Source organism: Ochotona curzoniae, unplaced genomic scaffold (genome assembly GCF_017591425.1).
Source record: "Ochotona curzoniae isolate NIBS_2020 unplaced genomic scaffold, NIBS_Ocur_1.0 contig_3819, whole genome shotgun sequence".
Lineage (NCBI taxonomy): Eukaryota > Metazoa > Chordata > Mammalia > Lagomorpha > Ochotonidae > Ochotona > Ochotona curzoniae.
In genome coordinates, this window is record NW_024466004.1 from 24,642,951 (window position 1) to 25,618,751 (window position 975,801).

A 975,801-nucleotide genomic window follows, 5' to 3' on the forward strand; every position below is an offset into this window, starting at 1 on the left:
TATGTACACTAAGAATAATTTAGCAGCAATGCATTTGCCCCACGTGTTGCCGTTTGTCTATATTTGATCTGTTTCTTCTCTTTTAACTCATTATTTTGCATCTTTATCTTGTACAAGAATGTTCAGTGAATCATGGTCTGTGGGATGCCTACAGAATACAAATCTGCTGAGGCTTTAAGCCATTGAATTACAAAAAGCAATGATGCAAGTTAGATTTTATGAAGGAATTTTTTCAGCTATAATTGTTACATTACTAGTTGAATTCCTATACATCCCCACACCATTGTGAGTTCCTGAATTGGTCCCTCATCTTGTGTGAGGTTCATAAAGCACAAAGATTAAATGTAGCAAGAATACATTTCTGACCCATACCTAGAAATTCAACCCACCTTGAGCACAGATTTATTTATATTGTACTCATATTTCATATTTGCCAAAAAACAATACTTTAGGAAATCCAAACTAGGCTGGTATTTTATGTGCAAATGGTATTGCAAGGAAGTATGCATTACATCAAACATATACTGAATACCCGGTAGGCACAAATGAATATAATTCTCAATTGTTGCTTAATGTGGTTACTTAATGTGGCATACCTTTAATTATTTCTATGAAATATCTGTTTCTCCCTCTTTTCTCTCAGTCTCTATCTCTCTATATAACCTAGCAGAGAAATAAATAGTTTTGTTAGGTGTCTACATCTTCCTCCTACAGCTATGGAAAGGTGGCCCACCCAAAACAGCTCTTTGAGTAAAACGTGATTGAATCAAGCTAGATACAGTGATCCTATGGCCCACCAACTTCTCTGTCTAGAGTCTTAATAGAAGAACCTGAAAGTTATGAATGAAGAAAGATGAAAGTCGTAAGATATTTCTGTGCCCTCATAGTACATTTCTGTCCTCCTTCTTAGGAAGAGAAGATGGTTTCCTAAGTCAGATCAGTGACTTGTGTAGAAGTCCTGTGTAGAATACTGCACTACCACCTTCCTGAGAAGAACAAGAAAGTACTTTCTCTCAAGGTTTATGATCATTTACCATCCAAGACATTTTAACTACCACATTTAACTCAAGCAAAAATCAACTATTGAATAAACTAATTGATCTGTAATGTTTAGTAGTGGTAAAGTGATCCAATTTATATTTCAGCTAAATATAAAAACTAGGGTATCACTGAGCTCCCAATTCTTTTTTAATTTATATATTTTTAAAGATTTATTTGTTTTTACTGGAAAGTCAGATATACAAAGGGAGAGACAGAGAAGATCTTCCATCCCATGATTCACTCCCCAAGCTGCCACAACAGCTGGAGCTGACCAGATCCGAAGCCAGGAGCCAGGAGCCTCTTCTGGGTCCCCTATGTGGGTGCAGGGTCCGAAGGCTTTGGCCATCTTCAACTGCTTTCCCAGGCCACAAGCAGGGAGGTGGATGGGAAGTGGGGCTGCCTGGATTAAATCTGTATTTTTGTGAAATCATGCATAAAAAATTTCATTGTACAAAATTCGTCACATTCCGAGTGGTATGTGCATTGACTATAACCGTTGTTACCTGTAATCTTGTGAACCTGTAATCTTTTTGCTGTTCATTTGCTCAAATCTTTGGTGAAGAATTAAGCCTATTATTGCAAGGTAAGGATAGAAATTTTCACAAAAATTAGAAGAAAGAGAACATAATGTCAGGGAGGAAAAGGAAAGAAAAGAGGAAAATAAAAGTGAGAAGGAAAATATTGTCTTATTATTAGAGCTATAATTATGACTCACATGAAATTTCTTCTCCTTACATTGATTTTAAAAGAAATGCTTCAGCACCTGTGTAGTAGCTTAGCGGCTAAAGTTCTTGCCTTGCACGCACCAGGATCCCATATGGGAGCAGGTTCTAATCCCAGCTGCCCTGCTTCGCATCAAGCTCCCTGCTTGTGGCCTGCGAAAGCAGTCAAGGACGGCCTGAAGCCTTGGGACTCTGCATCAGTGTGTGTGAGACCCGGAAGAGGCACCTGGCTCCTCGCTTTGGTTTGGCACAATTCCAGCTGTTGTGGCTGCTTGGAAAATGAATCAATGGAGGGAAGATCTTCCTCTCTCTCTCTTCCTCATTGTATATCTGATTTTCCAATTTTTAAAAAAAATGAATTTTAAAAATATTGCTTCAAAGTGTAGCATTACTCTAAAATAGTGCTTTCTTTTTTTTTTAAAGATTTATTTTTATTATTATTTTATTTATTGGAAAGGCAGATATACAGAGAGGAGAGACAGAGAGGAAGATCTTCCGTCCGATGATTCACTCCCCAAGCGAGCACAACAGCGGATGCTATGCCGGTCCTGCCGGTCCGAAGCCAGGAGCCTCTTCCAGGTCTCCCACGCGGGTGCAGGTTCCCAAAACTTTGGGCCGTCCTCAACTGCTTTCCCGGGCCACAGGCAGGGAGCTGGAAGGGAAGCGGGGCTGCTGGGATAGAACTGGCGCCCATATGGGATCCCAGGCGTTCAAGGCGAGGACCTTAACCACTTGTGCCACCGCGCCGGGCCCAAAATAGTGCTTTCTTATTAGACTTTTCACCATTACTTAGGGTTATTTTTTGAATTAAACATTGTGCAAAATACCATTATAAAATTTGTCATATGCTATTATACCATATGCAAATTAAATTATTTTTATAAATTGTTCAAACATTAGTGCTATTGTCAATACATTCATTTTTTCTGAAAAAATGAAATATTCTGGAGAGATTTTTTAAGCATTTAATGGAAAATGATTAATTACTTGGTTTTTAATAAAGCTATTCTTATTGATAGATTACGTTGTGAAATGAAATTTAAGTACTTATAGCATAATAATTGATGGGTAAGATATTAATAAGAATTACAAATATACATTGCCTTACATCAAAAGAGGTATATCAAAAAGTAAAGTTTCATTTTCAAGCAAATAAAATCTATTAATAACCATTGCTATTTGCACAAATTGAACACTATTTTTTTGGTTAATTAGTTCTACATTCTGAATTTGATAAATTAATAATATCAGTTATAGTCAGTCCTAATGTTTTCTCTTGGAGTGGTAAGACAGTGTAAAATCTTGATTTAACAACAAAAGATAAGAGCTTGGCACTATGGCTCAACTAACTTATCCTTCTCTTGAGCACCAGGATCCCATATAGGCACTGGTTCATATCTTGACTACTCCACTTCCCATCTAGCTCCCTGCTTGTGGCCTGGAAAAATAGTAGAGTGTTGCCCAGTGCCTTCAGATCCTGTACCCACTCTTAGGAAACCTGAAGAAGGTCCCGGATCCCACGTTTGGATCTGCTTAGCTCTGGGAGTGAACCAGCAAATGAAAGATATCTTTCTGTCTTTCCTTCTCTGTAAATCTTCCTTTCCAATACAGATCATTAAATCTTTTAAAAATAACAAAAGACAAGCAAATGTTTTTCTTATACTCATCACTAAGTATCTGTACACATAAGGATGATATACTACACAATCTAAATTTTTATTAGTTTTATACGAACACATAAACACACCATTTTTTCTAAATCACATTATTCTTTAAAATTGAATACAATGTTTTTCTATTTAAAAAAAAAAAAACCATTCTGTAATAGTTAGTTTAGCTTACCAGGCAAGAACTGACAGATTATAAAATGTCTCATACATACATGGTAGGTCATCTACTGGGTCACCTTTTTCTAATAAGCATAAATGCTTACTGACTTAAGCAAATTAGGAATTCATTGTATGCCTACAATGACTTCTTAAAATCAGGAAGAATATTGGAGAAGGCTTATATAGTCAAGAGCAGAGTTATTCTAAAATACCTGTACTTTCTTCAAGATGGGTTTGCCTGGGAAGCATTACTCAAACAAATTTGATTCTTCCCTCCCATTCATACCCCTTTCTGACAAAGTCAGAGACATGAAGCACAAGTGTCTGCAGCTGACTCCATGAATGCTGAGAATGATACAGATAATCTTTAAAAGAGCGAGTCCTTGCCCTCAAAACGATTGGAAACTAAGGCTGGTGTTGTTTTGCAGAGGGTTGGACCACTGCCAGTAATGTCACCATTCCACACGGTCACTGGTTTAACTCATTCTGATCCAGCCCCTGCTAATGCATTTTCGAAAGCAGTGAATGATGACCTGATTGCTTGGGGCCCTGACACCCAGGTGGGATGCCTGGGTGGAGCTCCAGGTTCATGGCTTCAGCCCAGCCGTCCAGGCCAGGTCCCCTGTACCCATTTAGGAAGTGAATCAGCAGATTAAAAATATATCTCTCTCTTTCTCTCTCTCTCCCACATTCTCTGTCCTTCAAGTAAATAAAATAAAGAAAATAATTGCAATCTAATATAAAAGACATTTTCCAACACAGGCAATCACAAGGAATTTTACAGAAATATTAGTGAAGACTACCAAACAAACTTGCCCATTAATCTTTAAGGCTATCATCAGTAACTGTTCTTATCTCAACATCATTTTCTTCCATAAGTCTTTATTTCAAATTCTTCAGCAGGAATTCTTTCCTTCTTTATGCATCAAAGCTCTGAAAAACTGTTCTCACAAAGTTCAAATCTAATGTCTGGTCTACAAAGCCTTAAGCAACTTCTTGGTTTCATAAATATGCCTAACCAGTAATCAATACATACTTATAATTTGCCTTGTAATGATTTTATTTTTTGTCTTTTTACATGTCTCTCTTAGCCATACTGCATGTATGAGAGGGACTAGTCAGTCCTAACTCTTTTTTTTTTAATTTTCAATTTTTTTTTTAATTTTTGAGGATGTTTATATACTTGATCAAAGCAGGAAGTATTGAGGACGAGGGGAAAGTGATTGAAACCATTGTTCCCAATTTTCTTCCTCCTGTATTCGGGGGAATGGGGAATTAAGGGGAGAAGCCACACACAGATTCCCAACCACCTCAGTATCTGGGGATGGGGAACAACTATCCAGTGTCATCCCAGGGTACCCGATGACATGGTCCAAGGGTTCTGCTCAAGAGGTGTCCATGGTTGGGAAATGCTGTCCATCTGTCTGATCCAAGGAAGAAGAAATCATTCCAAGGTCCATTGGTTGGCATAGTCCACCTTAGAGTTTCCGTTCACCCAGATATTTGCTGTCAGTGCTTGGCTGGGAGACTTGACCAATTTGTTCTGTTTGCTTCCTCTACTATGGTACCAGAAGTCCTCTGCAGGCCCCAATGGACTGTCATATCCTCTGTATGCATCTGGGCATGCCATCCATTGTTCTGCCTTAGCCACTGAGGAGGCCCAGTTCCGACACATACATTCCACAGTCATTCCACAGATCCTGCAATTCTTTCCATGGTTGCAATTCCAAGTCCAGCAGTTCAGTTGGAAGGATCCCCAAAGAATCCTTGTGTAAGGTGACCCCAGTATGGGGTCTGTCTCAGCCTGTTACCCACATCAGCCTACACACTGCTAGTTGCAATGGCTGGGTCAGTTCAGTCTCCAACCTCATCTCTTACATGAACCATTGGATACTGTGGCCCATCCCGAAAAAGACAATTAAATACTCAGTCCTCATGTATACCAGTGGCAACTGCAGCCTAGTGGGAGCAACCACCAATAACTACCACCAGGCCCATGCATACTCCTGATTCCTGTTTCCCAGTATGTGCAGCAGTCTGGTCTAGTCCACCTTATATCCCATTCAGTTCTCATATACACCAATGGTGGTATAGCCTAGCTCATCCCAACCAACCCCAATATCTATCCCACTCATGCTGGCAGGTGCCACTTCCTGTCTAGCCAGGCCCATCCCCAGTCCTGGATCTCATGTCCACCAGTGGGAGCAGCAACCCATCAGAGAGGAGCCTGCATTTCTCTAGAAGGCCCACTTCTGGTTCCAGATCTTGCACTTTCCAGTGGTTCTGGAGTCTAACTTGACAGGATTTTCCCTGAGTCCCAGCACTTGACAGCTGATACTGTGGCAAAGCCCAACCAGCATGCAGTTACTCTGGCTCATGCATGCACCAATGGATACAGACAGTTATCCCAGCCTGGCCCTCCCCTCAATCTAGTTTTCGTGCAGGCCAACAGGTGTTGTAGCCCTGCCCAGCCTAGCCTGTCCCAGGTTCCTGGGCTCATACTCACAAGTGGAATCAGGGGTACCCGCACTGTCCCGCTACTGGGTTTACAGTCACTCCCCCCAGGTCTCACATGTGCTGGTGGGTGCTGTCAGCCCATCTGGCATGACCCACCTCACTTCAGCATTTGCTGATGGGTGCTATTGCCTGGCCTGGACTCTATAGCGTCCAGTCCCAGCCTTAATATGAACTACCTGGACTGTGGTCCAACCCAGCATAACCTGTACATTCTCACAACTGCCAGTGATTGTTATGAACTGGCCCAGCCTGGCCTGTCCCCAGACCTAACCCACATATATGCTTGCAAATATTGTAACCTGGCTTTATCTGGGTTGGTCCCAGCCTTGGTTCTTGCAGCACTCACTTTCAGGGACTGCATCCAGACAGAAGAGTTTCTCAAGCTCCTCTATCAGGTTACCTCCCAGTGGTAGATCTCACGCACACTGATGGATCCTTGGCCCAGTTGATTTAGGAAGAATGGCCTTGCCTTACCAGTCCACACCCATTCTGGTACGTACTATTGAGTGCGACAGCCTGGCCAAGCCTAGACCATGCCATAACAGTTCTCACATGGTTCATCGGATGCCAAGACCAAACCCAGCTTGTCCTACACCCATGCTTTCATGAACGCCAGTGGGTGCTCAAGTCTAGTCCAGTCTGATGTACCCCAAATCCAGTCCACATACATGCCAAGGAATACTGCAGCCATGTTCAGCCTAGATCGCTGCCCCCATTGTAGCTCTTGCACTCACCAGTAGGAACCACAACCCAGCTGGGACATCCAGTTAGTTCCCCAACCAAGCCTCTTCCCAGTCACAGCTCTTGAATATGCCAGTGGTTGTTCTGACCCAGTTTGGCATTGCCCATCCCCCATCTTTGCCTTTGGCATCGGATGCTTCATCCTGGCCTGGCTTGGCCTGTCCCCAGTCCCAACTCTTGCTGGTGAGTGCTGCAACCTGAACTCTATCCAGTCTACTCCCACACCTGGCTCCTACAAACTGATAGCTGTATTAGCCTAGCCTGGCATGACCTGCACTCCAGACTGGCTCCTGCAAATGCCAGTAGTTTAAGGTTTGGCACAACCCTGCCTGGTCTACCCCCCTGCAGAACCAACTCACACACTTGCTGATGGGTGTCACATGGAATGCCATTGTCAGAAGTGGCAGCTTACCCAACTGTACCACATTAGCCCTGTCAATATATAATTTAATTAGTACATATTTGTATTTATAAGGACAGAATTCACTTATCCCACTATGTGTGAGCACCATCAATGTGATTATTGAAATTTTAAATTTTCTTAGCTTCTTAAATTAATACATAACATTTGTAAATTTAAGAGGTACAGTACATCAATTCCATACTTACACATAATGTGGATTGGTCATTCTTCCATAATTTTCTTATACTTTCTTTGTATTTGAAGTGTACTAACTCTTTTTTTTCCAATTATTTAAAGTTTGTAGTGCATCATCATGAGCTAAATTTACTTTAGTGTACTGTGGAGTACTAAAATCAGTTGTTTTTATCAGATTGTGTTTTGGTAGTCATTATTTAATCTCCCTCAAATTCAGCTGTCCCACCATTTCTGGCCTCTAAGAATCCCCATTCTAAGTTATGAGCTCTTTTTGAAACATCAGTATATGACAAAGAGCATATTGGGCCCAGCACAATGATGACTCAGTGGCTGAGTCCTCACCTTGTGGCTGCTGGAATCCCATGTGCAGGTGCTATGTTGTGTACCAACTGGTACATTTCCCATCCAGCTTCCTGGGAGGGCAGTGCAGAATGGCACATGGTCCTGGAACCCTCTGCCCGTGTTGGGAATCTGGAGAAAGTTCCTGGCTCTTGGCTTCAAAGCAGCTCAGCTCCAGCCAGTGGGGCCATTTGGAGAGGGAACCAGCAGATGGAGGATCTTTGTCGCACCTTTCCATGAATCTGATCTGCCTTTCCAACAAAAATACATATTTTTTTTAAAAGGAGGAGAATAAACATACAAAATCTGTATCTTTCAGTGTCTGGCTGATTACACTGAACATAATGATTTATAATTCCATGTATGTCACTGTACACACACACATTATTTATTATTAAAAACAATATTCCAGTTGATCATCATGTTTTCACTTTCAATGATTAGTAAACTTATTTTTTAAAAATTCTTAATATTTATTTAGTTCTGTTTATTTGAAAGACAATACGTTCCACTCCCCAAATACCCACACAGTCACAGATGAATCAAGTCAAAGTCAGGGGCCAAGAAATCATGGGGGGTCTAGACCCAGGTGGATGACAAGGATCCCATGTCTTGAGGCATCACCTGGTTCATCTCAGATACCCAGCATACTCATTAGCAGACCCTAGACTAGAAAACATAAAAGCCCATACTCAAATAAGTAATCAGTTAAGAATCTGTGCCTGTCAGCAATAGCTTATCCCAATGCAACACATTGCAAACCAGGTATACCACTATATTCAGTTTTCCAGCATTTTGTTAAGAATTTTTCTATCTATATTCATCAGACAGATGGGCCTGTAGTTTTATTTTTCCATGTCTGTTTTGGTATAGGTCTAATGTTGTCTTCATGAAAGAAATTTCTAATTTTTGAATAATTTAGCAAGATTTAATGTGTTATTTCTTACATATTTTTTAGAACTAAACAGTGAAACCACCTTTAGTTACACTTATGTTGTTGTTAGAACATGTTTTTTTACTGATTCAATCCCATCCCTGTTTATTGATACATATGTAGAATTTCTGTGCCTTCATAATTTAATATTAGTACATTATGCATAAAAAGAAGCTATCTTTCTTTTAGACTTAATGATTTATGGGAATATAATTAGCTATGTTCTCTAACAAACTTTTATGTTTCTGGGGCATCAGTTGTAGTTTCTCTCTTTTTCCTTTTCCATATGGATATTAATCATTTGAGTCTTTTACAGCTTTTTGTAAGATTTATTTTATTTTTATTGCAAAGTGAAATACACAGAAAAGAGAAGAAACACAGAGGAAGATCTTCCATGCAGGGAATCACTCCCCCAAGCATCCACAATGGCCAGAGTTTAACTGATCTAAAGCCAGGAGCCTGGAGCTTCATCCAGATCTCCCATACAGGTGCAAAACCCAAGACCTTGGGCCATCCTCAACTGCCTTCCCAGGCCACAAGCTTGGAGCAAGATGGGAAGTGGAGCCACCAGGATTAGAACTGGAGCCCATATGGGATCCCAGTGCATGCAAGGTGAGGAATTTAGTCACTAGGCTTTCATGCCAGGCCTATACATAGCTTTTTAGTTAGCATGTTGAAACATCTTTTGATTCTGTTCATTTTCTTTTTTAAAAAGTATGTATTATTATTGGAAAGGTAGATTTACAGAGAGAAAGAGGGAAAGAACTTCCATCTGTTGATTTACCACCGAAGTAGCTGCAATAGCTAGAGCTGAGCCATTCAGAAGCCAGGAGCCAGGAGATTCTTCTGGATCTCTCACATTGGCCACAAATCTGGATTATCCTCCACTGCTTCTCCAGGCCACAAGCAGGTGCCTGCATCTGAACTGCCTCACACCCACATGGAATGTTGGTGCTTGCAAGAGGAGGATTACTCAATTGACTCATCACCAGCCTGTTTGCTTTGCAACATGTTTCATCTCTTCAATTTATTCATCTTGTTGTTTTTCAATTTCTTCTTTCTTTATTTCTGCTTTGATTTTTGTTGTTCCTGAAATGGTTTTGTACTATTTGCTCTTGTTTTTCTAGATCCTTAAAAGATATAATTAAATTCTTCATTTGATATTTTTCTTTCTAATACCATGTATTTATCTGTTTATTTCTTTATTTGTATGAGATATAGAAAGGGCAGAGAGAGAGAAAGCCATTATGACAGAAAGAGAGAGAGAGCTCTTATCTATTAGTTCATTCCAGAAATGCTAGCTATAGCTAAATAGCAAAAAGTTAGAAACAAGGGATTCAATCCACGTCTTCCAATTACTTCAGCCATCATATCTGCCAGGGTCTAAACTAGAAGAAAATGTTGAAATGAGAAGCTAGAGGTGCAAATCAAAACTATTATTGATAAGTGAAGAGTTAATATTTTACTGTGGCATGTTTTCAACATGGTTATTACCTTTTTGTTTTGTTTTGTTTCTGTGAACAGGGAGCTTGTTCAGCTTTTGTTTGGATAGACTGGTATTATGAAATTCTTCAAATTGTGCCTAACTTGAATTTTCCTTATTTGTGAAAGATAGCTTCACTGTATAAAATGTTCTTTATTGGTAGTTTTTTTTTTTTCCTTTTAGAACTTAGAATACATCATTCCATTCCCTCCTGGCCTATAAGAATTCTATTAGAAAATTCTGCTGTGTTTCTAACTGCATTTTTCCTTAAAAGTGTGTTGGGACTTAAAGATTTTGAAATCCTCTCTTGGTGTTCTATTTTAAGGATTTTGACCAAAGTGTGTCACAAGGACAATCATTTCTTATGTCTACTTGGTATCCAAAGAGCCTACTGTTCTTAAATGCTCTTTTCCCCAGATGTTAGAAGCTTTCTGCTATTATTTTATCAAGTTATCTGCTTTTATTCTTCTCTCCCTGAGTAATTTCCACAATTCTAAATAGTAGTTTGATTAATGGTATCCCAAAGGTCCCAGAAGCTATCTTTATTTTATTTTCAATTTAGCCTTTTTGGGGGGGGGGGGCGGGGGGGTGGTTTGGTCTGACTGGAAAATTTTCAAAAACTTATCTTTATCCAGACTGTTGTTGAATTTATGAAATCTATTTGTTGTGATTTATTCAGTTTCCTGTCTAAGATCTTGTCTGGTTCTTTTTCAATATATTTCTTCACCACATTTTTTATTTTATCATCTATCTCTTAATTTCATTTGATTATTTGTATTCTTTTGCTTTGAGTATCCTTATAAGCATTATTTTGAATTCTTTGAGATATTTGATAAATCTTCCTTTCCATGAAATCCGATATCAAAACATTACTAAGTACCTTTAGGTATATCATAATGCCTTTCGTTTTCACATGTATTATATCCCACATCCATGTTGCACATCAGGTAAAAAATAAGGTCTCTTTTCTTTTGTAGGGTGACATCAAGGTTATAAAATTTGCTTGTTTGTTTCCCAGAAGATGTATATTTTGGTTTTAGTTTGGCAGGTTACTTTGACTTTAGTTACAAATAGATGCAGAAATTTGGTTTCTCCGTTTGCCTCATCATGTTTCTGATAGCAGTAGTAACAGGAGCGGGGATGGGGGGGCGCTCTCTTAGTCTCAGCAAAGGTTTTTACACTTCAACGTCAATGACTGAGGTCATGGCAGTGCTAGAATTATGTGCAGAACGTGTGTGTGTGTGTGTGCAGCCACAGAGTCAGTATTCATGACCCAACCGTATCCATCAAAGCCAGGCCATCCCGGGTTCATTGTGGGTCCAGATTCCACCATGCTCACCAAAGCTGGAGCAGGATGTGCAGTGACACACTGCCTTTGGCGATGACATTAAAATGGCTTCCTCTTTTCTTACCTGAAGCAGAATTCTAGTTACCTAAATATTTTAAAATAGTCTTTAGACATTCTCAAACATGTTCTTGAATTTCATTTTCTCAACATAATAAATGCATAATCTTCTACTTCACACAGCATATCATGTCACTGTCCCAGTATGTTTACTCATTAAATGATCGATATATTAATGTGAGCAGTGCAACCATTTCTTATGTTACTTATTTAGTATTTATTTTGCTTTATGGAAGCAGACATAATAAATCTGAGTGTTTCGGTCTAGTCAATGTGTTCAGGTAACTGCTCAGTTGATTTTTTGTATTCAATCAAGTGACAATTATTAAGAAAACACACTGTATGGTTATCACTAATAACACATAGGAAAAAGAAATTCCTTTACCTACAGAAAATTCATTTATTGCTAAGCTTTCACTTCTAAAATTTTGATAAATTTATCATTTCTTTAAAAATTTCAAAGATATATTTGTCTTTATCCTTTTAGATACATGTTGTTTCTTTTTTATTTATTTAGTTTTGTTGTTGCATTTTTATTTGTTAATATAAAGAATACAGATTTTATGAATTCCAAAGATATGATTTCAAGAATATTTCTCTTGCCTTTCACTTTTTTTAAATTTTTGTAATAGCATACTTTAATCTACTTTATAATTATAGGCTCAATCACAGGGTTCTCTAAACAAAGAGCTCTACAAGTCACAAATAGTTAAATGATTCTTCTACAGGATTATACACAAGTGTCATACACAATTAAATCACAAGATGTCAGTTTAGCTTAATATGCATTAAGAGTTGGTTTTTGTTCATTTGTTTGTTTTTGTTTTTATTTTTGGTTTTGTATCCTATGTATTATCTGCAATGAATCAGAGAAAATATTAACATTTATCTTTTGCAGTCTAGCTTACTCCACACAGCATAATGGTCATAGTTAAATCTATGCTGTTGCAAAAGACAAGATTTTTGTTCTTATTATATTTTCTTTATCCAGTCATCAACTGATGGACATTTGGGTTGAATCCATACTTTAGCTACTGTAAATTCTGCTTCTAGAAACATGGGTGTGCAAATAACTCTTTCACCTGGTAATTTCATTGATTTTATTATCAGGATTAGGTTGGTTGTTTAAAAGCTTGTGACTTATTTCTTACAGATTACTAATAGATGATATAGCTAAGTATTAATCTATTAAACTGTTGAGTGTATTTAAATATTAGGAGCTTCTTTCAACACAGCAAATAGAATCCACAATGTGCTTAATTTTCTGTTAACTCAGTTTATGAGATAAAACTAACTTACAGTTTACATGATGATAATTAACCACTCAATCCATTTACTTATACTGTATATCTTCTATGAGATCACTTATTTTGCACTTAATATTTCATCTTTTTAAATTTTCTCTTGCCTTCATCATTAGTGTATACACAAAGAAGAGGTTTAGGCACCTACCGCAATTCATTCAACCACATTCCATAAATACTATGTCTTTTCAAATTAATCTCAAGAATAAAGTCTGAGATGTGTACATATTCATATAATATGTATGAAATACACATTTCATCTTTAGACAATAGTTTATGTAGAAATCACATGAAGATTGAAAGGGCTGTTGAATGTAGTGTATATTTCTTAGTAAATGGATGTAGATTTCTCATGTTCTTTTTCAGTACAAAATGTTAGCATGCTTAGAATTTCTCAGTTCTATCATGATTTTTCTATAAATAAGAAAATCTGTGTACAAGATGTTAGCCAGCAGCTGACATTTAAAAATTTTTTTGCTTGATAAATGAGCTAATTTATACACTCCTGCTGAATAACTAAACTGAAATTCTCAAGTTGTTGAATTAGAGAATAAGAAAATACCGTTGAGGTCACTTACATTCTTTAATACTAAAATTTCAAGGTTTACTTTCTTGTAGCATGTATTTTATATTGCTTTCTTAAATTTCGAAATAACCTTACAAACTTAAGATTATTGAAATTGTTCAATTTTATCATCACAATAGTATAATTCAGACAAGAAAATAATAACTGTCTCACTCTCTGTTCAAGATAAAAAGAAAGGGAAAAAAAAGAAACAAAAACAAATCAGAATTCCCAGGTGATGATATTTGAAATTCTAAATGGATACGGTCCTTTATTTTGCATATATATTGAAAATCACTTTGCCCCTAAAATAATTAATTGCACATAGAAAAAGCATATCAAAATTGTGAAAGATGTTGCTGTCAGACCAGTTCCAAGAATATTCTAGTTTACCAATGGTAACTTGTATAAGAAAATTATTTGTCAACACATAATTAATAAGACATTTATGATGAATAATATATATAGTAATGACTATCAAAAGATCTTCTAAAAATCATCTTGCTTAAGGCAAGATGGTGACATAGGGTGAAGACATGTTTGGAATGATGGAGAGTCATTAGGGTGAAGCACAAGAAGCAGATTACAGAAAAAGATAGAGGTCAGGCAGGTGGCAGCAAGAGTGGTTCCTGGAGAACCCCAGGACACAAGGAAGTGGCAGTGATGGCGGAGTGGTGTTGCAGTAAACAGAAAACACATCAGCAGCTGGTGAGCAGCAATCCAGACTCCAGTGATTGGGGATCCAGCAGCAACCAGTGATTCAGCAGCAGCCTTGGCTCTTAACGGCAGCCAGGAAGGAATGCGGGTTCATACGGGGAGCAATATAAGGAAAAGAAGTGGCAGACTCCAGGGGGTGGATCAATGGCAGGACGAATTTCACAGCACGGAGATCGGGTGTTATCTTCTGTGGTGGGACAGAGAGTGTGGATTTGAGGGGACAGCCTGGTGTGGGCTCATTTCTGGCTGATTGCAGTAAGCAGGTCACATGGGAAAGGCAGTACCAGTTTCACATCGTGCAGAGTCTATGAGGTCCAGTGCTCTGAAAGGCCTCAGCCCCAATTCTCCATGAGTGCCCTACTGGGCACTATCTTGTATAGTGGAACAGAGTGCAAATTTGAAAGGATGGCCCAGAGAGGGCTCATTTCTTGCTAATTGCACCGAGCTGAACCCACAAGGAAAGCACAGCCAGTTTTGCATTCTGCAAGGAAAGTGTGGTCCTGGATCTGCTGGCTGGTAGCCCTGGACTTTTGTTGGTGCCCCCTGATAGGCACAATCTTGCAAGAGGGGCAAGGGCTTAGAGGACAGGAGGATCAGCAGTAAAGTGCACATGTGCTAAATCAATAGCACTCAGGTGCTATTTTCATGGGACTAAGCACTGTTAGACTGAAGGGAGGAGAGCTGAACTGTGCTAGAGTTAAGCTGGGAACAAAATCACTTCCAGTTTAGAGCATAGTACAGTCCCCTCAGAGAAAACAGTTCTGTCATGGCACTCTACAAACTCCACCCAAAATGACTCCAGATATCACTCAGACATTACAGCCAGTACATGTTGACAAGATCAGTGCCACCAAAAACCCAGTTATTCAGGACAGCTGAAATTTTCCTAATCCAGGGCACTGATTAAACATAAAAATTGAATTGTAGACCTGTAGGTAATACATCTTAGAGACCTGCCCTAAGGTGAAGAATCCACCAACCAGAACTGCAATGACAAAAGCTAAAAGAAGAAACAGAGGCACTATGAACGTTACTCTACGCAAAAGAACAAAAGTCTCTGCCACCCCCAAAGTTAATTGAAAAAGACATTAAGAAAATGGGGGTATCTAAGAATTAAAAGATACAATTAAAAGGCAATAATTAGAAGATACAATAAAAGAGTTATGGGAATTCCAGAAGGCATAGAAAGAGAAGTTTGTATAAAAGGTGTAGTCAATGAAATAGTAAATGAAACTTCCCTAATCTGGAGAAAGAATTGGAAAACAATATACAAGAGTGTCACAGAACTCCCAATAGAGTTAACCAAAAGTGAACTTCACTGTGATACATGATAATCAAGCTCTCTTCAGTTGAACATAGAGAAAGATCCTTAAATATGCACATGAAAAAAATCAAGTAACCTATACAGAAACCGCAATCAAATGCATAGCTGATCTCTCAGAGGAAATGCTGCAGGACAAAAGAGACGGGCATGACATATTCCAGATTCTAAAAGCTTTCCTTTGTCTTTAAAAATGAAATAAAATTCCACAGCAAAGAAAAACTCCAAAAACTCATCTCTTCTAAACCTGCCCTACAAATGGTACTCAAAAATGTCCTCATGAAAGAGAAAAGGAATAGCAACTACCAAAACCAAAGGCAAATGTGGAGAACATCCCAGTAAAATAACAACAGAAGACTAAACCAAAGAACAACACACCACTAAAATGACAGGACCAAACTGCCACCTATCCATATTAACATTGAATGTAAATGGCTTAAATTCATCAATCAAATGCCATAGATTAGAGGACTTGATCAAAAAAGAAAACCCATCTATCTGTTGTTGGAGACATATCTAACCAACAGAGATCAGAGGAAGCAAAGTGAAAGGATGGAAAATGATATTCCAAGTTAACGGTAAGGAAAAATATGTGGGTGTAGCCATTCTTGTATCAGATGATATAGATTTTGATGTGAAAACTATTAAAAGAGATGAAGAAGATCAGCACGTTATGATCAAAGGATCCAGTCAACAAGAGATGATAACCATAATAGATGTATATGTCCCAAATGCCAAGGCATCTACTTACATGAAACAAATACTAATGAGTTTAAAGGAAAAAGTTAACTCCAATAGCAGGGGACTTTAATACCCCTTTAGCATCAATGGATAAATCAATGAGACAGAAACCCAACAAGGAAACAACAAAACTCACCCAAACACTAGAGCAAATGGACTTAGTTGATAACTACCTAACCTTTTAATCCTACAGACAGAAAATACACATTTTTTTCATCAGTACATGGAATCTTCTCCAAGATTGACTATGGTATAGGCCAAAAAACAAACCTTAGCAAATTTTAATTTATCTTCTCAGACCATCATGGAGTGAAACTACAGACCAAGAAGTCAAAACACCAAGGAAGACATGCAAATACATGGAGGTTGAATAATATGCTACTAAATGAGCAATGGATTAGACAGAAAATCAAAAAGGAAATTTTAAAATGTGAAACAAATGAAACAAATGAAATTTTAAAATGTGAAACAAATGAAACAAATGAAGTCATCAACACAACATATCAAAACATATGGGACACAATCAAGGCAGCATTAAGAGGAAAGTTCATATCAATCAATGTTTATGTTAAGAAACTAGAAAAGCAACGAGTAAACGAGTTAACCTTACAGTTGAAGAAACTAGAAAAACAGCTGCAATGCAATCCTAGGATTAGTTAAAAATAATAATAATAATAAAATAACCAAAATAAGGGAGGAAATAGACCAAATAGAGACTGAAATTACTATACATAAGATGAATAAATCAAAAAGCTGGATATTCGAGAAAATCAACAAAATAAGCTCCCAACTAGCTCATCTAATAAAAAAAAAAAAGATGGAGAAGCTATACATCAATAGCATCAGAGAATCAGAGATGAGAAAGGAAATATAACAGATACCTTGGACATAAACAGAATTATTACAAATTATATGCAAACAAAAAGAAGACCTAGAAGAGATAGATAGTTTTTGGACACATGCAATCCACCAAAATTGAATGAAAAAGCAGTCAATAATCTAAATAGACCTGTCACACAGACTGAGATTGAATTGGTAATTAAAGCCCTCTCAACCAAGAAAAGTCCTGGACCAGATGGCTTCACGGCTGAATTCTACCAAACATTTCAAGAGGAAATTATCCCAGTCCTCCACAAACTTTTCCAAACAATAAAGAGAGAGGCAATTCTTCCAAACTGTTTCTACAAAGCAAATATCACCTGAATACCAAAGCCAGATAAACAAGAACAAAAAAAAAGAGAACTACAGATCGATATCCTTGATGAACATAGACAGAAAGAACCTCAACAAAATGTTAATCAACAAAGCCAATTATGGTGCATCACATTTATTGATTTGTGAACGTTGAGCCATCCCTGCATGCCTGAGATGAACCCTATCTGGTCTGGTGAATGAGGTGTCTGATGCACTGTAGGATCCTGTTGGCTAATAGGAACCAAATGTGGCAAAATATAATGAAGTTAGATGTTGGATTCCAAAAACATGTAAGGATCTTATCTCAATGGAAGCAAATTTTCCAAAATGACTGAATATCATGGGCATGTACTTTAAATTCCAGTAAAACTCAAATGTTGAAATGGCAGTTATACCTATACATTTCTTTTCAGGATGGGTTCTCACAATAACAGTAAGTTTATGAGCAACAATTGTGATAATCACATATCCAAATTGGTATGATATATTTTACATACAGTGCAAAAATCCAGTGAATACTTGTACAAAAATCATTCTCCTAATTCTGCTTAAATGCCTGACTCTTACTGATTTTCAATATAAACAGTGATCCATCATTGCATAAGGCAGTGTTTTTACAAATGAATAAAGTGGTAACTATATTCAATATGGTTCTGCAAGGGATTCAAAATGGTAAAGCTGGTACCTGATCTGACAATTATTATCATTTGTTGTCAACCCAGACCAAATAGCAACCCCCTGGGAAACCAACTTCTATAATAAAATATATAATTGTGGGAGCTTTTGTATGAATTGTCTTACATGGAAAGATATTGGGTGGTAAGATATGGCTCATCTTAATTAATGGATTAATATAATGTTTTTCATTGCTAACAACCTGTAAGAAAACATTTTGAAACACCTCAGCTAAGTTAGAGCATGATTTTTGCTTGATTCTTCTTTCAAACACACAGTTCAGGCAGTCTTCTTATTTTAAATAATCAAAAATCCATTTTTAAAGGAATTTAAGACACAAGTAGACATGAATAGTGACTGTAAACAGTTTTTAATATGGAAATTTATTAAAAAGAAACAGGGGAACATTCTGTCAAAAGGGTCATGGTAAAAAGGCACATACTGAGCAAGGAAATTGACCAAAAAAATGTGTTAAAAACAAATGCGAACAAAAAATACTTAAGTTTTTAGGAGGGAAAATAACCAGATACAGAAAATAGCAAAAGCAAAAGTGGGAAATTGAATGTCCATAGTTTATCAATTAAATATATATTTAAAAATGTAAATAATGTTACACTAAGATGAAACTAAGGTTCCTATTTTTAAATGAAATGTATCTTTCTTGCCAGTTTGTACTTTAAAATATAATTTGTAGTACTTATCGTACCATTTTCTAAAATAAGGTTCATTTATGCCTTATGAATCCTGGATTTGGAGATATTTCAGCCAAAATTTTTGTCCAGCATTTCTAAGCTGAAATTAGTATTAAGTCTTAGTATTCAAATTGTGTATCATCACAGAATTATGCATACATATCTGATAGTCAAATATTTTTGTTAGTAATTATAGCACTATTTTGTTATGTACTGTTTCATCTGTTGAAAAGAAGCACTGATTCTACAGAATAACAGTGTTGTTTTTCATGCATTGGTAAGGGCAAAGAGCAGTTTCTATGATTAGGATTACTTATATACTACTTTGGAAGCCAATGGTTATTTTTTGAAAGAAGCAATATTCTGTCAGAAAAACACTACTGAGGAAGAGATTAAAGGTCTTAGATATGTTATCTAGAAAAAAAAAAAGAAAGAAAAAATATGATTATTTAGGACATTTGGAGTGAGACTTCAAGTAAATCAAATTGAGCAGAGATTACTATTAATATTAGGAAATGGAAAGTATGAACTGAAAAAATAGAACAGGCAACCATGAGATGAAGAATGACATTTTTCCAACTGAAAACAAAGACTTGTAATGTCTTCTCACAGGAGACTGGAGCAGGTATCTGTACAGATGTCCATTGCACCATAATGTTTTGGTGATTGGTTCTGTTAAATGACTTCTGAAGTCTAAGTGAAAAGCTATTGTAGTGGTGTGACTTAAATAAACCAAAGGACTTTAAGAGCAACATTTTGAGAGAAAATAAATGAAGTTATGGTGGTGAGGCACAATGATTGGGACTGTAATGAAATACAAAGGTTGTCGCAAATTTACAGTGTCCTGGATTAGGCAATAATGGGAACTTTTTGTCCTGACCATTACGGTCAGCTACAGTGTCTACTTAGTTTGCTATATCAGAAAGAAGAATGGCGCTGTGTTTTGTGGTTGATATTTTCAGTAGTAAGTATTATATTTTCCTGGCCAAATTATAACTTTTCTGTGTAGCCTAAAATGTATCTCATTTGCTAATATTTTGTCAAAAGAAACAATTTATACTAATATAAAAATTAAATGTGACATTTGTTCTTTTGTGTCTTACTTATTTTATTTAATATAATGTCCACTAGACCCTATAATTATGCCATAAATGATAGGATATCATTACAGATGATGGTCCATTGCATCACTGAGTAACATTCCATACACACGTTTTCTTTATCCATTCATACACTGATGGGAAATTAGATGTTTTCCTTAATTTTCTAACTTTTAAACTTTTCATTTCTTTCTTTCTATTTATTGAGAGACAAAAAGGCAGATGGAATGCACAGCAGAAATTCACACCACAAATGCCTGGAATGCTGGGAGTTAGGACAAGTTTAGGGCCAGGAGACAAGAACACAACTGGATGTCACTAACGGATTCCTCACGGCCTGTCAGGGTCTGCACTGGCGGGAATTTGGGTTTGTAAGGAAACCAGAGTTAGGCAACTTTTATGGGACATACGCAGTACCCATTCTTGAGTGTCTTGATGGATTCCATAGCTTAGCTATTAAAAATGCTGAAGAAATGAGAATGAGAAGATAGTTCCATTGTACTCTATTTTATTTTCCCTTAGCTAATTATAACAGGTTTTATGAGCCAGCACTTCTATGGGATGCTTGTACCACATGCCACCACACCAGCCATGGATGCTTTGTATTCCAAGATAATATTAATCTAATGTCTTAAATAATAAAAATAAATGAGCAGTTCTAAAGGTTACTTAAATTAAATGACAGAAATATTCAAATATACTGCTACAACTTTTCTCATCATATTCCCAAGTTGCCACTAGACTACACAGTTGATCACAACATAATAATTCAATGAGTTCTTTCTTTGAAAAATACATGGTCAGTGAAAATTTTACTTTGTATCAAATCAATGCATAATTTAAATTTTGGAAAAAATCAATTCATAAATAAGAATCTCTCTCTTCTGCCTCCCCCACCACTTTCACCATCTTTTGCAAATACGTAAATAAATCTTCAACTTAAAAAGTTGAAAATCAATGTTCTATGAAACTTACATGCATGTGAATAACAAAGGATGTTATAAATGCCCACAAGTAAAAACAGTAAAACATCATTAGAGTCACCTGCATGTTACAACAGATATAATCACCTTCTAATTTTAAGTTTTCATAAAGTCATTTCATAAGATGCACACATTTTCAAGATGAAACGTTAGCCACAGCAAGCATATACTGTTTATGAACAACAAATCATTGCAAACGGGGGTAAAGTCTATATAGAAGAGACAAGCTGCAATAACAATGCGAGAGATACCTGCATTTTTCCTTCTATGTCTGAAGTCTCCCCATACACACTTCTTGACACCTTCTTCTTAGGTTTTCAAAAATAATTCTAAAAAAGCAGAAACTAGCACAGGACACTGACTCTTACACGAGTGTTGGAAACTGAGTTTGAAATCTGAAAAAACAAACAAGCAAGCAAACAAAAAAGAGACTCAGATTGTATATCACATACAACAGTTCACTGCCTTTAAACATAATTTACTTTTAATAAGTTAATTTATTTAACAAACTATTTGTCAATAAAAATACCTTACCAAGCCTGCCTTTTGGGCATTAGGGATACTTTGGAAACCAAATTAAGACATCTACTGTATAGAACCTAATAGACAAGTAAGAAGAATTATATGCAAACAAGTAATTTACAATAAAATCAGAGAGGTGTGAGCACAAATAAGCTAAACAGAGAGGAGAGCATTAGAAGCTAATTGCAATTGGCTAATAGAATGTATTTTCTTAGCGGTAACCTCTAACACATAGCCTGGAAAGTGCTAGTCCTTCGGGGCCACAAGCAGTAGGTAGGTAGTGGAGCAGCCAGGACATGAACCAGCACCCATGGGCAATCCCGGCAGATGCAAGGAGAGGATTTAGCGACTAGGCCATTACATTGGGCCCAGAAAATGACATTCTTATTTTATGAAAGGGATAGTGGAAGGGAAGTCTTTAAAAAATGATTTCATAGAACTGAGATTTGTAAGAGCAATCACAGAGATACAGCTTATAACTCAAATATTGATAAAATCACTCTTGTGTAAGGTCTACTAGGATTCCTAACAACCATTTAAAGTTAATTTTAAAGATTCCATTATATTATGGATTCGCCTTTAATGTACAGAGGTTCAGAGGGACACAGAAATTCAATTCACGGTGCATGGTAAAGAGGAAGTAGCAATATTATAAGTTCACAGCCCAAAGATGAAGAATTGACCAAACTGAGTAAAATTTCCCAACTTTTGGATATCCAAGAGAGTTTTCAAGGCTGTGTGGTTCTCATTTATAACATGCAGAACACGCAGCTTTCAATATAGAGAGTAAATGCACTGAATAGATTCAAATACCCATATTCAAATCACAGTGAATATATACAAATGTTTTTTCCTTGTGGTATAGTAAATATAAAATTTCATAACTACCTAGGGAGAATTTAAACATTTGATAAACAAACACATATATTTGCATGTAAGTTACATGTGTGTGCTCTTACTATTTTACATATTTAATTTATATGATTTGAAATGCTATCTTAATGTTTTATTTTAATTTTATTCTGATGCAAATAAAAATAGCAAATATCACAGTGAGATTTTTTTGTAAACTGAGTTCTCATTTCAAAACATCTATACAATTCCTCAATATTGTTGAGTTTGCAATATCTTCTAGCCAAATTTTTCTGATGAGAAAAAAGACAAGAGTAAAAAGTAAATAAAGCTAAAATAATTTCATCATACTGGAAGAAACTCCTAGGCACTTGTAGAAAAAATCAAAGTTTTGCATTTCTGTGGTATAAAAGAGAGAAATGGCATAAAATCCTCACACTTCTGCCTAGTGACTTAGTGTCTGGGAATTGATTGATTTTATTGTGATATACAGTCTCTAAGAAAGAACTGAAAATGATGAGTCCAACAATTCGCCACAAATCAACTAACGACGCATTATTAACGTACACAACCTATAGAATTGAATATGGTTAGGTAGGTTAATTTCATAAGACAGTCTTGGTGAAGGTGCTTATTTTTTTTAATTTTTCAAATGGATAATTCATCAAATTTACCAATTCATATGTCAAATGTGAATACAATCTTTATCAAAAATAGAGAAATATACCCTAAAGTAATACTATGTAAGCAGATAAATGCAAATGCTGATCATTATGCCATTCCCATTTTATAACACAAATTTCTTCATTACAGCTAACAATGCCAGTTTGTGAGGCTTAATGAAAAAAAGAATGAAAAGGAATTCTAGAAACTCCTCTTAAATATACCAGATGTATTTTAGAAAATCCAACAACATAGTATATCGTTTAATTTATTTTTTTTTATTGTTGCTTACATTATATTATGTAGTACAGTTTTATAGGCGCTGGGGAGATCCCCCCACCCTCCATTACCTCCCCCATGGGTGGATCTCCACTTTTGCATCCCATTAGTTCAGTTAGTTGAGATTCCATTCTTTGCACACACACATGCCTAGCATAAAGTTACAGGTCTCTTGTCAGCACAGATCAGTGGCCTCTTGGGAGACCTTCTATGGTTGAGGATCGGTCTCAACCGAGTACAGATTCCGTTCGATTAAAAGCCCCACAAGGCCTCAGTATCATTATACAACAATTATGGAATTAAATGACATTAGTATTGGGTCAACAATATGTTAAAAATAAGGCAAGTTCCATTCTTCGCAACATCTGGTTGAGGACCCGTATCACTGGACGGTTCAAACATACCAAACCCCACTACCACACATTACAGGTTACAATCAGGCAACATGTGGTAGTAATTTTTGGGATTCGTCATTACCTTCGCATTAATGTTTCAGTTGTGCCATTTAGCACAAAGAACTGCATTTTGTTTTTTTTTAATAGCTGAGTAGTATTTCCTGGAGTAGAATGCCCAACGCTTTCTTATACCAATCTTTGTGATGGGCATTTTCGGTTGCTTCCATGGTTTCGCACTTACTGATTGTGCTGCATGAACCCATAGGGTGCATGGTTGGTTAGTGTCAACCCCGGTGTGTTTAGGATCTACTCCTAGGAGTGCTCTTGTGGGTCCTATGGTATGCTGATTTTAGTTGTTGAGTGTTTCTCAGACTGATTTTCCTACAAGGCTGTCCCAATTTTGCAGTCCACAGCAGTGGAGTCGGGTTCCCTTTTCCCGATCTCGCCAGCAAGCGTGTTGGTGTTCTTGTTTATGTGGGATCTTACTGGTGTTAGTGGTACCCTCATCGATGTTTTAATTTGGATTTCTTATTGCTAGGAGCTGGAATTTTTCATATGTTTAGTTTCCCATTTGGCCCTTTGTTCCTTTGTGAAATGTTTGCCATTTCCCGTGCCATTTCTTGAATTGGCTTGTTTGTTTTGGTTTTTTGGTTGTTTTGACGTTTCTTTGTATATCTGGAAATTAGCCCCTATCGCTATATGTGTGAACAGATCTTTCTCCTTGTGGGTTGCTTTTTCTTTGTTGGATTGTTTCCCTTGTGTACAGAAGCTTCTTAGTTTGATGAGGTCCCATTTCTTTATTCTGTTCTAAACGGCTATTGCTTTTGGTGTCCTTCTTAGAAAGTCTTGTACCTCTCCTCGGTCTTGCAGGGTATTTCCTACTTTTCTTGCAAGAGTTTGCAGGTTTCTGGATGAAGGATTTAGGTCTTTTATCCTGTCGATTGGATTCTTCGTGTATGGTGATAGATTGTGGGTCTCTCTTTTTGTTTACAGGTATCAGCAGTTGTCCAAACTTTCCTCAACGAGTTTCCCATTGCTTACGCTGTCATTAGTTTTTTGTCCAGCTTACTTGGTGTACTGTTGTGGATTCCTTTTGGTGCTTTATTCTATTCATTGATTTCTTCTGTCTTGTGCCAGTCCCAGGCTGTTTTTGACATCCCCCTGCTACTAGTCTGTCAGAGGTCCGGATTGTGATTCCCCTGTAATTTCTTTATTTTTCAGGTGGTTCTAGCTATTCGTGGTTTTTTTAGGTTTCCAGATGCACTGTTGAAAATATTGTCTTCAGTACCGTGAAGAATTTTTGAGGCAATTTTTGATTGGAAATGCGTGACAATGTTCTTGTTGTGGAAGTATAGACATTTTTAAAGATATGATTTTGCCTATCAGGAGCAGGGATGTATTCATCTTTTGCGGTTTTGTTCAATTCCTTTTTCATAGTTTTTAGTTTTCTTCGAATAGGGTTCCTCCTTTTGGTTAGCTTTTATCCCAACTACTTCATCTTTTCTCTCTGCTATTTTGCAATGGTATCCTGTTGGTTAGATCTTCTTCAATTTGGTGATCTTTGCATACCCATCTGGCTGTGCTTTCGTCGTTCATTTTGTACGCCACTCTGCCACAACTCTCGTATACGTTCTCAGCAGTGTCTGTATTGCCGTCTCCAGGTTTTTCTATGTATAGGATTCTGTATCTCTGCCTATCGTGTGAACGCTGGAACTACTTCGTTCCTATAGTATGCCTTTGCTTTCTTTTTCTTGTCTTATGGCTTGCCCGTACCTTAGGGCTATGTTGACTAGCCGTGGTGATCGTGGGCACCTTTTGGTTCTTTGTTCAGATTCTAGCTGGGAAGGGTTTCTCGCTTTTTCGCCATTTAGTATGCTACTGGCGTTGGGTTTTTCCTAACTTGCTTAAATTCTGTTGTTGGATTTTCCCATTATGCCTACTTTGGCTAGAGTATTTAGCCTGAAGAGGTGTTGGATTTTGTCGAAGTTTTTCTGCATCTATTGACATATTATGTGGTTTTGTTTCGCAGTTTTTGGATATGGTTTTAAATTTTATGGATTTCGGACGTTGACAACCATCCCGCTTCCAGGGATTGCAATCCTACATGATCCGATGAATGCTCTGTCTGATGCTTTTTGAATTTATTGGATAGGATTTTGTTGCGACTTTTAAGCATCAATTCATCGAGCAATCGGTCTATAGTTTCTTCTCTGATGGTTCTCATCGTTTTGGGATTAAGGTGATGTTGGTTCATTGATGCGATTGGGAGGGTTGCTTCCTCCTCTATTGTTTTGAAGAGTTTGTAGAGTGATTGGGGTTAAGTTCTGTCGGAATGTTTTGTAGAATTCTGATAGTGAAGCGTTGGGCCTGGGCTTTTTTTCGTTGGGAGATCCTTGATGACTGTTTCCACTCTCTACCCTCGGTTCTGGTGTTTATTGAATTTGCAGTTTTTGCTCCGACTGAGTTTTGTAAATGGTGGGCTAGTCCCAAAACTTTTCTATTTCTTGGTGTGTCTCAAATTTGGGGGATACGTTCTTTGTAGTAATTTTGTATTCTTTCATACTGATTGCAGTGTTTGTTGTTATGTGCCTTTTTCAATCTTTAATGCTGATGATTCTCACTTTCTCTTGTTTTTTTTGGTCAAACGGGCCAGGGAGGAGTGTCTATTTTGTTTATTTCTCAAAAACACCAACTTTGATTTGTGATTTTATGTATAGATTTTTTGTTTTATTTGGTTTATTCCTCTAGTTTTGGCTGCTTTTCTTGTTTTCTATAGTGGTGGGCATTTTGTGCTGTTTTTCCGATCCTGGATGTGTGCGGTTAGATCCTGTATTTGGCGTCTTTCTTGGGCCTTGACATGCGCTCCGATTGGATGACTCTACTGTAGCCACTTTGTTTGGCGGGTGTCCCCCACAGTTTTGGACTGGTGTATCGAGGTTGTCCTTGGTTTCCCTAGAATTTTTTGATCTAACTTTACTTTCTTCTCTGCCCATTGTTCGTTTAATAGCCTATTGGTTCAATTTCCAAGAGTGCCTATACTTCCTGCGAGTTCTGAGTTGTTGATTCCCAGTTTCATCCATGGTGGTCTGAGAGGTTACCTGTATGTCTAATGTTTTGGAAGTGTTTAGATTCGTTTATGTCTCTTGTGGTCGATCTGGAGAAGGTGCCATGCCCCGCTGAGCAAGACTGTATAGTTGTGGCTTAGGATAAAAGTTCTATCTATGTCTACTATGTCCAGTTGTTCTATGTTTGTGGTGAGACTTGTTGTTTTCTTTGTTGGAGTTTGTTTCGTAGACCGGTCATTGTTGTTAGCGGTGGGTTTGCGTTCGTACACGCCGTGCGGGTGTCTATGTCTTCCCTTAAGTCTGTAAGTAATTGGCGTTACGTAATATGTAGGTGCATTACGATTCGGTTGCATAAACATAATGACGGTGATTGCTCTGATGGATCATTCCTTTTCACCAGTATAAAAATGGCCTTCCTGTCTTTTGATGTTAGGTTAGAATGAAAATCTATCTCGTCTGAAATTCGGATAGCTTCCCCAGCTGTTTTTTTTTCTGTTATTGGGTGGCAATATCTTTTTCCATCCCTTTCACTTTCAGTTTCTTTGCATCCTTCTGGTTAGATGCGTTTTCTTGTAGGAACAGATTGGTTGGTCTTGTTTTTGATGATCCATTCTATAAATCTCTGTCTTTTGATTGGTGACTTTAGACCATTTGTGTTGCGATGGTTAAAATTGAAGAGGTTGCAATTTTGCCTGCCCTGTGATTGTGTTGTGTGTGTGTTGTTGTCGTACTTGTCTTGTTTGTGCGGCCTTTCGTTGGAGACTTCTTATTTGCAAACTATGTATGTGATTTGCCTCCTTTTTGACCGGGATAGCGCATTTCTACGGAGATCTTTGCAGAAGTGGTTTTGTGTAGACAAATTCTTCTAGTTTTTCTTTGCTATGAGTCTCTGCTTTCGTTTCTATACCAATGAGCTCTTTGTGGGTAGATTATTTTTGGATTGACAGTTGTTATGTTTAGGACTTGGGATTATCTTTGTCCATATTTTCACCTTGCTTGTAGGGTCTCTTCGGCGAAGTCAGCAGTGTTTGGATGGGTTTTCCCTGTATGTGGCTCTTTCTCTACTCGTACTAGTCTCAGGATATTCTTTGTCTTCATTGGAGTAGAACTTGAGCACGTGTTGTTGGGTGAAGATCTTTTGGCTTCATGTCTGTGGGAGTTTCTGTCCCTCTGTATGGGGGTGGCTGTGTTCCCAGTGTTTTTGGCAGTTTTCCTGTCTAATTTCATCGAGCACTGCTTGGCATCCCGATTTCTTTCTACTCCCTCAGGTGCGGCGATGATCCGAATATTCAATTTTCTCAGGTAATCTTTCCTCTCTGCCTCATTTTATAGTTTTGCTGAGGTTTGTCTCAGCTGTTTGATTTCGCTGAGGCACTTCATTTTGTGTGTCTTTGTTACCAGCGTCCTTTCCTCTGCCGCATTATTTGTTGATGAGGCTTTAATTTATTATCTTGGATCGTTTGGTTTTGATTTGTTGTATTTCGGTGATTATGCGGTTTGGTAGTCTTCAGCTTTGTGTCCCCGTCTCTGAGAACTTTTCGCATTATTTTCATCCAAGTCCTTTTGCTGGTCACACTTCCATGTCTTCATCTCGTATCGACAGATATGATAATGGCTTTTGGCCCTTGTTTGGTGGGGTGTGGCTCTTTCGCTGGAGCACAACTCTTTTGGTGGTGTTTCCCATTGCGTTGGTGTATTCTGGTGAGGCAAATGGCCCCGTGTGTTGAGGGGTGTCAGGTGCTTTCTGTAGCGCTTGGAGCCGACAGCGTGGTAGTTTGCGGGCGTGGTTATTTTCAAGGCACGTTGGTGCGTTCTCAGGGCCCGGGGCTTCTTGTAGAGCACACCTTGGGGCCCAGTGGATTCCAGGACACCGCTGGGCACCTCTTCTACAGGTGTGAACCCAGGGCGTGGAGGGATGGGGGAGGCGCTCTTGGGTGTGCCCCCTGCACGGGAATCGCAGGGGTAGAATGTTTTTATAGTGCTTTCTCCCTGCGTTCTCCGTGTCCAGGGACTGCAGGGTATTCAGAGCCCACTGGTTGCGTCCTCCCACACACGGGATGTGGGAGAGGCACTTTCAGGCGTGGCTCTTGTGCAGTGAATCCACCACGTGGTCTGTGTGGGTGTTCAGAGCCCCTGCTCCCGTGTGGCTCCCCCACACAGGCCTTTAGCGGAGGAGTGACCGGCGCCTGTTATAATGGACTTCACGGCAGGTATCGCACGTGTCAGTTTGGTGCAGGAGTTTTCGGGCTCTCTGGTGGGTCGCCCCGCTCAGAACTGCAGGGTGGAGGCGAGAAGTGAGCAGATTCACCTTATGGGAAGTTGGTACCGCGTTCTGTCAGGGACCCACAGCGCTACACTTCCCATCTTGAGCTCTCCTGACACTGACACTTGCTGCGGAGGTGCTGCTGCTGCAGGCGGGGCGCCAGCCCGCTCGGTGCGGCGCGCACTCACCAGGGCGCTCGGTGGTTTGTGCACTCACCAGGCAGGATGTGGGGGACTCCGGACCTCTCAGCTGCCTCTGCGCCACGAGCCCGCACTGGTCCCTCAGCGCAGGAACATTCGAGGCGCCTTCCCGCGGCCCCTCAGCCACTCAACACAAACCCCCCTGTGCGTGTTCCACCGACACAAGTTTCGGGGCCGCTCATTTCTCAGAGGCTGGAAATCTAGCAGGAGGCGAGAAATTCGGAGGTGGCCACGTTAACCCCAAGCTCACCAAAACGTCCGGCTGCTGCAGTCTGCCTCAGTGCGACGGCTCCGCCAGCGACGCTCCCCTGATCTCCTGCCTCCTGAAGCTGGCGCGTCTCCCGTCAGAGCGTTACACAAGTTGGCTCAGCAGGTTAGAGTGGGATGTCGGAGTTCTCTGCCTTTGCTGCTCGTTCTCGTTGTTCTCCGATTGTGTGACTCTTTTTGGTCCACACTGTCGGGCGCTTCCCGGACCTTCACCTGCGGTTCCTGCTGTTCTCTTTGTTTTTTCTGCCTTCTGTAGCGTTCTATCCCTCTCTCACTAGACACTCCCTCACAGCCTTCCTCCTACGTCGGCCATCTTCGCTCTCCCTATATCGTTTAATTTAGAACAAAATCTAGCAAGACCTGGCACATGTAATAGGATTACTTACGTGTTAGATCAGGGAGTATGTTTGTGACCACAAGTGAATATCGTTCTATAATGTGACTTTTTTTCAGAAAAATATAACTAACATTTTTTCTTGTTTTTCATAGAAGTCATGTCTTTTTTAAGTGTTTGGAATCAAGTAGATTTTGAAACCCATTTTCAAAAAAAATGGGTTGAGATTGAGTTCCATTTTAGAAAAAAAAAATAGCTTGTTCGCCTCTTTTTCCTAGTTCCATAATTTTGTAAAAGCAATTCCACCTTTAAATGTTACTGATAACCTGAACAAACATGCATAAGAAATTGCCAAGGGTGTTTGATCATAGCACTATTAAACTATGAAAAATGATTGCTATAGCATAACAAGCCATCTAATTTTTTATTGTAGTTTTGGTAGCATGATATTATTATCCTAAGATGAATATTTTGTATATCTAAGAACTTTATCTGAGGATCCAAAAGTAAGGTAATTTAAACAAACACAATATTTCAGCAATTTTTTTACCATTAAGCTCAAGTCCTGGATTCTAAAGCCCTTCAAGTCATTTTATTATAATAAAATCATAGATAATATTCTCATACACCTGGAAAATGTATTCAGATTTCAAATCACTCTTTTTAGATAAAACAGTAATAATTATGCTTGCTAACTGCACACACACTTTCATAAAGCTTTCCCTTTATGAAAGCTTTCTTTCATAAAGCTATTTCCCTTCTTTAAATGATGTAAGGCAGTGTTTATGCAGAGATAAGGAGAGACAAAGAACTTTTCCATCTACTGGTTTACTGCCCAAATGGTCGCAATGATCAGAGCTCATTTTGTTTGAAGACACAAACCAAGAGCTTATTTCAGGTATGCTGAAGGGGTGCAGGGACCCCAATACTTGGACTGTCCTTCACTGCTTTCCCAGGCCCCCAGGCCGTATGCATGCACCCAGATCTGCAGTGAAGCAGGCAGGATAGAAACCAGCACCCGCACGGGATGCCAATGCCACACACACAGAGAATTACTTCCTAGCCTCTGCACTGTCTTCCCACCCCCCAGTTCATTTCTTGGTGAACATCCAGTATGAAAAAGGCAGGAAATTCATCTTTTTTTTTTTTACTAGTTTTAGTCAACATGTGGAAATCAAACATGTATGTAAAGTGTTGTGTGATTTTTCAAAAACATACAACTTTAACTTTGAAAAACTCCATAGAATGGCTGCAGTGACTTTAGGTGACATTGTTATTTCCAAGAGACCATAATAGAACATTTTCTCATTCTCGTGTATTGCTATAATTAATAACACTTGACGTTTTTGTGCAGTGTTTCTTCAGGGAAATTCAAAACATGTTAGTATTTTTCATATATGCTTCAAGAAGTAGAACTATTTCTGTAATAACTTTAAAAATTAATCATGCACACCTTATCCTTTCTTCAAGGTCACTAGAGTGAATCATTTTAAAAATCAGGATTATAACCAGGATTTACAATGAAATGTCTATTCATAGTGCAAAAACGACACCACCTCCACATCCCCCATGAAAGCTTGTAAATGAACGTGCAGAATCCCTTGGATAAAATAGGCACTACAATCTTGTGACCTTCAAAGCATTCTTTTATCCTATTTTAAAGTAAAATTGAACTCATAAACACATAATAGGCTCATTATGAGATATAGAAATAAATGAGTTGAAAATCCTAATCATATCTACAAAAAATGTTTTAGATTAATTCATCTCTACCTATGGCTAATGACCAGCTAGACTATACAGGAGAGTTGAGGCAGATACAAAAACATCAGTTTCCTTTGGTTTGTTCTATTTCCGGAAAAAAATGGGCAACTCTTACAACCCCAAAAAGGAAATACAATCAAGAGAGGTAATATTTCCAAGTAATTTAACCAATGGAATGAACACGTAAGTTAATTGGTGGGAAGACAAGGAAAGGTTAGCTCTTTTACTTATTCCTGTCTAAATGATGGTGAGAGGTCAAGTCCTAAATTCCAGTGGTTAAATCCAGGCTGAAAGAGAGGAGCAATAGTTTGTGAATCTTCAAGCATGCTCATTAGCACAACAAATCACATATTCAAATAAATTGTGTCTTTCCACCTTTAGCAATTTATGAATGTGCTTTGAAAAAAGTAGGAAAATCAACTTCGGAGGTCTTTTATCAAGCAAAACTTAAATTCAAATCAAACTGCTGCTTAGAAAGAGTATACGTGGTGACTCTCATTAAGATTATGTTATCTGGATGAAATGAATACCACATAGCTACGGATGCACATGAATAGAACACAGACTTGACCTATATACATTCTTTTCTTTCTTATTCTGTTGCCATTTAGACTCTGTCACACAGTCCTTGTTTGCATCTGTAAGAGACCTTTCCACCCAAGAGAGTTTTACTGATTCATCATGAAACATCCCTGACATTTGTGTATCTCCCACCTCCCCTTTCATTTTTGGAAGCACAACTTAGACCTATCTGAATCTGTATTTGCCGTACTGCAATTATTAAAATCAGAAGTGCACTTCGTCTTTTACTTTTAGAATCTCTGAATTTGGCCTGGCGTGGCCTAGCGGCTAAAGTCCTCGCCTTGCACACCCAGGATCCCATATGGGCGCCGGTTCTAACCCAGCAGCTCCACTTCCCATCCAGCCTCCTGCCTGTGGCCTGGGAAAGCAGTCTAGGACGGCCCAAAGCCTTGGGACTCTGAACCTGTGCGGGAGACCTGGAAGAAGTTCCTGGCTCCTGGCTTCAGATCAGTATAGCATCAGCCATTGCCATCACTTTGGGTGTGAATCATCAGACAGAAGATCTTCCTCTCTGTATATCTGACTTTGTAATAAAAATAAATAAATCTTTAAAAAATCTCTGAATTTGCATTAATCAACATACAACAATAAATACTTCCATAAAAAATTTACATAGAAAATTTTCCAGCATTTTCTATTTTATAATCTGGATTTTTTTAAACTTAAATGCCATTAGACAAATGAAGTTAACATTTTTAGCAGTAACAACAACAAAAAAATTAAAATAATGCAAAAAGGTATTTGAAACAACTTTAATCTCGATGACTTTATATGAAAACAATACATAAACAATAAAAATGAAAAACTGCCAAATAAAAAGGTATTTTGAGTCACACAAGCTGTTTCTATTTCAATTGTTGATGGCCTGGCCCTTAGAAGTAATTTTAAAATTAAAATTCAAGAAGACAGTTATAGTTTTTATGTTTATCCTATTGCAGAGTGGTTGAGACAACAGAAATTCAGCAGCAAAAATAAAATACATTTGAGCACAGAATTACAACACTCAAAACCATTCAAACAACGAGGATGTAAAGTAAATATAGGTGTTTCCTTGTAATAATGAAGTTTTCAAAGCATCATATTTTTGTAGTGCTATTTTTGAGTGAAAAATATCCATGTCTTCGCACTGTTGGATTTATAATTCATGATCGCTCCTTCTCCGTTATCCTACCTTGTTTCAGAGTCTGGAACCATGTGTCTTTCATACTGTAAGTTGAGAATGCAATACATTTTTACATCTTAGTTTCATATTTCATGTCTAACCAGCAGATCATTTAAGCATTTCTGATTATTTTGCTGTGAATCTAGTATCAAACAAGAAACATATGAGGCTGCTGTATCATCTAATTAGTCTTCTTTTAAAAACATTTATTTGTTTGTATTTAGTGGCAGAAAGTGATCTTCCATCCACTGCTTTTCTCCCCAAATGGCCACAATAGCCAGGATTTGACTGGTCCCCGAATCACCCCAGGAACTTCATCCTGATCTCCTGTTTGGGAACCAGATGCCCTGGCTCCTGGAATCTTCCACTGCCATTCAAAGCACATTCAAGGAAATGTTGCAAGCAGGCAGCTTAACCAAGTGCACTACAATGCCACTTCCATTTGTATCTTAACAACAATCCTATGTATGTATTTTTCATAGAAGATGAGCCATGATACAGCAAATGGTCATCTGCCATATAGTTTGACTCATCTGAAGACTTGTCCTAGAAATGACACTTGCAGCTTTCTATCTTTAAATTAAAAAGATGCAATATTTAATATGAAGTTACATTCATGTGATAGAACTGAGAACAGAAGATTTTGTCCTATGGAGAAGAGTTTCACTTTGAAGAACTGAGGTGTCCAGAAAATGTCATTATATTTTTGAGATCTTAAAATATGTTGTGTAATACATTGAATTTACAAAATTTTTTAAGATACAGATTTTCTTCTTACAAATAATCAATCATCTGAGACACTATGACTAATAAAGGCCAATAGACTTTCTTCAATTTTTATAATGCTTTGAAACCATTTTCAAATAAGCCCATTTATAAATGCCATTTCAGTTCAGCTTTTATTAATCCTTTCAGGTGTACTAACTTTTAGGGACCAAAATATATTCACATTTTTAAATTTTTTCCATTTTTGTTTCCATTGCCCACCTTCTACCTCTAGTTTTCAGTCAGATAACTCATATTGGGCCCTTACTTATTCATAAGTAATTATTGACTTATAGTGTAAGAAATTAACATATAAATATTTTTCTATCCCAGCAACATTTTTTGTGGGTTTCTAATGAAAGCTGGAATGACACTGTTTTTTAAAGGGCTAATTTCTCTTTCTCATTATAATGGCATAAAAGCCTAAATATCATACATACATTATAATTGAACTCTGATAGAATAAATTGTAATAGACCAAAGATAATAGTCCTGTATAATACAATCATAGTCTGAGATAAATAACTCTTCCCATCATTTTAAATTGCTCAAAAGAAAAAAACTTGTACAAGAGTCATTTCTGCTTCCACAATACATTAGCAGTTCTGTACACATGACAAAATTGAATTGGCCCTATAATTTCAAAAAATATGAAGAGTTCTATTGTATTTAATAAAATTCTATCCCTTCTGTATTTCTGACAAGAGCTTTGCCTACATATGATTCAATTCCTTCCCAAATGATTAACTTGGGTAACTAACTGACTTTCAAACTTGTGCAACAAGCAGAGTGGAGGAGCCCTAATCGCTCTGTGTTAATGGCGCTGATCAGCACATTCGTTCTGAAGTTTCACATCAGGAATGATTCTATACACCATGCCCTTCATGAAATTCAACGTTAATTAGTTAGGATTTTCCATTCTGCAAGTTAGCTGTTTACATCCCACACATTTTTAATATGTTTTAATTTAGATGTTCCACCTTGTTTAGCCTTTTATGAAGCCCTTATTTTCATATGCTCTGCTTCTTTATCGCACTATTATTTTATTGAATTTCTTTTTCCAAATTTGTCTGTTTTGCATGGTTTAGTTTATTTTTAATTAAGTTCAGATAGGAGTGGAAGAAAAACAGAATGTACTCACACTCTGATAGTGCAACTTTAACAATTTTCTTTCATTTTCGTCTGCTTGAAAGCTCTTCAAAGAAACCTGAAAATCCCCAGGCCTCAACACAAGGCCCTGTTTCTCTGAGAAACAACATGTTAAAGCTAAAATTCTGATTATTCAATAATATTCATTTCCATAAGGGTAACTCCGGAGTGTTAAAAAATAATTTTGTTATACTCAGAACTACCATTTTAATATTGGAAAGCAGGGAATGACATGAGTTTACAAAATGCTTTTATTACACTCAATCTGTCCCATGTCATTTGGAGCCCCTATGGTTTCTCTGGGTGGAGAAATCTAGGGAAGTGTATTTCGCCAGACTAACAGGTATTTTTAAGTTTGTTTTTCAGGGACTAAATGAGGATGTGAAAACAAGTATGAAGCTATACTCTTGCTCAGCAGAAAGCAATATACAGAAGCGAAATCAAGCGGTTATTCTAAGCTCTCACACTGAAATGTAGGTCCCAATGGGCTGGCATATCCTCCATATACATCTGGGCTTGCCATCTACTTCTCTCTTAGCCACCGAGGAGGCTTAGTTCTGATACATGCACTCTAAGATCAAACCACCAATCCTAGACATGAGCCCCCATGTCCTTCAATGCCTCCACCTGTGCCATCCCCCAGATGTCTTGCAAGCCCATACACAAACCCCCCAAAAATGGGCTACCATGCAGCCCGTGGGCTTTGCCTGGTGTCATTGCCATCCCAGGCCACTCAACCAAGGCCCCACCAAAACCCTTCAACCCCAAGGCTCACAGACCTGACACCCACAATGCAGGTGGGCCCTAAGACTCAGGCCAGGTGACCCAGGCCCCATTGAAATTCTGTCGCTGGGGCTCATGGAACCCGCACCCTATACACAAGCAGGCCTAAAGACCTAGGCCCTACCAGGCCCCCATCATAGGGGCTAACATCTCCCACCCTGCATACTTGTCGAAAGACCCAGGTCAGGTTACCCAGGCCCTGCTGGACCCTCCCACTCCCAGAACTCACAGACTTGGCACATTCCCAAACACATATCTTTAGAAGAGAGAAAAAAATAGACTATGTAACGATGCTGGCAGCCATCAGCAGCCTACCAGCTATTAGCTGCTTTTCTCCCTGCAGTTTAACACTTGACTAGGTACAGTGCAACCTAGGCCATTGCCCACACATGGGGATATTTTATAATTTGTACATAAAGAATTCTGTACTGCAATTCAGTTTCTTTAGGCCACATTTTAAGTTATCAAAGTTGACTCTTTATTTCCCTTTTAGTTTTAGTATATTGTCAGGATGTTTCAGGACCAGCATGATGGCTCAAAGGCCAAATACTCACCTTACAATTGCCAGTATCCCTCATGAGTGCTGGTTCATGTCACAGCTGCTCTACTTCCCTTCCAACTTTCTACTTATGGCCTGGAAAAGTAGTAGTGAATGATTCATGGCCTTGGGATTCTGCACACACATTGGAGAACCAAAAGAAGCTCCTGACTTGTGGCTTTGAATCAGCTCAGCTGGCCATTGCAATTATTTGGAAAATGAATCAACGAATGGAAAATCATTCTTTCTGCCTTTTTTTAAAAAGATTTATTTATTTATTGGAAAATCAGATATACAGAGAGGAGAAGAGACAGAGAGGAAGATCTTCCTTCCGATGATTCACTCCCCAAGTGAACGCGATGGCCGATGCTATGCAGATCCAAAGCCAGGAGCCAGGAACTTCTTCCAAGTTTCCCACAGGGTTACAGGGTCCCAAGGCCTTGGGCCGTCCTAGACTGCTTTCCCAGGCCACAGGCAGGAAGCTGGATGGGAAGTGGAGCTGCCAGGATTTGAACCGGTGCCTATATGGGATCCCGGGGCGTTCAAAGCAAGGACTTTAGCCACTAGGCCACACAGCTGGGCCCTCTCTGCCTGTTCTTATCTCTGTAGATTTGTCTTTCCAATAAAAATAACTAAATCTTAAAATTAAAAAAAAAAAGTTAAATGAGTATACCTTCTTAACTTGCCACTAACAGTATTACTACCACTGTCACTACTTTTTAAACTCAACCACCTTCTAAATGGTAGCCACACTTAGAAATTCATAACAACATTGTATCATGGTTGTAACTTGCATTTTGTTCATTACTAATAGTGTTGAACATCTTTTTACATGCTTAAAAGTCTCTTGACTATATTTTCTTGTGGAATGTTTATTGAATTCCTTTGCTTGTTATTTACTTAAGTTATTTAAACACTTATGATACATGTTCTTGGTCAGATAGATACAAGGAAGTATAATTGTCTCTTAAATGTATTAAAATTTTTTAAAAAGCAAGATATTGATCTCATCTGAGTGCTGAATTTCACATTATTTTATTACTTAATCTGTTAATGTGGTCAATTCAGTTTATTTTCAACTGTTCTATAAATAATGCATAATGAAATAAATGTACTATGAGGATAGATTTACTGATGTATCAATTTAGTTATACCACAATTTCAGTTTTTAATTAAAGAAAAATCTAAGTTTTGCTATGAAAGTTTCTTGCAAAAGTTAAGTCTGTAATCAATTGATAATAAACATAAGATCACATTAGGTAAGTTTTCTAGGTAGTTCTTAATGAATCTGATAGAAGGCCTGAAAATCATAGCTAAGAATTTCCCTGTAGAAAGAATAGGTATCGATGGAAGAAGCTTTGGTTCATACCAACAGAATTTTGATCGGTCTGTGATCCTCCAGTTTTGACATTTATGGTTTGAAGATTATTTGTTCTTAAGAATGTATGCAAGTTTATTTCTCCAAGTCTCCTAAGTATTTAAGAGAGGCTATATGTGGGACTAACCCTGTGGCAATACAATTCCCATTAGTTAGCTTATGAGTTGCGAAGGTAGGGGCTAAACTATGCATGACCATGTAATCTACCAACACTCACAATTACTAGGGTTGGGAAAAGACTGAGCAGGTACAGGATGCAGCCCCACATGTGCACCCCTACCAGGGTGTGGGCAGGCCAGGTTGCATCATCAACCTGCTCATACAAAGGCTGAGATAGAGGAGTTAGGCCCTGCCAGCTGAGGGCCTGGCACCCACTGACATCTGTGAGATATAGGTCTGGGAGTAAGCCAAATGAGGAAACCTGGGAAACTCCCCCACTGAGTCAAGCACATGGTCCAGGCTCGGGTGTTGCACAGGATGGACAAGGCAGCTTTCTCTGTCGGCAAGCATGCAAACTGGTTTTGGAAGGGGGCAGACCAGGCAGGGCCAAGCAGACCTTAACCCACTGGCAAGTGCAGAAACCAGGTTGGAATGCAAATCGTTCTGGACTAGGTTACCACACCTGCCAGTTTGCAAGAACCAGGGATGAGAGCAGACTGAGCAGGTCCAGGTTGCAGCATCCACCAGCAAGAGTTGGAGCTGGGGGCTGGTTGGACCAAGTCAGGCTTTAGCATCCAAAGGCAAAGACCAAGAGAGGTGGGATGCTATGCAAAGCTGGGTCAGAGCAACCACTGGCATGTGTGAGATCTGTGGATGGAAACAGGCCTGGTTGGGGAGGTAATGGGACACCCTGGATGAGTTGAGGTTCCTACTGATGAGTGCGAGGACCAGAATGGGGTCAGCGATATGGGCTGGACATGGTTGCAGTTTCCCTCAGCCTGGGTATGGACTGGGTCTGGATTATGCCAGAATTAACTGGACTTCAGTACCCACTGGAGCTCATGAAAACCAGGATGGATGTAAAATAGGCCAGGCTAGGTCTCTGCCCCTACACAGCCATATGGAAGCTGTGTCTGGGTGTGGACTAGGCTAGGCTGGGCTGTGGCATCCAACAGTTAAAACCAGAAAGGATAGGGGTTGGTCAGGAAAGGTCGCTGTTCATGCGAGGATGGAAAGTGGAATAAGTAGGGCTGGTCCATGAACCCACCAGTGTGCATGAAATCTTGCATTGGGAGAGGTTCTAATGGAGGAGCTTGGCAACTCCTCTGTTGGGATACAATCCCTAAGACAGGGAGCAGCCCAGATCAGGTCAGGCAACAATACATGTGGCTCAGCTCTGGGGCTAGCCAGGCTAGGCCAGTTCATATCACCCACTGGCAAATCTGAGAACCAGAATGGTGTATGGATCAGGCCAGTCGGGCGGCAATACCAGTCAGCTTACATTAGGGCCAGGATTTGATTTTAAGATATACATAAATGCTTCCTTATGTTTGCTTTTTGCATAGAATATCTTTTTTTTTTACAGCCTTTAATCATCCCTTTTATGTAATGTGTGTTTCTTGAAGATGACATATAACTTGTGTGGGAGATCACCTTTGTATCTCTGCCTACTTGGCCTATGTGTAAAGCTATAGGTACATAGCATACTGTGTCCCCAGGGAATTCCTGACAATGATCTTGGCTCACCGAGACCTCAGCTTGGCCTGACCACTGGTTGTACAGTGAGAACAGTTGACTGCACCCCAGTATCTCTTCTGTGTCCTTGGATGAGCTGTGCTGGACTATCTTGATAAATAAGACTGAGAAGTCCAGTGTGACACAGTCTACCACATAGCCACATGTAGTGAACATGATCTAACACATGTCTGCCAGCCTACATGTAAAACATGATCTGAGACATAGCTGCCAGCCATGTGTGTTGTATGTGACCTGTGATCTGTTTGGAGGGTCCGGATAGATAGACATGCCTTCTAGCCAATTACAGTGTCATTGTTGGGCTGGAGGACTATCGAGAGATGCCCTTCTGATTTTTGATTTCTAATTCTACATAAGTTCGCACTTGCTTGATAGTAAACAGATATGATCAACCAGACTATCTCCAGTGGTTCTTGCTGTTTCTGAACGCTGTGCCTCACTCCTCAGTGGTTTCACACGCCTGCTGGGCAGGAAACTCCTGAAAATTTGATCTTTTTTTTTAAATCCTTTTTAAAAATATCCCCTAACAATCTTTAGTCAGTTTATCTAATTAATGTATTAATGTGTTATGTAATTAAAAATATTTTAACGAGGCATTTCACTTCCTCTATTCTGTTTTAATTATATATGTACATATTTTATTATGACTCTATCGATTATATCATATATGCATAAATGATCACTCCTTTTACATTTAATACACAATTTCACATAAACTTATCTTCTCATGTGCCAGGTCATAACAATTTAAAGCAATTCTTTTTTACTCCCATTTTCTTTTTATAGGTTTTATTTCTCTTAAAAACTTATTTATTTTATATTTGGAAATCAGAGTTACAGAGGAGAGAGGGAGAGACAGAGGAAGATCTTTCATCTTCTGGTTCATTCCTCAAATGGCAACCCTTCCCAGGGTTAGGCAGACCAAAATCAACAGCCAGGAAATTCTTCCTCAATATTTCCCAGCGTGTCACTAAGGGCCCAATCAGGATGCTTTTTCCAGATCATTAATAGGCAACTTGATCGGAAGATGAGCTGCAGAGAGGCAAACCAGTGCCCGTATGAAATAGCCATGTGTCAGGCAGTGGCTTTAGTAGATATGCCACAACACCTGCCCTTTTTATTTATTTTAAGTATACATACATTATTAATAACATAAAATTTCATAATTATTGCTTCAACTATATCCCATTGATTTTTAAATGATTAAGAGAATGATGTATGGTTTTCATAATTACTCATTTTTTTCTTATTGCGCCTCAGCTTTCTATCTATAAGATGGTAAGTACAATAGTATCTACATCATTTAATGGTATGAATATTAAATAGGTTAACAAATATAAAATGCTTGTACATTTAAAAAGTACCATAAACTATAATAATCGGTATAATTTATGTTGAAGATTTCAAACAGTAATGAATTTCAATTCAGCAACTTGTAAAATTTTATTTAAGTCATGAGATGCATGAAAGTCCCACATTTTCAGTATTCATCTACTCTAATTCTTCAAGCTCTAGTTAATTCTTTTAAAAAATCTTCACTAAACATACTAAACATACTATACAATAATATGAACTAAAAAGGAAAGTAGGGAAGAAAGAAGATGAATAGTGTTACAGATGAGGGTGAATGCATTTTTTTAAACAACCAGATTTATAAAGAAATAACTATTAAAAATTGATTTTATGTTAACTATACATTCTATTTAATTATAGAATTCAACCTATCATAATCTTTAAGCTGGATAATTAGTTGCCAACTCTACAAAATGCTAAATATAAATTTGCATAATTGCTTATTTTTCTGTTTCTTTATCCTCAAAAGTAGAACAAAATCTGTCATGTAAAGACATTTTGACAACCTAATCAGGGATAATGAAATTATTGGAAGACTTTTAATCACACATTTTGAATTCCCTATGGAGAATCAAAAGCTTTCTCTCAAAAGATTGCCTACTTGCTGATCTATTTTCTTTAATAATCCCATAAACGTCATCACTTCTGATTTTAGGAGCTATTCTAAGCGCTCCACAAATAATAACTGCTATTGTTTACATAAGTTTTTAGTGTTTCCCAAGAGCTCCATAGGTTGAAATTTAATTTCTATTGTGGTGACCTAAGAGGATGGAGACTTAATCTGACTATAGTAAGGCCTTTGGAAAGTGAACCTCACCAATCCAAAATGCAAGGCATGCAACCACTAGCAACAACCCTGGACTGCAGACTCTCCAAGGGAAGCCTCTCACCTTCAGCAGAGTATAAAATCAGCACAGAAAATATCAATACATTGCAGAAATTTACCTACTTAAATATTGGTTGGAACTCATACATATGTCTTGACTAGTGCCCTAGTATTTCCAGAAACTATCAAAAAAATTAGTGTCATCTGATTCAGTAAAGGGAGTCATCTTTAATCTCTGTTAGAAGGATTATGTGCAATGTGTGGCACAGCATTTGTCTGTAATAAATGGTAGAATTTATTAGGAGTCCCCACATAAAATTTCTCTGAAGTGTATGGATTTTATGCTGTTAAAAATGATGTTTGTAATGTATTTGTAAATTATGGACACCTTAGTTAGCATTCATTATATTATACTTTATATATATACAAATACATACACATGCTTATGATATTATGGTTAAATTAAAATCAGACTACATAACCAAAAAATGAATATATAAGTTACTCAAAACACCTTGTCAATAAACATTAACAGGAAAATATTGTAAGAACAATTGTTAGACTAAGAAGATATTTATTAAAATTTTTCTAATAGATATGCATTTGGAAGATTCTATGCTATAAAAAATTTTTTTCTATCTTTTTGAGTTTTTCAGAAATTGTACAAAAATTGGTGTTTAATCTAATTTATAAGAAGTATGGATAATACCTGACAGCACACAAGGTAACATTATTATAGTTTACCAGGACAAAGATCAAAGTCAAAATCACACTTTGGTTCATAGTTCATAACATAGCATATTGTTGCAAGGCACAAATTTTATATGTTTCCATTGCTATGACATACTTTTAATGAAATAGTATTATTTGCTTTGGTTTACTTATTCTTCCTAATCAATGCAACTTTGAAAATATAATTCTGCATGCCAAAACTGAAACCCACTAGATATTAGTTCTCAAGGTCCTTCCCTGAACCAGCTGTGAACCTTAGTGATTTGTCTCCCAGCTGTTCCACTTCCCATTCAGCTCCCTGCTTATGGGGAAGAATAAAGGGAAAGCAGCAGAAACCCAGAAGGAAGCTCCTGGCTTCAAATCAGCTCAGCTCTGGCGATTGCAGACATTTGAGAAGTGAAGCAGTGTATGGAAGATCTCTCCCCTCTTTCTGTGTCTCTCTTTTTCTCTGGTAATATGCCTTTCAAAGATAAAAAAATAAATCTTTAAACAAATAAACAGAGCCAACAGAATTACATAAAGCAGAGATTTAACAGAAGGAAATGGCTCATGAAATCATGAGAGAGAACACGTCTCCAGCTTTGCAGGGTGAGTTGAAAAGTTAGAGAACTGAGAGACAGTGATGTTTTATTCTAGGACAGAATGGCTAGAAACTCAGGAAGAAGAAATGTTTCAATCTGAGTCTGAAGGCAGAGAAAAGCCTGCAACAGTTGGAGGGAACTCAAGTAGTAAGAATCCTTTCTTGATTAGAGAAGGCTCCTCGTCCTAGTGCCATGCCTGAAGATAATTGGTTGAGCTGTCAATGCATTAGAGAGGGAAATAGGCCTTAATTTGTCTATCTACTGAAACGTGAACCTTATCCAGAAAAATCTTGGATGTTGTGGACCGATCAATATGTAAAGGCAGCCAAGATAGCATGTTTACATTACACAGTATAAAATACTGGTAATCCTGGATGTGGTTGGTAGTGACAAAAAAAAAAGTGAGAGTACAGTGTGGTTGTGTGGTTGTAGTGGTCCAACTGATCTGCTTCTCTTCCCTCTGGGCTCCTGGCTCTGCATACTGGCTGCATCACTCCATGGTTTGGACAGCATCTGTGGCATGCATTGATCCTTCAGAGTTTGAGTCCAATATTGGCTTATTATTGGTTTTATTCCAATATTTTACAAAGAAAAGGGCACAACTCAGTCTATAATTTAGGAAACTGAAGTTCAGTATTTACTTGTTCAGTCTTTATTTGCTTGACATTTTTATAATAGTTTTATTAAACAGGTTTTAAAGTCTTAGTGGATTGTTTTCATATTCTATTTCTGAAGTAATTTTTCAAATGTATATGGTATTTTCTTTAGTATTAAAACAGTCCCACTTTTCTGGATATAGTAGTCATTTGAAGATAGTAGAATCCAATTAACTCAAAGTTCTTTTTTCTCTTGATAATACATAGAGAAATGCACATGACAACTTTTGTTTTTGTGGGGTGTCTTATGTTTTGGTAACTAACCTCAAAAAGCTAAGGAATTTTTAGTCTCCCTTGTTAGTGTATTATTCATGAGACTATTACTTCACCAAGTTAATGTTTAGAATTCTTCATTTTTACTTATAAAAACTGTGAAAGAAAAAGCATGCTTTACACAGTTAGTATATAGACTACTTAAAATAATGAATGCATGTATAAAGTTCCTAGGAAAATATCCAGCACATGGTAAAAGTACTTGATTGTGTAAATATATTTCAACTAAGGGACTGTAGGCTAGACTGCCTCTTTAACGCTAGATTCTTATCTCCAGAATCAACCTATTTTATCAGATCTAAAAATCTGAGAATATCATTCCTACAATAATATCAAATCACTACTTCAGTAATTCATCTCCTCAGAATTAAAGTTTTATCTTAATGAAATCAAATGCAGGAAGGAAATTCTTTTTCTTTCATTTTTTTAAAGAGTTATTTATTTTTATTGGAAAGGCGGCTATACAGAGAGGAAGAGAGACAGAGAGGAAGATCTTCCGTCTGATAATTCACTCCCCAAGTGACTTCAACAGCTGGTGCTATACTGATCCGAAGCCTGGAGCCAGGAGCTCTTCCAGGTGTTCTACACGGGTGCAGGGCCCCAAGGCTTTGGACCATCCTTGACTCCTTTCCCAGGCCACAAGCAGGGAGCTGGATGGGAAGCAGGGCCACCGGGATGAGAACCGGCAACCCTATGGGATCTTGGTGTGTTCAAGGCGAGGACTTTAACCATTACGCTATCGCGCTGGGCCCAGGAAATTCTTTTTCATGCTGCTCCTTTTAAGCACATTTGACTTTTCATATGATCTTCACATTCAATACCACCAATTGTTGTCAAGTCCAGAGGATAATGGCCAGGATTTCAGGTTATAATACCTAATCTTGGGCAATAGGGCAGACTTTGAATGTATTTCAAATATCTTGGCTTCTTGAGAAAACAGATAATAAATCTGTTATTATATTCAACATCAAGTTGTCAGCCTTTGGTACTTTTCCAATCTGTGATGGAACAAAGTCCAGGCTTTTCCCAGAACAGTTCTTATTTGCAGTCCTGTGACAACAGGCTGGGGTGGGTAAATGGTAAGAAGAAATAACAGCGCGGTAGAGCAAAGTATAGGAAAGTCGGACTTGGTGTATAAACCAACAGGTCAGTAATCTACCATCTGACAGAGAATAGAATTAATAAGTATGATTACATTTGCAGGTTAAAAACACACGCTGATTTTTCAGAGGGCTTTAGGAAACCAAAAAAAAAAAATTTTAGAGATAAAGTTTGAGTTGTATAAGTATGAAATATGCATTGAAAGATTTTGTGAAAACTCAATTATCTCAATCAAATCAATCCAAATTTTTTTTCTATAATGAAATGATAGTTTTCACCATTTATTACTTCTATTAAGAGAAGAGTGTGGTGTGTTTAATGTAATACATGTAGTATAACTTAGTCCTCTAAAATTAAATATTATATGGTAACTGAAGCCATATGTATGTTGAACTTAGCAAAAACATGTAGTAGATAATATATTGTTATTTGTAGCAATTTTATGACTATATGGTGGGGGGAACATTTATTGGTTATGGCCAATTAAATTAACTTACTGCAATTATTTTTATTTGTATACTGTGTCTTTGGAAGTAAAGTTAAAGTATATTGTTCCATATGAATTAGTTATATCAAGAAAATATTAGAATTTTTATTCAAATGAATAATTAGAAAGTCTTAAATCTATATTTACTTTGGGGATATTTTTGCATTCTTTTCTCATAAAATTTATGTAGAAATAACTTGTATAATTTTGTGTCTACTAACACAAATTTTGGGTGAAAACTAAAAAACAAATTATTCTCAGAGAATTTGCTTGAACTAAATTTTGCTCACAAGCCTGAATCATTGCCACTGTCTACAGTGCTCGAACATTTATGAATAAACTGGTACTCTGGTACTTACATTCTAACAAATGATTGTGGAATTAAATCACACCTTCAGCTGTACACCGAAGAATTAAACCTGAATACTGGGGACTGGCGGCATGGCCTACCAGCTAAAGCCCTCCCCTTGAACGCACCGGGATCCCATATGGGCGCCAGTTCTAATCCTGGCAGCTCTACTTCCTATCCAGCTCCCTGCTTGTGGGAGACCCGGAAGAGGTTCCTGGATCCTGGCTTCAGATCAGTATAGCACTGGCCGTTGCCCTCACTTGGGAAGCGAATCATTGGATGGAAGATCTTCCTCTCTGTCTCTCTTCCTCTCTGTATATCTGACTTTCCAATAAATAAATAAATCTTAAAAAAAACCCGAATACTAATAAATAGAAATAAGACAGGTAACTGATTATAAAAGACAGGAAGCAAATGAAGGACTGTAAAGTAAAAAACACAAACACTAACCCACGTATGGCTTTAAACAAATGAATGAACAAAAATATGAATGGAATTTCTACTTAGGATCCAGAATTATACTGGTAAGCATTATAGATAAATCTAAATGATAGTATGGAAACTGGTAGAATAAGTAATCCCTATGATAAAATAGTTACCAACTGCAAAACAGTAACAGCATCAATTACTCCGGAACTCTGGAATCTAACCCAAAATTTACAGCAGTCAGATAATTGGCTTACAAAGAAAAGAGCAGTTAATTTTTTTAGTCAGAAATTCCTATGGCATTTGTGCTAACTTGCCTAACATTCCTCAACCACTTGCCTTTAGTGGTGAATTTGGGACTAAAGCCAAATTCCTTGTGCAGACAACTTGATCTTTAAAATGCCTAATTTTGTAGCAAATGAATTTCTGTTCTTTTTAGGAAAAAAAAAATACTTCCAATTGCTATTTTTGATGAATTTGTCCAATGGGAGCTAACTGAATAAAACACAGGGTATCTGAAATTGAGGATCATTCTATACATTTACGCTATAACCCTAAAAAATACCAAGATCATGACAATCAAGGGGAAAATGTAGAAATCTCTCATTGCAATAGAATAAGAAGACCTATCCTGGACTGAAATGTTCTGTTATAAATGACCTTATTGGTCATCTCTGAGTAATTATGTGTGAATGATATGATTTTATTGTTACCAATGCTGATGTCCTGATCTGATGATTATGAGCTGCAGTGTCTTTTTAAATGCTTCTAACAGTTTTCAAGGGTGAATAGACGTACTATCAGCAGCTTTCTCTTAGAGAAAATCAGAAGACAAATGAAGCACAGAGAGAAAACTAATGTTGTAAAATGATAAAAATCAGTGGAATTCATATGAAGTGTAAAAATGGCATCATTTATATTACACTTGCCCCACCACCCTAATTCTTATACTCATGCATTTGATCGATCTAAATTTACTGATCCTTGTAAAACTGCTTGCCTTTGCAACTCTATTCACTCCCGTGGCTTTAACCATTACTTTGATTTTAATAATTCCCAAATATATACATTCATTCTAGGACTTTGCTTCTTAGCATCCTACTAATCTAATTCCTCAGTCAAAAATTCTTCAAATGTAACACAATCTATTCATTCATTCATCCAGTATACAAATAGTCACTGAATTCCTGCCTGGCAGGTGTTGCATCAGTCATGCAGAGTATTTATGTATTAACCAATTTCATTCTAGATAGCTGAGTACTGAACTTTTACTAAACTTCTTGTCTGTGTTAAAAGATAGTTAGGTTGGTCCATTTCAACTAAAAGTTTAATCACAGTCATCTGCTAAAATGTTGCCTCAAAAAGAAGCTACATCTAAAAAGCTTATTACTTTTAGCAGCACCAATATGTTAGGTTAAGCATTTTTTATATTTCTACTCAAATATCACTTTACTTATGCATTTCCTGGAAATTTATTCTCAATTTTCACACATTAAATTAATGCACATTATCCCCTTTGCAGCTCTTTTGTTTCCCTTATTGCTAATAGCTATATGAGATACTTCATAATTTACTTATTTCTTTTAGTTGGTAAGAGACAGCTTTGAGAAGTTCATGACTTTTGAGATTTTTATTTTCCTTTGTCAGTATCGAATCTCCAATGCATAAAACAGTATGTGTGGATTAAATGAAAAAATGAATTACAACCAAACTAAAATTGAATGCGTACAAAGTAAGGCAGCTTAGAACAAACATGAAAGTCAAAACATAAGCATTGAACGTTCTCCTCTCACCTTTTAAAACTTATCGTGATTTTGCTTGTTCTAAAGAATCCTAGAGCTAGAGTCAGAGACCATTCACTGGACACTCAAGTCTCTGTTTTAGAACTCCAAAGATTTCTCTTTCAGTTTATGTTTCAATGTCAAAGAATCTGAGTTTTCTTATATTTCCCTGCTCTAATCAAAATGGTGAAATGGTGCTGTTTCATTTACACAGTTCATGGTGGCCTAACCTACTTTCTGAATATAACATTTTTATTCTATAAATATAAATATATGTGTGTATATATATACATATATAAAACATGTATGTATATAACTACATATATCTTTGAAGAGATTTGATTGTATGTAAATTATGTCACAATACAACTACCAAAAAGTAGTCAAATAAAAAGTGGAACTTCTATGCAAGTGGTACTAGAGATAAGGAGAACTGCTTTGACTTTTATTAATATAAAGAGAATGTATCTCATACAGTTTACAGATTCTATTCTAAGAATATAATGATATTTTGCTCCCTCCCTTTTCTTCCTTTTTTCTCTTTAATAACATATTTTTAAGTATCACAGGCTCAAACATCCACTACACAAAGTTTTCAAATCTTAACATCTTAGCACAAAAATCATATTGAACTTTCTTTCATTATACACTATTATATTCATAAAAAACCCTAATTCACATTCTAAAATTTGACAAATGTTGGCTTTAGCAATTGCTTTTAATGATCATAAATATTGTATTGTTTGCAAGTCAAACATCAATATTATGTCGGGGCTTTTAAATGGCCCAGAGATTTAGAATAAATAATACTATCACTAAGCTTCTTAACTTTTGATAGAGAAACAGAGTTCCCATCCCCTGGTTCAGCCCATAAATTGTGGCAAAAACAGGCACAGGATCACGCCTGGCACATAGTTGGCAGAAATTCAGTTACCTGAGACAACACCTGCTGCTTTCCATGAACACCTTAACAGGAAACTAGAGTCTAGATCAAAACTAATGCTCAAGTGTAGGAACTCAGATGCAGGTATCCTAATTGGTATCTTAACCACGAGGCAAAAAACACCCTTATTCAGTACCTGTTTAATATTAAAAATATAATTTTTATGGTTTAAAATGTTTACTGTTTTATAAATACGAATAAAGACAATAAAATTTTAAGAAATTAAAGACTTTTCCCAAGGTCATACAACCAATAAAGATCAGGTCTGAATTCTCATGCTGATTTATCACATTACAAACTTGGAAACATTTGCAATCTTTACAAGAGTTCCTTTAAGAACCATAAAAGCTTTGAGATAATTGAATTTTTACTTGAAGTTTAAATTTTACTTAACTTCTACTCATTGACTCCTCACAATAATCTTATGATTAATTGCTATGATCTGAACACTGAGATCCACTGAAATCCCTGTCTCAGCACTTAATTCCCAATTGTGATAGTATTAAGAGGTGAGCCCTTTAGGAGATACAAAATTATGAGGTTGGAGCTCTCATGAATTAAAGTCCCATTCTTAGCACAGAGGTTGAATGGAGCTGTCCTTCCTCTCTCTCATGTGAAGACACAGAGAGAAAATACGATCTTTCTAGGAGAGAAGCAGATTCCTAACCAAATCCTGAGAATGCAGGTGCCTGGTTCCTGGATTTGCCAGTATCTACCACTATGAGAAATACACTCTGTGTGTGTAAACCCACACACATTTCTATTATGCATGTATGTATGTATATAATGCTTTAAATACATAAAATGATATCAATGCAATCTATTTCCTTAGGAAATTAAAACTCAGAGAAATCAAATAATTGACACTTTTCAGGAACTGGAAGTCTTAGTTTAATTCCAAAATATCTGTTCTTGCAAGTGTATCAGTAAACAAAGTGCTGAAGACTTCCTGAAGGAATAATTTCTAGACCAGAAATTATATGCTAAACAGATGGCAAATATGATTCAATAAAATGATATCTAGTTATTTTTACAATTATCAACAAAAAGTTCTCCCAGTGAAGTAGAGTTTCAAAAAGACTTGAACAACAAATTAAATATTAAAATATTTTCTCTTTTCAAAGATTTATTTATTTTGCTTGGAAGTTAGTGCTATAAGAGGAAAGAGAGACCTTCCATCCACTGGTTCACCCCTGCAATGGCCAGACCTGGGCCAGTCCAGAGCTGGGAGACAGAAATTTCTTCTGGAGCTCCCACAGGCTTTGGGCCATTCTCTGTTGCTTTCCTAGTCAACTAGTAGGGAGCTGTTGGAAAGTGGAGCAGCCGGGTTACAAACTAGTGCCTATATGGGATGCTGGCACTGCTGGCAAAGGATTATTAACCTTCTACAGCGCCACACCAGTCCCCAAAATACTTCTATAAATAAGATTTAATTTTAAGGTCATTTCTAGCTATGTGATTTATACACCTAGTATTATACATTTATTAAACTACAAGTTACATGTATTTTCCTCATTGATTTATCCCCATCGTCATGAATATCTGTGTTTTACTTGTAAATATTACCCAATTGTATAATAGTGGGAATAAAAATTGTAGAGTGGCTTGCATCAAATTGAAGTGTCATAATTTTACCTACAGTGCTTCCTACATAGAGAGCCTAGAAAGGCAAAATTATACCAGGGTACAAGTAAATGACATGTGCGCCAAGAAAAACAAGTTCATACAAATAGAAATTTCAATAAAAAGAGGAGGTCATCTCATACTATCAGTGTAACAAGGAAAATCTTTTCATTTTATGGATTATATATTAGAAGTTGTGAAAAATATTTCAATATAAAAAAATGTAAAAAGATTGAGCTTATCCTGGAATATTCTGATTGTATGTACAACCAGCATAAATACTACAGAAGTATGAATAATATTATATCATATGTACATGAGGTATCAAAATTTTTTTTAAAGATATGCTTATTTTTATTGGATAGTCACATATACAGAGACGAGGAGAGACAGAGAGTCTGATTCACTCCCCAATGGCCACAATGACCAGAGCTGAGCCAATCCAAAGCCAGGAGCTAGGAATTTCTTCCTGGTCTCCCACATGGGTGCAAGGTCCCAAGGCTTTGGGTTATCCTTGACTGCCTTTACAGGCCACAGGCATGGAGCTGGATGGGAAGTGGAGCCTCTGGGATTAGTATCGACACCCATATGGGAACCTGAGCATGCAAGGCGAAGACTTTAGCCACTAGGCTACTGTGCTGGGACCCAAATATTTTTTTAAGATTTATTTATTTTTATTGCAAACTCATATACAGAGAAGAGAAGACATAGAGAGGAAGATCTTCCATCTGTTGATTCACTCCCCAAGTGACCTCAACAGCCGGTGCTGAGCCGATCCTAAACCAGGAGCCAGGAACCTTCTCCAGGTCTCCAAAGTGGGCACAGCGTCCCATGGCCTTGGGCTGTCCTCAACTGAATTCCCAGGCCACAAGCAGGGAGCTGGATGGGAAGCAGGGCCGCTGGGATTAGAACTGGTGTCCATATGAGATTCTAGTGCATTCAAGGTAATGACTCTAGCCGATAGGCCCCCACACTGGCCTCTAAATATTTTATTTAATTAAAAAATTAATTTAAAAAATTAAAAGTGTCAGATGATACATATTCCTAAAACAAATATACTAAACAACTCTTCTGGAAATTGTAAGCATAGATAAAATAAGTATAACTGTTCAAACAGTTCATAAGAAAATACAGATGATTTCTCTGTTGAATTCAATATTGTGTTATAGAAATGAAAACCAATTCAAATGGCTAATAGACATTAGGAAAAACATGTTCAGGCTCCCAAATTAGTAGGGAGACACAAATAAAAACTACATTGAGGTTCTACTTAACTCCAATGAAATTAGCCTACATTCTAAAATCTACTAACACCTGCTGGTGTGGATGTGGGGAAAAGGTACCCTACTTCACTGTTGAGGATAAGGCAGGCTAGTGCAGCCGCTATGGAAGGCAGTATGGAGAGCACTAAGGCAATAGAAAATAGATTAACTATATGACCCAGATAATATACTCCTTGGAATATATCCAAAGGAAGTGAAATCTGCATATGAGACAGTGACCTGCAGCCCTATATTTATAGCAGCACAATTCACAATAGCAAAGACATGGAAACAACTCAGATGCCCATCAAAAGAGGAAAGAATAAAGAAACTGTGGTATATTCACTTCAATTAATACCACTTAGCCATTAAAAAATAATAACTGTAGACCATTATGCTCAATTAAATAAGAGAATTCCAAAAGGATATGTATCATATGTTGTCTCTGATATAAGGCAACATTGATGTAAAATACAAAACAAACAGATACGTAAGTAAATGAGTATACACATATATTCTCATAAATGAACTGTTTAACGGAGGCTAGAATACATGGAAGTAAACATACCTTGAAATATGCATTTCTACTCCTGGATAAAAGGAAGACTCCCGGTGAAACAGTTAAATATACCTCAATGATATGATTCTAGATTTTCTGCCTTTGTCTATACCTACAAAGCCATGGTGCATGTGGATAGCAGAATGTTGAACTTGTAACTGTTGTTAGAGAACTATATTGCCATTATAATATTGGGGAAGGAGAGAGTAGGAGGGGAAGAGAGAAGGGGGAGGGAGAATCCCTTTGCCTAAAAAACCATAGAACTAATAAAGATAATTCTTAAAATTGTGCTTAAATTATTCCAATAAAATAGAAGAGGAGGGAATACTTCTCAACAGATTCTTGGGCCAATATTATTATTATTCCAAATCCAGACAAGACAATACAACAATTAAAAAAAAAAGCTACAGACCACTATTGTTGGTGAACATAGAAGCAAAAGATGTCCAACAAAAAACTAGCAAATTGAATTTAACAGCGCATTAGAAGGGCTATTTATCATTTTCAAGTGGTGTTCCTCCTAGGGATAATAGATTGATTCAACAGAAGTAAATCAATAAATGTTGTAAACCACATCATTAGAATAAAGAACAAAAGGTATATGATCATCTCAACAGATGCAGAAAATTTTCATGATAAAATTTAGCAACTCTTCCTGATAATAACTCTGAACAAATTAGATATACTGGAATGTATTTCAATATAATAAAGACCACATAAGGAAAGCCAGTATTTATCATCATATTATCTAGGGATATGAAGACTTTACAAAACAAAGCAAGGAGGCTTACTTTCATCATATTTTATTAAATATAATATATGAATGTCCACTCAGAGAACCTATGCAAGAGGAAGATATAAAGGTCAGCTAACTTGAAAAGGATGAATTCAAATATCATAATTTACAAATAACACACCCTAATATATACAGAAAACCTCAAACAATCTACCAAAAATTTTAGAACTAGTAGATAAGTTCAAAAATCTTGCAAGATATGAAGTCAACTTGCAAAATGCCAGCACCCTTCTTACATGCCAACGGAAATTATCTGAAAAAAATCAAGATGGCAATGTCCCACTGGCATGCATTTGGCATGGGTCGGGGGCAGACCAGGCTGAATCTGTTCATGTCATCCACTGGTAAATCTGATCGCCAGAACAGAGTGTGGGTCGAACCAGGTCCAGTCGTGACAAAAGTAACACACAAGTTGGAATGCCAAGGTGAGGTAGCCTGAGCCAGATGCAGCCGCAGCACCCAACCAACACACGTGAGAACCAGGAAGGGAGGAGGCAGAGCTGACAGGAGAATAAGGGGAGGTTCCCTAGCTGAACAGCAACTTACACTGAGAAGCTGAGCTGGGTAGGGGGTAGACCAGACCAGGCAGGGACACAGCACCTGTGCACCTCATGTGGACCAGATTGGGTGAAAACCAGGCTGGGCTGACTATTCCCACTGGTGCAAGCTACAATCAGAGTTGGGGAGGGTTGTTGGGGTTTAGTTGTAGCATCAGCTGGCAGAAGCTGGTACAAAGGGTTAGACACGTTGAGTTGAACCACAGGGCCAACTGGAGAGGGCACAACTGGAATGGGAGCGACCTGGGAGGGAAATAGTGGGCTCCTCCCTCGTGGGTCATCACCTTCCATGGGAGGGCATGGGAACTAGGACAGGGGCTGGGGTGGCTAGACAGACACCCAACAATATCCGTTAGGGACGGTAGGAGGAGATGGTTGGATGGAAGTAGGTTGCAACACCTGTTGGCAAGTATATGAACAGAAGGGTATTTGGGACAGACTGGGCTAGTATGCCATACATACTGGCAAGCCAGGGTAGGGGGTGGGCCTGGTTGGGGTTACTGTGGGCCGCCCTGACTGGGCTGCAACTCCTACTGGTACGTGCGAGGGACAAGTGCGTCCAGGGCGGAACCAGGCCGGACTGCAAGAGGACACAGGTGGAGACAGAACCGACCCAGCAACTGCAACCACCAGCTGATCGGGGCAACGGACTGTGCCGGACCCTATGCTACTAGAACATGCAGGAATCTGGACTGGGAATACCTCAAAATTTCTTCGAGGATCTCCCCATTCGAGACACCGGACTCAGAGTCCTAACTAAGGAAAGACAGAACAAGTCAAGCAACAACCTCAGCTATCTGTTGGCAGCAAAATACTGGGCAAATGGAGACTCTAGAAGGGACTGTGTCAATCAATGGACTCTTCAATGACCACATCGTGCTTGGAGTGGTGAGACTGGCAGCGACCCATGAATGGTGAACTATTGGAACCACTTGATCGAGTATCTCAGAGCATGCCCCACATCCGGGACTTAGGGTGGGTGGGAAACTGGGTGGGGCTTCTTCCTCTATATCCCCCTTTAGGCCTTGAACCTTTTTTACCCCAATTAAATTTGTAAGGATTGTCAAAATTAAAAAAAAAATAGAAATTAAAAATTATATGAAAAAAAAAGAAATACATGGCAATAAACTTAATAAAGGATATTAAAGAATTCCAAAACAAAATTTATACATCATTGATAAATGAAATTAGTGGACACAAAAATGGAAATATATTTCAGATTCATGGATTAGAATAATAAATAACTTTGTGTTATTAATTCCAAGCATTAATTAATTCAAGTATGCACATTTAGTCCATACTAGCAGTGTGATTAACAGGTTCAATGTAATATTTATTAAATTGTTAATTGCCATGTTATGATGTATGAAAGACCACTTGATACTCTACAAGTACTTATAACTGTATCGGTAAAACTTTTTAGTAAAAAATAGCAAATATTTTTAAATAAACAAAAATAAATATTTGTAGGGAATAATTCATAGAGAATCAAAAAGCTCCTTCAAAAGCCAAAGCAATCTTGAGCAAAAGGAGAGCAGGAAGCATAATAGTGCATGATTTTTAACATATATTACAAAGCAACAGTAGTTAAAATAACACGGTTTTTTCATAACATTTCTGTAGACCAACGGAACAGAATAGAGACCTTTGCGGTAAAGCTACTCATCTACAGCCAACTGTTCTTTGAAAAACTTCTTTCCAATAAAATAGTGTTGAGAAATTGGGTATCTGTATACAGTAGAATGAATTTAGACTATCCATCTCACCATCAACAACATCAAAAACAGAAACTCAAAGTACGTTAAGATCCTAAATAAAAACCTGAAACTTTGAAACTACTAGCAGAAAACTCAGAGAAAATGCTTCAAGATACTGAAATAGGAAAGATTTTTTTTAATTGGAACTGAAAAATGCAAGAAGCAAAGGCAAAAATAGGCAAGATTTCATCAAGCTAAACAGTTTCTGAACAGCAAAACAAAGAGCAACACAGTAAAGGGACACAGCACAAAGCGGTTAAAATTTTTGCCATTTATGAGTCAAAGGATTAAGAAATAGAATTGTCAACGGAACTCAAGCAACTTAAAAGCAAAAGGCTCATACTGAAAAGGTGAAGGGCTCTAACCTGCCATTTCTCAAAGGGAGACAAAGAGAAAAAAAGGTACAAGAAAATATATTCAATGTAACTATCAAGCACAACAAAACGTCATCTCACTCCAGTTAGATTGGCTATTTCACAAAGATTAAGGAAAATGTTGAGAACAGTGTGAGGAAAGGGAACCTATGCACAATGTTGGTGGAATGCAAATTGGTAGAATAATTGTATAGCAAAACAGAAGCTTCTTGAATGCACTGAAAACAACCCAAGGAAAATAAAATCTGTTTATTGCAGCACTATTCACATAGCCAGGAACAACACAAGCATCCACACACTGAAAAAGAGATTTTAAAAATATGGTAAATATACAAAATGGAATGTATTCCACCATGGGAAAAAATGAACCTTGCTCTTTGCAGCAACATGTATGGAAATAAAGGTTATTACGCCTAGTGATTTGAGAAAAATATATATAAACACAACTATCAACTGATCTCACACATATATCCTGCCACACTGGTGATGCCACTAGAGCATTGACAGTCTAGGAAATGTGGGAAGCAGAAAGACTCATCAGTGAGTGCTAAGACAGGAAGTCTTGGAGTTTGATTGCATCATAAGGCAACTGTATTCCTTGAGAAAAGTGGGAGATAGAATTTTGAATGTTATTACCAGGAAAACTTGTTATATGTTTGAGAAGATACATACATTTATCCTCATAACAAATTATGTGCTGTTTGCATTTACTGAAACATGAAGTAGTGCCTTGAAATATGTATAATTTGTATATGTCTATTTTTTTTAAAGATTTATTTTTATTATTTTTTCATTGGAAAGGCGGATATACAGAGAGGAGAGACAGAGAGGAAGATCTTCCGTCCGATGATTCACTCCCCAAGTGAGCGCAACGGGCCGATACTATGCCGATCCGAAGCCAGGAGCCTCTTCCGGGTCTCCCACGCGGGTGCAGGGTCCCAAAGCTTTGGGCTGTCCTCGACTGCTTTCCCGGGCCACAGGCAGGATGCTGGAAGGGAAGCGGGGCTGCCGGGATTAGAACCGGCGCCCATATGGGATCCTGGGCGTGCAAGGCGAGGACCTTTAACCACTTGCGCCACCGCGCCGGGCCCTGTATATGTCTATTAAAACAATTTTAAAGACACTTTTAAAAGTAGAAACAATAAATAATTATAAATACAAATACATTCCCACGGGAAAAAAACAATAGTCTACACTGACTCAATGTTTTAACACATTTAAAACTTTGCATTCAGTTGCATAGTATGTTGTGTAAAACAGATCTATCAAAAAGCAAAGACTTACTACTACCTCTCAAAAGACTTCGTGGTTAATTTCCACATTAATGTGAAACTTTTCTAGCTGAACATAGTTAGGAATATATATACTACATACATATACTGCACTGTGCTTTCTAATTCACCAGAAGCAAAATGTGTAGCACTGTGTAAAATTTGTCTGTGCTTCCAAAAGGACCTTTGAAACATAATGGAAACAGAAGATTACTCATCAGAGAAGAGAAAAGAACAACAAAAAAATAATATTCTTGCATTTACTAGCCACTTAACATTCAAGAAACAAAATGTGATCTTTATGAATATTATATAGTTATTATTTCTCATTTCATGATGAACCCAGAGAAATACATCTAATTTGGATGTAAATTATTCCAAAGGATGATTTTTAATAAAAACGAAGGTAAATTGTGCCATAACAAAATGAAAATCAAGAACAACCTGGTTTAAATAACTCAGTTCAAAGCAACTTTAAAGACTATTTTAAATTATTAGCACTTGATTCTCCCACTGAAACATAACATATAATTTTAGAATAAGATATGCAAGACCTGTCAACACTATCATTGTAAAATGTCACTTATAAATTTCATATTCCTGCTCTAATATTATGCATGCCTAATCTTAGGAGGTAGATATCTACCATTGATAGTGGTCATTTATTTTTAGCTATTCCTTTATAGTGGATGCAACAGAGGATGCAAAATCAACATGACATAGAAAACCAAACCATTGTCTATAAAGTGTGTTGTAGAAGAAATTATTGTCAAATTTCTTGCATTCATTCTTACTTGATTATATTTCAGGTTTTATTTTTATTGTGTACTATGAAATTTCTACTAATGCAGTGCACTGGCATGAAGTATAAATAAAAACACATATATTTAGAAGGTACACATTAAAAAAATAACTAACATGATTACATAACATACAAAATTAGGAGACCCCCTAGGCCAGATGATTAAGCTTCCCTTTCCAGATAAGCTTCATTTGAAAAAGGAAATAAGATTATATTCTCCTCCCATCTTAGCTCAGTAATATTGCTGCTCTTTGCCAACACCCTGACAATGTCATTACTCCACCCACTCCTCACCCCCTGCCATCAAACAGGCCCACTGCATTTTCACCACCCCAACTCATATTTTTAGTACACATTTTCTTCAGAGACTTCATCCAATTTAGGTTTTAACTAACATTTCAATGTTTCTATAAAACATTACACTTACTTAAAAGACAGAGTCACAGAGAGCTAGTGGGGAAGGGAGAGAGGCAGGGAGTAAGAGACAGAGATCTTCCACCTGCTGTTTCAATGCCCGAATGGCCCCAACAGCCAGGGCTGAGGTAGGCCAAAGCCAGGAGCCATGGGCTCCTGCAGGGCTATGTTTTGCTCACTGACTTATTTTTACAGGAAATAGGGGCATTGTTAACAAGACAACGTTCTAGGGACCAAATAACTTCATCTTTCTGTTTTCCAAATGTACAAGAAGATATCTGGCACCAGCATTATGGCACAGCAAGTTAAACTGCATCACCAGCATCCCAACTTGAGCATTAATCCAAGTCCTGGATGCTCTGCTTCCAATCCAGATCCCTGCAAATACACCTGGGAAAACAGGCAAGATCGTGCAAGAACAAGAGCTCCTGCAAACCACATAAGAAACCAAGATGAAATTCCAGGCTCCTGACATCAGCTTGGCCTAGCCCTGGTCATTTCAGCCATCTGGGACATGAACAAGTGGATGGAAGAACCATTTTCTATTCTGTGTTTATCTTCACTCTCCCTCTACAATTCTGTCTTTAAAAAAATGAAAACAAATCTTTAAAAAAAAAATAGAAAGGCTGTATTTAGTAAATATGCTTGGCTAGAGACGAGATGACCTGGCATTTTCAACAAAAGCAGATTTATTTTCATCTGTCAGTTCTGAAAACATAATTTAAGATTTTCTTTTTATTCCCTTTTTACAGTCATTTAGTTAAACAGAATTTAAAGTATGATTTGACTCTTCTCTCATTCTCCTTATTCCTAATTCATGTAAGTGATTTTTCTAAATTTATATATTGTTTCCTTTTAGTTTAAACATTATTCTGATGTGAGATATGTGTGTCCCAAGGGACAACTGAAGTGCTACACCATACACCTCACAGCCATTGTAGATTCTAATAAATACACTTTCTAAACTCAGAAATTCTGTTAGGAATATCTGCAGTCTAGTCCATGTTTTGGATGGTTTGTATAGCTCAAATAGAGCCAGATTTTTATTGTTTTCAGTAAATCTAAGCCTCTCCTGCTTCTGAAGATAACATTCTACAGTGAAACATAAGTGATAAAGTTTTCATGTAAAAAAATAACTTTCATTTTCAGTGCTAAATGATTTTAAAGTGTCATATTTTCTACAAAAAGGGTCCAGTGTTTTGTCATGTAATATTTTTTTTCTTTAATCAGAAATCTAGTGTAATCTCTGTAAATGGGAACATTTATTTCCTTTAGTTTTTTATCATGAATATATTAAAACAGAGCAGATCATTTTACTTATCTCAGAAATTTTCTAGCAACAGGAATCATGTTTTCAACATTGAAGATGTATTTTCTTTTCTGTCCCTTCTCTTCCTGCCTGTCTTGAATAGTTCTTCCACAAAGGAAAAACAAAGTCTTATAAATAAACCTGCTTGAAAAAAAAAAAAAAAGAGCATTTGTCCCTATTCCATTTCAAAAGAAGAGGGAGGAGGAGGATGGAGGGTTAGAAGAAATCTTGTCTTTGTAACTAAATGGATCAAGTTAAACATCATTTTGCTTGATACAATAAACCAGACTCCAAAAGACAAATATCATATGTTTTCCCTGATTTGTGATAAGTAATACACAAAGTGCAAAGAAATGTAATCTATGTTAATGAGTCTGACATCCTGAGATATGATTATTGCTCACAAGCTTTGTCTATATTCCTGAGGAATAGTAGGGTTTTCTCCCTTGTATTTTCCATGTATTGACATCTATAGCTGTAAAAAGAAAGAGTAAAAGTAACAGGAAATTGTTTTAAAATTGATATCCAAAATTAAGTTATCTACCTTAATAGTAAATATAACCTTATACAAAGTCTTCCTAGGAAAAATTTTAAACTCATAAATATCTGGCAGGTATTTTCCAAAATTTGTCTACATTTAAATTGTGCTTTAATCAGAAGAAAAAGTAGTGTTCAGTAAATTATTATTAATGTTTAAAAATATATGTGACTGATCCGGTTCTCTGAAGTATCTTCTTTTTTTTATTATTTTTTAATTGATTTGAGAGGTAAACATACAGATGGATACAGAGAACTCCCATCCACTGGTCCACTCCAGAAATGCCACCAGCAGCTAGGGCTGAACCAGACATGGAGTCTTGGAGCCAGGAATACATTCCAGATCACCTGCATGGGTGAAAAGAATCGCATTACTTATTCCTTCACCATCTGCATTGGTGGGGAACTGGACCCAGGAATCAAATCCAGACACTCCAATGTGGAGTAAGGAGTTTTGACTATTAGTTTAATCACTCACTCTGCCAATCATCTTTCTTTGTTCTCAGACTAATAAACTTGAAAAGCCATGATATCCTACAAAATGGCACATTTATCAGCCTTTTCTTAGAACCTAAATTTTTCACTCATTATAGACCTTTGTAAGGCATATGACTGTAGAAGATCCCACCTTAAGTTTTCTTTTAATAGGAAGTCTGTCCTTTATTTCTCCCTATTTTCCATCTATTTATCTAGGATTTCCCTTTGACTATCTTGGGCCCTTTTTTTCATCCTAATTCAAATCTTGAATACAGGTTTTCATAAAGACTAGTCATGTGGTGTATTCAACACTCCTTTAACATTCCTTTTATTTGGAATCTTTTCAAATTCATTGTACTTCATATGTTAACCTTTACAATTTAAACAAAGAGCATGTTTCAGAAATCTCAAGAAGAAATAGAGTTAAAAGATAAATTTGTTTAGGTTTAAAAAGTTAAACTGTATAAATAGTTCATAGAAATTTGAAAATAGTTCAGAACACTTGAAAAAACATGTATGGATTTAAAAATACTTTCAGAGTAATAGATGTGCTTCTTCAACAAGATTTTGTTTTTTCAGATACCATTTTCTAACTTCCAAATGCTGAATGCTCTGATAAACTAAGAGCTCAGTAAATTCAGTAAAAAGGACACAGACCAGCAAGAAAATAGGAAAGGCCTATACAATAATGAAATGAAAAGATATGCAAATTCACTCATAAATTTTAAGATAACCTTTCAATTCCAATTTTTCATAAAAATTTGAAATACTTCATATAGAAAAATAGTTGGCACATAGCAGGCAATATTAATTTATAAATCCAATGATATTGGATATTTTCAACATTAACCCTGAATTTTTATTCCAGATATTTTCATCTGTCCTTTTGAATTTTGTAAAATAAGGCTACAGAGGAATATCCAATTAACTAATAGATACAACCATATATCAACATCTGCAGCCTCCTCTTTCTCTCATCTTTTCTGTTCTAGTCAAGTGAAAGTAAGAACTTAAATTTTGATATGTATACTATATTCAGGAGGCCTACACATAATTTTAAATTATAACTAAAGTCACCTCACTTAATTCCCAAATAGCCTCTCTCTAAATTCACTGAGCCACAAGAAAGCAAAGGAATACAACAACTTGAAAAGTTCATGGAAATGCATTATGAAAAAGTTAAACATAAAATTTAAAATTTTAGACCAGAAAAAGCTTCTTAAAATCCAATTTCCATGAATTATTTGAAGTACCTTAGGTTTATTAAATAGGTTTCTGCAGGAAATTTTATGGTGCACTAATTTCCTCCAGTAATAAAATTTACTTTTACCTTGGGTTTTCAAAATGTACGTCGGATTAATTTCAAATTTACAAAAGAAGAATAATGAAAGCAATAGATCCAACAATAATACAAAAATGTACACAGTTTTGATGCTGATATCTGGCATAGCAGGTCAAGCCATGCCCTGCTGCTGAATGCCCTGAAATAGCAGCAGAAGATGGCCCTTCCACTCCTGTTGGCAATCTGGATGAAGCTTCTGGATCTGAGCCTCTTCCCAGCACAGCTCTGTCTACAGTGGCAAGCTAGGGAATGAACCAAAATATGGAGTCTCCCCTCCTTCTTTCATTCTTTTTATACAATTCTGAATTTCAAATATAACAAACAAATAAATTAAATATTCATAAAATATGCACTCTGAATCCCAATGTTAATATTTTATTACTTATTAGTAATAAACTTATTAGTCACTCTATATAGTCATCTATAATTTTTTCTAAATCATTTGAGGTCAAATTGTAGATACAATATCCTTAAACACCTAAAATATTAATTTGTGTTTTCTATAAACAAGGATATTCCCTTAGATAATTATGTTACAATTATTAATACTCAGGAATTAAAACTGATATGACAGTATCTAGCTATATTAGTTACATTTATTTCTGCAATGTAATGTAGATTATAGAAAAATAAAATTCTGAGTCATATACTGAAATCAGCCTTCATGTTTCTTCATTTTTTTTATCTCTGATACTGACTCAGACTCGCTGACTTTTCATATTTGTCCATGTATGTGTATGTATTATTACTTTTTCAAATCCTAACCCAATTACTTTATTTCACGGTCTTATTAAATCCTTCTGGGACCAGTGTTGTGGCACAGCAAACTAAGTCACAACCCAAATCTTTCATGTTGTGCTTCCAGTGCAGCCGCTGTTAATGCACCTAGGAAAACAGCAGATGATCACCCAAGTACATGGGTCTCTGCCACCCATGTGGGAGACCTGAGTAAAACTGCTGACTCCTTGCTTCACCCTGGAACAGGCTTTACTGTTGTAGCCATTGAGAAGTAAAGAAACAGATGCACGTTTTCTGTCTCCTTTTCTGTTATTCCTGAAATGCATAAATCTTTAAAAATAAATAAATTCCTCCATCTTTGACTGTGAAGAAAGCTGTTTATCCACGAAGCATGGTTCTTTAAGTCAAAACTTAGAAACCAAATCAGTCTGCTAAGACTTTTGTCCCTAAGAAACACATGCAAACACACACAGAGACCAGACATACATATGCATGCGTGAATGAGATGTTTGTAGTTAGTTCTGCTTATGTATGTACTTCAATATAGTTCAATACTTGTATCAATATATACTTGACACTTTAAATTCATATTCATAACTGTAACTCCAATGAACATGATGGGATTGTGCTTCCTTTTTATGTGTTTTAACCTCTCTTAATGTTGAGACCTACTTCAATAATTAGCATATATTTACTTATCTGTTCAACAGCTAAATGTTAAGAAAGTAGTTTCAGAACTTTCAAAAGATGCAGCAACTACATGGAATGGTGACTGTTCCAGATTGGATTTCAAAGTTATTCAGGACTAATGTCAGGTCAGGAGCCCAGCTCAATGCCTCAGTGGCTAAATCTTTGCCATATGAGTGCCACCCAGACCCATTGGGGACAGGTTCATGCTGCTCCTCTTTCCATCAAGCTCCCTACATGTGAACTAAGGAATCAGTAGAGGATGGCCCATATGGGACCCGGCACACACATGGGAGACTTGGAAGAGTCTCCTGGCTCCTGACTTTGGATCAACTCAGCTCTGGCCATTGCTGCCACTTGGGGAGTGAATCAGCAGATGGAAGGTCTTTCTCTCAGTAAAATCTGATCCGCCTTTCCAGTAAAAAATATTCATGTGTATATATACATATACACACACACATATATATGCACATACATATAGACAGATACAAATTTCACTACAAATATGTGTGTGTTTCTATATGTGTATAGATATATATAAAATCTGTGATAACTAATAGACAAAGTATACAAAATACAATCTATATAAGCAAAATCGGCATTCTTGGGTTGGATTATTATTTACAATGCTGATCTACAATAGGGCTTTTTTACACTAGCTATGTGTTTGTATTGTTATCTAATGGAATGGTAAGCCTGTGATTATGAAGTGAAAAGTGAAAGCTTAGAAAAAAAAAAAAGAAGAAGAAGAAGAAGAAGGAAGGCAGGAGAACAGTCCAAGGGGAATGCAGGCAGGAGATAAGCTAAGGTGGGAAATAGCACTATGCTCTAAATTTGGATCAGGAAATGCATAAAATTTGGATCATAAAATGCATAACATTTCTTTTACATAAATATTTTAAATACAATTTTGTTGGAAAATAAAATGCATGGACCTAATAGGGTCAACAAAATGCAAACCCAAGAAATATAAGGGAAAGCACACCAAAACATATCTTAATCAAATTGAGTATAATCTTTTAAGATGCTTTAAGGGAATAATCTTAAAAGCAACCAAAACAACAAGTCATTTGCATTGAAATAAAAAAACAAAAAATGAAAAAATTTTGTACATTGGAAATAGTGTGAGCCAGAACATAGTTATTAAAATACTGGGAAAAAATCACCTACAATTTTTAAAATGTTGTTTAATTTTGTTTGAGAGTCAGAGGCAAGGACAGAGACCAACAGACAAAAATAGAGGAGAAAGGGAGGAAGACACGCATACACAGAAAAAGAGAGAGAGAAGAAATGCTCCTATCGTCTGGTTCACTGAAATAATTATAACTGGAGATCTTTTACTTCCTTCTTGCCTTTGAGCTTGGAGCTGAGCCAGGGTCAGAGCTGGTAGCTGATAATACACGAGTTTAAGGGACCAAACTGCCAAAACTATCACCACTGACTTATAGAATCTGCATCAACAAAAAACTAGAGTCAGGATCTAGAATTAAAACGTGAACACAGGCACTCCAACATGGGACATGGCATCTTAACTCCTAGGCTAAATGCCTACTCCTTCAAGAAATTTTATACCCAGTGAAAATATCTTTCAATATGACTACAAAATGCAACAAAAATGTAATACATTCATAAGTAGCAAGCATGCACTTTAAAAAGTGTCATATGAAGTTAGATAGGCAAAAGACTAATACAAGATGAGTGTCTGGATTTACGCAAATGAATAAAGATCACCAGAAGTTGAAGTTACACTGACAAACACGTGTGTGTTTTTCATACTATTTAGTCTGTTTAGACGCAAACTATATTTTTTATAAAATAATAGTTTAAATGGCATATGTCCTCTAGTTTAATAAAATTTTACAATAATTTCATAAATACTAGAAGACATGAAAGTTTAAGATCACAAGATGTTCATGCATTTTGTTAAATTATATAAATAAGGATTGAATGAAAATATGTATTACATGTGTGCAATACTAGTAATAAGGCAACTATTAAAGTAATAAAATGGACATTTTAGATTTAATGAGTGAGGAAGATACACAAAACATAATAATGAAAATGCATAGTACAAAAAAAAAAGCAGAAAAACAAGAATAAATTACAACAGAACAGAGAAACGCTAAGGAGACAAACTGAATTATACTAGCAATCACATTAAAAATAAACACATTAAAAATAATCTGAAACTCACAGATGCTTTATATAAATGCACAAAGAAGATAAAAAGAGAAGGACGGAAATACATACCACCCTAACTTGAGTAAAAAAAAAATGGATTTGGATTGGGATCAGCATATTGTGACTAAAGACACCACCTGCAATATTGCCATCCTGTAAGAGAACCAATTGGAGTCCTAGTTCCATGTTGATCTGCCTGGGAAGAGAGCAGAGTGTTAGCCAAAGTCTGGGGCCTTAGTACTCACCTGTGAAACTGAGAGGCAGTGTCTGGGTTCTGACTGCAGATCAGTCCAGCCATTTGGGGAGAGAACCAGCAGACAAAAGTGCTCTGCCTCTCACTCTCTTTCTTTTTCTCTCTCTAATGTTGCCTCTCAAATAAATGAAATAAATCCTGTAAAAATATTTGGATAGACTCATTTAAAATCAGAAAACCATTTTCAGAAGAAATATATGTAAAAGAGTACATTTTAAGATAGAAAAGTTAATTAGCAAGGCATTACAATACTAAATGGGTTGTAGCTAAGAGTTTTAAAATATATAAAGCAAAACTGATAAAAGTACAAGACGTAGTGGCCTCCACTATTATAGCTGGAGACCATTTACTCCCTCCTTATTTAATGACATAGGAAATAGAAAGATGGTGTGAATGAAACCATCAAACGACTTAGCCTAGTTGATGCTTATAGAACACTTCATTACTAACATGAAAATGCACACTATTTTCTGAAGCATAGAGTATATTAACACAGTAAAACTATTATACTCACAGGTATTTAAGCAAAATAAAATTTTGTATTAGCAATGTCACACATGAATGTCCATCACAGTTTTATATAATAAATAATTTATCTTCTATGTAAAACTATTTTGAACACTTGAAAATAATTGCAGATTCTAACAATTTTAGCACATATAATAATAGATTTTTACATGTATGCTTAAAAATATTTATCACTGTCTATGTTTAGATGAGATGGGCTTATGTTTTTTAAATTTTTATTACTGGAATAATCAGTATGTTGGAAAAACTATCTTTCCCTGTTGCAAATAGATTTAAAGTATATATTCCCCCCATCCTGTTTTTGCCATTCCACTTGCTATACCTTCCAGTATATCCTGTATTCCATGGGAATGTTATTGGTTTGTGAAGTGAGTAAAATATTCCAGTACCTTTAATTTAATTCTTTTTTTATTCCAGTACCAGTGGCTCAATTTTCCCACCACTTCTGTTGTGGTATACGCTCATGTTAGAATGTTAAATGTCATCACTAATTTTAAAGGTAAATGCTAAAATAAAATGTCTCTCACTGGTAATGCAACTTTGAAATAACAGCATGAATTTTATTACACTTGCAAATACCTACTTTCAACCTGAAGTAACAGGAAAGAAAAGGCGGGAGAGAAGGATTCTTTTAGGGGCTGTGGAGACTTACAACAATATTGTGGGGTTTTTTTCCATATTTTCATCTGTAGCAAAGATCCAGGCAGTAATTTTAAGACTCCTTGTCCGACTCGTTCTGATTTCTGCTGATTACCAGCCTTAGGAAGGTTATAGAGAAAGGATGCTGAGAAGTACAACTAGGTGTAATGTTTTGTACCTATGTGCTACAACACTTTATAATTATCTGCATATGTGTGTGTTTTAAATCAGAAATAAAGGGTCTTATATTATAGCTGGTGAAATTTATTAATATGAACTTACAGTTGGCATTGATTGCAGTTGATTTTTCCAGAAAACACTAATTTTCCTTCCTTTTCCTGCCTTTTAATTTTTACTTCTGTTACGCATACAACTTTCTGAACATATTTAGTTGACTTGATATTTTTGATCACAAACTTTGCTCATAAACTCTGAAAGCTTCATGTGTTTTCTCTCTGAATTAAAACTGAATTCTGATTTATTCAATCAGTTGGCTTTGTTCATTCAAGTTTCAGATAAGCCAATACAAACCCAACAAAATAATCTGCTTTATTTGGTACACAATTGATTACTTTGAAATCCCATCTCAGATTCAAGATTCAAGATTCCAGAAACTGCAAGAAGAATGCTGATTATATGTGAATTTCACAGGTTTAATATTTCTTAAAGGAACATATTGAACACAAAGCTCAGCGTATTAAGCACTACATTTTGTATAATACTTTATGTACTCCAGGCACCATAGGAAATGGGGTTCATTTTATTAAAATATATTAGTTCAAGTTAAATATGTATATATGCTTCTTTGCATTTATCTCACAACATGTAAGAGGCAAAAAAAAAAATAGAGAAAATAAAATTTCTCCTCTTCATTCACTAATAGTGTGGCACTATGGATTATCCCTGGTTATTGAATAAAGCAGGATATGATGAAAACATTAGTTAAGTTAAATGAGCTTAATCTAAAAAGTAAGAGCATACTTCATACATCGTCATCTGAAGTTTAAATTACTTGAAGAAAACCGGCAAATTTTGCTTAAGTGAATATCCATTTAAGTGAAATTTGCAGTATGTATTAATTTTCAGCTGTTCTTTTTCCCTAGTATTTTAAAAGACATGTGGTTAGCTTGAGTTAGTCACAAAATATAGTAGATATTCAGAAGGGTTTGCATATATGCTACCAGTTATTTTTCTTACAATTCTGTTTTTATCCAAGCAATCTTCACTTTGCCATTTCATTGGTTCATATGCATCAAAAGTCTAAGAATTCTGATGCTGTTTAAATCTGTTGCCATATTAGTCAAGGATGATGAAGAATGATATCAGAAACACACACACACAAGCACCCAGCCAGTGAATGAGAAAAGGAGTGGAGGGCCCGGCGCGGTGGCGCAAGTGATTAAGTCCTCGCCTTGCACGCCCGGGATCCCATATGGGTGCCGGTTCTATCCCTGGCAGCCCCGCTTCCCTTCCAGCTCCCTGCCTGTGGCCTGGGAAAGCAGTTGAGGACGCCCCAACGCTTTGGGACCCTGCATCTGTGTGGGAGACCCGGAAGAGGCTCCTGGCTTCGGATCGGCATAGTATCGGCCCGTTGCGCTCACTTGGGGATTGAATCATTGGACGGAGGATCTTCCTCTCTGTCTCTCCTCTCTGTATATCCGCCTTTCCAATAAAAAAATAATAAAAAAATAAATCTTTAAAAAAAAAAAGAGAGAGAGAAAAGAGAAAAGGAGTGGAGTTAATTAACTCATCTGATCTTTTAAAAATGCTCAAATAGCCAATGCTCGTTTTCAAAAAGCCAGGGCACTATACACGTATATGAAAGATCCTAAGTGTTTGAACAAATTGTAATGGGTAGTTAAGATGCCCACATCACTTAGCAGAGTACCTGCACCTCCTGACTCCAGCCGCCCACTAATGCTGTCTTGAAAATACTGGTAATTGCTCAAATGCATTGATTCCTGAGAATACCATGAGAGATCTGGAGTGAGTTCTAGGTCCATTCCCCCAACACTAATAGCTATGCTATTTGAAGAGTAAACCAACAAGTGGAAGATATATTTATCTCTGGGTCTTTCAGTCTATCAAATAAAATTTTAAAGTCAAAAACTATGGGAATATATATAGCAGAATATAGTTTCACCAGATATCCTGCTTTCTATGACAAAAATAGATTAACCCAGAGAAAATTGTTATGTGAAATCAGTTGTACATAGAACAAAAATTGCATGACCTAATTTATACATAAAACCTCTTGCTTAAAAAATAGACATATAAAATGCAGAACCATATTTTATTGGATTTTGGTGAGGAGAAATAGATCAAATTATAAAACTAGCATTCATGTCAGATGAGCAATATTAAGGATAAAAAATATAATGTGAATCATTAACAACATTGTCATGTATACTGGCAATTTGTTAAAGGAGTAGATCTTTAGAACTAGTACTATAAAAAATGTAAAACTAACTATGTGAGATGGTGAGTATACAAATTTTCATGATTGCAATAATTACTTTGTATATGAATATCAAAAATGATCACCCAAACTTTAAGTATAAAATGAAATGTATCATTACCGAAAAGTAGAAGATGTGATTAAGAAATATATTGTGGTCATAGATTGGATAACACTACAGATTGCAGGATTGGATTCTTACTAAATGTGGCCGGCCCATCAGCGCAGCCATATAATCCTCCATGCTGTAGTTCCAGCACCTCATGAGTGCTGATTCATGCTCCAGCTGCTCCACTTCAAATCCAGCTCCCTGTCTAGGGCCTAGGAAAGTAGAGAAGGATAGCCCAAGCCCTTGGGCTACTGCACCCTTCTGGGAGATGCTCTTGGCTCCTGACTTCAGACCAGCCAGCTCAGCTCTAGACATTGTGGCCATTTAGGGAGTGAACCAGTGAATATAAGACTTCTTTATCTCCTCTCTTTGTAAGATGTACCTCTCAAATAAAAAATAAATGAATCTTTTAAAAAAATCAAAGTAAACCCAATAGTAACTTAAGTGGTATTTTCTTCTAGGTAATGTTAACTTCATTCTAAAATGCAGAAATGTAGAGTTAAAAATAAAGAGATCTTGATAACTGACAATACTAAAAGTTGGCAAGGAAATAGATTCTCGTCAATGGCATTGATCCAAAAATACCATCACTATACAGAAAAGTTGTGCAAGTTTATTAAAAGCACAAATATATATCTTACCTCTAGATCAGAAGCTTCCCTTTGAAATAATTATGTAAGATAAACAAAAACATATATTCACAAAAGTATCTGTACAATATTTTCATAATAGACCAAAACTGTAAATGAGCAATATGTTGTTAGAGGAATGTATAACGCAGTTGTGATATATCCATAATACAAAGTAGTGCTCAACACTGAAAAGAAATTAACTGCTAATAATACAAAACCTAAAAACAGCCAAAAAGCATTACGATGAGAGGTTGTGCCTTATTCATCTCAATACATAATTGCACTCATTTCTCGAACTGGCAAAATAAATCTATGACAGAAAAAATGAAAAAAAAAGATTGCAGTTTGGTGGCAGGGGAAAAGATTAAAAACTTTTTAAATCTTAAAAAGATTAAGAACTATCTGCAAAAGAGCAGAGGAGAATGGTTTGGATGATGCCAATCCAACGATCCAACGTTCTAGATACTGACAGGGGTTATTGTTACCACATAAATTTTACAAAAATCAGAAAACAGGTACATAGGCAGAATTTATGCATTTTACCTTATGCAAATTGCATCCTGAAGTAAACGTGAGAACCATAAATAAGTATTGAAATGCATTTATTTTTAAATATATCCAAATACTTACATTTACAATTACTGATAGCTATCTCTTTGAAATTTCTTGAAATAGCTACTTTGGAGTACATGTCTCTGCTTCCAAATAAAAGCAGGACTCCCATTTTGAAACATTTCAATATACCCATACAGCATAATACTAGATTTTCCACCTTTATCTATACCTACCATGTCATGACACATTGAACAGCAGGAAGTTAACCTTGTACTGTTACTAAAGGACTATACTACTGTTCTAATTCTGAGAATAACTGGAGGGGGGAAATGGGGATGAAGGAAGGAAAAGAAGAAAAAGGATCTCTATAGCTACAAAACTGTATCATGGTAAATATTAAACATATTTTAAATAAATAAATAAATAAATAAAGAGATACATTATTCAACTTTTCATCTTGATAACTAAATTTCTGACATCAGCTTCTTAAGGATGAAATGTTATTTCACCACAAGGTTTTTAGATCCACAGCCCACAACAGGCAGTCCCGTTGGTCTTCAGTCTGATGCACACAGTGGAGGCTAGAAAACGTGATGAGAAAGACTCATACGGTAAGCCAAGAAGAGGCATGGAAACATGTTCATTCATATGGCTCCTCCTCATTCTAATACAATCCACTCACTTTCCGCCTCCAACTGGTCCTCCTCAGTGGCTAAGACAGAGTAGTGGATAACTGGCCCAAATCCACATGTAGGATATGGCAGTCCATTGAGCACTGCAGGGGACATCTGTACCATCCCAGAGAAAGCAGGACAGACCAAATTGGACAACTGCTTTAGCCAAATGATGACAGCATATATCTGAGTGGATGGAGACTCTGAGGTCAACTGTATCAGCCAATGGACATAGAAAGGGATGCCTCAGCCTTGGATCAGCAAGATCGACATTTCAGAACTATCGAAATCAACTGAGCAGAATTCTCAGAGTGTGTGCCACATTGGGACCCTGGCTTGATATTGGGTGGCCATTTTCCATCCCTGCGTACTGGAGCAGTTGGAAGGCTGGGTATGGCTTTCCCCTTATCTTCTCTGCCCCCAAAACAAGAAGCAGAACAGAAAAATTTGGAAATAATAATCACTCAGTTTTCCCTAGCCATTGATCCATCCCACTCTGATCAACTATGCTAACATCATTTAAAATTAAAAATAAATTTTAAAAAGGGAAAAAAACTAAATTAGTTGGGAAGCTAAATCATCTGCAACATATATAAGTAGATACATAAATTATAAAGTTATAATTCAATTATAAGCAAAATGTTAATATTAAAACAGTCATTAGTTATGTGGACAGTCACTGTAAAATTTCTCCAATAAAACTAATTTGAGAAGAAAATTCATATACTTGTATTAATCTTATACGATATTTATCAGAAAGTATTACAAGTGGTCAGAATGTTGTAGCCTCTTTGCTAATGGTTGTAATGCAATAATTCTAACATGTTGACGTATTCTTGTTTCCTAGAGCTATCTTTTGGAGTTCAAGCCATGTACCTCAAATCCTCTTTATTATCCTTCTGGAACTAGGTTTGATGTTGAATGTTCTCGAAGGTTCATATGTTAAAGGCTTAGGTGCAAGAGTCATCAGTCAATGGTACTAAGAAGACTGTTGGGAGACAGAGGAGTGGAAAGACAATTCAGTTGATTTCTGTGATAAGATGGGCACCATATTATGAAGCACGTAAGGCCTTATGAGAGACCACACAGATTCGGAGCAGGGTGACCTTTATTTCCATGAGATGTTCTCTGCCAGGAAAAACACAGGCACAAAATTAATGGATTCTGCTTATCTTGGAGTGTATGGACTCCAGAACTGTGAGATAAATGGTGATTCACAGTCCAATATTTAAAATTTGGACTGCTTAGACATCTCATTAGAGTAACAAGGAGCTTACTCATTGACTCTGTCACCAAGTTCTTTGCTCATTTATAATACTATGAACCTCCCAGTTCACAGAATGTGGTGTCCACTGCCTCCCCCAAACATTGCATTGTTTACTTTGATACTTTCTGTTAAGTACAAGTGAGAAATTTAACTTAACAGAGAAAATAGATTGCTGCATAAAACATCTAGGATGGTAAATGGATCAGCCAGAACACAAACTGAAGCCCTTATGGATCCTGACATTTGCAAAGTGAAGATTTAGCCATTGAGCTACTTCACCTGGTCCAAATAAATATTTTTTTTCTATTTTTAAGATCAATTTATTTTTATTGGAAAGGTAGATTTACAGAGAGAGAGAGATACAAACAGAAAGACACTCTCTCAAGTGGCCAAAATGGCCAAAGCTAAGCCAATCCTAAGCCGGGAGTCAGGAGCTTCTTTTGGGTCTCCCACACAGGTACAGGGTTCCAAGGCTTTGCGCAGTTCTCAACTGCTTTCCCAGTCCACAAGCAGGGAGCTAGCTGGGAAGTGAAACAGCCAGACTGCAAACCCTCACCCATACGGTATCCCATCAATGTAAGGCAAGGATTTAGCCAGTAGGCCATCCCGCTGGGCCCACAAATAAATAATTTAATAAGATAATTATCTATGAGCAACATTTTGAAATAAGAAACTTCAGCCCAAAACTGATATAGATTCTTCAGCTAAATCTTCACCCAAACATTATACAAAAGAATTCCTACAAGCTAAGCATTTCTAAAAGAAAAAAATAGTAATTTAAAAAATAACATATTTAAAATGCCAGCAGATGTCTCTTGATCGATACAGGAGATATCAACTTTCAATATGCCTCCCCTCAAAATTTCCAGAGTTATATTTTGGACATTAATAGATCACCAATATTCTTCATTAACAGAAGAAACTTACAATTTTTAAAATGCAGCAGTCTTTACATGAATGAGTAAAAGCAGTATTTCTAACTAGTCCCAGTTCTCATTGGTGGTAGATTCTATGCAGTTCTCAAAATCAAAAGATTTGTTTCCGGCTATTATGACTTGTTTCCTTATGGCTAAAAGCAAATCTTTCAAATTTTCAGATAAATTTTGGTAGTAGCATCTTCCAGTGTTTATGGATGGTACTTTCCATACTTATTTGTAATTGCTCTTATTATCCAGAAATTACTACTATAAGGAAAAGACAAATAATATTGAAAATCATGTGAATAATTACATGCTTAGATCACTTTTCTACAAGGCAGGGATTTAATGCATAACTCCCTAGTGAGTAAGCTTTAGTGTTGTAATCAGTGAAAGTCTATGATTCTTTGATCTTCCAATAAACATTAATTTGCATGATTTTTACATAATAACCTTGTTAAAATACCCCTTTGATCTTAGTAACAAAACAGTTGGCTACAATTTTGTTTTCTATTTATTATATACAGCTTTACCAGTTATAAATAACTGAAAAAATAACAATGTAGTGAAAAAATAACAAAATGAATTACACAGGAGAGCTTATTTCTCTTCCATAAAGAACACCGAGAGGCAGGTGGTCCAGTGCAGGTTCTACTTAACCATCATTGACTGAGAATATTAGCTTCACTTTCTACTTAACTTTCAAAGTCATTATGTCAATTCTCAAGCTCTTCTTACAATCCATTTTGGATACTGGAACTCCAGCCACTAAATGGAAGCTTAAAATCCCTTGCCTACAATGTTAATAGAAACTTAAAAAGCAGAATGATGGACTGATGGACTTATGACTGTTTTTGAAGGACTATACAATTGTAATAATATAGGGAAATCAGTAGGAGGAAGGAAGTGGGGTGAGGGAATCCTGGATCCTATGGAACTATATCATAAAACTAAAAAACAAAACAACAGCAAAGGAAAGAAGGAACAAATGAAGCTCCTCCCAGTTGAATCGGTTTGCTGAATTACTCTCCCTAGAAATATATCTTGGTCTTCTCCTTTTATCTCTGCTTTCAAATCAGTTGCTCCATGCAAGGTTCATTTCATATAGAACTTGGTTGAAAGAAACATGACAAAGTGGGGAAGCTGCGACTAGAACAGTCATTTCAATATGGGATGCCAGCATCCCAAGAAGTGGCTTTACATGTTGTACCACACCCTAATTTATTAATGTCAAATTATTGAAATAGAACTTGATTCATTATCTCCTGGTGCTGTTTATTATAAAGTGTAAAGAAGCCTTTTCTTGTATCAATTTTTTTGTCTGATGATTTGAGGATGCTCTTTTTGCTTTTTTAAAATAAATGGGCATGATATAAAAACATGTAGTTCTTGACTTCAGTGTCATGAATTATTTGACCTGATAATTTCAAGCATTTTTCAAGTTACAAACTTTCCTGTCTTTAATAAGTCATACTGCACACTTTACATTCTGTTTTCTATGTCCTCGACTGCTTTCCCAGGCCACAGGCAGGGAGCTGGAAGGGAAGAGGGGCCGCCGGGATAGAACCGGCACCCATATGGGATCCCAGGCGTGCAAGGCGAGCACCTTAACCACTGCACCACTGGGCCGGGCCCGGTATGTTGATTGTTACAAATGTGTAAAAGTTGTAGCACATTTGGGACATAATTAAAAATGTAAAATATTAAGTATCCCAATTGTTGAAAATGGAAAATTATTTTGTAATGTTTTGTATAGTTCATTTTACATTTTTATATTTGATATTTACTGAATATCCATTTTTAAATTGGTAAATTTATTTACTAATTATTTTAGAATTCTTTATTAATATTTATGTACACATGCCTTATTTCTTATTTTTTTACATTTTGATGATCTTTATATAATTGATTAGGACTCAAAGGGTCAAGGGCTACAAGAATTTCTTTTTGAGATATGTGTTTTATGTTTCTGCCTTATTGAGGTAAAGAAATCTTATTGCAATATTGATTACAATAAACTTTCTTCATAGAAGCCAAATCTGAATATCAGAAATCAATGAGTTATGTGTCTATGACACTAGTTTTGCTTTATACTTAAGTATTTAAGTTTCCTAGGCTCAGCGTAGTAGCCTAGTGGCTGAAGTCCTAGCCTTGCACACGCCAGGTTCTCATATAAGCACTGGTTTATATTCCGCCTGCTCCAATTCCCATCTAGCTCCCTGCCTGTGGCCTGGGAAAGCAGTCAATGTCAGCCCAGAGCTTTGGGAACCTGCACCTCATGGGGGATCTAGAAGAAGTTCCTGGCTCCTGGCTTTGGATCAGCTCAGCACCCAGCCATTACAGTGACTTGGGAAGTGAACCAGCAGATAGAAGATCTTTTGTCTCTGTCTCTCCTCTCTATGCATATTTGACTTTCCAATAAAAAATAAAATCTCTAAAAAAAAACCTTTGGTCTTAAAAAGTCTCCTAGAAAAATAAGACAGAAATATGGAAATATATTTAAATGTAAGTACAAAATGAATGGTTTATTAGTGACTTATGCTAAATACTGTAACAAGTCTGAATGAGGTTGCAAGTATTGGATAGAACAGTGTTTCATGTAATAATCTAGAGCCCTAGGCCCATGAGATTATTTATTCTTCATTCCTTCAGATCCCAATAGCTCTCCATTCAGTCTGTAGGTAGAAGAAAGTGACAAATTGCCCAGATATTCTTTAAACTTAATAGATAAACCCTACAAGCAATTTTAAAAATGCAAAAGTCATGTACTAGTCTTTAACTTCAAATTCACAATAAAGATCAAGGTAATATTCCAGTTGCAGATATTTAGAATTCCTTTTTGGCAATCTTAATAGAGAGGTCAAATTACAGAATGATCATAGAACACTGCACAGAAAAGTATTTTGACACAGTAGATGCTGCTTGAGTCTACAAACTATTACAAACTGCCTGGTTCAAGTCCTGGCTCCTTGACTTCTGATCTAACTTCCTGCTAATGTGCACCTTGGGAGACAAAAGATAATTCAAGTTCAAGTTCTTTAGTCCACTGCACCCCCACCCCAAACACGTGGATGCCTTTGATTGACTTCCCAAGCCCAGACCAAACTCTTGAGATACTTAGAAAGCGGTTCAATAGAGGGAAAGCCACTCTCATATGCACTCTCTGATTTCTCTGTTTACAAATACAATGAAAATAACTTCTTTACATATCCAGGGGCTCAGTATCACAGGCTAATCCTCCACCATGTGGCACTGTGCCCCTGTGAGCACCTGTGCATGTCCTGGATGCTCCACTTCATATCCAGCTTTTTGCTTATGACCTGAGAAACAGTGGAGCATGTCTCAAATCCTTTGACCCCTGTACTCATGTGGAAGAGCTTAATGAAGCTCCTGCCTCCCAGCTTTGGATCAGCTTAGCTCTGACCATTCGGGGAGTGAACCATTAGATGGAAAATATTCCCTCTTTGTCTCTCCTTCTTTGTTTGTAAAAATCTGCCTTTCAAATAAAAAGTATTTTTAACACAGATACTGCGGTGACTTACAGGTTTGTGTCCGTTTCCAAGTAAATTTTTAAAAGCTGTACAAATGGAGAATATTATAAAATATTTTTATAATGCAAATACTTAATATCATGAATGTGTATCATAATCATGCTGAAGACTTTTATGTGTTCAGAATTTAAGCATCTTATGTTTTATTATGAAAAAGCATTATTATCATACTAATTATTCATATATACTCATGCATATATACATAAAGCATGGGCATCATTTGTATAGGAGAATATGCTTGAGAGTTGCGGTTAATGGTAATCATTTTGTTCAGTTTTTATTTTTTATGCTTTACATAGCTAGAATTTCCAATAGAATTAGCCCAATTGTAACTGCTGAGAATAAAGCTCTTTTGGTAACTTTTTTGTTTTTCCTCTAGGTCAATTTACTACTATCCAAACTAGATCATTATAAAAATCAATCACAAATTTCATGTGGATGTTCACGACTTTTTTAATGTTATGGGCTAGGTCTATTTAGTTGCACTAAATCACTGTCTTCTAGAACATACTATATTTCTGGACTTCCAATACTTTCAATATTTTCAAGCCTTCTTAGGTTTGATCAAGACAAGGAAGTCCTGCATCAGGACTCCTAAAGGCTTTCTCAGTTTCAATAATCAACACTAGACATACCCCATGAGAACTGCTGCTGTCAGAAGCAGGAGTTATGACAGGTAAGAGAGCAGAATGGAAGAAAATGGCTTTAACATTATGATCAAAAAGCAATATCACACTGTACTAACAAGTAAATAAAAACCCAAAAGAGTCATACAGCAGTAGCTTGGAGCACAATACAGGAACTGAAGATAGTTTGAATTTAGAACAGAGAATAAACAGAAACAGAGAATTTGAAGTCATTTTGGATTTATTTTCCCTTTGTTTTCTTCAATTTATAACAGTATTTACCAAATATTTTCTAAGTATCTTCAAGCTCAAAATGGTGTTATGAAAAAAATGCTTCACACTTAAACAGGAAAAGATGACAGTGTAAACTAAGCCAATACATGGTAATTTCCTCACTACTAAAGAGTCATAATTCATGAGGCTTTTGAATGAGTGAAGTCTTCATGGGGAAAATAGGGCTTTTCTACATAAACAAAATACTACATATTTCCTTTTAGTCCCCATTTCTTCTCTTGTGTTACTTATGTGGTCTGTTTAGAGGAGTTTAACCCTTTCAGTAACACACCCAACTTCTAGTCAAAAACCAGGTTTTGGTGTAAAAAAGAACTAGACATTTCAACTTTATGGTTTTCACAGTTACACATCGTTAAGAAACTTGTATTCCCTGGACATGAACAGATTCAAGTAAACATATGCTTCCGTGAACAGCCCTGCCCAGAAAGTCTGGTTCTGCTACTAAAATAGGATTGCCATTTAAAGCAGGTGCTATTGTTTTTAGTCTTGTCTCCTTTGCCAGCACATTTCAGGAATAAGAAATAAGGCAAGACAAATATACCTTCTTTTGTCAGATGCCACAATACTTGTTTGAAGACCCATAGCCATGTGAGGCAAAGCATCTCAAGTTGTAGTTACTTCTTAAATAAAATCTTCTTTATCTGTCACTTTTTAAAGGAAACAGGATAGCTATTCAAAGTCATCCATTACACAACTAGAAACCTGAATGAAACTCATCTCAGACAGATCACACCTTTGAAAGCTATGTTTCCCTTCAGAACTAACTTGTTCAATTCTGTTTAAAAGAATCATCTTTCGTACATAGCCCTACACTTATAATTTTAAGTAATTACCAAGAGAGTAAAGCAACAAACTAATTTCTTCCTAACTGATGGCTGATACAGCTTGTGATGTCAATCCTTTTCAAAGCCTGTCATCTTATAGTGTTGAAGCAAAACTATCTTTAAGGTTAAAGTCTGTTTCAAATTAATTCATAACACCAAAAATTTCTACATTTTGGGAGATAGTTTTGAGCATAAGAATATTCCCTTTTTGCAGAGAACCAAGTCATCTCTTTATCTACCAGTTAGAGCCTTTCTAGAGATTATTCTCTGTGTCTCCAAACAATATGTTTACAATCAGGACATGCTAAAATTCAAATGATCATCAAAGAAAATAGTTATCTCTGTGGAAAAGTTATTTCCCTAGCAAAGCCCCAGGATTTTAATTCTGTAAGACAGCTGCCACATGAAACACACTGAGAGTAGGATATGAGTGAGGCCCTGACACAAAAAATATTGACCCCATAATCTAGAGCTAAAAAGGTGTAGAAGCCAGGTAGTGGAATATTAGTGATGTAACACCATTTTCTGTTAATTCTGCAAGTTGTGAGCAGATGTGTGGAAATAAGCTCCTAGAAAGAATTTATAGTTTCATGAAATTTGGAAAAGTTTTGGATATTATTCTTTCCAGTATTTTTCTATCCTTTATGTCTGTTTACTTAAAAAGAACAAATAAGGTTGTTCATTCCCTCCTACCCTTCTCTGATTCCAATTGTGCATATATCATCCACTAACTCATGACTTATGTTTCTTCTCTTATGTTTTCACATAGTCTGACTGTGTTTTTAAGTTTACTGTATTTTTTTTCCGCAATCTCAGTGCTATTAACCTCATCAGGAGAATCTTCCATCTAATGAAGTACATTTTCATCTCTAGAAATTTGGGCCTTTCTTATTTCTTTTGTTTCTCAAACCCAAAATTGTCATACCCTTATGTACAAATTCCATAATATGAGCCATTTCCTTTTATCTTTAAGAAATGTTTAATACATTAAAATCTCAAGATCTCAGAAAAACACATTGTTTACTGAAACACAAATCTCATCAATTCTCCTGTTCATTTACTCTTATTACAACAGATTCCATGTACCTCACAGTTGAAATTCTGAAAACATAGTACTTCACTTTCATGTTCCTTCATTGCTTGCTTCAATCTCTCTTGCTAATTTTTGAGATAATGTATTTTAGTTACATTAAAATATAAGGCATTATGCTCCATCAAGTAAAGAATTCAATGGGTAAAAAGTAAAAAGACCGTAGATCAACAGTCTGCTTTCACAATTAACCTTTGTTTTCATTGTGTATCATACATTTTGCTTTGATGTATATCTTTAAATTTTATAAGATGCGAGATGTGGTGAATTTAATATTTTGTGATTGAATTTTTTGCATTAAATATTTTGAGGACTTGTTCCGGAGCACAGTTATGTTACATGAATAATTATTTGACTCTTTCAATGGTTGCCTTCAAAGCTTTGTTAGGTAATTCCAGTAATTCCTTTAATTTAGCACAAATTCCAGCAATTATCTTTCTGAAAACAGTACTTACAGAGTATTCTCATTATGTTGGTTGGAAGGATTCCTGACTTTGTGAAAATTTAGGAAAATATCCCACCTGTGTTTTCTGCTGATTCTTCCCTCATTTTAGGGCATGTAAAACATAAAATTGGGAGGGGAAAGACAACACTCAAAATGAGAGCAGAAACCACTGGAAAAGAAAAAAAAGTAAAGAAAAACCAGGTGGAACACAATAATTGCAAAAGCATATTCTTTGAGGAGCTCAATAAAGTTAAAACTCTATTCTGACAATGGATCATAAAAATAGACACAGATTACCATCAATAGAAATAAAAGGACATCAAAATCATGGTAATGGTGTACCTTGAGCAAATTTGTGTTGACAAATTTGAATGATTAAACTGAGTGAATTTTGTAGAAGACATAGTTTCGGGGACTAGCACAGTATCTTAATTGGCTAATCCTTCTCCCTCTTCAAACCAAGTATTGGTTAGTGCCCCTGCTATTCCACTTCTCATCAAGCTCCCTGCCTGTGTCAGGGAAAGCAATGGAGGGTGGCACAAAGCCTTGGGACCCTGCAACCAGCTGTAAGATCCCAAAGAAATTCCTTGCTGCTGGCTTTGGATCGGCTCAGCTCCAGCTGTTGAGACCATTTGGGGAGTGAACCGGCAGATGGAAGATCTTTCTCTCTGTCTCTCCTTCCTGTAAATCTAACTTTTCAATAAAAATAAATGCATCTTTAAAAAGACACAATTTATCAAAATTATTTCAAGAAAAATAGTTTGTCTAAATCCACATTAATTAAAGTGCTCGTATTTATAGTTAACAATTCTGCCTTCTACAAAAAACTCTAAAGTGAGACAGATTTATTTTGAAGACTACACTTTATCTAAGGAATTTATGAACATTGCATCTAATAAGCACAAATTTGTATAGATATTAAAAGAAAAACTGACATCTTACTTGATCAATTCTTTAACAATATATCTATAAAAATATTAAAAGGAAAATAAAATTGCAGAACCAAAATTCTTCTTGACAGCAAATTAAATCTGAGAACAACCCCACAAAACACATGACTGATAGAGTTAACCACAAGAATGCAACATATTTCATATTTGAAAATAAATTAATGTAATTTCTAACAATGAGGTAATACAATGGAAAATATAATAAATCTAATACATGCTAAAACAATCTTACAGATAATTAAATGTCCATTCATAAGAACAATCAGAACATAGACAACAAAAAGAATTCTCATAACTTGATATCACGCCATCAAATAATAGCCATTTAGTCAGCATTGTATTTAGCATGAAAATGCAAATTCCTTACTTCTAAGATCACAAATAATACAAAATGTTATTAATTAAAATATTCAAAATATCTCTTCAGAATTTTCGTATAAGATGAAATGAAATGTCAAATGAACATAGATACTTTTCCTTTATTTCAACAGCATGAATTTTCCAGAAATTCCTCATAAATGGATCAAAAAAAGCTACCGTAGAAAGCAAGCGAATCAAGTAAACTATGACATCAATTTAACAAAACAAATTGTAGTTAATTTTATAAAAGCAAAAATTAGTTTCAACACTAAATATTAACTTGCCTAGTTCAAAGTATTTGTATTTGTATCAGTATAAACACTGTATACTATATATATAAATATACACTGTATACTGTATAAACACTTTATCAGTACAAAATGTAAAATAATGAAATATAATAAATTTTCTAGAAATAAACCCAATACATCTGGACAAATAGTTCTCCACAAAGTTGGCAAGAAAATGCAGTAAGCAAGTGAGCTGAGATGGATTGTGCTGCATAAAATGTACCCCAAATTTTAATCTACAGAACATGTGATAATGAATCTGTTATCTATCACACAATTGAGTGTAAGCACTAAAGCTATCAGATCTCTCAAAAAAAATGAAGAAGAAAAAAAATGCTTAGTGATTCCAATTTCAAAATAATAGAAATACATAAAAATAGATTTTCAAACTGGCCTTATTAACAACTAAAATACTTTGCTCTTACAATTATAAAGATGTGAAAGTAGAGAAAGTAAAACACATATTTGATAGAGTACTTAAATCCCAGAATGTATAAAGTAAGTTTGGAATTGCACTGTAAGATAAGTAACACAGGCTCAAAGAAACTGCGTTCAGATTTGCAGTGTACAGAACTCTAAAAGAAAATTTCATTTTGAACAATTTACTTTAGAGACAGAGACCCAAAGAAGACAACAGAAAAGTCCCATATTCTGGTTCACTCTTCAGAGCCCTGCCAGGTGGATGGATTGGCCAAAGGTGAGAGGCAGGAACCCAGTGAACCTTCCAGTGCAAAGAGCCCTATTGGTTGGGCCATCACCTGCTTTCTCTCAGAGTGTGTTAGCCAGGAGCTAAAATCAGGAACCAGACCCAGAAAGTCAAACTCACCACTCGAGTATGGGACACAGGCTTCCCAAATGGCATCTTAACCATTAGACCGCTTCTGCTATTCTAAGTCGTCAAGTTATATTCATTTGCTCCAGCAGCCAGACAACTCATATACTTATTACCTCCAAAAGATTTAAATTGTCTATTCAGAAATAATCCATGATTATTTCTACTGTGGTTAAGTTTTATTTTTTAAATCACTACCTAGGCTTCTCTTCTAAACTTAAACTGATAAATTTAAATGGCTGCCAACTTCATCTCTCCCTGTGCAAACTCTCATGTGTAGAAGTTGAACATCACTTTAAAACTGCTCCCTCTGCAGTTTTCTTGTCTCAACTAATTTCACATCAAACAGTTTATACCAACATTCTTACTCTGGTGTTGAACCTTTGCTTTCTCCTCATCATTGACACCCTAATTGTAAAGGGGCCATTTTAGTTCCACCATTAGAGTAGTCCCAGAATCTGACCACTTACCAAAACCTCTACCATCCACGACCATTTATTTCTCACTAGGATTACTCTAGAGTCCTGTAATTATTGTCATGTGTTCTCTCATATGCCAAGAATTGCAAAACTACCCTTTTAAAAATGGGTCAAATCAAGTCATCCTCCTAAAATTATTCATTTCAGCCAGAATGAGAGCAATATGTTTACAATGGCCAGCCTGGCAGATTCTATTCGATCTGGATGTTTTACTGCTTCTCTGACCTGATTTCTCTGTATACTCTCTTATTCACTCAGTCTCAGCCCCCTTGGACTCTGGGATGACCTGAACTACCCTTCTTTTGAGCGATCAATATAATCATCCCCTCTACCTAGAATACTCTTCCTGTAGATATGTTTCACAAGTCCTAGCTAAAATCCCAAATACTAGATGCAGTCTGTTTAGGCTCCAGTTCAATACAGCGAATACTTCCATAGTTATATCCACTATACCTTACCTTATTTTCATTTTTTATATATTTCTACCAAATTACAAACTTCGCAAAATCACTCATACATATTGTTTATTGTCACTGATGCTAAATTGTAAGCTCCTTAATTCTAAGAATTTCATCTCACTTTTTTCTCCTATATCCCAAGTGTGCAGAGCAATGTCTATCTCAGAATAGGCATATGTTGCTAATTGTTAAATGATTGGTTAAAAAATAATTTGTAATTGGTATTAAACCAAAATTTTAGAAAAAAAATAACATGATTATATGAATTAAGTAAGGTGAAAAACATAGGCTGTGGCAAAATTCCCTAGAACGACTTTGTAATAGAATGGTTTTCCAACTGGCCTTGTTTTATTACAAAATACATTGTTATTACTCAACACAATGCCATTTGCACAGCTATCACCTTGAATTGTAAAAGAAAACAACGTAACATCATGTTACTTAATCATTTAGAACTATCTTCATACATTTCCAAAATATCTTACAATGGCAAAAAGGTTATTTGTTTTCATGTAAAAAGACTGTGTAAGAAATTGCTGAACAAATATCTGAATGCCTGAAACAACCAATATAGCTTCTGGAAAGTTTTCATTAACTGAAAGAAGTGGTTTAACATCCAAAAAAAAAATCTGTTGATCTGTTAAGCAATTATGGGAGTATTTGGTCGATACAAATACACTACTGAAAACTCAACTCCTCAGTGAGAGCTGCTGGAATTAAATAGTAAGGACTTTAGTGACAGAGAAAAATTGTTCTCAGTTCTCTGAGAAGCAAATTCGGAACAAAGAACAGAACACAGTGCAATTCACTTTGGAATTCCTTACTAATTCAATATAAAACTATTAGAAGTCCATAAATGTTTTCTGATTTTCACCTAACAGACACAATTAAAAGTTCTGACATTTAATAACACACACTGCCTTGGTCTTTTTGTATTCTGTGCTCTTATGCAATTCTAAAAATGCTTTAAAATGTAGAGGACTATAAACATATTATAAACCCTTCATGATTCAGGCTGCAATCACTGCAGATCTTTGGATAAAAATGTCTATTCAAGTTTTTGTACTTTAAATATAAATTACATTGTTATATCTCATTGTATGTCAAAGCTACTATATAGTTATACACATAGTTGTTATCCAATAAATATGTATTAAACAATGAATGAGTAATAAGAGTTACCTTGACATATACCTGAATTTCTTAACCTGAATGATACCTTGCATGAATTTTAAAGAAATGAGATTATTCAAATAGCTGTGTTTAAGAGTTTATTGCCTTAAGGCTGTCCTACCTCAGCTAATATTTCCATCAGCACACTGATTAACCCCATTAACACTTCATCCATTCTGTGGCCCAAATTGCATTGCTCCTCTATCAAACATATGAGGACATTTACAGTAAATGGCTCCATTCATTTATATCAATGATTTTACACACATCTCAGCCCATACTGGAATAATACAATCTCAATATTTAAAATTCATAAATTTTATATCAGATAGACTTACTGTAACTTAAAAGTAGAAGAAAATGTCTTGATATTTAATCACATTATCTTCGACTCAAGTTCTATTTCTACAAAAAATCACTTACATAAAATGATAATCTTGCTTAGCAGACTTGGTGGAATAGTATCTATCAAAATTTTAAGTTCTTCCTGGAAACTCAGAATATGGCCATATTTCAAAACACGGTCATTGCAGATTTAATAAATTCAGTTAACCTGAGCTCATACTAGAGTAGGTTGAGCTCTGCATCCAACAAAACCTATTTTTTTATGAAAAAGAAAAAGAAAGAAAAGTCACACAAGAAAGGCAGAAATGTGAAGATGGGGACAGATTTGGAACCATTCAGCTACAAACTAAGGAAAAGTAAGGATTATTTCCTGCAGCCACAAGAAGCTAAGAGGAGGCAAGGGGATACACCTTCCCTAAAGCCAAAGTGCCAAGCACAAGAGAAGAGATTCCGCTTTAAGTCACTTCACTTTTGGTAGTGTATAAGGACTGCTGCAAGAAACTAGTATTTTGCAGGAGGGAGGATTCTTTTGCTTGTAACCATTCAGTTATAAATGAATTTACCTGTATTATTGTTGCAAAATTAATGAAAAATCGGCCTATTAAAATATTTATAGACTTGCCTAAGCACTCAATTTGCAATAGTGTCTTTATAAAACTTTCTGAAATGCCTGAATTAGTTCTCTACAAAAATTCTGTTTGTTTTTATTCTGAAACAACTCTTTCTCCCTCAGTAAAACTAGCATCTAGGTGGTAATGAAAGCTATATGGAGAATATTGGGTACAGTATCATGAGTTTTCAAAATATCTCACTGCTTATCACCTATATTTGCCATATGTTTCTTTTAGCCTGGCATTATAAAATAAACATCATAGACTAAAGCTATATCTAGTAAAAAAAATCACATTCCTCATATTATTATGTCTACATTGTGCATTTGTATAAGTTTAGTAGCTTTAAAATCAGTCATTTGATGCTGATAAATACATAGATAGATGCTTACAACATTAAAATAGAAAACAAAATGTGCTGATGCAGAAACATCCAATCATGTTTATTTGGGAACCCATAATACTATAGTTCTTTCCTTTTTTTCTTTCTTCCTTTCTCTTTCTTTTTTTTTCTTCATTCCTTCTGTCTTTCTTTATAGAATTTCTAAAAATGTAAATGGGTGTTTATACAGTCATAGACAGCATTTGAATACCACCCAAAATTTAATATCCTATTGGATGTAGAAATTCAAACAGATATAGACCATTTAGGAGATAAAAACTTTGTATTAAAATTATAGCATTTATAAATACAGTGTTATCCACTGTAGTCTTTATCTTTGTTTAGGTAGAGTCAAACTTAATAATCTATTCTTTGTCAGTAATGAAAATATAACAAGCAATTACAAAGTGAAACTTTCTAGTTAATAGTTTTATAATATTGAAAGAATTATACTCATGTAAATTTGACATGTTTTAATAGTTCATACATTCAATCTGATATCAAACTCAGGGCTTAATTAGTATATGGTAAAATTCATCTTGGATTGTAGACTTATAAGATAGAGCCTTCAATGTATAAACTTTCTATCCTTCACAAACTAAAAGAGAATTGACTTTTTCTTAAGAAGTTGGGATTCCTCCAAGGGGCAAGTAGCATCTAGAACAAGCCCATTTTTAAACATTAAGTTATACCCATTAATCTCGTACAAAGCCGACTTCAGCAGTTCTCATTAGATTTCTTCCCTACCCCATAGACAGGATGATTTGCAAAGGTTAAATTGAATCATGAGCTCTAGCCCACAGAGTTTCATCAAATTCTGCTTCTTTACTGTCATAATACTGCCTTTCCCAACTAATTAGGTCTCTGTTGTGCTTCCTGTTTTTAATTCATGGATAATATCCAGACTTGCCTTGGCAAGTTACACATCTTCCCCATGATCAATGTCTCCTTTGCACCCGTAGGTAGTTACATTACATGTGTTGAATGACTTGAACCCCTGCCTTTGTTCCCTCACTGCCTGATGTCAACTTCATGTCTAGAATTAGCAGTGCTCTTACTGTATATACTTTAAACCTCATTGTGTACATGTTACATTCACTTGTCTGCCAAGGAGCCAATTATACCCCCATCAAACACCCATTTGCTAAAGTATGTGCAATGTGATCCCATTGTATGAGGGCCAAGATTCTAAATGAGATGCTATTCCTAGGGCAGAACATGACATGTGCCATCTTTCAGTTTAATTATCCTGAAAATGTTGATCATATACCAACTTTACCTTTTACATCAGAAATGACAGCAAATGTCAAGAGGCTTTTTGACAATGTTGTGTTCCAGATCTACCTACTACAAGGATTACCAACACTGAAGCCAACATACTCATATGTAAGCAGGAATACATTACATTACACATGTATGCATTTATGTATTACTGAAATTCAAGATACAGAAAAAGCTCTATACCTCAAGAGTGTGGAAAGGGCTCTAAAAATAATCTAAAAATAATACTTTACTATGCACAATAGTTTTCAATTATATTCTTTCTGCAGAAGAAAGATTTTACTCCTTTTTATACAGCTGAGTACTATTTCATAGTGTATGCATACCACATTTTTTTTATCCAGTCACCAATTGATGGACATCTGAATTGATTCTGTATTTTAGCTATCTGTTTAAGTACTATATATATTTTGTACTGTAAACATGGAGTAAAATAGAATTGTCGGGCCCAGCACAGTAGCCTAGTGGCTAAAGTCCTCACCTTAAAGTGTCCAAGATCCCATATAAGTGCCAGTTCACACTCCGCTGCTCCACTTCCCATCCAGCTACCTGCTTGTGGCCTGGGAGAGCAGTCAGGGACAGCCCTAGGCTTTAGGACCCTGCATCTGCATGAGAGACCTGAAAGAAGCTCCTGGTCACTTGGCGAGTGAATCAGTAGATGGAAGATCTTTCTCTCTGTCTCTCTTTCTCTCTGTAAAATCTGACCTTTCAATAGACAGAAATAAGTTTTAAAAAAATAGAATCACCATAGATATACCTACAAGGAGATAGCTAAGATATGGAATCACGCCAGTTACTCACCAGCTAATTACTAGACATGATGTGATACATTACATATCAGATATGAGATATTGTATCATGTTATATTAATTATATCTGATATATTATAATAAAGAGGTTATCATTAGTAGAAGCAAACATTCTTGTGCCAAACCTACACAAAATAAAATTTTCCTTGGGGAATCCCATAAGATCTCAGTGGATTCTGCTTCTCTACTGAATCTTTACATTTGGTTTTATAAAATGTTTCTTTGATTTGGATACATTTTCATTTTTATTTTTTAGCTTGTTTCTTTTTAAGTCACACAGATAGTATAAATTTAAAATTCAAACATATTCAAATTAGCTATTTGATGACGAATCTCAAGTAAGATGTCTTTTCATTTAGAGACTAAACAGAAATATAGAAATTCCTTGTCTTCGGGTAGATTTTGCCCAACCTTATACCTTGGATAAATCTAATCAAGATTGTGTCCTGCCTGCTCTCAGATGTTAAAATCCAGGCCCTTGGTTACCAAACTATAAAACTTCAGGGGTAGACTTAGTAACCAGCTCTAATTTCAGCAAACCCTTAATTTTATTTTAAAAAAATTTTTAGAATGTATTTCAATTTATAAAACAAAACATGTAAAATAACAGAGTTCCCATTTGTCACACGCCCAACTTCTCCCATACATATTTTTAATTCAAACTCCTGTCCCTCTTAGCTTCTAATATTCTGATAGTTACTTTAGCTCCTTGAATGCCCAAGTTGTCATTTAAAAACACATTTTATGAATTTTATCCATCATTTATTCACATTTTGTAACAGCAGTTTTTTAGATCCACTTGTCTGATGCATAGCAGGAATTAGAAGTCTATTGAAAAATTTTATGTATATTGTTGCTTTGAAAATGAAGCAGAGGTTACCAGTTAATATGATTTCCGTGAATCATAGCAATCATAAAATCACTGAAATGTGAGAATATTAGAATATTCTCAGAGGGGAATGGTACTGAGAAACCATCAACGAACAATGAATGTCTTAAATTATAACCTAAATTAACCAGGTAATACGTGAAGTATGTTAGCATAGAACGGATCCTGAATTCGCTAAGGTTCACAGCAATGGAATGAAGACCTAGAATAGTTCCATCTTTTTCTCCGAGAAATTCTGTTGAGAGCTGCCCGCTCTTCTACATCCTGACCCCATGCTGATCTCGCCTCTTTCACAACCAAATGAGCAGTATAGGCACTTTCATTCCTGTATCCTCTTAAAGCTTCCTGGATCACACCAAATTATCAACTTATTGAAGTTAGCTCCAGAGAAAAAGGAAACACCCTTTTTCTTCTATTTCTCAGAAGAAAATGTTGACAGCACAGGTGAAATCTGAGAATACCTAAAATGTAGTTTACCAGTTTTAATGTTTTATGTATTCCATTCAATCAAAGAAGTGCAAATCGAAATTTATGATATAGTCATTTGCTCCCTCCCCTCAAAGGTAACCAGACAATGAAGACAAGTATGCAATCCTGTATAATCCATAGACAGCCAAGCTGTTTTGTACAAATGCTGCAAGGTCATGATAATTTGCTGAGAATGTATATACACTTAGATCGTATAGTTTAAAACTGAGAATTCTGTTCATGCCTAGCAGAACATTAATGTGCATGAAAACGAATGTACCTTTTATCTATTGGCAAACATCAGTCCTGTATAAAACTATAGTGCTTTTAAGACAAATAAGTCATTAACAGCAGCACAGAAAAATGAGTGAAAATTCTACAGTAGAAGAGGAAAAGATAATTTGCTGAAAGACTGACAGCTAAATCATGCTTCTCTAAAAATTTTTTCTGAGAAATAGAATAAATATTTGGATAGCAGCAGCTTTACACATCTGCGTGTTACAGTCGTAAGACAAACGTGTAGCTACTATAAAAGGCAATCTTAAAACACAAAGGAGTAAGTAGCTAAGAGTACAGTAATAAAAAGGGATTCCAGCAACGACAGAAATAGAATGAAAAGGAACCAACATAGAAAATTAGAATTCAGTTTCCCATTAAAAAAAAAATTCCTTAGGAAGAAAATTAAGTGAATGAGTGACAAAATGAGAAAGCTTCTTAAGGAATCAGGAAAATTGAAATACATGATAAGGAAGGCAGAGAACAAAAACCCAATCAACAGACTATTGAAGCTACTAAGAAAGAAACACAAAAAAATGGATCAGAAAAGTTCATTAATATAATAACAGCAAAAGTTAAACAAATTTAATAGATTATTCCTCTGAAAGAGAATATATTTATAATTTTTTTACTGCCAGTATATGAGAGTATAAACAAAATTAACCCTTGCCCAGTAATAGGCTTCCTTTTTGAAGAAAAATCCTAAATATAAACCACAAGTAAGTTTTCTGAAGAGATAGGCAGAAGGCTCCACCTGAAGAAATAAATCATAATTATTAAGAAATTAAAAGGTAACAAAAATATTTCCCAATTTGTATTGTCACTGTTTATATATTTTTATCTTTAATTTAATTTAATTTTGAATGTTATTTACATAATAGAGAGGGATGTGATTCTCCAATTAAGGCAGGAAGGTGGGTGGGACAAATGCACCTACTTTTTTCCTCCTGAGCTCCCACTTGGGGAAGGAGAGGAAACCACCACTTCCTGTCACTCTACATCAGCATCTAGAGATAAGCAACTATCCTTTGATGATGCTTTAGAGATCCAGATGTGAAGAATGAGCAGACCGTGTTACTTGAACTGTCTTGATAGTTCTGAGATGTTGTCAGCTTCATTGCACCAGGATTCAGAAAATATTCCCGAGTCTATTGGCTGACCAGATCCAGCTTAGTACATCCTCAGGTGCAGAGACATGCTGCAGATTGACCAGGAGATTGGTCAAAGCTGTTCTGCTTTACATCCTCTGACAAGGTATTTGAAGTCCCCTGTTGGCCTAGATGAGCTGGCCGTCATGCCCCTGTGTACATCTTGGCATTCTGTCAACTGTACAGCCATCAGCAACTGAGGAGGCACAGGCCTGATGTATGCACTCCAAGCTCTATCATATATATGATGGCTTTTTCTGTGGCCAGGTCTGAGTCCAGTGGTCTAGTTGGGGAGTCCCTCAAGAAGCCTTGTTAGGGGTGACCTTAGACTTGACTCATGTGTGAGCCAGCCAGTGCAGGGTCACATTAATCTGTCCCCCACATCAGCCAATGTACACACTGGAGGATACAGCTGCCTGTTACACCACTAGCCCCCTTTTTCACATGAATGGGTGTTGTAGCCTACCCCAGCCCAACCTGCCACAAGTCGGGTCTTCATGCCTACCAACAGGATTATAACTAATCGGTGTGAACCATAACAACTTCCACCAGACACCACCAAACCCACCACCAGGTCCACTCCCATTCCCCCTGCTCTCATACATACGCATGGGTGCTGTAGCATAACTCAGCCAGACCTGCCCCCAGACCCAGCCCACACATATGCTGATAGATGCTGCTGCTCTGACCAGCCTGGCTTGCCACAAACCCTGACTCTCATGCTCATCAGGGAAGTACCCTCAGTTTCTCTACCAGGCCAGCTTCCAGCGCTATATCTTGTGCCTGCCAGGGGATACTGCAGTCCAGCCTATGTGACTCACACCCACTTCTAGCACTTGCCAGCAGGTGTTGCAGCATAGCCCACTTAGTCCACACTCATTCTGGCTCTAGTGCTCACCAGTGAATGTGGTAGCTTAACTCAACCTGGCACACACCCAGAACAGACTACCCCAAATCCCAGACTCAAGATCAGCAGCAGAACCATTGGCCCAGCAAGGAAGTTCCTAGTTTCCAGTGTTGCAGACTAACCCAGCTGGGCATGTCCTGACCCTGTCATGACTCTCATGCATGCCAGTGGGTGCTGCAACCTGGCCCAGCCAGGCCTGTGGCAGACCCAGCCCTCAAAAATGCTGAGGAATGTTGCAGCTCTGTCTGGTCTTGCCCCATACCCTCAGGTTCAGCTATTGTGTTCCTCAGTGGGAGCAACAGCACTGCAGGCAAGTTACCAAAGTTCCCCTACCAGGCACTCTACCAGCCCCAGATATTACACGTATCAGCAGGTGCCATGGACCTGCTTGGTATGGCCTGCCTTCAATCCTGGCCTTGGTATGCGTTGACAGATGATGCAGCCTGGCCAAGCCTGGTCCCCTTCCAATCCCATTCCTGCAAGTGTCAGGTGAAGTCTGTGGTACAGCCTGGCTCAGCCCAGCATGACCACCAGCTCTCCATGTAAACAGGCACAAGTTGCAGTCCCAAAGAGACAAGTCCACAAGACCCCTACAGATTCTGTCCCCATATCCAGTTCTCTCGCATCATGGTGGGTGTTTTGACCCAGTCTAATGTGGCCCACCTCCTCCTTGCAGGCGGGTACTGTGGCCTAACCCAGCCAGGCATAATCCCCAGCCCCAGCTTTTGCATGCTGCAGTGAGAGATAAGTGATGCTATTTAGCCCTGCCCAGGTCTCTCACACAAGTGGGTGCCTTGGCATTACCAGTAGATGCCCTCTGGTTCCTCCCTTCCAAACCACATGGTCTCAACTCCCTAGACTACCTGCAAGTACAGTAGTCCAGTTTGTGGAAGATCCCAGTTTGTGGAAGATTCCTCCCTTGTTAAACATGTCTTCAGTTGCTCCCACTCCAATACATCCCAGGCACCTTTCCTTGGGTAGTCAGCAGTCCCTGTACCTGGAGGCCAGGGTGGCATGTTCTGACACCATGTTCTCCACATTCCCCATAAACCTTAAAAAAATAGAATAGGCTACTGGGCTGGCATGCTGATATAGTTAACACAAATTTGGCATTAATTTGGCCCAGAGTGCCTGCCAGCTATTGACCACTTTTCTCCCAATATTTTACAACATTTGCCTAGGTGTAAGGCAACATAGGCAATTGTCCACAGATCCAGTTGATGTGCTTTTCTAAGTTCATTACATAATCATGTCATTTTAATTTTCATAGGAACCCAATAGTGAAGTTATTATTATTGCCCCCATTTAGGAGTGGCTTAACTAATTGCCAACCTTCACCTAGTGGGTGAAGGATATAACTGTAACTTAATGAAAACCCAAAGTGGTTATCAAAAATGTAGCATAAACTATATATAGCATATCATGTGAATCTATTTTTAAATATCCTGAAAATTTTTTAACTAAATAAATAAAATGTTATTATTAAGAGATAGTGAAAGAAGTCTTTAGATTAAAAGCAAATTTAAAGCTTATTTCCTTTCCCTGGAAGTAAACAGATTTAGGATTAGCATATATATATATATGTGGCTGAATTTTAGCTTTTCAGCGAAGATGCAGGTTATGATGCTTGTGGTCCATGTCAGCCTACTGGGTTCCACAACTGGCTCTAGTTCTCAGTTCCAGCTTATCACTAATGTAGTCCATGGTGGCAACAGTAATGGATCTCCTCCTCCACCCATGTATGAAACTCTGTACTTTCTTTCTGATTCCCCTTTTGGCCTGGCCCAGACATGGCCACTGTAGACATCTGGAGTGTGAATAAGTTAATGGAAGCTGTCCAAAGACACAAATACACATAAATAAATGCAATTATAACTATACATATATATGAATCACTTGGTTTAAAGTAACAGAAATCAAATTCAATGCAAGATGCTCCTGACACATACCAATCATTAAGATAAATGTGGTATGACTTTTTTTCTTCTATTTTATTTTTAATTTTATGGTACAACTCCATGGACTCTGGGATTTCCCTAACTCCCTCTCCATTTCCTCCAATTTATTTTCCCCATATTATTGCAATAGTATAGTACTTCATAAGCAGTCATAAGTTCATCATTCTTTTATTTAAATGTGTTCTGATATTATAGGCATGGACAGTAGCAGATAGTCCAGCATCCTATTGTCAAGATATATCCAACAGTTTCATTGGGAATACATCTGTGATTTGGAAGTAGAAATGCATACTGTATTGTATCTTCACAGCTGGATATGATGATCTGTATTACACAGTTAACTATACATGCCCTCAAATGAGAAGCCACAATACAAAATCAACAACAGGAATAAAGATAAAACAACAGATTCATAGCACCATGGAGATGACTCTTTTCAAATTGACAGTTGCAGTGTTTCAAAAGAGGCCTTTGGAATGTGTGGCTTTCCATCTCTTACCTTCATTTTCTAGTGTTGACTTTATTCACTGGAAAGCTCTCTCCATAGGATAAATGAAGAGATATCTTAAGCAATAACTATTGTGTTAAAAAGTCTTAATAATCGATTCATAAAGGAAGTAATCTAGGATAACTAGTTAGGGCTATGAACTTTTTTCTGAGCCAATCACTGGAGCCAAATATGTGGGATCATAGCTATACTCCTATGATATAAAGGTAGACAAGCAGTTAATAGCACCTGTAACTAAAGATTAGGACATTCTCAAAAGGCTGAGATGAAAAATGAATGAAAACATAAATAAATGTCCATTAAACATATTACAGGTACAGCAAAATGATACAAATTTATATTTTAAAAAGATAAACAAAATACACAGAATATGCAAAAAACTAAAACAGTGAAATTAGCAACAGGACAAATTTGAGATAAAAGTACTGAGGTAAATAAACAGATCATTTCCATTGATGAAATGTAGGTGAATAATTAAAATATAACACATACAGGCCACAATGAGTTGAATAATTCAGCAAGAAAATAGAGAAATTTGTGAAGAAAAAGAGAAATTAAAAGAAAATAATTAGAGTTTAAAAACTAATAATACAGCAATCATTCATTGAAAGATCAAATACAATTATGAAGACAAGGAGTACCGTCTAACATAAGCAAAAAGAAAATAATAGTTTCTTTATAACATAATATGAAAAATGTCATCTAATTTTCCATAACACCGTTTCAGAAGTTAGTCATGAATTAGAGCACAAAGATTAAAAATAATCTTTACATTTGCAAAGCAGAAACTGTACTATAAATAAATATTGACCCTTACAGGTGCCAGGATTTCATATGGGTGCCAGTTCATGTTCTAGCTGTTCCAATCCTGCACCCCCACCCCTCAGTTCCCTGTTTATGGCATAGGAAGACAGGAGAGAATGGCCCAGAGCCTTGGGACCTGGGGCAGGAGACCCAGAAGTTCCTGGTTCCTAGCATTGAATCAGTTCAGCTCCAGCCATTACAGCTTTTGGGGTGTAAACCAGCCGATATAAGATGTTTCCCTGTCTCTTCTTCTATGTAAATTTGATCTGTCTTGCCAATAAAAATAAATAAATCTTCCAAAAATGTTGATAGGAAGTACTTGTTTCAAAAATTCAAAATATTCAAAACTTTTTAATCCTCCCAAATGAGTTTTTGAGCAAAATAAGATTTAAAACAAAGCACTTTTTATATCTCCGATTCTAAGATTCCATAAAATATGTAGCATTGAATGCATTAGATTGATGAATCACACTATTTTTGAAATACACAAAACAATTGTCTCAACATGATTAAAATAATGGTCAATTATATGGATAAAAATATAAATGATTACCTTGAATTTAAAATTTACTTTAATCAGCTGTGTGTTTTTAAAGTCTCAACTTGTTTTATTTTAAATTAAGTTTTCCAAACAGAAAATAACTTATTCTACATACCCGACTACTTTGTAAAAAGCTGACATTATTCAAAAGGTGTTACATTTACACAATAATAATGCTAACAAAGCCTGATAAACGCATTATGTCCAACAGGACTGTAGGAGTGAAAAAGAATTCATCTAGAATTCTCTCAATTTTCTAAAGTTTCTTTCATCGTTACAGCTGAATACTGGTGCTATTTTTTCTGTCAATTATTTCCAAAGTTCTAAATACCATGAATTTCACCAGTGAATGTCACAGAACCTGTTGCTACTAGAGGGCAGTACAGTCTTGTTATATGCCCAGCAGATTGCCAGCACAGTCAGTCCCTTGCAAAACCACTGAGGTTACTGGATGATGCAACTTTAAGCTTCATATTCTGTCAAGTAGTTCAGTCAGCCTGAAAAATAAATTTGCTCCTAATATTTGCACTTTAAAGAGAATCCAATCACTTAACTAGCTCAATCAATAAACACTAATTAGCAGGCCAACCATCATAATTAGGCTATAAATGTATTAAAGCAATATATATATTTTTTAAACTATCAGATATCAAAACTTTTACAAAATTGTTCACTCAAATTCTTTGGGATCAGCTTCAAAATGATCATTGGAGAGTTTAACAATTGCCTCATTTAAGATGCCATGATGAATATTTACTATAAAATCATGTATCTAGCAAACTTTTCAGTAGTTAATTTTTCATGAGAATGGAATAGTAAAAATAAAATGTTGGTACTCCCAGAAATGTGTGCAAAAAAAGCTTAGTTACCTAGTAACATTACAGGAGTAAAAAAGATAAGAAATTGTACAGTGTTTAGCCATTTTTTTTTTTTTTGAAATGTTACTCCTATGGTAGAGCATATTAGATCAGTGTGGCTTGCGAACAGGATTTTTAACAGTCAGGAGATGTGACTGTGTTTAAGATTTCCTTTTCTAGTCACTAGTTCATTGTCAGCGGCAGCTACAGAGCAGCTTTATGTGCATTCAAAGACTGCCAGGAAATTAGTTCTGCATGACTGAATCAGCACTGTAGCCCAGAGAACAGAGATCGCCCATTTCCTTGAACAATTGTTTATTCCTTGTGATAACAATATTAAATACCATGCTTCCAAAGTTAAAGAACGGTGATAGGATTATATTGCGTCTAAAAATTAAGCCACTCCTAAAAGAGTGACCACATTACAGACTTTATGTTGAGATTAAATGTAGCTGACAAAGCTTTTCTTTTCTTTTTGTTGCCTTCCAAAGTGCTTGATAGATGCTGATAGCTTACTTAGGATCTTCACACTTCCTTCTAAACTACCGGAAGCAGTGAAATAAAATGTCTGTGAACACAGAGAAAATAAACACTAAAATCGGTACCAGCTAAACTTAAGCTGGTCTTTAAAATTAAGGCAAACATCTGCATTTCTATATTTTTTTCAAGGAAGAAAATAACATGGAATTAAGATTTTTTGGAATGAACAGGTCAGCAGGTTATATCCCAAAGTAAAATATCATTTGCCCCATGTGCTTCACTACCTCTCCATTACTATTTTCATTAATTTCTCACACTTCAATCCCCAGATCATTTATATATTACTTATTGCTGCCTATTTAAATTCTGAATTATTGATTTAAGTAATACTCATGCCTAGTGGGTAGGAATGAGGAGAGTAATTTTCCTCATCATCCCTATTATATAGAAGCAAATGTAAGCCTACAAATTGCCTGAGTTAATTATAACATATATTGTCTGTGTAAGCTTGCAAATAGTGTCTTACATTTTATATAATAGTCAAATATAGTATATGTAAGCCCATAATTTTTAGAGCTGTGCTAATATTTACACGCTTTGCCTGACTCAAAGTTGTAATTAAAACCTAAGACTGCAGTGGGGAAAAAATTTTAAGGTACTTAAGACCGTATCTCGACCTTATATTGTATAAATAAGATTCCTGTTTTTAATATAAACTATGTTATTAAATATATTAAATATATGCCTCATTGTGGGACCTCTACAAAATCATTGCTAGTTTTCAGTTTTCACGTTAGTTTTTGGTAAGCAAAATCAATTTGTTAAATTAAATAATGCAATCAAAAACAGACTGAAGCTGATACACATCCACAGCTTTTCAAATTGTTCATATTTTATTTTGTGATAAAATGATGAGTTTCCTAACTTGGGAGAATCAAGTTATAGCTATGTTTCTGCCTAACCAGTAATCTAAACAGGAAAAAGAAATGGGGTGAGGTGAATAAGTGAATCTGGTTTACTATGAACTGATGCCTCTGATGTCAGGAATGAAATTACCACAGAAATAAATGTTAAATACATTAGCCGAAGACAACAAATCATGTCAGCTAGAGTCAATTTCTTAATTTGACTCTGATAAATGACAAACTAGCAAGAAAGTAGTTATTAGGAAGTATAAACTAAGAAACTAGAAGAGGATGGAATGTAGCAATCACAATCAGGTAAGGGAAGCCAAATACAGAAGCATAAATTCAAAGTTCGCAGGGTTTTGCACCTTGTGATGCTTTCCAAAAAGCTGACTTTCAATTTTTGGTGTGTTTCGAAGACATCTTAAAGCCATCCCTGTAAGTCTATCCACATGCACAGAGGGGACATGACAACCAGCTCATCTAATCCAGCAAGGGATACCAACTGCCTCGTCAGAAGATGGACAATTCTTGTGGCCAAGATTGGCAGCATATTCCTGAATTCCCAAGATGGATGTTATTAACCAATAGATCTTGGAAAGATTTTCTCTCCCATGAGCAACAAAAACAACAACTCAGAACTATCAAAACCATTCAAGTAACACCCTCATAACACTCTTGCCCATATTGAGGTCTCTAAGGCGTCTTCAAATGACCATACCACATCACCAGGTGCTGACATAGTTTCATAGCATGGAGCAGCTCCTTACCCCCACCTCCCCTGTGGACACAAGAAGGGAAAAAAAAATAAATAAAACCTGTGTGCCACTGATCTTCCTGCATACCTAAACATCCTCACCCTAATCAGAGGCCTGTATGGGTGTGCATCCCTCTCAACATTTTAAATAAATAAATAAATAAATTTTAAAAGAAGGAAAATTCTAATAAATCAAAAAATGTTTATCACGGTTGACTCCCTATGAAAGAAAGATATGGAAGGGACAGAAGGGAGCATGTTGGTCAGTGTACGATATGAGAATTCTAATTCTTAGGAAATGGGATTATGGATATTCACATAATGAGCAGCAACGGTTCTCTAACACACAGTTCCATATGTGTTAAATATGTTTGTGCCTGATGCATGTGTTAAATACATTGTCAAAAAATAATAAAGACAATATTGAATATTGAAAATTGCCATTCCTATAAAAAATTATGAACAAATAAGTAATAAACAAATGAAATTGCCTTTTAAAAAACTAAAAGGCATTACAACTCATTTGTTGAAAACATTAAATCTGATTAAAAAAACTATTAGCACCTGATGATCATAAAAGGCTAATATCTAGAAAAATATTTAAGAAGTCCAAGTGACAAGGCGTTTAGTTTGTTAACTAGAGTTGTTTGAAATACCACTCCACATTTAACCTAGAATTCTCATATGTGAACATAAACCTGGAACACGATGATAAAAAGGGAATGCTTATGATCTTCTTTATTCCTAAAATATGTCTGTATAGTAGTTAACTGTACATATCATCAGATATGGTATGCATGCTTTTTCCTGTTTAAGAACTATTGTCTGAAGAAGTTCTTTGTGTGCTGAAATTTACCTGAAAGAATTAGTCAAGTATCGGACTATAGCCATGGAGTGTATATATATTATATATATATGTACCAAGAGAAATGTATATTCTACATGGCATATTGCTTCATCATTCTTCAGTGAGTCAGTGGAGACTCTAGCTCTTGCTAGCCTATGAGAAATGTTCCATATTTGTGTTTCTCAAAGTTTTGTGCCATTTTGTAGCAGGTATATTAGCACTTCATTCAAAGATAGATTTATATTTACATGTGTTTCTGCCATTTGTTATCAGAGAAGAGGGCATTAATATCTACCATTTTTCTTTCTAGAATTTGTGCAAAATTTTACTCCTATCTCAATGAAATTATTGTGCTTTAATTATTAAAGGTAAATCAGTTTCATCAATGTGTCTCAAAGACAATAGCTAATATTTTTAATAAAGAATTTAATCATTTAATGATAAAGAACCTAGCTCTGTTTCATGTTCTTTGATAGACAGAAAAATAAACTTTCATTATTGCCTTATTTTAAAAGTTCATAGTTTTACCTTGTTCTAAATAATTAGTTAAATTAGTAAGATAGAGAGTTCCAAGTTAGTTTCAAAGTTTCAAGTCTTCCATAGGCAAAGGAAATTAGCAAACATTTTTCAAAAGAAAGAATCCAAATGACTAACAGACATGTGGAAACATGATCAGGCTCCGTAGCCATCAGGGAGATAAAAATGAAAATTATTGGGATTTCACCTCACTCCAGTAAGGTTGGCCTACATTCAGAACTCTACTGAAAACACCTGCTGGCGTGGTTGTGAGAAAAGTATCCTCCTTTACTGCTGCTGGGAATATAGGCTACTACGATCACTATGGAAATCAGTATGGAGAGTGCTTAGAGAACTGCAAATAAACCTGCCATGTGACTCAGTTAACCTGCTCCTAGGAATATATCCAAAGGAAATGAAGTCTGCATATGAGAAAGGGATCTGCAATCATATATTTACAACAGCACAATCTACAACAGCAAAGACAAGGAAACAATTTAGATGCCACTCAAAAGAGAAGTAGTTAAAGGAACTGTGGTGAATCTACTCTATGGAATACTACTCAGTGATTTAAACGAATGAAATTCTACATTTGCAACCAAAGAGTTCCAAAAGGAGAGAATTATGTTCAGTGAAACAATTCAATCCAAAAGGACAAATATCATATGTTCTCTATGATGTAAGGCAACCTTCATGCAAATTATAAGATCAATCGCCCTTTCAGAACTGTTTTTGCTGCAACTCATGGGTTTTGATATTTGTTTTTATTTTCATTTCTTTGAAATAGTTCCTTTTCTCTTATTGAATTCTTCACTGCTGATAGATCATATAGCAACATCACTTTCTCTAAGAAGGTTTTTTTGCTTTGTTTTTCATTTCTTCATCAACACATTGGTTATTCAGTAGAGGGTTTTAAACTCCATGATGTCGTAAATTTTTTCAATTTTATTCCTGTTTTTGATTTTGTTTTATAGCTTACCTTCAGGAAATCAATGAGAATTCAATGAGCAAACTCCCATATGTTAGGACTTCTATATGTTAGGGTGTGAGAGAAACTTAGCATTCGTTGGATTCTTTTGTCTGCCAATTATTTCTGTGATCAGTTGAGTTTATTGCAGAACTACACTGTGCAGCATCCTCTATGTGTTAATAGAATATATACTTTGCAACTTAGTTTGCCCAAGAAGAATAGTGATTTCATCTGAAGAACACACGCAAGTATGGTAAATAAACAATGAGCACAGCTTTTAAGAATTCTTGGGGGAAGGGCCTTCCATTATTGTAACTCATCCTGCTCCCCCCACCAAAAAAGAGAATATCAATATTGCTATCGTTATTTTTAAAGAGGGTAAGTAACTGAATGGACATACGTAATTTGAAATGCTGTTTTCAGATATCATTTGTCCAGTTAGGAATTAGTGTGTTCAATTACTGAATTCTCACGTCTGCCTTCAAATCTTTAAGATTACATATACCTGTTCTATAACCTGATGTTTATGCATAAATATTTACTCACCTGATTTATATATGTAAAAGGATACTGTTAATTAAAATTTGAAATTTACTATTCTAGCACAATCCAGTAAAGAAATGCCAAAAATTAAAGCTATGTCTGACCATAAGGCACTGTACATATACTTCTGAAAAATAAAAAAAAAAACTGGAAAAAGTGAGATTTACACAAGGTATTAAAGTGCATAATTTTTAATTACAAGAATGAACTTGATATTAGCCAAATGTAAGTAATAATGAATATTGATTTACCTAGAATTAGATATCATAACACTGTCATCAGTTATGCAAGTACTGTCTGCGCTTTCAGAGCCAAATGTCCAAAATAAACTTTGTTCTTTCCCCAGTAGGCTCTTGACACAGCACTTGGAAGTTTTTGCAAGTTTTCTTCCATTAACTGAATGAACTGTGCAAATAATTTCTTGTTTTGTCTTTGGTAAGTGTTCTAATGGCCATCTGATAGACTCATAACCCTCAAAAGTAATGGTGTGAAACTGCTCCAAAACTGCCTGGGAAAGCAGAGATCTCATCTCCTGATGCTTGCACATCATACACTTTTCTTATTAGAGCATAAAATTACCTTTTCAAAGAGTATTCTTCAGTTTTCACATAAAAGAAGATAAGAATTTTGAAATAAAATAGTAAAAATCAATTTATAACCAAATAAATAACTTTAATACAAAAGCTAATTTTATCTAAATATTGAGTTCATGTGAATAAATTAAACACATTTTTGAATTTTCATTATAACATTTAGATATAGTATTTTTAAAAACACAGGATGACATTGTGGTACAGCAGGCAAAGCTTCCTCTTGCAATGCTAGAATCTGACATGAGTGCCAATTGAGGTCCCAAATGCTCTACTTCCAATGCAGCTCTCCTACTGGCCTGAACAAAGCAGGTGGCTATGACACAAATTCTTGTGCCCCTGCTACATATATAAGAGACCTGAAAAAGCTAGTGGTTTCAGCCTGCCCCAGTCCCAGCTATTACAGACCATCGAGGGAGTGAGCCACATGATGAAACAGCTCTTTCTCTCTTTTTCTCTTTCTCTCTGTCTCTCCCTCTTTTTCTGCAGCTCTGATGTTTAAATACACAAATAAAAACTTTAAAAAATGTTTAAAAAGTAACAGTTTACCAAAGAAATCTTGCCAACCACTGTGAAATACATTTCAAACATGTTTCTACATTCCCCTAAAAAGCCGAGGACTGTCATTGCATCTTCATTTTAGGTAAGTACAGTAGAAAGGCTCAAACCATATTTCATGCTTCATTTTATTGAAACCTTATTTTAAGAATTTCAGTCTTTAAATTGCATTTTTGCATTCAATTATTTTTCATCCCACTGGACATAACTAATTATTAGCATGAACTGATACTTTAAAGAATAATAAATTGTCATTTTAAAATTACAAAATTCAATATCTTATCATTTTTTTAAAAAAGGGATTTATTTACTTTTATTGGAAAGGCAGAAACACAGATAGAAGGAGAGACAGAGAGGAAAGTCTTCTGTCCAACGACTCACTCCCCAAGTAACTGCAACAGTCGGCGCTGAACTGATCTGAAGCCAGGAGCAAGGAGTTTGGAGCTTCTTCCAGGTCTCCCATGCACGTGCAGGGTCCGAAGGCTCTAGGATGTGCCCAACTGCTCTCTCGGGCAACAAGCAGGTACCTGGATGGGAAGTGGAGCAGCCAGGATTAGAACTGGCACCTATATGGGATCCTGGCACATGCAAGACAAGAACTTTAGCCATTATGCTACCTCACTGGGCCCAATGACTTATAAATTTTGAATCATTTTTCCTCTGTGAGAACTGAACTGAAGATGATTTACATGGCAAATTCCACAGTTTATGTTTTCTGCATATCCAGGGAAAATCTTATTTCTTTCTCATCCTAGCAATTATAATTTAATGCCTTATTCTCGAATTACTATATTCAATAACTGCCATTTTTCTTCCAGTTTCCAAACAGCCATACTTTGTTTTTAATTATTTGTTTTGTAAGCATTATGCAGGGAGTTATAATATCTGTGATTTAGGTAGAAATTCACTCTCCTGAGATGGATTAAAGGAACACGTTGTATCAATCAAAAAGCCGCAGACTAGCAGAACACACAGACAGTAGTTTTCATGAGCCAGAAAAGTTCAAAGTGAATGGCGATAATGCACTATATCTCTATTTTCATAATGTCACTCTCATTTATCCTCAGAACCCTCACCTTCACAGAGTTAATAACTTCATAGAATTAAAATGTAAAGATATTGAAAATCATTGATAAAAATTTAAATGTGCTTTTGATGCAATGAAACATTGTACTGTGAAATAAAAAAGGAAGATTCAACTTAAAAACGTTGTAGTTGGAAGGCAATGTATATGTCTGCAAAAGAATGGATTAAAGAAAAAAAAAGGTAAAAAGTGTAGAAAGTGAATAATTATAATACTCAGCATCCATATCATTTCTCTAGGAAGGCCAGAAAGTATGCATGCATTTATACATGCAGAATACATAAATGGCAAAAAAAAAAAAAATCCCTGGGAACTTGTTGAATTGCCTCATGAGCCTTTGTATGAGCCTGTTTAGCTCAGCTGTTAATACTATTTATGTTAAGGCACTACAGCTAAGTATTTGCGTCAAAAATATTTGGAGGCATGGTATATTGAATATTATTAAAGGCATGGTATGTCAAACATTAGAACATCTGGGATCCAGTCTTTGTTCCACTTTCAATCCAGCTCCATGCTAATCTGCATCCTGTGAGCAGCAGATGATCAGGGAAGTACGTGAGTTCCAGCCACCCACATGGGAGTCCTGGATGAAGTCTTGAGTCTTGATTTTGGCTTGACACACACCTGTCTGTTGTAGGCATTCAGGGAATGAATTTACAGACGGAAGACATCTCTCTCTCTCTCTTTCAAAGAAATAAACTGAATTCTACAAATAACTTTAAAAACAGCAATATGTAATTTAATTACACAATAATAAAGTTGGTGATGTGCAGAAAAATCACAAAGGAAGGTATTTAAGCAAGGCAGATAAGCATTTGAATCTTAACATTATTATTTAAGCTTTGTGAGACATTTTTACCTCATGAATGATGTTGCAGTTTGAATCATTGAATAGAAGAAGCTTAGAAAATTATGATACGAAGAAACAATGAAACAAAACTTGCATGTCACACCATTTTGCTTCCTGTGGTACAAGCAATTCATCCTTTTATCAATATTCTTAAGCTTGTTAATATTTTCTCTGGTAGAAAATAAGTTTTGACCCTTTCAGTCCTGTCATAGTGACAGCCCGGGCTCTCACTAAGAGTTTGTCAGAATAAAGTGAAGCTGGGAATGGGGTCAGAGCAGGTGTTCTGTGGTAGACTAAAGGCATTTGAAATTCCTGATTACAGTGGAATCTTCTAGCATAACTAGCAATAAATGAGGAGGACCAGGTAACATAGACAGTGACACTACACAGAGGTTTCAGATACAGTTGGGCACACAACCTGTTTAACACTTGAAGAGCAGCAATGAAAGTGAAAGTAAATTAGAAAATATGGCAAAAAGAACTGGTGCAGTGGCAAAGCAAGTTCAACCACTGTTTGCACTCCAGCATCCCATAGTTAACTGCAGGAATGAGTCTCAGCTATTTGCTTCTGACCAAAGCTTCTTTTAAATGTACCTGGGAAGGCAGCAAAGATTGACCTAAAGTCTTTCCTCTGCCACTCATGATGGAGACCAAGATGGAGTTCCTCTTGCCCAGCTTCAGGAAGGCTCAGCCCTGAATGTTGCGGCATTTAGGAAGCGGACCATCAGAGATAGATGTGTGTGCGTGTGGCCTTCTCTCTTGGCAGTTCTGTTTTTCAAGTAAGTAATTTTTAAATGAAATATGGCAATTTATACTTGGATATTTTGGAACTAAGGTCAGGAACAAATATTTTCTTTTATAATTTTTTTTTCAAAGTTTTAGGGTCACAGGAAAATATGGGGAAATACAGAAGTTTCCCATATACTCCCTGACCCACACTTGCATAACTTCCCCAAATCCCTTACCAGAGTACATTTGATGAACTTTCACTTATACATTGTAATATACCAAAGTCCACAGATTACACTACAGTTCAATCTTAAAAATTCTGTGGGCTTTTCAAAGGGGCAATAAAACATATTCCTTATTATATTACCATGTGAGTTATCCTCTAGCATTTTTCTAAGGCCTTAGCAGCCACTGCTCTTTTACTGTGGCTTTAGTTCTGCCTTCTTTGAAATATAGATGTGCTAATATGGTATATAGAATATTATGTTTGGTTTAACTATACACACAGACACACACATATATGCATCCATATACTTGGGATTTCCAAGTATTTTCATGGATTGATGGGTTATTTATTGTTAGAGTTGAGTAGTATGTCATTTTCTGGATAGAACACAGTTTATTCTTCCACTGAAGGACATTTTGGTCATATTAAGTTTAGACTGAAACTATAACAAAATATATGTGGGAGGGCCTGGTGCGATAGCATGGTGGTTAAAGTCCTCACCTTGAATGCACCAAGATCCCATATGGGTGCCGATTCTAATCCAGTGGCCCCGCTTCCCATCCAGCTCCCTGCTTGTGGCCTGGGAAAGCAGTTGAGGATGTATCAAAGCTTTGCGACCCTGCACCGGTGTGGGAGACCCAAAAGAGCTCCTGCCATTGCGGTCACTTGGGGAGTGAACCATCGAACAGAAAATCTTCTCTGTCTCTTCTCCTCTCTGTATTTCTGCCTTTCCAATAAAAATAAATAAATCTTTAATATATATTATATATTTTTAATATATATGTGGGAACTCTTGTGTGGACATATGTTTTCATTTTGTATATAGTTTACTTTTAAATCACATGGGTAAATACTAACCAACACTAATTTTAGATCAAGTGAAAGAATATATATATTCCAAAGTGTTGTCTCATTTTGCCATTAATGAATAAAAATTCCTATTTCTCTAGATGCAGGTGGCATTTGATATTGTTATTTGGTGTTCTGGATTCCAGGCATTGTAATATAAATGTAGTTTTACCTCATTGTGATGTTTTGTTTCAAGTCCTATTTCCAAAATGTCATATTTCCGTAACGGTTCATGCTTCTGTGTTTATCCAAAGAATCAACACCAAACTTAAGGCTATCTAGTTACGCTCTTCTGTTAGTTTTATAGTTTTGAACTTTAGATTTTTATCCAGATTGAGTCCATAATTTGGGAAGAGTGTAAAATCTGGTCTGGAAGACCTACATTTATCACATAATGTCTAAACGAGTACAGATAACTCATAATAAACTTCAGTTTTGTTTTTTTCTGCTAAAAAATGAATGACAGAAATACCTTTGTTCCAAGGTTGGATGGATTATATTTGCCATAGATTGCATATCTGAATATTGCAAATACTATAATGTATTATCATCATCAACATTATTGGACTTTTTTTTTTAAATTTCCAACTCTGCTTTATTTGACCATTATATTAAGTCTATAGTATCATTTATATAAAGTTTTAAAATTCAGGGTGGATGAGTTCAGTGGTCCAGACACTACTAAGGACACCCTTAATGAAAATCACAACCCCTGGTTTAACCTTAGCTCCACTTCCTATCCAACCTCCTGATTACACACACAGGAGGAAGCAGCAGATGATGCTCAAACACTTGGATCCTTTCCACTCTTCGTGGGAGATATGGCTGACATACTGTCTCCTGGCATTGGCCTGGAGAGGGAGAACAATGAGGAGGAGGAAGAGAGAGAAGAAGTAGAAGAGGAAAAAGAGGAATAGGAAGAGGAAGGAAGTTGAATTGGAAGCTGGTGGCAGGGAGAAAAGAAAGTGTTTACAGTGAAGTAGACATACTTTTTGTCATGTTTCAGTTGCTTAATTTCCATTGGAGCAATGCCAACTAAAGAAGTTAATTAATGCAGAAAAACGAATAATTCTACAATGAGTTTAAAACATATAAAGTTTGATTTTCAGAAAAATGGCTACTGGAAAATAAGTATTTTGTTTTGACATGAATGTGAGCTTAAACTCACATATTCACAATAGCTCTCAGTAGTTAGACTTTTTCTAGTCTTCACATCCTTAAATGAAAGGGAAGTATTAAGAACTTAGTCATATCATTTTATGAAATACTAAGGACAGCGCAGGTATTTTGGAAATTCTGCCCTCTTGTTCTTGTCATAACTTAAAGAAAAACTAACAACCCTTACAACCTAACGCAAGTAGTTTCATGTGATTTAAATCAGCAAGGACAAAACAACACTAAATTTATGTGAAATGAGGTTTGTGATAGCTTAGTTTTGAAAGTTTCATGTCAAACTGTGAGTTAGGAAAATGGTTCATTAGGTCAGCAAAGGATTTTCATTTCTGTCCAATTATTTTCAGCACAGACCCTGTCTACCTGTGGCCAAGGACTTAGTTATTTTCGCTATTCTATCATGCTGTTGGAGTGGAGAGTATAATAGTCTTGCTAAATTCAAAATTGACTTTTAATCAGGAAACTTACATTGGGACAATTATTTAATGATCCACTTTAAACCAATGAAATCCCTAATGGATATTTTAATTGATTTTCAGCTATTTTTTTAAAGCTTTTTCAAAGCATTTATTTACTTTTATTGGAAACACAGTTACAGAGAGGGGAAGAGAGAAGGAGATGTTGCATCTGCTGATTCACTTCCCAAATAACTCAAGGCAAGAGCAAGGAGCTTCTTTGGAGTCTCCCTCATGGGTACTGGGGCCCAGGAACTTCAGCCAACCACTGCTGCTGTACCAGGCCATTATCAGGATACTAGATCAGAAGAGGAGTGGCCAGCGCTTAAACTGGCACCCATATGTGATGCTGGAACAAAAGGAGAAAATAGTAGCCTATACAGTACCATCTCATCCCCATGGTTTTCAGGTATAAAATAACTATCATTATATATATTATTTCCATAAATAAGAAATTTTAAGCAATGACTATCTATTCCTTCAGATGTGCTCAGGAAAAAAATAAAAGGATTTGAATTGAATTAAATGCTATAAAAGTGTGATAGCATCTAACAGCGATCTATAGGCCGAGAGAGGAAGATAAAAGCTGTTCTTCATGGTGTCCAGCACAGTAGAATTAGTGGCTGAAATTTTCACCTTGCCTGTGCCAGAATCCCATGTAGTTATAGGTTTATATTCAATTGCCCCACTTACCATCCAACTCCCTGCTCGTGGCCTGGGAAAGCAGCAGAAAATGGTCCAAAGACTTGGGATTCTACACCCACTTGGGAGATCCAGAAGCAACTTCTGGCTCCTGACTCCCGGCTTCAGATCAGCTCAGCTCTGGTCTGTGACCACTTGGGAAGTAAACTAGTGGACGGAAAATCTTTATCTCTGTCTCTCTATCTGTAGATATGTCTTTCCAATAAAAATAAATAAAACTTAAAAAAAAAAATAGCTGCTCTTCACACTAGCTCAAGTTTCTCTGTGGCCAAGCAATTATTCCTCCAAGTTCTCCTACCCTGTTCTCCTTTAGCCTGTGATCATCTAAGGAGAGAAGTAAAAATCTATTGGTAGATAATTTATGGTCATGAGGTGATTCCCTTTTTACCTGAGGAATAATGTCATTTATTCACATAGTACATGACAGTTTACAAACAGTTTGTTAACAGGGTGCTCAACATGAAACTACTTCTGAGCTTTGATCAGATCTTCTTTTGAAGAATGACATTTCAAATCAAATACCATGACCAATCTTCCTGAGATCAATTAAAGTCCCAGACTCAGTAATTGCCTGCTGTCCCCCAGTCAGCATATTCTGACATGGATATTAGTTATGTAGCGTTACTCGTTGTTTTTTAAAGACACATAGATTAGGGCCTGGCATTTTGGTGCAGTGAGTTAAGCTGCCACCTACAATGCTGCCATCCCATCTGGGAGCCAGTTTCACTTCTGGCTGTTCTACCTCTGATCCAACTCCCAGCTAAATTACTTGGGGAAAGCAGCAGAACATGGCCCAAGTACTTAGCTCCTGTGACCACACAGAAGCCCAAGAAGGCACTCCTAGCTCCTAGCTCCTGGCTCTACCCTGGGCAACGTCTGGCTGTTGCAGACACTTTGGGGAGTGAATTGGCAGATAAAGGATCTGTTTCTCCTCCCCTCCCCACTATCCCATCTTTAAAATTAATAAATACATCTTATTTTAAAAAAACAGATTAAATCTTTTTTGGTAGATCAGATTTTGTGTTGGTTTACAATTCTGCTAAGAAAAATAATTATTAACCTCTCATAATTAAGATTCAATGCTATTTTATCAAAGCTATCACATAAGAACCTACTATTCACATTCAGTTAAATTCAGGATTATGGTTGCAGCATATATTATTACTGAAGCTCCTTTTTTCTATTACTTGGTGTTTCTAGATAAATGTAAGCCATTGGCATTTGGAGTTTTGTGGTTTTATCACCATTTTTCTAATTTTGTCCATTTTCTTCCATCTTCTACTCTCCTTCTACCTTTCTGGATAACCAATCTTATACACTGTTCTTATGTGATCTTTCTAACTCTACATTATTGCTTTGCCTGTTTTTAAGCTTTCATAAAGGAATAGCATTGCATATCTGATTTTCTCTCAGAATTTTCTCCCTGAGCACTATATTTTTTTAGAATGTATCCATGTTGTCATGAGGACCTCAAATGAGCTGCTCTTAACTGCAGTGCAACATGGTGTGCATAAAGAATATTTTCGTTTCCTTTCTGTAATGGGCATCCAAATGCTGCCAACTTCACTTTCACAAATAACTCCCTGCAAGGGACTTGTGTATACATAATCCCATGCAGATTTGTGCAGAAGTTACTCTGGGACTTCCATTTAGGAAGATAATTGATGATTAAGCAGTAACAACACTTTTCTCTGGAACAGCTGTACCATTCTGTAATCCCTGGAGCTTACAATGCTTTTTCCCTTTGACTCAGACTCTGGTATAGGGAAATCAGATGTTCATTGTTCATTTGCATTTATGTGGTGATAATGACTTTGGAAATCTCATAAGTAGAGTCTGTGGTCTCTTTATTACATACAGTTCCTTGACTTTCTATAACCTGAATGATCGGTTTTTTGCCCTATGAAGTACATCCTTTTAAAAAATTCTTTTTAAAATAAGAACAGATTTCCTGTATTCATAAGTACAATTCTTAAAAGATAACCATAATTTCCACTTTCTCTTGCTCCCTCAGCCCTCTATCATTCCTTCCATTTTTCCCTTCAAGTTTTGTAATAACAAAATTTCAGTTCACTTTATAATCACAGGCTTAATGCAACTCTCTGTAATATTCAGCAAGTTCAAAGTAGAAAGACTAGTGTTCCTCAGCAATACACACAGGGGCTGAAAAGCCCCAGATCATACGATGCATTCATTCTCATACATCAGGCTTTTGAAATTTTGAAGATCGCTTAATATTTTCCTATATATTTGTCACAAAGATGTTTTTCTGAAAATTTTTGTCCGTAATTAGTAGACCCTTAAATGATCTAGAGTCTTCCTTTGCATGCAAAATTTGTCAGTAGGTATAATGCTGAAATCAGGTATCTCAAAAGAGCAGTCAGGTATAAAAAGGAGCAATGTGACAATAAGAAGGTTAAGAGCAAATTAAAATAATTGACAAGAAAATAAAGTCTGGAAAAACAAATTGGTAAGAATCATTTTTTAACAATTTCCCTTTCCAAAGCAAGTATATTTTCAGATTTCTGCAGATACGTTCTAAAATAAACGTGAGATAAAGACTTTTGCAAACAACTACATATGAATTCAAGCAGATTTCATCAAGTGATGTGGTCACAATATTGTTTCAGAAGTGGACTCATTATTGTAAATCAGACACTTTTTGTTACAAACATGAAAAACAACTCAAGGCTTTCCCCTCCAGTATGCTATTTTCCATTTCTTTTTTTCCATTTCTTTTTTTCTCTGCCATATACATTTACTAAGAACAAAGATTTGTTAGATTATCTCATCCTTATAATTTGTTCCTTAAGCACTTCTGCAATAGTGAAATAAGACTTTAGAGATATGTTGAAAGTCATATCTAAGTCATTTGAAAGATGATTATATAATTTTATGGAACTATTTGGTATTAATAATTGATCACGTAACATTCCATCTGGATAAACAAAATGATAAATACCTGTTTGGGTTGAATATAAAAAATTGATTATAGAAATGCTTCGGTGCCAGAGACCAGCTCCAGCGGACTGAGAGTTTGCAAAGGATGCATGGATCGGTGAGACGATAAGAAGAGATAAGACGCGGACCACTATGGCTTGATGCTCATAATGGACAACTTAGAAAAGTTGCCTTCTTTATTTATACACAAATCATCACAAGCTTTTGCACAATATCCAATTGTTTGATTTTTACTTCATGGTTAAAAGAATACAAAAAACAATCCTAAAGAAAATATTTTCAACAATCACTACTCATTGAAACCTGCAGTCACCTGGCTGAAACCAGAACTCCACGGTTGGCAGTGCATGTGGTTAAATAGTGACAAGTAGTTTATTTATACTCAAAATCATTTTTTTTACTAAACACAAATGAATTAATATTGCTTAAAATATTAAGAGTACAGAACTAAAAGATCATAAATGAAAGGATTTTATAAAAGCATATAACATAGATTCTTTGCTAAATCTTATAATCAAATCGTATTAACTCCCGTCACCTTCACCTAGTGCTGATTCAATTGTTTTTTGCTCTTTGTTAACAGGCAGTGAAAGGGATCAAGGCAACTCAGCCAATCTACAAACAGAGGGCCTTTACAAGAAACTTCCTTTTATTCTATAAGCTATTTTCTTTCCCTAAATATAGGTGCAAATATAAGATAAAGATTTTAAACCATTTTGAGGGGGTTCACATCTATTTCAAAGTTTCAGTTTTCTGCAGAAAAGTTAAAAGATCTGTTTAAGAAAGAAGTGCTTCGTGCCCAGCACGATAGCATAGCCATTAAAGCCCTCACCTTGAACACACCGGGATCCCATGGGATGCCGTTTTCAAAGGCAGCCCCTCTTTCTGTCCAGCTTCCTGCTTGTGGCCTGGGAAAGCAGTCTTGGGACCCTGAACCCATGTGGGAGACCCGAGGAGTTTCCTGGCTCCTGGCTTCGGATCAGCTCAGCTCCGGCTGTTGTGGTCACTTGGGAAGTGAATCATTGGACTGGAGATCTTTCTTCCAGCCTCTCCTCATCTTACTTTGCAATAAAAATAAAGAGTCAAAAAAAAAAAAAAGAATGAAGTGCTTCTAGAATTCTACCATGTTAAATTATTAATCCCAGCTATATTAATCACTCATTATATATCACCATTGGTAAGCTTATTCTTAATATCAGATGTTTGACATATTTTTATACATTTTATTCTTCTTTTTCTCTTTAGAAAAATGTAATTTTATTGAAGAAGGAAAATACCAACTGTATAGTTTGCTCTTTAGGTTTCTATGAGCACAAATATTCCATAGTTGTGTGTGCCTGTGCACAAATGATTGTGTGTGTGCTGCTTTTCTTTATTCTTATTTACTTCAAATAAAATTTTTGCTTATCTTTTTATTTCTTCTTTTCCAATACACAGTTTTATATGAATAGGGCTTCCCCCTTTCCCTCCCTCTTCTCCCTCTCTGTTTTCCCCTTTCATCTGTCCCAGGTATTTTATAACATAGACCTTCAGTTGTAGTCTCAACTCCAGCTTCTTCTCTTTACTTGTGTCATGACATTGTCAATATGAGCAAAGGTAGAGCTTACTTTTTTTGTCAAGCTCTATTTAACATTTTTATTGGGGGCCTTCCCTTCTTGGGAGTGGAGGGACTTAGCTACTTAGCTTTGAAATAAATAATGAGACACAGTGCACAAATAATAAATCACTAATGAGACATACTTCACAACAATCTCATGCTTTTCACAAACCCAAAACAAAGTTAATGTAGTCCAGGTAAAAGTTCTCCCCAGGAGCTTTGTGTGGGCAGAACATAACTCCAACTGATCACCAAGGACAGCTCTGATGACACAGGTGAGAGTTCTTCCTCTTTTGTCATTTCACCATAGTGTAGACTTCAAAAATAATTGTAAGTTCACTTTTTTATAAAGGACTAACAGCAGTGGCAATTTGTAACTAAATTTAAGTACCAGAAAAAAAAACAATGTCAACAATTAGTTTAAGTCAGATGCACCAAATGGCCTATTGCCTGGATGTCCCACTGCTGTAGAAGCCTAAAAAAATAACAAACATATTCTGGTACTCAGAGTCAGATGTCTAATACAAATCTCACAAAGACAAAATCAACACATCTCTGGGGTTAACTCAATATAGACGCTCCATGGAGATACACATCCTTGCATGCTTCTTCTTTCAGAGGTTTCATCCACTCCTTGGCTTGTAGTTGACCTTCCACAATTCTCAAAGCTAATGAAGAGGAATCTATCTAATCTTATGTCACACTGCTCTAACACCTGCTGTAGTCCTATCTCATCTAATTGTCTCTTTCTTCCACTACTAAGTATCTTTCTGATACATTAGACCCACCTTTATCATCCTGTCTCATGTCCTGTTTCCAGTTCTGTGGATTAATATCAGTAATTCCATTGTGACATCAATTCTCCCATCTTACGTATTTAAAGATTCTAAAGATTAGAACATGGATTTTTTTTAAAGATTTATTTTTATTATTTTTTCATTGGAAAGGCGGATATACAGAGAGGAGAGACAGAGAGGAAGATCTTCCGTCCGATGATTCACTCCCCAAGTGAGCGCAATGGGCCGATACTATGCCGATCCGAAGCCAGGAGCCTCTTCTGGGTCTCCCACGCGGGTGCAGGGTCCCAAAGCTTTGGGCCATCCTCGACTGCTTTCCCAGGCCACAGGCAGGGAGCTGGAAGGGAAGCGGGGCTGCCGGGATTAGAACCGGCGCCCATATGGGATCCCGGGCATGCAAGGCGAGGACCTTTAACCACTTGCGGCACCGCGCCAGGCCCGAACATGGATATTTTTGAGTGCCACTATCCTGCCTCTGATATTTCAGAATATTTCCAGAACTTTCTCCAAAAATATATTGATCCTCATCAATGTTCAATCTCTTGATTTCCCAATTCATTCATTCAATTGATTTTTGTTTAGATTATTAAGTGATAAGCAAATCAAGACAAAAATAACATTTTCACACTTCTTGAATCTATCACTAGACCAATTGTCTATCAAAACAAAGCAGGACATAACAAACAATTCTATAAATAATTGATTTTTCACTTTTTATTCTTTCTGGTATATATATTTATTTTTAATTTTGGAAAGTTAGCAATGTGAGCTGATAATATCCTAGCAACAACTAGGGGACAGTCAAAATTTCAAGTACAATTTCTACTTAATGCATATCACTTTTCTTCCATTATAAACTAGAAAATTTGCATGTTGAAACTTCATTGTTAACTGAGGGACTGTCTGCTAATGAAAAACTTCTCATCATTGTTCATCATCAGGGAAATGGAAATTAAAATGACAAATAACTATGGACTTGTCATAGGATACAATTAGTCCACTACTGGGTATGTATTCAAAACTGATATAGTTCTATATGTGAGAAATGTCTGCTCTGCCATATTCCTTGGAAACTTATTCACAATAGTCAAAATAATGAGGCAAAGCACATTTCAACAAATGAATATATTCTACAATATGATAGAACACTATGCATCTTACAAAAACATCTTTCATGTGAAGCAATAGGACTATAGCCAAAGGACATTTTGTAAACTTAAATAAGCCAGAACGGCAGGTACCATACAATCTCACTTGCATGTGGAATCAAGGAGAGTTGAACTCAGAAATAGGGAGTAGTTAATGGCTACAGAAGATTAGAAGAGTTTGAAGGTAAGTAAAAAGGAAATATTGGTACATAGATGTAAACTTTATTAGGAAGAATATGTTGCACAATGTTGACTATAGTCAATAATAACAAATCACATTGTTCAAATTTATTGAAGGAGTAAATCTAATGGTTCTCACATGAAGAAAGGTGAGACGATGATATGTTAATTAGATTTATCTGCTCTTTATAAAAAGCATTCATATATCAAAGTATCACAGTCTACTTTATGAACACATACATTTATAATCAGTCAATTAAAATAAAATTTTATTAGAAATAAGCTGGAATAAATATGTTGATATTGTTCAGAACTAAGTGTGAGAGAAGAAGACATAAATATTAAATATCTGAGATCCTTGAAATGCTAAAATTAATTCAGAGCTTTCCTACCTCAGTAACAAGGAACACACACACTGCCATATTTTAATTCCTAAAGACCTATTGACAAAAACAGGGACAGAAGAAGGATTACAGGTGAAATAATGGACTCCAATTCTGAACTGTAAAAGGTAAAATGAAGATAATCCTGGCATACTGTACCCTATCAAAAATCAGTATTAGCATTTAAATGTGACAAAGTAAGAATTTGTTAAGAATTCATTTGTGGCTCTGGAAATAAAGCATGAGGACTACTACTAATTATTATATGGTGAATTACCATAATTTAATGGCTTAAAAGCATGCTAAATACTAAAATGAAAATAGACACAAGACAGCTGAATAGTACCCTACAGCCATTTCAAGGTGTATGGAAGCCGGTTGTATATAAACTAAAATTGAAATGTCAATGAAGTAGCTACAGGATTTGGTTAAGAACTTGCATTTTTTAACATATTGGTTACTCAATACCATGTCAAATAATTCCATAATGTTGTAAATTGTTAAAAAAAATGTTAATACTGATTTTTATACCGGTTCTTATATTCTTACAGAATCTCCTGATTTTTTTGGGTGGTTATTGTATGCTGAATGATCCTGAAAGCAATTACTAACATACTATGTTAAATTAAATGCCTATTTATGAATTATTAAAGTCTTGGCAATATCTCAATATAATCAATAAATAAACTTAATTCAAAGCTGCAAAAGATTTAAAGACTGTGATATAATCTCTGCTGATGGTTAACAGTTAACTAGTTAGGAGAAATATACAATATATAAAAAATGTTAAAACACAATTCAACATATTAAAATTCTATTATATAAAATGGTACAAATAGGGGTCAAGTCCTGTGGTACAGACTAGTGCGTCTCAATTTTTATAAAGTGATGAATCACTAAGGATCGTATTAAAAACTGGACTGGTTTAGTAGGACCTGAGTCTGGAACAGTTTCCATACACTGGTCCTTTTGAGCACAAATTGAGTAGAAAGGCATTTAGATGTAATGGTTATAGAGGAGAGGAGGTATTTAAACATATAGAGGTCAAGGAAGACTTCCTGGAAAAAAAAAAGATGCTAATATCTTCGTCTAGTCAACAATGAAGAGACAAAGGGGAAAGCCCAAATGCATAATAGCACTATTCCCTTTTTTTTTTTTTAATCCCATGCTTCTAGCATCTTCTCAGCATTTAACACATGAGTTAGATGCAGCAGTGAGGGTTGTGTTTTGATTAATCTCAGTATTTCGTTGTATAGAGGAGGTGCTCAGTGAGTAGGCTTATTAAAACAAATTTAATTTTCAAATACAAAAGAATCTTCAAAAGGAAGTTAAGATAGATTGTGATGATACAATTGCATGTTGGTAAAATAAATAGTTCTATCTTCAGAGTAGCACAACTCTACCTGCTGAGTAAAAAAAAGTGAACAGAACACTCTAAACTAGCAGAGAAATACATACTCTATGAAGTTAAAGGGTACTAATTGTGGCATATTACTCAAAAAGAGTGTTTTAGGACAACTAGATGATAAAAAGCTGTCATGATTAAACACGCAATGTGGAAGGTGTTTAGAATCTAGCCCACCAAGCTCTCCTCCTGATGTCAATCATGTTCTTTGCTATTTTCTCTTCTTTTCTGTATCAGAGGTTGAGGACACTAAGAACATGCTAATTCCAGGACAGTAGGTCATTTGTAAAAATAAGACCTGGTGATCTTTTTCTTTTACCTGTATCAAAGCTCTTATATTGGTAACTAACCTCTTTTTAACCTTTCACAAAGATTTATTTTTAAATTGACATTAAAGGAATGTGATGTCAAAGCTAAGGTACCATGTTAATCCTTTTTAATTGGTTCTTTCCTGAATCATTTATAGAGTTCAATTAGAAGGCTAATTATTGATGTTCGCTTGTTAGATACAAACGTTGAATAACTCTGTTACACTAAAACATGTTAGTGAATACTGACACATATTGTGAATAATTGTTCATGTTCATTTTCACAATTTTTCTTAGGAACATTCATCTTTAAAGAATAGTTTATTCACTTTCTCATTTAGAATAGAAATAGCTCATCTAATAAGTCATTAAAATTATCTGAACATTTTTATCTATTTTTAAAATTATATTTTTGAAAGAAAAATGAAGTACAAAGTTCTCATTCACTGGTTCATCCCACAAACGCCTACAAATCAGGAATAAAGCTGCAATCCAGATCTCACTCAAAGACGACAGGGACCCAATTACTGCAGTCACCCCTGCTGACTCCCAGAGTGCATCAGCAGGGAGCTGGAGTCAGGAGCAGGAACCCACACACATAACATGAGCATCCTTTTTTATTTTTTAGGAGTTTTTAAATTTTTATTTAAAAGGCAGATTTATAGAGAGAAGGAGAGGTAAAGAGAAAAGGTCTTTCATCTACTTGTTCACACCCCAAAGGGCTCCAAGAGCCAGAACTGACCTGATCCAAAGTTAGGAGCCAGATTCGAGGTGGAGCAGCTGGGAATAGAGCCAGCATCCATACAGAATACTGGTGCCACAGGATGGAAGATTAGCCTAGTGAGCCATGGCACCAGCCCCAGGATGTGAGCATCTTATCCACTAGGCAAAATATTTGCTGCTAGAAAGATTTTTAAAAGAAATGAGAATGAAATTTGCATTATTATACTATTCTATAAAGATAAATAATTCACACATCTGACTTCTCTGAGGATATTCAATAATATTAATATTCACAAACGAAAAATACAACATGTTAAAATTGTTAGGAATTCATTTATGTGCCTGGAAATAAACAATAAGAACTATTATTAATTACTACATCACGAATTATCATAATTTAACGAGTGTAAAATGCACAAGTCTTCTCACAATTTTTGAGCTAGAAAAGTGGGTACATACTATTTGAGTCTTCTCTGAGTCTCCCAAGGCTCAACAGAAATCCTAACTTATGTGGTGTACAAAGTCCACTTACAAGCCCACTGATTGTAGGCAGAAGCCAGTGCCTTACAGGTGCAGAGCTGAGACCCTAAGTTACTAGAAACTATCTTTTGTTACCAACAGTCTGGGAGATTGTTTCTTCATGGACAATGGGAGGATGCCTATTTTTTGAATCTCTGATTTCTTTGGTCTCTGACCTCTACATGTTCATTCAAAGATCTAATATGTAAATAGGTTAGTATTATCCAGGATAAGCTTTCTGATTAATTCAATGCTCATTAATTAACAATCCAATTACATCTGCAAAATTCCATTTGCCTTAATGTCTAATTTCATGTATTCAGTACTATCTCATCATATATGTTATCAATAGGCACATACCATGCCTAAAATAATACCAGGACATTCACAATAAATTGTGAGAATTAATTTATTAAATAGGAGAGGAAATATATGTGAAAGTTTAAGACATACTACTCTAGGGAAGAACATTTCCTGCATATATAAAATTGAGGAATCCTAGAAAAAAAAGATAATAGATTTCCTTATAAATTATTTGCTCTATCAGGGCTGAGGCTATAACTCAAGAGGCCAGTTCTTCACTTTGAAATGCCAACATCCCATATTGCCACTGGTTCATGTCCCAGCTGCTTCACTTCCCATACATCTCCTTGCTTGTGGCCTGGGAATGTAGTAAAGGATGACGCAAAGCTTTGAGACCCTAAATGCAACCCATAAGATGCCAGTAGCTCCTGTCTTTGGATCGGCTCAGCTTCAGCCTCTGTTGGCACTTGGGGAGTGATCTAGCAGATGAAGACCATTCTCTCTCTCTTTCCTTCCCTCTGTAAATCTACCTTTCCAATAAAAATAAATAAGTCTTAGAAGAAATTGAAAACAGCATGCAGTTAGTCAAGTTACAACACTGTTCTGCTATGTAACACTTTGTGGTTAGCACGTGCTATCCTCAATCTTCACAATAATCTTGCAATAAGATAATACTTTCACACATGTTAGCGATTGGTAGGTGTACTCTCTAGAAACAGATGTTAGAATTGGGATCCCCAGAACATCAGAAAGCTACCTAACCTGGACATAGGTCCTTTATGGAGGTAGACAATTTAAAGTGAGGGCAGTAGATTCATTCTTAATAAAATGTCACCAGTGACCTTATAAAAAGAAGAATTGTGGAAACGGAGTCAGGGTTGTACAAACAAAAGGAGAAGAAATAGAAACAGAGAAAAGACATTCATATATTAACCAGAGAGAAGCCAAAACATATCCTCACTCAGAACCCTCAGAAGGATTCATCCCCAAGTAATCTTTTATTTAAAATTGTTGGGCCCGGCGCGGTGGCGCAAGTGGTTAAGTCCTCGCCTTGCACGCCCGGGATCCCATATGGGCGCCGGTTCTAATCCCGGCAGCCCCGCTTCCCTTCCAGCTCCCTGCCTGTGGCCTGGGAAAGCAGTCGAGGACGGCCCAAAGCTTTGGGAACCTGCACCCGCGTGGGAGACCCGGAAGAGGCTCCTGGCTTCGGATCGGCATAGTATCGGCCCGTTGCGGCTCACTTGGGGAGTGAATCATCGGACGGAAGATCTTCCTCTCTGTCTCTCCTCTCTGTATATCCGCCTTTCCAATAAAAAATAATAAAAATAAATCTTTAAAAAAAAAAAATTGTTTAACCTTCAGAATAGGAAGACAATAAATGTCTATTTTGTTTTATCATCCAAAGATCTTTGATTCATCCATGAATACACCAGGAATGGTTTCCAATAGCTCAGGCTCTGTTCCCCAAGTTCTGAAAAAGCGAGCTGCTCTGGATGGCCCAGGCTGGTGTTCAGTTTTACTGGGGAACTTTGTCTTTGATATCCTTCCTCATCTGCACATTTTCCTTTACACCACTCAAGAAGCAGTCGTAGCTCTAAGAGAATACTCTTTGCTCAATCCCTACATTTTATCATCTCAGCAAGAATACTGTCCTTAACATGTTTTAATAAATTTCTATGTGTAAGTCAAATAGTTCATGACCCTTGTCATTGCTATCTAATAAACTAATACAAGTGTTCCTCAAAAAGTTTGGAAAATGGAAGGTTTCCTAATGCAGGAAAATTTTGAAAATCCAAGAGGTGTTTAACAAGTTCATGAAAATGTTTATTGCAAAAAAACTATATACATTTTTCATTTTTGCACCAAAATAAATTTTAATTTTAATTTCATGTCACACAAGCTTCTTAACACACTTGTTTAACTTTTGTGCATAAAAAAAAATAATTTAGAGAGATTAATTAGCATATCCAATGGAATACATCTAACAATATCAGAACATACTTTAATGCTTATTTTTTCAAAAACCACGCATTTATTTTTATTAGGCAGATTTGCAGAGAGGAAAGACAGAAAAATCTTCCATTTGCTGGTTTCCTCCCCAAATGACTACAATGTCTGCAGTTGGGTTCAATCTGAAGTCACAAGCCAGGAGTATCTTTTGGGTCTTCCATGGGGGTGCAGTATCCCCAGCCTTTGGGCCACTTTCTACTGTTTTCCCAAGCCACAGAAAGGGAGCTGGATGGGAAGTGGAGCAGCCAGATCATGCACCAACACCCATATGGGAACCTGGTGCTTGCAGTGGGAGAAGCAACCAACTGAGCCACTGTTCCATTCCCACTTTAAAATTTCTTTCTGATGCTGCAGGCTGTGTTCTGAGTCACTATGATACATGAAGAAGTGCAGTCAATAAAACATGAAAACAAATTTGGCTCAAATACGGTTCCAAAAAACATATTTAAGGGAACATTGAAATATTTTATTCTCTTATTAATACAAAATAGTTTGAATACCAAATATTTCCTTGGGAGGTGGTTTAATAACTTGATCATTTTTGCCCATTGTCAGCTACAATGTAAGTTAAAACTAATTCAATTTGTGGCATTTGGTAATTTAGTCATATAAATGTACACAAATCCATAGAAATGTTCATATATTTCCTTTCAAGAAAGATTTATCCTAAATGGCACTATGAATGCATAAACTGGTTAACATTGCCACATGGTTCATACTATGAAAATATTGGAAACTTTCAAAATGATTATCCACAGGAGAAGGGTGAAATAGATTGTAGCACATTTATGTGATGGAACTTTATGTGGTCATTAAAAGTGATGATGTGGAAAAATGTTTTAAAGTATAACCAGGGACAAGCGTTTGACTTAGCATTTAAGGTGCAATTTTAGAAGCCTCTATCTCATACTGAAGTGCCTAAGTTTGGGTCTCAGCACCATTTCTAATTTCAGCTTCCTGCTACTGGATGCCCTGGCAGGCAGCGGATGACAGTTGTGGTACTAACTTCCCTGACATCCATATGCGAGATCCAGACTGATTTCAGGCTCCTGGATAGAACCTGATCCAGTTCCATATGCCACAGGCACTTTGTGGGGCAAACCAGTAATGGAGGCACTCTTTCTCCTGCCTGTCTCTCTTTCAAATAAAATGAAGATAAGCAAAAATGTTTAAATTAACCAAATATTTATTATCTTACAACTACTATTGATGTAAATTTTACATTTGATTTTTTTTTTACTTTTTTCATTGCTCTGTGTCCAGAACATAACTGAATGCTTGAAATATAATGAATCAGTGGATCACAAATTACATTAAATGAGCTAATAAATGTATAAAATATAACAATTGGCATGAAATTTTAAATTTCATTTTCAGGTTATGTGAATACTCTCTTTTGATCCCATGGCAAAGTGGTTTTTGTTTCCCACCTCTCAAATTTATGTTTTTTCTGTCAATCTGCCTATTTAGAATTTTTAATTATCCATAGTTTTTAGTGTGGAAAAACCATATTTGTTTAATATCATTTTGTTTTGAAAGGGAGAAGCGTATGACATCTGCTGATTTACTTCCCAAATGTATTGCTGAGGCCAGGTGGGGCCAAAGTGAAGACTTAGAACTTCATCTAGGTTTCCTATATGGTGGCAAGGCCATGATGTGCTTCCTGCTGACATATATGCATGTTAGCAGGAAGCTCAATTAGAAGCAGAGTAGTAAGAATTTTAACCAACTACTCTGGTATAGAATGCAAACACCTCACTGAGACATAGACCCAACTCAATAAGGCATTTCTTCTGTTTTTTAAATATATATTTTAAATTTTTATTGGAAAGACAGATACAGGTAGAAAAATCTTTCATCTGCTAGTTCACTTCCCAAGTGGCCAAACCTGTCAGACCTGAGCTGATCCAAAGCAGTCTCCCATGTAAATGCAAGGTCCCAAGGTTTTAAGCCAAACTCTAGTGCTTTCCAAGACCACAAACAGGGAGCTGAATGGGAAATAGAGTACCCAGGATCCGAACCAGAGCCAATATGGTTCTTGGGGCTTGAAAGGCTAGGATTTAACCACTGAGCCTTCGTGCCAGGCTCTACAAGGCATTTCTTAATTTTGTGCCTACTTTCCAACTACTCTAAAGCAATAAAAATATATTTCTCATTTTATATTTTCAAGAAAATTTGTAAGTTGGGCAATTCTTCTAACATTAAGCTACAAATTTACCATAATAAAATACAAGTAAAGCAGAGCAATGACTCCTGGCTTTTGATCAGCTCATTTCTGGGTATTGTAACCACTGGGGAGTAAAGCAGAGGATGGAATATTCCTTCTCTTATCTCTGTCACTCTGCCTTTCGAAAAAATGAATTTTCATATGAGTAATTCCCACCTATGTAATAGATTAAATAAATAAGTATAAATATATTTATATATAAAATGAGAATAATAATGCCAGCCCTGGCTTTTTTTTAATTGTAAAAATCAATCAAATGCAAGAATAGGAATCATTTCATAAACAATAATCTCAACAGTCATACATGATACTAATTACTGTAAACTATGTTCTAACCTGAGGATTCATTTTGTGAGATTCATTTATGTTAAAATTTCACTGTATGACCCCTCAATACCATAATAAACAACCTTTGTGGCTTGCATGATAGCCTGATTCTGAAATCTGCCCAACTACATTAAAATAAAAATTCTAGAGTTTTAAAATCAAGCCTTAGAGATAAACACTTGATTTTTCAACTATGATGAGTGTGTGACACAAACATACCTCAGTGTATTCTATTTGGATAATGAAAATTGATGAAAGCAGAGAATTAAATTTAAATGGAAAAAAAATTGATGATATAAAATTACAAATGTACGGCACACTTTTCTTTACCATGATGCTTTAAGGAAATAGAATGTTCTGAAATGAATTTCCATCAAGAGCACTAAGAGATGATGTTATCCATTTAAATAGATTTTAATTCATTCTAAATTATAATTGAAATACAAAGCACATGAGATGGTCACATTAAAGAGTCGTTGTTGAGCAAGTCAGCGTTTGATGGCAGTTTGCTGTCTGCTTGGGAATGCTGAGCAGAGACAATAGCACTTCTGCTAGGAAATCTGGGAGAGCACATTTTATGGACATCTCTGAGGAGCAATTAAACTAACTGAATTCAATTAAAAACTGGCTTTGAACCAAGAGGATATGAACTTAGCCAGCAGAACAGAACCATGTATAAAAACTATTAAAAATCCTAGACTTGGAGGCAAGAGTATACTAATTCTTTCAGATACTATCTTGAATGAGATTGTGCTATCGCTATAATAGCAAATCATTTTAATAAGCAAGGACCTTTAGGAATTATTTCCAGGTCACTGCTTCGAAAGCTGTACGAATGAACAGAGTATGAACCTAGTCAGAACAGTTAGTTGGAAATCTCTTTACACCACTTAGTCACTTCTTTGTAACAAGAATTTAAGAGGTGCTAGATAAAATTTAATCTTCCAACATGATATATAAAAATCATGTATGTTTTTCCGAATGAATGATTTTTATTTCAGTGTCATGACTAATAATTTTATTTTGCTACTCCCTGCATTAGCCTTGTCAAATACACGCAGAATATATATGTAATAAATAGAAGCCTAGACTGTTCTCAGAATGCCATTCTATTATGAACTTTTGTCATTAAGAGAAAAAAATCAGATTGTGTTCCTTTCTTCATATGCAACTTATTATTAAAAAATGGTTTGGACATCCAGAATTATTAAGCACAAAGCATAATAGCCAATCAAAAAAGTTTTTAGAGCACTAGAATTTAAAAATATTTATTCCTACATAGTTTTCACAATACATACTTTCTATCAAATTTTAGAACTTCTTTGATATTCACTTCATATTAAATATGTTGTATATAAAAATAAATACTATTTACTGAATTTCAACATATAGACCCAATGCGAAGATTTGTTTCTAGGTTGGTTTTAGTAAGAAACATTATTTATAAAATTTTGAGATAGTATAGAAATGATCATCTCTTATAATTAATTGCTAGATACCAGTGTTAGGTATAACTCTTTTTTTAAAAAAAAAATATTTTATTTTTATTGTAAAAGCAATTACAGAGATAGGGAAACAGAGAGAGAGAGAAGCCTTCCATCTGCTGGTTCACTCCCCAAATGGCCAAAATGCCCAGAGATGAATCAATCTGAAGCCAGGAGCCAGGGGCTTCTTCAGTGTCTTCCATGTGGGTGTAGGGATCTAAGAACTTGGGTCATCCTTTGCAGCTTTCCCAGGCCATTGCAGTGAGCTGGATCAAAAGTGGAGCAGCAGGGACATGAACCGGCACCCCTATGGGTGAGAGGATTAGCTAAAGGGGGCACAACTCTTAAACACCATGTGGAATGCCCACCTCCCAGTTAGAGCACCTGAATTCTACTTCTCCTTCTGCTTCACAATGGAGCTTTTTGCTAATACATGTCTCGAGAAGCCGGGAATGGTTCAGGTAGTTGGATTTCTACCCCTCCACAGGGTTGAGTTTTCAGCCCTAGCTTCAGCTGGGCTATTTTAGCTGTTCCATGCGTTTGAATGGCAAACCTAAAGATGCAAGGCATTTGCCCGTTTGTATGTGTCTCTACCTTTTAAATAAATTAAATCATAAATAAAAATGTATAAATACAATGATGTAATTATTAATGGTAAAAATAAAATCCAGTGTTTACTACAGTGAAGTTTAAATTATGTTAAAATTTTTGGTTGCATTTGTATACTTTGCAATACTTTTATGAAGCTGGTAGCATTAGGAGCTCTAATTTTATTGGGGAAACAGTGAATCCAGAAAGTATTAAGGATTATAATTAATGTTGCAACTGTAAATAGTGAACATTATTTTCCTTTTTTCTATGGATGATGAAATGGAGGTTTAAACATTAAGGAATAGAAACAGTAGTACTATAAATTAGTTCCAATGTTCAGATTTCAGAATTCATCTCCTTGGCCAACACAATATAAAAAATATAGTAAGCAGTATCAGTACAAAAGTTGATATTGCTCAAGAAAAATAACATAATATTTAAAGTAATTCTTTAAAGCTGGCACCAGAGAATTTCTTAGGTATGAAATATATTTCGAAAAATACATTAATACATTTTTAGCAAATAAGATATGAAGACATAGATACAAAGAACACAGGAGAAGAACAGTTCTATAGAACTGTTCTATAGAGAAATCTGAGAGATACAGAAGAAAGAAATGTGCGTAAAAGTATTACCAAAGCAGAATTAGAAATGTAATATATATATATACACATAATGTGAAACGAAATACTGTGTTATGTGGCTTGTAACCAAATCACTACTTAGTTGTAAAAATTAGGATTTTAAAGTAATCAGATTAAGATTTCAGGGGCCCAGCACGGTGGGCCTAGTAGCTAAAGTCCTCACCTTGCATATACTGAGATCCCATATGGGTGCCAGTTCTAATCCCAGCAGCCCCACTTTCCATCCAGCTCTCTAGCTGTGGCCTGTGAAATCAGTCAAGGACAGCCCAAAGCCTTGGGACCCTGCACCTGAGTAGGGGACCTGGAAGAGCTCTAGGCTCCTGGCTTCGGATGAGCTCAGCTCTGACCGTTGCAGCTGCATGGGGCATGAATCATCATCGGATGGAAGATTTTCCTCTCTGTCTCTCCTCCTCTCTGTATATCCACCTTTCCAATAAAAATAAAAATAAATAAATCTTAAAAAGATTTCAGGAGACAAAAAGAATTCCTTATAACATCTGCTTATCCATCCATCTATTTACTATCCATCAAGTAGAAGAAAACTAAAAATTTCAGGCAATCACTGAATAGATTGCATTACCTAGATTTTTTTCATTCTCAGGGGATTCAAATATTTCATTCTCATATATTTGTTTTGAATATTGTCTTAATCTTACCAAATACTTTATCTTTCACCTGAATTTACAACAGAGAAGCTTGGAAAGAGTGTGACATCGAATACCTGTATTGATAAGAAAGATTAAATTAAGATAATGAATGTACGATACAGGAAATAAGGGAATTATCCAAATTTAGGTGCTTTCCCTAAAATCTCACCGCATTTCACCCAAAGTGACAAGAGAACGCAAAGAGGAATGAATCTTCTTTGATGTATAATGTGAGATCTAATATATTATTCAGATACTAACACCAATTTTCTTTATATAACAGGGGGAATGTTATTTAATTCTAAAATATATGTTGGATTTCAACAGAATGGCAAAATTTTATGAGTTGCATGAGGAGTAATTTGGAAGTTTGATGTTTTTGCTACATAGTGGTGACTTATGAAGATAAAAAATTTATCAAACATAAATAATATTCCCTTCCAACATTTTCTTGAGTATTTTCTCTCTTCCTGCATAAAAGTAATTGATAGATTAAGCATTTATTAGAAAAGGAATAAGCCGGTTGTTCTATCATATTAAGTCTTATTCACTGTAATAAGATGTTGTAATTTTATAAACATGTAAAAATGACCCCAAGCACCATTTAATACCTTCTTAAAGCTGGTAATTTAAAACCTAGTAACAGCTAGAGTTTTGCCTTCGATTTTAATTCATGTGAACTAAGCTTTCAATTATTGTTACAGTCTGCTGTTTACTATAAGCACAACAGAAATTTAATTTTCATGTTACTTTAGTCTTATTACAGAAGCACTCAAAGTGCCAAAGTTATGCTCTCTGAGTGTTTTTCAGAACTTAATAAGTAGCTTGACATTAGCTAGAAATGTTCATCTCAGAATAAAACTACATATACAGTACCTCTTCCAATAAACTTTAATCATGTAGATTTTTTTAAAAGCTCCAAGATTTTAGGCCCTTGCCACTCACATGAGAGATACGAACCTCTCCTGCCCTTGTTCTGGACCAGCTCTAGCCACTGCAGCCATACAAAGAGTAAAAAACTAGATGGAAGATTTCATTCTATCTTTCCATTTCCAACTTTCGTGTAAATAAACCTTTTAGAAAAAAATGAAAGTCAAACAAAACAAGAAACTCATATTCACCTCTATTTTCGTATCACTTAACTCAAAGTCACATAATAGGATTGCAATCAACATTAGGTTCTTCTCATTTCCTCCATTGTGTGTGACCCTGTCTGGCTGGTCCTAATATTCATTATAACAATGGAAGTAAGTGTTATTATCTTCCCCTATGATTTTTTCTTTTTGAAGTACTGAAATCTGATGTTTGTAGGGACTCTAGGGGCCCCTGAAACTAAATAAATAAATACATGATAGAACCCTCCAGGAGCCCTAAAGGAAAGATGGGAGAAGAGGAAACACATACATGTGATATTCACATGTTGTTGAATTGTTGTCTGCCAAAGGATGCTGACAAACCACTTTGTGCGAAGCAAGCTACTCCAGTGGCGGTGCCCTGCTTGGTTCACTCAGCATTTCTTTTGAGCATACACTTTGTTTCCAGAGGGGTTGTCATCCATGCCTCCTGCCTGGTTGTTACTCTACCCCTCCTCTGATGGGTTACATTTTCACACTCACTTCTCAGAGAACCACACTGTGTATAAAAGAGCTGGTACTCATGAACTTTCCTGATAACTCCTCCCTTGGAGTCCATTTTCTGACAGTTTTGACTTCAAAACACTTTACTTTGCTCATTACCTCATTACTTTGCTCATTGTCTGCTTTGCTATTCCTCCCAATGTACAAGAGCAGACTTGGTCCTCATCAGCTGATGACAACATATTTTACTGAGCTCTACACAGTAATTAGGAGACTAAGTCAAAATAAAGCTTCAGTATGTGTCCGTGGTATACTAATGCTTATATAGAAGCTTCATGTAAGGTTTTTTGACTTTATTTGCATTGTAGATGATAATTCCCTTTGCATGATCTCAAATACACTGTGTATAGTATCACATTGCTCTTAAATGGATACACTAATAACATTTTTATTAAATCTATGAATAGAGAACATCATGGCAAATGGGTAAAGCCACCACCTCTTTGAAATATCTAATAAAATAGAATTTCTAATAATTATGATAATTTTAATAAAATATTTGAATTTCAAAACTCTCCATGGTATTAAAATTCATGACATATAAAAGGGGTCTTAGTAAGAAAATTTTTCTCCAAAACATTTTTTGAAAGTTCTAATAAAATATTTTATTGCACAAAAAATTTAATATTAATGAAATGGTTGAAAATGAATAACATGTAGTTGCCGCTAATCAGGTTCAAAACATTTTACTACAATGAGTTCTATCGTTATATGGTCACTCACACAGACATTTTAAGGATATTGGTAAGAGAATAGAACATAAACTGAACCAAAAAAATTCAAGTAAATAATAGTAACAGAAAGTCTGAAAAAGATCGTGTCTTCATAACACAGGGTTTTTCTTTTTAATGATAATGGAAGATAGATAATGATGCATTACTCAGCTCCTACCTTGATTTCACCTATAATCAAAAGGAGAATTATTTATCACCTTTAATATATGTACCAATAACGTTTAAAAGTGAAACAATACTTAAATCAAGAAAATTTAATGTGTCCTAATCTAGAAAAAGTTCAACATAGTATACTTAGAGAAAATAGAAGTAATTTCACAAAACTAGTCCCGTTAATTGAAAAATCGTGGGAAATAAGTGGGCACAGGAAAAAGAGTAATAGATTGTAGATATTGTAGGCTCTATTTTAACATGGATAAAGAAATTATAGATTAATTTTTTATCAATTGCTACAATTATTTAATGAACTCTTCAATAGTTTGTGAATTGATTAAAAACAAAATGCTGATAAACAGGAACTAACCTATATAATACTAGAGTAATGATGTTATTCTAATAGTTACTGCTAAGGATGTTGGTCAATAGCTCCCCAACTGGTTGGAAGCATTTTTGTAGAACTCCCAGAGTGAGACAGCAGTGTCCTATGTGCATAAAGCCCAATCATTGACACTGTGGTGGTGGGAGAAAGTAAGCATTTTATTGCAAAGCATGGAGCACAGTGTTGCACAGCTATTGCTGAATTTCCAGGCTCTCTGAGGAGTCAGGGCTGAAACTACTCACAAACAGATTAATTGGGACTGAGTGGTGTATAAATGTAAGGTTTCTGATTGGTTGGCAATGCCCACAATCTTTTAGGAAATTTACAATGGTCTGTGGGGCTCCAACCTGTCTGGGGATTACATGAATATAGTTATATTTTTCCAGAATTTCCTTCCAGACAATACTGGCCATTAAGGTCCTCATTTACAAACAACAGGAGACTCCTTGTGATTAGAAGCTTGTTGAATCACTTTGCCCTTCTCTCAGTTTAGCGAATTCCTTTTGACAAAAGGCAGGCAAGGAAACCTACTGCAAAGGCAGACAGACAAGGACTCTGACTAGAGGAAAGGGCATTGGTCTGTGCAATACCTTTACATCACTGGGGTTCAGTTTTAAGAACATTTCAAGGGAAGAATACGGTAGGCTAAGTGCACATGCTTTCTATTATAAGAAATTTTTCATAATCTTTAACATTACTGGAAACAATACTAAGAAAGGATTGACTGACTGGTAAACGAAATCCTTGATCTGTGCTTTTGATATAGTTTCTTGCTAATGTGTCCAGAATGCAGTAAATTGGTTCTTCGGTTTTTGATTCTTGACTTTGACCTGGGAGAGCCATGACCATTTCAGGCCTTTTACAAGTGAATCAGCAGGTAGAGGATCTGTATCTCTCTAAGTATCAATCTGTTGTTTAACATAAAGAAGAAAATGAAGTAGTAAGCAGAATTTCCATATTGCCTTAGTGAATACATGAGGGATAGTACTAGCATTTTGTGAGATAAAAAGACTGAAGGAAAAAAGTCACACTTTTTTGGAATATCAGGAATTTTGTTTTAATTACCATGAATCCAAGATACCTGTGGAAAAACATCAGTAAAGTTGTTACTTAGATAATTGATTATTTCAAAACCTGGAACTCAAAGATGCCATAACTAAAAATAGTTATGTTGATGCTTGTTTATATACTTATTTGGACATATATGGATATATTCTTAGGATAAGATTCAATATCCAGAAAGAAAATTTTATCACCAAGGAAGAGGTGGTAGAGACATAGGGAAAGTTGGTCTAAGACTTAGGTTTATAGAGGTTGGCAATTGAAGGTCATGTAGAAGAAGAACCATAAGAAGTAATCAGTGGTCTAAAAGTATACCTGGGAGACTACACTAAAACAGACATAAAGCAGAAATGGTTTTCAAAATGTAGAGTATTACAGTGAGAATGCTGCTAAAACTTTTAGTCAAATGAGAATGCTTTGTGTACACTTGGTTAGACAATGTAACTTTTTCTTCAGATTCATTGATATGAACATTTTCAGAGAAACAACAAAATCTATGAAAGACTGAGATGAGAAATAAAGAAAGGAAATAAAGTGGATATTGCAGACAATTTTTAAAAGATAAGTTATGAATTTGTCTTGCAAAAGTTTTAGAATGGATGACATAACTGTAAATATGCATGGTGATGCAAATGATCCAGAAGGAAGGGAGACGTGTTGGTGTGAGAGTTAATAGAAGCAAGATTTAAGTTACTTTGGAAACAATGGCTTCCCAAATAAGATAATATACCCTTCTGGAAACAGGAAGATGGAAAAAAATGAGTGAAGTTTAATGAATGCATTATGTAAAATGAGAAATGTAAAATGTAAAGTTTCCATTTGATCATATCTTATTATAAATGAAGAATGAAGGAAAGCTACCAGTGAAAAGTTGAAGGAACACTTACATTTTCGTGATCAAGTAAGTTATAAAAGTATTCATATGATATAATGAGAAAGAGTGGTTGCCAGTGACAGCCAGTGACAACCAGCAGTATGAGCCCACAAGAACCTGTAAATATATAGGGACGTCAAACTGCCTGACAGTATGTGTTGTTTTTAAATTTAAATGGGAGACCTAGGTGAAATTCTTGGCACCTGCCTTCAACCTGGCCCAGCCGTGGCAGCCACAGCCATCTGAGGAAGTAAACCAGGTGATGGAAAATTTCTCTCTCTGAGCCTTTCAAATAAATAGATCAGTCTTAAATAAACAAACAAAACATAGAAAGGGTATCGCTACAGAGCAGAACAAGGTAGAACAGGCAAAGCTGGAAAACCACGGAAATGATCAAAATTGTGATAGAATAAAGGATGCTTCTAGAATGTGAGCAGAACATTTGTGATTCTTTATAATCTAGAATTTTGATGTGTTTTTCTCTCATATCTGCCACTGCTTATGCCAATGCTGCCTTCCTTTATGTAGGTATCAGGAAGAACCTTAGAAATTACAGGGTCAGCACCTTTCCTGTGAGGTTGCTGAATTAAGAGTTGATACCTTTTTTGCTATTGAGGGATTTAATTAGTGTCAAATTCATGAGTAAAAATTAAGAATCTTGACATCTGTTGAGATCTAAGTTGATGGCACGCATATAAAACTTTATACAAAAAAAAGAACAAAAATTTCTTAATGGGTAAAGAATTTTGAAGTGAATTCATACCTGGCACTACTTACCTTGAATTTTGGAAGTCTATATTTTCCAAGATGCTTGTACAATACACAATAGTAATGTTACATGTTGGTAACTCGTGGTAGTTCTTACATACCACAGATGAAGTCTTGGGGATTGATGACCATAAATTCTTATTAAATGAAATGTTTTAAAATGTATGCCTGCGTAGGGAAATTAAAAAAAAAAAACTGCAAAGTGGATTTGAGTGGGCTCTTCAGACTGAATTAAATCTTGGTGGTGCCTGGCATGTAATGTATTATTCTTGCACTAATCACAGATAACTACCTTACTATATCTCCCCATACCCTAACTTTATGCCATTATTTTTATATTAGTTTGTTATGTACTTTATATTCTGAGATGTCTCAGCAGAGAATGGCCATTAAAAGTGAAGAAGAAGAGAAGATGACTGAAAGGAAACCAACCTGGTCCCTGAGGGACTTCATTATTTAAAAACAGTGGAAGGTAGCATTGTTGGGCAGTGGGTGAAGCTGCTGCCTCTGATTTCAACATCCTGTGTCAGAGAGGCAGTGTGCGTCTCAGCTGCTCTGTTTCTGACTCAGCTTCCTACTACTGCCCCAGGAGAGGCTGTACATATCCTCCAGCTGAAATTACTTTTTTAAAATTAAGATTTATGTATTTTTATTACAAAGTCAGATATACAGAGAGGAGAAGAGACAGAGAGGAAGATCTTCGTCCAATGATTCACTCCCCAAGTGACTGCAATGGTCGGAGCTGCACTGATCCTAACCCTGGAGCCAGGAACTTCCTCCAGGTCTCCCACTCAGGTGCAGGGTCCCAGGGCTTTGGGCCGTCCTTTGCTGCTTTCCCAGGCCACAAGCCGGATGAGAAGCAGGGCTACTGGGATTAAAACCTGCACCCATATGTGATCCAGGAGCATTCAGGATAGGGCCTTTAGCCGCCACGCTACCTCACCAGTCCCCCTAGCTGAAATTCTGCCTCTTTGCTTCAGCCTGACACACACCTGGCTGGTAAGGCCATTTGGGAAGTGAAGCAGCAATAGACTGAAGGGGATTCTTTTGCTCTCTCAATGCTTTCCCATCTGTGTTACTCTTTCAAAGAAACAAATCTTTTAAAAATCATAAAGCTATGAAAATGAGGGCAAAAGAAAGTCGATTTTATAGTAATCATGCTAATATTAAGCATAACAACATATATAAAATGTTCATCATATTATTAACATAAAATACATTGGACATCTTTAAGGTAAATAATTGGTTAATTAATGTTTATGCTTCTTCAGATATTAAAGTAATTCTCTGATGAGAGTAGAGATTTCCGAAGGCTTTCTTACATTTATATTGGAGACACTAAATACTGAAACATTGGAGTACGGGAACATTCCAACAAAAATACAGACCTGTCAGTGTCTCTCAAGTCCTGCTGGTAATGACAAGCTGCAATAATTAGAATGTGATAAGAAAGTAAATGGCGGAAAGACTATGAAATGGAATGACACATGGAAACACCTTCTGAGATTGTAAACATTTTCCAGAGAAAACACTAGCTGTTTTTTTTTTTTTTGAGTCTGAGAATTGTGCACATAAATTATTAACCAAGATGCTGTAGGTTGAGATTACTCTCAAATGCAGAAAACCTGGTGTAAGTAAAGAAAAAAAACCAACAAATAAAAATGAAAGCTGGATTATATTTTGAGAAACAATTTTTAAAGTAATCTTCATTGAATGAACAAAAAAGGACAGACAAGCCTAAAGGACCTTGACCTGAAATATCAGGGTGAATTTAGAGTGTGACAGCATGTATATTTTGATACAACAACACTGATTTTTCAGTTTTTCTTTGGGAAGTCAATGAAGACATTAAATAAGAATTGTACTATTAATTTTACCAGCTGTGCGAAATAGATATGAAGCTCTGTAGTGGCCCTTATGAATATATGTCTCCAAACTAAAATGCATATGTAGATATATGAGGCTTCTTCAAAAAGTTCATGGAAAATGTGTATTGTGAAAAAAAAACTTTCAATGGAGGAAGAAAAACTTACACTAAAAGAAACTCATGTTTCCATATTTCCCATTGACTTTTAAAATCAACCCTACCTTTCTGTGAATGTGTTATAGGAAGTAATGTGGGCACACATTCACACATGTACATATTACATACATGTGTATATCTATTTGTATGTATTTAGATATATTCAGATAGGCACACTGCCTTGTGCAGGAGATCAGTGAAGACAACACTAATGCTAAAATACAGGAACAGGTAAAAGCAGTCCAGTCTCAACAGGAAGCCAAGGACACAGAACTCAGGATGAGTAAACCGCTGCTTTTTCTGCTGTTGAGTCACTACGTCAGCAAAGCTTTCACACGGAACACAGGGCAGACGTGAAACCAAGTGCTTCCTCCTTGGTTCGCCTTTCGAGTGTGCTGCTGTCAGGGTCCAGATTCTCCATCTATGGTTCTTTCAGTGATTCTTGATTATGACCCCCTGAGGACGCTGGAGGAGCCTGGGGTTACTGGAGCTCTTGTCTTGCTTGGCATATTTATCATCTACAAATCATCTGCTATAAATACACCTCAGCAGGCTCACCATCAGGCCAGCTCAGTAGCCCGCAATTTATGAAGGTTATGGGAAACAGTGTGAAGGGTGAAGTGCTTTATTAAGGGTGGCTTTCTTTTCTGACCCAGCCCTGCGTTCTACTTGAATATAAATGATCCTAGGAGTGAGTGCACGTTTCCATCTAGGATTAAATGGTCTCTTTGGGCTGTGTTCTTATATCACAGTGTCATGACTTGGAAAATTTCCAAAAAAAAAAAAAAAAAACCAAACCCAAAACCACAGTGATAAAAGATGTGAAAAATCAGAGGACAGAAAACTTCACATTTCTTTTTTTTTTCTCTTTATGTGAATATGATTTTCTTATTCTTCATTTTCACTCCACATCCATCACTGATCTCTTTTTTTTTTTTAGGTGGTGGGGAGAAGAACAGACTAAAATGGCTTGCAGGTATCATTAGAGTCTGAAAGTTGAAATAAATGAAATGTGTTTCTCCTTTGCATGGCTGAATGTTGTTATTCAAATGAAAATGTATTTGCTTACAATGTCTTGGATTTTGCCTTGGCCATAAATCTTATTGCCCATTCACATCCCCATAAATGAATTTAAAAAAAAATTATTGTAAAGCATCAAGCAGAGCATAAAGCCGAGACACCACCCAGGATGCTGTCATGGTGGGGATGGGTTCCTAGGGACAATTTAGAGCCTGCTGAGGAATGATGGACCGTTTCCCTTACAGCGTGTCCTCCCAATATCCTCTTCCTGAGACAGAAAGCCTCCGGAGGGTCACTGTCTTCACACGGACTAAGGGTCAGTCCATAACCTCCTTTCACAGGGTGTTCTTGGCTATCCAACGACCCCAAGGAAGAGGGACAAGGGGAAAAGGAGATGCAAAGCGAGAAGGAAAGGATGGAAAACTGCTTTATTCAATGGCACCTGCCGCTCACGTGAACTCTGCTTCGGAAAACTGGACACTTTGCACGAATCTCCCGTCACAGTCGCCTCCCACCTCATCTCTGCTCCACTTACCACTTGTTTTGCAAACCGCCAACTGCTTTTTTCCAAGAAGAGGCATAATTAGGAGGCGACTGATCTTTTTTACAGCATACATCCAAAGGTAGCTCATCAAACACCTCGTCAAACGTCTGTCTAGAAGGCAAAATATGTGTGTGGAAATCCAACCCCTTTTCCTTCGCGCTTATATAGACTTCGATAGCTTCTCCTCCCTCTTTCCCCGCTTCCTGCCACCTCTTCCTCAAACCTGTTACTAGGGAAACTTGAGAAAGACTCGGATACATCAAGAAAACAATACCAAAAAAAAAAAAAAAAGTTTAGACCCCACAACAAGCGCGAGCCCATTGCCATGCAAAAAGCAATGCAAGATGCCCAACCTCAGTCGCCGCACCGCGGTCCCGACAAAGCCAGTCCCGAGCCAGAACAAACAAGATGTTAATTGCAGCCTCGCTGACAGAAACTACTATTGTTCCAGCCAGAGACCCGCGGCGGTGCGGGAGCCGCGGTGCGCCCCTCCACGGCAGATCAGCTCCGTTCAGGGTCCCAGCGCTGAGGCGACGGCATTCGCGGCAGGTCCCGCCTGCGAAACAGACAGGAAGAGAAAGACCATCAAGTCCAGGGTTCGCCTCCCACCCTGCGCAGTCGCCCTCTGCTGCGCCGCACCTCCGGCCTCGCCTCCCGGGTGGTTTTTCTTACAGTCGGTCGCAGTCAGCCCCAGCGGTGGGAACTGAGGATGCCCGAACCTCCCAGCCTCAGAAAAGACCGCTTTCGGGACGTGCTTGGGTTTGAGTAGCCGGAGACGTGCGCACCGCGGCCCGGGTGGGAGCTCGCGGGGACCCCCCGCCCCCTGACGCCAGCCACCCGCCCCCCGACGCCTCCCGCCGCCTCGACGAGCTCCCGCACTCCCCGCCGGGCCACCCTCGGCTGCCCTCGGCCGCTCTCTCCGGCTCCGCTCGCACGCACGCCTCCGCGCCCGCCGGAGAATCCACTCCAGGAAGGCGCCCGGCGCGTCGAGCCCCCGGGGGGCGCGCGGCAGCGTCGCGGGCACGGGGCGCGCACGGGCACGCGGGAGGCTTCCGGGAGCGCGCGCGGGGGGACGCGCCTCCCCCCCCCCAGCCCCGTGCGCGCCCCCGGGGAAAGCGAGCGCCGCGCGCCGGCGCGCACACCCGAGACAGAGCTTTACTATCTCGCTCCCTCTCGCGCCTCCCTCCTCGCTGGGCATTCAAACAGCTTCCCGACATCGGCAGCCAAGGATTTTCGCCCCCCCTCTCCTCAGTCGCCGTCCGTCCGGCAGTACCTGAGGGGGGAGGCGGAGGGAGCAGAGCGGAAAGAGGGAAAAAGCTTAAGCTTGAGCCTTCCGAACCGACCACGAACACTCCCCGTAATAAACCCACCGCCCCAACAAATCTGCCTCAGCTGCCTCAGCCGCCTCAGCCGGCCGCTTCTCGTCTTCAGCGCTTTCTTGGCTTCTTGGTTATTCGGCGTGTGTGGGGGGGTGAGACTGACTGACACAAACCCTCACTCTCCAACCACTTCCTTTTTTTTTTTTTGGGGGGGGGTTGGCTGGTTTCTTTCGAGTCTCCCTTCGGGGGGCTTGTCCCCCTCCCCCTCGGCTCGGAGGTTGGATTCAGTCAGACACGGCGCCAAGCCTGTGGTTTCTGAGAGACTCCCTCTCTCTCTCTCTTTTTTCTTTCCTCCTCTCACGCCTTCCTTTATCAAGCCCCCCACTCTCCCCCACAGCCATCTTTTGCTTCTCTCATGTTTGCGTTTTTTTAAAAGAAAAAAATAAAACCTGCTTTTGGGAAGAGGAGCCAGGGAAGATGGGCCACGGGGGCTGGGAGCGAAGGGGAATCTCTCGGTCGCTGTTGCTGGGACGCGTGCCGGTGCTGGTGTCTTAAGAGCTGGAGCCTCCCTGAGCTTTCGGAGTGAAGGTAAGGAAGGGGTCCCGGGGTCACCTTCGCCCGGCCGGGGGTCGCTCCCGGGGCCGGCTGCGTGGGGAGGGCCGGCGGGCGGGCACGGCAGGGCCAGGCGAGGCCGGGGAGGCAGGCAGCGAATTCGGCTGTCTGCATTCACTTCCACGCCGCAGCTGAAAAGTTGGACAAGTCCTGTTTTTCAAGACAGGTAGCGGGGGACTGGGCAGAGACCTCCTGGGGAATCTGGCGATGGTGTGTGAGGAGGGTAATTTTATGGGGAAGGGGAGGGGGGCGAATTTTAGGATAAAAGGAAGTTAAGAGAAGAGGAGGTTGTAGGGCTTCCATGGGGGGGGGGGGATCAGTGGAGTGATGGCGCCGTCTGTGTTCCACTGAACTAAAGTGTCACCCAGAAAATCAGTTTAGAGAATAGCTGGACTCAAACCCAATGTGTTTCTCGCAAGGGACAAATAAATAAATGCGTGAATACCACGTCCTGGAGACCACTGTGGTCAGAGCTTAAAATCTTCCCTCCCCCGCAGCCCCTTTCGTTTTTAGAAAGAAATACAGTTGTTTGAACTGGCCCTGCAGTCCGGGGGTGGGGGGGGTGGGGGGTGGGAGGGGTGTCCAGTGATTCATTTTCTTTTATTCAGAACCGAACAAGATAAGACAACAGCCAGGCTGATTGAAGATGCAGAGCGTTGGGTTGAGGATGCTCTCTCTGTGCAAGCTTGAAAGTGAAATCAGAGCTATTTTCTCACTCTTTCTCATCATTGAGGACCACAGCATTGCAGACATACACTGTCAAATGCACGCATGCAAAAGTACCCATTTCGTAAGGAAAGGAGACACGACCTGCTTTTGAGCGCCCCTTGGTAAAAACGAAGCCCCCTTTCATGGCTGGAATTCCTAATTTAGACACTTATTGTCACATTGGCTCTCGACGCCTACACTCTATCCTGAAGAACACTGCGTAGACCTGCATTGCCTACCAAGTGCTACAGCAGGAAGAAAAAAAAATCGTTTCCAAAATTTCCTACAACTTTCCCTTTCCTTTAACCTTTAAAATGCTTATTGGCTGTTTTCTAAAGAAGAAGCTGCCTTCTTCCTTGACTCGTGTGCTTGCCACACAGAGCCCCGTCCCAGCAGTTCTGGTGTGATTTTAACCTGCTGCCATGTAGAGCTTGAGTGTTGAGGCTGCCTTTGCCGGAATCAAAGCATGGAATTGGAATTATAATCTGGAAAAGGCAGCTGTCTTCGGGGGACTTTGGTCCCTGGATTTGGCGTGCATGCGTTGGTGTGTGTTATGCAATGGGAAGGAAGAGGGCTTTCGCCTCTGCTTCTGAGAGGGACCAGGCAAAGACATGAAAACTCTTAACTGTCTGTATGTCTGTATCTCTGTCTCTGTTTACAGAACAGTGGAAGAGACTGCAGCCTAAAGACTTTTAAGATTAACTTGGCATCACTTTTATCAGCTCAGAGGCTGAGCAAAAAAGCAGTGTCATTTATTCTAAGAAATAACTTCTTAAAGGTTAAAGCTGAAAAATATTCGAGTTATTTTTGGATAACAACTCACAGAGGTAAATATACCCAAGGACTGTTTTATTATGCAAGGCCAGAGTGAAAAGGAAAGGAAAGAAGAGGAGCTGTGGGGCTGTTGGTTGAAAGGGAGCAATTCAATAACTGAAATCGGCTAAGAAAGAAAATGCTAATATCGTTCCTTTACCATGTGAAATCTTACATTACAGTAGATGACACCAGGATGAAACAGCCTTAAGTTTAAAAAAAAAAAAAGGAATGAAGGCTGCCAAGTTACTGTGTTTCTGGGATTTTTCACTGGCTTTGCCATTAGAAAAAGATACTTGTACGGCGATCCACTTTATGCATCCCAAGAGAGCATGCCACATTGAAATGACTGCCTTAAACCTTGCTTCTCAGTGGGGACACTGAACAACAAGTCTTCCCTGTGTACCTACCCAATCTATTCCCTTTCTTGGCTGGTGGCTTAAAGATTGTATTCATCCACCCGGGTGCCTGAGTTTTTGCACAGGAATATCCCTCAGTTCATATGATGGCCCCCGCAAAAGCAAGTAGGGACATTTGGGAGATGATGTTCCATCTGCAGCAAATTATCGTTTGTGCTTTTAAAATTGTGGTTATAATTTACCATGATTACTTTTCACATTTAACAGAAAAGAAATAATGTGGTGGCAGCTGTTCCCAGATTATCAGATTAGGTTTTGCTGTTTACTGCAGGCAGAGAACTGGGAGAATAGGTTGTATAGGTTGATTCAAAGTATTTCATCAATTCACAGATTATTAAGGGTTTTTTCAAAGCCGGTGCTTTCCCCTTCATTCATTAGAATGATCATGCATGTGGGGGGAAATCCTGGTAGATAAATTGGGGCATTCCTATTAATAATCTATTAAATGTTATTTTTAAATGGAGTATTGAGAATTTGACCATTGCAAATGGCCACGTGAGGGCGCTGTTCACACAGCAACAGATAATTTCCCAGCGTTATAAAATTACCTGCCCTTCTTTTAGAAAGCATTTTTTTAAAAAAGCTGAAATCTTGAAAACAGCTGGCTCTACTATTGGAAGGAGTTTATTTTTTTTTTCAATGCGCGTTGACTCCTACTTGCATTTTACTTTCATTGCCATTTTTACAGGCCAAATGACATAGGATGAAGGCTGTTCGTAACCTGCTGATTTATATATTTTCCACCTATCTCCTGGTTATGTTTGGATTTAATGCCGCCCAAGACTTCTGGTGTTCAACTTTGGTGAAGGGAGTCATTTATGGATCGTATTCTGTAAGTGAAATGTTTCCCAAAAACTTTACAAACTGCACTTGGACGCTGGAAAATCCAGATCCAACCAAATATAGCATTTACCTGAAATTTTCCAAAAAGGACCTTAGCTGCTCTAACTTTTCCCTCCTGGCATATCAGTTTGATCACTTTTCCCATGAAAAAATAAAGGATCTTTTAAGAAAGAATCATTCTATAATGCAACTCTGCAATTCCAAGAATGCTTTTGTTTTTCTACAATATGATAAAAATTTTATTCAGATACGTCGGGTATTTCCAACTGATTTCCCAGGATTACAGAAAAAAGGGGAAGAAGATCAGAAATCTTTTTTTGAGTTTTTGGTGTTGAACAAGGTGAGCCCGAGCCAGTTTGGTTGCCATGTACTATGCACTTGGTTGGAGAGCTGCTTAAAATCAGAAAATGGGAGAACAGAATCATGTGGGATCATGTATACAAAATGTACCTGCCCTCAGCACTTGGGAGAGTGGGGTATCGACGACCAGTCCCTGGTTTTGTTAAATAACGTCGTGCTACCCTTAAATGAGCAGACCGAGGGCTGCCTGACCCAGGAGCTGCAAACTACCCAAGTCTGCAATCTTACCAGGGAGGCCAAGCGACCGCCCAAAGAAGGTAAGTACTCAGAGGAAAGGGGGAGGGGAGCCTTTGACAGACACAGTTAAAGCATGGAGTTTCAACCCTCTGGTCTCATTATTGCTGCTTTCATTTGTGGTTTCCGGATTCTTGTGATTTGTCAATGATGAAGCTCTCGTTAGCCAGTTCTGAGTTCTAAGGTTTTAGAGATGTAATGCTGCAGACATGATGGTTTAGCTGAATGTGCCCTGGAAATGCAGGTGGAATATTCAGGAGAAAAAGAGAGATGGGAATGTGAAGTCATCCTGGCTGAGGTTGGCGAAGAGGGGGAAGGATGCCTTGTGTGGGACTGCAGCCTGCTGGAATCGCTCTCCTCATTCCATGCTGAAGCAGATTACATACTTCTCCTTTGGCTCCAGTGCAGTCAGTGGTCCCTTTAATCCTTCTGATTTCTGTTGACTGTGCCCAGAATACTCACTCCTTCCCCTCAGCCCCCCGACCCCATTTGAATGTATAGGAGTGTGACTAAAGCATGGCACACACTCAGAAGCAGGAGGACCAAATGATTTCCTGACCAACAAACTAGAAGTCAGGGATACCACTCTCATCCCCCAACCTTCCTGGAATTCTGTTTGAGTTGCTGTGCACAGCAAATTCCACACACTTCCTCATTTGTGAGTTCAGAGAAACGCACTGAAAAGGCAAACTTTGGAGGTCTTATCGGCTCTAGTGTCCCCTTCCCACAGGGACATACAATGATCCTTGAAGATTTGGTCTGCCTCTTGCAAGTGGTGTTTTTCTGGTTCCCTGTTGACATCTGTTGAGAAGAGGTTGTGTCTAAGAGATTATCTGGAGAGGGAAAACCAATAGCACAGTAGAAATGCAAAGTTAAAAAAGAAAATAAAAGGTACAGAAGCAGCCAATCTAGGAGGTGGGAGGTTGGGAGCTACCAGAGCATTCCAGACTGTGGATTATGTTTAATAATGCAAGAAGGCAAGATATATTTTCCGAAAATGACTTTCCTGTTTGGAAGGTTAATGTCTGTGTTTCATTGGTTTGAAGACTTGTCTAATCCATGCTCATTTTTGCCTCTCAACCCTGCAAGCAGAGAGTGTGTTGATTTCTTATGCAGGAAATGTTTTCTAATCGCCACAAAGATCCCTGTTTGTTGAAAGGGACAGCCAAGCTCCAGTCCCTTTCCTTCCCCTCCCCCAACAGAAGTTGTCTTTGTGGCCAATATAAAATTGACACGTTGTTGGAGAATTTTCTTTAAGGATAGCCAAGACTTTGTAAGGGGAGGGATGTGGGGAGAAGAGCTAACTAGCCTAATGCTGTTGCTCTGCTGGCTGCAGTTTGGGGGATGGGAGTTATGAAGGCACTGGCACAAGACCTGTTAGAAAATCTACGCAGCCTGGTGGCAGAGAGAGGAGTGAAAACCTTTCAGATTTCTACAGGTCAGTGTTTCACTAACAGCTGTGACTGAAGAGAACAAAGTAGTTTTAAATTACAGGAGTTCTTTTCCCTAGTAAAAATCCCAGAGAAGCACTTGCAACTGCAGGGATGGTATTTAACACCATTTAAAACTAATTAGTGTCCCCTAGAATAAGAAGCTACAGTACACAGAGAAAATGTGGTGTTACAAGCTGGCTGACAAAACCGTTACCATCAGAAACTAGTTTTTGTTTGCTTTGTGGTTGTTTTGGTAAAACACAAAAAAAAAATATGTTTCTTCAGTGGTTATTAGAGTCTTATAGTCAAAGTTGAGTATAAATAGCAATGAAGATTGAATCCAGTTTTTAAATAAAAGGTGGCAAATAACAAAAGTTTCTGTTTATGTTAGGCATTGTTTTCAAATATTTTGCTGGTCATGACCATATAATGTGAGTGAAAAATTGCTGGGATTTATAGAACCTGTGCTGGATAGACATTTGTTTTGTACATGGATGAGAACTTGTAGACGTTAGGTGTTTAAATCAGGTTGGAGGTCATATACTTATTTTGGGTAATTTTATATGAAAAGAAGATCTGCATAGATTAATCAGTAATAATTTTTAAAACATGACATTCATAATTATATTAAAGGTCAGCAAAATGTCAACCTGGGAAAAGTTTGTGTGCTACAGAGTATATGCTGTGTCAGTAAAATTGCACAGCCAATATTCTTTGTATTCTAAATTTGTAATCTTTGTTTAGGTATTCTGAGTCATAAAGGTAAGCATAAGTAATTTCTGATGACATAATTGTGGCTAATGCATTTGGAAGTAATTTTTATAAAATATATGTTGTAGTACCCTTTACCTCATTCAAAAATCTTTTTAGCTGTGTTACATTGTAAAGAAAAAGAATGTGAAAGTTTCATGTGTTACTATTTTTACATATTGATTTAGTCTAGTTCATGCAAAAAATGTGAAATCTTAAATATTTGATATAGATGATATATAAAACAATATAAAAGGATTAATACCATTTCAAGTAAACTATCATATAACAGTCACAGGTCTTAAGTATTAATAATCATACATAGTTACACTATGTATAACTACGTGTCATACTGCTTTTTAATAATTATTATTCAACAGTCAGACTACCCTATTACCAATCAGGTAAACAAATACAAGGCTACTTGCTGGTTTTGACCCTTGTTTTATTCAAAGAAGTCAAGTCTGATTCAGAGGGATTACCTTGAATAGAATCATTTTCTACAAGTCTTACGTCATGGAAGTGACACAAATTTGACCGAAGAATATCCAAACTTGATGGTAATGATTCCAGGTTGTTTTTGTGTGAGGATGATGGTGATGGCAAAGGTATACCAAATGTTGAAATTTGTTAATGTGTCCACTGGAATTAAAACAACAATAGTAATAATAGTAAGAGAAGAAGCAACAGACTGACAGGAATGAGATATCTATTTTGAGATAGCATTTCCACTATAATGTTCTTTAATAATAGATTCACATATTAAAAGCAGTATAAATGCCAAAAGAAACTATTATGTTTTACAGTGAACCGTACAAAGGCTATTTTGAATACACCATTAAAACATAACTTGGATTGTTCAGAGTATTAAATTTTTAGTTTGCTTAAGCATGTTTTGATTTAGATCGTATTTTACATGTTTGGGTTCACATGTAATTGTTGCAACTTGGTTTTCATGCACCCAAATGGTAGGCAAAGTTATGAAGGGCAAGGACATTAGTTGTTTTTGCTTTTATTTTTGATTTATTTATGTTTTTGAACATGTCCTGTTTCAGGCAGTTTCAAGAGAAAGCCCAAATAACTTTCCTGTTTACCTGAGTTTTAGTTAAAAATCTGGGAAAGAGAGGCATTCATTCAGATACACACACAGAAATTTGTTTATTTTCTGAAAGTCTTTTTACTATGCTTTATAATATGATTCTTGCCAGAAAGAATTCTATACTATATGGCAGGAATAAAATGTGTATCTGATCTAATTTCTTGCAATTTCATTTAAAGTAAGTCCTTAAAGCAGTCTAGGCTGAAAAATTCTGCTCCAGAATATCTAAACATGCAATAAGCCTTAATGGAATCTTTGTTTGCTGCTGACATCAATGGCTCTACTTATGTGAAGGGAAATTGGGATCCCTGTATAGATTCCAGGAAATCTGAACACACACACTCATTTGTCTTTCCACTCTGCTTCTTATGCTCCTTGGTATTCTCCCACCCAAGGATAGCCTTACCTGTGCCTGTGTAAACTTTAGACCATGCTTCTGTATCTTTGCCTTTTTAGGTACTCTTTTGAATTTAAAGTAATCTGTTGACTTCCATTTCCTGTAGTTGCCCCCATATTAATTTGTGAGCCACCTTCCACTCTGTGTAAGTTCCTTCGTCTAACCTCTTCTGGAAATGATCGCCCTGTTCCCATATTCTTTGTCACAGCATAGGAAGATCACTTAAGCTGCTGTCCCTTGGAGCATGATCATTCCTCCTTGAGTTTTAACGGAATATTCAGCACTCTGTATTTTTCTGTACTTCTGCTCTAACATCTATCAAATTTCTGTGTGACTTTCCATTTATATTTCTGACTCACTCTGCTAGACTTTGAATTCTGAAAGGAAAAAGATTGAGTCTTTGAATTGTCTAATCTCTGAAGTTTTATTAAAATTGATTGAAATGAATGAGAAAAGAAATATCAATAGAAAAAAATAACAATAACTTGATTAGAATCAAAGTAAAAATATGTAACACTTAAAAAGCAACCAAGCGCCTTTAGCAACCAAGCGCCTTTAGCCAATTCCCTGAGCATATTACTTGTTTCAATTTTCATTCAAAAATATGTTTAACATTTTTAAAAAGAGGGAATGGTATTAGTGAGAAGTATTAGTAATTTCATATATATATATTCATTTCTGTTTTAATTGTTAATGATAAATAGAATATGCTGGTAGACATAGGAAAAAGAAGGAAAAAATTACCATCTTGCATCTGTTTAACTGAGATTCTTTCTTTTATTCCTTTGGTTCTTATACTATTTGTACAAATGGCATTTTCTAAATCTCCTCTTCAACAGTGTGAAACCAAGCCTGTTTATCTTTTTCCAAGAAAGAGGCAAAGAGTATTTGCATGGCATTTCTATTACTCTAGATCTATAAAAAGGTCCAGTCAAGTAAAATGCTGTAAATTTTCTTTTTGCTGTTCTTTTTAATTAATTCATTTTCACTTATTGAAAGTCAGAGAAAGAGGGAGGGTTAGTTTTCCATACATTGATTCCCTTATCAAAGGCCCCACAGCAGCTCAGGTTGGACCAGACGAAGCCAGGAGCTCTAAACAATTCTCCTATGTGAGAACTGAGGCATCACCTACTACTTGTCAAGTGACTTAATAGAAGGTTGGGAAACAAGAGCCAAGACCCAAATGCAGGCATGGCATCATGGGGTTTGAGCATCACATGCCATACTTCCTTTTGTGTCTTACAATTTTGCCAGTTTAGGAGTTAATTTAATGCATGCAATATTTAATGAAGGAAAACTCCATTATGTGGCAGCATTATTTTTGTAGACGGCTGACTAACAATACTAAGTAGGACATCAAAATTTAAATGTTTTGTATGTATGTGTACCATACTAGCAATTTGCCAACACATGTGTTTCAGTGTTTTTTAAAGATAACACCTGCAAATAAATATTCTGTAAATTAATTTTTTTCTGAAATTGAGACAGAGATTTTTCTTCACTTAAAATTCAGCTTTATGCTGGGTTATTTACTCTATTTTCCATCTGAGCAATTTTATTTTTAAGCAGAATTTCTTATGTAGCTAACTTCCTAATAAACTTTCTTTATATTCTGTCTGGTGTATATTACTTAAAAAGTCATCTGTCCATTGCAAAAGAAATCATTGTTCAGAAAATAAATCCCTGCTCTGTTCTCCCACCCCAAATAACAGGTGCTGAATTGTAAGATTATGGATCAGAAAGAACTGAGTGTTAAGCTGTTGTTCCACATATAATGTGTTGTTGCTTTTTTTCTCACTTGGTGGTAGTAATGCTTATTTCTTTGGGTGAGGAGACTAGGAAGTTACATCATGTATGAAAACACAGTTCACTCAACTAATACCATTAATGGCTTGAACTTTGTTTCAGTTCTAATGGAAATTTCTTCTCAATTCAGTTTAGTAACAAAGAAATTAGAAAGGTGTTAGTTTTTTTTAGATGTCACTTTATTGAAATGAAAGGAATGATTTGGTGTAACATACACTTGGGTCCTGAGAATGACTCAGTCAACTAGAAGTACCTTTAATAAGAGACTGAAGCTTGACTCATTACTAAATTGAGAATAGTACTTACTATCATAGATATAGTATTAAATAAGATTCTACATGCAAAACACTTCAGCAATTACTTTAGTTATGGCTCAAGGTAACTTGTGGTTCTGGATAAATGTTAGTGCCTTACTCCTTTCTTTCGACCTCTCTCTTTCGATGTATTAAAACAATTCTTGACTAAAACTCATATGTGAGGTTTTTCTTTATTTTTATAAAGATTTCTTTAAAACTTCTTGACAGTATAACAATCCATTAATGTTCAAGATGGAAAATTTTAGCATTAAAATTGTTAAGCTAAATCTACATGGTCCCTCATGTGCTTTTGTTGTTTTGGTGACTTTTTTTTGTGTGTGTAGGGGGCTTTCTTTTTGCCTATAACAGATTTTCAGTAATCAATTATAAACTTGATTCCATTTTTGTTTGGTCTTGGCTGGAGAAGGGGAATAGCAAAGAGGAATAATAGTGACTTCATTCACGATGTGACACTCCACAGTTGTTAGGTTAACTGGCTCTGCATAGATTTGGTTTTAAAATACTCTTTCCCTATGTATTCATTATTATGCAAACATTTATTTATTTAGTTACTAGGAGTCTGTTGAGTGCTTAGTACCTGACATTTTGTATTTGAAATGTTTTTCATTATGAGTGTAAATGAGGGGACTAGACAGGGAATTTACCTTGGAAATTTTGAGAAATATTTTCATTTTCTTATGTGAATATGGTTGAAAATCTCAATAAGCAAAGCAAAACGAACTAAGGATGTAGACTGGTGTAAAAAAGTGTAGTAGATCTGCAGGATGAGACTTTGAAGTTCACAGAAAGTTCTCTTGTAACCTGTGCATTGTAGCTGAAACACTGCAATTTTTTTCGCTGCATTGGTGATATTTCCTTGTTAAGCAAGAATTTAGATCACATTTAGGGTTGTTTTGCCTGTGTTTCTGTCATTTTTAATAGAACATCATTGTATTATGTTCAATATATAAAGTTGCCTTTACCTAAGAAGTAATTGCAACAGACAAAACCAAAAACATCCCAACCAACATTTCTTAACGTTGCTTTTCATGTCTTTCAAATAAGTGATGTGTAAAAATGATTTGTGCACTCTGAATATTTTTGAAAATATTTTCTTTTATGTTTGCTACTCACAACAATTGTACTATGGAAAAGGGGGCACCTTGGAATGAGAAAAATCTGTTTACTTTAAGTAATCTTTCTATATAAATCTGGCAGACTTTCAAATATCTGCTTCTGCACTGTAGAATGAGAAATTTTAGTTTATTTTGGCCTCCCTGAGAGGTCAGCTTCCTCTATAGATATGTCAGCCTGTGGTTAGAGCTCTCTGGCTGGCCTTGGGATTTGTAGCTTAGAGGGCAAACAATGCATATTTTTTAAGTGGTGCCAGAGAAATTAGCTAATTGCAATGGTCTTTTTATTTTTCAGTAGACTTTGCTTTCAAATGTTACATAGTAAATAGGTATGGAGCATAGTATTTTTATTTGTATTAAGCTCAACATTTTAGTAACTTTACCTTATAGTTTATTAAAAGTAAATACTCTTTAAAATGCGTGGATCTGTTAGTGGCTTATTCAGAATTTTCTGATGATTACATATTATTGTTCAGTTGGTTATAAAAGGCATAAATGAATTTAGGTATAATAAATATATGTGCTTGCTTCTGGCTTCCTCCTCCTGAGACCACAGAAACCACAAGAGTTGAAAAGTGGAAATTTAGAAGCAGGGTAGAAGCTGATCCAGTAAATAGTTATAACTGATTTTGCCAAAAGAAGTAGATAAATGGTAAGATGTGAACTAATACAACTTCACCCACTTTGGTAGTACAAGTAAATGCAAACATTTATTTAATTAATACTTAGGAGTTTATTGAGTACTTATCCCTGACATTTTGTATACATAAAAACCAATTTTTTTTTCTAAGTAAAGACCAATCAATATGTGAGAGACTTTTAAATAAGGTTTTTGATTGAAATAGATGGGAGGCCTAGAGCCCTTGCTAACCAGTCTTCCCTTACTTTCCAGGTTGTTCCAAAGATAACCTTGACAAACTACAACAGAACTATAGATCTTTTTTTGTAACATTTTTATGCAGTGAGCAAATTTCACATTACAAATTTAGGAGCATGGTGCTACTTCCCTCCACTCACCCTCGCTCCAGCTCACATTCCCCTCCTATACATCCTAGAGTACCTCCATAGAGTCTGATGTAAGAAACTGATGCAAGTTTCCCTTTTCTAAGAAATTAGTATTTTCAGTATTACAATCTCTAAAAATGTGTGAGAACTGTCACTTGCTTTCATTATGTTTTGCTCAGAACAAAATTTATGTTTTATTTATGATCCTGTGGTTTGCACATGCGTGTTTGATTTTTTTCCAAACCTTACTCTTCCTCGCACAATGCAATGATCAGATTTGCCTGGGCCTACCTCCCCAGCTTCCTTTATGGTGTTTTTCTCATGCATCTTTGGTACATTTTGAGGAGTGTCTCAGAAGGAATCTCTGTTATTTTTCTTCTTTATCTATCCTGCCTGTGTGGCATTTGCTATCTCCTGCAGACGTAAGCCTCCCTGCCTTTAGTTGGCAGAATCTTAATGTAATGAAACTGCCTAGCTTAGGCCAGAGGCAAGACTCCTCCACTCACCACTCTGTAATGCTTATCAAATAAGAGACCTGCTCATTATCTACTTCTTGTGCTTGTTATGTAAATACATCCTTCAGAATCTGTCTGGAAACAGTTTTTCCTGAAGCTCCATGTGAGATATGCAGGCAAGAAGTTCTCAATCATTTTGTCTAGTGATTTGGATTCTAAACCTTTCCAACCTTGGCTGTAGAAAAGCCTCCTGTAAATAGCTTACTCCATACATACTTCTTGCTTACACGCCAGCTTTTCAGGATAAATACAAATGTTCACTTAAAATCTTTCAATTTGTAATTGCTAAATATCCAGAAGCTCCAAATATATATATTTTTGTAAGTAAAATGCATTGGGGTGATGTTGATTCTGAATTTTCGTTATTTTTTTGTTAATCTTCAGATATTTCAGTTGCAGGCTGTCAAACTTCTTGGAATCAACTAAAATTATTAGGGTAATAAAAATAATTTTTGGTTCCATTGATTGTTTCATACATGATAGATATCCACAACTAAAGACATATTGTCATTTATATTGACATTCTGTAGAAACAAGTGGAACTTTTTACATGGGTATTTATTTTTATTTGCAACACAGAGTTAACAGAGAGAAAGAGGGACAGCAGAGCTTCCATCTGCTGGATTACTCCCCAAAGGACCACAATGACTAGAGCTGAGCTGATGTAAAGCCAGGAACCAAGATCTTCTTGGTCTCCCATGTGGGTGCAGGGGCCCTAGGGCTTGAACCATTCTCCACTCCTTTACCAGATCATAGCAGGGGGCTGCATTCGGAATGGAGCATCCGAACACGAACCAGCACCCATGTGAGATACTGTTGCCTCCAGCAGAAGCTTAGGCCACTATTCTGTAGTGCTTCCCTAGGTGATCTTGATTGAGATGCTATAAATACTCTTTACTAAGTAGCTCCTGACTTGTGCCTTTCTGGACACCTGAGGAAATTCTGTTCCTAGTCTACTAAGCATTATGTGAGCAAGAAAGACATTCTTCCATTCTAACATTAGTCACTTTGTTGCTGAAATAACACCATGGTCTCTTTATTTCTGATATGGAGGTGTGTACTTACAAATGAAGGGGCTTCTCTGTCAGCCTGAATTGTTGAATAATTAAAATGAGAGAAGTCCCTATTCCAAGCCCTTGCTAATCCTTCATGAGGTGAAGAGTAAGGAAGAGATGGCTTGCTATGTTGAGATGCTAAAGTGTTGTGTTTGTTTTTAATACTACAGCCTAACTTATTCTGTTATGATTTTTATAACGTACAGAAGAGGATTATTGGGAAGTAATTATGGTGTTTGCTGAAGGATGATTAAGTTCATTGGTGATAAGTTCTGCCATTCAGCTGTTTATGTGGTGGCTGTGATGGTGTCATGGCATAATGTATAAAACTCAAGTCTGCGATGTTAGCATCTATATGAATGCAGATTTGTGTCCCAGCTGCTCCACTTCTCATCCAGCTCCCTGCTAATGGCCTGAGAAAAGCAGCCAAAGATAGTCCAAGTATTTGCTCATACCACCCACATGGGAGACCTGGAAGAAGCTCATGGTTTGTGACCTCATTTGGGCCTGCCCCCCTGAACATTATCACCATTTGGGGAGTGAATCAGCAGGTTTAATATCTCTCTTTCTCTCTCTCCCTCTGTGTAATTCTGGCATTCAAGTAAATATATAAGTATAAACCAGTAATAATACGATGGCTATGTTGTTATATTTTGGAGAAGAACTCACCCACGTCTTGTGAATTGTGTTTTGTATATGGATGTATTTGAAATTATTGCTTATAACACTCTGGAACTCATTTGAAATATTTCTTTAAAAGTTATTTTAATCTGGCTGAAGTTAATTAACATAACTACAGTAATTCTATGGTTAATGGTTAAAAAAACTTGCTCTTTCAATGTTTATTTTAAAAAGCCATTTGAGTTTATCTGTAGAGTTTAAAGGTAGATAAGAGAGAGGTCATTGTGGACTTGGTTGAGCCATAACTATCATAGAATTACTGAGTGGTGAGTACATTCTTGAAGGATGGAGTTGCTGATAAGTGGAAACTTGTTCTGCTCCTTCATCTGTTTCTGCCTTTCTTCCTTTTAACCTGCTCTTGTTTGGCTTCATTCTTCTTTCCCTCTGATCTCCTCATTCTTTTACTGTTTTTAGATGCATAGGCTATATTTATAAAGTTTTATCTAAGCTTATCTTTATAGTAATCTACATCTGTGTGATATTATTCATATACACTAGTTTTTTGTGAATAACTATTTCTCTGGTAGTTGTGGGGAGCCTGTAATCACTTAGTAAGCACTGCTCCATTAATCTTAACAATTTTCTTGGGAGGTTAATTATGTAGCAATAATTGGCCTCCCGTTTGAGTAGGTGGGCTTTTGTCATGTTGAGAAGCAACTCCACTTCCCCTGAGAGGAGGGAGGGCAGAATAGGCTGCTGTAAACTTTAAACAAGCTCCCAGAAGTCTTACTGGGAAGACGGGAATTCTTCCCTGGCTTTCCTGTTCTCGAAACATTTGGGTTATTATATGCTCATTAATTATGAGACACATTCCAGGATTCAGTGGAGAGTATATAGGTTTTTGAGTAACTAAAAATTGAAAATTCAAATAGAAAAAAAGACAGACCCGTATTCTTTTGAAGTATATGTTTTGAAGAAAAGTTATAGATGGATTTAAAGGCTCATTGCATTTTCACATGTGATGTGTGTGGCGCTAAATATAGCCAGGCATTATATACCTACACAATATGAAATTATAAATATTTTAATAGTTTGAGAATATGTGCATTTTAAACTGTATATTTACCAAATGCCTATTTAGCTGGAGTGGCTAAATAGAAATAGAAATCATAAATACTGTTAGAACAAATTACGAATCTTAAGTTCTGCCTAATCATTTGATTGTTCCTTTGAAACTTTGATATGTTGTAGAAGCTGAGCATCCCACAGCTGTAAATTCAGTTTTGGATTTGATATAGTTTGTTATAGGAGGTAATTGTAATGTAAAACAAAAATTGCTGCTAGAGAAAATGTAAAACAAAAATTGCTGCTGTTGTGAGTCAGGCGTCCTTGCTTCCAATCTCAGTTTCTGCATTTCAAGCCCCATGGCTTTAAGACTATAACACCTTTGTAAATCAAAGGCGTGATTTAGTGAAGCAATTAGGAGATTGAGCTAGTGCACCTAAAACGCCTGGGTACCGACATCCGAAATGGGTAATGCCTAGACCCCGGAGACAGGGTTGATGAAAGCTAAGTTTTGTCAGCTGTATGCTTGTGCATTAGATCTTTTGAATAACAAATAAAATTTTGATTTATTATTGAAAGTAATTTATTTAATAGACTTCAGAGAAATTAAAATACCTCCTATATTGTTCAGGCTGTGGATGTGTATTATATCTTTAGTTCTGTATTTCCTCTGAATATCATATTTCTGAGAAAACAGTCTTAGTTGACTTTTTTTTTACTTTTACTGCTCATTCCAAAAAAGAGCTGCCCTTTATACGAATGTCCATTTTCTCGTCTTTAAATGAACTAGTCAGTGCTGTCCACTGATTGTTTAACAAGGGTTTCTGTCCCAAGTGATGGTCTGGAGATTAGTCCTGAATAACAAGGTGCCCTGATTGCTTTATGATCTCCTAAGAAATTTTATTTTGTTTTTTTATTTGTTTTGTTTTTGTCCCTGTAAATATGCATTTGCTTTTTTCCAGATTTACTTCCTTTTATTTGAAAGATTTGTAGAGGAAAAGATTTTTCGTCCTCTGTGTCATTCCTTAAATGGCCTTAACAGCTGGAATTGAGCTGATCTGAAGCCAAGGACCTAGAACTTCTTTCTGGTCTCCCATGCGGGTGCAAAGTCCCAAGGCTTTGGTCCATTCTCCACTACTTTCCCAGGACAGAAGCAGAGAGCTGGATGAGCGGTGGAACATCCAGGACAGGAACCAGTGCCCATGTGGGATCCAAGTGCTTGAAGTGGGAGGATTAGCCAGTTGAGACACTATAGCAGGTTCTGCTTTACTTCTTGATGCTAATGCAGTTTAAAAGGATTCAACTTTGATTGATTAAATTAAAATTTTCATTAGGATTGATATCTAAGGAATGGTAGACATGTTAAAATGAAGTGAACTATAATTTCTGTCTTAGCCTACCCAAAATCCCTTCTCCTGAGTAGAATTTTTTTTAAATACCTTGCTTACTTCTTGTATTTAACATTTATTCTTAGGCTCAATGTAGGAGCACAATAATAAAATATAAACCTATGTCCCGATTTTCAAAAGCTCACACTTTTTTACTTTCAGTTTTATAGGAGTTATATTTCAGAGGTGTTACAAACAAGAGAATTAGGAGTGTGACATAGATTTTTAGTTCTCTTTTGCCTCTGAATTTGGAAGATCACTTGGATTAGAAATGAGCAACTTTCATTTGCAGGGGATTTTATTTTGCCATAGCTCTCCGAGAAGCTTCAGGCAAATCTCATCAGCTCTCAGAGAGATTTTCGGTTCACTCAGTTATGAAGACCAACAGGATTGCATGGAGAATAAAAGTTTAATGTATACTAAACTTACTTGGAAAATTTAGTCTTCCAATATTTTTACTCATTGTTACTCTTGACAGAAATTTTTGTACATATTATTATGTTTTTTAGTTTAACACATTGGCATATATGTTTATAAAATAGTGTGTGTTCTTAATGATGATGAATAGCACGAATGATTGTGTAAATTTTTGTGTTCCTCATCTTAAAGTAAGACTCTAATCTGTGGTTGGGAAAAATTGTTCTTTCTGTCTTTTCTATTAAAGTGGAAGTACTGGGAGTTTGCTTTACATTGAGACATTTCAGATTTTGATTCCTTGCTGTATCACCCAGTAGCTTTGTTTACTTTGACAAGTTGCTTTATTTTTGTGACCTCTTATTTTACTGCACCTATAAAATAGAAATTATATATACCATTTTTCACTTATTTAAATATTCTTACAAAAGACAGTATTGAGATCAGTGCACAACCAATGCAAAAGTAGGCATTTTTTTTTAATTCAGGTTTTTTTTAAACAAAAATTTATCTACTGGAAAGGCAAAACGATGGAGAGGAAGACTGGAAGAGTAGAAAGAGAATGAATGGAGGAAAAAGAGACAGGTATAAAGAGAAGAAGGACAATGAGGGAAGGAGGGAGATGGTGGAGGGGGGAGAGAGGCAGGGAGAGGAACTCCATCCATGTGTTAGAGACATAGACATTATCCTTCACATCTTTCCCAGGTACATAGCAGAATTGGAAGAGGAGCATCCACTGACTCCAAATCAGATTTGCAAACAAATCTAAATCTTAAAGATTCAGTTGTACAGAGTAAATGAAATATAATGAGCAGATTAATTCTGTATTTATTTCCTTATCTCTAGGTGATGATCAGAAACATAATGAATTCCCTCATAATAAGCTTTCATTCTTTTGTATTTAAGGATTTCCACATTTTTGTTTCTTTTTTTTTAAGATTTTATTTATTTTTATTGCAAAGTCAGATATACAGAGAGAAAGATCTTTCATCTGATGATTCACTACCCAACCGGCCACAACCGCTAGGGCTGCGCTAATCTGAAACCAAGAATCTCCCATGTGGGTGCAGGGTCCCAAGGCTTTGGGCCTTCCTTGACTGCTTTCCCAGGCCACAAGCAGGGAGCTGGATGTGAAGTAGAGCCGCTGGGATTAGAACTGGCGCCCATATGGAATCTTAGCACATGCAAGGCGAGGACTTTAGCTGCTCAGCTACTGTACCGGGCCCTCTGCAGTTCTTTATTGGAAATAAAGGTTTACAGAGTAGAGATGAGAGAGAGAAACCTTTGGTTCACTGATTTACTCCCCAAATGGCCATTGAAACTCGTGCTGAGCCCATCTGAAGCCTATAGCCAGGAGCCAAGAGCTTTGGATTTTCCACCTTGGTGCAGGGACCCAAGGTCTTGAGCCAGCTTCTGATGCTTTCCCAGGCTATAAACCAGGAGTTGAATTAAAAGTGGAGCAGCTGGGACTCAACTAACAGTAATATAGCTTATCAGTGGTGTGGGTGGAGGCTTAGTGTTCTGTACCATGCTACCGGCTCAAAGAAGCTTTCATTCTGAGAATCAAGCCAGTAGTTTGAAAGTAAACAAACACATCATTTCTTTCTTTCAATTCCTGGAAATTTCAGAATTCACATTAAAGGAAAATGAATACAGATGAACACTTACAGAAAATGTATATTGAAGGTTTAAAAAGATGGAAAGCAATTTTAATTTTATGGAACTTTTTGTATTTGTAAGGGTGCAAAGTCTGTATAGGACTCTGTCATTTGAAGTTATTAAAAATTCATGTTTGTTTATTTCTTTAAAGATTTGTTTATTTTTATTGGAAAGGCAGAAATACAGAGAGGAGAGATAGTGAGGAAGATCTTCTGTCCAATGGTTCACTCCCCAAGTGGCCGCAATAGCTGGAGCTGAGCCAATCTGAAGCCAGGAGCCAAGAGCTTTTTCCAGGTCTCCCATGCGGGTGCAGGGTCCCAAGGCCTTGGACTGCCCTTGACTGATTTCCCAGGTCACATGCAGGGAGCTGGGTGGAAAACGGGGAAGCTGGGACTGGTACTGGTACCCATATGGGATCCCAGCACATTCAGGGTGAGGATTTCAGCCATTAGGTATTGCGCTGGGCCCTCATGTTCATCTTTAAAGGGTATAAATTAGGCAGACAATTTGGCATCCAATAAAGTTAGTTGATACATTAAACACCTTTTAAGCTATACTTAGAAATACTCAACTTAGGAAGAGTTTTGCAAGGCTCAGTTGCAGGGTCCATTTATGTGGCATGGTCAGGAAAGCCACCAACTGCAACTTTACTGAGGGTGAAGTTCAAATTCCAGCTACTCCATTTCTAGATCAAGCACTGTGGTGATATGCCTAGGGAAGCACTGGAAGTAGGTTCCAAGTGCTTGTGTCCCTGCACCAACCTGAGAGACCCAGAAGCAACTCCTGCTTGCTGGTTTTGGACTGGCGCAGCTCCAGGCATTGAGGCCATTTAGAGGGTGAACCATTGGATTGAAGATTCTCTCTGTCTCTATCATCTCTGTCTCTATAGCTCTGCCTCTCAAATAAATTAAAAAAAAAAAAGATTCAGTCAGTTTTGAACCTTTGAGCAAGTATAGAAAAATCAGTAGGCAGGAATATATGCAGACAATGTATTTGTGATAGTTTGCATATTTATTTTGAATAATTTTAGCTTGCTGTGGCAGGGCATTGCACAGCTTAACCCCTCAAGTTATAAACTTTCCGTTAACTTGACGTTTGTGTGGAGTAGCAACTTTGTTAATCTATTAATAGGAATTTATCATCTGTAATGAGTATTTTGGAAAAAAATCAAAATGGAGCAAAGCAGGTTACCAAACATATATTCTTAATTTTGGTCTTACAGTGTTGTTGATTTATAAATTCCTATGTTAGGTAAAATTTTAGGTAGTGCCTCTTTTAGTATCTATTAGTAATACTTTTATTTTCCATATGTAAAGATGAGCATGTAAAAAGTTAAGTGGATTTCCAAGCATCATCTTTAATAGGGACAGATCTGAATTAAGTCCATGCTGTTAATCCTTGTACTTTACTGTACATGTACTGTACTGCCATGCTGTAAAAAGAAACAGTCTATAATTTTTGATATTTAAAAGTACTTAACTCATGCAATCCTTTGTAACTACATAATGTTTTGTAACATCTTACTTAAACTCTGCAGAGTTTCTATTTTTAAATTCTATAAAGTACCTTTTCCCAGATACAGTTAACCCCATTAACTCACCTTCCAATTTGGTGTTTCCCAAGCTATATATGGGTTGCATTTCTTCTCAATGAAAGAAAAGCTTTTCTTCTTCAACAAAGTCCGTTGTGCAAAGAATTCTTCAATTTCATGTCTCCCAGGAAACTTTAAAATGATTAAAACTGGGGTATTGTTTTTGACCTGCTCTGAGACATGCAAAGCTTTTGAAATATTTTTATTCATCTCATTAATATAAATTTTGAGTCTTGATATAATCAATTAATGTAAGTATTCATTTAGAGATAAGTACCTCAGTTTTTAATATTCTGGAAAATATGAATGTCTTAAGTTACAGGGGCATAGGTGATAAAGACCTTGTAGTTTAATTATCTTGAACTTCACTTAGCACTGTATTAACATAAAGAGATACTTAATCTTGCCTGTAATTGTGATTATAGAAGATCAAAATAAAGCTAGGGTTGTAATTATCTTTCCTTGTATAAGTTAATGACTTCAAGTTGGTAAGATGTCATTTATACTAGACAAAAATAGTTTATACTTAGATTAAGCATCTTTAGCAGAGAAGATACAGAATATGTATAAAAAGAAAGAAAGGTGAAAAGTTCATCTGCAACTCAGGGAATATTTTACTTAGTTTTTGCTTTTAAAATGACTTTTCTAAATTCCTTTTATATTTTCAACTTTTGTTTGCCTGGGCACTGACTGAAAATGAGTACAATCCTACTAGGCAAAGAATAACTCCTGGTTCATTGTGATAAATGTAGTTTTTTGTGTACTTGTCTTAAATGTGGAAAATGAAACTTGCAGTTTTTTGAATGATGGTTATTCATGTTTTGGGTATGTTAGTGTTTCCTCAGAGTAAGTAATCAGTACAAAAATCATTTTGTTAATAAATTGAACAGCTATCAACTCTGAATGAAAATTCAGAAATCTTGTGTAGGTTAACGTCAGTCAAAAAATGAGAAAGGTGAAATAATTGTCTGGAAAATGCATGTGAAGATCTAAGATTTCTTTGTATTTTCTCTTCATTTTTTAAAACTTGTAATATTTTTCGTACTTACATGTGATAGGAAAGGATGCTCACATGTGCTTGTCAGTTTTTCTCTCTTCACTTATTTCTAATGTGATTTGTAAGCATTTTTATTGGCACACAAATATCAGTCTCATTAATTTTTATATTTAAATCTTTAAATTGCATTGAGATAAATTGCATTAGAATTTTTGCATTATGCTAATTATAGGAAGGACATTTGGCTCATGCTTAAAAGTATTTCAGAATTTGCATGTTTTAAGAGATTAAGGAAGAGAACCTAAAAAACTGTTTCAGAATAATTTACTTGCTTTGAACATCTGGTTAACAGCTGGAGTCATGAAAGTTAACACAGCAGTAACCATTTTTTGCTCTGATTCCCCATACACACACACAAACACTGGGAAATATTAACCACTATTTAACCACTATTAATCTGGCTTTGTTTTTTTTTTCCGTAAGGATTTGCTTTAAAAAGAAAGATTTCAGAATTCTTACCTGTATACTGTCAGATGAAATTTATATGCAAAATGTGAACAATACTGATTAAAGCAATGTTTCAGTTTAATATGAATTCAAAAAAGAAAACTAGCTCTTGACAGCTGACAGTTCTGTTAGAATTGTTTTTAAGTTCTTCAAGCACATATTAGGCAGTAGATATGGTGTAGTTGCTGATGTCATATTCAACAGAATCGCAGAATTGGCTAACTTTTAAGGACTACGCACAAACCTGTTATTATGTTTAATATAATAACAGGATAACAGATAGTGTAGTATGCAATATATTTTTAGAGTGTGTTTTACAATAGGAGTTTTTATGTTTTCATGAGCCATCTATTTTTATGTATAAGTTCTTCTGTTTAATATGTTGATAATTCTGAGATGCTTTGAGTTGAAAATAGTACATAAGCTTGCATGCTTAGAATCCACAAGCCATAGTTTTCTAACTTAATTTTAAAAAGTAAAGCTCAGTTACTCTGTTTAGAAGACATCAGAAAATTGTAATGTGGATTGGCCTTTCAAGTTGCAAATCACTTAAAGTCGCACACATTTGTATTCTTTCCTTTTAAACATTTATACCTATATAGCTAAAAACATGCATGCTTTTAATAGAGTGATATTTAAAAATGAAGTTGTAAATCAAAACAAGATGAACATCATTTTTAAAACTTACACTAATTTTTATTTGAGTATCAGAAAATTAGGTGAGGGAGCGAGAGAGTGAGAAAGAGAAAGAAAAAGAGAGAGAAAGAATAGTGCCTATTTAGTGATTTACTCTTCAAAAGTCACAACAGCTGGGGTAGGCTACATAAAAGTGAAAAACTTAAAACTTCTTCAGGTTCTTGAAGAATCTAAGTCTTTGAGTTCTCACCTGCCTCTTCGTGTGCACAACATCAGGAAGCTGGAATTGAAATTAGAGCTGAAAGTTGAAAATAGGCATTCCAATGTGGAATCCTAGCATCTCAGTGACATATTATGTTTATCATCCGCCATTAGAATGTCTCGTTTCTGGCTAAGTGTCTGATTACTAATGCAAACTATACTGTTTTGTAATTACTATTAGATACCACTTTTGTTTTTGGAATTTTCAGACACATTTGAAGAGATTTCCCATCTACTGGTCAGCTTCCCAAATGCATGCAACATCAGGGATGGGTTAGGTCAAACTTGTGACCCAGGATTTCAGTCTGAGTGGTAGGTCCCAGTTACTTGAATCATTATTCGCTGCCTCCCAGGGAACCCATTAACAGGAAACTAGGATGAGCAGTGCAGGTGGAATTCCAACCCCAAGACTTCAGTATGGCGTGTTGATGTCACAAGTGGCACCCTAATTGCTGTACCGAATGCCTGCCCCACTAACTCTGATCTGTAAACTCTTGTGAATACACATTTTTTAAAAGATATGTTTATTTGAAAGGCTATAAAAAAGAGAAGGGTAGAAAGAAAGAAATCATCTCCATAGTATCACTCTCCAAAGAGCAGGCTACAATGGCCAGGGCTCGCCAGGCTGAAGCCAGAGTCAGAAGCTTTATTCATGTCTCCTTTGTGGGTGACAAGGGTCCAGACATGTAGGCTATTTTCTGCTGCTTTTCCAAGGCAGAGCGCAGGGAGCTGGATCAGAATTGCAGCAGCCAGGACATGAGCCAGTACCCATATTGGATGCTAAGTTGCAGGCAGCAGCTTTACCGACTGTGCTGCGATGTTGTTTCCTAAAAAATGATTTTTGACATGATTTCTTCAGAAAAATGATGATTTAGCTCATTTTATGCTGCAGTAGTTATAGATAGTATACATGTAACAATTTTATGGAAAGGTAGATAAGTGGCTGAAAGAAAATCACAATTATTGGTATTTCTTCTTGGCCTAACATCATTTTCAAAATGGCAATGTTTTATTTCTATGGTACGTTATTGGCCTTGAAGAAAGAGCCATTAAATACAAAGAAGGGAATATAGTTAACGCCTGATTATACCAAAAGTGAAGGGAACATTTAGTCTTTTGCCTCATCATATTCTTAGAATTGTATATTAGAATCTGTTTAATTTGTATTTGTGTCACAATAACATGAAAAAAAAATGAAGCATCAAATAGTATCAAAAACCAAAAAAAGAAAAACTTGTAGGATTGTGCCTACAGTATTTGCTGCAGAAGAAAATTTTATAGGTGAACAGAAAAATAAGATTGTTGTGGTCCATGACCATTAGAATTTAGATTGAACTTTTTGAAAAATAGCAAGAATTTAGTTTTTGTAACAGGGAACAACTTTCACAGAGGTTATGTAAGTGAATATTCATGGACTATTCTGTGGTGTAATGGTTAGATTAAAAGTGGTGTGGATTCTTGTAGACACAGGTGGGACAGATCAGAGTTCTTTAGTGGAGACTAGTTGCTCTGATTTTTAGACAGGGTAGAGAGGGTGCTTTTGAGGATTTTGTAATGAGAGTAGAAGAAGGCAAACAAAAATTATGAAGAAGGTATAGCTTGAAAGAAGTATAAGCTAATTCAGACTGTCTTGGAAGGAGATTAGAAACTAGACACCCTGTTGGAACTAATCATGGGGCTTCTCCAGTACTCCCAAAATAATGCAGCTAAAAGAATAACATAAAAAATAGTGATGAAAAGCAGTATGCTCAGTTTGAGAGAGTTACAGAGCCAGAAGTAATTAGGTTTTAAAGGATCAAATATGCACACAAAAAGTCCTGGATTTTGGTAATTGTGGTATTGGTTGAAGTCCCAGTTGCTCCCTTTCCAGCTCCTTGCTAATGGCCTGGGAAAGCAATGGAAGATTACCCAAGTGCTTGAGCCCCTGCATCCATGTGGGAGACCTGGAAGAAGCTCCTGGAAGCTCAGCTCTAGCTGTTTTATTTTTGGGAATGAACAGCAGGATTGAAGATCTGTTGGTCTGTCTCTCTCTGTAGCTCTCTGCCTTTCAAGTAAAAATAGATTAATATTTCAAACAAAACAAAACAAAACTAGTTTAAGAAGCTATTGGAAGTGTTTGGTTTCCCAAGGTTGAAAAATGTGTGTTTCAATAAAAAAAGTTTAGCAATAAATTATGTATAATGTTAAATCACATATTAGTACTTGAAATATCTGTGTTCTATGAATAATTTAAGGAATTTTAGGCTATAAATGACCATTCAAATCTATGCTGTCAATTTTGTGTCTTTCTTTACCAATTTTTATATAGTTGGTTGCGAGGCAGAGTGAGTGATGCAGACAACTCCCATCCTTTGGTTCACCCCACAGATAGCTTCCATGGCTGGTGTTGGAGTGAAACCTGAGTCAGGAGCCAAGACTGTCCAGATCGCCCGTGTGGCTCAGAGGAACCAAATTACTTAAGCCACCAGCACTGCCTTGCAGAGCAGGAGCTGGATGCAGGGCCCAGAAGAAGCTATTGAACCCAGCACTCAAATATGCAATATAGGCATCACAAATTGCATCTTAACTACTAAGCCAAATGTCAGCTCCTGTGCTCTTTTAAATGTCAGTGTTTGTTAAGATCTGCTATTAGTATCTGTGTGTGTCCTGGACACAGAGGGCAGAGTATTGTAGAAATTCAGAAATACCATGAAAGGAGAAAAAGTTTCCTTTAAAGAAGATAGAATCCGTAATTGCCTGATTGAAATTCTTCTCTCATTCCTTAAAAGCCCTAAGTAGCTTTGAATAGAAATAAGATAAAGATAGCAAGATTTCTGCAGCTGCCAATGAGGAAGTTGCTTTGATTTCAATATGAATTGTAAGGGAAGAATGTAGCAGAATATTTGGCCATTCACTGTTTTTTTCTGCATCTAGAAAGTTTGTAATTAAAGGTGCAATTCAGAGGTTATTCCAGTACTTTAGTATACTACAAATTGTGTTCTCACCATTAAACTTACATCATCTTTAAGTTACAAATAGCCTAACCAAAACATCTACAGCATGGTGATTTCTGTGAAATTTAATTTGCACTAAAAGCATGAGACTCGATGGATAAATTGCCCCGTCAGCAGAATTTGAAGATAGAAATTCTATGCATGGGATGGAAAGCTTATTTTAAAATGGAACAAAATATGCTTAACGGATGTTGTCCATTTCTGAATCAAAAATGTTCTCATCTATCACATTTACTCTGTTTCCTGTGATATTACATGTTTGTAGAGTTAAATAAAAATTATATACATTGTATACAATATTATTTATGTTAAGGCCATCACAAATTGAACATGAGATGTGTTTGAAATTTAGGATAGAATATTATTTTAGACAATGTTTATATATCTCTCAATTGATGTGTTGTAATCCTAATCCCCCTGTGATGATATTTGCAGATGCAACTTTTAGGAGGAAATTAAGTCATGACGTGGATGAATTCATGTGTGAATGAAGTTAGTGTCTTTATAAGAAGCAGCTGAGAGTTAACTGAATCTTTTCTGTCACTGGGGAAAAAAGGAGGCGCCTAGTGGTCTACAACTTGTAGGGGGTTCCCACTAGACCATTCTGGCACCTGGTGTCAGACTTAAGTCTCTGCAACTGTGAGAAATAATTGTCTGTTGTTTATGAGCAATGCAAATCTGTGGTGCTTTTTTGTAGCAGTCTGAGCTGGGCAGGACTCACCCATTCCGTTTAGTCTATACTGCTAAATACTGGTTTGTGTGCAGGTGCTTTGTATATTTACATTAGCTGAGTGAAGGCGTTTGAGATTTTGATTTCTGGGCTTATATTTCCAAGGTTCTTTGCAACTGTAAGGTTGCATGTGGGTGATGCTTACTATTTAGAATGAAGGGATGAATTAAGTGATCTTTGTAGGCATCTACCTGACCCTGTAATTGTCATATTCCTCTAGTGTAGAGTGACTGTATTTTATTGACATGACAAATTGAACACACAGTGTGGCCAAACATTTTTTTTTAAAAAAAGCATCATTTTGTAAATGTTTGTTATTATACAATCTGCAAGGTTAATATAAATGAATAGTACTGTTAGTTCATTATAAACCAATTAGCAAGTTATAATTCTATTTTATATTCATGATTCTTTCATTGTCTATTTTCATTAGTTTCTTTGACTAATATTTGTAAATTGTGACTGTAAAACGTACTTTGAATTTCACAGATTTTATTGGATGGTTACCACTAAAGTGTAATGGAAATAATCTTGTTATGAAATTTGTAGAATTCTGGCTTGCCAATAATCAAGATAATGAGTTCATTTAAAGGAAAGTGGCTTATACTCTTCTGAAAAAAAAAAACTTACATTGAACTTAATATGATTATTTTTAGCATGTTTAAAGTATGTATGTGACTCAGTACTTTCAATAGTACTATTTGGAAAATTAGAGCTGTCATTTAGTTGTTTTAGTGAATTATTGTACCGACTGCATAACATTTATGGTAGGCTTCTATGTACATGTGATACTTTCCTTTTTAACTTTATTTGGGGGGGTAATAGCATAGCTAAAATAAGATGATCAAATTTAGTGGGGTATCATTGGCTCTGCTCAGTTTATAAGCATAACTATAGAATTTAAAATGATACTTTGATTACTTACAAAGGAAGATTTGAAGAGCTATAAAAGTGGTTACATCAAAACTCTTAGGGCTTACAGTTCTTCTGAAGCTGCCCATTCATTGGTCTTCCTCTTCATAGTTAAATTCATATATCATAGCGTCAGAATTCCAAATAACACTGAAAAAATCATAAGACTTTTTTTGACATAGGATTCCCAATTGCTTGTTACTTTTTAAAAATTTTAAAAGACTTATTAGTTTATTTGGAAAAGCAGATTTACAGAGAGGGGTTTTTCATTTGCTCAAATGGCTGCAACACCAGGTATGGGCCAAGCTGAAACCAGGAGCCAGAAACTATGTCTGGGTCTCCCACATAGATGGCAGGGGCCTAGCACTTGGGTCATCTTCTCATGCTTTACCAGATGTGCTAACAAGGAGCTGGACTAGAAGCAGAATGGCTGGGACTTGAAACCACCTCTTGAAATATTTCAGGCAGTGACTTAACTCTTTATACTACAAAATGATTCCAATATTACTGATTTCATCATACTGTTGTCAAAAGGAATAACAGGGCCAGCTCAGATTTAAAACTTAGCAAAACAGACTTTTCATAAACCAAACAGTAAAATATTTCACATGTTTTTAATCAACTACATCTTGTGATTTACTTTGCCCAAGAGATACTGATCAGCCCTAAAATTATGACCAGCCCTGCAATTCAAAACCATACCAGACATGCACACAAACGTGTGGCTACCCTGCTCTAGTAAAACTGCTTGAAAACTCAAAGAATCAGGCACTTGATCCAAACAGTCTTGAGACTAATGTAGATGTTTATTTTTTAAGCCAATAAGTACTGTGCAGCATAGGGTGACTAATTACAACCCCCCTTTTCCAGTGTGTTAGAGAGCTGAAAGTTACCATGTCAAACACATTTTATCGCAATTGCTAGAATCAGAACCGAAGCCCCCATTAGATATTTTGACGGCCTTTAATAATAAGACAATGCCTTGAAAGACAATATGCTTCATGGGCATCCTTTTACAGAAGAATACCTTACAAAATATTTAGAAAAATTTAGCTAAAGTAATGGATATAGAGTACCTTCATTTTCTCAGGAATTTTCGTCTACCGATCTATCTATGGGCAAAGGACACAGGCTTCTAGGTATATAAGGTGTTTCATGTCTAGGCTGTGTTTAACTGGAAATGAGGCTGCTGCCTGCTGCATTCATTGGAGAGCAAAGTGACTTTTGGTTTGGCTGTGGTATTCAGCTTTTGGTGAAACACAAGTCTATATTTTTGTATATATATTTTTAGATGTAGCCAAAACTTGAGTCAGTTGACTTTTGGTAAAATGGATTACTCTGCATAATATGGATGTGTCTCATCTGATCAGTTGAAGGCCTGATGAGAAAAGACTGAACTTTTACAAAGGAGAAGGAGCTGTACCTTTAGATGTTGTTTCAATTGGGCCTCCTGGTTCTTCAGCCTTCAGGAGCACTGTGAACATTTCAGATCTGCCAGCCACAGCCAATAAGTTAAACTCAGTCTGTCACTCTGTCCCTCCATCCTTTCTCCCTAAGTTCTTTGTGTTCATGTGTGCGTGTACACACATACTCATGTACATGTATGTACATACATCCTATTTGTTCTAATTCTCTGACAAACTCTGACTTGAGAGGAGGAGGGAATCAAAGGAACTAATCTACCCTAGCGCATTACTGTTCATATAGGAACACTAAAAGCTCAGTGTAATTATTATTGCCATTTAACAGGAGAAAAACTTAGTCCCAGAGAAGACAAGATATTTAATATGAAGCTGTGCTTGAAATCCAGCTCTGTCAATCTTCATATCCTCTGTTGTTCTCAGATTATTTTGCTGCCTGCTATCCGTGAGAAGAATTCGCTGGGGACTTTTGTGTTAGTCAGACAGAGTAATATGTTACTAAAATGTGAGGGGCCCTAGGAGCTTGAGGAGGGCAAAGGGTAAACCTCAGAATGTTATTAGGAACCTAACATGATTGTCAATGGGGTTTTTACAAGTAGTGTTTTTCCTTCCACCGCCCTGGGCTTCAGAGATGACAAAACAGTTTCTCTTATTGAAAAAAATGGGGTGATTTCTCCAGGTACCTGGTTTGTGTAATCCACTGAGTTTAAGAAGGTTTTTATTTTATTGCTTCCAAATGTATTACTCTATTCTACTGAAAAGGCCCCACATTTGCACATTTCAACAGCCTTTCCTCTCAGACATATCTTGCAGTCCGGAAGTATAGTGTGTAGGCAATTTTCACTTGCTATTTTGCTACCCATGTGTGCTTTTCAGTAGGAATAATAATTGAAAAAATTCAAAGTTATATAATCCTAGAAGAAAAGCAATTTAAAATAACTGTATTCTTTGCACTTTCAAATAAGTGTGGATTTCAAAGCATAGAGCCAAAGATACTTCTGAATATCTTCATTTTTTTTAGAAGTTCCCTAGAAACCATCTCACATCTATATTTGGGTCTGTTGGATATGATGACCTTAAGACACCATATGGAGATGATTTCTGTTAGGATTTCTGAGTAGTTGGCATCATATGTAGATAAAAAGGAAGGATTCCCTGCTATCAATAATATGCTTTTTATTTTACTTTTGTTTGTAATTCTTCCAAAGTATTTTAGGTGAAATCATGAATTTGTTGCAACCTAACAAGATTATAAAAACTAATGAATTTTATAAGAGATAAAACATTATAAAACTTGGTAGTATGGAATTTTTTCATCCCAGGTAAATATAACATATTTAATTTCAAAATGGAAATACATTTGCACAAATGTATAAATAAATATAGTTGGTATCACAGAGGAAAGTGAAATGAAAATTAATGTCTTTTTTGAGAGGTTTACTAGGGGTGACAAAACAAATACAAATGAAATGTTAATAACTAGAATTTATATATAGTTTGAAAGAAGCATGAATATGTTACTTTTCTTTATCATGTAGAGGGAAAAGCAATTTTACATCCAAGCTGTCTATGAACTGAACCTTGAAAAAGGGGCTTGAGGGATGTCATCTCATTCAGATGAGAGGAAACCCTTCTGAATGGAAATACAGTTTGCGTGAGGGAACAGAGATGCTAAGAGCCAGAAGGGAGATGAGAACTACATTCTTTTCGTCCTCATATGAATGTAGTAGTTTAAGCTAAGTGATTTATCCACAGTACCATAAGCAGGTAAGTAGAGGGCAGAATTAGAATGTAAGTGTTTCTGACTCCACACCGTAGATTTTGTCAAAACTGCAATTGTGGAAGAGAGGAACATTGTCAATTATCATGGATTTTCCTGTAAAAGACGGTGTGTATTAAGAGTAAGTTAAGATAGGAAAGTTTAACTTTTGTAATGTGTTTCAAGGGATAACTTCATTAGGGCTAAAGGAGGTGTTTTAGGCTTTACTTTCGTATACTTCAGCAGTATTGAAATTTATAATATGCCAGCCTTAATTTTCATTCACTTAAATGTATTTAGTTGTTATTGTCAGGGAAATAAGTTACCATTTTCTTCTGAGTTCAAGGAGAGAACAGCAAAATAGCTTTCATCTTCCTAACTTTGAAACACATGATTACCTTTTCCAAGCTTCTGTCTTGCTGGTATCAGTAAAAGGAAGGGAAAACAAGGGAAATAAATAATATATACATTAGTGATCTAAAATGTAAGTTCAGATTCAAAGCAACATGGTAAAACAAATACCAAAAAAATTTTAAGATAAAAAAGATGTAAAAATGGCCAAGTAGACCTGGGTTTAAGATTTAAAAAATAAATAAATACTGTAAGTATAGAAACAAAATTGAAGCAGTGAAGAGAATGATTGGAAATAAGGAAAAGGTTCACTGAGGTGTCCACTTCTTGGGGTGTGTCCTCTGTCAGGGCAGCAGCGTTTCTTGGTAGCTTTTCCAATGGAAGGTGCCGAAGGGCCAAAGCAGCCTGGTGTTGTTTTTCCATTCCTTCCTGTCAGGCAGGTGTTAGAGATAGTCTTCTCTCCATTTGGAAAAAGTTTCCCAAATTGAAAAAAAAAAATTCAAATAAGTAGTAATTGAAAATAATCTTGTGTTTATGAAAACCAGTGCTGCTGTTTGATGATTTCTTTTTCTTTGTTCTGGTTTCTAATTAGAATTATGATAATTTTATCATAATATTGTTCTCTGCTTTATCAAATGTCTGTTTTTGTCTCATTTTATCATTTATATGACAAGTACTTTGTACATATATATTCAAGGTATTCAGAAATACTTTGTACATATATTTTGACCAAATAGAAAGATGAAATCCAGTGTGTTGTTGATTATTTCCAAAATGAGAATGTATCAGTTTTATGGATGACATCATCCTTCTACAATTTTAATGCAGGGAAACTAATGATGCCAATTCATAGCCCAAGTAATGCTGTTTAAGCAGCTACCTATGCTGTGAATCTTTTCCAGCTACACTTTTATGTACTTGCTTTTGTTTTACAATATTTCTATGTATGGTCTTACATTCCCAGGGAAAGTATAGTATCTTGGGACTTGTATGTTTTCCACAGCTCTTGATATAGTATTGAGTAAAATGTACTTGTTAATAAATGTGTATTGAATTAGTGATGCAGTTTTTATGTGCATATAATTTGAGTCTTATAGCTCTTGCATGCTACTCCATAGCCTTCATTTAAATGTAAACAGCAAGCTTCCTTAAAAAGAGAAACTTTTTCTAACTGCTGATATTCTCTTACTCAATTTGCAATATATACACATATATATATAAATACATACATATATTAAAACAAAGTTATTCATAAGCCAACCATTTCAGAATATTGCTTATTAAGTTCCATTTTTGTTGTTGTTGCATGATTTTGAATCTTCAAAGCAAGTAAAGCAAATTTATTTATGGTAATCTTTTCTTTCTGGCAGAGCATACATTGGGTAGGTATTCCATGTAATAATATTTTATAAGAATACTAAAATATTTTATTATTCTGTTTTTCTTTTATTTATTTATGCAAATGATAATTTTCAAATTTTAAAAATGTTTGTTTACTACTGATTTTCATTTTATTTCGAGTGGGGTCAGTCTTTCATCTGTTGACTTACTCCCCAAATGCCTTCAGTAGCCAAAACCAGCCTAAATGAGGCATTCAGGACTGAATCCAGAAATCACACATTGGTGGGATGAACTCCCACACCTGATGGTGTGTGACACAGAAAGCTGGATGAGAAGCAGAGCCAGAATGTGAACCCAGGCCCTGTAAACAGCATATAACCATTTCTAGGATATCTCAGTTGCTGTGCCAAACACGTTTCACTCCTGCCAGTTTTTAAGTAATGATTTTTAAAAGGTTATTTCCTTGTTTTCACTACATATTTTGACATAAAGTCTTTCACTGGGTTATCACTCTTTTACTCTTTTCTTATTCCCACCACTACCTGAATGTTAAATTGATACCAATATGTTCAGAGAAAATATTGAATGGATTTTCAAGTAATTTTAAAGAGGTGTTATGTAAAGCTGTATCTAAATCTCTTCCCTTTTTATTGTTCATAAAATTTTAAAATTTCATGAACTATAACCCGAAAAAGTAACAGTAATAATATCCCATCTATGGATAAAAACCATCCAATCAGAATCCATCATGTTTCTTGAGGTCATGCTAATTTAAGTAAGAGGCCTGTGAGTTTTTTATTTCAGTTGAACTGCAATCTCTGCCTTTGTACTTTAACATGCAGTCTTAGTTGCTTTTATATAGTAGAATCTAGACCTCAGGCCACATTTATGTCCGCAATCCATGTGATTACCTGCTAATGTTTCATTCTTATTTGAAACTTACTTCAAATGCAACTTTGATTTTTCTCAATTATTGTAAAAGAAAAGAAGATTCAGAAGACTAGGTTGCATTTCTATAAGTTAACAATGACCTTTTATGGTGTGTATCCTGCCTGTCAGCATTAATAAATCCATGTAGATTAGAACTATAGTCTGGAACACTACAGCAGCTCTCATAAGCGCAGAGATCAATGTTAGTTTTCAATAGAGAATCAAGTTAAAAAATTAACTAATGGAGATATAGTCTGCTCTATTTTATCATAACTCACACCCCTCCCAATAATTTTAGCCCAAAAATATTGGCCCCTTTAGCAGCCTGTATCATCTTCGCGTTTGTTACCCTTGATTTAGAACACATAAAAGACAGGTGTAGGATAAGAAGAACTATGAAATGGAGTGGGGGTGCTGTGTTCATTTGGAGTGTGAGCATAATCTAAGCAAAGCCAAGTAAATCAGCTGAAATAGAGCTACATAATGTATTTATTCAGTTTCAGGTCATTACATTAAGGATTTCTTTGTGTTGGAGCTAACAACCACTTTCCCATGTATTCCTTTGAGAACATCTCATGTTCATTAATTTTATGTTTTTTGATATAAAAGACTGTTATCATATAAAAATCTCAACACTCCATTATTTCCAGGATTCACTTAAGATGCAGAGCTTTCAAATTAAACTAATAATGCTAGTGAATGCTAATAACAACAACATGAGTGGAACATTATAATAATAAAACATTTCAAAGAGAATATTATTGCAAGCTGCTTAATTACTCACCTGACAGATGTTTTGATGTTGTGCATGCAAATGAATGATGATTTTTTTTTCATTTTTAAACATTTATTTCTTCACTTGTTTAGAAGTTGTAAGACAGAAGGGAGGAGAGGGAGATGGGAAGGAAGAACAAGATATTCCATCTTTTGGATCACTCTTCAGATAGCTACAACAGCCGAGTTGCAACAGGATAATGGTAGGAGCCAGGAATTCATCCTGGTCTCCCACATATGTGGTAGGTGTCTGAGTACTTGGGCCATCCTCTGGTGTGTTCCCAGGCATACTAGGAAGAAGTTGATTAGGAAGCAGAGCTGCCAGGACTTCAACTGGGACTCTGATCTGGAATGCTCTTGTCCCAAGTGGTGATTTAACCCACTGTGAGCCTTGAATCATGGTTTTCTGCATGTCATTTGCTTTTAAAATTTCTTGACTTAAGGAACTGTTGTAGCTTTCAGATTCTTTGTTTCTCTTTCGAGTATTTATCCCGTGTTTTTTAGTTGTCATACTGTATAGTGTACAACTGCATACAATTAAATCTTTGTTAATTAATATTAGAATGTGCAAATTTACAAATACTCATTAATTCATGTGAGAATATGTAGTTGTTGATAAGAAAATTGGTGTAGTGAATCCTGTATTGGTTTGTACTATTGCATGATAAGCTCTAATATTAACCCTGTAATGTTAAATGCTGTGATGAAATCCAAACTGTTGGTGGCCAAACACAGTAGCTCTTTATTTCTTGCTCATATAATTGTACAGTGAAGGTGAACTTATTTTCTGGATGGCTTTCCTTCAGAGAATGATAGAGATATTCACATTCTTTACTTGTGAGTCTCTTCCCTTAGGGACATGGAGTCTTAAAGAGGTTATTCTTTTAGGAGCTAAAGTCTAATGGACCTATAAAAATAGGGAAAGAGTATAGAGAGGAAGTATACATGGCCTTATGAACTGTAAGTGCCACTTCTGCTCATGTTTTCATTGGTGAAAATCATTCATATCATCACAGCTACATGCAAGGAGTATTGGGAAGAACAATCCCTTTATAGGCATCTGTTTTTAGGAAAACTTGCTATTAAGAAAAATGGCGGAAATTCCTGTTGCCCAGCACACTATCTTGTCAGTGGCAGCGCTTCTTGTTACATTAATAAATCCTTCAATTTGAAACCTCTATGTATACAAACATAGAGGTTCTGACAAGCAGGAAGGTCAATTTTGTTTGCAATAGAAAAAAAACAAACAAAAATAAATTAGATTTGCTCAACCTCCCTCTGCCCAACTTGACACATTCTGTTGCTCTACTTGTTGAATAAAAATTTAAAAAGCAAAACTTAATTTATTAATTTCTTGCTAAAGCATAAATGTAAACAGTTTAAGTATATGAATCCGTAATATTCATTTATAGTGTGTGATGTGCATGTTTGTGATGCCCATCCAAGGAGATGGTAATTCTTGGTCTTCAGGGGTTAGTAATACCCGTATAAAAGAGGATGAAATGTCCCCTGATCTCTTGCATTATGTGAGGAGTCAGCTATCCTTGAATTTGGAAGTCAGTCCTCAACAAACAAATTTCTCTTTAACTTGGATTAGACTACAGAATTGTGAAAAATAGATATCTGGTGCTTATTAACTACCTAGGATTTTTTTTTCTGTGTACCCCAAGCAAACACATAGATTCACTATTATTGTCAGACAAGCATAGAAAGAACATCTGTAATGAGGAAAATCTAGTAATTTGGCAAACGGGGGGAAATAGAAATGAATATGAAAGTAAAGGATAGTGGCAGTAAAAAAAAAAAAACAGCTGTGTTTAAACTAAGTGTGGGTAGGGGTTTGAAAGAACTCAGCAGTAGATAGGATGGAGAATTTTAAACATTCCTTTGAAAATTTTATTGGGAAGAACATATTTTTAATATACATTCATTTATAAATATAAAATAATATATTTCAATAAAATAGATTTTAGATATAAAATAAATATATATTTATATATAAAGAACAATATATATTTTATATATAAATAACATAATAATAATTACTATATTAAATAATATATTAAAGTACATTTTAATATTCATTTATCTGAGGTATTTAAGAAATAGGGTATATATTCTAGAACATATCACATGTGTCTGATGTTGTTTAATGAAGTTAAAGTGCTCTAATGTCTGTAATATTCACTAGGAAATCATACATCCCAATCACTTAAATGTCAAGAAGTCAATGTATGCTCAAAATATATAGAGTAATTATTAAAAGGATTGTATAAGACTGTGTAATTTACAAGGTTAATGGTGAAAATATTGCACACCAAGAATAATTCAAACTCCAGTCTGATATGGCTCCAATCAGATGCTAATTTTCCAAACTCATTGATTGTGCTCAACATAAGCAATTAGACTGAACGGTTTATCATGAAGGGCAGGGTTAATACTGGAAAACCTGGCTAGTGGAGATTGTGTGAAAACTGTGAGGCTTTTTGATTACATTTGCTGTGATTTTTAGGACAAATAGAGTGCTGTGAGTAGAGAAGTAACATTATCTGACTTATATTTATAAATACCTGGCTATCATTTTTTGCATTAAACATTTACATCAAGTTTTTTTGTGCAGATATCTCATATTGGGCATAATGCAGTGACCTACATGGACTGGTTACATATACATATGCCAAGTGTCTAGTGTGTAAGAATGACTACACTACGAGAGTGATGGGGAGACCAGTAAACTGTAGGAGACTTGTTTCCAAGCTCGGCGTGATTGCTGTCATTTGGAGATGGGAGTGAATTGTTACATGATCTGATTTGATGTGAAGCCTAGAAATCTACATTTTTATATGAAGTTTAAATTTTGTAATGTAAGGTGCAACAGATCTGGTGTAAGTCCAGTTTTGAATTGATCATTTGCGGTCTATGTCTAACTCTCAGTTACAGTCACCTGGAATACTTTCTAATGTTGCTGGTGTAGAATTGATATCTCTCATACCTGCTCTCCAGTTTTTTCCTGTCACTCTTAATTTAGCTTTCTTGATTTATTTACCTTGTTTATCTTATTTATTCATCTGTTTCATTCCACAGTCTGTACAAATGCCTTAGTTTTAAATTCTTAATTTTCATTCCACAGTGTTGTTTGCCACAGTTTACCCTATCAGTGGAAAAGAAGCTAAATTCCAGTCTTTTAAAAAATAATAGTCCTGTTAACTCAGAGGCAGAAACAATATATAAAATTTGCCTTTATATTTAAGAAATAAAAATATGGACATGCCTTGAGGATTTTTAAGATACTTTATTTTTCATGTCAATGTAATATTAGTACAAACAGCAGATTCAGTGCAGTTCATAAATACAATATTTCCTTCCACCCTCCTCTCTTTTTTCTTTTCTCTCCCTCCTTTTATCCATCGCCTCACTTTCTCTGTATCTCTCTCTTCTGTCTTCTATTTTATTTTTTGAGGTAATATTATTAATTGACATTAAAGTCAGAGGATTAATACCCAGCTATCAAAATAGATGAACACTGTAAAGATGCAAGTTTGAAAGTAGTATAGGCAAGGGCAATAAACAGTAATCAAATGGAAGGATGATCACTTCACCGCTCTATAGTATGTTTCAAAATAATCACAAATCATTTGGAACCATACTAGTGTAGACACTCATAACCATTGTTGTGGCAAAGATATCAAACAAAGTTTGACAAAAATATATTTGCGGCTATGCTATTAAACATCTTTTTGATATTAGCTCTAATTTTTAAAGGAAAAAGTTAAGTATATGTGTTTCTGTATCTTGCTTAAATCAGTCAACATAATGTCTTCTAGTTGCATGCATTTTAATTCAGATGGCAGAATTTCATCTTTTGTACATTAATAATATTGCATTGTATGTACGTAGATATAGAGCAGTATAATACAAACTGCAGTTGTGAAAGTTAATACAGGAAAAAATACATGGACATTTTGAGAACATGCTGGTCACATGCAAATTACAATTGGCTTATTTATTTTGGATAGAAGTAGAGTCATATGGTTTATAGCCATCTAATTTTAAAATTATTAATAATCATTAAACTCACTATAAATTTCTCACACACTCCATATTCCCTTTATCCATTCATCTTTGATAGAAATACTGGTTGATTCTTATTTTGGCTACTTTGAAGAGTAATGCTCTGAATGTAGTATAGAGTAATCTCATAAAATAATTTTTTAAATTTTGGGAAGTAGAATTAAAAGGTAAGTTGACTTTAATGCAGAAATTTTTGGAATCTATTCATAGAACGGTTTTCAAAATGTCATGAAAATGTATATTCTGAAAAAAACCCTATGTACACATTAAAAAATTATTTCTCAAAAATAACTTTACTTTTAATTCTACTTTCCGTGAACTTTTTGAAATACCCTTTTACATAATAATAGTAATGGGATCATGGAAAAGTGAAGTGAGTGTCTGGCCCACTTTTAATTAGGTCCTTTATTTTAATATAGCCTTTATTAAAAGGCACTTGATTTCCATTGGGAGAAAAAATGAGAGCAATATAATATAAATTGCAATTATGAGATATTCCAGTGTTTATATATGGAAAAATTTCCACTGAAATTTTGAAAAAATATTTATAATATACAAGTTACACTTAAATAGGTTATTTGTTTTGGTTGGAAGGAGAGTAGTATAAGGTATAACTAACTCTTAAATGATTACTAATTATTAGGCTCACCATAAAATTCTGTGGCTTTTCTAGTGAACCCCATTCTTTGGGATATTTTAGAAATATAATACACTGCCAAAGAATCTTTCGGCTTTGCTTTCCATATTGATAAAAGCATGGAAGGAATTGTAAGACCAAAGTCGGAGGCTAAAACTATTTAAAGTCAAAAGAAACCATGTTTTTCTACCTCACTGGACTCTAGCCCAGTGGAAGTACTACTTAAGTCGAGGAAAACACTGAACATAAGCTTGATTGACCCAGTTCAAAATCCTGACATATTTAAATGTTGAATATCTCCAGTGGAAAAATCTAGATCTGTGTTCCTGTCAAACCCAGTGATTAGACACAGAGTTTTCAATTAATTATTCAGCGCTGTACTCCTAAGTAATTTTAGGGAAAGCCTCCATTTAATAGTAAGAATTTATATAAAGGAAATGAAAAGAGGAACTCAGGAAATGAGTTTTAGGCAATAAAGGAGAACTTCAGAGGAACTCTAAGATATTATCTAGAACAAGGTAAAATAATGTTGTAACTGTGTAAATAAAAGAGAATTAGGTGGGTTTTTTAAGATTTATTTTATTTTTAATTGAAAGAGTTATAGAAAGATAAAGAGAGGGAGAAACAGAGAAGATTATTCATCAGTTGGTTGACATCCCAAGTGACCTCAATAGGTGGAACTGGGAGGATCCAAAGCCAGAAACCTGGAGCCTGCCATGTGGGCACTTATTTGTGTTTAGACTGTTCCGTTTTTGATCTAGTTCCCTGCTTAGGTCTTGGGAAAACAGCAAAGGATGACTGACATCCTTGGGCCCCTACACTCACATGGGAGACCCAGAGTGCCTGGCTTCAGATAAGCTCTGACAGTGTAGTCATTTAGGGAGTGAAGCAGCAGATGAAATATTATCTTTTCCTCCTTCTCTTGGCCTCTACCCCTCCCCTACCTTCTCTCTCTGTAACTGTTTTTTACTTTAGATTTTATTTTCATTGGAAAGGCAAATCAGATTTATGGGGAGAAAGAGAGACAGAGATAGATTTTTCTATCCGCAGGTTCATTCTCCAAACTGCCGCAGTGGCTAGAATTGAGCTGATCCAAAGCCAGAAGCCAAGAACTTCTTCTGGTTCTCCCATGAGGGTGCAGTATCCCAGGGCTTTCAGCCACACTCTAGTGCTTTCCCAGGTCACAAACAAGGAGCTGGATGGGAAATGGAGCAGAACAGTGAGGACATAAATTGGTGCCCATATGTGATCCTGAGGCGTGCAAGGCGAGGATTTTAGCCACTGAGCTGTTGCATTGGGCTCTAACACATGATTTTAAAATATTTATTTGTTTATTTTATGGTACAGTTGAAACACAAGTTGAAACAAGTAAATTTGCTGTTTCTAAGACTAGAGTTTTCTACTCTAAAACCTTAAGAATTTATTTAAATTTTATTTAACAAATTTATATCCATAAGTAAAAAGGAAAATCAGTATATTTATCAAGGGCATTGATGAAAGCTGTAAATTCCTGTCTTAATTGAGTGTTGTTGGGTGTTAATGTTTTTGTAATGGTTTTGATAGACAAGTATTAAATATTTTTCACAGAATTTATTTTTAGCTCCTATTTCAAAATGTTTTTTCTCCTTCATTACCCTTTTTCTTCCCTTGCTGAACATAGAAAGAATGTTCTCATTGTAATAAAACTTTAGTTCCACTATATTGGTAGGAATGTTCTAAGAACCCATTTCTGTCTTGGCAGTATATAATAGCCTAATTGCATATGAGGATTTCTATAGCCATATAATAGACCCCAAGAAACTCATACTAAAATGTGTTCACAACTGGATGTTTATCTTAATTGGGTTTGTTATCAGCCAGATCCATTCTTTTTGGTCACATGGGGAGAGAATGTGGTGAATACTTTTCTTGGAATTACCTTTTTAATGCAAATTGTGCCAAAGTCAATTACCATGTAAAGGTATTGTAAGTCTCCCACCAGTGAAAGTTCTGTGGCTTAAGAGCCCTTGGCTTCCCAAGAAAGAGTCTTTGGCATCTGGAAATTAAGAACCAAATGCACAGTCCGTGTTTATCAGTAGATTACAGGAATGGAATTTAGTAATAGTTTTTTCATTAATAATTTCCCCTTCATTTTACTCTATCACGAATTTGCTTTAAGGAGAGGATTTGTATCATAGTCAACTGCTAGTCAAATGATACCCTTGCAGGGTTTACCTGAATAGTTTAAGGGAGGGTTTCATCACAGAAACAAGCTCAGAGTTCAGAATAAACCTAGGGACAAGCAACAGTAGCAAGTTGTCCGTTACTGTTTGCCTAAGGAAGTAGAGGAAAATTTTAGTATCTGAACTTACAGGGGGCCCAGAATGGAGACATGGGAGCCAAATCCTAGGATAGTGAAGGGGGAAGATTACGAAAGAGGGCAGCTGCAATTAGAATTCCAGCAGGCTAAGCAACACTTCAAGACCTCCTCCCCCAGTCTCTTGATGGAGCTTCCCGGAGGTAGTAAGGTGACATTGGTATTAGCTCTTTTCAGAGTAGGCCTTTTCAGTGTAAGTGTGCCTCTAACAAGTCCAAACACCAAGATGCAGGGAGCCACGCTGGAGGCTTTATTACAGCAGGGTAGAGGCCACAGGACGTGAGAGGAGGCAGGGAGAAGGAGAGAGGGAGAAAGATGTCTCTAGCCATAGAGGCAAGATGGGACGTCAGGAAAGGGGAGAGGAGGGGACAGCTGGACCAGCGAGGGCGGGTAAGGGCTGCAGGAGAAAGAGGTAGCACGCAGGCAGCAGTGGGGGGTGGCGCGTGTCAAGGTGTCATGAGGGATTGGTGGATAGGGATGTCAGGCATGAGTCATGAGGTTACAGTGAATTGGTGGGGCTTAAGAGGTTACAGCTGATAGGCAGAGAACAAATTTGACCTTAAAGGGAACATGAATCTTAAGGAAGCTTGAGATCTAAGGGAAGCAGATATTAAGGTACCGAGTCCAAAATGGAGGAGGCCTTCAGGGCCAATGTTTCAGTCACTCCTCACAATAGGGACCCTTTAGTGTTGCAGTTGTTTTTGTTTCTTCTTTTCTTTCTTGTTTACGTCTGGCCTCCTCGCTCTTTTATTTTCCTTTGGAAGGCAGAGAGAGAGCAAGACACATTTGGGGAGAGAGAGAGAAAAAAAAGATTTGCTCACTACAGGGCCATGAAAGTTCAGGCTGGATTAGACTAAAGCAGAGCGAGCAACTCCAGCTGGGTCTCCCATGGGGAGGCAGCGACCCATACACTAGCTTCTGCGGTCTTGCTAGACAAAGATAATCTAGTAAGAGCAGGTAATTAATAGTTTAAAACAGGATCTGGAAATAATTTAGGCTGTACCTCAATACCTGGGTACATTACTCTATTTTTTTTAAGCTAAGAAATTTTGCAAGTAATTGAAAAGTAATAAAAAGAAAGCAAAAACTTCTATAAGTTTTGTGTTTCATTGGTTTTGTTGTTTCTTTTGTTTTGCTTATTAATGTTCCTAAAATGAACAAGTCTTTTACTGAACGTTGTTTCTGAAGAATGAATATTATGAAGAGAAGGTGAATTATAGTTTATACACCAAGTAAATCATTCTTGCAAACTAAAGTTCAAAACAGTCTCTTCGCCAACATGATCAAACCTATTGAGAGCATTTTGTACTTTGCCATTTCTGCCCCTGGAACTTTCTGGAAAACGTTTTTGTCTTTAAACATTCTGTCTCAGCCCTTGTCTATTGTGTCCTGGTGATATGCCTGAGTGGGTGTGAAAGTGAAGTCTTGGATTAAAGCTGTAGCTCTAGCCTTCCTCAGGCAGTGAGTGGGAGGCAGCTTCTTTCCCCCTCTGTCTGTGGTCACTGAATGTGTAATTTCGCTGGGAAGTGAGTGATTAATGTGAATACATTAATTGCACAGCCTTTTTGTGTTATTGAGCTACTAGGAACAACTTACAAGACTAAAAGTAAAACTCTGGGGTGTGAGGAGGAGGTTTGTTCCTACAAGAATGGGAATATTATAATGTTCCTTTGCTAGTTCTGTGTGCTTTGTGAAAGCACAGCTTAAACATGTACAAAGACTGTAAGTTTCATCTTTTTGAAATTTAACTCACACTCACAAAAGGAATAGCTCCTTTTGCTATGACATAATAAATAGTTTTATTAAAATGAATGTGTTTGTCACTCTGATATGTTTGCCATAAACAGGATCAAATTCCTAAAAATATGTTTAGATTTACAGAAAAATGAAGAAATTTGCATTCATGGTTCCTGAACAATTATTGTTTCTCTCGGCTCTAAAGAATACCGAGTTTTAACTTGTAAAAGTAAGGGTTTTTAGTCACTTGTATTATGAAATTAAACGTAAGCTTTAAGCCTATCTTTCCTCATTCCAGTAACGAGATTGGTTAACAGCTAACTACTGTAAGCATTAAATAAAGTTGTACAGGTCTAGCCATGAATATGTTATAAAGCATGTGCTTGAAATCTGAAATACAACAACCTTTTGCCTTGCTCCATGCTCCATTGTGTTTGTTTTCATATGTTATGGAGAATCTATTTTGCATCTCAGTTTTCTTAAGGAAAGAAACAATGCAAAGGATAAAAAAAAAAGGTGAGGCTCATCATTTCACAAAATATCTGCAGTATTTTTCTGGACAGGTAGATACTACTTGTGATAATAGCACGCTATTTTACACGTTTTAGGGACTTGATAAATGTTTACCAAAAATACTTTTTGATTTTATTTCATTTGTTATTATTATATGCTTTAGTATGAAGTAAATTGAGATAATACAGGATTCAGGATGGATTTGAAAAACTGTTTTATAGACTACATGGCCTTTTCTTAATTAACTGCATGGATTGCAGTAGGCATTGTGGTAGGTTCTCATCATGTTTTCTTCCCTGCAGAAATAGATTTTGAGTTTGTAAGAATGTTAAGTCACAGCTGCATGAACATTCAAGAGCCTTGAAAAAAGCACCATGCATCTCACCAATTCATAGATGAATACATAGCATCTTCAGTTTTGTTACATGCAAGGGGATTCTGAAAGCAATGTGACTGTAGTTGGCAGCAATCTGCTTGTACTGTTTGAAGCTTTATTACCAAGTTTTTCAGTTAGGGGGCTCTTCACCTCAAAGACAGTTTATTTAAACTTATATTTTGCTATGTAGCCACCTAAATATAACTGTCTTAAATTGCCATATACTGTTTCTTTTAATTACTATTCTCTTATCTAACAGTTTTTTGTAGGTTGGCAATCAATGGGAAGAAAACATACTTATCTTGTGTAATTCACATTTTTTATCATTAAAATGCATTTTGGGGGCCAGCATTGTGGTTTAGCAATTTAAGATTCTGCCCACAATGTTAAAATCACAAATGGGTGCTGGTTCATGTCCAGCTACTTCACTGCCAGTCCAGTGCCGTGCTAATGGCCTGAGAAAAGTAGCAGGTGATGACCCAAGTAATAAAGCCATTGCCACCCATGCTGGGACCTTGGAAGAAACTACTGGCTCCCAGCTTTGGCCTGGCCAAACCCTGACTGTTGCAGCTGTTTGAGGAATGAACCTGTGGATAGAAGATTAACTGTATCTCTCCCCATCTACCTCCTACTTTTTCTTTCAAATAAAAATAAATAAATCTTTAAAAAATAAAAAAGTACATTTTTAAGTATGGAGACCAGATCACAGAGTATTCAATGTATGGCTGGCTAAAATAAGTGCTAATGTTGATTAATAGAAAATGTTTTAATAATGCATACCAATTTCTATTTCTATTTTGCCCAAGAACACTTTCTGAAGCCTTAATTAAAAGGACCATGTAAATGTAAAGAGATAGTTTTCTGATAGTAACTTATGAACTTTAGATCTATTGTACTCTCCTAACTTGGTGTCATAATTCTATGAAAGAAATAGATCTTAGATCATAGACAAAATATTAATACATAGAGGACTAACAAGACTGGCCTTGTGTATACTATACGACTCTCTCTCCCCATATATATATATATAGGTTTTAATATATATATATATGACTCATATTAAAACCTATTAATTGATTACTTACAATATTTAGATCACAATGTAGTTGTGAACCAAGAATTTCATATTTATTCCTAAACATTGCTTTACATGTCTTTGAGAAAACTTAAAACAGTAAATACTTTCTAATTCTTTAAGGTACTGTGATGCTATCTTGAAGTCAGTTTAGAGTTAAATAACTTTGCTGTCATTTAAAATGATGTTTACATAAGAAATTAGTACTTTTGATAATTATAATTCCCCAGGAAGTTAAGTTTCTTCTTCATTTAACACGAGGGAGAGTGGGGGAAGAAGAATAGCAATACACCAAGCTGTGTTACTGAGCAAATACAAACCATATTGCTCAATTTATGTATTCTCTTTGATCTTGAACAATTTCTTTTTTATTTTCTTCTTCTAAACTGAAGAAGTGAGGTGATACTTTTAAATATCCTTATGTTACACCATTTTTGCAGCTTGGTGTAAAAAACTGAAATAAAATATACCAGGGATTATATAAAGCTGTATTGTAGAAACCCAAAGGCCTATGAAGAACCTGTTTGTCAGCAGAGGTCCTTAATGCTAAAATCAAACCAGCAAGGGAAGCCTTAGAGATAACTCAAAGTGATTGTTTGAGACTAATATTGTTTACTAGAGGCTATTGAGCCTTTCATTGGTATATTATGTTACTGTAATTTTGAAACATAATAGAATTTTGGAAGTTGATATGACTGTTTTTAAAAGTTTGCCATTTGACTCCCACTCCTATTTTGAGTGATGGAAAAATGATTTTTCTTACTGCATTGGGGTGCTGTAAAAAGTAATGAAAATGGTAGCTACTAGTATAGAGAGACAGTTACTTCCTAAAAAATGTCAACAATGACAGAATGTTTTCAGAAAGGCTTTTAAAATCACACACTTAAATTCATACTGAAAAACAGGTCGTCTTTGGGGTTTCCATGATTTTATCCAGCTCTACAGAATCACTTTATGGGAATTTAGAATCTGAAAACAGATTGTATTCAATTTTAAAGGTAACTGTGAGTTTAAGGAAGGAAGCAGTGGTGGGTAAACAATTATGGTCATTGTTTTCCTTATAAAAATGATTACTCTTTTATGTGTTTATTGGTTAGTATTTTTATGTGTGCATACAACCTGATCACTTAATATTGGGCAGATGATAACTGATTTGCACAGCAAAGTGAATGAAATGAATTGTTAGGCCTGGGGTTTGACTATCTTTTCAAACATATCTAAAATGATATATCTGTACAGTGAACAGAGCATGGCATTGGGAGTGGTGACATGGTGTATTATGCTGGCATCCCATATGAATGCTGGTGCATGGCCTGACTGCTCCTCTTCCTATCCAGGGATCCAGGTCCCCCATGTGGGAGACCCAGAGGAAGCGCCTGACATTTGGGAAGCAATTTTCCTTACAGGTATCTCTTTTTCTCTTTCTCTCTCTCTCTCTGTCTGTCTCCTCTCTCTCTGTAAATCTGCCTTTGGACTAAAAATAAAAATAAGTATTAAAAAAAGAGCATAACTGCAGTTTCTTTAGATGCAGTTTTGTATGTTTAAGAAATCTTACATTTTTAGTAGATATTACTAGAAACTTTCAAATGGGCATAATAATAATCACTTTTCACAGTCATGGAGTCCTTCTGAAAAAACTTTAGAGTTGCTTAAACTTAAATAATGCATGACATTTTCTTTTAACTGAATAGCATAGTGGTTTTCATGAGAGAAATAAGAAAATGGAGAAAGTGTCCAAATTTCTTTATTAGTATTATTACTGTTGTTATTGGAAAGACAAATTTACAGAAAGATTCAGAGAGAAAGCTCTTCCATCCACTGGTTCACTTCCCAGTGGATGGCTGCAATGGGTAAAGCTGAAACAATTCCAAGACAGGATTCAGGAGCTCCTTTCAGGTCTCCCACGTGGGTACAGGGTCCCTAGGCTTTGAGTAATCCTCTAGTGCTTTCTCAGGCAGTAAGCAGGGAGCTGGATGGTAAGTGGAGTAGCCTGGACACAAACTGGCACCCATATGGGATCCTGGGGCTTTTAAGGCAAGGATTTAGACATTGAGCCATCATGCTGGGCCTCCATGATGTATTCCAATATTTAATATTTTGATTCACATTTTCATGCAGTATAGTGCAATGTTTTAACACTTATATAGTGACATAAACAGCTTCAAGTCAAGCAAACAGGCTTTCCATTTCCTTATCTTTTCTTCTGTCTTATTTTGTAGTCTCCAGTTATTTACACTTACAGGTTGATGCATCTCTTCTGTGATGCATACAGACCTTTGCTTTTTATGCATATTTATGTCTGTGAGTTACCAAAAACAGTTTTTAAACTCTAAATGTATGATATCAGCAGGACTGGGTGTTCTATACTAATTTAAAAATTAGATGCATATTAATCACCAGGAACACATGGCATCTACCCCCAAATTTGGAAAGAATTCAAAAGTGTCATTTGCAAATTTGGGTCTAATGACAAAACAAGTAGTTTTCTTTTCATGAGGCATGATGCCAAGGGCTTGGTGAATTGACATATTAAACCCTATGTATAAGAAAGCATGAGTATGGCTATTATTTTATTTCTCAACTTAAGTAGTAAGATATGTAGATCCATTTAAGCTCACCATGCAAGAGGGTATCAGAAACATAAGTGTTGTGAATTTCTTATAAGACCCTCACCCCATGACTTCCCTGAGATTAATCTAAATTCCAGGGGGTAAGTAGTATGAAATCATTGACACGGAAGTGGGGCAGGAGTGGTTCTGTGTGGGAGGGCTAATCTCTCTTGTTTTAAAGCCCTCCCCCTCCCACATACACCTGCTGAAATATCCATCATTCCATATGGCCCTCAATTATTTTTTCTATAGGTTACCTTGGAGACATGCTGTGTTCCTCTCAGCCTGACCACGTAAGGTCTGGTATTCTTGTTTTGAGGTTGGTAATCGTTTTGTTGTTTCCAGGATACATTAGGAAAGGAAGTAGGTATTTAAGCCTGTCTCTAATTCCAACAACTGCTGATCTCCCCCAGCTTTTCATTCTACTCTTTAACCAGTTATGATCTTGGTCCCAAAGCCTGGGTTCTTATCTTCAGAGAAGTCATTAATTTCCTTCAGTTCTATTGCTCTGAACTTTGTGGTTATGCCGTGGGCTTGTATGAACCTGTAGGTTTAGACTTTTAGAAACCAAAGTCAAGAACACTCATTTCATTTCTGTGTTGGGCTGTTTTGCACCTTCTATTATGAGGTCATAGGGGCTATATAATTAGTTGTCAGTGATTTCCAATAAAATTTGTTGAGATGATGCAAATATTCAATATCTGTGATTTCCAAAATATTAGCCACTAGAAATGTATGACTGTTGAGCCTTTGAGATGTGGCTTGTGAGTCTGAGAAGTAAGTTTTAATTTTTTTAGATTTCAGTTAAACTTAAATTGCTATGTGACTATTGGCTAAAATACCGAATAGCATAGTGGTTTTCATGAGAGAAGTAAGAAAATGGAAAAATAGGTGGCATTTTTAGAAAATGGCTATAGTTGCAAAAAAACTAAAAAAGCATGCATGACTATGGATGTGTGGGAGCTACTCTGGGTCAAAAATGAATTTAACTTGTTGAAACTCAGATCGCTTTAGCTATATTGTGCCTGTCTCAGAATGGAATTTCTTGAATTCTTTTGGCACTTTTGAGCAGAAATGGGTAGTAGGGAGAATAGAAGGGAAGGAATACAAATGTTACCTTCTAGGTAAATTTTCAGTTTTTCATGATAGTGTTATTCTAAGAAGGCATCAAGATGTAAAAGAAAGCATATTTATATGCCTTGTTGTGATAGGATAGGAAAAGAGCATTAAAAAGAGCTGCCAACTTAAGGCCATTACCTGGTATCTTCTGTTTTAGAAACTGGGCCTGTACGCATTTGATGTCTGGCCAACTGCTTAGCCATTGATGTCTTATTTTAGCCCATGGCTGCTGAGACTTCAGGTGTGTTCTTGAGAGCTCTTGGTGTTAGCGTCCTACCTCAAAGTGGTGCTGTGTGATAAATAACCCTATCACTTTTCTCACATGGGGATTGCTGAGAATCAAGATAGATAATCTACACATTATTTCTGAGTGCTTTGGGCCCTTGAGAAGCAAGATAAGTGCCTGTGATACATCATATGTGGCAGGGGGAGAAAGCCTGACACTCGGATATTCTTGGAATCTCCATCTGCACATCAGGGATTTCTGCTGTGGATTGTCTTGATACTGGATGAAGCCCAAAATGGTGGCCACTTTTCAGGATCTGTTTATCTAAATCTTCCCTTTCTTCCTTCTCAGAGCTTTCTGTCCTTCTCCCTGCTTCAACAGGGCTTCTCTTCAATCCTTTTATCAGTTGTTACCAATAGGCTTTTATGACCTGAATTCACCAAGTTTGAATTTTAATATTTAAAGGGAGATTTTTGAGTATTTTGTTGTGGAGTGCGAGAGCGATCACACCGGACCCAAGTGTAGGATGTTAGGAGGAGTCTTTATTGCCCAAGCTTGGTGACAGCAGCTCCTGCTGCATTCCAGGAGCCACTGTGCCAAGTAGCAAGAGTCAGGGAATTTTAAGCTCTCCTCCTCCAATCAAATTGAGAGTCAAGTAGTACAAAAAAGTTTTAGGCAGGAAGAGAGTTACCAGAGCCCCACGGTTTCCTATAGTTAACTCACCTAATGTAGCACAACAGTTGGCAGGAGGGGTCAGGTGCTCAGAACCTTGGAGCAATCTCCATACTATCAGCTATTCTGAATGCAGGGGAAGGCAAGAAGGGTAAGTGTGCTTTTCCCACCTTCAGCTAACTTGAATGGTGCTAGAGGAGGTAGGAAGGGTGGAGTGTGGAAACTCCTTGCCATGTCCACCGTCAATTAACCTGACAAGCTGCGCCCCATTCCAATTTCACTTTCCCTTTAAGTAAAATGTGGTTTTTGAGAGTTTTCTGTCACTGTGGAGTCAAATGTCTATTTGGGAAGATAAAGGCCTAGGATAATTTTTAAATATCTGGATTTATATGTTAAAATATAAAAATCATATAACTATATATGAGCTTTGGGTTTTAATTTTGTTATTTTACATTCCTATGTTTTTAAAAATTGACATTTGTTACCATTGTATCCTAGAAAACAAAATCCAAAATGAAAGTCTGAAATTTCACAAGCCTATTTAAAAGTTAATGAAAATCACAATTAAAGTACAAAAGTTTTTTTACATAAAGAAACTTCTGAACTTGTTTTATTAATGTTCTCACAGAGAAATCCTCACCAGCTTTTCTTAAAATGTCTAAATAAATAAAGTGATACAAATTAAAAATTTTCAGTTTTGAAAACCATAAATGCTTGTGTAATGTTGGCCAACAGAGTCTGAATAATTAAATGGTAGCTTTTGAAGTGGCTCTAAATTATTGTGTTAAACTGTTTTACAGCTCATAAAATATGTAAGTCCCTCAACCAGAAGAAATTAGCTATCTAGAAGAAATTAGCTATCTGTTTTATAAAAATTAGGTCAACATGGAACAAATCTAGGAAAACTGTAGTTAATTTTTGGTGTATTTGCTTTGAAGGAAGCTTGGGATCTTCAGATTGCTTTGATTGATGGAAAGTTCTTTCAGTTTCCTGTAAATTGAGTTCATTGTGTAAGATCCTGTAATGTGGAACTTCTCACTATTGGAGAATTGCCACCTGTACTGCTCAGTAGTACTGATCAATCAGTGAAAACACTACAGGATGCTCCAAAGCCTTGGGACCCCGCACCCATGTGAGAGACATGGAAGAAACTCCAGGCTCCTGGCTTCAGATCAGTTTAACTCTGGTCAGTGCAGGCATTTGGGCAGTGAATCAGCGGATGGAGAATATTGCTCTCTGAAATTACAGACACTATGGAATTTCACCATAAAATTAAAAATAAAGTAGAAGGGAAAAAGAAGTAAGTAAGTCTTAAAAACAAACAAACAAACAAAAATCCTGCAACTATATTTAGTATCTTGCAGTACCTGTGGTGCTAAATTGATCACATTTGTTGTTAACTATTTCTTTAAAATCCAAAATTTGCACTTGGAAACCCAAATCAAAGATCACAGTTCTTATTATAAAGAAAAAACAAACTCCCAGATCTGTAACTTAAGGATAAAAAATAAGAGAGGAAAAGAAGGCGACAGCATGTCATTCAGAGCAAGAAGCAGAGGATGCCTAAGACGAAGAGCAGACCTATGGGCTCCTGCTCTTCACTCAGCTGAAAGTAGTCTTCCCAGGTAGCAACATGAGAGGAGAAATTGAATCTCCCTTTCAGAAGAAGGTGGAGTTAGTGATTCTATTAGAAAAAAGTTTTTGGAATTCTAAAACAAGCAATTACAAGTACAAGCCATGCAAATAAACCTAGGGCTAAAGGAGACAGGGTGGTAGAAGAAAAGATAGAACATGATAATTACTGCACCCAAGTGAAAGCCTGTGTATTTATACAAGCAGTTCAAATAAACATCAAGGTGTTTGCCTTAAGCTGTCCAACTTAACTGTAAATTAGATATTTATATAAATAATGCAAGTGCTCCTCCAGGTTTATGGATCAGAGAGGAGCAAGAAAGAAATGTTCTGAATGGACAGAAAGATTTTCCACAGGCTAGTTCACTCTCCAAGTGGCTGCAATGACCTGAGTTGAGTGAATCCGAAGCCAGGAGCCCAGGACTTCTTCTGGGTCTCCCACATGGGTGCAGGGTCCCAAGGCTTTGGGCCATCCTCTAGTGCTTTCTCAGGCCGCAAGCTTTACATTGGTCTACTGCATAGGTGTCAGGGGCCCACATACTTGGACCTTCTCCTGTTCCTTTCCCAGGCACGTTAGCAGTTAGTTAGATTGGAAGTCAAACAACCAGGACCTGAACCTACTCTTGTATGGGATACTGGTGTTCTAACTCCTGACTTAGCTGGCTGTGTCACAATGTCACTCTTGAATTTTTGCAGTTTTAATCCACGAATTCTGTAGAACACATGAAAAACTTAAATATCCTAATGATATCTTTAATATCAAAATGAGTGTAGACCAAATGCGTGTAAATTATTTGGAACTTGCCTCAAAGAAACTGTCATTGATTTGTAAGCAAGTAAATGATCTTTAACTGAATAGGCATAATATTAAAACCAAGACATCAATTTTGTTACCTCGGTGTTCATAGTTAATAACAGAATGTAATTTCAGATTACTATTGAAGCAGATCTGGCAAATAATAATTCTTGCTGCTAGTTTCCTCCATCTTTCCTGCAGTAGACATTAATCATTAGGCAGACATTCTTCTCCATCTGAGGATCCAGTCGCACGGACTGTAACTTTCACTATCAGCTGATTGGAACTGGCACCTAAGGTGAAGCCTAGTCACATAGCCAAAGTTAATTTGTCTCTTTATAGAATAATTTAATCAGATTTAAAAAAAAACCTTTTCTATTTGTAGGGTGTTTGTGGCTGTGATTATAGTGTCTCTTTATGTGATACTAACATATTGAAAATTTTTATTTTTTAGCTTGATGATCTCTTTTTTTAGCCATAAGTTAGTTTATGTCAATCTTTTAATTGACAGTTGCAAATTCACAAGATCTAAGTAGGTTCGATTTTCTCTTGTGCTTTAAAACACATTTAAATGGGCATATCATAACTGTTATTCCAGCCTCAAAAAGAAAATCATAAATTTTTCAGATTAAGTGTGCACAACCAGCTGACTATGGGAAAATTTACTTTTGTGTGCTATTCATTATCCCAGTCACTCTTTAAAGGTACAAATGATGTTTATAAGCATATGTAATTTTAGGTACCATTAATTGTGCTTTGGCCATAGAAATATATTGCCCTGAGCTCAGGGCTTATAAGCATCATTTCTACCTAAACAATGTATTCAAAAACTGCTTACGCCATACAAATTTCAATGCAGTTTTTGAATACATTGTTTATTAAAATATTTTTAGGCGCCCTAATAACTTATCGCTAATGCCTCTGGTAGAAATCAGTCTTTGCTCTTTGAAGCATGGACTAGGTGAGGAAAAGATGAAGCATTCAATAGGGTTTGAACCTGGAAAGGTGGAAGAACTAGCATAACAAGACCTTTTAAATAATAGAGGCTGCTAGTATTTTAGGCTTATTATTGAACATATACATTAAAGTGGGAGAATTCATTACCAGCCAATATATAATAATCAATGAAGAGCTAATGGTAATATCTTCTGAACCTAGTGCAACTATATTGTTTTAATAATTGAACCTCAACAAATACTATTAAGTAAATGAAATAAATGAAATTGTTTTTTTTTCCTTCATATATTTATATATGCTTGAAACTTAAAAATCATTTGAATCACTTAGGTTCATAATTTCAGAGTATTTAAGATTTTTGAAATATTTAATATTGTCAGTTTACATTAAAGGGCATTAAAAAGATAGGCAGATAAGATAGGCAGATTATTAATGAATAGATGTGAATAAACAAGAATGGCAAAATGTTAATTATTATATTTAACACAGTAAACATAAAATTGTTCACTGTTAATATCTTTCAGATTTGTTGTAGGTTTGAAAATGGTCATAATAAAAAGCTGAAAAAAAAGATTCCAAAACAATTTTTTTGTTTGTCAGAATACCTTAAAATTCTAAATGAATATTTTTGCCTCTTTAACTGGGTAAAAATTAAGACAAACTAAGAAAAAAGTTCAGTCTTTAATCATTATCTCTAAACTACTGCTAAGGACTATGGCATCATTTTATAGTCATAAAAGCCAGATTTAGAGTTGAAATTTTTAAAATTATTCTAGAAAATTATAATTTTAATTCCTAATTTCCTAATATAAATTATAGCTAGAATTTAAATAATTTCCTGATTTAAATATTAGCTTATGTTTTATGATATGCCTGAAGGAGTCAGGGAGTCCTACTCTTTAAATTTAGTGAATTACCATCACCACACTACATTTAAATAAGGCTTTGGCATGAAGCCTGCAAATCAAAACTTGTTAACATGTAAACCCTTAATATATGTTGATAGACTATTTCATTAGTTATATTTTGCCCCTGAATAGTATTTCTTTATTTTAGATGTAAATTATGAAGCACTACTTATATTGAATTTGAAGGTTGGGCTTCAAATTATAATCCAGAAGAAGCAAACTTCCTGTAAGCTTGAGATATGCATAATATTACAGAATGTTAGCCTCACATACTGTATCTCAGTGTTTTTAAAGTTTTATCTCTGTTTTTAGATTTGGGGCACTTAATGAGTAATGCCAAACTCATTATCATTCTCAAGTAAGCGCTCAGGAGTTCATTATAAGATGAGAACAGCATGCTCTAGGAAACAGCTATTTTTAACAGCACCGAATTTGAGTTTACCTACTTTAAAGCTTTTCCCTGTTATTTTAGAAAATGTTCTTATCAAATAACATTTAGATTATGCGTCTGTTGAGGTTGCAGCTTTCGTTTTCATGTTATAGTAATCAGACATTATTGTCTTCTGACTTAATGAGAACTATATTGTTTTAAATCATATAGCTTTAGAAGAAAAGTGGAAACCGTAGATTTACTCTAAAAAGCAAACAAGCATAAATGCTAAAATATTCAGTTTAATTGGAGTCAACAAAAAATTATAATTATTTTGGATGCTATAAATCACATTTAAATGTTCATGCCATGTGAAAATTTTCTTTATGGCTAAGAGTGCCACTTAAAGTTTGGAATTTCATCAGTTTACAAAATATTATAATATTCAATGCATTTTTTTTCTCAAATTTAGGTAGTACTTCTTGAAAGCCGTAACATTTGGTTAGTAACTGGCTTTATTATCAATGAAATATAGATGTTAAATGTGCTTCTATAATTGTATCAGAATAAATTTCTAATTGTTAGAGAATATTGGAAAATGTTTTTAAAATCATAAAATGCATTAATGGCAGTCATTACACAAGATGATAGTGTCTGTTTTGAAATATCATGTGTGAAATAGAACATAAACCTATTTTCTTTTTGTTTACTTTTTCCAAGCAGTTTTGCTTCTGTTTCACTTGTCAAGATTCTTCTTACTTTTGGGTACCAGCATAGTCATCATTTCTTTTAGTTCATTTCCTGATTCTAGAGACTGAATCAGCTGTCATTATTCCTAAATATAGCACCTGTGAAATTCACTACACTGTCTAATTGTGTGTTTTCATCTCTAGAATGTAAGATCAGAAAAATACAGGAATTGTGATTTGTTCATTATATGTTTGTTTCTGTTTTTATCTCCTTGGGCCCAGGGTTAATGTACAATAAATTGCAGTAGTGAATGTTTGCTTCTCTAAGGGTCATTCTACTACAAACCGATAATGAAGTGATCTTGAAAGGGAGCATACTAACTGCAGGGATCCGCCTTTCTTTTTTTCTCACAGATATGGGTGGGCATTTGATGAATCATGATGAAATCAAATGGTGGAGGTTTGTAATTCAGGTCATTTTTCCTTCAAGAATCAAAGAGACATATGAATGTTTAAGAGTTTCATGAAGAGACTGTTGTATGGGTATGGGTAGGATTAAGTGAGCCAACCTGAGATGATGGAAACCAAGGTGAAGTGGTAGGAGGAGATTAATAAAGATCTTGTCTTCTGTGTAGAAAAGCATTCCAAGTACAAGTACATATGTGGTGCACAGAATAACAAAGTCTATTTAAAAGATGAGAAAGCAGACTTTTGCTATGTGGACAGTTGAGAGATGTAGTGATCCAGCTGAACAAAAGAGACTGGGGATGAAAGGTAGATTGAGATGACGCTTCAACAACTCCTCTTGGTCTCCTAGAAGACATAGGCCCAGGAAGAAGAGGTCCTTTCCAGTTGCTGGCATGTTTCCTGTAGTCAGAAGTGTAGTTGCCATATGGCAGCTCCCCTCTAAGACACCAGGTGAAAGGAAGCCCAGCAGGAGGTAAGCAACTTGAGAAGTGTGTGGGCACAATTACATGAGGTGTGGGTGGGCTTAATTCTTCAAATTATTTTTTTTTTTAAATTTGGATTGTGTCTTTTGAAAGATTTACAGAGAGAAGTAAATACAAACACCCCCCCACCCCCCCACACACACAGAAAGAGGGAGAAAGAGAAAGAAATCGTCCATCCGCTTGTTTGCTCCTCAAATGGCCACAGTTGCTGGCACTGAGCTGGTTTAAAATCAGGAGCTGGTAGCTTCTTCTGGATCTCCCACATAAATACAGGAGCCGAAGAACTTAAGCCATTCGCTGCAGTTACCCAGGCCATATCCGGGGAGCTGGATACAAAGCAGTGCAGCCGGAAAAAAAAAAAAACCTGTGCCATTATGGGATGCTTGCAATGCAAGCATTGGAGTAGTCTGGTATGCCATGAGGCTGGCACTGTTTTTTTTAAGATATTTATTTATTTTTATCGGAAAGGCAGATTTACAGAGAAGAGAGATTAGAAAGACCTTCAATCTGCTGGTTCACTCTCCAGGTGGCTTCAAAGGAGCTGAAGCCAGGAGCCAGGAGCTTCTTCTGTGTTTCTCACACGGAGTGCAGTGTCCCAAGGCTTCAGGCCATGCTTGAGTGCATTCCCAGGCCACAGACAGGGTTCTGGATAGGAAGTGGAGCAGCCGGGACATGAACCGGTGTCCATATGGAATCCGGTAGATGTAAGGCAAGGATTTAGCCACTTGTCTTTGGTCCTGGACCTGTCCCCAATTCTTAAGATTCTTAAAAGCATGGGCCAGTGGAGATTTATAGCCAGGGAACAGTACGTGGGAATTTCTGGAAAATTACAAGGAGCAAACGTTAATAAGGGGATATTCTGACTTAACCAATGAAAGAGGATTTCTGCTAACAACCATCCAAAGATTTCTTGGGAGTGGGTGGAGTTTGAGGAGTTCAGTAATACCTCAAGATCATCAAACATGAAAGGTGAAGATTCTTAAAAAGCTGAATTTTGCTAAAATTGTGTGATGCAAAGATAGATATGGAAATTCCAAGTTAGACCTCGTATTTAGTAGAGTATTTAGGAGAGTCTGGCTGCAGTCTACTTAAGGAGAAAGCTTTTTCATAAGCAACATTGAGAAGCCATTGTGACCTAGAATTTAAGGAGCAAAGGAAAGTAATATTACAGAGCCTGGAATTTAGAGAAATGCAACACCTGCTAAAACTGGGGGAGCAATGAATGAGCTGGCGTTATGGAGAATTAGGGAGGGAGTTCTGCCTCAAATGGCCCGCCCAACAAAGGCTGAGAAGCTTGAGAACTCATTTGTGGAAGACAATCTCTCAGCTGCAGATAGGACAGGGTAAGAAAACAGGGTCTCAGGATAGGTTAGTATATACTAACAAATATGTATTGTTGCTTTCATTAGACAAAATTGACCATTCCACTTAAACTTATTTTGTCATTAATAAATTTGAACAGTAAAATCTAATAATAAAGTATTTAAAGGTAGTGTGGTTGTTAATCAACTGGCATATGTTAATTCCTAAAACTTGCTTGATTTTGATAATCAGAGTAAGCTGAGACAAAAATGTAAATCTCTCAAGTTCCTAAGCTTTGAACTTCCCTTGATTTTGATAATCAGAGTAAGCTGAGACAAAAATGTAAATCTCTCAAGTTCCTAAGCTTTGAACTTCCCTTTGATTTGATAGTTAATATACAAGTTGATTATAGAAGGAATACAGCTGAAGAAATGAAAGATTAAAAAAAGTAATGAAGGTATAATAAATTTATTTTGGTGGATATATAATACAGGATTTAACAAGCCTATAAGAAAAATAAACATAAATAACAGTGGTGACCACGTGCATACTACACATATGTACAATTGTATGGTAGGAAAGTTTGCATTTGGACTTTTGTCCAAGTCAGCCATTTTCTTATTCTGCCTCTGATACTTACCAGCTTTGTGATCTTGGGCATGTTACTCAATATCTCTGGACTTTACTTTTCACATCTATGTAGCAGTACAGTGTTATTTAGTATGGGACTGTCTGAGATATTCAAGGTAGGTTCTAACCACAACTCTGGGATGCAAAAACCAAATGTTAGAGCAATGCAAATATAGAGTAATTTCCTAGTGTTGTAATGTTATAAATTAATTCATGGATCTGTCAGCTATAATTGTGATTGTTTTAATGAAGGAATTTGCTGACAGTGACTAAGTTACAAAAAAGAGAATTATATAGTCATCTTTTTGTTTTTGCGTGGCCTGGTTGAACTGATCATCTACCTTGAAATTTTTGTTGAAACAGCACTGAAATCAAGTTTAAATCATGCCTTCTGGAATTGCTCTGCTCTGTACAGGTGTTTCTTCTCAGGAGAACTATTGCTTTAATTCAGATTTCTTAAGTCTTCTAAGTACATATTTTTTGTTATAGTGAGGTAAAATCCTTTGTGTGTTGTGTGTGGGTACATTTGGAAGTATTTCAAATTTTACAGTATACTAATATAAAACAATACTCAGTAAAAAACAGTAGTTCATTTTGTTTCCTTTTAACATATTAAGGTAGAATAATTCAATCAAACTGAGACTCAAAAGAGTTATATATACATTAGCGTAAATAATACTGTAAATTATTGAGAAATAACCTTTGTTGTTATTCAAAATTAATTAAGGAATCCATTATATTGCAATAATTAGTAAATAGAGGAATTATTTCGGGAAAAACTCCAGTAGTCTAAACCAGGTAGTCTGACCCATCTACCGACCACTGTTCAGCAACTCAATAGCAGTGGTGTGAAGTGCGGGGGAAAATACAGTATAGCTAAAGTCAACTGATTGGGAGATCTGTGGATCTTTTTTAATTGAGATAATTTGTAGCAACTACATCAGTGTAAAGAGAAGTGTAACTCAGGCAAGACTGTTTTCATGTTTTACCTGATTCTGAAGGTATTAACAGGTTCTGGGCTCCGTGACTGCAGTGTTCCACAGCAAGATTAGCTTTGACTTGACCTTCTTCTTTCTTCATTTTCTTCTTCCTTCTTCCTCTTCTTTTCCTCTGTTGAGCTTGATTTGACCATCTTCTTTCTCCTCCTCCTTTCTCCTTCTCCTTCTTCTTTCCTGGTCTCCAGCATCGGTGCAGGGGCCCAAGGCTGCTTTCCCAGGACATTGGCAGGCCGAGGATTTGTGTGTTATGCTGTTATGCTGACCCTGACTTGGTGTTTAGTTGGATTCTTGTTCCCTGTTCTCATGTGATCCCTACTTGAGAACATGGCATTCTTCAGTGGGATTTCTAAAGAAGTCAGTTTTGCTGATGCATGCAACCTGAAACTTAGCAGGAATTCAGAGTATCTCTCATGTAGAATTTTAAAAAGTAAGCAAGGATGTGTCGGGTTAATGAGGTCTACTATTTAAAAGTAGATCTAAACTACTGATATCTGTGCTGTATATTTTAATTTAAAAATATTTTCAATTTTTTTGAGAATAGCTACTTAATAACAAGATAATGTCTTACTCTTGATACATATCACATTTGAAGCTTCATTTACTTTCATTTTATAGATTATTCTCACAGAATTAAGTGAATATTTCATACTCACAAATGATGTCTTAGGAAATTCTGAAAGGCAGGTTTTTTCTAAAGCTTGATTAATATCAATTCCTTTCAACAGTCTATATCCAGTATACTTTTTATAAGCTTAATAGCATTGAAATCAGAAAAAAAAAAAATCATGGTACCTAACTGATTGGCACATACATTGGAGCTTTGATGAAGGCAAATGCATTCTACATGCATGCTTTCGGGAAGGATTTGTTTAAAATGTAGGTTATTCTACTTTAAAGTTCAGTGCTGTGGACATTTTGAAGAGCCGTTTGCTTCACTAACTACATTCATTCTAAAATACCTTTCAATTTAAAATAGGAGATAATTGTAATACCTTGAAGCAAATGAGATGTTATTGCAATAATTAAATCCAAATGAGATGCAGGTATTTTAGACCTGCTGCTATTTCAGCTAGTTAATAGCAAGTAACGTTTCCATTGGTCACACTGATTTCTTTCTTTTCCAGTTGAGATGGAGCACTGCATGCTAATAGTATTTTAATGCTTTGTACAAGAGGTAAAATGTGTAGTGACTTTTATCACACTATTTTAAATTAATTTAGTGTTACAAAATTGTAATAATTATGCCATGCTGCTTTTATCCCTTGGAAAAATGTGTAAGATTTAGGAAAATAATTTTACATAACAATACGATTGCTTGAATACTAAGGGTATGTTTTTCCACTAATGAATTTGCTGTTGGAATCTAGGGGCTTTTTATTAGCGTTCTCAAGCCTTAGAAATTTTCATTGTTTAAAATATGTCTCAAGTTTTCAGCTGGAGGTGTGGACCCTGTCAGTGTGTTTAGATATGTTGTTGCCTTTACTAAGAGAATAAAACCACACTATTCTGCAAATAGGGGATTTCTTTTTTCTGTGAAAGGAATGTCATTTCTTTCAAGGACACAGTCATTTAACTAAATTAATTGGAGGTTCTTTATTTGTATCAAACTGCATACAGAAAGGGAAGTTTCTCTGGATAGAGTTACATGAATATAATGTCTCTATTGAAAAACTACTTTGAATCAGTGGGCCTGTCTCTTGCTGAAGATCATTATGAACTTCATTAGTTCTTGAGTGTTCCTCATTTTGGTCCTTGCATGACATCCTTATATTTTTATAATAATATAATGTTGTAGCTCATGTCCTCGGCAGTTCTCACTGTCCTGCTTGTGCTCTCCTTACTGTCTTTGTAGGTTAACTTGGCATTTCTCAATGACAAGTGATATCTGTTTCTAGGGTTTGGCTGTCCCATTACTAGTTGAGGACGTGCTTATTGCTGAATGTATAAAACCGTGTTGGTTCTTGTTTCCTATCTTTACACTATTTTTATACCTCTAGTTGAAGGTCATCCATTCACTTCTGCCGTGAACCTTTGAGAGATAAACTGGAAACCCTACCAGTGCACCACACTCTTCTCTGCAGGCTGCATCTCTAGTATGATGCTATTCAAGTGGTTGCCTTCTCAAAAACTATCACTCCTATGCTAGTTTCAGAACCTTATACTTGAGAATAGCTGAGTTTCTCATCATTTCTTTGCCTTTGGTTCAGTTGGCAGATCTTTTTGGAAGTTGAAAATTCCATTCGGAGGTATGCACCCACGGTTTAAATCTCTCTTACGTTTGACTTCTTAAGCAGTTTCTTTGCCTTTCTTAACTCCGTTGCTTCTATTTTTTTTAATAGAATGCTTTCATGGGAGAACATTTAATTATTCTTGTTTCCTTTTTACTTTAGCTGTACTGTGAAATTAGCCCCATTCTGACTTCATTCTGTGTTGTTTGCCTATACATTTTCATTTGTCTAACCAAGCCAGTGTTAGTTCTCTGAATCCTCAAAGAATAAAGACAGCTAATGTTATCTTTATCTTTTTAGATCAAGGACTCATAACTCAAGACAGTGTTTATTTCCCTTTGCCAAGGTAGTGACATACATTTTCTTTATCTCTTTTTTTATACCTATTTAAACATTTTCTTTTTCTTGAATTCCTTTCCCCTCTAGAATGTTAGAAAACTGAAATTTCCAGTCCCTTTTACAAAATAATTTTAAAACGTAAATAATTTAATTTTGCTATGAGTATTTATGCTTATCTCATAATATAATGAAAGAATTTATCGAATTATTAAATATCAGAAAGTATACCTATATAAACATCGTCCTCTGAGGTCCTAACTCAAAATGAAATGAGAGGTTGTTTTGCTTTCTAATGGTTCCCCTAAATGCTCTTACTTAACTTTGTCTAGAAGTACTTGCCAGCATGTCCCATCTCCCCACCCATGCCAGGACTCAGGCTTCTGGTCCAGTTTGTGGCTGGCTGAGCTGTTAGTCTGTCCCATCCAAAGAATTTTTGCTGTTTTCACTGTCTTCATGCTGTGTAGACATCCTGATTGATTTAATCACAGTTATGGCTTCGGTCCTCACTCAACCCTATAGTTACCCTTTATGTGACATGTAGAAACATGTTTCTTGGTCCTTAGTAGGGCACATTTAGTTAACATGAAAATCAGTTGAGAAATAAGCACTGTGTCTGAAAATATCTTGCCTAATGAAGGAAGATTTGAGAAGAATTTCTTTAGGAGAGAATATTTTTTCAGAAAGGCATAGCTTTCATGTTACTATATCTTAAACAGAATGTCTGTCCTTGAATTGAAACAAGAGAGTACAGAAACAAAAAATTTGATGGTAAGCAGTCTAAAAAGTAAATTAAAGCTCCAAAAAACAATGATTAAAGGCAAAGTTATTATTAATAAATTTACTGACTTCCAGAGTGCAGTAAAAATTTTATGAAATGAAATTTGAGCTGAGGCTTAATTTATGTGTAGAACACCATTTTGCAATTTATCTGAGTTCAGTATAGATAAAATCCTTTCATAAATAAAGAGGCAGCAATTTTTTGTGACTGAATGAGAAGGCAAAGGGCAAAGCTATATTAGCACTTTTGGTCTTGATCTACACCACAGGAATTTCAATAACTACTATTTCAAATTCATTTTAAGCTCATTTTTTTCTTTTACATTTTAATAGCTTTGTGTTTGACATTAGAATGCAAATGTGAATTTTTGCTTCTGGCATATTTTATACCTACCTTGTAAAAAATCACTGGAAACTCAGATTTCCTAATAGTCTTCTGCATGTTTCAAAGATCAGGAAGAGAAAAAATATGTGAATAAAGCTATGAAAAGGAGTCCTGTGAAAAGAGGGAGAAGGAGTGGTGTTTTGGCATATTAAGCTAATCTTCTGACTGTGGCACCAACAGCCCATATGGGTGCCAATTTGTTGCATCTGCACCATTTCCTGTCTAGCTCCTTGTTTATGGACTGATAAAGCTCTTGGGCTCCTGCACCTGCAGTTAGAACCTGGGCAAGCTCCTCACTCTTGTCTTTGGATTTGCTCAATTTTCCAGCCTCTCTGTTAAATCTGCCTTTTAATAAGAAACAGGACCCCCACCTGTCACCATATAAAAAAAATCGGCTGTAAATGGATCAAGGACCTAAATCTCTACCCATAAACCATCAAACTATTAGAAGAAAACATAGGAAGCCCCGTGCTTGATATTGGCATTGAAGACTTTTTAGAACAGTCACTAACAGCATAGACAGTCAAAGGCAAAAGAAATAGATTGACTGCATCAAACTAAGGAGCGTCCGTACGGCAAAGGAATGATCAACAAAGTGAATAAGCAACAAACAGAACTGGAGAAAATCTTCGCACATTACACAACAGATAGAGGACTAATTTACAAAGGATTTTTACTAATTTACAGGGATTACATAGAGCTTCAGAAACACAATGACAGCTAAACAGCCCTGTGAAGAAATGTGTGAAGGAAATGAGCAGGCAGTTTTCATAAGAGCAAATTCAACTGGCTAATAGACATATAAAAAAATGTTCAGGCTCCCCAGCTATCAGGGAAATATAAATAAAAGCCACATTAGGATTTCACATAACTCCAGTGAGATTGGCCTATATTCAGAACTCTACTAACAATACCTGTTGGTGAGGATGTGGGCAGAAAAGTACTCCACTTCACTGTTGATTGGAATACAAGCTAGTACAGCCATTATGGAAACCAGCTTGAGTTACCAAGACAATTGAATACCAGTCTGCCTTATGACCCAGCTATCCCATTTCTGGAAATACATCCAAAGGAAGTGAAATCTGCATATGAGAAAGTGACCTGTAATTTTATATTTACAGTAGCACACACTACAATAGCGAAGACGTGGAAACAATCCAGAAACCCATCAAAAGATGAGTGGATAAAGAAGCAATAATATATCTACTCCATTGAAGATTACTCAGCCATTAAAAGGAATGGATTTCTACCTCTGCAGCAAAAGTGGTCCCAACTAAAGACCATTATGCTCAGTGAAATAAGACAATCACCAAAGGACAAATATTACATATTATCTCTGATATAAGGCAACATTCATGCAAAATTCAAGATCAGTAGATATATAGGAATATATATGTGTGCGTGTGTGTGTGTGTGTGTGTGTGTGTGTGTGTGTGTATTTGTCTTGAGGAATCTTATAATGGAGACGAGCATATCAAGAGGTGTAAGTACATTGCACTATTCATATCTACTCCTGAATAAAAGGTCTCCTATTGGAACTTCTGGAATGTCTTGAGAATGGGATGCTGAAGTTACTGCCATTGTCTATACTTGTAATGCCATGGTACACTTTTAATAACACAAGTTTGGACTTGTAGTTGTTGAAGGACTGTACTGTTATAATAATATAGGAGATAATAGTGGGAGAAGGAGAGTTGAGCGCATGGAGGAAAAATTCCTGAGTCTCTGGAACTGTGTCATGAAAAATAAAAAGTAAATGAAAATTCTGTCTTTCAAATAGAAATAAATCACCTACAATAAAAGAAAAGGGGGAGAGTTAAAGATGGAAGAAATACAGTAGGAATTTCTAAAACAAACAGTGACAGTAGAGAGAAAAGGGAAAAGTGAAGAAATGAGAGAAATACAGCCAATGATAATTTGAGATATTTAGACTGGAAGAATGGAATTTACTTTTTCCTGATGAGATTAGAGCATTATAACTTCTGTCACAGTTGTTTGGAATATTCCTTTCTATGACAGGTCTACCAGTTAAGATACCTGACTGTCATTACTTGCTGAGGGAGACTGGCCTGCCGTGGTGAAAACTGCCACCAACAGGGGAGAAATTGATTTGAGTACCTGGATCCCAGCTTCAGCCTGGCACTGTGCCAGCCATTGATGGGCATTTGTGGGGGAAGGGAGGTGTTGGGAGGTGATTCATCCAATAGGAGTTCTTTCCAGCTGCCTATCTCTTTTCCCATTTAGTCTGACCCTCTCAAGTAAAGAAGAAAAATAAAAATAGCAATAAAAAGTGAATTCTAGGGATTGTCATTATGTAGCAGCAGCTTAAAGCTACCCCTACAATGCCAGCTTCTCATATGTCAGTTTGGGCCTTAGATACTCTGCTTCCTAATCACCTCTTTGTGAATGTGCCTGGCAAGGCAGTCAGGTGATGATCCCCCATAGCCTAGGGCCACTGCCTTCAAGTAGGAGATAGCCTGGTCCAGAAACTGTCTATTGTGGTCATTTGGTCATAAACCAGCAGATGGAAAATCTCTCTGTGTCTCTTCCTCTCTCTCTTGCTCTGCCTTCCAAATAAATAAATCTTTGTTTTTCTTTTACCCTTTCTTTTTCCATGGGAATAGATTTAATTTTTAGAGTTCAAAGCTTTGATGTTTTTCTAAAATAAACTTTACTATGTACTAATTGTTTTATGCGTGATAAATCATTTTGGAATCTGGTAATGTTATTGATGAATCAATTTGCTATTTTTATTTATTTATCTTTGAAATCTGGACAGCAAAAAAATTGCTTTTTACCCCTTACTTTATTAAGGCTGCCTTTTACCACACAAGCTGAAAGCTATATTTTGAATCAGCAGATATTTGTTACTTCTCAGCCTTTTCTTTCAAACTAAACTGAAGTTTATGGTCTAATTAGGGAGAGCATATGGTGTGACTAATAACAAAATGACACCTAGATAGAAACAAAAAGGCTGAGAGAGAAATGCATTAGACATTTTGCCACCATTTGCAGTTTTTGATCAAATCATTTAGAGGAAGTTGTTCTGGATCAGATAATCAGAGCATCCACCCATTTGTCTATTGCCCAGCACTACAATCATGCTATCTCATAGCTGGAAGAATTCAACATCTCTTTTTTGCTAATTTCATCAAGTTCCTGTTTTTTATTCTTAAGGATATTTAACATGACGAGATTTTCATTCTGTTATGTAATAAGACAAAATAATTCCCAGATTGGCTGCTTGTCAAAGTCTTCCTTTTCACCTCTTTTTCTGTGTTGCAGCCTTTCTCTTTCTTCCTCATCAAATGCAAAGTTAACTCTGACTTAACGTTTGCATTCATTGCAACTTACGCTCCTGTTTCCTACTGTGGTCTTCTCCTGACCACCTTCTTGCTGACCTATCCCCTTCTGTGTGTTCCTGCATTGTTAACCTCCTGGCCCCATCATCTAGCACTGTTTTTGTAGACTGAGTACAGCCAAGATGACTAAGTATAATAGTTCTCTCTTCAGTTATTCACATATATCCCTTTATTTAAATCCCTTACTTTAAATTCAAATTCAAGTTTTTTTTTTACTATGAAATTTGGAAGAGTGTTTTTTCTTTATAGAAAATATACTTCTTTATCTGCTATTTGTATATGGTTATCAGCAAATGTTATGTAATTATTTTAAATGCATTAATAAATTTGTTATTAATTTTGTAGTAGCCATGAAATGTTATTATACATGATATATATGAAGCATATGTATGGGATTCTGTATAGTAATGGTGTGAGATAATTCTTGTTCATTAGAAATTATGTAAATATATACTGCTGATATCTTACTTTTGTTTGCCAGCATTCACTCTAAGATTCTGATACCCATGCTTTTGACTTTAAAAGGTAGATTTATTAATTGTTCAGTAATTTGTATAAAACATTTGAATGCTTTTCCACTTGAATTTGAATTTCTGACTGTAATTTCTGATATAATCTTTTTACTTTGAAAAAAATTCATGAATATGTTATTTTCATATTTATGGCATTTATCAGTATTGTCTCTTTACAATCTTGACAACATTTCATTGCGAAACATCCAGAACAAATGAGAGACCATGTTAAAATACTAAGTGTATTTTCAAACCTATGTTAGAAATGATCTTTGCATCCCACTCATGTCATATGGCCCTATTATAATGGTTAGAAAGTTTTGTTACATGGTGGAAGAAAAATGACCAATGTGCAGGTGTGCACTAATGCTTGTACACTTATCTATTTGTTCTACCTAATAGCCAAGCTGGAAAATAATGATGAAATTACTCAGCAGGCTGAACAATACAGCTTGATTAAATGTCATGTGTACCACAGTACAACTGACATGTTGGAAAATTATTTTGAAGGTGTTTTCAACTTTAAATGTACATGTGATGATAGAGGTGAGAGTATTTAAGAGTTTATAAAAAAGGCAACTTTGTGAGAAAATAATGTTTATGACTTACTATATGATGTGTTTTAGTCTAAATATTTATGAACAAAGGAGAATTTTTTTTCTTAAGATGTCTTCTGTTATAATGGAATGAGTATTTTAAAATGCATAAATTTTGGTGTTCGATCTGAATTCCCATTTCTTTTCTGACACCACCAGCTTTGTAATCTTTTAAAAGCAAGTTTTTAAGGATAGAATATTCTCATCTGTAAAATAAGGTTAATTAGGATTCTTGCCACAGTTGGGAATGAGAGGAGAAAGAAGTGAATTACTGTGTGCTAAACATGTTAGCAGGTCACACTACAATACGTGGTAATGATCCTTATCATCATTAAAGATTTGCGTTAAATAACTGGCTTTGTGATATGAGACCACATACAACCTTGGAAACTTTTTCGTTTCTAGAAAACAACAGGTAGTAGGTCAAAATTAAAATCTTCTAAGAAAACAACTGTAAAGTGCTTTAGTAAAATTGCTGGGAGACTTGAATGAACTGCTGAGGAATGTTTCCATAGTTCTCTGGTTAGTGCTCCAGATTAACACACAACTACTGCTCTATCTTATCTTTCCCTTTGTGTGGACTTTGCAAGAATTAAGTTGTACTGAAATTTGTCAAGCACTGATAATCAGTGAGTTCTCATGTTCCTATTTACTTCTCACAATAATGTTTTTCAGTTGATAATATTAGATTCTTTTTTGAAATATCAACAACTGAACATTGAAGAAGGTATTGACTTTCCCATAGTCAGTGGAAACTGGTAAGTGGTGTACCTGTGTTGGAAGCAGGATTTTTCATATTGCGTAGTCCATTTTCCCACTCATCTCTGTTACTAGTTCAGGGAATACTATTTGTCCTTCTAGGAAGGAAACAAACCTTTTGGCTAATTTCTAGGCATCTAATGTACTTTGTTTCAGTCATTACAATCAGGTACTTTGGATTATATTGTGTTAATTTTTACTATTACTCTACAAATATACTATTTAATTCTCCGTTTTTATGAACTTGGATTCCATTGGCTTCCATTGACAGAAATAACTGGGCTAAAAATGTTACAATAAAAATAGTCTACTTTATACAATGATGTGTCCAAAAGTAAGGATAGGAATTACTGTGGGGTTGACATCCTGCAGTGTCAGCTATACTTCTTGGTGGAAAGGGCATAATTGGCATGTAGGTTACAGAGCTACTGACACAACTTGAGATGTTAGCCTATGTAAACTCTAACTCACTGGATTGGTATTACCTAGATTAGATAAATAAATCAATGCGCAATTATGCTGAGTTGTGGAAATGATAACTAGTAAACTGAGGAATCAGTTTCTGGTTACGGTAGGCATGCTATTCAACCATGTAAATGCCATGGGGATGCTTGACTATTCATCTGCTTCAAATAAACTATTAGGGTAAATTTTCCTTACTTATTTTGTGTGGAGATGCATATATTAATTTTTTTAAGTTGATAAAAAATGGAATTAAAGGACACTGCACATTTCCATGAACTTTTTGAAGTAACTTCACATATTCATGTTTGCATAGACATTTATTTTATTTGTACTACACATAAAATATGAATCACTTGAATATTTTAGAAAGTTATCTATAATTCTCTCTCAGATAATTCTCAAAATCATTGCAGCTTCATATTATGTTCATGATCATGAAAACACCCTGCAAACATTAGGTATCCTGTAAAGTCATGAATTTATAACTTAACATTTATGCAATACAACATACTCTATGTGGTTATTTGAATACATTAAAATTTGCATCTGTGGTGAATTATCTTCTCTCAGTGTAGAGAGGAGTCAAGCCATTCCAGCTCACAGACCTTGCTCTGCTCCAGTGATATCACCTCAGTACAAGTAGTTACAGCACAGAAGTTGAGAAACATTACAAATGGGAGCTTCTTCCTTTCACAGTTGCCAATCTTCCACCTTGTCGGCATGTTTGAGACTCAGTTACTAAATTTTTTTCAAATTTTTCACTGTTTTTGTTTAACAAGGAAGCTTTCTGGCATATTTGGGAGATTTGTGGAGTCTGCATCTAACGAAAATAATGTATCCTCCTGTTGCCTAGAGATAAGCACTGGCTTTTGAAAATGATTTATTTTCTTTGAATCTGGAAAGCTAAGATTGAAATATTTATTATAGGATTTATTAATTTTCTCATTTCTTCATTTCCATAAAGAGACCTTGTGATAAGCGTTCTTCATTGCTCATGATGGTGCTTATTTTTTTACAGAGAAGATTCAGCAATTTTCAAGTTCTATCCAAGAATTTGTTGTTTGAAAAGTCCCTCTTTTTAAAGAGTGCCATGACATTTTACAGCATATTTATAAATAAATTGCTTCATTTTGCCGTTAAAATCCTTTCAATTAAGGATAATTTTGAGGGAAATTTTTATTTTTGCCGGATCAACAGTTTAAACTGCTAAATATATATAATAACTCTTGTGAAGTTCCTCATAACAATAAGTGCAAATAAATAATTCACAGAATTTTATTATAATTCCAAATTTAGAATCCCAGCTACACATGCTAATATCTCCAACTCAAATACACTCAATGAAAGCCTTAGCATTAGCCAAAAAAGATAAGTTGTAGAGAGTTCTACATTTAAATATCGGCTTATAAATGCCTTGAGATATTCAAAATTATGAAAAAAGATGATTCTATAGAAGTTCATTTTATATGAAAAAATTAAAATGATTTAGGTATAGATAAGTGCAAGGTAATGTGTTGAAGGACGGTTGGTTCTATTTGAAAGGCAGTTGGCACCCAGGGAGCTCCCTGCACTGTCTGTATTGGTAGAGAACTGGTAGTGTCTAGTTTATTTATTTTTTAAAAGCAATTTAATACACTTCTCTTGATTCAAGAGGTTTTTAACTTAAGGAACCGTGATTAATAAAGATATAACCATATTTTTCTTATGAATTTGTAAATTCATAAAATAGTCTTATCTGTCTATTATGCTATGTAGACTTTACCATGTCAAAAAAAAAAATCTTGGGAAATTGCATTGGCCAGCTGCTGTATAAGTTCAGGAATGTGAGTGAGAAAGACAAAAATGACTTACTCATTACTTTTTAGTAAAGCTGAGACATGGAAATTGGATAATTAATGCATAAAATTCGTCTTTGAAGTGCTGGGTTAATTGAAGTGTTGCAATAGGTTACAATCAGGAGCACCTTCTGCAAGACGCATTTAAGAATGAATACCAAATTTCAGTAATTAATAGTGCGTAACATTTGGAAAGACTTTCAGAAATATTCTGAAACTATTCAACCTGTTTAAAATGGTAAAAGTGTCTAGCTTATCTTGAATTATTAAGAAAATACAGAATTGTTTTATGTGTCTGTTTCCAATAGTTCTCTAAATCACAGTGATATGGGTTCAAAATGAAGATTTCTAAGCTCTACCACAAATCTACTGAATTAGAATTGCTGGTGATAGTGAACCAGGAATCTAATTTTTAACAAATGTGTGGTGAACTGCGGCATACACATGTGTCACTTAGATAAATACTGCTTTTGTTAAAGTTAAGAAGGAAGAATCTAGTGCACTCTAGAAACACGACTGCCTGCAGCTCAACTGTGTTCTAGTGCTTCTGTCAGCTGCAGGTATTGTGTTCCACCACTGACTTATTGAACACATCCTATGCTGTTAAGGGTTGTGTCTTCTCAAAGCTGTTTTCTCTTGCTAAAATTCTCTTATCTCAGTATTTACTTTGAGGTAATATTCATTTTTTCAAGACTTGATTCCAGTCTTACCTCTTCTGGGAAATCTTTAGTCAAAATCTGTCTCCCACCTTTGTTTCCATAAACCTGAAAAGTATCAGAGAATTGATCACAGTGTATTTTATGCTATGTGTGGTACAGCACAGCTTGGAAAATTATGATCTGAGGTAAAATTTAATCCAGTGCCTGTTTGGTAAATAATTTCATAGCAACACAGCCAAATCTATTCAATTATGCATTGTTTAAGGCTGCCATTGTGCTAAACTGCAGAATTCAGTAGTGTCACAGTTAATAGTAGTCCTCAAAGCTAAAATATTTGCTATTTCGTTCTTTTGCTTGTCAACCTATGCACTAGGATGTGTGATGTATTTTACATTAATTATGTATTAGTTCTTAATAAAATGTTTTGCAGAGATTGGGTCTCTGTAAGTTACATAAAATAAAATGGGCCATTCTTTGATTAATCGTTTTCTGAGTCTCTGCAATGGCGTGGTCTGTGGAGATAGGAAGTTTTTCTATCTAGACTGTCCAGTGCAGTAGCCACGAAGTATGTGGCTGTGTAGCACTTGATTTGTGACCTGAGTAGTTGCATAAATGAGTTTTAATTTACATAAAGTTAATTGAAACTTTGTCAATAATGATTACCATATTTACATGTGGATAGGGAAAAAAACAGATTTCTAAGTGATCTACCTAAAGACAAAGGCAGTGAAAAATTTTAAGAAATATTTTAAAATCTGGAAATTCTGATGTCTTTATTTTGTTGTAGCTCTTCATTGTAAATATATGTGTTTTGCTGATGATATTTTTGCTGAGCATTCAAGAAATGCATTAAAATTAGAATCAATTCCAGAAGTTTAACTAAAGTTCTTAAAGACATAATCTTTTTTTCATATTTCAATTTGTAAAAATTTCTCTTTAATTTGGAGGAATCTCAAAACCTTCTTTCTGTGGTTTTTCAACATGTACATTTATAAATTGATTACGACAAGATACTAGTGAATGAAGGAAATAGAAACATGTAAAATTTACACACAAATTCTGTGTATGTGATCCTATGTGTGCTGAGGTTGGACAAGGAATAGTGAATGATAAAAAGAGAAAAGATAAAGAGATATATAAGGCTTTGAGGTCATTATCACTTGCAATGAGAAAATTGATGACTTTTGTGTTTCCCAAGTGTATTTGTCATAGTTTTTATTGTTTATTTTTGTTTTATTTTGTTTCATTGTTTTTCTGTAGTTTTCTTCGGCACTGAACTTTAAACTTCATTGTGTATATGAATATTTGATAAAAATCCTAGAGGTATAAAAAATGCAAATTCGAAGAGTCAACTGTGAATTGATAAGTTTAAGTTTGCAGAATTACATGATAAACAATAGAGACCCAGCTATAATGGAGCATTCTTGTAAGCTCATTCTTGTAGTTCTTAGGTTGCTAAACTAGGCTTTGACCCCAAAAGTAAGAAATGATTTGTTAAGCAGCATCTGCTGAGAGTCTCCTAAATCCATATGCTGGTATCCATCAAAGGCACATTACCCTAATCTTCAATATCACCCCTCAAAACTTTACTTTTTTTTATTTTATCCTATCATAAATAAGGGCAATCTTAAAAGGGCAGATATCAGCAAGATTTATACTGGAAACTCTTAACTACCACAAGGAAAGCATGATTTATCAAAGTTGGAAGTGAAATTCACTGTATGGTGATACAATTTCTCTATTTCAAGTGATGAACCAATGCTAGAATCTTGATTATGTAAAATCAAGTGAATTTTATGAGTATAGTGTAATACTTAAAGTTACAAGACAAACAGGAAGTAAAATGGCCCCAAGACTGTCTGAATACTACACTTTTTCACTCCAGAACTTACATACGAATTCCACTCAATTAGTGTGGAATAATTAAGGAATTTGTGTGCTGGTGTAGGCAGTGATTACACAGGGAAACTGTTTCTAAGGTTATTTTATAGAATCTGTGGAGCATTAAAATATCAGCTTGGCAAGAATATAATGGTTGTTCTCTTTTAGTTTTATATAACTATTTTAATATGATATTCAAGCATTCTGAGAGCTTTCTACCCTTTAAAATGGGTTAGACATTCATGTAAATTATCTCAGCCTCAATGGGATATACATTCCATGAACTTCTAAAAAGTTCATGGAAATAGTGGACGTTTGATATAGCAACTAAGCTGGCACTTATCCCATGTCTGAGTGTGTGGGTTTATGTCTGAATTCTACTTCAGACTCTAGCTTCCTGCTAATGTACACTCTTGGAGGCTACAGGAAATGATTTGAGTAGCTCTTTGTGGCCCACTGAAGAACTATTGAGTTCTCAGCTGTTACTTAGTACTTGGCCTTAATAGTGAATATTGTGAGCCTTTGAGGACTGAAACAACTGCAGGAAGGTTTGTCTTGCCTTTTGCGTCTGTCTCTTTAAATCCCTAGCAACCAAATAAGTAAATAATAAGTAAAAACCAAGAAAATAAATTGGGATGAAAAGTTAATTTTGGTGCATTTGTTTTGTTGGAAATCCATGAATGCATTTATCGTGATACATATTCATCTATGATATTTTTGAAGATTTTCTCATATGTATTTGAAATACTCTGGTTTCCCCTGATTTGTCTCTGGAGAGAAAGTTAGAAATATATGCCTGTTTTTAAAAGTTTTTTATTCATTTTAATTATTTGTAAAGCAGAGAGAATAGAGGCAAAGAGAGAAAGAAAGGAAAAACTTTCTCCATCCCCCAGAACTCAATCTGTGTTTGCCATGGGTAGCACAGATGCATGTACTTGAGTCTTCATCAGTTCACTTCCATCGTGGGCATAAGCAAGAAGCTGGAATTGGGAGTGAAGTTGGTCTTTAAGTCTGGCACTTTGACATCAGTTGTGGCCATCCCAGCGGAGGGTGTAACAGCTAATGTCAATGCCCATCTCCTAGATAGCTCTATTGTAAACATGTATGTATCCAGATAAGCAATATTACCAGGTTGAATATTATCCAGTATGAAGATGATTAAGTGGAAAAACAGGAAAACTTGAATACACTGGTAGTAATATATTTTTTAATATTTTCAATATGAATTATTTTTAATTTATAGGATTTGGTTTGTTAATGAAGCTGCATAGTAGAATGTTACTAGATTTCCTTCATTAACAGCCTATAATGCACTTGCTATTCATTTTATGTACCTTTAATAGCAGTTTTTTCTTTTCATTTCTTTTCTTTGCTTTTCTTTTTGAAGATTTATTTATTTTTATTGGAAACTCAGATATACAGAGAGGAGGTGAGACAGAGAGGAAGCTCTTCCATCCGATGATTCACTCCCCAAGCAGCTGCAACCACTGGAGCTGAGCCAATCTGAAGCCAAGAGCCAGGAGCCTCCTCTGGGTGCAGGGTCCCAAATCTTTGGGCTGTCCTCAACTGCTTTCTCAGGCCACAGGCAGGGAGCTTGATGGGAAGAGGAGCTGCCGGGATTAAAACCGGCACCCAGATTTTTCTTAACTATTTAACAGATTTATAATATAACATCCTACTGAATTATTGGAAAGAATCTCTTTTTGAATTTATATATAGTTTTATTCCATGTACAAACATTCCCATGCTTAAAATAAGTATTTGGGAAATTGGTCTTGTTATGTGTTTGAGATTATTCAAAACTTTGTTACTTTAAAAGTGAGATTATACTATTAGTTTTGAATATTGAAAAACATGTTAAATTCTTGTCGTTTTAAAAACTGAGTCTATCAGGTTACCTATGTATTTCAAACCATTATTGCTTCAGGGCATTTCAGGTGAAACTGCATTCTCTAAAAACCTAGCTCATTTTTCAAATAAAATAATTAGAGACTGCCACATAATATGAAGCACTGTAGGGAGGTTCAAACAGAAATCAGTTCTTTCCTTTAGGGTAGTTTAGGGATTCACATCATTTAGTCTATAGTTAACATCACTGCAAAGACAAAAAAAGAAAATAGAAACTCCAAGGAGGAAAATGCATACAGCAAAAGATCCCTAGAAGCTTGTTGCTCTTTAGCTTGCCACCCTATGTCAGCATAATATTGGTACTGTTTGCCGTGTGACCATGGCTGTACTCAGAAAATGTTTGAAGATACTAAGCATTTTATTATGTAAGCGTAAATGACTTGTGTTCTGATTTTCTGCTGTGCTAGCGAACTTCTGATAACTTCTTATGAAAAGATAATAGGAAGATGATGTAGCTTCTAGAAAAAGAACATGCTACCTGGAGTCATTTCTTATTCTGACCACATTCTACATTGTCTCCCTAGCTGTTCCCTTCCCACTCCCTGGGCCCCAAGGTCAAGCTGCCCTTTTTAACTCAGAACTTCTATCTTCAGACACTTTACATCCCATGAAATTTTAGCCAACACCAACCTGGGAAGCATTTTACCTCCTTAGAATGACTTCTATCTTATTTGCCTAGGCATGGTTTGATACCGTAATGCGCAGAAGACACTTGCTTTGAGCATGTAATCCCTGAGCAGTAAATGGCTATAGCTTGTGCTCTACTTTCATGTGAAAAATAACAACAAAAAGCAACAACAACAACAAAACCCTAAAACTTACTTAAAGCAAGTCAAATCCTACTCATTTTGTAACCGATCTTCTGTTGGTATTAATGGATTGGAGATGCACTGAGGGCAAGATACATCACTAGAGCACTTCAAAATATTATTGCAGTATAACATTAGAAGATAATGTATCTCACAACTTTTTTGAAAGCATATTTGTAGAATTTTTGAGATGGAGTCTATCATATAGTCTGAAATACAAGCTGTTCCTGATTTGTCTCAGGATGTGTTTATTGAATACTGCCATGTGCCGTATGCTATGCTGAATGATAGCTATTTCAAAGGTCTATAGAAAAAGTTGAAGTGGCTTTCAAATGGGGATTGCTTTGCTACATGAGGAACACATGGCAATGTTTGGGGACATGTTTGCCATCTGAGAAATGTATACCGATATTTAATATCATCTAGTGAGATTTGGGGATGTTGACAGTCATTATACAATGCACTAGGTGAAATATATATGGAACTCAGTTGAGAAATATTGACTGAGATGGTAGGGCAATTGTCAATTACCATGATGCAGTAATCTCTCTCTCTTTTTAAAGAGAGAAGGAGACACACACACACACACATAAAGATCTTCCATTGCCGATTCGCTCCCCAGTCGGCTATAATGAATGGAAGCTTAGCTGAGCTAAAGCCAAGAGCTAGGAGTCTCCTCCAGGTCTCCTTTACAGAGTCACAAAGACTTGAGCCATCTTTCTTTGCTTTCCCAGACTGTAAGCAGGGATATGGATCAGAAAAGGAGCAGCCATGGCATGAAACGTTGTCCATATCTCATGCTGGTGCTTGCAGGTGAAGGATTAGCCATTTGATCCATCATGCTGGCCTCTGCAGGAAGTCCCTTCAAAGATGTGTACATGGAGTATTTTGGGAACAGTGTCAGTAGAAAAGTTGCTTCTGTCCTATTCATGGTCATTCTCTATGTTACTATGTACCTGTCAGGAAAATTTCAAAGTCCTGAAAAGTACTTTCTAAAAGCATAGAGATGTAATGCTAACATTAAACGTCCAGTTTTCATACAATAACCCCTTTAACCCATTATGGCACAGCTTTCAAATTCCTACCAAGAAACAGGTTCTATTCCAAGTTCCTACCAAGAATTAGGCTGTAACAGCAATGTAGAGAATTTGAAATTAAATTAGAGGTTCAGTGGGGTTTTATTGACTTTTGGAAATGGTCAAAATATAGGTCAGCTACAGGTCAGTCTTCAATATCTCAATCATTTCTTGTCTTAGGAAAGAAATACATAATTTAATAAAACCTTGCTTATGCTGAAACAACTTTTTTATTTCCTAGACACTAAAATATCGTTTAAAGTTTGAAAAGCAGAAAATAAAAATCAACAAACAAAATTCCACACAAAGCTTTGTGAATAAAGGAAAAATTAAAATTAAGTAATAATTCTAGTGTGACTTTGTGTCAGAGTAAACAATTCATTACTGACTTTGTCCCTTGGTGTTTTAGAGTCATGGTTCTTACAGTCAGGCTGCAGAATATAACAAGAACAAATAAACAAAGGTTGTTCACACAATTTTACATTTTTATAAGTTGATATGAAAACCCTTTCCTATTATTAATGTCTAACTTTTGTAATTGGGTAACATACATATCAAACAGACAGTGATTTAATTCTAGGGATATAAATGAAAGCGAACTATGGCTTGTGCACTTCATAGAATTATAGATACTGAGATCATAGCAAAATGTGCACAGAATTTCCATGCATATAACAGTTTCTTGAGATATTTTAATGTTTAATATCCTAATTTATGAGACCGTTACTGTATTTGTGTTTATCATTCTGGCTGTGCTACTGCAAGCCACAGAAGTGTGCTGTTAATCAGTGCAGGGTGTAAGAAAGGTGAGCACACTAGGAAAGGGGTTTTTTCTAGGCAGAAGGGATGGGACATTCAAGGGTAATGTGTAACATTAACATGTGCTACACTTTCATAAAGAGTAAGTCTGTATTCTTGTCTTGCTCTATCGGAGGAGCAGTGGGAGGTGGAAGACAGGATTTGAAGGATGTTGCAAGCTGTCTTGACAATTTAAAATTTTTTCCACCAAGCAACTTATATACCTAAGTTTTAAGCCAGTAAAAGTAACATATTTTTATGTTAGAATGATAATTCAGAGAGTGCAGTTCACTTGATAGATCACACAGAAGACACAATAGTATGACAGAAATCACTCAAGAGGTTGCAGTAGTAATCCATATGCCAAAGTTGTTAAATAGCATAGAAGGTGAAAGTACCCAGATGGAGATGTATTAAAATAACCTTTTCTTGAAAAATTGAAAAGCACTGGTGGACCTTTAGATGGCAGAAATGAAAAAGACTCAAGAACTTGAAATGCTGCCATTGAGGATGCTTGGGAAGAATGGGAAATGCAGAACTGACTGAAGAACTATTCGGTGTTTAGGGAGTAACTGGAAAAGGGAATCCGGTCTCAACCTAGAGGTTAGAGGGGAATATCAGGATTTGAAAATAACTAGCAGTGGCAGGTGCTGGTGAGTGATTCTAAGAGCAGATAAGTCAATACTACCTCATAGCAGATTGAAAGTGTGTGGGGCATTGATCGATGGAAGCGTAGAGTGTAGGGCTATGCAAGGCTGAAATTAAGTTAACTGAAGAAATCCAAAGGCCTTTCAGTAAAGTGTTTAAGTAGAAGAAAGTTAAAGAATAAAAACAAAGTCAAATTATACATTGTCTAAGATGAAAGACAGATATGGGGCCAGGCGCGGTGGCGCAAGTGGTTAAGGTCCTTGCCTTGCACGCCCGGGATCCCATATGGGCGCCGGTTCTAATCCCGGCAGCCCCGCTTCCCTTCCAGCTCCCTGCCTGTGGCCCGGGAAAGCAGTCGAGGACGGCCCAAAGCTTTGGGACCCTGCACCTGTGTGGGAGACCCGGAAGAGGCTCCTGGCTTCGGATTGGCATAGTATCGGCCATTGCGCTCACTTGGGGAGTGAATCATGGGACGGAAGATCTTCCTCTCTGTCTCTTCTCTCTGTATATCCGCCTTTCCAATAAAAAAATAATAAAAATAAATCTTTTAAAAAAAAAGAAAGACAGATATGGGTATATATATATATATATCTTAAAAACTTAATATCAGCTCAATCTTTCAGTAAAATTTTGGTTAGACACAAGTTTGTGGGATTATGGTAAATAGTTGAATGCTTTTGTTTACTTAAATGACTTTGCTGAAAATTATCTGTTAACCATATGCTAGAATATTCTTCACAAGAATATTGTTTTGTTGTTGTTATCATATGAGTGTTTTTCCCCCCTCAATCCAGAGCTATAAATGGTCACATACCACAGGCTAGTTATACCAGAGAGCAGTTTAGAGATTATTCATGTCTGTTCAACCATTTATAGCAGACGAAATTGGAGTACAGAAAGGTTAAATGCTTCATCCAGTATGAGGAAGAAGTTGCAGACTAAACCTGGGATTATTAGTCTTGTGATTCGTCTGGTGGGTTATCCATTAGTCCATGAACAGAAAAAATAGAGGCCATTTCTATGTAGAGAAAAACAAATGAGCTATGTCATTGCAGAAATGTTCTGCATGGTTTGCTGCCATCTGTCTTAAAGTTCAATCTGGACTCACAGGATTTAAGACTGCTGAGATTCATTAGATGGACCATGTAGATAGTTCATGGAAACTCTGGGTCTTTTCATAAAAGGAAAATTGGAGATACAAATATTCATGACAAAATTAAGAGCCTAGAGATATGAAATCTTTAAAATCATACCTTGGCATCCCGTTTTGTAAGAATCTGGAACTATATGTCTTTTGATAGGTCTAATTGCTATTGAAGCAAAAAACTAAGTATTGCTTTAGGAGGAGACTGTTTTGTTAAAAATGTATTTTTATTGCAAAAGTCAGATATACAGAGAGGTGGAGAGACAGAGAGGAAGATCTTCTGTCCAATGGATCACTCCCCAAGTGTGGGAGCTGGATGGGAAGTGGGGCTGCTGGGATTAGAACTGGCGACCATATGGGATCCTGGTGATTTCAAGGCAAGGACTTTAGCTGTGCTGTCCCAAGGGGGAGACATTTTTGAATGAGGCAGGGAACTGGGATGGAATTTGAATAACCTGGATTCTATAAGAATTGTGGTAATGTGTGTATGTAAACACTTCCTACTCTCAGTACCTCAGTTTATTTAACAAACTAAATCCATGTTTGAAGCTGTAGATCTTTGATGTTCCATCAAGATTCATCCAGCTCCCTCCTTGTGGCCTTGGAAAGCAGCAAATGATGGTCCAAAGCCTTGGGACTCTGCACCTCTGTGGGACACCCGGAAGAAGTTCTTGGCTCCTGTCTCCACATTGGCTTGGCTTGGCCCTGGCCACTGTGGCTATTCAGAGCGTGAAGAAGCAGCTGGAAGCTCCTTCTCTCTGCAAATCTGCCTTTTTGCTAAAAATAGATCTTAAAAGGAAAAAATAATCATCTGGCAGTGCATACACATCTTTGAAATTTTAAAATTCTCAAGAAATATTTTCCTTAGTTTTTTTTTTATTTTGACAATTTTTTTCTAATTTTATTTAAATTTTTAAAAAATTTTATTTTTGATGATGTATACATAGCTGGTTGGAGTGGAAAGGATCAAAGACTAGAGGAAAGTGTGTGAGACCATTGTTTCCACTTTCTTTTCCTTCTTTCTATATCTGGGGTAATGGGAGAGATGAGGGGAAAAACATCACTCAACATCCCAACAGCCTCATTCATAAGTAGCTCTATGAGGGCAGGATTTCACAATCTTCATTTAGTGTGCTGAAAATATAAAGGGAAATATGCTAAAACTTGTATCTGCAACAGCAACCACCCTTCTAAGTCTAAACATTTAATTATTTTCTAAACTTATTGTTTCTTGCAGTATAATAGTTTTTAAATAATATTAGAAAACTAATTTAAGGCTAGAAATTAAGAATATTTTACGTTAAAGAAATGTATACCATTCAGTATAATTAAGATTACATAAAGAACATCAGAAAGAGTGCAGCAAGATGCAATCAATACTGTGCTCTTTCATGGTTCATTGGTTTTAAAAACCTTTTCCACATTACTTTTAATATTGCATTTAGAGAAAAAACAAACCCTGAAATCTGCAGTGGTACATTTTTTTTTTCATAAAAGGCTGCTTTTTAAAACTAAGACATGTTCACTAGTAAAAGGAATCACTACAATTCTGTAACTTCTTCCGCTGTATTTTTGTAGTTTTGTTTTACAGGACTCATAAGATTTGTCCTACCTAAGGGCTATTAAGATTTTATGTGCCACAGACATGCCTTGGAAATTCATATGTCACATAAAAAGCTAGGATGATAGGAATTGATGATAGGAATTATTTGTGTGCATTTTTAAAAGTGGGATATTGACAGCAAGTCTTTCTGAGTGATTAAAGACCTGTCATTTCACTCAAATGAAATAAAACAATTTTCCAAAGTTTAGCTGAAGTTCCTGCTAGAGATGACAGTTGAACTTTTAATAGCTTCTGAAAATGAAGTAATCAAGCACTTATTTCTTTAAGCTTAATATAAATTTGTTCTGTTTTATTTCATCTGAACATTTTTATTGAATTTCTGTTGATTTGACTTTTTTTCTGTGAGAATAGCTTTTACTTGTCTCAGATTGGCATTTTTGATGGTTTAAAGCATTCATGAAATTCTGAAAAGATAGGCTATGTTATTTGAAAAATAAAATATTGACATAATACACCACAGACATTTTAAAGTGCATATGATTCCCTTTGCAGTTTGATAACGTATTTAATAATTCATGGTAGCTGCCAAACCTGTGTTTTCCAGAACATGTCCGTATGAGTTTCGACAGTATTGCAGTTAGTCTTTCTGTATCTAGATAGACATATGCAAACTGAGTTGTGGCGGCATATGCACACTAGGAAACTCATCACCCAGCTTTGCAATACTGGACAAGAAGTTAAAAAAAAGAATAATAAAAAAAAAAGAAGGTGCTTACCTGCATACATAGAAAAATGTGAGTTGCATTCTGAGAGAGAAATGCTGCACCTGAAATGTTTTTTATGTGTTCCTGATTATAATAAAGGAAATGATGCGCCATCTGAAGTCTCATCTTAAATAATAGAAACAGATTCCTATATCATGCTGAAGAGGCTGACGGAAACAGAACATCAGACCAGAGCGCAAAGATTTCATATAACCAATATGTGGCAGATTCTGGAGGCTTTTCTCTTGCTCCTACAGATCCGTCACCCAAATTGCATATGGGCTTTTTTGTGCTCTAAGGAAGGCAGTTAGGGGAACTGATCCAGCTTGGAGTCATAAAAGAACTTATGAGAATCCCTTTCTCATCCTTACTATTTACAGAATTAGAGCTAAAGTTTTGATTATTGTTGTGTGGTTGCTGCAATTACAGATGCTATTAAGGTGGCACTTTTCAGAAAAGTTAACACTAATGCTGTGCTGAGAAAGCATAGTTAGATAATGGATTTTTCCTTGCTTTATCAAGTCTTCATTTACAAATACACATTTTTTTTCTGTATTCTTACAGTACAGAGCAAACTTCCAGATGCTAAAAATGTATTGTGCCAAGCTGTAAACTGGTGAAGTATTCTCAGCTCTGGGTGTATAAAAATGAGGTCTACTAGTAAGGAGTGATAAAAAGTAAAGCAAATGAAACCTGGAAACAAGGCTGTGTTTAATTGCTTAGTTTCCTTGTCTTCATAATTAAATGCTACAATGTTGGAAAATTGGCAATATCTTATTTGTCTTTCTATTGTGAGTGTGCATGCATACATGTCTCTCTAAAAGTGAAGAAAAGGAATGTATACGCTACTATCTTTAATTAATGTATTATAAATAACTTTAAAATTGTAACAGAATCTAATTCACAAATGATTATGTGATCATTTACAAGTGCTTAATTTTGTAAACGAGAGCCATCATAAGAGGTTGCCGAAACTTTGTAGATCTCAGATAACTTAAACTTATAAAAGGAGCAATATTTTATGGAGGTATAGTATTAATGTATCCACTGCAAAACAGAATTTAAATGACACCTCTTTCCTTTACCTATTTGCATCTTTGAATGTAATTTTGGTACTCATGCAGCTGAAATTTGATATAGGTGACTCAGGCGCAGTTGAATGACAGAGGGAAAAGAATGAACTATACAATAAGGTCCCATAAATATGGCAATTGTTCAGATGGGGAAAATGAACATGCAGTTGATTATTAATTTTTAAAGAATTATGAATGGTACAGTGTTTCATTCTTTCTGTTTTACTCTTTTACATTATTGTTGGATTCCCTCTTCTTGAAGTTTGAGTAGAAAGAATTAAATGTAAGGTAAAATTAAGGGTAGTTGATTGTATAATTTCCACCAACTCAATTATAAAGAGATGCAGTGGTGGAAGACTGCTGAAGCTATTGATTTAAATAAGACTTTTAAATTATATGTAATGTTTATTGATATATGAATATCTTGATTTGCAATTAGCATAAATCTGCAATTACCTTTCATTCCAGATGTTGTGCAGCTAAAGAAAATGCTCTACTTAACCATACAGCATTTTTTGCTATCAAGTATTGGCTTTCAGGGTTATGTTCAGAATGGAAAGAAAATAGCTAATTATTCAGAAAGTCAAGCCTCTTTATGGGTGTAAAAACAATGGGTTTTCTAAACTGCAACCAATGCATTTCATCAGATTCAGGAAACTACAGCAGGCATTTCTGTCAAGATTGCTGACAGGAAGCACTGGACACCCTTCTATCTCACAAAGAAAGCTAAAAAATACAGGAAAAACAAAATTTAAAAATGTAAGCATTTGTTATTAGAGTATTTGTGAGAAGTACTAAAGTCAACTATGTATGAGATGGAGACATTGGAACATGGAGATTATAGAGTGGCCTGGTTAGAAAGAAAACAATGTGTGCTGTGTTTACTGTCCCACTTTCCGAGTAGGGACCAATTTGAACTCAAGGACTTCGTGTGGTGGGGAAAAAGTAAAAGGAGACCTTCTACAATCCCTGCTAACATCATAGAAACTTAAGATTTTTGCTTCTGTCGATTCTGCATCCCTTGTGGTCAGAGACCCCAGTGAGGAGACTTTTTGCCTAATGTACTCCATTACAGTGCTTAAGAGGGAAACCTATGCTGCTATTTTGTTGCACAAATTTGAGTCATAATCCACCTGTACTCTGCCCTTGTTGCCTTCCATGGCCCTTCATGCCACCTACAAAATCAGATAGTTTCTGTGCTATGAGACACAGGCTTCCTGCCTCTGCTACTGCATGGGCTGCTCTGCACTGCCTAGACTGCTGGAGTGAACCTGCCACTTGCATATCTCACATAGACGAGTGTGAACTATACTGAATGGGTGCCTGGGTCTACTTTCACATAACCTGTCCTGCACTTATCTCGGGCGATTAGAGTGGCAGTCTGCTTATGTGATGCTAATGTATTTACCCCCACATAGACACTGAACATGAGTGGACTCTGCACAGCTTCTTTCTGTATTGTGCTCAGAACTATGCTGTGACATGTTGAAACCAAACCAGTCATCATATCCAGCTGACTCCTTAAAATGCAGATCTTCTTGGAAACATTTTATCACTGTGAAAGTTAACCTATATTGTTGGAGAGACAATAGACCTGCCAGGTATTCAGATATCAATATAGGAACACAAAAAGTAGACAAAAGCAGTTTAAAATGAGTCCCCAAATACAGTAACTCCACAGCACCATATACCACAGAAAAGGCTACTGAAAGAAATTCTGAAAAAGAGTTGAATATTTATTCCATAAATATTTAGTGATAAATAAAAATAGAGATAATTTAATGAAATTTGAAAGATAATTCATGTTTTCTCATGAATGAGAAATTCAAGGAGAATTTTTTAAAAGAGAGAAGCAGCAATCTTTGAGCTGAAGAATATCAAAACAAAAAGTATACTTGACAAGCTTCACAGTGTATTAGATTAAGCTGAATACACTTCTGAATTTGTAGCACATCCTTTTAAATAACTCAGGTTTTCTAAAACAAAGAAGAAAAAAGAATAAGAAAATACTCATAGAGAAAAAAAATTAAGAGATTTTCAAAATATGACTTTTTTTTTTTTACAAACGAGAGAAGCAAAATGCATAGGAAATCTGCTTAACAACAACAAAATAGTTAAAGTCTCCAGAAAACTTAGGAAAAAAAATAGATATCCAAATCTAATAGGCACAAATGACAATAAATAGAAGTCCAAGCGAAGACTACAAGATAGAGCTCTCTTGAATACATAATATAAGTTTACAAAAGTCCGGGACAGCATTCTAAAAACAGAAGCAGAAAAGTTCCAAGTCATACTTAAGAAAACCTCTAACAAGGTGAAATTTCTCAGTAGAAATCTTACAAGCCACAGAGGAATGGTTTGACATCCAGAATTCTGATAGAAAAACAGTGGTATCCAAAAATAGTATACTTAGCAATGTTGTTTTTCAAAATGAATACAAAATAAGTGTTTTCAAAGATGTTAAAAGCTAAGGAAATTTATCACCACCAGAAGAATATCCTTAAGGGAGTCATTCCTATATAGGTAAAAAGAAGGTTACTGTCACCATAACAGCATGTAAAACTAGACATGACTGCGGAAGATCCCATATACAAGGAGGTAAAAAGCAACAATCTTACCAACATAGAAAGCCACTGTACCACAGAGAGAAGCAATGAGGAAGGAAGAAAGGAGAAAAGCCATTCAAAATTCCTAGAAGACAATAAAATGGCAGGAGAAAGTCTTTACATATCAGACAAAATATTGGTTATAAGATTAAATCCCCCCAATAAAGCTGTTATTAGATAAAATATCATAAAACTTGATCAAATGGGATTTATTCTGTGAATGCAAGGATGATTCAATATATACAAGTAAATTGATGCGATACATCGTATCAATAAAATAATGGAAAATATATCATCATCTAAGTATATGCAAAGACAGGAATTCAGCAATTTTTCATGTTAAAAATTTAAAAATTAGGTGGAAAGAAACATAACTAAAATAGTAAAATATATGAAAAACACGCTGCCAATATTTTATCCAATGATAAAATCTAAAGGTGTTTCCACTTTGGTCAACAATAAGATAAAGATGTCCTCTTCTTCACTGTAGGTCAGGAAATCTTAGGGAAGTTATCAAGAGAAAGAATTATAAGGTATAGGAAAGGGAAGAGTGTATACAAAACCATTCCTGTATTTAAACATTATTCTCTCAATGTAAATGCGTTAAGGTTCCACCAAAGGACTGTTTGAACTGATTTTAAAGAAATTACTAGAACTACAAAATAATAATAAAAAATACTCAACATAGAGGTCAGTAGCACTTTTATACACTAATATTGAATGTTGTGACAAAGTTATAAAGAGTAATCCTATTTATTATAGTTGAAAATTAAAAAGCTAGGAGTGAATTGAACAGAAGCAAAAACTTCTAGAATGAAGAATGCAATTTGAAAAAGCCACACCAAGAAGAAAACATGTTTCATTTTCATGGCTCAGAAGATTTACTAATTGTTAAAATATGCATATGACCAGGAACAATTAATAGAATCAGTGCAATATGAATCAAAATACCAGGGACATTCTTCAGTTAAAAACGTTAAAAAAAATCTTAAATTTTAGATGGGACCAAAAAGAAGCCAAGTAAGCCAGGTAAGAGTATATATTTTTAGCAGGAAATACAAAGCTGAAGGCATCACAGTACTGATTGCAAGACATACTATAGGGCTGTGATATCCATGACAGCATGGCACCAGCTTGAAAATCAGCACATAGATCAGTGGAACAGTATAGTATGTAGAATAAAGAAATTCATGAAAAAACACTCCCCGGTATCAGTATAGGAAAGTATTACACAGATACGATTCCAAAAGGATAGCCAACCACCAAAAAAAAAAAAAAATCTGCAAAAGATTGTATCAACTGTGAAGCTTGTGCACAGAAAAGGAAGCAGTCGACAAAATGAAAATTTCATGTACAGATATTTGCAGCTATTCATTTGACTGGGAATTAATACCAAGAATATATGCATTTCTGCTCCTGAATAAAAAATGAACTCCAAATGAAGCTGTTAAATATGTGTATTGACAATAGGATGCTATCCTTCTCATAGTTCAAATTAAATACAATTTGGCACTGTAATGATGACTAACATGATTCTGTTTTACTCTAAAGATAGTTCTGTTTGGACATATGTTAGTGTACATTGTGTGTGTGTGTGAATATATATATATATATCTCCTATGAATTGTAAATACATATTTGGATACTGATGATCTATAGACAATTGGATCATATTGTTACTATAATAATGCATTACTAATTTAAAAAGTAATGAGCTTGAGTAAATTACCGACTTGAACCCGTTTGTGTGTATATACAAATAGTTTAATGCAATGGAAAAACATGTGGTAGTACTTACATGGTAGCATATTTAGCTTATCCTGTTAGCAATATAATTTTAAAGAAATATATTGGGTTACATTAAAATGAATTTTGTGTATTTATTTATATCAAAAGGCAGTGAAACAGAAAAAGCTCTCACCCTTAGTTCATTGTCTAAATGCCTACAGAAGACAGGGTTGGGTATGGTTCCAGCCAGCGGCCTGTACCTCTATCTGTGTCTCCCACATGTGTGATAGGAACCCAAGCACTTGAGCCGCTGTCTTCTGCCTTCTGAGATGCTAAATATCAGAAAACTAAAATGAAGAGCAGAGCTGGGACTCAAGCCTAGGCATTCAACTGCAATGCCAGCATCCCAAGCAGTGTTATTTAAATGAATTGATAAATTATTCCTTAGAGAGTGAGTACAGTTTGTTTAAAATTTGATAGTCAAAGCAATTTATTAGTCCCAGAAAAGTTATTTTAATATTGACATGCCCTTGTTTATACTTCCTTATTTTATTTCATTTGAGTGACAAAGAGAGGCAGAAAGAAAATACCTTTGCCATCTGCTGATTCCTTTCCTCATTGTTTGTAACAGCCAAAATTTGAGCCAGCCTGAGGACTAAAATGCGATCCACATCTTCCATGTAGGTGGAAGAGAGTCATCCAACATTAGTAGGAAGGTGTGATCAGAAGCAGAGCTGGGACTCAAGTACAAGTTCTCTGATATGAGATGCTGATGTTTGTAGAAATGTCTTAGCCTCTGTACTATATACCAGACTCTGAACTATCATTTTTAAAGATTGATTGATTTTATTGGAAAGGCAATTTTACAGAAAGAAGGAGAGACAGAAAGATCTTCAGTCTGCTGGTTCACTTCTCAAATGGTGGCAATAGCAGGAGCTGAGCTGAGCTGATCTGAAGTTGGGAGCTAAGAGCTTCCTTCAGGTCTCCCATATGGGTGCAGCGTCCCAAGGCTTTGGGCCATCCTCTACTGCTTTCCCAGGCCAAAAGCAGAGAGCAGAGTGGGAAATGGAGCAGGGACATGTACCGGCACCTATGCTGGATGGATGCTCATGTTGCAAGGGAGAAGATGATTCAATTGTGCCATTGTGTCGGGCCCCAGACTCTGAAATATTTCAGAGGAAACTTATTTTTGTTTATGAAATAAAATTTAAAATTTAAATAAATGAAATGAGATGGAATTCATAATCTAATAGTTTGTTTCCATTATTAAAATTATAAGCTAGTAATTGTTAATAGGGAGTTTACTGAGAAGAGGAATTGAGGGAAAATGTGTGAGATATCTTTGTCTCCCATCCAAATACTAACCAGGCCCTACCCTGCTTAGCTTCCGAGATCAGACAAGATCACACATGTTCAGGGTGGTATGGCTGAAGATGTGAGATATCTTTGTAAAGCATTCAGTTGAACAGGATCTAAAACCAGAACAAATCTGTTGAAATCTCTGTGAGAGTGAGTGAAATCTCTGGAACCTAAGACTTCCATCCACGTATTTGTATTCATGTAGTCTGTGGTGAGTCTTTGGTAGGAATGTTAGTTAAAGAGTCTCAGAAATTTTCAATGTGTGATCAGGATTGAAAGCAATTATTTATGATGCTAGATGTTGGAGAGCAGGGCATTCACCTGGAAAATTTGTTGAGAGAAACTAGACCTCAGTGCAACATTTCTGATAGAGTATAACTGTAGCTCGATGAGGATTTTGTATTTCTTATGTCATCCCAGGGAGTAAAGTGCTTTTATCTGGAGATCATGCTCTGAGGACCACTGCTTACTACCACATCCTTCATGAGAAGGTGCCATCAGTGTAAACAAATCTATAAATGTGTAACGTTAAGAATAAATTAAAGCTGATACAAATATTTTTGCAGTAAAAATATGATGTTATATACAAAAAATAAGGATCCAGGAAATCCCCTTTAGGAGTTTGGGAAGGAAGGAATTGTTAATGGTACCATACATCAGAAGACAGAATGCAGGCAGAAAGTAGCTATTCACATTTATAAATTAGTTCATTGAACCTTTATCTTGACTGGAGTTTATCCATTCTGGGCTACCCTTTGTCATATAAGAGTTTCATTTATACTTTATGATGTTTTAATTTTTTAAGAAGACTGAAGACTCTAAGAACATAAAGTCCGGTATTTTTGGAAACTCAAAGGGATCAGGATCAGAATAATATGATAAGTTAGTAGTTCTCAAAATGATGTGACTCAAGTTTTGCGCATGTATGGAATGAAAAAATATATGAGAAAACATTAAATTTGAGGTCACGGGCTTTTGAATGGGTCTGCTGTATGTTTGTTTATATTTTGCCCATGATGATGCTAATGTAGGAGATAGATTCTGTAATAATATTGGTAACTGTCCTAAGCACAAGTCAATGTAAATGAAAACGAGCAGGGGTGTATATAGACAGATAATCATAACATTCAACAAAGTGCACGTTAGTATAGTTGGATGAAAATGTTGAACTATCCTTTTATTTAAACCATTGGAGAAAAGCGGTTTTAAACTCTATAAAGTGAAATGCTTTAAGTAAATGTAGTATAAGATAGGAAATTCAAATTCTGGTTTAGTAGGAAGAATCAACCTTCAAGGATAAGAAGGAGTCACTATTTGAGGCTCCAGGAAAGGACAGTTACTCAGAGTCTATCTAACCTTGGCCTCTGCAAGGAAATCCAATTCTAGAATAAGTAAACTGAAGTGGTAATAGAGACATCATACAATGTAAAACACTATTATGAAATTTTTCAAAAGTTTCATAATTTTATATCAGCAACTATGCCACATGTACTATAAATACTTACTTTCCTATTAGTAGAAAAGTCACCTTTATCTTTTATGCTTCCAATTCTTTACTGTTCTCTTTGCCCTGAATAAGATGCCTTTCATCTTCCCTTCAAACTCTCCTTCACTCAATGTAGTTATGATCTCGTGATCCTCTACTGTGTAACATTGGTTAGTTGCTCAATGTTTTCACCTTTTAACATGCCACCACCAAGAAGCAACTGAGTCTGTCTTATGTATGGTCATGTGTAACATGTTTAGTACATAATATAATAAAATGTAAAATATTACTTCAATGAATGATCAAATTAAATTCTGAAATCAGTGTTAATTAAAATATAAAATATAGATAATAAAATCTTTTCTGTCTTAAAAACATGTTTACTAATTTCTGAAACTTTTATCTGTTCTCAAAAAAATAGGTAATATCTTACTTTTCCTATGGAGAATAAAATTATCACTTAGTGAATTTTGAGAGGAATTATATAGAAAAAAACAGTTGTGACCAAAATTCCTGGTTTCTGCAAGCTACCAATAGAAAACATATCTATTAATTTATTGATTAGGTAACTGGAAACTACCAAAAGGATCATGACCGTATCACAAGATGATTATGTCTGTTTTAATTTATAATTTATTAATTTATTAATTTATGTCTGCATTGACAGTTGCACATTTATTAAATTGCTCAAATTGTTAAATTAATCATACATTTTGAAACCTTCGTATATTTAACTAAATGTTATAACAAAATGTCAGAGATAGCCTTTTTAGCTATGTAACCTGGGATTATCCGATTGTGCCTTGCATGAGCTTGTTCCTTGATGAAAACAAGCATGAGACTTGGGCACAGCATGATGGCTAAGTGGCTAAATCCTCACCTTGCAATGCACTGGGATTTCAAATGTGTGATGGTTTTTGTCCTGGCTGCTACACTTCTCTTTGAGCTCTCTTCTTATGGCCTGGGAAAGCTGTGAAGGAAAGGCCAAAGCCTTTGTACACTATCCACATGGGAGTTCCGGAGGAAGCTCCCGGCTCCTGGCTTTGGATCAGTTCAGTCCCAGTGGTTGTATCCACTTAGTGAGTGATTCAAGGGACAGAGATCTTTCTCTCTTATCTCTCCTTCTCTCTGTGAATCCGCCTTTCCAATAAAAATAAAGAAGAATAAGGAATTTTCAGAGGCAGGCAAACTGTTTTTAAAAATTTTAGGTAAATGCTTTAGTTGTGATCAAAAGTTTTGTATGAAAAATTCCATTAGCTTCCTAACAAAACAGACACTGAATTTTCTTTTCCAATACTTTACGGTAATTTTTACTTTGAATTTAGCATTATGGGGGAAATAGGTGATTTTACATAATGAATCAATATTTTATGATAAAATGAATCTTTTAGTGGATCCATTTGAAATGGATCTTTCAAAACACAGTACTGGAACAAGGGAGTTCAGTAAAGGTCTCATATTTAAATGAGGGTTCAGAAATAATAATCTCTGGATGTATAAGTGACAGAGAAGGATTGGGACTATGAACCTTGAGAATTTTGTAAGACCAGGGTGCTTTATACAAGACCTGTGCCATTGGTATGACCAAAGTAGAATGAAAATCGAATTTTGTGGAAACTAAAGACTGGACAACAGCTAAATAAATTTAATTTGCTCAACAGATTCATCTTTACACAATTAAATTTTTTTCACATTTTTATAAGTAGAGAAAAGTAACCTTAGCACTCAGAAGTCATTGCTCAAGATTGCCATACTTTTACAAAACAAACTTAAGTGATATTTTAATAACTCATATTTTTCACACATATGTCTTCCCTCATTCAAATAAATATGCTCCTACATAATAGCAAATATTACATATCAGTATACAGTATTCAGTTTTGTGAGTGAATTGTAATTTCCTGATGTTTTTATTTTTGTTATAAATTTTTCCTGTGTTATAGTGCTTGGTAGTATCTTCATGTCTAAATCTTAACATGTACATCTTTACATGCACCTCAGAGTATTATTTTTCATAAGTGAATTCACTGTCTTAGTAGTTAGGAATTGTAAGAATTTTATTCAATAATTGTCCCTTGATCAGAGCCAGCTCCACACTGCTTTCATGGAGTTTACAATTTAATAGGGAAATACACATCTTTTTTTGCATTTTTATTACTAATAGTGTTACACATTTTTCAGTGTTTGAGTATTTATGTATATGTATATTCCTATTGGTATTGTTATTATTTACAAAACTATTTTATATGTCAAAAAACATTCACAATAGAACCTTGTTCCTGGAATTAGAATTTCAGTTCTGGCCTTTGGGTTCTGAAAATGCAAATTCTTGTTGCCTATGTAATGCATGTTCCTTATATCCTGCAGATACTATTACTAAATACAAATGAAAGAAGTAGAATCATTACAAGGATCCTATATTAGGGGTGAAACTAGGAAGATTATGGTTTGTGAGACAGGGATTACAAGATAAATTCTCTCTTCCCTTAATGAGTTTGCAATGTTGTGTTTCTCAGTATTTAGACATCAGCTCAGCTTCCTCAAACTGACTGTTTCAAATTAAAACCCAAATGTTTGAAACCAAAAATCTCTAATAATAAATATTTATGAATATTTTCTATGATTTGAGCACTAATTTCAGGAGTAAGAATTCAGTATTGCAAGAAGTAGAGAAGAAATGGATGCATTTATATTTTCATGGATGTTGAATGCCAATAAGAAAGTGTATCCATCAAGCTGTATCTACAATGTCAGGAAACACTTAAATAATAGAATGATGTATCTGTAACTGTTTTTTGAAGGACTAGACTGTTGTAGTAATACAGGGTGAGGGGACAGGAATTTTGGCGGGGGAATAGGAAATTCCTGAGCCTATGGAATTGTGTTATAAAAAAATTTAAAAATAATAAATGCATATTTTTACAAGCTGGTGTTATGTGATGTGAAGAAAACAGAAAAAAGAAAAGGTGATTCAGGTAAGATGGGATACAAGTTTTTAAATTGTGAGAGGCCTCAAAATAAATTTTTAAATTGTGAAGGTGTCACAAAATCCTTGGTTGAGACCAGAGATCTGAAAGAGAAAAAAAAGGGAGGAGTCATCAGAAATTTATTCTCATAAGGTTTCTGAGGCAGTGACAATAGATCTAACATATGCATGTGGTGTATGTAGTGAGGGTAGGGGGAGAGTAATGGAAATGGTGCATTTTGGGGGAGGAGCCAATAACATTTTCTGAGCAGTTAAGTGGAAGGAATCTGTTTACACCACTGCCTGATGCCCCTCTTAGTGTAGCTAATTAGCAAAATGGAATTGGAGCCTCAGGATTAGAACTCAGGCACTTAATATGAGATATTGGTATCCCAAGAGGCATTTTAACCCCATCCCCACCACCAAAAGCTTTAAGTAATTGAGAGAGGTAGGGACTTGAGGCATAATGGAGGAAGTTTCTTCAGATAGGAGCATGGAGAGAAACAAGCAAAGCCAGAATGAATAGGTTTAAGTGCCGACAGGTGGATTGTATGACAGTGAGAATTTTTGGAACTTCTTCTGTTTATTGTATTTTGTGAATTTAAATAATGAGACGGCGGATAGGGATTGTTGAAAGTCTGCAGAGAATTAAATGAAATAATTGCACAGAGAAGTTAATTTTCCTTCCTTAAATCTGAATGTATGATATACCATAGCAACCTACAAAATACATACATTGAAACTACAGCCTTCTGTGTAGTCCATTGTAAGGTTTAAGTCATCTAGTTATTTAGTTTCATTATCTCAATGTTTGTTTTAATTAGCTCTCTATGGTTTTGTTTAACTTTCTGTATTACAGGAGGCAAAAGGTTGTAGCGAAAAGTTGTAGTTTGTTTGAGGGAGATGCTAATTTAGAATTTTCAAGTGAACAACAAGATTCATGAACAATAGGTAAAACTGAGAGTGACAGTATCAATTGTTTAGAAATACTTGATCTATAACAATGCCTCTGATATCTGTTTAATCAGTTTCTATATACTTGATTGAGTCCATTGCAGCGTTTCTGCTTTTGTTGTTTTCTGCTAGTTAACGAATGAATTGCTTTCAAAATAGATCCTGGGTGTAATGTAGTGAGTAGAAGTCTGGGACAGTGATAATCACATAGTGTTGTGTGTTTGCACAGGCTTTTCAAAGGACTCCAGTTATAGTAATCCATAGTGACCAATTGGAAATAAATATCAACTTCAAACACAGTGTGTGGATAACCAAACACATGTAAAACCAACTTGTGACATTTACCTCCAATGAAAATTTGGCATAAGGATAGATGTCAAACTGTACAATTGTTTCTAAAATCGTCCAATAAGATTGAATCATAAATTTCATAGTTCTCATGGTCTTATATGTGCCACAGTGTTGACATTCATTTTGTTTTTTATTTTATTGTAAAACTAGTATTCATTTATTTCAAAGTTATTATTTAAAACAGTAGCATGTTTTTACATGTCTTAACATAGGTTTTTACTGACATGTAATAGTAAAAGGTATTTAGTATTCCATTAAGCAGCAAAATTAGGTATTTGTATACAGGACTTAACTAATATTTTATAGAATTTAGTTAGAATGGAACCTTTCCATTTCTCCTGTTTCATTAACAAAGATGAATTGAGTTTGTGGGAAGTCAAATACAGTTGTAACCATCCATCCCAGTTCCATATGTTTCTGGTAGCAGAAGGTGTTTGCACATTTTACCTTGGGGAATTGATAAGCTGAATGATATTTTCACCAAAAAATTGAATATTGAATGTTCTGGTTTTCTAAGGAGGGAATGAAAGTGGAAGAGTAAAGGATGAGTTTTTGAGTTGTTAACACAGCAATAGTCTTAAAATATTGAAACACACCTGCACAGCTCATTAAAAATATGTTAATTTGCTTTTCAGGAAAATAAAAAAAAAAACAGAAAATACACCCACAAAATAGTAATTTCTAGCATCTAGATTGGGCTTACCGTGCATCTGGTGCTGTTTTAAATACTTACGTTTGTTAACAAATTTAATCCTCATTAAAATACCACAACAAATACTATTTTTACCCAACATAATACAGATTATGATCAAATTTAAGCACAGCTAGCAAATGACTGACAGTTGATCATAAGCAGTTTGCCTTTCTTAACCACTATGTGTTTTGCACCTTGCATTGCATGAGATGAAATTTGGCATTCTTGTTAATTCCTTGAAGCCAATAAAATGCTGTTTCTGAGAAATGTTCTTAAAATATTTACCCATTTTCCCATACATTCTCATATTACTTTAGCCATTGATGAAAATTCTCTCATCATTTATAAGTGTATTTTGTTTTCCTGAACATAAGAAGGCAATCCATTTTTCAGGCCAAATTCCTTTTTTTTAAAGATTTATTTATTTTTTATTAGAAAGTAAGATATATAGAGAGGGGAAGAGACAGAGAGGAAGATCTTCTGTCTGCCGAATCACTCCCCAAGTGGCTACAACTGCTAGGGCTGAGCTGATTTGAAACCAGGAGTCAGGAGCTTTCTTTGGGTCTCCCACACTGGTGCAGGATCCCAAGGCTTTGGAGCTGTCCTCAACTGCTTTCCCAGGCCAGAAGCAGGGAGCTGGATGGGAAGTGGGGCTACTGGGATACGAACTAGCTGGTGCCCATAGGGTATCCCAGCATGTGCAAGGCCAGAACTTTAGCTGCTAAGCTATTGTGCTGGGCCCCAGGCCAAATTCTTTTAGTCAGAAATTCAGTTGTGCTGATATTAGCCTAAATGTGAAATACCCATATCTCATGTGGATAATACCTGGCCAAGATTTTCTGCACCTGCCAGTGACTGCTGCACATGAGAACCTTGGCAGTTAGTGATGATGGTCCCTGTATTTGGTAGACTTCAATAAGGGGGACCTGAACTGAGTTCCTGGCTGCAGGTGTGGCCCTAGTCTGAACCTTAGGAGCAATATGTTGGTGGGTTCAGGAAATAAAGAAGAGTATAGTATCTATTTAGTTCTGTCTTTAGTTTTCTGTTCTTTCTCACAGTTGAGAATTCAAGCAGTGAATGTCTCTTGTGTGTAGAATTTACCTTGCAAAAGGAAGAAAACAATGAAACAACCCTCATTTGCTTGAAATAAAATTTGTCATTATGCTGTCTTTCATTGACTACTGCATCCATGCAATTGACTTTTGAAGAAATCCTAGAAAATTAATTGCCTGTGCTTTTTTTCCCCAGTCTAACCACAAATCATTATTAATGAGTTGCTTTTTCATAATGCAAAGTAGTTTTAAATTCAGCATACAGTGTAGATTTTGCAAGTCCTAATTAAGCTCACTGTTTATCTATTGTATCATAACATAAATGTCTGAAAGAAGGTTCAAACATTTATAGTAACAGGTGGGATACATTCGAAAAGAAATCTGACAGTTTTTCTAGTTTCTTTGAGACTTAACTGACAGAGGAGAGAAAAAAGGCACCATATCCATAATTCTCAGTAAATAAAAGGTTTATTGTTTGAAAAGTGAGTTTAGGGCCCGGCGTGGTGGCGCAAGTGGTTAAGGTCCTCACCTTCCACGCCCAGGATCCCATATGGGCGCCGGTTCTAATCCCAGCAGCCCCGCTTCCCTTCCAGCTCCCTGCCTGTGGCCTGGGAAAGCAGTCGAGGACGGCCCAAAGCTTTGGGACCCTGCACCCCCGTGGGAGACCCAGAAGAGGCTCCTGGCTTCGGATCGACATAGCATCGGCCGTTGCGCTCACTTGGGGAGTGAATCATTGGACGGAAGATCTTCCTCTCTGTCTCTCCTCTCTGTATATCCGCCTTTCCAATAAAAAAAATAATAAAAATAAATCTTAAAAAAAAAAAGAAAAGTGAGTTTAGAGAAAGCACAGATTTAGAATTGGAAGATTAGAAAGTAGGATCTGATTCCTCAACCTCTGTACCAATTTGGGTTTACTGGTAATAAAAATGATAATAAAGTGCCACCAAATAGATGTTCCTGAGAAACTAAGTGATTAAGGGGGCAATTTGTTCATTTCTATAGTTTTTTTAGCAGACCTTTCAAAAGCATCACTTGCTTTGCTTTAATAATTTTTTTACTCTTCTGTCATTTTAGACTAGCATTTTTATTTAATTCTCTTTGAAGATAATTTGATTGGCACATCCTCTAATATTTCATTTCATGTTCCTAGTCCCATTAAGCATTTGTTTTCCTTTGTGGATTGCTGTATGTGCTCAGTTATTGAGTTAGTACGTCTTTGCCATGGAGCACGTCAGTCATAAAAGCAGCAGGCTCAGGGGCATCTTATGTTTCTGTAAGTCAGTAATTTCTGAAGGCACTAGTGGCGTACACATGTGTCAGTTGAATATGACAAGAGGCCATAAACCTATTGAGATCAATGAAATAAAATTTTCTGTAGTAAATGAAGTCATAGAATCACCTCTAATTTAAAATATAATCTAAGGTCATATCTCTATGAAAAATGTTTTACATATGAAAACTAATTCTCCTGCCCAAAGAAAAACCCTTGACTGTGTACACAGAAGCATATGCTTATATGTTCCATGGCCCTTTGTTTCTCAGAGAGCCTTGAATCATATTTATGTATGTGCATCATGAACAGAAGAAGGGAAATCACTACAGAGAAAGCAATTAGCAAGCATTAATATGTGTTTGCAGGGTTTTTGGCAATAGGTTGGTTACTCTGTTATGTGGTAGTCTAAATTCAGATAATTCAGATGATATACTTTTTATTCATTTTTAAAATGATTTTGAGCTGACAGAATGTGCTTTTAAGTCCAGAAGGAATACCCTAGATTAACTTAAAATCTAAACATATAATTTCTCACATTCTTTTAGCATAATCCATCTAAGTACTTTAAAGTGGAATCATTTCATCCAATTGCAATTGCAAACTTGGCATTGAACTTGGGGGAAAATATTGTTATGGAAATGTGAAATAAGATAGTATTTGAATAAATAGCAGATAATAGAATTTTGAAATACTCAGAATTGTTTGATTCAGAGTTGTTTAAAAAAATTCCCACACCGCTATTATCATTTATTAAAAATTGTCATTTATAGTACTAGTTTTAAGTATGACCCATATAATGTTGAATAAAAGTAGTTTCAAATAACCATATCATGGTTAAATGTTATGTCCATGTAAAACTGTCCAATTAGACTGAGTGTGCAGTAAAAAATTTCATTACATTTCATAAATTATTGTGTTTTCATCACTGCAAATAGGAAATAATCATATCATTGCTGTGAAATGTATCAGAATGGTTTCTATAGCATTCTACTCACTTCCTGTTTGACTCATTGCACTCATCCCACCAGGAACATAATATTGACTCAGCATCCTGCTGGTTCCATCCAGAAAGGGTCTGGTTGCACCCAGACCTAACTGCCAGCAGGTACCGGCAAGAAGATGTCCACCTGAAGCCAGATGAGAAGGAGAGTTCAACAAAAATTTCAGTCAGACTCATAGCTGACATCCCAGAGGAAGCTCTAGAGGCCAGAAGAGAATGGAGTGACATATTTCAGATCCAGAAAGGAAAACATTGTCAACCCAGAATAACATACTTAGCAAAGTTTTCCTTTGTCTTTGAAAGTGAAAGAAAGATCTTCCACAACAAAGTAAAGCTCAAAGATTTTTCTTCTACTAAACCCACCCTATATACTTAACATGAAAGTGTTGTACTGACAGAGAAAAGGAATAGCATCTACCAAAAACCAGACGCAAATATGGAGTAAGTCCCAATAAAATGAAAGCCCAAGACTGAATGAAAATGAACAACCTATTGCTAAAATAACTCATTATTACCTATGAATTTTAATCCTCAATGTAAATAGCTTAAACATGTCATAGATTAGCGGACTGGATCAAGAAACGAAACCTATGTATCTGTTGCTTTCAGGAGACACATCTCACTTTCCACAGTGGAAAAAATGGAAAAGCATATTCCAGGATAATGGAAAGGAGAAATGAGCTTGTGTAGGCATTCTTACATCAGATAATATAGACTTTGGTGTGAAAAGCATTAAAGGAGATGAAGAAAGACACTACATAATGATCAAGGGATCCATTCCACAAGAAGAAATCACCATAAAATATGTGTGTGCATCAAATGCCAGGGCACATGCTATATGAAACAAATATTAATGGATCTAAAAGGAGAATTAGACCTCAATACAATAAAAATGGAGGTCTTTAATGCCCCACTAATCTCAATGGACAGATCGGCAGGACAGGAATAGCAAGGAAACTACAGAGCTCACCCAGACAATAGGTCAAATGGACTCAATTTATTTTTACAGAATGTTTCATCCTACAAATGCAGAATATATTATTTTTTCATCATTACAGGGAACCTTTTCCAGAAATGATCATATTATAGATCGCAAAATAAGCCTGAGCAAATATAAAAATTGAAATCATACCATGTATCTTCTCTGATCATCATGGAGTAAAAATGTAGGCCAATAAGTCAAAATACCCCAGAAGATTTGTAAATACTTGGAACTGAAAAACATGCTGCTAAAACAATGGGTCATAGAAGAAATCAAAAGGGAAACAAAAAAATTGCTTGAATGAAGGCATAAATGCAATGTATCAAAATTTAGAGAACAAAATTAAGGCAGTGTTGAGAAAACTTCTTTTCAATCAATGTCTATGTTAATAAATTAGAAAAATACCAAGTAAATAAGTTAAGCATGCCTCTGAAGGAGCTGGAAAAACAATACAAAACAATCCCAAGTCTGTAGGAAAAAATAAATAATCAAAATAAGAGAGGAAATAAACCAAATAAAGGTCAGAAGAATAATGCATAGGATCAACAAATCAAAGCGCTGACATGTTGAGAAAAATCAACAAAATTGACTAAGCACTAACCAAAGAAATAAAAAAATGGAGGGAGAAAATATGCATTAATAGCCTCTGCAATGAATAAGGAAACATAACACTGAATGTCTCAGACTTACATAGTATAATCAGAAACTATTCCAGGCGAGTAAACACCAACAGATCAGAAGACCTAGAAGAGATGGATAGCTTGTATGTGACATATGCATACCAAGTTAATGTATTTTAGGTATTATAATAGATAAAACCGAGATTCAAGATTGGTTAGCTTATCAAGATATTATGGAAGTTTTCTTTGTCTGAAAATTATTGATTTTTTAGAATTTTCTTAACATTTGAAGACACATTAGTGAATCTTTGAAGTATTTAAATTAAACAAAGAGGCAGGTCAGAGATGAAAGCGGAGATGTAGTCTATGGAATCCTGAAATGTCAGCAGCTATTTGAGTGAAGTTCAAGAAACAGTATTTTGAAGTCTTTTTCCAGGAAATAGAGTCACATACAGTAGTGACAGATTCATTGTTTGATAAAATAGTGTTTTGTGGGTCAGTATGATATATACTTGTGAAATATTTTAATAATAAAAGAACTTACAAGCAAACTCACATTCAAAATGCAAGAAGAGCTTATTATGTATGATGATGGAATTGCTTTTGCAGATTGTTAAAAGACTGTTGTGGAAAGTGAAGGAATTATATTCCCCATGACTCATAGGGAAAGATAAAATTTACAGACAAAACTGTCAATGACAATGTATAATTTCATCTACCACACAATTTAATTGTCACTTGTGGACCTATGTTTACTTTTGAAGATTGGTTAGAAAGTTAATTGGAATAAAATCTGCTAGAGATGTATCTACCCTTTATCCTTTAAGGATCATAATTGATTCATTTGAGTCACAGAGAGACTAAATGGCAGAACTAAGATTTGAAGTTAGGTTTTGAACACAACTCCTCCCCCCCCCCCCCCCACTGTATTGTGTTATAAGTGATTTACTCTAAGTAACATAGAAAGTAAAAAAAAAAAAAAAAAAAAAGAGGACAAGAAATCATTTCTGTCTCCTGACTGTCTATAAGGAATAATGCCAAAAGACTTCTGCTGGGGAGCAATAGGGCATTGATTGGAAAAGCAGGGTAGTTCAGATGTCATTTTTCTGGATGAGATACCTTTGAAAGATTTTAAAGCCTAAGGCTGATATGATAAAACTGCTTGAAGTGGCCCCAATTGAGTTTTCCTTATTTGAAGGAAGTAGGAACTAAAGGTAAGTAAAGTAGTCACTGTGTAATTATAATGATCTAGGTTTTCAGTAAAGAGAGAATAGTAGTAATACCAAGATTCAGAGAGAATAAAGAATTTCATAAAAAAAAATTTGATAGGTAGGAAGAAAACTAGTTTTTCCTCATATACAAATTTTTAGATGACATTTTATTAATGCTAATAAAATGGGAATGGTATTTGGAGGTACGGATGTACCTTAAGACCACATCATAGGGTCTGGTGCCGTGGCCTAGCAGCTAAAATCCTCGCCTTGAATGCCCCGGGATCCCATATGGGCACCGGTTCTAATTCTGGCAGCTCCACTTCCCATCCAGCTCCCTGCTTGTGGTCGGGGAAAGCAGTTGAGGACGGCCCAAAGCCTTGGGACCCTGCTCCCGTGTGGGAGACCCAGAAGAAGTTCCTGGATCCTGGCTTCGGATCATCAAAGCATCAGCCATTGTGCTTACTTGGGGAATGAATCATCAGACAGAAGATCTTCCTCTCTGTCTCTTCTCTCTGTATATCTGACTTTCCAATAAATAAATAAGTCTTAAAAAAAAAAAAGACCACATCATAAACTTGATTTGAGGACTTGGAAGGGCACTTAGTTGGAAATGTTGCTTTTGAAACAGGATTATTTTACAATGGGAATTTAGAACTCAAATCACTGCATGTAGGAGATTTTGGAATTCTAGGTGATGGTATAATTTCTCTGAAGTTACAACTAGAAATATGAAGTGAATATAAATGCAGAAGTCATTTTGAGTTTCATTAAAGAATGTTCCTCAGGGAAGAATCTACTTTCATATTGTAATTTGGGTCACTAATTTGGAAGCAAATCAGAGAAGTTTTCTCAAAATCAGACAATGAAACTATAAGAATTTTGCAAACTTTTAAACTGTGATACACGTTTGGTCCCATGTTTTCCATGAATTAGACAAAATAATATTATCCCCATGTTGGATTAGAAAAATTAAATTTGGGGCCCGGCGCAGTGGCCTAGCTGCTAATGTTCTGGCCTTACACACACCTGGATCCCATATGGGTGCTGATTCGAATCCCAGCGGTCCTGCTTCCTATCCAGCTCCCTGCTTGTTGCCTGGAAAAGCAGTGGAGGATGGCCCAATACATTGGCACCCTGCACCTGATTGGGAGACCCAGAAGAAGCTCCTGGCTCCTGGCTTTGGATTGGCTCATCTCCGGCTGTTGTGGTTATTTGGGAAGTGAATCATCGGACAGAAGATCTTCCTCTCTGTCTCTCCTCCTCTCTGTGTTTCTGACTTTGCAGTAAAAAAAAAAAATAAATTAATTAATTAATCTTTAAAAAGAAAGAAAAATTATTTCTGACTTGTTAGTCTCTGAACATGTTGCTTTTATGCCAGTCTATCAGTAGGGTAATCTTTAAGACTTGAAAGTCAGAGGGTATAGTTTGGGTAAATGTGTTCAAGTATAACTAAAAACCCAAGAAGAAAAAAAAAAGAGGCTGTGCATTGTAATAATATCATCTACCTATATCTATGCATTTTATTTCGTTTGTTGCAGCATTTAAGAATGTACATAATAGGTGGTGTGTAAATTTTTTAATACTGTGTATTAATGTGTTGTTATGAGATAAATAAGTAATAAGAAATGTGTTAACTAGAAAATATACTCGAGTACAAGTAACTCATAAATTCGGTCTACATGAAACTTCTTCAGTTTAACTAGAATGTTTATGTGTGAAACAATGATGTCCAGAATAAGGAAACAGAAAATTAAAAAACAAAACACACATACAAGAAAACAGTGTTGGCTTAAGAAGTGGAAGATAGGAAGATGAATTTGTTCTCACTGAGAATCAGAGAAGGTTGAAGATGAAAACTTGTAGATGTTCTTGAATTATAGCATATGAAATGAGAGATGGAGACATGGAATAACAGCATGAGCAAGAAATGTCCCCCAAGGAATTAACCATGTTAGAGAAAAATAAGACAAGTTCAAAGTAACGGTGTCAAATGCAAACAGAATACTTAGAACAGGAGATGTATGCAGGTCTATGTGTGTGACTGTGAAAGAGAGGTGAGAGAGGGAAGGAGAGACAGACAGAGAAGGGTGTTTGGAGTTACAGGGGCGATCGTATGTTCTTGCAATTTAGTAGATCCGTAAATACAACTGCATTTATTCACAAACGGATCAGGGCAGAATCAGTGTTGAGGCACTAACGAGCACAATAGACAGTCCTGGGAAATGGGCAGCACGGTTAAATACATTTAGCTTTATCTTTCCCCTTAGGCAATTTGTTTGGTGTGATTATTTTCGAAAGAAAAAATAGGTAAACAGCAAGTTACTGTCATTGCTGACAATCTTAAGTAAAATCATCCCTTTGGAGGCACTGTGGGATAGGTCCTGTGAATTTTAGACCCAACTGAGCATGATATAGTGCCTGAGTTTGACAACAAAGAGAAGGGTAAATCCTGACTGTGAATTGCAGGGCAGCATTAGGAGTGAGCCTCTGATAGATTAGATGGTCTGTCTGAAATTTTCTTTAAAAATTAGGAGGTAAGGTCACCTGCTGAGAATCAGGTACATGTAGCCCTTAAGCGGAAAAAGCCTTCGACAAAATCCAACATCACTTTATGTTAAAAACCCTAACCAGGGTAGGCATAGAAGGAACAATCCACAATATAATCAAAGCAATATATGAAAAACCCAACGCCAGCATCATACTAAATGGCGAAAAACTGGATTCCTTTCCACTGAGGTCTGGAACAAGGCAAGGATGTCCGCTATCCCCACTGCTATTCAACATAGTCCTAGAGGTGCTCGCAGAGGCAATAGGACAAGAAAAAGAAATCAAAGGCATACAAATAGGAAACGAAGAAGTCAAGCTTTCACTATATGCAGATGACATGATCCTGTACATAGAAAAACCAGGAGACTCAATACAGAAACTGCTAGAACTTATACGAGAATTCGGCAGAGTGGCAGGGCACAAAATTAATGAACAAAAATCAACACCATTGTGTGTGCAAACAGCCCCAAGGTGGAAAAAGATCTAACCAGCAAGATACCATTCAAAATAACGGAGGGAAGTATGAAATATCTGGGAATAAATTTAACCACAAGTGTAGGAGACGTATACGAAGAAAACTACAAACTACTCAAAAAAGAAATTGAACAAGACCTCAAAAGATGGAATAACATCCCATCCTCCTGGATAGGTAAAATCAATATCATTAAAATGTCTATACTACCAAAAGCAATATATATTTTCAACGCAATTCCAATCAAATTGCCCAAAACATTCTTCACGGAACTTGACACAATGATTCAAAAGTTCATCTGGAAACACAAAAAACCACGAATAGCTAGAAACATCCTAAAGAACAAGAAGTTAGCAGGGGGAATCACAGTTCCAGATCTCTGGACATACTATAGAGCAGTGGTTATCAAAACAGCCTGGTACTGGCACAAAGATAGAGAGGAAGATCAATGGAACAGAATAGAAACACCACAAGGGAACCCACACAAATACAGCCAAATAATCTTTGACAAAATAACCAATGACAGTCCAAGCAAATGGGAAGGCCTCTTCAGTAAATGTTGTTGGGACAACTGGCTGATTGCCTGCAGAAACAAAAAGATAGATCCACATCTATCGTCATACACTAAAATCCAACCTAAATGGATAAAAGACCTAAGCCTACATCCAGAAACTTCAAACTATTGGAAGAAAATGTAGGAAATATCCTGCAAGACCTAGGAGTAGGTCCTGACTTTCTAAGAAGGACACCAAAAGCAATAGCAGTTAAGAACAGAATAAACAAGTGGGACCTCATCAAACTAAGAAGCTTCTGTACAGCAAGGGAAACAATCAACAAAGTAAAAAAGCAACCCACAGAATGGGAGAAGACCTTCGCACACTATGTATGGGATAGAGGGCTAGTCTCCAGAATATACAAAGAACTCCAAAACAGCCAAAACACCAAAACAAACAAGCCACTCAAGAAATGGGCACGAGAAATGGGCAAACATTTCACAAAGGAACAGGCCCAAATGGCAAACAAACATATGAAAAAATGCTCCAGCTCCCTGGCAATAAGGGAAATCCAAATTAAGACATCGATGAGGTACCACCTAACACCAGTAAGATTGGCCCACATAAAAAAGAACACCAACGACACTTGTTGGCGAGGATGTGGGGAAAAGGGAACCCTACTCCACTGCTGGTGGGAATGCAGATTGGTACAGCCTTTATGGAAATCAGTTTGGAGAACACTTAAACAACTCAAAATCAGCATACCATATGATCCAGCAATAGCACTCCTAGGAATATATCCAAAACACCTGTTTTACGACAAACCAACATGCACCCCTATGTTCATAGCAGCACAATCAGTAATTGCCAGAACATGGAAGCAACCAAAATGCCCTTCAACAGAAGATTGGATAAGAAAACTTTGGTTCATCTACTCCATGGAATACTACTCAGCTATTAAAAAAACAAAATTCAGTTCTTTGTGGCTAAATGGGCCCAACTGGAAACTATAATGCTAAGGGAAATGAGCTAATCCCAAAAGGTTAGATACCACATGTTTGCCTTGATTTAACCAGTAATTTTATTTGTTTGTTGGCTTATTTGTTTTCGAACCAGTCATTGATACTGTCTCAATCCATGTGTTGTGAAAAATTGAACTTGCATTACTTTTAACATATTGTTTACTCAATACTATGTCAATCAATTTCATAACATTGTAAATTGTTGCTGATGTTTTGTAGGGGCTTTTAACCGACAGGGACTTTACTCTGTTAGCTCTACCTTCAGACCAGAGAAGGTCTCCCCTAGAAACCGCTGAACTTATCTGCACAATAAGATGCTGAACTCAATGCTAGGTATATGCATGCAATGAATGAATCCCAATTGAACCTCAACTGTGAATATGCAGCTAGGTGGAGGAATCCACCATGGGGGTAGGGTTGTGGGAGGGGTAGGGGGAATCCCAGTGCCTACAAAACTGTATCACATAACACAATGTGATTAACAATAAAAAAAAATTCTTGGAATAAAACTAGAAATACAAAAAAACAAAAAAAGAGAGAAAAAGGTCAGTTGAAAACATCCAGTCCACGAGGACCAATCAATAAAAATGAATAAAGATGAGGGGAGGTTGAAAGCAGCTAAAGATCAGCCCTGAGAAGCTGAAACATTCAATATTTGAGGAAAGAAACTAAAAGGGAAGAAAAAGATTAAAAGTATTTATGATAGAACAGAACATCAATCTTTTGAGACTAGAGTAGTCTCTATAACAGGGGAAATAATTTTTAAAATTATTTTTTTAATTACATTTGATTTTATAACACATTTTCATGGGCTCTATGATTCCCCCTATCCCTCTAAGTACCCTCCCCCCATGGTGGATTTCTCCACCTGGTTGCAGTATTACAGTTCAAATCTAATCAGTTCTTTCATTGCAAGCATATACTTTGCATAGTGTCCAACATCTTATTGTCCAGATAAATTCAATAGTTTCTTGGGTAGACCATCTCTGGTCTCAAGGCAGAGCTGGTAGAATATAATCCTGACCAATTAAAAGCCACAGCGTAACTTCAACAATTGTTTACAACATTATGGAGTTAAATGACGTGGTACTGAGTGACCGGTATGTTAGAAAATGCAAGTTCTTAACCACATCCTTGGTTACTTCATTAATCTTTCAATTTTAGTTTATAAACAGAACCGGCTGCTATACAGCTTAAAATGTCTAAAGGGCACTATTCAGCTGTCTCATGTCTATTTTCATTTTTGTATTTAGTAGTTTATAGTGTTGAAGCATAATTTTTACTGAACTTGGTGTATTTTGGGATAGTCCATGTTGGCTTATAACTCTGACAAGGCATATGTCAACAGTTGAGGCGCACAAGTTTTAGGAGGGATGTGCAGAGAAATCTTCAATACCCTAGTGATGAGTAACTTATGTTCGTGTCCTACCTAGTAAAGTATATGTGAGTCCGGGCTAATCCTTTCCTGTTTGGTATTAAGCTTTCCTTGTTGTTCTCTGTCTATCCAATCCAGTTTTGTTTTGGTGGGGGGACTTCGGGGTGACCCTGATGGTCATTGCAAAAGAGGGTGGGTATCTAATGTTGGAACTAAACAGGGGAAATAATTTAGACAAGGCACTTATTTTGTAACATTGCATGTAAGACTTCCAATTTTAAATGGTGCTTTATTGTTTCATGACAGCTTTTTGTTGTAGACATGTCCTTTTCTTTAGCTTCATTGTAAAACACAGTTTAGGTTTGAAAAAGAAGCATTGTTGAAGACAATTTTTAGGCAAAATAAAATTCTTTTTTTTTCTAGGCTCCGATAGATTCTGGGAAACATTGATCTATTATTGCTCTAAGCCTAGGGTACTGATGAAGGAGCCTGTTGGCATGTTTCTTTTTGCTTTACCTGCAGCACTGGGAAATCGCTTCAGGTCAAATTAAGGTTAGAGGACAGCATATAATCCCCAGGACATGGTATATATAACTCCCATTTAAATGCCACCAGTTAAAAAAAAGCTGCCTTGGTTTAATTTAAAACATTTGGTTAAGGATAGAGTTACTTTATAATTGAATAACACTGCTTCCTTCCTATCTACCCCATGGGTATGAGAGTTAAGAACTAAAACAATTTAATAAGATAATATTTCAAGTGCATGAGGTACTTCTCTTGCCTTACACAGCACACTTTAAATCCAAGGGGAATTGTGTGTGCCGAGGCAATATAGAAAGCAAGGCTTGAAGAAGGAAGTGACTGAATACATCACGAAGTACCAAATAAAAGCACCATCTCCTTTTTTTATGAATTCCGTTTGATAGAGTGGAGATAGATTATTTTACTGTAGTGCAGGTGCATCCTTTACTGTGGGTCATATTCAGTATTAAAGAAACCACTCAAGGGACACAAGGGCTTCCAGTGCTCTACAGAGACCAGTGTTCTGTTCATCATATGGCCTCTAACGTCAAAGGAAGTTGCTGCAAGGAAAAGCCTATATAATTCCAAAACCCTTGGTATTCCAGTAATGCAGGTATACTGCTTCTTCATAGAGTGCATTTTTATATTCATAGAGTGATTGGAGTTGTTTAGGTATAGTGTTTCTTCTAGTGTGATATGGACATTTAATCGCCTGGCATGTGTCATGTGTTTGTGAAATATCTTCTAACATTTGGCTGAATTTGTGATGTTGTCACCAGTTCCATTTATCATGTCCGTGTCACTTCTATATCCCCGTATGACTGTTACACATCTTTCAGCTCATCTTGTGCTTTCACATTCCTTAAACTACTCTCTTGATTCTCGGCACTCTGATAAATTAGGAAATATTTATTGAGAAAGAATTCAATTTTTTTTCACTTTTATTGTTAATTTCTAGTATTCATCGTTCTAATACTATTTTGTGTCAGAAGTGCTCAACTTGTTCTGAGCTAAATTCTTTCATTCAGGACCCGTCCTTAACTTAATGCACTGCATTTCCAACTGTCTAGATATGTGAGAATCATCTTTGCTGCTTTCACCATGTTACGTTGTAACATAACTTTCAGTTTTATAGGGATGATCCATCTACCATCTGCTGATACTTTGGAACCAGGATTGATTTCATTTTTCGACACTGCTTTTTTGCTTTGCAAAACCTCTGAAATCAGTGTGTGAATCTTGGCCGTTCCCTTTTGTCTACCCCATTGGACTAATCAATTTGTACTTTAAAGCATCTATTTTTAGATATTTGAAACACAGCACAATGGAGAGGAGGGAGAAGGTGGTGGAGAGAGGGAGGGGGAGACATAATCATCCTCTAGCTACTGGTTTATTCTCTGAATTCCTGCCAGTTTGGGGGCTGGACCAGACCATAGCCAGGAGCCAGAAATCCTACAGAGCTCATACCTGTGGGTACAGATTCTCAGTCTACTTGAGCTATCCTCTGAAGCCTTACCAGTGCATTAGCAGGAAGCTGGATTGAAAAGCAGGGGCAGGACTTGATTCCAGCACACTGAGGTGGCATGCTGACATCCCATATGGTTGATTAAGCCACAATGCCTACCACTTGTTGGTTGGTTTCCTTTGATGATTTGACCAGAAATTTCTCAGTATATCCTCTTGCCTTTGTATTGTGTGTCTTTATCACCAAGAGGAAGAATATGGTATATATGAGTTGTGGAGCCTTAAATCAGATCTGTGCTCCTATTGTGGCTTCTGACTCTGTGTGACATTTGAGAAGACTGTTTCATTCTTCTCAGTTTCAAAGATCTGTTAAGATTAGAGATGATAGATGTCAACGGTTAACAAGTTCTTGGTACATATAAGGAGCTCAAAATTATAATTATCATCAAAGAGGATTTACCATATGGTACAGCAATCCATCTATTGGATACAAAGACTGGAACACAATGACTCAAAGAAATATCGGCACCACCATTTTTACAGCAATACTATTCACAATAGCCAAACATTTGAAATAAATCAAGGTTTCCATCATACGACGAATGGGTAAAAAGCGTGATATTTATACACAAAGGAATATTTTGAATATATTGAAGATAGTGAAATTTAACCATGTGCAGCAAAATGGGCCCAAATGGAGGACATCATACTGAGTCGAGTATATTTGACTCATACTGCAAGTTTTCCCTTATTTGTGGGAGTTTAAAAAGAAAGAAAGAAAGAGAAAAAAAAAAGAAAAAGAAGAAAAAATATTATGTCACTTGAGTGCTGCTAAAGCTTGTCAGGATTATTTATTCAGGAAAACTGGAATCAAAATTGAGAACTTCATATGAAAGAGAAGGTATACTTTCATAGATTTTGAAATTAAAAGAGTAAAGATCCTAATTTCTCTCAGTGCATTGCATGGGACCCCTCTTCTGAGGCCAACAGTGCGGCTGGAGCTGATATCCTGTTTAAACATTCCTCACCCTCAGCATGATCTCAGTGCTATTGTATACAAGAACCCGGTCCTATGGTTCACCATCTGTGGAATGAACAACCACTGACCAGGAAAAAAATAATGCATCAAGAAAGTTTTCTGTGCTCCTGTTTTTCTTTATGAGAGGGTTTGGGGAAGCTCATGGAAAATTTACATGAACTTTTAATTCTAGTTTTCATAAATCTTCTGAAGATTCCCTTGTTATTTCTTACTGTTTCTCATCTCCTGCTATTGACAGTGACACAACAATTATAACAAACATGATACTGGAAAATAATTTGTGTTCCATTTATTATATCATATCCTAGTAATAACTCAATTGAATCACCTACGGTTTTTATTTTATTTTCTGATGTAATCCTGCATGTGTTTTGTAGTTACTTGCCTGTGCAGGTAAATGTCCTTCACACATATCAGTCCACCGAATTACATGTTTTTTCCTTTGTGTTCATTCAGCATTGTTTATAACCTTGTGGCATTTATGTTGTTCTGCTTTGTTGTATCACAGATTGCTTATATGTTTGTTTGGCCTACTTTCTCCCAATCCTGAAAGCTGCTTTAGAATATCGATACTTTTTTTCATTCACTTTAAAATTAGAGCCAGATTCAAGCCTCTGATGCATGATTTCTGAGACTGACAGTTTCATGTAGGTATGCATGCATACAAACACACATAATTTCAAGAGCATTTAGATATAACAGGTATCCAGAAGATGAAATCCCAGGCCATTAACTGTTATGTGTTTGAAAAACACTGACAGAATATTCTGGCAGAAGATGTTACCCATGACAAAGTGTTTCAAAGAACACAGCCTGCTGAGAAAATGGCATATAGTGAATTATAGAGGATCTAGGTTATTTGAATATGGATCTTAAATGGTTTATGGTCTGTTTACTATGAAATAGAACATATACATTCCTTTCTAGACAATAAAAATCATTTTTTTCATATGTTTCAGAAAAGTGAAATGAAAATGTAATCACAGTATTGATAAATGATTAATTTTCACTCCTTTATCAGTTCAAAATAATTACATGTTCATGTGAGTATTTTTATTCTCTTGAAATATAATTCTCATATTCTTGCCTAAATAAATATATTTTTTTCATGAGCTGTGTGTACTTATTAATATTTCTGCTTGAGTATTTTGATTAATCCTTGTCTGTTTTTCATTTAGGCCTTATGTGTGTATACTTATTAATTATTCTGGAAATATATTATGATGTGTCTTCTTTTTCATAAAATAATGCTTATAGTTTTTGTATAATTTTTGTCAAGTAGATTATTTATATTTAAGATACTTTTCAGAAATTTACTTAATGTGACTATTCCTCAGATCCAAATAAAATTAAACATAAACTAAAAGGTGACTGCTAAAAGCTCATGTATTAGAGGCTTGGTCTCCAAAGTCTTGTGTCAGTGATAATTGAGTTGATGTTACTGGAAAACTGGTGAGAAATAACATCTTGTCTCTGTCTCTTACTCTCTCTCTCTCTCTCTATATATATATATATATATATGCATGTATATAAACTTTATACATATATAAAGCATATATACATAAACTTTTAAGAAAAAACAAAGTAACAGATGAATTAGGTTAAAAATGAGGGCTAAAATTATAAAAAAAGAATCTTAACACAAATTTCATTGTCATATACTTTTAAAAGCTGAATAAAGATAAGTCTCATAAAATTTACTCATTTTTCAAAGTAATACTTTGAATTTTCATCATGATTTTAGTTTAGCTGAGTACCATATTGTATCCATGATTTCCATATAGTCAGTGTGAAAGCTTAACTTTAAATATTGTATCAATTGTTACATAATTACCGATTATTATATAGTTTGCTGGATGGACCCATTATTATCTACAATAGTAATTAACTGACAGTATTAACTAATGATTTAATGTATCTGAACATTGTACAACTTATATTATGTTCATTATTTTATAATAAAAGTCATTTGTTATAAATGAGGTTGCCTCCGATTCCCCAAAAAATGAACATAAAAATTTAGTATTTGAGTTATTTCTGGAAATGACAGTCTCTCTCACACACATACACACACATGCATGTATTCTCTAATATCTCAAGGACATTTCTTCCCAGAGGTGGTTGTCATATGCTTCACTAATGGAGATTGAATTCCTACTAGAAAGTAGCATAGATTTCCCCCTAACAGAGAAGGTAAAATTCATTAAAAACTAATTAGAAATGTATGGGAAGTTAATTTTCCATGTTCGGCCTTATTAAAATGAGATAAGTAATTCATAAAATATCAAAGGATTGTTCTGGACAGAAGTTAATAATATGATACTCCACAGTAATATTTCTTCTTAAGTTGGAGAAACTATGACAGCAAGTCAGGACAAAAATCTCGGGTCCATCTCAGCTTGCTTTTTGTCAAAGCAAAACAATAAATATCATTTCCGTATATCTTTATTAAATAGTGGCTCCTGGCAAAGAGTCTTTGAAGTAGCAGCTGTCCATGCAGGTGGACCGCCTCCCTTTTAGTATTCTAGCTAGAGAAAACTGTGCCATTTGCCAGGATATATTTACCCTCAGCAAAATGTAACTGAGTATGAATTCTAGCTAGATTCCATGTCCAATTACTGAGCCTGCCACAGGACACTATAATAGCAGCATGTCCAGTTCTCTGGATAAATTTGTCAGCTATATTCAACATGCAATTTAGATATATGACATTCTGGAAACCAAAGAGAAATATTCAAATACTATAGTTTAACTTTTTTTCCCTAAACTCTTAGCCACTGGACTATATTAACATCATTTTTAATCTTACTTCTAGTAAAACAGAGTGGACTATTTTCATTTTGGAAAAAAATCAGTCAATTCTGTTGAATTGATTTCTTGCTACCTCCTACAGCAGGTGTTCCCACTCCTCCCTGGTGGTCCTTAGAGACAGGATAGCTGTTGATAGACAGTAAACAATACAGTTCCTGCAGTCCAATTCAGTTTGTGTCATATGTGAACTCCCCCAGCTCAGCAAAGAGAAAAGGAGAAATAAGAGATAGGCAATGTCCTGAATATCCTCAAAGAAGCACACTTGGGTTAACATATTTATATAAATGCACTAAACCTCTTGACTTGATTCTTTCTGTCTCCCCCTTGGTTTTTTTTTTTTTCTGTAAGGCACTTCTTTAACACAGACCCTGGAATGCCCCTGTACTCATCTTACCCTCCTCCTTCCTTCCACATCTCCAATCCCCTCCACAACCTCTGCTTCTCCCAAAATTAGGCTATTAAATCCACTGCAAGTTTTATTAAACGTGCCTTGATAGCATATGTAGTTAGTTCTTTGCTGTCCTTGGCAAACTTGCTCAGTGCCTGTGTGTTATTTGCTAGTTTTCTCAAGCAAGGGCACTGTGTATTATGTTGCTGTATTCCAAATTATGAAGGAAGCAATCATTTGTTTTCTGTGTCATTGTCAAGTTATGCTAGCTTTGACGTTTTTATTTTCTTATTGACTTTTACCTTAGATCTTAATCCTGTTTTTTTTTTTTTTAAATTGTACTTTTGGTGTGATTACATTGGTGATTAGATCTCTATGGCTTCCAAACACGAAATAATTTTTGTCTTAACATTTTGTTTACCTGTCTTTTGTTAACACATGGAAAATGTCACTATGGTCCAAATAGATAATTTCGTGTAAATGTTGATCTTTCCTGAGAAATTTTGCATACACAAATTATATCCTCCAATAATTTTGTGTAAAAATCACAGATTTTCATTTCTATCAAACTGATTTAAATCATTAGATGTTTTTTGAAGAATTGTCATTTTCTTTTCTGTAATTTCTGTAACTAGTGCATGTTCCCACAGACACTAGGAGTTTCCTTTTTCTTATATTTTCTGCAGTTTTTTTTTCATTTATCCTTTTGAAAATAACCTTTGTTAACAGGTGTAAGCTGCTAACTCATGATGATTTTAACTTGTATTTTCCCTTATTATTAGTTATATATATACTTTTTTAAATAAATGGAGTGTGTATATCTTTCGGGAGAAATGTCTATTTAGATCATCTCTCTGTTTCTTAATTGGATAATTATGTTTTATATATTCTATTCATTTTGGATATTAAAAGGTTAATACAGGAATGATTTGCAGACTTTTCTTTCCCATTATTTTGTCATTCTATGTGCAGAAGTATATTAGTTCAGTATAAGCCCATTTGCTTATTTTTTATTTTGCTTTTGGTGTCATGGGAAATTATTTTTGTTTGTCATATCAAATTTTAATTTTACAGTTAGTTTTTGTGTTATTTATTCACTTGTTTTTCTTAGTTGTTTCTTAGCAGTTCTTTCACTTATTCTGTATTTCTTTTTCAGCTGATTCATCGAATGCTCAGATTATTTATCTTTGCACTTGTATGTTTTCTAGTAGATGATATCTCACCTAAGATTTTTCCTGGATGCTGTATTAGTTTTTCGTATCTTGTAGGCATGACATAGGCATTTTAAGATTATATACATGTGGACTACTATTTTAAAAATCTTATACCAGCTTATATACACTTATTGTGTATATAAGGTGTATATATTATATACACTTATGTAAAAATGTGATTAGGATTTGCTACTACATCATTTCTAGATCTTAAATTATATCCTTTATACGAAATGTAATGAGCAAAAATGACATATGTATTTTAACCTTAATGTGATTACCAATATTTGTTGGACTAAACAGTTTTCATAAATTTTACATATACTTGATTTTTGCTTCCTAAACTATTTGAATAAATAATTTATTTGAAAGAATATTGTTAGCAGATATAATAAAAATTTCAATTGATAGTCATTTTATGAACATTTAAAATTTATTTTAAGGTATTTTACGGTTACTAATAGCACTTGATCTAAATCAAATGGTTAAATACAGGGAAAAAGTGTTATATCATATTCATGAAGCAATTATATAGCATCTAACATGATAAATGAATTAATCATGTAAAGATCAATTAATAATGAAAGCTGATCATAAAATTATAATGTTTGTCATGGATTGTTTTATAAACCATGCCTCCTCCAAAAATTACATCACAATAGTCTTTGAATTTTTTATATACAGTTTGAGAGCATGTAGTTATATTTTCTCAAAGCGGATGAAATTGATATTGTTATATATTTTCAATGTTCTCCAGACTGAACTCTACACATTGTTAAAATAGAAGAACTTTTCAAAAGATGCTTCACTGTTATCTTTTTAATTATACCTTTCTAGAGACATAAAAAATTTTTTGCTATACAATTTACATGTCACTGATACATAAATAATTGAATATAACAAACTCATTTATTAAGTGTGTGAATTGGAATGAAATACCTTGTAACAGCAATGTAGTTTCAAAAACAAAAAGTTGTATTTTAAGAGATTCTAGAGTATGGAGATTTACCTACTTTTGAAATTACAATGTTGTAATACTTTGGTATGAACACATTACTGAGGGTCTTAAAATGTTTTTAATGTAACATAGATGTATAATTTCTACATAAGCTAAAAGCAAGAGGAGTTATTTTTTATGTCAGTACACTTGTATTTGAGATTTTGGCACTAAGGCAGAGAAAATAATATTGGAGAATATTAGTAAGTAGAATAATTCCATGCTGAATCATGTAACATTGAATAATGTTTTAAAATATTTTGATTACTGTTTTTTCAACTTTGTGCATATATCCTTTAGGCTAAAGAAGGTTAACAAAAAGAATGATTTCATATCACTGTCAAAACTTAAAAAGCATTGATGCAAATCAAAGTATATGCACAAAACAGGTATACTAACTCTTACCATCTTTTTGATTACAGGCCTTCATATTTTTTAAAAGAAATAAAAGTCAGTTAAAATATGGCACACATAAACTTATTTGTGATATTTTGAAGAAGCATTACCTACTCTAAAGCAAAGCTTCCTTAATATATTTGAATTATATTTATATGAGTTTTTATCTAGTATAATTAGCATTATTGTTCTTTAAGTTATTAAATCTTTATGTATTCCTAAATTTTATAAAAACAAAAAGAATGCAAAGCAATATTTTCTCTTTGGGTATTTAATAAATGAGATCCTAAATAAAACGTTTTAGATAGTTTCATTAAAACTTCAGAAGGAATGGTAGGTGTCATCACATAAGAATTTATTTCTAAGTATTTTCTCCACTTATTCAAATGGCGAAGCTGAGAATTTATCATGTAAACAATGTCCTGAAATTCTGATGATTTGCTATTAGAATTAGCTGAAGCTTAGTAATTAAAAATGTGATATGACATGTCTATTCTTTCAGTACAGTATTTTGAATAACTAAGTGACTATCATCATTTTCAACTGAGTACCACTGTCTTTTATTATGTTAATTGAATGGGAAAAAGAAATCTGCATACTTTGCTGTCTGGTGTTTTATATACAAACCTTAGTAATTGGATTCTGAGACTTCCATTTCATTTTTGTTGCCAGGTCTCTTATTGATTATTTGGCTGCAGAGACACATACTCTGGTAGGAATACGTTAAAGGAATAAGCGTATTGTCTGACAAATGGTTGCCAAAATCACTGATATGGTAATTTTGGTAATACCCATCTCTGTCTGAAGGTATAAGGTTGACAATATGCAGACATTTTTCTCATCTCTTTGCCTTTTCCTTTCTGATTAGCATTTGAAACCTAAGTGTGTACTATTTTTTTTTTTTTTTGCAAAACTGAAACTTCATAAAACAACTGGAACAGTTTTCTAGTTTTCATTTGACTCACAACTGCTAAAACAATACCCACTGGATCTAGGAAAAATAATTAACTCTGTCTTAATTTACAGCATGTATTCCTGATGTAGGAGAGTGGTGATTTTCAAATTTATATTCAGATTATAAGTTCCATTTGTCCTAAAAGAGTCTGTACTCAGTTTTGAAAATACAACAATGTAGCATGAATGTTACACTTTGTTATAACTTCGAACATTTATTGACTGTCACTAAACTATTGACTGTCACTAAACTATTGGTTGTAAATGAGAGGAGCTCTAGTTGTTTGAGCCTTGCCATAGAACTATTGCTGGAATATCATATGCGGTGATTTCTGAGCATGGCATGAGATAATAGATTATGGAAGGACTTGCAACTCCCCTGCAGTCACCCACACTTGGCCACACAATCTCAATCACTTGGTTTGTGACACTGAGGTATTCATTCATCCATTCTGCAAACATTTGTATAGGAGTTCCTTACTAGAGATTAACATGTTAATCATCATCTCTAAGCTACTTCTTAGCATGGCTATGAATTTAGAATGTGGTAGAGGCAATATAAATGTCACATGATTGGCAGTCAGTAAATAAAGTTTCTTTCAGTCCATGAATCCCAAGTAAAGGCTTTTTGATTGTGAGGCAAGAATTCAACCATTAGTGAGTCATAGTGAATTATTTTAAAATCTAAACTTTTGCTATATATAATTTTACTTTGATTATAAATGTTTCAGTTTACACTTGTCAGGTTCTTATAATTAGGAAAAGTTGAATTCATCTAAATTTTTATTTTTCAAGAAGCTGAAAAGTGAGTAATAATAAATACTCAATCTGTGCCTATAATTCAAATTAATTCATTGTTTATTGAGGCATATATAATATGTAAGAGACTTGCTACATATAATAGAGGGTATACAAATGAATAACCCACTACATTCTACTTGGAGACATTTAAATATAGGTAGCTGATTTTATTTTGAAGCCTCTCATGTAGACATCAGTTTGTGTACTGAAAATAAAAACAGTTCATGAAACAACGTTCGTAAGCTCAATGAATTGGCATGCTAGTGAAGAGGCAGGCAATAAACAAGTAATAAGTATATATATAAAACAAGTATATATAACAAGTCAGTAAGTATATCATGTTTTTTAATGTCATGAAGACAATTGCAGCAGCATAAAGCAATACAGATTGGCAAATTGTTAGAACCCAAAATAAGTAGGGTAATTTGTGCAGAGAATTCTGATCATCTTGTATTTTACTGCCAAGGGGAAGGAGAAAGTGCATCAGAAAAAAAAATATGTCAAAAGAGATTGTTTTCCAGGCACACTTGCAATCAGACCACCAGGGTTTTGAGTGTTTTGTAAGAGGCATGGGGAGGTAGAAAGACATTAATCGTGCTTCTTTATGACATGTTTCTATTTGTAAGTAGATTATGTGTGAAGAAAGTTGCATTTAAAGAATGGAACATTACCTCCATTTAAGCCATAAGGAACCATAGCAATGCTGTAGTCAGGTGAACAGTGAGAATTTAATGAAAAAGACCAAAGTAAAGCATTTCAGAAATTAAATTGAAAGATTCAGCAGCCTAATGGAGATGAGTGGTTAGAATAAAGGATGGGAAGACTACAAGTGTATTTTAACTGAGTCTGAATGAGAAGAGTGGAGGTCCATCTTAGGAAACGTAAATAAATAGATGAATATGTGTTTGGTATTTGGACACTTTATTGTAAACTTGGACTTTGGAGATATTTATGGGATTGTTTCCTTAAGATATTTAGGAGACATGAAACTGAGTAAGATTTTAGAAGACTAAAGTTCAAGATACCTCAATGAATAGATTTGACTTTCAAAAGGCTTTTCTGGGGCATGTGATTATTTTTTTTAAGATTTATGTATGTTTATTGGAAAGGCAGGTTTATAAAGAGGAGAGACAGAAAGACCTTCCATCCACTGGTTCACCCTGCAAATGGCCCTAATGGCTAGAACTGAACTCTGATCCAAAGCCAGGAACCAGAAGCTTCTTCAGGATCTCCCATGTGGGTTCTGGGTTTCAAGGCTTCGGGTCATTGTCAGTTGCTTTGCCAGACCACAAGCAGGGTGCTGGATTGTAAGTGGGGCCGTGGGTACACGAACTGGCACCCATATTGTATCCCGGTGGATGCCTGGCAAGCATTTAACCACTTGTCTGTTGCATTGTGTGATTAAAAATACAATAAATAATTAACATTCTAGTAATCAAATTAGAGAATTTTATTTCTTTCAGTCATTACAAAAGACATTGTTATGTCATCACCAGTATGAAAACAAAGCACCTCAATAATGTAGGCAAAATATTTCTATAAAATTATATCCCAGTAGTCAGTTTAGAGAATTTTATATTGTTGAGTCATTGTGGAAGAGTTATATTATCACTAGCATGAAAACAAAGTACCTCAATTGTGTGGGCAAAAATATCTCTAGAATTATAAATAGTAATTACAAGCATTGCATGAATAGGTCTTTATACCTTGTATATAAAAAAAGAAATGGCATGCTTTCCAAACATTATATCTTTCTCTCAAACACAATATATGGAGATCAGAATTATTTACATTTCTCATTTTTAATAGAGAAAGAACTTGATACTTAAAGTACTAAGCAAATTTCCCAAAGTTATATGTGGCTGAGTGAGGACTCAAATGCATCTTTTTTTTCGATTTTTGTCCATTTTGTTGTTCAAACACAGAGCTTGAGGAGGCATTGGACCTTCAACAACTTTCAGAGAAAAGGCTGAAAGAATAGAAGTGTGGGTACAACCGTGCTGAGAATGGGATAGAAAGGCAGACACCATAACGGGGAGAAAGGAGTGGTCGTGACATTGTCAGTGGTACCCTGCTCTTTCCGAGTTTAACAAAAAATACTCATGCAGATTCTTTCTTTAATATCTGCACTATGTCAAAGAAGTAATGTTAGCCTGCTCAGGATGGCATCTGAATCAGAACACTTACCTGTGATACTCATTTCATTTCATGTGTGCGCTTAATCCAAATGTGTTCTTTTTTTTTTAATTAATAACATTGTATTATGTGACACAGTTTTATAGGTACTGGGATCCCCCCACCCCTGCTATAACCCTCCCCCCATGGTGGATTCCTCCACCTTGTTGTGTAACCACAGTTCAAGTTCAGTTGAGATTCCTTCATTGTAAGCATATACCAAGCATAGAGTCCAGCATCTTATTGTCCAGGTAAGTTCAACAGCTTTTTGGGGAGACCTTCTCTGGTCTGAAGACAGAGCCAACAGAGTAAAATCCCGATCAATTAAAAGCCCCAACATAACATCAGCAACAATATACAATGTTATGGTATTAATTGACATAGTATTAAGTAAACAATATGTTAAAAATAATGCAAGTTCTTAAAAATGTCCTGTGACTACTCCATTGACATTTCAACAATTGAGGTGCAAAACAGTTATAGGAGGGGTGTGTTCTTTGAACATTTAGAAATTGTTAGATGTGGTAACCTTTAAGATGCATATATGATGAGTTTTGTTTTTTAATCCAGTCTTCTAATCTGTGACGTTTGATTGAGCTTAAGCCATTTTAATATGTATGGATGGTATGTTCAGAGTTTAATATGTATGGATGGTACTTCGGTTCTGTCATTTTAGGAATGGGTTGTTCATTGGTTTAGTCTTCTGTTGTCATTTTACTGGGATGTTCTTCCCATTTGCCTTTGATTTTGTAGGTGCTATTCCTCTTCTCTGTCAAGAGAACATCTTGAAGTATCATTTGCAGGGCAGGTTTGGAAGAGGCAAATTCTTATAACTTTTCTTTACTTTTTTACTTTACTTCTTTACTTTTCTTTACTTCACCAACAAAAATCAACGGAAACTATATTAGAGTTAGCATGGGTTTTGTTGTTTTCTGTTAGTTTCATCTCTGCAAAACACCTTCTTCTGATTAAATCATTCATTGACTCATAGATCATACAGTAGCATAGTAAACTTCAAGAAAGTTCTTGATTTTCATTTCTCCAGCTACACATTAGTCATTTAGTAGCATGTTATTTAACTTCATGGTGTTGTTAATTTCTTTTTTCTCTCTGATGTTGATTTTGTTTTGTGGCTTTTCATTTAAGGGGATGTAGAGTAGCTGTGTAATGGAGACTGTCATATCTAGTAACATGTCATTTGACTTCATGGCATTGTAAATTTATATTTTTCTTCCTATTGTTGATTTTGTATTATGACTTTTCATTTAAGGGGATGTGCAGTAGCTGTGAAATGGAGACTAACATCCAGATGTGTGGATACAATGTAGTATACATTTCTACTTCCAGACAAAGATGGACTTACAATGAAACTGTTTACTATATCTTGACAATAGGATGCTGAACACTCTGCCATTGTCCATGCCCACAATGATGGACATATGACTACGTGTATGAAGAACAAGATTTTAGTAATGATATAGAGGAACTAGGTGGGGGGGGAGGAGTAGGGGAGGGGCTAAGGGGAATACCAGGAGCCTATGGAACTGTATAATAAAAACGATAATAATAATAATACTAATAAAATGTAAAAAAAAATTTTTAAAAGATGCATATATGAATGATACAGAAATTAGTCCTTTCCCCATACATGTGCTAAGTTTTACTAGAGGAAGGCTCTAATGCTGTGGGGATTTAGTGATAACATGTACTCCAGATTTGGAGACTTGAGAAGACCTCCATTGGGGAATCTTAAGCTAAATCCAGAAGTGTAACATGGAGATAATCCGTGTTTACTGTTAACCAGGCAGAAAGCGTGAAGGCCTAGAGTTGATCCAAAAGAAGGAAGAAAGTTTCATTGAAAAAATTCAGTGAGGGGTATAGTATCATTGAAGCTTAAAGGATAAGGCAGGGAGTGCCCATATGTCAACCAAAGAGGGAAGCTGGGAAAGACTGTATGACCTGCACAAAAAGGTAGAAGATCCAGTGTATTTTCTTTAAATAAGATAATGTCTATTTTGTATCAGGTTTCTTTCAAAACCCATTTAAAATATTTATGTCCAATGTTTTAAATTTTATTTTTGTGGTAAGTTACCCTGTGCAGGCTTATGGACTCCTGTAGAAATGAAAATTTTCTGTAATTCCTTAGTATTGTCTGTTGATTCTAATATCAAATATTCTAGTTATTTATTTCATGAAATCTAGTGCTTTTCATGTAGTTAATGCTGAATCTTGCATTTTACCTACTTTGCTTTTTAGAGGAAGGACATGAAATGACTGCAATTTTCATTCTGTTTTCATAGTAGTTTTCCTCTGAATTTCTAAGAATATTTGACTTTAACTCTAGTACTTTCTAAATGAAACTAACATACTTTCCTGCATAATGTGACTTTCGTAAATATATATCTTTTCGTAGATGGTTAATCAGAAGAGGAAGATTTTTGAGCATCAGACATATGGTGGCATGCAAACATTTTATCCTGGTATTTATTGTAATTTTCTCCTAAAACATTATACTTCTGTTCAGGAAAAAACAATGCCTTAGTAACACATTTGTTTGTTAGAAACATTTTCCAATAATATGAAATACAATAGGAAGCCTAGGAAATTCATCCCAGTTGGCCCCTGAAATATATTATTATGAAACATTAATTTGCATGGAAATTAAAACAGTAACATTTCATCAATAAATGTATTTATCAAAAAAGTCACTTTTCTATTAAAAGAAGAAAAAATTGAGAATTCTAGCTACTGAATAAAATTCTGCTTTGTAAATATGCTCTTATTGTGAAGTTTGAGGAGGAGGCATTCTGGTGGAGATATTTTATATTTTTATTTCATTTCATTTTTCTTTTCACACTAGAGGTATTTTTGTTGTTTAAGAGACTAATCAAGCTTGCAGCTATTGCTGTTACATGATGTCCACTTGTGACAGTGGTGTGATGGAGGAAGATTTCACCATGCCAACAGGGGCATATACCTAGCATTGATGTATGCACTACCAATAACCTCATTATTGACTCTCATTGAAGGATAGAGTATTCCCAAATGCTTGAAAGATGAGATAGCTTTATCATCTACAGCTGCATGTGTGTGTGTGGTGGGATGGGAGTTTGCACACCACCTAGGCTGTGGTAGACTAAGGACAAACCAGAATGGGGATCACTGAGGGCTTGTTTGAAATGTGTAAAGTAATTTGTAAGGGTTTCCATAGAGCAGGCCACTGAACTGCAGAAAGCTAACAGAGCTGGGAGAGTGGTGGATTAGTTTGGGGAATCCTTAGGGTCTCCCAAGTTCAGGTCAATGTACTCTTCAGTGCATGTGAGAGTCAGGTCTGGAGATGGGCCAGGCCAGGACAGGTCACAGCACCCACCAATACATGTGAGAGCAGAGGTGTGGGTAGGAATTGCATGGATTCTTTGGAGTCTCCCTAATAAGGCCGCAGTGCCTGTTGGCACAACAGGGAGCTGAGTCTGGGGATGGATATGGCAGGAGTTCTAGGGGGTCTCTCTAAATAGGCTGCAGTACCTGCTGGTCCATATGCTATATGGGGCTGGGGTTAGGAAATGCCAGGCTGCTGTACACCCCCGCAGTCCTCATAACACATGTGGCCTGGGGTAGGGCTATGGCAAGCCCCTGGAGCACAACAGAGCCAGCTTTGTGGACATCTCCCAGGTGGTATTCTTAAGGGCCTTCCCAGTTATCCTGCTGCACTTTCCCCAACCTCAGGAAAGTCACATAGACATATGATCTGATTTTGGAGCCTATGTTGTGAAACTGGACCTCCTCAGTTACTGACTTCCATGAAAGGATAGAGGACATTATCAGATGCACACGAAGGATAGGTCGGCTGACTCATCTAATCCAACAGAAGACTTTGAGTACCTTTACAGAGAGTGTAAGAAAGAAGGTTGAATAATACTCTAGCCTAGGTTTTTCAGAAAACACCTCAGTCTGGACATGACACACTGAGGTAAACAAGAACAGCCAAGGGACCTTAGACAGAATTTTTCATCTCTGGTGCAACAAAGCCGGCAACTTCTAAAAACAGTCAAGACCACCCAAATAACATCCTTGGACATTATTCCCCCTACTGGGGCCTCTAAGGTGACATCCAACAACTGCCTCTTTCCCAGTGATACTGATGTAGTCTGACAGCAAGGAGCATTGCATTCTGCCCTACACCGCCTCTTCCTGTGGATGTGGAAGGGAGATGGAAACATTTATCTCACCTACCTTACCTTGCCACTCTGGCACTCTCTGTCTTAATTAGAGGCCTGCTTGGGTCTACAACTCCCTCAGCTTTGTAACAAATATTAAATAAAAAGATAAAAGAAAGTGCATAACCAGCAGGTCACAGGAAGTCTATAGAATCATCACAGGCTCACAGTTGTAGCCTCTGCAATGTGGTAAACAGAACATTCCTTGTGAGAATTAAATGGGATCAACCCCATAAAAATCTTTACTTCTACATCTTGTAAAAGCTGTTTAATTCAACAATGCAAAAAAATATTAGTTTTCTTGAGTCTTTTCAGTTACATTTTATAATTCCCATGGCTCCTGACATGGGGAGATGATCAGCAGGTGTCAAAGAGGGGTTCTAGGGGGTCTCTCCAAATAGACGGCAGTCTCTGCTGGTCCACATGCTATATGGGGCTGGGGCTAGGAAATACCAGGCAGCTGCACACCTCCTGTAGCCCTCTTAACACATGTGGCCTGGGGTAGGGACCGTGACAGGCCCCTGGAGCAGGAGAAGTTGTTAAGACTACCTGCTGGAGCTGCTAGTGTTTGCCATCCTTAGTCAGGAGCCATGTGCAGACCCCAGTCTCCTGTACATGATAGGAAGTTTCCTGCAAGATTAGAGTATCTCTGTGCCAGTGACCAATAGCAGCTGCCAGAAAATTTTTGGTGCTTAGTTTCCTGACAGTCTCAATTTTCATATTTATTCTTGATATCCAAGATTAAATTGAATTAATATTTAATAAGAAAAAGTGATTGACATAGAGTGGGAGCTCCGTAACTGTTTCAAGACCCTTTCTCCCTAAGATTTCAAAAATAACAGATAAGAATAGCAAGACTTCAGATTTTACCTTGCAGATCCTTTCTTCAATGTCCTACTCGCAAACTTTTCTGCTTAAGTTACCAACAGTTATGACTTAGTCATGAAAAGCTTTCTGTTTTCTCTTCCTGAAATAATTTTGAATCTAGACAACATGATTAACAACAAAATTTTTTGTTTCTTTTATTTTTTGGTTTTAAGGAGATTCCCAATGATAAGCACCCAGTTTATTCATATGGTATGAATGAAAACCTATATTAGATTATTGTTGTTTTTAGTGGTATTACAAATAAGAACTTACATGTTTTGCTAACGTGTTTTGTGTCATTTCAGCAAAAGTCAGATATATTAATGTGTAAATTCTCACAAAGATCAAAAAACTGAAGAAAGGAAAGTTTATGTAAGAGGTATATTTCATTGAAGGCAATCTTTATAAATATTTATATGTCAAGTAATATATGCTCTACACAAGTTTGTGTGTATGTATGTATGCTAACATAACACACACATACTTTCACATGTAAGTGCAAATATTTATTGTTTGCATTTTCATGTAACATTAGAAAAAGCATACGGAAATAAGAAAAAAAGAGGCTAAATTTTATTTTTTTTTTCTGTTCTTGGTTGAAAACCCTAGTGAAAAAAAAAAAGAAGCTGCAATGTAAAAAAAAAAAAACACAAAAAAGCACATTGTGATTTAAATCTGTAATTTATGTCAGACAATGAAGGAGGGATTACATACAATGATCTTGAAAAATAGGATATATTCTTTGAATGGCTGGGTAGTTTTCCATGGAGTAGATTCGTCAGTGTTTTCTTATCCATTCCTCTTTAACCAGGCATCTGGGTTATTTTCATGTCTTCACTGTGGTAGATTGTGCTGATATAAATATAGGATTGCAAGTCACTTTCTCATATGCAGATTTCATTTCCTTTGGAAACATTCCCTGTAGTGGAATAGCTGCATTATACAGATCCATTTTCAGTTGTCTGAGCATTCTCCATACTGACGTCTATATACTGGCTGCACTAGCCTACACTCCCACCAACCATGGAGTAGGATACCTTTTCCCACAAATCTACACCAGAAGGTATTGTTTGTAGCATCACAAATACAGGCCAGTTTCACTGGATTTAGGTAGATTATCAATGCGGTTTTTATTTGTATTTCCCTGATAGCTAGGGAGCCTGAGCATTTTTTTCCTGATTTCTATTAGCCATTTGAATTTGTTCTTTTGAAAACTGCCTGCTCGTTTCCTTTCCCCATTTCTTCACAAGGTTGTTTGTTTTGATGTCACTGAGTTTCTAAAGCTCTTTATAAATTCTGCATATTAGTCCCCTATCTCTTGTGTAGTGTGCAGAGATTTTCTCCTATTCTGTTGGTTGTTTATTCACTTTATTGATTGTTTCCTTTGTTGTACAGAAGCTTCTTAGTTTGATGTAATCCATTTGTTTATTTTGGTCTTGACTCCCTGTGCTTTTGATGACTTTTTAAAGAAACCTTTACCACTACAGAACCATCAGGAAAGTGCATGATCTGGGAGTGGGAGTGGCCTAGGAGGGAAATAGTGGGCACCTCCCTCTTGAGAGCACTCCCACTGGAGAGCACAAAAACCAGGACTGGGGCAAGGGTGGCTAGACAGAAAGGCATCCACCAGCATGTGTGTGGGCTGGATAGTGGAGCTGGTTGAGCTAAACTAGCTTCAATGACCAATGACATGTTTAAGCGCTGAATGGGATGTGGGACAGACTGGACTAGTCTGCTGTACATACTGGTAAGCACTGGAATTAGGGCAGGTGGTGGGCCTGGTGGGATTATTGTGTGTCACGCTGACTAGGCTGCAGCTTCCACTGGTTTATGTGAGGTCCGAGTGTGTGCTGGGCAGAATCAGGCTGGACTGCAACACCCATTGGTTCCAGTGGAAGACAGGGCTGGAAATAGAACCGACCCAGCAATTGCAAACACCAATTGATTGGGGAGATGGACTGTGCTGGGCCCTGTACTTGCAAGTACGCACAAGAATTTGGTCTAGAATAACCTTGGACAAAGTTTCTTTGGCGATCTCCCCAACTGAATTCCCGGACTCAGAACCCCAGTCATGAAGAGAAGTGCAGGTTCCATGGTCTGATCATGGAGTACAAATGCCGGAGATGAGGTTCTTCAGAGGCTTAGATGGAGCAGTGGACAGCGCAATCACGTGCGCATGGAGGCTATGGCAATCTGTTGGAACCTGCAAAGGTTACCTGGCACCACAACAGAGAACAGAGCAAATCAATCAACTCTCCCAGCCATATGTTGGCAGTGAAAAACTGGCAAACGGAGACTCTAAGATGGACTATGTCAGTCAGTGGATCCTGCAGTGACTCCATCGTGCTTGGAGTGGCAAAATTGGCAGCAATTCATAACGGTTGAACTATCAAAACTGCTTGAGCAAGACTCTCAGAGCAAACCCCACATCGGGTACCTGGAATGGGTAGGAGGCTGGGTGGAGCTTCTCCCTTTATCTCCCCATTTGCCCCAGATACATAAAAAAAGAATATGAGGGCATAATAGCCTTACCCACTTTCCTGTAGCCCTTGAACCTTTGTGCCCTAATTAATCATGTAAAGATTGTCAAAAAAGAATAAATAAATAAATAAAAATAACAAAGAACAAAACAAAACAAAAAGAAGTTTATACCAATGTCTGTATCTTACAGAGTGCTTCCTATGTTTTACTCTAATAGTTTGATGGTTTCTGGGTGCAGATTTATGTCTTTGATCCATTTAGAGCTGATTTTTTGTTTCGTTTTTAATGTAAGATGGCAGGTGGGTGGTGGGAATCTTCTTACTTCTGTTAAGTTGATACCCAGTTGCCTCAGCAGCATTTGATGAAGTACCCAAACTTTTCCCCTGGGTTATTTCCAGTTCTCTTGTCAAAGATCTGTTGACTCTACATGTTTGGGCTCATTTCTGGGTTTTATGTTTTGTTCCACTGATATTATTCTCTGTTTCTGTAGCTGTTTCAGTCGTTGTGATTACCAGCAATCTATAGTATGTCTTGAGGTCTGGAATTGTGATTCTGCCAACTTTTCTTTTTCTTCTTCAGAATAGCTTTGGCTATTTGTGGTCTCTTATGTTACCAGAAGATTGTTCTTATCATCCTTTCTAATTCTGAGAATATTGGTGGGATTTTGATTGGGATTACATTGAATCTATCTGTTACTTTTGGTGTTATGGGCATTTTTATAATGTTGATTCTATTGATCCAGGAACATGGCAAATTTCTGCATCTTAAAAAAAGTGTTTTAAGGATTTTACTTCATTTTTTTTTTCCCATTGGAAAGTCAGATATACAGACAGGAGGAGAGACAGAGAGGAAGATCTTCCCCAAGCAACCTCAATGATTGGAGCTGTGCTGATCTGAATTCGGGAGTCTGGAGCCTCCTCCTGATCTCCCTAGTGGGTGCAGGATCCCAAGGCTTTGGGCCATCCTCGACTGCTTTCCCAGGCAACAAGTAGGGAGCTGGATGGGAAGAAGCAGGGCCATGGGCATCTATATGGGATCCCAGCACATGCAAGGAGAGGACTTGAGCCACCAGACTCTCATGCTAGACCCAAACTTTTGCATCTTTTAATGCCTTCAATTTCCTTTTTTTAATGTTTTGTAATTTTTATCCTATATGTCTGCTACATTTTGGCTAGGTTTATTCCACAATATTTGAGGTTTTTCTCCACCTTAAAAAAAATGGTCTGTACTTACAAGTTTTTTCTGAGTCATGGAATTTTTCTGTGTATTAGGGGAATAAATTTATGTTCATTGATTTTATAGAACTTTTACATTATCATGAAAAATTTCTACCATTTGCAATGAAATGATCCCAACTGTAGACCAGTGTGCTTAGTGAAATAAGCTTACCCCAAAAGGACAAATACCATTTCTATTGCTACAAAACTGTATCATGGAAAATATTCATAATAATAATAATAATATTATTAAAATACTATTAACAATAATCAGAAAAGGAGGCAGAAGAAGAAAGAAAAGAAGGAAAGTAGAATACAGTTTCACCCACGCAGGGTGGCTAATGAATAGTTGGGGAACCTGACGTCCATGGCAGGGATGGAATATGAACTCATTGGCTTCCTTTTAGTCCTTTATTTAATAATTCAAATGCATGATTTGCCATGCATTTATTCAGAAATATGTGCACCCAGACTACTTTCTGTTAAATGCAGACTCCTACTCTTAAAAGCATTGATGAGAGAAGCTTGTTAACTGACATTTGGAATTTCAGGCTGGCATCATGTGGGAGACATAACTGCCAATCATTTCTGCCAACGTTAGTCTCGGGGGAAGTATAAATGAAGCTAGCTTGGTCCAATTAAAAGAAGTAATTACGAGTAATGGAAAATAAATAAATTCAAGGAAAATGATATTGTAGATTATAATTGTTATTCACAATGAAAGACTAGTCTTTGATGTGTCATCCTTATTTCTAAAGTATTAATCCTTGATTTTTGAAAGATTTTTATATTAAATGATTAAAAAAAAACCTTACAAACCTCTTTTTGTTATTAAGTAAAAGTCACCTTAGTGGAAAATTTGAAATGCTCTTTATGGATCATTAATTAGGTCAGATTTCTACTTGGCTTTTAGGTTAGGAAAAATGTATAAAATATTTTACTGTGACCCATTTTGATGCTTGATTATGGTAATATTGCAAAGCATCCTAGACCTATTTTACTTTGTGAAGGTTGACATTAAAATACACGAGGGCCCAGCGCAATAGTTTAGCGGCTAAAAGTCCTCATCTGTAACGCACTGGGATCCTATATGGGAGCTGGTTCTGATCCTGCCGGCCCTGCTTCCCATCCAGCTCCCTGTCTGTGGCCTGGGAATGTAGTCGAGGATGGTCGAAAGCTTTGTGACCCTGCATCCATATGGGAGACCTGCAAGAAGCTCCTGTCTTTGGGCTGGCTCAGCTCCAGCTCTTGTGGCCACCTGGGGAGTGAACCATCCGACGGAAGATCTTCCTCTCTGTCTCTCCGCCTCTCTGTATATCCACCTTTCCAATAAAAATAAATAAATTTTTAAAAAAATACATGAAGCTTGTTTTATATTATAATACAATCCAACTGTCCTAAAATGTAGACTCTAATAAACTTCATCTTTGTAGCCTGTAAGTGTGTGTTCTTGTCTCTGAAAAGCACAGAGGTAGAGTGTTATCAGTGATAGGAAACTTCACATTAACTGATTTGCCTGAGTTTACTTGCAACATGATGTTATGAATAGATGTTTTCAGAAATCACCCGTTTTGCATTTAATGTCTCAGCAGGAAAATATGCCTGATCCCAAAATCTGTGAATAGATCATGATCCTATTCTAAATGCCACTATGTATTTTCATGTGAAATAAATTTATATTAGATACCCAAAGTAAAAACTTATATATCAGTTTTAGCAAGAATGATCAGGACAAAACTCAAGTGCAAGGGGATGATGCATTTAGACATATGGAAAATGATGCAGAATGCCTGAAAAGAAACATGCTGCTTAATTGGAAAAACTAGATCAAATAGAATAGGAATCGAGTTAATTGATCTTTATAGAATATAAGATATTTGCTAAAATCAGCCAGTCTGCTAATATTAGCTAGTGCAAAAAAAATTGAACCATCTCTCCAAAATGTTGAACCATCTCTCCAAAATGTTGCAAGATTCCCCACTGAGAGATGAAGGTTCAGGAAAGTCATGCACAGACATGTATGCAGAATATGCTCCAAACATCGGCAGAAAAATGATACAGAATTTTGCCTTAGCTGATATCTTAAACATACTAAAAATGCCATCTTATTAACCAAAGAAGGAAGTCTAGTAAACTACTACAGTTTAATGCAGTGAACTGAAATAACCTCTTCTCAAATACAATATTAAGATTCAGTAGGCAAAAGGCTGCATGTATTGAAGCAACCCACTCCTGCTTTTCTATAGACTTCGCCTTTTTTTCCTGTCTCGGACATCACATCAGACATCCTGAAGTAGATGCTATTTCATTAACATCACTTACTGCCAGAAAATGACAGTGTCTTGGAGAAGAGCCAGGCTTCTGTCATGAGAGATGTGTTCCAGATCCTGGAAAAGATTTATCCAGGGAATGGGCAAGTGCTATCTAGTAGAGTATATAGTGAAGGCTGCTATAAAACAGATGGAAATGCCTTATGGACCTCGTTTTGTTGAGCAAAACTAGATTCTCAGTGTCCTTTAGGACAATTCTTTACAGCTTTTTCATATACATTTATGAGTTCTCTCAATTTTACCAGCAATGCATTGTCATGCTCTTTCCAAATGAAACGTATTTAGCTATAAAGTATACTTAGAATACTAACAAAATGCAAATAACTATAACCACAAAATTGAATGCATTTTATTTTTTGAACATTTGTTTTCAACTCTACCAGTGTAATATGACAAAAGATTAGGTTAGTCATCAAAATATTTTCAACTTTAGCTCCAATTGCTTACTTTTTAATTTTTGCAGAACACTTGTGATGATTTTGCATGAAATACCTGCATTTCATTTTTTTTTCCGAACCAGCCTGCATATGTTTCATTTTCTGCATTTCGGAAAATATCAAAATTAACATCCTTATATATCCAAAATGCTACCTCCCCTTTCCCCTTAATGTCCCCCATCGTTTTACGGGACTGCCATCTGGTGGAAAAGAAAAGACACTTCTGGTTTGGACTTAACCAAATGTGTTTGATCGTGCTTTCTTTGTTAGGTCTTCAGAGGTTTAGTATAGAAAATGGGACTTATCACAAGTGAATATTAACCAATCACCAACAAAGAAAATAATGAGAGTTATGATTGTAGCAGCTGACAGTCACCCGGGTGCTGTGGGGAATAAAAATGGCAAGAAGAGATCACTTTCTTTATTAGCTAACCTGTGTGTGTGTGTGTGTGTGTGTGTGTGTGTGTGTGTGTGTGAGAGAGAGAGAGAGAGAGAGAGAGAGAGAGAGAGAAAGAGAGAGAGAGAAGTAGTAGTAGTTGTAGCAGCAGTACTAGTAGTAGTAGAAGAAGAAAAGGTAAGGAAAGCACAATGCAAATGAAGACATCAAAAGGCAAACCACACACAGTGCAGTTACTTTTGGTCTCCATTCCTCCGCAAACATATACCCATTATGCCCACTCACTGATGTCCCTGGCAGGAGCAACACTGACCATGTGCTTCTGTGCCAAACAGGATCTCTGAAGATCTAGAAGCTGTAGATATGATTCTGCCTATACTGAATCTCTGTTATCCTCAGAACCTGTGTCACCAATGTAGAAGAATTATTCCCACAAACTGATAAGTACTACTGGAGGGAAGATTTAAGAATATTTGGTGTATCTGAACTTTGGCCACAATCAGGATCTCAGCTCCCTGCTTATTCCCCAAGAAAGCAGAGAAAGATGGCCCAAGGATTGGGTCCCTGAAACCTGAATGGAAGACCCAGATGAAGCGCCTGGTTCCTGGCTTCAACCTGTTACAGCTTTAGTTGAAGTAGTCATTTGGAGGACGCACCAATGAATGAGGTTTCTCGGTGGTCTCTCCTTTGTATGTGACAATGCTTGTCAAATGAATAAATCTTTAAAGACAAAATAAATCAGTCATTAAAGGGAGGAAAATATTATTATTCTGGTTTCCTAGATTTGGGGAAGAAAACAGCCTTTGACAGCCAAACACTATATCAAAATTGTTTAAACCAATCCTAGGCATAAGTTATTATATAGCATAAGTTATTTTTATTTATTTTGGTAGGCCGAATGAGAGAAAGGGCGAGAGAGCAAGAGAGGGAGAGCACTCTGGAGGAAGAGGAAGCTCCCCTCTGCTGATTCATTCCCGAAGCGCACACAATGCTGAAGCCTAGACTGGAGCCAGAGCCGGGGCAGTAATCCAGGTTTCTTGTGTGTGTATAACAGGAACCCAGTTACTTAAAGTTTCACTGCCCTCTCCCAGGGTAGCTGGGGAGATGCAGTCATTAAATCCAGGCAATTGTTGGAATAAGAACAACTTAACTGCCCAACAGTGCCACATCAGAGTATTACTTTTAATATAAGGTACAGAGAAATGATGAACTTGTTCATAGTCACATATCTTTTGTGTTATGTTGCAGGTGATGTTCTTCCAGCATGGGAAGTAGAGCAGCCAGGACATGAACTGGTGCCCGTATGGGATACCAGTGTTTGTAGGCAGAGAACATTAGCCAATTGAGCTATTGAACCATTCCCTTGTGATAACCAAAGTACATTATCAAAACAAAGAAATTTACGTTAGTACATTATTTACAATTACAAGGCTTATTTGACACGATTATGCAGTTATTTAACGTATCTTAACCATTTTAATAACTGTCTTATTGTATTTCAGAGAGCTGGCTTATAATGTCTTAATTCAGAACACAAAATCTATTTCAATGTGGATTTCCTAAGCAAAGCTTTGCTATCTGCCTTAGTTTTATTATTTTGTTTTTATTTGTGTTATTTTGAAATAAGTGAGTAATGAAACTTGCGATTAAATCAGTTCTCATGGAGTTTAATATTGCTCATTTGTAAATCTGAAACTTTGAGGAAAGACTTCCAAGTGGTGCTGTGCCTTCAGTAAAAATCAGGTTTTTTGCTGTTTATGTCAGTGTCTTCTAAGAGTTCATAAAATGTCTGCTAGGTCAAGGTCAGTTATCTTTGTGACTTGGTGCTTCCCTGTATTCTACCACACAAGTCACAGACAGGATGCCATTGGAGGTTAGTGCCACGATAATTAGGGAAGCTAAGTTGTTCCTTCCCTTTGGAAAAATACAAGCAAATATTTGTATTTGTGTAGCAACTTGCAGTTGCAAAAAGCTTTTGTATGTAGAATGTTCCTTGATATTACATCACAACCCTGTGAAATAGGCAAGACAACTAGTCCTAGAGAGTAAGGTTGTATTATTTCATCAAAAATTCTGAATTTTTCCAGGAAGATCTTTGTCATAGATAAATCAGTACGTGAAATTTAATATGGAAAATTTGATATGGTGATTGGAAGTAGGTAAAGAACTTTACAGAGTAAGCAGGGAAGGGTGAATCAAACTTAATGCTAACCAGAAACAAAGGCTGTCTCCGTGTTTAGAGCTGAAGGACAGACAGAGCAGAATTACTGGATCTCAGGAATCTGAGGGACCCTGTAAGACCAGGGCCACTCAGTAGCCAAACTGATATAGAAGCCTGATGGCAAGGGAATCTAGGAAATGCAGTTTCAATGCATTGTTCCCTTCCTTGCCAGGCCGTGTTGCCGTATACATCTGAGAGTAACAGTGTGACTGGCATACACCTGTTTTTTAGATATATTAGGTGTTACCGTATTGCTGAGCATAAAGAAGAGATTATGCAGATCTCTGCTTATGAACTATTTTAATATTCAAATGAAGGCCATTGAGTAAACCACCAAATGTTGTTATTGGTGCTGATGTTCATATAATCTATCAATTAAATATATTTAGTACTAATGTGCCTGGAGCTATAATAAATTATTTAAATGCAGCTTCTCTTAATTTTTGAGTTCAGTTTGTCATCTCCATTCTGCTGATATTATTGTTGCTTTGTAAGGTTGAGTAGGTTGCCTAGAATTACAAGGCTGGATACACATTCTGTATCTAAAATTTATGCGCTTGCTCCATCCTAAATTGCTTTCCTGTATACAATAATGTGTTTGACGTTCTTATGTTTCTTTTGTGTCTAGCATATGATATTGTGAATACTTTGTCCCTAGGACCAGGAAGAAATACAGAAGGAACTTTAAAAATATGAGTTTCTCAAACTAAGCAAAAAGATAGGGCCAATCAGAACAGCATAGCAGTGTCAGCATTTCACAAAATGTACTAAGAACTTGGTATGGCTGGCTACTGGCAGGTAATTCAGAACTATTGGGGGATGGTATAGAGGGAAGAATTTTCATTAAAAAAAAAAAGCTAAGGAGACAATCAGAAACCGTATCATACTAACTGTATACTTTATAAACATTTGACACTCAAATAATGCTATGATTTTGTCAACATAATTGTTTCGGCTGTAACTTGAAGACGAGAAAAATGAGCAGGAGACAAGTCATAAAGCTATCAGAAGCTTACTAAATAGATCCAAGGCTGTCAATTGAGTCCTTTTTGTTTAAACCAGTGTTACTTTTGGCCAAGTGTCTAGATCCTTTGGATCTCAATCAAATTGTATCACAGTAATCGCTCATAATTATGTCTGATATCCATCTAATGATACAAGATTAATTATAACCTAGTTTTCTTTACTAGCAGGAAAATGCAACCACCAAGGGGGCATGAGGGGGGGGATTCTTCACCATGAACCACCAGAGACAGTCTGATTGAGGATGTCTCTTTATTGTAAAGCTAGTACAAACTTACATAGACTGAGAAAGGGGAAGGCAGAAGGGCATCACCCCATAGTCCTCCCACCCAACCATGACACTGTAATTGGCTAGAAGGCATGTCTATCTTTCTGGATCTGCCAATCACATACAACATGCATGGCTGGCAAGGTATGCCTCAGGTAATGTTCACCATGTGTTGCTGGCAGGTAGGCTGTGGGTCACACTGGACTTTTCAGGGTTGCTAATTAAGGAAATCTCAGTACATCTACTAGAAGGACACAGAAGAGAAATTGGGGTGCAGCCCAATACACGTGCCTGTGTAGCCAGCGGTCAGTCCAGGTTGAAGTCTCAGTGAGCCAAGAACATTATCGGGGAGTTCCCCTGGGGACATGGTGTCCTGTGTTTCCATGGTCTCCCACATAGGCCAAGCAGGCAGAGATCCAGGGGCAATCTCCCGTATAATCCCATTCAGATTTTCAACATATTGTGTTTTCTATAAATTTAAGTATAGATAAATGTACTTCTATTCAAAGTGATAGACTTGCTCAAGGATCTAATCTTTTCCACTGGCAGTTATCCACATTTCAGAAATGTCACTTGTCAAATATATGAATGCTTTTAGTAAATAGGAAGCTTTTAATACTTTTGTATGTGCTTTAAATTTAACTTCACCTAGTTTCCATTATTTCACACAGTCTTTCAAGATTAGAAACACATTTTTGTCCTGCTCATTCATATTTTCATTTGTTCCTTATCCATGTTAAGATGTGAATAACTTTGTATCACAGAAAAGTAGAAAGAATCCTTGCTATTCAAGTAGTTCATTTTCTTATTTACTCTTTATTCACTACATTTAATGCTTCATATTTGAGTGCCAAATATCACTACTGTACATTATGATTCAAGCTGTTTGGGTGAATAGAGAAGAGGGATGGCTGAATTTAATTAAAGGAAATGATCACATGAAGATGGGATAAAAAAAGAATCTTATAAAACGTCCTCATCACTAGTTGTTTGCCAAAAATAATTATTTAGCATTAATGAGATATATCGTAATTATTTATGACTGATTATTTAAAAGAAATGTTTCCTTAAGTGACTAGTTGCATCTTCATTGAATCATACTCTCTTGAGTTCCCATGTTAGTATCCGTCTCTAAATCAGAGGAAATTTGAAAGGTCAAAGTAAGATTGAATGTGGTCAACTGTAGTGGTGTCAGTACAACCCATAACTTATCCAAAAAAAAAATAATAATTTTTAAGGAAGAATCTGGTGAAAATATGGATATTGATTTTTGCTTTTTATTGTCTCTGAGTCTGGCAGTGTTTTAAGATGTTTTTATTATTGCATATTTGAAAGTGTGTGGGCTGAGGCAGACAGACAGATCTGCCAGCTGCTGTTTCACTCCCCAAATGCCTGCCAGTCAGGTCTGAACCAGGCTGAAGACAGCAGCCTGTAACTCAGTTCTGTTCTACCAGATGAATGAAAGGGAGCTGTCACCTGGTACTGCCCAGGGTGTGTGTTAGCATGTAGCTGGGACTCAGACCCAAATAGTGAATTGGCATTTGAGCATTGCAAGGTGGCTTAACCCCTGTGCCAAACCTTTATCCTGATCTCTGCCCCAGGAGTCTCATAGGTTAATGTATCTTTGAGAATAGCTAATTCTCATCATCTTTATGGTGCCTGAGTAGAGTTCATTGGTTGTACATTTATGTTTTAGGAGCTAAAATGATACAAGTCTAAGAGTAGGAGGTATGCATCTTGATTTACTCAATGTTTTTTAGAAATGTTTGACGTTGCTTTTCTCTTGTGTGTTTAACACCCAATTTTGTGTCAGAATCCTTATTGTTAAGTAGTAGCACACAGTTGGTTAACTGGTTTTTAAATTCTGAGTCAGGCTTTACTTTCTCTTGAGATATAATTTCCAGGTTCCCTTGTGGTCCTGAATCCTTCCCTCTGTCTGACCCGAATTGCTTCGAGTTGGTGTCTGTGCTGTCCTAGAAGCCCTGTTTCCTGGGCACAATTCATCATCGAAAAGCCTGGCATTTTTAACACCTTTTGAAACATCAGTGCTTCCAGTGTTTGGAATCTGAACTGTAAATATACCTTCTTGTGATAAGAAACAAGGATACTCTTTAAAAAAAATTTTTTTAAAGATACTCGTATCATTTTCAGCAACAGCAAACTAACTAACCCCTTTTCTCCTACTTCTCACATCACATTACAATGGAAGCACTCTCTGCTCTCTGTTTTGTTTACGTCATGTAAGACTAACATGCTGTACTGACAAATATTCCATGGAATACTGCAGAAACAATCATCAGGGAAAGATGGCTTGAAGAAAAGTACAAAGGAGAACCTACCATATAGTCAGATATTGGACCCTCTGTGTTTCCACCTTGATTGAAACCTGTTACCCTTTTCCCTAGTAATCTTTTCTCTCCTGTCCTTTGTGTAAGAGACAAGGCTTTTCAACTTCCCTTTCTCCATTTTGAAATTTTAATACAAAATACTGCATGGAACACTAGTTTATATTAATAACTGGAACAGTTGGCAGTTGAAGCATTTGCATTGAGATTCCAGAGCAAATGTACTTGTTTACCTGATGAACAGATGTATATTACATTATCAAGAGGCTTGGCAAAGGGTCCAGCATTGTGGCACAATGGCTTAATCTTGCTACTTGTAATGCTAGCATCTCCTACAGGAGTTCTGATTCAAATCTTGGCTATTCTATTTCCTGTCCAGCATCCTGCCAGGATGGAGTTCCTGATGCTTGGCTGAGCCTTGGCTATCATATTAGGGGAGAGACTTGGAAGATGGAAGAAATACCTCTCATACTCTGTCCTCTCTATGCCTTTCCTTTCTGTCACTCTGCCTTTCAAATAAATAAAGGAATAAATATTTTTGAGAAGAAAACGCAGCAAAACTTAAAATATGATTGTTCACATTCAGTGTGTTTCTGACCTTCTTTTTAATTTGCTTTTAGTTAACTGCTTCTTTTTAGTTTGTCCCCCCCACCCATTGTCATTATCAGACATTCAAAAATTTTCCTTGGTGATTTTTCTCTAGTATCTTTATATGAGAAAGCTAAAGCATCCAGCTTTGTCATTTGGTCTGAGAACTTGAATAAGCCTAGAGCAATACCTTAAAGGTGCATGTCTGTGATTAAGCAGAGGGAGACAGCACAAGATCGTGTACAGCAATTTCTACAGGCTATTTAACAGGATTACACTGCCTCATTCTTTCCACCCTAATGGCTTCTTATCTGGGTAATTTTTATCTTTAAAGTGCCTTCTTGTTGTTATAATTCAATAGCCTTCAGGTGACACATTGTATTTGTATATATACTTGATATTTTACCAAATAAAATATATTTCATAGTTGTATTATCCACTAAATGCCATATATGTATCAGATACATTAATTTCATTTATGGCCATAAGTTTTCTCTTTTTTCAGCCTAATGTGAATTACTTTCATATTAATGTGCATGAATTTGTTTTGATGACATTACCTATTTTTCTATGAAGTTATATTCTGTATTTAAGCTTGTAGTTAACTAAAAGTTTCAACATAAGTACCCGTAAGTTGAGATTAGTTGTAATTGTATGCATCATTGGAGAATTTTTGATCATGTTTTAATTAAGGACACTTGGTTTTTAGCATAGTATTTACTATTAAATCTGTGACATGCTGAGCTTTTCCATTACTGCTTTCTTAAGATGCATGTAAATCTGTCTCATTGGAAATCTAAGTATTAAAAATATCTTGTGGCTTTTAAGACCAGTACATGAAAAGCACCAATTCAGCTCATATATCTTCTTTCATAGTTTTTAATAATCCAACCAACATTAAAACTTATGGATAGATAAGTTGCCTATTAGAAAATTTTATATATCCTTAAAATTTGGAGGACTATTCAATACTATTGCAAGAGAAAAATATGTAAATTGAAATATAAGCCCTTCAGAGCATCCCACACAATGATCTCCTATTAATATTCTGAATGTGTATGATAAATTCGCATATATCCATATATGTGAATACAATTCATATTTGCCTCTAATGAGATGTAAGAATTGTTATAGCCACAGAGTTAGTGTGAAATGCAAGCCAATTCATTTTACTTTTCTGCAAAATTATATTCTACCTGGAAAGAAATTTTTGCTGTGGTAATGGTTGCAGTTTAGATGTTTACCTCTTTTATATTCACAATAACTCCATAATGTAAGTAACTATCATTATTCCCACTTTACATGTTAGGTGAAGCTTAAGGAAATTAAGTAATTTACTCTAGTTGTGGCAATTAATGAATATACAATTTTGTAGTCACTTTTAGTGACTTTCTTCTCTTTGTAGTTAAGAAGGAAATTAGAGCCACAATGATGAGCCATGTTCCTTTGAGGAACATGCTCCGAATCAAAAGCAGAAGTTAATCCTCTCTGAGCGATTGATATGCAGTAAGAATCACTGAGGTGGTGAAGTCATGTCACTTAAATCCGGGTTGATCTTGTCATGTAAGACTGACACTAAGGCAGATAATTTTAAAGTTTCAGTGCCTGACACTGGTGGGATCCTAGGATAACAGAACATCGTATTTCCTATTTCTATTCACAATGAATCAGAATGGTCTTGACTGAATTCCTGTGGACCTGTCCCTAAAAATGTATCAGTTGATAATCACAAAAGTTCAGTTTTGTGATCAGCTAATGAAATGCGAAGGAAAGGCATCGTAAAATAGAAAACTAAATTATCCTGGACAAACTGATGTTAAATAACGTCAGAAAAAAATATCTTGAAACTAATTATTTATATATATGTAACCAAAAAGTCACAGAGTTCTAAGACAAATGAAATATTTTACTGTTAAATATTCATTCAGTAGATGTTTGAAAGTCTAGATGTTGCTGTGAAAAACATAAGAACAATTACAAATTTCTTGTTAAAATCATCAGATTCAAGGATGCAAGTTTGATAAAAATGCAAATTTTAATATGTTATCTACCTAGAGGTCAAATCAATGTTTTTCGTCAAATCAAAACATGAGAATTTTCTTTAGTCGAGTTTTAATTTGTGAAAATTGAATATTTATGGGGAATGTGAAAGCTGAGATAGTCAAAAGTCCTTGAAATAGAGGTTAAATCATGTAAGAAAGGAAACAAAGCATTCATGACTGAGTTTGAAGGTGTCTGTGAGCACCTTGAATGAACAAAGCATTCTGAGCAGAGAGCTTGTATTTTTCAACAGGTTTTAACAGTGTTCAAGAATTGGCTTCGTGACTCTCTTCTGTTTTTGCTACCGAGTAAGTGATAACACTGTGCGTAACAGCCGTTTAAACAAAAAAAATCTTTTAAAGAACTCATTTGACTTCAAGCTTTTCTAACATGATTAAATTTCAAAGCTTTTTGAATCTCACTATTATTTTCCTTATAATGATGATAGTTTTATGTCAAAATGTTGTTTATTTTTTAATCAAAATTTTTTGTTGGAAGAAAAAAACTTGGCATCTCAATAGAATCCCATTTTAATCTAAAGCATTCCATTCTGTGTTTTGCCACATCATCAGAATATTCTGTATCGTCTACTGACTAAATAATGCCTAAATGTTATTTTCCTCCCGTGGTTACATTTTAACACGTTGATTTTAGTGTAAATTCCCTTCTACCTGACAATCCCTGTATTCTTTCCTAATAGTCTAGGGTTACAAATATCCTCATTACCCTTGTCATTCTTTTGAAATATTAATATTTTTGCACTAGAATTGTCACAGTTATTCTGCCACTTCTCTTGCAAGTGATTTCTAAGAATTTTCTGTTTCACGTGACAGCTTCAGTTAATCACTTTCTGAATACAGATCTTTTGAGAATATTTTCCTTATCTTGGAGGTTCTTGGCAAAGACTGTTGTCTAGGAGACAGTGGTACTAGTATGGCTCAAGTTCAGAAAGCTGTAATATGAAATGTTTGCTACTATAACTTCTGATAAATCAGTTCAGATAGTACCTTTGACCATTGTCAGCAACTTGGAGGTAATTCTGCCTGAAAATCAAATAAAACTGGTTGGGTTTTACATGTTGAAATTTTCTAGGTGTCTGTTAATGATTATATTTATGTATTGGTTTGTCTACTGCTTATTCTCATTTGAAAAATCATGGCAAAAGAGTGTCACAGCTCTTGGTAAAGATACTTGAATATATGAATATTTTTCTTATTGAGACTTAGGGCAAAATAAAGCATGGCTGGGATGTCTGTTCCTTTTTATCTCAAGGAATATCTAGCAGCTGAAACAAGCAATGACTCAGAAATGAATAAGCCATCGTGATAATCTCTTATATTTGTCACTTCTGTATTCATTCCACATCATTGGGTTAGTTAATGTCTGGTATTGTTCAATACAATGACAGAAGCTTCTGGAACAGAGACGTAGACAACAATGCCTTCTCCCCTCCAGTAGTTAACGATGAGAGAGAAGAACATATGAATAAATTAGCTGTGAAAAACAAACTGTGCAGTAATGTTTAAGTGCTGTCTAGAGCCGAAAGGGGAAGCTTTCTGGGAATGTTTTTCATTTGATTCTAAGTGGATGAAGAATAGAGATGGGGTAGAGTATTTTAAACAGAGGAGTTCCCGTTGCAGAATTGAAGAAGTCTGAGAGATACTCGCACTTGTGAAGCCTCTGAGCCATCTGACTGAACTGACCATACGTCACTTCATCCTCCTCACAGATGCAATGCCTTCAGAACACAGAGTGGTCAGCAGACATTTTCTGTCTCAACAGAAGCCAGGAAGGATGTTCAGTATGTTTGAGGGCTTGGCCTGGAGTCTCCTATTTTGTCTGTTGAATTGCTCACCATGAACTGAGGGTTAACATCTCTGTTATGATTTAAACCCTCACCAAATGCTTCTGCTTACTTTTGGCTGCATGGAAACAAGGGATCTTCCTGTTTATCAGGTCCTACTCATCAGATTTTTATATGGAATTTTTTTTCTTGAGTCATGTATGGTCTATCTCTTTCAGATGATAATTCTCAAACAAGGTGGCTTGAAACCATATACTTGCTTTGTTTCCTTAATAAATATTATTTTTTTAAAGATTTATTATTATCATTATTTTTTTATTGGAAAGGCGGATATACAGAGAGGAGAGACAGAGAGGAAGATCTTCCGTCCGATGATTCACTCCCCAAGTGAGCGCAACGGGCCGATGCTATGCCGATCCAAACCCAGGAGCCTCTTCCGGGTCTCCCATGCGGGTGCAGGTTCCCAAAGCTTTGGGCCGTCCTTGACTGCTTTCCCAGGCCACAGGCAGGAAGCTGGAAGGGAAGCGGGGCTGCCGGGATTAGAACCGGCGCCCATATGGGATCCCGGGCATGCAAGGCGAGGACCTCAACCACTTGCGCCACCGCGCCGGGCCCAATAAATACTATTTTACAGATTTATTTATTTTTGTTTGAAAGGCAGTATGACAGAAAGAAAATAAAAAAATAAACTTTTAAAATATATACTTACACACAAGCACACTTAAGGCACAGATGACATGGGAGTGACATAAGAAAAGCAGGAGTAAGTTATTTATAGGGAAAGGCTACTAAAATTTCATGATTCATTGAATTTGACTAGTGAGGAAAACAGAATCCAAGATTCCTACCAGGTTACTTGCTTAAGTTAAAGAGTAGAAAGGCACTGCCAAGACAAGGAATGAAGAAGAAGGCAGTTTGGGGAGGCTGACTAATTCATTAATTTTAATAAGCATATTCCAGTATTGCTCTAGGTAAGATACATAGGAAGTATAAAACAGACATTTTCTGTAGTTAGGTAGCTTCTACAGTAGCTTCTGTTAGGTATAGTCTACAGATCAAATAGGTGATATACAAAAAGCGTAGGTAATTCCACGTAGCGGCAAGTGTTTTCAAGAAAAATTAAAGCAGGTAAAAGAAGTAGAGAGAGGTCATTGTGGTCTGTGGATTGCTATGATGAAGTAGATGACTGGAAAAGAGTGTTTAATTGGAAGAACAAATGAAGCAGGTGCTTATGTGATACTTGTGAAGAAAGATGTTAGTGATCGTGGAAAGTACAAGCAGTGCAAAACAGGAGTAAACTTGCCAAAGATTACAAAGAACCTAAGTGTGGAAATGGGTAGGGGATTGGTGGGAAATGAGTTTCAGAGGGTACAGAGATGGTCCTGCATTGGAAGGTGTACCGTCCATCAGAGCCAATAACGTGGACACGGTGAATGTCTGGGGCATGAGGCACCAACAGGAGACCAGTGATGATGGAAGTCTCTCTCCGAAGTCTCCTTTATTTGCCCTTTCACCTCTACTTGTTTACTCTTTCCCGCACACCCTCATTAGCGCATATTGGATACAGCTGAGTCCATTTAGACCAGGTGTTTCTAGCCCCAAGCCCACTCCCTGTAGTGCTTGGCTTAACGAGTGCTAGTCAACTCCTTAGCCCACAACAGAAGCAATGTTAGTTTTTTGCCATTTGAGATGGAAACCCTGAAGAGTTTGGCTCTATGACAGGATATATATTTGTAAAAGACCATTGTGACTATTTTGTGTAGAGAATAGATTGCAGGAAATAAGAGTAAAGACAGGCTAACTGGAAAGTTGTTGGAACAGTAATGGGGATGTTTTATGTTATCTTGGACTTGATAGCTGGTGAGGAGTTGAGAAGTGTTTAGGCTCATTGTGTATTATAATAGATGGATGTAGAGATGGGTTCATTTCAATTTAAGGAAAAGAATCAAAAATGAATGCTTGATTTTTTGGCAAGGAGTTTGAGCAGTTAAGATGTATTAAGAGTAAAGGTTTGGGGTAATTTGCAAAAAGGATGCTAAGCTTGTGGTGCTTTTTGGGTGTTCATTTAGAGATGTTGGGTACTTGGCTGGACATCTTTGGAGTTTGGATATAAAGGTAGGGATCATCAATGTATATGCAAGTGAGATCATTTGTACTAGTGAATGACAGGTGGAGAAGGAACTAAACACATGGAAACTGGAATTATATTACCAAAATAGAGAGGAGGATGACATCAAAGGAAAAAGGTAAAATTGGGGGGAAATTCTATGAATTTCAGTGGCATAGATAGTTTTCACATTCGTCAACTATGACACTGGCACTTCTGAACTGCCTTGTATTTCTAGGAACTCATCCATGCAAAGATTCCTCAAATTTTGTTCTTAATTAAAACATTTTTTAATTAGAAACATGCTATGTTTATTTTTAGAAACTCAAAGTAAAAATCCTCCTTTAGTTTGGAATTATAGACTCTTCCCATGGAATAAAAAGTGTCTCTGTGTTGTCCTTTCCATGTTAGAATTTCAACATAGCCAGCACCAAGAGCACACTTTTCTCCCTCCCCCCTCCCCGCCCCCTTCTTAGGCAAAAGATGGAACCCAAATCAAATTGGCAGAAATCATATTTATCTCAAGACATACCTGGAAAATTTAAAGGTTCACCTACATTTTAAGTCAGGGTATGTGTATAAAGAAATGAAGGATGAAGGAAGGGATAAAGGAAGGAAGGAAGGGAGGGAGGGAGGAAGGAAGGAAGAAAGGGAGGTAAAGAAAAGCAAGCCATCCTTATGCAAGGTGAGGAAATATTCCAATATCTTAATTTTTCATTTGAGGAAATTGAAATCAAATATTTAAGCTAATTTATCTTGAGTTTCAAGATTCAGGTTTATTTACCTGCTGTACCATGGGAATAGAACTTTGATTACACTTGCCTACAGGATTAGAATTAATTATTGGCTAAAAATAAAAAAACTTAATGTTCAATTTTGGATCATGGAGTATAGTGTGGTATAATAAGATATTCATGAATCTGTTTAGTGAAGCTATTGGTCAGTTCAGAAGAAGCCTAAGATAATCTTTTGGTTAATGAATTTGCTTTATCTGCATATGTTAGTATTATGTAGATAAATTACATTGGAACTTTTAGGACTTAGATGCACCTGTTACGGATCCCAGGGAAGTTAAATTTTCCAGATATGTCTTGAGATAAATATAGTTTCTGCCAATTTTGGGGGGGAAGGGAGATTTCATATTGCTATCAAAGTTTTAAAAACCCTGTGACAAATTCAGTCCTCTTAAAAATCTTTGACAAGGCGCTAATTCCTATTGAATGCATTTGAAATTTCAATGTCATCGTCATTCACATGAATTTGTATTTCAAATGTGGTACCTAGATCCTATTCTTCCTTTTGATTTCAACTCCCTACTTCTTTTAAATATTCATATTTCTGTCTATGCACCTCAATAGCTGCTACTGAATAAGTATCCCATATTATGCATTACCTCCTGGGCCTTTCTTAATGTTTGTTTCCTACTGGATCTCCCTCCTAATTCTGCTCATTCTGTGACCTCCTCAGACACCCACACAATACAGCAAGCAATGTAAGTATCCAACAACTGCCTGTGAGCTCCATTACCCCTTCACAGTCTGTGTTACCCAGACGCTATGCTACTGAGCTGACCTTGTCCGGCATTCTCCGTGGCAGACAGTTGTGTCTCACCTCGTTTTTCAACCTCCTCATCCTTCAACTCTGTTTCATTCAACAGATTATAGCCTGTGAAATGTGAATTCTACCAAGTGGTGTGTATACTGCAACCTTCAGATACATCTGTTTTTCTCTCCAGCTTCCTTCACCATCCTCCTCCATTTGCAAACTTGTCATATTCCAGATATTCCACCTGTGCTCATCTTCATGTTGCTTCCATAATCTGGGATTTTGCAATAGATCTTTTTTGCACCTTTGCTATTTTCTTTTCCACTATCTGCTTCCTATAAACCTACAATATGTTTGAGTTTTTAGTTTGTAGTTTTAATTTATTTCATTCCTTAATGAGATATCCTCAGTGGCTCCACCTTGCCTGCTTAACCAAATTCAGTGCCTTTTACTGCCTTAATAAAATCTAGCTTTTGCACAACCTCTCAAGGAGCTACAGAAGAAAACCTTCAAAATATCATGCATGATCATACATTTAAACATTGCATTATGCTGTTCTTAGTCTTGTCATATATTTCAACCTGAGAAGGTCATGTTTCTTTTGCAGATTATCTCCCAGTGTCACGTAACTGTGCCTTGATTTTTTATGGAGAAATAGAAATAGATCCTCTGTTGCTTTAGCAATTTTTCTGTAGTACGGAATTTCTTAATAATAAATGTCGTGTACTGATGACATATTTTAAAACTCTCTTTTCCATTACACTGTATTTACTCACTTTGATATGGGTTTATATTAATTACATTTTATAGGTTTGGATTTATGGTAATTTAATTTTATATTCAAGTGCTTTAGGACATTAAGGGCCACCAACAGATATCGATTCATCTTAACATTCCTCTATTAAAGCTCTTTGGTGAGGGAAATTCTTTAATATTTTCCCATGTTACAACATGATACAACATTTTTTTTGCAAATGAAATAGTGAATTTATGTAAATAGCAGAAATGTTTACTTTTTTCAGATTTTTAACACAAAATTACTTAAGTCAGTATCTAAAAATATAGTTTTTATATGAGAAATCACACAAATTAATAGTTAATTTAGTTTTTATGCTTTTCATTTTCAATTTTTCTCATCTTTGACTTTTCTTCTGATTCCTCATGTATAGGGGCAGACCATTGATCCAATGGTTGATTCACTGTTTGGAACTACTATATACCATGTTGGATTGCTGGGTTCAAGTCCCAGCTACTCCACTTTGCATGCAACTTCCAGCTGATGCACTTCACTGGGAAAAACTGGCTTACTTACTAACTTGGATCGTTACCATTCACTTGAGTAACCCAGTGGAATTCCAAGTTCCTGGCTTTGGCCTGTCCTAACCCTGGGTGTTTTGGTCACTGGGGAGTAAATCATCAGAAGGAAAGTATCTTTCTTTCAGATAAACAAAAACAAAGGAAAAATAACATATGCAAGTATAGTTCTGGAAAAAAATGTAGTATTAACCTGAGTTTGTACTCTGAAGATACTGCAAAATATAAGTATTTTACAAGTTCTGAAAAGTTTTTGATTGTTTATGTGTTTATGTGTAGCAGTCAAACTTTACTCCATTTACTTTAATGAATTTCATTGTGGTAGTGAACATGACTGAGTAGTTCAACAAGGCCATTATAAGGCAAACTCCATTCTGTTTGTCAATCATCCATGAAAGAACTTCCCATTTCTGAAGGGACACTCTAGAGTTCTTACCCACTGAAGGCATCGAGAACAGTATGAGAATTTTTATTATGTGGAGCCAATAAACTGTGGGAGGTATTTGTAACTTATCTTTATCAACCAAATCGTAGCCATCAGGCCTAGCATGGTGGTCTAGTGGCTAAAGCCTACACAGTGGGCACTCGTTCTAATCCCAGCAGTTCCACTTCCCATCCAACTCCCTGCTTGTGGCCTGGGAAAGCAGTCGAGGCTGGCCCAAAGTCTTGGGACCCTAAAGAGCTCCTGGATCCTGACTTCGGACAGGCAGAGCTCTGGCCATTGCGGTCCCTTGAAGAGTGAATCATCAGATGGAAGATCTCGCCTCCTCTCTTTATATCTGATTTGCAAATAAATAAATAAATCTTTAAAAAAAAGACAAACAATAGCCATTATGTGGCAGGGCCCATGTCTTTTGGGACTATGTGACACATTGTATAACTGATAGATTAAAAAATATACCTATTAATGGATGACTATATAATGAATTGCTACATGGTATACATTGTATGATATTCATACTATGGTTCCCAGTTCCTATCTCAAAACTAATTTCCTGCTGAAGCACAACTTCAGAGTAGGTGGTGATAGATCAAGTACTTGAGTCCCTACCACCCATGTGGGAAATACTTGTTGAAGCTGGGCTCTTTGCTTTGGCCTGGCACAGCCCTAATTTTTGTTGGTATTTGAACAGTGAACTAGTGGGTGGAAAAATCTCTCTTTTAAGAAAAATGAAAATAGATAAGTAAAAATTTTTAATTATGTATTTTTCACTGTAGCAAAATTTTATATCTGCGAAGCATGATATGTATGTGTGTGTAGATATACTCCCATTTTTTGAAGATTTTACTTTTTTTTTTTTTTGAAAAGCAGATTTGCAGACAGAACGAGAGACAGAGAGGAAGATCTTCCATCTACTGATTCACTCCCCAAGTAGCTGCAGCGGCCAGAGCTGAGTCGATCCAAAGCCAGGAGCCAGGAGCCAGGAGCCAGGAGCTTCCTTTGGATCTCCTACATGGGTGCAGGGTTCCAAGGCTTTGGGGCTGTCCTCAACTGCTTTCCCAGGTGACAATAAAGGAGCTGGATGGGAAGTAGAGCAGCCATGGTACAAATCAGCACCCCTATGGGATCCTGGAGCATGCAAGGCAAGGACTTTAGCTGCAATGCTGCTGTGTTGGGCCCAGAAGTTTTAGAAATGAACAAGAATAGCACAGTTGGTTAAATGTATCATTAGTTAATACTTGCAAATATTTCATAAACTGAGGGTTATGAAAAAGTTTATTAAGCATGCAAAGTAGAATTTGGTTTTCTTAGCTTTAATATCCACTCACAATACTTTTTATGCCTTTAACAAGATGGAAAATACTTGTAAAATGTGTTCAATAAGTGTATTTCAATGTCAAATGAATCCAGTTTTCTTTTACCCTTGGGATGGTAAAGTCAGGTGTAATTAAAGTAGGCTCCATGATCCCTGTATGATAGTTTCTGTTCTAGCATATTCTTTTCCCTTGGGTATAATTGAGAGTGAAGTTTTTGTTTTGTTGACTTTTTCCATCAGCCTGTTAAATATATAGAAATTATAGGTTTGGCTTCTATGTCAGAAAATATCATCTAAATAGTTCTCACAATCAGAAGCTCGTTACCTACTCCGGTATGAAAATAATCTCATTTGTCACGAATTTTTATTTTACAACCATAATCACATGTTTATTATATTTAAGGTTATTTTAAAATTCCAATACTATATAGTTTTTATAATTTTCTTCTAGGTTGTTTTTCACGAATATACTGCATTCTATTGGCGGGTGCAGTGTAAATATTAAAAAAAAAAACCTTCAGATCTAACAATTGTCTCTTAAAGCATTATTATAAGACACTATAGTCAATAACTCACATAAAAATGCACTTAGTGGGTAATATCAGGAAGGAAGGAGAGAAAAAAAGAGGTAGAAGAAATAAAGCAGACTGAAAACTAATAAATAATTAGAGGCCTTTGTATATAGATCACTTATCAGAGAATTAATTACAGTGACATTTTTCAGTTCTGGTCAGAGAAACATCCGAACAGTTGCTTGTTAATAACAGAGATACAAGCATGTTACACCAGTTCTGCTAAGTCAGATTCCTATGAAGTGGGGCTCAAGGATCTGTATTTTTCATAAGCACCAGTGACAGTTATTGTGCCCACTGAAGTTTGAAATCTATTGAACTAAAGAGTAAAGTTAATTGAAAATTCTGACCTCTGGCTTGATTTTACTTTAAAAATTATTGGCTTGGGGAATCTATGTTATGATTTGTGTTCAAACTTTAAATAGAGTATATATTCCAAGAACACTCTAAGAAAATTAACTTTTATGGAGTGCATATTGAAAAGCAAAAACTGGCAAGGCTGTGTTTACTTCCTTTTGGCTACTGGTTTTGGATGATGCTTTCTTAAAAATGTGAGCACAAAAATTTTAGGATTTTTGTGTAATGCTTTCTTTCAACATAACCTTAGTGATGAATGTGAATAATATTTAAGTAACAAAAGTAAGATCTGTTAGTATATTTTTTTCTGACATACAGATACATATAATTATTTTAAGACTGACTATAAATTTTCTTATACCAGCTTATTAATTATGGATTAATTAACATCACAATATATTTTGTTCAGGCAAATGTTATAAGTGTAATTTAAATATACACATATAATTTGTATATATATAATTTAAATATATACACATATGTATCAGTGGCTGATTATTGTTAGGATGCATTTTGTAAAAATAAAAACTATATATGAGATGTATTTTAACTGAAGTTTCTTATATTACAAATCTCTATATTCTAAGTGATATTTTTCTTATCTATTAGATAAAATTTAGTATAAAAATTCAGGAGATAAATCCATAGACTTAAATGTCAAGTGATAACTTTGCATTTCCTTTATTTAAACATAGTATTTCTAGTGTCAGGGAAAAAATTATTGGTTATTAATGAAGAAAAGTTCATACTGTATTTTTAACATGTGTGTTTAATTCTGCATTATTTGTGTATTATCTAGTCTTGTTTTCCCTCCAATGTTTAAAGTTGAATTTCAACACAAGCATGTTATACAAATTAAGACAGTTTTTCCAAAACACTGAAAGTGTATTGTCAGAAAATACAGATTTTAGCATATATTATTTAGTGGGAAGTTATGTTTTATTCGTCTGTACTGGTGCTCAAAGCTTTGGACTAAGAACTTTATGGGTCCCCTGTATACCATATGCTTCAGAGGTTTTAACTCCCTTGAACATACCTATACATCTTAATATCTGACTTTTCCTGATGTTACACTAATTTCATTCTCTGGTTGTCGTTGCTACTGTTATCATAATGAATGTACATAAATGAAAAATGATTCAGTTGATCAGTGATGAATCTTGTTCCCAAGCCATTGGAAATCTGTGGTTATTGTGTGAAAGTGAACATGTGTGAATCCCAGGAGAAGAATGGAATAAATCTGTCTACAGTTTAAAATACCTTGCAAATGCATCTGAAAATAGTTACCAGCACCATCACATCCACCCTGAGCCCAATTAACTGTGGGATCTAGTCTGCCACAACGGATTGGGAATATGTAATCCCATCATAGTTCACATAAACAGCTAATTCTAGTACCTGAACATGCTCCTAAATATTGAGATTTTTAAAAAATCACACTATTTTATTTCTAGAACAGTGATTTCTGTTAAGAATATTTTCATTCCTAGATGTTTTTAAATTTTCCGTTTAAATTTGTGTGTGTGTGTTATTCAAATATATAAACAATATACGTAAACAAGCATAATGGCCTACATTTATGGTTGACTTAAACTATATAGCCATAAGAACATGACTCATATTTTATGAAATTTATAAATTTAATGTTGAATTATTCTCTTGCATCTAACAGGTTTTGATAGGTATGGATCACGAGATTGGATTTTGTCCTTTTCTAGATGCTGTACCAGGTAGATAGATAAACAGGTACATGCATCTGCAAAACTGACACATTTTTAATTTATGAATAAGTGATTCTTACTCCTGAATAAAGGGAGGACTCCTACTGAAGCAGCTAAATATGCCTCAAAATATGATGCTGGATTTTCTGCTTGTCTGTACTTTAATACCGTGCTATAATGGGTAGCAGAATGTTGAACTTGTAAGTATTACTGGAAAATTGTACTGCTGCAGTAGCATTAGGAGATAGTGAGAAGGAAAGTGAGGAGGGTGAGGGGAGAGGGAAAAGAGAATCCCTATACCTACAAAACTATTATGAAAAATAATGAAATAATTAAAAAATAAAAAAGGGATCAAGTCGGTGGTAATTCTGGGGAATAAGTAAGGTAATAGACTTTTTCACTGTAGAAATGAAATTTTGCGATGTTAGAAATGAAATTACTTCACCAATACTTTTATGGAAGGCACAATTTGAATATGTGGAAAGAGGTACAGTGGGAAAGACAGGAATAAAAGTATCAATTTTTAATGCATAATGTGTTCTTTAGTGACATTAAGGAATCAGTAAATTAATCTCACTACAGATACTAGTAAATGTGAGTAGTACCTAATTATAAAGAGGTTTAAATTAGCAACTGATAGACTTTGGAATTTATTCTAGAGGCAATAGAGAGATATTAACAGACAGAAATATTCACATTACTCTACGTGCTTGATCTCTTTATTCATATTTCTGAGTTAACTGTTTTAAAAGAAGACCTGCATACTGATTAGGTATAAATTTAAATATTTTTTGTTAGATGATTTTGGTAATTATCAGTGATAACAGAAGACTTGTGGCTCAATAATATGTTACAGATAATTACTATTGTCTTTAATAATGTATTCAGTGTGCCTTGCTAATGTGACCACGTCCTTTGGAAATGACTGTACACCATTCGGTGGAATGTATAACACCAAAAGGCCTGTTCTTATCCAAAAAGGTCACATAAATGCTTCACTGTGCATGTTGTTCTCACAAAGCCAAAAGGATGTCTGGAGGGATTCTTCAAACTATGACTGCCTCATAACTTTTATTTTGTAAATTTAAGATTAATAATAAAAATATAGGTATAAAACAAACCAAACAACACGAGTGAGCCCAGGAAAACACAATATTTCAACCCTCAAATTAGCATGCTACTGTTGTGCCTACCAGGCTTTAAACAGGCTTGGTAGTGTCAGCTAAATATATTAATGGTCAGAATACAAACCAACTTTCAAAAATAATAGATTCCATACCTAGGATTACTTGTAGTAGGTACACAGGTGTACACTCACTTAGCTCATATCGGAAACAAGGATGACTTGCCATTTGTGATGAAAAGCTTCATAGCAGTCAGCAAATCCTTCAGGGCCCTGTACTCAGCTACTTAAAATACTTAATATGGGATTTAAACTGTAGTTCTTAATATTTCCCTCTACTAATCATACAGAGTAAATACTGATTCTCAAAAATGAATTCTATCTATTTTTGTGTTCTTATATAAAATAATTACAACACTAACATTATAACCAGCAGATTAAATTTGTTAACATAAGCTTAAACTGTCTAATGTTTATAAAAAGGGCAAGAATAAAACTCTGTGCCAAGTTACTTGAGTGAATTTTCAAGATTTATAAAAATATTTGTGTATTTATTTTCAAAGATATAGTCATGGACAGAAAGATAAAGAGAGCATTTCCGTCCACTGATACAATCCCCAGTGGCTGCAGAGTAGATGCTGGGCCAGTCTGAAGCCAAGAAAACAGAAAGTTTATGTAAGGGTTTCCCACTTGGGAGCGATGGGCCCAAACACGTGTTCTGCTACATTCCCAAGCCATTCGCAGAAAGCTGGATCCTAAGTAAAGGAACTGGGTCATGAACTAGAGCCCAAATGGGATGCCAGCATCACCAGTGACATATTTACCTGATCTGCTATATTTGCCCTGTCTAGATTTTTTATGATCAGCATAATAAAGAGAGGAAATCTGCTTTCTTAACATGGTTTTCATTTATCAGAAAATACTTTGAATGATAAGCACTGAAGTTTCAAGATAGCCACATAGGACTTGTGTGTGTGTGTGTATGTACATAAGTACATATGGATTCTGTTATCATAGTTACATAAAAATTGTAATGAATTATGAAACTCTGCCAAAGAGAAAGTTATTGCCATTATATGCATGTCATGTATATTAATCCATAAGATAAACATACTAAAAGATGCAAAACCAAACATTTCAACATAAAAATATATCACTTTATATGCTCTATAGCAGTATAATATTTGATAGATTCCCGTTGCGCTTTGACATGGCTTAAAAATTATACTTCACATAATTTTCATACTCATAATGATGTATTTATTCACCCTACTATTGAGATTATTTTCAGTATTGAGCAGTATTGAACTTTTAGATGAGAGTGTTCTTAGGGCAAAGAATTTGTAAAATCTTTGTTGTAGTTTTTCTAAGCTAATCTCGTCTCATATGTCAATTTTACAGAAACATTTAATATGTATATATGCTTTTAAAATGCTTCCATGATATAGTTTTATAGAGTCAAGGATTTCCCCTTCCACCCTCTCCAATCCTCCTCCACACTGTTTTCTCCTAAATCACTACAATAGCATGATCCTTCAGCAACAGTAGCAAGTCATTGATTCTGCTATGTAAGTGTATCATTACATTGTATGTATAACTGAACTTTTGACCATTGTCTGTGTGTGTGTGTGTAGAGGGGTGTGCATTGCTTTTGCTAATTTTGGTAAGACTTAGCATCTTGAAAGAAAATCCTCAAAAGTCAAGTTAAATAACAGGTAGGGGGGTATCTTGCACAACCTTTCTTCTATAGCTTTCCAAGTTCTCAAAGAAATCAAGGAATTTCTTCACTGGAAGAAGAATGGAATGAATTAAATATCAAATAAAATTAAATTGGGCCCGGCGGTGTGGCCTAGCGGCTAAAGTCCTCACCTTGAACGCGCCAGGATCCCATATGGGCGCCGGTTCTAATCCCGGCAGCTCCACTTCCCATCCAGCTCCCTGCTCATGGCCTGGGAAAGCAGTTGAGGACAGCCCAAAGCTTTGGGACCCCGCACCTTTGTAGGATACCCGGAAGAAGTTCCTGGATCCTGGCTTCGGACTGGCATAGCATTGGATGTTGCGCTCACTTGGGGAGTGAATCATTGGACGGAAGGTCTTCCTCTCTGTCTCTCCTCCTCTCTGTATATCTGACTTTCCAATAAATAAATAAATCTTTAAAAAAAATTAAATCAATGATCAAAAGATTGTATTAGAAAGGAAAAATTTTACTGATATATAACATGAAAGAAAAGTAATATCATTGTTTTTAAATTATGAAATAAATTGAATTTACTTTAAGTAATAAGTCATTAATATATGGAGATATGTCTAATCTGATTAAACTTGGACATATTAAGCTTGGAACAAGTAGCCAGTGCTTCTTGGAATAAAAGTTATGTGTGTTTATTATCATGAAGATGATGAAGTATTTATACTGAGTTATGACTCTGTTAAATACAGTTATTAGAAAACATAACAGAGTATTAATATGCAATTATATAAAATTGATTTGTAGTTAGCTCTACTGGAGTGCAAAAATAATTTCTGCAATATTAATGACAACCAGATTAAGAAGGAAAGTTTTTTCTCCTTGTTCTAATTAGCTTGGTTTACAAGTTCTTATTTATGAAAAAATTGATTTATTTTCTCTAGAAGCTTAGTACTACCAAACTATCTTTTACACTCCATGAAAAATTCAGTTGTCTTCTTCCTTTACCTTAAAAATTATTAAGGAATCACACAAAGGCTACAATTACTGAGGAAAACAAATAAACAAAATGAAGATGAGACCCAACACCAATTAAATATGTGAGTTATGACACTCAAATTTTTTACCTTTCTATTTCATTTTAATATTTTCTATTTAAACTTTTAATAGACAATTGAAGTTGCACATATTTGTAAGGCACTTTATGGTAATTCTGTACATTTATACAGTGTAATGTTCAATCAGTGTAAATAGATCTATCTCCTCAAATATTTCTCACTTCCTTATGGTAATATCATCCAAAACCCTATCTCTAGTGTTGTTTTTAATAGAGAAAAATACGGAACATTAATTTTATCTCTGGTAACCCTATGTTGTAATGGAACATCAGAAATTCTCTGTGCTAGCTACTTATAATTTAGTGCCTATTAACCTCCCTCCCATCTTCCCCTTTAGTATTGTAATCCCTTTCACAGATGAGGACAGGGACTGTATCAGCATCAGCTTTCCCACAATATCCTACCTGTCCTTAAGCCCTGTTGGATCCCATCCCACTGTCCCTTCATATTTTCTGCTGGCAACTGGTTAGTCTGATGTGAGTCTGCTCTGAGTTATGCTGTGAAATGTTCATTACAAAATATGTAGAGATAGTTTCATGACCTAGACAGTCTTGTTAAGTTAGCCTCTGGTTGAATCTTTGCAACATTCATTATCTTTTATAATAGTCATGTGTGTATCTTTCCTATCCTTCTTCTGACTTGCAAGGCTAAATTTGCAAATGTGGTAACATCTCTTGATTAACCCCTGTGTTTCTCAGAGATAAGCATAGCCCCTGCAACAATGTGCTCAGCCACAGCTGGTATTTTATAAGTATTGAATGAATAAGGAGAAGTGTAGATTAAAAAATTACAAATTGCATTCAAAGGCTGAGGGAGTAATACATAATGATTAAGTATTTATTATTCTTATTCACCATTATTCATATAAAACTTGTAAATCTGTAGTTCAAGTTTACTTAAGACACCAGTTTTATTCTTCTAGCTATTTTTTAATATGAGTATGATTTTCCAGTTGATAATCCTGTACAATTTAAATATCCTGTTTAATGCAGTATGCTATTAGAATGCTAAAAGAGAGCTTTCAAGCAAGAACTTATAAGCACTTGTGTATGCAGTATGTCTAGTGAATCCTCAAAACATCCAAAAGAAATCTTCTAATAACCATTAACGTGAATCTAATTTTTACTAGGAGCATTTGTAAAGTATCTTGCACAGTGCAAGCTTTTGGTAATATGCATTAATAAATTGTAGCTATGGTTGCATTTTTAAAAGCCAAATGGACTTGTGAATATCAAAGATTTCATTAAGAAATTTTCCATATCCCTAAAACTTAAGAGGAAGACATGAAATATAACCTATCAGGATCATATCTGGTAACTCATAGACAACAGACTCGAGATGGCATTAGACAATAGTAAAGCTACAACGGCATAAGGGGAAAATTGGGAGTGATCCTGACAACCTCTTAACAGGGGGTCGTGCGCATGGAGCGGGGGTGGACCCCAGAGTGGAGCAGGTGGACAGGAGGAGGCTCGTATCCCAACCCCAAAGACTCCTAGATCCTCACCATGGACTATCAATACGAGCAACAAGGACTACATCCCAACTGCCAAGGAGACCACGGGGAATAGGAGTGCCCACGGTCTCCCACCCCAATCTGGAGCTTCTGCAGGGGTTGGAAGAAGTCCAAACCTTGCAGTGCAGGAACCAGCGGCACTGGAATATCAACCAGGAGCCCCGAGCAGTCTGCAGAAACAGAAGAATAAATTTCCTTCGGGACTAGGGAGGTGAGCTTCCTCTGGTCCTTGCCTGGTTCCGGCTCTGGATTCCCACCCTCTCTCGCAGTGACCATCGGGATCACTCCAGAAACCCCTCAAAACAAACAAACAAACATGCAAACAAAAAAACCTAGAATAGATAGACAGATAATGACAAGGAAAGCTGAGAATCAGACAGGAAATGGTCAGCGTGGATTCACTCATACCTCACCAGGTGGGACACAAAGATTAGTTACGCCTCACTGGAGTATTGAGGATTTCTCTGCACACCCCTCCTAAAAATGTTCTGCACCTGTTGACACATGTCTTGTTAGAATTATAAGCCAGTTCAGATCACCTGAAAAACAAACAGGTTCAGCAAAATTATGCTTCAACCGTATAAACTGCTAAATACTAAAATGAAAATAGACATGAGACAGCTGAATAGTAACCTATAGCCATTTTAAGGTGTATAGAACCAGGTTGATTATAAACCAAAATTGAAATGTCTATGTAGAAGTCACAGGATGTGGTTAAAAACTTGCATTTTCCTTTTAACATATTGGTTAATCAATACCATGTCAATTAATACCATAACGTTATAAATTGTTGTTGATGTTATGTTGGGGCTTTTAATTGATCAGGATGATACTCTGCTGGCTCTACCTTCAGACCAGAGATGGTCTCTCCAAGAAACAGTTGAACTTACCAGGACAATAAGATGCTGGACTTTATGCTTGGTAAATACTTCTAATAAAAGAACCTCAATTGAATTTGAACTGTGGTAATGCAACAAGGTGGAGAAATGCACCATGGGGAGAGGGTTCAGGGAGGGATGGGGGGAATCCCAGTGCCCCATAACACTGTGTCACACAATGCAATGCAATTAATAAAATAAAGGAAATTTAAAAAAAATTATGTACTGGGATGGCATTTTGGCATGGTAATTGAAGTTGTAACCTGTGATACTGGTGTCTTAATTGGGCACGGTGTGTGTTCTGGATGTTGTGTTTCCAATCCAGCTCGCTGCTTATGGCCTGGGAAAAGCAGTGAAGGTTGGATGGCCTATATATTTGGTCCCATGCTACACACATGGGAGATCTACAAGAAGCTCCTGGCTTTGCCTTGACCCAGCTACAGCTGTTATAGACATCTCAGGAATGAACCAGCAAATGGAAGTGCTTTTTCTCTATCTCTATCTCTTATCTTCAAATAAATAATTAACTCTTAGAAAATTATAACATTGATGTGCTATACCTTGAAACCTGTGTTATAGAGCTGTGGGGAAAAAACTATTGTTTTTGTTGTCTATTTGCTCACTCCTATGGAATAATTATTATGCTTGTAGTTTAAATGTTTAGTGTTGTGAATTGCATAAATTTAGAGGCCTGTGATCCAAGTGATTGAGAACTACATCTTTGAAAGTGGAAAGAGATAGGAAGTAAAACAAGTAACCGATTTACCTCCCTCCCCTGCTTTTAAGCTACCAAGATTTATGAACTGGAGATTCCTTCTGTTCCTGTAGCTAGGACCAGTTCACAGTTTACTGTTTTACGTGAGACGTTCATGACTGCAGACTTTAAGTGCAGAAGGAATACAAGCTACATTTATGATTTCCCAAGGCTTCAACCTTCTCCACCTGCACATTCACTTTGTACCATGACCTGAAACAGATGCAGATGTTGGAGTTACATATACACTGTTTATTTTTTCACACGTTTAATGTCACTGTGGTTTCATTAGAAATAGGAAGCTTGTTATCCACCTACATTAACAAGAACTACAGGGGCCTAGGATCAAAGATGTGTAGCACCATGCCTGGTACACAGGAAATTTTCAAGGTTTTCCTTTGCCCCCTTAACATTTCCAAACCTGTCATCTGATTTGCTCCAGTGTGTGAAACCAGAATTAGAGAAATGAGACAGCTTGAAGTCGTGTCAAATATTAAAATGGGGAAATTTTAGTTTATACTCAGTGGTTTAAATAATGTGAAACGAAAGGAGAAAAAAAATATTCTATTCCATCTTTGTTCCACTAGCTATATAGTCTTTGTGTCTGAAAACATTTTGGATCTCATGTAAGTTTAATTATTTGTCACAACTCTAATTATCTACTGTTCCAAAAGTAACTATCAGAGGTTTCGGATCTCAGGCACATAGATTCAAAACAATGTTATTATGTGTTACCAATACAAAAATTTGCAGTACAGAAAATTCAAGGACAAGAAAAACTCCCCATTCTTCATGTATTATTTCATACTTTCTAATCTTACAACTAACTCTCTGAGGCAAGATCATTTTCAGAGGAATCTATATTAGTTCTATAAAAGATTGATAAGTACATGTTGCACTGTGTAAAACATTTGAATTCAAAGGAACAATGCACACGGCAGATGCCTCTTTATCTTGGAATGCTCCAGCTGTCGTCTAGTTCCAGTGATTGCTAAATGAGTAGAACATGTTTATTTTATCAGGGAATTTATACAGCCATTAGTGTATAGATTTGTCTTTCATTTTTCTCATCTGTGTATCTGAAAGAAGTGTTCTTCCATAACCTGTGGTTGATTGACAGATATGCTGTCCATCATACCCTCAACATCCCTGTAATAATCTTACACACTTTTTATTCAATTTAAAGTGCTCCTTCTTATTACAATGGCCATCTAACTGCAAGACTACCTCTCATCTTTCCTTCCCAATTTTCCTGCACTATTTGGCACTTTCTATCACACCCTCCCCCGCTATACATGTCCTTGAATTCCTCTGTGTATTTTGTATTCCCCTTCTATTCCTTATCTCCTGTTAGCCTACTTTTCTTCTGTCTTCAGCTAGATTGTATCCTCAAGTGACTGCCCTCTGTATAACTCTGTTGTATTCATTCACTCGCATAAATTGAGTTTAGTTGGTACCTCTAGGGAGAGGTCTCTCAAATTTCTATATGTGGTTCTGACATCTCCCATAAATACTAAGCTGCTCCTGGGTATTTCTGCCTGAAAGTACTACTGCACACTTCAAAGCCCCAAGATACAAGGCAAAATTAATTATTTCCTCATGGAAATTTATTTGTTTTCTATATCATGTTAATAGAAGCTTTGAAAAGCAGGTTTTTTTGTGTTTTTTGTTTGTTTGTTTGTTTGTTTTGCTTTCACATTCCTTTTGCTCTCTGTAAGTCTTGTGTTATGGAATTTTTCTCTGTGATTTTCTTAGAAAATCTTTCATGACTGTTACTAACCAAATTTTATTATTACTGTGAATCAGATCTATTTTGAAATGCTTAGAAAACTTGCTAAATATTCAAATTAATTGTATGATTTTTTTTTTCAAAGTATTTTTTGTTGTCTTCTGCATTGCTGGGCATTCAAGGCTATCTACAAAAGGCTGTGTTGTAACCTATATACACTATTCGGCTTCATGTTGCCTGTAATAGGCCAATTAATTCTATTGTAGCTATTAATTTTCTCTACCCTTCATGAGACTTTCTCTGTTTCTACTATCACACCTTAGTAAATTTATAATTTCTTCACCCTCCCTGCCTGTGTCCCCCTTCCCTTATTTTCTTCTGTTCTACTTTATATTTTGTTTTAATTCATCCTCTTATATTTTTATTTAGTATTTGTCTACTCCTTCCATGCCAAAAAATAACATCTGTGTGTATCAGGTACCGTTCTAGATATTGCAAATAGGATGGAATGTCAGAGTCAAGCAGACCCTGCCTATTGCTTGTTATGGGCTAGAAAAAGAGAGTTATTTTTGCAGTGGCTCAACAGACTTATCTGCTACCTCGTCATCCTGTTTGGGCAAGAGTTCATGTTCCAGCTGCTCCACTTCTGATCTAGCTCTCTGCTCATGGCCTGGGAAGCAGCACAGGATGATTCCAGTCGTTGGGCCCCCTGAACTCACATAGGAGACACAGAGGAGGCTCCAGGTTCCTGACTTTAGATTAGCTCAGATCCAGCCATTTTGGCATTTGGGAAGTGACCAGTGAATGGAAAATCTCTTTCTATCTCTTTCTCTCTGTAATTTTGCCTTTCAGATAAAAATAAATTTGAAAAAGATAATAATCAAAAGTCAGCTAAACTGTGATTGCTGCTACAATGTAAAGAAAATAATGTAGGGATGTCTTTTATAGGGTTAGTCTGTTGCTCTGCACTCCATTCAGATGCCACCTTCTTCAGAAATCTGTTATTCCAGTCATCTGAGCATGATATAATTTTTGTGCCTCAATAAAAATATAAACTTTTTTGTTTTTTCCATTGTTATATTCTTAGCATCTGAAGAACATATAATATTGGATATTCTATAAATATTAAATAAGTGAGACATGGGTTGAAATACTTGGTTTTTGTTTTCCTTCATGAGACACTTATATTAGCATGCTACAGCATAGTCTGTGATTGCTTTTATATTTATCCTGCCTCTAGTCTTTAAGTGTCAAAAGGTCACATTTTACTTATGTTTTTATTCTCATAATGCATAAACTCAGTTTATGGTATTCTTTAGCATTTATTGAATTGAATAAATAATATTCTTCCAAAGCATTCTTAATTGATATATTCGCTAGTTAAATACTAGCATTATATTTAACTGCTGTTACCGTGGATTGACGGTGATCTCATTTTGCTGCTTGATAATGTTTGGGACTGGCTGACTTAGTGACCTCATTGTGTTTTATTGGTTTCTATAAAAAGGTTTGAGTTTTAAATTAATGACCCATGTATACAATTTGCCTCTCTTTTTAATTCATAAAAAATCTAGTACTATGTCATATAAATCGAAGAACATAAGAAAGAATTACTAATTTTAATAATAAGCTCTACTAATGGCAGAGCTGTGTTGTTTTATAGAAATGTTTATTGCTCTGATGGTTATTAATGTTCCTTACATCCGTTTCATTAAGAAATGAATACAGTTTCCTGATATAGTTGAATATTTGGGAAACTACATAAAACCCTACTTAAAATGTGTATTGTACTTAGTGTGTGTGTGACACTGTTGTTAAGACATTTATATTTGATATTTATATTTGATAACTGTCAGGTTGTAGATGCTATTTTCTTCTGATGCTGCTGCAAAACCTGAGGCATCCGTTTAGATAAGTTCCTGGATAGCACACAGCCAGTAGATGATGTTGCTGTGTTCAGAGTTCCATACATGCCAAATACAGCACTGTGTCCTTGGGAGTGTTACTCTACTACCTCTCCCGCTTGTGCATGTTTCTGTGAGATGAGAAGAAACGCTGATGGCATTTACAAAATCAAGAAAACTAATTTCTTATCTATAATTCTTGTTGAAATTAATTTTTTTCTTGATAGAGATTTATAAGCGTAGGAGCTTATTTCTACGCCTCTTATTTCTCCTACATCATAATCTCCTTTCCTAGTTTCTCCCTATATATCACAGTAACAGTTTCTCAGTTCACCTTAGAATATTAACTTGCTTATACATAAATGTATCATTATCTGACAGATATAGGAAAAGCTAAAAAGCATAATATAATATTGTTGTATAATTGTAAATATTAATGGGAATCCTACTATTAATTGGAAGTAAAGCCACATTTGTATACATCTGTTACTCCTCAGTATGCTAACCTCACCTTTACATTACACACACACAAACACACGTTGTGCTTTGTGTATTAGCTGCTGCACATCAGAGAAAATATATTGTATCAGTACTTTTGGGGCTGGCCTATTTCATTATGCACAGTTATTTCCAGCCATGACCATTATGTTGTAAATAGTAAGATTTCATTCTTTTTTATGATTGAATAGTATGAAATGGAGTCCATGTAATATATTCTTCCTGCATTTTTCTGTTGACAGACATCTGGGCTGATTTCATGTCTTAGCTGTTATGAACTGTGCTGCTATAAGCAAAGGATTGCAGATAATTCTCTAATGCAGACTTTATTTTGTTTGGCTATATCTGCAAAAATGGAATGACTGGGTTATATGGTAGAGCTCTTTTTGGCTGCCTGAGGAATTTTCATGCTCACTTTCTACTGGTTGCACAAGTTAACATTCTCACCAAAAGAAGATTAGGGCACAATAAATGAATCTCTGGTCACTGAAGTAAGACAGTAACATTTTCAGAAGAAGTCTTTGGAACCATCCTCACTTTTACATCCTGTAAAAATGTCGTTTTCATTTGCCAATCATGGAATCAGTCATTTCACTTCCAGGAAACTAGAAAAAGAAACTAGAGCACCAAGTTAATTTCTGCTGCTGAATAATTCTCAGCAATAGAAGGATATACAGGTGTTACATAACTGTTGTGAAATATTATGTAGCCATTAATAAATGTTTGCTAGCAGTACCATTCATTAGTTGGGAAATTTAGAACAGATAATTGTGCTTTTGATAAAATCACAATTCTAAACAATTATGCATAAGAAAAAATTGAGCCAAACAAGTATGAGTTTACATTTTCTGTACTTCAGATTTTTCTATTTTGAATGTGAAAATACTGACTTTCTGATAAAGAAAAACAAGTCCTCCATGTACTTTCCAAATGTGAAATTCTCCTAATCATTAGGAGCAGATACATAGCTCCACCGAGATAGCTACTAAGGTGGATAGGTAGGTATTGAAGTAAATAGATATATAAATAGATATATTTCTTTTAATATTTTGAAGTTTTTAAAATCCTTCAGTTACATTTTAGGGTAATGTCAACTGAATTATTTCCATTTTGTTTTCTTGATATTTTCAGATCTTTACAATAATTGAAGATGGGTATTTTTTTTCTGTCTTGGATGTTCCAGATGTTTATGGGAAGGTTTTTCTTAGAATCAATTATATTTCAGTGAACAGTCATGTCAGTGACTAACACTCTCGATGCAATGCAATTCCTATTTAATGTGCCTTGTCAGATGATGTTAGCAGAAATTTAAAAGATATGTTTGAAGTGTATGGGCTATATTCTAAATTAGGAAATGAAACTCAGTTACTTTGTTAATCTCTATAGTCCCTGCTCAAATGAAAATGCTTTCTTTGAGTTAATAGCTTACATGGTTTTCTGTTAGTAGTAAACAGTTCCAGGTTTTAGATAAAATTCTCTCAATCTTGTAATTTGTTGTTCCATTGTATTATGTTCTGTGAAAACTGTAGAGATCGTCTTATCTAATAGTTTTTAATGTAAAGTATCTTTTCTTTCCTTTTTTCATTTTTTTGTTTGTTTTTGAAAGACAAAATTAGGGAGAGGACAAGAAGAAAGGAGAGAGAGAGAGAGAGAGAGAGAGAGAGAGAGAGAGAGAGAGAGAATGAATCAATTGATCTTCCATCCAGTTTCAGTGGCTACAATAACCAGGATCGGGCCAATCTGATACCAGGAGCCAGGCTCTTCTTCAGAGTCCCCATGTAATAGCAGGGTCCCAAAAAACTTCAGCTATCTTCTGCTGCCTTCCCAGGAATATTAACAGGGAGCTGGATCAGAAGTGTAGCAGCTAGAGTTCAAAGTAACACACAGGATGTAAGGCATTGCAGGCCATGACTTCACTTGCAGTACCAAAATGCTAGACTCATGAAATTATATATATTATATACAATATATGGTACATATGTTGTACACACACACACGTATAGACTTCCTTATAAGCTTATAAAGGAAGCAAAACTTTTTTTGCTCCTTTGCTGAGAGCTTGAAAAAAAATTAAATATTTTTTCTTTGAAAACTTTTAACATGTTTCTTACTGCCTCTGTGTGCTGGAGCTTTTTGATGCCTTGCTGTGGGATTCTTTTTATTTATCTGACTTGGTTGTTTTGTGTTGTCCTTCCTGAATCTCAGGTTTTATGTCTTTCATCAATTTTGGGATATTTTCACCCATTTTAATTTTGAATATGTGCCATTTTGCATTATATCAATTTTCTCACTATGAAAAACCCATTAGATTGTAATTTGACCTGTGTTATTCAGCATGCTCCATAACCTCTTTCATCTTTCCATTTACTTACATGTCTGTGAATAGTTCTGAATAATTTTTTATGTTGTCAGTCAGTAGTCTTCATATCAAGTCTAACCTATTACATATATCATTAGTGATTTTTAAATATCATTGAGTACCTCTTATAAAAAGTTTTATTTATCTTTATTTTGAAAGGCAGATTTTAACAGAGAAAGATACGTCTGATGAGGGAGAAAGAGAGATCTTACATCTTCTGGTTTATTCTCCAAATGGCCAAAAAGATACAGCTGAGTTGATCTGAAAGCAGGGACAAGGAGATTCCTTTGAGCCTCCCATGTGGGTGCAGGGTCCCAAGAAATTCATCCATCCTTCACTGCCTTCTAGGCATTAGCAGAAACCTGAATGTGAAGTTGAGCAGCTAGCATCTGAACTGGTGTCCATAAGGAATGCTTGTACTGCAGTAGGAGGCTGAGCTTATTGCACCACGGTACTGACTCATACAGACAATATTACGTGGAACTGGTATAAAGTGATCAGATTCTGAAAGTGTAATTAAGGTACAGCCAACACAATTTACTGATGGACTGGATGTAGGCAGTGGAGAAAGTTAAGATTGTTCCTGTTCTGAACAGCTACAAAGACTAACGTTATTGACAGCAGAGAAAGAAGATAACCAGAATGTAGAAAGGTCAGTACTGGAGAGGCCTATTAGACAACCAACGGGAGATTTGAAACAGACATTTCAGATGAGGAGAGCAGAACTAAAGACACAAGTTAGTGAGTCCCCAATGTATAAATTTTATCTAAAGCCCCAAACAGTAAATAAGAATAGAAGGTGATGAATTCAAAACATCAAGACTTCAGGATCTCTACTTTGTGAAGTCTTGTAAGCTGAGGGGAACCAGAAAATGAACCCACGTTGAGGGAAGTGTGAGGTTCTGGAAGTCAGAACATAGAATAGAATAGAATGATCAAGTGTGCCAATGGGTGCTGACAGCATCAAATCAGAAGAGGGCTGTAATTTGACCGAAAAGGTAATCATAATTTGGAGGACAGGTAAAAGGCTGATTGAAGTGATTCCAAGAGGGAATGAAAAGGAGGTTATTCTGTCTCTTAAAATGACATGTGAAAATGAGGGTGGAGATAGAGGAAGGTATCTCTCAGATTGGTAAACATAGCATCGTATTTTTAGACAGAGAAGTGATGAGGCAGGAAAGATAAGGGAGGGCTGCTGAATTTTGCACCGAAATGAATGTGATGAGAAGTGGTAGGATTTAATGAAGCTTACAGGAAATACCTATACTAACTGCATAGAGAATGTTAGATATTTCTTTCAAACTGGAGTTTTTTGGTTATGTAGTCATCATGCTTTTTACTGATGTGGTCTATATGGTTGTCAGGAAACATTAATGTTTTCACAAAGATAATACATTGTCCTTGTTAATATAGCCTTGTGTAATGTAGTCCATTTCTCTGTAGTCCAATATAGCTACCCAAAATTTTGTTAATGTTCCAAAATTGAGTGTTCAATAATAGTTAAAATTGAAAAATATAAGCTATATTAAGGCAGGTATAAAATAAAATGAATCTTTTGGTCTTAAGCATTGTCATCTATGTTATAATAAACAGGATTTAGATAACGTAAGTCTCAATTGCATAACTAAGAGAGATAGAGGCTGAAGCATACCTCTATTATGTGACTCAAGTTTGTGTGATAGAAATGTAGATTGAAGTGTTGATGTCTCAAGTATCTCCTATATCTCAGGTAGGGCAGACAAGTTTTTATATCCATATTTTTCAAATATAGTCCACGTCGTAGTGCTAATACAAATTAAGTCTTCAGAATTTCAGTGTACAGTAAATGTAGAATTTCCTGATACAAAATCAGACACTGAAGGAATTGAGGTTGATTGAAATGTTCAAGTCACTTAGATCTTCAATGCAGTTTTCTGTATCATTTTAACATTATTGGACGGACAGAAGGAAAGCTTGATAAATATTGATTAATTAATTACTTATTAATTAACTGGAGAGGCAGACCAGATTTATGGAGAGAGGAGAGACAGAGAGAAAGATCTTCCATTCATTCCCCAAGTGGCCTCAACTCTGGAGCTAAGATGATCTGAAGCAGGTGCAAGAACTTCTTTCGGATCTCCCACATGGCTGCAGTGTCCCAAGGCTTTGGGCCATCCTCCACTGCTTTCTCAAACAAGCAGGGAGCTGGATGGGAAGTGGAGCAGCCAGGGACATAAGCTGGCACCCATATGAGCTAATATCACTAGCAAGGAGATTTAACCATTGAGCATTCACTCTGGGCCCAATGTGCAGTTACTTTGATGTTTTACGAAGACTTAATCATTTTTGGGTCCAAAGAGGGCCCAGTGGCTAACTACTCGCTTTGCAAATCCCAGAATCCCATATTGCCCCGGGTTTGTATCTTTCCCATCCAGTTCCTTGCTTCTGGACTGAGAAAGCAATAGGTGATGGTCAAAAGCCCTTGGGACTCTTAACCCGTGTCTGAGACCCAGAAGAAGCTTATAGCTCCTGGCTTCAGATTGGCTCAGTTCCGGTTGTTCTGGTCACTTGGGGAATGAATAGTGGACATATCTTCATCTCTGTCTCTCGTTCTATAAATCTACCTTTCCAATAAAAATAAAATTTAAAAAAATTTTTAATCTTCTTTAAAAAAAAATTAATCATTTTTTAAAAGATTCATTTGTTTTCGTTGGCAAGCCCGATATATAGAAAGGAGGAGAGACAGAGAGGAAGATCTATTGATGATTCAGTCCCCAAGTGGCCACAATGGCTGGAGCTGAGCTGATCCAAAGCCAGGAGCCAGGATGGAGCTTCTTCCGGGACTCCCACTGGGTGCAGGGTCCTAAGGTCTCGGTTGGTCCTGAACTGCCTTCTCAAGCCAGAAGCGGGGGACTGGATGGGAAGTTGGGTAGCTGGGCTTAGAACTTGCACCATATGGGATCTGGGAGTGCAAGGTGAGGAATATAGCCACTAGGTTACTGTGCCAGACCCTTAATCATTTTAAAAGTAAATTATTATTCTTTTTAAATTTTAATGGATAAGGAACGGATATGACTTTTGAGCTAAGTTGACTCAAAAAGAAGAAGATCCGGATCCAAAGTATTGTGACTAGTGACTTTTTTTCTTTTTTTTTTTATTGTATTTCCTTTTCCTTTTTTCTATCATTTGCAACAGCATGGTACCAGCTAGAGACCATTATCCTAGTGCAATAAGCTGTTTCTAAAAGAACAAATATTTTATGTTATCTCTGATACAAGGTGATCTAAATACAAAATACAAGATAGATATTTAAATAAATAGAAAATACAAATAAATGAATAAATACAAAATACAAGATAAATATTTAACTGAATAGATATGTAGATAGACCTGCATGTACATATAGTAATCCATAAGAACTGTAGAGCAACTTTATAATAGAGACTATCAATTTGAGCTGTGAAGATATAATGCAGTATTCATCTTTACTTCCAAGTCAAAGATGGATTCCCAATGAAACAATTAAATATATCTTGACAATGGAATGCTTGACTCTGTAATTGCTCATACCTGCAATGTCAGGATGCACATAAATATCAGAACGATGGATTTATCACTGTTTATGAAGGACTGTACTATTGTAATTATATATGGGAAAATTAATGGGTGGAGGGGACTTGGGAAGAGGGGAGGTGAAATCCAGAATCTGTGGAACTGTATTGTAAAATTTTAAAAAATAAATATTTGAATATTGAGGAAGATGAAATAGTAATCATGCACATGCTTTTAATGGAAGTGTATTTATAATCAATATCTTAGTGTTGATGAATAGGCAATAGGATAAAGTGCTATGCCAAGAACATTGAGTAATTTCATCTGCTTATCTTTTGAGAATCTGCTTTTGAATGAAAATGACATGAAAAGAAGTTCATTTAAAAGTCAAAGCATTCAGGTTAATTGCTATTAATTTTTCCACATTTGTGTTTAAATGACTATCATGTAACAAAAGATAGATTTTTTTGCTTTGATTAAAATAGAAATAATGTTTTGAATGTAATTTGCTTTTATTAGAGGATGAAATAAAATGATGCCATGTAAGAATACAGTGATAATTATGAGTATTTGAAGCAGATAGTTACATCTGTTCTAACATACCAGTTGCAAAATTGTCAGTGGGTAGAGTCGTGTCTTTTTCTGGGAAGGAATAAGCAAAAAAGCTCCTCTGTTGAAACAGATGTAATAGGTTCCATATGAACTTTGACTTTCAGAAAGAATAGTGGTAGATGGAACTCATTTTAAGGAAAGTTTTGATATCTTCTGATTCATAAGCATTTCCTTAATCAGAGTCCATTAGCAATGATTGTTTTTGACGTTTTCATATCTATGATAGCATCACAACTAGAAATATCTTGCCTTTTACTGTCACAAGAACAATTAAATGAGAGGTGAAGGGAAAAGAAGGAGAAAATTTCAAAGTAAGGAAAGGCTCATATTCAGAGTTGGAATTTGTAATATGAATCAACTTTTTCTATAACCCCAAACTCTCAATTCGAATGAGTTCAGTGTTTAAAAACAGAATATAGAACTTGGAACTTCTGCCGTAGTTCTTTTCTCCTCTACATTTTGTTAGGTTTAAGAGACAGTAATAATTCCTTTCAGTTTAAATTACAATTACTAGTATATACAATATAGAAGAGTGATGTGAATCTTTTCTCTGAAATTTCATTGGCAATTTTGTATTAGATGATCAGAAATTATATATTTTAAGATATCTTATCTCTGAAAATGTCTGGTATTGATTACTGAACAGAAAAAAGGTTGTTAAAATGTAGAAACTGAATTAATGCACTAAATGTTGATGCCATCTCACTGCCTGGTTACAATAATTTTAACCACTTACACAAAAGAATGGAAGATTAGAAATTGTGAAATGGTGTTTGGAAACTTTTGTGGCGCTTGAGTTAGTAAGTTGGGAATACAAAAGTGATAACGTGGACTTGCACCTAATTTTAAAGCATTTGGTTTCTTTCTACAACTGAGCAGCGTAAAAAATTTGGGTTTACTACAGAATTAGTGGGGAAAAGCAGACAGTGTCCCCTCTAATTGGGAAAAACTTAATTTTACCCACATATAACTGAAGGTTTCATAGAGAAGGGAGTTCTAGAAACACTCTGAGAAGTTCTACTGTAGTAGTAAGCTCTGTAAAAATGGCAAAGAATTTTATTATGGCAGAGAAATATAGGAATATATTTTTAAAATATGTTGAAACTGAATAGGAATAATGGTAAGAAATCAGTTTAAACGAAAGAAAACAAATACGCCAAAGACACCATGTCTTCTAAGTTATTCAGTGGGCAAATGGTGAAGGTTAAGATGGTAAAGGCAGAAGGACTTTTTAATGACTTTGGAGATGCTGAATCTGAAACATTGTAAATATTTTATGGACTACATTGGTGGAAAAGTCTTCAAGCTGTTGACAAAGGTGAGCACTGTGTTCAAGAGAGAAGCTAGTGTTTCATCTATTGCTTGAAACTGATGTCCTTGTCCTTGGGATATGTGAATCTTCGAATTTAATAAGAGCAGTAAAGGAAGTCCTAGGTGGGATGAGGAAGAAAACAACTGAATGTGAAATTTTTGGGTTACCATTAACTGAAAATGTTGTCAGAGAGGTAGTGAGAGAATATGAATATAGTCTCTGACGTTAAATAGTCAAAAGAGTACAATTCTCCACAAAGTTACAGGAAATGAAAAAGAAGTTGTGGCCTAAACACTGGGAGAGAAATAGTTATCTATGCTGCCTGCAACATAGTTGCCATTAATTAACTATTAGAATGCTAATCTCTTGCACATTACACCCAGGCAAACTTTTGATTCGTACTCCAAAACCCTGACCTTATATGCACATAGAGATTCAATAATGACACTGTTTACATGATCACATTCAATGATTACATGTGGATTTAATCACCACTTTTGTTTTGAGTGTCAGTGCAGGTGATTATATCACCAATATTTATTTTAATTTCCAAAATATCTTTTAAAGCAAATATTATAATTTAGACTTTGTATCCAAAGTATGTAGAATACAGTAATATTGAACAAAAATTAATAAAACTTTAAGTTTGTTGACATAAAATATCTCAAAAATATTGAAAATATTTTAAAATAATATTGTTGTATTTAAATTTAGTCACTTACTAAAATAATGTTATCCTTTGATATTCCATTTATTTAAAATACATTATCATAGTCTCAGTAAAACTATCAAGTTTTCACTTTGCTTTATAATTTTTCACTTGTCGTTTCTCATCCTTTTTAGTAGAGTATGTTTTCCTGTTGAGAGAATTCATGTTTAAAGCATCCTGTTTTTCTTTTTTACATTGGTTTTCTTCTAGCTTCAAACTCTAAAGTTAGAGACAGCATGAAACATTTTGTCAAAGTATCACATCTGAAAAGGTGTTCTGCCACAGAGCTGGTTTTATGAGATCATTCTGTGTTAGCACACCCAGGACACTCAGATATTAGTTTTTTCAGTTCCTCGACAATCTTGTTTCATCTCACTTTTCTTTATGTGGATGACTTACTAGATTGGTTACAGTATGACATTAGTAATATTCATTACAAATTTGAATTTTGTGTAAGATTTTAAGTTTTTAAAATCATGAATTTGCTGTTACCCTGGTTACATTTGCAATTGCATATATTGATTAAAACAAAAAAATAGTGGATGGATAAAATCATATATAACTCTAGAATACATATCCAAGAAACAGTATCCATTCTGTCTGGATCAACAGCATATTTATTCTTAAGGAATAGGGCTATGTTTATTTCTTGCATTGCCATCTAAATCTTGGATCTTTGTAATTGAGTTGCTACAATCTGCCCAGTGGGTACCTTCCTGTATGATATTATCACCAGAATGATTGTTTCAGGAGGATGTTTATAGAGGGATGTCTACTTTAAAAGTTTACAATGTAGGACCTAAATAGCCAACTGTATTATTTATTGGAAATACAGTACACATGCAAGTAAAAAGCACAAAATGTTCTAGTGTTTCTTACTTCATTGTCCTGTGTATAATTTTGCATGCTGAATTATTCCAGTATTATCATTTTATGGTGAAATATACAACCTCATCTAAGATTGAATGCAAATTTTAAAAGGAATACATAAAAATTCAATGAGAATAGGAAAATACATTTTAAAATGTTAATAGCTATTATAATAGTCTTGATATTGTAGAGGCCTCTTAGTGCCAGAGGAACACATGTATTAAGTCATTCGGGTAGTGTCTTTAGTGATTTGAAAGTTTTTAAAATCTGATTTTTTAATTTAAATTATCACATTGCTTATGCTACCAAGCAATGGAAATACAATTTCCTTAGCATTCTAACCAAGTAATTCTTTCTATCTTAAGAGATGAAATGGTGTTTGATTTCAAACTCCATTCTCTTTTTCTGTTACTTTAATCAGTGTATCCACTATCTAAATATACTTCAACTCAGTAAGACAATAAAAGCTCATTAATATTTCTGCAAGTATGTTTAAAAACAGAAATAATAACTTTTTCCAATAAAGACTAAGAAAAATGATTCATAGCTTATGAAGTGACTTAATACTAGTAATGTTCAAAAGATGTTCATGGTATCATTGCATTAAAAAATTAAATGAAATTTGTTTGGAGTTTAGAATAAAGTGACAATCTGTTTTATATGATAGTCAAATTGAGAGAGAAGTAGGTTGGAGCTGCAGCTTGCATTGCCAGCTTACCATATGAGCACTTGTTGGAGTCATTATTAATGCATCTGGAAAGCAGCAGCAGATGGCCCAAGTGTGTGACTCCCTGCCACCCTAGTGAAAGAATACAACAGAGATCTAGGCTCCTGGCTCTGACCTGGTCCAACCTCAGCTGTGTGGCCATTTGTGCATGAACCAGCCCAGTGAGAGATCCTTATTCGCTCTCTCGCTCTCTCCCGACTTTGCTTCCTTCAACCCTTCTTCCATAAAATCTACCTTTCAATTCAATATGTAGAATAAAAAGAGCAAAGCCTTTTCCTTTGTATAAGTATGAATGTTTTTATCTATACATGTGGGCTTATGTCTGCTTTCTTATGTGCAAAATCTTCAGCACCGAGTAAATTATGTATAGAAGTAATTAATTAAAAATATTAAATTAATTAAAAGTGAACTTTATAACCTGGCAACCAAATCCTTTGTATAAGTCAACATAATTTTGTGGTATAGAGAAAAATACAATGGAAACTTTGGCTTAACAGGCAAATATTTGATATCATTTTGTGCCATTCTGGTCATTTTGTTGTTGTTGTTTTAGTCTATACAATGCCCAATGCCAGGTGAGATCACATTGCTGTATCTTAGGGCCCAATATTTTGTGTTCTTTGATGGTTAATGCACAAAGGTCAAAATATGGACCAAGCATGGAGGGTGTGTGTGTGTGTGTGTGTGTGTGTGTGTGTTAAATCAGGGAAAACCTAAACCCTCTTAGAGGCAGTTATGCAAGCTTGGTGATTTCTTGACTATGAGCCATTTTTCCTTAAATCCAGAAATAAGATATTGTTAAGATAAGAATGACATCATGCTTAGGATTTTTTGTGTCATAGTTTACTTTTAAAATCTAAATTGTGGGCCTGGAGCAATGGCTCAGTGCCTAAAATTGTCTCCTTGCACAAGTTGGAATTCTATATGGGTGCAGGTTCATGTTCCAGATGTTCCACTGCCCTTCCAGCTCTCTGCTTATGGCCTGGGAAAGCAATAGAGGATGGCCCAAAGCCTTGGGATCCTGCAATTGCATGGGAGACCGGGAGGAAACTTCTGGTTCCTGGCTTCGAATTGGCTCAGCTCCGGCCATTGTGGAATGAAACAGCAAATAGAAGATCTTTTTCTCTCTCCTTCTTTCTGTAATCATATTTTGCAATACAAGTAAATTTTTTTTTTTAAAAAAGTCTAAATTGTAATTTAAATAAGATAGTTTGATGGTTCCCTCCTGTGCCTACTTGAGCTACATTGACAATTATATAGCAAAGTGATTTAAACAATAACCACTTAGTGCAAAAACTAGAACCCTAGGAGGTTTTTCATCAAGTTGTTATCTTTCCGGAGAATACTTCAACACTTTCGTTTCTCAGTGTTGTCAATTCTGAGTTAGGTTTGCTGAGTTTGTTTCTGGATAGTGTGATCAATGTAGAGAGATTGTGAGAGAGTGTATTTGTGGGCAGTAAGTAATTATAGGCTGATGAGTCACTAAAACAAGAAAGCTCTAAGTTCATGCTTGAATTAAGCAGAGCAAGTGAAATAGTGTTTATAAACCAAAGCACATGAGTTTGCTTCAAAAAACTTTTGGTCAAACTCAAGACATTCAAAGTTTTGGAAAAATCAAAAAGAAATAGCTTTTCTGCAACTAAAAGTTCTTATCTAGCCAACTGGAAAATATATGAATTGAGAAAACAAAAATGGGTCATTAAAAACTATCAACCTGTAACATGTTTGGCACAGCATGTTAGAGAATTTTAGAACGTAAAACTTTGCTGTCATCGCTGTCATCTTTTAAATTCTGAATTCGTGAAATGGGATTTCAACATAGTGTTTGATGTTGCATCTGCTAAAGTAAAAAGATGTTTCTTTTTTTAAAGATTTATTTATTATTGTACAGTCAGATATACAGAGAGGAGGAGAGACAGAGAGGAAGATCTTCCATCTGATGATTCATTCCCCAAGTAACTACAATGCTGATCTGATCTGAAGCCAGGAGCCAGGAGCTTTTTCAGGATCTCCCACGTGGGTGCAGGGTCCCAAGGCTTTCCCAGGCCACAAGCAGGGAGCTGGATGGGAAGTAGGGCTGCCAGTATTAGAACTGACGCCCATATGGGATCCCGGGCATGTTCAAGGCGAGGACTAGCTGCTAGGCCACTGCACCAGGCCCCAAAATGTTTTATTTTTTAAAGGCTCACTTATTTAAAGATAGTCACCAAGGCGAGGACTTTCATCTCCTAGTTCTGTATCTGAATGACTAGGCGAGGACTTTCATCTCCTAGTTCTGTATCTGAATGACTGCAGCAGCCACACCTGGGCCAGGTAAAAGCCAGGTTGGCTCCCAAGGAGTTCTTATTTCAAGCATACCCATCTCTCTTCTGCTGTTTGGATAAGAGACACTGCCCAATCTCATAGAAGGCTAGGCAATTTGATCGTCTTAGACCAGCACTCTTTTCCTAATTTTGCCCGTGTTTATTATCACTAGAAAATGTAAAATACTTTGTCTCTGCCTTCTGTGCTATTTGTAGTTAGACCTATGCACATGGTAGGTGAGTCTTCTTGTTATCTTATTTTTATAAGGAATTTAAGGTTTTTGACATGATTTTTGAAAAAAAGACTCTAAATGCAAAATATTCTGGATGAGTTAGTATGGTACTAAGTTGCTTTCCAAACTCACATAAAAATGAGATATGATCCTATTATTTTTATTGATTATGTTTTATTTTTGCTCTGGCTTGGACAACTCCAATTTCTTCACCTTTGGTTTTCTTTTCCAACTTAGTTAATTTTACTTTTTAATTTTTTAAGATTTTGTTTATATAATTGAGAGGGATGTATGCCCATGTGGACCTCCATTTAAGGTGGGATGGGTCAGATAAGGAGAAATGTGAGTGGGACAAAATTTCAGTTTTTCTTTTTTGTTCTCCTATGTCTGCAGAGGAGGTAGGACATTCCTTGTTGTTAAACTACATCAGGGCCTGGCGCGGTGGCGCAGTGGTTAAGGTCCTCGCCTTGCACGCCCAGGATCCCATATGGGCGCCAGTTCTAATCCCAGCAGCCCCGCTTCCCTTCCAGCTCCCTGCCTGTGGCTCGGGAATGCAGTCAAGGATGGCCCAAAAGCTTTGGGACCCTGCACCCGCGTGGGAGACCTGGAAGAGGCTCGGATCAGCATAGCATCGGCCCTTGCGCTCACTTGGGGAGTGAATCATTGGACGGAAGATCTTCCTCTCTGTCTCTCCTCTCAGTATATCCGCCTTTCCAAAAAAAAATAATAATAATAATAATAATAATAATAATAATAATAAATCTTTAAACTACATCAGCACTTGGGGATGGGAGACAGTCATTCGATGACACCTTAGAGACCACAGAGTGGCAAAGAGTGTTGTAACAGTGTTGCTGCTTCAGTGCTTTTGACAGTTCCAAGATGTCATTGGCTTTATTGGACCAAATTTAAGAATAATCTTTCCATGATCTATTGGTTGACACATTTCAACTTATAACATACATAGTTCCAGGAGCATGGTGCTGGTTTGGCCAAGAGAGGTGTACAACATGTTATGCTTTCCATCATCGCATAAGATAGTTGATGTTCCCTGCTGCCCTAGATGAGCTGATTGTCATGTACCTGGTGTACATCCAGGCAAGGTGTCCACTTCACAGGCATCAGCAGCTGAGGAGGTCTAGTCCCAATACTCCAAGGTCAGATCACACATTCTATGATTTTCCTGTTTGGCCCGAGTCTGAGTCCAGCCGTGTCGCTGGGGAGTCCCCAAGAAACTTTACGTGGAGTGACCTCAGAATTGACACTTGGGAGCACCAGGCAGTGCAGGATAAGGTTCAGTATGTCACCTGCACCAACCAATGCATGTACCAGTAGGTGCAGATGCCTGGTCCATTCTGCTACAGCCCCACATTTCACATGAATCAATACAGCCAGGCATGCCCTCCTAACACCAGCTTTTGCATGTGCAAGCAAATCATGGGAGATGCTATTTAGCCTACTGCAGATCTTCCATGTGTATGAGTGCTTTGGTGTGACCCAGAAATGCCCTCTGGCATTCCGCTTCTAAACCACTCCATCTCAGCTTCCTTGCCTACCTCCAAGTACAGAGGCCTAGTCCTTGGAAGGCCCCAGAAGCCATTCCTTCTCTGTCAAACATGCCTTCAGCTGCTTCTACTCCAAAACATCCCCAGTCTTCTTTTCCTAGGTAATCTGCACCCTCCTGCGTGGAGACCAGAGTGATTTGTCCCAGCTTGGTGTTCCCTGCCTTCTCCACATACCTTTAAAAAAATTAATAAGGCCTATGCCAGTATAACTGGTATAGTTAAAACAGATTTACAAATTAGGCATCAACCAAATCCAGAATGCCTGTCAGCTAGTGGCTACTTTTCTCCCAACAGTGTAACATTTAATAGGTCCAAGGCAAAAGAGGCAGAACCCTACAGCAGGGGAGTACCAGTGTTTTAAAAGTTCTTGTATTAGAGATCACAACTGTTCCATTTCATAGATTTCTTGGAGTCAGTCTGTAGCTTTTGTCACCTTTACAGCATACTTCTTCTGTGTGGTTTCATCATTAGTCTTTCAGTGTTCTTTTTGTTTTATCTAAAGGCATTTTGTCATTATGTCTTATTCATTTTTTTGTTGAGAATAGTTGTTTCCCCAGGCTCTGCATTGTGTATGATAGTGGGAGACAATCAGGTTGTAGGAGTTAGCTGACTTTTACTGGCATTGACCTAAATAACTCCTTACTGCAAGGAGAGACCACCACTGCTCTTTGCAAGCAGGTCAGCTGGGCTGGTGGTGAGACTTTGCATGGTATGACCATTGCACTTTGCTTTTGTCTAATAACTCAAAAATACAAATATCTCCCGGTCTCATGCATATATGGGCTCTATGAAACATTATCTCATAGAAGTTAAAGGTATAATCCCTTTTCTGGAAGCAGAAGAGATGTGAGAGTGGGAAGGAAAAGGATGTAGAATGAGTAATGGGTATTATATTAAACATAGAATAAAGAAGTTATGAGGATCTATTTTACAATAGGTTGATTATATACATTATATATATAAGATATATCTTATATATTGATTATAATCAATAGGTTGATAATATATTTTTCTCTAAGGAAAAACTAGAATATATGATTTTGAATTTTGTAGCATAATGAAATATTAAATGTTTGAGTATATAGATGTATTTACTCTGGATATTACACAATATATGTGTATTAAAACATCATAAGCTATTCCATAACAACATGTAATTATTCTGTATCCTTTATGTTTAAAGAATCTGTACCTACAGACATGTGTATGTCATGACTAAGATACTGGCTAACGTGTACCCTGTATCTTAAGTACCATATATAGCTCTGTTTTCTGATGCCTGCCTGTTTCTAATGTAGACCTTAGGAGACAGCAGTTTGTTCAAGAAATTGGATTCTGGGCTGATGCTGTAGCTTAATAGGCTAATCTAACATCTGCAATGCCAGGATCCTAAAAGGACACCAGTTTGTGTCCTTGCTGCTCCACTTCCAAGCCAGTTTCCTGCCTATGGCCTGAGAAAGCAGTGCAGGATGTCTCAAATCCTTGGTTCCCCGTACCCATGTGGGAGACCTGGAAGAAGTTCCTGGCTCCTGATATTGGATTAGTTCAGCTTCAGCTTTTGTGGGCATTTTGGGAGTGAACCAGTAGCTGAAAGATCTCTCTGTCTTCTCTTACTGTTGTAAATCTGCCCCACATAAAAATAAATAAAATCATAAATAGAAAAAATCAGATTTCTATTGCACACATCACTATATCCTTGGTTTTGCCTTTAGTTTATGGCTACTGTGGGCATTTAGTGATTGAATCAGTGAATGGAATCTTCTCTCTCCACTCCCCAATTCCCATGTAACTCCATGATGTGAGTGTGTATCTCATTTTTCTGCAACTCAAAGAAACAAAAGTTAAGAAACAAAACACAGATGTATATTGTGACATTCCATCAGATAGCAAACCATTATGAATCGGTCACGAATCTGTTTTCTCACTTGACCACATCTTCTCTGCCACTGTGGGATCCCATGTCCATATAGCTAGACCTCTCCCTTGTGGATAAAGGAGTTGGGAACTGAAGTGTGTGCTGCCTGAGAGCCTCATTGCAAAGGGTTTGAGGGCTTACACTTTGTTCTCTTCATCAAATCCAGTTTTCTCTTTTTATTGCAGCCTTGAACTTGGGTCGTGGTTCAAGGTTGTGGCCTTTTGCCAGCTTCACTCAAGATGGGGTTTTCTTCCTTATTTTTGTAGGTTAGTTTCAGAAAAAAAAAAAAACTAAAGAAAAGAAAAACATAGAGACAACTTTAGCATCTTTAACTGAAAATTGCAGGCTACATTTAAATATGGTGTCTTTTTAAAAATTCTGATGATCTACCTGCTGCAAATTTTGATAGATGCTTAATCAGCTAGTGAAAAATATTTCCCTCTGTGTGGTAGACAGCAAAAATGCATACTTTTTTTTAACCTCACCTCATGCCTTTGGAAGTGAAATTTCTGTGAAAGAGGAAAAATGTTTTCATGCAGTTTCAGAATTCATTTTTCAATTGATTATGAATATAGGGAATTAATCCATATGTTTGCAAGAAAAATACATTTTGTCTATGGTTTTAATTTAGAGAAATTTAAAACCTCCTAATTTCTCTGCATGATTCTAACTTCTGACCCTCCAGATGAAGCCTGTCCTACCCAAACCCTTTGAGAGGAGAAAGTTCAGTTTTTCGCATCAAATCTATAAAATGAAAACAAAGAAAGATGAGGTTTTCTCTCTAACATGCTGGCTCTTTAGTTTTCCTAGTAAACTGTAGTTAATTAAAAGTCTTGATTCGTTTTTTAAAAATATTTTTAAATATTTATTTATTTTTCTATTGTTAATAACATTGTATTATGTGATACAGTTTTATAGGTGCTTGGATTTCCCCCGCTCCTCCCATATCCCTCCCCCCATGGTGCATAACCACAGTTCAAGTTCAGTTGAGATTCCTTCATTGCAAACACATACCCAGCATTGAGTCCAGCATCTTATTGTCCTGATAACATTTAACGGCTTCTTGGGGAGGCCTTCCCTGGTCTGAAGGCAAAGCTAACAGAGTAAAATCCCGGTCAGTTAAAAGCCCCAACAAAACATCAGCAACAATATATAGTGTTATGGAATTGATTGACATAGTATTGAGTAAACAATATGTTAAAAATAATGCAAGTCTTGATTCATAAGACTGTGATATTTAGGAATATAAGAGTAAACAAAAATGCTAAGGATGCAAAAGTGGAAAAGTCAGCAGTATTTGATATATTTTTGCTTCATAAGTAATCTTTGTATTATTAACTTTACATTTATCAAACTGTAATAAGTATTGTGTACCTTGTTATATCCTTATAGATTAAATGGTAGAATTAACCTGCATTTTGTATGATATTAATGTAGATAAATATAAGAATTTCCATAAAGTGCATTTCTTAAAGGAGAAAAGAAGAAAAAGAGGTCATCAATAAAAAGTTTCATTTGCTCTCTTTGAAGACTTGAAATAGAATTGAATCTGAGTTATTTCACTCAGAGATAGTTTATGGCTTAGCTGAGAAATAGATATAGGTTTAAAGATGGTTTTCCAATCTGAGATTATAGCCTCTCATTTGAAAAATTGGTTTGGTGACCTGGGGGTTGTTGCCTGGTTTCTGAAGGCCAAGCAACCTCTGAGTGGATTTATCATTTGGAACCATCTAGATACTTTGACATTCACTACTGTCAAGGAGAAAGCCACTGCAAAGGGATTCAACCAGGTTTAAAATCTATTTGTAGCAGCAACTTCCAAACCTTATCTCAAAATGTGCTATGACAGAGCCTATTGAAGTTAACTTCCAAGCTATTCTTACAGTTTGCCTTGATTCTGGACATTGAATTTTCAACACCTAAGTTTCCATGTTTCTGTACAGAAAGAAATAATCAGTGAGAAACAGCAGTATTCAGAAAAAAAAAAAATAAGTACATTGAGAATTGGCAGCCTGGAAAATTATCCGGAAAAAAAAAATGACTTGCTACTAGATTCTTAGAATCTGGGATACTGGCTTCAGTATCCAGTTGGAAAATTCATACAGGAAAAAGAGTTGAACAGAACTTGATATGTTTTGTATTGGTTTAAGTAGCTAGCTGTGAAGTATTGCAATCAGATTTTCAAAGGATCTTCCAAAGTATAATGCCCTTTTTTCTATCATGTTTTACACAATTCTACTAAAAAACATGTATAAATTTTACTGTGTGGGCTAGACAATTACAGTTTATAGATCAACTGAGAAATGGAAAGTTATGATTGAGGAAGAAAATAAACAGATTTTTTTTTGTCAAAATCTGTTTTATCTTGAAAGTCAACTATTCTTTCAAAACTATATAAGAAAGCAGGCCATAAGAACTCCTTTAAAGTTCGAATACTTAATAATTGTTTAATATATACTAACAAGTAGATATTTTTCTGAGTTAATGGTAACATTTTGTGAATTTTCTGTTGATTTTTGAATGTTGACAGCTCAAAGGTTTTCAGGCTTTTTATGTGCTTTTCCAGTTAAGAATGTATACAGAACTGAAAATTGTTTGGGGTGGGGGAAATAGGAAAACAAAAAAGATAGCCTTTCAAAACTGATTAACTAAAATATAAATTTTAAATGCTCAAACTTAGATAATTATTTAGCTGTTTCAAGTGTTTATCAGGAAGATATGCTCACCACAGCTGGGTTTAGGTTAGGCCAAAGCTGGGACCCAAATGCAATGTGGATCTTGCCTGTAGGTAGCAGGAACCCATGTTGTTGGTTTGTTTTTTGCTTTATTGGAAAGTCAGATATATAGAGAGGAGGAGAGACAGAGAGGAAGTTGTTCCATTGCTGATTTACTCCTGAAGTGACCACAATGGCCAGACTGAGCCAATCTGAAGCCAGGAGCCTGGGGCCTCTTCTGGGTCTCCCATGCGGTTGCAGGGTTCCAAGGCTTTGGGCCATCCTGGACTGCTTTTCCAGGTCACAAGCAGGGAGCTGGATGGGAAGTGAGGCCACTGGAATTAGAACCAGTGTCCAGATGGGATTCTGGCTTGTGCAAAGTGAGGAACCCTGTGGGGGCTCAGGAACCCAAGTATTTAGGTCATCCTTAGCTGCTTACTAGGGAGGAGAAATCTGGAATCAGGAGTGGAGCCTGATCTCAAACCTAGGTACTTCAGTGAAATGTGGGCTTCCCAAGGCACCTGTTAAAGCCTGTGCCAAATGTCTGCCCTTTCATAGCCATTTGAATCTCATATAGGTTTTTTTTTTTCAGTTTTTTTTTTGAAGAATTCACATTCTCTGCTAATTTCTAACACAAAATAATTGTAATAAAGTCCTTTGTATTTCTTCTGTATTATACATTTCTTTCTTGTGCAGTATGTTTGTTGAGACGTCTAAAGGGATATTCTGAGAGTCTATACTATAATTTGACTTAACCTACAGTGTCAGATGAATAGTCTTTTTGCCCGTATTTAAGGTTGTTGAAGTATATGTACCTAATTCTGAATATTGTTCATAATTTTTCCCTTGATGTCACTAATTGTTGCCCATTTTATAAGGTAGCAGTGAAGAAAATTATAATACTATGAATATAACAAGGAGCCCTAAACAAGAAAAGCTTGTTTAGTGTTTAAACTTCTTTGCATTCACTGACAAATGCTTTTACAAATACCACGTGTAATTCTAAATGATTATTATATTTCCAAAGCAATGTCATTACATGAACAGTGGCATTTTAAAACTATCTTCAAGTTTTTAAATCTTTGGTTAATAATAGGGTGTTTACAATGTTGTGTAGGGACAATCTTTAAAATTTCTTGTGTCTCTGGACTCAGTTTTAGGCAAAGTGACTTTTGAGCTTTAGTATTGAAAATGGAGTTTGTATTAAACGTGGATTTCACAGAGAAAGTTTATCACCTTTCTGATATTGCAGACTAGTTGATGAAAAGCAATGAGTCCATTTTTCTTTTCCCATATGAGCAAGATACCAATGTTTGCTTACTAAAATTTTGTAATGAATTATTCATTTTAGCATTTACTGTTATAATGTTGAGGTAGATTTTTTTAGCCCTTAAAATTTTATCTGGTTCAACAACATTCGGAAATCCATAAATGTTATAAACCATATCCAAAAACAGCAAAACAAGAACCACATAATAGTTTCAATAGATGCAGAAAAAGCTTTCGACAAAATCCAACACCTCTTCATGCTAAAAACTCTAGCCAAAGTAGGCATAGATGGGAAAATCCACAACATAATCAAAGCAATTTATGAAAAACCCAACGCCAGTATCATACTGAATGGAGAAAAGCTAGAACCCTTCCCACTGAGATCTGGAACAAGACAAGGGTGCCCGCTATCACCACTGCTATTCAACATAGTCCTAGAGGTACTTGCAGAGGCCATAAGACAAGAAAAAGAAATCAAAGGCATACGTATAGGAAACGAAGAAGTCAAGCTTTCACTATATGCAGATGACATAATCCTATACATAGAAAAACCAGGAGACTCAATACAGAAACTGCTAGAACTTATACGAGAGTTTGGCAGAGTGGCGGGGTACAAAATTAACGAACGAAAATCAACAGCCATAGTGTACGCAAATAACACCAAGATGGAAGAAGATCTAACCAACAGGATACCATTCAAAATAGCAGAGAGAAGTATGAAGTATTTGGGAATAAATCTAACCAAAAGCGTAGGAGACCTATTCGAAGAAAACTACAAACTATTTAAAAAGGAAATTGAACAAAACCTCAAAAGATGGAATAACATCCCGTGCTCCTGGATAGGCAAAATCAATATCATTAAAATGTCTATACTACCACAAGCAATATACATTTTCAATGCAATTCCAATCAAATTGCCCAAAACATTCTTCACGGAACTGGATACAATGATTCAAAAGTTCATCTGGAAGCACAAAAAACCACGAATAGCTAGAACCATCCTGAAAAATAAGAAGTCAGCAGGGGGAATCACAATCCCGGACCTCTGGACATACTATAGAGCAGTGGTTATCAAAACAGCCTGGTACTGGCACAAAGACAGAAAGGAAGATCAATGGAATAGAATAGAAGCACCAAAAGGGAACCCACACAAATACAGCCAATTAATCTTTGACAAAAAGACCAATGACAGCTCAAGCAAGTGGGAAGGCCTCTTTGGTAAATGTTGTTGGGACAACTGGCTGATAGCCTGTAGAAACAAAAAAATAGACCCACATCTATCACCATACACTAAGATCCAATCTACATGGATAAAAGACCTAAACCTACATCCAGAAACCTTCAAACTCTTGCAAGAAAATGTAGGAAATACCCTGCAAGACCTAGGAGTAGGTCCCGACTTTCTAAGAAGGACACCAAAAGCAATAGCAGTTGAGAACAGAATAAACAAATGGGACCTCATCAAACTAAGAAGCTTCTGTACAGCAAGGGAAACAATCAACAAAGTAAAAAAGCAACCCACAGAGTGGGAGAAGATCTTTGCACACGATATAGGCGATAGGGGGCTAATTTCCAGGATATATAAAGAACTTCAAAACAACCAAAAAACCAAAACAAACAAGCCACTCAAGAAATGGGCACGGGAAATGGGCAAACATTTCACAAAGGAACAAGTCCAAATGGCAAACAAACATATGAAAAAATGTTCCAGCTCCCTAGCAACAAGGGAAATCCAAATTAAAACATCGATGAGGTACCACCTAACACCAGTAAGATTGGCCCACATAAACAAGAACACCAACGACGCTTGCTGGCGAGGATGCGGGGAAAAGGGAACCCTACTCCACTGCTGGTGGAGCTGCAAATTGGTACAGCCTTTATGGAAATCAGTCTGGAGAACACTCAAACAACTCAAAATCTGCATACCATATGACCCAGCAATAGCACTCCTAGGAATATATCCAAAACACCTGTTTTACGACAAACCAACATGCATCCCTATGTTCATTGCAGCACAATCAGTAATTGCAAAAACATGGAAGCAACCGAAATGCCCATCAGCAGAAGATTGGATAAGAAAGCTTTGGTTCATCTACTCCATGGAATACTACTCAGCTATTAAAAAAAACAAAATGCAGTTCTTTGTGGCTAAATGGGTACAACTGGAAACTATAATGCTAAGGGAAATGAGCGAATCCCAAAAGATTAGATACCACATGTTTGCCTTGATTTAACCTGTAATTTTTTGTTTGGTTGTTTGTTATTTTTTTTTTTTTTTTTTTTGAACCTGTCATTGATACTGTCTCAACCCAGATGTTTCGAAGAAGGGAACTTGCATTATTTTTAACATATTGTTTACCCAATACTATGTCAATTAATTCCATAATGTTGTATATTGATACTGTGGCCTCGTTGGGGCTTTTAACTGACTGGATCTTTACTCTGTTAGACCTATTTTCAGACCATAGAAGGTCTCCCCAAGAGGCCACTGAACTTATCTGGACAATAAGACGCTGAACTTTATGCTAGGCATGTGTCTGCAAGCAATGAATCTCAACCGAACTTGAACTATGGTTATGCAACAAGGTGGAGGAATCCACCATGGGGGGAGGGGTATGGGAGGGGTGGGGGGAATCCCTAGCGCCTATGAAACTGTACTACACAATACAATGTAAGCAACAATAATAAAAAAAAAAAAAAAAAAAAAAAAAAATTTTATCTGGTATCAAGTATGCTACTTCATATATAAGTGGAAATTTATATTCCCTTTCTTTTAAAAAATATTCCAAGTATCAGCATCATCTGCTTACAAATGTAATCTAACCATGAATGTTCTTATTTACCTCTTTAAAGGCAAAGGGAGACAGATCTTCCACTTACAGTGTCTGGTACTGGGCCAGGTCGAAGCCAGGAGCCAAGAACTCTGTTAAAATTGTTCACATGGGTGGCAGGGACACAAGCACTCAGGTCATAGGTGAGCACTTTCCAAATGCATTGGGATGGAGCTGAATTGGAAATGGAGTAGCTAGGTTGTAAAATAGCACTCTTATTCAGCATGTGGTTGTCTTCAGTAGCAGTTAAGCGTATTGAGCCACAGCACCTGCCCATGAGTACTATAGTAGAAAGCTAGTTTTGAACTATATAGAAATCACACTTACTTTATTCTTTTTTTTTATTACAAATTGTTCCACATAACAGCATTTACGTAAAGATATAAGGAGTATCTAAAATAACTAAATTGCCATATGTTGAATAGAATATCAAAATGTAGAAAAATAAATGAAGCATGCTAATGGCACGGCAATAAAAATATGAAAATATTGTATACTTTATAATTCATAAAAATATTAACAGTTTGCATTCAATAACTTTGCATTTTGAAGAAGTATGGAAATACTTTTGCTCTTATTGTAAAATAGTTCACCTAACATTTTTTCTTTGGGGTAAATATGTGGATTTAGGACTTATTAAACATTTTATTTTTATCATTTTCATGTTTTATTCTAAATCTATTTCACAGGATTTATTGTAAAATCCTCAGAACCTGAGTGGACTCACCCAAATGGGTGCAAGCCAGTCACTGACCTCAGGGTGTGTAAGAAAGTTAAGTATTAGTTACAAAGCTTAGAGCTAAGAGCTTGACAGCAATGTTAGCTCCCAAATTAGAGGAACATGAGGTAGAGAATATTACAGAACGAAATATGGGTTGGGATTTGTATGTGCAGCCAGTGCAGATTTCTGGAAATTTGATGATGGTAAAATGGGCTTCAGTTGGATGGGTGATACTTGCATTTTCCTCAGGGCTGCAGTTTCTAGAAAGACCCTTGAGACAGGACTAAACATCAAGATGGCATCCATAAGGAGGGATAAATGACTCCATGGGTTTTGTAATCAGCAACCCAATGGGGCCAGTTGTACTAACCTCTCAATTTAGCGAGTTAATTCTACTAAGATGTTCATTTGCAGAGAAGCTTTAAGGTAAGGGAGGGAGTTGTGGAGAGGAGGACCTATTAGCATCCATTATCTACATTAAAGACGATAACTATGGAGGCTCAGTTAATGCCGAAATTCCCAGAGGCATCTTTTGCATAGTATCCCTCTTGGAACAAAAACTGCTTCAGCATTATTTTGCTTGTTTTTTTCCCCTCAAAACAGAACAAAACAAAACAAAACTTCCTTTCAGTGCTCCACACTGTAACAATAGGGCTGTCAGAGATTAGGTAACTGAAGATGAACTAATGTTGTCCTCATCTCACACTAACATCAGAATTTTGTCCCAAGAAGACAACATTGATTAAGCATGTAGAATAATGGGTTACCTCTTTAGATTCAATTGGCTAGAAGTCCAGGAATGGAAACTGTGTCACTTTTGTGATTGGAATGTGAAATTAGGAGCCGTGTACTTCCGAGCAGGAAAAATGTACTCCGTGCACATTTGATCAGCCTGACAATGTTTGGCGTGTAATCACATACCTGATATGTAGTTTGCATTGTATCTTTTCTAAAGCCACAATTTCTTCCCATAGGACTCTTATTCATTCATTCATTCTTATTCATCTAATTTATTTTTACTCATTGGTAAATCTTTAATCTTTTCTGCAGTCATGACAAGCCAAAATGGAAAAAAGTGTGATATGTATTTTTACAATAATATCTGACAGAAATTACCCAGAGTACATATAAATTAAAATGTAGTTGAGGAAAAAGCAATTGACCTTCAATATAATTCAGTGTAGATTTCATAATGTGTATTATTTTCTAAAGATTTTAAAGTCTGCTGTTTACTAGCCATAATTTTGGAACAGTGTTCTGGTGTATCAAGTTAAGCCACCCCTCACAGGACCAGCATCCCATATGGACCAGTCCTGTTGCTCCACTTTAATCCAGCTCTCTGCTAACAAGCTGCAAAGGCAGCTGAGGATGGCCCTATTCTTTGGATACCTGCACCTGTGTGGGAGATGCAGCAGTTCCTGGATCCCAGCTTTGGCCTAGTTATTGCAGCCATTTGAGGAGTGAAGTAGCAGATCCCTACGTGCATTTCAAATAAATAAACATTTTTAAACATTAGTCATACATTTACCATAAATGATTGAATTCATTCATTTTTTTGGTAATGCATTTAATAATGTTTATATTCTATAGCCATTCCTTTCCTTAAACTAAAACAAAGACAAGCTTCCATTAGCGGAGAAAAATATTGATTCACTGATACACAGAGGTGAAACATAGCGTTAATGGGGAAAAAAGCTAAAATCTTCAATATGTGCTAATATTTTTATTTAAAATGTATTTGTGAAACATGTTTTTTTTTTAATATCTAACTTAATATTTTGTGGATATTGTCTTTGTGTTAGTTTTCGATCTACCTATCTAAAATATCTTTGTTTAACAGGACCTGAAGGAGTTCTGAGTTAACCTACTGATGTGAAATAATTCAAATCACACATGGAATATGCTGTTTAGAATTCATAAGAGAATCCACTTAAATATATATAAGGGTATCATACATTATAAATATTATAGCTTTGATGTTTATTTCCAATCTTTCTGTAGAAGGAGAGTGCTAAATTCCTTTACCATGTGTGTGCCAAAGGAATTTTCTTTGGACTAGTGCTGTGAAGAGATTTTATTAATACCCAAGTTCTTAGATCTGCATTCACCTGATCATACCTTGACATCCTGTTTTTGTGTGATCTATTTAAGGATAATGACTGCAGTTTTCTGCTTTATTTGATCAGAGATTCTGGATGCACATGCCTCATCAACTACCCCTTCACAGCACTTGTTTCCTTGTCTTGTTGACGCTCTGTTGATCTCTGGCCAGGGAAGATATTTTGGGGAAAAGAGCTGCTCTCCCTATAGTTTGCATCATTGCAGTTATAAGGACTCAGTTTTTGAAACTGTGCTTGTTGGTGTAGAGCGGTGACTGACAAAGGATTGCCTTCACCTAACTATAGGAAGAAAAAAAATATTTTTGACAGTGCCAGCCTTTTACAGATGTAGAGTCTTATCCACTGAATTCTGCACTCCTGCTGTTGCTGTGGATTTCTGGCCTGGCATCTGATCACCATCCTGCAAACCTTAGGGACCCTCTCTGTTTTGTCATCTTTCTGGTCAATGATATCTGTGGAGATGACTCCCTGAGTATAATTGCTCTTGGTTGGCCCTGTCTTAAATATCTACTTGTATGATGTTTATTCAAGCAGCTTCTCATCTCTTTTTTTTTTTTCTGTGCCTAAGAGCAAAATAGGACAGCTCTTGTGAGGAAGAAAACTGCTTCCAAGCTTATCTTGACACAAAAAAACTCCAAGTTTTTTGGTGTATGTTGCATTATTAAATAGTCCCTTTGTGAAAGTTTAAGTTTCTGTTTTACTATTTTATGCCTGCCACTTCTTGGTTATTAACTTCAAGTATCTAATCTGCAGCAAGGTGATTGATTATTAACCAAGCTTTTCCTCTTTTTTATTAACAGTCATTGTATATGCCTACAGTCTACAATGTAAAATTTCAGTAAATGTAAGCAGTGTGTACTGATCAAATCAGTATAATCCACGATTAGTATTGTTCAACATTGCTTTAGCTTTGGGTGTTTTTTGTTCAGCAGGCCTGAGGTCACTGGGGGATTGAGACAACAGTGCTCCTATGTAGCAGAAATACAAGAGACAAACTGGTGGTGAGGGATGTCCATTTGAAATAAGTTACAAGGTAATATATGGTAGGAAAAGGAGGCAGGCAGAAAGGTGGTCCCAACAGTACTCCCACCCTTCAATGACGTTTGTGACTGGGTAGTAGGTATGTCTATCTTTCTGGACCCTCCAGTCAAGTTATAGGTCATGGAGTACAGGAAGCTTAGTCTCAGGGTAAACTCATTACATGCTGAGAAACAGGATAAATGTAATATTGGACTTCCTCGAGTATTTACCAAGGAAGTCTTAGCACAGTTCATTGAAGGGACAGAGAAGATAGACTGGGTGCCACCCATCCCTCTGATGCACGCCCAGTGAACAGGCCAGGTAGAGACTGGGTTAGCTGAGACTCCTGTCAGGGGTTCCCCGGGACATGGTGTACCATGTTCCTATGGCCTCCCACATGGACTAGGCTGGCAGAGACCCAGAAATCCCATGCTTTATAATTGAACTCATAGAGCCTCAAACTTCTGTTTTGGTATAAGATACATAATATTTCATATTACTCAGTGTTATAGTCATTGCACTTTATACCCATAAGAATGAATTAAATACTGCCATTTGCAGCAAAAGGGGTGGACTGGAGGACATCATGTTAAGTAAAAGAAGACAGACGCAAAAAGATAAAAACTAAATGTCCTGTAGAAAGTTACTCTGAATACAGAATAATGACTACTATAGATTACTATATGGCTGGGAGGAATAGGGATGATAGTAGAGGTAGTTTTAATTTCAGGTACCAAACCAGATTTAACTGGACTAACCACAGCTTTATAAGCACCAGGAAATCTAATTTTAAATACTTATAGATGTCAAATATACGCTCAGTTTATGTTGTTTTCAAATAGTCGCATTCCCATTGTCCTTATGAGAGTCGGTCATGAGTTTTGTAATCCATAAAATTAATTTCAGCACTTGAAAGAAAAATAAATATTTCTAGCTGTAATGTATATGCATGTATCTTTACAGAATTCTATTTAAACTGGAACACTTTTACCCTATTTAGTTTGTAAAAGCATATTCTTTGCTATTATCAGACATTTTCTTCAATTTTCACAGATAGTACATAGCATTGCAAAAACATGTTAGATAATAATGAATAGCAATAAAATAATGTGTCGTGTTAATTCTAATATCTACTATTAAAAATGCATTGTACTAGTGATAATTTTATGTTTATAGAATTGAATATCCCAAAGTGTACAACCATTTAGAAGTATTAACTTAGATAGTGACGAATTTTTAAACTTTTAAGTAGAAATACAAAATAGAAAAAAAAGCTACTCTAGGCCAATGAATCTAAAACTTTTTGGACTCAGAAAGGATTGACAGTGCCTTAATATTTTGGGGGATTATATTTATTCAAATAAGTAAGTCACAGAAAGAAAAATAGACTAATAAATGCATAACATAGCAATAGCAATAAAGTACTTTGTGACAATAATTTTTTCGTAAAAGGATGGGAAAAGGTGACATTGTTTTGCATTTTGAATTATCTTTAATAACATGTCATACGGCAGATAGCTGAATTTCTTTTTTTTTTTTCAGATTTATTTAGTTTCTTTGGAAGGGCAGATACCCAGAGAGAAGGAGACACAGAAAGATCTGTCTGCTGGCTCACTCCTCAAGCAGCCGCAATGGCTGGAGCTGAGCCGATCTGAAGCCAGCTCCTAGGCAGGTGCAGGGTGCCCCAGGCGGGTGCAGGGTCCCCCAGGTGGGTGCAGGGTCCCCCAGGCGGGTGCAGGATCTGAAGGCCTTGGGCTGTTTTGGATTACCTACCCAGGCCACAGGCAGGGAGCTGGATGGGTAGTGGAGCATCTGGGATACAAACCGGTGCCCACATGGCATCCCAGCGCTTGCAAAGTGAAGACTTTAGCCACCAGGCTACTAAGCCAAGCCCAATAGTTCAATTTCTGTAACTGTGTCTACATTCTGTGTTTTGTGTTACACTTATAGTGATGTATAAGAAATGAAACCTCACATGGTTAGGCAGTTGAAATACAGACAATTCTTTCCTGTGACTGCAGCCATAGGACTATACCACTGCAAAATACATGGGAAAATGAGGGAGAGGGGATGAAAGAGGGAAAGAAGCAAGAAAAGGATGGGGGGAGCTCTATACCTACAAAACTGCATAATGTCCCTTTGTGGAAAAGGGTCAAAAGGTAAAGTCAATACCCTGGTGAAAAAAGAGAATTCTTCCACTATCCTTTTCAAATAACTGCTATCTTATTTGATGATACTGCAAAAGCTCAACAATTGGTATTTTCTTAAGATTTAGTTAAAATGTGAAACTCTATCTACACACCTAGCATGCTCAGCATGCTAGGACTCTAATGCAGATACTGCAATGTGGGGCAGATTTGTTGCAGCTGGTGTCTAATGCCTGCATATTTTGTTGCATTTTGATTGCAATTAAATTTAAGAATTTTTTAAGCCAAAATGAGTATATATTTTTAACCTAATTGTTAATACAAAGTTACTGATGTTTGGGCCCAGCGTGGTAGCCTGGTGGATAAAGTCCTCACCTTGCATGCTCTGGGATCTCATATGGACGCTGGTTCATATCCCTGCTGCTCCACTTCCCATCTACCTCCCTGCCTGTGGCCTGGGAAAACAGTCAAAGACAGCTCAAAGCCTTGGGGCCCTGTACCCACCTGGGAGAACGGGACGAAGCTTCCAGCACCTGGTTTTGGATCAGCTCAGCTCCAGCCATTGTGGCCTCTTGGGGAGTGAATCAGTGGCAGGAAGATCTTTCGCTCTGTGTCTCCTTCTCTCTGTATATCTGCCTTTCCAATAAAAATAATTAAATCTTTTTTTTTTTTTTGAAAAGCTACTGATGTTCAGTAACATTCACAATTTTTTAACCTGCACTCAGATTAAAAAGTCACACATTTTAAAAACAGTATATCCAGGGGCTGGCACCATGGCTCAACTGGCTCATCCTCCAGCTCCTAGTGCCAGCATCCCTTGTAGGCATCTGTTTGTATTCTGGGTACTCCACTTCTGTTAAAGTTCCTTGCTTGTGGCCTGGGAAAGCAGTGGAAGATGACACAAGTGTCGGAAACCTGGAATTGGCCCCTGGCTCCTGGCTTTGGATCAGCTCAGCTGTGGCACTTGTGCCCATTTGGGGAGTAAAGTAATGAATGCAACATTTTTCTCTCTGTCCCTCTTTAAATTTGAGGGAGAGAAAGATACAGGATATTATTTACAGAATGGGGATTTTTAGAATGTTGATTTCCAAATGACTGATGATTACTGCCAGTGAGCACAGAAATAAGTGTATTATCAAGCCTCGGTGTACATTATGTACATTCCGCCATTCAGCCATAGCTTCTCACAGAGTGCTTTTTTTTAAAAGGTATCTACTTAGCCTCAATTAATATTCCTAAATACTTGTAGTATGAAATTTGAGCATAAATCTTATAGTAAGTCTTTCTCTCTCTAGCAATATAAATATATATATTGCTTGCTATAGAGATTTATGCTGTGGAACCTGTGTCTTTCTTAAAAATATTTCCTTTCAGGCTACAAAAATACTCTGTTTTTTCTATTGTCTTCTTTCTTGCAATTGCTTCTGTACTTAATGCCATATAATCAAGATTATTTCATTTAGGAGTAATGAGGAGCTCTTGTGTGAACAAAGTGAATCAAGATTGGTGCATGACATTCTAAATTTATTGAACTGTATAAAAATTATAATTTCATTAACTGTTAGATATAGTATATTTATGCATGTTCAGTTTTGCAGGATAAGGGGTGTATTAGCCAAAGCTAGTTGCTGGTTGTCTGCCTTTATCTGTCTTATTCTGCAATAGCTAGTAAACATTTCATTTTCAGCTGAGACCCTAGTGTCCCTGAGAGAGTCTATGTGACTAAATTTTGAGGAAGTGAGATGGAAGAAAATGTGCCATTCTCTGAATACAATTTTGTAAGAAGTTTGACGTATTGACTCCTCTCTCTTACATTTTTTCCTTGAAACAGCTTATCCCTGAACAGGAGAATAATGAGAACCACCCAGTGAAGCTGGTGAAACAAAAACCTAACCAAGAAAGCACAGAAATCAGTGCTGTCTTTTCTTGAGAAATCTCTTGTTATTTAGGGTCCATGTTATATTTCTGGAAATTAATCATAGTTAGAGTCAGTAAATACTTAATTGTGCAGCTACCAAGCAGTTTCATCTGTGCTGAGAGCCCAAATTTCAGTTACAACTCTTTAAATTTTGTTAAATTCCAACTAGTCAGGTTCTAAGATTTGAAATATTGGTACTTTCTGATGATAGTTGGTTGTTCTTACGTTGTTAACTTTCAAAATGGTATAAATAAAGCAGGAAGTGCCTACATATTCTATGGAGTATATCAGATCTATGTTTTTTTCTAAGTTTTCTTGGGCTGGAACTCCAAGTGAAAAAATTAAGCTATGTTGCTTAAATGCATATTTTTGACATGCTAAAGAATTTGAAGGATTGGTGGATCTAGTGTTTGTCTGCAGAGTTTTTGGTACATATGATTCCAACTTCAGCATCTCAAAATTTGCATCCCAAAAATAAAGAGTAAGCCAAGTATTGGTGTAACCTCAATTTATTGAGGAGTTTAATTGGAAATTTAAGTATAAATAGATTTTCTTTGCTTTGGTTATGAATGATTTTTGATTATTATTCTATCCTTTAAGAATATTTTGGATGTCTTACACAATTTATTGACATCATATATTAAAAGATCACTTCAGGTAAAAATATAATTTCAAGTTGAAAATTTCAAGCATGCACCTGACCATTTCTGAGCAGTCTGAAGTGATAATGGAAGGGATGGATCTGCTTTTTCATAACTCATCTTTCCCTTCACAGTTTAACTTCTCTCCAATGAGTGAACAAAACATTAGTTTTCTTATGGAATGCAAATTGTGCAGGCTTTGGTCTATCCTGCAGATCCTTCCTGCTGTTCAGTTCCTTACTGTGGGAGGACAAGACCATCTCAAAACACAGATCCTGAGCCATATTCAGCAATGCCACCAGTGGAACACTCACACACTCTAATCGTAATCTTACTTCTTAGTTTGTAGGATTTTCTCTTGGGTGAATTAAGAATGACTCAAATTCTCCACACCCTTCAATGTTCCCATATCCATGGGTACTCTTATGGCTTCTCAAATAAAATGTGTTGTGGTTCAATGCTCTCCCTTCTGTTTATCTATCATGCTGTCTCTGTAATTTTCCTTTGCTCAAAGTGTCCTAAGTCAGATTAGTAAATTTATTAACCAAGTAGATATCTAACCAGGCAACCTAAGGATAATCTTTCTCCTCTTGTCCACTGTGGCCACAAAAGGAATGCTGTCTTGCCAGAAATATAAAATTGTCTTGAAAATTTATTGACAACTCAGTATCACTCGTTGTTTGATTTGTCTACTAGTTAAGAATAAGAACTGCTCCGTAGGTGTTGAAGACTTGGCATGGCACTATAGGCCTCCACCGGAGGCACAAGCATCCCCTATGAGTATCTGAGTTCTGGCTGCCCTACCTCCCCAATGTGCCTAGGAAAGCAGCACTGGAAAGTGGCCTGAGTCCTTGGGCCCCTACACCTGAACACCTCAAGCTCCTGGCTCCTCACTTTGAACTGGCACAGCTCTGGCCATTGCAGACATCTGGGGAGTGAAATAGTGGAGGGAAGATCTCTCCATCTTTGCTGTTTCAACTGTAACACTGACTTTAAAATTAAAATAAATACATCTTTAAGAGAGAGAACGCGAGAGAGAGAAAGAGAGAGAAGAAAGTACTCTATAATCTCTTGATTAGTGCGGTATTTTTACAGATCCAGTTACAGGTATCTCACTATATAGAAGGTGGGCTAGTTAAAAATTCTGTGTCAGAATTTGACACTAGTACCATCAACATCTTGTTACCTTTAAGATTTGTGTAGCGGGATCACATGTCTTTTATAGACAAAAATGTTTAAATCAGAAATATAAAATTGGTTTAAGCACTTTTATAGTAGTTTCACACTAAAGCGCACATTATTTATTTTTCTTTTCTCTCAAAATGCCTGTATTTAGGAAAGTGCAAAATACTATTATTTATAGATTTTGTTTTGCAAAATCTAGTTTGGGGAATAGTTATAACCTTTATAACTATTATCTTTCTCTAAGATGATTTGAGTAACTATTATGATACACATTTGTGCAGCATTTCTGTGTAAGCATATGCCAGATGTGTGATGACATGCAACCATGTGATATAATAATAGAAGATCCTAGGAGAGTAGTAACCAAGAAGTATTTTATATACTGAATGTAACTCTTGAGACAGAACTTGCAGATTGTGTATGTGTGTGTGGTAGTACTTTAAACTTTTTATCAGCATCTCATCCAGTTCTAAAGTTCTAAAGTTCTATACTTTGTTTTTCTAATGGTCTTTCAAAGTAAAATGAATTTTTTCCAAAAAATGCCAATGAAACTAATTAGTTTAACTTCGAAGATTTTATCCTTTTCAGTAGTCAACTGGAAGCTAAAGTACATCAGAAACAAACTAATTATAAGATACTTGAATTTCAATTTTTTCCATTTATTATTGCAATTATTAATTGCATCCATCTTTCACTTCTTAAACACAGAATGAAAATAAAAAATCTTGAATTTAATAATCCCTTCAGAAATGTAAATAGTTCTGCAGTTTGTTTTCCTTTATGTAGTTATAATTTTAACTGAGTCTATTTAGATATTTCTTGAAATAGTAAATTAAAGATATGCAGTTGTTTTTAATATCTCAAACGTATTGTTCAATATTTGTATAGCCACATAACATCATTTAGTTCATAAATTCAATGTAGGAGCAAAAGTGTTATTTTAAAAATAAAAAGTAATATCAAATCTGTTTTTTGTTATTTAGAGTTTTTGTTAATTCTCATCCGTGAATGATGTATGAAGGAGACAAAGAGTGTTCCCATGTACTGGTTAACTACCTCAAATCCCCTGACAAAGCCAGGACTGAGTCAGATCAAAAGCAGAACTCAGGAATCCAAAATAGATCTCTCACGCTAGTGACAGAAAACCAACTCTTTGAACACTCCTCTGCTGCCTATTACTGTGCAAGACACTGGATTTGGGAAAAGAGGTGATACTCAAATCTGACATTTGGATATGAACGTGGGAATTCTAACTCCATAGCTTTTAGAAGGAATGTGTGCATCCCATGAACTTTTAGATTCTGATTCTATGTAACAGTTGCAGACACGTATCATTTCAAGTAAAAACCAAAATTCTGTACCAAGAAAGGCTGACTCAACTCATTTTCCTTATCATAGTCACATGAAAAGGACACATTTCCTTTTGCTTTTCCCAGTTTAAGCTATTCCTTTTGTTTTGCAAACTATGTGTCCCAATTATTAATTAACTTCATTACTTCCAAAAACCTGTAAAGTTTTGGCTTCAAAAGTAGCTTGTTTTCTTTGTTTTTGTTATTTTGTTTGTTTGCTTTCTTTATCTAAATCATCAAAGTCTGTTTTTTTTTTTTCTGTTTTCTGGAAAATGAAATGCAATACTTGTGAGCATGTTCTCAGAAATCGGTCTTCAGGACTTCAAATCCTAGCTAATGACTTTACTAGGTCTAAGACTCTGAGGATGCCATTAAGAGTTTCAGAGCTTAAATTTCCTTCTCTTTAAAGTTAGGAGAACTGAAAAAAAAATCAAGAACTTTCTTGAAGATAATGATGCAACTGTGTGATATATGAGTGAAGAGTTTAATATGAGAGGAAAAAAAACTATCTTGAAAAAATGAAAATAAAAACCAGAACATCAAAATCCATGATATATAGTTTCCACTGATCTTTATTGGTGAGATGTGTCTATAGCAGGTGACAATTTTTTTTAATCCAATATACTGATTTATGATGTTTGATTGATGAGCTTAGCCATTTACTTTCAGAGTTAATATGAATAGATAGTAATTTGGTCCTGTCGTTTTAGCAATGGGTTGTTCACTGTTCAACTTAGTTTTCTGTTGTTATTTTACTGGGATATTCTTCACATTTGCCTTTGGTTTGGTGGGTGTTAGTCATTCAGTAGCATGTTATTTAACTTCATGGCATTGTAAATTTCTGTTTTTCTTATTGTTGATTTTATTTTATGGCTTTTCATGCAAGGGGATGTAGAATAACTATATAACGGAGACTATCATATCCAGATGTGAAGATACAATGCATTGTGCATATGCACTTCCACATCAAAGATGGACTTCCCATGAGACTGTTTACTCTATCTTGACAATAGGATGCTGGACTCTGCCATCGCCCCTGCCCACAATGATGTATTTATGACTGTTTATGAACTATACTATTATATAGGATATATATTATTACTATACTATTATAATAATATAGGGGAAATCACTGTGTGGAAGGAGGGGTTTGAGGGAAGGATACAGGGAAATCCCAAAGCCTATGGAACTGTATCAAAAATAATAATAAACCCCCAAGAACCTACTTTCCCCGGCCATCCCTAGAGCCCCAAACCACAACCCTAACATAATCCAAACAACCCAGGAGATCCCAAAACAAAACATCACTCCCACTCCCCATCACTCCTGAAAAATTGCACCCACACACCTACACCCATAAACCCCCCGCCCCCCCTCCTCACATATTTACAAACCCCCAAACCACCCACATTCCCACTCCCCAAGACCAAATCATCCCCCCGCCCCCATCTCTACCTATCCCCCTCCCTAAAAATCAAACCCACTCAAAAACGTTTAATTCAACGCACCCACACAACCCCCTAAATTCCCCTACCCCATCCACAAACCCAAAAAATGTACAACCTACCACCTCCATTCGGCAACATCTAACATTAAACCCCTTTCCACCTATCCCCCGCCACACACTCACGTCGAAAGTCCTTACACAATTCACAATATTACCAACCCACACGGCGTCCTCACCACTTTCAGTATTCCGTGCTCCCCCCCCCCCGCCCCCGTCCCGCAAATACGCCACACCTTCCTGCCCCTGTATCATTCCCCCCACCAACATCAGCATCAACATCCTGCCAAACCAAAAAAACCACCTCTCAAATATTCTCAACCCCCCACCAATAAAACAAAAAGACAAGCCCAAACTTTTAATACTCAACCGCCTTTTCTTTCCACCAAAAACAACAAACCAAACACAATCCCTCAATCACAATTACAACCCAATACCCCCTCTGACTCCCATTCTCACCAAAACCAATCCTTACTCCCCTCCACTCATACCCCCAATTCAACCAAACCAAACCCCCACACCAGACGGACCAATTCCTCATCCAACCCATCCCCAAAAAAATTTCAAGTCCAATCAATCCCATTTCTTTCCCAGAACACAAGACATCAACGAAAACCCATCAATAAAAGCCCCCACAAACCAAAACCCCCCACCCAACCCCCCCCAAAAACCATTCTCAAGATCCTCCCATAAAACTCCCAAGACAATAAAAAACCCCCCCCCCGTCACAACCCACCCCACACACTTAAAAAAAAAACACCATTAAAAAAAATAAAATGTCCTAACCCCATCCAGCCCGAACACACACCCCTCACGTACATCCACCCAATAAAACCCGCAAGAGAAAAACCCCCACCATTTATATTGATTAAGAGAGATGTTATATGTATTATTCTTTGACAAAATGGGTTTGAAAGTCTTTCACATAAAGAGACATCTTGTTTTGAACAGAAATATGTAAGACGTATGCCATACTCCTAAAAATGCAAGACTCTGTTATACTCCAAATTAAATTAATTTTTTAATATCTTCTTTGCTTTTTTTAAATGAAATTAAATGTATCCATTCTGATCAGGTCTGTTTCCCATTAAGGTTGTCTCTGACACTTAAATTTGTGATAAAGATTTGTATAGAAGATCAAATTAGTTTATCTGATTGACTTATAATTTGTTGATTACATTTTATTAATTAATTTTTCTTGCTACACCTTTCACATATGAACAGTGAATATGTATCTGTATGTGCAGAGATTTGACACTTGTTGGAAATCGTATTATAATTCTGTTATACTGATGTTTTACAGTGTTTTTAGCAAACGGTGACTGCTGTTGAATTGTAGGAAATGAGCATCTCTTTGAAGATAAGTCTCTTCTAGCCTTAAATAGGAATTGTTTGCCTGTAAAATATTATTTAATGTCTTAGCCACAGATATTTATTTCCTATGATGTATTAGGTACATTGATACTGAATGGGGAAAAGTATGAACAAAGATAGCACTGGTCAGGACATAGTCTGCTCAAAGATACAACTGAGAAAATGTCATTTAAAATGCTAATATAAAAAGAGAAAGCAAGACATAGAAGAGCAGTGAATTTGTTGGATTTAAGGTCTGATAAGCGTTAAAAACCGCTTCTTCTTTCTATAATTTCCATAAATAAAAGCATCATTACAGTTTCTTCAGTGATTTAAAAAAAAAACTTAATATAAATGGAATAGATTCCATGTTTTCTATAGAAACAATTTTGATTGTTTCGTATTTCCTTCTTTCCCATGTCCAATATTCTCCCCTCCATGCTTTAGTGTTTTTTTTCTATAATTTTTTGCTGAAGATTTATTTGCTAAAGATTTATTTATTCGAGTGTTAGAGTAACAGAGAGAAAGGAAGAGAAGCTGAAAGATAGGGAAGGAAAAAGAACAGAGCTTCCATTCATCAGTTGATTTTCCAGATGATCACAGTAACCCAGGCCAGGCCAGGCTGAAGTCAGGAATAGAAAGCCTCTTTCAGCTTGTCCACTTGTTCATCAGGGGCTCAAGCAGTTGGACCATCTTCTGCTGTTTTTCCCAAGCCATTATTGAGGACATTTTCAGAAGTGGAGCAGTTGCCTATATTGGATACAATGATAGATGGCAGCTTTACCTACTATACCACAATGTTGGCCCCTTCTGCTTTAATTTTTGCAATATCGTAATTTCAATTTACTTTACAATCATGGGCTTTACTAACCATAATATTCTACAAGTAAAGGCAGAAAGACCACTATTCCACAGGAGTATAGATAAGGGCTTCAAATAATTATCAAGTAATTTAGTATCAGTTTGTTTCTTTTACATTCTTTGTTTTCTGTATCAACTACCGCATTTTAGAGAAAACATGCTGCTTCTGTTTTTGAGACTGACTGATTTCAGTAAGCATAATAGTCTTCGATTGAATCAATTTTATTGCAAAAGACAGTATTTCATCCTTTTATGGCTAAGTAGTATTCTGATGTGGATATACGTTACATTTTCTTTATCCACTCATAAGTTTATTGACATTTGGGTTGATTCCATATCTTACCAATTATGAATTGAGTTTTTACAAATATAAGTACACAAATAATCTTTCATCCAAAAATTAAAAACTAATAAAGGCTGGCAGGAAGTGGAGAAAAATATACCTTAATATACTATTCATGAGTTTATAAACTAGTGCAATCATTATGGAAAATAGTATGGAAATTTCTCAGAAATCTAAAAATAGGTTTACTATATGACTCAGCCATCCGTTCTTGGGAATTTATCCAAAGGAAATGAAGTCAGGACATGATAGAGTTGTCCATTTTATGATTTACGTGGACATCTTTTCCTTCAGAAGTAACCATAAATAAGATCACAAATACACTTCTTCATGCTTTCTTGCTCTGCACAGGAAGGATACAGTGGCACTGTTGGTAGCCCATTTGGAGACATCCAGAGAGGTGTTTGGATTACTATCAGAATTGTAATTTATTTCATTTTTGCTTGATGAAGGTCAAACATTGTACAAACATCTTAGGATTATTTTATAAAACGATGCTAGGGAAAGTGGGTGGAAGAGCAATATATTGAATATTTGGGTGCTTAAACTATTAAATGTTCTGTTAAGTGGCTGCATACCCATGCATTCTTTGAGAGGAAGTATGCAAGACATGCTGAGTTCCAGAAAAGAAAATGACTGAAATAGCAGACAAAATGAGTTTGCAATTTGGAAATTGTGACAAACCTTTGAATATATCTTGAAATATATGGAATTAGTTTGTGATATGATAATTTCACTTTTTGCATAATTTTGATACAGTTGAGCAACAACAGACAAATATACTTGTTTAGATTTGGCTACTTTTTGTGAGGTTGTAGCTTGGCTTAAAGCCATATTTCGTGTATTTGTCTCTCAGAAGACTAATGAAAATCTCCTGGATGTAATACCATTAATCCCTAGAGAAAAATAACTGGGGCAACATTTGTGTAACAGGTGTGATTTCTGTAAGTTCTTGCGGTAAGACAGGCGTCACTACATTAGCAACAAGGATTAAATAAGGAAATTTTTAAATTGGAAACAAATATTCTGCTTGTCCTGAAGAAAAATCCGTGATTAACCAATACCTTGAATGGTTATTTTTTGGTAACATTGAAGTTACAGTGCATAAGATTACTCTTAAGTTACTGATCATTAATTTTAATAATGAGAAGTATAGTATACTATTGTGATATCTAGATTCCATCTTCAGAGACTTTGTATTAATACAATACTTTCTAGAGAATGGAAAAGGAAAGTAAAATGACAACTTCGTTTGTATAGGAATTTTTATTAAGTATTTAGAATTCTTGCCTTACATTTTTCTAAAGGTAATTAAGTATGTCTATTGGATGGACATTTATTTCATAAAAATTAAGCATGCGTTTTATTTTTATTCCTGTTTTATGCTGTTTAACATAACATAGCACAATTATTAGTTTAAAATTCTAAAGTTATTTCATAGTAAAGAGTATAATTATAGCCATTCAGTACTTAGGATCTCTGGACACTATTCCACACATCACATCATATATGAGCATTGAAAGTTGACTTTAGTAGTGATGGCCTGTGCTTTCCTCATGGTTTTAGACACTGTTGAGAGTGCTAAAGTTTTCTAATAAGATAGGATAATATTCTTTTTAATAAATGGTGCCAATTTTAGATGAGTTTTATCAATCTTAGAAATGTATGATTTTACATAAATATTGCTACTGTAATTCTCTTCTTAAAAGAGGACCTTGTGGGAAATAACATGTAATATGCTCCTGATTTATTATTACACTTACTGGTAACATTTCACATTTTTAGTCTTGATTCCTATGACTATAAATTCTTAATAACTATGAATTATGGATTATAAAGTATGAAGTTTCGACTCTTGAGATTCCTTTCTCTAATAGCACTTGCTCTTGCTCTGAATAACACCATGGATAACAATAAATAAAAATTTTACCACTTCCTGAAGTAGCTTAAAATGAATCTACATTTTATACTTTATATTTAGACAGAGTGGAGGATCTTTATGCATCTTACACAAAAGCTATACGACATTTGGAAAATTAAGAAGGCTATTATCTCAGGTGTATAGAGCCAGATCTGGTCAGAATTATGTATGTGAAATTCAAATAAGATTACTGTTAATTAATTATTTATATCGATGTCTTTGTATCAAAATAATCATCAGCTATATTCATGCAATTAGCTGTAAATTTGTTCAGTTAAGTAGTCTATCTATGAATATGTATAACCCCACATGATTTCAGTCGTGTTGCACAGAGCACAATTTTTGTTTTTTTCTCTTTGGAAATAAGAATTTAGAGTCCTGAGAAAAGTATGATAAATGAAATTTGTCCTCTATAAAGAAAAATATCTGCTAAAATCCAGCTTAGTCTCATAATGCCTAATACTGGATTGAAAACCTGTGTGTTTGGGTAAACTATGACAAGGCAGATAATTAGATACATCCTACAGAGTCCCTTCCTCCCTCCATCCATCCATCCATCTTCCTTCCTTCTTTCTTTCGTTCCTTCCTTCCTTCCTTCCTCCTCCCTCCCTCTTTCCTTCCTTTTCCTCTCTTCCTTTATTTTTTTTTCTGCTCTCAGTCTTTTTTTTTTATTCCTAAAATAGAGATGTAAAAAATAAAATTAGATCTTGGCTCCCTTTCTGATCAGTACATTTCTATATCTGCTGTAACATCTGACAAGATCAAACAGGAAATATGAAAGTTACCCATTGCAATAGAAACAAGTGATTTCTTTTAACTAAAAAGAATTCCTGCCGTCACACCTAGCAACAAATATATGTGCCTAGTTAAAACTGTCAGAAGCAGCTCCCTTAATTATTTTTTAAAGGGTGTACATTTGGTATAAGCTTTGATACACTGCCTGGGATGTCAGCATGCCACATTGTATAGTGGCATTTTAGTCATGCCACTATCTGATTCAGCTTGCTGCTATCGTGCACCTCAGAGGCATCAAGTGGTGGTTCAAGTGTCTGGATTTCTGACACCTATGTAAATGACCCAGATTCGTTTCCGGCCTCCTGACTTTGGTTTGGTCCAGTCCTGGCTACTGCAGGCAGTTGGGGTGAATCAGAGGAAGAACTGCTTTTTTCTGTCTCTGTTCCTTTCTCTTACTTTCAAAAACACAAAAATCTTAAAATGATAGCTCAGTTTTAGTGTTGGCTTCTATTTTTCTCTTTTTCTATTGTGTGATTATTGAGTACTAATATTTTTGTTCTATTTTCTGTAATGATTTAATTATAAGACTAATAGATTATTATTGTCCATGTGAAATTGAGGAATCATGTGTATTACTAAAGTATTCACAAACATTCCAAAATATTATAGTATTTTAAATATCAGTTATGTTCAAATACTATAATTTTTTAAATAATCAGAGATCATTAAAGCTATATTAGCCTTTCATTCTTAAATATGGTTATGGCAAAGTTGTGGAACAAAATTTTACAAAATTATATTTTAACTAATGTTGATAAAGGCATTTCTTTTATTTTTGTTTCTTGGTCTAAAAAAAATTTGGCTCCCACATATATGGGAGAAGTTGAGATGCTTTTCCTTCCGTGACCAGCTTATTTCACCAAACACGATGTCCTTCAGTTCTACTCATTTTATTGCAAATGGCTGAGTTTCTTTTTTATGACCAAATCATAATTTGTTTTTGTGTGTGAATGTACATACACAGAAGTCAGGTCTACTTTTTATTATTATTCTAACTAGTTTATATGTGTGGATTTTAACAAAATTTTTGTTATAAATACCATTTTACTGTAACCTATCATGCATTGACACAAATTGAGGTCATATGGCTATATGGTAAACCTAAATATTTAATCATCAAATAAATTCTTAAACTATTTAATTTTTAAAAATGTCAAAACGCAGTTAAATTTTTATCATATGTATTAGTGTTATGTTGGTACACTTTATATTTCTTGCTTTTAAAATTTTGCTTGCTAAGATCATTGAGAAAGCATTTATTAATCATTCAATAGATTACATCAATATTTGTCTTCAGTGAACATTCAGAAGATGAATATACGTGTATATTTGAGTAGTCAGATGATTTTTCTTTTTAATTGGAAAGACAGATTTACGGAGAGTAGGAAAGATAGAGAGAAGATCTTCCATTCACTGGTTCACTCCCCCAGTGGCTGTAGTGTAGAGAGCCAAGCTGATCTGAAGCCAGGAGCTTTTTCTTGGACTCCCAAATGCGTGCAGGGTCCCCAGACTTTGGCCCAACCTCTACTGCTTTCCCAGAATAGGAGCAGGGAGCTGGATGGGAAGCAAAACAGCCAGGACACGAATTGACACCCCTGCAGGATCCCAGGTGCATGCAAAGGAAGGACTTCAGCCACTAGGCTACGGTGCTGAGCCCGATAATATTTTTAAACAAATATTTGTGTATTTCTACATATTACTATGTTATTCCCAATTTTAACCTTTAGGTGGCAGCATTTGAGAACAGTTTTAGTTCAAAATTTCCACCATTTAGAAAAATATGACAAAGAATAACAAATATGCTTAAAATAAAGCTATTTGTTTTATTATTCTTTCCACTCAGAATCAATAAATAGCCTGTCAAACCATATCATTCCCATATTTTGGAATACTAAAAAGTATTTTTGCATTAATGTAGGGTATTTTATTCCTGTAAAATTTCCATGATCTTTTTATACTGTCACTGAAGGCAGCTGTGCTTATACATGCATATTAGTAAAAGATTTATACTCCCAGAATATCTTCAGTTTTAATGTATCTGGCTAATTAGGCATATCTGGAGAGTCCTTCTGAAATATTGAAGATAAAAACATGTTATCTTTCTTGCAATTCATTAATATAAAAAAGTAATTTAAAGTTATATGTCATGAGAGATTAAAGGGAAAAATAGAATTTGATTTACATGAAAAAGTGAGGATAATATTCTGTATTTGATAATTAGAGTGATCATTTTTTTTCAATAATCGGTTATTCATTTGTTCTGATCTCTCATTTCAACCTTTATTTTATTTTATTTTTTTTTATTTTTTCAGAATTTTGGTCAGCCATTCCACTACTTTAGTACCAAATCAAGATTTGGCCATATGTAAATAACTTCATTAAGTATGTAGTCATGCTTAGAACCTGTATATTTGATAGAGTTTGAGTTTTTAATTTTAATAGAGGATCACATTAACTTCTTCAGTTACTTGATTTACATTTATTTTATATAAGATCATATTCACTTCTTCATAGCTATTTTATTTAGCACTGAAAATTATTTTTATTTCCCTCTATTTTAAATTTAATATATTCAAAGAAATATTTTAGGGAACCTTTTTATAATAATCACTGTCACTCCCCTGCTTCCCATCCAGCTTCCCCCTAAGGCATCCTGTGAGGCAGCAGATGGCACATTCACATGGGAGACTTGGGTTTTGCTATGGCTTCCTTGCTTCAGCCTGGCACAGCCCCTATTGTGGGCATTTGAGTAGTTAGCAACTAGATGGGAAAGAGCTCTCTCTGTGTTGCTCACTGCCTCTGAAATAAATACAAATACATAAAGATTTTTAAAATAAACCATTTTGTAGAAAGTAAATGTTTGCTATGACTCTCAGTGATTGTTCCAAAAATTATTTTGAAAGTTTTTATTATCCATTAGTGATCTAGAAAATTATTTTTAGGCATGATCCAAAGTATACCAAATACTTCATTCTTTAGCATTTATTTATTTATTTATTTGAGAGGCAAAATGACAGAGTCGGGAGTGAAGGTATAGGGAGAGGGAAGCTTGGGGAAAGGGAGGGAGGGAGGCATAAAAGGACACGGAGATATCTTTTATTTGCTGGTTCACCCACCAAATACTTGCAACATTCAGAGCTGGTTCAGGAAGAAGCAACCGCCAGAAACTCCATTTTGGTCATCTACTTGGACAATTGGAGCCCAAAGACTTGGGCTGACCTTCATAGCCTTCTCAGGAATACTATCAGGGTGAGGGATCTGAAGCAGAGCAGCTGGAATTGGAATAACCCTTCGATGTTTGATGCCAGCATTCTAAGCAGGAGCTTAACTTGTTATGCTACAATATCAGCTACTGCTTCTTGTTTTAGATAATTGTATCTGTACTACTTACGTTAATGGAAGTTTGATTGATATTTACAGGTCCAAATGTGGGGGGAATTAATAATTATGAAGCTAACTTATGCTGAGAAGGCACAGTACAAATGTTTGTGCATTCAGCAATTTCAGTTTTTCTTGGGATTTTTCTTGGCATGGGTCATTTAAAAATGGCTTAAGCAAAAAACAAACAAAGCAAAACAAAACAAAAACCATGATATATTCTCTCAATTAACTGAAATTTCCAGGAACTTGAATGATTGGCTCCGGTATTGAAAATGTTCCCTCCAACTTTCTGCTCTGCTTCCTATTTTGATGCCTTAATTCTCTGTACATCTTTTTCAACTGGTACCAAAGGAAATTTCCTACACTCCTGACATCATCTTTGTCAGTAAAAGTCTGAACATCTGTCTTCCTAATGGTCTTAGTGAATGTCCCAGGGAAGGCTTTTATCGTCTCAATCCCAGTTGCAGACCCGTGTCTGAGCTCATCATCGTGAGATACTGGGTTTAGTCTGCAGCTGGACCGATCACACTGACTCGATAATCTAACCATGGAAGAGAGTGTTAGCCTCATCCACAAAGCATCGACCAAAGGGTGTTAAATGTGGTTTCCTAGAGTGAATTTGAAAAGTCTTAGAAAAGAATGAGTATATGTAATTGCCAGAGGACTAAAATACTAGGTATTTGACAAGGTACCTGAAAAAATTAAAAGCTAGATTGCCTTATACTGAGATAGAGATGAGAAGAAATTATGGGGATGGATCAATTTTTCTTAAATTATTTTATGATTAGTGAATAATACATAAATGAAGTGTGACTGAAGCCACTCACTCAAGCAAGCCAATTAACTGAACCCAAGTATAACTAAATGTGATATACATTTGCATTACTGTAATGCTAAAAATTCTGTCAGTTATTTTTATAATGTGTTTATAATAGTTTTTAAGAATGTTAAAACATTTTTTATCTGTTTGAAAGGCAGTGTTACAGCAAGAGAAGGAAAAACCTTTCATTCTCTGGTTTGCTCACCTGGTGAATACAATGGCTAGGGCTCTCTCATACTGATGCCAGGCACCCAGAGCTTCTTGCCCTCCTGGAATGTGGGACTCAAGCACTTGTTCCATCTTGTGATGGATTTCTAGTTCATGCAGAAGCAAAGCAACCAGGACTTGAACTGTTGCCCTTTTAGGACACCAGTATTGCAGGCTTAAACCACTATATCACAGGGTCTAGTCGCTAAAAGAGATTTTTGATAAATTTTTGTAGTAATTTTAGAAGAGTGTCATATATAAATTGTGAAACCATGTTAGTTTTATAAAAACATATGTAATAATAGAGGCCAGCACCTTCTGAATTCATACGATGCAAGGAAGTTCAGGAGAGTATTCAGAATATTTCTGTTTGTGCCTTAACTACAATTGGTATAGAGCTATGGTATTAGGACTGTTAACTCAATTTTCCTTTTAGTAGGATAGGGATATAACACACTGGCTCCTTAAAAAAATTGGAATTTGAAGAAACTCTTCAAACTTCTTAAAAGCATTGGAATTCACAGAAACTCACACATTAAGATTATTATGTTACAAATAACAGTTTTATGATAAGGATTATTGAAATAAAAATGTTTAGTTTTTGAAAGTTCTTAAATGTCTTTTTATGGAATAGTTCTAAATACAAAACGAAAATTTTAATGTTGCAGTACACAGAGTTCCCATGTATTTCTTACCATTGTTCCATACTAGTGTTTTCGTCATAATGAAAGAATTTTAGTTACAGAAAAGGGATACACACATTCACACACACACACACACACTCACACAAGTCACAAAGATTCAATGTATCTTTTAAACATAAAAGCATCATGACCCTTTTAGACTCACTTAAAATCCTTAGTTTTGCTCTTGAAATTGGCTGGCTTAAATGAAGTCAAGCTTGAATGGCAGCAGGTGGAGTAGAGGAAAGAAAGGAAGACAAAAAATAAGGAGTAAGAGCATGATTGGATGAATGTTCCTCTTTTTCAATGAATTTAGGATTCAGCGGCTTGCTTTCTTGTGATCGTATTATTTCTATTTCAATGATTGCTTGTTCTAAACTTAAAAAAACGCTTCTTCATAAGTATTTTGTAAAGTATTATGATATTAAGGAATACCATAAGAGTAATAGGTACTGAAAACATATTAGCAGAATAAATGGAAGAATTGGTCAGCATTTCAGTGTGTATCTTCTCTGATTTTTAATTGCAGTGTATGACTGCATGTAACATGTACAGGCTTTATCTTTTCTTGTATTGGAATTTTTTATTTTATTTGGAAAAAAAAACCCGATAGAATAGGGGTGGGAGAGGAAGAGATAGATGTTACATCCACTGATTCACTTCCCAGATGTTTATAATATTCAGGAATTGTCCATGCCAAATCTGGGAGCCAGGGACTTAAATCTGAGTCTTTCATGTGGGTGGGAGGGACCAAATTGCTTATACCAGCATCGGATGTCTCCATTAGTAGGAAGCTGGACTGGAAGAGGAGTAATTGAGGCATGAATCAGCTGCTCTGAAAAGGGACTTAGTTACTGTGCCAAACACCATCCCCAGGCACACAGTTTAGGTCAAGTACAATCCAAACATCAGCTTATCATTGTACTCAATAAAATTCTGAACAAATGAGTCAAACTTTTTATTAGAGTTTTTCTCTCTCTTTTATTCCTGGTACTTTGATCCGGGTCAGTTATATTTAAAGTGTATTTACAAGCAACCCAAGAAATTGTGACATTCAAAACAGTTTAATAAAATAGAATTTTATATGTGTTACAGTCTTGAATTTACACATTCGCAAATTGTATGGAAACTATTCAAAGTGAAACTTCTAAATTAGAAGATATTTGTATATTGTTTGAAGATCTGGTGTGTTAAAGATCTAACCTTTCGAAGACATATGTTTATCTATTGCCTGAATATGAGGAAGCATATTCCTGAGAACTCCAATAGTGCACACAATCAGGCAATGTTGTGTAAGAATCACAGCTGCCCCATAAGTTAGCAACTTCATGATTCTCCAACGAGGGTGTGAATTCAAATACATGAGCAATCCTCTGCTTTCCTGGCAAATTAGCAAGGAAGTGGATCATAAACAGAGTATCTGGGACCGAGCCTGTGCTCTGATATGTGGACATAGCAAGTTGTGGGTTAATCTGTTCTGTTTTAGCCCACTCCTCTTTCATGTATCTTAATTGTTCTGTTAGTGGTAAATGAACATTATGACAATAAATTTCTTTTCTCTTTGCCAGGAGTATGAACCTGAAATACTAACACATTGACTTTGTATTGATTGATGAAGAGCTCTGGGATAAGTCATTTAGTCCTATTATAATGGTGTTTTTTAAAGTGCCACTCCTTGTAGAGGTTTTTGAAAAGCTCTTTAAGTAAATAAATAAACATAAATAAATAAACACACACACACACATACATACACATTATCTCTTCCTTATCTTTCTCCTTTGTGGCAGAGTAATCTCTCTCAAAAACGACTTATTTATAGTTTTCTTCCTTGACTTTTCAACCTGCTCCAGGTTCTTAGGGCAGACTTCTTAGTATGTATTGACAAGGCTCTTTATGATTTCATCCAAGCCCTTGTTCCACCCTCATCAGAGATCCTTTTCTCTGAATTCTCTCATCCTGTTGGTTTACCTTCTTCCAGTTTCCCCAATGCACCATGTTGTCATTTCTATTAAAGCCCCACTTTACCAGCAATAGGTCCTCACACTTATCAGTACTCACTAATACACAGTGTCTTCCTTCAGAAAAACTTGTCTAGCTGCCTGATTATGCAACCTGTCCATCTCAACATACCATGGCACATATTTTCCATGTATCAGAGACACAGCACTTACTGTTGCAGTTGTTTCTAGCTGTCAAATACTTAACTCCTCCGTAAGGGTAAAGATTGCTTTTTTGGGGGGACCTGTCTAGCCAAGTGCTAGCACATAGCAGGTACTCAGTGGTGTAACTGAACTCTATTAATGTGCAGGGTATTTCCTGAAGGAGCACTGGTGTGCAAAATGCTATACTGTATTACCAGGGTTGGTAAGACATGTTCCTTCTGTTCTTCTGGCTTTGTATTATGTATGCATGGGCACTGGGATAACTCATGACACAAATCATATAATAAGATGTATGTGCCAAATACACTTAGTAATGAACAAATGACTGAGGGGATTTAATCTTGTATATGAAAGTTATGAAATCCCACAGAAATTAAAGTTTATTATGGAACATTTTGATTAGTGTTTTAGAAATAGTTCTTCCTTTTAATAGCTAAGTTTTAAATGGCTTTTTGATAAATGAATAAAACATTATTCTCTGTGCTTGTGTTTCAGTTTGAAGTACTAAAATGAAGAATCATAGTTATAGGTTCCATATGAAATTTAGCAAAATATTTGATATAACACGTTTAAGTATTACCATAATTATAGTTTTATTTTGTTAGGCAAGGCACATCTAGATTTTATATATACAGACATGAATTATAGTAATCTATTCCAAATTGCTTATGTGAAATCTATGAACATTTTGTATTATCCCGTCTTAAGTGTCGATCTTATAAATCCATTAACAAGCTCTAATGTTCGCTTAAAGGTTGTTTGACTTTGATTTAGAAATGTTACATTCCCAGTCATTTGATAAATATTCTCTGATGCTTTTTCTAAACCTGAGACATAATATGGGTAAGATTTCTACCAAAAATTATGGGTATTATCTGTAATTACCCTATTACTACAAAGAAAAATGTTTTTAGATTACAGAGTCCCCAAGGTATTTCTAAAAATATCTTTTGAAATAGTGATTCAATATTGGTAAAATGTGTACTTTGCATAGAAATAGTAGTTATTATACTTTCATATATAACATTTAAGTCGGATACCAAACTTCTCATTTCCTGTTCAGAGTTTTCCATGTAAATGTTATACTGTTCTTCTAACTAAACAGCTATAGATTTCCATTTTATTATATTGAATGCACAGTGGAAAGATAAGTGTTGTGTGATTTTTAAGGCATTATTTTCTCAAAGTTCTTAAAAGAACTCTATGCTACCTCAGATTGCATCTGCTTTCCTTACTCTGTGATAATATTCTATATCTTTTCTCTCCAGCTTAATGTATATTCTGTGAATGAAATTATTCTTTTCTCTTTAGTTGCCTCAGACTCTACCCTTACCTTGTGAGGTGTCAACAGCTGTAGTTGGCATGAATTATGTCAGGATATTCACTCAAAATATAGATTTCTTCATCTTGCTTGCTTTTAAAGTTTATACACATCTAAAGTGACTTTTAAAAAATAATATTACATTAAAATGTTCCTATTGTTTATGTCCCTGAAGATCAATTAGTAAGCACATAATCCTCTTAGTTGCCACTTCTGTTACTTAGTTTGTAAGGCAGATGTGAGGAAAGATCCTCAGAGTAAGAAAATGCTTATGATACAACTTTATCATTCTAGATGTTCTCTAAACTCATTTATATGAAAAGGCATTTAGGAGGAAGTAATTTTTGTAAGTGTTTCATCATCTTTAATTCTTAATTGATTATGTCACAATTTTATTTTGTTTTTCTTTCAGGGGCATTATTAAAAGAACAAAAATTCTCAAAACATTAACTCTTCTAAAACAAATGTTTTATTTCTCTTTTTTACCTAATGTTCTTAACGTGAATTACATTTGTGAAAAAACAGTTTAAAGGATGAGCTTTGGGAATAGTGGTTAAAAATCCACTAGGGATGTGTTTGGTGCAGTGGTTTCAAGCCACAGCTTAAGAACCTATATTTTACTTTTACTTTTTAAAAATTGTATTTATTTTTCTTTGAAAGGCAGATATGCAGAGAGGAGGAGAGACAGAGAGGAAAATTTTCCATACGCTGATTCACTCCCCAGGCGACTTCAACAACCAGAACTGAGCTGATCTGACTGATTTCCCAGGTCACTAGCAGGAAGCTGGATAGGAAGCATGGCAGCTGGGATTAGAACCTGCACTCATATGGGATCCTGAAGCTTGCAAGGCAAGGACTTTAACTACTGGGCTACTGTGCCAGGCCCCAGAATTTTATTTCTTTGGGGCTGGCATTGTGGTACAGTGAGTTAAATCATCACTTGCAATGCCAGCATCCTATGCAGATACTAGTTAAAAGTCCTGGCTGCTCCACTTCTAATCCAGGTCCCTGGTGGTATATTTAGGAAAACAAAGGAAGATGCCTAAGTGCGTAAGCAAAGTGGGAGACTCAGAAGAATGTTCTGGCTGTGGTCTGACCCAGCCTTGGCTACTACAACCATCTGGAAACTGAACCAGCAGATGAAAGGTTTCTCTCTCCTTTTCTCACTCTCTTTCAATCTCACTCTGAAATGCTATCCTTCAAATAAGAAATGTAAGTCTTAGATTTTTTAAAAATTTCTTTAAGACAACATGAATTTATGGGTGATAAGTCCTAAAATAATAAAATGTAACCCAACACATTTATGTACAAGAAATAATCTAACAACTGTAGGAAATAACTTGCATGCTTGCACTACATATGGTTAATACGTATTGCCTATGTGTGCACATGTACATATAAATTACATCTGCATTGTCAAAAAATATTCCTCTAAATATGAGGGGGTAAAAAAATTACAATATTGTTTATAATGGAAAATATTACACCAAACTAGAATTTACTTAAACATTTCATACACAGCATAGAAATAATGTTGTTCTGCAATAATTTCTAAAAATATAATCACAAAAAAATGAATTGAGAAAAACATGACATAGAACAGTATATACAGAATGAACACATTTTAGTACATAAAATAGAGCATATATACCTAGAAAATTGTATTTTATATAAATTCTGTATACAAATTATGATTGGGTTTGTTTAATATGAATGATTATCTGAGTGATTTGATTATGGCTAAATTTAATTCTCATTCTCATTTTCAGTTTTCTTAATCTTATATTTACATTAAAGAAATCTAGTCAGTAGGTACATTTATGGAAAATATGAGTGAAGGATAAGTAAACAATGTCAACTAAAGCAACAGCAGTCTGAAGTCTTATAAGGTTTAAATACCAGAATGTGAAAATGGTGGAGATACAGCTCTTGCGTCTGAAATTTGCACTGTGGGTAAAAGCATAGGATAAGAAAAGCAGAATTTGTAGATGATACATAGGTATGATTTTATAGGACTTTGTTGTTTCTCATGTTACTAATTACAGTTCATCAAACATTCCAACTGATTGCATACTCATAAAAGTTCCAAAGTTTCTGAGCTGTAATTTGTTGTCTAGATTCCTCATTTTCCCTGCCTACCTAAATCTAATTACACAGTCTTGTCCTTCATTGCTTTTTCAATTTTGTTTGCTCTCTTGCTTGTCTACTTTCATTGATTTCTCAGAACTGCTTCCTTTCCCTGTCTATACCCATCATCCCACTGGTTTATTGTCTCAGGACAGGATTCTGACTATAGAATTGTAAGTTTGACCATTTCCTCCTTCTAATTCTTCAACATGTGAAACTGACCCCAATATTTTTTTTTACTCCAAAGCTTCTAATGGACCGTTTTGACCCATATGACAAACTGCACAGTCCCTCTTAAACACATAAAATAAATAGATAACTTTTACAAAAGGAGATATAAATTCTGAATGCTGCCAAATTAAAATTTTGTTATCTATAATCAGTATCTCTCTTTTCAAATCAGCCTTTGGTAAGGACCATCCTGTTTTCCACTTCCGTAAATTCAATATTTTTCAATACCATGTGCCAGCAGCATAATGTGGCATTTGCCTTTATTTGTGTCTGACTTAGGTTTTTGAATAACATTGTGATGGCTTTATATACCAAAATTATTAAAATAGACTTAAAATTTTTCATCATTTAAAAAATGTATGTTAGTTGATGGATTTGTCAACAAGCTTGATTTATCCTTCTACATTGTAATCAAATACGTATTAAAACATCACATTATCCCATAAATATATAATACACACAGTCAGTATCTGTTTGCCAGCCAAAAATAAAAGAAAGTTAACCTTCCACATATTTACAGTCTATTAGTCTTCCACTCATTTCACTAACATAAAGTAAGTCAAAACATATTCCAGTTTTCTTTCTTTATAAATCTCCAGGATTGTTAGTGTTAGAAAATCATAAGTCCTCCATTCAGACCATTAAAATTCTCCTCGCTTTGTTAGATGCACACACACACACACACATTCCTTGAACAATGCAGGTCGCTGACTAATTATTGTCTGTACAATTGATTAAGCAATTATACATGGCAATTACACATAGCTTTCTTATTACAGCACTTTCATTAGTCCCTGAATTATTAAAGATTTTATGATTAATTTTCCCGTTCTGTGTCTTTTCTTTCTACATATATATCAAACATTTCTAGATTGCACACTGGGCTTTATATCTGTGATCCTGACAAGAGTATGAGTATTCCTAGGCAGTTTGTAAAGAGTTTTACAGAACACTTTAAGGATGTTCAAATCTCACATATACTGTTGCTTGAAATAGTCTCCCTAAGAACTCTGCCTATTCAGAAAAGATCAATCTTTACAAATGAAGAAAAACAGCCAAATCCCTCACCAATCCAAATAATTTTCCTTTGCATATTATACAAAGCTCTCCCTCTTCCCCCCACAAATTGTGGAGGTGATCTTGCTAAAATCTCATAATCTGCAATCAACATCCCATATCTTGCCTCCCTTTCTCTCTCCTTTTTTTTTCCTTACCTCCCCTCCTCTCCTTCCTTCTCTACTACTGTCATTTTTTCATTGTATTTGGGGTAAAAGCCTCTATACCAGCTTTTCTGTACATTTTCCCCTTTACTAGAGAATGCTAGGTTCTGCTTCATTGTTTACCTACCTTATTTTTTCTTGGCCTTCACATTTCAGCTCACAGTGACTATGCTTTCAGAGAGCAAAGTTCTGATCATTCTAATTGAGGTTCATGCAGTTACTGTCTCTCTGACACTCTGTATGATGCCGTTGCTACATTGACCACTTAATTCTTCACTTACTTCTGTGATTATCTTTGTCTCCCTGCCAGAGCCTGAAACCTGAAACCACGAGTGAAGCAGTGTCTAACACTCTGCCTGAGTAAAGGAAGCATTGTTAAAGTATATGCTTTATATATATATATACTATATATGTTATATATAGTATATATATATAAAATAAATGGAAGATCATTTTAAAGCCTATATTGCTATCAGAATAAATCTATTTTAGAAATAGCTGAACCTTGGAAATATGAAAACCATTGAAGTAATTTCATTTTCTTTTTTTTTTCTTTTATTATTTCAGTTTCAAGATGGAAAGGACTTGGGTCCCACACTTAGTGAAAGACAAAAGAAACAACAAACACTGAGTTCATGTCAAATTCTCATTTAATCCTGCCTTTCTTGTTAATAAATTTAAACAAGCATTCATCGATACAACAGCAATTAGGCAGTGTACCTAAATTCTTGCTTCTTGTTGCCTCTTCTTGTTTTTTATTAGTTATAATTCAAATTACATAATATACATATCATTTTAAGTTATTTTGCCATAATATTTCCATCCGCATAATGAACTGATTACTTAAAGAGTATGTTCTTATTTATCATTTTCAAACTAGAGGGAAAGGGACAGATAAAACTCCATCTTTTTATCCATTGAGCAAATGCCAGCAATAGCTAAAATTAAGCCAAATCAGAACTCAGTCTGGTGTCTCACACTTGGGTATCAGATATCCAAATTCTTTAGTTATCACCGGATGCCTCCCACAAGCTAGACAGGAGGAGGTATGGAAGGACTACACCCAGGCATTCCAAAATAAAATGTAGGTTTGGACCCCTGAAGATAGTCTAGCAGCTAAAGTCTTCGCCTTGAACACATCAGGATCCCATATGGGTGCCGGTTCTAATCCTAGCAGCCCCACCTCCCATCCAGCCCCCTGCTTGTGGCCTGCGAAAGCAGTCAAAAATGGCCCAAAGCCTTGGGACCCTGTGCCCACGTGAGAGACCCAGAAGAAGTTCCTTGCTCCTGGTTTCAGATCAGCTCAGCTTCAGCTGTTGAGGCCACTTGGGGAGTGAATCACTGGACAGAAGATCTTTTTCTCTGTCTCTCTTCCTCTCTGTAGTTCTGACTTTTAAATAAAAAAAAAATAAATCTTTTTTCAAAAAGCAAATTCTGGCACCCCTCCAAACTTGAAAATAAATGTTTCCTCATTTTTCCCACAATTCATCATTGAACTTTATCACTGATAGTTGTCCTTGAAGTCTTAGTTTGAATATGCTATCCTAATTTGTATTTAGGAGACATATTTGAATATTTTTGTATTTATTGGCAATTTGTGTATTTTTATGGAAATATTTACATTATTTAGCTTATTTATATATAAAGCTTTCCATCAAAATGCTGAAGCCAATTTCTAAAAAAAATATTTCTTTTATCATTAACCACCCCCTCAAAAAAGCCCACACATTTTTAACAGCTAAAGCTGATTGGATTTATTGTGTTTGTTCTAACATTGTAAAACATCTGTCATGGCATAATGCTTAATATATAAGTTGGCAATGTAATGAACACTGTTTCAAAGTTAGTAGCAATGAGTAATCACAAAACCTGTGATCTCCACTGGCACACTTGATGGGTGCGCGAGTTGGATCTTCACTGTTTTCCTACTGACACTACAATTCAGGGATTGGCTCGCTCTCTGCCAAAACAAAGCTGTTCACTCTGACACAAATCTGAACTGCTTGAAGAACAAGAAATCTAACCTCCTCATAGCTACAGACTTAGGTGGAAATCTGGGGAGGAGGGAAAATATGACACGTATGGTGGACGCCAGTGAATGATGGAACTTGTGAAACAGTCAAAGGAGGGCAGAGTGTTCAGGAGAGGATAGGAAGAAAGGAGTTTTATCAAGTACTGATAATCACAGCTCTTAAGTAGGTAGGAGATGTGAGACAAAAGCAGAATAATTAATTTGGCTCAGTATGCTCTCTTGTAAGTATATGAAAATATGCCGTAAAATATTTCATAGTTAATAGTTTAAATCATCTGTGTATATTTTCTAGATGATTATGGGAGAGATAGTCATATTAAGTCTCTGCTCATTGATTATGTAGGGTTGAATGGTCCTGTAGGATAAAATTATAGTTTTCTCACTCTTCTATTCTGATAATGTTTAATTTTCTTCATATTTATTTTCATCAGCATTTGTCAGGTACTTTTTTATGATACTAGATAGACAATCAAAAGTATAACTGCTGCCTTTCACTTAACATTTTAACTAGAGGTTGATAATAGGTTCTTACACAATATAATAGGAAATCATGGTAAGAGCGATGAAGACAAGCATGGTATAGAGATCAAGGAATGGAGATTTGTATTATTATATGAGTCCCAGCAGCTGCACATCCTATTTAATTTCCTGCCAATTGGAAAGGAGAGGATGGCCCTTTGTACTTCCGCATTGGAGACATGCAGGAAGCTGCAGGCACCTGGCTTTGGAACAGCCCATCTGCAGCTGCTGGGGTCATCTGAAGGTGTCTCTGTCTTTCCTTCAAGCAGCATGGCTGGGGAGAATGTCCTGCACGGATAAACACCATCTCAGTCTGTGCTGTTCAGTGTTGTGATCAAAAGTCACATCATTGGGGAGCTGAATTCTGAATTTTGTTTAACTTTTTCATTCAGTCACCACTAACATCCTTAAGACATAAATTGGAACATAGCTTTCCTGTTTAAAAGTTTCCACTGGCTTTTCATTGAAATAATAAGTTCCAAACTACTGCACCATGATGAAATGCAGGCATGTCAATCTTACTCTCCCTAATAGCCCAGGTACAACAGCCTATGAATTCCGCGAACAGGGAAGACCTTTCCCAGTTTAAAGCCTTTGCCCTTTTCCAATGTTTCCTTCCATCCCTGGTGTTCTGTAGAGTGTTCCTGTCGTTTCATTGCCCGGGTCTCTGTTTATGTGCCACTCCTCAGAGAGGTTTCCCTCAAAACCTTATGCAGATAACTGCTATTGTCCTTTCAACTGAACATTTAATTAATTTCCTTTACTTCAGGGATCACAATTTGTGCTCATTTGTTTATTTACTTATTTTTCTCTAGACCACTCTTATTGGATTATAAGCTTGCTAACAGCAGGGATCATGTATATATATTTTTTCTCAAGTCTCTGTGTGTGCCAGACATATATTGTGTATGGGATAAATATTGGTTGTGTACTTAACCAATGCAAAAACAGTTGCCTTGCCCAAGAATATGCTATTGCTTTATGAAAGTTTTCATACAGAGTTTTTGATTGTTGGATCTGTGTATATTGACAAAAATGACTTGGAAAAACTAAAGCAAGATGTATACCCTAGAAAAAAAATTTTTAAGAATTTGAAACAGTTAAAAGAAACAAACTGGTTAGTACTTACAGGCAAAAAAAAAAGAAAGCTGCATAACATTTTACTGGATAAAACTTTAAAGTTTAGAGTCCTCAACCTCTCTTACTTCTATTTAGGGTCCTCCCACATAGAGAAAGATTTCCTCATTACTTGCTTTCTAATGCATACCTTGAATTTATTCTTGGGATTCTACACCCTTGAAAGCTTTGGAAAATTTATGATTAAGGTTATTTTGTGAAACTTTAATAACACTATCATTACCCTTCAGAAAACAAGACAAAATAGAAACTGTGATTCTCAGATTGGAAGTTTCTTAAAGAAAATATCTGTTATTGCTTAAAAAAACACATCATAAATAAGGACGAATTTACTGCCATAAATATAAGTGTTTGCTTACAATTATGAATAAAATAAAGCAGCTTGCTTCTTGAACTACTTCTCTTACCTAGATAACCAGATATTGATACTTCCACCATAGTTTTTCTTTAATACAAATGAGATTTTTATTTATATTTTTACATTTTTAACATAAAAGATATTGTCTAAAAGTATGTATTTTAAGTTAAATGCTAAATGAATTTTACATATAAAATCAGCATTTTTTAACTCTTCCAAATTTTTCTCCAAATGGTAGAGAATTTTGGTTATAACACTGCAAAATAGCTTTTCTTTGAACACTTTTACTAATTTTTTCATCTTCTCAGTCCATTAGAGTTCCTCCTTAACCTATTGCTTAGCGAGCGTTTTATTTATTTGTTTAACGGGATAATATAACACACCCATGTCTGAACATACAGTTTTCTAATGTCTTTTGCTGAAAAAAAAAAAAAGAGAGAGAGAGCTGGCCTGGTGCAGTGTCTCAACTGGCTAATCTTATGTATAAGCACCAGGAACTTATATGTATGTTGGCTCATGTCCTGGCTGCTCCACTTTCCATCCAGCTTCCTGGTTACTGGCTTCTCAGCACTGACCACAGTAGCCATTTGGAGAGTAAACAAGAAGATGGAAGATCTTTTTCAAATTGAGCCTTTGTTTTAACATTTTGAATGATAACTTGGCACACAAATACAGGACATGGTGTTTGAGCATTATAAATTGTGCTGGTATATTTGTAGAATATGGTCCAGAGTACAACTCCTGCACTCTGTGAGTCAGAGAGTTTATGTCAGTAACTTGTTCCTAAACTATTTGCTACTTAGGTAAGAAATCTGAGAAAATAACAGCCAGATTATTTCCAAGTGGTAACAACTATAGCATAGAATCCTTAAAATACAGCATGTGTTTACTTTAGCCGCCTCCCTTGTCCAAAGAGCCATAAAATAGATAATTACCTTTCAAACTTATGATGGATCCACAGATGGATTGCGAGAATGAGGAAAAGGAAAGCAAAAACAAACAAAAAAACCTTGCTTTAATGGCCTGTGAAATGGAGATGAAATAATTACTTAGATAGCTCCATCAAAACATGATCTCATTCTGATCTAAAAAAAAGTTAAGTGAGCCTAAGTAACATGTGATGTGCCCCAGTAATTTTGGCTTAAACATTTCACTTCAATTCATGAGAGTTAATATATAAGCTTAATTTGTTACTTTAATTGACTATTAATTCATTTGTGATGTGAGTTAACATGTTTTCTATTAGTGTGCAATCAGACAAGATCTCATTACATAATTAATTACTAACTGCATGTTTTAGGTTCTTGAAAAACATCGTGGTTAGAAAAAAAAGAGAAAAAGGGAAAAAAATAAACACCGTACTGGAGTTAAATCAAGATCTCATGGTTAAAGGGAATTAGTGAAAGAAGTTACCTACATACTAAACATAGAAGACAGTAAACATTTTCCTTTGCTTTATTTTGGCATGCTTTGAAGAATGTGTATTTAGCATCCAGGATTTTGAAATTTTTGTGTTTTTAAGAGGTGTTCTTTGGGATCTGGGGTTGTAAGAACCACACATTAAAGAGTGGAATTGAACAAAACTTATTTATGTATTTCCATGGATCTGCTCTATGGTCTACATATGTTCTGATTTAAGAGGAGTAAACTAAAGTTCCTTTACATGAAACTATGGCACAGCTTCAAACATGAGTACAGGAATATATAGCTATAGTCTCAAACTTAGATGTTGAGGATGGAGTTTATGCAATGCCAAAGCTTGAGGCATGGATTTTTCAGTGTTCCCAGCTGGATAAAAATCACAAAATCTCAAATGCAAAAATGGAAAGAACCAGAGCCAGTCTGTGAAATTTGAATGCTGTAAATTGGCAATTCACATGTCATGTTTTTTTTTTCGGAATGGTCATGAATATGCATTATCTTTTTCTTCATTTTCCTAAGGATTCATTAACTAATTAAGACACAGTGAGAGGGAGAGAAAGAGAAAGAGAGAGATATATAGAGAGAATGAATCTCATCCCCTGGTTTGTTCCCAAATAATTAAAACAGCTAAGGATGGGCTAGGCTTAAGACAGGAGTCAGGAACTCTACTTGGGTTCCCACATGAGTGGCAGGAACTCAAGTATCCTGATCATCCTCTGCTGCTCCCTCCAACCTATTAGCAATGAGCTGGAAAAACCAGGACTTGAACTGACACTCCAGTATTGGATGTCAGCATTATGGCGACATGACTCACTTCAACTCAGTTGCAGACCTTAACGTATATATTATTAAAGGAACATTTTTTTTTAAACAAAACTGATCATCAATTAAAAATAGTAGAGAATCAAAGTAACATGTATAAATAAAATCAATGATAATTTTCATTTTAAATATGAGACATAAGGGAAGAGACAAAACAAATGGCAGTGGTATTCTTTGCATAGGTAGCAATTTCATATGCGAAACTTAAAATTCTTAAGCAAGAAGAGGAACCAAAAACAAGGTTAGCATAACTTTTTTGTGGACTTGAAAGATTAATGAAAATTGATTGTTTCCCTGGGCTGGTGCTGTGGTAATGCAGGATAAGCCTCCTTCTGTGACCCAACATCCCATGTGGGTGGCGGTTCATAACCTGGCTGGTCCTCTTAGGATCCAGCCCCATGCTGATGGCCAGGGAAAGCAGTAAAGAATGGCTCAAGCACTTGGGCTCCTGCACCCATGTGGAAGACCCAGGAGAAACTCCTGGTTCCTGACTTTGGGTTAGCTTAGCTCCAGCCTTTGCAGCTGTTTGAGAAGTGAATCAGCAAACAGATGCTGATCTGTGTCTCTCCTCTTCCTCTGACAGGTCTCTTTAAAATGATCATGCAGCTTAATTACGAATAGAAGAAGAATAGGGATTCATCTACAAATAACACCTGCAAGTTGTGTTTCTTTTAGGACTTGGCCAGTAGGTTTTTGAAAAGAACGAAAACGAACTGGAGAATTTAAGATAGTTTCTGAATGTCTTCTATTTTCTGATTGTTGTTATAGAATGTGATGACCAGATGAAAAATCCAAATGACTGTGGGACTATAGTCAGCAAATATCAGGAAGGGATGGAAAAATTTCTCTTTTCTCTCTGATCAGCCTAGGATTATTCTCAGCTACCATGAGGAAAGAAAAGACTGTAAGGGAAAACTTCCAAAAATGGCATTTTTAAAGTTGTAGAACAAGCAAAAAACGATGGGAATCACTGCTTTTATTAAAAGAAAAAAGTTCTACTTTTAATTGATTAGAACTTCTCCAAGCTGTAACTTTTCTGACATAATTAAACTTACTTTAGGAAGTTAAAAATTTTAGGTTTGTATATTTCACTGACAGAATACTGGTTTTTGCTTAGGAAGCAGAAAGTTTGACAAGACAGATGAAAATAAATAAGGGGAATTAGAACAGGGGTTGTGATTGAACATGTGATGTTTCACTACAAATTTTAATCAGTATTATTCAAGTCATCACCTGAACCGCCACAAGTAAAAACGTCTTTTTTGGGGGGGTCAGGCATTGTGGTTCTGTTGCCCCCACTGACAGTACTATCCTAGGGAAACTTGTTTCTAGCACAGGATTTATGGAATCGCTGCCTTTAAACAAACATAAATTTGTTGTTCCTGTATATAAAGATCAGGAGATCACTTTGTCTTCTGGCTGCAACCAACAACCAGTCCAAGTAATTATACTCTGGGTTATGAGAGCAATCTTAGATGTTAATCTCAGCTTGGCTTACCCAATACACAGTGAAAAGACAACAAATAGATCTCATTTTGTGTAAATGTAGCTGGTGAAAATAGAATTAAAGATTAAAAAAAAAGGGGGGGATGAAGATCGTTTTTACGTGAAATGATAGTTTAGATTTAATTTATAGAAGAAACCTAGAAAAAGAGCATTTCTGTTGGTCAGGGTTCTCCAGGAAAATAATACTGAAATGTATTTGGAGATATCAGATGGAGGTTATTATTTGAATTGTATCAAATGTTTATATAGAGATTAAAAAGTCCCACATTGTGCATTGGTTAACTGGAGAATCAGGACAGCCACTAGTGTAATTTACTCTGAGTTTTGAGGACTGAGGATTTGCAGGCAGTTGACCAAAGTTAGTGAGGCCAAAGGTTGCAGCACCTGAAGCTCTGATTTCCAGACAGAAGAAAACTCAACATTCAAAGTGGTTTCCAGTGAATGCATGTAAAGTTGAAAAACCCCAAGTCAAACCCTTGTACGTCAAACCATCTGTTCACAGAATCCAGTATGTAAGAACTGCTGCTAAAGACATGAGGGGCGCTGAGACCAAGAGAAACAATAGGTAAATCCAGGATTACATGAAGTTTCATTAGGGACTTACAAACAAAAGTGTGGTTTTTTAGTAGCCATAAAGCTTTGAGTCTGCACCATTAGGCAGGATTAAGAGGATTTTACAAGTAAAGATGACTTGTTACTAACTGAAATACACCTGGATTTTTCTCAAGAGGTTTTTCTGCGCAGCAGATAAGAGGCATCACATAAAAACAGTTGATCATTTTAACAGCTTTAATGAACCTATAATGCTTGCTATGACCTGCAGGGTAACCTGAAGGATAAGATGGTGATTAGAGTCCTGTTAATTTTGTCATCCACTAGTCATGTCCAGCTGTATTTCTGCTCCATTTTCAGTTCGGTAGTGAATTTGCCTCCTTCCGCATGGTGTGAATTTATATAAAACCTAATTCACTATTATGATATTTTAATAAGTATAACTTCCCAACAAGGAATTAATCTCCCAGTGAAAAACATAATGGTATCCTGTGTGTATTGGACTGCTGTTCTTATCATGAATTATACATCTGTTCCCCAAATCTGTTTTAATGGCCAATATATGAACAATGAATTACCCAAAATACATCAGTTTAAAAATATTACAAAACTTTTATTAATGCATCATTTCTGTGAGTCAGGATTATGGTGGTTGGCTGAGTGCTTCCAGTTCAGGATCTCTCATGAGGTTACAGTTGAAGAGAATTGCCTCAGTTGAAAACTGGGCTGGCAATTAATCTTTGACAAAAAGACCAATGACAACTCAAGCAAGTGGGAAGGCCTCTTTAGTAAATGTTGTTGGGACAACTGGCTGATAGCCTGTAGAAACAAAAAGATAGACCCACATCTATCACCATACACTAAGATCCAATCTACATGGATAAAAGACCTAAACCTACATCCAGAAACCTTCAAACTCTTGCAGGAAAATGTAGGAAATACCCTGCAAGACCTAGGAGTAGGTTCCGACTTTCTAAGAAGGACACCAAAAGCAATAGCAGTTGAGAACAGAATAAACAAATGGGACCTCATCAAACTAAGAAGCTTCTGTACAGCAAGGGAAACAATCAACAAAGTAAAAAAGCAACCCACAGATTGGGAGAAGATCTTTGCACACGATATAGGCGATAGGGGGCTAATTTCCAGGATATACAAAGAACTTCAAAACAACCAAAAAACCAAAACAAACAAACCACTCAAGAAATGGGCACGGGAAATGGGCAAACATTTCACAAAGGAACAAGTCCAAATGGCAAACAAACATATGAAAAAATGTTCCAGCTCCCTAGCAATAAGGGAAATCCAAATTAAAACATCGATGAGGTACCACCTAACACCAGTAAGATTGGCCCACATAAACAAGAACACCAATGACGCTTGCTGGCGAGGATGCGGGGAAAAGGGAACCCTACTCCACTGCTGGTGGAGCTGCAAATTGGTACAGCCTTTATGGAAATCAGTCTGGAGAACACTCAAACAACTCAAAATCTGCATACCATATGACCCAGCAATAGCACTCCTAGGAATATATCCAAAACACCTGTTTTACGACAAACCAACATGCATCCCTATGTTCATTGCAGCACAATCAGTAATTGCAAAAACATGGAAGCAACCGAAATGCCCATCAGCAGAAGATTGGATAAGAAAGCTTTGGTTCATCTACTCCATGGAATACTACTCAGCTATTAAAAAAAACAAAATGCAGTTCTTTGTGGCTAAATGGGCACAACTGGAAACTATAATGCTAAGGGAAATGAGTGAATCCCAAAAGATTAGATACCACATGTTTGCCTTGATTTAACCTGTAATTTTTTGTTTGGTTGTTGGTTATTTTTTGATCCTGTCATTGATACTGTCTCAACCCAGATGTTTCGAAGAATGGAACTTGCATTATTTTTAACATATTGTCTACCCATTACTATGTCAATTAATTCCATAATGTTGTATATTGATACTGAGGCCTTTTTGGGGCTTTTAACTGACCGGATCTTTACTCTGTTAGACCTATCTTCAGACCATAGAAGGTCTCCCCAAGAGGCCACTGAACTTATCTGGACAATAAGACGCTGAACTTTATGCTAGGCATGTGTTTGCAAGCAATGAATCTCAACTGAACTTGAACTATGGTTATGCAACAAGGTGGAGGAATCCACCATGGGGGGAGGGTTATGGGAGGGGTGGGGGGAATCCCCAGCGCCTATAAAACTGTACTACATAATACAATGTAAGCAACAATAAAAAAAAAAAAAAAAAAAAAAATCCTATACTCCTATTGTTCATTTGAAAAAAAAAAAAAAAAAAAAAGAAAACTGGGCTGGAAGTAGCACATACATAGGAGCTTGCTCATCTGTGTAGTTATTTGCAGACCTCAATTCCTTGTAGCACAAGTCTCTTCATGCGGCCTCACAACATGGTAACTGGCTTATTCCGGGACAAGTAATCCTAGAAGAAGTACAAAAGAGCATAAGAGAAGAATCCTTAGTCACTTTATAGCCACAGTTTGGAAGTCATGTAGCATCACCTCACTACACCCATTTGACAGAAATGTCAAAATTGTAAACCCTAGCACAAATTCAAGGTTATTACACAGGGAGTAGAAGAGGTCCTTGGGAGCCTGCCTAGACATCACGTGTACAACTAAGTATAACAAATGTTCTTTTTATCGTTACCTGTGTTATTATTATGCAGTTTTAACAGTATGTCAAAATGTCAAAAATAAGGAAACATTTCAGTCATAAAATACAAGATAATAAATCTTTAAAATAGTTACTCATATCACAGAGTATGAAAGAAATTGCAAAGAAAATAATCAGAGAACAAATTACTTATAATTACTTATGCATTTAAATAAGGGTAAAATGGCCCCCCAAAACACCATAAGAATCAAAATAATGTTCTGAAGTTGGAGTGAGATCATTAGACTTATGTTCTTTTAAAAAATTTGGCACTTCCATTACTGAAAAATGTTTTTCCATTTTAAAAAGGAAGAAATAGTGAGCTCTTTGCAACATTTAACAATAAAATATTAACTGAATATATACATTTTTATTTTAAACTATAATGAAATATACATAATTGAGAATGTTGACCACTCACCACCAATCTATTAAGTGTTTAATAACATCATCTTAGTATATGTACATATCTTAGTGAAAAATTTTGTACCACACTTATTTTGCTATCCATGTTCTGGGAAAAGTATTTGAGTAGTTATTATTAATATTGTTATCTCTGGTCCAAAATGTTATGTTTAGGTATAAATGTTCAGCTGTTTATTTACTATTATATTTATTATTGCACTAAAAGTTGTACCTTTCTAGGATAGTAAATCAAACCACCTGTACTCATGCTTTGTCTTCCTACTTGGGAAATAATTGTTAACATTTGGTAGTATGAAATGATTTTTTTTTTTCCTTTGAGCAAGAGATAGCATGTCCTCCCTTTAGTATATGGGAATTTGTGTTTTTTATATGAATCATTAATAAGTAAATATTACCCTTTGTCCTCTTATTATTATGCCAGGGAATAAAAAATATTCCAAATATATGTAAAGTATGATTTTAAGAACATTGTGACAAGGTATATTAGTGTGTGTTTTTACATGACGATTATAATTAATATAATTGGTTGAAAAAACTTGACAATGGGTGATGAAAAAGTCAACAATGTTGTTCAAATAAGGCTTTGGAAGGATGAACTATATTAAATGCTATGAAATCCAAAAGTGCATTTTGACAAATATAATTATACAAATATCTTTACATTTGAACAATAGAATGAAGAATATCTGCCTAATAATTTTGAAACTAGCAATGTCTGCTTTAACTTAGCTTCATGGAATTAGAAGTCTCATCTCACATTACAGTATATAATTTACACATCATGTTAAAATTGATTAATAGTAAGTTGTATGTCATTGTAGTTTCTCTGGTTTCTGTAAAAAGCCTGATTATGGAACATGGAAACAAAAATGAATGATAAATATAAATATTGAAATTTAAATTGTGATTTTTAAAAGTCTATGAAATTTGATCTTTAGTGTAACTTTTTTCAGTGTAACTCTTAAAAAAAACTAGCAGTCCATAATATTCACATTTGGTTTGACCTCATTAGCAACAAAGCAATCAAACTATAAAAGAAAGCCTTTGTGAAAAAAGGATAAATTAATTAGGCAGACAAAGCCTATCTTTGAAGTCAGAGTCAGTCATAAATGATAACAGTATCTAACGGAATTAGGAAGCCCAAGTTAAATAGTTTCCAGATACTAAAAAGCAAGATTATACATCAGTATATCTCTGAATCTCCTGTGACTAAAATCAACAAATGTCTGTCATCTCTCTTTGCATGAAAACCCACCATGAAAATTCTGACCACACATTTCTTTACAAATGGGAAAGTATAAATTTAAGTTTCTCTGAAACATTGTATTCTAGCAGCACATATTTATTTGCTTCAAGTTGTATTTTAATTGCATAGATCAGACTTATACATAAAATGTCTAATATACCAACATTCTGTTGGGATTTTCTGAATAGAAAATTCCACTTACATCTGTAACTGATATACTGTATTTGAAACATCATAAAATAGCAGTTCTCCCTAACATACTTATAGCACCTGCAATAACACCCTAAGAATGTTAACTAAATACCACTTATTCAATCTGAAAAAGTATTGGTAAGCTCTCAGTGAGCTTTTGAAGGCTTATGCAGAGGACTTTGGCATTTTTGTTTTTTCTCTCCAAAATCAGTATGAAAGAAAGTCAGACATTAGATACGAATTATGAGGGGGAATAGCCAGATTATATTTAGGTGCAGTGAATAGCAAGACCTAGAGTCGCTGACAGGTAATATTAAAGAATCAGATAAGAAAAGTTATTTATTGATTGTATTGATTGTTTGGACCCTGCCTGTCATTAAGTCTACAGCTATTCTAAAGGACTTTTATTTATTCAGAAAAAAGTTTATCATACAAGAAAGCAACTATATGCTATTAGACCTTCAGGTGTTAAGTAAAAACCAGATATAAACATTTTATAAGCAATTTGATTGTTAAAACTTGATATAAGTCAATTCAAAACTGGTGTGAGTAGTATTTGATGATTGATACATACTTGGTTGTAAGAATGTAGGGATCTGTTGAAGAATCATCTGATATTTACAAAAATGCAAATTCTTGGGACCCTCTATCATGTATTATGATTGTGTAACTCTTAATTAAACTCTAATATTCAAGTGTAACCCATTTTTTAGGTATTTCTTGCACAAAGTGAAGTTTTAGAAGTGCTAATGCAGGACATTTCATTTAAAAAATTGGGATATAAAAGGAGCTATGGCAAAAGTACTTAGTGTTACAGAGGCAGGCTTATCGATATATCACATTCTTCTGGTCTAATAAGTTCAACATCATACTTGATCTCTAAGAAACAATTCTCAGACATGCTCCAGGCCCATTCTTTTGTCTAGCTTTTTCATCTTAGACACAAACACATGTAGTGGTTAATATCTTTCAGATTTAAGAAAAAATGTTAGATGTGAAAATAATTGCTTTTAACAAAATTCAGAGCAGTTACGACTTCGGATCATTTTAAGTGAAGCACCATTTTAGAAATAGATTAATGCAAATAATACCAATGAAAGTGATATGGGACTAAGTGACACACATATTTTGTTGTAGTTTGAATATGGAAAAGAGCTAGGTATGACTTGAACAAAGTCTATCTACATAACTATCAAAGCCAGGAAAGATAAATGTAATGCATTTACACTGTAATTCCCCACTGCAGAAACCCCTCTTGTTGTAATTCCTTGATGTACATCTTTTAGATATTCACTTTAAGGACCAACGTTGTGGTTTAGTAGGTAAAGCTAGTACCAGCGTTCTATATGGGCACTGGTTCCAGTCCTGGCTACTCTACTTCACAAACAGCTCCTTACTAATATACCTGGAAAAGCAGCAGAGGTTGGCCCAAGTCTTCAGGTCTCCACATCCATTTGATAAATCCAAAGGAACTTCGGGGCTCCTGGCTGCAGCCTGGGCCAACCTTGACTGCTGGGACTATTTGTGGAGTGAACCAGAAGATAGAAGACAGTCTCAGTCTCTCTCAATCTATCTCTCTTTCTACCTCCATGCTCTGTTTTTCTAATTCTACCTTGCAAATCAATAAAACAAATCTTTTAAAAAACAGCCATTTTCCTTGTACATATAGGTGTCAGCAAGTCTATAACCATCTCAGTTTTAAAACTGCCTTTAAAACAAAATATACCATCATCTATTATATCTGTTTAAACTTACAATTTTTGTTTGTTTGTTTTAATATTTATTTATTTTTACTGGAAAGGCAGAGAGAAGCAGAGACAGAGAGGAAGATCTTCCATCCAAGGATTCACTCCCCAAGTGGCCACAATGACCAGTGCTGCGCTGATCTGAAGCCAGCAGCCAGGATCTTCTTCTGGTTTACCTATGTGGGTGCAGGGTCCTTAGGTTTTGGGCCAAACTCTACTGCTTTCTCAGGCCACAAGCAGGAAGCTGGATTGGAAGTGGTTCTGCCAGGATTAGTACCATACAGGATCCTGGCACATACAAGACAAGATTTTTAGCCACTAGGCTACTACATTGGGCCATGGACTTACAGTTTTAAGGACCCTTTTGAATTTTATTGATCTTTGAATGGTGTTTTGTGTTCTGGAGACTTTGAAAGGAATATTTAATGCAAATTTTCAATATTTTATTACTCTAGCTAATTCATGACTTATATTCAATGTAAAAATGAAAAAGCATACTAAATTGTACTAACTACATTACCACTTGCACCATCTGGCATTAACCAAGAGTAGCTAATGATAAGTATTGGACTAAATCTTCAAAAATATTTCTATATGCACATATACATAAGTGGAATCAGTGTTGTATTCACTAGATAATGAACCTTGGAGATCCTTCCTAGCCAATACATATATTTTAATCCATGTACCATATTCTGTATTTGGCTATCTTCCTGTTTATGCAATTCTCGATCATTGCTAGACTTTTAGCTTGTTTCTGTGAACAGAAACACTCAAGAACATGTTGATTTGACTTCTCATTTTCATATCATATGATCCTGTCTCAGATGTTCCTGAAACTGTTCCCAAATGACACTCATTTCTAAAATTTTTATGTAACATAATGAAGTTCTGTTTTGAGTCTCATCCCTTCAATATGGGTAAGACTATTTTGAATGTCAGTGAGATAAGTTCATAAAATTAATAGTGTTACACAGGAATGAACTTTACTGTTCTTATAAAGATGGACATAGTCATTCTGTATATATCGTGAAATTTGGCTCACAGTGTTCAAAATCCTGATGAAGACATTGTATGTGTATGCTAAAGGGGCTGTCTTTCCTGTTATCTTTTATTTTCTGGCCAGTATATAATGTCATTATTGGTTATATCTGAGTTAATACTTTCACGTAGTATATCCAAAGCCATACTGTAGTCTGTCAGCATTCTGTTTCTACAAAGATGAGAAAATAATTTAGTATATATTCATGTATCCTAAATTATATTCACCTTTTAGTAATAACTTTATTCTTTCTCCTGGTGACATAGATGTTACAAAGTGACTAGCTAAGCTTTTAGTATTAAAAATACCTAGTGAAGTTATTTTTATTCTTTAGCACCTCTGAATCTCTTTGCCTCCTCCCCATCAGGAAAGAGCAATGTTTGTTTCCATAAATATAAACTGAAAATATAAAATTACTGGCTAATAGATATATTTTGAAGCAAAATGACATCGTAGTGTATTTTAATTGTAGTAGCAGTGACATCTCTCGCAGGCTTCCCTCTGACAATTATTGTGTCTCATTACCGAGTCCACCTGCTGCAGCTGGTCCATGACCTCCATCATCAACCCTAACTGTCCACAGCACTGAGGAGAAATGGCGATCATCTCCATGTCCTCTTGTTTCACAGCAGTTCGTTGATTGTTTTTACATTGTAAATGGGTTTTGCAAATTAGGTCAAAACATTTCTCCAATATTTAAACTTCTTTTTCCTCTAGCTGTAGTCCCAATATTCTGTTTTTTTTTTTTTTTTCATGCAGCTGTGGAAGGAACTTTATTCCATTTCTTCACCATGATATAATTAAATACACAATTCCATTTTTCCTCCTTATATTCTACAGAATCTGAACACCAGTTTTTTTTTTAATGCTTCTTTTCTAATGTTTCAAAGAAACAATACATAATCATTGTGGATAATCTTGCAGAAGGCAATAAATTATGGACATAAATGTCTCATAAATTATAAAGCTTTTTTGATATTAGTGTTCTTTAGAACTCCTTATAAATTTGTAATAACAATTTATTTGCCATTAAACTTACTGAAAAATGATTTTGTTTTCCAGTTTCATTTTTAACCAGTTGGTCTTTAATTTCTTTTTTTTTTTTTTTAAAGATTTATTTTTATTATTTTCTCATTGGAAAGGCGGATATACAGAGAGGAGAGACAGAGAGGAAGATCTTCCGTCCAATGATTCACTCCCCAAGTGAGCGCAACGGGCCGATACTATGCCGATCCGAAGCCAGGAGCCTCTTCCAGGTCTCCCACATGGGTGCAGGGTCCCAAAGCTTTGGGCCGTCCTCGACTGCTTTCCCAGGCCACAGGCAGGGAGCTGGAAGGGAAGCGGGGCTGCCGGGATTAGAACCGGCGCCCATATGGGATCCTGGGCGTGCTAGGCGAGGACCTTAACCACTTGCGCCACCGCGCCGGGCCCGGTCTTTAATTTCTAAATGTCTGTTGCTACAGGAATTGGGCAATAAATATTTAGTCATAGATATATAAGATATTTTGAATCAAATATATTCAACAAAATAGATTTACTTGTTCAAACATTGGCAACTGTGAAGAGATAAGGTTTGAATGAGGTGGATTCTAGTAGGCTACTCTATTTGTGCTCATTTTGTAATTCACTTAAATGTCTGTAACTTTTCCTGGTTTTACATACAAAAACAATTATTGGTATTTTAGTTTATGTCATTTAAGTTACTACTAGAATGAGATTGTTTGCTAGTTAATAGTTTTTGTCTGTTAATTGTATGTTCATGCAGTTGTAAATATTTTTTCAATTGTCAAACCACTAATTTTATTTATGATGTTTACTATGTACAGAAAACTTGTTATGTGCAGTACAGCTTCCACATAAAAATATGCCACATCTTTGAATATTTTCCTGTATCATCTCCAATTTTTCTTTCCCCATATACCATTACCCTTTTTGTTTCCCTCTTGTCACCTAATTGTTTGATACCAGGCTAATTTATTCATCTTTTAAGACTCAAAATAAAGAATATGCATACAATATGATAATTTTAAGGAGAAAGTAACTATTGTGAAACACTACAGTATGAACATCACATAATAATTCTAATTGAAAGTAATACTTTTGCTTCATCTAGTTTTAGCCTATTCATTCCTAATGGATTATACTGTACTTTATTTCCATTAAAGTTTTATATGTCTAATCTCAAATTGCTGGTACAGCAAAACTGTTAATTTGAATACTTTATCACGTTTTGCGACATGATGAATTCCTATATATAAAAAATATTTATTTGAAGGAGTACAGAGAGAGGGAGATGCCGAGAAGGCATATTCTAGCCACCGATTTATTCCCCACGTAGCCTCAGTGGCAAAGGCTGGACCAGGACAAGGTCAGGAGCTTCTTTTCAGATCTCCCACTTGGTTGTCAGGGACCCTTGCACTTTACGCATCTTCCAGTGCTTTTCTAGCTGCATTTGCAGAGAGCTGGCTCAGAAATGAAATAGCTGCGAAATGAACCTTCTATGCTATAATACTGGCTCTACAATAAACTCTTTGATTCTATCAGGTTTTAGGTTAGTCTTACTAGGTACATAACTATACAAATGCATAATATAACCATACACATATAAATATATACATACATATATAATACATATATGACACAAAATAATACATACATATATAAATGCAATAGAAATAAAATTTGTTTCTTTTCTTTGTTTATCATAAAATGCTTTAAATCTATGTTGAATTTACTTTCAAACCATTGTTAAATAAGAATTAGTACAATTTACATCCTTAATTTCTAGTTTTTACTTCTGAGAAGTCTGTAATGTTTCACACAGACTATAATGGGAATGATGATTTGAGGTTTTATTTTCCCCATTCACATTAAAGATTTCTATGTTAAAAATCTGCAATTATGTTGTTAAAAGGGGAGAAATATATATATATAGAGAGAGAAGTAGAGCCATGATTCAAACCCAGACACTCTGACATTGGGTATGGGCATCCCAAGTGGGGTTAGCCAGTACACCATATGCCCACATTAGCATGCAGTATTATAGCATTTTTCTACTTCTATCTTAATTGTACAATGAAATAGTATGTTTTTTTCTGAAAATTATTTTGAGTTGAATGACTTTTTAACAGTTTATAAAATAATAATACCCATAGTGGTACTTATTTGTCCCTGTATGCGTATCTGTTCATTGGATTTATTAGTTTTCTTCTAACTATCCATGAAAAACATCTACTTTTTTTTTTTTTCGGGATACCATATGGGTGCCGGTTTGTAACCAGGTGGCCCCACTTCCATCCAGCTTCCTGCTTGTGGCCTGGGAAAGCAGCCAAGGAAGACCTAAAGCCTTGGGACCTTTTTTTTTTCCTTTGTCCAATTTTTTTTTCTGTCCAAATTCTAAGATTTAAAAAAATCTTTTCATAAGTTATTGGTTATTTGAGGCCTCCAGTGATTACCTAATCTCCAAAATGATGAGCTTTTGGATTCCCCAAGAATATCCCTGTTATTTTTTTGGTTATGTCTTATGTGGAACTACATAGAGAAATATTTTCCTAGTTTTTCTATTTTCACTATTCCCTTTCATCTTACTCCAAACTTCCTCATTCTCTATCCAACCACCAAATACTGTGTTCTCCAAGAGGATTCTGACGTTTTCACTTGCTCTGCTGTACTCACTCAGTGTCACCCAATCAGTAAGGCCTAATTAAGCTTACTTCCTCAGATTGTTACATTTTAAATTCTTGTTTGTCTACTGAACATTTTTTAAGGAATTAGGCTGAAAGTGAAGCAAAACTCAAATAAACAAACAAACAAATAAATAAACCTCCCAAAGGTGACTCCTTGTTGTGACTACTCAATTGCTTACAAATATATCATTTCTGCTAATTGTAAATATTTGAAGTTGTCCAAATACTCACATACTTCCAGTGCTACAGAAACTAAGTCACTTTAAGGGTAGTTCACATAGTCTCATGGAAGTGTTTGCACAACATCCCCTCCCTCCTCTGGTATGTCATGGCAGCTGAGATGTATCCAGCCACCAAAAGCAATGCTCCTAGGGATTCAGAAGTTGATCAAATTTGGAGCTGAGGCAATGGTGGAGACCCTCAACCAACAATTTACAAAATATAAGAGAACCTCTGAATTGATCATTGACAGAAAATGTCAATACATACTTATTTTTGAGAGTAACTCAAAAACTAAGCAAGTCCCAAGAATACATAAATATATGCAAGCAGATATTATTGATGAATGGATATCCAAATGAGAAACATTTTAGCCTTCCCTAAATTCACAAGTGATTCCCACGAGGCTTTCTCTTTTTCTTCTTTTGTGTGAAAAACTGTTAATGGTGAAATGCTCCCCCATATACCTGGAAAAAATGGCAATTACAATTCAGTAAGCTTTTCTCAGTGAGCAATTACGTATTACATATCTATTAGATGACTATTAGATAACCCCTGATACAAGTTCTCAACAAAATCATACTTCTGCTGGTTATAAATCTCTAGCCTCCAAAGAGACTCCAATACTTAGAAGATAAGGTTAATGGAAAAATTTTGGTGGTGTAGCTGTTATATAGGCACTATACATTTTATAGCAATTTATATTCATCTGTAATTAAATTGGTTTAATATATATATAAAAATCCTGCCTTTGTGTATTTTCTTCTGGTATTGCAGGACAAACAACATGAGCCTTGAATATAGATGTATGTAATATTTAATCTCAGCTCTAATTTTTATTGTTGGATATTATTACATTATCCTCCACTTCTTCACTGTAATAAAATTTTTTTCATAGAGAAATGATGTAACAAATTTTCTTCTTTTATTGAACAGTTGTGATATCATAAAAATGAAGTATTTCTGTTATCTCTATTTGATAACAAATGGAAGAATATTTTACACATAATTCTATGGGTTCTGAGCTTAACTTCATATGATCAATTTATAGTAACATGGTCGTGTATTTATGAATTACTTTCCTGTTGGTTTCTAGATGAGACATCTCACCATCCTTCTCTGATATGCTGCTTGAAATCTATTGTTAGCCTTCTGCAGACTTCACATGAGACTCAGAGGATATAGGTGGAAGTCGAGATGGCAAACTACAAGTCAAATTAAAATGCTGTGCCACTAAATTCAGATACTGTACATGACAGCATTTGATGCTTTCTGTCTGTAGAGGAGTCTGTAGGTGTTGGAAGCTTAGCAATCAAAAAGAAGATGTACATTAAGTTATCAAAATAATTCAGTAGTGTTGTAAAAGTGTCATGAGAACTGATGAAGTGTTTCTGCTTAATCTGGGCATTTAGCAGTGCCAATTTCAGTTGTGTTTGCAGAAAGCATTAGGGCTAGTAATTACCTTTTTAGCTGGTGATGACTTTTCATTTGCAGATTTGTTTCTGGGAAGGTTTGAATGTTCTCTTTTTGGGAAGTGACTTTTTCCTACACAAAGGTCATTCTTAAATGTCAAATATCATGTGCTGTTCATTTGTGTCTTATTATTATTATTATTATTAGTGTCTGGAAGTATATTTTTCCCAGGCTTGTTTTTGAGGTCAATTGTGTATTTGAGGTAGTTGGAAATTCTGGTTCCCTGGGAAACATAAGGTTTGAGAAAAACACAGAGTCCTGTTACACAGAAAAATGAAGCTCTTGTGTGATTCTGTCGTAACCTCTTTGAGTGATTAACAGATCGCTTGTCTGGTAAAGAAGGTCAGTTCTTTCTTAGGCAATTACTGAAGAGAATTGAGCATTGTTGGAAGATTTCTATTATCAAATTAAAGTAGGAGTCAAAAAACATTTAACATACCCAGAGAACACCAAAATTAATGTCTTTCAAGTTTCAGTAAGACAAGAATTAAATATGTGAATTCTTTGTTTTGTTTCTATGCCTCTTCCAAAATAAATGTAATATGGTTTCATCTTCACACTTTTAAATACTTCATTTAAAATGTAAATTCACTCTTCTTTTCATATTCAGTATAAGAAAATTTGATACAAGTAAAATTAAAAAGTCATTTAGTTACCAAGAATGTGAACATTAGGGAAGAAAAGACAGCATGATATAATACTCACTATTGAAGTATTTCCATTTTATCCAACTTCATGGTAATGACACTGTATATTCTTTTTAAGGGTATTTTTGTGTCAGTTTGCATTGTGAGGGCCTTATATTGGTGTGTTTGTCTTTCTATGGGTTAACAAATAAAAGCTACAGACAGTTGGAATTGACCTGTGGCTGCGATTATAAAAAATCTAAAAGCATATGTTTTCCTTATTCTATATTAAGCATGTTTGGGCTTGTATATCATGCCAGCATGATAGTATGTACTCCTGGTATTTAAGAGAAGCAATTCATGAGAAGTTCAAGGACATAAAATGAATTTTAATATGAAAGATATCTTAATGGTCTTATCAATTACTATGGCCTGTGCTAGAGAGTACTATTTTAACATCAATTAGATTTGATATTTTTAAATTCTACATCTAGCATGTATAATTTTCATAGTGTTTGACAAGCAACAGGATCTCTTGAAACGTCATAGCTTCCAAGGTAAAATGAGAAAAATAATAATAGCACCAAATTTTTACAGAAGATATAATTGCAGCTTCTATGCTGTTGGAAAGAATTCCAGCCACATGACAGAATGACATGATGTGAATGGAGCTATACTTGTTGAAAATTCATAAAAATGCCAGATAAAATGTGATAATAGGAAAAATGAGTCAAGTTCAATTGAAAAGTGGATTAACAAATGTTCACAAAACAGAAAAATAGCAAGATAAAAGGTGAAAAACAAAATAGTAATTTTGATACTTTTAAGTGTTAGAGTTATGAGCTCTAAAGGGCTTAGAATTGAAACAATAATACTACTCTGTAGCAGGAGAGTGTTGGAGAACTAAAATGTACTTAATTACATGAGGTCTCAAGTCTCAAAGAAGTTCTGTGGTTAAGGAGATATGATTCAGTCACCCGAGTGTACTGAGAAAGATGCTTGCATTCTATTTTGAATCTTGGAGAGGAGAAGGACAAAGAACAGTTTAAATAAAAAGAATAGCATATACAAAGGGCATATACAGAGAGATTTTATACTTTTATAATACAGCAAACTGGTGCCAAGAAATTTACTGTTTTAAGAAGTAGGAGTTTACACAAAGGCCTTACATGAGTTTCACAGAAGAAATAAATAATGCACAAAATGAACTTTCATGGAAATAAAGTATGGGAGGAAACAAAAACTTTTACAAAAATCAGAAATATGAAGTAGTACATCAAGAACTAGGAAAATAACAATAACAACAGTTAAATGAATTGTAAAAATTTTCTACTGCCCTTCTCTTTGTTTTCTCTCACTGTCCCTTCCAAATTTCAGCGAAAAGATACAAAATACAGTAATGAATAAGATAGAAAAATTCCTCTTCTTGTGAAGTTTATGGGTTAGTGGGTTGGTAAACCCGATTACTGCCAAGGAAATACAAGCTGTGTATGTTTCAAAAAGTAAAATTTGATCAGTGAGGCTGGGTCATGGTGAGCCCTGGCCAGAAGGATGTGTGATGGTCTTGGAAACAGGAGTCAGACTCTATCATGGCAAGGATAGACTCTAATTTTGTTTTAAAATTTGGGAAGCCATAAAATGCCTTTTGGAAGGAGGTTTACATGATCTGTTTCACCTTTTAAAGGATCTATCTAAAATGTAGAGGATGAATTTTAAGCAGAAAAAATAGTGAGGGTGGGAGTAAGAAAGTTGTTGCTGTGCCTGTAATGACAGAGGCTGTGTGATTTTGACTTGAGAGGTTTGGGACCAGAGTGGAATTAGGTCGGAGTGAAGAGACCTTGACAGATTTGAAAAGTACATTGGATGGAGAAATGAACTAAAATTTACAAAGTATGGAAATTGGAGAAAAATGGAGAGATTCACAGTTCATAGAAATAGAGATAATGTATAAGAATTATATTACCACAGCTAACATATTTCCAGTGATGTTTAATTGACATTATCAAGACGAATCATACAAGGACAAGTACAGAGATATCAATTTCTAACCTAGTGTTGTCATCATAATACTCCCAAATTTTCCAGCATTTTGAGATAATCCTTGTGTCAATTTTTGTTTTAAATAAACACACGAATAGAGCTTCCACAACATTTAGAACTAGAAATTCCTTGATCCCTAATAGTCCTGAAGATTCTTTGAGGGAGAGTTTCATGTCATGTCTGTCCACTTGTTCATGTATTTCTTGCTGTATTTTCAGTCATTGCTTTGCATTTTCCTTTTTCGTCGTTTTTTCATTCTTTCCCTTTCAATTCCAACATAATACTCATTTTTTTCCTTCGCTCTTCCCTGTTATATACCTGTGATATATGTCAAATGGGCTTTTAATGAAACTTGTCTTAGAAATGTAGTTCATGCACTCACAGTTATTGATTTTGGTTTTTGACTCTTTGTCCTCACACCATCGTTGTGGAAACTTCTCTTTTTATTTATCGGTCAAGATTTCTTAATATCATTGCACTTCTCTGTGGCCCCAGAGACCTTCACCTCCTCCTCCTAGAAGCATCAGAGAACCTCAGATTATCACTCTATCATTGTGCAAAATAATCCCAATAGTATATATTGTACAACTTCGTGTCAGGTTGGTATTTTTCACACCTAAAACAGGCCATCTTGATGTTTTTGATAAACCTAAGGCAGCAATCTACATTATTTCTGTCCAACGTATGTTTTACTTTGCTACTAAGTAATTTAGCAAATATTTATTTGCAGCACTGTATGTTTATTAAAAGGAAATTTGAAATATACAGCTAGGAAAAGGTCTCCTAAGGGAACTGATTAGCGTCTTTTCATAAATGTGAAGTTTGTCAGAAACTTTACCAGAATGAGTGGTCTAGAAGATTCTAATGGGTATGTGAGAATTAGTGGATGACATTAATATGCCCAAAAGCAATCCAAAAAATGTGTAAGAATGATTGAGACTGCTGGGGAGAGAATGTTGAAGCAAAACCTAAGGGGGAAATTCACGTTTAAAGGATGAGAAATCATTAAGGCTTTTGAAGAGACACAAAAGTAGTCAGGATGAGGAAGAAAATGAAGCTTCTGTCAGCTTTGAAAGACAGGGAGGTGAGCCCTTCAAGAAAGAGTGGGGTGGCAAGGGCGGGATGATGTCAATGGTGAAGGGATTAAGATGAGCATGACAGTTTCTAAGAGGCAGCTGACTTCCCGAGAGAGGATTCTCTCAGGCAAGGTGATTCAAGTCAGATTGTTTGACATTATTGATTGAGTGGGAAGTGAGAAATTAGATAATACCAACCTTTGACAGGTTTCTTTAATGAGTAAAGAATTGTATAGAAAATGAAATGGAAATTAACTTGTTTTGTTATCAGTCCTTAATAATCAAAAGCCAAGGGTTCAATTTTCTCAGAGAAAATTTATAGTAAATGTGCAGAGCATGGTCATGGAGATAAAGCTTGGGATATTTCAGAATGCCCACATGAGACAGAAGGAAACAAAGGGAAAGGTAGCTAAGATAATAATCATACTCAGCATAGTCGGCAAAAGTCATGGTTCTTGTACTCAAAGGGAACATAAAGAACCAGATAAACTGAAAAGGAATGAATAATATCTAGTCACATAATTATAGAATTTCAGAATCCTGAAGATAAAAGACATGTAAAAATAAAGGTGGGTTTTCCTAATAGCAGGTCTTTTCATAAGCAGCACTGGATACTAGGATCCAGTAAAAAGGTTATCTTTAAGTTCATTTAACATATACATCTGAATCGTGAATGGCTAGACCTAGGCAAACTAACATTCAAGAATGAGGTGAGAGAAAAATGAAAAATGAATCCAATAATGAATTTAGGCAAATTAATAGATCTAAGAGTTAATACTAAATTATTAACACATAATGTTTAAATATGTTGGTATGGAAATAAGTGACACATGCCATCAGAGCAGAAGATGAAACGATGGTACAACCAAATCCTTCCCTGGTTCACGATAGTGTCTAGATGCTGATTAAGTGTAAGTGATAGATTAAGAAAGCAATGAATTAACATTTTGAATAATTCTATAAAAATATACATGACAAAAATTCCTATCAACTGAAAAGAATTGGAAATTTGAAAATGAAAACAGTGAGAAAATACACTAAATAAAAATGCTAAGGTAGAAGAAATAAGATAAATATTTTAATACAGTGACTGTGAATGGATTTAATTCCCTAATAAAAAGAAAAGGATTAGGGCTTGGCACAAGAGCTCAATTGGCTAATCCTCCTCATATAAGCACCAGGACCCATATGGGCACCAGTTTGTGTTACAGCTTTTCCATTTCCCATCTAACTTCCTGCTTATGATGTGGAAATCAGTAGAGAATGATCCAAAGCTTTGGAATGCTGTACCCACATGGAAGAACCAGAAGAAACTCCTGGCTCCTGGCTTTGGATCTGCTCAGCTACAGTAGCTGCATCCATCTGGGGAGTGAATCAAAGGATGGAAGATTTTTCTGTCTTTGCTTCTCTTTGTAAAATTTGTCTTTCCAATAAAAATGAATAAATCATTAAAAAGGGGGTTAGATAGAAATTTTAAAATAATTACACAAAGAGAATCTAGAAATTTGATATAGGATTCATATTAGGAAAAAGTCACTATGTTTTTCAAAAATATTGCACCTTCCCTTCTCTCTCTTCCACCTTCCCCCATATCTCTCTCTTACGTTTGTCCCCAAGTTATTATAATAATGGCAGTCATTCACTAAGCTGTTACAGGCTTAATTTTCAGATATATAAATCAATCATGACATTACAAATGTGGAAAAATAATAAAAAACACAATGTAAAATTGTAGTAAAATATAATAAAGTAATGTGAATTCTATTATTTAGGAGAAGTACCCTAAAATAAGCTGTATTTAAGCTTTATTTTTGTGTGAATGTCATCAAAGGGGCTGAATATGTGAAATAGAAAGATTTTAACGAGCAGAAAGTATATCAAAACAGCAAGAATAACACTGATAGCAAACTAAACTGGAGTGAACACAAAAAGCACTAATGAGGCTAATGAGACTGAAAAGGAATACTGTAAAGGATATTGTATATTTTTGAAAATAAAACCAACAAGGAAGTCCTTACCTTTCTAAATTGCTGGTGGTAATCTACATGAAGATACATGTTTTGTAGTCAGATAAGCCAAAATGTATTAAAAATTAAATTGTGCTTCTGCCCAACCAAGCCACTTTTGAAATTTCTTTGGGTAATAAACCATTGAAGACAGTATGTATGGCAATAGGAAAATGGACATAAATGATGTAATAAAAGTATATTTATCTTCTTGGATAGTTTTGAAAATGGAAATATTGGAAAGGTCTAAAAATCACAGAGTAGAAAGAGAAAGGACAAGTATTCTCTTCTGAGATGCATAGACAGTAGATTGATCTTTTTTTTAGAAAACCAATTAAAACCAAAACGAGAGGCTTTACATTAGGTTAAGCTGCTGCCTTCAATGCAAGCATCCCATATAGCTCCTAGTTCCAGTCCTAATACTCCACTTGCATTCTAGCTCTCTGCTAATGCAATCTGGAATTAAGTGGAGGATGGCCAAGATCTCGTGGGTTTTGAGAAACATGTTGAAGCCTCTAGTTTGTAACTTGGGCCTGCCCTAGGTCTGTCTAGCTGTTTTAGCTTTATGGAAAGTGAATGAGCAGGTTGAAGTTACTTCTCTGCCTCTCCCTCTTGTTTGGATGCTCTACCTTTCAAGTAAAATAAAATATTCAACAACATCAAAAGGAGATAAAACTCGAAAGACAATATAATAAGAAATGTTTAGATGACTATGTTACCCATTTAGTCATTAATTAAATTCTATTGAATTAAAGAGTGAGACACACACTTTGACTACCTTTATGTGGTTCCACATACCAATGAATACGCTAAAAGGTACTAAAAGGTAGATGCATATTTGATCATTGTCTTTGCTAAAGTATGTCTAGGAAGTTTGTTATTAATGTATTTCATAAGCCTTATGTGTCAGATTAGGAAAAAAACGTATTTTTTCTTACAAAAACAGATTTTCTCATCTATATTTGCTGATGTTTTTCTTTGTCTTAGAACGCTGTATGGAATATTGTAAGTACTTATTTATAATTTTTAGAATAGTTCTCCTAAGAAAAACATCCATATCCAAAACAAATAATAACAACAGCATACACGTATTGGTATAAATATTAAAAATTAAGTCATTTGAGACCTTCAATGCAAAGTAAACCTTCTTGCAGAGCCTGGATGTGGATCAAGATTGCTGTCCCATATGGTTAATTGTTTTGAAGTAACAGAGGAACTCCTTAATTACCCAGATTTATGTATCTGTGCATATGTGTGTCTACATACAAACCAGTTAAACTAGATCTGACTCTTGAGACTCCTTGATCTTCTGATTATGCTGATGTTATGTGTCTATCTATCAATTCAGAACACAATGTAACTTTAGATTTTGAAGAGACTTTGGAAATAATGTTTCCTATAACTCTGTTTACAACTGGAGAAAAACAGGTGCAAGAAATTTGAGGCAGGATGCTGTGAAATATGAGTTGCATCTCCTGATTGCCTGTTTTTTTTCCAGTCCTTCCCTTTGAGCCTTAGCCTACATCCAGATAAAATTATCTGTCTTTAAATATGAAACATTGCTTTAAAAAGTCTGATCATTTTTAGATCTCCCTACAGAATGCTATTTGGATTTTAATGGTAATATTGCCAACTTATGGAAGCAAATTTGAATACATATTAAATGATTTTAGGAATAATTTATGTAGTAGAAGAAATATTTTAAATATTCACCATATACTTTGCCCCTTAAATATAAACTAAAAAGTTAAAGGATTGAGGTGGTTATTGTAGAAATTGTAGACACTGTTATGGCTTGTAATAATTTTTCTTTAAAAAATGAGCCATGGTATTTCATTGAGTGAATATGCATAAATGGTGCTATATACATTAGAATATTCTGGAAGCAATTATGGAAATATAGCAATAGACAAATTATTATTATTACTTTTCAATATATGTGAATGCACTTCAAAAATTCGGTGGAAAATGTTTAAAACAGAAATTTATTTTGGTGCCCAAACCATTAAAATCCATTATTTTAATGACATATATTTTCTCTGAGCTTTTTAAATACAGCTAATACAGAGTTTTAAGTTTTACATTGAAATAAACTGTTTTTCATGACAGTTTTGAAGTTTTATGTATACAGTAATATTGCTTTAATTTATGATGTATTTGAAAGTGAGCATTGATAAACTCAAAAGTGTTATGTGGACATGAACATTCATTGAAAGATCATGTAAGAATATTTTTTAAATAGAGGGAGGACTAACAATGAGATAAATATACCTGAGAAATATGATGCTACATTTTCTGCCTTTGTTTATATCTATAATATTTTATAAGGCTGAGATCTGTCAAAAACATCTAACATTTTAAAAGTTTGGATTCCATGTTAAAGCATTTCCCTCAAAACTTTTGGGGTACAGAACATTACTTGACTTGCCCACAGTTTGAGCCCAGTGGATAACCAGCAGGAGGTTCAGAAGAGCCAGTGCTTCTCTTCCATTAGGGGTGCTCCTATTGCCTTCTCACCAGGAATAAATACTGCTAGTGAATTGTCAATCCTATCTCATTCTTGGAAACTTTGATTTATTCATTTATTTTATTTGAAAGGGAGGGAGCACAGAGAGCACACAAGCAGACCAAAAGATATTATCTGTTTCCCACCCTGAATATTCAGAGCATCTGTGGCTGACAAGTGTAAGCCAGGAACCAAACGCAAGTCTTGCAGTGCTGTGCCAGGGACACAACTTCCTTCAGCAATTACTTTTTGCCTCTTAATGAGGTACATTATCAGGAAGCTGGAATCGGTAGCAGAACCAGTACTTAAACCCAGGCATTGTGATATGTGATACGTTATATGGATGTTCAAAGTAGCATACCAAACGCCAGCTCCTCAAGTCACAGGTTTACGTGGATAGTTGCAATAGTGTTTTAGTAATTTGTTCTGCCTCTAAGTTTGTTTTTCTCCAGTGTGCTTTTCATTCAATTAAGGGGAAACATCTGTAACTCAAAACAAACCTTGATTGTTTACATGAAGCCTTTCAGATATTTCACATTTAATCAGATATAGATACATTCCAGGGTTGTGAGAAAAGCGTGTGAAGGCCTTAACTCTTCAAGAACATCTCTTTCTTCTCCTTTACACTCTTAATATTCAAAAAATAAAAATCCTAGTATTATCCACTTTCCTGTAGCCCTTGAACCTTCTTACTCTAACTAAGTATGTCAAGAATGTCAAAATTAATTTTATCAATAAAAAAAATAAATAAATAAAATAAAAATCAACTTGTAATTCATTCACTTTGGACACCCTGCTGTTTGGAATCTCCAGACCCTCCAAACACATTTCTTAGCTTGCTCAGTTTCTATTATGTCCCCAAACTTTCCCTTCAAGTAAATACAGCCTCCTCTCTTTAAACAATATTCTCTTGTTTCCAGGGAAGCTGAAAGAGAAGTCTGCTCTCACTCCCAGTATGGTGTTCCCTCCCTTGGGAAGCCACTACAAAGTCTGCTCTGCAAAGAGCATCTCTGTGTGTCAGGTCGCTTGCCAGAATGAAGAGCTCCTTGATCCACTTTGGAAAATACAGAACAGCTTCATCCTGGGATATTTTGGTTTACTTTTTTATATTTCAAGTTTTCTGAATGCTTGTCAGGCTACTTTAACAATCACATTATTAAAATTTTAGAATGTGTTAATGTTTAGTGTGTGTAAAAGATGTTAAAGGTATAGTGAAGTATATTATTTTACCACTGTTGTGGGTAACACACCAAATTAAACTGCAGATGTAAGTCCATTAGGGAAGATATTGAAGTATTACTTATTAGAAATGGAATTAAATGAGCATTTATATAATTCTAAAGTTAATTTCTTTATTAACACTAAATACAAATATTTTCAGGCAAACCACTACTGCTGGTTGCGTCACCAAGAAATAAGATCATAAATTATAATTTATGCATAAGCAGTAGTAACATTTCCTACATGATCATGCAGGGTGATGACTCCTTTAATAGAAGTGTATCTAACTTACTAACATTTCCTAGAAAGCAGAAAGAAAAGTGTAAAAATTATGACACAAGGGGCCCGGCGCAGTGGCGCAAGTGGTTAAAGGTCCTCGCCTTGCATGCCCCGGGATCCCATATGGGTGCCTGTTCTATCCCGGCAGCCCCGCTTCCCTTCCAGCTCCCTGCCCGTGGCCCGGGAAGGCAGTTGAGGATGGCCCAAAGCTTTGGGACCCTGCCCCCGCGTGGGAGACCCGGAAGAGGCTCCTGGCTCCTGGATCGGCATAGTATCGGCCCGTTGCGCTCACTTGGGGAGTGAATCATTGGACGGAAGATCTTCCTCTCTGTCTCTCCTCTCTGTATATCCGCCTTTCCAATAAAAAAAATAATAATAAAAATAAATCTTTAAAAAAAAAGGAAGCAATTAATGAGCTATTACTTCTGCATCACAAAATGTACAGTAGCTGGAAACTTTAGTCACGAGCTGGAAAAAGGATTAAAACCTAGGTACTCCCATATGGCCACAAGCATCCTAAGTGCTACACTAAATGCCCACTCCCCAGATACATTGTTGTAGCATTACTTTTGCATTACATGTTTGTTTTAAGTACCTGTAAGAAATTCTTATTTTGTATAATTATTTCAAGGTTCTTATGAGGAAGAAAAGTATATAGAGCTACTTTATCTGAAAGCTAGAGGAGAGTATTTGGATGCTCAGTTACAGTGTTGCTTGAGACCCTCCTCTCCTGTATCTGAGTGCTTGGGTTTCAGTCATGGCTTCGCTTCTGATTCTAGCTTTTCGCCAATGTAGAATTTGGGAGACAGCAAGTGATAACTCAGGTACTTGGATTGCTGTCACCCACATGGGAAACCCAGATGAGTCCTGGCTTCTAGACTCACCCCAGACCAGCCACAGATGATGTGTGCATCCCAGGAATGAAGCAATCATAGATCTTTTTCTGCTGCTCTAATTTTCAAATACATGAAAATTAAATTAGCGTTTTCTAAATTAAAAATAATAACAGTATGTACACTAAATATAGTTGGTAGACCCTATGTAACATGTTTCTTTATGTCATTTAACACTTAACTGAAAACTCTTAGATTCTCTACAATGTAATAGCAGGAGGAGTGTATTTGGTTCGTCAATGAAAGATTCCAAATCCTATTATGGAGTATCTGGTCTCTTTGTCTTCTGATTCTAGCGTGCTTCTGCTCCAGCCAAAGGTTATGGCTCATCAGTTTGGGTTGCTGTCAACTACATGGGAGACCTGTATGAAGTTCTGTCTCCATGTTCTGTGCTCTCACTCCTGTCTGTTCTCCCGGGTTTGATCTTGGTGCAGTGCGGTACATGTGGGGAGTAAATCAGTGGATGGAAGCTTTCTCTTTATATGGCCACGTGTTTCTCAAAGAATTTAAATACTAACGTTATATGCTTTGAATGTTTTGTTTCACCCATTTTTGTGTCATGAGATTATTCAGAATATCTCCTTAACAGAACTGTTTTTCTAACAATTTGACTTAAGTGGGTCACATTCCATTTCCGTAAGAAAAATGGTATCTTGAAACTGTATCTGACAGTAACTCTGACACCATATCTGACAGTAGGATGAAGAAATGATTGAAAGGCAACAATAACAGTTAACCTACTAAAATTGAATAAAATTTTAAGATCTTTAATATTTCTTAATATGTCCTAATTTAGGCATTTAATATTTTCTAATCATGAACTTGTTATATATAACATTCTTGAATTTTCTGGAGACTGTCTTTCATTTATTTCAATTTTTTTGGCAGCATAAAATTAATACATTTGTATTAAATACTGAAAATACTTTGGTAAACCTGTCCTTCATAATTTCTATTCTCATACAGAAGAAAAAAAATTCAGTTTCTAACATTTCCCCTGGCTTCTAAAACGATCTGGCTGAACATTCTCTATGAGTTCTATCTTGTCAAAAACAACTTGGCTATGTGAATGGTGAGTGCACCTTTTTAGGTCTCATCAAATTTCCAAACTAAATTTTTAGAAAAAAAAACTCAGAAATCAGAAAGATATTAAAAAACTGATGGTCTGAGATCTCATTTAACACTTTTCAGGAGAAATTTTTCAAGTATGCAAGACTCCAATAAATCTAAAATACATGAATACTGTTAATATATTTAATAACTTACACTCCTTAAATGAGAACATAAGATGTTTTAAAACTGATAGTCTTATTTCAGGTGGTACTGTTTTTAAGAGAAGTTACTTTCTACACCACATGTAGCCAGCTAAATTATAGAATCTTTCTTCTTCCAACACCAGTTGTTTAATATTTGGTATCATACTGTTATCACAAAGGACATATAATCAAATGTCCATAAGTGGATGACTTGAAGAATGTATTTTTTGGAGATATAACATCACAGTGTTGTATTTAAGGGTACTCTATGAGTTAGGAAGTTAATAGAAAAACACATCACAGTGGAGCTTAATTTTGTTTTGATTAAAATGAATAAATTATTTTGTACATTTCAAACAAAATAATTGTACTTTGTGGATTGCCTTGAGCAATATGCTTTAGGATATCAGAGACCATTTCTTATTTGTCTATAAAACTTTAGTATCTCAGAAATGCTATGTTATTAATAAATGTGTTTTGAGAAAAATAAAGTTGGGCTTAGGACAATGGGATTTAATATATGAGTAAAGTAATACTTTAATACTAAAATATATTTATAGATAATAAAAATTTTGACAGCAGGAATATTGATCATCATAATACAAAATTAATTTTCAAGAACTTTCTTAGAATGTTAATTTTTCACCATTGAAATATTCAGCCAACTAGTTAAAAGAGTTGTTCTGGATATCTAGGAATTTGAATGTTGGAGAAGCAATTTTTAACATAAAGGGCATGTATTTAATAAATAAGAACTAATTTTATCACACACATCTATATTCAAAATAGGAACTCATTTTTAAATTCATAGACAATATTTCCTTTTCCTTAAAAATTTCAAAAGTGGTAGAGTCAATAAAATACTTAATCTAAGCATTGAAATTAGGGGCCATTCTTGATTCAAAGCAAAATCAAAGTTAGGAAAGTCAGAAGATATGTACATTTGGTCGATAAGGCAGTAATTTGTCCTGGAGGGGTTACCACAGCAGTTACAACTGCAGAGGAGCTTTGCTGAAGGCATGGCTAGAAGAGCAGGTATTTTGAATGAATGAAAATCAGAAAGGGAGCAGTGAATGATCATTTCAAAGATACAAAGTAGTGTTGTTTGTTCACAAAATATGAGCAGAATATAATTCTGAGAATTGGCTGAGGAATAATGATACCTTGGGTTTAAATGGTTTCTATGGAGATGCAAAAGAAATTTAGCTGATAATGTGATGCTAGTATTAATCACTGCTTACTACTAATTTATAATGCTTGTTGCTATGTTTAAAAATAAAAAACGGTAAAATAACAATGATATATATTGGTGTGCTTTAACTTATTTGAGGAATTCAGTTTCACATTTTTATAAACCTTGATTTACAGATAAAAACTTCATAACTGACCACTTACTATCATGAGTCATTTTAGTCTTTTTGTTTTTAATGATCACTTTATATATTCCCAGATGAGAGAAGAAAACACATAAAAATTAAGGCAATAAATTTTCAAAGCTTTTCTCTCCTATAACTTCAATTGCTATTTAATTTACAGAGAGGACAGCATTTTAGCAAAAATTGCAGTGAAAAATTGAGAAAACCTATCTATACCTGAAAGTAATAACCAATCATTTGGATTTTATACATGAACAACTATCCACCCATGACTGCATTGATGCTATCAATATAAAGATATAGGAAAATCCCTGTATTTTCATAAACATTATGCCATCTGCACAAATTCAATATTATGCTATGCATTATTTCATTTTATTTTGTAACTTGCTTTTCATTCCTTTTACCAAAGCAGATCATCTTTTTATTTGACTGTGCTATTTTTTGTGTAACTAATGTAGTATATTATCTTTGCCAATTCAGAATTTTTGGAAATGATCCAACAACCTATGCAAAGCTTACTTTGTTCTGAAAGGGTAATATTCTAAAGGTTCACCCCAGCCCGCAATACCACCTAGAAAGCGACATCAAATAATAGTTTGCATTTTTTCTTCATTTTGGATAATCTGATTGCTTTTATTTTCATTGGAAGTTAAGACAATGTCAACTTGAGAGGGAATGCAGATGTTTTGCAAATAATCTCTTGTAAGTTTTAGATGAAGTTACACAATTTTTTTCCAAATAAGCACTGTTGTCAAAGAAGGCAAAACAATCCTAAGGTAAAGAAAACTTTTATAGTCGAATATATTTAAACATTGGCAACAGAAATTGGATTAGCTAATAGTTTATGTAGTTCCAAATTTCTAAATTTTTTGTATGTGGAGTAATAAGTCTGAAATATTAAAAAAAAATACTACCATAGTGTTGTTTTTCCAACTGAGAAAAAGAAATGTTTAGGTTGTCCTCTGTTTTATATAGAGTGCAGTTATATCATGATTTTAAAATTTCTGAATGAATTTGGTTACTTATAATCAATAACTTCATTTTAAACTTTTGATTATGGGAGAAGTGTGAAATCAAGTCCATAAATTACTGAAATTTCTTGTCTTAAGTATTGCAAGCCATAAAAAATGGGTTCATATATATTAATTACTAATAATAATAAAGCTGAATAAAATGGATAACATTGAAATTTCACTAGAATTACACATATTTTTTAAATATGTAAATCATATTCTAGGTAATCATATGAAATAAGTCCCTTACATTTTATTTTTTTAATTTTATTTGAGCGTAAGTTTCAGGAATGATTAAAAATGAAACATGACACATTTAAAGGCTCATCTTTTTTTTTTTTCACAATTTCAGGATTGTAGTTCCTACTTCAAGTGAATTATTTTACCATATAAGCGAGATTACATGGTCTTGCTGCCACTGAATTTAAGAATTGTCTCCTATTGGGACATAACAAAAATAAGATATGTAAGTTTGAATTTTTTTCAGGGAATAATTTTTTATACCTTTTTTCTTCCCACTATAAAAACTACATGATTGAACCTGGCACTGTAGTCTTGTAGCTACATCCTCACCTTGCATTCACTGGGATCCCACATGGGCATGGGTTCCTGGCCTGGCTGCTCCTTTTTTCCATCCAGCTCTCTGCCTGTGGTCTGGGAAAGTAGCGGAGGATGGCCCAAAGCCACGGGACCCTACAATACGTGGACAACCAGAAGCAGCTCCTGGTTCCTGCCTTCAGACAGGCTCAAGTCTGCCCCTTGCGGCCACTGGGAGAATGAACTGGTGCACAGAAGATCTTTCTGTGTCTCCTCTCTATGTTCCTTTCCAATAAACACAAATAAATCTTAAAAAAACAAGCAAACAAAAAACCTACATGATTGGGAAGTTCATGTCCTCTATTTGACCATGTTAACATATACAATGACTTAAATGGTAAAACTCATGCACACATAACTTGAATTATGTATTCAATAGGAATAAAAGTAAACCAGACTGTTTATGAAAATTACTAATATTTTGGCTAATTCAGATTTAGAAACTTTTAAGTGTATTGAATATTTTTAAGAATATGTAAGATGTCAGAGTATATAAAATACAACATTCTAAATATTCAGTTTCTAAAATGATTAAATGATGTGTAATCAGGTACTTCTGATTATGCTGATGAATCATGGATTAGATGTGAAGTAGAGTTAGATACAAACATGATAGACTGAAAAGATTTAGCAATAATGGAAAATAATAATGAATTTTACAAACCAAATCAAATTATATTTTATGAAACCTTCATTTTTCTACCTTGAAAATTAAGTAAACTGACAAAAACAAACAGACATATAGAATTTTCCAGTTTCTCTGTTTTTCCCCCCTTAGGTAGAAGATCTAGATGCAGTGTCTGACAGATCAATCTGTCAAGTGCCATGATTTTAAATTTCTGTGAGCATTTGCCATGACAGAGGAAAACTGTACTGTCATTTCTCTTTCTACAAAAAACAAGAGTTGATGCAACTGGTGTTCACTAAACACGTTAATTAATCACACAAGCCAAAGAGCTGGTGAGATTAATTCCAAAATACCTATGCAATCAGTAGAACACATTTTACCCAATCATCTTTGTCCTGTGTAAAAGATATCATCCTAAAAGCCAATTTCTTTCTTGATGTAATTGTAATCTCCTCCCACCTCCACCCCTTGGGCCAGCCCCAAGGACTCTGCATTGAGCTTTGGTTTTTATTACAATAACTTTATAGTGGTAGATAATTAAACACAGAACACTTGCTCAAATCTAAGCAGGTGAATTTTTAAACCTATGAATTAAAAAATGTTGCATAGCAGCTATTATTTTGTTAACTTATTTTTTTTCACCCGTTCTTGCTTCTGGCCTAGTGTTAGGTATTTTGTCTTTTCTTCCGACTACGATAATATCCATAGATTAAATAACAGAAACCTGGAATCATTCTCTCTCTTAAATCCTTTTTCTGTTTTAAATGCACTACAACTTAAAAGAAAAAAAAAAAAAACAACTTCTCATTCATGTAGTTAGAAATTGCGGTGAGGAATTTTAGGCAGGGTAAGAGACAATGAGAATTTAAAAGGCGGAAATTCTATGAGAACTTGAGGACATCAAATACAGGTTCATCTTTGGATGAAGTATTAGTCCATTAAGTGGATGTTTACCATAGAACATTCAGGTTGCAGCATTACTCATTCCTCAAGATAGATGCTGAAAAGCTCCTGGGGCTGATTACTGTTCTGCAAAGGAACAGCTGCTACTCTCTCTGAAAAACAGCAGTTAACACTGTGGTTGTATTTTTTCTGATGTATTGCTTCAAAACACGATCAGAAAAGAGCATATTATTTCTGCTACTAAATTGAAATAAAATTTGATGTGTCATTTCCTTGACTGTTACTGTTTCTTGAAATTTTGTTTTTGTTTATAAGTTTTCTGATTGGACATTAGAGGTATGCCAAGCACATCAGCCTAGCAAATTTAGAATTGTGAATTTAATCAATTACTTACAGGTTTGTCTAGGAACATATTGCATGAGACAGTGATGTAATTTGTGAGAAATGTCTACACACAAGCTTTCATATACCTTTATTCTGTCTTTAGAATTTGGAATGATGGGAGATCATACAATTAAAAGTCAGCGACCTCGATCTGTTCATGAAAAAAGGGTCCCTCAGGAACAAGCTGATGCTGCTAAATTTATGGCACAAACTGGTAATACGTTAGTTACATTTTCCTATTTACTGTTGTTAATTTAATGAAACCACTGCATGTTTTCATAATCTTTTGCTGCACATTTGTCAGTTTTTGGAGCTGATATATATTTTTTGAACCATTTTATTTTTGTCACCAGTTAAAGTCCATAAATAAAGTAGCTGTGAATTGAAAGGTGCACAGAAAATGTGTAATAATCACTTTGATTTTGATATGGAAGATTAAGAATTTATGTAATCAACTGTTCAAAATGTATTTTTTAACTAGTAAGGGAGTACAACAAAATAATTTCTTAAATACTCGATTGACATGAGACTTCTGAGTACAAAAATTTAAATAGGACATTAGAGGATGAAACTGAATGTATGAATTTTTTTTAATGTAACACTACTTATAAATGTTAGTTGATTGTTAAAGCATATAGAAATTAGTTGAAATATTATTTAAAAATTCAATATTTATTATTTGAGCAGAGTTGTTACATAATCTAAATAAATAAGAAACTGAAAGACATTTTTACTAAGCTGGCAATATGCTACAAATGATTAAATATCCATAAAATGACTTGCTGCTTTATAAAAACTTTAAATTCTAAATTAACTAGATTACTTTTGAATTGTCCTTCCATATGTCTGTATAATTTTTCTCATACTTTATAGAACATGAACAAATACTTCCATTTTTTTGCTCTTTATAATAAATGGGCTGTATTTTCTACCTGAGCATCTTGCAAGTAGCATCTACTTATATGAAAAAATATCTAAAATTTTGTTGTGAACATGTTCCTTTATTTGGGAAATTAAAGCCATATATTTTATCTATTTCTTTATGCAGTTTTATGCATTCCAGTCTAGATTGTTTTTCCACTAAGAGATAACTGAAGCACATGATTGGCTAACATTTCATTCAAACTGATTTTGATGGAACTCCTTCAGAGAAGGGTTCTAGGGCTCTAAGGTAATGTTTACGCAGAACCTTAAATCAGAATCTGCAATTCTAAAATATAAATGTTTATGGATTGTGGTCTCTTGATAGTGGGTGAGTAGTGGATTTTAATACGTTAATTGTAGGCAAGTCAAATTATCGGATCAAAATATTTGGAATAAATTTTTGTAAGGAAGTGTTTTTAGTTTTATTAAAATATGTGTGACAGCTGAATCAGAAATAAAGAAAAGTTGCTTATATGTATTGCTTTTAATACGTATTTTTGCTTAAGAAAAGATGATTTATGTTTTTACAATTTTCATAAATAAGCCTGAAAATGCATGAACAGACTCAGGCAAATTTCCAAATTTCTAAATGTGTCTTTCTCCTTTATGAGGGAGGAGCAAAATGTTTCAGTCTCTGAGCTGAGATTAGGGGACATTTGGCTCCAAGTAGAGGCATAGAGCATACACTGACTACTCAGCCTCTTTGGCACCCTCTTCTTGGGGCACTTCTGTAAAATGGAAGCACTTGCCCTTCTTTTGTGCAGAATTGGGAGGCATGGGTCTATTGAAATTCCTGAAATAGGGTGTGGACTGTCTCTGAAGAGTCAGTCAAATGTTTTAAACTTTGCATAGCAAAATAAAACTAGTGTGTATATGTATTATGCAGCTTGGCTGAGAGTTTTAATATAAATTTGGCTTTTGAATTTTCCTATTATATATATACCAAGGAAATTAACATTTTTCAACCAAAACTTTATATATATTCAGATCTCTCGGAACATTGTCTTTTCCATGGTGAAAAATTATTGATTTTTGGTTTTACATTTATTCTTTACAGGTTTTATATATACATATATATATGTGTTACATATTGAGGCATGATTTGTTGAGTAGATGAAAGATTTGTTAAGTAGTTTTAAAACCATTTTCCTGATATTTTAACAGCATACGTTAGTGAATTTCAAAAATACAAGTTTTAAAAATGTTAATGTTATGAATTGATAAAAACATTGATTATTTAATGTTAAGCCAAAGGTAGTATAGGCAAATATAAATAAATGCATAATTCATATTTTAAAATGAAATAAGTACATACTAATTTAAGACTGGACAATTGCATTGTTTAAAAATATTTAATTTCATAATTTAGTGGTAGACAATTATAAATGTGAAAACAGACTTTTTCCCTCAAATATTTTCTGATGTTACACCTTGTTATGTATGAATCTAATCTGACTAGATGCATGTGTCACAACATTATAGTAAACTAAACTTTATGTATAAAACTTCTCTGTTTTTCAGACCAAGATAATAAATATGAACAATTATTTTTAAAAAATCTGTCAACAGCAAAGAATAATGCAATAGAGATCAAAACTGTTTAATGATAAAAGAGACATGTAATAATGTTGTTTTAATTGTGAGTAAAAGGAAAAGTGCATAATTTAAGGATTAAAAACTGATGACATAGCCTTTTCAATAACTACGTCAGAGGGCCTGTGTTGTGATAAAGCTGATTAAGCTGAAGCCAGCAATCCTAAATGGATGCCAATTTGAAACTCAGCTGCTCTACTTTTTATCTAGTTCACTGCTAATGGCCTTGGAGATCAGGGAAAGAGACACACACACAAGAGGTCTGAAAGAAGCTCCAAGCACCTGGCTTCGGTTTAGCACAACCCCCAGATGTTTCAGCCATCTGAGGAGTGAACCAGCAGGTGGAAGAGCTCTCTGTCTCTCCCTCTCTCGGTGTATGTCTGCCATTCAGCTAAGTAAATAATATTTTAAAAATAATTAATACTATTATGATTAGTAAACATTGAAATTTAAAACAGAGCTAACAGGTGGTTATGTGAACATTTAAAAATCATTTTTAATAACTGCATATTACATTATCAAAGTAACTTGATAAGTATATCCAATTTGAGCACAGTGAAATAAGATGGTTTGAGCACAAAAGAAAAATTAACAGTTGATACAAAATATCTGTTTCAAGGAATATGAAATGATGAGATATAACTATAGATATTTAATATAGACATCTAAATTAAGTCCAAGAAAATGGCTGAAGATATTTTAATTATATCTGATGTTTTCCAATATCATTATGATTAAATAAGTTTATGATATGTTAGAAAATATAGTTTTTTCCTTTCAATGTGGAAACCAGCATACATGGGTAATAATGACCATGTTATCTAAAACAAAAAAAAATTAAAATGCCTATAATTTTATGATTTTAATACACTAGTAAAGCTATATATTAATGTTTTCTGCATAGATTAGATATCTTTCTTACATCTTACCCACTCAGTCTAACAAACAGGTTTTGAGGTACATTTTATAGAAGAGATTCAAGGACATAAAGTGACTTTCTCAAGTACTGAGCTAATATTCAGTAGTCTTGCATCAAACACAGGTCTTCTGACTTTAGTTGAAGTGCTTTTCCAGTTTCCTCTCATGTTTTATGCCAGGATAAAGAACTTAATAGTACCTCAGCTACTGCAGTATCCAGCATGATCTCTAAAATGAATTCTTGGTCAGAAATTAAGACCGAGATTAGTTTATACTGATCTCCAAGGATACATGTGCCAAAAATAGTAGGCTTTCTGCTGCAGTGTACTATTTTAATGTTGCTGAATATTTTAATACAATATTTTTAAGTACATTAGGTATTTCTCACGATTACCCAATATTCTCAAACAGAATAGTACTCTTAACAAAGTGGAAGCATAGAAAGTATTGGAAATGTCACTTGAAACAGTCACATTTAAGTTGTGACAAGACCTTTGTTGGTTGTGAGGCCATTTTTTAAGAAAGTGGCAAAAAAAAAATTGATTCAAAATGTGGAAACAAGTGTGTCTTGTTTCTGATTAGCAATAAGAATTTTGCATTTATGGAAAAGAACACGAGTTCTTAATGTTCAAATGCAAAATAATTTTTATGCATTTGTACAAAATGTATATAAAAGTTGGCCTTGAGTCTAACTCAGTGATTGGCTTAACTATAATATTTTTTCTGTCATTATAACAATGCAAAAGAAAAAAAAAGACTTGTTTGTGGAAAACTGTGACCGATTTTATGCTTAACTTTGGTCATTTCACTCAGTATGAAATTCATATTGTTATAGTTTTTATATTTCAGTTGACAACATACAACCATATTATGTATCACCTAATCTCATCGCAGAACAGAGTATCACAAAACAATTCACTATGTTTTCTAACTTTCAAATAGAGTTTTTCATTGCTTAAATACACATATGTGTGTACAATTTTTAATGCTTGTTATATTATTTCTGGGTTCGATTGTGTACTCCTTAATGCAAAAGAACAAATGATGAGGCATAGCTTTAAACATTGTTCTAATAGTCATTCAAAGATAATTTCTTGAAGTTCAATTTGTGAGGATACAGAATACTGAAATAATCAAGGATGATCTAGATGATGCTCCCAAGACAAATGTTGATTACATATTAAAATACAGTCTTATTAATGTAGTATGACATTCCAATTACTACTGTGTAGGCACTTTTGATATATGCCCGGCTGTAAATTCTTAGTCGTCTATGCCTCTGAGTCCATAATGCAAATCAATATAGCAGCAAATGCTACTTAGAATGTTCTGTAAAGTATTGCTTTTCTACAAACTGGTTGTTCTGAGCTCCCATATATTAGCAATTTCGACCAGAATGTAAAATCAACTACTTCATCCAGAACATGTTTTATTCCAGCTAATGTTTCTCTCTCTCTCTCTCTGCCATTTCTCTTTATTCCTTCTTTCTGTGCAGTCTCTTTCTAGCTATCTTCCTTTCCTTTTCCTTTTCCTTCTTTCCTTCCTTTCTTCTTTCCTTCCTTCCTTCCTTCCTCCTCCCCTCCCTCTCTCCCTCTCTCCTTGCTTCCTCTGAATCTCTAACTGCAGAAATCTATGTTGAGTTACATTCTGTTTAGTTGATTTCTTTTGCCCTTGAGCACCAGTTTGTAGATCGGCTACATGGGATGATACTTTTAGGAGTTCCTCTGTTATTTATCAGTTTTCCAAATAAAGTTCAACAAATATATTTCATCCTTCAAATTATTTTCAGAAATAATTTTTGAACAGAATGTAAAATATAGTTAAATTATTTTTTATCTATGCCATAAGTGATGTTGTTGTTGTAGAAATACTTCATCTATAACATTTTTTAAAGGTACATTTTATTTTTATTTGAAAGATAGAACCAGAGAGAGAGACTAAATGTCCACAAATGGCCACAATGGCTAGAGCTGTGCTGGTCCAAAGTCAGGAACCAGGAGCCTCTTTTGGGTCTCACATGAGGGTACATGAGCCCAAAGATTTGATCCATCCTCCACTGCTTTTACAGGCCATAGGTAGGGAACTGGAATGGAAGTAGAACAGTGGGAACATGAACTGATGCCCATATGGATGCTAGTGCCACAGACTGAAAGTTAGCTTACCACTGACTCCTTCAGCTGTACAGTAACTAAATGATTAACATAAATTGTTACTGCTGCCACATTAATTACGCAATATGAGTTTGGAGAAAATACAAGTTTTCAAATGAGTTTTATAATTTATCTTTTACATCATACCAGAAAAGAATTAGAAAATCATTGCAATGGACTTAGAAAATCTTAATTTTGAGACTCTATGGGCCATAACTTTAGACTATTAATAAATTGCAGGCATAGTTTTGGTGTGATCGTAAATCTAAGGCAAATACTAAATTTAAAAGTTAATTGGATTTTAGGGTCATGTTTTAGAGTAAACTTTAGTTCATATTTAATCTTTAGGGATTTATAGAGGAATATAAGTTTCAATGTTTAACACGGTATCAGATGCACTTGGCTCCAGGGCTCTACCATATGTACATTGGAAATATGTTCTTACACCAAAAAGTGATAGGGAAGAGGGCATCAAAATGTCTCTGCCTATCGAAGCCATGAAGTCTGCTTAGAAATGTGTTTTGTTTTCTTTCCCTTGAAAGTGCAAAGCCTTAGGTTGGCTTAAAGAGAATTGCATCAAAAATTATTTGTCTTAAGAAAGCTGGTTACCTTTTTTACACACTCCATAGAACAGTGGAATTTCTAAACATTAGTTTTGCTAACCAATTTCAAAAAATACTGTCTGTGCATCAGTATTATATGCATCAGTCAAAGTTTCTTTTTTACTGAACTAATTTGTTGTGTGTTTTGATGTATTGTCATATTTTTACATTTAAAGTATTCTTGCATGTCATGATGTCAATTTGGCATAACGCTTTTCAGATGGAAATTCAAGACACTATTTCATGTTTGTTTGTTGTCTCGCATGCAGGTGAATCTGGTGTGGAAGAGTGGTCCCAGTGGAGCACATGCTCAGTTACTTGTGGTCAAGGGTCGCAGGTGCGAACCAGAACTTGTGTATCACCTTACGGGACACACTGCAGCGGCCCATTAAGAGAATCAAGGGTTTGCAATAACACTGCCCTCTGTCCAGGTAGTGTTAGCAGCAACTACAACTGTGGATGTTATTGAATTATGTCATGCTACGCATTTGGAACAATTTGTTACTTTTGTATGAACTGGGTATAGATATTTAAGCTAGAGTGAATAAGTCTTTCAGTATTTTATTATGTATGTGAATATCTCTGCTTTCAGAGCTATCATAAAACTATGCAAGAGACATTTCTCTCCTGACTGAAAATCTAAGCTTTCTATTTCGGTATCTTTATGATAGCATATAAAGTTCTATGTTTTCAAAGGTTAAAAATGTCCGATTAAATATTCAAGAAAAAAATGTAAATTACCAGCTTACTAGTAATGTAATGTGTAACCATCATTTAGGGTAGTATTGCTTAGGGAGAGATTTTCTATGTTACATCAAAATTTTGTTCTGCAATTCACATCAGCATATTATAGATGTACATTGTACTTATACCACTGACTTAAAAATAAATGCTAACAGAAATTTGGCCCTTCTTTCAAGAAGATCAAAATACCTGATTTTGTTTATCATAGACTTATATAATTACCTGCTCATTGTTTTGATAGATGATTATAAACTTACTTATCGCTGTAGTGGACATTTTACTGCATTCACAATCTGTCCAGATGGATATAAAAAGGGTACTGGCACTGCAAAAGCCTTTTATCAGCTCTATCATATAAGAGATATATGATAATCCATAAGAAATATATGATAATCCATGTGGTGATAGTTCACAGAAACTGATGTTCAACAGGTGCATAGTTACAACCTTGCAAAATGAAAAAGTCCAGAGGGTCTGTTTCACCACAATATGAATATTCTTACTAAAGCAGAGTTTTACAACTAAGCATGCCTTAAGTGATAAATTTCATACAATGTTGTTTTATAACAATTAAAGAGGGTCTGAAGGTAAAGGAAAAGGTGGGCAGGTTGTGGAGGAGGAATAATGCAGTAAATTGAGAATCATAATGGAATCATTATGAAAGAATTAGAGGCTAGTGGAGCAGTAGATAAGGATATAATTGAAAGCTAAGCGGGAAATAAAAGGTAAAGTCGATGAGGAAATAAAGACAGAATTAGGACAGAAAGTAATAATAGGTGCCATTTAAAATAAGAACTTTCAGAGAAAATCAATGGGAATCATTATACAAGAGAAACATGATGTGAAAAATTAAAATATTCAGAGGAAAAATTGTGGAGGAGATCATAGGAGGAAGATGACAATGAAGATAAAAGTGGGATTCATTAACCACTCAAAATTGAAGCTCATTAGATAGCAAGAGAAAAGGGAAAATAACTCGGGGTTTTGGAAATGAAATTGTCATACCACAATTGTAAATGCTAGTGCACTTTAATTAGGGTGAGAATAGAATCGATTGTGTGAGACAATGCTTAAAGCTGGCCTGAACTTACCCTATTTACATTAGGGGTTCTAGAATCATTGTTCTTGTGTATGAGAAAAATTGTCCATAAATAATTAAGTTGGCTTTGAAAGAAAAGTTGATTTCTTCAGTATATGCTTGAATCATCAAGAAGCTTTAAACAATTAAGAATAGAAAGTGGACAGTGAATCTCCAAATGGAAGTGGTTAGTCCTTGATGTATTCTGCAGCCTGGGGTTACTCTCTAGTGGTTAGCTATGTACATTCATAGGGTGGAGACAAGGCCGTCCTCTCTCTGCGAGAACACTAATTAAAACCTGTGGTGTGTCCAGAGAGCCCTACAGCAGGATCAGCTCGCTTCTTCTTCACAGAACTACCACGCAGTCTAATTCTGGTACTGATGTCCAGAACAATAGTCTATGAGGATTTTTAACTTATACCTAGTGGAGAAATATCTATCCGTTGCTAGTTCCTATTCATCTATGTTCATATCAGGTTTTTATCTTCCTAAATTTGAATAAATAGCCATGATAATAAAAAAATTTCAATTCTCAGTATAGTTTAAGCTAGTGAATTAAAAAAGAATTTAAAGATTTGTGTTTAAAAATTTTAAATATGAAGAATAATTTAACAATTTGATTATTTCAAAAACTGCAGAAAAGGTATCCCAAAAAAGGAAGCTAGAATTTCTTCCATGTAGTTATTCTATTTGATATGAAATATTTTGTGAGTAATATGTTGCTTATTGTCTTGTTTACAAATATCTACTTTCTCCTTGTTTATATAAATCTCCAAAACATTGAAAAAATGAATTGTTAAAATGTAAATGTTATTTGAAACATTATCTGGTTTTCAGATAATAAATCCCCAAGAAAAAACTAGCTCAGATTTCAATAGCTAGTTCGTCACACTAAAATTCCGGTTTATCTGGCTTTTAATAAATGAAAATATCAAAGAAGGGATTATATTACATGGTAAAAATCACTTTTTATGAAATATGTAGAATGATAGAAGTAATTTTATATTCATCTGCATTATAAAAGCTGATAGAATTATTAATCAGTTACATTTCCCATATTAAAATTCCAAAAGATTTTTAAATTGAATTGTCTAATGATAACATTTCATTTAATTTAGATTTGAGATACCTGCCTTTGCTGAAGTTTTGCTTTGAGAGACTGTTTTAAATGATCATGTAATTCAGATTAGACAAACAGAAAGTTGGGAACATTGGAGAGCTACATTCAATTATATATGTGCTATCCTGAGTAAATTACATATTATTGTCTACTCTAGAGTTTCTCAGACTCTCCACTATTGGCATTTTAATCGCAGTAAGCCTATGTGTGTGCGCATGTTATGGGGGAAGTGGGAGGAATTAGAGGGAAGGTGCTTTGGTATGCATTTACAGTGCTTAATGGCATCTCCTGCCTCGGCCCACCATGTGCCAATAGTGTCCCTCTCTGCCTAGATTTGTGGCAATCCAGAATGTCTCTAGATATTTCTGCATGTCCCCTTGGGTGAGAACAATTGGTCTATATGTATTTTCATGCTCTAGAAGTCTATGTAGACCAAGAAATGCTTTTGGATTTTTTTGAAGGGTCATTTTTGGTAAGTGTGATGGCAATCATAAGCATGTAATTCTTAAGCAAAACAAAACAAAACAAAACAAAACTTTCATTTTAGATAAAATTCAGTCTCAATAGGAGAAATTGTATGTGTTTGCTTGAAAATTCAGTAATAACATATTTTACACACTGTATTTTTTAAATTTCATTTCTAGGTACCACCAAGAAGGATATGATAACACAATAACCTAATATAAAGAAGAAAACTATAGTAAAAGTGGATGAATTTTATTTAAATTATTAGGATAATTTGCAAATACAATCTATAATTTATAAATATTATTTTACTTGAAAATAAAAAATTGTGCAATTTTTTATAAAATAAAATTTTCTGATCTTTAACATAAACCTTATGAACAGTATGCATAAGCAGTGTAAGGTATATTCTTTAAGTCCTATTATTTCATTAGTATCTGTGATAACAATTTGTTAATTATGGTTCATCCTTGTCAAATCAAAAATATAACCTGACTTTCTAAAATATGTTCTAAATGGTTTAAAAATTTCATTGTGAGAAGATTTCCCTCTGTAAAAAGTAGTAACATTAACTTTCAGAGTTTCAGTTTTGTGACTTACTGAATTATCAAAGAATGTACATTTCTGAGATTTTTGAAGAAAAATCTGCCAATTTAGCAGTCCTGTCTTTTGGGACTGTTCAATGCAGAATCAATGACAGAATAAAAAATATAAACAAGTTCAGAAATGTTAAATTAAGTGGAATCATTATATTTTATATATAAAAATAGAGGAGCAATATGCTATTTTTAAATAGTGGAAATATTGATAAGAAAATAAATTAAGAAAGTGACGTAATTATACATTGTCATAACAAAATTAATCCATGTAAATTATTTTTAAGATAGTCTGCCATAGAAATTATAATACATATGAATGTGTGTATATATTTTTAGGTAAATACATAGTTTTCATAGAGACAAATACAGACTTGTCATATATTTGCTGTTATCAATGGATTGATTGAGGTTGGCTTTGATTGTCCGAAGCCTTCCAGAAAATGAAACATTCCAGATTTCTCCAATCTCATGTTCTTTTTTCCCATGTTACTTTTGAAATCATGTTTCATCGTGTTTCATGGAATTTTAAGGAGCTTTTCAATAAATATTACTCAAATGTCACTAATTTTCATAATATTTGAACATTTTCAGAAGTAATTAACTCAGTGACAGAAGAGAATTGGATGCCTCACAAAGTATCATTCCTGAATTTATTACTAACTTATTTATTTTAGATCAATATATAACTTTCTATATGTTAGTATGTACTATATAGTGTTTATATAGTGGAATAATGACATCTACCAGCAGATGATAAGGACACTTGAATATTGTATTCTTGAAAATGCTGCTGAGTTCATGTTAAATGCTCTTATCAAAAAATATGAGGTAATTCATTTGTTAAATAGCTTGATTTAGCCATAAATGTTTTTAATATAACAAATTGGTTGACACAAACATCAACCAGATTCTAGATATAAGGGCACTTCAGAAATTTCATGGACATGGAATTAAAAGAAGCTTGTTTTGGTGTAAAACTATGAAATTCACACCTAGTGGTTTTCATAATTCTCATTTCTATAAACTTCTAAAATCCTCTTTGCATTGTACTTTTTCATCACATTATTATACTAACATAATTCTTATACATAATTAATATAATCCATATATTATATGGGTTTTTGGTTATTCTGTCACCATTGAGAAGATAATACTATTTTTGCCATTTTCTGCAGTAATTTTACACTCCTATTACTTGAATGGGCATCATGGAAAATGTCTCTAACATGCAAGAATGTATTAAGACCCAAGTTTCAATTCAGCTTTTGAGCTGAAGAAAACAATTTTTTCTGTTCTTTTCTGTCTGTTAACCATGTTCTGATATTACTTATTTTCCCCAAAATAAGAATTGGGATGAGACTGATGATTTGACTATATGAGGAAGAAATCTCAGCTTTGAAATCTAATGGCCCATTTTTAACAGATACCAACATTTACTCATAGAAATTCTTATATAGAAATGCAATGTCAAGCTGATCAAGTTCAATTTTATTGTAGAGGTATATTAGAAGTATTAACTATATCCATAGTTGTACTAGACAAAAATATTAGTGCATTCATTTTCATTGGAATTTATGTTAACTGACATTTTCAGTTTGGCCAAGTTGTCAGAGACAGAAAATCATCCCTGGCATCGTGGCAATCGAAGATCTTTGTATTTTGTCACTCATTTGGAAATATGTAAAAGAGGAAGTTCTTTGGCAATTACACAGTTTTATAAATCCCCCCTCTTACTCAGAAGATGGCAAATTAAACCTCAATTTCTTGGTGGAAAAGTGTTTATTTTTTTTCAAATGTGGTTTAAAAATCTATTTAAAATATTCAACTTTAATTTTCAGACTTTTTCATTTTCTAACACCTGAATCCCTTTAAATTCCAAAACTTTGCAAATGTTGGAGATATTGATGTGACTTCTGTCTATTTAAATACAAATTTAACTCTAGAATCATCTCTGTTTTGAGATAGTGAATTTTCTATAATCTTACCTTAGTTATGTTGCTTTGATGTAAAAATAACTCATAAATGTTTTCTCATCAACAGAGAGCTACATTTATGTTAAAAAAGGAAATTTAACAAGTGAATAATTGTTCAAATGCAAAAAATGCAGGTCCAATTTTCTATTATTTTTGTGAATTTTTGAATAACTTATATTTTACAAGCGATTGCAACTGACATTTTAAAATGCTTTTTTCTGATATTTGACGAGTTATCTTAATTATGAAGAATAAAAATAAACTTTCCTATAATCACTCTGCTTTGGTTGTTGAAGCTTCTTTACTTTATTACAGTACATGGAGTTTGGGAGGAATGGTCACCGTGGAGTTTGTGTTCATTTACCTGTGGTCGAGGCCAAAGAACAAGGACAAGGTCATGCACTCCTCCTCAGTATGGGGGAAGGCCGTGTGAAGGACCTGAAACGCATCACAAGCCTTGTAATATTGCTCTCTGTCCAGGTGAGTCCATTCTGCTTTTGCCTAACTTTTCATTTAGGCAATTTGTATATGGTATCTGGTGTACAAAAGTATTATTGAGATGACAGGTTTCATCCATAAGAAAGTAAGTCTTTTGCTTATTCTTAAACTATGTTTTTCCTTTCTTTAACCTATGTATTTTCCTTTATTCTATCATATTCAGTGGTGTCTAACATCCCTGAGTATCAACCAATGCACATCTTTACTGAGTTGCTATAAACGCATACATTAAGATTTTCCAATAAAGTTGTACTGATAGTTTATTTTTCTTTCTAAGAAGATTACAGGGACCAATGTGGTAGCCTAGAGGCTAAGATCCTTGCCTAACACGTGCCAGTGGGATTCCATATCGGCGCCGATTCTAGCAGTCCCACTTCCCATCCAGTTCCCTGCTTGTGGCCTGGGAAAGCAGTGGAGGATGGCCCAAAGCCTTGGGACCCTGCGCCCACATGGGGGACCCAGAAGAAGATCCTGGCTGCTGGCTTAAGATCAGCTCAGCTCCAGCAATCATGGCCACTTGAGGAATGAATCTTGGATGGAAGATCTTCTCTGTCTCTCCTCTTCTCCGTATATCTGACTTTGCAATACAAATAACTAAATCTTAAAAAGATTACAGAGTCTTAAGGACCTAAGTTGATTATTCACTTATATTGTAACTGGAGACTTGATTCAGAGTCAGTCCTTCCAGTGTCATTCAAGGAGTGGAAAGCTACCACTGATGACATACAAAATGACAGGTCTTTCCTAGGAAACCAGACTTTGTAGATCTCCTACAAGATTATACGATTGTGCAACTATAGGCTATATGTCATATCAGTGTGCTTGTTAGGACTATGTAATTTATTTTTAGTATAAGTTTGATATCTTAAAGTTTTATTTTCTTTATATATTTGAATTATATTTTTGTATCTCCTTGGTAATTATTTTAACCAATAAATGTTTATAATGCTATTATTTAGGTTATTGCAGCACAAAATAGATGTCTAAAGCAGATAAAATTAATTTCCAGGTTCAAGAAACTGTCAATTTATAAGAGAAAATACACTCAACTGGTAGAATTTTCCGGGATTAGCAAAGGCACATTTTAGAGAGCAGATAGATGTGGATGGCAAATAGCCAAAGCCAACAGGAAAAGCAAAGACCCATATAAATAATCACTGTCTACTCCTGGGGAGAATTTTCTCATTAGCCTACTTAGTCACCTATTTAGCATGCAAGCAGCATAGGTGGCATCTCAGTAAAGCAGTACTTCATACACATTATCCCACTCACATTCAGTCTCTTTTGCATCCTAAATTCCCTAAGCTAATATCCTACATAATAAGGCAATGTTTCAAAGTTCCAGAAAATCTATTGGAAGAATGTAAAAACTATCCAATACGTAGATATGTAAAGATCATCTAAGAGGTTTAATTGGCCTGTTTACTTCAGAGAATGAGCACAAAGTTACTACACGGGGTGATGTGGAGATAAAAATCATGGACATTTAGAGAATTGCATTCTCATCCTCTAAGATTTTGTGAACTCTATGAATTATGACTGTAATTAACCCAAGTCAATATTTACGTTACTGTAAATATGCTGGTGTCAAAGTCATGATTACTTGTTTGTGCATCACTTCTCGAAAAATCTGGTTATAAGATCATGAAATTCTGCCTTATTTCTCCCCCTCTCTGTAAATGCCCAGATACAGAGATAGATATGTAAGTGTTTATGCCTTGCTGGCATTTATTTTTTAATGAAGTTGGAACACTTATATGGTTTTAAATTTCTTTTTTAAGGGTTGAGCTTGACATTTCTAAAAAATCAAATATATTTCACTTTATTTCTCCATGACTGGGGCAAAGTAGATAAATACCTTTCTGTAGAATGTTTTTTACCATATTGTGTTTATTATTTCTGTTACTTCAGTTGGTCCTTGTAACTTCATGGATAAAATGGAACTGATCATTTATTGATGAGATGCTGTTAACCAGAACCAGATTTTTTCATACTCTATTTTGTATAAGCCTTATTAGAGGTAAAATATTTGAATACCAGTGCAGAGAAATTATGTTGTAGAATTCATACATTATTCTGCTAAGTTCGTAAAATTGTGGTTAATCTCTTTAGAAACAATCACATGATTTTTAAGCTAGGTTGTTTTTAATATTATTGCCCTGTCTTAGAAAACCACTAGAATAAATCTTTTTTCTTAAGTAAATTCTTCATTTTGTACATAATGTTTATCTTATTGATAAATTTGACCCTGCTTGTATTCTCTAATGTGAAAGTAATTTAACTTATTGTGTGTCTTTTTAAACTCCTGTCATTTTGATTCTATATCATAAAAATATAAATTCTTACCACATTGTATAGTAAAATGTATTGGAATTTTCAAAAGAGAACACATTTATATAAATTTAAAATTTCATATATATATATACATATATATATTCCTTATTTGAAAGACAAAGCTATAGAAAAAAATGGCAGAGACAGAGAAAGAAATGAAGAATCTTGAATTATTGTCCAAATGGCTGGGGCTGGCCCAGAGAGAAACCAGGAGTCAGGAGTTTCTTCCAGGTCTCCTACATGAGTACAGAGACCCAAGCACCTGGGCAATCTTCCACTGTTTTTCCAGACATATTTGTAGGGCGCTGAATCAAAAGTGGAACAGCTGGGATTGGAACTCGGGATAGCTAGCAGTACAAGTGGTAGCTTAATCCACTTGAGAACCACCACAGTCCAATAATTTTACTTCTTTTTTTTAAGAATTTTATTGGCTTATTAGAAAGAGATGATGTAAAAGATTTTTCCCATTTGCTGGTGTACTCCCCAAACAAGTGGGGTGGAGTGGGATGGACCAAATCGGTTGTCATGAAAGTCATGAACTCAGTCCAGCTCTTCTACAACAATTGAGCTGGAACTGCTGCCTCTCCAAATCTGCATGAGCAAGAAACAAGACTCGGTGAAATTGAGGAGTAAACTCAAGTATTCCGATTTGGGATGTGGGTTCTTACCTGCATCTTAACTGTTAAATTATATATTCATTCCAGACTCACCTTTGAATATACCTGTTACTCCTCTGATCCTTGGTGTCTTTGTTTCTACAGTGGTGGCTCTATTATTTCCTATTTCATAATCATGTTAAGACTATGTGAGATACCGTAAGGGAGAGAATTGGTGAAAGTAAACTCTGATATTATTATTAGTATTATAACATTCACTGTCCTCCAGCCAGTGTCCATTAGGATCACACCTATGTTTGAAAAAACTAAGTTTGATACTGTTGGTAATGAGAAAAAAAAAAAACAACATAAGAAATGACAGGGAAATACACAGAGCTGTATATGGGCGCCAGTTCCAGTTCCGGCAGCTACGCTTCCCATCCAGCTCCCTGCCTGTGGCCTGGGAAAGCAGTCAAGGACAGCCCAAAGCTTTGGGACCCTGCACCTGCGTGGAGACCTGGAAAAGGTGGCTCCTGGCTTCGGATCGGCACTGCACTGGCTGCTGCGGTCACTTGGGGAGTGAATCATTGGATGGAAGAACTTCCTCTCTGTCTCTCCTCCTTTCTGTATATCTGACTTTGCAATAAAAATAAGTAAATCTTTTAAAAAAAAAAGATACTAAGAGATTCAATTTTGTGGCAAGTGATTCTAGATAGGGTTTAAAGAAGAGAGACAGTTCTGCATTGGATGTTGTTAGGAAAAGGAAAGTATTTCGTGACTGGTAATCTTAATTCATTTTGTAGGAGGGAGAACTAATAGCAATTGGTACAGAAGTAGCAGTCATTCATATTGTTGCAGGACAATGTTGAGCATTTCATGCACTGACTCCAGCCTCACTATTGTCTTTGAAGTGACCTTGTCTGATATTAGTGTTTTCTGACATCATTTTGGTCCAAGAAAAGATATCACAGCAGATCTGTGAGAAGCCAGACAACCTGCTATCAGTACAACACCAAACTAGTCCTGTATAGTAACTTCTCCCCTAGGCTAGATTCACTGTAGAATTCACTGTCTTCATTGACTTTGATTTTTATTAATGCTCAACTGCAGAAATGTCAGATATAGTGGAATATTTGCATTCTCTAGTTGGTCATCCATCTAAATCATATATACATACATATATATATATATATATTTAAATTATATATATATATATACCAAAATACAATTTATAGAACCTTATCCAAATTTAAACACTTCAGTGAATAAGAGAATATACATGCTTAAGTTCATTTCAAAGCATCATGCTTCATGGTAATTTTACATAGTATTTTATTTTTTATTAATAATCTTTGTTCTCAGTAGTTCAAGATTGGAGCAGCCAATGATTCAAGTCCAATCCTTTTTCTCATTTCCCTTTTTCCATTTCTCAATGTGATTACATATATATGTGTGTGTACATGTATGTGTATGTATATATACACACAATTATACATATATGTATGTGATTAAGTAATAATTGCATAACTGAAAAATGATTAATACATTAAAGAACTACTAGCAAATAAGTTTTCATTGATTTACTGAAATATATGTAAATGAATCTAATTATATGATTCAGTGGGAAACAGTGTTGTCTGGATTTCAAAAGATATGGATTAAAATTCAGAACCAATTCTTCACTAGAAATACTTGGATAACTTATTAATCAATTTTCTTATTCATAAAATACAGCATATATTCATACTGATAAATCATTAAACTTATGTGAAAATATCTTGAACAGTGTCTAATTGATATGTATTGGATGATGGTTACCATGATTTATATAATGATGTTAATTGAAAATTAAGGAATTTAAAAATAATTGGGTTAAGTAAAATCTGGGTATTAGATAAATTTGGGGTTCAACAAATTTTTTTATGTGTTCTAGAGGAACTCTCCCAGGTTCACTGTAAAAAGAAGTACTTATACATATATTTCTATCAGTTTATGGGACTAAGAAGGGTTTTGACATGCCTCTTGCTTCCAAAAAATGCACTGCTGTGAGTTCAAACTCTGTAAGGACACTAATAGCCCCTAGTTTTCAGGTGCATTTGCAAGTTCTCATGCAAAAGCAGACCTTCAGGAATATAAATGGATCCACATCTCTGTTTTCTAGACTAAGTTCAATCTTTGGACTTGAAATTTTGGTCCTCAGCAGTTGTGTGAGGATGACCTGCCAGTGGCCACTCCGCAGGGAACCATTCTGTTGGAGACAGTCTGTGGGAGGATGCTAAACATTTGCCTGACCTTGGTTCAAAGGTCCTTAATTGTCTCTGCATGCGAATATTATAATTTGAAACTAAAATGCTGCCTCATTAACCTGCTATTTAATTAATTTGGGTTTTTATCTTCTTATCCTTTTAGTTTGTTATTGACAATTGTGGAGGTTGTTATGTGCCTGTTTTGATTTTTAGCATTATCCTGGTAATATTGATATTCTCAGCTCATAACACTTTTCAAATTAATTCTTATCAATCTTGAGAAACTCTAGTATACTGTTTATTTTTTTTTAAATTTGAACTTTAAGTTCCTCATTAACTTAAAAAATCATTCTTCATCTTACTATGATTACTTATTTAAAATTTTAGTTCTAATTTTTAAGAATGATACTACTTTTGATTTTTCTTCCTTTGAGGTTTATTTTACAAGAGCAAATTGGGAACAAAATTGTACTCTTCACTATATAACCAAAACAAAAGGCTGCACTCTTCATGTCAAACTTGTGCCCTAAGAGGGTCTTTCCAAATCCTAACATGATTCACAATGCCATAAAAACCTGAACTCTACAGCTTCACCTTCAGTAACTGAGATAAATTTTTACTTATGATTCATTTATTTTTATTGGAAAAGCAGATTTACAGAGAGATAGAGATACAGAAAGATGTTCCATATGCTGGTTCATCCCCCAAGTTGCCACAATGGCCAGAGTTGAGCCAATGCTAACCCAGGAACCAGGACCCTCTTCCGCATTGCCCATGTTGGTGCAGGGCCCCAAGGCTTTGGGCCATACTCTGCTGTTTTCCCAGGCTTCAAGCAAGGGAGCTGGATTGGAAGTGGAGCAGCTAGGGCATGAATTGGTGGCCTTATGAGATTCCAGCGCATTGAAGGCAAGGATTTAGTCACTGGACCATTGTACTTGGCCACAACTCAATTCTTCCCATAACTGTGCCCTACATTTGACTAAATCAGCAATGTTTGACCTAGAGCAGTTTCTAAAATGTTAGTTTTACTATTTAAAATATGTATGGTTTTTATAAACAGATACATAATATACTTTCTGGGTATTTCTCCCTGCTTGATATCATCATTACTTATTGGTCAAGATGTATCAATATACTGAAAAAATTGTTTTGATATAAATGTACCATAGAGTTGAATTTGGCCCCCCAATAGGGAAGACATTTCTGTTTCCTGTTTAAGCGCCATTCCAGTGCCATCTGTATAGCAGGAAGATATTTATATAACAAAATAAGCCCCAGAATTCTAGCAATTTTGTCTTTGAAGTTGTAAATATTCTAGTCTGGAAGACTTGGTGATTTATCATTTCATTGCTGAAATGAAACTTTAAGTGTCCCTAGGATGACATTGGTATATAAGAAAGCAAATTACATGATGGTGTGACAAGTCTGATCTCTTAGCATTGTCCTAATTTCAAAACAGTGTTATTGTTCTCTATTCTTAGTCACCTTTGTACAGTGACTCATAAAGTAATAGGTACTTGGAGATTTTAAATTGAAAAGCAACATAAAAAGAAATTCAGCTGCAGGTGCTTCTGAGGGGTATGAAGAGAAACTGAAAATATGTGAAAAATGTAGATTCTGACCTTTTGAGTATTGTAGAATAAACTGTGTTTTAATGCATGTTTACAATAGGGTATCATGTGAAGGGGGAGTGGAAATGTTATATATTTACATTAACCAACTTCAAGTGACACAATTTTTTGCAAAGTTTATGCAAAATGGTACTGCTTGCATTATGTCCAAACTAGTATTCTGCATTCAATATAACTCAGTGGATAACTGTGATTCCAGAACCATCCACTCTTGGCCTGTTTGAACACAGGTTTAACCTGATTCAACATGTGGATCCAACCTTCTCATATGTCATTAAGCCAAATACCTAGAAGTCAACCCAGATCCTTTGTTTTTCTGTATAACCCCCAATCTCTCATTTGTATATCCAGAAAATAATGCAAACTCATCACTGATTATGCCATTACTTGAGCCACCACCAGATTTGCCTTCAATGCATTAGTCTTCTAGGAAGTCTCAGCACTCATTCATGCCCTTATACTATCCATTTTATATACCACAGCAAATTTAAATTTTAAAAATGAAGCATCTGTTTACTTCCCTAGTTTAAAATCCTCATATAATTGCTTATCTTCCCTGTTACATAATCCTTAGAATCTTAAGAATTCTGGCTTCTACATACTGCTTGACCCTACCATTTTTTTAAATGTCTTGGGTTGATACCCTTCATGATTTCCCACAACCCCCAGCCGTTCTTCAATTCTGTGATCCTGAAGACGCCAAGCACCCTATTCACATTGATCTCTTTACTGCACTGTCTTCATAATAGCTTTTTCTTAAATCTCTTTTATTTTTAAATGATTTATCTAAATTGGAAAGGCAGGGAGAAAGAGATTTTTGTCTGACGGTTCTCTCCCCCAGTGACCATATTGACTGGGGCTGTGCTAGGCCAAATCCAGTAGCATGGAACTCCATATATTCTCCCACATGGGTGTCAAGGACTCAAATACTTGGTCCATCTTATGAATTCCCAGCTGAATTGACAGGAAGCTGGATTGGAAGTAAATCAGCTGGAATTGTAACTAACATTTTTATGTGGTATAGCAGCATTGCTAGCAGAGTCTTAACACACTACTATAACCCTGGCCTCCTTGTGTGCTCATTTGTGTACCCATTAAACATCTGCTTATATCACAGCACCAAAACTGTATGCCTATGAGAGCAGAGCTCAATATTTATCATCATAAAACTGTGAGAGTCTAGTAGAACACTATCAACCATAGCTACAAACCCTGTAAATATTTGCTTATCAGAACCTAATGAGATTCCAAGAGGAATTGTGGAAAGTATGTGTTTTCAGTAGTCATGAAATTATCTTCTTACAGAATACCAAGAAGTGTGTCAGTTTTCAAGTAGCAGCATGGCGTTAGAAACAAAGATTTTAGGTCTTCTCAGGGTCCTCTGTGTGCAATGACTGTGGCAGGAAATGGCTTGCAAATGTTGAAAGACCTAGTCATCTGGGACTGTCAATGGCAGAGGAGAACCACTGATTTCCTCTGTTGTCTTTCTACTAAATCAGGTGAAAAACTAAGCCTAAGTTGAGGATTGGAGCAGAAGCAGCATCCTCAAATATTATCTGCTCAGTTAGACATCAGATGAAAAGAAGAAAAGCCAGAGGGCAGGTTTCTGGCACAATGGTTAAGACATTGCTTAGAACACATATACCCATACCTGATTTAAGTAACCAACTTTGTTTCTGCTCGATCATGTTGCTAATGCAATCAAAGGCAACAGGCAATGATTCAGGTACTTGGTCTCTGTCACTCGCATAGAAGATATAGATTAACTTTCAGATTTCTGGCTTTGCCTCCCAGTCTTGTTTATTTTGAACATTTAGGAAGTAAACTAGCTGATGCAGAATCTCCCTCTGCATCTGTTTGCTTCTCTTTCTCTCTTTATATTTCAAATAAACAATGACTTTTTTTAAAAAAGGAATAGAGCCATCTCTTCTCTTTCAGGAGTTCTTGGAGGAGTGATTATTTAAAAATAAATGCGGACTAAATAATACAATACATAGATTTTTAACTCTGAAATATAATGCACAAGTCTACTTGAATATGTTTAAATGTCTAAACCAGAAGTTTTAGTTTCTACCTCCCAAACCATTCTGTCCTTTGTTTGTTCCCACTCAGTAAAATGTGACACTACCATTTCTTCAAATATTTTGTGGCTTACACCCTTAAAAAAAAGAGTGTAAAAATTAGCATTTCAAAAATCCTAGGGTATCAAACTGAGGCAAGAATAACTAAAAATAAAGCAATCAGGCACTTTAGGCACTAAAATTCTCATATATATGTAATGGTCCTTTCCTTTCTGACCTCTCAATTTTCTATTTTCTCAGTAACTTGGACTGACATACTAAAGGAATAAATAACAGATTTTTTTTTCATTGCATTTAGTAATGGGTTTTTCTCTTTTGTTAATTTTATCAAGTGAATTACTTTGTCAAGCCAATTCTTTCATAACACTGCAGTTGATGTTCAAAGGAAGGATCTTCTTGCCTTCAAAGCTAAACTAATCAGAAAAAAGGCAAAATTACTTGATAAATCTTCAGTTTCATTGTTTTCTTTCAATAGTGGACTTTACAGACAAAACTGTTCGCATCTAAAATACATGCTTTAGGTTTAATATCAAATTGTCCCTCAGATTTCTAATTAAGTCATTCTGCAATTTTACCCAAAGTAGAATATGAAAATTGTCAAAAAGGACTGAACAAGTTATTACTAAAATTTATTAACTTAAAGGCATTAATTTTTAAAGCAGTGGTGATGCACATTCCTCTTCCAGGAAAATATGCTGGACGAAACATTTTGCATTTTAGATTTGCTCATACCTCCTTAACTTTTTTGAGAGGTCTTTTTTGTTCCTCACAGAAATAGGTTCTCAGTACTCACACATTATTTTTTTCAAATACAGAGCATGAATCTTATTGTTAGAAACCCTTCTCAATGCTTAAAATAGTAGGGATTCATATTTCAACCTCAATATTTTGTTTCAATATAAAGTAAAATTCTGAAGTGAAAAACATAGTAATCTTTAAAGCTGAAACAGAGGGTGGATGAATAATTTATAATTTCCTTTTGGCTCATCAGAATTTTCTTTTTTTCCTGGAAAATGTGCTACATAAACAATGAAATTATATCAGAATTTTTTTATATAAAGTGTGATGTTAAAATTTCTTGAGTGGAATAATTAAATCAGCATTTTGCCATGTTTAGCTCACAAAGGATTTATTAGCTACTGCTAGATACCTACTAAGCAACCTTCTTTCTAATAGATACATGTGAGGCTTGAAATTAAGTTGAAAGTACCTGTTCATATTCTGCCAGACTTTCTGTTTGCCTAGATGTATTTTCATAGCAACATTAGCCCTGTCTGAGCTTTTGATTAATAGTGACTTTCTTTTTACTTGTGACCAAATTTGGTTACTAACCATAAAATGATATTGGAAAAAGTAGACAGTGCAATTATAATATTTATATTTGAGTATATGCATTCAAACATAACAAATACTTTTCTTAATAAATCTTTTACTTTGTTCTATGTTGTGACATGGGATAAACCTTTGTCAGTGGTTTCTCCTTTATCTAAATTATCCAAATCTAACCATTCCAATTTTAATATAATTATTTCTCAAATAGATCTGACCTGTGCTTTGGAAGCTGGAATGCTTCATATTTAACTTTATTTCATTTTTTTGGTTGTAAATGTACTAAATTATAAGATTTTTGAAGTCTGAATTTTCATTCATCTTATCCATGTTGTTAACACCTATTAACATCTGATAACTAACAGATTCTCAAAAATAATTTGTATTAATGAGTGTATGAAAGAACCCCAATTTGATTTTTCAGAAATGCAGCTTATTTTACGCTTTGATCATCATACAATTGTCATTGATTGGTCCCTAAATCCTCTATTTCAGCTCTAAGTCAGCCAGTACTTCATGAGATCCTGTTGCCAACTCTCGGTAGTAATTTTTTATTTTTCCCAGATGTTCAATCAAAACTGACCCCCTTCCTAGCTCAGGCTGTCCTCATTTTTCCCAGAATTTTTTCTCCACACTGTTAGATCTAATCATAAATTCCTCCACTGAAATCCGTTAATGTCTCCTTAATGAGCTGAGAACTGTATATAATATGTAGAGCACAGCTGACAAAATCCCTGCAGAATCTGGCATTCACCTTCTTATCCACTTCTGCTAATTCTGTCCAGTCTTCTTTCTGGATTCTGTATGCAATGGTCAGTTTTCAAGAGTGCCCATGTTTCTTCTACTGTAGGCTTTTTTGTTAATGTCAGTGTGGAACATAAGTTAGTGCTCCACATTTTGTCATTATCCATCAAGTCACATGAGACTTACTATAAACGTCTCTTTGGGTGCTCTGACCTGTTACCTGACAGCGTTCTGAAATTATCTTTCACAGCATTGCTCTATACTCGGTTTATGTAGCACATAGTTGTTTATTCTGAGGGGTTCCTTGTTTCAAATATGAGTTTTACTAGGTGTCAATCAGGATTTATTTTGTTCATTGCTCTCTGTATCCATCTCTAGCTCAAAGCTTTGCATTATTGTGTAATAAGTAAATATTTTTAAGAGATAATTGAGTCCAAAGATATAATGTATTTATAAGAGGAAACCAAAAAATAAATAAGGAAATGCTAGTTTGGGATGTAATGATAAAAACTCAAGCCAATGTGACCTTCAGCTTTTTCCATTGAGTGCACCAATTGACATTTATTTCCAGGCAGGTTCTAGACTGTGCTTCTGTGCACTCTTCTCTTTTAAAAGATCTGCTTACACTGTGTCTCTTTGTGCTTTGGCAGTTGATGGACAGTGGCAGGAGTGGAGTTCGTGGAGCCAGTGCTCAGTGACATGCTCCAATGGGACACAGCAGAGAAGCCGACAGTGCACTGCGGCTGCTCATGGGGGCTCCGAATGCAGAGGGCCCTGGGCAGAAAGCAGAGAGTGCTACAACCCTGAGTGTACAGGTAAGGCCTATGATCACCTGCCACATGCCTAAACCAAGTAAATAGTAATGAAAGAATGATGTAATAGCTGTATATTACCTTTAACTGGAGGTTATTATACTATAGCTTATTTTGTATGCCATGCTAACAAAGTGACAAAATTCAGGAGGCTCTAACATTAAATATCAGTAAAATTGTTGAGGCTTAGTGTTAAACTTAAGAGTTTTTATAAGTAAGGTTTTATGACTATTTGGAGACCAGGACACACTCATGTATATGTGTGTACATTATTATACTCCACATGTGACCAATAGGTCAAGTATCTGAAGTTTATTTATGTGGGTAGGTTAATAAAAATTGAGGGGGCAGCAATGTCTTTAGAGTTAAAAAAAAATCCTTAAGAGAGTACGTAGTACACTATTGTCATTCTCTATGACACATTTCTTGCAGCCAATGGTCAGTGGAATCAATGGGGTCATTGGAGTGGATGTTCCAAGTCCTGTGATGGCGGCTGGGAAAGGCGAATAAGGACTTGCCAGGGGGCAGCAGTAACAGGACAACAATGTGAAGGAACTGGTGAAGAAGTGAGACGATGCAGTGAGCAGCGGTGTCCTGGTGAGAAATACAAACAAAAGCACAAATTCTCTCCAACATAAGAATTTTGTAACCTGAAAAACAAAAGGATTTTTCAAACATCGTCAGGGTTAGACATTGTGGCACAGCATGCAAGTAAGCTGCCCCTTGTGAATGCCACGTCCATTATTGAATGCAGATTTGAGTTACAGCTTCTCTGCTTCTGACCCAGCTTTCTGCTGGTGCATTCTGGGAGGCAGGATATGCTGACCTAAATGCTTAGGACCTGGATGGAGGTCTGGACTCCTGGATTCAGCCTGGCCCAGCCCTCTCTGTTTTGGGTATTTGAAGATAATATAAGGGATGGAAGATAACACACATGCACACGCAACTGCCTCATTTTCTGACATGCTACCTTTCAAGGAGGTGAAACTAAATAATATTTAAAAAATATGTTGCCATTATTGAAGGATAATACTTCCCCAACTAAGAATTGTCAGTAATGTTTCTGGCAGTTTGTTTCTATAATAGGTGAAACATCATTTGTTTATATATCATAGAATAATTCTACAGAGTTTTGAAGTTGTTGCAAAATGATGCTTAAAAGTACCTGCTAAATAGTAGCAAAACCGATTATGGATTAAGTCAGTTAAAAGTGTCTTTCTGCCACTAATTTTATGGAATATTTATTTATTGAGAACACAAAACAAATCAAAACAAATTGGCTAATATTGTATGAAGAACAAAACAATGAATTTAAATAGTTAAATGAGAAGATATGGAGATAATGAAACAGAAAAATTTAAGTTAGCTTGTGAATTAATCTCACTTTGATAGGTGAACTTAGACATCTGCATTTATTTTCGCTTGGCCTATTTTCTACTGTGAAAATAAATTTCCATGAAGAACACTTTCAAAAATGAAAGTATACTGTTTTAATTACCAGTGAGGAATGGAAATGCTGCTGCAGATTTTACATAAAGAAGATCTGACCAGATTATGGATAATATAGTTTTAAGAGATTATCTAGAACAGAGGCTCCTTCCTACTTTTATAAATCCTACAAGATATTACTAGGGCATTGGGAACTTAATAAATAAGTGAGAATCAGGTTTTAAAATATGTATACGTCCCATAAGATATGACTAGCACATTGAGACTTCAATAAATAAGTGAGACTTGGGATCTTAGAATGATACTGTAGGCAAATAGTTATAAATATATTAAAAAGGTGATATGATGAAATATTTAAATTTCATAAGCATTGTAGAGGAAAGTACTGAACTTAAAGAATTCAAAGACTCAGTTGTAGTCCAGTTGCTGTTAGTGACTCTTGAGGGATCTGTGGTGCTTGTTTTCTGGGAGTACAAGTGAAGAGGTTACAAGATCCTTGACCTTCCTTTCCAGCTTCGAAGTTTACGAATTCTGGTTCCCACTTTACATAATTGGTTCAAGTGAGGGGAAAGGAATATGTTCCTGGACAAGATTCAAAACTTGTTATTTCTCCATAATTAGAATCCTGATGATTTCTTAAATAATAATATTAATGGAAACTTGATTTCAGGAGTTAGAAGTGTTTTCAGGGCTTAAAAGTTGAAATTAGTTTTGTTCATTCTTAAGACCATTTTAATTCAGAATGATTTAACTTGCATGTAACTTGCATGAAGGATTTTGATGAAAATCATACCTATACAGCTTACCACTGTAGAATTCTCCCATGCTGCCTAAGAATTAAGAAGCATTAAACAAAAACATGAGAAATTTCATTAGGACAGTAAGGCATGATTAAATGAGGCCCTTTTTTAATATTTGGAGTTGTTTAAGCCTTTCTTAGCATACTAAGGTTCTTAACTGGTCTTTTAAAACAGTCTTTCATCTGTGTATAGAGAAGGAAGAGAGTGCTGCTGAACTCAAACTTACAAAGATTGCCACCTGCTGTTTGGAAAATATTTTACAAACCAGTTTATAAAAAAAGATAGTATACCTTTTTTGCTTGGTGTGTTTGTAGTATTTCATGATTAAACACAGACTGAAAAAATTATCACATCAAGTTAAAACACTTTTGCTTTGTCCCATTGTTTTGATGTTTTTAACATTTTCATATTGCTCTATAAGCAACTTGAACAACTTGTAAAAAACTACAAATTTTGAAATATAAATATACAGTTATAGTCAATGAATTTTACAATTTCTAAATAACCTACAAAATAATGCTTATATAAGAAATAAAAATAAATGAATATACCAAGCCTTTGACCTTTTCCTAATCTGGTCTTTATAATATGCAGAAAAATTACTTGTCCACCGAAAATTCTGTGTTATCTTTAACTTAAAAATGCCAGTGACTTCAGAGAATATGTAAAAATAGAAGTTTTTCAAAAGTTTATCTCTCTTGCTTCTGAAACTTATTCATATATTTTATAAGAGAGACAGAGAGATCCAAATCCCCGCTTTGCATGTGGCCCCATATGGGTGCCAGGTTGTGTCCCTGCTGCTACACTTCCCATCCATCTCCCTACCTGTGGCCTGGTAAAGCAGTGGAGGACAGCTCAAAGCCCTGGAACCCTGCACCTATGTGGGAGACCAGGAAGAAGCTCCTGGTTCCCATCTTTGGATTGTCTCAAATCCAGATGTTGTATCCACTTGGGCAGTGAAACAATAGACAGCATCTCTGTATCTCCTTCTCTGTAGATTTGCCTTTCCAATAAAACAAATGCATGAGAGAGAGAGAGAGAGAGAGAGAGAGAGAGAGAGAGAGAGAGAGAGAAATATTCTGTCAGATTACCACTAAAGTCAGCACGAGGCTAAGATAAAGCCAGGGGCTAGAAATTTCTTCTGGGTCTCTCATGTGGGTGTTAAGGCAACTGTCTGCTGCTTTTCCTGGGCTTTTAGCAGGGGGCTAGTTTGAAATGGAGTAACTGGGATTGAGCCTGAATGTGAGATGCTGATGTTCAGGCACAGCTTTACTTGGTATACCACAATGCTGACTCCTTACACTGAATTTTTTCTTTCTTCATGTGCAGTCATATTGTTATTTTGTCAAAAGAAAGGAATTAAATTTTTTTGCAGCAAAATAAAACTGTCTTTTTTGTCCACTAGCCAGTGCACTTTCTGAAGTGCCTTTGTGATTAGGAATATGATGTTTTTAATCACAGCTATTATATTCCTTCACATTTACACAATAACCATATAAATTGAGAAAATGTTCAAGTTACTGTGTCATTCATACTGAAACATTTTTCTCTTTGTGTCAATAAAAATGCCTAGTAAATGTTATTTTATTTTTTGTTTTTAATTCACTCACTTAATTTATTTGAAAACCAGGAAGATAGATAGATAGATAGATAGATAGATAGATAGATAGATAGATAGATAGATAGATAACCAACTGATTGGTCCCCAAATACCTGCAACTTGGGTTGGACAAGGATAAAACCAGGAGTGGAAACTTAATCTGGGAGCTCCATTGTGAATGTTTAAGACCAAACTAAGGGAGCCATCATTTGATAACTCAAAGTGTACATTAGCACTTTAGAATTCTGTCTGGAATATGGCACAGAACCCGAACTCAAACTTAGGCACTTCAGTATGAGATGTGGCATCTCAATTGGTGCCTTAGTCATTGGAATTAAACATTCGTTTTTTAAAAATAATGCTACTTGGGAAATAGGATAGAAAATAATTTGGAAAGTTATTACATGTCCTTAGTTTTCAACTGATCAAACTCACCAAATAATACTTTCACTTATCTCAATCTCATTTTGTAAGCATATTTTGAAGGGTTAAGATGTTAGGAGGGTAATATCACTCCTGATTTTTGTGACGTAGCTAAAATATGAAAACGTATAATTTATCATTTCATTTTTGCAGCATCTTTCTGTTTACCATTATTCAGAAGAAAATGTTACTGCTGGATTAGCCTAAGCAAATTTTCTGGCTTCCTGTGGCTCTATTTGATCTGTTCTCAGCTGGAACAGCTTTGTGTTTTCTGCAATTCCAATACTGGGATCCAAAGCACTTCAGTCATCAATTGCTAAGTCTGAATCTATCATTTGTATGTAGGTAACACACCTAACTTAACCATAAAATTTCCTTCTTTGTATTTGGTGAATAGACCTTCAGGTTCAGACAAGCTTGCTTTGTCTGAGAACAAATGAAGCAGCATAGCCCTCTCATAAATGAACCTGATAATAGCGACTTAGACCAGCACTGTCAAAATTATTGCTATATTTATCTCTAGCTATTTCTACCAAAGGAGGGCAGCAGTAACTTTGGTGATACAAAACTTGTCTTAAGTAATGTGATGCAGATGTATTTGAATGTGACACTTTGTGATGTGACCCACCCTTCACTTAGGAGAAAAGATATTCAGGGCTTGAGTATTCTTCATCTCTGTAAGTTTGCTCTCCAACAAGAGTAACTTCATTTAGTTTTTGAGTTATTTGTTTCCAAGTTAGTATCTGCAGAAAGAATCACAAGGCCTGTTTCCTTGGTGCTCCTGTCTTTATGAGTACCTCCTGTCCTTGACTGAAGCAGTGCCGCTGAAGTAGCATACCTAGGAATTGCCTGGTGTGCTTGCAATAATACAGATTCCTGAAAAAAGACTGCCAACAGCTCTGATTCAACAAGTATTGGGTGCGCCTGAGAAATGACATTTCTAACAAGGTCTCAGTTAATGCCTGTGGTGCAGGTATACGGATGATCGTTTGACTTCCACTGACCTATGATAAAATAACAGTGATGGTGATACTGATGTGATGAAATTAAAATTGCAAAGGGAGATATCTATATCCCTCCACCTCAGCTCCATGGTGAAAGTTGACATAGCATCCCAAATGAATTATGAAATTTTATCTTATCCATGCTTCTTTGTGAATTATGAGGTTTTGTTTGTAGAATTAGTTGATTGTGTAAATACAGACACATCCATGCAAGTCTGTCTAGTCAATTTATTTTTCAACCTAATATCTCTTTAGCAAAGTCATTTATAGGCAAATAGGGCTACTAGCTAGTGGTTGTTGACAAACAATGATGCTGTAACCATTATATATCTCTCAGTTCTTCACTCCTCATTTTTCTGACTCTACAAAGGAAAGGTAACTATATGGATATAATTTGGACAAGTTTACTACAAAATTATGCACTACAGTATCTTCTTTCATACTACTATTACCATTCACATCAGCTCTCTTGCTGAGAAGGGATATGTTTCCTTTAGCTATTATACTCCAAGGCTTTGCAGCTAACTACTTAATATGAAGCTGTATAACGTTGGGCTTGGGGTGGAGTCAAGTCTCATCTCGCACTAGTTTTTTCCTGAGGCCCCATTTAGTGGAATTGCTGAACTTAACACTGTTAACAAAAATGTTTTTGTATTTTTTAGAAACAAGTTTAATGTTAGACTCTTTAAAATTGTTTGGAGAGCTTCACTTTAAGGGTAATCATTCTTTGAAATCTAAACACATCACTTTTAAGTTTGTGGTTAGTTTCTAAAGAGAATGCTGGCAAGTAAGTTGACATTTCACTAATTTCACTATAAATACAAGGTAGTTCATCAAAGCCAGTCTGTTTAAAAGCACCTATTCCATTGGAATTTCTGCTTTCCCCATATCAGTTAAAACAAATGCTTTCACTTAATGTTTTTGGACAAAGCAAGCAATGTCAAACTCAAGTGTTCACACCAGTTCTTCTAAAACAAGCCACTGGCTCAGTGTCGACAGCAGGTGGCACTACATATTGACTTCTTTCATCTCACATGTATTTGCTTGCAAAGTCACTTCAGGTTTTAAAGTAGAGACAAATTAATCAGAACTTGAAAACAGTGAGAGAGTGAGAGAGAGAGTGCACCTGTTATTTAATAAGTATCTAATATAGTATCTGATTCTCCCAGGTAGTGACACTGCATTTTATTTCTTTCTCTAATCTATGATTTTGGAAAAAAAGTTAACCTCATGAGGAGAACTGGGGAAGAGCTGCTGAGGTCTAAGCTGGTACACCACATTAGCACTACGTGCTTGTTCTTCAAATCTGTCACTATGGAAATAATCATATCTGAAATTTGTCATAGCAGATTGTTCATCAGATTTGACTTTCAGAAAGTATCTCCCAACTCCATGGCAGAAATAAAAATAATTTTGTTTTAATCTTATATTACCCTACCACGTCCAATAAAACAGTTGACAGTGCTGATCTTTTTCAAATTGAACAATTCAATTAGCACTTTTTGACTAATTTTTAAAATGTCTTCCTTTCATCTTACATCATTTTTATAGCAAAAATACACACAGATTTTATGAGCCAATTGATCATGATAAAATTAAGAAAATTAGAATTGTAAAAATAAAAATAGTGAACACCACCCCTGTAAAGGGGCGGGCTAGTATTTACCAAGGCTCAGCATTTACTGAGGCATTAAACGTGAGTGTTAGTTCTTGATATTAGCATCCATATTTTTTCTTACTTCTTGTGAATTCTGACATTGGGATTGACCCTAGAATTCTGTCCAGAACTCCTGTCCTGCCCCCTCTCACATCTACCATTGCCTCTCTCTATGAAGAACAATTCCACATTTTTGTTTAATCTCTCAAAATGCCTAATACAATCTTTCCTTCCCAGGAGCACACACTGAATCTCTGTGACATGAGGAATGTTTCTGTGTGATGACCAAATTTTTATATTATCCCGAGTAATTCTTCCTTCTTGCATCTGTTTTCGACAGATGGATTCGACCTCATCAGTTCTCTTTTCTCAGCATTACCCACTAGTGAGGGAAGAACAGTACAACATGAAGAGCCTGGAATGTTTGAGTCTGAGAGTCAGTATTGTCACTTGTTAAATGGAGCAGTGGTGGGGGCATTGGCAAGTGTGTGGCACTCTGATTAGGATGCCTTTTGAGACATCCTCATCTTATATTGGAGGGCCAAGTGTGAGCTCAGGCTCTGCTTCCAACTCCGACTTCCTGATAATATGCACACTGGGAGGGAACAGGTGACTCAAGTACTTGGATCCCCAGTGTGTGAGAGACACAGGTTAGTTTCTGGATCCTGCATTTGGACTAGCCCAGTCCTAGATGTTAGAGATGTTTTGGAGTTGAACCAGCAGATGGGGAAATGTCTGAATACTTGTCTGTGTCTGTCTCTGCATTTCAAATAAGACACAAACAGAATTAAATAACTAAGGCAGAGAATTCTTTCATATTAATTGTCAATTTATGTACTCCTTTCCCTCATAATAGTTTCTGATCTCTTTTACACAGGTTTAGCTGACTGTTCTCCCCATTCATAGGTTTAGTTTTGTAACTCACTTGCTCAAAAAGCTAGCGTGGCTTTCTGTTACTTATAAAATTCAGACTATACTGAGATCCCTGAGATTCACATGTCCCCAATCACAGCATCTTCTAGCTTCTAGTGCTTTCTCTGTGTGCATAAACTAGATCCATCTATTTATATATCATATAGGCAGTTCTATATATCTCTCATTCCTGACTCGAAGAGCAAATATTCTCTCTTAATGCTGCTGTTTATTGTTTAAATTGTTACCCATTGGGACTCTTTCAGGGTCTGCCCTCCACATTTGCCTGCTGACACAGGAACATCTTAGAAGCCCAGTCCTTCCATTAAGACCTGTTTCTTTTCTTAATAATTCTCATACATCCCATAATCTCATGCTTGCTGTTTCTGCTTTGAACCCTATAAAATTGATCTGTGTTTCTTTTATTATGTTTAAGGCATTATTACATATGTTTATTTCATATCTATTAGCCAGAGCTCTAACTCATTTCAGAAGAGCAAACTACATTTAGCCTCTGGTGTCCATTCCTCAGCATTGAGCCAAGTTGAGCACGATAGGTCATGTATTGCAAATTGTGTAACTGGAGTAATGAAAACATTCGTATAAAAGTATGAAAATGAAAAATTTGCAATGACTATAATGGCAGTGCAGTATATATTGTAATCTTCTGCTCTTTCAAAGTTCTATTAATTAATTGTATGGATAAACTAGCTTATACACATCACGCATGCATTATAACTCATAGTATGATACTATTTTTATTACAAATAAATGAGATGTTGGAGGTAGGAAAACATGTGGCATCTTTTTTATTTTCCACAATATCAGTCCATCTTACTCTTTTAATGCAGAGCTCTTCAGTCCCATAGATGCTTGCAATTCTGGGATTGGTCATAGGCATGTTCAGTGATTCATTAGGCCTCTAGACAGTTGAGAGGGCAAGAAACCATGATCAGTGACCTCCAGTCTGGAGCTTGCCGGCTTACCAAACTGTGCCTCCAACTGTTAATTTTCTACAGGTGCTAGTACTTGGAGTAGGCCAGAAAGTCCTGCTACCTTCACCTACTCCATAAGTAATGTGAATAATAAACATGATTGTATGGAAAATTTTTGAATGCACTCGAATATCAAACTTATTCCCATTCAATGTAGTAAATGATTACTTAGAATTATTTCTCAAAATTATAGTTAGTTATTATTGTTAACTTTGCAATATATTAGAATATATTTGCAATATATTAGAACTGGCATTACATTTTAGTAGGTTAAGTATGAAAGTAAACAATGACAATACAGAGTTTGCTAAGTCTAGAAGCTAAGATACTAATGTCACATTTTGAAGTACCTGGATTCAATAACTGGTGTGGACTCCTGACTGCAGCTTCCTACTAATACAGAAATTAGAAAGCAGTAATATTGTTCAAGTAATTGGGTTTCTGCTCTCCATATGGGTGATCTGCACTGAGTTCCTACCTTCAGACTTAACCCACGTCGGCCATTGTGAGTACTGGGGGAGTGAATCAGAGGGTCGGAATGTTCTCTGTCTCTCTGTCTTCCCCTTTTCTCTTGCAAACAAAAACATTTTAAGTTAGCAGGCACTACACACTGTTTGCACTTAAGTTAATGGTTGGCCAACTTTCAAATACTTAAAAAAATACTTTCACAGAATAGATTATAAAAAATCTCTTACTACTCTAACAGAAAAGGACTTTGATCCCTATTGCATAGATTTATCTGAGAATTGTTTTTGCTGTTTCTTGATCTGCTTCTTTCCCACTGACAGTCCTCATGCTCACACCTCTGCTTTAATGGGACCGCAATCCCATTCGCTTTCTGAGATTATTATGAGAACTTGATTAATTGAATATATAATCCACTTAGAAGAGTAACTAACTCATAGTGATTTGCAAATTACTATTATAATTATATACTGTATCAACTTGAGAGATATAAAAAGCGTTTCTATATGAGGAATGCTGTGATGAAACACACTTCACATACATTCTCCTTTTTCCTTGCAAGCTCCACAGCAGCAGGGATTCCTCACTTGAGTAGGTTCAAACCCTACAATTAGAGCTGTGAATGATGTCAACATAGAGACTGATTACGCTTATTTTCCTCTGTATTCCCCTGTACAGGGAATTCCCAGAACGTAGGAATTTATGCATTATCAGCAAGTGAGACTTAGGTGGGGTCAGCAGAAATGCATGTTTTCCTTTTTTTTAAATGTGCTTCAGGGCTGCAATTTAGAATCCATTTCTTTTCATTGCTGAAATTCTAACACATGGAGTGAAAACTGATTTTGTGCATCCAATTGATTTAAGCTCTATATAATTTCTATTTTTAAGAGACAGAAATCAGTTTGAGTAGACAGATTAACAGTTAATTTCTAGGTAATTGCTACCTTGTTTTAAGGGAGCATGCTAACTATATACTTGTAACTTCAAATATAGTTGTAGCTTACAAATGAGTTTTTGCGTTTGCACTAGCGAGGGCAAACTGTGTGATCTTTCAGCTGATGAACAAAGCTGCTATTGCGTTTTGCTAGGGCCATAAACAAGAGTCCATATTCCCACAGAATAATGTACTTTTCTTTAAAAAAAAAGCTTGAATTAAGTAGGTATTTTATAATTTATAAAATACACACAGATAAAACATTAAACAGAAAGAAAATCTGCCTCTACTTGTGTTTCTCTGCTGAGCTGTGGCTCCATATATCCCCTGACTTTTTGGTAACACCTCACTGTGTGCAGTTAGCTCAAGCCCAACAATATTTCATCCTCTAATGTATCTCCATCTCATATGTTACAGCTCAGGAGATTAGCAAGCAAACATTCTGGCTGGAAATTTGATTTTTATCTTTTCTTTGTCTCTTCCTACCTCACATATTCTGTCAGCCACCGAAGTGAGTTAATTTTCCTCTTAAACAGATTATTTTCATTCATCATTTTTAAAAATAATGATTATATGGTTGATCAGGGTCAGAAGGATCAAGGTTTAGGGCAAATTGCTTCCAAACTTGCTGCTTCTTCTTGTGGTTCCTGGGGTAAAGAGAGAACAAGAAGGGGAAAACCACTCATAACTTTCCACTGATCCCAGAATTCAGGGATGAGTCACCGCCACCTCATATCAACATAGATCTTAATGATTTTTGAATCCATCAGTTTCCTGTTGTCAGCTCCTGTGACTCGATGCTCTTTCTCCCAGGGAAATAGTCACAAACCTTCCTGCCTCAGTCCTTCTCAATCCAGTCTCCAAACTACAATGTAGTGTTTATGACTGTGTAATAAGTGTCTCTTGCCCTTAAAATAGTACAAGCTTCCTGACTTTGACATCATTCATTAACCCTGCTCGCATAAAAACCACCTGCCGCTGCTCATTCCCAACTATACACAACATCTTTTGAAACTTCTCCGATTACTTACATGTATCTAGTTGTCTTTGCTCCATGTCTTCTCAGGTGTGATTGCAGGGAGCACTTTTCGGTCCTCATAGGCGAGCTGCCATTTGTCCTTCAGACCTCAGCTGCGACATCCCTTCTGGAAATCCCCCAGTGACATACTCTCCCCTAAGTACTTCTACATCAGCTAGGATGTTTCAATCTTAGTAGGCATCCTTCCGTACTCTGATTCCTCAGATTGTCTTCCTGGTCATCTTGGGAACTGAGCAACCTGCCTTCATGTCCTCACACTGTTTATGTAGCGTTTAACAAGGTGCATTGCGGAAGCTCAGGAAGTGCTTGATGACTGAGGAGGACATGGAAGGGTCTTACTAGTCAGGACTTTATAAACCTAATATAGCACAATGATTATTTTAATGTCTACTTTGTTTTACTTTTGCATATGTAAACATAAACACAACTATCTTATGGGTTACTGTTTTTGAAAAGTTGAAAAGTCCTGAACTGGATTTTAGCTCTGAATCTGATTTTTCCACCTGCTTTTTGTCATTTCTGTCTTGAATTTTTCTCCAAGAAGCATAATAAATCAAAATTTTCATGAATCTACAGTGGAACATCTTTAGGTTTACAACTTAATGTTTTTGTTTTGTCTTTAATATTTTTTGTTTGTCTGAAGACCAAAACGAGAAGAAATCAACTGTCATTATTGAGTGCTGTTAGTGGACAAAGAACTGCTACATAGCCACCTTCTTCCTTACCAAAGCTAGGATGTCTGTAGGGAACATCAGGAAGTCTTAAACAGAATCCCACTGCAGATTCCTCAGACCCTTCAAATCAACATTGTGCACTGATAACCTGGAAACTTCTTTTTAGTTATTTTTAGGATCATTATAGTACCAAACTTCTTTTTTAAAGATTTTATTTTATGTTTTGGAAAGGCAGAATTACAAACAGAGAAGGAGAGAGGCATCTTCTACCCACTGGCTCACTCCCTAAATGGCCACAGTGGATGGGAATAGGCCAGACCAAGGACTTAGGCCATCCTTCGCTTTATTCTCAAGTACATACCACGGCCTTGGATCAGAAGTGGAACGGCTGGGACTTGAACCGGTGCCTACACAGGATGTCGCAGTGCAGGCTGTAGCCAAAGCACTGGCCCATGTAACTAACTTCCTTCTCTCTTTCTGTACCTAAGTGGACTGCTTACTTAATACCAAATCAACTATCCCTCTCTCCATATCTACCTACTCTCCCCCTCACACACATATTTCAGAACACAATGTTCTCGTTCTTTTTCACAATCATCTTTATTCTTTGTAATTTGAATAAGTAGGATAGTTGAAAACCAAATCTTTATCCAAAGCAGGCAAATAAATTAATAGCCTAGCATGTGGACATTACAAGGTGCTTGGGAGAACAGTAAAGCAGAATAATGGGCTGGAGAGTCAGACGATGAGGGACTCATAGAAAGAGATTTGAGTGAGGACTAAAGGTGGTGGTGACATGAACCATGCAGAGGTTTGAGGACCGTAATGGTATCCTAGGCAGAAAGAACAAGAACATAAGCTGCGAGGAGGAAGGTTCTTGAAGATTGAGAAGGATCAAGGGTGGTCAAGCAGAGGAAAGTGACAGCTGAGGCACAGAGGAGCTTGTGACTGAGAGCTAAACATTGTACCTGTAGAAAAATATAAAATTCACTGCCAAGTGTCACTGTTTTTAAAAATTCACACACTGAGCCGTATTTCCCAGCAGGTAATTACTACTTCTGCACACCTTGATTTTTGCATTTCATCAGTTTTAGTTAAAATCCCAGTAAATACTTCACCCTGCTGGGTCATTATTGCCATCTAGTGGTGAATGTTGGAAACTATATGCTCATGGGAGTTCAGCTTGTGTTTTGAAAAGCAAAAACCTTTTTAAAATTGAGGTTCATACACATAGTCAAATACTTTCAATCGATTGCAATAGCAACTTTAATAGCCGTATATGCAGTTGGCAATGTATAAAAATATTTGGGGGAAAATACATCATTTAAGCTGTTTTTTAAATGAATAGAAATTTTATCCAGATGAAGGAAGAGCACATTCTAAATAAAAGATAGATACAGCTTTTACAAAGGTAAATGTGATTGTATAAGCTGTTTAGGAGATGGCAGTTAATTATGTGTGGTTGATGAATCGGAGACTAAAAATGAGCTTTGATAGGATGGCTAGATTAGGGCTTGCTAAAAAGGCCTTTTTCATCACACTGAACATAATTACTTTGATCCTGTCAGGTCTGGAGAACCATGGGAAAGTTTTAAGCAACAAATTATGGGATTAAACTTCATTTTAGAAATTACTTTGTTGATGAGCTGAAAAATTGGATTAAAGGTGAATGTCACTATTTGATGCCTGATTTCATCAGCTCAGAAAGCAGGGATTGATCTTGACTCCTTTGTCTCCCCCTCCCAACACCTTTCAATCCACAAGGAAAATGTGCTTGTATTCATTTATTCTGTATTTAGTACCATTATCATATCAGGTCTGAAGTACTGTATTAGTCCTCTCAGTGGTCTTGCTTATATTAGATCTGCCCACAGAAGGCAAACTGACTCTTCAACTAAAAATTATGTCACAGCAAACCTTGCTTAGTATTCTGCACTAGCTGCTTATGTAACTCAGCAGGAAACACTGTCGGTCTGTGTCTCATGGTTATTACTCTACTCTTCTCTTCCTAACTCCACCCTCAGTGAGCAAAAGTTCTGCTGCAAGACCTGTTGGGACACGATTCCCTCTTCTTAGACCACTTACTTCTCCTCACACTAGCAAAGTCATTAGAAGGTATGACAGGAAGCCTGTCCTTCAGATGTTGGATTGATGCACCATACTCTTTGTTTGAAGTGTCAGTCATGATCGTAGTCAAGTAGCTGTATGTTTGCTTGATCTCTGCCTCCTCGCTTGAACTGTAAGGATCCCAAGAAACACTGCTTTTCTCTGCGTGCACCACTGTCTTTCTCCAGAATAGGACGTGTTAGGTAAACAAACGTGAATAGGAGATGTTAGGTAAATAACACATGTTAGATTAAATGCATGAATGAACTGTGATGAGGTTGTACTCTAAGTCAAACAGGCCGGGATGAATGCTTGGGTAAGCAGTAGCGATAGAATTAAAGATGGTCAAGATCAGAACCGCGAGTAGAGGATAGACGCCACGAGACAAGGAAAGCATCAGCAGAGTTAGGAAAAGAAAGATGCCAAACAAACAGCAATACTGGGGAAAAGGGTTGGGGGCTGCAGTGCAGGTGCAGGTGGTCTGACTTTGAGATTTCTTTGAGGCAACTAAGTAAAAACTGCCACTCAGCAGCTGGCTCTGCCAGTGTAAAACCCAAGAAAACTATCCAAATCCAAAAAACATGTTTATATTTCTAATTTATAGCTGTTACTAAGGGCATAACTGTACTACAACAAACCAAGTGTGGGATCAGAAATGACATGATTGAATTATTACTGGGACTCCCCTATTTACTAACCTTTTTCATTTCCACTGCATCTCCTTCAAGTGCGTTAATCTAAGCATGTTTTGGCTCCATAGCAGTGGCTTTGTCACCAGTGCCTCATTTCTAAACTTTGGCTTTTCTTCTGGGCTAATTCACTGCTCTGTGCCTCTAGTTCTTACCTGCCAGTGAGGATATTTGTTATGTCTAGCTGATAGTTGAGGGGGATTAAAGGAGTCCTACCCAGTAACTAAATGTGACTATTGTTATTAATATAATTGGTATGTTTGAAATTATTTAAGGACACACAGAGAAATAATAAGATGGCTATGATGCTGTGAAAAATACAAAGAATGAGATCAGTAGCAACCCAAGGACTTGGTGAGGGCGTGAGAGACCATGTGTCTTCAATATGGAGAAAAATGTCAAAGTAAAAAGTTCTGCAGGGACAGTCCCAGTGAGCGAGTACTGAGATGAAACCATTAGGCTCATAGGGAGTTCATTGACAAGCTGAGGAAGAAGCGTTTTATGAAAGTGAAGCTAGTGAAAGTTACTCAACTGCTAAACCATTCATCAAGTAAAGATTCCATGATTTGGAAGTAGTTCCCTATATGTGTGTTTCTTTTAAAGATCTATTTATTTTTATTGGAAAGGCAGATATACAGAGAGAAGGAGAGACAGAGAAGAAGATCTTTCATCTGATGATTCACTCCCCAAGTGACCACAACGGTCGGTGCTATGCTGATCTGAAGCCAGGAGCCAGGAACCTCCTCCAGGTCTCCAACGCGAGTGCAGGGTCCCAAGGCTTTGGGTGTCCTCGACTGCTTTCCCAGGCCACAAGCAGGGAGCTGGATGGGAAGCAAGGCTGCCAGGATTAGAACCGGCACTCATATGGGATCCTGGTACTTTCACTGCAAGGACTTAAGCTGCTAGGCCATGCCGCCAGGCCTCCCTATGTGTTTTAATATGAATGTAGAAAATAGGTGTTGGGGCCATGGTATAGTATACTAAGCCTCCACTTGCAGCATTGACATCCCATGTAGATGCTTATTCAAGTCCCGCAAGCACCATTTCTGGTGTAGCTCCCTGCTAGTGGCCTGGGAAGTCAGCAAAGGAGGACATAAGGACTTGGGCCCCTGAACTTTCATGGCAGACCATGAAGAAGCTTCTGACTCCTAGTTTCAAACTGGCCCAGTCACCTCAAAGGAGCCTCCTCTGGGAACTCTAGGACTTGTACTGTAAAAAGGAAGGACATGGAATGGAGTAGTTTACACTTTCAGCTCTAGAATGCTCACCTATGTAAATCAGTCATCGGGTCTTGGATTATTATAAAGAAAATTTAACTTCAAGTTCAGTGTTGCTTTCATATCTACTAATAAAAATAAAGTAGCATAATTAGTTCATAAATTCTAAAGTGGTATTGGTAGCAATAAAATTACTGTGATCACAGATTAGAAGCCACATTATCTCTAAAAGAGGATATTTTTATCTTCTTTTTGTCGTGTATTATATATAAAAAATATAAATATTTATAAAAATATATACACATTTGTCATTTATTTATTTTAGTACTTTAAAAGTTACTTATTTTATTAGATGCTTAAAATGTATCATCACAAGGTAGTGTCACATACATGCTTTCTTTTTATATTTGTTCAAATGTTTACATATATTTATAAAGCACTTATGAAATCCCATAGTCCCTCATTTATTTATTCAAGTTAGCCTGTCCTGTGTTGGCGTCACCATTAGGTGCAGGTGATATGGATGCAATGAAAGCCACACAGGACCTCAGGTGGATGATAAGGAGCGTGAGTGATTGATGGTGTGTGGAAGGCACATGTCTGGTGAGGGAGATTTTATACAATATGTTCAATTAGAAGCAAGCTATCAAAACACAATACAGATAAATCTCCTTACTTCATGATTATGTGGTTTTATTGTGGTATTTTATCTGTTTTTGTCTTATATTATTAAAATCACCTTCAGTTTTCTTCCTCAACAGTAAATTTGAGACTGAGTATAATAACACAGGAAGGTTGGCGTCATTGCTCTTGAATGAAGAAATGAAAAATTAAGCATATTTATTTGGTGTTTACATGTATTTATCTTTAACAGGAATAATTAATAATTCTGCCTTGGTTTTGGTTTAGTGTTTTTGTCACTTTATTGTACATACCTTCACACGCATGTAGTGGAGAGATTTTGGACTCATTTTTGAGTGGGTTTGATTAAGGAGAGATCCAAATGATTTTTTAAAGTCTATACAGTGAGCAGTTTCAAAACGGCTTATGTGAAAACTCAATAATAACGGAAATAAAATCTGGAGTTTTTGTTTATGAAAATGTCTTTAGCATTTCAACTAAGAGTATATTTTAAAGGAAATGGAAGAATTCTGCTGCTAGAGTGATGCAACTGAAAATTGCTTATTGCCAGTGTTCTAAAAGGTAAGTGCAGCTGCCATTCAGTTCTCTGTTTTAAATTGCAGCACCTTATGAAATATGCCCAGAGGATTATCTGATGTCAATGGTATGGAAAAGGACTCCAGCAGGCGACCTAGCATTTAATCAGTGCCCACTGAATGCCACAGGTACAGTAGAATAAGCCACCCAAATCCAAATGACGATTTCCATCCAAAAAAAAAAAAGCATGCTATGTTTGTTTGTGAAGTCACGCTTCTTCTCCCGTGTCTATACGTTCTTCAATAAGCATGTCAGGAAATAATTTGACTGAAATGCTCCATAATGAAGCCAGCAGATTGATGTACAAAATAATGCTGATGTCATGGTTTCTTAGTGTGACTAACATGTACTATAAAAAGCATCACAACTGTGTGCATGTTTTTCAAAAGCAAAAAAGGTACAACCCTCATATTCAGCCTGCCTCCTAATTATGCGATGCCTTCAAGCACCCCTATTACAAAGCGTTTCTCTGCTCTTTGTGACACACAGGCACCACTAGCAGACGCTGCTCTCTCAGTCTTCATGGAGTGGCCTTCTGGGAACAGCCGAGCTTTGCAAGATGCATATCAAATGAGTACAGACACTTGCAGCATTCAGTAGGTGCACAGCCAGCTTTAGTACTTGCTCTGTTTATTTTTGTTGACGGTTTATGTGCGAGAATTTAACCTTCTGTTGTACAATCAGATCAGTGCAAACTCTGAAAAATTGCCTAAAGGAAAATGGATTGTGATAGACAGCTAATTTTTGTAAGTCAGTATGAAATTGTTTTATTCTTAAGTTCTTGGTTTTTTATGGAACCTGCTAACTAAAGGAAAGTATTCTTTGTCTTAAGGGGAAAAGAACTGGACAAAATCTGTTACTCTGTTTTAACTATTAGAGTTAAACTATATATTATCATTCACTATATAAATCATGATTTCACATCTATCAAAATACCATTCATTTTTAAATGAAATTCAGTAACATTCCAGTAGATAAAAAAAAATAGTGAGATGTAACACAAGCATCTAATTTCTTCTTGAAGTTTGACATTGAGGCATTGAAAAAAAATCTTAAAACCAAATATTGTCAAATATGTTTACATAGCGAATTATTGAGTTGAGAAATAGTACTTACATATGCCTTTCTGCGTATATGTGTTTATGTAATTATTGATGTGCATATCAGTAATTCATGATTATTTGACTATACACAGTCCTGTTTCTGTCATAAACACATCTTTATATTGTATATAATATATATACACATGTATATAAATGCTTACATTTATGTCTTACATAAGAATTAAATTGAAGTTCAAATAGATGTGTTTCTTGATGGGCCAAATAATAATCAATTCAATTACTGACTTGATAAATAAAGTATTAAATGGTATTTGGTTTTCAGGTATTTGTATGTATTTGCATGTATGTATACAAGTACAGATATATTTGTATACATAAATGTATACATACAATGACAGAATATTTAAAATGACATATTATGAGTTATTACAAATAACTCAATCCTTATTAAATATAAGGAAAAACTTTGTATATTTAATTTTTTCTGATTTTTTATATTAGCCTTAGATTCTTTTAATCCATTTATATCCATATTCAGTTCTTATTTCATCATGGTAATGAATTGAAATAATTACATAGAAGAAGTAAAACAGTTCAATTCTTAATAATTTGTAAATCATTTTTCTTGCAAATCTTTTTCTACTTTCTGAATTCAATGTTTTGTGCAGAAAAATATTGAAAAATTCACATCCTGTAATTGCAAGCCATCTAATAATGGAGACAGACTCACTCAGTGAAATAGAAGAAATTAAACCTTAAATTGAGAATCCCATAAAAAACCGTCAGTAACTTGACAGCTAATGTGTACATTACCTTAATGATCTTGTAAATTTGAAAACATTATCTTTGATTTCAACTCCTAGAAAAGTGTCGGGCACTCTATTGGGCACTTTCATAAATAAATTCCAGTTCTCAGAAAACCTGCAAAGTGGATATTGCTGTCACAGTTTGCCTATACATAAGATCTACATCAGAGCCATACACTTAAGAGGGGTGGAAAGAATGAAGGTTACACAAAAGCATTATTTCCCTAAAACCTCATTTTTTTTCTGTCATATACCCTCCTGAAATAAAGCTTAGGATCTGAAGTTATCCTCCCTAGTCTCTGGTTCTAGAAGGCAGTATTTTCTGGCTCCATTCCTTTAGAAAAATTAAATGATTTCATTGAAGACTTAGATTGATGTGTACAAAATTGAGAAGGTACCATCCTGTTAAGATCTCTAGTTTTGCAGAAGAAACAGATAATATATTATAAATGTTTGTAAGTTGTAAAGAAATATCATTTTGTACAGAATATTTGTTTGAAGTTAAAGCATTTCAGTCAGAATAAAATTTTGAAGCTCAATATGCATGTACAGATAGGTAATAGATTAATTAAACAGGAAGAGGTACATAGGTGGGACAGAGGTGGAAGAGAGGTAATACACTTATACATGTAAGTGCATGCACAAATCTAGAGTATGCCTAAGGATCATAGTCAATCATTCGTTTAATATATTGAAAAACTAGTATCTCTCTATGTTTCAAATGCTGATTAACTCAATCAGTTTCATCATCTACTCTATTACATCACTAGGAAATTGGAATGAAATATATTTTCCTTCATGCTATTCCCGATTCTGCTGCTTCCCTAAGCCTTGCTGCTTTGTCTGACTAGCAAATACAGAGTGTTTCTCATACACAAGCACAAACACATACCTAGTGAAATAGGCTATGTAGAATTGGCAGAATGAATACTTACATAGGCAGAAAGAATTGCACCTATATGTAAATACTTCCCCCTAAATGCATCAGGCCAATGTGCCACTTCTTCCCCTGGAGAGGAGTAAGTGATGAAGTTTGGGAAAGCTAGACACTACTTCCCAGAAGCCCATCCATAAGGAGCTAGGAAGAGTTAGGTATAAATGTTCCCATAAAATCATTTCTTAAAAATGCTGCTTTTATTTTTCAAATTTTTAATAAACAAATACAAAATTTGGAACAATAATTTATCTAACTATCAAAAGGTTGACTTTGTCCTAAGAGCTTGCATCCTGGTTTAATGATTTTGTTTCTTGATTTTTCTATGTTTGTGGGCATTTTATTAAAGGAGAGCTTCAGTTGGTACTGGAGAGAGGGAGAGATGGGGAGACTGAAAGAGATCAAAAGAAAGAGAATGGAAATGTATTTTTGGGTTTTTTTTTTTTTGGTACTCCCTATTTTCCAGATGAATTTTGTTCCTTTCCACCAAAACTCTTCACCTGTCCTGTATTTTTGACAATTATCTCATTGAGCAAATAACCATTGCACATTATATTGCAGCGTCTTATCTAGGAGAGAAAAAAGAAGACAATCATCAACACGTTTTTTTAATAATGGCAAATATATATTAAGCCAAAATTATGTCTTATATTTGTTAAATAACAAAGATATCAGTTTTATGTATATACACATCTAGTTTTTAAATATTCACCAATAACTCACACAAAGTTAGAAATAGTTCTGCAAATTTTTTGTAATGCGGTATGGTTACAAGATAGCAAGTGAGGGGAAAACAGTGAGAAGCTAGTTCTTAATCCCAGCTGAACATGATAATTACATGGAAATTATTACCAACGTGGAGGCTGTCCAAGTTCAGTTAAAACGGAATTGTTAGCAGCGCATACTACACATTTAACAGTATGAGTTACTATTATTACTAATTACTAATTAACTTGGTACTCATTCTTATGTATGGTTTTACCTCAAGAGACTGATTCCATGACCCCACAGAACACTTTCCAGCCATTTAGTTTTCAAAATTGAAGTTGCTTAAGTTCCTTATGTATTTAGCATAGTATTTATATGTATTCTATGTGTATCATCCACTATGCTTTAAATCACAGATACATATCTGTTACACCCAATATAATACTCAGGTTATGCAAGTGGCTTGTTATAATATAATATATTGTGTAGGAGGAAGAGGCTGTACATGTTCAGTACAAACATTTTTTTTTCAAACACTTTCAGGATCAGGATTGTTGAATCTAGGTAGGGTCTAAATGTATTTCCAATTATGTACCCTACTTATGAAATAACATTGACACCTAGTCGTAACTACCCAAAACACATCATTGGATGCATTTGAAATCTAGTTGGCGTGCTCCACATGGCTACCAGTGTCCTCACCTTCTGAATGCCATCAGTGCACATCCTCAACAATACCAAGAAAAGTTAAAGTGCATTCTTTTTTTTTTTTTTCGCATTCCTTTCTTTAAAGTGACCAGAAGCTTGGAACAGCATGCTAAAAGTTTTGACATCTGAATTCAACTCCACAATTGAAAAGTTTTAACTGTTTTTTCAACTGTCTTAACTTTGTGTATTTATAGATCCAGAACAGGCCTAACCATTTTTTTTTTTTGTAAAGGAGAAAATAGTAAACATTTTACATTTTACAAACTGTATGAGTTTGCATCATTGTTTTTCTATCACAAGAACACCTCAACAATGCTGTTTCAAAAAAAAAAAATGTTTCTTCCACAAAAACAAGCAGTTGGCTGAATTTGGCTCACAAGTCATTACTTCCTGATTTCTGCCCTTTAATGTATGCTATACATTTTACAAGCTTCTTTGCTTGTTTTTTTTTTTTTTTAACAATTTATTTTATTTATTTGAAAGGCACAGGGAGAGGAAAAGAAAGAGACATTATCCATCTACTGATTCACTTTCTAAATGGCTTGCCAGGTGGGACTGAGCCAGGTTGATGCAAGGAGCCTAGAATTCAGTTCAGGTCTCCCACAGGGGTGGCAAGGCCTAAGCTTGGGGGACATCTTCCACTGTTTTCACAGGTTCATCTCAGGAAGCTGGATTGGAACGACAGCTGTTGGATCCTAAGCTTGAACTGGTGCTCTGTTGTGGCATGCAAGTGTTCCAGTGATTTAACACCACACCACAATGATGTTCCGAATTGCTTTTTTGTTTTTTATGATTACAATTTTTTGAAATTTCCAATAGAAAAATGAACATTCTAAATGGTCTTTCTTTTCTTTCCATTTTCCTTAGCATTTTAACAGTAATAATGTTCAATTATTACCTAATTCTGATACCCAGATTGCCAAAATTTACTTTTTTTCCTTTCCTTTCAATAATCAGCCATATCCAGACATTGCCTAAAAGAAATATAGATTCAGGCCAGTGTGTTTGCTTGACTGGCCAATCCTCCACCTTCAAGTGTCACATCCCATATGTGTGCCTGTTCATGTCCCAGCTGCTACTCTTCCCATCCAGCTTTCTTCTGTGACCTGGGAAAGCAGTACAAGATGGCCCAGAGCCGTGAGACTGTGCACCCACGTGGGAGACTCGGGATCAGCTCAACACAGTCCATTGTGGACACTTGGGGAACAAACAAGCAGATGGAAGATCTTTCCCTCTGTAGCTCCTTCACACTGTAAATCTACCTTTCCAGTAAAAATAAATAAATCTGTTTTTAAAAGCTGTTTAAAAGGAAATGTAGAGTATTCAGACCATGCTGTGATTCACTAGAAGGCATCCTCCCATTCCTCGGTAATTAACATAAACTGAGGGACTGATTCATTAGTTCGATTAGGAATTGAAAGGCATCAGGACAGTTTTGATAAGACATCTGCTTAGTACCTCTTCCTCCAATGTGCCTGATAGGCTTTGAATGCAGAGTCTATGTGTGCTCACCCCATCAGCCTTGAGAAACCTCAGAAAATTAAGCTCTACCCTGCTGGCACTCATGGCTCAGTGATCTGGCTTTTCTGCCTGAGCAGTTTTAAATCCGGATGCTTGAAGTTAAGATCCTCCCTCAGTGGGCATTTATTTCAATGTTCTCACAATGATAAGGGAAATTATATTTTGCATCTGAGTGGTTTTCATCCTAACCACTCAGCTTCTTACTCAGATTAAAAAGTAGATTAAAAAGTAGATTAAAAAATGTCCAATTGGGCAACATCTTATCAAAATGTTTAAGGTTCCTTCTAATGTCCAATGTATTTCTCCAACCCAAAGCAACTGAATGGCGTTTCCCTCTCTTCCCACCCCAGACGCTTTTGCCTCGAGCATATCTGCATTGCAGCTTTTGCCCAGATGTAACAGACCCACCCAGTAGGGGAAAAAATGATGGGAAATTTTGTTTTGCTTCCTCAAGCATCTCTGCCTTCTATAAATTAGCACATCTTATTCTCAATGCTTCTGTGTGTCTCCTGTGCACTTAAAAATGCAATTCTATAGTGTATGTGTTTGTTTAGTTGTGATATGAATTGGACATTATACTAAACCAGTGAATTTTAACTGTCTTACCAGGAGAAAAAAGCATCTTTAGGCACATAATTGTATTTCCTGAGCAACTTTAAAACCTTCTACTATATTCATATATAAATGAAATGTGTCTTGTATGAATTTTACTGTTTTTTAACCTCTCTGCATTGTACTAATTGTATCTCCAGAAATCCAGGTTATTTTCAGGCTCCTCCCACAGTATGAGATTTATGTGAATTGAAGAAGAAATACTAAAAAGTCAGTATTAGACATTGGAATTCACTAAGCTGAAAATTATTTTTATAATCATTTTAATAAAATGAAATTTATAAAGAACTATATTGAGACTAATACCAAAGAAAAAAGTACCGCAAAGGCAAAGAAGCTCTGATATTCATTCTTCTTCTGCCCATTAATCCATTGTAGATGTATCTGCTGAGCTGTGATGTGCTAACCACGCTATAAGACTGTGATACCTGAATGTAATGTTTGCACATACACACATTAATACAAAATAAAATGAATAAAAAGATGGAATCAGTACAAACTATGGCCTGTTAGAGGAATTTAACAATGGTTCAGCATGAGGGAAATATTTGGGGGCTATTATAGATAATAAAATAAGTGAATTCTCTGAGGAAGTTAGTTTTGAATCTATGATCTGAAAGATATCTGGGTCTACAGGTATAAAGGCTGAAGAGAGTGAGTTTGTCAAGGGAATGAGGAACATTCTATGCAGCAAGAATTGAATATGGGAAGTTGATGAGGTCTTTTAAGGAAGTTAAGGGAGGTTCACTCTCCAGAGAGAGTTTTTTTTTTAAGAGTGTTTTGAGGTGAAGGCTGAAGAGCTAGGTAGGGGAAAGTTTGTGCTATAATGGTCTTTGCTGTATGTGAGTTTTGTTCTAAGTGCAATGCGAAACCACTGAGAGAAGAAGGGTGGTGTGATTTTGATTAAAGGGCTACATGGCTCTTGTATGGAGAACAGGCTGTATGTGTTTCAGCAGAGCTGAAATCTGTGAAGCTTACTGCAGTAAACCAGATGAGAGCCAATGGTGTTGCTGAACAAACTGGAGCCATTGTTGTAGGATCCACTTGCCCAATGCACAGAAACCCAATCTGTGACACTGAGGTGGTGAAAGAAAGTAGATATGTTTTTGCAAAGCGCGGAGTGAGGAGCAGAGCATGTATTGCCTAATTCCTACACTTCCCAAGGAGTTAGGAGTGAAGGTTCATGTAGATTGAAACTGAGACTGAGAGGTGCATGGTTGACTCCTGTGCAAGTTCCTGGTTTGTTGGCAAAGTGAATGATTTTCCTTTGATTGGTCAGTGGTTTTATTGGTCAGAGAATTTATAAAGGTCAGGTGGGTTCCAGTTGCTCTGGGGGTTACATGAATATAGTTGTTACATTTTCTCTCAGAATCGCCCCCCAGAAAATGAACATCAGCTTTCTTTTAAAAATATATATTTATTTTTATTGGAAAATTTTATTGGAAAAGCAGATAAAATTTACAGAGAGAAGGAGATGCGGAGAGAAAGATTTTCTATATGATTGTTCACTCCCCAAGTAGCCACAAAGGCTGAAGTTGAGCCCATCTAAAGCCAGGAACCAGTAGCTTCTTCCATATGGGTTCAGGGTCCCCAAAATTGTGCTGTCCCCTACTGATTTCCCAGGCCATACGCAGGGAGCTGGATGGGAAGTGTAGCAGCTGGGATATGTGGGATGTGGCACTTACAAGGTGAGAATTAGCCACTGAGCTATTGCATTGGGCCCACCATCAACATTTTTATCTGCAGAGAAGCATGTGACTGTGATTAGAGCCTTTCAGGGTCAGTTGTTTCCTTCCCTCAATTTAGTGAACTCCTTGTGATAAATGGCAGGCAATGACATCTTGTGCTAAGGAAGACTGACAGGGGACTGGGCCCTGCTCTTAATGGGAGTTCAGTTTCAATGGTACCCTTTATGAAAGCATAGTGGTCATGTTTTGCGTACTGCATTGTTATTTTTTGAGATTTCGAAGACCATGATTTGGGGCAGAAGGGTTTGGAATTGGAAGGGTTATTTTTAATTCATTACGGGAGAATACTTGAATATGGGAGTCTGGACCTTATCAAACTCCTGAACAGGTAGAAAAGTTTTCGACAGTCAACAACACAAAAAGAAGAGTAAGTGAGGGCAGCTGTGTGGTCATCCTATTTACGTTGCTCTGGTGATTAAGAGCAGGAGATTGGAGTTGTATTGAAAAGGAGACGTAAGGTCAAAACAGAATTTTGAACTATTCTGTGTTAAACAAGAAATATGTGAATACTTTATATATTAAAATGTGTAGAGTAAGAAGAAAAATAGCCAAGCTTTAGATGAACAAGTTTTATTTTTTAATTCAAGATAATTTCAGAAGAGAATAAACTCTTTCTACTTTTTCCTAGGTAGAGAAAAGAAAATGGGGAAAATGAATATGAATACAGCAGTGAAAGGAGCTTAATAGGTTTTGTGTGTGAAAGATTATGTTTTTTGTTTATTTGTTTGCTTCTTTCATATGATAAGTTTCCCTCTCTCTAGTAAGTATGATTCATGATTGTTAGCTAAGAGTGAGGGTTTAGGAGGATACGTGTGTCTTCAGGGGATGTGGAAAGGTATAAAATAGCCATTCCCAGGATATTGAAAATAAGCCTATTTGAGAAACATAATAGGATTACCAGGCTGCCTTGAGTACAGTCTGGTTTGAAATAATAATTCACAATATAACCAGTTTAGTTATGATATTTTTTTCCCTCCAGCACCACTAAGCTGCATGGGCTGGTACAGAGAAGATACTTACTAGTGCTTGCCTGCTATTATAAATGTTTTCTGTTTTGGTTTTGCTTTTGATCTTGAAAACCAGAACAATTAGCAACTCTGGAGAGTTTATGATAAATGTAGAATCTCAGACCTGTACACTAAATCTTCTTAATTAGGACTCACAGTTTGAAAATTTTGCTTTGTGATTCACATGCACAACAAAATTTGAGATGCACTGTGGAAGATTTTATTTAGGGTTGCAATTTTAATGAAAGAATGCAAAGGAATCAGCTAGGTGCTTAAAGATGTGAAGTAGTTCAGTCACCTCTGCACCATCCTAAAGTTATGTTACAGTAGGTCTTTCTGATTTCCTCTTTTGGACCCATGGGGAGAGGATGATTCTAATTCTTCAGGACCTGGAAGCTAGGTATATGCATATAGTCATTTGTGCATGAAAGTGATCTTTCTCATGTCATGGCCAGTACAGTATCTTTTATCATACATCACCTCAAGTGGCTGAATGGTGGTAAAGGGCAGAGCCTCCCTGATTTCATTGGTGTAATGTGAGAAATAATCCTCTCTTAAGTTTGTTTTCAGACACTTCAATTTTGGAGTTGCTTATTCTCACAGCATAACATGTTCTATTCTGGCCAATGAAATTCTAGTCCCTGAAGTTTGAGTTGTGAAAATAGAGTTAACAAAACCCTCAGAGATATGCTAGATTACTCAGGGCTCTGCATCTCATTAGCCGCTTCCTGAAATCTTGTGCCCACTGCCCTGCATTAGGCAAGGAGCATACCCTAGTTTTATCCATGCACTCAAAGTATTGATGAGAACATTTAGTTGTGTTTAGTGTTCAAAAAAGTAGTCTGATTTACATATGCTTGTGTCTCAGGCATTGTGCTTTTGTTAAATGCTAGCCACAAACTGCTAAATGCAGAGCAATTGAGTGTCCTCTGGGGTAGTTAAATTTACTTTCCTCACATTGCTATTCTAAAAGTGCACTGATAAAAGAATGCACTCTATATACTTAACTTAATTTCTTTGATGACTCAATTTACCCTTTTAAAAATAACAGTATTCAAATTCATGACATCTTATTTCTCACTTCAGTGATTTCCTCAGACCAAAAAAAAGAAAAAAGAATTGTTTGATGCCCAGTTGGTCAAATGTTATGCAAATCATAATTGGAAATTCTGGTCTACATATGTTAAATTATTTCTAGTCTAGAGTTGTCTTTCCTTTTTAAAGATTTATTTATTTGTTTATTTTTTGTTGTTGTTTTTACTTGGAAGTAAAACAGAGAGAGAGACAGAGAGAAAGATATTCCATCAACTGGTTCGCTTCCTATATGGCCATAATGGCCAGTACTGAGACAGTTTGAAGCTAGGAGCCAGAAACTATTGGATATCATGTGTGGTGTAGGGGCTCAAGGGTTGAAACATCCTTTGCTGCTTTCCCAGGCCACTGTCAGGTTATTGGATGAGAAGTGGAGCGTTGGGACACAAATCAGCACCCATATGGGGTGATGGCACCAGATTATTCTTCTAGGGCCACTGCAATGGCCCCAGGGGTTGCCTTTTCTTATCTGGACTCCTAACCTGGGTCAACTCTGAGATGAACATAAGTTCTTTATATTATGGGAAATTCCACGTGTAAATTCCACAAGAAGAGATAAACACATTGTTCTGTTCTTGTCTCACAAGGAGAATTTCATGTGGACAGTTTCAGTAAGCAAACTTAAATTTATCAAAATTAGAAACGTTATACCATAATATCAGAAGAGGGATTTTCAAGAGACAAAGATCAAGCAAAATTGTAGAAGTGAGGTTTTTCTAATGCCGTTTTGAGAGGGAGGAAAAAAATTGGTCAGTTAGAGGGTGGGAACTCCACCAAAGGTCTTAAACCTCTTTTGTTCCTCACTGAAAACAAAAGAGCCATCAGAAATGTGTGATTGGCCTCCTCTACCTCCTCCTGCTCACAGGATAAGGTGAAATCTCAGGCACTGTCTCCTTGCTTTCTCCTGCTACAACCTGGATCTCCAGGAGATAGAGGTTGACATTTTTTTTTTAAAGATTTATTTTTATTATTTTTTTATTGGAAAGGCGGATATACAGAGAGGAGAGACAGAGAGGAAGATCTTCCATCCGATGATTCACTCCCCAAGTGAGCGCAACGGGCCGATACTATGCCGATCCGAAGCCAGGAGCCTCTTCCGGGTCTCCCACGCGGGTGCAGGGTCCCAAAGCCTTGTGCTGTCCTCGACTGCTTTCCCAGGCCACAGGCAGGGATCTGGAAGGGAAGCGGGGCTGCCGGGATTAGAACCGGCGCCCATATGGGATCCCGGGCGTGCAAGGCGAGGACCTTTAACCACTTGCGCCACCGCGCTGGGCCCGAGGTTGACATTTTGATCTGTTCAAAGGCAGCATTTGGGGAGGTCCTTGCATTATCCAAGAGAGTTGGGATTTGGGACTCACACTTCAGTTGAACCTGGAGTTTGACTCTTTGATCTGGACAAGGATGGTTTTGGGAAGATAAGGAAGGTTTTGCATTCTCTTGACAAGATTTTCTAATTTCTTCTCTGTGTTGTTATAAAACTGGAAACTCAGAAAAATGGGATTCATATTCCAATAGGGGCTCCTCCTAGCTGCCCAGTTAGAATAAGACTAGAACCCAAAAGGAACTTGCCTTTCCATGGGGTAAAATAGGGGAGAAGTGAGACTTCATGGTTTCAAAGGAAAATTCCGCCAGGGACCATAACCCCAACTACCTATCAGCCCATGACTCCTTAGATTTATACCAAACACAGAAAAATGTGAGGAAAATGTATGTCCTAGAATTACAGTTATTATATTGTTCATTATACAAGAGCCTCTCTGTCCTTCCTGGATATTCCAGTTAGATACATAAATAATTTAATACTATCATTCAGTGAGTGACTTTGACCTTAGAAATTGACAGAATTCTGAACTACTTCAATGGTGTATACTTAGACTTGTATTATGACAAGAGAAATCATGTATAATTTTCCTTTAAATGAAGCCACTAAAAATTGTGAAAACCTTTGATATACCTTACAGATGGACTGTAGGAGTTGCTGCTGAAAATAATATATAAATATATGATGTTTAACGTGTGTCATTTGCACAGAAGGACTATGATATAACTTTTTTTGGATTCACACAATAGAAGCAATTGTGGCTGGCTGTGGGTGGCATAAAACGAAAAGAATAAGGTTATTTCAGAAGCATACATACTCTTTAGACCATGACCCTTACCACAGCTCTATTTATAGAGCAGGGATGCTTAATCGAGTACTATGAAGGGCAGGTATTTATAGACTTGATTTTTTTCCCCCTTTTACTGTTGATCTTGTCAACAGTACTAAATGTGAATGACACAGAAACTTTTAAGACTTGTCCTTTGGAGCAAAATTGCTCAGAATGTTGCAATGAGAGCAAGCATAATCACAGATAATTATAATTCTTAAAAACAGAACTAGAATTATAAAACATTTTTGACACTGCAGTGACTCAGTGAACAGAGTTTAAAAAAAAAATACTACCCAGAGGAGTCCTTGATGTATCCTTTGGGGCATTCCCCTCCACTTAAGTAACATTACATACAATATCTTTTGTAGATGTTGGTAAATATTTTCAAAAGCATGTAAATATTACATTCCAAAATAATAGTTACTACTCAGATAATTGAAAAACTTCAACAGTTTAATAAATTGTTTCAAGTCTTCCTCCTTGTACTCTTTCCTCATATGACAAAAAAATTAATGTGTCTTTAAACATGAGAATGATTTTTAAATATTTAAGTACTCCAACAATGTCTAACAAAATGACTGTGTGAAACTTGAGTTCAGAATTTAGTATATGAAGAGTTAATATTTCTTTCCTAGGTTCTTGTTTCTTAAAAAAAACATTAAAAGCACAGGCCACAGTTAGACTTACAAAGTGGCAAGGTTTATTCAGAAGGTGTGGAATATAGATACACATGGGCCATGTCCAGGGATAAAGTAGGCCACGACGGGGAAGGGAGCACATGAGAGAGTTTTCTACCTCCTGGCCTCAGTGTTCGTGGAGGAGGAAAGGAAGAGGGAGCGTTTCCTTCATGTGGGCTCCTAAGGAGATGGGAAGGGGAGTGACCACAGGTCACCACCCCTTTCAGGTCCCAAGTAAGGGCATATGGGCAGGTTTCTGTTTTTTTAACTCCTTTTAACTGACTGGTGGGCAGACAGGATTACCTCGGTAGGGAAAGTGTGCTTTCCACACTCATCACAGTGAACCAGCTTTGTACTTAAGTCCATAACATACAGACTTTGAAATTAGTCTGCTTGTGCTCAAATTTCAGTATGACTGCTAATTAGAAGATATAATTGGGGTCTGCATTTGAGCTTACTAAATTGCTGCTTTGTAAATGTACATAATTAAGGCACTTTCAAGGGTAATTCTTAATTTCTACAGGTATTTCATATCAAAAATAGGCATAATGTTGTCATGTAACAGTCACTGAACAAATGAAATATTATTGTTGTTTCATAAATGTAATAATTATATACTATAACCATGGTTGTTACAAATTTGTGAAATCGCTTACCTATTTATATTAGTTGAACATCATTTAAATGTAATTTTCCCAGGAAATTTGAAAGTTCTCCCAAGTATTATTTATTTCTTTATTTTGAATAATTAGGAGCTAGTGTTTGTACTTTGTTGACATTTGAGGATTACAATCACAAACGAATAAAAGAAATCCTTCTGCAGTTTCAGTTCAATTTAGCAAGCCCTTTGAAAAGATACCTTTGTGCACTAGACAATACGGTAGAGATTACAGGGGAAACAAAGATGAATAAGAAACTATAAGCTCTTTAGGAGTTTATAGTCTAGTGGAATGTGTAAGATAAGTATATAAACACTAAAATAATGTTAGCTACAGCAAGATTGCTTCTCTAAAGCTTGAAACGAGAGATCATATCATGGTTGCAGTTTTCTAGAAAGAATTCATGAAAGACAAAGGAAGGATATAATTTAACAAGAGAGTTTTGGGAGAGCATTTAAAGTTACAGAGGAGCAGGCCTGGCATAGTGGCCTAGTGGCTAAAGTCCTTGCCTTGAACACATCAGGATCCCATATGGGCCCCGGTTCTAATCCCTGTGGGCCTGCTTCCCATCCAGCTCCCTGCCTGTGGCCTGGGAAAGCAGTCAAGGGTAGCCCAAAGCCTTGGGTTCCTGCACCCACATGGGAGACCGGGAAGAAGTTCCTGGCTCCTGGCTTCGGATCGGCGCCGCACCGGCTGTTGCGGTCACTTGGGGAATGGATCATCTAACAAAAGATTTTCCTCTCTGTCTCTCCTCCTCTCTGTATTTCTGACTTTGCAATAAAAATAAAATAAACATTTAATTTTTAAAAAGTTACATAGGAGCAAATGGGGATTATGAAGTACTAAACAATTCAGACTGGTTAGAATTGGGGTGTGTGCAGCAGGAATGAAACCATGGAGTATTCAAGCTGACCTTCATGATTCATAATCGGTTATGCATAAACTAAGCAAGTATTTATCTTCAGATTTGTTATAACTGAGCTCAAAACAGAAACAGAAAAATCTGTAGAACCTTTAAATGCTGGGGAATAACATCAAAACCATAGGTACAGGGGAGAGCTGTAGAAGTTTCAGATCATATGAAGCCCTAGTTCTTGGAACTACTGAGAAGGTTCTCTTCCATATAAACCAATACTTCTGTGGTAAGCCATTTGCCTTGCTACTCTAACTTTATAGACTAGAAAAAAAAAATAAAAACAAGAACAAAAAAAAAAAACTATACATTCCCAGGCCTAGGTTGCCTCTAGGAAATTTGTATTATTTGTAAAATCTGGCGGAAGGAAGAGGAAAAAAATTTTTTTTTATTTGAAATGACTAATCTGAACCATGAGCAGATGTAATTAGCATCAAACTTAGCATTGATTGATCCAGTACTATTGAGTTTATGGAAGGGAGCACTACTCCTGTGATACAGACTCAAAACTAGAGTCTGATAGCCAAGGACTTTGGGCTCCCTATGAGTGAGTGCAACCCATTGAGGATATGTTTACTACACGAGTGAAAAACAACATGAGGGAGAATCAGTATATGCAGGATTGGAGATTTAACAGGAGTTAAAAATAGAAAGTATGAGAAAGATTTATATTTGCTTAAAATGATTTTGAGATGAAAGAAATATTGTTTTGAAGATTTATTTTATTTTAATTGGAAAGGCAGATATACAGAGAGGAGGAGAGACAGAGAGGAAGATTTTCCTTCTGATGATTCACTCCCCAAATGACCGCAGCAGCCGATGCTGTGCCAATCTGAAGCCAGGAGTCAGAAACTTCCTCCCGGTCTCCCATGTGGGTGCAGGAACCCAAGGCTTTGGGCCGTCCTTGACTGCTTTCCCAGGCTACAAGCGGGAAACCTGATGCGAAATGGAGCTGCAGGGATTAGAACTGGGGCCCATATGGGATCCCAGTGTATTTAAGATGAGGACTTTTAGCTGCTGGGCCACTGTGCCAGGCCTGAAAGAAAGAAATATTTAAGATAATGCAAGACCATGAAAAAAGTTGGAATATAACTTCTTTAAGTGAAACATACTGTCACTGAGACTAATAGATAGTGTAGGTAGTTAATTTTTTCTAGCTGAAAGCAGGGATTAGTGATCCTGAAGATGAGTACCAAAGATCCAGGGTGAATCCATCTCATGTCCATGAAGAAAAGGATGGATGTGATAAACATTACAAACATAGCTAGTATTTGATGCATAGCTAGGAATTTGAAAGTGAAGATAGGACAACAGGTAGCAGTCACTGAATTTCCACTCGCTTTTAACTTCTGCATGTGTAGCAATCCAGTGTGACACCCTTGTTCTATTTTTCCATCCCCCTCCTCCCCCACAGATCAAATGATCCTAGAAGAGAGGTAAATAATGTCCAGTGCTCCTGTGTATTCAAATAGGACCACAATTTAAATACTGGTGTTAAATATGTAAAAGTATGCCTCTATGCACTTTTTAAACTTAACATAGTAACAAGATTTCCAGAAAGAATTCTTAGTAGGTAACTGGAAGTCTAATTTGAAATTTGAAAGATGTATTTTAAAGTAGACCTATTGCTTCTGAACCAAGGAGAAAGCATTCGTTGAAAGGAAGTACTAATATTCAAATTTGACATTTAAGTAATATTTGATAGATTATATTTTGAAGAAGGGAATTATTATAGAAATTATTAGATTATATTCAAAATCATAACAATAACCAAAATGTTAAACCATGAAGTTTAAAACAAAAGAGAAGAGCCAGGATATATTTAAAAGCACTTTGAGTGAGAACAAGTGGAAGGTGAACAAAAGAAGTATCTAGCAGATAAGTTTGAGCTTTCCATTCTAATAAAGGTAGCGAAACAGAAGCAAAAAGTGAAAACTCAATCTTTCCTAGAGTGTTTGTAGTATGCAAGGAAAAATAGTCCAAGAAAGTAGAAATTGGTTTTCAACTAACCTACGTGGAAATGCATCTTATCCAAACACTGCTTGTACTTTGTGGAAACGTTATGAGTAGTCTACATCAAATGTAACAACCTAGTACAAGGTGTTTTTCCTGGGTACTTTGCATTGACAATGCCAGGAAGGATGCTAATTAGAGCCAATTGTGAAAGCTGGTGTTGTGGTCTGGGCACCTGTGTGCTAAGAGCTGGACTGGGAACAGTTCATTCCACAGAAAGCTGCTAAGCAGCTGTCAGATGGTGATGACGTTAATTTGTTAGTGACTCAGAGCAATTTCATGCTGACCCAGATTGGGAACACTGACTTTCCTATCTCTGGTGAGTGGGGCCGTCCAGCGTCTTCTGTAACTATTTATATTTCAAAGGGAAAACATGTCTAAATGCCTTGTTCTTCACCATTCAAGTGAATGTTGTGATGTTTTTATTTGACAGGAAGCTTGTATTAGGTCTGTACTGGTTAGACCCTCTCTTGCTAGGGTAATAGATGAGGGACTGACTTGACACAGCTGGGCATTATTTACCTTGGCAACCGTTGCTGCCTTCCAGTCCTCACAGGAAACAATTTAACTCCTTTGCAACTTAGTGAGTTGCATTACTAACATAAAACTGAGGACTGAATTTTATGACATTTTTGGGCTATAATCTTTAAAATTTCATTTCTCTTTAAAACATTCTTCACATTCCATCTAGTGAAGTTGACACATTTCAATCCAAAAGGTCCACCATGTTATTAAAGTGGAAAGCTTACTTGTCTGGTGCTGTTGCTGCAGTGTTATGAACTGAGTGAATGAATAGGGGTAGGAGATGCATGGGGTGAGAGAGCTTTGCAGTGAACATTACTTAATCCTGTTCCCTAACAGCATCAACGTAGAGGACAGTTGAGCTACCCTTTTGCACCAGGTGTAGGATAAGTGCTCTATATGAGGGATATAATAGTAAAGAAGATAGGCAAAATATGGACAGGTAAACTTCAGCATGATGAAATAGGAAGAGATGATAGAGAATGTCAGGCTGACATTTTAGAGAGGGCATCAGAGATTACATGCAGTAGCTTCTGATGATTTTCTTATGCTTATATGGATTCATGTGAATTAAGAACAAGGTATTTAGAGATTCACTGTTTATTTGAAAGGAAGAGTGGCGAAAAGAGAGCAGGAGAGATGAGGGAGAGGGGACTGAGGGTTGGGGAAAGGCACAAATTAAGTAATTGCCAGGTCTGGGTCAGACTGAACCAGGAGCTAGGAACTCTGTCCTGGCTTCCTATATGCTTGTGGAGACACACACTGGTACCCCACTTTCTTGGGCCAGCTTCCACTGTCTTCCCAGGAGCATTAGCAGAAAGCAGGGTCAGAAACAAAGTGGCTTATAGTTCCAACTAGCAGCTGGATGAGAAATGCTTGCATTGTAATCATCAGATTTACTTGCTGTGCTACCACATTTTAGCATAAAATGATTTCAAATGTTTCTCCCACACTAAATGTATTTTTCAAATCTTAGATCAGGCAAGGTAAAATGAGTCTCCAGGGCACTTGATTACACAAATAATAATCTGCAAAGCTGATATCCAAACTAATGGGCTGTAGAGCTCTTTCTGCTGTATTAGACCCTGAGTGAATAGTTGGGACATAACAGCAGAATCCACTCTAAGAACATTTTATGGTATGCCAAGGCTGTGAGTAAGGCAGGGCAGCTGTCTTTAAGATGTAGAAAGACTACAGGGGCTGAAAGACGTATAAGCAAATCATTATTATTCGCTGTGATAGGAGGGATGTGCATATAAAGTAAGAAACAGCACAAAGAAGGAATTATTAACTTGGCTTAGATATTTTGCAGAACAAGAATTAAATATGAGTGGTTTTTAAATAAACAATATTAGGAAGGAAGAAAGTAAAATGAAGCAGAAACATGAGACTGTGGAACACAAGGTCTTAGCAGAAAATTGCAAGTAGTTATTAGTAATTTGGTAACAGGGCTGGACTTCAGGCTGGTGGTACATATTATTGCAACAACACAGCTGGCTTCTGACCTAAGGGTCAGTGTACTTATTATTAGCCATTGCTGTCTCTGTTATAATAGAATTTACTAAAATCACTCCATACCAACTGGCAGTGGGACTAACATGACAGGTAAAGGCTAGATCATGTATGCCATGCCTATTGTTTAGGGATCAGTCTGTGTTTGGTGTCTACCACTGAAGGGAGATGCAGAATCATATAAGAAAGTGGGGAGAAATAAACTGCCTACACACATTTTTAGAGTATAACATGAAGGAGATAAAGCATGTCTCCCAAGATTTTTATTTTAGCCAAATACATTTGGACAGAGTTTTAGAGAAAACAAAAGCTAAAATATACAAAGTGTCAAGGAAACTATTTGTAAAGTATAATTTTCGGAAAATTCTTACTTTTTCGTTAGTGGAGATGGATGGACATTCCTTAAAGAATGTTTGGCTTTTTTATAGATAAAACTGGTGATTAACATTAATAGCCTTAACTTTTTTGTTTCAGTATTTTGTATATTTATTCTTCAACATTTTGTAATTTTGAAGTTACTTTTATATCAGATTTATCAATGGGAAGGTGAAAATTAGCCTTGTACTAAATTAACCTTTCAGTAAATACTGTAACGTATCCTTGCTATGTCTGTCTGTCTGTCTGTCTCTCTCTCTCTCCCTTTCTCCCTCTTTTCCATTTTGCATGCTGTGAAGTGTTTTTTCTATCCTAGATGTAATAGAAATAAATATGAGAACTGAAAGTCATTTCTCTGGCAACTAATCTGACATTTGTATACTGGTGGTTTTTTTTTTCTAATTTTGACAGATTTTCTTCTTTTTTTTTTTTTTACTTTTGTTTAATTCTACAACAATATAAAGCTAAAAATCACATAACTTTTAGTCATGTCATACTGGATTTCTAGTTTAGAGATAATTTCTTAAACTAAAGTTTTCCAGTGATGATTTTTTGATACTATATGAGGATGTGTTTATTTTAAGAGGTGAGACAAAGGTTATTAAGTTTACCTTGTTAATAAACATGTATTTTGAAGTGGTTTTTATACCTACCTCTGGTCACAACTTACTAAAAATGTTTCTTACATTACCATATGCAAAAGTAGTTTTAAATATTTTACTGCAATGAAAAACCCAAACGAATACACCTTTTTTAATGTGTTGAATGATATGTTCCAAGCAGAAGGGAAAATTCTGGCAAGCCTGGAAGAAGCTCTCCATCCTGAGTTTTTATCCCCTGAACGTTTATCCACTGACCTTGGAATACACAATTTCTTGTTTTGAAACCCTCCCAAGTGTTACAAGGCAATTTTAAAGTTGCACAATTTTAAGTACAGTTATTAGATGAAGGTTGAAAGTGAAATAGTAATGAAGATTCTGATATTTCTTCTCTTCTTTCGACCGTTACAGATTAAAGAGCACCTTGCTAAGGGACAGAGAACACTAGCAGGTGATGGGATGTCCCAAGTAACCAAGACACTCTTGGATTTAACTCAGAGGAAGAATTTCTATGCAGGCGATCTTCTCATATCTGTGGAAATTCTCAGGAACGTAACAGATACTTTTAAAAGGGCAAGTTATATCCCTGCATCTGATGGTGTCCAGGTAAGGGAGACAATGCAATAAAGGAAACAACTTTGAGTGAAAATGGAATCACTGTTTAATTCCCCAAGAAACCAGCACAGCCATCATGGAGGTGGCAGGAGCTCGATGGAGAGAACACTGACTCTGGTGCAAAGGGGAGTGGAGGGACACCCATGCTGTGCTTGTCAGCTCTGGAAATCACCTCAGTGCTCTTAATCATCCTGCACCCCAGTGTCCTCAGGCATTAACTGTGCATATCACACCTTAAGGAGATTCTGCGTGGGAATGCGTGTGTAAATTATTTGAGCCCTCACATAGAAGATATGATAACAAATTCCAGATGGTACCAAGGATACTTTATTCCCACATTCATATCACCATCTTAAGATAGGAAATTAAATACATTAAATGTAATGAAGCATATTGACTATAGCATGTAAAGAATATGGAATATAAAGTTTGGGAATTTGCTAGTAGAAGGAGGAACCACTGACTAAAAATATGAGAAAAATAGGTAATTGTTCTTGACTGAGAAGTAGGAATTTCATTAACTGCTTGCAGCTTTTGCTTCTTATTGTAAGAGACTTTTAGAGCAACATCATTTGTTTCCAAAATAAAGTTTAAGTACTCAACCAACTTCAGTATTGCCTTCACCACTAGAGCAAAGCTTGTAAAAGGGCAAACAAAACGTTTCAATGCAACCCCAGTTTGCATTTCAAATGAACTCCTTTTGTGCTGTAGACTAGCATACACTTTTGCCAAGAATGTTGAGCTGATTTTTGCATTTCTAGAATTATGTTCTTCCTGTATGTCTGCATATAGTCAATTAAAATAGAGGTTGGCAATACTCCCAGATCAGGTATTATTTTCTTTCAGCTTAATCTTCATTTGGGAGTTTTATTTGCATTTCAGTTGGAGCCGGCAGTTTTTATGTGGTGGTGGTGCTGCTGGGCTTTTCCCTTTTGTTTTGCTTTGGCTTTAATTAACTAAAGGAAAGAGGCAAAGAATGCTTCTTGAAATCATGGAATCATCCATAGATGGTATTGATGCTGTTATATGTTTTCAATGATGGAAGCAAATGTTGTGAGAATTATTAGAGCAATGTCCTGCTAATTGTAAAACACATTAGAAAGGTTGAGTAGATTAACATTATTGATCATCTTGAAGATCTTATTCTTACATGGAGCAAAGTGATTTTCTAATGTTAAAACATTAAGTAAGCTTTTCCTACAATCGCTAAACAATTTATTAGCACTTACATTAAAAATAATATTTGATGTCTTTAGAGCAAAATGTAAGTTATAATCCCCCAAAACGCTGACATGTTTTATTTACAGTTGACATGACAGGGAGACTACTACACTAAATTACCCTTGACCCTCAAGCAAATAGGGCTTTAACATTTTAGATGCTGAAGGTGAGGCGTTTAAGATCATTAGTGTATATTGTGAGTATGGTTTGATTTGATCTCATTAAAATGCATGGGCTCAGTGAACAATTACTTTAACCAATTGCTTCATCATGGATATTAGCTGGTTTAACGTAGAAAAGTCAATTTGGCTGTTTATTTTGCTATCATTTGGGCATAATCAAAAATAGATTTCTGTTTGCATGCAACTTTCTCCTCAGTCCTAGCCACATTCACAGAGTCCTAAGCATCATCCTCTCAGGAGTGGAGTCTGCATTTTCCAATTTCATTGACTTTGCTGGTGATGTCTTTTCAATGCCACTTCTAATGTCCCTTCTTCTTCCATCTCTGCCTGTCAGCATCCTAATTAAAGCCTAGTAATTGTTTCTGAATGTCAGACTACCAAGACTTCAACTCAATATTAAAATGATCTTTCCTTGACCTAAAACCCTAGAGAATTTTGTGCTGCTTTTATTCTACTTTTCACAATTGAATGCAAATAATTTATATGCATAAATAGACTTATTCTTTATTTTCTTGGTTATAAATCTTACATTCTTAGATGAACCCAAGGTAAACAAGTCATCTAACTATTTCTGATTGGCTAACACCTTAAACTTAATGTGTCATAAAGTTAACTCATTTTGAATTGTAAATTGCATTTCTACTTTTTTTGGTAAAAATTAGCAATCTTTGGATTAGTGCCAGGCCTAAGCAGGTGGATCCTTCACCTGTAGGGCTAGCATCCCATACATGCACCGGTATTCTGATTATATCCTGGGAAAACAGCAGAGGACAACTCAAGTCCTTGGCACCCTGAAGAAGCTCTGTGGAAAATCCAGAAAAGGCTGCTGGCTCCTGATTGCTGGCTGTGGATGGGCTCGGTTCCAGCTTTAGAAACTGTGACTTTAGAAACTCAGATTATGTTACTTTTCACATAGAAATCTTCAGAACCTCAACTCCCATAAATAGCAGTGCCACATCTTGGTTCATCTCAGTCTTTTAAACCAGTTTCTTAGTACTGTTCAACAGATGTTTGTTTAATTTAATTTGTTAATTCATGTCGATTGATAATCATATAGAGTTTTTATTCCACTCAATTGGAAAATTATTAACCTAGAGCAAGGAAACACTAAGTAGAGGTTTTAAAAGTTAACCATTCTTGGGGAAAGCAGGTTGGCTCAATTGACTAATCCTACTCCTGCAAGTGCTGGCATCCCACATGAGTGAGGGTTCCTTTCCTGGTTGCTCCACTTCCCATCCAGTTCCCTACTTATGTCCTGGGAAAGCAGAGGAAGAGGATGGCCCAAAATCTTGGGTCTCTGCACCCAAGTGAGGGATCTGGAGAAAGATCCTAGCTTTGGATCAACTCAGTTCTAACCACTGCGGCCATTTAGGGAGTGAGCCAACTTTCTGTCTCTCTTTCCTTCTGTAAATTTGCCTAATATAAATAAATAAATCTTAAGAGAAAAAGATAATATATTTTTCTAAATGTACTTATGTATAAGATGTTTTATGTTTAGTAATTCTGGGTTGTGTAAAAGATTGATGTGATATTTTGATGAAAGGGACAAAAGATAGATACAACATAAAAACTATAAGATAAACTTTTGTGAAATCCTTAGAAAAGTTTGGAGGCCTTTAACACGTATATGAAAATTAAAAGCTTGAAAACTGGCATGGTTTACTTCAGTATAAGTATGAGAAATTTTAAATGAGCAAGCCTATGTGATTACCTTTAAATTTTAAAATTTGCTTTCATGTTTTTCTAAATGGGGGAGAGATTAAGACTGACACAGAAACCAACACAGAGATAGAGGTTCACTGTCTTTTCTTGTTCACTGTCTTCAGATGTTTGCCATAGTCAGGGTACGTCAAAGCAAGGAGTGGAGCATGGAACCCAATCACTTGGTGCTGGAGTCCAGCTCCAGCTGAGTTTGGAGCTCGAGAAGGGTGCATGAAATAGGCGTAGAAAGAAGAGAGAGACGGACGGACCACTAGGATTCCATGATCATTGTGGACCCTGCAAGAAAGCTGTCCACTTTATTTATACAGAAGCAGTCACAAGCTATAGCACAGACTTTCTCGTGTGGCCCCAAGCAGTACATAGCTTTGGAGGGCACAATTTACAACTTCTTGAGAGATGAGTGAGGGAGGAATACACATTCCTTATTTATCTCAGCTTGTCAGGCCCCACCTGCTCTCCTCAAGTCTGGGCTCTAACCTTGGTGCTGCCTGTGACAACCAGACCCCTATCTTGAACTATGTATGGGTTAAAAGGTCTGGGGCCTTGGTTTATGGGGCTTGGGGTCATTGACATAGTTGGCCATTAGGCCTGCAAGCTCAGCCTTTAGGGTCACAGTAACAGGATAGCCTTTATGGTCCCAGTAGCTATATTTTTTGTCATAGGAGTTTCAGCCCATACTCTCATCACTTCTACTAGTTTGCAAAATTCTTATCAAGCTATTTCCCAGAAAGCATGCTAAATGTTTGGGCCAGATTTAAGAGCAATGGGTAGGCACACAATAAGGTGTCCAGAAACGGCATGGGCTTAATTAATTGTACTCCTGTGCGCAGTTAAAGACCCACTCATCAAGACATTATCAATAACATTAACTCTCAAGCTCATGTTAGTTGCAAAAACCATCTCACAGGGGCAAACAATGCCTCAATAGATTACAAAATTCTTAGTGGGGTGGTTGAGTGTCCATGCGAAAGGGGTGAAACTGTGTCAGGGTGGTCAGAGAGAAATCCACCGGGCCCTGCCAAACAGCTGGAACCTCCCCCTGGGCCCTGCCAAGCAGGGGAACTGTTCTCCTTACACCTTCGTGTTATTCACACCTACTGCATGGACCCCAGCAACTTGGTTCCTAGGGACACAAGTATATGAGCTACAACCTGCATGGGCTACTTCCATAGTAGCAGATTATATCTCAACCAGAGCCAATATTGACTAGTTGTCTACTATGGGACATATGTTGAAGCCACTGAACCAAACATTCACCCCAGGCTTCATAATTTTAAGTTGCAGAAACTTTTATTGTTCATGTTGTTATTTTTTCCTAAATAAATTTCTTGCATATTTGTTTGTTGCATATCTTTTTTAATATTGATAATTTTTTAACTTAAAAAAATTGCTTTGATATGTGTGGTTTGACAACCTCATAAATCAGAATACTATTTTAAGCTTAAGTAATGAATAAATTATGAAGTTAATTTTTCCTGAGAATATCCAGTTCATCATACCTATAAGAGAATTTAATACAGTGCATGCCAGTTGTATCAAGCCTGGCTAGCTGCAGAGCCATAAAGAGAAGCTCTTCATGAAGCCTCACTCCATTTTACTGAAGTATCCATTTCTTGGATCTGACTGCACGTAGTTTGTTCTAGTATAGAAAGTTATCAAATATAATATTATATACTCCATCACTTTGTGCCACTATGAAAGAGAAACTGCTTTTTAAGTGTAAAACAATGCTTTGTAGTATTTTATTTTTAGTTATTTTGAATTAACATGGAAAAAATACCTGAAATGAAACATGAATCTCTGCATTAGAATAACAAACCGCCAGTTTGGTAAACTGATAAAAGATGCTTTTAAAGTCTTTTTCCTCCAAGGATAGTCTCTTGCAAACTCTTGAACTTTGTCATCGCTCTGAAACTCACATCATATTAGTTCCCTGTTATAGCCTGCCCTTTTCCAGTATAACAAAAGTTCCTTCACGATCAAGCTCGAAGATCATTTCTTCTCAACAGTTTTCTCACTGAGTCCCAGGCAGAATTAGATTTTTTTCCTACTTGCTTGTTCTTTTGAAAGCTGATAAGCACCTGTACTGTAGCATTCTCACACATAACATCGCAACTGCTGCTTTTAGATCTGCCTTCAGCAGTAAATTTTTGAAGTTTGTTGAGAGATGGTCATGTCCCTAGAGCTTATCCAGAAGCTTGAGATCTAGTAGGCATTCAAACCTCTGATGAAGTCTTTAAAGAATCAGTTAAATTAACAATATTGATGTTTGAGGGAATTCTCTTGGTTTCACAAAAACACAACAAAATTTCTCATAATACCCAGATGCTAGAGTGGAGGAAAAGCTTTCCATAGATTTGTCTGTATTCATTTGAAAATTAGAGCTACAGAGAGAGGAAAGATAACTGCTTCTATTTGCGGGTTAACTCTCCAGATGGCCATGATAATCAACGTTTGGTCAGGTCAAAGCCAGAAGCTGAGAGCTTCATCAGAGTCTCCCATGTGCATGACGGGACCCCACACATGTGGAACATTTCCTCTGGCTTTCCTAGGACATTAGCACAGAGTTGGATCAAAAGTGGAGCAGCCAGGCCAGGAATCAGACGCTATGTCTCACTCAGGCAATGAATTTACTGACTACATCGCAACTCTGGACCCCAGTTACTTATTTTTAAACCATGGAAAAATCTGTACTGTAGCTCATGTTACCAATAGAAGATTGGATTTGCACCATCCACGGTAGAAGCCGTAAGTCTTGATAAAACAAAGGAAATACATGTTCAAATTCCAGCCTACCTAATAACTGCCTTGGTCTCCTCAAAGACATTATTTAGCCTTTCTCCATGTTATTTCCTCATTTGCAAAAAGAAGTAAGGAAAATAGTGTAATTGATTGCCATTTTTTTGTGGTAGTTTGTAGTAGTTATATTCTGCAAAATTACAGACAATATTGAATTGACAAATACTAAATCATTGCTCCAGGAGAAAATACAAGAATCAGTTCTCCTGCAAATTATTTTAATATAATCATTAATCATTCACAAGGAATTTGTTTTGGTTAATATATGTTGTTGATACACAAACACTGAACTCCAAAACAATAGCACTATCTCTCATTTGAACCAAGTTTGTCTGGCTTACATCTTTCTTCTTTTTTAAAAAAGATTTTTATTGATTTTTATTGAAAAGTCATATATACAGAGAGGAGGAGAGACAGAAAGGAAGATTTTCCATCCGCTGGTTCACTCCCCAAGAGGCTGGAATGGCCAGAGCTGAGCTGATCGAAAGCCAGGAGTCTAAAGTCTACTCTTGGTCTCCCATGCGGGCACAGGGTTCCAAGGCTTTGCACTGTCCTTTATTGTTTTCCCAGGCCACAAACAGGAAGCTGGATGGGAAGCAGGGCTGCCGGGATATGAGCTGGCACCCATATGGGATCTTGGGCTTACAAGGTGAGGACTTTAGCCACTAGACTAGCATGCTGGGCTCTGGCTTACATCCTTAAGGCACATCACACCCTTCTTATGCTTAGGATTACTCAACAGCCTTTCAGTACTGTGCTTCTGTCTTTTACAGATGGAATCATCAATAAGCAAAAACACACAATTTATGTGGAAAAAAATGGTGCTAAATACCATGTAAGAATGCCTATTTACAGCATAAGGTCTGAATAAGGTTTGATCTCAACGAGAAGGGTGCACAGTTTGCAACTCAAGTGCTGCTCAGCACATTTCTAAGATCATTATATCACTGTGGGGTTTGATGTGGGGATTACTAGTAAATTTCAGTCAGTGGAAGACTTCACAAGTATAGACTCTTTTAATAAAGCAGATGACTGAGTCTCAGAGTTGTTATGAAGCTTAGAAATAATGAAGGTTAAATACACAATGATTCATACATAATGATATTTGTTAATTACCCATTATACAGGAATTACTCCATAATGCCATTGTTGATACTGTTATGAATCTTAATATGAAAGTAAAATATGGGCCTTGCTCTCAGCTGCTTATAATGTCACTGAAGAAAATTACTTGTAAAAAGGCTGAAAGAGAGATATTAGCATAGTGCATTTCTCTTCTAGAAGTTCTAGAAATACAGAAATCCAAGCTGAGGTAGTCAGAAAAGAAATTTTGGGAGAGTTAGAACTGGAGCTGGACTTTGGAGAAACAAAAAGAGCAAAGAAACACGCTACAATTGAAGGCACAGACATGGTATATGCAAGGCACATTTTGGAGGCCAGAATTTGTAATAAATTGGACTAATGTTGGAAAATATAGATCATGAACACAGGAAGATGGAGACAAGTAAAAAGAATTTGCTCTTTGATTATCTGTAAATAAAGTTGTTAAATGTAAAAAACAAGTGAAAAAATAGTATGGAGAATCAGAGATCATAAATTAGTAAATGAATATTGTAAGGTGAGGAAGAAACGATTGTAATCTTGTGGCAGTGGTCTAGAGGTGATTAAAGAAGAAAGCAAGTCTTAGTGACAGTGTTTCCTAATAGACAAAAAAGAAATTTTTTAGTAGAATGAAAGGTAGACCCTTCAGGCAGTTTGTATCTGTGTCATGAAGAAAGGAAATACTGGGGAGGACACCAACATTGTGGGGTCTAAATGCCAGGACTGCCTCTCCTTGACATCTGCCTGTTCATGTCAACAATTGTATATGTCTAACTCAGTGTTTTCCAAGTGTGTTTGGCTACGATCCACTTTGAGGCAGGCAGGTAATAGAAGCAACACTGGAAAGCTAAGTGTTACACAGTTATATTTACCTGTCTCTGTGTAATGTTGTATGTAATACATTCTTGCACTTTCTGTTTCATTAAGAAAAATGATCATGACCTTCAAAGAAGTCATTACTCAATACTGGCAAACAGTTTTTTTTTTTTATCTGACACATTCTCTAGGGTTGAAAAATTGAATGGCATGAAGTATGAAGATAAAACTCAAGTTTTCCAGTTTCTTTTTTTAAATTCAGGCCATATTGCAGATAAATGTCTAATAATTACCCTAGGAATTACATTGAGAGTAGAGGTAGTGATTTTAGTAAAGTCAAACAATGTATGTCTTAATTAAAACATTTGATGAGCAATTATAGACATTGTGTGGCATACTACTTGCATGCCAACAATCAGTAACTAAACTCACTTGGAGAGGGTATGTGTATCCCTTTTTGACCAGTTGTGGTCTGCTGAATATGCCATGCTTATGCTTTTATGATGCTGTTTAGTGCTTACCTTGCTTCTCCAAATTCTACTCAAGTCGTAACTTCCCCTTGAGTTCTCTTTAAAGATTTGGTTATTTATTTGTAAGTCACATTGCAGAGAGAAGGAGAGATTGAGAGATATATACGACATTTAAAATAAAGTGCAACTGCATTGAAAGTATTTTCAATTAGATTCTAACATTTGCATGCCATCTTTCCTAGGAGGCAAAATATATTTTAGGTATCCACAATTTTTTTTAGATTGATTTATTTCAAAAGCATTAGTGAGAGGGAGAAAACTGCAGGATCTCCCATCCTCTGGTTTACTCCCCAGATAGTCACCATGGTTAGTGCTCAATCAGAAAAAAGCTAAGGAGGCAAGGAGTCAAGAGTTCCTCCTGGGTCTCCTAGTGGGTGGCAGGGACACAAACACTGGGCCCATCTTCAGCTGTTTTTTTTTGTTGTTGTTGTTATTTGTTTGTTTGTTTTAAGCCATTAGCAGGGAGTTGGAATGGAAGGAAGCAGAGCAGTTGGTATATGAATCGAAACCCAGCTGGGATGCCAGTGTCACAGTCTGCAGTCTTGCCTGATACACTGTAGTGTTGGCTCCCGGGATTTCTTTTCTCATTGTTTCAATTAAGATGTCTATGTTTCTAGAATTCTGCATTTCTAGACTTCAATATTTCAAAGTAATACATTGTATGTTTATACTTCTCTTTCTCATTATCACAATTTAGCCTGTGAATTTAGTACTGGGTACTTTTAGTTTTCACATGTGAATATAATTGTTAACATCATAATGTAATATTATAATATAATGATACACCTCATCTAAAGAGCTATTTTAATTTTCTTCACCTAATAATATCTGAACTGGCTTCAATGGTTTGGAATGATGGTATAACTCTAGCATTCAAGACGCAGTCTATTGCTTTAAGATGATGACCTCAATATTCATTGTCTAAGCAGAAAAGACAGAAATGTTCTCATGTTTGAGCAGAGATGATAGGAAAGGCAGTAGACTATGAAGAATTCGAGTGAATACCCTGTAAGCAGGGTACTATACTTCAGGATGTGTCTCTGCCACTTGTAAGCCAAATGACCCAAGGTGCTTATGAGATCTCCATGTGCTGCAATTTTCTCTTCCATGATAAGCAACAATAGTATCTGCCTCACAGACTTCACGTGAGAGATAAATTATCTCTGTGAAAAATTTACATAGCATCAAGTACATCATAAAACTAAGGAAATGTAACTACTGTAATAAAACAAAAACAAAATTTTTAGATCGCAGGCAGCTCCTGCCAATGCAGTTATCTGCATAGTACCTCCACTTCCAAGTAAGGTCCAGTGTTTCTCATGGCACCACCTAGAAATATGGCAATGTACCCACCCCACCTCCAACCCTCCCACACACCTGCTTTTTATCAGAGAGAGGGCTGGAAATGTATTAGGAAAGTCAGGAACAGAAACAAAAGCCTTTGTCTCACCTGCCAGGCCATTTGAGTTGTAGAACAAATTGAAGAGAATTGCTTAAATCAATAACCAGGATTTCTAGCTCTAGAAACTAACCTGCAGCCAGAATCATAACTCTCAACTGACAACCACTCTAAGAAACAGTAGCTGTTTTCAGTGCTGCATGACCTGAGACAATTTCCTGTTGTTTCTCTGACGTAGAGAAATTGGCGTAACTAGCATCTCTTCACAGCTGGGATCAAAACCAAGCCCTTACTATAAACATGAAAATAAGAGATTCCAAAATTTGTGAAATATTAAGTGGCAAATCTTGCTCCATAAATCAACATGATTAAATCTGTCAGGAAGAACATTTAGAAGACAGCCGTTGATGGTACACAGCAACCAGGTGGGAACAGGAGGTGAAGCCAGAAGTGTTAAGAATATGCACAGGGGATGGCACCTCCACCTGCTGGACCACTTCTCCACATGGATACCAGTTCAAGTCCCGGCTGTTCCACTTGTTTTCCAGCTCCTTGTTTATGGCCTGGGCAAACAGCAGAGGATGTCACAAGTGCTTTGTGCCCCTAAAACTCATGTGGGAGATCCACAAGAAATTTTTTGCTCCTGGCTTCAGAACAGCCAAGCTTTCATCATTGCAGCCATTTAGGGAATGAACCAGCTAATGGGAAATTCTCTCTTTCTCTCTCTTTCTCTCTCTCTCTCTCTCTCTCTCTCTCTGTTTCTCTTTCTCCTCTCTATAACTCTGCCTTTCAAAAAACATGTATAGTGCAGCCTATCACCATATGATATGAATCAGTGATTTGAGTATTTATTAAAAATATACAATAAATCCTATGATTTGTGGTTTTACCCTTTCAGAATTTCCCATTATTTCCTTCAAATTCAAAACAATATTGAGATTTGCATTAACAAGATCAAGAGTCATTTTCTTTTGATATTTTACTTATTAACAATTTTTTCTTAAAAATATCATTGGAGAATTTAAAAAATTTTTAAGCTCCTATAACAAATGCCGTGGAATGGGTGACTCAAACAGCAGAAATTTGTTTCAGTCATGTGGAAGTTAGACACTGAACTTGTCAATAGGTTTGATTCCCAAGGCCTATCTGTATGGCTTGCAGGTGATTACTTTTCTGTGTCTTCATGTGTTCCCTACTCACCTGCTGCACACATCTATGCCTGGTGTCTGTGTATGCCAATCTGTTCTTTCTATATGGACACCAGTCAGTTTGAGTTGGGTTCTACCCTAATGTTCACTTCCCTTTTTGTTTATTTGTTTATTATTTGAAACACAGTGTTACTGGAAGAGAGGCACATAGTGAGATCTTCTATTAGGTGGATCACTCTCAAAATAGCCAAAACATTTGGAGCTGGGCTGATTTGAGCCATGAGCCAAAGCTTCCTCTGTGTCTCCCATGTGGGTAGCAGGGAGAGCCAGGCCATCCTCTGTTGCTTTCCAAGGTGCAGCAGCAGGAGCTGTGAAGCATCTGGGACTCCAATGCAGCCCGGATGGGATGCCAGTGCCACAGACAGAGGCTTGACCAGGATGCCACACTGCTGTTCCACTAATGTCCTCTTTGCAGCTTTATCCCCTCCTATATCCCTTTTTCCAAATACAGTGACAGGTGTTTTGGGTGTTGGGAGTTCAGTGCATAGATTTGGTGGGGGTTGAGCAGAGTTGCAATTCAAGCACAGCATGGAATTTAGAAAGACTGAAGAAAAAAATCTTTTATCGAAAAAGTATGTGCTGGACACACTGGGCCATGCTAATACCTAAGTGTCTCATGGGATAAATCTGTGATTTGAGGATGTGTCACACCTGCTCAAACTTGAGCCCCACTCCTTACTTCATTCCTTAGTGAAGATGCATGACCTGTCTGGATATGATGATAATTTTGTCACACAGAGCACACACACACACACACACACACACTCACACACACCATGTGCTGCTTCTCCCAGGCTGCATCTTAGGGAATAATCTTTTACTATAGTTTTTCATCTTATATGACTGTTTTATTACCTTTGATTATTATATAGCATGCCCCATTGCTCTAAGAATTAGATAGATGGCTTCTCCAGATCTGTTGTGCCACAAAGCAGGCTCACTCTGCTGCTTCTTGCTGGGATCCATCATCCCAGTCTTATTATGGAGAGACTGGTAACATTATGTAACAAATAGTCCACCCTGTCTCTTGAGGCAAAATTTAGGACCTGCACTTTGGATGCTGCCAAGGCACTTGTGGTTCTTCTCATAACATACCTTTATTGCACTAATTTTTATAATACCCCACAAAGAAAAATTATTATTGTACTTTGATCTTTGTGCCTCACCGACATCTGGCAGAGTGCCTCTTAAATAGTACATGTCTAATAATAACTACATTGAAAATCCCTTCTAGCAGAGTGTATTCTTAAAAAGGAGAGCCTTCTGCTGAACAAATTATAGATCTTAAAGTTGATGGTGACTCAGTTCTGCGCTCTACATATTGCTGAGACAAGAAGAAACATTAAAGGGTGATAGTAGAGCCTGCCACTGGTTGTGAAACCTATCAAAATTATGGAAGCATATTTGCCATAATATGCCTATAAATAAAAATCATGCAGCCAGTCATATAAAAGATAATATAAGACAAATAAAATTATAGAGCTGTCATATATCAAGCACTTACCATGGATTATGCACTGTTAGAATCAGCTCTAAGCACCACAAGAGCTCTGCCAGGTGGCCTTTCTTATTCCTCTCTGAAAGATTAGAGAAGTAACACATAAGTGGGTAACAATTATCCAGAACTGTACAGTTAATAATCCACAAGCAGAACTTTGGACCTGGACGGACAAGTGCAGCTTCAAACAACTCAGACTCCACTGAGGACAATCAGGTTTTCAAATCCTTGTAGATCAGAAGGATGTGAACTGTTTAAAACACTACACACACACACACACACACGTACATACAACCTACTGTTTGATGCATTGTATGCAGACATAAGTGACTTAGTCCATAAATCATTACTAAAGATATTACCACCCTTAGTAGAACTTTAAAAGGACTTTAACAAGTAATAATTTTGATACCATAAAAGTAACTTCATGCTTTGTTTAAAATTTTAGTCAGGCAGTCTCAACCATACTGAGTCTCCTCTGCAAAATAATATTCGTTGAATAATGTCAAAGAAGAATTAATATATTCAATAATTACTATGCATATTTTCAATATATATGAGGCAGGCTACAGCAGAGTTAGCTCAAATGAATGGCCCTGGATCATGTGAAACAACCTGAGATATACCGATTTGGTGACTTTATTATTTCTTTACTTTAGAAATTGTGACCTTATTAAATATTTGCTACATGTTAACTGAGCTAAAGGTATGCTGCTAAACTAGAAGGAGTCAGTGTCTCAGTAGATACCTTGTCAACATTTGAGATATTCAGGTTTAACTGTACCCCAATACAGCCAGCACTAGTCAATGCAGTTCTGTTATCCTTGAACCAGTCAATAGATTAAAAGAAAATTTTATCCATGTATTTGGCTTGAAAAATGATACAAAATGTATCTGAGATTTTTCATTTGGTTGATTTAATGTACATTTTAGTAATTTGTGTTTTTTCCATGTCTACTAATTAGTGATTTTAAAAACTGAACTCTAAATTTATTTCATCAAGGCATTGTATGTGTACAATGGCCCTCATGTATGGCAAGGAGTCACTGACCCACTGTCAGTAAAACATGGTTTTTAAAATGTTTTTCCAGAAAAGGAGATGCATTTGCACAAACTGCTTCCCATTCGCTTGATGTCTCTTGTTAGCAGCAGCATGCATTTTTTATGAATGCTGGTAGGCATTAGGATGCAGAGCGAGGTCATTGACCTGAGCACAGCTACCTGGCATGCACAGGGATGATGCCTGCCTCTTTTGCCTCATTAGCACCAGGTCCCCTAATGAGTGAACCAGCCACAGGCAGTTGGGGAACTCTGAAGGTTAATTCTTTCTGCCCATAGGTAAAATTATAGCTCAATGAACTAAGCCCTTAAAATGTTAACACTTGAAGTAGAAAATTTAACTGGAAAAAAAAAAGGCCACTAGTACAAAAAGGTTAAAGGAATTTAAAAAAATGTAAAAACACTTGCAATGTTTCCAAAGGTTGTAAAAAAAAAAATCCATAGTTTTTTAGAGGTTATCACTCAAAACATGCTTCAGCTGTGTAATTACAAGAACTATTAAAATAAATATCACAAATAGGGCAATAAAATATAGATACTAACAACTTCCAACCACAAGACCACAAGAGAGGAGGAAAAGTTTTGTTTGTTTTTCATCTAAAAAAACTCAGGTGAATTTATTTGGAATTAGATAAAATGTTTGTCTTAAAAGATTACATTTGGAGGAAGACTGATGAAATAAGCAAATTTTGCTTATTTTTATTCTCAAAGAAATCCTGTCCTACACTAATGTATCATATGAAATAATGCTAATGCCAGCATACATACAGACTGATGAGAAGGATGGGTTCTGAGAATATAACCAAGCAGTTCTTGTTCAGCAAAGAAAAACGCCATGCTTGCAGTTGACATTTCTTGGGTACCATGTAACCCCAAGTCACTGCTCATCTCCATCTGGCTTCCTGGTTTTCCTTTCTTGGCTCCTGTGAGAATACAGAAATGTGTTTCTCTGGTGAGAAAACGTCACATGCAAAATGAACACTGATTCCTTAATTGATGCTGTTTCAGTGTGCCCAGGGTGAATGAAAAGTACCTGTCTACATGGAAAGGCTAAATACAGGTCTCTCTAATGTATTGCTAGTTGAAGATAAAGCCAGTAGGTCTTCAATGGGTAAGGATATGCATGATACAAGGATTGAAAACTTTAATAGTAACATTTTATGTTTCTATTAATTCGTCAGGGTTGGCTTGCTTGCCAAAGTCCAAAGAGCACAGAGTAATACTTTGAAAATGCCCAAGACATATAGAGCACTTGTTATATGATGCATGCCAGGAACTTAGAACACTTCATTAGTATTTTGAATACTAGCCAGGAAGGACAGAACCATGGTTCCAAGTTGAGATAATCTATCTTAGTTCTGTATTTTTTTCATAGTCAGTGATCTTACTACAGTGTTCATCAAAGCAATGCAATAAGTAAAACACAGACATTAGCAATCATGGATCATAATCAACAAAATAACTTGAAGTTAGACAAATACAGGTGACTTTCATTACAGAAGTGTCAGTACTTATTTGTGAGGAAAATTATACAATGCCCATATAAGTCAGATTCCAGGGATTTGGGGTAGGAAATAATAATTAAGTGTCTTGCCTCTTTTTACTTTTTTGATGATAAAAAATATGAGGTTGTGCAGTATGCTCATGCAGAAAAGAGCTTCTCAGAGATACCATGTTAGAGTCAGAAAGTGGTAGTACAAACGCTTTTTCATGTTTATCACATAATTTATGTGGTTGAAAGCTTTATTTTTCTATGTAACGAATTTTATCTAATTTAATTTACAGAACTTCTTTCAAATAGTTAGCAATCTTCTAGATGAGGAAAACAAGGAAAAATGGGAAGATGCACAACAGGTAAGTTCAAGATTATTTGAGAACTTGAAGTGAAAGTGGTTGAATGGGTGTAAAAATATGAAAAATAAGTTGCTTGATATTCTGAGAACATTAAATGAAATTTTAGAAGACTTCTGTCAGTGTGCCTAGCATTGAAGAAAACAGGTGATCTTTTAACCTGTGGAAGGAAAAGGATAGATATACATGCAATAATAGACATATAATATTTTTAAACTGAACAAATTTAAGTCATTTATAGTTTTGAGATAATAAACAATAATAGCTATGTCCTTTTCCCATAGTTTCTTTGCAGGCCACAAATTATGGGAAAAATAACAACTAGAAAAGCATATATATTAGGTGAACTAACGGGTATGAACAATCAAATTATTTGCCTTTGGCACATACATGTAATTTGGGTCATATCTGTATGAATGATTTATTTGAAGTTAATATTTGTAAAAGTGAACTTTCATAAAACTTTTCATATTTTGAATTTTTCTATTGTGCCTTGTTTGTGCAGCAAGTGACCTTATTGTTCACTTGTTTTTGTTTTTGTTTTTGAAATGACTTGCATCGTCATTTGTGCTATACTAACTAGCTTATGGTTGTGAATAAGAGAAAAGGTGAATGGGGTTTAGAAAGGGGTGATAATTGTGTTGTTTGAAGAGTATATGGAAATTAAAGTTAAGCTTCAAGTATTCTACTTGATTCTTGTTTAAAAAAAATCCTAAGAGAACAAAGCAATCTTGAAAAAGAGTGAATATTTAGAGTGTCAGCTGAACTATCCTTTTCTCTTTATAAAAGGCTTTCAGGAGTCAAGCTTGCCCTTTATTCATATTTTGATAGGACCTCTAAGAATAGTCCAGTGTGGGCCCACTTCATTATCAGACGCAGAATCTATGCTCTTCAAGACCCTGAGTCTGTCTTTTCCTATTACTTTGAATTATATATTTGTCCTTGGCTTTCATTGGGAGGACAGCCTCATTCACTCATTGTTAACAAAATGGTGTCCTTTTTTGGCATACAGCTGCAGCGGCTAAGCACATCTTTCTAGAGTGCCAAAGACTACTCATTACAGACACATTTAGAACAAATGTATAATAAGCTATTTTTTAAAAAGACTGAAATTATTTACTGTGATTTCCCAACTTGTAAAAATAATAAATGGTGGCAGAATTTCTCATTAATGGAAAATCTTGAATCAGTACATAATCCATTTATTTATTTAGAAGCCTGAGTTTGTTCTATTTTTAGCTTTTAAATGTTTTCTCAATACTGATTATTCTTGATGCTATGAATAATGTTTACATTTAAAAAGCCATTTTGTAGCTTTTATTGAATGTAATATTATCCTCTCATTCAAGTAATAAGTGAATGGAACTCCATTGGCACAAATTGCGACTTCTCAGAAATAAGTGCTGTTTGCTGTCTATCAAAAATAATCTCTGTGAATCCCTCTATTTTAGAAGAGCCTCAAAAAATCTAAATCTAAATTTGAGTTTTATGTGCACTTGGATAAATAGCTGAGTAAGATGGTGAAGATTAACAAGAGAGGATATTTCATAACTTAAAATGAAAATGGCTTAATGAATATAAATGAGTACAAAAGTTACTTACTATTCCAAGAACAAATAAGTCTTCAGAAGACTTCTAAAATTATATCATAGTTGTTTTGCAAACAAAATTACAATCTTTGCACAATAAACTGTCATTCCAAACATTGTTAGTTTTTCATAACACCAGTCATGATGGCTCAAATTATGCTTAGATAAAGCATCCTATTTGAAAGAAAAATACTTTATTTGTACTAAAGTGAAAAAAAAGAAAAAATACTATACACCACCAAGGTGGAGTTGACAGTTCGTTTCAATCAAGACAAACCGTTTTGATCATGTATTATCTTTTGTATTTCATTGTTCTATAGAAAGTTCTGTGTCCCTACAGCAGGAGTGGGCACTGTGAGGAAATGCACCCTGATTCTCTTTTGTAAGAGCATTTCACAGTGTAGCTCACTAAAGCCATTTATGTATCATCTTTGGCATTTTTGAATTGTTCTGGCTGAGACCCCCTTCTGAAAGTAAATACTTACTGTTTCTTTCTTTGCAAAGTTTTCAAGCCCTGCTCAACACCTTTTGACAATTTAAAAATATCTGCCAGCCTGATAATCTCTTCACAACCATATAGAAAAAGAAATCTCTTTTGCTGATAGGCTGTAAGCCATCAATCATATCATGCAAATCCTAGAAAATCCATTAAGACAAAAAAAGTCACTATATCTTTTTTAGAGCCAAATAGACAAAACCTGTGATACAAATGTCTTCAAAACAGCTAATTATTGGTTTTTAACTAAAAGGACTTGATAGTGCCGTTTGTCATATATGCTCCATCCAAAATTCAGTTAATATCTTGTTTATTTGGCTTTCTTCAAAGGAAAAACAAGCCCCTGATAACCCCCTATAGTTATGATCAGAGATAATTGTGCACCTTGAAATAAGACTGATGGTCTCACAAGATCAACCCCTGTCATTCTGTTCCATTCTGTGAGAGACGGTTTACATTTCAAAGGGAAACATTTCCTAATTTTCAAATTGGTAGGAGGCTGTTTAACTTTTAAAAAGTGTATAGACATATAAAAAAGAAATAGGTCAAGTTTAGCAATGATTGGCTTGCTAAAGTAAAGGCTCTATAAAAATGCAGAGGGTGGATGAGAGTAAACTCTTTATCCTTATATTCAATACAGAATATTAAGTCTCATTTTAATTTATATTCATGCTTACATTACACAAACAAGTGCATAAATACTCTACACAAGAACAGGAAGAAAAATACACTAGTAGCAAGAAGCTTTACAGTTAATGGAAATCTTATACACATTGTTTGAATCAACATGATGAATCTTCAGAATTCACAATTAGTGACTTGAAGAATAAGAAGCGAGATTTCTTCCCCAAATATTTGTGAAATTACAGTTACCATGGTTTATGCCATGTGTTTCTAAATACAGTGTCAGTTTCCCATGTTGTTAAGTGTATGTGGTTATATCAGGGACACCTTATTTCTGATTTTCAGATGGTCACAGTAAAAAGCACTTAAAAAGTCAACTGTACGTGCCTTCCTCCTGACCTGCTCAACCTATTCTTGTAGTCTACTAATTTCCAGCTCTGAATGTGTGCTTTCTGCTTACTTACCTTTGCAAACGCCAAGTGGTCAGAACTCTCTAAAATAGACTTAATTTTTCATGCCCAGAGGTTTCAGTTGTGCTGAATCGCTACAAGAAATGAAGCTAACTTCAAAAGACATTTTCTTCTAATGTGCTTATAGAATTCAGATGAACTTTATAAACTTTATGGGTTATAAATGTCCAAACTCTCATGTGTCCTTTTTAGTGGCATTCACCTTCCACAAACCATAACCAGAATCAGCTTGTCTTTAAGAAAACATTCATTTGTACTGTATAAAGTGCAGTGGATGCAGGTAGCCTTGTAAGTAGGTAGGTAACTACACGGGACAGAAGGATGAACATATGATAGACAGACAAATAGATAAACACGGTTTAAGACACCAGCAGGCATACTGTTTAATCTCCTTGAACTTGTCCTGATTTGTGTCTAAAATAATAGTAAGAAACTCGTAGGTTTGTTTTGTATATGTACATGTTAAGTACATATATTCAAATTGTTATTATAGTAATTATAATAATTATACAATTATTGATACATTTTAATCACCCAGTAACTTTTATAATCATTTGTAATGAATATTTATATCTACATGTGTATTCATTTACTGGATGGAGTGAATGTAATATTCTAATGATAATAATAGTGTCGTTTTTCTTCTTCTTGTGTCCCACATATAAATACTAAACTAAGTTTAAAAAGTCCCAATTCACTGCCTATATTGTGTGATATTTAAATAAAGAAATGAGCCTATCAAAAAGTAATATGCTATTTCTGAGTAGAAAATCTTTGGGATATCACAATTTGCAAAGATTGATTTGCAAAGATTGATGGAAGATCACTTAATTCATCATATCACTATTGAAGTTGTTGCTGAATGACACCTAGTGTCATCTTTAACTATTAATTGAAAAATAAAGCTGCTGCCAGTTGTTGAACTTTTGTTGTGTTAGTCACATATTATTATGTAAGATTTTCAAATTACAGTTATATATTATTATTTTGGACTCATTGTTTTAACTTGCTTTTGCTTATTTTCTAGATTTATCCAGGATCAATAGAGTTAATGCAGGTGATTGAAGATTTTATACATATTGTTGGAATGGGGATGATGGACTTTCAGAATTCATACCTAATGACTGGAAATGTAGGTAAGAAATAGGAATTTTTTTACAAAATATTTCACCAATTAAAATTTTGAAAATATCTGTAACATGCCTTCCCAAATGTAATATCTTTGTAATCTCTTTAAACACTTGTGAGTAAATATATTATGAACGCTTTATGTTTGATACTTTTAGGTGGAACAAATTGTGTACATTATATATAAACATGTACATACATGCATACACAACAGGCATTCATATCCATCTGCATACATTTGTGTAAGTAACTATAGGCTTACTTGTTTGGATTTACACGTCTATATGCAAAACTTAATACTTTTGTCCCCTTTTTAAAAAAAGATTTATTGATTTTTATTGGAAAGTCAGATATACAGAGGGAGAAGAGACAGAGAGGAAGATCTTTCATCTGATGATTCACTCCCCAAGTGACCACAATGGCTGGTACTGTGCCAATCCAAAGCCGGAGCCAGGAGCTTTTTCATGTCTCCCACGCGGGTGCAGGGTCCCTTGACTGCGGGGCTGCCAGGATTAGAACCAGTGACCATATGTGATCCTGGTGCATTCAAGGTGAGAACTTTAGCCGCTAGGCCACTGTGCTGGGCCCTTTTGCTTTTTTTTTTTAAAGATTTATTAATTTATTTGTAAGGCAGAGTTACGGAGACAGGGAAAGAGAGAGAGATAGGGATTCCATCTGCTGGCACACTCTGAGATGGCTATAATGCCAGGGCTGTACCAGAACAAAGCTAGGAGCTTCTTCCAGTTCTCCTACTTGGATAGCCAGTATCCAAGCACTTGAAACATCTTCCCAGCTTTCCCAGGCACATTAGCAGGGAGCTAGATGGGAAGTGTGGAAGCTGGATTACAAATCATTGCTCATAAGGTCTGTCAGCCTTGAAAGCCACACTTTAATCAATTCTCAACACCAGCCCCAATTACTTTTTCTAGTTGCCATCCAGCCTCATTTTGGATATGTATATGCCAGTGATTGGGAAAAAAAAAAAGCAAAACTACTTTTCATTGTCTTCCCTACATTACTTGTGAGGGCACTGGTTCACTTTCTTCATAGGTTTTCCTAGGATTTCCATAGAAGGTTCTAGGTCTGTGCATTGTGAAACATATAAGATACCTTGAAGGTTCAAGATGATGGTTGTCACTCAGCTTAAATACCCTCCAGAACAGTGGGTCTCAGATTCCTCAGTCTTAGGTTCTGTCATTTTAACACACATAAAGTGAAAACATGTTTCTTCCTTTAGCTTCCTTTAACCCTGTCACAGTCATGGTAAGTCAGACCCTAGCATAGACCTGCACACACTTTGACATTGCCATGACTATCTTGAGCCAACAACTTTGTCTGCCAACCGGCACATTGATCTTTATGGTTAAAAATTTGCAAGACCAAATAAATGGTTTTCTTAACTATTATATGCATTGAGTTGATAACAATTTATAATTTTCTTATTTCTTGCAAGCTTTATCACAATGAAAATTTCCTGAACAATTTTTATTCATTAGTAATCCTCACATAAAAATCACTGACTACAGATAACAGTATACTTAAGTATATTTTACTCCATGTTGCTATTCATGAGACATAATGAAGACAATGAAAAGTTTTAGCTTGTTGATCAGATAGACAGCTACCTTCATGGAGAATATTAACTAGAGAGGTGAAATTTGTACATATTTGTATATAATATAATGCTTTGTGATTAAAGCTTTTGATGGTATATTTTACACTTAATTTCTTCTAAAGATTCTTAGGTACCACAGGGATTTATTTGGTACTAAGGTGTTTTCCAGCCATGTGGTATCAGATTTTAAAATGTACCACTGTACTACTGGTAAAATTATTCAATTCAATTGAGGAAAGTGTGTGATGGAATCCTTAGAAGTCTGGATACATTTTTATGCTACCCACTCCCTTCATGCAGCACAAGGCCTTACCAGGCTGATGTATTCATGCACCTATTGAACAGGTTTGAAGACCAACACTTCCCCAGAGTGAGTTTGTACCACCTTGTGCTGGTTAAGGAATGTAGTAAGCTGTTTCTGTGGGCCACAAGTGTAAAAAGGGATCAAAGGCAGTACTGCTGTGAAGGATGAATTGAGACATCAGAGAAGTTCCAAATTAAGTGTATGTTTCTGGAGTGGCTTATCAAAGGAAGGAAAATCTTCACAAGAAAGATCACATGATGGACTGTGACTCCTAGGACACTTAGAATGAACTACTCTCCTAAAAGCTATGTGTATTCCTTGACTGATGGCAAATTAGGAGGGGACACTTACCAGACTGGACAATTGGTGAAGTGATTTAGTGGTGAAACTTAGGAGGAAAAAGAAAAAGAAAAAGAAAGGATTATTGTTTTTTAGTTATTTTATGTGTTAACTAATTCTAAAGTCCTTGATAATTAAAGGTGTTATCAGATTAGTACCTGATATTTATTCAAGATGTGTTTTGAAAAAAAAAAAAAACCATGGGACCTTTTAATGTCAGAGTCTGATAAACCTAAATTTGAGTTCATTAGGGAATTAGAATAATGACAGAATAATCTGTAGGACTAGTATTGCTAATATTGCTCACTATAATTATTTGGATCGTGTCAATAATTGCAAAAATGTATTCATAATGACCTTGGTTTTGACTAACAAATATTCTGTATTTGGAAACATTTGACCTTACTTTATTAATGATATTATCTTGTTTAGATATCTCTACTTCATTTAATATCTGAAAAACAGAACGGGTAGCCAAGCCTGCTTTCAGGCAATTTAGTACTGAAAAAAAGCCAATACCTCTTTAATTGCCTCAAATCTTGTGTCTAAGTACAGTGCAAGTGCTCAGCTTTCTTCAAACTTCTTATTAGTTGTGTAGCAACAGTTTTATGCATTTTCTCAATGTGTGCTTATTAGAAAAGAAGAGTGATAAAACACACAAACACATGCACATACACAGAGAAAGGGAGAGGGAGAGAGAGACTGATCTTTCATATACTGGTTCATTTCTAAGTGCTCAGTCAGTGCTGGGCCAAAACCAGAAACCAGAAACTCCATCCAGGTCTTCCTGTGGTGGCAGGACTCAAATATTTGAGTTTTCATCTATTGCCTTCCCAGGGGTGTTAGCAGGACGTTGGATCAGAGTAGACAAACTGGGGCTTGAAACAATATTCATGGAATTCCCATGCCCAACAGGAGGCTTAACCCACTCTGCCTGTCTCTACATCTGTGTTTTAAAACCTTATGTTTTGTTTTAAAAAATCTATACTGATTTTTTAAAAGGACATCTTATTCATTGTTGGTTCTCTTAAATCCTAGCCCAAAGACTGACTGTAGTGTAGTGCCAGATTTGAAGGTTTTTTTTTTTTTTTCTAGTTAGCTGTTTTCCAAGGGCAGCAGGTGACGGCCCAGATATTCTGGTTCCTGTCACAAACTAGGGATAATGGGATGGAATTCTGAGCTCCTGTCTTCACCTTGGCACAGCCTATGATGGTCAGACATTTAAAGAATCGACTAATTTATGAAATTGTGAGCATTCTCTCTCATGCTTCCTCTTATTCCCTCTTTCTGCTCCCTCGCTTCCTCCTTACTTCTGTGTCCATCTTGTAAATTATAAATGTAAATAAAGCTGGTTTTAGGCATTTATTTTTCTTCAACAAAAGGGAGGTTATTTTTCTTCAAACAAAAATATTGTTATTTTTGGTAAAATATTTATTTATTTTTATTTGAAAGCCAGATGTGAAGAGAGAGAAGAGACAAGGAGGGAAATATCTTCCATCTGCTGGATCACTCTTCAAATCCTGCAGTGGCTAGAGCTGAACCAATCCAAAACCAATAGTCAGGAATGTCTTCCAAGTCTCCCACGGGGGTACAGGGTCCCAAAGACTTGGGTCATGCTCCTTTGCTACTATCCCAGGCCATAGGCGAGCTGGGTGGGAAGAGGAGCAGCCAGGACACAAACTGGCACCCATATGGGATGTTGGCAGTTAAAGGTGGAGGATTAGCCTGTTGAACCACGATGCAAGCCCAAACAAAAACAATTCTTTTGAAAAGTCACACATGCTTTCCCTAAGCTCTTCAAACACTTGCTCTTCATGCCTTGCAACCCAGTGTGTCACTCACTGGCTTCCTAAAACTGTTGGAGAAGCCTTTCAACACTCTAAATTACCAAATTAAACCTCTGTGCATTCAGTATAGTTGGCATCCTCTGTCCCTGCTAACTATTCTTTTTCTTTTTTTAAAAAGATTTATTTTTATTATTATTTTTTTATTGGAAAGGCAGATATACAGTGAGGAGAGACAGAGAGGAAGATCTTCCGTCCAATGATTCACTCCCCAAGTGAGCGCAACGGGCCGATGCTATGCCGATCCGAAGCCAGGAGTCTCTTCCGGTCTCCCACGCGGGGGCAGGGTCCCAAAGCTTTGGGCCGTCCTCGACTGCTTTCCCAGGCCACAGGCAGGGAGCTGGAAGGAAAGCGGGGCTGCCGGGATAGAACCGGCGCCCATATGGGATCCTGGGCGTTCAAGGTGAGGACTTAACCACTTGCGCCACTGCGCCAGGCCCTATTCTTTTTCTTGAAACTATCGATTCCTTTAGCATTTTAATATTTTGTTACAATAGACAGAAAAATTAAATGATAAAAATTGCTCTTCTTATTAGGAAATACTTGCGTTTTCGGAGGTAATCACAGAAATGGAAGAAACTGATGCATGGTGTGGAATGAAAGACATTATTTGACATTCAGCTATGTCAGCTTCATAGTCTTTCATGATTGGAAGGCCAAGACACATGTGTGGATCTCTGTTGTTTTACTAATTTGTCTAAAATTACAAAATAATTGCTTTATTATTTATTAAATTAAAAATTTAAGCATAATTTCTGGGCCTGGCATGACAGCCTAGTGATAAATCCCCACCTTGCCTGCATCAGCATCCCATATGGATTCTGGTTCATATCCTAGCTACTCCACTTCCCACCCACCTCCCTGCTTGTGGCCTGGGAAAGCAGCAGAGAACAGCCCACAGCTTTGGGAGACTTGGAAGAAGCTCCTGGCTTCAGGTCGGCTGAGCTCTGGCCATTGCAGCCATTTGGAGAGTGATTACATTCATTAAACTAAATTTGAGAAAAATCAGGGATGTGTAGCATGTTGTTAGCCTACTGATTATATTTAATTAAAAACAAAATGAATTTATCTCTTACTATATGAAAAGTCTTTGTTAAATAATCCAGATCATTAAAGTAATTTCATTGTGTTCTAACCTACATAGAGATTGCATTCTAGTAGTAGATATAAAATAAAAGTATAAATAAATAAATTCTAGTAGTCTTTGGTATGTTCCATATAAACTCAAACATTAGAAATTAACCTCCACAAATGTTAATTTGAGTAAAAATTTTAAAAAATTAGAATTAAATATTTTTAAGGTACTACTGGGATTACTGCAAATTCAGTAATTATTACTGGATTACTGGGAATTCAGAAAGAAAAGGACTGCAATCAAATGGTTACTCTCCAGAGTGTTTCTTTAGTAAATATGGTAAACATATGCCAAAATTGAAATTGTATTTGGGAAACAAATATCTATTTTGATAAAAGTAAGCGTGTATGTATCCAAACAAATAATGGAATAAAAATGAGAGTGCTGTACAGAACATTGGCATTCTGAATTCTGAAGAGGACAAAGAGGCACTTGTTGGACATAGAGTAGAACAGAAAGAGATTCTACTGTGATTTAGAAAGTGTACAAGCACAGTTAGTCTGCCTGTAATAAGAAGGCTTTGCATGATTATTTGTGTGGCAGATAATAGACTGAATTAGTAGTGGGAGAGTAGGGATGAAAATGTTTGCATGAATTTTAAAACTGAGGAGAGAATTGTTAAGATTTCACAACTGTTTGAGATATGGGGAGAAATGTATTCGGCGGTGTCTTTCAATGTTCATGTTTCCCTCAAGTGAAACAATAAAATGAAATCTTGGGTTTTAGTTTAGAAAATTAATCTGTAAATGCTCGGTGATTAAAGTCAGAATTCTTTTCCAACTGTCAAGACAATAATGAAAAAGAATGACATGATGTATTGCCTAGATTAATAACAAAACATCAGGGAAATTGTCATAGCAAAAATGGTTAGAAGTAGTAGTTAAAAGGAATCCAGCATACAGCAGTATAAAATTAGTGTCATCAAATTAATAAGAAGGAAATAATATTTCAAAATCAATATTCTAGTTAATATAACTTGCTAATAAAGTTCTGAATATTGGCGTTAAGAAAAATGTCATGTGGTTATCAATGACATAACCTGAAAATTTTCCAGGAAAAGTACATTCAGAGTGAATATGTTCCAGTTTCAAACATCTTGATGTTATTTCAGTGGTTCACAACCTTAACATTTTGTTTTAGTTATCTATAAGCTTTTACTTTTTAGATAAATGTCACTATACTCACTGCTGAATCACAACTATCCATAAGGGATTATTTAAATGAATTGTATCCAATAAAAGGGAAGATTCGTTAGGCCAGTATTATCTCTGGGGTGGGTGTTTGATGCGGCAGTTAAGGTGCATCTTGTGAGGCCTGAATCACATGATAGAGTGCCTACTTTTAGCTTCTGACTTTGCTTCTGATTCCAGTCTCTTGGTAATACACACTTTGTAAGACAGCACGTGATGACTCAAATAAATGTGTCCCTGCCGGTGGTTGTAATATCTGGGGAGTGAACAAGTGTTGGAATATCTTCATGTCTTTTACTTTCAACTAAATAAAAGTAAAGGCTCTCACACTTAAAAAAAAAAAAACAGACTTACCAGATAGCTTATTTTATTACTTTTTTAGTTTGCATCTAAGCATAAGTACTGTGGCATAGTGAGCAAAATTGCTGTGTGAGACAGTAGTATCCCTTAAGGTGCTGAGCCATGTCCCAGCTGCTTCACCTGCAGTGCAACCAGCAGCTAATGACCTGTGGAAAACAGCAAGGGATGGCCAAAGTGCTTGGGTCTCTATCACAAAGCTGGGAGATGGGGATGAAACTTCGGGTCTTGACTTCTGCCTGGTGCAGTCCCAGCTGTTGTGACCATCTGGCAAGTGAACCAGCAAATGGAAAACCTTTTTCTGTGTAACTGACTTTCAAACAAATAAATACATCTTTTAAGAAATTTGCAAATATACAGTCTTTTAATTATAATCATACAAAATTTCAAGTTTTTCTCATGTATGAACAAATTTCTAGAATGTGTTATTTCAGTTATTCTCTGGTAATCCAATAAAGCCCATGTCTTAAAAACATTAATTTGAGAAATTTTTCTTTACTAAACTAAATATCACTGAATATCCTTGCTTTTGAAGTATGAAATATTACATTTTCCAGAATGGAAATTTATGTTTCATATCTTGCAGAAATTGAATTCAAATTCAGTATGAATTATAGTATAATACAATTTTGACATTTCTCCATATTGCCTTTTTATTAACATCAAATCTATGTTATATCTTATATTCCTTGGCAAAATTAATCATTTCTTTGGTGGAATATCTTGCTATTCAGTTGAGAATCTGATTTTTCACTCTGATGTTGTAATTATAAAGATGAAATTGCTTCTTCTAATCTTTTTTCTGCTTCTGTCACTACTGAGTTATATGGTTCTCACACCTTAGTCACTTGATTAACTTTCTTTCTTTAAAAAAGAAGACACTTTGTGAGCTGACACCACTCCCTAAAAATACACAATGTGTAATCATTGTTGTTTATTTGTGGCAACTGACGTCAATTTAGTTAGCTAGACTTGAGTCTAACAGCATTAGATTCTACTTCTGCCTCTAGCTCAGAATCAATCTTGCCAGACAGTTGTAGCAAGGTTTTTTTTCACTAAAAAACAGAAATGCCTATTTCCTTGTGGTATTAATGTATCTATTTCCTTGAGAAAGCAAATAGTAGGATATGAAATAATGTGCTGTTATTACTATTGTTATTTCTGTTTGCAGGAGCTTACTACTGTTCTCTTACACCAAATGAATACTGGGGGATGGGGAAACATAATGGAGGCTTTACAGAAAGGCTGTACAGCACCTTTCAAGGGAAAACTGAAATGAGCAAGTGGGAGATAGGAATAGGTTCTGTATCAGTTTATTTTTGTATCTATAATGAGAAATTTGAGGCAGGTTAAATTTATAAAGTGTTTCCTATTGATTCATGATTCTATATCAAGGTCTAAACAACACGACCTAGTCTTTCAAGAGGGTCCCCCTCGACTACCTCACATCCCGTTGAAAGCATGCATATCCATCTCTGTGTAAACTCTTTTATCCTCCTTATAAATTAAGCAAAATTCAACTTGTGTAATCACTTTTTAAAAGACTTATCTGTAAAGATCACACATAGCCTGTTTCGCCCTCTTAGTGATGTTCACATAATACTTTAGTGATTCAATTCCTGTGTGAGTTTGGCCAGGCAAATAATATTCAAACCGTAGAACATTCTCTTCCATTTTGTTGAGGACTCTGATGTAAGTTGCTCCCTAATGTTAGCTTAATAGATTGGCAATGGTTTATAGATTTAATATGCCATGATTGGTCCTGTGTTCTGCAGAATTTTCAGACAGCAAATTAGACAAAACACAGTGAAACTGTTTTGTAAGAAATGCCAAACAAATACGATCTATTGTGCCCATGGTTATAAGTGTTATGAAGGGATAATAATCCAACTGGATTTTTTTAAAGATTTATTTATTTTTTGAAGTGTCAGATATACAGAGAGGAGGAGAGACAGAGAGGAAGATCTTCCTTCTGATGATTCACTCCCCAAGTGAGCGCAACAGCCGATGCTATGCCAATCCGAAGTCAGGATCCAGGAACTTCTTCCGGGTCTCCCACACGGGTGCAGGGTCCCAAGGCTTTGGGCCATCCTCGACTGCTTTCCCAGGCCACAAGCAGGGAGCTGGATGGGAAGTGGAGCTGCCAGGATTAGAACCGGTGCGTTCAAGGCAAGGACTTTAGCCACTAAGCCACGCCGCCGGGCCCATCCAACTGGATTTTGTGATAGAGAGTTTAAGAGGGACATTTCAGATAAGATACTCAGAAAATGCCTCTCAACAGTGAAGTAACATTTAAACATGAAACTAAATGCCTTCGGAGCCTGAGATTCAGTGATACGCAGTAGCAAAACATTAAATATAGAGATCATGACGTAGACTTTGTGCTTCACATTTTTGAGGGATCATTGGTTGGACATAGCTGTGAAAGGAATTGTGCAAAGAGATGAACTGAAACATGGAATGGGTTGTGGGATTGTGAAAAGTGAGTGTGGGATTTCAATGGGATGCACTACGTTTGACAATTTGAATGCAAGAGTGACATGGTCATTGCACTGTAAGATCATTCTATGAGATCATACTGGTCTAGGGAACATGAGTGGCTGTAGGGAGAGTATTGAGGCGCATGTTTCTGTAAGCCAAGTTAGAGAAGTCAGGGACTTGGGCCGGTGACAAAGGAAATACTGAGAACAGACGGGATATAGGACATATTTTAGTAGTTGATTTGGCAGACTTTGCTAATGGTTATAGAATGTGGAAGAGAGAGAGAGTTCAAGGAAGTGTCTCCACTGCCTCCCTGAGCATACAACGGAAATAAAAGTAATTTACATCAGAACCTGCCTCCATCAGCTTGTGTTTTCAACTTTCGACATTAAAACAGGCTTTGTTTTTCAAGCATTCTCTCTCCTGGATGCAACACATATCCTTATTAATACAGTTTAAGCTCATTTCAGTTTTACTTTCTTGGGGAGATTGAACAATTTTGTCATTTGAAGCTATTAGCTTCCTGTCATGCTTCTACCATCTGAATACTTGGGTAAAAGCCAGAAATAAATTGCTCATTAAAATGACTATGGGAAGGTATAATTTAGATGGAGCTGCTAGTTAACAAATGATGTAGATCAAATCTTTTGTTTCAAGCTATTAACAGACCATATTCTTGTGGAAGTTAAATTGGGTGAAAATAGTTGCATATTTCCAAGTTGGTCTAATCTATACATCCATACCGAAGGACACAATTATTCATCACCTAATTATTAAATAGTTGTGCATCTTACTCCTGGAAAAGGTGAATCCACTGTTAATGGCTATGCTTTGTGGTTTTGAGTAATTCCGGTACTGTAACTTTTGTGTCATGCCATTTTCTAGCTTTAATTAATCACTGCTCTTTTTGATGCCTCAATCATCTACATACCTTTGTATTAATAGCTTTTGTGTCTTTTTCTTCATTTCGCATATCACAGAGAAATTAAGTTTATACATTGTCACTTTTAATGCCTCATTTTTGTTGCACCTTACATATAATTATGTGAGAGAACACTTTATTAGAAGTTTACTACTATTAGACAATGCCTATTAGTCTCAAGAACTCTTTTCAGAGGTGGCATTAAAGTAGGATGTATATGAAAATGTTTTTTTCCCTTTTTTCTACTTTTATTTTTCAGAATTTCCAAGAAACATTTGAATGTAGCTTCCTTTGCATTATATAGCACACCAAGAATTGATGCTTTTGCACATGTTCATGATACTGCTTACTCTTTACTTCCTTGTTACCTGTGTGTGAGGGCATCCCCATCGTTGTCTTAGATCAGTGTGTCCCATTCAGACGGAAGCACTTAGTAATTGAAAGTTAAAGATTTGTTTCATTATCTTGCTCAGGCAGCCACACCGTAATCTACTTCTGTTGTATAACGAACCTCAGTGTAGTTTTTTTTTTTTTTATGTGACTCTAGGGAAATTTTACATTTTGTATTTCTACATCAAAGTGAAATGATTCATGACTGTTAGATTTCGTTTCTAGTAATAGACTACATAGATACCTACTTTATTAAAATTTAAAATTGCTTTTCTGGCTAATTACATGTTTTAGAGGATGCATAAATTATACCTCTTATGAATCTTTTATAACACATCTAAGCTAATAAACATTTAGTGAATTTATTTGTTCCTTTCAATCTTTATCTTTTTTAGTAACTGTCCAGCAGGGAGCACCTAGATAGAAGATGAAATTGTTGACCCTGGGGCTCATCATTCACTGGGGTTATATATTTACCTGGAAAATACTCATGGTGTAAATAAGCCTAAGGAAGTCACATGAAATTCAGTCGGATAAGTATAATACATAGAATGCACAATAATGAGCACACATAGTTAAAACTGAGAGAAAGTTGACTTCTATCACAGCTGTGCATCTATGAAGGAAGTGCTAAAAGCCTGTGAGTGAATTGTGTATGGCTGGAGCGGTTTGAAGGATGGAAGCAGTCATAAATCTTGTTGAATGGAGAACGGATTTTGAAAGCTGCAAAATGGAGGCTGAGAATCCCTGGTTTTCACGTATGTGACATGTAGAACTTACCATAGGAGGTTTTGTTTTGAGTTCCCTTTATCACCTTTTAAGAACTCCAGATTATGCAATGACATTTTGCTGGGGGCTGAGTCCTAGGGAATGTGTTAGGGGGAAGCTTTTCATGAAGGTTGTTTCTTTGTTTCAGTTCAACAGATCTTGCAGAGCATTTTCTGTAACAGCTTTTGGATAAGCTGTTGAGGAAAAGAACTATCTGTGAAACTAAATGACTTTCTATTTCCCTAGAAACCTTGTATTTTAAAGGTCTTGGGGGTAGACATTTGGCTCAGTGGTCTTGCTACTTCAGACACCAACATCCGGTATTAAATGTGTGTTAGAGTTCTGCTTCTGTTGCACATTCCAACATTCTGCTATTCACCTTACAAAGAAGCAGGTAATGGGTCAAATGGTTAGATTCTTGCCCCCAGTTCAGGAGCCCCTGATTAATTTTTCATTCTTGGAATGATTCTGACCCAACCTCAATTGTTGCTGGACCAGCAAATAAGAAATGAACCACACTCTGTCCTTTTGTCTTTCAAATAAGTTAAAGGTTGAAAAAAAAAAGAGGATCTTGGAATAATACTATGGGATACAGCTTAACCCATGAAGCCACAATGTAAAACTGGGAAAAGAGTTTAAATTAGCATATATCAGGTTTTATCAGTTGTCTCTGTAGATACATCAGATAATTCTGTAACCTCACTGTGTTATCTGCATTTCATCAACTAATTAGCTCACTTTTGTCCTTAATAAAGGACTTTTGAATAGTCAAAAATGTTTTCATACTTTTGTAAACTACATAAAACTTTCAGATGAAGAATTAACTTTAAAAAAAGGAAATACTTTATTATATGGCAAGAATAGTGTATTTTCATTCATTTTGCCTTTTGTTTTGACTCATATGTGTATAAGAAATCATATGCCAATATATTTTGTGTGTGTTTTGTAAAATATTTTAAGTAGTTGAAACCTAAGTGCAGTCACTTTAGACACCATTAAAACTCATGCAATGGACTAGGAGAAATCTTTTTGAAAATCAAAATGGTATTTAATGATAGAGACACTTTCTAATAAAAGTTAACTTGATTTGAGAATCCAACATTAACAAGAATTAACATGTACAATTTTATATACCAGACAATGTTTTACTTAAGATATGGCTGTAAAAATACATTATAGTTGCAGGGATTGATAAAGTTTATAATGGAATGATTTACATATTATAATAGAATATATTTCCAAATATATTATTTTATTCAAACAAAATCTGATCCATTTAAACTGTTAAACAGAATTCTAACATGAAGCAATATGCGTGACCGAGACTAAATGACTTAAAAGCATTTTCTTTGTCACTATGTTTAAATAATCATCTTCAGTTTGAGTTATACTGTTCCTCTTGGAAATCTGTCTATATTATTTGAGAGCAATGGCCATTTCTTTTGTCTGCCGTTTTCTTTGGCTTTCACCAGATTCTTTGCCTGTCATTTATTTTAGAATTATGAAGTACTGATTTTTAGTAACAGAGAGCAGAGCAAATGTACTATTTTGTAATGTGTTTGAGAATACAGAGATGAAGCAGAATTATAATTTATTTGAATGTTCTTTTTGACCATATATAAATTGGTATAATGAGAGGATCACTTTATTTGAAGAGAATATAACCCATTTTTGTTTAAGGTGTGTGTGTGTGTATGTGTGTGTGAGCCAAAAACCAAAAATTGTTTTCTGAACCTTAGTTGCCTTTATAGTCCATGACTGATTATAGAAAGAAATATTGGAAAAACAAAGTTACGTATTTGTTTCCAAAGAAAATTTTAGTTTCCTTATAATTCCTCATGTAAACTCATGATTTTTTACTATAATGCCATTAAGATTTAAGGATTATTTTTGCTTCCTAATGATCCAAAACTAGTTCATAAATGGTATTAATAATACTTGATACAGAGCACTTTGGAAGCAAATGAGAGAATGTAATGGTGCCAACACTTAAATGCTTGGTAAATGATGCTTTCTATTTTTCCTATTTGTCCTGCTTCTTTATTCAAAAATGTATTTTGTTAGGCACACACATTATTCTTGCTTTGAAAAAGCATAGCATCCCTGGTTTCTCTTCAGAATGATGAAGTGATTAGAATTCTACTAGGAAACTAAGATCTAGTGGTTGAATAGTAGTTAACTGAGTTGTTATGAAATGAAATGATGCAAGTACAACTGGAGAAAAGTTGCACATGGAAGTTTATGAAGGTGTGTTGGAAGGGAAGGTGACTACTCGATCCTGGAGACCTTGGATAAGAAGTTATATATTACACAAATGCAAAGGAAACCGTTAGGAAAAACACTTCTTATACTTAAAAGCACTTTTTATATTTAAAAGCTATTATATTTGCATGTGAGAATAAATGGAAAATACACAAGAATGAATGGGGGGATAAAGTGAATAGTAGTTTTAGTTAAGATTCAATGTCCTAACATATGACCTTCAAAGTGGAGATAAGGAGACATTTTTAAGGTGCTTCAGAAGAAAAACACTAGACAGTGATGAAATTGATTCAGGGGGTGAAAGGTAACTTCCAGAATGAGAATAGGGTGTGTGTTGGTTTCCTTCATAGAAATGGAGAAGATTACATAAGGAGTGGATATATTGATGAAGATCAGATGGAAATCAGAAGTTTTGGATATTGTAATGTTTGAATGTCTGAAGGAATTCAGTGGAACAGTCCAAGCTGTTGAGTATTTGGTCTGGACTTCAGAAGAAAATTTTCTATTCCCATTCTTTCCATACTTATGATGCTTATATGAAACATGTCTCTCACTGGTCTGTAATATTAATATATGTAATGATTCTTTCTTCATAAATTTTAGATATTCCACAGTATTTTACTCCAGATGGTTAATGGTTACAGAGAAAACAGGGGATTACCAGATAGATAGATAGATAGATAGATAGATAGATAGATAGACCACTGTATGTATGGAATGAACTGCGTTTAACTTAGTCTTCCTTAGAGACTATTGGTTTTTATAAATGTTCAAACTGAAGAGCAATTAAATCGTCTGCCAAAGCTTACAAAGTAAATCAAAAATTCGGTCTCCGTATCCCACGTTGATCATATTCAACCTCCTGCGTCTTCTTGTATACTTCGTGAATCTCAATTGTTAAGACAATATGTAAGGAACTATCACAAATACCCAACTATGTGCTAAGATCCTAGCATATAGGCATGTAGCATAAATAGGCAGAAGTGTGCCTTCTTTTGATGCTGGTAACATAGTGTGGGAAACAAAATGAGCAGATCTATGCCAAAAATAGGATGATACATTAATGAGAAACTTGAACTTGAATCTCATTTAGATGAGGTGATTAAGACAAACTGAACTCAATATAATGTGGCAGATATCCAAGGATAAGAGTAAAATAAATGTTCCAGTTAGGGAGGGAAGACCCTGTGGTATAAAATAAAAAGAGTTTTGTAGCTTGGTCATGTTCAGAAAACAAGATGACTCTGTCTAATGTGAATGCAGGGACAGATAGAAGCCAAGCCATGCTGAGAAATACAGATTTCACTGAGTTATTTCAAGTAAAGGGAAAATATTCACTGCTTTGTAATTTTTAAAAGGTAACTCTAGTTTTTGAGGAAGAAACTCAGGGAACATGGGCAGAATAAAGGCCAGTTGTACAGTCCCTGGATTAGTTCAGGTAAGAGAGTTTGGTGGTCTCTAGAGAGTTTTTGGCATGGAGAAGAGAAGTGCTCTGATCTTAAGTGTACTCACAGTAATGCCAAGAATAAATGCTAATGAATGCGTTGTAAGACGCAAGAGAGAATCACAGGTGCCTCAGTTTCTTTGCAGATGACGGCATCCTGCTAGGGAGACTGAGCATGTAAGAGAAGTTATTGCTTTAATAAACATATGCTGAATTAAGGAACCACTATATTCGTCATCTATGACAATTTTGACTGTAAAATTAGGTACCGTATTTTCTTATGTGAATGTTCATATATGATGTATGTATATATACTTTCATATCATAATAACAAACTTAGATAGCTACAGCTGAAGCCCAATGCTCTGCAAAGCTCAAAATATTTTTGGCCTTTACATAAAAAGTTTATTGACACTTTCTGTAGAGCAAGGTTTAAATCTAAATTTGGATTTGATATTACTTCTTAAAAATTGAATGTTTTCTTTATACTCTTTTTTCCCCCAATATTCACTTACTTTTACTTCAAAGGCAGGTTTACAGAGAGAAAATGTTCATCTGTCCTCTGGTTCACTCCCCAGATGCCACAACGGCCAGAGGTGAGGCAATCCAAAGCCAAAAGGCAGGAGTTTCTTCTATGTCTCCCATGTGAGTGCAGTTTCACAAGCTCTTCAGGGGCCATGCCCCACTGCTTTTCAAGGCCCAAAGCCGGGAGATGGGGCCAAGCGCAGTGACCTTGCAGCTAAAGTCCTCACCTTGACCATACTGGGATCCCATATGGGCGCCGGTTCTAATTCTGGCAGCTCCACTTCCCATCCAGCTCCCTGCTTGTGGCCTGGGAAAGCAGTCTAGGAGGCCCATACCCTTGGGTCCCTGCACCCACGTGGGAGACCTGGAAGAAGTTCCTGGATCTTATCTTCCGATTAGCACAGCACCAGCTGTTGTGGTCTCTTGGGGAGTGAATCATCGGACAGAAGATCTTCCTCTCTTTCTCTCCTCCTCTCTGTATATCTGACTTTGCAATAAAAATGAAAAAAGTTTAAAAAAAAAAAAGATAGATGGATGGGACATGAAGAGCATTCATATGGGATACCAGGGTTCAAATGTGGAGGATTAGCGTGCTGAGCCTCATCACCAGGTCCTTTCAATAATCTTTATAAAGTACTTAAACTTTACAGTATCATCTTCTTATTAACTCTTATCTGTTTTGTACTCTTGAGTCAGGTTACTAAGGTTCTTCTCATCCCACTCCATTTAATTTTGATGTCAGTTAATGTTTATTTCTCCTTATTTAAAAGTGGATCTTTTCTGTTAGATTTCTCAGCTTTTTTACTTTTATTCCCATAATATCCACATAGCTCCATAGATACTTCTATCCAATATCAACATAAATACTGCTTACCAAATGGCTTTTCTGTGTTCAATAGTTTCCTAACTGAAACAGATTGCTCTCATATCATTTATCATTATTGATATCCTGTACTGTTTATTTGTTCTTTGTCTGCTCCTTATACTATACCACTGTCCCATTTGAATTGAAACTTGAATAGTTTTGTTCACAGGTGTATGTGCAGTGGCCATAACTGTGCCTGGCATGTAATATATACTCAATATTTGCTGAAAGAACAAATCACTCCTTAACATTCTCTCTTTAGGGAAACATTTCAATGTTCACATTAGCATACACTATTTAGAAGACATCCATTTTATATTTCTGTGTTCCAAATTCTTGAGAATTGATAATTCTCAAGATCCAGACATGTTAAACAACAGTGTTACATTCTTCTCTGGTTCTTTTAAAATATTTATTTATTTATTTGAAAGTTCAGAGAGAAAGAGAGACAGAGAGAGAAAAAGGGAAAGAAAGAGTGAGAGCAAGCACTTTCATCTGGGGTTGAGAGCATATCACTCAGCAAATGACTGCAGCAACCACGGCTGGGCCAGGCCAGAGCCAAGAACCATGTTCCTCTCAGGCTCCCACACGGATGGCTGGGGCTTGTGCCATTGTCTTATGTTTCTCTCAAATCATTATCAGGGAGTTTGGATTTGAAGTGGAGAAACAGAATTTGAAGTGGTACCCCCATGTGATAATGGCATTACAACCAGTAGCTTTTCTCGCTACACTGAACACCAGCTGCAACAGTTTTTTTCTCAGTCTTTGACCACACATAAATGCATTGCTGTATAAATATACATCATTATTTCTCAATAATATATTTTTTCTGAAGTAATCTAGAGGGAGAGAGAAATATAAGAAAGAACACTCTCACCTACTGATCCATTTCTTAATTGCTTGCTATAACAACTGGAATTTTGTCTGGCTGAAGCCAGGGGTAAGGGATTTAATCGGCGTCTCCCATGTGGGAAGCAAGAGCTCAAATACCTGAGCAATCACCTACTGCCTCCAAAGATGCATATTAGCAGGAACTAGGAGTGAATTTGGGACTCCAGTCTAGGCACTCAGATTGGGATGTATCAGCAGTTCACCATTAGACCAAATGCTTGCTGCTCCACCCTCAGGATATCATAAGCTTCCTTTTGTCATGCTTAACTTCATACCATTACTGATATCCTAAATTTTCTTTCCCTTCTCTTCACAGTTCTGACAATTCTGGAACATTGCAGGCCTTTCCCAGACTCGTGGTCACTATAGAGTTTCTCCTTTTATTTATTCTCATATGTCAGATCAGAGAGGACTTCAAATAATCACACTCCACCTCATCATCTGTGAACATTTCTTCCTCATAACAATGTGGAATTATCTGAGTTGTTTAATCACTTAGCAGCTATGTGTATTACCCACTAGGAAGCAAAATTTTACCAGACAAAGACATGTGTCTTGTTTACATTTTAAATTCTTAGTGGCATAACATTCATTATAAGGCACTAGGGACTCGAGAGATGAATTTTTGATGAATAAATTGACTGAATGAATTCTTAAGTCTACAGTAATCTCCTTTGTCTTATTAGTATACTGTACATTCCATTTACTACTGCTCTTCAGGGAGCAGATAATTAACTGTCTTTAGAAGCTCCTGTAACATTGCGTTCAGCCATTGTTTTCTGCCTGAATCGGTGTCTACCTTCTGATGAGTTCTTAATTTATCTCTCTAACAAATATTTGTTTTATTTGTTAAAGAGAGTCAGAGCGAAGGAGAGAGAGAGAGAGAGAGAGAGAGAGAACATTCCTATATACTGATTTGTTTCCCAAGTGTCTGTGACAGCTGAACTGAGTTGAGGCTGTAGTCAGAAGCAGAAACTCAATGCTGATCTCCCATGTGGCTAGCAGGAACCCAGTTTCCCTGAGTCCATCTCCACTACGTCCCAAGGACTGCAAGTCTCAGGAGCCACAGAAGGACAAGGAAAACAGGCACTCTGAAATGAATTATGAGCGTCTTAATAGGCATTTTGGTGTATACGCCAGGGACTTGCTCCTGTAACAATAAAAACAGATAAAAAGGCACATGTGCACTTGTGCAAACTAATAGAAAGTTAATGCTATCTATTCAAAATCTCTCAGTGCTTATACTTATCATTTGCTTCCTTTTTTGTATGGATATTCTTTTTATTTGATTGATCAAGTAAAAATGTAAAAAATATTTCGTAATTTATTTTCAGTATTGATTTACTTCTATTGTTCATGTGTACATGCAAAAATGTTAGCATTAAAACCAGCAGCTGCTTTCTGGAGAAGATACACATTTATAAGTATGTTTCTGAATGATTGTAAAATGTGTAATTTTCAAAATATAAATAAGAATTGCCCTATTCAGTTTCAATGTCCCCACTATGTTATGTGTGATGTAGAAAGAACAGGGCAATCAAAAAGCAGTATGGAGTAAAGAATATGAAACGTAAAGAATCTAAATTACTCTTAGGCTATGTTTCTCTTTAATGAAAAATGGTAAAATTAAAGAAATACCCTCTTCAGGAGATAGACAAATATTGTCCACAAAGATCCAGAAAATAAATATTTTAGAATTTGTGGATCACAAACCATCCTCTGCAGGTACTCAATACTGACGTCACAGCCTGAAAGCAGCCAAAAAAAATTGTGCATGTATGAGAATGGCTATTCTGTATGAACACTACACTTGAAATGAAGAAACTGAATTTCACGTAACTTTCATCTGTTAAAATTATATTTCTTCTTTCCTTTTTTTCCTACTACTTGAGAATGTGCCAGCATTTTTAGCCTATAGGTCATTTAAAAATAGCCCACTGGGACGAATTTAACCGTCTAGTAATAGTTATCAGCTCCTGGAGACCATTCACTTTGAAAAACTATGTGTATGGTTTTAGATGTATTTGTACATGAATATTTAATACTGGGAAGGTGGTAATGAAGATAGAGTAAGCTGAGTCCATAATAGGAAGTGTCAAAGGTGACAGGAAGACCCTGAACAGAGAACAGAAATGTACTCTGTTGCCTATAGACTCCCAGGCTTTGCAACAAATAATGGATAGAAATCAGCATTTAAGGCTGATATGTCAAAAATAATTTGCAGGTATTTTTGTGTTTTGGTGCTGCAGATGAATGCAAAATTTGAAGTTTCTTTCAAAAATGTTTATTTGAAAGAGTCAGAGGAAATGACTTGGAGCTAGACTACATATACTCACAAGAGAGATTTCCCAACTACTGATTCAGTCCCCAGATATCTGCAACAGCCAGTACTGGACCAGAAAGAAACCATGAGCAGCAGCGCAAGTGCTTGAACAACTTCTTCTACCTTTCCTGGCATGTTAGTAGAAAGCTAGATGGGAAGCAGTGCTGCAGGGATCCAACAGGCCCTCAGTATGGAATACCAGTATAGCAAATGGTGGCTAAGTCACTACGCTGCATAATGAGGTTAAACACTAACAAGTTGAACAAGTAATCTTTAAAATACTCCATATTTGCTTTGTTAACTACCCATCTAGATTGTCTTCTTTTATAAGCCAGAAGATTTACATTTTCTCTTAAAAGTGGTTGTAAACTTCTGATGGGAAGTATGCTTCTTGTTCAGATTTCTGTGATACTGTTCTGGAACTTGGAGACGTTACACTGTAATTTGGTAAAGAATGAGCTAATGGGACTGTCAGATCACTGTGGTCATAGCAGATGCTCTGCCTAGCTGTTTTCATTACAGGAAAGCAATGGTTACCGATGCTCTCCAGCAATACTGTTCTTGCTTTGTGACTCTCAGAAGACAAGATGAGAGAAGTAAGGTGTAGAAAGTGAACAGACCAATGTTCTAGAATCCTAAAACATGATTGTTATGTTAAGATTAGAAAGGAAATACAAAAACTAGCTACATTAAAATGTATATTCACAAGAGATTCTGAAAGTTTGTGGAAAATGGAATTAAAGTATAAATTAATTTGATGTTTTTTTTAAAATCCATGCATAGTTTTTCATAAACTCACTTTCTGTAAGCTTTTTGAAAATCCTTCATGGATATGTCCCCTTCGTTACTGCGGGTTTTTTAAAGGTTTATTTATTTATTTATTTATTTAATTTATTTATTTTAAGATTTATTTATTTTCACTACAAAGTCAGATATACAGAGAGGAGGAGAAGCAGAGAGGAAGATATTCCGTCCAATGATTCATTCCCCAAGTGACCGCAACGGCTGGTGCTGCGCCAGTCCGAAGCCCGGAGCCCTTTCCAGGTCTCCACACGGGTGCAGGGTCCCAAAGCTTTGGGCCGTCCTTGACTGCTTTCCCAGGCCACAAGCAGGGAGCTGGATGGGAAGTGGAGCTGCTGGTTTAAGAACTGGTGCCCATATGGGATCCTGGGGCGTTCAAGGTGAGGACTTTAGCCGCTATGCCTCGGTGCTGGGCCCAGATTTATTTATTTTTATTGGAAAGGTAGATTTACAGACTCAAGAGAGAGAAAGATCTTCCATCTGTTGGTTCACTCCCCAAGTGGTCCCAACATTCAGAACTGTGCCAATCCAAAGGCAGGAGCCAGAAACTTTCTGGGTCTCCCACATGGGTGCAGGGTCCCAAGGCTTTGGGCCATCCTCGACTGCTTTCCCAGGCCACAAGCAGGGAGCTGGATGGGAAGTGGAGCAGTCAGGATAGAACCTGTGCCCATATGGGATGTTGGTGCATGCAAGTCAAGGACTTAGCCCCTAGGCTATTGCTCTGGGCCCCGTTACCATTTTTTCGATGAATTCCAGTTTTGCTCTGATCATGGACATGAGAGTTTTATTACCTTGGACTGAATCATTATATCTCTCTTTTTTAAATTAATTAACTAATTAATTTAAAAAATAACATTGTATTATGCGACACAGTTTTATAGGTACTGGGATTCCCACCACTCCTCCTATAACCCTACCCCCATGGTGGATTCCTCCACCTTGTTGCTTGACCACAGTTCAAGTTCAGTGGAGATTCCTTCACTGCAAGCATATACCAAGCATAGAGACCAGCATCTTATTGTCCAGATAAGTTCTCTTTTTTTACAAGATGGGAAATTTTCTAAGGAGGCAAACTAAAGTTGCTGTTAATTTGTTAGGTAAAGTCAAAGTGCAGAATCCTGCTATTCTGAATAGAAAACTGAGGTTTGAGACACAGTAACATTATAGATCACCGTGAGGAAGTAGCCTGAATAGACTTTGCTTCCTCATTTTAAAATGAGTGTATTGATAATGACAGTGCTTTGTAGGGTTGTACTGAATATTAAGTAAGTTATCATTTGCAAAGTATCTGGTCAAGTATTGTGCAAAGAACATTTCCAGCACAGAGTAGGCATTTGATAAATACTTGCTGAAGATTCAGCAATTGTGGGGTGAATGAAAAGTGCCAAGCTTTGACAAAGGTTCATTGGATGTTAGCTATGCTTCCCTTCCTCTCTTTCCCTCATGTGTCCACAGTATTTTACAAGGCATTTAGCATGCTGTGTAAATGTAAAAACCTTGGTGCTCTGGCCAGCATTCTGCTTAGCAGGTAAAGCTGCCACCCGGGACTTTGGAAACGCATATGGATGCTGCCTCACATCCTGACAACTCACCTTCCGATCCAGCTCCATGCTAATGTCCTGGAAAAAACAGTGGAAGATGGTCCAAGTGTTTGGGCCCCTACCGCCTTTAGGAAATCCTGGTTGCTGGCTTTGTCCCAGCCCAATCCTGACTATTGCGATCATTCGTGCAAGGAGTCAGCGAATGGAAGATCTTGCTCTCTGCCTCACCCTCTCTTGATAACTCTAACTTTCAAACGAATAAATCTTAAAAACAAACAAAGAAACAAACAAACAGAAAGCTCTAGTGTTTTAATCTGCTAAATCTCAAGGCAGGAGTGGAAAGTCACGCCATGTTCAGGCTCAGCTTAGTCTCTGTGGTACTTGCTGTGGATGCACTAGTGAAACTTCTAGGTGCTCTCTGACGCACTGAGACAACATCACTCTCTCCTGCTCTATATTTTTGGCTGGATTTCAAAGCTATACAAGTAACCATTAGTAATATTGAGTAATTTTTTTCCACAAGCAATTCCATTTTGATAACGGAGCTATTTTCTAATACTGATAAATCAAGCCTGAGTTTGCACGTTGTTTTCTTCTGAATCAATATAGGACATGATGCATATCCAAACATGATGCAAACTTCCAATATAGAAACATCAACACAGGGGAACAATGAAAAGGAAGGTTTGTAAGGCAATCTTTTTTTTTTTTTATTGGAAAGGCAGATATACAGAGAGGAGAGACAGAGAGGAAGATCTTCCGTCCAATGATTCACTCCCCACGTGAGCGCAACGGCCGATGCTATGCCTGTCCGAAGCCAGGAGCCTCTTCCGGGTCTCCCACACGGGTGCAGGGTCCCAAAGCCTTGGGCCGTCCTTGACTGCTTTCCCAGGCCACAGGCAGGGAGCTGGAAGGGAAGCGGGGCTGCTGGGATAGAACCGGCGCCCGTATGGGATCCCAGGCGTGCAAGGTGAGGACTTAACCACTTGCGCCACTGCGCTGGGCCCTGTAAGGCAATCTTAAACTTTCACGTTCCCATACTCATTTGTTTATGGTCATAAAGTGCTTTGCCCAAGGTTTTACTTTATTTATATTAAGTGCTACAGAATTTTAGTTGCTATATTAAGCACTTACATGGATGCTTAAAAAACAGTGCTTTTGAAGTAATCTGTACAGTCTGTTTTCTTGGCTACAGTGAAAATACCATTCATGATGCATGAATTCATTCTACAAGGGCAATTTGTTTTTAATCTTATCTTGTATACTCTAATGACCTACGAAATCAACTTCTTATTTTTGGCATAAATTATCAAGAAAAATAAAGTAAAGGGAAAGCAAGGAAAAGGAAGGGAAAAGGAAAGGAAAAAAGAAAACAAGAAAAGATTGAATGAAAAAAACCATTATTCAACTTTTTAGATAGTACCTTTTGAGTATTAAAGTGTAAGTTCTTTGTGATTTATGTGCAGTCTTCCTTTTAATTATAGTCATATTAGTAATATATACGTGTGTCTTATGTAACATATATAAATAATATATATTTTGTTATATTTAAAGTAAAGTTGTAATTATGTAATTTCTGGCTTGGGGTCACTGAAGGAGAAACAAAAAATAATGTTGACTAAAAAAGCCAACTATTTTATTATATATGGATCACACCATGAGGCATTCTGCCTGGACTTAATTATGAGAAATCTACTCCAATAATAGCAGCTAACACAGAAAACTACCCAAATTCCAGTTACTGTTTCAGGGCTACTGTTCTCAGCTCAAGAGCTAGTGGTTTATTTCCTCTTCCAACAGACCATGAGGTAGAAAATGATATTCTCAGGTTAAAGAAGAAATTGAAATACGGACTATTTAGGTAGTTTTCTGAGAGAAGCGTAGGTTATAATATGTATATGAAATTATCTTTCAAATGTTTCAAGACTGATAGAGATATTTTAGTAATTATACAGAATACTAGGAATCATCCAGATGTGGCCTTTGATAACTACAGAGTGGTCATGCTGAGAGCTTAGGGATCTGAATCCATGGGCTCCTACTGCCTTGCTGTCTAGTATTTTCCTTGCATAACTATAATACTACCGGTGTATCAATTACTAAACTTAATTCATAAGCATAATTATGATGAGCAAGACAGAGCCTTCACCATCCAGGACCTCACAAAGGAAAAGGCGAGATGCTCGTTATTCTTCCTTAAGACAAGAACATTTATCCTTTGCTGTGTCAAAGGACTCCTGATCACTTCCAACCCCCAAAATAAAAAAGTTTGTATGCTCTTAAATCCATCTCCAAAAATATCCTTACGATTTCTTTTGAAAAAATTCTAGTCTGAAATTGAATGTTTTAGAAATTTGCCAATAGAAGACATGGTGCTCTCAAAGGAATTTTATGCTGTATATACAAATTCAGAATGGAATTGCTTAATTTGCAAAATGCAATGCAACTGGTTCTTCCCCAAGATTTATCAGTGATGAGTCACTTATTTTTATTGCATCGGAAATCAAATTTAGTGTTGTAATCATAACGTGATACACCGAGTTTAGGATAATTCTTGGGGCATTCAGGATGTGTCTGTTTGGGGACACTGTGTCCTTTGAGATATCTTCTAAGCACTTTAATCTTCTTCAAGAAAGGGATTATTTTTTTCTTTCAACTTATGAGGAAAATTGCTCCATAAAATAAAAAGACCCACAACAATTGTTTTAATTGCCTCAGTGTTATAGAAACACAGTAGGCATATTGGATAAATACTTAGACTATCCTTTTATGCCCCGTTGTTGGCATTTTTCATGTAAAATGTCTTAATAATTTTTAAGTTGACAATTTGTGGCTTTTTATGCATAAGGTATCTAAGGTATTATAATCTTAATGCAATGTAGAATATTTAAATAGATCACTACATGTACTTGATATTTTGTAAAGAGAACATTTAAAACTACTTATTGTCTTAGCAAATTTTGACTGTTATATGCTATTATAAATAATATGTAATATGCATTATGATAAATCTAATAGATATGTTTCTGCTACATGAAATGAGAAAATAATTTAATTGGCTACAAGATAGAACTTTTCTGATAAATTTGATTTTTTGTGAGGGTACATTTTTATTGCAGATATAGTTTAAGGAATTAAGTTTTCAATTTTGCTGGTTTTCTGTTCAATTGAATAGCAGCTTCTCATTTATTTGATAGCTTTAGCTGAATCTGTATTTTACCTAAGTGTTTAGGACAGTTAAACTCTAGTCAACAATCAAGGAGATTGTGTTTTGATTTGATCCAAGTAACCAATAAAGGGACTGAAAAAGGCAGGGGGATAGGGAATTGTCTTTAAATTATTTTGCCATATATTGATAGCTTTCCTCATAAGTCTTGCAGAGATCAAAAAAGATCCATAATGTCATCTGGTAGGTCTAGGGTAAATTGTTTTAAATCCTTTATAGCTTAAAGAATGTATGAGCAGATCTTCAAAAATTAATAGAAAATGGAGCCAGTAACATGCTACCTGTGACTGCTGGCATCCCATATGGGCACCAATTCTTATCCCAGTTGCTCCATTTCCAGTACACTCCTTGCTAATGGTATGGGAAAGCAGCAGGAGTTGGTCCTGATGCTTGGGCCCCTGCACCCATGTGAAAAACATGGATGAAACTTCAGGCCTTGGCCAGGCCCAGTATTAGCTATTGTAGCAATATGCAAAGTGAAGACATGGATAAGAGATCTCACTGTCTCTATCTCTCCTTATCTCTCAGTAACTATTTTAAATAAATAAATAAATAAGTTTTCTCTAATCATGTTTATGAATGATCTTTAAAATATATGAATTTCAAGTCTACTAACAATACCTGTTAGCCTTGATGTGAGGAGAAATGTATCCTAAACCCCTGTTTGTGGGAGTGTAGGTTAGTGTAGCCACTATCAAAGTCAGTATGGAGAGTTCTCAGACAACTGAAAATAATCTACCACATGACTCAGCTATTCCACTCCTTGGAATATACACAAAAGAAATGAAATTTGCATATGAGAAAGAGACTTGCAATCCTATATTTACAACAACACAAACTACAATAACGAAGACATAGAAACAACCCAAATGCTCGTGAAGAGAGCAATAATGAAACCATGGTACATCTACTCCATGGAATATTACTCGGCCATTTAAATAATCACATTCTACCATTTAGAACCAAGTGGTCCAAACTAGAGGTGATTATGTTCAGTGAAACAAGCCAATCCCAAAAGGATAAGTATCATATGTTGTGTTTGAAATAAGGCAACCTTCATGTAAAATAAAAAACAAACAGATATATAGGTAAGTGTATATATATATTGTCATAGATAAATTGTATAATGAAGACTAGCATAACAGGAAGTGCAAAAATGTTGCAGTATGCATTTTTAGTCCCGAGTAACAGGAAGAGTACCAATGAAACAGTTAAATACACCTAAATAAAAATGGAAGCCTCCTTTCTCAGCTTTTCTAATAAATCTTGCTTTAAAACTAAAAAAAAAAAAGTATACTATGCATCTGTACTCCCATGTTAAAGGAGGACTCCCAATCAAATTGCTAAATATACCTTCACAATGTGATACTGTATTTCCTACCATGTCTGTTCCTCAATGCCATGACACACATAGATAGCAGAAAGTTCGACTTGTGACTGTTGCTAAAGAACTATAGTATTGTAATAATATCGAGGAAAGGGGGGGAGTGGGGAGGGCAGAAAGACAGGTAGAGGGGGGTATCATTATACCTACAAAACGCTGTCGTGGAAAATAATAAATAAAATTTAGGAAATATGAATTTCAAAACTTTTTATACCATAATAAAGTTATCATTAATTCCAATTTTCCATAAACTTTTTAAAATACTCACATAAATTGATGATTTGAAAATTAGCATTTAAATTCTCAGCCTACTTTGTCATACATCTTTATACAGTGGTTTTATTGATGACACCATCTTAATTTAAAAATGCATTATTGGGCCTGGCGGCGTGGCCTAGCAGCTAAAGTCCTAGCCCTGAATGCGCCAGGATCCCATATTGGTGCCGGTTCTAATCCCAGCAGCTCCACTTCCCACCCAGCTCCCTACTTGTGGCCTGGGAAAGCAGTCGAGGACAGCCCAAAGCCTTGGGACACTGCACCCATGTGGGCGACCTGGAAGAAGGTCCTGGATCCTGGCTTCAGATTGGCATAGCATCGGCTGTTGCGCTCACTTGGGGAGTGAATCATCGGATAGAAGATCTTCCTCTCTGTCTCTCCTCTCTGTATATCCGCCTTTCCAATAAAAACATAATAAAAAAATACATTATTAAGAGAGTAGACTATTAATGATCTCATCACAAAAAGTAAATAAAATATGTGAAGTGATTCATATGCTTCATTATTCACATTTAGTGATTCACATCATGCATATGTATCAGGACCTGAGGGCCCTACACTCATGGGGAGACACAGGAGAAGCTCTTGGCTCCTGTCTTCACATCAGCTCAGCTCTGGCTGTTGAAACCATGTGGGGAGTGGCCCAACATCTTGAACCAGACAATGGACGATCTTTCTTTGCTCCTTTTCTCTCTGTAATCTGCCTTTCAAATAAAATAAATGAATCTTGAAAAAGTATATTGTTTAAACAATTAAAGAAATGAAAATAAGTGAAGTTAGTAACCATAGCATTCAACATCCATAATTTTGTGACATCCAGTATCCTGTTTCCTTCAACATTCAGTTTAAAAATCATGTTTAAGCTTAATATGTCAAATAATGTGCCAAACAATACTCAGTCTTCTGTTGATAATGGATATGTGTAATGGCTGTAAAGAGCTTTAAAAAGTAAAATTTCTCTAGTAGGATTCAGTAATATATAAACAATTTAATTTGAATCTAAGCCAGAATGCAGTAATATGTTTTCATAACTAATATTGTTAAATTCTTAATTTTTATCCTAAATTACAAATTCCTTTACAATGAAGTTGACTTATGAGAACCCTAACGATGGCTCACTTAGGCTTTCCTATTGTTATAATTTTTGGAGATTTCCCATTACAACTTTTCATTTAAATGTTCCATGAAACATTTGAAACTTTACTGTAGAAAAATGAAACACTACATAAAAATTTGTATATACGTTCCTAATTGAAAAATGAACATATGTAAAAGTGCCTAAAGTATTCATATATAATATATGTTGACACATTATCAAAAATATAATTTGTTTTTTTAATGAAAGTAAAATATTTATAGCTATATTACATTAAACGTACATATATTTTTTTCAATTTGGAGAGGGATTTTTAGGGGTTATTTATTAGTATTAACCTATTTGATGAACGTTTATGTACATGATATTGTTTCTGTGATAATGGCATTAATGATACTTCATTATTTGATTATGATGATTCTGTACCCAACAACAATGAGATGTTGTTTTTTATGTCTTTTCGGTGGTCCATCAAATCCATGATAATTTTTTTCAAAGATAGTAATCAGACGAAAATACATAAAATCTATTCTGAACACAAAATTTGAATTTAAATGAAAATTTAAGACTTTTACATGCATTAAAATATTTAGCTAAAGTTACATTACAAATTCTAACTTTTGGAAACTTGGCCTAAACAGCCAGTCAGGCAATCAGGCAATAACTGCTGGTAGAATATCCTCTGTAAAATATTATATATCTATTGTGTTATTGACCCTACCTGTGATTCTTGCTAAAGGCATCAATACCTAGGCTAAATTAAAGAATCTGTAACCTTGTTGAAAAGCATTGCTGGTAATCAAATCTCTATTTTGTTCCTCTGACAAGCATAATATGAAAGCTTCATTTTTAATATAGTTTAGTAATATAGGTTTAGCTTACTCTTTTTGGATTATAGTGAAAAGTAAAGCAAGATCAGTTGATAATCTGATTTTTGTTTTTAATAGTGGCCAGCATTCAGAAGCTTCCTGCAGCATCTGTTTTAACAGACATCAACTTTCCAATGAAAGGACGTAAGGGGATGGTTGACTGGGCAAGAAATTCAGAAGACAGAGTAGTCATTCCAAAAAGCATTTTCACTCCTGTATCATCAAAAGGTAAAAGTGGATAATAAAGTGAGCATTGAACAAAGCATTTCTGGTACATTATTTAATGAGTTGACGTACATGTCTTACAACTAATTACTATAAAACATCCTAAAATTATAATTCTCAACAAATTTTATAAATATGAAACTTATAATTTTTTTGGTCTAAATTTACTGACAGAAAAGATCTTTTAAAGTGGGAAAAATGTAAGTGCAAATTATTGACCTGAGCTTATCATGGTCAGGTTTTAATATTTAGCCTTACTCCAGCAGCTAACATGGAGATTAATATTTTAACTTCAGGTATTGAAATGTTATATGTTTCATGGAAAGTTATTTGTATTTCTGTACAATATTAAAAATTATTTGGGTTTGAAAGTATTATTGTGATCTGCCAAAGACATATTGTGTTAAAAACATCATAAGTTAACCTGTAAAATTTAAGGCTATTTTTAGAAGTAGTATTGTATCCTTATTGTCACTTTGGAGATTTTGACCCTTGAACTCAAATGTTCTAAAAGAGAATTGGCTCTTTTTTCCTATATTAGGAATTTAAACTCTCTAAATGTAACTAAAATGTAGCACTGTCTCAATCTGTTTAGGGAAAGTTTGCTTCATGATGTAAAAGCACCAAAAATACTTCTTACAGAAATATCGTCTAATGCATACAATAGGGTACATACATGCATACATGTTCAATATATGTTCTTTTTTTTCCATCAGAAGGTACAAGAATACTCTTGTGATTAATGTATAAAATTTTGTAAAATATCCTGTTTTTCTTCTTGTGTTACTAACATTTTCATGTTATTCTTTTTAGAAATAGATGATTCATCAGTATTTGTTCTTGGAGCCGTCCTGTACAAAAATTTAGATCTAATTTTGCCCACTTTGAGGTAAGCTACAAAGTAATAAGCTGCTGTAATCTTTGAAATTATTCTAACATGTGATTATAGCTCATTCTATGAAAATAGTCAAATAAACTTTGGTAATACAAAGGGCTTTTCTTAAATGGGATGGAAAATACCAATTTAATGAACAAGTCATTAGCATATTTTGCATTTGGAAACAACTAGAAAAGCCAATTTTGCTGTCTGATTTTAGCCCTGAGATTGTTTTGTAGCTAATCATGACTTGCCTTAAGACTAGAAAAAATTTAATTCTCCTTAATAGGATGGGTCATTGAAAATTAATGTCTTTTTCCTTTATTTGTACTTAATGATACTCTTCATCAACATTAAATGAAATTACAGAAGTGTCATGATGACTGGAAAAGCATGGCTTTGTTTTTCGTTTGCACAGATCTCAATTTGTTTGGAAATAAATTTTCAATTACAATTACATTAAGAAAAAATGCTGTTGTTCAATTAGAGGACTATTTTTGGAAGAGATTTGTTAATTTCTTTCTTCCTGAACATGAAATATCAATTACCAATAGTTATTCCATCAAAATTAATTTATTTTTCTCTGTTGCCTTATCTGCTTTGCCAAATTGCTCAGAAAATATCATTCACTTTCATTTGGATAGGGATGTTATCACTCATGATGATTTGTTTCTTCAATGCTACACCATTTCAGAGGATTTAAGCCAAGCTGCATTTTTGCAACATACGGCCGCTGTTGCACTTGTCTTTTTCTTGTGCCACCGTAAACAAAACTTTTAGTGTTTACAGCTGAGAATGATGTGTACTGTTTACACCTGGGACACAGCAAATAGCTTAATAAATAAAAATAATTAGAGTTCAGTCAAATAAAAACTGATATCCAAGGAAGCAGTAGTGGACAGTTGTGATTCTTTGAAGAAAATATTTTAACATGAAGCACAATTACTAATGTAAGTGTGATGTTTTTATTGATGCAATGTAGTTCTTTGTCAGGTGCAGACACTCATTGAAAGCTAAGTTTCTCCTTTCTCCTCTATGTTGAATTCAGGCTGTTAGAATTTGGATAGATTTGAGTTCATCTTGGTTTTACTAATAAACAACTTTCAAAAATACTAAATATATCTTCAGTTTTTCCACTGGTTTTATGAAAATAAATTGGTATGTTTCAGAAAAAAAAATAATTTATGGTTACACTGCCACTCTGCATTTGATGTGTTTTGGAGGAGAGTTATGCTGAAGCTGGAAGTTCTCAGATATCAAAGTCAGTTATTTCTACAAAATGCTTACTTAGTAAAAGTTGTCTTCTAAGAATCTTGGAGTCAACACTATCTTAAAATTAGGGATCTGTGTTTTAATTTCAAGGTAACAGGAAGAAAGTTTTATAAACCTGACTGATCACTCAGCAATTGCCTAGCTTCAACTTTAAAACAAAATCACAGGGTCATGGCATAATAGCCTGTGGCTAAATCCTTGTCTTACATGCACCAGGATCCCAAGTGGCAGCTCTACTTGCCATCCAGCTCCCTGCTTGTGGCCTGGGAAAACAGCAGAGGATAACCCAAAGCCTTGAGATCCTGTATCCACATGTGAGACCCAGACGAAGCTCCTGGTTCCTGGCTTTGGATCAACTTAACTCCAGCCATTCCTGGAGAAGTGAACCAGCAGATGGAAGATCTTTATCTCTGTACCTCCCTCTCTCTGTACATCTAACTTTCCACTAAAAAGAACCAATCTTTAAAGAGTTTAAGAAGACAAAAGTAAAAATACATTCTTGTGCAACATTCCCCCTGTTTTCCCCAAGGAGTTACAATGAACACAGTAAGATATTCAGTGCAAAACTGCTTTAGATTGTTAATCAGGTTGCCCCTTAGCCTAGCAAAGCTGCAGTGTACTTAATTCTGCATAATATCATAGAAACTTACGTACACAAAAAGTCAGTTCATTCCATGCTTCATTAGAAGAAAACCTGTGTTCTTGGGGGAATTTTTAGTTTATTTAGGGTTAATGCACTTTCTTTGTTAAAGAAAAAATGTTGAATGTTTCAGTATTATTTTTAAATCATGAGAGAAGCATGACTGATGTATAGATTGACTGTGGGTGACTTGATATAACACAAAGCCTGGAAGAGTAGCTCATCTGATGCCTATTGATACAAATGAATTGAGAAATGCATGTGGACTAGTTAATGATTTTTTACAAATATGAGAAAATTGAACTTAAATTTTCTTCCTTCCTAAGATTTATTCGTGTACTTGAAAATCAGAGAGAGTGAAAAGAGTTCACACCTCACATGGTCACAATGGCCAGCACTGAGCCAGGCCAACCCGAGCCAGGAGCTTCATCCCGGTCTCCCTCATAGGTGATAGGGGCCCAACCGCTTACTGTGACTCTTTCAAGGCCAGTAGCAAGACAAATCCCAAGTAGAGCATCCAGGACTCAAATCCTATTCTTTAGGTTGAAATCTTTAGTGAAATTTGTATAGAAATTATGAATATGAAACTAGTTCATAGTAGCAGGAATATAAGTGTTAATGTTCTGGAAATAACAATTATTTATATTTAAAAGAGACAAAAGGGAGGATTTTGAATGTTCTCAACAAAAAATCTTAATATTTTGTAATTAATGTTTTAATTAACCTTAATTAACCTTTAATTAACCTAACTCACAACAAGTGAGTTATTAGCTGGCATAAAGAATTTTCAAGCAACTGTTAATATGTACACATTCTTCTACTTTCTGTCTGCCAAATAATTCATTAAATGACCATCAGAAATCTGTAATTCAAAATAATGAAAACAGAAAGCTCAGGATAAAATGTTTAAGTACTCTTAAAAATGATGTACAAATATTTATGTCTTACTTTCTTTCTTATTTTTAGTATTAAGACAATGCGGCCAGTGAATACTGTCAGGCTCGTTTTTGCAGATTTTTCCAGAAATTTTTCCAAGGGCATAGAATATCCCACTCAGAGTGCCTGTGTTTGAGGCTCAGCTCCAAATTCCAGCTTCCTACCACTGTGGTACAGCTGGGAGAACACGACTTCAGTCGTTGGGTCCCTATCGCCTGTGTGGAATACCCAGATAATTTTCCAGCTCTTAGCTGCAGACTGACACAGCCTCAGATGTTGGGAGGATCTGTGTGGTAAACTGCCAACCAAAGGGAAATTCTCTGTCCTGCCTTTTGTGAGCATCTGAGGAGTCAACCCATGAACGAAAAATCTCTTTGTTGCTCCCTCTCTCGGTGACTCGTTCAAATAAATCAATAAATTTTAAGAACTGAGCCTCTTAACAAATAAGGATGATTCTTTCACACTCAGCAAGTATTTACCGAAAAGCAAGCTTGCTAATGGCACTATATTGCTGCTTTTAGAGTTCCTCCATTGTCAAAATGCCCAGAGCAGCCATGAATAAATAGCAGAGGGTGGAGGACATTTTTCTGGGATAACTGTCCTATCATTTAATGTATCCTATGTAAGCTATCTTTAAAAATAAGATATGCAGAAGCTTAGTGATATACTTCAAATATATTTTAGGAACAGGAATGAAATATATATATCTATTGGTTCATAATTTTGTGTTCACAGAATGCAAAAGAATTATTATCTTATGTTAATTATTTACAAATGTTACCAGAATATTTTCCTCAATAATCATTTTATTGATTGATAAAATATTTGGAGAAAGTGTATCATATCATTCATAACAAGAATGATGTCAGATTTTCAGTTTGTCAGAAATTTTATATTTCAGTGTCATCATTTTCAAATGCACACTGCAATATTTTCCTTATGGGGGCTATGAAGGAGGACTTTATATGTTTCAAGTTAATGCAATGATCTTAGTTCACAAATACATGAATAATTTGAATATTTGCTTTCTTATTTAGATACTACCCTTCTTTTGTTAAGATACATGCATTTATTTTTGTTCAAGCCTCAACATTCATTTATTGCTTGCTTTTTCCTTTTGAATTTAAATATTCAAATTATCCCTTTATTTGACAGAAGCATACCCTACATTTAACCAAACTAAATAGGTGCTATTCTCAGCCTCTCCCTTTATTCCTCAGAATAATTTCTTACATTTAAAACCACAGAACGATAGGATACAAATGCTGCAAGTCATTTTAAAATGGTGTCATCTTGAGCCTCATGTTTTTAGATATCTAAGCTCCTTCTGCTTAAATGACCTGCCCAAGATTATCTATCTAATATATTAATCAAGCTCAAGTCTTCTGTCTTCCAAAATAAGATTCTTTCTCTTTATCTGTCTCCTTCTGTGCTGTAATATTGATTCTTCAAGCAATATGAACCACAGATAGCAATGCAAACTGCTATATGTGTGAATATAAAAAGTTCAGAAGGGAGGTGGTTCTGTGTTTAAAAGTCTTAGGGAACTTTAGCTAGATTCTATGGCCCCCAAACTAGGTTTCCAATACCCAGGCTTGAGTGTGTCGCTCCTCCCAATGCTCCAAATTACTTATATGTTTGATAGAAGAAGACTGGACAGCTGAGGCCATGGGAACCTCTAAGGTAGATGAAACACACAGATCCCAGTTACATTCAAAAACTCACCAACACCTGCAGCCTGACTAGTGCACAATTTCTTCTGAGATTGATTTGGTGATTACAAGAAACTCTAAAAATATACTGTCATTGATATATCAATTCTACTTCTAATAATGTTTCATAAGGAAATTGTCTCTAAAGAAATTAGAAAGTAGGGCCTCATGCCTGGTGCAATGACTCACTTGCTAAATCCTCGCCTTGTATGCCAGGACACCATATGGGTGCCAGTTCATGTCCCAGCTTCACCACTTTCTATCCAGCTTCCTGTTTGTGGCATAGGAAAGCAGTAGAGAATGGCCCAAAGCCTTGGACCCTGTACCCTAGTGGAACACCCAGAAGAAGCTCCAGGCTCCTGTCCTCAGATCAGCCCAGTTCCGGCCATTGCAGCTACTTGGGGAGTGAACCAGCAGATGGAGAATCATTCTCTCTATATCTGCTTCATTCTATATATCTGCCTTTTCAATAAATAAATACATTAAAATAGTAAAATATACCAAAGCATAAGTACACTCAAGTAAAAATTTTAAGAAACAGAAATAATTTTTATTTTATTAATGTAAGCTCCAGTTTTATAAAACACCAGTAAATTGCTAAGTATGAGATGAATCAGGGTATGACTTTTCTGGTAGAAGATATCAGAAAATGTAGTCCTGTAAAACAAAGGGAGTTAATGTAGCTATTAGTATTCAAGATGTTACAATGAATGTAGCTAAATTTTATGTAAATTACACTGTTGTATTACAATGCTAGGGAAAATACAGATGAATAAAGTATTACAAATCACCATAAGCCAATAGTAGTTAGATAATATCTTTTAAAAGATAAATTAATTTTGATGTTACAAATTCACATAACTTTCTTATTGATGCACTAACTTAAATAAAGATAAATTATGTTAATGCTTTTGAGAAAGAGTACTCATTTCGAGTCCCACTTTTATAGAATACAACAAAAATGGGAAAAGAAATGAACTAAATAACATTTTAAACAGAAAGCCAAAACAATCCCTTTTATGTGAATGTATATTAAAGGCAATGACCTGAGATGAAAGTGGTCAGTCTCTTAGAGAACATTTTCTTTAGTTCCAGCATTGCAAGTTTCAATCTTGTTTCTTTTATCTTAGAGTGCAATAAAACATAATATTTTCATGGCATTCTATGTCTTGTGATGATATCCTATCATAAAGATATTACTAATTGACATTATCTATGTGAATGAAAAATTGCCTTGGTTAGCAGTGTAAAAACTTATTACAATATTATATAGTGAAAACATTATTTACACAGATCTTGGCTTATTTGATCACACTGTTTATAACTGAATTTAGAAGCTGGCTTTGTTGCTTCAGTGCCAGAATCCCAGCATCCTTGGTGCTCTGCTTTCAATTCCAGGTTTTATGCTTATGGCCTGGAGAGGAAGCAGAGAATGGTTTAAGTCCTTGGGTCGTTGTATCCAGGTGGGAGACCTAGAAGAACCCCCTGGCTCTGGGCTTCAGATAGGCCAAGCATCAGCCATTGAGGTCATTTGGGGAGTGAACCAGTGGACGAAAGATCTCTGTCTGTCTCTCCTCCTTAACTCTGTCATTCAAACACAAAATAAATTTTATGAATTTTAGTGTGTTAAACATATATGAATATTTTAAAATACATTAATGTGTATATAATAATTTTTAAAAGTTAGAAATGAGGGGCCCAGCACAATAGTGTAGTGGTTAAAGTCCTTGCCTTGCACATGCCCTGGGATCCCGTATGGGCACCGGTTCTAAACCTGGCAGCTCCACTTCCTATCCAGCTCCCTACTTGTGGCCTGGGAAAGCAGTCAAGGACAGTCCAAGGCCTTGGGACCCTGCACCTGCGTGGGAGACCCGGAAGAGGCTCCTGGCTTCGGATTGGCTCAGCTCCAGCTGTTGCGGCCACTTGGGGAATGAACCATTGGACAGAAGATCTTCCTCTCTGTCTCTCCTCTCTGTATATTTGACTTTCCAATAAAAATAAATAAATCTTTAAAAAAACTAGAAATGAAAATAATCCCTGAACATACATCATTTTAATCATTTAGAGTCTATATTTTACCAGACTTAACTAGAAATTCTAATTAGTTTCAGCATTGTAAGTAACTCCAGCCCCATTTTTCCCCTGGACATTAACCAATTTAAATTTCTCAACATATCTGTTTAATATTTTGATTTTATATGAAAGGAAAAGGATAGAGTGAGAGAAAGAGCAAAACAGAGATCTCTCATTTATTAGCTACCTCAAATTCCTTTAAGATTGAGGCTGTGCTATGTAAAAGGTAGGAGTTAAGAACTCAATTTGAGTCTGCCATGTGGGTGGTTGGGCCTCAACTCTGAGTCACCGCCTGCTGTTCCCAGGTTGCAGATTGGCAGGAAGCTGTAATTGGGGGCGGAACCAAGACTAGAACCTGGCACTCTGAAAAGGTTTGTAGGTGTTCAAAGCAGTCTTAACTATTATGCCAAACACCTGCTCCTGACTTTAGTTTTAAAAGGAAACATATTTATTTAAAAGATTTCAGTGGAGGGGCTGGTTGTAGCCAGTGAAGTCACCATTTGCCATGCTGGCAGTATATATCAGAGCCCATGTTCAGGGCCCAGCTAGTCTTCCTCCCACCCAGCTTTTTGCTGATTGGCGTAGAATGGCAGCAAATGACAACTCAGTGCTCGCACCCTGCCACCCACATGGGAAGTCCATACGATGTTCCTGGCTCCTGGCTTTGGCCAAGCCATTAGAGCCATTTGTAGGGTGAAGCAACACATGGAGTATTGCTCTTGTCTCTTCCTTCCATCTCTTTGTCATCCCCCCGCCATGCCTCTTTGAAACTCTGCCTTTCAAATAAATAAAGAACTCTTAAAAAATGTTTGGATGAAATCCCTAGTTTTCCAGAAAACATGAAATCTTCCATTTTTTAACAATATTTTATTTTTGAGAATACATATTCTTAATTCATATTCTTAATTGGCATTGTATTCAAAGGCTTACTGTTACACTAAATAAAGAGCTCAGTAAATAAAAATTAAAAATATAACATTTTGGCAGGAAAATAAACAAGGACTCTAGGCAATACTCACATGACAAGATACTCAGCTTCACTCACATAATGTAATTTTTTTTAGTTTTACTTGAAGTAGAGGGGAGCTTAAAAAGTCATGCAAATTCTCATTTTTGAAACTATATGAGCAACAACTTCTTTAAGAGTTATTTACATGTTTAAAAGTCAGAGTTACAAAGAGAGGCAGAGATAGGAGAAGAAAGAGAGGGAGAGAGGGAGAGAGAGATGCTTTCTGCAGCCTCTGGGAGATTCCTGTGAAGCTGTTGGTCTTGGGCATTCGCCTGGCCTTGCCCCGGGCCTCTGCTGCAATGTGGGGAGTGAATCAGCAGATGGAAGACCTCTGCATGGCTTCCTTTTGTTGTAACTCAGAAATCACTCAGTAATTCAGTAATTCTACTTTTTATTTTTGTCAAGAATTATCAATAATCTTATCCACTGTGTTTGCATCATTTTATGCTCCTACCATCATTCAAATTAGAGCATTTATTCACATCCTTGCTATGGCTTACTTTTTAAAAAAATAGCAACCATCCTGATAGATGAGATAGCATCATATTGTGTTGTCAGTTTTCATGTCATTGATGATCAGATAATGATATGAGCATCTTTTAAAATATGTGTTGGTAACTTTGTGTCTTCTTTGGAAAAATATACGTTCAATATGTATTTTTTAGCCTGATTATTTTGTTATTGTTGATTTGTAGCTTTTATAGTTTTGTGTAAAAATTAACAACTACACGACTTATAAATATTTTAACCAATTTCATAGATTGTTGGCACTTATTTTACCTTTGATTTTTCTGTGGTTTGGTGTCATGTCTAAGTGATCGATGCCATTTCTAATATCATGAAACTTTTCACCCATTTCTTCTACAATTTCAATGGCTTTAAATCTTATGGCTAGAACTTGATTCCATTTTGAGTTGAGTTTACTATATGGCATGCTACTGTGAGTATCTGGTTTTCTAACACGATTTGTTTAGGTTATCCTTTCACCGTTGTCTAGCCTCACATCCTGGGCTCTCTATTCTGTTTCTTTGGTCTTTTATGAGTCTGTCCTTACGGCAGTACCATGAATTTTTGACTGCTATGGTTTTGTAAAATAATTTGAATCAGAACATGTTTTGTTTTCTTTCTCAACATTATTTTAACTGTTATGGTCCTTTGAGATTTTCTGAATATTTTAGTTCTGCTGTAATTGTCCTTTATTTCTTTTGCTGTTTCTCTGAGTTGTAAATTATTTAAAATAATTACAATCTTACAAAAATACTAAAAAATTTTGTACGATCATAAAAATGTTATTACATTAATCCTTAAATCTACTCTACAATGAGTCCTTTGTAGATAATTTTGATACATTGTAATCACTGTTAACTTTAAGATAATTTGCTTAAATGGGCTAAAGTATCTTGAGTGTCTACAAAAATAGTAAAGCAAATTGATATCACTCTGAGCAAATAGCTCTTACCTTATTACATGTTTTACAATCAAACGACTACAGATCTCAAAGACAGGAAAGAATTCCATTATCATAGTCATAAAATGAGTTTGGCCTAAGCTCTGCCTTCCTAGCAGTAAATATAAACATGTGCCCAGCCAGCAAGCATTAACAGATCACAAAACCTGACATGGTACCTCAGGAGCCAGCTATTCACTTAGGAAAACTAGAATAAATTAAGCATAAATCTGTGCATCATACACTTTCCTTTTTGTAAAGAAAAAGGTGGGAGATATTTTATAATGTAAATGTTCTAACTTTTTCTTCCTTAATCATTTTAATATCATATGAGCATTACATTTTAAGTAAATTTGTTCAGAATGCTATATCCGAAAGGCAGAGTTGTTGCAGAGGCCAAGAGATAGAGGGAGAGAGGGACAGAAAGATCTCCCATCCGCTGGTCATTCCTCAAGTTGTCAGGGCAAGTCAAACCCAACAGCCTGGAAATCCATTTGGGTCTGCTTTGTGAATATCAGTGGCCCAAGCACTTGGTATAATTTTTGTTGCTTTCTCAGGGGCATGAGAAGTAGAAGGATAAGAAGTAGAGCAGCAGGAAGTTAGATCTTCCCTTGTATAAGATGCCAACACAATTGGCAGCTGTACTTGCTGTGTCACAACTCTGGCCCAAGTATTCATTCATTCAACAAGATACTTAAACATGTTTGAAGCATTAAGATGTACCAAGAAGAATGCAATTGAGGATATAGCAATCATCAATGCAAATCTTGTCCTCTTTAAGTTTATAATTGTGGAAAGAAAACATGCCTAGATTTTATGATTTACTATAGAGACAGGAGCATGTTACTGTGTTGTGGCACAGCATAAGCAGTATTCACGTACATGAGAAAAAAACATATCTAGATGCATAAATTAGTGGACTATATCCTTTCCCAAATATCTTTAAAGTGTGTTACCACATGAGGATGGCATTGTGATATTGTGGACAAAATCATTGCCCCCAATGCTAGCATCCCATATGGACATGGACTCAAATCCCAATTGCTTGACTAAAAATCCAGCTGTCTGCTAATGTGCTTGCAAAGCAGCAGAGGATGGTGCAAATTCTTGAGTCGCTCATCCCACTGGGGACCCAGAAGCTACTCCCTCCTGACTCAGCTCAGGCTATTCTATTTCGAGTGTGAGTCAGTGGATAGCTCACTTTCTGTCTCCTCTTCCTCTTGATAACTCTATCTTCCAAATAGATAAATCCTTTTCAAAATTTTGTTACAACTTACATTTGTCCACACATAAACACACACTCACTCACACATAGTGCAAATGCCATAAAGTAGAGTCCTTCTTTAGGGATCTTTACCACCACACCTTTAAGTAACCGATAAACCTGACATATTACACAAGTACAACATACAGAGGGATGTTTTTCTAAACTATGTCCTTTTCCACAGCTCAGTCACTCAGAAAACAAAATACTACATACTCATACCCACAGAGAATTCCATAAACGTATTTTAAAAATTCATTTATTTAGGAGGGAGAAAGAAAGATTCCATCTGCTGGTTCACTTCTTATATGCCTACAACAGCCCTGAAGGAAATCAGTCCAGGACTCAGATGTGGATGGCGGGAAGCCAATCACTTGAGCCATCTCCACTGCTTCGAAGGGGTCCATGGGAGTTGAGAGCAGAACCTGCATAAGCATTCCTACTTGCATCATACTTCTCCTGTAAATATGTCTAAAATAATATAATAGACACATGGGCTGTGAATTGCCTAACTTGCCTAATATGAGTTAAACATAAGAATCATTGGATTTTCTTTGTGGTGTGACTTGGATTATAAATAGTACCAAAACAAAGAAACAGAGTTTGAGTGATACATCATATTTTTGTGTGGGGTAACTAAACAAGAATCCAAAAATACTCAGACTGATCTAAAAAAAAAAAAAAAAAGAAAGAAAGAAAAAAAGAAAAAGGAACTTGCTTTTATACATTCAGGATCAATTGTTATCTGGGAGAAACTGCCATAATTTTTCTGGTGGTGACAGGCAGACATTTGTTCAAATTCTAAACCATTCAAACCTTGTAATTCCCTGGGAGGCCTGTCACACTGCTGATACCATCAATCACCCAGGATCACCTCCCAGCCTGGCTAATTCCATCTGTTCCCACCTGATCTCCTGATGGCCTTCATTCACAGAAAACGAATAATTTGGCCCAGAGAATTTGAAATCTAGAGTTTAATTTATATCCCTCCCTATACAATTTATCAGTTGACTCATTTAGTAGCAAATGAGTCAAAGGACAGATAACCAGCTCTCAGTGCTTTTCCTCCAAGGGCAAAAAACAATACTTTTTGCTATTTTACACAATTTAGTAAGTTGGATAGCTTTGGTTTGCAATTTGACGTAACTAAATACATAGCAAATAGGTATAAAATGTTATTATGCTCAAAACATGCTTATATTCCTCTGCTACTAAATCCACTGAATCCCTACAGCCTTCTTTTTACTGAAAATCTGTGCCAGATAACATCCAATTAAAGAAAGCAATATCAAAAGGAATGTAGGATTTAGCATTGTCTGCCATACCAGAATAATATGACTTTAGTGGTGCAACCAATCTTGAAACAATAAGGTAATAGCTCATTAGATTAAACATGATTTTACTACATGATAAAGCAATTACGCTCAAGCATGACCTCAGAAATATGAAAACACATGCACATGTCCATGCAGAAAATATGGATTGCATTTATTTAGTAATAGTCAAATTTGAATAGATGTTAGCCATTAAAGACTAGAAATATCCCAAAGGGTGCTTACCTGGTGAATAAATCAATATATTCATATAAATATGTACCATGGAATATTGCTTAGCCATAAAAGGAAGTAAGGTTGATGTATTTCAGAGCATGCTGAGTGAATAATATCAAACAAGAAAATTTGTGTACACTGATTTTATATATAGAAAATTCTAAAAAAAATAAATAAATAAAATAAAAGGCAAAGTAGCAACAACAGTAAGTCTGTGGCCAATTAGAACTATGGGAGGGGAGTGACGATCCAGTGCAGAGGGACTCATGGAAGTTATTCCAGGTGAGAGATCATTTGCCTGTCTTGATTGTGATGGTGCTTGCATGGTAGCGAGCAATTATCACAAGCACTAAACTGTACACATCAAAATTGGTGAATTTTATATCCTATTAATAAAATCCTTAAAAATATAAGAATGACTTTTCTTTGATATCCAAAAAGAATTTTCCAGAATACTACGAGCTCCATGAAAACGCAGTCAGTTTATTTCAAAAAAAGTGATAAATATATTTATTTCTTTAAACACGTAGAACAGTCACACCTATAAACCATTCATAAATGTTCTGCAGCATTTTAAGTATTTTGGATTAAAACTTCCACTTGAAAAAAACAGTTAATTATTTTTAGGTGTTTATAACTTTGTAGCTAATAAATGCAGTTGCGCTTAAAATCACTTAGGCTTCTTTGTGAATGAACTGCCTTTGGTAAGACATTTGAAAGGAAAAATATATTTTGTTAGTAACTGAGCTATATCACAGATATGTAACTTTCTCCTGCTCAAATCAATAGTATTCAACAAATAGGAATAGCACATATTATGTTTAAGTTCTACCTGTTTTTTATTATTCTATATTCTAATTGTTTGCCTTAACGTGTTTTGGCATCGTGCAAAAGTGCCAAGGTAGTATTTAGCAAGAAGAAAATTTGGCCATGTGAAGAACAAAACTGTTTGATCCTCTTTGAGGTAAATGACATACTTCATTCAAAGATCACCTGAAAGTTTGAGGTCACAGTCTATCACTCTTGAGGTGATTTAGTTTCTAAGTAAGCAAAAGTGTGCCACTGCTGGTGCTTTTTAAATTCTGTATATACAAGTGTTGGAAATGCCTGTCATGGCTGACCCTTCCTTCAAAAGTTTCTAATTCCCAACTAACTTTATCTATACATACAAATTGCTTGTGATTTTTTTTTCAAGACTAGCACTGTGATGTATATACCTAGCTTAGGGTCAGTTTATTTAATATCATCCAACGAATACTGAGAGGTAGTAATTAATTTACATCTATCCTTTCTTCTATTAATCACAATTATTTCGTTTCAGAAACTACACTGTTGTTAATTCCAAAATCATCGTGGTCACAATCCGGCCTGAACCCAAAACGACAGAGTCATTCCTGGAGATAGAACTAGCTCATTTGGCTAACGTAAGTACCACCTTGTTAGCATTGAATTGTGTAAAGAATTAGTCTACAAAGAAAGTAAACCATCTTTCTTTTGACTAATGAATCCAGCCTGAGTTTTTGAACTTTCATGACTGAAAATAAATTTATTGTGAAGATTTGTATATGTAGAAAAAGAGTATCATATTATTCTATGTTTCCATTCATACGATTGTCTTCAATTTTTTTCAATACTATAGTTAATAAATTATTTATCATTATATGCACTTTGAGTGATATCCGAGCCAGGCACTAAAGCACACCAAGTGATTAATAACCTAATTTGCCATGTGGTGCACAAGACTAAATATAAGATCATGTAGCAGTAGAAATTAAGAACATAGTTAAAAAGGAGATTAATTAACTCAGAAGAGGTGACAGTTGAGTGAGGTAGCATGTGATAGTACTAAGTAAGGGACAGAAAAGGCATATTGTCAGCTACTATGTGCTCTGCTGGTTTAAATCAAATCTTCTATTACAGGAAAGGAAGGTGATGCCTGTGAAGATCTACCTTATTATATTTTGACATAGTCTAAATACATAGTCATTTATTAATATAAGCCAATCTGCCGGAAACAAGTAAATATTTTAAAAATTTTATTTCTTGCACAAATTCTGTATTGTTGACTTTTACACTAAAAAAAAAAAACTTAAGTAAAATGATTAAGTCATTTTCCCAATTTTATATAGCTTATGACATGGTAGAATTTATACTCATATCCTTCGGGCAACAAAACTTGCATATTTCTTGCTATGGAATAATTACTGATTTCCCTAAGAAGTCAGTCTTCGTTTATTTATTTTTTTAAAAAAAAGGGTTAATCATCTTCCTTTTGAACTACTTTTTTACTAAAATGCCTCAGGCTTCCTAGACTGTTAAATGAAAGCTGCAAATCTTTCTGCAATAACTTTCAAACATTATGGTTAATATTTAACCACTAGGTCTTTTTCTACTTTTTCTGAAATGTCACCATACTGATTCTGCTTGACCTCGAGAATGCGTCTTCTTTATACAATATCTATGTCCTCAAACCCTAATATCGGTTGAATCTCATCATTGCACAGGAAGCTGGGAAAATTCTAACACTCAAACATTTGCTTTTGAATAAGGAAGCTGCATGTTTATGTCTTCAAATTTTTCTGAAGATATTTATTTATTTGCTTGTTCTTTGTTTATCACAGTAACATCTATAGAAATGCAAGCATTAGTGAAAAGTAGTTAAAGGCACTAATTCGCAACCAAAAATTATGGAGTAACAGATAAAACAACACAGTGTAAAACCTGTTTCTTGGGTAAAAAATTCTTCCACAATGCATATTCAGTAGACTTTTTTGAATAAAGTTAAACAGTGTTTAGAATTTAAATAACATCATAATTAAAGAAAACTTGTGACAAGTTGTATAAAAAGTAACCTCATTGATGTAGTTGCCTCACTATTTTAATTGAATAAAACCATTTGATATAAATATTTAAGCTTTGAGTCAAATCTTCCTCTTCTGGACATGTATTTTGTCAGCAAGTTTGAAAAAGAGGTGAACCATATATAAAAAATTACTTTCTACAATATGGAAAACAGTATATTATCAACAAATGTCATTAAGCGTCAGCTAGAAGCATGGTAATTAAATAGCTTGGTAATAATGCTTGGTAATAAAAGCATGGTAATAATAAAATAGCTATCATAAGTCAGTAATATTAATTTGTTGTTGGAAAGTATACATATTTTGTGTAAGTAAATTTTTATGGCTCTCAAAAGTATACTATCTCCAATGTAGAAGACCCAGGTTTAATGAAATGACAAGGGCAGAAGAAAAAACCTAGAAGCATTTGCAGTGTCCATCTGTGTCCATCCTCAGAAGCCAATTACCAAACACAATTTAGCTTCTCTCAGCTTCTCTGAGCTCCCTTTATTTTTGTAACTCTTAATTTAACTATTCAAAGGACAAAGTGACAGGGCAATGGAATGGAAGGGCTAAGGAGAGGGAGAGAGCCTAAAAATCGTCCGTTGATAGCTTACTCCACTAATGACTACAACATCTCAGGTTGGTCCTATTATTTGAAACCAAGAGTCAGAAATTCTATCCTGCTCACCCTAAAGGGTGGCAACAGCCTATCCTCTGTGAATTTCTTGTGCATATTATCAGGAAGCTGGATAAGAATAAGAGCAGCCGGGACTCCATTCAACACTCCCATATGGGATGATAGGGGGTGATGATTTATCAGAAGCAGTTTAAACCACTGGACCACAACTCTAACCCATACCTCTCTTTTAAATATGTATTGAACTACTGCCTGTGCAACACCTTATTATTCACTGAGGGTAGGGGGATGTGACAAATACAGTGGCTGCATTAATATGTTTTTCTTTATTTGAGACAAAGTAGACACACTGCCATCTGCTGGGTCACTCCTCAAATGTCTGAAATGGGCCAAGAATTTTTTTTTCCCACATTTTATTATTATTGCTTTCATTTTATGATACAGTTCCATATTCCCTTATGCCCTCCCCAATTCCCTCCCCCCCCCACCTAGTTCCTTTATATCATTACTAACATATAGTCATTCATACTCAATTATATGTCCATCGTTGTGGGCATGGACAATGGCAGAGAGTCCAGAATCCTATTGTCAAGATATAGTCAACAGTTTCACTGTAAGTCCATCCCTGTCTGGAAACAGAAATGCATACCACACTGCATCCTCACATCTGAATGTTAGTCTCCGTTACATAACTACTGTACATTCCCTTAAATGAAAAGTCATGATACAAAATCAACAATAGAAAGAAAAATAGAAATTTACAATGCCATGAAGTTAAATGACATGTTACAAGATATGACAGTCTCCATTACACAGCTACTATACATCCCCAAATAAATGAAGAGCCACAAAACAAAATCAACACCAGGAAGAAAAAAGAAATTAACAACACCAAGAAGTTAAACAACATGCTATTAAATATATAACATATACCTGAAGAAGTGAAAATCAAGAACCTTCTTGAAGAAAATGATATGACTGTATGATCTACGAGTCATTGAATGATTAAATCAGAAGAAAGTGTTTTGAAGAGATGAAACCAACAGAAAACAATAAATCCCATGTGATATAGTTTCTGCTGATCTTTGTTGGAGTGTGTCTCCTCCAGACAATAGACAGATGGATTTTGTTTCTTAATCCAGTCTACTAATCTATGATGTTTAATTAAGCTTAAGCCATTTACATTCAGAATCATTTTAGGAATGGGTTGTTCATTGATTTAGTCTTCTGTTGTCCTTTTACTGGGATGTTCTTCCCATTTGCCTTTGGTTTTGGTAGGTGTTATTCCTCTTCTCTGTCAAGAGAACATCTTGAAGTATCATTTGTAGGGCAGGTTTGGAAGAGGCAAATTCTTTTAGCTTTTCTTTACTGCGGAAGAATTTTATTTCATTTTCAAAGATGAAAGAAAGCTTTGCTGGATATGCTATCCTAGGCCGACAATTTTTTTCTTTTAGAATCTGGAATATGTCACTCCATTCTCTTCTTGCCTGTAGAGTTTCCTGTGAGAGGTCTCCTGTGAGCTTAATTGGCATTCCTTTATATGTCAATTGATTTTTTTCTCGTGCACATTTAAGGATCTTTTCCTTATGTTCAATTGAAGAGGGCTTGATGATCATGTGTCTTGGTGAAGATCGCTTTTGATCAAGCCTGTTGGGAGTTCTGTGTCCCTCCTGGATCTTGTTTCCCAATTCTTTCTCCAGATTAGGGAAATTTTCCTTGATTATTTCATTAAATACATTTGCAAACTCAGCTTCTCTTTCTGCACCTTCTGGGACTCCCAGCACTCTTATATTTGGCCTCTTAATAGTGTCTTTCAATTCTTGAATACTTTTTTTGGCCTGATCCAGCTCTGCTTCCAGCTTTTTGTTTGTTTCCCTCTGGTGACAGGATATATCTTCCAATTCTGAGATTTTTTCTTCTGCTTGCTTCATTCTATTTTGGAGACTTTCCACTGTACTTGTAATTTGCTCTACTGTGTTCTTAATTTCTGATATACCAGCTCACGTTTCTCACATGGATGGCACAGACCCAACTCTCGTTTCCACCTGCTCTGCAAGTGTGTATTAGCAGAAAGTGGGAATTGGAAGGTGAGCCAGGCACATGGATATGGGATTGGGGTATCCCATCCATCATCTCTTTTTTTTGATTAGTTGATTTATTTAAAATCAGAATTATAGAGAGAAAGGGAGAGACAGAGAGGTGTAAGATCTTTCATCTGCTGTTTCATTCATTCATTCCCCAAGTGGTCACACCAGCCAAGAGAGTCATGCCAAAGTAAGGAACCAAAAGTGTTATCCAGGCTTGTGTGAAGTTGGCAGCTACCCTCTGCAAACTTTTCCCTGGGCATTAGTAGCCAGGATTAGCAGTGAAATGGCTGTGATATAAATCTCAACCCTACAGACATCAGCATCACAGGGGGTGAATTCATCAGCTATGTCAAAATACCAGCCTGCCGTATTGACATCTTAATTGCAACATGAAATAGCTGTCCCAAATATTGCAATATTTGTTATCGGCCAAAAAGATAAGTTCTCTATGTTGATATGACTGTATTTTCACCGATGCAATATTTTAAAAGCCTTTTATGATGTGTAGCAGTTTAAGTGAAAATGTTAAGAAAATATGGATTGTGAGTAATTAACTCTTAAATTTATAGGGATGAGCAAAAATCAAAAGTGAGCAGTACAACACATCAAGTACAGCCACTGCCTAAGATACTGCCATCCCATATGAGCCCTGATTGGTGTTCCAGCTGTTCCACTTCCAATCCAGCTGTCTCATAGTGGCCCAAAAAAAGCAGAAGAGGATAGCCCAAGTATTTGGGTTCCTGCAACCTGTGTGGAAGACTTGGGTCATTTATTTAACCTGGTACTGCCCAAGCTGTGGTGACCACTTGGGGAGTAAGTCACTGGGTAGAATATCTCTGTTTTTTTTCCTCTTTCTCTCTCTGTAACCCTGATTTTAAAATAATTAAATAAGTATTTTTTCAAAGGAATAAGCTGAAGCTTTTTATATATTCATGCACTTGTTTCATATATGTGTATTTGTTATTATTTTATAAATAGAAATATTTTAGATATAGGATATCCTTTATATGGAAACATGTCTTCTTTCACCTGTTTTCTTATATCTGCTGTAGTTTTCTGAGCTCAGAAAAGAATAATAATGAAATTACATCTGTTTTTATGCCACGTGAAGAAAAAGACTGAAAATTAGAAGTTATAGTGAGTCTAGGGAAAAGCTCGATAAAATTTTCTAAATGAAATATGGTCTTTCAGGAAGCTTTTTTACAAATAGCAGTTACAACATGTTAAAAATAATAAGGCCCATGGGAACTGATTGGAATAGGTAATAGAATGTGCAGCCTTGCAATTCAAAATTGTATTTAGCAAAGCCAATTGCAAATTGAAACAGCTCCTGGCTCATTAGTGAGTTGTACACTATATTTAGTCCCACGTTTCAAGTTCATGTCTTCATTGTCATGTTCTGAACAGCCGAGAGTTTGTGGTCTTTACTGCTTAGCCATAGTCGTTATTTGCTGTGAATAATAACAGTTTGCTTTTTTCCAGTAATTGAATTTTACATTTTATTATTTTTGGTTTCTTCAGATTGTGATGTATACTTACCAAAGTGTTAGATAGTGTAATACTTACAGAGTTAATAATTTTAGTGGAAATATTGTTGAGAACTAAATCAGTTCAAGCAAATCTGTGTGTCTACACAAACATATATGTACACATACACATACCTACTGTTAGCAGTTTTTGAGTCTGACAGTTTTGAACCTTCGGTGACTTTTCATGGTGCGTAGTATCCGTACTTAAAGAGAAGTTAAAAATTTTAAAACTACGTTTATTTATCTCATGTTTTCTGTCAACTTTTTGCAAGTCTGAAAATGCATTATTCTCTCAAATAAAAGTCTTCCTGTGGCTTCCATTTAGAATGGGAAGATGGATTGCTTCTCCACCACTGGATAAAAAGCGACGTGGCCAGCAATATAAATTTGTGGGGTTTTTTTTTCTAATTTTATCCTCTGGGAACAATTCTAATGTAAGGAGCACCTGCAATCTTTCAAAGTTGATAAAATCCTATCAAGTGCAGTTTTAGTCTCTGGATTGGTCAAAAGTACAAAAGAGTCCATGGGAATTTGAGCTTGTGGGTTTTCTGTTTTCACTTGCTATCAAATTAAGAAATGTGATTTATGCATACAAACTAAAATTAATCATGAACCACAGCCTTTTTAAATCACAGTTCAAATCATAGTGGAATACTTTAATATAGGAATATGTGCTTGCTATAAATAGGGACACATAAGAAACAATGCAGAGAGATCACATTCATCAGGGGATATTTTCTTGAGTATCAAGGGAGCATGACCTAAAGTGTTAAACATTTGGCAGGGCTATAAAATGTCCAGTGTACGTGTCTGTATATGTTAACAAGGAGTATTTGTATCCCTTTATTCCTAAAATTGTTTTTCTAGCTTAGCTTTCATTAATTTAGAAAAGATTTCTGGTGTTTTGACTGCTTGGAGCTTTTAGAAATTTTTGTGAGAAACTCTCAAAATGATAACTAGAGATTGATGACTGTGCCAACAGTTGAAATTGAGATAGAGATTGTTCTCCAGCTACAGTTGTTTCTTGGTTATATTGTAAATTCCTAAACTTGAATAAGTGTGTTTCTCACATTTTAAATCCAGACTATTTTTTTATTCACAGTATTTAACTGATATTTTTCAAGAAGATTTTTAAATAACTGTGCTACTGTTGGATCAAGAGTCTGCAAACTTATCCCATAAATAATCAGAAAGTAGATATTTTAGGTATGGGGTCCACAGAGGCTTCTTTCACTTCCACTGAACTATGTTGTTACCAAGTGTTAGCAAACACAGGTAATACATTAACAGATAGATGTATCTCTATACCAGTAAAACTTCTTTTACCAAAGTGGTTGTCAACCAGGTTTGACCTGAGGGCTGTAGGTTCTTACTACTTCCTGTGTGGTGGGTAGAATAATATTCTTCCACAATAAGCCCCAGAATATGTGAATATGCTGTCACATTCCAAAAGGGCTTTGGTATGATTATACATCAAAGGAGACCTAGGTATTAATATTAGAGGGGGAACTTGCGTGACGTGACTAAGAGTAAGAATTTTTGAGAGGAAAATTATGCTGTATTATCTGAGTTGATCAAAAAAGATGCAGTGTAAGCACTCAACCTGTGTCACTATCTAAAGATGAGTGAAGATGTAAGTTCAGGGATGCAAGTGGCCTCAAAAGCTGCAAACAACCCCTAGGCTCCAACCAGGAACCAAAGATCTCCATCTCAGTTCTGCGGCTGCATGGAATTGTAAGGTGATTCATCCCCAGGTATTGCTGCTAGCAGCTCAGTCTCCTCAACAGCACTCTGATTTCCACCTTGTGAAACCCACTCTGCGGAACTCACTGAATTGCTATCCTGTGGATATTGAGAAAACACATTTGTTCTATGTGTGTGTTTCTGTGTCTATGTTGATTTGTTACAGTAGCAATTGAAAACCAATACACCTTATATTGAAACACTACAAAATTAATTAATGATGGTGCTGTTTTGAATTAGATATACCACAATACTAATAATTTATTCAGTGAAAGTCAGTGAGCAATCAGCACACTTTCCCCCCTCTGGTAATATCAGGGAATAAATAGACTCTATTGTTTTTGTTTTTTAATTTCAAAGTCAGACTTACAATGAGATGCAGAGACAGAGATTTTACATATGCACTGGTCCACTGCCGATATGGCTACAACAGCCCAGGCTGGACCAGGACAAAGCCAGAGGCATAAACTCCCACTTTTGTTATGTTGGAGCATGGTCTCATCAGAAAATAAAGTGCACTGAAGTAAGTTCAAATTACACTTATAAAATAGTTTCATTTGGTTAATAAGGGATTCAAAATTACTATATAACATAAAATTACCTAGAGTAGGTGCTGTTTCCTTGTGTTCCAATTAAGTAGCTGACAACTTCCTGAGAAGACCTATGTGACACAGATGATACTTATTCTGAATATCCTGAACTCTGATACATGAACTCTGAGCCTTTATCCTGGTAAGACAAGATGCTACCTTTCTTTAAAAAAAGATTTTTTTTGTAGTTGTTTTAGTTAAGTAAGGTGAACAAATTTCATGTATTTCATATCACATATTTAACAACATAGTGGTAGTCCTATCCTACTCCCTCACAACTGTGTTCCCAACATCCCTACTCTATCCTTGAATAAATAAATAAATATATTATATATATATACATATATATTTTTATTTTTTACAATAACATAGTTCCAGTTACCTTCATAATCAAAGGCTTAAAAGTCCATTAGGTAAAGAACTCATCAAATAGCAAATAGCGGAAAAAGCATTGTTTCTCAAGAATATAAACAAATGTTTCAAATAATAAACAAAGCTCCAAATACCAGTCTCACTCATGCAGATTTTTTTGTACTCTGCTTATTAGTTACCACAGATCAAGGAAAACTTGACATTTGTCCTTTTGGGACTGGCTTATTTCACTAAGTGTATTGGTTTCTAATTGCATCTGTTTTGTCACAAAAGACAGGACTTCATTCTTTTTATGGATGTGTAGTATTCTAGAATGTATATAAGCCAAATTTTCTTTACCCAGTCATGTCCAGTCATGGACATCTGGATTGATTCCACAACTTTGAGTGGTGAATTCAAACAGATGACTCTCTTGTATCTGATTGCATTTTGTATTACCTAATCCAATTCTTCTTTTCTATCCCTTTGGTTTAACTGATTCTCAATGCAGTGCTCTCTGTAGAATCTCTGTGCAGCCATAAATATATAACAACACGTATTTGTGCTAAAGAGTATCCTGATCATCAGATTTATGATAGCTGTACTCTCAAGAAACTAAGATTAATACACGTATCTTTTCTTTTACCATTGAAAATGCTAGAATGCATGGCATAGAACAGACCAGACTTTGACAAAAGGTTTGGAGAAGCATGCTCACCAGATGTTTTCCCGTTGTTTAGTTACCTTTTTTTTTTTCAGCTATCTTGGGTGAACTGCACTTTCATAGACTATGGATTCTGAGCAACCAAAAAGTCAATGTCCAAGTTGCTGGACAACTTGGTACAAAGAATCCTCCTGTGATATCTGACTCAGAGCAATGGAAATGTTAAAAGAGGATGAAGTCACTGCCCTTCTTTCTGACCTTAGCAGCTTTTTTACTTTCTTTCATTACATCCACAGGGAAGTGAAATCTGATACATGAGCTCTGAGCCTTCAAGTTTAAATAAAAACAGAGAGCTATTGCACCAACCCTTTGAAGACCTCTCATATTGTGCATTTACTTACTATTTTGTGCCCTTTTCACTGTTGTGAAGTTTGTGGGGGAAAGGGTTTGTTCGGCTCAGCCTTATATTATTACAGTGTCTCCAAAGACACTCTAATGAAACTGTTACCTAAATGATTTTTGCCCCAATTAGTAAAGGAATAGATGAACATGTTTTGACCATCTTTCTGTTTATTTCTTCAGACTTCCTACTTTGTGAGAATGATTTGTCATAGTTGGATGAAATTATTCTTTAGGAAAATTATTTAGAAGGGAGTTACAGAAGAAAAATGAATTTAATTTTGAATGTCTTCATTGAATTGTTTAGAGTAATGTTAGAAAGGATGTACAAATCATCTTTTTTAAAAAAAAATACAAAATCAAAAGTTATGCAAACCAAAGGGAAAGGAAATTCCACCTATATACATTTGTGGGTGAAGCTCATGATACATTCTATTATTTTGTAGAGCATATTATTGATGGTGAAACAAGGAAGATGAAAATAGGAAATATACTTGATAATTGTATGTGGAGCTTCTGAGGTGCTTAGGACGTTCATACTTGAAGCATTTTCTTCAAAATGAATGAGTAGAAATATCTAACTCGTGTTCCTCTGTGCTATTTTGAATAAAGTCAAAGAGGCAGGTTTATGATGGTGTTATTTTTATGAGAGGGTTCTTTTTTTTTGGATGTGTTTTTTTACTTTCTGCCAAAAAAAATGTATTTTTCAAGAATAGCGTAACAATCTCAAAAGTTTTCAAATATATACATCTTTAATACTTTAAATGCCAGTTATAATGACAGCTTGGCATATTAATCTTTTTAGCTCATCTGTCTCATTTACCTGATGATTTTTATTCTCTTAGTTTAACACATTTCTAAATGAAATTCTATGGATTCATTCACAGCTTACTTATTTTCCTGTTGTTCTTGTCATTGTATTTTTCTTGCTGCTTTGATCTGGGTTCATGATTTCCTATTATTGAATTTCTGTAAATCCCTCATAGCACATGTTGAGACCAAATCTATTTAAGAAAAAATATCTGAAAATCATGCCAAATATTTATAAGTAGTTTTGCAGCACAAAGTTTTAGCCTTTGTTTTAGATGTTTAGAATTCATTCATCACTGGTTTTCGAGTTAAGTGGTTCATTTCACTTATGCTTCAAGTGACTAGTCTGTAGAGGTTATAAGATTCTCTAATTTATTTCTGCAGTGTTTATCTTAATTTCAAGTATTGCAATTTACTGACTTCAGCATGGAAATCTTCATATTTATGGAAAATGTATTATTTTGACTTTTTTTTTCATCAAGTTGTTCTGGAGATGATTGTGACACAGTGAATTAAGTTGTTGCTTGCTATTGCAAACATACCATAACAGAATGCCAATTCAAGGCCAGGTTCATCTGCTTCTTATGCAGCTGTGTGAGAAAGCATAGGATGATGGAACAAGGGCTTGTACCCTAACCACTCACCTTGGAGATCCAGAGAGAATTTCTTGTTCCTGGCTTTGGTCTAATTATTGAAGCCATTTGAGAAATGGACCAGACCATGGGGAATTTATTGTTTCTCTCCCTCTCTCTACGTGTTTGCTTTTATGTGTGTCCCCCTCTCTGTCATCCTCCTTTAGTACATGAATAATTCTTTAAAGCTGCCCTAATTCCAATTTTCCATTAACATTTTTATTTCTCTTCATATTGTCTAGTATTCAATTAATGCTCACAGAGTGGTACCTGTCCATTTTGTACTTCACACAATTAATAGTGCAATTTGGGATAAGTGGTGCATTTGGGGATCAATGATGATTTCATACAGATGGTACTTTACTTTTAAAGGATCAGCTAGCTATTTAGCCTACCGGTAAAAGTTTCACTTAAGGCATCAAGCATCCATATCCCTCTTTAGATGGAGTTACATAGGTTTGATTTTTCTCTGCTGCCTGAGTCCAGCTTCTTTCCAATACAAACGTGGCAGTCAGTAATAATGGCTCAAGTTGTGACATCCTGCCCCCCAAGTGGGAGGCTTGGCTTGAGTTCTCAGTTTCTGGATTAAATCTGACCAGTCCAGACTGTTAATTGGCATTTGGTGACCAAACTTGGAGATGGAAGCTCTCTCTGCCTGTCTTTGCTTCCCAAATAAACAAAACTTCTTCAAAAACAGATGTTCATAAGAACAAACAAGCATGACATAGTAGCTAAGATTTAAGAAGGAAGTAAGGCAAGAGATAAAACTGGATGTTGACAAAGACATGGGACAATAGTGGAAAAAATATTTCTCATCTTTATACTTTTGTTTGAGGTTTCTTTAGGGGAATAAAAAGGAAAGACATATTCAAGCAAGTTTTTATTATATTTCTTTTCTAATAATGTTTTCTTTTTCTATAGTATGGAAATATTAGAATACATATATTCATTACATGTATTATACAACATGAACAATGATGGAGATATATTAACATTATAGACAATTTCTCTTACTGCTTATATAGACAACATAGGCAAATTCATTGAGTTAGAAAGTTACCTAGATATAGATGCTCTGAGATTAGCTATACTTCATTTTTATATCCGCTGAATATGTACTCCCATAATCTTCATTATTATGCTCCAAAGACAATTTGTTGTCTATAAAGTGCTTTGAGATCCATTGAATAAGATGTAGATAGGTATAGAATAACTTTATGACCCAGCATTTTAGCCATGGTGAGGGTTTACCAGAAAGTCATACATTTCTTGGGGGATAACAGATATAATTAGATCAGATCTCATTTGAATGCAATCATTTCTAATACATTCCTTCTACATTCCTTGAATAGCCAAATGAAAGGATTCTATAGGAAATGGGTGATAGCCCACTTCTTCATAAAAATCTCTGATGCCATTTGTCCCTTACTTGGTAAATTCTGAGTAGTGACATTTATGTAAACTTAGAATTATGTGTTGTTACATAAAAATTGCACTTGCATGTCCCATATTTAGTTCTATGGAACTATGACTATGTTTTTTCAGGGAAGTATGTGTTTTTTCCCCCTCTGGGAGTTTATGCTAGAGATATTAACGCTTGATAAATAATATCGTGAATACACAGTTTAAGATACAATGTAGAATAATTCTGATGCCTTAATACTAATAGTAGTCAAATTTACCACTGAAAGTGATTGGGCCTCATATGATGGCTCAGTAGCTAAATCCTTACCTTGAACACACCAGTATTCCATATGGATTCATATCCCGGCTGCTCTACTTCCAATCTAGCTCCTTGCTTATGACCTGGGAAAGCAGTAAATGGTTGTCCAGTGCCTTGGGACTATGCATCCATGTGGGAGACTAAGAAGAAGCTTCTGGCTCCTGACTTTGGATCAGCTCATTTCTGGACATAGCAGCCACTTGGGGAGTGAACTGTGGATAGAAGATTTTTTTCTCTGCATCTCTGAAACTCCAGGCTATAAATGGCAACATACCCTTCACAAAACACTGGCTTAGACTTCCAAAATTATTTTAATGCTAAGTCTACTCTAGTGCTCATCAAATGATTGAAAAGTATGAGGCTTAAGTTTCTAGTCACAGCTTCCTGACACTAAGAGTATGTCTTGACCTACAGAATGGGTCCAGTGACCTCTTTTAGAGATGTACTTTGAGTGTATTGGTTTATGCATGATCTTTTATCAATGACTTGGTTGGATGAGAACATAGTTGACCGTGTTTATTTCCTGATTCTGTATTGATGCAAAGCTTAGAAGAAATAATGAATGTCTGAGATGTCAAAATCATTTGAAAATACCTCAAAAGACTACAAATATGACTCATGTCTGTCAAGCTTGGGAAGAGTCTACCAATATATCTTTTGCTCTCTCGGTTAAATTGTTCAAACTGTACAGGCAGTAGTAACACAGTGTTCAACAAAGGTGGCTCACAGTGGATGATTTCCCAAAATACTCTATGAATATATGAAGCAGGAAGTAAATAACGTGGCAGATGAGAACTTCAAGTCTATACAACTATGTAGTGAAGATCCTACAGGAAAAGGAGAGAATCTATATATAGAAGAGGTATATGTGTCTAATCTAATTCAGGATGTTTCATTGTGATTCTAAATATTAGTTATCTTCATCTTTATAAGGAATATAACACGGTTAAAATTTTAGAGAATCCAATGTGAAGCTGAAAGAATCAAAATATGGAATCACAGTATATGATAGCTTTGCATTAATTTCTCATGAAAGTAAATGTTATGCTGTGACATTAGGACTAAATGTATTGTTTTCCCAGAATTTTGCATCATGGACCACTAAATCTGTAAGAAAGGAAGTGAACATTTTTATGAAAAACAAATTAAGGTAGAAGCTTTCAAGCATCACATTGTAGGAGGAGACCTACCATTCTGTTTGAATCACATATATATTCCTCTGTATTATTGTGTACATTTAAGATCTATTTATTGAAACTCTCTTTGCTTATTTTTAGGGTACTTTGAATCCCTATTGTGTGTTGTGGGATGACTCAAAAACGTAAGTGACAGATGTTTTCTTACATTAATTTGGGCTAAGTACTAAAAGCACATTAAATTATTTGAGCCACCTGCTAGTTAACAAGAATATAAGCCAATGGGATGTGAGTTACACTTAAGATTCTCCATTTTGGATCTGCAGGACAGCATGATGAATGTATCTATGTGTTATGATGTCATCAGGTTATGTCTCAAGACAGGATCGCATTATCTCATGTTTAATGCACATTGCAGTGTGAATTCAATGAGGATTCCTCCAGAGCTCTAATATTTTAGTATTCTAAATGCTCAAAAGTAATTTCAATAGCTTCTCCATAATTTGGCTTAGCCTAGGAAAATAATGTAGCAGTCTCTCTGATCATACAGCCAATGCATACTTTACATGACCTTGAAGCTGTTGTAGTTAGATACAGTAGTTATGTATTTCTTTCAGATTGTTTTGTTATGAATAGACTGAGTAAAATTTATTTTTTTGTATTTTGTTATTTGAGACAAAAGAATACAATCTCAGAAAGAAAACCTTTCAAGTATTTTTGTGCAAGTTATTTTTGTATTTCTAATTAAAAAAAAATCTTTATACCACAGACACTTCTGTAAGATCTCCCGTCTAAAATAATAGGAAAAAATAATAGTTAAGGCTTTATTTCCTGCATTTTAAATACTTTTATAAGTTGAAAACTCTGCTTTGTTTTCATAGTGGGGTGGGGGGTGGGAAGAAACCCAAAGCAAATAATAGATGTCCTGTCTGAGTGCCCCATTGTTGTGTTCTATATATCCTAAGAATTTTCTCAGTGCTCTTCAACCCAAACATAATCTGTATTTTAGGTTTTGTGTTGTTACTCCCATTAATCTAGGAGAGGTATACCATTAGAATTGTTAGAAAAAGAGGTAACCTCCTGGAAATTTGCTCAGTCCAAGGGAATTAATCTAATTTAAACCTCAAGTTTTTTTATGTGGGTGAGATATGTGTAACGCTAAATGTATTTTTGACTTATGCATTCTGGTGTTCCGAAGAATCCGATCTTCAGGTTTCCCAGGTGATCTTATTAATGCAATTTTATCTTTTATCCTTATTCTTGATTTATTTGAAAGACACAGAGTCAGAGTAAGAGGGGAACAGGGGAAAGGACATGAAGATAGGGAGAGAGAGAGATTTTGTGACTGCTGGTTTATTCCAAATGGCTGCAGTGACTGGGGTTCAGTCACATAAAGCCAGAAATTCCATCCAGGTCTCTGACGTTGGTAGCAGAGACTCCAGCACTTGAACTGTCAATCTCTGCCTTCCCAGGCACTTTAGCAGTGAGCTGGATTAGAAGTGAAGCAGTTAACTTCTGTTCTGATACAGAAAATCCATGGCAGTAAAATATCTGTAAGCTTTCAACTCTCCACAAATAGTCATAGAAGACTTTGGTAACATATTCTAAGGTGCTATTTAGTGTGTTTCATAGCCAGAGAAATAAAATGCCACAAAAATCCAATCTATGAAGCAGCCTATGCTATTTTAACTCCTATTGCAGCTACTTGTACATCGTGGTGAATAAAAATCAACTTTGACTTAGTTTCATTTTCATTTGTGGAGAAAATGAATTTCTGCATTGACCAACACAAAGAAAGTGTTATTTACTTCAAAACCCTTTAGGATTACTAAAAGGACACTTCAAAAAGAAACATTCCACTGTTATATACCTCCTTATGGTTTCCTTTCACAGGGAGTATAAGGTGTTGAATTTAATTTACAAAGCTATTGGCATTTGAGGTCAGCATTAACCTTAGGAATCAATCACACTCCACTCTCTCCAACATCTGCTGATAACAGTGACTCTGATCCATCACCAAGAACATGGGTAGCTTTACAAAATTCATTTTTAAAGTTGTCCTTGAAGAAAACTCTTAAGCAAGGGAAAGTAAGTGTATTGGCTTTCAAAGCAGATAATCTCTAGAGATCAGTATAGTTCATGCCTCCTTGATGTACCTGAAAAGCATTGAAAGAAAAGACTTTCTGTGACAGAACTTCAGCACTATAACACTTTTTACCATGTTGTTTTATCATCAAAATTGATTTTCTGGGTCAATGTTAAAACAATGAAGGTTATGACAAGTTTAATTTCTATTTCTTCTATTTTAATGATGTTAATATATATAACAATTTTATTGATGTGAAATAACTGTTGCTCTAGTTCACCCAAAAATTAAAAAGTAAGGAGGTGGTGCTACTTGGTTTTATCTAGAAAAAAAGAAAAATAAGAAAAGCTGATTTAAGTGACTCTGCAGCAAGGAAGTTGAAATTAGAAGTGCTTTAACAATGGTATAGTAAGTTCCTGTACTTTTTATTTCTTTGCTTCTTTTTTTAACCTATTTGAGAGGTCAGAACATGCAGAGACACATTCTTAACCACCGGTTCAACTCCATAAATGCCCAAAAACCAAAAGTCAGGAATTCAATAATTCAGTTGTCTCTCATATGGGTAACAGGGACCCTGTTTCTTGAGCCACCAGCACCACATCTCACGATGTATGGAACCAGAAGCCAGAGCCAGGAATTAACCCCATTCTGATTTGGGATACCAGAAATACAACTGAAGTCAACCACAAGGCTAAATACATGTCTTCCTTTTAAATCACATTAACTGCTAATTCAAAAAGCAACAAACAAGTATCCTTTACATATAAACCACTAACATATACTGTTATGGTAAAAGGTATCATCACTGTTTGGGTCTCCACACGTACCTACATCTCCAAGGCCACTCTATGGAACAGCTGACAGCCTCAATTTCCAAGTCAACATATTTCTTAGACGTATTTTGTGTTTTATTTATTATCTGTATTTCATGACTTGTAGCTAATGCATTGTACAGATACATCATATGTGTTTATATATATGCATTTATGTATCACTGTCTGGGATTATCTGCATTAATAGCTGGTGATGTAACTTCCTTGCTCTTTGTGACACCTCATTGTATGCTCTCACAGCATACATGTCTTTTATTCTTTACATCTGGTTGTTTTTGTCTGTCAGCATCATTTTTCTTTCTTATTCATCACTGAACTTAGTTTGTCTAAGTATGTTTACACAATATGCATCCATCAAATTTCTTGCCTGATTTTTTGCAACAATGAATGTTTGTGGATTTTTCAAGTATTATTCTTATTGAGGAATTATCACCATCTTGGTTTTTATTATTGGTTAGTGAATATTTTAGCATTTAATAGGCATAATATTGTTAGGGATAATAAATTCAAACCTAGAATTCCACAGCTTATAACAGTTCTAGGCTCCATTACAAATGAATTGTATTTCTGAGGGTAATCCTCTAATAATTTCAAACAAAGCCATTTTATTTTACTTTCACTTGACATGACAGTTTTAGGCAATTTAAAATCAGATTTTGATTCTGGTTTGACTCCCTAATTGTCAGAATACCAAAAGTGCTTTATCATATGATAAATTCATAATGTAAATGGTGTTTACTTCAAAATAGGCTGAGATAACAGTGATATTACTTTTTAAATGTTTCTTTTACAAATTGCCTACCAAATTATAATTTGAATAATTGATAGATAAGTTGAACATTTTTTACACTACTCTAATTGTAGATTTTGAATATTGGATCATGTATGGTGACGACATATCCTGGAAATCTTATAATCTCTCCTTTTAAATCATCCTGTAGTCTTTCTCTGTCAACTTTGTAATGTTATTCATCTGATATTTTTGCATTTGAAAAAGATTATATTGGTTTTCAGCCAATATTTCAAGGCTGTAATTGCCAAAGCTTTTCTTGCAATTTATTAATTATTATTTAAATGCTGCTGAGCCATTACATTAGTACATTTGTGATTTTATTGCCTAACTTTTGGTTGAAAGCCTAAGCCTTTTAAACATGGAATTTTCTAGATTGCTGTATTTCAAATTGATTTTTTAAAATTGTGAATAGTGTTAGTTAATTCTTGACTGAGTATTGATCTCAAAGTTAAATAGCTAAAATGATTTCTCTCCTTTGCCCTCATTTTCTCCATTTATTGACAACCAGAGCCACATTTTCCTCTCTCTTTGTCATTCCATTTGGAGTCACCATTGTATTTAATTTATAATACAACTCTTGGAAAATATAAAACAAACACAACAACTATGCTTCATCACATTAGTGTAAACAGGTTTTTTAATCATTGCCTTGACTCTCTGGATGATTGACAGATGCATGCATTAGAGTAATACAAATCTTATCCAGCGTAAGAAAGATCTGGTATATCTTAGGGAGTCAAAGCAACTATTCAAAACTTTACTATTTGGATAGCTGACTTTTCCTCTCCAAGGAATAACCAAGCAACCAATTATTATTATCATTATTATCCTTATTTTTAAAAATGATGTATTTAACTTGGAAGAATTACACAAAGACGGGCCAGTGCCATGGGCTCAATGACTAAATCCTTGCCTTGTAAGTGCTGGAGTCACATATCAGTTCTAGCTTGTATCAGGGCTACTCTACTTCCCAGCCAGCTCCCTGCTTGTGGCCTGGGAGAACAGTAGGATGGCCAAAAGGCTTAGGACCTTGCACCGTAAGGGAGATCGGGAAGAAGTTCTTGGCTGCTGACTTCATATGAACTAGCTGACAGAAGATCTTTCTGTCAGTATCTCCTTTCTTCTGTAAATCTGCCTTTCCAATCAAAATAAATAAATTTCTCTTTTTTTTTTTTCAAAAAATTTATGGAAAGAGAGAGAATCTTCCATCTGCTGTTTTACTCCCCAAAACAGCCACACTGGCTGGAGTGAGCCAAGCAGACACCAAGAGCCAAGAATTTCTTCCAGTTCTCTCTTGACAGTGCAGAAGCCCAAAGTTTTGGGCTAACCCTCACTACTTTCCCAGGCCATAAGCAAGGCACTAAACTACAAGTATAGAAGCAGCGTAGCTGGAACTCCAACCCTATAGGATGCCGGCCCTACAGGTAGGTGGAGGATTAGTCTGGTAAGCCTCTAGGCTGGCCTCTACAGTTGCTATTTTTGTTTTAACTTTGTTCAAATAGAGCTAGGCTTGGTAAAACCAACATTAAAAAAAAAAGATTTTCTTGGTGTTTAATAATGGAGGGAAAAGATCAGGTAAGTTTTATTAGGAGAATGGAATCTTTATAATAACTAAAACAGAAAATAGACCAAAAATAACTAACCCTGTAAAATTACAATATCATGACCTTACTGTATGTAGAGAAGTTTAGGAATGTATTTTTCAGGTCCTTTTCTTGAATAGCAATAAAAAAGAAACTATGTTACAAATATTAAATATGGTTATGATTCCAGTAGGTCATAATTTCCACATGTTCCAGTGAATCATTAATCAGACAGGTTCTAATAGCTTACTTACTTCAAAAGTTTTGTTCCTTGTTTTGTTCTGTAATTGAAGTGGTTTCAATCAGGCTAGATATAATTACAGAAGCAGCGTAGTTAAGTTTTTGGAGTTAACATTTAGAAAATCAAGATTCAACTTTTTTTAGGTCTAGTAGTGAATTTTCTAATGATATGAAACTATACAATGCTTTTATCTTTATTATATTGGCAAAGTTTAAAATAATGGATTTTTACATTGTAAAAACATTAATCCTTCTTAATAAAAATGTATCTGATCTCAAGGAATGAAGTGCTACATAATAGTCAAAAACAATCATTCAGAACTTTGATCTAGTTATTTTTGTTATTGATGAATTTTTTACTCATGTTTTCAAAGCAACAATAGCATTTTTAAGAGTACTACAGAGTAGACTTTTGGCGTAAAGGTTGAGCTTCTGTTTGGGTCAAGTGAGTGGGTTCATATTCTAGTCTACATTTGGCCCCAGCTTCCTGTGGCTGTACAGCAGTAATGAATCCTGCCTCCAGCATGCATAACCGCACTGGCTTCTGGGCTCTGCTCCTCCTGCTGCACCCAGCCCTGGCCACTGTGAGCATTTGAGGAGTGAACCAGTGAATGAAAATGCTTTCTTGCTCTTTTTTCTTTCTGTCTCTCTAAATATCTCTTTCTCCCTCCTTTCTTTCTTTTTATTTCCTACCTCCATACTTTCCTCCCTCTCAAATATATACAATTAATAAAATGTATGTTAATATACTGCAAAAAAACAATTTAAAAAAATCTCAATTCTATTTAAAAAAATCTATAGCAATAAAGTCAAGGCTTCAATGGTAGAAAATAGAATGAAATTTTGTTTCCTTTTCCTTTTCTGCCTTATAATATATCATTACTACTTAAAGACTTGCAATATCCCACCATTGTGTGTTTTCTTCTAAAGTCATTACATTTCAACATGAATTTATTTCAACTTTCATTAGGAAAATTTTTTTAACACCTTAAAGCATTTTAAAGTTTATAGAAAGTTTAAAATTACATCACAGATTTAATAGTATTAAATCTTAAATGCCTATTTTCCTAAAGATGAATTCTGGAATTAGTGTATAATGATACCTTTTTGCTGATAAAGTTTACATAATTGCCTCTAACCTTATTAACAAACCATTATGTCCATTAACATGGGAAATAAAGTTCATGAAACATTGTATAATGTGCTCAGAAAGAATTCTGAGGGCAAGCACTAGAAGTAAATTGGTGCCACATGTTTTATTGTTGTAACCTCTGTCTTGACCCTCTAATACAGAGCTGGGCAATCCACAGCCTGTGGCACAATGCCTGTTTTTGTCAATAAGTTTATCAGACACAGTCATGCCTTTTTATGTATTTTCTGTAGCTGCCTCTGTGGGACAATTGCAGAGTTGAGTCCAGTAAAAATATGTTGTCTAAAAATGCTAAATATTTACTGTCTAGACTTTTATTGGAGAAAAATAATTCCTTGACCAAAGCAGTGATTTACTCCATTTTTCATTTATTGGCACACAGATAATTAATTTGTCATAGTTAGATGGAAATAAATGAATGAAAATGTTTACAAACCTGGCCAAGAGTAGGGCTCTGAAGGGCAGAGAGATTTGATATCTGTATCAGTTCTAAAAAGTTTCCTTTCATTAATTTTTTTTCAAATATCGATTCACTCATTATTGCTTTTGCCTGAATTCACAATTAGGTTATTTTCTATGCTCACCCACATAACCTGTCATCCATATTTCTACTCTCCATCCCATTGTATCCACTTTAATTCATCATTAAATTTAATAATCCTCTCTTTTGCTTATCCTATTTTGTCATCCAGCATACTTTATTACTTAGTGCACTAAGTTATATCATGTTAATTATCCCTAAGAAATGTATTGGTTAGGATTCCTCAAAGGAAGGAAATGCATATTCCTCTGGAAATGATTCAGCTTTGCCTTTGTTTAACCTTTGATAACTGAGTTGAATCTGGCAATTTCCTGGATCATCCAGATGATGTGACCCCACAACCCCACACTGAAAATTCATCTGAGAACTATCTCATTTTATCGCATACATTAAAGTATGTCTAGCACCTTTCAAATATTTTATCCCTTAAAGTGTTTGGAAATAGGAAGTCTAATGAATGTGTTCTCACACCTATCACTCTTGAACAATACTCAAGTGTTCCACAGCGTAAGTGTTGGAATAGTATTTTCAAAGATAAAACCTTCACAGGTGGGTGAGTTAGGATAAGGAGGCTAAAGGATGCTGATGGAATTATGATTCCTTACAAAGGACTACACCATTGTAGCAAAATGGGAAAAATCTGTCGGGGGTGGGAGTTTGGGGAAGAATCCCAGTCTATACGAAATTGTACCACATAATTCAAAAATTCAAAATAAAAATATTTTTTAAAAATAGGGGAAAATGCCATTTAATTCAACTGATGGTTTTATACTCTCTGGATTGACGTATTCCAAGCTTTCACTAAGTTGAAACAGCACACTGTGTCACCACTTGATGGAGGTAATGGTGAGAACAAGTGCAAGAAGGACAAAGGATATCTTGAGACAGAAAGCCAGATAGTGGGAATGGCCAGGTTTCACTTTTACAACCATTTTCTCCCAAGAACTAACCAGGTCCCACAAGAAATGCATGGATCTGCTTCAAGGGAGGACCCCCAGTGGACCTAAGCACTCCCACTAACCTGTGTCTTTTCAAAGCTTTGTCAACTCCCAATACTTTACTCCCACACTACCAAGTAAGCTCACGACACATAAACCTTTGCAAGGGTCCTGGGTAGTATGACAAAAACATCTAAGCCATAGCATTACATTTTAATATTAATTTTCAAAAATGGTATTAAAATTTGTGAATGAAACCTTTCTGGCTATAAAGCATGTCTAAATCCAAAATATTGCCACTGATATCTAGATTACAGTTTCCTATAATCAGTTATTTATTGCTTGAACAATGATCTGGAAAGGCTATAACTTTTTAAGGACAAGTACTATTTTAGTGAAACTATAGCTCTCAGTTTGCCAGTAAAGGTTACCTATTTGTTGTCATTAGGAAACCTAAACTTAGCTTCAGCTTTTTCACTACAAATAAAAGAAAGTCTAAAATATCAAATCCCTTTAAGTGCCAGATCATTTAATAAATCAAAGTGGGTATAGTGTTGCTGATGTCATTGATATGGCAGTAACTAAAAATAACAGGTGCTCAGGGAAGTGTTGAAAATACATTACTTTTTAGATTTTACGTCATATTATCTTATATTAAGGCAAGCATATGATATCTGACCTTTCGGGATTGGCCCATTTCTTTTAGTATAATGGTTTCTAGTCGGGTCCATTTGGTTACAAAGAAATGTATTTCATTTTTTTTTTAGATAGCTAAGTAGTGTTCCATAGACTGAATGAACCATAGTTTCCTTATCCAATCCTCTGTTTTTTGGCATTCTGGTTGCTTCCATGTTTTTGTGTTTATTGATTGTACTGCTATGAACATAGAGGTGCATGTTGCTTTCTCATGTAACAGGTCGTTAGGATATATTTCTAGAAGTGATATTGCTGGGTCACATGGTTAGGTGGATTTTCAGTTGCCTGAGTATTCTCCATACTGATTTCCATTGTGATTGCACCAGCCTGCAATCCCACCAGCAGTGGAGTAGGGTTCCTTTTTTACTGCACCCTCACCAGCAGGTGTTGTTGGTTTTCTGTATGTGGGCTATTCTTATTGGAGTTAAGCGGTATTTCAATGATGTTTTTATTTTAATTTCTCCTATTGCCACATTGATGCCTTTATTATGAGTTCAAGAACACCATGTAGATAAAGATTCACGATTTTAAGTTTTTTTTTTTTTTTTCTCAACCCATGGTGGACTGTACCTATGGAAGCATAGCAGAAATAAATATGTCCATAGGTAGAAACGAAGAGAAGTATGTCCCTGTGCATGCAAGGGTGGACTCACAGCAAAATGACGAATAATCTACATTGGTGGGAACACCTCACAAAAGACAGCTTTTGAAAGATGGGAGGGGAGAACAATGGGGTGCGTGAAGGGGGAAGGAACACCCCAATGTCTATTAAACTGTGTCATAAAATAAAAAATAATAAAAAAGAAAATGCATTAGTTGTCTAGTAGAGTGATTGGTTAGTAGGACAAACAGAAAAGAACTATTCATCTTCATTTATGAAACAATGAGCATCATTTATCTGGAAAAGTTAATTTTTATGATCATATATCTTGAGAAGGAGTTACTGAGTGGAAAGCAGGAAAAAAAAGACTGAATGGAGCCAGACTAGGAGATGGCAGGCAAGGGCAGCTCTTGTTCATCTATACCATGTGAGATAAATGCTCTACCATTTCCCCATCTATCCTCGTTGTACCTAATAGCTCAGAAGGTCATTGAAGTCAGTTTTCCAAGTGTTTACTTATACTAAAAGTTTTAAAAGTCAATAATATCAAAACTGGGAGTTCTTCCAGTGGTTATCTCCAATTTATGATGTTCTAAGGGCTCAGGGATAATTCCAGGAGCCCCTTTTGACTAGATTTTAAAATAACTTTTAAATATTATTTAGTAGAATATAGTATTAATAGCTACTAGAGCTGGCTGCTAAGGATAGAACCCTTACAAATTCCCATTAATTTGCTAATGTCTATGATTTGTTTCACAAAAATGCAGGCTTTAAATTGCTGAGATTTTATATTAGATCATTTTAGAATCTTTTGTTTTTTAGTTACTTCAAAGACTCAGGCTAAAATTGTCCCTACTCATGCACTTTGTAAACAACAGACTGGACCATTCCTTAATATTTAATTTGCTATTTCTCATTTTGAGCATCAGAACTGCCAACTTGTGCCATAAGCAGCAATTATTATATAAGTTTGGTGTTGGACACTATTACCAAGAATTTTGCTATATATTTGGTTTTTTAATTGTTTTATTATTTTCCAGTGGAATAGTTTTATAGATATAAAGATTCACCCTTTGCCTCCCCCTTTTCCCTTCCCAGTATCCCATCCCACCTTTTCCCCTGTATTATGACAGTAATATAGTCCTTTAGTAACAGTCACAAATTTAACATTATGCTATTTATATGTGTCATGACATTGAGGTATAGACAAAGGGAGAAAGTTTAGTATCATTTTTATTGAGGTATATTTAACTGTTTCATTGGTAGTCTTCCTTTTACTCTGGAGTAAAAATGCATACTGTAATGCATCTTCACTTCCTGGAATGCTAGTCTGCATTATACAATTCATGTATGATAATATTTGTATAAACTTACTGACCTATATATCTGTTTTTTATTTTGCATGAAGGTTGCCTTGTATCAAAGAAAATATATGATATTTGTTTTTTTGGGATTGGCTTGTTTCACTGAGTATAATGACCTCCAGTTTGGACCATTTGGTTGCAAATGGTAGAATTTCATTGTTTTAAATGGCTGATGTACTATGGTTTCTTTATCCATTGCTTTCTTTTTTAATGAGCATCTGGGTTGTTTCTGTGTCTTCATTAGTGTACATTGTGCTGCTGTAAATTAAGGATTGCAGGTCTCGTTCTCATATGCAGATTTCATTTCCATTGTATATATTCCAAGGAGTAGGATAACTAAGTCATATGGTAGATGACTTTTCAGTTGTCTGAGAACTCTCCATACTGACTTCTAAAGTGGCTACATTAGTATATGCTCCCACCAGTAGTGAAGTAAGGAACCTTTTTCCTCACATCCACATCGGAAGTTGTTGGATTTCTAAGTGACAGCCATCCTCACTGGAGTTAAGTGGAACCTCATTGTGGTTTCATTTGTATTTTCCCAATAGCGGGGAGTCTGAACATTTTTTTCATATGCTTATTAACTTTTTGAATTTATTCTTTTAAAAATGTATGTTCATTTCCTTCATACATTTCTTAAAAAGTTTTCTGTTTTACTGTTGTTGACTTTCTGAAGCTCTTTGTAAATCCTGTATCTTAGTCCTGTATCTCTTTTGTAGTGTGCAAAGATTTTTCCCATTATGTTGGTTGCTTCTTTACATTGTTGATTATTTCCTTTGTTGTACAGAAGCTTCTTAGTTTGATGTAGTTTTATTTGTTTATTTTGGCTCTGATTGCCTGTGCTTTGGGCGACTTTTCTAAGAAGTGTTTACCAATGCTTATACCTTGTATAGTGCTTCCTGTGCTTTCCTCTAATAGCTTGATGGATTTCTGAGTGCAGAGTCTAGTCCTTGATCCATTTAGATTTAATTTTTATATCAAGTAACAGGTGGAGGCCTTGTTCCTTACAGCTCCTGCAAGTTACTGTCCAGTTGTCCCAACAGTGTTGTTGAAGAGACCAGACTTTTTTCCTGAGCTATTTTCAGTAATCTTGTGGAAGATTGGTAGTCTATACATGTGTAGCCTCTCTTCTTAGAATTCTATTCTATTTCTATTTCTATTTTATTCTATAACATCTATTGTTCCATTCATGTTCTTCATAATTTCAGTGCAAGTTCTAAACTGTTCTTATTACTACTGTCCGTAGTATGTCTTTAGGTCTGGAATTGTGATTCTTCTGGCTTTATTTTTATTTGTCAGGATAGCTTTGGCTATTCATAATTTTTTGTGTTTGTAGAAGAATTTTTGTATGAGATTTTCTGTTTCTGAGAAGAATGTTATTAGGTTGAATCTGTATCTTACTTCCAATAACATGGATACTTGATGATTTTATTGATCCAGGAACAAGTTCCTTGTTTTTAATATCTTCTTCTATTTCTTTGCATAATGTTTTATAATTTTCATCATAGAGGTCTTTCACTTCTTTGGTTAATTATTCCAAGGTATTTTAGGTTCTTCTCTGTTATTTTGAAAGGAACTTTCGTACAAGTTCTTTTTCAGACATAGAGTTGTTTATGCATATGAGGGCAATTGATTTATGTGTATTGATTTTGTACCCTCCTACTTTGCCAAACTCTCTTATTAGTTGCAGTTGTCACTTTATGGAGTGTATTGTTTGTCCTATGCATAGAATCATGTTGTATATGAAGAGGAACTATTTAACTTCCTTGTTCTCAATTTGAATTCCCTTTGTTTCTTTTTCTTTACTGATAGCTCTGGTTAAGACTTCCAAAACTGTGTGAAATAGCAGTGTGAAAGCAGACATCCTTGTCTAGTTCCAGATATTAATGGAAATGCTTCCATTCTTACCCTGTTCAGTATAATGCTGGCACTGAGTTTATGTCTATCGTGATCAAGGCTTTTAGAATGAAGTGGTGTTGATGCTATCAAATGTCTCCTCTGCATCATTTGAGGTGATTTTATAGGTTTTTATTCTTCATCTTCTGGATGTGGAGTATCTCTTTTATTAATTTGTATGTAGTAAACCATCCCTGCTCTGCATGTCAGGGATAAATCTCACCTGATCCAGGTGAGTGATTTGTCTGGTGTACTTTTGGATTATGTTGGCGAGTATTTTGTTAAAGATTTTTATGTCTGTATTCATCAGGAATTAGTCCACAGTTTTCTTTCTCTGTTGTGTCTCTATCTAGCTTTGGTATTAAGTTGTTATTGACTTCATAGAAAGAATTGGGAAGGCTTTCTTCCATTTCTATTGTTTTGAATATTTTCTGGAGGATTGGGGTAAATTCTTCTTGAAACATTGTAATTCAGCAGTGAAGTCATTCTGTCCTGACTTTTCTTTTTTGGGAGGGATTGGATTATGATTCAATGTCCATCCTGGTTATATGTCTACATAGGTTTTTAATTATCTCATCAGTGAGTTTTGGTAAATTGTATTTGCCCATTAATGTGTCCATTTCTTCTAAGTCTTCCAATTTGTTGGCATATTGTTACTTGTAATAGTTCCTGATTATTTTATGTATGACTGAGGAAACATTATTATGTTTTCATTTTAGTCTCCGATTCTATTGATTTGTGTCTTCTCCTCCTGCCCATACTCTTGTTTTGGATTAGTTGGATCAGTGGGGTGTCTATTTTTTTAAAGAACCAGCTCATTGATGGGTTGATCTTACCTATTGCTGTTTTGATTATTTCTTGTTTTCTGTTAATCTTGGGATTATTTTGCTGTTGTTCTAGATCATGAACTTGATGCCTTTCTAGGTTCTTATTGTAGGTAATGATTAGAGTGAACTTTCCTCTTTAATACTGTCTTGACTGTTTCCACCAAGTTTTAATATGTTCTGTTGGTGTCTTCATTTGTTTCAGAAAAGTCTTTTTTATTTCTTCTTTGATTTATTCTATAACTCATTTTTCATTTAACAGCATATTATTCAATTCCCAAATACTTGCATATTTGGGGGTATTTTGACTTGCTGATCTCCAGTTTTACTCCATGGTGGTCCAAGAAGATACAGGGTATGAATTTGATTTTTTAAAAATTTGCTGTGGGTGTTTTGTGGTGTGTAATGTGATCAATCCTGGAAAGTGCACTGATGAAAAAAAGTATAGTCTTTGTAGTATAAGAGGTTCTGTAGATATCAGTTAAGTCAATTTGTTCTATTGTCTGAGAACTCTGTTGTTGCCTTGCTGAATTTCTGTCTCATCTATCTATCCACTGAAGTCAGTGGGGTGTTAAGGTCACCCATTATGATTGTATTGGAGTCTAGATCTCCTTTTTAAATATGTTAATATTTGTTTCACAAAGCTAGGTGCCATGGTATTTGATTCATATATATTTATTATCAAGATTTCCTCCTGCTGAATGGATTGCTTAATAACTTTGTGATGTACTTCTTCATCTCTTTTAATGTGTTTCTCATCGAAGTCTATGTTATCTGATATTAGAGTGGCAATATAGTAAGTTGTTTTTGTTTTGCTTTTACTTTTTTTTTAATTTGAATTTTATAGTATAGTTTCATAGGGTCTGGGATTTCTCTACTCCCCTCCAGCTTGATTTTTGTTTCCATTAGCCTGGAATATCCTTTCCCATCCTTTCACCAAGTTTCTGTATATCTTGGTTGATGAGATGTTTCTCTTATAGGCAACAGGTAGTCTGTTAACCCATGCCTATTGATTGACATAAAGATTAAAAATCTTTCTTAGAGTTCGTAGGTCATAAGTTCAATGTAGATATTGTACAGCAATCTTACATGTCTCCAAAAGCTAAAATGCTCTTTCTTTCAAGAAAGTAATTAATTCTTTTTGCTGTAAAAATACAAAGTGATTCAGTGTTCATGGGACGAATTTGTAATTCAGGCTCTTATTTTCTCACTGCCTTTTAACAACACCTACGCCACCCAGAATAATAATGTGCTAAGATGTAGTACTGCAAAGAATTTCAATAAAAGAAGCAAATCATTTTTATAATTACTGATTAATTCTTAATTTGTTCTGCCAAATAGATAATCAACCACAGTTGTTGAAAGAAATGATTTTTGTGTGTGTTGATATTAGAGGTACAGAAAAAGAGGTTTGCAGTTGTCTTCAAATACTACAGAGTGATAATTTAATTTCAAGGATGCAAAGGGTTAATTAATAGAAGTATCTTGAAGCTCAAAAAAATATTTTTTATTTCTTTCTGTTATTCAGATACAGATCTCTATTGCTGCTGAAAGGAGACAATGGTATTTTGTTTGTTGTTTAAAGATTGTTTAAAGAGAGTAGAAGAGACAGAGCAGAAGATCTTCTGTCCAGTGATTTTACTCCCCAACTGACCAAAATGGCCAGAGCTAAGCCGATCCAAAGCCAGAAGCCAGGAGCCCCTACTGGGTCTCCCACACGGATGCAGGGCCCCAAAGCTTTGGATTGTCTTTGACTGCTTTCCCAGGTCACAAGCAGGGAGCTGGATGGGAAGTGTAGCCACCAAGATTAGAATGGGTGCCTATATGGGAGCCAAAGTGCAAGGCAAGAAGTTAAGCTGTTAGGCTACTGCGCCGGTTCCAACAATGGTGTTTTTTTTAATAAATAGGTTTGCAAGAGATCAGCATTGCTAAAATCTGCTTAAGCCATAATTAAAAGCAAATACCAAAGTAACAAAAATCATTAAAGCAAAGTATATATTCAGATTTACTGTAAATATAAGTATAATAACTTTAAAATTTTTTGATATGTCAGGTGCTTAATAATTATATATAAAATGAGTTTGTATATAATGAACGCTTCAGCCTCTATTGTTAGGGCTAAGTAAATTAGTGATTCATTAACATTCCATTATCCTGTTTCACTGGAGAATGAAGTAATACTGATAAAGAGATTTCTACTAAAAAAAGCTTATCTCTTTTCACAACCACTTTATAATCCTAATTATTTAAATCTTTCTTAGAAGACTTATTTCGGCTCTTCAAGTCTGTATCTTCAGCATGATCCAGGCTGAGATTATCTTCCTACCTAAGCACTTGCTGCATCTCTGTATCCATCCTCCTCTTCCCATCACACATCAAGTAGCCTTCATACTGCAAAGTATATGTAGCTTACCTTCTATTCACTGCATTCTGGTAAACCTCCCTGTCCTTCTTGTAATACCCAAAATGGTCTCCAAATGCTGCCAAATATCCTCAAAGGTAGAGAGGGCACAATTATCTCTGACTTAAAAGCAGAACTTTTTAAAAATGCAGATTTGTGTACCCAAATTAGATCCACTCAGTAAACAGCTTCCAAAGTCTATTTAAATATTATCTGTGCAAGTATGTGCATGTGTGTGTTCCCAGTTGTATCTAACATAATAAGTTTGAGATTCATTTCTCAAATAGCTCTCACTTTTCATTTTCTTAACTTCTGTTCCCTAAATGCTAAACCAAGTACCTAAATTAAATGTCAACTTAATGTTAGGTGTTTTTCTAAATACCCTATTAGTCTCCAAGTAAAGATAAGGACCGTGAAATCCTGAACTTTCCTGATATCTCTGAGCGCTCCTCACAGCCTGTTCCATGAATTCTTATATTGATGGTCTATACATACCAAAGGGGTAGGTGATGTCAACAAGCAACCAATATTCTGGTTGTAAGTACACTATGGACATGCCTTACACAACGTGTGGTGAAACTTCCCGGGTTTTTTTTTTTTTTAGTCACTCATAATTCAAATATTATTTAAATCATTTACCCATTTATATATTCACAAACATTTCATTGGCAGCTTGCACTGGTAACATAAATAGTGAACAAGGCATGGAACTTGTAATCTATAGGCAAAATATTAGAGAATGGGTCACAAAGTCCAAGGAAGACCTGTGCTCTTCATTAGCAAAGGGCTTTAACTCAGCTAGCCAGCTGTGAAAGGTTAATTAGCAATGTATCTAGTCAGCAAAGGAAGAATACCTTGATTAGCTAGAAAAGAGTAGTGCGTAATGTTTTCCTCTAGCAAGCTAATAGGGAAAACTAATTTAATAGTACTGTAAACACATTTCCCGTATTCTTACTATTAGGGAAAGCAAATTTTTTTCTGAAATTAAAACTAATTAACGGTGTTTTAATTTTATAGAAAAACAGTATTTCACTATATTTCCTATTAATTTTAATTTTTAAATCATTATATTAAAAGTCTAGCCTATTTTTCGACAGATTAAGAAAATGTTTAAGCAATGAATGTTAATTGTGAAGTGGGAAATAATCATTGAATGAACTATGTTTTTTTCAATTCTTGTCTGGAGTCTGTTTTCCTAAATCAGTCTGTGGCTGTGACCCCTTTTCCTAGGTCGTAGATTTTTTGTTTTTCCATTTATCAGGAATATCAACAGTTACACCATTTGTCTCCTGTTCCTTCAGTCTTGTCCTCTCCAGTTTCCCCTCACTGTTACTAGCAGATTCCAAAACATTTCTTTAATAAACTTCTTTTAACCTGTCTAAATGTTGTAATTACTTTACAAGCTTTAGTCATAGGCTCCAGAAATATTATGTACCATTATATCATTCATATGATCTATTCTGGACAGGGATTCAAACAACAAACTGATCTTGTACTTTATATGCCATTGTATGAATAATTTGAAACTACTTTTTAACTTAACTTTTAATGAATTTGCTTTTTCTACCAACTGGATGACAAATTTCTTGCAGACAAAAAGAATCTTTTTCACCTTTGTATCCACTTCTAACCCATTCCCCTAACCTCACATAGCTCTGTATGTGGCAAGGGAATTAAAAAGATGTTGAAAATTGATCTGTTTGTAATAATTAAGAGTTATTCTAAAGATTCATTTATTTATTTGAAAGACAGAGTTACAAGAAGGAGAGAGCGAGGGAGAGAAAATAAGTGGGGAGCGGGGGGAAGAGAGAGATCTTTTACCTTCTGGTTCACTCCTCAGATGGCTGCAACAGCTAGAGCTGGATCAGTCTGAAATGAGGAGCCAGGAGCTTCCTTCTGGACCCCTACATGGGTGCAGGAGTCCAAACATTTAGACCATTCCCTGCTGCATTCTCTATAGCACTGGCCTCTAAAATGTTTTGCTATCAAGTCATTAAGCTGTACACTGAGAGCACACAAATTAATAAGCATCTGATATCAATAAGAAATATTACTTGGTGATCAAAACAAAAAAAGTGAAGTCATATTTATAATGTATAAGCAAAAAGAGAAAAGGTGCATATAGGGGGATGTCAGCTGGCACAGTGGTTACCACTGCTTGGGTTACCCAAATCATGTGTTAGAGTGTCCGTGTTCTAGTTCTGACACCAGCTTTCTGCTTAAGTTGCCCTAGGAAGCAACAGGGAATGTGCAGGTATATGCCTGCATCCCACACAAGTTCTGGGCTTCTGCGTTTGGGAAATGAAGCAGCAGGTCGAAGATTTCTGTGTGTGTGTGTGTGTGTGTGTGTGTGTGTGTGTGTGTGTGTGTGTGTTTCAATCACACCATTTATCTGTATCCATCCTCCCTCCCATTCAATGAAAAAAAAAATTACATTTTTACAAGTGTATACAGGGCATAGCCATCAGAGTAGAAATTCCAGGGCAGAACTCTCAGAAACAATGATGCCTGATTAATTCCTGAAGGCATTCACATATTAGATTTTGGATGAGTGATTGGCAGATGAGGCAAGGAAATTGGCAATACAGAACAAGCAGCGTGCATAGTAGTATGGAGTATGGTATGTTAGTGCTTAGATTGTTCTGAGTGCTTGGGGCCTAGATGTAGGGGATGGAAATGATGGACAGCCCCGAGAGTTGAAGTAATGAGGCCTACAGAGGAAAGTGTTGTTTGCCTCACTAGGTAGTTTGGACATTTTTCCTAAAGGCTATGGAAAACTATGACAATTGTTTAAAGCAAGGAATTACACAAGGAACCATTTCGAAATAAGCTTTCTTAGATATTGTTAGAGAATTCAGAGCAGCGAGCATCAATATTGCAGGCAGAAAAAAATGTTTAGACAATGGACGTGGGATGAAGATGTATGGATAAGTTAGAGACTTGTCTGTGACCTAAAACCAAGATAATTTGGTGACCAACTAACCATAGATGAAACATGAGAAGGGAGAGTCATTGAAAGGTTGAGGATGACTCTCAGGTGGGTCTAAACATAGTATTATGCAACTCCTGGTTAGTATAGAATTCCATTCTACTCTGAAGGAAATTTAATCACTGTCCTTTGATTAGACATCAAAACTGATGACTGTCTCATGCTCTGACCTTTAACTGTTGTAGTGATTGAAAATGTACACTTTCAAAAATCACTATTGCTGTGTTTATTAACAAAGATACTACTCTCTGATGTGGCAACAAGGGCAAACTAACCAAAAATGTTAATAGAAAGGTAACATCCAGATTTCCCTATCTAAGTTAATTTGTCAGTCACAAAATGGAAGATTTTATTGTGTTGTTGCTGCTGTTGAGAGCTATACATCTTTCTGTGTTTATTATTGTAGTTACCCTAAGTTTGCTTTCCTTATTCCATCAAACACATCCTTTGTGTCAAATCTTCATGGTTAACTCTCTATATAGAACACAATATTTGAGGTTTTTAAACTGGGAATTTTTAAAATCATAGTTACAGAGAGAGAGAGAGAGATGGAAAGACAAAGAGAGATTTACCATTCTCTGATTCACTACCCTGTTGCCCCAATAACCAGGGCTAAGCCAGAGTGAATCCAGGAGTGAGCAATTCAGCAGGGTCTCTCATGTGGGTGGCAGGAGCCCAAGCACACTGGTCTTTTGCTGCTGCTTTTCCCAGGGTAGTACAGGAATCTGCAGTGGAAGTAAAGCTGCTGGAACAGTAACCAACACCCCTATGCAGTGATGGCATCTTAGCTGGCACCTTCATTTGCTACCCCACAGCACCAGTCCCTAAATTGAACATTTTTTAAATATGCAAAAATCAAAATCTCTACTGTGATAATATAGTTTAAAGTTTATATCTGGATTGCTTCCCACTACAAGAAATACTACCAGTGCCTGGATCAGCTGTGTCTAAGGCCAAATATATTTTTAAAGGATTTAAAATATATGTCTCATAACTGTAGAAAACTGCCTAGGCTGCCTGTGCCTAGGCAGGTGTTACAACACTAAAAGAAAAGCAGCCAATAGCAGGAAAGTACTATGAGCCTGCTTAATGTCAAATTTGTGTTAACTATACCAGTGTGCCAGCATAGTTGCCTATTCTGTTTATGTTTATTATTATTACTATTATCATACAATTTATTTTTATTGGAAAGGCAGAATTACTGAGAGTGGAATATACTGAGAAATAAAAATCCTCCGTCTATGGTTCACTCCCCAAATGGCCACTAGGGCCAGAATCAAAGTGAGGAGCCAGGAGCTTCTTCCTGGTCTCCAACACAGGTGCAGGGTCCCAAGGCTTTGAGCCCATCCTTGGCTGCTTACCCAGAGAGCAGGAGCTGGATTGAAATTGGAGCAACCAGGATACAAACTGGCATCCATATGTGTTTCCAGCGCATGCAAGAGGAGGATTTAGCTGCTGGATCATCTTGCAGAGCCTTTTTTAAGATGTAGGGATGGTAGCAAATGCCAGGATATGCCACCCTAGTCCGTAGGCAGGGGAACTGCAGATTGCCCAGGGAAGGAGATCTGGGAATGTATTGGAGTGGGAGTTGTTGAGGGCACATTTGAGAGAGGAGGAATGAATTCTTGGGCTTGCATGGATTGAGCCACGATACTTTCAGCCATTCAAAGGATGTGAGACCAGATTAGTTAGAGGAGGGAAACTGGAGGGCATGTCTGTGTCAGGCTAAGACAATCCACCCTGAGGTTGGGGGCCAGCATGACTGGGTTAGGCCACAATAACTGCCTTTGAAGGTCAGAGTAGGGCAGGGGACATATCAGGCTAGGCCATGGTATCTACCAGAATATGAGAGAACCAGAACTGGGAGCATAATCTACAGGAAACCTGTGGAACTGCTGCACTGCTGCACCACTGGTGCATAGAGCAGGGGGTAGTGACAAACTGAGTCAGGAGGGAGCATGGAACTCACTGGACACTTATGGGAGCAGGGGCTGTGATGCGATTGGAATGGGCCAGGCTACAGCACTCACTGGCACATGCAAAGGCCAAGATGGAGAGCAGATTATACAAAACAGAGACACAAAACACACTGAAACACATGAGATTTGGGCCTGGGAATATCCCTGGTAGGGAAACTTGGTGAATTGCCCTGCTAGGCTAAAGAGCATAGTAACTGCGGCTAGGGCCTGCCATGCCAGGTAAGACTACAACCATTCTCAGCATTTGCAGGAGCTTTTTCTGGAGGCAAGTCATTCTGGGCCAGGCTACAGAATCCACTAGACATGCAAAGAACAGGGCTGAGGGCAGACAATGCCAAGTAGGGCAGCAACACCTGATGGCACACATGAGATCTGGGGCTGAATGCAGGCCTAATATAGGAAGTAGGGGAATTCTCTTGCTAATTCACAGCTTCTTCTAAGGAGCACAATATCTGAGGCTGGAGGAGGGCCAGCCAGACAAAGCTGTGACACTACTCAGCATTTTGTGTGGGCAAGGTCTGGGAGGGAGGCCGGGCTGGCCCAGACCACAGCACCTGTTGATATGCATAAGAGGTCTATCAGGTTATGGACTATGACAGGCAGGTTTAGGCTGCAATGGTCACGAGTGAGAACTGACACTGCAGACAGATCATGCCAGGCTGGGTTGAATTAGCCACCAGCATGTACAAGATCCACGACTGAGGACAGGCCAGGTAGGGAAACCATGGAGACTCCCCTGTTAGGTTACAGAAGGTGAGTGAAAGAGTTAGGGCTGTAGGGGACTAGGCTTGGCTAGTCTGCATCATCCATTGTCATGTGTATGGGCTGGGTTTGGAGACAGGCCAGACTTGGCTAGGCTTAGCACTCACTGGCACTTATGAGAGCCAGAATGGGTGTGGATCAGTAGGCTAGGCCATGGTACCCAGCATATACATGATAGCTGGGACCAGGTGTGAGCCAGGCTGTGCTAGAATGTAGCACTCACCTGCTATAGCTTGAATGGATGCAGGCTAGTAGAGCTGGGGCTGCAGTACCCGCTTATAAGTGCCAGAAATGGAGACCAGCTGTATCAAGATGTGCTGCAGTACTTGCTGGCACATACAAGATCAGGGGCTGGGAGTAAACCTGTTAAGTGAACTAGGGGAACTCCCCTGCTAGTGAGTGCAAGATGCAGGGTCTAAGAGCAAGCCAACCTTGACTCAACCTCAGCACCTATCATCCTATGATATGAGCCGGATCTGGGGGCAGGCGAGGTTGGGGCATTGCATGGTACACACTGACATGAGCAAGATCCAGTATGGGGCACAAGACAGACTAGATTGGAGCACAACATTCCCCAGTTCACATGAGAGCTGAGGGTGTGCCAACCTGAGCTAGGCTGCTGCACCCTCTAGTAAAAGCTGGGATTGTAGCTACAGTGGCTTATGCACTGAAGAGGGGGGAGTAAACTTCATCAAAGATAGAAACAATATATATTTATACATTGGTGAAAATAAAATGAAAATAGATTCCTTATGGTGGGACAGACAGTGAATGTTTCTGAATTGTTAGATCAAAAAGGTTACGTTAAAGTGCCAGCATCCCGTTTGGGCAGCAGTTCATGTCTTAGCTGTTCCCGTCTGGCTCAGCTTGCTGCTTATGGCCTGGAAAAGTATTGAAGATAGCTCAGTCTTGGGCTGCTGCACCCAAGTGTGAGACCTGGTGGAAACTCCTGCCTCCTGGCATCGGTAGATTCAGCATCAGCCACTCTGACCATTTGGGTATGAACCAGTAAATGGAAGACCTCTTCTCCTGCCTATCTTTGACTTTGTTAATTCTACTGTTCAAATAAAAATAAATCTTTTAAAAAAAGAATAAAATAGAAGGGAAAAAAAGACAAAGAAGAAAAAAGACTGTATTTAACAGTCAGATTTTTCAGTTTCCTCAGATATTTTAATAATTTTTCTGTCTGGAAGAGAATTGCTCTGGGATGTTTTTACTTTATACATCGTGAGTTCTGGACACAGTAAAGATATTTGTTTTCTTAACACAGTAATCAAAATATTTTTTTAGAACTGCACAAAGTTGCCTATTGGAATTTACTGTTTTAATATCTTGAGTTGATGCCCTCCCCCACATAATACACACATTTTTATTTGTACTGCCGTATTGGATATTGAAATTTTTCGTTAAGATATGTCCTAAGATTATCACACTAGTTTTGATCATTTCTGTGTTAAAATTGTGAAACACGGAGCAGATATAAATAATGAACAATAATGCCAGAGTGCAGACCTAATTACTTCTAAGGATAATTAAAAATCGGAATTTACATTCATTGTCTCATTTCAGACTTTTCTGTTTCCCAGAGTGGAGATTTCCATTTCTTCTTGGAAATTTTTTTTTTTTTTTAGATTTATTTTTTTATTATTTTTTCATTGGAAAGGCGGATATACAGAGAGGAGAGACAGAGAGGAAGGTCTTCCGTCCAATGATTCACTCCCCAAGTGAGCGCAACGGGCCGATACTATGCCGATCCGAAGCCAGGAGCCTCTTCCGGGTCTCCCACGCGGGTGCAGGTTCCCAAAGCTTTGGGCTGTCCTCGACTGCCTTCCCAGGCCACAGGCAGGGAGCTGGAAGGGAAGCGGGGCTGCCGGGATTAGAACCGGCGCCCACATGGGATCCCGGGCGTGCAAGGCGAGGACCTTTAACCACTTGCGCCACGGCGCCGGGCCCTTCTTGGAAATTTTTAAATAATACAGATGCAGCATTTCTAATACGAGGAAAGCCTATAAGTCTCTTAAGGTCACAAATGAGAAGCTTAGCTTTCCCAATTTTTCACTACAAGCTTATCATAAAAATTATAAATTTCACACTTTTGCATCATGATGCCTGGGGTCAGGATACAGAGCTAACCTATTGACATTCCAAGTCTATGTGAATGTGCTTTCATTGCAGACAAATTATAGTCTCTCTAGGGAAGAGGATTTCTTATTGTTCCCTGCTTATCACTGTCAATCATTTACTAACTCTGTCTATTCTGCACTCTAGATTTTCCCTGAGACAAGACAAATGTTAACAATTGTGTAAACTGTAAGAAGCCACCAAAACACATACAAATAAAAAACATCTTGGTACATTTGCTTCACCAGTGCTCTGATTTAAACAGTATCTAACTTTGCAGCTTGTTAATCTAAAATATGTCTTCTTGAGCCCAGGTCCACTGTTGTTTTTGCTCAATGTTTTTCTTTATTAAAATCATCCCTTCTGTTTCTTTCTACTCGTTTGACCCAGTTCTCATAGGTGATAGTCAATTTTAAAAGTCACTAGTACAGCCATCTGAATGCATTGTGTCGGTTTCACTATAGATGACAGTACCTTTCTGACCTCCATAATTGCCTCATTTAATCTTAGAATCCAGAAGTTTTGTTCTGTATTTTAACTACAGTACACATTGCATTTCAAGTGAAATGCAAAGTGAATCTCAAGGTCTTCTGGGAATCTAAATGGAATTTGCATTGAGCCTTTGAAAGAAGTGAATTCACAATTTCTCCCTGAGTTATCTATTTGAAATCCTGCCTTATATAAATACTAGAAGTTGACCCTGCTGTCCTTTAACATTAAAGTAAAAAGAAGACATCGAGAAAGTGATTTCATTTGCCAGCTATTGCCGATAGTGGCAGTTAAGTGTTACATTCTGCATCATTTTATCTTTTGGAATGCCCAGCAATGTCTAAAGATGGGTCACATTGAAGCCACTTAGTATATCATGAGATTAGAGTACCTATGACCCAGATTAAGCTAAATCTGATGATCAGCTCAATAAAAATAACATGGTTGCATCTTGGTATTTAAATACTTCAAGTAAATGGAGTTGTTACTGGATGAAGAGCTTTAAGCCAAATATTTTCACTAGAAAAAGTATGTCCTTTAAGCAACTGATAGATCATGGATGAATTCATTAATCTTTTGCTTAAAGTATATTTCAGTTGCGGTGATCTTTGGGTGTTATAACCTTTCTAGTATAGTTAAATGATCCCACATATAAATGCAACATATTTAATCAACCAAATCTATGGGCTTGAGACAGTTTGTCTCAATAGATTGTGCGTTTGAGTGCAATGGCAAGAATAACTAAATTAGTAAATCATCTGTAATACTAACACTGCCACAGGCTTTTGTTAAAGGCCATATTCTGGAATAAGTACATTATAAAATAATGAGAGAGGGAGAGAGAGAATTGGACATGTGTGTGTATGTGTGTAGGCTGTTACAGATGTTGGAAAAATCTGGGTATACCAAGTACTTTGGAAGTGTTACCTGGAGATATTTTAAAACACTCATACATTCAGCAGAGCTGAAAAATTATGGCACTCTCTCAAAAGAACCTGTGAAGCAGATAATTTTTTTAAATCACATTTATGAGTTACTGTAAAGTTATAGTATTCAATATAAAATAAAAAGCAAAAATATAATTATGTTAGAAATAAAACCCTAGATTCTGTGACTTCATTTATGCAATTTGATTTAGATAATTCAGGTTAAAAACAAAATATGTAACTCTTTAAGCTACTCAGTGAATATCATATAACTTCATTAAATGCTCGGCCCTATCTAATTTTTCAGTCCTGTATTTCACTGTGATACCACACACACACAGACACACACACCCTTAAGACTTGCTAAGAAAGGTATACAGCTTACTAAATTTCACTATTTTGGGTATCAAAAGCATGATTGAAACAAACACATAGTTTAAGTATTAATTTAATGCTGTGAAAACAGCAAAAATGAAAAAAAAAGAAAGAAAAATTCCTAATATTGCATGAAGCCATACTCTGAGACTCAATGTTGGGATGACATGGCATCTCAACAAATAACTATGAACTAATTATTTTATCTAGAAATATCACTAGACTATCACTATCATGTCAGTAAAGAATGGACTCATTGAGAAAATAGCTTTTCAGTTGTGATAAAAAGTATGCAACATCCTTAAAATGTTTGTGAATGCTGCCTATTGTCAGAAACCTGTACATGTATTTAAAAATATTCTTGCAACAAAATTAACTTTTAATTCCGTTTTTCATGAACTTTGTGAAGGACACTGAAGTATTTGGCAGTGGAAGTGGAAGCACAATAACATATTAATTTTTTTATTCTATGTTATTTCATTTCAATGTAAATTTCGTCAGTCACCATTTCCTCCCTCAGAATTGATAAGCATATAAACACTTATGCTACATACATCAAAAGTTGATTGTGTAATTTTGATGTCAACAATAAACATCTTCCAGTGATTCACAGCTAGTATGTTTTCACCTCCCGAAGGACGTCTGCCTCCATCTGGATAGTTTTGTTGTCCTTAGAGATGTGGTGATGCCACTGATATCTTGTGAGTTGAGACCAGGGGTGTTACTACACAAAATACTATAGACAGTGCAATCCTCTTGGAAACTCATGTTGCATCATTATTAGCTTATATATTAGGGAAAAGTACTTTTAAAATAAAACCTTTGATCATATCTTCCTGGGCTTCATAAAATATTCTAAAAACTTCTGGCCTTTGTCAATCTCCATTATGTTGTACTTTTCTACTATGAAGTTTATATTTATTAAATCTTCCCAAATATAAACATTCTGAGTAATGTGTGTTTGACAGATGGAAATATGAGAAGAAAATGGGTTTCCTTTAGTTATATATGTCAAAAATGGAATCATCGTCACCTTGTGTAATGGCATACACTGTGGGGTGAGATGCCCAAAGCTTGACTTCTACATCATACAGTGTCCTCTGGGCTCTTCCGGGTTAGACATGCTTAACTCCACTACTCACAAAACATTAAACGTGCTTCATTAGTTAATCAATATTAATTAATATGATTTTTCAATCTTAAGGGTTTGTATTTATGTTCTTGCGTGCATTATCATAATGAACAATTTAAGAAATGTGGAGTAATTCTAAATGTTAAGTAGTAAAAGTGTCAATCCTATTAGATTTAGACACATTAGATATTTACATTTAAAGAATGTTTTCCCATAAATTCCTATAAATTCCTACTATAAATATTATATATCTTTATTATATATATTCATCAGCAAAGAATTATGTGTGATTTTTCCCTCTGTTTTAGTGAAGATTTCCAGATAAACTGTTCTGTGAACATCAATAATTTGGTATTACACATTAACTTTTTTGTTCATTGATCTTCCTTTGTGTGTGTGTGTATTTTTTTCACATCCTTGAAATTGTCCATTGGATTTTAACTGGATACAAAACAATAAATATTATTTTAAGACATTCATTCTAAGCCATATTATGTTCACCAGGAAAATAGTGTCTTAAAAATGAGTCTCAAGGAGTTATTTATATGCTGAGACATGAGTAACTTCCAACAAATACTGTGTATTTTATGCCTCTATTTATTCTATTGTGCAATTGAGAAACACATCCAATTTCATTGTGGTGTATATTAGCTTCTTTATACTCAGAGTGATGGCCTTGGAGACAATGGTGTTCACAGCTATGGATTTCACATTTCAACATAAAATATGAAAAATAAGTGCTTCCCTAGACTAATATTTTCTCTCTGATTCTCTGCAGTAATAAATATATATGGAGAGAGAGAGAGAAGGAGAGGAGGGTAGAGAAGAAAAGCCAAAGTTTAGTTTTAAGATACCTTAAAATATGTATAGTAATTCCAGAAAAACTGTAATGATGGAATTTTTCCTTTTAAAGTATTCTAAATTCAGCTATTAGGTTGCCTTGTACCTAGGCTAATGCCACACTGCTCAGAGAAAAGCAGCCTGTATCTGGCAAGCATGTTGGGCCCAGTTAATGCCAAATTTGTGTCACTTATACCAGGATACCAATATAGTAATCTATTCTTTCTTTTTTCTTTTTTTGAAAGACATGTGGGGAAGTTAGCAAATGCTGGGCAAGGACACACCACTCAAACTCATAAACGTATTGCCTGGCAAAGGAGATCTGGGAATGTGTTGTAGTGTGAGCTCCTGAGGTCACATTTGAGAAGGGAAAAATTACTTCTCAGGTATCCAGGGGCCAAGCCACTACCTTTGCAGGTAGGCAAGGGAACTAAGACCAGGCGCTCTAGAGGGGAGAAACTGGAGGGCATGTTTGAACCAGGCTAAGGCACTTGTCTACATGAAGAACCTGGACTGGGCTAAGTACCTAATGAGTTGGAGATGGAGTGCTGAGAGCATATTTGACAGGGGAAGAATGACTTCTTGGGCTTCCATGGACCAGGCCACTATTACTGCAGGTGGATGATGGAGGAGGTCAGGCCAAGACACCTGCCACATGAGAAACCTGGGCATGTGCCACCCACTGACACACAGAAAACCAGGGTTGAGGAACAGCCTGACTGGGATAGGTCCAATACCTGCCAGCAAATGTCAGAGCAGCACAGGGACCATGTAAGGCTGGGTCCTGACATCCAGATTACAAGAGAACTCAATCAAGGGACAGATTCTATAGAAGACTTTGGGCTCACCTCTGTGGAACTGTTGTACTAACCAGTTTGTGCAAAGACTTAGGGGTAGTGACAGAATGAGAAAAGAAGGACAATGGAACTCACCTGACACTTGCAGGAGCTGGGGCTGAGATAGGGCCAGTCTAGGATAGGCTGCAGCACTCACTGGCACATGTGAACACCAGCACTGAGGGTAGAGCTTGCCAAGCAGGGCCACAGCATTCACCAGCGTATACGAAATCCAGGTTTGGGAGTGGACCTGGTAAGGGAGCTAGGGGAATTCCTCTGCTGGGGAAAGCTCCTGCTGGGGAGCACAGCAGCTGGGGCTGAGGCTGGCCATGACAGGCAAGGCTGCAATACTCTTCAGCATTTATGTGGGCTGGGTCTGTGGGCAGCCACAGCACCCAATGAAATATGCAGAAGTCAGGACTGAGCACAGAGTGTGCTTAAACAGGGCAACAGCACACACTAGCATACATTTGAGATCCAGGGTTGAAGGAGGGCTTGATAGGGGCCTAGGGAAACTCCCTGGCTGTGTCACAGCCCCCGGTGGGGAGTCTGATAGGTTTGGGTTGGGCCAAATAAGGCAAGATTGCAGCACTCCTCAACATTTGTGTGGGCTAGGTCTGGGGGTAGGTTAACCTGGGCCAGGTAACAACATCTGTTGACAGATACAACAGCCACCAGCAAGAGCAGGCACTGTAGAAAGGCCATGCCAGGCTGGACTGAATTAGCCACCAGCATGTACAAGATCCATGACTGAGGACAGGCCAGGTAGGGAAACCATGGAGACTCCCCTGTTAGGTTACAGAGGGTGAGTAAAAGAGATAGGGCTGTAGGGGACTAGGCTTGGCTAGTCTGCATCATCCATTGTCATGTGTATGGACTGGGTTTGGAGACAGGCCAGAATTGGCTAGGCTTAGCACTCACTGGCACTTATGAGAGCCAGAATGGATGTGGATCAGTAGGCTAGGCCATGGTACCCAGCATATACATGATAGCTGGGACCAGGTGTGAGCCAGGCTGTGCTAGAATGTAGCACTCACCTGCTATAGCTTGAATGGATGCAGGCTAGTAGAGGTGGGGCTGCAGTACCCACTTGTAAGTGCCAGTAATGGAAACCAGCTGTATCAAGATGTGCTGCAGCACTTGCTGGCACATACAAGATCCAGGGCTGAGTTTGAGCCTGTTAGGGAAGCTAGGGGAACTCCCCTGCCAGGCTGAAGCTCCAGCTAGTGGGTATAAGATCTGCAGCTGGGAATGGGTGGGGCTGGTCCAGTCCACAGCACACACTGCCATGAATGAGGGCTAGGACAGGGCACAGACAGGGCGTGGTTGAGCTGCAACTTTCATTTCACTTGAGGGGTGTGGTCATGCTAGGCTGAGCTAGACTCCAGCACCACCAGTGAGAGCTGGGACTGAGTGTGGACCATCTCAGATGGGGCTGCAATACTCCTTGGCAAGTGTTTGGGCTGGGAACAGGCCTGGTAGGGGAACTGTGGGCACTTCCCTGATAAGTTACAGCTCCTGCTGGTGAGGATGAGTGTCATATCTGAAGGCAGAACAGGCTGATCAAGGCAATAGCACCCATCAGCATGGTGTGGGCCAGGTCTGGGTGCAGATCGGGCTGAACTAAGCTATAGCATCCATAAATATTCACAGGAGCCAGATGGGATGCAGGATGGACTGGGCTTGGCCACAGCACTTGCCAGCACATGCAAAAACTGAGAACAGTTTTTGGAACAGACCTTTTCATAGTTTTTGCAAGTCGTACCAATTAGGTTTCAGTACCTGCTGGTATAAAAGAATACTGGGTGTGTGGCAGTCTGCCCTGTCCTAGGCCCCGGCAGCAGTGGATTTGCCTGAGAGAGGGGTCAGTGGGCAGAACTGACCAGGTATCTGTATGCACCAGAATGTGCATTGATTGGTGGGAGATAGGGACCAAACCTGACCCTACACTGGCTGGCACACACATGAGTCAAGTCTGAACACATCCCCAAGGAGGTTTCTTGTGGCACTCCCCAACCAGATGGCTTGACTCAAACCCCGGATGCAGTGAAAGTCACAATATATGTGGTCTGACCTTGGAGTGCATGTATTGGGACTAGGCTTCTTCAGTTGGTCATGGCTATGCCATGATCAGTGTGCCTAGATAAGAGGGCATAACAACCAGTTCTTCTAGTCTAGCAGAGATTGTCAAGAGTCTTGTCAGAGAATTGAAAGTGGAACAGGTTGAACTACTCACCTGACCAAGTTTTGAAACATATTCCTGGGCCTGTGTGTACTATGGTGGACCTGCTCAGCCAGGAGAGCTTGCAAAGATTTTTTTTTTTTTCAATCCTTGTGTAACAAAGTTGGTGATATCTCAGAACTATCAAAACCACTCAAGTCTCTAAATCATAAAATAACTGTTCTCCATCCCTGAGTGTGGATATATTCTGACAGTAAGGAGTAGCCTCCCCCTTCACTCTGTGAGGATATGGGAGGAGGATGAATTGAACCCTTTGTTCCACGTCTCTTCCTCCATGCCTTGACCCTGCCCCACTAACTGGAGACCCACATCAGTGTGCATCTCTTCAAGCTATGTAAACATTGCTAAAAATAATATCAGGAAATAAAAAAAAATAAGAGACTTGGAAGAAAAACTATGACTGTAGGAGTTGAAGCAAAGGTTAAATAGTAGAATCCACTATCTGCCAGCATTGCCATCCCATATAGGCTTTGGTTCACATTCCTGTTGCTACATTTCCCATTCAGCTCTCTGGTTGTGGCCTGAGAAAGCAGTCAAGGACGACCCAAAGCCTTGGGACCCTGCACCAATATGCGAGACCCAGAACAGGCTCCTGGCTGCAGACTTGAGATCAGTTCAGCTCTGGACATTGCAGCCATTTGGGGAGAGAACCAGCAGGTGGAAGATTTTTTTCTTTGTGCCCTTCTCTCTGTTAATCCACTTTGCAAATAAAACAAATCTTTTTTTTTTAAAAGAAAAATCTAAACTTAATTGAAATAAGTAAAGAAGAAATGATGAAATCAAGGGAAGGAAATTGGACATATGGAGGGACGTGTTAAATCCCAGGGGCAAGCCTATCAAACATCCCCAGACACTTGGAAACCACAGATGTGCTGTTAAGCCCTGGGAAAAGCCTTCACTAAATATTGTAAGGCATCTAACTTCCTGCTATTGACTAAAAATGCTTATTCTGATCACTTTTTAATAGTATAATGTGATGTGTGACTGTCACTTAGCATGATTTATCTAAAAGACTTCCACAGTAGAAAAACTGTTTATCATGGTCCTTTAGTTCAGTAGAGGCTAAACACATAGAGAATTGCTGGTCTTTAATTAAATATGAAATAGTAAATTGAAATATTCATTAAAATTTCCCCAGAACAATATCTGCTTTTACTCAGTTTCCCCAAGTATTAGACTAGCATTATATCTCTAAACACAAATGTTATGTGTAGTAAGTATCCTCTGCTTGTACTACGGAAGAGTAGGAAAAGAAAATCTGAATTGAATTAACACAAAACTTAGCCCTAAAATCTGCTTTTTTGCCATTTAGTTACTTATTATAAAAATAGACTATGAAAGATATACATTTTTATTTTTATTTGCTTTTTTCCCCATACTGTATCAAAAATATGTATTTAATACATTTTATATTCAGGGCCCTGCTGTAAGTTACATTGAATATAATACATGTAATAACATGTGATCTCATAAAACCCCATACAATTGCATTAAAGAAAATGAGGCTCAGAGTTATAATGTTTGTGTAACATAACCATTTTAATGATGTTAGGATAAATTTGAAGACAATCTCCCTCAGCATAAGAGCTGTATTTCCCTCCTAATATATAAGGATATCCAACTTAAAAATGAAAACTTAAATATTATCTTGTTTATTCAGTCAGTTTGAGGTCACCTTTGAATCACTTTAACTTACTATGTGGGTTTTAAGGATTAACTGTACAGATATTGTTCCTGAAATTCTTACAGAATTAAATGAGTCAGTGTTGTGAGCACCCTAGAAAAACCCTGCACAATATTTCAAATGTGTGGATTTTTGTACATTTTCATTATTTTGAATGTATATTTAAAACTCCTCTCAAGAAAGACCTACTTTGAGCTTTTAAGAAGCTCCTGTTTAACTATGAAGTGTAAGGATCAAAGGTCACTGGTCTTGTGATTGAGGCCACGTTCCCTGGCCATCCACAGGTGAGACACTCATGTCACCATGAGTGCAAGGTGATGTTAAGGCACGGGTCAGTGAGCAGTCGACTGCAAAGCCAGGGCTGGTGAACCCTGAATGGAAAATAGAGTTTCAGTAATTTTATACCGATTACTTGGTAGGAAAAAACCTACCTGGTGCCACATCTGATTTATGGAACAGATTGGACTTGTAATGAGAGTCCAAGTAAAACTGACCTCTTCCAAAGGAAGTCACAACCCTTTTTTGATATATTCGTGTATGGACTCATGCATAAATTATTCTGAAGTTCTTGTTTTCTTGTGCAGCACATTTTCTGTTTGGATTTATTCATTTCACCATAAGAATAGTCAACTATAGATTTAAAAGTATGAATCATTACATTCTTTTATTGTTCCATTCCAACTGTATTTTTTGCTAAAAGAAAAAAGAATTGTGTTATAGGTATATTTATTCTCATGACAACAATTTTAAAAGGAAAAATATGATTAAGGTCATTTTCGTAGGATTCTCAAAATGCAAAATGTCCAGTGGTCAGTTGCCGTCCTCAGAAATACTAAGAAAATACATTCCACTGACCTTGATATGCCCTTGTAGCATAGATATAGGACATTCAGCTCTATTGAACTTTGCAGACAGACCATGAGTTTCTTTTCTGCTGGTTTAAAAAACTAGGAGGTAACTCTGCAAGTGTTAGAAACATATTTTAATGTATAAATAGAAGCAAAAGAATCATACCCATTTAATCACAAGAAAGTCTCATAGGGACTTTTCGAATACATGGGATTAAAATATGCTATGTTTTGCTACATAGGATGTACTGCATTCATTCTGGAGATCTCACATTTTTGTGGTCATGTATTCTAGTTCGGTGGCATATTGAATTGGTGTTTGGGTGTAGATCATTTACACTTTAGGTAGAATCATCATTTATAATTGCCACTATTTCAAATGTTTTTATTGGAGAAACTATTCTGATCCCTTGAGGCAAAGAATCCCTAACCCCTGATGGCAAATGGGCTCTGTGATATTAAGTGCATTGCCTAATCTATTACAATGAAGCTATCTAAAATTTAAGAAGCTCAGACAAGAAAGAAATTTCCTCTTTCTCTCCATTCCTCTCTTACTCTTGTCCCAATGTGAAAGGAAAATGAGAAACACAGGTAGGGAGGGCTCCCTTCAACTGCTCAGCTTCCAAAATGCCTGTATTAGCCAGGACTGGACAAGAGCCGAAGGCAGGAATCAGTAATGCAATCCACACAATCCTGGCCTCCCCTGTGCATGACAGGAATCCAGTGACATTAGCCACCACCTCTGCTTTCCAGGGTGTGCATTGGTGGAGAGTGTAATTCTAAGCTAGAAACAGGAATCCTGCCCAAATATTCTGATTTGGGACGCAGAATATCTTAACTACTAGGTTTAAGAACAACTCCCTTTTTTCTCTTCTTTAGCAGACCAGTATGCACACAGTCCAAAGAGAGTAAATAGCTCTGATTCATGAGATCACCTGAGAGCCTGCACTACCCCATTGACTGATAATGCTGCTTCATCATTTTCAGTTGGGTTTCTAGCTCCTTAAGTTCAAGACAGATTGAATTCCACTCACCATCACTTTCCATCCAACAGTAAGAAGAAAGCAGACCACTTTTTTTTTCTTTACTAAGCATGAGTTTTAGTTGTTCATTTAGTTAACATGTCTTCTTGACCAAATTTAGGTCAAAATCATATGCCTCACCTCCTTACCATAAAGGCTGAGGAACGTAATCTCAGACTAGAAATGTACAGAGTCCTAAAAGTATAAAGAAGGATAACTGGGGACACTTTATGAGTCACAAGAACAATACTTCAGGTTTCCAAAATATAAATAGAAAACAGTCTTACATGAGTTTGTTTATCTATCTATCTATCTATCTATCATCTATCAATCTAGCTATCCCTAATTTATCTTAGGTTATGGCTTAAATGTATCCCATAAGGTTTAATAGGTTTAATTTAATATCCATTTGAGGTATTAAAGGAGAAAATTTAATAGGACCATGGTATTTAGAAGTAGGATTTGAGGAGACGATTGGATAATATCATAAGAATGGAGCCTCCGTTAAAACGAGGGGGAGCAGGTGACCACAGGGTGTACACCCATATGCATGCTTGCTGCTTCTTGTGATATGAAGCCTTGAATTTCCCTAGGGTCTCTGCTAGAAGGAAGCCTATCATCAGAGGTGCCTCCATGAATTCCAGAAACATGAAGCAAAATAATTTTTTTCTTCATAAGCTCTTCAGCCACAAGAATTTTGTCACCGTAGCATAAAGACTACAATTCCCCTCCAATTATTCCTTGTAGCAATGCTTTTTATAATTCTCCTGTAACATTAGAAATTAATAAAAAGTCGAGTTAGATATTGAAAGTCAGTAATAGTGAACACAGTAGCAAATAATTAACATTCCTCTATAAATTTCTGTAAATTTCATAGGAAAAGAACATTTTCAAAAGACTAAAAATATCTCCCCAAATGACCAACTGTATTAACTTGTTAACCAAGTTTAGAAATGTATAGTATTAGTGTTTTTTGGATTTTGGTCTAGAAATTTACATTATTTACATTATTATTTTTAACCCAAATATGTGAAAAGGATAAACTTATGTGATTCTGGTTATCAGTCAGTTTTGCTTCTGGTAAGTTATTTATTCAAAGATTTTCCAAAACATTATGTCTTTTATTATATAAATTTAATTTTTGGTAATTTTTACATATTTGATTAGGATGCAAAGGATCAAGTGCTAGAGGAAAGTGGGTAGAACCATTGTTTTGACATTCGCTTTTTTCCTTCCTGTATCTGGGGGGAGAGGAGATATGAGGGGAGAAGCCACACCTAGCCTCCCAGTCATCCAGGGACATGCTCCAAGGTCTTGTTCAAGTAGTTTTGATAATTCAATGGTTCTGTATTGCTGCCAATCTTGCCATTCCAATCATGAAGAAATCTCTCCAGACTCCACTGGCTGACATAGTCCGCTTTAGCGTCTCCATTTGCCCAGATATTCAACTCTTTGCTGGGGTAGTTGATCAGTTTGTTCTGTCCTCTGTCCTCTGTTATGGCACCAGGTGTCCTCTGCAGACTCCAGTGTACTGCCATATCCTCCTGGATATGCTGTCCACTACTCCATCTGAACCACTGAGGAGGCCCAGCATTAACACATGCATTCCACGGTCAGACCATGGAACCTGCAATTTCCTCAATGGTTGGAGTTCTGAGTCCAGTGATTTACTTGGGGTGATTCCCAAAGAAACTTCATCTGAGGTGATCCCAGACCTAATTCTTGTGTGTGTATGCCAGTACAGGATCCAGCATAGTCCATCGCCCAAACTGACCTACACATACTGTTGGTCACAATTGCTGAATCAGTTTTCTCCAGCCCTGTCATCTACGCAAACTAATGGGTATTGCAGTCCAGCCTGATCCTCCCCACTGCACACTCAGCACTGAAGCAAATTAGTGGGAGCTGCAGCCTAGTAGGAGTGACCCACAATAACCCCGACCAGGTCCGTCTCCTGCCCTGGTTCCTGTGCTTGCCAGTATGTACATCAGACTGGTTCTTTCTATCCTACATCCCATTAAACTCTTATACATGTCAATGGGCATTGAAGCCTAGCTCAACCTAATCAGCCCTACTATCCAGCCCACACATGTGCTGGTAGGTGCCACTCTCTAGCCATGCCTATCCCAGTCCATGTTCTCATGCTCATCAGTCCGAATGGCAACCTAAGAGGGAGATGCCCACTGTTTTCCTATTAGGCCTGCTCCTACTCCCAGACCTTGTGCTCTCCAGGTGGTACTGCAGTTTGGCTTGACAGAGTTTTCCCCCTGTGCCAGCATCTGGTAGTTGATGATGCAGCAAAGTCCAACCAACCCTCATCCACTCTGGTTTATGTATGTACCATTAGGTACAGTCCATCAAGCCTGGCTCGTCCCTGATCCAGCTTGCATGAAGGCCAACAGGTGTTACAGCCCTGCCCAGCCTAGTCTGTCCCCAATCCAAGCTTCCATGCTCACCAGTGGGAATAGTGCTCCACTGGTGGGTCCGTGGGCCAGCCATACTTAGTCCATCTCCAGTCCTAGAAGGAACAGTGACCTTTCTTGACCATCCCTCACCCATTCCAGTTCTTACTGTTAGGTGCTACCACCTAGCCAAGCCTGGTACATACACAGATATAGCTCACGCATGGCCTAGTGGGGAAGAAACCTAGCCAGCCCATCCTACCCATCACGGTACTCACGAGTTCCAATGGTTGTGGGTGTCTACAAAACTGCATAGAACCGGCGCCCATATGGGATCCCGGGGCGTGCAAGGCGAGGACCTTAACCACTGCGCCACCGCGCCAGGCCCTACATTAACTTTGAAAAACAAAGTATGTGTGTGTAGATTTTGAGGAACAGGATAAATACAGGAACACAGAAAGATATACCTATTTATGGAATTCATTCACATAATTATGAAGGCTAGCAAGTAAAACAGAGCAGGCCAGCCAGCTGGGGAGTCAGGTAAGAGTTGATGTAGTTTTGAGTCTGAAATTTGTAGGACAAAGAAGCAGACTGATAACTCAGGCAGGATTTCTATGTGTTCCTTCTCCAGAGAACCTACTTTTGCTCCTGTGGCATCAATCCTTCATGAGGCCCACCCACATTAAGGAGAAAAATCTGCTTAATTTAAGTGAACTGATTGTAAATGTTAACACAGTAACATTTACACATTTACATACACACAAAGACACATGCTTTCTCCTCTAGACCTTATTTTGTGCCACATAATAAAACTAGATGCATTGGGCTATCAGGAAATTGGACATACAAGTTATTTTCCAAGACATGGATGGGATTTACATCTGTACAGAATGAAAAAGAAAAGCATTGTAATGCCTGTGTAAACTGGAAGAGGGACCAGTGCAAATCAGGGACGCTGTGCTCTTATTTCTTCTGGTTGCAATAAAATTGAAGACAACTTTTTTGCTCCAGGTGGTATTAAGGAGGCAGTGTTTCTGAAAGATGCAGTATTAAACCAAGCACTGCTTTCTTTAAGGTTGACACTGCTAGACTGTGATGAAAGTAGATGGTTTTCAGAAGCAAACTTTCATTAACAAACTGATTGTCCTTGGGCAGGTGGCTCATTGCCTAGGGCAGAGCTTCCTGCAAGCACATTACAGCAGTGTGCATGCTGCGCTTACTAACGTGCTTCACTGATAGGGCTGCTTCATTAGTTAGTCTCTGTTTAGGGGGATTTGGTATTGCAAGCTTAGCCCTTGACTGATTGGCTTTGCACGACCTGCTTCACAGCTGCCCCTTCCCACTAGCTGACTTATGCCGAATTTAGATGTCAAAAGGCTAGAGATACGTTCTTTACTTCTAATTATTAATATTGTCCTTATTACAAAACAAAATATGTATGTGTCAAAAATAAAAAAATAAAGGAGAGACAAAATGTATCTCTAATCCTACCAATTATGTTGGTGATTTCTGAAAATGTTTTAAATTTAGTGCTCTTATTAACATGAATTTAGTTATAGATATAGGTAGAATATGGTTGCTAAAATAGGTACAAGCTTTTGATTGTGATCTATGCCTTATCTTCTCATTTGTTACATCATTAATAACATCAACAGAAGTTTGCAAGTGCTGTCTGAACTGCATAAAATTATTTTCTATTGATATTCTCAACTGTGATTGCTGAAGTAAAGTTTGTAATCTACTGATAACGCATAAAGTATAGTATTCTTCTAGAGTGCGCATTCCTGAGATTTGTATGGCTCTGAAACTACCAGAACCACAAAATACATTAATTTGTTTCCTATCTTTAAACAGGAAGAACAGAAAATTATATTGTTGTGCTTTCTAAATGACTACCCTGTGATAAGAAATATCAGAACTATATTAAAGTTAGCCAAGTTCTTGGAGGTGATCGGTAATACTTCAGGAGTAAACATTACTTTAAAATTTAATTATCTCAACCATTTTGGAAACAGGAATGATGAATCAAGGACAGCTCATTTTTAAATTTTTCATTATCTCTAGCTTTAAGGCAGTAGGTTTCAAACCAGGACAAATTTTCACTGCCCTCTAACTGTTGTCTTGTCTTCTTGTGTCTGAGTATGGTGTGTTTTATTGAATTAGATTAAAATTAAGTTTTTGAGTTTATTATGCAGTGGTCCCTTAAGAACACATTTTTCTCTACTACTGCCTATTTTATGAATTGCTGATATCCTTGATTTAAAGCTATGCCAGTCTTTTCTAGAATGACTATCTTAAAACATGTGAAGATAACAGAGCTGCCTAATTGTAACTTTTAAATTTTCTTTCACTCTTCTACTACACCGTTAAGCTCAAGTCACAGAGATGGCAGTTTAACTTATAGTTTTAGGTCCACATCTACATGATATAGTAAGACCTATTCTGTATAAGTGGAAACTAGGAACTCTAGGTATGGGCTATACCATTAATCAACTTTTGAAGGTAGCTGTCTCTCAGCTTCAATACCTTTTAAAATGAGGTGGTGGAACATTGTGAGCTAGATGAACATTGCTAGCTTGCACATAGTGTTTATGTAAAAGCATAAATTCCTGTATAGTATCGCTTTATGCATTGATAATTTAGTACAAGTCCTGGGGTTCTATAGTGGTCAACGTCAAAATGTAAAGAAACAGTCCACCATAAGAATTTTAATATTCAGTATTAGGTGGTTTAGTGAATCATCTGATCTAAATTTAGAGAAGAGATTCCAAAACCTTGACACAGAACTTGGCCAGTCTACTGGACAAAGATGGCTCATGTTGCACTAAGCTTAGGCTACCACTAAGAACCTAGGTATAATCTATCCTCTCAAAATGGATGCCTGGTACACTGCTTTCCTCGTCTATCTCTGTTCTAAATTTAAACTTTAAATGATTACCTATGATTGGGTGGAGCCTGAAGTCACATTCAGAACCTTAATTGCAAGTGACTCTGGAACATGTTTCATTGTAGATTACCAGCCTCAAGGGGCATTCCACAAGAAAGATGGGTGGAGCTGATATGTAAGGGTTTGCGTAGAAATCCTAAATGCTGTCACTATCACATTGATACCATAAATCCATAAAAAGACCACTGGTTTCTTAGAATAAAATCCTTCCATGTCATATCAAGTATGTAAGAATGTATTGTTATATACAGCTTTAAAAGTTACTTAAAAATCAATAAGTAAACTTTGATTTGATCTACCCATAACATTGCATTTTTGTAACCGTGTATTAAAATTATTTTTATTTAAAATAATTCAGGAAAAAGGAGAGACAGAGAAAGGTCTTCCATCTACTGGCTCACTCCCCAGATGGCCACAACAGCCAAGAACTGAGACAGTCTGAAGCCAGAAGCAAGTGGCTTCTACTGGGTCATGTATATTGAGTGCAAGGACACAGAGTCTTAAGCCATCTTCTTTTGCTTTCTTAAAGCTGTAAGAAGTGAGCTAGAGAGGAAGTAGAATATCTGGAACAGGAATCATGTCCATACTGGATGCTGGCACCACCAGGAAAAAAATTAGCTTGCTATACCACCATGCCAGATCCAGTACCATATGTTAAATATTGGTTTTCTTCTTGAAATGAAGAATTTATGATGAATATTCACTAAAAATATGAAATAAGCTATAAGTTCATTCAGAGTTTGTTTCACTCAATGAGAGAGTTACTATTGTGATGAATACCTGGACATCACAGGTTTCCCAAAGCTGGTGTTAGTTACTTATACTATTCTCAGTCCACATACCACCATGTAAATATCCTTCTCTTAGTTAATCATTGCCACAGAAAATTTCTGACACATGAGCTTTCTGTTTCTGGATGAGCTAATTATTTCAGAAAGAGGAATGGTGAGTGATTATTTCTACTTTCTTTTATCATTATGATTTATGTAACATAAATTACAGACACATGTAAGCCTCCGGTTAGGGTGGAGAGGGTCAGGATGGTGAGGCAAATGTTTGAGTCTTTTCTCCTGTGTCTGAGGGGAAGGGAGGAGTGTACTGTCCCTTGCTATCAAACTACATCAACGTTTAGGGACAGAGACAGCTTGATGTCATCTTGGAGACCCCAATATAGGGAAGAATTTCCTGGGGGCTGTTACTTTGGTGGTCTTAATTGTTCTTAGAAGTTGTTGGCTTCCTCAAAACAGAGGTGAGAAATTCTTTCTGGGTTCTGTTGGCTGATTATGTCTACCTCAGTGTGTACACAGAATTAGGTGCTTGCTTCAAAGCCTAGTCAAGGCTGTTATTCCACCTGTTATGCTTTGCATATTTTGATGATGTAGTCAAAGTCTTCTGTTCACTTAGATGAGCTGACTGTATTGCCTTTCATGCTTACCAGGATATGCTCTCTATTCTTGCACAGGAGTCAGCAACCAAGGTGATCCACTCCTGCAATGTGTGCTACAGGGTCAGACCACATGTCCTTATGATTTTCCCTGAGATCATGGATTGAGTGTAATGGTCCAACTAGGAAGTCCCCTAAGAAATATTGCCTGAGGTTTCCTCAGACCTGGTTCTTATGTGTACCAGTTAGTGCAGGATCAAGGTCCAGCTTGTCTACTGTAACAATGGGTATAGCTGTCTGTCCAATTTTACTGCACAACCCAGCTCTCAAACAATCTGGCAGTTGCTACATCCTAGCTCAACCCAGTCCACCTCCAAGCACAGCTCTCACTCACACCAGCGATGAGGCAGTCTAGTTGGGTTGATCCCAAAGACCTCCTACCTGCTTGTCCTCAACCCCATTTCTTGAGTGCACCAGCAGGAACTGTGAGTCGTTATTTTAAAGAGCAACAGGCACATAATGGAATATTAGATGAATAGGGAGAATTATTCACGCATTCATTCATTCAGCTAATTTTTTAAAATTCAATGTAGGTGGTGTGAAGTAAGGGCTTGGCATAAATAAGTGAACAAGACAGCAATATTTTTGTCTTCTTGAAGTATATACTCTAACATTGATAGATAAACAATACCTAAGAACATAATCATTGAAAATTGCATTATTTATATTATTCTGAATAAATAAGAAGTAGAGCACAGTGGTATGGTAGGAACTGTAGCAAGGCATGATCCGCATAACCCTTGGTAAGAAAGGAAATTGGAGCAAAACACTTGAAGGAAATTAGAAGGTTTGACTGTGTGATCATCTGTATGAACAAAATTTCAGATAGAGCAAATGGAAGAAAAATGAATTATGTTGGGGATTTGTATGCACAAGAGCAAAAATACTGATGTGTCTGTTGTACAGTGGCCAATGACAAGACATAACAGGAGATGTGCTTAGAAGCTGAAAGCCAGGTCACAAAGATCTTACAGGCCGTTTGGGAGTCAGTTCTGAGGACATGAGAAGTTACTTCAGGACTCTGAGCTGAGCAGAGACCAAGTAACATTTAGAGAGTATTTTGTGGTGGTTGTTGCATTGGCTAAAGGCTGCAGGTGGTAAGAGTGGACACAGGCTAGAGAGAAGTACTGCAGTGGACCAGCTAAAAGGTGGTGTGTCTCCTTGTTTTATGTTACAGCAAGGATAGTGAGAAGTGATCACATTTTTTATTTAAATTAGGATATTAAGGTTAGAGTCTGGGAAGTACAGAATTTCCAAGTAACTGCAGAGACGTTGGCCTGAGCTTCTGGAAGAATGGAATTGCCATTAAATGTAATTTAAAAATAGTGTAAGCAGGTCAGGTTTGTGGATTAGGAAAGGGTGTTCCATGTCATTTTGCTAAGGAGTGGCAGATACATATTTATATATTGCAGGCTTCCCAAAATGCAATATGTGCATTAACAATCAGTATCAGCTAACAATTTAGCAGGAAGGCATACCCCTTGGGACTCATTCCACTAAGTTCAAGCAGAAGCTGGCCATGAGGCTCAGCAAGCTGTACTTTAAGCAGCCCTCTGAGCAACTGGTGAGCAGTCATCATTTCCAAGGTTTAAAAACCAGAAACCGTGTGGTTTTTAGAAAAGAAACATCCTGGAATTTGGAATAAGAGCAACTGGATTCAAATCCTGACTGATTGGGGCCAATATGGTACCTCTATTTGAGTTGTAACTTCTATACCTCTAAAGGGTAATGTCACTTGATTGACATGAGGACAAAATTTAACAACATTTGGATAACGTAGCTTTTCAGTTGCATGTCTTGTTGCTTTTTCCAAATGTTGTTTTTCTCGTGTAGCTGAAATTTCTAATCTTTATTTCTTTTTCCAGTGAAACTTCCTTATATTATCTTATGATTTTCTGTTTTATTTCTTCTTTCTTCTGTAATACTTTCTAATATTGTTATAAAATCAGTTGATAGATTTTTCTGTTTTCCACATTTCCTAATGTTTTCTAAGTCCCACATTTTTCTACACTGCAAGATGCCAGTGTGAAAATTCTATATCTTCCGAATTACATACTCTGTCACTTTGTACTAATTACTTAATCCCTAGGTGTCTGAGATTCTTCATGTAAAAAGTGAAGACATGAGACCTATAAGATAGAATTGTTGTAACGCTTATAGAAATCTGTGAGAAGTAACCAATTCATGTTAATTAACAGCCAGATTACCAATTCAAAGTTCATTTGTTGTTAGATAGTTTTGATTTTGAAAAGTACTTAGGCAATTACAGTTTTAATTTCAAGATGTTTTGCTTTTTGATTCTTCTTTCTACAAATCAGCCTGTTTGTTTTCATATGAGTATAAGCAATATTACAGGTCTCTTGGGAAAAACTATTAGGAAATGGGAATTTCATCTCTGATTTGATTATTTCCAATTTGTGAGTCTTATTCTATTCATATTAGCTGGCAGTTTGTATTTTTGCTGTTAGCTTTCTTGGTTTTCAGTCAGTATTAATGGATGAAGAATGTGGGATTTTAGCATGCGGAGCACTAACTTTTGGGAGTCTGAATGATGTAAACTTTTTCTCCTCCTTTAGAGTAGGAAGGCTCAGTAAAGGGTGTCCATCACCACACTGAGGTTTCAGTGGGCAGGATTCTTCTAACAGTGCACTCATGGAAACAGCCAGTCCTAGCAGAAAACGACCAATGTGATCTGTCTCCTACACAGCATTGCCTTCCCTCGATTATATTAATTTCTACACAATTTGCAAAACTCCACATTCAGGCAATTTTCAGCTCATACAACCCTCCTGAGACAAATTAGCCACTTCTAAGGGGATTTTGTAGGCTATAACTCAATTTCTTGGTGATATCTGCTGTGATCTGAATGTTCATGGGAACATTCAAATGTTGAAAATCGAAATCCCCTACTCCATTCCTTGCTGTTAACATTAAGGAGTGAAGTATTTGAGATATGACTAAGGGAATGAGGACTAAACTGTTGATTGGGGTAGTGCTTTAGAAGAGACTTCAGAAGCGTCCCTTAATCCTTCAGCCTTGTGAAGACAGACCTAGAAGGTGCCATCTATGAAACAGAAGCCTGCTCTGCAAGCACCTTCATCTTTGAGTTTCTGTGGTTTAAAAGCCACCCACTCTATGGCATTTTGTTATAAGCACTGTCATGACAGTTAGCATTCTCACAACTTCTAATGCCTAGAGTTATGTCACACAGATTATTCACAAGTTGCCTCAAAAAAGTCTACTTCATTAGTTTAAGAACTGAAAATGGGGCCCGGCGCGGTGGCACAAGTGGTTAAGGTCCTCACCTTGCACGCCCTGGGATCCCATATGGGCACCGGTTCTATCCCTGCAGCCCCACTTCCCTTCCAGCTCCCTGCCTGTGGCCCAGGAAAGCAGCAGAGGACAGCCCAAGCCTTGGGACCCTTCACCCGCATGGGAGACCCGGAAGAGGCTCCTGGCTTCGGACAGGCATAGCATCGGCCGTTGCACTCACTTGGGGAGTGAATCATCGGACGGAAGATCTTCCTCTCTGTCTCTCCTCTCTGTATATCCGCCTTTCCAATAAAAAAATAATAATAAAAATAAATCTTTAAAAAATAATAAAAAAGAACTGAAAATGAGGTTTAAAACTGAGTTTAATCATACAACATTCAGTCATTTTAAGCCTTACAAAGCACATTTGATATATTATTCTGTCTTCAGAATAATTAAAATTATCATGTTTCTAAAGAAAACTCTACCTTATTACATCTTAAACAATTGGTAAATACCTCTTGATTTAGTTTGAGAGAGGAAAAAAAATATATATGGAGTTATTTCATGCTTGACAGCCTCATATTATTATTTATATATAGTTTGAATGATACGAATTTGAAATTAACCAAACAGCATTTCTTGCCATATATGTGAGTATTTTTGTCAGTAAACTTATTATTTTCAGCTTGAAAATTCCAAACTGAATGTTTCATCATTTGTTGTAAGAAAAAAGGAATAGACAGCTCTTTGCAAATCTCTGTCTTTTTTAAAAGATTTATTTATTTTTATTGGAAAGTCAGGTATAGAGAGAGAAGGAGAGACAGAGAGGAACATCTTCCATCCACTGATTCACTTCCCAAAAAGTCACAATGGCCGGAGCTGAACTATTCCAAAGCCAAGAGCCAGGAACTTCTTCCAGGTCTCCGATGCAGGTGCAAGATCCCAAGGCCTTGGACCATCCTCTGTTGCCTTCCCAGGCCACAAGCAAGGAGCTGGATGGGAAACAGGGCTGCTGGGATTAGAACCGAAGCCCATATGGGATCCTAGAGAGTGCAAGGTGAGGAACTTAGCCACTAAGCTACCACGTTGGTGCCCATAAATCTCTTTTAAATGGGTTAAAATTTTATGTTTCCATTATGAGATTTTTCTGAGCTACACTAGTTTTTATAAGTCTGTGATATATTAGTCTGGTTAAAACTGATACTATCATAAGACACGGCTTATTTTTCTATTGATGTTATTCTTGCCAATACAGAATAATGTGGCTTCTCATGTCCAATTGATATTCTCTTAGATAAAAGTCAGTCAAACTGATCCTTTCTTTAACTGCTAACTGAGGACATGTTGGTCTAGCTACTTCTCCAATCCACTTTTTTATTCAGTGACTAAGTGACATGGTTCAACTTATTACATATTTTGTAATGAGGTACAAGAGAAGAGTTTGTAGACTCAAGCCCAAGAAATGATATTTGAAGAGAAGAAAATTGCAATTACTTTGATATAATTAGTATGCATTAAGAACATGTATTGAATTGCCATACAGTTGTGAATATGTAGAATAGTTATGTGTCAGTTAAAATAATTTTAATAAAGATATTTTCTCACTGTCTTCAATGTACAAAAACAGTTGGGCTATGAGATTAAAAAGTGATTTTTTTTTCTTGTTTACTTTGTGGAAATCTGGTTTAATCCAAGTGTAGATAAATCTTATTTCAGTTGTGTTTCTTATTTCAGAAATTCTTGATATTCAAAAGTCTTGCTTCCAACTCAGAAACCAGAATTCATAACTGTAAGATGTTAAAGCATTACTGTTAGTATTGCAGTATTCTAGGGATTTTTGTGAATCAAGGTCTACAAAGCGAAGTTAAGAAGAGAATAATAGGGGTTTCTTCTATTATGGATTTAGAAACAGATGCCTTTGAAGATTCCTTTAATACTCTCCTCAAAAAATGCTGGAGCTGTCTCCTTAGAGAAAAAGGGGGTAAAATGCCAAGAATCATCATAAAATACACATATATAAACAGATTTACCACTTTAAAAATAATCCAGTTATTCTCTGTCTGAATGAGAAACTATGGGTAGGCTGTACAAGCTATGAAAGACACAGCTGTCTATGCTTACTATGAGCTGTCTATGCTTACTATCAGTATTTAATACATGTTCCCCTATGTTCACTGTCACCCGTCTGTTTATCAGGACACTTGAGAGCTATCTCTTTATGTTTATGTCGAGTGCATTTCTATATCTTAACAACATCAGTTTCACTTAAACACTTTATTCCTCAAACCAAACTAACAAAATCCACAGCTTAGAGCTATTTATTAAAATTTACAGTCTCAGTTTAAGTTAAAAAAAAAGAGCTTTTATGTGATCCTGTAGTCCATGATTTGAAGAAAAGTTTTTAATTTGTAGAAATAATACTGTTAATTTAATATGTTGCTCTTCTACATTTAATATACAGGAACTTTAATAATAGATTGATTTTTCCCCTGAGGTCATTTTCTGCTATTTGTGAATCATATAGAAGGTATAAACTAACTCCCACCTCCAAAGATAAAAAGAAAAAAAATCTTCCAGGAATCATTGATCCAGGCTTGTTGCCAAGCAATCTATTTTTAGTACTTTCTCAACAAGACACACAATAAAAATGTAAATGGAATGATGCCTCTTTCTCCTCAGACTGTTTTTAAAAATGAATTTGGTGCTATTGTTTTATTAATTTTCAAATCTTTAAGGACATTGGTTACTGCTTAACCAATGTCTTCTTATTCTGGCTTCAAAATAATTAAAACTGTCATGTTTCTCTTAAGTTTACAATGCTGACCTTGGTTATAAATCTCAGGTTCTTGAGCTCTCTTCCCACTCTTGATTGCTCTGTTTGCATTCACCAACTGTGTCTTACCAAAGTCTTCATGTGCATTACCGATAGTGAATTAAAGTCATGAATCTATTCTCCCTGAGATTCTCAGATCGTTCAGGCTTTTCTGGGAGCAGATTTTTTTTTTTTACAAAACACCACTAAATTATGAATTAATTATGGACAAGAAATGATAGATAAACCTCTGTTAATCTTTGCGTCTTTGTGAGGTGGTCATTACTATTATCTTCATTTTACTGATGAATTAATCAGAAATACAAGTGAGAAGGAGCTTGTCCAACACCATACAACTAATATGTAAAGTAGCAAAAATTTCAACCTAGGCAACCCTTAAGCTCTATCTTATGTTGTCCACTAGTTAGTTGAGAGTAGAAATGTAGAGTACTGTGTGGAATTAAACTTAGTTGAAACCATATGGAGCTGTCTAAAATTGGGAATTATGCTCCTGAGATGAAAACATAAAAATTAAAGGGATTGGAGCTCATGTATGGCACAGTGAGCTAAGCCAATGCCTGCAATACTCGAATCCCACGTAGGTGGTGGTTTTATTCCCAGGTGCTCTGCTTCTGATACCATTCCTTGCTAGCTAACAGGCCTGGAAAGGCAGTGGGATACGGCCCATGTCCTTGAACTCACTACTCACGTGGGAGATCCACATGCAGTTCCAGGCTCCTGGCTTCAGCCTGATACAGCCCAGATAGTTGCATCTATTTGGAAAGTGAAGAAACAGATGGAAAAATCTCTCTCTGTGTAACTCTCCCTTTCAAATAAAGAAAATAAATCTTTATTGAAACAATAAAAGAAAAATGACAGGATAAGGAAGTCGGAGAATAGCATCAAAGTTAAAAATCAAGACATGATGAAAGAAGAAGTTAGCCCAAGGGTGAAAAATTTAGTGCTGACTAAGTAAAACACAGTTCAAAAGAGCTCAGCCATGAATTGGGGTAATAGTTCAAAAATGTGAATTACAAAGATCACATCTGAGAAATAATATGCTTCCCAAAAGATTTCTGCAACTCAGTAGCCCCCTAGTTAAGACATATCCAGGAATTTGAAAGATTCACATGGACTCTTAGTCAGGTCATGTCAGCATCACAGTACTATCTGCTCATAGGATTGCCTCCAGACAAGACAGTGCAGTTGGTCTTGTCTGCCAGCACCAGTATTTCAAAGGAGGTTCCGAAGCAAAGCAGACCTGTGCCTTGAGTAACCAAGTATTGAGGTCAGCTCCCAGGAGCACAAGTTCCTGTTCCAGGGTTGATATTCTGAGCTGCTGTGGGAGCTTGCTTATTCTTTCAGAGTATCAATTTTTTTAAGAATGAAGTAGCTATAATAGTCACTTTATTCTCTCAAGGATACTGTAAAATCAGCTATAAATTCTCTTAAGAAAACTCAATATATCAATTGAGGCATTTTCTGATTTTAGTCATTTTTTTGTAGATACATGGTACATTTAACAAATACTATTTCTCAGAACTTAATAATGAACTTACAATATTTCAAGCAATTGAAAATAATAGTTCACAAGAAAGAAGTAGGATTATTGGAAGAAGAGAGTAAAAATAGAAAACTCTCAGAAAACATTATTGACAAGCTGGGAATAGTATCACAAATTAAAAATAAAAGCTAAAAAATCTAATTTCAAAAAGTGCCATATATTTAGATTGTCTCTTATTTTACATACATTATAATTTCTTAGCCTCTCAACCCCTTAATCCCATGTGAGTTGAAATTCGCACCTCAGGTCACATGGTGTGGAGGTCTTGCTGAATTCTATATGCTCATGGTCATTTACGATTCTTGAGTCTTTCCACCATTCCTGGATTCTGTCTCATTGTCAAATTTCACTTTCTACCAGTAGTCTAGTGAATCATAACTGCTGTTTGTGGAGTCAGTTTAGTTATAACAATGGCAGAAAATCCCTTATTTTTGCCTTTTACAGTGGATAGTTTATGAACAACAGAGGCCAGGAAGTCTAAGTCAAATACACAGAAGTACTTTTCATGTCTGGTAAGGGGTCATCCCCTGGTTCCTATATGGTGCTTCTTATTGTGTTCCTGCTTGGGAAAAGGGGAGAATGAGGTCACTTGTATTGAATGGTTTCAAGACAGATCATGGCATGGCATTCATAGCTTCCCTGTTTCATCTTCGTCATGCATTCTCTTAGAGCTACTTTAAAGTTTGCAAAGCAGAATTCACTTCATCCAAATCATACTTGTCACTTCACATGCCTCTGTCATTGATGTTAGTATCTTTCTAAAAAAGGGGAGATGGTGCTACTCTGATTTCAGTAAAGTAGGTTTAGAAGGGTTTGCCCTCGCTTTCTCTTTCACTGCACTTCTGTTTTCTCCTGTTTCTTTCTGTTGTGTTATTCATGACAAAATTTAAATAAAAGATAAATTTAATTTGCCACAAAATGTTTAGATTCATTTATAGAGTTTTCATTACATACACTTTCCATGACTTTTTGAAGAATCCTCAGATGCATGTTTTTCAAGTTTTTTTGGGCTGAATTCTAACTCCATTTTCTATTAACTTTTTGATATGCTTCTTCCACAGTTTACACATTCTATTTCTGACTTATTTGTTCATATGTTTGTCTTGGTAGCTACCGATTATTTTTAAATTGTAAACTTTCTTTCATAAAGTCTAATGCTCATCATTATCTCAGCCCTTTTCTGAACAATACAAACCTTTGGAGCTATGTACCTAGTGCCCTCTTGACTTATTCATTATTGCTTTGTAGACTTATATATCTAGCTTGTATAATATTCCCCAAATTTATACATCATTATACATATTTATACACACATATACATCATTTATACATCATTATTTTTGCTTTAAATCTGTTCTTGCTGAGTTTTGATTGCATGTGAGTATCATAGTCTTTACTCATGATTTCTTTCAACATTTCACTGCTTCCTATTGTGTCAGTTTTCTTTTAGTAGGTCTTCCAAGCATCAAATCTTGTAAGCCTTTTCCAAGTATTTGTCTGAACATATCTCTATTCAGTATTGACTATTGTGTGATTAATTATGTATTTTTGCTAATCACTCCGATACTTAATGGCATTTTATGAAAATAAAATAGCCAAATGAAAATTAGTACTTATTTTAAAAGATGTTTTGAAAAGAAACTATACATTTGAAGTTTTGGAAGATAGCTATTAATTACTCCAGAATTAAAATATGCAATAAACTAGCTTGAAATTAGAAAAGGAAAAATATATAACTCAATACCCTTTCAGTATAAATCACTTAATTAACAATTATGGAGTTATCATGGAGGTCAAATAGTAGAACACTGGAGGCTGATGTTGGAAATAAACCAAAATAAGATAAAGAAATGAGACTGAAAATTCTCATTGTGTTTAACCCCAAACTGAAAAGAATAATTTTAAGTCTGAATAGAAGCTCCTATTATGAAATGTCAGTGAGCAGTTTCTATGTGTGGCTTCACAATGGAAGCATGAGGATTTAAATGGAACTATTAGAAAATTATCACTTACAGATATGCTTTAAATGAACACTGGCTCTACACACCGTCTACTCATATTTGCCCTCCTTTTCTATCCCCATTTATGCTCTCTGCTTTTCCTCTAGCGGCTCACTTCTTTCTCTCCAACTGAAGGCAAGCAAAATGCTCCATTTTCCCCCGAACGTTTTCTTCATCTTCTCAACTTACTATCTTTCCACATTTTGCTTTGCTAATTGGATTCTCAGAATTCACTTGATAATGAGGAACGTGTTTTTCACTTCCACGTTATCCACATACCACTGTGTGTCATGTTTCAGAAAGGATAGCATCTCCGCAGAATACACTAAGTCAGAAGAGACTGGCTAAATAGCTTTAGAAGCACTTTTTAAATTAAATGGCATCTTTGGCATACAAATAATCATTATTTACATTTTTTAGTTTATGGAAAATTTAGTTTTAGACTGTTTCCAATGGGGGTATATTTCAATGCATGGAGAATTCCATTTCATTTCTGACCTATTTCTTAAGGACTTGAAGGACCACTGTCCATGTAAATGTTTAGGTAATAAAAGGAAACCTTTAAAATTCCAAATAAGTAAAATATATGATTATGCTAAGTAATGACCTTTGTTGTCCATTATATACTTTTTAATCTCCTCTTTTCTTCTGAAAATACACTTACAGACTTCCAAGTACTACTCAGCAGCAATCACTATTACATTTTTCTCTCTTTTTTTTGCTATGGATTTTAATGTATTACATCAAACCTCTTTCAGTTAAGCATTTTCACCTGGTAATATTGATTTTAAAAGTTCCCATAAAAATTATGGTTTAAGTTAATTTAATGACAAGAAAAATGTACTAATCTGTTTTTTAAAAGTTCCCTAATTAAACAAGGGAGAGATCTACATATGAATTAATTTCTACATACAAATTTTTTAAGGGCCAAGAATGTGGAGCTTACACGTTCCTATATCGTTATTTTTAAAAATTCTCCCATTCAAAAAAACCTCTTGGCAAGTGAACATAAATTAATTACCAGGATTTCTCAGCCTCTTGTGCTTAAGGATACCAAAGGACCAATTTGAACTTCAACATAGGACATTCGGCAACTTTTGCTTTTTCCTTTACCATTATCAAAAAGCTTGCCTGAAAATAAAAGGCCCATAATATCCAGGAAAACAGAACATGGGGACGATTAGGAGAAAAAGAAAAAATGCCAAGTGTTGATTTTGGAAAAGTCATAACAGTTTATTCGCTGGCAATAAACAGAAAATGTTCCCTTTACTGAGGATTCCCTGTGTGATTGAAATGAAGTACAAAGAAATGTACCAAGATGTAACTTTGATTTAGTCTTCACAAAGGAAGCTGCAAAACCACAGAAACAAAAATTAAATAATAACTTATTATTTTTCTAGCATGTTCCTTAATGACATAGCTTCAGAAATGTGTGTTTAATAAGGATATTTAAAATACATAGAATGAATTCTAAAATAAGCTGAGTTTATGGTGCAAAACATGTAATCTATGCATAGAGGGGCTCAACTACAAAAAGTTCATGGAAAATGCTTATTTTGAAAAATGCTGCATGGATTTTTTAAGAACCTTGCACTAAAATAAAGTGCCTTTTAATTCCATTTACACATGAACTTTTTAAGCGCCCCTGTATAATATAAAAGGGTATACATATGTGTGTGCAGTAATATATTTAGGTATGTTGGTATGGGTATGTGTGCATGGAGGTGTGCATGGTCATAAACCTATATAAACTACAATGGACAGAAACAATTTTGATACATGAGAAATGTCATCCTGATATTAGTATTATTATTCCTTCCTCATATTCTGTATGTAACATTGGTACAAGAAATAATTTATAAGTACAGTTTTAATATAGGGTAAGCAAAAATATTCAGAAATGTACACTTATTATTTTTCTCATTGAATATATCTTTCCAAAATGTAAATAAGCCTCTTTCAAGTGTTAGACAGCCTAAATGCCAATTATATTTTGTGAAACATACACATATGATTTTGAAAACCGTTTTTTATTTAATATTAACTTTTTGTCTATTTGTACACATCTAGACATTTCAGACTTCACAGAGAAATGCATTCTTTTGTATTGCTTTTACAATTGCTTTCATTTTTGTTCTCTACTTTTCATTATTTTTTCTTCAAATGAATAATTCACATTTTCTTCTATCCTTTAAGTTTTTGCTTTGAACATTTTCGCTCTTCTTTGAAACTCCATTTTGTCTAGTACTCAGAGCTATATTTAGAATCCTGAATTTCTAGTAACAGATTATTTTAGTGATGAGTGCATTTAAAGGAGAATTGTTTTCTCCCTGTTTTTGTAATGCCCATCTTCTTGTAGTAGTAATTGTGGAGTGCATAAACATATTATCTACTAGGACCAATTACTTCTTTGTTTTTCTTTTTTCTTTTTTTCTTTTTTGTTATATTTTTATTTTGAATTTTTAAATTTTGTGGTGCAATTACATATAAACTGAGATTCCCTCCAAATTCCCACCCCCCAACAGATTTTCCCCATGTTGCTACAATAGGTCCTTCATAAGCAGTCATAATTCCATCAGTCTCTCATTTAAATGTGCCCCAACATTGAAGGACCAATGACTTCTATAGGGACAATTATTTCATTTAGTGCAGAACAGATTTTTGTTCCTCATTATTGTTTCATTCTTTTTCAAAATAATATTCTTTTTTCCAAAACAAAATATCTTTTTAAACCCCTACCACCAGTGTAGAAGTGTTTCTTTTTGTAAGATTGTTTGAAACTTCAAATATAAAATTAAATTGGTGATCAGTCTAGCCCCTTGTAACTCCTATGTTATTGCCTTTTATGAAAGCTTTTGTTAATTTGAGAGTGAGACGGTGTGCTCAGTATTCTATTTCACTTCCTAAATGCTTGCAACTCTTTACACTCAATCCAAATCCCCATGGTGACTAGAACCAAGTTACTTGAGCCAAGACCGGTGTCTCCCAGGATCTGTGATTTCTGGAATCTGGACTTAGGAGTGGATCCAGAAATCAAACCCAGTGTCCTAATAGCCAGGGCATCTTAGTCAATGTCTTAATTGCTAGGAATGCTGCCACCACTGTAATGGATATCTTAATGCAAAAGTTTACAAATGTGCAAAATCCTTTCCTCTTGTGGATTTTTTTTTTCTCGGTCATTTTAACCTTCTCCCAGAAGGATATATTTGAGCATAATGGTTATTTGTGTCATCGTCAAGTCACAAAAATGATAATGTGGAACTGGCCATGCATTTTCTGTGCTAAACGTTTAGCTTAGGTAGACTAGCTTATGCTGAGATTAATTTAAAACAAACACAAAACAAATTTTAGTGACTTAAAATCTATTTATGAGACTATAATATTCACTGTGTTAGTTGCAATATGCTAATTTTATAAGAAATAGCAGTTTTATGTATTTTGGCTCAAACACAGAAGGTCTCTATCTTCTTCATGCTGACAGAACAGATAAAGAGAGCTGGGCAAGGTACTTTTCCAAGCTGTGTTTCACACCATTAGCATTATTTCAGAAGTTGCTTTGGGGTCAGATTAATTCCAAGTAACAACCAATGTGGAAACATAGGGAAGAGCAAGTATGAGGTTTCAGTGACTCAGGCCTCCAAAGAGCACCCTTTTGGATATAGCAGCATTGCATGGCTATGCTTCAGAGCAAGGAAGAATCCTGGTGTATATGGCTTACTATTTTCCAAAGAAGAAGAGAAAAAACATGCTATGTTTTTGAATAGCTGACAGTCTCTTTCACGTTGCTTTGTTTAGGAATGTTACTCCAGAACAAGGTGAGGAAAAAAAGATGTAATAGTAAGACTAGTTATAGGTATCTTGAATATAACTATCATGATTCTCAGTGTGTTCAAAGCACATTCAACTGCAAAATTTCAGAACTGATTTTTAACTGATGTTATATATATATACATGTAAAAGGAAAAGCAGGAGAGAGGTGGGAGATGAAAAAAAAAAAGAGAGAGATTGGATTATTGTTTCACTGTCTAGATGCAACAGCCAGATTTGGACCAAACTAAAGCCAGAAGGCTGGAACAACATCTGGGTCTCTTATGTGGGGGCAAGGACCAAAGCACTTGAGCCATCATCTAGTGTCTCCCTGATGCTTTAGCAGAAACTTGGATGGAAACACAAGGTTCAGCACATGAATTCGCACTTCAGCATCGAATGGGATTATCCCAAGTGCTGCATCACAATACCCACCCTAACAGCTTTTTTTTTTTTTTTTGAGGTACAAGCACAAATGTGAGATGATTCTGATGTGGTACCATCATTTATCGTTAGAATTTATTAATACACTTATTCAGTGGTGACAGTGTTCAAATATTCATCATATAAATGTGCCAAAATCTTAGTGCAATTGAAAACAATCCTTAATAGCATCCAGCCTGTATAATTCTGTTGACGTTACTTGATTCTTTCATAAATTCTTTTTTGGAAAAGGAGGCTGGCTCAGTGTCAGGTTCTTGGCTGTTTAAAATGAATTATCAGATACAATCAGTGCTTTTTTATTGAATGTGCTATTCTTCCATGAATTTCAAATTAATGAGATTTACAATATTAAGTTTATAAAATGCTAAGTTAATGAATTATAATGATGAATAAGAACATTTCATTGTAAAGCTGCCATTAATACTAAAAGGGAGAGCTATATGAAGTTCACATCATAACTCAAATGACTGAAGAAAGCAACGCTTATAAGAGGAAAAATGTTAATGTGAGAAAAATTGCTTTAGAATCATCAGAGTACTCTAGAGGAAAATATTATTTGACTTTAAAATTAACTAGTGCATGCCTCCATTCAGAGTAAGCAGATATTGGCTTCTGACTTAACTCTAAACTTAAGATTTTTATTTGAAAATGGAGCAAAGGGCTGGGATTGTGGCAAAACAAATGCCCTCATTTGAAGTCCACATCCCACACTGGAGTACAGACCTGGGTCCTGACTGCTTCACCCTAGAAGCAGCTTCCTGCTCATGTACCTAGGAAGACAGCACCTGATGCCCTAAGAGCTTGGGCCTCTGCCATCCGCTCGGGAGACCAGCATGGGATTCTTAGATTCCACGTGACTCTGCCCTGTTTTTGCTATTCAGGTAGAGAACCAGCAGATCGGAGATTTATCTCTCTGTCTCTGACATACTGCTTTTCAAATATGTAAATACAGATTTAAAAATAAGATTGGTCAACATTGCATTTTCTTTTTAAGAGAGCTGCTATGCATGTCTACATGCCTTTATTTTTCGAGTCATTGAACCCTCATTTAATGCTTCCTCACTTTTCCACACCAAATGCTAGATACATTTGACAGTGCAGAACTTTCCCCAGGCAGTGCTTCCCCCAGGGTTTGCCTTCCTAGCCTGTGTCCAACACTGTACATCGGTACTCAATCATTCTTCTCCTGTGTTACCAGTACTCATTGGTCTGCTGGCAATCCTATAAGGACTTGTAGTAAGGATCGTAATCAGCCACTCGAAGGCCAAAATGCACTTCACTTGCTCATGTTAGGACTGAATGTTTAGTGTCCTATTACTGCAAAAGTAGTTTCAAGTGAAAAATCCCAGGCATTTTTGCACTCAGGAGGTAATTTTATTGTGGGTGTATGACTATCTCATCATCCCGCAAATCACAGCTAGTATCTGTTGGATAAGGTTGCATTTTCTATGTAATGGACTTATTTTATGCATAAACAATATAAAGAAGTAGGTAGAACAGATAAAATAGCTGATGTTTGTGACTATCATGTGCCATTCACTTCTATAACTACTTGTTTTCTTTAGTACTCGAAAAATTTACTTAAAAACTACGAAACACAGGTTTCATACTTACGTTACAAATGGGGATACACATTCTTAAAGTTTTGTAAACTTTCATTTTCTTATTCAACTAATGAGTGAGAGATAAGATGAAAAATATGAATCTTTTAGAGGCCAACATCTATTGCCTTAACCACAACTAGGTTACTATGATTTCGAACATATCTAAGCTTTGACTCTCAATATGAACTGAACAAATGAGGGTTTTTTTTTTTATTGTTTTCAAGAAAATTTTGAGATCACTGTATTCAAAGCAGTTAGTATGGAGACCTATACAAAAAGTGTTCTACTGTGTATTCCCTGCATGATAGCCTAGCAGCTAAAGTCCTAGCCTTGCACGCATCGGGATTCCCATATGGGTGCTGGTTCTAATACCGGCAGCTGGCTTTCCATCCAGCTCCCTGCTCGTGGCCTGGGAGAGCAGTCGAGAATGGCCCAAAGCCTTGGGACCCTGAACCCATGTGGGAGACCTGGGAGAACTCCTGGCTCCGGGTTCTTGGTTTCAGATCAGGTCAGCTCTGGCTGTTGCCACCACTTGGGGAATGAATCAGCGGATGGATCTTCCTCTCTGTCTCTCCTCTTCTCTGTATTTCTGACTTTCCAATCAATCAATCAATCAATCAATCAATAAATCTTTTTAAAAAGTGTCTTACTTCACAGTAACCTGCCGCAGACCAGCTCCAGCTGACTGAGAGCTTACAAAGGATGCATGGATCGGTGAGATGATAGGAAGAAGAGATAAGACACGGACCACTATGACATGATGCTCATAATGGACAACTCAGAAAAGTTGCCTTCTTTATAAATCATCACAAGCTTTTGCACAGCATCCAATTGTTTCATTTTTCATTACATCATGGTTATGAAAATGCAAGAAACAATCCTAAAAAATATTTCTCTACTTCAAAGAAAACATTTTTAACAAACCATTACTCATTGAAACCTGCAATCACCTGGCTGAAGCCAGGAACTCCACGGTTGGCAGTGCATGTGATTACATAGTGACAAGTAGTTTACTTATACTCAAAATCAATTTTTACTAAACACAATCAAACTAATATTGCCTAAAATATTAAGAGTAAAGAATTAAAATATCATAAATGAAAGCATTTTATAAAAGCTAAATCTTATAATCAAATTATGCATTAATTACCGTCACCTTCACCTAGTGCTGATTCAATTGTTTTTTTGTTCTTTTGTTAAAGGGCAGTGAAAGGGATCAAGGCAATTCAGCCAATCTACAAACAGAGGGCTTTTACAAGAAACTTCCTTTTATCCTATAAGCTGTTTTCTTTCCCTAAATATAGGTGCCAATATAAGATAAAGATTTTAAACCATTTTGACGGGGGGTCCACATCTATTTCCTTATAAAAGATGTCACATATACTTTTGCTTTCTGTGGTAAGAAACTAAAATGTGTCATATCGTGTGTTGTTTCAGTTCGAGGTGCATGGTAAACAAACTCTTTGTACCTCCATGATTGCCATATGTTGCAAGATATTATCAAGCCATTTCTTAAGGAAAATATTAATTATATTAGGGCAAACTTCAGGACAAAAGCGGGCACATAACAGGATGTTTGGAAACATTGTGGGCTCAATTGTACTAGTGTGTACTTTTAGCTGTGTGTCATAGCCTTACGTTACTAACGGTGTTTTTATCATAACATGATTGATGAATTTGAGGTGTCATACCAGTTACAGGAATCTCTTCACATTAGTATAGAAACAACAACACCCTCAGGAGAATTTTATGAAACATCAGAGAGGTGATTGAGTTCCATACGATGGGGCGAGGCATCAATGAAGTGAGCAGACATTCTGCGGGGCCTTGCCATGCAGCCAGAAACTCCTCGCAGCCTTGCTAACTGAGGAGCGGTGCTCATCACACACCCATGCCATCTGACCCAACTGCACAGCTCCCCACAGTACCTAAACACAGATTAGAGCCAGAGTAAATATTCTCATATCTATAACATGGTTTCCTCTTGCACTGTAGCAAAGATGATTTATCAAATCCACTATTTTAGACATTTTAGAAAGTGACCTCTTTCAAATTTCTCTTCTGAGCAGCTTAGCATCTTATATTGCAAAAATAGCCTATTGGTAAATGGAAACAAATTCTAAGTTCAATGAAAACATGCTCCTTGGCAATATTTTATGATTTAGTTTATATTTTAAATTCAGTAGTGATGCCTGATACTAACACTGTAGTCAATAGGACAATTTAAGAGAATTGAGGCTGGACTCTGCTTTAAAAAGAAGAAAGAAAAAGAAGCAAGCAAACCAAAGAATTGCACTCTTAGTTTGTCTTCTCCTAGGTTAGAATAATATACATATTCCCACATAAAGAGACACATAGAAGTGAGAGAATAACTGTCAGGGCAACATCTACTCGAAGATATAAGGAGGTATTCACACTGTGAAGCAAAATTGCTTCCTTCCCTATTTGTTGCCATGAGCCAACGAAAAAACCAGTATTAGTGCAACTCAAGACAGATCAGTGGACTGCCTGTGAGTACTGAAAGGATGCTGATGACCCATGATCAGTATGGTGTGTGCTCTGAGCAATCATTTTTCCATTAACAGTGATATATGTATTTGGCTTTGTCCTTCTTATAACCAAGGGCACGCATTTTGAAAACAGCTGTTCAGGGTTTGAGATCTATTTCACAGCTGCTCAGGGACCAAAGTGCTCCTCCACACAGGGAAGAACTTATACTCCCAACTTAATTAGTATCAAGGGTTAATCAACAGAGCTAAATAATTGCAGAACACTTTGCCATGAAGTGCTGCCTGTGCATGTACACTCAGACAAAACTACAGGTGCAAAACCAGATGCTTTTTTAATTTAAAAATCACAATGGACCATTGTAGGTCCCCATACCAGTTTTTGAAACCATTTTAAATTAACTTCTCCAAAAAATTGCAGGGACCAATCAATTTAACCAATTGAAATCTTCCTCCTAGAAAATGGCATATTAAAAGCACTTAATAAAAAAAAAAAGCACTTGTTAAAAATCAAGACCTAAGAGTACTGGAGTACTGTCAGAAAACTGTGTTCTTTCCACTTTTGGTTAGAGATTACTCATCTTGGATCACTCTTCTATCAACATAACTGTCGGTGTCAACATCCGGTCTCCTTGAACCTGAGAGGTTCCTTCCTGAGCCACGTCCATGAAAGTGTGACTTTTAGGACCTAGTTTCTAGTCCCAGCTGTTTCTTACAAGCTAGCACAGGCGCATCCCACCTGCTCTTTTGCCTTTCCTCAGCATAAAATGTAGAGCTAAGACACTCCAATTTGTAAATTTCTCAGGTTCCAAAATTTTACGCCATATTTTTTTTTCTTTTCAATGCCATCAGTTAACAAAACTTCTTAGACTGCTCTCCCAAGGTTAAGGCATTTCTTTTCAGTGAACCATAAGATTCTTCACACAATGCCTTTTCTGTTTTCACTTGGCTTCTTGCTCTCCTTGTCATTCTCGCCTCCTGTTTTCTCCTCTTTGAACAACCTGTGCACCTGGGAAGACTTTCGCCCTAGGATAACATCGTATCCTGCTTTCTCATGTGGGTTAACTGCTTACTCAAGAATAACCTTCTCAGTCTGGTGTTGTCTTCCTGTTCTCAGGAAATATTTGTCTGCACACTGGCTTTTCCTACAAGATAGTCTCCTTACTGTAAAAACGCTGTATACTATCCTTATGTGTCCTACTTTCTACTTTTCTTCACAATCATATACATTACATTTAGGAAGATATTTTTAAGCTTTTTCCCCTCAATATATACACTATAATGTCTGACTAAATGCTTCTGGAGTGAGTAAGTGAGAGAAATTATTCCCTTCCTTAATTATTGTGTTTAAACTCTCCTGTCTCTGTGCTTCTGACATCATAGATGATTTTGCCATTATGTTATTGAAACACAATCAGTAACAACTTACAAGTGCTTTTGATTTTTGTCTCGGATGGGAAAATACTTTTTTTCAAGCTCTAAATCTGAATTTGGTGTTTATTTTGCAAAAATTCATATATTGATTCATAAATTCATTCAATATGAGTTTTTTTTTTCCTATGGAGCCACTGCTTCTTGTAGCTTCCATAGCATCCAGAGAGATATTATAATGGTTGTGCTTAACTTCAAGATCCAAACATGACTCTTCTTCATGCAAATTGAGCATGAATTTATTATAAACCATTAGTGAGATAAATGTTCTCTTATTATGTAAATTTGTGCCTTTAATCTCGAATGTGGAAAGCAAGTTGCTTTCCAGAATATCTAATCTCTGATTCTGTAAGTAGGCAAACAGGTGGTTAATTACAGGTGCTGTTAGTAACTTGTCCTTCATTACAAGAACAAAAATAGTAACTCTAAGTGTCCCAAGTCAGTTATATGGGCACTTGTGTTGACTAAACAACATTTAAATCCACAGTTGTGTTAAGTATCTGAATATGTAAGCAGAACTGGGTATGTGTTTTTATTTTAGAAATACTAAAGTTGGCCCTTCACAGTTGATGAACAATTAGGAATATTTAGTTGGCATATTTATATGAATATTTTGTGCTATTTGTAGTACTTCTTGGTTAAATATCCTTTAAGTTAAATTGTATTTATCTACATTCTTATGTTATACTATAATAGCATTTTTAATAAATTCAGTTTTTGATATTACTTATTGTTAAATAGTTAATAATGTTAAGGAAAATATTATAAAACATGCTCACATTCTGAATTTGGAATCATAACCAGCTATAGCCCTAGAAGCAAACTCCCCATAAGGTATCTCCTAAGATTTCAAAAGGTTTATATTATGTAGGAAACCCAACAACTCCAGTCTGTAAAAACTTATCTTTTAAATTCTAAACTGATAAGAGATAGAAAATGTTCAAAGAAAATAGAATAAAAACATAGTATATAGCAGAAGAGAGTTACCCAAAGCTAAAGACAAGAAAACTAAAAAACTGTCCTTCAATAGGTATGAATCCTCCAGACCTTTCATTTACTTTTAATCACATACCTTTGAAGTCCTGGAATGTGAACTGCTATCTTTTGTCAAGTTTGATGATTCTAAAAACTTTTAAAGACATCCAAATAGATGGAATAGCTCAGGAGCTATTTGGAGCTTTTTGAGATAGACTGTAGAATAACAGATTGAAAACAGGTGGAGAATAATTAGGGGTTGACATTTTGATATTCAAAATGTTGTAATTGTCTTTCAAAGAAGTAAGAAGTTGATTTTTAACAAAATATGACAACATAGCCTTATCCTAATGAGGAGTTAGTCAAGTTTAATGTCCAGCCATATAAAAATGTGACAAATTTCAAACGGAATACATCAGAAAAAGATCATTTGACTTCTTTCTGAAATCTGCTTCCTGCTAAAAAGAGTTCAGTGTCATAATCTGGCAACAGCAAAACCACATTAGGAACATAATAGTAAAACTGCAGCTTGCATAATTTTAATAAAACAAAATGACTTTAGTAATGGAATAATGAACCTGACTCCTGGAACCATACAGCAAAGCTGATCTTCCATGATATGAGTCACTTTTGATATAAATGCACTTCCTTTTCCTATGGTTCTTTGTCCATTGTCTGTGGTGGATCAGTGTCAGGATTTAAGAAAATACCCTAATTTTCAAGAGCTATGACAGACCTGCACTGATAATCACTCATTGCAGAAGATGTGATTTGACCCTTGATATTTGGCTCTAGATTACATCATCTATTATACTACACTACCAAAATTTTTTATCCTTTGATGGTTCACCTCATTACTTGTATAATGTGCTGACACATCAAACATATGAGATCTTTCATGACTTAACCTCTATCCCATCATTCACTCTTCTTTCCCACATCTCTGCTTTGTCATTCTGAGAACTGATCATCCATATTATCTCTAATAACCACATTGATTAATACTTGTCTTCAAGCTGTTCCGATTGCCCACAGTCACTTTCTTCATATCCTTTCTCTTTGTCTGGAAAATTCAAGTCATAACTCTACCATCTATTTTTTTCCCAAATTATTTTTTTAGCTAACACATGTAGCACTTAATAATGGGTTTCTGTGTTATTGGTAGCCTCACTCTGCAAGTACCAGGGTCAAAGACATTCCCGATCAGCCTGATTTCACAATACCCCAGTTCAGATCCTAGCCTGCAGCAGACTATCTGTTAAACTGAACCATACAGTATACCTCACTGAGCACAATGTATCTATCCATTCATCTGTCCTTTCATTCAAACCACAGGTATTAAATTGCACAGTATTGTTCCTTGTTTTTTTTTTCTGCCATGGACTTGATTACCTTAAAAGTTTCAAAATTGCAGCAGCTTTTGTAATTTAAAAATGATAAACTGAGTGGAGAATATTAGAAATAGATTTTGTTCACATCTTGTAATTTAAGTAGCACTGAAACTCTTAATAGATTTTTACGAGTATTCTAAAATCCAAGACCCGATTTATTAAGTTGGATTAGAGAGTTAATTTCATAGAGCTAATAACCTAATGTGTCACTTGCCTCAAGTGGGGGACATGTACAATATATCTAATAAGAAGAGAGAAATGAGTAAACTGAGGACCCCAAGTTTGCTCTTTCTAGCCTTGTTTTCTAAGACACTACCAAGATAAACTTTAAGAGAAATATCTGCATTGAGGGAGAGGTTACTATGAAGGTTTTGTATGTGTGTTTTCACCTGCCAAACTGGAATAATGACCCGTAATATTTAGCTTCTTTCTTGGAAAACCGAAGAAAGGAAATTCCAAACAAATACAAAATTTAATATTTATGCCTTTATTTGTCTCAGTAAACAGCTTTTATGTTCATCATTGTATATCATATAATCTAGATTATTATAAAATATCTTCCAGTGATATTTTTAAGGAACTATTATGTGTGGAAATAACCACTACAGAGTAGAGAATTAGGAAAAATTCAGCTGTTATTGTTAATGTATTCGAATCAATCTACTGCTATCTTTGAAATTAGAGTCATTTTTAAGCAGATCTGAGGCAAATAATCTCAGTTAAAATCTTTTTATAGGCCAAGCTGTTTCTCAAAGTATATTGTTCTTAGTCTGAGAAGATGACTGTACAAAAATGGGAAACTTTTTTTCTTCATTTGTAAGGTTCAAATGAGAGAAATCATATGCCATTACCTGTCTTAAGCATGAATATTTCAATAAGCTACAAGAAAAGTTAGTAATTTTCACTGTTAGTGTTTATAAATGAGTACTTTCCTATGTATTACACTTGTTTCATAAAATCCAAAAGTGAACATACAAAAAAAATTACATTTAGTATATTTATTAATTCAGTTTTATAGAGTTTTATTAATTTAAAGATAGTTCATGAAAAACTTACTGTCAGTTAATTAGGATATTGTCTTTGTCTTTCATAGAAATGGAACTCATTTTCAGCATGATATCACTGTTCTAAATGTTAGTCATGAAATGGTTACAAAGTGGAGATTATCCCTCACCTCAGGGTAATGAATAAGGTAATTTTCAGAAAATGAAAAAAAAGTATGAAAGAAACAATGCGTGTGGATGTGATAAAGATTGATGATGTCAGCAGAGAAGCTGAGATCTAGGTGAGCAGCTGCTTCAGCTTAAGCTACTGTGAGAAGGAACTGATTGAGTTGAGGTCTAAATAGTGAGAAGGAGTCTCATGGTGAACTGGGATAAGAGTGCTGATAGGCCAGGATAGAGCAGACCGGTGGCTCTGAGGCAGAAAACAGCTTGTGATGAAAGTGTGGGGGATGGGAGGGAGGAAGGAAGAAAGTGTCTGTGCCTTTAGTTTATGCAGCCAAGGGAAGAGAGTTGGTGTCAGGTCAGCTCCTGTGGGCGCTTTAGAGCCTTGTAAGGGATCTGGTTATTTCCAAAAAGTAATTTTTTTTTTGAAAGGTGCCTCTAGTTGCCAGGTAAACAATGAATCGTATAAAGACAAGGAAATAGTATATAGATAACAACCAAGGAATATGTTAGAGTTGTCACTTCTTGATCATTTAAGAGGCTAATGATCTTGGAGATCATATTTTTATGTTTTTATAAATGAGGAAACTTTGATATTAGGTAAGGTGACCTACTACTTGATAATGAAACTTCCAGGATGCCTGTACATACAACTCAAAGCAGACACCCATTAAATAGGTGGCAAAAACATGACAAGTATGCTGGACCCAGATAACAGGGTTTTGTACACTTGGGTATTTTACTAGCTAGCTGGCTGTCTGCAAATTTTGAGCATTGGGTCCAAGTTTTCTCATCTATAAGCAGACATAATAATAACTACTGAGTTAATACTCATAAAGCAAAGAGGACAGTATCTGATAAGTGCTATCAAAAGGTTATGAAAAAGGTCAGAATAAGACACTGGATGCTGAGGTGGCAAATACCACAAGCAACTAGTGCCATACACCTGGAGACATGTAGGGAGCACTTGGGAAGCAATGCACTATGTGGAAAGACTAATGTACACTTTTCAAAGAAATTGCTCAATGATGACATTTTTCAGAGCATCCACTCCTGGCTTCCTACACAGCAGTCATTTCCCTTGCCTTTCTTTCTTTCTTCATTTTTTTTTTTTTTTTGATTTCTTGTAGAGCTGTGTCCCACAACAAAAGCTATAACATCACATACATTTTATTTCTTAGAATTCATTTCTAGACTTGGCTTTATGATACTGGCAGTGTGCCATAAGGAAGATCTGTGTGTAGCAGAGAGCGAAGGGGACACGTTTCTGGTAAATTATCTCTCTCAGAACACAAAAAGAAATAATACTCCTAAGAGTATCTCCTTTCAATTTCATGGTTTTAGTTATTTTCTGCTTTTACTTTAAGACTTATTTTATTTTTGTTTAAAAGGCAGAGTTACAGGGAGAAGGAAAGAGGAAGAGAAAGAGAGAGAATCATCTATCCACTGATTCACTCCCCGAATGGCCACAATATCCAGAGCTGGGCTGATCCAAACCTGGGATCCAGGAGCTTCTCTTGTGTCTCCCATGTAGATGCAAAGAGCTTAAAGACCTGCTCTCCCAGGACATTAACAAAGAGTTTGATTAAAAGTGGAACAGCTGGACTTGCAATGGTGTCCATACTGCATGCTAGCACCACAGGCAGAGGCTTAACATGCTATGATCACATCACTAGCCCCTGAAATTTTTCATATGGGGAATTAATGACTGCAACGGCGGCAGCCAAAATGTGATGTAAAACCCAAGTGAATAACGGAATGACTAGAGTCCAGAATCGCTAAATTATCTAACTATATCACTATATTAAACCTCATCCAACATTTTTAAGTGTAATTTTAAAATAAATTCTTTAAGCTTCTTTGGCCTGATGTAGTGTTACCTGAAATAGAACCATCCTCTCTCTGCACTCACTGATTTTTTTCCAAAAATATATTACTTAGATCTAGATATTGATATTGCTAGATATTCTAAGTAATCTTATTGTACAAGTATTATGTAAATAAGTGATATATGATCCTAGTAACATTTGTGGTGGATTTTCTTATCCACTGTTTACTTGTACAATTCCTCCCTGCCATATTGTAAACGGAATAAAGTCAGGGATTGTTTTATATTTGTTTCCATCTTTATGCCTACAAAGTAACTGCTGAAGTTCTTTTTATGTCATGTGTACTTGATTAATGTTTATGGAATTGTGTATTGAATGGCTTTGGATAATTGCATCTTCCTTTTTCAGTCTCTAGTAGTTATAACTCTATATGAACTAAGATGATGATGCTGAGATTGAAAAACATATTACATTAAGTATTTATTTTCTCACTTTATACCGAAGTTCAAAGGAAGCAACACAAAGCAAGGCTTCAGAAATCTTAAAGTCAATATGAGTAAATGTATTGCACTAACTGAAGGTGTCTGGTTAAAAAGTATGCTTCAGTCAGATATAACTTAAAAATGGAAAAACAAAAAAATCCATCTTGAATTTCTAATAAACTTCCTTTGGTATTAATACTCATGAGAGGATATTGCAAGGAAAGGGCTCCATGAAATGTCCCTAGCTAATAAGTCTTTTAGCATTGCAAAAGTACTGTAACAGCTTTTTCTGAAACTGCTTGAAGAATTTTTTTTCCATTTGCTGCCATGCAGCTTTTTCTTATCTACTTCAAAGTGAACATAAGAGCATTTTCCATCGTGAGCTGGTCTTCCAAACTCCAAAGTGAATAATGCAGTAATGCAAACCTTAATATCATTTGATTATCACAATTTTTCAATCTTTTTGAAGATCTGAATAAGGCAGAATCAAGCTCCTAATTCCATAGTTTTAATAAAGCATTATATATCTTTCTTATTTCCCCCAAGTTGTAAACACCTTGCTGTATGCTTTGTCTTAGGGGAATATTCTTAGGCTTTATCAGGTACAGAATACTAACACGTTATGGTTGTACTCTAACATTTGAATTTTCAAAATGCACTTTGGGTTCTTATATGGAATATGAAATGTTGACATTCTTAAGAAATTAAGCATCATTTCTCACTAATGCATTTCTTTTCATTGTCCCTGAAATTCTTCCTCTGCATGTTCTAGTCTGTTTTTTAACTTTACCTCCTAAAAAAGTCTTTGATGTCTAAAAAAAAATTTAGAAATTCCAAAATTCAGTAAATGCCCTTCACATCACCATCTCACTGACCTTTTAGTTGCGCTTGTCCCATTATGTATGGATTACAATTGATTTTGTGATTTTTTTTATCTTATTCTCCACATCAGTTTTTAGCAGAGTTGACTATGCAAATATATTGCTCAAAGACACATATTAACAGTATCATATGCTGGGCCTGGCATGATGGCTTAGTAACTAAATCCTCTCCTAGCATGTGCCAGGATTTCATGTGGATTATGGTTCATATGCTGGCTACTCCACTTCACATCAGCTCTATGCTTGTAGCCTGTGAAAGCAGTATAGGATGGCCCAAAGATTTGGGACCCTTCACCCATTAGGGAAACTTGAAAGAAGCTCGTGGCTCTTGGCTTTAGATTGGCTCATTTCTGGCTTTTTCTGTCACTTGTGAACCAACAGATATGAGATCAGTTTTTCTCTGTGTCTCTCCTTCTTCTAATTTGCCTTTCCAATTTAAAGAAAATGTTTTAAAAATATGCATTAGATACCAAATACCTAGAATGCAAAAGTAGACATAAATGAGCCCTGTTTCAATGGCTCTTCCATCAAGGAGAGAAATCAACAAGCAATTTGAAATGCAGTTTTTTTTCTTTTTAGGTATACAGAAAATACTTAGTAAGTGCTTAAGAAGGAAATGGAGGCATGAGAAAGGTTTTATCCACGTGTTCATGCTGAGTATTTTATCTGTATTCCTTCATTAGTGACCTCATGGTGATGAGTCACAGGTCTGCACATTTACTATTTCTTTTTCCTCTGAATTGCCCTGAAATTTGATTTTGATGTGTGCATCTCCTCTTGGATATCAAATATGCATTGTAAATATCATTTCCAACTCAAAGTTACATAATGTTTCCAAAAACCTATAACTCCCATATTTGTCCCTGTCTCAGTAATCATTCTTTTTTTCAGGTAAGTCTAAAGTAGTGTCTCATTTTGCTTTCATGCCCCAATCAAGTTCTTTAGTAATTATTGTCAAGTCCACCTTCAAAATGGTTCAGCACTTTCACTGCTCTTTTCGTGGCAAGCTTCCTGTAGTCAACAGATTATTACAATAAACTTTGCAGTGATATAAAGTGTTTTTCTGTTTCCAGCCTTGACCAAATAGTATCTCAAAATATCAGCCAACTGATAACATTGAGTAGAAGTTAAAACATGTTAAGGCTTTGGTACTATACCCTCCATAGACTTGCACCCCATGCAGCCAAGTCCAGACCCCTTACCATGTGTTTGATATTCTCTCTTGATATCTCTCCTCCATCCTTTCCTCTCTGATTTCATCTTTTACTGACATTTTTCCTCACCCTGACTAAACCATTCAGGTTTCTTTGGTGTTCTTCCAAAATAGGAAGTAGACTCCAGCTGACACTATTTACATTTGCATGTATACCATCACAGCATTCTCCTCTCCATGTCTCAAAATGTCTTCATCAATTATTTTCGGGACTTTGCTCAAGTGTTACCTTTGGGCAAGTCTTCCTGAACATTGCATTTAATAAAATTAGTACCCTCTCTACCACTACCAACTTCTTACTGCTTGTTCCCAATTGATTGTGCTATTTTCTCATTATCTTCCTGAATAAATATGTTTATTTATCAGGTGCTTATTTTCCAGTTCTGACTTAGTCACTTTTTATGTTTTGTAGCAAAATATGTAACATTTGGTAATTTATATAAAATAGTGATTATTATAATTCTGGAGGTGGGAAAGATCAGCATTGAGTGACTTACATCTGATGAGATTCTCCTTTCTGAATTACCCACAACAGAGGGTAGAATGTCAAGAGAATACGAAGTAAGAGTTAAAGTCAAAATCACTTATCATATTAATGTACTCTCATAATAATTAGTCTATGAAGTCAAAATATGTTATGTGCTTCCAAACTACAATAACCAAAGGTAAGTAGTGCTATAGTTATTCCCATTACAAAATTGAAAAATTGGCAAGAAAAAAGGAATAATTTGTCCCACAGAAGTCCAAAACCCTAAAATACCCATCATTGAGTTTTGTTTGTTTGTTTATTGAAAAGGCAGATATGCAAAGAGATGGAGAGACAGAAACAAGATTTTCTTTCTGCTGCTCCGCTCCCCAAGTGGCTGCAATGGTTGCGGCTGAGCCAATCCAAAGCCAGGAGCCAAGAGCTTCTTCTGGGTCTCCCTCATGGGTGCAGGATCCCAATTCTCTGGACCGTTCTCAATTGTTTTTCCAGGTAGATGAGAAGTGGACTAGAGCCCATACGGAATCCCAGCTCATAGATGGCAATGATTTAAGCCACTATGCTACCATGCTGGGCCCCCGTCATTAGGCTTTAAAGCTGGAGAATAACTTCCTGATCCCATGTTCTAAATCGTTAATAGACTAAGGTGAGGATTGGGCCCCCAAGGCCTCAGAGAGCCATTCTTCTATGATTTCACTTAAATGAGTCCACTTTCTAATAGAATTTATTGGCGTCATCATTCTAAGTCTGGAGTTGCATGCTAGTGGCTGTATTAACCTTGCATCTCAGAAATGACCTTGTGTCTGTTGCAGCACTAGAAATTACAATTAGAGGTCACGCTACAGGAGCTCCATCCCATGATAACTCTCTGCTGGGGTCAGCAGGCAGCCTGAAACATGTTTTGAATTCGGAAAGCCTCTAACATGGCCTTCCCCCAGCTTGTGCACTTTGTGAGGTTGCAGAGATAATAACATCATGTGGACATCGCCAAGTTGTATGTCCTGTTCATCCTAAAGGGTCAACTTGCCACAGCTAGCATAACTAAGGTGCACTGCACAGAGATTCAGGAAACAGTCTCCTGAGATGGCCCTGGGCAGCAAACACTGAGCTCATGTGCAGCCTTCTGGAAATCTTACTCTCAAGGTCGTAGTTTTTTTTCTGAAATCTCTGAGATGCCTTCAGGGTTATCCTCTCATGGTTTTAATAGAGAGTACCTGGTGCTCTTCTATCCCTACTAAATTCTTTAGCGAATAGTCACAAGGCCAGACTCTTATTTTGCTTTCCTAAAAATGCCTTTTCAGTCTTTACACAGGCAAGGTGCCAATTTTCCAATTTTTTCTGATCTCACTTCCCTTTTAATTACAAATTCTGTCATTAAACCATTTCTCTTCTTTCACATTTTGTAAGTAACCATAGAGCTCCTTAAATATTTTAGATACTAATATGTTCCACCAGATAGTGTATTCCATCTCTCTTTAACTTTTGCCTTATCTAAAGCTCTAGGGCATGGATACGATTCAACCAAATTCTTTGCCTGTTAATAACAAGAATGACCTTTACTCTGGTTTCCAATAAGATGGCCTCCATTCTCACCTGAGACCTCACCACATTGGCCTTTACTGTCCATATTTCTCCCAGCCCTCCGATCATGACCAATTAAGTGATCCCTGAGAGGTTTCAGGATTTCCCTATTGCTCTTTTCTCACAGAATCACTCTTAGCACTTCATTCATAGCAATAGAGGCTTTTTCTAGCCTGTCCACTAATGTATTTCAACATCCCAGTTCCAAATCCACTTTTCACTCCCAGTTTTTTGTCTTGGTTCATCTTGTGCCACTGCAACAGAACCCAGAGACTACATAATTTATAATGAACTGAGATTTATTTCTTAGAGTTACATGACCTGAGAAGTTTAAAGTTCAAGGGCTTTTATCTGGTGATGCTTTCCTTGCTGCAACGTTCATAGCAGAAGGCAAAAGGGGAAAAGTTATGCATGAGTGGGAGAGGGGACTGAACTTGCTCTTGCATTAATGACCCTACTCCCACCAGAGCGACTTTGTTCTGTTCATGAAGAAGGAGCTCTCGTGAAATAATCCATTCTTAAAATTCCCACCCCTCAGCACTTTTATATTAGGGAATACATTCCCAGCACTTGCACATTCAAACTGCTGTGGGCTGTTTGTACTGACCACCAGATTGTAAACTCCAAAGCAATTATTTTTCATCTCTTCTTTCTTTTACTGCTAAATTAAGAACATGTACAATGTTAACAGGTAAAATTGAGTTTTCATTGAATAGATGCAGAAGAAAGGAAGGAATACTAAAGTGCCTCTGCTTGACGAATGAGAAGATTTTTCATTAGGTCAGTTCTCTTTGGTTTGTTGGAACAGGCTATGAAACTTCAGAATGGATGGGGCCTCAGAAAACTGCAAAATTGAGTTATGGGAGAGAGCATGGCCTGCTTATCCACTAAGTCGTCTTTGTAGAAGATGGCTTTACCTGTTATTATCCTTGTAGCAACTCAGTCATGTTCCTTCATCTCTCTGAAACTTGTTTTTCTCCATTGTACAATGAGTATAATCAAAGTATCAATCTCATAGAATTTGCTTAGGAAATTCTCTTAAGATATTACAGAGAGTGGCTGTAATAAAGCATTATGTGTAGTCCACCCTCAAAAAGTGGAACCTATCATCATAAAAATTACTAGTGAAAGAAACAAACTATGATTTACATAGCATAGCTCTTGGCAGCTAATAAGACAGGCTTACTAAAGCTTCTTCAGCTGCAGGCACATCTGTTGAAATTGGGTGTAAAGGAAAATTCTTAGGGAGAATATCACAAGTCTAGGGAACAAAGCTTTAAAAAGTGAGCCATAGAAAGGAATTTTTAAGATTACCTAATGGTTTACAATGTGTCCTGTAACGTACTGATTCACAGTCACACGCCCACATCAGTGTCACCTAGAGGACTTGTTGCAGCACTGATTTATGGGTCCCTCTCCCAAAATGCCTAATTCACTAGACCTACGATAAATTCTCAGATTTTCCATTTCTGAAAATGTCCACATGCATTCTTTATTTAATTTGTATAACAGAATAGCTCAAAAGCTTTCTAAGTTGGAAAAATTAAAATTTGCTATCTCACAGGTTTTATGGGTTGAGAATGTGGCTGAAGATTTCAGGGAGGCTGTGAGCAGGGTTGTGGTTGCATGCAAATGCTTAACTTGAGGGCAATCTGCTTATTTATGAGTGTATTGGTGGTGTTCCACTGTTCTCGGACTACTGACCTGACAGCCTAAGTGCCTTAGCAGTGGCACTGAAAATGTCCATCAGGTTGTTACCAGAAAGTCTCTCCACAGAACACCCAAAGACATGGAGCTGGATCCCCTCAGAATGAATGAGCAAGAAGACAATAGATAGGTTCAAGGTTAAAGGCATAGACTTTTTGCAGTCTCATTTTGGAAGTGATATCAGAGTCAGTAAGTCCAGCTCACACACAGTGGGAATGGCTTGGGTAGAGGTAAGACTACCAGGAGGTGGGAATCATCAACTCCCAAGGTGATGGCTGTGGTTCAGGTGTAGGGAGCATAATTTCAGAACCATAGCTGAAAAGAATTCTAAGTAAGTGTGTGACATTGAAGGGATATGGTTTGAATCAACGTTAGAAATGGAATGAAATTACAAAGAAAGCTGTTAAAGTAACAAAATGATAATTTTATATATTTAATATTCTAATATTCATAAATATTAATAAAATTCCTATTAAATAGTTGAATATAATTTTTAGTTATAGAAAAAGAATTGTGAAAGACCAAGGTTCATTAAGCATTTCAGTAGGATCTTGCCCCTGGGTTTATCATTAAGCTTGAAATGTCACTGGTGATTTTTCAACTTGGCAATGATTACATCAGATGGAAACAGCATTACAGGTACCTGTTATGTTGACCTTACAGATGCAAGTAAGTTAAGCTAGGAAGCTGTAAATATGATAAACTTCTTTGAAATAAACAAAGCATAATATACAAGCATCTTTGTCTTCTGTCTCTCCCTCTGCAAGCTTAGATGATCTGGCAAGTAATTAATACAGTTAAGGATACATAATTGTTAAAACAATGTAGAGAAGCAACATAAACAGCATTTTATTAAATGAGGGGAAATGATTAAATACAAAGGTATAAGTAAATCATTTGGAAATGAGTAAATTATGTGAAATCTTACATATTATTTTTAAATTCATTTACAGTGAACAAGTTTCATGTGTCTCATATATACAGACTTAAAAGTAGAGTGATGCTCCCCACCTTCCATTCTACTTTTTTTTTTCTTTTAATTTTTAGAATGTGGATATTGTTTCAATGGAATTTTTTACTTGGAAATGCATAGTGCTCCTGTTATATTTTTCAAAAGCATGTCAGTTCAATTAAGACTCCACACATAGGACAAAAGAAGTCCCCTTTTGCACAGTGTGGAAGCTGTTTTCTAGCTGAGGGGGCAGTCAGTTCCCTTGTCCTCTTTCCTTTTCTTTCCACACTCTGGGTATTGGTTACATGTAGTCCCCAATCAGGTTTCTTATTCTTTGTTGCAGCACCAGGAGGTAGCTTAGCCTTTTCATCTGGAGATTCTGTTAACATGGCTTGCTTGCTTGTCTGGAGTCTGTTCACTTGCTGCAACTGCTTCTTAGCCCCTGGTTATTGATTTTGGCTGACATTTAGTTCAACATGTTATCAATTCTCTTAATCATCTCAAAGAGAAAAGGGAGCAGAGATGCCCTAACTATTATCCATCACATCAGCCCACGACAGCTTCAGGTCATCCATTCCCTAGACAGCAGCTCAAGTTGAAAGAAGTTTTCCTTACCATTATCAGCCGCAGCCAAAAGCAATGAAAAAGTAAGTGTCTGTGTCTAAAATGTCTGCTTCCTTGCTTTAATCAAGCAACTGTTCTCCATCTGTATTGTAACTAGGTGTCCTAGCCCCCTACCCTTATTGCCATAAAATAAATGATTAATGCTTAGGTAAGTGCAAAATAGACATGATTTTGAAAAGATTAAATACTACTCATAAAACCACAAGTGAAACCATGCAAACAATATCAAAATGTTTAAAGACAAAGGAATGGTTTCAGTTTGGCCTTAGAAATGCTAATTGGCTCAGCTAAGGAATTGTAGATATGACACGCTGTTTTGGTATGACCCAAAATCCAGGAGAACTAAAATGGGCAGGCAGATGCCAGTCATCAAAATTGTATGAGGATAGATTAAGAAACTGATTGAATTGTAAACGATGTGCAATTATGTAGTTGGAAAAACTAGTTTCTATAGTACAAAATTAAAATTATTTATGTAGCCAATACTTCATGCAGAATTGTCTTACATCAATTTTATGGGAAAAATCAACTGAACATTTAGAAAATTGATTGGCTTTTTAAACGAATGCATTGCTTCCACAGTAAGCTCCTGCATGAATTGCATTATTTGAACCATTTCTAGTTTCATCAATGATTTCCTGTTAGATTCCAGAGAAGCATTATCTAATGCCTAATGAGTCTTTCTTCAGATATGAAAGTCTTCTTCAGCATCTCCTTTTCTTCTAAGGGCAAAACTGTCCATCAGATCTTGGAAAGTGAGGTATTGTCTGGTTCAGCTGCGTTGTCCCAGTATTCTTTTCCTAAGGTAGGCAGGAGTAATCCTTTTCTTCCTCAGTTCTCATTACTTTTGATCATGATTACTTGTACACATGTGTGTCTGCATCACTATTTAAGCCACAGATGATCTGTTTGTAGGATCTGTATCTTTTTTCTGTTGTTTCTCTGAATCTAGCACACTGCATGGCACACAGCAGGCACTAAAGGTGTTTTCTGAGTAAATAAAGGAAACAAACCAAAAAAAAAAGCAGACAAGTAAACAAGCATTTTTTTTTCTTGTCAAGGAAAAAGAAATAGAAAAACTTCATGAAAGGAATGATTACCTGAACAAAACCTGTAGCCTAAGAGACAGAAAGGTGTAATTACAACTATGCACTGCAGGGATTCCATAAAGAACCTGAGGAAACACATTTCTTCATGATTTGAAAATCGTGGACTAGTGAGCATTCCTCTCTGAGAAGGACCTTGTCAGCAGACAATACTGAGATGAGCATTTGCCCTGGCAACTGCATGAACATAGCTCCTGAACATGTATATATATATTTTTTTTTTAAAAAAAGATTTATTTTTATTATTTTTTTATTGGAAAGGCGGATATACAGAGAGGAGAGACAGAGAGGAAGATCTTCCGTCCGATGATTCACTCCCCAAGTAAGCGCAACGGGCCGATACTATGCCGGTCCGAAGCCAGGAGCCTCTTCTGGGTCTCCCACGCAGGTGCAGGTTCCAAAGCTTTGGGCCGTCCTCGACTGCTTTCCCGGGCCACAGGCAGGAAGCTGGAAGGGAAGCGGGGCTGCCGGGATTAGAACCGGCGCCCATATGGGATCCCGGGCGTGCAAGGCGAGGACCTTTAACCACTTGCGCCACCGCGCCGGGCCCCAATATATATTTTTTAAACAGGGGAGATATAACATTCACACAGTTGTAAATTTTCATTATTTCTTCTATTAGTTAAAAAAAAAACCTAGAAATGTCTGTTGGCAGCTAACTCGAAAACTGGCACACGTGAAGTATTCCTCATGTCCCTGTAGCATGGATAAGTCACTCCAATACCAGACAGTGTTGTCATCCTCTCTTCTTTCCTCTCCCATCCTTGCCCCCATCTTGCCTCTCTCAGACCATTGTTCTTCTCTGTAAAGGCTGCTTACTCCTCATTTCAAATCACTCCCATCCCAGATTTCTTTCACACTTTCCTAAAATCCAAACAAATCTTACTTGAAATCTTTAAGTCCACATCCATCAATTAATAGCGGTGCTCCTTTTAGGAGACACAAATATTTTGGAAAATCTGATTAAAGCCATGAACACAGCTTAAAATACATCTACAATGCAACATTGTGGATCCAGTTTCTAGGTGTTTATGATCTCCCTACAGCCCATTCCTCATCCCGATGAAGATAAAGGAATCATAAATTTAAAATCCCAGGATAAAATGCAAACTATTTAGGGTACAAGACATCTGTCCCTTGGGAGCATGTTCAAGCACTGTCCCTTTGCTCAGAAGCCATGCCTCCAACCTCACTTCAAACATGATCAATGTCAGTTTTGTGGTTTACTTTCCCAAAGGCTTTTATTTTCCCCAAAACACTTTTGAACTCCATATGTTTTCTTGGAATTAATTTTCTTGTAACCCCACACATTTGTTTGATTGGTTAATTGTCATCACCCTTCCAAAACACATCTGCCTCCTCTAGGAAGTCTTTTTCATCAGAACTTATGAAGTTCATTGTTTATTTCCTTGAACTACTTACGGTCAGTTCATATACCTGTAGGTTTTATCTTGCAAGATTCCCCATTTGTATCCTGGCTGCTCTGCTTCTGAGCCATTCCCCTGTTAATACCCTGAGAAAGCAACAGAACACTGCCTTAATACTTAGGCCCCTGACATCTACATAGGAGACCTGGAAGAATCTCCTGGCTCCTCTCTTCAGCTTGGCTCAGCTCTAGCTATTGCAGCCATCTGGGGAGTGAACAAACAGATGAAAGATTCTCTCCATTTCTCTCTCACTTTGTTTTATAATTTAGATGAAAACACTGAGGCATGAAAGTGTAAGTTTTAACTCCTGGCGTAAATAATTTTATCCAGTTAAAAATGAATCTTCAGTGAATTGCAGTATTATAAATAGAACTTCTGCAATATCAACAAATTGCTGAAGTAATTCACACAAAAGCTGCTCTTTCTGAGCACTGGCTACTCTTATTGAAATTTTGGGATTTCGCATTACATATTTTTACTAATATTTTCCATGCTTCAGCAAGGCAGGCTTTAGTTTTCACTGTGAACAATGTAAGAAGCCAGACCTTATGCTTAATCCCTTGACACTTTGGAAAATTTCTATGTAATGAGCATACAGAAGAGGGGCGCTCTGGGAGGACATCTCAGAAAAGTTGGTCTATGAAAAAATTATGAAAACAAGAGATTTGGCAGGTTTTTAGCTTGGGGAAAGCATGCAATGTAATAGATGTGAGTCATCTGAGGAAAGCCTCTGTTTTCTGAGAAAAATCCCCACAATGAGTCGAACGTTAATATTGTCACATTATCTTACCCTGTGCTTTGGGCATTTATAAAATATGAATATTAGTGTCCCCAAGGATCATCAGGTTTTGAAAGATTGATTCAATGCAAATACATTAATAAAAATATATAAAAACTAAAACCATACTCTATTAAGTCACATTCCATTCATTAATAAGTCAAATTTCTCCTTGTTGTCAGTTCTGTATGAACAGTTAAATCACATTGAAAAGATTGCCAGGGGTACTCATGAACAAAACTGTAGGAGCCAAGACTTAATTTTCCAGCAAATATTGAGTGCCTTTATGTGCCTTTCACTGTTCTAGGCAGAATACAACAGTGAAAAGGAAAAGGCAAACATCCTCCTCTCAGATACTAAACAACATAGTTGCATCTTTAGACTTGTACCCTGTCCTTCTGTCTTCAGTATAAACAAACCAATCACATACTAATCAAGATTATACAATATCTCAGTCATTATTTCCTCCCTGTATTTCTCTTCTGCATTACATATTAAACGATTTTTTAAATCTACTTTAGATTTTAAAATGTTTTTTAAGTCATAGTCTAGTATTTAGATTACATTCAAATCCTAATCTGAGGGCAATCTGTCCTTTTCTGTTCATTTCAAAAAAACTTCTTTGTCCAGCTGCATGTTTATTTAGAGTTGACTTCAGACACCAGGGAGACTAACTTTTCCTCTTCCAAATTTTTGGACATTCCATTTGTGATCCTGTATATCACCCCTGGAGATTAGTTTGAGTGCAAATATGCTTCAGTGAAATGTCTAAACCTTAAGAAATGGATTATTGTGTGTGGCTTACATTAATAGAGAGATTGAGCTAGAAATGTAATTTAAAATCAATTGACAAGAATTCAGAGGAATAAAACCTTAATGTTTTGTTTTGGAGGAAGATTTGAAGGATTTAGAGTAAGAAATTATATAATTAGATTCATGTTTTTTAGAAGGTACAGATTTACAAACTAAAGCTCAAGAATCCCCCAAAACTTTTTTTTCTCTTAAAATTGATCCTGGGTTCTGTTTTTAACCTTCATACATACAGTATAATTGGCTTTCCCATTGAACACCTTACTTCAGGCATTGGGGCTTTTCTTGGCGATTTCAAAATGTTACCTTCCTAGATTTGAAAATATAAACTCCCTTCGATAATAAAAGAACAGAAGGGATATTTGTCATATTCTTTAAGAGTCCAGAAAACTACAAAGCGCTAGAGTTCTTTTCATATGGATTTCAGAAATTCTACCACAGAAGTAATTAGTCAGCTTGTATTGGAATGGGTAAAGACATTAGCATTTAGATGGCTAGTGTTCTTGAGTGTTCTACCCAGTGAGTCTTTGTAGCAATGTAATCATTTCCATGTGCTGAAGAACAGAGAGATAGCTAAATAGGGAGCTGGATTTAAAGTGACCATGCAGTCCCAAAAAGGGGTACAATGAATATACTGGGGATTAATTAAGTCCCTGAAATTTGGATATAGGATTGAGGTTTATATTAGCAATTAATTTGAAAAGAAATATATATTACTTACACTTAAATGTCCTTGAAATTCTAATCTGGAATTTTAAAAAATGCTTTGCTTGTTTATTTTGTTTGTTTGAAAGGCAGAGAGAGGTAAGATATCTCCCGTCCACCACTTCACCCCATAACTGCTCACAATAGCTTGTGCTCGGGCCAAAATCAGAAGATGACAGCTAGTTGGGATCTCCTGCACATGCAGCAGAGCTGTAACCGAGCCATCACTTGCTGCCTCACAAGATGCACATTAGTAGGAAGCTGAAATTGAAACTTTGACTGGAGCCCAAACACTTCAGAGCAGAATGAGGAACCCAGACACTCCGGTGTAGAATGGAAAGCCCAGACACTCCAGTATAAAATGAGGACCCCAGACACTCCAGTGTAGAATGGGGAACCTGGACACTCCAGTCTTAGAATGGGGAGCCCTGGACTCTCCAGTGTAGAATGGGGAGCCCAGGCACTTCAGTGCAGAATGGGGATCCCAGGCACTCCGGTGTAGAATGGGGAGCCCAGGCACTCCGTTGTAGAATGGGGAGCCCAGGCACTTCAGTGCAGAATGGGGAACCTGGACACTCCAGTGTAGAATGGGGAGCCCGGACACTCCGGTGTAGAATGGGGAGCCTAGACACTCCAGTATAGAATGGGGAGCCCAGGCACTCCGGTGTAGAATGGGGAGTCCCAGGCTCTCCAGTGTAGAATGGGGAGTACCAAGACTTATCTTAAACACTACAAATATCCACCCCTGCAGCAGATTTTAGAATCCCCTAAATCGTGTAACTCAGTGCCTATCAATGAAATCTATTTAATTGTAGTGTGGTACCAAGTTGATGAAAATAGGGAAATATGCTGTTGGCATCAGTTTTAGGCTTATACAAGTAGGGTTACCTGATTAAGGATGGAACTTAAAAAGAGATTTACAGCATGGGAAAACAAAATATTTAAAGAAAAAAAGAAATGAAGGTAATTTACTAGGTAATGTTAGGGTAAAGTTAGGGCATACTAATTGCCTGAATATTCAACTTTTCAGTACCCAAGTCATGCTTTTGTTGGAGAACCAAAGATTGCTTAAAAGGAGATTATTTTCTGATAAATTATTGCCTTATAAAACTGGTCTTTATTAAAAGCATTCCACACAATTTGAAACAGCATTTATCCCCATGAGTCTGATTGAACCTTTTTAAAATTAGCCATTTCATTATTATGAATAATAAGTTGTCAACTTATGGAAGTAGCCATTTCCTTCAGCACTTTAAGGAGCATTTTGGGAGACCCACAGCCCATGTCAGAATGTCTCTTTTTGGGTTCCATATCCATTTCTGATTTGCCTTTCCTGCTAATGGACACTGGGGGACAGCAGGTGATGACTCAAGTGCTGAAATCATTTCTATCCGCACAAAGGACCCACCCAGATGGAGTTCCAGGCCTCTGGCTTTGACCTGGCCTACTCCCGCTTCTTGGAAGTGGTCCAGCCAACTCCTAGGAAATCTGTCTCTTTCTCTCAGTGTGTGTGTGTGTGTGTGTGTGTGTGTGTGTGTGTGTGTGTGTGTGTGTGTGCTCGCGCGCACATTTCCAATAAATAAAAATTAATTTTAGAATTTTCATATCTTTGAAAACTATAGAAGAGATAGTCTAGAATGGGAGGCATTGAAAAGGACAAACTGCTCCCATCTGATGAGCTCCTATCTGTAGTACTAAATAAAGAAAACAGAATTTGTGTAGGAAAAGCAGGGTTCCTCCCTAGTCAATGCCTAAGGGATGAGAATAGGTTAAAAGGAAATGAAGGATGATATAAACAGACTGGATCCAATAGATGGATGGATTGCAAATGAAATGCCTGCTGATTATAAATACACGTACAATTTTACAGCAGCTACTATAATACAGCTTAGATTGAAATATGCAGCCCACATCTAGTTAAGAATAGATCTTCGGGGTGTATGTGCAGTACTGAGTGTGGCTTTAGACTGAAGTTTGCCTTCCTAGCCTTATTTTCTTTGCCTGTTGGTCCTGTTTCATATTAAGTTGAATATGTTGGAGATACTGGTTTGATTCTAAGAGGCAAACACGATCCTGTGAGAAAAAAAGTAAAGGATAAGTACAGAAAAACTTAGGATTGGTTGGAAGGCTCTCTCATACACTTTTGGAACCTAATAATTCTACCAGCAGTCAGCTCAAGGAGGCCGTTGAGAGTTTAGGAAGCACTACCAATTCTGAGCACCATTAATGAGGGAAGTTAACCCCAGGGAGACGCTGTGAATGGATTTCCTTTACTTCTATTCTCAATAGACCCAAGAAAGTAGAAATGTCATGAACGTTTTTACTAGTATTTTAGGCAGGATTGCTTAGAAACACTCAGAAGTAATTTTCTAAATTCTTATAATAAGAACAGGTCTGAGACTTTTTTTCCCTTTAAGAACTTCTGTTCAAGTGTATGTTGAAAACAAAGCATTTGCTAAAAAGCCCCTAAATCTATACTCTTTAAATGATGTAGATTGTGAAAAGCGTACTTTCAGCATTCATAGGAAGTGTTCCTTTTTTTCAGCCAACTTCATTTCTATGTATTCAGCAGCCCCGGAGTCCCTTCTCTTGCTCCGGCACATATTACCTAATTTCTCAGCCTTCCTTCCAGAATGTGCCTCTTTCCTCTTCCAGAAATTAAAGCATGAACTGCTCAGAAATGCTAAAACATATTATCAATTTTCCGTGATATAAAGGTGTTCTCTGCCATTTAAGTGCTTAGGTAAAAATGTATGCTGAAGGACAAAGTTGTATGGTGTATTGGAGAAGGGGGAGATAGGACTGAGAAGGAATCGTGATAAACCTTATGGAAAAAATCACCGCTGACTGGAGTAGGAGCTTCAAAAATGAGTGTAGGGCCCAGCGCAGCAGCCAAGTAGCTAAATTCCTCACCTGGAAAGCACCAGAGTCCCATATGGGTGCCGGTTCTAATCCCAGCAACCCTGCTTCCCATCCAGCTCCCTGCTTGTGGCCTGGGAAAGCAGTTGAGGACGGCCCAAAGCCTTGGAACCCTGCATCCATGTGGGAGACCCAGAACAGCTCCTGGCTCCTGGCTTCAGATAGGTGCAGCACAGGCTGTTGCGGTCACCTGGGGAGTGAATTGTTGAGGATATTTTTCTCTGTCTCTCCTCCTCTCTCTACATACATCTGACTTTCCAGTAAAAATAAATAAATCTTTTTTAAAAAAATGAGTATAGAGTAGGAGGGGCTGCATACTGTCAGAAGGTTAAGGAGCCATCCTCAACACTGGTATCTCTATGAGTCCAACTGAGGACCCGACTGTTTCATTTCTGATCCAGCTGCCTACTAATATGCCTGGAAATGCAGAAGTGTTTGTGCCCCTGATGCCCATATGGGAGATCCAGAAGTTGTTCATGGCTCCTGACCTCATCTTGACCTAGCCTCAGCCTGTGTGGCATTTCAAGAGTGAAACAAAGAATCAAAATTTTTTTTTCTGTCTCTTTCTCTCTTTCCGTAACCTTACTTTTAAAACAAGATAATTAAATCTTTAAAAAGGAAAATTGTGAGGGCAGAGGATTAAGACACTGAGTTACAGGATGGAAGCAACAAACAGTTCAGTATTTCTTGAAATAGAGGAAATTGACTTGGATAATTCATGTGAGGTATAATGTATTAGAAGCAAGTCAAAGAATCTTTCTGATCAGTGTCATGCAATGGAAATTTAATTCAAGCCACATGTAATTTCTAACCTAATGACCATATAAAACATTAAGCAAAAATGTAAATTTAGCTCTGATAACATGTTTTCTTTAAAAATATATCTACAATATTTTCAACTAGCATGTATTCATATAAAATTTATTAAGAAACTAATTACACTTTTTCTTAGAGAGTCTGCATTCTGATGTGTGTTTGATACAGCACATCAATTCAAACTAGCTACCATTTAACTACTCAGTAGTCAGGTATGGTTAAATAATTCTCATATTGAACAGTGTACTTCATTTTAAATTCTTATCTTTACTTATTTTTTAGGCATAGAGAATAAGAGAGGGGAAGAGAACTGAAAAGAGGCCATAAGGACAGAGAGAGAATGCTCCCACCTGTGGTTTTACTCCTGATGTGCCTATAAGAGTTGGGGCTGGGTCAGGGCTTGACCTGGAGCAGGAGACTCAAGTCAAGTCTTTTATGTAGGTGGCCAGGAATCTGTATGAGTACATCACCTGCTTAAAGTGTCAAGTAGCTCAAATAAGAAAATGTGCTTACAACTCATAAAATGGCATTCTATTAGTGGGTGCCGGAATCATAACTGATGTCTTAACTGTAAACACTAAACCTGAATTTTAACTAACAGGGAAAAAGAAGAATGTGTGAATGAGAGAGTGAGTTGAAGAAAACTGGGACATAGCACTCTTCATTCGGCATGTGTCCCTTGTTTATGCATGTTGAGAAAAACATGCAATTCTCCAAATGTCCTGCCTATTCTACTCCATGCACTTTTGTTATTCTAGTTATCATCCGCGTCTCCACAGCTTCCTCCCATACTCATTAGCTTTCAGTTTTTCTTCTTAAGATTTATTTAATTATTTTATCTGAAAGGCAGATTTGCAGAAAGAAGGAGAGGTGTGCTGGTTTACTCTCCAAATGGCCACAATGATTGGGGCTAAGCCAATCAGAAACAGTAGCTTCTTCTGGATCTCCTGTGTCAGCGCAGGGGCCTAAGGGCTTGGGACATCCATTGCCATAAGAAGGTAGCTGGATAGGAAGTGAAGTAGCTGAGACATGAACTGGTGGCCAGACAGGGTGCTGGCACTGCAAGGCTAAGGATTAGCCAGTTGAGCCACTTCCTCTTCCTTTTCAGTTCTGCAAAGTTACATGTAATTTATTCTCACTCTGATCGACTTAAACCTTTCTGGACATAGTGGTTACTTTAGAGGTGGTCACTGAGATTGGAAGAGACATGTTTCTAGGGCAATAAAAAAAGATTCCTCTTCTCTATATTGAGAAAGCACTCTGGGTGATTTGTTTTTCATTCGATATGACCTTTAAATTTTAGGCAGGGGCCCAGCAGCATGGCCTAGTGGCTTAAGTCCTCACCTTGCACGCGCCAGGATCCCGTATGAGCACCGGTTCTAATCCCGGCAGCTCCACTTCCCATCCAGCTCCCTGCTTGTGGCTGGGACAGCAGTCGAGGATGGCCTAAAGCCTTGGGACCCTGCACCAGTGGGGGGACCCAGAAGAAGTTCCTGGATCCTGGCTTCGGATCAGCATAGCATCAGCCATTCCGCTCACTTGGGGAGTGAATCATCGGACGGAAGATCTTCCTCTCTGTTTCTCCTCTCTGTATATCTGACTTTCCAATAAATAAATAAAATCTTGAAAAAAAATTTTAGGCAGGCATCCTGCAACTACTTATATAATGAGCCTAGAGAAAGAGTACACAATCAAAAAGAGAGTTCTTGATTACACCAATAAACTACAGAATCTATCTAACCATATATTTTGTGGAATACTTCTTTTCTTTTTCATTCCCAGTGTTGCACTCTGCTACTTAATTCTGGCACATTGCCACACAGCATACGTACCGTGTTTGTTCCACACTCCCTTTCTAGAAAGTATAGCCTTATAACTAACTGTGGCCAATGAAATGCAACAGCAGTATTACATGTCATTTCTTTGAAGTCTAAAATGTAGGCAGCAGTTAAGTGAGAAAAAAATAATACCCTGGACTAAGATGGTAGCAATGGAGGTGAAGATGGAGGCATGTTGTCTTAGATAACTAAATCAGTGGATAAGTGGGAGGAATATTGTAAATATTTTATAAATAAATATAAAATATAAAATATAAATATTTTATAAATAAAATATTATAATATTAGCTTTTTTGTTTTATCTGATCTTAAGTCTTTACTATGTCTTTAAACAACAGAGGACATAAAGAGAGTGGAAGAAAAATATGTGAATAATGACAGTTGGGTGGAAAAGGGTCAGAGAAAGGGACAGTGTAAGAATGACCAGGAAATCCAAGAAATAGTTTCTGGACACAAAGCAAATGAGCAAATGGTGGCAACCCAATAATGTAAGACATAAGACAAGCAAAGCACAAAGTAGGGGATAATACTGAAGAGTGCAGTTATGCTCTTCAAAGTTTCACCCATATTCTATAGAAAATACAATAGCTAATAGGATGAATGTTTCAGGGATTTAGAGAAAAGAATATCTCATATTATACTGACAACTCGTGAAACCCTTACTTTAATTAAAATGACTTGTTTATTATCATTCATGTTTTATTCATAAAATGTGACTTTCACACTTAATTTTCTTCATAACATTTATTTACAAAAATTCTACCTTCTCTTAGTCATGAAGATTTTATTCATATCTCATTTTTACAATTTTTTTGTAAAACATAATATAACATATATGCAATATAAAAGATATGTAAAATGCAAAGGCCTAAAAAGCTGGAAATAGCTGTACTCCCACTGCAGAGTGTACTAAATTCCCTTTCAGTTTTTTTTTCATATTACAAAAATTTAGGTCATACTACTTTTTTTAACTTTTTTTTTATGTTATTTACATAGTTGATTAGGCTGGAAAGGGTCGAGGATTACGGAAAATTGGTTGAAACCCTTGTTTTCCAAATTTTCTCTTTCTTCTTACTGTATCTGGGGGAAGCAGAGAGAGAAGGGGAGAACCAGCACCCAGCCTCCCAACGCCCTCAGTATCCAGGCATGGAAACATCCCCCCAATGTCATCCCAGGGTCCCTGAGATGGAACTTACTCCTAGGATTCTGCTCAAGTTGTCTCAATAGTTCTGAAATGTTGTTGATCTTGCTGATCAATGGATAAGAAAATACTTCCAAGGTCCATTGGCTGACATAGCCCACCTTACAATCTCCATTCACCCAGATATTTGCTGCTAACACTTGGCTGGGTTAGTTGACCAATTTGTTCTGCCTTATTTCCCTGATGTTCCCTGTAGGCCTCAATGGACTGTCATATCATCCATGTGCATCTGAGCATGCCTTCCACTGCTCTGTCTAAGCCACTGAAGAGACCCACTTCTGACACATGCACTCCACGGTCAGATCACTGATCCTGCAATTCTCATCATGGTTGAAGTTGAGCTGAGCAGTTCAGTTGTGGGAATCCCCATAAAAACCTTGTCCAGGGAGATCTCTGACCTGACGCACGCAGGTGCTTGCCATTATGGGGTCTGACTAAGTCTGTCAATCACATCTGCCTATACACACAGTGGTAGTTGTAATTTCTGGGTCAGTTTTGTCTCCAGCCCTGTCTCTTATATAAACCAATGGATGCTGCAGCCCAGCTCAACCCTTCCCACCACATTCAGTCCTCATTTACACCAATGGGAACTGTAGTCTAGTTAGAGAGACCCCTAACAACCCTCACTAGGCCCACCCCTAGCCTTAGTTTCTGTGCTTGCCAATATGTACAACAGACTGGTCTAGTCTGTTCCTTATTCCATTCAGCTCTCATGCACATCAATGGGCATTGAAGCCTAGCTCAACATAACCAACTCCACCATGCAGCCCAGACTTATTGCGGCAGGTGCCACTGTAGCATGTCTAACAAGTCCTTCCCCAGTCCTGGTTCTCATGCTCACCAGTGGGAGTTGCAGTCCATCAGAGAGGTGGCCTGTTTCCCTACTGGGCTTGCTGGTTCTGCAATCTAACTGAACAGGATTTTCCCCCAGTTCCAGCACTTGCCAACAGATGCTACAGCAAAACCCAACAAGACTGCACTTAACTCTGGCTCATGAGTGCACTAGTGGATACAGTTGTTTAGCCCAACATGGCTATCCCTCTAACCCAGTTCACATGCAGCCCAACAGATGTTGTAACCCTGCCCAGCCTAGTTTGCCCCCAGTCCCAGCTCTCACACTTGTGAGTGGGAGCAGTGGCTCAGCAGGGGAGCCAACTCTGCCCCGCTGCCTGGTTATATACCCCACGACCAGGTCTCATGTGTGCAGGTGAGTGCTGCAGCCCAGACTGGCATGACCCACCTTAGGTCAGCATTGGTCAGTGGTTATTCTTATGCTCACCTGCAGGATCTGTGTCCTGACAAAGGAGATCTCCAAGTTCCTCTATCAGGTCTCCTCCCAGTGGCAAATCTCGAGCACACCAGTGGATCATTGGCCCAGACTGACTTAGTCCATTTCCTGTCCTAGCATGAACAGTGATTTTGCCCAACCAGCCAGTATCCATTCCTGTTCTTTCTGTTAGCAACGTTGTCCAACAGCCCAGCCACATCTGGTCCATGCCCAGATACACCTCTTACTTGACTCAGAGGGAGCCAAGACCTAGTCTAGTCTACTCTCCACGTACCCTGGCTCTTAGGAGCAACAGTGGGCACTGGAATCTAGCTCAGTCTAGCACACCCCAACAAAGGGAAACTGCAATTGTGTTCAGCCCAGATTATCACAACCATACTGGCTCTTGTGCCCACTGGTGGTAACCACAATCCATCTGGGGAGTCCCCTTAGCTGCCCAACCAGCCTGTTCCCAGCCATAGATCTTGTGCCTGCCAGTGTTTGCTCTGATCCAGCTCAGTGTAGTCCAACCCCCATTCTGGCCTTTGTCATCAGGTGCTGTGGCCTGGCCTGGTCTGGCCCGTCCCTACTCCCAACTCTCACAGGCAGATGTGGCAGCCTAGCCCCGACCAGTCTGCTCCCAACCTTGGCTCATGCAAACCAATAGGTGTGATAGCCTAGCCTAGTATGACCTGCACTCCAGCATAGCTCATACATATATCAGTGGGATAAGGTTGGCATGACCCTGTCTGGTCCACCCCCTCCAGAACCAACCCACACACTTACCAGCATGTGGAGATACGTTGCCCAACCTAAACAACCCTCAGGTCTGAATCACATGCTCAGCAGCAGAAGCTATGTCCCAGGAGAGGAGTTTACCAAGTCCCTGCCAGAGCCACTCCCAGACCCAGATTTCACGTGTGTCAGCAAATGCTAGGCCCTTAACTGGCATAGTATGCCTCTTCCCACCCAGCCTATGTATGAGCTGGTGGATGTTGTGACCTGCCCCGTCACACATCCTATTTTTTTTTAAGATTTATTTATTTTTATTGCAAAGTCAGATATACAGAGAGGAAAAGAGACAGAGAGGAAAATCTTCCGTCCGATGATTCACTCCCCAAGTGAGTGCAACCACCAGAGCTGGGCCAATCCGAAGCCAGGAACCAGGAGCTTCTCCTAGGTGTCCCACGTCGGTGGAAGGTCCTAAGACTTTAGGCCATCCTCAACTGCTTTCCCAGACCACAAGCAGGGAGTTAGATGGAAAGTGGGGCTGCTGGGATTAGCACCCATAGAGGATCCTGGTGCATTCAAGGCGAGGACTTTAGCTGCTAGGTCACCGCTCCGGGCCCAGCACATACCCTGTTATTCACTTGATCTTAGCCAAATGGCCGAGAAGCAATTACGCACCCTGTTCTTGGGTGTGTCTGCAGGTGTTGCATCTTGGACCAGTGCGACCTGATCTTGGCCCAGTACCCATGCGTGTCGAAGGATTCCATGGTCATGCCTAATTCAGCCTGTCATCACTCCCAGCTCTTAAACAAATCAGTGGAAATGGCAGTTCCACAGGGTTGGGCCCACATATCCCCCATAGAATCTGCCTCCAGACCTGGTTCTCTCATGTGCTGGTAAGTGTCATGGCCAAGCACAACGTGACCCACCCTCTATTCTGACTCTTACTGGTGGGTACTGTGACCTAGCCCTGCCAGGTAGACCCTTTCAGCCCTTGCTTTAATGTGTATGAATGTGTGGTGTTCTGCAGTGGTCAATGGTAAATAGCTCAGCTCAGATCTGCCACATGATCTGCTGCATCTGGTTGACCCAGAATGGTCCTTTGGCTACCCTCCTCCAAACCACTTAGTCTCAGTCCCCTCTCTTATCTACAAGTACAGTGGCCTTGTTGATGGAAGTCTCTCAGAAGTCGTTTATCACCTGTAACAAGCTCAGCAATCCTCCCTCCTGCACAACCTCCTTACCTCTTTCCCTGACCCACCCAGGAGCACATGGGTTCCCCAGCCCAGCCTTTTGAAGCCTGATCTTCTGGTGGGGTAGTGTGCTAGCCTGGGGCTCTGCCCACTCACTAAGGTCCCAGGCTCCTGACAGGTGTGCTTGCCTGGGACCTTACCCCTCCCCATATCCAAGATCCAGGCCTTTTTAAATTTTCTCAAGTCCAGTCCACCAGTCCACCAGGCCAGCATGTTAACCTAGGGCCTTCTCCTTCCCTTCCACCTCCCTGCCTGGAACCATGCACATGGAAAATTCCCAGGCTTTTCTCAGATTGACTGGACATGAGCCTCCACTGGTGCCATCCCCCAGGCCCCCTGAAATCCTGCACCTGCAGGTCCCCAGGAGCCTGCCACTGCTGTTTCTATTGAACATTTGTGTTTCAATATTTTAAATATTTCTGTTCATATTCTTTGCCCCCTTTTTAACATTTTTTTATATTGTATTGAGTTTCTTGAATTCCTTATACATTCTGAGTGTTAATACTTTATTGGATGCGTGCTTAACAAATGTTTTCTCTCATTTTGTCAATTTCCCTTTTTGTTTCCTTTTGTCTATTGCCATGTAGAACTTCTTAGCTTGATGTAATCCATTTGTTCATTTTTGCTTTATTTCCTATGCAATAAAATTATTGCCTAGGTTAATGTCTTCGAGCACTTAATCTATGTTTTCATCTACTAATTTGATGTTTTAGGCGTTAAACGTAGGTCCTAATCCATTATGAATCAATTTTTGTAAAGGATGTAAAGCTAGAGACATATTTCAAACTTCTGCTTGTGAATATTCAGCTTTCCAAATAACATTAGTTGAAGAGACTGTCCCCTCTCCCGGGAATGACTTTAAATCATTTGTTAAAGATTAGTTGATACATGCAAAGGTTAACTTTTAGGGTTTCTATTTTTTCCATTGGTCTAAAGGTCAATTTTTGTTCCAATACCAGAATATTTCAATTATAACATCCCTGCAATATGTCTTAAAGTCTGATACTATTATGCCTCTCACTTTGGTTTTATTGATAAAGATTGTATTCAAGATATTCACTGTTCATTCTGGAACAGTCTATTTAGGCTTCTTGCATTTGTATGTTCTCTAGAGTTTCTTTTGTTTTAATTTGCAGCTTCTACCTATTGTAGTCAGAAAAGTTACATGAAATAATTTCAAGTTTTAAATGTGTTGAGATTTGATATATGGACTTGCATGTGGTATTTCCTAAAGAAGTGTTCCACACAGATCGATAAAATGTGTGTTCTGAAACTCTGGAATGCAGTGTTCTATAAATATTTGTAATGTTCATTTGATCTGTAGCTAAATTAGCTGTGTTGCTGCTGTGTTCATGTTTTGTTTGATCTGTCATTGATGACACTGGGGTGTTGAAGTTCCCAATTATTGTTGTTTTAGAACTTATGTCTCCTCTTACATCTATTAACATTTGTTTCATATTACTGGGTGTCCCATCATCAAGCATGCACATTTATGTAATTACACTTTCTTGTTTTAGATGATACCCTTATCCTTACATAATAACCTTGTTTCTTTCTTTTAATAGTTTTTGTCTTAAAGTGTATTTCTTCTAGTATCAGTCTAGCTACGACCCCTTGCTTTGACTTCTAAAGCATAGATTATCTTTCTGTATCCTTTCACTTTGAGTACTTGCTTCTTGTGTTTCAAGTCAGTGTTTCTTATAAGCAGTGTAGAGATGGCTTTTATTTTTAATCAATTTTTACAGTCTGTATCTTTTAATTGAGGAATCTATTGAATTTATACTAGGTTATTACTGATAAGCAAAAAGTTGGCCCTGACATTTTCCATACATATTCTTTCTATATGTTTGGAATCTCCTTTGGCTTTTTGTTAGGAGGTTTTCTTCCTTTATATTCTTTCATGATACTGATAGTCTTTCTTTCTATGTGTAGTACATCTGTAAATATCACTTATAACACCAGCTGGGTGATGACAGATTCTTTAAATTTGGCTTATCTTGAAAGGTTTGATTTCATCTTCATTTGTTGCTGGATAAAGTATTCTGAGTTGGCACTTTTTTTTCCTTTTAGAACTTGAAATGTATATTGTAATTTTATGTGTGTAGATAGAAACATATTACAAATATTTATGCATTTATATATTGAAATTATATACATTAAAATACATCTGTAAGTATGAGAGTTCCTTTAAAATAACATGCATTTATCCCTGGAAAACTTTAGTAATACTCCGTATTTCACTTTCGAAAGTTTTGTTTTATGTATTATGGAGGTCTTCTCTGGGAGCTGTGTGTAGATGCAGTAGTGACTGGCCATGTGCCCAAAAGGGTTGATTTTTCTGTCCTCTCTCCTTGTGGCCTCATCATATCTGTTCAGTTTTGTCTTTTCACCACTGACAATTTCTCTCAACAAGTCATCCCTGTTTCTTTTTGGTATTTTTCTCTGACTGAGGTCAGTATAGCTTCTCAGCTAGTCAACCATTTGGATCCTCCAGGAGACTACCAACTTTTTTAATTAAATGATTTTGAGATAACTTTTTGTGCATAAATCTCTGACTTCATTTCAATATTATTTTCTTAGATCTGTTTCCTAAAAGCAGATTACTGAGTCAAATGTGTAGGCTGTTTCAAGCTTCTTTTGGTATTATCCTGGATTTTATTTTTTTTTTCCTTTCTTAACTTTATATAATAGGTATGGCCTGTACTTTCCATTTCTGCCTTAGTTTAAATCAGGCCTCTCTTCTTCTCACTAGTACTGCTGTAGACAAGACCTAAGTATACATGCATTAAATTCTTCGTAGGCTCCTCTCTTAATTCCTTCTTCTGTCCTCACTCAAGTCTCTCTCTCTCTCTCTCTTTCTCTGATACACACACACACACACACACACACACACACACACACACACACACACACATCACCAGGGAGAGCAGAGAGAGAGTGTGTGTGTTCCATCTTCTGGTTCACTCCCCAACTGTCCACAAAGCCAGAGCCCAGCCAAGCTAAAGCCAGGTACCAGAAACCCCTCCAGGTCTCCCACGTGTATGCTAAGTCTCACATAATTTAGACATCCTCTGTTGCTTTCCCAGGTGCATTAGCATGGAGCTGAATCAGAAATGGAGCAGCCAGGACTTGAATTATCATCATTAGAGTATATTGATGAGTCACGCCACGGTTTAATCTGAATACTGCAATGCCAGTCCCTCAAAAACCTTTTCAATGACTCAGTCCTGAAAACTTAACTAAGTACAGACACCTCATCCCAACGATAAAATGTTGAGAGACTCCTGTATTCGTTTTGTTCCTCTAATACCAGGCTGGGACATGGAACATGGTCTGTTATGTTCAACTTCTGTCAAGCTCTTTGAAGAATCTGAGATTCTTCCTGATTTGTTTAAAGTCTCCTAAGTTAACCTGCTGTAGTTCCATACGTGCTGAAATTGTATTCAAAAGTCTCAAACTGAGACAAGAGAAGGTTTATTAGTACCAAAAGGGAATCAGAGCAGCAGCACTTTTTGCACTAATTTTTCAAGCCTGCTTTTACAGTGGCTCACCCAGACACCTGTACTCTACGTGTCGTGCTGCAGAACAGGTACTGTTGCGTGTGGGAAATCTTTTATGATGGACATGGACCATTGCTATTCTTTACTTCAAAAGAGTGACACTGTATCTTGGACATGTATTCCAGTGAAAAATGACAGTTACATGCTCCTAGGACATGTGAAAACGTAGCAACTCCATGGAATTTGCTTCCCTGACTTCTGTCAGATTCTTGTTCTGCCAGTAATATTACCTTCTTAATTTGCTTTCTCAGAATAAAGGCCCTTAAAATTATTCTCTGAAATTTCCTTTAAGAAACCACAAACATGTTCTTCTTTCTTTGAAGGTTTCTGTCATTTTGTACCTTTTCTGTTTTACCTATCTTAACTCCATTTTTCCTATAGACATTTGGTCAACCAGATTTTTTTAAATGTTAACTTATTTATTTTTATTTATTTGAAAAGCAGCAGGAGAGACATGAAATAATCTTCCATCTGCTGGCTTATTTTCCAGATTTCTTTGACTAGAACAGAGTCAGGCCAAAGCTAGCAGCCAGGAATTCCAAAGTGGTGTCCTATGTGGGTGCAGAAACTCATTACATGAGTCACTGTTTCTGCTTCCTGGGAACACATTAGCAGGAAGTAGGAAAAGATGCAAAGGATGAGGGGGAATGCAATCCCTGACACTCCACTAAGACAGGCAGGCATCTCACATGTTGTCATATCCCACCATACCATAAAACCTACCCTGTTACTTATCTTTTTACAGTCAGTTAGATTGATAAATTCTTATGTTTATGGATAACCTTACTTAGCACTGTTTCCAGCAATTCCTGGAGATATTCAATAAGCGAATAAAATGCAGAAACTTGAGTAGTTGCGGTAAGAGGAATTTCATGGCAGATATTCATTACAGCTACTGCCTGACCAAATTTTTCAACCTCAATAATTTTGAGTTGGAAATATGGGGAATAATCAGTTAGGTTCCAAAAAAGAAAATGAAGATACCTACATATAGGCACACACATTCTGCAAAAGAGAGGTATTATTATATATACACAACTGAGTTATAAGTGATGCATAATCACAAGAACAAAATTATGACAGAGAAAAAAAATGCCAGTACAGTACTGAAGACATCAGGTAGTTTGAGAATACAAGCATAGTGTGGCATGAACTCCTGGGTCATGATCCTACTGTTGAGGAGGTACAAACTGTCTTAGACATCAGCCTCTCTAATGAATTTTCAGCTCAGCACTGCTTTGGGTTATTATTGTTTGGTTCTTTTCTTCCTACTATGCCTGGAACTCTGATCAAAATCATTTTCCTTTTTCTACTAATCATTTTCCTTTTTCTGCTCTTCACCACCGTATCCTATGTTATTTGAGGTAACCCAAATTACCCTTTCTCACAATCAAAAAAACACAGTGTAGCAATAGTTGGATATAACTGAAGGTCTCATGGTAAATATTTGACAACTGACTCCAAGGGAAAAATGCCCTAATTTGTAGCATTTGTCATTTTTCTTGGAAAATACTCCCACAATGACTGAATTCCAGCTATCAACAGAACACTGTGGAACAGCACAAAAGTGCTAAAAATACGTGCAATTGACACTTGGTAGCCTGTTTGAATTGACTATACCATGTCACTGGGTGAAGTGTTAAATCTCAGCGTGTACTCATAGATCTTGTTTTTTAAATGCTTCTTTATAAAATTCAATACCTGCTTCCAGAATCATTACTTTAAAAATGTGATATTACTGTCACATGGCTATTACTACCCCCTGCACATCCTAACATTTTTGCAGTTACCAATTTATACGACAATTTAACTTCCAGTTACATTTTGAAAGTTGCACATCATTTTACATTTTATATTTTTCTCTGTATGCACTTCATTTTTGAATAGTTTTGGTTAGATTTGAAGTGACTAAGTGTCTTTCAAATGGTGATATTATAAAAACTGCTTGGCGTTCAGATCGAAAGACTTCGAATGATGGGAAAACCTTTAATACTTCTGTGCTTTACAATTACCTCATACTATACACAGTGATATAAAATGATTGTGGTACTTTCCTTTTTGTCATAACTATCTCTCCCATAAGTTGTGGGGACTCTGAGCTTACAAGTGAAAAGTAGTTCAAAATTATTAAAGAGCTCCGGGTTCTTAGGAGACCTTCATTCTTATTTTTAAGATTTATTTAATCTTATTTTATTTTATTTTATTTTATTAGAAAGACAGATGTACAGAGAGGAGGAGAGATAGAGAGGAAGGTCTTCCATTCGATGATTCACTCCCTAAGTGGCCACAATGGCCGGTACTGCGCCCATCCAAAGCCAGGAGCCAGGAACTTCTTTCTAGGTCTCCTGTGTGGGTTCAGGGTCCCAAGCTTTGGGCCATACTCAACTGCTTTCCTGCAGGGAGATGGATGGAAAGTGGAACCGCCGGTACTAGAACCTGCGCCCATATGGGATCCTGGCGCCTTCAAGGCGAGTGCCTTAACCATTATGCTATTGTGCCAGGCCCCATACCTTCATTCTTTCAAACTGGAATTTCAATTTGTGTAGTGCTCCTGTAACTTTAAATTGCTAAATGCTATAGAGCCAAAATTCAAGTACAGATTTTCTGTAATTGAAGTACTAGTAAAACATTTAAGAACCCTTCAGCTAACTCTCAGAGGACATGGCTAGGTTATTGATTTCTTTTATTTCCTAAATCTGCAATTAAAAAGGAGCATAAATGATATATGTGAAGAATAAAAGTAGATGCATTTAATCATCAATGTTAAATCACATCATTAAATGTTAATTTCTCTGAGATGTATGGTTTATATCAGACTTTCAGAAACACTACAGAGTTGGAATAATAGGAATGGAAGCAAACTTCATAATTTAGACTCAAACTCATTTTATGAAGTAAAATATTCTAATATTATCTAATAATATAATTAATATATGTTTCATGGATATGACAATGCTAATAAGTTAAGTATGCCCTTATCTTTCTGGAATTATAATAACTATCTTTGATGAAAAAAACTAACAAATTACATTTCCATTGAAATAACAAATTCATAAATATTCAAGGGGAAAAATGCTGAAACACAGTATGTTTGCAAATTAAAGAGTAAACCTTTTTCATTGAATTTCATATTTGCAGTAACTTTTGAGGCCAATGGTCATGAATGGTTATGCTTTTTTACCCAATGAACAAATGCGTTCATTGGCTTCATGAGACCTGTGTTGTAGTACATGAAGTAGGTCTGAACACATTGGCTTTAATGCTTTATCCAATCAATTAGCATAAATGTGCTCTAAGCAGATTCATGGAAAGACTAATATTGATAAAATTCATGTAACCAACCTATCACTGAGAAGAATATAGCATGCAAACTCTTCTGCATTTGCAGACTCTTAGTGTATGATATAAGTCCTAAAATGTTTCTAGCCCCTCTTGGCCATGGAACTGCCAGGACAAACCATATGATCTTCCTTATCTTTCAAGAAAGGAAAGCAGTGTAACTGAAGCCCTAGATCAGCTGTATCAAGGAACATTTTGAACACAGACCAGAACATGGCATAATGGTACAAGTACCAGCATATCCTTTCCTAGAATCCCCGCCTTCCTTTTATGGACCACTATAAATAGTGAAGTACTTGCTGAATTCATAAAGCACCACATTCATTCTTATCACTTCTTTTACAAAAAACTAAGTTGGTCTTATTTCAGAATGCTCAATATTTAGAGCTTGATTAATATGATTGAAGAAAATAAAATATGTGCATGCATCTTGTCTTTCAAAGGCAGAGCTTAGTTATAACTCACTTAAGTAGCACTGAACACACAATGACTTCTGCACACTTTGAGAAGCAATTAGTATATTGTGAATTCCCAAACGTTGAATGAAACCGTTATTCCACTGTCTGGCCACTAATGTGTTTTAATTTGTGTTTCCAATAAAATAGCCACAGCAAATGGGGTTTTTTTGCAGTAGAAAATAAACAAAATCATGATAAGCCAGAGGACCAAAGTGATCCCAAAAAAAAGGATATTACAATTTTAATTTTAAAAATGCATGAATTATGTGCCTATGTTGGTGACAAGTGGGAAGATGGATGGGTAAGAACTAGTTATCAGTTAGCTTTATTGGACATTTGTGTTGCTCTAGAAAAATAGGTAACGCTTTCACGGAAAAGTAAAAGGAACTAGGCATCTCCTCCACTGAGCCTTCAAATAACTCTTCAAATATGCCACCTAATGAAGCACCAACAACTTTTAAGTTGGCTGACAGCACTTTGCTGGCCACACAGAGCTCCATTTTGCTCTCTCTGTGCTTATTTCACAGCAAAAGAAAAAAAGGCAACATTCTTCTTTTATGAGTGACAGTTCTGCTCTGGATTACTCATCTTTTCCATAGAAGCAACACTAGAAGGCAGCATAGACTTTGTTGCCACTCAGAAATCTGCAGTCTGTTTTGAAGGTAACACATGAGTTTACTTCAGTTACATCTCCCTTTCTTACACTTTGCACACCAAAAATGCAAGTGTCCAAAAGTAGGCAGTCTGTCTTCTGTTCATGTTATTCTTCGCACCTTAAAAATGGCCTGGAACATATTAAATACTCAGTCATTGTTTTTTAATGCAGCTATAAAATTAAATAATTAAAACAGGATAAACTAGGATCTCCCAAGTTATTACATTAGCCTTGAGCCAAATCATTGCTTCCTCAAAGCCAGCACCATTCCTCAAGATAAATGTGAATTTGTACATATGTTCCTGTGTACATGGAGTTTTTAAAAGCTAGCTATGCTATTAGCAATTTCTTGGGCTTCTAATCCTTTGCATGCTCATAACAATACTTTTTTAAAAGACAGAATCCAGCTGAATTGATTCTTCAGTGTCTATGATGTAAGCTATAACGTAGCAAGTATCAAGATTATAATTAATTAATTAATTTAAAAAGCAATTATATGCTTAAAAATTCACAAATTTACCCATGACATTGGATCTGAAGTGCTATGTGCCAGAGGTTAGAATTTTACCTGTTTTGAGGCTTAGGGCATTTACAACTGCTGTTGTGTGTGTGAGACTGCTTGGCGATCTACTAAAATTGCAATGGAACATCTCTACAGTGACTCTAACAGGACTAGCAGACAAATATCTAGCCTTTATTGGAAAATGTTTCCATCTGTAGGGTGAAATTATGTTATTTATATAATGTCCAAATCAAGCAGTAATGATCCTTCATATAGCAGTATCATACTGCAGCTCATCATCACCTTTGAAGTTGTTACCTGGTGAGTCTTGTTTCCTGGAGCTCAGCCAACATAAAAGTAGAATGGAAATCACTTGCTTCAGTCTCTACAAAACTCAAAGAATATTCTAAATACAGGAACCTTTAAGGCCCACATTTCTATGAAATTTCTCCAGCTTTTGAAAGACTAGAGTCTTGGAAGAAAGTTGAAGACGAAGTGCGTATGACAGGGAAAAGCAGCTGAAGATGCCAAGCGTGGCAGGCATTGGCCAATCACCAACTTCTACTAATCCAGACAGTTCACTAATCAAAAAGGTGAAGTCCAAACTGGAGATTATCAAGGCCCCTTTACCTTGGGGTCGTTCAGAGCACAAATTATGTTATTCCTTTTCCAAGTGTTTGCAGAAATCACATTAAGGTATGATTTATTTTGTAAAATGACACATCCTCTCAAATTTTTGTTTTCAAATGTCTGTTATCTGATTAGTATCATCTTAGTTCTAGAAATGACTGGAGAAAGAAGGGAAGTTCATATTTAGGAAATAATCATTCTTAATTCTTATCAAACCAAAAAGTTACTTTTAAATTTTTCTCTTCCCCTGACTGATAGAAATTTCATGAAACGAATTTTCTCTGGAAGTTAGTAGTCAAGGAATATTTTAAGGCCATCCTCACTATTTCTTCCTCATATTATTTCTTTTTACTAGGATTATATCTCTTGCTTTTCACAATAGATACGTTTTTTACTTTACATTACATTACATTTCACATCCGAGTCCTTAATCCTAGAGACAAAAACCCTGAAATTAATTTCAAAATATCTGTATATCTTGGCTTAATCATTTTTTAAAAATTTTACAAATGTAGCAAAACTTGTCTGGAATGTGTATATCTGAAGAAATGATTTTTCTCCATATTTCTTTACTACTTGGCTCCACAAGCAAATTAAATCAAATTAGAAATGCCTTTCACTTTCAGTCAAATTAGATATCTGAAGTAAGACGAAATTTTAAAACATCATAAAAGCTTTATGATGTTCTAAATTTTTGGTTGCAAAAGCATAGCTTCACAATTTGAAGATACCATGTTAATATTAGAAAATGTTGAATTACATCTAGTAGTAACACCTTTGCAGGAATACAGTCAGAACTGGGACTTGAATAATTCAGCATATATAGTAGCACTTTGGGTCAATTCCTTTGGAGACTGTTCACCAACAATTATCAGTCCAACTATATTTTCTTGTTTGCATTTACACCAGCATTCTCCATAGTGGCAATCCCTGTTAGTATTTGTCTGTGGTATTGCTTTTTCACATTAAAGATGCTTGCATCAACAACAAAAACAAAAGATTTTAGGATCTGCTATTAACGTAACACAAGTATTGATGTACTTGTTATAGCTTTGTGAAGATTACTATGAAATTATTAATGTGATTATAATCAGAGTCATATACATATTCACTTTAACATTTATTTCCATGGAAATGAATTCTGTCTGGCAAAAATGCATCTGGTTCAATATGATTGTCCTTAAGGACTCTCTCAGAATTATAAATAGGTATATCTATTATAATTTAGGCCAATTTCTGTTAAAAAGGTTGACCTTAGATACTCATAGGTAAAATGCTAATCTTCTTATTTTGTAAGATACTGCAATACATTTAACTTTATTTACTTATATTTTAAACATCATTCTGCAATAGAAAGGGCCTTTGTAGAATGTAACAACACTGATATTTGTATAGTGCTGTTGAATTTACAAAACCTTCATATGTTTAATTCCATCTGATATTCTCATCATAGTACCATCACCTCTTGGAAGTGCAGTACTGAACTCCAAATACTCTGGGCTTTATCCAAGATTGCACAGTGGTAATGGTAAAGCTAAGGCAAGAAGCCGTGGCTTCTTGCTCCTAGTCCCAAGTTGTTTTCATGCTACCAGACTGCATCTACTTCTCATCACTCTCAGCATTCCAAGTGTAAAAATTTAGACTTTTTCAAATTTAGAGTTAGTGTATCTTTACAATAGATGAGAAGAATTATAGAAATCCATGAAAATAACTAAAGTTATGAACTAATATATCTTTTTGGCAAACACATAGTAATGGTACTGATTCTTTAATTGGCATTTGTATTAAGAAAGAAAAATCATTCAATGCTCATAAAGGAAATAAGCCACTGACATGCTACTGGTACGTGATTTATCATCATCAACCTAATTACACTTTATAGTTACAAAAACACACTGCAATATGTTAGCTGAAATTATTGTTAAATACCTTTTTATGTTGTTATTGAATATATATCTAATGGAGTAAGCTTTATAAATCTAAAATCCATAAAAAGAAGTATATTTGAAGTGCACTGTAATTCACTCAATGGATAAATATGTTCTGTAAATACAGCTATGGGAAAAAATAGCACTTGGAGCAGTAAAGAATAATTTAGACTGAGAAATCATGATGGTACAAACCAGATGAGTATAATTGATTGGTTACGGATTGGCGGTATGGAAAGCAGGGTACAAGCACATCTGGGGCAAATAAGAGTGAATGTTTCCTTATCTAAGACTGGAGTAGAGAGCTAAAAAACAGACTGGGAGAGTCACGCAAAGATGATTTGGCAAGCAAGATCCTGATGATTAATTCTCAGATTTAATCCTTATCCATGTGATTTTTACTTGATAAATTTTCACTAATTTATAATGCGAAAGGGTAAAATGGTTCTCAAACTATTTTAAAAACTGATTTTTCTTGTGTCAAAATAGATAAAGTTGAGCTATTTGATTTGAGTGTATGATGTTCATCTCTTTTGAGATCTGACTTACATCTTAAATATTTTATAACTTATCTATACTTTTATTCATTAGACTTTTTGAGGGTCTCATATTCTGTATTGCCATAGGTCGGGGAGATAAAGCAGTGAATATTAGAAACTTGTCTACAGTCCATGTAGAACTTTTATCTATTTCAAGTTATCATAAGTTTTTCGCAGCTTTAACAGCAACATCTTTATACACATTGAAATAGTATTGAAAATTATGAGCTTTGTCAACTTATTAGCTTTCTAGAATATATGAATGGATATGAGTATTCAGAAAAAAATTCTAACATTTTAATATCACTACATTTAAACTGTAAAGTTAAATTACCTTAAGCTACATTTCCTTTTGTTTTTATGTCATGACTTGAATTACTCTCACATTTTTATATAGGAAATGCTTACAGTTTTTTATCATGAAGCGAGCTTCCGTCCTCTACATCCATCCCATCATGTGCCACAACTAATTTCACCTTCCCTCCAGGTCTACCCATTTTCTATGCTGACTCAGCATTTCATCACCTTCCAGTTCCCCTCTCCTTCTCAGGGGGCAGGCAAATATAATCTGAAGCAACGTAACAGTTGAACTGCTTATGTTTGCCAACAGTAAAAAATAACCAAATTCCACCTCCATTCTGTGATTTTTTTTAGCTTTGTTCATATTGTGGTCCTGTTGAAAAAGAATTTTATAAAGGAAGATAGTATCTATGCCTGATTGCAGATTTGCTTCACTGTCTATATTGTTTTTTTCAGGCTCCCTTCTCACCTCAGTTTCACCTTAATCTCTTAAAAGATTAAGACTACTCCTAGAGACATCAATATGACAAGGTGTTGAATACTAAGAGAGTTAGGCCTGTTTCATCTTTTCTGATACTGTGACAAACAGTGAGAGCACACTGGAGGAGAAGTTTAGTTACATACAATAATTTCTGTCTCTCATTGTTTGCATTCTATCTTGAGTGATACCATATACTTCTAAAACAAAATGCATTTGTGTTTATTTCATTTTTAATTTGAGTTATATGACAAATAGTTAAGGAAATTTGAAAGAATTTTGCTCAAAATAATAGAATGTACCACAGTCCAAACACATTGGAAATGAGAGGTATGGTGTTTGATTTAATTAATCCTTGTCCAACAATGAGTACAATAGTCTGTTACAAAGGGAATGCTCAAATGTATTTGTTCTTAGTGATGCTGATTAAAACACAGCATTACTGAGAAGAGATCACCTTCATAGCTCATTGCTATGACTGGACGCTCTTTTGGCTTTCCAGATTAGCTGAGTTTCTTCATTTCTCCTGGTTTCTCCATATAAGAGCAGAGTTTGACATGTTAAGGGAAAGAGGGGAATTAATAGTAAGTTCTACTGTTTATTACCAAAATCAGTTTTGTGGTTGTGTGAGAATGAGCTTGTAAATGAGATGGTTTGGTTTTAAACCTGTTTCTGCTCATTTATATTGTTAGACATGTGATGGTAATCAGATCACTTTACTTCGAGTAAAGTTAATCTCTTAGGGATTTTTGTGCTCAAAAACAGAATCTTATTATTGCTAGAACTTTTAGAGATGAATCATTAGGAATAGGATCTCCAAGGCCATATTACCTGGGTTGAAGAGCAACTTTAAGATTATTGACTATGTAAAATTGTGTATTTTATATTTCAACTCAGTATAATAATACAGGGTTTTTAGACTTTAATTGCCACTCTAAGAAAAATTCTAGCAATGTGGACATGGATTCAATAAATGTTAATTGCTAATATTTTTTGTCTGGAAAAATGACTATCTCTGGGTTTATTTTTGTAAGATGTTGGATTAAGCAGATACATCGATCCCACTACTTTTAGCAATTAATGGAAATGAGTAGCTACCATTTCCGTAAGCTAAGAATTGAGGAACAGTCTTTTCCACTTTTTTTAGTTCTCACTGGGCTCTTCTTGGGGACATTAGACTTGAACTTTTTTCATTATTTACAGTTCAATTAATGGAAATATTTCAAGGCCAAATAAATCACAGATACTCCTCTCCAAAGTTTAAAGCATCGACTGAACTTTGATAGAGTATGAAACAACTGAAATTCCTGATTTTGGTGATATGTTGCTTTTCTTCTCACACCTTATTCTTACTTTCTGTGATGGAAGGTGAAGTTTTCATTCATTGGTTTTACAGTTGGAGAAATAAACACACAAGAGTATTTTCATAAATACAAGAGCAGACTAAACAGAATCCTAACTGCACTGCCTCTCTCCCTGACTTACATCACCATTCTAAACATCGATTTAAATTAAATCCTCTTTATGCTTTACAACAGAATAAATATGTCATAGCAAGGCCTTATTTATCTTTCAAAGTTTAGAGTTTAAAAAGCAACTATTCACTTGCAATTAAAGAATTGAATGTTCTATTTATATTTTTAAAAGTTGCACAAGGCTGACACAATCTCAGATAACTTCTGCATAGAGTTTTCCTTTAATCTTATGACGTTTACAATGTTATACATGGGTGCATGAACTTATAAACTTTTGTGGATGTTGAACACCTTATCTGTGAATTACACATGAGTTAAAGTTATGGCAAGAGTTCTGTGTTGCATCATCATCAGTTTAGCTTCACAAAATGTCATTAAAGCAACCTTTAATATATTAGCTTAAGCTGCAATACAAAGTGCTGTAGATTGGATGTTTTAAATAACAGAATATGTAAGTCCAGCATCATGGTATTAGCAGGTTTTTTTTTTTTCCTCCTGAAGCCTTTTTCCTGAGCTTGTAGATGGCCATCCTCTCAACGTGACATCACATGACCTTTCCTTTACAAATGCAAGCCAGGTGTCTCTATCTAATCTCATAAGAACACATCCATTTGAGATTGGGGCCACATTATAAGGGCTTCATTTAGACTTAATTACCTCTTTAGAAGTCTCATCTCCAAATGCAGGTACAGTCTGAAATACTAGGGACTTCAGTCTATGAATTGTGGAAGAATATGACTCGATTCATAACACTTAGATAGTCTAACATCTTTTGTTCATTATTTTGTTTTTATTTGAAGTAGTAATTGCTTGGTCTTTCTCAAAGGGTGATGTGTCATCTATTGAAAGGCAGCATGGCATGGTGAAAGCAGCAAGGGTGTAAGGGTCAGAAAGTTCTGAATCTGAATGTGTTGTTTTTGGAGGCAGCTTATTTTACTTTCTGAGTCCTGTTATTTCATCTGAGTTGTGAAAAGTAGAAGTGATTTCACAAAAAAAAAAAAAAGAAAGAAAGAAAAAGAAAAAGAAGTGATTTCACTTAGCAGTCTTTTAACCATATATGTATGTCGGTGTCTAAGGGCTCATATTATTATATTAATATAAATATTATCTGAAAATTGTGTATCATATGCAAGACAAAGGGAAAAATTCTGCTAATAGATTTTAGTCAAGATTAATTTGCTGTTTTTTATAATCAGTAATTATTCAGCTAGTTTATAATCTTCTTAAAAAATTACTTTCCTGTTTATAAATTTATGCAATTTTTATATAGTAAATGCTTATAGTGTTGCAAACACATGCATATCCTGCTATAATAAGAATGAATGGTTTGGTCTAAATTTTGAAAGCAAAATACTTTAAAATCATTACTCCTCAGACTATTTTTATATTGTTGGAATTTTAGCTGTCCACTTACTTTAAATGAAAAATTCTGATAAAACATTGACTCATTTCAGGACTTCAAAACAAGAAAATGTACACAAACACATATATCCTTGGGCATGCTAATTCAAGGAAAAGGCATAAATATAGTAAGTATATCAGATGCTCAATTTAAATTTCCACTGGTTTTCCAGCTTTACATTTCCATTCACCTGTTCTAATTGTGGGAGTCATAGATCCCCTTGTCATGTGATTCATATTTCACACGAAGCATAGAAAAAGTTTAGAATCATGTAGGTTACAGCCTTTATGTTACAAATAGTATCTGGAATAGGTGTTTCATTGATACAGGAATAATGTCCACCCAAGGTGACCTAAAATAAATATTGATAAAATGAAGTTTGCAAAACATTTAATTTCATGTACACAGAGTTTTTACACATTTTACTCACCTATTCTTTTAGTCTTTCATTCCTCATTTCAACACTTACCTCCTTTGATTTGTTAATACTCATTCCTTCCAGACCATTTCACTGACTTTAAAACCCTTTCACTCCTTTATATTTGTAGAAATGCAGATATTTCCATCAGTTAGGAATAATATTTTATACTACTTATGATTCTGAACCTCTAAGCAATGATATTACTATAGGTGTTCATATTATTAATTTATTACCATTTGACGTAGGAAAGAATCATGTATTTGTTTGTGGTTATTGTTCTGCTTTTGAAGGCATCTGTGCAAGGTCCAGTCTTTGTCAGTTGCGTTCATAATTGTATCCCAGAATTTAGAGTGGCACCAAGGAAGACCTAGGCATACAAAATAAAAAACTAAATCTCGGGTGCTATTGAGGAATCTAGTAATAAGGAGATTAATGTGATTATTAATGTTCCTGCTCTCATGAGATTATATTCAAGTGTAGATAAAATTATGGATATACATGCACATATACAAACAATCGCACAATTACACATACCATGTTAACACAAGCTGTGTGAAGATAAAACAGGATGCGAGGATAGGAGCCTGGGATGATTGAATGGTGTTTTAGATAAGGTGATGAAAACCTCTCTGGGGAGCTCAAATTATTACCACAGTGCTAGCAGCAGCTGCAGAAGTCCTAATGCATTAGTAAATTCAATATGTTTTACAAGAAGAATGTAAGTAAGGGAATCCAAGGGAAAGCTGAGACAAATATGGAGTGGTTAAAAGAGGCCAAATCATGTAAGACCTTACAATCATCTAGAAGGAGTTAGTGTTTTAATTTGGCTGCATTGGGAATCTGTTGAATGAGTGAGTTGATGCACAAATGTTATATGATGTGTGAAAATTCACTTTGAAGAAATTAACTGATCAATTGCTATAATATGGTTTTCCACATAATAATCACACCATCTATCAAAATCCAAAAGATATTGTAAGGCACCCCCAGAGACGACCTTACTGTCCTTCCCCGAGAGAGTCTCCCCAATGACCAACCAAGACGAGGCTTGATACAAAAGCAGGATGCTTTATTCAATCACCAGCGCGCTGGGGCTGGGGCCCGTTCCTCACACAAGAGGGTAGATACACCAGTCCCAAGACTTTATTCAGCATTCTTTTTAAAGGCTAAAAACCACACTCAGGATAAGGGGCCATAAAAGACCTTTGCCTTGCCATGCAATTAGGGTCTTTTCCACTGCTGCTCTCAATTCCTTATCGCACTTCTTCCTGAGATGCCTGTCCCAAGACTTTTTTTATGACCTAATCCAGATGCAGCTGCAGGCACCCCTTATCTCTCTCTGGTTCCCAGGCTCTATCCAAACTAAGTCATGAGATGTTTGTTCAGCTAGAGATTTTGTTCGGCTATTCATTGTCTTTTTCAGCGAGCAAAGTATAGAAGGCAAGAGCAAGCAAAGTACAGAAGGCAAAAAAGCAAATTAAATTCCTCTATCCTAAATTTTCCTTTTCAATATCAGGCCATTTAATATGTTTGAAACTCAAGGGTTGGTTTCACTGAAGCAAATGATGAGAACCATAAACCAAATAAGTATGCAACTAAGTAGTAGTCTATTACCTGGACCTACCAAAGCAGTCAAGTTTAGAAGTGGAGGTGATGCAAAAAATACAGTGTTAGATAATAGGCAATAAATACCTCTGGAGTGGATAGGCATCTAAAAACTCCTATACTTTTCCTTTTCCTTGGTTCAGCACATCTCTGCTTACAGGTCATTGGGTGATCTGTAATTATTTTAGTCCAACTGCAGTCCAAACACTTTAACTGGAAAGGTGTGTGTTAACTGATCAACCATCAAGATTCTAGAGTCAGACCATTTGTAATGAGAGTTGAGTGATTATAGACAAGTTACACTGTCTTTGCTTCGGTTTCCACATTGACAGACTACATACCAAAATAATCTTCACAATATTATGATGAGATGTCAATGAGATAATTCTCTTGAAGTATAACAGAGTTTCAGGCATGTGACAATTATTTAAGAAACATGAGTTCTTCTTATGATAACCGCAAAAACAGGATTTTCCCTGTTTTTACTGGTTATTTCAATAGATTTCTGAATCTTCAATTAGATTAGCCTCTTTTCAGAGATGAAAACTTATCCTGTTCTCACTTTTGTAGTTTAGGACAACGCATTACTGGGACAGAAGCCAGGAACATACTCAGAAACAGTAACAGATTGCTTGTAGGTAATGTAGAGCTTTATAGAAAGAGGAGTTTGAACCCGGAGGATAGCAAATGAGCCTTAACTCAGACACCTACTTCACAAATGATCTTTTGGAATCTCTTTGACTCTAGTGTGCTGGTCTTACTTAGGGAGAGTAATGATTATATTTCTGTTGCAAGGTTTTTTCTTTTGTTTTTAAATTAACAGTGAGCACATTCTTAAGTGTCCCTTAGTATCAGTGTCACCCGATTTGAATATTTATTTTATGCTACTGAAGTTTTGAGGGCTTTGTTGTTGACAAAAAAAAAAAAATGGAGAAGTTACTTGATCAGATCTTGCATTAGCATTCTGAAGTAGAAATAAAATGTTTCTCTATCAAGATTGCTAGAAATTGATATTGGTTATTCTGGTTTGTGTACATTTGTCTCTCTTTTTAATTTAATGCCAGAAATTAATTTCAGTTTCTTTAAAGAAGTGTGGAAAATTCTTTTGAGGCTGTTGTTCTTATGCCGAAGGTGTTGGTTTACAGTTTAAAGAAGCTGAGAAGAAGGCAAAGAATTAGAGTGGTGTCTGCATTTCATAAAAACAACTATTTTGGGAGTGGTAGCTTGAAGAAAATCTCTAGATACTCCATCCTTGACATTAGTTTGGCAAGCATGTAGCACAGATGTGGTGGAGAGAACATTAAGGCTAATTTTATAGCATCAAGCTGTTGTCATCATACAAGTGAAATTAAACCCACTTTGACAGATCAAATTACTAAAGGGAGATGTGTGCCTTATAAAGTAGCAGAAGCCTCAGAACATAAGCCCTGATGACACCTGAGACAAAATGTTAAGGGCTGGGACCTAATCCAGCAACAGGACACTCTGCATGCAGTATTTATTTTCCTGAAGGTTCTGAGAGAAGACCCAATGCTTCTCTTCAAACCGGAAATCTAAAGGTCTGTAGAGGAAGAAACAGTTGTTATAGCCTGATGGAAACAGCTGTGGAATATCTCATGCGCTCTGCAAGGGTCCTTTGCTGCATTGCCGTGGAGCTCCGTGAAGCTTTGACACCTTCGGAGTGCGGCACAGACTGAAACATAGCAGAAGTCTGCAAGCAGATGGCCGTTAGAAAACTAGATAAAGTCAACTCCTAACTGCTCAAAGTGGAATTTCTTATTTGTTTGTTTTCATTTAAATTTTTATAACTTTTGACATAACCTTTTTTTTTTAGATTTATTTATTTTTATCGGAAAGTCAAATATATAGAGAAGAGGAGAGACAGAGAGGAAGATCTTGTGTCCACTGATTCACTCCCCAAGTGGCCACACTGGCCAGAGCTGCTCCTATCCAAAGCCTGGAACCCAGAGCCTCTTCTGGGTCCCCCATGTAAATGCAGGGTCCCAAGGCTTTGGGCCATCTTCAACTGCCCTCCCAAGACACAAGCAGGGAGCTGGATGGGAAGTGGAACTGACAGGACTAGAACTGGCAGCCCATATGGAATCCCGGCGCGTTTAAGGCAAGGACTGTAGCTGCTAGGCTACTGTGCTGGGCCCTCAAAGTGGAATTTTAAAAGCTAGGAGAAATAAATGAAATAATAAATTTTCTAAGCCAAACTGAAAGCCATTATCCTTGATGTTTTGGGAGAAACGTGAGGCCCATGTTTCTATCTTTATTGATTTGTTTAAAAATGTAAGACAGACTTGTTTAGTAAGTGATGTAAGATGGACAAAATTCTTCACTAAACACATGACTGTACCACTTCTGCATGTAATCCTGCTGAATAAATCACCTTGTCCTTGTAGGTCTTTAGATATGTTTCTCCAGATTTTTCCATCTGAAAAACAAGTGAAACAGTGGCACAAGCTGTAAGACGCTATTATTATTATTATTTTCTCTCACCCAGAAAGTCTCCCTTTCCACCTTGACCTAGCACCCTTTTTCTTGAAGTGCTTCGTTCACACGTCTTCATACTGTGATCAACGCCACTGCCTTCTCATTGTCACTTGCCTTGAAGGATTTGAGTCCCTTCTCAGGCTCATTACAGTTTCCCGATTCCAGGACCATATCTGATCTGTTTTTGTTTCTGTTTTCATTTTCCTGTATTTTCTTTGACATCAAACTTTGAAATACTCCATTGTTTTCATTCAACCTTACTCAACCTTTCTTACTATTTTTCTCTCACCCCACTTCCCTTTTGTTTCCTTTGTTTTCTCCAGTTTTAGGATTCCTAACTCTTGAACATGGAGATTTATGGAAATGCTTGGCTTTGTTTCACTCTCCTCTAAGCATTTATTTTTAGTAATTTAAAATATCAAAATTGATGCATTTGTCTCATTTGTATGGTTCTTTTCTTGCTTGTGTCAACAACACCACTCCCTTGTTCAGTCCAGGAATTGTAATCACATGGAAGTTACCAACATGGGATCCATTCTAAATTCCATTCATACTCTACCCTTTCCCTGGTTTGACTACTCCTGCAACTTTAGGATATCCCCACCATTCATCAATCCAACCTGTAATTTTAGCAAATACCAATAAGTATTCAATTGCCTGCTATTATAACTTAAAATTTTATGAATACATCTAAAATATGACATTACAGTCACTACCAAATCTTCTTTCCAGTGAGGGAGGAGCGAAGCTCTCCTTTATAATTTTTTCTGTTTTGAAATACATGCCAACTTGATCTGCGAAGTGATTTTACCGGAAGTTGAATCTAGGCTTATCGTGAGAATTTCTGTTCATTCACTAATGTTTAACATGGTGAGGCCTTGTTTAATTTACAAATGCTTTAGTGTTGAATGCTCATATGAAATTGATGTTTTAGGTTTCCATGTTGCTTTTAATAGAGAAAAATTTAAGACTAATATCTAATGTGATAACCATATTTAAATACATAAATGAGAAGTTTTTGAGAAGGGATTCATAAAATGTTTCTAAAACCCTTTTGCTTTCTTTATATTAGAGTGGAACCTGTCTATGTATTTATATCTAGATGCTAAAGTAATTTGATTATCCAACTTACAATGTAATAGCATTCCAATCCATGCTTTCGGGGGGTGTGTGTGTATGTGTGTGTGTGTGTGTGTGTAGGAAATAGATTGTTCCCTTGCTTGTCTCAAAACCATCTAATAATCCAGTTTACACCTAAAATATTAACAGACTTTTCTATGAGCAGAATTGGAAACATTCTCTGTATACCTAAAATAACACCTTGAAGTGGCCTAGTTGATATTTCAAGTAATGTTTAGAATTGAGTTGCTCATGCAGTGTGTTTTTTAGGGTTGTTTGTGCTAACTAACTGATGTTTTTTTATGAAAACCATGTAGTGTAACTCCTGAATTAAGAAAAGCTGGGTGTAAGAACAGAGGGCATTTGAAAAATCAGATACTTTATTGGCAGTTACCAGAAATAAGTGCATACAGACTTTAAATTTGCTAGTTGAAAAGTGATAAATTCCACAGATGCCTGAGGCATTGCCAGAAGAAAGTCGTTGCTGGCAAAAAGTGCAGGATGCGATCAAATGCAGGACGTTGGAGTTTCATGACCTTCAACAATAATAGCCAAGTGATAAATTAGTCTTCCCAGATGCTAGTGCATAATCATAACAGCAAGTATTATATGAAAATTAACACCATGACAGATCGTAATCACATAACACAACATATTAATCTCAACCTGTAAAAGAACACTGAGGCCTTAGAGAAACCTGGTTAAAAATACAGGTATTTAATAAAAATCTACTTGTGATACCAGCACAGAATAATACAAAGAGGTTGTGAAAACAATTTTAAATCATAGCTTGATACTGGAAAGAACATAGGCATGTTTGGTTCATCAGCTTATCATTGTCATAGTTGTATGATCATTAGATTGAGTAGGTTTTCACATTCTTATGAATCATTAGCTAGCAAAACAGATAGATATGTATGGATATCTTACCCTTTTTAATAAGGTTTATTTTTTGGATTGGAGAGACAGATTTACAGAGAGAAGGAAAAACAGAACGATTTTCCATCTGTTGGTTCACTCATCAAATGGCTACAACAGCTGGAGCAGGTCTGATCAGAAGCCAGGAGCTTCCTCTGGGTCTGCTACATAGGTGCAGAGTCCTAAGGGTTTGGGCCATCCTCCGCTGCTTTCCCAGGCAATAAGCAGGGAGCTGGGTGAGAAATCGAACAACTGGAGCATGAACAATCCCCCATATAGGGTGCCAGAGCTTGCAGGTGATGGATTAGCCAATTGAAACACTGTGCCAACCTCATGTCATTGTCTCTTAGAATAACTCAATGCTGTACCATCATATACAAGATAAAACCTGTCTTGCAAATCTTATCCTTAAAGTCCCTAAAGTCACACTTAAAGTCCTTCGGATCGGCACAGCTCCGGCGAGGTGGTCACCTGGGGAGTGAATCATCGGATGGAAGATCTTCCTCTCTGTCTCTCCTCCTCTCTATATATATCTGACTTTAAAAAAAAAAACTTGATATTTTCATGCCTCAGTGACACAAACAATGCATCAAATGATATTTGGAAAACTTTAAATTCTCTTATAATGGGATAATTTGCAATCTCCTGATTTAATTTCCTTCATTTGCCACTCAAATTTTATCTATGAGTAATCTCAATTATATCCTTGTTCTTGTGTACACAGCAAGATTTGCCACTAGTTTTGTCTTTATTTGTATTTTAGTTTACCTCAGATTGTTCATGCGAAAATGTTTTCAGTCATCCTTAAGATAATTAGCAGCTTTGATAAGAAAAACAGAGATGCCACTTGTTTCTCGGCATTGCCAAAGCAGCATTTGTACCACAGGCGGATTGTTAATAAACTGTGTTTACCAACTGACTGGCCAATCAGTGGCGCACTGAGAGTGAATATTAACATTCATTCCAAGCATGTTAACAAAACCTCTATAAGACTTGGCAAGGCTTTTAGACCTAAATGTTCCATGTAAAATATGAAAGTTCAGAGTTCTCAAAATAGTTTTTCTTTTAATGGACAGTGTGTGTTTGTAATAATTAAAGCCTTTTCTTCCTTGATCTATCCACCGTGGCACTCTAAACATTATGGTGGGATTAACCGTTTCAGGTTTTACATGAGTAAAATCAGGCTGTACTTGTCTTTCTGTGCTTGGTTCACTACACTTAATAAAATGAACACCTGTTCTATCCACGTAGTAGCAAATGCCAAGATTTCATCTTTTTACGACTGTGTAGTATTTCACTGTATATGTCTACCATGTTTCAGGAATCAGCTAATTTGTGAGTTTGTGCATGAGTTGCTTCATTTCCTGACTATTACAAATGGTGCTATAGTAAACATAAGGATATAGATTTCTCATTCACATAGCAATCTCATTTTTCTTGGATATTTACCAGAAAGCAAAATTTCTATAAAATATGATAGCTCTTTTTTTAGATTTATTTATTTTTATTAGAAAGGTATATATACAGAGAGAAGGAAATACAGAAAGAAAAATATTCTACCCATTGATTCATTCCCCAGGCGGTCACAACAGCCAGAGATGAGCTGAGCTAATCCAAAGCCAGGAGCCTGGAGCTTCTTCTAGGTCTCCCGTATGGTTGAAGGGTCCCAAGGTTTCAGACCATCCTCTACTGCTTTCTCAGGCCAGAATCAGAGAGCTGATTGGGAAGTGGGTCTGCTGGGACACAACCCAGTACCCATATAGGAACCTATATGCAAGGCAAAGTATTAGCCCCTAGGCTATCACACCAGGCCCCATATAATAATTCTAAGTTTAATTCCTTGCAAGACTGTCCAGACAGCTTTATACAATGGTTATATTAGTTTACATTCCCATCAACCACTTGCCAAGATTCCCCTTTTCTTCGTGTTCTTGCCAACACTTTTTATCTTTTACTTCTTTGATAATTAATCTAACTATACAAGAGAAGTGAACAAAAAATATCATGCAAACTTGAATCATTCATATAGTGATGGAATAATGGTTCCATGATATTTATTTTGAGTTTTTTTTATGCCAAAATAGACATAAGAGATTCATAAACTCATCTCTTTTGGATTTTTCTTTTCTGGGTTTTTTTCTTTTTTCAAATAGCAGTTCACTTAGAAATCAGAATACATGTCATACAGTTGCCACCATTGGATTTAGAATATTTTCTTTGAGCAAGTCTTTTAACCTGATCAACGCCCAGTTTCCATGACTGTAAAATTCTAGAAATATGGTAAATTATTATAAATTTATTTTACAACATCAGTACCCATGGATAAAATTAAATAACACCTAAATTGAATAGATAATTTTGTGGAGTTTATAGAATTCTCAATTACTGAAAGTCACAGCTCTCTTGTTAACATTTCCCTAAAGTAATATTCAGCAAAATCTAGTGCTGTAAAACTGGAGTTGTTTGAAGTTAATTTTGTTCACCTGTGTTCATGTATTCTCTTTAATTTGTTATTTAAAATATTGTCCAAGTAAAGACTAGGTCATTTATGACTTTTCTAAACATTTATCGACAAGCCGGAAGTAGACTTCATTAACACAGAATTCTGTGGGTTGAACAGAATATTGTCTACCACTTCCACCATCAAAACACTGGCTTAGATGGGTGATTTTTCTGTCACTACAAGAAAGCTTTATTTAGCTCATGTTGCCTAGAGGCCTTGTTGCTGCTGGTTTTCTTTGCCTTCCGTAAAGAGGTTAGGAGATATTTAAGCTTCTCTGAAGAGAGACACTCTTGCTTATGCTTGCCTCCTCTGCAGGGAGCTGAGGCTGTGCCAGCATTCTGCCTTCGCTCTGCCATCCTTCATTTTTAACCAGAAAGGATCCTCACTGTAAAAAAAAAAAAAAAAAGGCTACATTCTTAAATGTCCTTTTCGCCTAAATCTGGTTAAACAATCAGATTTAACTAAAACCAGTACATGTAACTTGAAGGAAACATCCTTAGGAAGAAAGTTTCGGTTTTTCAGTTTTGTCTCTTTTTTAACATGCTGCCTTCAATGAAGAAAAGCTGCCTGTGGCTGTATGAGGTATATGGAGGATTAAATGGCAAGTCGTCCGAAAGGAGAGAGAGCAAGAGAAAGCAGGGAATCGATGGGGAACCGATGGCCCATTGTACAGTATCATCTCAATCTGGGCCAACTTCCCTGAGTTTTTTTGATGAAAGAGAATGTTATCTGAAGCTTGCTCTCAAACTTAGTCCAGTAAAATCTTCATGTATTTTGAGTGCACCTAAGGTAGGAATCTGCCTTAAATTTCACATGAATTATATTAGTTTACTCTGTTACAACACCATGAGGTAGTTATATCATGGAAGATGTATAGTTGGCCTTAACAAGGCTTACTCATCCAAGTAGAAGTTCTGGACTTCTGTCACTGATTAGTCCTTACCCTGCCCTGTCTTTGAATTAGATGTTTATTGATTCATATTATCATCTGGTTCTCACTCACATTTAAGATTAAGAAACTTTACTATCGCCTCCCAGAACAGTATTTGTTGAATACATGAGTGGAAGACTCTAAACTGTCTCTGAACCACTGAATTATACTATCATCCAGTGTTTCATCTTCTATGTGGGTTACAAACAGAATATGGGTATTGCACATATCCCAGCACTGTTAAATTATAGGGCAAATGTTTAGATGTTACCCAATCCAGAGAACAGATACACTCAAAAATTCACTTTTGGGATAGGTGCTCGGCATAATGGTGAAGATACCGCTTAGAATGACTTCTCATGTTGGAGTTTCTAGGTTCAAGTCCTTCTTCCTTTTCCAGCTTCCAATTCCAGCTTCCCACCAATGTACACACTGGAAAGCAGCAGTGATGGTTCAACTAACTGGTTTTCTGCTACCCACACAAATACTTGGATTGAATTCCAGATCCCCAGCTTTGACTGGTAAAATGGTCCAGTGGCTGGTTGCTCATCTTATATGCACTCAGATCCCATGTAGACACCAGTTAATGTGCCGGCTGCTCCACTTCCAAGCAGCTCCTTGATTGTGGCCTGGGAGGGCAGTAAAGGATGGCCCAGAGCCAATAAACCCAGAAGAAGCACCTGGTTCCTACCTTCAGATTGGCTCCGCTCCAGCCATTGCAGCCACTTGGGGAGTGAACCAGCAGACAGAAGATCTTACACTCTGTATCTCCTTCTCGCTGTATATATGCCTTTCAAATAAAAAGAAAATAAATTTTAAGAGAAAAAGGGCCTGGCGCAATAGCATAGTGGTTAAGGTCCCAGCCTTGTATGCCAGGGAACCCATTTGGGTGCTGGTTCTGGTCCCAGTGGCCCCTCTTCCCATTCAGCTCCCTGCTTGTGGCCTGGGAAAGCAGTCGAGGATGGCCGAAGGTTTTGGATCCTGTACCCTTGTGGGAGACTTGGAAGAAGCTCCTGGCTCCTGGCTTCAGATTGGCTCAGGTCCAGTTGTTGTGGCCTCTTGGGGAGTAAATTATTGGACAGAAGATCTTCCCCTCTGTCTCTCCTCCTCTCTGTACATCTGACTTTGCAACATAAATAAATAAATCTTTTTAAAAAAATAGGCATAGAAAAGTAAGTGGAGGGATCTTATACAAAATAGGTGCTCAATGTTATTCAGGTTGGTCCAAATCTTGAAAAACAAAAGATTGAAAGGGTGCCAGGCTGGAAACGGAAGAGCTAAACCAAGTAAATGCAGTACAGTGCATCCTGTATTTGGTAATAAATCTTGTAAGGCCACGCGAAGTGAGGACAGCCTTACCGATTCTCGAGAAAGTGAGTCTCCCTAATAATCAATGAAGATGAGGCTTGGTGCAAAAGCAGGAGGATTTATTCAGATGCCAGCATGCTGGGGCTGAGGCCAGTTCCTCACACAGGAGGATAGGCACATCAGCCCCGAGCCACTACACAGCATGCTTTTTATAGGTCAAAATCACACAAAGGGCAAAGGCTAAAACCATAAAGTCATAAAATTAGGGGCTTTCCGCTGACCATAGCCTCACAAGAATGCTGTTCCTTATTACAATTCCCCTCGAGTTTGCTTTTCTCAGACCTTTGGAATCCCTATGGGTAAGTCAGGGTCTTTCTGTCTCTGGGGACTTTCCAACCCCTCACAATTTCTTAATCTCATTTCCTTCTGAGATACCCGTTTTCAACTGCTTTTGTACTTTGTATCCTGAGTTTCGACTAAACCTAATTATTTACCAAAGACATCCTATTCAGCTATTCTCAGCAAGCGAGATACAGAAAGCAAAAAGCAAATTGAACACCTCTATTCTAAATTTTCTCCTTCAATCTCATATATACACACATATACATTATAGATACCTTTGGACTTGGAATAAAATTTGTGGATAAGCTAATAATATATGCTAAGCTTAATTTTATGGCCGACTATACTATGGTTTTATTAGCTTGAAATACAAGAAAAGCTGAGTGAAATTTACATAGGAATTCTATATACTAGTTTTGTGTAATCTTTTATGACATTGCAGAGCTTTGTCCATTCTCTCATAACATTCTTAAGGCTGACTGAAAGGCGTCCTTCCATGGTTAAAACAAAATTTCTCTGGTTTCTTTATTAGTGAGGAAGAAGTGTGGGTGTCTGTCTTGTATACAATGAAATAAATTTCTTGGAACCTGGTAATTCTCAAGCAAAATGTCACTAACCCTTTTCATTATTTTTGATAGGTAAAAATGAATTCAAATTTTAACTGAGCTCTCTAAATTGACTACTTTCTAAATTATAGTTTTCAAACTCTTCTATTGGGATAGGAGATTATAATCTAAATAAATATGTATTCCCCCCAGCATGTCTTTAGATTGTACTAAATTATGATTTAGTGGTTTTTGGTGACAGATAATATTTTTCATCTTCCCCAGTACTTAATAAATGCCTGACAATAGTGGGCACTTTTATTTATTAAAGGAAGACATGATGTAAAGCTCTAGGCTAAAAAATTTACTTGATGGAGAGACCCTAATGGATCTAAACAGAACTGTTTTCCATCTCCAAAGACTCCTGCCTGGGGTAATTTGCATTTGAATAACCAGAATTAGTGAGAAAATTTACTTAAGACCGCTTCAGGATCCAAGTTCCTAGGGAGAAGCTAAGTAACAACTTTAATACCTTGTTAAAGAAAAGTCACCCACAGGGCTCTGTAGGGGCTATTGGAGGCCGGACTCCGGTTGTTGGGAACCAGGCAAAGAAGAGCATGGAAATAAGGCTGAGATGGACACTCTGATATTATCTGTAGGTAAAGCTTAGACTCTGCAAAGACCAGAATCACAGAAATCTCTTTGGGAGACCACAACAAAGAGAGTGGGTTTAGTCTCCGGTGTATAGCTGTTTAAAGGAACACTTGAAATTAAGCCTTGGGCTTAGTTCTGTAAAAATAGAAAAATAGTCAAGAGAGACCAGGATTCCAAGGCAAGAAGAATCTATTTAGACAATGTTACTGGAAAGTGCCTATCTATTAGTCAAAGGCTGGTGGTGCTAAGGATCACCTTCCGGGAAGTGTGGTCCCAGTGCCTTCAACATGACTTTCAGTGGTAATCCTCAGTGCACTGAGGATATATGGTAAACAGGTTTGAGACAAAGAGGTCAGAGATCTACCCACCCCACTCCCATGCCTGAATTTACTTAGCATCTGCAGACTGTAGTATCCAGAAATCACGAAGGAAGGGACTGACTGAGGGAAAAGGCTCTTAACGGTCATGATTATTGAAGGAACAGAGAAGAATGCAAATCACCCCAGGTCCTTTCAGCCTCTCTGAATTCAGAACCATTGAGTGGATATGAGAAGAGTGGACCCTCAGCATTTCTGATTGTTAAAGGAGTGGACTCGATGCCTTGTCCTGAATAAGGCTCCAGAGACAACAGAGTGTTCCTTAGTAGCCCAGTCTTCTGGAGGCCAGAATGAAGTCAATGCAGGTGTCACCAAGAAGTGTGGGAGAGGGAGATTGGATATTTTGGCACTGAGGGTAACACTGCTTGGAATGACAGTATCCCATATCAAAGAAACTGGGTTTGGGCCCCACGCAATAGCATAGTAGTTAAAGTCCTCACCTTGAACGCGCCCAGGATTCCCATAATCCTGGCTGCCCCACTTTCCATCCAGTTCCCTACTTGTGGCCTGGGAAAGCAGTCGAGGATGGCCCAAAGCCTTGGGACCCTGCACTCACGTGAGAGACCTGGGAGAACTCCTGGCTCCTGTCTTCGGATTGGCTCAGCTTCGGCCGTTGCAGCCACTTGGGGAGTGAATCATTGGACAAAAGATCTTGCTCTCTGTCTCTCCTCCTCTCTGTATATCCGCCTTTCCAATAAAAATAAACAAATCTTAAAAAAAAAAAAGAAAAAGAAAAAAGCTGGGTTCAAGCCCAGGCTCTGCTACTGAGGCTGTTCAGCCCAGATTTTGAGATCCCCAGAAATCAACAATAGTCTGAAGTCGATGCAATCACACAATGACGGTTTATTCAAGCTCGGCATGTCCAAGCGTGGGTCCCAACTGTCACTATGGCAGTGGCTCCGGACTGAAACTCCAAGGCAGAATTTTGAAGGGATTTTATACAATTCAGGGGATTCCTCACAGTTACAGGCTTAACTTTCAAAAAGCGCAAGTTGGCAGGCTTCTACTGGTGCAGCAACCAAGTTTCAAACAAGCGAATTGGTGGGCTAAGCGAAGTGGGCAAAGTCAAGTGGCATTGGGGCAACCAAGTGCTTTCTCTAAGGCACACTGTGAGTAAGAGGTATTATCTAAAAGGCACACCAGGGGACCTTGCCCTGAAGAATGTCCTGTCTTCTTGCCATATGTCATGTAAGCTGCTAGGTCTGCAAGCTCACGAGTTTCTTAGCCAAGCAAGCAAAGCAAAAGTTAAAAAACAGAAAATATTGCAGTTAGCAATGAACAGTGAGGAAATGGTTGGGATTCTGAGTTAGAGGTTCTTCAACACCAGCTTTGAGATTACCTCCTCCCACTCTAGTGATAATCAGCTGATCATTCAGGCACCATCTCTTTGGCAGTGATCCAGAGATGAGATTAGGTGGGCCAAGTCTCCTTGCTTTTGCTTTTACAACAATCCTGAAATGGTGAATTGATATGTTACTTCTGACCCTTTGCCTTTCCTCAATGGAAGACCACCCGTACTCCCTGCTGTTGAAAAGTTAAGAAATGGGGAGAAATATGATTTTTTTAAAAATAACTTCACCAAGGATCAGAAACCCTAACTGCCTACTATCCCATCTGACTGCGCACAAAATGGGAGACCTAGATGAAATGCTTGGTCCTTGGGGTTCAACCTGACCCAGTCCTGGGTGTGAAAGGCACTTCAGGAGCAAAACAACAAGTGCAAGATCTCAATCTCTCTCTCTCTCTCTTTTTTTTTCTCCTCCCCATTCCTGCTACAACCCCTTTGAACCAATAAAATGAGTAAGATAAAAAGAATTTTAAAAGAAGTACAGGATACAAGGGATCTTATCAGTACCTTACCGTAGGCAAGTCCTGAGACACTGACTATTTTTCAAGCAAAAGTCTCCAAGATACATCTGCATAATAAGTGCAATTAAAAGTTGCATGAGGAAGAAAGATCATGAAGCAATGAGTGGCACACAAAATAAAATTGACACAACCTGGCTTGGGCATTTCACTTATCTAATTTTCAATCTTTTATGCTTGAGTGTTGCAGTCATAAATTATCTATACTTCAGCAGCAAGGCTGGGGAAAAAGCAATGTGATACAGCAAGAAATCAGTGCTTCATACAAGGTGGCCTGGCTGCAAGAAGAGGAAGTACAGTGTGTTTCCCAGTGTCCCATGGGCTGCAGCGTGTCTCAACTCTGGCCCAGCAGGGACTTCGATTTGCCTGAAAGATGCAGTGTGAGATGGATGATTTGGTGTTCACACATTCTCTCCTGTGTGCTGCTAGGATGATTAAAAGCCCTGATTTGCTTCTCTTCACAGCCCTCTTAACTGTCAGGCAGAAGAGCTCTCTGTCCTTGAGTCCTTCCTCAAATGTATGTGAGAGTAAGATTTGAATCTGGCAGAGTGGAGAATAATGTGCCTATAGCCTTTCTACTCCTATCAGTATTTTGTTTATTTATTTTTTTAACGTATATAGTGTAGGTGGTGGAGGAATTTGGCTCCGAATCACTCACTCTTAAAGGCTACAAGAATGTATTATGTATCAGTCCATTTTCTTTCTACTACCACAATGAAATACCTGAAACTAGGCACGTTACAGAAATAAAGTGAGCTAGTTCAGAGCTCCAAAGGTCAAGAGCATGGCATAAGCATCCATTCCTCTCTGGTGAGGACCCTCTTGTTTGAATATGGTGAATGATGTCATGGGAGGACCATGTGTGAAAGAGAGCAAGCCCAAAGAAAGAGGGGGCACTGAGAGCAGGAGGGACCAATCTCACTTGTTTCTCAGTAACGAGGCCCCACAGGAAGTATTAAGGACAGTGTCCTCCAATGATCTAATCACTCCTACCCAGCCCCACTTCTTAAATGTCTCAATATCTTTCACACCACTGCACTGAGGACCAAGTTTCCAGCTTAATCCATATGCACATCATAGCAAAAATTCTCAAATGTATAGAAGGAGGTTTTGGATGGGTACTCCTATTTGCATAATTTCAGCTTTTTTTTTTTGGTGAACTTGTAAACCTTACCTCCAAGTGGAAAAAATATTCAAGGTTTACATTGTAAAAACAAGAAATCATTGTTATATTGTTATATTAATTTGAAACATTTCATACAGAGTGCTCTGAAAGTATTTGTAGTTTAAAATATAAAACCCCTTAATGAAAGGACTGATTCTGTTACTGAGAAAAGCTACTTATACTTTTTTCCATATTTCTTTTATTTATTTATTTATTTATTTATTTTTTAGTTCCCCTCCCCCAATCCTAAATCCCCTCCCCCTCCACCAAATTCCCATAGTCTTCATAAACAATCACATGTTCATCATTGCAGGCATGGACAATGGCAGAGAGTCCAGCCTCCCATTGTCAAGATATAGCTAATAGTTTCGTTAGTAGTCCATCTTTGATCTGTAAGCAGAGATGCACACTGCACTGTATCCTCACATCTGGACATGATAGTCTCCATTACACAGTCACCTCACATCCCTCTTAAATAAAAAGCTACAATACAAAATCAATAATAGGAAGAAAAATAGAAATTTACAACACCATGAATTTCTCAAGAGGTTTTGATAGTTCAACAGTCCTGAATTGCTGGCAAACCTGCCACTCCAATCACTATGTAATCTTTCCCAAATCCGCTGCTGCTATAGTCCTCCTTAGTGTCTCCATCTGCCCAGATCTTCATTGCCAATGATTGGCTGGGGTAGTTGATCAGTTTGTTCTGTTCTCCATCCTCTGCCATGGTACCAGGTGTCCTCTGGAGGTTCCGATGTACTGCCATATCCGCCATGTACATTTGGATATTCTGTCCTCTGCTCCGTCTGAGCTACTGAGGAGGCCCAGCTCTGACACATTCACTCCCACAGTCAGCCCATAGAACCTACAATTCTCTCCATGGTTAGCGTTCTGAGTCCAGCAGTTCAATTGGTAGTGAATTGCTAAAGAAATCTCATTTGAGGCCATCCCAGACCTGATCCATGTGTGTGTATTTGCCAATACAGGGTCCGGCACAATCTGTCACCAAAATCAGCATATGCACACACTGGCAGTTGCAATTACTGGATCAGTCCTGTCTCCGGCCCTGTGTTTTACAAAACCCAATGGTTGTTGGAACCCAGCCCAATCCTGCCCACCACATACATAAACCAGTGGGAGCTGCTAGGACAGGAGCTGGATTGAATAGTACTGGCCCATGGATCTACCAGTGTGCATGAGATCTGGCATTGGGAGAATCCAGTTGGAGTAGCCTGGGGAACTCCTCTGTTGGGACATGCTCGGTTCAGGTGAGTACAACCACCAAGACAGGGAGCAGCCCAGACCAGGCCAAAATACAGTACCCACTGGCATACATTTGGTGTAGGTCAGGGGCAGGCCAGACTGGGTCATCCATATCACCAACTGGCAAATCCGAGTTCCAGAAAGGCATGTGGGTCAGGCTGGGTCAGGACGCAATACCAGCCAGTCCACATCTGGGCCAGGATTGGGGCTGGCAGAGCTGGGTTAGACTGTAGCCCCCGCCAGCATGAATTGGAATTGTGGGTGGGCCTGGCATGGCCAGGTACAGTACCCACTGGCAAATGCCGAGGTGAGCACATGTGAAACATGGGGGTAGTGAGGATAGCCCAAGTAAGGGGGCTGCAAATGCCCCCGCCCTGCTGGGCCACTATTCCCACTGGTGATCATGAGAGCTGTGATAGGGGCAGACCAGCTGGGCAGGGCCACGTACAATGGCCTAAATGTGAGCTGGATCAGGGAAAAACCAGACTGGGCTGACTGTACCTTCTGGTACTTGCATAAACCGGTGTCTGTGTACATTAATTGAGTTTTGCTGTAGCATCAGCTGGCCAAATTCTGCCAGGTGCTGGCATGGCTTAGACAGATGGTGGCACCCACTGGCACCAGTGTGGATTGGATAATGTGACTGGTTAGGATAAACTGGGCTTCAATACCTATCAACATGTATGAGAGCTGAATGGAATGTGGGACAGATGGGACCAATCTGCTGTGCATCCTGGCAAGCACAGGTACCAGAGCAGGGGCGGGCCTGGTGGGGGTTTTTATGGATCTCTCCGACTAGACTTCTACTTATGCTTTAAATACCAATTAACTCTTAGTCCTATTTTAGACACTCTGAGTAAAATTATTCCATTTATAATGTCCCATTCACATCAGAAATTTATATAAAGCACAGTCTTCAGCAGATTATGTCACAGTGCAAATGTACAAATAGGGTTCGGGTCAGCCCATATTTGGGCTCTCTGGGAAGAGGAAGTGTTTGGAGTGCGAGTGAGATCACCCCAGACAAGTCTAAGGTTTATTAAAGAGTCTTTATTAACCAAGCTTGGTGATAACAGGGCCCACTAGAAATTGCAAATCACAACTCCATATAGCAATCGAGTTGATCGAAACCCCAAAGGAACAAATGGTCATTACCCTTAAGTACATCTGTTAAGTTGAAGACCTATGTCCCAGCTTCCCCAGCAATATAAGTTACCATAAGAGACATGGAACAGATAACCCAGACACACTTACAAAGCTGCAGACTTTCACCTTTCCCTGGCTTCTCTGCCCGCATTCCACTACTGCTAGGCCTCACCTCTCCTGGAACTCCTGATAGTACACAAATTACAAACACAAACCTTATCATTGCTATCCTTATTGTCCTGCCCAAGCAGTAAACGGAGGGTGAGGAATGCAGACACACAGGGGCCATGCTCAGGGGATACCTATCCTCACAGAGTGTTCATGGGAAGCCAGGGTGTAAACAGGTACTGCAGAAGCCGGCAGTCAGAGTGCTAGCGCGACAGAAGCACATAACCAAGAGTGAGCCCCTCCTTATCATGGGCTGTGATAGGGCTTAGGGGGAGTGGTTACACAGCAGTACCGCCCACTCTCAGATGATAGGTGAGAGTCACAGGTGGGCAAGAGGGAACACCTAGGTGGTGGTGATGAGGGGTGTGACTGCCAAGCTCATGACCCTGAACTAGCTTCCTACCTCATGCAGAAGAAGAGGATAACTATAAACAATAGAGTTTTTTTTTCATCTTTGCATATTCGCAGTGATTGGAAAAATTAATTAGCTTAAGGATGTCTGCATTCACAACCTAACAGAAATCATGCTTATCTACTAAAATGTTGAACCTTAGGAACCAGATTCTTCTTATTATTCCTATTTTCTGTGCTTGAGTTCCATAGAAAATCAGTCTGTTTTTATAGGAGGATTTGTTCAGCAGTTTTGTTAGCAAAGTAGCCTAATTAGGTAAAATTGGCCCAAAGAAGGACAGTTACGGGTAGCAGACAAGATGTAAACCCAGTACGAATTTGTGGTGTCACATACAATGGAATTTCTACGCATCTGTTGTCTTTTTTTTTTATAAATGTTTTCTAAATCTACATTTAATTCATGTAGTAATGTATGTTCATGTGGAGTTACTATGGATTCCCATCAGGATTTTTCTCTTATGTTAAGGTCTACAGAAGTCACTGTAGTAGTATAAGACATTTCTGGGTTGGATCTCTGTATCTCTTTCTCTCTGTCAGAAAGGCCATAAATAAACCTCAGGATATTGAAAACATGTTTCATGTTCTGTTTTAGAGAAGTTTGCACATAAATAACACATCTCATTGTCTTTAAATTATAGAACTGGAAATTCATATATTAATGAAATGAATTTTATACACAGCTCTGAAAATAAACAGTATCAGCTAATATTCCCAAATGTACACTCAACAGGAAAATTTCTGGTTTCATGAAGTTTTCTTTGTATCCTAGACTGTTGACTACAAAAATAGATAGTTCAGGATTGGTGTGGTGGCACAGCTGTTAAGCCCACACTTGTTGGGAGGCCCTGAGATAATTGAGTCCTGCCTCTCCTTCCAATCTGGCTTCCAGCGAAAGCACATCCAATCCTGCAGCAGATGATGGCTCAAGACTTGCATCCCTACTGTTCAAATGGGGGAGCTGGATGGAGTTTTCTCGCTTGTGCCTAACCCAGCCACAGAGGCAGCAGGTATTTAGGGAGTGAATTAACACATGGAAGGTCTCTCTTGTCTTTCCCTCTCTACTACTCTGCTTTCAAGGAAGTAAATAAAATAAAATAAACAATGGCAAAATTGGTTAATAATGATAAATTGGGTTGTTTATTTTATGGTTCATTATTCTCTGACAGCATTTTGGCAACTTGTAGTCCTCTTCTTCAGATAAAATTTGTGTCAGGGACATGTATACCATGTGACAGCAATTCTTCAAAACACCAAAGAATTGTTATAGGACAGTCATTCTTTAACTTATATAAATAGATTCATTTATATACTTTTGAAGGTCAGGGTTACAGAAAGATGGAGAAAGGATAGAGAGATATCCCATCTGTTGCATCAATCGCATATGTCTACAAGAGTTGGGGGTGGACCAGGATAAAACAGGTTTTCTTTATGAGTGGCAGAGGCCCAAACACATAAGCCATCTTCTACTGCTTTTCTCAGGCCATTAGAAGAAAACAGTGGAGCATCCAGGACTGGAACTAGCTCCGATATCATATGGTTACAGACAGAGGCTTTACCCTCTATGTTACAATGCCAGCCTCAATGCTTTTCAACTTTTTAAAAGTGTCTTTGAATGTGGTTAATAGAAAAGCAGAAGTGAAGAGCACAAGAACACAACCAGAGTTTGAAACTCACTAAAACTTTGTGTAACTCATAGCAAATACACATGGTGTCTTTGGTTTTATGGTTGAATTCATGTGCATAATATAATGTTGTTTAGCTACTTCAAAACTGTGTGAATTATTTACATGACTTTCTTAGAAAAAAACTTGAGGTTTTTTCATAGTATCTAAATATTCAGAATCTGTATTCTTTACCTAGTAACACTGGAACATATTGTGTGGTATATGTAACTGTGTATTGCGTAAGATAGTGCTGCTTTTGCAACAATCAGAAAGGAAATATGAAGATGGAAAAGCCAAGGTTTTGTATTTGTGATGTTGCATTAATTGTGACAGGAAAGGCTTTTCTTTAAAAGCTTCATTTTTAAAGGGCTTGAAACAGTACCACAGGAAATTTTCTGACAGGTTAGTTAGTTGGTTGTTTTTGCTTAGTAATTTAAACAGGGAGATCAACTTTCAACATTTATGAGGAATTTTCTCTAGGACTAAAAGTGGTTTTCTATAGAACAGAACATTTTTAAGTACTTTCTGAAACCTCAGAACAAATAGCTTTTCAATGTCCTTCAAACTTGTCACTGACAGAATAGCTTAATACCTTTCTGGTATTGGGCAAAGTTTGATTTGCAAATAATTAAAATACAAACATTAGCCAGTGCTTCCTCTGCACAATATTGTGTCCCCTAATAGCAGGTTGGCCCATTGTACCTTGCAAATGAGGAAAATTTGCAATTACTTGGTCACTTACTGAAAATTAAGCACTTCTTTATTGTGAGTGTTATGGCTATGGTTTTTGAGCATGCTGAAGTGAGCCCAGAGCTGGGAACTAGCTGTTTGACTGTGACGTGGCACAACCAGGTATCAGAGAACTTTGTTAACAAAGGAGAAAGTAGCAGCAAGCTCAAACTGTAGCCTGTGTGATCTGCTGTTGTTTAAAACCACATTAAAACAGAATCACCTCTTTCTTCCATTGTTCAAGCTCAACAGATTGAGAACCACTCTGGAGGCAAACAATTGAGAGCCTAGACATGAAAGGACTTGACTGCTCATTAAAATGTTAATTATGCCATTGATGGTTCAGTGCTGTCCCTTCAATCAGAAATTTCAGTGCTTGCCTTATTAGCGTATTAAGAAGGCATAGTACCCCAGGAGCAATAATGATAGGGAATTAGAGCACACACTTATTTGAAAACACGGCAATAGGTATTTCTTCAAATGCAGGTTTTCTGAAAAGCACTGACACACTTTATCATCACAACACTAGCACTAGCCACAAGTCATAACTGGCTTGCAGACTCTGAAATTTTGTTGGTTGTTGTAGGGGAAATGAGAACCTGTGTGCTTGTGCCCAAGTATACTTAAGTAAAGAAACCATTTTTAGCATTTAATTTTTCCAATCTAATGCTTAGTATTATATCTATCACAAAAAAGATACTATATCATTTTATGTTTTTTTCAAATGTACTAGTTTAACGCAAAATGTTAAACACAATTTATACACAATTTCCACATTTTTGTATCATATCACACTTTTTTTCTTTCATTGAGTAACTACAAAATGCTTGCAGTATGGCTTTTATTGAGTGAGCTTTTTGCTTTTGAACACTGCATCACTGAGATATTGATTAGTTTTATAAGAATTCAATAATTGCAAATGAGTGATTTTGGCACTGATATATGATTAATGCCCTAGTTTAATAAGTACACATTATCATACACTTGACTTGAGGCAAAAATATTATTCTTTTAATATCTATTTTAAATGAATGAAGTTTTCATGTTGGGATTACTTTATGTTATTTCTTTGTCTTTGTATATACTTTGTTTAGCCATTCCAGTCCAGTCATCTTTACATATATCCCAGTTCTCAAACTGTACATAATACACTACAAAACTTAGAAATATTTTATTAATTCTTAAGACTCCCATTTTCAGAGTTCTAAGAACATCACATAATCCAAATACTTATTTAATATGTACAATTTTCCAATGAACCTTCATATGAAAATTTTCTATATAGGCAATGACAAATCATACTTTTCAAATATAATTGGCTCAGAATTTAAAATTTCCACTTTCTGAATTGAATTCTAACATCAACATCACGTAATTCTAATACAGAATTAACACAATTCCAGAATTAACACAACAGAATTTTCAGTGAATTAAACTGAAATGCCTAATTAACATCCAGTTGGTTGTTCTCACACTAAATTTTGAAAAATATTCTTCCAGATTGGAGTAATATTGTAGGCATATGTTCAAGATTTTCTTTGAAGATTTATTTTTATTCTAAAAGGAGATTTACAAAGAGAAGGAAAACAGAGAAAAAGTGTCCATTCACTTGCTCACTTCCTGAATGGCTGCAGTGGCCAGGGCTGAGCCAATCAGAAGCTAGGAGCCAGAAGCCTCTTCCATGTTTCCCACATGCGTACAAGGCCCCAAGGCTTTGGGAAGGCATCCTGCACTGCTTTCCAAAACAATAAGTAGAGACCTCAATCAGCAGCAAAGCAACCCAAACATGAACTAGTGATCACATAGGGTACCAGTGCTTGCAGCAGCATTAGACAGTTTTGCCATCTTGTTGACCCCAGAAGGTCGAAGTTTAAGCTTAGAAAAAAGATTACACATGACCCAATGCAAAAGGAAAGCTACATTAGTGTTTACCCAACCCAGACCCTAATTATAATCTCAAAAAAAAAAAAGGATGTAAAGCAGATGGTTGTCTAAAATCCTGATATGTAACATTGTTAGATTTTGTATATTGGGTTATGTCACTGTTTTTGATGCCAGCATCCCATGAGGAAAGTGCTCCACTTCGAATTCTGTTCCCTGCTTGATAAGCAGTGGAAGATGTCTCACACAAGTGCTTGGGTCCCTGCACCCATGTGGGAAGCCCAGGTGAAGCTCCTGGCTCATCCCCTAGCCAATTGCAGCCATTTAGAGAGTGAGCCAGCAGACAGAAGAGCAATCTCTTTTTCTTTGTAACTTTCCCACATGAATACGTCTTTCTAAATTGATTACTAAAGAGTTCTGCTGTTGAGATATCCAGAATTTTAGCCCACAGAGTTGTATGTCACAGCTGTGTGTTATGGAACTTTATAAGTTTGTTTTACAAATTATTTTTTTAAAGATTTATTTATTTTTATTGGAAAGGGATACAGACAGGAGGAGAAACAGAGAGGAAGATCTTCCGTCCGATAATTCACTCCCCAAGTGGCCACAACGGCAGGAGCAGAGCCAATCCGGAGCCAGGAGCCAGGAGCTCTTCAGTTCTCCCACACAGTTGCAGGGTCCCAAGGCTTTGGGCCATCCTCGACTGCTTTCCCTTTCCCAGGCTGCAAGCAGGAAGCTGGATGGGAAGCAGGGCCATTGGGATTAGAATCAGCATCCATATGGAATCCCAGTGCGTGCAAGGCAAAAACTTTTATCATTATGCTATCAAACCGGGTCCTACAAAATATTTTAATAGATAACATCTCTGATAGTATAGAGACTCTGAGGTGCTATGAGTTGTGGATGAAAAAATCCATAAATCCATAATCTTCTTAGTCGCTTTCCAAGATATGTGATATAAATTTTCAGGAGAAACAGCTAATCTTCACTTACATGTGTAGGACCACATGAAAACATATAGCTTTAACAACAAAATAATTATTAATTCTTAAAAATTATCATTTCAAATTAGCAAATAATTTGCTAAATGTTTCTTATTGCTATGAATATAGATTATCTATGTGCCTGTGCAAAACATTGTATAAGATTATACCTTCTCGTTAAATAGTAGACGGTAATAAAAATGGGCGTTAATTTATGAACCACTGCTAATTTGATTCAATGAAAAGGATGCTGCTGTAATGTAATACAAAATATTCTTAGGCTACAAAATGACTTCATAAGCAAGAATAAAAAAAGGAGGATCTATTGTAAATATTTTATATTCCTAAATCACAAAGGAAGGAGAAAGTATTTTGAAAGATATATATAGATTCAGTTATAAGATATAACCTTATGATGTGAGGGTTGTTCAGTTGAATCTATGAAAATACTTCGGAGGAAATAATTAATTTTCTGTACAGTAAGAGATTCAAGCTGTTGATATTGCATATTAGCTTAGTAGTATTTCATGTAATTTTTAAATTTTGAAATGGGTTTTGGCTTATAGAAAAAATACAGTTGCATGAAGAAAATGGGAAGTACAAAAAATGATCAAAATTCATACCCCCAATTTAATACCTAGAGAAGATACTGTTGATTTCCTTTAAATGTAATTTCATTATTTTTTCTAGGGTGTATTTTTCTGTGTCTTGGTTCAAATTGATCCTTCATAAACCATTTGTGAAGTAAAAGCCATCAGTCAGGAAATGAGCAGGTTGTTAGCAAACCAGTGGGCTGTTTGCTGCATATTAAATTTTATAAAGACCTTACCCTAATCAGAGAATGGCTTGTGTTCAAATTATTTGAAAAGTAATGTAGAAAGTAGCATATGTTTAAATTGTTCTGTTTTATTTCAGTCATTTTTCTTTTTCAAGGTTGTACACCTCAAAATGTACAGATTATTTCAGGATATATCTTGGTTACTATCCCACATAAACAGATTTGGGACAGTATGAATTGTTTTATAACTTTTAGATTAAAAGTTAAAATTAAAATTTAAATTAAATTAAAATTAAATTTATTTGAAAGGAATTAAAATTTATTAAATTTTATTAAAATTTATTTGAAAGGAAATGAAAAATATTTTTGGACCCATCTCTGTTTACACACAAGAACATTTTGGCAAATGTTTTAATATAGTTGTATACAGAACTAAAGTATATATTTTATTTTATAGAATGTATCATACATGATTCATGACTGAATTTAAGTATATGGTAGGATTCCTCTTCCTACCATGTACTTGATACACATGAAAAAGTCTGTTTCTATATCTCCCACATTATCTTTTTATTACCCTTATCAAAGCCTGACTTTTAAAAAATGGTCAAAATAATTTTCTTTTTAGAAATCTTCGTGGTAAAATAGAATTACATGAGAATTTGTACTTGGATTTTCTTGTAAGTTATTAAAAGTTAATAGTTCTTTTTCTTTTGCAGTTCACTAGAAAATAATTTTCCTTTTTCCTTCCTAATGTTAATGTCCTCACCATTAGTCTGAAACAAATAGTGCAAACTCCATTTGATAATTTTAGCACATTGTGTCATGGTCTCACTGTCTCTCCCTAAATTGTTCAGATTTGAATTGTGGACTCTAGATCTACACTGTAACATACTGAAGATTCATTCCCACCTGTAGGCAAAAACAGTCTTGCCAAAAAGTTAGGTTTCTGTGCAGAGTTTTACACAGTTCATTTTTAAAAATTTTTATTGCTAGCCTCTTTGATGACACAGCTTCCTTTTTAACTTGTAATCCAAGTACTGTCTGACTCTCCTACTAATATGGTTCCCTCAACAGCTCTCAACGACCTCCTTCACGCTGATAGCAACTGTTCAAAAGCCACATTTTCTTAGTCTATTATTTGACTTTTGACCCATCATTTTTTTTTTTATGAAATCCTCCCCCACATATTTTCTGTAAGGTTTTTCAATTGCTTTTCATGCTACAGAATGTTACGTCTGTATGATTCACACTTGTCCTGTGCTCTGCCATTGTATCTGTCTCTCACTTTGGAATCAGGCACATTTGGATTCAATTTTTGGGTACAGCCTTTTACCAGCTGGGTGTCCTATGGAGAGACACAATCTCTTGACTCCATTTATTTCCCCTTCAAATGTCAAATAATAATACTAAGAGGGATAATATAAGCCTTATACAAATATATTATGGAATTCAATTCACATCTCCTACATGGGAAGCAAGAAAAAAAATTCAGGAGCCTCACCTGCTACCTCCAATAGTGCACTTTGGCAGATAGCTGGAATCAGGATCAGAGCTAGAACTTGAACCTAGTCTCTCTAATGTAGGATGCAGGCATCCAAAAGTGATGGCAAAACCACAGTTCCACTTAGGGCTTTTAACATGAGGTGATGTTAGATGTTACCAAATGCCTTATCTGCATCTCTTGAGAGGATCATACGATTTTTATTCCTCATTTTGTTGATGTGGTGTATCACATTTATTGATTTGCATATATTAAACCACCCCTGCATACTGGGATAACTCCCACATGGTCTGGTTGAATGTTTTGTCTGATATATGGTTGGATTCTGTTGATAGTGTTTTATTTATCAGAAATATTGATCTGTAGTTCTCTCTCTCTCTCTGCTATGTCTTTATCTGATTTTAATGTTAAAATGATGTTGGCTTCATAGAAATAGTTTTGAAGGCTTACCTCCTTTTCTACTATTTTATATAGCTTGTGCAGGACTGGTGTAAGTTCTTGATACATTTGGTAGAATTAGCAGTGATGCCGTCTCATCCTGGCTTTTCTTTGTTGTGAGGGATTTAATTACTTTTTCAATCTCTGTCCTGGTTATAAGTCTATTTGGATTTTAATTACCTCATTATTCAATTTTGCTAAATTATGTGTGTCCAGAAATCTGTCTATTTCTTCTAGGTCTTCCAATTTGTTGATATATAATTGCTTGTACTATTTCCTGATTAGTTGCTATGTCTGAAGCACCTGTTATTATGTTTTGTTTCTTGTCTCTGTTTCTGTTGATTCATAACTTCTCCCTATTTTTGTTGTTTGGGCTAGTGGGTGTCTATGTTGTTAATTTTCCCAAGAACCAGCTCTGATTCATTGGTCATAAGCATTGATCTTTTGGTAACTATTTGGTTTATTTCCTCCTAATTTTGATGACTTCTTTTTTTTCTTTCTCTCTTTTTTTGTTAATCACGGATCATTTTGCTATTGCTTTTCTAGTTCTTTCAAACATATGGTTAGCCCATTTGCTTTTGTCTTGCTAGTTTATTGACATGAGAACTAACTGAAACGAACTTTCCTGTTATCACTGCCTTGATTGTGTCCCACAGTCTTGACAAATTATATCTATCCCTTCGTTCATTTCAAGCAATTTTATAATTTCCTGCTTGAAGTCTTCATGAACGCATTGTTTATTTAGCAGCATGTTGTTCAGTTTCTAAATATTTGTGTATATCTGGGGTATTTTGTTGATCTCCAGTGTTACTCCATGATAGTCTGAGAAGATGCATGGTATGATTTCAAGTTTTCAAAAAATTTTCTGGTTTGGTAGCCAAAATGTGATCAATTTTGGAGAATATCTCAAGTACTGTTGAAAAAACATATATTCTCTATCTGTAGGATGAAAAGTCCTGTAGATATCAGTTAAGATCCTTTGCTTTATTGTCTTGGTGATGAATTCTGTTGTTTCCTTGTTGAGTTTCTGTGTTGTCAATCTGTCCATTGAAGCTAGTCAGGTGTTAAAGATGCCTGCTATTATTGTACCAGTGTGTATTTCTTTTTTAAATCCATGAATATTTGTTTCACATAGCTAGCTTCCATGGCATTTGGTGCATGTAGATGCATTTTTATGATTTCTTCTTGCTGAATGGATCCCTGAATTATTATGTGGTATCCTTCCTTATCTCTTTAAATTCTTTTCATGTCAAAGGCTGTACTATCTGATACTAAAATAGCTACACCAGCTTGTTTTTTTGTTTCTATTAGCGTAGGATATCCTTTTCCATTCTTTCACTTTCAGTTTCTACATATTAATGTTGGTGAGATCTGTGTCTTGTAGGCAGCAGATAGGTGAGTTTCTTTCTTTTAATGCAATGTACTAATCAGTGACTTTTCATTGATGAATTTAGGCCATTTACATTCAGGGTTAATGTGGCAGATCCTGTTATTTAGTACTAGACTTCTCATTGTTTGATCTAGGTTTCTTTTATGGTTTTATTGAAATGTTTTTCACATTTGCCTTTGGATTGCCTTCGTATCATACCTTTAAACAATATTTGAAGGGCAGGTCTGGTAGAGATGTAGTCTTTTTTTTTTTTGTTTGGTTTGGAAGTATTCTATTTTATTTTCAAAGACAAAAGAAAGCTTTGGTGAATATGTTATATTATTCTGTTTATTTGTTTGTTTCTAATATGCCAGTCCATTCTATTCTTGTCTGTGAGATTATCTCAGGATCATCTGTGAGTCTGATTAGGGTTCCTCTATAAGTCAATTGACTTTTCTCACATGAATATTTAAGTATCTTGGGCCCGGTGCAATAGTGTAGTGGTTAAGGTCCTCGCCTTGAATGCACCAGGATCCCATATGGACGCCAGTTCTAATTCTGGCAGCCCCTCTTCTCATCCAGTTCCCTGCTTGTGGTCTGGGAAAGCAGTCGAGGATGGCCCAAAGCCTTGGGACTCTGCACCCATGTGGGAGACCCGGAAGAAGCTCCTGGCTCCTGGCTTCAGACCGGCGCAGCACTGGCTCTTGCAGTCACCTGGGGAGTGAATCATCGGATGGAAGATCTTCCTCTCTGTCTCTCCTCTCTGTATATCCACCTTTCCAATAAAAATAAATAAATCTTTAAAAAAAGAATATTTAAGTATCTTATCTCTATGTTCTATAGAAGACGGCATGCTTATGATGTGTCATAGTAAGGATCACTTCAGATTCATTCTGTTTGGGGTTCTGTGTCTTTCCTGTATTTTGTTTCTCATTTCTCTCTCCATGATGGTGGGATTCTTATTTTTATTTCATTGAATATCTCTTTTAACCCAGCTTCTCTTTTTGTGCCCTTAGGTGCTTCCATTAACCTTATTAAAATTTTTTAAAAATTGTTTATTTTTATTGGAAAGGTAGATCAAATTTATGGAGATAAGAAGAGATAAGAGAAAGATCTTTAATCCATTGGTTCACTCCCCAAATGGCTGCAACAGCTAAAACTGAGTCAATTTGAAGCCAGGATCCAGGAACCAAGAGCTTCCTCCAGGTCTTTATGCAGGTGCAAGGTCCCAAGATTCTGGGCTGTTCTTTACTGCTTTCCCTGGCTACAAGCAGAGAGCTGAATGGAAAGTGGAACAGTCAGTACACATACTGGCACTCGTAAGGGATCCTGGCAGCTGCAAGGTGAAGATTTAACCATTGATCCGTGACACTAGGCCCTTTCATAACTCTTAAGTCTGTCCTTTTGATACTTGTCACTTAACTCTTAGATGTGTTTGTTAGCTTTACTCAGTTCCTTTTCCAACTTTCTAATTGTTTCAGCATTTTCACAGGAGGTGTACAGTTCTGTGATTCTTTCCTCTGCCTTCCTCTTTCTATTTGAGACCTTCCATCAAATTTTTAATTTGCTGTGTTGTATTCCTCATTTCTAATAATTCACTTTGATTTTATTTCAATGTTGCTATTTTCTCTGTATCATATTCCTTGATTTCCTTGAGTTCCTGTATGTGCTTGTTGTTTTCTAAAGATGTTAAAGATTATTTATCCATCAGTTCCTTGATGTCCACATCAGTTTAATCTGAGGTTAAAACAGCCCTTTATTTGTTTGTTAGGGAGGCATCAATAACCTCATTCACTGTGCCTGTTCCTCTTCTTTTTGATCTGGACCATTGCAGCTCAGATTATCACATTATTTTCCGGGGAACCAGTTTTGAAGTTGTGTAATCACAGGTCTACATGTCAACCTTTTTTATCCATTCTTTGCCCAGAATCTTATCTTTTTACATCACTTATGCCACTCCCTCCAGGAAGGTTCAGACCCAAACTCACATTTTGCATTTCTGCCATGTCCTCCATAACTGGGACTCCTGGATTATCCTCTACATCCCCTGTGATCCCTTGTTGTGGTGCACTGTTTTATTCCCAGTATTTCTCCCACTAATGGTTCTAGCAGTACCCAGAATTGAGGAGACACCAGCTGTAAACTAGATCATAGGGCACAGTGTTCCATTGACAATTTTTTTTTTCCTCTTCTTGCCTCAATCTGCTGGCAGTTAAGTCTGAGAACAACCTGAACTTGTTTTGAATGAAACCTATGAGCTGCCATGTCAGTGTTAGTTTTCTCATGCGACCACGGTAACATATTGAACTGGATGTATATTGGCCCCTAGCTTAGCACACGCACAGCTCACTTTTGCTTCCACATCTCCAGTGGCTTTGCTGTGAAGAAATGCTGCCTGATGTAGCACTGGTAGGAATCTAGGCTATGAAATTCACCCTGTTCCCACATCTGTCCAGAAGGACCCTGCCACGCCACCCCTGCTTGTGATCAGATTAAAAACTCAATGGGACCTGCCATGGCTGGATTCACCTCCTTTGCTGCTGGTGATCTCCCCTTCCCACTGACCAGTGGATCTCTAATTGCTGCTGGAGTATATGTTCACTGTAGCACGGCTCCGCTGCCCCTGCTGATTCCGTGTCCATAGGTCTTCCGGTGTCCCCCTGCCATTGCTCTGTCCTCTCCTATTTCCCAGCATCATGCTGTTTTTGATTCTGCTTGGCTAATCATTCTTTGTCCATTTCAGTGTGACCTCACTCTATTCTGCCATCTTGCTCTCCTCAACATTTTGTTTTAATAGGAATTCTTTAGTTTCTGTATTCAAATTGAACTTGATTATAGGTGCCAAGAATGGAAATAAGGAACTCAGGGAAGAGATTAATCCAAGCAACAGATGATGGGCCCTTGGAACAGAAGATAGAATTGACAACATTTTGTGGAAATAACATGTAGAACTAGTAAGGAAGAAAATGTTTTTGGATTTCATATAGTAGTCTCAATTAGATTGTCAACTTCTTCAACAAAAATGTACATTTATGTGTTACATGTGTATTTATCTATGTGCCTTTTTATCACATCAGGCAATTAAAAAACACCAATTAAATTTATTTTGACTAGTCAGTGAAAATTCATATCTCACCAATGGATTGACATAACAAAATATGCTGAATTAAATGATCTTTTAGACCAAAGGCAAGTGGATGAAATTCTTAAGATTGATACTCTTCAGATTATATTGTTGTTATATGCTAAAGTAAAGAAAATGAACTGCAACTGAGAATACATATATGAATTAAATATAATATTAATATGTTTCCCTTGGAAGCTGGCATTTGACCTAGTGGCTAAGATGCATGTATCCTGTATCAGCATACATAGGTTGGACTCCTGGCTCCGGCTCCTGATGCCAGCTTCTTAGTAATACAGATCCTGGAAGGGATCACTATTAATTTTAGCCTCAGCATAGTGGAAGAGAAGCATTTTTCCTGGAGATGATTGTTTATCTGCTTCTTAATCTTAGCCAAATATAATATGTATCTTATATTGGTGATCATTTTTTTCAAAATTTGTTTTATTTATTTAAAAAGCAGAATTATTGAGGAATGGGGAAATCAAAGAGTGAACTTCCATCTATTATTTTATTCCCCAAATGGCTGTGACATATCAGGCTGGCCCACGCTAAAGTCAAGAGGTCAAAGCACATGGGCCATCTTCTACTACTTTTCCAGCACTCTGGATAAGAAATGGAGCAGCTGGAACTCAAACTAACACTCATGTAGGATGATAGTATTGCAGTTGGTGGCTTAATCCAGTATTCCATAATGCTGGCTCCTGGTGTTATTTGTTTTATTGCAGAAGGATCTTCTCTTCCTGTGACTTCATAGGAAATGCTCATTATATTCTGACTTTAAAAAGATTACTGAGGCCTGTCGTGGTAGCTTAGCAGCTAAAGTCATCTTGAACGCCCCAGGATCCCATATGGGCACCAGTTATAATCTAAGCTGCCCCGCTTCCTTATCCAGCTCCTTGTTTGTGGCCTTGGGAACCAGTTGTGGATGGCCCAAAGCCTTGGGACCCTGCACCCGTGTGGCAGACCTTAAAGAAACTCCTAGCTCCTGGCTTCAGATCGGCTCAGCTCTGGCCAGCCGTTGTGGATGCAAGGGTTGTGAATCATCGGATGGAAGATCTTCCTGTCTGTCTCTCCTTTTCTCTATATATCTGACTTTCCAATAAAAAGAAATGAATCATTAAATAAAAGACTACCATAGGATCCTAATCACTGAAATAATCTTAATTTAAAAATGAGAAGAACAGCTTTGTTTCTCACCCTGATGGAAAGCAACTTTTAAAACTCATTGTGTTTCACTTTCCTAACCCATACGTAGAAATGTTTAATACAGATCCATGATTCTCAATCATGGCAACACACTAAAATCTTCTATGGAGCATTTTGAAAAACAATATCTCATGGTTTAATTTTTAGAACTCTCCAGATCATTTTAATCTAAAACAAACAAAAAACCAATAGACTAGATTATTATTAAGCTTGCAAGTAGCAAATTAATTTTTTATTCATCGTATTTGGTATTTGGTATATTAATGGTTGCTGTAAATGATAATGTTTTCACAATTTATCTAAAAGTAACACTGAATCATCATTTGAGCATAAAATAATCTATTTTCACCAGATTCTTAAAAATTGCAATGGTTAGAAAGCAATTTATTTCAGTATTCACATAGTGAGGACGTATTATTTAGAGATTGTGTATTAAGTTCTCTTAAAAATATTGTTGTGAATATTTTGATTTTTCAGTTTGAGGGTTACAGCCAGCATTGTGGTGCAACATTCTAAGCTGCCACATGCAATGCTGGCATTCTATGTTGGAGAATAAGCAAAGGCCGAGGCTGCTCTGCTTCTGAGCAAGCTCCACACAAATGTACTTGAGAAGGCAGGGGGAAACTACATAAGTATTTGGGCTTTTTTCATGCCCAGGTGGGAGAACTGCCTGCCAACACACCAGGCTTCTGGCTGTGCTTTGGCCCACTCTTGATTCTTGTGACCATTTGGGGAATAAACCAGCATAGCAGCAATTCTCTCTGTCTTTTGTTGGGTAAACCAGATCAAAGATCTTTTTCTCTCCAACTCTCTTTTCTCTCTCTCGCTCCCTGTTTCTTCTTCTCTTATACTCCCCTTCAAATAAACAATTCTTTAAATATACGTATCTCCAAAGAGTCAGTAATCTTCCTAAATCATGTAACCTATTTAGAAAAAGTAATTTACTGACTGATTTATTATGAGGCATAATAGACAGTCTTGTAAAACAAAAAATGATTGAAGTGGAATTTCTAGATATTTTATTTCAAAGAACTTAAAATTGGAACTTCAAACAATTTTGAAATATGTCACAATAAATGTAGCTACCACTGTTTTTAAAGATTTATTTTTTTATTCCAAAGTCAGATATATAGAGAAGGGGAGAGACAGACAGGAAGATCTTCTGTCTGATGATTCACTCCCCAAGTGACTGCAATGGCTGGAGCTGAGCTTGTCCAAACCCAGGAGCCAGGAGCTTCTTCCAGGTCTCCCACGTGGGTACAGGATCGCAAGGCGTTGGGCCATCCTCGCCTGCTTTCCCAATCCACAAGCAGTGAGCTGGATGGGAAGTGGGGCAGCCAGGATTAGAATTGGCATCCATATGGGATCCCAGCATGTTGAAGGCGAGGACTTGACCTGCTAAGCTACCCCGTTGGACCCTCACTTTTTTTTTTTTTTTTTACAAATGTCATTTCATTGAGGAAGACCTCAAATAAACATTAAGCTTATAATTAATTAGAGCTTCTGTCCTGTTTTTCTACAGAATTAGTGTTTGTTTAGTATATTTTTGAATATTCAGTGCAGGCTGACACTTTTGTTCTTTTAATTAAACTAATAATAAGAACAAAGAAGAGGCACAAATGAAAGCTAACATGGGTGAATGTAGGTGTAACCCACAACGACTTTACTAGACAGATGGAATTTTTGCTAGCCTGCCTAAGGTGGGAAACTATTTTGAAAAAAAAAAATGAACTTATGCCCAGGGAAGACATCATGAAGGAAATAAATGAATTTCAGTAATATTTATATGGTTGTGTCATCATTCTGTGTTTTATCTGACATGTGTGTTATTCTTTTACATCTTTAGATTTGATATACATTTCAGTATATTTGTGCCATCTTGATGACAATGTAGATAGACTTAATAACTAAGAATTCACAGGCATGCCATTAATTATAGCATGTAAAATTATGACATTGGAAGAATAATGTGACTGCTATAATAGTCCACATGTTTAAAATCCTTGCTCAGTGCAGAATGGAGAAGCCATTTTGCTTCACATTAGCTCTACAACTTATCAGTTTGGTTAACAAGATTTCCCTGAAATCAATCAGACACATGTACCATGCTTTCACAGAGTTTTGAACAGTATGAATTAGCCATAAAAAGTTTGAAAGTACAAACCACAGATGCCATAATGCTTATATTAATAGCGACACATCATCTAAGAATTAAATAAACTTGTAAGAAATTAATGCTAGGTTTATGATTTTAAGAAATTTTATGAAAAATAAATTTGTATTGCATATTTTTAATTTGGAAAGAGCATATTCAACTGTATTCAGTCTCTCCTGTATTGTTATATACTGAGTTAATCAGATAAATTGAACAAAAGCATAATGGAAAGACAGGGACAAGGGTTATTTATCCTTATGAAGCTATCCACAAAATTAGCCCCACCTAATAATAGAAGCAATTGTATTAGGAAGCTAGTAGTAGTTTCCAATATTGCTTAGGGCTGTGTTAGTTCAGTCATGCAATCATTGTGCAAAGTAGAGTAAATTGACCGACTTTTCGAAAGATGGCATAAAATTTACATGATCTGCAAAGTCTCACAATTGAATGTTGTATATAGACTTTTTATCTGACAGCCGACGTTTAAAAATACTATCATTGTCTTAAGTGATAAGCATTAATTACATGGATGTAAATATATAACTTTCTTGATCTTATTTGTACTAAAGTTTTTGCTTGTTAATGTTTTAAGTTGGTTTGTAGAGCATAGCTGCATAATGTGCGAAGTTTAAGTTCTAAACTCCATCTTGGGAGCAAAGCTAGTGCTTTAAATTAAGATCATGCTTTAACATAAGACTGTTATCTAGGAGAAGTAATGTAGATGCTGTTTTAAAACATGTCAGATTCTTTTTAAGTTTATCCTCTATCTTTAAACTTTGATCAACTGAAATAAATGGTTTTTTTCATTTGGATTTAACTGTTTTTCATGAAAATACAAAAAACAGCTAATGAAACAAATTGTGTTGCTGTGGCTAGAACGAATTGGAAAATAACACTGCTGAAAGTATATTTTTTTAAAATACATGACTATGTCATTATGAGAAAAAAAAAAAAACCCAGAACATTTTAAATGTGTCAATATTTGGAAATATTTGGATAAATTGAGTACAATTTTTTATTTAGTTCTTGCCAATGAAATAATTTTTATTAAAAGGAAATTTTAATTGGAAGTACATTGAGTTATGAATTTTAATGATGAGAAATTCTGAATATTGAAGATATTACTTATATAGTTACCACAAGATACTTGTGTGAATTTTATTTTGTTGCTCAGTTTGAAAGTCCAAATATTATGAAGAAGTATCTCTCATTGAAATGTCTTGGGAACAGACTACCTGTATATTTAACCCAGTACCTTTGGCATTCATAAGAGGAAAGGATAAAAATACCATATCAAAATCAAAATATGAACCCAATGTCTTTTTCTTTTCAAGTTTTAGAATCATTTTTAGCACAGATAATAACTTTTCTTAAAGTTGAAGCATGCACATATATACAACTTTGCTAGCTGGAGAGTTTCCATGCCTGAGGGAGGAGAGGTGACAACTGGTGCATTCAGTATAGAACACGTGTAGTGATAATAAAGTTGATTGGTTGAACTCTGTAGCTCCCCCCCACCTCCTTTTTTTCTCACTTCCGTAGAGTAGTTCAAAGGAGGGTTGGATGGTGGAAGGGTTCTCTGCCTTCTCCCCCCCTCCCCTGAGGAGACGTAGGTTGATACCATTTTTATTGTTCTGCTGGGGTGGGAAATAAACCATATGCTTTAGCAGTTTGAATGGCTATACCAAAGAGAAAATTAAATCAGATCTTCTTTCCCCCTCTTACCGGACTTGGGTGGGGATATCCCTCTAAGTATGCTAGAGGACTTGGGGGTAGCTTAATATTTCTGCCCCAGGGCAGAGAATCGAGTGAGGGAAAGAAATAAGGGCTTGAGAGGGCTGAGTGAAGTGCAGAGTGGAAAGCTTATGTCTAAAACCCACCCCTCCCTGTATACCAGGCAAAGGCAATGAGAGTAGGAACCAGCTGATGCCGCTGCTGCTGCTTCCCGTTTCCAGGGTGAAATTTTCACAGCAGGCAATTCTAACGGGAGGAAAAATCCCTAGCCAGCAGCGGAGAAGATCCTATCACCCAGCCTAAGCCATGTAACCTTTCAGGCAGGCTTTTCCGAGACAGCTGCATCTTAAAAGCCAGTATTCGCGGGCCGGGAATCAGAGCTGGTATGAAAATATAAAGAGCCTCCTTACACCCTGAGTGTTTGAAACGATCCGATGAGCATAGGAAGTGGCTGCCAAAGCTCTGGCGGCTGCTCGTGCTGCCGCTGCCGCCGCCGCCGCTGTTCTTGCTGTTCTTCGCAGAGGGCTGGACAGAGCCAGTCCTGGTTTCAGCACCTCCGGCGCTGGACAGCTCTCTGTGCGCCGCACCGCCGCCTGCTTGCTTTTTCCCACTCGCTTTGCATTACTGGAGATGCATCTAAATTACGTCCTGTTCAACAACAAGTAGATTTTCTTTTTTTTCCTGTACGGGAATTACAGTAGACGATTCTCTCAAGTAAACCGCATTTTCTTCTTTACGGATTTGGCTGTCAGGAGTATTTATCCCGATCTCCACCCCTACCTCCCCTTTGCAGGAACGAGTCTTTGGGAACATGGTCCACCCAGGGATGTAAAACTGTGCTTACCGATGCATCCCATACGAAATGCTTATGTGATCGTCTCTCTACCTTCGCCATTTTGGCTCAGCAACCTAGAGAAATAGTAAGTAACAAAGGGAAAACACGGCTTTAATGCAAAGGCAAGGGACATTATTGCAAGGGTTTCTCCAGGGAACTGCATTTTAAATGGGAAAATGGAAAATGTTGCAGGGTAGCAAAATTGGGTTCTTCTCCTTAGCTACAGTAGCGTGGTGAAATGAATTCCAGTTGATATGCTTTAACTAAATTCTACTCAATTTTATGTCTTCTAACTTGAAATTTCTGCAGTGTAGTTTTGAGGCTTTCTCCAATCATATCACTAATGTACTGCAAACTATCAAATAGAAATTATTACCAACTTAACCTTTATTTAAAAACTGGAAAGCTGTTCTGGATCATTTGTGAGGATACTGTTAGTAGTACAATGAAGACCCCAGACATTGAAGCTGAACACATTGCAAATCTGCATGAGATATTTTCAGTACAGGTTTTCTGGGGTGTCCTTGGATGTGTGTGTGTGTGATGTGTGTGTGTATACACACACACACACATATATATATATATATATATATATATAAGTTTTCTTGAGAGTATGACTTTCAGGGACTGTAAGATCATTACTTAAAATGTAAAAGTGTACAGATTTTGCAAAAATAGTTTCTGAAAGAGAAAAATGTGTGGAACTGTCTAAAAGAAAACATATTCCCTTAAAGTATATCTTAAGAAAATATTACAGAATTTAAAATATTGAAAATTATTAACTGGAGAAATGTGACTTCCTACAAAAATATAGCCTAAATAATTTCTCTTTTACTTATTTTGATTAAAAAGGCCTAATTTGATTTGATATGCATATTTAGATCCGAGAAATCACTTATTTTAAAGTATTCCTCCAAACTTCCAATGTTAAAATTATGGGAAAAAGCAAATTTCACTAGTTAATGCCATATTAGTGGCTAAAGAAAAAAAACTCTCAGATCAGTGTATGCTTATGATATTTATGTATGTTTAAAAGATATAATGCTTATTTTCAAGGTCAAGCTTTTAAGGACTGATACCAGCATTGTGAAAATTATCTTTACATGTTATATTCATGGGAAAATAGTAAAAAATATATTTGAAGGTCTTAAATATGATGTTAGATTTTTGTTCCAAATCCTTAGAGGCCAAACAAGTGAAATTTACTGTGAAGATACTTGACTGAGACCAAAGTTGTCAAAACTCAGAAACTTTGAAAAATGTTCAATATCTATGTACATTTGGGTAATACAGTTAAGGGTAAATAATAAGACCAAGATAAATTTCCACCAAAAGTACATTTTGAAAATGTCAGTATCATAGTTAATTGAAGAAAAATGACTACTACTTGAAATTTCAGCTAAATAAAATACAGCTATGTAGTTGATCAAGTTGTAGTTACAGGACTTTAGAAAACTGTAAGTACATGATATGCCATGATCAAGCACAAAACTTGAAGGACTTTATTAACTATTGGAAAGAGAAGAGAGCTAGTCATTTCAGAGGTTAAGAATATGTGAACACAGCAGATTCATGAGTATTTATCTGGTAACTATAGCAACCATACATGCTATTCTTGATTAGTTTGCTGAGCTTAGAAGTTACTATAATTTACTCTTTTTGTTTGTTTTGTTTAAATTTTCAGATCATGGAATCCTCTGGTACTCCTTCAGTTACCCTAATTGTGGGCAGTGGCCTTTCTTGCTTGGCCTTGATCACGCTCGCAGTTGTCTATGCAGCATTGTGGAGGTATGTAATAAACGTGCAGACAGAAAATGGAATACTCAGTTGTTAAACGTGTATTGGGAAATGTGACTTGTCTTTTAACTTACTGAATGCAGTAATTTTACAACAGGGCTGTAATATCTGCACTTAAGATGTAATAAATGAAGTGTGTTTGCCTATTTTTCCTGTTTGTTTGTAGTGAGATATAAACAGTACACACACACACACACACTCACATTTTGCTTCCCAATACAATTGACAGTAGCCTTCAACAAGTTGCTTGTCCCTGAGGATGATACTTCTGCATTTCAACTTCAGCTCTTATGTAGTTACTGTTTATCAGAGTTGATACTGAGCATGGAAGTTTGATTAGTACAGACTGATTTGACAAGAAATATGCTGTCAAGTTCTTAAGCTTCAAACACATAGTCTCAGTATATCACAAACAGTGAACATGACCTTCTTTAATATTTAAAATACATCGCAAAGATGTAGAAGAAAGCGCTTAGTTGAGTGTTTCCAATAAGTCAATTTGAACAAATTGAAAAAAGTCATGAAAATCCATGAACAGGGGGAATTGGTTAAAGATTGTCACCCTACGGTGTTCAAATGTTGTGTTAAAAATGCATAACCAATTTGAAATGAAAAAAGTCAAATGCAAAATCATATGCTCTAAAATCCTAATGAATTTTTAAAATAATTTTAGATGCTAAACATTTTATATCCATCTTGCTCATTAAGATGATTTAAATACACAATTATTGTATTAGTAGATAGATAATTATGTTATTTCCTGAATATTTGCAAAATTAATGTAGATGTGTTTGCCTCAAAGATCTGACAGTGCTCATATTTTACTCAATAAATAAACCATGAAGTTGAAAGGCTAATTACAGTTTAATATGAGGTTGTTTAACTTAATAAATTTTCTTTCTAAAAATTGCACTGATTTTAGTATTTAATATCTTGAGAGCAAGAACTAAAGATTGAAGATTAACAGTTTCTATGCTTTGAATAAAAATAAAATACATCTTTGCTTGTTAGGACAAGTATCAGTAGAAGTTTTGCCATCCTGAAAAGGATTTATCTGATAGTGAGATACTGGTGATGTGAGACAGTCTGACAAAATATGGGTAATTCCAGGAAATGTAAGAACTGCTTATTCTAGGCATGACATCATGGGCACCAGGATCCTGGTTTCAGAACTCAGTCAAGCAGGCTCTGTCCTGGTAATGTAAGAGCAAATTAGACAAAGGCTGGGGAGGAAACAATTTTCTTGTTCACAATTGCCTTACTGGCAGCTTTCAGAAATTATGTAGAATTTGAAGACCAGGGTACTGGTTAATCACAGAAGTAGCATAATTCACACCCAAAGTAGTATTTCTAATCCTTAGCCCAAGAGATTAAGCAACCATTCTAGCTTCTATGCCTCAATACAAATGCCTAGCACAATCATAAACATTATCAGTACTAGTGATATTTAAATGAGTCAAAGAAATACAGAATAGCTTATCCATCACAAAATATCCTTTAATTCAGAAAATCTGGGAAAATGACTTACTACAGTAACTATCTAAGAATCCCCAAGAGATCTCAAAGAACCTCTCAAAACATATATACATATAAATATATGTATATGTATATATATATAATTGAGAATTTCAGAACTGAGTGTAAAGAAACAACAAAAATATAGATATCTAAGAAGTGGTGATCAACAACATATTGTTTGCTATGAGCAGAATTTAAGTAGTATCAGGATTTGGGGAAAGTATCAAGTCTCCTGAATTACTGAATTTTATACGATTAATTTAATACATTCGAAGAACTTGGTATACCCTTTAACATTAGTGTATGTAATAAACATATTAAGATCCTTCTACATTTTTTTCTGTAGAGTGATTGTTACATCAAAGAAAGTTAGGCACACATTTCAATCAGTGTGTTTACATGAAGGATTCACAAACTTTGCTTAAACATCAAATGTGGAGTGAGTAGTTTTGAAAACAGAGATAGCTCATAGAAATTTTTAAGATACAAGTGCTGTTTTATATAAATGCTCTATGTTATATCCTATACCTATAACAAAGGTGGACAATTTAAATCCCAATGATGACATCAGCATCTGAGTGTGTGGCTAGTTATAGTTTACCCATTGAGGATATGGGGGAAAACTCTTGAGACCATTTTGTGCTAAGAATCAATCTACATTAGTCTTACTTGGATTAACTGTGAAAAAGAGAAATCTCCTCTACATTGTAAAAACTCCTTTTCTATACTTTGTCATTAATCATGAGGCATTTTTGAGACTTTTTTGCATTGTTTTCTCAAATGTGTGATGGAATCTGAGGTATTTGCTTAAATGTTGTTCAAAACAGACACACACAAAAAGAAGGAACTCTGATAAGTTTTCTCTTCAGATATATCTACAAATCTTTGTCACCCTAAAAACAGAAAGCTCATGTCTGCTTGGGAAGGTAATTCCATGCTACAACGCAAATTGAACAGACTTAAACACACAGTAAATGCAAGAAGATTTTTTTTTTGTTATTGTCAATGACTTACCATAGGGCACAGTAAACTAACATAGCTGTTACTCTTTCAGAAGTAAACAGCTGGTAGAACATTTGATACTGAACCAATTTCTTTATGACTTAAATTCTTGGTACTCTTAGAAATCATGTAACAGACTGTACATAAACACTTCTTTATTAGGTAAAATATAGCAGATGCCAAGTAAGGATCCAGACTAATGGTAAATTATCATTTGTGAATTGTGCTCACATTTAGAGGCAAAGATTAATTTTTTGAAACAAGTGTTCAAGAAAAGAGTAATACAAAGCGTTCTTTTCTAAAGTCTAAGGGAAATGGATGTAAAAGACAAGTTTATCTTGATGTAAAATTTTAGAAAATACATGCATAGTTTTTCACAATATGCATTATCCTCAAACTCTCGGAAATGCCCTCATATAGCATGTAACAAGTTAACTATATAAAATATTTGCATAGATGGTAATGATTCCATCAGTGCCGTGTCATTCCCTTGATATGTAAGGGTGATACTTCAGCCTTTTTTTAGGTTTCAAATTTCCCCTCTGCTCATAAAAAATCTTTTGAATATCTTCAAATACTATTAAATACAAAGGCAAGAAAAGACAGGTCTAGAATTGTCAGAGATGTCTGGTATGGCTTTGAAAATGTTTGGTATGATTTTGCCTAGGTAACTATAAAATAAATTCCATATGGCTTTGGAACCACAGTGGTTCTGCTTCTTGTTGATTATGCTAATTTTACTACCACAATTATTGATGCTTATGGCTAACAATGGGTAGGAAGTGGTAGTAAGGAGAACGAAAATGAGAAATTATTAGTTTTCCATCAGTGCAGTGTCATTTCCTTGATATGTAAGGGTGATACTTCAGAATTTTTTTATGTTTTTAGAGTTTCTATTTTTTACATACATATAATACTATTAGGTGTATGATATATATCCACACTCATGAAAATAAACATATTCATACTAATTGACCCAGTTCTCAAAAATATACTCAAGTAAGAAAAAAGTGTGTCATGGTATCAAAAAATGTATCATGATATCAAATTCTGATCCTAAGACTGTATTGGAAATGCCATATGACAGCACTAATATTCAAGGGAGAAAAATAGCTATAAAGGAAACTTGCATATGATATGTCACTATAAAACTTGATCTCAAGTTAAAAAGCTTATTATGTTTTTATTCCTGTAAAAATGGTGGTCTAATGTTTTCTTTTGTTGACAGATTCCACCAAATGTATAATAAAGAATTGTTCATCCTCCCATTGAATTTTACACTCTTTCTGTCTTTGACTAGGTACATACGCTCTGAGAGGTCCATAATTCTAATTAACTTCTGCCTGTCTATCATTTCATCCAATATTCTCATACTGGTTGGACAGACTCAGACACATAATAAGGTATGACTGCTAACTATTCTGTTTGTTTGTGTGTGTTTGTGTATTGGGGATGAAAAGAAAATTTCTGATGAAGGGAAATCCTATTGGAATTGGAGGAGGATAAAGAAAGATAAGCAAAAGAGGAAAGAAGGTAAATATGTACAAGCTGGAAAGGAAAATGGAAAAAGAGAAAGTGAAGGAAAAAGATAGGAAGGAGAGAAGATAGGGCTGTGAGCCCCACGGTGTTAATAAACCATCTCACCCTTCCTTGTTTGATTGCACACTTCCACTGCGTTTAAGATTGCTTACAGGGGCTCATTGGTTGGCTAACTACTATCTATTCTCAATTCCTTAATTTCTTGTCCTTGACTTTTCATCTAAAAGAAGGCAGCTTCTCTCCAAAGTGGGAATTACATGTTGGGTCCAATAACTGAAAGAAATCAGAGTCATCTGAGAGCAAGTTTTAAAATTTTCATCATTCAGTCATTCCTTCCTGTCATTTAAATCTTCCAATCACCTGGAGTTATGCCTCATATCAGATATGGAAATCTGAATGATCTACTGTAGGAAATGCAAATTTTAAACTTCATGCTGGTGACAAAGCTTTTAAAACTTTTAACTAAATGATAAAATAGAATTTTTATAAGATTTACTAAATAGTGATTAGCATCAATATCACCGCTGCCCAATGGAAATACACAAGACCCAAATGCACTGCATATTGAAATTTAAATTGTTTAATAGTTACAGTGGCAAAATATAAAAAGAATTAGGCTAAATTTGTTAATTTAACTCAATCTATTCATAGTATTGCAATCTCAATGAATAGTTTAAATGAAATTCTCACTATATTTCAAAATCATTTTTATTTTCCAGAATTGGGCACATATTTTGTACTTATAGTAGACTGCAGTTGGCACCCATCATCTTAAGTGCTCAGTGGCTACATGCAGCCAGTGATTATTAACCTGTGTAGATCCAAGTGGCAACAGTAATCAAAGACTAAAATGGCTTCAAAGTATTACATTCGGCCTGCCCATTTTGGCCTTTTTTTAGGTTTCAAATCTCCACTCTGCTCAGAAAAACATCTTTTGAATATCTTCAAATACTATTAAATACAAAGGCAAGAAAAGACAGGTCTAGAATTGTCAGAGATGTCTGGTATGGCTTTGAAAATGTTTGGTATGATTTTGCCTAGGTAACTATAAAATAAATTCCATATGGCTTTGGAACCACAGTGGTTCTGCTTCTTGTTGATTATGCTAATTTTTACTACCACAATTATTGATGCTTATGGCTAACAATGGGTAGGAAGTGGTAGTAAGGAGAACGAAAATGAGAAATTATTAGTTTTCGTTAATGGTATTTTTTTTTCTTGTTAGCTTTGAATAGGTGTTCTAGTAAGTCTACAACAATTGTGTTAAAGTGACTAGCAGAGCAAAATGCAAAGCACTGAGATTTTATTGGAGTGACTGTCAACAATACTGTTAGAATTAATGATCTAAAGGAAACATAGAAGAAAATATCGCTAGGTATATCATCTATGTAAATATAGATCTGGGAAACTCCAAGAATGTATTTTTTAAAGTAGCATATTGATCAATGGCTGCAATATTTTAATTTCATTTTGTGTAAGACCACTTTACTGATGCAATGATTTTCTGATTGGGTTGACTCATGTCTTTGGTCTCACTAATAAATTTTGATTGATGCTCTGGTGTTACTTACTTAGAAAATGGGAATATCTTATAGAGCTTCTTGATAATCAAATTATTTTTTATTGCTTCTGAGAATGGTCTTGGTTAGTTTGAATGAAATCTGGTATTTGATACTGACGTCCAGGATAATTTCAAAGTATCAGAAACTAGAATATTTCTCTGAATTACTTGCTGAAATGTAATTGACCTGATTTTCTCACTGCTATATATCTCTGTTTGCTTTTGAATTAAGATAAAACTCCAAATAATCTATTATTTGAAAGATAAATATGTTTAAATTTTTGAATTATAGATTCAGTTGCTGGCAGTGAAGTAGATGCAAATGCAATTTCATATATCTCCTCTTAAAATTGAGTTGCAAAATTTAATTGTAACCCACTTCATTATATATTGAGCTTTCTTATAAAGCAAAATTGCTTTTTGATCCTCCTATGCAATTAAAATTTCAACCAGGATCATTGCTCATGCTTCAATCATATTTTACTTGTCAAGACTTTTCTCTACACCTTAAATGTGAAAGGGCTTTTTGAGGCTATGTAGATTGTTTTGGTTTGCTTAATTTGCCAGAAGCAAAAATTATATCAGACAATTTTCAGGAAATAATTGCAATAATCACAAAAAAATCTGCTTCTTTCATAAGAATTTGAGGTGTTTTTTTTTTTTAAGATTTTATACCATTCTCCTTACTGATGTAAATCAAATTTAGCAAAGCTCTTTTTAAAAATAAAATAATGTTTTACCCAAAAAAGTTGCAAGTTCTGAGAACTTCTCTTTCAAAACCTCACTGTCAGATACAATGAAAGCAAATGGAAGTGTAAATTTTATCACATAATCATCCATATCTAAGGCTAACTCATGTTAGCAAATCAAGAACAAAATCTCAACTGTGTGCTCAATGAAAGCCTAGGTCTCTGTCATTTTAGATATTTTGTCCATAGTTCATTTCATTTGAACATAGCAAGCAACCCTCTAGAAAGGTCTGTATTCTTTATTTGGCATTATTTAATCAGTGTTCTTCCAAATCTATTATCTTGCAACTGACCATTGTAGATAATATCATGGGCACTATCTTTCAAGAAAGGCAGAGTATAAGCATTAATGGATCTTCCACAAAGTTCATTCAAGAACAAAAAGTTCCCAAGCTCTATTAGCCAGTGCATAGATTCTCAATAGATTCTCAGTAACTTTATTTTCACTAAAGAGAATTCAATAATAATCCACCCTAATGATTAATGATGTACCTGTTCATTTAAGTCAACCTCTAACTTTCAGCTTGATATACCTTGTTCTTTAGCTAGAAGGACTTGTAATTGCCACTTCTGGAGTAAGGGATTTTTGAAAATTAATGCCAGGTGATTGTTGTGATGTGTGCTCTACTATACTACATCCAGAATTGAAGGTTAAAGCAATTGCCATTTCATATTCAGAATAGGAAAATATAAAATGAATAACCAATATTCTAACAAATTTATATGTTAGTATTTTGAAAATCAGTACTCAAATGCGAAATGACAGATTTTGACACTTGTTTTAGTCTTAGGAGATCTAGGAAACAAGTCAAAGTCCTCATTGATGGATATAGGGGAGCTTCTAACTTTATTGGGGTGGACAAGCATTTTCTCATCATTACTTAGAAGGAGTTTATCTCATGGTTCTTTATTCATGGATCATTGCATTACATATTGTACTGTGATTTAGTCTTCCAAAAGATACAAAAATTCTCTTTTTGGATTAAGAAAATCCATTTACCCTGAAAAGTTCTCTTATTTAATCTTACGGTTGTTTATATTTTATAAAGATGTTTTGTTCTGTTTGGAGAGATAATTAGTAAGTTAGAACTCTATAGTCATTATGATGGGAAAGAGTTTTATTTTGTCAGTATTGTTTTTAAACATAAAATCTTGCATTTGAATAGCTTTAATTGAGTCAAACATTTTCTAACTATTTCCCACTGATGTGCTCCACGCAGACTCCTCCTGCCTTTGAAATTCAGTTCTTTGCATACTTTTCTGGGAAATATTAGTCTCCATTGTGGAGGTGATTAATATCAGGAATCTTAAACCAGATAGACCTATATTCTAAATCTTCTGTTTAGGTGATCTTGAACTTGATATGCAGAATGTGTAAGCCTTAGCTTCTTTAACTTTATGTAAGATAGTACATGTGAAACACTTAATCCAGACTCCAGTTATCTATAAGCATCCCTTAAACATTAGCTGTGATTGTGATGATAGTTGTGACTCTTGGATGTGCATCTGATATTATTCTCATAATAACTGAATCATTTATGTCCCCACAATAACCCAACACACTGTTTATAAAAAGAGTTATTCTGTGGTCTCCAACATGGTCATCTAATCTAGATCTCTGAGAGTTATACTTAATTTCTCTTTCTCCCTTGTGAACTAAATGTAATATCATCAGCTTGTTCCAGTTGCACTCAAATATATCCCAAACCATTTTGAGGGACTCTAACATCAGGCATACGGCTCCCAGCATCATCAAACATATTCACCACTTAGAAACTCAAGTGATGGAGTGAAAATTCAAATCTGACCACTCCACTTCCTGTGTCTGCATTTTATTTTCATGCTAATCTGCTATGGAAATGATTTACAAACACTCCTCGGGCATAAGTTGTGAAAAATATTGTATTTTTCTATAGCATTTTTATATAGTATCATTTTTGTAATAATACAGTAGAACTTAGGAATAATTTTACTTGAGAGTCTTGCAGCTTGAGAAAGTACCAATTATCATAATAACTTATGTTGACTTCTCCATCATCCTTCTATGTTGCTTTGGTGTTTCTATGTTGCTATGCTGCAGCACGGAAAATGCTTCCACTTTCATCATAATAAATCATTGGTGCTTGTTCCATTCTGTACTGTACTTCATTCTGGAATACCATTCTTCCAGCCTGATCACACCTGACTTCCTGAAAGCCTTCACTGAGCTTGTGTACGTTCTTTGACACTCTGCTCAGTCCTGTTCTCTTGGAAACCCTCCTCTTTCTTCCCTGCTTTTACACACCATGCTCTGATTCCCAGTGCATAGCTAATATTTTCTATTCTTTTACCTGATTCCAACCAGACTATACACTTTTTATATCATCACCATAAATAATTTATTCTTAAACCCATTGCCACACATGATCCATGCGTGGTAAACACATGATAAGTAATAATCAGGTTAGTAGGCAAATCAGCTTATTTGGATCCATCATTTGAGCTATACCTCTGAAGTTACTAGCTATCATATTACAAAGGAGAGGAACTCACATTCAATGTAGGATCCTAGCCAGTATGATGGAAAAGATTATTTTGTAAGGACTTACCTTAAGTTCTGCATGATAAACAGATGCATTCTAGGTGATCTGCTTCCTTTAGTTAAAAGACTAAGAAACCTAAAATATGTGAATTATTTTACATGATAAGTCTTGTTAAATGATGGTAATAACCATGAAAAGAATTGCACCTAGTTGTAGTTCTCCTAGAAAGCATATCCTGCCAATTATGTACCAAAACTGTTTTTATTCTCTCAAAGGTATGTGTGATCCTAATGACTGCAGTTACAATCTCTTATTTAGATTTTTAAAACCTAATTTGTTGACTTGCTATGATATTTGTGAAAGAATGTGTAATAAGCTTATGGATGGTTCATTTGAGTGCATTTGAAGGTATCTTACTCTGCTAGGATCCTTCTAGATTCTTGAAAATCTTCATCAAACAAAGAAAAAGCATGAGTGGTGAATTTCTAAATTTTCCCACATTCCTGACAATTAAAGAGTATTTTGTCCTGTTAATACTGCATTAAAATGAAGGTCAGCAGGATCACTGAAATTTTCTTTTTTTTTAAGATTTATTTATTTATTAGAAAGTCAGATATACAGAGAGGAGGAGAGACAGAGAGGAAGATCTTTAGTCCCATGATTCACTCCCCAAGTGAGCGCAACGACCAATGCTATGCCAATCCGAAGCCAGGATCCAGGAACTTCTTCTGGGTATCCCACAGGGGTGCAGGGTCCCAAGATTTTGGGCCGTCCTTGACTGCTTTCCCAGGCCACAAGCAGGGAGCTGGATGGGAACTGGAGTTGCCGGGCCCATATGGGATCCCGGAGATTCAAGGCAAGGACTTTATTGCTAGGCCACACCGCCAGGCCCCACTGAGATTTTCTTATCCTGCTGTAACACTTCAGTCCCTTGATTATACATTTTCCGTTTTGTGTGATAGGAGTCAGAGACTACGTTATTAAAGTCAGCTTAAAAATAGGGCAAAAGCAGTATAAAGTATAGGATCAAGATGAGAAAAAGAGATGAAAGTGGAATTATTTGACAATAGCAAGTTGCTGAAATAGTTGGGATGTCAGATGCCAAATAAGTTTGAGTGACAAGAAGCCAATTTGGATATTCAATAAATGTTCTTTGGTCCAACTTGGACACAGGGAAGAACTGCCCAAGAGTGATCACCAGGGAAAGTGAGACACAAGTCTCAGTTGATTGTACAAGCAATTGCTTTGAGTCTATAAGGCCTACCATGATATGTTGTATTCATTTGTATGCAGAGACTTATAGAAAGAGTTCTTAAAGTCATGTAAACAGATTCCTTGACTTAGCCAGTTCCTATTTTTCATTCCAACCACTCCTGCTTTAGATCTGTTTTTCATGATTTCTCCTTGGGACTATTATAACAGTGTTGCAATTTTGGTCAACCCCCTTGGCTTTTTGCATTAGCCCATCCTTCATACTAATCTTAAACAGTATTGTGACATTCTCCTATATAAATCTCCACAATAAGTCAACAAATCTCCTGAGATGAGTTTCTGGTTCTGAGCATCTCCCACTTGCAGAGCTGCCTCTGGTACTAAGTTAGTTTTGTGGGAAATAAGAAAGGCATTCCTTCTGTATAGAAAAGTCACATGCATAGTTCTCTCCTTGCCAGTTGACACAGTCTCTAACAAGACCTCTTCTAGGCAGCAAGAGCTGGATTTCAGACTCCTCCTTCTATTCTCAGCAGGGTGTCCTATGAGCATTTCTGATTTTACATTTGCTTTTTAATGTATTAAATAACTTCTGCCACACTTCAGGAGCTCACTTACTTTGTGAAGCTCCTTCAAAGTTCTTATCAACTTCTGTAGCATGGTCTGTACTGTACCTCAGTTTTTAACACCAATGACACTATTTGATTCATTCATTCAGTGATCAAACATTCCCACTAACCCATGATTGTTAAGGGTTGTGTTTTTCTTTTGTCTTTAGGTTTAAAGTTTACTTATTTACTTATTTTTCTTGAACATCAGACAGACTATCACTTTTATCTGCTAATTCATTCCTGATTGCCTATAGCATAAAACAAAATGCTCACTAGCACACAATGGTGAATTATTTAATGATAGATAATATTACCATAAAATGAAAGGACCTTGACATAGCATAGCCCATTATATTAGCTTTTAGGCTTTGCCTTTCACAGTAAATATGGGGTGAAAAGCATAGAGCTTAGGTTGTTACTAAACATCTTTTGAAGGTAAAATTTGTCTTAGAGATTGAAAAGGTGTGGAAATCATATTCCAAAATCAAATTCAGGGTTCAACAAGCATTTGCAGTGAAATTCACATAAAAATATATTAGACTTTGTGTAACACGCATTCTACAAAGTCTAGTCACCACTGATATTGTAGTTTCAAACAAATCATAGATATAAGGCATGGATGTGGCTGGATCTGGCCTGAGGCTTTTATATATCAAATGTAGGCAATTTCCAGTTTTCTAGAAGTATCAAGTGCTAATAAAAATGGAAGAACTACAATGTAAGGTGAGACCAGCTCATTTTTAGACCAATGCTTTCATGTAAAAATGACCTCGGGTTCTGAAACATCTACTCAAGGTTTAGTCTGTGTAGCCTGCAGACCAGAACAGAGGGCGTTTGACAGATTGTTTAACGGCCTCTACAGAGATGAAAAGGGTGCAGAGCACTTTGATACAAGCACTTTGGTACAAGAACTAAACATAGAATTCCTTCTCTCTGTGGTGACTGTTGGCTACTGTATACAAGAATAAGAAATAAAACCCGAATTGACTCACAACCAAGCAGGGCACTTTATAAATTGCAGAAGCTAAAAATAACTAACAAATGCTCAATGTATGAGGCAACAGCGCTGGCTCTTTGTAGAATAAAACTTCTTAAAGTGCAATAACAAATGTTAAAGGCCTTATTACAGAAACTCTCTCATTTGACGGTGTTAGGGAAGTAATATTTGAAGCACAAAATAAGGATTGCAAATTCCTGATAAGTCCTAGTAAATCTATTCACAGTCCTTTTCTCTTATGTGCCTGGGGTTCCTCACACCATCCTCAAAGCCACATCATTATTATGTATATTAGAGCATAAACATTGCTATAACAAACCTTAGAACTGAAGACCAAGCACTCTTGCTAATAATCAGGAAAAAAAATAAGCATGTTTGAAGATTAAACATTTTACACATCCTTTGTGATGGCTAGTCAGTCAATTTGCAATATTAAGCCTCTACGAAAGAAGCTTATGATTGTTTTTAATCATGAAGCTTAAGATGTATGAAATTCAAAGAAATATATCACTCAAAGTGAGTAATTAAGATATATACATATTTATATGTAATTATTCTGGACTGCTGATAGATTGAAAATTAATGTTTCACTTGTAATGTAGAAAATAGCTTTAACAGTAAAAACTACAACAGAAATTTAAATCATTAACAGCCATGATGAGAGCCTGTATACATGTTTCATCTTAGACTACAATGAATATAGTTATATGCATCTCTATAGATGTGTCTTGGCTACATTGTGTATCAGAATATATACAATTAAGCTCATGGAGAGTTTTGGATGAATATTATCTGTATTTAGCATTCTTATTGCAACTAAATTCTATTGGCATTTTAAACTGATTTTGCTAATGGATGGGAATGATGCATATTACTTTAACAAAATACAAATTAGTTTTGTTTTCTGATTTTCTTTTTCGTGATACTCAGTTTTTGTTTGTTTCATTTTTACTAAAAATAAAATCATCCATTTCTGTTTAGAAATTTGTTATGTGGGTTTCCAAACCCCCAAAATAAATCTAAAAGCTGTAGCTGGTATGATTAGGGAAGAGCATCTTCTGTGGCACAGAAAAGGGCAATTTGTGTTAGTTTTCTACTGATAATTAACACATTACCTTCAACTTTGAGGTTTTAAAACAATAAATACTTATAATCCTCACAGTTCCTGTGAGTCAAGACTCTTAGGGATGATCCGCTGGCATTGCATCAGTCTGCAATGAAGATGGTCGGAGCCACAGTGTTCTGAAAGCTTCACTGGACAACATGAAAGGTCTACTAGAACTCAGCTCATCCTTGTGGGTGTAATGGAAGCTTTGTTTAACTGGAGAGTTTTAAGCTCTGCCATTTTTTGGATGTATTCCATTTGTCAGGTTACTTAACCGCCTTCCCACAGCATGTGTTTTAAGCTTGTAACTCAGATAAGCATGATACTTGTCTACTCAAAACCCTTCAGTTAGAGGAAGTGATGCTTCTATTACATTTGGGATGAAATCCAAGCCCTGTAAACTTAGCTCAGAAAATCCAGCATGATCTGGACATCACATATCTTCTACCACATTCATTGGTGTTCATTACTTTTCCTTATATTCCTGTCAGGCTGGTCATCCATTAGAAATTCTGTAGGGGAAGCCAGTAAGCCAGCCAACCATGTATTTAATTTGTGCCTCATGTCCTGGTGCAATGATTTACAGTTCTTCTTTCAGAAATGTTGCATCAATGGGATACTTGGCCTCACATGTACCTCTTTCCTATTTTTTTATATTTTATTTTTTTTGTTTATATTAAGTGGACAGATTCCATATATTTCACAATACAGATTTTGGAGGATAGTGATACCTTCTCTCCCTCACCCCGCCTCACCTCCTGTGCCCACATTCCCCAAACACCCTCTTCCTTACATGTTTATTCCTTTCTCTGTTTCACAATCAAAGGCTGGACACTCCATTAGGTAAAGGATTAAAAAATAGCAAGTAGAAAAAAGCAAAGTTTTCCCCAAGAGTTAGGTAGAGGCTATAAACAGCAATAAAATCTCCAAATGTCAATCTCATTCATATAGATTACTTTTTTGTATGCTGTGTATTAGTTACTACATGTTGGGGAAAGCACAATATTAATCTTTTGGGGACTACTTTATTTCAGCAAGGATAATAGTCTCTAGTTGCATTGGTTGCATTGTAAAATAATAGCATCCTTTCTACGGGTTAGCAGTATTCCACAGAGTGTGTATATCACATTTTGTTTATCCAGTCATCTGCTGATGGACATCTGGGTTGATTCCATATCCTATCTATCATGAACTGAGCAGCACTAAACATAGTACAGAAATAACTCATGTGCTGTTTTAGTTCATTTGGGTAAATTCCCAGTTCTGTGATAACTGGGTTGTATAGATCTATTTTCAGATCTCTGAGGAAGCTCCATACTGTCCTATAGTAGTTATACTAGTTTACGTTTCCACTAACAATGGGTTAGGGTATCTTTTCCCCACAATGTTAGCAGTGTTTAATATTTCATGATTTAGGATAATATCCATTGTAAGTGGGATAAACCGAAACCTCATTGTGGTTTTATTTGCATTTCTCTGATGACTAGTGATCTTGAGAAATTTTTCATGTGTCTGTGGTCCATAAGTATCTTATCTTTTGAAAATTGCTCATTCATGTCTTTTGCTCATTTCTCAACTGGGTTGTTTGTTTTATTGTTGTTGAGTTTCTTGAGCTCCACTTAGATCAAGCTGCATAATTTGCAAATATTTTCTACTATTCTGTTGGTTGCCTCCCCACTCTGTTGTTGGTTGTCTTTCCCAATGTAGAAGCTTCTGGGATTTGTGTTCCATTCCATTGATCTACATGTGCATTTTGGTGTCAATATCAGGTTGTCTTGATTACAACTTCCTGGCAGTAAATCTAGGTTTATTTGTATGGTTTAGTGTTGCTTTAGTTATTTGGAATCTCTTGAGTTTCCATATGAATTTAGCATCAGTTTTTCAGGATCTGAGAAGAATGTCATGACTACCTTGATTGATATCACATTGAGTCTATAAATTGCTTTTAATGGTATGAATATTTTGATGACATTATCTCCACCAAATCCACAATATTTAAGACTTTTCCATTTGTTCATGTCTTTTTTTTCTTTCTTTAGTGCTTTGTAATTTTCATTTTAGAGATCCCTCATATCCTTGGTTAAATATATTCCTAGATATTTACATTTTTTCTGGCTATTATTTTGAGGCTGATCTTACAAATTCTTTCTCAACCTTAGAATTATTTGTGTATGCAAACAACATTGAATTTGTGTGTTCATTGTATACCCTACAACTTATTTAAATTCTCTTATGAGTTCTAATAGTCTTTTACTAGATTGTTTTAGTTCCCCTGTATAGAAAATCGTGTCATCTGCACAGGGGTAGCTTGACTTTCTCTATTCCTATTGGACATCCTTTTGATTTCTTTTTTATGCCTAATAGCTTGAGTTTAAACTTCCAGGACTATGTTGAAGAGTGGTGCTGAGAGTGGGCATCCTTGCCTGGTTCTACAATTCATTGAAATGCTTCCAGTTTTTCTCCATTTAATATAATGCTGGCCATGGGATTTTCATATATTTTCTTGATTGTGTTGAGGAATGTTCCTCCTATACAAAACTTCCTTGTTTTGTTTATCATAAAATATGTTGTATTTTTATCAAATGCTTTCTCTGCATGTGCATGTGCTGAGATAATCATATGATTCTTCTTCAGTTTGGTAAAGTGATGTACCATATTTGTTCATTTGCATATATTGGACATTCCCTGCACACCAATTTTAAATTTCACTTGATGTTAGTGAATGATCTTGATGATGTGTTGTTTCATTCAATTAACTACTATTCTGTTGTGGATTTTTACATCTGTGTTCCTCAGGGATACAGGTCTATAGTTTTTTTTTTCTGATTTTGGAATTAGATGATGCTAGTCTCATACAAATTGGTAAGATTCCCTGTGTTTCAGTTGTTTTGGGTAGTTTGAGAAAAACTGGAATTCGTTCTTGAAATGTATGATAGATTTCAGCAATGAAGCCATCTGGTCCTGGGATTTTCTTTGTAGGGAGGGTCTTTATTATTGATTCAATCTCTGTCTTTGTTGTAGGTTTATTTTGGTTATATATATCATCGCGTCTCAATTTAGGAAGATTGTATGCATGCAGGAACCTATCCATTTTGCCTAAATTTTTCAAGTTTTTGATATATGGCTCAATGATTCTTAGCATATAATTAGCATGTTGGAATATATCCTCTTTCATCTCTGATTTTTGTAGATTTGTGTGTTCTCCCTGTTTTTGGTTATTAGGACTAATGATGTAGTGATTTTGCTTATTTTTTTAAAAGAACAACTCTTTGATTCATTGTGTTTTGAATTATTTTTGTTTTTAAATTTATTGCTATTGTAATTTTAGTTATTTCTTTCTACTATCTGTGTTTATTATTGATTTTCTATTACCTTGAGTTGCATGGATAGATCATTTATTTGATCCTCTCTAAGTTCTTTATGTAGACACTAATTGCTATACACTTGACTCTTAACACTGCTTGTGCTGTATCCCATAAAGATTTGTGTTGTCATCCTCATTGATTTCTACAAATATTTTAAGTTTCATTTTGGTTGCTTCTATACCACTATTTATTCAGTATCATATTACAATCTACATGTATTTGTATATTTGTCCACGTTTCTTGAACTGTTGATTTCTACCTTCATTCCATGGAGGTCAAATAATTTCAATTCTATTGAAATTGCTGAGGCTTGCTTAACAGCCACCATATGACCTATCCTAGAGTAAGCTCCATGCTTTGATGAAAAGAATATATTTTCTGCAAAAGTGTGATGAAATGTTCCGTAAACATAAATTAAGTCAATTTGGTTCATAATATTTATTAGCTCTGTTGTTTCTTTGTTGATTTTCTGTACAATTGATCTGCTTTTTGGTGAATATGTGGTGTTGAATTTCCCCGTTATTATTGTGTTGGAGTCTGTGCCTCCTTTGAGATTCGTTATCAATGGTTTTAAGTAGTGAAGTGCACTGGTATTGGGAGTATATACATTTGCCCTAATCACATCCTCGTGTTGAACTGATCATATGTATTTCCCTTTTTCATAATAGATTTTGTATTAGTCTATTTGATCTGCAACTGTGGGATTAAATTGGTTACACCTGCTGGTTTTTTTTTAATTGGCATGGAATATTTTTTCCATCTTTTCACTTCCATTCTGTGTGCATCCTTGCTGGTGACATGTGTTTCTCATTGGCAGAAAATAGATCAGTCTTGGTTTCTAATCCATTCATCGTGTCTGAATGTTTTGGATGGATAGTTTAGTCCATTGGCAATCAGAGTAATTCTTGAGAAGTAACTGCTTGAGCCGAGCATTTTTTTCATAAATATTCTGATTGTCTGCTTTGAATTTTCTTTGTACTTTTACTTAGAGATTTTCTACCTTCTCATTATTTCATCATTATTATTATGATATTCTATTTACTTGTGTAGCACATCCTTAAACATCATTTGTAAAACTTATCTGGTAGTGACAAAGTGTTTCAATTTCAGTTTATTTACATTATCTTTCACCTTTGTTTATAAATGAGAGTGAAATGCAGAGTTAATAATATGATGAATTTTGACTAGCATGTACCTTTGTAATCAATCTTTAATCAAGATATGCCATAGCGTCTTCCCCTTAAAATGCTTGCCAATGATTTCTTCCAGTTAACTCTCTTCTCTGATAGGATTACATTTCTATCATCATACATTAATTTTGTCCATGTCAAACTTTTAAATTTCACTCATATAAATTGAATTATGTAATGAGCATACTTTTTGTTCTGACCTGTTTTACAGTAATATAGTGTTTTTTGAAATGCAAACATAATATTGTACATATTGATAGTTAATTTTCTGATAATATTCACTATTAATCTGTTGTGTGAACACATTACAATTGACCAGTTTTCCAATTGATATGCATTTGGATTGCTGTCAATATTTTCTTTATTAATAAAACTGCTTTACAAGTTGCTGCATGAGCATGTATTTTTATTTTTCTTTGATAAGCTTATAGGAGTAGAATTGCTAAGTTTAAAGAAGGGATAGAGTTTTTAAATTTAAAACACAAAAACTACTGAACAGCTTTCCAAAATAGTCATGGCATTTTGTTCTTGTAATAAGTCCACTGTTCTGTATCCTTGCCAACTTTCCAATTTATGTTGCTCTAATAACTAACGTGTTTGAACACATTTTCTGTACTCATTGACTATTCGTCGTTTTTGTTCTTAAAAAGTGTGCATTTGAGCTGTTTCCCTGTTTTTTCTTTTAATGATTACAAACAAGGCCTTGCCATACGTATGTGTATATATATGTAGATATATGTGCATGTGTGTGCTTGCACATGTGTGCAAATATTTTTCCTTAGATTGTCTTTGCCATTTATTAATCTTTTTCTGAATTGACTTTTTTAAGTTTTATGAAGTCCAGTGCATCTTATTCTTAAAAATAGATTGTGTTTGTGATTCCTCTGTAAGAAACTTTTATTATTCTTATAGGCCAGGAAAAATATTTTTCCCTATGTCTTCTATGCAACTGCTACAGTTTTGTGGAGATCTGTGATTTTCACATCAAGATAATTAGCATGTATAATACAGAATATTGGATAGTATTCTTTTTATTTAGTATGGATATCAAACTTTTTGGTACCTTTTTTTAAAAAAGATTTCCCCTTCCCACTGAATTCTTTTTGTTTATTTGTGAAATAAAATGATTGCACTTATAGGTTTGGTTTTTAAAAATATCCATGTCTATACTTAGGCAAAAAGTACACTCTAACTCATTGTAGTCACTATGACCAGTGCAGCATGACCAGGATTGGAGATGAAAGTGCAAGGCCATTGAAACAATAAGAAATGAGACAGACACAAAATAAAGACCATAAAAGCAGGTGGCCAGAGGGAAGCCCATTCTCCCATTCTCTGAGGAAGCAGTTTGACCTAAAAGGCTTATTGCCTGAACCTTTTATTGAACTGCTGGAGGAATCAAATTAAGGAGTTGATGTGGCACAAATATTGATGGCTACATCACATATTGGTGTTAACCAACCAGTGCTTGATGATCAGGAAGCAAAAATGTGATTCCAAGTACAAGAGTCAGTATGTGAGTGTCTTAAAAATATCTTGAAGCACACAGTTCTGTAACCTTGGACCTCTGCAGACCCTCACGCACAGATCTCAACTGTGACCAATGACTTTTGCGCACTTGCAGAGTCTGCACTCAGAGTTTGAGCTTGGTCTCGGGTGGCAGCAGTCTGTGAACTCAATACTCTAGTCTGTCCTGCTCTTCAATATCAAGTCACATTGCTATATTTACAAAGTGACTGTGGCACTAGTTTTATAAGAAACTGTGAATCAGAAGGTTTGAATCTTCATCTAGCCGTTTCAAGATTATTTTGTCTAATCTAGTTCTTTGTCTTGGTGTTTCTAATCTAGGTACATTGTATATCTAACCATTGTAAAAAGAACTTTCTTTTTTATTCCAAAATGCTGTTAAAATCGACTGGTAATATATTGACTCCTCAGGTTAATTTAAGGAAAACATTTTATTAGCTTTCAGTAACTATTAATAATGGTATGGATTTGCTGCATGATGCAGAGTTAGTAAGATGTCGTGATCAAATGCAGGACACTGCTGAGAAGAAAGGGACTGAGAAGAAAGGGACTGCTGAGAAGAAAGGGACTGTACTTGTTATTGAAGTGTAGAATAATTGGAGATGCTGACATTTGACCTGTTAAACTGTTTATTGGACTGCTCACATTTCATATAAAGTGCCTTGTAGATTCCAGATTTCTGCTAATAATAGTGGAATTTGGTCTTTGCTACTGGTAAGGGAGACCTGAATTAAGCGCCCAGATCACAGCTTCCACCTGGCTCAGCCTGAGTTGTGTGCATTTCAGGAGTAAAGCTAGGAGATGGAAAGGTGGGAACTCGCTCTCTCTCTCTCTCTCACTCTCTCTCTCTCTCTAAATAAAGAGAAGGGAAATCAGTGATCCATCAGGGGAACTTGGTCTTAATTCAAGAGAAAAGTTTTTTCTCAAAGTAGTTGCTTCCTTAGCTCGTTTTGTACTTTTCATGAAATTGTTTCATAAATATGCTCTCCTATAAGAGCAGACCATTTTCCTTTCAATATATTGTGTTTCCAATATGTCAAAAAAAAAAAAAAAAGCCCATTAACTTTTACTTTTACTTTCATTAAATCTCCTACCTTGTTCATTACTAGTTCTGGGTAAGACATTTCTCAAGTCAAAAGTTCATGAGCCATTTTTTTTTTAAGATTTGTTTTTATTATTTTTTTTATTGGAAAGGCAGATATACAGAGAGGAGAGAGAGAGGAAGATCTTCCTTCCGATGATTCACTCCCCAAGTGAGCACAATGGCCGATGTTATGCCGGTCCGAAGCCAGGAGCCTCTTCCAGGTCTCCCAAGCGGGTGCAGGGTCCCAAAGCTTTGGGCCGTCCTTGACTGCTTTCCCGGGCCACAGGCAGGGAGCTAGAAGGGAAGAGGGGCTGCTGGGATAGAATCAGCGCCCATATGGGATCCCGGGGCGTGCAAGGTGAGGACCTTAACCACTGTGCCACCGCGCCGGGCCCCATGAGCCATTTTTAATGATTTACTTATTTTTATTGGAAAGGCAGAATTATAGAGAGGAAGATCTTCCATCTGTTGGTTCACTCCCCAAGTGGCTGCAACAGCCAGAGCTGATCTGATCTGATTTGAAGCCAGGTACCAGGGCTTCTGTTATGTCTCCCACGTGGGTGCTTTCCCAGGCCACAGTCAGGGAGCAGCCAGGGTACTTACTAACTGGTATCCATTTCGGATTCAGACGAATGCAAGAAGAGAACTTTTGCCACTAGGTGCCAGGCTCTCATGAGCCACTCTTCTCTTTAAACTTATATCAACCCCTGATGACCAGGTATAGAAAAAATATCTGTGCAGAGTTAAGAAATAAACAGCTGTGTTCCCCAGCCCAGAGTCAGAGGCTAGTGGAATAACTTCTTGCTTGGAAGCAAAACATTTCAAAGTAATAAAAATTTTACAGAAGTATAAGGGCAAGAATGTATGCCAAGTAGGCACTCTTCAGCTCATCTCCAGTGAAAGCAAACAAACGCTAAAGCCTGTGTGTAAATATTCGATCTAGAAGCATTGCTATTTACATTCCACTAGCTAGTAAAAAAAAGAAAAGATATGGGGAATGTTCTATATCTTGCCTCTTTTAAAATGGTCATCACCCCATGTCTGAAAGCAGCTGCATGCTCTTGTAAACATAATGAATGCTGTTAGTCAAAGATTAAATACAAGATTTATTTACAAGTCATTAATAAAGTCATGTTCTTTTTACTAACATTGTTATAGAGCAGTTTGCCTATATTTTTCCAAAACACTAGGAAGTATCTTGTGTATGAATTGTGTAGTAAGAATTTTCTATTTCTCTATGCCAGGGTGTTGCAGTGATAGAAAAACATGAATATCCAGCATAGCTGTTCCTACATTATTTTGTATTTTTCTTTTGCTTTCTGTACAGCCAAGAAAAGAAAAAGATGAGTTTTCTTTGATCACTGAATTTGAAGCTATGAATCTTATAATTATGTCCCAGATTATCTTACTGAGTTTCTCTCCTTATTCAGTTACAAGTGCCTTTTAATTAAAAAAAAAAAAAGATCTTTGTGTCCACTGCAGCTTTTCTCATGCTTCTTTTAGCTAGTTGTTCTAAATAAAAAATGAAATGCCTTCTGAAGTAAGTAAAATACTGTTTACCTGTTTCCACTGCTGGAAAGTGGTGATGAACTCAACTGAAAGCAAATGGTAAGAATGCATTACACAGATGGAGAAAAAGTTAATGATTTTTCCCTCCACTTATCGTGTTCAAGATTTAGTTGGCTGATCCGCATTAGTGTCTCAAAGGGAGTCCAGACGAATTTTGTAAGAGAAGTGTGTTTTCTGTGTGCATTTCTCCCCTGGAAACCTTCTTGTAATTTCTTTTGATGAAAATAGAGCTTAGCTTTGTACCTCAAGGGAAAACTGGAATCTTCAGGGCATCATGCAGGGTAACTCATCACAATAACCTTAATGCTTGTTGGCAGACCTTTCTATTTGTTTCTATTTATTCTATAGTGGAGAGTGCTTTCTTTTTATTCTATAGTGGAGAGTGCTCGATTGCATTTATATGGGTTTGCCAGTCTCCTATTCAGTGACAAAGAGGATCCTTGACAAGTTTCTGGGACTTATTTGTTGGGAAAGAGGAATTTGAAACAAATATCTGCAGCTAGCAATATAAAGAAAATGTTTAATCTCAATTTTCAGAAGTGGAATTGTATTCACAAAGAAAGATTTAAAAAATAATGTTTCTATTGGTAGGAAGAATTCTAAGAAAAGCGTAAGAATTCTTGTGGATTAGAGAAAACTAAGAGGTTACAGAGCTCAAGATAATATTGAGATAGAGGAGCTGATTTTAAAATGTTTTGTGATTAATTCTTCCTGAGAAAATGGAAGGTATATGAATAATGTATAATGTTTGCATTCTTTCATAGAATACTGAACTGTCAACAAAAATGAAAGTCGAAGTCACATATGTGACTCTCATATGTGAGGGTGCAGTGCATTTATGGAAAAAAGCACATTTTCAAAAAAGTCCATAGAGAATTCATATCATGTAACTTCACGGATTTCAGGATTTTTTTGGCACCAAATTAACTTACCTCTTAAATTAGTCTTCTCCATGATTTTTTAAATGCCTTGAAACATAGACATGAGGAATAGTTGGGAATTATGCTAATCCTAAAAGTATTAGATAACATGAACGTATTCAACACAGTGAAAACTTGTAGAAATCGCTAAAGAAATAATCTTTATGTAACAAAAATGTCAGGACACAAGACAGATTTTGTGGTACATGGACTAAGCTGTTATTTGGGACACCTGAATCCCGTGTCATAGTACCTGGGAGCAGGTCTTACCTCTTCTTCCATCAACCTCTTGTTACGTTCTTGGGAAACAGAGAAAGGTCCAAGTACTTAGGTTTCTACCATCGACGTGGGAGACCAGGATGAAGGTCCTGGCTCCTGGTTTCAACCTGGCCCAGCAAAGGCTATTGATAGCATTTGGGGAGTGAATCTGAACATGGAAAATTCTCTCTCTCCTGTCTCTTTCTCTGCCACTCTGCCTTTCAAATAAATAGATTTTTTTCCTGAAATCTATTAGATCACCCACACATTTTTCTAAAAGAATGGTGTATAGTCCCGGGCCTTTAAGTAGGACTTTTTCTGTTTTTTTAATTTTACTTTTGTATTCATGAAATGCAGTGTACAGAGACCAGGTCTAGGCCAGACCAGAGCCAATAACCAGAAACTAAATCTGTCACTTGTATGGTAGTAACTCAAATAGTTGGACTGTTGTAATCTTTTTAACCTCCCAAGTACATCCTCGGGAAGCTGAATTGGAAACATGTGGAATTCCAACCCAGCCTTCTGATATGGGATGGAGGTGTCCAAAGAAATGATTTAATCTGCTGCATAATGCCACCTACCTCCAGGGGTTTTCATTTGTTATTAGGAGACAAGCAATTTTACAAGCAGGATTTTAAAGGAAAATGTATCTAAGAACCAAAGTACATAGATCGGGAGTGTAAACTAATGGTTTAAGATATACAGCGAAGGAGACAGGATATCAGAACCACCTAGAGAATTCCGCAGACCAAATCCAAATCCAAATCCAAATTGTATCATGCCTTCTGGACTTGCATGACTAGACTGAATGTGCTCCATGGGTGATTCTGTTAGGCATCTTGGTTAAGAAGCATTGCTATGGAACTGGAAACAGAAAATGGAAAGCTGGGTAAGAAATAAGAGGATGAAGTGTGCCTGTCAGTGCTTCTTCTGTGTTCTCCATGTAATCTTCTACTTACCTCAGCTTTACTGAATGTCAGATAAGGATAATAATATACTTCAGCAATGTTAGGAAGATTAATGTTTAAACTGTTTGACCTTCCCAGAGAAAAGCACAAGATATTAAGGGAAATAAATCCAAAAAAATGCCTAAAATATCGCTATCATTTCAAATTTGCTTAATAAGAAAATGAGTCAGTACAGTGTAAATTAATGCAAGCTCTCAACTCTAAGCAGATGAAATTCAACAAAAGCTGGGCCTACAAGGGGATAATTTTAACTAACAGGGAGCTTATAAGTATTCAGTGATTAACCTTATTGCAGCCAAATTTGTCAGCCCTTCAACTACATTTCTTTAGCTTTCTTCTCTCGTGCCGGTATTCAAAAACCTATAATTAACTTTCACTGTACAGTTTTAAAGAGTATGTCTATAGTTTTCCCCCAGTCTGTATTTATAATATCATTTTACAATATAATACAGCAGATATATACATACATTCTGAATGGACTCAGAGCCATAGGTGAGAATGTACATGTATAAGAAAATGAAAATAATGGAGAAATAATAATAAGGTAGCTCTTTAGACTGAGTGAAATAGGTAATATTTCTGACCACAAAATCATGATTAGCAACAGGAAAAGGTAGCTAGAAATAAAAACTATTTAACTGATATGCATAAAATCAGAAGCCATCTTTTATCTAGGAATGCCTTATTAAAAGATTGATTTGGGGCCCAGCGCGATGGTGCAGTGGTTAAGGTCCTCGCCCTGCACGCCCAGGATCCCATATGGGCACCAGTTCTAATCTCGGTAGCTCCACTTCCCTTCTAGCTCCCTGCCTGTGGCCCGGGAAAGCAGTCAAGGACGGCCCAAAGCTTTGGGACCCTGCACCTGCGTGGGAGGCCCAGAAGAGGCTCCTGGCTTCGGACCGGCATAGTATCGGCCATTGTGCTCACTTGGGGAGTGAATCATTGGACGGAAGATCTTCCTCTCTGTCTCTCCTCTCTCTATATCCGCCTTTCCAATAAAAATAAAATAAATCTTTTAAAAAAAGAGAGATTTATTTGTTTTCATTAAAAAGACAGATTTACAGAGAGGAGGGACAGACAGGAAGATTTTCCATCTGCTGGTTTACTCCCCAAGTGGCCACAACAGCCAGAACTGAGTCAATCTTAAGCCATTAGCTAGGATCTTCCTCCGAGTCTCCCACACTGGTGCAGGCTTCCAAACTTTGGGCCATTCTCTAGTGTTTTGTCAGGCCACAAGCAGGGAGCTGGATGACAAGTGGAGCAGCCAGAACATGAACCAGCATCCATGTAGGCTGCTGGGGTGTTTAGGTAAGGGTTTGAGACACTGAGTCATCATGCCGGGGGCCTTTATGTAGAATTTATTATACGACATTTTGTGTTTCTGCTATTTATCAAATAAATACGTGTGATGCAATTGATGCTCACTAATAGGTTTTTGTTATAGTGATTCTCCATTTACGATGGGAAAGAGAATGGGAGGGAAGAGCACTTAAATGTTACATTAAAAAATAATATACATGTACTTTTAATGCTTAGTGAGTCAGAATGTGTGAGTATATGAAAGCAGCTTTCATATAAAATATTATACATATATATATGTGCGTGTGTGTGTGTGTTTACCTTTCTTAAGGGCGATACAGTGGCATTATTCACTGGAAGTAGAAGTAAATTTGTTAATTTTTGTGTTAGTATTAGGATTTTACTTCAGAGTCAACTTGGCATAGCAGGGTCTTTGCCTCAAGTCTGAACTTGTCACCAATCAAAATATGATTTGCATAAGACTTCTAACCTGCTTCCATACCAGCTTTCAAACATTCAAAGGGAAATACGTGTATGTATGAGTGTGATGGAAAGTCGGTAAATAGAGCTTAGGAATGGAAACTACCTTTATTTTCTTAACAGCTCTAATAGTCTTCCCAAAAGAAAGAAATGCAGTTTCTTTTTGGTCTGATTGTTCTGTTGCATTATCTATAAACTTAATTTGAGGCTTGAATCTTCTTTTTGTCATATAATCTAATTCCCCAGAGTATTAATATTAAAATGTGGACATCAGTGCTTGTTCACATCAATTTAGTAGTGATATATTGTTATACTAAAAAAGAAATTGTTTTATTATTTACCTGAACCAGTCTATACTGTATTTTGGAGCATTTCTCCCTACAACTAGGCTAAATCTGCCCTAAGTCACTTATGCAAAGAACTTCCTAATAGCAATTGTGAATAAATAAAGCACAAAACTGTATCAAAAATCATGAGTTCATTTACTTTTAGGAGAGCAGGGTTGCCATCCTTTCCACATCTCTTTGCAATAGATTTTTATATTCCATTTGAATAATTACATGCAGTTACACTACTGACTAGAAAAATTGTCACTTCCCCACTACCTTCCCCAAAAAACTTTCCAGAGAAAATGTTAATGCCAAAGCTAGTCTGTAGCTGTGGCCTTTCTTAATGAGTATTGCTGGGCAATTTTTCAGAACTCAGTAGGAAAATACATGATTTTGTAAGAAAAAGGTCTCAAGCTGTTAAAACTGATAAATTTTCGCAAATTCCAGTTTAGCTTGTAGTAGGTTTGTAGATTTTATAAACAGAGTGAAGAAGCTCCTTTAAGATATTTCTTGGAAATTAAAATTTGTCTCTAATTCAAAATCAACTACTAGTTATAAAAAATAAAAGATAAATGAGAACCCCAAATATGTAGGGACTACTAGATATTATTAGGAATTCTTATATATATATTCTAATTTCTTCATGTTTAATTTGTACAGTATAGTATTTCAGTAAAATAATTTAATTGTTTTATTGAGGAATCCCAATAAGTATATGTATGTTTATGCATATTTGTCTCTTGGGATGGAATTTTCTTCCAACATAATTTACAAAAGTATGTAATAGTTGGGCACACAGGGTAAATTATTGGCTTATGCTTTGTGGCATAACTTCAACTGTCTGAATTGGAAAATGAAGATGGAACTATCTTTAAACTTTTTAAAATAAAAAGTCCATGATATATAATGAAATATGACCATAATTAGAAACAATAAATTGAGGAATCCATATCTAAGTCTGTATTTATTTATCTCTAACAATAAATATATGCTCATGGAATGTTTTTTGAAATGACTTCTCCTCAATTTATGATTAAAGGATATTTTTATTATTTAGCTATAAAATTTATAATTATTCTTAGCATCCTTGGCCTTGAATGCATTGTGTATCATGTCTGAACACATAAACTTGGGAAGAGTAATTTAAAACATCATAAAGGAACAGAACCCTATTTATCTCTTGCTTTTAAGTCAGTAGGCTTTTGATGCTGTCCAAGATGCATCGGCTTTATAGCAAACTCTGATTTGCACTGTACAAAGCAGTAGCATCAGTGTGTATTACTTAAAGAAACAGGCATATATTTATGCTTGCTTTTTCATGACTTTTGGTCATTATTTGTTATATATGCTTGAATTCCTGACACCTTACTCTAAAAGGTCTTGAATTGAACACACAAGTGGATTGGAAAGCATGTGAAAGGCCAATACTTCTAAGGAATGTTTTTATTTTCATCCTTGTTTCATTTGGTTGTGTTGAGTATCATTTCTTTACACACATTTTTTGATGAATATTTAAAATTGTCATATATTTCATTTTCTGTTACTTTTGTGTTTGAAAAACACTTATCATTTTCTATAATATCTTTATTTTTCTCACCAACCACTTAAGCCAGTTCTAATAATTGCATTCTAAATATAAATTTGAGAACTTTTACACATGGTATTTTCTAAATACAAATGTTAAATTTCCCCAAAAGAGAACTCTGTTACATTTGATTAACTTGAAATGCTTTAAGAAACATGCATTGGACATATTATTCCAACACCAAAGTTAAAATTGAAGCTAATTTTGGGGATTGCTTGTCTAAATTAAAATGTAGATCAGCATAAATATTAAAGGAATTTACCAACATCACTTTACTATAACTTTCTTTAGTTCATGATCTTTCTTGCTTTGAAGCAAGAAAGCAACTCTGGATCTATGCATTAAGTTATGTACAACACTTACGTAGGTGAAAGTTATTTATGTTGGTAAGGCTTCATGGAAAAGTAAAAACTTGGTTACATTAAATGAAAAAGAAGATTCTATATGATGTTTTCACAGGAGTTAATGTACTGTTGGAAGAAGTCTATGTGATTAACATCATTCAATCTTTCATTTTACCAATTCATGGCAGTTTAATGAAAGTAAATAATTAGCTGCAGAGGGGGAAGCAGCTTCCTGCTCATGCTCACGTGAACCTCATTAACCTATCTTCTATGTAAAATTTGGATATTCCTTTTATGCCATATACATTCTTACAACGCATTGCACAGACATAATTGTAATGGGACAGAAACACATTCAACCTTAGATGGGTACCTATGCATGCACTGCTGAACTTACACTCATGCCCTCACTTTTTTCACCAGTTCAGAAAGAGGCACTAAGAGAAATCTATGCCTATCAAAGTTTCTTGGAAAAGCCAGTTTAGAAGTACTATCACTAGGGGAATTATTTTTGCTTGAAACACAAAAGTTAAGTACAACTAGGATATCTATGATCCATAGACTAAAGAGATTTCTAGTTAGTAACTGCCTTAGCTATTTCAAGCACACCATGGCTTTGCTTTCAAAGTGCTAAAAACTATATATCTACCATCAGTCTTAACTTGAACTGTCAATCTTAAGAATCTGTTCTTACCATTTTTGTTTTTAACACTGTTTGCTTAACTAGAGTTTTTAATTTTTTTTTATTCCTCTTTGCACTGAGACCATCTTTCTCACTAGATAAGTATGTCTTTGCAACCCTCAAGTTTGGATTTATGTATTAACTTGAGTGTTGTATTAATTTAATGATGCACATACTCTCTCATGATCCCTCATGGACTCGTACTTGTATTCCCAATTGTAGATGTTTTCACAAATGCACCTATTACAGGAAATCATTCCAACTTATTTTAGCCATTATCCAGAATAGCAGTGCCACGAAAAAAAGATCAAATTCTTTTCAGCCTTAAAAACGTATCTTTTCATACTTACCATAAAAGTCTGTTTCTGAGCAAACTGTCCTACAGTAGTCTCAAAGTCTTGTTCATTTTATTGATGCATTAAAATTCTGGAAAGTCTGCATTGTTGTCACTAATTTTTGTCACAGGAGGATCACCCTCAAAATATGATTAGCCCTCATCCTGTTTATATTATTGCCCCCAGCCATTTCTATCTCTCACTACAGTCTAGATATTAGCCTTCCACCAGGAACAAATCGGCTGGAACATTGCCTTATGTGGGTGGTTATCAGTCCCAGCTACTCTTCAGAATCACCCATATACTTTTTAAAACCTGGTAGTTCTGGGTCTCAACCATGAAATCAACAGAATGAGGACCTCTGACACTGAGCTAAGGAACCAGAGTTGTGAAAGTTGTCACATGTGATTCTTAAATGCCAACAGAATTGAGTCATATAACTTATAATAGATATTATTGAGTGATAAGACTTATTTAGCTCAGATAAAATCATTGGCTGTTGACTCAGTACGACGTAAATATCTGTACAAAACACAATCACCTCCCCTTACCCCTGTCCACTCATCGCAAAACTACAGGAACACTCCTTTTCATTCATTTTATTAAAACTGATCTCACAGTTGATTTATACAACAATTTTGTGGGACCTTTTCTTATCCATCCCAATCTGGCCGTTGTATTCCAGAAGAACTTACCCAGTGTTTCAATTTGGGTGAAATGAAATTAATAAAATTTTGAATGTTTATCAATGTTTAACTTAATTACAAAACATTTCTAAATTTAATCTGGTTAAGATGAAAGGAAGTTATATGTTCCAAAAACTAATTTTTGCCTTAACTTTTGAAGAAACCAAAATATCAAGTATTTATACTAATACCTTTAAATCCTAAAGCTGTCAATTACTGTGACAAAAAGAAGTCACTCGTGTTCACTTTTTTCCTATCTCTGTTCTCCCCCAATGCTCTCTTTGCTTTCACTCTGATGCACATTTTCAATAAGCTTAACCCACATCTGTGATGGACTCTGTAAGCAAACAACACAACTATGAAAGACAAATGGCTTCTCCAGAGCGGATATAATTTTCCCTAGTCCCTTCATTCCATGGCCATTATCTACATGCCTAAAAACTGAAAAAGCATACAGAATTAGTTATTATTTTTTTTAGTCTTTTCACAAAGTATACTAAGATAAAGCACTTACAAGAGCTTTCTTAGAGTTTTGTATGATTGTGTTTGCTTGTTGAAATGGCAACATTTTATGCCAGCAAATCTTGTTACTTTGGGATTTGTTTTCTTACTTGATAACTTTGAGAAATGAGGAAAAAGAAAAGGAAAATACAGTTCAGGGATAATGACAGAAAATGTTCTCTGAAAATTAATAGTAATAGATATTTGTATATGTATTTTTAAATGACGATGTAAAGTATCTCTTGTTGACAGAGGTTAAAAATCCTGTGTGTGTGTGTGTGTGTGTGTGTGCACGCACATGCACACCTGTATGTTTTAATTCAGAGGGACCTATGTTACTTTTCGTGTATATGTGTGCTTTGGAATTGTGAAGGGCAACGTTGCAGTTACCAGAGGCCCAATGCACATTCCTGTCTCCAGAGACCTTCGCCAAAGAGACTAAGCTCCATGCGCAAATGATCTATCATGGCAGATGGGACAGAACTGCAGTTTGTGGTTGTTAAGCTATTTAACTGCTCACTAAATTCAATGTATATTTTAGTAATTTAGCCAGTAATGCTTCTCAGGTAGGCTATTTTATAAGTCACAATGCACAGGTACATAAGTCTACACCTATATGTATACCTATATTAATTATATGTAACCACAATAACATCATTTGATATACAAAATAAGATACTTCTTTATAAAGAAGCCACTTGAAGCCTAAAAATATTTTACAGTGAAATAAGCTTGGTTCTTCTAGCTGAATTGGTGCTTGACTTAAGTTTATTGACTTTTCACTAAGGTTTAAATTCAACAACTTGTAGCTAGTTTCGGGACTCACATTGTCCTGGCCTCAGTGTCAGTTCTGACCGTCCGGCCACGGTACAGAAATCATCAGCATTGGCATTGGACTGCAGTAAAACCTGAAGTTCACACCTGGCATGAAAGTAGGAATATCACCCCTATAAAATATTACCTTTTATAAAATGAAAGTACTATTTCGTTCATAATAAGTAGATTCTGGATTACAACAGTTGTGTGCTTCTAACACATTAAAATTCTCATGATGTTAGAATACATTTATGTGCAAAATAAAAAGCATGCTGTATTCAAAATTATTTTTATTTATGATATATAATATAGATGAAGATTTAAATATTCCCTTCTTAAAACTAACCTTGAGAAGCATGTAGATATTTTTAGAGGCATGTTGTATCTGCTTGTATTATTTTTTTTGTGCTCTTCATATCTTATTAAAATAATAATCTGACAGTAAAGATTCAGACAGTACTGTGACAGAATTTGGATATGTAACTATGGTGATTTGGCATAGAAGTTTTCCAACATGTTTTTGAAATGTGCAATTATAATTTGAAGTTCAAGTTAACAGTGGAATTCTGTGAAAGCTAAGGAATGGCTGTGTTTTATTTTGCTAAGCATTTATTGAACTCAGTCCCCTGAATCAGCTTCTTTTTAGATGGATAGGAAGTCACTCCTGCGCTACAAAGTTAACCAGTTATGACAATGTATCCAGTTGAATTTATTGCTGTTCCTATGAGACTTCTCTCCAAGCAATCATCGCTTTGACAAGATGACCATGCTAACATTTTAAGGCAGACAGAAGGCTGCTAGGGCATTTCTATGTCCACACACTAAAACTGACACAGCCTGGCCTGGGGCCTGGACCAACTATTCCACAAGCTTTATGACTTCTTACTTAGAAAAGGCTCCTTGAATAAAAACTTCATATCGAATTTCTTGGCAATCAATAAAGTGATTTTAACTTTGCTGTCCTAATCATTGACTGTTCATTAAAGCAATGTTTCCTCTTTCCTAAACTCTAGTTCCAATTTCTTAGTTCCCCGATTCCAAAATGGGCTGGCAGTAACTAAAGGCAGGACGGTTTAATAACGAGAGAACTTTGGAGAGAATTAAAGAGCTAATATCCTGAGGATGTCACTGAAGCTTCTTGGTCTGCCTTTGGTCTGTTTTCTTGCAAACAGTATACATTTTAGACTTCTATTATTGGTGCTCTGTTTATATTATATTCACATAATAAATCTAATTTCATATATCCCAGCTTAATTGAACATTTACTTTCTGCAGATAGATTATGCACTAAATTATCATATTCATTCCTCAAAACAGTCCATTGAAATGGATTCTTTTCTTTTCTCCCACTTTAGAAATAAGGAACCTGAAAACTCTAAATGTTAAATACTATGCCCTTGGTCACACAACTGATATAAGACAGACCAAAGTATTGAATATAGGTTTTTCTAACTCTGGCAACAATATTAGAAAGGTTTATACAAAGTGAAATATAAGTGCAGATTGCATCAGATACACAGATTTCTTGTGGTGAATTGAAGAGGAGAAATGTTTAAAATCTTGATCAATTGAAATGATTTTGGGGATGGTATTTGGCACAGCAGTTGAGATGATGCTTGAGAGGCCCTCATCCCATGTTAGAGTGCCAGTTGATGTCTGGCTCTGCTTCCAGTCCATCCTTCTACTGATGTGTACCGTGGGGTACAATATGTGACAAATCATGAAGCTGAATTACTGACCTACCCACAGGAGGCCTGCATTGAGTCTGGCTCTTGATTTTGTCCCAAATGTAGTATATGTGCTGTTGAAACAAGCGTTGGCCCATGATTTGAACCTGTTTCAGCCTTGCCAAATATTTGGAGAGTAATTCAGCAGATGAAAGCAAACTCTCTCTCTCTCCCTCCCTCCCTCTTACTCTTTTCTCTTTCTCTTTCTTCCTCTATCTTCTCTGTCCTTCTCATTCTTTGTTCAATGAAAAAAAAATCATAAAGCAAAAATGTGTCCTATAATTTGCACTAAGCTAATAAACCTACATTGATAAATTGATTTGAGCTTATAGTTTCACATTTGAATTAATTAGAAGTTCAGTGTTTTTTTAATTAGAATTTAAATCAGATAATAAATAGTCTGTCAAATAATCTTTGTATTTCACTGATTCTCATAAAGCTTGAGGAGTCAATGTTAGAGCTCAATAACTTACATTTCAGATTAGGAGTGTCATTACTGATGTGCTCACAGAGGTCATCATTTTGTGGTATCATGATCCTGTAAGTGGACTATGAACTTACCCAGAGGCTTCATTCAGTTTATCCTTTTCTTGATTTTTTAGTTTTACTTAGAATCAAATAGGATTTCCTCTATTAAAACTTCCATTTGAAATTTAAAAGCAAACAATGTAGAATTTACATTACTTGAGTTCTATTTCTCATCTTTATTCTTGGTTCATCAGAACTCCATGCCTGGCCATGTCAGTTTTTGAAGTTCATGATGGGCTTATGAAGTTTAATGAGCAGGCTTCTCTACAATGGCTGACATTTTGATATTAGACTTCCAGCAGTGAAGTCTTGTCAAAGATGAGGTTTAGACCACAAGGCTCTCTATGATTAGAGCTTTTGGTACGTAATTTCAAGTATGCTCATCAGTTAAATGAATTAATTGTAAATGAGCATACTGTTGGGAACACAGCAGCAAGAAGAAAGATCATCATAGAGAAAAGCTTGGGATTTAGAATATAGCCTCTTCTTTTTAATATCAGCTTTTATTCGGCTACTGTTTTTCATTTGAACTTTAAAAGGGCTTTATGTTAAGCAAACACTTGAGAGCATGATTAAAATGAAATTGGAAGTATTTCAATAAGAGCGGTCCCAACATATATGACTTTAATGCCAAGAAAAAGAAGCAAAAATATGTCAGAATAATGAAATTGTTCTTTTATGGGATATAGAACTTATTATATATGTTTTATTGAGGAAGAAATTTAAATATAAAGCCTAAGAAAATCCATAAATTAGTCAGTCACTATTGAGTCTATTTTCACAAAAAAATGTTTACCTCAATTCATAATCATATTGCAAATTATAAGGAGAAAGGAGACTGAGATCTCAGTGTTTACTTACCGTGTCACTGTTAGGTTAAGCATGGTAGTGCTCCAGGGTTCATTCATTGCAAATCACAGATTAAGTCAATAATATATGTAAATTTAAGTTGCTTATTAGAAATGTTTTTTTTTTACCATTTATATAATATGTGGCTGACAGTATTTTAAAGGAAAAAGTTACATGAAATAGGTATTTTTCAACTGCAAAATCATCTTCCACCATAACCAGAAATAACGGTGAGAATAAGTAAATACAGAATAAAACTGAAAAATAAAAAAAACAAATAGGAACACTGTTAACATGGTATTCAAGTTTGTGCATCCCAAAGGTTGAAGATAAATTGGCAGAGGGACAAAATAACCACAAAATATATTATCAACTCTCTATGCTTAGCAGTAGGTGTCTGGGTCATAGGTATGTGTTACAGTATTAATGTATCCAATGAATGGATGAATCAGTGATGAAACTGGTTCACAAACCAAGGGTAAAGACGAATTCAGCATTGGTACACCTGATATGTTTTAAATGTTATTTTTTAAATTTAGAAATGCATTGTTTTGTTTTTATTACATTGTTATTTTAGGAAATACGTTTATAAATCTGCAAGAAAGCATCAGTGTTGTCTTATTATGCAGCATTTTATCCTGAGTTTCAGCTTTCTATTCTAAGCCAAAACATGTGAAACATGTGGCTAACTTGTTTTAAACCACAAATTGAAAGCTCTCTCTTGTCTCTTTCTGCTTCTTTCTCACTTTCACTGTTTCCTTCATCCGTCTGTTTGATCTGGTTCTCATTTGCTCGGCAAAGTTCGTGTATACAAACTCATCCTTCTAATAACAGGATGAAATATAATAAGTAAAATTTCTAATCAATGAGAGTTTTGGCTTCTGCTTGTTTGGTTTTGGGTTTCTTATGTACAAAAATTCCATTTTGACTTTAGTAAGTACAGCATATTTAAAAAGTTAAATCTTTCAATATTCATTAGCAAATTTGCAATTTATAAAGGCATCACTTTGTGTTTTGTACTACATATCTCTTTATTTGTTGAATACTTAAAAAGAGGAAAAATGAGCTCAAATGTATCCCAAGTGTATTAAGAAATAATTGGGAGTAGCAAAAGGGTAGGAATTTGGCCCAGTAGGTAAGGTACCAATCAAGAGATCTACATGCCATGTTGAAGTGCCTGGGTGTGAGTCCAGACTATGCTCTCTGTTTCAGCTTCCTGTTAATACAAAGGGAACAGTTGAGCGTTCAAGTAACTCTGTCTCGATGACCCACTGAGTGACCTGACCTCAGTCTGGCTAAGCCCCAGCAGTTGCAAATGTTAGGGGAAGTGGATCATTGCTTTCTCTCTCTCTCTCTCTCTCTCTCTCTAATTTCTTCTGTCTCTTCTACCTTCAGTTAATTACTAGCACTGAAATAAGGAAAAGATAATTTAAAACACAAAAGCAAATGTTTAGGGCCTGGCCGAAAGTCCTCGCCTTGCACACACCAGCATCCCATATGGGCACAGGTTCTAATCTCAGCAGCCCCACTTCCCATCCAGCTCCTGCTTGTGGCCTGGGAAAGCAGTCGAGGAAGGCCCAAAGCCTTGGGATCCTGCACCCATGTGGGAGACCCAGAAGAAGTTCCTGGCTCCTGGCTTTGGATTGGCTCAGTTCTGAGGGTTGTTCAGCTCTAGCCATTGCGGTCACTTGAGCAATGAATCATCAAATGGAAGATCTTCCTCTCTTAGAAAGTCTCTCCTCCTTTCTGTAGAGCTGACTTTGCAATAAAAATAAACAAATCTTTTTTTGAAAGCTAATGTCTGTACACATAAACAAATGGACATTGACCAATAGATACATAGATGCAACAAAATTTGGCCGAAGTATTTGGAGAAATTTTCATCTGAATTTAAAATATACCCAACATTTTTTTTGTAGCTTCTGGTTCTTTCATTCCCCCTCACCACCTTCCTACTAGGCACTAGCAACAGTTCAGAGATAAATGGATTTTATTTCCTGTTCTGGAGGAGATAGGAGATAGTCAACAGATAATTAGAACACAGTTTGGTTATTGTCATGCTAAGAAGGGAAGGGGAATTCACTAAAGAATGAAGGTAAGAACAGAAAACAAAAATCATTGGAAGCTCTGTGGAGAACATGGACTTCGGAAAGGTATTGGCATGTGAATAGGAATCTGCCCAAGCAAGAAGGCAGAATGGGAGTGACCATAACAAGTGTCCAGTGTACTTAACACCCAAAACACATGGGAAAAGGAAGAAGGCCTCCGGAAGTGGGTTGAGATGGGCTCTAAATGACATGGCAAAGATGTTGAATGGGAACTTTACTTTAGAAAAACAAAATTGGCTACCATGAGAAGCATGAATTACAATGGACAGAGTGCACATCAATTACAATAAATGAAGAGAAGATGATGAGCACTTGGGTAGAGCAGCCACAAAGGGGTTGGTGACTGGTGGGGAGAGGAAAATGATTTGACCTGAGATCAACACTCCTGCCTATCCCCTAGCATCTGGTATGAGTTGAGATCACAATAAATAAGTTTTGAATTTGTCTATAAGCCTCAGATTTCCACCTCTATTTTATGTTCCTGATAACTATTGACATCATTGCCATTTTAAAACCAAATTCCCTTCCATAAATAGCCACTTCTGTGAGCAATATGCCTAGATGGCTTCTGCTAATAATTTCTTGTTTGCATAAGGGAAGGTATGTAAATTCCAAATATGACATCCACTTCTCCTCTCTAAAAGAAAATAAGGCCACATAAAGTAGCAATTTTAATGACATACATAAAGCTTGGTTCAAAAAAATGTGCAAGCAGGAAAAACGGGAAATTTGTCCCCAGTGAAAATTGTAATACAGACATAGAAATTCTTTTTTGTTGGATTTTTGCAGTGCTTCAGAATTTTTGTGTGTACACCATCTAATTAGTCTATTTAAAAAGTACTATCCATCCAGTCTTTACGCAAGGTGTTTTCATTACAAGTTTCTTCTCTGAGACGACTTTCTGGTGCCCAGTTACCATCATGTTTCTTACTGGTGTGCAGACAGCTGCAAGTACACAGGCTTACACCTGAGGAAATTTACAGACCTACAGTGGCAAAACACAGCTCAGCAAAATGGGGAAACCATGGTTTGTTGCAGTTTGTAGACGCCATCACAGGAGGGCAACCCAGTGGTGATTGCAGCTCTGTTAGTTAGCATGTCTGTCTGCCTCAAGTTCAGAAGCAAGTCAGACAAGCTAAGAGTGATTGAGTTTTCCTGCTGTGCTGTGGTGGAAGTGTTACAGGCTTAGGGTCTATTTTCAAGGTCTTCATTTTTAGACGTCTGAAGAATCATCTCGCACTGGCTCAACTTTCCGAAATTTAGCTTCTGCACTTGATCAGCTTTCATACTCTTCCTGAAGTTCAGACAGCTCTTTTCTATCTGCTTCCTAGTTTCCAGTGTTAATTAAGACCTTGGGTCTCCATGGCCATAGTTGCCATCTGGAGCATGTGATCTGATTATGCTGTCTTGACATTTCTGTATACCTAGCCATTTACAGCACGCTCTCGAGCTGCCCCACCAGCACCAAGAACCGCAGCAGGGATGGACTCTGGGGTCCTGCAGAGGAGACCAAAAACTACCCTTAGAGGTTTTCTTTTTCTTAAGATTTATTTGTTTTTATTGGAAAGTCAGATATACAGACAGGAGGAGAGACAGAAAGGAAGATCTTTCGTCCGATGATTCACTCTCCAAGTGACCGTAATGGCTGGTGCTGCACCAGTCTGAAGCCAGGAGCCAGAAACTTCCTCCAAGTCACCCAGCAGCTTCAGGCTCCCAAGGCTTTGAGCCGACCTTGACTGCTTTCCCAGGCCACAAGCCAAGAGTTGGATGGGAAGTGGGGCTGCCAGGATTAAAACCAGCACCCATATGGGATCCCGGCGCATTCAAGGCAAGGACTTTAGCCACTAGGCCACCGCGCCAGGCCCTCAAAGAGTTTTAAAATGCATGTCAACTAGGGTATAAACCATACGCTAAAGCTGTGAATGTGACAATTGAGTTTGTACTAAGAATCTAAGACTGTAAAGCATATTTCTCCATTATTTCTTCGTATGTCCATTTTGGGAATTTTTACATGCTAGACATTATTTTTGAAAAATGACAGCTTTCAAGTTTCTCTGTGTGGCAGCATAAAAACACTAATACTGAAGAAAAACAACATAACCTCTAGCAGTTGTGAAAGCTTTGCCAAGACTCTAAGGAGCAGTGTGGTTCTGCTGCTGATGAAAGGGCTGCAGTATACTGTGAGTTATCTCTATTGCCGCCGAAGGGACTATGAATGTGGAAAACATCGTCAGTAAGGTTAAATTCTCAAGTCAGTAGCTACTTGAATTACAGATGACACACAGAATTAGAATATGGACGAAAGCTCTGGAATGGTAAACTGATTATATGATAATTGGCATCAGGATGTGTTGGTTGTGAATGATTTTTGGATATGTGATAAAAAGATCAATAAAGATATCCAGCATCAGCAAATCTTTATTTGCAACTAAAAGAGCTGAAATGGGCATTTTGAGCAAAGTAAGGTCAAGGAGGTGAAAAGATTACCCATATATTGAAGTATTCTCAGTTCCAAGTTGTACTCTAAAATGGCTGAAAAGGATAAAACAAAAATCAATGTTTTCTGTGCTGATGCACAAACCTTTCACCTCTGGGAATATTCTTTGGGTTTTCAACTAAACCAATTTTGTAGTTTACCCTTCAGTCCCCAGGTCACAAACAGCTAAATAATTTTATCTGAATCGCAATGTTTATGCCAAGAATGAAAGAACTTCAGAGTTTATTACAGCACAAGTGGCAGTGGTGTGGGAGACAACATGTACTAAGGAAAAGGCTGCATTTGACTTTTACAGATGTGCTCCAGCCCTTCCTTCCGCTCCTATTCTCTCGCGTGCCTGCGCGTGACCTCTCTCCCTCTTTCTGTATGTCCATGTGCGTGTGTCTATCACAGACCCAGAGTGAATATCCTGTACTTCTTGCGTGTTTTCCGCTTCTCTGATGTTAGTTATGGAGCTAAGATGCCAAAAGCATTGTGATCTCACTACTGTTGTTTACTTCCAGAATCTCAAATTCAGAGTGCATTGAATGGGTTCAGTGCCTTATGCAAATTCTCACAGGTGTCCGTGACATTGAATTATTATTTGTCCATCTTGAATTAAACATCTTAGGAAAAAATGATGGCAGTTCTAAGATTTTTTTGTTTGTTTTTTTGAAGTGAAAGAAAATACAAAGGAAAAGACAGAGGGAGAATGAAACATTCACGTATTGTCAATTGCCTAAGGATCCTCATTGGTCTGAGGATTCCAACTACATCTTTTATGTGAAGAATTTTTTTAACTTCAGCTTTTTGTGGAAGGCCATAACTGAAATTAGTTATATGCAGTTATGATATACTAGTATTCCTCATTTTATCACAAAAGGAATATATATATATATATAATGTGTCATCCAGATGCAAATATAACATACAGAACTTAACAGAGCACCCAACTAGTGTGCTTTATTCTTCAGTCCCACTTTTCCATAAACTTCTGGAAGCCCCTCCATAAATAATAACTCTTTCATACATAATGCATGCATTCATTTGCTCCTGCATTTTCAAATATAATGTGTTTGAAGAAGTCTGTCATTATAAAAATTAGTATAAAATTTTTGCACAGGACTCAGTATAGTTCTAGAAACTGAAGTAGAAATACAGATACATCCTTAGTACATGACATTTTATGAATACTTATTGAAAGCGTATTCTGAGTATTCTGAGGTTAATGGAATGATTTTCCCTTAATTTCAAGGCTCATTTCATTCTGGAGGAAAGAATAATTCATCAAAAATAATAACATCACATTCAAAACTACATGCTATAAGATTCTTTTATCATTTCAGTAAATCTCAGAAGGACCTATTTATTCTCCTCTTTTCCTTTAAATACCATATGCCCATGAAACCTAGGCATTTATTACAGTTGTTTGGTTGCATTAAATAATGAAACTTTATATCATTTCACTTTAACATAAACATAAGGTCTTCACATAAATAAAATTCAGTAACCGTAGAAGAAATATGAGTTACTTTAAGTTGTAGAGAGGATTGCTCTTAAATTCTACAGCATTTGGTATTTTGCCCATTTCTGTGAAATGCCTCAGTTTAATCTTTCCCTTATGAAGAAGAGGGAAATTTTAATCACACTCAAATACTACACAAATATCCAAGTATCAGCCAGTGGTCAAATAGAGAAGAAATTAAAATATGGACTCTTATGAATTTGGACTATGATCAGGGGACATTTCAATGAATTTTGAAAGAAAAGCAAATAAGCAACCTCAAGTTGCTTTGTAAGTCACTCCAAATCTGAGTCAAAAAAAAAAAAAACTGCTCCAAGGCAGGTAGGGAAGAAGAAACTCCTGTAAGACAGAAATGTTTAAATAAATTTCTGTCATTTAAAAAAATCAATATATAAGTGTTATGTGAAGGGTTTCTGATTTTAACCCTTCTCCTTCCTGGGATCAGAAGGATGTCCACAGCTTTCTCTGCAGCTCATCTTGAAGGATGTAGGACTTTTAGTGAGAATGAATAAATGGGGTAGGAATGGTGTGAGATTATCTCCCCACTTGCTTTTCTCATTGTAGCTTGCTGCCTTGGAATCTTTCTGACCTTCTGAAATCTATAGCAGAGGGTGTTTTTACAAGACAAATCACTGTTGTCTGAAGTCCTCACACCATCTGTTCAGTTAAAAATTCCACTTGAGGACATGCTTTTACGACTGCTGGTCTGTTCCACAGTAGGCAACACTGTTCCTCTTGTGGGCAGCATGGTCTGTACTGTGTTTGATAGGTGTCCAAGATAGACCTAAATTTAATGCATTGGTAAATACAGGCTATCCGCACTGAAGTTTTTGTAGAGTTGGCACAGCTCAAGGAGGCACACGAGTTTGTAGAGGTTTCAAGGGCTTTAAAGCTGTCATGTAGATGATCACAATATCAGCTCTCAGATGGTGTCATGAGCCACGCCTTAGAGTTCTGCTATTCACGATTGCTACAGAATTAATATTCTCCTGCCCTCAGTTAAGATGATGATGATAAAATGAAGAAAAGGTGGTAAAGAACACCAATCCATAACTTGGTCCTCTGACTTCACCATTTGCTCTCAGAACTTGAGAAAGTTATTAGTCATCTTGCTTTTAGTTACAGCTTCATTAGATGCCAACAATGATTGTAGTCATCTGGTGGTTTTGTTGTATTAAATGGTGTAATACACGTGAAGTGCTTAAAAAACTCTGTGGCATGTGGTAAGGATGCAGTGGGTGTTAATAGTTACTGCTAATGTTATTTCATTCTTATATTGCATACTGAGAGCAGTTTTCTATCCTTGTAGACATTCGTGCTAGTTCATGCACATAAAAATGTTTCTTTATTATTATTGAAACTTTTTTGAGGGAAAATAAGATGTTTCGCTAAACAACAGAGTTTGAGATTTTAAAAAGTCATGATTGTTCTTACAAAATTGCTGTGTGTGTACATCATGGAGACACACTGACTGGTCTTTATCATTTTCTATACTATGAGGCATCCTGGAAAAAACACCTTTAATCTATTCACACAGTGGAAGTATTCCTACATTCTGATCTGTTTCTTTCATTTTTAAAAAGATTTTTAAAATTTTATTTGAAAAACAAAAAACAGAACAGCAGGGAGAGAAAGGAATGAAAGGGTCAGGAAGAGAGGTCTTCCTTCTGCTAACTCATACCCAGCATGGCTGCAATGGCACAAGCTGGGCCAGGGCAAAGCCAGTGAGCTTGAAGCCCATCAGGATCTCCCCTGTGGAAAGAGGTGGCCCAAACATGTGGTGCATCATTTGCTGCCTCCCAGACACACTAGTAGTGGTCTGGATCGGAAGCAGGGTACACTAAAATGGAATGCCAACATTTCAAGCAGCTCCTTAATATGCTATGCCATAATGTCAATCCCAATCTGCTTCCTTTGTAAGAAGACAAAAACATTTTCCTCTAACTTCTTTCCTTTTTCATCACAACATTAAAAAAAGATTAATCACCAGAGCTTTCGATTTAATGAGTTCTGATAAATTTCTGTGATACTTACAGTAGTATGTTAGTGATTAATTAACTCAGTATAACAATTCAGCTATTAGAATTTCTTATTTTACGAATTATTTTCTCCCCATTGTTTATGATGTCTTGTACCTCTTTTCACATCATCCAGTCTGTCTTTTGATGAATAGTCCAGAGAGTTCATCATAAGCATGTTTCAGAAAATTCCATGTTAACCCTTCTGTATCTGGGACAATTTTGGACTTAAGACTTGACAATCAAGCTTACTGAAAAATAAAAATAATAATATTTATTTACTTTTTGCTATAAGAATCAAAAAAGGTCCTTCATAATCAGCATGGGTTCCTGATTCAAAAAGCATTCTTGTGTCTTTTGCTTTCCTTTGGATTTGGTCTTAGTTACTTCTGTAAACTGGGAGTAATAATATTGTTTGCCTTTGAAGGTTGTTTGGAGTATTAAAGGAAACAGAAAAAGTTATGTAAAATACCTCTTGACAGTTCCTGAGGTACAGGAAAGTGCTCATTCTGTTTAAACTATTGTTATGGGACAGCTACTTCAATTTAATCCACCGGGATCCTAGTGTTCGGATCCTGCCACCCATATGGGAAATTCGGGTGTGGCCCCCGGATTCCTACTGCCCCAGTCCCGGTCATTATGGTCATCTAGGGAATGAAGCAACAAATGAAAGATTTCTAGCTCTCTCTCTGTCTCTTCATCCCTCTCTCATTCTCTCTCTCTCTGTAACTCTTTCAAATAAAGAAATAAAGAAAAATAAATAAAAGAAAAATGTCATTAATAAATGACAGAGAAATAAAACACTTGATGGAATACATGAAAAGAAAATTAAGATTTTTCTAAAAATATTGTTCTGATCTTCACATTCCTATGATAATAGAATATTAGGCAAATAATTAATTTCCATTTCCCTATTTTTCTTCCTCAATACCTCATATGGCACTAAAATATATATTCTTAAATAAAATGCTAAGAAAAGCTTCTAATATGAGACAAAAATTTAATGGATATTAACAAGTACTGTTATGGCCATTTCATTACTGTATTTCATACCAAAAACAATGTTCCATCCTTGGAGACATTTCTGTTAGTTCATGCTAATCCTCTTTTGTGCATAAAGTCTCTCATTCCTTATTGGTGCTTGCTTTATTTTTTTCAAGATTTACTTATTTTTATTGGAAGGGCAGATTAGATTTATGGAGGGAATGAGAAACAGAAATGTCTTCCATCTGCTTATTCACTCCCCAAATGGCAACAGTGATCAGAGTTGAGCTGATCCAAAATCAGGAGCCAGGGACTTCTTGTGGGCTTCCAATGTAGATGCAGGGTCTCAAGGCATTGATCCAACCTCTACTGTTTTCTCAGACCATAAATAAGGAGCTGGATGGGCAGTGGAGCAGCAGGGACATGAACTGACACCCATATGGGATTCCGGCACTTGCAAAGTGAGGATTTAGCCATTGAGTCATCATGCCAGACCAGGCCCTATTGATGCTTTCTGAAAATGTCAATATCTTCAAAAAAGGAAGCTTTCTTGCCTACATTTAAAAAGTTGATTAATGTGTGTGTGTGTGTGTGTGTGTGTGTGTGTGTGTGTGTGTGTGTGTGTGTGTGTATACACATAAATATTAGAAAACGCCATAGTGACTTCTTCTGGGCAGTGTGCTTTATTCTGACATTATCAATCTCAAGATTGATACTGGCTGTCCTAACTTCTACTTGGCCTGAGAGGCCCGATCTCTGTGATTGTGGAATCCAGCCTCATTTGGGAGAGCTGCTAAGTTGGTTTTAGTCTAGAAATTAAGGAGAGAGCTGTTGGAAGGACCTGATAAAATCTGTTCTCTTGCATGAAGCTATTATTGCCTTTCATCTTTATACACTAAGCAACTAGTGCTCCCTCGGTGTGTTTTGTCTCTTGGAAAAAAATTTCCAAGGAGTAAAAAATACATTAAAGAAAGGCCACCTACTGTTTTCTTCTGTTAGTCATTGGCCTCTCACAGTCCTGAGGTGTCTGTGCTCCTGATTCCTGGCCAGGCTCCCTAGTGACACACAGGAGAGGAATTTCTGAAGGAGAGCTGGTAGCCAGAGTAAGGAGGGAAGCCAAGATGGTGAGACTTTTAAAAAATATAATTGTGTGCTCCGGTTTTCATGTTTGTACTCCACTTTGCTGTGTGCAGGGAAATATTCTTTGTGACAAGAGTCCACGACCAGATGATCTGAAGATTTCAACAATCAGAGCTACAAATCAGACAGCATTGGTGATTCTCAAATCTTTAAGCTTTCCTTGATTGTAAACCAGGTAGAATTGACTTATCTCCCATTTGTAGGCTTCACTTCAATATATATGACAGTGCTTCAAAACGTTTATGGAAAATGAAATAAAGGATACATGTGATCTTGAGCAAAATGTTTAAAAACATTTTGAATACCAAAGATTCATATCCTGAGAAGATTCATAAAGATCAGAATGTACTTCATTCTCTTTCCTGCGAACTTTTTGATACCCTCTTGTAGCCGGTTCTAATCTGTATCTTTCTGAAAGGCAGCATTACATCATGGTTAAGCTCAAGCTCTTTGACCTGCTTTGGACTCCTAGTGGTCCCACTTATTCTCTAGGTAACCTTGAGCACTTTACACCAGTTTCTTTGTCCGTGTAACAGAAATAATAATAGTGCATCTACCTTAGGGTAATACTGTGATGACTGAATGAGTTAAAATGCGTATGAGACTATCTGCTATGTGGTAAATTCCAACCAGAGGTCACTTGTCACTTTATTTTTAAGGGAAAGCTAACAGATTTTAATTAGCTCCTCTGCTCTCCAAAACTCACCACAATGCCACTATTCTAGTTCTCACAGGCTATGTTATCTAGTTGCTATAAATAGCAAGTATCCTATGCAGGCTTCAGTCGCAAAATAAAAGTCACTTGTAACCACAAGAAATGTGTAAGAAATATAATGAAAAAAGGAAAAGCAAAAGAAAAATTGTAGTTCTGTATAACAGGAAGCAGAGTCTCAATAGGATCTTCTTTCTATCAAAGTACAATGTCCTAGTAACCAGTCTTTGAGAATCCCCTCCTGAAATACAGCAGCAGGTCAATTAATTAGCATGAAAGCTTAGTCAAAAGGACAATGCTACCTAGAGAACTAAGCAATTCAGTCAGCGTCTCAGCATTTAATTAAGGCACAGATCACGGAGCAACTTTGTTTGGTAATTTAGACCATACATTTCCACTAGAGCGTGTTTTCCGATTCAGGTCTTCTGTATGGCTGCTTTTGTTTCTGATCAAGTACATTCAGAAATAGAAGAGGGGAAGCCAACATGATCTGCCCACACAATGGGCACAACCAAGATAGATTACCAGGTCCTCCCCCACATTTACTAGGGCATTGGAGCATATTTTCAGATTCTTAGAACATTAGCTTTCATATTCACTTTCTAGGAAACATACAATAGAACATTGAGATGATAGGGGAGGGAGACTTACGGTGGTTTGAGAAAATCTTAAATAGTTTGACAATCCATATAAATGTCTTGCTGTTTTTAGGAAACCTAGCCTAGAAGAGACATCTCCAGTTGTAGAGCAAACCTTTGGTACTGGGCTCAGGTTGTTCAGAAGGATCTGTTTTCAGGCCACTTACACCTGTAACACTTCAGTTTGCCATGTGCTAAGTTTTCACAAATATGAGTTTTCCCATGACATTGGTAATTCTTCTCTGGATCAGAACATAGCCCATCCTGAGAAGATTCAGGGAGGATTAAACGAGAGAATCCATGGAGGACTCATTGGGGGAGATGCCACTCTTTCTGACAGTTACAAAAGCCTGACATTCTGTTGCTTATTGGTTGAAACTACATAATGGGGATAGGTGTTGTGGCCTTGAGGGTAAAACTGCAATTTATCATACCTTTATTGCATATTGTAGTGTGCATTCCAGTCCCAGTACCTTCAGTTTTGATCCAGATCCCTGCCAATGTATCCTGGCGGGCAGCAAGTGATGGTCCAATTGCTTTTGCACTTTATATGAGCTAAAAGATAAAGCCCAGTTTCTGCCCCTGCCACCCACGTGAGCCACACAAATGGAGTTGCTGACTCCTGATTTTGCCCTAACCAACTCCTGGCTATTTCAGGTGTTTGGAGAGTGAATCGGTTGATGGAGGATCTCTCTCTCCTTTTTCAGTCACTCTGTTTTTCAAGTACATGAAAGTAAATGAGTACATTTTTTTTTTAAAAAAAAAAAAAGCCTACATAATGGAAAGCTATGCAAACATTTTTTTTTAAAAATCAGTAAATTCAGCACTGTGTATCATACTACTCAAAAGAAAAAATGAATTCCCTGATGACTGGGGAAAGGTAGTTACCCCCGCCCCCCCAATTGTTATTATTCAAAGTTAACAAGTTGTGGAATGGAAAAACATCAGCATTCATAGAGCATCTCTCATGATGCGAGTTCTCCTGTGTACTGGAAGCTTAGTATGGAAAGCTGTTCCTCTCCCAGTTCTTTTGAAAGTCTTGCCTTATCTCCAACCCAGTTTTCTCAAGAGAAACAGCTGCAGAGGAGAATCATTTGACAAGAATGAGCATCAGGATTTGGGCACCTATAATAGAAAACGGCTTACATAGGAACCCACCCCCCCATTGTTTTTAAGTAGGAATAAGATGCTTGAGGCTTATTTCCAGAACTAAATGATGAGGTAGGTTTTATGAGTCTAAAGGAATAATAGATACCAAATGAAAGAATAAAAAAATGTCTCAAATTGTGTGTAGCCAAAGTATACAGAAGTAAATTTAAAAGACAGACAAGTTCAATGAAGGCATTGAAGAATCAAAATCACTTTTGTAAAAAGTAAATTAAAATGTGCTTAAGCTGCTCCATCTTAATAACATGAAGTTTCATCAGTTGATATTTTAAAATCTCAATTTCAAAAATCACTTCAAAAATGTTTGTTTTTTTAATAGAACTGTAAGCTGTGCATGGGAGGGGGAGAATGTACAACATGAACAATGATTAATAACATTGAGAGTTAAAATGTCCAAAATTTGCCAGGTGACCACATAGAACTAAATACAACTCTGTAGGATGGGAGTAGAGCAAGGAAGAAAACTGTACCGTTACTTACCCAGTACTGGCTAGGGATTCGGCATAAGGAAATAAATAATCCCATCATTCAAAACTGCAGAAGATACACAGAAACCATGAAATATAGTTAGAATTCATGCAGAGTACAGAGAGGAAGGTGATGATCCAATGACATTGAGTGTAAAGAGGATGAGGAGAAAATGCTAAAGATGAGCTAGAGAGGAGACGCACTTACTCCAAGCTCAGTAGTTTAGAAGTGATAGAGACAAAGGCCTGGGAAAGTAAGTGAAACTTGAGAAATTCCCTACAGATTCGGAGCTGCATAAACTATCTGGTTTTCTGCTTTTGTTTTATGATAGGGCAGTGACAGGATAGTAGGGGAGCATTTCAATCATAATTAAGACATAATGCATATCAAAAAAGACACTTACACTAGAAATCAGTCAAGCCCTGAGGCCTGCACTCGATTTCCTGCTTTACCTTTTTTTTGTCAAGGATGGAAAGGGTGTACCCCTTCACTCAGCTGATTGTATGACAGTTACCTGTTGGAGTAACCTTTTCACCGCCACAAGTCTGGGCTTACTCATTCCACCATGGAAGAGCTCCCAGAGAACTTGGGCATTGCTTTGCTTCCTTGTGATGGTATTTATATTCAGTTCTTGGCTGCTTGAGTTTGAACAAATTCCCTGGCCTTTTCATGTTCTCTTTTTTAAAAGTAAATTTGCCACACTGATTTGCATTATACCAAGAGGGAAAAAAACATTACAGGTATGATTACAAAGTTATAAACAGTAGACTCACTTTGGGTTACCAAATAGTCTTCAGAATAACCGATGTGTACTCTACTCCCTTTGATGCGTAATCTAAAAGAGTCTTAGTCTCAGAGACAGCTTAGCATAAAGGAGTGAGGCATTAGCATTTTGAACTGTGATTTTACTGGATGGAAAAAAGCACGCTTAGGCAGAGTGGTGTCAATTTAAAGGTTGAGCTTTGTACACATTCCGCCATTATAGTGCAGCAGCATGGCACAGTTTCTATAGTCTGTGAGCTCTTCCCTGAAAAGAGAGAAAACAACCATGACTCATAGACTGTTAGCTCATTCCACAAAAGGGGCTCTGAAATGACGCCTCTTTCTTTTACCCAAAATTGCTTTTGCTACTGCTGTATGTAGGTGATGAAGAAGCTCTAATTCCCATTGTTTTTAAGATTTGTTTTCCTGAGCTTGTCAGAAGCAGAGTAGAATTGATGTCTATCACCCTTCACATTGCCTGACAGCACTAGCCTGAAGCAGAATCCTGACTTTTTCTTTGTTGCTTCTCATCTCCTTGCCCACCTTTCATCTCTCCTCTCTGGCATACTGCCTTTATATACAAACTTTGCACAGAGTCCTCATATTGTTTCCACTACATTTGTAGTCCAGCTTTCCTTAACATTCTACCAGACAATGAAAATAATTGATCCCTGTTGTGTTCTTAGTAAAGGTCAGAAAATAGAATCAAATCAGCCAATTTGATCTGTTTGACTGCCAGCATTATGATTCCTTCAGTGGCAACTTGAGAAGCCTGCAAACTTTTGGAATTAAGACTGTAAGCTTGGCCAAGGACTCAGCAAACACCCTGTAGGCATCTCATAAAATTAGGCAAGAATCTCTGGCTACTGCTTTGCAACATCTGGGCCTTTATCTAAATCTAAGAAGAATAGAAAGACAAATTGAAACAGGATTTTATGTTTCTTACTTAAGTTAGCTTTCCTACCTAACCTGACAATTAACTATAGATGCTTCCAAAAATATCCAGGAATTTGTATCTAACCAATTTTTTTGTTCCTCAATTTAATATTCTTCATGAAAAATGTGGAGAGAAGTAACCAAAAAAAAAAAAAAAAACAGAGAGAAACCATTTTAATAGGATTTATAGTACGTGCAGAAAAACAGCAGGAAAGATTGAGAAGCACAAGAAAAAACACTTGGGAAATAAAGTTTGAATTTAACTAATGAAATTGGCAAGAAGTTGCATATAAAATACATTAGGGATATGGCATTCATCAAAAATGAAAAAATAATTAAAATTGACAATAAAAATATATAACACCTTTTGGGAATAGAAACATACTCAAAGAAGACTTTGAATTTACGAGTTCTTAGAGTTTGTTTGCTCAAGAGGCATAAATGTCTGAATGGTCCTCAGGGATGGTAGGGTATACTAGTTGCCGTCATCAATATACCCACTGAGAAAAGTTGTGGAAAGGGAACAAATCCATTAGGAAAGAGAACAAAGATTAGTCCATGAACCTGCCTTTTGATAAGTTCACTGGTAGCCTTGTCTTCATGGCCTCTGTTTCCAAAGACCTGGCTCCCTGCACCAGCCTCAGCTTGCACTCTGCTTCCCCATCTCCTTCCACCTGACTTTATAGTAATCTTCTCTGTTTAAAGATTCATTTATTTTTATTGGCAAGGCAGATTTACAGAGAGAAGGAGAAACACAGAGAAAGATCTTACGTCTATTAGTTCATTCCCCAAGTGGCCACAACAGCCACTGTTGAGCCAATCTGAAGCCAGGAGCTTCTTCCATGTCTCCCATACGAGTTTAGGATCCCAAGGCCTCCAGCCATCCTCTACTGCTTTATCAGGCCACAAGCAGGGAGCTGGATGGGAATTACATTAAGTGGGATGCAAAGCAGCACCCACATGGGTTCCTGGTGTATGCAAGGTGAGGATTTCACCACTAGACTATAGCACCCTGCCCTATAGCAGTCTTCTTAAAGTGACACTCTCATTGTGAACAGCTCCAATCCAAAACTACTTTGAAATCTTTGTTTTGAGATTCTGTATAAACTCTCTAGACTGTGCCGCTTTGAGTGTCAGAATCTTTCCAACACACCTTCTGCTTGAGTGTGGCCTCTCTTCCTACATACTACCTCTAGGCATATGCCACCATAGTTCTACTACAAATACAGTTCTTTTATGGTTTGGGTAAAGTAAGAGTTTTACCCTAATTAAATGCTTTTCCAGTTTAAGCAGGCCAATGAATGAATGATGCCTCTGCTGTTTCGTAGTTCCTGGTCACACCTGGTTTCGAGTCTAACAACATGCTCTGACAGTCCACATTTTTAATAGTTTCCTGCCTGTCACTTCCCAACACCCTCCAGTTCTAGACATCTATCAGTAGTATATCCTCATTTCTAAACGTAACACTTTCCCAGCTACCCAGCTACCTGCAATTGTTGTTTGACCATTCTGTGTTATGTCTGATTTGCCATTTATTCCCTCTTCTTATCCCTTATTTTAAAATTCTCCTTCCCTGCTTTTTCATTCTGTGTTCTCTTGCATTGATTTGGAAGCCTCTTGCTCCTTCCTTTCAAGCACCTATTTCTGGCAGCGACGTGGGAGCCCCAGCTTACAAAGGAGATGCCACTTGCCTGTCCTCCTTTTAATTGCCATTTTGCCAAAGGCAGTGAGTGCCAAGCATCTCAGGTGCAGCAAGACCAGCCTGGCAGGTGAGGCTAGAATGAGCAGCACATCCACAGTTGGAAAAGTCAGGCCTGCCAGAAAAAATGACTCAGGGTCCAAAAAGAGAATGCAGATGTTGCCAGTGTAAACAAACAAACAAGCAAAAAACCCACAGGCACTGTGATGGAGTCTTTTCAAAACGGAAGCTTACACTTTAAAAATATGGTGTTTTAATAATTGCTATGTTTAAATCTGTCATTAAATCCTCACCATTCTTGATTTGAGAGCAACCTATTACAAGCAAAGAGAATTGAAATTTTAACTTCTAAAACATGAAAGTCGAATCAAGTTCTCTACATCTTACTAAGAAATAAATTACTATATGGCACTGGCGCTTTCAAACGTGTAATATTAATGATCAACTATGCTCTCCTCTGATGAGCTTAGTGTTGGTGTGTAACATGATGCTGATCTAATACCAGTGTAGGAATTTAATGCGTGAGTTGTGTAAAATCTGTGGACCCGTTTCACATCAAAACCAATTATAGCAGGTAATCTTTAACATTTGCATTGTATGAACATATTAAGTTGGTCTAATAGAACAATGAAAACAGTTTTGAGGTTGAAGTTTTTAAAGTGGGTGTATGTATGTGGTATATGCTGACATACCTATATGGATGCAAGTTTTACTTCTCCCCTTCAAGGCTGTGTGGCCTGTTTTTCCATTTCTGGGGTGCTGTGATCTTTAACACTTTTCCGCTGCTGGGAGAAGGTTGCTCAGCTGAGAAGGGGTAACAACACCTCTTTAAAACAAGAGGAGAGCTTTTCTTATGTGAATGGTACTACAGGAGGAAAACAAAAACTAAACCTAGCACAGTGAAGGAATCAACCAAGTATCTTCCCAAATGTTGATTTATGGACACTTCACAACAAGTCAGAGACAGTATGATCCCCTCCTTTTTTTTTTAAACAGTTGAGGAAACTGAGGCCTGGGAATTTCAATGTCACAGAGGTAAAAAATGGTAGAGCCAGGATTTAGACCTAAGCTACTTGGACTTGAAAACCCATGTTCTTTTTCATTGCACAAACCTTTTGGATATGCATTTGCCTCAATTTCTTTCCTAATAATGTCCTACTAAATAGGTCTTAGGGTTGCAAGTGATTTACAGGATTGCGTGTTTCAGCTTGAACCTTTTCTATAACTGAGAATTTCCAGTCACTATACCATATCTCCTGGAGTCTTAATAACAGTAATTCTAGTTTGCTATTGTTCAAGAAAGATTACTTTAAAATGTATAGCAACTTTCAGAAGCCAACTTTTTAAAAAGTGGAGATTTGAATTCTCACTGTGTTCTTTTACATAACTGAAATGCAGTACCAGTAACCCTTGGTTTCTGAGAGTGCCTTTTGTACTGCGACTGAGACAGTTGTTTTTTCTTCAAGCATTCTCTAACAACCAAAATGAGGTTTTGGGCTCACCTTTCACATTGTTACACACCTGGGTAGCCTGGTGCAGCTATCAGCAATGTGACGGCAATTTTTGCAGGTGAGTCTCTTCAAAACAGTCATAGCTTCTGGACTCAGGTATTTTCTGGGCAAACACATTGTTTTGGCTTTCCCAACGTATTTGGGTTTTTATTTATTTTTCTATAAACCAATTTTTCTTCAGATATGTTGCAAAATTTATGTTAATAATGCAGCTTGGACATAAGGACTGATAGAAAAGATACTTTCTTTCAATTTAGCTTCCTTGTTTATATTTATATGTCAAAGTGATGTTATTGTTATGAGCAAAAGCTATTGCTATTCAAAGAGGACACACCCTTCCTTGGTACACTACAATTCCTTGCCCATGGCATTGTGTTTGTGTGTACATTCCTTTAATCTCAGTGGCGAAATGTCTGACTTAAGTGTGCTCCGCTGTGGCTTACTTGCATTTCCAATCAAACAGCTTGTGAAATTACAAAGTAATTGGTGAGAAAGAGAAAGGCCTTTTTCCTGAACCTTGCTAACACAAGAACACTTAAGAGATGATTTCCTAAAGCGGACTCCAGTTTTACACATAATAACAGTGCAAATAAAACTAATATTAGCAACAATAATGAGAATTTGGGGGCTGGCATGATGACTTAATAGGCTAATCTTCTCCCAAGCAAGTGCTGCCATTGCATATGGGTGCCGGTTGTGCTCCCTGCTGCTCCACTTCCTCTCCAGCTCCATGCTAATAGACTGGGAAAGCCATGGAGGATGGCTGAAGTCCTTGGGCCTCTGTACCCTTGTAGGAGACCTGGAAGAAGCTCCTGGCTTCAGCAGCTCTGGGCAGTGAAACCATTTACGGGGTGATCCGCTAGGTGGAAGAATTAGCTCTCTTTGTCTCTCTATCAATCTGTCTTTCAAATAAAAATAAGTAAATAGTTCTAAAATATGATAGTGTGAATTTTAAGCCAGCTTCAAAAGAGGTAAGCAACACAATGCAAAGTGATCATTTGGGGTATTGGAGTTTTGAGCTGCCTCACACATCACATCTCTGACACAGTCACCAAAATAATACCTGCACATCTGGGCGAATCAGCACACCTGTCTTCCCCTGGGAAGGTGTGCACCTCCTTTAGTAGAGGCCCAACTTTTCAAAACAGTCAAAACTCTCAGTTTAGAACCTTGAGTAGAACTCTGATGGGAAAGAAAAGGCAGAGGGTTGTGTTCATTTTTGTTGCAGTTTCCGTTTTCATTCCCACTACTGCTTCACATTTCCACAGAAAAGATTTTATTTTAGATATTGCAGTTTTGCCTTAGAGAATTCCTTGGAAACATGCTTAGTGCAGCTCCAGGCCATGAATCTCATGGTTCCCTGTTGTTATTTATACATGCTTACATCCTCATGCCACCGAAAACAGCTTTAGCTAAGTGTGTATGCCTAGGTTCAGGATGCTTGATTTTTATCCAAGGATTGTATGGTTTTCCATTCCCAAGAATATCCTTGCCTTACCATTTCACCTTAAGTATAAAAATGGCACCTACTTGAACTTAGGGGTAGCAGTCTTGGGCTTTCTGTTGTTTTTCAACAGCGTCCAGTCAATGACTGGTTGTAGTATGCCCTGCAATATCCTTTGTAGACATATTTGTCACATGATATACATGTTCTTGTGAAGTGAGGAGCGTGGAACAGCCATTGGAAAATCATTTTCCCTTACTAGTGAGGAAAGAAAACCTCTGAAACCTTACAGGCATTAGATTGTTAGGAGAAGCTTACATTTTCAGTGGTGACTGATGAACATACTGCGACCAGCACTGTCGTGGGTTGCACTGCCAGTATATTATTGCAGTTCAAGCTGCCAACTTGAGAGGATTGAATTATGCCAAATATTAACAGAATTGAAAGGGGGAATAGGAGAGAAGGATTGAGCCAGCTTCATCATTAATGTAACAGAGTGATTATAGACCCTTTCTCAGGAGAAAATCCGACAGTAACTAGTCATTGAAATATAAAATAGAATCCTAAAGAAGCCTGGAACAAGATCTGTGCTTAGTAGCTAAGAATAGTAAGGTTAATTACAGAAGGGAGTGAGCGAAACAGGAAAGCAACAGTCACACAAAGGAGAAGCTACTGCAGAGGAAGTTCTAAAATAATTAGTGAGGGGCTGTTCATGGAGTTTCTGTAATATTAACTCTGGAGAACTAGGATTGAGAGAGGCAGAGAGAGGGGAGAAAGAGGCACAAACAAGTAGATTGCTGTGATTTCTGCTCAAATTCTGATACTTTTAATGAGGAACAGCAGCTTGTCATCCCAGTCAGATTCTGTCTTTAATTGCGTTTGTCAATATCAGGCCAACTGTACTTAAATTCAGAATGTGTGATATCCAAACAGACCCATTCAATTCCATATCACTGTTATTCTCTGACAAGCACCAAGTTCTAATGAAAAAATGATTTGTGTCAAATTAGTAAGTTTCATAGTGAAAGTCTAAAAATCCTTGGTTAATAAATTCTATGACCATATAAGTCTGTCACATAGAATCTGATGAAACTGTTATAGAAAATAATAATTTTGAGTAATCAAATTTTTGTTTTAAGAGATTTATGTATTCACTTAAAAGTCAAGAGATGCAGAGAGAAAAGGAGAGACACAGAGAGAGAAATCCCCCATCTGCTGATTAACTCCTCAGATGGTCACAATGGCCGAGGCTCAGCCAAGGTAAAACCAGTACCCAGGAGCTTCATCCAGGTCTCCCACCTGGGTGACAGGCACCCATACACTTGGGTCATCAGCTGTTGCTTTTTCCAGGCCATTGCCAGGGGGCTGGATCAGAAGTGAAGGAGCCAGGACTTAACCCAGAATTAGAGTTGTATTTGGTGCCCATGTGTGATGCCAACATCGCAGTGGAAGCTATATTCATTATCACAGAACCGTAGCCCCATGATTAGTCAAAGTTTAAGTGCACAGAAAAGCAGCTAAAATGAGTCATACTAAGGTTTTCTTTTATTCAATTTTTCTAAATGTCTGATATTTCTTTTCTTAATGATTCTAGACCAGTATCTATACTTCTGTCAGAATGCTAGCTGCTACCTTTCACTTTAAGTCATATTTTTGGTGTATACCCAAATAAAGTTGACCATTAAAACTAGCAATGAAGAATAAAATGTTTAATATCAGAAGTAGGTTCCCAAACTGAAATTTTCTCATGCTCTTAATATTTCTTGGAAAATAATTGTGAGATAATTTTTGCTTGCTTTGCTGGAAATGGAAATGAAGACTACTTCAGCTGTGAAGTGTGTGCCCTGCTATATATCCCCTTAAATTAAAAGCCACAAAACAACAGTTGTCAACAATAGGAAGAAAAAGAAAAAATTACAACACCATGAAGTTAAATAACATGCTACTGAATGACTAATGTGTCACTTAAGAAATCAAAATCAAGAACCTTCTTGAAGAAAATGATGCTACTATCTGACCTATGAGTCAGTGAAGAATTTAATGAGGAAAAAACTGATTTGAAGAAATGAAAATAAAAACAAAACATCAAAATCCATGGGATGTAGCATCCACTGATCCTTGTTGTAAGATGTGTCTCCTGTAGGTAACAAATAGATGGGTTTTGCTTTTTTCAATGCAATCCCCAAATCCATGATGTTTGATGTGTTGAAGCCATTTACATTCAGGGTTAATAGGACTGGATGGTAATTTGGTTCTGTTATTTTAGCAATGAGTTCTTCATGGTTTGATTTAGCCTTTCTGTTTTTATTTTACTGGGGTGTTATTCACATTTGCCTTTGGTTTTGATGATTGCTACTCCTTTTCCCTGTCAAGAGAACATCTTTAAATATCATTTGGATGGCACGTTTGGAAGAGGCATATTCTATGATCTTTACTGTGGAAGAAATTTCTTTCATTCTCAAAGACAAAGGAAACCTCTTCTGGGTACGTTATTCTTGGCTGACATTTTTTTTTTCCTTTTAGAAACTGGAATATGTCATTTCATTCTCTTCTTGCCAGTAGAATTTCCTGTAAGAGGTCAGCTGTGAGTCTGCCATTGCTCTATACATCATTTTTTTTTTCACATGCACATTTAAGGATCTTTTCATTATGTTCAACTGAAGGGAGATTGATTATCAAGTGTTGTGGTGAAGATCACTTTTGGTCAGCTTTGTTGGGAGTTCTGTGCCCCTGCTGGATATTGTTTCCCAGTTCTTCCACCAGAATAGGGAAGTTTTCCTTTATTATTTTGTTAAACACATTTTCAAACCCAGCTTCTCTTTCTGTGTCATCTGGAACTCCCATACATCTCATATTTGGTCTTTTAATAGCATCCATTAATTCTTGAATACTTTTCTTAGTTTGAATCAGTTCCTCTGCCAGCTTTTTCATTGTTTCACCATTGTGACAAGAAATATCTACCAATTCTGAGATTCTTTCTTCTGTCTCATTCATTCTATTATGAATATTTTCCATTGAATTTTTAATTTGCTCTGTTGTGTCCTTGATTTCTAATAATTCTGCTTGATTTTGTTTCATTATTGCTATTTCCTATGTGACATATTCCTGTATGTGCTTTTTGTTGTTGATAAGCTTTATGATGAGTTTTATGAATTCTGTATTTCCCATTTCTTTGATGTATTCATTAATTAACTTTGAGGCTGGCAGAAGCCTTTGCTCCTTTGCAGGGCAGTCTTCAGTAATATTCATTGTGCCTCTGTCTCTTCTTATGTTCTTGGTCATTGTACTTCTGGTTAGCAGGTTGTTTTCCTTTAGGCATGTTTCTAAGCTATGTCACCCATAGGTCTATAGTTTGATTTTACTTATTGCTTTTGTTTTCCAGTTCTTTGCATTTACTTGTGTTACCCTCTCCAATGAGTTTCAGATCTGGGCTTTTTTTTAGGCTTCCACCATGGTCTGTATAGCCCTAGCTCCTAGCCCACCATTCTTCACCTCCTGTGATCCTGTACTATGTCTGCACTGTTGTCTGTACAACCTTTCTCTCACTTCCTATTTGAGCAGCTCTCAGGGTTAAGGAGACACCAGATATCTTAAATAACTGGGTTGTTGGTGGTGCTGATCTTGCTAGAACCTGCTGACTATTAGATCTGAGAGCCATCCAGACCTATTTTGACCCAGAGAATGCCAAAATCGGTATTATTTTTCCTGTGGTACATGTGAAATGCACTGAGGTGGAAGTGAGTTTGCTCCCAGCTCAGTGCATGCACAACTCACTGTTGTCCCTGTAGTCTCAAAGCCTTAGCCACACTGTACAAAATGGTGCCTGATGATCCACTTATGGAGTTCTGGATCTACTGGCTATTTGGACTGGTTGATACCTGGACCTGTTTTTGGTGGAATCTTAGGCTACGTCATCGACAATGCACTGAGCCTGAAATGAGTTCACTCCCAGCTCAGTGCATGCACAGTCCTGTCCCATAGTCTTTGCCTGCTTACACAAAATGGCGCCTAAATGGGCTCTGATGGGGTCTGTTTTGGATATACTGCTCTTGTCTCTGCTCATGATTGAATCAAACAAATCAGCAGGACGGGCAGTTCTTTGCCTGGATTCACTTCCTGAGCTTCAGGTGAACTCCCCTTCCCACCTGGCTGCTGGTGGAGCTACGGCCGCCAATGGAGCTCAGTTTTCCACTTGCTGACTGCCACTGCGGTATCCTGTCACTGCAATACAACACCATTGTCTCTACTGCCTTTCCATGTCATCAGTCTCCAGGTGCCTTTCTGCTGTCAACCTGTCCTCTTCTATATCCTGGAATGTGGCCTCTGCTTCATCCTGGCTAATGATTCTCCGTCTGTTTAAATGTGTTTTTACCATATTCCACCATCCTGATTCTTCTCAGTCACATTTATTTTTAACATTCAGGACTAAATTGCCAAAGTTTTTTCTATACCCCTTAACCTGAATCCCAGTTTAGAGAAGTTACCTACCCTTGCATATGCTGTAGTTTCTTCAAAGAGGGAACCTTTGGTAAGCCCTTAACCTAGTCATAGTGTTTAGGACACAGTATCCCCCAGATAGGCACTTTGGCATATTCTAAACTTAAGGAATTTGAGTATGTACAGGTAGGTCTTTCTGATCTTCCTCGTTCCCTCTTCTTTCCTGAAGCAGGTCATCAAACCTACCACGCATTTGCTGACTTTCCCCTAAAGTAGATCATAAGCTCTCACCTGAAAGACGACCTCACTATAACTGGTGGAAAGAAACATGATTTTCTCTGAAGAGGAAAGATTACAGTAGAGAATCTTAACAAGAAACCCTGGTTTCCTCACCCCCGGTTTATTGCCTTTACATCATACTCTTTGTCCTGTAACATTTCTCCACAACGGGCATCCTTCATGAAAACCGAGATGGAAATATTGGGCTTGAACTATTTTTATGACTCTTCATTTTTCTCCAAAGGATCATGAACAGTATATAAATTTGCATATTTTTCTCTTCTTAGTCTATGTTTCATTAATGAGGAATCACATATGAACCCAGGATGCAGAGAGGAAATAATATTTTCCTTCCCTACATACTTCCCAAAAAAAGCAAGATGGATAATTATTACTAAGTATAGTCAAGAGGTGCGAATCATCTCCCAGATCACCTCAATTCTTCTTTCCTTATTGAAAAAATAATTGGTGCATCAGACAACGAATGACACATTGCATGTCATTCTCAGAATTTCTTTGTTTCATTTTAGAATTCAAAAATAAAACTTGTTTATATTTATCATGTACAATATAATGTTTTGAAATTTGTGTACATTATGGAATGATCTATTTTGCATGTAAATTATTTTATATTCTATACATTTTGTGGTGGGACATTTAAATTTTTCTTTCTTAATGACTCTCAGAAACAGTCCATGTTATTAACTATAATCATCAGAAAATGGTTACAGATATCTTGAATTTATTTTGCTTGAGTGAAGTCTTGCTTTCATTAACCAGTATTTTCCATAATCCTTAATTCACCAACCCCTGATAAACCACTGCTCTACTCTGCTTCTGTGAATTCAGCTTTTGCGGATCTCACCTGTATGTGGGATCGTGCAGTATTCACATTTGTTTTGTGTACCTACTTTATCTCACTTAACAGTTTTCTCCAGGGTTACCCACATTGTCTCAACTGGCACAATTTTCTTATTTTAAAATCCAAGTGGTGCTTCATTGTGTGTATATGTACTACCTTTTCTTTATCCATGCATTCTTTGATGGGCATCATCTTAGTTAAAATTGTGCTGTTATTGTGAAATCATTCCAAGTTGTTACAAGTGTTTTGACTAACAGTACTGAAGAAGTTCAAGATTTAAATGGCCAGCGTCTAGTGAGGGCCTTACTGCTATATCATCTCGCAGTGGAAGGCAGAAATCAAGAGGGGATAAGAGAGCAGTCTGAGAGCAGCTGGATTCTCCCCCTTCTTAACAAACTCACTCTTGTGAAACCAACATTAATCTACTTGCTCCACTCTCATGTCCTAATCACATTAGCGTTATTGAACATTTTTTGTATGTCAATAGGTCATTTACATGGTTTCTTTGCAGGAATGACTAATTCACATCCCTTGTTCATTGTTTAAATTGAGTTGTTTTCTTTCTGCTTGGAGCCAGTTGTTTCATTTCCTTAGAACCAGGGCAGGTATTCCACAATGTAATTCTTTGATGTATTTATTTTGTGTAGCATCCTTTGTCTATCTGCTGCCATTCCCACCTCTTTCTTTGCTGTACTCCCCTTCAGATCATAGGAAATTACATTTATCAGGTTCTGTTACTTTTGGCTGCTGGGCAGGCTCCATCAGTGGGATGTTTTGGAGGAAGATTGAAGAGAAGAGGTGATGAGAAGTTTCCATCTCTCTATGGTTAAAATGACTTCATCTCTTCCATAATTCTAGTTCCTGTAGATTACCCCTTCTTCTTCAGGCCTATTTCCCACCTGGTAACATGCCATGATTGTAGCTCACACTAGATTACCCCTGCTGTTTGGCTTTAGCCAGCCTGTCCTAAAATTTAAAGACGTCAGGGCACAGCTTGTTCAGTATCAATATGTGTTCCATATCAAGTTCAAAAACAAATTTTTAATACTTCAGTTCTGACAAAAACATCTTCGTAATGGCATTTTAAAAGTCCCTGGCTTGGGAATTCACAGGATAAACAGCCACATCTTCTACTTGTTCGGAAGGGTTAGGAGAAATGAAGTGTCCTGCTTTCAGATCCAAGGACTGGATATTCACACAACCCGGCCCCATCTGTAAACTTCCAAGAATACTCTTCCCTGGAGACAGTGAGACATTTCTCCTTAGTACAGCTAGTTCAAGCCAAGAATTCTCTGCCCCAAAGTGCCTCCAACCTCCTAACCTGGATAATCTTAACCCTTTAAATTCCTCAAAGGAACATGAAGCTGTAAGCCCAAGTTCAACTTTTAAAATTTCAAGTTCTTAGGCCTCAGATTTGTATCCTGTTCTTTTCTTTCTCTCTTGATTTCATTAGAAGCTATAAGAAACTCTGACCACATTCATGTGGACAATCTAGGTTTCATATCCAAGCTGTATCTGCTACCGAACTTCATCTGCCCATATGTAAACATGAGCCTCCTCTTGCGCACCATTGGCTCGTTGGATTTGAGCTACTCAGGATAGAATAGATCCAATGAAAAGGCTCTTTCTGACATGGAAGACAAGCTTCATCCATTTGAACAGAACAGACCAAAAACTTACTTGCATGAAACATGGTCCAGCAGAAGTTTAAAGCCTATGATCTATCTAAGTGATTATTCTTTCAAGTAAGAGGTTTCTTCTGTTGGAAAAAACAAACAAATAAACAAAAATGTAACTCAGAAGGTACAGAATGGAGTTTCCAAGGCAATGTTTCAACTTGTTTTCAACCACAAATTTGAAGGTCCCGCAAAGATATCAGGTGGGGGATTCCTTCGCTATTGTTGCCATTCTTGGACTACATAATTGTCTTATGCTTTTAATCAAATACTTATATTAAATTCCTTCTCCTTGGAACATCTAAAAATATTTCTGCTTTTTAGATTGAAACCTAGATATAAGTTGTTTAAAAGCTTTTCAAAATATCATATTGTAGCAATGTTTTCTGTGCATTGTTGGCTGGAGTAACCTAAATTATAAGAAGAGAGCCCATAACAATTATAGATTCAGAGATATAAAATATTTTCTGACCATCTATACAATCTACATCTCTTTCTCACACATATGAATTTCATAAGTCATATTTCAAAAAGCATTGTATATTTAGCTCTACCCAAATTTGCATATGGAGTTACAAGGTAAATAGGACAGATGGGAAAATAGAAGTGGAACATTTCAAGACGTCAGACAGAGGGACAAGAAAGTGATAGTGAATCAACTAAATGCTGCCTCTTACTTAATATAGAGCCTTTGATGACAAGCTGCAGCCTTTGGGCTCTCTACAATCCGCTCCAACACTTCCCACATTGGATCTTTTTCACGTGTCATCCCACTAGGGCAGTGCACTGCTAGCTCTTCAAATAAGACTTACACATATGGGACTTATATAAGGAGGATAAAACCCCTGCAGCAGGGCTGGAAATACTCACATTTGGTCTCCTGATAATGCTTGCAGAATGATACTGCCTGGATTATGTAACAGTTCAATTCCCAGGTGAACCTTTCTTTTCCTGGAAGGCTCAAGAATTTAACATAAATCTGTCTTCTTATCTTTGCCCCTTTTTGCCAAGAAATAAAATTTTTTGTTTTGAAACTCCTAATTTCTGTGATAAGACATATGCTCTGTTTTTATAGTCTGTATCACCATGTACAACTCATCACTGATACTATCATTGCTGAGAAAAAAATCAAGAATATATTTGGTGATGTTCTGTCATTCTTGTTTCCAAGCCTTTGTTTGTGATTCTGCTTCACTTCAGCAAGCCTGCTCAGACTGACCTGGTATACACATTGCCAAGATTTGGCAATTGCTTGCCAAAAGTAATCTACTTTATTACCTGATGTTGCTAAAAACTGCAGCCAATTTTCAATTATCTATGTCAGTAGATAGGGGGATCTTTGAAATACTGATCTAATCTATAAATAACAAGGCAACAAGAGAAACAAAACAAAGGAGCTTTATCTGATCAATACTAGTAGCCTTTTTCTGTTTTGTTTTTGTTTTGTTTTGTTTTGTTTTGTTTTGTTTTGTTTTGTTTTGTTTTGTTTGCTTTGTAGAGATTTCCAAGGTAGTCAAAATTCTACCTTCTAGCAGAAAAACAGATCAAGTCTTAGGTCAAAACTGTGACTGGTAGAGTGCTGAATTGAGGACACTGGCCTTGGTTTTTAGGCAAAAGACCTCCTACTTCCACTCTCCCCTCCCTGCCAACACACACACACACACACACACACACACACACACACACACACACACACACACACACACACACACACACAGTGTCTGCATTGAACTTACCCATGGAGAATGCAGGAAGAACATCTGGAAAATGTGAGGCTTCTACCCTTAGGGCAGGCTATGTGAACCTCAGAGGACATTAGGCAAATTGCTGCAAAAGCAAAGGAGAGGTCATGCATCTTAAACCTATCCAGTGGACAGAGAAAAGTCAGATGTGACTGCAGTGTGATTGTAGTACCCTAGCATCCTGAGTGCAGATGTTGCATCATGCAGGTATCAGGCAAAAACCAGTTTCTCCTAACACTAACTCCTAAGCTATTAAGGATATTGAACAGTCTGCTTTTATTTTTGACAGTAGCTGGATCATTCATAATAAAGTCAGAGAAGGAATATCTGTAATCTTCAAAATAGTGAACCACAATGCCATCAAGAGTTGTTCTATTTGTTGCTCCAATTGTTTGTTCTGTTCCAAATCTTGAATATTTGCTTAATTCCCATATGGGAGCCAGACCTGAACACATCTATAAGTAGGGAAATCTTATACACATCTTTTGGGAGAAGTCTGAGACTATATAGTGTACTAGTGGATTACATGCAGTTCTTTAGAATGGTTTTTAATGTTTTCCAGCTTCTCTGTACAGTGATATCATCCTCATTACATTTAAAGCAAACAGTAAATTGTACTTTGTTAGTGACCTCCATCAAACAGGAAACCTTTGTCGCATTATTCATATTTACTGAGTTGGTGAAGATCTAAAGTGTGAGAAGGTTATTATTAATAATAGCTGTAATAAGCACAAAAGACAGAATTATGCTGCAAATTTCAAGAAATTAAACAGGTCCCTGAAGGTTAATCATGGTAAATAACCAGTATGCATGGTTATTTTTATTGTCCTGTTGTATTACAAACAGGAGACTCAACAATGTTTTTGTCTCATTATTTTTCCTGGCTTATTTTATCTTTACTTACTTTTCCCACTTTTCCCCATCTCCCAAGTGCACATTTTGGGACATGGCAACATTTTTCAAGTGTTAATATGAATTCATGTCTTCCTTAGAAATAATTAGAGCTCCACACATGTCAGAAAATTATGAGACAGAGTGTCTTTCAGCTCAAGTAATGTTCCAGCACAGGAGGCGATGAAAACGCATTATCTGAAAATTACTCCATATAAAGTGAATAGTCATGTTCTCACTTGAGTTCGTCAGAAACAGATGGCCACTCTCCCGGTAATAAAAATAATTCTCCTTACTTAACAAGCTCTTATTTCAAAATATATTCACTTGAATTATGTCATATTCAATTCATACCATTCCATGAGCTGATACTTTATGGAGGAGTCCTGAGCAAAAATGTGCAAACCCAAACGCTGAACTGGTCATCACCTGCAGGTGATTTCACACTTCCTTCCTCTTAAGAGGAAGATCTCTAGTTTATAAATGTTATTCTTCTTTGTGAAAATTTGCTGCTGTCCTATAAAAATGCTAAAATGCATGTCAACTGGGTAACATTTAAACATCACTTGGTCATTTTTTCTTGCCTTTTTCAGATTTTTAGTCCAAGATAAATGCAGTCTGATGAGTACACAACAGCCACAACTAGATCAATGATGGAAACTGTCTTGTCCAGTCATCAACCCTTGGTGATGATTTGTGCCATGGTGGTCGTAGTGTAGATTATGATGTCTTCTAGTAGCAGTTGGTTGTTATTGTGTGAATTCCATAGAACCAATATTTTGGGGTCAGCACAATACATGCTAAGGAAAACCACACTGGAAGTGAATCTTTCCATTAATTTCATTCCACAAACCACTTTAGAAAGCTTAAGGAAACTTCTACCTCAAGAAAGCAGTTTCTAAGGAAGCTTGTTGATGTTAAGCTACTAGTACTATACACATTTTCTGTCATTAAGATATGAAGGAAGCACAGGTGATAACTCTGAACTTTCTTCCTCAGTAATCAGGGAGGGCGTGTTGAGGGGAAGGAATGTCAGTTATCAGGTGCATTCAATGAGAAAAGAAGGGAATTTTTGAATGGCTCACAAGTCGTACAAGATAAATTTAAAAAGAAGGATAATAGTTAGGAACTAAAGCCTCTACAAAACAGGAGAAGTAGCCACATACATGAATGCTGAAAGGGTACCTGTAAGTGAGCTCAAAATAGAAAAATGAAGTTGTTAGATATGTATGCATGTGTGCATTTGAAAGGCAAAGTGTCCATGAGAAACAGTGAGACACAGACAGAGATCCTGCAAATGTAGGTTCATTCCCTAATTGCCCACAAAGGCAAGAACTGGACCAGGTTAAAATTACAACCTAGGTTTCAGCTAGGGCTCCCATATGGGTGACAGGAACCCAAGAAATCAAGCCATATTCTGCTGCCTAACATGCACGGGGTACATTAGAAGGGACCTAGGTCAGATCTGGAACATTCAAGATTGGAAGCAGGACTCCAATACAGGATTCAGGTGTTACTGATTTAACACTCCTGCCCCTAAAATCTGTTTTAAAAAAGAAAAAAATGTGTTTGATTTGTTTAAGATTTTTTTTTTTTTAATTTACTCAAAAGACACTGCTACAGAAAATGAGAGAGAGGTAGAGAAATCTTCCATCTTCTGGTTCACTCCCGAAATGGCCAAAATAACTGGGGCTGGGCCAGGAGCTTCATCTGGGTCTCTTACATGGGTGCAGAAACTTAAGCACTTGGGCCATTTTCCTACTGTTTTCCCAGGTGCGTTATCTAGGAGCTGGATTGGAAGTGAAGCAGCCAAGTCTCAAAGCAACACCTATGCAAGATGACAGTGTTGCTGTCAAAGGTGATGCAGCAGTGACTTAGTTGGGCACATCACAACACCCACCACCCAAAAATATATTTCAAAGCAATTTGTTGTATTTTTTGAATATATATCTTTTCTAATATTTAGTTTTCCTTTACAGACTGAACAAAACTTGACTTCACTCTTTTTAATTGCTTTCCTGTTAAGCTGTTCGCTTTTGTTACTAGGCCTCTTGGAGTTTCAGTGTCCTCACACCATATGGGAGTTATTGTGAGGCACACAAAACCACACATATAGGTATGCATTGATACTAAATTCCTTTCCTCTGTGAAAGAAAGCCTGTGCAGCACACTGGTAAAAGTAACAGAGGATATTGATCAATCATTGTGGGATGAGGGGTCTCCCCAACAGATTCCTCTAATACCCCGTTGTCAGAAGGGGTGAGCCTGCTGCTCACCATCCATCCTGCTGGCACACTAGAGACAGACAGACAGGGGTTCTGTCCAGCAATTCCAGTTTATTGGGGAAGTACAGATTCTCATATAGGGTAAGAGATAGAGTCAGGCCAGGAATTTCAGGAATTCCAAGAGGGGAAAAACTAGGAGCCAATTACTAGGAGCATGACTGTGGAAGCCACCTCCCACAGGCCATGGGTAGGTGAGTGCAACGGCCCTGGCCAATCAGTCTTTCTTTGAAGCAATGTAACCCCTGCCCTGGTTCACACCCAGGGCTCTGTCCTTGGCCACCATGTTGCTCGCCACGTGTAACCCAGTGACCTTAACTGTTTGTCGCCGTCTTGTTGGTTAGTGGCCCCTTTGCCCCTGTACCCTCAGTGGGAAACAGATTATCTGCAACAGGACACAAAGGTTGAACTTTACAGAAACAAAAGGCTGTAGAACTTTTTAAATTTTATTTTTGGTGATGTTTACATAGTTGATTGGGGTGGGAAGGGTCACAAATTAGAGGAAAGTAGAAGGGACCGTTGTTTCCACATTTTCTTTTTCTTCTTCCTGTATCTGGGGGAAGTGGGAAGACAAGGGCTACAACACCCTGTTGGCCTGCATGTGAACTAAGTTAGAGGGAGAGCCAGGCTGGGCTAACAGGTTATACCCACTAGGGCAGGCATGAGCGAGAGTCAGGGCAGGCTGATTGGGCTTTGCTGCAGCATCAGCTGCCATGTGCTGGGACTGAGGCAAGTCCTGTTGAGCTAGATTGCAGAGCAAGCTGGAGAATGGAAAATCCAGGGCAGGGTGTGGGTCTAGTGGGGAAATTATGGGCAGCTCTCTGATGGGCTACAACTCCTACTGGTGAGCATGAGAACCAGGACTGCAGGCGCTGGCCTGGCTAGAGAGGCAGTAACACTTGCTAGAGAAAGTTGGTTGGTTTGAGACAGGCTTCAATGTCAACAATGTGTACAAGAGCTGAATGGGAGGTGAGACTGACAAGACCAGTCCATAGTACACACGGGCGAGCACAGGAACCAGGGCTGGGGTCAGACCAAGTGGGAGTTACTGGGAGTTGCTCTGACTGGGCTGCAGCTTCCACGGGTTTACATGAAGGCCGACTGTTTGGTGGGCCGGGTCTGGCTGGGCCACAGCACCCATTGGTTCGTGTGGAACTTTTAATTGCTATAGTGAGATATTGGAAGGCTACCACACTTCCAGAGGACTTGTAGAACAAGATTGGTCAATGCGATTAGGCCATCTGTATTTACTAATTGTTAGCCACTAACTCTCCCACATAACCTGTGGGAAAATAGCTTTATCTTTATTGCATGTTACATTTCTCTGTGTTGACATACAAGTCTTTGAGAAAGACATTTCTAGATAGTAGGAGATTTACATCTCAAAGACAGAGCTGTAGAAAGAGTTTGCAGTACAGGTTCTCTAAGTGCTATATGACAGGTCTGGATCTCAAGACAGGAAGAAGCCCATCAAGACCGAGGGGCTGAGATGAGCTCCCTCAGTAACTGCTATTACTTGCTATGTCATACAGCAAGTCACAGTCAACATTTTTTCCTCCTCAGAAAGTTTTAGTGTCCAGTCAGCTGGTCTTAGATATTCTGATCCTTTGAGAATCTATCTCATCTCAAACTTTTCTTACCACTTTTGTCATTTTTTAGGCTATTATCTTCTTTCCTGCACAATAATAGACATTGAAACTGCACATAAAAATGACCTATCTGTAAAGGATTTTCTGTTTAATGGAAGGTCTGTAAAAAGGAGCTTTTATTTTTTAAGTTTGGAATTTGGCTTAGTCATAGTATAGAACCTCATGATTAGCTTAATATCAGCCATCTCCTATGAATTATGATTTTTCTCTGGAAGATATTTTTCTTGACCTCATAGTGCTTGAGGACTCAAAACCTCTCTACTCTATAATTGTTCTTACAGCTCTAACTGTCATGGGCCCATGATAAACTTATCTGCTTGCAACTTGTCTGTCTTTGCTTCTTTCAGTAACTATATTCTAAGCTAGAATCTCAACTAAAATAGAAGTTTAAACAAAAGGAGTTTACAACATTGTTTACTAATTTCTGTGTTGGGCCAAATTTTTGCAGCTTCGGTTATAAATGTGTAAATCAAAGTGAATGAAACAGCAGGGTTGATGCTTTGTTTTTCACCCTAAAAACTTGTAGGGAATGAGCAATTAAATCAGCATGAAAAATGGCATTTTTTTTGAAAACCAAAATATAACATTTACATGAGTTGAACATATTTACTAATTTCAAGACCTTGATTTCAGGATTTCATAGTAAATTAAGTAGTTCTTTTCTTACTTGAAAGAATGGGATAGGATAAAGACAGAAACACTGAATCATAATAAAAATCTAGAGGTGGTAGATGCTGCAACTTTCTCCTATTGTATTCTTTTTAAAGATTTGTTTTATTTTTATTTGAAAGGCACAGTTATGATGAGGAAAGACAGCAAGATAGAAAGATTTTCTGTCTGCTGACTCACTCCTCAAATTGCCGCAATGGCAGGATCTGAACCAATCTGAAGCCAGGAGTTAGGAGCCTCCTCCGATTCTCCCACATGTGTGCAGGAGCCCAAGGACTTGCACCATCCTCCACTGCTTTCCCAGGCCATTTACTGGGAGTTGGATAAGTTGAGCATCTGAGACTTGAATTAGGGCTTATATGGGATGCTGGCACTGCAGGTAGAAGCCTAACCTATCATATCAGAATGCCAATCCCAAGCCTGTCTTTTTATGATTCAGTAATATTAATCATAATTTTAGCTATGTTAAACCATAAGTACTTGTTATCTCTCTGTTGGCCACTTGTTGGGTTTTGTGTGTCAGAGGTATGCATCCCATTATTTCTTGTGCTGTTTTGTTTTTGGCATGTTGAATGCAAAAATTAATAGTAGAGATCTTGGTAGTGTATACTTTTTTCCCTTTCTAATTTGTCATGTCCCTGGGGGGCATAGCAATTCTTTATTTTTCTTAGTTCCTATTGAAACATTAGCACATTTTTATTGGAATTGCCTGCGTTGGAGGATGTATTCATATTTGTTTAGTAAAATTATTTGCAAATGAAGAGTTGAAGCCATGTGATGTATTGATCTTTTGTGAACCAAGTACACTGGGCCTGGTTCATAGCACTGATTCAGAAACAAACAAACAAACAAACAAAACAGTTTTTTGTTACTGAAACTGTAATTTTCCGAAATTATACCAATCCAAACTATACTCAGTTCTAAAACAGAAAAATATAACAGGGGTTACCCTGTTTATTAATCATAAGGTGTTCAAATTGACTGTGCCACAAAGCCATTATTAGTCATAATGATAGTTATTATTTATTTTCAAAAGGGCTACTGCTTAGCACATATCACTAATTGATAAATGTGATGATTAGGGAAACTACTCTTGAAGAATGAAGAAACCATCTTTCATCTCCATCAAGTTTCTGCCATTCTGTTATGAAGGAGATGCTCCAGACTTACTTAAATTCTTTTTCTAAAACTAAGATTAGATTTCTAACTTTCTCTGCACAGATTCCTTCACAGTTACTCTGGGCCCAATTAAGATTAGTATGTCAGAGTTTAGGGAGAGCAGGAGAAACAGAGTGAAACCAAATAGCGCACGTAGGGACTAGACCTAGAGTCAAGGTCACAGTTTTGGAACTCTGGTTAAATAGTCTACCTGAGCCCAGGCTCCTGTAAACAGTCAACACTGGGCTGATTCCCTGGCCACAGAGTTTTCTTTTATACTTTAAAAACCCAACTGTGTTATTCTTATTGGTTCTAAGTTTATAATGATGTTGGGGTGAGCTAAGAGTTGATAAATTACTATGGGTTTTCTTGTATGCCACAGAAATTAAAAGCATGTCAACAAATTATCCACCAGCATCATGTTGTTTTCATAAGGCTAATTATACTTTAATGCATCGCCTTTTGCCACACAATTTCTTTTAAAATCATAATCACTGACATTTATCTTCTGTTGTGTTTTCAGTTAACTCTCCAAGTTCCTTTTTGAAATAAATTTATCATTTAATTACATTTTCCAAGAACTTTTGAAATCCAAGATATAGAAAAATGTGATGCCTCTTCTCAGTCATGGGAAAATTAAAAATACTTTCATTTATAAATTCATTAAGTTGAGAACCTATGTGTTAGGTATAAAAACACATAAGACTGGAAATATAAATAGAGCTTTTTTAGAGCTTACATCAAAGTGAGATGAGGCAGGTACATCAATAACTATAAATATGCAGTGCAGAAAGTGCTAATTCTACTACTGATTTACTCACTCATTCATTCAGCAACTATTTTAAGTTCAAAGCACAGGCCAGACTCAATGTTTAGTTCTGGGATAACAATGAGGAACACCAGAAGCAAGGGTTGCAAGCAGAAGATTTATTTTTGATTTATACATCTTAATGTATGTGTATAGGAAATGTGGGCAAACAGTTGCAGTGATCTGCTGTGAAATGTACTAACTTGGCTGTGAGGTTGGGGCAAGAGAACAGGGCCTCATGGAACGCAGAAGGGCTTATCACAGATCTGAAGATAAAAAAGCAAAAACAAACAAATGAACAAACAAAAAAGCAGAGTATCCCACCCTGTTTATTTCTACAGATGCTATTATCTTTGCACTGCACAACTTGCAGTTTTTGGTTTACTTGAAACTTCGTCTTCTCATCCTGTATTTTGTGTTCCTGAGATTGTGTGGTTTCATTGCTTTTTTGGGCCTCTAGCAATCTTTTTTATTTTTTTTTTAACTTTTCATATGATGGTCATACCCTCATGTCAGACTGCAATATGAAGAACAGCTGCGTTGCATTCTCAGCTACTACTCCTTTTCATTGAACTTTGTATTTGAATTGCAAAATGTATCCTAATCACACGTTCTAGAGAGTTATAATATTACAGACCCATTCACATTTAAACTGCTTAAAAATGTATTATAGCTAAATTTCTGATGAATTTCAGAATCACACTTCTGCTGAGTGTTACATTTTAAAGGATGCTAAGTATCACATCCATGCTAGAATGGCTCATATTAAGTATGTCAGGTTTTAAAATAAGTGAAGTTCTACAATCTCTGGCTCTTAAGTAATTTGAATACTGGAACATTCTGAGTTCCTAAAAGACTCTATTGAAACAACTGTTAAATGGATGTTACATTATAAACCATATACTCTACACTGCTCTTTTTTACCTTGCCTTGACACTTTTGGAAGTTCCTTTTTTTAACCAGCTAATAACTCCATTTTTCTGTCTCTTTATGGTTTTTTTTTTAAATCCCTGTTTATTGCCATTCTTCTCTTCCCTTATGTTATTATAGTCATTTTAATCTTTTTTCATGAGGTATCCCAGATCCTGAGTTCAAGATCTGAAGTAAGAAGAATTACATAGCTGAGTTTTTTTTTTTTTCTCATTATTGCTCTAGCTAGTCTGATTGGCCCACCTGTAGAAGAACTTGGGGCATTCTGGTTGCAGTATTACACACTGGAGAAAATGAAGCCCACAAGTCTTGACATAAGTATGCTGCAAGTATAAAATGGAATCACTCAAAGATTTTGTTGAGTGGCAAGTTCTAGATGTCTTGAATTTACCCCAGTCTAATGATTTCAGCTGATATAGTCAATTTGCAATTAAAACACCTTTACTATAACTAGTTTGTATACAGGAAAACAAATGACAGCAGGAATAAAACTCCATAGACCTGAATTTGGTCCAGTTCTCCCCTTACAATGTGACTTTAAGAAAATTCATCTTATTGAGAATGTTTTATTCATCCATAAAATTGAAATGATAATAGTATACATACCTTTTTATAGAGATTAAAGAACAAACGAGATGGTAGACACTGAAGTATTATGGAAAACCTCTCATACTACAACTTTCATTTATTGCTAGGTGAGAGAGGATATTTGTGAAATCAAGAAAGATATGATCCAGAGTTTATTAAATGAAATGTAAACATCAGAATTAATTTCAGAGCCCGGCAGATGAATATAATTTATTCCAGTTGGTTCACAGATTGTATTTAGTCAAGCACATTATAGGGTATTTTATCAATTAAGAGTATAATAATACTGGTGGAAGTTCATGTATTATTTCGAAATGTAATCATTAGATTTATCATTGATTTTGAATTACAGTAAAATTCAGAAAAACGGAAGTGATAGAAAATGGTAAAAGATTTTGGGGCCAGTGCGGTGGTGCACAGACTAATCTGCCACTGCAAGTTCTCGCATCTCATGTAGGCCCTGGTTCTTGTCCCAAATGCTCCATTTCTGATCCAGCTTCCTGTTTATGGCTTGGAAAAGCAGTGGAGGATGACTCAAGTCTTTGGGCCCTTACATCCATGTGGGGGACCTGGAAGAAGCCCCTGCTTTGAGGGTCTACATTCCAACTTTTTTTTTTTTTAAAGATTTATTTTTATTATTTTTTCATTGGAAAGGCGGATATACAGAGAGGAGAGACAGAGAGGAAGATCTTCCGTCCGATGATTCACTCCCCAAGTGAGCGCAACGGGTCGATACTATGCCGATCCGAAGCCAGGAGCCTCTTCCGGGTCTCCCACGCGGGTGCAGGTTCCCAAAGCTTTGGGCCGTCCTCGACTGCTTTCCCAGGCCACAAGCAGGGAGCTGGAAGGGAAGCGGGGCTGCTGGGATTAGAACCGGCACCCATATGGGATCCTGGGGCGTGCAAGGTGAGGACCTTTAACCACTTGCGCCACCGCTCCGGGCCCGTACATTCCAACTTTTGTACTCATATTGGTAGTGAACCAATAGATAGACGGCCTCTTTCTGTGTCTCTCCTTCTCTATGTAGATCTGCCTTTCAAATAAAAATAAGTAAATATATTTGGGAAGTTTACTTCATTCTCACATACGTATAGGTAGCTGCATGACTATTAAGGACTCATTTCCTACTAATTTGCTTTTTTATGCCACACTTAACTTATAAACTTTCACTTCAAGATCCAAGGTGGCTGCTGCAACCCCAGCTATCATGTCAAAATTCTTATTGACACAAGAGAAAATGAAAACAGAAGATACTTTCCAGTTTCACATAGTATTACTATTTTTCTTCCAGTGAAAATGATCTAATCATGTGGAATTAACAGAAAATGTAGGAAATTTAAAAATGTTATGATTCTCTTTGTACCAATATTAGATTTTTGTGAGATTGTGATTTGAGGACAATAAAGAATAATTATCACAAGAAGCTAATCATCTCTGTAAAAACATTGATTGGATAATGTTCTCAGCCACAAGTCGGCAATATTCTGAATACTGCATATTCAGACAAATTCTCCTTGAAATCTTTGGTATTTCTTTTCCAGCGACAAATATTCCTTGTGCCAGATATTCCATTGAACATAATAAAGGGAAATAATTGTCTACCTCTTAGAAACTCTAATCAAGAAATATGAATAAAAATAGGAATTTTCAACAGATTTTGTAACGATACAAGAGAAAGATTTTGATGTTATGAAAGAGAAAAGATGCTGCATTATTCTGAGGTGCAATCATTATTTGCTGTAGTCATGGATTAAATGACATCCTAGAAACCTGAAAGAATATCTTCCTTTCAGAGTGCTTCATTTACTACCAGGGAGTATTTCATACACTGAGAGACTGTAATTGAGAACTGACTGTCATTCGTAAATCTGATTTCTCTTAGAAATGTATACTTGATATGTTCAGGCTGAATTGAATAAGATAGCTAAGTAGATACTTGGAGAAAGCCAGAATTTATTTTTATAATATTAGCTCAACTCGAGAGGACCCAATTACTTTGGTTCATTTGATTGCAGTATATTCTGCAGCAAGACTTTATTTCAGAAGTGTGGCATTAAGGCATTGTGTTCACAGTAGGAGGACAGGTTGCCGAACATAATTGGATTCTCTTTCTTTTCTCCTGTTCCAGTACTAACTGACTAATGCCACACCTCTCTTCAGAAGGCAAACGTGTGTGGAGAATATAAGAGGCAAAACAGAGGTGGAGTAAGAGGAACGGTTTTTGCCACTTCAAAAGGAGGGAATAAAATTGTACTCTCCAGAGAATATGGGGGATGCATTTCCCCTCCTCCATCCTTTTTTCCTGTCCCCCTCACCTAGAGTCAGATCCTTTGGGATTTCACTTCTTTTTTCCTTGTTGATGTGTTTCCCTATTCTGGTTTCAAATAAAAATTTTAAATATAAGAAGAAATGACATAATGCAGAATATGACATATTGAAGCCAAAGAGCTTCGTAATCAAACTTTGGCTCAGCCAGAAACATTGAGATCCAGCTGTCACCATTTCTGAACAAAGTTATAACTAACTGAATGCTAGAAAGCCAATGTTTCATGTTTTGTAAACAACCTAAAATGATGTTTGACAGCCTTCCTTTTTCCCACTGATTATTTGCTAGTCCCTTTTGAAATCAGCTATATTCTATACTGGCAAAAGGGATTAAGTATTTTTAGAAAAGCTTTCTAATTTTTTAAAGATTTCTGTATTTATTTTGAAGGGCAGTGTTGCATAGAAGAGAGTCAAAGAAAAAAGGTGGTCTTCATGTGGTTGATTACTTTCCAAATGGCTGCAGTGGCAAGCATTGGGCCAGGAAGAAGCCACGGAATAGGAACTTCATTCAGACCTACCACATGGGTACAGGTGCCCAAGCACTTGTGGTATTTTCTGATGCTTGCCCAAATGTGTCATCAGGGAGCTAGGTGGCAAGTGAAACAACTGTGGCTCAAACCCATGCCTATGTGAGACGCAGACAAAGCAGGAGAATTCAGCCACTGCAACACAAAATGGGTCCCAGGAATGTGTTCTATACATGAAACAAGAGCGATATAAATTCACACCTGAAACTGTCCTTATCTTCTTGATGTTGCTCATTCCAGTAATTCATTCTACACTCATGCATATATTGTAGTTGTTTGGGGATTTTTTTCTTTATTTTTCATTTGTGTTGTTTTTGTGTAAAATGTAACTTCTCTAATATGGGGTTTGTTACTGTGGATACTCAATATTGTAGATGTGAATTCATCAATCATAAAACTTGCTAAAACATACTTTTAAAAAAGAAAAAAGAAAGGTCACCTAGGACTTTTTCTGGACTGAATTGTTCTTTCCAAATAACTGCATGCCTTCCAAAAGGGTGTTTATACTCATTACTTACAGAGGTAATGGTACTGGAGACAGTCTTGCTGTCTGCTATTTTGGTCCAATCTAAAGTACAGTACCCCAAACACGGTTGTTTTTCCCACTTGCTGGGAAACTGAGAATCTAGCCTGGTAGGGTTTCAAACTTTGAAGCACACTTGCTTATTTCAAAGATAAACTTTTTGACACACATCTTCAGTCTTGTTTCAGAATAACTGTTATATCAGCATTTCAGTATGAAAGGGTATGTCACAAGAAGTCAAAAAGTGGAAGAAAATGCAACTATACACTGGACACTAAATGAGGAACCAAGAGAAATTCCAAATAGAAAAACATGCTGTACCATTGGATTGGCTTCCACGGCTCCAGAGCTGGGAAGTGACTGATGCTATTTCCCAGTTATAATGAGCTGGTAAAAATGCAAGGTCATTCAGTTCTACACAGGCCTCCATATTTCCTGGCAATTCCAGATTATCTGGTTCTCTAATTCTGGGCAAATATAGTTTCCAATCTGTTCACATGAGCTCACACCTCTCATTCCCCTCCTACATCTTTAACTTTTGCATCTGACCCAACTCCTACTCCAAAAAGCTTTTGATAGCTGTCACAGACTGAGATGGTCTCACCTTCCCACCACCAAGTACGCTGATCTTTCTACATCTTCGTCTGGTCTTTCTTCCTTTCCATTTTATTTCCAGTCAAGAAGGGACTGTCCTTTTATCAAAAGCTTTCCAGTTCTCACAGGCTCTAGGGTTCATTTCCCAGAGAGGCCCAAAATGTGATGCATTAAGTTCATTGGTCTGTTTTATTCTTTATTTCGTACTTAAACATATTTTATTATTTATCATTGTGGAAATAAATCCAAAATCATACCTTATTCCAACAGCCGATTAGCTACACCTTATATATATGGAGGGAATATTATACATACTTGAAGATTCCTTCAGAAGCGGAAACAAGGGACTTCCGTAAGAACATACCAGCTCTAGCGCTCTCAGGAGAGTGGTCTACACGGACTGTGATTCCTCTCGCTGATAGCTCAGGAGTTACATGATGATCACAAGAGTCTTGCAAATAAAAATGTCAGTGGATTCAACATACCATGATTTCAGTCCACAAACTACCACTAGAAATTGGCAATTGATGGAATTTAGGGAATTACAAGGATGACATCCAGGGTTTTAATTGAAAATGAGCATGTTCTTTTACTGGCAGTAAACAATGAAGGAGGGCTCAATGTCAAGTGTGAAGACTTCATATTTGGACATACTAGGCTTGAAATATCTGAGCCTGATAAATAAGTAGGGATTTGAAAGAAACAAAAGTGAGCCAGTCTCAGCATTGAAATTGTTACTTTCAAGTACAAATTATTTGAGATCTCCATAAATTATCCCAAAATTTCAAAGTAGGCATAATGGTGGCATTTAGGTTATTCAGCTGCATGGGTTTTTCACAGCTTTAGTCATCTACTTTAAGGTGTCTAGAAAAGATAAAAAGACAGACTCCAGTGAAATTATGCTTTCTTCCTGAAAACCTTCAAGGATAGCACTACTGTATTTTTTTTAAAATATTAATTGTTTTTATTGGAAAGTCAGATATTCAGAGAGGAGAGACAGAGAAGAAGATCTTCCATCCAATGATTCACTTCCCAACTGGCCACAATGGCTGGAGGTGAGTCTATCCGAAACCAGGAGCCAGGAGCCAGGAGCCTCTTCCTGGTCTCCCACATGGTTGCAGGGTCCCAAGGCTTTGCACTGTCCTTGATCGCTTCCCCAGCCCACAAGCAGGGACCTGGATGGGAAGTGGGGCCACCGGGACATGAACCGGCATCCTGAGCCTATAAGGCGAGGACTTGTAGCTGCTTTATTTCTTGCTGGGCCTGCAGTACTGCATTTTTGCTATTTTTTAAAATGTGTTTTTCATTGTGTCATTCTTTTTAAAAGTAATTATATGTTAATTAAAGCTTTTATTATATGTTTTACAAGAAAGCCTATCCCATCTCATGGCATTATAAATTAAAATTTAAAGGCATAGCAGAATGTTCCGATTTTGTTACTTTGAACTTTGCAAGTGGCTGATTCCAAGCAAGTTACCATAATGGGTTGTGATGATGTACGAAGAGTCATTATTGTTCATGATTTTGAAAATCAGCCAAGAAACAAGTACTTTATAATAATTATTTTTTTGCAATAGGTATTTTCACTTCTCTCTTACTGAAGAAAGAAGCTGTAACAAATTATATACGTCTGCAAGATGGCATATTTGATATCTTTATCTGCCAGGAGTCAGTCCATGACTATAAGTCACTGATTCTGAAACGGGATATTTGTTAACATCATCTGTGAAGGTTTACAAATTCTAATGTTAGGGGCTCACCTCAGACAAATTACATCAGAATCTTGGAGTCCAGTACTAAGAGGCCTAAGTTTCCAGTGCTCCCCAAGTGATACCAATGTACCAATGTTGAGAGAAATACTGACTTACCACTATAACCTGTGATCTTGTGATGTCATGCAAGCTTAAATTAAAAATTGCTTTCATTTGATGATGAAATAGTCTTGTAACATGAACAGGACTATTAATCAAACATAATAAACAGAATGAATACTTTCTTCAAAGGAAGCATCATCTTTTTCCTGTCTTCCAAGTTATCAAAGAATCGTTGTCAAAGCTTTGAAAATCTAAAATGGTGGCAGAGTTTTGTTTGCTCTGCTTCTTATAGCTTTGAATGCAACTTTCTTTATGGCATTTCTATGAGAAATGTGTGTTTTAGAGACCATATATGGTGCTTGCAAGCTGGGAGGTATATTTGAACACAACTGAGGGCACTAAAACCCATGGACAAGTGCTTTCCTTCATATTTTGAAGTTTTTGAATTATCAATAAGGCTAAAGTTGAAGTCTTGGTCTCACTTAACATGTGACTTTATTTTAATTCAATTTTGCATAAAATTGTTGCTTTCTTAAGCCTAGAAATAACAATATATAAGAAGCATCTGCTGTGTATGATGCACAAATGGTTGGATTTCAAAAGGACACATTTCAAAAAATCAGATTTTCCTCTAACTGAGACAAACTTTCCAAGATCTTTAAATCATGTGTGAGTTTTCTGCAAAATATGTATTTTTGACATCTGTGGAACAGACTGTTATCTCTATTGACTTATGTCTAGCATTTTCTTTTTTAATGGTACTGCTTAATTTTAATACAAAATTATAAAAATCTAGCAAATGAAAGTTGTTTGAGATGCTCAGATTTAACCACTGCTTTATTTCTTCACTCATCAATTATATTGTGTTATATCCTTCTTCACATTGGAAACTTCTGCTTAGGGTCCATTGTAAATCAGAGATTTTGATTATGTAGAAACTAAATCCCTTCTAAATACCCAAAAATGGTGGAGAAGTGGTTAAATATCCCATATCAAAGTGCCTTTGGCTTGATTTCCAATTCCTTCTCTTGACTCAGTTTCTGTCCAATCCGTACCTTAAGAGAAAACAGTGGAAATTCAAGTAGTGAGAAAGCTGGGATGTGTTCCTGCTGCCTGTGGGCATTTGGGAGGGAATTGGCAGACGAGAGTTCTCTCTCAAAATAATAATAACAATAACAATAATAAACATTTAAAAATGGGTAAGGGAGATGATAGTTTTGTGTTGTACCTTTTAGATTTATCTCATTTAAAAGTCAAAAAGAGAAACAGAAAAAGCTTCTTTCCACTGGCTCACTTTGCCAGAAGGCCATAATAACTCAAGAGATAAACCCGGCCCTAATCCCAGACCCACAGACGTAGAAGATACCCACTCCATTGAGCCACTACTTTTGCATTCCAGCATTTGCATTAGCAGGAAGCTGAATATGTGATGCCATAATTTTCTCTAAATTTGGTGAAATAATGAAGATTTTGACCAATAAGCCCAACAGTTTCAGTGTTTTATTTCATTGAGATTAGTGTGTGCTAATTAAGTAATCTTCAAAGAACATCTGCACATGTGTAATGCAGTCTCTACAACCAAAACATATTTGGAAATGAAGCATTTGTCAGCTCTAATCGATGGTAATTTTGAAAATAAGAGCTAATTGCTTAGCATAATTTTATTTAATCATAATCTTTTATTTATTTACCATTTACACTCCATTTGTCTAACAAATAATTTGAAGTAGCTCAGAAGTATGATATAACCATATAAAATTGGTATTACCAAAATCAGGACCAATGAAAGCACATGATATATATTGTATTGAAAGAGCACGTGCTTCTTTGCCTCCTGTGCAACTTGCAAAAAGTTTATGAACTAAATCAAACTTTGTTACATTATCCACCATGGATAAACATGTATTTATTGATATAAATGATTAAGCTTTGTTATAAGTCATGACATACCTATTAAGAAACCCTCCATAAAGGATAGTCTCAAATTTATTACATGTATGATATAATTTCATCTTTATAGAAATCTTTCTAGGCATGTACTATTATTATTCTTATACTACGGATTAGGAAGGAGAATCACAGAGCTCTTAGATAAATGAAGGAATCAGTGTGATGAACACATACAGTAAGAAAACAGCAATCTGTCTCTTGGCTCCTTTATTAAAGTGTTCCAGGAAGGGCAGGGCCAAGGAGAGAGTCAGTGAGCTTAAGGGGAAATTGGAAGGTGGAAACCACATACATGTTATTGTAATATGGATGATAGAAGACAAAGCTGTCTGATACAAGAGGGGAATAAACTTGGAACTTCAGAATAGAAAAAGATCATTGTGAAGCCTATGTTACAGAATCAGATAAAAATATTGCTGAGGAAATGAAAGCAGTTACAGAAATATTCAAGTTATTGAATGAGAGACACAGCTTGAATCTTTTCACACTACTCATGAACCTTGTGACATTGGCAAGTTAGTCTCCAAACCCTCAGAGGCAAAATGCTCATGGTTACATCTGAGCATATTTTATAGCATTAAAAATTATTTTTAATTTTCTCTACGAATTACAATTCACCCTTCAAATTAAAAATAAAATGATTAAGATTTAGTGTGAACTGTGTTGGAAATAATTATGCAACTCAGAGATACAGGCACTAATATGTTATCAAATTTCAATTCATGAACAGTATATTTTCTATTTTTTCACATCTTTTGTATGCTTCAATTAAATGTTAAAATAATCCGGAATTTTATTTTATTTTATTTCATTTTATTTTATTTTTTATAATCTTACTTAGTTGATTAGGATACAGAGGGTCAAGGGCCACAGGAAAGTGGGTAAGACCATTGTTTCCACAGTAATATCATCATTCCCCCCTCCCCCCGTATCTGGGTCAAGGGAGAAACAAAGGGAGAAGCCCCACTCAGCTTCCCCCCCCATCCCAGGTCCCTGACGTGGGGCATGCTCCAAGGATCCTGCTCAAGCAGCTTTGATAGTTCAACAGGTCTGAATTGCTGCCAATCTTGCCGATCAATCACAATGAAATCTATTCGGAATCCACAGGTTGACATAATGTCTTCATGGTTGGGGTTCAGAGATCAGCAGTTCAGTTGGAGGGCTCTCCAAAGAAACTTCATCTGAGGTGATCCTAGACCTGATTCTTGTGCGTGCTTGCCAGGGTCTGACACTGTCCGTAGCCTCAATCAGCTTATGTACATGCTGGTTGTTGCAATTGCTGGGTCAGTTCCAGAACACTTTAGTTAAAGATATTTGAGAGTACTTTATAATTTTTGCTTTGATTAAGATTAGCACCTTTGCTTCTAGCTGTTAATATTTCCTTAAGAATTTTATTTAATATATACAATTTCTTTGCTCAGTCCCTGCAGTCTTTTCTTGAAATTGTATTTTTTACACCCTGCTGTCTATATCATTTACTTTTTTCTTTTTTTAATTTCATTTTTCCCCATATTTAAAGATTTTTTTCCATCTTTGAAGAGTTTATCCATTGCCTTACTTGGATGCGTGCTTATGTATTAAAATCTTGGCTGTGAACCAGCATTGCAGTATAGTAGGCATAGCCACCACCTGTTACACCAACATCCTGTATGATCTGCTACAATTCCAAGCTAACTCCTTGATAACAGCCTAGGAAATGAAAAAAAATAAATGGGGAGGGTCCCTGCTTCCACACAGGAGATCTGGATGAAGTTCCTGAGTCCCGACTTCAGCTTCACTCAGATATGGTTGTTATGGCCACCTGGGAAGTGAACTAGCAGATGAAAGCTTGCTCTCTCTCTCTTTTTTCTTTCTGTTTCTCTGTAACTCTGTTTCAAATAAAGTGTGTGTGTATGCGTGTTTTCCACTGCAACCATTAAGTGGGTGGATTGGCTGCTTAAGGGGTTTTGCAGTGTTAATCGATGATGAATTACAGTATAAAGGTTCCTTTTCTCTCTGGGGGAAAATTCTAGTTTCTGGCATTCGGTAGATGTAACAGGATGAGCAGGGACTGTTATATGGTGGAATGCATACACTCATGCCTGTCCTGTATACCTCAGAACCAATTCATTCAAACACTGGCACTGACCTCCTACATCACAGTAACTGGACTCAATCCCTAGGTCTGCCTCTTGCTGCCTGCTTCCTGCTAGTGCAGACCAGGGGAGCTTAAAAGCAATTATTCTACCATTTGGAACAAAATGGTCCCAACTAGAGACCATTATGCTCAGTGATGTGAACCAAACCGAAAAGGACAATATCATATGTTCTCTCTACCGTAAGGCAACTTTCAAGCAAAATATAAGATTTATATCTATATATATAAACATATATGTATATATATATATTCATATAGGAAAACTGAATAATGGAGATTAACATATTGGAAAGTGAAGATATGTTGCAGTGTCCATCTCTACTAGTGAGTACAAGGAGAACCCCCAGTGAAACTGTTAACTATAACTTGACAACCGACTGCTGGACTCTCTACCATTGTGTACACCTACAGTGTCAGGATACATTTAAGTAACAGAATGATGGACTTGTGAATATTGTTGAAGGACTATAATATTGTAATCATATAGGGGAAATCAGTGCGCAGAGAAGAAGAGGAAATGGGGAGGACAGAAGGGGAAACTCCTGAGCCTAATGGAACATATCATGAAAAAATACATTTTAAAACAAAAAAGCAGTTACAGTTCCTGACACCATGTGGGAAAGACGTATTGAGTTCTCAGTTACTGGCAACAGCACTGAACCAGCCCAAGCTGCTGCGGGCGTTTGAGGAGAGCAGATGAGAGCTGTCTTTCCCTATTGGTATGTCTCCATCTGTTTCCCTGCCCCCCTTTTTTCCATAAGATTAAAAAAAAAGAGAGAGAATGGGGGGGGGGGGGGTATATCAGGTTAAGTTGCTGCCCACAATGCTTGTGCTACTGCAAAAATCAGTAGCTAAATAAATAAACATCTGAAGTCTGTACATGTGAGTGGTCTACAAAAATGCCATGGGACATGCATGTTTTGAAAAAAAAAATTATGCATGGATATTGAAATGTTTGCACCAAAAATAAGCTATTAATTCCATTTCTCTTCAACCTGTTTCTTTTAAATTTTTAAATTTTTTATTGGAAAGGTAAATTTACAGAGAGAATAGAGACATAAGAAAAATCTTCCATCCAGTTGTTCACTCCCCAAGTGGACACATCAGCCAGAGCTGAACTGAGCTGATCCACAACTAGGAGCCAGGAGGCCTCTTCTGGGTCTCCCACGTGGGTGTAGGGTCCCAAGTCTTTGAACCATCTTCCACTGGTTTCTCAGGCCATAACAGGGAGCTGGCTGGGAAGTGGACAATTGGACATGAGTTAGCACCCATATCAGATCCTAGCCAGTTGTGATATTGCACTAGCCCCTGCAAATTTTTTGGAAGTACACTAAATGTTTTCTGATTCTCTTTTCAATCTTTTGTAAACCAGTGTCCTCCAATTTCTGGCCCTTCCAACTTCAAAATATTAAATTCATTGAAAAATCTGAACTCGCTCCATTACAAACAGCTTTTCCATTGTTACCCTTATGGCCACCTAATATTTAGGGTGTAAATTTCTCCACTATTCTGTATCAATTAACTCTTAATACCTCAGCATCTTCCAAATTTGTCAACACATTGCCTTCACTGTGTCTATGATCTTATTTTTCCAAACCACTTAATAACTTGAGCAAGAGGGAGAAAAAAGCAAAATCTGTCAAGTCTAAATTTTGCATTTCCAAATGATTTTGTTGGAAAAAAAATTAGATATACTGATCTTGTTTGAGAAATAAGTTTGTATGCTGATGCTTTATTTGGTTACTTTCTAAGTTTTTTTTATTATTTATACTTTAAAAATTAGCTATCAGGTTTTCTAGTACAAAAATATATTATATACAGTGACGTCTATATTGTCTCTATTTCCCTGTTGTCTATTCTTGTATCATTTGGGAGAAGACCTCCTGTGCAATTGATAGAGGTCATGGTGGCATACTCCTCCTGTTCATGACTATTGGAAATTCTTCTAACATTTCACTATTAAACATGATTTGGGGCCCCAGCATGATGGCTCAACTGGCTAATCCTCCCCCTTGCAAACTCTTTGATCCCATATGGGTGCCATTCATGTCCTGGCTGCTCCTTCCCAACCAGCTCCCTGCTTGTGGCCTGGGAAAGCAGTTGAGGATGGTCCAAAGCCTTGGGACCCTGCACCATTTAGGGAGACCCAGAGAAGGCTCCTGCATTCTGAAATCAGATCAGCCTGCTTCTGATTGCATCTATTTGGGGAGCGAATCAGAGGATGGAAGATCTTTCTGTCTTTCCTTCTCTCTGTAAACCTGCCTTTAAAAAAGAAATGATTTTCACTATGTTTTGAAGAAATACCTTGCATCGGATGAGACCAGTTCTCTATATTCTTAATTTGCAATATTTTAGTGAAAACTAGGTACTGAACTTTATCAAATGTTTTCACGTTTATTTTTGCTCATGATTTTTCTTCTTAATCTCTTAATACAATTGTGCTAGTCCATTTTCAGCTGAGGCATGCAGGCCTCTTTATGAAGTAGATAGGTCGTTAGAGCTCACAGTTCTGGATGTGCAGTCTAGGGGCCTCATCTACTGATGGACATTTTGTTGGCAATTTTGAAATAACACAAAGTATCACTTAACAAGAGACTGGTAGTACAACTACACCTGTGTGCTTGTTTCTGTCTCTCTTTCTATCTTCTTATAAAGGCTTTAGGATTCCAAACAACTCTGAACACCAAAGTAGCATTAAATATCCACTCCCATTAATACCTCACATTGGAGATTACATTTCAACACAGGAAGCCTTGCTGAGCACTCAAATCTTATCCAAAATCACAGCATAATTTAATTACATGAGAGCAATATTTAATGTTAACCCATCCTGCATTTCTGAACATACTCTGATTTGATATGTTTTATCATTCTTATACTGTGTTTCTTGGTTTGGTATTTTATTTAGTATTTTTAGATCCGTTTGATAAACACGAGTGGTTTAGAGTGTTTTTGCTCATTCTGGTATCAAAATTAGCTTTCGTGTAAAGTGAGTTGGATACTTCTAATCTTTTGTGTTAACCTGTAAATACTACTAAATTGGGCATTATTCTGCATTTTCTGTTTTTTAACAAATCACTTTACACTGAGCTGTTTAATTGGCCTTTTAGAGTCAAATTGGGTTTAATTTTTTTTTTAATTTTTCATTTCATTGACTTCTAATTTCATCCTTTTAAAATTCTGCTTTCTGATGTATTTAAGTAGCCCATTTGTTTTCATTGTTCTCTTGTCTTCTATCTAAAGGTGTGAGTTAATATTTATTTACATTGGGCATGCTCCTAGCAGGACCTCATGTGTTTATGTATCTACTCATCCAATCATTGTTCAGTTGCTTATAACTTAGATCGTAGTCTTCCCTTAATTCATTAATTTTTAATAAAAAAACTTTTCTGTTAAATGGTGGAATTTTTCAATTTTAATTTTATTTTAATGTAGTCTATGGTTATGTTATAAGCTGTAATTTTTATTAATTATGTCATATGACTAGTTTGCATCTATAAATGTTCCATTTGTGCTTTAGATTGTGTTGTTTTCTATGTACAATATTGTAGAGAAAGAAGGCTACTTACTTGTTCTCATTGTGTTGCTCTTCCGTATTAATATTTTTCCATGGTTTGTGAGAGCTGTAAATTAACTCCTATATTATAATCTTGGTTTGACAGCTTGTCCTTAAGTTAATTTTTGCTTCATATACTTTGAGAAATTATTATTGGTTTCATAATGCATGTTACTTACGAAACTTCTTAATGACCTGCTTCTTTATCACTATGAAAATCCTTCTTCATCTCTTCTAATGCTTTGTTCAATATTAACACTGTGATATATGATTTTTGCATTTTAGCATTTGGTTAATATAACTCTTTTAACTCTCTATTTCCAGTTACCCTGTGTCATTGTGTTTGAGAGATATTGCATAAGTACTTTACTGAAATTAAGAGTTTTAAAATACATTGAAAAATTTTAACTCTTAACTGTTGAATTCAGGCATTGCCATTTATTGTTACTTCTGTTTTGTTTGGAGTTACTGCTTTCTTCTTTTTTTACAATTTACTTATACAATGTAAACAAATTCAATGTGCAGAACAATACAAATTTTGGGGTGCATGAGCACTTCTTATTTTTTTTTAAAGATTTATTTTTATTATTTTTTATTGGAAAGGCGGATATACAGAGAGGAGAGACAGAGAGGAAGATCTTCCGTCCGATGATTCACTCCCCAAGTGAGCCGCAACGGGCCGATGCTATGCCGATCCGAAGCCAGGAGCCTCTTCCGGGTCTCCCACGCGGGTGCAGGGTCCCAAAGCTTTGGGCCATCCTCGACTGCTTTCCCAGGCCACAGGCAGGGAGCTGGAAGGGAAGCGGGGCTGCCGGGATTAGAACCGGCGCCCATATGGGATCCCGGGCATGCAAGGCGAGGACTTAACCACTTGCGCCACCGCGCCGGGCCCGAGCACTTCTTATTTAACCCCACCTGCTACCTGTGTTCTCCACCCACCCATCACCTCCCTTCTTTCTTTTTCTTTTTTCTTTTTTTTTTTTTCTAGCTTATTTTTTTATTTCACTTCACAGCTTAGGCCTCCACTAGGTAAGGTTATCAACACACAGTACATAGAAGCTAAAATTTTTAAAACACCTACTGTTCCTCAACATTGCAACTAAAAGCTATAAACAGTATTTAAATCCCAAAATATCGGTCTCACTCAGATAAATCACCTCTTTAATTCTGTGTATTAATTTTCATGGATTAAGAAAAATATATAATGCTGAGTTTTTTGGAACCAGTTTGTTTCACTAAGCTTAGTGACATCCAGTTGCACCCAAAAAGACAAAATTTTTGGTTTTTTGGTTTTTGTTTTTTAACGACTGAGTAATATTTTATGGTATATATATTTTCCACATTTTCTTTATCTACTCATCCATTGACAGATATCTATTTGAGACATTGTGATCTCTTTGTCCACCTTCTGTTGGATTGATCAAGTTTTTTTTTTTTATTCTGCTCTTCTGCTCTTTTACAAGTAAATTGTGTGTTACTTTAACAATGTTAACAAAAATGTTTAAATAAGTTAAATCATCCTGAGGCAGTCAGCCCTACTGGTATCACTAAAACTACACACAAGAAAAGAGGTTTGGCATGTAGGTATCATCCCTGTCATTTTTAAACTTCACTGCTATTATTTTGATTTTGATGTCTAGGAGGTTTTATTTTCTGTGTAATAAATGTACATTTATAACTACATATATGGACATGTATATATTGTCTACTGCAAAAATGCATTTGATTGTTTGCTTTGCCATTTATCATTTAATATATCTTATTCCTTTCTCCAAGGCTTCTTCTTTTTCATGATTAATATTTTGTAGAAATTCTTTCCCAGCAAACCTTCAAATTTGTTTTCATTTTCACCTGCAAAAATCTATTTTCGCACTCCTCGCTTGAATAACTGTTTACCTGGCTATAGAATTCTCTTATTAAATTATTTTTCCTCAAGTATGTTGAGGATATTATTTTGCTGCATTTTGAATCCTAGAGTGCTCACAAGAAATAACATCAATCTGATTCCTATAATTTTGCAATTAATCTTTCCTTCAACTGGGATAATTTTAAACATTTTTTTTTATTGTTGAAGTTCACCATATCTGGGTGTGTGTTTGGTGTGTGTATATGAATTTTTCAGCTTTAATATGTATATTTCATCTTTAATAACCAGAACATATTTTTTAATTTCTGAGAAATTCCTGCATAATACTATTATGCTGCATTTCTCCCCCAATTTTATATATTTATTCCTTCTGGAAGTACATGTAAGTGGTTATTTGACTTTATGTGCCATGCTATGTATTGTTATCTCCTCATTACTTTTCATGTCATCATTCCAACTCCCAACATAACAGCTGTACTATGTATCTGCAATTTGTTCTCATATGTTATCTGTTTTCATAGATTTCACAGTCTGTAGTTCATGTTGATTCATGCTTCTTTTTCCAGTTATCTTAAGTTATTTTTCTCTTGTTTCTGAAGATTTAGGATGAAAGAGATTACTTCCACAAATTCATTTGGTGCAAATGAACTTTGCGATTTATGGTAATTTTTCAGAATACATGTTTTCCATTACATTTATGGAAAATCTCCCAAATCATGGATTTTAGCTTTTTGTGCACCAACTTATCTTTTCATTTGATTTTCAATGAATGTTTTGAAGTACTCCCATCCTTGAGAGAGACAGGCAGAAACAGTGCTCATTTGCCAGCTTCAGATTGCTTTCACGGCTTGCAGTATTTGTCAGCAACATGAGTCCCGTGTGACACCAATAAGGTGGATTGGACTTTGCCCAAGCAAGTCCTGAAGTGCAGGTGCTGAAAAGTTCATCTTCAGAGTGGTGAACTGTGAGTACTCAGTGTCCTAGGAGTGAAGATTAGACAAACAGAGGTTAAAGAAGGAAATGCTGTAAGACAAGAGGTCTAAAGAATGGGTCCAGTTGTAACCATAAGTTGAAAACTATCAAAATGGGAATGTATTTATGAAAAGGAGAATCAGAGGGCCAGCTTTATAGGTAGAAAAAGTTCCAACACAAGGGGATGTGAAGGTTGGCTGATCTTTGAGATTTACAGGTGTGGAATTAGTTTGTAAAAGCATCAAAAATTCTGAGGCCTAGAAGTCAGAATGGTGAAGGCTGATGTGACATCTGTGGGAAACAATAAAGTTCATTTGAAAGCTGTTACTTATCAAAGTTGTATTTTAAAAGAGTATTCACACTAGCACCCACATAGCAAATGCATCAGAAGACAATCAGTGTATCAAATATTTGATTTTATAAACTTATAAACCATGATGGTGAAACAAAATGTAGTTCTTTTTCTGTTTCTCAGGGTCAAAAATTTTCTTTTTACACTCAAATAAGACTAGTCTGTGACTTTTAGACTCTTTTAGTCCACATGTGCACACCTCTTGGGCTGAGATAACTTGCCTCTGTATTGAGAGCACTTTTAAAACATGAATATTCATTTGCCATAAAAGGATGTTATTGCCCATAAAAATAGGCCTTATATCTTTGGTTACAATGTTTTCTCCTGAATAGGCTGCAGCCAGATTATTATCCAGAGAGATATGAATTATAAATGTCAGCATCCCCAAATTGCAACTAGTTCCATCGTATTTGAATTTAAGTGAGTATCATGGAGTCACAAAGTAGCAAACACAATACAAATGCTTTTTAATTTGTTATTCAGACATTATAACATTTCAATCCATCTAGCACTTAGGGCCAGTCAACATTTTAACCTTGCTTTTTGATACAACCTTTGATAAAAGTTCAGAAATGAACAAAAATAGCTTTGCCAGCATTTAGAATTAAGATGAAATAAACTGATGGAAAATCATGAAATGTTTTTGGAGTGTAACTAATCTTCAGATGATAATCGAATGGAACAGTTATCTTTGAAAATCAAATTGGAATCACAGACGGTAGATTAGAAATGAACAAAAATGTTCAGTCTGTAGATATTTTAACCTTAATTTGGAAAACAAATGTCTCTGTGTCTTAAGTATAAAAGCTGAACTAAAGCTGCTATAGTTTATCTGAGAGGCAAGTAAAGAAGATGTGAAGAAGAGAGTTTAAGAAATCCATGATTTTATTATATGAAGTGCAATCTTTGTAGGCAAAAATGCAAGTGCCAAGTAAATTTAAGTACTGTATGAAATAGGAATCATGTGCTAAAATACACTAGTTAAGTCACCCTAACTGGTTGATTGTGTACTGTATGGCTAGTCAAGTGCTACTGAATTTCTACATATTATCTATAATCATTGAAACACCGTAGTATGCTGACCATGATAAATTAAGTTCCATTCATGGTATTGAAAGAATTGGAAATTCACCTGGTAAATTTCAACAAAATAATAGGACAATAAATAAATTTTTTTAAAAAGATTGATTCATCTTTATTACCAAGTCAAATACAGAGAGGAGGAAAGGCAGAGAAAATTTAAGTCCAATAGTTCCGTCTGATGATTCACTCCCCAAGTGACTGCAATAGCCGGTGCTGTGCTGATCTAGGGCCAGGAGCTAGAAACTTCCTCCAGGTCTCCCACACAGGTGAAGGGTCCCAAAGCTTTGGGCCGTCTTTGACTACTTTCCCAGGCCACAAGCAGGGAGCTGGATGGGAAGTGGAGCTGGCGGGATTAGAACTGGCGCCCATATGGGATCCTGGCATGTTCAAGGCGAGAACTTTAGCTGCTATGCCACGCTGCTGGGCTCAAATAAAAATTTTGATAAAAGATCCCTCTTTAGGCATGGTTAGGAAAAATGTGGGAAGACACTGATTAGACTTTTGTGTATTTAATTTTAGTTATATAGTCATGATTTAGCGGGCTTCTATTGGTGGATTTGAAGCAAGCAACTTTCAAAAAGTAAAAATGGATGAGCTATAGGGCGGTGAATCTTATCAAACACCAGGGACCTCCTTCCTGAGGAGTGGTCTGCCTATGTGACCTGCTAGGTGTCCTGCCAGGTGTCATGTAGACTATCAGGCTTGGAGTTGACACAGCCGCCAGCCAAGCCATTAAGGCAGGAATTACAAAAGGCAAAAAACATCTAAGTTCTTCATTCCCCCCCTCTTTCTAGTAACTAATCAAATCTTTGATTCAGTAACATACTTAGTAATACAATTAACAATGTACAAGTATTGTTGGAAATATTAACATTCAAGAATCTCTTAGTACTAAGATGTTACATGTATAAAAGACAGTTTTACCAGGAACTGGAGACCCTAACTGCCTATCATCCCATCTGTGTATTTAATTTTAAAAACCTTATTTTTTTGTCCTACTGTTCTTTGTTTTGGTCTTTTACATTTTGGGAAACAACAATACTGAAACATACAAAGGAAGCAATTCTGTTCTTGCTTTTATTTTCTTAAGGCTTACAGTTAAGCAAGATTTACACCAAGAAATTAGACCAATAGTGAAGTCAGTGGCAGCCTTTACCAAAACGAGGCTGCTGGTTTTTTGCACACTGGTCATAACTAATGATTGGCATTTCAAAGTGATTAAGTTGCAGAAAGAAAAGTATCTAAAATCATAGCTGAACATTACCTGTTACTTGATTAGCTGTTCAAAATGATCTGATTAAGACACATATTACAATGCAATAACACAGAAACAGTTCATTAAATGCTTTAAAATACATGTTAGTTTTGTACTAGGCTATTAGCCAACCTCATTTTGTACCTTGCTATTATACCTTGACTATTACACAAATATAACATATATAAAAGCAGAATAATTTTCCCTTTTGAAAAGCTGTTGTGCTTGCAAATGTAACCTCAGTATCAATGCAATTTAAACAACAAAGTAGTCTTGGCTACAAAGGAAGGATGAAGAATGTAACCAAAATAATTATGCAAGCTATCCATAGTGTAAATCAAATAAAGGACCATTCTCATAATTATATTTCAAGGATAAAATTCCAGGAACATGGTAATTTTAATTTCCCTTGCATTCAAAATTTATGTTCAGGGTTCTCATGATTTAAAAATTAAACTTAGCTACAATTAGAACCCGCATTATTCTGTTGTAGATTTTGTGCACAGCATAAAGACTACACCAATTCTCTTTCTGTGAATAAGTATTTGTCTCTGGGAAGAGGTAAGTATGTGAAATTAGGCAGCAAGTCAGATATTAACAGTTCCTGAAGGCCATATGAGTTCCTGCCTAGGTTCATTGGGAATTGTTTTTTGTTTCCACAGAGTATCTGTACAACTACTACTGCATTTTTGCACTTTTTCTTCCTGGCTTCATTCTGTTGGGTTTTGACTGAGGCGTGGCAATCCTATATGGCTGTAACTGGAAAAATTAGAACACGGCTTATACGGAAGCGCTTTCTGTGCCTTGGATGGGGTAAGCATATTAACCCAGTACTCTCACATTCTCGTTAAAATAATGTTGGGCACTTAAACTTTGAAACAGTAGAGAGTGATCATCCTCAGGCTACTTTGATTTGATACATGGAAGAGGAGATATATGGAGATGATCAATTTTGAACATCCATTTTAGTTGAACTTTAAAAGGGAATATATATTGAATACCCATGTAGTACTCAGTTAATCAACAGTGCCCATGTGCTGTAAGATGAGACCAGAGGTATAAATAGACAAAGTGACTTTTTCTGCTTATGCTTTTGGAAAATATAAAAATGTAAATAGTTCAAAGAATGACAATTCAGTAGATATACACTCCCTTCAAGACAATTTTAAAGAATCCTAGAAATCTTAAAACATACTTTAAAAGAAGTCTTCATTGAGCAGCTGTTAGAATGCAGTGATTTAAGCCGCCATTTGAGATTCATATCAGTGTGTCAGCTGAAATTCTGGCTCCTCTACTTTGTTTCCAGCTACCTACTGCTCTGGGAAGGCAGTTCCTGGGCCATCATTGCTGCCATTTGAGGGGTGAGACAATAGATGGAACAGAGAGACAGGCTGTTTCTGTCGCTTCCTATCTCTGAGTATCAAAGAAATGAAATATATCTAAAGCACAATAAAATGAAAACAAGCAAGTATGAGTAGTAAAAAGTCAAACTTCTGGTGCTTGAATTATAAGATTTCCTATGGGTATTTGGAATAGTGGTATATGCATTACGTTACGGAACACTGCAACATAACGAATTCAGTAAAGAAATTTATGTCCAATTCCACGTATTTTTTTGCCCACAGACATATTTATCTCTGCTGTCCTTCCAGTATAACCACTCCCTCCACCCCCATTAGGTACAGTCCCCTTCAGGTTGAGAGGGAAAAAAGAAAAAAATTAAATAAGATGAAATAGTGAGTCTTCATCTCCATGATGTTATCAGACTTGTATCAGGGGTATTCATGTGACCCTAGCATGGCGCAAAAGAGTGTCCAATATCTTCCTGTAGAAATGAATCCTAGAGTATGACCCATGTGGTTCAAATGGGAATATAGTACAGATTAGATCGTATTTACCCATGAGTAGTAGTAATAACAGTGATAAAAGGGATATTAACAATCTCAGTTGATCATATGCAATCAGTGTCTCATGAATTTCTGATTCATTGTTTATATCATAATATCTTACTGCATGTGCAGTATAATTCATAGGTATAATTTTTAGATTTGATATCATATCATCTAATATAACCCATCAATAAAAAAGTCAAAAATTACCTGCATGATGAAGGAAAAGGAAGTAGAGAAGGAGGCAGAGATCAACACAGAATTTGTTATAAATGTGAGCAACACTGTTTTCTTTTTTTAAAAAAGGAATGTTCCATCTAGTTCCTGTTGTTAAACCTCAAGAAGTGACATGATGTCAGTAGAGAAGGATCACAACACAGAGAGAACAGCAGAACTCATAGGCTCTTTTTGTTGCTGCATTGCAATTTTTTTAAATCAATTTAATTACTTCCATAGGAAGTAATTACTTTCAAAGGAAATGCAAGAATATGGCATGATAAATTTTTCAACCTGAAAGGCAAAGATCTTTCTGAATAGAAAGCATGAACACTGAGAAAACTGTAAATAGTATAAATTAGAAGTTCTGCTGACCAAAATACAGTGAAGTTTCAGTAAACTTGAAAGAGTTAAGTATGGTTTACAAAAGTGTGGACCAAACGATGTTAGGTCAGAATTGAATCAGGTCAACAGGTCATTGAATTCCCTGTTCCCACATTGTTGTTCAATTAGGTAATCAAGAAAGAGATAAATGAAAAGAACAATTTGATAAGAGTCAATATGTGGCCCACTGAATATTGTACTTCTTTGATATTCAGTCACATCAGAACCTGTGGTTTTTGCCTTTCTGACTTTATAACTATAAATTCCCTTCATAACAACGTAAACCCCTAGGGGAAAAAAATAACTAAGATATACTAAATCTCTGTTATTACTTCCCTTGAAACTCATGCCAAATATGGTGGTAACCTAGCAACATCAGAGAAGTGAACTAAGTTAAAAACCCAGCTGTCCCTCTCATATTTTTGTACCGAAAGAAATTTTATAATGAAAATACAGTTTATGAAGTAAGCCATCCCGAAGTGGCTGCTCTGTTTTAAGCATGTGGAGTGTGCCCTGGCTTTTCTCAGGTCACTGCCCAGGGGTCACAGCTGGCTATGAAATCTGACATTGTTTCTCTTGCAGGTTTACCAGCATTAGTAGTGGCCACATCAGTAGGCTTCACCAGGACGAAAGGATATGGCACTGATCACTAGTAAGTCCATCCAGAGTGATGAAGCATGCTAGTAAATAAGCACATAAGGAAATGTTGTTGAGTCGTGTTTGGCATTCCAGATGTCTTGCATTTTGTCATGGAGTCATTGGCTATATTAACCTTACTGAGGAATGATAAGACTGTGTAGGTGCACAAGATTTAAGGAATAAAGGCCATAGCACTCTTTAGAATTCTTGCTTTAATATTCCATTTCATGGTAAGACCAATACAGTGTTTTAAACATTCCAATGTTCAGTGTGCATGTTCAGTGTCAAAAATATTTTAGAACTAGATAAGTACTGATGTGTTTTTCTTTAGGATAATTCAGTTCTGGTATTTCTAATTTTATTGATGATAATTTATATTATTAGCCAGCTTTTGCTACAGGGATTCAAATTTTGTTGCTATGTTAGAGTAATAATTCTAAAATTTGTAAATCAGGAAACTGACAGATTCTGTATCAAAAAATTCTTGGGCTGTGGAAGAAATTAGAAAGGAGGAAAGGTTCCTTAATGCCAACCCATTTATGCCTGAAATGATGATAAATTCTGTGACAGTCTCTATAGTGAGGTTTACATTTAATCAAATTTAAAACAATGACTTTTTATATTTTACTGTGTGTGTTCTTAAATTTCCAGAGATAACTAAAAATGATGCAAGAGATGTGCAGCTTATTAAAGGCATAAATTTCAAAATGTGATGTTCTGTTTAATCATCCTTGGATTCAATCCCACTTAATTAGGCTGTCTGATTTGTTCATCGAAATTGGGAGCATGTAAAGGGATATCTCTGCACCTGCATAACCAAGCGAAATATCTAAAGAGTTTAAAAACCTAATGTTATAGCACTTGCTGTTCTTGTGAAGTATGTACTACTGAAAGAAAAAATCTGGTACCCTGCGTAATAGAACTATAGTGCCGTTACTTTTATTGCTTTCTACAAAGGTTTATTTTAGCTGGAATCCACTATTTAACATCACTATGATGGAAATATGGAAAGAAGTAGGATTGTAGATGTCACAGTTCATATTTTCAAGGAGTTTATAAGTTGAATACAATGCCATGAATAATGAATTGATTTTATAACTAACTTTTCTTGATAATAGTATAAAATAACTTAAAAGATATACTATACCTTTGTTAGTATTACTTAAAAGATAAGGAGAATCTCAGCTGTAAGAATAACTTACACAAAATACAGGAAACATTCACTGATCATCGCAGAAATACCAAAATATGTGTTCTGTCAGACTAAGTTCTTTTTTCTCCAAGAATTTTATTTCAAAAACAGAGATTTAATTACCTAACCCAAAGTTGGAAAGTACAATTTTGTCTATTTACTATTATGGCAAGGAGCAAAAACTAAATAAAGATTTTGACCACACATTCACACATATTTGTGTGTGTGTTTGTAAATACAGGTATGTAAGTATGCACGTAATATATATGTATGTGAAATTTTTAATTCGGTGTAACTTACATTGAGCAAATTCACCTGCTAAATGAACAGTTCTGTGAACTTTCATGAATGCCTAAGTTGTGTAACTACAACTAGAATCAATAAAGAACACTTTATTAAAACATCTGTGAAACAACCAATACCAAGAATTCTTCTTAAAGGTAGCCTGCTGATTCTGTGACCAAAGAAAGTACTGAATGGGTCAAATACAAAGAAAAAACACTTGCTTGAAACAACGGGTATGACTTTGCATCCGCAGTACAAAAACAATAGTCACTCACATTTTGCTCCAGACAAGTTTCCTGGGTCATGTATATGTAAATGTACTACTCTGCAAAGTCTCTCTTGCCCTGTTTCTTTCCCTGTTCTATGAGAGAAAGAATGTTTTCATGCAAATTGATCATCACCTTTCTATCAAGGCAAACCCACATCTCTTGGTGAACTTTATTACAAAAACAAACATTCTTGTAGATTTAGTTTTATCCAAAAATTTAACTGTAGTTAATTTTCCTGTTAATATAGGAATAAAATTACAAGATAATTCATTCTTTCCAGTGACTGCCTTTTTGCATTTCTCCTGAAATCTCAGTGGGCTCAAGGAAGAGCAAGGAAATGCCTGGTGTAAAAGTACACTGCTATTTCATTAGAATATGGTTGTATTAGTCGCAAGCATATTGTTGTTCCTCAAAGGAAAACTTAATTCTGGATACTGTGAATGCTGATATTAATAATCAAAGGAAATGATTGTTCCAAAGCATGTTTTAATTATGCAGATTGAAAAAGAAATATATACACATGGTACTAAGCTCACAATTTCACAAGCAATGTGAAATGAGATGTAGATTTCATTCTATGTTTTAAACAATTCAGTTCACTTTCTCAGAGGAGTTTTTATATTTTAAATAAATTATCTATATGTAAATTAATTGTTGACATTGAGCATTAATTTTGGTTTATATGTAAATAATATTGTAAGATTAGTCAATCATATTTTATAATTGTTTAGTGGCATATATATGTATTAGTTTATATGCATTTGTTCTGCATATTTGACTTAAATATGGCCATTCTTGTAATAAAATAAATATAGAGATGTCGCTGTAAAAGGGTTTCAAATAAAGTCTTTCCACTATCTGAAGGTTAACCCTTCAGATTAAAGATCCTTTTTAGGGAGAGGTAAGTAGTATTTCTCATTCATGAAATGATTGAATTCTAGCTTATTCCATGTTTTCTACATTTTTTTAAATTATGAATCTTTGAACTATGCCAAATTTCCGAGACTAACCATATAATCAAGGTTATATATGAAGCACTATTTATCGATCTAATACTTATAACTAATTTTTGTTAGTTTTTATCTGATATTCTTTTCAGCTGCTGGCTGTCTCTCGAAGGAGGACTACTGTATGCTTTTGTTGGACCTGCAGCTGCTGTTGTCCTGGTAAACATGAAAATCAGCTATTTTATTTTCTTAACATCAACAACAAAAAACCTTTGATCAGTTAGAGTTACATTTTTGATAACATGCTTATTTTGTAGAAAATTTAAAAATTTCACAAACTATTACTCTGATTTGAATTTCAATTGCTTTCGGTCTTTTGTTACTTTGAATATTCTGATTTTGAATATTGAAAAATAATAAATGAGTATGGTATTTCTCTTAAAGTAATTTCATTTTTATGAGGAAGAATGATGCTACCTGTTCAATGTGTAGAAGCTCACCATTTATTATTTTACTTTTACACAGTTCTGTACAGGCTAAAAATTTATTTGGAGATCTCTTTAGGGCTGCCTCTTTCAAATATCAATATCTGTTTATCATCTATCTATGTGTCTATCTGTATGGTAGGTTTCTCAAGCTCTGTGATACTGACATTTTGAAATAGAAATTTCTTTGTTGTTGGAGCTTGCTGTGTATTTTAAGATATTCAGCAGCCCACTCCTCCACCCTCTATCATACTAGTAGCATCCTCCAGTTGTAGCGATCAAACACAGTCTCCGTACACTTCTCTTCCTGATAGTTAAAATAAACTCAGTTGAGAACCATTGCCAGATGTCATGCATAAGAATTTAAGCATTTGCTTTTTGGATCACAAACAAATTCAAAAATTTTTGTTATAGTAGTCTGCAGAATTTTCTTCTCTTTCTCTCTTTTTGTGTCTTTGCCTTTTCCTTTCCCTTCTTTCTTTCTAACTCTGCCCCTCCCCTTTTCTTTCTTTGTCTGCCTCTCTACCTCTCCCCCATTGGTTGAGTTATTAATTTTTCTTGCCAAAACAATCTGTGCAGAAAATAAGGGAGAAGAGAATGATCTGCATGAAATACAAAGGTTATACCACTGTGCAATTAGACTGGAAAATTAATCAGATTTATTTAACAGTTTTTAACAGCTGGGAGCATGTGACGTCTTTCTCAGCAATTCTGATGCTATTTTTTTTTCTTACAATAAAGTTTTTTCTCCCTCCTCAAAGGTATAACAGTAAGCAGAAATTGCTCATGATTCACCAGGAAACCAAGCAATACTACACAGGAGAATTGGCAAAGAGCACAGGGAATTCAAATCTAGTAGACACATTTTTGTCTGCTGCATTGAATTTTTATTTGATCAATGGGATTATTTTCCTAAGCTACACAGTTAATATACACATAGCCCTAATGTGAAGAAATAAAGATAAGTGTATAATTGAAACACTAAAGAATGGTCATTTGAATGATGATAAATTCCCTCAGGATTAAGATGCATATTAGTAGAATCCTTGGAATCCGTTATCTTGTAGTTAAAATAATGACAAATTCAATGATTAATCAGTTTTCTCTTAAGAGATATCCATGTATCTTTTAGTTCCATTTTTTTCTGAACTCTTTGAGCTTCCCTCATTGTGCATCTTTGTAGGTTTTTACAAATTTACTTGAGAAAATTTTCCAACTGGTTTCATATGCACTATTTTATGCAAAAGAATTTCTAAATATTCTGAAGAGAATCTTAGAAAGGAAATCATAAATGGTCATGGGATGTACTTGAAGAACTGCTGCCAGTGTCCATCTCCTTAGGGATTCTGGTGAACTGAGCAGATTTTGATTTTCCCTTTTGCCTAGAAAAGCATGGTGCAGCACTATGCTATCCACCCTGTGGTAGGTGAAGAATTCAGGCATTCAGTCCTCCCTGCTGTGGACAACTGACAAATCTGCAGTGCCTTTGGTGGCCAGGAATCATTCAGGCGTCCCACTATGAGATTCAAAGTGCTTTTGCTCTTAGGTGTAGGGTCAACCCAATTTACTCAATGTATTTAAAGCAGGGTTGACTTAGAAAAATTTCAGATTGAACATTACTTTATTCAGTGTTAGCTGCGAAGCATGAGATAAAATATACTTAATGTTCTTTGGAACATTGAGGTAACATCCCACTGTTAAATTGTTCCTTCCACAATTATATAAGAATTACGCTGCCTATCACTACTACTGTGAGTATACAACTCTCCAGTGATTGTAAGTTAAGGAGAATTTTCAGAGAAACAGGGTCCTGATTCCCTTCAATACCATTGAAAGGTCAACTTTGTTTCTGTTTGACAGGTCAACATGGTGATTGGCATTTTGGTATTTAATAAACTTGTTTCCAGAGATGGGATCCTAGATAAAAAGCTCAAACACAGAGCCGGGTAAGCTGCAATTGGTGGATTTTGAAGAAACTTTACCAGTGAATCCCATTCTCCAATTCCAGATCATCATTGACTGTATTTGACTGTGCTTTGGAACTTGTATGAGTGTGCCTGCTAAATTCTGCAATTTCATGTTTGCCATGTGCTGTTTTTGAAGACTATGATGAAAAACATAAAAATTACCTATTAGAGCATGAAAACATTTGGGTTTATGTACTTATTACCTCTTGTCAGATAAAAAGGCTAGATTTAAAATACTTCTCTTTAAGTAAGGGTTTTCAGTGCCTTTCCATTTATAACCACGAGGGCAGCAGATAGGTTAACACAATGTTGGTATGTAACCCTGATCTGAACTGGAATAAGCAAATCAAATTTTATTCATTAAATACATCAGAAAAATCTTCACTTGAAATAATAACTTATCAAACACTACTCCTGCTATGTTTTCATTCAATATGACACTTTGTATATAACTTACTAGAGTTATTCATAATTTTCACTTGTCCATTTTAGCCATTTTAACATTTAGAAAAGCATCTACTTTTATCTCACTATTATTATAAAAGCACTCTATCTAATGACTTAATAATGTTTCATATGCAAATTGGTATCAGCTTTTTCAGTGTATTTCATCACTTCATAAAAATGTGTAGATACTTGAATGAAATGTTAATTCCTTGGATTTTTCCCTTTGCATTTTTTCTTTAAAAATGTCTCATAGCTTTCTCTTTTCTTTTAAACTACACCTTCATTCAAGACATGCTTTCATAATTATTCCCTTTCTTTTCGTAATTTATGGCACTATTTTATATTAATAGTGTTTGACCACCCAGCAGTGAAAATTTTTAGGTGATTTGTATTTTCATTGATACATGATTTGTATTTATGTTATTATTTATAAGTTAACCCATTTTTCTTTCCAGTAAAAAACTAGAGTTAAGTGCCTTCAGTGTAAAAATTTGATATCAATTAATATCAAACATTAAAATCGCAATGGTATAAAATACAACATTGGTATTTAATTTTTAAATGGGAGATTGCTTCCCATTTTAAGTCCTTTGTTTTTGGAGGTGAAATGGTATCTTTGGTAGGAAGACTTGGACTTGGTAGAGATGCTGAGCTTCCTATGGCATTTAGAAATGACTTTTCATGTAGTGACTCTCATTATTCTGCACCAACTGTGGTTGCATTTGAAGATGTAACTCCTTCGGCTATCTCCCTACAGAATAAGTTTGTCATACCAAGTACTGTATACAAAAACTCAACTCCACAATAACAATGGGATTGTTACTGGTTAGGATAAAGCTTTTATAAATGAAACAGAGTATTTCTTGGTACCCAGCTCTGCAATTTCCTTGCTCTGTGTGTGTATATTTGGGCATTTTGTTTCACCTCTCTGGTACTCAGTCTCCTCATCTTCTGAATTGGGAGCATTATATTTTCTGCATTTTGTATGTGAAATACAATGTATATACGATATTCATTAGAATCTCTAGCAAAAGGCAACAAGCAATGGAAATTCTTGAGTTGAGTAAAATGACAGGTTATTAGTGAAGGTTTCTATTATCCATCAAGCATCTGTGACTACTAAGACATTAAGGAAAGGAAAAGTTATTATCAAAAAGTGAGTGTGATGCTGGTGTTTTGTTACATTCAGTGTCACTGTGGTTTGCTTTGGCTTAGCTTGCTCCATCACATTATGAATTTAGAAAATTCTCATTTCAGACTACATATGTAAAAGGACAACTAAAATGCTCAAATCTCTAATGCTAAAACTATTTTTAGCTATGGAATTTGCCTCACTAGCTGCACTAACCTCTGATTCCAAGGCCACTGTTGAGAAACAGAAATGTCTGTTGTATAAAGGCAGAATGCTTGTCACTGTCAAAAGCAGAAAGCAGCTTAACAAATTAATGAATCCAGGTTTTTGAAAGTATTTCTACAACATCAGATGCAATGTCAAGCTAATAAGTGGAGATTAAAATTTGCTTTCTGTTACAAAGTGTTGTTGGAGGAACCTTTTTTAGAAGCTGACTGAAGCAGAGAAACAATGAGAAGAGTAATAAACTTTTCAGTGAAGAACAAACAGTAAGAATTAAATAAATAAACAGTATCAGGAAACTAAATGATTACTTAATTTATCTCTGTAACTGTAAAACTGATCATTTAAGATTGCTTGAAAGTACATGTATTCACAGCATTTCTCTTGGAACTGTGGTGTTATTTAGCACTAAATATGTTCCTGATTCTTTCTCCTCTTTTTCCCTATTTCTTTGTTCCCTGTCTTAATTTTTACAATGAATGATTTGATATGGTCAAGTGCACAGCTTTTGTTTTCTCACTACTAAGGAATAAAAGTTTTGCTCTCTGTTTATAAATAAACCCATATTAAATTCTAATGCAGAAAATATATTTACCAAGGGACAATTTGTTATAAGTAATACTATATTTTACATAGGCCGTGGTTACAAAGAAAAAAAAAACATATAAAGTAACTTGTATCTTTTAGGACACACTAAACAAAATTTAATTTTCTCGAATTTTCTGCACTGATGCTTTCATATATCTACAGTTTGAAGTTGCTTTATCTTACCTACTTAAAATCAAGGAAACTAATTGCTAAGATTATCTGTAAGTCTCATGAGAGTTTTCCAAATGGAAGAAGATACATTCTATTTCCAATGAATTTTTTTAGAGAACTAATAATAAATTGGTCAAATAATTTCTTTTCCTATATTTGAGATAGGAACTAGAGCTTGTGTATTTTAAGATACTATTATAATAACTTATATGCTAGTATTATAATAATATAACAATAATCACCTGAGTAACCAGGACTTGAAGACACAGCAGTGAAATGACCCATGTTCCTAACTTAGCATCCTCGTGCAAACAGGCTAAAATGGAACAAATGCGCAATTTAATATTTGTAACACTGTTTGGGTTTTATTTTATAAGTACACAATTTCTTTTACAATAAGGAAACAATATTTTGATTTTCAACGTTACAACTCATGTAGCACCTAAACCACACATTTTTCACATTAATGTCTATCAAGTAAAGTAGGAAAAATGTTATGTGTTCAGGAAATTGGTTGTTTCTCTACACTGTTCACATCATCAGCACAAGCAAAGTGTGTCCAACCAGTCAGCATCAGGCATGATTTTCAACACCTAGCACTGATGAAAAAAGAATGTATAAAAAAAGTGATTAAAAATCTGTCTCAAAAGATCTCCAATTCAGGCAATAAACATTTAAATACTGGCTTAAAACTCACTGTTGGTAAATTTTGTACTTAAAATACAAATTTTCAGGCTAGAATGCTGACTTAAATCACACACTCAAAGTTATTTCTGGTTAATCTGTCTTTTCAATCTTATTTCAGAGCCTAGAAACAAGGCATCTGTAAGTTGAAAAAGATAGATATCTATATTCCAAACATAAATACTAAGTAGCCCATCTTCTATGGTAAAGAAAATAATAAGTTATCCCATGTAGTTTAAAAATGAATCATATCAGACTTTGAAAAGATTGAAGAAAATTAAATGTATAGTTAGAGTAGTGGCCGTTATTTGCCAAAACAATCCAAATTAGTATGAGATTGGGGTTAGACAGCTAGCTAATGGGTAACCACTTTGGAGATAACGAGTCAGGGTTTCCTCTGGGAGTACATCATTTCAAACTAATGCCCAGTGAGGCATGTGTGAACTTCAGCTGGATGTACTATAGGTTATTCATTATTTTGACAGATTTAGAAACATGGTTGGCTGGTCCACATGGCCTGATTTGAACTAGGAGAGTTTTTACATCGTACTTCCCACATCCCCATCCAAAACTGAAAGCCTGGATTTTACTCATAGGTCCGCTAATACATCTGCTTCCTTCATAGCTTTCAGGCTTAGAATCTCATTAGAGCACCATTCATAAATATGCTTACTTATTTAAACATGCTAAATTATAAGAATATTACTTATCTCTTCTGCCACTTTTGTTACAGAAAAGGCAAAGCAACTCACTATAACATTGTGCTGAAAACCTATAGGATAAGAATGACATTTTACATAAAAACACTATAACATGGGGAATGGATCAGAGAAAGCTACTGCAGAAAACTATTTCAATGTGTTTGAATTTTGGTACCAGTAATTTGTTTTTGTTTTTCCTAATAGATTTATGTCTTAATAAACACGTCATTTTCCGTGGGCACTCTTCTAAAACAGGATGTGTATAAGCTTTTTTTTTTTTTTTTTACTGTAGCATGATTTTGTTTGTAGGATGTTATAAATGGAAATGTGGATTTAGTGCCAAAATCCTGTAGACCAACAAAGACCTTCCAAATGCTGTAAGGTTAGAGCCTACAAGTGTTCAGAAAGAAATTTTTGCTTAATGATTATGTTTTATTAAAGCAGAAAAAACCCACCAGTCCTTATTATCAGCTAATATTTCATCAAATTTCATCAGCCCCTATATTCAGATCATGTAAAACATGAATATGTTGATGTTATAATGAATTTCAAAATATGAGTTTGTTGATATAAAAGCTATTTTTCACAATTGAATATTCTAAGATATGCAACTTCTTATATTGAGCTTCCAAAATAAATGCTTATTTATATTTAGACGATTTCAACTAATTTACTTGCCTTCTGCAAATGTCAGTGAACATTTTTAAAACCAGTCTTTGCATGATTAACTATCAAGGTCTGAATAAAGGGTTTGCACTGTTTATCTATGCAAGAACACACTTATCAGTATACTAGACAACTTTTATCTAATGACACAAGGGACACTTGTCATGTAGATAATGGAAACAGCATTGAATAAAACAAGGGACCATAAATGTTACAAGATAGTATGTAGTGTAAATGCATCTGTTAACTGACCTAGAACATTCATTTTTGATGAATATACTTTCTGCATGAAATCATATTTTAAAGCTAACTTGCAGCAGCAACGTTTTTGGTGACAATTCAATATTTTGTTCTTTTTGTGGGTGTTCTGTTTGTTTGCAGTCAGATGAGTGAGCCTCATAGCGGTTTGACGCTCAAATGTGCCAAGTGTGGAGTAGTTTCAACAACAGCTTTGTCAGCCACCACCGCCAGTAACGCCATGTTAGTCCCAATCATTTACATCTTCTTGTTACAAATCTTTTACAGTGCATGTGAAAAAATACTATGATGGAAAAAATTCTGTTTGATAATACTAGAGCTAATGCAATACTTAAGTATTGCAATTGGCATTTGCCTTTGTAATTAATGTGGGATAGTTTATGAAACAAACTCAAATGTTACTGCTTAGTGGTTTCCAAGTTAATGGTCTTGGTGCCACATACAAGAATGACTCGTGGAATGGGGGTGTGGTTATGTCCTGGTGCACGTTGTGCAGCTGTGTGATGTTGCTGTCTCTGTTTCTCCACAGGGCGTCTCTTTGGAGCTCCTGTGTAGTACTGCCCCTCCTGGCACTGACGTGGATGTCTGCAGTTCTGGCTATGACAGATAAACGCTCCATATTGTTTCAGATACTTTTTGCTGTGTTTGATTCACTGCAAGGATTTGTTATAGTCATGGTGCACTGCATTCTTCGGAGAGAGGTGAGAAATACAGTGAGATTGAGTTGAATGACTATTTCTTTGCTAATACGCATGCTGTTGATTTTAATACCTTGATCTTCATATTAAAGCTAATGTCCTCCACTGGAAACTATTGTTGAATCAGAGCTGAAGGGAAACTTTAAGGCCCTAACCCTCTGAAAACAAATGAGACTGAAGAAAGGGTAAAACAACCCCAAGTGTCAAGAACCAGGGAGAGAAGATGCAGGAGAAGCCTTGTGGAATGATTGTGATGTATTAGTCTATTAGAGAAACTTGTGGCCAAGAGAAAAAGGTGCACTTTTTCAAAACAAAAAGTTAATAATAATACAATGATATTTCTTAAGCTCACTCTCTAGTTCATGCTTCTACATACCATACCATCTCTTTACAAATATTAACTAATTTTATTTTGTGTAGGACCTGTTGAAGATTAATGAACACTTCTTTTGATTCCATATCAAGTTATGGTCAAGGTTACTAAAAAGTAATAATTTTTAGTACAGATGCTTATGTTCAGGAATGCGCACAGTGGGGGATGATAAGCTGTAATGGTCCTTAATAGCAGTGGGCTGATAGTCATAGCAATTCTCAGATATATGATTGAGAATTATTTTTAACGGTGAGAGAAGAAAGAAATAGTCCTTCATGAGGGAAGACACTAACTAGTGTCAGATTAATCCAGAACAGCAAGAAGCATCAGGTTTGCATTGCTTAGGGTTAAAGTGTTGCTTTTTCACCTGTGAGAAAAATATTCTTAATGCTTGCAAGCACTGATACAGTATTTGTAAGGTTTTTGAGTCATGTTAGCATTTACTCTGTGGATGAGTGGTGACTAAAACATAGGCTGATATAGTGCGATGTTAGTGATTCTGACAAAACAGTTAATTATATCATTTTACATTATTTGGCTTGTTTGGAACGTTATTGTGATGTATGTACTGAAAAGAGGTGTGTGTAAAAGGGAGCAGACACCATGTACTTCCCACAGTGGTGTCTGAATTAGCTTTTACCTGATTTGCCAGATATGAAAACTAGTATTTCTGAGCTATTTCAACAAGATAACAGATGTCAGCAACAAACAGCAATAAACCCACAGGTGTATTCTAAGAACATTCTTTGATGAAGACAGAGTGGCTTCACATTACGGTTATGGAGGCTATCTCATTGTTTAAAAAAATCTACTGCAGTGTACAGTTGCCAAGGTTACTATTCACTCAAGTATCAGGTTTTTTATAGACCAAAGCAGTAAATGTTGAAAGGAAATTGAATGACATTTTGGGTTATGTCCTTCAACCGTAACTATCTTGTGGGTGGTCTGTGTTATTATCCCTAATATGTTTCAAGAGAAAATCTTACGGAAAAGTGCAAGCATCATGATTTTTGCACCTTTATGGGTTACAATGTGATTTTTTTTAAATATGAAAACTGTGTAGCAATAAAATTAGGGTAGTTAGCATGACCATCTTCTTCGACATTATGATTAGAACCTTGAACCTCTTTTGATTGACAATCAGGGATGAATTTCTTCAGATTGTCAAAGATATTTTGTGTAATGCTTGCAATTTTCAACAATATTAATTTGTTAGGTGTTAAATATTTTAAAATATCCCATCCCTAACCAAGCTTTTCTTTGTTGTTCTTGTTGATTCAAGAGATAGGAAGGGAGAAAGGAGGAAAGGAAGAGAAAAAGGGAGGGAGGGAGGGAGGTAATACAGAGAGAGGTAGGACAGACCTGGGTCCAGATCCAGGATGTGGAAACTCAGTCCAGGTCTACCAAGTTGGTGAAAGGGACCCAGGTACTTGGATCATCTTCTGCTGCCTTCCAGGTGTCCATTAGCTGGAAGATGGAACTGGAAGTCAGAGCCAGGATGCCAATTGAGGCTCTCCAATACAGGTTGCAAACAGCTTAACTGACATCATAATCACTAAGCCAAACCACCCACCCCAGGCATCTCTTTTTCTTCAAAAATAAGCCTCTAAACAGTCAAGGTTATAGACAGAATATGCAGGTTTTTCAGTGTCAGGTATTATAATGGCTTGCTATCAATTTTTTGCTGCTTACATGAGAAAAATTCTTGGCACAAAAATTATTGAATCTCATCAGAACTTTTTATTACCAGTTAAGTGGACTATTAACTGTCAAAGTATGATTTAAAAATAATTAAATCAAAACATATAACAAATGCTTCTGTTAAAATAAATGTCTCTAAATACATGTTTTCTCTATTGATGATGAGTAAAATTATGAATATTGTATCTTATAGTAGTACTTTCTCAATGATCAAATCAAATTAAATAGTTTTAAAGCTGATGAATTTATAGCATATTGTCACAACAGTCTTTAGTTTTTCATATTCACTTTTCATATTCTTGCACAGCACTTAAAAATCCCCTTTAATATTGCTATAAATACACAGAGCAGATTTTGATGGTAAGGCAAGTCTATAAAATTCCTAATACTGTTCCTGAAAAATCAAAGCCCTTTGTTGTACAAAAATCAAGAGTCAGTGGCCAGGCCCGGCGCGGTGGCGCAAGTGGTTAAAGGTCCTCGCCTTGCACGCCCTGGGATCCCATATGGGCGCAGGTTCTATCCCAGCAGCCCCGCTTCCCTTCCAGCTCCCTGCCTGTGGCCCGGGAAAGCAGTCAAGGACGGCCCAAAGCTTTGGGACCCTGCACCCGCGTGGGAGACCCAGAAGAGGCTCCTGGCTTCGGACCAGCATAGCATTGGCCGTTGCAGTCACTTGGGGAGTGAATCATCGGACGGAAGATCTTCCTCTCTGTCTCTCCTCTCTGTATATCCGCCTTTCCAATTAAAAAAATAATAATAAAAATAAATCTTAAAAAAAATCAAGAGTCATAGCTTAATGTGCCTCACTAGGCCCCCAAAAATTATTTTTTTAAAAAAGGATTTATTCATTTTTATTGAAGAGGCAGATCGGATTTATGGGGAGTAGGAAAGACAGAGAAGAAAGACATCTTTCATCCCACTGGTTCACTTCTAAAATGGCCTAAATGGCCACAGCTAAGCTGATCCAAAGCCAGGAGCCAGAAGCTTCTCCTGAGCTCCCACACAGGTCCAGAGTCCCAAGGCATTGGGTCATGCTGCACTGCTTTCCCAGGCCACAAACAGGGAAATGAATGGGAACTGGAGCAGCTGGAACATAAATTGGCACCCACTGGGCACTAATATATTTGGTCTCTTTGTTCGTTAGTAATTGTTCTCGGATGAGTTTAAAAGGCTTTGTGCATTTGCTTGTTCAGGATTTGTGTGCAGGAGGTAGCAGTACATAAAGGAAGAGGAGATACATACAGGAGAGGAAAAAGAAAATAGTAAGATACATTTTGAATGTGGTATACATGAAGCTTAATTCATTTACTGAGTGCTTTTGTATTTAATGAGTTCAATTTTAAGACTAAAATAATTTCAAATCAGGAATGAAGGAAGAGATGATAACTCGGTTGTTCCAATTCGGTTATATTCCAATTGTCAAAAAGCGAATTGGACATGCTTTTTAGAATGCCCTAAACTATTTGTTCTGTCTTCTGACATGATATCTGCATATTCAAATTTCTTAAATGGTACATTGCTGAAAATACAATTTCTTCTGTGATATTTTTTTCTTTTGCATGACTTTAGTATGCCTCTACAAACAGAGGGGGAAGAGGTGAGAATAATTTCAAAACCTTAACTGATTTATCATAACACATTTTTTTCAGCAACAAAATCTAAATCTTTGAAATGATTATGTTTAACAGCCAGTAGATAAAATCTAATAGAAAAAGTATGGGTGTTTCCTTCATTTATGCATCATTTCTTGATTAAAATTCATTTGGATTAAGCAGATAAGAACATGCAGTATTTACTGTTCTCCACATTGCCATGGAAATTGAAACTACACATGAGTTATGGAACCTTTGAAGTAGTTACTGTTGCTAGGAGACCACTTTCTGGGTTCCTGCTTGTTCTCTTCCTCTCTGTCTCTGGTTGATCCTGGTTCTGAAACAATGCTACAGCTTGATGTCAGACCAGGAAAATAACAAGATTGCGATACTAAATAAGCTACAATAAAGCCCTTCCACTAACTGAAAGGGAAAAGGAAAGCACTTAAATGGGTAATTCTGTGTGGGAGGATCCTGTGGCTGCTCTGTGGCATCAATTGCAGGGCCAGGCTCCTCTTTCTGTTTCCCAAGCACTGGCAGGAGGTCCACACAGCACCACCCAAGGTCCCAAAAATCTTTGAAATCCTGTGATGTTATTTTGTAGCAAAAGACTTTAAATAAACAGGAACTGTTTCTTTCATTGCCCCTTTATCTACCCACTTCCCTTTTGGTTACTTTCTTAAATTCCTTTATTTTATCAGTAGGAAAACAGATAAAATTATTTATAAACATGTGATTATGAATATATGCAGCATGCACACCTTCTTACCTATTTAATATAAAATACTCCCTCAAGGAAACTAGAGAGATAAATGGTAACAATAGTGGTGAAATAACAAGACAGCAATGTAAACAGTTTGTATTGCACAAGCACATTTCAAACACAGTTGTGTGAACTTTAAATTGCAGCCATTTACAAGGAAGTTAGGCTTGACCCTTGAAACGGGTATCTGTGTTCTCCTTTAATGGCTGATAGGGCAGGATTTTCATCTGGTCTGTGAAGGTGAAGACATGACTGTTAGGAGACTTTAACATTGCAGTGGTTCAGGAGAATATAGGTTGGAGAATTAAGGAAATAAAGGTTTCAAGAGAAGAATGCTAGAGGTTACTGACATGATTTCCATAGGATGGGACCTATTGTAAATAGTACAGTTTGAGTCTTCTCTGGACAAGGAGGGACATCAAGAGACATAAAGCAAATTTTGAAATCCCAGACACCATTGTCTTTTGTTTTTAATAGCTAACAATGCAATACCAAGAGGGAAAAAAACTGGTAGCATGCGTTCCCAAGAATTCACTGGATGAGTTCTCAGAGGCAGTGCTTATCACAGAGATCAGGAGACTCTGGCATGTCTGCCAGGTAGCATTTAATCATGGCTTTCTGTTAACCAAAGTTCTTTGGCAGGAGCTCCCCAATCTGTACTCTGCCCTGAATGGTAACACAGTGCTTGTGTGAAGAGTCTTTGGTGTTCCCAGACACAGATGTGTGAACTGGCAAGCTTCATCTTGCCTAATGTGGCATTGCTAAACTGGTAATAATATCTACCGTGTGTGTTGAATAAAGGTTTAAAGTAAAAGCTAATGTAGTTATGTCATATGGTAACTCATTTTTAAAAGTTAGAAGATTAAGATATAACAAATCGATTTCTGGTAAGTTAGAAATGATTTTGTATTCATTCCTTCATATAAGCCAGCCTATTCCTTGTTCTGCTTGGCTATAGCAGAACTAACAGAATGGTGCACTGGGTACAGAGTTGACCTTCAGTTCAAATGAACTGCTTCCATTTCCAGCTCTGCCATTTATTGTATGGTCCTGAAGCAAATTACTTAAGCTCTCTAGGCATTAGTCCTTATCAGTGATATTTGGGACGATGTCTGTCTCAAAACGTATGGCCCAAGACCGAATTAAAATACCCTCTGTGAAAGCATGTGTTTATGGTGTCTGCCTTATAATTCCCCTTGCTTCACTTCCTTGTTTGCATGCTAAAGAAAGGTGGCTACAGTTTTTCAGATCCTGTGGTGAAACATAATCTATAGAAACGCATACTCAAATAATCTCCTCCCACAAACAGATATAAAATTATTTTGAAGATAAAAAGCTAACACAATTTTAGAGATTGCATGATCGATCTTTTAGGTGTTTGGAAACTTTGACAGAGAGTTAGTAGACCTGAAATATAAGACGGCAATGCACATTTTTTCCGTGGCTAGAAGATGACAAATCTTCATTTTTTAATTTATTTCTTCTGCTATCAGAAAAGTCAGGTAATATGTTAATGATGTGAAATCATGTATGCTGCTTATGCTGACTGGCATAATTCATTTGAAATCCAGAATAATCTTACTCAATAATTAGATTACATGAAACTGAATGACTGCAAAGACTTGAGCCATTTGTTGAAATATGGAACAATGCAAGCAATAGTAAATGTGAGATGCAGAAAAAAACAGACCACATTAGCCACCCTCTGGCTCCCGAGAAGACAAACTCAAATAATTACCAGAATGTGATGTTCTTTACTTTCCGGGTTTAAAATGACCCTTCAGAATTTAAATTCAAGAACAGTAACTGCAGGTAAAACTATCTTTTTAAAAGAGGAAGCTACAGCTTTGAGCGACTCAGTGGACAAATACAGAGCCTGTTTCAAACTGCACAGCTCTGTGCAGCAGGTTTCTCTCTACATTGCAACACTGCCAAACACAGTCCTGTGCTGTTCCCCACCAATCTGCAACGCTGGCACCAACTTGTTACAGTAACTCTGCCAGCTACCTTTCTAGCAAATACCAATTGAAAGGTGTTCAGCTTGCTGGTGCTGACATGAACCGAATCTCTCTTCCCATGGGACAGAGACAAGCAAGACATAACCCCACAAACCTCTTTGAACGTATGTCTCATACGGGAATCCACGCACACAAAAGGCTGTTGCTTTTTCGGTTTTGAGAGTTGCTGCTGACAGCAGTGAGTCAGGACAACTTTGGTGGTGTACAGTTTCATCCTTCCTCGTGAGATCACCTTAGTGGCTTAGTTTCTCATCGCACCTTATTACTGAAGATGGTTTTTGAGATTCTCTTTGTTTGACAACATGACATACACAAGATTTCCTTCAAGTCTTCCAAGCATTCCAAAGGTAGCTATGTATCTATACTTAGCTGTTCGCTTGGATATAAACCCTCAGCTTGACTATCAATTAAGATAAAAGATTATTAAAATGACCTGCTCTCCATAAATAGGAAATCACAGATAATTATTGTATAGCATTGTAAATACAGTTGTTGAATGGAACATTTTAATTTCAGGATGGAGTAGCCAGATCTGGATTCTTTATCTATTTGTTGTAACCTTTAACGCTTCTGATATACCTGAAATTAAGATCTTTTAGACCTGCTTATTTTGGAATTCCAGCTATTTTCTGTCAACATAATTCAACATTGGTGCACCAATGACAAGTCTGATAAAAAAGTGTAATTATCAAAATATTTCCAAACAGCTGTAGATCCTTTTCACAGCACTGCTTTATCTGCAGCATCATCTTCCATATAAAGAAAATGCAATGTGAAATCTATTCTACTCATCTTCTCTGACAATGTTTACCTAGATTGTTCCATTGAACTTTGAACAATTTATGAAAAGAATCAAACCGAGCATTTGAAATAAAATGAAATAACTCCTGAAAAGATATCAGAAGCACTGAGAGTGTCAGAGAACCTAATGCTTAAATCAAGGCACTTATATGACAGTTATAATGACCTTGAATTTACTGGAGATTTTATGCTTCAGTGTCTGTATTTCTGCTGAACAACACAAGGTGATTCATGAAGCTGACATCATTCTGTGGTGTAGAAATACCCTTAATCCACTGTCACATTTGAAGTGTGTTAGTTGAGAGTATTGATTTTCAGTGTTTGTGATCTGAGCAACTGTTGGGTATCTTTTATATCTCCTTCAAGCACATATATAGTCGATTCTGAAGAGAAACTTACAGAAGTTGCTTTTCCATATATGCTTGTAAGCCAAAAATATCACTGATAGCTAAACTCTGAAGGCCTAGAAATAGAGAGTGGTTAGAGAGGACCAGTCAAATTAACATTTGATATTATCAGAAAGTTTTATGTTTTATATGTGCTAATACAGAAATAGATTTGGAAGAAATCTTCATGTGATAAGCTCCCAGAAGGAAACATTTTCAATATAGTGTTTAGCTTGCTTTATAAGCTGATCTACACTAAAGTCTGTATAATGGTGTCAAATTGATCTACTTTGGGGTCCTTGTGATGGTGTGGCAAGCTAATCCACCTTCCATTCCCTCATCCCATGGTGGTGTTGATTTGTGTCCTGGCTGCTCTATGTCTCATGCAGCTCTCTGCTTGTGGTGGGGGAAACAGAGGAAGTTGGCCCAGGAACTTGGGCACCTATGCTCAAAAGGGGACTGGGAAGAAGCTGTTCCCAGCTTCCAATGAGCTCTGCTCTGTTGCAGCCTTTTGGGAAGTAAACCAGCAGATGGAAGACTTCTCTCTTTGTGTCTCCTCCCTCCGTAAAATATGCCTTTCAAATAAAAACAAATCTTTTTAAAAACTTGAGCTACTTCAATAGATACATTGGGAGCACAAACAGAAAATTAGCATGTACCTGTTTTTCTGATGTTGGTTTTTAGCATTGTTTTTCCTAGAAAGAGGACAGAGTTTCCTAGTAGTTTCCCCAATTCAAATTTCTGCATTACAGAAAATGTACGGCATATAATAAACTCTGCCATTTTTTTTAAAAAAGGTCTGTTTATTTTTATTAGAAAGTCAGATTTACAAAGAGAAAGATCTTCCATCACTGGTTCACTCCCCAAGTGGCTGCAATGGCCAAAGCTGAGCTGATCTGAAACCAGAAATTAGGACTTTCTTCTGGGTCTCCCACATGGGTGCAGGGTCCCAAGGCTTTGGACTATCCTTGACTGCTTTCCCAGGCCACAAGCAGGGAGCTGGATGGAAAGTGGATCAGCCAAGATGCTAACTAGCACCCAGATGGGATCCCAGCACACGCAAGGTGAGGACTTTAAACGCTAGGCTACCATGCTGAGCCCATCAATTCTTTATTTTTTTTTAAACATACTACTTTATAATCTACAACAATGATTTCTTAAAACATTCACAACTGAAAAATTTAACTTTGCCTTAGTGGTATCTCTTTCACTGGGAGAAACAAGATGTTTCTGTCCCAAATGTTTAGTTGATTCTTCAGGAAAGTTATGATTCCACTATATTTCACTATGTACTTTACTGAAGTATTTGAAATAGGAAAGAACAGGTTACTATGTAGGCATATATCAGAAAACTACTTCTTTTTAAAGAACAATTTTAAGTAAGATATTAGAATTATGGAGTAGATATTGAGTGCATCCCTCAACCTTTTTTCTACAACTGTTAGGGCAGTATCATTTGGACAGAGCCTGAGGTGGAGGAAAGAAGTGCGTTCAAGTCTCACTGGACTAACTGTCCAGTCTGTGTCCTTGTCCAGATTCTGCAGCTTGGGAGGAAGAATGCTAATGAGGTGAAATGGCTGAGAGGAAAAACAGGAAGCAGAAAGCAACAATCTCGTAGTGGCTAGAACTATGTCATAGATTAAACCTCTGCCTATGGTACCGGCACGGCTTATAGGCCCCACCTTGAGTCCTGGCTGCTCCACTTCTCATTTAGTAACCTGTTAGTGTGACTGGAAAAGCAGCAAAAGGTGGCCCATGTCCTTTGGCACTTGACCTCGTGTGGGAAATCTAGAAGAAGCTCCTGGTTCCTGGCTCAGCTCCAGCCATTGCGGCCATTTGGGGAGTAAGTCAGTGGATGGAGGATCGTTCTTTCTCTCTTTTTCCCTCCTCTCTCAGTAAATATGCTTTTCAAATAAAAAGAAATAAATACTTAAAAAACAAAACTATTTTTTTCTGGTTCGTGTGTGTTATACAAATCACATTGAAACAGTGACATGATGTTTAATATAAATGCTGTACATATCAAAGATGTGTCTGTTTATCTTGGCAGTCTCTCTAATGTTCTTCGGCAAAATAATGAAAATACAAAGCAATCTGTGTTGATTGTTTTTTGATCAAATAAAAGTGATCTTACCAAGAAGGGAAATATTCATGAAATGAAGGCAGGGAAGCAAAGTATTAGTGAAAACGACCTTGGTTTTGACCTGGGCTAATAGCTATTTGTGGGATGTCTGTCAACAGCTTGTGAGGAACCTACAGGAAATGAGATGGAGGTGCTGCTGCTGAGGCATCATATAAGCAGAATAGCTGCTGGGTGCTTCTTGTGTTTGCTGCTCAGCCATTCATGTATATTGCTTTGTTCTTTATTTAAGGAATCAGTGTGATGCTCTTGCAGCTTCCTTTGCTCTTCATCCAATATATGGTTATGAGTGGATATTAAGGAAGATTAGATGAGCTAATCAACTAGAAGTAGAGAAGTTTTGCTTTTTTTGTTTGTTTGTTTCATTGAGTTCTCTTTTTGCATAGCACTTGATGGGAGACAAGAAATGGTTTCCCAAGAAATGGTTTCCCCCAAGATCCTTTACATGAAATGTAAAAGCAAAAATCCAGAAGCAGTTTCAATCAAGAAACCATAAGTACTCCATGATGACAAAATACAAAGCTATTGTGAGGATTATGGTATCCCAAATAGTAAATTCTCCTTGAGAAACATATGTGTTATTTGTTACAACATAAATAAAAAGTCCTTTGTATTGGAGTTGAGCCAAATATATCCATTTTGACAGAACCCTGCACTTCCACTTACAGATTATGGCACATTTCCGTGGCACAAAGCAAAATTAAGGTACATTTGTATTTGCATGAAGAAATAAAGAACATGGGTATTAGATCTTAAGAGCAATAGCAGTGTTGGTCACTATCAAGAAAGACAAACATTAGTTGTTTTTTCCTCCCACAGGTTCAGGATGCATTCAGATGTCGATTGAGAAACTGTCAGGATCCAATCAACGCCGATTCTACAAGTTCTTTCCCTAATGGACATGCTCAAATCATGGTGAGGTTTTATTTTTCCTCTGTTAATTAATTCATGATTTCTCCAGGAGTTAACTAAACATTCTTGTCAGTAATGTACCAGCAAAATCCTAAATTCAGTAAGAGATTTGGAATTCTAGGGTCAGAGAAGTATTCTGCCTAGATTTTCTATGGTTTTCTCTTTGGTTTTTTAGCTTCCTAAAAGGTTGACTGTTGAGGTCCTGGTTAACACTGGAGAATATTTTCATCCCTGCATGTATACAATTTTTTTAACATACCAGAACACTCTTAATCCTGTACTTTTACTGTAGAATCATTGTTCTTGACCTTGACTGCCCATGAGAAAATTAAGGGATACTACAAGCATAAAATTTCTGTGTATTTTACAAATGAGACAGAATTTAAGCCGTATTAATAAAAACAGAGATTAAATACAAAAGTTTTAACATTTATTTTACTATTAATTTTTTTGTAGTCTAAATGACATAAAATGGGCTAAGCTGAAATTCTCAGTTCAAAATGATTTTATTGAAAATACGTGATTGGAGGAAGTTGTTTAAAGCAACCTAATTTAATTTTGCCATAAAAAAGTAAAGTCATTTGTTCAAAATAAAAAATGAGAATGGACTTCTACTTTAGCAGGTTCCAGATCAAATGAGTATTATTTAATCTTCAATTTGGTTTCTACATCTGACATCCTTTAGTTACATTTGAGTGAAAAGGAGTCATTAGAAAAGCCAGGTTTAAATATTAAGCATTTAACATATCTGTATTCTAAGATACTATATTACAAAAAACCATATTCAGATGAGATGTTTAAGAAAAAAATGTCAACATTTACGTAGATTCTCCTTAATGCACATGCTTTTGTTTTGGTTAGGGTCTGCTACAAAAGCCTATCTTTCTTATGTATGGTTGTCATTTTCAAAACTGAAGATGACAATGGGTGCTGTGTTGCTCTATTAAAAATTTAATTCCGTGTCTTCATTGATTTTATTCAAGATTTGCTTTCTAAGAAATATTTTGGAAAGCAATTTGATCATTTCTTGAGAAGCTTGCTTTGTACAGAACAATTAACTGGCACTGCCTAGTCAGATATCTGTAAAACTTCAGATAATTTGATTACTAAGAAGCATTTGAGGTCTTCATTAAATGATTGTCTGTGCCTTATTATTTCTTGTTACAGACAGACTTTGAAAAGGATGTAGACATTGCTTGTCGATCAGGTAAGACTATCTAGATTTTAAAATATAATCATTTGAAATATTAAATCACTTTTATTAATTTTGATTTAAATTCAGACACTGAGGTTTATGTATCATATTACTATGAATGAGTAAATAAAACTTTTGAAATGGAAGCATTGTTATGGTGGGAATCTGTGGAAGGAGAAAGGAAAAAAGAGGCAGGGAGGGGAGGGAGAGAAGGACATGGAGAGAGAGAGGTGGATGAGAGAAATGAGAAATTAAGAATGATTCATGAAGCGTTCATGACAACAGAGAAGCACTGACGTAGAGAATGAAGACTTGGATTGCACTGGGCAATGTCTGTTGAGTGGGATTGAAGAGTCTCTGTTGCAGTTTCATCATGCCTTTAACATGCATTGCTGTAAGGCTAACAGCCCAGTGTGTGCGTGCGTGTGTGTGTGTGTGTGTGTGTGTGTGTGTGTGTGTGTGTGTGTGTGTGGTGTGGTGTGATGGTGGCTATTGTTTGAGAGAGCACCAGGAGAAACCATACAGCACACCTGCTGGAGTTCCATTGTCCTGCAGACAGTGAGTAAATACTTGCTAGGGTATTAAGCCAGATATGTCTTTACCTGGGGAGGGGAGATTTGCTTTCATTTCTGATATTAATTTACTTACTTTGGGTTCACATACCACACTTTTGAGATTAACCATTGGAAATGAGATAAGAATACACTTGAAACCTCACTGAAGCTTTCAACAGTGACAAGATACCTAGCAACCAATCGATGTTCACTAAGGCAACCTGTATCTGTTAGCATGTTCCCTTTATGAGAGATGTTCAAATTCAACTCATAGCCATTAAACGTCACTACAGAAACTCAGATCACAGCTTTTGTGTTAAGTACAACAGCGTGATAGGATAATTTCACATTCTCCTGCTGGAGTTTATCAAAGTATGGTATGGCCGTAGTAGAGCAGTGAAATAACTGCTACGATATAGCAACTCAGAGTAGTCTTGTGCAAAGAATTGGAAACCGCCTGTTTTGAACATGTAATAAAATATTGACAAGATGCAATCTTGTGAGTATTTGGTTTTCAGAATCTACAACTTTCCTGTTTAGATCATTTGTACAATACTTCCCTTTGTTCTGTGCTTCAACAATGAGTATTCACAAATCACCAGCCAAGACACCAATTTTTACATCTACCTCTAAGATGAGAAGTGATTTGCCTAGGTCCCAAAGCTTCAATTTATTTACACTGGTTAGGCATTTAATCTCAAATCTTCTCCACTCAATATGGTTCGTTTCTGCTTCTTTTGGCATATTCTACTTTCTACAGTTCTCCTTGGTAGACAAGTAGCAAAAACAAGGACAGTTTTGTCTCTTCTCTTCTTTAATAGCTGCTGACATTGAATCAGTCTTAGAGAATAGTCTCTACAACAAACAGTATTTGGAAACTTCTTAGAAATGTGAATTTTGAAATCCGACCTCAGACCTTTGGGGTCATTAACTTCCACAAGTCATCCAGGTGTCTGAGGTGCGTGATGAATTTTGAGTATCACTGCATCAGCTCTTCCTTTTGGAGTTGTGATCTCATCCTTTCAGTACTCATCTTGCTGTCTTTTGTTAACTTTCCCATTTTTCCCAGGTCTCTGAGATTGATTGATTTCTATATTTCCTCCTTAAAGATTTATTTTTATTAGAAAGGCACATTTACAGAGAAGAGAGATCAAAAAAGATTACCCATCTATTGGTTTATTACCCAAGTGGCCTCAACAACTGGAACTGAGCCAATCAAAGCCAGCATCCAGGAGTTTCTTCCAGTTCTCCCACATGGGCTTTAGAGTCCCAAGGCTTTGAATCATTCTTCTCTGCTTTCCCATGTACCGGCATCCATTTGGGATGCCAGGGCTTGAAGACAGAGGATCATCCAGTTGAGCCATTGCTCTGCTTGTGACCTGAGGAAGGAATAGAGGATGACCCAAAGACTTGGGACCATGGGCCTTCATGGGAGACCCCAAAGAAGCTCCTGGCTCCTGGTTTTGGATATGCTCAGCTCTGGCTATTGAAGCCACTTGGAGAGTGAGCCAGGATGCAAGATCTTTATGCATCTCCTTCTCTCTTTAAATTTGCCTTTCCAATAAAAATAAGTAAGTCTTAGAAAATAAAGTCAGAAAATTAAACTTTGTACTGGTGCTAAGGGAGTGTACTATTGAGAAAATATAGGGGAGAGGAAGAAAGGGAAAATGAGGAGAGATAAAGAGGAAGGTGAGGATCAACCCTTATTTCTATAAAAATATATCACAGAAGAAAAGATAACAATAAAAAATTTAAAATAGTTTCACTGATTTTAATCTCATTAAATATGTTCACTTAACATATTTTAACATATTCATGTATGCTTACCCTGAAAACCACTAATTCATTACTGATTATTATTTTAACAGTTATATAACATATAATAGTTAAAAACAAGCTTCAAGCTGTAGATTAACTTTTAAATACCTACATGTTGATTTAATGTGCTTTTTACTTGTAAAATAAAGTGACACAAATGTAAGAACTTGAACCAGTATCTCTAAGGTTAGCAGATATCACATGAATGATGCATGCTTTGCAGTAATCTTAAAGATTTTACCAGGGAAAGAGACTCATAGTCTGCTTTTCAACTTTAAATAAATGCACAACAGTTACGATTCTATTTGAAAGTCAGATACTAATCAGTAAAATGTTATATGTATTACATTTTGACAAGGAGGCAATAAACCACATATTTCACACTTTTCAAGAGCTAATTAAATTTTAGATGTTCACTGTTCAGCTTTATGCATAGGGTGGTATTGGGTAGGCGTGTCGAGCCAGTTTTCACTCAGTGGTCTTTTATGTACTTTTATTACCAAAGTCATCACAAATACATCCTCAGAATTTTCCCATTTCCTATTCTTGGAACAGGTAGTATTCACAACTAAGATTCTTTGAGATTTTCTATATCTCTTTATCCATAAAGCTTAGCTTTTTTAAAATATAGAGGCCAGGAGAATTTAAAAAAAAAAAAGTTGTCAAAAGTATGCTTTCATGAGGAATTATGAAACCTTTTCTTTATTGATTTGCTTTAGTTCAGTATGTCTTCTCAGTTGTTCTGTTTGGCACTACAAATAATCATCTTTTTCCTGTCATTATTTTTCAGGCTTAAAATGGAATGGACTCTAAAGAGGCTTATATAGTTTTTTGTTTGTTTAAATTCGATTGGAATTTTTAATATACTTTCAAGGGTATTCAAGGATATGTATTGAACTTATATTAAAAAATAGCACCTATTGTTCTATAGAGAATATAAGGTCATAGATACTTTTGAGACTTTTAAGCACAGAGCATGTGGACTTCAGTGGAAGCTCATTTATTTTCAACATACATAGATTTCCAGTCAGTTCTCATTAACTGTCTATCTCAAGAAGTATTTTAATGAATAAAACTTACAGAACACTGTAAAGTAAGAGCTTTGAAAAAAAGTCAGGGGGCTGCACTGTCCCTTACTACGCTAAACATCATCTGGTGTCAGCATCCCATATGGGTCTGGCTGTTCCATTTTCCTTCCAGCTCTCTATTTATGGACTGAAAAAACCGTAAAAGCTCCTGACTCCTGGCTTCCAATTGGCTAAGCCCCAGCCATTGCAATCATTTGGGGAATGAACTACTGGGTAGACAATCTCTCTGTCTCTCTTTCTCTCTGTAACTCTCCCTTTCAAATGCAAAACCAAATAAATCTAAAAAAAATCAAAGTTATCTGATTATATCCATGATTTTATCTATATAAAAAAATAAGTAGACTAATGGAGAAAATTCTCCATTACCCTGAAAATGTTTGTAAAGGTGTTTCAAGAGAAGTCACTGGAATTTTTGAAAGCCTATTAATGAACTTTTGGCTATGCTTCAGCTGTAGGCAATCCAAGTTCTGGACTAAGTAATCTGGACCATGCATATATAACTAGATACATAATTTTTTCAATGCTGTTTTTTATTCTATTAAGGCAGTTGTTTAGTAGAAATAGACAACCCAAAATGATCATAAAAAACAAATACTGACTTTCATTTATGAGCTTTTATATTCTGATTCACAGTTCTTCATAAGGATATTGGCCCTTGTCGAGCGGCAACAATCACAGGAACACTCTCCAGGATTTCTCTCAATGATGATGAAGAAGAAAAGGGAACAAACCCTGAGGGGCTAAGCTATTCAACGTTGCCTGGAAATGTCATTTCCAAAGTCATCATCCAGCAACCCACAGGTCTGCACATGCCCATGAGTATGAATGAGCTGAGCAATCAGTGTTTGAAGAAAGAGAATACTGAATTGCGAAGAACTGTGTATCTATGTACGGATGACAATTTAAGAGGGGCTGATATGGACATAGTTCATCCTCAAGAAAGAATGATGGAAAGTGACTATATTGTAATGCCAAGAAGTTCTGTAAATACCCAGCCATCAATGAAAGAGGAAAGTAAAATGAATATTGGCATGGAAACCTTGCCCCATGAAAGGCTATTACACTACAAAGTGAATCCCGAATTCAATATGAATCCCCCTGTAATGGACCAGTTTAATATGAACTTAGATCAACATCTTGCACCCCAGGAACATATGCAGAATTTGCCCTTTGAGCCTCGCACAGCTGTGAAGAATTTCATGGCTTCTGAGTTGGATGATAACGCAGGACTATCAAGAAGTGAAACTGGATCGACAATATCAATGAGTTCTTTAGAGGTGAGAAGAGATTCAAAGTACATATTAAATGTAAGATCGATTAATTGGTTTGTATGCCTCTGGCATTGTAAAACAAAATTCACATTGGTCTTTTTAGCTATGCATCTTATAAGAATTTTTGAAATGAAAACATTATTATGAATGTAATGTTTTTCTAGCAATGCATTAGAATGCCCTTATTAAGGTCACATTTTCTTTCTTTTTAAAGAGCTCTTTATTTAGAAAGCATTATCTATCAGTCATAATCTTGTTATCCCTAGAGCTATGTAGAACACACAAATTGAAAACATAACCCTCAAGATGTTTTTGGTGCATAAAAAATGCCTGTGGTTGGTAAAATTATGTTTTAAACCAGGTCTGGATCTCTTTTGTAAGGGAGCTATTATTACAAAGAACATGGAAGATTTCTCTGAATCCCTCCATTACACACTTATTTTTAATTCTAATTATCATCACAATTGTAGTAAATGTTTTGCTCCTAATTTTTGCAAATTGATGACCACCAAAGTTATGGCTTTAAATTGTGAATTGTCAGGAAGGATCATCCATGTTGTATTAAATTTAATCAAATAAAAAACAAGGACATAATGTCTTACACTTACTGACATTTCTAATTAGTAATTTATATGTGATTTTTACATATTTTTTTCTTGAAATTTTGTTGTAAGTTCACTGCTGATATATAGAATCAGAATGCACGTTTCCATATGCGATATTTTCTGCATACTGCCAGTAATCTTAATATAATAAAGTACTGTAATTAGATACTGTAGAAGGTTTTATAGTTGATTACCTGTACCTACCATCAGAATTATGCTGATCATTGTGTAGTCTGGAGTCTGAAAGAGCAAGACAGAATTGTTCCTCTCTTCTCCACAAAGAGAAGATGAAGGCAAATTGAAGAAACATGGCAAATAATATAATTTTAAGGTATTTTTTTCATTTGGCTCAAAGAAATTCTAGAACAAAATTAGGAAGTAGACAGGATCCGGGATAAGTACTCTATCAAATAAAAAATAGCTTGCACGAATAAGTAGGTCAGTATCATTCCATCAGTGATGCCAAGTTAAGCTGCAAAGCGGCTGCGACTTCACCTGGGCGGAAGCACTCTGTTCCTCTAAGCTAGCAGAATAACTGTCGTTTCCCTGTTTGCTACTTGCATGTCTCAGAGACTAGCAGGTCTGCTACAGAATTAACCACATAAACAGGAACTACAAAACGCTTAGGCAAAATCCCTACTGTTTTTAAAAGGAATTTCAGTGACAGTGCATGTAGTAACAAACATCTCAGGTATTCAAAGCTCTTTTTAAGTGTCCTAAAGAAGTTTGAATGGAATTTCATGAAAATGTTCTAGATATAAAAATGCTTTACATTTAAAAGCCTGTAAATCTTGCTGGATTTGATATTGTACAGCTTACGTGGCTTGAACAATAGACTGTATTTCCAAATGCTGCTTTATTCAGTTTCTAAGTTTTCTAAATCTCTGTATCCTTATTATTGAGTATAAGCATTACATCTAACTCTGATTCAGCCAAAGGATCTGCATTTAAATGGCCTAGCGATTACTAGTCTTAAATATTGAAAAGAAAGCAAATTCGAGATTCACAATGAAATGTTGGGTCCTCATTTTCAGCCCTTGAAAGAATTTAATAGTTTGTAATTACTTAGGCTGACCATTTTAGAAGACAGCTTAAAGAGACTGTGTGGAGATAAAAAAATTAGCATTTATATAGCATCTTTCATTAGCGAATACTCAAATCACCTTAAAAACATGAATTAATTAATCTTCATATACCTCTATGCAATGGATAAATTATAATCTTCAAAGAAAAGTCATTTGTTCAAGGTTGCAAAGCAAGGACATGGCAAATCTAGGGATAGAATCTTTCTGTCCTGATTCTTATTGTGCTATCTAGAAGGCAGTGATGAGCCTGAACTGCAGCCTGAACGTAACTTGCAAATTCTTTTGAACCCTTCTCAACTACTTGGACCTAAGGTGGATAAAGGCAGGAAATGGAAAAAGCCTTCATGCCATAAGTGCATACAACTAAAATGTCTTGGAGATTTGACAGTGATCCATAAAGTCATCAGGACAGATTTTTTTTTTTTAGCAGAAAAATGTATTGTTAGAGTTGTCCAGTCTGCTAGATTGTATCTGCACGGTCAAGTGGCAAGAAGATGATATTGCAACAGCAGTTGGAAAAAGGAGAAAGATGGCTGCATGTCTGCATGGAGAGGGGGCAGCCACAGTAGTCAGGAGGTGTCCGAGTCTTTAAAGATAATGTGATGAAAGTGGATGAATAGGCAGGCTACATGACACCTCTGTGACAGACCTTGTCTTTTCCTTCAGAGTAAGAAAGAAAGGAGAGTAAAGTCAAAGGAATGTCCAGCCTGGGAAACCAACAGAGTACGGGCAGGTGCCCCAGGATACTTTCAGTAATGTGCTATAAAGATGATCATATTAATTCATGCAAATTTGCATTTTTCCGAATTGCTATCATGAGAATGGTGAGGAGAAAAAAGAAAAAGGTGAAAGTTATCAAAGTATGGAATTTATTATTCGTGATTTTTAAAAATGCAAGTGAAAAAAGCAAGAATTGAAGGGGAGAAGAAAGCCAAAGAGAGTTGATTGGGTGAAGAGGAGGAAGTATTCATTACAGTGAGCAGGAAGCAGAAGAGAAGGCTCCCCTACAAGGAGAGAAGGACCCACCTTTCAGGTGAATTTGTTCAGCTAATCCCCAATTCTTGGGTACAGAAATGTCTAAAACTTTGATGAATTTTCTTAGCGTGATAGCATATGCTGGTTTTTCTCTGATGTCTAATATCAGCATGTTTCTTTATGTCTTATAATGGGTTGTCATGCTAAAAATGATTATTCCCAGAATTGAATTATTAAGCATTTTTTGGGTTTTTTCAAAAGTAAAAAAAAAAAAAACAATTTTTCATTAGCTACCACACTGCTGTAATGCACTTTTTTTTTTACTTTTTCTTTTCTTTTTTAATTTAATTTTTAGTAATCTTATTTAGTTGATTAGGGTACAAAGGGTCAAGGGTTACAGGATGAAAGTGGGTAATACCATTGTTTCCACACTAATATCATTTTTTCCCTGTATTTGGGGATAGGGGAGAAACAAATGGAAAAGCCCCACCCAGCCTCCCACCCATCCCAGATCCCCAATGTGAGGCGTGCTCTGATGGTGCTGCTCAAGCAGTTTTAATAGTTCAACAATTCTGGGTGGTTGCCAATCTCACCGTTCCAATTGCAATGAAAACTATTCAGAGTCCACTGGCTGACATAATCTCTTCATGGTTGTGGTTCTGAGATCAGCAGTTCAGTTGGAGGGATCTCCCAAAACTTCATCTGAGATGATCCCAAACCTGATTCTTGCATGAGTTTGCCAGAACAGGGTCCAACACCATCTGTCACCCCAATCAATTTATGTACATGCTGGTGGTTGCATTTGCTGGGTCAGTTCTGTTTCCAGCCCTGTCTTCCACTTGAACCAATGGGTGTTGTAGTCCAGCTCAATCCTACCCACTTCATACTCGGTCCTCATGCAAACCAGTGGGAGATGCAGCCTAGTCAGGGTGATTCCACATTACCCACACCAATTCTGCACTCTACCCTGGTTCCCATGCTTGCCAGTATGTACTGCAGGGTTGTTCAGTCTGTCCCACATCCCATTTAGCTCTCATACATGTCAATGGGCATTGAAACCTAGTTCAACCCAACCAACCTACTATCGGGCCCACACACATACTGGCAGGTGCCTTTCTGTCTGTCCAACCCTGCCCCGTCCTGGTTTTCCTGCTCTACAGTGAAAGTGGTAGCCCTGAGGGAAGTACCCACTATCTCCCTACTAGGCCACTCACACTCCCAGATTTTGCACTCTCCATGTGGTTCTAGCATTTGACTTGACAGAATTAGCTCCCAATGCCGGCCTCTGTCAGCTGATGCTGCGGCTAAGCCCAAACAACCCTCACCCACTCTAATTTAGTTTGCACCAGTAGGAACAATCAGCCTAACCTGACTTTTCCCTGATCTAGTCCACATGAGGCCCACAAGTGTTGCAGCCCTGCCCAATCTGGTCTGCCCCCATCCCAACTCATGCTTTCCAATGGGAGTGGTTGTCCAGCAGGAGAACCCACATTCCCCTATTGGCTTTGCACCCTACCCCCGGTTTTCACATGTGCTGTTTGGGCGCTGAAACCACATCTGGTACAGGTAACCTCACCTTGGCATTCCTTAATGTGCACTGGTATATGTCTCAACCGAACCTGGCTCAGCCCACAGTCTTTTTGGTGCTCAAATTCACTAGCGGGTGATGTGAACGGGTTCAGCCTGGTCTGCCCCCAACCCATGCCAAATGTATGCCAGTGGGATAATTTCCATGGCTTGTTCTGGGCCATTTCCTATCATGTTTCTTGTGCTTACCTGCCGAGTCTGTGTCCTGCCAAAGCGGTTGCCCAGACTCCTCCATCAGAACCTCTCCCAGTGCCATATTTCTCGCATGCCAGTGGGTCCATGAGCCAGCCCTACTCAATTCACCTCCTGTCCTCGCAGGAACAGTGGCTTTTCCTGACTGACCTTCAACCCAATCTGGTTCTTGCTATTGGATGTTTAAGCTCAGTCACGGCTTGTCCATACCCACATATGGCTCAGTAGGGGTTGAGACCTAGCCTAGTCTGTCCACATCTATCCTGGTCCTCCAGAACACCAGAAGGTGTTGGAGTCTGGCCCAGCTTGATGCATCCAGTTCCAGTCCACACTTTTACCAAGGGAGACTACAACAGTATCCTGATCAGAATGCAGCCCCCATTCCAGCCCATGTGCTCCTTGGTGGGAATCTCAACCCAGCTAAGGCATCCCCTTAGCTCCCCAACCAGGCTTATTCCCAGCCTTAGATCATGTGCAGGCCAGTGGTTGCTCTGACTCAGCTTGGCACAGCCCCTCACCTGTTCTGGTCACTGCCTTAGACACTGGCTTAGGGTCCCTGGCTGATGCAGAAGAGTAGGTGCAAGAACCTAGGTTGGCATGACCTGTGCTCCATCCTGATTTCTGTTCTTTCTTGTGAGTTAAGGTTTGCTTGGCCCTGCCCATTTCTCCTCATTCCAGTTGCAGCCCGGGCCACCCCACATCCTGTTCTAGGATGCATATTTGGGTGCTGCTGCCTTGACCTGACCAGACTGTTGTGGGTTCCTTTACCCGTGAGTGATGGCAGGTGGCATGGTCACACCTAGCTTAGTCCATCACAACCCCAGCTTGCGAGCTAACCAGGGGGACTTATATTTCACAGGGTTGGGTCCACACAACCCCACAGATTCTACCTCCAGACCAAGTTCTCTCACCTGCTGGATAGTGTCTTGACTCTGCCAAAGGTGATCACTCCACCATTCCACCACCCAATCGGGTAATGGTAGCTAGCCCTGCCAAACAGGCATCCATCCATAGCTTTGGTATGCACTTGTGTGTGTGTGTGTGGGGGGGGGGGGATGTCAGTGATGCTCTATGCTAACAGCCCATCTCTGGGTTCCTAATTGAGCTGGTGAATCAGTCTGACCAAATTAACCTATGGATACTTCCCTCCAAACCACCAGGTTTCAGTCCCCACGCATGAGAGAAAGTTTCATGACCTTATCACTGGGAATCACCCAAAATTCATCTCTCACCTACACTGAAACTAGCCTTATTCATGGGTGTCTCCAGGCAGCAACTTTATATCTTAAAAACCCCAGAGTTAGCCACCGGGAGGCCAGCAGGCAAAACCTGGCACCACTTGGTGCACTGGTCGCCCAAGGCTGAGGACTCATTCACTGCCTTCCCGCAGTGTATTTGGCTTGAGTCCCCAGCATTGGGTCTGGCCCGGCAGGGGCACCCCCTACAGCCGCCACACTGGAGGGAACTACAGTTGCCCCCAACCCCAAGACCTGAACCCCTCCCAAACTCACCCAGCCACAAGATCTATAATACACTTTAAACGTACAAAAAGGTAGCCTTTAAATTTGAGGTGGTCTTAAGAATAACAAATGAACAAAATTCCAAATTTTTGAAATAGGTGAATGCTGCAGTTGTATGAATACATTTAGGAAAACTGTATAGCTCTTACAGGACCAGCAATGTAACTTGATTTTGTACACTTTTAATTGAAAATAAAAATAATAATTAAAAAATAAAAAGAAAATACAGCATAATAAAAAAATCCAATCCTCAATTAAATGTGCTGGCTACATATAAATTTTAAGAGAGGAAAAAAAAAAGGAAAATGGTTGATATTTAAGTACAGACTGACTACCTAGACCAAAAAAAGGATTTAAAAAACCTCTAGTTTTCTATGACTAATATCTGATATCCATATAGCTGGAGTATTGTCACTATGAAAGAGATTTTATTAAATTTGCATATGTTATACTTTATTGGCAATTTACATGATGGTTTTTAAGGCCCTGGCAGACACATGGTTTATGGAAACAAGACTGGATATAAAATCACTTCTAAGACACAATGTATTTTATTATTATATATTTTTTGGTCCACCAATATTCTGAAAAAGGATAATTCACTATAATATTGTCTTATCATCCAAATGCCTCAATCTATGCATTTAAAATTTTTAAACATTGGTTATATTGCCCAACTTTGGTATTGAAAGATTGTTAACAAGACGTTATTTTGGCAAATTAAAACTTAAACATGGCTTTTCAACAGGATTTAAGAGGTAACGATCCCTACAGTTCCATGTTAATATGTAGTTTTCAAAACCTTACAAGGATAATGCTTAAAATATTATACATAGTTAACCTAATTAAAATAATTAGCTTCAAAATGACAAATTGATAAGCTAAGTAAAGCCTACACTATGTAACATTTGCTTGGAAACTTGATTTGTCAGTTATGCATAATAAAAATTCCAGTCATCAAGAAAATTATGAAAATTTCTTATCATAACATGATTTCTTTCACCCACCAACTTTTTTAAATCTTACAATAGATAAATACTAACATGTTTTTATTTTTACACTGAACCACATAGGAATGATGCATTTGGTTAGATTACTATTCGCATTGTTCAATTTGATTTCTCTTATATAACTTGATAAAATTTCATTGTTGAGCAATTAAAAAAAATATTGGAAAGTCAGATACAAAGAGGAGGAGAGGAAGATCTTCTGTCCAATATTTCACTCTCCAAGCAGCAATAATGGCTGGAGCTGATCTGATCCAAAGCCAAGAGCCAGGAGCCTCCTCTAGGTTTCCCACATGGGTGCAGGGTCCCAAATCATTGGGCCATCCTCAACTGCCTCCCCAGGCCACAAGCTGGATAAGAAGTGGAGATAGATGCTGGGATTAGAACTGGTGCCCATATGGGATCCAGGATAGTGCAAGGAGAGGACTTTAGCTGCTAGACTACTGTGCCAGGACCTATTTTTTTTTTTTTAATTTAGAATCTATGCACTTATCAAACAATTGAAATAGTTATAGGGTAAAATTTTTCTTTATAGTAGCTCTAGCCCTAATCTCATTGTTTACAATTAGCAATAGTTAGATTATAGCCAGAACTTCAATTATTCACCTTCAAATAATTAAAATATGTTGAATGTATGGTGTGTACACAAAGAAATATAATACAAAAAAAGCACCTTAACTTTTTATTATGAATCAAGAAAGGAAAAAAGAAGTATTATAGTCCTTAAGCACTTAGAAATCTGCTTAAGTCTGCGGTGGTGGTTTTATTTTTTCTGGAAAAAAAAAAGTGTCTCATGGTAAGAAGAGAGGTGAATGTTTTCAGTAATATATTCAGTGTCATAGCTGTCAGATCTAGGCAGTGAAGAGTATCATCTCAGAAGTCATCCCTGCTCAGGTGCATGTCCTGGGCCTGTTTGGCACATGAACCCCCCTCTGTGCCTTCTCCCTGGGCCTCCCAGGACTGAAGCAGTTCCCTGTGTCACTGACCTCTGGCAGTGCTCAGCTAACAAGAAACACTGAGAAACTGGAGATTTCAGAGAGGAAAGGGCCCTCACTCCCTCTCTCCTGATCTCATGCTTCCTGTGTGTCTTCAGCTGCAGCTGCCACAGTGCTTCAGGCTGGCGCTATATGCTGCAGTCCCTGGGTTAAACCACAATTCTCTCGGCCTTGATCTAGCCCTGGAGCTAGATTGGTCTCTTCTGTTAATTGCTGGTTAACTCTTAAACTCTTATTTGGCTTCTCTGCTTTTTCTGTCACTGAATTGTTGTGGAACATTTTGTTCTAATAGAACACATTATGTGGCTTCTGTTGTGCCCTCACAAACCATACTTTAATTTTCTTGGCTATAAAATATCTTAATACTTCATAAGATTTAGATGGTATGTTACAAAATTCTTTTTATCAAGAGCAGAAATGTTTGCTGCTTGCAGTTTTTATGACCATGTATGTGTAAGCTTACTCATATTGTGAAAACAGTCTTAGATAACTAACTCTCAGTTTCTAAGTGGATGGAGAGACACCATTTGAGGCTAAGTTTTATATGCCACATTGCCTCTGGTTATGAATCACAGACCTCCCAGTATAAGGGTTTTTAGAGCTGAAATGTGTTAGTGATAATGTCACTTTATAAGTGCTTCCCTTACGGCTGTTATGAGGATAGAATTAGATAATGTACATGAAAACCCTTTGAAAACAGATAAGGAGCACTTCTGGTGTCAGGCGATGTTATTATTATATCATTACTATTATGCCCTAAGTTTTTGGTGAAGTAGCTTGAAAGCTAGTACTGAATCGATATGTGGGATATTACACAAGATGTTATGGCCTCACTTGGGAACTGGGAAACTCTATAACTAATAGAAACCATTATGAAACTGACCGTGTGCAGAAACAACTTTTTCTTTATGCTTTTTTTTTTCTTTTTTCTGGTAAAGGGGAGATTTACTGTCTTCTACTGTTTCGTTTTTTTGTTTTCAAATCAGGGTATTTTGTTCTTTTATTTAGGCAGGCAAACAAGATTAACATGAAAAGTTGTTATTTTTTTAAATTAATTAGGTTCAGACTTTGTTTCCACAGTTACTTTGAATGGGTTTGCTGTCAGAGTTTTCTTCTTGCGTATGGGTTCATTGCTTATCCTATAATAGGAACTTTTAATGACAGTCATTAGAAATAATTACTGGTGTAATCGTCTAGTGTCTTGTCCAGCTTAATTTGTAGACACAAACAATGAAAACCTCCTTTGGGAACTTAGTCTTCATTTTACATGACTCAGGTATGAAAAGAAGGCTGTGTGTACTACCCCCGTTCCTCTGACTTGCTTCATGCTATCATGCATTTTTATACATTTAAATCATCCTAAGTATTTTTCCTTTATATTAGTCATAACCCCTACTTCCTGTAAATTCTCTTGATTCTCCTGCTTATCAAATGGTCTTTTCATAGTGACTTGCTTTGTGTATTTAATACATCCACTGCTCCAGATTCTTCCAAAGTATTCTTGAGAAAAGTAACAAAAATACACAGTACACAGTTCTACACATTTGAATATTTAGTGCAAGACCTTCAGTCCTATAACAACCATATTTGGTTGTCTACTATTGTGTCCTCTCCTCTTCTACATTGCTGTGTGTGTGTGTGTGTGTGTGTGTGTGTGTGTGTAATAAGAAGGGCAGCCTTCTTTAGAGAAAATGGTCTGTAAAGCATTTGGGACTACTGTAAAGAGTAAGAAAAAAGTTTATTCCTAACATGACCTGTAAGGAGGAAGAAATAAAGTTAATCCTAACATGGCCTGTGTGGCAATGGAGGAGTGGTAAGATAATGTATCAGGCAAAAAAAACCTGCAAGTGCATAGATAATGAGATAAGAAAGACCCTGACATTCTCATTAAACATCAGAAGTTCCTTGTAGCTAGAGAATTTCTTCATATGCAACTGGAACAGGAATAAGAGACTTTGTAAATCAATGTTAGCAGATGAAGCCTATTAAGCAGAAGATTGTCATGATCATTTTTGCCTCCAGCCAGCCATCTGTCTCATCACTTTGGTGGTTTAGAAAAAGAATTAAGAGTCAGTGGTCAGGCCGGCGCGGTGGCGCAGTGGTTAAGGTCCTGGCCTTGCACGCCCCGGGATCCCATATGGGCGCCGGTTCTAATCCCGGCAGCCCCGCTTCCCTTCCAGCTCCCTGCCTGTGGCCCGGGAAAGCAGTCAAGGACGGCCCAAAGCTTTGGGACCCTGCACCCACGTGGGAGACCCGGAAGAGGCTCCTGGCTTCGGACCAGCATAGTATCGGCCCTTGTGCTCACTTGGGGAGTGAATCATCGGATGGAAGATCTTCCTCTCTGTCTCTCCTCTCTGTATATCTGCCTTTCCAATAAAAAAAATAATAAAAATAAATCTTTAAAAAAAAAAGTCAGTGGTCATAGGAGAGAGGAGAGCAAAAAGTACCATTATGAAGATAGTAAAGTAATCCAGAAAATAAATGAGTTTGCTTAGATGTGCAAGTCTAGATGGAAAAGAGTGAGAAAATCAAGACATATTTCAATCATGGATCAGAGAGCAGGGGCTGGTGCTTTTGATCTGAAAGGTAAAATACAGAAATGAATAAAGGCATGAGTGATAAAATTCCTTAAATTTTGGGTTAGCCAACGAGAATGTGACATTCTCTAGGCTGAGAAAGAAATAATGAAGATAAGAATGTTTGCAGCTTAAAACACAGAGTTTATGCTCACGGATGTTGATTACTTTATGCTGGAAAGAATATGAAAAGAATGAGAACTGAGAAACCCAACATTCAGAAAGCAGAAATAAGAAGAGCCAACCAAGAAAACTTGAGAATTACTGCCCCCAAATAAGAAGGAAAAAGAGAAAGCAGAGATCAAGAGTATTTTTTAAAGAAAACATGTCTTAGGTGGGGGTTGTGGTTCAATGGATTGAATCAATGCTTGGAGCAGTCACATGCTGTATCCAAGCGTATGATTTCAACACCCACCTCTGCTTCGCATCATGCTTCCTGAAGATGGCTGGGCGGGATGGGAGTGCACAGCAGATGATGGCTCACGTATTTGAATCACCTGGAGAGACATGGATGTAGTTCCAGGCATCAGCTTTTGCCTTGCTCAGACTGTTGCAGGAAATTTGTAATATGAGTCAGTGGATGAAAGATATGCACTCTCTCAGGCTCTCTCTTTCCGTCCCCCACTCCGTATTGCCTCCATTCCTCCCTCCTTTTCTCCTTCCCTGTGTTTCAACCAGATGAAAACCATTAAAGCAATAAATAAATTTTAAAAAGTAAATCACAAAGACATCTGTTAATCTAATAAGATAGGCACAAAAAATTGGTTTTGGAGTTTTATAAGATATATCACAGAGATTTTTTTATAAGAAGAATTTTAATAGACTGTGAGAAAGGAATAGTAGTCAAGAAGAGTTCTAAATGTGAAATTAGAAATAAGAAATAAAATAGAAGAAAATTAATATGATAGAAATTATTTTATTTTTATCAAGTTACTTGGGAAATAGTGGATATTTAAATAAAAGGACTTAAAACTTCATAAAATATTTCAATATTGGGGCCAACAAGGTAACATATCATGCTGTTCTCCCACCTGTGACACCAGCATCCCAAAGGGGTGCTAGATTAAGGTCTAGGAACTCCACTTCTAAACAAGCTCCCTGCTAATGACCTGGAAAAGCGGCAGAGGATGTCCCAAGGCCTTGGGCCCCTGCACCCACCGTGAGACCCAGAAGAAGCTTCTGGCTCCTGGATTCACACCAGCCCTGCACTGGATGTTGTGGCAGTTTAGGATATGAACCAGTAGATGGAATATCTCTCTCTGTAACTGCTTCAACTAAAATAAGTAAATTTTTTAAAAATATGTTTCAGTATCACAGACTTACTTTAAATATACATGTGATTTTTTTTTTTTTTTTTGCAATATCAACTTGCCAGAAAAAGTTTTCTTTATTTATTTGGAAAGCAAAATTACAGAGAGGGCTACACAGAGGCAGAGGCAGAGAAAGAAGCTTCCATTTGCTGGCTTGGCCACCAAAGTGGACACAATTACCTGGGCTGGACAGTACCAAAATGTGGAGCCAGGAACTTCATCTGTGTCTCTCATATGGATGAAGTGACCCAAGTATTTGGGACGTTTTCTGCTGCTCTTCCCAGGTATATTAGCAGGAAACTGGATAGGAAGGAAGTGGAGCAACTGGGGCTAGAACTGGTACCTATATAGGATGCCAGCACTACAGGCAAGGCTTAACTGGATACACCACAACACTGGCCCTCTATCCACCTTTTCATCCCTTACAATAGATTTTAGAGAGCCCAGAGGGTGTCTGAATAAATGTGTAAGTTGTCTACAGCTTCATCACATTCTAGGGCTTTGGAAGACAGTCCAGCTTACTGCATGTGTACCATGAATGAAAACAACAAAACAAAATGAAATTAAAAGTTCTGTTTCTCTTGTATACCAGCACATTCCAATGCCCTGTGCTTTCTGAAAATAAGATAGATTTTACAATGGAAGAATAACATCTGGATGTAGATTTTATCATCCATGAACTATCACACATTAGAATGACATTCTGTTTATTTCGCTCAACACAGATTTTCTCTTTCAAAATATGACTCACATTTAAACATTAATCTACTGAACCCTGTACCATGCTTAGAAAGCATCTCTGTCCCACTGCTCTCAGCCTGCACTGCCTGAATCACCTAAATCATTCTTATCGAATTCCAGTGACTATCAACCAAATATCACAGGCATCCTGAATTTCATCTTTGTGTTACTGAACTAAAACTAGGAGACAGTAGGAAAAACAAACAAAAACAAAAAGTGGGATTTAGAGTCAGGGAACCTGAATTTGAATCACTTGTTTGCTTACTTCCCAGCTAACATTAGCATCAATCTTTAGTTTTCTCATTCCTACAGTGGAGATAATAGATATTATTTTCCATGACCATACCCCAGGGTGATTAACATATCCAAATGCATAAGCACCTTGTAAGTTAGAAGTTCAAGTACTTGGTCAGTATTGTGGGGATTTGAACAAGTTTCCATGAATTCTTAGCTCCTTTAGACTCAAAAAAAGCTTTCACATTTCATTCTACTTGCATCACCGCTTTCACATCCACGGTTACCACCTTCCTCTCCTCCCTCCCCACTACCATTCCCATCTTTAGACTCTTGATTAAAGTCTGTTTGCTTCATTTGTTCATTCCTTAGTCTAATCCCTCAAGACTGCCAATTCTGCTATTCCCTTATATTAGACTTTAATTTTAATAGAATTAAAAATGGAGAGTGATCTGTTGGTACAAGTGCATCCATTTTCTTTGCCATATTTCACACTGACGTGGCTGACATCTGTTCTCAGAAGCGAAATCTATCTCTGGTGTTCTAGGTTTCATTTTATTCTTCCTTCCAGAATCCATAGCCTTTGGCGGTGTGTATCCAGCAGCATTTCTAGTTCTCAGGCAACACAGCCCTGCCTTCAGAGATAAGCAGGGGAGCACATGGGCATGGCCACCTTCAGCAGCAGAGAGCTCCCTTGGCACGCAGCACGTGTAGATGACCCTGTGACTGTTGAGCTCGCTGAACCTTTTCACAAGATTTTACTCTTTAATTTTCAAATGTGATGCAGTGCTCATGACTAACATTTTATAATAATTGCTTAAAACTAAGTGTTTTTATGCTTGGATTTTACCGTATTAAGATGGAATTTTGCTTAATGCATACTTACAAAAATGTCCCGCTGAGTCACAGTGCCAAGAAACAAAGCATCCAACAGTGGAATGGAAACACTGACATTTACTCTAGCATATTGCAGCCAAGTGTGGTGCAGTGTGTCAGAGCCTGATTTGCAGACAGCATGATTAAATAACAATAGAAGCCGGGAGATGGCTAAAGGAGGGCTCTATTCAGTGCCTTCCCACGTCTTCTGGTGCTTCTGGGATTATCACCAAGGTGAAGCCATGGTGATGTTGGAGACAAGAAACAAAGTGAGAGTTGCCTTTCATAATGCAGTCTTCTTTCAGCTGTCTTCTTGCAGACTGTATTCTCAATTTTCAACAGTGACACCAAAATAAAATTATTCACACACTTTCCACCTTAAAAAAAAAAACAAAAAACCTTTCATTTGGCATGTCACCTTGCATCTGCACGAACATGCTTTGAGGAATGAGTTTCACAGCGTGCTTTTGGTTTGACAATGGCAATGGTAGGTCCAGCTGCAGATTTGGTTACAATTTTCAATAAAATGTTTGCTTTTCTGTGCCTCCTAAAGTTCAGTAGTGTCAAGAGAGAACAGCATCTCCTGCACATCCTGCCTTGCATGTTGATTCTCTGCGCAGCCAGTGAAATTAAGGTTGCAGGTACTGAGAGGGAAGCAGGGAGAAAAATAAAACAGAAGTTTGCCAAATGGTTTGCATATTTCTCAGCTGCCTCTAAGTATTCCTTGATTTAAATATTTATAATATGCCTTGTGTTAAAAAAAAAAAAGCTTTTAAAATCTATGTTAGAGATTTGCTTTGTTCTCGAAAAATCTGAAGGGGTGTTTGCCAATTTATCAGAAAAATCCCACTGAAACTCAGCCATTTTAAGATCTTCTTGGAGCAGATACAAAGAATGCTCTTCCCATACCAACATCATGAAAATCATGTCATCCGATGGGATTGCATTATTTCATTTCTATAATGTTTCCTGATTTTGTCATGCCCATTGCCTAATTACTTTATTTCATTAATGCGTATTTATCTGTAACTGAATTCAGGAATGGCTAAGCAGATTCAAAGCTGTAGAGGAACACTGTGAAACATTTTTATCTACATTTTTCTGGGACATGGAATATTTGTTACTTGTTTTATTAAATTAGAATGAACATTTCAGTTCCCAAGGGCCAGGGATTAGGAAGCTTTCCTGTCATGGAAGACTATTAAATTCCAAGAAATGTGTGTATGAGACTGCAAGAAACTTGGGACTTAAAAGATTAGAGTATGGTGGAAATGAAGAGTAGATATTGATTGGTGGAAGATCTTGTAGTTCCTTTTTTTTTTTGCCCCTTATTAAACATTTAATCATCTGTATTTGTAGTTTTGCCAAAGTGAAGTTCTTGTCTGAAGACTGAAGTGTTCATGTAAGTTTTCACAGGAAAAATCTCTCATTAAAAACTATGGTTAGAAAGTCAACATGAGAAATATTCTACATAAGGATATCCTTCCATTTTAAAGGAAGCTCAACATAAAAATGGAATACTGTGATGTAACATATTGAAATCATAAAAATGTTCACATGTTTTAATGGGAAGGAAATTTGTACAACACAAAGATCAGGCTTATCTTTATTGAAAAGAATGATTTTTATTTTATTTGAATGATTAAACATAACTTTATTGGTTTTCTCCTTCTTTCTAAAATCACCATCTATCAGAGAAGAAAATCACGCTATTCAGACCTTGACTTTGAGGTAAGCTTCTGTGAATTCTTTTATAATTTTAGTTATGTAAACTCAAACTTGATTTTTAACTTCTTAACTATGTTATTCTACTTAGCTACATCAAGGTACTGCTAGTTTAATTAAATAGGTCAAACACGTATAATTAAATTCAACCCATACGATATAGATAGCTGTAGAAAACAATAAAGTTCTTACTTATTTCACTGTATAGCAAAATGAAATGTCCTGGGCCGTAAGGCATAAATGCTAAGAAGAACATCATTTATGGTGGAAATGGAAGTTACACAATGAGAATGTCAGTTTCCTGACTTTTACCTTTAGAACAATTTTCCTCACTTTTTGCAATGATTACCTGAAAAGATTCTGTGAGGATCTTTAGAGTGTTTAGCTAGACTTTCTCGGATCTTGCTCTTTGTACTTATTGTTGATGTTTAGGCACTCTGTGTTACATTCAAGTCTATATTTTACATAGCAAGTGTTAGTGCAATGTACTCCTATGTTTTGAAAATGTGTTTTCACACATGTGAACAAGATAAAGATTTTCATTTTCTAATTTATGTTGAATTTATGTTGATACTGCCGTACCAATGGTAGAAATTACTAAAATCATAGCATTAGAGCAGTTTATGTTAAGCACAAAATTAATGATGTTTCATCATCAAATGCATCTGGAAAATTGGATATGATTTATAGCCTGCTGACATAATTGGGTATAATATGCTATAAATTTCTCAAGTGTATTTGCACCTTTGTGATGTACAGATAAAGTCTGATACTTTTACATGCTGTTTCTAAAATTATAGAAGCCTTCTGGAATGTAGAAATTCCTAATTCAGTCATTTCATCAGTGTTGCTGTGTGTTGTCACACTACACTGTGCAGTATGCATGAAAAATAAAGCTTATCTTATTTCAGTGGTAAGCATTAGTCTTACCCTGAGGGGCATTCAAACAAAACGGTTTTCTCTTTACTTTCTTGGTTTTTTTTGGTAATAGTTCAGACTACAACATACAATGTAATGACAGAATCTGACCTTAATCATTAAATAGCAAATCTTAACGCTGTGATAGTTTCACTATGGTAACCTGGCATGCAATAAATATATCTTTCACTGGATTCAAAGTTCTTATCATAAAATTATCAAAGGTGTAAATTTAAATAGAAAATATTCAGCATTCTTCACCTTTTGATTCTTTAGTGTGTGTGTGTAGCACACATATTTTAAAACCCTTTCCTATCATTTCTTGGGATAGCTTAAAATAGAGAGCTATATCATATATATTTTTGTCCTACAAAGAGTAAGTTGTTATGTCAGTACAAAGAAAAGGAGGTGTGAATTAACCCAGTAGGCATCAGTGGCAAAATATAGTAAAAACCTAGGCCTAAAGCTAAATGGCAGTGAAACCAACCAAAGTTATGCAATCATCAGAACAGAAAAGAAATCTTGTCATGCTGTGTTGTAGGGAGCGTTACACAAACCGTTCTTTTTCCGTCTATTCTCTATGGCAACTGATAGCAGACTCCTTTAACTGATGCTTCTTCCTTAGCATAGTGTTCCACACATAAAGCCACAGAATTAACAAACCTTTTGCTAATGATGAAAAGAAGGCATAACATGAAGACCTGGACATTTTCTGTAGCCCTCTAATTACTATAGAGAGAAACTTTGAAATGTTACTTTTCTTGATCACAAAAAAAAAAAAAAAATGTTTCTTTTTCTATGTTGCTTACTGCTACTTGCCTTAGCCTCATGTGCAGTTACAGGTATGTTGCAAATATCTCAAGTTGTTGACCGATTTCAGCTCACATAGTCTGTGTATTTTCTAGGGCTGGATTTTGAGGAAAAGTTCAAACTGTTTGCTTTTAGTTTACACTTGATGAAATGTATGTGAAGTTTCTTAGCATGCTTTCTTCCCCAGGAAACTCAACCACACAGGGCCAGTTTAAATGCTTTGCTACAGAGAGACAATCTCCTGGACTCTTCCATTCTTTGATTCAAAACATATCACTTTCCCCTTCCTGTCCAAGGAAATAATATTCTTCAACACACATATTTACAAAACCCTTGTAGCTAGACAATGCTATACCTGGGGGGGGGGCGGACCTTTTATGTGGCTAATGTTCAGAACAACATTGTGTGTCTTGAACAAACAGATCAAAGGTTTGAGTGGTCATAAATCTGTTGGACCCTGATTCTTACTTTCCAGAACGTATCCAGATAATATTGAGATGATACGCCCATGTTCTATCACTAAGTACCTCAGTGAATTTGTGTTTCCAGCTCCAAGCACAGATCCTGATATGTAGGAAGCAGTTGATACATTTTGGTGAATAAATGAAAAAAAAAAAATATCATTGCTTGCCAGTGCAGCTGGGTTTTATTTATTTATTTTTTCAATCAAGAAATCATACCATACTGTTACAAACAACTATAGGTCCACAGGTAACACTTCCAAGTCAGCTCAGTTAGATTTCAGAGTTATCCATAGTAAATATAAGTTGAGAATGTCCAAATGGTAGATAAAGTTCCAAGAAGAGGAAAAGACATGGAGGTTGATTATGTGTGACATGCTGAAGAAGTAATAAGCGAGTCACAATTCATTTTAACAGGGCTCTAAGAATGCAAATAGTGGATGAAAAGGGTAATTCTGAGAGTATTTCCTGTAGCCCAACGGGAGTTTTACCTAACTTATTAGCTACTACCTGCTGCTGGTTCTTTTCTATTGTGTCTTGTTTGCTTGTGTTTTGGGAATGGTTTACCATGATCTGGATTTAAGAAAGATTAGTGTTTCTACAAATTGGAGGATAGATTATAGTAAGTTAAATGAGGAAGCTGAATTACCAATAGGGATAGATAGTCTCAGATATAATAAAGGTCCTTTCGTTGGACATCATGGAAAATGAAAGTAGCTTAGGGATACTGCAGCGTTGGAATCTGTAAAATCTGGTGCTTAAGTGAAAACACAGTAAAATTATAGGAAAAGGATGACTCTGCAGTTGTGACCATGAACTTCTCCTAATTCTTACAATACAGTCAAATAAATCACACAGACATGTTCAGGGTACGTTACATTTTAATACTATGGGAATCCAGTGCCTAACAGGATGCTGAATAGTAAGTTTTAGACAGGTTATTTAAGTTGTCTGTTTTGGATTGAAATGAAGTTCATGGTATTCCTAGGAATGCGATTAGGTATCTACTGAGAAACTGTTAAAACCCGGTTAAACAGAGAGATTTGTAGTTTTACCTTCGCTACTAAAAGCACAGAAATCTTCTCACATCTTCTATGACAATCGTGTAGCCCCCACGTATCATTAAATCCATCTTTCAAACTGAGGGAATAGTGATTGAAGGCAGGGGCCAAAAAAAGACATAGCTCCACCCTTGTGGGCCTGGGAATTTTATTAGAAGTTTTAAGCAAACATAGTCAAGATAAAAAATTGCTTTAAATTAATTTTATATTATTGCAATCAGCTAAGCTGTTACATAAAAGTTAAAAATTTATACCTAAATAAGGCATAAGATTTCACAGAAGTGTCTTATCCATAATAGCTTCTTCCTGCTTTTGCCCTGACATTAAGTAGTGAGTGCACTCTAACACTTTTGAAGGGAAAGTTAGAGCAATTTGGTCACAGACTATATCAATTTGCTTCTATATTACTAAATGTAAATTGCAAAATGATAAAAGCAGCAAAATTTTTTTTTTAAAAATCTCATTTCTTTTTCAGATGCTTGTTTAGTTTCTCATAAGCCTTAGTAACATATATGTTACAGAACAAATTTATTCAGGGCATAAATTCTTGTCCGACTTCATTCTTTAGGCTATAGGATTAGTCTTAGGGACACAGTGTGACTCTGGTGAAGAGCTACATAAATTAATCCCATTTTACAATACACATTGAAGAGTTAGACTTAATTGCTCCAACATGTCTTCCTTATTAGAAGTTTGGACATCAACTTAAGGCTATTATTTAACAGCTCTCTCTGGAAAGAGTAATTATATGCAAAGCAGTAGATAATGGTCAGTGGCAATGGGGCTGTATAAAATTCTAAGATTAACAACAGTCATTCAAACACATTTGTTTCCAATTCCTCTCTGTGGTTTTCAAGAGCATACTCCAAATTTCTCTGACAATTTCTCCCAGTTTCAAAAAGTCCATATACGATAATGCCTTTCTTGTCTATAATTCAGACTTAAATGCTGAATCGATGACCCACAGTTCTGAGTTTAAAAGTGAAAGCTTTCAGTCTGTTGCAAGCCTTTAGGTTCTTTACAAACATTTCATATGGAAAGATAAGGCAGTAACAGAACTGAACAGGGAAGAAAAACAGGGTTCCTCACTAAAATGAACATCCACACAGTGGGATGATCTTTCCTATGGAAAGAGAGAACATAGCACTTACAATAAGTGGTACTTTCCTTGCTTTATACCTGTGCTTCCTCACATTTAATTTATTCAGTACACAATTGTTGATCACCTGATGAATCACCTGATGAATGTTTAAGTCAAAGATGCAAAGATAAGCAAGTCACTGCCCAAGAGATGTTCAAAGAGTACTGAAAAGATCAGGCCTTAAAAATAGAGTCACAGTCCTATGGAAGAGTTGCAGTTCAGTCTGGAGATTATGGGCTAACTAAGGAAGGTAGCTAAACAATTTTATAATGGTTTGCATCCTATCCCATCCAATACAAATCAGAAGCCTGAAACATAAAAGGTGTGTGCTTTCTGACCCTATGAGATACATGTAAGACAGCATACAAAGACAACTGAGTTGGGATTCAGAAAGAATTCCGGCTCTCCTACCACACCTCTAAGCTTGGGAAATTCACTTACCCTTTTTGAGCTTCAGTGTCCTAATCAGTGAAATGGAGATAATGGCTACTATCTCCCAGGGTTTTAGTGAGGATTAGGAAACATAATAATGCCTGCCATTTCCTAAGTGGCTCTTATCAGAATAGTCCATTGCTAAGTGCTTTTTATCCTTTTCGTTTGATCTTCAAAATAACTCTGCAAGGCAAGTCTGATTACTAAAACTGGCTTTAAAGGGAGATTGGATTTCTTGTGTCAAACCACACAATTTGAAAGTGATAGAATTGAGATCTAAACATAAATTTGTTCAGATCTAGATCTCTTGGGCTTGGCATCTTTCCCAAATTTAAAGAATCTAGGGAGAGTTCCTGGAAGGTTGTGGTTAGTCCTCCTTTTTTATTTTTCTTTGTTGTTCAGGATCCCAAATACCGTGAATATATTTTATAATCTATCATTTTCTCTCTCTCTCTCTCTAATGTCAACAATTAAAAGTTTAGAACAACTGCCTCTCTTGAGTTACAAAAATAGAAATGAAAGCAAGCTATTCAGGAGAGCAGAATTCCAAGCAGCTGGGTTGGTAGTCCTCTCAGGAGTAGAGGTCATACATAGGCACGGCTTCACAAATTTTTGAAAGACATAAATCTAAGCAGAAAGGCATGTTAATTACAACGTGCTTATCTGTACTACAAAAGAAATCTATAATATTGATGGGCATTATAGTTAGAGGAGCCTGAATTGTTTAGATATCAGAAATCATTTGGTTTTTATCATCGCTATAAGACTTTAGGAAACTCAATTGTAAATTGAGTCTTTCATGCAAGTCACTTTTTCCCCTTCAAGTACTAACAAGGCCCAATCCTGCTTGGCTGCTGAGATTACCCGAAATCAGGTCATGGAAGTCAATATGCTTGGGAATCAGAGTAGGTCCCACAAAAAGGGGGGAGGGAAGGATAAACAGAGGAACCTAATGTCAGTAAAGATACAAAAAAGTATTTAATTAGATAAGATTTATAGGCATACAAGCTTCCAATTAGGTAGCTAACATCAGCAAAGGCATGAGTACCACAAAAAATATTATACAAGTACATAAAGAAAAAATTTAGTTTTTAAGAAAACTAAACCACAGCTAAGTTGCTGGGTTGGAAACTTTCCAGTATTCACTATATGCTAGTGTTCCAATCAATGGAGCATGTCTTGTTATAAAGACTCAAAGATGTTCCTGAGTTTATGAACAGGGAAAACCTTGCATGGAAAATGAATCAAAACCCAAATCAGAGACATGAACTGTGTATGGCAGCTCTTATGTGTTAATGCTGCCAGGAGCCAGACTGTCATTGCTATGCTGATATCTGGCTTTGCCAAGGTGATAGTTTCAAATTGGAATAATTATCTGGCATGAGGATGTACTTGCAACTAATTTTTCTAGGTAAGAAGAGCATCATATTTTAGCATCCATATTTTTCATTCACTTCCATGAAACTATATAGAACATTTTCCAATCCTTTTTTGTTTTGTAACATTTAGCCTCCGAACTTTTAATTTTCCTTGTATGTTTTTTAGTATTTCCTAATATTGTAATTCAAAATAAAATCTGTCCAGCTCAGAATCAGGTAATGTCTATTCCATCAGATTATGACTGTTAAAACCTCCAGTCAGTTCATGTAAACTCTTTTTATGGGGCATATTTGATACTTGGTTTCCTTCTTCAACATATCTTTTTTTTTTTTGTAAGATAACTTTTTTTTCTCTCTTTCTCTCTCTCTCTCCCTTTTTTTTTTTCTTCTCTCCTTTCTTTTTAACAAGCAACGTGTAATGGTGTTAACTGGCAAACATGAAGGAATTTTGGTGGAAGGATATGGATTAAGATACCTCTTTCAGGGAACAGTGAGGCCTTTGATTGACATTTTCCAACATGGAAAGCTTCGGCTCTGAAAAGCCCTCAGTGTTCTTATAAGATGACAGATAAATGGAGACTTCACAGGCATCATTAGCTGTCTATATCAGAACAAAGGCTAGCATTTGGTAGCAGCTATTTTAGAAGACAGTGAGTTCTTAGCTTTGGAAAGCAAATATCTCATGGAGGACAGGGTATTCCAGCATAGGAATTAGATATCTTCTGAAATCTAGAAAATGGAAAAGAATAAACAAGGTTGTGGAAATTAGTGATGCAAGAATTTTAAAATAATCTATGTATATGTAAAAACCTGGAGGTTGTCTCACTGGGATGTATCTTAGCAAACACCCCTCTTACTCTTACAGCAGCACCATATGATTTCTTCATTGCACCTGCATTAGTACATTGATTTGTTATGTATTAATATCTATGTCCTCCATTAGACATTAATTTAGTGCAGGCAGAAATTCAGATTTTATATTTCATTGCTACACCAATGTGTGGCACAGAAAGGTGATGCCTATAAATATGTATTAGCTAACAGAATGAAATATTCCAAAGAAAAAGCAACAGAGTAGCATAGGGCATATAGTGCACCACAGAAGAAAATAACTATGGAGTAAGATGCATTACTATGAAAAAAGAAGCATGATTTGTAAGTTAAAAGCAGTATTATCATTCTAATAGTGATTAAAAAAGGAAAGCATGCATTGTGACACAGTCCATATTTCAAACAGTATCTTTAGGCCTGCCCGGGGCCTGGTGCTACATGGAGTATTTCTCTCCCCAAGTATGGAATGTAAAACATTCTGTTTTCCATGGTATTCAAAATCCCCCTGCTGAGTCTTTTATGTAAACCCTCTCCACCATAAATCTCCATCAGCTTTCACAAGTCAAATTATGTTTGCCTGGTGTTTCTCTGTAAATCCTGCAAATCTGTTTTTTGTACTCTCCCCAAAACTGATGGGAAGTTAATCACTTTGTAATTGCTTGCTATGTTTCATGTCCTCATCATGAGTAATGCTTCCATGTTCTCATTCTCAATCACCTGATTCTTCAACAGCTAACTCCTAGAGATAAGAACAGCGAGACTTAAAAATGGTAGAAATCTCTATAAAAGTAGATTAATAAAATTGAAGACAATAGATAAATAATGTATTGCTTATTTATATATATTTATTAAATATGGCAAACTGAAATTTGCATAGGAAAGAATAGGCTTATATAATATTACAGCACTCAATTCCACAACATCTTTTTAAAAGAAAATTACACACTACAGATCTTACCTGAAAGATTTAATTCTTATTCTAATCAAATGATTGCTTTTTAAAATATTTGTTAATTGAAATACTCAAACCATAAACTTGGGCATGAGTATAACTACGTAAAGTGTGTGAACAGATGATGAATTATGAAGTAGATGCTTTTAAATGCTGTAAAATCTGGGTAATCACTATGGCATAGGGCATTAGCATGCTGCCTGCCGCACCAGCATTCCAAATGGGCACTAGCTTGGGTCCCTGCAGATCCATTTCCAATCCAGCTCCCTACTAGAGGATGGCGCAAGTGCCTGGGCACCTGCGCCAATAAGGGAGATATAGAAGAAGATCCTGGCTCCTGGCTTTGATCTGACCCAACCCCAGCCACTGCAGCCATTTTGGGACTGAATCAGGAGATAGAATATCTCTGTATTCCTCTCTATCCCTCTCTTTTCCCCTCTCCCTATCTCTCCTGTAACTCTGTGCTTCAAATAGATAAAATAATAAATAAATAAATAAATAAATAAATATTGTCAACCATATATAAAGATGAGGGCATAATTGTAGGCTATAACTGAAATACTGAATTTAGTTTTAAAAATTGAGACTGAGGAAGCCATTTTATCCTTTAAATGAGCATTTGCAACTTCAGCATAATTATTACCTATTACTTGCTAGTGCTCTGTTAAAGGCTCTCTAATAGAAAAAAAAAATTAAACTATCAACATGTTATGCTGCGGTTACTTTTATTTATGACCTAATTTGTTAGGTTATAATAAAGTTAGGAGAAAATATTGTAGGAGGGAGAAAATAACTAGTGTTAATATGTATTTCTATGAATTCAGAAGTTTATCATGAACATGATGTTTTGAACACTAATTGTTAAGATTCATAAGAATATGAAAACTCTGGATCATATTTTTTCCTTCTGTAAAGCTCAATCATTGTTCACTTGGAAATTACACAGTTTTCACTCTTACATGGATTGAATCAGTCTTAATGGCATGGCCTGGAATTCTGCTCCCCTTTTAGTACAGGCAGCTAGACTAGTGTGAATAGAAATAAACCATTAACAAGTAATATTTCCCAGAATGAATATCAGGGACTCAGGTGCTTTTATAAGTCAAACTTTTTTACCATTAAAAAAAAATATTGCAAAAGTTAAAAAAAATATTTCCAGTGATTAAAATCTTACACAAGGATGACTCCTAACTTTTTAATACATCCATAAGCAAAGCATCATTTTTAAAAGATCTGTTTATATATTTGTAAGGCAGAGTGACAGAGAGAAGGAAGGACAAAAGACAGTATCTTCTATCCACTAGCATACTCCTCAGATGATCACACCAGCCAGGACTGATTGAAGCAGAACCCAGGAGCCCATTGTGCCTGCCTCCCTTGTGAGTGACAGGGGCCCATACACTTGAATAATTTTCAGTTGTCTTCCTAGACACACTAGCAGAAAGTGGACCCAGAACTGGAGCACCCAACACTCAGACTGTTGAAAGTGGCAGCTTAAATTGTTGTTCCACAACTCTAGCTCCAGGAAATAACAAAAACCAACCCAACACAGCCATTAGTTGTTGATAATCATGCAGCTGGTGTTGTGGTGCCGCACATTAAGCTACTGCTTGAGATGCTAGCACCTGATATCAAAGGTGCCAATTGCAGTCCCAATTACTCCACTTCCTATCCAGCTCTCTGCTTGTGCATCAGGGAGGGCAAGTCCAAGATGATACAAGTGTTTGGGTCCCTGGAACCTCTCTGGGAGACTTGGATGAGGTGCCTGGCTTTAGCATGGCTCAGCCCTGGCTGCTGTAGCTGTTTGGGGTGTAAACCAGCAGATAGAGGATCCCCCATCTATCTGTCTCTCTTGTCTCTGTGTGTGTGTATATACGTGCGTGTATATGTCTGTAACTGCCTTTCAAATAAATAAATGATATTTCTAAAAGGGAAGGTATGTTCTGCACATTCAAGAAGTGCTGAATATGAGACATGTATTTGATGCAAGTTATTTGCATTTGTGGCATTTTTGGGACCCCCTAATTCCTGCCAAACTTATTTTTATTGTTATTGAAGTAAAAAAAAAAACCATTAACCCTATTTTATAATAGATAAATTAGGAATGAGAGCCGTCCTATTCTTTTTTGCAGAAGGTCATGCACACAAGGAAGAGGCATATGGAACTGTTTCAGGAATTAAATCAGAAATTTCAAACTTTGGACAGATTTCGGGATATACCAAATACAAGCAGTATGGTGAGTATGCTTTACTTTGTCTGTGCCTGCTGCCATATTCGGTGATACATGGCACAGATATTATCCTGGACCACCCCAAGTGCTGAAAAATCTCAGGAGCATAAAACTATCATAAACAGAAGGAAATAATAAGTTTCAAAAAATGTACTTTGGGATGGTTGCTAAAGAGACAGAGTAGGGATGACAGAATCTTTAATTATATTTGCATTTCAAATGTCTTCATTTAATAAGCTTTAGTTAAAATTAGTTATGTATCAAAAATATGTTGTTCAATGGCCAATAATATCAGAGTTAAAATTCACTTAATTATACTATCCAAATAGTTAGATAATTTTTTAGCTTGCCATCTGAAAGCCATAAAATACAATTACTAGTTGGTACCTGAAACTACTCCAGTAGGTTTTTGTTTCTGAGTGACTTTCTCATTTTGATGTTTAATCACAACCTTGCACTTCTCATTCATTCATGCCACTACAATCCTAGCATCTCACTTCATCAAATAAAATAACATTGTAAGATTTCTACATGGAGAAATCGGTCACTATTTTCACAATTTTTTTTGTAGGAACACTGACTAGGTCAGAACATTGGGAGTCACTATAGTAGTTGAAAATCTAACAGAATGGTCCAGTCTTGAGTGGATCACCCTACTCATGTTTCCAGTCCTCTATTTCCTACTCCTTAGTGGATCATAGAAAACAGTAACTAATGTACACCTTGTTTGATCTTCACAACACTTTCAAAAGCAATTAGTGTGTATAGTGTGAGAAATTGAGACTCGGCTATAAGAGGTGAACTGGGACTGTGATCCAACACCAGTTCTTTCCTTCATCTCTTCTTTTCCTTAACTCTTGGCTGCTGCTCCTTCTCTTACAGATATATAAAGTTAGGTTTGTGTGTGTGCATGTGTGTTACCTTAACATACATGGCATATGGTCATCTTTTAAATTGAGTAACCCTTCCATGTACATTTTATGAGTCATATCACCTGATTAATGAGGCTAGCTTGTAAAGAGCTAAAGAGCAGGAATCTACATATCTATGACTTTCATTCCTCTTAGAACAAGTTCAGTGCTTATCCTAGTAAGCTATCAGTAAATGGCTATTAAATTGCATGGTTATAGTAATTCAGTTAAGTAAAGGACATAAGGAATACTGCCCAGTTTAACTCTTGCGTGATCTTTAAGTAGTTTATGTGCCTATCAATCTATTTTCCTCCTCAAAGCAAGAATGATGTGTTGTTATCTTCAGTACAATGGCAGCATGCAGAAGGTACCTCGTACATAATATAATGAGTACTTATTTCCCATCAGCTCCTCCAAATATTAAGCCATCAATTTTTAGCTACGAGGCAAGTGAGGATTACACCATTGAGATTAGCCCTAAACACATTAACTACTCATTTCAGAATATTGAAAGCTAACATTGAAATAAATTAAAGAAATGTCATTTGTCTGGGAAAAAAAGGGAGGAAGGGTTATGTTTACAAATCTGAAAGGCTTACGCAAGTGATACAGCTGGCTAACTGCTATAATATGATTGCAATTTCCCCTTGCTGATCAGTCTGGGTATTAAATCATTAATAGCAGAAATATCTGTATCTCAGTTTCCTGACAACCAAAATAGTCTACTAATTATGCCACATCCCTGCAGCACCATGCTTTTTCTATAAGAGGTTTATAAATATTTACCATTTCAGAGGCTAGGAATGGAGAGGATAGAGTTATCACTGTGCCTGACTATTGTCCTAAATATCTGAGAACACAAAATGTATGAGTTCTTTATTCAGTTTTGATTAATAATCAACACGTGAGTGAGTTTATTATCCTTAATTCAGGCACATAATTCATTGTGGCACATTGCTAATGAGAAATTGCATAATTGGATAGAGAAAGATATTTTTTTAAACCTCAAATAAATTGTTTTTTTCCTTTCTTTTTCCCATGCTGCTTACACCTGCCTAGCACTGCAAATGTTGGCAATTATGCAGAGTAATAGAATTTGGAGAATCAAAGCGAAACCAAAAGACCATTTAGTCCAGTTCCCTGCTTCTACACAGGAAAATGTTTAAATCTTATTGCAAAGAAAAGGCACTATTGAATGATGTCCAGAGAAGAAACTCTTGCTTTGAGTGTGTCTTCCAAATCAACAGTCAAGATCTCTTTGCCCCAAGTAACTTCCCTAAATTCTTGATCTTTTGGAACAGATACATTCCCTTTTGCTTTGTCCTTAACAAATGGTAGATTGAAAGAAGGAAGGAAAAAATGAAGGAAGAACAGGGGAAAAAAAGTGAAGGAGTATGAGAAAAGAACAGAAGGATGGATGGAGGAAGAGAGGATTTATCTGCAAATAGACAACCTTCTCCTAGCTTTGGAAGCTGTGGGGGACGCTAGGCAGGCCTGCCCACCTTTGGGAGGCTCCTACATTAATTAGCATCCAGCTATTGATGCAATTTAAGACCAAATTAGAATTGTTGGAAGCTTTGTGCATGTTGGCTTATGTATAGTTTATAGTTATTAGGCCTAAACACACATGCTTCAATTAAACTGCATGTCTTTTCTCCATTTGAACTTAAATAAGCCAAAAACTCCATAAACTCAGGAACTTACATTCATTCTGGGTTTTCTTTCGTAAGTTTCAAACCCGCATTGAAGTCTTTCATGGCACATACTGCTCTCACTGTCAAATTCAATCTTCCCCATGGGTTCTTCCACAGTTTAGCATTCAGTTTGAAGCACTGAGAACACTAGGTGTTTCCATTTCAGTCTGTAGGCTTTTTTCATGTCACTCCCAACCCACAGGAGACAAGTGACTTGTGAGCACCATTCCCTGCCACAGGCTCGCTCCTCGCTCGCTCTGCAGATTCTGTTCCCTCTCTGATTACTGGACCCAGAAGTTCTTCACTATTAAAGAAGCAAGGGGCCTCTCTCTGAACCAAAGGGTGTTCACGTACTTGCAAACAGTGGTGAGAACCACCGTTAGCTGAGAATGATGTGTAGCGGCACAGGAGAGGAAGAAGAAATCCATCTTACAAATCAACTTATGACTCACTTTGAGACTCTCTTGGAAATTCAACAGGTGCTATAATAAGGAATAGTGCTCTTTAGAATCAATTTGAGATGTTATACTAAAGCTAAAAACTGACCACTTAAAATTAATTATTTATTTTTGTTTTGTTTGACGCAGGCTGCGACAAAATGACAGATGTGAAAACCGAGCGTGACTTTCTGTTCACTGGCTCATTTCCCAAATACCTAGAATATCTGGTCACATTCATATGAATTAAAGGGATAGAAATTTGGGTTTACATGCATTCAGCTTTAAGTCTTAGGTTCCCAAATGGACCAAGCTGTCTCTTCATAGTTTGACACTTTATCCTTTTATAGTAGCTAATATATCTGGCACAGAGCAGGTGATAAATAAAAATTGGTTGGAGGAAGATAAAGAGGGAAAAAATTAACTTTTTCTATGTGATTATCTACAGGTATTTTTGGAGTAAGGCTAATATTATTAGAAATATGATTAGAAATAGATTGAAGATTTTACAAGTTTGATATCTAGTTATGGTAGCTATTTGTATGAATTGTTGCTTTCTCTTATTTGCACCTGGAGGTGATGTTTATTACACTGAGTAGATCCCAGATCACAAGTTAATGATAACTATATGATCCATTTGGTAATATAATCAATTGAGGGCCAGGGTTGGAGAGGGAGGAAGGACCCAATTAGTATCTACCTGTTATTCCTATTAAATATAATGTTCCATAGTGAAAAATGAGGATTAGAATATTGGACTCCTAAAACTATTTTAATAAGTTTAAAAACAGAAGTTACTAGGTAATAGATATTTAAAGGTAGTTATTGAACAGGAAAATTCCTATAAATCTTGAGGTATTTTGTTATTATAAAATTGAAAGTAGAAAAACGATTTATAAGAACAAAATTAAATTGCTTCTCTTGAATAGTTTTGATTGTAGTAAATCTCTGTGTTGAATTGGAACCTGGACTAGGAAAAGCTGATGACTTTTACTTGGCATTTCCTCTTGTGACAATGAGTGAATTCCATTCCATGTATTTCGGTGGCCATCAGGTTGTCCACATGGTTGTTTTAGTATGTTTGTTTTCCAAGGAATTTTCAGTTTTCTTCAATGATACTAAACTTAATCTATCCCATTTAAATTCTCTCATTTTAGAGAAATCTTTAAACAACATGTTTAAAATATAATAAATTGGCAGCTCTGAGTGAAATTGTAATTAGGAAAACCAAAATCTTAAATAATAATGACATGCGTATCATAAAACATAAGAAGGAATAGTGGCTGACTTGCAGACATTTTGAAAGGCTCGCTTGGATTGCCAGTTACATTTTTCACAATACTGTGTCCCTTGAAGAAAAAAATTACTTTTGCTAAATTAGTGAGATACCCACTCAACCATACAGAAAATGGTGGGAGATACTGAGAAAAAAAAAAAAAGGTAGGTTAAAGACTAAGAGAATATAACAGCATTTAAATATCCTAGTCAGGGTAAATTTCTTTTTTAAAATTAAGTTATTGTACTTTATTTATTTGAGAGACAGAGAGGGAGAGAGATTGAAATAGAGAGAAAAATCTTCCATCTGATGATACACCCTCCAATGCCTTCAATATTGGGGGTTGAACAAAGCTAAAACCAGGAGCTGGAAACTTAGTCCTGATGTCCCACATACATAGTGAGCTCCCAATACCTTGAGCCACTGCCCCACCTCCAAGCATCCATAGCACTGGGAGCTGGGACAGAAGTGCTTTGAGGAGTAAAGCTGCAATACTAGCCACGTGGTTCCCAAGTGGTATCATAATGGTTAGACTAAGCAACTGTCATGAAAAGAATTCATTTCTTGAGAAAAACCGTACAAAGATAATGATTTCATTTTAATGATGGACTATTGTTTGGGTTAGTACTTTTATTATTAAATAATATGCTCCATTAAATATTCTCAAACTTATCCCACAGAAAACTCTGTCGCAGCACTAGTATTTTCCTTATTTAATCTTAGCAATGATTTTTCTGACCATATAGCCATACTGAAATTTTGTAAAGATTTCCACAACAAAATAATCATCTACTTTGCCTTTTCATAATATCATTCACTTTCTTTAATTCCTGAAGACTGCCGAATAACTTAGAAATGGTGTTCGTCAGCTTGTTCAGTGGAAAGAGAACTGATGTCAAAAAGATTTCCTGCAGCTGGCCACAATTACAAATCATCTCTGAGTCACATAAAGTAGATTAAGGTTATAAACATGCTTTCTCCCTGGGCGCTTCAAGCAGCACCACTCACCCATGAATAAGTGACTGTCTTCCTCTTTCTGTTCAACAGGAAAACCCAGCACCAAACAAGAATCCATGGGACACTTTCAAAAACCCCAGTGACTACCAACACTACACCACAATCAATGTCTTAGATACAGAGGCAAAGGATGCTTTGGAACTGAGGCCAGCGGAGTGGGAGAAATGCCTCAATTTGCCTCTGGATGTGCAGGAGGGTGACTTTCAAACGGAAGTTTAGCAAGATCGAACTAGACCGAGGTGGAAACCGATTTCTTGCACTGACCCTTGGGACTTTGGAAGCCTGCTGATTCTGTCTGGGCGGTGTGATTATCCTGTCAGGATCTTCACATGCCAAGTGTCAGTGGTGTTTTCGCGTGGGAACTTCTCACCGGTGAGACTAGTGGTGAGAGGACCAGGTGTACAGTTCTGACCACCCTGTGTTGTAAGTAACTGTGGAATGGATTTGTAAGGTAATCTTTATAGATAAACCTCAAGCAACGATTCATGTTGTAACCGCTTCATATGGTTTAGTTTTCAAAAAACTTCACCATGAAGCACAATGTACATATTTATGCAGTTTTTAAAGTTTATAACAGTCTGTTTGGCCATTACTACACTTTTTACTTTATAATATAAAAAGCAAAGTTTTTGTCATTAAATGAATGTTTGTTGAGCTACATTCTTCATTGCTTTAAATGCAATAAAGTAATAATCTCACTTTTATATGAATAATATATTTCACATCTTTATTATTGCAGTTTTCTCAAGAAAGCTCTGAGTAGCTTTCTCTGCTGCAGCTGTGTATAAAATATTTAAAATGTTGTATGGTGTAAATAAACTTTTGTCTACATACCAGATTTTTAGTGCATTTTATTTTGGATTTGTTGAATGGCAATGTACATATTTATGAAGTTTTTTTCAACACAGATACTGAAACTATATCCACAGTTTTAATAGCATACCGTGATTACTCCTTTGAGGCTAATCATTTCTTGTATGTAATAATAGGTTTGTACAGTGCTTCTGTATTTCTCCTGAAACACCATTTGGAACAATGTACCACAAAAATGGGGCTTGTCAAAAAAAATTTGCTTACCATTATACTCTTACATGAATATTATGTTTCTTCTATCTTGTGACAAAAAGACAGCTAGTGGAAAAGAGTAAGTTAACATACAGAAAATAATACAGGGAAAATGTTATTTTTAAGTAGTGAAGTTCACTTCATGTTTTACAGAAGAAAACTACTCAGAATAACAGTTCTTCATAGCTTAAAACATGAGCCTATGGAGGATGTTTTTAAAGATCCTGTCTATTTAGCAAAAGATACTTTGTCTGGTTTGCAAGCATAAAGCCTGCGGCAGATGAACTGCCCAGATGGTTCCTCAAGCCCTCTCCTGCGTAGCAGCCACCCTGTGCTGTCTCTAGCTCCCTCTGATGCACAGTACGCAGACACACTGGGAAGGATTTCAGCAGTGCGATGGCCATTCCAAAGATCTGACCTCATGTTTTTCAGTCTGAGGCAGATAAGGGGAGTGGAAGAAAGACTGGGATCATCAGAATTCCACAGTGTTTGTTTATTTTGTGAATAAACTTCTGCCTGATCTTCTGTGGGCTTTCCAAGAGAGTGACTCAGTCCCTGTTTCACGTGACCGTGGGGACCCAGAACTCAGGCCATGACGGAGAGACTATGGTGCTTCAGCCACACAAGTGCACCTCTAAGCTAGGGCCTTAAAACCACACAGATCCAACGGAACGCCTGTTGTAAATGGATAAAATCTCAACTTCAGGATGTGAGAGTATATTTTTAATCAGATTTTTAAAAGCGATAGCATTATACAAAAAAGAGAGTAACATAAGTAAGGACTGATTTTTCAATACAATATATTTCATGTTAATTATAATCTCATTGTATAGCCTATTGAATTTACAAGATGAATTTTCTGTAAGAATAAGCAGTGAGCATCTCTCATATACACATATACACCCATACACACATGTGTTTATATGTGCATTTATATGCATACATCCATAATTCTCAGTTTCAACTCAGTACCCTGCAGCTATGAATGAAAAAAATGTATGTAGGAAGCCATTCCAAATTTTGACCTTCATGTTGAAAAAATCCTACACATATGTTTAAAAACACATACATTCAATATATTAGGTTAATATTTCTCCTAATTATTCACTGCCCTAAAATGAAATATTGCATTCTTTACTTTAATGCTCTTTAAGACTAGTAACTTAGCATTAGATTAATATATGAAAACTTACTAGAAATTGCCCATCTAAAAATGTTATGCTGAATGCTTTTCATTACTCCAAGAATGATGCCAACTTGAGGCAGTTGCAATGAAGAGTTTTCTTTTTTGTGATCTATTAAAAACTGAGTGCAAACTGGTAATTACTTAGGGAAAATCGCTCTCTTTCTCTGTCTTTATCTTCCCTCTCCCCCCACCCCCTTTCTCTCTTCCTGTTCTGCTGATGCTTCTACTTCTGCCTCTCCCAATATCTGTCATTTCTGCCAAAGCTGAGTTACATCTGTCCCTTAAACAGGGCACGTGTCCTCCAACCACAAACAGATCCTTCCTGGATCACTGTACTCAACAGCCTCCAGTTTTCTTGTGCCCTTGGACTATATGTTCTTCCTTTTCCTCCATTTCTAAATTTTACTTATGCTGCTACAAATTGTATTTCATCCTCATGAATTTTTTTGAATTTTCCAAACTAGAAATAATTTCTCCTGTGAACTCTTGGCACTGCTTCTGTACCTCTCTTAAGACTTTTCAGACCTTATACTTGTTATTCATATGCGTTTCTGATATCCTCTGGTGGACTGTAAGTGCCTGGAGGTCAGGGTTCATGTCTGGTCCATTTTGTATTTCTTAAGGGACTCAGCACAATGATGTTCACACAATAAATGTTTGTTGAATTATTTGTGGAATTTATTTCAGTATGTTTACAGTCACCTATATCAAATCACACACTCAAAAATGCTTAATGAGCAGCTATTATGCATTTGTTCTTTTATTAAGCAGTTGCAATATTCACAAGTTTTCAGATTTAAGTAGAACACAACTGACAGGAGATATACATATATGACGCAAACCATGTATTATCTGTTTTCACCCATGAGATTAGCACACAAGTCAGGCATTAATATCCTAAAGAAATGGAGGCTCAGAAAAGGTTAAATGACCCACCTAAGCTAATCCCAAGTAAAATATATGCCCCAAATTTGGTGCTAATGACTTCCATGCTAATCACTTCCATGATACCATGATATTTCCAACTGTTGCAGATCAAGTATACATATCAAACAAATTCTATGGAAATATTTTCAGAAAAATACATAAATTTGGAAATTCCATTATAAAAGTATAAAAGCAGTGATAAAAGTAGTGAAAGTAATTATAAAAGTAGTGAAGCCAATAGTTGAGCAGAAAACTAGAGTTAATTTAAAATTACAAATGATTTTAAGGGCTTTGATTCTTTAGTCTGTTGCAGGACTTTTATAATATATATTTTAAATGTAGTTAATGTATCAGTTTATTTTTGACCAGTGCACAGGAGACTGAAGGGAGAAACCACTAAAATTTTCAGGTTGTTCAGAATCTGTAAGAAATACATGGCCATGTTTCTTTTGTAAAAACATAGTCAAAAGGTCTTAGTTTCAAAAAACTTACTTTCCTAGTTTTGAAACATCTTCTGCTAATTAGAAAACTTCTAATAGGTTTCTTGCTTTCCATGGCTATCTATGTCAAACTCAATTAATTAAATTCTATAAATGTGTAATGCATCATTACAAAATGTGAACTGACCATGTCTTTAATATTGTCAATCACACAAAGCTTTTCACAGTGACAAACCATCTCGCACTGAGAAGATTCGGTAAATAAGATCCGGTAAATGTGTGACAAGGTAGTCTTCAAACTAATATCCATTGAATATCGAGGTGGGAGAATGTCAGTCATCAATGAAAATGGCAATGATTTACTGGTGTTTAAAGGAAAGAAATACAGAGATAGAAAAAGCAAGACTTGATGAGAAAAGACTATTGCAGTATGAGAATGTTGTGGCCAGATTTTGAGATCCCCAGAAATCACCAGGAGTCTGAAGTTGATACAAGTGCACAAGCTCAGCATGTCCAAACTTTGGTTCTGATTGAGAGCAGGCAGCTGGCAGACCGACTGGCCAGCCAGCCAGCTGGGACCAACACCCGTTACTGGAGTGTGGCCCCGAACAGCACATTTATAGATTTTTTATAGGGAAAGTCCACAATAGCCTGCAAGGTGGAGGGAAATATTACACATTCCCTACATATATCGCCTGGACAGTCCATGCCTCCAGCAACTAAAGTAAGCACCCGCTTAATTACTTGGAGTCACCTGTGAGATAACCAGACTTAAGCGGGCCTTGATTCATGAGAATTGGGGCCCATCAGTGCTCAAGGTCACATAGGCCAGGCCACTAAAGGTCACATAGGCTATTTGGCCTGCAAGCTCACACAGTTTCTTAGTAGCAATGAGCCATGAGCAAATGGTTGGGATTTTGATACTGAGGTTCCTCAAGAACGGGACAATTGTAATGGGGAGAATACTCTAGCTGTAAGATCTATGAGCACCACAAGTTCAGACAGCAAAGCCTCTTCATTAATTTGGAAGAGCAAGCAAGAGATGAAACCAGGCACTTGACCAAGAAATATCTTTGCTTATGGTCAGCCCATTCTGGAGAGAGGTGGATAGGAGGTTGTGCTACCAACCAGGGCTTGATTAAGATCTCGGTCCTCGGTCAGTGCCAAGAGTGCTTCCAAGTCAGGGGGAAAAGGGGGAAATTAAGCAAGATGCATGACTGAAGTTTTGGTGAAGCTTATCAAGTGTTTTGTACAGATCAGTTGCTTTATTTTCTTTTTAAGATTATTTATTGTTGGAAAGCAGGGGATTTACAGAAGAGAAGGAGAGGCAGGAGAGAAGAGAGAAATATTTTCAGTCTGATGGCTTACTTCCAAGGTGGCCACAATGGCCAAAGCTGAACCCATCCAAAGCTTTAGACAACAAATTCAGTTGGTAATTTCTGAGACAAAGAATACTAATTTGGAATATCTGTATCTGACCTTGCCAAAGCACTTGTCAACAAGGAGTCCAGGTGTTGTACATTTAAATAATGTGAGGGAGAGTATTCTTTTCAGTAAGTCACTTTCTGTATTTCAAAAAGGGGGAAGATTTCTTGACCATTGCAGTTAATATTTTAAAGTTCAGGTAAAGCTCAACTTTACCACAGGTGAAGAAATTAAACCTACTGAAATGATGGAATCATCATATTGTCAATGTTTAGCCAAGAATAATCAAGATATTTTCTCATTTGGACAGTAGCCATGGTTCTTATAAGCTAAAATAATTCCAAAGGTAAGTGGTAAATATTACCAACTAAATAAGAACACCTCGTTTTATTGCTAGGCTTAGCAATCATGCTTTGGGTTGGGCCCCTGCTTTTACCTTTGTACTGTACAACTTGCCTTTCCTGTGATGCTGGCTCCAAAATACTTACCTTGGAAAATTAAAAAAAAAATAAGGGGGTGGTGATAACATAGTGGTTGAAGTCCTGACCTTGAACACACCGGGATCCCATGTGGGTACCAGTTTTAATCCCAGAGGCCCTGCTTCCTATCCAAATTCCTGGAAAACTAGTCGAGTATGGCCTAAGGCTTTGGGACCCTGCGTGGGAGACCCGGAACAAGTTCCTGGCCCCTGGCTTCAGATTGGCTCAGCTCCAGCCATTGCGGCCATTTGGGGAATGAACCATAGGATGGAATTTCTTTCTCTGTGTCTCTTCTCCTATCTATATATCTGCCTTTCCAATAAAAATAAACACATCTTAAAAAAAAAAAACCCTTTTTTTTTTTCGCCATGAGTCCACAAACTTGGAACTAGTCGCCTCTCCACTTTCCCCAGCAAACAACACACTAGACAAAATTACACAGGCATAGCCTTTATTTGACTCTCTTTCAACAGGAGAAAGAGTCCAGAACTCAGACTGAACCCAAGAGGCTGGCGAGATATTAAGATTTCAGATGATAGCCGGAGCGGGGTAGCGAGTCATAAGCCACCTGCATTTGCTAGTTACCTTTATCTTAGAGAAACACAAAATTTCGTGAACCTTCCTGACAGGATCGAGTGTCTGCAGAGGGTGAGCTCCTATGCAAAATAGAAATGAGAGGTGGGACACTATCTTCCTTGATGACAGTTACATTTCAAAGGGTTGGCTTGAGAAACCTGCCCTGAACTGTAAAATCAGCAGCTTTTTAAAAATGACATCTCAGAGAGGTAGATAAAAGAAGTGATAAGGAGCAGGTATGTGGTGCAGAAAGTGATGCCCTCATCTGGGGTGACGATCTGCAGCAGCTTCATCCTCGTGGGAGGCGGGAGATCACGCGCCAAGTACTTCCACAAGGGAGCACTCCGTGCGGTTCCTTTCAGCCTGGTCCTGCTGGTTGTTGTGAGCACTTGGAGAATGACCCCGCTGGTGGATCATTCTCTCTTTTCTCCACAAAAATTAATTAACTAATCACTGTAAAGTTTTTTAAAAGCTGAATATCATACGGAACAGAATTTGTATAAAAACAGTTTACATGTTTTCATGGGGAAGGCATTTGAGGCAGATTGATTGTGGTAGGTAAGACACCACTTGGGACATCTACATCCTGTACCGGAGCGTCTGGGTTTATCCCCAAGTTTGCCTCTCCATTCCAATCTCCTGCTAATGCGGATCATGAGGGGCAGTGAGTGTTGACGCAAGGAGTGGATCCTGCTGCCCAATGGCAATCTCCGATGATTAGCTGGTTCCTCGCCTTTACCTGCCCCATTGCAGATGTTACTAGTTTTGGGGAATGTAACCAACAAATTGAAAATTTCTCTTTCTCTCTCCCTGTCAAGCATTTTTTTTTCCCACAAAAAGGCATCTACAAGTTTGAAAATCTGTGAGAAAAGGGGGTGAGAAACTTGGAGTTGGGAAATAAGCCTGTCTAAAGTTTAGTCAAGTTGAGGAGACTGTTAAGGTGTTGCTGGTGACAAAGTAACAAATCAACACCCGAAAACAAGTGTAACTGATAAAATGTCTATCAGCTTAATCCTTTAGGTTACTGATGGTACAGGCAGCAGCTGAATCCCCCAGTGCTACAATGTTGGCAATTTTTTCAAAAGTTGAATGAATATTTCGCTTTCTGCTATGTATAGTACCACAAATTATTTCCCCATTCATCTGATATTAGTCACCTTGGTAGATTCCATATTCTGCCTGTTGTGAGCAATGCTACTCTGAAATGTGCTGGAGTGAGGTGGGAGAGAGATATCGAGTTTGGATTTAAAAATAGGGGAATCAGTGTGATTTGTTTCTAACAGGAAATGTTAATGAAGCAAAGGTGATGAGGGCATATGGGAACTTGTACTACATCATAGTTTTTAATAATAATAATTTCTTAAAAAGAAGCAAAAGTACTCAACCTGAAACTTTAGTTATTCTTGTATAATGACAATAATGTATTGGGGAAAATAATCCTCTCTTCATGGCCGCCTACGTAGGAGGTTAAAACTACCCCTTGAGGGATGGCTGAGTATACCTCCCTCGTCACCAAAGCCACTGGTCCTGGGAAGGACGCCCTGCTTCCTTTCGTCAGGGATTTTGAGCCACAAAGGTTAAAATTGAAGGGCAGTATTTCCATTCCTATGCTTCTGTTTTACCAGCTCAGAATTTGTGTCAGTTTTTGAGATAAATTACCTGACCAGCACTATCTACTATGTTTTTTCCTTCTCTCAAATTTGGAATTTTACTTCTAAAATCCTAAATTCTACAGACAGGAATATTATCTCTTGCAGCTACTATACTGTGCATTGCCCTGACGAGGAATTGAGTTTATTAGTGTGTATACACTATTCATTCAACAGATATTTATTTAGAACCAGTTGTGCTAGAAACTGAAGATCAACCTGGTCTCTATTTAAAAAGACTAGGCACCTAGACCAATAAACAATTATACTAACTGAATAAATGCATGTGGAAGGAAAGAATGGGATGCTGTGGGAGCATATGGAAAAGGCACTAGACTATAAAACACAAACCATGACGAAGGACAGTGAAGGTGACAGAGAAGTTAACACTGTGAATGTTTGCCTCGGGGTCCTTGACGGACATGCCAAAGCATAATGTAAGCTTCCTGGGAGACAATACAAATATAAAAACTACCACTGCAAAGTTCATATCATCTAAGATAAATGCTAACATTTCCTATGTAGAGATAGAAAAATCAAAACCATTTGTTTTACTATTTGAAAGACAGAGGGATGAAAAGACAGACAGAAAGAGAACATCTCTTCCCCAAGATGCACAAAACATTTGCTATGGTGGGCCTAGCTCAAGTTCATAGGATGGCTGGCATTGCGTTGAGAAACCAACTGCCACACTAAAATCTCATGAGTGCCAGTTCAAGTCCCACCCGTCCCACTTCCAGTCTAGCATCCATACACAGAGAGGTGGTCTGAGTAGTTGGTCCCTACCTGGAGGACACTGATAGAGTTCCAGGCTCCTGGCCCATCTCCAGCCATTGCCATCATTTGAGGAGTGAATCAGCAGAAGGAAGATCTCTCTGTGCACATCTCTGCTGTATAGCTTTGCCTTTCAAATAAATACATCTTTTTTTTTTTTTTAATTGGCAGGCAGGAACTTCACCTGGGGTTTTCGTGTGAATAGTAAGAACCCAGTTACCTGAGCCATCACTGCTGTCTCCCAAGGTGTGAATCGGTGTGAAGTTGAGCTGGGCACAGAACCAGGGAGTGAACTCAGAGACTTTGCTATGAGATGCATGGTAACAGGCATATTAACTACTGGATTAGTGCTGTTTACCCTGTGGAGGCATCTCTTGTGTCTCTCCCTTCTGGGTAATATGGTTTTTAATTTTACTTAAAGATTTACATATGTTATGTGAAAGGCAGATTTTATTTTATTTTATTTATTTTTTTTACAGAGAGAGGAAAGACAGAAAGGTGTCTTTCACCTGCTAGTTCAGACCCCAAATGCCTCAACCCCTAGAGCTGAGCTCATGTGAGTCAAGGGAGAAACACAGAGAGGAGTGACAGAGAAAGCTCTTTCACCAGCTGGATCACTCCCCATGTGCTGCAACTGCTGGAGCAGAGCTGATCTGAGACTAGGAGCCCCTGACAAATATCCCATGAGGGTGAAGGTGCCCAGGGCCTGAGACCTTCTCTGCTGCTTTCCCAAGCCATAAACAGAAAGCTGGATCAGAAATAGAGGAGCCAGGACCTAAACTGGCACTCACATGGGATGTCATCACCACAGTCAGAGGATCAGCCTACCATGCCACCACACTGGCTCCTATGTTATTTAACTTTTTATGTCAACTTGACTAAGCCACAGCATACAACATTTAGTCAATAATAGCTACGAAGCAATTTTATTAGATTTAATTCACCTTTAAGTTGTTAGACTTTGAATAAAGCACATTACTCTTGCAAATATGGGTGAACCTCATAAAATCAAATGAAGGTCTAATAGGAGAAAAGCCTAAGCCTTAAGAAGCTCCTGACAGAGGGAATTCTGCCTCTGACTGCTTTTGGTCCACAGTTATATTTCTTCCTTGGGTTTCCAGCTGTCTGTGTTCCCTAAACATTTCCTACTTGGCAGTCCCTCCAATCCCATGAATGACTCCCTAAAGAGAAGCGCATCTCTCTGTATACGAATAAATATCTTATCAATTCTGATTTCCTTGGAAAACACTTAAAACCATGGTATGACTGTCAGAAGTATGACCATAATGTGTTACAAGTACAAAACTTTCCTATGATCTGGTTGAACACAGAGAAGACATAAACCGTATCTTGCTTTAAGACTTCATCAATGGAGGATGGCACTTAGCCTGGTCATTAAGATGCCCATATTTCATGAAAGTGTGCCTGGGAATGAGTTCCAACCCTGCTCTGATTCTAGCTTCCTCCTAATCTACACCCTGGGAGGTGGCAGGTAGTAGCTTAACCAATTGGGTCCCTGTCCCCACCCGTCTGGGAATCTTGGCTTCCACCCTCCACCTGGCCCAGGCTAGCCACATTGTTTACGATATTTAGAAAATGAGCCTGAGGGATAGGAATTCTACGTCTCTGCCTCTCAGAAAACAAAACACAACACAATAAAAACCTTACTAACAATAGAATTTCTCACAACACAAGTTTTGTAATATCACTTAATATTCAATGAGCCTAGGAAGCATACTTTACCATTGCTTATATTTTATAAATATACTGAAGTACCTATGTTTTCCAGTATCATACAGGCAGCTGGTAGAGCTAGAATTTACCCCCACAGGTTAGACTTAGGGCCTAAGTTCCAAATTACTATGATAGAAAACTAAGGGTGTTTAATTGCAGAAAGTTCAAGGTTAAATTTGATAACAACTCCCCAGGGTATATGAAGGGTGGATATGAGCTTTACGCTGGGGGACCAGAAGCTATTGTCAACTCTGTCCATATGGTAGAAAATCCAACAAGAACTCACTCCCAACACAAGTTTGGGTTTGACTTGAACACAAGAACTTCTGAGAACCAGAAATCCCAAAGCTCCACATCAGAGAACATTGAAATAACAACCTTTTCCTAGAAAATAGCATCATCGGGTTCCAAAGGCATGTTGTGCTCACCGAAGTATTCTTTACAACTTCATCTTCATGGAACATCTAACTTTTGGGTGATTCAATTTAAGTGAACCATATAAATAAACTGGCTGGAAAAAAATAATACAAAGCAACTAATTAGAATTAAGTAGCCATCTAAATATGTACTAAAAATCCTAATTAGAGTTTTAAAATTGTGAATTTAAAGTTGTGTTTACAGATAATGGTCCTATCAGAGAACAAGAGATTGTTTCTGGCCATATTTTTCCATGATAATAATCTTAAAGAGGAGGGATGCTACAAAAAGTTACTTCCATCTTTCATTTCTGTCAATTGCAGAACAGACAATATACCCAGTTTATTCAAAGTGGTAGAAAGGCAAGTGTTGTGGCACAGTTGGTTAAGGTGCCTAAGCACTGCAATGTGCTGATTGGAGATTTGGTGCTCTATTTCTAGTCCAGCTCCCTACTTAATGAGTTGGGAAAGCAGCCAAGGATGGTCCGAGCAATAGGAACATGTGGAAGATCTGAATGGTATTTCTGGCTCCTGGTTCTTGGTTTTGGCTTGGCCTAGTCCCAACTGTTGTAGCCACTTGTAGAATGAACCAGTAGACAACATATCTTTCTCCATTTCTGCATAACTCTGTCAAATAAGTTTAATAAGCCCTTAAAATGTTAGAAATTACACTAATAAAAATATTGTAGTGGGAGATCTGGCGCAGTAACATAGTGGCTATAGTCCTAGCTTCGAACGTGCTGGGATCCCACATGGGTGCCAATTTGTGCTTCTTCGGCCTCACTTCCCATCCAGCTACCTGCTTCTGGCCTGGGAAAGCAGTAGAGAATGGCCCAAAACCTTGGGACCCTGTACCCATGTGGGAGACCAGGAAGAAGCTCCTGGCTCCTGGTTTTGGATTGGCGCAGCTCCAGCTGCTGCAGCTACTTGGGGAGTGAATCGGCAGATAGAAGATCTTCCCCTTTGTCTCTCCTCTCTCTATATCTGCCTTTCCAGTAAAAATAAATAAGTATTTTTTAAAAAGACGGTAATGGGGTTGGCCCTATGGAGTGATGGGTAAAGCCATTGCCTGCTGTGCTGGCATTCCAAACTGTGCTAGTTTAAATCCCAGCTCTACTTCTGATCCAGCTCCCTGCTAATGTTCCTTGGAAAGCAACAGAAGCTAGCCCGAGTCCTTTGGCCCCTGCACCTATGTGGTAGACCCTGAAGAAGTCCTGACTTCTGGCCTCAGAGTGGCCGCAGAAGATCTTTCTTTCTTTCTTTCTTTCTTTTCTTTCTTTCTTTCTTTCTTTCTTTCTTTCTTTCTTTCTTTCTTTCTTTCTTTCTTTCTTTCTTTCTTTCTCTCTCTCTTTCTCCCTCTGTAACTCAGACTTTCTAATAATTACAATACATCTTTTTTTTTTTTTTTTAAAGTGGTAGCAAGTAATTACTGTAAAAAAGGATCTGGGAACTAGCCTGGTTTTGTCACAACACTAACCTCTGGAGCTGATCTTTTAGAGAGAGCCTCAGCACCAGCATTGACTCTCAAGGTAAAATTAAGACACAGGTTTTAGGTAAGAATCATGAAACAGGGAATCATAAAACTAAGCAACTAGTCTGAACCTTTTTTGCTTTTTGTTTTTTTCTTATAGGATTCCCATAAAACTGAAAGAACATAGCCAGCCATCAAAGAAATATTAGCTCTCTGCCTGGAACTACGAAGCATTTTCTACCAACTATACCAACTACTCTTTGGAAACCTGAACTTGTGATTTTATTCTTGTTGAAAACCGCCTTGCATTTTGGATGAAAAGTCTAGCAACTAGCAGTTCTGCATTTGGAATAAAATAAAATGTTAATAATTTGATTATTCTCAAAACTAAAATTGTGCCCATAATTTTCTTCATTGTTTTCCCAGGCAGGAATGATCATTTGAGGACACATAGGTCAAATTTGTCAAGTATATTTACAGATGAAATTTTGTGTCTTATGCCTGTATAGATTTTACTATATGGTTGTCATGTGAATTATGCCACCTGCTTAATCTGAATGATCTTAGGCCTAGTATATGCAAGTTCTGACCTTTAATAGCAACGTTTATGTAAGTCTGGTGCCAGATTCTCATGCATCAGCCTGGAAAGAATGCTGCTTACTGATTTTCCCTTTTCTACAGAGGGAAACTGAATACAGAGGCAATTAATAGGACTCTGCTCTTGCTATCCAACCATTTCAGCAAGTTAACCCTAAGAAAAAGAGAACAAGCAACACAGCAAGCTCGTGATAGGGTCTTTTCCTCACTTAGAACCTAGCCATCTTATCAATTCTGCAGATAGATGCAGCTGCCACATTTTGCTGAAAAGACTGGATGAGCCTTCAGCAAAAACCAAAAACCAAAACAAACAAACAAACAACAAACCACAGCAACCACAAGGCCATTCTGCCTGATACCTCTCATTGCTCTAGTGTGAGAATCTTGGAGCACAGTCAGCTTTTAGCTGACTATCACCTCCCACTCCTCATATCCAAAGTTTTTGCTCTGAAGCCCTGGGAGAGTTGGGATGAAGCAGTTCCCTTGGATAGTCTCATTATCAGTCAGGTGAGAACTAGACCATTTTTTTTTTTTTATGGACAGCATGCTACTTCACATACTTTGCACAGAGCTGCTCTGACCACTATCATGGTCTTCAGTTTTATTCACTTGTACATGCACTTGCCAAGAAGCCTGCTTGTTAGGTTATTTCATGCGTCCATAGGAAACTGCTGAGGCTTGTTGACCCAGAAGGAGTGGTGCTTGTGCTGGAGCACCAGCTACAGTATAAGCCAAGAGCTTTTCTCCCTGCCACAGAGAAGCATGAAGGAGGAGGCCAAAACAAACCTCTATGCCTGCCAAGTTTGGCAGCAGATCAGAGAGTGCTTCATAGAAACCCGTTCTGTGGCCTCCTGAGCAGGGACGAGGCATTCGGTGCGGGCACAGTTTCTATTAATTGAAGGACAGCTCAGGTATCTGACAAAAACATTTCATTAGGCTCTTGGAAACACTTGGATTGTAAGTAGGGTTGTGGCTTTCCAATAGCAGATAAAGATACACGAAAACATTAGACCCCAAATGCTATTTCACATATTTTTCAAAGGTAGTTCTATGAGACGCATTCTCTTGCAGGATAACTGGGACACTGCTAATAAAGACACTACAACCAGATTATTCATGAAGAAATGCTCTGCTGGGTGTTTACAGGACAGGTTTTCTAGGCCATCACAGAGCTTAGGTCACACATCTTTCTGTTGACAAACACATGATGACAACCATGTGCTTAGATAGAGGCATGTTAACCCTTGTCCACAATTCCAAAGGCTTCGCTTCATCACAGCTCTGCAGAGACCTCCCTGACCTTGTTTTAATTGGTGTAATTAACTTTCAACATTATAACTTCTAGCTTGGTAAATTTTTCAGAATCTATCACTTGAAAGAGAGAAAAATATTTCTGACTATTATTTCATTTCTAAAGGAATTTATTCTACTTTTTTTTTTTGTATATCCAACAAGACATTCACAGGCAACCACCCAGCTATACACGTAAGCTTCCAGCAAAATTGTGTATAGGATGCACACTCGGATTCAGTAAGAGATGCTGTAGGAATGTTTGGCATGCTGACGGTGAAGAAGACTGAACTATTCATCCCATTCTTTTATTCTTTTATTATTTTTTATTTATTTATTTTAATTAATTTATTTTTATTGCAAAGTCAGATATACAGAGGAGGAAAGACAGAGAGGAAAATCTTCCATCTGATGATTCACTCACCAAGTGACCGCAATGGCCAGTGTTGTGCCAGTCCAGGGCCAGGAGCCCAGATCCTCCTCCAGGTCTCCAGGTCTCCCACACAGGGGCAGGATCCCAAGGCTTTTGGCCGTCCTCGACTGCTTTCCCAGGCCACAAGCAGGGAGATGGATGGAAAGTGGAGATGGAGAGATTAGAACTGGTGCCCATATGGGATCCCAGCACTTTCAAGGGTAGGACTTTAGCTGCTAGGCCACGCTGCCGGGTCCCTATTTACCCCATTCTTGTCCAAAGCCAACTGATGTGAATTTCATTCAAACCCACTAAAATCCTGTGTCATGCAAGCATTACGAGGGCCCTTCTCCCTGAGCCACCATCTCATTATCCCAAGTACTGTGCCAGGAGTATTGGCAAACAGAATAGTGTTTAAATCCTGAGAAATCAGACACCTCAGTGAAAAGGGAAACCAGTCATTCGTCAGGAAAGCCACCATGTGTACCTTCCTAGGTGACCAGGAGAATCATCCATTGAAGTGGGCAACACAGGAAGCGCCTAGCCATTTTCTAGTTTGTGATCACCAGTAGGGAAGGTCTTCCACAGGTCTACTGGTCCACCCAGGTAGGCATCTGACAGAGGCACCTGCCCAGTTGATTGACATAATGAGGAGTTAGGACACTTCCTGAAACTCTGGTGTTTTCTCTCTGCTTTCAGGAGACACCCCACCTCCCAGGTCCCTCTTAGCAGGTACTTTCCTTTTCCTTTTCTCATTCACTTGTTCACTTCGCAATAGAACTTTTCCTCTGTCTGCAACCAATTTCTGTCTTTTCCACTTCAATGCTAAGTTAAGGGAAGAAGCCATAAAATATTATGCTTGTAGAAATTAGTTAGAAATGGCTACATTTTCCTCCAAAATTTGTGGCCCAAATAAGAGAGAGCTAGGTATCTCAAATAGTTACATGCTAGAAGTTTTTCTACTGCTAGAAAAAGGCACAAGTAGGAAAACATGTGGTTCCAAAACATGAACTAAAGAATGAAAATTACTGTACTGTTCAGTTTGGTGATCAGTGCTCTATTGCAGCAACAAGTGTAATAAAAACATGAGCAGTGTTTTTTAGGGGCTGACTAATGAGAGAGAGATGGGCAGAGGGAAGAAGGGAAAAAGGACTGGGGAAAGAAATTAATGCTAGATAAATTGAGAGAAATACAAGAGATGTAAGTAGGAAGCAAGCTGGGAGCAAGAAATCAAATGTGTACTTTTCTGTTACCAAAAGCATGTAAGACCTATGGCGTTAGCAAAGCATCTAATCTTTGCTGAAAAACACCATAGGTTTTGCAAAGAAAAACCAAGAGGTATTGCACTGCGGTGAATGGCCGAGTGCTGAAAGGGTAGGAACACCAGACTGGTGTTAGTGACACAGATGAAATGCGAGGAGTGGCACTCAGCTTCTCACAGATGCCAGTTGTTGTTCTCAACATTGTATAGAGTCAGTAAACAGTCTTCATTTCTTTTCCAACACAGGCTTTTCACCTATCAAAGGAAAATTGGTGTTCTAGTAGATGGTATAAAACCCATAGTAAAATTATTCATAGAACCGTAGAAATTTGTAACTATATGGGAAATTCTAACTTTTCAATTTGACTTGAGGCCACCTTTAACATTCTGCCAAGAGCCAATCAAGATTGAAAACAGGATTTTTACCCTTGGGACTACCAGTTCCCTAAACTCTCGAGTTGTTGTAGGAAAAAAAAGAAACAAAACAAACAAACAAACAAAAAACAAGCACTGCATTCCAAATAGCCCAAAGGAACAATTATTCTGCTTACTTATGCATAAAAAATAAAAGGAAACTGCCGAGGGAAAAAAAATGTGGTGGAGAATAAAAGGCATAAGAAGGGGGGATATGGAAAAGACATGCGTCCATGGACACAGTTTTTTCTAGTTGTGCGGGAAGTGGGACAGCAAAGCAGGATTAATAACTCTAGTATAGGACAGTATATTGAATTTGATGTTAAGACCTAATATAACCTAAAGAGTTTAGGATTCTGATGGTTTTAATCTCCCAGATTAATAGATGTCATAATTAGTCACAACAAACATATGTAGTGTTAGAAAAACAATGATGGTAGTTGAGAAAGTTTATGTACAATGGAATGAAAAGATGCATTTATTTTCTGGCAAAATTTTTGAAACCATGTGGATGAGACATTTTCAAATTGTTTAAGGAAAATGTGTGTAAGAGAAAAACTATGCATACATTTGAAAATTTCTCTCAGCAGGAAAAGCTTCTCTTAATTCCATGTTTCTATTAGTTTTTGAAGTAAACTTCTATGTTAGTGAAATCATGTGATTCTGCATTCCGTGATTGAAGCTTCTGGAACATAAACCCTGTCCATGGAATGCCATTCCATGGCCATCCTTGGTTTCCAAGTGATACAGAAGTGTTCTATGCTACTATTCTAATGGGAGATGTTCGTGATATATGCATCATCTTACTATGTGATATAAACGCTTTGAAAACGTACTGTTTTTTTTGTTTGTTTGTTTTGGTTAAATTTTTGGCTTTAATGAATGTGAAACAGTGCATTTTCCAACTCCTTTGAAAGGTAAGAAAAGCAAAGTACTTCATGGCCATTATTACACACCTTCACATCATAGGAAACGGCAGAGAGCCCAGTGCTGTTTTGGTAATATAACCGATTACATAATCGGATCAATGCCATGTGAAATGTTTTCTTTCTTCAGAGAGAGTAAGAGGATATTGAAATAAAAGATCAGATTGATCTGGCAGGGTTAAAATATCCACCAGCAGCAACAACGTATTCCTTTTTCTGAGAACAAAGAAATCTTTTCCTTTTCTTGATGAGGGTAACAAAGCAATTAAACACTAAGTTATTAAAAAGCATGTTATCAGTGGCTTAGTCATTTCTTGATGCAATTAGATAAATGAAAAGGGCTGTTTAGAATGTCAATGAGGAAGAATCTAAAGAAAGAGAGAAACCTCATGTTGGTCAGTATCAGGGTACACTAAACCTTGTAGGATGTGGTCATTATACAACCTTACACACCAAAGTTTTTTCTCCCTTAGGCTTCAAGCTGAATCTGGCTCCTTAAATCAGGTTTTCTGACAAAAAGTGATAGTATTCAGCACAAAGTATTTCAGTTTTTATTAAAAGTCAGTGCCTTGGGGGGGGGGACAGTGAGCTCTGCTTAACCTACGCTTCTCCTTTTCTGCTCTTATGTGGCTCAGCAGGGACATGGCAGCAATTTCTGGTCTGTGCCTGACTCTGAGCCTAACCTTGTCTACTGTTGCCATGCTGGAGACACGGCAAGCTTCTTCCGGGCCCTGATTGGACCACTGCCCTCTCCACATCATGGAACGCTTACCAACCTTGCAGCTCTTGTGCCCGTGTGGCTGACCTCAGAGTTTGATGCATTCTTTCAGTAATAAATATTTCTTAAGAAAAGAATGCTGCACAGAAAGAAAATTTTGTCAAGATTTCTTTGAAAGCACACTTGAAGATAGGCTCATTGTTCCCTGAACTACTGAGCAGTAGAGAGAAAATCCTTCAGCTATTTACGGTCCCTTCAATTAATGATGACCTCTAAAGATGTTGCCTCACAACATAATAATAAAAATTGCTGACACAGCCCCAACATCTTCCCCTCCAATTAAAAAAATGTATTTGTGGGCTGTGAGTGTGGTGAGATGCAGGCTAACTCCACGTTATGGCACTGGCAAACCAGATGGGCTCTGGTTTGTGTCCTGACCACTCCTCTTCCCATCCAGCTCTCTGCTTATGGCCTGGGAAATCTGCAGAGAATGGCCCAAAGCTCTAGAGCCCTGTAGACATGTGGGAAATCCAGAAGGCATTCCTGACTCTTGGCTTTGAGTTGGCTCTGTCTCTCTTTCTCTCAAACCTAAGATTTATTTACTTATTTTTGTTTGAAAGGCAGGCTTACAGAAGAAAAGAGGAAAGATGGAAAAACAATTATCTTCTATTCATTGTTTCACTCCCCAAATGGCTACAATGGCAGGAACTGAGCTGATCTGAAACTGGAAGAGAGGATCCAGGCACCTCTCCGGGTTTTGTTGTTGTTGTGGTTGTTGTCGTCATTTCTATTAGTTTATTTATTTTTAATGATTACATTGCATTATGTGACACAGTTTTATAGGCACTGGGTTTCCGCCACCCCTCCCTAAATTCCACCCCCTCGGTGGATTCCTCCACCTAGTTGCATTACCACAGTTCAAATTCAGTTAAGATTCTTTCATTGCAAGCATCTACCAAGCATAAAGTCCAGCATCTTATTGTCCAGATAAGTTCAATGGTTTCTTGGGGAGACCATCTCTGGTCTGAAGGTAGAGCCGGCAGAGTACCAACCCGATCAATTAAAAGCCCCGACATTACATCAGTAACAATTTATAATGTTATGGAATCAGTTGACATGATATTGAGTAACCAATATGTTAAAAGAGAAAAAAAAATGCAAGTCCTGAACCACATCCTGTGACTTCCACATTGACATTTTAATTATTACTTTATATACAACTGGGTTCTATACACCTTAAAATGGCTATAGATTACTATTCAGCTGTCTCATGTCTATTTTAATTTTAGTATTTAGCAGTTTATAGCATTGAAGCATGATTTTGATGAACCTGGCTGTTTTTCGGGTAGTCTAACTCTATAACTCTAACAAGACACATGTCAACAGTTTAGGTGAACAGTTTTAGGAGGGGTGTGCAGAGAAATCTTCAATACCCTAGTGAGGAGTAACTAATCTTTGTGTCTCACCCAGTGAGTTATAAGTGCATCCCCACTGCCCATTTCCTGTTTGTTTCTAAGCTTTCCTTATTGTTCTCTATCTATTCTAGTTTTTTTTTGTTTATTTGTTTATCTGTTTTGAGGGGTTTCTGGAGCGATCCTGATGGTCATTACAAGAGAGGGTGGGGACCCAAAGTCAGAACCAGGCAAGAACCAGAGAAAGCTCCTCTCCGTAGTCCCGAAGGAAGTTTACTGTTCTTCTGTTTGTGCGGACCACTCAGTGCTCCTGGTTGTCATTCGATCATCTTGGATTCTGCAAGGCAGAATTTGGGCTTCTTCCATCCCATGTGGTAGATCCAAATGCGAGTGGATGACCTCAGAGTTCTTGGCCTCCGAAGCACTCCAACTCCCCATGGTCTTCTTGGCAGTTGGGATGTAGTCCTTGGTGCCGGTACTGATAGTCCTTGGTGAGGATCTGGGAGTCTTCAGGGTTGGGATACAATCCCTTCCTGTCCACCTGCTCCACTCTGGGGTACCCCCTTGCTCTGAGCATATGACCTCCTGTTAAGAGCTTGTTAGGATCGTTCCTGATTCCTCCCATATGCCTTTGTAGTTTTGCTATTGTCTAATGCTGATTCGAGTCTGCTCTCTCTGAGTTACCAGTTATGATCCTGATAGGTTATACTTCCAGTCTTTCTCACACCTTCTCGGGTGATGTAAGATTTCTCTGCTCTCCCTCCCCATTTCCGAGTAGCATAGGACCTTAAAAGTATATTAGGCTTTACAATTCTTTGATGTAGATCATAAGCAGTGTGACGCATATCGATTTTTGGTTCATTGATTACTTTACAATATCTTATTGCATGAGATACAGGCTGTTTGGGGTTGAAATAATATTACTGTTTTTCTGATTAACATCATTTCATAACAGTCACATCAATAACAGCAACAACATAAACAACAAATTATATCACCCTGAAAAAAAATAACGTGCCACTGAGTAACCAACACACGTGTGACAAAAAGGGAACACAGAAGTCTCTTGGGAAAAATGATGCCATCATATACTTCATGAGCACATGATGAATTCTACTAGAGAAAAGAGATTATTCCGAAGCAATCAAACTGAAATAAAAACATCAAAAACACATGGAATACAGCCAAAACAGCAAACAGACAATCAAAAAAACAGTATAGATTGAACTGTTCGAGTTACATTTTCCATGTTGGCTTCCTTATATGACAGAGAATATATGGTATTTATTCTTTTGTGATTGACTCATTTCATTGAGCATAATGGTTTCTAGTTGGGACCACCTGGTTGTAAATAGAATAATTTCATTCTTCTTACTAGCTGAATAATATTCCATGGAGTAGATGTACCACAGTTTCTTTAACCACTCTTCTTTGGATACACATCCGGTTTGTTTCCATGTCTTTGCTACTGTAGATTGTGCTGCTGTAAATATAAGATTATAGATGCCCTTCTCACATGCAGATTTCACTCTTTTTGGGTATATTCCTAGGAGCAGGATAGCTGGGTCATATGGCAGGTTTATTTGCAATTTTCCAAGCACTCTCCATACGGATTTCCACAGTGGTTGTACTAGCCTACACTCCTATCAGCAATGAAATGGGTGCCTTTTTCCCCACATCCACGCCAGCAGGTGTTGTTTGTTGAGTTCTGAATGTAGGCCAATCTCACTGGAGATAGGTGGTACCTTAAAGTGGTTTTCATTTGAACCTGTTCTTTTGAGAAATGTCTGTTCATTTCTTTCGCCCATTTTGTTACAGGTTTTTTGTTTGTTTGTTTGTTTTTGCTGTCCCTGGGTTTCCGAAGTTGTTTGTAGATCCTGGATATTAGTCCCCTATCACTTGTGTAGTGTGCAAAAATTTTCTCCCATTCTGTTGGTTGCTTCTTCACTTTGTTAATTGTTTCCTTTGCTGTACGGAAGCTTTTTAGTTTGATGTAGTCCCATTTGTTCATTTTGGATTTGATTACCTTTGCTTTAGGTGTCTTTTCTAAGAAGTCTTTCCCTGTTGCTTTATCTTGGAGTGTGTTTCCTATATTTTCCTTTAATAGTTTGATGGTTTCCGGGTGCAGATTTAGGTCCTTGAGCCAATTAGAGCTGATTTTTGTATAATGCGACAGGTATGGATCTTGCTTCTTAATTCTGCAAGCTGCTTTACAATTGTCCCAAGAGCATTTGTTGAATAGACCAGGTTTTTTACCTGGATTGTTTTCAGTTTTCTTGTCAAAAATTAGTTGACTATACATGTGTGGATTCCCCTCTGGTGTTTCTATTCTGTTCCACTGATCTTCTTTGTTTCTGTACCAGTACCAGACTGTTTTGATAACCACTGCCCTGTAGTGTGTCTTGAGGTTTGGAACTGTGATTCCTCCAGTTTGATTTCTATGTTTCAGGATAGCTTTAGCTCTTTGTGGTCTTTTGTGATTCCAGATGAACTTTTGTATCATCTTTTCTATTTCTGAGGAGAATGTTGTTGGGATTTTGATTAGGATTGCATTGAACCTGTATATTGCTTTTGGTAATATGGTCATTTTGATAATGTTGATCCTGCCAATCCAGGAACATGGTAAGGTTCTCCATTTTTCAAGGTCTTCTACTTCCTTTTAAATGATTTATAGTTTTCATCATAGAGATCTTTCACATATTTAGTTAGCTTATTCCTAGGTATTTAAGATTCCTCTCCTCTATTTTAAAGGGGACTGTACTTACAATTTCTTTTTAGCCATGGAATTACTTGTGAACACTACTGCCGTTGATTTGAGTTCATTAATTTTGTATCCTGCTACTATGCCAAAGTCTCTTATGAGTTCCAATAGTCTCTTGATTGAGTCTTTTGGTTCTCCTATGTAGAGAATCATGTCATCTGCAAATTGTGATAATTTCCATTCCTCATTTCCAATTTGTATTACTTTAATTGCTTTTTCTTGCCTAATAGCTCTGGCCAGGACTTCCAAAACTGTATTGAAGAGTAGCAGTCAGAGTGGACATCCCTGTATAGTTCCAGATTTTAGAGGGAAGCCTTCCAATCTTTCCCCATTTAGTATGATGCTGGCATTGGGTTTATCGTAAATTGCTTTGATTGTGTTGTAGATTGTTCCTTCTGTGCCTATCTTGTTTAGGGTTTTTAACATGAAGTGGTGTTGGACTTTATCAGATGCCTTCTCTGCATTTATTGAGAGGATCATATGGTTTTTGTTTGTCAATTTGTTGATGTGATGTATCACATTTATTGTTTTACAAATGTTGAACCATCCATGCATGCCTGGGATGAATCCCACCTATTCTGGGTGAATGATCTGCCTGATGTGTTGTAGGATCCTGTTGGCTAGTATTTTATTGAGGATCTTTGCATCTATGTTCATCAAGGATATCTGTCTGTAGTTCTCTTTTTCTGTTGTTTCTCTCTCTGGCTTTGGTATTAAGGTGATATATTAGCTTCATAGGAAGAGCTTGGAAGGATTGCCTCTTTTTCTATTGATTGAAAAAGCTTGTGTAAGATTGGGGTAAGTTCCTCTTGGAACATTTGGTAGAATTCAGCAGTGAAGCCATCTGGTCCAGGACTTTTCTTGGTTGGGAGGACTTTAATCATGATTCAATCTCAGTGCATGTTATTGGGCTGTTTAGACTGTTAATTGCTTCTTGATTCAGTGTTGGAGGATTGTGTATGTTCAAAAATCCATCCATCTCCTCTAGGTTTTCTGATTTGTTTGCATATAGTTGCTTGTAATAGGTCCTGATGATTCTTTGTATTTCTGAGGTGTCTGTTGTTATATCTCCTTTCTCATCTCTGATACTATTGATGTGTATTTTCTCCTTCCTTTTTTTGATTAGTTGAGCTAGTTGGGAGTCTATTTTGTTGATTTTCTCAAAGAACCAGCTTTTTGATTGATTGATCTTATGTATGGTTCTCTTGGTCTCTGTTTGGTTTATTTCCTCCCTTATTTTGATGATTTCTTTTTTCCTACTAATCTTGGGATTGCTTTGTTGTTGTGTTTCTAGTTCTTTCAGCTGTAAGGTTAGCTGATTTACTTGGTGCTTTTCTAGTTTCTTGACATAGGCACTGATTGAAATGAACTTTCCTCCCAGCACCGCCTTGATTGTGTCCCATAAGTTTTGATAAGTTGTGTTGATGCCTTCATTTGTTTCAAGTAATTTTTAAAATTTCCCCTTTGACTTCCTCTCTAACCCATTGCTCATTTAGTAAAATATTATTCATTCTCTATATGTTTGTAAGTCTTCCTTGGTGTTTCGACTTCTTGGCCTCAAGCTTCACTCCTTGGTGGTCTGAGAAGATGCATGATATGATTTCCACTTTTTAAAATTTGCTGAGGCTCGTTTTATGGCCTATAACATGATTAATTCTGAAGAAAGTTTCATGTACTGATTCTCTGTAGGATGAAAGGGTTGATAGATGTCAACTAAGTCCATTTGCTCTAGAGTTTGGGTGATTTCTATTGTTTCTTTGCTGAGTTTCTGACTTTTTGATCTGTCTATTTGTGTTAATGGGGTATTAAGGTCTCCTGCTATGATCGTATTGGAGTCTATTTCGCCCTTTAAGCCTGTTAATATTTGTTTCACGTAGCTAGATGCTTTGGCATTTGGAGTGTAAACATTTATTAGGCTGATCTCTTCTTGCTGAAGGCATCCTCTGATCATTATGTGGTATCCTTCTTCTTCTCTTTTGATGCTCTTTACATCAAAGTCTATGTCATCTGATATAAGAATGGCTACACCTGCTCGTCTTTCCTTACCATTTGCTTGGAATATCTTTTTCCATCCTTTCACTTTCAATTTTCTTTGATCTTTGTTGGTGAGATGTGTCTCCTGTAAGTAGCAGATAGTTGAGTTTTGTTTTTTGATCCAGCCCTCCAATCTATGGCATTTGACTGATGAGTTAGAGCTGTTTACATTCAGAGTTATTATGGATAAGGGGCAGTTTGGTTCTGTCATTTTGGCCATGTGTTGTTCTATGATTGAGTCTTCTGTTAGTCTTTTAGTGGAATGTTCTCCACATTTGCCTTTGTTTCTGGTGGTTGCTATTGCTTTTTTCTTTCATGGGAACATCCTTGAGTATCATTTGTAGGGCAGGTTTAGATGAGACAAATCTTGAAGTTTTTCTTTATTGTGGAAGAATTTTTATTTGATTTTCAAAGACAAGGAGAGCTTTGCAGGGTAAGTTATTCTGGGTTGAAAATTTTTCTCTTTTAGAATCTGGAATATGTCACTCCAGTCTCTTTTGGCCTATAGTGTTTCCTCTGGAAGGTCAGCTGTGAGTTTGATTGGGGTTCCCTTATATGACACTTGATTTTTTAATTTTTTTTTAAAGATTTATTTTTTATTATTTTTTCATTGGAAAGGCAGATATACAGAGAGGAGAGACAGAGAGGAAGATCTTCCGTGTGATGATTCACTCCCCAAGTGAGCGCAACGGGCCGATACTATGCCGATCCGAAGCCAGGAGCCTCTTCCGGGTCTCCCACGCGGGTGCAGGTTCCCAAAGCTTTGGGCTGTCCTCGACTGCTTTCCCAGGCCACAGGCAGGGAGCTGGAAGGGAAGCGGGGCTGCCGGGATTAGAACCGGCGCCCATATGGGATCCCGGGCGTGCAAGGCGAGGACCTTTAACCAATTGCGCCACCGCGCCGGGCCCTGACACTTGATTTTTTTCATGTGCACATTTAACGATTTTTTCTTTTTGTTCAACTGAACAGAGCTTGATTATCATGTGTCATGGTGAACTTCGTTTTTGGTCAACTCTGTTGGGAGTTCTGTAGTCCTCCTGTATATTATTGTCCAATTCTTTGCTCAGATTAGGCACGTTTTTCTTTATTATTTCACTGAATACACCTCTAATCCCAACTTCTCTCTCTGCACCTTCTGGAACTCCCATAACTCTTATGTTGGACCTTTTAATCATATCCTTTAATTCTTGGATACTTTTCTTAGCTTGACCTAGCTCTGCTTCCAGCTTTTTGCTTGTTTCTTTATGATGACAGGAAATATCTTCTAATTCTGATATTCTTTCTTCTGCCTCATTCATTCTGCTGTTGAGACTCTCCACTGTATTTTTAATTTGCTCTATTGTGTTCTTAATTTCTGACATATCATCCTTAATTTGATGTATTACTGCTATTTCTTCTTTGAACTCTTGTTTGTACTTCTCATTGTTGACCAGCAGCTTTGCAACGAGTTTTCTGAGTTCTTTGTCCCCCATTTTCTCAATGTCTTCCTCAGCTAACTGAGTGGGCAAAGCTTTCGCTCCTTTGTTGGAGAGTCTTCAGTGACATTCATAGCGCTTTTGTCTTGTCTTTTACCTTTTGTAGTTGCCAATCTGTTTGACGAAATCATATCTATGGTGTATTACTTACAGGTCTATAAGTTGATTTTTATGTTCAATCAGTGCCCTGGATTTGGGAAACACAGCTGTCCTGAAAAATTGCTTTGTCCGCAGCACTGATTTTGTAGGCAGCACTGAGCTTGTCGCCCCCTGCTAGCTAATAAGTCTGAGTCACTTCTGGGATTATTTTGGGTGGAATTGGTGGCATGCCTAGTCAGGGCTGTTTTTTTCTGTGGAGCCTGTGCAGTGCTCTAAGATGGTGGTATTTTTTGTCCCCAGGTCAGTTCTTGGGCGACTCAGCTGTCCTCCCTTTAGTGTAACAGTGTCTGGTCCAATGACACTGTTATCTGAGAGCTGCTGAATTAGCGCATGCATAGTTTACCATTCCTCCTCTTGCCTCAGTGTCCAAGATGGCGCCCTTAAGGCACCAACAAAGATCAGGCGGCTGTCGGCCATCAGCTCCAAGGACAACACAGACCCTATAGGTTGCAAGGCTGGTGCTGTGGGCTCAGGTCAGTGCAGTTAGCTAGTACTATGTCCACTCTGGATCTTTGCTTGGGGTCCACACTTGCTGCCCTGCTACCCGAGATGGCACCAGGTGAAGAATTGTGGGTGCTGGCTTTCAGCTCCAGGAACCACACCAACCCTGCAGGGAGCGAAGCTGGTGCTCCCCTACCCCCTTGGATCAGTTCCGTGTGAACTGCCAGAAAGGAGCCTCTGTGCCTCTGTCAACTCCGCGTTCCGCCTCTCCACACAAGATGGCTCCCTGCGTCCCCTACTCTCTCTGCCTGCAGCTGGTCCCAGTCAGCTTGATTGTCCGCTCCCAGACTGTACTGGCTTTCCTACCTCCCCATGTCAACCCAGGCTCTCACCTGGCGGTCACAACATCTGTGTGGAGGCCACTGCTGGATGTCTGGCTGGTGCTGGAAATGGATCGCTGGAGCCTGTATTGTTGGAGCTTGAATCACCAGAGCCTGTATCACTGAAGCCTGGATCACTGGGGTCTGAGTTGCTGCTCACCGACTGCTGGTGGGTTCTTCGGTCCATTACAACACTGTTGTCTCGTTTCCGCAGCTTCCCTGTGTCCAGGGGGCTTCCAGATACCCCCTGCTTACTGCCTGAGCCCTATTTTTTCCCTGTAATCTACTCCCTGCCTAAAGGTTCTCTGTCTTATCAAACGTGTCTGTGCCCTATGCCACCATCTTGCCTCCTCCCTCCAGGTTTTCCACATGGGTGTAAGGTCCCAAGATTTTGAACAATTTTCCACCACTTTCTGAGCTGCAAAAATAGGGAGCTGGATGGGAAATGGGGCAGCCAGGACTGGAACCAGCACCTTATAGGATGCTGGCACTGTCAGGCAGAAGATTAGCCAATCATCATGCTAGCCCAAGTAAAACTTAAAAAAAAAATAGAATTCTTTACTGTTTTTTTAGAATCTTTAAGAACACTCTGAATTTCAGATAATAAAATTCCTTTTCTCTGAATCGTGTTTACATCAAAGGCAGGTGTTTGGATTATTTCAATTACTTAAGTAAAACAGCACACACTGCCTATCACATTGCTGTCAGTAGCACTGTGTGTGTGAATAGATAACCATTGTTACATAGCAATTTAATTCTCCAGCAAAGTATTAGGAAGATGTGCTCATCTCAAAACCTAGTCTTCATTTGTCAGGCTGCTTCTAATTCTGTGGTTGTCATTAGGACTTCATTGATTGTTACAACCAAGTTTCATGATCTCAGTACCCCAAATTTAATTCTTCAGTGTTTGCAAGAAATAGAATTATTTTCACAAAAACTTTCAAAAGTTAGCTGTACAACTTATTCTAGAACAGAACTTTTCTGGAACACATACCACCCTCCCCCCTTTATCATCACTCAAGTATCTGAAAAAATAAAACAAGGAAGAACACATGCTGACAGGAAAATTGCTTCTGAATTATCATGTACTCCAGAAGGGAAGATTGAAGAAAACAGCTAAAGAATAATGAAGGGGAAAAAATTCTGCCCAATTGATGCACGGCTGTTCCACTTCAGCTGTGGCGCCTACACATGCTTGTGTTCTGGGTGCCTGGACCAGAGCAATCCATCAACCCTGCTCACCCAGAGCAGGAAGTTCAAGAAGCGAGCAGGATTCATGTCATGACCCCACCCATGGCACAAACCATTTTCACGTTATTAAGTAAACAAGACATTTTTATAATGCCTGAAGATGCCGGATGTACTCCCATGGCAACCATAGTACTTCAGGCAGAAAGGGTGCTAGATGTCGACTCCCAGCTTCATCACACAGTGTAAGAGGATGTGTACTGAGGGTTGACATTTAATACAATTAATCGTTTGTTCTGACTCATGAGTGCCATTCATACGTGACAGTTATTTTGTGCGGTTTTGCTTCTGTTTGTTTTTTCTGCCAACTTTGCCTTGAAGAACAATACAATGTCTTTGAGTGACATCTGTTGCCACTGCCTTTGTCTGTGCTTAAAATAGCACCAGAAGCTTCGTCACTGCTATTTTTAAGCTATTAATGTGCAAATATTAACACAGTGGAAAAGTCAAACAATGTCAACATTGTTTTGGTAACTGCTACAGTTTTGTGAACTTTCTGCAAAGATTAGGAGGACTCAAAGGATTCAGGTGCCATACAGTGAAAACCACCAGGGTAGAGAACTGTACATAAGTGTTAAATGATAAAGGGGAAGCACACCATGAATATCGACTATGTTCGGCATTAATAATAGATATGTTACTGGAATCATTGCTATCAATATAAGTTATAAAAAAGGAATATAGCTATATTGGGAAAATAGAAAAATGTGTCTTGCTGTTGGGAATAATGAGAAATAGTGAAGAACCTAGATGTTTTCTGCTTTTGTGATTCTGCCTTACTTGCTTGGCTAAGGGCTGTGTGAACTGCAGGGCACCTGGCAGGTCATGTAAGCAGACCACTCCTCAGGAAGGAGATCCCTGGTGTTTAATAAGACCTACTATCCTATAGCTCATCAATTTGTACTTTTTGAAAGTTGCCTGCTTCAAACCACCAATAGCAGCCTGCTGAATCATGACTGTATAATTAATAGCCTGAAATGTATAAGAACCCTGTGCTGGTCAACTTGAGGGCTCTCTCTTTCTCTTTTTCCTGCCCTGCGGATCCTGCAGCAGCCTTGGCTGCAGACGCTTCTCCTCCTCTAGCCCTGCTGGCCTGGGGGAGGTGGCTGGGAGACCTAGACTAACCTGAATAAACCACCTTTATGCGTTAGCACCGACTTCAGACTTGATGATTTTCTGGGAATCTAAAAATCCGGCACAACAGTAGAGTTCCTATCTAAAATAGGAAACCAAGAAATGCACCTCTGGAACAAGTCTTAGGACACAGGGAGTTAAATTGCCACTTACTATTCCTGCGTCCCATTCTGCAGTATTCAGTGCAAAACCTGGCAGTCCTATTTCTAATCCAGATTTTTGCTAATGTATCCTGTGAGTCAAAAGTGATGGCTCAAGTGCCTGGTCCCTCTCAGCCATGTGGGAGACCCAGATGGAATTTCTGACTTCTGCTTTTGTCTGGCCCAGGCTTGACTATTATAGGTATTTGAGGATTGAAACATAAATAAAACATTCTCTCTTTCTCTCTCTCTTTGAAATGATTGAAAAAAAAATCTAAAACAAAACTTTTGAAAATACAATACAAAACAAACAAACAAAAACAAAAACAAAAAACCCAAACATATTTAGTTGCCTCTAGATGGCAAACAACAAGAGAAGCTGCAACAAGTTTCAAGTTGTCCTGATTTTCAACACTCTTAGCCCTCACTTTAGCTCGTGCTGAATTTGCTCCCACCACACTGCCACTCTGCCTGCCTTACTGCCTGCATGATCCGCCAGCAACCTGCTAATGGCCTGGGAAAAGCAGCAGCAGATGGCCCACGTGGTTGGGATCCTGCCACACAAGTGGGAGATGTACACGAAGCCCCTGGTTCCTGGCCTCCGCCTCCTGCAGTCCTGGCTGCTGGGGCCACCTGGGAAGAGAGAAGCAATAGATAGATCTCTCTCTGTAACTCTACCTTTCAAATAAATCTTTTGTTTCAAAAGTAACAAATTCATAAAAATATTTAAAAAAATCAGAACATGTGCATATATGCATGAAAAAAAATTGCTACATTCATCTCAAAAATGTTTCTTGTGGTTCTGTTTGCTTTGTTGATTTTATTTGAGACTTAAGATGAAATCTGCTCTCTTAAATTTTCAAATGCATATAGTGTGATTAGGTATAAGGACTACACTGCAGAGCAGATCTCTAGAAATTACTCGTCGTGTATCACTGAAACTTTACATCCATTCCATTGTGTGATTAGAAAATTGTCAGCCTGTCCCCTGGATGGGAACATACTCAAACAGGGCATGTGCTATGCAAGCAGGAAATGCACTTGATTTCAGCTGCTTCGCATCCACTCAGCCAAGAGTTCTTATGAAGGAAAAGCTGCACAAACCATTGGCAGCAACCCTGATACAATTGAGTCCTGGGGTGACAACAGAATCCATCCTTAACTATCTCTACAGCACCCATAGTTAGTTCCATGCAGTTCCAGCCCACTAATTTGTCCACTCTTTCCTAGAACAAAGCTCAGGAGAAGAGGAAGGAAAGAGAAAATATGAAAGCATCCTTTATCAGAGCCATACTTGTTTTACTATCAGGAGGCAGATAATAAAATTGAGGAGGCCTGAAGGTGAGAAGATAATCAATCAATCAATACTAAGGGAACAAAATGACAGGAATGACAGATGATAAAAATAAGTGTAGATATCTGGTGTCAGTTGCTTTTCTGTTTTAGTATAAGGTAGACAGTTTGAAAAAATGAGCGGGACGGATCAAAAGGGCACGGGAATAGTAGCCACAAAGGGCACAGGCAGAACATGAAAACCTTCACAAATAGGTTTAGAGTAATTTACAATCAACAGCCTGAGGTCAAAGCAAAGCTACACAGATCTGCTGCCGTCCCTGGGGTATACACAAAGTTCAGCCATGTCCCATACTACCCAAGCCGCTTTGCCAGGTGGACGAGATTTTTAGCCTCATTCACATCATGAACAAGGAGCATCAGTGGGCAGGGATTATGACCCAATGAGCCAAGTTGCTGTTTGAAACACCCAGACCCCAATATCAGAGTGCCTGTTTTAAGTCCTGGCTCCTTGCTTCCTATCCAGCTTCCTATTAATCTGATCCCTGAGTGGAAGCAGGTGATGGACCAAATTTAAAACCCCTAACATGTGCGTGTGAAGCCTGGATTGAGTTCTAGGCTCCTAAATCCGACCTGACCCAGTCTGGGACGTTGTATCATTTGCAAAAGTGAAACACCAGAACAAAAGGATCTTCCTCTCTCCTCTCTCTCTCTCTCTCTCTCTCTCTCTCTCTCTCTCTCTCTGTTTTTGTGTCTCCATTATTCTGCATTTCTATTAAGTTAAAACTTAATAAACACTTTTAAATAATCAAGACTGGTGAACTGCAATGAGGAAATTTGGTAGTGGCATAGCCAAAACCAAAAACAAAAACCAAAAACACACCTAATAAGAGCTAATAGGCAATTGTGAATCTGTATTTTATATAAAAAGCATGATATAAAAATAGCAATGCTGTAGAAATATCTAGACTCAAATTCAACATAAAAGGATTAATCCTAATAAGCCAAAATAAGGTCTTTTTGAAAGCTATGATATGAATTTAGGAATGATAATGGTGCAAAGTAGCTGTTGCTTGCTAAAACTCATTCTCCTTTTCTTCCTAAAACAAGGACAATGCCATTATTATGTGAGTGTTTATTTACTTATTTTCAAAATTTATTTCAGAAGCAGAGTGATAGGGAGAAAGAGAAAGAGAGAGAAATAGAGAGAGTGTGACATTCACTCAGTATCCATATGCCCACATAGCTGGGCTCTGCCAGGTAGAATCCAGGAGAAGGAACTCTATCCAGTTATCCCACATGCATGGCAGGAACGTGAGTACTTGAATAATCACCCAATGCTTCGCAGGATGCAGTTTAACAACAAGATGGATTAGAAGCAGAAGAGCTAGAACTCTGTCTGGGCACTGGGCACCCTCATGTGAGATGCAGCCATTCCAATCAGCAGGTAAGCCAATTCACCACAACATCCAACCCAAGGAACGGAAGTGTCTTCAGCTAGAGGATAACTTGCTCAGGCCTCTCCTACAGACTGTCGTAGGGACTTCAGAAAGTCTGCTTGAAAGGAAAATCTGCCCTTGCTTATCCCCTTGCTGATTCCTGTTGCTTGACTTGAAATATGAAGGTTGTTCATCTTTTTAAATTTTTTTCCATACACTTCAAGATTTTATTTCTTCATTCGAAAGGCATAGTTTACAAAGAAGGTCTCCCATCCCCTGGCTCATTCCCCAAATGGCTGCAGTGGAGAGAGCTGAGCTGTTCTGAAGCTGGGACCAGGAGCATCTCTGGAGTCCCTCACTTGGGTCCAGTGTCCTTTGCTGCTTTCCAGACCACAAGCAGAGAGCTGGATGGGAAATGGAGCATCAAGACATGAACTGGAGCCCCATGAGATGTTGATATCACAGGGCAGAGGATCAGCCTGTGAGTCACCATGCGAGGCCTCCTATAAACAAATCATTTTCCTCTAGCATTTTCTTTCTCATAGTGCAGAGTTAAGATGGATTCTGTAGTAAGTAAGAAACTTCAGAATTTAAATTTCATAAAATGGGAGGCAAGGAAATGAAGACAGAGCACCTAGCTACCTCTTTAATTGCACATTAGTCTCTAGGTAGGATGCTCCACCCTTTGCGATTGAATAGATAGCCTGCAGAGGCAAAGTGGAAACCAGTGAATCAGAAGAGAGGACAGGCCAGTTACATGGCAGATGAAGCAGTTCTTAGGAGAAGCATGTATTTAGCACAACACATTTGAAATAAAGAATCTGTGGATGCTATACTGATGGCTCTGTTCCAAAACTGAAATTTGAGCAATTACAGACAAGTTTATGGAGAGCATTTCTGGTATGGAACAAAAATGGTGTGGAATATAGAATAAGAGCAGTGCAAGCTGGAGGAAAAGAAACAAAACCATCTTCAGCACATCCCAATGAAGAGTTTCACCAATTTACAATGAGAAAGCTCTACGTTTGGAAATGTTTGGAAACTATTGATTATCATTTAAAAGTGTTCTACGGTTGAACTTAACAGTACTTGTATTTAGATTCTGATTCCTGGGCCTGATGGCATGGCCTAGCAGCTAAAGTTCTCGCCCTGAACGCGCCGGGATCCCATATGGGTGCCGGTTCTAATCCCGGCAGTGCCACTTCCCATTCAGCTCCCTGCTTGTGACCTGGAAAAGCAGTCGAGGACGGCCCAAAGCCTTGGGATCCTGCACTGATGTGGGAGACCTGGAGGAGGTTCCTGGCTCCTGGCTTTGGATCAGCACAGCACTGGCCGTTGTGGTCACTTTGAGTGAACCATCAGACAGATCTTCCTCTCTGTCTCTTTTCCTCTCTGTATATCTGACTTTGCAATAAAAATAAATAAATATTTTTTTAAAATTGATTCCAGTTCCTTTTTTTTTCCCAATGAATTCTTCTATTATTTAGAAAAAAATTCTGAGGAAGGCCTCCTCGTAGTTGTGGGTGTATGTGAAAACATCTGGATGGAGTTGACCCTCCCGATAATTACTGTTAGAATTCCACTCATCTATTTACCTTTTACTTGTGCAGCTCCTTGTTTAGTGGAGCATTAAGCCTATGGTTATAAAGTTAATTATTAAAAATTAAATTAAAAAAAAAGGAAGTAAGAGAGGGGGAGGCAGGGGAAAGTATCTTTGTATTACTATGAAATTCACAAAGTCTGCTCTCTCTATATTAATACATTTAAAATGTAATTTAAAAAATCTAATACTGGGAGAAAATTAGAGAGGTAAACTCTATGGCTTTCAGAATGTTGCCTTTCAAGGGTCATTCCAGCCCACATTGTTAGCTATGAGATCCTTTGATAGGTTGATCCTTCCTGATTCTGACTTCCTGTTTCTAAATCTACACATTGACATCACAAACTCACAGGGAATAGAACTGAGGATCTTGTCTTTGCCTGCACCAACATCCACCTTACTCTGTGGCATTGCCCTCCTCATCCATCTGGTCTGATCTAGCCATATGTCTCAGTCATTGTAAACTTCTCTCTGCCGATCTAACTCCCTCTGTTTGTTTCCTCCGCCTTTCCAGCAATCACAAAGTCTTACTGATACCATCTCTAAATTTCCCATAAATCAGCCAATTCCATTATCTTTTTTCCTCCTTTCGCTGCCCTAGTTCAGTCCTCTGTTTTGTCTATAGCTATCTTTCTAAAATAAAGATCTAATTATTTCATCCTTATGTTGGAAAACCTTCAGTGGTTCCACCCTGCCTACTGGATAGAAGCCAACCCTTTAATTAAGATTTCAAGATCCTTAAGAATTGAATTCTACTTGTCTAGCCTTATGCTACCTCTCTGGGTTGCACTTTTTCACCTTCTATTTCTTGTTTTGTAGACACAGGCACACACACAAATTTAGTATTCTCCATGTGCCAATCATCAAAGGTTAAATTTCCTTTTAAGATTTATTTATCTGAATGTCAGAGTTACAGAGAGAGGGATAATGATGAAAAGATGTTCCAGTGGCTAGTTCCCTCACCAAATGGCTGTAACAGAGTTGGGTTAGACCAAAACCAAGGATATGGAACTCCATCTGGATATCCCACATGGATGTCAGGGACCTAAGCAATTGGTCATCTCCTATGTTTTCCCAGGTGCACTAACAGAGAACTGGATCATAGGTAGAACATAGGGGAATTAAACAAGTGTCTGTAGGGGATGACATCTCTGAGGTGGCTTAATCTATTATACCACAAAACTGCTCTTAAATTTTTAAAATATAATTAGGAACTGTTTATTCCCTCATGGCCTAAGCACAGGAATTTCCATCTGAGTCTGAAATTCCTGTAATATTGTGTTTATAACCACAACCAGCACTAATGATCATGTTACCAATCCTCAGGTCTGCTCAAAAATCACTCTCTGAAAAATCTTCTCAGATTCCCCAGGCTAAACAGTGTGCATTTGGTTATTTTGGTTGACTTTTTGATGTACCAGCATAACACACAGCCCAGGACACTCAGAAATGGAAGAAACACTGCAGGCTTCTTGTTGAGGTTATTGCATGTTGGACAGAACATTCCAGGAGTATCATCTAGAGAATATGAGATTACACATGGTAGAAGGACAGGGATAGGACTTCCAGTGACTTGGTTTTTTTGGCTTATGTTCCATCACATTCAATATTTCATCACTGACCTTGTTAAAAACAGAGGAGGTAAATTGAGTAACTTATGAGGTAAAAATGAAACATGGGAAAAACCTAAGAAACGAAAATACAAAGTATTAAATCTGTGTCAGTAGATTTCTATTTCCCAGCTGACATGCAATATAATATACATACATGATTTGAAGACACACACTTCATGTTCAAAACACTGCCTGCCCAGGAAGAGGTTGGGACAGGGGGCTGATTTAACGGTAATTTATTTGAACTCAACCTAGTTACAAAGAATAGCTACTGTTGAATATGGATGATGCTAAATTCTTTATTTGTAATGCTACTTTTGTGGTCACATCTATACTATTATGTTTTAGTATTTTATTTTATTCAATTAGTAGAGTTATGAGAGATAGAGAGAAAAGAGAGGGCAAGAGAGACCAATACCTTCCATCTGTTGTTTCAACTCACCAATTGGTCATAATGGCCTAGGCTGGGCCAGGCTGAAGCCAGAAGCCTGTCCTGGTCTCCTACATGGGTGCAGGGGCCCAACCACTCGTTCCATCTTCTCCTGACTTCCCAGGCACATTAGCAAGGAACGGAAACTCCAACCATCATCCATATATAATACAAACATCTCCAGAGGCTTAATCCGCTACACCCCAGCACCAACCCCAAACAATAATATTAGCAATGGCAACTGAGCCATAGAATGATTGCTTCAAGGCAAGTTAAAACTTGTGGATCTGGTATTTGCAATCAAGCTGTCTAGCTAGGAAGGCAAACTTGTCTAGCACAAACCAGTTGTAGGATGTGACTAATTTAAATTTAAAACTTGAGGATGGGTTGTATTAATAGAAAAGTACTGTCTAAATCAAAGGAGGTATTTTTTAGCTTTAGTTAATTGTTCCTCAACCAAACCAAATTTGAAGCATTGAGCTTAGTTCTGGGATTATTTTAAAGAAGAACATGCACTATAATAGGCAAAAGTAGGACCAAAATTAAAATAAAGAAGCATCCTTCACCTCAAGATAATAAAAAATAAATTTTAGAGGTAGATATAATAGAAAAATAACATTTAGAGTTGTCAACAAAAATAACAATTCTCTTTACAAAGTGATGAGCTTCCTGTGGCAGAAATATTCAAGGGGAAAGTAACTTAGAACAAAGAAATGTAGACAGGATCTCTGCTAATTGGAGAAGGACTGGGTCAGTGTTAAGGGAGATGGTAATTCTGCCAAGGAAATGAATATGAATAGAAGTACAGAAGAGAAGGATATGGCATATTGGGAAGCTTTCCTGAACTGGAAAGGAAGGCAAAGACCACACAAAGGGAAACAAAGTTGGCTATTTAGTTGTGGGAGAGCTGGGTGAAGCCATCGCAAATATTTGGGGAGTGAACCGGTAGATGGAAGATCTTTATCTGTCTCTCCCTTTCTAAATATATTTCTTCCAAAGAAATAAAATAATCTTAAGTAAAAATATTTAGGATATGCTAGGAGGTGGAGCAAGAACGGAGACTGCTGTGTATTGCAAACGCTTTTCTCAATTGAAAAACTACATGTAATATGATGCTTTTATAATAGTACTGATGCCGTGAAATATGTTAATTTCTTTGTTTCATGCACACATGCATGAACTGCAAAGAATATTTTAAAATCATTTTAGCACAGCAATGGCTTCACCCAGCTCTCCCACATGGGTGCCAGGAACACACATACTTGTACCATCTTTCACTGCTTTTTGAGTAAGTGCATTAGTGGAGCAACTGGGACTCATTCTGGCACTCCTGTTCAATCAAGGGAGCAGGTTAGCTCATGTTACCCTAAATCTGAACCCAACATACTACAAATATCAAGAATACTGCAGAAGTAAGATAAACTATCCACATAAAAACATTTATGTATTCTGAATTTGAGGACACACACAGTTTCCTTTACATTCTTGCTTGAATTTGGTTTGTTCAATATATAATTGATTTATTTCTTACAAAAACACATATCCATGGGCCCGGCGTGCTGGCGCAGTGGTTAAGGTCCTCGCCTTGCATGCCCGGGATCTCATATGGGCGCCGGTTCTAATCCCGGCAGCCCCGCTTCCCTTCCTGCTCCCTGCATGTGGTCCGGGAAAGCAGTCAAGGACAGCCCAAAGCTTTGGGACCTGCACCCTCGTGGGAGACCCGGAAGAGGCTCCTGGCTTTGGATCGGCATAGCATCGGTCGTTGCGCTCACTTGGGGAGTGAATCATCGGACGGAAGATCTTCCTCTCTGTCTCTCCTCTCTGTATATCCGCCTTTCCAATAAAAAAAAATAATAAAAAAATAAATCTTTAAAAAAAAACAAAAAAACCCAAAACAAAAACAAAAAAACAAAAACACACATCCATATCATCATTTATAATAAATATATGATATTCCATTTCATGGTTCTGTTACAATGCATATCACTAGTATCTCATTGAAGGATATTTAGCTTTCCAAGCTTTTGCTTTTATTATTAATATTGTATTATGTGTTTTTGAATCTATATAAGGCATATCTCAAAAAGTTCATGGAAATTAGATTTAGAAGATAACTCAAATTTGGTGTAAAAATTTTTGAAATTCATGCATGCTTTTTAAATAATATATTTGTTTATTTTGAGAGTAGAGCTACAGACAGAGAAGGACTAATTTAATTCTGTATTTTTGCTAAAACAAAGGAAGTTATAATTTCCATTTTGAACATTTCAGAAAAAACTTCCATGCATTCAGGACCCTGGATGTATGTTAAGGAAACACATTTTGAATGATGCTTCATGCATACATATCTCAAAAGCACCAGAAAGTAAGTTTTTTGCAAAATAAGTAGATAAGGAACACTTTATAAGAGCTAATTCTTTGGAGCATGAGTAAATAAAGTCTTCCTAGAAGATGAAAACTTACGCTTCTAAATCGGACTACTAGTAATGCTCGAGAATTTGAGCACAACGCATAAGCATTATTGTGTGTAAGACAATATTTGGGAACATGCAAATTCACCTGCTCGAATATGCAAAGGGAATTCCATGATTATTACAGTCGATGATAAATTTTCTTCGACTTGCCAGCCATACATTAAACATGCCTCTTAGCTAAAGCAAGCTGTACCTCAGTTTGAAATAGAAAACTAATTCACATAGTGGGTTAATTTTTTGTTGTTTTTTGAAAGTAGTATTTTTTCAGTTTCTGCATTCTTCTAGGTTCTCTCCATGCATCAATTAATAAATTAGTATAGAGATTTCTCTAAGAAATGTTTCTCACTATGCACTTAAAGACCAATTAGATAGACAGATGATCAATAATAGGTAAATAGAGTGTCTTTAATTGTTTGCATTTAGTCAGATATTTCCTCCTTTCGGGGACTTTGGGCCATTGTCAGAATTGCTAAAAATGAAGGTACAGGCAGCCAGTGATGGCTCCCTTGTCAATCTCAGTGGGTATGAGCAGTTGCTGGAGCTTGCAGTATCAGTTGCTAGGCAACCTCTTCATCTGCTGAGCCTGATATTTCAATTCAGCAGCAGTGAACATCTGTTATGCTACAGCGTTCGAAGCTACCTTTATTACATAATGTCTACCTTTATAATAAAGGAGGGCCAAACATTTAGGCGTATGAGGGGAGTAAGGGAAATCGGCACAGCTATGGCATTGAGATGATGTCAAACTAGACTTTTTGCATATAAAAAATATAAGGTGATGACATATTTCATGCTTTGTCCTCCCTGGTAAAAAACTGAAAAGCATCCTGTGAGGTTATTTACTTGGAGATATCAAATCGAAAACTGTTACCATTTTAGAAAAGTTCTTAATTGCCACTAATGAAGCTAAGGAGCAGTGGTTTTAAGAAATAATAGTAATATTAATATTCTGCAAATAAAAATGGAGCTAGATATCTGGACAAGTTTCTGTCCAGAGGACAATTCTTGAAGAAGGATTTTTATGGATTTTTATGGAACACCAATTATGTTAGTATTCCCAATTGCCAATCTTGCTTAAACATTTTCTATAGCAAATTGTATGAGATTCTATGACCTTCATTGGAAGTGACTTCAAATAGTCCACTCTTTATCCTTGAGTTTATTTTAGAACAACAAAATGATTGTTGTAATCAGATGGCTCAAATCACAGTTTTGTTCACTTACCTACTCTGGTCCAGCCTTCCCTGTTTATAAAACAGAAGGGGTCTTGTTTCATTCACCCTGGTAGGACAAAAATAGCATAATCTGAGTGGCTTGGAAACAGCAGAAATTTATTTCTTAACTGTTCTTGGGTCTGAGAAATCCAAAACCGAGTGACTAGCAGATTCTGTGTCTACTCAGTGCTCACTCTCTGTTGCTCTGATGGGGTTTTCTATGTGCCTTTATTAGGCAGGTGTATATTATAATTATTAACCCCAGTTATGAGGATGGATCATATTTCAAACATCTCCGCTCTTAATGTCATCGTGTTGGAAATTAGGCTTCAATGTCTTTTGGAGAGATGGATGCATTCAGACACAGCAGAAGTGAAGTAATTAAAAATATAGCTTTAGATTTAATATCCCCCAAAACTCAAAGTAACAGAATCCTAAAAGATACAGAAAGTTGTTTTTCTTTTGTGTAAAACTTTAAGTAAGAAGTCCAGGGTTCGTGTAATCTCTTCTGTTTCTCCCATTGTTGCATTCAATTTGCAGTTTCGTTTTTACGTTCTACAATGTCCATCAGAAACTTCTTGAGCCAATCAAAAGGCCAAAGGAAAATGCATCCTCCATTGAAGAGGATGACTAGTAGAGAAAATAACTAGAAATATCTGGTTCGCTCATTTACCTCACTTCTTTCAGAAACAGTGCCTGGGCACTGGCATTGGAACACAGCTAATTAAGCCACTGCTATGATGCTGGCTTCCAGTAGCCAAGCACCAATTTTAGTCCAGTAACTAATGTTAATGACCTGGGAGAATAGTGGAGGATATCCCAAGATTTATTCAAGTAAGATACCAGAATGGAATTCCTGATTCCTGGCTTTTATTAAATTCCTGCACCATTGGTTACATTTTGCCAGGTTTAAACACACGTGAGACCATCACAATGTGTAAGCAAACGGATGCAGCTGCCATCCCTAAGTTACTATTTGATTTCTGGGACCATTTCCTCCAGACATGATTTCTTTTCTTTTAAACATGTGTACTTATTTATTTGAGAGGCAAAGCAACAGAGAGGTCCAAGCAGCAAAGAAAGAGAGTGAGGAGACACAGAGAGGTACATTTTAGTTATATTCAGTTTAATGTATGCCAATTCTCCCAAATTTAACTTCTTGAAAAGTGTAGGGAATGTGAAAAATCAACATGCACTCAGGTAAAAGTCATGATTTCCCTAGGGAAGCAGCTGCCGTTGGGGTTAAGTTCAAGGTCCTCAAGGTAATAGTTTCATCAATAATGTTCTCCACTGAAGCAGAAAGCCCAAATATGTGGCCCTTTACTAAGACGATAGTATAAAAAATATAGAAAGAAAAAAAAAAAAACCCAAGAGTACTGTAGCTAGAAATGGATCATGGAGCCACTTGGGGAAAAAAGACAAAAAACAAAGCAAGGTTTGTCTCATAATGGTTTATTCATGACTGGTCTCTCTGGCCACAGAGGAATCTGCACTGTTCAGTCCAGAGTCAAGTAATTGTGATGAAGTACAAGAGATCCAGCCTTCTGTGAAAAACGAAGTGGAAGCATGAGAATATGCTCGCTCTGGGAAGAGTGGTCAGAACCTCCAGGCAGCAAATGATTTGCAAAGACGAGGAAAGCAAAGGCACTTTATTTTCCTATGAAGATAAATAGAAGAGGAAGCAAAACCACAGGTACCACAGCCTTTCTGCTTACACCAAGTCATAATGAGAAGATACTCTGTGAGGGTTATGAATGTAACTCCTTTGCTTCCACTTATTTTTCCTAATTGCAGTCATTTTAATTAATTCTTTGTGAATTCTTATCTGTATGGATTTTATAACCTTTATTTATTCAAGCTTTTTTTTTTTAGGTATCTGCTTTTTACCTGCAAAAGACTTTGTTAAGCTCTAGGGATAAAACAAATAGATTAATAGGGCCAATATTGTGACCCACCAGATTAAACTGTTACCTATGATAATGGTATCCTTCGAGAATGGCTGTGCAGACTCCCAGATGCTCCTCTTCCAGCTCTTGGTGGAAAAATCCTACCAGCAGGCCCCAAGGCCACTGAGGAATGACACGATGATGTTCTTTGGCTGCAACAGCCACTGGAGACAACTAGTGAGAGACGCCTGTTTATTGTGTAAGAATTATGAGTTTACAAAGGCTAGGGAAGGGGATGGCAGGAGGGTGTCTCCCAACAGACCCCCCCACTCATCCACCCAACAAGGACACTGTAATTGGCTAGAAGGTATGTCTTTCCCCTAGACCCTCCAGTCATGTCAGAAGTCACATTCTGGTTCTGCACACAGGGACACATCATGGGCAAGTAGGCTGTGAGACTCTCCCACCAGGTAGCAGGCAGAGATCAAGGGGCCATCTCCCACATTTAGATGCTTGCTACTGGCTTAGCAAAAGCAGTAGAATTTAGGTTTCTGTCACCCACATGAGAAATCAAGATGAAGTTCCTAGCTTTTGGCTTTATCTGGCCCAGCCTTAGCCACTGCAGCCATTTGGGGAGTGAACCAGCAGATGGAAGCATGTACTCTCTTTTTTCCTCTCTGTCATTCTGACTTTGAAGTAAATAAATGAACAAATAAATAAATCTTACGGGCCCGGCGCGGTGGCGCAAGTGGTTAAACTCCTCGCCTTGCACGCCTGGGATCCCATATGGGCGCCGGTTCTAATCCCGGCAGCCCCGCTTCCCTTCCAGATCCCTGTCTGTGGCCCGGGAAAGCAGTCAAGGATGGCCCAGAGCTTTGGGACCCTGCACCCGCGTGGGAGACCCGGAAGAGGCTCCTGGCTTCGGACCAGCATAGCATTGGCCGTTGCGCTCACTTGGGGAGTGAATCATCGGACAGAAGATCTTCCTCTCTGTCTCTCCTCTCTGTATATCCGCCTTTCCAATAAAAAAATAATAAAAGTAAATCTTTAAAAAAAAAACAAATAAATAAATCTTGGCCAAAACAAAAGAGGAAATAAACTTATCTCCGAAGAAATTCATAGTGTGGGAAGAGGATATAGGTAAAAACCAAATTGCTGTAACTTAGTTTATCCATTGATTTCAAAAGTTTTACTACTCCACTATAAAATACACTTCTCATAAGGAAGCTTAAAAGAGACAAAAGGTAAAGTGCGGGAAGACTGCTTCTTGCCTAGATTGCAGAATTCTTTCCTTTTGCATGCTATCAAGAATTTTTTTGTCTGAAGTTTAGAATTCCAAATTGGTGGGCTTGGCCTCTGCGCATCCTTGGCATCCCTTGTTTCCATGATAGGGAAGTATAAATAGAAGAAGACAGATTGAGGAGAAATGAGGCATGCATAAATTTCAAAAGTAAAATAAAAGCTAAAACCTTTATCCTAGAGCCAGGAAAACAGTGAGATTTTATGTTAATGAATGGTCCATAAGCTAAAAAGGAAAACATATTTTATTCTACATTTCACATAATTGTTTTCCATCTATTTTTCATCTCATATCAGCAAAGAAATATGAAATATGATATGCTATATCAGGTGACTTATCCATAGAAATATATCTTTTTTTTCCTCATAATACTGTTTTGTTCTAAAGGAGCTAAAAAATTTTTCCCAGTGAATGGGATGAGCTCAGGGTTGACATTTTTTTGGTTTTTAGTCACGTGTCGCTTTTTGAATTCATTACATTTGGATGAAATGTGAACATGTGGGCTTGTGCATGCAGTAGAGGCAAGATGAATACAAGGAGTATATCTAAATGGCAATGGTAATAACAGCTTAGGTGAAAATAATCTTACATTATTGCATCCAATCCATTATAAGCCCAAGATTCCATAATGTTAATTACCTAAATTAATTTATGTAAATAAGGTGATTCATGATTTTAATTTTCTTTAGCTTCTTTTATGTTAATGAATGGTCCATTTTCCATGCTACCAAAGTTTTCTAAGTTCTTTGTAAATCATCACTTGCTTGGTGCTTTTTAACGGCCTTTGTAACCACTTGATTATATGTTTCAGTTTTATCTTAATACTCCCATTCAGTCAAATGCAACTGGTAAACTAGTTTAAAGGGTGGAGGAAATTGATTGAGGAGGCAGTTTGATTGAATAAGGCAACTGAATTACAAAGTAGTGACCGAGCTTCTATAAACAACCAGGACAATCTGATGTGCCTGGGTCCTCTCTCCTGCCTTCACTCATACTACCAAAAACGTTACTGGAGTGCTCCAGGTTTCCTCCAGATTACCAATGCTTAAGGAGGAAACATGTTTCAAAAGGCAAAACAGCTTATCCCATCTACCAAAACTTCATCTTCATCAACTGAGTAGACATTATTATGCTCAGTGAAATAAGCCATCCCCAAAAAGGACAAACATCATATGTTCTCTTGATATAAAGCAAACTTCACTGAAATACAAGACCAGTAGATACATAGATAATCATGTATAAGCATATATTCACCTAGAGGAACTATATAATGGAAACTAGCCTACCTGAAAGCGAAGATACCATTGCAGTATGCGTGTCTACTCTCAAATAAAAGGAAGTCTCCTTATCAAACTGTTAAATATGTCTTGACAATAGGATGCTGGACTTTCTACCACTGTCCATACCTTCAACGTCACAGCACACTTAGACAGCTGAAAATGGACTTTGTGACTATTGTTGAAGGACTATGTCCTTATTATAACACAGGGAAAACAACATGGAGGAGGGTGGGAGGGGAAATCCCTGAGCCTAGAGAACTATATCATGAAAAATAAAAAAATTAAAGTTAACTACAGAAACTCAAATGCTCTACCGACACTGCCCTTTGTACTCTTATTACATAGTGATATTGATTATTTTAATTTGAAATGAGAGCTAAAATATCCATTCCACCTCCTGCTCCATGGTCGCTGTGTCAAAAGCCGGTGTGGATTCATAAAAAAAAAAAAGTAATGCCTGTGATGGCTAGTTTGCAAGTTCTACAATTTTGAATATGTTTCATATTTATTAATGTGAAATCTCTCTTCACAAAGCAGCAGAGGTTAACATGTTTTGGAGTTAACATTTCCATGTGCCACTGTGGGTCGAACTGAAAGCAAACAGTGACGTGGATCTGGCATCCCCATCTTGAATTCCTTAGGGAGATGATTTCAGCCATTGGGAATATTCTCCAGTTGAGGTTTTATTTGTATTTTTATAGGGAACTCGGGAAGAACAGCCTTCAGTTCATAAAAAAATAAGGCAGAATGATACATTAAGGTTGATATTTAGGGGTTTTTCCATCGATATACATCAACTAAATCAAAAAGCCACTTACTTAATCTCTAATAGAAAAAATGCGTGTTAACTGAAATTGAATATGTGTGTAAAGTGTTTGAATAACTCCATAGATTATAGATCATATTTTGCCAACTTCTGTGGTTCAAAGTTGCTAGCATCTTCACGTTATTAACACACTTAAACTATTAATTTTTTTTTCACTCAGTAGGTTACCATAGTGTCATGAGTTGGGTAAGGTATTAAAACTTCAACAGGGAACAATGCAGTTATTTTCTTGTGGCACCTTGTTACAACTGTCTGAAAATCAGTTTTCATAGAGCACAGATGTACTTCAGAAAAGTGGCCTGAAAAAAGACTGCCCAAGCTGTGTTAGAGAAATTGTAGATTAACTCATCAGATGAAATCAGATTGGTAATTGCCAAGTAGTTACCATATTTAAGACAAGTTTAAACCTAAATCTCCTTTATGCTTCCCTTTTCTTGGTCCTCTAAATTTTACATGTGAATGCATGACTTTTTTAGGTATATAACATATTTTTTAATGCACCAAATGTGTCTTAGTAATAATATAGGAGCTCAATCAAGGTTAAACAGTCAACAACACACTCAATGTCATTAATTTACTCACCAGCATCTATCAAGCAAAATGATTTTGTATCTTACGACACAGGCTAGTAAAAGTGTCACTGAGGAAACAAGACATAGTATATCATAAAGTTTAGAAACTGGAAGGCCTTTTTAAGTCATAGCATCTTGCCCTACTCACCTGTAGTGGCAGCCTAGGGGATTTGACAATGTTGTTCAATTACCAAGAAGGGGCACTGTGGAAAGTTCTCACACAATTTGTTCTTACAGGTCTCCAAAAGTCAAGAATTCCAATGCGTCCTTTAGCATTCTTTGAAGCCTATAGAGCGAGAGAGATTGGTCTCTGTTTTTAAGAGAATATTTCCTTCTTTGTGGAATCAGGGACAACAAGGCCATCAAAATATCAAGTGTTCCCTGCTGACAATTCTTGCCTAGTTCTAAGAACCAGGGAAGATAAAACCAGAGTTTCTTTTGTATCCCCAGAGTCAGCTAGCATTTTCTGAAATGCAGGGGTCTTGCTATGTGGCAGAGGGTGGTGTTTAAAGTCTCACACTTTTCAGCAGAGCAGCTGAACACCATCAGAATGAACAGGCAGGGATAGATGATCTGCAGAGAGAGGTTGGTGAGTCACACACAGGGTCTGATTTCATGCTTTTGTCCTAGTGTAATTAGTTCTATAAATACAAGAACGAAGGTGACTGATGTTACAACATTGAAGGCTATTGGTTCACTTCAATATACAAAAGATATATTCAAAACTTTTCTTTTTTTTTTAAGATTATTTATTTTTATTGCAAAGTCAGATATACAGAAAGGAAAAGAGACAGAGAGGAAAATCTTCTGTCCGATGATTCGCTCCCTAAGTGACCGCAACGGCAGGTACTGCGTCGATCCGAAGCCAGGAGCCAGGAGCCAGGAACTTCTTCAGGGTCTCCCACATGGGTACAGGATCCCAAGGCTTTGGGCCATTCTCGACTGCTTTCCCAGGCCACAAGCAGGGAGCTGAATGGGAAGTGGAGCAGCTGGGATTAGAACCGGCGCCCATATGGGATCCGGGCACGTTCAAGGTGAGGACTTTAGCCGATAGGCCACGCCGCCGGGCCCTCAAAACTTTTCTTGAAAATGTGCCTAATTGAAACTGTGCATATCATTTTCCCATGAATCTTTTAATGTATACTCACATCTACAAAACAGGTAATCGACTTCAAAGGAATACACACAAGATCTTGCTTCAAGGGAGCATGTTAACTGTGAATATTATCAAAGGACATGGATTATTTTCATTTGCATGATTATTGTTCTTTCCTTGACTTTCTATTTATTTATTTATTTTAATATTTATTCTTTTAGGGGCTGGTACTATGTCTTAATGAGCAAATTCTCCACCTGCAAGCTCTAGCATGCTCTATGGATGCTGCTTGTGTCCTGCTGCTCCACTTACCATCCCACTCCCTGCTTGTGGCCTGAGAAAGCAGTAGAGCGTGGCCCAAACCATTGTGCCATTGCGCTCATGTGGCAGACCCAGAAGCAGCCTCTGGCTCTTGGCTTCGGATCAGGTCAGCTCTGATCGTTTGGACCATTGGGGGAGTGAACCAGCAAAGGGAAGTTCTTTCTCTCTGTCTCTCCTTCTCTCTGTAAATCTGCCTTCTCATTAAATAAATAAATAACTCATAAAATTATTATTTTTTTGTGGGATGCTGACACCAGTAGTTGGAGGATTTGCCTGTATGGCATTGTACTGGTCCTTACTCTTTCCTTGTAAAACCCAGTTAATCATGTTGCTATTTTAACTTCAGGAAAGCAAAAATACTTTCCTATGATCCCCTTCCCTTTTTCTCAGTTAGGTCTTTATTTATAAATCATGAGAGTTCCAAATATTTAACTTAATGAAACAATACATATCATATTTCACTAAAAAGATAAATTCCCTAGAATGAAGTACAACGCCCATTGCTTGTCCCTTTTCCTGCATATAATTGCTAAAGAACTAAAATTAAGGATATTTTTCCCAGATGAGGGACAAATCCCCCATCTGGGAAAGTAAGTTAGTAACAAAGTAAGTAAGTAAGTAAGTTAATGAAGTAAGTTAGTGACACTCATTCTTTTTTTTTTTCTGGAACTTGAGTTTATTGTCTTTGCAAACTTCAAAACTGAGACCTCAAGTACTAAATGTAAATATGTTTCTTTAGGGAAAAATCCCTAGAAATTTAATCTAGAATGTAGTTTATTTATCTAGAGATTGGTGTTTTCTTTTTCTAGAGATAAAAAAAGTGAAGTCCAATGTATTGGCTGTTCACTTTCTCACTGTTTTTCTTTGTTTCTTTCTTTAAAGATTTATTTATTTTTATTACATAGTCAGATATACAGAGAGGAGGAGAAATAGGGACGAATATTTTCTGTCTGATGATTCACTCCCCAAGTGACTGCAAGGGCTGGCCCAATCCGGAGCCAGGAGCTAGGAACCTACTCCAGGTCTCTCATGCAGGTGCAGGATCCCAAAGAATTGGGCCATCCTCAACTGCTTTCCCAGGCCACAAGCAGGAAGCTGGATGGGAAGTGGAGTTTCTGGGATTAGAAGTGGTTACCATATAGGATCTGGGCGCATTAAAAGGGAGGATTTTAGCCATTAGGCCATGCCCCCGGGCCCAACTTTCTCATTGCTTTCAATCTATGCAGTTCCTCCCCAGATGGTGCTTGCCAACAAATGTCATTTTTCATTTAGATCGTCTTTCCAAAGATAAAGATGCATGCTTGAAAGACCACAGGAAGATCTAGTATATGTCTGAACTGTAAGTAAGAGTGGTTATTTACTGAAATTACTGCCTTGGTCAAGACCAGAAAGCTCTGTCTTTAAAAGACTAGATGGAGAGCAGCAGAAGCACATGGACATGAGTATTAGTTTTGGATTTAGTTTCCACTGCACATAAACCCAGCAGATACAAATAAAATAGATAAACAGTGAATTTGGGGCCTTTTAGGCACAACTGATTAGCTAAATCCCAGCAAGGGCAGAGACTGATGAAGCCTCAGCTACATTTTTAAGTTAATTAGTTTTATGATACTGTTCCATAGGCTCTGGGAATTTCCCTCTCACCTCCCCAACCCCCTATTTATTGCAACAGTGCAGTCCTTGATAAACAGTCATAAGTCCATTGTTCTGCTATTTAGGTGTGTCTTGACAGTGTAGGTATGGACAATAGCAGATTCCAGCATCCTATTGTCAAGATACATTTTAGTTTCACTGGGAGCCCACCTTTGATTAGGAAGAAGAGATACATACTGCATCATATCTTCACATCGTGGGCTGGTAGTCTCTATTCTACACTTCCTCTTGCTTGCTTATATATATATTTTTTACTTATATAGTGTTTACTTAGGTATTTATTGAGCCTCAGGAATTTAAGACCACAGAATCCCAACTGACACTTTAGGACTCCACTTGTATTTCTAACCTTGCCTTTCCCCATTGTGACTTCATTGTTCTCTATTACTACTAAGATTTTTTTTCCCCCACAGCCCATAGGACAAGAAATATGACTGTTGAAGTTTCACTGTAGCCACAAGATGAGAACAACGCACACATATACACACATACTCAGAGAGAAAGAGAGAGAGAATCCGTTTGTAATGGAAGTGAATCGCAGGGAGTAACTGGTGGTCCTGGGTCACATTTCTACTCTTGGATAAATCATTGCTTTCAGGGAAATGGGTCACTCTAACTAGTCATATCCAGAACACATACACACTCAGCTTTGTTTAGATATCTCTATAATGTTATCTATGAGGAGGGCAGTTTAAGGCAAGAATAAAGCTGTCATGGCTAAAGAGGTAGTAGATGCTCTTAATAGCTAAGGGCAGGTATTTGGTGTTCTTTGGATTTCATAGTGACTATCTTTACTTACTTGTCTTAGGGTGACCTTATCTAATTTTGATGTTCCATGAGTTGGCGTATGTCAAATGGGAGAACAACATGATCTAAATGTGAGAATCAAGCCAACTTCTGTACTGTACCATTCAGTCTTCATTGCACCAGGCCAGATTGTAATAAATAAAGCCAGCTGTGATCATCAGCTCCATTTTTACATATCAGGGCATGCTTTTTTCTTTCTTAAGTTTTTAATAACCAGACAATCTGTAGATGTTTGGGGAAGAATTTTTGAAACAGTTATTTAAGAGGTGAAAGCAAAAAGAACAAAAAGAGAAATAAATCCTTTCTACTGGTTCTGTCCCAGTGCTGACAATTGCTCTGGACTTGGAGCCAAATTTGGGATATAGGAACTCAATTCAGATCTTTACAGCTGGAAGGGATTCAGTCACTTTTATCATCACTGCTACCTCCTAGGAACTGTGTTAGCGATCAGGAAACAGAACTGGTTATTGAATTCAGGCATTCTGATATGGAATGCAGGTGTCTGAACCAGTATATTAATTAGGGCAAGAAATGATTTTAATGGTTGCAAATTGTTGAGGAGTGGTCAAAGTTTTCAGGTAATGTTGAGCAAATGGGCCTTTATAAACTTAGGGGGGAAACTGATATATAGGAAAAAAAAAACTGTCCCTCAAGCAAAGGATTAGAAAACTAAAGACTTGAAAAAAATCTATATGCAAATGTATAGGATCCAGTAAAAAGGGATCAATAAATACACTAGGTGCTTCAAGAATTGAAGGAGCACATGACATGAGCTTGAATATTTATTTCCAAGATAAAGTTTCATACATTTCTACAGTTTATTTCAATATCAATTATACTTCAATATAGTGTGTGTATGCTTTTAAAAAGTAGTTACTCTTAATTTAGGTGTTGAAGGGAAGACTAGTAGTAATAAAAGCCAAAACACAGAAGAGAGAAAGCTTTCAAAATAACTTAGTAGTGAATCTGACTTAATATATAGTTGCCTGAGAGGAGTGAATAAAAGGATTGGAAACAAATAAAAAGGCACCAGGGTACCATGAAGAGTATGTCCATGATCCTTTAAAAGTAAAGAAAGATGCACTTTGGGTTCAGCTAAGGTTAGTCCGTATGAATTTATGATGCAGCTGGCTCCAGCATGACTCTAATGGAGGAGGATAATACAGATATCATTTTGGCTCTGGGCTCAATAATGGCAGTTTTTCCATAAGATTAAAATGTCAGTGTAATGTTGATTTGATAATTCTAGTATTCTGCATATTTAAGTACAGATGATTCCTTTCTTTGTTTCTTGTGAAATTTTACCCAAGAACTAGATTTTTGGAACAAATTGCCGTTCACTTCTCGTCTTATTGCTTTACAGTCTCTACTATAATACTGTTTGAGTTTTTTAATGTGTAAGATTTTCATCTGATTTTACTGATCTGAGACTCAGAATGTTTTAAATAAGTTCAGATATGTAAGAGTTCAGATTCCCAAATATGTAATATTTATCAGTTTGCCTGAGTGAACATGCTTAATATTCAACCTGGGCCCTCAGCTAGGAAAGAGAAACAAATGAAGAATGTTATAACATAACTTGACGTGGATCTGTTTAATTGCCATTAAATTAGATGTCTATAGAAAGGTCTTTATCAAAATGCCACTAATCATACGTTAACCTGAGATAGGTAACACTTAAATCAAGTAAACTTTCTGCTATATTAGTGGCTAGAGAAATAAGTTGCATCTTAAAATACATATATGTAAGTTGGTTTTTATTCTTCTGTATCTGTAAGCCAGAATATTTGTTGCATAGTAAGTGAATTATTTAAAACAAAATGAAATGCTGAACACCTAGAATGTAGCTTAATGGAATAGTTGAAACCTGCTTGAATCCATTAATTTTAAGTTCTGAGTCTTACTTTACTTACTTATTTTGAACTGATGAATAAAACTTGTACGCCCTTCTTGAGAAAATGTGATCGTTTGGTATGTTATATGTTGTGTGATATTCATGTAATGGTAAACATGTTTTTTTTGGAGGCCAGCACTGTATTTTAACAGGCTAACATTCTGCCCTGTGGCGCCAGCATCACGTATGAGCATGAACACATGTCCCCACTGCTCCATTTCTGATCCAGCTCCTGATTGTGGCCTAGGAAAGCAGCACAGGATGATCCAAGTCCTTGGAACCCAGAGGAAGCTCCTGGCTCCCAGCTTTACATCAGCTGAACTTTGGCCTTTGCAGCCATTTTGGGGAGTGAACCAGCATATAGAAGCCCTCTCTCTTTGTAAAATTTGTCTCTCAAATAAAAGTAAATCTTAAAAAGGTCTATTCAAACATTTATCATTTTATGATGTAAAAACCTCAAAATTCCTTTATTTAAGCTTTTAAGAATGTACAATATGTAGCACTAGCACAGTGATACAGCAAGATAATCCTCTGTTGCACCTGTGTCCCCTGTGGGTAATGGTTTGTGTCCTGGCTGCTCTTTTTCCCATCTAGCTCACTGCTGGTGTGCCTTGGAAAGCACTGAAGGATGACCATGTCCTTGGGTTCTTGCTCCCATGTGGGAGACATGGAAGAAGCCCTGGCTCTTGGCTTTGGATCTACTAAGCTCTAGCTGATATGGCCTTTGGGGGAGTAAGCCAGTGGATGGAATGTATCTCTATCTCTCCTTCTCTCTGTCTCTTGCTCTGCCTTTCAAATATAAATAAATTAAAAGTATACAATGATGCATTACTATATCTGTAGCTCCTCTATTATGCAATAGAACACAAGAGTCTTTTTCTGTTGTCTGTGATTTGTTATGTATTAAGCAACCTTTCCCCATCCCATTGTTTTTCCTAATCTCTCCAGCCTCTGAACACTCTCAACAACTTCTTCTTTTTTTTTAATTGTTATTAATATTGTATTATGTGATACAATTTTATAGGCACTGGGGATTCCCCCCACCCCTCACACACCCATCCCCCCATAGTGGATTCCTCCACCTTGCTGCCTAACCACAGTTCAAGTTCAGTTGAGATTCCTTCATTGCAAGCATATACCTAGCATAAAGTCCAGTGTCTTATTGTCCAGATAAGTTCAGTGGCCTCTTGGGGAGACCTTCTCTGGTCTGAAGGTAGAGCTAACAGAGTAAAGTTCCGGTCAGTTAAAAGCCCCAACAAAACCTCAGCATCAATATACAACATTATGGAATTAATTGACATAGCATTGAGTAAACAATATGTTAAAAATAATGCAAGTTCCATTCTTCGAAACATCTGGGTTGAGACAGTATCAATGACAGGTTCAAAAAATAACCAACAACCAAACAAAAATTACAGGTTAAATCAAGGCAAACGTGGTATCTAACCTTTTGGGATTCGCTCATTTCCCTTAGCATTATAGTTTCCAGTTGTGCCCATTTAGCCACAAAGAACTGAATTTTTTTTTAATAGCTGAGTAGTATTCCATGGAGTAGATGAACCAAAGCTTTCTTATCCAATCGTCTGCTGATGGGCATTTTGGTTGCTTCCATGTTTTTGCAATTACTGATTGTGCTGCTATGAACATAGGGATGCATGTTGGTTTGTCGTGAAACAGGTGTTTTGGATATATTCCTAGGAGTGCTATTGCTGGGTCATATGGTATGCAGATAACAACTTCTTCTTTTTAAGAATTTACTTATTTTTATTCAAAAGGCAGATTTACAGGGAGTAAAAAAGACAAAGAAATATCTTCCAACTGATGATTCACTCCCCAAATAACTGCAAAAGCTGGAGCTGAGCCAACCCAAAGCCAAGAGCTTCTTCCAGGTCTCCTGCATGAGTGCAGAGTCCCAAACACTTGAACCATCCTCCACTGCTTTCCCAGGGCAGTAGCAGGAAGCTGGATCAGATGTGGGACAACCCATGTGGGATGCTAGTGCTGCAGGTGTAGGCTTAGTTTGCTATACCACGTCATCAGACCCTCAACTTATTTAGATTTCACATATAAGTGCAATGATTTGGCATGTGCTTAGTTTATTTTACTTAACACATGACCTCCAATTCAATTCATATTGTCACAAAACTATAGGATATCATAGTTCTACCAAAAAGCAAAGAGTAAGTTAGTACTCAGGCACCTTCTATTTGTGTTTGGTGATAAATGCAATAATAAGGTAGTGGTAATCAAGCCAAAGACTACTACTATGGAAGAAAGGTAAAAATGCTTTGGTTTATGAAGAAAAGTATAGAATATGTAAGTATAAGCTCAAATCTGATTTCAATACAAACCTGAAATTTGTTATAACGGGACTAGTCATATTGGCTACAGAAGTCTACAAGATTTCATTTAATGTCAGGAATTTGGTGAGTTATTCTTTGTTGCATAATAATTCTTTGGTAGCATGAAATTAACAGACTGATGATTTCTTTCATCTTCACCTTGCCTCTAAATCGAAACACTTTGTCCTGGTGCCAACATCTATGGAGATCTGGTAAATTTAAAACTCTTGTGATCTTTCCTTGCAATTGTACTCCTTAAGGTTCTAACTTACTTTAATTTTAGTTCAGTGTTCATTTAACCTAACCAGATTTAATTCATTGGAATCTAAGAGGGGTAATTTTAATTAGTTGTTCCAAGGAAAGGAACTATGGCTGCATAGAGATTTTTGCATGGCTCACTTGGGCCATTGTCTCAGTGCACAGCAGTCAGAGATGTAGGAATAATTGTCCTGCCTTTGAAGCAATGCTTTAAGAATTACATTTGTGGAACAGACTACTCATGTAAAGGGCACAGATATATCAAATGAAAAATCAAATATGAGCTTAGGGCAAGCAAAACTCCACTTGAAAATATTATTGTAAGAGAAGAACAAGGGAATATAGCAGTAGGGGCAATGTTTTCACCATAAGATCTGATGCATTTCTTAGGCCAAAAGGAACTCTTCCATCTGTAGGAATGATCAAGGCTGGAGAGCATGCCAGAAGAGGTGGGACAAACACAGCATTCTGTTCTAATTGATTAGTGGAAGCAAAGCAGTTTAGTTGGATTATTTATAAGGCAAAGAATAGAAACCTTGAAGGGTCTTTGCATGACTTTGTCAAGAGGGTAGAATTATGGTTCGTCATCAGCTGACTTCTCCCCGGCTGAAGGAATCCAGCAATCTTCTAACGTCAGCCTGCACAGTCAAACAGGTCCCTGTCCATTGTCCTACTCTCCAGAGTTTAGGAAACACAGTGGAAACACAAATTGTCAACTAGAAGGCTGAAAACTGAATGGATTCCTTGCTTCCTCCTGCAGTGAGTTCTACTCAGAATTGCCTCTAGCCTTTTGGAATCACTGAAATTCATGTCTTTGATAGCAAGCAAGATTTTATTGTATTTTACTCTTGACTTTTAAAAAATGAGTATGATTGCTGTTAAGAATTCTGAACACTGGACTACCAAATATGGGGAACAATGGAAGCTAGCTGAGTGGGACACAGCTGGCTGAATGTATTCTTCAAAACCTCTCTTAAGTTATGAGTATCTATGCAAATTCTGAGCTTCTTCAAACGTCTCTCCTCTCATCTGTCAATTAGAAACAGAAGTACTTTCCTGTCTTGAGACTAAAAGGAATACATGAGATAATCATACATACATACATATATACATAAAACATATTTAATAGGAATCAATACTGTTAGCTGCTGTTAAATAAGAAATATGAAACTGTAGAAAATTTTACTTTTGTTTTTATGAATTGTGATTTTTTCCCTAAATTTGAATGTGCAGCAAGTTAAAATTCTTGATGCTTTTTCTGAGGTTGATGTTGGTTGCTTTAATTAATTTTGAATTTTGTGGACTTTTTTCATTTGTTTCCACTTTTGTATGTCTAATTTCAGTAGAGATATAAGGACAAAAATTACAAAGTTCAAGATATACTCTTTAAATCATTTTACTAACAAAGTATTAAGTTTAGTCAAGAAAATAGAGGGTACTCTGTTTAGAGGCAAGAATGAGTCAACAAAGAATTTTTTTCAGGTTATTGAAAAGACATATTCTGAGCTAAAAAATAGGACAAATCTTACATTAGAACAGAATGTATTTTAATGCATTCAAATGCCTTGGCTATTAGGGAAAAGTAGACATAAATGCTCTTATAACTGCTATTTAGAATGATTTAGTAGTACAAAGGGTAAAATAATAAAACTCAAAGGAGATTTTTTCTTCTAAGGACCAAGAAAAAAAAATTCATCCTTAGTTTATATTTAGTTTGCTAATAAGACTGCTCATTCTTCCTAAGAAAAACTCTCAGAAAGGTTTAAGTGAATTGGTATGTTCTGATTTATTTATTTTTTAATCATCTTTGCCATTTAATTAAAAGCTATTCGTCCATTCAATTTTCTGATTGAATAGAGAAGCAATTTTATACATGTCAAAATCCAGATACTTTTTTGTATTTTGCATTTCTATATGACAAGTCATCACCAATTTGAGCTCTTAAAACCTATGAAAACCCCTAATAGAAAAATATTATCAGTACAGTGTTCTATCTTGATTAATCAAAGAATAAAATAAACTCAAAAGAGCATTTTCAACCTTAAAGTGATCAGCACCATATAGGTAATCTGAATTTCCAGATGCATGGTGGGACACAACAGAAGAACAAAGGAAGGGAGGAAAGAAGGAAGCAAGCAAAGAAGGAAAGAAGGAAAAGATGAAAGGGAGGGAAGGCGGGAGGAAGGAGCCACTCTCAGGGCAACAGAGTGCGACCTCATGGACACCACACCCTCAGATTGCTCATAGGCTGGACTAGCCACCGTCACAAAGTGCATTTGTAATCAGAACCAAGAAATTTGGTGTTATGTCTTGGTTTGTTGAAATTGCTATTGCCTTGCTTGCCACACATTTGTAAGTGTATATGACAATAAGTAGAATATTCTGGCGACAGAGGCTCCATTCCAGACATTCCATTCCAGCATTTAATTGCGATACATGAGATGTGTGTGCGTAGGCTGGCAGAATAATTTATTGGGGATGACAAAACCCACAACACACAAGGCCCAGGTTTATAGTCCATGAAGGCACCTTTAGTTATTATCATGCAATTTCAGAATTATTTATAATTAAGTTTCAGATTAAAATCCTTGTGGAAATGATTCATCATCTGGTGAATGAACTGAATTCCTAGGTTTTTTCTTCTTTTGTTCTTTTCCATTTTGTTTTCTTTTCTCAACAACACTCGACTTTCTACTGACACATATTTGATTACATTCCCCATTGCTATAAACTAATGCTCCTACTCCATTTTTCAGCTGTTCCAGTAATGTGATGTTTATTTCGTATTCAGATTCTCTAATAAAAATGCTAATTATAATCATATCTAACGGTGACTGCTGAGGCACCCTACCAGGTCCTGCCTACCTCCAACTGGACTGGTTCACATTTATCATCAGGGTTTGGTTTGCCAGCCAGATTGCCATATTCCCAGCTGCTTTTCTCAAGCCTGTTAAGCCCACTCTGGGAAATAAATCCAATTCACAGGATACTTGGTCAATTATTGCAGCAAACGTCAGAGGCAGAGCCATGTTTTGCTTACTTGCCAATGTAATACCACTGGGAAACAAAAAGTATTAAAGATAAAATTGGATTTATTATTACCTATTCTCATAATACAATCACTTTATATTTGTTGTTTCTATATGTATATAGCTTCTGTAATCATCTCTCTGAATACCTAGTTTTCATGTTTGCCTGTCTTTAATGAAACTACATATAATAATTCCTTTTATATGAAATTCTTTTTTGCTATCAGCAAAGTGTGTTGAAATCTAAATTTGATCTCTTGACTCTATTTTAGTATTCTTGAGTATTCTTGTTATTTTCCTTAATTCAATTTTGACAAATTTTTTCAAACTTTAAAATAATAAAAACTTGTTTTTTCACTAAATGTGTCAATGAATACAATCCACTTACTTTAAAAACATCCTCATGTTCACTATTCACTTCATTCCATTTTTCAAAGATAACCGTTAGTCACCCAGAAATGCTATTCATTTTCTCCAAGTCATATTTTTCAAAGATTTATTTCACTTTTATCTGAAAGGCAGAGTCACAGAGAGAAGGAGAGGCAGAGATGGAATGTCCAGCCGCTGGTTCACTCCCCAGTATGTCACAATGGCTGGGACTGGGCCCATTTGAAGCTAGGAGCTTCTTCCTCATCTCATAAATGGGTGCAAGGTTGCAAGGACTTGAGCCATCCTCTCCTCATTTCCTAGGCCATAAACAGGGAGCTGGATTGAAAGTGGTGCCCCTATGGAATGTTGGTACCACAGGTGAAGGCTTAGCCTACTACGCCATTTCACCAGCCTCTGAAAAATAAGTGCCATTTTTACAAGACTTACAGATATTGGAATAATAATTTGCTGTGTAAGAATGGAAAGAGATATCATGGAAGAAAATTGTAATGCTTTCTCTCATTAACTACTTTAGGCTTGCTGACATCAAGACATGCGCAATTTTCTCATGAAGTTCAGAATCACTCCACCATTTTTTATCAAGCATTTTCCACTTTTTTTTTCTCTTCACCCAGAGATAAGCAATTCTTTTTTATTTGCACAAATCTGCCAGTCTGCCCACTGAGTGTCAGTTTCAATCTCTGTCAGTTACAGTCCTTGCATACATCAGCTCTGCTAGTGCAATACGGTCTTGTGGGTAGTGCTGTCATGAGAGTGACTGCTTGTGCAACCCACAGCTGCAGATGAAGCAACTCAGAAGAAATACGCTGCCAAGAGCTCAACACAAGCTCTGGTTCTCCGCCCCCCCCCCCGGAGAACTTGATTTCCTTTTATCAAAGTTTGTGGCCTCTATTCAGATACAAGATCTATTGCATTTGGTTGCAAGAATTCATCCTACTTGCTACCTCAAGAATACCACTCAAGTGTGTTACCACAGTACAACTGTGAATGATTATATAAAGTATTAATGTCACTGTTAGAGATAAAGTCCACAAATCACTAGTTAGATAACAGATGTATTTCATGATCAGTGAATGAACGCATGACTTCTATGAAAGTCTGAATGTGCATGGTCCCTGTCTAAACATAATTGCATTCATACAAAGAAAACGTACTCTTTTGTTGCCTCCATATGTTGCTCTTTGGTTTTAAATCCATGTAATATATTGCAAACGAGAATAATTGAGAGAGAAAGCCGACCAACAAAAAGAAGAATGCAGCAAGGAAATCTGGAATAACGACCATGTGCAGCTATACTGGCACGTAACGTCAGTGGAGTTGCTGCTGATGGTGGGACATTGCCCCCATGAGGGGAGAGCAAAGGAAGGGGCAGCTTTGGACACATGTGAGGAAGTGGTCATGGAAAACAGGATGACACTGCCATGGAGCAAGCAATGATGCCAAGCGTTTCTTTCAGGATTTTTGGTTGATATTTCATGACATTGGGAGAACAAACCATAAAGTGTTTTTTCTAAGGAAATTGGTATGACAATTGGCCAAGACGTAGGGAAATGCTCAATCTGTATCAGTTAACATGATCACTATGTGAACACTGTTCATTTTTACAATGAAATCTGATCATTTAATTATTAATGCTTATAGCATTTTAAATGGTAGTGGGATGAATAGACTAGGATTTTATATTTTAAGATATTTTCCCTATGCATATAAACTCAATGGAAACAGAGTTTATAATGTCTTAATAGCAGTGGCTAGTGGTCATGCAAAAATCACAAATGTTAATCATTACCGAAGATTGCTTTTCATGCTATCATCTTGCATAGGCAGGTAATATCTCTTCACTTTTATGCAAAGCAGGGACTACCCATGTGAAAAAGTTAAAAAATATATTTTTAAACACCAATAGCTAATAGGGATCTGTAGTTAGTCACTAGAGATTTATTTTTAAATTATGAACTGAGGGCTTTGTATGGTATCCCTTGGACATTCAATTTTAATATTTCAGCACAGAATAGCATATTCCTAGTTTTATTCCTAGTTTTATTTCCTCCCCAGAATCTTCATCTAAATGCTACACAGGTTCTGATTTTCTTCCTTCCTGTACAGAGCTCAAGTAGCTTACACTTCTGCTAACAAAGTTGCACATTGTTCTCTGATGAGTGCAGATGTCTACATCACCCAGGAAACCAGAGATGCAGTTCTAAAAGCAGCTCTCAAGGGCTTACAATGGACTGACTTCCATTGGATGTTGGAGCTAAACTGCACCAAGAGAGCTCTGTGTACACACTTCTGAGCCCAAGCATGGCTGTTGAAAGCCTGCAAGAGGTTTGGCAATTAGAGGAGGGGAAAAAAAGAGCTCAGAGAAGTTGATGGAATCTTTTCCTCAAATTTGCAGATTGTCTAAATTAAACTTGCCACTCAAAGTAGGAACACAGATTGTCTCTTGTTTATTCAGAGACTTACAATGGCCCCAAGGAAAGTGACTGCCAAAGGGACAGAATTGCTAGAACAGAACAAGGCATCCCCATCCTGCAATACTTTTTGAATCCAAAGAATGCTGCTTGGAACCCCAAATGCATTTTCTCCTATACTCCGTGTTATACGTCGTAGACAGGAGAGTCCACCGAAATCTATTGCACCTGAACTGCAGTTCAAGGGTGGTGGGCATTCTGTAATCCTTGATCTTTCTAAAGGTTATGATTTTGCAAGATCAAAACCTGGATTATATTCAGAATACTAGGGAGGTGTAAGCCGTCTACAGAATCTTTTAACTTAGGTTATTTTGATTAGGAAACCTAAGTATCAAGAAAAATATGACTGGAGCTCCACCACGTACCGATAATTATTTATTATTTGAAAATGCATTATCTAACACTTGTTTCTATGCAAACATATATTTACATGCATAAATGAGCGTAGTGACATTTTAAACAAAAGTTTGATGATACCATGAATTTTCTTTTGACATTTGCTTCTCACCACTTAACACATTACACTTGCTATAATAAATAATACGTATCTGTATCATATTTTTGAAGGGCTTTTTTTCATGATGTAACTACAGCATTACTTAGCAAGCAAACTTCCCTTTGGGCATGGTTGTGTGCTGCATGTTCCCCGCTCCATCCCGTTCACATTAGAGGTGGAGCCTGTAGGAAAGTGATGAAAAGAGTGACCATGTATAGGTTTCCTGCCCTCATCCAAGAGACCCTAGGGAACTACTTTGCTCTTTCTCTTTTGTGAGAACAGAAAGAAGGCACTAGCAACAAAAAAGGGGCTCTCATCTGAGACCAAAACTACAAGCCTCTGGATCTGAGACTTCTTTGCTCTTTAACAGCCGAGTTCTGCTATTGAAAGTTAGCAAAGCATGGGTATTTTTGTTGCATGTTCGTTAACTTCCTGTTGATGAATGTTCACCATTTTTTCTCCCCACTGTGGACTGTGTGCACTGACTTTCTGTTTAGGGGATGCATCATGGAAGTATAGCAGAAGTGTATATGTTCAGTGGTGGAGACAGAGAGCAGGTATGTCTGTATGCACACAGAACAAGGATGGACTCCCAGTGAAATGGCTAAAGACATCCTGACAGCAGGATGCTGAACCCTCCCACATGGTCCATGCCTACAACGGAGGGAGACACTTCAGTGGCAGCATGGTGGACTTCTGAGTGTTCATGAACGACACCCAGTGTGGAACTAGAGGGGAAATCATGAGTAGGAGAGGGATTTCTGCGAGGGGGACGGGAAATCCCAGTGCCTATCAAACTGTGCCATGGAACAAACTTTTAAAAAGTTGCTACCTTTACAATGTTTTTTATACCAGGCTGAATGGCTTGTGTTAGGCATTTATATTGTTTCATTATTTTTGTTTTGTAACTACATAATATGTATCTTTCATATGGGGAGACTTTATAAAAAATAGGTGACAAAAGGAAATGAAAGATAATGAGCATTTACCACAAGCTTTTTAAATCTTCCTTATTTTCGTAAATCCTAAAGTTAAGATTCTAAGAAAAAGAAAATACTATATTGAATAGTTTTGATCTGTATCTTTACAAAACGCCTTTTAGAAAAGTTGTATTATCTTGCACTCCAGTCTTACTGTGTGAGAAAAGCTCATGGAGAGGGCCTGGTGTGGTAGCCTAGTGGCTAACGTCCTCACCTTGAATGTGCCAGGATCCCATAGGGACTCTGGTTCTAATCCCAGTGAACCCAGCTTCTCATTCAGCTGCCTGTTTGTGGCCTGGGAAGTCCAGGTCGGCCCAAAGTCTTGGGACCCTGCACCCATGTGGAAGACCTGGAAGAGGCTCCTGGCTTTGGACTGGCTCAGTTCTGGCCATTACAGTCACTTTGGAGAGAGAGCTCAGCGGACGGAAGATCTTCTTCTCTGTTTCTCCTCCTCTCTGTATATCTGACTTTGCAATAAAAATAAATAAATCTTTAAATAAAAGTTCACGGAGCATAGAATTAAGAGAGACATTTATTTTGCTGCCAAAGTACTTGAAATCTATAGATAATTTTTCATATTGAGCATTTCCTGTGACCTTCCTGAAGGTCCCTCTTATGCATGGCTTTTTGAATATTTTGCATTGAATTAAATTTAATTTTAGAAATGATTTCTTCCTTTCCTTTTTCATCTCTCTTTCTTCTCCTTTCCTTCCTTACTCGCTGCCTGTCTCCCTCCATCTCCTCTTTCTTTCATTCCTTCCTTTCAATGATATATTGCATAGCTTTATAAACCACTATTTTAAGGTATATGGTTGTGAAATATTTTGTGAATCCTTGTTTTTCTCTTAATGTCTCCTGGTTTCTCCTGAAATGAACAAAAGGCTTCTCAGCGATGATAGGTTTTTGCTTTTGTTTTTCCCTCTGAACTCTGCTGATGTTTCTTCCCCTGTCTTCCATCACTTAATTTTATTGGAAAGATAAAATAGTTTCTATGGGGTTAAGGGATCGTTTGTCAGGTTTCCAAACTGGGTGCTTGAAATAATGCTTGGTTTAAAATTTGACTTACTAAATTATAATTATTTCTCATAATTTTGCTTGGCATTTTAATTATTATGAAGGTCAGCCATTTTTAAACTGCACAGGAAGCATGGAGGATGATGCATTGTAGTAGACCTTTTTAAGCACGGTTAAGTATTATGAATTTTTTATGTGTTTCTTTTAGCTATTATTTAACCAATATCCAAATTATTTAGGGATAATTTTTTCATGTTTTCTTTTTAAATCTTGAATTTTTAAATCACATTTGTGACTCTGTTTTCCAGGGTTTCCAGATCATCTGCATAATTTAATGTGCTTATTCTGAAAATTAGTTTTACTGAAGCCCAATGGCAGACGTGCTGCAACCAATGAAAACAAGTACCTGGGTGACAATCACATTCATATACCTTTGGGAAACAGTTCATGTATTTCTTATCATTCCTAGTTTTGTATTCCTGGCTCTCTTCTCGTGTTGTTCATACTCTGTTCCTGCAACCATATCATTTTCTTTCCCTGTATTTTTGTGACAATTTCCTAAACTGCTCTTCTCTTCAATCCATTAATTTAGTTCTCTATACCACCTAATCTGATACTTAATCATTTGTTTGCCTTTTTTTCAAGTCTAGTGATCATTAGACACCCAAAATTAATCTTTTTAAATGTCTAATTTTTTGTTTATGTAAATGCAAAAATCCATAGAGAGATGAATTTTTCCTCTGTTGGAAATAGATCCATGTCTTTTCAGAGACAAAATTAAAAAGAGGAACACTCTTATTCTGTACAGTTATTGCCCCAGTAGTTAAAAAAATAGTAACATCAGGAAAGGTTAGCTATAAAGAAAATCTTTTTATGATTCACTCATTTATTGGAAAGTCATAATTAAAGAGAGAAGGATAGAGGGAGAGAGAGGGTTCTTCCATTTACTGGCTTACTCCCCAAATGGCTGCAAAGGACAGACTGGACTAGGACAAAACCAGCAGCCAGAAGCTAGGAGCCAGGAGTTTCGTTTGGGTCTCCATGTCAATGATCCAAACATTTGGGCCGTTTTCTGCTGCTTTTCCCAGGTCATTAGCAGGAAGCAGAATGTGAAGTAGAGCAACCAAAACTCAAACTGATGTATGTTCTTCTCTGGAATATGAGCATAGCAGATAAAGGCTTTTATCTGCTGTGTCCAACATGGCCCCAGAAAATCTTTTTTATATTCTTAATAATATTTGTTTAGAATCACTAAATATTTTCCTTCTCAAAGGAGCATCCATTGTAAGCATTATGAGTGTTTCGTGTAGCTTTTTTTGAATAATTTTGTCTTGCTTAATTTTTTTCACTTAAAACATATAGAATAAGTTCATACTATACTACTATGTAATGAAATGTCTGGTGCAAAGCACTAAAATAAATTCATTCCAAAGCCTCATGAATGTTACAATCTTTTAGGGAAGACTGAATTTAAATGCCTGTCTCGCCAAAGTAGCGATTAGCATAGCAGTGTAAAATTATGGTATGCCGTGATGAGCAGTGTGTGTCATAGCAAGAAAGAACTCTGTGGGTTAAAAGACAGTGTGCCAATACCAGCATCACGTGCTGGAGTGCTGCTTCGAATTCCAGCTACTCTGCTTCTGATCCAGTTCCTGGCTAGTTTGTCTGGGAAACCAGTGGGGGATGACTAAAGCATTTGGCCTCTTCCACCTTTGTGGGAGACCAGACTGGCGTTCTTGCCACCTAGCTTTGATCTGACCCAGCCAGACCTGGCTGTTGTAGCTATTTGGAAAATCAAATAATTCCAAATAAACAGACAAATAATCCTTATGACTTCACTGTGCATTAAAACATTTAAAGTTATTGCTGATTCAGGCTAAGAGATAAAAACATTAAAAAAAAAGATTTATTTATTTTTGTTGGAAAGGTAGATTTACAGAAAGGAGGAGAGACAGAGAAGATCTTTCACCTGTTGATTCACTCCCCAAGTGCTCGCAAAGGCTGGAGATGCACTGATCTGAAGCCAGGAGCCCAGAGCCTCTTACAGTTCTCCCACGTGGGTGCAGTGTCCCAAGGCTTTGGATAATTTTCAACTGCCTTCCCAGGCCACAGGCAGGGAGCTGGATGGGAAGTGGAGCTGCCAGGATTAAATATTGTTTACTCAATACTATGTCAATTAATTCCATAATGTTGTATATTGATACTGAGGTTTTGTTGGAGATTTTAACTGACCGGAACTTTACTCTGTTAGCTCTACCTTCAGACCAGAGAAGGTCTCCCCAAGAGGCCACTGAACTTATCTGGACAATAAGACGCTGGACTTTATGCTAGGTATATGCTTGCAATGAAGGAATCTCAACTGAAGTTGAACTGTGGTTAGGCAGCAAGGTCGAGGAATCCACTATGGGGGGAGGGGTGTGTGAGGGGTGGGGGGAATCCCCAGTGCCTATAAAATTGTATCACATAATACAATGTTAATAACAATTAAAAAAAAGAAAGGAAAAAAAAAACTGGAGCCCATTTGGGATCCCAGTGCTTGCAAGGCAAGGCCTTTAGCCAATAGGCTATGATGCCAGGCCCAATAAAAATATTTCTTTAGGGACATGATGCTTCAGCCAAAACACAAAGAAACTCTACAACAGAAAGGTTATATAGTTGGGCCACCTGAAAGAAGATTGACTCTGAAGATGATAAGATGGGTAGACAGAGTTTTGATCGCCATGGTAAAGAACTTCACACTATTCTAAGTACAAAGGTAACTTATTGAGAAGGACTGACACAATTCATCTCGTGTTTGTATTCATGGGTACTTTTTGAAATTATCAGGGTAGAACTGCTACCTCTATTCCCTTGCACAACATCCCATAACTCTCTCTTATGTCTAGTCACTGCCCTTCTAAGCTTTCACAGGGATTACTATAGTGCACAGCACTTACTTATGTCCAAGAAACCTTTTCTAAATCTACATTTTACTGTGAGCTGTTCGGTTGCCTCAGCCTGATTCTCTCTTGACCACATCTTGAAGATACATGACTAATTTACAGTGAGTTTCCCATCCTACTCAGGCTTTTTTTCAATGACTTTGTAATATTTCCTTCACCGTTTCATATTTTCCGTGGTTGTTAGTGGGGAAGGAGGATGAGTACTCACACGTGAGGTACTTAAATTATCATTTCAGGCTTCAAAAATACACTTATGTATTTTGAGATGAAGTAATCCTATCAAATTTTTAAAAATTTTGGAAGATGATGTTTCATAATGTAAAATGCTATTAAATTTTCTCATTCATTTCATTATTATAAGAATAAAAATTAAAATAATTCAAATTTTTGTTATGGAGTAAGTCATGCTACATTTATAATGCAGAATATAATACAGCTATAAAAAAGGAATAACTTATGTGGAAAGATCTCTAGGATGAAATCCCCAATATCAAATTCAATGAATACTCAAGATTCTGACCAGTCTAAGGCTATGGATAATAAATAGATGTCCATGGTAGTTAGCATTTGATTGTATTTTCTAAAAGGAACCATAAAAGGGTATACAAGAGAAAAATAAAATAATTATTTATAGCAGATTGAAAAAGCAGTATTAGGAGAAAATATATTTGAAATAAAGGAAAGAATTGTTCATTCAAAAATAAGTAAAAACTTAAAAACAAAGAAAGTAGGAACAGTAGGGAGAAATTTAGAAGTATTTTTTTTTCTAACAATAAAAGCAATTTTTGTGTCCATGGAACTGCTTATTCATTCAATTCTAGTTTGTTTAAGTTTTTAACTGAAAATTGGAATTTATGTAAGAGTTTCTACATTTTTATTTGGAATTTTATCTAATGCGTTAACTCCTTGCTTAAGTAATTTGCTCCAATCTGTGAAGAAATCAATAAAGTTTCAGAAAGACAACAAGGTTAGGCAAAGGAAGAGCAAGTTGATTAATGTAACAGGTGTGCTGCCTCTGGCCCTAAATTTCCTGAAGAAAAGCCTTTAGTATGCTTCAGTATGTTTAGTCTGACCTATGCCCAGTATCACATACAGTGACTGGATTTCCAAGGAGCCATGTGCGTTCTTAAAAAAGCACCTTCTCCAGATGTCTGTGTACAATACTGAGACACAAAGTGCTATCAGTGGTCCCAGGCTGTATAAATTACAGGAATATTGATTTTAACATAGTAACGCAGTAAACAATTGAAGAATTAGCTTGCACTGCCACTGGCATTGTTGGAAGTTGTGTCGTCATAATGGTCTCCCAAGCAACCCTAAATAGTCAAGCCCATTAGCTCTTTATGGAAATCAACTTTGTCAACTTATTGACAGATTTCTTTAAGCACAGAACTTTTTTGAGACTGACTACTTGCTCTGCCATAGTGATGACAAAGTACACCATATTATCGCAACACTCATATAAAGCAGCTGTAAACACCTGCCTATAAGATGAATGGAGGTACAAAACTGGCACTGTTTTCTTAATGCTTGTGCACTAGTCTGTAAACAAAAATATGCATTCAGAAAATGGCTTAATTTGAATTTAGAGGTATAACTTGTGTTACCACTAATACCACAAACACTTATTTTGATAACTTGAAATGTTTCATTCTATAAGACTTTCAGAAGATGACGTGTTTTTGCTACATTTAAACTTATTAACATGTAAATAATACATTTAACAGATAAAATTTCAAGAATATAGGCATACTTTCTCTGTGCATGCTTCTGTCCTCCTTCCTTTGAGACTTTTGTGACAGGGGCCTGGTGTAACAGCCTAGTGGCTAAAGTCCTCGCCTTGCACATGCTGCAATCCCATATGGATGCCAGTTCATGTCCCGGCTGCTCCACTTCCATCCAGCTCCCTGCTTGTGGCCTGGGAAAGCAGTCCAGCATGACCCAAAGCCTTGAGTTAGGTTTTGACCCAAAACCTGGAAGAGGCTCCTCACTTCTGATCAGCTCAGCTTCAGCTGTTGTGGACACTTGAGGAGTGAACCAGTGGATGGAAGATCTTTCTCTCTGTCCCTCCTTCTTTCTGTAAATCTGACTTTCCAATTAAAAAATACATAAATAGGATGGGTGCCAGGTCAGAGCATCTCCATACCCAGATTCCTGACTCTGGCCACTGTGTGTACGTGGTGAGCTGTCCCTGGGCCTGCCTGGGTTCCAGGAGCTGCTCCAATAGGGGTGAGTACACCAAGTGGGGAAATCTTGGGGGCTGGGCATGACCGGGGCCCACTGGCCACCATCATCGAGTGGGGGATGGGATTGGGGAGGATTGCAACCTTGGACATGGGGGCTGAATCTTCTGGCAACCTGCTGCCTGCTGGTGGGTGCCAGGCTGGGGTGTCTCCATGCTCAGATCCCTGATTCCAGCCACCAGCACGTGGTGAGCTGTCCCCGGGTGGCCAGCAGGTGGAGCCTGGTGCCAAATGGCATGCTGGCCATCCAGCCACAAGCTCTGGGGTTTTGGTTCTTTGAATAGCTGCTTAGGTAGCTCAACGTTGAACCCACTGTGCTTCTGGGATGTGAATCAATTCTAAAGATTCCCAACGGCAGAGTAACTTTTCCTTTGTAATCACTGAACAATGCTGACCACCGAACACCAGTCCATGCAAAACCTAAGACTCGGGGCTTGTCTACCTGACATGATGATGGATTAGGAGATGGGTCACATTAGGCAAGCCATGACATTAACTAGCACTTGAGAGAACCATATCTGGGGGTAGATTCTGTGGGGGATGTATGGGCCAAACCCTGTGGAAATTCTAGCCCCATTGGTTAGATCAAGAGTTGGGGTGGTGATGGACTAAGTTAGGTGTGACCTAGGAGCCTGTCAGCAATCACAGGTAAAGGAACCGACAACAGTCTGGACTGGTCAAGGCAGTAGCACCCAAATGTGCATCCTGAAGAGGGTGTGGGGTGGGCCAGGCTGCAACGTTCACCAACTCATACAAGGCCAAATGGAATGCCAGACTTTGCTGGGCATTGGCCTAAAACACACTGGCATGTATGAGAACTGAGTCTGGGAGTGGATCAAGTGGAAGAACTTGGGAAACTCCTCTGGCGAGTCAGAGCTCCCACTGGTGAACATGTGGTCCAGACCTGGGGGTCAGACAAGCTGGGAAAAGTAGCTCCAACAGCTGGCCAATGTGTGACTTGGTAATGGAACGGGGTGTACCAGACAGGACTGAGCAAACCTTAGCCCACAAGCAAAATTACAAACCAGCATGGAGCACAGGTCATGCCAAGCTAGGTTCTTGCACCTACTCTTCTGCATGAGCCAGAGACCCTAAGCCACAGTGTCTAAGGCAGTGACCAGAACAGGTGAGGGGCTGTGCCAAGCTGAGTTAGAGCAACCACTGGCCTGCACATGATCTAAGGCTGGGAATAAGCCTGGTTGGGGAGCTAAGGGGATGCCTTAGCTGGATTGAGATTCCCACCAAGGAGCACATGGGCTGGAATGGGGGCTGCATTCTGATCAGGATACTGTTGTAGTCTCCCTTGGCAAAAGTGTGGACTGGGCCTGGACGCATCAAGCCGGGCCAGACTCCAACACCTTCTGGTGTTCTGGAGGACCAGGATAGATGTGGACAGACTAGGCTAGGTCTCAACCCCTACTGAGCCATATGTGGGCTGTATGTGGGCATGGATGAGCCATGGCTGAGCCGAAACATCCAATAGCAAGAACCAGATTGGGTGGAAGGTCAGTCAGGAAAAGCCACTGTCCCTGCTAGGACAGGTGGTGAACTGAATAGGGCTGGCACATGGACCCACTGTTATGCACAAAATTTTGGATTGGGAGAGATTCTGATGGAGGAGTCTGGGCAACCGCTCTGGCAGGACACAGACTCGGCAGGTAAGTGCAAGAAACATGATAGGAAATGGCCCAGAACAGGCCATGGAAATTATCCCACTGGCATACATTTGGCATGGGTTGGGGGCAGACCAGGCTGAATCAGTTCACATCGTCCACTGGCGAATCCGAGCACTGGAATAGTGTGTGGGTCGAGACAGGTTCAGTTGTGACAAAAACCAGTGCGCAATACGGAATGCCAAGGTGAGGTTACCTGTACCAGATGTGGTTTCAGTGCCCAACCAGCACACGTGAGAACCAGGAAGGGAGGGGGCAGAGCCGGCAGGAGAAATACAGTGGTGGTGGGGGGGCTCCCTTGCTGGACAGCTACTCCCACTGGAGAGTGTGAGCTGTGGTGGGGACAGACCAGGCTAAACAGGGCTAAAACACCTGTGGGCTTCATGTGGACTAGATCCAGGAAGTCAGGCTGGGCTGATTGTTCTTACTGGTGTAAACAAAATTAAAGTGGGTGAGGGTTGTTTGGGCTTAGCCACAGCATCAGCTGGCAGAAGCTGGCACTGGGGGCTAATTCTGTCAAGTCAAACCACAGAACCACCTGGAGAGTGCATAATCTGGAAGAGGGAGTGGCCTGGGAGGGAGATAGTGGGCTCCTCCCTCTTGGGTTACCACTCCCACAGTAGGGCATGAAAACTTGGACAGGGGCTGGGGTGGCTAGACAGAGAGGCACCCAAGAACATCTGTGAGGGCTGGGTAGTTGAGCTGGTTAGATGGAACTAAGCTTTAATACCCATTGACATGTATGAGAGCCAAATGGGATGTGGGACAGACTGGACTGGTCTGCTCCACATACTGGCAAATCAGGGTAGGGAGCGGGCCTGGTGGGGGTTAGTGTGGGTTGCTCCAACTAGGCTGCAGCTCCCACTGGTTTATGTGAGGGCCGAGTGTATGCTGGGCAGAACTAGGCTAGACTGTAACACCCATTGCTTCCAATGGAAGACAGGGCTGGAAACAGAACTAACCCAGCAATTGCAACCACCAGCTGATTGGGGCGATGGACTGTGCCGGGCCCTGTACTCGCTAGTACATACAAGAATCTGGTCTGGGAACATCTCAGACAAAATTTTTTGGGGGATCTCCCCAATCGAAGTGCCGGACTCAGAACCGTAACCATGAAAAGACAGAAGACAGAGCAAGACACCTTGGCTCTATGTTGGCAGTGAAAAACTGGGCAAACGGAGAATCTATGATGGACTATGTCAATCAGTGGATGCTTCAACGACCTCATCATGCTTGGAATGGTGAGATTGGCAGCAATTCATAACTGGTGAACTATCAAAACCACTTGAGCAAGACCCTTGGGGCATGCCCCACATCAGGAACCTGCGGTGGGTGGGAGACTGGGCGGGGCTTTTCCCTTAATATCTCCCTTTATCTCAGATACATGAAGGAAACAATATAGAAATAATAGTCTTACCCACTTTCCTATAGCCCTTGAACCTTTTTATCCTAATTAACTATGTAAAGATTGTAAAAAAATATAATAAAAAATGGAAAAAGAAAAAATACATAAATAAAAAGATTTTTGTGACAGCATACTTTCAGTTTACTTCATTATCACAGGCTCAATGATCCTCTAAAGAACTCTACCAGAGAAAGGTAAATGGGTCAGTGTTCCGTAGTGGTTAGACAAGAATTGTTAACAAGAGTTATTGAAAACAATCAAATCGGAGCCTGGCGCAATGGCGCAAGTGGTTAAGGTCCTCTCCTTGCACGCCTGGCATCCCATATGGACGCCGGTTCTAATCCCGGCAGCCCCGCTTCCCTTCCAGCTCCCTGCCTGTGGCCCGGGGAGGCAGTCAAAGACGGCCCAAAGCTTTGGGACCCTGCACCCGCGTGGGAGACCCGGAAGAGGCTCCTGGCTTCGGATCGGCATAGCATCAACCGTTGCGCTCACTTGGGGAGTGAATCATTGGACGGAAGATCTTCCTCTCTGTCTCTCCTCTCTTTATTCTGCCTTTCCAATAAAAAATAATAATAAAAAAAATCTTAAAAAAAAAGAAAACAATCAAATCACAAGCTGTCAGTTTAGCTTTATGCACATTAGCTTTTTGGTATTATATCTATCGTAGCTGTAACCAATGGGGGAAACATATATGATATTTATCTTTTGGATCTTATTTGTCTTATTTTATGCAACAGTCTCCAGATGTATTCATTCTGCTGCGAAAAACGTAATTCCACTCATTTTTACAGCTGACTAGTATTCCATTGAGACATATATATATATATATATATATATGTTGATTTAATTTCCTTTGGGTACAATCACAGGGGTAGAATGGCTAAGTTATATAGTAGATGTAATTTCAGATATCTGACGAATCTCCATACTGCCTTCTGCAATGGCTGTACTAGCTTACATTCTCGTCAACAATGTATTAGGGTGACTTTGTCTCCACACCCTTATATGCAATTGCTATTTTTTGATTTTCATGGTAGCCATACTAACTAGAATGAAGGGAAACCTCTGTTGGCCATTTGTATTTCATCTTCTGAAAATCATCTGCTCATCCTTTGCCTGACTCCTGGCTTTCACCCTACTTAGCCTGTATCATCGTGGATATTTGAGTAGTGAACTAATAGTTTGGAGATTCAATCTCACTCTCTTACTTTCAGGCTGTCTTTGAAATAAATGGATCTTAAAAATAAAGATTACAAATGGTTTCTGAGTCTACAACTCATCACTTTGTGATTTTGGATATTTTACACCTCCGTCACACAGCTTTCTCACCTAGAATAGTGTTACATTCCTAATAGAATAACATGTTACAATTTATGTAAACATTTGCATTGTTTAAAAGGAACACATTATCACAATATTTTAGTATCTTCCTCACTTAGAAAATTGCAGTCTTATTTTGAGATTTCAGAGATCGTGTTGGAACAAGCCCAACATTCAGCTGTTTGCTTACGTTTACATGCTTGTGTGGACAAAACATTAACATAATTGATAGAATTCTACCATTTGGCATTCTGCAGATAGAATTACAATAAGATAAATTCTGTAATGTTGTGTTTATCCCAACATTTTCAAACTCCAGGCACCCAAGAGCTTGCACATGTAAGTGCAGCCCATCTACAACCTGAAAAGAATATTGAAACCAAGAACAGAGCTGGTGTTTCTGCTGGGACCTACCTGTGCTATACTAATCACACTGATTCTTGTCTTCATTCACTTCTTTCTTATGATTTTGCCTTAACTTTCTGAGAGTTTTCCAGATTGCATTCATCACTGCAATCTGTGCCTATGCTAAGCAGCAGTTTTCTTAATTGAGGCCTCGATACCCTACTTGATTTTCACTTGTATCCTGCTGGTGAAACATAGAATCAATTCTCTCTATCCATTCCCCCCAATTCTCCACCTAGTCATCTTCAGGCATTGACTGCAGACCTGATTCAGCCTGAAATCACCATCAGGAAGCTGTAATATCACCACCTACCATACTGTTTATTAGCTGAACCACTAATTACCGCAGAAGTCACTTTAGTTATTGGCACGGGGTTTATTTAGCTGATAAAATCGAAGCAATTAAAAGAGAATTTCTAGAACTCCAGTGTGCACCTACACCCACGTGCTTTGACTTTCTGCAGGCTTCTAGAGATAAACCATTCTTGCATCCATCTGAAATAGGCCACCCACATTACCCATGAATGTCATCCCTTCTTTTCATTTCAAGAACTTTATTCTAGCCATACCCTTTTCTTTCTCCTATACTAGTGTACATTTTCTTTACTAGACTACTAGCAATCAGACACATAGTTACTTCTCCCATCTTAAATCAAACCAAAACCTTTTATTTCTCTTACTACCTGCTACCAGGTAGCATTCTGTATGACTGGGGGAACAACATATAATAATTCTCACTATACTTATAGTGTTTATCTATGGTATCCGAAGTGTGTGGCATTTTGAACAACAAAACAAAACAACAACAGCAAATAAAACCTCTTTTTTTTTCTTTTACTTGCAAAGGAGATGATTCTGAAGATCAAATTTCACGTAGCTCCTCCACATGGGTGGGTGACAGTGTGGCCCAAGAACTTTTGCCTCTCAAGATGCATTATCAAGAAGCTGGATCAAAAGTCGAGCTATCAGGACTTGAACAGGCCCTCCAATATGAAATGTTAGTTTCGAATGACAACTTAACTCATCCTATTTTTTCTCACACATCAATTCAATTCTCCTCTAGAAACCAGGTGAGTGTTCTACAATTTTACACAATTTGCACATTATCTTGGGGTTTCATTAGTTCACACATATTCACAGGTTAGTCCCACAAGCTTGCCCTCCACTTCAGATACAAATTCCAGCCATAGGTCTTTAGGTTGTATACAACTTCTATAAAATTTGGCTATTTTCTACTTCCTGATTTCTGTTTTTTACCTAGGCATCTAGTTATTACTAGACTAATAGTTAATTACAAAGACTACACCTGACCAGCCGCAGATGTAAAACGTGAATAGGACAAGGTATGGGAGTTAGAGAATGGAGCTTCTGTGCCTCTAGGGACTTGCAGTTCATCCTGGAACCTTTCTGATCTCCAAAGTTCAAGGACTTCTGTGGCAGCTTTATGATGAAAGTATGAATGAGTTTGAACTCAGTCTCTGGTTCCTCTCTCCTTCCCAGAGGATGAGGGCTGAGACTAAAACTTCCAAGCTCCTAATCATGGCTTGATAATCAGTTTCCACATAGAAGCCCCAAGGAATCGCCTCAAATGTTTAAGTTATTTAATTAATACTATTTAATCAATTTAATTAAATTGATTAATTTAATTAATATTTAATTAAAACAAATGTTTTCTGACTACACAGAAAATCCCAAGGATCAGGAGCTGTGTGCCAAGAAACAGAGTTGAAGATAAAAGTATATATTACATATAATGAATCAGAGTATCACAGCTTAGGAAAAACTACCTTGAAGTCATTGTCTAAATTCAGTCTCCTATGATCTTTGGTTAAATCAAATCCAATGTATCTTTCATGCTCCGCTTCACCACAGCCGTGAGTATCTGTATCGCCTATGAGCGCTACATTGCCAGTTGTCATTTCTCCTATTCCTTCATCCACAAGCAGATTTGCTATGATGAGTACTCCATCTTCTTGGTTCTCTTGGCAGCTCTGCTGCAATGGAAGAGTCATCCCTCATCTGTACCGCCAAACCCTGGGATGAGCTTTGAATTATGTCCAGGCTCTGACCACATTTCTGCTGCTAATCCCCAGCTCCTGTCACCAACATATTTCTTTGGACCATTGTAAGGGCATTCAAACTAGTCTTTTTGTTTCCACACTTGCTGCATTACAAGCATTTTTCAAAGCACCAGCTAACAAAGCCCTTACAAAGTTTGAGTCAGATGATGTCTTGCTGTTCAAACTCTATCAGTGGCTTTCCATTTACAAGGACTTGGAGGTTATAGCTTGCCAATTCTCTCCTCAGAAATACTCTGCTTACTTATTCTGAATTAGAATATAGACTTGATTTTCTCAAACATGCCATCAGACATTCCTTCTCTGCTAGAGGTGCCATGATATGCTTGCTGCTTATTTTTGTATCTAAGTATTTTTTAAGAATATGTCTGGCTGGAACAACCTGAAACCATGTAGAGCCCCAGCTATAAAGGAGTTTCAATGTATAAGTTGCAGCTATGTAGGTCACACAGTAAAGGGAAGGGGATTAGGACGGTGCTATGCAGATCAACCTGATTGATATGCCACAGAAAAGGGATGATAACTAAGATTTAACCATGTAAAATACAAGCTGTAAAAATAAGTAATAATATAACTCTGTATAAACACAAGAAAAGAGACTGCATTTGGATAAAATAAATCAATAAAATAGCATATACACATTGCAAACAATGTAAAAAAGTTTCACTTTTCTGTTTTTTAATGGACCCATTAAGTAAGAGATTTTAGACCCCAGATAGCTGTAATATCTATAAAGTCTTGTTCCCATAACCAACACAAAATTCGCAGAGTAGAACCAAGTGTGATAGCCTAATGGCTAAATTCTCACCTCACATCCCCCAGAATCCCATATGGGTACCAGCTCATATCCTGGCTGCTCCACTTCCCTCCCAGCTCTCTGCTTGTAGCCTATGAAAGCAGTAGAGGTTAGCCCAAGGCTTGGGGACCCTGCACCCACTTGGGACACCTGGAAGACGTTCATGGCTCTTGGCTTTGGATCGGCTCAGTTCCGGCTGTTGCAGTGACTTGGGGAGTGAACCAGTGGGTGGAAGATCTATATATTTCCTTCTCTCTGTATATCTGCCTTTCCAATAAAAAATAAAATAAAATAAGTCTGAAAAAATGTCCAGCTTATGCTTTGGTAACAGCTAAAACATATCTTCCCATATAAACTAGTTATTTATTTGTTATAGATTGTAATTTGGGTAGTAAAACAAATTTGTAGTAGACTGCTAGATTTAATAGGTCCCTTAGAAATATATACACTGGTTAAAACATCATCATCATTCTCAAAAGTGTTACACAAAGTATTCTCTTCAAAATCTTACCGGAATCTAAGAATTTTCTCTGGTGAGTACTTTTTGTGTGTGCGTCCTGTGAAGTTGTGTAATGAAGAAATTCATAATGACTATCCAAAGGCCACATTTACAGCTTTAAATAAATCCTAAAATCTTGTCATCTCCTTATACTATTATTCCACTTCTTTAAACCGAAAATTTGTACTTGTTCAGGATATAAGAAAAGAAGATTAAACTGGAAAAAAGTATTTTGTATTTTATTCATTTCCTAATGATAGATTTTGTCACTAAATAATTCCAAAATCTCAATTCAATATCTGTGTTGGTATTAGCTTCTGTCAGTGCTATGTGTTTTCCACATCGCCACATCAGTCCTCTGGGTTCCATTCAATCATTGATAGAATTGCCAACACAACGCTAAAATGTTTTGCCATGGGATAAATTCTGGTGTTTTTGTGGGACTTTCTTTGGAAATAGATTTGCTGCGTTATCCAATATTTCACAAACATCTGAGACCATCACTATTCACAATACTCTATCTCCAAATCATTTCAAACATTTTTTACTTGGGACTAGCAAAGATAGTATGAAGAATTTTTCCATGAATTATGATAGCACCTTTAACTGAACTTTCTTCCTAAAATATGTTTTATATCTTTTATAGATATTCTAAATAGAGTTTACTGAATGCATATATTGATGTTTATAACTGGGAAATGAAGAAGGTGTTGATGGTTTCACTGAAAGAGGAATGACTAATTCCTAATGTGAACATTGATCTCATTTTATCAATTAATATGTCAAGGAGGTTTTGTCTGCCTTTCCACCTTTTAATGATAGTCGCTGGTTATTAAAGAGAACAATTAATAAACCTTCATTATGACTTACTAAGAAGGCTATTTTGGATAATAAGAGATATAAACAATGGCAACAATAATTTTATCACATATCATGCAGAAAATATTAACCTTAATATTTTAGTACTAATTAGGCATATACCAAAGAGGGAGCATAGAGCACACCCAAGAGAAGCCATAATTGAAGATGTAAGAAATATTTCTGACTTTCTGAAGGTTTGAGAAGTGCACACTGGGAGAAAACATTTCCAGATAACTGGAATATGGTGATCAGAAACCTAGAAGTCTGAAGGTAAGAGTCATTAGTGAACCAGAGGTTAGTAGCCCAGAGGCCATTCTGATCTACAACCATAAAGTGGTTGTATAGATTGGAACTGGAAATACAAGTTAAATGCAGAATTCAGAGGATGCTGGAGAAAAGCAAAGAAATTTACATATTACATTTAGATTATTATGAGTCAGGATCAGAAACTAGTGGTCTGTGGGCTTTACCAGCAGAACCTGTTTTTTCACTCCTCTATCACAGGAAGGTTTTGCATTTGTAGCTTCTGCTGTGTTTAGTGAACAACCATCTAGAGCATTTTACTAGAGTAACATGTAGGATACAGCAGTTTTAGGAGAGAAGTCTGAGTACACTGCTCAGTAAGAACTAGGTAAATAAGGCCTATGGATGGCTCAGTGGCTAAATCCTCACCTTGCAAGTGTCAGAATCCCAAATGGATAGGAGTTATTGTCCTGACTGATCCACTATCAATCTAATTCCCTGCTTAGGGCCTGGAAAAGCAGTAGAGGATGACCCAAAGCCTTGAGACCCTACACAGATGTGGGATACCCTGAAGAAGTTCCTGGCTCCTGGCTTCCGATCAACTCAGCTCCAGCCATTGCAGCCATTAGGGGTCTGAACCAGTAGATGAAAGATTTTTCTCTCTGTATCTTCTCCCCATAAATCTGATCTCACTTTCCAATAAAAAAACAAGTGTTTAGAAGATATATTTTTTAAAAATAGGGGTAAGTCGATAGACTGGAATGGCAGAAATCTTTTAGGAGATGAAATAGCAACTTCAGAGTGAGATAATAAGACCTGAACCAAAATAAGGATAGTGATAGAGGGGAACCAGGAATTCTTGAGGGCATTCAATATTCATTCACAAGTCCTTATGCAGAATCTCACATGGGGGCCACACCACTAATAATCTTTTCCCTCGTGCAGCTTGCGGTTTCATTTGGGAGATAGGCCTTAATGAAATAATAACATAAATCAGTACAAAATTACCAGTGTTCTAAGTGCTTCAAAGGGTACAATGGGATTGCAATGGATAGCTTTTGACCTAAATCAGTTGGGAAACATTCAGTAATGTTTCAGGCTGCATCTGAAGGATGGATTGGAACTAATCAGATATAGAGGAAAGGTTCAGGGCAAAAGATACAGACTATGGAAAGTCTCTGTGGTGGGAGGGCCCTGGAAAGCAGTGGGCACATTGCTTGGGAAGCCAGAAGGTTATTTGAAGGTTGTGTACACTTGTGTAATGGGCTCAGAATTGTTTTTTTTAAAAAACACCCTTTTTTGTTATACAATCTAGTGATGAGAAATAAATCACAGGAAGTCATAGCTGCAACCAAGCACAATTAGAAATACTGAAGTTTGGACAGAGAGAAGGTATAGGGGAAATAAGATATTCAGCACTCCTGAAAATGCCTATTAAAAATCAGTGTAAAAATCCTGAGGGTGCAGTGTTTCATGACCCAGTATCTTTGGGAAATGTGTCATATTCTATCTCTCTCTGGGAGGTATATAGCGAATGTAGCATATAAATTGTTAAAGCTGTGAAACTAAACAGCTAAAAAAAACAAAACAAAGCATATTTAACTTTGTTAAACCCAGAATATCACAGCTATATCTGACCCTGAAATGTACTGCATCCAGAAGACCCCCTAGGGGAATTCAGCTACACTCTGTTTCCTTACAGACACAGAACTGCTTTCTACTAAGTGGCTCCACCTTTCTATACGGAAATTATTAGAAAAATTTTGCTATTTTAATTTTAAGAGAAAAAGCAATAATAACATTTAACCCTACAGGACCAATGTTGTGACATAGATAAAAAACTACTACCTGTGTTACCCACATCCCATATGGTTGCTGATTTGAGTCCAAGATGCTCCAACTCCCTGCTAATGCACCTGAGAAAGTGGTACAAGATGGTCACAGCGTTTGGAGCCCTGAACTCATGTATGAGACCCAAATGAAATCCCTGGTCCAAGCTTGGCAATTGCTCCTCTCTGGGGAGTGAACCAGTGGATAGAGGATCTCTGTGTGCTTCTCGCTGTCCCTCTCCCTGTAACTCTGCCTTTCACAGAAATAAAGTAAGTATCGCAAAATATTTAATCCAATCTATATAACGAACAAATAATTCTAGAAGCATAGAGAAAGAGTGAAAGAGATGAAAGTGCTGCTTGAGAGCTGTTGTGGGAGAAAAGAAATTTTAAAAACTATGTACATTGTATGTATAAACTCCTCAAACACTAAGATAGGGGTGCTCGTAGTAGCTAGTTTCCAAGATGGTTCCAAGGATCCATGTCTCCTGCTGTTTATGCCCTTCCTGTCTCATGATGAATTGGGTCTGTTTGGGATTGTTGATGGGCAGTATGCAGTGGGGAACAACAGTGTGAATTTCAAGGTTGCGTTATGCTGACACTGCATTTTCACATGGGCTCTTGAGTTGCTTACCCTGGGGAAAGCCAGCCATGATGGCATACGGACCCCTAAGCAACCCAGTAGAGAGATTAAATCAACATCAATGCACCAGTCATGATGTGACACTTTCAGGCAAGCTTTATTTTTTATTGGCATAGTATGATATTTCATGCAAAGCAGGAAATATAAGAACATGCAGGATTGTGTCCTTTTTGTTGTATTACAAGCACATTTCCTCTGTGTTCTTTATGTTGTATTACATATACCACGTTAACATATGTTATGAACTCCAGATTGTAATATATTTCGGAAACATACAAGCAAGCTTTCAGATGCCTGGAGACCACTGAGAACAATTGTAACTTCAGCTGCATGAAAAGTCACCCAGCAACAGCTACCTGGTTAAATCCCCTACTACTTCTACATTTACAGAAAACAAAAAAGATGAGAACAGATTATTGTCATTTAAGCTGCCAAATATTTGGGGTTTTTGAGAGTAGCAAAAGAGTACTAACAGAGATACTTAAAAAATAGCTATTTTGAAAGATGATTTACTTTTTTTTTTAACATTTCACAGAACTCTTCCTAGTCAATTAAAAAGCAATGATTATGGAAGGATTTAATTGCTGTCAAATATACCTGTATTATACTCTTCAGAAAGTTCCAAGAATATCATAGAGCGATTTGCAGAATCAAAAAAAAGCATATAATATAAATCACAGAAAATGACAGGTAACATCCTAGACACGAATGTATAACCCTTCTTCCTTAGTAGAAGCAAATTGTCACAGAAGTGGGACTTTAGAAGACTGTCATATTGTGAATAGGATAAGATTTCTCTGATGATGAATATGACACAAAGGCTTTGAAAACTCTGCTAGCTGCTCTGAATGAGGCAACATTTTTCACAAATGAAGAGAATGAATCTCACACTTTGCAAGGTCTTTCCCTTAATAACATCTACCATACCCTCTCCACTATAGCCTACTCAATTAGATATAATAATGGAGGCCTGTGATAGCATAGATAATTCATTTCCGCAATCTTAACACTTCATTTTTTCTATTAGTTCCAACCTATTCCTCACAACTTGCCTAAGGATACTTCCAACAGAGAAAAGTGACAGTCTCAGAGTTTTCTCTAAAATTTTCTTCTCATTCTCAGCCACTTTAGGAATTTGTTCTTTGAGTAAGTAGGATTGCTTTAAGTCAGACAGGAGAATATAGCCAACAAGAACCTGTAAATAAAACTGGTCTTAGGAAACATAAGATTAACTATTTTAAGTATTGCTAGTTTTATTTATTTTTAAATATTCTTGACTAAGAAGTTCTAAAAAAATGTATATTAATTGCAATGTGGAAGATAATACAAAGTTTCACATATTTTATTTTTTTAAAGTACTTAGCTTTCTGTTTCGGCATTGCATTGAAAAACATGGCCTGTCTCTCTGTACGTGCTCCATCACTGCCATCCACTCTGCACAATGACCCAATGGGCCCAACCCATCTTGCAACATGGATCTCCAAAACTGTGGCTGAAGCCAACTCTGTTTCTTCATAAATAGCTTGACATATGCATGTGCAATGGTAATGAAAGCCTGATATACACGAATACTCATCCACTGGTCAAAGCAGCAGCTTGAGACCTGGAGACTTGGGTGAAATGCAGAGCCACTAGTAAGATTGGCTCACAGGAGCAGAAGCTATTGGCACCATAAGCAGGAGGAAATAATTAAATGATAATTTTGATTAATTGCTGGGGTATAAGTGTGGAGTATCTTAAAAATAACAACATTTGGGGGTTTGGTCATAGGAGGATCCCAACATTTGTATGGATTTGCTTCCAGGAACTTCATCATATTTTCACAGGAAATATCCAAGCAACTCCTTTCTCCTTTTGTGGACTAGGCAGTGGAATTGGTATAACTATTTTGAAATATAAAGGAGCTTCAAAACATTTGTGGGGAACTTACATTATCTTTTATTTCCATTTTCCAGACAATTTTTGAAGCCCCTTCTGATGCGCAGAACTCTCTCCATACCAAAGACTACTCTTCAAGGCAAAAGACCTTAAAAGATCTTTAGCGTATCTAAAAATAAGGCAATTATCAAGCTATAGTTTCCTCTGGCCTTCCCGTCTTCCAAAGGAGAGAAAATAGGACTAAGAAATACTCATGAAGGTCATAATCCAGAGACAGAAGCCTCCTAAAAGACAGATTGAACAACATCAAGTCAGGATCATATAAGTGAATTTTCACTGAAGAAGTTGAAGGAGACCATTTAAGAGGGAGTTTTTAGGAAAACATAGAAATAAAGCATGGGACAAAATCGAGGGCACTAAACCCAAGTGACATCTCTGGCAGCTATAAAGTTAAAACAAATTTTAATCATGTTTGGCAGATAAAACAATGGCAAGACCCCTGCATCTCATAGGAGAGTACATGGGTTTAATTCCAGATCTTGACTCTCGTTTCCTACTAATGTGGACTCTACAAGGCAGTAGTGATGGCATAAGTGGTTGAGCCAGTGCCACCAAAGTAGGAGACTCTTGAAGTTTATCAACAGAAATGTCAACAACTAGAAAGCAAAGATAAACAGGGATAATGAAGAATAAATGCAAAAGAAGTGTAATACTATTTCAAAACTTACATAACATTTAATTGGATAATCAGAAAGAAGAGAAAAAGTCACAAGAAATGTTGGATTATGGATAAGTGAAATGGACAAAGTGTTATAAGTTATGGGAGGGAAGAAGCTAGGAAAGATATTGCTGTCAGGCACCAGTAATAATTGTGAACTATTGGAGTTTAATTTCAAAGTGTACTGAGATTAGCTATAAATGTGTATTGCAAACCCTAGTGAAACTGGCAAATTTTTTGTTTAAAGATTTTTTTTTATTATTGGAAAGTCAGATTTATTTTTTTACAGAGAGGAGAGAAAGATCTTCCATCTGCTGGTGCATTCCACAAGTGGCTGCAATGGCCAGAGCTGAGTTGATTCAAAGCTAAGAGCCAGGAGCTTCTTCTGTGTTCCCCAAGTGAGGATAGGGAACCAAGGTCTTGAGACATCATCTGCTGATTTGCACAAGAGGCAGCTGGAAGGTAAATGGAGCAGCCAGAATATATACAGATGTTCTTATGGGATCCCAGCAGATGTGAGGTAAGGACTTTAGCCACCAGGCTACTGTGCTGGGCCCAAAACTGGTAAAGTTTAAAAAAGAAATACAGTTGGTATGATGGGAAAGGAAATAAAATGGAATTAAAAAGTGTCCAAACCAAATTTAAAAAAAGAAGGGACATTTTCAAGAGTTTTGAAAAAAAGATAATGAGTATGAAGTTTTATACATGCTAATCCAACAGATATTAACCCAAATATATCAGTAATTACTCGAGAAATGAGTAGTCCAAATGCACTAGACAGGGGCTTGGTGTTAGGGTTCAGCTGGCTAACCCTCTGCCTGCAAGCAGCAGCATCCTTGTGGACACCGTTTCTTGTCTCGGCTGCTCCACTTGCTGTCCAGCTCCCTGCTTGCAGCCAGGGAAAGCAGTGGAGCATGGCACAAAGCCTTGGGTCCCTGCACCCACATGGGAGCCCCAGAAAAAACTGCTTGCTCAGAGCTTGAGATGGGCTCAGCTCCAGCCATTGAGGACATTTGGGAAGTGAACCGGTGGATGTAAGATGTCTCTCTTCTCTCTCTAATAAAATTAAATAAAGTTTAAACATTACATTAAATGGTCTGTCAAATAGATAAAAAATAACCATTACACCATCACAGACTTCCTTCAAGAAATTAATTTTAAAGATAAACAGGTTTGAAAGTGAAGTGATAGAGGAAGGAAGACAGGATAGCACTAGTCGAAAGGAAGTTGGAATACTGGCACTAATTTCAGACTGAAGAAACTTCAGGAAAAGGATCACTACCTTTTCAGTAAGACAAAATTATCCAGAATGTGTGTATATAACAAGAGAGACTCAGGGAAAACAGACAAGTTCATTTTTGCATTTGAGGCTCTAATAGGTCTGCTTCATTGTCAGATCCAGCAGGTGGAAAGTGATCAATCGATTCATCTAGTTCACACGCGTTGACTACTTCTACAGCCAGATATTGTTCTGCTGTGCGTATGTGCCACACTTGCTTTATCCACTCACCCACCGATGGACACTTTGGTTGCTTCCACAACTTGGCTGTTGGAAATAGTGCTGCAATATATGCGGTACTGCAGATCACTTTTCATCATGTTTGTTTCATTTGCTTTGTTATATGCTCAGTAAAGTATGGCTCAAACTGTGGTTCTATTTTTAGTTTTTTGAAGAAATTTCTATTTTCCATAGTGACTGGACTCACTTTCCCATCAACAACATTTGAGATTTCTCTACAATTTTTTTTTTCTTCTCAGTTAAAGTCTGGTTAGAGTGTGGTGAGATAACATCTCATTGTACTTTGGATTTATAATTCCCTGACAGTTTGTGCTTTAATTAGTTTTTCATTATTTCAACTAAAATATCTGATGGAAGAAGGAAAATATTTTATTTCTACTTGTGGCTGTGAAGGTTCAAAGCCCAAAATTGGATGACCAGGACCAGTGTGGTGGCCTAATGGCTGAAGTCCTTGGCTTGAACGTGCCAGGATTGATATGGGTGCCAGTTCTAATCCTGGTGGTTCTGCTTCCCATCCAGCTCCTGCTTGTGGCCTGGGAAAGCAGTTGAGGATGTACCAAAGACTTGGGTCCCCGTACCCACGTGGGAGACCTGGAAGAGCTCCTGACTCCTGGCTTCGGATCCACACAGTACCGGCCGTTGCAGTCACTTGGGGAGTGAATCATTGGACAGAGGATCTTTCTCTGTCTCTCCTCTTCTCTGTATACTTGACTTTGTAATAAAAATAAATCTAAAAAAAAATTGGATGATCACATCCGTGTGTCTTCTCATCAAGATTGTGAAAATGGAACACAAGTGGAAGATCCAGGAAGTAAAAGGACAGAGAGCAAACTTTTACTCACCACATTGTGTCTATAAAGCCATCATCATTTAATCATCGGATTTATCACAGGAGCAACTCAAATCCAAATGCGTCACATTCAAACACTACATTTGGATCAATTCTTAACTCATCAACCATTGTCATTACTATGTTATAAACAAAGATTATGGGTTGTAAGTATTGGAATGTTCTGACAGACCCAAATCTTGTTCAGTTCACTCTAGCGGTGAGCTCAAGGATTCTGTTTCTGCTGACCATTTTCATGCCTCTTTTGAAGCTGACCAATTCAAGTCTAATGTCCATTTTTAAATTAAGACACAAAAAGACAAATATAACACGATCTTATTCATATGTATAATCTAAATGACTGTCCTCATTGAATTTGAGAGTGAAATACTAGTTACAAGAGGCTGGGGAGAATGAGGGGTCAGAGTTTGACAAAGAAAAGTTTTGCCTAGATACATACTATACTCAAATGGCAAAAAAAAAAAACATCTATGTATAAAGTCATATCATAGTTTAAGCTCTCATCTTCTGTCTGTTATTTGGTCCTCTACATTGCCTCCAGGTATTAAGTTTAGTAATCCCTTCTTCAAGGCCTGGGGATCAAACTGCAAGCATCTTGTTAGAATCCTACAAAACGGACAGTTTTCCATCAATTATTTTCAAGTCGTCTTGGATTATTTTCATGAGTGAACAATTTATGAAAGCTACTTGTAAACAAATGCAAATAACCATCTTATAAAATTTAAGATTCTAAGCATATCTAAGTTTGATTTAGCAACTATATATAAAAACCTTTTCAGATGACAATTGCAGGTTTTTAAAGCTCAAGACCAAGGCTGAAGTGGGGAGACTGGGCTCCAACTCTTAACATTTTTACTATAAACACAAAAACAAATGTTCCATTGCTTTATAATTTCAGAACTGCTTTTTACATCACTTAAATTGACTCAAGCAAACATGTCTCTTACATGTAAGAATGTCATCTAGTTCCAGAGATCTGGCTTAAAGTCCCAAAGTCAGAAGATTCCGTTTCATACATGAAAGAATTGTCAGAGGTTTAAGCCCTATGGTCAAAATCAAATAATTGACTGAACCTGAGCAGCTTGACCAGTGCTGCTATTTCTCTTGCTGCCTCCAGTTAGAGTTGTCTCAGATGCGAGGGTGGCCTGAGAGCGGTGCCGGGCTCTCTAGCTCAGGCTGCAGATGCTTGAAAGGAGTGTCCTTCTTCAGTGAACCAGTTGAGAGCAATTTGCCTGTTCACCTCAGCCTCCCAACCGCCTTTTTTTTGTTGTGGCTTGTTTGCCTTGTAAGACAGCTCTAACAATGTTCGTAATCTTGATCTAGGAATGTCTTTTTTGTAAGATTTAAGTATTATTTCTATTGGAAAGACTGATCAGTTCTATGGAGAAAAGGAGAGGCAGAGAGTAGAAGATCTTCCATCCGCATTTCCAGGCCACCGGCAGGGATCTGGATGGGAAGTAGAACAGCTGGACACAACTGGCATCTATTTCGGATGTGGTGCTTGTAAGGTGAGGATTTAGTCACTGAATCATCGTGCCAGACCCCAACTGAGCCATTTCCATAACCTTTGGAGTTCCATTCCTCCTTCAGCCTCTCTCTTTTTTTTTTAAGATTTATTTATTTTTATTGGAAGGGCAGATATACAGAGAGGAGGAGAGACAGAAAGGAAGATTTGTCTGTTGATTCACTCCCCAAGCGGCCTTGGACGGAGCTGCACTGATCCGAAGCCAAGAGCTAGGAGCTTCTTCTGGGTCTCCCACGTGGGTGCAAGGTTCCAAGGCTTTGTGCCATCCTTGACTGCTTTCCTAGGCCACTCGCAGGAAGCAGGGCTGCGGGATACACGAACCAGCACCCATATGGGATCCTGATGAGTGCAAGGTGAGAACTTTAGCCATTAGGCTACTGCACTAGGCCCCTGCAGCCTCTCTTATAACTTCTCCTTATAGACTAATGGAGTGGGGGTATAATTTTATCTTGTCTACACACCTTGTGAACCAACCCTAGTTCACAGAAAAGCCCTGAAGTGCCTCTTAATATCGCCCCTTACTCAAAGAGAAGTTACACTCAAATTTAATACTACCTTTCACTAACTAATGTTTCACACCTTTTGCACACAGGTCAAACATTACATTATAGAAGTTGATACTGTAGACATTTCACATTTTGAGGAGATAGGTTATACACAAAACCATTTTTAAATAAGTCTTGTTATTATGCACATCATAAATGAAAATGACCTTTCTGAAAGAACCATTAAGAGAAGGATAAGACAAGCCCCAGCAGGGAGTTGCTTGGCCTGGCAGTGATGCTGCTGCTTCGGGCCCTGTAGCCTTTGTTGGAGTGCCTGGCTCCGAGTCTTGCATTCTGCCATTGCAGACCCTAGCAGGCAGCAGGTGTCCCATGAAGTGATTGGATTTTTGTCGGCTGCCTGGAAGACCTGGATTTTAGTCCTAGCTCCTGCTATCAGTTTCAGATGTGAGCTAATCACTTCGGGTGTTTGGGGAATAAACCAGCTGTTAGGGGATCTCTCCCTCTACTTCTCTGACTCTCAAATAAATAACAAAAATAATGCAAAGAAAAGGCAAACCCCAGACCAGCTGATAACATTGGAAATCATGTCTCTTAAGAAATAATTCTTCCATGTGCCAGGTTTCGCGCATATCAGTGGGTCCATGTGCCAGTTCGCCTCTTATCCTAGTAGGAACAGTGGTCTTTCCTAACTGGCCATCATCCTGTTCTGGTTCTTGCTGTAGAGTGTTTCAGTGCAGCCACTGTCATCCATTCCCCCATATAGCTTGTACATGGTGAAGTTGAGGTTGGGACCTAGCCTAGTCCGTCCCACATCCACCCTGGTACTCCAGAGCGCCAGAAGGTGTTAGTGTCTGGCCCGGTCCGGTACATCTTTACCCAATCCACATTTGTGCCGAGGGAGAGGACAGCTGTATCCAGACCCTGCCGCAGCCCCGTCCACCTGTCATGGCCCCTGCCTTAGACTCTGTGGCTCAACTTTGTGTTTAATGCGAACCAGTTGGAGCCAAATCCAAGCTGGGCATGTCCTGTGTTGCACCCTGTGTTCCAGTCGTACTAGTGGACTAAGGTTTGCTTAGTCTGAACATTCATCTCTCAGTCCCGCTCTTACATTAAGGTTTCATGTCCCGGTTCCTGGGAATCACCAGAAATTAGTGTCTCACCTACACTAACGCTGGTCTTACTTTTGGGTGTCCCGAAGCACCTATTTCATATCATCAAAACTGGCATGCATTTGGCATGGGTCGGGGGCAGACCAGGCTGAATCTGTTCATGTCATCCACTGGTAAATCTGACCGCCAGAACAGAGTGTGGGTCGAACCAGGTCCGGTCGTGACAAAAGCAACACACAAGCTGGAATGCCAAGGTGAGGTAGCCTGAGCCGGATGCAGCCGCAGCACCCAACCAACACATGTGAGAACCAGGAAAGGAGGCGGCAGAGCTGACAGGAGAAAAAGGGGAGGTTCCCTAGCTGAACAGCAAATTACACTGAGGAGCGGGAGCTGAGTGGGGGGTAGACTAGACCAGGCAGGGACACAGTGCCCGTGCACCCCATGGGGACCAGATTGGGTGAAAAGCAGGCTGGGCTGACTATTCCCACTGGAGCAAGCTACAATCAGAGTTGGTGAGGGTTGTTGGGGCTTAGTTGTAGCACCAGTTGGCGGAAGCTGGTACAAAGGGTTAAACACGTTGAGTTGAACCACAGGGCCAAATGGAGAGTGCACAACTGGAATGGGAGCGACCTGGGAGGGAAATAGTGGGTTCCTCCCTCGTGGGTCATCACCTCCCACGAGAGGGCATGGGAACTAGGACAGGGGCTGGGGTGGCTAGACAGACACCCAACAATATCCGTTCAGGACAGTAGGAGGAGATAGTTAGATGGAAGTAGGTGGCATCACCTGTTGGCAAGAATATGAACAGAAGGGTACTGGGGACAGACTGGGCTAGTATGCCATATATACTGGCAAGCCAGGGTAGGAGGTGGGCCTGGTTGAGGCTACTGTGGGCCGCCCTGACTGGGCTGCAACTCCTACTGGTATGTGCGAGGGACAAATGCGTCCAGGGTGGAACCAGGCTGGACTGCAAGAGGACACGGGCGGAGGCAGAACCGGCCCAGCAACTGCAGCCGCCAGCTGACTGGGGCAGTGGACTGTGACGGGCCCTATGCTACTAAAACAGCAGGAATCTGGACTGGGAATACCTCAAAATTTCTTCGAGGAACTTCCCATTCGAGACACCGGACTCGGAGTCCTAACCAGGGAAAGACAGGACAAATCAAGCAACAACCTCAGCCATCTGTTGGCAGCAGAGACTGGGCAAACGGAGACCCTAGAAGGGACTGTGTCAATCAATGGACTCTTCAATGACCACATCATGATTGGGGTGGCAAGACCGGCAACGACCCATGAACAGTGAACTATTGGGACCACTTGATCGAGTATCTCGGAGCGCGCCCCACACCGGGACTTGAGGTGGGCGGGAGACTGGGTGGGGCTTCTTCCTCTATATCCCCCTTTAGACCTTGACCCTTTTTTACCCCAATCAAATTTGTAAGGATTGTCAAAATTAAATAAAAAAAAAAAAGAAAGAATTCTTAAAAACTCAACAAGAATATAAGCTACCAAAAAAAAAAAAAAAAGCAAAAAACAGTTAAGCAAAAAATTTGAGCAAACAGCTTAGCAAAGAGCGTATTCATATAGAGGGCAAAAAAGCATCTTAAAAGATATTCAGTGTCATTTATCAACAGAAAATTGGAAGTTCAATGAGCAAGAATAGACCCATTTGTATAACAAAGCCTAACACTACAAAAAGCAGCAATGATGTGATTCAATTTAAGAAATTATCAAGAAACTTTCTGTTACCCCATTGATAAAAATTAATCATTAAGGAGGATACAAAGGAGGAGCTTGTTGATAAAGAATCTCTCTGAAGGATTACCATTTCAACAACAAAAGCAAATACAAAAGAACTTAGATATACTGCTCAGTGGAGAACACAGACAAGTGTTTTCTGTCTGATTTGGAAACGGAATTAAAGTGTTTTGGGGGTGCTAAAAGTAGCAAATAAACAGATATGGCTAACTTAAGAAAAGCTAAAAATTCTCAAACCTTCTGTAATGATTTGAATGTATTCCTCACAGGTAGGTGTCTGCAGCTTGAGTGTGGGTAGATAAACAGAATTTGAAGAGGGCATAAGAGTGGGCTGTCCGTGATGACATTAATGGCTCTGGAAGAACAACTAGCACACTGCTGTTTCAGCATGTGTGGAACACTGCAGCAAGAAGATGCTACCCAGAAACCCAGCAGACGCTGGTGCCACGCCCCTGGCCTTCCCAGTTTCCAAAATCATGAGCCAAATGAGCTTCTTTTTTGTCTTCTTTATAAATAACTCAGTCTCGGGGATTTTGTCATAGCAACAGAAAATGGACTAAGACACTTCGCTTTTTTTTTTTTTTTTAAGATTTACTTCTTTTTATTTGAAGGCAGATTTACAGGGAAAAGGAGAAACAGAGAAACTTTCATTCACTGGTTTACTCCCTAAATGACCACAACAGGCGGAGAGGAACCGATCTGAAACTAGGAGCCAGGAGCTTCTTCTGGATCTCCCATGTGGGGGTACTATCCGAAGACTCTGGGCGTTGCTCCAGTGCTTTTCCATGCCATAAGAAGGGAGCTAGATAGGAAGTGGAGCAGCCAAAGAACCAGCACCTATATTGGATGCCAGCACTTGCAGGTGAAGGATAGAGTTGAGAGCCACTGTGCTAGTCTCAAATAAGATAGTCTGTACTACCAAACTTGTGGGATGCCAAGAAAGCCAGCTACTCAGAGCATAACATGTAAGAATGCAAATCACATAGGTATATGAAATGGGTCAAGTATCATAATATGTACACTTATTCTCTTTCCTTTATTTCTGAGTCACTATCTTCATTTGAACAGTCTTGGGCCCTTTATTTCCCTTTGAGGATGAGTCAACAGAGAAAAAGAGATTGTACCTGGTTATATGGTATTTTTAAAAGATACAAAATGAAACAATAAATTAAGAATTTCTCTGAACCCAGAGATTACTGAGAGTCTGGTGTTATGATGTTACTGTTAGGAATTTTTGCCATTCATCAAAGACTCCAGACACAGTGAGTGACACAGGAGGTCCCCATTCCAGCAGGAGAGGTGGCCACAGGAGAGGGAGAGAATGCAGGCCAGAGGAGGATGGCCATGTGAAGGGAGAAAAGGCAGAGAGCAGAGAAAGAAGAGAGAGAGGTCTCCTATCAATGTGACAAGCAGGGGCGTTCCAAGGGAGGCCAGTGGGAGAATCGAAGCCAAGAGCTGAGAACAAAGAGAAGGCATTGGGAACACGGGGCTATGAAGGATAGGTGCATAGGGCTGTGCATAGGAGCGAGGACATGAGGGATTGGTAGACAGGACTATCAGGGATGTGAGGCGTTGGCAGATGTGGTGGTAGGCGGGTACTAGGGCGAGGGCCCACAAGGGATTGGCAGGTATGGTGCCAGAGGTTACAACAGATTGGTGGTAGGAGGAGTCAGGGATAATAGGCAGTTAGGGTCTCTGGTCCCTGGTAAAGTTACCCTTTAAAATATAAAACTGTGCTTCTCCCCATTGCTTAGTCTTCCAAGAGCACTTTCTCCCCTTTGGAGAGAATAAAGGGACAGAATCAACATAGAATTCCCATCTCTTAGAGTTGGTGTCATAATAAAAACAAGCAGACATAGCTTATACTAATCATATCTCTGGGTTACCACCAAAAAGATGGTGCCTGCTATTCAGCTTATCATTGCAATGGGAAGAGGAAGCCACCCAGTCCCACCCTTGCGATGTCCTTTAGCTCTGGGTGAGGTGATAGACTTTGCTTCCCATTGCAAATGAGGGGTTTTTTTCCCCTTCCCTTTGTGTGACTCATGTGAACACCCTCTGTGAGACAGTGCATAAAAGATACCACTTTCACCATTTCTTCTGGAACTTTTCCATTCTAGGAGCCCCTCCTGCCACTATGGCAGGAGATTTCTCTCTCAGATTTCCTCAGCTCTTTCCTCCTTGGACGCCCCTCCTGTCAATTCGGCAGGAGCCCTCTTTCCTAAATAAATCATGCTTTGAAAACTAGAGTTGTCTGCATGAAAATTCTTTCTTTTTTAAAATCTTTTTAAAAATTTAAAACTTCTTAAAATTTTATTTTTGATGATATTTATATAGTTGATTAGGGTGGGAAGGGTCCAGGATCAAGGGAAAATGGGTGAGACCTTTGCTTTCGCATTTTCTTTTCTTTCTTCCTGTATCTGGGGGAGAGGGAGAGACAAGGCGAGAAGCAGCACCCAGTATCCTCACCACATCAGCACCCCTGGATGGAGGATGGCAACTTGATGTCCTCCCAAAGTCCCTGATGTGGAGCATGCCTCGAGGGCTCTGCTCAAATGGTTTCCATAATTCTGACATGCTGTAGAACTTGCAGATGCAAGGATAAGGATATCTTTCCAAGGTCCATTGGCTGACACAGTCCAGCTCTGAGTCTCTGTTTGCTCAGAAATTTGCTGTCATGCTTCACTGGGGTAGTTGATCAATTTGTTCTGCCCTCCTTCCTCTGCTATGGTGACAGATGTCTGCTGCAGGCTTCAATGGTCTAACATAACCTCCATGTGCCTCTGGGTATACCCAGTTTTGACAGATTTACTCCGTTGTTAGGCCCCAGGTCCTGTCATTCTCCCTATAGTTGGAGTTATGAGTCCAGTAGCTTAGATGGGGGAATCCTCAAAGAAAGTCCATACCTACTTCTTGTATGTGTGTGCCCACCTGTACGGGGTTCGGTTCATTCTGTCAACCATATCAGCCTACTTTGACACTGGTAATTGCAATTACTGAGTCAGATCTATCCCCAGACCTATTTCTTATGCAAACCAATGGGTGCTTTGGCCTAACCGGGCCCTGCCCTCCACCTAATTGGCTCTCCAGTACACCATCACGCCATCAGGAGCTGAAGCCCAGTCAGAGTGAGCCTCATTAACCCCTACTGGGTTGGGCCTTAGTCCTGGATTCTGTGACGCCAGCATGTACAGTGGATTGGTCCAGTCTGTTCCACCCCCCATTTAGCTCTCATTTATATAATTGGGCATTGAAGCCTAATTCATTACAACCAGTTCCACCCTTCAGCCCACATTCATGCCAGTGGGTGCCACTTCTTTTCTAGCAATGCCCACTCCACTCCCGAGTCCTGGTTCTCATGCTTGCCAGTGGCTCTAGGCCAAAGAAGGGTGCCCACAATTTCCCTATTGGGCCCACTCCCAGCCCTGGATCTTGCACTCTCCAGGTAGTTCTGCAATCCATCGTGACAGGAATGTCCTCTAGTCCCAGCACTTACCAGCAGATGCTGTGGCAAAGCTCAACCAGCTTGCCCTTATTCAGGTTCATGCCTATACCAGTGGATACATTCAGTTAGCCCAGCCTAGCTCTCCCCCAACACAGTTCACATTCAAGCCAACAGGTGTCTTAGTCCTTCCCAGCCTCACACTCACCAGCAGGAGCGGTGCCCGAGCAGGAGAATACCTACCACTCCCCTATCAGGCTTCCACCCTACCCCGCCCCCACTTGGTGGGCACCACGGCCCAGTCTGGCATGGTCCATCTCAATGCATGAAAATTCTTTTGTGTGAGACAAGAAATGAGGTTGCTGTCATTTTTTTGCTTAGAATTCCCTGCAGCAGTGGGAATAAGGTTACGAAGTTATAGTGGATTGGATTTAAGATGGCACCAAGTCTAAAATGGGAGGTCATTCCTCACAGCAACAGGTTGAGCCAACACTTAGTATGCCCAGATCCTATATCCTAATGGCAGTCTTGATGACTCTTGGCTTCTGATCCAGTTTTCTGTTAGTGTTCCTGGGAAGGAAAGGATGGTATTCCCAGCATTATGGATAATTCTAGGTGATAGACAAATGCAGCCTCAACTCTTGTCTCACACGAAAGAATTTCCAGCTGGGTAATTTCAGTGTGCAAGGCAAGATTTATTTAAGAAGGAGGTGTTCTCTCATACTAGCAGGAGGGGGCTGCAAAGAAGAAAGACTCAAAATCCTGTTCTTAAAAGAGACTGAAAAATCAGGGCACCATCTCCTTGCCTTTGTCATGACAACAACCCCAAGAGATGAAATTTGTATTCTGATAAAGGCTCCACTTAATGTCCCAAATTGCTGTTTACAGTAAAACAAGCAGCTAGGAGGAATATGCCCTTCAAAAAGTAAAATGGAGGAGAAATATATTTTTTTATATTTTACAAGACACCAGGGACCAGAGACCCTAACTATCTAATTAGCCCTTCTAACTGCTTATATGTACACTTGGCTTCCTGCCACACCTATGGGAGATATGGCATGGGGATGGGAGTTTCTTGTCCTCTGGTTTGGTTTAGCATATGTGTTTGGATTGAAGCACTTGTTTAGAGAACCTGTGTATCATACAGAAACCATTCATGTGTTCAGCTAAAACTTAGAACTCTTGTGTTCCTAGCAGTAATGTTCATAATGGCCTCAATCTGAAAAATATAAGATTCTCATGAAGAGGAATGGGGAAATTGTGATATATTCACACAGTGGAATGCTACTCAAGAATGAACAGTTTCAGATATACATAAAAATCAGTGTGGCTGTGCCTCATGACCATAATGCTGATGGAATTCATCCAGATTTGGAAAGCACTGCATTATAGTAATTACAGAAAACACAAATAGGAAAAATTAATCCAAACTGTTAGAAGTCAGGTAATAGGGCCCAGCGCGGTGGCACAGTGGTTAAGGTCCTCGCCTTGCACGCCCGGCATCCCATATGGACGCCGGTTCTAATCCCGGCAGCCCCACTTCCCTTCCAGCTCCCTGCCTGTGGCCCGGGAAAGCAGTCGAGGACGGCCCAAAGCTTTGGGAACCTGCACCCGCATGGGAGACCCGGAAGAGGCTCCTGGCTTCGGATCGGCATAGTATCGGCCATTGCGCTCACTTGGGGAGTGAATCATCAGACGGAAGATCTTCCTCTCTGTATATCCGCCTTTCCAATAAAAAAAATAATAATAATAAAAATAAATCTTAAAAAAAAAAGAAGTCAGGTAATAATATCCTTGTGAGAGGTAATATTCTCGTTCTTGATCTGGAAACTTATAAGTGCATTTGGTTATTCAAAGCTATATGCTTATGGTGTAAGGGTACTTTAAAAAGTGAATGGAGAAATGAAAAGATAAGCTTATTTTACTAAAAAAAAGTTTAGAAATTCAAGCATATCAAGGAGACTACTAAAACTTCATAGAACTTGCATAGTATGAAAGAAGCAGTTATTTCCATTGGCTTTCACCAATATAAGCTTATCTGTAAATCTTTTTTCCCCCACAAAAATTTTTGAAGTGGTCTTTATGTGAACTAGCATTTTGTAATGAACTAGTGTTTTGCACTGACTGGTAAGAACACTGCCCATAATGGGTCTTTAAGTATTAAATAGTTAGAAAAGTTTGTATAAAGTCCTACCTACCATTACGTCAAAATTTTCCTGCTGCTGTCTCATCAAGAGGCTTCTGAAGACATTTATATAACTTTGAATGGTCTTTAAAAGCAGATTGCTTTAAAGTGACAAAACATGGAGGTGAGTGATGAGATGAGAACAAAAACACACCAAGATTACAATAGAAAAGAACAAAATCTTGTCAGATTTTTATCTTGACACATCAAATTTTAGAGTTAGCAACTCATTTCATTGTTAGCAGTTCTAATTCTTTGTGTTTGCTTTTAAAAAAACTCTAGTAAGTAATTTTAATGAAAAATTCAGCGATCATATTTTAGTGAGATTTTATATTAAGTAGCAAGTAAAAAGCTGACTTAGTTACTTAGTTTTGTTGCCACCTGGTGGCAAATATCAGAATTACAGGCACAGTAGGCCTTAACAAATACTAATTGAGACTTATACTCAGCACATGTGCTTAACTGTATACTATTTAGGCTTGTCAAATATAATGACATATACTGTGTCATATACATTATCCAGAAAATTCCTGTGACAATTGCTAGGTCATAGTCATTTTTTAACTAAAATTTCGAAAGACAATATTGCATATAGTTCACTACAATGTATAGCTGGCAATAAGTATTCCACTTCACATTGTAAGTAAGCACTCAAGTTAAATTTTAATGCATTCTGAGGATGTTAGAACACTATTGCTAAGATCAAAGATGAAAACGGAAGTATAACAGTAGATACCTAAGACATACATAGAATTATTAAGAACTGTTACAAGCAACTTTATGCCAACAAATCAAGAGATCTAGAAGAAATGGACAGATTGTTACATCAATACAATGTACAAAAAATGGAATCATGAGACACTTAATAATCAAGAAAGACCTATAATAAAGACTGAGATTGAATCAGTAATCAAATCCCTCCCAACGAAGAAAAGCCTTGGATAAGATGGCTTCACTGCAGAATTCCAGCAAATGTTTCAAGAAGAACTTACCCCAATCTTCCATAAGCTATTCTAAACAATAGAAAGGGAGGCAATCCTTCCAAACTATTTCTTTTTGTTTTCTGAACTCTTTCTATGAAGCCAATATCACCTTAATACTAAAGCCAGATAGAGACACAACAGAAAAAAGACAACTACAGGCCAATAGCCCTGAAGAAATGTAGACACAAAGATGTTCAACAGAAACACCAACCAGCAGGATCCAGCAGGACAACAAGGAGACCATTGGCCTGGACTAGATGGGATTTAACCCTGGCATGCAGGGATGGTTTAACATTCCCAAGTCAATAAATGTAATTCAACACATCAATGAATGGAAAAACTAAACACCTATTGGCACTTGGTGTTCTTTGTGTCCCAGAAGACATCTCAAGGAGCAGGAATCATGACTCTGCAGGTATAGCAGCCCCTTCTTAGCATGTTAAAGTTTCCTTAAAAAATTTCCAAGGAGAGCGCTGTGCTGCAGTGTGATAAACCATTGCTTGGGACACGCACATCCCACATCAGAATGCCTGTTCAAGTTTCCTTTTAATGCATCCCAGCAGATAGCACATGATGGCTCAAGAACTTAGGGCCCCTGATACTTATGTGGCCAACAAATTCTATAAAGTCAGACACAAGACAGGTATTTTTTTTTATATTAGCCCATTCTATTAAGTACCTTGCTACTTGCCAAGGTTCAAATTCATAAATTTAACTGGGTGTTTGATTCTTCAACCTTACTTTGCAAACCACCTGAGGTTTTACAGGCATTGTAGGCCATACTCAGTTCTCATTCCTCAAAGCTAGTTATGGAACAGGGGAAGAGTCTTAGAACTTTCTAATAAAGTAACACCATAGATACCTCAAACCCATTTTATTTGATATTTTTTTGCAAGATTTTAAATGGACTGGTAGATGTACTGAAAATATCTGATGACTGGCAACATGCTAGACTTGGCTGTAGAATGTGTTTAATATACAGTCACTCAACCTCAGTTCTATCTTATTTTTCTTGTTAAATTAAACTGGCTTGATTGCTTCCTGTGGGATTTCTGTGAATGCTGCGGAAGGATTTCAAGAGTATGATTAAGCAGAATTTTAGTTTTATGAAGATATCTAGGATGTTTGACAATGGCAGCATATTCAATTAGGAAAGTATAAGTTGAGGCAATTATCATAACTAAGAATGAAACAAGAGAGATTGAGTAATGTGACCTAGCAACTGAAATGCTGGTTAGGTCTGCACTTCACATTGTACTGTCTGGGTTCAATATCTGACTCCACTTCCTGCCTCCAGCTTTCTGCTACTGCAAATCCCAGAAAGCAGTAATGATCAGGCTACTGCCACTAGCATGGAAGTCATAGATTAGGTTCCTGACTTCCAGCTTTGGCCCCTGCCACTTGCAAACATCTCAGCAGTGAATCAGAATCTGGAAGCTTTCCCCCATGCCATCTCTTATTTCTCTCTCCCTCTTTCTCTGTGCCTCTAAGATAAATAAATACACAAATAATTTTCAAAGATTTGGATTTTTGCCTTAAAGGGTATTATTTAGTTTTCCAAGAAATAGAGATGGGTTATAAAAGATACATATGGATTCTTATGGTTCATTGCTTCTGTGATGAGTCAGAATAAAGTACAGGAACTGGTAAAGTCAGAATTAGACGTAAAAGCTGATCTAGTATCTTCATTTTTGCCATTAAATGGGGTAACCAATATAGATTTCATTCAGCAATATTAGCTTTCTCAGGAAATATTAAATAGTTCCTTGAGCATAATATTTCAGTGCCCCAGGACATAAATACATGAATGGGCAATAATTAAGAAGGACATGTTAGATGGATAACATAATATGATACAACCAGAGAAAATAGTGCTATTGCTGTGAAACACACCTGCACTAATATCCTGAGGGTAAAATAGAGCACCTCTTTGCAGCCTTTCACTGACTTTGTATTTCTTAGAACTGAAACAAGAAGGAAAGCCATCTTTATTTCCTGTCTCAACAATAGCTTAAATATCTGCCTTTTGATAAAGCTATCATTACCTTATAATCTCTCCACACTCATCATCTATAAAATGACACCAAAAAAACTATAAATGACCTCATTTATTTGGCACTTTAAACATAGATTAGCCATCATAAAATATATGCATGTTTATTAAATAATAAATAACAAGGTATTATATAATCAAAAACAGAGTATTATATAATCCAGGCACTGCAGTGAATTTGATTACTTTATCTTCCCTTTTCTTTTACCGATTACCTCTGATCAATATTTGCCACCCTCTCTGCGTGTGTGTCTCTCCTTTCTGTCTCATAAAATCATCAGACAAACATCAAGGCAGAGATACACTGTAAGTAAACATCTGAGTCACAATGATAGGTCCAATAAGTGCTGCAGGCATGAGTGATGGACAACGGAGACAAGCATGGCCAGGGGCAGATTGCGGTAATGACACAGGGAAGCAAGGACTTAGGCTGCTGCAGGGAACACTATCTGTCAGCTCACGGCTTGAAAAAAAAATAATAACACCTCAGGCCTCCTGATAATATAATCAACATCTCGACCTTCATATGATCTTTCTCATCGTCTCAACATCAAAATTTCCCATTGCCATTTTTCCACAATCATATTTCACTAGCAGGTTCTCAACCCCAAATTGCCGCAAAAGGAAATACAAAACATCTTGATCCTTGAAAAGGAAACTCTATACTGTAATATCCCCAGAGCCTAAAACAGGGCTTGTATTATTAATTAGTGACTGCCCTACTACTCATATAACATCACTAGTTAATCTCTCCAAGTGTCCATATTCACGTACACTATGAATCCCCCAATCCATATAAATGCATATGAAACAGAGGAATGCAGAGCTGGCAATGTGAACACAGATCCTTTCATTGAGAGACTTGCAGCCTAGACGGAGCAAAGGGCACATAGACAGCTAGCACTGAAACTCAGTATGCCTTGTTTGCTGAAATAAGTGATGTGCTCTTTGGACATTTGGAGGAAAAGACCATGAAAGACAGGTGGGCCAAAAACAGGAAAGATTGATGGTAAGAATCACACTAGCAGGAGTTACTCAGTTTTTAAGCACATCCTTTAAGTATAATATCCAATTTCAATCACTTCCTACTGCCTCATAAGATATACTGTTATTGTACCGTTTATAAAGATTAGGAATGTAAGGGTCACACAGCTTAGGGAGATTTCTTCGGGTCATACACCCAGCAAATACAATCCTGAATTGAGTGGTACTCATAGCTCCTATACTATATGAAAAGTAGAAACATACACTAATTACTACTAATGATGACAGCTTCTAATAATTACCTAGTGTTTTCTTTGTGCTAGGCATTGTACTAAACACTTTACATTTATTATTTAACACACATAACAAGTTTGTGAGGTAGGTTCAATCATGATTACCACACTGCCTAGAGACAAACTAAGACTTTAAGAGGTAAAAGTAATCCTCCGAGTTTTATAGGTAGCATTGAAGACAAGAGTATACGGTGAGTGAGCCCAGCCTAAGAGCCTGCACACTCCATCACTGTAGAGCAGGGATAAGTTTTAAGTTATACGTGGTAGACAGCTTTGGAGATCAAACCACTCAGTGGTAAAGAGCAAAGCACTACGCAAGCGTTTAAACCCAACCGTATTTTCCACTACTTTTAAAGGAATGAGAACTCTCTGAAACTTCTTTTGAATGGAAGTTCCATGGAATCATTCCATGGAATTGAAAGGAAATGATTTCTGGTGGTTACACAGAGATCTATTGATGGAGAATTCATTGTTGTGGAAAGATGTTGCTGTGGAGTTCTGAAATTGGACCAGCATAGCCACCGATGTCTCTTCACAGAGCAACATGGGTGGTCCTTGAAGCAAGTACAAGTCACTAAAGAAACGAATGTTCCTCTGATGACATGTGTCAGCTCAGTCATGTAAAAAATAAGGCACCACAACGAGAAGACCAAATGGCACTGTGCAGTTGGTATAGTAAGCACACTGCAGAAAAGCTTTGCTGTTGTTACTATTGTATAGCACATCTTTTAACCTTGTCCACATTAACTAACTTTTCCTAAGCTCCATGCCTCGATTCTCCCATGTCAATGGAAATGGTAATGTCCACTTCTCAGGCTAATGTGAGTTTTTTAATGAGGTAAGAGTTCTTAGGTTTGGGCCTGGCATGATAGTGTAGTGGTTAAAGTCCTTGCCTTGCACGCGCCGGGATCCCTTATGGCTGCCAGTTCTAGTCCTGGCAGCTCCACTTCCCATTCAGCTCCCTGCTTGTGGTCTGGGAGGGCAGTTGAGGACAGCCCAAACCCTTGGGACCCTGCACTCACATGGAAGACCTGAAGGACATTCCTGGCTCCTGGTTTCGGATCAGCACAGCACCGACAATTGCGGTCATTTGGGGAGTGAATCATTGGATGGAAGATGTTCCTCTCTTTCTCCTCCTCTCTATATATCTGACTTTGCAATAAAAATAAACAAACCTTTTTTTTTTTTTAAAGAGTTGTTATGTTCTTCACACAGTGCCTGAAACAGAGCAAACATCAAGTAATTGGTATTATAACAAATAAGTACAATTACTTTGCCTAAATTCATCACGATAACTAGAAATAAGTCACATCAGCAGTAATGGCTCTTTCTCTCTCTCTTTCTCATACACCCCCTGCCTCCCAATAACAAGAGGTTTTGCTGACTAAGGAACTAAAATAGGGAAGAAAATCATTCAGAGAGAGTAGAGAGAATCATAGTTAAAGAAGTTAAAAGAAAAAAAAGAAGTTAAAAGAAATGAAAAGAATGTGGACTAAAAAGAGAAATGATTACACATTAAAAATCGGTAGAAGTTTGAGAATGGAGATTCTCAGTGCGGCTAGAAGATGAGCTAACCCATGGCAGTTAGCTGGATTCTGTTGAGGTATAACTGTGGAATATACCATCTTCTGAGGGCATAGTTTTGGGGCAAGCAAAACAACACTTGTGTCTCTGAGACAAGCCTCTCGACACCACCTAATCTGTAACTGATGCTCAATACAAATATTTAGAAAAAGGGAAGTCAATAATAGTGTAGCCATAGACATTTCTCTCTCACTATAAAACCACCAGCTGATACCAATAACCCCCACAGTGGGGATTTGCTTCAAAATATTGAAACAATTCATCTGGACAACTGCAAACTCAGCTCCAATGTTCATTAGAAAATCCACAAGCAGGGCATGAATGCTAAATAATGAGAAAGCTCCTTATGATCGCTTGTGCAGTCTCAGCCCTCAGGGTAAAGATGCACCTGCCCTCCCTTGTGCAGAGATGAACTCACTGTCCTGGAGAGTTGAAAAAAACCCATTTCGTTGGAATCATCTCCTTTCAGCTTTATATGTCAGCATAGAGTTCTTAACTTCTACAGATAATTGAATTATATCACTAGGAATGGGTGAAGATGGAGGCTCCATGAGTCTTGTCATACTTTCTGGAATAGCTTGGGTTCGTTCCCATAATGAGGGCTCTAGGAAAATCTTGGCAGGATGTGGAACATAACGATCAAGACTGCAAGGTCTGAATAGCATATAAGAGAAGGCCATAAATACTCTTTTTTTGAAAAAATTTTGTTCCAGCTGATTATATTATTGATAGTAGATGAGATGATTAATTTTACATGCATGTCAAATTGTTTGTGTCATTGTACCCAGATATTTGAACAAACATTTTTCTGGATGTTTCTGTCAGGGTGTATTTTAAGGAAGATTAACATTTAAGTTGGCAGGTTTTGAATGGAGCAGGTTATCCTCCACAATACAGTTGGAACTCATCCAAGTACCCAGTGGTCTTAATAGAGCAAAGATTGACCTTTGTTGAGCAAGAATGAAGTGTGCCAGTAGTCAGTCTTCAGAACTGACCAACTACAAAAACTCTTCTCTGGGTCACAATTCTGTCACTTTACCCTGCATTGTTTGACTTGCCAGCTACTACAACCACTTTGGCCAATTTTCTAAAAGCTTGATATATCTCTCCATATTATAAACATATATATATATATACATATACACATATCTTTATAGTAAAATGAAAAGTCTTAAATGGATTAAAATGACATGTTTTAAAAAACACATGTCATTAGAATGGTGCATTTTGGCAAGTAATACATTATATTATAAAATATTATTTATGAATGTTTCTTAAAATTGACTTTTATTTAATTACTTGAAAGGCATATATATACATACATACATATATATATATATAGAGAGAGAGAGACAGAGAGAGAGAGACCAACATACTATTCACTGGTTCAGTTCCCCAAATGACCATAGCTGCTTGGTCTGGTCCAAACTAAAGCCAGGAGCCAGGAACTCCATCTGGGTCTCCATTAAGGATGGTGGGAGCCCAAGTATTTGGGCCAACAGGTTCTGCCTTCCTTGGCATATTAAAAGGAAGCTGACGAAAGCAGTTGGGACTGGAACAAACAACCCTTTGGGCCAAAATGCATGACTCAAGTAATGTATGTTTGATGGGAAAATTCTTACCGAACAAGAGAGCTCTAATTGGATGAAAGGCTTTATTTATTAGTACCCACACATTGAGTTTTCTAATGGTTCTGTTTGGTTTATCCATAATCTGGAATACATAGGGAGGAAGCAATGTACTCATTCTGCTTTAACTGCTAGCTGCATTCAATCTCCTGATTTTCAGTTTATGATTAATCTTTCCTCAATCTTTATCCTCTTTGTTCTCCCCCTTGCCCTCCCATTTATAGTTACCTTTTCCTCATAAATTTGTTGTCAGTCCCCTTGTGTGACACATAAGAGCCTAAATTACTCATGTGTCCCATGCCAAATTCAGTGGAATCACCACTAAAAATAATCATAATTTAAACTTTCAGGGCTCCCTTCGGTAGCTTTTAACTATCTAGAAAAACTTCAGCAATAATTTTGGGAAATGTTGAAAAGTAAATTCTTTTGAATCTCTCTCTCTCTCTTAAAACCCCAGAATTATATTAATCTTCAGACCTGCATAGACAGGACATGTTTCTGTAGCCAATCATATTTGTTTAATAATGTCAATGGATGATCCGAAATCAGGCAGAACATATAATACATAATATAATGGAATCAGGAACTTGAAAATGTTTAATCTCTAAGACAATGAGTCACCATCACAAGATTAATATCCAAAAATGTATATGAAGTCTTAAGTTTAGCTTTGAATAATCATTTGCTTTAATGCAGACTGGAAAACAATGGTTTGACATCCAACTATATTATAAGGTCCAAAGAAGGGGACAAATACATAAGGAGCCATCAGGAAACCATCAGTATGACACAATTGCTATAAATTCCATATAAGGTTAGTTACCAAAGTATTATGTCCAAAACAGGAAAGATTAAGTAACCCCACTTTTCTCCAGATGTGCTGGACACATCTTTAGCAATCAGATCTAAATTAAGTTTTCCAAGTGGAGCTTGCCCATGAAAAAAGAATGTGAAGATAGTGTGCTGGACTATCTAAGAAAAGTATTACAGGTTCATTTAGCATTATCAATACATGAGTGAAGAAAAACATAGATAATGCATTTAATTCATTGAATAAACATTATTTGGACTTGGAAGTAGATACTTCCTTTATTTCAGAAAAAAAATGTAGAAACAATAGGTGAAATTAACCGAGAGGATTGAACTGAGCAGCCTTATGAAACATTGGCCATGTCACTTACAAATCCTCCTTTTAGTTGTATTCTTTCTCAAGCCATGGTAGGTTGGTCATGTTGCATTCTTTGGTCAATATTTATGAAAAGCTGTGATTCACAAACTTAAATGTGGTCACTGAATTACTTGTTAAAATGAGAATTTGTAGGCATTTTTCAAAGTATGAAATACAAATGACCAAAAGACACATGAAAAAAATGCTCAAGATTACTACCCTTCAATGCAAATAAAACCACAATGAGCCAACTAGAATGGCTGCCACATAGAAATCAGAAAATAATAAATGTTGACAAGGATGTGGGGAAAAGGTATCCTAACCTACTGTTGCTTGGAATGTAGGTTATGTATGTAAACTACATGAAAACTAGCAAAAACACTATTGAAAACAGTATAGATACTCCTCAGAGATTTGAATTTTTTAATGATTTTTTATACATTACTTGGGAAGTCAAAGTTACAGAGAGAGGAAGAGACAGAGAGGAGTCTTCCATCCGTTAGTTCACTTCCCAAATGGCTGCTTGGCCAGAGCTTCAATGATCGAAATCTGGGAGCCAGACGCTTGTTCCAGATCTCTCACGATGGTGCAGGGCCCAAGGACTTGGGCCATCATCTGCTGCTTTCCCAGGCCATATGCAGAGAGCTGGATCAGAAACAGATCAGCTGGGACATAAGCCAGTGCCTGTATGAGTTGCCAGGACTAGCAGGAATAGGATTAGCTTGTTGTGCCACTGCACATGCCGCAGAAATCTGAAAATGGATCTATGGTAATGGTCCAGCCACTCCATTCCTGGGATGGTACTCACAGTAGAAATCCTTGATATTACATTTTTGACTTGATGATCAGTAATTTTAACATCACTTCAAAGCTCATGCTTTGAATGTTAAAATTACTGGTCATCAAGTAAAAACTGTATTAGCAAGGATTTGTGTTACAACTAAGTTTCATGGGGCATCAAGACTTTCCTGCATCTCTTACTTTTCCCTTTTGCCAAAAAAAACTAATGTGTCCTAAATCCTGGGCCATAGAATAAGAAAATATGTACAGGTAGAACCACAACCACAAAACATTAAATATATGTTTGGGATTATTTGTTGTTTTAGAAAGACTAATTAATGCAAAGCCTATCCATTAGTGATCTCAAAAAAGAACATTGCTGAGTAGGAAATATGCCGATTTAATCAATTCCATGTGTCTTTAAACATTCAGGACTTACTTTTCTGAATTCTGAGGCTCATATTGTTGGTTTATTTATGCCAACCATTCAAATATGATTATGCTCATGTGCATCAAAAAACAACTAAAATAGTAGAATACCAGGCTTGACATTTCTTTTTCAATATCACATCTGGCTGATGTATTTGCACTTTTGGAGATTGCTTAGCAATTCAAACTGAAAATACACTTGAGTGGGATTAATAACCATAAAGCTTAATTTGCCATCAACACTGTGCAAAGTGTCTTGGGGAAAAAGGAGGTTTCCATTCTGTTCAGAGAAGCACCCCACTCAAAATGGAACTAGGTTTTCTTCAAGTTACTAAAGATTTATGGTGGGAGCCAATAGGGAAGTCATTCAAGAAGAAAATAAAAATGGAGACTAGCAGATAAAAATGGAGACTTCATTCAGTCTGATAAAACAGCAGAAGGTTTTAGATATTCTTGCCATGGACACACAAAGGGGTAGATATGTGAGACAAGGATATGTTCATTTGCTGGACTGTAGTAACCCTTTCATTATATAGAAACACACACAGTATTGTGTTGTACACTTCAAATAATGTATAGTAAAAATGGAGACGTCAGGTCAAAAGTGAGAAGTTCCACATTCTGTGACAAAATTATAACTTCCACTGTTGCAGGGGTCTAGTTTAAGATAAGCAATACAGGTATGTGTTTGAGAGGATGATTATCGGACTTTGTTTCAAGAGATTTAAAAGTAATTGTCTTCACTAAAAAGGAAAATTCCCTGGATGAAAGGAAAGTATACCTTCCTCGAGGCAGCCTGAAAGAAAAAATCACCGCAGTCAGCTCTTTCGAACTGGCTGACAGACGCACACATGAGATGACAATTTTGGCAGTATAGAGGAGGAGCTGTTGCCAACTCCATAGTTAAGCCATTAAATTAATGTTGTTTTATTTTAATTAAACTTATCACTCTAGCCATTCGCTAAGTGTAGCTGCCGTTCCTTTCCAGTATTGGAGATGAAAACTAGATGAAACATGCCTGATCAGCAATACCCCATGGAAGTGATTATTACCATGAGAAATTTGTTAAATTATTAAATTGTGCTCTCACAATGAGGTTTGCCTTAGCCTTGCTCTTAAGGTTGTTCAGCTTAAATCTTAAAACTACTGGAGCAAAAGTAAAATGTTTTTAATAAAAATTTTTAATGAGGACCTTAAAGAAAAACGGACAATTTTTAATATGCTGTTAATCAGCTTATCTAGTTCATATGCTTTTAGCAACAGATTATTATTTCTCAATCTTGCTAAATTCCTCACAACATAGTATGCATATTTTCTTTCTTAGATACTGAAACTGCAATAGAGTTGAATGACCGTTAGCCATACAGTCTAGAACGTGAAAAAGTCACCACTCTATGCTCCAGTATAATGATCTGCATTTAGCTGTGCCCGAGCCTAGAAACCATATTTTTAAAGTGTTGATGTAATTTGTTAAACTTCCTTTCTAATAATAATTTTTGCTTTTTGGTTAACATAATCGTACACACGCTATAGTGTGAAATTCATTTACATGGGTAGATTAGTGCCCACTTTACCATTGAAAAGTCGACTTCATATTTCTAGTGAAAGTATTTTTCCATAGCTAAAAAATGCTTTTTTGTGTGTGTCATGTCATAAGCTGAGACTACTTACAAGATACTTAACACTCATCATCATCATCACCAAAACATACTCAGGAAAATAAAAACTGGGGAGAATAAAACAATAGTGATTAGATGAACAACAAATGCTTTATTTCAAGCTCAAATGTCATAGTTCTAAACTTCATTCCATGTTTTGTTTCTGTTTGTTTCATTTTTGTGGTTTGTTCTTTACTCAATTGTACAGTAGCTCAGGAAGAGAATATGAATTTTCTGTGCATCCTAGATAATGACTCACTGTTGGACGTTTTTAAGGTTCATGCCAGCACAATCCTCTATTTGGCCAAGATTACTGTTCCAAAAGAAAAATAATATTTGTTTACTTCTCTAGAGAGCCACAAATTTTAATTAATGCTTTTAAAGAGCTTTTGACCTCCTTGAATGTGTACTAGCCTTTGTATAATGATTTCTATTTTTGGTTTGCTCATATTTTTTAAATCACCTTTAAAATGACTTCCATGACAGATAATGCAATAAAATCTTGGGTAAGCTAAAATTAAAAGAACACTCTTCATTTCTAACGTTTGACTACATTGCACTGGAAATAAGGAAGGGTGCCCTGAGACCTTCAACAAAGACAGTACAGAACTAAGAATTCCTTCCTCTGGAGAAGAGGCAATGGCACTTTGCTTGGCACTGCTGCGTAGCACTGTTCTCTGTAACGTAAATTTTATCATTACCCAACCAAGAGGAGAAACATCCCCAGATATGTTTGAATTCTGATAGCCACCACTGATAAGATAAAATCGGTCATGAACTTTACTCTGTAATTCAAATATTGCTGCTTTTCATAGAAATTTAAGAACTGGAACAAATGTATTATACCACAAATTAAAAGTACTTCCATTGTTTTGGAGTTTATGCTTTGAAGCTCAAACGCAATACTTGAAAGAACTTATTTTTCTAATATGACACTGCTTATACTTTTTTCATTACAAAAGCAATATCTGACTCAAACAATTTTCTTGTATTTCTAGACCTCACACAAATACCAGTTTCTGGTTTTGTTTCCTTAAATAGCTTTTCCCTTATCTCCTTCTAAAGCTCATGGAACAGAACTGCAAGTTAATATTAGAAAGGAAACATTCAACTTTAATTATACATATACATATAGGTATTTACATAAATACTAAAAAGTTAATAGAAAAATGGCTTTCTTTGCTGTTTTTACTACTCCTAAGTCCGGGGTACTTACAGTACAATTTTGAAAGTGCATTTAATTGGGAACTAAATATATATCCAGACAAAGCACAGCACTATATCAGAGATACCATAGTCACTTTTTAAATCTAGAAAATAATTTTCCAATCTGTTTTTACCCTTCATTTCTGAGAAGTGGCCATCAGTGAGAAGTTGGTATATGGTCTTCCATTTGTGTTTCTACACATATATGCAGAGACTGAAAAATTTTCAAAACTGGCCATGGTATTTTTACTGAAGCCCAGGAGTTAGAAAAATGTTTAGATTTTTAAAGGGCTAAAACGGGGAAGATGGGTGTGTACAATGGAGAACATACTTGGTCTGCAAAGCTTAAATTATTCATTATCTAACCCTTTACAGAGAAATCCACTAATTGTTGATATTGTTTTGTCTATTTTAAACATTTAATGCAAATTGCTTCATTTTAAAGAAGCCTACACTTTTTGTGTTTTCACTCAACATTGTATCTGAGAATAATCAGGGTAGATATCAATAGGTCTAATTAATTCCTTTAAATTGCCAAATTGTTAAAATTCCATTGAATCTATCACTACTTATTGTGTAATATGCTAATGTTTCTACTTGTCAAATTTAGATTACATTCAATCTCTGGTCAGTATGTTTGTGCCTGCAATAGTAACCTTGTACCACTTCTTTGACTGCTATGTCTGGCCTCCCCCACTGTTATGTTCATTGAAGCAGTGCTGCAAGTTATAAGATAGGCATATTTTTGGCATTGTTAAGATTGTCAAAATTTTGCTCAAATAACTTGTTGATGGTCTTCTCATCAGCATTATGTGATTATTTTTGTTTCCTCACATCCTTGACAATACCTCCTATTATCACATTGTTATGATTTTATCATTGCTAGCCTCCTATTTTACCTACATTTTCTTGCTTTGCCAGTTTTCAGTTTTCTGCTTCTCAGTTGCAACTCTGCATACTTTGTCCTGATCCATAATACTAGAGTAGGACCATATAAATATTTGTCCTTCCATGTTAGGATCTGAAATAGAAGTCATTGGATAGAATGCAAAACCATGGTGAGAGAGGTCCTTCTGCAAGCCGCCATGCTTGTCTTGCTTAGGACTGTAGCTAGCAAAGGAATATATAAGAGGTCTGCCTTGTTTTCCAACAACCTGCCCATGAATTCTAGCATGTTTCTGAGTCCAGTCACCCAGCCTGCGGCTCCCACGAACCTGCTCCAGCATATGTTCCTCAGGGTGTTTCTTCTGGTTGACTGCTTAAGGGACTGGAAGAATCAGCATGTTCTAAATTCTTAATTTCTTTTTTGTTCATAGTTCCTCAGCCTATAGGTAGTAGCCACTTCTATGCAAGTATCTGCACATTTACTACTTCTATACTAATTAGCACTTTTTTTTTTAAAGATTTATTTTTATTATTTTTTCATTGGAAAGGCGGATATACAGAGAGGAGAGACAGAGAGGAAGATCTTCCGTCCGATGATTCACTCCCCAAGTGAGCGCAACGGGCCGATACTATGCCGATCCGAAGCCAGGAGCCTCTTCCGGGTCTCCCACGCGGGTGCAGGTTCCCAAAGCGTTGGGCCATCCTGGACTGCTTTCCCAGGCCACAGGCAGGGAGCTGGAAGGGAAGCGGGGCTGCCGGGATTAGAACCGGCGCCCATATGGGATCCCGGGCGTGCAAGGCGAGGACCTTTAACCACTTGCGCCACCGCGCCGGGCCCTAATTAGCACTTTTTAAAAGACTTTTTTAGTTAACCAAAGTGTTGTGATACCACAGATTAATTCTTCACCTGAAATACTGTAATCCCATAAGGGCACCATTTCAGTTCACACCTCTGCTCCAGCTCCTTACTAATGCTCCCGAGAAAGTAGTGGGGCTTAATTGAAGTATTTGGGCTCCTGTGCCCATGTAAGTACCTAAATGAAGTTCCAGGCTACTGGTTTTAGCCTCACCCATTCCTGGCAGTTGTGATTATTTAGGAAGTGAATGAGCAGATGAAAGTTCTTTCTCACCATATGCCCAATCACTCTCTGTAACTCTTCCATTCAAATAAACAAATAAAAATGAAATAAAACAAAACTAGTTAACCACTTCACTTTTTACTAAATTCTTTAATTTCTCTGTTCAAATAATTGATACGATTGATTTTTCCAGAGGGGATGCTAGTTTATACAACCAGTGGAGTTCAATATAGTTTTATAGGTTTACTGATTATTCATATTATTCTCTTAACCACAGCTAGATATTTAAATAGGCATATAAACAGGTGAATAGCTAGATAGATGGGTGGATAAATGGACAGATAGACAAATGTACAGACTTCTTTTGGGGTTTCTCCATTAATGTAGAAGAAAAATACATACATGAATGCGTTAGTGTAAGTATGAGCTGTTTCTGAAGTCTCATTTTGTTCACTTTGGCCTGTTCATCTAATCTTGTGCTAATAGCCGCTAGTTTAATTACAATGGTTTATGAGTCTTGAAGTCTGGTATCTCTACTTTGTTCTTCCGCTTCTTTACCTTCTTCTCCTCCTTTAAATTTGTCTTGACTATTATTTACCCTTCACTCATCCATTTGAATGTAGGTTAGATTTACCAACTTCTAAGAATAGTATGTTTGAAGATTTTATTTATTTATTTTATTAGAATATTGTACAGGCTTATTGTGTAGATGCTGGGAAATTAGCTTTTTCACATTTTTCATTTTATTTTATTATTATCATTATCATTTTATGATAGAGTTCCATAGGCTCAGGTATTTCCCTTATCCCCTCCCCAATTCCCTCCCTCCCACCTAGTTCCTCTATATCATTACTAAAATATAGCTCTTCATACACACTCATGTCCATCATTGCAGACATGGACAATGGCAGAGAGTCCAGCATCCTATTGTCAAGATATAGTAAACATTTTCATTGTAAGCCCATCTTTGTCTGGAAGCAGAAATGCATACTACACTGTATCCTCACATCTGGATATGCTACTAACTACACAGCTACTGTACATCCCCTCAAATGAAAAGCCACAAAACAAAATCAACATTAGGAAAAAAAAAATCAACAACACCATGAAGTTAAATAACATGCTACTAAATGACTAACATGTAGCTGAAGAAGTGAAAATCAAGAACCTTGTTGCAGAAAATGATGCTACTGTATGGCCTGAGTCACTGAAGAATCCAATCAGAAGAAAGTGTTTTGAAGAGATGAAACTAACAGAAAACAACAAAACCCATGTGATATAGTTTCCGCTGATCTTTGTTGAAGTGTGTCTCCTCCCGACAATAAACAGATGGGTTTTGTTTTTTAATCCAGTCTACTAATCTATGATGCTTGATTGAGCTTAAGCCATTTACATTCAGGGGTAATATGTGTGGGTGGTACTTAGGTCCTGTCATTTTAGGAATGGGTTGTTCATTGGTTTAGTCTTCTGTTGTCATTTTACTGGGATGTTCTTCCCATTTGCCTTTGGTTTTGGTGAGTGCTATTCCTCTTCCCTGTCAAGAGAACCTCTTGAAGTATCATTTGTAGGACAGGTTTGGAAGAGGCAACTTCTTTTAACTTTTCTTTACTGTGGAAGAATTTTATTTCTCTACTTTGTTCTGCATCTCTAACTTCTTCTCCTCCTTTAAATTTCTCTTGACTATTATTCACCCTTCACTCATCCATTTGAATATAGGTTAGAATAGTAATGTTTGAAGATTAAAAAAAAAGACTTATTTATTTTTATTGGAAAGACAAATTTACAGAGAGAAAGAGAGACAGAGATGAAGATCTATCCACTGATTAATTTCTCAAGTGGCCGCAATAGCTGCTGAACCCAGGAGCCAGGAGTTTCCTCCAGGTCTCCCATGTGGGTTCAGGGTTCCAAGGCTTTGGGCCGTCCTCGAATGCTTTCCCAGGCCATAAGCAGGGAGATAGATGGGGAGCGGAGTAGCCAGGAGATGAACCAGAGCCCATATGGGATCCTGGCGCAGGCAAGACAAGGATTTCACATTAGGCCCTGTAGTTTCTTAAAGAAAAAGGCTGAATTTAATAAGAAAACTAAGCAAAAGAGAAACTTTACCATGTTGTATCTTTTCACTCCTGACGTGATGTTACTCATCATGCGTTTAGGTTTATCTGCAATAAAAATTTAAACTAGGATGAATTCTGCTACTTTTATTTTTTGATGCCTTGCAATGTTTCTTGGATGAGACTTCAAAACTATATATCCTAATCGGTTTTGATGTTATATAGAAAATCTCTTGATTTTTTGGTATAGTGTGTTTGTGTGTTTTAATTCGACCAACTTGCTGATCTCATCTGAGTTCTAATAGAATGCAGACTCTCTTGCATTTTCAATGGACCCAATTCTATTGTCTGAATTTTGCTTTGAAATATCTTTCAAGTGAAATAATGTAACATTCCTAAAGAGTACTGTAGTTAGCTATGGAAATTGAATTCATTACTAAAAGAATATTCATGGTTGCAGTTATTTTAAAGAAAGCTTTATAAATGAAGTTCAGCAGCATTGAGAGCCCTCGTGTGGAGATAAATCAAGTAAAACTTTCACTTACATTTTTTTTTAAAGCCAGCTCAGCCCAAAAACTGATGTAATTGCTTCTGTCAGTTTTTAGGTACGCAGAAAACTTCTAAAGTGCAATGGTCCAGAAATGATCAATAAACACATAAAAATTGGTCTTTTAGTACCAAGAAATGGAATTGAAAGCATTTTTGTTACAGGATTTTGATGTTTGTGTTGGTTTTCACTTGGGGTCTTTAAGGAGTAAGAAGAATAAGGTTTTTTGGGTATTGTTTGTGTTTAGGGAGAGGGTACTCTCACAGACTTAAAAAAAAAGATATTTATTTTTATTGAAAAGGCAGACATAGAGACAGGAGGAGAGACAGAGAGAAAGATCTTCCATCTATGATTCACTTTCCAAGTGATCATAATGGCCAGAGCTGAACCAATCCAAAGCCAGGAGTCAGGAGCCTCTTCCCAGGTCTCCTACAAGGGTGCAGGGTCCCAAGGCTTTGGGCTGTCCTTGACTGCTTTCCCAGGCCACTAGCAGGGAGCTGGATGGGAAGTGGGGCTGCTGGAATTAGAACCAGTGCCCATGTGGGATCCTGGCACGTTCAACGTGAGGACTTTAGCCATTAGGCTACTGTGAAGGACCCTCTCACAAACTTTTTACAGGAGAAACAAATTAGTGAGCAGGTTGGCAACATTTACAAAAGAGTACTTAAATCATAAGGTCATTTAACCCAAGAATTTCCTTCATTCTAAAGAAAGAGATCTGTGGAAAAGATGAAGAAAAAAAGGAAATTCTGTAGCATTATTTATAAAAAGAAAAACTACAGGCTAATTAAAGGGATTTGGCTAGTAAGTAGCCATACATTCGTATAGCAAAGCACCAAGCAGCCATGAAATATCATGTGGAAAATACTATTTCATAAGCTAGAAATAATTTTTCTAAGATGGTTCTTAAAGTTCCAAAAAACATATGCATAACAGCATCTGCTTGACAGTCTGAATGTTCATAATGGGAACTTTTGATTATTGAGTGCTAAGCATATACGTATATAATTTAAAAATATCTCAACAACAGTTCTACTTTCATCACTTTATAGATTAAAAAAATCAAGTTACATGGAGATTCAGTAATTTATCTAAATTTAGGTAGCAGGAAGCAAAGTAAACTACATACATAAACATTTATTCTAGAAAATTCATAGTACTTGTCCCTGAGTAAGGGGATTATGAATCATTTTTGGACTCATGTGTATATGTGTTTTATATTTTCCAACTTCTGAATTGAATAGCTGTTAACAAGCCCAACAAATTATATTAGTATACATGCGAATAATGTTTCTTTGAGACCCAAAAGATACATTCTTAATAATAGGTAATGGAGAGTTGTAGTAATCCTTTTCACATATATATTTTTGTATAAAATTCTGGATACCCAGTTCAGGTTTCTTATTGATTAGTACTATTCTATACAAATAAGCTCTGTGAAAACAAAAACAAAAAAAAATTAGAAAGCCATTCCAGGGTAGCAGCATTATTTTTCTGTCAAGTTACATTCAGGGTTGGGGAGAAATGTCCCATTCCTCACACCTTGATGTCAGACCACAGTTCTGCCTCTGTAACACTCACTGCTTCACCAAGAAAGAAGTGGGTGCTGTAAGGAAAACTACTGCCCTAATTATTGAAGAACAACCACTATTCTTTACCTTTCCATGAGGTTATCTTTATAACTCCTTGTATCAGTTGTCTCCCAGGAAGCACCTAGCTCATAGAATAGGATAGATAAACAATATGAACCGCATGGGAATCACATAGGAACAATGTTTGCAACCAGGAAGGGTTCACGCTCATGAAAAAAAAAAACTACAAAAGGTTGCCCATTGACAGAAAGCTGAATTATTCTTTTTCCTGGCTTGTCAGCCCTTCAAAAGTAGCTTATCATTTTAGAAGAGAGCTATCATCACATCAAAGGAAGCTAAGCAAAACCTAATTAGTAAATTCAAATGTTTGATTCGTGAGATGAAATTTTGCAAGAAATAACTCATAATTTGCACGTTAGAAGATGATCATTTTAATACTACTAAACTACAAATTTCTCATGGGAATAGAGGAAACATTTTATTGCTTTTTCTCTAACAATAGGTTGAAGGGAGGATTTCTAAAGAGAGGTACAATGAAATCTTCATGAAATATAAATTCTTTTTACCATAGGAAACACACACACACACACACACACACATACACACATACAATATGCATACATTGCCATAGAATGTACCACTAACTCTAGTGACTTGGGTAATTTAATCATGCGAATGATGTCCTTTTTTTCTCCAGGCATTTTATTCTTAAAAAGCAGATCAATAGGTTCAACCTACACTCAAGAGATAGGGGATAACACAAAGGCATAAATAACATCTTTTTTTTTTAAAGATTTTATTTTTATTATTATTATTTTTTTTATTGGAAAGGCAGAATAAAGAGAGGAGAGACAGAGAGGAAGATCTTCCGACCAATGATTCACTCCCCAAGTGAGCGCAACGGCCGATACTATGCCGATCCAAAGCCAGGAGCCTCTTCCGGGTCTCCCACGCGGGTGCAGGGTCCCAAAGCTTTGGGCTGTCCTCGACTGCTTTCCCGGGCCACAGGCAGGGAGCTGGAAGGGAAGCGGGGCTGCTGGGATAGAACCGGCGCCCATATGGGATCCCGGGCGTGCAAGGCGAGGACCTTTAACCACTGCGCCACCGTGCCGGGCCCATAAATAACATCTTAAAAGTCAGTGGACTTTTAACAAAAAGTTAACAAATTGCGTATTAGTAATAAATTGAGAATTAGAAGTGTACTCAAAAGTATTATATTGTAAATTAAATTTTTATTGTGTTTACTTTTCTAAAATAATTTTTGTCAAAATAAATGATGATTACAAGCTATTAGCGAAAGAGAGACACAGAGAGATGGTGAGTGTTGGAAATCAATTTGACATTTACAATTCTAAGACATGGGGAGGGGCATGGCATGGCATTCTTCACCAATGTTTGTTATACAGCCCTTAGGACAGAGGTAAGGGCTGCCTGCCACTTGGCTGTGTGCTGCCATCACTGTCGGAGCCCCTCTCCTAGAGTCCCACTGAAGCGCAATCTGTTACCACCCACAGTGAAAGAGACAACTCCACGGTGGAGGTGAGGTGACAGCAAGGATATGGTCCATGGTCATTTTGTGGTCAATCCTGAACTGCTCTTATCTGTTCTCCAGAAACAGATCCCAAGTCTGCTTCCACCTGCCCGTGCCCCGCCCCCCATGGCTAATAGTGGCATCTTGTACAAATGTGGGTCCAAATATAGCTATGCAAAAGTTTGTGGATCTTCAAGTTACTTATGTATCCGAGGGTCTATGGATACTCACCTCTGGTAAAGTCCATGCAATGTGAAAAGCAATAAGCCAAAAAAAAAGGGGGTCCCAGAATGAGATTTTTTTTTTTTTGATACATAGATCCTTGGCTTGAGATAGGAATATCAGAGATCTTTGGGTGGAGATAGGAATATCATTTTTAAATCCTTTCTGTGTTTTGAATCCACAGCTGAATTTGGAAATTGCCGTCATCTGAATAGGGTAGGCAGCAGGTGCCCATTTTGATTCAGATCGGTGCCACTAGCTTTAAAACCCTAGTTATCTCACCTGTAAAATAAAATTACTTTACATAACTTAAACATTTGCTATTAGAAATGAGTATGATGATACAAGTAAGTGGCTTATTTCAGTGCAAGGAAAATTGTATACTAATAATAAATGTAAGCTATGATCATTGCTATAACATGCTTTAGGAAATAACAGACATTCAATGTGTGCCATCAGAGATTTCATCCCCAAGTGTGTAACTGATTTCCACCCAACCTCTCCACAATGAACTTTAGAATATATTTCTAAGTTATTGCTACATAAATACAAGGACATATTTTTATTTTATTCTTTCATGCTTACCAACGCCGTTCTGTACAGGTACACAATGGACAGAGACAATGAAAAAAGTTCGCTCTGATGGGAACAATCGACAGTAACAAAAACTATCTATGATGTAATATCAGCTTGTGACCACTTTTAGGAGGAAATGTAAGGCTATACGAGGGGAGGAGAGCTGTAAGACTGAGAGCAAGATGTGCTCAATACATGATCGAAACCTGATGGACAGGGCAGGCCTTTCAGGGACGGTAGCAACTGAGCTGAGAGCTGAAGGAAGAAAAGTCAGTTTATGGAAAATTCTGGGAAAAGTCCCTCTGCCACGACCACCCTTTGTTGAGGAAACAGCAGGAGAAATACGTCTTAAGAAGCCTGTGCGCTGCCTCAAACAGCAACAGCAGGACAGACTGGGCTAAAGTGCTGCTGATGCAAAGCAGAGAGAGGCAAGTGGGAGGAGGGAGCCTGTGCAGCAGGCAGGCAGATGTAGCCCGGGTCCACTGTCAAGCAGGCAGATCTTCCTCATGAGCACCACAACGTTAAAGGGTATTAATAACAAGCCACATGATTTGATTGTTTTTACTGAGATAAATATACATAGCATTTATCATTTTAACCATTTTCTGTGTACTTCAGTGACATTAAGTGCATTCACAATGTCATATATTTGTCATAACTCTTTTTAGAGCTTTTTCTCATTCCAAATAGAAACATAGTACCCATGCAGCAACACACTGCCTCTCTTCCCTCCTTTTGCCCTTGTACAATGCATACTCACACTTTTTATCGCTGAAAAAGCACCTTTTCTTGGTAACACATACAAGTGGAATCACACAATATTTGTACTTTGCACCTGGCTCTCCTTCATTTATCACGGTGCTATAAAGGTTCATCCATCTTGGAATGTACAATTGAGATCTGCTTTGCAATTTTAAGGAATGACTCTTGTGTCCTTGCTACAAACTCCTACTAATAGTGCAAGCATAGAAAGAATGAGTCAGAGAATGCTGCACCCTGGTGAGAGGTGATAGAGGTTTTTAGTTCAGGCTGACAGTAGGAGTACTGAGAAGGGTTAGGTACACAATTGATCTACCCATTTTTCTAAGTTGAGCTGTCTCTCGCACGTGTGTGTGTGTGTGTGTGTGTGTGTGTGTGTGTGTGTATACCTATACAGGAACAATTTAGATGGCTCACAGAGGTGTATCCATTGCTGACTTCAGACACAGTTATGGCAAATGTTCAGAAAAACCTCTTCTCTCTCCTGAACTGTCTTAGCCCCTAAGGACCTAAATCTCAGACATCTTCATGCATTTGGTAGAGTCCGAGAGACGAGTGTTAATGAAAACATTTTTTAAATGTAGTCAGCAAGAGAAACCCCCTTGGAAAAATTAGGGAATCTATCAAGATAACCATTTTGTAGAACAATATTTCATTGAAAGTTTAAATTGAGTTTTGCTTAAAACACCAATTTCATTTATTTAATTAGATAGGATGTATGTCATATACTTTTTTATGTTAACTTCTCAATGAGTACTTCCTGAGTCACTTAGGTGTCCAGCATTCTGCCAGTCATATTGGATGATCAAGAATTCAATCTTTCTATTCCTTTAATCCAGGTTAGGCTGGAAGAAGTAATGAGGCATGTACACATGAGACAATAATTTAACACAAATTCAAAATGGAATCCAGGACAATGGAATATAAATTAGCAGAACCTCTGTGGATAAAATAATAGTAAGCTGCAATCAGAAGTTAGTTTCATTCAAACAAAAACTTCATTGTGAATGATTGTTTGCTTTTTCTTTTAAGATTTATTTATTTTTATTGGAATGGCCAATTTACAGAGAGAAGGAGAGATAGAGAGATCTTCCATCTGCTAACTCCTTCCTCAAATGACTACAACGGCTGTAGACAATCCAAAACCAGGATCCAGGAGCTTCTTCCAGGTCTCCCCTTTGGGTGCAGGGTCCCGAGGTTTTGGGCCGTCCTCCACTGCTTTCTCAGACCACACTAATGAGCTGGATGGGAAGTGGAGCAGCCTGGGTAAGAAGTGACACCTGCAAGATGAGCTGGTGGTTGCAAGCAGAGGATTAGCCAATTGAGCCATCATGCCAGCCCGAAATTTTTTTTTTTAATTTTTATTTTATGACACAATTCCATAGGCTCTGGGATTTCCTTTAATCCTCCCAGACTCTGTCCCTCACCACTGATTTCCCTTATGTCATTACAATAGTATAATCCTTCATAAGCAATCATAAGTCCAAGATGGTGTTTTCTAAAGAAAATTTTTAGCAGATTTTTAAAGAAGCTTGTCACTTATTTGCCAAGAGATAAAATCAATACCTTGTCCCTAAGTCTGTGTAGGCCTTTCACACTCAGCAGCCAACAGAGTAGGGCAGACAGGCACTACAGTACCTATGAGGTGGAGATAACAAAGGCTCAAATGCCTTTGCAGTTAATGAGCTCACAGATCATCAGTTGTCTGTAACAAAACCCAAGCAGCTCATAAAGTGGTGCATATAGAAAGGAACGAAGGGTCCTCCCGTTAGCCCCCAGTCCCAGCCCTGGCTGGGCTTCTGCTGCAACTGATACCAACTTGTCAGCATTTGAGTGAGAGTTCTTGGAAACTCTTAACTTACACACAGAGCACCAAAATGTTTAATCGATACAGCAAAATTGACACCTTGAAGCTTAATTATTGTTTGCAGTCTTTGTATATGTTCTTGAGAAAGTCTTTTTTTATTTGATATTTGTCAAATTTGTTACCTATGAAGCATTAAGCCTGTGATTGCAGAGTGAACTGAAAGTATGCAATTGTAAAAACCAAAAAAGAAATAAAGAAGAATATGGGAGGAAAATGTGAGCAGGAGAGAGGCCAGGGTGGGAAGTATCACTTTGCTCTGAAATCTAGATGAAATTTGTACACGTTACATAAATAAAATAAAATAAAATAAAATAAAATAAAATAAAATAAAATAAAATAAAATAAAATATATTTATAGAAAGAAATAGACATTTCTTGCTGAACCTACTGACATTGAGTGGAGTGATTCCACCAGGCCATACTGTCACAGCGCAGATTTCTGAACAAAAAAAAATTATTTAAGACACAAAATTTTACTGCTTCACTTCTCAGTAATAGGTCACTAGAATGCCCCCACAAAGACATGCTTCACTTTTCACTTGTATTCTGCTAGGTTTTCTTAAACATGAGAGAATGGCATGTAATTATGGGCAAACCCGAAAAAGGTACACAGAATCTGTCATCATTAGGCCCAAATTTGTTAAGAACAATTGTTACTGGTGTGCCATTTATAGTTATTCAATACATATGAAATGATTTTCTAATACTATACAGCAAAATGAACTTGCACATCCAGAAATTACCTCTATAGTTCAAACACATCTGATGTGAAAAAGTTCAGAATGTTAACAATATCCATCTTTCTGGGGGAAAAAACAAATATAATTTCATGTTGTAGAGCTTTAAAAGGGGCAAATAAGTGAGAGCTGGGGAGTTCAGGGAGGAATCATAGAAGAAATGGAATTTGGGCTAGGAATCAAAGAAAGGAAGCCATTTGAAAAGGCAAGTTCTAGCGGGCACACAGTTAGGGGAAGCTCTGTGGGCACGGACACTGCAGGTGGGAGACAGGCCTCACTGTTCTTCTGGGTCAACTTTACTAGAAGTGGAAAGAAAGCTTGAGAATAAAAGAAAAGGTAAAATCATACTGCCTACAAAGCTGACATGTAAAATTCTTTAGGACTGATTTTTGCCTGGTAGTTTCCAGTAACTGCTGTCAATTGGCCAATTATGCTTATATGCTTTACTTAAAATTCCAAATAAATCTCTTTCTTCATGGTTTTCCTTCTCTTTATTTCTTCATATAGAGGCAATAGCTAGTTTTTCTCAAGTAGCTCCTCAAAAGTTTCTTAAAAAACATTTCCTTATTTCTAAAATAAATTCATTATTTCTTTAATAATGTCTAATGCCATAAATTTTCAATTGTCACTTTTTCCTAATAACCCTCATAAGTTAATAAAAAATATTGATAACTGTGCTTCCGCTCATAAGTGGTTTCAAAACTGCAGAGTAAAGCCACAGTCTGCTTACAATCAACCTACTCCAACCACATGTCCTCACCCCAGGATCCCAGTTCTGATATCAAGTTAGAACATCCCAAGCTTTGGCATGTACCAAGGCACTCATTCATCCACTAATTAATGCATTCTGGGCACTCTTCCAGTCACTAACATCTGTAGCCAAGTCCCTGGAACAATGACTTGCTGGTTACTGGGAAAGACATCATTTCTCAAGGTCTTTAGGTAACCAGGTAAACAGTCTCTTCTCGCTCTTCAGATTCCAAATCAAACAACACCTATGTATTGTGGGAGAAATATCACTAAGATAAATCAGGGTTGGATCACACTTTTTGTCAGTAGGCAAGTGAATTTCGCATCTCCCATTTCTGACTCCCAAAAACCAATGGCTATACCTTGTATTGGGCTAGGAAAGATTTCCCACCCCTGGCTCTAAGAAGGAAAAGAACAGAGCATGTTTCTAGTTCCCAGATAAAGGAAATAGAAGAGCAAATGCAACAGATGCCCAATCTTTTTTTCCATATTCTCAGAGTAAGATTTATTATTATTTTTTTTATTGTAAAGTCAGATATAGAGAGAGGAGAGACAGAGAGGAAGATCTTCACTCCCCAAGTGGCCACAATGGCTGGAGCTGAGCCCATCTGAAGCCAGGAGCATGGAGCCTCTTCTCAGCCCTTCCACATGAGCGCAGGGTTCCAAGGTTTTGGGCCATCCTCTACTGTTTTCTTAGGCTACAAGCAGAGAGCTGGATGGGAAGTGGGGCTGCCAGGATTAGAACCAGCACCCACATGGGATCCCAGGCATGCAAGGCGAGGACATTACCAACCAGGCTACTGTGCCAAGCCCAGTGTGAGATTATGGATAGAGATCAAGAATTTCATTGGCACACAGGAAGGAAAGAGACAATTTGTGGCCAAAGTCTGTGCATGCCAGGCTCTTGCAGTCTGCAATTTAAAAAAAAAAATGTTTTTTAGAGCTTTTAGTGGTTGAAAAAGAGTATTTTGTGACATGTAAACATTCTGTTTTTCAAATTCCAGTGTCCATAAATAAATTTTGATTAGAACTCAGCCACATCCGTTTGTTTCAATACTGGCTATGGCTGCTTTTACACTGCAGTGACACAGCTCAGTAGCAGGATTTATGCGGTCCACAAAGCCTAAAGTGCTTGCTATTTGCCCCTTTACAAGAGAAGCGGGCCAAACTCTTAACACAGAGGAAAAATTTAGGATGGGGGCAAAGCATTCTCCAAGGAATCTTTTAGATGGAGATGGAATCTTCCTCTGCATTTTCATCTTTGATGGAGGAGTCCCATTTTCCTCTTTGCTCTCCATTTCTATCCATTTAAAACCTGGCAAGCACTTGGTGATTTTCTTTACCATTTATCTAACGACTTATGTTTTCCATTTATTTTCCCTTTAAAATGCCTTTGAAATTATCTTTCCATTTCCCCCTGCTGTTGCCCCAGTTTTACCCTGTCATATCACGTTCCCCAACACTTCTCCAATTTGCCGTCTTAATTCCAGTATTTCCACAGTGCTTTAGAAATGAAAATAACTTTAAAGAGTTTCTGTTGAATTCCCTCATTAACAAAATGAGGAAACTGCTACTCTCTGTGAGACAAAATGACTTTCTTCGATTTGCAAGCCTGATTTCAGGTAGACTAGGACTCCATTTCCTCCCAGACAATAGTGCAGCCGTGTCTCACAGTGGCATCGTCCTGCTGAGAGCCTGCAAGACTTCCACTGATCATATCAAGCTTAGAATCTAGTTGACAGATAAGAAAACAATAATCTGTCAAATTTTGCCCTCTACTCTGTCATACATACAGCTTTATCAGAACCCAGTCATGACCATTTGTCTATTTTCTATGACTCGTTTGGTACTGCAAAATGGTGGAAATTAGTTACACATGAGTTAGTTACTACATGCTTCATCCCCAAAGCCTAAATTATCAACTAGGTAGCACTTTACACAAAGAGTTTGCTGACCCCTTATCTAGGGCTTTCTTTAAGCCCCTTCCTCTAATTACTGGCAGTCGGGATATTAACTTCCACAGTAGTTTTGGCGGGATGCACATTTTCAAATCATAGCACTTCAATTGGCTCTAATTGCACATTTTAGTCCTTTCTATTTATTTAGGAGATACTTTATGATCTTGGAAATTATACCACCATACCTTTGGCTTAGCAAATTGCAAATTTGACAGACACATTTAAACTAAGTAACGAAAAGGTTTGCTACCCTTTGTACTTGTCCCCATTTATCAAGAAAACAGAAATGTTCAGGGAGTCCAACGTCAGAGATCACACATTTCTTGAACTGACATCCAGGCTGATTTTTCCCTTTGGAATGGCACATCTTGTTTATCCAAGGCCATTTGTGTAAACCCAGCCTGCAGTTCTTAAATGGTGATGTGTGGTCTGTCTACTCACATTAGGTTACAACAGAACTCTTGAAACAGGCTTACAAATGAATTGATTCCAGTGTCAGCCAAAATCCTACCTTGGGACAAGTGCCTAAAGCTGCTTAAGAAAAAAAATGAGTTACAGAGATACATGGGTACTGATTTCTTTTAAATGTATAAAGGCCTCTTGCTCCCAATTCTCTCCACCTACAGCTTGAGTTTGCTCTTTAGCTGTATGGCCAACTTCCCTGGGAGAGGCAGACAGCTTCCTATCTGTAGAGGAAAATAAGATCATGAAAGCAGCAGAAACTTGTCAGATGGCATAAGAGCAGAGTGACTCCTGAGGTTTTTGTTTATTTTGGGCCAGCAGTTCCTGTCCATATCTCCAGAAGCTCAATCTCTTAGTCTGATGGAACACTTTGTTCCATCTTCTCGATTTCTTTGTCAGTTCATGTTACATTTGAAAAGTTCTTGTCAGAAATTCCCAGTCTCAAAAAAGTGTTTCATTCCACTAGGTCTGTGTGCATCATTTTCACCAGTGTTAATCTGAGAAAGAAATCTTTCTCCTTTGCCTTGCTTTGTGTCTTCAGCCCCACTTCACCTGCTATTAGAAAAAAATTCAACCTGTGCAAGCCTCTTTTGCTTTCAATCCCAAAGTAACTATCAACATATTAGCAAAAAAGTTTTTTTTTCTTTATGATATTTCTTAAGGGTCTTACATCAATTGTAAGTTTTTGCCCTATCTGCTCCTAGATATTCTAGCTCAGTGGCCCCTTCAGCATATATCTCCTCCCTGTCTTCCTCAGACCATTCTCAATTCAGCTCAGTTTCTCTTATGCATTGTACACACTGCTTCCTCCTGTGGCATCTTCCAACCCAGGAATATTCCCCACAAAAGCAGAAGAGGAAGAAGGTAATATGACTTAACATTACATATAGCCTGAACGTAATGCACATTTAAGGCAATCAGCCAAGAGGTGGCAAATGCAGAAAGACTTCTATCTTCATATAGCCAAGAAGAAGCAATTCATTACATACATGTTTCAAGATAAATAATCACTTTTCTTTAAGTGCGAGAACTTGACAGTGCCATTTGTCATACATAATTAGTGCTAACTTTTATAATTGGGGTGACCATCTGTAATAGCTAATTAGCCGTATTCAGAGAAAAAAAATAGACTTTTCATATCTTTATCACAAAAAGTAGTTTTGCAGCACAGGGCAAGGCAGCCATCCAAGTTGGTCTTCCACCTTCTCACAGAAACTGGGATACAGGGGTACTATTTCATTCAAGCCTACATAGCACTGAAAGGCTTCTTGGGTCACAAAGCTAAAAATAAATAAATAAATACATACCTATTTTTTTGATAAAGAATTACATCCAATTTAAGGGAAAAAAGAAGAAATTTTCATTCCAGTTCAATTTTCTTTCAAAGTGAAGGTGCTAAATAGAAGGGATTTCTGCTATTATTTTAGCATTTCTAGTAGCTCAGAGTGTGAGTACTGGTGTGTCAAGAGAGAGAATGAAGGACAAGGGCAGAGGAGAAATCAGGAAGGAAATGGACATAAACTTCTCTTCAATACAAATGTGATTCTTTCAAGTGGTCCATGACCACTCACACACTGCACCTAAGGAACGAACTGTTAGGAGAGGATTTCTGGACCCCCACTTCAGAAATCCTCATTCTGCAAGCTTTTCATAAGTTCCAGAAAATGGAAATCTTTGCACTCTTTTCCAAATTACTTTGCTGGGTAACCGGTTTAGGAATATTTGACTTGGGACAAAACAATGTGAATACCTGTATACTTTTTCATTGAGTTGATTTTAGAGAGCTTGACTTGAAGCTCCTAAAAGAAGCTGGAATTAAATAAAGTACTTAATATTAGTAACTTTTAAACATAAAACAGGTAAGTCCACTCCACTTGAAATAGTTTTTGGAAAATGGGATGAAAAAAAAGTCTCCGGCCACTGAAAGAACAGCTGCTGCTATAGACAGTGCCTCCCTCCCTCCTGTCTGTATCTCAGAAGTTTGAGAGCTGGGGCAGCATCGCTTCTGCTGGTGATGAACAGCAATAATTAAGCACAAAGCTTGACTGAAGGCTGAATTTACTGAATAGCATTCGAACCCTGAAGGTGGAGAAAATGGGAATTTCTTAGCACCTGCAGCTAAACTGGAAAGCCTACAAAAGATGTTTTCGAGAGTTCTTGGTAGGTGGGCAGCACTGCTTGGCAGCAGGTTTCCATCCAAAGAACAGATGGTCTAAAAGTAGTGTCTGAAGGACAATGGAGATGGGTGGAGAGCTAGGGAGGCCAGAGAAAAGTTCAGAGAATATTTTATGAAGCCAATATATAATCTGATATAAAGTAAAGTGGGAGAATAAAAGGGATATATGTCTAATAATAGAATGCAGGATGCAAGATGAATCAAGATCAGGGATAAAATTAATCTTATGATTTGGAACATACCACAGGTTATAGGAAACTTTTGTAACTCTATCTAGTGAATAGAAGTGTAAGCATCCAAAACCACAAGTAAAAATCACTGTAATAATAAACATAAAAGAAAAGAGAATGATTCATTCTTATCCTTAACTGAGGTTCGGCCTCATATTACAATTATTAGGAAATCCAGTTTCTCAGCAACATCACGTTGAATTAATGTAATTATAAAGCTATCATTTGTTGAATACCTACTGTGCGCTAAACAGGAGGCTAAGCAGCCCATACATTTTATACTAGCAGATATGAATTCATGCAGATAGCCTGAGTTCCTGAGAAAGAAGGTACTTAGATTGTACAGTTAGGGAATGAGGAAAGCAGAATGGAAACAGAACTGCTGAACACAGAGCCTCATGCATTTTCATGTTGGTTTCCAGTGAGGTCTACGGATTATGTTTCTCACTGGCTTCCTCCCCTAGACTAGATTACATCTAGGCAGTAGACAGATGTACACTCAGAAGTCCTTGTTCAGTATGCCATTCCTGGTGACTTTAACCCCCCCATCATCTGGAAATGCTGGACTTTTTAACTTTCCATTTGCAGTTGAGTCAGCAACCTCCAAATTCTTTCTATCATACTCTCCCCTCAGGACAACATTTCTGAGTACACAGTACCAATAAATGTTCAAAAAATAAGCAAATATTTTAATGCAATGATTTAAATAATATAAAATGATAACTATTTTCAATATAAAGTTTTTATATGTAAGTTTTATTTATTAATACTGCCTATGTCTGTAAGTATATTTGAATATGTAGCTTTATTTTTTTAGCTTTACAACACTGTTATTTATTTATTTTTGTACCCAAGTAAGGGATCTTGCACTTGCTATTGTGATCACTAGTAGCAGACATTCACCTGGTAAATATGCTTTCTTTGACTTCAATCAGCTGTCATGCAGAACTTGTTAGAAAATGTTACTTGTTTATTTTTTTAGTAAGTGGGTTCAAATACTCACTAAAAATAAAAAATAGTTTAGAAAATGTTGCTTCAGATTTCTTAAGTGAGCTAGCTTGTCTGTGAGTAGACTTTTTTACATTTATTGCAAAAACAGTAAAAACATTAATAACTGCCATGGTACCAAAGTCAGTCGTTTTTCATTTACTTTTAATACAAATCTGGCATGTGGATAGTTATGAATATAGTTGGTTGAACCTCTCAGATCTCGGTGGGTAGGCGATCATTGTCTAGTCATGTGATGTTGCTAACAGCTCTTAGAGGGAGGAGTGTCAGTGCCAACAATTTCTTGGGATGCGTGTGTGTTTTTATAATTAATATGTTTAATTACAATATCCATTACATTTTCAAAAATGTGTGTGTACATGTATATGTACATATAGTCTATTCACAACAAGACATTGCAAAAATACAAAATGCTATTTGAGTCACTACAATATGAAGACAAAGCAAATCATATATGTAGATGTCTGTGTATACTCTTGCCTGGTTTGACTGCAAATCAGACCTGTGGGCTAAGCAAAGATTTATTTCTTTTTCTTAAATGAGGTCCAGAGGCAACTCCAGAGCGAGCAGTACCAGCAGGGTGTGGTTTTCTTCCTCATGGTTGCCTCCTAACCCACACTATGTGTATTTCAGGCACTGAAGGATGAAAGAGGGCAGTGAGCAGCCCCGCATTTGCGGAGTTAGGTTTCATTGAGGAGCTGCCTGGAAGCCTTACTTGGATATCGCTGGATCACCGCTAATTTCAAGCTGAGAATCAAAGTCTTTATTTAGGCACTAGATCCTGTTTGGTGTAAATTCCAGGTTTTCATCTACTTTTCATTTTTTTTTTAAAGATTTATTCCATTTTTTTGAAAGACAATGTTTCAGAGAGGTAGAAAGAAAGAAGGAGAGTGAGAACAGGAGCCTGAGAGAAAGACAGAGAGAGATCTTCCATGTGCTGGATACTCCCTAAGTGGTCACAACAATCAGGGCCAGGCCAGGCTGCAGCCCAGAAATAGGAGCTTCTTCTGGGTCTCCCCCATGAGTGAGGAACCATAGCACCTGGCTCATCTGCTGCTGCTTTCCCAGCTGCATTAACAGGGAGCTGGGGCACAAGTGGGGCAGTAGGAATTCCAACCTGAGCACGTATTGAAAGCTGGCATTGTGTGTGGTCGCTTAAACTGCTACACCACAGCATCAGCCCCAGGGCTTCCTTTCATTAATGTGGGAAGGAACATTTGAGTAGGTCATTGGGAGACTGTGCTAAACTTCTGCTCATAAAACTGCCTTACATTTTCCTTTAAGATATAATAATGACAGAGCAACAACAAAAGAAAAAAAGAGAGAGATTCTGCATGAGAGAGAGGAAGAAAAAGTACAGATAAAAACAAATGATTCACTGTAATAGGAACAGCGTTGTGGCACAGTGGGTTAAGTTGCCTCTTGCAATGTCAGCAACCAGTTTTGGCAGTCCAAAGTCCTGGCTGCTCTGCTTCAAGTTGACCCACATACTTGGGTTGCTGTCGCTCACATGGGAAACCCAGATAGAGTTATAGGTTTTGTGTGAAATTGAGGAGTAAACAAGACTCTCTCTCTCTCTCTCTCTGTGTTAATAAATAATAATAAATAATAATAAATAATTAATAAATAATAATAAATAATAAATTTTAAAAATAACATAAATAAGAAATTATCTGACAAACATAGGAGGTGAAAGAAATGGAGTACAACAATAGATTCAGCTATTAGTGGAAAGCTTCAAACACATACTATTTTCATTTGTGGAAACTGAATTTAAAGTACAGTGAACTGAAGCAGAGAAATGGAAGAAGGACTAAACTTCATTATCTTTTTCCAGGAATCCCGAGAGTTAAAGAGCATCTTGGAATCAAAGTAGATATTGGCAACTAGAATCTGGTCTTTGTGTAAAGCACAGAAGGCTAGGCTCCCCTTTTGTGCAATTAGTATACCCAGGATACAGTGCTGTTCTCTGTTCTCCATGCCATGAGGTGAACTGTTCTATACATACTCACTGGTAAATAGATTCCTTGCATTTTGAGTCAGTTTGCTACATACGTATGAGTAGCATCTAAATCTCTGCACATCTAAAAGTTTACAAATATGTCTCTATTTGTGGAGTTTGTAGACATGTGTCCTCTAGCCATATGAACAAATTTTCACAATCATCTTAAGTGTTTCTTCTGAAATTACACAAACAAAAGCATTTAAATTTATTTTGAGGAAAGAGTGTTGGGCCTACACTTTCAAATACTGCTTAAAATGCCTGTGCCCGTATTACAGTGCTCAGGTTTGAGTTCTTGCTTCACTCAGTTTCTGATTCCAGCTTCGCATCGATGCGAGCTGTCACAGATACCCTCCATCTGTCTGTTACATTGAAATAAATCTGTCGATTAATTTTATAACCAACCAGGCCAAAGCACAGTTTTCCCAGGCAGTACTCCACAAATAATGATAATATTATTATTCAAAGTAATTTAGGGATATTGAATAATATGGTGATAAGAGGCAGAAGTAATTCCTGGATTGGGATCCATTCTCTTAGTCTTAAACAGAAAGGTTAGCCCACGAATGCCTATGATTCCCCTTCAAACAGAGGAAACAGAACATCATGAAATGATCCAGCCCTGAGTATGACCTAAAATGTGTGGAAAAGTTCAAACTGAACCTTGTTCTTTATTATGAGATAGCCAGATATGAAAATGTCAGTTATTAATGTTAGAAGCCCTTCGCTTTGCCCAGTGCTCCCATTTCTGAACTAATGTTCCCAAATCTTAAAAGTGGCATTCTTAAAAGTACTTCTCCAGCCTTACTAAGTGCTGTCTCCTGGCTGTCTTTCCTGCAATGTGCCAGTCTCTGCCTTGCTGACAAGTTAACACTAATCGTGGATAAAATGTCAAGGAAGATATATTTGAGCATAGATGTCTGCTTTCATGAGATTAACTCTATTTTCCTGGATCTGAAAGCAACTTTACCAAAAATCTTCAGGACATGCAATAAGGAACTGAAATGTTTTCAACATTTTCAAATAATAGCATTCATTCCTAATGTAAAAAAATGCATCTGGTTTATGTATTTTGCACAAATAACCTTCAGTGACAATTTGCAAAACAAAATCAAAAGGCAAAAACATAGCCTCTGGTCTGAAGTCATGGTTTTTCAATGATAAAACACAGAAATATACCCCGACAGATTCTTTGAGTTTTCTGTTTATTATACCCCTGAGCCTTTTTGATATTTTATTTTCTGGATAGAAAGCCAGTATTGGTATCCTCATTCATTTTTAAAGCTATATTCCTAGATTCTTATTACCCTGAACCTAGCATACACTTCTAAGAACAACAAGGTCTGTTGGTGTCTAGTAACATTCAATTTCTATTCCTCCAGAGGACTTAGTAGGTAGTAACTGCAATTGCACTAGAATACCAAAAAAAATGAAATATGTTGGACGATAGGTACCAGAATTAGCATAATACTGTATTAACACTGTGCGTAAGTTTTACGTGTTGTAAAGTTAATGTATCTTCCTAAAAACTATTATCATTCATTTTTAAAAATACACAATTTAAAATCAACTTAATCAATTATAATTGTTAGCCTACCCAGAAAGATTATGATTTGAGGTGAAAATAGCAATTTCACAATTTTCAGATTCAACTATTTTTATTTTAAAATATTTAATAGCTATTGTTTATTAGTTTGTATCTTAGCCAATATCTAGATACCTTTAGAGATTATACATTTATTAACATTCTTATTTTAGAGCCACTTTAATAACACTGTGTTTTATAACTAAGATATGCAGACGTTTTAAGTAGAAATATAAAGTTCAATTTTCCTACTTAGAAACAACCTTTCAATTATTCTGTATTTACTATAATGTCTTTCAAATAAATCTGAATTCTATATATTAACTACAATGTATATTGGAATTATTTCTTCAAGCTACATAAGATGATGGAGCGAGATAGAAACAGAGAGGGAACAGGAAAGGAGAAAAGGAAAGAGAGAGTAAGAGACAAAGTGAAAGAAGGAGAATTAAAGAGTTGTCATTGTTTTGTAGAGTTTGTTCATTTTTTCTTTTTTATATTATTTTTTATTGATTACATTACATTATGTGACTGTCTCATAGGCTCTTGCTCATTTTTTCTATAGTAAATATTTCATTTTTTCCTTTTGATTTTGAATACAAAATTTTAACCTTGTATTCTTGGAACCAACTCATAAGACAAAATTTCAAATCGATTGAATCCATGGGCTTAAATATTTGTTCTGTTCTTTTTTTTTAAGATTTATTTTTGTTGGAAAGGCAGATATACAGAGAGGAGGAGACAGAGAGGAAGATCTTCTGTCCAATGGTTCACTCCCCAAGTGACCGCAACGGCTGGAGCTGAGCCAATCCAAAACCAGGAGTCAGGAACCTTCTCCGGGTCTCCCATGTGGGTGCAGGGTCCCAAGGCTTTGGGCCGTCCTCTTTCCCATGCCACAAGCAGAGAACTGGATGGAAAGTGGAGCTGCTGGGATTAGAACCGGTGGCCGTATGGGATCCTGGTGAGTGCAAGGCAAGGACCTTAACCACTATGCTATCGCACTGGGCCCCCAAGATTTGTTATTTTCAAATTTGATTTTTCAATCACAGGTTCAATTCGGAATTATGATACCAAGGACAGTTCAAATAAGAAGCTATACGTAAGCTGCAGATAAATAACTAAACAAAATGATGATTTTATTATGTCCTCAGAAATTACATTTGCTTTTTAAATAGAATTAAGATACTTCATAACAAACCAGATAAACAAAAACTAGGTTTCCATGTCTTTAAAATTTGTGGAGTTTTAGCAAGTGAAATTTCCTAGGCATTGACTTATTTTTATAAGACCAATGAGAACTAAACAAATAAAGGAGAAGCTAGGAAATCTGTGTTGTAGGCAAGAACAGAGGTAAATGGGAGGTGAACGCCAGGTAAGTTCATGAGCTAAACAATCTCAAAGGGGATCTGAAGAGTCAACGTCTGTCACAATAGCCTTGGTTTACCTGCTCTTCCTTTCTTGAATTCATAACTGAGGAATAATCAGTGTTTTTAAGAACAGTCTGAAGGCAGAAAAATTACTCCAGTATGTGAACTGTGATTATTATTATAATAGCCAGGGGGCAAGAAGAACAATGCAAGAATCCTAATTGATAATAGAGAAGATGTCCTTAGCCATCTGTGAAAGGGGTGAAGAAGAAATTAAAAGCTCGCTTTAGTCCCAACAGTAGAAATGAGGGCATAACTGCAAAGTGGATGAGGTGTAAATCTGCAGTGGAATGTCCTAAGTGGATTCTTTCATTTTTTGCTGAGTGCTCTATTTTTAAATGTATACTATTGTCATAAAATTTAGATAGATACTAGTACAATGTTCATTCCAGAAAAAAAATCTAAATCTTTTTGATCTAAGTAAGAATGGCAAATATTGCTTCGTGTTAAATGTCTTTGTCTGTGTTTCCTAAATATCTCACATTTGCAAAACAAGTATACAAAATAGGTATGTGAACATATCCCGATATCTTTATTTCAACTGTGTGTCATTAACTTTAAAATGCATATTTGTAATTCAAACACCTCTTTGGAACTCCATATCCAGATATTAAACAGCTATGTTCCAATTAAATACCTTAATAGGAACCTCAAGTTCCATTTATCTAAAAACTGTAATTAGTATTTCCCCAATTTTTCTCATGTGTCTTCAAAATCCACATAGACGCTATTTACCCAGTTTATCTGAAAGCTGTTTTCCATTCTTCCATCTTTTGCATAATTCATATGATCACCTCCAAGTCCTGTCAATCCAACTATATGCATATCTTGTTATCATTCCTTTTTCTTTGTAGCAAATACACTGATATTAGAAAATCCAACTTCATTTCTTGCTTAAATAGTTATCTTTCTCTAGTATTTATGCTAACTTTGTCTCATCATTATCAAAACACTCGCTGAAGAGTCTTAAAAACACAGAGGCCAAACATTTTGTACAATGGGTGAAGGCACAGCCTGAGACACTGCCATCCCATTTGAGCACTGCTTCAAGTCTGGCTTCTGCACTGCCATGCAGCAGAAAATGCTTCAGGTACTTGGGATCCTGCACCCATCTGACAGAACCAGGTAGAGCTCCAAGCTTTTGGTTTTTGCCTGGGTAATGAAACATCAGTTGGAGTATCTCTCTTTCTCTCTTTCTTCCTGTCTCTCCTTCTCCTCCTTTGTTTTCAAAGACATAAGCTAAATCTTTAAAAAAAAAAAAAAAAGGGCCTGGCGGCGTGGCCTAATGGCTAAAAGTCCTTGCCTTGAACGCCCCAGGATCCCATATGGGCACTGGTTCTAATCCCGGCAGCTCCACTTCCCATCCAGCTCCCTGCCTGTGGCCTGGGAAAGCAGTTGGGGACAGCCCAATGCCTTGGGACCCTGCACCCATGTGGGATACCTGGAGGAAGTTCCTGGATCCTGGCTTTGGATCGGCATAGCAGCGGCCGTTGCGCTCACTTGGGGAGAGAATCATTGGACGGAAGATCTTCCTCTCTGTCTCTCCTCCTCTCTGTATATCTGACTTTCCAATAAATAAATAAATCTTTAAAAAAAAAAAAAGAAAGAAGCCATTATTTTAAAAATGCAAATCAACAGCATCATACTCCTGCTGAAAGTTTGCCACTGACTTTTCATTTCACTTGAGATGAATAATTTTTTAATACTCCTAATCAGAGAAACATTCTATCTAAAGTTTCCTCAGTCTCCATACATTTCCATATTGTTTTTACTATACATTGCTACATCGCCTTCTCAGCATCTCACACAATTTGCAATGTGTTACTTGTTCGCTTTATATTTTTAAACACACCCTTCCCCCAACTAAGCTAGAAGCTTCACAATGTCTAAGGTCATTTATTTGCCTACTATTGCAGACACAGCACTGCTTAGTCATAGAATGCATATGTTGGGATACTGAAGGATGTGTACTTTTGGGAAGTAGAGACTACTGTTAACTATGATTCTCACTGCATCGAATGTAAAGGCCTTCTCTTAGAGAAATTAACAATGGGAAGTTAAAACGGTTGCTGGCATGTTTTCCAGTCAGCTCAGTGTTCACCATATGCTAAGTCTCCTTTTTGCTTTTTGTATTCTGTATCTTCTCACTTAGAAAGCAATTATTTCTTCTTCCTTCCCTACTGAAAAATGATCTTCCTCTTCGAAGATTTGGTGATGCTCCGTCTTGCATTGCCAATCAGTCTGGGCACTCATATCATTCTCAACAGTCCGCCTACCTCTCTCACCTCGATCGTTTTCTCACCTGTTACAACACTCTAATCACGAAATACCACTCATCTTCCCGTCTGTCTCTCTCCTTCTATAGATGCTTTACAGGACAGTTTATGCTATTTCAAAAGCCCAGAACAAGCTCCCATCTGCCATGTGTGAAGCTATCATTTTTTCTTCATTAAAACTCTTTCTTAAATTCAAATTCATTTCAGAAAAAGAATGAGTTTAAAAAGGATAGAGATGTCTCACCTTTAGATTCAAGTGTCCTGTAAGGCTTCCATGTCTATCTTAGCTTATTGAATAATAATAAAAAAAAGCTTATAAAAATAAAGTCTAAAATATAAAGTAAAATAACAGCCTTCATATTTCTTATTTGAGTACATGTGACCAAATTTATAATACAGATGTATGCACATATTCTCTAGGTGGTGATGTTTCAACATGGTAGGAAACCAAAGGCATATGCACAATGTCCAGTTCATTGAGTACATACAATTAATACATAAATATCTTCAATATCATAGCTGTATTCATGTACAAATTATATAAAATACCTGTAAGGTTTGAAAAGTTACATGCCAGGTATTGTTTTTAGTAACAAGCACTGGTTCACTTCTGCTTATTGAGAAAATATTTCTACAAGGTAGTGCTCAAGTGGGCTGAAAAGGCTTTCCTTTTTCTGAAGTAGCTAAACATTTCTTATTATTAATAGGCCACCTTCACCAAAGCAAAAGAAATTTGTCCTCCAGTAATGGTACAGTACAAAATGCCTAGCCATTGAGGAAATAATGTTTCACTTAGTACCTATAATTTTGCTTTGAATCCTAAACAAAGACAATTGTGGAAAATATTGGCTAGACATTAGTACCACACTTCTAAAATATGGGCAACAATAACAAATCATGAGTTGGTTGTGAATTAGCACTTAGGTTCTCCACTATCCTTACTTCAGGAGTTGGCCAAATGAGAACAAGCAATGGTTCCCTTATACTTGTACAGGCTTAATGTTACTCTCTATATTCTAGAACAATTTGGAGAAGTTTTAAAAGACCCTAGAAAAAGAGATCAAAATGATGGGTAGGGTGGTAATAAAATCCAATATAAAATGTAGAGAGATTGAGGCTATTTAATTTTCAGAAATAATGGTAATGAAATGACAACTTCTTTAAAACTAATGCTGCATGGGCCCAGGGTGATGACTCAGTGGTTACACTCTTGTGTTGCATGCCTCAGGATACCATATGGGCACTGGTTCACGTCCAAGCTACTCTACTTTCCATCCAGCTTCTTGCTTGTGGGCTGGGAAAGCGATAGAGGATGACCCAAAGCCTTGGGACCGTGCACCAATGTGAGAGACTAGGAAGAAGCCCCTGGCTCCTGACTTCAGATCAGCTCAGCTCTAGCCATCGTGGCCAGTTGGGGAGTAAACCAGCAGATGGAAGATCTTTCTCTCTGTCTCTCCTTCTTTCTGTAAATCTGCCTTTCCAATAAAAATAAAATACATTTTTGTAAAAATTAAAGCAACTCTATGTAAGTGGAAAAATGCATTTGTTGTGTGACTGATAAAGAGATTTACGGTATTGATAAAGGAGGTTTATATTATAAATTACAACACTCCATAAGATGCGTCCACAGAAGTTAGTGTAATTTCTAATCATGGCTGGACTTGGTATAGCATGGATGACAGCCTATTTGATGTTTACTTGATGTTAAAGAAAATTGTGCAAACATTTGCAATTAGAGAAGGGTACGCTTAAGTATTTTGATTCTTGGATTCTATTTTCAGTGACCCTGATAAACTTTAGAGAGCTGTTTGTTTGTTGTTTTTTTATATTTGAAAGCCAGAGTTACAGAGATAGACAAGGAGAGACAGAGAGAGGAAAAAAGATAACAGAGACATCCTTCTGTAGTTAAGAAACCGCATCTTCCTATCAACATACTATTAATAAATGTCATGTCAATTGATGCCATGAGGTTGTAAATGGCTGTTGAGGGCATGTCGGGGCCTTTAATCATTTGGGATGAAGCTTAGCTGGACTTACCTTCAGACCAGAGATGGTCTCACCAAGAAATCATTGAACCCACTAGGATAATAAGACACTGGACTTTATGCTTGGTAAATATTTCCAATGAAAGAACCACAACTGAATTTGAACTGTGGTAATGCAACAAGGTGGAGAAATCCACCATGAGGAGAGGGTTCGGGGAGGGGTGGGGGAGAATCCCAGTGCCCATAACACTGTGTCACATAATGCAATGCAATCAATAAAAAAAAGAGAGAGAGACATCTTCCGTTTGCTGGTTCATTCCCCAGATGTCTGTATAGCCAGAGCTGGACCTGTTAAAGCCTGAAGCCAGGAGCCAGGAACTTCCTACAGCTCTTCCACATGGATGCAGGGACCCAGGAAATTGGGTCACCTGCCACTGCTTTACCAGGTACATTAGCAGGGAGCCTGATCAGAAGTAGAGCATCTGGGACTTGAACCACCAGCCAAAGGGATGCTGGTGCCATGAGGCAGTGGCTTTGTCTACCATGTCGTAGTTCCAGTGCCCAACTTGTTTTCTTAATAGCAGCAACTTTGAATTTCAAAAGTGTATGTAATCCCATGTGTTTACGTAACTGATGTTTATTGTTACAAAATCTCTATGATGTGAATAGAAAACAAGATGTGAAGTCAAGGTGATGACATAGGTAAGCAGCTTTATAATATTAACAGTAAATTTTGTATGTAGGGGGGAAGCACATTTCTTCCTCACCCTTCGTTTCTTCATAGTTCTGAAGGTCATTTCTAATACAACGCCAAATCCCAAGAGTTCAGAGCAGGTACCACTAAGTTTAAAATCAAGAGAAGTTTAAAGTTTGAAATTGAATAAGACACAAATACTGCATAGTGAGCCACTGGCATTCATTACTACAAGAAGCGTCTTCACTACCAATTTGTATGATCATTCAAGAGAGATGGGGTCACCCCATATCATGTAAGTAAATTCAGCTACCCTTTCTGACGTTTTTGTTCTACTTCCATTGTATGGGGTTATATTCTATTCTGGACTTCATTTTTCCTATAACAGCATACCCCAAATAATATCTGCAATAACAACAGGAAGTTTTTCTGCTTGACCTTTACTTATCACAACAAGGAGATTGTTATTATTCTTTAGAAAACTGTTATACTTTTAAGCTGATAAACTCTTTATTTACAAAGAAGATGTTGGTTCAAGTTAAGTCATAAACAGCTACAAACAGTCCATGAAATCCAAAAAAGACTATTCACAGTAAATATATACAATTATGCCATTTTCAAAAATGTCATCCTATTTATAATAGTTATTATACAATTATATTAGTATGAATAAAATCAACACAAACACATTCATCTAAGTTCTTCAACTGTACTGATTTTCAATTTTCTAAGTGTGAATTTATATCATAGATTTTTTGAGATCTTTCCAATTAAAAAACTAAAAAGTTTAGAACGTTGGATTTCCTTTTCATTAGTGTGGTTAGCCAAGAGTTCATACAGTGTCTCCATCATTAATGTTCCCTTAAACGTTTTTTCTGCTTGCTTTTACCTAGAACAGTTCAATTAGGAAGCCCACTTGAGTGCAAACATTGTAACTCTCCTGTGAGCACAGTCCCTGTCACCACCACCTCTCAGACCCAAGGTCCTCATCCTGGACAAAGCGGAGCACAAGGACATAAAGCAGTAGTAGCAGCAAAAACTGTACCTATGTGACTGAAAGGCTTAAGCAATGATAGTAGCAATGAAACATTGAGACAGAAATATGCAAGGTCTATGGTTACATAAATAATGTGTGACATGATCTGCTTAAAAAAAAAAAAAAGAAAAAAGAAAGAAAACTCAAGAAAGGCATGTTGCATGGTGTTTAAGACATCTGCATCACGGGCCCGGCGCGGTGGCTCAAGTGGTTAAAGGTCCTTGCCTTGCTCGCCCAGGATCCCATATGGGCGCCGGTTCTAATCCCGGCAGCCCCGCTTCCCTTCCAGCTCCCTGCCTGTGGCCTGGGAAAGCAGTCGAGGACGGCCCAAAGCTTTGGGAACCTGCACCCGCGTGGGAGACCCAGAAGAGGCTCCTGGCTTCGGATTGGCATAGTATCGGCCATTGCGCTCACTTGGGGAGTGAATCATCGGACAGAAGATCTTCCTCTCTGTCTCTCCTCTCTGTCTATCCGCCTTTCCAATAAAAAAATAATAAAAATAAATCTTAAAAAAAAAAAAAGACATCTGCATCTCTTGTTGGAGTGCATGGGTTTGAGTCTCAGTTTCGCTCTGATTCCAGGTCCCTGTTCTGTGTGCACGCCTGGAGGCTGCTGGTGACGGTTTAGGTAATTAGGTTCCTGTCACTCATGTGGACTTCCCTTTCAAGTCTGGTAATGCACTGGCTGATGAAGGAATCTGAGGAATAAAAATGCATTTCAAATATAAATTCAGTAACTAAATATTTTAAGAAGATAAAACAATTTGACTATTATTTACAAATTTTTAGATATCAGATTTCTGAAAAATAAAGTTAATTGACTAAATTATCTTTAAAAGCAATCATAAAGTCAATGTCTTAAAAGGTATTCAGAGATTTCGCTAATTTATTTAAGCTTTTTTGGAAGATCTGATGTACTCCTGCCTTTTTAATAAACTATTTCAAAAACTGAAAGTAAAATTGCAAAGTTTGACTAATGACTATTTATGTTGTCATATAGTTAAAATAGTCTAGTGCAAGTAAAATCAAATACATAAGTCTATCCTAACATCGATCTTCCATTTTATGTCATATCAATAAGCAAATATTCCCAGAACAAGATAACATATGAATTTACTTTCAAAACAAAATTTATATGAATTTATTGGATGTGGGTTTCCATACAGAAGAAATGTGGGTACTCAGATTTAGTGTACAAACAAGTCAGGAACCAAGGAGAAAGGGCTTAGCAGTATGGGTGGCAGGTGGCACAACCACTTCAACCAGAAAACACAGAGACACGCTAGCACAGTGACATGCATGCTTTGATCCATCTGAGGCATTGCTGAATTCACATACAATGTCGTTACCTAGCTGAGACTATTTCTGTTCCTGCCTGCTGATTTCCTCTGTGTATGTTTATTCCAGGGAAGACAATGAGCAAGGGAATAAGCAAAGGATGGGAGGAGCTGCTGTGAAACTCTGAATAGGACGTGATTGTGTAAAGACAGACCTACTCTTACATATAAGCTGTCTCATAGCAAGTCTGATTACTTTCTCTTTATTTATTTCATGGCTACCTACATTGCATTGTACTCAACCAAAAGAAAGCAGTTGCATTCTCACACTGAGTGAGGAAACAGAAATCAAATGCTATACAATCCCTTCAACTACCTCTGGATTCCAGAACTAAAAAGTACTGTTCTGAACAAAGGGAGCTGTCACACTAAGTTCTGGCCCCCAAATCTGTTTCAAAATAGAAGTAGCGATTTAATCTAAGAATCCTGTCCTATTCTTTCTTCAAGCAATTGCTCATCTGAACAATTACCTTCTTTGGCTGGACAAGCCGTAGGAATCAACATCCTGGTCCCAGTACAGAATTGGATCCTAACAGTAATAAACTATCTAAAACTTTGGATTCTTTGTGATGGCCAACTCCTGATTTCTTTTGAGTGCATTCTCTCTAACTTATGTTTGAAATTTGCTTTTATCAGATTTCTATTATTCATCTAGATGATAATTCTGCTGCAGTTAGTGTATATGAGCAAATGCCAAAAACACAAATACTGATAGCAATAGACCAAATCAAAGTGAAAAATTGTAGTTTGAGCTTTGAACAAAAATGAATAATTATTTTTACTATAGGATGAAGATAACATTCAGTAATGAAAGCAGAGGACACCTGTAAACCACATTATTCAAATGTATGTCATTTATGTGATGCTTCTTACTGCTATTTCATATTTCTTTTCCCCTTTTTCAAGTTCACAAGTGTGAGCCAGTATTTCACTTCTCTGAAAAATTAAGCTAAAGTGTGACTTCTCCCGCAGTTGTAAATCTTCAGGAGGTAAAATCAAGGTTCCTCTGAATGATCTGCATCCATTGATCAGTTCTGACTACAAATATTCTTTTCTCCTTCTTTTCTCCTTCTTTTACCCTCCTCATCTTTTTCTTCTTCCTCCTTCTTTACTCCCCCACTCCTTTTTTTTTTTGGCTGTCACCTTCAAAAACATAAGCTACCAAAGCACAGGGAGCTGGCTCAGTTTTGCTCATTGCAAATTACACTATGCCTATAACAATGACTCCTGGTCCAGCACAATAATGTACTGGTTAAGTTCTCACCTTGGACGCTCCGGAATTCCACATGGGTGCCAGATCTAATCCCGACAGCTCCACTTCCCATCCAACTTCCTGCTTGTGGCCTGGGATAGCAGTTGAGGACAGCCCAAAGCATTGGGACCCTGCACCCACATGGGAGACCTGGAAAAAAGTTCCTGGCTTCTGGCTTCGAATCGGTGCAGCACCAGCCGTTGCAGCCACTTGGGGAGTGATTCATCGGACGGAAGATCTTCCTCTCTGTCTCTCCTCCTCTCTGTACATCTGCCTTTCTAAAAAAATAAATAAATCTTTAAAAAAAAAACAATAAATGACCCCAAATCAATACATACCTGCCAGAAAAAGAAATACTGAGAATTAGAAGCAATAGGTAATTAAAACAGACAATGTAGACTTTTTCTAAATAATCACCTTGCTAACTGATGTTTTAATGGGCTATTTTGCTTTGAAGATATGTATCACATATTCTTCAAGAAGCTCACAGTCCACTTGAAGAGAAATAAAAATTATAATACAACAACAGTAACTGCTATGACTGAACAAAATGCTATGGAATGAAAAAAGATTAGTAATTAATTCTTCCTGGTGAAGTTAAGAATAATAAAAGTTGACTTTAAAGTATAAGAAGAATTTGCCATATTGTTCTGTGAAATTTTAAAGAAAATTCAAAAGTTGCTATGACTCTGCCATGCAACATTTTGTCTTACTGGAATAAACAATTTTAATAAGTATAGCAAAAACTACAATGTAATGCACGCCAACCATTATTACAACCATTGTCTTTTGTGAGATGTTTGCATGCTCACATTAAGGAAGGAAAAATAACATATTTAAATTTCCCTACTTAAATCTGTATTTCCCAGGTCCCCGTTGGCTAACACCACTGTAGTACTATAGTACTTTAAAAAGTCACTTGAAACTTTCATAGAAATTAAAGGGTTTAACCCTCTAAGAAGATGTAAGTTAAAAATTATTTATGATTTTATTTGAAAGACAGAGAGACCTCTCAGTTGTTGCTTCATTTTCCAAGTGCCTGGGCCAGCTGGGACTCCACCAGGCCAAATCCAGCAGCCAGAAACTCAAGCTGGGTTTCCCACAGAAATGGAAGGGACTCAGTCACCTGAGTCAGCACCTGTTGCCTCGCAGGGTATTAACGCCATGCCTTCACAAGACGCGCAAATGGAAACAGCCAGGACTTGAACCCAGCTCTAACATGCAGGCATCACAAGCTGAAACTTAACGGCTAGGCCAAATGTCCACTCCAAGGCACAAGCATGTCCATCAGCCTTCACAACTTCTGCCTGGATTGGGTGCGGAGAAGGAAACAGAATGTCAACATTATTTCCAGTTGCTGAGCAAAAAGCTTGTAGCTCTTTGCTGGTTGTTATTTATTGCTGGACAGCAACTTGGCATTTCAACTGGCTTCCATCAGGTCTTGATGTGTCCCAGTTAGAGTTAAGCATTGATACATCCACAGGAGTCCATTTCCTGAGATGAACCTTACTCCCAATGTTTCCTGTACACTCTGCTGATGGCTAGGTACAGCCTAAATATTTTGTTTGTTTGTTTCATTGGTTTTTGTGGCATAAATGTAGCCAGATGTAAGGTGAATGGGCTTATGTTAAGTTGGAACAAGATTAGAATAATTTTGCAGAACAAATATTTGTAATTTGTTATTTGGGGAAGGAACTTTCTAGCTGAACTAGAAGAGAATTAATTGATAATCCAAAAATACTTTAGCTTTAGTAAATTAAGAACAACATATTATAGTTAAAATTATTACTGTGCTGCAGGGTCAATAATCTTTTCTGTAAGGGGGCCAGATAATATTTTTATACCTTGGGAGGCACATGTGTCCTTTGGCTATCTGTTTATCACTTAGTGAAAGCAGCCATCGATTATATGTCAATCCAATAAAACTTAATAGACATTGTAACTGAATTTTAAATGATTTTTGCCCTTCACAAAATATGATCTTCCTGCAGTGTTTCTAACCATTTAAAAACGCAAAAAAATCCATTCATTGTGTCAATCCTGATTTAGCTGCCTGGGATGTCCTGCTGTAGATGACAATAACTTCTTTCCTAATTCAGTTCCAAATCTTTTTGTTTGCCCTTAAAAGAGCTTATTTTCCAAATATAAAGTAAATATAAGTGGAGAGTTTTAAAAGTACAAAAAATGTTACTTTTAAATAATACATATAGTTGCTTAACATTGTATAAAAAAGAATGCCAGACATCTACAAAAATTGAAGGGGAAGATTTTTGTTTTAACAACAAAAAAGTAAAGTAGATTCTCAAGCATGATGTCTTTTAGACAGTAACAATACAACATCAATTCTCTTTAATGGAGTCTCATAAACATATGTACATATGTATTGCAAATACTAGCAATCATTTAGGTTATATCCCATGTCATTTTGTAGCTCTTATCACAGGAGTACTCAAACACCAGATTGCAAATGGGGTAGGCTGAATATTTTCTATTTTAGTGCAGCAGGAGGAGGCAGAGGTGTCCCAGTTTAGTCAATCCCATTTTCTGTTTTGCAGGTCACACACTAGCCCGTCAGTTCATGTAGTTTCTCTCTATTTCTGGAAGAAAAGCTTCCCTTGCCTGTAGAGCACTTCAACCATGTCAACTTGGCAAGTTGAGAGTTGATGGGCCGGTTTTCTCTGCAGCACGTTGTGAGCAAGACAGCGTAAACCTGACAAGCTTAAGGATTCAAATGATACATCCCAGTTGAAGTGCACTTGAAATGCGAGTGCCAGCACCATGAGCAATATATGTGCCAAGAGGAAAGAAACATAAATGCAACCAATAGCACACAAGAAAGAACATGGTGAAAGAATTTCAAATGAGCGGTTTTAAAGCTGTAGATAAAGACAAGAGGTAACAAAACCCTGCGATAATCAAATTCAGCTTCGTAGTAGTCAAGATCAAAGAACTAACAAGAAGAGTTAAGGCACAGCTTGTTTCAAAACAACACAGCATTTTCACAAATTCATCTCTCACTACATTCCTTTCTTTGCTCCTTCTCAGATGAATATTTGCCTTTTGAATTATGAGAATGTGGGAAGAAATTTGGAATCTTTTAAGTCACTGAACGTGAATCCCCAGGCCCAGTAAAGCCAGTTGCAGATAATCCAAAGGCAGTGAAATGTTTATTGCTCAGGAGAACCCTTGCCTGGGAGATTCCAAACTGTGAAGACAATGCATAATAAACTTCACTGAGGAACCTCTTGTCCATCTTCAACTCACCATATCAGCATCCATGTGGCACTCTGCACCTTGCCCAGTCAGCAGCTTAACAAGAAATGCTGCTTTGTGGTCCAAATGAAGTGTAGCCTGGCTTCAAACCTCCTAACCTTTGTCCAGGCAGGCTAAACCTCTATATCCTTACACTCCATTGTCTTCCTCAAAAAAATTTTATCTGGATTCTCCTCTTTTTCCTCCAACGCTAAAAATCCTAAATCTAGAGGACATATAGACTAATCCTCTGCCTATAGTGTTGCATCTCATGTGAGCACCACTGCATGTCCCAGCTGTTCCATTTCTGGTCTAGCTTCTTGCTTATGGCTTGGGGAAGCAGTGGAGAGTGGCTCACTTATGTGGGAGACGTGGAAGCTCCTGGATCCTGGTACAATTTATTCTTTTTAAAGGCTGAGTAGTATTCCATGGAGTAGATGTACCACAGTGACATTATCCATTACTCTTTCAACAAGCATCTTGGTTAGAAATCTTAGAAATAAGTACTAATGAGAAAGATAAATGTAAGTTTTATCTTGTCATCTTTAGCTTGGGGTGTCCACTAATAAACAGCTCTCTATATGGCAAGGTGTTATGTGCATTTCAATGACCTGTGTGACAATAACTGTGTTCCTCTGACCCTATTTAATATCTTGACGGATTCCCTGGAATTCATCAAGATGGACCAGCTCACTATCAAAACCTGAACATGGTGTTTCTAACCATTTATTCTCTTAAGTGCCTCAATATCATACAGAAGATCAAAGAACAACAATTGTGACCTGCTGTTAGTCTCACAATTTGAAAGAAAAAGCAGAAGATAGAAGCAAGATCCAGGAGGAAAAATGGCTACCTAAGAGCTTTAAATGTCTCTATCACACAAACAAAATTTACAAACTAGGTAAGAGACAAATGAAGAACTGGGAATACATCTGTCATGCATATGAAAAACACCATCTATTCTTAGTATTTAAAAAGCTCTTACATATCACTATGGAAAAATAAAACAATTGATGTGAGCAAAAGACATTAACTGATGAGTACAGAGAAAATTAAAAATTTAAGGCATATAAAAATTAATATTACTCATAATAAAGCAAATTAAAGCCATGACCATTTTCATCTCTTAAATTCACAGTGTGAATTGTTGATTCAGAATCAATCTCACACCACTAATGGCTGTACACATTGAAACAATTGCTAATGAGGTTACACAAAAAATTGATCTTATTATTAAACTTTTAGGGACTGATAAACAAAGAACATTCTGTATTCCAACATTGTTTGTAGTCACACAAGACTAGAAAACAATCAAAATGCATTAATAACAGACTGTTTAAAGCTAAAAATAAATGGTGCACTGTGAAGTAATACAAAAAGGCAAAACTGTACATACTGATACAGAACTTATTAATTTTTTAATGGAGGTAGACAATAGTGTATACCTTGTTTCCATTTATATCAAATAGCATAGGTCCTTTTGTTCACATAGGCTAGACACACTTACTCAATCTTTTGTGTTTAACAGAAAAAGCTATGTTTTATAGAACATTTACAAGTGATAGGCATTTTTCTTAGTGGTTAATATCTCAAAAGCAATTCTGGATGTATCGAAAAAATTTAACCCCCATCTACCAGATGAAGAAACTGATGCTTAAGAAAGTAAATAATTTCCCTAAGGTCATAAAATGATTAATTGGCAGATGTCATTTTCGTACCGTCTGTCTCCAGAGTCAGTATTTTTAACTATGAAATAGTTAATCTTTAGAGAGGAAAAACTAGGAATCAAGGCTGGAAGAAACAGTTATTTCCTCTTCTATTTTTAAAAAATTTTATCATGTATGTGTGCTACTTGATCCAAACATGGAAATAAAAATTCTTAAAAGCATGAGTGATTCTAAAGCATATCTACAGACAGACGGGAAGAAAGCTCAATGTCCTCCTGAAGTCTAATGAAGAAGAACTGATTTCTCCAGATGGTAAGGCTTCTGCAAACAGAAAAATTTAAAAAGCAAACTGTCAGAGGAATTAACTGAAGGGAAAAGAATTTAAAAGCCAGTGCTAGCAAAATAAAAATGTCAAAAACATGAAAACATACACGAATTATTTAATGAAAAGTCAATTGAAGTAATAAATAGAAAAGTGAAGAATAAAAATCAACGGATACTCTTGGGATAAGAAAAGATTCTCTTTTTATATTTTGGTTTTTTTTTAATTTTTAACAGATTCAATGTGATTTGTAGATACAGTTATAAGAATGTAATGCCATTTATCCACTTGAAAGGCAGAGTATCAAAGAGACATCTTTCATCCACTGCTTCATTTCAGTGGCAGCAGGCTGGCCAAAGTCAGGAGCCAGGAACTCTACCCAGGCCTCCCACATGGCAGGGGCCCAAGGACTTGAGCCATCATCTGCTGCCTTCCTGCACTCATTATCAGGGAGCTGGATTGAGAACAGAGTAGAGAGCAGGGACTTGAACTAGAACCCTGATACTGGATTCAGGCCTCAAAGTGGAGGCTTTCAGGAATGGCACCACAACGATGGTGGCATGGAGCACTTTATAACATAAATTACAATGGAGAAAATAATCATGAGAAGACAGGTCAATTTTTGCTAGCATGAAAATTCTAAAACTCTACAATTAATATGTCATTACCAAAATGTAGGATTGGTGTTGCGGTAAGACACTGCTTTTGATGTCTGCATCCCATGTCTGTATCAGATTGAGTCCTGAACGCTGTTTCTGACTCAGCGACCTGCTACCATGCCTGCAACAGAAGCAGATAATACCCCAAGTTCTTGGGCCACTTCCATCCAATGAGATATCCAAAGTGGAGTTCTGGGCTCGTGGCTTTGGACTGGTTTAGCCCTAGGTATTGAAGGCATTAGGAAAGAGAACCAGTGGATGGAAAATGTCAGTAGCCCCATCTTTCTATTTCAGTTATGCTTTTCAAATTAAATAAATATTTTAAATGAAAGATCCCTGGTGAAGAATTATTAACATTATCTGCAAGTGCAATTATATGTAGACAAGTTAAGATAGTGAAAGAGAAACAAGAAAACGAACTGACCACAGGAGAAAAAAAAAAAACGAAAATCACATACAATCCATTTAATTTTATCTTTTAGATAGACATCATTTTTCTACATTATAGAGAAAATCTGACACTCAGAAATATTAAGTAGCTTGCCCAAGATTATACAATTAAATTGTAACCAGAGAGAGATCTGAACTGAAAATATATTTAACTGCAAAGCCTATGATTTTTCCATCCTTGCTCCACTCTGTAGATCATGACATATATCTCTATCTAGGTCTTCCTCTAGTTTTTAAGGAATTAAATCAGAAGAAACCCATCCTAGATTAAAAATATCACAAGCAAACATTGAACTCAACACTCATCTAATGACTAACTCACTGAGCATGACAGCTTAGCAATTCTACTGCCCAGAAGAGTGTCAGTAATTCATGCTTGTGAGCACATGGCTGACTGGGGCAAGTGGCCCATTGCTACTCAACAAACCAGCAATCTCATAAAAGGTCCAGATTCAAAATTCAAAATATGACTTTTGTGGAATAAGCATCACTCACACCACTACAAAGTTGAAAAATTTGGAACTGCACCATTACTTGGGCACTGTATAGGTACATCAAGAGCAGTAATAGTATATAGCTACCAAAAATAGAAATGAGGAAACTTTTGCTTCACGCACCTGATTTATGAATTAATATAGAACTTTCTGTTTAATTGATGAATTGGTATAGTGCTTCACTATTGGCTATAATAGCAAAAACAGGTTCTTGTGATATCTGGTAAATTCAGTGTACCATTTTGGTACAATGAATTAGTACAGTGTTATCCATGTGGAAGTTTATGTTATAGGAATGCTATCTGAAAAAAACAGATGTCAACCTCTCAGAAGGGAAGAACCAAACACATTTCTGCTTGAATACAGCTCTGACCTATTTAACAGTTTATCAGGAAGCCAGAGACCGAGTAACAATAGCCATCTAAAAAATTCTGAATCAGTGAAAACACCACGAAGCATTCATTGTTACTAAGAACAAACTGAAATTATGATCCTCTTAGTCATATCTAATTTGTTTCATTTGTTTGAATTACTCAAAATAATTTTATTATAACTAGATAAAACCTCAGGGTGTTTCTGTTGAAAAGTTAATGTCTATATTCTCAGCTCAGTCAGATTTCTTGCCAAATTTTTGATCCAAAGTTTTATTATTGCTGGAGTTAACTGAGTGCTAGTCAAAGAAAGATAATGTCAACCTTGGGAGGAGAGGTTATCTCCGAAGCTCTTATAAATTCTTGCCAAATCTGAGATCTATTTCCGTCTTAAGACATCTGTTACTCTGAAAGTGGCCTCTATCCTCCCGCTTCCTTCCTCATTTTTTCCAGAGTCACCAGCTTTCTTCAGCCCAGAATTTCCATCGTTCCTCTTATCAGTGCTTTACACCTTCTATATCTTTGGGAGCCTTGTTCCATAGTAATGCACATTTTATTTTAAACTTCAGAGGTGGTAGTAGGAAAGGCAATCATTTGTATGTGTCAACCACAATCACAACCCATGAGAATGAGAAATCAGGGTTGGAGCAGGGGGAGGAACAGAGGGAGAGAAACAGTGGGGGTGAATGAGCTATTTAACCCTCTCCACTATAGCTCAGGTCTAATGCTTTGTGGGAAAATAATAAAATAGTAGGGGTAGAGACAAGGGGGAGGAGGGTGCCAGTGCTCAGTTTCAACAATAATTACTGCTGCCAATTGGTATTACTTCAAATAGTCCCTCACTAAACAGATGGCATACAAGTTGCATCCATGGGAAGCATGGCACTTTAAAATCCATACAATGACTCACATATTAAAGAATTGAACATTAAATGTATACTGATATGTATCATGCAATTATATCTCAGCAAACAATACTAAACAGAATATAAAATATTTTTAGCTAACTCATTTGGTCTACTTTACTCAAATTGCTAGAAAATGTACATTTTGAAGAAGCTACACACAGAATGAATAGGTTTCTAATACTCAAAACATTCAGTTCCATTTTCTATGAACTTTTAAAAAACTGTCCCACTATCTTAACATTATCCAAACAAAACTTCAAAGAGATAGAGAATTATGTTGGGTTTATTTTTAACATGAGTATGGAATAAGTTAAAAATAAATGGAAAACAAGAAATCATGTGAAGTATAGACATAATAAATTAGTGCATAGATATGCATCCTATTAGAAGTCATACAAGTATTTTCTGTTGGGTTTTGTCAAGATTATAGCTGAATGCTATTCATGAAATATAATTTTAATTCATGTACATATTTCATAACAAAGCATGTGAGAAGTAGATATGAACAGAATTTAATATTACCAAATGATGAGTTTATGGAACTCAATTTTCATTAGCATCAATGAGTTATAGGAACCCAAGCCCTTTCACCTTGGAAAAAAAAAAGAAAACAATTCAACAACAGCAAAAATGACAAACCCAAACCCTTTCTCTTTGGACAAAAAAGCTGCAAACAACGGCAAAAACAAAATCCAAAATCCAATAACATAAGAGCAACTGAGTCCCCATCACTGGGAATATTTTTTATTTGACCATATTTTTCTTTGTTTAAATTCCATTTGTAGAGACACAAGTGGTTATGCTCTATGCAAAAACAATAAAACAGATGTTGCTGTTTGCTTACAATATGCCAAAACATAACTGGTCCATGTACTAAAACTAAATTTCACCCTGGAAAACCATAAGCTTCATGGTCTCTTGTATTTTAGCAATACTCAGTTACTCGGCCACCCTGAATCTACTTTATTTAAATGGATAACGTTTGCTAGCACTTAGGAAGAAAGGAACTTTAAGAAAAAGTTAAAATCACCATGAAAAGGGTTCTTTTTGTTTGAATTTACCAGAATTACTCTTAAAATATAAAAATCAAAATTTCTGCTTCTACTCCATTTCCTTTGCCAATGGCGTTAGTTTCTTGTGGCTCATTCCAGAGATAATTCTGTAGCTAAGCAGGAAAATGTGAATCTTTCTTCCTTTTCAGCCAAATGGGTCTTACTAGTGCATCATCTCAGCTTTCTGTTCTCCTTTCTTTCAGGGGTCATTTTGTGGGAGTACACAAGATATTTTTTTCACTGTGCAGATACCTTAATTTGTAAAATGCTATATTGATGAATATATCTTCTTCTCATATTATTATAAATAAAGCTGCATATACATATGCTACTCACACCTGCAACTCTGCTTAGATGTCAAATTCTGGAATTATTAATATATTTGTTGAAATAGCTCAGGAGCACATTGTCATACTAAAACTATTTCGTGTGGTGATTTTTCTCCCCTTCACAGTCCTTTCCAACTCTAATTGCCAAGTGTGGCTCAGGTTCTAAGTGAACATAATTAATGGTGATATGGCATATTAAATTTCATTAAAATTCTAAATGGCATTACCCACAGTCAGAGTTTTGCCTTCACTGTTTGATCCCAATTAGTGAACATAACCTGTCTTTCTTTGTAGTTTTGGGAGGAAACAGAGGAGGTTAGTAAACCACATTAAATCTGAACTTGTGACACCAGCTTTGATCACTTTATACCATTTCAGAACTCTTGCAGCATGAGTATCAGGTGGATTAACACTTAACTCATCTATATTAGAGTGTAATTTAGAGCCTTTGCAAATGACTAGGTTCAGCTATAATTCACTTGGGCAGCAAAATAATTTACTGGAAAGACACTGAGAGCTCATGAAACTGCGTGAAGGAGACAAGAACCATGACACTCAGGCGATTACTTCTCCACAGAGACACCCCGATCTACAAAGGCCAGGAGAGAGACCACAGGGCTTGATTTCAGTAGACTAATATAAAAAATCATATCAAAGAAAACAGGAAGGAAATAGCTGCTCATGTCCACCCTCCACCTCCAAGGAGTGCATCCTGGAGAGAGATCCCTTCTATTTGTGAGAGTGAGGCAAGATGAATCTCACTGCCAGGTCCATGGTGATAAAAATCTCAAGTTAAACTGAGCCACACAGGTCCTGCCCCAGATCTACACCTGCAGAACTAGCATTTTGAAATTTCTTGTTAGGCAACCTCTGTTACTCCTCTCCAACCACCACCACAAAGCAGCACAAGCCTCCACCAACCAGCTGTGGAGATGCCAGGAGAGTGGAGTTTGAACCATAAGTTATACCTTAGAGCTGAGGAGGACTGCTGCTTTGAGACCTAGCACCTAAGAAATCTCAAACGTCCCCATCCCTTAAGCTAGTACTTATTGACAGAGTCTCCCTATATGCCTGGTGTAGGATAGCCTAGTATTAGTGTGTCTCACACGTGGTCGCAGGTGGGGCTAGCGTTCATCCCCAGGACTTCATGAAGCCTGATGGCCACTGAAATTGGGCCCAGTGCCCGTTGAGGCAGCTAGGGACTGTCTTACCTCCCTCCTCCAGACTTGGGAAGACAGCAAAGAGCCATAGGACTATGTTTTGTGACTCATTGTTGGACTGAAAAATCCTGACGCTGGACAGACTCTGATAATTTTAATCTACTGGCAAGTGTTTGTGGTTGGAGTCTCTGAACTTGTTCCAAGTACCACATGCATGGGATGTTTTGTTACACAACCACCAACCCCACACGGGGTTGGTGTTCATCCACAATAAGTAGCAGGGACTAAAAACTCTGAAAATCAGGTAAGATCGTTTGTAGTTGTGAGGCTGCCTCTATGTCCCCTCCTTCAACCTTAGGCAGATAGCAAGTAATCACAAGACTGTTTTGTGAATCAGTGGCAGGTTGATAAAATTCATTGAACAGATGATGACAGTTCCTATCCTCAGGCCAGTACCTAATAAAGTGTCTTTGGCCTTCTTTAGTGCCAATGGATTTTTGTGGTTCCACATGATCAATATTCCTACTAACATCATCAGTAACTATGAAGTAGCAGCACTGTTCAGGGAATTTCCTAAGCAGATCATACACTATTGAAGGGTAGACTTTGGTTCTATTCCCAGGATGCACTTAGTCTCTGGGTATGATCTATTATTGTGGCATTGATAGATGTATACAGAACAAGAAGTTTGAGCCAACCACATGCTTGGTAGGTCACTTTTTAGGTACTTCTTCAGTTCATTCTGAATAATGTATCAGTGATAGGTTGGGGGAAAATTAAGCTCTGGAAGTTACATAGGACTAAGTAAGTAAAATTTATCATTACTTGATCTGTAACAATCCTCAACTTTGGTTGCTCTCTAGTGCTAAAATAGCAGAAGTGTAATTGCACTCAGATAAAATAAATACCTGGTCAAAATTTCTAGTAATGACACAAAGAAATCCAGATTAATTAAAACTAATCCTTTGGTAATTAGATGACATTATAACACAATAAGCTTCAGGAATATCCTGGGAACTATGAACTCACCTCAAAAGCAAAATAAAACACAACAAATCAGTTATCTAGGAGCTGAAATCTTTAAATGTTCAAATAAAGATTTCAAAATAACTATTTCAGGGGAGCTTAATGCACTTGAACAGAACATGAAGAAAGAGTTCGATATTCTGAAAGGGAGATAGAAGTAATTAAAGAAGCTCAAAGAGAAATCCTTTAACTGAAAGTACATCAAATGAAACTGAAAATGTAAAAAAGGCATCAATAACAGAATAGATCAAACAGAAAGAAAGAATCAATGAGCTTTACGTCCAGCCATTCAAAACACACAATAGGCTGGGGGAATCAATCAAATGAAGAAAACATAGCAAAAAATGCGGGACTGATGACAAGAACAAATATTTGCGTTATTGTGGAAGAAGAGGGACTTGAGGATATCAAAGGGGGTAGAAAGCATATTCAAAAGGATAATGATGACTGGTATTCTTTATAGTGGATAAAGCTGCTACTTGTAAGGCTGGCATCCAATATGGACACTGATTCAAGTCCCAGCTGCTCCATTTCTAAATCAACTCTCTAGTAATGACCTTGAACAACAGCATATTTTCAAGTACCTTACCTTTGCCACATATGTGGAAGACCCAGAAGAAGCTCCTCGCTCAAGCTTTGATGTGGCCCAGCCTGGCCTTTGTAGGTATATAAAAATATTCAACCAGCAGGTGTAATATTTGTGTCTATGTCTTTTGAGTCTTAAAGGGAAAAACAGAAGACAATACAGAAACATTGCAATCCAAGAAAAAGATACAGTTAGTCTTTGTGTTTTCAAAGTTCATCAGTTAAATTCAGTCCAATAAAGAATACTCCAAGACATATTTTAAATAGTCTCCAACTATAAAGGCAATTTCCAAAATTACACACACATGCGCATGTGCACACACACACACACATACACACACACACACACACACACACACACACACACACACATACACTAAGATGTAAATAGCACATGAAGAGCACCAATTCATCTGCTTCATTCATTCAGGCTTCTGAGTAAAAATGCTACCAGTCAAGAGGGGCTGTGATGATAATTTTTACAACAGCAAGGGAAAATATTGTCAA

The 975,801-nt window shown here is 36.7% G+C and overlaps 1 protein-coding gene across 3 annotated transcripts; it reads left to right on the forward strand.

Moving 5' to 3' along the window:
* Window positions 1–137,751: 137,751 nt before the first annotated feature.
* On the forward strand, window positions 137,752–825,014 carry ADGRB3 (adhesion G protein-coupled receptor B3). 3 transcript variants are annotated; one of them, XM_040983603.1, is made up of 32 exons: window positions 137,752–138,534; window positions 139,928–140,093; window positions 141,187–141,958; window positions 390,695–390,805; window positions 397,048–397,209; window positions 403,073–403,237; window positions 414,867–415,031; window positions 415,461–415,625; window positions 432,237–432,338; window positions 432,700–432,806; window positions 452,245–452,439; window positions 467,769–467,837; window positions 472,041–472,149; window positions 501,068–501,217; window positions 502,028–502,103; window positions 515,316–515,418; window positions 529,280–529,323; window positions 670,549–670,675; window positions 672,275–672,378; window positions 676,208–676,310; window positions 763,416–763,566; window positions 765,825–765,894; window positions 768,727–768,793; window positions 770,920–771,005; window positions 776,019–776,117; window positions 776,425–776,596; window positions 787,184–787,279; window positions 788,444–788,483; window positions 792,565–793,208; window positions 808,601–808,636; window positions 818,748–818,852; window positions 824,212–825,014. In XM_040983603.1, exons 3-32 carry the CDS (start codon window positions 141,202–141,204, stop codon window positions 824,398–824,400), a joined length of 4,569 nt encoding a protein of 1,522 aa, XP_040839537.1. In that variant the 5' UTR covers window positions 137,752–138,534; window positions 139,928–140,093; window positions 141,187–141,201; the 3' UTR covers window positions 824,401–825,014. The 3 variants fall into 3 exon arrangements, with proteins under 3 accessions (XP_040839537.1, XP_040839538.1, XP_040839539.1); XM_040983604.1 differs by lacking the exon at window positions 139,928–140,093 and having other exon boundaries at window positions 138,412–138,534; XM_040983605.1 differs by lacking the exons at window positions 137,752–138,534; window positions 139,928–140,093; window positions 776,019–776,117 and having other exon boundaries at window positions 141,829–141,958.
* The last annotated feature ends 150,787 nt before the right edge of the window (window positions 825,015–975,801 follow it).

Bases quoted from the DNA above. Each gene is read 5' to 3' on its own strand.
- ADGRB3 (XM_040983603.1), top strand. From the start codon at position 141,202: ATGAAGGCTGTTCGTAACCTGCTGATTTATATATTTTCCACCTATCTC. The intron at 676,311-763,415 runs GTATGACTGCTA...TTGTTTCCACAG, and splicing joins AGACTCAGACACATAATAAG to AGTATCTGTACAACTACTAC. The intron at 793,209-808,600 runs GTGAGAAGAGAT...ACCATCTATCAG, and splicing joins TATCAATGAGTTCTTTAGAG to AGAAGAAAATCACGCTATTC.